This window comes from Pleurodeles waltl, chromosome 5, assembly GCF_031143425.1.
Source record: "Pleurodeles waltl isolate 20211129_DDA chromosome 5, aPleWal1.hap1.20221129, whole genome shotgun sequence".
NCBI classification, from domain to species: Eukaryota; Metazoa; Chordata; class Amphibia; order Caudata; family Salamandridae; genus Pleurodeles; species Pleurodeles waltl.
Window position 1 is genome coordinate 1,042,349,001 of NC_090444.1, and position 1,153,433 is coordinate 1,043,502,433.

At 44.7% G+C, this 1,153,433-nt stretch overlaps 1 protein-coding gene and 1 long non-coding RNA gene across 4 annotated transcripts; one reads left to right on the forward strand and one right to left on the reverse strand.

The window, feature by feature from the left end:
- The first annotated feature begins 162,239 nt into the window (after positions 1 to 162,239).
- Positions 162,240 to 677,179, forward strand: EPM2A (EPM2A glucan phosphatase, laforin). Of its 3 annotated transcripts, XM_069235243.1 has the most exons (6): positions 162,240 to 162,371; positions 170,081 to 170,252; positions 172,750 to 173,342; positions 383,401 to 383,575; positions 577,014 to 577,255; positions 675,965 to 676,363. In XM_069235243.1, the coding sequence occupies exons 3-6, from the start codon at positions 173,087 to 173,089 to the stop codon at positions 676,240 to 676,242; spliced, it is 951 nt and encodes a 316-aa protein (XP_069091344.1). In that variant the 5' UTR covers positions 162,240 to 162,371; positions 170,081 to 170,252; positions 172,750 to 173,086; the 3' UTR covers positions 676,243 to 676,363. The 3 variants fall into 3 exon arrangements, with proteins under 3 accessions (XP_069091344.1, XP_069091345.1, XP_069091346.1); XM_069235244.1 differs by lacking the exon at positions 170,081 to 170,252 and having other exon boundaries at positions 162,244 to 162,371; positions 675,965 to 677,179; XM_069235245.1 differs by lacking the exons at positions 162,240 to 162,371; positions 170,081 to 170,252 and adding an exon at positions 162,423 to 162,548 and having other exon boundaries at positions 675,965 to 677,179.
- A 200,915-nt stretch (positions 677,180 to 878,094) lies between these two features.
- Positions 878,095 to 969,683, reverse strand: LOC138297353 (uncharacterized). The gene is made up of 4 exons (XR_011204043.1): positions 969,614 to 969,683; positions 968,943 to 969,004; positions 968,734 to 968,776; positions 878,095 to 878,529 (listed from the first exon to the last, which is right to left on the reverse strand). It is a non-coding gene; the product is annotated as an uncharacterized lncRNA (long non-coding RNA).
- Positions 969,684 to 1,153,433: the final 183,750 nt, after the last annotated feature.

Sequence of the window (1,153,433 nt, forward strand, 5' to 3'; positions counted from 1 at the left end):
GGAGCAGACATATAATCATGGTGTCCCGACAGAACACATCCCCACTACCTTTAGAATTGATAAGGAAACAAAGATGGGATTTACCGAGCTAATAATTAAGGAAACTATTGAGATGCTAAAGCTCACAAGTCCTACAGGCCCAGATAATGTGCCAGCAGTGGTAATAAAAGCTAATATTGTATGGTGGTCCAGGCTGTTCTATACCGTCTTCTAAGAAATCCTGGCAAGGGGAAGATTTACGGAGTGTTGGAAGGGGGAAGTGATAAAACCAATCCACAAAAAAGGTGACTTTACTCTCCCAGGCAATTAATTTGTTGGGCGTAAGTGTTAAGATTTTTTCCAAAGTACTATTGAAGATGATTAAGGAGTGGGTAGATGTAAATTCTATCATACCCCAGGACCAAGGTGGTTTCAAAGAGAGTCACTTGACCATTGATCACTGTTTGAGTTTGTGGACCATTATAAAGAAATCCATAGAGCGGGGGAGGCACTTTGTTGTTGTTTTGCCGATTTTAGCTCTGCTTTTAACTCGGTTGATTGGGTATTGCTGTGGGAGGTATTAGAGTGATATGGGATCCAAAAAGACCTGCTTTTTATACTGCAGGAACTGCACAGGGACAATTGGGTCCAAGTGCAGCTGGATAGAGCGGGCTCACTCTCAAGGAAAATCAGATTAAGAAATGGCCTTATGCAAGGGTGTTTATTGGCCGAACATTGTTTTCCCTGTTTCTCACCGATCTCCCCGAAGTTTTAAGCTTGCCAAATGTTTTTAATCCCAAAATGAATGGCAGAAATATTAGTTGTCTCTTATATGCGGACGACTTGGTGATTTTTGATTGGACAGGAATTGGACTACAATGAAAATTTTACATATCCGGGGATTGCTAAATTAAGAAAAAATTGGAAATAAATATGGAAAAAACTAAAGTGCTCAAAATAGGGAATCATGGGAAGAGTATGAGTTGGGTAATTAATGAAACTAAAATAGAGAGAGTGAATAAATATAAATACCTAGAGGTATAGTTTTTGCATAATTTAGGTTGGAAGGACCATCTCGCCTCCTTACAAGATAAGGCACTGGTATCAATAGTGGGGCTAAGGAAATTTGCCAAACAATATGGGCGGCCGTCTCTTTGACCAATACTGCAAGCTTGTCATGCTATGGCAAGATTGCAGTTCATGAATGGGGTGGAGGTGATCGGTATAGAGGGTAAGAAGAGCTGGAATCTGGAAGAAGAAAGGTGCCTAAAAAGGCTACTATGCCCCTCATCATCTACCATGGTGCAGGCGATTAGAGTAGAGACAGGTTTATTAGGGTGGACAGAGATTGCTTGTGTAGAGATACTAACATTTTGGAAAATCTCCCTGTTATGTAAAAAGGAGATACTACAAATCGAATTATCTTGGGCACGGGGAGTAAGAGGAACAATTTTGGCTAGCGCTAAGGTATTCAAAATACAGGTAACAAGGGGTATTGATGAGGTGGGAGTAAGTAAGGCAGAGCTTTAAAGACTATTAAAACAGGTCTCCCTGGATGAGGATCTTTTGTACCTGAGTAATACATGCTCAGTTTCACATTTTCTAAATTCCTGTGAGAATGGTGGAATTTTCCCCTATTTGGAAAAGATTCCAAATATTAAGATGTGCCACAGTATATTAAGATTTCGTTGTGGAATAAACTTAGTTTCTATGTCAGGGAATCATGAGGTTCTTCAAAAAGAACAGAAAATTTGCCTATGTGGTCTCAATGTAAAAATGAATTCTCTCCATATTGTGGTTGACTGTGGTTTTTACTCCAATGGGTGAAGTACCTTAAGCATATAGTTTTTAAATATGGTATTAGAGATAGGGGACAAGCGATTGACCTATTGAAGGACATGAGATTTTTAGATGTGATGTGTGCGATGGGTCGATTCTTAATTTTCGTGGGTACATCATTGAGAGACAACACTGTGATTTATTTACCAACTTAAGGGAGAAAAGTTATTTTATATAGCAGGGTTTTGGAGATTGTGGATTTATTTAGTTGTGATATGTTTTATTGTATTTTACGGTACAGTATTTAATTGTGCATATTGAAATTTTATGTGATAAAGGGGGTCATTCTGACTCCCGCCGGCGGCGGTAACCGCACACCTGGCGGGAGCCGCCGAATGACCGCACCGCGGTCAAATGACCGCGGCGGTCATTCTGAGTTTCCCGCTGGGCTGGCGGGCGACCGCCAGAAGGCCGCCCGCCCGCCCAGCGGGAAACCCCCTTCCACGAGGATGCCGGCTCCGAATGGAGCCGGCGGAGTGGAAAGGGTGCGACGGGTGCAGTTGCACCCATCGCGATTTTCAGTGTCTGCTATGCAGACACTGAAAATCTTTGTGGGGCCCTGTTAGGGGGCCCCTGCAGTGCCCATGCCATTGGCATGGGCACTGCAGGGGCCCCACAACACCCGTTACCGCCAGCAAGGTTCTGGCGGTCAAAACCGCTAGAACCAGGCTGGCGGGAAGGGGGTCGGAATCCCCATGGCGGCGCTGCCTGCAGCGCCGCCATGGAGGATTCCTCAGGCCAGGGGAAAACCGGCGGTAAACCGCCGGTTTCCCTTTTCTGACCGCGGCTTTACCGCCGCGGTCAGAATTGACCTGGATGCACCGCCAGCCTGTTGGCGGTGCATCCGCGGTCCCCGGCCCTGGCGGTCTATGACCGCCAGGGTCGGAATGACCCCCAAAGTGTTTTAGTAGTTTTTTAAAGGCTACGGTCTAAATAAACATGCTTTTTCAGCAAACAAAAAAAACGTTGTCCTGTTGTGTGAGGGAAATGTACTGTAGCTGGCTAGAAGAAATTGTGGCTGAAAGGATAAACCTCTTCTTGTGTGGATGGCTGCATATGGTAATGCGTAAGACAGTTAAGTGGAGTTAGTTCTGAAACGTATTACATAATGTGGGCAGAACTACTTTGTTCATCTAGTGATGGTGAATCACTTGGAGTGTCACACATAAGGCACTGAAATGTCAATTAAGCATTAGTAGAGTCAAGTGGTGAAATTGTTGTAGAATCGAGAGGATAAATGGAAAAAAATGTGGCTTGAAGAGGCAAATTGAAGGAGAGTAGAACAGAAAGTGTAAAGTGTTGTAGAGTAAGCTGGAGCCATGTTGCAAATAACAAGAAATATCCTGCAGCAGGCTTGCCAGAGTGCAATACAGAGGATGAAGGGTTTGAGACGTGATAGCTGACTTGGGGACCCCATAGACTTTAGCAAAAAGAGAATGTGAAAGGGACCTTTTGCAGGAAAATATAAAGGTGTGTTATGCAGAAGTGATTTTTTTATTCCAAAGAGGATAGAGGTTGATCTATAAATGTGATAAAGTTCATTGAATTGTACTTTAACGTGTGAAGGTATTGGTAGTTCGTGAAAGTTGTATATAGCAAGAAAGAGACCTAGATCACCTGGAAAAAGTGAAAATCAAATGCTGGGATCCCAAAACATGATGAAAAAGAATGTGACATGTAACAGAGTCCCCAGAAGAATGTAAGGGAGCAGTTGGAAAACTAAAATAATTTATACAAAAATACTTCATAAAACAAGCACAAAACATTCAAGAGAAAGTCCATTGTCTATAAATTAGAAATATAGAAAAGAGGGCTGCTGTAGAGTTCATTGGAACTTTGTTATGGACGGGTGACTAAAATCATCAAGTTTCACAATGCATCACAGTGCTACAGAGAACATCTATGAAAATTACTGGGCTTCTTACATTACTACTAAATGGGCAAAGGAAGTACAGTCCTTTGGAGAATCAGGGCAGGTTAGATCATTGGATACCGTAAGACTTTAGAGCTGTCAGATATCAACAGCAGCATTTGTTTTCAATCCAGCTGGGGTATTTTACCCTAAAAGACTGAATACAATCAGCCGAGTTCATAGTCTTGTATTTCTGTCCCACATGTGGGGATATGAACGCAGGCCATTCTCCTTATATGTTTTTTTTTGGTGGGGGGTCGTTCTGCAGTTGCAAAGGACATGGGAATGCGTAATTAATGAACTCAATCAGGTTACAAACATTAATGTTCACTTATCATGAGAACTGGTTCTGCCCACAGCTGACACTACCACTTTTAGTCTTATTTCACTATCTTAATTTTGTTACTATGAAAGTTGCAAGATTAAGGATTGCTTGTTACTAGACATGGAGGGTGTGCCCACAGTGCATGCCCCATGTCATGAGATGCAACTCATGATTCACACAGAGATCATGTTGTCTACCTGGATATTAGGTAGGAAAACTTTTCAGTAGAGTGAACTGGATGAACATCTGGAGAACGTATAGTGGCTGCACTAAGCTGGATTTTTGCTTTGTGTTTCTCTCATCTCTTTTTGAATATTTTTTTTCCTTAATCAGACTAACATTAACCGTTATGATGTTGTGGATGGAGATGATCCACTTTCTTACTACTTCCAGGACACCCAATTAAAGTGAACCACCTGCTGGAGGCATCTAGTTGGATACTCGCATATCCAAAGATTACACTCTTGGCAAAATCCTTGGAGATGCTGTGGAATGTGACCTCTCTGGATCAGCAATCTTGTAGATCTGACTAGCAGCATGTTATGTTATGCTTTGTTATATGTTATGTTATCTGAATGAATGGTGATCAAATTCACTCCATGTTTTTTAAAATCTTTTGTGGGACGATCAAAGGCAAACATTTGGCGTGCTGAACTTGGTTTATGCTTTGCCCCACATTACAGTTAATATTCCATCAGACAACTGGTGTGCGGAGAGCGCACCAGTCCCAAGTCACACAGCCAGGCAACATAATTGGAGTTTGAACCAAGTAATCCAGAGTAATCAAAGTTTGATCCAATTTCACTAATAGTTTCAGAGTTCATACAGAGGCAACATGACTTGAATCTTCAAATGCATGAGAACTGCCACTCCATGTGTTATTTCACAGCATGTCGAAATTCACGTTTCATCCTGGGTAACCATAATGACATACACCCAATGCATTTCAGGCAACAAGGCCTCAGGGGTAACTAAAATGTAAAAAGGCCCATCAGCAAATCTCAAGGGGATCATACATGTAACAATGAATAAACATTTAAACGTGTGTGGCATTCCATGCATTAAAATTAATAATGTGAACCACCACCAAAACATGCTGTTGATGGTATAAACAGAAAATATGCACTCAAATTGAAAACAAAAAAAATAAAAAAGGAAAAAGAAAAAACGAGAAGTGATCAGTACTTCATGCTGTCCCAAGTGAGATGAAATAAAAAAAATGTACCCCGTGTTGCTTAGTATCGTAAATAAAAACAACCATGAAGCCGAACTGGAAATAAACCAAACCTAATCATGCACTCCACTTACAATGTGTATGAAGATAACCTCTAAATCTGATAAAGAAACCAATGTGTTTCTTGTCAGCAAGCTCTTTCTGAAACACAGGTGGAAACAATGCCTTTTAAACATCCTGTGGGACTTGTGCAATTAAGAGTCTGGATGAGCGGAGGTGTCTGGAAGATTTTCATTGTTGAGGTATGCTGGGCAAGTGTTATGCAGTGCCGTGAAAGTGTGGATGAGGAGTTTCAATTGTGCTTGTTTTTGAACTGTTAGCCAGTGAAGCTCCTTATGGTTGGAGTGATGTGAGTGCAGTGTGAGAGGTTGATAGTGCTGAGTTCTGAACGCTCTGCAGCTTTCTGGTGAGTTTTTTTTGATCCCGGCATGAATGGTGTTCCTATAGTCAAGCTTGCTTGTGACTAGTGCATTCATGACAGTTTCCTAGGTACTGATTGGGATTTATTTGTACATTTTCAGCAGAATCGTCAGGCTATGGAAGCATGAGGTGGTGATGGCACTGACTTGGGTGGTCATGTTGAATTTGTTGTTGATGATGATCCCAAGGTTCTTGAAGTGAGTGGTAGGGGTGGGTGTCGGTCCTAGCTCTGTTGGCCCCTAGGTGGAGTCTAACAGTGATGTTCTCTTCTAGAAGATCACAATTTCTGTCCTGTCAGTGTTCATCTTTAGACAGTTGGTCCTAGCCGATATGAGGACAGGACACAAAATGACTGAAAATGTAGCTGCATAATAATAGGAGAATCCATCTAGTGAAAAAACAATCCCTTCAGTCTTGCCTCATTTACCTGTATAAATTTAACACACAAGGTTTATATAATTTGATCTTATAATATGAAAGGGTAGAGCGATCTACAGGGCAGCAGGTGCAGGGGCAGCAGGTGCAGGGGCATTGGGGTGCAGAGGAGTCATTCTCATCCCAACTATGGCTGTTTTTCACCACCGAACTAACCAAGGCGTAAGAAAAAGTATTTTCTTCCGGTACATTGGAAGAAATGCCACCCTGTCATGCACAATTAGTATACACCTTCTAGAATAGCTCACAAACTATTAGACAATATTTTCTCTATCTCACACACACGTTTAAAATTGGCAGAATCACCAGAAAGGGTACAAATACGCAAGGGAACATTCTTTATTTTCTAAACATTAACATTAAACACAAAAATACCTCTATCAAAGAAAACAACATGAATAATTACACAGCAAAACATACTGTCAATGCGTAAATCTCCTATCATCCTCATAATTGTCGATAAATCAAAAGCCTCCTTTTATAATTGCCGAGATACTGCTCTTGAATATATTATCATATTTATGGTTAACTTAACCTCTAGCTGTCCTTCCTCAGTCTGCGCCTCCATGAATCTCATAAATGTCAGTGTGGGCAATGTACCATGAATGTGTGCAGGGAGATGCGCCCCCCACCCTGTGTTGGACAAAGCCACACAGATAGCTTCCTCTTTGGACCCTCATTTATTTCCCCTTGTTGCCTGGTAGCCAGCCTGCCACTCTTTTACATAGCACTGCCAATTTTAGACTTAGTTAGAATTGCTCCTCCATTTAGGCTTAAAGGCATAACCACAATTATTCCAAAGAAGGAAAACGCGACAGCGTTAATGGGGCTTAAGTGACACGAAGATTCAGTGCGTCATTTTGTTCCCTCCAACATGGCCCTTACTTGATGTGTTTTTAAAGTCATGCATAATTCAGCTGTGATGCATGACTGAATGTAACAACGAAGACTAGGCTGTAACTCTTCCCTTGGTCAGAGCCATTAGAATTTCAAGGAAGAGAGATTACAGTTCAGGCAGTTTCCCTCAGCTATTCCACGTTAATTGCAGCCAGACAGTATTTTCCTAGTGTCATTCGGGGGCGTAGCTATCAATAGTGCAGCAGGTGAGTGGCACCCATGCCCTAGATGCTCTGGGGTCCACTGAACCCCAATAATGGATGTATGGCAGGGGGGCCTCACTTTTCTTGCTTGTTTCAGGACCCATAGCAGCCTTCCTACGACAATGCTGTCACAAGCTCAGGACCAGAATTACAATGACCGAAAAATTATTCCGGCCTGATTCACAAATTACATTTTATAGTATGTTTTGTAGTACTACAGTAGAAGTACAAAATGTACCACAATGTGCTATTCCCAAACTGCTTTATTGTAGTAACTTAAACGTTTGAGTACGTTTACTACTTTTCGGAATTCACAAACTGCATTTTTGGAGTAACATACTCTTTTGTAGTAAATTACACTTTTGTAGTAAGTCCCTCCCTCCATATTTTCTGTGGGAGGGTATTGAGGTACCAGTGGTTGGCAATATGTAGTGCTGGATGCACTACATAAGTTGCTACAAAAGTGCAGTTTGTAAATACCGAAAAGTTGTAAACTTACTCAAAAGTGTTAACGTAATCAAATGTGTAATTTACCTTTGTGAATCAGGGCCCAAGTGTTGATGCTTAACATGTCCCATTGTATAAACTTATATTAATAATAAATGTATGTTCTATTGGCAGAGGAGTGAGCAAAAGGTTGTTATTCTTGTTAGCAACTAATGACCTAGACAGATCTTCGCTAAGACTATTAGACTTTTGCTATGTGTATGTATGTATCTATGTAAAGGTACTTGTATAGCGCAGACTAAGCTAGGAAGCAGTGGAGAGCTAAACGGTGAGCAGGCGGGGGTAAGATTCAAGGCAATTTACTGAGAAGTTGGTTAGAAGAGTTTGTTTTGACTGGGAAATGTGAAGGTATTTGCATAGCTACATTCCCCTTTTTAGGGTCGAGCCTGCGTTGCATGCGCTCGCGCATGCGTATCGCAGCAAGAAGCTTTAGTGTTTAGAAAAGGGCTCGGAGCCCTGTCGACGTCACGTCAGTGTTTTTCATTGGTTCGTGGGCTGGCCTAATAAAATCTGCTTGTTTTCATTAGTCAAAGGCATGCATAGGTCATGCCTTTTCCGGTGGCTAGCCCTCCTGAAGCGCATCGACCAAGTACAGAAAACATGCGAAGCTCGCTGTTTTCTGTCCGGCTCGTGGACTACTTTTTCTCTAATTTACTAGCGCGATTTCACTTTGCAGAAGTCAAGCGCTTTACATAGTTAATTGCACTTTTTCAGGTTACCTACATAAATGCACTTTTGCCGATAGGTGAAAAGTCGGGTTAGGAGTTTACAACGCTATCAGCTCTAACATGAGCAAACGCGAGACCCATTGCATTGCAAATGCTTTTTTTTATTTTGTAAACATATTCACTAACAAAAACGTAAAAGCATGGGTGGACATTTAGAGCTCCACCTGACCGAAGTATATATATGCAGGAATTTACAAACATTTTCAGAAGTATGCCTTGAAAGGTGTGCCAGGCGCAATTTTCCAGGTGTACTTCTGAGTATCCAAAAATCCTTGCAGTGTAAAAATTTGCTTATGGGCAATGGTACCTCCTGTGAAAATGCAATTTTTTTCCTGCTTAGGAAAGCACTTTTCACTGTGGGGAAAGCCCTTTTCATTATACCCCTTTCCATCCTGGAACAAGAGTTACTCCAGCCCTTGGCTGCAGTAAATCTCTGACCATTTCCATGGCTTAAAGATGTCAGAGAGGAATTTGGGAATACCCTAAAATGTACGTTTGTGGGTTTTCCAAACTTCTTTGGCAAACCACACTTTGGTCCACCTACTTCCTGCACCTTGAGGCGGATTTAATACTGCAGATTTCTCTGACTAGTGCCTTAGCAATCGGGAGTGGTAAATCGCCATGGGCCTAATTCACAAAGTTAAACTTACACATTTGTGTATGTCTAATATTTTCCTGGTATTCACAAACTGAGAGTTATTAGTAATTTTTCAGCGGCATAGATTCCGCAGTGTGGGCAGAGAACTCCTCGCATAAAAAGATAGGACACGAGTATCTTTTTATTTGTGGAGTTCGCTGCCCTGACAGCAGTCTCCGCAGTCATAAAATTACTATTGACTCATAGTTTGTGAATACCAAAAAATTGTAAACTTTCACAAAAGTGTAAGTTTACCTTTGTAAATCAGGCTCTTTGCGAATTCTTAGCTGGTGCAAAAAAATGTATTCTAGGTCGTAAACTGTAACCAAATGCACCATGAGGAATAGGACCCATTGTAAATTGTAAAGCACGTGAACATTGACCTTGAAGCACAGTTATATCATAAAGGGTTAAATTCTGTTGAATGAAAAGGTAAGGTATCAACAAATCTTCAAAGTTCAATCATGTGCATTTTTACTGACAGCATCTTTACCAGGAAGGAAAGTGATTGATAACTGTGCATTCCTTCATCAGTAAGGGAGCAGCCAGACGTGGTCTAAGCTGCAACCATAGTCAACCATCCCAAGGCTGATGGGCTGAGACCACTAGAAAGGGAGATAGGGTGGTATGAAACCAGTCATGAAGGGAGCAGTGATGTGTGGGTGCCTGTTCTGGAACAGCACAGCTTATTGAGAAGTCCCCAAACCTAAATGAATCCTGATACAAGGTAATTTATAGTCAGTCACATTGCTAAAAATGGACGTGAATAGATTTCATGTTTATCATCTCCATTGATTCAATTTAGAATTTAACACCTCTTTGGCATTTCTAGTCATGTGTTTCTTCAATGAATGAATGTCACTCCTAACGCATGCAGGCTCTAAAAGCATGTAAAAATGGAATGATCACCTGGAGTTCTCCAAAAAATTAGTTTTTAACAAAGCTTCAAAGGCTTTTTCTGTATCTGAATCTCTGAGCGCGTCAGGAAGCAGGTTCCTGTTTTTTGCTGTCAGATAGACACAGGAACATCCCCCCTTAGCCTCTCCTTGAGTGTTTTAGGGATTGCCCTAGTTTGAAAAGCATGGAGTTCTTCTAGGAATGTACTGTTTAAATCTCCTTTGTAGATAGAGAGGGCTGGAAAGATACAAGTCCCTATAAGTGGTAGTAAGGGATGTGACCATTATCTGCTGTTTAATGGGATGCCAGTGTAGAGGATTCCGGTGGTTTTGCATAGAGGATTGTCTTTTGGAGCATTTCAAAATAAGATGGGCAGTGGCATTTTGGGCTAGTTGTAGTTTATTAAGAAGTCCTCCTGGTAGTCCTAAATACAGTGAATTTGCACAGTCCAAATTTGCTGTGATCAAGAGTAATCAGTTAGAAATACCAGAATCTTCTTTAAGGATTATGAGAGGAATAGCACACAGCCATGATATTTCTCACCTGGGGCTTAAAACATAGGTGGTTGCGAATATAACACCTAGGTCCCTAACCTCTTCTTTGGGAACTGGAAGAGGACCCAAGTCATCTTGCCAGAAAGTTGTATCTGCAGGTGAGCTTAAGGCTCTGAAGAACAACATTTCAGATTTATCTGAGTTCATCCCCAGATACCTTTGTTTCATCCACTTCACTATGGCAGTATTACAGCTCTGCACTTTCCACCAAAGTGTTGTCCATTTGTTGAAAGGAAAGCATCAACTGTGTATCATCAGCATAGGATGCATGACTAGAACCCCAGTTCCCCACTAACTTGCACACAGTGGAAAATGTATAGTGTGCTCCCTGTCTGATAGGAAGTTTTGGAGCCCTTTGTTGGTCAAATTAGTAATGTTGGCAGCTTTCGTCCGCTCCAGCAAAATCTCATGAGCATCTGTATTGAACACAACCGAGTGGTCTAGCAAAACAACTACTGCTTTTTTACTTAAATCTCAATTAAATTTAACTAATTCTGCCACCTCAAGAATTGCTATTTTAGTGCTAAAACCTTTATAATAACAAAGATTTGGAGGGATGCATTTTTTTCAATAAAATGTGAAATCTGGCTGTTGACTGATTGTTCTAACAGTTTTCCCAGAGCTAGAAGGAGGGAAATTAGTCTATAGTTTTTCATACAGGAGGGATCCGAATTCACTTTTTTTTTTAGCAAAGGGAGGAAGGTAGCTTTCTTCCATAATTTAGGCAAGATTCCTAATTTTAATGATTGATCATATAGCATATTGATTTGTTTGCAAAGCATACTTGGAGGCAAGGATGTAAAGGAGACTTTGATTTCACTGAAGCTAGAGCCCTTTTGGCATCTTCCAAAGAGATGCTCCCAAAGTCTGATAGTGTGAGAAATCACATTTCTTAATACAGATCAGGACTGTAGACATAATTATCAGTGGATAGCTTTTTCTGACACAGATAACAGCCACTCCAGTCACTGAATACCAAGTAAATTCGAAAGCTTTAACCCAGGAGGCTGAGAATGTAATTTAACACTCCCTTACGTATTGTTACATCACGCACTAGGTTCTTTGTGCAACTTATTGGTGTGTCCTTTTCATACATCCCACGCCCTGGATATGTTCCCATTTTGTTGACGAAAAATCCAAACAATTACATTTGATGAACAATTTTTCCGAGGCTCATCCACTTCTTGACATTAGCAGATTCATCACTAAATGTTCCTAAGTAGAAACATTTTGCAAGTATTCCTTCAAAATTATATATGCCCTAATGTAATTTCCCTAGGTTGGATATGTGTTGTTGGTGCCCCCTTCACTGTTGTGATGATGGCCCGATGTCACAAAATAATTCAAAAGCCGTTGATGATTTCAGAGACCCAGTGCAGATATTTTATGTCTAACATAGGGTTAATCTCTGGACTTTTGCTGAAACCCTATATCAGAGTTTTGTTATGCCCCATGTATTAGATACACACAAAAATATCTGTAAATAATATGTTTTTGTTGCTTTTCTTCACTGTGTGATTACTACTGGCACTGAGACCCTGTTTATTTTCACTATCCATATAATGCACTTATAACATCTTAAAATATAGAGAATATTATTACTATTTGACTACATGACCTTTTCTATCTTAACGAATGAATATTTTCTATCTTTATGACCATATAATTATAGCATGGTTGATTTTATATATGCATATTTCTCATTTAAAATATTACAGAAAAAGTTGTGAACCTGTTTTATAAATATTGCTTAATGGAGCATTGTTGTTAGTAATATAACTGACTATTTCCTGGTGACAACACAGATTGCTAAATTCGCTAGAAGTGGCCACAAATAACTTTGGGCCTAATTTAGATCTTGGCGGAGGTGTTACTCAGTGGCAGCAGTGACAGATATCCCATCGCCAAAATCTAAATCCCATAGGAAACAATGGGATTTAGATTTCGGCAGAGGGGATATCCGTCACTATTGTGACAAAGTAACCCCTGCGCCGAGAGTCAAATCAGGCCCTTTTTTGTTCACTATTTCTTATTTTTCGTGATAAACATTAAATTTTATTTAAAAACGCTTAGGAGGCCCAGTAAAAATTATAGTCTTTGCACCCTGCTGTGACGAATTGTAAATGAGTGCTTCAAATGAAATTTGTTTAGGTGTGGTTTTTGTTAGCAGTGACTGAACACATTCACATTCTGGGAGGAAAGAGAATTACAGTGGCAAATGAAGTCTCAATAATCTTCCAAAATAGCATTGACAATGTCCACACTTATTTCTCAAGACAGTGCCACAAATAATTACATAGAGAAGAAGGTGATAGAATTCTTCTGAAGGTCAAGGCATTTTCATCTTTGCTTATAGGGAGCTACTTGCAGTTTTCTACTGATCACAAACCACTCATTCCTCTGTATCATGGTTCATCACTAATAGAGAAGTAGACCTTTCATTCACAAAACTATTTGTAACTGGTTGTGTACAAATTCTGCTCATGCCACTCATCTGACTACCTGTCAAACAACCGTTTCAGAGCAACTGAATAAAAAGTGGGTTATGCCCAAGAAATTCAGTAGCCCATACACCTCCTACTGGATGTCTAGAGGCCTTTCCCCCTAATTGCTGGAAGACATTTGGCACAAAGTAGCCAACGACCAATGCCTGAAAGTAGCTGTTAAAGCTGCCCAAAACAACAACTGTAAGAAAATAGTGCAGATATTTGAGGCAAAGTGTGTTTTCCTATCATGAAGTATACTGTGGAAATTCTAGGTACCTTGAGGTGGAAACTACCAACAATCTAATGAAAGAAGTGAGAACCAAAAATAAACACTGTTTTAAGGAAGAAAGTTCACAGAACATCTTTAAGCTATCAACATTAAGACTATCAAAATACCACCTTGCTGACCACCAGCAAACAGTCAAGCTGAAAGATTCATGTACACACTCAAGAAAGTAATGCTCGATGCAGTTAGGAACTCTGCTATCCTGCTGCCAGGTGGAGATTGCTGGGGCACTATCTGCTCATGCTTTTAATAATTCTTACTGTAGATGAACCCTTGTCACATTGAAAACCTTCTCATTCCATTCCTGGTTTTCACACTACCATATTGATGCATTACGGCCCACTTAGTCCTTTCATTTATTTGACCTTGGCAAGACTGCATCCTGGAGGTGAAGGCCTGCTTTTTTATTGTTACCTGGTTTCTACAAATTCACTTAGATGCACCTAAACCCTTTCTTGACTTACCTGTATGTGTCAGTTGCTACTTTGTTCCTGATTTCCCTGTTTTCATTTATCTGCCTTCTGGCTTGTGTAGTCCTTCCCAGTTAGAACTTGTGGGTTTCACAGTGCCTGTCTAATTGCACACAACTGACTCACTGCTTTCACCTGTGCTCTCTCTTTAGCCTGTCTGCTATATAATTCTCATGAAATCAGAGCTCATTGTTCTCATAAAAACAATTCTACGTACACTTTGCTTGATCCTGGCTTTGCTTTGCTTTATGGCCACCTCCTGGTTCAAATGTGCTTTGGAGGTTTTTGGGTACTTTATTGCTGGTCCCGGTCTTGCTGTTAAAACTGATTCTGTTCCTAAAACCCCATTACTTCCTCCAGCTCCTTCTATACCTGAGTACTGCTTTACCTCTATATCTACTTCTTTTTTTGATTCCTGAGCAAGTATCTAGTTCATGATCCTTTGCTTGTGTGCTTTTTTGTCTGTAAAGTCCTTGTCCTGTATTGCAGAGTTCATTTCCTTTCTTCATACATCTAACTTACTTCTCACTCTTTCCTTCTTATTATGGCTGTTTTGGTTTCATATGTAGTTAGTTGAATGTGGTTGTCACCTCTTTCTACTTCCTGTTACTCGTGATCCAGTCTTTATTTCTAAGAACTAGGTCCTGCTTTTCTGAGCAATGTCCCTATATTCCGAGCACAACTACTCCATTCCCCTTGTTTCTTTTTTTTATCAGAGGGTTTCAGTCAGTTCCGATTCTATGACAGGACCGGACGGGTCAGATTATGCATTCTATGTCAGGACCGGAGGCTTCGGATTATTCTTTCTCTGTCTTTACTGCATAACTCACAGCAGCCAATGAAAAACACTTAAAACAGAAAACCATGTTTCCCAAGATTCTCAGTAGTCCATCACACTGTCCAAACATAGATAACCCTTATATATAAATGTCACCATCTACGAGGTCCTTCCTCTTTCTTTGCTGCTCACAGCATGAGATAAGTGCCATTGTTCAACTGTCTGTTATATAAGAATTACTATTGTTGTTCTTTGTCAAGCTCTTGTGGAGTGGGAGCGGGTCGTGAACCCGGCACACCGCTGTGTCCGGTTGGGCTGCCGATCGTGCGCAATCTACTTTCTTGGTGGTCGTGCAAGACCGGTAATCTATTGACGATCCCCTGCTCTCTGGGCTTATCGGGCACAGTGCGTGACTGCACGCGCTCCAGCAGCGGTCAGTGGTAGAGGACTCCGTTCTCTTTCTATTTCCAACCGCGCATGCACTTTGACGACACGTCCTGATTCCGATGTGCCTCAGAGAGCATACAAAGAGTTTCTGTCCCCGAACGCTCGACAGGGCGTAAAAACATTGTAGGGCTTTTCCCTAGGGGTTGTAGGTGCTCCCTTCACCGTTTTAATAATTATAGAGCAACAAGCACATTTTGTGCTATTACATCATTTTACCTCCTGGGTAGCCCACCTTGAGCTCCTCCTCTCCTCTTACTATTATTATGGCGTACTACGCAGATGAAGAGGATTTTTATAAGGAGAGTCCTGATGTAAGTGAAGAATATGGAATGGAGGAAAGACTTGTGGAAGCCCTGAGCCCCACGTTCAGGACTCAGTGAACCATGCTCTAATAAGGGCTTTAAAGCCTTTTACCCGTCCATTATTCTGATATGGCCATCATGGATTACGGTGAATATGCCCATAGATGATCTGGCACCTGATGTGGGCTTTGCCAAAGAGCCTCTGTGGACCCAACATAATCAGCAGACATTTTCGCTCAGGTGGCTACATCGGTGATTCAGGACCACAAATACAATCCTTTCACTTCTTTGGAAGCTGCTGGGTCTCTGCCTAGAATGTCCACAATCACTTTGGATGCTGCAGAATCTGATTCTTTCCACTCCTCCGAATCAGAACACACAGTTGACCCTAAAACCACAGGCAAACGCAAGCACAAGCGCGAATCCCGCTACATCGAGGAAGAGAAGCAGACCCAGAAGACGCTGTCTTTCGGCCCAGAGGCTATAATTCATCCACTATCTACTGAATGGATTCCCTACGTGAAAGTAGCTCCCTACGTGTAGGATAGAATCCGTAAAAGTTTTGATTGCGATGTGCATAGTACCCCACGCCGGAATTGCCCTCCACATCCCTACTAGGAAAAGTCGCATATACCCCGGAATTGGATCAAAACTGGCAACCTTTATCTAGAAGTTCACAAAAGACCCAAAGAAGGGTTTAGATAGAGCCTGGAAAGGATGTGAGGACAAGTTCTTGGACATTTCTGGCCCCATTATAAAAATCATCGAACTTGCAGTGCAGGTTAAGGAAACAAATAATCCATTAGACCCAGACCCAGACACCATAATGGAGTGGTCTCAGAGAGCTATATGCCTTCTTGGCAATGCAAATGCGCCATCCCCACTGAGAGGAGACGGTCCTTCCTCATGAGTATTGACCCAGAATTAGAGGAGCTATCCCCCAATGAGGCGGGCTCTTTGGCAAACAGAATGTTGTTCGGTGACAAATTTGTTAAAGATTTAGGAAAATATGAGGCCACCTTTTCAGCTTTTGACAAACCACAATTATCTATGAAAAAGATGTGTATTGAGGGCCTTTTTGCCAGGGCTGGGTGAGGCCGAGCGCCGGGAAGTGGCTTCCACCAGGCCTCAGGAGGAATTGTGCCAAGAGGAAGAGGTTCTTTCTATACCTCATCAGGTTTTTACCCCTCCAGACACGAAGAGGCTTCGGCTGTGGTTCCCGAGGCAGCAACACTGGCGGATTTCTCTGCTTAAGGCAACACCACAACAGGTGAGAGTTATTTCCTTTTTGGAAGTAATCCTGGGGGCAGAATAAAGAGTTGGGCAAAATTCTAGGAGAGTCTCCCTCCAGATCCTTGGATTTGGCAAACTGTTCAAGGATTCAAACTAGGGTTCTATGCAACTCCCCAGCAATTCAAAGTAATTCAGGTTCTCCATTTTTCCCAAGAAGAGAGTTCTTTCATAGATGTAGAGATATCCGCATTGCTTGGCAAACACGCCAAAGTCCAGACGACTCCACATCCACTTGGTTTTATCAGTCCCATATTTCTAGTGCAAAAGAAAGGCAGAGGTTCTCGCCTAGATATCAATCTGAGAGAGTTCAATTCTTGGATAATCTATCATCATTTCAAGATGGAAGGTATCCATCTTCTAAGAGACCTAGTGCGCGAGAGAGATTATCTGGTGAGAATGGATCTCAAGGACGCTTACCTTACCATTCCGGTTTTCGAACCGCATCAAAGATTTCTCCAGTTCTTCTGGAGAGACCAATGTTACGAGTTTACCGTCTTCCCCTCTGGTCTTTCGTCCACCCGTGTTGTTTTACCAAGCTCTTACATCCAGTGGTTTAATCCCTCAGAGAAAGAGGTGTTCATCTAATTATTTACCTAGATGACATCCTGCAAATGGCCCAATCCAGGGAGATTCTCTTGAATCATCTGTCATGGATGATCCGTCTTCTCCAGGACTTAGGTTTCCTCATCAATTTGGAAAAATCAATCCTGACCCCTTCTCAAAACATAGAATTCTTAGGATTTCAGGTAGATTCAGTCAAAGCACATCTTCTGTTACCTCTTTCGAAGCGAACCTCTATCAAGAAAGAGTTGAGGAGAGCCCTTGCCTCTCTGAGTATATCACTGAGGACTCTGGCTCACCTGGTCAGTCTGCTAGCCTCATCCATTCAAGCAATTTTCCCAGGTCCTCTCCATTATCGGGCCCTACAACATCTGAAGATCATGCATCTTTGCAAGGGCCTATCCTATTCTGAACAGATCCAACTTTCCGAAGAGGTCAAAGCGGAGATCTCTTGGTGGTTGGATCACATGGGTGCCTGTAATATTTACAGCCACTCCGGAGTTGGTGATAGAGTCGGATACCAGCCTTTGGGGCTGGGGAGCCCGTTGCGGCTCAGTGACAACCGGGGGGAGATAGTCCCCTCGAGAGAAAGTTCTTCATATCAATTGCCTGGAACATTTGGTGGGATATTTTGCGATTCAGTCCCTATCGCAAAGTGAGTTGTTGCATACTTCTCAGCATCGACAATGTTTCAGTGGTACGGTATATAAACCATCTGGGAGGAACCAGATCTCAACTGCTGATGTCGAGAGCCAAAGCGTTTTGGGAGTATTGTCTCCACCACCAGATTTCAGTTTTGGCGGAGTACATTCCGGGCAGGTCCAACCTGATTGCAGATTAGAACTCTTGTTTCCTGAGAGACGGCAGCGACTGGAAACTGTACCTCAGAAGTTTTTCAGACTCAGTCTTATTTGGGGTCCGTGTTCAATTGATCTTTTTGCATCACGTCTGAATGCTCAGCTTCCTCATTTCTTCAGTTGGAGACTGGATCCCCTGGCAATGGGGTTGGATGCTTTCCTTCAGTCATGGGATGTAGGGCTATTATATGCTTTTCCACCTTTCTCCATGATTCAGAGAGTACTCTCTCAGGTGAGGAGGCAATCGGCGTAATTGGTCCTGGTGACTCTGCTTTGGAAAGCTCAGCCATGGTTTCCAGTGGCGATGGAATTATCATCTGCCCGTCCAATTTGAATCCCCTCTCACCAGTCCCTTCTTCTGGACCCAGCAGTATTACCTCATCTCTTAGTAGTGACAGGACAATTATCCCTCATGGCATGGAGAATTTCAGGAAATGTTGCCAGGGGTTGGAAGTTTCAGACAATGCTTTGTTTTTCCTGTCCCAATACTGGCCCCCCTCCACACACAAACGGTATGAATCTTCTTGGAGAAGATACATCTGTTGGTGTAGTGAACGGAGTGCCGATTCCTTGAGGGCAAACATAAGCTTAATTGTGAATTTCCTTTCAGAATTAGCAACCCAAGATTTAGCATATAGAACAATCAACAATTTTAGGTCAGCGATATCAGCAGGAAACCCTCATATTAAGGGTAAATCAGTGGGAGAACACCCATTAGTTTGTAAGCTACTGCATGGTATAAGATTGGTGAATCCTCCTAAAACTAAGGCCCTCATTACAACCCTGGGGGTCGGTGTTAAATGAACGGTAATACCGCAAACAGGCCGGCAGAAAAAAAATGGGATTACGTACGTGGCGGAAACCGCCAACATAGACAGCCACTTTAACACTCCGACCGCCACAGCAGTAGAAACAAACAGCGCGACAGACACCGCCAACAGACAGGCGGGAGACAAAGTACTGCCCACTGTATTACAAGAGGCCTATCCGCCACCTTTTCCGGGGCGGAACCAATGCTATCAAAAGCATAGCGGAAACAGTACACAGAAGGGAAAACACTCACCTCTTGACACCCAACGAGGAACCAGGACGCCATGGAGCCCGAACTCCACATACTGTCCATGCTGGTTTACCTCCTCTTCTATGAGGAGTATGAACGGCGGCGGCGGCCACAGTGAGTACTGCGCCTACAACACAGGGGAGGGGGGGAAGAAATAGAGGGACACACACACGCAACACGCAACACCCCCACCCTCACCCTCACACACAACAACATACACACAAATACATGCAGCAACATTACACCCCCTGGAAGAACGCAAGGACAAAAGGAAATTATTGTAACCATTGTAATCATTAAAAATCCATTATTCAAAAGTAAAAATTCAGTATATACAAATATGTACACCAACTACACAAGTTCGGATAGTGTACTAATCATTGTCCGTGGACCACTGGGCCCAAAATGCATGGGCGAGGCCCACACATGATACCTGACTGGAAACTGAGAGAACACTGCCGGGGCATCAGATCGAAAATATACAGGCACCTTAGGGGGAGGGTGGGCACCTCTGCCTGATGAACGTACAACACCACTGCTGCACGAGGGGGCTCCATGCCCATTGATGTATCCTGGGGAGTGCAAAGCCACAGTCTATCAAGTCTCTCCAGTGGGTGGTTTGCCCACTGTTTTATCCTGGGGAGTGCAAAGCCACAGTCTCTCAAGTGGATGCCTTTCTCCACTGGTTCTGGAGGGGGCCTGGTGTCCAGAGTGCTTCATCCTTCCAAGGACTGAGGTAGTGGATGCCTTTCTCCACTGGTTCTGGAGGGGGCCTAGTGCCCAGAGTGCTTCATCCTGCCAAGGACTGAGGTAGTGGATGTGATTCTCCACTGGTTCTGGAGGGGGCCTGGTGCCCAGAGTGCTTCATCCTGCCAAGGACTGAGGTAGTGGATGTGATTCTCCACTGGTTCTGGAGGGGGCCTGGTGCCCAGAGTGCTCCACGTGCAGTGTGGCCGGTACAATTCCCTCACCTGGGTGTGCGTGCCACGAGATTTGCGAGGTTCAGGTAGCATGATATGCCATGGAGGTAGCGACATACCCCACACTGCTGCGGCTGCGCCTCCCACCTGCAGGTGTAAACAGTTATGGAAGAAATGCCTCATGGAAGCTGCCCAGGGTCCAGGAACTCTCCTCCAGCCTCAGACGACTGACCACTGGGGATGGTAGCCATGTCAGCGGTGGTGCCTGTGTCCGAGGACGCTGCGGGACCGGTGGCGGTGCTTGCGGTGGTGTCTGTTGCGGTGGTGCTGGCGGCGGTGCATGGGTCAGCACCTGCAGAGGGACACAGCAGGACATTTCCTGCAGCCTCCGATGGCTGCCCACTGGGGAAGAGGCTGGAGACTGTCGCTGAGGCTGTATACATGCCGGGGGCGGTGCAGGTGGCGGTTGTGGTGGCGGAGCAGCTAGCGGTGTTCACCGCCGTGCAGGTTGGCGTGGTCGTGGACAGAAAGTGTGAAACTGGTCCCTCAGTCGGTGCCACCATGCCCTCTCCTGACCTGCTCTTCAGCTTTTGGCCCTTCCCCAACTTTGATGGTGCTGTAGTTGTCTTGCCACTATCCCCTTTGGTTTTTGCTGAGCCCTTGGTGGCTGGTACTTTCGGCTTCTCCCTCTGGGATGTGGGCACCTTTTTCACCTTGCCAGGTGGCGGAATGTCCTTGCCCTCGCTACGTGACACACAGGCAGCCCTGATGTGTGGCGCACTCGATGACCCCGCAGGTGCTGGCACCCCTTTGCCCTGGGATTTGGTGGCTGAGGTGCTGGGCTGGGAACTGGAAAGCCTTGCTCTAGGCGATGGTCGGGGGGAGGTGTAGGGAAGAGCTCAATGTTAGCCAGGAAGGGTTTTTTAGACACACTGGGACGGGAAGATGGAGGGGGTTTGGGAGTGGAGGTAGAGGTAGTGGTTGTAGGAGGTGTCCGTCTGCTGAATTTCGGTGAAGGTGCATGGGCCGGAGGCTGTTGTGAGGTGGATTGCTTTTGGGTGGGTGTGTGCCTGCGTTTGTGTACTTTGGGAGGAGGGCTCACTGACACACTGGGAGAAGACACTGGGGATGTGTGAATGGTAGTGGGGGTGGTGAGTGCACGTGAGCGGTGTGTGGTGATGGGCGTGCTGGTGATGGAGGCAGTAGCTGAGAATGTAGTGCATGCAGGTGTGAGTGGAGACGAGACAGGGAGGGAGGGAGGAGGAGGATGTGGAGGAGGGGGACACAGTGGAGGAAGTGGATGTTGCTCTGTCTGCATAGATGGTGCTTGTGGGATGTGTGGTGCTTATGTTTGCCTGAGCCGCTCCTGTGTGTTGATGAGTGTGCATGCTGGCCTGATGGTGTGCTTGGGATAGGCTAAGGCACAGGGGATTGGGTCTGGGTGGAGGAAGTTGGAGGGGGGAGGCTGGACACAGGGACAATGGCTGCCATCAGTGCTGAGGCCAGAGCCTGAAATGCTCTCTGTTGGGCTGCCTGCCCAGAATGAATGCCCTCCAGGTATGCATTTGTTTGTTGCAAATGCCTCTCTACACCCTGGATGGCATTCACAATGGTAGATTGCCCAACAGTGAGGGATCTCAGGAGGTCAATAGCCTTCTCACTGAGGGCAGCAGGGCTGACTGGGGCAGGGCCTGAGGTGCCTGGGGCGAAGGAGATGCCCACCCTCCTGGGTGAGCAGGCACAGGACACACGCTGAGGGGCTGCTGGGAGGGCGGTGCAGGTAGGGGGGGTGGCGGCTGAAAGACAGAAGAAAGACATGTTCACTGCATGCAACACCACTACAGTTGGCGGACACAACACACAGGGAGCAGCCCTCTGCACTACGCCATGCACTAACAGTTCCTAGAAATTTCAGATGACCATTGGGTACGAGGCCTAAGACCAATTGCTGGACACCTGGAAGTCACAGGAGCCTGAGTAGGTGTAGATGGCTCTTACCACTGGTGGGGTTGGAGTGCCACATAGCCTGCCTCACAAGGGACCCTGCCTACCAAGTTCACCCTGGCCTAGGGGAACCCACTGACCTCAGAGAACCTGGGGTGTCGTGAGGTGCCATAATGTGGGATGGGTGATGTGTTAGGTGGTGTCTGTTGTGATGTGTGACGGAGTGTGTTGGTGTGTGTTGTTTGAGGTGCGTGGATGTTGTGTAAGTGATGGTGTTTTGTGTCTGTGGATGCTGGTGTTGTTTTAGGTAGTGTCTCTCTCTGGTGTGCTTTCAAAATTCTGGTAGTAAGGGTTTGCGGGTGATGTGGGTGTGTGCTTTATATTGGATTGGGTGTGTGGGTGTGGTGTGTGTATGTGTATCAGGTGTGTGTATTTCGATTTGTCCAATGTGGTTGTGTTTTGTATATGTGTGTGTATTTTGAGCGCGACGGTGTGTACCGCCAATGGATTACCGCGGTTGAAAGAACGCCACGTTGATTTGTGGGTCATGATACTGTGGGCGTATTCCTGTTGGCGTGACGGTGTAGGTTGTGTTATCGCCAGTTTATCACTGACCTTTGGTGTGGCGGACTTGTGTGGGTGTCTGTATTGTGGCAGATTTCGGGCTGTGGGTCGTAATACCTGTAGCGGAATTCAACAGTAGCAGCGGTTTGTTGGCGGTCTTCTGCACAGCGATAAGCGGGATTTACCGCCAGGGTTGTAATGAGGGCCTAAATATTTTGTTCTTTGGGATGTTGATGTGATATTGAGATTTCCGAATGCTTGGCCTTGCAATGAAGACCTTTCACATAAACAGTTAGTAGCAAAACTTACTGTTCTACTGTGCCTAATGTCATGTCGACGAGTTTTGGATGTAAAAGCTTTGGACTTGGCAGGTAGAGTATTTACTCCTTCAGGAGTATCTTTTACCACTTCTAGAAGAACGAAGACAGATTCTAAATGTATTTCGGATCCTGCTTTTCCCCCCATCATCAAAAATTGTGTGAGGTTAAATGTTTGAAAGTGTATGAGAGTCTACTCGGGAGGTTCGTCGAGACCTCCAGGGTCAACTGCTTATCTCACTGTAAAAACCTTTTGGTCCAGTGTCCTCAGCTACCTTAGCCAGGTGGGTTTAATGGTTGATGAATGAAGCTGGGATTGATACCTCCATTTTTGGAGCACATTCTCACAGGGGAGCTATGACTTCTAAGGCTTTTGTAGCAGTTTCTGGTTCAGAGGACATTATGGCAGCGGCAAATTGGTCAACCGATTCTTCTTTTAAAGTATTTTACCATAAGCCATTTGTAGATGTGACTTCAGTCATTGTAGATCAGCTTTGAACTAGCATAACCCGAAGCCTCCGGTCCTGAAATAGAATAAACTAATTTCTAGCTACTGCTATAAGAATTTTCAATTCTATTAAGGACACGGCGGCGAGGATTACCCTACCCTTTCTAGATTACATAAAAGACATTTAATAAAATATTCTATGTTATTGACTAATGTGATGTAACGTTGATGTCAAGAATTGTTATATTGTTAATTCCCACCCGTTGATCTAGTGCCAAAAAGGGAACAGCTGTGTCAGGGACAAAAGACTTGTCCCACTCTTGAAGGCCTAAGACAGCAAGCAGCTGAGCAAGAAAAAGGTAATGTCAGTGGAACCCACAGGGTCTGTTGGGAAGATGGACTCCTTTACACTGAGACAAGAGATCCCAAACCTGGTGCCACTAGGAGTGTGGTAGTGCCTCAGGAGTTTAGAGAGTTCATTCTGACCTTAGCCCATGACATTCCCCTTGCTGGGCATTTGGGACAAACCAAGACTTGGGAGAGATTGGTCAACCATTTCAATTGGCCCAATGTGTCCCAGAAGGTAAAGGAGTTTTGCAGCTCATATGTCACCTGTCAAGCCAGTGGTAAGACAGGTGGCCAGCCAAAGGCCCCTCTCATTCCACTTTCAGTGGTGGGGGTCCCCTTTCAGAGAGTGGGAGTGGATAGAGTGGGTCTACTTGAACCTCCCACAGCATCAGGGAACCAATATATACTGGTAGTAGTGGATCATGCTACCAGGCACCCTGAGGCAATTCCCCATAGGTCCAGTACTGCCCCTGCAGTAGCCAAAGCACTCATATGTATTTTTACCAGAGTGGGATTTCCTAAGGAGGTATTTTCTGACAGAGGTACCAACTTCATGTCAGCTTACCTAAAACATATGTGGAATGAGTGTGGGGTGACTAATAAGTTCACCACCCCATACCATTCACAAAACAATGGCCTTGTAGAAAGGTTTACCAAGACATTGAAGGGCATGAACATGGGGCTCCCTGAAAAACTCAAAAGGAGATGGGATGTCCTCTTGCCATGCCTGCTTTTCGCCTAGAGAGAGGTGCCACAGAAGGGAGTAGGGTTTTCCCCCTTTGAGCTTCTGTTTGGCCATCCTGTAAGGGGACCACTGGCACTTGTGAAAGAAGGCTGGGAGAGACCTCTCCATGAGCCTAAGCAAGATGTAATGGACTATGTACTAGGCCTCTGCTCAAGGATGGCAGAGTACATGGAAAAGGCAAGCAAAAACCTTGAGGCCAGCCAACAACTCCAGAAGCTGTGGTATGACCAAAAGGCTGCACTGGTTGAGTTTCAGCCAGGGCAGAAAGTCTGGGTTCTGGAGCCTGTGGCTCCCAGGGCACTTCAAGACAGATGGAATGACCCTTACCCAGTGCTAGAAAAGAAGAGTTAGGTCACTTACTTAGTGGACCTGGCCACTAGCAGGACACCCAAGAGGATGATCCATGTTAACCGCCTTAAACTCAATAATGATAGGGGAGACTTAACCATGCTGATGGTTACTGTTGAGGATCAGGAAGCAGAGAGTGAGCCTCTCCCTGACCTCCTTTCAACTGACCCTAGAGATGGCTCAGTAGATGGAGTTGTCTACTCAGACACCTTCTCTAGCCAACAACAAGCTGACTACAGGCAAGTCCTTGGGCAGTTTGCTGAGCTCTTTTCCTTGACCCCTGGGCAGACACACCTGTGTACCCATGATGTGGACACAGGTGACAGTTTACCTGTCAAGAATAAAATATTCAGACAGTCTGACCAAGCCAAAGAAAGCATCAAAGTAGAAGTCTTCAAGATGCTGGAGTTGGGAGTGATAGAGCACTCTGACAGTCCCCGGGCTAGCCCAGTGGTCTTGGTCCCCAAACCTCACTCCAAGGATGGAAAGAGAGAGATGAGGTTTTGTGTGGACTACAGAGGGCTCAACTCTGTCACCAAAACAGATGCTCACCCCATACCAAGGGCAGATGAAATGCTAGATAAATTAGGTGCAGCCAGATTCTTAAGTACCTTTGATTTGACAGCAGGGTACTGGCATATCAAAATGGCATCTGGAGCAAGAGAAAAGACAGCATTCTCTACGCCTGATGGGCATTATCAGTTTACTGTTATGCCCTTTGGCTTAAAGAATGCCCCTGCCACCTTGCAAAGGTTGGTGAATCAAGTCCTTGCTGGCTTGGAGCCCTTTAGTGCAGCATATCTAGATGATACTGCTATCTTTAGCTCCAACTGGCAGGATCACCTGGCCCACCTGAAGAAGATTTAGCAGACCCTGCAAGCAGCAGGCCTCTCTATCAAAGCATCCAAATGTCAGATAGGGCAGGGTACAGTGGTTTACTTGGGACACCTTGTAGGTGGAGGCCAAGTTGAAAGCATTACAACCCAAGATCCAGACTATTCTGGACTGGGAAGCTTCAAAAACCCAGACTCAAGTCAGGGCATTCCTTGGCTTGACTGGCTACTATAGGAGGCTTGTGAAGGGATTTAGGGCCAGATGTACGAAACGTTTTGCATGGCGCAAACTGCGAAAATCGCAGTTTGCTCCATGCAAAATGCGCATCGCGATGCACATTCCCATTTTGCGAGTGACTCGCAAAATGGGAATGTGACTCGCAAATAGGAAGGGGTGTTCCCCTTCCTATTTGCGATTCGCATCGCGATGCAGATTTGCTTTGTGACCGCGAATGCGGTCGCAAAGCAATTCGCAGTTAGCACCCATGTAAAGTGGGTGCTAACCCATTCGCAAAAAGGAAGGGGTCCCAAAAGGAGCACCCTAACCGTGGCAGCTGGCATCGGATCCAATCACAATGTCCGGAGCAAGGCCAGAAACTGACTTCCCAATCCATGCGTCCATGTGATCATGCCACCATTGTAATTTCTGACGCACGTCTGAAGTCAAATGAATTTGGTCTGAGTTACAAAGGCTCTTTTGTAGGTGTGAGATTCTGAGTTATTGAAAAGCAAAATAGTGAAGAGGACCTGGAAAGATTGCATGAAGAGAACACTCCAGGAGTCCAACTAGTCTCACTAATCGTCAAAGGGACAGAGTCTGTTTCGAGTGGGCGCCGGATCTCTTTCTGGATTGCTCTCATCTTCTGGACTGGAAGAGAGGGTAGCTGTGGCTGAATCTGTGGCACAGCCTAGAAAGATCATCTGCTGGGATGGGATTAAGTATGATTTCTTGCATTTGATAACATTCCTAGAGCTTCGAAGAGAGAAATCATTAGCTCTAAGATTTGAGGGAGAGTATCTGGGCACTGTTAACATGCAGTTGTCTTAATAGACGATCAACTCTGTACCTCTGGCTCTGAGATATTCCACTGCCAGTTTGAGCAGCTTAGTATAATACTAAGGAGCCGAGGACAGTCCAAATGGTAATTTGCATTGCCTAGAAATCATATGGTTTTTTGAGCCCGACCTCCAACACCTCTGGATACATGGGTGTATTCTGTTCTTTTGCTGTGAAACCCATATTTAAGATGTTAGCTACAGGGCAAGAGATATCAAGTGGTTTGTTCTGGCATGCCTTCTAGGAGCAGTCTGTGCCTTTTTTGGTATCCTTAACAAATTTCCTCAGAAAAGTGGATAACTTGGGGTCTATGACCCTTATTATGACCCTGGCGGTCCGTGGTGGCGGCCTCACTGGGACTGGAGGTAAAGACCACCATATTACGACTGCGGTGGTTTGGCCACCACCGAACCACCATGTCTTCTTCCATCTCGCCACCTTACCGTGGCCCGCTGGGCTGGAGTTTTCCACCTCCAGCCCGGTGGGAGTCGAATAACCGCAGAGGTTATTTCGACTATTGATACTGCCAGCATTTTCCTGGAGGTCTCACTGCCAAGAATATGCTAGCGGAAAGGTATCCTGATGACAGGAACTTGCAATCCTGTTGCCAGGATACCCCCCAAACACCTCAGTACACATGCATGCATGCACCCACACACACACAATCACACACAGACTCATCCCCACTCGGACACGCACTCACAACATTCACCCCCACAGACATGCATACATACCCATACACATCACACACACACACACACATACACTCTCCATCCCCCACCCCCTCCCTTCAACTACATACATACATACACAACCCCCTCACTCATCTTTACACAACCACAATCGTACCTCACTGCACGCATGCACGCACACACCATATACACATACAAACATACACACACCTGCATGCACACACTCACTGACACCCCCTTACTCATTCACCCATTCACACCTGACGAGGTGCTCCTCCGTGGGGGGGGGGGACCCAGCGCTCCCACTGCCGGCAGCGACCCGTCACCAGAAGACCCCCATTGGTTGTAATTATGTGGGCGGTCTTTTGCTGCCATGGAGGTGCCGGCAGTGGAACTGCCTAAGCACGGCCGACCGCCATCACGAATGCCACTGTATATCCAACCGCCGGATATCTGGTGCCAGTCATAATACGGCAGTCTTCGGAAAAGACCGTTGCTGTTGTAATGAAGGCCTATGTCTGGTGTCAATGAAACCTTGTATTGGAGGGCAGGTCGAGGAAATTCTGCCTGCAAATGGTTCCAGACGTGTTTGGGGTAAGGTTTCCACAGTCTGTTCTGCACGTATTCTGCCGTCTTGGGGAACAGCGTCTATTCAGAGAGACTGTGATTTACGATATCCTCCAGATCAAACGTGCCATGCAACAACATAAAATGAGAATCAAAAGGACTTACCCCTGATCCAAGGTCTTGGGGTTGTCTCTTTTTTGGGGGCAGAAAGCCAGGACATAGCTTCCTCATTATCAGAGTCATCGGTGTCCCCTTCTGTGTTCCAGGTGTCTAGGAGGGAGGCTATACTTTTGTAGTCTCATCATCATCCTCTCCCTCTGGAAGAGGTATAAATGAATCTAAATATGCCTTTTTTGGATTTTCAAGAGCATCTGCTCTAGAAGCAGATTTGGAGGACTGTTTTGAATGGGTTGCAGCAAATGCCGAAGGATCTATGTAGGATGTTGGCTCTGTATATATTATCTCAAAGTGAGAGATAGTGTGCACAGAGTCCAAGGGTTCCCCTTAGAGGTTGATAGTGGCAATAATAGATAATACTAATGCTCTAGTTTCTGGTAGGGTGGTGGAGCAGTAGGCTTATCAGAGGGTAGTGTTAAGCATTTGTTGTACACACACAGACAATAAATGAGAACACACACTCAAAGACTTAACTCCAGGCCAATAGGTTTTTATATAGAAAAATAATATTTTCTTAATTTATTTTACAACTACAAGATTCAGAATTCAAGTAAGTATATAAATTGTAAGGTATTTGGCATAGGTAAATATGGAACTTTGAATTAAAACAGTAATGTACACAGTTTTGGCAAAAATGGCAATAAGCTATTTTAAAAGTGGACACTGCAAGAATCAGCAGTTCCTGGGGAAGGTAAGTATTGGTTAGTTTCTCAGGTCAGTAAAGCACTTACAAGTTCAGTCTCCGGGGCATAGGCAGCCCACTGTTGGGGGTTCAAGTTAACCCCAAACACCCAGCACTAGCAATACAGGGCCGGTCAGGTGCAGAGGTCAAAGTAGGGCCCAAATAGCATAGGCGCCTATGGAGACCAGGGGTGCTCCGGTTCCAGTCTGCTAGCAGGTAAGTACCTGCGTCCTCGGGGAGCAGACTAGGGGAGTTTTGTAGAGCACTGGGGGGTCACAAACAGGCACACAAAATATCGGGTGCAGAGTGCTGGGGACTCACGCTCCCGGAGTGAGGCAAGATTCTCTTTAAAGATGGTGGTTTCTTGGTTTCTTGGACAGAGCCACTGTCCACAAGAGTTTCTTGGTCCTTTGGTTGCAGGGCAGTCCTCTGAGTCCTCAGAGGTCGCTGGTCCCGCTGGATGCGTCTCTGTGCAGGTTCTTTGAGTCTGGAGACAGGCCGGTAGGGCTGGGGCCAAGTCAGTTGTCGTCTCCATAGTCTCTGCGGGGCTTTCAGGTCAGCAGTCCTTCCTGTTGTTGTAGGGTGTCAGGAATCTGTTTTCCTGGGTTCATGGTCACCCCTAAATACTCAATTTAGGGGTGTGTTTAGAGCTGGGGGCAGTAGCCAATGGCTACTGTCCTTGAGGGGGGCTATACCCTCTTTGTGCCTCCTCCCTGTGGGGAGGGGGAGCACGTCCCTAATCCTATTGGGGGAATCCTCCAAAACAGGATGGAGGATTTCCTAAGGCAGGGGTCACCTCAGCTCAGGACACCTTAGGGGGTGTCCTGACTGGAGGGTGACTCCTCCTTCTTTTTCTCATTATCTCCCCCGGACATGCCGCCAAAAGTGGGGGCTGTGTCCGGAGGGGCGGGCATCTCCACTAGCTGGAGTGCCCTGAGGCGTTGTAACACTAGGCTTGAGCCTTTGAGGCTCACCGGCAGGTGTTACAGTTCCTGCAGGGGGAGATGTGAAGCACATCCACCCAGTATAGGCTTTGTTCCTGGCCACAGAGTGACAAAGGCACTCACCCCATGTGGCCAGAAACCCGTCTGGATGTGGCAGGCTGGCAGAAACTGGTCAGCCTAGCACTAGTAGTAGGCCTGGTATACGGGGGCATCTCTAAGATGCCCTCCGTGTGCATTTCTCAATAAATCCCACACTGGCATCAGTGTGGATTTATTGTGCTGAGAAGTTTGATATCAAACTTCCCAGTATTCAGTGTAGCCATTATGGAACTGTGGAGTTCGTGTTGTTGACAAACTCGCAGAATATATACTCTTTATGGCTACCTTGCACTCACAATGTCTAAGAATTGGCTTAGACACTGTAGGGGCATAGTGCTCATGCAACTATGCCCTCGCCTGTGGTATAGTGCACCCTGTTTTAGGGCTATAAGGCCTGCTAGAGGGCTGACTTACCTATGCCACAGGCAGTGGGTTGTGGGCATGGCACTCTGAGGGGAGTGCCATGTCGACTTAGTCTTTTTCTCCCCACCAGCACACACAATCTGTGAGGCAGTGTGCATGTGCTGAGTGAGGGGTCCCCAGGGTGGCATGCCCTTAGAGACCTTCCCTGGTCACAGGGCCCTGGGTACCTGATGGTCCAAATCCAAACTTCTCTTACACATTGCCTTGAATTGCTTACAGGTTCCTTTGTGATTCGGTCCTTCTCCCCCATCATGTTCAGTGTTGTATCTTACGCAAGATGGGCAGCATTTCAGTGGTCCAATATATCAATAGCTTGGGAGGGACGAGATAGTGTTTCCTGACAGAGATTGCCAAGGACTTCTGGAATTATTGTCTTCTTCATCAGTTCTCAGTGATAGTGGTTCTCCCTCCGGGCAGCCAGAATACAGTGGATTTCTCTCTAACTCAAAGATTCCAGTGAGTGGAAACTGGATCTGTTCCTTTTTTTCCAAGAATATGCAAGTGTGGGGTCCCTGTAAGATGAATCTCTTTTCATCTTGACTGACCTATCAAAGGCCTTCATGCAGAGATTGACTGCACTGAACTACAACTTCCCCCCTTCTTGATGATCCTGGGAGTAGCCCTTCAGGTTCAGACACAACTGCGGAATTGGTTCTGATCACCCCCCTATGGAGAGCCCAGACTTGGTTCCTGCACATTTTGGAACTGTCTTGTGATGTCCGTCTTTGACTACTATAGTTTCCGAATCCCCTCCTTGACAGTCTAGGGCAACAACACCCTCTAGTCATGTCTGATTAGTTGCAGTTAATAGGCTAGAGACTTTCCAGAGATCTGGGCAGCTGCCAGGCCTTTCGGAGCAAGCTTTTGACCTAATTGATAAGCTTGGGCAGATTCAACTCTGACAGCATATATATATATATATATATATATATATATATATATATATATATATATATATATATATATATATGTGTGTGTGTGTGTGTATATATATATATATATATATATATATATATATATATATATATAATCCTCAACAGATGGAACAATATCCACCTGACGGCTGCACCAATCCCTTAGTCAAATCCCGGTCATAGGGACGAAGTAAAGTTCAACAATTTCGAGTTAAATTGTATCGAATTTATTCCATATAATGGTTTCACAGTATCCTACAACGAGTGTCAACGCGTTTCGGCAAACGCCTTCTACTGGACAAACTCGGCCATGAAACCGACAACATATATATAAGTTAAACTCCATCATTTGTTTTCATTACATTCTAGTGTAACCTAATGCAGCGGACGTTTTTAAACATACAAACAACTTGAATAGATCAGCACATAAATGCCCATTTTAAGCTCATCAATATTGACATGAACTACTTTAGGTAATATGGACATTGAACCATCATATATCCTGCACATATTTCATTAATTCATAATAAATGCTAATAATGTGATAGAAACTCAACTACTGATTCTAAATCTCATTAGTATATCTCCCTAATGTGCAACATAATCCTTGCATATGAGTCTATCATCATTATTTCAATGTCATACCAAAATTAACATTGTAAAAGGCTTATATTATTGCACTGTTTAGACCACTGTCATCAATTTCTCTTAATCAACGATTTTCAATCTAGTTTACCAAATATTTATAAAAATTGTTCTTCAATAGTAATTTTTATATAAATATTTAAATATTTTAAATAATTTAAATATTTTAAATATTTTAAATACTGTAAAATGTTATAAATTGTTAATAGATACAATCCTCGCAGCATAATAGCTAGAATTCTATCATTAGAAGCTAAAATAACATCCATTGTTGTTACAATTCTACAGTAAGAAAAATCATAATCGTTGTTTAATTCATGATCTAAAACCAATCATAAAGTGTCAAGTGCAATAAATATATACAGATAATCACGGTATATAACTGAATTGTGCTAGGAATTTTGTCTTCTGTATGGCCTTTATTTTTGATAACATCCTTTATTTTGGCCCATATATGTGGTCAATTTGTTCTATGAGTCCTAGATTTTCCTTTACCCTTCAAAGTGTCTAAAATTGCTGACCTAAAAATTTATTTTGTAAGGCTGATCTACTCTATTTCGATCTTTATTACAGGATTATATTTTATGCACGTATTAAAGATAGAAAAGCCACAAAATAAAGTGCAAAGTGCTAATTAAACAAAACCACTTCTATATTAAATTGTGTGTCTATCACAAGTGAAAAACAGTGATGGAAACTTGTATCTATATATCTACTCTCCTATAAATTTAAATTTAAGGGGAGAAAAAATCTAAGGGGAAGAAAAGATCGAAATAAAAAAATCAAACACTCAAAGGTCAAAAGGCCGACAGAACAATTGAGGACAGATCTATATTCCCATAAATTCTTCAAAATCCCATAGAGCATTAACATCAACCCTTATAAATAGCGATTGTAAAAATTGTGTTGTGTGCAGAGTCCAATAGAGGCACACTTTTCTACCACTTTAGACCCATCTCCTAATGTTTCATGAATGGAATACATGTCCTATACTTCATCATAAATGGACATGTAATTCCGCATCAAGATTGTGCCCCCAGGGAGATTCTGAACCAAGTAATAAAATCATCTTAGATTCCATTCGTCTGAGCTCGGATGTTCTATCGCCAGCCCTAGGGTTATTTTTAATGGATTTGATACCGTAGAATATTAGTGTACTGGAATCCCCTTTATGTATATCCCAAAAATGTTTGGCCAAGGGATATGTTCTATCTTGATTTTTAATGGCTCTAAAATGTTGTAAGAATCTGACTTTTAACTTGTGGATGGTACTACCAATGTAATTTTTATGACATCCACAATCAACCAAATAAACCACAAATTCAGTATCACATGTGATACGATCCTTGATGTCACAATGGCGACCATCAAAAGTTTGGTATCTCTGCATGTTTTGTGCATATTTACATGCCTTACAGTGGCCACATTTCCAAAACCCCACACTTTTTTTGCTCAACCAGGATGTGTTTTCTTTTGTAGAGAAGAAGTTTCTAGTCAAATAATCCCCTAGTGAGCGAGCCTTACGAAAAGTTATGGATGGATGTGGGTCAATTATATCCCTAATATTGGGGTCATTCTGTAAAATATACCAGTTCTTTTGTAGTATGGTTTTCAAAGAGCCATGCTGTTGATTATATTGCAAAAATATTCTAGGGGACAGTTGTTTTGTCTCACTATTGGTAGGTGTATTATTGAAAAGTAACTCATCTCTGCTTTTATATTTAACTCTGTTCTGTGCATCCACCAAGATTTTGAGAGGATACCCTCTATTTAAAAATCTTTCCATCATAGTCCTGACTGTCATTGTCCTGATTTCTAAATCATATCTGCTCTCATTGGAGCATATTCTGCGAGCCCGCAGAAACTGGCTATATGGTATACTCCATTTTAATGTCGTGGGATGTCCACTATTGGCATGCAGAATGGAATTGCATGCCGTGGGTTTGCGATAGATGGTAGTCTCTAATTGATCATTTTTCACTTCTAGTAAAACATCTAAAAATTCAATTGTCTCTCTGCTAGAGGTGGTTTCCAAGTGAATATTAAATTGGTTGTCATTCAGTATGTTTATATATTCCAGAAGTAGTTGATCAGAGCCATCCCAAATAATAAAAAGATCATCAATATATCGCACCCACAACACGACCCTATCCATGTAGATGTTATTGTTCTCAGACCATGCCACCTCTTTCTCCCACCAGCCCATGTATAAATTGCCATATGTGGGAGCAAAAGAAGCCGCCGTAGCGGTCCCTTGTTTTTGCAAAAAACAATCATTATCAAATAGGAACAGGTTATGGGTCAAACAAAATTGCAACATAGATAGAAGCATGTCTGTATGTTCGAGAAATTCAATGGGTCGTGTTTGTAAAAAATATCTACATGCTTGCAACCCATATTGATGTTTAATGGAGGTGTACAGAGAGGCCACATCCATGGTGACCATTAGATAATCTCTGTGCCACAGAATATTATGTATCTTAGCCAGGAAATCGTTGGTGTCACGTAGATAAGATGGTAGTTTGGTGACAAAGGCGCACAGAAACAAGTCTAAATATCGCAAAGTATTTTCCAGCAAGGACTGGTTCATACTCACTATGGGTCTGCCTGGGGGATGTGATTTGTTCTTATGGATTTTGGGCAAAAAGTAAATACATGGAATTTTAGGATAATCAATTTTCAAATATATAAACTCGTCATAATCAATAAGTTGTTTGATGTGCCATTCTTTAAGCATCTCATGTTATGTCAATTGATATTGAGTTATAGGATTAATCCGCAACTTGTCATGATGATCTGCGTTAGTCAATTGTCGATAAGCTTCTTTAGTATAATCCGAAATGTCCATGATGACAATGTTGCAACCCTTATCAGAGGGCTTGATGACAATGGACGTATTGGTACTCAGTACATTCAGGTCTTGCCAACCTTGCTGTGTAAAATTGGATCTATTTATAGTTTTCGATGGGACTTTCCTACGGAATTTATCAATATCCCCAATTACCAGCTCATGAAACGTATCAATCAAATTTCCGCTTGGTAGTGGAGGATTGAATTTGCTCGACGATTTTAAATGACTAGTGTTATGAAGATTAGTAATAAACCCCATCTCATTGAGCATCGAGGTGTTGATGTTGGTATTTTCATTTGCCGAGCATCTAGATTCGTTACTTTCCTTAGCTAGATCATTGATGGCAATCAATTCTGTACTGTCCGCAATACTGAATCCTGATGACGGACCCCTGCTATTCCCATTCTCTGCAAAAAGGATTTTATCCTTATTGGAAAAATGTTTAATTAATTGTAATTTGCGTACAAATTTATAGAGCTCAATCCGTGTACTGACATAGTCCCATTGGACATTGGGGTGGAAGCTAAGTCCTAAATCAAGAATGCGTATTTGATTATCTGTTAGGATACTGTTGGAAATGTTGACAACTGTACTCGTGTGGTTCAAACTGATGGAGGAATAAGAATTCAATTCTATTCCTTGTGTTGATTGCTTCTTCCTCTTGCCCCGCCTCGTCTTCCGCCTCCTCTGCCCCGTCTGCGGTTTTGGCCAGGGGGTGGTGTGACCATTTGCATGAGACGCATTTTCCCCTGAAAATCCAATTTGTTACGTGGTGCCTCATCCGCAGAGGAGCCTATCTCAGAACTATTGTCAGCGGAAGTGTGATGTATGGCAACTTCTACTCCACTCTTTGACATACCTTTTGTTCTTAAACTGTCGTATTTACGAGCAAACGTATAAATTCTTCCATGTTCATAATCCAATTTGTCTCTATTGAACTTGTGTGCCTTACGTGATTTGATTTCTTCTTCCTTATTCTTAATTCGTTCTTCCATTTTGGCTAGCTGATTAGAGACTTCTTGTTGATTACCTGTTTTCTCTAGATCTTTAGTTAATTGTTCAATCTTGATAATCTGTCCATCCATTCGTCTTTTCGTCTGGGTGATTAAAGTTCCCATGAGTTTAGTTGAACAATCAGCTGTTTGGGTTCTCCACTCCTCTAGCAAGTCCGGATCCATATCACCTAAGGTGGGCAATATTAAAATGCGAAGGCCCCTTGGCACCCTGCCGCTTTCAATGTATTTGGTCAACAATGTCATTTCCCACAATTTTTTGAGTTCCGAAATACGTGCTTTCTCTAGCTGATTAATAATGCTGGAGGTAGTGTGAACCTGAGCCCCTGAAGATCCATTACTGGCCTTACTGTTGTCAAATAATTCTGCTGCTGCTTGTTCCCACAGCCTTCTCCACTCAGCCATGGTTACGATGAATGCAAGAGCAGCCCGGGTTTTGCGATCAAAGACACCGTTCTATTTTTAGCCGCTAAGTGGTTAAAAAACCAAGAAGAGTAAAAAAGTCTAATGAGCAGGACACTGTGTGTATACACACCAATAGTGGGCTAGATACTCTCTGTGCTTGTTGATCCGTTCTCTCAAATGGATTCTATAATTATAACAATGTAGCAAGGGAAAGCTGTACTTCAAACACTGACATTTTGTCTTTTGGTTATTTCCGGGCCGTGTGTCAATTTCGAATAAGATGTTTAAAGAAAGGGATATTTTGTAGCTGAGAAGAGAGGCGGCATGAAGCCTCTAACCTGTGGGCGTCCTCCAACCCCCCCAGAAGAAAGCAACACTCCTACAGTGTCAAATCGGCTGAATCCACATCCAAGTGAAGACGGCGCGGTGCTGCGTGTAAGCCACTTCTCGAGTCTTGCCAGTTAACAATGCCATGTGCACTCCAAACAGCGTGCCTGCTGTATCGTGTACCAGAGACCACGTATTAAATAATCCTCAACAGATGGAACAATATCCACCTGACGGCTGCACCAATCCCTTAGTCAAATCCCAGTCATAGGGACGAAGTAAAGTTCAACAATTTAGAGTTAAATTGTATCAAATTTATTCCATATAATGGTTTCACAGTATCCTGAAACGAGTGTCAACGCGTTTTGGCAAACGCCTTCTACTGGACAAACTCGGCCATGAAACCGACAACATATATATAAGTTAAACTCCATCATTTGTTTTCATTACATTCTAGTGTAACCTAATGCAGCGGCCGTCTTTAAACATGCAAACAACTTGAATAGATCAGCACATAAATGCCCATTTTAAGCTCAACAATATTGACATGAACTACTTTCGGTAATATGGACATTGAACCATCATATATCCCGCACATATTTCATTAATTCATAATAAATGCTAATAATGTTATAGAAACTCAACTACTGATTCTAAATCTCATTAGTATATCTCCCTAATGTGCAACATAATCCTTGCATATGAGTCTATCATCATTATTTCAATGTCATACCAAAATTAACATTGTAAAAGGCTTATATTATTGCACTTTTTAGACCACTGTCATCAATTTCTCTTAATCAACGATTTTCAATCTAGTTTACCAAATATTTATAAAAATTGTTCTTCAATAGTAATTTTTATATAAATATTTAAATATTTAAAATATTTTAAATACTGTAAAATGTTATAAATAAATTGTTAATATATATATATATTCACTTAAATAACCAAAGTTCTAGATAGAGTTACCTCAAGTAACTATGGTGGTCATTACAACCCTGGCGGTCGGTGTTAAAGCGGCGGTAAGACCGCCAACAGGCCAGTGGAAAACAAATTGCAATTACGACCGTGGCGGAAACCGCCAACAAAGACAGCCACTTTACCACTCCGACCGCCACGGCGGTACAAACAAACAGCTTGGCGGTCACTGCCAACAGACAGGCGGAGGACAATGTACCGCCCACAGTATCACAACCTACCAATCCGCCACCTTTTCCGGGGCGGATTCACCGCAAGCAAAAACACGGCGGAAACAGGACTTCGAAGGGAAAACGCTCACCTCTACACACCCCACGAGGAATCCAGACGCCATGGAACCCGAGCTCCAGATCCTGCCAGCCCTCATCTTCTTGCTCCTCTACTAGGAGCACGAACGCCGGCGGCGAAGACAACGGTGAGTACTGCACCTACGACACAGGGGAGGGGGGAGGGAAAAAACAGGGACACACACACGCAACACCCCCACCCCTACCCTCACCCACTACAACACACACACTAAAAAATCATGATACTTTACAGTTACACCCCCCAAACTCCCCGGAAGAATGCAAAGACAAAAGCAAATGATTGTAACCATTGTAATATATTAAAATCCAGGACTCAAAAATATATATACACTATAAACAAATATATACACCAAGAATAGTAGTCCAGGTAGTGTTCCATTGAAGTCCATGGAACACTGGGCCTATACGGCATGGGCGAGGCCCACACTCAATCCCCGAACATGATGGGGAGAACACTGCAGGGGCATCAGATAGCTATAAAACAGGCACCTCAGGGGAAGGGAAAGGGGGGCACCTCAGCCGGTTGAGTGCACGACGCCAAATCCACAAGGGGGCCACATGCCCACTGTTCAATCCTGGGGAGTGCAAAGCCTCAGTCTCTCAAGTCTCTCCAGTGGGTGGGTTGCACACTGCTTTATCTTGGGGAGTGCAAAGCCACAGTCTCTCAAGTCTCACAAGTGGGTGGGTTGCCCACTGCATTATCCTGGGGAGTGCAAAGCCACAGTCTCTCAAGTCTCACAAGTGGGTGTGTTGCCCACTGCATAATCCTGGGGAGTGCAAAGACACGGTCTCTCAGGTGGATGCCTTTCTCCACTGGTTCTGGAGGGGGCCTTGTGCCCAGAGTGCTTCTTCCTGCCCAGCACAGAGGTAGTGGATGTATCTCTCCACTGGTTTTGGAGGGGGCCTTGTGCCCAGAGTGTTTCTTCCTGCCAAGGGCAGAGGTAGTGGATGTATCTCTCCACTGGTTCTGGAGGGAGCCTTGTGCCCAGAGTCCTTCTTCCTGCCAAGGACAGAGGTAGTGGATGTATCTCTCCACTGGTTCTGGAGGGGGCCTTGTGCCCAGAGTGCTTCATCCTGCTCGTGACGGACTCAGTAGTGTCAGTGCCCTTGGTGCTCATGGGCCAGCGGTGCTTGTTGCGGCGGTGTCCTTGGCAGCGGTGCTTGTGGCGACGGTGTACTTGGCAGCGGTGCCTGTGGAGGCAGTGTCCTGTTTAGCGGTGCTTGTGGCGGCGGTGTCCTTGGCAGCGGTGCTTGTGGCGGCAGTGTCCTGTTCAGCGGTGCTTGTGGCGGTGGTGTCCTGTTCAGCGGTGCATGTGGCGGCGGGGTCCTTGGCAGTGACTCAGCTACTGGCAGTCCTGTCTGGCTCAGCGGGGCGGGTGCTGGCGGTCCTCTCTGGCCCAGCGGGGCTGGTGCTGGTGGTCCTGTCTGGCCCAGCAGGGCTGGTGCTGGCGGTCCTGTCCTGGGCAGCTGGGCTGGTGCTGGCAGTCCTGTCCTGGGCAGCTGGGCTGGTGCTGGCGGTGGCCTCCTGGGCAGCTGGGCTGGTGCTGGCGGTGGCCTCCTGGGCAGCAGGGCTGGTGCTGGCGGTGGCCTACGGGGCAGCTGGGCTGGTGCTGGCCTCCTGGGCAGCGGGGATGATGGCAGTGGCCTCCTGGGCAGCGGGGATGATGGCGGTCTTCTCTGCCGTGCTGCTCTTCCCTGATTTGCTGACTTTCTTGTGGCCCTTCCCCACCTTGGAAGGTGTCGCAGCTGACTCCACACTCCCACCTGCACCCCTGGGAGAGGCTTTGGTGGCTTGAGTCTTCCCCCTCTCCCGCCGGGCACTGGCCAACTTTTGATGCTTCACAGGTGGGGGACTGTCCGTGCTGTGGCTCCATGCCACACTGGGTGCCCTGCTGCCCGGTGCACTCCAGATTCCGGTGACTGCAGGCACCACTGGTCCCGGAGATGTTGTGGCTGAGGTGCTAGGTTGGGACCTGGAGAGTTGGGCCCTAGGAGACTGACGGGGTGAGGGAGGTGACGGAAAGAGGTCAAGGTTGGACAGGGAAAGTTTCTTGGGAACACTGGGACGGGTAGCTGGAGGGGGTTTGGGAGGGGAGGAAGAGGTTGTGGTTGTAGGAGGTGTTCGTTTGGTGACTTTGGGTGAAGGTGCATGCGCTGGAGGCTGTTGTGAGGTAGATGGCTGTTGGGTGTGTCTGTGCCTGCGTTTGTGTATCTTGGGAGGTGGCGTCACAGACACACTGGGAAAGGACACAGGGGACGTGTGAATGGCAGTGGGGGTGGTGACTGCACGTGAGCGGGGTGTGGTAGTGTGTGTGCTGGTGATGGAAGTAGTGGCTGTAGATGTAGTGCATGCAGGTGTGAGTTTAGATGAGACGGGGAGGGAGGAGGGAGACGAGGAGGAGGGGGACACAGTGGAGGCAGTGGATGTTGGTGTGTCTGCATGTGTGTGATGCTTGCGTGAGTGCCTGTGGGATGTGTGGTGCTTATGTTTGCCAGAGCTTCCCTTGTGTGTTGACGTGTGTGCATGCTGGTCTGAAGGTGTGCTTGGGATAGGCTGAGGTAGAGGGGATTGGGTCTGGGTGGAGGAAGTTGGAGGGGGGAGGCTAGAGACAGGGACAATAGCTGCCATCAGTGCTGATGCCAGAGTCTGAAAAGCTTGCTGAAGGGCTGCCTGACCAGAATGAATGCCCTCCAGGAATGCATTTGTTTGTTGCAACTGCCTTTCTACACCCTGGATGGCATTCCAAATGGTAGGCTGCCCAACAGTGAGGGACCTGAGGAGGTCAATGGCCTCCTCACTGAGGGCAGCAGGGGTGACTGGGGCAGGGGTTGAGGTGCCTGGGGCGAAGGTTATGCCCACCCTCCTGGGTGAGCGGGCACGGGGCAAAGGCTGCTGGGAGGGCCGTGCTGGTAGGGGGGGTGGCGGCTGTACCTGTAGATGCGGGGGCACAGATGTGGCCACCACCACAAGGGAGCTCCCATCAGAGGACGAGTCCGTATCACTGGTCTCAACTCCTGTCCCCGCCGTGGAGCTCCCCTCGCCCTCCATCCCACTGGTGAACTCCGAGTCCGTTGTCTCGCCCTCCAGGGCTATGTCGGATGCAGCTCCCTCCTGCTCCTGTGCCACTGCTCCTCTGCCTGATGTTGCTAATGTACACAAGAACAGGGAGACCACAAAAAGGGGGGGACGACAGAAGAAAGACATATTGAGTGCATGCACTACTGCTACCATTGGCGGACACGACAGACACAGAAGCCCTCTGCACTACGCCGCGCACTTGGGCTCCACTGTTCAATCCCTGGGACATGGCCTACAAGGCTATGGCCGACATCTGCACACATGGATGACACAGGAGCCTGACTAGGTGTACTTGGCACTGTACACAGGTGCGGTGGGGTGCCACAGGGTCTGCCAGAACAAGGGGACCGAACTAGCACACTCGCCCTGGCCTAGGGAATCCCACAGCTCACCTCCCCCACCCAGACACCTCCACTGCGTGCAAAATCAGCAGAATGAGAGTGTACTCACCCCCTTGTGTCTGCTGTGATGCCCTCACGAGCCCATCCAACTCCGGGTACGCCACCGCCAGGATCCTGAACATCAGGGGGGTCATGGTGCGACGGGCACCCGTCCCACGTTGGGAGGCCATCCCCAGCTGGGCCTCCGCCGTCTTCTTGCTCCAGCGGCGATTGTCCTCCCATCTCTTACGGCAGTGGGTGCTCCGTCTGTGGTAGACCCCCAGGGTCCGGACGTCCTTGGCGATGGCAGGCCAAATATCCTTTTTCTGGTGGGTGGGGGGAAAAGAAAAGTTATTACCAACTGCACCGTCACAGTCATTGGCCCCCATCCCTACCCTTGCCATGTGGCACATGCACTCACCGTCGTTTCATGCACGCCTCAATCTCCCCCCCCCCATTTTTCATCCACCCCACTCCACACAGGCATAGCCCATACAGCATGCTACCAGTGTACTTACCTGTTTGTCTGGAGGACCGTAGAGTAGCGTGTACTGGGGGAGGACCCCATCCACAAGTTTCTCCAACTCCTCCGATGTGAAGGCAGGGGCCCTTTCCCCAGACGCATGAGCCATTGTATCTTCCAGACCGAGGTCACAGCAGCACTTGCAGTGCATGTCCTCTCCTGTCGAAGATCAGGTATCGAGTGATTGAACAGATAGAAAATGGCGGTCACGTCTGCGGCGGTGCGTACCGTCACCACTGGCGTACATCGTCATTGGCTCCTGGGACCGATAGGGTCCAATGTTAACCAATGCAGAATTGCGCCGCAGTCCTCGACCGCCTACCGCGACGGTGTACAACGCCAGCGCAGTTACCTCACATCCCATTGTCCCACTTTACAGGTCAGGCAGCTGCCATTTCAGGGACCCACATGGCTTAATTTTTACCTGCATCACACATACCTAGGCCTTGCCTCAACACTCATACATGCCAAATTTCGGATTATGATTTGTGTTCTGTGTAAGCTGTGGGTACGTACCTCTGAGTTGGTTGACTCTGTGCTCGCTGTTGTCCTTCATAGGCACCATCTGCTGGGACATGTGAGGAGATGGCGGCATCCTCCGGCCAGGTTCAGGTGCCTCCATATGACAGGTGGATCCCTATTCTGCTCACCAAAGAAGGTGTGCCAGATCATCCTGGCCTGCTGTATGCTTCACAACTTAGCTTTGCGACGACAGGTGCCTTTTCTGCAGGAGGATGGTCCAGATGGCAGTGTTGTTGCAGCTGTGGAGCCTGTGGACAGTGAAGAGGAGGAAGCAGAAGAGGAGGACATCGACAACAGGAACTCAGTGATCCTGCAATATTTTCAGTGAGACACAGGTAAGAATACAAACCTGCTTACTACATGTACTTTGACACTACTACCTCTCAACTGTCTGTCGTTTTCACCCAGTGTATGGTCACTGAGTTGTCACTTTCCCTTATGATTTCACAGATATGGGTCCTACTGTGTGACATCTGCTTTGTTTCCTCATGGACTAGAGCTGTGTGACATAGGTATATTGACATTACATTTGAAAGAGCATTTTGACACAGTAATTGCTAATACACTATTTCAAAATCACAGACTGACTCCAGATTGTTTTGTGCTTCAAGGGTGTTTATTTAAGTGCTCAATAGTGGAGGGGGTTGTAAAATGGTGAGGGGTGATGGTGGAGGAATGTCCATGGCAGAGTCCAGTCTATTAGTCTCACAGGTGCAATGCCCAAATGGGCATAGGAAGTGGAGCTGGGGCAGTTTGAGGATGGATAGGGTGATAAAGTGGGACAGAAGGATGACATTCAGAGTGGTCTCATTTCTTGGCGGGGGTCTTGGCATCGTTCTCTGTCTTTGTCCTGGATCTCAGGGACCGTTTGCGGGGTGGTTCACCCTCTGCAAGGGGGTGGGGTGCTGGTGTGGTAGTCCTGTGGCGGTGCCTCTTGTCCACTAGCGCCGGTGGAGGTGGTGGGCAGTTCATCGTCCAAGCTAGTGTCTGGGACCCCTTGTTGTGCCACAGTGTCCCTCCTGGTGTTGAGGACTTCCTTCAGCACCCCTCTGATGGTGCCCAGGGTGGAACTGATGGATCTGAATTCCTCCCTGAAGCCCAAATTATGTTCCTCCTGCAGGCGCTGGGTCTCCTGAAACTTAGCCAGTACCGTTGCCATCATCTCCTGGGAATGGTGGTAGGCTCCCATGATGTTGGAGAGGGCCTTGTGGAGAGTGGGTTCCCTCGGCCTGTCCTCCCCCTGTCGCACAGCAGCCCTCCCAGTTCCCCTGTGTTCCTGGGCCTCCGTCCCCTGGACCGTGTGCCCACTGCCACTGCCCCCAGGTCCCTGTTGTTGTTGGGGTGGTGGGTTAGCCTGGGTTCCCTGTAGTGGTGGACACACTGCTGATTGACGTGTCCTGGGGACAGAGGTATGGGCCCGCTGGGTTGGTGCTGTGCTGGTGTTTCCAGAGGGGGGAAGCTCTGTGGTGGCCTGTGACTGTGTGAGGAGAACCAACTGTCCAGAGGTCCCTGATGGGCTGGGCTGGTCATCTAGATCCAGTTGGACAGAGCTGCTGTCATCACTGTGGGCCTCTTCTGTTGGTGGTGTGGACATGTGTGGACCCTCCTGTCTGGTGACGTTGGGTAGGGGTCCTGCAGGGGTATAAAAGGATGTTTATTACATCTATGTGTGGCATGGTGTGCAATGGGTGGGTGACCGTGTACCCCAGTGCTTGCATTCGTGTGTGGGTCCTTGTGTGATGGTAGTTTAGGGGGGTGTATGGGTATGTGCAGTGGCCATGCTTTGGTGATGGGTGTCCATGCTTTGTTGTTGCATGCAGGGCTTGGTGTTAGGATGGGTGGTTTGTGATGTTGGGACATTTGTGAGGAGTTGGAGTGATGGGGTGAGGGTGAGGGTGGGGGTATGTGATAGCATGCAAGTAGGGTGGGGGATGTAATAGTTAGTATTTGACTTACCAGAGTCCATTCCTCCATTTACTCCTGCGATGCCCTCAGGACGCAGAGTCGCCAAGATCTGCTCCTCCCATGTTGTTAGTTGTGGGGGAGGAGGTGGGGGTCCGCCGCCAATCTGCTGAAACGCAAGGTGGTGTCGTGATACCACGGAACGCACCTTTCCCCATAGGTCGTTCCACCTCTTCCTGATGTCATCCCTATTTCTTGGGTGCTGTCCCACTGCGTTGACCCTGTCCACTATTCTTCACCATAGCTCCATCTTCCTAGCTATGGAAGTGTGCTGCACCTGTGATCCGAATAGCTGTGGCTCTACCAGGACGATTTCTTCCACCATGACCCTGAGCTCCTCCTCAGAGAACCTGGGGTGTCTTTGCCGTGCCATGGGGTGGTGTGGGTGATGTGTGGGGTGGTGTCTGTAGTGATAAGTGGGGTGATATTTAGTAGTGTGTTGTGTGAGGTGCGTGGAAGTTATGTGGGTGATGGTATTTGGATGCTTGGTAGTAGTTTGTAGTGTCTCTCTCTGGCCTTCTCTCGGTAATTTTGTCATAGGGGTTTGTGGGTGATGTGGGTGTGTGTTTTATATTGTAATGGGTGTGTGGGAGTGGTGTGTGTATGTGTATCAGGTGTGTGTATTTCAAATTATCCAATGTGGTAGTGTTTTGTAAATGTGTGGTATTTTAAGCGCAGCGGTGTGTAGCGCCAATGGAATACCGCAGTTGAAAGACCGCCGCGTGGATTCGTGTGTCGTGAAAGTGTGGGTGTATTTCTGTTGGTGTGACGGTGGAGGTTTTGTTTTCGCCAGTTTATCACTGACCTTTGGTGTGGCGGACTTCTGTGGGTGTCTGAATTTTGGCGGATTCCAAGCAGTGGGTCATAATGACCGTGGCGGAATTCCGCTGGCGCGGCGGTGTGTTGGCGGTCTTCTGCACTGCGGTAAGCGGCTTTTACTGCCAATGTTGTAATGAGGACCTATAACTTGTGCCCTGGGGTAAATATAACTCGCGCTCAAGCCATGCACAGTTTTTTCATCAAATATTTTACTGTAAATATTCCAATGATATTATCAATGCTATTATCAAAGGTGAAATGAGTGCCGTAATTTGTGGGATAATTTGCAGTGCATGGTGAGGGTGTGAATTATAGTTATCTTAGGGCACAAGTTATAGTTACTATTTGAGGTAACTCTAAGTGGTGTGTTTCTATAGTTTCATATATTTAAAATGTGAGCCTAACCATAATGTCCCTATATCCTTTGTTTTTTTAAGTGAATTTCTATGTTTTTTATAATTAAATTTCCTAACTATAACGTACCTGTAACCTTTGTTTTTTTTCAGAGAATTCCTATGTTTTTTTAACGTATAGTAATTTTCATTACTGTATGTTAATCCAACCACCGTTGCACATGGCCTTTGGCACCCAACCTTGCACCGTGCATGGCCTTCACTTGTGCGCAGCAGCGGTTGCCTGCTAGACCTGGCCTGCAGCCAGACCCTGTGGCCATCCCTCCTACACCACCCAACCCTACACTGCACACGGCCCTTTGGCTGTGCGTGGTGGGAGTTGGCCGTGGCCTTGCTGGGTGTGAGAATAGGTGTATCAGGTGATGAGAGTGGCTGTGAGAGTGTCTGTCTGGATGTGAGAGTGAGAAGATCAGAGTTTTAGTGTGCCTGGATGCATGAGAGTGTCAGTGGGTCTGTGAGAGTCTGAGTGTGTCTGTGAGTTGGTGCATAACTGTCTGAGTTGGTCTGTGAGTGGGTGCGTGAGGGTCTGACTGGGGCTTTGAGTGGGTGAATGAGTGTCTGAGTGGGTGTGTGAGTGGGAGAAAGAGATTGAAAGAGAGAGAGAAAGAGAGGGAGAGAGTTTTTTTAGGCTTTGATGTATTATATACTTAGAATGAGATATTTCTTCAAAAATTGAAAAGAAAAATGTATTTGTCAATTAAAAAGAGTAAGATCACCGTTCAGTATAAGCCTTAAACATTTGAATTAAAAAAAATAATAATGGAGTGACACAAACAGGGGCACACCAGGATTTGAACCCTCAATGCTCAGTGTGAAGGTCTGCAACCTTCACACTTGAGCTATTTACAGGGGACCCTGGGGAGAGCTTCAAGTCCTCCGCCATCTCTGACTATATTTATTTATTCATGTTGTAATATGCCGTTATGGGCTATCTGGGACCGAGGGGGAGCCTCCTATTGCACCAGCAAGCAGGCAGCTGCTTTTAACATGTTTGGAAATGACCATAGTCACACCTAGACTAAAACCCACAACCTTCAGTGTGACAGTCTGAGACCTTAATGACCATGCCACTGATGACTTATTAAATAAAGCAACATAGCATGAGATATCAAGACTTGAAGGTTAAACCTACTCGGTGACAGTTTAATAGCTGTCCCAGTAGTCAATTTTTTAAAATAACTCTAGTGGACCACGGGGAACCTGAAGGCCTCCTTCATCTTATCTTCTGACTCCTGCGGGAGCCATCATTGCTCCCACAAGCAGAGAGCTGCTTTAAATAGCAGCTCGCTGCCTCTGGAAGCAATGTTTTCATCTGTTTCCCTGCATGATTTCTGCCAACGGGAGTTGATGACAGCTCCCTCTGGCAGAATGCGGACTTTGTTTGCTTTTGCTGGGTGGAAGCAGTCAGCTCCCACCCAGCAAAAGCAACCAGTTATGTCCCTGGGTGGGCACCCTGGGACATAGCAGGAGCCGGCTCTGGGGAGTGGCAGTCCCAAGCGCTATCATTTGTTTTATGAGGGGGGCCGTAGGGCCCCCTTCCAACATATATTGCCCTGGTTGCCACCTCAGAGCCCTGGGGAAGAGGTTGTCCCTGGGGCTGTGAGATTGGGGGCTGTGTAGCCCCACCACATATATAATGAGTTTCGCTCTGTGGAGGTGGCGATCCCTGGGACTGTGGGGTTGGGGGGCTGTGTGCCCCCGCCTACAAAATAAGTTTAGCCCCAGGGAGGTGCCCCCCACTACTATAAACACATTTTGCCCCAAGGAGGTGGTGATCCCCAGGGTGCAGGGGGGCTGCATGGTCCCTGCATATTATGAAAGAAAGCCGGTGGCGGTCCCTGGGGCAGGAATAGGCCTACGGGGGGACCCTGTGCGCCCCCTCCTTATTGTAAACATGCCCTGGGGACCTGGCCTATCCAGGGACTTTAATCTAGCAAGCACTGGAGACCGTGCTTGTTTTTTTAAATTTGGAACACAAATTTGTGGCAATGCTGTAAAATCGCAGTAAACATTTTTTAGAAAGTTTTTTTTTTTTTGCTCTGTTGGCGTCCTTGCGGGACAGAGCTAAGGGGTCAGTGTGTCCCTAACCTGGCTCCTTTTCTTTTTATTTCACTTTTTTTCTGGCACTCAGCTGAAGCCGAGTCCTGAGATGGCTGCCAACGCTTCCTGGTTTGAAATGTTGGCAGCCAATCAGAGCTCTGCAGCTCCGTGCTTGAGCTCTTATTATTTGCGAAGTAGTCAGAAGGATATACAAATTTATTTTCCCTTTAATGTCTCAAAAACTGCTGAATGGATTTACACCAAATAACCAAAAGCACAATCTGCGTAGCGAAATCTAGCTTTCTGCCAAATTTGGTGTTATTCTGTCCAGCAGTTTGGGTAGGATTCGTTTTCAAAACTCCTATGGAAATTAACATGGGAAACGCTTGTTTTTTTCCCCCCTCCCCTGTTTTCTTGGTCCCAAGCTTGACAGATAACCCCAAAACTGTCTGCTTGCAGCAAGAATCACTGGCACACTTTCATTTGGAAACTTTTGTGCATATTCGCCAAACGGTGCCAAACATATAGGCATGTCAAAAAATGCTTTTTCTATGTAAAGATGGTCCTAACTATAACTACCTACTGTCGACCGCCAGTAGCTATATCTATACATATATATATATTATTACCTAGTGGCGGTCGTTAGGACATAGTTTTTTATAGAAAAAGCTGTTTTTCCTTGCCTATATCTTTGGCACCACTTGACGAATCTTCCCAAAATGTTCCCCAAAAAATCGACAGTCACGTGAGCCGCTAGCTGGAAAGTTTTGCCAGCCATCTTGTGGCTTGGCTTGAGCTGAGTCCCAGAACAAAATATTAATAAATACAAAAGGGCCAGGGTACGGACACCCTGACCCCTTAACCCTGGTGCTGGGTTCCCAAAGGGAACCCCCCCAGGGCTAAAAAGCATTTTTTTAAATAATTTTACCACAGAATCGCGACGGAGCGCGGGCTCCCATCCTTTTTTTTAACTAAGCCCCCGGCTGGGCAAATTCCTGGGGGGAGCCACTGGAGGACTTTCACACTGAGTACTGAGGGCTCAGCCAGACTTGTTTCCCTCTTTTTTTTAAAATTACAAATGTTTAAATAAAAAATAAAAGGTGATTTTATTTGTTAAAAATAAAAAATACATTTTCTTTTTTAAATTAAACAAAATATGTCATTATAAGTATATCATATATCAAATCATTAAAAAGTCTCTGTCTCTCTCTCCCTCTCACCATTTCTCTCTCTTTCAATCTCTTTCTGCCACTCATACTCCCACTGAGACACTTACGCACTCACTCACAAACCCAGTCAGACACTCACACACCCACTCACGGACCCACTGAGACCCCCATGCACCCACTCAAAGCCCCAGTCAGACCCACATGCACCCACTCACAGACCTACTCAGACATTCACGCACCCACTCACAGACCCACTCAGACTCTCACACACCCACTCACAGACCCACTGACACCCTCATGCACCCACTCACAGACCCACACAAACACTGACGCGCCAACTAAGACACTGATGCACCCATTCTCTCACACCCTGACAGACACTCACACACCTACTCACGCTTTCACACACCCACTCACAAACTGAAACCCTCATGCACCCACTCATAGACATGCCCACACACTGACGCACCCACTAAAACAAGGATGTACCCACTCTCACACCCAGACAGACACTGTCACATCCACTCTCATACCCAGCCTGCACAGCATGTGGTTGAGTGATTAGGGTGGTTGGCCGCAGGGACTGGCAACCCCTACTGTGCAAGGTTGGGTGCTTAAAGGGGGTTGACCCTTTGGCCAATCACGGCAGTGGTTGGATTAATGTATAGTAATGAAAATTACTATACGTTAAAAGAAACATAGAAATTCACTGAAAAAGCAAGGGATGTTATGGTTAGGACCATATTTTAAATGTACGAAACCATAGAAATTCACCAGTGATAGTTCCCTAATGTAAGTATAACTCGCGCCCTTGCCATGCACTGCTAATTATCCCACAAATGACGGCACTCACGACATTTTTGATAATATCACATAATAATTCTTTGCATCCATCGTTTCAACATACTCACTCAATAAGCAATAGAAGACATTAGACGAAAGTTCCCCTTGTGTATTACCTATGTGCAGATACTTCTCATTTAACCAAAACTTCTCTATTGCTGTTAATGCAGTGGTTGTTTCTAAAGCTGAAGAATGGTTGGCTTTACTCTTATCAAGAACAGTCATACCCACAATCAATATCAAGAACAATATCACACACACAATTGCCAAACCAATTCTCATGTATTTACAGCACCAGTTCTTCCTACCCTGCTAGCTAATGTTACTCATGATCGGCAAAGAATCAGAGAGTAGAAGAGAAAAATTTAGATACTATGCAGCAAAATCAAAAACAAAAATCTTCAATCTTCTTTCAGCAGTTCTTTACAGCTTTCAGTCTCACTTTCAGGATCCTTTGTCAAAAAATCGGTAAGCTTGTCAAATCAGTTTAGCAGCTTTGTCAAATCAGGATTTCAAAGTCTTTTCTGATTACTTTCAACAGTCTCTTTTTCTTTGTACTTTTTCTTTCTTTCTCTCAATTGGTCTCAACAGTTCAGTTCATTAGCTCCTTCAAGTGCCAAAATATTGACCTGGAATGTCTTGATCAAAACAAAAAGACAAAAATTATCTTCGCCATTCGCTTGTTGCAGATGCTAATTCAGGACCTGCGTACCTTCGACTTGCTATTCCCTTTCTTTTCAACTTTCAATCTCCATTCAATTTTTTCTTCACTCAGATCTTCTCTCCTTGTTGTATCTACTTCTTCTTTGATTGTTGTCACAACAACTGCTTCCTTTCTCTTTGCTTATGACTCCGGCCACTTATCTCCTTTCAGTGGACCTTTGGTCAATACTCTTTTCAATGTTGAACTTCAAACTTCTTCCTGCTCAGCAGGATTTTCTCTTGATGGACCTGCAACTGGCTCAGGAGGATTCAAATCACATTGGCTTTGATCTGCCTCAACTCCTTCCCCCTCGGGGTCTGGCAATAGCTCTGCTTGCCTCTCAAAATCATCTACTTCTGGGAGAGCCCTCCTCTGACTAGAATCTCCTGCTGCCTCAATTGAGATTGGCTCACTGTCACCCTCCTGGCGGTCTTCTCCTTCATCTCTCACAAGAGTGACTGAACCGTTCTCAACTTGCTCAGACCCGGTCTCAGTTCCTTTTTCTTCTCCGCTCTGAGGTTTATCTGGTGAATGCTGGCACTCTCAACAACTCCTCTTCATTGTCCAAAGGACATGCCACCTTTTTCATGTGGCTGGCGTGGATCCAGTTCGGAACTCCAGTGCACTTCATAGCTGTGGTAGTAACCAGAACTACCTGGAAAGGGCCTTTCTACTGAGGCTCCAAACACGTCTTCCTCATGTGTTTCTAGACCACCACCCAGTCACCCACTGTCAGGGTGTGTCCTGGACCTTGGATCGGTGGCAGTGTGGTGGCTTCCACCTGCTGAGAGAAAGCGCAAACCACATCAGCCAGACCTTTGCAGTAGTCCAACACCATATCATCTGTTATGTTCATAAGGGCATTTTCGGGGACCGCTGGCAACCTCATTGCTCTGCCCATGAGGATTTTGTGTGGTGACAATCCTGTTTTCCTGTTGGGTGTGTTTCTCATTGTCATCAAAACTAAAGGCAGTGCATCAGGCCATTTCAGATTCGTGGACGCACACATTTTTGCCATTCTTGATTTCAAGGTACCATTCATCTTTTCCACTAGTCCTGATGCTTCAGGGCGGTAACTACAATGCAAATTCTGCTCAATGTTCAACGCTGCACATATTAATTTAATTACTTCATTGTCGAAGTGACTCCCCCTATCTGATTCTAAAGAGATCGGAAACCCAAAACGTGGTATCAGTTCTCTAAGCAGTAGTTTCACAACTGTGAGGCTGTCATTTCTTTGTGTAGGGTATGCTTCAATCCAATGACTAAAGGTGCAGACAATCACCAACACATATCTCAACTCTCCACACACAGGCATCGCAATTAAATCCATTTGCTTTCTGCTGAATGGACCTCCTGCTTTTTTGCTCAAATTAACCACTGTCCCTTTTCCCAAATTCATTTGCTGGCAAATGACACAACGATGGCAAACTGCTTCAGCAACTTCTGTAAACTTTGGGTTAAACCAATTTTGCTTAACAAGGCGAATCATGGCATCCCTCCTAACATGTGCTTGACCATGATAAAACCTAGCCATTTGAGACAACAGACTGTTTAGCAGAACCAATTGACCCTCTTCTGAAACCCACAGTTCATCCTGTCGCTGTACACATTTCATTTTGCTCCATGTTCATTTTCCTCCCTGTCAACATTACACTACAGTGTTCTCAATTCTTCCAATGTATCTATTACATGTAATGCAAAACTTGGACACCTTCCATCTTCTCCAGGTAACAATTCGCACTTATCCTTGAATGATATACAGTTCAATGCGCAAAACTTGTGACTTGATACACATATCCATTTCCCATTGACACAAAGGCCCTCATTATGAACCCGGCGATCAAAACCACGCCGCCGGTGGTGGCAGTAAAAACCGCCAACAGAGGAGCAGTCCAGACCGCCAAATAATGAACCAACTGAAACACAGGCATCCTGAAAACCACCCACTGCCAGTAGAGGAGTGCCGACAACGATGGCAGAGTCCGCCCACAGGCCAACGGAAAGGCCCAACCTGCCCATCAAATAATGAACCACTAGACCGCCGTCAGTTCCGGGGCGGGAACCACCGCCACGCAAAGCCAGGTGGAAACAAACCCAATATAAGGAAAGACTCACTGGAGGCACTCACAACACACCGAAGCAGACATGGATAAAGAGCTGCAGATCATGCCAGCCCTGCTCCTTGCCATATACCTCTACGACTGAGACCGCTGACGAAGACGACGATGGTAAGTACCACAACCTATGAAACAAGGCAAGAAAGGGCACAGTTACATACCCACTCACTCCTTCCACCCTGCAACGCTCCCACAACCCTTCACAGCAACACAACCCATACACCCCACAGCAAGAGGTACTTACCCGACACAAGGCAAATCCAACCTGGCCATAATACATACAAATGCCCCACACCCACAAACAATGAAACGAGAGACCAGGGTTCAAGAGTGTGCCTCCAAAACACAGGCCACACATAAATATTTATTGCAGCTCACAGAGCTAACTATTCATAACAAGGCCAATGGCCAGTCCATAGTGCCAGACGTGTTTGGGCTACAATGGCCCCAACCTGACTGCCAAAAGTGCACGGTACTCCACCTAATGGGGCAACAATGGGGCATCCAGGCACCTCAGGGAACAGGGGCAGGGGTGGTGGGGATGGGGATTTGCGACAGGGGTGGGGCTTGGGCTTGCGTTCGGAAGGTGTAGGGGGTTTGGGTTTGGCTTTGGAAGGTGGGGGTGTGTGCTTTGACCGGGTAGAGCCAGACAGAATTGGTTCTGCACAGGGCTTCTTCCTCTCTAGGGAAGGGGCACGGGAATGTGAAGGATGGACAGGGGCAGGCTGTGAAGTGGAAGGAGTGGAAAGGGTAAGGAGGTGTGCATGCTTAGGGACAAGATGGGGTGGGACAGTGGGTTGGAAGAGGTCAGCATTGGAAAGGAACATTTTTTGGGGAGCTATTGGGTTGGGCTCTGAGGAGGGTGTGGGAGTGGAGGCGGAGGGTGTGGACGTAAGTGGTGTAGGGGTGCGTGTTGTGGGTGCAGGTGACTGGACATTATGATGAGGTGTGGTGGATGTGTGATGGGTGGGTGTTAGTGTGTTTTTGGAGGAGGGGGTGGACACAGTGTGAGAAGACAGGCTGCCAGTGTGGATGTATGTTGTGTGGGTGTCTGCAAGTCTGGTGAGTGCGCTGCATGTGTCAACTACAGTAGTTGTGGTGAGTGCAGGTGTGGTGTCTGTGGTGCATGCATGTATATCTGCTATTGTGGTGAGTGCAGGAATAGGCTCAGCAACAGTGACTGAAGGTGCAGTGCTTGGGGGTGTGGGGGCATGTAGAGGGGACAGACAGGGAGGTGAAAGAGGTGGGCACACTAGGGGAAGTGGATGTTGCTATGTGTGCATGTGTATGTTGGCTGTGTGAATGCTTTTGGTGGGAGGTGTGGTGCTTGTGTTTAGAAGTGTGCTTTTTGTGTGTTGAGGTGCTTGACTGCGTGTCAGATTGTGTACTTTGGACAAGTGAAGGGAGTGGGGTGCTGGAAGGGGTAGAGGAGGTTGGAGGAGGGACGGAATGACCAGGGAAACTGGCTGCCGTCAAAGAGGAGGCCAGAGCCTGAAAAGTTCTCTGTAGGCCAGACACGGCACCATGAATGCCATCCAGATAGGCATTGGTTTGCTGCATCTCTGATGCTAGCCGCTGGATGGCATTGACGATAGTTGTCTGCCCTACAGAGATGGTTCTCAGGAGGTCAATAGCCTCCTCTGTGAGGGCAGCAGGGCTGACTAGGGCAGGGGAGGAGGTGCCTGGGGCGAAGGAGACGCCCACCCTTCTGGGTGAGCTGGCACGGGCAACTCGGTGGGGAGCAAATGGGAGGGCGTGATGGCATGGGGTGGCGGAAGATGATACTGTAGGGGTGTGCCATTAGGGTCTCCCACCCCCAGGGAGCCCCCATCGGAGGAGGTATCGGAGTCACTACCTCCAGTGGTAGTTGCCTCCCCGTGGTACTCCCCTCACCTCCAACCAACTGGTCCCTTTAGTGTAGGATGACTCTGCCTCCGAGGATCCGTGGGCCGCTGCATCCCCACTTGCCGGTGCCTCAGCTCCCTCACCAGGTGATGCTGATGTACACAAACAACACAAGAGAACAGGGTTGGGGAGACAAAACAGGAGAGACACTTGTAAATAGCTGAAAAGAGTGAACATAGTGGCCAGACATACACCCACACAGAAGACCCCCACAACAGGCAGCCCCTTCCACTATGCCCATGGCCATGCCCCTGACTAGTGACCAGAACCCTGCTCTACACCCATCCCCTGAACTACCTAAGTACCCGACGTGTAGGAGACCTGACCAAAACACCCCTACACCCTATGGGGGCCATCATGTAGATGTACTTCAGTCAGAGTCCCTGCAACTAAGCAGCATAAATCCTAATGCATACACAGACATCCATCAAGGGTTAAGATTGTGACATGAGTACTCACCCCCTTGTGACTGCTGTGCAGCCTTCAAGCTCCCATCCAGGTCTGGGTACGACACCTTCAGGATGTGTAGCATGAGGGGGGTCAGTGCCCGACGGGCACCCATTCCACATTGGGAGGACTTCCCCAGCTGGGCCTCACAGATTTTTCACGCCCAGCGCTGCAGGTCCTCCCACCTCTTCCTGCAGTGGGTGCTCCGCCGGTTGTAGACCCCCAGGGTCCGCACCTCCTTGGCGATGGCATGCCAAAGTGCCCTCTTCTGGTGGGTGCTGACCTAAAAGGGAGACACAGAAATGTAACACAGAGGTCAGGCACTTGGAAAATATGTACAGCTGGCTATACGTCCATTATGGGACGGACAATACTGACAGACTCACAGGACATACGCACGCAGCATGGCAGGAACCATGGCCCATGCAGGGTCAGAGGTGCACACATATGTACTTACAACACAGTCCATTACACCCAAACATTGCCCCCAAACCCACGACTCACCTATACCTCTGACTGTCCATAGAGCTTGGCGTACAGGGGCAGGACTCTGTCCACTAGCCTCTCCAATTTCTCCTGGGTGAAAGCCGGGGCCCTTTCCCCTGCAACACGAGCCACTCCCATAACCAGAGGCAGGACACAGCAGTACACTCAGTGGAGTACCTGCTTGCACGAGATCAGGGAGTCAAGTGAAGTTGGGGTGATGAATTTGCGTAAGTACTGCGGCGGTGTGCACCATCACCGCTGGTGGCGATCATGATACGCCAGTATTACCCATTGGCACCCATGTTAACCAATGACGGTGCGAACGGCGGTAAACACCGCCTTATGCTGTTATGTCAACCGCTATCGGTATGAGGTCACTTCCACCACAACAGTTCTGGATTACAGGGGGCAGACATTTTGGCCTTAACTACGCATGAATAAAAATGATTTTCTGCACAATGCAGGCCCTATTGTTCACCTAACACACTTACGCATGTGACCATTAACAATACCACACATAACAAACCCTGTTCACTTATTAAAGTCTAGATGAAATTCTGTCAAGAAAATTTTACTTTTATGTCCCTACAATCAAGTCAGCAGTGCACAAGGAATGACAATGTGTGCCTATGTATGTGTATTGCTCACATGTGTTTCAAATCCCTCCCAGGTACCGGCACTTGTGGCGAGGAAGGGCCCCATCCGTGTACAGACCACTTGTTGATTTGCGGAACATGGTGGAGCGTCACATCATAATCAATTACAGACTCACCCGTGCAACTATTCTCAAACTTTGTGCATTACTGGATCCTACACTAACTCCAGCAAATCGTAATCAGCATGCCATCCCGAGTGAAGTGCAGGTGCTCTCTGCCCTCCATTTCCTGGCCACGAGCTCCTTTCAAGTGACAGTGGGCATGGGTGCAGGATTTTCCCAGCCAATGTTCAGCATGATACTGACAAGGGCCCTCATTACAACATTGGCGGTAAATCCCGCTTACCGACGTGCAGAAGACCGCCAACACATCGCTGCAGCCGCGGAAATCCGCTACAGCTATTACGACCCACAGGCCGGAATCTGCCAAAATCGAGACACCCACACATGTCCACCACACCAAAGGTCAGTGATAAACTGGCGATAACAAAACCTCCACCGTCACGCCAACAGGAATACGCCCACACTATCACGACCCACGAATCCACATAGCGGTCTTTCAACCGCAGTATTCCATTGGCGGTACACACCGCTGCGCTCAAAATACACACACATTTACAAAACACAACCACATTGGACATTTCGAAATACACACACCTGATACACATACACACACCACTCCCACACGCCCAAACCAATATATAACACACACACCCACATCACCCACAAACCCCTACGACAAAAATTGAGAAAGAAGCACACAGAGAGACACCACCATCAACAAACTAGCATCCACAGGCACACAACACCATCACTCACACAACTTCCATGCACCTCACACAACACACACAAACACATCCCCTCACACATCACAACACACACCACCTCACACATCACCCACACCACACCATGGTACCTCAAAGACACCCCAGGTTCTCGGAGGAGGACCTCAGGGTCATGGTGGAGGAAGTCATCTGGGTAGAGCCACAGCTATTCGGATCACAGGTGCAGCACACCTCCATTGCTAGGAAGATGGAGCTATGGCGCAGAATCGTAGACAGGGTCAACGCAGTGGGACAGCATCCAAGAACACGGGATGACATCAGGAAGAGGTGGAACGACCTAAGGGGGAAGGTGCGTTCCATGGTCTCAAGACTCCAGATTGCAGTTCACAGGACTGGCGGCTAACCCCCACCTCCTCCACCACAACTAACAACATGTGAAGAGCAGGTCTTGGCTATACTGCATCCTGAGAGCCTCGCAGAAGTAGCAGGTGGTAAGTCAAACCTTAAATATTACCCGCTATCACATACCCCCACCCTCACCCTCACCCCCATCACTCCAACACCTCACATATGTCCCACTATCACAAACCACCCATCCCAACACCAAGCCCCGCATGCAACACCAAAGCATGGACACCCATCACCAAAGCATGTCCACTACAGATACCCACACAGATCCCCAAACCAAATATCACACAAGGTCCTAGACAAGAATGTAAGCACTGGGGTACAGGGTCATCCACCCAATGCACATGATGGCACACACAGATGCAATAATCATGCCTTTACACCCCTGCAGGACCCCTACCTAACGTCACCGGACAGGAGGTTCCAGACATGTCCACCCCCCACAGAAGAGGCCCACAGTGATGACAGCAGCTCTGTCCAACTGGATCTAGATGACCAGCCCGGCCCATCTGGGACCTCGGGACAGTCGGTTCCCCACACACTGGCACATGCCACCACAGAGCCTCCCCCCTCAGGAAACATCAGCACAGCACCCACCCAGCGGGCTCATCCCTCTGTCCCCAGGACGCGTCAATCAGCAGTGTGTCCACCACTACAGGAAACCCAGGCAAACCCACAAACCCAAGAACATCAGGGACCTGGGGGCAGTGGCAGTGGGCACACAGTTCAGGGAACAGAGGAACAGGAAAACAGGGGAACTGGGAGGGCTGCTGTGCGACAGGGGCAGGACAGGCCCAGGGAACCCACTCTCCACGAGGCCCTCTCCAACATCATGGGAGCGTACCATCATTCCATGGAGACGATGGCAGCGGTACTGGCCAAGTTTCAGGAGACCCAGCGGCTGCAGAAGGAACAGTATTTAGGGATCAGGGAGGAACTCAAGTCCATCAACACCACCCTGGTCACCATTGTATGGGTGCTGAAGGACCTTGTGAACACCAGGAGCGACACTGGCACAACAAGGGGCCCCTGACACTAGCCTCGTGGACAGGAGGCACCGCCACAGGACCACGACACCAGCACCCCACCCCCTGCAGATGGAGAACCACCCCGAAACGGTCCCTGAGATCCAGGACAAAGACAGAGAACAATGCCAAGACCCCCGCCAAAAAATTAGACCACCCTGAATGTCATCCTTCTGTCCCACTTCGTCACCCTGTCCATCCTTAAACTGTCCTAGCTCCACTTCCTATGCACCTTTAGACAATGCACCCGTGAGACAAATAACTGGACTCTGCCATGGACATTCCTCCACCATCACCCCTGACCATTTTCCAACCCCCTCCACTAATTTGCACTTAAATAAACACCCTTGAATCACAAAACAATCTGGAGTCAGTCTGTGCTTTCACAAATGTGTATTTGCTATAACTAAGGAAAATAGCAATGTCCATTGTATTGTCAACATACCTATGTGACACAGCTCTAGTCCATGAGGTAATATAGCAGAGGTCACACAGTGGGACCCACATCTGTGAAATGGAAAGGCAAAGTGACAAGTCAGGGTCCATACACTGGGTGAAAGTGACAGACATATGATAGGTCTAACAATTGTATGAGATGTAGGAGGCAGCGATGTCTTGTTACTTGTGTCTCACTGGAAGTATTGCTGGATCACGTTGTTTCTGTTGTCGATATCCTCTTCTTCTGACTCCTCTTCTTCACTGTCCACAGGCTCCACAGCTGCCACAAGACCTCCTTCTGGACCATCCTCCTGCAGAAAAGGCACCTGTCGTCGCAAAGCCAGGTTGTGCAGCATACAGCAGGCCACAATTATCTGGCACACCTTCTTTGGTGTGTAGTAGAACCACCTGTCATATGGAGGCACCGGAACCTGGCCTTCAGGAGGCCAAAGGTCCTTTCGATCACTCTCCTAGTTCGCCCATGTGCCTCACTGTAGTGGTCCTCTGCCCTTGTCCTGGGATTTCTCACTGGGGTCAGTAGCCATGACAGGTTGGGGTACCCAGAGTCACCTGCAAATGTCGAGGGACAACAGTTAGACACACACTAACCCTTAGGGACAACCCCAGACCCAGACAATCATTCACACGGTATAGGGTCCTTTTCCTCACCTATTAGCCACACACAGTGCCTCTGGAGTTGCCCCATCACATAAAGGATGCTGCTATTCCTCAAAATGTAAGCATCATGCACTGAGCTTGGAAACTTGGCGTTCACATGGGAGATGTACTGGTCGGCCAAACACATCATCTGCACATTCATCGAATGGTAGCTCTTCCTGTTTCTGTACACCTGTTCACTCCTGCGGGGGGTACCAAGGCCACATGTGTCCCATCAATGGCACCTATGATGTTGGGGATATGTCACAGGGCATAGAAGTCACCTTTCACTGTGGCCAAATCCTCCACCTGAGGGAAAACGATGTAGCTGCACATGTGTTTCAGCATGGCAGACAACACTCTGGACAACACGTTTGAGAACATAGGCTGGGACATCCCTGATGCAATGGCCACTGTTGTTTGAAAAGACCCACTTGCCAGGAAATGGAGTACTGACAGGACCTGCACTAGAGGGGAGATTCCTGGGGGATGGCGGATAGCTGAAATCAGGTCTGGCTCCAACTGGGCACACAGTTCCTGGATTGTGGCACGATCAAGTCTGTAAGTGATAATGATGTGTCTGTCTTCCATTGTCGACAGGTCCACCAGCGGTCTGTACACCGAAGGATGCCACCATCTCCTCACCTGCCCCAGCGGATGTGCCCTATGGACGAGAACAGCGAGCACAGAGTCAGCCAACACTGAGGTAGTAAAAAAATAATTTATTCACATCAACCCCCAATGTGCCTGTCACTGTGTGTATGCAAGGACTAGATAGGTGTGACGCATTTAAAATAATGCCATGTGGCCACCTGAAATGGCGGCTGCCTGACCTGTAATGTGGGACAAGGGGATATGAGGTAACTGCGCTGGCGTTGTACACCGTTGCAGTAGGTGGTCAAAGACCGTGGCATAATCCTGCATTGGTTAACATTGGGCCCTATGGGTCCCAGGAGCCAATGACGATGTACGCCGTCGGTGACGGTACGCACCGCCGTGGACGTGACCGCCATTTTCTGTCTGTTCACTTACTTGATACCTGACCTTCGACAGGAGAGGACCTATACTGCAAGTGGTGCTGTGACCTCAGTCTGGAAGCGACGATGGCTCATGTGTCTGGGGAAAGGGCCCCTGCCTTCACTTTAGAGGAGTTGGAGAAGTTAGTGGATGGGGTCCTCCCCCAGTACACCCTACTCTACGGTCCTCCAGACAAACAGGTGAGTACACTGTGAGCGTGCTGTATGGGCAATGCCTGTTTGGAGTGGTGTGGATGGAAGATACAGGGGGGGGGGACTGAGGCCTGCATGAGCGGACGGTGAGTGTATGTGCATCAGGGCAAGGGTGGGAACGTGGGTCAATGACTGTGACGGTCCGGCCTGTTAAAGATCATCCTTTTCCCCTGTACTATTCCTTTAGGTCAGCACCCACCAGAAAGAGGATATTTGGCGTGCCATCGCCAAGTATGTCCGGACCCTGGGGGTCCACCACAGACGGAGCACCCACTGCCGGAAAAGATGGGAGGACATTCGCCACTGGAGCAAGAAGACGATGGAGTCCCAGCTGGGGATGGCCTCCCAACGTAGGAGGGGTGCCCGTCGCACCATGACCCCCCTGATGTTCCTGATCCTGGCGGTGGCGCACCCGGAATTGGATGGGTGCTTGAGGGCATCACAGCAGCCACAAGGGGGTGAGTACCGTCACATCCATCTGACTCTGCGCGCATTACGAGGTGTCTGGGTGTGGGAGGTGGGCAGTGGGTTACCCTAGGCCAGGGCGAGCTTCGTAGGTAAGGACCCTTTGTGAGGCAGGCTATGTGGCACCCCAACCCTACCAGTGGTAAGAGCCATCTACACCTAGTCAGGCTCCTATGACTTCCATGTGTGCAGCAATCGGGCATAGGCCTTGTACCCCATGTCCCTGTGATTAATTAGGGAACTCTAAGTGCATGGCGCAGTGCAGAGGGCTGCTGTGTCTGTAGTGTCCGCCAATGGTAGCGGTATTGCATGCACTGAACATGTCTTTCTTCTTTCTCCCCCCCCTTTTTGTGGTCTCCCTGTTCTTGTGTGCATTAGCATCATCAGGCGGAGGAGCAGTGCCACCGGAGCAGCAGGGAGCTGCATCCCACATGGCCCTGGAGTGGGAGACAACGGAGTCTGAAGTCACCAGTGGGTTGGAGGGCGAGGGGAGCTCCACGGCGGAGACAGGAGCAGAGACCAGCGACACTGACTCCTCCTCTGATGGGAGCTCCTTTGTGGCACCATCTGTGCCCACCGCATCTACAGGTACAGCCGCCACCCCCCCCACCAGCACCGCCCTCCCAGCAGCCCCTCAGCATGAGTCCTGTGGCTGCTCACCCAGGAGGGTGGGCATCTCCTTCGCCCCAGGAACCTCAGGCCCTGCACCAGTCAGCCCTGCTGCCCTCAGTGAGGAGGCTATTGACCTCCTGAGATCCCTCACTGTTGGGCAGTCTACCATTCTGAATGCCATCCAGTGTGTAGAGAGGCAGTTGCAACAAACAAATGCATACCTGGAGGGCATTCATTCTGGCCAGGCAGCCCAACAGCGAGCATTTCAGGCTCTGGCCTCTGCACTGATGGCAGCCATTGTCCCTGTTCCAGCCTCCCCTCTCCAACCTCCTCCACCCAGACCCAATCCCCTGTACCTCAGCCTATCCCAAGCACACCATCAGACCAGCATGCACACACCTCAACACACAAGGGTGGCTCAGGCAAACATAAGCACCACACATCCCACAGGCACTCACACAAGCATCATACCCAAGCAACATCCACTGCCTCCACTGTGTCCCCCTCCTCCACGTCTCCCTCCTCCCTCCCTGTCTCGTCTCCACTCACACCTGCATGCACTACATCTTCAGCCACTACCTCTATCACCAGCACGCCCATCACCACACACCGCTCACGTACACTCACCACCCCCACTACCATTCACACATCCCCTGTGTCCTCTCCCAGTGTGTCAGTGAGCCCTCCTCCCAAAGTACACAAATGCAGTCACACACCCACCCAACAGCCATCCACCTCACAACAGCCTCCAGCCCATGCACCTTCGTCCAAAGTCAGCAAACATACACCTCCTACATCCACTACCCCTTCCTCCACTCCCAAACCCCCTCCATCTACCCGTCTCAGTGTGTCTAAAAAGCTTTTCCTATCAAATGTTGACCTCTTCCCTACACCTCCCCCCCGTCCGTCCCTTTTGGCCTGCCTTTCCAGGTCCCAAACCAGCACCTCAGCCACCACACCATCGGCCAGCAATAGCTGGATTTTGGAGTGTGCCAAAGCAGCAGGGCTGCCAGTGTTCCAAGGAGCGAGGGCAAGGACATTCCCCCACCTCCAAAACTGAAAAAGTTGCCCACATCCCAGAGGGAGAAGGCGAAAACACCTGCCACCAAGGGCTCAGGCAAAACAAAAGTGGAAAGTGGCAAGACAGCTGCGCCACCATCCAAGGTGGGGAAGGACAAGAAAATCAAAGGCAGGTCCACGGCAACGCCAACGTGCCGGTGGATGAGACCGCCACCAGCACCGCCGCCACAGACACCACCGCCAGCACCGCAGACACTGAGCCCGCCACCAGCACCGCAGACACTGAGCCCACCACCAGCACCGCAGACGCTGAGCCCGCCATCAGCACTGCAGACACTGAGCCCGCCACCAGCACCGCAGAAACTGAGCCCGCCACCAGCACCGCAGTCAGTGAGCCCGCCACCAGCACCGCCGCCACAAAGACCGCCACCAGCACCGCAGTCAGTGAGCCCGCCACCAGCACTGTAGTCAGTGAGCCCACCACCAGCACTGCCACCTGAAAAGACTTGAGAGACTGTGGCTTTGCACTCCCCAGGATAAAGCAGTGGGCAACCCACCCACTGAAAAGACTTCAGAGACTGTGGCTTTGCACTCCCCAGGATAAAGCAGTGGGCAACCCACCCACTGAAAAGACTTGAGAGACTGTGGCTTTGCACTTCCCAGGATAAAGCAGTGGGCAAACCACCCACTGGAGAGACTTGAGAGACTGTGGCTTTGCACTCCTCAGGATAAAGCAATGGGCAAACCACCCACTGAAAAGACTTGAGAGACTGTGGCTTTGCACTCCCCAGGATAAAGCAGTGGGCAAACCACCCACTGAAAAGACTTGAGAGACTGTGGCTTTGCATTCCCCAGGATAAAGCAGTGGACAAACCATCCACTGAAAAGACTTGAGAGACTGTGGCTTTGCACTCCCCAGGATAAAGCAGTGGGCAAACCACCCAGTGGAGAGACTTGAGAGACTGTGGCTTTGCACTCCCCAGGATAAAAAGTGGGCAAACCACTCACTGGAGAGACTTGAGAGACTGTGGCTTTGCACTACCCAGGATACATTAATGGGCATGGAGCCCCCTCGTGGAGCTGGCGTCGTGCACTCATCCGGCTGAGGTGCCCCCCCTTCCCTTCCCCCTGAGGTGCCTGTTTCATTTCGATCTGATGCCCCAGCAGTGTTCTCTCTGTTTGGAGTCTGGTATCGAGTGTGGGCCTCGCACATGCATTTTGGGCCCAGTGGTCCACGGACTATGAATGGTGCACTATCCGGACTTGTATAGTTGGTGTACATAATTGTTTGTACTGTATTTCAAGTTTTGACTAATGGATTTTTATTGATTACAATCGTTACAATCATTTCCTTTTGTCCTTGCGTTCTTCCGGGGGAGGGGGGGTGTAAATCTAATGTTCCAGCATGTATTGGTGTGTGTGTTGTTGTGGGTGAGGGTGGGGGTGGGGGTGTTGCATGTGTGTATTACTCTCTTTTCCCTCCACCCTCCCCTGTGTTGTAGGTGCAGTATTTACCGTGGTCGTCGCCGCCATCGTTCGTGCTCCTGGTAGAGGAGCAGGAAAACTATTGCAGGGAGGATTTGGAGTTCTGGCTCCATGGCGTCCTGGTTCCTCGTGGGTTGTGTAGAGGTGAGTGTTTCCCCTTCCAAGTCCTGTTTCCGCCGTGTTTTTGTTTGCATTGGTTCCGCCCCGGAAAAGGTGGCGGATTGGCCTATCATAATAGTGTGGGCGGTACATTGTCTTCCACCTGTCTGTTGGCAGTGACCGCCATGCTGTTTGTTTGTACCGCCGTGGCGGTCGGAGTGTTAAAGTGGCTGTCTATGTTGGCGGTTTCCGCCATGGTCATGATTCCATTTTTTTTACCGCAGGCCTGTTGGCGGTCTTACCGCCGCTTTAACACCGACCGCCAGGGTTGTAATGAGGGCCAAGATTTCTAAATGCATTTGTACGACACCTGCAGTCCTATGTGAGGTTTCCCCAAAGTACTGACCTCCCTGCCATCAAATCTGACTTCTATGCGTTTGCAAACATACCCCATGTGATAGGTGCCATTGATGGCTCCCACATACCTATAATGCACCCAAGAGTCAGTGAACAGGTGTACAGAAACAGAAAGAAGTTTCACTCCATGAACATCCAATTGGTATGTACTGCAGACCAGTACATCTCACATGTGAATGCTATGTTCCCCGGTTCAGTCCATAATTCCTTTGTGCTGAGGAACAGTAGTGTGCTACACAAGATGGAACAACTACAAGAGGACAGAGGGTGGATCATAGGTAGGTGTTTCTGCCACTAACTTCCCCCTAGAAGACAGCCAGGCTTTCTGACTCAGAGCCCTGACAATGAGTGCTCTGTTTTGCACATTTTTCTAGGTGATCCTGGTTATCCCAACTTGCGTAGGCTCCTGAGACCAGTGAGGAATCCTGGTACAGATGCAGAGAGGAATTACAATGAGGCCCATTGACGTACTAGGAGGGTGATAGAGCGCACAATATGTCTCCTGAAGGCTAGATTTTGTTGTCTACATATCTCTGCGGGTTCGCTGGCCTATGCCCCTGAAAAGGTGTGTAGAATAGTGGTGGCCTGCTGCACGCTACACAATGTGGCAGTGAGAAATTCTATCCCCATCTTGGATGTGGATGGTGCTGTAAATCCTGACCAGCTTCCTCAGAGAGGGGAGGAGAGTGATGGTGATGATGAGGAAGGGGAAGATGTCAATTCCAGGACCCAACTGATACAACTCTACTCCCAGTAACTATGTGGGACTAAGGGCTGACATTGGTGTTTGTGACACATACTGTCAGTGTGCTTTGTGATCTGTGGGGGGGGGGTTGAATCTACTATTTGCAACTGGGTCCAGGTCTGCATGGTACCAAATACAATTTAGTGGTTCTTTTTTTGACAACATTTAGGCACACAGGTGTACTTTCATGCTACGCATTACAAATAAAGTAGTTATAAGCCAGTTGCATCCAAACTTCACTTTGTTCACACATTATGACAGGGGACAGTGTTACAGGTGTGATATGTATTTTGTTTGGGGCAGGGACTGAATAGTGCAATTTACAGTGATGGCAGTTGGTCATGGGTGATTGTCCTCAATGACAACATGGTGGCAGCCTTGTTGTAAGTATTGATGGGTCCATCAATGCTTACATGAGTTCTTATTGATTGTTAGCCCTGTTTGGTGGTTGATTGTGTGGAATTGTTGGTAGGCAGATTATTGCAGAGTCACTTCTTGGAGGGGGCCTTGTCTTTGGCAGGGGTTCCAGTCCAATATCTTAGCCTGAGGGTCCGTTTGGGCACCTCCTGTTGACCTAGAGGGGATGGCATGGTTGTTCCTTGTGTTTCCTCTGAGGGTAGTTTGTGGAATGTTGCTGCTGATGCTGTCATTGTCCGGTCTGTCTCCTGTGCTGTAGTGGGGGCCTCCTGTACTGTGTGGGTCTCAGACTGGGTTTGTACCAGCTACAGCAGTGCTCCTGCTATGCTGGCCATTGTGGCGTTGTGCATTTTCCACTGCTCCATGGCCTCTTGGTGGTGTTCCTACTGCATCCTCTGACTATGCTCCAGGGTGGATACTATCGGGGCCAATCTGTCATGGGTATGCTGGTAGGCTCCCACAACCTCAGAGATTACGTCCTGGGCTGCAGCATCCACCCTGTGGCCTCCCCCCTGGGCCACTGAGGCCCTACCACTGGGCCTAGCCCCCTTTGCCTGTGTCCCCTGCACAGGTCTGGTGGTACCACTTGTACTGGGGCCATCGTCTTCCTGCCTGTTGGTAGGGGGTAACTGTGGCCTCTGTACCTCCACCAGTCTGTGGCCTGGATACACTGGTGTGGGGACGGTTGCCCTGAGCTTATGTTCTTGCCTGGGTGGTGGGGTGTCAGTGGTATCCTGGGTGGGGCTGCTGGATGGTGACAGTCTAGGACTGTGTGAGGGGCCAGCCTGCTCATTAGTGTCCAGGGATCCATCCCCAGTGTCCTGTGAGGTGCCTCTGTCTCCCTGGGGGGCACTACCACTTCTTGTCCTGTCCATCAGGGTGGCATGGGTGTAGGTGCCTGCTGAGGGAAATGGACGTCTGTTACAAATGCATGATCGGATGGGGTGCACAGGGCTGGGCTGTTTTGTGCAGGTGTTACATTTTGGGGCCATGCAGGGTGACTTTGTGAGATTTGCACTGCATTTTGCTTAGGATGTGGAGTTGCATTGTGGGTGGTGTAGTGCCATTATGAATCCTTGCAGGGATGGGTGGCTGTGCACAGGGGGAGGGATGTGGGCCTGTTAGTGGGTTTGTGGGCATGCAGGGGGAGTGGATTCAGTAACTGTGGGCTGGGTGGGGTAGTGGTCCTGGTGGATGTTGGTGGGGTGGGGTAGTGCATGCATTCCAGGTGTGATGTATATGGGGTAAATGTAGACGACATACCCGAGTCCATTCCTCCAGTGAGTCCAGTGAGTCCCTCAGGGTGCAGGATGGCCAGTACCTTTTCCTCCCAGCCAGTGTAGTCGGGTGGTGTTGGTGGAGGTCCTCCCCCAGTCTTCTGGACTGCAATGTGGTGCCTGGATGCCATGGCCCTGACCTTCCAGGTCGTTCCATCTCTTGCGGATGTCGTCCCTGGTGCATGGATGGTGTCCCACTGCATTGACCCTGTTGACAATGGTCTGCCATAGCTCCATCTTCCTGGCGATGGGTGTGTGCTGCACCTGAGCCCCGAATAGTTGTGGCTCCACCTTCAGGATTTCGTCCACCATGGTCCTTAGATCCCTTTCTGTGAAGCATGGATGTTTGGGGTGTGACATGGTAAGTGTAGTGAATGGTGTGGGGCTGGAATCGGGGTGAGGGTGCTCTTCTGTTGATCGGTGTGAGTCTGGTGTATAGTGGCGTTCGGTGTCTGCTTCTAGTGATCTCTGTCTTCGTTGGCCTACTTTCATTGCAAAGGATTGTGGGGTGTGTATGTGAGTGTTTTATGGCGTTGTGGATGTGTGTCAGGTGTGTGGGTTTCTCGCTTATCCAATGTGTGCACTTCTTGCTGTTGGGTCCACTTGCCGTCCGTGGCGGTCTGCACCGCCAATGGTCGTTCGGCTTCCACTGACCGCCAAGGTGATTTGTGCATCATTATTTGGAGGGTGGGATGTGGTTGTGCTCGGGGGTGGCGGTGACTGGTGGACTTGCCATTTTTGGCAGGTTCAGGATTTTGGTTCATTATATCGCGGGTTTCTATTCACCGCCAACGGTGGTCGTCTGTTCACCGTCGGAACGGCAATTGGCAGTTTTGACCGCTGTGTTCATAATGACCGCCAAAATCTTGTGATTTCAGATGTGCACTGCATTTCACCACGGCAATCTTTTCAGGAATTTAGATAGCATGCAACAATTTTTTAATTCTCTCACCATTTCTCACTGGTGAACCAGAAGAGGTCATGAAACCTCTCTGTGACCACAACTGGCCAAAGTCATGGATTATTCTAAATCCATACTGGCTATCCGTATTGATGGTAACTTTAAGCTGAGCAGAAACCTGGTGCGCTCTATTAAGGGCTACTAGTTTCGGTACTTGTACAGAGTATACTCCTCAAAGCCAAGACACTTCCAAGATACTAGAAATTGATCACACAGCGTATCCTGCTCTCACTATTCCAGTATTGTCTCTTAAACAGGAACCATCAACAAAGATAATTTGGTCATTTTCTTCCAATAGGGTGTCTCTAATGTCAAGTCTCAGTTTTGTGCATAAATCAGTTACTTCAAGTCAATCATAGTCAATGTCTTCCACCTTTTCAATTAGAACATTTTCATTTGGGTGTAAGGTTCCCGGGTTAAGCACTGTACATCTTTTCAGTGACACATTTGGTGATCCTAAAATACTTGTCTCATAGCGAGTCAACCTGGCACCTGTTAGTTACTGGGTTTTCATCTTTGTAAGTAGGATCTCAATAGAATGAGGGACCATGATAGTTAAGGGGTGTCCCATCACAATGCCTTCACAATGTGAGGCTCTGTCCAACCGCTGCAACTGCACGCAGACAGCCTGGTAAAGCTGCTGCAGCTGGGTCCAAAGTAGCTGAAAATTATGCTACTGGGCGGTTTGCACCTCCATGGACCTGTCAAAGACAGACAAAAAACATGCATCATGTTCATGATAAAACAATGTGAAAGACTTTGGGGGTGATTCTGACCCCGGCGGTACAAGACCGCCGGGGCCAGGGTCGGCGGGAGCACCGCCGACAGGCCGGCGGTGCCCCGCAGGGCATTCTGACCGCGGCGGTTCAGCCGCGGCCAGAAAGGGTAAACCGGCGGTCTCCCGCTGCCCTTAGAATCCCCCATGGCGGCGCAGCTTGCTGCGCCGCCATGGGGGATTCTGACACCCCCTACCGCCATCCTGTTCCTGGCGGTTCGCCCGCCAGGAACAGGATGGCGGTAGGGGGTGCCGCGGGGCCCCTGGGGGCCCCTGCCGTGCCCATGCCAATTGCATGGGCACGGCAGGGGCCCCCGTAAGAGGGCCCCACAAAGTATTTCAGTGTCTGCCTAGCAGACACTGAAATACGCGACGGGTGCAACTGCACCCGTCGCACCTTCCCACTCCGCCGGCTCAATTCTGAGCCGGCATCCTAGTGGGAAGGTTGATTTGCCCTGGGCTGGCGGGCGGCCTTTTGGCGGCCGCCCGCCAGCCCAGGGCAAATGTCAGAATCACCGCAGCGGTCTTTCGACCGCGGTGCGGTGTTCTGACGGCGGTACCTTGGCGGACGGCCTCCGCCGTCCGCCAAGGTTAGAATTAGGGCCTTTGTGTAGTCAGGAATACTCAAAGCCGGAGCTTTGCACAGACTCTCTCTCAATTCAGAAAACGCTTTCATGCAAGCCTGATCTACCACTAGGGGATTGTGACTTCTTTGTGAGTCAGCTTCTGCATTCATTTGGAAATGACTGAAAAATTGGGAATCCATTGGCGACAGTAGCGTACTATTCCTAAAAACATCCTGACATCTCTCTGTGTGGCTGGGGGACTCATCTGCAATATGGTTGTGACCATTTCGTTGGATATTTTCCTAGATCCCTTCTCAATCTGGTGACCCAAGTATTTCTTCTCTTTCTGAAAGTATTGCAATTTAAGTGGTGACTCATTATGACTATTCTTTCCCAAATGGTTCAGTAAGGCAATTGTGTCGTACTTGCACTCTTCCTTCATTTTCGAAGCAATCAATAAGTCATCAATGTACTGTACCAATATTGATTGGAAAGGCAATTCAAATGACTCCAGATTCTTTTTCAAGATTTGATTGAATATGGAAGGGGACTTTGAAAACCCTTGAGGAATTCGACACCAACAGGAAACCTGGTCTAAGAATTTTGAAACAAAAGAGAAATTGGCTATCCTCATGAAGAGGGACAGAAAAGTAGGCTTGTGACAAGTCTATGACCATGAACCATTCAGCATCATATGGAATCTGAAACATTATCACAGCTGGATTTGTCACCACGGGGAAACATTTGATCACAATGTCATTTATTTTCTCAAATCATGGACAACTCGAACTTTCCCACATGGCTTTTTCAATCCCATTATCGTTGAATTATATGGGCTGCTCAACACTTCTTTTAAGACCTCTTGGTTTACAAATACTGCAATTATGTGAGCAACCTTTATAAGAATATCCTGTGGCATGTGATACTGGGGAATATGGGGAAGAATTGAGTCGGCTTTACAGGAACTTTAACTGACTCAACTGCCTTTATCAGGCCAAACTCTTTTCCTGTCAGATCCCACACCTTTTCTTCAACTGTTCCCTGTAAATCAGGAGGAAGCTCCTTCACTGTGAAAACTGGAAAGAAATTAATCAGGGCGTACTCCTGATTTATAGTCTCACACTCTGTCTCTATAGCTGGGTCCTCCTAATCATCACTATTTGTCTGTATCTCGATTCCGTCATTTGAACAAGTAATTGAGCACCCTGTTTTACACAGCAAGTCTCTTCCCAATAGGGATACCGGACTTGAATCACAGACTACGAATTTGTGCAATCCTTGAAAGTTGAAAATTTGAACCTGAACTGGTTCTGTAATTGGGTTGATCAAATAGTGATTCGCTACTCCTACAATCTGGACTGTCTTTCCTAGGGGCCTTTCTGATCTACTTCTAAGGAACCTCACTCAATCATCGTTTATTCCATTCTCACTGTGTAACAGGAATTGGTGTACTGTGTTATTACTTTGACTGAACTTCTGACCTGTGATCTGTTTAGGAAGCATCACCTGCTGCTGTTCCATTGGGGCTTGAGGTATTTGAATTTGCTGTCTAGGTACCATTGGAACCTGCTGTTGCATTGGCTGCAACTGTCTCATTTGTAGATGTGGCATTTGTACCTTATGTATGGGTTCAAAATTTTGCATTTGATTCAACACCTTCCTGCACCATCATCGGACACTCCCGCTCTTCCAATGTCCGACCGCTCTGCAAGCATGACAAATCAACAATTTCTTCATTCCTTGGACATCATTCTGAATTACTACAGTACCCGAATCGGGAACATGGTTTACATTTCCTTCACGACCTCTACCTCTCATCTGATTCTGAAATACCACATTTTGTTACTGCTGCTGCGGTTGCTACTGTGGAAAATTTCCCTGCATCCTTGTTTGTGCCGCTTTAATATGCATCACCATCGCCTTTTCTTTCAGCTTTCTCTGCTTCAACTCAATCTCATCACTACAGTACTTTGCATACTGCAACACCTCATCAATTGGGTTTGCTTGCCAGCAAATCAAATGACTCTTAATCATCTGGCTAATTTCAGGTCTCAATCCTTCCACAAATCAGAACACAAAATGAATCATGTCGTTCGGCTCAATTGTTTCTGTACTTCTGTAATGCTTAAACGCCTACAGCAATCTCTCATAATACGCATGTACTGACTCCTTTGCTTCCTGAGCTGTCCTGTCTATTCACTGCCAGTCAATGTTTTGGGGGGAAATATTCATGTTCAAAAATTCAATCAGTTTGAAGTAATATTTCATTACCTCAGGAGACAGCGCACCAGTAACCTGATCTCTCTATGGTTCTTTTGTCGGCCAATATAAACTTCTCTTGCACTCCATTCAGAAATTGGCTGGAACTACTGTCTCTAATAGGGTGTTCATGTCCTCCCGCAGGCATTTTGCAAGTTTTACAAACCTGTCTGTCTGCTGGTACCATTATACTACCTTCTCTCTCAACCCAGGGTAGTCATTTGAAAAAGATAGAATGTCACCTCTGCTCCAAGGGACATGGACAGAATTCCCTCCGCGAATCTCTCTCTTTGGTAAAATTTTCACTGGATCCTTACTTTGCTGCACATTTGCAGTAAGCTCCGCAGGATCCCTTTCTCTTTTATCTCTTTTCTTTACCATCTGCCCTCCCATCTGACTAATGCTCCCCAGGTCTGGGCACTTTGAAGTAACTCCCTAAGGTGTGCCATCATTCCTGCAGATCTCATGTGTTCAAAATCCTTTGTGTCAAAATCTAATCGTAACTCCTTATCAAATGTTTTATTTTCTCTACTTCTATGCCGTACTTCTCTGCCAGGTCTGCTAGCTTTTGATGCACATTGCTCATTTGCCTCGTAATTATCAGGCACAGATATTCAGTATTCTGGCTCATCAGTGCAGGCATATCTGACTGTGTTCCTGTCAGCAGAGTGTACTTTGACATTGCTTGTGGCTGCATTTGAGGCAGTAAAAGTGAAGTTGGTTCTGTCTGAACCAATATCGGTTTTGGGAAAACCTGTCCTGTTGGCACTAATAGGTTTGTGACAGTTTCCACAATGGGTACATCAGGGTAAATTCTTGGGACATTCGATGGGGGCACCTGATTTTGTGCTACTGGAGTACTAGGTACATTAAGACTGATCTGCATTGGGCTCTGTGTCAGGCTAGGATTAACCTGCACTGGACTTGTTGTCCCATTAACCTGTGTCGTAGCTGAAGGATTTACACTAGTGCTCGGACCACTCTCTTGTGCTGCATATTGTGGAGGACGATTTCTCAATAACTGCAAAATAAACTCATCATTGTCTGACTCTTCTTCAATTGTCAAAGATCTTCTAGTCTCTTGTGATCCCTGCTCCCTACTCTCGGAAGGGCTTCTGTTTGTCTTTCTAGTAGCTTTTCTTCCCTCTCTTTCACTGTCCTGTGTAATTGCTGGGAACAGTTTAATTCCCTGTGAAGTTTTGGTTCTCCAAAACCTCTGATCACTGTCCCGTCTAGCCTCCGCTAGTGTCTTTTCTGCTTTTCTCATCCTCCTCTCAAATTTCTGTTGCTGTTGCTGTCTGGCTACTAATTCAAAGATCGCTAATGCCTTGAACTGTGCTGGTCTCAGAGGGGGTTTCAGGTCATACAGCACCCTCCTCAAATTCTCCAAGCTCCTCAAGTTGAATGTTCTGTGAGCAGGAAACCGTAAACTTCCATCTTTCTCTGTCACTTTGCACCATTGCTTCAGCCAAAGACATGGCGGGCACCCTTTTCTTCGATCACAATGTAAGCTGGTGCAGTCTCTGGCAGTGCAATATCCCCTTTACTCATTGTAATGTACGTATCTCCCCTTAAAGCACTCTTTAAAGCTTTTAATTATTTTTTTTCTGCAACCTTTATTCTATTCTAAGTCAAATCAGGAAGTGACTTTTAATACCAGAATTCTCTTCACCCACCTTCTCAACCAATTGTGCTTCCCGAATGGCTGCCAATCCGTGCGCAACCCTTCTCACTAACCAACCTATCTCAGCGTGGCTCCAATGATGTCACACTGACACGTACTGTGGCTGACAAAATCTTGCGGCTTGTCCTCCTAAACTCAGATTAACACAAAACTAATGCAAAATTATTGCGAGCACTAAACAAAATCAAAACCCAATGTGTCTGTTTACTACAGGAAGGTAACACAATTGCTTCAGAAACTTTATGGATTTTTCACTGACAGCATTTTGCTCTAGCAGCTACTCCTTCTTTCTTAGTTTCCCTGATTCACAAGCAAATTAAACCAGACAAATTACAAAAGAAACCAAGTGTCTCATACACTTTTCAATATACTCCGGAGTCTTAGACCACACAGGGTCTGTATACCAACAAACACGTGGACAATTTTTGAGCACATAGCGCCACACACATGTGAAGTTCGATGACTTCTCTACTCTCACACTGAGGAGTTCGCACACTCCTTCTACAACTTCATTTGGAGTACGCAAACTCCCTAACCCCTCACAAACATCACAATTCACCTGCGATTTGCATAAGCTGTGAAAGAGCAAAACCTACTTCATTCACACCGCTACTAAAACATCGAGAACATCCTCAAACCACCACTGGCAAGCTCCAAGATTCTGGGAAAGTCATTTTAAGTACTTAGGGGCACATTTTATTTTCACTTCGAATCATCAAATCTGAAAAAGTCAAAACTTTCGCCAATTGCACCCAATGTACTAATCACTCTGTTCTTTGTAGGAAACTAACCCTTACCCTACTACCATCTCCGGGAACACCTGTTATTTCTCGGTTACTATCTCTGGGGCCAAATACTCTACTACCTATCTTTGGACTGTATGATGAGCCCTTAAAGAGACAAACCATGTACCGGGCCTTTATAATGGGCTGTTAAGGAGACTAACCATCAATCTCTGCTACCATCTCTGTTAGTGCGTCAGACCTTAATAAGTAAACTTACAAAGGAGACGCAAATAGGCTGATGGACGTTTTGACTGTGCTTCCAGTTTTTCCCACCATGACCCTCAATACAAGTCAATAGCAGTAAGAATCAATGACATAAATAATCAATAGGAGTCAGTAATTTCCACACACCATGTCCTCGCAGCCATGAATAACCATACGTTTATGTAAAAGTTAGAATGTTTATTCCCTATATTAACAATGCTAATGTCAAGTAACTTAGGGGGTCATTCCAACATTGGTGGTAAAAGCCGCTTACCGCCGTGCAGAAGACCGCCAATACACCGCCGCGGAAATCCGCCACAGCTATTATGACCCACATCTCGGAATCTGCCGAAATTCAGACACCCACACAAGTCCGCCACACCAAAGGTCAGTGATAAACTGGCGAAAACAAAACCTCCACCGTCACGCCAACAGAAACACGCCCATGCTATCACGACCCACAAATCCACGGTCTTTCAACCGCGGTATTCCATTGGCGGTACACCGCTGCGCTCAAAATACACACACATCTCCAAAACACTGCCACATCGGACAATTCGAATTACACACACCTGATACACATACAAACACCACTCCCACACACCCAACACAATATAAAACACACACCCACATCACCCACAAACCCCTACGACCAAAACTGATTGACGAAGGCCAGAGAGAGAGCACAGAATAGACAACTCCACCACACAGAGGCACACAACACCATCACCCACACAACATCCACGCACAAAACACCACACACCAATACACATCACCACACTCATCACCACATATACCACCCCACACATCACCTACATCACCCCATGGCATGGCAAAGACACCCCAGGTTCTACGAGGAGGAGCTCAGGGTCATGGTGGAGGAAATCGTACAGGTAGAGCCACAGCTATTTGGATCACATGTGCAGCACACCTCCATAGCTAGGAAGATGGAGCTATGGCGAAGAATAGTCGACAGGGTCAACGCAGTGGGACAGCACCCAAGAAATTGGGACGACATCAGGAAGAGGTGGAAGGACCTATGGAGGAAGGTGCGTTCAGTGGTCTCCAGGCACAACATCGCAGTACAGTGGACTGGCGGCAGACCCCCACCTCCTCCCCCACAACTAACAACATGGGAGGAGGAGGTCTTGACCATTATGCATCCTGAGGGCCTCGGAGGAGTCGGTGGAGGAATGGGCACTGATAAGTCAAATCTTAACTATCATATCCCCCACCCTACCTGCATGCTATCACACAACTCCACCCTCACCCCCTCCCCTATCACTCCAACTCCTCACTAATGTACTAATAACACAAACCACCCATCCCAACACCAAGCCCTGCATGACACAACAAAGTATGGACACCCCTCACTAAAGCATGCCCACTGCATATACCCATAACACCCCCCCCCAACCATCATCACACAAGCCCCCACACAGGAATGCTAGCACTGGGGTACACGCTCACCCACCCATTGCACACCATGACACACACATGCAATAATCATACTTTTACACCCCTGCAGGACCACTACCTAACATCACCAGACAGGAGGGTCCAGACATCTCTACCCCACACACAGAAGAGGCCCACAGTGATGACAGCAGCTCTGGCTAACTGGATCCAGATGACCAGCCTGGACCATCGTGGGCCTCGGGACAGTCGGTTCCCCTCGCACAGGCACAGCCCAACACAGACCTTCCACCCTCGGGAAACACAAGCACAGCACCCACCCATCGGGCCCATACCTCCGTACCCAGGACACGTCAATCAGCTGTGTGTCCACCACTACAGGGAACCCAGGATAACCCACCACCCCAACAACAACAGGGACCTGGGGACAGTGGTAGTGGGCACACGGTCCAGGGGACGGAGGCCCAGGAACACAGGGGAACTGGGAGGGCTGCCGTGCGACAGGGGGCGGACAGGCCAAGGGAACCCACTCTCCACGAGGCCCTCTCCTCCATCATGGGAGCATACCACCACTCCCAGGAGACGATGGCTACGGTCCTGGACAAGTTTCAGGAGACCCAGCGCCTGCAGGAGGAACAGTATTTGGGCTTCAGGGAGGAACTCAGAACCATCAGCTCCGCCCTGGGCACCATCGTAGGGGTGCTGAAGGACATACAGAACACCATGAGTGACACCTTGGCACTCCAAGGGGCCCCTGACACTAGCATGGACGAAGAACTGCCCACTACCTCCGCCGGCGCTAGTGGACAGGACGCCCCGCCACAGGACCACCACACCAGCACGCCACCCCCTGCAGACGGAGAACCACCCCGCAAGCGGTCCCTGAGATCCAGGAACAGGACAGAGCACTATGGCAAGACCCCCGCCAAGAAATGAGACCACCCTGATTGTCATCCCACTGTCCCACTTTGTAACCCTGTCCATTTTGGAACTGCCCCAGCTCCACTTCCTACGCCCATATGGACAGTGCACCTGTGAGACTAATAGACTGGACTCTGCCATGGACATTCCTCCACCATCACCCCTCACCATTTTGACAAAATCCGTTCTCAATAGTAATGTCAACATACCTATGTCACACATCACAAGTCCATGAAGGATGCAAGCAGATGACTTGTAGTAGTCAAGAAAGTGTTCTCACCTGTGTGTCACTGGAAATATTGCTGTATGACTGAGTCCCTGTTGTCAATGTCTTCTTCCTCTGCTTCTTCCTCATCACTGTCCACAGGCTCCACAGCTGCCACAACACCGTCATCTGGACCATCCTCCTGCAGAAAAGGCACCTGGCGTCGCAAAGCAAGATTGTGAAGCATACAGCAGGCGATGATGATCTGGCACACCTTCCTTGGTGAGTAGAATAGGGAACCACCTGTCATATGGAGGCACCTGAACCTGGCCTTCAGGAGGCCGAAGGTGCGTTCGATCACCCTCCTAGTCCGCCCATGGGCCTCATTGTAGCATTCCTCTGCCCTTGTCCTGGGATTCCTCACTGGGGTCAATAGCCATGACAGGTTGGGGTAACCAGAGTCCCCTAATAGCCACACCCGGTGCCTCTGGAGTTGACCCATCACAAAAGGGATGCTGCTATTCCGCAGGATGTAGGCGTCATGCACAGAGCCAGGGAACATAGCATTTACCTGGGAGATGTACTGGTCTGCCAAACATACCATCTGTACATTCATCGAATGATAACTCTTCCGGTTCCTGTACACCTGTTCACTCCTGTGGGGTGGGACCAGAGCTACATGGGTCCCATCAATGGCACCTATGATGTTAGGGATATGTCCAAGGGCATAGAAGTCACCTTTAACAGTAGCCAAATCCTCCACCTGAGGGAAAACGATGTAGCTCCTCATGTGTTTCAGCAGGGCAGACAACACTCTGGACAACACGTTGGAAAACAAAGGCTGGGACCTCCCTGATGCCATGGCCACTGTTGTTTGAAATGACCCACTTGCAAGGAAATGGAGCACTCATAGCACCTGCACTTGAGGGGGGATTCCTGTGGGATGGCGGATTGCTGACATCAGGTCTGGCTCCAACTGGGTACACAGTTCCTGGATTGTGGCACGGTCAAACCTGTAGGTGATGATTAAATGTCGCTCCTCCATTGTCAACAGGTCCACCAGCGGTCGGTACACCGGAGTATTCCGCCATCTCCTCACATTTCCCAGCTGACTGTGCCTAGGAAGGCCAAAGTCGACCACAGAGTCAAGCAACTCAGAGGTATGTACCCACAGCTACACAGAACACAAAACATAATCCAAAAAGTTGTCTGTAAGAGTGTTGAGTCCAGGCCTAGGTATGTGTGACGCAGTTGAAAATGAAGCCATGTGGGCCCCTGAAATGGCAGCTGCCTGACCTCTAAACTGGGACAATTGGATGTGAGGTACTGCGCTGGCGTTGTACACCGTCGCGGTAGGCGGTCGAAGACCGCTGCGCAATGCTGCATTGGTTAACATTGGACCCTATGGGTCCCAGGAGCCAATCGCCGGCGGTGATGATACACACTGACGCGGACATGACTGCCGCGGACGTGACCGCCATTTTCTATCTGTTGAATCACTCGATACCTGATCTTAGACAGGAGAGGACCTATACTGCAAGTGCTGCTGTGACCTCGGTCTGGAAGAGACAATGGTACGTGCGTCTGGGGAAAGGGCCCCTGCCTTCGCTGCACAGGAGTTGGAGAAGCTCGTGGACGGGGTCCTCCCCAGTACACGCTACTCTGCGGTCCTCCAGACCAACAGGTGAGTACATAGGCTGCAAGTTGTATGGGCTATGCCTGGGTGGAGAGGGCTGGTTGTAAGAAGGAAGGGGGCAGAGTTCTGTGAGCATGAAGGACTGTGAATGTCTGTGCCACATGGCAAGGGCAGGGATGTGGGCCACTCACTTCAACTGTGCAGTTGGTAATGACTTCTCTTTTTCCCCTGTACATGTCATGTAGGTCAGCGCCCACCAGAAGAAGGATATTTGGCGTGCCATTGCCAAGGACGTCTGGATCCTGGGGACCACCAGAGACGGAGCACCCACTGCCGTAAAAGGTGGGAGGACAATCGCCGCTGGAGCAAGAAGACGGCGGAGGCTCAGCTGGGGATGGCCTCCCAACGTGGGAGGGGTGCCCGTCGCACCATGACCCCCCTGATGTTCCGGATCCTGGCGGCGGCCTACCCTGAGTTGGATGGGGGCTTGAGGGCATCACAGCAGACACAAGGGGGTGAGTACACTCTCATTCAACTGACTTTGCGTGCAGTGGAGGGGTCTGGGTGGGGGAGGAGGGCTGTGGGTTTCCCTAGGCCAGGGCGAGTTCCGTAGGCTAGGCCCCTCCGTAATGCAGGCCAAGTGCCACTACACCCCACCTCTGTAGAGTGCCAAGTACAGGTATACATGCCCCTGTGTCATCTATGTCCACCATAGCCATGTAGGCCATATCCCAGGCACTGCATCTGTAGAGCCCAACAGCGCGGAGTAGTGCAGGGGGCTGCTGTGTCTGTATTGTCCGCCAACGGTAGCCGTAAGCCATGCACTCAACCTGTCTTTCTTCTGTCGCCCCCCCCTCCCCTTTTTGTGCTCTCCCTGTTCTTTTGTGCATCAGCATCATCAGGCGGAGGTACAGTGACACCGGAGCACGAGGGGGCTGCATCCCACATGGCCATGGAGGGCCACACCACGGACTCAGAATACACCAGTGGGACAGAGGGCGAGGGGAGCTTCACGGCGGTCAACGGATCAGCAACCAGCGACACGGACTCGTCCTCCGATGGGAGCTCCCTTGTGGTGGCGGCAACATCTGTGCCCCCCACTTCGACAGGTACAGCCGCCACCCCTCCTACCAGCACCGCCCTCCCAGCAGCCCCTCAGCCTTCGCCAAGTGCCCGCTCACCCAGGAGGGTGGGCATCACCTTCGCCCCAGACACCTCAGCCCCTGCCCCTGTCACCTCTGCTGCCCTCAGTGAGGAGGCCATTGACCTCCTCAGGTCACTCACTGTTGGGCAGTCTACCGTTGTGAATGCCATCCAGGGTGTAGAAAGGGAGTTGCAACAAACTAATGCATTCCTGGAGGGCATTCATTCTGGTCAGGCTGCCCATCATCGAACCCTGCAATCTCTGGCCTCAGCACTGATGGCAGCCATTCTCCCTGTCTCTAGCCTCCCCCCTCCAACTTCCCCCACCCAGACCCAATCCCCTGTACCTCTGCCTATCCCAAGCACACCATCAGACCAGCCTGCACACACGTCAACACACAAGGGAAGCTCAGGCAAACATAGGCACCACACATCCCACAGGCACTCACAAAAGCATCACCCACATACAGACACAGCAACATCCACTGCCTCCACTGTGTCCCCCTCCTCGTCGTCTCCCTCCTCCCTCCCAGTGTCGTCTACACTCTCACCTGCATGCACTACCACTACAGCCACTCAGACTCGCACCAGCACACCCACCACCACACCCCGCTCACCTGCACTTACCACCCCCACTACCATTTACACGTCCCCTGTGTCCTCTCCCAGTGTGTCTGTGACGCCCCCTCCCAAAGTACACAAACGCAGGCACACACACACCCAACATCCATCCACTTCACAACAGCCTCCAGAACATGCACCTGCTACCAAATCATCAAAAGTTACACCTCCTACAACCACCTCCTCTTCCTCCACTCCCAGACCCCCTCCAGCTACCCGTCCCAGTGTTCGTCAGAAACTTTTCCTGAGCAATGTTGACCTCTTTCCCACCACCCCCCCTCCAATTCATAGGTCCCGTACTAGCACCTCAGCCAAAAAATCTCCGGTACCAGTGGTGCCTGCTAGAGGTATGTGGAGTGCATCGGGCACCAGGGAGGCCAGTGTGACACGGAGCCAAAGCACAGCCAGTCCCCCCCCCGGGAAGCACCAGAAGTTGGACAGTGTCCGATGGGATAGGGGGAAGACTCCAGCCGGCAAAGCCGCTCACAAGGGTCCCGGGGGGAGTGTTGACTCAGCTGTGACTCCTCCTAAGGTGGGGAAGGGGCAGAAGAAAGCGCCAAAGTCTGGGAAGAGCAGCACGGCGGAGAAGGCTGCCATCATCCCCGCTACCCAGGAGGCCTCCGCCAGCCCGATCGTCACTGGTCAGGACGCCACCGCCAGAGTCAGTGCCCAGGAGGGCACTTCCATCGTCACTCGTCAGGAGACCACCGCCAGAGTCAGTGCCCAGGAGGGCAGTCCCATCGTCACTGGACAGGAGACCACCGCCAGAGTCAGTGCCCAGGAGGGCCCCGGCAGCCACAGCCCCGCTGGGCAATGAGGGACCGCCATGGCAAACACCGCTGCACAGGTCAGAGACAGCAAAGTCAAGCACCGCTGAACAGGGCAAGCACCGCTGAACAGGGCAAAGACCGCCATGGCAAGCACCGCTGAACAGGGCAAAGACCGCCATGGCATGCACCGCTGAACAGGTCAGAAACTTCAAAGTCAAGCACCGCTGAAAAGGGCAAGCACCGCTGAACAGGGCAAAGACCGCCATGGCAAGCACCGCTGAACAGGTCAGAGACAGCAAAGTCAAGCACCGCTGAACAGGGCAAAGACCGCCATGGCAAACACCGCTGCACAGGTCAGAGACAGCAAAGTCAAGCACCGCTGAACAGGGCAAGCACCGCTGAACAGGGCAAAGACCGCCATGGCAAGCACCGCTGAACAGGGCAAGCACCGCTGAACAGGGCAAAGACCGCCATGGCATGCACCGCTGAACAGGTCAGAAACTGCAAAGTCAAGCACCGCTGAACAGGGCAAGCACCGCTGAACAGGGCAAAGACCGCCATGGCAAGCACCGCTGAACAGGGCAAGCACCGCCAACTCAAGCCCCGGTAGCCCATGTGCGGCAGGGGCAGTGACGGAACTGGGACCGTCACGGAGAGAGTGATGCACTCTGGGCACCAGTCCCCCTCCAGAACCAGTGGAGAACAGCATCCACTACCTCAGTCCTTAACAGGATGAAGCACTCTGGGCACCAGTCCCCCTCCAGAACCAGTGGAGAACAGCATCCACTACCTCAGTCCTTAACAGGATGAGGCACTCTGGGCACCTGTCCCCCTCCAGAACCAGTGGAGAACAGCATCCACTACCTCAGTCCTTAACAGGATGAAGCACTCTGGGCACCAGTCCCCCTCCAGAACCAGTGGAGAACAGCATCCACTACCTCAGTCCTTAACAGGATGAAGCACTCTGGGCACCTGTCCCCCTCCAGAACCAGTGGAGACTGTCATCCACTTGTGAGACTGTGGCTTTGCACTCCCCAGGATGGTACAGTGGGCAAACCACCCACTGAAAAGACTTGTGAGACTGTCGCTTTGCACTCCCCAGGATAAAGCAGTGGGCAAACCACCCACTATAGAGACTTGTGAGACTGTGCACTCCCCAGGATAAAGCAGTGGGCAAACCACCCACTGAAAGGACTTGTGAGACTGTGGCTTTGCACTCCCCAGGATAAAGCAGTGGGCAAACCACCCACTATAGAGACTTGTGAGACCGTGGCTTTGCACTCCCCATGATTTAGCATTGGGCAAACCACCCACTGTAGAGACTTGTGAGACTGTGGCTTTGCACTCCCCAGGATTTAGCATTGGGCAAACCACCCACTGTAGAGACTTGTGAGACTGTGGCTTTGCACTCCCCAGGATGGTACAGTGGGCAACCCACCCACTGTAGAGACTTGAGAGACTGAGGCTTTGCACTCCCCAGGATACATCATTGGGCATGGAGCCCCCTCGTGGATCTGGCGTGGTGCTGTCATCCGGCTGAGGTGCCCCCCCTTCCCTTCCCCCTGAGGTGCCTGTTGTATTTCGATCTGATGCCCCAGCAGTGTTCTCTCCGTTTTGCTCAGGTATCTGATGTGGGCCTCGCCCATGCATTTTGGGGCCAGGGGTCCACGGACATTGAATGGTGCATACCTGCACTACTAATCGTGATGTATATTTTGTTGAATGTGTATATATATCTGTATATATTAGCTTACTGTATTATTATACATTACAATGGTTGCACTCATTTTCTTTTGTCTTTGCATTCTTCCAAGGGGGTTGGGGGTTGTTACTGTGATGTTTGGATATGCATTGGTGTGTGTGTTGTAGTGGGTGAGGGTCAGGGTGGGGGTGGGGGTGGGGATGTTGCGTGTGTGTGTCCCTGACTTTTGCCTCCCCCCTCGCCTATGTCGTAGGTGCAGTACTCACCGTTGTCTTCGGCGCTGGCATTGATGATGATCGTACAGGAGCAGGAAGACTATCGCAGGGAGTATTTGGAGTTCTGGCTCCATGATGCCCTCCTTCCTCGTGGAGTGTTTGAGGTGAGCGTTTTCCCTTTGAAATGGCTGTTTCCGCTGTGTTTTTATCCACAGTGAATCCGCCCCGGAAAAGGTGGAGGATTGGTAGGTTGTGATACTGTGGGCGGTACTTTCTCTCCCGCCTGTCTGTTGGCGGTGACCGCCGCGATGCTTGTCTGTACTGCCGTGGCGGTCGGAGTGTTAAAGTGGCTGTCTTTGTTGGCGGTTTCTGCCACGGTCATAATTCCCTTTTTTTTTTCGCCGGCCTGTTTGCGTTCTTACCGCCGCTTTAACACCGTCCGCCAGGGTTGTAATGACCCCCTTAGTCTCAAAATCAAATGATAAACATACAGAAACAAAGGGGCGAAAGAATCGCAATCTAATCAAAGCTTGAGCTCCCACACATTCTAAGGTTACAGTACAAATTAATAACAGAATAACTGCTCAAACGAAATAACACACATTTGGATTCAGCAAAGAAAATACATCTGTTATTACATGTGGCGAGCATCATCAGTGAGAACCCTAACTAACATCAGATTAGAATGGCATGTTTGGACTTCATGCAAAAGAATTTAGTCAACACAAATTTGGAAAACCTCCAACAATGGCTCTATAAAAAGTAGCTGTTGGTGCCTAGGAACATAACCAAATACACATAACAATCAGTAACATTGTCAGTACACCTGTCCTCAATAGGGTTCTGCAAGCTGCAACAGTTTTCGTCAATAGGACATCGGTTCGGTCAGCAAGACATTTGGTTCAGCATCAAAGTTCAGAAAAGACAAAGGGGGTCATTACGACCCTGGCGGTATAAGGCGCTTACCGCCGTGCAGAAGACCGCCAATACACCGCGGCGGCAGCAGTAGACCGCCACAGCTATTATGACACATATCACGGAATCCGCCAAAATTCAGACACCCACACAATAGCGCCACACCAAAGGTCAGCGATAAACTGGCGGAAACACATCCTCCACCTCCACGCCAACAGAAACACGCCCATGCTATTACGACTCACGAATCCACGCACCGGTCTTTCAACCGCGGTATTCCATTGGCGGTACACACCGCCGCGCTCAAAATACACACACATCTCCAAAACACCGCCACATTAGACATTTCGAAATACACACACCTGAGACACATACACACACCACTCCTGCACACTCAACACAATATAAAACACACACCCACATCACCCACAAACCCCTACAACCAGAAATTCTGAGAGAAGGTGAGAGAGAGAGCACAGAATAGACAACCCCATCACCCACACAACATCCAAGCACAAAACACCACATACCACTACACTCACCACACTCATCACCACATACACCACCCCACACATCACACACACCACCCCATGTCACGCCAAAGACACCCCCGCTTCTCCGAGGAGGAGCTCAGGGTCATGGTGGAGGAAATCCTACGGGAAAAGCCACAGCTATTTGGCTCACAGGTACAGCACACATCAATTGCAAGGAAGATGGAGCTATGGCAAAGAATAGTGGACAGGGTCAATGCAGTGGGACAACACCCAAGAAATAGGGAGGACATCAAGAAGAGGTGGAACGACCTATGGGGGAAGGTGCGTTCAGCGGTATCCAGGCACCACATCGCAGTACAGCGGACTGGCGGCGGACCCCCACCTCCTCCCCCTCAACTAAAAACATGGGAGGAGCAAGTCTTGACCATCTTGCATCCTGAGGGCCTCGGAGGAGTCGTCGGAGGAACAGACACTGGTAAGTCAAATCTTAACTATCACATCCCCCACCCTACCTGCATGCTATCACACACCCCCACCCTCACACCCTCCCCTATCACCCAAACTCCTCACGAATGTACTAATAACACCAACTACACATCCCAACCCCAGGACCTGCATGACACAACTAACCATGGACACTCATCACTAAAGCATGCCCACTGCACATACCCAGAACACCCCCCAACCATCAGCACACAACCCCACACACAGGAATGCCTGCACTGGGGTTCACGCACACCCAACCATTGCACACCATTACACACACACATGCAATAATCATGTACTTATACCCCCGCAGGAACCCGAAGGAACGTCACCACACCAGAGGGTCCAGACAACACCACTGCACCCCCAGAAGAGGCCCACAGTGACGAGAGCAGCTCTGCCCTACTGGATCTTGATGACCAGCCTGGACCATCGTGGGCCTCAGGACAGTTGGTTCCCCTCGCACAGGCACAGCCCAACACTGACCTTCCACCCTCTGGTAACACCAGCACAGCACCCACCCATCGGCCCAAACCTCCCTACCCAGGACAGGTCAATCAGCGGTGTGTCCACCACTACAGGGCACCCAGGCTAACCCACCACCCCAACAACAACAGGGACCTGGGGGCAGTAGTAGTAGGCACACGGTCCAGGGGACGGAGGCACAGGAACACAGGGGAACTGGGAGGGCTGCTGTGCGACAGAGGGAGGACAGGCCAAGGGAACCAACTCTCCACGAGGCCCTCTCCTCCATCATGGGAGCATACCACCATTCCCAGGAGACGATGGCCACGGTCCTGGACAAGTTGCAGGAGACCCTGCGTCTGCAGGAGGAGCAGTATTTGGGGTTCAGGAAGGAGCTCAGGACCATCGGCTCCGCCCTGGGCACCATCGTAGGGGTGCTGATGGACATTCAAAAGACCTTGAGGGACACCGTGGCACTCTAAGGGGCCCCTGACACTAGCCACGATGATGAACTGCCTACCACCTCCGCCGGCGCTAGTGGACAGGACGCCCCGCCACAGGACCACCACACCAGCACCCCATACCCTGCAGACGGACAACCACCACGCAAGCGGGCCCTGAGATCCAGGAACAGGACAGAGCAAGATGGCAAGACCCCCACCAGGAAATAAGACCACCCTGATTGTCCCCCCACTGTCCCACTTTTTTACCCAGTCCAAATCGGAACTGCCCCAGCTCCACTTCCAATGGGCAGATGTGCAATGTACCTGTGAGACTAATAGACTGGACTCTGCCATGGACATTCCTCCACCATCACCCGTCACCATTTTACAACCCCCCTTCATTTTTAGCACTTAAATAAATACCCTTGAAACACTAAAAAAACTGGAGTCAGTCTATGATTTGTATTTTTCTATTATCAATGACAGTGTCATAATGGGTTACCCATTGGAAGGCTAACATACCAATGTCACACATCACAAGCCCTTCAAGGATGCAAGCAGTTGACACGTAGGTTACCACATTTGTGAAACTGAAATGGAAGGGGACAACTCAGTTAACAAATAGTGAGTGAAATGTCGGTACAGGATAGAGGTAGACGTGTGAAAGTTAATGTAATGTTACACCGGAAAATGTACTCACCTGAGTTTCACTGGAAATATTGCTGTATGACTGACTCCCTGTTGTCGTTTTCTTCTTCCTCAGCTTCATCCTCATCACTGTCCACAGGCTCCACAGACTCCACAGCTGCAACAACACCGTCATCTGGATCATCCTCCTGCAGAAAAGGCACCTGGCGTCGCAATGCTAAATTATGGAGCATGGAGCAGGCGATGATGATGTCGCACACCTTCTTCGGTGAGTAGAATAGGGACCCACCTGTCATATGGAGGCACCTGAACCTGGCCTTAAGAAGGCCGAAGGTGCGTTCGATAACCCTCCTAGTCCGCCCATGGGCATCATTGTAGCGTTCCTCTGCCCTGGTCCTGGGATTCCTCACTGGGGTCAATAGCCAGGAAAGGTTGGGGTAACCAGAGTCCCCCAATAGCCATACACGGTGCCTCTGGAGTTGACCCATCATATCAGGGATGCTGCTATTGCGCAGAATGTAGGCGTCATGCACAGAGCCAGGGAACATAGCATTTACCTGCGAGATGTACTGGTCTGCCAAACAGACCATCTGGACATTCATTGAATGATAACTCTTCCGGTTCCTGTACACCTGTTCACTCCTGCGGGGGGGACCAGAGCTACATGGGTCCCATCAATGGCACCTATGACGTTCGGGATATGTCCAAGGGCATAGAAGTCACCTTTCACTGTAGGCAAATCCTCCACCTCAGGAAAAATGATGTATCTCCTTACGTGTTTCAGCAGGGCAGCCAACCCTCTGGACAACACGTTGGAAAAGATAGGCTGGGACATCCCTGATGCCATGGCCACTGTTGTCTGAAAAGACCCACTTGCAAGGAAATGGAGCACTGACAGCACCTGCACGTCAGGGGGGATTCCAGTCGGATGGCAGATTGGTGACATCAGGTCTGGCTCCAACTGGGTACATAGTTCCTGGATTGTGGCACGGTCAAACCTGTAGGTGACGATTAAATGTCTCTCTTCCATTGTCAACAGGTCCACCAGCGGTCGGTACACCGGAGGATTCCGCCATCTTCTCACATGTCCCAGCTGACGGTGCCTACGACGGACAACAGCAAATAACCAGTCAATATTCCTCCAGGTATGTACCCACAGTCACACACAAGACTACACCAGACAATGAACCCTTCCTGTATGTGTGTTGAGTGTAGGCCTCGGTATGTGTGACGCAGTTGAAAAAGAATCCATGTGGGCCCCTGAAATGGCGGGTGCCTGACCTCTAAACTGGGAAAATGGGATTGTGGGGTAACAGCGCTGGCGTTGCACACCGTCGCGGTAGGCGGTCGTAGACCGCAGCGCACTGCTGCATTGGTTAACATTGGACCCTATGGGTCCCAGGAGCTAATGAACAGGTGCACTGGTGGTGATGATGCGCACCGCCGCGGACGTCACCGCCGCGGACGTCACTGCCGCAGACGTCACTGCCGCGGACGTCACCGCCATTTTCTATCTGTTAAATCACTAGATACCTGACCTTCGACAGGAGAGGACCTACACTGCTAGCGCTGCTGTGACCTCGGTCTGGAAGCGACGATGGCTGCTGCGTCTGGGGAAAGGGCCCCTGCCTTCACTGCACAGGAGTTGGAGAAACTTGTGGATGGGGTCCTCCCCCAGTACATGCTACTCTACGGTCCTCCAGACCAACAGGTTAGTACACAGGGAGCACGTTGTATGGGCTAGGCCTGGGTGGACAGGGCTGGGGGGAAGAGTGAAGGGGGCAGAGTTCATACTACAGTAAAGAATGGGAATAAATGGGCCACATGGTCAGAGTAGGGAGGGGGCCACTCACATTGATGGTGCAGTTGGTAATGACTGTTCCTCTTCCCTTGTGCATGTCATGTAGGTCAGCGCCCACCAGAAGAGGGACATTTGGCGTGCCATCGCCAAGGAGGTCCGGACCCTGGGGGCCCACCAGAGACGGGGCACCCACTGCCGGAAGAGATGGGAGGACATTCGCCGCTGCAGCAAGAAGATGGCGGAGGCTCAGCTGGGGATGGCCTTCCAACGTGGGAGGGGTGTCCATCGCACCATGACCCCCCTGATGTTCTGGATCCTGGCGGTGGCCTACCCGGAGTTGGATGGGCGCTTGAGGACATCACAGCAGACACAAGGGGGTGAGTACAACCTCATTCTGCAGGCTTTGCGTGCAGTGGAGGTGTCTGGGTGGGGGAGGTGGGCTGTGGGTGTCCCTAGGCCAGGGCAAATTCGGTAGGCAAGGCCCCTCCGTAATGTAGGCCATGTGGCACTCTACCCCACCTCAGAAGAGTGCCAAGCTGAGGTATAGTTGCCCCTGTGGCATCCATGTGCGCAGATGTCCACCATTGCCATGTAGGCCATATCCCAGAAATTGCATGTGCAGAGGCCAGGAGCACGGCGTAATTCATGGGGCTGCTGCGTCTGTCTTGTCCGCCAACGGTAGCGGTATGCCATGCACTAAAACTCTCTTACTTCTGTCTCCCCCCCTTTTTCTGCTCTCCCTGTCCTTTTGTACATCAGCATCATCAGGCGGAGGTACAGTGGCACCGGAGCACGAGGGAGCTGCATCCCACATGGCCATGGAGGGCCACACCACAGACTCTGAATGCACCAGTGGGACGGAGGGCGAGGGGAGCTTCACATCGGCCACCGGATCAGCAACCAGCGACACGGACTCGTCCGACGATGGGAGCTCCCTTGTGGTGGTGGCACCATCTGTGCCCCCCACTTCTACAGGTACAGCCGCCACCTCCCCTACCAGCACCGCCCTCCCAGCAGCCCCTCAGCGCTCGCCCCGTGCCCGCTCACCCAGGAGGGTGGGCATCACCTTCGCCCCAGGCACCTCAGGCCCTGCCCCAGTCACCCCTGCTGCCCTCAGTGAGGAGGCCATTGACCTCCTCAGGTCACTCACTGTTGGGCAGTCTACCATTGTGAATGCCATCCAGGGTGTAGAACGAGAGTTGCAACACGGTAATGCATTCCTGGAGGGCATTCATTCTGGTCAGGCTGTCCTTCAGCGAACCCTGCAATCTCTGGCCTCAGCACTGATGGCAGCCATTGTCCCTGTGTCTAGCCTCCCCCTCCAACTTCCTCCACCCAGACCCAATCCCCTGTACCCCAGCCCATCCCAAGCACACCTACAGACCAGCATGAACACAAGTCAACACACACAAGTAGCTCAAGCAAACATAGGCACCACACACACCACAGGCACTCACACAAGCATCACACACATACGGATACAGCAACATCCACTGTCTCCACTGTGTCCCCCTCCTCTTCTTCTCCCTCCTCCCTCCCAGTCTCATCTACACACACACCTGCATGCACCACATCTACAGGCACTAGGACTCGCACCAGGACACCCAGCACCACAAGCCGCTCACCTGCACTCTCCACCTCCACTGCCATTTACACGTCCCCTGTGTCCTCTCCCAGTGTGTCTGTAACGCCCCCTCCCAAAGTACCCAAACGCCGGCATTCACTCACCCAACATCCATCCACCTCACAACAGCCTCCAGTACCTGCACCTGCACCCAAAACACCTAAAGTGACACCTCCTACAACCACCTCCTCTTCCTCCAGTCCCAGACCCCCTCCAGCTACCCATCCCAGTGTCCGTCAGAAACTGTCCCTCTGTCAAATTGACCTTTTTCCCCCACCCCCCCCTCCAATTCATCAGTCCCGTCGTAGCGCCTCAGCCAAAAAGCCTCCAGTACCAGTGGTGCGTGTTCCAGGTTTTTGGAGTACACCGTCCACCAGGGCAGGCAGTAGGACCTGGAGCCAAGGCACTGGCAGCCCACACCGTGTCAAGACTCCTGGTGGGACAACAAGTGAAATGGGATCGAAGGCGATTGGTGAGTCAGCTGTAACTCCAAAAAAGGTGGGGAAGGTCCAGAGGAAGTATGCCCAGCCTGTTGTGAGTGTCACGGCGGAGAAGTGCGCCATCTTTTCCGGCGGTCCAGACACAACCGCCAGCACCGTCGTCACTGGTCCAGAGACCACCGCAAGAGTCACAGCCCAGGAGGGCACAAGTATCGTCACTGGTCCAGAGACCACCGCCAGAGTCACAGCCCAGGAGGGCCCAAGTATCGTCACTGATCCAGAGACCACCGCCAGAGTCACAGCCCAGGAGGGCCCAAGTATCGTCACTGGTCCAGAGACCACCGCCAGAGTCACAGCCCAGGAGGGCCCAAGTATCGTCACTGGTCCAGAGACCACCGCCAGAGTCACAGCCCAGGAGGGCCCAAGTATCGTCACTGGTCCAGAGACCACCGCCAGAGTCACAGCCCAGGAGGGCCCAAGTATCGTCACTGGTCCAGAGACCACCGCCAGAGTCACAGCCCAGGAGGGGACAGGATGCCACAGCCCCGCTGGCCAATGATGGAACGTCATGCCACACACCAATGTCCAGTGTGAAGATCGTCATGCCACACACCAAATCCCAGTGTAGAGATCGTCATGCCACACACCAATGTCAGTATCAGGACCGCCATGGCAAAACACCGCTGAACAGGGCAAAGACCGCCATGGTAAAGTACCGCTGAACAGGGCAAAGACCGCCATGTCAAAGCACCGCTGAACAGGGCAAAGACCGCCATGGCAAAGCACCGCTGAACAGTCATGAACCTCAATGGCAAAGCACCGCTGAACAGGGCAAAGACCGCCATGGCAAAGCACCGCTGAACAGGGCAAAGACCGCCATGGCAAAGCACCGCTGAACAGTCATGAACCTCAATGTCAAAGCACCGCTGAACAGGGCAAAGACCGCCATGGCAAAGCACCGCTGAACAGTCATGAACCTCAATGGCAAAGCACCGCTGAACAGGGCAAAGACCGCCATGGCAAAGCACAGCTGAACAGGGCAAAGACCGCCATGTCAAAGCACCGCTGAACAGGGCAAAGACCGCCATGGCAAAGCACCGCTGAACAGTCATGAACTTCAATGGCAAAGCACCGCTGAACAGGGCAAAGACCGCCATGGTAAAGCACCGCTGAACAGGGCAAAGACCGCCATGTCAAAGCACCGCTGAACAGGGCAAAGACCGCCATGGTAAAGCACCGCTGAACAGGGCATGCACCGTGTAGGAATGAATGGACCGCCACATCAGGCATCCTTATCCCATGTGCAGCTGGGACAGTGACAGGACAGGAAGTTTCACGGGGAGACGCATCCAGTCTGGGCACCAGTCCCCCTCCAGAACAAGTGGAGACCTGCATCTACTTGAGAGACTGTGGCTTTGCACTCCCCAGGATGGCACAGTGGACAACCCACCCACTGTAGAGACTTGAGAGACTGTGGCTTTGCACTCCCCAGGATGGCACAGTGGGCAAACCACCCACTGTAGAGACTTGAGAGACTGTGGCTTTGCACTCCCAAGGATGGCACAGTGGGCAACCCACCCACTGTAGAGACTTGAGAGACTGTGGCTTTGCACTCCCCAGGATGGCACAGTGGGCAAACCACCCACTGTATAGACTTGAGAGACTGTGGCTTTGCACTCCCCAGGATGGCACAGTGGGCAAACCACCCACTGTAGAGACTTGAGACTGTGGCTTTGCACTCCCCAGGATGGCACAGTGGGCAAACCACCCACTCTATAGACTTGAGAGACTGTGGCTTTGCACTCCCCAGGATGGCACAGTGGCCAACCCACCCACTGTAGAGACTTGAGAGACTGTGGCTTTGCACTCCCCAGGATACATCAATGGGCATGGAGCCCCGTTGTGGATCTGGCTTCGTATTCATCTGGATGAGGTGCCCCCCCTTCCCTTCCCCCTGAGGTGCCTGTTTTATTTCTATCTGATGCCCCGGCAGTGTTCTCTCCGATTTTGGTCAGGTATCTATTGTGGGCCTCGCCCATGCATTTGTGGACTGTTGGTGCACGGACATTGTTGTGTACATATCTGCACTACTTCTTGTATTGTATATATAATTATGAGTGATTTAGACATATATATCTGTATATTTTTGTATGACATGTATATTGGCACATTACAATGTTTGACCGAAATTCGCTTTGTCTTTGGATTCTTCCGGGGGGATTGTGGGTTGTTAATGTGATATTTTTGACTGCATTGGTGTGTATGTTGTAATATGCGAGGGTGGGGGTGTTTGGTGGGTGTCCCCCTAACTTTTGCCTCCCCTGTGTCGTAGGTGCAGTACTCACCGGTATCTTCTGCGCCTACTTCGCTGTTGGTCATAAAGGAGCAGAAAGACAAGGGCAGGTAGTATTTGGAGTTCGGGGTCCATGGAGTCGTCGTTCCTCGTGGGATATGTTAAGGTGAGCGTTTTCCCATAGCACAAGCTGTTTCCGCCGTGTTTTTATCCACGGTGAATCCGCCCCGGAAAAGGTGGCGGATTGGCGGGTTGTAATAGTGTGGGCGGTACATTGTCTCCCGCCTGTCTGTTGGCGGTGACCACCGCGCTGCTTGTCTGTACCGCCGTGGCGGGCGGTGTGTTAAAGTGGCTGACTTTGTTGGCGGTTTCCGTCGGCCTGTTTGCGGTATTACCGCACCTTTTACACCGTCCGCCAGGGTCGTAATGACCCCCAAAGTCTCTTTAAGTAATAAAGTTAAGCATGTCTCTTCTCGGGAAACAAATTGGACAAAAATTGTGGTAAGATAGAATCCCTAAAACTACTTCCCATGACCCTATTGGACAAAGGATTGCATGTTTGTATTTAGTCCAATGAAATTAAAACCCTAACTCTACACTTCTACTAGCATATGGTTCACATGTCGATGATTGGCTCCTGTTCTCCTGGTCCCATAGTTTGGCTTGTCAGGTATCAATATTGTTGCAGCTTATACTCCAGTGAGTGCATCCATTGTCTTCGCCTGGGAAGATCAGTCTTACACACATTACAATATACATTGTTTTATTAGCAAGTACCTCATCTTCTAGCAAGCAGTTCTCATGACAAAAACGGTTAGCTACGACCACTTGGTCAGCACAGTGGAAAAGCACAATTTAATTCTTTAAACAGCCATTTTATAATTTGATTAAGAAATGCAGTTTGACATGAGGCTGTGCAACTAGGCCAAGACCTCGCTAAGTTAAGGCCTACGATTAACAAAGCTTATACATAATGCATAACCCTTAATATGACATATTACTACATTAATCCAACATAAGCTCATCAATTCATATTAATAAGCTATTGATAAGTACACTTTGTGAACATTGGCGGCCACTCTGATGGGCGCACCTTTAAACGCGTGCACTATTTTTCTCTAAGTTAATACATTTTCTACGCAATTTCAACTCTCAGAATACATGAATGATCATTACTACTTTCAGCGTTAACACAGGCGTCAGCATTCCAGTCGACTCCCTCTGTAGACAAGATGTGTGGTTAGGGCAAACAAGACATCAGCCTACATTCCAATGGATGGTACGTGAACCTGGCACCAGAAGGCAGAATGGAACACACCCAATGAGTCCTTCTCAGATCCAGCATGCTAACGTGGCATTAACGCTATCTGCCGTATTTAGATATCAGCAGAACAGGGAGGTGGAATTCCCTGTTATGGGGGGGGTAGGGGCTAGAGAGGGAGTTTGGTATAATGCATCCAATAAGGTAGAAGGTTGACACCTAAGGGGTGGTGTTCCCAGAGAAAGAACAAACTCAGGACTGCCCATGAGAGGTAGAAAACCCTGATGCCCTGCATAAATTTGATCCAACAGTCTTTTGGGAAGAAGCTAGTTGGTAGGAGAACTGATTTTTGGGCTGTATCATGAACAGTTGCACTGGCTCAGAGCAGAATTGAATGCCCATATTTATGTGATTTCAGTGTCTAACATGCATACGTGTAACCCGGAACTTTAGATTGCCCTCCTTTTCTTCCTCTCAGTCAAGCGAACCTTAGGGATGTAGCTGGTTGGTGGGAGGATGGATTCCTGAAGTCCTACTTTTCTTCTTCCAGGGATCCAACCGCTATCAGGACCTCTAACGGTCCTGACACCCACTTTAATAACAGAAGACAGACTTCAGACTACTTCCTGGTCATTTCAGAAACACTGTGGGAAAGGACACTTTCCCAGAATTATAGCTTTTGGCTACATTTTTGTGAAGTAATACCCAAATTTGATTCTTGACATTACCTTCCTGAGATATCTTAATTGAAATTTGTTTAGAGTAGATAAAGTAAGGAATAACTCACCTGACCCCTAAGTGTTACAAGTGAAATAAAGTCCATAACACGAATGGAAGGTTCCAGAATACTCTTGTGGATCATGATGTCACAAGGGTGCTTACCATTACGTTTGGTGAGAGATGTTATGCCCGTGGGATGCAACCTGGTAAATAGTACACCCAATAGATTCCCCCTTGGCAATCCTTCCATGTGTTGGTATAGACTATATGAATTATATGATGTTAAAGACTAACAGAGTAGTCTTAGCTAGCAGCAGTCTTCATGATGCCTGTCGGTCTCAGTGCCTCTCCTCCATCCCTTGTGCCAAGCTTGTGCACCTATTTCCTATTATCGTCCTCACCCTTGTTAGATCCGGTAGTATGTACAAAATGTCAGAAGGAAGGCTAAGCCAGCATCAATTATAAACAGGAGAAACACAGGAGTGCAGGTATGTAATCCCACCGAAGCACAGGGCCTTCCTGTTTTTTTGTTAAACCTGCACTACCTCACCTCCTACGGGTTTGTAGTGCATTTCTGTCCTCTTGTGCTTGATACAGTCTATTTTCCCATGAAGGTGGGCCAGCCTCTGAAAGCTCGAGACAGATGTCAGACTCAGCTCAAGGTCTATTGGACTCTTCAGCCCAAAACGAGCTGACTTTCATGTAGCTACTGCCTCTCACCCCTGCTGTAACTTCGTTTTGTAAGACTTAAAAAACAAAACTTTAACTTATAATGTGAAACAGGAGCGAGAGATATCCATCTAGAAGCTGAACTGTACAGTGTGAAACCAGAAAACATGGATTCAATCCTGGCTTTCCTGCCTGACCACTTTGCATGACTCTTGCAAAGATTTTGTTTCACTGTGCCTCATAATCACTTTTGAGAGAATGTATGATGGAACAACGAATGCTGGAACCACGAATGCCTGAACAAAGCTGTCGGAATAAAGACTGCGCTGTTACCACGAATGCCTTTACAACAATTTTTCGTTGTAAAAGCATGCATAGTAAAGGCATGTGTGGGAAAGGCATGCGTGGTTCTAGAATGCGAACCCCCACCTGTCCTAAGACGCAGATGTACCCCACCCCTAATACTAAAACTACCCCTCACCCCTAAAACAAAGCTACCCCGGATACCTCCTACCCACCCGGAGCCCTAAACCCTTCCCCGACCTCACCCACCCGTCCTAAAAACAACCAACCCCCCACCAACCCCCAAAAACACTAAGTACCCCGATCCCCCACCCCCAAAAACACTAACTACCTGACCCCCTACCCGCAAAAACCAAACTACCCTGATCCCCCACTCCTAAAAGCCAAACTACCCTGACCCCCAACCCCAAAGACCAATCTACCCGACCCCCACCCCCAAAAACCAATCTACCCGGACCCCCCAGTGCCCAAAAACTAAACTACTCCGATCCCCCCACCCCCAAAAATCAAACTACTCCAACCCCCAACCCAAAACTACCCCGATCCCCACCCCCCCAAAAATCTAACTACCCTGACCCTCCCAAAAAACAAACTACCTTGATCCCCATCCCCCACCCCCAAAAAACAAAATACCCCAATCTCCCACACTCAAAAACAAAAGTAACCCAACCGCCCAAAAAGCAAACTACCCTGATCCCCAACCCCAAAAGCCAAACTACCCGACCCCCAACCCCAAAAACCAATCTACCCGACCCCCACCCCCAAAAAACCATCTACCCCGACCTCCCACCCCCAAAAAACAAAATACCATGACCCCCATCCCCAAAAACAAAACTACTCCGATCCCCCACCCCCAAAAAGCAAACTACCCTGACCTTCCCACCCCCAAACACCAAACTACCCTGATCCCCACACCCTCAAAAACCTAACTACTCCGACCCCGCCAAAAAACAAACTACCTCGATCCTCCTTCCCCCACCCCCAAAAAACAAACTACCCTAATACCCCCCCCCACCCCCAAAAACAAAAGTACCACACCCCAAAACAAAACTACCCAAACCCCCACCACAGCCCTAAAAACAGAACTGCCCTGATCCCATACCTCCAAAAAACTAACTACCCTGACCTCCCTCCACCCCAAGCCCTTAATCCACCTCCCTCCCCTAAAAACTACCCGTCAACCCTGCCCCAGGCACACTTACCTGCCCGCGTCCTCTCCTGATGCGTTATTCAGCACATACGTGGTTAAGGCAGAGAAAAAGGGAGTTGTTGTTAACGCAAGCATGGCTCCGCTTGCGTTAACAAAGTAGTTATTGTTCCAGAGTCGTTATTCCAGACGTTCCCCTTTTTGAGAGCACCTTCAAATGCCTGAGGTCGAGAACTACGCTGTCCACAAAGTTTTTTTATTTTTATTTAATTGACTATAATGTATCTCCATGTATAATAAGAATCTATGCCATTTACCGGGTACTCATGACACTTGCTCCTTAGTTCACTAGACGAGGGTTTGGATGATTGTACGTTCACGTATAAAAACAAAAACCTTTGCATAAATGCCTCTCACTGCAGTGATGTGATCTGATGTACTACGATGAAATGCTGCCACATGTTGAAATTCTGAAGAGACTTTATCATATTTTACAAAATGTTTCTTGCATTATTTACATGCCAGTCATGTTCATGGCTCGGGTCGTACATGGGCTCTTAGAGCCAAGCCAGACCGTTGGATCGGTTCTCCTTCCTGACTCACCTTATTTCCCACACCGAAGAAACACTTCTGGAGACTGATTGGCAGCAGCAAGTTGCCCACTTTTCTATTTGTCTCTACTGAGACCAAAACAACTTTCCGTTAATTAAAATGCCCTGTTGCTAATACATGTGTTCTTGGCTTTTGTTCATTTGAGCCCTGCGTGGTATAAATATCACATTTCCATTTTATTTTGAATACTGTCTTTCAGGCTTACAATCAACAGAATATTCAAATGTGTGTATTTTCTGTTTTGGCAAACATCGAGACGCGTGTGACTTTCATTTGACGCAGTCTGTAAAACCTGTCAGATTTGTAACTCGACACTGTTTAAATATTTCTTCGTCCCATATGAGAGGTGCTGAACATAGAAGTGTACCTACACTGCCACCTCCTGGACATTCAACACAAAAACTCTTAATTCATTCAAAGATATATTTAAGCTGTGCAAAAAGAGAAAACCAATATGCACTTTCTGAGAAATAAGTATAATGTAAAATTGTGGCACACGGAAGTGAAGAAAGAAACTGTCAGTTTACATTTATAATACCACGTTGACACTGACAGACGCTTCAATTAAAGTGATCGATGTGCAGACAATCGTGATTGATATGTCGTGCATGCTCATGATGGCAGCGTGCTCAGCCTGTCCGCGCCGTATCAGAAAAATAATAGGACATATTTTAATCCGTCAATCAATCACTTTTTACAGAGCGCTGCACTGTCATTCCTGAGAGTATTTGGGCGCTGCTAGTCATGGTCGAACAGCCAAGGTTTGGGTCTTCCTCTGAAGTCTTGCACCGCTCTTCTCAGGCTTTCTTATCACTCACGCACAATAGGCTCCTTATTAACTCTGTTCCCGACTCAAAGAACAAACTCTACTTTGAAAGTTAACTAAAATATATGTGGCCTTCACTCCAGCCAAGTTAATGAAAACAAGAGTATACTTTCAAATTAAATTAATTCTGTTACTTATCGTAAAACTACGTAATGATTATATAAAATAATACTTCTGAAACTTTATACATAACATAACTTCAAATAATAATTATATATAGCTTACATAAAATGTTATATTCATCCATGCACCTTATATGTATGCATTGTAGTGTACCATTTAAATGACTGTGCTTCCTTACGTTATGTAGAAATGTGACCACCAGAAAGTGACCACCCTTTCACGATCACGTTTCAGAGTTGTAGTGGTACATCCAAGCTACGCTCTTCCAGGAGCATTCAGAGGATGTGGAAGCAAGAGAAGACAACTGCGTTGATTTGAGGTTTCATGGTGAGTTTGCTGTTGAGTATGATGCAAGGTTATGGGAGTGATTTGTAGATGTGGGTGACAGTTTGAGCTTGGAGGGCCACCAGCTGTCGTCCCATGGGAGTGTTCCGTCTTGTTGGTGTTGAGCTTAAGGCAGCTGGTCTTCATTCAGTTGGCAACACAGTTCATGGCATTGAGGAAGTTTGTTCTGGTGGTGGCAGGTTCTACAGTAAGGGGCATATTTATACTCTGTTTGCGCCGGATTTGCGTAGTTTTTTTTAACGCAAATCCGACGCAAAACTAACTCCATATTTATACTTTGGCGTTAGACCCGTCTAGCGCCAAAGATTTTGGAGTTTGCGTCATTTTTTTGCGTGGACACCTTCCTTGCGTTAATGATATGCAAGGTAGGCGTTCCCGTCTAAAAAATGACTCCGAGGCATGTGCGCCGTATTTATTCTCCCGGGCAAAAATGACGCCCGGGAGTGGGCGGGTCAAAAAAATGACGTCCAGCCGCTTTAGCGTAATTTTTTAGCGCCTGGTCAGGGCAGGCGTTAAGGGACCTGTGGGCTCGGAAGGAGCCCAGAGGTGCCCTCCCATGCCCCCAGGGACACCCCCTGCCACCCTTGCCCACCCCAGGAGGACTCCCAAGGATGGAGGGGCCCATCCCAGGGAACTTAAGGTAAGTTCAGGTAAGTATATATATTTTTTTTTTGTGGCATAGGGGGGCCTGATTTGTGCCCCCCTACATGCCACTATGCCCAATGGCCATGCCCAGGGGACAGAAGTCCCCTGGGCATGGCCATTGGGCAAGGGGGCATGACTCCTGTCTTTGCTAAGACAGGAGTCATGTCAATGGAGGGTGGGAGTCAATTTTTTTTCCGCAAATCGGGTTGAGGCAGATTTTTTGCCTCAGACCGACTTGCCCCATTCTTTGATTCCCAAGCTCCATTTTCCCCTACGCCGGCGCTGCCTGGTGTGGGTCATTTTTTTTTACACACACCAGTCAGCTCCGCCGGCTAACGTCATTCCATAAATAAGGTGCCCGCATGGCGCTTTGGAATGGCGTTAGCCGGCGTTAAATTTTTTGACGCACAACTGCGTTGGCGCAGTTGTGCGCCAAAAAGTATAAATACGGCCCTAAGTGAGATGATCAGTTGTGTGCTGTCAGCGTAGGATATGATGTTGAGTCTGTGGGTTCTGATGATGTCTGCGAGAGGATCATGTAGATGTTGAACAATGTGGGGCAGAGGGACGATCCTTAGGGTACGCCGCAGATGATGGTCTTGGATTCTGATGTGAATGGTGGGAGGCAAAGTTTCTGCGTTCGTCCCAAGAGGAAGGAGGTGATCCACTTGCCTGGATGCCGATGCTGTTGAGTTTGTTTATGAGAGTGTGATGAGATATGGTGTTGAATGCCGCTGAGAGGTCGAGGATGATTAAGGTTGCTGTTTCTCTGCAGTTGAGGAGGGATCTGATGTTGTTGGAGGCGTTAATCAGGGCAGTCTCCATGCTGTGGTTGCTTCAGATGCTGTACTGGGAGGTATTGAGTAGGTTGTTTCTTTCCAGGTGTTCTGTGAGCTGTTGATTGATGGCCTTCTCGAGGACTTTGGCAGGGACGGTAGTAGCAAGATGGGCGGTAGTTTTTGAGTTTGCTGGAGTCGGTGGAGAGTTTCTTCAGGAGGGGCCTGACCTCCGTGTGTTTCCATTTGTCTGGAAAGGCCGCCGTGGTGATGGAAGCATTGAGGATGTTAGTGAGTTGCATGCTAATTTCCTCGGTTCCAAGGTTGAAGAAGTGGTGGGGCATGGGTCTGAGGGAGCTCTCGAGTGGATGGAGGACATGATGTCTGTAGTGGTCTGTGTAGTAAGCAGAGTCCATGTGGTCATCAAGTGGCTGGCGTGTGCTGAAGGCTGGTCATTTATGAAGTTGAATTTAGTGGGTTGGGGGTCTAAATTGTTGTAGATGGAGGCAATCTTGCTGTGGAAATAGTCAGGCAGGGTGTCACAGAGTTTTTGGGAAGGGTGAACAGTGTTCTCAGTGGCTGACGAGCAGCAGAATTCTCTGACTGTATTGAAGAATTCCTTGGTGTGGTAGGTGCTGCTTGTGATGTGGTCCGTGAGGGCCTCTCTTCTAGTGTCCTTGATTCATTAGTTGTACTTGTTGAGGGATGATTTGATGCAGTTTTGTTGGTAGTCTTTGGTTGTGTGCCATTGTTTCTCACATTGTTTGGAGTTGTGCTTGATGGTTTTGAGTTCCAGTGTGTACCAGCTGGCCTTTTCTTGGGGTTTTGTTGATTTTGGCTGGTTTTATAGGGGCGACTATGTCAGCGCATTATTGGTGATCCAGACAGAGAAGTTCTGGATGACTTGCTCCAGATCTGATGCAGCCTTGAGCTGTCTGGTTTTGAGGGCCTATGTGGTGTTGTCTTCAGTGGCAGTGCATCGGATGACTTCTTTGTTGATGATGACAATGCCTCCTCCGTGTTTGTTTGCAAAGTCTTGGAGAATCATTTTGCAGTCATCTGGCATTGCAGTGGCGATGTCGGGGTTGAGCCAGGTCTCTCTGATGAATATTACATTGGGGGTGAGATCGGTGATGGTGTCTCAGTTTTCCGTGACGTGTTTGCAGAGGAACCGGGCATTGAGCAGACTGCACTGAAGCAGTTCTGGGGTGTTTGCGGTCTTCCGGTGGGTGTGGCGAGAGTTTCTGTGCCGGCGGGCAGTCCTGTGCTGCATGAGAAACGGCAGTGCTGGCAGGTAAAAAGGTTCTTTTGTTGATCAGGGAGGCTGTGCAGAAGTCGTTGTGGTGTCTGGGGTACAAGGCCAGGTTTCGGTGGTGGAGTATTGGTGAGTGGCTGCAGGGCCAGGGTTCCTGGCGCTGGGTGCGGTCCAGGCATGGATGGGCACAGACAGGCTTTCCTTAAGCGTGCCCACTTCACACATCCCTCCAATACGTAGGTCCTGGGCGAGGGGGTGATTGGAGGCGGGAAGCTGGAGTCAGGAAACTCTTGGAAAACAGCAGGAAATACACTCAGAAGAAAGACACAACTACAAAACTGGAAAACTACAAAACTACAAAAAGAGAGCTTACTGGGCACACAAAACAGTGACCAATATTGGCTAAGACTGTGCAACGAAACAACAAAACAGAAGGCTGACAATAATGACACAATGATGGAGAAGATGCACGGCGAGTGCGGGGAGCAGCGGTGAAGGGGGAAGACATACAGCTACAGTGGCACAACAGGGGTCTTGCTATTGGTAACAGGGAGACCTGAGGAGGCTGCGAGGGGGGAGCTGGCCCAGGGAGAGCTTTGCGTCACATTTACACCAGGCAAAATGGTACATGCATGAAGCAAGGCTCTGAGTCAGATTTATGAAGTCATGCAAAGCCACATTATGTGACTTTGGGTGGCCTCATAAATCTTAAGTAAGGCAACACAGCGCAAATCACGACGTCGCTTTACTCTGCACAAGGGAGGCATTCATTGGGTGTGGCAGTGGGTGTTCCACACAAGTCCCATGGGTTTTGATGCATTCAGAGATTTACAAGGACTTGTAAACATGGGAATGTGTCAGAAACTTATGTCTCCCCAGGGTACACGTAATGAGAAATATCTTTATTTCTCCTTGTTTTTCTTCTTTCTATGTGTGCTGCAGAATGAAGCACACATAGAAAGAAGAAAACCCCTCTATGGATTCTTTCTGTGAATGGAGGTGCCTCTTCCTGCACTTCAACAATACTGCCGACAACACAGGCACCCTTGCACCATGGCGCAAGGGAGCCTGTGTTGGCGATAGGCTGCAGAAATGGCACCAGTGCAGGGGGAGAGGACAGGAATGCCCTATATTGGATAAGCACGGTGCATTAGTGCCCTTTTACTTTGACGTAGGGCAGCGTAGCAAGGTGACGTGCTGAGCTGCCCTATGCCAAATCCCCATAAATGAGGGCCTATGTTTCTCCAGTTTTTGAGCAGAACTTCATTATGTTTCCTCACTAAACTTTGTAACTGAGGTGGCCACAAGCCACTAATGAGGTTCATATGAACTATGGCAAGGGGCAGTGGCTTCATCTTGTGCAGTAGCACCATTTAAAGGGCATTTTGAGATATAATTTCCAAATTTCCATAAGGCATATACAGTAATGAACAATGTCATATGTTTAAGCATGTTCTAGTTTGCCCTTTTTCCTTTGTCGACATCCATGGTCAAGCTAGCTCACATAAATGCCAAGCAACTGGAATAATAAAGGTGTTTGAATTAACAAACAGAATAATTGCTTAATTGATAGAGACCAACAACTTTTGAGCTGAAAAGCATCGTCAAAACTCTAAGTGATGCACGAGGAATTTTGTGGGAAAATGAGAAAAAATACATTTAAACACAGAAACAAAGGCAGTAGAACTGGGGTTGGCAGCAAATCTTTTGGCTTTGGCAATGCTTGTTTTGTTTTTTAATGATTTTTGCAGAACTTTATTGTTGTTGAGCATGCACCAAAAAGCACACATTGCCTTAGTAGTCCTTTGCACTGAAGAGAATAACTTTGAGGGTGGATATGCCCTTGTGAAACAGCAGAATGCCGTCACACAGTGAAGTTAGCCAGTGGCTGAAGTGGGCTGGCCCACTACTCTATGATGTATGTTGCAATGGGCAGGAGAAAAATATGAATGACAGAACAACTGATCAATGGATAAAGAAGGCTGTCTAACAGCCACTATAAGTAAGTATATTATGAATTTAATTTTAGTAAAATCAAGTGCCTTGACTAATGCCACACCTGAATAAAAATGATTAGCTAATAACTGTAACTACAGCCTCAGACGATGAGTTGTTTTCTTAATTAAAGGTAGGGCCTACTCAGCAGTTATGCAGAGGTGCTGGCACATGGTACTCTCACACATAGCAGTAGCTCCTTCTCTGATGGCCATCAGTGTTGATAAGAGGCGCGCATTGCAGGCCCCGGCAGCCCCTTGGTGCATGCTCCTCGCTCCCACCCTTAAGGTTACCACCCATTAAGCCAGGGCCTATGAATGTCTGTGAGATGTGGCAGTGATAGTGGCGTCTCACCACATTGTTTAGGGGGCTCATCATATTGTGTTATGCCACTGGTTGACATTGAACTTGTGATGAGTGTTGATAGTTAGAATATGCTGCATTATGTGTCTTTTATCTTAGTAGGATTTTCATCAGTAGAATATCAACAAATTCCTAGTTGGGTTCTGCCAAGTTCCATTTTCAAATTTCCAAAGAATAGAAGGTAGAGGGCATCTCAGAGTCATCATCATTCGTAGAGGATTAATGATGATGACTATTGAATATTGCTCCTCCTCTTACCCCTCCATTTTTTATTTCAAATCTTTTTCTTTCACTTTGAGAAGAAAGACAAGCTGAGATGTGCACGTCACAATAACATATCTATAGGGGTGGCTCCTCCATATGGGCGGAGGAGCATTGCACCCCCCTCCAGCAGCCACTGCTGCGAATCCTTTCACAAGGAAGGGATAAACAAGGAAGGGATAATAAACTGTGTTTATTATCCCTTCCTTGTGAAATGGGCAGGGCATTGTGGGTGACGAGCAGAGGGGTGTGCACTGTGCACTCCCCTTGGCTTGCTGTCTCGGGCTGGCCAAACACACATGCGCTGTAGGCTCTCTCCAGCCCGGCAATACAGTTGCCGGGCTGAAGAGAGCCTGTACATGATCCCAGTCTGCCTGGGAGCACCCTGGCTGGGTGCTCCCAGCCAATCCTGACACTGCTTTGAGGAGCGTCAGGATTGGCCTCAGGGCAGGCCTGGAAGTCTGTGCCTGCAGCCTGCAGAGGAGCGAGGAGTGACGCGGGAGCCGAGGTAAGTTTAATTGTTATGCGACCCCCCCACACGCATGCCGCCCCATTCCCAGGAATCACCGTGAGCCACGACTGCATATCTAGCATGTAAAACAGGATACATATACATTCAAGTTGTCTGAAGAGTGTAATGTAGGAGTTATATTATACTGCTGAAATTATACAGAGAGTGAATGTTGAATGTCTGGTACATCAACAGGAAAGGAAATGATGTACAAACTGAAGCTGAAATAAAGCATCACAAAACTAAAGAAAGAGAAAGAGCAATATAGTGGAGGTGTGGAGGAGAAGATGATCAAATCCAACATAATAGAAGGAAGGGGAGAAGAAGGATTAGTAGATGAAAGTCAAGACAATCTATATATCTAATAATGTGGTATAATGCTAATCCACTATGTAGGGTTGACTTTTTGCACATGAGGGTCTAGGCTATTCCATAGTGGTCTGGATGATCCATTGATGTGTACCTTGTTGATCAGGATATTGTCAGAAATCCTTATGCAGCAAACCCATGCCCACCTTATGTGAAATGAAATGTTGTTTGAAGTTTTTCGCTGGCATAGGATTGTCGTAATAACTATAGTTAGGAGAACATCTAAATGAGATAGTGTAGAAATTACGAGGAAGCTGAGGGTTTTCGTCAAGTAATTTATTATTTCTGTTCACCTCTGAGTCACCGCACGACGACCGGTTTTCCTCATCAGCTGCTTGTTAACATTCCAAAGCAGCTGCCTGAAATTAGCATTACACAGAAAACAGATGGGTGAAAGGAAAAGTCCAGTGGGGTAACTAGGAGCACAGGGAGAGGAAAGGACCAAAGTGATAATTTGTAAGCACCATATTTGTGACACAAATGGACATTATGGGCCTCATTACGAGGCTGGAGGTCATCAGACCACCAGCCTCGCCGTGGCAGTCTTACTGCCGCGGAACCCGTGGTAAAGACCGTCACATCACAAGTTGTGGGGTTTGGCAGACACCAAACCTCCACAACCCTGCCTGGCCCACCGATGTGGTCGCATCGCCACGGCCGGCGGTGAGCACTTCCAACCCGGTTTACAAGGCTGCAGACCGCCAGGCTTTCCGTGGCGGTCACCCAGCAACAAAATCCCTGGTGGAAACGCCCCTGACGACAGGAATCCCCATTCCTGTCACCGGCACACACACACTCACATATCCACAAATATGCAGACACCCCCTCCCGGCCACACACTTACAAACATACCCCCACCCATTCACGCATGCACGCACGCACGCATTCACATACACACCCCTCGGCATACGCATACATTCACACAGACACCCCCACTCACTGTCATACATGCAGACGCACACCTCCATTCACTCGCATACATTCAGAAACACACACCCACTCACTCACAGACATACAGACTGTTAGAAATGGGGTCATTGGTTGGCAGTCAGGTTACCCCCGTCCAAGCAAGGACCCTCACTCTAGTCAGGGTAAAGGAGAACCACCGTCAGTTAATCCCCGCTCAGCCCCTTGGTAGCTTGGCATGAGCAGGCAGGCTTAAATTCCGAAGCAATGTGTAAAGTATTTGTACCAACACACAGTAACCCAGTGAAAACACTATGAAATGATACAGGTTTAGAAACATAGGTAATATTTATCTAAACAAAACAATTCCAAAACAACAAAAATCCAACATACACAAGTCAAGATATGAATTTTAAAAAGAATTAGGCCCTCATTACGACATTGCCGGGCGGCAACTGCCGCCCGCCAAGTTGTATCCGCCGGGCGGCCGCCAGTCCAGCCGCACTCCTGTGGAGGGCATTTGGAGATCCCCGCTGGGCCGGCGGGCGGAAACCAGGTGGGGATCTCGGCCACAACTCGGCCACAACACGGGAGCTGGCTCCAAATGGAGCCGGCGGTGTTGCGGCGGTGAGACGGGTGCAACTTTTTCACTGTCTGCTATGCAGACAGTGAAAAGCTCCATGGGGGCCGTGGCAGGGGGCCTGCGACTCCCCTTTCCGCCAGCCTTTTCATGGTGGTTAATACCGCCATGAAAAGGCTGGTGGGAGGGGGACTTGTAATCCCCTGGGTAGCGCTGCAAGCAGCGCTGCCCTGGGGGATTACAACCACTGGGACAAAAGTGGCAGGAAATCGCCGGTCCCGGCGGTGCGACCGCAGTGCTTCTGCCGTGGTCGTACCGCCGCGGTCGTAATGCCCGGGTTTGTACCGCCAACCTGTTGGTGGTACAAACTCCAGAACAGCCCTGGCGGTCTTTGAACGCCAGGGTTGTAATGAGGGCCTAAGAGTCTTAGGCCCTCGTTATGACATTAATGGTAAATCTCACTTACCGCCATGCTGACTGCCGCCAAAATACCGCTGCGACAGCGGATATCCACTAACCATATTATGATACACACACACCAATCCGTCACTATACAGCCACACACACAAATCTGCCAGCCCAAAGGTCAGTGATAAAATGGCGGTATCAAAACCCATACCGTTACGCCAACAGAGCAACGCCCACAACATTATGACCCATAAATCACCACAGCGGACATTCAGTGGCGGTAAACCACTGGCGGTACATACCGCCGCACTCAAAATACACACACTCAAAAAAAAAAAAACACATTGGACATTTCAAACTACACACACCTGACACACATACACACACTACACTCACACACCCACACCACTATAAAACACACACCCAAATTACCCACAACCCTTTACAAATACAAACAATTGCCACGAGATAGACACCACGACCACAGACAAGTCTAGAGTCACACACCACCATCACCTATACATCACCTGCGCACCTCACAACACACACCCCAACACATCACCCCAAACACCCTCACCCACACCACTCACACTACACCCATGGCACCACAACGACACCCCAGATTCTCTGAGGAGGAGCTAAGAGTCATGGTGGAGGAAATCATCCGAGTAGATCCACAGCTATTTGGATCACAGGTGCAGAGGATATCCATTGCTAGGAAAATGGAACTATGGTGGAGGATTGTGGACACGGTCAACGCCGTGGGACAGCACCCCAGAACAAGGGATGACATCAGGAAGAGGTGGAACGACCTACGGGGGAAGGTGCGTTCCATTGCAGCAAGACACCAGCTCGCAGTACAGAGGACTGGCGGTGGACCCCCACCTCCTTTCCCACAACTAACAACATGAGAGGAGCAAGTCTTTGCAGTAATGCATCCTGAGGGCCTTGCAGGAGTAGGAGGAGGACTGGACTCTGGTAAGTCAACTCTATACTATTATCACCCTCTACCTGCATGCCATCACATAGCCCCACCCTCACCCTCACTCCCATCACTCCTCCACTTCCCACACGCCCCACCATCACAACCCACTTATCCCAATGCCAAGCCCTGCATGCACCACTAATGCATGGAGACCACTCACAGCCCTGCATGGACACCTATCACCACAGCATGCACACTAGAAAGAATCAGCTATCCTACCAAATAACAATTCACACAAGGCACAGCTGCCACAGCAATAACAACCATCGAGGGCAACCCACCCATGCACAATGTCACACACAGAAACAATAACACTGCATTTACATCCCCACAGGTATCCCAGCCAATGTCACTGGAGAAGAGGTGCCAGCAACATCCAGTCCCCCCACAGAAGAGGCCCAAGGTGATGACAGCAGCTCTGGTCGCCTGGATATGGATGACCAACCTGGCCCATCAAGGACCTCCAGACAGTCTGTTACCCAGGCACAGTCTCACACCAGCACAGAGCCTCCCCCCTTAGGAAACACCACCACAGCACACACCCACCGGGTCCATACCTCTGTTCCCAGGACACGTCAATCAGCAGTGTGTCCACCACTACAGGGACCCAAGGCCACCCCACAAACCCAGGACAATCAGGGACCTGGGGTCAGTGGCAGTGGGCACACGGTTCAGGGGACAGTGGCACAGGACAACAGGGAAGCTTGGCGTACTGCTCTGCGCCAGGGGGAGTACAGACCTAGGGAACCGACTCTCCAGGCGGCACTCACCGTGATCCTGGGAGCATACTAACATTCCCAGGATATGCTGGGCCAGATCCTGGACAAGATGCCGGAGAACATGCGGCTGCAGGAGGGACAGTACCTGGGGATCAGGGAAGTCTTGAAGTCCATTAACATCACCCTAGTCTCTATTCCAGGGATGCTGGCAGACACTAGCCAGACTACTGAACAGCCCCCCACCTCCGCTGCCGCTAGGGACAGGAGGCCCCGCCACAGGACCAACAGGCCACCAGCACCCCTCCCCCTGCAAACGTTCCCTGCGATCCAGGAAGAAGCCAGAGACCTTTGCCAAGACCTCCGCCAGGAAATAAGTCTCTCCTGATTGTCACCCTTGTCTCCCACTTTGTCGCCCTGTCCACCTTGAACTGCCATTGCTCCCCTTCCTATGCCCCCTTGGACAATGCACCTGTGCTACAAATAGACTGGACTCTAACCTGGACTTTCCTCCATCATCGCCCCAGCCCATTGCACACCCCCCTCCACTTATTAGCACAGAAATAAACACCCTTGAATCACAAATCAATCTGGAGACAGTCTGTACTTTTACAAATGTGTAATTGCAACCTTTTGGAAATATAGCAATGTCAATGTTCATGTTCACATACCAATGTTACACAGTTGTTGGGCAGCAGTAAACATTGCACTGGACTCTAACCTGGACTTTCCTCCATCATAACCCCAGCCCATTGCAATTCCCCCTTTTCTTCAGAGCACAGCAATAAACACACTTTGAAAAAATACAAGTATGGAGTATGTCAAATGATTTCAGTATGCATTAGTTAAACAAGATTAAAACATTGCAACTGTACAGTAATGTTTACATAGTAAAGACCTGTAGTTGCCTGCAGTGAACACACCAGGAGCAATAGCGGGGCACAAACATCTGCAAAAAGAGATGCCAATGGGTACAGTGAATAGGCATAGAAGCAGGAAGTCACAGCCTGTCAGTGACAATGTCAAACATCAAACTGTCAATGCAATGTGAAATAACACTTTCTTACCTGTGCGTCATTGGAAGTATTGACTAATGACTGCACTTCTGTTGTCCTCATCCTCATCCTCTGCCTCCTCATCTTCACTGTCCACAGGGTCCACTGCTGCCACACGGCCATCTCCAGCCTCCTCCTCCTGCAGAAAAGGCACATGGCGTCTCAAGGCAAGGTTGTGCAACATACAGCATGCTATGATGATCTGGCAGACCTTCTTGGGTGAGTAGCACAGGGATCCACCTGTCAGATGTAGGCACCGAAACCTGGCCTTCAGGAGGCCAAAAGTACGTGCAATAACCCTTTTTGTTCGCCTATGTGCCTCATTGTAACATTCCTCACCCCTTGTCCTGGGATTCCTCACAGGGGTCAGTAGCCATGATAGGTTTGGGTAACCTGAGTCACCTGCAAATATCCAGGGACAACTGTTAGCCACACACTAACCCTTATGGCATACACCATACCCATACACCAACATCCACTGGGTGGGAACTAGGCTCACCTATTAGCCACACCCTGTGCCTCTGGAGTTGGACCATCACATTTAGGATGCTGCTATTCCCCAGGATAAAAGCATAATGCACCGAGGCTGGATACTTAGCATTGACATGGGAGATGTACAGGTCCGCCAAACACACCATCTGCACATTCATTGAGTGAAAACTTTTTCGATTTCTGAAGACCTGGTCATTTTGCTGGGGGGAGGGGAGGAAAATGCAATATGCGTCCCATCAATTGCACGCATGAGGTTGGGGATATGTCACATTGCATAGAAGTCAGCCTTCAATGTGGCCAAATCCTCCACCTGGGGGAAAATGACGTAGCTGCACATGTGTTTAATCAGGGCAGACAACACTCTGGTCAGCACTATTGAGAACACTGGCTGTGACATTCCTGCTGCCAAGCCCACTATCACTTAGAAAGAACCAGTTGCCACAAAATGGAGCACTGATAGCACTTGCACAAGAGGGGGGGATCCCAGTGGGGTGATGGATAGCAGACATCAGGTCAGGCTCCAATTGGGCACACAGCACTGCGATTGTGTCCCTGTCAAGTCTGTAGGTGAGGATGATGTGCCTGTCCTCCATTGTTGCCAAGTCCACCAGGAGTCTGTACACAGGGGGGATGTCTCCATCTCCTATTCATCCGCAACGGTTGCAATCTATGGGGCAAAAGAGTGAGCAGCTGGTCGTAATCTGTACATTGTAACCACTACAGTTCAATGCATAATGTGATTGTTACAATTTATTGGTGGCATATGTCCAGAATGTGAAATTGTGAACTGTGATGTAGTTAGGATCCATGGCCTGCCCTCACCCCTGAAATAGCGTCCGCCTCTCCAGTATGGAGGGACAGGTGGAAATGAGGTAATTCCGCTGACATTGTGTGCCGTTGCGGGAGGCGGTCGGGAACCACCGTGCAACTCCTCATGGTTATCATTGGGCCCTATGGGGTACGGTAGGCAATGGTGATGTACGTCGGCGGTGATGGTATGCACCGCTGCAGACGTCACTGCCATTTTGTATCTATTCACTCACTTGCTACCTGACCTTCAACAGGAGAGGACCTACACTGCATGTGCTGCTGTGACCTGTGTCTGGAACCTACCATGGCTCGTGTGACTGGGGAAAGGGCCCCTGCCTTCACCTCAGCAGAGTTGGAGAGACTGGTGGATGGCGTCCTACCTAAGTACCGACTGCTGTATGGGCCTACAGACCAACAGGTGAGTACACTGTGAGTTCGATGCATGGGGCATGAATGCATGGAGAGGTGTGTGTGTGTGTGAAGGCCTCTTGTAGGGGGTGTTGGTGGATGGGCCCTGGGCAGAGTGCAGCATGTATGCTGGGCCATATCTGTGCAAATGGGGATGGGAAGGGGCATGGTGGGCCATGAGTGTAACAGGGTGCCCGTCGAACCCTAACCCCCCTGATGGCCCGCATACTGGTGGTGGTCTATCCGGAGCTGGATGGGCGCTTGGGGGCACCACAGTAGCAACAAGGGAGTGAGTACAGTGCCCTTCATTACTACATACGCCTGGTGGGGTGGTATCTGGGTGGGGCCTGACATTGCAGAGTAGGTCCATTGTTGGGCAGGGTTCTCATGTAAAATTCCTCCAACCTAGCTAGTAGACATCCACTACTGGGCAGGGGTGTGTGGGTCCCAGGTATGAAGCAGTTGGTGGTATGTGTCCCTCCTCATGCCCTGGTGACTAGCATTGTAACTGGTAGTGCATTGCCTAATGTGTAAGGCTGTTCCCTGTGTGTGAGTGTGTTGTGTATGCCAACGGTGGTGTCGATTTGGCCAAATCCTTTGTCTCCCCCCCTTTTTGTTTTGTCACTCTGTACTTACGTGATTTAGCATCATCTGGCCGAGGAGCAGAGGCACCGGCAATGGAGGGAGCTGCATCCCACAGACCCAGGAGGCTGAGTCCACCGACGGTGAGGGCACCAGTGGGACGGAGGGCACGGGGAGCACCACGGCGGAGACTGGAGGGGACAGTTCGAACACGGATACCTCCTCCGATGGAAGCTCCCTGGTGGTGGCAGACACCACTGTGCCCCCCCCAGCTACAGGTACAGCTGCCACCCCGTACCAGCACCACCCTCTCAGCAGCCCCTCAGCGAGTTTCCCATGCCCGCTCAACCAGGAGGGTGGGCATCTCCTTCACCCCAGGCACCTCAGGCCTTGCCCCAGTTAGCCCTGCTGCCCTGAGTGAGGAGGCTATTGACCACCTGTGATCCATCTCTGTCAACTATTGGGAATGCCATCCAGGGTCTGGCAGCCCAAATGCAACAGTCCAATGTATTTCTGGAGGGCATTCACACTGGCTTGGCAGCCCAACAGAGATCAATCCAGGCTCTGGCCTCCTCTCTGATGGTAGTCATTGTCCCTGTTTCCACCATCCCCCCTCCAACTTCCTCTACCCAATCCCATTCCCCTCAACCCCAACCTATCCCAAGCACACAGGAAGACATGCATGCACACAGGACAACACGCAAGAGTGGCACAGGCAAACACAAGCACCACACATCATCCCATAGGAACTCACACAAACACCATGCAGATGCAGACACACCAACATCCACTGCATCCCCCTCCTAGCCCACCTCCCTCCCAGTTGCGTCTACACTCACACCTGCATGCACTATATCCTCATCCACTACCTCCATCACCAGCACACCTATTAGAAAACACACTTCACTGGCAGTCACCACCCCAACAGCCATGCACACGTCCCTTGTGTCCTCTCCCACTGTGTCTGTGCCCCCTCCTCCCAAAGTACACAAACGCAAGTACTCAGACACCCAACAGCCATCCACCTCACAACAGCATCCAGCCCATGCACCTGCACCCACACACAGCAGACACCTCCTACAACCACTACCTCTTCCTCCACTCCCAAACCTTCTCCCTCTTCCCGCCCCAATGTCCCTAAGAAGCTTTTCCTCTCCACCGTTGACTTCTTCCCTACCCCTCCTCCCCCCAATCCTTCACCTAAGGCCAGGGTGGTCAAAACCCAGGCAAGCACCTCAGCCATCCAGTCCACGGGCACAGTAGTGTCCCCAGCAACTCCAGGTGGGAAAGGATCCCGGGCACCAGGCAGCCAGACAGAAAGGGTGCTTGCCCCAAGTGCTTCAAGGAAGGGCAATGAGCCACCCCCAGCTGCTGCAAAAAGGAGCAAGGAGCCACCCCCAGCTGCTGCAAAAAGGAGCAAGGAGCCATCCCCAGCTGCTAGCAGGAAGGGCAAGGGGCCTGCACCAGCAGGTAGTAAGGACAAGGAGCCTGGTGCTGGGACTCTGTCGGAGCCCACACCACCAACTATGGTGGTGCAGCCATCTGACGACGCAGGGGATGGGCAGGAGGTTCCCCCCACCACCACCACCCGCTCCGACAGCAGCACCGCCACCAGCACCACCATCAGCAGCAGCAGCACCAGTGGGCAGCCGTCCGAGGCTGCAGGAGATGGGCAGGTGCTTCCCCCCACCACCACCACCAGCTCTGCCAGCAGCACCGTCACCAGCACCACCACCAGCAGCAGCAGCACCAGTGGGCAGAAATCCAAGGCTACAGGAGAGGGGCTGGAGCCTCCCCCAACAACTACCACCGGCAGCAGCAGCACTAGTCAGCAGCCGTCTGAGGCTGCAGGGGATGGGCTGGAGCCTACCCCCACAACTACCACCAGCAGCAGCACCACCACTGAACAGCCGTCACCGCCAGCGGACATTGTGTGTGTAGTCCTGCCTCCATGGGCTGTTGTTCGGCCTGCCTCCTGCAAATCCTGTGGGATTGACACCCAGCTGGGAGACTGTGACCCTGCACTCCCCAAGATCTGCATCACTGGGCACGATGCCCCCTCCAGAACCAGTGGAGAAGCCATCCACTCACCCCATCCTCCCCAGGATGAAGCTCACTGGGCACTATGCCCCCTCAAGAACCAGTGGAGATGCCATCCACTCACCTTATCCTCCCCAGGATGAAGATTACTGGGCACGATGCCCCCTCCAGAACCAGTGGAGAAGCCATTTACTCACCCCATCCTCCCCAGGATAAATCTCACTGGGCACGATGCCCCCTCCAGAACCAGTTGAGAAGCCAGCCACTCACCCCATCCTCCCCTGGATGAAGATCACTGGGCACAAAACTCCCTCCAGAACCAGTGGAGAAGCCATCCACTTGAGAGACTGTGGCCTTGCACTCCCCAGGACAGAGTAATGGGCATATTGCCCCCTCCAGAGCATGTGGGCAAGTCACCCACTTGAGAGACTGTGGCCTTGCACTCCCCAGGACCAAGCACAGGGCATGTTGCCCCCTCCAGGACCAGTGGTGTTGTTCCATCTTCCGGATGAGGTGCCCCCGTTCCCTGTCCTCCTGAGGTGCCTGCCTATTTTTTAACTGATGCCCCTGAAGTGTTCTCTCTGTGTTGTTGCAGGAGTCAAGTGGGGCCTTGGACTTTGTAATGTGGCCCTGTGGCCCACAAACAGTGAGGACTGGGCAGTGTCCCTTCATTTGTAAATATGTATATACTTTTTGATTTGGATGCACATATTTCTACTATATTTATCTTATTACACTCACTTTTATCTATTGGAGTTGTCCTTGCATTATTCCTGAGGGGTACGGGGTCAATATGTTATGTTGCTGCATCTGCTTGTGTGTATGGTGTTGGGGTGGGGGGGTGTTGCGCGTGTGTGTGTCAATCTCGTTTTCCTCCCTCCCTCCCCTGTGTGCTAGGCGGCTGTACTCACCGTGGTTGTCTTCTCCGTCATTGGTGTTCGTAGTGGAGCAGGACATAAATCAACATTGGGAATATGTGCAGCTCGGGCTCCATGGTGGCCTGGTTCTTCCCTGAGTCTCCACAGGTAAGTCCTTTGACTTCTAAGATCTGTTTCCACCAGGCTTTTGATGTCATTGGTACCGCCCTGGAAAAGGTGGTGGATTGGACTGTCATAATACGTTGGGCGGAACATTGTCTTCCGCCTGGCTGTAGGCGGTTACCGCTGTGGTGCCTGTTGATTCCGCCCTGGAGGTCGGTGTGTTGAAGTGGCTGTCTGTCTGAGCTCTTTCCACCATGGCCATAATTTGGTGGTATTTACCGCCAGCCTGTTGGCGGTATTACCGCCACTTTATCACCAACCGCCAGGGTTGTAATGAGGGCCTTAATCCTTAGAAAACAGTGAGAATGCGTTTGTAGACAGAGTACCTGGTTAGCGTAAAAAATAAAGCTGCACGAGCGTGTATGCATCGGAAAAGGGTAGAGATGCGTCAATTTCTTACTCGCAAGTGAGGCCGTGCATCATTTCCTTCACTAGTTGGGTCAGTGATGCATCGTTTTTCTCCCTCGCAAGAGAGCGATGCATTGATTTCTGGACGGGGCACCACGGATCCACGCAGAGTCGGGTTGACTTGGATGCCCAGGGACGATGCGTGGAAAATCAGGTCGCACAGTGTTAGAAAACCGCACTGCATGGGGTTTGCGTTGTTATCAGCCTCTGTAAGCGGGTGTTGGGAGTCGTTTCTCCAGCCACGTTGCATCGATCTCCCAGCTGCGATGCAGTTGGAGCATCGATTTCAGCCGCGAAGCTGGCAGCGTGTTGTTGATCAGCCGCATCGTGGAAGGTGCATTGTAAATTTCCTCGCACAGCGTTCTGTGCATGGATTTTCAGTTCTTGGCTGCCAGCTTCACCTCTCAAGGGCCCAGTGATTGAATAGGGCACCACTTGCAGGGCACAAGTCTCAGCAGAGAGTCCAGGTGCTGGCAGGGGAAGTCTTTGATGGCCCTGAGACTTCAACAAGAAAGAAGCTCAGTTCAAGCCCTTGGAGATTCTTCTCAAGCAGGAATGCACAACAAAGTCTAGTGTTTGTCCCCTTTCACAGGCAGAAGCAGCAACTGCAGGATAGCCCACAAAGCACAGTCACAAGCAGGGGCAGCACTTCTCCCCAGCTCTTCAGCTCCTCTCCTTGGCAGAGGTTCCTCTTGAATCCAGAAGTGATCTGATTTTCAGGGGTTTGGGTCCACTACTTATACTCCTTTCTGCCTTTGAAGTAGGCAAACTTCAAAGAAAAGTCTCTCTTGTTTGTAAGATTCTGCTTTGTCCAGGCCAGGCCCCAGACACACACCAGGGGTTGGAGACTGCATTGTGTGAGGGCAGGCACATGAGTGACCACTCCTCCCTCCCAGCACAAATGGCTCATCAGGATATGCATACTACACTCTAGCTCATTTTGTGTCACTGTCTAGAGGAGAGGTGCAAACAGCCCAACTGTCAATCCGACCCAGACAGGGAACTCACAGACAGGAAGAGTCACAGAATATTTTAAGCAAGAAAATGGCTACTTTCTGAAAGTGGCATTTTCAAACACACATTCTAAAAACAACCTTTTCCAAAAGATGTATTTTTTACATTGTGAGTTTAGAGACCGTAAACTCCATATTTCCATCTGCTCCAAAAGGGAATCTGCACCTTAATAATATTTAAAGGCAGCCCCTATGTTAACTTATGAGAGAGATAGGCCTTGCAACTTCGAAAAACGAATTTGGCAGTATTTCACTGTCAGGACATATACAACACATTAGTATATGTCCTACCTTAATCATACACTGCACCCTGCCCACGGTGCTACCTAGGGCATACCTTAGGGGTGCCTTACATGTAAGAAAAGGGAAGGTTTAGACCTGGCAAGTGGGTATACTTGCCAAGTCAAATTGGCAGCTTAAAACTGCACACACAGACACTGCAGTGGCACGTCTAAGCCATGTTTACAGGGTTACTAATGTGGGTGGCACAACCAGTTCTGCAGGCCCACTAGTAGCATTTTATTTACAGGCCCTGGGCACCTCTAGTGCACTGTACTAGGGGCTTACTAGTAAATCAAATATGCCTAACATTGAAAGTCAATTACACATACATTTTACACAGGAGAACTTGCACTTTAGCTCTTTATTGCAGTGGTAAAGTGCCCAGAATAACGAAAACAGCAAAAACAGAGTCCAGCACAGATCAAGAACCTCGGAAACAAAGGCAAAAAGTTAGGGGACACCACACCAAGTATGCCAAGTCTAACACAGACACACACCCCCATCAATGTGCACATACACGCACACATTCACATTTAATCACATACGTGCATGCATATCACATACACCACACCCTCCCCCTCTGCATACTTGCACTCATACTACACCCCCTCTGCATACTTGCACTCACGCACTCACACATGCAGACACGCACACACAGACACCCCCTGCACTGCATACACTCACCCACAAAAACCTCCCCAACCGTACACATCCATTTACACACCCACACTCTCACATACGCACCCCCCTCATCTGCACACTTGCACACAGACACCCCCACTCACTCGCTCACAAACACGCAGTCATACACCCCCATTCGTTTACATATACGCACTCATATACCCCCATTCACACACATACATGCACAAACCACTCACATGCACCCAGCACTCCCCACCCCGCACCCCTCCCTTTTGGACAATCACTTACCTTCTCAGTCAAGGAGGTCGTCCAGGAGGGGATGGGTCCTTGTGTCTTGCATCGCCAGCACCACCATGCCAGCAAGACTCCGCCAAGCTGTATTACAGCTCGTAATATGGCAGGCGGAGTCTTGCTGGTGTGGCGGAGCTGGCGATGCAACCGTCTCTTTGGAGTCGGACTTCCACCCATAAATGGGCGGAAGTCCTCTAATGACTCCTAATATGGCGGTCAGCAGACTGCCAGCACTGGAAATCTGTTGGATGCAGCGGCTTCAGTGGTCTTTCAAAAAGACCACCAAAGTAAAATTGAAGGCCTATATTTCTATTGTTGATTAAATTACAACCCATGTCCCTTTATATAACAATAAACAAAAGAACAAAATGGAATATCGTAGAATAACCATCATAAAAATATGCTGAGCAAATCAAGAATACAAGCTATTATTTAATGCTGTGATCCTTGTTCCATATTGGTTTGTTTTTGATTCTATTAGAATTCTGGAAGGTTTAAGGCCTATCTTCATCATATCTCACAGTAGTATCAATTGTTTGTTTTATTACTATATTATGGAATTTGGATGGCCTATCCATGCTCCAGGTTTCTCCATCACCCAACACTACTATGTTTTTTCATATTTGTGTAATTTTCCTTCGTGCTGAGAAGTGGCTATGGTTGTATGTGTGGTGTGTAGGACGTTTTACTAATACTGTATCTCACACATTCCAGTCTCTGTTAGTTACTCTATGGGTGGTGTTATACCGTATCTTATCTTGGTACCCATACATGTTTTCCTCTCCTAACCAATTAGGTGATAGTTTAGTACCAGGTACCCTACCTTTGGAGTGATGTGAAAGGAGGAATTCTTGTCATAGCATTGAGGATTGTGTGATAATACCATAGCATGTCTCTCAATGAACCCTCTAGTGATTCTCCTGAGTGTATGGCTCGTTGTAAGCATTCTTTCATCATTCTGTTGGCTCGCTCCACCAAACCATTGGCTCTGGGGCAGTACAATCCAGTGGTGAAATGTTCAATTGATAGTTTGTTAAGGAACTTTTTAATCTCCTCAGATGTAAATTGCACCCCAATGTCAGTTATGAGAGTGCTAGGAATCCTCTTGGTGCTGAACGAATCCATGAGGAAGTCAATCATCATTTTCGTTGTTACTAAACACACTAACCAGGTCACTATCCAATAGGAATGATAAACTATTAAACAATCATGTATTTTGCGTTCCTAGATGGATTATTAAGTGGCTCCATAATGTCCACTGATAACTTATACCATGGTTTTCTAGGAACCTCCACTGGAGATAAAAGGCTTCCATGCGTAATTTTTGTTTCATCACTAAGGACACATTTGAAGCAGTCCCTCACTGTGTTTTCTAGTAGAGAATCCATTCCTGGGAACCAGTAGTGTGACCTAGGTTTGTTTGTAGTGAGGCTCCTTCCCGGGTGGCCATCATGAGCAAGCTCAGCTATGCGGTCCCAAAGTTTCCTGGGAGGTATTCATTTGTCACCTCTTTTAATGATTCCTTCCTCAATATTTAGCCTGTGTCTAACTCCCCAGACCCTTTGGAGATCTTCAGCTAAACTGGATTGTCTCTTAGGCCATTTTAGTTTGGATAGAGTCTCATCTTCCTCTGTTCCTATTTTCCACTCATCTTTTTGAATGCCTGATAATGCTATTTTCAGAATATCTCCAACTTGTTCCTTACTACAAGGTTCCGACCTTTCAAGGGGCATTCTCGAAAGGCAATCCGCTGCTGTGTTTTTGGACCCAGGAACATATTTAATCTTGTAGCTATATCTTTCCAAACCCAAGACCGATTTAGCAATGTGTGGAGTTGTGTTCTCAACACCCTTAACCGATCATATGAATGTCAAATGTTTGTGGTCCGAACATGGAGTGACGTATTACACCGACCGAAGACAGGTAGATATTTAAAGGGGACAAGTGGGAGGGGATGACAAGTTTGTTTTCAGCAAGGCAGGCATTATCACAAACCTACCGTGCCAGTGCCACCCGGGGTAGTAAGAGTGTGGCAAAAGCCTGCTCCTCCTGACTGCCACACAGCACTCTGTAGTCAAAGTATTCATCGTATGGTTCCAGTCACAGAACATTTCTTTTAGATGTATTCCTGTGCGTTTTGTAAACAGTTTTAACTTTAGTAATAAAAATATTTGCATATAGTATATTGAGGTGCAGCATATTCATTAATTGTAATTAATAATTTGCACAGTGGCACAAATAAACCTGTGTGCAAACTATAGAGTTAGTGTAGAGGTCGAAGTGGGCGGGATCGCAGTGGCACGACGTGTCCATACTTTTTTGATTTCTGAAAAAAACGTTCCCCTACTTTTTGTAAAAAGACAACCATCCTGGGACTGTTAATTTCAGTTGTTTAATTGCTTCAGCTGAAGTGTCATTCAGTGAGTCTACTGCGCTGTAAAACTGACGCCGAACAGACACCTAAACAAGTTTTCCTGCCAGGGTGCCTGCTTTCCTGAAAGAAATGCACATGTGAGCAACGAGTTAATCCGCAAATGTAAATAGTAATATACAAATATAAAGAATGCTTGGGAGCGGTACTGGCTTTAATTGACTGAATCACTTGAAGCTTTGTGCTGACAAAGATTTATTATTTTTAAGTGATAGTACAAAAAGTTACCAACTGAGTTGTTAAGTGCATGCTTTTAATTGTAATTGTATTTCTACAGCGCTTACAGCTCCTGACAAGTTGTTGAAGGGACAGTTATGTAAAAAAAATTGCATTGCACACAATCTGGGAATTACTAGAATATATATTTTGGAAGCACCATTTTATCTTAAACCTTTTTGCACATTATGTAGCAGCTTATTTTATAGTGTATGTAATGGAAGTTTAAAATAATGATATATATTCACAGTGCTTTCTGTCACAGGCTGTGACCTCGTAGCACTAATATCACACAAGTCATTATTCTCCACTGCACCAGCCACAGTTTAATTCTGTGGCTCTCTGGTTACACACAGACCTCTGCAATGCATTAACCAATAGAAGTTTCATAATGTTCTATAGTGCATTTCCGACTAAGTAACATTTTTTTAATGTATTTTTATATGTACGCTGTGTGTTGTGTTATATGTAGCAACCTGTTGGTGAAAGACAAAAAATGTATAGAATGTATATTTTTTTAGTCACACCTTGGCCTTGCCCCCGTACTCACTGACCCCCCCCAACCCTCTTACATGGAACATCACAGTTCCCATACTTTCTTTTAATGCACTTTGACCACTGAGTAGATGAGGTAGAATGGGCGCTCAAACATTACCTGCTCATGTGCATTTCCATCTTCAGGTGAGTACTATTTCCACTCCAGTCCTCTCTCTATCTATTCAAACTAGATTGCTTCACTGCAGTTCATGAGTAAAAGTGGAATGTTTTCCCAATGCACTTGTCTGTGCATAAACATAGTGAATTAGTTTTACAATCGGAGGTTAAGGTACTTTAAATTCATATAACAAAGTCTTGCAAGGTAAGTTACAGCATATTGTAGAGATTCCATTTCAGTCTTTCAGCTATCACAGTGCTATGCAGATTTAGTGGCTGATACTCATTCTTGTAGAGTTTAATTTGTTTCGGAAGACAGTGAAATTCCCTACATGAGTACAAGCTATTATGGGCATGTGCGTTTCCAACCATCACTTGTTCAAGGCTGTGTCTTACGCGTTCTGTGCAGGTGCTTAAAGTATGTTTCACAGGATTCTGTGGCTGGCCTGTTGAAAACGATCAATATCTTAGCTCAGTTCCAGTTCATCCCTCCATCCTACAGCACCCTGTTGCTTTATAGTATTTGCATGGAAGCCTGCAGGGGGGAAAGGGGTGCTTGACCCCCCCCCACCGGATTGACGTACAGCCTGGTGTGCAGGCTCACAGTGCAGTGTAACACTATGGCCGCCTTAGTGTTACACTGCCGCACTAGTATGGCCGTGGCCCCTGCCAAAAACAGTCTGGGATGGAGTAGACCGTGGAGGACGTGTTACAGCAGGTGGGTCCTCCTGGCGGCAGCTAACACTGAGTCGAAATTAGTCCCAGATTGGTCCGACTCAGGAGTCTCACACATGATGTTAAAATAATGCCCCCGTGGAAGAATTTCTGCAGACACCCATGAGTACTCTTGCAAGTTCTTGTTCATGAAGAGAGCAATGGAAGCCAGGGTCACCAAAAAATTTACGTCCACCACCCTGGCTTTCCTCGGCATGCCAAATTGGAGTTCACTGCCATCCCTGCAGTCACCTCTATGGAATTGTTTGAACCAGCATCACAGCGGTACATATCAATCAATCAATCAATAAATTTGTTGAGCGCGCTACTCACCTGGCAGGGTCTCAAGGCGCTGGGGGGTGTTGCTACTGCTCGAAGAGCCATGTCTTGAGGTGCTTTCTGAAGGACAGGAGGTCCTGGGTCTTGCGTAGGTTGGTGGGGAGGGAGTTCCAGGTTTTGGCGGCGAGGTGGGAGAAGGACCTGCCGCCGGATGTGGTGCGTTGAATGTGAGAGACTGATGCGAGAGCGAGGTCGGCGGAGCGGAGCTGGCGTGTCGAGATGTGGAAGTTGAGTCGATCATTGAGGTAGGCTGGTCCGGTGTCGTGGAGGGCTTTGTGAGCGTGGATTAGGGTTTTGAAGACAATCCTTTTGTTAATGGGTAGCCAGTGTAGGGTTCTGAGGTGGGCAGAGATGTGCTTGTGGCGAGGGAGGTTGAGCATGAGACGTGTTGAGGCGTTCTGGATGCGCTGGAGTTTTCTCTGGAGCTTGGCCGTAGTCCCCGCGTGGAGGGTGTTGCCGAAAGTCCAGTCTGCTGCTGACGAGGGCGTGGGTGACCGTTCTTCTGGTTTCTACGGGAATCCATCTGAAGGTCTTGCGGAGCATACAGAGGGTGTTGAAGCAGGAGGACGATATGGCGTTGACTTGCTGGGTCATGGAGAGAGAAGAGTCTAGTAAGAAGCCGAGATTGCGTGCGTGGGTGGTGGGTGTCGGTGTGGTTCCAGGGTGGCCGGCCACCATGAATCGTTCCATGAAGACTTGTTGGGTCCGAAGATGATGAACTCGGTTTTTCCTGAGTTCAACTTGAGGTGGCTTGCTGTCATCCAGTTAGCGATGGCAAGAAGTCCGGTGTGGAGGTTGTTCTTGGCAGTTGAGGGGTTCCTTGTGAGGGAGAGGATGAGATGGGTGTCGTCGGCGTAGGAAATAATGTTGAGGCTGTGGGGCCGGACGATGCTGGTGAGCGGAGCCATGTAGATATTGAAGAGGGTGGGGCTGAGTGAGGATCCCTGGGGGACTCCGCATATGGTCTTGGTGGCTTTTGACCGGAATGGGGGAGGCGAACTCTTTGGGTTCTTTCGTACAGGAAGGAGGTGAGCCAGTCCAGGGCTTTATGATGAATTCCGGCGTCGACATACAAAGCCATGTAAAGCTTTTGCATGCATTTGTTGTTGGTGACGGATGCTTAGACCATAGTTTTAAAAGATTTTACTTTCCCAAAAGCACACTCCCTAAAAGTGAGTTTGCTTTTGAAAAAGTATAAACCAATGGCCCCAGCTCTTTGGGAGTTTTTGCCCATGATGTGGGGGTAATCTTTTTTATTAGTGCTACCCCTCATCACCAGGCTATTTCTGTTGGTGACATACAGAAAAAATCGATCTGACCATCCACTCTAAATAGGATGAATGGTTGTGCGGTTTACCTCTGACAACACAAACGTCCTCGAACCGTTGGAGGAAGGTTAAGGCTGGCAGAATACATTTTACTCCATAGGCATAAACAAAGCGATCCTTCCAAATGAAAATTGGGTGGGTGGACTAGGAATTTTATGACAAGACCGGAGGCTCCTATTATGCGTTTCTTTTCTTGCTTTATTTAATGAGCAGCAGTCAAGAAACCACAAATCCCATAAGGCTTAACATCTGTAGCCAATGGGATTAAAAACATAGTTCAAAACACACCAGAACCAATAGTTATCACGATATGCCATTATGACGTCACTTGACTGCAAGCAGCCCTCTTTTCTTGCTGCTGCAGTCGAGATAAGTCGCATTTTCTTTTACCCACGCTACTTTCATTATTCAATGTTTAAATATTGTTGGTTTTATAAGCATACTGTATTATTGCTTTCATTATGTTAGACGGCAAGTTGCCGCATGTTAATTTGTTACTCCGGCCACTCGTGCACAAGGTTTCTGTTATTTGAGCTGAGCCCGTCAGCTCTGAGATCAGTTTTCGTTTGTTTCATCGCGCGTCGTGTGCGCTTGGGATTCCAGACATTCTTTTATGGCCAACGGCAAGCTGCTGTGTGTTTATTTTTGCTCCGGTCACTCTTTCACAGCGCTCCTGTGATTTCGAGCTGAGCGCTTCAGCTCTGACGTCGGCTTTGTTTATTTTAAACACGCGTCGCGCGCGCTCGAAATTCCAGGCATTCCTTTGCCTCAGGCAGCAACCCTCATTCGGTTTGCTCCTGAGGCAAAAACGTCGCATGCAGAGCGCTTCCGAGAGACTTCTAATTTCTTATCCAGAGCAACTTTAGTTGCTCTAATTCGACTGATACCATATTATTAACCTCTTCTATCCCCTGTTTTCTACAAAAAGACCCCGTTTTTCTCCTGGTTCAGTCTCGTTAATTTTCAAAATTGAATATACAAATCCATTTCTATTTTAATTAATAATATAACAAATCTTTTGAATTATATAAATATTTTATTGGCATTAGCCATAATGGAACCTGGCGCTTCCTCTCTGGAACAGGGTGTTTCCACTGAACTGGAAGATATGAGACATGAACTCTGTGATTTTATTAGAAGTTCTGTTCATCAGGCAGTATCTTCCTCATTACAAAAATTATCAAAAAATCTGGAGAATAACCTTTCTAATTTAATTTCCAAATCGGCACAGACTGCGGGGGAATGCAGTAAGCGTCCGCCAACAAAGCCAGGTATGGGGACGGTAATGGAAGGTGAGACCATCTCACGTACGCCAGAGGACGCGGTTCCTCACAAGGCTCCTGCCAAGGAGTATAACAATATGGCTTCAAAATCTTCTTTAAAACGAAAATCTAAAGAGCATAATGTTCACCCTGTTATTTCTCCAGTTATTCAAGATACAGACGAAGATATGCCTGATGTAGATTCAGATTCATATATATCTGACAAAGACGATGATGATTCCTTTTCCATTCCTCCTCCAAAAAAATCAAAAATAGCCTCTGCTACCCCTTCTCTTTTCGACTCAGAAGAGTTTCCTATGTTTGATCCCTCTCAAATTCATCATCCCAATTCTACTGAGTGGTTTCCAGCTGACCATGTGGGTCGTTATGTGGCACAAAAACTATTTTCACCCCTAGACAAACAAACTAGATCTAAATTGAAGTCTGAATGCCCTCGTCCCGTGCTTTCTAACAAAGCCACTATTACCCCTACTATTGATGAACAAATGTTGACTTTCTTCACCAAACAAGGCAAGGACCCTCACAAGGGCGTGGATAAAGCCTGGTCCTCTTATCAGGACAAACTCTTAGACATTACGGGACCATTTACTAGGATTTTTGATCTTGTCGAATCAGCCAGACTAGACGGTTCCTTCCTGGACTCAGAAGAGTTATCTTTTTGGGTTCAACGTTGTTTCTGCCTTTTGGGAAATGCAAATTCTTCCTTTATTCACGAGAGGCGTAAAGGTCTACTTATCAAACTTGATCCCAAACTCGTAAATTTAGCAACCGTTCAACCTCAGCTTCAATCAGATGGACAGCTTTTTGGAGATTCCTTTATAAATGATCTCGGCAAATATGTTGCTACTTTCACCTCATTAACCAAAGCCCAACAGTCCATGAGAAAAATGTTTCACCATCAGGTTTTTGCCAGGGCCGGTAGAAGTAGGGGTCGCTTTACCGGCCGTGGATTCACCAATCAAGGCTCCAGAGGCTATTACAGTTCCTACCAGCAGGACTTCAGACCTCAGTTCTACCCCCAACGTGGCAGAGGATACCGTGCCAGGTCCGCTAGACATTCCAGAGCCGCCAACCCAACAGGTAAGCCTCCTAGTCGATTCTTTCCCGACAGGGGGTCGTATTTCCCATTTTCTGTCAAATTGGCATGCAATAACAACAGATGCTTGGGTGTTAAACACAGTTCTAGGTTACAAAATAGAACTTTATTCTACTCCGGTGCAAACTTTTTTCCAACCTCCTCCCCAATTTTCCACAGAAATGGTTCATCTAATTTCTCTAGAGGTAGACACATTGTTACGGAAACAAGCGATTGCGCCCACTCTTCCCCTTTCTTCGGGTTTTATCAGCCCAATTTTTCTTGTTCAAAAGAAAAACAAAAAAGATGCGTCCAGTCATCAACCTAAAACATTTCAACCGGTTTGTAGTATACCGGCATTTCAAAATGGAAACAATTCTCCATCTCAGAGACATTCTCCTCCAGAACGACTGGATGGTCAGATTGGATCTACAGGACGCTTACTTAGTGGTTCCTGTTCATCTAGAATGCAGAAAATTTCTTCAATTCCAGTGGTTGGACAAAATGTATCACTTTACCTCTCTGCCCTTCGGTCGATCGTCAGCCCCATGGTGTTTTACAAAACTCATGAAGCCCGTGGTAGCTTTTCTAAGAGCTCAGGGGATAAGATTATTAATTTATCTAGACGATATCCTCATCCTAAATCAGTCGTCAAGAGACTCTTCTACTCCACCTACAAACAACTTGCTCCCTGTTGGAGGACTTGGGTTTTATAATAAACAGGGAAAAATCCCTTCTTATACCCTCCCAAATCGTAGAATTCCTGGGATTTCAAATCAATTCTCTCTCAGCTACCCTTCTTCTACCATCGTCAAAAATAAAATCCATAAAATCAGGAATTTTGCAAATTCTCCGCAATTCCCTCATTTCCCTTCGAAATCTAGCCCGAGTTGTAGGTCTTCTCTCCTCCTCTATCCAAGCAATCTTTCCGGATCCCCTTCACTATCGTGCTCTTCAAAGATTAAAGATTCAACACCTGAGAAAGGGGCTTTCGTATTCCGATCTCGTTCCTTTAGACATAGTCTCGCACAGAGCTTCAATGGTGGATAGACCATTTAGACGCTTGGAACGGGAAAAGTATCTTTCCATCAGCCCCAGATCTTGTGTTAGAATCCGATGCAAGCCATCAAGGCTGGGGAGCTCGTTGTGGACCCATCTCGACTGGGGGTACATGGTCAAGCGAGGAGTCCAAATTGCACATCAATTGTTTAGAGATGCTTGCAGGCTCCTTTGCAATCAGAAGTCTGGCAAAGCACAAAGTACATTGTGCAATCCTGCTCAGGATGGACAATATATCTGCGGTCAGATATATAAACCATCTTGGGGGTACAAGATCCAAACCTTTGGCAGACCTAGCCAAGAGCTTTTGGGAGTTTTGCCTCTCAAACCATCTTTCGGTACATGCAGAGTATCTTCCCGGAGCTCTCAACACAGTGGCAGATTGGCATTCTCGTCACCTTCGAGATTCCAGCGATTGGAGACTTCATCCTTCCGTGGTTCACAACATTCAATCCTTATGGGGCCCGTTCTCCATAGACCTTTTTGCATCCCGACTCAACACACAACTCCCTCAATTTTACAGCTGGCGCCCAGATCCCTTAGCCTTAGCATCAGATGCTTTCTTACAAGATTGGTCGCATTCCCTCAACTATGCCTTTCCCCCTTTCATAATGATCAACAGGGTTCTGGCTCAGGCCAGACGTCAACACGCTTCTCTCTCTCTTATCGGCCCGTTTTGGCAATCCCAAATTTGGTTCCCCACTCTTTTAGAACTGTCAATAGATTTTCCCTTGTTAATTCCATCCTTTCCGGATCTGGTACTAGACCCTCTTCACCGTTCTCATCCCCTTATTCTGAACAATATCCTAACCTTATCCGCTTGGAAAATCTCAGGGGTCCCCAATCTTCCCCTGTCATTTCGGCAGAAGCTTCCCATTATATCTCAAACTCCTGGGCCCCAGGCACCAAAAAAGCCTACAAGGCAGCCTGGTCTCTATGGGACTGCTGGTGTGTGGGAAGACAAATTAATCCCTTTTCAGCAGATGTAATTTTTGTCGTAAATTTTTTAGCCTCGGAAGCCAGCAAAGGTAAAGCATTTCGCACTATCAATCTTTACAGATCTGCTATATCTTCCAACCATATTCATGTTCATGGGAAACCTGTAGGCGAGCACCCGTTGGTATGTAGATTATTAAAGTGAGTAAAATTTTCCAAACCTCCGTTACCAAAATACAATAATTTGTGGGATGTTAATATTGTTTTGAAATATTTGATTGCACTACCAGATAATTCAAGTTTATCATTAAAGCTTTTATCTGCCAAATTAACAATGTTATTATGTTTAGTTTCTATTAAACGTTTATCAGATGTTAAGGCTTTGGACGTCTCCAACCGTCAATTCACCCGGTCTGGAATGCTGTTCTCGGTTGTACGACGTACCAAGACCAATTTGTCGTCAGTCTTTTATCCCTATTTTCCGCTTCAACCAAAATTGTGTGTGGGACAGTGTCTCAAAGTTTACGAACATAGGACCGCAGATTTGAGAACATCCTCCTCCCAACTTCTCATATCTTTCAGGAAACCCCATAACCCTGTTTCTTCTGCTACATTAGCCCGTTGGGTAAGACTGATTATGTCCTTGGCTGGTATTGATGTTTCCAAGTTCGGGGCTCACTCCTCTAGGGGGGCTATGGCTTCCAAAGCTTTCTGGGCGGGATCTCGTTTGGAGGATATTCTAAAATCTGCGGATTGGTCCAATGACAATACTTTTAGAGTATTTTATTGCAAACCGATTGATAATGCTTCTTTGAATGTGATTAATATGCTTTAAACTATCATAATAGGAGCCTCCGGTCTTGTCATAAAATGTAGATTTTCCTAGTCTATGACGGAAAGTCTTAATTTTATTAAAGACACGGAGGCGAGTATTATCCCACCTCTTGTATAACTTTGTTTATCCCTCCCTTTCTTTAGTTCCGGCTTCGACCACTCAGACAACGTCCTAATCGGATCTCGTCAGACCATCCAATCATTTCGTCTCCTTCAGGATTTGGATCATCTCTGTCGGTTTGGCTGGACCATCCTTGCCTCTGCAAGCTCCTGGATTTTTTCTCTGATGTCTTTGCTTTCCTCATGGCTCTGTTTATTCTTTGTTTAATCCCTTTGTTCACGGTTAACTGACTTAATTTGCAAGAAAAGAGGGCTGCTTGCAGTCAAGTGACGTCATAATGGCATATCGTGATAACTATTGGTTCTGATGTGTTTTGAACTATGTTTTTAATCCCATTGGCTACAGATGTTAAGCCTTATGGGATTTGTGGTTTCTTGACTGCTGCTCATTAAATAAAGCAAGAAAAGAAACGCATAATACTCGCCTCCGTGTCTTTAATAAAATTAAGACTTTCCGTCATAGACTAGGAAAATCTACATTACGCTGCAACAGAGTACGCTGTCCACCAAATTCTAAACCGGGCCCTTTGTTCCTATCTTTCTAGTCCCCACTTTCTCCATTTTATATTTTTCTCTCTCTCATTCAGGGTCAAAGTTGTATGATAAAAATAAGTTCAGGTATCCAAAAATGAGTGCAGGTACCAACCACCTGCCAACACAAGGACAAACTAGCAATGCATAGTTCTGTTCCTTGGACATATAATCATAGGGAAGGTAGATAATAGAGATTTCCTCCAGTATGTCTTCCCCTCTGAAATGGTTGCATGAAGAATATGATTGTGCACTCTTATCTTAGTTTTTATCATTTACAAACAGAAATCTAACAATTTCCACAGATACACAGCATATATAGTATCGAGCAATATAATGGACAGCTATGCCAAGAAACCCAGAGACAATCATAAGACATAAAGCCAATAGGAAAAACAACTCTAGATGGGGGTGCATGGACGTGGTGTTTGTCATCTACTCTGCTTCTGGTAGAATGGATGCAGAATGATAAAAGCTGAAGTGTAGAAGCTATGTTCTGTAAGGGTCACAGTTATCCCTATGGCGTTAAGTGAGGGGCAATTCCTCATGTATATTGCTCGTCCTTGTCCTTATAGTATGTGACATTCAGGAGCCATCCAGTGTGCATCCATACCATGGCCATGCGTCTCATAGCTAGGACCAGCAATACAGATGCAAGGCGCCTGAATGCTGGAAGACCACCAGATGTGTCTCCCAACAGTGGAACCTGGAGAGGAGGTTCCACTGCAGCTTCAAGCATGTCACACGGCACTCAGAATACCTCATGCCAGTATTGTGAAACCTTCAAACAGCATCAAGATAGATGCATAAAATCTGACTGGTCCACATATTTTATAGGCAACATGGTCAGTCTCCCCAAATCTGGAGTCCCGCGCAGGCGTGTAATAATACTGGTGAAGAAACTTAAAATGTATCAGTTTATGTCCATAGTTGACAGGTGTGTCCTTCACCTGTGCCCAGCAATACACCCATGTTCTAGGAGATAGCGTGCATCTCAGAGTTGCCTCCTATATCTGCTGGGCCTCCACAAGTGGGTCAGCCATTGATGCTAAAACAGAGGAGTACAGAAAAGAAATGGAATGGCTCCCATCGTCCCTCTGTAAGTACGTGGTGAGGAGCACCATATCAACAGGCTCTGTGGGGTAGGTTGGGAATCCAGCTTTGGCCACAGAGTGAAGTCTGTGATAGGCAAGAATTATACAGGGCGAATGTCGGCTTCTATTAAAAAAACTGGTCAATGTCAAAAAAGTACCATTATCAAAAAGATCATATAACACATACAATTTAGCTTTCTTCAATAAGTATTTTATAGAATGCTTATACATTAGGGGAAGTAGCTGATTGTTCGGTAAGGAAATGAGTGGAGAGTATGGAGTATCAAGGCCACCCCTAGCCTCCCCAAGTGCCACCAAGCCCAGAATGTAGATGAAACGACATCCATAACCTTCCTCGAAGCATGCAGTGTAACAGGCAGTTTAATGAATATATCACTTATTCTAGCTATTGTTCTCTCCACTCTACTATGGGCTTCAGAGAAAGTGGTTGGTGTCTAGAAGTGCAAATAATGGGATTATGCAACTAGGTAGTATGTATACAGGCCTAGGACTGCAAGACCACTCTCCTGTAAGGGCCTTATAAGAACCTCCAATCGGATTCTAGGCTGTCACATGCGGGGAACATCCGGAACAACAACTCTGGAACAACGACATACGTTGTTAACGCAAGCGGAACCACGCTGGTGTTAACAACGACTCCCTTTTTCTCTGCTTTAATCACGCATGTGCTGAACAATGCACATGCGTGGTTAAGGCAGAGAAAAAGGGAGCCACCTTCGGGAGAGGGTGCCATCAGGTAAGTGGGGCTGGGGCAGGGTTGGGGGCAGTTTTTAGGGATGGGGGTGGATTAAGGGCTTGTGGTGGATGGAGGTCGGGGAAGTTTATTTTTTTAGGGGTGGGGTCGGGGATCGGGGTAGTTCTGTTTTTTAGGGACAGGGGGATTGAGGCAGTTCTGTTTTTGGGGGTGGGGAATCGGGGTAATTTTTTTTTTGGGGGGGTGGGTAGGGGGATCCGGGTAGTTTGGTTTTTGGGGTTAGGGGCTCATTGGTTTTTGGGGGTCAGGGTTTGGGAGGTCGGGTAGTTTGGTTTTTGGGAGTGGGGGGTCGGGGTAGTTTTGTTTTTGGGGGGTAGATGGTGGGGGGTCTGGGTAGTTATGCTTTTAAGGGTGGGGTAGGGGGATTAGGGTAGTTTTGTTTTTGGGGTGGGGTCTGGGTAGTTAGGTTTTTAAGGGTGGGGGTGGTGGGATTGGGGTAGTTTTGTTTTTGGGGGTGGGGATCAGCGTAGTTTATTGTTTGGGTGTGGGAGGTCGGGCTAGTTTTGATTTTGGGGGCAGGGGATCAGGGTAGTTTGGTTTTTGGGGGTTGGGGTGGAGGTGGGAGATTGTCAGAGTCACCAGATCCTCAGGGTCTGCGCACGTTCCCAACACGTCCACCACTGAACAGCTCCAAGACTCTGATAGATAAATCACAGAGGCTAAGAGAGTTCAAGAGGGGATTTAGGAAGGGAACAGCTGGGAAGGAGACCTATAGTAAGAAAAAAGGTTAGAACACACAATATGAAAATTATATCTCCTGGAAGCAATATTAGACTATGATTTTAAGCATAGTCATTCTGAAAATGTGAATAATCTAAGAATGAAGTTTTAAAATGACTAGGTTTCAAGATGGCCAGATACCTGTACTGGAATCAAGATTAATTAAATGAAAACTTTCTTATTAAAGCATTTTCCTTTACATGAGAATCAGAAACAATATTCTGACAAAATTTTAAATCAGTCGTATAAATCCTTTTTTTTAAGAATGCATAATAGAAGCATACAATATTACATTGAGAAATTCTGGCCTTTTGTGTTTTCTAGAAATGTATCAACACAGATTACACACTTTGCATATATATATATATATATATATATATATATATATATATATATATATTTATTTATTTAAATAAAATAAACACTATAGAAGAATTGTACCTCAATGACTAGCATGATATAAGTTCTGGAAATAAATCACACACTTTCCAACTCGAATACTACCAAACAAAATATCCTAGAATGGTAGCATACAATGAACAACATGAAAATAGGCTCAACGAGAAAATTGCGCGTCTTACTGATTTAAATGTCACCATGGTTGCGCGTAATAAATAACAAGGTTTAAATCATCATAAAACGAATCGTATGTCTTTCTGATTCGTAAGCCTTCATGTAAATGTCAAGAATGGTTGTGCGCTATAAATAACAAGCTTTAAAATTATCTTGAATCGAATTGCGCGTCTTGCCAATGTCAATAAATGGTAGCGCGTAATGAAACACAAGTTTTAAAGCTTCATAAAATGAATTGCGCGTCCTGCCGATTCGTAAGCGTCCATGTACAAGTTAAAAAACAATAGCGCACAATGAAACACAAGTTCTTCATTTTTATAAAACAAATTGCGCGTCTTGCCGATCCATAAACCTCCATGCAAGTATTATAAACACTCAAATGCACATTTTCAATGAGTTCAAAGTAAGTTGTTAATTAAATAAATAATTAGACTCTAGAATACGAGACTTCTGAAAATAAACGGTGTTGGGAATAAACCCAACTACTGTCTTACCGCCCAAGATCAAGATTCACCAATGAAGTATGAAAAGCAGAGGACTGGAAAATCAAATAGCCCACCAGGACAGGAACTCTGGAAATAGCTGCTGTTCTGCACCGGGACCTCTGAATAGTGAGCACTGGGAGTTGGGCTGGCTCTCCTTTTATAGAGTCTTGGCCCAGCCGTCAACCACGCCCAGGCATGCTGCAAGGAAGTCTCTGGAAGACCCTGGAAAGGGACCACACCCTAACACAGTTTGAAAACCTGCAACAATACATTGCAAAGGAACAGTATTTGTAAGCATATTCAAAATCAGTCTTCAGGACTGAATTCGGCAATGCAAAACGTTAAACCACAACAAAACGCATACATTACAGTGTTTTGAGAGTGCTGGGTTTTTGCATTCTAGTCGCCAATAGAGCACGTAATATTCTGGTGTTGACAGAGATCGGGTAGTTTGGTTTTTGGGGGTGGGTGGTCATTGGTTTTTGGGGGTCAGGGTAATTTTGTTTTTAGGGGCAGGTAGTTTTATTTTTGGGGTGGTGTCGATTGTTTTTAGGGCAGATGGAGGATTGGGGTATGTTTTAGGTCTCAGGGTGGGTAGGGTTATCGGGGTGGTTTTAAAAGGTGGGTGGGGGTCGGGGTAGTTTTATTTTTGGGGCAGGTCGGGGTAGTTTAATTTTGAAGGCGGTGGGGGTCAGGTAGTTTTATTTTTGGGGTGGGGGTCACTTTTTAGGGTGGGTGGGGGAGTTGGATAGGTTTTAGGGCTCAGGTTGGGTGGGGTATCGGGGTAGTTTTTAGGGGCATGTGCAGGGGTCGGGTAGTTTTATTTTTAGGGCGGGTGAGGGGGTCAGGGTAGTTGTATTTTTATGGCAGGTGGGGGGATAGCATGCAAAAACCATGCATGCCATTCCACACATGTCTTTACTAGGCATGCCTTTGCAACAAAAATTGTTGTAAAGGCATGCTTGGTAAAGGCATTAGTGGAAACAACGCGGTCGTTGTTCCGACCACATTGTTCAGGCATGCGTTGTTGGCGCATGCGTTGTTCCATCATACATTCGTCACGTGCCCCATATCAATGAGAGGAATAGTTGGCGCAATTGCTTGAAAAAAATACTGTGGAAGTTCCACAGGAATATTAGCAAACAACTAGAGAAACTTTGGTAGTATCTTAATTTTCACCAACAAAATATGGCCCATCATATAGAGGGGCAAGCAAAGCCATCTGTCCACTTGTGCTTACAATTTATCTTGGGCCAACCCAAAGTTTGCCCTAATTGGTTCAGAGCAGTTGCGTGTGACCCAAATACCCAAATATTTTACCACCTGTGGACACCACTGTAGCAGGTATTCTGTAACAGTCATCGATGGGAACTCAGTGAGGGGGAACATTTCAGACTTAGCCCAATTATTAAGTAGCCCAGAATGGCCTCCGAATCAAACTATTTCACAAATGACAGGTGATAGATTCTCCTCCGGCTTCTGGACACATCATTCACTTACAGAGAAATGATGAGGGATCCAGCTGCAAGCCTCAGGCCACGTTGTTCATGAAATTCCCTTATATAGCACGCAAGTGGTCTATCGCTTAGGAGAACATCAAGAGGGTTTGTGGGCATCCTTGCTGAGTGCTATGAGTGATCAAAAATGCCTCTGAATGTAACCCATGTGCTCTAATGTGTGTGGAGGCAGCGGTGTAGAGCAGAGTGATCAGTGAGATGAAATAAAAACCCAACCCAAGACGTGGAAACATCTCCATCAGTACAAGCATTACTATGTATCAACGGCTTTTTCCGTGTTGAGTAGGACTGCGACCAATGGAAGCATCGGATCTTGCCTGTGTAAGATGGCCATGAGATTACAAAGGTTAAAAGTTGAACATCTTTAAGGTATGAAACCAGATTGATCTGGCAACACTAGAAACTGCATGAAGGGCTGAAGATGCTGTGCCAAGATCTTCACAAGTATCTGTGTTCAGGAGGGACAAAGGTCAATACGAAGAGCAGATCACAGGGCCTCTTCTGGGCACCAACAGAACTGTAATGACCGCTACTGTGGTGGAGGGAGGAAGATTGCCCATGCAAATGGCAGCGTGATACATATTAAGAAGGTAGGGTGCTAGAAGATTAATGTATGCTTTATAAAAGTCCACGGGGAGACCATCACTTCCGGGTGCCTTGCCACTAGGTAAGCCCACAATAGTCACCTTGATAGCTGTTAGAGAAATCAGAGAGTTAAGTAGTTCCCTATTGGGGGACACCAACCAAGCTAAGGTGAAACGATCAAGATAATAGGAAGTATCCACAATAGTATGGGTGGTTGAGGCGGCATAAAGTGTTTCATAGTACTGGCAGAAAACTGAAAGAATTTCAGCTGGGTCAGTTGTAATAGTTCCATTGTCCATGTGAGCAGAAAAATTGACCTCAGAAGGCGGTGTGTTCAGAGTGTTCCAGGCTAGTGTTCTGCCCAAGCAATCACTCTCACTGACGCACAACTCCCTTGTCCACTGACCCAGGCAGAGAACCTCTCTTGTGGCCTATTCCCTAAACTCCTTCAGTCTCCTGCAATTTTGCCAGCGTACCTCTATCTTCACAGGGTGCATAACCACTTTGTACATAGTTTGGCTTCAAGGTGATCTAAGCTACCCCAAATGGACTTAAGAGCCAAACACTTTTAGAAATACACATTCCACTGATGTAAGTCTTGTAGGTTTCCCAAAGAATTGCCACATCAGCGACTGAATTCTCATGGCTCCCAAATATTCAATAATAGCTTCCCTCATGTCAGTGCGCAAAGCAGCATCCTGCAATTTTGTGCTGTGCAATCACCAGCTGTGGAATCAGGGGATGAACCGGGCTTTCTAGTCCCAGCACGACCGGAAAGTGGTCCAAAAGGGTGGTTGGGAGAATCACAGAGCTGCAAACCATAGAGCACAGGGAACACAATATAAACCACATATCAAGCTAGGATCGTACGCTGTGCACATGGGATCAATATGATTGAGCAAGCTCACAGAGGTGTTGTTAGAAATTAGGTCTCTAGTTGGAAGATGTATACACCCTTATCCAAATAGGGACCACAATCCTAGTCAGGGTAAGTCACACAGAATCCAAATTATCCTGTGCCCACCCTCTGGTAGCTTGGCACTGAGCAATCAGGCTTAACTTAAAAGGCAATGTGTAAAGTATTTGTGCAATAAATCCTACAGTAACACAGTGAAAACACCACAAAACTACACCACACAGATATAGAAAAATATTTGACATTTATCTGCTTAAATTAAAGTCAAAATGAGAAAGGTTCAATAAGCACAAGTTGAGATATCACTTTTGCACGATTAAAAAATCTTAAATCTTAGAAATCAACAGTTGTCTTTTGTTTACACGGAGTACCTGGGTTGCGTCAAAAATAACATGCACTGAGATTGCAGAGGAGGAGATGCGTGGAAAAATAGGGTGTGCGTAGGATTTTCTGACGCAGCACAGACAATGCATAGTTTCTTTCCATGCTGCAAGGGGCTTTGCATCGATTTCTGGCACGCAGTCTTGGTTCCTTCCTGCGATGCGGGGATCTTTTTGACGCCCACGGAACATGCAGGGAAATCCTGGGCATGCGGGAAAAAGCCACAAGCATTGCGTTGGTCCAGTAGGCATGCGTTGAATTTTCTGTTGCACGGCAGGCGCTACGTCGATTCTTCAATTGACACCCACACAAGTCCGCCACACCAAAGGTCAGTGATAAACTGGCGATACCAAAACCCACACCGTCACACCAACAAGAATACGCCCACACTATCACGACCCACGAATCAACGCAGTGGTCTTCCAACTGCGATAATCCATTGGCAGTACACACCGCCGCGCTCAAAATACACACACATTTACAAAACACAACTACATTGGACAATTCAAAATACACACATTTGATACACATACACACACCACACCCACACACCCAATCCAATATAAAGCACACACCCACATCACCCACAAACCCTTACAACCAAAAATTTGAAAGAAGGCCAGAGAGAGAGATCAGCTAACACAACACCAGCATCCACAGACACACAACACCATCACTTATACAACATCCACTCACCTCAAACAACACACACCAACACATCCCCTCACACATCACAACAGACAGCACCTCACACATCACCCACGCCACATCATGGCACCTCAAAGACACCCCAGGTTTTCTGAGGAGGAGCTCAGGGTCATGGTGGAGGAAATCATCCGGGTAGAGCCACAGCTATTCGGTTCACAGGTGCAGCAGACATCTATTACAAGGAAGATGGAGCTATGGCGGAGAATTGTCGACAGGGTCAACGCAGTGGGACAGCATCCAAGAACACAGGATGACATCAGGAAGAGGTGGAACAACCTACAGGGAAAGGTACGTTCCGTGGTATCCAGGCACCAGATTGCTGTACAGAGGACTGGCGGTGGACTCCCACCTCCTCCCCCACAACTAACAACATCAGAGGAGCAAGTCCTGGCAATCATGCAACCTGAGGACCTTGCAGGAGTAGCAGGAGGACTGGACTCTGGTAAGTCATAGCTTTACTAATTCATCCCCCCAACCCCACCTGCATGCCATTACATACTCCCACTCTTACCCTCACACCATCAACTCCATATGCCCCCTATCACAACCCACACATCTCAATACCAAAGCCCTGCATGCAACACCTATGCATGGACCACCGTCACCAAAGCATGTCCAGTACAGATACCCACACAAACCCCAAAACAACTATCACAAAAGGGCAAACACAATGACGCAAGCACAGGAGTAGAGGGTACCACACCCAATGAACAAGATGGCACACACATATACTGAAATTATGCATTTACACCCCAACAGGACCCATACCCAACGTCACCGGACAGGAGGTGCCAGACATATCCAGTCCCCCCACAGAAGAGACCCACAGTGATGACAGCAGCTCTGCACGCTTGGATCAAGATGACCAGCCCGGCCTATCAGGGACCTCGGGACAGTCGGTTCCCCTGACAAAGTCCCAAACCACCACAGAGCCTCCCCCTCAGGAAACACCAGCACAGCACCCACCCAGCGGACCCATCCCTCTGTCCCCAGGACACGCCAATCAGCAGTATGTCCACCACTACAGGGAACCCAGGCAAACCCACCAACCCAAGACAATCAGGGACCTGGAGTCAGTGGCAGTGGGCACACAGTTCAGGGGACAGAGGCACAGGATAACAGGGAAGCTGGGAGGACTGCTGTGCGACAGGGGGAGGACAGGCCCAGGGAACCCACTCTCCACGAGGCACTCTCCAACATCATGGGAGCATACCAGCATTCCCAGGAGACCATGGGCACAGTACTGGCCAAGTTTCAGGAGACCCAGCGGCTGCAGGAGGAACACTACCTTGGGATCAGGGAGGACTTGAAGTCCATTAACACCACCCTGGTCACCATAGTAGGGGTGCTGGCAGACCTTGTCAACACCATGAGGGACACAGTGGCACACCAACGGGCCCCTGACACTAGCCTGGACGATGAACAGCACTCCACCTCCGCTGGCTGTAGTGGACAGGAGGCACCGCCACAGGAACAATAGGCCACCAGCACCCCATCCCCTGCAGAAGGAGAACCACCCTGAGAAACAGTCCCTGAGATCCAGGAACAAGACAGAGAACATTGCCAAGACCCCCGCCAGGAAATAAGACCCTCCTGAATGTCACCCTTCTGTCTCACTTTGTCATCCTGTCCACCTTAAACCTGCCATTGCTCCACTTCCTATGCACCTGTGATACACATAGACTGGACTCTGCCATGGACATTCCTCCACCATCACCCCAGCCCATTTCACACACCCCTCCACTTATTTGCACAGAACTAAACACCCTTGAATCACAAACCAATCTGGAGTCAGTCTGTGCTTTCACAAATGTGTAATTGCAACATCTCTGGAATATAGCAATGTCAATGTACTTGTTCACATACCAATGTTACACAGCTGTAGGCCAGCAGTAAACATAGCAGAGGGCACAAATTGGGACCCAGATCTGTGAAATGGAAAGCCAAAGTGACAGGTCAGGGTCCAAACACAGAGTGAAAAAGGCAGACTTATGCTAGCTCCTACAATAGTATGAGATGTGGGAAGCAGTTCCATCTTCTTTCCTGTGTCTCACTGGAAGTATTGCATGATGATGTTGTTTCGGTTGTCTACATCTTCTTCTGCCTCCTCTTCTTCACTGTCCACAGGCTCCACAGCTGCCACAAGGCCAACATCAGGCCCATCCTCCTGCAGAAAAGGCACCTGGCGTCGCAAAGACAGGTTGTGCAACATACAGCAGGCCACGATTATCTAGCACACCTTCTTCGGTGAGTAGTATAGGGATCCACCTGTAAGAAGGAGGCACCGGAATCTGGCCTTCAAGAGGCAGAAGGTACACTCTATAATCCTCCTAGTTCACCCATGTGCCTCACTGTAGCGTTCCTCTGCCCTTGTCCTCGGATTTCTCCCTGGGGTCAGTAGCCATGACAGGTTGGGGTAACCAGAGTTACCTGCAAATATCGTGGGACAACTGTTAGACATCCTCCAAACATTAGGGAATCTCTCATACCCAGAAACCAAATGCAACTGTGTGGGGACTTTAGGCTCACCTATTAGCCACACACGGTGCCTCTGGAGTTGCCCCATCACATAAGGGATGCTGCTATTTCTCAAAATGTAAGCGTCATGCACTGAGCCTGGATACTTGGCATTCAAATGGGAGATGTACTGGTCTGCCAAACACACCATCTGCACATTCATAGAATGGTAGCTTTTCCGGTTTCTGTACACCTGTTCATTCCTTGGGGGGAGGGGACAAATGCCACATGTGTACCATCAATGGCACCAATGATGTTGGGGATATGTCCCAGGGCATAAAAGTCACCTTTCACTCTGGGCAAATCCTCCACTTGAGGGAAAACAATGTAGCTGCGCATTTGTTTCAGCAGGGCAGACAACACTCTCGACAACACGTTAGAGAACATTGGCTGGGGCATCCCTGATGCCATGGCCACTGTTGTTTGAAAAGACCCACTGGCCAGGAAATGGAGTACAGACAGGACCTGCACTAGAGGGGGGATTCCTGTGGGATGGCGGATAGCAGAAATCAGGTCTGGCTCTAACTGGGCACACAGTTCCTGGATTGTTGCACGATCAAGTCTGTAAGTGATAATGATATGTCTCTCTTCCATTGTCGACAGGTCCACCAGGGGTCTGTACACCGGAGGATGCTGCCATCTCATCACCTGCCCCAGCGGACGTGCCCTATGGAGGAGAATGGTGAGCAGAGGGTCATACAACACTCAGGTATCACAATGTTTTTCGCAAAAACATTACAGTTTCTCCATGTGCCTTTGTCTAGCCGTATTCCTGGCCTAAATAGGTGTGACGCAGTTATTTGGCCTGCCATGTGGTCCCCTGAAATGGCATCTGCCTGACTGGTAAGGGGGGACAAGGGGAAATGAGGTAACTGTGCTGGTGTTGTACACTGTTGCGGCACAATTCAGCATTGGTTAAAATTGGGCCCTATGGGTTCCAGGAGCCAATAACGATGTACGCCGGCGGTGACGGTACGCACCGCCGCGGACGTGGCCGCCATTTTTGTAACTGTTCCCTTACTTGATACCTGACCTTCAACATGAGAGGACCTACACTGCCAGCGCTGCTGTGACCTGTGTCTGGAAGCGACGATGGCTACAGTGTCTGGCAAAGGGCCCCTGCCTTCACTTCGGAGGGGTTGGTGAAACTAGTGGATGGGGTTCTCCCCCAGTACACTCAAATGTACAGTCCTCCAGACAAACAGGTGAGTACACTGTGAGCATGGTGGATGGCACATGATTGTATGGAGTGTCGTGGATGGAAGAGGGTGGGGAGGGGGACAGGCCAGCATGTGAGGATAGTGTGTGTGTGTGTGTATGTCTGATCCAGGGTGGGAGGTGTTTAGGAAATTCGTGAGAAGAACTGTACGGGATAGTAACATCAATTCTTACTTCCCTTTTCCTCTAGGTCAGCGCCCACCAGAAGAAGGGTATTTGGCGTGCCATCGCCAAGAACGTGCGGACCCTGGGGGTCTACCATAGACAGAGCACCCACTGCCAGAAAAGATGGGAGGACCTGCGCCGCTGGAGCAAGAAGACGGCGGAGGCCCAGCTGGGGATGACCTTCCAACGTGGAAGGGGTGCCCGTCGCACCATGACCCCCTGATATTCCGGATCCTGGCTGTGGCATATCCGGAGTTGGATGGGTGCTTGAGGGCATCACAGCAGCCACAAGGGGGTGAGTATAGTCTCATTCAGCTGACTCTGCGCGCTTTACGAGGTCTCTGGGTGGGGGAAGTGGCCTGTGGGTTCCCCTAGGCCAGGGCAAACTTGGTAGGGTAGGTCCCTTGTTAGGCAGGCTCTGTGGCACTCCAACCCCAATAGTGGTAGTAGCCATCTACACCTAGTCAGGCTCCTGTGGGTTCCAGGTGTGCAGCAAATGGGCTTAGGCATCGTCCCCCATGGGCAGGTGATTTTCCTAAGAACTGTTAGTGCATGGCTTAGTGCATAGGGCTACTCCCTGTGTGTTGTGTCCGCCAACGGTAGTGGTGTTGCATGCACTGACCATGTGTCTCTTCTGTCTTCCCCCCTTTTTGTTTTGTCACCCTGTTCTTGAATGCATTAGCATCATCTGGCAGAGGACCAGTGGCACCGGAGCAGGAGGGAGCTGCATCCCACATGGCCCTGGATGGTGAAGTAACGGAGTCTGAAGGCACCAGTGGGACGGAGGGCGAGGGGAGTTGCACGACGGGGACAGGAGCATACACCAGCGACAGCGACTCTTCCTCTGATGGGAGCTCCCTTGCGGGGGTGGGCACCTCTGTGCCCACTGCATCAAACGGTACAGCCACCACCCCCTCTACCAGCACCGCCCTCCCAGCAGCCCCTCAGCGTGTGTCCCGTGCCCACTCACCCAGGAGGGTGGGCATCTCCTTCGCCCCAGGCACCTCAGGCCCTGCCCCAGTCAGCCCTGCTGCCCTCAGTGAGGAGGCTATTGACCTCCTGAGATCCCTCACTGTTGGGCAATCTACCATTTTGAATGCCATCCAGGGTGTTGAAAGGCATTTGCAACAAACAAATGCATACCTGGAGGGCATTCATTCTGGCCAGGCAGCCCAACAGAGAGCATTTGAGGCTCTGGCCTCAGCACTGATTGCAGCCATTGTCCCTGTGTCCAGCCTCTCCCCTCCAACTTCCTCCACCCGACCCAATCTCCTGTACCTCAGCCTATCCCAAGCACACCCTCAGACAAGCATGCACACTCATCAACACACAAGAGTGGACATGGCGAACATAAGCACCACACATCCCACAGGAACTCACACAAGCACCATACCCATGCAGACACAGCAACATCCACTGCCTCCACTGTGTCCCCCTCCTCCACATCCTCCTCCCTCCCTATCTCGTCTCCACTCACACATTGCATGCACTACATCTTCAGCCACTACCTCCGTCACCAGCACGCCCATCACCACACACCGCTCACGTGCAATCACCACCCCACTACCATTCACACATCCCCTGTGTCCTCTCCCAGTGTGTCTGTGAGCCCTCCTCCCAAAGTACACAAACGCAGGCACAAACCCACCCAACAGCCATCCACCTCACAACAGCCTCCGGCCCATGCACCTTCACCCAAATTCAGCAAACGTACACCTCCTACAACCACTACCTCTTCCTCCACTCCCAAACCCCCTCCATTTTCCCATCTCAGTGTGTCTAAGAAACTTTTCCTGGCTGACACTGACCTCTTCCCTACACCTCCCCCTGTCCTTCCCCTAGGGCCAGGCTTTCTAGGTCCCAGCCCAGCATCTCAGCCACCAAATCCCCAAACACAGTGGTGCCAGCAACTCCGGTCTCATCGCATGCGCCACCCATCAGGGCTGCCAGTGTGCCACCAAGCGAGGCCAAGGAGCAGGCCATTCCGCCACTTGCAAAGGTGAAGAAGGTGCCCACATGACGGAGGGAGAAGCCGCACCTACCAGCAAGCAAGGGCTCCTCCAAACCAAAAGGGGACAGTGGCAAGACACCAGCAGCAACAACAAAGGTGGGGAAGGGACACAAGCCGAAGAGCAGGTCAGGACAGGGCATGGTGGCTCCGACTGAGGGACCAGAGTCACCCCTTCTGTCAACCACTACACCAACCTTTACTGCGGTGGACACCGCCACCTTCACCGCCACCAGCTCCGCCACCAGCACCACCACCAGCACCACCACCTGCACAACTGCTGCCTCAGCAACAGTCCCCAGCATCATCCCCAGTGGGCAGCCGTCCGAGGCTGCAGGCGACGTCCTGCTGTGTCCCTCAACAGGTGCAGACACATGCACCACCACCAGCACCTCCGCCACAGACACCGCCGCAAGCCCCACCACCAGCCCCGGGACGTGCTCAGACAGGGCCACCATAGCTGACATGGCAATCATCCCCAGTGGGCAGCCGTCCGAGGCTGCAGGAGGCATCCTGGACCCTGCCCAGCGTCCATGAGGCATGACTCTCAGCACTGTTTGCACCTGCAGGTGGCAGGCGAAGTCGCAGCTGGGTGGAGTGTCTCTGCCTCCATGGCGTATCATGCTACCTGTTCCCAGGCAATCTCGTGGCACACACACCCAGGTGAGGAAATGAGACCTACCACACTGCATGTGAAGCACTCTGGGCACCAAGCCCCCTCCAGAACCAGTGGAGAAAGACATCCACTACCTCAGTCCTTGGCAGGATAGGGCGCTCTGGGCACCAAGCCCCCTCCAGAACCAGTGGAGAACAGCATCCACTACCTTAGTCCTTGGCAGGATAAAGCACTCTGGGCACCAAGCCCCCTCCAGAACCAGTGGAGACTGACATCCACTTGTGAAACTGTGGCTTTGCACTCCCCAGGATACAGCAGTGGGCAAACCACCCACTGGAAAGACTTGAGAGACTATGGCTTTGCACTCCCCAGGATATAGCAGTGGGCAAACCACCCACTGGAAAGATTTGAGAGACTGTGGCTTTGCCCTCCCCAGGATACAGCAGTGGACATACCACCCACTGGAAAGACTTGAGAGACTGTGGCTTTGCACTCCCCAGGATAGAGCAGTGGGCAAACCACCCACTGGAGAGACTTGTGAGACTGTGGCTTTGCACTCCCCAGGATACAGCAGTGGGCATGGAGCCCCCTCGTGGAGCAGTGGCTTCATGCGTTCATCCGGCTGAGGTGCCCCTCTCCCTCTCCCCCTGAGGTGCCTGTTTAATTTCCATCTGATGCCCCTGCAGTGTTCTCTCCGTTTCGAGTCAGGTATCTTGTGTGGGCTTTGCCCATGTATTTTGGGACACTGATCCACATACGATGTTTGAGTAATATCCGGACTTGTGTAGTTGGTGTACTTATTTGTATATACTGATTTTTGAACTTGCACTTTCTGATATTTAATAGATTACATTTGTTACAATCATTTCCTTTTGTCCTTGCGTTCTTCCAGGGGGTGAGGGAGTGTACATGTAACGTTGCTGCATGTATTTGTGTGTATGGTGTTGTGGGTGAGGGTGGGGGTTTTGCGTGTTGCGTGTGTGTGTCACTCTCTTTTCCCTCCCACCCTCCCCTGAGTTGTAGGTGCAGTACTCACGTTGTCGTCGACGGCGTCTTTCCTGCTCCTGATACAGAAGGAGGAGGACCAGCATGGGCAGGACGTGTAGTTCGGGCTCCATGGCGTTCTGGTTCCTCATTGGGTGTCGAGAGGTGAGTGGTTTCCCTTCTGTGTACTGTTTCTGCAGTGCTTTTGATAGCATTGGTACCGCCCCGGAAAAGGTGGCGGATAGGCTTCTTGTTATACAGTGGGCGGTACCTTGTCTTCCGCCTGTCTGTTGGCGGTTACCGCCGCAGTGTTTGTTTCTACCGCCATGGCGGTCGGAGTGTTAAAGTGGCTGTCTATGTTGGTGGTTTCTGCCATGCTTGTGATTCCATTGTTTTTTCCGCCGGCCTGTTGGCGGTATTACCGCTACTTTAACACCGACAGCCAGGGTTGTAATGAGGGCCTAAGTCTTTTTGGTCATGAGACTTCAGAAAACATGAGGCAAGCTTAATCCAAGCCCTTGTAGAGCACTTTTCAGCAGAGTCAGAGGGCAGCAAGGCAGTAGGGCAATAGCAGGGCAGCAGTCGTTCTCAGCAAAGTAGTCCAGATGAGTCCTTTGGGCAGCCAGGCAGATCCTCTTGACAGGTTGCGGGTTTAGGTCCAGAAGTGCCTGATTTGTTGGGGTCAGCAACCCAGTATATATACACTCTAAAATGACTCTGAAGTGGGGGAGACTTCAAAGAGTGGTTTCGAAGTGCACACGTTCCCCTTTAAGTACAGTTCTGTCCGCCAAGGTCACAGTAGGGAGTTTGGCAGTCCATTGTGTGAGGGCAGGCCACTAGCCTTTGAAATGTAAGTGTCAGGTTCTCCACCCTTCCAGCCCAGGAAGACCCATTCAGTATGCAGATGAGTGGAGGTGTGACTGAGTATCCTGTGTTTGTGGTTGTCTAAAAGTGGCATACTATTTATGACCTGGTTATCCCTTTCTGGTCAGAATCTACCACTGAAACAGTATATGAGGGTGCTCCTAATGTTACCCTATGAAAGGAGCAGGCCTCACAGTAGTGGAAAACTAATTTAGGAGTTTTCCAATACCAGGACATATAAAACAGACAGCTACATGTCCTGCCTTTTACCTACATAGCACCCTGCCCTATGGGTTACCTAGGGCCTACCTTAGAGGTTACTCATATGTAGAAAAAGGGGAGTTTAGGGCTTGGCAAGTACTTTTAAAATGCCAAGTCGAAGTGGCAGTCAAACTGCACACACAGGCCTTGCAATGGCAGGCCTGAGACATGGTTAAGGGGCTACTTGTGTGGGTGGCACAATCAGTGCTGCAGGCCAACTAGCATTTAATTTACAGGCCCTGGGCACATGTAGGGTGATTTACTGGGGACTTACAAGAAAATTAAATATACGAATTAGGTATGAGCCAATGTTACCATGTTTTTAGGGAGAGAGCACATGCACTTTAGCACTGGTTAACAGGGGTAAAGTGTCCAGAGTCCTAAAGCCATCAAAAATGAGGTCACCAAAAAAAGAGGAGGAAGGCAAAATGTTTGCAGGTGACCCTGCAAAGAGGCCGTTTGCAACAGGTGTAATATGGGCCAGGCATTTATTATGTCACATAAGTGTGACAGGAGGCAGAGCATGACTTGCCTTGGACGGGGGATGCAGTTTTGTGTAGGTTCTATCTAATCATGTGGGTAGAAATGTGTTAAAAATCACTCTCCTCCAGACAGTAGGTGAGTCTCTGTATTTACTGCACAGGCTAAGGGGATTGTCAAAAAACTCAGGACTGACTACATTTGGACCATATAAATTGACAATGACTAATCAGTACCCACCTAGTTTAGCGTCTACTGCAACCACCCTTCCCACTGTGTCTTTAAGCGTGTATATGAGTGTGAAGTTAATAGAGTTCCTAATCAGAAAAACCACCCCACTGGCATAGGCAGAGTAAGAGGAGAAGTATCTTTGTGTGCCCCAAGCTTTTGCAAATGTGGGTGAGCTAGTGGGAGAGTGAGTCTCCTGCAGGATCGCTACATCAACCCAATGCAGGTTGAGGTAGGAGAGTATCTGTTGATCCTTGCAGGAGTTGTTTATGCCCCGCACATTCTATATAAGGAACAATACCACAGAGCTAGTGGAGAGTACCTGTCACAAGTGAGCGGTGCAACCACAAGCACCCCGCTCACCCAAATGCACTGGATGATGTACCATAGTACCTGAATATTTCACTATGGAAAATAATAAGAGAGAAGAAAAATATTATAAGAGTAACAGAAAGTCCCCACCACCTTCCACCAACACCAAACCCAGTCATTAATGAGTACCCACCTGTGACAGGGATAATGTCATCTTAGATGAGGTTTGACCCTGGCCTTTCCCTTCTTCCGCAACACGAGATGCCCCAGTCTTTTACTTACAGACTCCATGGGACGTCTGTCACTCTAAGACATCTACAGAGAGATGTGAGGAGGGGCGTGGCTTTGAGTGTGATGCTGATCAGCCCCTAGATGAATGGCGGCCAGAAATTGGAAGGACGACGAACCCGGAAGGAAGGAGTGCCGACAAAAGAGGGAGAGAGGAGCACCAAATGGAGACACTGTGGGAGACCAGCAAAGGACAAGACCGACTGGCACAGGATGCCTCCATAGGCTCCAATGCCCTGTCAGAAATTTCCAGGGAACTGGATGAGAGTTGGTGGAGTAAGCCGGGAGGCCACCATCTCCTCGTGTTGCCCCACCATGCTCCTGGAGGACTGTGGCTAACCCAGGTACATGGACATCTGGCAGGACAATTGGGAGGGTGGAAAATGGGTAGTTGTGAAGAGGGGATACCCGTCTGAGAGACAGGATCCTCTTCTTATTTGGAAGATAGGAATGAGCCTCACGTGCTACAATTTCAATTAAAAGAAACAAGCACGACAACATGGGATAGGGAAATTGGTGATTATCTCCCTCACACCCACCCCCATAAAACTGAGACAAAATTAAAGAGTATACACTTACTTGTGGTTCTTTCCTTTTCTGTCTGAGGGGAACGAGAACTACGGTGGTCCAGTTCGGTTGAGAGTAGAAGGGTGAGGAAGAACGGAGAAGACCATTATGAACCAAGCCACAGAGGAGCAAAACATGAGCCTTACATAGAAAAAATAAAGAGACCCATAACCAACCCAATAAGCTTAGAGTAATTGATTTATACGTCTACATAGCCTTTTCCCTACCCGTGTGACAAGTGGTGAGCCAGATTGGAGAAGTGAACTCCGTCTGCTACAGGATGGAACAAGTTGTACATCAATTACGCGAGGGCCAGTGGAAACTGGGAGGGGCCCTTCAGAAACACATGAAGCAAGCGGAAGTCGACGGGACTGTATTCACCAATGGCATTCGTTCACAAGGGGGCAAGCTAACTAAAATGGCAGAAGGACAGTCCTAGTTGGTCGCTGGCACTGACCGTTCACGAGGACCCAGAGTATCAGGGGCTATGGTACTGTTACAGAAGTATGTGCCCAGGGAAGACCCAGTGGCATTCTTTCTGAACTTTGAGCGAGCTGCCAGTGCCTGGCCAACCGAAAGATAGCCCTTCTATTTAGCACCGTTGCTTACAGGAAAAGCACAAGTGGCCTATCAGAATATCAACCGGGATGGACCGACAGGCTATGGGGTGGTGAAATAGTTTATGAAGGATCGTTTATGCATAGAAGAAGAAACCCACAGACTGAAATTTAGGAAGGAAAGAGGTACACCCGGAGATACCCCGAATACCTTATTTTATAGGATAAAGGATACCGCAGATCGCTGGCTTAGACCTTTGGAATCAACAAAGAAATCATGGAAAAAATCTACCTTGAACAATACTTGGAAGCATTACCATTTCAAACGCAAAAATTGTTACGACAACCTGCTGAGTTGACTCTTGACCATGCAGTAGAAATGGCCACTTCCTTTGCACACGCCCAGGCTCGAGGGTATTCCCCTGACCCTGAAAAGATTTACAAGCCTTTTCCCCTGTCCAGTCACAAGTATGAGAAAAAGCCAAACAAAACCATCAATGAAACTTCCAAGATCAGGATAGGGAAACCTGAGCCTGTGCTAAACCCTGGTCCTCAATGCTATGAATGTGGGGAGTGGGGTCATATTGCCCAATTCTGCAAAAGGCGAAAAGAAAAGGGGGATGAGGAACCCATGGACATCGGGTATATTCCCAGGACTGTTCTCTGTGCCCAGGAAACTGGCCCTCTTTATTATATGAGTTTATTTTTGAATGGGGCAACCATAACCACTTTTTTAGATTCTGGCAGTAGGAAATCAGTAGTCAGGAGAGAGTGGGTAAATCCTTCCCAAATAATTCCAAACAAAAAGGTGGGGATACGTTGTGTACATGGTGACACCAAGGTTTATTCCTGTCACAAGGCTTAAACTCTCCAGGCCCTCAAGGGGTAGTAGCATAGTCGAAGTAGGGGTTCTACTGTGCCTCCCTGAGCATCTCATTTTGGGTACAGATAATCCCTACTTTCTTGAGTTGTTTTTAGGAAACCTTTTACAAAAAAAGATGACACAGACCCAACAATTCACTAAAGAGTCTTTTGTTCATGATTCTCTTCTTACCCCAGAACCGTGGTTACTGGATAAAAGGTTTGCACTGGCACAACTTAATGATAGCACCCTTTAGAATGCTTGGCAAAGTGCCAAGAGTAACTCAGACTCCTTTACTCCTACATATCAATGTTTCATCATACAAAAGAGCCTCCTTTACCGATTAGGTAAGGTCACGGATACCCATCAGTTGTTGGTTCCATTAGGATATTGTGACCAAGTTTAGTTTTTTGCACATTCTCACCTACTAGCCGGTCATTCATGAATAGAAAAGACCAGTCAGTCCATTCTGCGTAATTTCTATTGGCCTGGGATATATGGGATGTATGCACAGGTCAAACAATATTGTCAGGAGTGTGCCATATGCCAGAAAAAGAACCCCTATCAGCCACCTCAGGTAACCCTACAACCATTACCCATAATTGGAAAGCCATTTGATCGTATCGGCATGGATTTAATAGGACCTCTGCTAAGGTCCACAAAAGGTTTCCAATATGTGTAGGTAATGGTTGATTATTCTAAGTGGTATCCTGAGGCTATTCCCTTACGAGTGACCACGTCAAAGGTCATCGCCCAACATCTTATAAAAGTATTTTCTTGGATGGGATTTCCTAGTGAGTTCCTCACAGGTCAGGGAACTCCCTTTGTTTCTAAAATAATGAAACAAGTTTGCAAATAGTTGAACATAAAACATCTGACCACTTCTGTTTACCATCCCCAGACGGATTGCCTCGTTGAGAGGTATAACGGGAGTCTCAAATTAACTCTAAAGAAGATGCTGTCTAGTGACGGGAGAACTTGGGACAAGTTACTCCTGCTTGCCTTGTTTGTCTTAAGAAGCCAGATCCAAAGTAGTTTGGGGGTCTCTTCTTTTGAGTTGCTCTTTGGGCAACGACCATGTACTCTCTTGGGAATAACAAAAGAAGCATGGGAAAAAGGCTCAGAAGATGAGGCCTGTTCACTTTTGGAATACACTAGACAGCTCAAATCCCGGTTAGGGAAACTAAGAGCACTAGCCCAGGAAAACCTAGAGAAATCCCAACAAAGACAGAAGTATTTGAATGACAAGGTTAAACGGTGGAGGAAACTCGCTGTAGGCGATTGGGCTCTGATCCTTCTACCCAATTCCGCTGCCAAAATGAAGAAAGAGTGGCAAGGACCCTATGAGATAGTTAAGAGAGTAGGAAGAGTCGCCTACCAGCTACTCCTCCCCCCAAACCAAAAACAGTTATATCACAATAACATTAAAACAAAATGGTTAGGACCTCCTTCCAAGACTGTACAAATGGTGAATTCCATAGAGGAAAAAAAAAACACTATCAGTGACACCAACATCAATAATTCCCTATCGAAAGAAAACAAAAGATGAACTTCTGACTGTATTTCAGATTATACAGACATTTTTTTGGATCTCCCTGGTAGGACTAACCTCGCTCTGCATTCCATAACAACCCAGGAGGTGGTTGTGATAAAGCAATGACCATATCATATTCCTGAAGCGAAGCATCTTGACCTCTAGGCAGACGTCACACAAATGCTTAAAATGAGGGTCATTGTCCCATCCAAAAGCGAATGATGTTCACTTATAGTACTTGTCCCAAAACCGGCGGCAGTCTATGGTTTTGTATTGACTTCTGGGTTGTGAACAGAGTCTCCAAACTGATTGGATACCCCTTACCTAGAGTAGACGAGATAATTGAGAGGCTTGAGGAGGCACACTACATAAGCATTATCGACTTGACTAAAGGCTATTGGCAGATCCTGTTAAACCCAGCTGACCAAGAGAAAACAGCCTTTGCTATGCCTAATGGGTTGTACAGCTTGACTGTCCTCCCCTTTGGGTTACATGGGGCCCCTGCCACCTTCCAGAGACTCATGAACAGCCTACTAGCAAAACACCAGGGATGTTCAACAACTTACCTAGATGATATATTGGTATACAGCAAGACATGGCCAGAACACCTTGACCATCTTAGATCAGTTCTATTGGATTTACAACAGGCCCACTTCCAAATCAATGCAAAAAAGTCCAGATTTGCACACCATAAAGCAAAATACCTGGCATTTATCCTTGGAGACAGGGTGATCAAACCCCAAAAAGAGACAATAAAAGCCATAAAAGAAACTCCTTTTCCCAACACAAAAAGGCAGATGTGAGCATTTCTCGGTCTCGGTCTAGGATATTACAGGAGATTTTTCCCTTGCTTTTCTGAGCGATCAGCTTCCCTTACAGACTTATTGAAGAAATTAGTATCTCCATCTATCATTAAAAACCCTCCAGCTACCGCCCTCGAAGCCTTCCAGGATTTGAAGAATGCTGTCACTACTGCTCCGGTACTATTGTCCTCTGACTGTAATAAACCCTTTATTCTACAAACAGATGCTTCAGATGTGGGCATTGGCGCTGTTTTGTCACAGTTGGATGCTGAGGGGCAAGAGGGACCTCTTCTCTGTATCAGTAGGAAACTGTTCCCTCATGAAAAGGTGTACCCCACCATAGGAAAAGAGTGTTTGGCCCTGAAATGGAGTATTGAGAAGCTGCGCTACTATCTAGAAGGCAGATCTTTTGTATTGTACATGATCACGCTCCCCACCCTTGGCTTCAGCATAACAAAAGGAACAATGACCATGTCCTGAGGTGATTTTTATGTTTGCAGCCCTTCAAGTTTGAGGTCTTCCATAAGAAGGGTAGGGATCACGGTAATTACCTCTCTCGTTTTCCCCTTTTCCCCGAGTGGGAAAATCCTAGGGTGGGGATGTGTGATGGAGATAATGTCAGCTTAGATAAGGTTTTACTCTGGCCCTTCCCTTCTCCTTCCGCAACACGAGATGTGCTTGTCTTTTTCTTACAGACTACATGGGATGTCTGTCCCTTTAAGACATCTGCAGAGAGACGTAAGGAGGGGCATGGCTTTGAGTGTGAATCTGATCAGCCCCGAGATGAATGGTGGCTGGAAATTGGAAGGACGACGAACCCGGAAGGAAGGAGTGCCGACAAGAGAGGAAGAGAGGAGCACCAAACAGAGACATTGCAGGAGACCGGCAAAAGACCATACTGACCGTCCCAGGACGACTTGGGAGGCTCCAATGCCCCATCGGAAATTTCCAGGGAACTAGATGAGAGTTGGTGGAGTAAGCCCAGAGGCCAGCCCGGAGGCCACCGTCCCCTCATGTTGCCCTGCTGTGCTCCCAGAGGAGTGTGCCTAACCCAGGTATGTGGGCTTGTGCCAGGACAAGTGGGAGGGTGGAAAACGGGTAGTTGTGAAGAGGGGACACCCGTCTGAGAAACAGGCTCCTCTTCTTATTTGGAAGATAGGAATGAGGCTTGCAGGCTACATTTTCAAGTAAAAGAAACAAGCATGACAATACGGTGATCAGATAGGGAAAATGGTGATTATCTCACTCATACCCACCCCCATAAAGATAAGACAAAATAAAAGAGTATACAGTTACCTGCTGTTCTTTCCTCTTCTGCCCGAGGGGCGCGACAACTACGGTGGTCCAGTCCGTTCGAGACTAGAAGGGTGAGAAAGAATGGAGAGGGCTATTACGAACCAAGCCACAGAGGAGCAAAACATGAGCCTTACATGGAGAAAATAAAGAGACCCATAAGTAACCAAACAAGGCGTATAGTACTTCATTTACCCATCTACATAGCCGTTTGCCTACCCATGTGACACCATGCAATCCCAAATGAAAGCAAGAAAGGTATTGATGGAGGCAACAGAGACAGCAATGCCATTTGGCGGCTGGGGACGTACACAATTGCAGGGGCAAATACAGCGGTCCTTCAGTTCTGAGCCTGCTGTTTGACACCGGATCAGGCCCGACAAGTCTTGGCTTGCCTAACAAATGGGACACCTAGAAGCAGGGGTGTAGGATCCAGAGCCAGCACGACAGCCCAAATTCAGTGACTATGGTGCGAGGAGAGCATTCGACTGCCCGATGGCAGAGCGGGCCACAACAGGCCCAGAGACGCTCACTAACCGACCTGCACTCAGCAAGAGCCCACCGGTACCACCCCAGGGCAGGATGCAGGCCTCATCAGGGTCGAAGGTGACCTACCACCCACTGGCACCATCACCAGGGGCAAGCAGGGATATCCTGGTGGGTAGGCAACAGGGTAGGGGAAAAGCAGACAATTTGAGGGCCCTGCCCCCGGCACCACAGACCACAACGAAAAAGGCTCCACCAGGCCCTGAGTCGGCCCACTCCAGTAATCTCAGGGCTCGGGGGCATCCCCACACTCAACAGCAGTCACCAAACCCAAAAAGATCTGAGGCGGCACCATGGGAAGGCAACAAGTCCATAGCAGCAGGGTCAGCGTCATTCCCTCCTCCGGTTCACCACTCAGGCAACATGACCTGGCAGGACTGCATTTAAGGCCGCATCCTGTAACAGCGGGTGTTCAGTGCAGCATCTGGCAAAATCTGAGTACCATCCAGCTCTCTGGAGCAAAATCCCAGCAGCCACAACGTACCACAGTGGGAGACTAGCAAAACGATGTGCCCCACCACAATATTTTGCCAATGATGCTGATATTTTATGTTCAAATTACTGGAGCACGTGTTCTATGCGGCCATCTTGGTTGCCGGCTCTCAGGCACTCCCTGCACTCCTATTTTATTCATGTGTTCATTAAGACAAGACAAATCACCAAAGATTTTTTACAGGAGAACCCTTACCCACTTTTGTGGCATGCTTCATCATAGGTTTGTACCCCCAGGCAGAACGTTAAATGGCTTGCCCAGGGTTCCGGTGATCTGGGACCTTTTATAAATAATCGCTCTTTGTGTTCAGGATCAGAAGAATTAACTGAAATTACCTAGGTATACCCTACAAGGACATTTATTTTCTTGGTCTCTGGTAAGATTAAAAACGATCATGCACTGATGTAATGGAACTGCGAGACTCCTACCTCCTAAAGTCGATGTGTTTTAAAGAAGATGCAAGTTTTATTCAAATATGGATGAGAAAGGTATTCATTTCAGGGTTTTGCTTTCAGCAGAGTAATTACCAGAAAGAGGATGTGGGTATTGTTCCTATTGTAGACCACATTGATGCTGAAATTGCATTTTTATTGTTTACCTCAGGTCAAAAAGGTGGGAAGTGGCCAATTCCTGTGATTTATCAGATTGTTTAAAGAGTGGGGAAAGACCCAGAAGATGATGGTTGAGATTAGGTAGTGGAATATACATACTCTAGGTCAGTGCTTCCCAACCTTTTTAGAACCATAACCCATTTTTTGAATGACAAACTTCCTTGACCCTCCTACCTTTAATGTACCTGATTGGTGGAAATCCTGAAGCCTATAGGTCAACTGGCCCCATATCATAAGGGTGATTTTAGCCTGTCCTACTTTCTCGACAAATGACACTAAGCATGATGGAACTTTATAGTTCCACTTTTCCCATAGTAAATATGGTCCTACAGCGCAAACACTCTTGGGCCCTCCTTTTTGAATCCTGTTTTAATCGTATTTCAAGAACAAACTACATTTCTGTCCAAATTAGAATTCCAAATGTTTCTGTAATTACTGCACCCACGCTTTTTCCCACACAATTATTGCCAGGTGAACTCAGACAGAATATTGGAAAGTTGGGAACATATGTAGTATTACTGAACTAGCCTGCACTATTCCATGGTGTAGATCTCAGCATGATATGTTAATACCCACCGCGTAAACACTGCACTTGTGGTATCAGTAATTATTGAGTGAGGTTTTACTATACATAGTTCTAGGAAACGTGCAATGATGACCTGTGGGAAGTCATTCTAAATTGTGCAGAAAGTGAAAAACAAGCATTGGCATAGTCAATAGGTCTCGCCTTTTGGCCCTTATAAGTGTTTAGACATGCGGCATATTATCCAGACCACAGCAGCTATTTTTTTTTAGGCGTGTTGGCGGAGTCTCTTGCTTTAGACATCGAATGGCAATACAAATGATGAAAAGCACCGTATGTCAGTTTACGCTGAATTAAATCTGTTTATATATCACGCTGCTGCATACTTCCGGTTAACGTGTACGCTCAGCTGCAGGGCAGAGAGAGACCTGCATTGCTCTCTCAGCAGAAGAGCAACGGATATTCTTAATAGGATGGTTCATGCCCTTGTCCCCTTAATTGAATACACATAGCCAAATGAATTGGCAGTAACAAGGGCGAATTGCTTAATGTGGGGAAACTGCGAGGAGAGCATGCAGCTGCTTTTAACCCCTTTCATTGGTGCGGGCAGAATGAATTAATGTTGGGATTGCTGGATTTTGTTCAAGTAAATAAGCAGGGGATTTGTTACCCCAGTCTGTGCATGCAGGCGAGATGCAGATTCTGACACATTCTTTGCTTTCACACAAGAGCTTTCTTTTTGATGCATCAGCTTAAAACATGCACGAACACTGATCGAGCGATTGAAAATGGAAAAAGAAGTGTACTTAGGCACAATACTAGCTGTACGCACCGCTGGGTGCAGTGCCCACAAGGTGGTCACCACAAACCACAACACCACAGGTCTGAGGTAAACAAACGCCCTGTTTTCACAGCAGCAGGCAAGCACAGAAATACTTAGCATTCTTGCTGAGATTGGTTTACCTGTGCAAATACTGTTCTGCATGTGGAGAGGTGATTGACCCCACGTCACAGAAAGCCAAATATTTCACATAGCACTGAGGATTCCAATGCCAGCGGTTTCCCATAGGACTTTTAAAAAAAGCAAATGCCGTCTTTCTCAGAAAGTTCTTAGAAAAATTCAAGAAATTGGGAATGGATGTTTGAAAAGCTTTTTGTATCCGAATTCATAAAAGAATGCACAGTGCTGAGCTGGAGGAATTAAACTCTGCGTCTGTCTACGAAGGAATACAAAACATCACCACCGCAAAGAGAAGGCACCGGGATTAACCAACACAGATCTTTAATCCAAATCGCTCAGTGAAAAGAAATACCATGCAATGAAACCCCTGCATTCATGGATTTCTTCAAGTCTGTCGGCAGAGGTGGAGGAGGAGGGGAAGCTGTGGGCTTTGGGCCATGGAGGGAGCAAAATAAACAAGAATCACAAGAGGCTCACATGCAAGGTTGTGCAGCACTTAGTTCTGTGACTCCCTGAGGTTTAGCTGAGCTGCAGAAGAAAAAAATATCGCTCAAACATAAGACAAATGGCCCAGAAGTGAAAGCCTACAAGCAACAGGGCCAGTCCCATGGCCTTGAGCAGCACACCAAAAGAACGCACAAATGTAAGCAACTGCCCACAGAAAAGCAAGGATTTTTGAAGGGCACACAAAGTAACAACTTACAAGAGGTGGGCATGTCTATGCCTACAGATGAGATACAGCATGCCTCGTAGAGGCAGTGCATGCGCTGACTAGGCGAGACCTAATAAGGCACAAACTGTCATTCCTTCAGGTTTTCCACTTTGCTCTCATTACAAGATGATTGTTAATACCTCTCATTCACATTTATTCTGTGTGCAGGTTCCTCCAAGAAAGTAAATGAGCAAACACTAATCAGTAGAGGTAATGTTATACTAGCCTTTTTTTTTGCAAAGGCTTTTTACCCATTGGTTACTGCAAAGCTAATAATCAGATACAAAAACAGATTAAATTCCTTTGTGCCGGATATTACTGCATACCTTGGAAAGACCCTAAGGCCAATATTTATGAAATGTTAGTGTCGTGTTAGCCTCATTTTTTTTAACATTAACGTGACGCTAACTTAACTCCATATTTATATTTTGACGCCAGACACATCTGGCACCACAATATTAGAGTTAGCGCCATTTCTAGGGAGCACCAAACCAATGCATAGGAGATACAAGGTAGGCGTTCCCATCTAAGAAATGGCGCTAACCCCAAAGCGCCATATTTATCCCCCAACGCAAACTCAATGCACAGGTGGGAGGCAAACCCAAATAATGGAGCTAAGCTAGCTTAGCGCCATTATTTAATGCCTGGGTCAGACCAATCGTTAAAGTGCAGGTAGGCTCCCTTCCATGGTGAGACACCATGGAATGTGTACAAAGATGCTCACCCCAAGCACCAGTACCACCACCACCCAACCCACAGGCAGGAACACTACAGGAGGGGGACCCCATCCCAGGTAAGTTTAGGTAAGTATCATGTTTTTTTGTAAGTGCCTGGCACTGGGTATGTTGGGCTTGCTCAGGGGACACTAGTCCCCTGTGGTGGCCATTGGGGTGGTGGTAATGACTCCTGTCTACACTTAGACAGGAGTCCTTATTTGGCTGCTTGGGCATTAAAAAATGACACTAGGCTGGTTAGCGGCATATTCCTTGTCGCTAACCAGCTTAACGCCATTTCAGACCCTCTAGCCCCATTTTCGCTAATGGCATCCCTACTGTCTTTTTATTAGGCTCTAGCCATTCTTTAGCGCCATCTTGTGTCATCCAATAAAAATGGCGCAAAGATGCCTCTAAGGAATGGTATTAGCCGGCGTTAAGAAAAGTGACGCAAAACTACGTTAGCCCAGTTTTGTGTCATTTTTCATAAATATGGGCTCAAGTATCTAGTGAGGGAAAGTGCTGCTCTAATTTGTACAAGTAGCTACAAAAATTACAAAAATGTGCTACAAAAGCCATCACATGGGACTTGCTAGTACAGCACAACAAAATAAGATGGACATATAGTAAATACGTCAAATAATAGCATAGTGTGTATGTATGTATTACTTTATTGTGTAGAATTAAAAATTCTGTACAATAGCTCACTTTAAACAAGACGATAATACATAGTGTTAAATAAAATAGACACATAAAATCACAGAAAGAACATTCGGGAGAAACCTTAAAGTCCAAGTCACCTATCATTCTTCTACTACTACAGAACATTTTTAACAAGTGCATAAAATTGATTCTATTACCTTTACAGTCACATTTATTATAATTTGAGTCTATTGTACGTTATGTCTGTAAAGCTTATCAGTTTTCCAACAAGAGCGTTTGATTGTGCCAAAAAATATTCTAAATTAGCCTCCTTTAAAGTGCGCAGTGATAATTTTCTGAAGTAATGGAGTACTTGCTGTGGATATTGCTCAGCCCAGGCCAATGCCAGATGATGTGTTCTAAAGATTCATTACGTTAGCTACAAAGTCCACAGTTAGGGCACCAGATGCAGATCCTATGTCAGGACCAGAGGCTTCGGATTATGCTTTCTCTTTCTTTACTGAAAGAAACACAGCAGCCAATAAACGTTTAGTTAACCAAAAAACTACAACACCCAACATTCTCAGTAGTCCAATCCGACCACTTCCTGGTCTACAGTCTGTATATATGTCCATGACACTTAAGTCCTTCCTCTTTCTTTGCTGCTGCAACCATTAGATAAGTACCTGACATTGTTTATTCATTTGATTGTTATTTAAAGTTTCTTTCTGTAATATTGTGTTTCACTAGTGGCCGTGGAGCGGGAGCAGGGGCTGAACGGCACTCATTCCTCCGATCAGAGGTGCTCAGCGACTGCGCTCGCACGCACCTTCATTTTATCCCGTTGTGGGATCACATGTGCGGCGAGCACGGTAAGCCTGGAAACACCTGCCAAGCTTTGGGAATGTCCTGCGGGACTTCCCGGTATTGAGCGTGCTATTCGTGGCTTCTTCCTGAAGCCTCTCAGAGTGCTGGGGTGCGAGAGGCTAGTTCTCTCTTTATTTTTATGATGCACGTGGATGCTTGCTGACAAGATCCAACAACTGCAAGCTCTGGATCTCGTTGGCGGTGTCGCAAGTGTGCTCGAAAATCCTTATTAGTCCCCTGAGAACGCCCTACGGGGTGGTAAATAAGATAGAAGGCTTTGCCTTAGGGAAATATTGCAGGTGCTCCCTCCACTTCTTACATGGCCTGTTATTGAGAGTTTTTTCTCTCTTTTGGATTGGAGTATTTTCTCCTTCATTATACCTGCAAGGGCTGATTTCCCCCCTTTTGAATTCCTTCTTTATTGTTCATCTCTAAAGATGGCTTATTATGCTGAAGAAGATGAGCTTTTTCAGGTTTCTAAGAAATTGGCCATGTAATGAAGATTCATAGTGCAAACAATTGTTGGACAAACTCACAATTTTAATATGCCTTATTTCATGCAGAAGAGTTTCAAATGTAAGAGCCCTGGATTTAGCAGGTAGAGTATTTACCCCTTCGGGGGTTTCACTTTCCATTTCAAGACGTACTAAGACTGCTTCAAGGAGTATTTCTTATCCAGCTTTTCCACATCATCCTAAACTATGTGTGGTTCAATGTATAAAGGCATATGAAGATTGTACTCTGGAATTTCACAGAGATACTCGGGGACAGTTACTCATTTCCTTGCAGAAACCATTTTCACCAGTCTCCTCAGCTACTTTGGCTAGATGGGTTAAATGGTTATTGGCTGAAGCTGGAGTTGATGTCTCCTCCTTTGGGGCTCATTCTGTCATACTTTTTCAGGTGAAAGTATAGGAGGCAGATTCTTGAAATGTTTTGTTTTGTTAATGCCTCTAAGTTAAAGTCAATATACTGCTAGTTTGGCTGAAAGTAAGATTCCATAAATAGCTCTGAGTGTTCATATTGTGATGCTTTTAATAAGGCGCTTTTACGAAAGGACTCCAGAAGCCTTTCCCTGATGACTCTTTTACGGGTTGAACCTGCCATTAGCATAAGATCCTTCCTTGGTGGTAACTTATGATCTTGGAGAATGGTGATAAATTCCTCAGAAGACAGACACAAACTAAACCCTGAGTTCTGTGTCAATTCTTGATATAGCAAACCTCTCAGGATATCTACATTTATAGAGGCACAATCACAATAAAAAAGAACTTTCTGAGTTTAGTGAACTGCCTTGATTGATGTAAGAATTAGTTCCAGTCTGATCACTGCATGTGGGGTAGAACTTCGTAAGGTGAATAGAAGGCGAGCATTTTGAATGAAAATTCAAACATAAAGTGATTGTCTAAGGTTTAGAACCTTCTCTATGAGGAGTGTCAATACTAATATGTTGTATCAGGTGGTACATCCTGCCCTGAAACCAGGCCTACTCCCTCATGGAACTGGGAAGCTTGAGTGCTCTGGAGCCACTGTTCATTGATACTGGGGTCAGGGCTGGCCTTATGCATGGGTGAACAGGGCACAGGTTTAAGGGGCCTAGATTCATAGGGATGCACAAGAGCTGACCTAAAATCCTGCTGTTAGCTTTTATTAGGCCTCACCTACCAGAGAGCAGAGGCTGCTTATTTGCAAAAGAAGTACCGTGGGTTTACTGCCTGTCCATTGTTTGCCACTAGTTGGTTTTATCATCATTCTCACTTTCTAGCAGCTTATTTGATGGCTTGCCTTCGTCTTCTTGTATTTGTCCTTCTCTTGGAGCATGGCCTATTCACCATCCTTCCACTGCTAACTTTTAGGGGACTTCTATTTTCTTTTTGGTTGCACTCCCTAAAAGTGCATGTGTTTCCATGCTTTCCCCCTTGTGTGCATCGCCCCCGCATCAATAATTCGCCCTCGCACTGCAATGTGCTGCTCTCGCTTTTCCCCCAGCCAAGGTCTCCTGCCCCCATATTGCTCTCTCTTTTGAGTGCTACTGCCTCACTTCATGTTGCTCTTTCCCTTTTCCCCCAAGTCCCTGTTGCTTTCCCTGCAACCGCTCCCCTCTCCAGCTCCTCCGTGGTCCCCACCAGCCCTAGCGGTCCCTCTTCTATGTATATTTAATTTTTTTGCTGGGCCAGGCAGCAAATTGCTACGAGTCCCTCTGCCTTAAAAGTGCTTTCTTGCTAGTTATTTTTTTTTTAATTTACAGATCCATCTCAGATTGATAAATTTAGAAAATGGCACTCGCATCATTTTGTAGGCAGGCATGTGTGATGGTGCATATGCATACATACGTCTTCACACATTCATGTGCCAACAAAATTAAGCAGCTGTGTCATTGCACCTTTTTTATTCTGTCCATTCCTGCACAGCGTCAGTAAATAGCATTGATAAAGACAATAGGTTGAAAAAGCAGGACCTTTTGGCTTTGCCAATGCTTGACTTAAAAAAAAATTAGGCTGCTGGAGCCTATTTAGTCTCTCAAGCTCTCTATTAATCTGCATGCCCCCTTCCCTCTGTCTTCCTCTGTTTATCTTTCACACCCTCCCTCTTCCTTCACCCTTTCACTCAATACTCTCTCTAGACCTGACACCTCCAATTTGACGCAATGGAGATGAAGGGTGACTAAGACCGGAATTCAATATTGCATAGGTGAGAGGAAGGAGGGTGAAGTGCGTGTTCACAGGCTGGTCGCTGCTCTGAGGCAATCACCCAGCACCTTCCTTACAAACAGAAATAGACAGAGTCCTGTAGGTTCCTAGGTCCACGTGTGAGTAGCACATTGTGTCTGAGTTTTGATGTACAGTCTGGGACTTGTAGTCCTTATTTTATAATTGGGATCACACAAACTACAAATCCCAGAATGCAAAAAAAAAAGCCTGGACTGGTTGGGCTCTCACTCAAGGACCAGGAAAACTTGATAGCTCTGAAAGGGGACTCCTTTAAGGAAACCATCAGTAGCCTGAAGAAGACTTAATGGAAAGGAAGGTCACAAGGAGCAGACCTTCTATAGCTTTCTTTCACCTTCCCAACACATTGCCCCTTTTCTCTTCAAGACTTACTCCAGGCATCTTCTGAGGCAGAGCAAGGTACGAGGCACGGGATCCATTGTCTTTTGCCTTCAAGGTAGCACTTTCTGGCATTCAAAACTACTACTTTTCAACCATTCCTAAAAATACTTGAGGAATGTATAACTTTCCTGAAAATACAGCACACACACAAACTCAACAGTTTCTAGATGAGGCCAAGGCATATGAATTTTTCAAGTTACAAAATGTGTTTTATTTCACATAATTACTGATAAGATTGCATTTGTTGGAACGTGATGAAACATGAATAGCATTATGTAATAGCTATAAATCTCCCTCTTCTCAAATGTTAACGTGTGTTAGAGCAGTGGTTCCCAACCTGTGGGCCGGGGACCCCTGGGGTCCGCGAAGCCTCCTCAGGGGGTCCGCGGCTGCTTAAAACATTTATTAATATTAGGTCCCAGCTATCAGTAATGACTCCTCGGGGGTCCCAGTGTTCCAATAATGATTCAGTGGGGGTCCCCAGGCTCCAGTATTGATAAAATGGGGGTCCACAGAAGTCCAAAGGTTGGGAACCACTGTGTTAGAGGAACAGTGGGAGGAGTGGGGCTGGGCACTCCTTGAGGTCAGAACTTTAAAGTTACTTTCTATTCAGTGCTGGTAAGGTATGCAACGACACATGTTATTCAACCCGCTAGATTGCTATATTGCTCTTTGTCGGTGTTTTCAAGCGAGTCAGGACTAATTAAGTTATTGGCTACAGGTAGAAGAAGTATAGCACAAGAGCAGCAGTACTATTTGGTTGTGTAATAGTAAAACATTTTATATAGAGCGCTTAGAAAAAGCAGCAACGGAGCGCAATATGAATGCAAGGGAAAATCAATAATAATATCATAGGAAAGACAATGAGTTTCAAAGTTCCATAGCATCACAGGATCAATCAAAAAAATATAGTAAAACTTGTTATCGGTTTCTAGTAATAATGTTACGCGTTTTGCCCTATTTAGTGCATGCGTGTATTGTTTCATCAACTGTAGGATAGGCTGCAGTCTACTGCTTTGGGAAATAACCAACGCGCCCATCTCAAGGACGTTCTCGGACTACGAGCCTTATGAGCTAAATCCAGACGCGCCTGCGTCAGAAATAATTGTGCCAGAGGGGGCGAGGGAGGAAAGGGGCAGTCTTAACGGACTGGCGCCTGTGCTGTGTTGCAGCGGGGGACTGATTTCGAGGAGACACCGAAAGGATCCACGACGGAAGGATAGGCAATAACATGAGATAAACACAAGGTGAATTTTAGATCACGAAAACATTCTCGTCACAGCTTCCTGGGCGGTAGTGCTCTATTAACAAACGGAAACGCTTTTTTTTTATTAATCACACCCAAGAAGGCAACCAATCGGCGCAGACGTCTGAATGACAAACTACCAACCTAGAAGCTAGGCTACAGACACAGACACAGACCCGTGAGGCAGCTTTTCAGAAATCATTTTGTTAACACTAAATGAATGCCAACCTTGGTTTGGACTGTGCATGTGTTTTGTATGACAGGCGAATATGTGTTTATTTTTGGTACTGTCATTAATAACTGAAGTGCGGAGCTCTAAAATTTTCCAATATCATGAGTCAGTAGTTCACCCGCTCCATATTTTTGCTTTGCATTCCGGGACTTGTAGTCTGATGTATTCTTTGCTACAATCGGGAAATTCCCAGAATTCAAAACAAGTACTCGAATGCACGTGCTGCCCACAGAAGCAGTTAGGAAACTGGAGTTTTGGAAGTAACTCTATGTCTGTACTACATTTTTGTTATGTGATTCTGTTTTTTTAAATTCAACAGCACTTTTCTTGAAGGTGCTTTTATGCTGAAACTGATAGTGGAAAGGTTAAGCCTTCCAGTACCACTGTTCATTGTGTGCTTGACCAAATAGCCTGGCTTTGATTGACCTGCATGACGTAGACCATAGCTGCCAAGTTTCCTAGGTCCATGTGTTATGTGCTGCTGCATTCCAGTTTTTGCCTTTGAATTTTGGGATTTGTAGTCCGGTGTTGCCTTCGAATAAACATGTCTACATGTCCCAGAAGTCGAAGAAAAAAACCTGGATGGGAACAGCACATCACGCATGGACCTGGGAAACTTGACAGGACTGCATGGACAGCTATGATGTTAGCAGTTTTGAAGGCGTAGTATTTATTTACATTCATTTATGTTCAGTAACTATTGTTGTTGGTTATTATAAGGACGAAAATAGCCAACATCCTTTGCAACTGTGTAATCTTTGGCATGTTTCCTTTGTCCTATTGTGCCCCTCTGTCCTTTTACTCTTCGGGAACAGTATCTTTGCCACCTTCTTTCGAAAGACCTTTCAAACTGGTTTTCCATAGGACACCCTTTTGGTTTGCCTGCAAGGGAATACCTTCAGTTGGCCTCCCCATGCTGTAGTTTCATTGGGGTAGTGGTCCAGAACACCTCTGGCCAACAATGAGAGGTCCTGTGCAGAAACTGCACCCAGGAGAGCTGGCACCCAGCATAAAGTAAGTCCAGGAATTCCAAGTAGTCAGGGACCCGTTCATATGTATATTTTTTTAAGTATTATTGATGTTCAGGAAGTATGCACCTTTTTATTTTGAATGTTGACTTGTCAACATGATGCATGCACATTATAAAGTCTTCTCAAACCCTGCTGGTGCACCTGTTGGTATCGTTCTGCATAGGTGTTAATGAATATTTACTTTTGTAGGAATGAAAGTGCAGGATGGAGAATGGCTATTGTACTGAAAGGACAACCTCAGCCCGAGTTCTTCATCCTCTGCTACTTCTTATTTTCCAGGGCTGTCTAAAGGTCTCTAGTGAGAGCAGTCCTCATGAAGATTTACCTCGACATCTGCACAAACGCATTGGCCACTACAATCCATTCTGTTGGATGGCTTTCCCAGATTCCTCTGTGAGGAAGGAAACTGCATCATAGGCTAGATTTTTTTAATCAGGAGGATGCACTGACTCTGGCCATTGGGACATGGCTGCACTTCCACATTATTGAATACATTTGTATTTGGATCCATATGGGCCATGCTGTTGTTGGGGCTTCCAGAACATGGTACTATGCGCTGAACAATTGCTCCTTGTTAGTAAAAAGCTTGAAGGACTCGGTTGAAGTACTGATGGCCTGCAGTGCCTTTGGTCTTGCCCACGTGGAGGTCACTAGCCAGCTCAAAAAGTCCAGTGTACTTCTACAAGCGTGTGGGAGCTAAGGGGACTTTTCAGATTCATTATCGGACTACAGGTGGCAGTCATCACAGCTGTAACAACCACATGTCACCATGCAGATGGCAGACAAACCTGTGTAGCCGCCCTCAACTGATGAACCCCAGATGGAGCCTGCACTGAACATGCATGCTTTTCCCGGCATGACCCCAGGACAGACAATATTCCCAGTGCATGACACCCTCCAGGACTGGAACCCCTCCCCCTTTGACATTCAAATCCATGTGCCCTCATCTGCTGGGTTCCTCTCCCCATGGCAATAGCCATGATGCATTTTCTAGTTTGCTGTTCCGTAGCACAGCTTGGATAGTCGGCCCGCTGGAGTGCACCACTGCTCTCTGGGTAACTGAGGTAGCAGGATGTCTGTTAGGGAGCAGTATTGTGTCTCAGTTGCTATAGTGGCCTCCAGTTGGTAAAGCATGGATATTATGACCGGAAGACCATATTGATGTCTTTCTGTGTGTTTTGAGGCATGCCGTAGGACCCCAGGCGGAAAAGAGTGTGATTACTTACATTGCACCTCTCCACCTCCCCGGGAGGAATGGGAGCTTCAAAATTCACACACTATTATCAGGCCGTTAAACTCCAGTGGGTGGCCCTCTGGCTTGTGAGACATTACGAGGACGAGACCGGGAGCACTGGGGCCAGAATTCTAATTCAGGACCGGAGGCTCGGATTATGCTTTCTCTTTCTTTTACTGAAAATCACAGCAGCCAATCAAATTACAATAAACAAAAAAACTACATATCCCATGATGCTAAAGTGACCTATCCCACAACCTGAATGAACTCAAACGTCACTTCCTATTTCTTTGCTGCTTTGCAGCAGATAAGTAGTATTTCCCTTTTCGCTCATGTGAATTGTACTTATTTTGTATTTATATGTATGCATTTTAATGTGTTTTCGATGCGACGCGATTCCGCTCGCATTATTTGTTATTGTAGTTCTTTAATCGGAAGTTTCCGACCATTTGTGCCCGTTTATTTACTTCATAAATCATTGGTGTAGTGGGAGCGACTACGCACATAGTCTGTCTTTTAGTTCAAAAGACGCACGCACGAGCGCGCTGGTTTACGAGCCGGTCTCCGAGAGTTTTCTGAATCCTGGAGAGCGGCTTGCATTCCTTCAAAGAAGGCTATATTTAGCCTTTACTGTGCCTTTCCTGGTCAGCGCGTGCCTCAGAAAGAGCTTGTTAGCTCTATATGCTCCCAGACGCCCAGAGTGCCTGACACCTGGGTTGTAAAAAATAAATTAGGCTCTGCCTAGAGTGGTTGCAGGCAGCTCCCTTCACATCCTATTGGGCCCTTAAACAACAGTGCCTGCTAGGGTTTTTTTCCACTCCCCCTATTTATTATATATTTTGAGAAACAGATTTCAGAGCAATATGGCTCAATGGGAAGATCCAGAGACAGAATACTTCCCTGATGATTCTAGCAATCAGCTATAGGTTAATTTGGTAGAGGCTTTAGATAACCGAGTACAGCAATCTGTAAACGATGCCTTAGTTAGGGCTTTGGGACCCTTCTCAGGACAACTTTTCGAATATGCCCCGTCACAAGGCTGGTTGTCCAACCAAAATACCCCCCTTTTGGGAGAAGATTCTACTAAACAGAAAGCAAGATCTAAGTCTTCTGAAGATGCAAGATCCCCTTCTATAGATCCTCATGCAGACGCCTTTGAAAAGATTAGCAAGAAAAGAGCGACAGAACATAATTATAGTTCTAAGAAGGACGCCCAGCTAGTGTCTTCCTCCGATAAAGACTCTTCCAGTGATTCTGATGACCCAGATATCCCTGGACCCAGTAAGAAAATCAGGAAACAGTCTCCTGCGTCACAGGTCCTACATTTTGATCCAACTGAACTGGTTCACCCCAGATCCTCCAATTGGCTCCCTTCCGCTGAAGTAGCGCAATATGTACATTCTAATCTCAGGAAGAGCTTTGATAAGGAAGTCTGTGCTCGTCTTCGAGCAGAATGTCCCAGACCTGACTTAGACAATAAGGTTTCCGACACCCCTGAAATCGACCCTACTATGGTCACTTTTATGAAAAAGTTCGCTAAAGACCCTAAAAAAGGTTTGGATAGGTCCTGGAGACTTTGTCAAGACAAGCTTCTCGATTTATCGGGATCTCTTACCAAAATCCTGGATATGGCCGTGAATGCGAAAGAGTCAGGGACTCCTGTTGCCACTGATACCTTAATGGGTTGGACGCAACAAGCCATTTGCCCATTGCGTAACACCGAGTGTGCCATATCCTCAGAGCGCAGGAAGTCTATTCTGATGCGCATTGACCCTAAATTAGTGGACCTAGCAACTTCGGAAGCTGGCCCTGCAGCTGACGGACTGCTATTCGGCTCGTCATTCATAAAAGAATTGGCAAAATTCTGTTCTACTTTTTCTTCCCTCAACAAGGTCAGATGTCTATCAAAAAAGTGTTCAGAAGGGGCATTTTTGTCAGGGCCGGTCGTTTTGGTGGATGAATGCCCGGCCGAGGATCCTATTCTAGTCCCCAAAACTATTACCCCAGAGGTAGAGGTGGATGGTATGGAGAACAAACGGAGCTTACCTTTTATCCCACGCGCACCAGAAGTAACCGTCCCAGGTTCCGCACAGGACAACGCAGAGGTCAACAGGGATTCATCAAAGATGCTGGCTACTCAGGTAAACATTATTCATCACACTCAGGTTCTTCTTGGGGGCAGAGTGGGTCTATTCTCAAACAACTGGAAGAAGATCTCTGGAGAACCCTGGATTCTTCAGACGGTCGCTGGGTTCCATCTAGACTTTATTAGAACTCCAACCCAGTTCACTCCCCCTATCCAAATTACTTTTTCCCGCAACGTTCAGACTTTTATAGACGCAGAAGTTCAGTCCTTGATAGACAAAGGAGCGGTAGAGTATTCTATTCCTCACCCCTCCGGATTTTGCAGTCCTATTTTTGTAGTCGACAAAAAAGGAGGAGGTCATCGTCTAGTCCTCAATCTGAAAGATTTCAACTCTTGGATTGTTTACAGACATTTCAAGATGGAAGGGATCCACATGTTGAGGGACATTCTATCAGAAGGAGATTGGATGGTCCGACTGGACCTGAAAGATGCTTATCTACCAGTCCCAATCTTTCCCCCCACAGACGATTTCTTCAGTTTCGGTGGAAAGGCCATTGTTTGGAATTCAAAGCTCTCCCCTTTGGCCTGTCATCAGCCCCTTGGTGTTTCACGAAACTGTTGAGACCAGTTGTGGAATCATTGAGAACCAAAGGGGTCAGACTGATCATATATCTGGACGACATTTTATTGATGGCTCAGGATCCTCGTTCTCTCCTGGTTCATCTGGACTGGACCATCAATGTATTACAAGATTTGGGTTTCCTGATCAATGCGCAAGTGACGGAGTTTCTGGGCTTCAGGATAGACTCAGTACAAGCCCTTCTGGTTCTGCCATCAGCAAAAATTTGCAATATCAAGAGGGAGTTGAGAGCAGCGTTAGCAAACACAGTTATCTCTCTAAGGACCATTGCCAGATTAGTGGGTCTGTTGACCTCCTCTATTCAGGCAATTTTCCCAGCCCCCTTACACTATCGAGCTCTTCAGAAATTAAAGATAAGACACCTACAGCAGGGTCTGAGCTATTCTGAGTTGGTTCCCTTGACGACAGAGGTCAGAGAGGAAATTCATTGGTGGTTGCAACACATGGAGGCTTGGAATGGAAGAGCCATCTTTGGGACGCATCCAGAGGTAGTGATCGAATCGGATGCCAGTCAATGGGGTTGGGGAGCCCGATGCGGGTCCCTAGTGACAGGGGGCAGATGGTCACAGACGGAAAGTTCCCTTCATATCAATTGCCTGGAACTCCTAGCAGGCTTGTTTGCTATAAGGAGCCTTTCTCCTCAAAAGACAAATTGTTGCATACTACTGCGAATGGACAATATTTCAGCAGTTCGGTATGTCAACAAACTGGGAGGGACGAGATCCCGAGTTCTAGCAGAGATAGCCAAGGAATTTTGGCACTATTGTCTGGAACAGCGATTAGTAGTGGTGGCGGAGTACCTTCCGGGGACTCTGAACACTATTGCAGACTGGAACTCCAGATATCTGACGGATTCCAGCGACTGGAAACTGGATCCAGTCATCTCTTCCCAGATAATCAAAGAATGGGGTCCTTGCGATGTGGACCTCTTTGCATCCCGACTCAATACTCAGACGTCGAACTTCTTCAGTTGGCGTCCAGACCCTCTTGCTCTAGCAACGGATGCATTCCTACAGGATTGGTCCCTGTTTCAAAGTTATGCTTTTCCTCTGTTTCCATTAATATCCAGATTATTAGCCCAAATACAGAGACAGAAAACAGACTTGATTCTAGTGACACCATGTTGGAGGTCACAACCCTGGTTCCCAATTGCTCTACAACTGGCGTGTTCCAGTCCCCTTCTCATTCCTCCTCGTCTGAATCTTCTCTTGAGCCCGGAGGGCCATCAACATCCACTGATACTTTCATGGAAGTTGACGTTGATGGCGTGGTTAGTTTCAGGTCGAGATGGGATGCCTCAGGCCTTTCGCAACAAGCTACAAATTTTTTCGAACAAGCTTGGGCCCCTAGCACTCACAAAAGATATACGTCAGCCTGGCGTAGATGGAATAGTTGGTGCAGTGGAAGAAGTTGTAATCCCGTGGAGTCGAGTATTGACTTGATAGTTAACTTTCTGGTAGAATTGGCTTCTTCAGGTTTAGCTTACAGCGCCATCAACAATTTTAGATCTGCTTTTTCAGCTGGACATTCCAATGTTGATGGCAAACCAGTGGGAGAACATCCATTAGTATCTAAGCTTCTGAGGGGTATTCGTTTAAGTAATCCCCCACAGGCTAAATATTCTCAACTGTGGGATGTGAGTATTATTTTGAAGTTCCTGGAAGACTGGCCATCTAATAGGTATTTATCCCGTAAACAGATTTCTGCAAAATTAACTATGCTACTTTTTCTGATATCTTGTAAGAGAGTCTCAGATGTCAAGGCCTTAGACCTTGCAGGTAGAGTATATTCTCCAGACGGAGTATCATTTAACATTACCAAAAGAACGAAGACAAATTGCAGGTAAGTAACGTATCCTAAATTTCCAGACAATTCTAAATTATGTGTTGTTCAATGCTTACAAGATTATGAGGCAGGTACTGAAGAATTTAGACAGAATTTAAATGGTCAATTACTTATTTCCTTACAGAAACCCTTTAAACCTGTTTCCTCAGCCACTCTTTCTAGGTGGATGAGATGGTTGATGAGTGAAGCGGGTATAGATATAAATCTCTTTGGAGCTCACTCTGTTAGAGGAACTATGGCATCAAAAACCTTTGCTTTGGGTTCGAGACTAGAGGAAATTATGAAAGCGGCAGATTGGTCTTCTGAGTTTACTTTTAAAATATTCTATCATAAACCAGTAGTAGATGTTGCTTCTGTTGTTATTGATCAGCTTTGAACTAGCATAATCCGAGCCTCCGGTCCTGAAATAGAATAAAAAAAATTCTAGCTTACGTGTCAAGAATTTTCAATTCTATTAAGGACACGGAGGCGAGGATTATCCCACCCGGAAATGTTTTTCGACATGTTATACAAGAATCATAAGTGTAAAGCTATTACAGATTTTAGTATTATGCCCACCCTGGGTTATTAAATAAGATGTTTATATTTGTATAAATATATCAAAATTATAAGATATTACCTTTTATTATTATTATGTTTTAGGTTCTGATCAGAAGAATACTTGATTATCTGAGTTCTTGGATATCGGTGAAGATATTTTTTCCGATGGATCTTTGAAAATTGGTCATCTTCCAGTTTCCATGGAGTTCGGTTATGTTGGAGAAGAATGGAAGGTGTTGAGTTCTTAAAGACGTTTTGATGCAGAAGTTTCAAGGTTATCGTTTTATTTTCGCAAAGAAAGAGGAAGTGACGTTTGAGTTCATTCAGGTTGTGGGATAGGTCACGAACAGTGATTGGTGCATGTGATACTGGACTTTAGCACCATGGGATATGTGGTTTTTTCGTTTATTGTAATTTGATTGGCTGCTGTGATTTTCAGTAAAAGAAAGAGAAAGCATAATCCTCGCCTCCGTGTCCATAATAGAATTGAAAATTCTTGACGCGTAAGCTAGAATTTTTTTTATTCGTGTGTCATCTGACACCCCTGCTCCTCCTGGGCTGCCAAACGAGGGTCCCCTGCCCACGCCTCCTTTGCATGGCCCGTGAGTGCCTTCAAAGAGGCCTCCCAGGAATAAACACCATTATACCCTGCACTTCATTGGTGCTGCTCCGAGGTTTACTCTTGGGGGAGGGCAAGATGAAAAGCACAGCACAAAGCTATGGGGAGAAGCCGGTATCACAACACTTGACAACTTGTTCACAAAGGGAACATGGCTGTCCTTTCAGAAGCGCCACGGCCTACATGAGGGAGCATTACTGAGCTATAGGGCTCTCCAGACGATGCTACAGCGACACTGGGGTGTCCATGGGTTAGAACCGACAGAACACCGACCACTACCAGTTTCTGTACTTAATAGGCAATGGTAGGCGCATGGTGACATGGATATATTGAGTCTTTGCTGCCTGAAATCCCCCTTGTCCACCTGAAGTCAGGCTGGGAGGACTCCTTGGAGCCACCATTCCATGGTTCAGAGTGCAGTAAGGTGTCAGAATACCCCCAACAAAGTCCCCGGCAGCCCCTGCTTCAAATATATACAATTCTGTATCCTACAGAGGGCTTACCTGACCCCCGATGCCTCCATCAAATCTATCCCGTGGTCGCAGACAAATGTCCTAGGTGCAGGCAAGGTCGGACGATATGGTCCACATGTTCTACAGCTGTGGGCCCCTACGACCCTACTGGGGTGCCATATTGTCAGGAATATCACAAGTTACGGGATGGGAAAGAGTGGGCACTGCTCACAGTGCCTACTGCCTGTGATCCCGCTCCCCAAAAATTGCAAACCACGACCCACTTTACTGACCTTGCAATACTTCTGTCAAATAGTGCAAAAGCAATGCGGTGCAAATTGGATACTCCTCCCCTGATCCTGCACTGGCGCACAGAAGTGACCAAATTATTGCAAGTGGAAAGCACTGCACTCAGAGAGGAACACCATGGACTGTGAAAACGTGCAAATCACTGTGACTTGATCCTCAGTGATTTCACTCCGTGGAACTTAGACAACACTCAGTCGCCTTAGACACTCTTGCAGAAATATTGGTGAGTTTCCAGTGACATAGTTCTTCCTCTAATTGCTAGTACATAAGGACTTACACTGTGTTTAGGTAAACAGTGAAGGGTGCAAACACGCTACTTAAGCTACAGACTTTTACACCACCTCGTGGCTGGGTGCCTATGGATAAAAGCAGGACTCTCAGTGCCCTTACTGGCCATAGAGTTATGTAAGGAGAGTCAAATAATGCCTGTTAGGATTGTGGCATGCCTTCATTCAAAAGGAAGGAGTCTTGTTGTGCATGTGCTCACAAGCATATGCGAAACTCAGTGGCTCTCAAACACTTGTTGTCAAGAGAGTGAGGTCACTTTCAAATGTGCCATCTCAAGAGTTCTCTCTTGGGATTCACCATAAGAAAACACAGCAGACAATATGAGTGATCTGTTTTGCTGTGGTAGGGATCTCCTAACAAGAGCAGCTCCTAACAAGAGCAAAGCTCTCAGGTCCTTACCCTTATGCAGGCATCTATGGAACACCAGTTTCTCCTCAAACAGCCTGTGGTAGCCCGAAGCTACATGGGGGACTGACCACTGTTTAGTCAATTCCCAAAGGCATGTGTATCAAAGGTCTTAGCAGGAAAAGTGTACAACATTTAGGCTCCCTCCTCAGAGCTTGGAAACTTCCCAGTTTCTACAACCTTTCTGTAACTGTCTCCATGAACAGCTCTGATGTTCTCACTGACCCGCTTGGTGCACTTGCCAGTGACGTACATGCAACTGGTCCATTTTCAGTGCGCATGATGAGCACTTCCTGAGGCCTTCACATTCTGTAGGTACTTCATGAAGTCTAGGAAACTAAGAAAGTGACCCCAGAGGTGCTCCGGATCGCTGGCCATCATCCAGCATGCTGAAATGCATGGTTTTTCTCTAGCAAATGTGTGCACATTCCCTGATTTTTCGCAGACTTTCCAAGAGAAGATATTCTGAAAATCAGTTCCTTAGTGAGGCGGCAGCTCCAACTCGTCCACTCAGGAGTAAACATACCGCACATCTTTAGGTCCCATGGTGGTCATCTGGGCATTAGGGGTCCCGTTAAGAGTTTAAACCAGGTGACTACGTTGTTTTGGGCTGATAACAATATGGCTAATGCTATGTGATGTCACGTTCGGTTTGTTTCCTGTCATAACGGTAGCATGTTTTTTTTTTTCTCTCCTAGGATAGTGCTATGTGTAAGCTGGCAAGAAAGAATTCAAGTCTCCATTGCCTTTATGCTTCACTGCTTGATACAGAAAATGTAGTATTTGACTTTATTGGAGCAAGTCCCAAAACATTCTTGTGCTAGCTACTAAACAAATCCTTCAGTACAGAATTGGATGTTTAATCATAATATTTCAGTGCTTACGACAAACATTTGTTGAAAGGTGTCATCCAGTCCTCCTTCATTTGCTGATTATTAAGGAAATTCAAGGAACTGGGACCCCCCCCCTCTTTTTTCCCTCTTGTTAGCACTCAGTTGACTTGGTGGTGGTCCTTTTGCCCTCTTCTCTCTGAGAATGCCGCAGCTTCTGTTCCGGTTTGGAGTCATCCTGACAGTGGACTGCACCGACATTGAGCTATTCGTGCTTGGCTCTCGCCAGGAGGTGGGGCACTGGGACCCTCAAGGAGCTGTGCCCATGAAGCCCACTCAGGTGCCTCTCTCCACCCAAGAGCCTTCTCTTTGGATCGGTGAGGTCCTCCTCGATGAGCCCTGCAAGGACACCTTTTGGTTCAAGTTCTTGAAGCGGATTGGTGGCCAATTCATCTGGGAAGGTACTGGAAAATAATTTGTCCCTCTAACTAAGCAAGACAGTTATTTGCTGTGAGAGTTAGTCATGACTAGGAACACTTACAAAATAAGTACAACTTGTGATCCAGACTAAGCTTCTAACATGCATCATATACATATCACATGTGCTAAATATATCCTTCATATTGTTGTATAACCCCCGATGTTCTTTTTGCATAAGAGTTAAAACACTGCTCTTAACGGTTGACCAACGTAGGACACAGAAATACAGCATTTCATTTAAGATCTCACAGCATGCAAGAGGAGAAACGAGGATTATCTCACAAAAGCAGAGGGTTACTACTATAGACTGTCATTGCTTTAATAAACTGGTTAGCAGCAAAATATTTACTATAGATCCCAATACAGATCTCCAATCCTTTCTGGTTGTTTCAGTTCATTAAGTTCTGTATACCTTTTTTAGCTTTGACTGTGATTTATTATTAGAATAATTAAGGCATTTTTATATGTTTGTGTCATCTCCCCCGCTGAGATTCTGACTTTTTGTTTGTATTAAGAGAGTCTCGAGGAGCTGTATTCTTTCATGTATGACAAACGTAATAAGCATTATACTGCTCATCTGGCTCTTGGACTGCCTCGATTTTGCGCCCTCCTTACTCCTTCCTTACTCTTTTCTTTCTTGCACCACTTTTTTCTTGCAGCATTTCCCCACAGAGATGAGGTGGTGGAAGACAAGGTACATATAGGCCCTCATTCTGACCTTGGCGGGCGGCGGAGGCCGACCGCCAAAGTCCCGCCGTCAGGTTACCGTTCTGCGGTCGAAAGACCGCGGCGGTAATTCTGACTTTCCCGCTGGGCTGGCGGGCGGTCGCCTTCAGACCGCCAGCCAGCCCAGCGGGGAAAGAGGCTTCCACGATGAAGCCGGCTCGGAATCGAGCCGGCGGAGTGGAAGCTGTGCGACGGGTGCAGTTGCACCCGTCGCGTATTTCACTGTCTGCACAGCAGACAGTGAAATACATTTAGGGGCCCTCTTACGGGGGCCCCTGCAGTGCCCATGCCAGTGGCATGGGCACTGCAGGGGCCCCCAGGGGCCCCGCGACCCCCCCTACCGCCATCCGGATCTCGGCGGTCCGACCGCCGGGATCTGGATGGCGGTAGGGGGGGTCGGAATCCCCGCGGCGGTGCAGCAAGCTGCGCCGCCGCGGAGGATTCAATGGGGCCGCGGTACACTGGCGGGACCCCGCCAGTGGTGCCGGTCCGACCGCGGCTTTACCGCCGCGGTCGGAATCCCCATTGGAGCACCGCCGGCCTGTCGGCGGTGCTCCCGCAGTCCTCCGCCCTGGCGGTCAAAGACCGCCAGGGTCAGAATGAGGGCCATAGTTTCTAAAAAGCCAATATAGCAGATGTCAACCCTCACAGGTAGTCAGTCTATAATAAGCTAACTAAATTTATATGAAAGTAAAGAATGTATAAATCTCATCCGTGTAGGAAGGCTCAGGCTCCAATGCTTGCTGTGTAGGTTAATATTGAGGCTCGCAGCTGAACCATCACTTATATTGTAACCGTGTTTGTTGTAGAACAATTGGAGTGTGGGAATGAGGTTACATAATCATCTGTTGCAGTCTTTCAGTTGTGGGAACTGAGGACAGTAATTTGATTGCACGCATGTTTTACCGTCTGTAAGTCGAAAATGAATTGGGTGTTGATTAAGATTTCGAAAGAAGTGGTCTGGAAGACGTGGGCCAAACAGTCACCTATAATTTATAAATGACCGTCAATTACAAGATATTCAAAAGACAATAGGAAGCAATTACAGGATTGGCGAGAGATAATGATTATTATGAAGCCCTGTTATAAGTCACAGCTTTATTGGTAACATTCAAATGTTCATAGTTAGAGCAAAACAACAACGAAGTAAAACGTCTTGCTAGGTAAAAAAGTCACATGAACTTACTAGATAGACCAACTGGTTGAGTGATAGTCTTTTGAGCTATGAAGATCTATGTTGTTTGAAAAAGTAGTTTCTAGTAGATCCTACACTATACCTCGTATCTTATTGCACAAATCAATGTATACATGTCAAGGTTGCCCCATCGTTTTCAGTGTAAGGTTTCTGTCGATGACCATTGATCTAGACGAGTAGAGATTTGTCCCCATATGGAAAGCTGCTACCTTCCTATATCAGTGACAAAATAGATGTGTTAAACAGATTGGAAGGAGTGCTCTAGCAATCCAACTACATACATGTTACTTAAGAAATGCCCTCTTTATAAATTGATATGAGACCATGGATGAACTGTAAGCACTTAATATATTCTTGCCTGATGACTTAATAGGTTTTTTATCAACAAAGAAAGATGCTTTTAGAAAAAATGAATCCTACATCATACCGACTTTATTTTTAATTATGACTTCTGTTTATAAGTCAAGGCATGAGTACAGCTAAGGGCTCATTCTGTGCCCCTACACATATGAATTTGCTAATGGGGTACTGGTAGACGCGAATGGCTATGGGTTTCTAACATGAGCACTGGTATAATCTGATGGCATGATGGATATGATAAAAAGACAAACGTATTTCGAATATGGGACTCAGATATAGGTGAACTGGAACTGCCCATTACTCAAAGAGGAATTTCACCCATATGTTCTTGAAAGGTATCCCTGTCCTATTGTCAACGTAAATACCACAAGAAATCTAGGTTTTGTAAAAAAGGACCTTCTCTCACACAACTATATGGCATGCTTCATCATCGAGTCTGCATCCGGCTTGCTAATTATAGCCAGATGAGCTCAAGCCCACTTTTGAAGGGAGCTGAATCTAAATGAAGTTTACGTCAGTAAACAGTGTGAACCAAATTAAGATAAGGCTGCAAGCCAGAAGTAATTAATAAGAAAATATAAGATCTTACTTTGGACTTGGTAAATTAGCTTTCCTTGGTGTAATTCTATTCTCCTCAAATGTTTTCTTAACCCACAGTGTATCAAGTTTAAAAATATTGCATGAGTGAGTGTACAACTTGGGGCAACCTAGATCAGAGCAAACTTTCCTGATGTAATTAAGCCATGTGTTTTTTTCAGAGTCCTCAAGATTCATAAAGTTGCAGAGTACTTCCTGTGATAAAATTGCGAGTGGATTTGCCCAAATGTAAATCCACAAAAGAATGGGCACCATTTTTATTGTATCCTCTAAGTAAGAAAGTCTGATTCCCCATGACAAAGAGGGAAGTACCCTTGAGAAAAGCCCGAAAGACTCATGCAAAATTGTTTACCTCACTTTACAGACTCGAAACATCAGTAGTTCCCCAAACACCCGAACTATAAGAGGAAACTGAGATACAATTACTATTATAAATGGCCCTTATGTTTTCAGACGTTAGTTTATACTTTTGTAGAAAAACTAAAACTGTACCAATTGATTGTGCAAGCTTGAGTCTACTTAGATGTAAAACATTTCCCTGTCTGTTCGAGTTGTCAAAGGAGATGCCTACATAAGAAAATAAATTACCTTTTTTCAAAGTGGAGCCACAAATGGAAAAACTTGATTTTTAAGACTTTGGGCCAGTGGTAATGATAAATGCATCTGAAAGGCTCATAGAGTGATCCATCTTATAAAAAAATTACACTTTGATAACTTATCATATCTTTTTTCAAAGAAATGTTATTGTTAATTTTAAGTTTAGTACATCAGGATACTTTAGTTCTATTTGGTAAAAACAGATGTAAGAGAAGGTGTTAGCCATTTAATCTGAGAATAATAGGTTGATTCTAACTCTTCAAAACCTTTCCATTCCCAATGGACAACAGGACTGAGGCATTTCAACACTGGGAGACATTCATTTGAATACCGAACGACAAGTTTCCAAATGTAACTACATTTTGTTGTTGTGACTAAGAAGATCAGCCATCAAATGTTCAGTCACTAAAATAGACCGTAGGACAATTGGCTGTTTGGCTGCTGGTAGAATATTACTCAGTCAGCACTAGTCATGCCAGCCAACAATGAAGGTTTCATCCCCAATATAATGTTGTAGGCTGACTAGGAAAGGAATAGACCAAAATGTTCCTTATGTGACTAAGGATCTCATTCCTTAATGTTTCTATAACTGGATAAAAACACCATACATTAATATTGTTACCTTCCTGTCCACAGTCCTGACAACATCTCGCATTCTGACTTTTGTAGGCCTCCTTTTGCCATGAGCAGGGTAGTATGCCACAGAAACATGTTTTTTTGCAGTGGGATTCCTTATTTTAAACACTAAAACAGATTTTAGGGATGGAATCACACAGAGATAGCCAACCAGTCAAATTAATTTCTCCCCACAACAGGCACTGCCATTGGGACATGTGAGTCCAGTGATACCTGTCGCCCATGATAGTCAATGATGTAGAGATATTCTATATTTCCCCTTTCAATATTTGTTATTTAGTTAGGAGAGCCTAGGATGCTGAAAGGATCCTGGTTGCAGCCAATTTATTATCCACACGTAGGGCACAGTGACATCTGATAATAATTCAGTTTTTCACATACCCCCAGGTAGAATTCTCTAGCTAATTTCTCCCAAGTGATATAGGTCTCACAGCATCCTACTTTCCCCTTCTTTCTAGGAATTTTTAACCAGCGGCCATTCAAACAAGGAACGTATTTGATCACTGATGAAGTACAGTTCCAAATGAGGGAGTGAGACCCTCATATTCCCTGACTGCATCATGGTTTTTCTGGAAATTCTCAGCCTCTTACTCGCCCAAATAAATTAAAAAATAACTTTCTATGCTTGCTCCAATTCTTTAGTTGGAATTGTTATTAGAACGGTTAGAAGTAAATACAGTACTCCAGGCAAGGAGATGAACAGAGGAGACCAGCATTAGAGATCTGATAGGATAAGCAAAAACAATTTTGGATACTTGGCTTTATATAACAATGCCAGAGAAGTAGTAATATAAACTCCCAGATATTGTATCTTAACCTTAGCCCATTGTAGACCTGAGATGGGGCATATTGTTTCTTTAGTCGTTCGATTCTGTCCTATGCTCTGACATCCCGATTTATCTAAATGGAACTGGAATGCAGATATAGCACTATATTCTTTTAATTGAGGCTTACCTGGATCAAAATATTGTTCAGATTTGTGAATGTGAGTAGGATTCCATCTGCAATGAGATGGCTTTTAGGCTGCTATCTTTGAAATGGCATCCCCATATTATCTTTGGTCTTGCTAATTTTTAAAAGCCAATCACAGTTGAATAATTATAGGAAAAATAAGGGATGAGTGAGAACACACTTGTGTAGTCCCTCTAAATAAATGTATTTACTCATGTTTGGGTCAAGCCAATAAATCCAAGCGTTTGATTAATAGACATGCAGTTGTCATTGGCTGCGTTTTCTGCTTGGAGAGAAAAAATACCATTGGGTTAGGTTATTCTATTAGGTGTAAGACTCTCCTGATATTAGCTGTTTTTTTTGTCTGTTGTAAATAGATCACGATTGATCAGAGTGAATTAAGTAGAGGAGATGTAAAAGCAATCTGTTGGCTAGAACTTGTGTAAAAATGTTGACATCTGAATTTAAGAGGGTGATAGACCTGTATGAATAGCATAGATTTGAAGGCTTACTAGGTTTATGTATAAGCATGATATTAGTTCTGTCATAGAGGGGGTCACTGTTTTTGTTTGACAAAAATAATTGTAAAACTCTGTTAATTTAATAGAAAGAATCTCCCTGAACCATTTGTAAAAACAGTTAGAAAGGCTGTCGGGCTCAGTTATATTAAGGTTCCATGATTTATGCTCATAATAGGGAGATCTCATGTTTTTTATTAGCCAAAGAGAGTTTAGGTAAACAAAGGGCTGTAAAAACTCTGAAGAGATCTATTCATCTTTTGGCTCTTCAGCATAGAGTTTGTGATTATAATTTTGAAAAATTTCCCTCTGTGTTACTTCAGTCTGACTAATGGATCTAGGGGTCTACTGAGATATTAGGGCTTTTAGTTGTTGTATTTGCTTTCCTTATTCTCTTCACTAACATGAAGTCTACCTTTTCAGAATTCTTGTAGCTTTTTTGTGTCAAGCATAACAGTGCCTTTTTGCTCCTTTCCAAAAGCAAGTTGAGTCCTCTAATTTTTAGTACTTTCTGTCATTTATTTTAGAGATCCTGATTATTATTTTTTTTAGTCTATTTCCTAAGTTCCTTTAACAACTTCATTATTGTTTTTCTGTAATACTCTTCTGTTACACTCTAGCCAGTAAACACTGGCCTCTTATTGTAGCCTTAAAGGCATCCTAGAGGATGTCATGGGTAACCTCAGAGATCCAGTTAAAATAAAAAAAATCCTAAACATCTGTTTGTAGACACTGAACTACAAGTTTGTCTTTTGGATGAGAACTGACATCTCCAATGTACCCTCTTTATTGAGTTTAGTTCCCAAGTCATCTGATCACCTGATCTTGGAGTGATCTGAAACATTGATCGCTCCTATCGATTAGGATGGCGTCTCTTAGTGAAATTTTTGATTCACAGCCTAGTCCAGTTGTTGAATATGGGACAAAGGAGTACATTCGAGATCTTGGGGCTGAGTTTCTCCTCCCCACCAGGTTACGAAGTCCATTTCTTATTTACTCATCCATTACCCCTTGAAAACATCTAGCATAGGGGTGTCTGTCTAGAACAGCATTTGGAACCACACTGAAATCCCCCAACACCAATATATACCGTGTTTTTGACCCCCTTACCTCAATTTTTTGTGTCTGGGAAATTAAGACCAGTAATGTTCCATGTGATTAGTCTAAACAATTTTTTTTTTATCACAAGAAGAGCTGGGCCCACAATCAAACATTTTACTAACATCCCATGTGTCGAGGGAATGGTGCAACAAAACAGTAACTCTAGTCTCCCAAAAAAATATGCAGGAACAACCCCTGTACAAACAATTCCAAATTTCTACAGATCTCTTTTACCTGGAAGGGTATAGGAACACCCATAGCGCATCGATGGCACACAGTGTGGACTGCTTCCTCCCCATCAAGGCTCCTGGCCTGAGAACATCCCCACAATCAGCTGTTTGCTCCCATGGCTATTAAAGAATTGGCACAATATAATACCACGATTGAGAGAGAATCAAAATGGATAAAGGCATCTGTCTTGAATTAATTAAAAGCCCCGCTCTATGCCAATCTTTACATCAAATACTTATGTTGTACAATTACAGTGCTTATTTTGTGCTTGTTGTTCCCGGTGCTGAGCACCGGCACTTATTTTTGAGGGCCGTGGCTTGTTTTCCTGCCTCAAAAATGAAAAAGCGCGACAAAGGGAGAAAGTAGAAAGCTGCAAAGTGAGCTGAAGGGGCAGGGAGTGCCTTCATATGGATAGAAGAGGCCTGAGATGGCTTTAGGATTTCAGTGCCTCTTATTCCGTGTTCGCACATTTAATTGCAGCAGCCGCGTGTTTAAGAGGAGGGCTTTGGGCACCGGCACCTTTTTATTTACAAATTAAGCACTGTATGAGTAGGTTTCCTGTGGGGTCTCAGCCATTCCCATTTGTCCCTCAGAGTTAATCTTTCATTCTTCTGAGTGCTGCAAGAGCTTTCTTTATTTCACTCTGACAGGCCCAGTGCTTTATTGCCTTCCTCAACGTTATGTAGTCCAAACGGATAGGTCGATCTCTATCTGACCTGTCACTTGTGATGTTCCGCCTCTATTAGTAGAAGAGAGCGCTGCCTCATTAAAGTCATTTGGGATAAATCCTGAAAGTGGGTAATAGAGCATCCTTAAAATGGAACTGCGTTGAATCTCCTGGCTTCTCTAATAATTTAATTTTGAGTGCTGAATACCAAAGTTTGGTCACAATATCTTTAGGCCTTGTTTAATGCTCATTTCGAAGAGCACCCCTTATGTGGGATGTTATCAGAATGTGAAAAGATTCATCTTCTTGTAGGATAGATCTGGAGAGGTCCAGGCTGTATTTCTCTATATCGTTCCTTCGCTATTTTCTCTCATTTTGCAAATTAAGATACCACATCCCTCAGTTTGTTAATTTCCTTTTCCATCTAGACAGATGGATCTTTAGTGTGCTCCATCTCTTGAAGTAGCATCATGATATCTTCTTCATTTTGGCCACTTTCTCCCGCATTGCTCGACAGTCCTTATTTATGTCAGCCAGAGTGGTAGTGACTTTAGATTTGAGTGGTTTTATTTGCAACAACACTGTTTTGGATATCTTTTGATGAAGATCTGCGAGTCAGCTCAGAAGGTCATCCTTAGTCAGTGGTGGGGATAGGTTGTTCTTTATATATAGAAATTGCCGGTTAATGTCAAGTTCAGCAGTGACTTAGCAGTGTCACCCCAGCAGTTTGTGATGGCCTCCTCTAGTTATAGGTTTTGGCATCAAAAATACATTAAATCTCAGGCTATCTTGAAATAGATTTTGGGTTTGTTGCTAAGAAACACTTAGCTAATGCTATACGATGAGATGCAAACAAAAGAGTGAGGATCAACTGTAATCTGACAGTTCTTATCAGCAGTGTCCGATTGGAACAGAAAATAGGACAGGGCTCCAAAAAAAGTGTCTCCCATTAGTGAAGTGGATATTTAAAAAACAAAAAGTGGCCCAGGACTACAAATTACAGCTTTGAACTCGTAAAGACACTGTATAAGTGATTTGCAGGAGATATAAGACTGAACGGATTTGTGTTCGCTGCAGGCAATGTTTGATTTAGCATCGAGGAAATCAACTGTAAAAACCGGCCCAGCGGACCGTAAGACAGACCCACAGACTACCAGAAACCCAGCCATACACTGACTTTTCAGACCAGCCCTTCAGGCACTGACTGATTACCTCCAAGATTACAGCCCCTGCAAATGAAAAGGCCTACCTAGTCAGGTTTCTCTTCTTTGCGCCACCTGCGACTCCCACCACCAGCCCCTATTACAAGTGAGCTTGTGAATACTTGTAGGGTGTTTAGCTGGTTTCAGGTGGGATAGGCACTCAATTAATCACAGACCAGGTTCAACATTATTCATGATCTTCAAAAGTCGCTTCAATGCCTTGGCCCGCCCACGTTACTGGTTTCGTTATGCATCAGTGCTAGCCTGAATCAAAGATAGCCGCCCATCATCTTTTGCGTCAGAGTGGAAGAGGAGGGCCCTTCAGCTTCCAGTGGAGAGCCCTCAGACATCAGCTTTACTGTTTGCCTGGTGCTGCTAGGGAACCATTACTTCTCACCCAGCAGCCTTTTACAGAGCTCAGAACACTGTAGAAGGATCCCGTAGAAGGCTTGGTGAGCTCTGCGCTGAGACACCATCTTGGACTCGGACACCTATTTTCCTGACCTCTTTTTTTTAAAATCTATTAACTGTCCATGCCATCAAAACAGCACCGTCTGCATACAATAAATCAGGCATAGATTAGTCTAGAAGTGCTTTGTCTAAGTGCCCTTAAGTGTCCCTGCAAACTATGTGAACAGAGAATAATGAGGAGAAGGGCCAATGGTATCTCTGGTGAACACACTTAGCCAGATAAAAACTCTCAGAACACTCTCCCACAGAACTAAAACTAACTTTGGCTGATAATTTCAAATGGAGATGACTAACAAGCTCAGTGATGGCTAGATGAACTCCAAAAATTGCTAAAATAAAACACTTTGATCTTGGTGACCTAATCAAAGGCTGAGCTGAGGTTTATAGAGGCAAGTTGTAATAAACACTTCAGGGCAGAACCTTTGAACGAACTGGGGAGAATACGTTTGGATGACCACATGTTTTCTAATTTGCTACAATGAATGACTGCACCAGTCCAGTAATGTGTGTTGCATTGTGGAAGTGATTATCAATTTAGCTGTTTGAGCTATTAACGGATAACTTGCCTGCTATGAGGAGAAAACCTTCCACATTAAGTAAGAATAGAGATCGATGTGATATTAGTATGCACAAGACCAAAAGAAATGTAGAACACATTTAATGACACTGCTAAAACGAAAGTATTATGAGATTAGAGATCACCCAGTTAAAACTTTCAAAGAGACATTACAAAACGGAGATTAGGGCTATTATCTTATCATGGCACAGTAATACTGGGAACCAAGTTGTTTGAGCACAGAAAACTTAGAAAATCAAATATTGGTTTGAGTCACTCAGGAAGAGCTCTCAATATCTGGTTCCTTGTGAGGTCTGGAAGAGTCATATAGAGCATATATACCCAATAAAAACTAATGAACTGTCACAAACACAAGAGTGGGTTTCAAGAAATGATCCAGCTAGAGAGGGTGAGATAACCTTATCGAAGCATTGAACCCGGTTTAAAAAAATGTTTTAATCAATACAGCACCCTCATTGACTTAAAAAGTGTTCGTTAGCCATCCAATTTACAAAGGAAGACGCACGGGCAATTAAAAAAGCTATAGTTCCACAGTTCTATGGTCCTGTTGGATATCATGGGAGGGTTTTTTCTAAAGGCCTAGTTGAAAGACTTGAAACCTGGGTAGCAGCCCAAGATCCACTAAAATGTATGCAAACTGGCTTCTGTAAAGGCTGTTCAACACTTGACAATATTGTGGCTCTATCAGTTATACCCGCTACAGGCAAGTAAGTAAAATACAAAGTTTATGGTTGCTTCACCGATTACATCTTTTCATTAGGAAGCATGGTCCCTAATAGACTCTGGTCAAAGCTGACAAACATCTTATTAAGCGGCTCCACAAAGAACCTTGAGTGAAAATAAAGTTAACGGATGGAACTAGTCTTTCCTCAAGAATCAGTATGTTCAACATGTTCAAAAAATGTTGTATCCTTGCACCAATCCTATTGTGCCTTTGTATGGCAGATACACCAACTTACAACAGTCAAGCTACTTTTACTCTGCTACTCCTTTTACTGAACACAGCAGAATAAACTATTCAAGACCCCAGACTTCTGCCTCAGATCAAAAGGATGCCTGTCTGAGAACTTGTTTAAACATTCTGTCACAGACCTGTGTTGTAGCTCCACACCAGGATGGGTGCCAGGACATTTTTTTCCTGTGTGATAAAACATTGAGTTCAGGGACCTTCTGCGGCAATAACCTGTCACAACTCAATCGTTCCAACTCTGGGGGACGCTGTACATGTACCATCTGCATCGTGGGAATCCTCATTAAAACTCATCCAGAATCCCTTTCAGACTCTTTTCTGCTCCCTCTTTCGATAGTGTTTGCTACTGAAACCCTACATTTGTTTCCATGGACATCAAGGCCCATAAAGCACTGCCTAGTAGTCAATAAGACCTTGAAACTACTGTCCATTATTTCCGATGGGAATACTCCTGCTGTTCCTCTGTACTAGTTCCTCTCCTCCAGGACTTGTGAGAGACTGGAATCGCACACACCTGTGCTCAGTCTTGTGCAGCCCAGCCATGTGACTCCGCTCTGGACTTGCTGCTGCCTGGAACTGTTTATATGCTGCCATTCGCTGAAGCTCCCTGTTCCTGCATTGAAGTTTGTTCCTCTATGTACCGGACCTCTTGTGTTTTTTTTTCCAGTCCTGTTCCTGCTTGCTCTAGCCCTGTTTGCTGTGCTCTGTTCCTGTGCTGTCTCCTGTAGATTTTTTCCCAGCCCTGTCTGCTGTACTCTGTTCCTGTGCAGCTTGCTACAAATTGTTCCCAGCCCTGTTCCTGTGCAGCCTGCTACAGATTTCCCCATCCCTGCTTGCTTTTGCTATTTCTTTAGTCTGGTGTTTTGTACTCTTGGTGCAGCCCTTGAGCTTCTCCCTTTCTAATTGTATCTAGTTTGTTCCTTCTGTTCCTGCTTTATTATTCTCTAGTTACCTAACCCTTTTACTTCTGCCAAATCCCCTGTTATTTCCCCTTTGTGTCTTAGATTTTGCCCTAGTTTCTGATCCCTTTCTTTGTGATTCTTTTGCAGTCTCTAGTTCTCCTAAAATTCAAGTCTCTTGCTTGTTACAGTTTCCTAGAATCCTTGTTTGCCTTGCATTATTTCTCTTGATGTTCAAGTCTAATGCTTGTTATAGTTTCCTAGAATCCTTGAATGTGTTGCACTATTTCTCTTGATGTTCAAGTCTAGTGCTTGTTACAGCTTCCTAGAATCCTTGTATAACTTACCTGTTCTCCTGTTATGTTCCTTGCATAACTTGCTCCTGAAATATTAGCTATAGTTCTTAGGCCCCTTTCTGGTGCTTGCTCTGTATTTTCCTCTTTATCTATTGTGTCTGGTAGGTGTACTATTTAGTCCTCACCTGTGTATAAGTGCTTTCCTTTGCACAGGGGCTGGCTACTGGTTTCCAGGAAGCAATTCCTGTCCCATACTTTGTCTTGTGCTGTATGTAGTCTTAAGTGCTTTATCTGTTGCAGTGTGCCATTGCTGTTTTCTACGAATTGCCACTGTGACTCCAGCTGGATCCATAATGGTTTATCTTGTGTATGTAAGTACAATCCTTGTTTGTGCCCTAAGGGTTCAGAGACAGAACTGCTTCTGTGGCTTCTTTCTATGGGGCTTGCAGGGTGATTATCTGTAAGAGTAATTTGCACAGAGGCAATGATATTCTCGGTTAATGTGGAAAATTCTGGGCCTTACCTAAGTACAACCTTAGTGGTAACCCAGTGTGTTATTGGTTCGTTCTCTGTTTGTTCATACTAATGTTGCTCTGCTTTCACTGTCCTGTGCTCAATCTATAGCTGTTCTCTCCGTGTGTATACCTTTCTCTGCTCCTCTGCTTCGGTACACTACATCCATGGGGAGATATTCTGTGACCTCGAGGGGTGCTCCGCCTGGAGTTCCATCAGAATCAGCCCGGAGGCCTGACATAACTAGCTACTGAGGATGTTTCCTTATTTGGCTTTGGGTTCAGCCTTTGGGTTGGATGCTGCAACTGAACAGCCAAATAGTAACACTTAAAATCCAACAGAACCCACCTTCCCTGGTCATACTGGATGTTAGTGTAAATAGTTTAATCCTGAGGCAAAATGCCAGCCCATAATAAGGAGCAGACCCCATGGTCTATGTCTGTAAATAATGAACATGGAAAAAGGCACATTAAAGATTATTGAAGGATTGTTTCATCTCTCCTATAATATCAGGATGAGGATGTTTCAGCTTCAAGCTGTGATTATCTGATCTTTAATTTCTGTAATCACATAACTAGTATGAATACATTTATTTTTTATCAAGATACTTCAATATAGTTTATTTTTATATAATATTGTTTCCTATAAACAAATGTCTCGAATATTGTAATGTTTCTATCTATACAATAAAGTTACTACTACTAAATAAACCAACCTACACTCCTTATACTACTAGATCCCCACTGTTAAATGCCTCGTCATGTTCTACCTCAGTGGATATCTCGGCTAATATACTAGTATATTAAGTTAAGGTATCACCTTAACTCATGTGCATCTTCCAGTCTGATTGCTCTCTTCTAAAATAATCCTTTCCCACCTCAACGGGTAACCACTTTTCAGAATTCCAGATACTGCAGAGCAGCATCATCACAAGTCAACCATTCTGTCTGAGCATCTGCAACATCTAAGTAACATGAAGCCATCCTTTAGAAGACCGGTTTACTCTTGAAGGAGAACCTTCATCTTTACTCAACAGCAGGAACGCTGGCCGCTCCCTGCACAGATGCCTTTTCACTGGTTTCTCAGTCAAATCACAAGCCCTCAACATTTGAAGTGAACATCTATCAATTCAACACCACAAACATGAAGCACACAACAAAGGTCAAGGTCAAGCAGATTGCTACCTTACAACCATTCCCAGCAAAGTTAGGTGTTTGATTCGTCAGTACGTGTTAAGGTAAACTTGGTCAAAATTACGTTTGTGTTCAGTAGCGCGTGACTGAGCCTGGTCTTGAGTGTATCTGTGCAACGAAGAGGCTGAATATGTTGAGAATTGGGGTTAGCCTTCTCTGGAGAGATATTTCACAGTGGTGGGTGAGAAGATGTCATCATTATATGTGGTGGCAATAAGGATGTCAAAAAGCATTGTACATGTCAGAATGTGGAAGCGGGCCTATATTGGCATATGATGATATGAGATGGGGAAAGGTAGTTAAGTGGTTTATGCTGGTGGCTTGTGACTTCATCTGATCGAATATTTCAGTAAATAAATGATTGATGGTTGTGATTAGAGGAATTCTAAGTGGTCCGGCATCTGGCTAGGGAAATGCGTAACAGGTTTGAAGAGGGCTTTGCTTCTGTAAAGGACATCTGCAGTGATAGACTTGTAAAAGCCATAGCTGTGATGATGAAGCTTTTGATTTATGAGCACAACACTTTTATTCTTGGGAAGTAGTCTTCGAGTGATGTTTTATGATTTTTTTCTTGCTTTGGGACAGTTTGGTTTCTATTGATAAGTTCTTGGGTCTGTTGTTTCCCGGAACAAAGCTTGTGATTCTTTGGCCCAGAACCTACAACCTGTGTTCCAAAAGGAGCTTTGAATGTTGTATCTGAGGACAATGTTCTTTCTGATTGGAGGGAGCACTTTCAGGCAACTGGAAAGGTTTGATGAGAAACATGTGTCTGGATATTATACAGTATTTCCACTGAAACCAAAAAGAAGTGTCTTTTTCATTCACCTTTAAAGCAGTGCAGGATCTGTAATTTGCACTGTGTTCTCTTCAGTGAATCCAATGATATTCCTAGGCCCTGGCTATGGGACAGCCTAACCCTAAGCCTATTCCTAATTGGGGGTGACAATAGTCACTGGCCCTATTGGGACTACAAATCCACTGAAATATTGCAGATATAGAGGTTTCACCCAAAGAATTCACTTGTTGAAAGAAGTCATGGTATCTGAGGAAACATTTGGTAGAAAATGGCTAAACATGCGGTAATTACCGTGGAAATGAATTCCTGCATTTTATTTCACAAAAAACATATGATCAAGAGTATTTCCGCAACCCAGAACGATTGATGCCCTCAGTATTGGTAACTAACTTCAGAAATGCTGCGCTGTTTTTCACCCTACTTATAACAAAGACAATAATGTGCTATTTGTTTGAAAAAATATGGCGCAGAATTACAGCTGATTATTAAACAGTGAAAACAAGTTGTAGTGTTTCAGCTTTTCTCACCAGTGAACAGTTTTTGGCATGAAGGAGACATACATGGCAGCATGTTTCTTTCCTGCATGACTATAGTTTATTACACAAAAGGAGACATCTCTCTGCATGTTACTACACATTAACTGTGTTAGAAAGTGACATATTTAACTGCTTACTTGTTTTTGCGACACATTACTAGCTCTTTATTGGTGCCTTTTACGCACTATAGATCATTTACTCTAAATACCTGAAGTCATATTCTTTAATGAATATTTAAGTTCATAAGCACAAATTGTAGTAGTTCTGTGAAAATATCTGTGCATGCAATGCCTCAGATGGTGCTTTGTAAACTGTATTCTACAGCATGAACCCGTGCATAAAGTTATGACCGGGTTTTAGGTCGAGCGCGCAAGCTCTTTGTCGTGTTGTAAGTATTGTGGGCTTTTAAGCATGTCCATCACTTTCATTCGTTCCTAGGCTTGCCTTTCAAAAATCACTTCAGGTCATTGATAATGCTTTACATTTTTCCTCCCTTGAGGTTGTTTTTGTTATACCTTGCAGACTGCCCCTGTTACGTGGATTATTGCACGATTGGCAATACATTTCAGCGTGGGTGAACTTTTTTTTCTCTTTTGTCTCTCCCCTTCGTACTGCTTAGCGGCCATGGCGCTCACAGCAAGAACAGGCACAATAGCGTAAACTCGATTGGTGGTATTGGAGTGCTGGTCACATTGTTAACTGTCACCTAATCAGAGTCATTCCTTGAGGCTCTCTCCTTAAAACACTTTAAATTGGTAAATTCTTCATGTAAAACAGAAATCCTCAAAGCGAAAGCAGCTCTCCCGGCACAGCGGGAGAGCCGGTACTACAATATTCACTGCACTCTGGAAACTTGTCCCATAATGCTTTGCAGGGCAATATTTTGGAAAAACATTTCTGCCCACAACTCACCATGTGGCGGTCCTAAAACAATGGAACCACCGCCAAAACGTTCATCACGATGCACTCTTTCTTTCTGTAGGCCACCTCTGGGTCCTCACACTATGTTAGAGGGGACCCCAAATGAATAACCTCTCCCACCAGTCAGTATCGTTTTATGCTCTCATGGCTGGAAGTTTTGTTTTACAGCTTGGAATATCTTGTTTTTTATGGGCCTTGTTTGTAATATCACTACCGTGTGCCACAGAGCCGGAGGTGGTGTGTCAGGAGGCACTGGTCCCTTGCCTAGTGTGTGACTACAGGGTGGTGCTCCCACTCAGCTCCGGGTTTAAGGATGACTTAATGAAAACTCGATATCCAGAGTGTGTATAAAAACAGGGGTCAAATGCACCCTGATACACAGAATAATAGAAGCCCTGACTTATGACAGGTAGGGGGCATAAACCAGGGGGATCCAAGAGGTCCTGATGAAGGCCGAGTGACCCTGAGGGGCAGTAAAAGTGGCCGAAACATGTTGACTGGTGAACAGGTACTGGGGTGAACAGGTAATGATGTCCTGTATGTCACCACCAGGAGTCTGTTTTTAATCCTGTCCAGGGGGTCCCTGAATAAAATTGCGGAGTGGACACCCATGAGATAGTTTTATGTATTATTGTTTGTTCAGATCCCATTTTTGTTTTGTGTTGTGTTTGTTGCATAGAATTATTTGTTCCCTGCCCCTACTGCCCCATTCTGAATGTGGGTCTGCATAGGAATGTGTTAACTGAGGCCCAATGATGAAGCATGCCACGATTAATGGGTGAGCACAGTTTTTCTTACAGGCAGTTGCACGCCCATGGGAGGGGGGAGACTGACTGTTTTTCTTGTCCCTTTTGTGATAAGTGTAATATCACTAGGCCTGCTAAGCCTGAAAATGTGTAATGCACTGTGCCATCTAGGGGGCTAAATACAGGGTTACATTGCATGACTTTCTGCCATTTTCTTTTTGTGTGGTTATGCCCTCTAGGGGCTAACTATATAGTTCCATGACCATGTTTCTTACAAATTCAATTTGCATTGTGGTGTCCTAAAGGGGCTGTTCTAAGCATTACAGACATTTCAACATACTGTAATATTTGTGGCATGGAAACTTGCCCCATAATGCTTTGCAGGGCATTACTTTTACAAAACATTCTAACTCATAACTCAGCCGGTGGTGGTCCTAGGACAATGTGACCACCTTCAAAACATTGACCACAATGTGGTATTTCTGTCTACATCATCTCTGGGACCCCACACTATTAGTGGGGACTCCAAAATAATAACACTTACCATTATTCAGTATACTTTTAAGTTCTCTCATGGTTTGAACTTTTGTTTTACGGGTGAGAGAAGTTATGTTTTATGGGCCTTGTTTGTAACATTATTGCAATAGGCCTGCTAGTCTTGAAAATGTGTAATACATCATGTTTTCTGGAGGCTGCACATACAGTTACATTGCATTGCTTTCTCCCATCTTTTTATGTGGTTATGGTTTCTAAAGGCTGACTGTATGGTTACATGACCATATTTCTTCCACATACCATTTTTATTTTGGTGTTCTCTAGGGGATGTTCAGAGCATTTCAGTCAACATACTGTAATATTTGTGGCACAAAAACTCACCCCATAATGCTTTTGCTCATAACTCAGCCTGTGGTGGTCTTAGGGCAATGGGACCACCTTCAAAACACTCTTTCTGTCTACATCATCTCTGGGTCTCGACACTAAGTTAGTTGGGACCCCAAAATAATAACCCCTCCCACCATTCAGTGTTTTTTAATCTTCAGCTGGGAGGTTTTGTTTTAAAAGCCTTGTTTTTAATATCGTTGCAGTAGGCCTGTTAGCCCTAAAAGCGCCCTCCAGGGGCTAAGTAAATGGTTCCACTGCATTACTTTCTCCTATTTGGTTTTCATGGGGTTATGCCCTCTAGGAGCTAACAATGGTTACATGACCATGTTTCTTACAAATTATATTTTTGTTATGGTGCCCTCCTGGGACTGTTTTAAGCATTACAGTTTAATGCCAACAGTTTATTTCTGATAAAGTTTTATATGATAATTGTACATGTTTTAATTATCTTTCCTTGTTACAATTATGGCTATGATTCAGGCCATTTTAACATTCTTATTACAATATGACTTTTTGAACACTCTTGATATGTTTGGGTGACCCTTCTAGTTTATTTTTCCTCTGACTGTCTTGTGTTTTTTTGGAGGGAATTGTGTTAGCCAGGCAGCAACTCTAATGGTGGGGTGGTAAAAGCAGTATTCTATTGGAATTAGCATGGCAGATTAAAATTAGGGTGCTAAATGGCCACATTTTCATTTTTTGCTGCAGATAGAGGAAGAAGGCAAATTGAAGTGCATTAGCTATATGTAGGCCTGCTGGAATTATATGGCAGGAATAGATGAAATTATGAGGCAGGGTTGACCTATTTATGTGGCTGGAAAAGTCTAGTTATGAATTCACAATGCCAATAGCTCTAACTCAAGCAAGAGGCAGGGTTGACCAATTTATGTGGCAAGAAGAGTCTAGTTATGAATTTACAATGCCAATAGCGCTAACTCAAGCAAATGCGAGACCTATTGCATTACATATGCTTGTTTTTTTTTTTTGCTGTTGTCTTGAATGTGGCTTGCGAAACATTATCGACCCGGGCCAAATAAATGCACCCAACACTTCTTGTCTTCCATGTGGGGGGGGGGGTGGTGGTTCTTTGATTGATCTAAAATCCTTATTTTTTCGGCAGCTGAAATAATGCAATGTGTCAGTATAAAACAAATGTGGTAACATCTTCAAAGAAGAGAGAGAAGGGGATCAAATCGATTTACTTTTTAACGTCTGAAAATGTATTTACACAGTAGAGCTGCTAAATATGTTGTGCCGCTTGATGTCGCTGTTTCCAATTGTATGTGGTGAAGCTACTGACAGGCGAAGACGGTCTTAGTTCAAGACGGCAGATAAACATAACGTATCCTAAAAACAAAACTATGCGTACACAGTGTGTGAGCTGCCGAGCTACGTAACAGTATTACTTACTATATTTAAGTGTACAAACAGAAATACGAACCCAATCTCTTCCATAGTCAACGAGAGCACTGTACTTACTGATGTGTATCTATTCCCGGACTCATTGATGTATGACATTCGTATTGACGGTACATTACTACAACAACTTGCTTGCCTTTTTTAATTTATTTGAGACTTTTAATAAAGCGTGAGTCACATTCTAAGGACGGTCCAACCGTGCAATAAATAAAATCATAGTGCAAGTAGAACGTAAAACAGTGAAAATGCCATTTGGTATTTAAAGTGAAACCAACCCTGAATAATTAGTTAAAATGGCACCAAATAGTATGCAGCTATTTTAGGTCTGCCTCGAAAAAAAGTAAAGCTAATCTGTCTAGATAGACTCTGTTGTTCAGTATAGCTCATCCTCGCGTTTTCATTTGTGCTTTGTGTTTTGGCTTTGCCACTGGTGCACTTGGATGTTTGTAGATCAGAAACAGTGCATCTTACAGGGTAAGGTTGGGTTGGGTAAGGTTGTTGGCTGGAAACTGTGTAAGCAGTGAACTCACTAATGGCCTCTGCGGGTTGTTAAGCACGTCAGTGAAGTTAGTCGGTAAATGATCAATTCACTTCAAAAAACGATCCCACGGGAAGGCACAATCACTGGCAAAGACCAGACGTTTCGCAGGCATTTTTAGTCCCGATTAAAGTACTATAGAAAATTCTGCATTAGTAGAAAAAAAAAGAAAAAACGATTGCTATCTGCATATAATGCTTCCAGAAGATAACAAATTTAATGTGTAATTATTCAGGGTACTTTAGAAATGTAAAGCATCCCTGATGCATCGCAATGCATGCGCTTCATAAAAGATAGAATGATACACCAAACAACCAATAAATAGCATGTGCTTAGAGAGTAATACTCTTCTGGGTGGAGACAATGTTCACTATGTTCATATTTTCAAGACTTGGTAACAGTAAGTAGGTCCTTTTGAAAGATATACTGACATGACAGACCTACAAACACATCCCACCCCCCACATCAACGCATTGCAGGGGTGTCTTTAAGGAGACCCGAATCGACTGCAATAAGGTGCACCATCAGAGTGCAGCAAAGTGTTCTTGATGATCTTTATTTTCCCCATACCCGAAGTACTCTCCCCACGTTCAGAAAAATGAAATTCCTTTCCACCCCCTCATGATTTGAAACCTGCCAACAGTGCCCTGTTTCTACTAGGATTTGTGTCTGAAAATACACCGACACTGCTCGATCGATTTGATGATGTATTCATAGACATCACCTTTTGACCTCTGGTATGTTTTTGTAATCTAATCATGGGATTTCCTTCTGGACACACAGTCCCTAAACACAATTAATGTACATTTTGCAAAACTGGTTTGGAAACCTCTCATACAGTATTGTTTTATTATGTCATATTGGTGTGCTATTTACCCAACTTATAAAAACAATGGTAGAGAGCTATCACGTGTGTAGAAACCTTGGTTCGGCATGCCAAAAAGCAGGACTCTCAACTCTCCAACATGAGGGGAGAGACAGCTGCCTGAGAGTGGCAGGGGTGAGGAGTAAGAATAGGGTGAAGGGTTTATGGTTCTTCGACCTACTCCTGCAGCAACCTTGCATTTTACCTAAATGCCAGTCAAATTACACAAGGTTTTAAGCAATGCGCAGTTTGCGTAAAAAATCAGTGCTGTGCTCAAATGTTGTTTGGGAGGCTGGCATCAACACACCAACATCCACCTCCTGTGCTGCTAGTTTGCACGTATCGGCCCGTGCTTTAAGTGGAATTAAAATTATGCGATGGTCCCTGAAACAGTGTGGTCAGAGAAAGACCTCAAGAGATTATTCTAAGTGCTATAAAATAAGAGGTCTGGCGTTAAATCTGCCTCGAAGGAGTGCAAGGGGAAATCTTTGCTCCTCCCACAAATGGAGAGTCTTTATACATTTTCCGACTAAGAAATCGTGCTGCGGTGTGACAAAGAAAGTTACTTCTCACAACCCAATAGTAAAACAAAATATGCATGACATGGTATAGTGTTTTTGCTCTACAATTGTACTATGCCTTACACAGAAGACAATTCAACATTAAAAAATATAAACAGAAAATCAGTTTGGCTGTAGGAAGAGGCCTTCAATTGGAATACAGCTATAAATTTGTTGTCTCCAACACACCCGTGACAAAAATATCACATACTATAAGTGATGAGCGAGCAAGGCCATAGAGCTGACTGAATTGTGTACAATTAATTAACAGTGAAGGTTACAATCGAGGCTCCTCAGTTTACAGGCAGTGAATGAGAAAACAAGTTAGTGTCATAAACAGCACACCTCATGCATTAGAAATTTGAAATTTGAAAAAAGCAAGTAGGTCAGGGTCTACTATTGTCAAGCTTAACAATACTTAATTACATTAAAACAGTTAAAACATTTCACTTGCAACTCTCTACTATTAATTTATTTGCAGAATTATTATTTTTGTGGACTTCGCTCCCACAACTTTCATCCTTTGATGATAAATCATCATTACAAATTCATGCTACAAAACCATTTCTTAATTTACACTGTGCTTTTCCATTCTTGAATTCTCTAATTCATGTAAACCATCAAATAGTTTAGCCTTGACCTCTTCAAGTTCATGTTCAGCCCCTTTTCTCTGTTTAACAGTCTTCCACATTTCTTAGACTCCAACTGAATTATTTTCTCTAACTCATACCATAAAGAACTTAACAATAAGAAATACATATTTAATGCACAAAACAGTTGGGATTAGTGGGGTTCATACCTTTCTCACCATGCGACCCCCAATATCATCAAACCAGCCTCCAATCTTAGAAATTTAATATCCAGCTGCACTGAACTATGAATCATCTGTTTTCCACATGTCATCTCTTCAATAAACTTTGCTTCATTCAAGGCATTACTTGTATTCGAAATATATTGATTGATAAGCTTGCTATTAACAGGAACATACACACAATGCTGTCCTACTGGCATCATTTGACAGACAGAGACCCCCTTTTCTAGAAGAATATCTAATGCTAACCTTTTCTGTGAAGTTATAGCACGTAAAGCAATCATCTCTTTATTTATCTCGGTTAGTACAGTAGCAGTATTACATGCTAGTCGATCCGTCAAAGTTGACAATTTCCTAATCTTCACATCATTCAAAGCAACTCCAATAGGAGGAAGCAACACACCAAACAATATCCAGTAGCACTTGTCCAAACCCATGCTTCCACTTTCACTCATCTCATTCACATGGGACACTTGAGGGAAAACCAAAGCAAGATAGGAGCGACTCACCCCCGGTAAGGTAGGGTACAGTAAGCTGTTTTACCATACACATATTAAATCCCTCCATAAATAAGTTTCTTACCCTTCAAGAATTCACTATCAATAATGTAATGTTAATTACAGGCACTCTTTCCAGTCATTTCATATAGCTCCAAACTGTCAATCTTCTCAAACATCATACACAACACCTTTTCTCTCTTGCTCAATTTTAAGCCTAAGATGCATTTTCAAATGTTTACATTTCTCTTCAGCTTCAATGTGCAACTCAATCTCTGTTGCTTCATTCGCATTCTGTAGTGGTCTCATTGAGGGCCATATGTACGAACACTTTTTCCCATTGTCACAGAATTGGTAAAAACCTTTGCTACATCTGGCCCTAAATTCTCTAAGAAAATTCGGTTCAATACTACTTCATTTACACACATTCCTCTCATTGTTAGTATTAGTTGTGCAAATAGGGCTCTGATAGAATCTGAAACAGAACTCAATGCCACAATGATGGACATTTTTTTCTAGGAAACGCTTATCATAAAGAATTGATTTCAGGTTACTACATGTTAGACTTAAGGTGAGTTGATCATATGTCACCCCCTCCGAGTAAAAAACAGGTAGAACATGCAAAACAAGCTGACACATTCATAATTGCTAAATACCACTTCCATAGACTAGCAAATACATTTTCATAATAGTCATTAATAAACATTTCATTATTCGTTAATCTCCTATCTCTAGAAGCATTAGTATTGAAATATGATTCCGTTTCATATTTGTGTGATGCATTTCCGACTAAAGAACAAAGGCTAACCAGGATACTTATTAAAATTACCATTAGGAAAACTACAGAAAGTATTTTCAAAGCTACTCAACAGGTCCTTTTAATTTTAGTGTTAACTGCTTTCTACAAAAAACTAATACTAACAAAACCAAAACCAAGAATCTAAACTTCTATTCTATATGTGACCTATATGTGATGTAAAAATCATCAAAATCAATATGTGAATAATAAAAGATTCAGTTCAAACAATGTTCATAGAAACCTACCATCGTCAAATGGATATCTAGGTAACAAATACTATTCTTTATTGATGTTTAAACCTATATCTAGCCAAAGGAAATACTATAGGCATGTTAGGAAAAGTTTAAGACTCAAAATTGCAGTGTTTATCTCTCCATCATCAATATTCAACGTTAAATTATCTATTCCCATTTCAATGCAAATTCACAGTGGTGCTTCAGAAATTAACAAATAGTATTTCAAATCCACTTCTCCTTGCTCTGGCTCAGTCCTAGTCAAGTAATTCCATTCAGGTGCTGAATACTTCTTATTTGGTACTCTCACTCTTTTAGATCTCCTGGTTGCTATGGCTCTCTGTCACTCCAGTCTGTTTCTGCTTGCTTTGTCTCATCTTCAACAGTTTTGAGAATGCAACTCTGTTTTGATGCTCTTTATCTCCCTTTCACTCTTTCAGGCCAGCCAACTTGGTTTTTGTCTTCAGACCCACCACTGCAACCGCCTGCATCTTCATCCTTACTCACCACTTGATCAGACAGTTGTCAACTAGTACAGTTTGATCTTCTTTGGGTGTTTATGAAAGTTGCACTTTTGTCTGCACTCTTGCTGACTGATTTTGCTCAGTTTGCCATCATGTTGCACTGTGTACTGCTGCTTCTTTTTCTTGTTACACTCCCTCTAGATACACATTTTACACTATGGGTCAGTGGTTGATGTCACCACTTCTTCATCTGCAGTCTTCACTCTCTTTGTGTGAGATTCCAGGATCCACTGTGGCAAAACTGCAAACTTCAAAGCAGTATTAATCACAAGTATAACGTGGTAGGGTCCATCTCACCTTATCTCCCCAAAGCTTTTTCTCACATGCTTCTTCACCATAACTCGGCCACTGGGAACCAGGTCATGGCATGGCTCCTCACTTGATGGTGGGTTTGATTTCACCTTGTGAAAGATGGAGCGCATGCACTGTTAGAAATTGGGTTTCTGGTTGGCAGAGGTATGCACCCTACGCAAGCATAAACCACAATCCTAGTCACGGTAAGTCACAAACACACCATAAATTAACCTGTGCTCCCCATCTGGTAGCTTGGCACAGAAGATTAAGGTTTAACCTAAGAGTCAAAATATTTGTGCAATACTTCAAACAGTAAAACAGTGAAAACGCCACACAAGATACCACACCTAAACAGAAATATAGAGCTTAATTTGATGAGCAAAACAACCAAAAATGACAAAAATCCAATAAGTAACACTGAGTTATGAATTTTTAAAGAATAAACGGAAATATAGGGCCAGATGTATCAAAGGGTTTTACCCATTCTGGCCCTCATTCCAAGTTTGGCGGGCGGCGGTTGCCGCCCGCCAAGCGGGAACCGCCAATTGGCCGCTCCGCGGTCAAAAGACCGCGGGGGCCATTCTGACTTTCCCGCTGGGCTGGCGGGCGCCCGCCGGCCCAGCGGGAAAGGGCCTGCAACACAGAAGCCGGCTCCGAATGGAGCCGGCGGTGTTGCAGGTGTGCGACGGGTGCAGTTGCACCCGTCGCGCTTTTCACTGTCTGCTAAGCAAACAGTGAAAAGCATACTGGGGCCCTGTTAGGGGGCCACTGCACTGCCCATGCCAGTGGCATGGGCAGTGCAGGGGCCCCCAGGGGCCCCAGGACACCCGTTCCCGCCATCCTGTTTTTGGCAATGAAAACCGCCAGAAACAGGCTGGCGGGAAGGGGGTCGGAATCCCAAGCAGCGCCGCCATGGAGGATTCGCCCAGCCGGGGCTAATCCGGCGGGAAACCGCCGGACCCGGTTTTCCGACCGCGGCTGGGCACTGAAGCACCGCCAGCCTGTTGGCGGTGCTTCCGTTGCCCGCGGCCCGGCGGTCTTTGACCGCCAGGGTCGGAATGAGGGCCTCTGTGTCTATAGGAAAATGCGTTGGTACATATGGCCCATAGTGCTTAAAGGCATAAAGCATAAAGTGCCAATTGGGGCTATCTGATCGTGCTAGACCAAGTTAAATCTGAAAGTTCAAGCTGACCACGAGGGAGCATGGGTCAGATACAGAGACCATCCTTGGCCCCTGCACACTACTTTGTTTGCATCTAGGAAGGTGTGTGGAGCCAGGGAGGTGATGCCTTGTCATTGGTCCTTAGGATGTAGGCGATGCGCCGGTTCCGAGTTGTGCAAAGTCAAAGATGTATCGTGAATGGAGGTGATGCAATGTCCTTGATCCTTGCAGCAGTGCTGATGTGTCGATGGAGAAGTGCCGGTTCTGAGTGGGGAAACAGTGTTTATGCGTTGGTTTTGACTGGAGCAGCACTTTATACCCACTTCCAAGGGCCCACAAGTGGATTGGCACCACTTGGCAGGGCAAGACTCACACTTGGCAGAGTCCAGGTGCTGTAGCAGGTGAGCAGGAAGTCTTTTATGTCCTTGGAGTCACTTTGGTTCTGGGTTGGAGTGATGCAGGTCCAGTCCTTCTCACTCCCAGGCAAGGAGGGCAGCAGGTCAGCACTGCAGAACAGGGGTCCAGCAGAGTATCAGTCCAGCAGAGGGGAAGACCTTTCAGCACAGCAGTCTTTCTTCCTGGCAGAGTATCCACAGGTCCAGAAGTGTACTGAGTTGAAGGTGTCTGAGGTCCAGTACTTATACCCAGTTGTGCCTTTGAAGTGGGGAAGACTCTAAAGAGATGCCTTTAAAGTGCCCTGCCTTCCTGCCCTGGCTCCAGTATCACTACCGGGGGTATGCAGCCCTTTGAATGGGGTTAGGACACTGCATATTCAGGTGTCAGCTCCTCCTTCCCATCCTGCCCAGGATGACTCATCAGGATGTGGATGGCCCACCAGTCACACTTAAGTTCCCTTGTGTGTGGCTGTCTAGAAAAAATGCACAGAGCACATCTGTCACTCAACCCAGACATATATTCAGACAGGCAGAAGGCACTAAATGGCTTAGGTAAGAGAATGCCAACTTTCTAAAAGTGGCACTTTCAGAATTACAATTTAAAATGTGACTTCACGATAAGTTGTGATTTTGAATTGTGATTCCAGAGGCCCAAAATTGGGCGTCCCATTCCTTCCCAATTGGAAATGACATTTACTAAGGCATTTTATAAGGTAATCCCAATGTTATCCTTTAGGTGAGATGGGCCTTGCAGTAGTGAAAAACGAATTTTGCTTTTCTCTTTTCATATCCTACTTTTTAAATACACTGTACCCTGTCCTTTGACGCTCTAGGGCCTACCTTAGGGGTGATTTATATGGAAAGGAAGGTTTGGGCCTGGCAAGAGGGTTAACTTTCCAGGTCGACATGGTAGTTTAGAGCTGCACACACAGGCTCTGCCGTGGCGAGCCTGAGACATGTTGAAGGGCTACATAAGTGGGTGAAACAATCAGTGCTGCAGGCCCATTAGTAGCATTTAATTTACAGGCTTTGGACACAGGTAGTGTGCTTTAGTAGGGATTTATAAGTAAATTAAATATGACAATTGTGATTAAGCCAATGATGCAATGTTTTAAGCAGGGAGCACATGCACTTTACACTGCTAACCAGTGCTAACATGCCCAGAGTCCTAAAGCAATCAAAAACAAGGTCAGGAAAACAGGAGGTCTGAAGACAAAAAGTCAATGGAAACCATGCCAAGGATGCCAGGTTTAACACGTATCACCATCAGCCAAGCCCTTATAGTAGTCTAACACAGGGTTCAATTATGTTTACAAGTGCTGAGCCATGAAAACCAGGAGCTTGTATCACTCTCTCCACAAAGATTTTTTGTGGTGAGAACCAATCTTTTTTAGGGGTGCTTTGCATAATCATTAATGCAAATGGCAAAGAATCTTGCCATGTAAAAGGTGTTGAACTGCAACTCTTTGACAGCTTTGACTTGAGAGCACTGTTCATTTTCTCAACCACTATGGATACTTTGGTTCAGCAACTGCAGTGGAAATGCTGATCTATCTTCAGTGCGATGCACAAAATGCTCATCAAATAATTCTGAGGTTAGTTCCTTTACCTGATTCCAAAGAAACCATCAAACCAAATCTAGGATCAACTCCATCAGTAAGAGCTTGGCTGTGCTCAAGCTGTCACATCTTCTAGTCAGAAAGGCGTCCACCCATGCAGAGAACAAACTGACAACACCTAGAATGTAACGTAAACTATTACACTTGAGCATCTCAATGAAGTCGATTTACATTTGAGTAAATGGGCCATATGACTGTCCAACATGACAAAGACTGCAGTCTTTTTACACACATTTAACTGTTGACAGGTAACACAATGCTGGCAAGCATCTTCAGTTGCAGCTGTAAAATAAGGATTGAAATAACACTTTCTGAAAGTGTGCAAAATGGCATCTTGTCCAACACGTGTATGACCTTGAAAACACCTAACTATGTGACTCAAAATGCCAACTGACAGAACATATTTATTATCAGATAACTTTCAAATGCCACTTTGATCCATAGCACAATCCGCTGCAACCCATTTTTCCTTTTCATCATCAGGCACAGTAGTCTGTGAAATCCTCAACTCCTCCAAAGTTTTACTTGTTTTTGACAAGAGACAATATACACTCTCTTTTTCAGAGTTAAATTGTTCATGTGGTTCTATTGTACTGAGCATAAGATCCCAGTTTTTTGCAACTTCATCAACAAATTGGTTGTCAAAAGTAACTATGTCATCTTCACTCTTAAGTGGTGCATATTTCACAACAGCAATTTCCTTTGACCAACTGAAGAGCATTCAGCAGACTCAAAAATCTTGGCTCATTTTTAATAGTACTATTAGAGGAGGTTACGGAACCCCTCTGTGACCAAAGCTGTTCAAAGCTACAAACCACTCCAAAATGATTTTGGCTATCCATGTAAATTGTAACACTCAATCCGTTTCCTACACAGTATGGTCTTGTAAGGGCAATCAATTCTATAACTTGTCCAGAGGTTATATTACACAATCTGGTGCTTCAACAGTGTAATCTATTGTGCAAACTACATATGCTGCTCTCAGGATACCTTGATGATCTCAGGCAAGAACCATCTACAAAGAAAATCAAATCAGCCAATTCAACTGGTACATCTTGAATATCGGTTCTTAGTTGGTGCATGATTCTGTCACATTGATACAGCCATTCACACAGACATGGCCACAATTATTGTCTCCTTCGCTGGAATCCTCAAAAGGCAGTGTGGTGGAACTCAGAGTATTGCAGCGTCTAATAGAGATGATCTCAGCTGCAAAAATTACTTGTTTATACTTGGTCAGTCAACTGTTTTTCAAATGCTGAGTTCAGTACAAGTCAGCAAATTCTCAGCTGTATGAAGCACTAACAAAATATGAGCTTGACTCACTGACTACATTTTGAAGCACGTTTTGTAGTACTTCAAAATTGAATACAAAGTACCAATCACAAACTATGTGCAGAGTTTATGCCTCCACAATCACCTATACTTATGTGTTCACATTCTGACTGCGGAGTCATCGCATACTTTAGTATATGTTCTAGTAGTAGATGTGGGTAGGTAAGACTGGATGGAGTGGGTGGGAAAAGGGGAAGACTTACTACAAAAGGGGCAGTCCGCCAGTGCGGCGTCTGCAGGATCTAATATAGCTGAAAACTATGTCACATGCCGTTTTGCTGAGTGAGTCCTGAAAGTGAGGACCCTTTTTTTCTCATGGCAGAATAAATAAAATATTTTTTGGTAATCAGGCATTCCAAGAGTGGGAGCGGTAGAGAGACTATGGCCCTCATTACAACCCTGGCGGACGGTGTAATGTTGGCGGTAGGATCGCAAACAGGCTGGTGGTAATTACCGCCACATTATGACATTGGCGGTTTGGTACAGGCCAAACCGCCAATGTACCACACCGTCTGCCATGGCAGTAACGACCGCCAGGCTGGAGACAAGGGTCTCCAGCCCTGCGGCCGTAACTAGTCCGCCTGCGGGATCATGACCCCGCATACCGCCATGGATTTTGTGTTTTTTTAACTGCCACGAAAACCATGGCGGTAGGCACTATCCGTGCCAGGGAATTTGTTCCCTGGCACTAATAGGGGTCTCCCCCTCCCAAGAGTCCACCCCAACACCCACGATCCCCCTACCACCCTCCTAAGGTGGTAGGGCCCCCTCCCTTCACCCACCCCGACCTCCATAGGCCCACCAAACATACCCCCCACTCACGCACACACCACTCACACACATACACGCTCACATACATGCACACATACATACATGTTACAACCCCACTAAACACATCACCCCCCACAAACATACACTCACCTACACACCCCCTCTACACACTCACACTCACACTCACACCCCCATTCACGCACACACTACACAACGCCCCCACCCCCTCCCCTGTCGGACGATCACCTTGCCTGCCTCGGTGGTCCTCCGGGAGGGGATGGGTTCCTTTGGGGCTGCTCCGCCGCCAGCACCCCGTCACCAGAACACCGCCAAATACTGAAGCGTAATTCGGTGGGTGGTGTTCTGATGATGTGGCAGTGACGGAGGAGCAACCTCCACTACACCGCCGACCGCCAGTATGGCTGCTGGCGGCTCTCCGACCAAAAAATGGCAGAGGGTCGCCACCAGTCATAATATGGTTGGCGGAAGACCGCCAACACTGACGATCTTCAGTCCGGCTGTACCTCGGTCATAATGAGGGCTTATGTCTGAATTCCAGAAAGGCATTCATGCATTCATCCTCCCAGGGCATGGCTCACACACATCATTTTGAGTAAGCCTTTGTAAAGGCCTAGCAATTAGGCAAAACATTGGAATCCACTGACAATAGCAGCCACCCATTACCAAAAACATCCTCACTTCCCTTTGGGTCAATGGTGGGTTTATTGTCAGAATTACAGAGCTATGTTCCGCAGACACCTTATACACTCCTTTATCAATTTTATGACCCAAATAAACAACTTCTTTCTGCCAGTATTGCAATTTTGTCAGGGAAACCTTATGGAAATACTCAGCAAGGTGGTTCAACAATGCTGTTGTATCAAGCTTGCAACTATCAGGTCATGAGTATATTTCACAAGGTTTGGATTACAAGAAAGGTGCAGACTCTAGATCTTTCTTTAGAATTTGGGAGAGAATTGATGGAGTCTCTGTTTACCCCTGTAGGTTTTCAACTCCAGACCATTACTCGATTTAAAAATCTAAGTACAGATAGATGCTGACTATCCTCATAAAGAGGAATGTAGAAGAATGCTTTGCACAAATCAATGACAGTGCACAATTCCACATCAGCAGGAATTTGGTAAAACATGATAGCAGAATTCGGTACAGCAGGACAACATGGGACAACATATTTATTTTGCAAACAGCCTTCACTGGTCTCTATTTCTGCTTGTTTTTTTTAATTCCAATGGCCGGGAAGTAAAAAAGGACTTAGCATTTCTTTTAAGATGCCTTGCTCAGTTATTTTCTCAATGGCAGTTGGCATTCCCTCCTCTGGTTCAGTAGTAATATTGTACTGAGGACTAGGAGGAATCCCTACTTAAGGTTTTACTTTGATCTGCACTGGCTCCGCACTTTTTATTAATCCATGTTCTTCCAGTAAACTCCCAAACCTCTTCTTTCACTGTGTGTTTAAAAGCGCCTTTTTGTGTGATAGTAGACTCCACTGTGTTGTCTAGAGATCTGCGTTATTCTCTCACAGTATGTATGCACTGATTTCTTTTGACTCTTATGTACCTCTCATAATTTTCAACCAATGTATTTATTTTTGTGGCACATAGCCTTCAAATGTTCAATCACCAGTCTATGTTTAGCAGTCACAACAGAAGATGGGGCAAATTATAGGTCTGAAACTTTGCTGGTTCTTCATCTGACCCGTTTGAAACTGCCTTGCACTCCAACCACAATCTTTTGGAATAATAATCTCTAACAACATACTCAAACAAACACAAAGAACATGTGAACGAATCACAATTCTTTCTACTTCTGTTTACCACTTACCCGGTTCTTCTTTAAGCTATGAGAAATTCTTTGGAAATTTCAGGAGCTCAGACCCTGTCCGCTGCTTGTGAACATATGTATCTCCATCCACTTCTGTCAGTGGATATTCCACAACCACTCCAAATTAAGGATCACTGATACTAGTTCCTTATCCTTACCCAGTTTCTTTGCTTTTCCATTTCCGTCTTTCTTCGGCCAGCCTTCCCTTTACCCTTTCAAGTTCTCCCAATCATTCATACGTTTTTTTCAGTCATGACCTGCAGCACCCCAGCTAGTAAGAACTAACGCTGTGTATACTGCTCAGCCAATGGTTCGCAGTTCTCTCCGACAGGCACCAGCATATTCTGCTATCCAGAATCAAAGCCAACACTGCTGTCTCTGAGCAAGGCCACATCAGTTATAAAAATACCATAGCAAAATTAACACAGCTGCAGCAGATGGGGAGTGCAGGGACACCCCAGCAAATGCCATATTTCGCAAGACACTGAAAATTCAGAAAAATTTAGAGCTCATTCAAGTATGAGACTGATTCAACTCAGTGTTCTGCACTTTTCACTGGAACATGAGTGGTTCCCGGTCGAGGTTTAATTTTTTATCGTTGCTGTTGCTATCTAAATTCCTAATCACAAAACGTAGCCCCATTCCAACCTGTCATTGCAATGTATGTTTATTTGTTGTTTTATATGTATATACATGATATTTTGATAGTGTAGAGCAGGCCTTGCATGACTCAGAATGCTGTTTGAAGAAAGCAATTACAATACTAAGAAAATAAGTGCAGTGCTAAAAAAATCTTTACATTTAATGTGCGGTGAAGTTTGTAACTTTTGCCTTAAAATTGACTTTCCTTATCAGAATTAGTGATCCACAGAAAGGAGACACTCACTCTTCCTGTCTGGGGCAGGACAGGCTGGCCAATTTAGGGCTCCTTGATGGGTAATGCGGAAGTGGAGCAGGTTCGAGGGTTGCAAAGAGGCCAGTGAAGTGGTGAGAGACTGGAATAGTAGGGAGTAAGCAGAGTGGAACAGACGATGCCACCACGTGGTGCTCTGGCCTAAGGCGCCTCTGCATCGCAGCACACTAATGGTTAATCAGAAATAAGTACCAGAGCCCTGAAGTAAGTGCCAAGGCTCAAGCCTGGTGATATCTGCACACAGTAAGCTTTGCTTCTGAGTTTTAGAGCCTCTTTCCGTTGGTAAACTACCTGCTTAAGGACCTTATCTGCGTATTCGGTGGAGCAGGCTCCTCCTCAGACAGTGTTAGCCAGGGGCGACGTTCGTTGAGATGGTTTCTGCTCACTGCCAAAGAACTACGTTAGATGTTCGGACTGATACTCGACAGTCAAGGATGTAGACTCTAGTCATAGCATTGCAGACAATTAGCAATGATGGTTGTCACACTTATTGGGTTAGACTAACACATTCTGTGATGTTTCCTGTTATAAAGCAGAATGCTCAGACAAATCAGATATCTGACCTGACAGCATGTATTTCTAGCCATTGTTGAAGCTAAAAGCTTTGCATGGTCAGCAGCTGGGGTCCGGCTCCTGCAACATACTTACAGCCAACTGGGAGTTTTGTTACAGCCCTTTGAATGGACCAAACCCTAACTGAGAGGCTGAGATCCTAATTTGCTCATGGACGGCTAAGCCTACTTACTCTGGCACAGTGATTGATGTAGTCACCTAAGTTGCGACAGGCTTGTGGCACATGCTCTGCAGTGTGTACATTTTAAGCCCTCAGAGACTGGTTCTTGATGATTAGGCCCATCATAGTGACCAACTGGCACTCTTCAGCGCAGGTCATTGATCGTACAAGCAAGATGCTGAGACTGGCAACCAGACCTGGGGCAAGTATGTGCTCTGTATGCACTGCTGTGAATCCAATAGGGAGCTGAGCAGTCCGCGTTCATGAAGAGAGATGCTGATCCATGAGGGCGAATGTTAAGTGTATGTCTGCTGTGACAGGTTCCCATGACGCAGGCCTTACCTGCATTTGCAAGTCCACACCTTTAAAAATATTGAGAAAATTAGTGAAATCCGGTATTTTCCCTTCTGTGATAATAACCTAAAATAACAAACACATAAATAAATCAGAAACTATTTTAGAGCGGTCTTAATCATTTCAGAATAATTATTAGATCAAATGGAGTGAAAACTGCCATGTTACAAAAGAATCCTTACAAATTTTACGTAAATTCTTTTTCACCTGCCAGCTCCATGATGTTTCAAAATAGCAAAACGTAAACAAATGGCCACTATGTTTTTTTTAAAAGAAAGGTGGAGATCCTACTTGTGCATGGTCATTAAAGGTCATTACAGCGAAGGGTCATTTTTGCATGCCCACCCTAAAGTCTTTGCTGCTTTTTGATCTGGGGTCATTGTTTATGGGTAAGCTGTCCAGGATCACCTTGCAGGGGTGTGGAATTTATTAAAATATCTACTTGTCCAGGGGGACAGGTTGCTTCTCAAATCTACTTGTCCTGTAAAAAGATCTACTTGTCCCTTTGGTGCCATGTAGTGTGGCGACAAATTATGGCAGCAATTAATAGCCTCTCTGATTATGCCAGGGCTACTACCATAGTAGGGCTTGAATACTTGGAGTTTCAATCGCTACTGTAGCAATTTCCTTATTTTGCCACCTTTCTGCAGATCTGCATACTGGGGCTGGAGGAAGCAGTAAGCAATAGTTTCAGGGCTGGAATGCCTTTGAGTCTGCAAACCTACTAACCTGCATGTTTTAAAGATTTTTACCAGCTTCTCTCTAATATTTTCCCATAATAAGAAAGGTTGGACATTTACTCCTGACAATGGCAGAATTAGAACTTCTTCCAGGGTTGGGAAGAAAGTGGCTGGAGGGAAAATGAACGTGCAAATGCTCAATAGATTTTCACATGAGCAAATCTACACATCGTATTTACCCATGCTAAAATACAGTTCACAAATATTTTATAGGGGTACGACATATACCATGGGTGCACTTTTGTGACTTTCTTTAAGAATTTGGGGCCACATGTAGGTAGGTTCAGATTTGTGACCTGCAAATTGCGAGTCGCAAATCCGAATGTAGGATGGTGTCCTTGACACCATCTGTGATTCGCAAGGGCTTCACAAATGCCCACCTCATGAATAATCATGAGGTGGGTCGCAATTTGCGACCCCCTCGCGAATGGTGGCCTGCTGGAGACAGCAGACCACCATGTCTGTGACTGCTTTTCAATAAAGCAGTTTTTTTTGTTTGTTTTTGTAATGCAGCCCGTTTTCTTTAAAGGAAAACGAGATGCATAACAAAAACGAAAAATGAAACGTTTTCGTTTCATTTTTTCAGAGCAGGCAGTGGTCCGCAGGACCACTGCCTGCTCTGAAAAAATGTTTACAGTGACATTCACAATGGGGAAGGGGTCCCATGGGGATCCCTTCCCTTTTGCGAAAGTGTTAGCACCCATTTGAAATGGGTGCAAACTGCGATTGGTTTGCGCCCGCGTTCGCGGTCACAAAACAATCCTACATTGCACTGCGAGTTGCAATTAGGAAGGGAATACCCCTTACCAATTGCGAGTCGCAAACCCGTTTTGTGATTCGGTAACCAGGTTACTGAATCGCAAAACTGGGTTTGTGTATTGCAATATGCTTTTTGCATGTCGCAAACAGCGAAAGTCGCTGTTTGCGACATGCAAAAAGCTACCTACATGTGGGTCTTGGTCCCTAATTAGGTCTGGTGTTAACAAAGACATTTTGAGGGTCATTCTGACCCTGGCAGCCGGTGGCCGCCAGGGCCACCGACCACGGGAGCACCGCCAACAGGCTGGCGGTGCTCCAACGAGCATTCTGACCGCGGCGGTTCAGCCGCGGTCAGAAGCGGAAAGTCAGCGGTCTCCCGCTGACTTTCCGCTGCTCGTGTGAATCCTCCATGGCTGCGGAGCGCGCTCCGCAGCCATGAGGATTCTGACCCCCCCTACCGCCATCCTGTTCATGGCGGGAAAGCCGCCATGAACAGGATGGCGGTAGAGGGGGTCGCGGGGCCCCTGGGGGCCCCTGCCGTGCCCATGCCAATGGCATGGGCACGGCAGGGGCCCCCGTAAGAGGGCCCCGAAAAGTATTTCAGTGTCTGCCTTGCAGACACTGAAATACGCGACGGGTGCCACTGCACCCGTCGCACCTTCCCACTCCGCCGGCTCGATTACGAGCCGGCATCCTCGTGGGAAGGTCGTTTTCCCCTGGGCTGGCGGGCGGTTTTTCAGCAACCGCCCGCCAGCCCAGGGGAAAACTTGTAATACCCGCCGCGGTCTTTTGACCGCGGCGCGGTATTTTGGAGGGCGGCATCCTGGCGGGCGGCCTCCGCCGCCCGCCAGGGTCATAATGAGGCCCTTTGTTTTTATTAAACTTCTATTTCTCTCTCTTTCGGCTGGCTTAACTGTGAGCGATCGCATTCTGCTCTTCCACAAGGAGCATATTGCCACACAAAGTAGTTTTGTTCAGTGTCAGGAACTACAGTGGCAATCAGTGACGTAACAAAACTGGAGGGTGCCCCTTTGCAAAGAACATGGAGGAGCCCCCTCTCCAGGCTCACTCAGGGCAGGTGCTGTGCTGGAGGGGCCCCCTGGAGGGCGGCTGCGGGGCCTTTGTTATGCCGCTGGTGGCAACGTGTGCTTTAAGAGTTCAAAAACTTTTTGGGGGAGTTTTGCCAATGTTTGTTACAATATTGAGGGCCTGGTAGCTCCCACAAGAATAAAGTGTTACAAAAGCCATGTCAAAACAAGACACGCATTGATGAAACTAAAAGACTTATAAAAATATGTCAGATCAGTTGGCTTTGTCAGTGTTTGTTTATTTTCATGCTTCCCATAATCGTGTTGAAAATGGTTACACTGATTTTCCATTAGAAATATTTTTGGGAAATACTAGAATGCATCAACACATTTTACTAAATGACACTTCATTTGCATATAATCAGAGAGCATTCTGGGAGCATTATACTTAGCCTCAACTTTTCAAACATGTGTGTACACGTTTTTTTTTTTTTTTTGTACTGGAACCAACGTCAGTAGTGAAGTGTGACCTTAAAACATTTATTTACAGCACTCACCCTAATAATGAAGGCTTTCAAATAATGAACCATATATACAAGTTCGAACAGCATTATCTTTTGGAAACACATTACCTCAACTGCAGAGAATTCCACTCTCTGTAAACAAGCAACCAAAGGGTTTGTGCTGCAGGGGGTTGGGCCTACTTGTCCCAAGGACAAAGTAAACATAAAAACTTGTTGCCCTTGACCCCAAACAAGATGTCCCGGGCGGAAGCTGCACTCCGTGAATGCATTAACACCTCCCCGCACAACATGAGAGAACTCTTCACAGTAATCAACAAATTCACCAATCCTCCCTCCGAAGCCACCAACATCCCCCCATCGCAAGACCTGTGTGACACACTGGCTACTTTCTTCCGCCGCAAGATTAAGGACATCTATGACAACTTCCTCTAGCAGAACCCACCCAGCGTCAGAACCTACGACCGACCCAGCCCCCCAGAACCCACCCAAATCAACCACAGCTGGTCCATGCTCACCACAGAAGAGACTACAATCATCATGAACAGCATTCACTCCGGAGCTCCAATAGACCCCTGTCCTCACCACATCTACAACAGAGCCAGTGCATCCATCGGCCCGCACTCCGCAAGACACTGAACTGCTTCATCACAACAGCCACCTTCTCTGAAGATTGGAAACACGCCGAAGTGCTCCCCCTCCTGAAGAAACAAAGCAGCCGACCTATCAAAGCTCAAGAACTTCTGACCCATCTTGCTGCTACCCTACCCAGCGAAAGTCCTGGAAAAAGCCATAAAGGCACAGATGCAACAGTTCCTCGAGGACAACAACTCTCTAGATACCTCCCCTTCTGGATTCCGCAGCAACCACAGCATGGAGACAGCTCTTCTTGCAGCCACCGATGACATCCGCACCCTGCTCGACCGCAGACACACCGCATCACTCATACTTCTCGTCCTCTCAGCAGCCTTCGACATGGTCTTCCACAGTACCTTATGCACTAGACTCCATGACTAAGGAATGCATGGAAGAACCTTGCAGTGGATCCACTCCTTCCTCACCAGAAGAACACAGAGAGTCAGGCTCCCACCCTTCGTATCCAAACCAACAGAAGTCAGCTGTGGAGTCCCTCAGGGATTCTCCCTGAGCCCAACGCTCTTCAACATATACATGGCCCCGCTGGCAGCCATCGTCATAGACCACGAAATGAACATTGTGTCATGCGCCGATGACACACAACTCATCATATCCCTCACTGAAGACCCGGATAAAGCTAAGAGGAACTTTCACACCGTGATGAAAGCTGTTGCCGCCTGGATGAGGGAAAGCTGCCCCAAGCTCAAATTGGACAAGACCGAGCTCATCATCTTCGGAAACTCAGCCTGGGACATCTCCTGGTGGCCCACATCACTCAGCCCACCACATACTCTGACTGACCACACCCACAACCTAGGAATCATCCTCAACGTCTCCCTATCATTATCCCAACAGGTAAACGCAGTCAACTCTTATTGCTGGCACACCCTCCGCCTACTCTGAAAAATCTTCAAATGGATCCCAGTCGACTTCCGCAAAATAATCACCCACGCCCTAGTCACTAGAAAGCTCGACTACGGCAACGCACTGTACGCCAGCACCACAACAAAGAACATCAGGAAACAACAACTCATCCAAAAAGTCGCAAGACTCGTCCTGAACCTCCCCCACCAAGAACACATCTCCCAAAACCTGAGGACCCTTCATTGGCTCCCAGCAGAGAAGCAAATCAACTTCAAACTACTCACCCACACCTACAAGGCCCTGCACAACATCGGTCCAGCGTACCTGAACCACTGCATCTCATTCCATAACCACACCAGACCCCTCCCCTCCACCAAGCAGCTGTTAACTACCGTCCCACACATCTGGAAAACCTCTGCCAGAGGAAGATCTTTCACATACCTCGCAGACAAGAGCTGGATCAACGTGCCCACGAACTTCAGACAAAGCCCATCTTTCACCATCTTCAGGAATAACCTAAAAACATGGCTCTACGAATGAGGCCCAGACCTACCACCAGCGCCTTGAGATCCTCATGGGTGAGTAGTTGCACTTTAAAAATACTGATTGATTGATTGAGTGGCAAAAAGCACCACAAATGCATCAAAAAATAGACCCTCTTCTGACGTCATGCATACTCACTTCAGCAGACCGTAACATCATCCTTCAAATGGTTCCACAGGCTGAAGTATGGCCAGTGGTGCTGTATCAATTTTTGAGAGTGTAGGTGCTGTGAAATAACATCACTAATTGATAGGGACTGAAAAATTCCACGTTTTACAAAGAACAAGTACAGCATATGAGCCAAGTCCATTCATTAGACGAGTGGTAAAAGTGTATCTGTAGTAGTGCATTTTAGAGTTATACACAGGGAAAGAATTACTACTGCTCTTTGGAATGAGCTCTGCTGTGTTAGAACACATCCAATCAGATAGTGAGGTGTGTGATTCCAGTTCATCTGATTTCTCCTATCCTGTAAATTGATGCCCTGCGTGGGGGTGTTGCACCACAAATGGAGGCCAGGGTTGTGCACTTAGAACGGATCAAAGCATAAAATGGAAGATGGAGCATTTAGAAGTGAAACATTTCTGGCCTTGCCAAAAGCTTGCCTCAGAGATACATCCCTTCATAACTGAGGTGACTGGATGGCCACACTCTGTGACTTTCATCCACTTGTTTTATCAGATCATGACCCTCAGTTTACTATTGCCTCATGGTGACAAAGCTCAAAGCAACTTATGCCACAAAAATGAGGCCTATAGCTTACTTTCTTCCTGATACACTTGGTAGCTCAACTGGCATCCTTTACACAGCCGCTCAAGCCACTTTCTAAACAGCCCTTGATGTTTTACTGCCTGGTCAGTGCTCAAAAGAGAACAAGTAGCATTGCAGACAAAAAGACTGTCATAAGGGTTTCCATGTAAAGGTGAGGCCGCGACTTCTCTCAAGAACATAACCACGCGAAAGTTTCATTCTGCCACTGACCACTTGTATTTTGGAGGTAGTAATTTCTGGCACGGGTACATAGTTATGTCTGTTCATGTATGACCTAATGCCCACACGTGAATTGTATTTCAATACATTGTTCGTGAAAGCAGGTTAACTGCCAACAAAATGACGGCCATCTAATCTTAGCGCTTTTAAAATGACAGACCTAGTTTCTGACCCAAAGCACACTGCAGGATGCATCCTTGACACAATTTTTGACAAAACTGGCAACATAATTATTTTGAAACCCCTGTCCCTATCATGGAACTGTCATCTTGACATCCCTTTCAAAATCATAGTAGCAAAACATCACAACTCCAAATGACAATTCCATACAAGACCGAGGGAGCATGCTTGGAAGAAGCCAAAACTGGGTTTCCTGGAAACTCTAGCGACAATCTCTAAACCTATTCACAAGATTATCAGATACATGACATCAGCAAGTCTAAAATGCGATTAATCAAAATGATCAAAACCCTTTGGTAGGTAATTTCAAGAAAAACTATTGCTCTCATCATGCCCCCGAAATGGTTCACCAAAGAGATCACAACACTCAAAGCCACCAACAGCATACCCAAGCACAAATAGAGGAAAAATGTAGACCAGGGTAACTGAAATCAATACACCCTTCAACTACACATTTATAGAACACTGATTAGAAAAAAAAATTTTTTTTTGCTCCTGTTCCCTTTGTATTATTGACTTGCGATCCACGAATCTGTGCCAACACCTATTCAGGGTCTTTTATGTATTCTAAGTGTTCATTTGCCCATTACCCTTGTTGGCGCGTCAGACCTTATTAAGTAAACTTACAAGGCCGATGGACCTTTTGACTGCACTTCAAGTTTTTCCTACCATATATCCTGTATCAATAACATCAATAATCATTAGGAGTCAATAATTTCCACTCACCATGAGCTCTCTGCATGAATAACCACACCTTTATGTAAAAGTTAGAATGTTTATTTACCTATATTAACAATGCTAATGTCACATAATTTAGTATCAATAGCAAATGATAAATATACAGAAACAATAATGGCTGACCAAAGCGGCAAAAGAATCGCAATCTAATCAAACCTTGTGCTACTACACATTCTAAGGTTACAGTACAGATTAATAGCAAGAATAACTGTGCAAACGATATTACATACATTTAGATACAGCAAAGAAAAGAAAGAAAAGACATCAACTGTTATAACATGTAGCGAACTTCATCAGTGAGGACCCTAACTAACACCAGATTAGAATAGCATGTTTGGACTTCATGCAAAACAATTTAGTCACACAAATTTGGAAAAACATCTAACTACGGCTCTATCAGAATTAGCGGTTGGTACCTAGAAACAAAAGCAAATAGATATAACAATCAGTATCAATGTCAGTATACCTGTCGTTAGTATGGTTCAGCTAGCTGTGACAGCCTTCGTCAATAGGACATCAGTTCGGTCAGCAAGACACCAGGATTCAGCATCAAAGTTCAGAAAAAGCAAAGAATCTTTAAGCAGTTCGGAAAAGAATAATCGAAAAGTGAGCTCTCTCCTCCCTGTGCAGTCTAAGTTAGATTTCCTAAAACTACTTCCCATGTCCGAATTGGTCAGTGACTCGCATGTTTACACTTAGTCCAATGAAACTAAACCCTCAAATCTACAATTTTACTACTACAAGGTTCACATGTTGACGATTGGTTTCTTTTCTCCTCTTCTCGTCATTTGGCTCATCAGGTATCAATATTGTTGCAGCTTATGCTCCAGTCAGTGCATCCATTGTCTTCTCCTGGGAAAGTCAGTCTTACACACATTACACTAAACATTGTTTCAGTAGCAAGTACAGCATCTTCTACCAAGCAGTTTCTCATGAGAACCAACTTCAGCTACAAGCACATAGTCAGTACAGTGGAAAATCACAATTTACTTCTCTAAGCATCCATTTTATAAAACGCCGAAGCAATGCAGCTTGACAGAAGGCCGTGCAACTAGGCCAAGACCTCGCTAAGTTAAGGCCTACAATTAATAAAGCTAATACATAATGCATAACCCTTAATATGACATATTACTACATTAATCATACATAACCTCAACATTTCATATTAATAAGCCATTAACAAGTGCACTTTGTGAACAATGGCGGCCATGAACATTGGCGGCCCCCTCTGGTGGGCGCACCTTCAAATGCGTGCATTATTTTTCTCTAAGTTAACACATTTTCTATGCAAATCCAACACTCAAAATACATGAATATTCATTATTGAAGTACATTAATAACTCAGCGTTAACACCATTGCTTTCCTTGTATAGAACACCTGATCCCTCTGATGGATGTGTCAGATACTTGCCAATTGGTCTCAGCCAAGCCAGTGTTGGTACCGTAATTACAGCTTAATTAAATGTCCCCCAGTTGTGAAGTTCTGGAAACCAGGGCATCACAGGGCCAGAGTGACGAGCTCCTGCTGTTGCTGGTCATCAGCTGGGTCACTCTCGCTGTTACAGATCTGTTGATCCCAATCATATGTGGACCTAGCCCCTACGAGAAAATGAGGGCTCCTCTGTCAAAGCAGTCACGGGAGAGGACAGAAATTAAGATGTCCGTCTTGAAGGAGCCCTTTTTTCTGCTTTGGTGCAAGGTGCTCCTACACGTACTAGAAGCCAATTATGTAGGACGCCGAAACAGGCCATCAAACCCCTACTCCCTCTGAGCTTTCCTCTCCTCCACCCTGCAAAATACCTCTGGTTAGAGCATCATCCTCACAGGTGATATTGCCAAACTTCACCTGCACATTCTTATCTGTTGGCTAGTTGGAATATACACTTGCACCTTATTCTGTGGTTAATGTACAGAAATTTCTAAACAGGTGAAATTGTGTATCATTGATACTTATACGCACTAGTTCATGGGGCAAACTATGGCGTAGTCGCTTCATGTGTCATCCTCCACCTCTCCCACAAAGAATGCCACCACACCCAGTGGTAAACAAGCATGCAAGGGACAGTCCTTGTTGTGGTCCTCCATACCATATTCATGTCACACCAAATTCCTTTTTTGTGAAGGCATCACAGCTACCTAAATTTGACTCGCCTTCCATCACATTTGCCTGAGCTTTTAACCCCACCTTTTCTAGAAAACTGGAATGCCCATTTCACCTGGACTGGATGCTGCTCCATTACTTCCTCTGCACATTGCTGTTCACTCTGGTCTTCTGACTCTGTTGCCTAGGTTTGCAAGTGGCAACACACATGCCTTTGTTATATTTCCTTCTTCCACAATACCACCCTTTCTGTCTTCCTAGGTTTTAGAAACAGTCCAGTTGATTTCCCACAGATTATGTTTTTTCTCTAACCTTCTGAGCAGAGAGGATGCCAGATTCTATTAGTAACAATTATACCATCAGTGAATATAATATCTGGAAATTATTAAGTATGTATTTCATTCTTCTGTGATACCAAGATGTGTTAGAAAAATACATAACATTATTCCATAAACTGATACATCACCTAGTTGATATTACTAAAAGCACTACACCAGGCATATATATATCAGATTGAGGCCCGACTTTAGTGTGGTGTGGCTGGTGCAGCTGCAGCTGCAGCTGAAGCTGACCCTGGGGGGCTCTAGTAACATAGGTTTAAAAGTACCTGCTACAGAGTTTCACGTTTGCCCTGCAGTTTTCAGGCAACAATAAAAATGTCAAGATAACTCTGGTGATTAATGTTCCTGCTGGACAGAGATTGAGTTTTGTCTAGTGGGAGTTTTTCTCATCACATAGTAGTGTGGAGGGTGAATATGCCTGCTACAAAGAACGTAAACAATGCAGATCACAGAACTATGGGCAAGATGTATCATTTATCCAAATAGTGATTACCTAAATATGATTATCTTTGAATCGCAATTACGTAATCGCTATTTGAATGTATGAAACTCCAGGAGTTTAATTTAGCAATTCCCAATGGCTCGCAAATCGACCTACCTCATTAATATTCATGAGGTAGGTTGCAATTCGCGACCCATTGTGAATGGCTATAATCACAGGGATGGTGGCCTGCTGGGCTCAGCAGACCACCATGTCTATGATTGCCTTTAAATAAAGCAATCTTTTTTTTTTATTGCAGCCCGTTTTCCTTAAAGGAAAACAGGATGCGTTTAAAAAAGAAAAATGAAAAGTTTTCATTTCATTTTTTAAGAGTAGGCAGTGGTCCGTGGGACCACTGCCTGCTCTTAAAAATATTTTTCACATGCATTCACAAAGGGGAAGTGGTCCCTTGGGTACCTCTTCCCTTTTGCGAATAGGTTACCACCCACTTGAAGTAGGTGGTAAAATGCAAATGTTCTGCGACCGCATTTCGGTCACAAAACATTCCTACATACCTCTGCGATTCGGTATTAAGAAGGGACGCCCTCAACACACCCCCTCCTAATGCCAAATTGGTATGTAGTTGCAATTCCAATTTGCGATTCGGTAACAAGTAAGCAAATTGGAATTCATACATACCAAAATGCAGATTGGGCCCTTTGCAATCGCAAAAATGCATGATACATCTGGACCTATATTTTAGGTAGATAGCTCAGTGGGTTACTGCTTTTGTCACAGAGATCCTTTTGTTACTTGCAGTTCATCAGCTGTCCACACAGAGCTGTATGCAATTGCATGGTATAGGTTAGAATGTTGTCCCCCCCCCCAATTCTTTTATTATCCCAATGCTGCTAAAAAAGGGTAACTTTCATGTTAATAAAGCTGATGCCAACCACGGAGGTACATTTTAAATCTTAAGCTTGTGCTTTTCCAGACCAAACACAATATACTGACTACCACTGTACATGCTGTGTGATTCCTACACCTTGTAATCTTCATTCTCCTATGTAACATTTCCTATAGACTGATTTACACATGTGTAATTCATTATCTTTGTATAATGGCTGTGTGATGTAAAATGCAATGACACACCACACTGGCACCAGTAATGCTATAAAAGATATTAAATGCAAGTGTGAGAGTGAGAGATGGGCTATGTGGAAATGAGGGGGCATTGCTGGAGACGGTGGTAGTGAGGGAATCCGTGGAGAAGGAAGTCAGGGGGTGGGTGCATTGTTGTAGCAGGCACCACCAGCACTAAGGCCAGGCCTGATGAGGTTGTCTGAAGGATTAACATAATTCTTGACAGCTCAGTTATGAGATGGGTCAAGCACACTTTCGATGTCCATCTCCGTAGACAATATCTAGGGAGGTGACATGCTTCAAACTTACATTTCGAAAGATGCAACAATGATAAGAGTAACTTTTTGGCTGATGGCCCTAGTCTGGTAGATATACTTAGGAATTGCAGAAAGACGTCTCTTTAAAATCAGGGATCCAAATGATTTTAAATACAAGTTCAGTTCCTTCTAACTAAAGAACAGTGATATTCAGCTTTGTAAACATATTATAAACATTAAACATTGCTGTTAGAATAGTTTAGATTTCTTTTAGATCAGGTCGAGTACTCTCCACAAAATAGGAGCAAATATGAAACAACTTTTATTGACCTAGAGCTTTCCATAGTGTAATATAGTTGTGTAGAAAAACTGGTCAATCAATCAGTTAACTTGTAGTACGTGACTTGTCACCCATGAGGGTATTGAGGCCCTAGCAGGTTCCAGGGTCTCAGTTGAGGAACCAGGTTTTTAGCGTCCTCCTGAGCTCCCGTAGATTGGGGAGTTCATGAGGTGCAAGAGGAGGCCATTCCAGGCTTTGGCTGTGAGTTAGGTAAAGGAACGTCTTCCTGCTCTACTGTGTTATAAGCAAGTGGCATGGAGCAGGACGAGAGAGGCGGAGTGGGGGTGTCTGGGTAGTTTATGGAATCTCAGGAGATGGTTGATGTAGGTGGGCCGGAGTTGTGCAGGGCCTTGACCTTGTGGGTAAGGATCTTGAACTGATATCACTTCTGAAACGGGTGCCAGTGGAGTTTTTTTTAGGTGGGGTTTGATCTTGAGTGATGCAGGAGATCCAGGATGAGTTTTGCTGCGGGGTCAAAGTGAAAGAAGTTAATCTTTGTGAGATAATACCATTTGTGGCAGCATGCAGTCATGCGTTTTATCAGCCCATGACAGTGATTGTTCAAACTTCTCCTGAAATTTTAGGGAAAGGGGTCACAACGCATGTACATTGTGGATGCTCGGATTGAAGTCTGCTGTCTCATGCAAACATTGTCCCGACATTAACTATTTTGTGCAATGAGACATAAGTGAATTATTGTGTCATTGCTATAAATGAGTTGGGTAGTTTGCTTGTCCTTCTGGAAAAGTCCCTTTGCTAAACAAAGGGATTTGAGAATCCTCTGCACCGCAACTAGTGATACTGTTCTCAGCTAAATGCAAAGAATTGCACTGACACCTATCTGTGCATTAGGCCCCAGGTTCCCACATTTTTGCACCCGACATGGTCTGTTGTACAGTTACCACTTTTGTACTATTTCATCATAGTGAGCTAACTTTGCATTGTGTCAGTTGCAGATGAGTTTTTTTGCAATTGCTATTGATTTTGCATCTTCTTTAAAGGAGTTACAGCATAAGGATTCATTGCATTTGTATTGCTTTTGTGCATTCAAGTTCAGGAGGTGACATTCTCAAAGATATTTGCACTGAATGCGCAAAGACATAGAAGCTAATTTACACGCCCCAGGCACCACCAGAACGTCACTTTATGGGACACTCCTGTGGCCCTGTGCCCTGCATCATATTTAAAAGGCAGTGTTAAGCCACCTTTTGTGGCTTAACGCAGCCTTCTAAATATAGGCCGCCCGATGCAGTTTTCTGCGGCAAAGAGGTGCGTAATGGGTGTTGCTGTGGGTGTTTCCATGCAACACCCATTGCTTTTTTGACACTGCCAAAGATTTACAAGGTAACGGAGATCTGAGGCAGCGCCAAAAACTAGCGCCTCTCCAGAGGTGGCGTTAGAGTGGCGCAACTGGGAGAAATACTTTTATTTCTCCTCATTTTTTACTGTTTCTACAGAAGGAGGAAAATGCCATTAATGATTGTTTTTGTGCAGGAAGGCATCCCTTCCTGCACAAAAACAATCATCCCCGCAACACAGGCACCCTTGCACCATGGTGCAATAGTGCCTGCGTTTGCGCTAGGCATCTGATTTGGCGCAGGGGAGAACACAGGGATGCACCCTGTCCTTGTAAATACGGGGCCTATATGCGTTCTGAAAATGATGAAGCTCGGCGCAGCAAAATTGCTTGCGGCATCACTCTGCGCCATTTCTTTGTAAATGAGGCCCAAAGTCCTTTGTATATCAGGCCCTTGATTCTCCATGCCCCTAATGATGAGTTGGGGGTGTTAAATTCTGATATCTGGGTAAACAGGAGAATACCCTCCCCCTCCCCCTACACACACAGCTTTCTGTGACAGAATTCGACCATAAAACGTGTATTGAGGCAAAATTGCTGATGAAACGCACAATATGTGTATTTGAGGCAATTAAAGCTGAATCGTTCAATTGATGCCTGGTGGGATAAACACCCTATCCCATTCCACTGCAACATAATCATAATCAGTGTTAATAATCACAATCTATGTTTAATGGTGAATGTTATATGTTATGCGGAGGTGAAATCAAGGCCATGCACACTGTTACTGAGGGCATCCCAGTTTTTTTTTTTTAAACCCATCAGCTGCCTCTGGCAGCAAACACAGCCACAATATTTATTTCAAGATACTGTCACTCAGTCATGGGGATTTTCTATGCCATAGTTGCTTATCTAAGATCATGCTAATATTAAACAGAGAATTGAAACTGTACTGTGAGATAAGAAAGGCATTTGTACTGCTTTGTGTTGACACCGGTTTTCTTGGCTGACAGCCCTGCTGATTTTTTGTCTTATCTTTAGAATTATAATAAAATAGGCCACGTCTTAGGAAAATAAGGATCTTTTTTGATGATAGTATAGCTTGTGACCCAGACAAAATCTATGAGAGGTATATGCCGTCATTACATTAAACCACAGTGACTGTGTACCTATATGTCATTCTCCACCGTTAACACAATAAAAACACAACCACGTGTAAAGGAACAGATTCATCCAAAATACTGGTTATCATTTCAGTCAAAAATAAGACCAAATAACTGGTCTACCCAAAACATTTCTAATGCTCTTACATTGCAGTTGCCTGATACCGGATATCAGGAATCTGAGAGTTCAAAACAAAACAAGTATTAACAAAGCCATTCGGTCTGGATTACATTTTTCGGCAACAATCCAGACCTACTGGCTTTGCCAAAGCTGCAGGGCATGCTGAATACGGGTGGATGTGTTTGTTAGACTTGTCAAATTGTTGTTCCTCTAATGGAAACAATTAGAGGAGCAGGCTAGTGACATCACTAGCAATTCATTTGTTTTTCCATAAAGTGAACCAATGTGCCTTGCAGTGCAAACAATGGACTGTTTTGTTGTATACATTGCATGTTTGAGATAAAGAACTGAATGTGACAAAAAGAGGGAAGATTGAGTGTACTTTTCAGATATAAAATAGTCCCTCATGCATTGGAATGGAACCACTTCCTTTGAGGTGAAATGAGAGAACCAAAAGTCGATAGCATGAAATATTTTTATTGCTCTGGGCTGATCCAAGATGTGAGTGACGCTGTCACTGAGCAATGGTTGAAAGAGGATGATAGTTGACAGGGACTGACCGAAAGCTCTCTATGTGTTTAGTGTAAATAACAGTAGACACCTGCACAGTCAAGTCAGATCAAAAAACAACTTGCACTTAATAACTGACTGGTGCAAAAACTATTCTTAAAATAAAAATGATTACTTGCAATAGTACTAGAAATATGTTACAGTCACAAAAACGGGCACTCTGTAATTGATGACACAATGTTATTCTCACTTAAAACAAAACAATGAAAACAAAATCGTTGACTCAATGTGTTGCCTTAAATGGAGCTCACAGACTGCTGTAGTTCTACATCATAATATCAGCGAACAACAATTTTACAGCTAAACTATGGGACATTAGAAGGAAGTGGAGGAATTGCAGAAGTGCAAAATTGAATGTTCCCTGGTCGGAGAATGTCAAAGGAACAAAAAAAGAGAGGCAGAGGAGGAGATTGCATTATGGGAGTATTTGTCGGAAAGGACTAAACTTGTACTCTGCATCCGAATGGAGTGATGTCCTCTTCTGCCACTGATCACAACCACTACTCATCACACATGGCACGATATTTGAGAGAGAGAGAGAAAACAGAGGCACTTGATGTCATTCCCTAGCCTCGTCACTCTGAAGGGCAGAACATCTGCAGATTGTAATGAATATAGGGCAAATAAGGAAATAAGGAAGTGTTTAGTAATCTGTCATAAACATTCTGCTGTAATTTCAATATTGAAAAGATATGACCATCTAACATCCCTTTATAACTGACTATCTCTCAGTATGAAACAGTTTTTCCTAAAACTTAAATACAACTACATGTAAGTGACCAGTGAAATGCTAAGTAAGCCCTATCTCTCTATAGAGCCCTGCGGGGGATTGTGTGGGGAGGGAGTGTTCAGCACGTAGGGCTTGGGATCGAGAACTGGAGGACCCTCTAGAAGATGTGGACTGGAGTATGGCACTGTCTCTGGTATGCACGGTCTCTTTTAACCACATATTTAAGTTGTTGCACTTTAATTTTGTTCATCATGTATATATTACACCTGCTAGACTTAATAAGATGGACCCGACAAGTGAGACTGGGTGTCGTCGATGTGGGGAGACAGGTGCTTCCTTTCTCCACTTAGCCTGGTCCTGAAGAAAGGTGCAGCAATTTTGGTGGGTGGTGGTTCGGAAGTTAGACGGGGTCACCCGTTTGGAGCTCAAAGCAACGCCATTGGCTTGCCTCATAGGTGTATTACAGAGACCACAGGGTAGGCGCGTCCCATACTGATACTGTGCACGTACCCCCAGCTTTTTCTTATTTGCAGTGGCTTCACTGTCGGTGAATTTTGAGCACCATGCCTGTGCACACACCAAGACAGGAACATCAAGTCCTGATTCCTGATCTGGTTCCTGACAGTGCCTCCCCAAGGGTGCCATATTGTCAGAGAAGTTCCAGGACTGTCAAGATGTTTTGCATAAAATTCACATAACAGACAAGGCACGTAGAGATTAGAAGCTGGTTCTCATGCCAGTCAGTCAGTCACACACGCCTTTATTCGGCTAAAAGCCATAAAAGGAAAATACAATCAAGCAATACAGAAAGCACATTATTCCAGCAACAGTTAATATTCACTTAAATACTAAAATCAGACTGTCTAGATAATGGCCAATGTTAGTCATAGAAGCAATAAATAACAATGAATTACAATATTACATTTTTATAAAACCCTTAAGATTAAAAATAAAAAAATTAAAAATTGAAAGATTTGCCTCCCGGTCATCGGGCACTTATTTACTTAAATAAGGGAGGACTATTTGATCAATTAAGTGAAAAAATAAATAAGTAACTAGATCTAAAAGCTAGTTCCATAAGTGTCTGATAGCAATTCTGAAAAACTTATAAATCCTCCTGATAACTACGGACCTTGTGCTAAGGGGCAGAATAATTTTATAATTCATGTTCTTCCCAAGCATTACCAGTGTCCCCCGGGCTAAATATTTCCTTAGCTGAATGTATAACCAGAGTCCATTGGATTACAGAAGACGGCTCCCTTTTATCATTTTGAGGACCGTAGATTAACTGTGGGTGTTTAGTCTGAGTTGAAGCGCCTAGAGCCTCAGGCCCGCCTTGTCTCTGATAAATGAGATTGCTAGTAAGAACCGGCTTAAACCAAAAACAACATATGGTATTGTACTAGATCTCAAGAATCTAGCTGCTTCATTATAATTCCTGATTCCAACGTTCCTGCAAATAGGTCGAATCCATTTCCTCCTTGGTTTATCATAAGCTTTGCAGTTCAAAAGTACATGATCCGTCGTTTCAGAGGTCTCCATATTACACAGCCCACAAGTCACCTCATGTCTTCTCCCACTCAAGGGGCCCCATTTAGAAGTAAAAGCCCTAACCTGGAGAGTCCCATATCGGAACTTCATAAATAAAACTTTTGCTCGCCTAGGATGGATAGTATCTATCCATTCCTCAGCTCTCGGTAATGGTTTGATATCCAGGAAACTTAAGGTTAGTCTACCTAAATCCTTGCTGTGGAGGGGGCTGTTTAGAGTGAAATCCCAAAATACTTGTTTTAGTAGAGCCTTTGATTGTATTGTGAGTGTATGCGGTTCTTCCCAATAGGATTTCAGCCCTAGATTGTAAAAGCATTGCCTTATATAGTGGAGCTACGGAAGGGAGATAGCCTTATCCAAGACCATAATCTCGATTAGTGCTTGCCTAAATTGGATCAATTCAGGAGTTGTCCAAAGTCTACACCAGTAAAGCAAGGGCCTCAGGGCTGCCAATTTACCTATTTGTTTCATATTAATATCATAGGTAAGAGGAATCAGTGGAGTAGATAGAGGGAGACCCAGTACCCCCCTCATAAAATTATTTTCCTGGGTAACCAGTGGTGTTAGATTTGTAAATCCCCAGAGTTCGGCTCCATATAAAGCAGAAGCCTGTGCTTTGCACTTATAGATCTCAAATACTGGAGAAACAATACTAGATCTTGAACATTTATAATTTTTACTAATCGCCATGGAACTATGAACTAAGGAGATAGCAGCTTTATTGACGTGCGGTGCCCATGACAACTTGGCATCAAGCAGTATCCCTAGATAGTTAACGTTTTTTACTCGTTCCAATGCCTGCCCTCTAATCCTAATGTTTCTCTTGAGTGCTTTATGGGGGTTAACAGTCAGATATTTAGTCTTAATTGTGTTTATCTCTAGTCCCTTCATACTACAGTACTCACTAAATTTATCTAATAGGGTTTGCAAGCCCATGGGAGTTTGTGATAATAAGATGGTATCATCTGCAAACAGGAGGGCAGGAACTGGATCACCGTTCAGTCTTGGCGAGTCATGGTTACTTTGTTTCAAATGTTTAACCAGGTCATTAATATATAATGAGAAAAGGGTTGGGGCAAGCACACAACCCTGTCTCACCCCCCTCTCGATGGGTATTGGGTCTGTCAACTCTCCCTTTGAACCCCACCGAACCTTTGCAAATGTATTTTCATGTAACCTCCCTAGTTGGCACATGAGGTTCCCTGGCATGCCCTGTTTCCCTAGTGCTGCCCATAAGGAGTCTCTTGGCACCAGATCAAAGGCCGCATGCAGATCCACAAACGCTATATAGAGGTGACCCTTCCTTAGTCTAGTGTATTTCCACATTATTGTCAATAGCCTAAAGGCCTGGTCGACCGTACTCGTCTGCTGTCTGAAGCCTGCTTGGTATATAGTCAATATGCTGTTTTCTTCTATCCAGCTACTAATTCTATTCAGCAATTGTCTAGCATATATTTTTTGCATAACATCTATGAGGCTGATTGGTCTATAGTCCCAGGGTCTTCCCTGGATCCTTTTTTGTAGACTGGAATTATTTCTGCCCCTTTCCATGTCTCAGGCACTAGACCTCCCCTTGCTATAGCGTTACTTAAAAGATTTATATAAGGTGCCCAAATTTCTATACTATGTTTATACATATCTCCCAGGATCTTATCCAAACCGGGGGCTTTTCCTGGCTTGATTGCTTTAATGGCATTCACCGTCTCCTCCAGTCTAAATTGTAACTCGGGCAAGATACCCCAAGTAGCTAGGGTTTTATGCTTGGAGGGATGGAAATCGAGACTGGGGGGATCAGAATAAAGGTATGTAAAATGATTAACCCATGTTTTGGGATCTATATGATGATCTGTATTAAATATCCCCACTTTACTGCCGTAGGTAACTATTTTCCAGAAGATCCTAGCGTCATTACTTTTTGCTGCTTCCAGCAGGTCTTGCCATTTTTGATCCTCCCAGTTACTTTGGGCAGTTGCCAGTGTTTTCTTGTAGCAGGCCCTTGCCTGTTGTACAGCTAGTTGGTTTGTTTGCTTTAGAGCCTCTATCAGTGCTCTTTTCCTCTCCCTGCATTTGATAGTATACCATGAATTACTTGGGGTGGTTTGCACCTTCTCCTTTTTATGCTTAAGCTGTAACTGTTTGGTCAGGAAGGGTCTTAGTGCAGTACTCATTGACTGATGGATGGCCGTAATAGGGATATCAGTAGGTTTATTTTTTGCATAAGGCTCCAAAAGATCAGAAAATATATTGTAAATATTTGTCATGGTGTCCAAATTGCCTAGTATTGCTGGCCATTTTACAACCCTTCTATTGTTGCTGAGGGTGGGTTGTAACTCCACCTTATCATGTTCTCTATATTCCAAATCCAAATCCAAGTCCAGGAGGTGGGCCCTAAGTTCAACTATTAGCGGGAAGTGATCACTTTCCCTTCTTTTATCTATTTTAAAAGTCACTAGTCTTCCCCATGTACTTATACTATGCAAAATGTAGTCTATTTTCGAGGTTGAGTTGCCTCTCTGGAAGGTATCCAAATTAAGGCCTCCTTCACCCACTCTGCCATTACACGCCCTCAGTCCGTGCTTTAATGTAAGGCCCATAAGTTGCAGGGCAGCCGCTGTGCCCGGAACAGTTTTTACTATTGTTAAATAAGGAATTGCTCTCATTCGATCTTCTTCTTCTGCTAGATGTTCTAATCCAATTATAGGTTCATAGTTACAATTAAGGTCACCCCCTATCATAATTGTCTCTCCTACTGGGATCTTTTTAAGCAGGTCGCCTAGTAGAGTTATTTCAGGAGACTCCAAATTTGTCTTTCTAGGCCTTATATATACATTGAACAAGTGGGATATTATCTTATTTTTTTCCCCCAAAACCAACCATAGAATATCCTCTGACTCTGTGGCTTGCATACGTATCTCGACATTTAATGAAATTTTCACCCATACAACCAACTCCCCGGACGGCCTCCCTCTGGCAGCTGAAGTTGCACTAATAAGAAAGGTTTTATATCCTAATTTATACGGCGGATCCTTAAGCCAAGTCTCTTGAAAGAGACAGACATGGTATTGATCAATATAGTCCTGCCATTCAGGGTCTATAAGCTTATTTTTTAAGCCTGCTACGTTCCAGGAGATCATAGTGATTGAACCCCATCCATTTAGGGTCGTGACATTAGAAGTAGGGCTCAAATATGCTAGCGAATCTTTCCTACGGGGCGAAGACTCCACTGTACACCCTGCCCCTCTAGCATGAGGATCATTCCCTTCATGGGGCTCACCTCCTGCCGGGTCTCCCTTTGGTCCCACTTGTGCCTGATCTAGCTGGGTTAGTCAATCTACTCTTTCAAGGTTGGGAACTCCATTTCTCCTTTGCTGTCCCCCGTTATTATTATACTTAGGCCTCTGGACTAGGGGTTTGATAATGAATGGGTCCGGGCTAAACCTCATAGCATTAATTTTGGGGGCGGGGGTTCTCTGTTCCATGTCAATCAGGCCTCTGATTAATCTTCCATCCTTAAGTGTTAGTGCAATAATGTCCTGTTGCCCCGTCTCTCCTGGCATTCTTTCTGCCCCCCTAATATCTGAACGAATTATGGATAGACAGTGTCTTTTGGTCCTGATCCAGTATATAAGCTTGTTCTTTAAGGAATCCTCGTCTTCTCTGCTATTTGGGGACAGTTTTGGAACATTTAATAAGTAAACAACATTGGTCCTAATAGGATACCTATCCCTCTCAGAATGACGATTCCATGTGGTATGACGGATACAATCATTAAATGCTTGGGGATAGGGGTTCAGAGTAGGTTCCACATTTCCTTTTCCTTTATGTAGCCCTTTTACCAGGCAGGGTTCTCTTCGTGGATTTCCCTGTTTCTTGGCATAGAGCACTAGCATTGCTTCTAGGATAGTTGCGTAATCCAGTATTATCCTCATTTACCCCTCTCAAACATCCCTGTGGTTGATGTAAAATCTTAGCTATAGCTGGGATAGGGTTGGGGTCAATATTGAAACTTTGGGGACGTGTAGATCTACCTTGTGGATAAAATGATGTAGGGGGGGTCTCCTTTCCGCTCTGAGCTCTATGGGTTCCCCTACCCTTCCTTTTCCACAATATCTGATAAAGTTCTTACTTCAAGTTTCAATTCCCTAACTTCCTGTATTAATCCAGAGAGTAGGTCATAAAGATCTGCTAGAGTTCTTGTTTTATATTTTAAATGAATCACTGGTTCTAGATTAGATGGAGAAGTCCTCTCTCTAGCTAGCTGTACAGTTGGAATAGTTGGGTATAGCTCATCCACAGATTCCCCCTCTTGTACATTCTGTACTTTATTACTATCAAGTTCTGCCAAGACTGCATATTTATTGGAGCACACAACTTCGCACTCATGCATATGACCCTTCTTCCTATTACTATCTATAGTACATGGGTGTATGGGTCGAATTGTAGCATCCTTAGGGCTGCCTGTCCTTATCTCAGTCGGTACCTCCCCCTCTTGCTGGCTAACTATCTCTAACAGTTTATCTTCCTCTAATTCGACTTTCTTCGTGTAATAGGAGGTAATCTTTTTATCAGGGCCTTCCCGGGTAGTGGCCCTATTACATAGTAGTGACTCTACCTCCTCGATAAGATCATCAATTTCGGCTATAGTGCAGTTCTCGCCTGCATTCCTAAGTTTTTTTATAGATTTCTCCTTCCCCCTTGGGGGTTCTGATGCCTTAAGTTTTCCCATATCTTGAGCCACCTATATAATGCTTTGGCTCTAATAGAACCAGTCCACAATATGTATTTATGAAAGAGATTAAAAGAAGGTCTAGTGGGGGTAAACCTAGATAATAAATATTAACTTCTCATATGGCAAATATTAAATATAAATTTTGCACTCATAAGTACCAACAAACTTCTTGCGGAAAAGAAAGAGGCAGCGACCCGGCCCAGCCCCACTCCAAGATCTAACAGATAGTGATGAAGAAAGCACTACACTAATAAAGGGAGACTTCCGTCCTAAGTCCCTCTATAAAAAGACCTTTTTTTAGGAGTAGTTATCGGCACAGTACCTTCAGGCAGCCCTATACTTATGAGCTGCCTAATCCGAGCGTCTTTATGTGAATGTCAGGGGGTGGCCCTGCCCTGCCTCTTCCTGGCAAGGACGGGCCCGCCCTTGGCCCGGGCTTTGCCCGGGCGCCACCCGCGTGCGTCCCGCGCGGCGGGAGCGCTGTAGAACTTTAAAGGGCTTCTGCCCCTGGACACACCTATTGACGCGTTTCCCGCGACGGCGGGAGCGCTGTAGAACTTTAAAGGGCTCCTGCCCCTGGACACACCTCTTGACGCGCTTCCCGCGACGGCGGGAGCGCTGTAGAACTTTAAAGGGCTCCTGCCCCTTGACACACCTCTTGACGCGCTTCCCCATGTTCTCATGCACTTTCCTCAGGACCAAACCCCTTTCAATATACTGAATACTGCAGTTTTTTTCTGACAGTTTTTTAATCTAAAATGTTATGCATCTCATATTCATTATCGACATTCACCTGAATTGGCACAGGATTTGGAGCAAGATGTGTATTTGCAGAATATTTTTTCAGTAAAGATACATGTAATACTGGAAGAATTGTCATAGACTGAGGCAATTTAAACCTTATGGCAACTTGGTTCACAATCGGCTCTATAGGAAATGGCCCACAAACCGGGGTTGCAACTTAGGGACCTCTTAAAATGTAACTTTGTTTGTGAGTAACCATACCTTCTCATATCAACAACATACTGGTAGCAGGATTTCTCTCATGGTCCGTCTAGAATTTATAACTAGTTTTAGATTTGTCCAGGCTATCCTTGGGCATGATGACCATACATATTGAAGAACAGAACATTACAAAAGATAAATGTTCAATATTATTGTATACTAGTTCTGCCAACCCCAATGCATTACTTAAGTCCTCATCTTTTTCAAGGCTTGGGACCTGATTTAGAACTTGGTGTACATGTTACTCCATCACAACGGTGACGGATATCCCGTCTGCTGAAATCTAAATCCCATTCTATACTATGGTATTTCAATTTCAGCGGACAGGATATTTGTCAGTGTTGCGAGAGAGTAACCCATTCTAGAGAGTTTTAAATTAGGCCCTTAGTATCTCAGATACTGTCCAGTATATTGTTTTAATTTTTCTGTCCCTCTATCTGTCTGAGCATGATAACTGATGGGCAGACAGCCTTCTGTATCTAACTCCTTACACAAATCAGATCTCTCTCCCACCTCGCCGCCAAGTCGTGGAACACTCTTCCCACCCACCTGCATCAGACACAGGACCTACTTACCTTCAGGAGACATCTCAAGACATGGCTGTTCGAGCGGTAACCCCTCCCCCCCACCCTCAGCACCTTGAGACCCTCACGGTGAGTAGCACGCTTTACAAATACTCTGATTGATTGATCCACATTTTCAAATAAACAGAGTCTCCTTGTCCATGATCTCCACCTGTAGAAGACCATATATATTGAACAATGTTTTTGCAATAAATTCTGCCAACTCTTTGGAAGTAGTTAGGCCTGACAAAAGTGTAAAATGGTCCATTTTAGTTAAATGATCTACAACTACTGTAATTACTATGCAAAGTTGACTTTCAGGTAATTCCACAATGACCCATGTAGGGCACAATAACATACCTATCCAGTATAAATTGATGTTATTAGCATTCAAAGTGAGTTGCATATTCAGGATGAATTTTATAATGTATCTTGCTTCACTTTCGGTGTTTCATCTCTATGCTTGTGGTTTTGAACATACTGTGATATGGAAGGTATGATTTAGACTTCCGTACAATGATGCTAAAAATCAACATCAATGTTAACTTGGTAACATGATGGAATAGGGATGAATTAGAAGGGATTAAGTATTCAGCCAAGTTCACTCGGCGCAAAGTGATGTCATAAAGCAAACCCACATACAACAGGACGAGAATAAACAGCGGTCGAGTACAATCCTCCTTTAAACATTTTTAATATTTGACATGGTTATTTTACAAAATAAGTAGAATAATGGACTAATCCCGAATTGCCCATTTATTAACTGCAAAAAATGAAATTCTTTTTTAAAGCCTTGAGCATTGGAACATTACGTCAAGATGGCAGCCCTGCTAGCGTGTCTGGCCTTATTTGGTTTCTTATCCTTAAATTATAAGGGGATGCGTTAGAGGTTAGATAGACCTTTTGACTGCACTTAGAGTAAATCCCACCATAGGACTCAATTTCAATACCAGTCAATATCACTATCAATCAATAGAATCATCAGTCTCAAGAGTCAGAAATTTCCATGCACCATGACCCCTTTGGCCATGAATAACCACACCTTCATGTAAAAGTTAGAATGTTTATTTCCCTATATGAACAATGCTAATATCACGTAACTTAGTCTCAAAATCAAATGATAAACATACAGAAACAACACTGGTTGACCAAATCATCTAAAGAATCTCATTTTAATCAAAGCATGTATGGTTACGCATTATAAGACTGCAGTACAACTCAATAGCAAGAATAACTGCACAATAGAAATAGCATACATTTCGATTCAGCAAAGAAACTTCATCATCTGTCATTAATAATTAGCAACCATCTTCTGTGATTCTCCTAGCTAACCTTCTGATTAGAATGGCATGTTTGGGCTTCATGCAAAACAATTTAGTCAACACAAATTTTGAAAAACATCTAGTTATGGCTCTATCAGAATTAGTGGCTGGTATCTAGGAAGAAAAGACAAATTACATCAATCAATAACATTTGGTTAGTACCTCTCCTCAATATGGATCATCAAGCTGTGACAGTCTTCGTCAATTGGACATCTGTTCGGTCAGCATCGACATCGGACTGTGAAAGGAAATGGTTCAGAACAGGGAACTCCAACTATCCAAACCATTTGTAAAGCACAGTCTAAGAATCAGCATTCAGCATCAAAAGTTTAAGCAATACAATTAAAGATAGAATTAAAGTCCTCCGGAATTGTTCAGCTCCTCAGACAGAATAAACAAGCTCTTCTCAGGAGGATATCAAAGTTGGAGAAGCCTCTCTCTTCTCAGTACAGTTGGCTAAGTAAGAACCATCCAGAACACTTTCCACATTGCCATTGGTCAAAGAATTGTACGTTTACATTTAGTCCAATGAAAATAGAATTTCAAATCTAAGATATAACGAAACTGTCTTTCCCATGTTTATGATTGGCTCCTTCTCCATCGTCTGACTCGTCAGGTAACAATTCTGTATCTCTCTGTCCTTCAGTCAGTGCATCCATTGTTAGCTCCTGGGAACATCGCTTTCACACACTCTAAACTCTACAATGTATCAATAGCTAATGCAGCGTATTACAGCAAGCAGTTCTCCTGGAAAAAGAAAATAATTTACTATTGTTTGGTCAACGCAGTGCAATAATACAAGTATTCATTTTATGTGAATTATTTAAACAGTGCAACTTAATATTGAGGCAGTGCGACTAGGCTTAAGACTTTGTGCACATGAGCACGTCATTTCGTATTAATGAGCGATTAATAAGGACACTTCATGATTATTGGCAGCCACTCAAGTAGGCAAATTTTCCAAGTTATGCATTATTTTCTATATTATGTCATTTTCTATGTAAATTCAACATTCAGAATACATTAATATTTATTAGTAAAATTCAGCATTCCCAATCCCTCCTCTGATGACTAAATAAGTCATCACACTTACATCTTCCCACACACATTTTTGCTCTGCTAAAATTTGTCCTTCCTATCTCTTTTATTCCTTCGTTCCATTTTCCAATTTTCCCTGAACAATTTTTCCATGTTAATTTCTTCCCTCCTCGATCATTTTTCATTTTCTTTGATTTACTCACAATACAATTTACAGTTTCCCCATGCTCCAATTATGCAAATCACATTGATCAATATCCCTTATATTATTTTCAATATTATCACTTTATTGCCAAGCAAATTTGCCACGGAAGGAAGGGCCAGATGTATCAACAGGTTTTACCCATTCTATGTCTATGGGAAAATGTGTTCGTACATATGGCCCCAAATCCTTTGCAAACCTTTTTCCAATACTCCTGGTTCTTTCTGCTCTTTCAAATCAGCACTATCATCAGTCAGATTACTAATTAAGCTTCTAATTTCTTTACTATTGTCAGGAATATACAAACAACAATGCTTTGAGTTCAACATTTTGCAAACTCCGCCATCCTTTGCTAAAAGAATGTCTAATGCAAGGCGGTTCTGAAGAGTCATAGATCTTACTGCATCCATTTCTGTATCCATTAGGATCATGACTCCTGAAACATTTTTCAGCATGTTATCCACAATAGTAGACAGCTTTCCAATCTTTGTAGAATTCAGGTTAACTCCTACTGAAGGAATTATTGCTCTGAATATATCTCTAACTATACTAGAAGGAGACTCTCTCTTTTGTCTAATGTGATGAAATTCAGTCATTTTCTGTAACTTATTCAAGTCCGCAAGTTGAAATATCTTTGGGAAAACTATCTCCAAGTAACATGTGCCATACCATCCTCTTGGAAGACGGTAATATGCATTTGGTCCACTGATGTAATAAACTCCAGGAATTGCTGGATCCTGTCCATTCAACATAAACGTCTATTTACTCTGAAACAAAAACACATGTCTTCATTCACTCGTTCCCACAAACAAATGTATCAGTCCTAGATTTAGGCCTGTGTACACAAAGCTTTCCTTCGTGTTGCACATCTAGAGCTATCTTTCCTTGTGTCTTTATTTCACTAAATGCATAATCATTTCTAAATGTCCTTTTCTCTAAGACCTTTTCTTATTTCTCCTTTAATGATTTTCTTCTATCATCAGTCTGATCTAAGAAGCTCTTTTCTATGGGTATAAGCAAGCATGGCAGGTTGTTTCTATGCGCATAAGCTGTACCAAATGTCAATGTAGGCTCAAAGAATCCTCTCACTAATTCAATGGTGTTCTCCTTAGCTACTCTACTCAGGTACTTCATTATAGGAACAAATGAAAATACAACATCATAATTGGAATAGAACTACTGAATGTACTCCTGGTTATAGAATCTTGTTAGTAACATACCACAACTTATTCTGTAAGTAAAGGGCAAACTATGATAAGTAACTCTTTCCTCGACTGATGAAGGAATCTGTGTGCAAACATAACAATCTCTCGCATTCACTGTCCCAACATACTCATGCAATAAGCAATAGAAAACGTTATAAGAAAGTTCTTCTTGGGCATTATCTACATGCAAATATTTCTCATCTACCCTGAACTTCTCTACTTCTGTGAGTGCAGTAGTTGTCTCAAAAGCTAAGATATGGTTGGCCACACTCTTATCAAGAACAGTCATTCCCACAATCAATACCATGCATACAATGGCCAAACCAATGCTCATGATCTGTAAGGAATAAGAAAGTAGAGGAGAAAGAAATTATAACTATGAATCAAAAACAAAAATCTTCAATTTTCTAAGGCAGTTATTTTCAGGTTTCTTCCAGGATCCTGTATGTCAAAATCGGTAGCTTGTCAAAATCAGTTTAGCAGCTTGTCAAATTAGGTTATCAAAAGTATTTTCTGGTTGCTTTCAATAGTCTCTTTTCTCTGTACTCTCTCAGTTTACAGTTCTCAACAGTTCATTTATTTTCTTCAAGTGCCAAAATATTGACCTGGAATGTCTCGATCAAAACAAAAAGACAAAAAGTCACTGTGCCAATCACTTCTTGATGCATATGCCCATTCAGAACCAGCGTACCTTCGATTCACAATCCTTTTCCTTTTCAATTTGCGATCTCCATTTAACTCTCCATCATTCAAATCTTCTTTCCTTGTCGTATCTACTTCTTCCTCAATTGTTGTCACTGTGAATGCTTCTTTTCCCTTTGCTTGTTACTTCTGCCACTTTCAGTTGACCTTTCTTTAATGCTCTTTACAGTCTAGGATCTGTAACTACTCCTTGTTCTGCAAGATTTTCTCTTGGTGGACCTGCAACTGGTTGAAGAGGAGTCAGACCACATTGGCTTTGATCCGCCTCAACTCCTTCCTCTTTGTGGTCTGTTGTTTAATCTGTTTGTCTTTCAAGACCGTCTGCTTCTGGGAGAGCCCTCCTCTGACTAGACTCTCCTGCTGCCTCAGTTGAGGTTAGTTCACTTCCACTTTCCTGTGGGTCTTCTCCTTCATCTCTCACAGGAGTGGCTGCACTGCTTTTATTTTGCGCAGATTCAGTCTCAGTTTCTCCTTTTTCTGTCTCCATATCTGGAGTTGATCTGGACATTGTTGGTACTCTCAACAACTCCTCTTCATTGTCCCACGGATATGCCACTTTCCTTGTGTGGCTTGCATGGATCCAATTCGGAACTCAAGCGTAATTCACAGCTGTGGGAAGGACCCTTCCACCGAGGCTCCAAAACACGTCTTCCTCACATGCATTCTGATCATAACCCAGTCACCTGCTCTCAGATTGTGTACTTGATCTTGAGACGGTTGCAGTGTGGTGGTGTCTTATCCAGGTGACTGATTGACACCTGTTCGGTATAAGTCAATAAGGACGCTCAATGAAGGACCACACGCCAATTATGAATACAATTTAGCTTTACTTGAATTTCAGGTAAATGCAGGCATTTAGCACATCAACAATAGTGGAATAAGGATAGCAATGAAAAGCATCTATTCATATATAAGTACACTACAAAGAGCATCTATGCATACGTATGAGCAAAGAGTTCATTGACAGAATAAGAATAGCAATGAAAAAGCATCTATTTATTTATAAGTACACTACAAAGAGCATCTATGTATACATCTGAGCAAAGAGTTCATTGACAGATATAAACTTGGAATAACTTTATACCAAAACGTGATGTTCAGGAAGCAGAATATAAACGAGTTGAATACTTCAGATAAGCTTTGATTTGCTGCACACTAAAATGCATATTTCAATTACTGTAGCAGGCTCACACTACGATGTTCAGTAAGGAAAAACTATAAACGAGCTGAATTCTTCAGATTATAAACACAGTGCAAGCATAATAATCAATCATAATAATAGAGCAGAGAAACAAAAGCCTTTCATCCCTGGGTGGAATCTAACTTAGTCCACGAGATGCTGGGAAGCCCTCTACCGCCCGTTTGGACCTCTCTCCCCCTCGAGTGTCACGGTCTTGGAACAGCACAACAGGGAGACAGCTCTGGGTCTGAAGATGACAGTTTCACAACTCCATCTGCGAGCTTCAATTCCCTCACCCACCTTTCAGTGTTTAAGTAACCTGAAGCTTGGATTCTATCCCCTTCCAGTATTTTCTAGCTATGTTATCAGTACATGTCTCTTGGCTGCCTTGCCATTCCCTGGCCACTGTTTTCATTCCATCTTTTACTGTGGTCTTGTTCTCAAGGTTGAACCTGAATCTCCTTCACAGCCTGTTTCTCACACATGCAGCTGCGAATAAGTTTATCTACGGAATGTCAACAGAAAACAAGCTTGAAAGCGAACATCGTGAATTTCTTCCACATTGCTCTGGCTTCGGCAGGCATCACGCTCATCTACACTGTTCAAGCTAATTAACCCTTCGCGTCACAATGTCTTCCGCACCTTTCCCTATACTGATCAGGTGGCTTCCACCTCATGAGAAGAGAAAGAGCGAACCACATCAGCTAGACCTTTGCAGTAGTCCAACAGCATATAATCTGTTATGTTCACAAGAGCATTTGCAGGAACCGCCAGCAACCTCATTGCTCTGCCCATGAGGATCTCATGTGGTGACAGTCCTGTCTTCCTGTCAAGTGTGTTTCTCATTGTCATCAGAACTAACGGTAGTGCGTTGGGCCATTTCAGATTTGTGGGCGCACACATTTTTGATTTCGAAGTACCATTCATCCGTTCCACAAGTCTTGATGCTTCAGGGCGGTAGCTACAATGCAACTTCTGCTCAATGTTTAAAGCTGAACATAGTAATTTAATGACTTCATTACTGAAGTGACTTCCTCTATCTGATTCTAAGGAGATCGAAAGCCCAAAATGTGGTATAATTTCCCTAAGCAGTAACTTTGTTACTCTAAGGCTGTCATTTCTTCGTGTATGGTAAGCTTCAATCCAATGGCTAAAGATGCAGACAATCACTAACACATATTTTAATCCTCCAAATGCAGGCATCTCAATGAGATCCATCTGCATTCTGCTGAATAGACCTCCTGCTCTTCCAGTGTGGCTCAAATTGACCACTGTCCCTTTGCCCACGTTCATCTGTTGGCAAATGACACAACAATGGCAAATTGCTTCGGCAACCTGTCTAAACTTTGGATTGAACCAATTTTGTTTAAACACTTGAATCGTGGCATCCCTCCCAACATGTGCTTGACCATGATAATATCTTGCCATTTGAGTCAGCAAACCATTTTGCAAAACCTGTTGACCCTCTTCTGAAACCCATAGTTTGTCTTCACGCTGGACACATTTCAATTTGACCCATGACCTTTTCTCTTCCCTTTCAACATTGTCCTGCAACCCTTTCAATTCTTCTAAGGTATCTATGACATATAATACATCATTTGAGCACATCTCGTCTTCTTCAGATAGCAATTCCCATTTATCTTTGAACGATATACAGTTCAATGTGCAGAACCTTGCGACTTGATCCGCATATCCATTTCTCATTGACACACAGTCTTGTGATTTCAGGTGTGCACTGCATTTCACCACGGCAATCTTCTCAGGCATTTGGATAGCTTGTAACAGTTCATGAATTCTCACCATTCTTAACCGGTGAACCAGAAGAGGTCAGGAAACCACTCTGTGACCACAACTGTCCAAAGTCATGAACTATTCAAAATCCATACTGGCTGTCCGTATAGATGGTAACTTTAAGCTGTGCAGAAACATGGCATTAAGTAGTAAGGGCTACCAGTTCCACCACTTGCGCAGAATATACTCCTTGAAGCCAGAACAATTTAAGTATACCAGAAATTGTGCACACTGCTCTCAGTGTTTCCATGCTGTCTCTTAAACAGGAACCATCGACAAAAATAAATTGGTAATATTCCTCCAATCCGGTATCTCTAATATCAGGTCTTGGTTTTGTGCACAGATCAGTTACTTCGTGACAATCGTGTTCAACATCTTCCAATTTGTCAATTTTAACATTCTCTTTTGGGGGTAAGGTTGCTGGGTTGAGCACTGTACACCTTTTCAGTGACACATTTGGGGACCCCAGGATGCTTGTCTCGTAACAAGTCAACTTGGCACCTCTAAGGTACTTTGTTTTGGGTTGTATAAGTAAAACTTCAATGGAGTGAGGGCCATTACTGTCAGGGGGTGTCCCATCACAGTGCTCTCACTCTGAGTGAGGCTCAGTCCAACCGCAGCAACTGAACACAGACAGCCTGGTAAAGCTGCTGCAACTGGGTCAAAAGTAGCTGAAAAATATGCTACTAGGCGGTTTACACCAACATGGACTTGAGTCAAGACAGACAATGGACATGCATCACGCACATGACAGAACAACATGAAGGGTTTTGTGTAATCAGGCATTCCCAAAGCCGGGGCTTTGCACAGACTTTCTCTCAATTCAGAAAATGCTTTCATACTGGCTTGATCTAACACTAAGGGATCAGTAACTTCTTTGTGAGTCAGCTTCTGCAATGGCTTTGACATGACTGAAAAGTTGTGAATCCACTGGCGACAATAGCTTACCATTCCCAAACACATCCTATCATTGCTCTGTGTGGCTGGGGAATTCATCTGCAATATGGTTATGTCCTTTTCTCCAGATATTTTTCTAATGCCTTTCTCAATTAGGTGACCCAACTATTTCACTTCTTTCTGGCAGTACTATAATTTCGCTCAGACACTTTACGACCATTCTTCCCTAAATGGTTCAGTAAGGCAATTGTATCATACTTGCATTCTTCCTTTGTCTTGGCTGCATCAACAAGTCATCAATGTATTGTACCAATGTTGTAGGGCAACTTTTAATCACAATGTCATTTACTTTTCTCAAATCCTGAACAATTCGAAATTTCTCGCAGTGCTTTCTCAATCCCATTATCGGTGAGTTACGTAGACTACTCAATGCTTCTTTCAAAATGCCTTGGTTCACAAATTCTGCAATTATTGGTGCAATTCCTTCAGTGGTGTCTTGTGTCATGTGGTACTGGGGAATCTGGGGAAAAATCGCATTTGGCTTGACTGGGACCTTAACTGGCTCAACTCTTTTTATTAGACCAATGTCTTTTCCTGCAAAATCTCACACTTTCATTTTAACTTTTCCCTGTACGTCGGAAGGAAGATCTCTCACCGTGAAAACTGGAAAGAAGCTAATTGAAGGATACTCCTCATTCACTGTGTCACAATCTGTCTCTGGAGTCGGGTCATCTTCATCATCACTTTTGTCTGAATTTCAATTGCATAATTTGAGCAAGTAATTGAACATCTAGTTTTACACAACAAGTCCCTCCTAGTAAGGATACCGAACTCTAGTCACAAACTACGAATTTGTGTAATCCTTTAAAGTTGCCAATTTTAACCTGAAGCGGTTCTGTAATTGGGTTGGTCAAATATTGATTTGCAACCTCTACAATCTGGATGGTTTCCAATGAAAGCGGCAAGTTTGGAACTTCTGCATTTCTTAACATAGAGCGTGTAGCTCCTGTATCAACCAAGAATGAAACTTTGTGACCCATTACTTTTCCCTTTACGTATGGACCTTTCTGATCTACTTCTAGGGAAGCTGCTAACACACATTCCTCTTCATCCGAACTCTCACTCACCCAATCATTGTTTATTCCATTCTCGCTGTGTAACGGCAATTGATGCCCTGTGTTATTACTCTGATTAAACCTTTGACCTGTGACCTGTTGAGTAAGCATCCCATGCTGCTGCTCCATTAGGGCTTGAGCTATTTGAATTTGCTGTCTAGGTACCATTTGAACTTGCTGTTGCATTGTCTATGACTGGGGCATCTGCAAACATGGCAATTGCACCAGTTGCATGGGCTGAAAACCTTGCATCTGATTCACATTGCTCTGAAAATTTGGATTATGACCTCTCATTCTCTGTCCTCTCATGTTTCGGAGAGAATTGATGTTGCTTGTTTGCTGAACAAAACCTTCCTGTACTAATGTCGGACACTCCTACTCCCAATGTCCAAGCCCTTCGCAGGCGCGACATGGAAACAATCTCTTCATTTCCCTGCACATCATTCTGAACAAATACAGTATTCAAATCAGGACTACGATTTCCATTCCCAGTTCCTCCATGACCTCTACTTCTTGCTTGATTCTGAAACCCCACATTTACCTGCTGCTGTTGCTGCGGAAAAAAAATCCTGCATTCCTGTTTGTGTTGCTTTAATGAGCATTACCATTGCTTTCTCTTTCAACTTTCTCTGCTTCAACTCAATCTTGTCACTAGAGTACTTTGCATGCTGCAATACATCATTAATCGGCTTTGCTTGCCAGCATATCAAATGTCTTTTAATCATCTGGCTAATTTCAGGTCTCAGTCCTTCAACAAATCTGAACACAAAACAAATCATGTCTTTTGGCTCAATCGTGTCTGCACCGCTGTAATGTTTAAATGCCTGCAACAATCTCTCATAGTATGCATATATTGACTCTTTCGCTTCCTGGGCTATCCTGTCTATTGTCTGCCAGTCAATGTTCTTGGGCAAAATTCTTGTTTTAAAACTTCAATCACCTTATAATACTTTTTCATTACATCAGGTGAGGGTGCACCTGTTGCTGGATCTCTCTGAGGTTCTCTTGTCGGCCAATCTACACTCCTTCCATTCAACCCATAAGTCTGCTGGAACTACTATCTCTAAAAGGGTGCTCAAATCCTCCCATGGGCATTTGTGAGTTTCCCAAACCTGTCTGTCTGTTGGTACCATTCTACTGGTTTCTCTCTGAACTTGGGATAATCATTTATGAATGACAGAATGTCACTTCTGTTTCAAGGGACACAGACAAAATTTCCTCCTGGAATTTCTGTCATTGGTAAAAGTTTTACTGGGTCCTCAACCTGCTGCTCATTTGCAGTAAGGTCTGCAGGATCCCTTTTCCTTTTGTCTCTTTTCTTCACCCATCTGCCTTCCCATTTGTCGAATGCTCCCCATGTTTGAACACTCTGAATTAATTCCCCAAGGTGAATTTTCATTTCTGGTATTCTCATGTTTTCAAAATCTTTTGAATCAAAATCTAATCTGTAACTCTTCTGCAAATGTTTCATTTTATCATCCTCTATGTCAAATTTCTCTGCTATGTGTTCCAATTTCCGATGCACTAATCATGCTTTGTTAGTAATCAACTTGCATAAGTATTGCAGCTCGTCTTCCTTGAATGTGTCCATCCTGTCTAACCCCATTCTTCCCTCAATAAAGTCTTCTGCCTCTAGTCGTAGCCTGGTCAAATTCAGGGCACTTCCTCCGTTAGGATCTCCTTGAGTGCTACTCAGTCTCTCTAACCATTCAGTTAACCGCTGAGCTGTCAAACCTTGTAACGTAACTTTGTTATGACTCACACCTGGCACCTGCTGTAATGTTAAATTTGGGGTTTCTGGTGTCACCATGCTTGGATTTGGCCCTTTTATGATCTCACCTTATTACTTGGAGGAGTCCTGAAAGGACTTAAATCAATTAAAGGACCTGTTCCGTCAAATTTCGGTCTCATGGGAGTTGTCAATCTTGGAGTTGCGCTGTATATCTCTCTCTCTCTCTACATTCGGATTCAGAGTCTTCTGCTCACTGTTCTCATTATTTCCTTGGGCAAACAATGGTATGACTGGACCTATGGTAACTGGTAATGACACTGCATCTGGGCTTGGTCTGAATTTGTGTCTCTCTGGTATGCGGTTCCTATAGTCTGACTCATTAATGGAGTCATTTCGATCTGTGATCCTGCTATAGAGGTGTATCTTGGGACTGTCTGTTCCTTTATCGGAGACATCAAGTTCAAGGTGGACTCTATCTGGACCAAACTCTGCTTCTGGTAAACCTGTCCTGTCGGCACTATGAAGTTTGTTGCAGTATCTACAATAAGTACATCTGGGTAAATTCTGGGAACATTCATCTGCAGCATAGGCCTTTGAATTTCCAAAGTAACTGGAACACTATGACTAACCTATATCTGGCTCTGGGTTGATTCATCTGATATATACTGATATTCCACTGTATGCCACCAAACTACACCCCACTCCACGCGACTCCACTGTACAGGGCTCCACTCTAAAAGACTCCACTGTACGCTATTCCACTGCACCTCACTCCACTCTACACCCCTCCAGTCAATGGCTGTGAGGAAATGGGGTGTATAATATTGTGTGGTTATGCAACCTCACCGTGTAATACACTCACCAACCCCTTTAGGCCCCATAGGTTTCTTTTTCCAAATGGATAGCTCAACTCTTGGTAACTGTGGCTCTGAGCAGCAAGATTTATACAAGGAACAAGTGTATAGCATTTAAACAGCACCAAAATAATTGAAGAAGAAATCAACAAGACACCAAAGAAATATGACACCAATTTTTGAATACAGCGTGTATTTTTATAGAAAAAGATCCACCAGAGGATTTTTGAGATACAGAACTTACAAGGTAGAGTAAACCAAAGCATTTCACTCAGCCACAAACAAGCATTGCCAAATTCAATTAATGTGACTTTTAGAAACTTTTTGAGCAAAATGTTGGGCATGTTTTATTGTGATCGGTTACAGTTACTTGGAGCGACCAACTCCAGACTTTTACCTCCACAGAAGAAGCAGTCCTCAGCCAGTTCCAGGCACTTTATCCTTTGCAGGGCTTTTCCTACGGAAGTGGCCTTGACACAAGGGATCATGGATGCCGAAGATGCTCAAAGATGCTGTGGGTGGGATGTGGTTGACTGGGTCTTGCTGTGACTACTCAGTCCACAAGGGGGGGGTGAGGTGGTCATGTTCAAAGGGTCATTGTCCCTCGAAATCCTCATTGTGCTGGCAGAAGTCCAGCCACTACTGGACCATAAGTCACCCCTTTTTGTGGTCACAGGCCAATCCTGCCTGGCTCAATAACTTGTCCTCTGGGGAACCCAGCGCCACTCCAATGACAATCCAAGGCTCAGCAAACTCAGGTGTGACTTTGTGCATTGGGTCCTGGTCCCTGGTGCGACACAGCGGTGGTTGGCATTGTGATAAAGATTTTGGGCTAACAACTTACCCTAGCAGGCTTCTTCAGCTGTTGTGTCCCTGAGCTGCAAGCAGGCCAGTTGTCTGGCACTTGGAGTCTCTTTGCTTTGGCTTGGCTCTGGAGATGACCTCTTCATGAGCAGATGCAAAAACAACAAGGTGCTGGATGGAATGCTCGAAGTAATCTCAACCACGGGCAATCGCTCTGGTCCACATCCCAGTCCATCGTTTTTTGGCCACCATACCACCTCAGTTTAGACCCAGGCATATGCAAATCAGTCTTGACCTTGCTCTTCAAGGAACGGTTTAGCCTGAACTGCCACGCCAGGTCCTCTCTGAACCAGAACACAAGCAACCTTGTTGCCCTAAGTGAGACAGGTATGCCCAGATGTGGGTCCTGTGCAGACTGGAACCAAGCTGTGCCTGGCTGATGTGCTCAGAGCAAGGGTGAAACTGTTCCTGTGTTGCTTGTGTTCTAGTTTGAGGAGGACCTGGCTAGGCAGTTTTGGTTGGACTCTTCCCATCAGAGCAGGGTCAAGACTGATTTCCATATAGCTGGGTCCAAATTGAAGTGGCATGGTGTGCCGAATAACAATGGAGTGGGATGCAGCCTGTGTAATTACCAGTGGCTGGGATTAATTCAAGCATTCCATCCATCACTTTTTGTATACTTTAATATGTCACCCTAAGGTGATTTGCATATAGCTGGATCCAAACTGAGGTGGCATGGTGTGCAAAATAACAATGGCTATGTAAAATACATGTTGTCTGTGAGATATGCTGCACCCTGCCGTAGGACCCAAGAGCCCTGCCGTAGGGGTGACTTATATATACACCAGGGAGAACCAACACACACTGGATCCTTCCTATTCCAAAAGGGACAGCATCAAATACAACTTCAACATACAGCTCACATGGACTGACTACTTCCAAATCAGCACACCTCAATTCACCTCTACCAGGTTCAGCACTCCAAGCTGCAGGTGGAGCAAAATCACAGACGCAAACTGTCTCAGCCCCCACAGCACTGATCAGCCTAACCCCACAGACAACCTCGATAAGGACATCGATGACTTCAACTACTGGATCAAGAACTGCATGGACTCTCTCACCCCCATCAAAAGTGTGCAGACCCTCTGGCCCACATCAAACCCAGCAAGCATAGTAGATCAAATGAGCGGGCGAGGTGGTCCACAGAAGGACTGCTCATGAAGAGGTCATTACTGATAGCAATCCCTTTGTTGCTGTTCTGTCACGGTGGAGAAGAGGACTACTCTTTCCACACTTCCATCTTGGGCATTGGAGGATAAGAGGCCTGGAAGTGGTTAACTGTCTTCCTCCTCACCTCTAGCCACAATCAACATGGTGATTTCTGCCCTGTCAAGGTGAAACGTGAGCCTGTTCACATGTATGACCCTGTGAGGGCTCCTGTAACCAAGTCTACCAAGCAGGTGACCCCCCCCTTTCTCTATGATAGGGTATGACCAGTCCACTTGTCCTGCTGTGCTCTGGGTGCCACTGGCTCCAAGACCTACAACAGCTATCCTGACTGGTACTCAATGATGGAGGGCTTTTGGTCATACCCTTGCTTCACAAGCTCCTGGCTGGCCATCAGGTTCTTAGGTATCTTTTTAATATACTCAGTCTTCCTAGGATGAAGGCCAGATACATAGTCAACCATGTCCTACTTTGGCGCCTTGAGGGGCCTTTCCGAGTCCTCTTCAACCAAGCTTAGTAGACCTCTTACAAGCTATCCAAAGTGTAGCAAAGGGACTGAAGCCCACTCCTTTGGGGGACCTCCCAGTAGACAAATAGCAAGCATGGGAGAAGGACATCCCATCTCCTCTTGAGATTTTGGGGTAATTCCAGGATCATGCCTTTTTAATGACCTTGTTGATCCTCTTAACTAGGCCACTGCCTTGGGGATGGTAGGGAATGGCACTCTTGTAAGCCACACCACACTCATCCTACATAGCCCTCTGATAGGCAGACATAATATTTGTGCCTCTATCTGAGATTGCCTTCTTAGGGAACCAAACCCTGGTGAAGGTACCTAGGAGGGCTTTAGTCACCGCTGGGGCAGTGACTGTCCTAAGGGGAACCACCTTTGGATATCTGGTGACATGATCCACTACCACCAAAATAAACCCTATTCCCTAAGGTGGTTATGGGCTCTAGGAGACCAACAGTGTCAGTCCCCACCTTCTCAAAGGAGGTCCACAACACCAAAGCTCTGTCATGCCCCTTAGCTTGCCTCTAGTGTTGGCAGATAACACAGGAACATCAGAATTCCTAGACCTTCATGGACATGTTGGGGCCAATAAAAGTGATTGACCACCCTCTTCCAGGTCTTGGTCTGCCCCAGGTGTGCAGCTAGGAGGATATCATGGGCCAGGTTAAAGAGGAACTCCCTGTACTGCTGGGGAACCACCAATCTCCTGGTTGCCGTAGTTTGGGGTCTCTTGTCTTGCTGAACAGGAGGCCCTCCTCCCGGCCTTACCTTATGGGTACCACTGTTACCCCTTGCTCCTTTCTGACAGCTAACTGCTGCAGGTCCTCTTGATTGGGGCATGCCACCTGTCCTTGACTTAGGTCTTCTCTGGAGGGATTTCCTGTTCCCTAGAGATTTTCCAAGTCGGAGAAGTCTCTGAGGGCAGCAATCTCCTCTTCAGGTGCCAGGCACTCCCCCTAAGGATGAAGTCCTTCTGGCCCTGTGGACCTTTGGCAGGTAGGTTTCCAGCCTTCCTGCCCATTCTCTTGGCTCTAAGAGTCTAGGCCATTGTTTCAGGCTCCAGGGCCCATTGACTGCCCCTTTTGGCCTTCTGTGCTGTGCTTGTGACACACACATCTATTGAGAAAGACACAGCATTACTGCATTGGTTCTTCTCCCCACTTCTGCCAAAGCAGAGGTTTCAAGATCATTGTCCAAGAGATGCTCCACTAGGATGGCAGGGGACACAGCTACCTTATTTGTGCCAGTAACTCCACCTTGCCCAAAGTCAATCACAACCATAGGGTGTGCCTTTGTGACATTATCAGTATTGACAATGAAGTGTACCTCCTCTGGTAGGATCTGATCTGGGGAAACCACTTTGGTCATAACCATGGTTCCCTGGGGCTAGGCAGCTTAGCGTCCGCCAGATGCTGGTGCAACTTCTCAGAGTGAGACTTGGTCAAAATGTGCTCCCGAACAATCAAACAGCAGAACCCTTCAAAAGTGTCTACTTTGTTGCCTTTAATCCAACCATCTAGTGCCATAAATAAAGTGTCAACAAAATCAACTCTTGTTTCTGTTTCCCCCTTTTTGTGTTGTCTTACGTTTCTCTCTATACTCCTCAGGAATGAGACCAAACAACATGACAGGTGCTGCCTTCGTGTATATGGACAGAATTCTGCTACCTCATTGTTGGAAATGGTCCTTTTTCCAGTGTCATCCCCAGACCTTTTACCTTCCTCCTCCTTGATTTTCTGACTCCTTTTTGCTGACTTTTAGGAATCTGAGCACTTTACCACTGCTGACCAGTGCTAAAGTACAGGTGCTCTGTTCTCTAAAACATGGTAACATTGGCGAATCACAATTGCCATATTTCATGTATTTGTAAGTCCCTAGTAAAGTGCACTATATGTGCCCAGGGTCTGTAAATTAAATGCTACTAATGGGCCTGCAGCACTGATTGTGCCACCCACTACAGTAGACGTTCAAGCTGGTCTCAGGCCTGCCACTGCAGAGACTGTGTCTGCAGTTTCAAACTGCCATTTCGACCTGGCAAGTGTACCCACTTGCTAGGCCCAAACCTTCCTTTTTATTACATGTAAGTTACCCCTGTGGTAGGTCCTTGTTAGCCCTAAGGGCAGGGTGCAGTGAAATAAAAAGGTTGGACATGTACTTTTGAGTTTAACATGTCCAGATAGTGAAACCCCCCTAAATTTGTTTTTCACTATTGAAAGGCCTCTCTCTCGCCCATAGGATAACATTGGGATTACATAAGACATATTTTAAGTATAACTTCCAATTGAGACAAGATAGAAATACGGCATTTGGTGTCCCTGGACTCACAATTTAAAATCACAACTTATAGTGAAGTCGTATTTTAAATTGTAAGTCTGAAAATGCCACTTTTAGAAAGTTACACATATGGGGAAGATGACAGCTGGGCTTTGTGCATTCCCTTTAGACAGTCACACAATGGGTTCATTATTCGTTATTAAGGCCTTAATAGTTCATTAACTGGCTTGATGGGGGTGTGGCGTGTAGCACTGCCTCTTTTACACCTGTATAGGGATGTGCCTCTCCCCACGCAAAGGGCTGCATAATCCCATATTTATAATACGGCACACCATGGCCGTAGTGAGGGTGACTAGCACTATACGTTTTTACGCTAGTTCGCCGCTTTGCAGGCTTAGCATAAAAAATGATGACGCTAATCCTGCAAAGCACCCAGAAGCCCATTGAAATCAATGGGAGCCTTTTTTTAATGCCTGAACTTAGCAGGCGTTTAAATGTGTTGATAAAAATGGGGCAAAGGAATCTCATAGATTCATTTGCGCCATTTTTATGGTCCCCGAGTGACAGAACCCCCCACATACATTATGCCTGGCGCAGGCATAATGTGGCGCAAGGGGTTACAAAGCCACGCAATGCCAGCATGGCACTATTTTGTAAATATGGCGTGGCGTTCTTTTGCCCTTCCAACGCCACATTAGCATTAAAAATGTGGCATTGGAATGGCGCAAGCCCTCCATAAATATGGGCCCTAATCTTTAAAAATTAATATCTCAACTTCTACGCATTGCATTTTTGTTGTTTTGGTCTTGTTTTACTCAGATAAACATTCCCCTTTTCTCTAATCTGGTGTTGAGTTTTTTTGTGGTGTCTTTCACTGAGTTACTGTAATTCAAGTGTTGCACAAATACTTTACACCTTGCCTCTTAAGTTAAGCCTGACTGCTCTGTGCCAAGCTGCCAGGGGGTAAGCACAGATTAATTTAGGGAATGTAACTGACTTACCCTGACTGTGGTCCCTACTTTGACAGGGTACATACCTCTGCTAACAGGAGACCCAATTTCTAACATTCATCCTCAAGTGTAAGCTGTCTATTTCTACCAACTATGGGCACTGAGTCCCAGAGTAGTGTCTCCTAGTGTTGTGTACCTTCCTAATTTTGAGGGCTGACTACAGGAACCCAGTTATGCCTCCCTTAAATCCAGGTTGCAAAGAGTTACTGCATCCCGTGTCAAGGATGCGTTGCGCAACTGAGGCAATGTCAGGTCCTGGTTGGAGATACGCTGCACAGTATCGATTCTGAGGAGCTGCAAGGCTGTGATGTGAGACCCTGCATCGTCACTGAGGAGGCCGTTGATGAGGAAGCCTATGATGCGAAGTCCAGCATCAAGGATAAGTCGCACACCAGCTGGTTCTCAAGAAGTTGCAAGGCTTGCAATGCGGAGTCCTGCCTCACTGTCATGGCTGCCATCGACAAGTGGATTGTAATGCAGGGGCCTGCTCTAGGAATGCCTTATGCAGTGTAGCTTCCAATGAGGCTGCCAGGGTGAAACAAAGTCCTTACACTGCTAAAGTCCATGCAGCAGAGGCGATGCATCAGTTCTGCTCGGGGTTGCGCCACACAACAGATGAGATGCGCGGTTCTCCTGGGTCCACAGGCAGACAGAGCACCTTCAAGCCCACAAGGTCCAAGACTGAGATGGCACCACTTGGCAGGGTAGGACTCACAGATGACAGAGTCCAGGTGCTGGGTTCAAAGATGGTGAAAGCCTTTTATGCCCTGGAGGCTTTTGATCAGGAGGCCAGCCAACTTGCCTTTGAGACAATCTGTGGTCCTGGGTTTAGAGATGTAGGTCCAGTCCTTTTCCTCCAGCCAAGAGCAGGGCAGTAGGTGACCCAGCAGGACAGCATTCCTTCCAAGAAGCAGTCCAGTAGATTGGCAATCCTTTCAGCAGCACACCAGTCCTTCTTCTTAGCAGAACCTACAGGCCCAGAAGTGTACCGAGAGTTTGGAGTCTGAAGTCCAGTATTTACATACCTGGTACCTTCTATGAAGTTAAGAGAAGCTTCTAGAGGACTCATTTTCCCTAGAGCTGCTTGGAATTTCCTGCCTCCCTGCCCTGGCCCAAGATTGTCCGGTGTCACAATGGACTAGTGTTCAAACTCTTTGTGAGAGTGCCCAGGCTGAGCCTTTGTAATGTGCAAGTGTGGTAGGTGATAGCTCCTCTCCAGAGTGGCCCATCCTGCCAACACCTAGCTTCCATTTGTCTCACTGTCTGGAAGCAATACACAAAGACCAACAGCCAACTATCCCTAGTCATGTGCCCAAAGATACAGGCAGCAGACATCAAATAGTTAGGATAAGAAAATGCATATTTTCTAAAAGTGGCATGTTCAGAACTGTGACTTTATCATTAAAATGGCTTTTAATTACAATTCTTTGGACAACAAATTTGATCTGTCCACATGCTTCCAATTGGAGGTTACAACTTATTAGATGTAGTAAGGTAACTCCAATGTTATCCTATTGGAGAAGTAGGCTTTGCAGTTGCGAAAATCACATTTAGAGATTTTTCACTACCAAGACAGGTAAAATGTAAAAGTGCATATACAACTTTTTAAATACACTGCACCCTGTTTTCTGGGCTGTGTAAGGCGTACCTTAGGGGGGACCTATATGTATTAAAAAGAAAGGTTTTAGTTTGGCAAGAGGTTTATCTTGCCAGGTTGAAATGGCAGTTTAAAGCTGCACACACTGCTGCAATGGGAGGCCAGAGACATGTTTAGAAGGGCTACTTAAGCAGTGGCACAATCAGTGCTGCAGGTCTTTTAGTACCATTTAATTTACAGCCCCTAGATGCATGTGGTACCACTAAATGTGGCAATTGGGTATAAGCCAATTTTACTATGTTTGAAGGAGAGAGCACATGTGCTTTAGCACTGGTTGGCAGTGGCAAAGTGTGCAGAATCCTAGGGCCAATAAAAATGATTCAGAAAAAAGTTGAAGGTAAAGGCAAAAGGTTTGGGATGTCCCTGCAGAGCAGGCCAGGTCCAACACCCTGGTATATAAGTAAGTCACCCCTAAGGCAGGCCTATTGAGTCATGGGACAGGCTGCAGCGTATCACAAGGGCAGAACATGTATTTCACATGTTCTGATAATAAAAATGTGAAACTGTTGTTTTTACTGTGGAAAGGCTTGGTCGGTCAATTGGCGAGTGCAGAGTTACATGTTGACCCCTCAGCTATGCACATTCATATTGAAAACAATTGACATTCAATGAAAAAAACAAAGGGTATAGCTTTGTTATAGTTAGATAAACTGTATGTATTCTTTCTATACAAACCAAACTTAAAATACACAAACATTACAAATTCTAAAGTTATAGTTACACCTTAAATTTATAAATTACACCCCATCTCTTGATTAATATAACCTTATTTACTAGACAAAGATTATAATTTGGGAAGTTGTAACTATACCTTATATTTATAATTTACGCCTTCAAATTATTATAACTTGCACACCTTCGTACACACTGTAGTTAACTCGGTAGCCACTCTAAAGCACTACTGCTGCGCATGGCCATTACCAGGTGCATCAAATACCTGAAAATAAGTGCATGTGCATGGCAAGGGGAAAAAAGAAACAAGTGCATATTATGCTGTCACCTAAACTTGACCTGTTAAATGGGAGGTAGCGAAACATCCATTTTTAGCACTGTTTATTTGTTTCCAACAGCCTTTGCTCCAGGCCCCGACTGGTATTACTGGACACTGAGCATTTTCCTGGTGGGCCAACAGGGTGGGTGTCAGTTTCACTGCTGGTGGCAACCAATTTTGTTCCTGGGGATGAGCAGACTGTATTTCCTGCTTGGAGTGATGCAATGCAATGCAAAACAAATGGTTTTGAGTCATGCTTCAAAACATTTGTTTTTGTGTTTGGGTAGTTCCTTACTCCTGCAGGGTTGCCACAAGCAGCACTGCCCTTCAGGGATTTTGGGGGGTGAAGGGTGGAGTTTGCTGTTGCTTGGCTCAGAGAGCCCAGTACATATATGATGCAGACTCTTCAAAATGCAAGTTACAGTGTATTTCTTTATAATGTGCTATTTGCAAAGTATTTCAGCATAGTATATTAAATTATACCATTGCACTTGTTAGAGGTGACAGATTCTAATTGTACTTAGAAACGTTCATGAACCACCTCCATTGTACTAATGGCAATGTTACTAGTGAAAAAAGCTGCCTTTATTCCCTTATATGCAGCACAGAGTGTTACTATAGATGCAGTTACATTATTGTCTTTTGTGTTTCTGTAGCACACACTCCAGACTGAAGTATTTCAAGGTGCTCTCATATGATACTGAATGAAAAGAAGGCTCTGTTGAAAAATTATTTGCCTAGGATCAGACAATGTGGTCAAGTGGAAGTCTTGCAAACATGGTTTGTATGAAATTCAGCCACTATACTGTTTGCATTCTCTCTACCATTTTAGATCAAGGCCTAATGATGTGTGATTAACTCCTTGAGGCACTAAATCAGTGCAACACATTAAATACAACCAGGCTATGCATGGTTCATAAAGATTGGTGGTTAGTAGTGTTTGAGCATGGAGAATCTTTGATGTGAAAGCTAAGCTGAACCCCAGAGCAATCACGCTTGGTCAGTGAGTTGAGATAATTTTCTCCACATAGCTAAAAGTCTTTTTCCATTGTCATCCATTATTGAATTATTTCATCTACCCACTCCTCACCATCCAACTTTTCATACACTCAGCTATGCAACCCAACCTCCAATCTCCATCCACCAGTTCAAGGTTTGATAATGAAAAATGTGTTGTAAAACGGATCATATTTGTACTTTTCTTTAACAATTCTTGGTATAGAACCTTGGTAAACTTGCCACAGTGGTTAAGCTTCTCGCTGTACTTGCTGCATGCATTTTGGAGACTGGCCTGACAGAATTTGCCACAGCTGCTTTTGGTTCCCAGTTCGACCATCCTGTGCTCCAAACAACGTTAAGGTCATTGTTCGAGTGTACGATTTTGCACATGAAAAGTTACAAATATGAGGCAATGTCTGAACCATTACCATTGTTTTCGCTCTCTGCACAAAGTAAAGTTAGCTGTGAGTGCACGCTCATGAGTGGTATTTTTGAAGCTTCGACACCATAGGCACTGGAAGTAGGGGTGCTGCAGCAACCCCAAAATAAACATGACGGAGTTCAGAAGGCATATGAGAGATGAAGATCCCCTTAAATTTTGTTTTTGTCTTGTCACATTTGCTGTGCCTTCAAAGATAGAGGTCAAATGTCAGACTGACAAATTGCTGCTTATTTTTTTAACATGAAGGATGGTTTTTACTTTTCTGACTGCAAAGTTAGAGGATTTTGTAAAGCAAACTATCACACAATCTTGCTGGGCACTGTGACTGTGCAGGGACTGTGAAAGGAAAGGCTACATGTTGTCCATTATTTATATCTTTTAAACATTTAAATACATGTAATGGAATTGTATAAATAGCTCAAAACATATCTGTAGATAGGACAGCACAAATATAATGCTTTAATTTTTGTAATTCTGAAGTGTAATGAAAACAAAGATTTAACAGGATTAAAGCAAACCAAGACACTTTACTTGGTGATGTGCAAATGCTAAATATTGGCTGAAACTAGATTTCTACACATGATTGTGCGCTATAGAGTTTTATCAGTACACGTCAGTGTAACTTTTTGCCATATGGAAAAAATTTCCTTTACTCCAGAATGCGCCACTGGCGACAAACTACACTGTTACCACTCTGCTGCTGAACTTTTATATACTCGTTGTTTGCGTGACGCTTAGAGTTTTCAAAACCTTCATGACTCCACACTGATGCCAGCACCCCACTCTGAAAAAAAAATCCAGCACCACTGGCGGACACGCGTCCTCACTTTTGATTTCACAAAGGCTGGAGCTTTAGATAAAGTTCTCCTTTTTCATTTTCGTGCTGCGGCTGCCTCGTGATCAATTGTTAAGCTGCTCATTGTGAAATATGACCGGCCAAAGATGCTGAAGAAAATCGGAGCTGTTTAGTTTCTACCCACACATTGTTCTGACAGAGGTGTCACTAGGAGGTATGTTATAGCTGTAGCAAATTGGGAGATGTGGCTTCAATAAGACATTGCGTGGGTTGAGGAAATTCTGCCGGAGCCTCGGAAATATTACAGCAAATGATCATTTTTGCAGCTAAATGCTTTCTTCACACTACAGAGTGCTGATAGCACAGACGACTTTTCTCCACCAATCTTAATTTCACGATCAGCTTTTCAATGAATTTTATAAGGCACAATAAAATCCCAAATGCCATTGTTTTATTTGTATGCTAATTATTGTTGCAGTTGTTTTAGTCCAGGTTGATACATTATCACAGTTTTTGTACAGTTTTAAGTCCATTTGATGTGATGATGTGCTGGGAAAGCAGCCTGGGCGAAACTGTCCAAACCAAGCAAGCGAGTAACCTACTTTCTTTTCACTCTTTGTCCCTCTTTTCCTTTCTCTCAATCTTTCTTTCTTTAGATCTCATTCTTGATTTCTCCCTTTCTTGCGGTGTTTCTCTGTTTCTCTTTTTTTCTCTCACATTCTCTCTCTCATTACATGACTTAGAAGAACAAAAGCATGCGTGCATGTGCCTGAGCATGCATGCATGTGCCTGAGATGATGAGAAGACACTCAGTTGTAACAAGAAGGTAAACATTTTCAGATGAGCAAGGTAATCAACACTTTTTAATCTCGGGAGACAAGATGTGTAAGAGAGGCCCTAAAATGCAATAGATGGGGGCGCTTCCTTTACACATCATTAGCCTTTGGCAAGAAAACATAGGCGCAATAGTTATGCTAAAGCAACAAGTCACGTTTGACACTTTTTTTGCTTCCATCCACCCTCCTGCCGTCTTCCTTCCTTGATTCATTTACTTCCCTGCTTCCTTTCCCTCTCTCCCACGCTTGCAGTGTCTGCTCCAAAAGAACCAGGGTAGCTGGAAAGTCTTTTTGAAGGCCTGGACCCTTACAAGCTGTCCTTCAATGGCTCTAATCCCTCCATGAAATGCTTCATTGGTTAAACGGCCAGTCCTGGTCTGGAAATATTTGTGCAGGAGATGTTGTGGATCTCCACAGAGTCAGTGTATACATTTTTTTTCTGAGAGTATTACAGGCTAACATTTCATCCACAGTCAGTGTAATTTACATTTCATCCACAGTCAGTGTCATTCTTATCGGAATCATCCCACCTTGGAAGACGTTGTACCAGCTATCCAGAGTGCAATAAGTGACTCACTATCTCCATCGGATATTTGTGTGTGTGAGGCCCATCATGCGATGTTGTTGCAAAACATGCAGCTGTTCTTTTGCTTAGAGTGAACACCAGAGAATGGTCAGTATCTGTGTATGTGTTTGCGACTGCCATTCTTGGGGCGATTTGTTCCAGCTTTTTGTTCAATGTTATTGTGGATTCAGTATTGTCATTCCTTCTTGGAGTTGACAAATATTTCTGTCTACTCGTACTGGGGTCATTTTGGGATGAACCAAGTCTTTACTGGCTTCCTGATTTCCAGGTGGCCCTGGATGTTTTTGGTCTTTGCCAGTAAAGAATTTCAAACCTTTACTTCTTGAATGGCCAAAGAGGTTCCTCCAATTCTTCTTGTAAGCAGAGATTTCCTTAAGGTGTGCCAGTTTGGAGTGGTTTTCTTTCTCCAGTCTCTATGCATCTTTAGATGCATGAAGGATGAGGCCCTAGAGGTGATGGAGAGAAGCTTAAGTCTTGCAACAGGGAGCCAGAGAAACACCTGAAGGGCTGGGGATATGTGGTCATGTGGATGGAAATGTCGTATATTTCTTTCTGTGGCGTTCTATATTATTTGCAGTATTCAAAGCAGAAAGAGTACAGCTTTGAAGCAGAGTCAATTTACATAGTTAAAGCATGCACTTCATGTACAAAGAGCTTTTCATGACCCAGGTGACCTGGGATAGACTAGAGTCCATAATCACTATTAGGTTTCTCCCTTCTTTCAGTGACATCCATTCTACACCAATATCCTGGGGCCAGATGGTCATCAAATGGTAGTTTTTCCAATCTCTGCATGTCACAGTCTTTTATTTGGATGAATAAAGTTTGATTGACCATCCATTGTTCGATGGCTTGTAGGCAAGGGTCCAGTCCTTGTCATGCTCCCTCCTGTGTTCTAGTTTTAATATGATCTAAGTGCCACATACCACAGTTAACTGAGATAATCACACGCTGATGCTAAAATATGATGATGTGAATAGGGACAGACAGATGCTACTTATCTGTTGGAGAAGGTTGAGGAGATCCAGATGAGGATAGATTTCTCAGTGCCAAATTATTGTGGTTTCTCTAAAAGGGGGTGCTGTTTCATTGTGTCAAAGAAGCAGTCAGGTTGTCATGTAGAAGAGCAGTGACTCTATTTCCAACTAAGTTGGTCTTCCAGTCCTTACAGATGGTAATCAGACATGGATTCAGTGCTTCTCCTTGGTTAAAATATAATTTATTGATCAGAGAGGAAGATGTTTTCTTCCATTGAGTCACATGTCTGAGTAAAAACAACTCTTTAATTCATTTTCTAGAATGTGCTATTTGGTTTTGGGTGTGTCCAACCAGGTTTGCTGGATCTAGATTATTTTTCCTGAAAGGTGATTATATGTACAATATCTTAAAGTCTGAGAGAATGATACTTGATTGTGGGAAATTATTTACAATAGTCATAACTTAGGTTGCAGCAGCCATTTAGAGTTGTATGTTGTTTAAGCTTTGTGGCAGACAGTGTTATGAAACGGAGCTCTCAAGTGAATTTAAATAGACCGTTGAATTGTAAGGCTGTGAAATCTTTGAAAGACTCAGGGCGTTGTGTCAGTAGGCATAGTCCTCTTAGTCTTGGCATAGTAATGTTTGGTGGTGGTCATCTTTTCTGAAAAGTACAGGTGTAGCATCTTTGCTTGTATGTATGATGGTATGTGATGATTTACAAAAACTTAAAAATGTCGAATAATTTACTTTGGTTCAATCTGTGTTGCAGAATTCAGTGAGGATGCAATGGAGCTCATTGAGAGGCATTTGGTGTTGGAGATCCTGTTTGAGTAATGTCATTTTTTTGCCTTCTTGCTAGAAGATTTCTAGGTGTGTTAAAGTGCAGAAAATTGTCTTTGTTGTGTGACATGAGCTCAGTGCCAGTGCTTGGGTCAGTTCTGGCATCAACACCAACACCTATGTCATATACGCAGGTGTTACGGAGAGCCCTCTGAGGCACGGGATGGCGTTCTTCTATATCCTACCCCAGGGCCACTACAAGAGTACCCCGGGGGCACTCAGGGGAGGCACAGCTCACCCAGACGTTCCCCTCTGGTGCAGACGGCCCGGAAGCAGAAGGAGGATGTGGAGCAGAAGGAGGACGTAGAGAAGAAGGAGGGCGCGGAGAAAAAGGGGAACACGGGGACAAAGGAAACAGCACGGCAGCAGAGACAGGAGGAAGAAGACATGGAGAGGAAAGAGAAGGAGATACGCTCAACCAAGGGACAGGAAATGCAAAGGTGGAGACAGAGAGGACGAGGGATTCCTGGGGCGACGTAGACTCCACAAGGAAGGGCCCCGGAGCATTAAATTACCACGATTTCTCCAGCCACGTCTCAGGAGGGACGTTGCTTGACAAGGTACGTGGCCAGAGGTGGCACTGGTGGCCTATGAGAATGGGAAAAGAGGGAGGGGAGAGGCAAAGAAAGTCCACATAGAGGAGAGGCTGCCTGAGGGAGATATCCCGTAACCACAAAAGCCAACACAAAAGCCTACCGACGGGGTGTTTTTAGGATTGGGTACTACCCTATCCCCCATCTCTCGTGCACAGGACCTTCCCGTCCCCTCCCTGAACAATTAATCTTAAAATAAAAACATTAATCACTTACCTGACCAATAGTCCTCTTTATCTTCTTTCCTTTGAGGAAGGCCTGGATCACCACCACCTTCTGAAAATCTAAAGAAGAGAGACCAAAAAGAACATAAGAAGGACGTTACCCTCAGAGCATCCTACAGTAACCTAAAAATAAGTAGAAACTGAGAATAAAATATGCTTTGTTCCTAGAGGCGTAATCTAAGTTTAATATTCATTTATCCAGAGCACTGTCACCCTGGGTGTAGCCCACCACAGCCCTATGAGGATATCTGTAGTACGTACTGTCATCATCTGACGGACAACACTGCAACCTTATCCTGCCACAGCAGGCAACTCTGAATTTACTTTCATAGATATATAGGGACAGAACTGTTTTGGTCAAGGTGGGTCACCCGAGGGAAGCCTGCCTTTGGATTCTCTCTGATGTTGTACAAGCTTCAGATATGGGCTTTCATGTTGAGAAGGGCAGTAGTGAGACAGACACTATTCTCTCTTATTCAGACTCTGAAGAAGGTCCCTGCTTAGGATCCCAAAATGCGAGTATCTTCAGTTCGTTTGCTTAAGTTGCCTTTGATTTGTCCCTCGGTGAGCCCTTTGGGCAACATTCTTTTTGTCAAACTAGTTCTGTCCAAGTCTGCTGAAGATGTTATTTTCATATGATACTAGGAGGCTGTATACTGAACTTTCCAATCCTCCTTGTTTGTTCCACCTCTACAAGTTTGGTTTTATTTTCAAGACTACTTTCATTGAATTTCCTTTGCCATTTGCATAGGTAAGGACTAACTTATTGACTAAAATTATGCACTTCATATTATTCATAGCAAAGTCCTTATTGCATTTTATTGGGGTCCTGCTAGACACTACCTAGCCCTACTTAGCTCTCTTTAGCTCTTCAGCCAAGATATATGTTGCCAATCTGCTCATCATCATCTCTTTGCTTCAGATCTGAAACTTTCTATCCAATCATTCTTCGTATGAGGGTCTAGTATTTTGGACTTGTTATTGATCAAAAATTAATACTGGTCCTCTTTCTTTCTGCTTCTTCTGGCAGGGAGCCACAATGGATTGTTGAGGTGGGAAAGAAACTATTCAGGGAGCCTGGCATTTCGATCATGCAATGCAATGTTGGCTTGTTAGTCCAACGCTGTTTGGAATATGATGCAGATGGTGGTGCCCCTTCTAATATATCCTGTATGAGGACATTTTGCTGAAGTGGTTCACTATACATTTGGGACTTGCAAGCAGATGTTTAGATCCAGGCTTGACACCGTGCACTCAGTGGCCAGGTATTTGGGTTTCTCTGTGACCATTCCACAAATGATCTTGGATGTGGTCCATTGGCCACGCTGGACACACCTGGGACACCTGATAGATATGATGTTTAATGACTCAACCCGTTTTGTAAAAAGGCTTACTTGACCTTAAACCTACTTAAATGAAGACACATTATTGCCCAGTGTTGGTGCTTGAATTGCTATGGGAGAATGTCTTGTCACTGGTATTTGGAGATTCAAAGGCTATATGAAACTAAAGCCATTTAAGTAGTGCCAGCATTTTCAACCTGGTCAACGACAGTCTGTGCCTTTCCTTGGCTTTGGAATCATACTATGACCGTTAGCATGTGAGTTAGGGCCAACTCTGCTGACATTAGATCAGTGCAATTCACAGAGCATTCATGAAGGTTCGTCCTCAACTTTGGGAATCTGTAAATGTTTTTATAATCAAATTTGATTGAATATTGAGCACAGCACCCCATACATCCCGTTGACCTCTGCCAATATAACCCCTTCAGCAAGGTGGTTCCTCTGAAGAGTTGTCACATTAACCATTAAACCAGTCATTACTAAGTCCAGAGTAGGTCCACCATCTTCCCCAAATTATGGTATGTTTACATCAGCAGCCTCTAGCTTTGTAGATTTGTTCCTTCAATTTGGAGCACCAGTCCATTGCAGAGTGAGAGTCAGTAATGTTGGGGAGTTGTCTTGCTTTCCAAAGGCATGAGATGTCTCTCTTAGTGAGGTGTGTGACCATACCTATTAGTGTGTGTTCGCCCTGAGGCCTGCCCAGGTCCTTCTGTATACCCAGCATGGGGTGAGTTCCACCATCCATTCCAGATCTTCCAACAGTACCTCGCCTATTGCTGACCAATAGTTAGTTATAACAGGGAGGGACCAGACAACATGGTCAAACTTGGCTTTTGGGGAGGCGCATTAGAGATAGCCCAGTGAGGGACGCTTACCTACTTTCCATAAACTTATTTGGGTAAAATACAGGGTGTGTAGGTAGTGCAATTATATGCCATATGCCCATACCTCCAATCCGCCCAATCCAGGGGTCCCACTTAGGCCTTTGTTTGAGGTCATTTAATTTGGTTGGAAAATCGGATATTAGGGTTTTATAGATGTGGGAGATCCCCCCTTTTTCCCAAGGAACTTTGGAGTACTCTGGCTTCAAGAGGGTTATATTCAGGTGGGCTTGTCAGTTTCTCCTGATGGCAGAGGAGGGGGGTCCCAGTTGCAGGTATTTATGGAATTGTGTGGTCGAGAGTGAGAATTGCGTTTGTAGTTCATGGAAGGATTTCATTGCTATACCCTGCCAGATATTGCCTAGGTAAGTAATTTAAATCATATCCCATGTGTGGAAGCCACCCAACTGGTGGACCTGTTCCAGCTGTCCCGCTTTTATTGTGTGATGAAGTTGTTAAAACCCAGACTTTTAAACACCACGCACTATGTCAGGACCACTACTCTGGTGCATTTGGGGGTGTGCTTGGGGAGCATTCCCCATATAGTAAATATAAGACATAGTCAGGGCACAAGAGAATTAGTTCCAGCGGGTCTTCCCAGCCCCCATTCAGCCAGTTTTTAATAACTCGGAAATGGATGGCACTAGTAGAGGCACCTGTCCACCATTCCCATGTCGCCATCATCTGTCGCTTGGCAGCACTTGTAACAGGCAATACCAGGGAGAGGGGGTCAACCCAGAGGAAGAAGCGAATCAGAGCTGTGAGTTTGCGGAACCAGGTAGGTGGAATATGTAATGGGAGGTTTTAGGTATGCAGAGAAACTTGTGCAGGGCCATCGTTTTAAACATTGCTATTTTGTCAAGGATTTGAAATGGGAAATGTGCTGAGGAGTTAGTCCTTTTTCATACTATTGATGAGTTGGGGGAGGTCAAGTGACCACCTCAGTGTTGGTTCCAGTGAGATCGATATACCAAGATGTAGGAAGCTGAGCTGTTTCATCTGGATATTTGTTTGCCAGTTTAACACCTCAGACCCTCTTGTAAGGAAGAACATGAGGGATTTGTACCTGTGTGTATGGTGTCCAGAAGATTCTCCATTTAGGACAGGATCTGCATTACCCACGGGTCTGACTTGGGTGGGTTCCCTAGGTAGAGAAACTCATTGTCTATGTATAGTGCAACTCTATCTTCAACTCCTGCATGCAATTGCCAGCCTTGTGTTCGTGCATTACATCTAATAAGCCAGGCTAGTAGCTTGATGGCAAGAATGAAAAGTAGGAGTGCAAGGGGGAAACCCTGTCTGGTTCCCCTGCAGATGAGAAATGGGTCCAAGAATGCCCCAAAAACCCTCACTTGTGCAGAGGGCGACAACCACAGCAGTTTATTGTATCTGTGAAATCTTAGACCAAAAGCCCATGTGTTCCCATACTTGGATCTGGAAGCCCCAGTTGACCAAGACAAATGCTTTCTCAGAGTCAATCAGTAAGAGAGCACAAGGTTCTCCAAGCTCCACCCTACAATTCAGTGCCATGTTGACGCGCCTGATACAGTGTCTCTTGCTATGGCCGGGTATGAAGTCTCATTGGATTGGAATGGACCAGGGCTACATTGATTCAAAGTAATGTGCAGGCAAGGACCTTTGTGAATATTTTAATTTTAATGTTAACTAATGAGATTGACCTGTGTAATGCGCTTTGGTCTGGAGCCATCCCAGTTTCTGTATTACCACTATGGTGGTGAGATCTAGTTCTTGAGGAAATGGCCTCTGGTCTCTGCCTCCTGATATAGTGCAAGGAGCTGGAGCAAAAGGAACTCCTTGTATGTACGGTAGAATTCAGCAGGAAAGCCATCGGGCCTGGTGTTTCCATACATTCATCTCAGTCAGGGTCTCACCAACCTCCTCTAGTGTGACGGCTGAGTCCAGGTCTCATCACTGGGGACCGGAGAGTCCTGAGGGAGGGATATCCTATAGTACAGAGTTGGAATGCACTGTATAGGAGTGCAGTGGGGGCTGTACAAGCCATGAAAGTAGTCAGTGAAAGCTTCAGCGATGGCACTGGCAGTGTGTTGTTTGACTCCCTGTTCATCAAGAGTTTCAGGCAATACTCTGGATGCCATGGCCCGGGTAGCTCTTCAGCAGAGCATTTTGCTGGATTTATCACTGGACTCCTAGACTCGGCAAAGGGACATGCGCCAACACTGACGCGCCTCCTCTAGGGCAAGGAGGCGGAGATATGTTTTATAACAACAATTTCAATGATAGAATGCATTCTGTCATTGAAATTGTCATTAGAAATTTTCTGCCCTACAGATGGTTTGCACCCCAGTAGTAAACAATACATGTTTTGTATGGAGTGTAGACCGTTTGATAGTCAAGTATGAGTGAGACATCTTATTTAATTTCAGGTTGCAGTCTTTGCACTACATGGCATTCACGCTTACGCTTGTTTTATACCAGTGAATCTGTGCGAATTCGTGTTGTACTCCCAGCATGTTTAAATTATTTGCTTACTTATTGCAGATTCAATGTGTGACCCTGTATATTACACACATTCATAGATGTAGGATTAACTTGGGTAATACACGTAGGAGCAGGTTTTATTACCTAATCATGTTGTTGTTTGTTCCACCTATTGTGGGGAAAATATTTTGTTTGTTTTCACGGGGGTGGGGAGGCTGTTTATTTTAAGTGTTAACATGTGAGTCCTGGAGCAATGAGGCACTAATCAGTTTGAGGATATTTAAAAGTCAAGGACGTAGCCAGAGTTATTCACTGCGGCAGCTACTGGGGGCTGAGCGTTTCCAGCCAGTCCGCATATTGGAAAGAATCTCCACTGGAGAAGTTTCTGTTTTTATGCCAGATTCACCATAAATTCACAGTGAGTAGGATATAGAGCTTGTTTCTTAGGGTCGAGCCTGCGTTGCATGCGCTCGCGCATGCGTATCGCAGCGAGGCGCTTTAGTTATTAGAAAAGGGCTCGGAGCCCTGTCGACATCACGTCAGTGGTTTTTATTGGTTCGTGGGCTTGCCTATTAAAATCCGCTTGCTTTCATTAGTCGAAGGCATGCACCTGTCATGCCTTTTCCGGTGGCTAGCCCTCCTCGAGCGCATCGACCAAGTACAGAAAACATGCGAGGCTCGCTGTATTCTGTCCGGCTAGTGGACAACATTTTCTCTATTTTACTAGCGCACTTTCGCTTGGCAGAAATCGAGCACTTTACACAGTTAAGTGCACTTTTTCGGTTACGTACATAAATACACTTTTGCCGATAGGTGAAAAGTCGGGTTAGGAGTTTACAATGCTATCAGCTCAAACATGAGCAAACGCGAGACCCGTTGCATTGCAAATGCTTGTTTAAATTTACGGGTGTATTTAGTATATATTGCTTTTGGAGGCAGCACGTGCTGGTGTTTTTTTTACACGGGGCTCACATTATTAGTTTTACATAGGGGTAGTTTTAATCACGTGGTGCTTTTATTTTTAACTTCTATTTTTAAATTTCAAAAATTCTAACTTTCTCGTCAAGAAATTTCAATTCTATTAAGGACACAGAGGCGAGGATTATGCTTCTCTCTCCTTACTGCAAAAACAACAGCAGCCAATCAAAACTTCAATAACTTTAAAACTACATATCCCATGAACTCAGTAGTTCACTGTCCACCAATCACAGAGGATCTCCCTGTGTAACAGTCTCTGAACACATCGTCCTTCCTCTTTCTGTGCAATGAAACCATAAGTACTTTACTCCTTGGAACTGGAATCTCCTAGAACGGACCAAATTCTGGGAAGGATCACATAGTGCTTTTGAAGAAAAAAACGAACCTCTTCGTCTCCAAGGAGGGATCAGGTACCTTTGTTTTCAGAACCTAGAAATAAAGAGATATGTCAATAATAGCTTTCTCTTTACATCCAAACATAAACAAAAAAATATACTGGGTGGGTAAGAAATCATTTAAACATAATGCGCAATACAAATTTTAGAAGAAATACAAATATAATAATATGAAACAGTATATTCTTTCTGGGTGGGATAATCCTCGCCTCCGTGTCCTTAATAGAATTCTTGATGCGAAAGCTAGAATTTGTTTTATTCTATGTCAAGACCGGAGGCTTAGGATTATGCTAGTTCAAAGCTGATCCACCACTGTTGTAACTACGTCCACAATTGGTTTGTGATAAAAAAAATTTACGTGGAATCTGCGGACCAATCCGCCGCTCTCATAATGTCTTCTAAACAAGACCCAACAGAGAATGCCTTAGAGGCCATAGCTCCTCTAACTGAATGCTCTCCGAACATAGAGACATCTATACAAGCTTCACTTAAAACCCATCTGACCCATCGTGCCAATGTAGCAACAGAGACAGGACCAAATGATTTCTGAATCGAAATCAACAATTGCCCTTGAGCTACGAATTACACGAGTACATTTTTCGTAAGCTTTTAAACATTTCACAATACACAACTTTTGATGGTGAGGGAAAACCAGATAAGAAATACACCTGGAAGCTTCCTTTGTACGATTGGAAATAGTAAAAGAAACTCCTGAGGGAGTAAAAACTATACCTGCTATATCCAGTGCTTAAACATCAGATACTCTTCGACAGGACAAAAGACACAAAAAATAGTCAATTTTGCCGAAAGCTGCTTGCGAGAAAGGTCTTCATTGCATGGCCAAGATTTAAAACATTTCAAAACTATATCCACATCCCAAAGGGAAGAATATTTAGGCTGAGGAAGCTTAACCATCCGGACTTCACGAAGAAGTTTACAAACTAATGGATGTTCCCCCACCGGTTTACCTTCTATGTGGGGGTGGCCTGCTGAGATTGCAGATCTAAAATTATTAATGGTTCTATAGGCTAAACCCTCAGCGGCCAAATCAGAAAGAAAATTGACAATCATAGCAATAGAGGACCCCAAGGGATCAACACTTTGTTCACTACACCAACACACCCATCTGTTCCAGGAGGATTGATATCTTTTGTGAGTGGAAGGAGCCCAGGATTGGGACAGGAAAAACATTGTGTTGTCTAAAACTCCAGACACTTGCCAACGTCTCCGGAAATTATCCACGCCATAAGGGGCAACTGTCCCATCCAAATTAGAGGGTGTGAAGACCCCACTGGGTCTAATAGCAGTTGAGGATCCAGCGGGATTGCAATCGGATGAGCACATAACATAGACATCGCCACTGGAAACCATGGTTGCACTTTCCAGATGGGGGTCACTAGAATCAATTCTGCTTTCTGTCTCCTCACCTGAGAAAGTACTCTCTGAATCATGACAAATGGAGGAAACGCATAACGGGTCCCCTTTTCCAAAGACTGCAGAAAGGCATCCGTCCCCGACGCCTGATGGTCTGGCCTCCAGCTGAAAAATCGAGTCAATTGAGGATTGAGTCTCGAAGCAAATAGATCTATCACACAAGGACCCCATTGAAGATTGTTTGCTGAAGATCTGAGGGTTCAGTCTCCAGTCGCCGCCATCCCTGAGAAATCGAGAGTTCCAGTCTGCAATCAGATTGGCTCGACCCGGGATGTATTCCGCAGTCACTGAAATGTGGTGTTGAAGGCAGAACTGCCAAAACTCTTTTGCTATATCCCCTAGAACCCGGGACCTGGTTCCCCACAGTCGATTGATATACTGTACCGCTGAAATGTTGTCCATCCGAAGAAGAATGCATCATTTCGCTTGTCGTGGTGATAGGGAGCGAATCGCAAATACTCCCGCTAATAGTTCTTGACAGTTGAAATGAAGGCTCAACTCCTCCTGAGACCATCGGCCACCCGTCTGAATTGGGCCACAGCGAACTCCCCAACCCTAGCGACTGGCATCCAACTCGATAATCACTTCGGGGCTCGATGCAAAGATGGCTCTGCCGTTCCATGCATCCATGTGAGCTAAGCACCAATTCATCTCGCCCCTGGCTTCGCTCGACAGAACAATCTGTTCTGCGTAAGATAAACCTTTGCGAAGATGCAAAATCTTCAAGCGCTGTAAAGCTTGATAATGAAGAGGTCCTGGAAATATTGCCTGGATTGATGAGGCTAAGAGACCCACTAAATGTGCAAGGGTCTTCAGTGATATAGTCTGAGAGGCAAGGGCTCTCCTAAATTCCTTCTTGATGGAACTCCTTTTTGCCAGAGGCAGCAACAATTAGGATTTGATCGAGTCTACCTGAAAGCCTAAGAATTCTATAACCCTGGAAAGAGTCAGAACCGACTTGTCCGTATTGATAAGGAACCCCAAATCCTGAAGAATTTGAATGGTCCAGGAAAGATGAAGAAGAACCGACTCTTCTGATTGGGCCATGATCAGAACGTCATCCAGATAAATAATAAGACAAACTCCTCTTTCTCTGAGGAGCTCAACTACTGGTCTTAGGAGCTTGGTGAAACACCAGGGGGCGGATGAAAGTCCAAAGGGAAGGACGGCAAATTCGTACCAATGCTCTCTCCAACAGAATTGGAGATACCGGCGGTGTGGTTCGAAGATGGGGACTGTAAGGTACTCGTCCTTGAGATCTAGATGCACTAAGAAGTCTCCTTCTTGAAGAAGATCTCTCAAAAGATGGATGCCTTCCATCTTGAAATGTCTGTAAACAACCCATGAATTTAAATCTTTGAGATTGAGAACCAGACGAGAGTCGCCTCCTTTTTTCTGAACCAGAAAATAGAACTGACGAAGCCTGAAGGGTGTCGATTCGAATAGAAAATGGCGCGTTTCCGAAGCAGAAGCGATATTTCGTCTATGAAAGAGCTTTCTGCTTGGGAAAAATTAATGGGTCTTGGAGGGGACCTCTGAAGAGGAGGGGCGTAAAATTCTATTCTGTATCCCCGCACTGTCTGGAGAACCCAAGGATCCTGTGAAATACATTCCCAGGCCTTTACATGATCCTTCAACCTCCCCCCCAGAAAGACTTCTGAAAATGGAATTATTCTTACCAGTGGAAGTTCCTTCGTTGGAGTTGAAGCCACCTCTGTTGTTGCGGAAACCGCAACCTCTGCCTCTACGGGTTCTTGTGAGATAAAACCCCGATCTGGAGTAATAGCCTTGGCTTTGCTGATTGAAGCCTCCGGAGGTCTGGGAATATCCGCGGCCTGACGCTCGACCCCTATAGCGTACGGCCCTGAGAAAAAGGCCTCTGTTAAACATCTTCCTCATAGATGATTGAGCCTTGTCTAGAACGGAGAAAGTGGCCACGTATTTACCTAAGTCCTTGACGAATTTATCGCTGAAAAGTAAGCCATTCGCCAGTGAACCAACATCGTTAGGAGCTAATTCGGCCAGTTTAGGGTCGATCCGCATCAAAAAAGGAACGTCTGCGTTCCATAGATATAGCATAATTCGCGTTGCCCAATAAACATAGGCTCGTTGAGCCCATTCTAGAACCGTCTGAGGGTCCAAAGGGGAATCAGATTCTTTGGCTTGGACTGCCAACTCTAAGATCTTAGAGATTGGACCCGAGATATCCAATAATTTATCTTGGCAGCCTTTCCATGCTCAGTCTTGCCCTTTCTTAGGGTCTTTGGAAAATCTCTTCATGAATGTGGCCATATTTGGATCTAAATCAGGTGTATCTGCCACTTTACCCATTAAAGAAGGACGGGGCACTCCGAGAGTAAGGTGCTTCGTACATCCCTGTCAAAACCCTTCCTGATATGATCTTGCACATAATGTGCCACCTCTGCACAAGAGATCCAATCCGAGGAACGGGGATGGATAATGTTCTCAGGATCAAAGGAAAGTATTATGCGATTTGCGTTTGTGTTTCCCAGTAGGCTTACGCTCCTCTTGATCGACATCCGAATCTGAGGACTGCGAAGTAGAGGAAGGGAGACCTTCAGTCAGAGTGGAGGAGGTCTCAAGGATCTCTAAATTAGAATACGATCCATACCCATGATCCTGCAAAACGTAGGCAGCCGTGTGCGCCAAAATGTCCGCAGAGGACGTGGGTTTCGTCGAGGTTCCACGGGCAAAGCCCACTTCTGAAGGCTGGTCTTGTTGAGAACCGGAATCAGTTAGAGAGCGGCCTCTCAATTCATGCTGTACAAAACGCATAAGGGGTTGAGCAAAGGGCTTTAATACGTTAATAAGAGCGTGGTTCACGGAGTCCTGGACATGGTATCCCAGTGCCTCCACTAGTCTTTCCTCCATCTGATGTTCATCATTTGCTTCACACTGATCCTGATAGTACTCATCCTCTGAAGCGTAGTACGCCATAATTAAAAATGGGATGAATGAAGGAGTTCAATGGGGGGGAAATAGGCCCCAGCAGGGAGACAAATTGCAAAATTGCCAAGAGTCAAAAGCACAGCAAGTCTTTGAATGTGGGGGGAGCCCCTGCTAAATTCCCTAAGGTAAAGTCTTTTGATCGTTTAAGCGCCCCATCAGGTGTTCTAGGGCTCTGGAAATCGATAATTTTAGCCACACGGGCTAATAATAACCTGTTTCCTTTGAAGCGCGCGCTGCATTTGCCTCGCTCCAATTAAAACAGAGAAAAACGAGGAGAGCGCATGTGCGTCGCCTAAAATGGAAAGAGGACTAGTCCTCTTTACGCGATCGTGGTCTAGGAGTCCGTGGGACTCCTAAGCTTATATGCGGGAGCGCCCGCCTTCCACAATAAAGAGGAATGCCCAGAGAGAGACGGGGGCAATTATCTGGCCGCGAGAAACGATCGTGAAGGGGAGATCGCGATCACAGCCAAAAGAAATTCAAATTACCACAGTGCATTAGAGCCCGGTCCCGCTCCACGCTGTGAAATGTAAATATTGTACCATATACGAAATAAATCGCAATACAGAAAAGGAAGGGAAAAACTTATCTGAATGCTGCAGCAGATAAGAGGAAGGACTATGTGTGCAGAGACTGTTATACAGGGAGATCCTCTGTGATTGGTGGACAGTGAACTACTGGGTTCATGGGATATGTAGTTTTTAAGTTATTGAAGTTTTGATTGGCTGCTGTTGTTTTTGCAGTAAAGAGAGAGAAGCATAATCCGAAGCCTCCGGTCCTGACATAGAATCAAATGTTTATGTGCACTGATTATTTATGTAGCGGACAGAGGTGGTAACGTGTGTTCAGGAATAGGGTAAACGCTTAAGTCATTGTGTCATTATAGGGGACATCAGGTGTGGAATTTAAATCCGTTGGTGTGTATTTCAATCTTTTACAGTCACCCCAGAAGAAGGGATTATTCCCGAAATGCATTGGCTGGATATGATGTAAAAAAATAAATCTGTGGGGAGTTTAAATTTTGTTTGGCTCCATTGTGGACTGTGCATGGTGTAACTTTTAAACAGTTAATAACATTTTGAAGATTTGAATATCATTGTTTTATCTTCATTCAGAACAGGATTGAAATGGATTACAAGTGATTGACGATAAACTGGGTTAAAATTGAGAAAATCGAGATTAAAAATGACAACTGTGATGTTACTGGGATTGCACCGGCCCACGGGCCCAACTTTCGGCAGTGCACCTTGGAGACTGGCCACCCACAGTCACCAGCTTCGTTCCGGAGATATGTTTTAGCCATTTTCAGCTGTTGGCAGTCCATGGAGAGTGGGGCATCCACACACCTGGCCTTGAGGAGCAGAATTTGGGATTAAAGAACTGCCATTTTTGGGCTTTAGCCTCTTCTGACTTCTAAGCAGAGAACTTGCGTTGCCCCTCAGCATTACTTTACATGTTGGCCAGAGCGTGCCAGTCGTTGAGACGGATTCCTGATTGTAGTCGAAATATGGAGAGATGCCTCACAGGAGGATCTCAACCACTGTAATGTGAAAGATATCGGTGATGGAGAGCAGTATCAAATCAATGCAGGAGAGAGTTTTGTGTGCATTACCTATTGCGTGGCTGTCATACCCTCCATACATCACAGAGTCCTAGGGAGTCCATCCAGGACATTAGAGACATCGTTCCACTAGTTCGGTGGGATGTGGAGGCTGCAGTGGAGTCCTGTTTGAGATTAGGGGCTTCATTAAAGTCTCCTCCAATGACAGTAATCCCAGGGGGAAGTTCAGGAGGAGAGCCCGGCAGTCATCTAGCTTGTCTTTGGAGGAATTGTGGTAGAATGTAAACACTAACCAGATTGCAGTGGGCGACTTCCAGAGTTCCTTTTATAGCGGGGTATCTGCCCATCGGGTGTATGTGGCTCATTGTGAGGCTCATTGGGAAGCACCTGTGAAGAAGTATAGCTTCACCTCTAGTACACCTGGAAAATCTGGCATGTCATGCCCAAAGAATCAGAGGAAGGGGCGATGGGTACCTAGTAGGTGGGCCTCTCTCTCTTTGCATTGCGAAGGATGGCAGATCTTTTGAGCCTGTCCAGGAATCCACTAACATTCCAGGACAAGATGGAGAAGTTATTCTTTATGGATCAGATGAATCCAGGCTTTGTGAATAGCAGGATTGGTACATGTATTGTTATTACACTCCACGGGAAGAAGTGGGCCTTTGGCAAGTGTGTGGTGTTAGACAGATATGGTATAAATGATGTCTTGGGTCGGGATGCAGTGAAAACCAAACAAAATAGGTATGACCAACCCTCAAAACACCCCACCCCATTCTTCCCCCACCAGATGCACCAGTTGCTCCTAAACTACCTCAGAACCTAAACATTGTCTTAACTGTGTATAAGTGTCACTGGGGCACCTCCAGTGTCTCAGGAGTGGCAATGGCGCGGATGTTCCTGGTGACCAATAATGGATCTAGGTTTACGAATGAGACCCTGAGGAATCAGGGTAAATGATCAGTGTTTCCACAGCTCATCCTCTATTGAGGATAGACTCTCCAGGTCCGCGGGGGAGTTGGTGAGCTTGTGATATCCCTGGGGTGTCTGTCGAGTGCTCCAGAGTTGCTGAGCCAGGAACGCAATCTGGTGACCACGGTTCCAGTGGGTTCAGATCTGTATCAGATGAGTCTGAAGATCTATGAGATGAAGGGTGGCATTTGCGGATCTGTGTTTTGCCTCTGGACTGGGGGTGGAGAAAAGGCGTCTGCGGTGCCAGCGACCCCCCTGCCAAGTCCCCCCCTCACCCGGCCCTGCCCCAGTCTTATGGCAGAGGACTTTTATTTGGTTGCCCAGTCCCAGGCATCCTCCTTAGTGCTAAAGAAGTGAATGTACAAGTTGTGGAAGACCTTCTGGGTGGCAGGGAACATCAGCATATATGGATATTAATTGCTTTGAGTTTCTACTTTACATCATCAAAGGATTTCCTTTTCTTTTGAATAGTAGAAAAAAAAACCTTAATGCATGTGGATTTATGACAGAGGTCTCTAGCTTTATGTGCCTTCTGAAGAACTGCATTGCAGTCCTGGAAATTGAGAATGCAAGCAATCATTTGTCGTTGAGTGGGGGGCACCAGGTGGTGGTCAGGGCACTAAGGATCTATGGGCCTGTTCCAGCATGAACCACGGGGAGAGGAGGTCACATGTGATCCAGGATTTCAACCAAACCTCTAAGAATGTATCAAGGTCCGTGCTCTTTGCACCCTCGGAGAACCCCACAAATTGAAGGTTATTTTGCTGTGATCTATTTTCGGCATCTTGAGTCCTAGCCTCGAGGTGTTAAGTTTTGATGGGCACCATAAGTATCGTGGATTGGACTGGAATGTCAGTTCATTCTCCACGGTGGATATTTGGCTCTCCGTCGCAGTGACTTGGTTTGGCACATTCCAGAGGTACTATCTGAGCACGGTCACACTCATTCGTACCTCTCCAATTTTCATTTCCACTGTTTCACATGGGGTTTTGATTGCCTCCAGGATGGCCTCCGTATTGGGTGATTCCGTGGTGGGATGCCCTCTGTCCGAGTTTCGTGTTGCGTTGGATAATGGGGTAGTATATCTGTCCATCTTGATTTGGATCTCGGAGTATGACCTTTATTTTTCCTCATGGTAGATGCTCTCCAGATGGGGCCATCCTATCTCCCCACTTGCAAGTCGTCATCGGGGTGATAGGGGACCTTCCAAGTAGAGGAACTGTCAATGTGGTATGGTCTGTAGGTGGAACTCCTCTGTCTGACTCATTTGCCCTCCACAGTGTCATTGGTAAGGAGGTAGCATGATCAGTTGGTGGTCCAGTAGTTTCGACATCACCCACTGTCTGAGGGGGGTTTGTCCTTCCCTCAGGTAGGTTGCTTCATTGTCCAAGGTCTTGAGACCCGACCCGCTTGCCTTGGTGATGAGACAACTGAGGATAAGATAGTAAGTGGGCACAGGGCAACATGAGCATTCGGCCACATTGCAGATGATGACAGGCCTGGCAGACCCACAGTCGCAGAGGCCTCCAGTAAGGGCAGCTGCGCCAAAGACTCTGGCTCAGCCACCCCCCTAAGAGCGATGTTTAGGACATGTGTGACTTGCACTTCCTGTGTGCCTGAAAGAGAATGAAACGTGGGCTTCACCCCACTCCTGGGGGCCCGCAGTGGCCAGTCGGTTAGGGAAAAAGATAATCCCTTACTCTGCAGCGCTCAGGACACTACGGTCTATGGACCCACTTTGCTGCACTTGGAGTTTTTTTGCAGCCTGGGGCCCAGATGGTCTCCTCATCTGGGTGGATCTCAGTGGCCCCCAACTGGTGGCAAAGGGTCAGACAGCAGCCTCCAAGAGAGGTGCTTCCAGGGGCTCACATCAGTTCCCAGGGCAGCACTCAGGTACAGCACTGCATCACCGCCTCTTGCATGATTAGGCAGAGCTGATCTGCAACCCTGCAGTCAATCTCCTCAGCCACTGCAGCTCTGGGACTTAGGTGTCCAAGCTGACTCCGGTGAAATAATCTCTAGGGTGACATGAGAGGTCCAGGAGTGGGCAGTGGAAGGCACCCAACAGGAGACAGGTAGTATCTGGACCACCCTACATCTCCAGCTGCAATCCCATTCAGTTTGGACGCCCAAATGCTCCGGTCTCGGTTGTCCGCCTCATCACCCAGCGGCCAATCTAAAGGGTCTGGCGCCCAGCGCTGACATTAGGGCCCTTCAGGTGGACCGTGTGGGTCTTCAGTGAACAGCATCATCCCAGGATGCTGGAGGATTTTAGTGGAGGCTGTAGTGAGCTCGCTCAGAACGCAGCACCATCTTGACTAGTTAAGCCATGCCTCCCGATAATCAGTATATTTAACACCATTTCTTTCTGCTCATTAGCCGGATATAATGCATCTTCCAACTCTCTGAGTGGAAGACAATGGAATGGGTTCCAGAGTTCAAGGAGTTCCTCTTCCTATGGAGGTCTTCACATGGCTGCTTTGGCACAGATTTTGTTAACCCTGAAGTTTGAGTTTGTTTAATTCTCCTTGCAGAATAAATTGTTCCTTCTTTACTCTTGCAGATTCATGGACAAATTTGGTATTACAACAGGAGGCATGGAGTGCCTGGACTGGCACCTTTTGATGAATCCCCACAAAGCCTTCTGAAAATGTGCTATTTTTTTTAACTAGTTTCTGCATGGAAAGTTTTGGGGTGATCCGTCAAGCTAGGGCCGAGAAAAAAAGGGAAGTCCCAAAACACAAAATCCTCATGCATTTTCCATAGACTTCTTTAGATAGTGCTAAAGCAAAATCTTCTGAACTGAATTTCACCAACTATGTCAGGAGGCTAGATCTTGGAGTGCAGATTGTGCTTTTTGTGATTTGTTGTAAATCAGTTCAGTAGTTTTTGAAATATTAGGGTTAAAAGAAATATAGATATCTGGACGGCTGGGTTCTAGGGACTCTTGCAAGTGTCCCTCGAAACCAATTTAAAAAAAAATAAAGCGCTCCGATTGGGCAAGGAAGTTTTGTTTTTCTCATGGCTAGTTTACTGTTGCAGGACTCGGATTCCTCCCATTGCAAGCGCAATGTTTGGCTGCCAGCAGCATGAGAAAAATGTTGCTGGCAGCCATTATAGGTCTTGGGGTCTTTAGGCCTGATTACAAGTCTGGCAGTCTCAATGCAGGACAGCCAAACTCGCTGGTAGGATGCACCGCCATGGTGGTGCCGTCCCTCCTGCCGTATTACAAGTTTTCATTGAAATAGAGCGTTCTCGCCAGTCTGACCGATGGGAACATTGCTATGAGATAGCACTTGGCTCCTTTAAGGGAGCCGAGTGCTATCTTGTAGCACAGAGGGGGCCGACCAGCACTCTTGAAATGCACACTGTCTGCAAAGCAGACAGTGCGCAATTTTTTATTTTGGTGGGCGAGGTGTGGCTGCACTGCCCAGGCTATGGGCATGGGCAGTGCAGGGGACCCCTGTGGCCCCTGCACTTGTTCTCTGCCAGCCTTTCTATGGTGGGGGAAACTACCATGAAAAGACTGGTGGAGCATAAGGTTGTAAACAGCAGGGCGGCGCTGAGTTCAGTGCCGCCCTGGCTGATTGCAACTAAGACCGCCGTCATCCCGTTGGGTTCTTGGATCCTGGCAGAGACGGCAGATGGTTGGTGGTCCACCCGCCAAACTTGTAATGTGGCAGTCGTACCACCACAGCCACTGCAGTCTGACCGCCACTGTGAGTCTCAGATCTTGTGACTGCCGGACTCGTAATCAGACCTTTAGTTCCCTGTTCTGAATATGTAAAAATATATTTATATAAGGGAGCAGGGTAGGGATACCCTAAAACCCTAGGTCCCATGGGGGAAGAATAACCCAGATGGACCCCACCTTGGGTCCAAAAAAAAAAAAAATCAGCAAAAATTGCCACGATCCCACAGGACTCCAATGGGATCGTTATATTAAAAAAAAAAAATCCAGCCGGGGCTGCTTTGTTTTATTAATGAGAGGTGGCATGCTGCCCCCTCCCTTAGCCTATACACCCTTAGGGCCAAAATTATTGTACATAGGGGACATGTGCCTCCCCCAAGCCATCAAAGGCCCTCGAGAGCCCACCCCTGGGGGCCAAAATATTGAATATGAGGAGAGTGCCACACTGGTCCCCTCCCAGGGCCATCACAGGCCCCAGGGAGCCCACTCTGGGTCCAAATTTCTCAAAATAGGTAGGGTGCTGCATGCCCCCCTCACTGAGCCATCACAGGTCCTGGGGAGCCCACCCCTGGGGCTGAAATTTGTCAAGACTGGGAGATGAGCCATGCAGCCCCCCTCCCTGAGCCATTTAAGGTCCCATGGACCCCATCCTCCAGGGTCTGTCTCACTGGCTATGTCCTGGGGAGTCCACCCCTGGGACAGAGTGGTTTCCCTGCCCTCACCGACGAATGTGGCAGGAACATTTTCAAAACTCCCACCAGATAGGAGCAAACAGAAAGTCTGCAGCCGGTGGGAGCTTTGAAAATGTTCCTGCCAGCAGGGAGAAGAATTTTTATCAATTTCACATGTTTGCAGTGATTTGGGCAGAGAAATATGTCAAAATATTGCTCCTGCCGGAGCAATGGCTGCCCTTGCTGCATGCGGGGAGCTGGCTGGGGCAGTGGGGGCCTGTAGGCTCACCCCACAATCCCTCCCATTTAATTAAAAGAAATGGCCATAGGGTGTGGGGTCCCCAGGGCCTAACAAAGCTCGGAGAGAGGAGCCACTTGGCCCTCCTTCCCTTTAATGAAAAAAAACACAGAGGGATGGGCTACCCAGGGCCTAACAAGGCTCCGAGGGGGTCACACAGCTCCCCTCCCCTCCCCTTTGATATAAAAAAAAAACCCTATGGGATACGATCACCAGGGCCTAACAAAACTTGGGGAAGGAGGGCTGCGTGCCTGCAAGCCTGTTAAGTTTTGGCCACTGAGGTGGGGGCGCCTGGGGCCTATAATGGTTTGGATCGAGGGGCCCCATACCACGTCCCATATAAAAAAAAAGCCGCTGGTGGATGAGGTCACTAAGGCCTTGGGGACGGGGGCCACTTGGTTCCCCTCCCCTTCAAAATACATGGGACTCTTGGGGATGGGATCCCCAAAGCCGAATGAGACTTTGGGGATCCTATTAAAAAATCCCATTAAAAAAAGGCCCAAGGAGATGGTGTCCCCTGTGCCTAATAAGGCCCAGAAAAGGGGGAGGGGGGGAGACACTTGGTGCCCTGCCATTTAAAAAAAAGGACCTGGGATATGGGGTCCAAGGGCCCAATAACGCTGGTGGGGACGACTTGGCTCCTCTTTAAAAAGCATAAGATGTTGGGGTCCTCAGGGCCTAATGGGCTTAATGGCACTCGGGGAGGGGGGCCACTTGGCTTCTCCCCTTTAAAAAAAATAAGGAAAAAACATAAGGCCCTGTGAGGGGATTTGCTGCTATGGCAAAACCCCTGCACCACACAGCTGAAGGCCCTGCATAGTGGAGGATTGGCTTTACGTATGGTAATAAGAAAAAAAACTAGAAATTCACTAAAAAAAACAAAGTTTAAAATAACGTTGTAGTTAGGAGTGATAAAAAAAAAAGTTATTTTTAAAGCCGTAAAAATGTACTTAAAAAACAAATGTTTAAGTAATGAACAGTTAGGTAATTATGTCAGTAAAAACATGAACGTTTTGAACTACAAAAATGACAAGACCATGTCCGCTCACCTGAATTCCAGGTTCGGCGAGAGCGAAGAGAATAAAACCCTCACCCCTCAATACTATTCTCTCATACCTGAAATGAACAGGGAACAAGCAAATAGCCTCTGGGGGAAAGGGATAGGTAACAGGGATTTGGTAAGGGCAGAGAAACAAAACACTGGTTCACTAAGGAGCGTCACTGTTGTTCTAAGAAAGTTGCCTCAGGGCTTGGTGTAGGTTATTCTAAGACCAAAAACAAATCAAAAACAAAAAAACTACAAATATCACAGAGTCTTTCAGCAAAATAACAATAATTATTATCATTTGATTGGGCAATCACAGAGTCTTTCAGCAAAGTCACAATAATTATTAGCGCTCGATCACTGAACTATTAAGCATGCTTTTGTAACTCACAACAAAATCAATATAAAATCAAACTTATGAATTTGTCTTTTGTTATTCGTTTTCATGCAATAGACTTGCTCCAAAAAAATCAGAATAAACATTTAAGTTCGCATAGATATCGAGCGATGCTTCCAGGAGTTCACAACACTTAACTTCAATGCTGCTTGTAAAAATACTTCTCAAGTTGTCTTTGGAAAATAGTCTTGTATCACAGGTTTCTCAGCATCGACTAATGTCTTTCATAATGCACCAAAAGGTCACTAGCCTGAAGAAGGCTGAAAACAGGGAGACGAGAGGGGAAGTGCTCACGAACCGACTTCTCCTGGGAGGTTTTGATTATTTGTGGAAGATGGAATACTGCTCGTAAATTCTCCAGCCACTGCAAAAGTAATCCGCTCCAGAGATGGAAGCTCCAATGAAGGCTCTCACTGAAAAGATGACTCCTGAAAGAATCCCGAAACTCCAGCTGAACTGAGAACCCCTGCGAGCGAAGGAAGACTCGAAGCCAAGCACAGGAAACTCCTTGGCAGTTCGATTTAAAGACTGGTGTGCTGGTGATGAGTCATCAGACACATGCTGGTGATGAGTCATCAGTCATGAGGGGTGTGGATGCTGTGCTGGTGATGAGGCATCAAACTCTTCTGATGATTCATATGAAGGAATTCAATGTCTCCGTAAACCGCTTGGCACACAGTTCACAAATGGGACAACACTTGCTTTTATCAATATAAACAAAAATGCAATGTAATATTCGGTCTTCATACTGAAGATCATTTTCCTCACAAGTTACAGGGAAGTGCTGTGCTGTAAACACATTCATGACATTTCATCTTTTTTCATACATGCTGATTTATTTTGTGAGGGAGCAGCAAGAAGCATGCGTGTGTGAGTGCATGTCCTAACAAAAACCCACAGATATTCACCTGTTATAGCTAGCAGATTTAACTATAACTTGCATCTCGGCCATGCACTGCTTATGACCTCACATATTACATCACTCATGACATGTTCGATGACATCACTGATGACGTCTCAATTTACATCATTGATGATGGCACCAGTGACATCACTGATGACATCATCAAAGCTTCTTTTGTACCCATTACTCTATAAACTAGTAAGACATTACAGGTGTGAAAGTAAGTACAAAATAGCTCAGAATAAGATTCAAGCAATGGTGCTGGTGGCGGCGGTGTCCTTGGCAGCGGTGCTGGTGGCGGTCTTGTCCGCCGTGCAGGTTGGCAGCGACTTCCCTTTCTTTCTGTGCCCCTTCCCCACCTTGGATGGTGGCGCAGCTGTCTTCCCACTCCCAACTGTAGTCCTGGGAGAGCCCTGGGTGGCAGGTGTTTTGCCCTTCTCCCTCCGGGCAGTGGCCAACTTCTTATGCTTCTGAGGTGGGGGACTGACTGTGGTGTGGCTCCTTGGCACACTGGCTGCCCTGCTACTTGGCGCACTCCAGAAGCCGGTTACTGCTGGCACCACTGTTCCTGCTGATGTGGTGGCTGAGGTGCTGGGTTGGGACCTGGAAAGGCGTGTCCTAGGGGACTGAAGGGGTGGGAGAGGTGAGGGGAAGAGGTCAAGGTTGGACAGGAAAAGTTTTTTAGACACACTGGGACGGGTTGATGGAGAGGATTTAGGAGTGGAGGAAGAGGTAGTGGTTGTAGGAGGTGTACGTTTGCTGACTTTGGGTGAAGGTGCATGGGCTGGAGGCAGCCGTGAGGTGGATGGCTGTTGGGTGGGTGTGTGACTGCGTTTGTGTACCTTGGGAGGTGGGCTCACAGACACACTGGGAGAGGACACAGGGGATGTGTGAATGGTAGTGGGGGTGCTGAGTGCATGTGAGAGGTGTGTGGTGATGGGTGTGCTGGTGATGGACGTAGTGGCTGAAGATGTAGTGCATGGAGGTGTGAGTGGAGATGTGATAGGGAGGGAGAGGGGAGACGAGGAGGAGGGGGACACAGTGGAGGCAGTGGCTGTTGGTATGTCTGCATGGGTATGATGCTTGTGTGAGTGCCTGTGGGATGTGTGGTGCTTATGTTTGCCAGAGTTTCCCTTGTGTGTTGAGGTGTGTGCATGCTGGTCTGATGGTGTGCTTGGGATAGGCTGAGGTACAGGGGTTTGGGTCTGGGTGGAGGAAGTTGGAGGGGGGAGGCTGGACACAGGGACAATGGCTGCCATCAGTGCTGAGGCCAGAGTCTGAAAATCTCGATGTTTGGCTGCCTGACCAGAATGAATGCCCTCCAGGTATGCATTGGTCTGTTGCAACTGCCTCTCTACACCCTGGATGGCATTCAGAATGGTAGACTGCCCAACAGTGACCGTTGGCGGACACTACAGACACAGAAGACCTCTGCACTACGCTGTGCACTTAGAGTTCCCTAATTAATCACAGGGACATGGGGTACAAGGCCTATGCCCGATTGCTGCACACATGGAAGTCACCCAACCCTGACTAGGTGTAGTTGGCTCTGAACACTGGTGGGGTGGGGTGCTACATGGCCTGCCTTATGAAGGGACCTTGCCTACTAAACTTGCCCTGGCCTAGTGGAACCCACAGCCCACCTCCCCCACCCAGACACCTCGAGATGCGTGCTGATTCAGCTGAATGAGAGTGTACTCACCCCCTTGTGGCTGCTGTGATGCTCTCAAGCGCCCATCCAACTCCAGATACGCCACCACCAGGATCCGGAACATCAGGGGGGTCATGGTGCGACGGACACCCCTCCCACGTTGGGAGGCCATCCCCAGCTGGGCCTCCGCCGTCTTCTTGCTCCAGCAGCGAATGTCCTCCCATCTTTTCCAGCAGTGGGTGCCCCTTCTGTGGTGGACCCCCAGGGTCCAGACGTCCTTGCCGATGGCACGCCAAATATCCTTCATCTGGTGGGCGCAGACCTACAGGAATAGTACAGGGGAAAAGGAGATAATATAACCGTCCGGACCGTCACAGTCATTGGCCCGCGTTCCTACCCTTGCCATGATGCACATGCACTCACCGTTGTTTCATGCACGCCTCATTCTCCCCACCCTATCTTCCATCCACACCACACAGGCATTGCCCATACAGCATGCTCACAGTTTACTTAGCTGTTTGTCTGGAGGACCGTAGAATAGCGTGTACTGGGGGAGGACCCCATCCACTAGTTTCTCCAACTCCTCCGTGATGAAGGCAGGGGCCCTTTCCCCAGACACATGAGCCATTGTCTCTTCCAGACTGAGGTCACAGCAGCACTTGCAGTGTAGGTCCTCTCCTGTCGAAGATCAGGTATCAAGTGAGTGAACAGATAGAAAATGGCGGTCACATCCGCGGCGGTGCGTACCATCACCGTCGGCGTAAATTGTCATAGGCTCCTGGGACCCTTAGGGTCCAATGTTAACCAATGCAGGATTGTGCTGCGGTCTTCAACCGCCTAACGCAACGGTGTACAACGCCAGTGCAGTTACCTCATATCCCCTTGTCCCACATTACAGGTCAGGCAGCCGCCATTTCAGGGGGCCACATGGCATTATTTTTAAATGCGTCACACATATCTAGGCCTTGCATACACATTAAGACAGGGGCATAGCGGATTGAAAAATGTGTGCAATAAAGTTGTGTTTTCGTAGCTCAGTGTTGGCTGACCCTCTGCTCGCTGTTCTCCTCCATAGAGCACGTCCGCTGGGGCAGGTAAGGAGATGGCGGCATCCTCCGGTGTACAGACCGCTGGTGGACCTGTCGACAATGGAAGAGTGACATGTAATTGTCACCTACAGACTGGACCGTGCCACAATCCAGGAACTGTATGCCCAGTTGGAGACGGGCCTGATGCCAGCTATTGGCCATCCCACAGGTATCCCCCCTCTAGTGCAGGTGCTGTCAGTACTCCATTTCCTGGCAAGTGGGTCTTTTCAGACGACAGTGGCCATAGCATCAGGGATGTCCCAGCCTATGTTCTCCAACGTGTTGTCCGGAGTGTTGTCTGCCCTGCTGAAGCACATGCGCAGCTACATCGTTTTCCCTCAGGTGGAGGATTTGCCTACAGTGAAAGGTGACATCTATGCCCTGGGACATATCCCCAACATCATAGGTGCCATTGATGGGACACATGTGGCCTTGGTCCCCCCCGCAGGAGTGAACAGGTGTACAGAAACCGGAAGAGTTAACATTCTATGAATGTGCAGATGGTGTGTTTGGCTGACTAGTACATCTCCCATGTGAATGCCAGGTTTCCTGGCTCAGTGCATGATGCTTACATTCTGAGGAATAACAGCATCCCTTATGTGATGGGGCAACTCCAGAGGCACCGTGTGTGGCTATTTGGTGAGGACATGGACCCTATACAGTGTGACTAGGTGTCTGGGTCTGGGGTTGTCCCTAAGGCTTAGTGTGTGTCTAACAGTTGTCCCTCGACATTTGCAGGTGACTCTGGCTACCCCAACCTGTCATGGCTACTGACCCCAGTGAGAAATCCCAGGACAAGGGCAGAGGAATGCTACAATGAGGCCCATGGGCGAACTAGGAGGGTTATAGAGAGCTCCATCTTCCTAGCTATGGTGGTGTGCTGCACCTGTGATCCGAATAGCTGTGGCTCTACCCGGATGATTTCCTCCACCATGACCCTGAGCTCCTCCTCAGAAAACCTGGGGTGTCTTTGCGGTGCCATGGGGTGGTGTGGGTGATGTGTGTTGTGATGTGTGGGGTGATGTTTAGGGGTGTGTGGTGTTTTGTGCGTGAATGTGTATGTGTGATAGTGTTGTGTACCTCTGTATGGTTGGGTTGTCTTTGCTGTGCTGTCTCTCTGGCCTTCGTCTAAATTTCTAGTCTTAAGGGTTTGTGGGTGATGTGGATGTGTGTTTTATATTGGATTGGCTGTGTGGGTGTGGTGTGTGTATGTGTATCAGGTGTGTGTATTTGGAATTGTCCAATGTGGTAGTGTTTTGTAAATGTGTGTGTATTTTGAGCGCGGCGGTGTGTACCGCCAATGGAATGCAGCCGCGTGGATTTGTGGGTCGTGATAGGGTGGGCGTATTCCTGTTGGCGTGACAGTGGAGGTTTTGTTATCGCCAGTTTATCACTGACCTTTGGTGTGGCAGCCTTGTGTGGATGTCTGGGTTTTGGCAGATTCTGATCTGTGGGTCGTAATAGCTGTGGCGGAATTCTACGGCCGCGGCAGTGTGTTGGCGGTCTTCTGCACAGCGGTAAGCGGCATTTACCGCCAATGTTGTAATGACCCCCTAAGTCTTGTTGTTATTCTGCATAGCAGTCATTGTAAGCTAAATTGGTATTAGGCTAATCTATCTTATCTTCTTATGGGGTTTTGGTCACCCTATGGTGATTTGTATCTTTACAGCTTGTTTTTGAAAATTGTTTACATTAACCTGAGTATTAATTTGTAATAAAACCCTTTACCTTTATTTCTGAATTCGGTTTTGATTGTGTGCCCAAATTGGTCATACTGTAAATTAAATGTTGATCAATCAGCCAATCTGGTATTTGTAGAGCGTGGCTTGTCTCCTGTGCGGGCTTCTAGGCGCTAGGAGTGGGTCTTAACTCCGAGATTGAGCCCTTCCCTGAATTTGGTCAGCGTAGGGAAGGTCCGCAGGTGGAGTGCGTTTCAGGCATTGGTGGTGAGGTGGGAGAAGGAGCGGCCTCTGGCGCGGCAGCAGTGAGTGCGAGGGATCTGTGCAGGGGCCAGGTTTGCCGAGAGGAGGTTCCTGCAGGGGTGGTGGAAATGCAGACATTGGTTCAAGTAGGTGGATCCCTGGTCACGGAGGGCTCTGTAGGCGTGGGTCAGGAGCTATAAGTGACACCCCTTCTGGGCAGGTAGCCAGTGGAGGTCTTTCAAGGTGCTGGGAGATGTGGGCTCTCTTGGGCAGGTCAAGATTATGTGTGGCGGTTGTGTTCTTTATTGATTTGAACCTTTGCATTAGTTTGGTGGTGGTACCTGCATAGAGTGCGGTGCCATAGTCAAGATGGCTGGTGATGAGGGCATGAAGGACTGTCTTTTTTGTGTTGCTGGGAGCCACTTGAAAATTTGTACACGAAGCGTGTGGAAGTAGGTTGAGGTGATGGAGTGTACATGTCTAGGATGATGCCGAGAATGCGGGTTTCGTCTTTTGGCTTGGGGGAGAGGCCATGCTCCAACGGCCACCAGGAGTTGGTCCAGAGGGCGGTGTTTTTGCCAAAGATGAGAACTTCCGTGTTATTTGTGTTCGGCTTTGAGCAGTTGTCCTTCATCCATTCGACATTCTTTATGCAGTTGTAGAAATTTGCCTTGGTAGCGGTGGGATTGGCTTAGAATGATAAGATGAGCTGAGTGTCATCGACATAGGAGATGGTGTTTATGTCGTGCGGTCTGACAATGTCCACAAGTGGGGTCAAGTAGATGTTGAAGAGTGTGGGGCTGAGGGAAGAGCCCTTGGGAACACCGCAGATGTTATGCTTGCGAAGTGAAGGGGAGGGAGGCAGACTTTCTGGGTGTGCCCTGTGTGGAAAGATACCATCCATCTGAGCGACTCATCAGTGATTCCCGTTTGGTGCAGGCAGTAGATAAATGTGTGGTGGGAAACAAGTGTAGGCATTGTGCTCCCTTTCTTTGAAACTGTCTTTTGACGGCTCCCTTGAGCCACAGCTGACGAGCCTTGGGAGACACCTGTGCACCATGAGCAGTACTTAAACCTGAGAAGCCATTTGGCGGCATTCCAAGCAAGCCCCTAGTCCATGCTGCTCCCTGCTGATGACGGGCTAAACCCAGAAACACGTGTACAGGGATATACAGCACTTGCTGCACCTACAGAGGTTAAAGACACTTTTTACTTTTTGAACAGACTACTAATCGACTGCATTTACCATGATGCTTCAGGGTTATACTTTGTTGCTGGAGTCCAGGCAGTGTGCTCCCTCTCTTTGAAATTGAATGAGATGATATTAAGAACTCTTGCTCCCACACAATCAGACTTCTACAAAGATGATGAATTACAGTTCATGTGCAAAGACATTACAAGATGTGAAGGACAGGCCTGTGAGAGATTAGCTGACTTAGCCCAGAAATATTAGATTGATTAGAAGAATCTAAAATCTTACAGAAAAGTTATCCTTTAGGATATTATGAACATGAGGCCTCGTGGAATGAAAATGCAAATCAGGGAATTAATTGGCTACATTTGAAAATGGAGTGAATTAGACAGATTGGAAGGACAATGGATAAAGAAGAAGGATCAGAAGACAGTGAGAATAGAGGTGCCTCTGACTGTGACAGATGAGAGTGAGAGATATGTTCAACAGCTTCCCATGAGAGAAGTTCCTGGTGGAAGATATGTTCATGTACCTTGGAGTAGAGGTGATATCTTGTCATTCACAAATGATTTCCTAAAATTGAGAGAGAAGCCTATGGAATGATAAAGACAGGTTGAACAATTTGTGAAGCTTTCAAAAGTTCTGTGTGAATATTTGAACACATTATTTGACATTGTTCTTCCGAGTGATTTGTGTACTGAATGTAAATTGGCTGTTGCTTGGCCAGAAAAAGAGCCTCCGAGAAATTTGTTGACAAACGCCCCATCTGAAAATGTGGTGCAAAAGTTCAAGCAGGTGATTTTGTTTTTCAAAGAAAAGGTGTCCCTTAAAGATATTGATTGGTCGAGGATTGATAGAACGACTTAGGAGTCTAAGGGGTCATTATATTACTACTGTGAGAGATTATTGCAGACTTTCAAATATTTTAGTGGCACCATAACTATAGAGATGAAAGATATTGCACATTTTGTGTGCAGATTTGTTCAGGGATTGAAGCCAGAAGTGACCAACATGCTTTAGCAGCATTTGATTTGTTGGCAGAACAAACTGAATGATGAGATCCTATGATACACAAAGTATTGCAGCAAATAATTGGATTTGAAACTAAAAATGTAGAAGGAAAAATGAATGATAGTGCAATTTAAGTCTGCACAGAAGAATCAGAATGCACAGTTTTAAGACATGTCACCGGAGTGCAGGGAATGTGTCAGGAGGGAGTCCAGATGATGCAAAGTGGTAATGGTTTTCAACAACCGGGTAGAGGACCAGGTGTTACTATTGACATGAGTACAGATGTAGACATGGTGACTTTGAAAAAGAGTAATCCATGTCACATGTGTGGAATATTGGGCCATTCGAAAAGGGAGTGTCTCCTTGGTGCGAATATTAATCAGATGAAGAATGGTGGATTTGTGCAGATGCAGGGAAATAATAAGTTTCAGTCTCAGCAAATGCAGAGACCAAGATTGCAAAACTCTAAGTGTTCCCCAGAGACAATTGCAGGTCCACACACTCCGATGCCCCAACAACATTCAAATGTTCCTAGACACAATTTGAATCAAGTCCCAAATGTGAATTCCAATTCCATGGTGAGTCAGTATCCCTTGATCCAGATGGATGATGGGTATCTTACAGATACTATCAATGACGGCCAGGGGTTGGGTGGGCTGGGTGGGGAGGGGGGAGTTATGCATACTTGGCGCATGCTTAGAGGTTGACCAGCGTTTTCCATACGTTGATGGTAAAGTGAATGAACACCCTGGTTGACACAGTTGCTCCCCACTTTACTGTGAGAACAGCAGAGGTTCCCCATCTGCCCCTCTCAGGAAAAAAGATCCAAGTTGTATGAGTTTCAGATCAGCAATTGACAAGTCCTGTAATTGAAGCTGTACCTGTAAAAATAGGGTCCTTTAAGGATGAGCACTAACTTGTGGTATGTGATTTGAGTCCTGTGAATCTGCTACGATGTGACTTGTTCTGCAAGTTAAATTGTTCTATCTATTGCACTCCAGAGGTATTGAGATAGAAACTCATGCTGAAGAGGTGGCATTCAAAAATGTAAATAAAACCCCAAGTGTCACATTGTTCCCTATGTTGACATATAATGGACATGTAATGATTTATCTGCAGATCTGAGAGGTACTGTGTTACATGAAAACTGTAAGAGATAGGACTCATAAAAGGAGTTTAGCCTATCAAGATAATGGTGAAGCCAAATGTTGAGTATAAGAGAACCCTCCAATATGCTTTGACTACTGAAACAGTTGCAGGGATTACTCCAGTGATTGATTCTATGATTCAACAGGAAAAGAGATAATGGGAAGTCCGTGTAATTCACCCATTATGGGACTGCGGAAACTCAGTGGAAAGTACTGCAGAGTCCAGGCTCTTAGAAAAATAAATGAAATTGTAGTTCCTTGTTATGCTGTGGTACTGAATTCAGCAGTGATTTTGTTTGATTCTATGCAAAGCTGACTGGTTCACTGTGATTGACCCATGCCAAGCATTTTTCTCCATAATTTTGCACAAGGGAAGGCAATTTCCTTTCGTGTTACGGTTTGGCAGTTGTGTTTTGACGTGGTGCTGAGTCCCACAAGGGTAGACCGAGAGCCCTTCCATTTTCAACCAGATCTTGAAAAAGAATCTGGAGCCCTTTGAGATGCCCTACCATTCAGTCTTGATGACCTGCTGTTAGTGCCAAATACCAAAGAAGCTTGCAGATGCAATACAATTGCCCTGTTGAACCACTTAGCTGAGAATAAACACAAACTTTTCCCCGACCAAATCGCAGTACTGTAAGAAAGAAGTCTTATACCTTGGACATCACACTGAGAAAAGTGAAAGGAAAGTGTTACGAGAGAATCTCAGCATTTCTGAAAATTAATTTCCTGGAGAATTCAGAAAGAAGTCAGAATGTTTTGGATAGTTGTTAGCTACTGTAATCAGTGGATTTTAAATATTTCCCTTTTGGCCAGGCCTTTACAGGGGCTAATACAGAAGGATGTGTCTGATCCGGTACCATCACAGAGATGAGAGAAAATCGCTGTTGTGACCCTGCTCTGGGAGTGCCTGATTCCATCAAATGTTTTGCTTTGTACTGCAGTGAAAGGGAGGGATGCACTCTCTCAGTGCTAACTCAGTAACACAGAAACACGTACACATCCATAGCTCACTTTTCTGCTACTCTTGATCCTGTGGCTGAAGCATTGCCCCGCTGTGTTAAAGCTGTGGCCTCTGTTGGTGTCAGTATTTAACATTGCAAGAGCAGTGTTATGGGCATCCTTTGAATGTGTTTGAACCCCACAATCAGTAGAAAATTTGTTAACCCACACAAAAAACCCAGCACCTGACGAGTAGTAGGTTGATAAGATATGAGCAGACAATCCTGACTGCCCGTAATGTTACTTTAAAACCTTGCATGACATTGAATCCTGCTACCCTTTTGCCTTTGCCTGTCAATGATGATGAGATTGTGCATGACTATCTAGATGTCACTGAACTGTGCACCAAGCCGAGACCTGACATTCAAGATGCACCACCTACTGAATCTGATCATGTAATGTTTGTTGATGGCTCCAGCTTAAGAGATCATGAAGGGAATCTGGGAGCTGCCTATGCAGTCTGTACTGTCTCAGAAGTGATCAAAGCCTCCTGGCTTCAAGGAGTTTTTTTCCATACAAGTGGCCAAATTGATTGCTCTTACAACAGCATGATGTGTTTCAATCCAGCTAAATTTGACCATTTTCACTGATAGCCAGTATGACTTTGGTGGTGTTCGCAATTTTATACAGTTGTGGTCTCAGGGAGGTTTTATGATCTCTTCTGGATCCCCTTTTCAGAATGGAGAGTCTGTAACCTGTTGAAAGCACTGCAATTGCCTGCCCAGATTGCAGTTGTCACGTGTTCAGCACACCACAAGGGGAATTACTATGTGACTGGTGGCAATAATTACGCAGATGGATGTTGCCAGATACTGTGTGTTGAACTGTAGTACATTTAATGGAGAATATGTCAATGAGGCCACGGATCAGAAAAATTACAGTCTCTTTTCAACTGCTTCAGATATATGGGAAGAAGTCAAAATATTGCAGGAAGTGTCTGAGGAAGAACAGCAGTGATGGATTCGAGCAGGTTGTGTCAAAGAGATGAGGATGATGCATGGGTTTTTACTGATGAAAGAGTTGTGATGCCCAATAGTTTGTTGCCACCCATGGCGAGACATTACCACTGTCCAGCTCATGTAGGACGTAATGCTATGGTGAGAGTTTTTTGGCAGACATGATTTAACCCCAGGTTTTGGTTGATGGCAGAAGCTCTTTGTCACATATGTGTTACATGTCAGAAGATGGATAGAGGCACATGAACTGTAGTAACACTGAGTCACCTAGAAAGTTCAGGAGGAGCTTTCAACAGAATGCAGTTGTAATTCATAGAGCTGTCTGTGTACAATGGACTGAAATACATATTAGTTGTTGTGTGCATTTTCTCTCGTTAGGTTGAAGCATACCCAAAAGGGAGAAATTATAGTTTCACATTATCAAAACTTGTTCAGATTGGGGATACCTAGTTTTGGATTCCCGACTTCTCAAGAGTCAGACCGAGTGACACACTTCAATAGTGAGGTCCTGAAATTACTGTGTGCAGCACTGCTAGTTGAAGAAAGATTACATTGAGGTTACAGACCTGAGGCCTCAGGCCTCCTGGAGCAAGTAAACATCACTTTGAAATCCAGATTGGTGAAAGTTTGTGCTTCCACATCATTGAAATATCCTGATACTTTGCCTCTTGTGTTGATGAGTCTTTGCAGTATTCCATACAGGAAGATAGGACTCTCGCCCCATGAAATCATTATGGGTCATCCCATGAGATTACCAGCTGTGCTTGCATATGCGCTTGTGAACATTACAGATATTACTGACCTTGATTGCTGCAAAGGACTGGCTGATGTGGTTCGTTCTGTGTCTTATCAGGTTTAAGAAGCTACAATGCAACTGAAACAGGAACAGTGCCATGACCTGTGTCCAGGTGACTCGGTAAAGGTGAAGAAGCACGTTCAGAAGTCGTGCTTGGAACTTCTGTGGAAGGGGCCTTGCCAGGTCAATCTAGTAACAATGACAGCTATGGAGTGTGGTGGTCTCCCCAACTGGGTGCATGCAGCACATAGTCGCAAAGTTCCAGGTCCCTTGATGAAACTGTACCTATCCCGGAATGGTTGGTTACAGTGAGATGGAGGGAGCAGGTTAGTCAAGCTGTTGGAGATGAGCAAGTGACTGAAACAGCACATGTATAGTCTGAGGGGGGTCTGAGTGAGTCAACAGTTGCAGTTGGTACAGAAGGGTCAAGACAAGAAAGGCTAACTGCACAAATCTTAGATACTGGCAAAGGACCTAGGGCTGTAGCAAAAACAGTTGTGCCTGGAGACCAGTGGACAAAAGAACAGACTAGTTACCTAAGGGATGGTATGGTACATGGTATTTAGGAATAGTTTTCCCAAAGATGTATCATGTGGAACATTTTGATGATCCTGTGTGGGATTCAAAGACAAAGAGAGAGGTAGTAGTGAGTCAGAAGTTGTACGAGACCTTTTTGGTACATTGATTCCATCTGTAGGAATGATTCTAAATGATCTGAAGATAAGAAAGATGTCAACTATTGTAGATAAGTTGCCCACTGATACTGCTGGTGCCTTCCTGTTAATTGACACTGAGATTGTTGTGATAAGATCAATGGTCTTGCATAATCGTCTTACTTTAGACATCCTTCTCGTGAAAGAGGCCGGAGTTTACAAGATGCTTAAAGTTCAACAATGTTGCAATTACATCCCAGATAGCAGTAAAGAGCTGAAGAAATACATTCAAAATATTCTAAATCTAAAAGAAGATCTGAGGGAGTTAGAAGCAAGAGGTCCATGGGAATCAATGGATGGTCGATATTCAGCGGTTGGAAAGTGATTTGGAAACCTAGGGAGTGGTACATTTGGAGGTATCTTGAGACCTTTGCTGATAATTGCCCTATGTATCCTGGTGATATTTGGATCTCTTAGGTTGGGTTAAGTGTAGACAGAAAAAGAGAGCAGATAGGGGAAGAAGACAGGAGGAACTTGAGAATAGATGCTACATCTATTACAGTGACATTAAGTAGAGGAGTCCATACGATCTTTCCTGGATTGACCTCTGAGACTTTGATCTGTCTCATTGATATGAGAGGTTATAGATTGATGTGATGGCTTGATTCACCATCTTAGGAGGATCTGGTGCAGGAGGGAAATTGCTGCTAACCTTTGATGTCACAATGCTGATCTATATGAGAGCATACTGAAAGTATAATGTGTGAATTAATGATGAACTAATGTGAAAGTGGTGCAATCAAAGTAAACGATGAAGTGCATTCACTATAGTGTTAGAAAAATATATGCGTGTGGTAGAACCATTTTAATTGAAATGTAACCATTTAGTATGATTTTACAACCTTTCACTGGTTATTAGAGAGTTTTTACTTTTAAAACGATAATAATTTTCATGACGTGCATTAATGTTGTAGGCAAATGTTAAGAAGTGTAGTTCTCCATCATCTTCATGCATATGTATTAACAGTTTATTTCACTTATATTTACTGTAACATGAAGTTTAAATGAGAATGTAAACGACATTTATAGTGCAGAAGTCGACATGCTTGAAGTAAAATGAATTAAATATGCAATTGAAATATTTCTTTAGTTAGCTTAACTAGGCCTTAGTTTTCCTAAATGTGAGAAACTATTTTCCATTTTTACTAACATGTCATTTAATTTCAGATGCCTTTCACTTTAAATGTTAGTTTAGAAATAGATGTGCTATTGTCTTACACATAGAGAGCCTAAAAAGTAACCTTGGAAGAGGTATGTGGAGAAACCAAGAATGTGAACGCTGGGCCTATTCATTAGATAGCAAAGTTGCACAGAGACCAAGGACAGCTACCTTCCCAGGATGGTCTTGGGATCAATGAGTGATTGTTGAAAGTTACACCCTGAGATGAGGAATTGACACCAGTATGGATTGAGTGGAGGAGGTGTTACCTAATCAAAATTGTGACTTTAATTGGGACTTTCACTGATTGATTTTAGGCAGAAGGCTTAGATTCCCTGGGAATTTGTGAGGCACAGACCTCTTTTCCCTTACCCTGCGTTTTCCTAATGCTTGCTGAGAGCTCCTTAGACTTTTACCTGACCGTTTGAGAAGACTCTCGACCAAGCGTCTGAAACTCTGACCCCTTCCCTATTTACCTACCTTTTACCTTCCGTAGTTAGTTTCTTTTTGCTCCAGGTTCTTTTTGCTTTGTTTTTGCTTTTTTACCTTGTGTCCTCATGTCCTTAAAGTAGAGGGAATTTCCATGTGCCCTAGCTAGTATAATTAGACACTTTTTGTTTGCATTAATGTGTAAAAGATTAGGACAGTGCTTATTTTCAGAACACCAAGTCTTGTTGTTGTTTTGCATAACAGTCATTGAATGCTTTGTTTGTTTTATGCTAATCTGTCTTAACTTCTTTCATCTTTTTGGTCACCCTATGGTGATTTTGTATCTTTATTGTTTACATTAACCTGAGTAATAATTTGTAATAAAACCCTTTACCTGTATTTCTGATTTGGGTTTTGATTGTATGGCCACATTGGAAATACTGTAAGTTAAATGTTGATTGATGACAGATATTACTAGATCCTTGCCCTAGCTAGAATGAAAAGATGTGTCAACCTCCATTAGAGCATACAAAAAATGCTCCATCAAAAACAAAGTATCATCATCAATGTATCATATGAGTCTGTACACAGACTAGTACACATACAGAATACATAGACTAGTAACTACCAAAAAATGAACCCAGGAAAGGTATTTGGTGAAAAAAACAGTGTGGTTTACATATAGTGGTTGTGCAAGTTCTTGGGACGTTCATATAAGGAGAGCAGAGGTGGGTGGGTGATACCAGTTTCATAGAGGGGTTGTGTGTCAGCAGCTGGGCGGTCTGATGACATCAGGATCTCAGGACTGACCATTTCTGTGCATCATCTCCCCTAACCTTGGTGGGGTTGTACCTATAACAATTGTTTATCTGACATGTTTGATTAGTGTATGTCTCCTTCTTCAAGGAGGTCTGGTGCCTGATTTGGCTTCTATCTTCTAGTCCCAGTGAGTACATTTGGACCTCTTGCAGTTGGAGGGTTTGACGTACATCAAATTCAGTTGAGGTGAATTTGTGCAAGTCCCTCAGCCAGTCCTCAAGAATTGGGGAGGCCACTGCCATCCAGTCCATCGCTATTTGCCTCTTCACTAATGCCAACGCCAGATCCGTAAAGCGGCATACATGCTTATGGTTTATTGGTGCACCTGGTTGATCCCAGGAAGCAGGTCTGTACCTCTTTCCCCAGTCCAGCCCCTTAGTTCACAAAAGGGAACCAGAGGGTTCTATTGCTCATTCAAAAATAATGGGAGTGGGGGGCATCCTTGTCTGGTACCCTGACCAGTCAGCATTACCTCTGATATTTTCTCTCCTGTGCCCCCTCGTGCCATTAGTTCCACATACAAGTAGTGCTCCTAATAGCAGAATTCTGGACCTAGACCTTCATTAGATATGGCTAGCTCAAAGTACAAAAAGCTTTTTTGATGTCCAGAGAAGTGACCCAATGTTTAGACTGGTGTCTTATTGACCTGAACACACAATGGAAATTCATGAAGCTGTTTCTGCCTGGGAAAAAACCTTTCTGGTATTGATGTACCATAGTCTGACGTATTGGTAATAAAGGGTTTGTGAGCACCGTTCCTAGAATTTTGTAATCTAGGTGAAGGAGTGAAAGTGTGCACTAGGATGTAACCAGTACGGGGTCTCTGCCCGGTTTCAATAGGAGTACAGTCAGTGCCTCTCGAAGGGAGGCAGGTATCCATAGCATTTGTTTTAGAACCCCATAGGTCTTGAGTAGCCTGGGTGAAAAAATTAGGTATAGATACCATAGGACCCGGCGTTTTGCCTCTAGCTATTTGTGTTACAGCTAGCTGTATCTCTTGCACAGTGATTGGCCCCTCCAATTCAGCTCTCTGGAGCACCTTAAGAGATTGTAGAGCAATTCTGACAACAACAAAAAAGCTTTTATCCCTGCATCATCAGCTGTTAGGAGAGTGGCAAACAAAGAAGCATAATATGAGTAGAACACTGTATCATTTTTTATTTGTGTGTTGACCTCCAGTCCTGCTTTGTCTTGATTCACCCCTAGTGGTAACCTGGGGTTATCAGATCTTAGCAGTCAGTCTAGCATGTGTCCTCCCTTATCACCCTCAGTGTGTTACCTAGCAGCCCAGTCCCACTATTCTAGTTTGGATACTCTACTTTGTACCACCCTGTACTTTGCCCTTACGTGCGTCAACTGATTCATGGCCTGGCAGTCTAGGTGAATTAATCTCCAGTGCGTAATCAGTCCTTCCACATCTGTTAGTTCTACCTGCAGCATCTGTTCAACCCCATAAGTGGTTTTAATACAGACGCCCAAATGACTAAATTGAAGGCACTCCACTCCACCGTGGCATCAGGTTCTGTGCCTTTGTGCTCTGCAGAATACCTCTCTATATGATCAGCCACCGTACAGAAGAACGCCTAGACGTGAGCTCGAGGTGCAGCTTCCAGGTGGGGATACTTGGTCATGGGTAGCATAGGGTTACGGACATCTTTAGAGGGCAGTGGTCTGAGAGCGTGCGCTCCAAGTATTTTGCATCAACCCCTCTCCCTACTACCACTTGAATGATATCAGTTTAGTGCTGTGCTCTGTGAGATTTGGTCGACATTATTTCACCTTTCCAGCGTTTCCGGCACTTGATGTAGCTGTGCATGAAATGCATTGACTGATTCCTTTAAAACAATAACATATATTATAATGTGCACAATTATTCTGAACATATGATAAATGTGACAGCTGCTTCTCATGGTGCGTCAGCCCCGAGAAGTCACCCCCTGGGAACTCACGGAATTCGACTCAATGGAATTCCACCGAATTACATAAAAACTCCACGAAGTTCAGCAGAATTGTGCCAACAGGCAGAAATAGTCATGTCTTGCTGCTCGCGCTGAGATTTAGTGCCAGAAGCATGCTCCCTGTTGAAACATCAGTGTGAATGGCACCACGCTGTGTGCCAGAGGGCGCCGCTACTTGAGTTTATTGTGCTAGGGTAATGCAGAGTCATCAAATCCTGACATTCCCGCAGGTGGAACAGAGTATTCCACCCACCCCTACTGAGAATATGGCTATTACTAATGTACCAAATGGCTCTGGACAGCTTCCAGCGCACTGTTAAGGCATAATACTTTAAAGTGACGAAAATCATGTTGGAGAAGTGGGGCAGAAAAAATTATTTCACATTTGTGAAATAGAAAGGAGCAGCTAGACATGAAGGTGAGGAGCTAGGAGAGGGAGACCTTGCTGCAGGTAAAGATGCATGCTAGCAGTGCTAAACCCAATTTTAACCCCTTCGCTGCCAGGCCTTTTCCCCCTCCTGTGCCAGGCCTTTTTTTGCCTATTTGGGACAGTTCGCGCTTAGGCCCTCATAACTTTTTGTCAACATAAGCTAACCAAGCCAAATTTGCATCCTTTTTTTCCAACATCCTAGGGATTCTAGAGGTACCCAGACTTTGTGGGTTCCCCTGAAGGAGGCCAAGAAATTAGCCAAAATACCGGGAAAATTTCGTTTTTTTTAAAACAAATGTGAAAAAGTGGCTGCAGAAGAAGGCTTGTGGTTTTCCCCCTGAAAATGGCATCAACAAAGGGTTTGCGGTGCTAAACTCAGCAGCTTCCCAGCTTTCAGGAACAGGCAGACTTGAATCAGAAAATCCAATTTTTCAACACAATTTTGTATTGTATTGTATTGTAATCGTATTTATATAGCGCTTACTACCCCTGACAAGGCATCGAAGCGCTTTTCGAAGAGTAGCACGCTACTCCGGTACCCAACAAGAATTAGTGATGGATTAGTATAATTTAATAAGGAGTACAGTTTTAGTATTATTATGAGTTAATTTGAGTTGCGGATATGAGAGTTTGTTAGTTAGATTGACTGGAGTAATGGAGGGGTGGAGGAGGAAAGAAATCCAGAAGTGTTAATTGGGAGTTTATCCTTCATTTACTCAATCCAAAGGCTTGAGATGAATAAAAGGGGAGCAAAGGGGAAAGAGGATGTGGAAGGGTTAGGGAGAGCATAGTAGCAGGGTGAGATGAATGCAGGAAAATTTAGTAGGGTTGTGTGGGAGGTCACAGAGGTAGGGTGAGGTTTGGGGAGTTAGATGTGGAGGTGGAGGGAAGAGCGTAGGCAGAGATATTTAGGAGATGAAAGTGGTCGAAGGGATTTGGGATGAGTCCGAGTGAGAATGGAGGATAGTTTGATAGAGACATGACATAAGAGTGATGAGTAGATAAGTGTGATAAAAAGAGAGCAGAAATTCATAGATATCTAGTATAACAACCCAAAAAAAAACAGGAGCCATGCAATGATCCACAAACATGCCAGCCACAGAAACAATATATACACATACATACACATATATATACATATATATATATATTTATACACACACACACATGAATACACACACATATGCACATACAATACATAATTAGAATCATGGGTAAAAAATACTTAGTCAGACAGGTTTAAAAGAGTGTGTGTGTATTTTATTGTTATTGGTTTAGTTTCTGTAAAATGAGCATCATGGCCTACCCAGCCGGAGTATTTTCTACGAGTATGTCAGTAAGCATTACCTAGCATGTTTTATACGCCCCGTTTATATTGTACACTAAGGGTACGTGATGGGCCACGGGGTAAACGTCTCCAGCAACCTTGTGTGCCTTTGGCAATGTGATTGTTACTAGTGCGTCTTTGTGGAGATGTCCTTGTGCTTCTGAGCATCAACAACGCACCACCGGAATCGGCGGTAAACGCATTGGGGTCGTTTTGGAAAGCTGTCCATCATTCTGGTAAAAGGCGGGAATTCCTTTACCTACTTCGAGGGTGGACGGGGCGTGGCTCAGCGGGCGGAGCTTACAGGTGCTTTATAAAGGGAGAACCTTCTACTCTGTGTCTCCAGCAGAGGAAGATAGAACCCGCGCGTCTCAGTCAGATACAGATTACGCTCCAGTACATCATCAGTTCACCTCCAGGATGGATTCTAGATCTTTTTCTGCTATGGGATCTCTGAGCGCACAGCCTTGCTTTATCTTTGCCAAGCCCAAGAGTTAGGGTGGCTTGTCCTTTCCAGAAGCTGAGCTTCAGCTGCGGCACCTGCTTCGATTATATTTGTAAGTGCTTCCTTTGAGGTTTAGTTTCCGTAAAATGAGCATCGTGGTCTACCCAACCGGAGTATTTTCTACGAGTATGTCAGTAAGCGTAACCTAGCATGTTTTATACGCCCCGTTTATATTGTACACTAAGGGTACGTGATGGGCCACGGGGTAAAACGTCTCCAGCAACCTTGTGTGCCTTTGGCAATGTGATTGTTACTAGTGCGTCTTTGTGGAGATGTCCTTGTGCTTCTGAGCATCAACAACGCACCACCGGAATCGGCGGTAAACGCATTGGGGTCGTTTTGGAAAGCTGTCCATCATCCTGGTAAAAGGCGGGAATTCCTTTACCTACTTCGAGGGTGGACGGGGCGTGGCTCAGCGGGCGGAGCTTACAGGTGCTTTATAAAGGGAGAACCTTCTACTCTGTGTCTCCAGCAGAGGAAGATAGAACCTGCGCGTCACAGTCAGATACAGATTACGCTCCAGTACATAATCAGTTCACCTCCAGCAAGGATTCTAGATCTTTTTCTGCTATGGGATCTCTGAGCGCACAGGCTTGCTTTATCTTTGCCAAGCCCAAGAGTTAGGGTGGCTTGTCCTTTCCAGAAGCTGAGCTTCAACTGCGGCACCTGCTACGTTTATATTTCTAAGTGCTTCCTTTGAGGTTTAGTTTCTGTAAAATGAGCATCGTGGTCTACCCAACCGGAGTATTTTCTACGAGTATGTCAGTAGGCGTTACCTAGCATGTTTTATACGCCCCGTTTATATTGTACACTAAGGGTACGTGATGGGCCACGGGGTAAAACGTCTCCAGCAACCTTGTGTGCCTTTGGCAATGTGATTGTTACTAGTGCGTCTTTGAGGAGATGTCCTTGTGCTTCTGCGCATCAACAACGCACCACCTGAATCGGCGGTAAACGCAGTGGGGTCGTTTTGGAAAGCTGTCCATCATCGTGGTAAAAGGCGGGAATTCCTTTACCTACTTCGAGGGTGGACGGGGCGTGGCTCAGCGGGCGGAGCTTACAGGTGCTTTATAAAGGGAGAACCTTCTACTCTGTGTCTCCAGCAGAGGAAGATAGAACCCGCGCGTCACAGTCAGATACAGATTACGCTCCAGTACATCATCAGTTCACCTCCAGGATGGATTCTAGATCTTTTTCTGCTATGGGATCTCTGAGCGCACAGCCTTGCTTTATCTTTGCCAAGCCCAAGAGTTAGGGTGGCTTGTCCTTTCCAGAAGCTGAGCTTCAACTGCGGCACCTGCTACGATTATATTTGTAAGCGCTTCCTTTGAGGTTTAGTTTCTGTAAAATGAGCATCGTGGCCTACCCAACCGGAGTATTTTCTACGAGTATGTCAGTAAGCGTAACCTAGCATGTTTTATACGCCTCGTTTATATTGTACACTAAGGGTACGTGATGGGCCACGGGGTAAACGTCTCCAGCAACCTTGTGTTCCTTTGGCAATATGATTGTTACTAGTGCGTCTTTGTGGAGATGTCCTTGTGCTTCTGAGCATCAACAACACACCACCGAAATCGGCGGTAAACGCATTGGGGTCGTTTTGGAAAGCTGTCCATCATCCTGGTAAAAGGCGGGAATTCCTTTACCTACTTCGAGGGTGGATGGGGCGTGGCTCAGCGGGCGGAGCTTACAGGGGCTTTATAAAGGGAGAACCTTCTACTCTGTGTCTCCAGCAGAGGAAGATATAACCCGAGCGTCACAGTCAGATACAGATTACGCTCCAGTACATCATCAGTTCACCTCCAGGAAGGATTCTAGATCTTTTTCTGCTATGGGATCTCTGAGCGCACAGCCTTGCTTTTTCTTTGCCAAGCCCAAGAGTTAGGGTGGCTTGTCCTTTCCAGAAGCTGAGCTTCAACTGCGGCACCTGCTACGTTTATATTTCTAAGTGCTTTCTGTTGAGGTTTAGTTTCTGTAAAATGAGCATCGTGGTCTACCCAACCGGAGTATTTTCTACGAGTATGTCAGTAAGATTTACCTATCATGTTTTATACGCCCCGTTTATATTGTACACTAGGGGTACGTGATGGGCCACGGGGTAAACGTCTCCAGCAACTTTGTGTGCCTTTGGCAATGTTATTGTTACTAGTGCGTCTTTGTGGAGATGTCCTCGTGCTTCTGCGCATCAACAACGCACCACCTGAATCGGCGGTAAACGCAGTGGGGTCGTTTTGGAAAGCAGTCCATCATCCTGGTAAGCGGCGGGAATTCCTTTACCTACTTCGAGGGTGGACGGGGCGTGGCTCAGCGGGCGGAGCTTACAGGTGCTTTATGAAGGGAGAACCTTCTACTCTGTGTCTCCAGGAGAGGAAGATAGAACCCGCGCGTCACAGTCAGATACAGATTACGCTCCAGTACATCATCAGTTCACCTCCAGGAAGGATTCTAGATCTTTTCTGATAGGGGATCTCTGAGCGCACAGCCGTGCTTTATCTTTGCCAAGCCCAAGAGTTAGGGTGGCTTGTCCTTTCCAGAAGCTGGGCTTTAACTGCGGCACCTGCTACGTTTATATTGTACACTAGGGGTACGTGATGGGCCACGGGGTAAACGTCTCCAGCAACCTTGTGTGCCTTTGGCAATGTTATTGTTACTAGTGCGTCTTTGTGGAGATGTCCTCGTGCTTCTGCGCATCAACAACGCACCACGTGAATCGGCGGTAAACGCAGTGGGGTCGTTTTGGAAAGCTGTCCATCATCCTGGTAAAAGGTGGGAATTCCTTTACCTACTTCGAGGGTGGACGGGGCGTGGCTCAGCGGGCAGAGCTTACAGGTGCTTTATGAAGGGAGAACCTTCTACTCTGTGTCTCCAGGAGAGGAAGATAGAACCCGCGCGTCACAGTCAGATACAGATTACGCTCCAGTACATCATCAGTTCACCTCCAGGAAGGTTTCTAGATCTTTTCTGCTATGGGATCTCTGAGCGCACAGCCGTGCGTTATCTATGCCAAGCCCAAGAGTTAGGGTGGCTTGTCCTTTCCAGAAGCTGAGCTTCAACTGCGGCACCTGCTACGTTTATATTGTACACTAGGGGTACGTGATGGGCCACGGGGTAAACGTCTCCAGCAACCTTGTGTGCCTTTGGCAATGTTATTGTTACTAGTGCGTCTTTGTGGAGATGTCCTCGTGCTTCTGCGCATCAACAACGCACCACGTGAATCGGCGGTAAACGCAGTGGGGTCGTTTTGGAAAGCTGCCCATCATCGTGGTAAAAGGCGGGAATTCCTTTACCTACTTCGAGGGTGGACGGGCGTGGCTGAGCGGGCGGAGCTTACAGGTGCTTTATAAAGGGCGAACCTTCTACTCTGTGTCTCCAGCAGAGGAAGATAGAACCCGCGCATCACAGTCAGATACAGATTACGCTCCAGTACATCATCAGTTCACCTCCAGGAAGGATTCTAGATCTTTTTCTGCTATGGGATCTCTGAGCGCACAGCCTTGCTTTATCTTTGCCAAGCCCAAGAGTTAGGGTGGCTTGTCCTTTCCAGAAGCTGAGCTTCAACTGCAGCACCTGCTACGTTTATATTTGGAAGTGCTTCCTTTGAGGTTTAGTTTCTGTAAAATGAGCATCGTGGCCTACCCAAGCGGAGTATTTTCTACGAGTATGTCAGTAAGCGTTACCTAGCATGTTTTATACGCCCCGTTTATATTGTACACTAAGGGTACGTGATGGGCCACTGGGTAAACGTCTCCAGCAACCTTGTGTGCCTTTGGCAATGTGATTGTTACTAGTGCGTCTTTGTGGAGATGTCCTTGTGCTTCTGAGCATCAACAACGCACCACCGGAATCGGCGGTAAACGCATTGGGGTCATTTTGGAAAGCTGTCCATCATCCTGGTAAAAGGCGGGAATTCCTTTATCTACTTCGAGGGTGGACGGGGCGTGGCTCAGCGGGCGGAGCTTACAGGTGCTTTATAAAGGGAGAACCTTCTACTCTGTGTCTCCAGGAGAGGAAGATAGAACCCGCGCGTCTCAGTCAGATACAGATTACGCTCCAGTACATCATCAGTTCACCTCCAGGATGGATTCTAGATCTTTTTCTGCTATGGGATCTCTGAGCGCACAGCCTTGCTTTAGTTTCCAAAGAAACTATAAATAAATAGAAATATACATATAATCTGAAAAAAATAATTATCCACATAGGCATATGCAGTTCATAGTTGTTTGAAAAAGGTGGTTATGAAGGAAAGAGCCAACTCTTGAGTAGTTTCCTGAAAACAAGAAAGTTATCTGTGGCTCTTATAGTTGGGGGTAATGAATTCCATAGTTTGGCTGCTTGGACGGAGAAGGATGTACCACCTACAGTCTTTTTCTTGTATGGTGGTGTTCTAAGGCGGGGTGCCAGTCTTGAGCGGAGGGTTCTTTGTTGGATGTATTTGGTAATTTTCTTTCTGATGAAAAGCGGTCCTGTTCCATGTATAGCTTTGTGGGTGATACAAAGCAGCTTGAAAGTGGTTTTTTAGTGGGACATACCCCATTTTTGCAATTTTTGGTGCTTTCAGCCTCCTTCCAGTCAGTGACAGAAATGGGCATGAAACCAATGCTGGATCCCAGAAACCTAAACATTTCTGAAAAGTAGACGAAATTCTGAATTCAGCAAGGGGTCATTTGTGTAGATCCTACAAGGGTTTCCTACAGAAAATAACAACTGAAAAAGAAAAATATTGAAATTGAGGTGTAAAAAACATCAATTTTTCTCTACGTTTTACTCTGTAACTTTTCCCTGCAATGTCAGATTATCGAAAGCAATATACCGTTACGTCTGCTGGACTCCTCTGGTTGCGGGGATATATAGGGCTTGTAGGTTCATCAAGAACCCTAGGTACCCAGAGCCAATAAATGAGCTGCAACCTTCAGTGCGTTTTCATTCTATACCGGGTATACAGCAATTCATTTGCTGAAATATAAAGAGTAAAAAATAGCTATCAAGAAAACCTTTGTATTTCCAAAAAGGGCACAAGATAAGGTGTTGAGGAGCAGTGGTTATTTGCACATCTCTGAATTCCAGGGTGACCATACTAGCATGTGAATTACAAGGCATTTCTCAAATAGATGTCTTTTTTACACACTCTCCTATATTTGGAAGGAAAAATGTAGAGAAAGACAAGGAGCAATAACACTTGTTTTGCTAATCTATGTTCCCCCAAGTCTCCCGATAAAAATGATACCTCACTTGTGTGGGTAGGCCTAGCGCCTGCGACAGGAAATGCCCCAAAACGCAACATGGACACATCCCATTTTTTTTAAAGAAAACAGAGGTGTTTTTTGCAAAGTTGGCTACCTGTAGATTTTGGCCTCTAACTCAGCCGGCACCTAGGGAAACCTACCAAACCTGTGCATTTTTGAAAACTAAAGACCTAGGTGAATCCAAGATGGGTTGACTTGTGGGGCTCTGACCAGGTTCTGTTACCCAGAATCCTTTGTAAACCTCAAAATGTGGCTAAAAAAACACATGTTCCTCACATTTTTGTGGCAGAAAGTTCTGGAATCTGAGAGGAGCCACAAATTTCCTTCCACGCAGCGTTCCCCCAAGTCTCCTAATAAAAATGATACCTCACTTGTGTGGGTAGGCCTAGCGCCCGCGACAGGAAATGCCCCCAAAGCGCAACGTGGACACATCCAATTTTTTGAAAGAAAACAGAGGTGTTTTTTGCGAAGTGCCTACCTGTAGATTTTGGCCTCTAGCTCAGCCGGCACCTAGGGAAACCTACCAACCCTGTGCATTTTTGAAAACTAGAGACCTAGGGGAATCCAAGATGGGGTGACTTGTGGGGCTCTGACCAGGTTCTGTTACCCAGAATCCTTTGCAAACCTCAAAAGTTGGCTAAAAAAACACATGTTCCTCACATTTCTGTGGCAGAAAGTTCTGGAATCTGAGAGGAGCCACAAATTTCCTTCCACCCAGCGTTCCCACAGGTATGCCGATAAAAATGGTACCTCACTTCTATGGGTAGGCCTAGCGCCCACGAAAGGAAATGGCCCAAAACACAACGTGGCCACATCATATTTTTTCACATAAAACAGAGGTGTTTTTTGCAAAGTGCCTACCTGTGGATTTTGGTCTCTAGCTCAGCAGGCCCCAGGGGGGGGGCAGAAATGCCCTAAAATAAATTTGGCGTGGTCTCCCCATACTTTTTGCATCTGTTTCCCAGGTCGTTTATATGTACTGGACTCTGTTTTTGTTACTCTGGGCACTTTACCACTACCAGTGGTAAAGTGCAAGTGCTCCTAAGTAAAATGTATGTGTAACTGACTTTCTATGATTGGCATATTTGATTTACTAGTAAGTCCCTAGTACAGTGCACTAGAGGTGCCCAGGGCCTGTAAATCAAATGCTACTAGTGGGCCTGCAGCACTGGTTGTGCTACCCACATACGTAGCCCTGTAAACATGGCTCAGACCTGCCACTGCAGTGTCTGTGTGTGCAGTTTTAAACTACCAATTCGACTTGGCAAGTGTACCCACTTGCCAGGCCTATAACTTCCCTTTTTATACATATAAGGGACATCCAAGGTAGGCCCTAGGCCCTAGGTAGACCAATGGGCAGGGTGCAGTGTATGTAAAAGATGGGACATGTACGTATGTGTTTTACATGTCCCAAAAGTGAAATACTTCCAAATTCGGTTTTCACTGTTGCAAGGCCTATCTCTCTCATAGGTTAACATGGGGGCTGTCTTAAATATTATTAAAGCTCAGATTCCCTTTGGGAGTGGATAGACATGTGGAGTTTGGGGTCTCTGAGCTCACAATTTAAAAATACATCTTTTAGTGAAGTTGATTTTTAGATTGTGTGTTTGAAAATGCCACTTTTAGAAAGTAGGCATTTTCTTGCTTAAATTATTCTGTGACTCTGCCTTTTTGTGGATTCCCTGTCTGGGTCAATTTGACAGTTAGGCTGTTTGCACCTCTCTCTAGACAGTGACACAAAGGGAGCTGGGGTGTAGCCTGCATATCCAGATGAGCCATCTGTGCTGGGAAGGAGGGGAGGAGTGGTCACTCACACCTGAAAGGGCTGTGTCTGCCCTCACACAAAGCAGTCTCCAACCCCCTGGTGTGTGTCTGCCGCCTGACCTGGGCAAGGCAGGATCTCACAACCAAGAGAGACTTTCCTTTGAAGTAGGACTACTTCAAAGGCAGAAGGGTATAAGAAAAGCACCCAAAACCCCTGAAGATTAGATTACTTCTGGAACCAAGAGGAACCTCTGCCAAGGAGAGGAGCTGGAGAAGCTGGGGGAGGAGTACTGCCCCTTTGCCTGTGACTGTGCTTTGCTGGGTTGGTCTGCAGTAGCTGCTTTTGCCTGAGAGAGGACAAAGATTAACTTTTGTGTGACTTCCCACTGGTGAAGAATCTCCAAGGGCTTGAACTGAGCTTGCCTCCTGTTGTTGAAATCTCAGGGACATCAAAGACTTCTCTCTGTCAACACTTGGGCTTTCTGCTGAGAGTGTCAAGAAATAAGGGGATTCTGAGGATTATGAGGTCCAGTGTATGTCCTCCAATAACAGTTACTAATAATGTGATACACTGTTCCTAAAGAGCAAGAAGAAGACAGGGTGAGTAATAGGGGATGCTATTAAGTAGGAGCAAGAATTCTCACACACCCAGTTGGGTGTCATGCTTCATCATTGGACCAGCTCCTCGCCAGACTGGCGCTGCAGTGTCTGGCGGGCACCACCCTTTCGGGGGGCTCTTTGCCGGAGATCTTTTTTGATGATGCCACCCTTTCCCACAGGTAAGTGAGAGGAAGAGGGAGAAAGGAGAGAACAAAATGGAATAGAAGAATAAAATTGGCTCAATGACCCTTACTACGAACTATCTTTATTAATATGGGATCTTGGCCAAGATTAAAACTGTGATCAGGAGGGTAAAGTCGAAGTAATGTTCGACCACTCTCAAACTGTATTGCACATAACAAGGAGGTCAAGGAACTACCAGACCCACCTCAACAATGGGTCGACATGTTTCGTGTCTATGAGGTCCCAATGGATCCAGCGACGCTTCTTCAGGACCTAATAACAAAAAAACGTGCTTCTCCAAAAATAAACTATGCTGGCTCTTGCCTCTATCAACTGACAGTCAAAAGGGAAGGAATATTATTATCATCAGTCACTTACATGAGTCCTTTATGACCTAGTATGTCATTCCTACTCGTCGCCCTGAAAATGTGTAAAAAATTACAACATTGATTAATGCCCCGGTCATTGTATCAAGAATTACACTTGAATGAATATAAATTCAATGTGTGTGGCACACGGTGATCGTGATAAACATTCACACACCCGTGTCAGTGTAACGAACAAAATGTGCTTACCCTCCTACACTAAGACAGGGCTTCATGGGATCACGCGGACCATTGACCTGGTCCACAAGGCTCTAATTAGCATATAGAAAAACAAGAAATCACAAAACAAAATTAGGAGTCATTGAAACATCCAGCACCGCCCTGGAGTAGGTGCACATAAGTATCGTTCCCAACAGATATACGTAAACAAACAAGCAGGGAGAGTAGCCCCACACTTATGAATACTTAATCATCAATCTGTAATGAGTGTGTCATTTGAAACAAGATGGAAACAAACTAGGAGGTAGTTGTCAAAAAATATCTATAATATGGAACTATTGATAGTGGTTAAAATTCATGGTAATCAAATCTAATAGCCACCTCGTTTGTAGATAACCACACATTGAAGAAACAAACGTGGCTGAATGATGAGTTAATGGTCTCATGCAATCACAAGGAGTGACCTGAATTGCCTCGTTATTCGTATTATGTCACAGTCAGAAGACACTGGTAAAAAGGTGAGAGGCGGCCTCGTAGATTCAATACTACTCACGAATCAAAAGCCCTATTAAATACTTGACAGCACGGGCATTCAAAAACACTTACTTGAGTGGAACCGGCAGACGGCACTTCCACCTACCCCTGAGTCGCGCTCCCGGAATGACAAGGGAGACGCGGTAGCGAGGGGATAAATGGAATAGGACCCGGAAATCGGATCCTTTGCGCGTTGCTAAGCCACGTGTGTACGTCTCAGCACAAACGCTCATCGTCAGAGGCACGTGAGCGTAGAGCTCTGTTGGTGACGCCAGGAGGGAAATGTGGCGGCCATGATGAGAGTTCTATATTGTTGCTCGGATCAATACAGGGAATAATATGCCCTGTGGAAAATGAACAGAAATATGACTACTTGATATAATTAAGTAAAACTGGCAGGTCAATCCTATATGTTGGAAATTTCTATGTATTTGTTGATGGTGTTGTGTCGCCAGCATAAGTTGGATTCAGTATACTCTTTTCATTTGTAGAGTAAAAATAGGATCGTATCACACGGGCGTACTGGATATTAGACGACAGTGAATAAATGTCCAAGGCATTTCTATGGAGGGTGAGAAACGTTTTACTATGGATGGTAAGGGACCACGTGGTTACATCTATAGTCATGTGATAAACCAACTACTGTGTTAGTTTCTCAGTATTGTTTGATCAAGGGGAAAAGTTAATCCATGGGATATCGTCATTTAACCCACTCCGGTGGGTCCCAAGCTTGAAAACCCACCGTTGTTCTAGTTCAAAGAGAGACACCGCGTCTTTCTGTGGGCATGTCTGTAGTACAATCCACCACATGTCATCCGGGCTATGCTGAGCTTCGATATAGTGGATACTTAGTTTGGTCGAAGTACGTCCACACCGAATATTACTGCGGTGTTCATTAATTCTTAATTTGACTTCTCTTGTGGTCATCCCTACATATTGTAGACCACATGGGCATGTTATCAGATACACGCAGTTTCGGGTATTACAATTAGTATGTCTAAGTAATCGCCAGTGCCCAATTGGGACAAGTTCCAATGAGTCTGTTCGTTTAGTTAAAGAGCACACATTGCAATTCCCACAAGGGAAATGTCCCGTCACTGGTGGTAGCTCCCAAAGGGTGCCTTGTCTGTTTGGTGCCTCGCGAGGTCTGGGTCTAGTGTGAATCAGTATGTCTCTCAAGTTGGTAGTCCTTCTGAAGGCAAACAGTGGTTTTGGGATAGTCTCACCCCCACTCAGGAGGATCTCTCACCTATTGTTGATAATTTTCTTGACTGTATTAGACAGTGGTGTAAAAGTCGTGACACAGGTTAGTTTATTCTCTCCACGTCTGGGTACTGTTTGTAGTAATAGCTCCCTATCACTATATTTGGCACGTTTGTAAGCAGTGTTGACCACCCTTACAGGATAGTGACGGTCATATAGTTTGTGTTTCAATTCTGTGGCTTGTGTGTCAAACGAGCGGATATTACTACAATTACGGCGTAACCGTAAGAATTGGCCAAATGGTAGGTTATCTCTCAGTGCTTTCGGGTGGTAACTGTCGTAAAGTAGTAAACTGTTTCGGTCTGTAATTTTGTGATGTGTGCAAGTAGTTAGTGTGCCTCTGTCAATAGTGATGACCAAATCCAGGAAAGTAATCTTGGTGGTGGAGACAGAGGAGGTGAAGTTCAAGTAGGGGTCTAGGTTGTTAACCCATGTCGTGAACTCCGTTCTGCTGAGAGTCCTGCCTGTCCAGTGGTGTCCTAACCTGTTTCTGGGCCCTTGAAAGGTGCAGCTGGTGGAAAAGGACAGAAATCCAAGCGAAGACCGCCGTGCGGGGAAACATTCAACGCACCACCCACCTCGCGGATGAAAAATGACATGCTGCCTGCCTCGCAGCTAACATCGATGCTCCACCTGCAATGCAGCCTGAACGCGGCTGGAGTTACGACGTACAACACCCGCAGCGGATGCTGTTAATGAGACAAAGCCCCCACGCAGTGCGGTTTCTTAACACTGTGCGACTGGATTTTGATGCAACATCGCTGGGTGTGGAAAATCAACGCAAAACCTGCCCAGACCTGAGGTGCTTGTCCGGATTGACGCATCACTCTCTTGCGGGAGAGAAGAAACGACATGCGCTGACCCGGAAGAGGGATGACGTATGTTCTTGCTTGTGAGAAATCGGCACATCGTTGGGCTTTTCCGACGCATACTCGCCCGTGCGGCTTTATTTTGATGCTACCCAGGTACTTTTGTACACTTACAACGTTCTCACTGTTTTCTACGGGATTTAAGACTCTTCTTGCTTTTTAAATTCATGACTTGTGTATGTTGGATTTTTGTTGTTTTGGTCTTGTTTAGTTCAGATAAATATTATCTATTTTTCTAAACCTGTGTTGTGTCATTTTGTAGTGTTTTCATTGAGTTACTATGTGTTTTGGTACAAATACTTTACACATTGCTTCTGAAGTTAAACCTGCCTGCTCGTGCCAAGCTACCAAGGGGGCAAGCGGGGGTTAACTGAGGGTGATTCTCCTTTACCATGACTAGAGTGAGGATCCTTGCTTGGACAGGGGGTAACCTGACTGCCAACCGAAGAGCCCATTTCTAACAGTGGTGTGATGGTAATTGTTGGAACTTTGATGTTTCTGCAGGATCACCCTGATATTTAGGCCTTTTTGCTGAAATCTATTTTTGCTGCATATGTGCCCTTCAACCATGCCAACCAGTGGTAAAATGCTTAGGCTCTTCCTTTCAACATCGTAAAATTGGCATACTCCAGATTGGAATATTTATCTTACCTATAACTCCCAAGTATATGGTACTAAACTGTACCCTAGGCATAGTAAGTAAAATGTCACAAAGTGGACTGTAGCACTAATGGTGACATCCACTATAGGGACAATATAAACATGACTGCAGGCCTGTCAACAATAGCGTACCTGTGTATGTTTTAACTGCATATTTACCGTTCTATAATAACCCCTTATAATAGACCCAAACCCTGCCTTTTCAATATTTATGTCAACCCTAAGTAGGCCTTATTACCCAAAAGACAGGGTGCATTGTATTTAAAAGCAGGACTTGTAGAAGTTGAATGTAATACATGTGCTTACTGTGACTAGCCCTTCAAAGCTATTTTCACTGTAGCAAGGTTGGCTGTTCCAAAGGAAAACACTAGAATGCTATTTTAACTACTAGTACTGTATTTAGGGAATGGGACAGGCAAGAAAAATATTTAAACAATTATTTTTAATAGTTGTTAAAAATCCGATTCAATTGTGAAGTCGTATGTTTTCTAAATGTTATGGACAAATGGCTTGTAGAAAGTTACTTTTACCCTGCATGAAGTCCCTGGAAGATAAATTTGCATTTTGCTAGCCAACTTCTGCTAGCCAGCAATTAACATTTGAATAGGCAGGATGAGGTGTGTACTTCCTCACAGAAGCAAACAGTAGGCTGCCCTGTATGGGCAGAGATGCCCCATCTGAATCTAACAGAATATGTAGGGAGACTGGGAGGATCCTTTTTGATATTAGTGTTGAGTCCCATTTGAATGTCACATCCTGCTTGACATGTCCGCTGTTTTTTTTTCGTATGACACTTGGCGCGCACTTCAAAGAGGCCTCTCATGTCACAGGCAAATGTGAGCTGACACTTGTGTATGGCCCTTCGTTTGTTTCCCAACCAGTCAGCCCCCAACTACAATGGGCCTCTTTTTGAGATTACAGTGTCACAGCATGTTTGACAAGTCTGCTGGGTTTACATATCTCATTTGGGGTGCACTTCAAAAGGCTAAGGTGGGATGCCAAATCAGTGCTTCTGTATTCTATGTCTGGTTGCAGAAAGCTCAGATTTGTTCTAGTAGATTTATGTCTCTTATGTTGTTGTGGGTATAGGGACTGCTGAAAACTGGATTTTAGTGTTATATGTGTGAGGACACCAGAATTACCACATTACAATCCTCTCACACACACACACTCAGAGCCAAAGGTTAGTGCGACTCCAGACTTTGTACATTATGAAAATACTCAATATAGGTCGGGTTGGCCTCGGGTACCTTCACTCCATTGGTTAAGGCACCCCCAGGGGTCATTTCCACCCACTAGTTCATGCCAGGCATAAACGAGGCATCCCTAGGCACCCACTTCACAATACTCCTGGACCTGTGGCAGCCCTAAGGTCACCATAACTTGCTCCCTTGCCATGCACTGCTAATTACCACACATATTTCATCACTCATGACATCTTCTATGACATCATTGATAATATCACTGTCTATGTCAGGGACGGAAGTTATAGTTACCCAAGAGAACAAGCTATAGTTACTAGAGATAACTATTACTATAAATGGTGAATTTCAGTGGTTTTTAGAGTGTAAAACATTACGTTATTACTGAACATTTCACCTAACTATAATGTTATTTAACCTTCATTTTTTTCAGTGAATTTCTAGTTTTTTTTTTTAATGTAAAGTAATATTTAGTTACCATCTGTTAATCCAACTTCCTGCCGTGCATGGCCTCTAACCATGCATGGTGGTGATTGGTTGCAGGACCAGGCTTGTGGCCAGGTCCTTCGGCCAACCCCCACATGTAGCCATCTCCACGCTGCGCAGGGCGTTCAGTCGTGCATTGCGGTGGATTGGCCACAGGGCCTTTGGCCGTGCATAGTGGGTGTTGGCCACAAGGCCCAACCTGCAGCCATGAGGGGGCTGATCACAGGGCCTGGCATTGGGGACCCAATCCCCCTGGGCCTTTTTTTTTCTAAAGAAAAGGGGAACCACGGGCCTCCTCCCCCAGTCCTCCTAGGGCCCTGGGGACCCCCCAGGCACATATATATTTTAAATTGGAGGGGGACATTGTGAACCCCTCCTCAAGCCTCTTTAGCCCCTGGGGACCACATCCCCCGGGGCCTTATTATTTTTAAAAGGGGAGGACAGCCACATGGCCCCTTCCCCGAGCTTTATTAGGCGCTGGGGACCCCAGCACCTTTTTTCTTTTAAGGGGAAGGGGGGGCTGTGTGTCTCCCCTCCCTAAGCCTTGTTAGGCTCAGGGCCACTAATTGAAATCAGGGGAGGGGGGCATGCAGCCCCCCTCTCTGGTCTTATTTTGGCTCCGGGGACCCAATCCCCAGGGTTTAGTGATTTTTTTAGGAGGAAGTGGCAAGCAACACTCCTCCCTGGATCACTTTTAGCCACAGGGACCACATCCCCTGGTGCATTTTTTAGGGGGTATAGGAGCACATAGCCCCCCTCCCCAGGTGCTTTTGGCAATGGGGACCCCATAAGCTAAGCACCCCTCTTTAAAAAGTGGATCTCCTGGCACCCACTCAGGGCACTCACTATAGACTTGTTGGGGGCTGCAGGGGAAGCCCCAAGGTCCTGTGGCCCCAGCCAGCCCCCCTTTTACTGTAGGTTTTGTGGTCTCAGGGCATTGGGTCTCTGGGGCCTTTAGAGGCTCAGAAAGGGGTACACCACACCCTCCCTGTAAAAAAATGCAGCAGGCCCTGAGGGAGGGGATTCCTGGGCTATAAGCACATACGTCCCGGGAGATAGGATCCCTGGAGTCAAAATGGCCTGGGGAAGGGGGCTGTATGTCCCCCCCCACCTTTGAAAATGTGCTGTGCCTGGGGGATGGGATCCCCGGGGCAAAAATCAAGCACTAGTTGGGCCCCCATGACGTAAACATATCTTCCCACAAACCCTGGCACACCCCAGGGAGCTTTAAAAGAACAATTACTGGAGACCGCATGGATGTGCGTATTCCTACCCTGCCCCCATGTGTTCTTTCTTCATTTTGTTTTTAGGACTCGGGCCTCGGTCATGAGTCCTAAGATGGCTGCCACCACTTCCTGGTTGAAGTGGTGGCAGCCAGTCAGACCTCAGTTTGATATCTGTCAGGATCCGCAGAGTCTCCAACTTTCTAGATATACAAAGTTTGTGAGCATTAATCACTCAAAAGCTACTGGACTGACTTACACCAAAACAGGAAAAGCACTCTTTCTTAGATTTCTGCCATATTTGGTGTAAATCTATTCAGCGGTTTAGGCTGTAGCTGTATCTAAATTTCCAATGGGAAAATGAATGCGTTATTAGCACACGAATACTGCATTTCCTATGAAAACAGTATCCAAACTGTAGCTACCCAGTGGTGACTGCCACTGAGTAATATATATATCCAGTCATGATCAGCAGTTGCTGTCGGGCTCGCGAAAGCTGATGCTACTTGGTGCGTGGCATAACCACCCTGAATGCCTCCAAATTCACAATCCCTCTCATTTGAATATGCAAGATACCAGCACTCAAGAAAGTGGTTTAGTGGGTTTTATTCATTGCTTGCGCAGAGATACAACATCAAGGCGTTTCGGCTAATACTAGCCTTGGTCACGACATTGGACTCCATTTTTCCTGTGCAATTTATGCAACCTGAGTAAGCGTTTTAAGTGAACATAAACAACATACTGCTTTGTCCGTAATTATGAAACCAGTACTACAAATAAGTAACCACTTCAGTTCACACGTACTATCCTCACATTAGTTAATTCAGGACTTGTTAGCAATATTTGGAATATGTCTCATTTCATTATTCGTATCCCCTGTTGTTGCGAATTACCAGTAATGCAGTGTAATCATCATTTCATCACCACATAAAATCCATTATCTTTGTTACATAACCTACTATCCACCTATTGTGATTTGATTAATAGTAAATGCCACCAGCACATTAAGACACAAACAGTTTTTGCATACTAGACGCACTTTTCATACTAGATACAACAGGATGAAATGGTACATATATTGATTAGAAGGACCGAGATGACTTTGTGGTCAGTTACTTAAGCTGAATTGATTAGGAAGTCCCCTTGGACACTATTATTAGGAAAAGACAGTTTTGCGCCTCATTGTACTGGTGGTGTAAATTGAGTGTTGTTGTTATTATTATTATTATTTTTTACAGGTATCCTGGTGCTATGACAACCTTACCCAAGCCGGGTCAGCAACAGAAACTTCCCCCTATATATATATGGTACATCTTTATGTCCTTCTTCCTAATTTGGAGCTGGCTGTTTAGGGAAAAGCCAGGTTTTCTGATCTTTCCTAAATAGTTTAAGGTAAGACTCTTACTGGCTCTAAGAGGGAGCTGCCTTCACTACAATGGCCCTGCCTCCATTGCTCAATTTCTGAAACTTTGGGACAAATAATAGGTTGGCTGAGGAGGAGCACAGGATCCTTGCTGGAATATAATGTTTGTATTTTTTTTTGTTAGCAATTTGGCCCCTGTTTCCTTTATTGCCTTTTAAACCATACATCATGATGTAAAAGTGATCCTCTCTTTCACTGGGAGCCAGTGGAGTTCCTTTGCGTGGCAGAGAAAGAGGCATGTCTGGGTTTATCTAGTGCAAGTTTTGCCGCCACAGCTTGCACTCTATATAATCTTTTTCTGAGATAGTCTGGGGCTTCCAGTAGTAGCACGTTACAATAATCAATTCTGCTGAGGACTGTACTCTGAAGCACTAGCTTTCTTTCTGGTTGTGGCAGCAGTGGTATGATTTTCCTGAGGTTCCAGTGTAGCCCCATACATGTGGCTGCTGGTTTGTTGACATGTCTTCATGGAGAGATTATAATTTACATATACCCCTAGCTTACACACTGACTATGATGCCTCTAAATTGTCCATGTTTTGTCCATGGCCAGAAATTGTTCGGGAGTATATGAGGAACTTTGGGGCATGAGCAACATAGAAATTCTGTTTCCTCTCCATTGAATTTTAATGAGTTGCTAGTCAACTAACTTGCCATCTCTTTTAGACATTTATGGAATCCTTCCAGGGATGTGCCTATTATTGTCTAATGAGAGAATTAGTTGTATATCATCACCATAGTTTACAAAGCTATGTGTTTTTATGAGAGTCAACAGTGGATGCAAATATACATTTAAAAGGATCAGGGCTAAGCTCTGAGTTGCACCATGTTCTACTTTTTAAAATTCTGCTTGGGTTGTATTTGAAAGGTAGGATTTGATCCACATTATTAGTGTCCCATCCACACCTATACTTATTAATCTGGTTAACAGTATTTGATGGATGACTGCCAAATGTGACAGACAAGTTGAGTAGTATTAAGACCGCTGTTTGACCTCTGTCAACCATCATTCAGAGCTCATCCATGGCCAGGATCAATGCGGATTCTGTGCCATGTGCAGGTCTAAAACCTAATTGTTCATTTTCTAAGAGCTTATGGTTTTCTAGATAGTTTGCAAAAGCATGTTTTTGCACTCTTTTTACAGGGTAAGCGAATGTGATACTGGCCAGTAATTTCTAAGTATTGATGAGTCTGCTATTGGTTTCTTCAGTAATTGGGTTACTAGAACTTTCTTCCAAACTTTTGGAACTATGTCTACCATTAAGGATTGATTGCAGATTTTTAGTGGACTCAGATATAGGTCTATTGCCCATTCCTTCCATGTTCAGGGTTGTACCGGGTCCACAAGAGATCCAGAGGACATGGTCGTTGCTAATGCTCGAAATGCCTCCTCGTTCATTGGTTCTATGCTTTCTAGTTTACTAGCCGCTTGGTCTGTTATTTCGACTGTGGAAGTCCTCTCTTAGTAGTCTGGTCTTTTTCCTGGATGCGTCTATGTTTATATCAGCTGTGATCAGCTCAATCTTGTAATCAAAAAAGTCATCACATATTTCTTGCTAATGTTTATTGCTTGTTTGAAGCATTTCGGATTCGCTAGTTCTCTTACTATATCGAATATCTTTCTTGGCCCGCTTTTGACTCTACAATAATTTTGGTATAGAAGGTTCTTTAGCCTTTTTAACATAATTTTCTATAGTTTAAATAATGCATTCCAAATGGAGATTCTGCCATTGTCTCTCTAGTTTCTTACATTTAATTTTAGTTTCTTTCAAGGTTTCTGTGTACCAGAGTGCCAATGGTTTAGGCTGATGTATCATCTTTTTTATACGTAGTATTTATCTAATGTTCTAGTGATCTTTCTTTGTAGATTCCCATAATTCTCATTGACTGTCGCCATTTCATTGAAGCACGTCTTTATTTCATATAGCTTACCCTCCTGAAGTGTCTTCAATTTGTATCATGCTCTACCTTGCACCACCTTTCTTGACTCACTACCTTCAGCTGTTATTGTAGGTCTTTTTATTTTAAAGGTTGAGTGTGTGATCCAACCAGTTTAGCAGGAGTGTGTCTCTAACTGCGATTTAGGTCTTTTGAGGCAAATAGTAGGTCAAGGATATGTCCCCCTTGATGCTTTGGGTGTTAATTAGTTGTTCCAGTCCTAATATGTTACAGGAGCCTAAGAGTTCTTGCACTGTCTTATCCTCCACCCAGATGATGGTGTAACCTAGCATAAAGAAATTGGAATCTGTAAGGGTGAGGTTTGAAATAATTTTCAAAAACGGTTTTATAAAATTGGTCATCATCCCTGGTGATCGATAGCACAGCACTCCTGAGAATCCTTTACCATTCTTTACCTTTAGCAAGAAGCCTAATATATCAACCTCCAATATTTTATCCAAGTGTAGAGTAGTGATTTCCCATTTTTCTTTAAAGATTACCGTCACTCCCCCTCGCCTTTTGTTCACTCTAGATTTGTGGATGACTTTAAAACCTGATGAGCAGATTGTTCCACAATCAACATCAACATTAGACTCTGGGGGGATCCAAGTCTCAGTGACAAAAAGAATGCCCCATTCGTTAGTTTCCAATAGCGTATTAAGTTCAAGCGAATGCTTTACTGCTGATAGTGCATTTACTAACCCACATCTGATCAGCTCTGGTCATGTCATAGTATTAACTTGAGTAACTACTATTTCTTCACTACAGTCGAGAGTCCCTCCCTTTACATTGTCTTTGGTATCGGCTAGTTTTAATTGTTTTAATTCCTTACTTGAATAAGAGATCCATTCTGTCTGCAGTGCCCCCTCTGTGTCCAAACCAGCAGCATGGCTGATGCTGTGCACAGACGGGAGCAGACAGGCTTGCCTTTGGTGTGACATCCATGCGCCTGCTGTGCGGTCCGCCAGATTCCTTCTCTTGTAGTCCCTCCTTCCGTTGGAACACTAGACCGCATGAAAAACAATGGCAGCTGGGCTCAATTTGCTTCCCTTTGCAAGCTTCAGCAATAAAACCACTTTAAAACAACCGAATTCCCTTTAAAAAATAATTTCTCCCATCCCCTGTTCAAAAGTGCGTGTTAGCAGTGTTATCAGCAAGGTCTAGCGTGCTTGCGCCAGATTCCTCCTTTTGTAGCTCCTCCTTCCGTTATTTAGAGTTACAGCATGTTTCAGTGTGCCCTTTTCCCCGTTACATTTACGACTGCTATGAACACTCAGAAAAACCAAGCTATATGTATAAGGAATGTTGTACAAGCTGAAATAACCCCTGCGACAAAGCTATCTATATATATGTGAATTATCAGTGAACTTGCTATGCATCTACAACATTTTGATTTTTTCAAATCACTAATCTGAGAGATTGCTGGAATCTTTGGGCCCTCTTCACAAAGATATTTGTTTGTCTCAGTTCAACTTACTAAAGCAAATTACTTGACGAGTGCAAGGAATTCACAAAATGTAAAGTTGCTCTTGTTTACTCATGTAAAATATGACATCACAATTGTGTAACATTGCGTGTAAATCATAATCCAATTATGTGGTGGAGTTCAGTTTTGTGGGTAGGGGGTGGGAAGAGCCTAGCCTGCCACAAATAGTTTTCCGATCCATTAGTGAAGGGGTTTTTACATGGTGAAAAAATGTTTTACTGTGGAAAAAAGTCATATTGCACAAATATAATGGGCTTACCCCTACCGCATTTGCACAGTATGCGCTACTACGCATGTGAAAAGCATTGTCTCAAGTACTAATTTCCAAGTATTTTCAATGCATTGCCTGTATAGCTACTGTTGCAGGTTTCCAGGCGTACACCTGAACACCTTTGCAAATTCCTTATATTTAGAGGGGATTTTTAAATCAAGTTGAGAATCAGATCATTTATTATTATTGTTATATTTGCTTGCACATCTGCTGTTTGTCTTTTTCTAAAGAATAATCAGGAAACACATGCAGTAAAGCACTCTGGCAGAGGCTACTGTACAGACATTTTACATTCATGCACGTCTTCCCAGACTGGAAGTGGGTGAAGCCTGTTGGCAGCATCATTGAAATGGGTAGAAAGATATGAAGCATCAGGAATATCCCCGTTCACCACTCTCCCCCTCTACCCACCCCCTTGTCACCAGCAGGAGTCCTTCTGAATTTATTTTGTTAAATTGTAGGTGGTTGACTGGCAGATGGGTTTTTGCATCATGAAGACGTTTGTAGTGCAGGCAGAGCATTTGTCCAAAAAACAGAAAGCCTTATGGTTGACTCTAATACAGCAAACATAGCAGAGAGTCTTGTATCATAATTCTTACCGTTAAAGGTTTCCAAGATATAAAGCAAACTCAGGAGCCTTTATCTGTGGCTTGTCACGCAATGCTCCACTCAGTAAAGAGGACCATTTCATCGCACAACCACACTCAAAGGTGATTCCAAAATGTTGACGGCATGATGATGTGGCTTGTGGCCTTGTGATTGGACATTCTCAGTCAGTTTGTGGAGCAAGTGGCCGAGAGTTGTCATGGCTCCTCGGTGTCTTCTTTGGACACTTTGTTTTAGCAGAAGAAGAATGACAATGTTTCATCGACGGCTGAACGACATAGGCAGTAAAATCCTTACCCAATATACTAAGACACAAATTACATCAGAGTGACAGAGTATGTAATGAACAGGCTGCACCTATTGAGTGTTCAGGCGACGTGTCAGTCAAAGGCAATTTTTATTTTATCTATTGCTTAGCAAGGCATTTGGAAAGGTTGTCACAGAGGTGGAGAGAATTTACAAGAGCCGGAGTCAGGTTGAAAGTGGACCTGCTTGGTGGTAAAAATTGATTTGGTCGAGTTTGCATTATTATAGATCTTTTCAACGCAGGAGTGGGGAGGTGATGTTTCACAAAAACATTTATGAATATTGGAGCTGCACTGCAGGATAACTCTCTTATGTACTCCTACATGCCTTTATGAATCAGCCCCAAAATGCTCAACTCTCTCCTAGAAAAATTGCCAAGCACAGCATTTTCTATTTATACTAATTGTATATATGTGAATATTCTTTGAGTATTCCCAATTTTTTCTAATCTTAGATGTTTTGGGGCTAAGTCACAAAGGAATGTAACAGTACAAAAAAAGTGAACAGTACTACTTTACGGACTACAAAAAGTCTAGTGAGTAGGCTCCAATCTGTTGCCATGGTGCCAAAAACTACCTTCTGATAGGTGGTGTAGACTCTTATATTATATTTTGTCCCCCAGTTTGTTGGTTTTCAACACTACTATTTGGCCACTCCAGCTTTACTTTTCCGACTTTAGGCTTCCAGGCCCTCAATATGAGATGCACGGTACTCGTAAGGGTCAAATTTCACAAAATGAAATCAACATTACTGTGCAGTAACACCCCACCAGTAACATGCAATTATAAGTTACACCTCCGGACTGGCAAATAACTGTGCTTACCCAGATTTGTGGTAAATGTGAGCTGGGGGCAAGTGCTAGGCAGGGGTGAATGGAAGGGGGTCAGGAGGGTAGCAGAGGGTAAAATGTGTCCTGGCAGTGGTGAAGCGTTATGTGCTTTCCTTTTGGTGAGAACCAGTGCTCAGGCAGGGACGGGGTAAGAGAGGTTTAGCTGCTGTGGCTTCTACAACCTCATGTAATTCTACCTGCCAGAATTACTAGTTGGTAAAATTGGCTCCTGCGTTTTCACACCAGGAGCACATGACCCTTGATTATCGTGCAGATCAATATCTCATCTGGGGATACTGCTCTGCCTGACTCAAAATTGGGGCCAGAGTAAAAATCTTTCTATACGCATCTTCCAGATTAAATTAGAACAAAAGTCCCATAGACTTTGGTAAGGTGGATACTACAGAGTGATGCTAGTCGCACACATGTCAAATGTGTCTATCAGTGGTCGAGTGAAAAGTTGACGATGAGATAGCTTAGTTCCCTCAGGGTGGGTCCCGAGGTGGCCTATTGCTTCATGGTTGTATTTTGAGCTTACAAGGTGTGGTGGAGGACACATGGAGTTGGTACAGCTAAACTACGAAGTTCAAGTCAATTCAGGTTCAGGACAATTTGTATCTAACCCCTTAAAGTGTACTCGACCTATTGCAAACATAGATTTGTTATAGCTGCATTTTAAATTACAGGACTTGTGTTTCTTGAATGGAAAACGCTTGGCTTTATTTATATTATATGTAGGTCCTAACAATGGTGTGCATGCTTGCTGCAGTGCCTGAATCCAGGAGCAGCTTGCGGTGGTAAATAGGGGCAGGGTGGCGCGCGCGCAGGCGAGGGGGTGGGGAGAATTCTTTTTTTTTTTTTTACTTACCTGTGCCCATGTCACCGCTGCGCTGCTCCTCTCCTACGGTACAGACAGGCTACAGGCACAGGCTCCCAGCCTGCCCTGCGGCCAATCCTGACGCTGCTCAGAGCAGCGTTAGGATTGGCTTGGAGTGTCCAGCCAGGGTGCTCCCAGGCAGACTGGAAACCTATGCCTGCTCTCTCCAGCCCAGCAACACAGTGCCAGGCTAGAGAGAGCCTACTGCCCATGTGTGTTTGGCCGACCGGAGACGGCCGGCTGGCCAAACATATGTGCGCAGTGAGGGGGAGTGCACAGCACTCCCTCTCAGTCCTCGTCACAGCCTGTGACCCCGCCCTTTTCACCAAAAAACGATAATAAACTACATACATAGTTTATTATCGCTTTTTGGTAAAAGGTTTGCTGCTGCTGGCAGGGGGGGGGAGTGACGCTCCCCCACCCAAGTAGAGGAGCCGCTCCTGCCTGAATCTCAGCCACAAAATAGCAGATTGTGTAAGGCATGTAGCGGAAATAAATGCAACCAGACCGAAACAGACATTCTAGACTAGTCATTGAAACAAATTACATTGTAAGCCAGGTATTCAATGTTGGAAGTGTTGTAGATGATGCGAGGTGCAAATAGGTGAAAGAGGTTGGTATCCTTGCCGTCTTAGCCTCTTTTTCACATGTCTGTTGCTGTATGTCTCATTAGTAAGCTCCCTTGCTGCCACAGTGTTACCTGCTGTGAGTGCTTCTTTGCTACCCGTGTAGCCAGCAGAATCTAGAAGACATGTGGCTCTTGTATCACTGGAAGATTTGGAAAAGATGTTCCACATTGATCGGCAGTGCAGTGGTTCGTTGGCAGCATGCAGATATGGGCTGACCAAGTGAAAGTCCAAGGTGATGGTGGAACTTCTAATGGTGTCACATTTCGTGTTTGCTTGTTCTGCCAACTCCTGGAGTCCAGAAGTGATAGGTCACCTAGATTGTGTATGTTAAGAGGTTGCCTATCACAGCTAGGAGGACCTGGTATGATGGTGTGCATCCTACAATCATGCATGCTGGCAGATTAGTAGTGAGTAGTGGTAATAGTAGTAACAGTATTAATTTTAGTCGCATATATTTTAATAGTAGTACTAATATCCTAAATGAGACTCCTGGATTTCTAGGCAGCAGGATCGATAACGGTGTGGGGGACTGAGTCTGACCCACTTGTAAAGAACTCTGTCACCCTAAATCCGTTTTTTGCTCCGGCTAACTAGCAGTGCCTCATTTCTCCCATGGGGAAGAAATGATTAGGCAGCCGAGCGCATGACATCTTTGGAACTTCTCAGGGAAGTCGTGGTCACTCAGATCCAAACCAACTCTCTCATTTACAATATGGTCTCATATACAAATGACAAAGACAGTATAAGTTTTATATAATGTTTTAATAAAACAACTGTATTTTAGATAATAAGGCGTGAGCCGCAATAACCAGAACAATACAACATAGTAGGATTGAAATAGTCATCAGGAGAGTAAAACATAAGAACAAAGCTATCATATTGCCTAACAGTTTCTACTCTCCCTCTGCTTGTTCTATTTAGAGCACAGCATGTTAAGCTTCTAGCTTGCCTTTCTGAATCACTGGGGAGACATAAGCCCTCATACCTGAGCAAAGGCCTGTGATCTGGTTCAGCATCTGCAACGAGGCAGTCAGCGTCTAGTTGTGGGTCTCTGGTTGGAATCTCCCTCTTGCATGTATTGGGACAAGGAAGTGATTTTATAACTAACATGTCATCGTGATCACAAAATGTCCCTACGCAGGAATGCCAAATCTAAACTCCTACCACGTCTATCGGCAATGTACCTGACTGTATCCTTGACTGAAGCACAGAGTGAATATGTTATGAAGAACTCCAGTGCTGAAGTAGGCAAAACAGTGTGATATGAATAAAAAACAACACCGTAGTACTGGCTATTTGAAAAATAACAGTACGAAGCCTAATAAAAAGCATTTAGAGCAAAGTGCACAGAGGCTCTAAGCTGTCAGCAAATGAATAAATACTTTCAGGGCAAAGTGCACAAAGGCCTAAAGCCTGAAGCTAATGCGCAAAGTATACGTAAAACTAACCACACTACACCCTCCCCTTGTCGGTAGCAAGTGGTTCCAATAACATAAAAACATGCCCTAAACATAAACAATATATTTCGACAAGGTAAGAAGACAACAAAGTCATAAATTTAGGAAACACGTGACGATAAAGCCAAATTCAATATAGTGTCAATTTTGCCGAAGAAAAAATCCAATTGTCAGACAGAAGCAATAGAACGTAGGAGCTCCTCCACTTCGATATATGTTAACATCGGAAGATCCACGCCACAAAGTACCATGGAGCAGGTGTGTTCCAAAGCCCCAAAACCATTCAGGGCGACACCCCGTGCAGGGCCAATGAAAGAGACAATACCATCTTCCTCCAGGAAGGGAATCTCATAAACCACCTCACGAAGCAAACGCAACCGTAGTGCACAAGTCTGGGAATGAGCCCTAATCGGGAACATCAACAGATCAGGATCGACCACTGGAGGGCGCTGCAGTGAGAAACAGAAAGCCAGTGCATGTTCAAACGAGCACCAAAGGCACTGAAACACGGGTTGCACACAATCCAAAACCGGTCTGAATGACAGAGACCAGTCACAGTCCAAATGGCCCAGGAGTGTAGCTCCAAAATGCTGCATCATGCGTTCACGACACAGCTGCGCTGACGGGAGCAGCAATATAGGATCTCGTCGTGGCGGGACAGCCATTGCAAAAAAATAGCAACAATAGCAAGACTCCAGCCAACAAAGCCAAAGTAATCGGGAAACCCCCAAAAATGCTTCCGAAAATAGAGTGTATAGCCGAAGGTATCAAACCGAATATGGAAGAGAAGGTGTGAGCGAAACCAACACCAACGGCTTTGAAAAAATGAGCAATACCAGCAGTGCTGGATGCATTAAATATACGTCCCACAAGTTCACCGAAGTTACTTGGAAAGTTAGTATTCAAAAGGGACTGTATCTCCGCCGATGACCTTGCCACCTGAAGTGCATAGGTCTCGCTAGCAGATGTAAGGGCCACATGCTTTTGAAACAATAAAGCTTTCAGCCGACTCAACTTGTCGAAATCAACCTTGGAAGTAGCAATATGAGGCCAGATGTCCGCTACCTCCCTAATTTGAGTGGGGGGAAACAACACATTCCAGCAGCACGTAACGGCCTTGTTGACAACGACAACGTAAACTATTCCGGCACGCATGCCACAGCAGCGTTCGCTGTTAAGAACAATGTAACTGCCGTTAGAAAGCACCTGGAAAGTGTTTTTAATAACCGGGACTGGAACACCCTTTAAATAACAAGCTAAGTTAGCAATCGAAGCGTTACACGCTCCGTGCAAGGACAGCTGTTTACAAACCATGGAATGGCTGACAGAAGCTTCGCATTCGCTACCGCTAAGAAAAACCTCCCTCAAACCATTAACACATCTGTATTGAAAGGGAAGCCATCAACTGTTGTTGACGAGTCAAATTAAAGGAGATAAAGATCTCTCTGGCACGAATGTGCTGCCATGGAACGCGACCCGCCTTTAAGGTCTGAAGAGTCCAACCCAGCTGCATGATGGACCGTGTCTGACTCTGCCCATGATATAAAGAAGACATGTCCGATTTAATAATGTCAATAGCAGAGGAAACAATGCTGTCAATCGTGTAAAGACGGTCAGAAAGGGTATGCATGCCATTATCAACAACAGACAAAGTCTGCAGCAGATTTTCCTGATCAATCTGCCTCAACCGGGCTGCAGCCTCCTGTTGTGAAAGTTTCCAAATCTCATTATAAACTTCGTATAAAAACCTTTTCTTCCGTGGTACCTTGGGACCTGACAAAAAATCTTATAAATCAGTACCATTAGACAGTAACTTGAGATGTGACTTAACTGCATCCAGCGTGGATGACTTCAACCATTGTTGACAAAGCTTCCCCACGCTGTACGTAGTTATAATATCAGCATGTTCTGGTGAAATGTAACGAGGGTCTGCCCTACTAGTCCTGAACCCCCCTGAAGAGGTGACAAAACGTTGATGACACTCATTAGTGTCTATGGGCCATAATAACCACCCGCCCGGATGTAACGATGAAGTGTTAAGCGTACCATTCTGAACCCAATGCGTAAATTCACTAAAAGTAGCATTCACATAGTGCTGCCAGTTATTTAATTTGGAAGGGACAGGTATACTAGGCAAATTCAACTCTCTAATTGTCGCCAAGCCCAAACAGCTAGTCTGTTGTACCGTGTCATTGAGGAAAATCATCTGCACAGGGATAAGACATGCTCTAAATAATGTATCCCTGCCTTGCATCTGCCAATTTTTCGTACCCCAAACACTTTTTAAGTCAACAGTCTTTAACCAGTATTCATACCCCTCGACCGAAAGTTTAGATACAAACAATTTTGAATACAGTAATTTAGTATCGGTCAATAAAATTTGCTTATTAGAATACGGTGCAACTTTAAAATAGTAAGACTTAGCATTCTGCTGATCATGCCCAGAAAAATATGAAAATTTATCATAATACGTTTTCGAACTCCCTTGTGGAGGAGTCGAGCAATGTTCCCATTGCACATAATTAAATATGGACTTAGGGCTACTAGCTTTATGAATAAAGTGGTGTCCATAATAGTTGTAGCAAAACATGTCACCATGATTATCTCTAAATTGGTAAGCATCTTCATCGTCATAGACAGTATAATATTGCAAATCCGTTAGCATAGAATCTACTGTCTTCACATCCCAATCATCAGAAACAATGCCTGGTATAACAATATCATTCATTGATAACTTGAGGACATACGGTATTTGAATCAATTCAGTGGGACCATATATATCAAACATTACTTTATCCCACACAATCCCATCCGGAATCGGTATTGCAGAAATGTTCACACTGGACAAGTCTCTTCGAACCATATGAGACGAAAAATGTGGTCTCAACACAGTCTCCACGTGCTCAATGTCCGATCGATCAGGAAGAAAATGACCATGTATTACTAGAAAAAAAGTAACCACAAATCCCAACCATTAAAAAAGAGTCATTACAGCCATAAAAAGCCACAAATAGTTCCAAGGAAAAACAAAATATGTGCGTTTAAGCCAACTCAGCAGCTTACGTGGACCTCAGACAGAAGACATCGAGGACGAAGAGCTGGACACTGCTTCATCAGTGTCGTTGAAGCAGCCAGAGGCAGTTCTTGCAAAAGGTGCAATTGTGAACAAAAATGCAGATGGAGGCTCTCTCCTAGGCACGCTATAAACCACATGTTCAGAAACATCAGTAGAACGTACAGCAACTTGATCAAAAAATTCCATATTAATCGCTGTCTGTGGAACAATCGCAAGATCATCTTCCACCCTCCCCAAGCTCGGAGAGGAAACAGCGTCGGTGTAAATCACCTGCAGCGGGACTTCTTCCCCAGTAGTGAGAGGGATGCCGGAACTACTGGGTGTCCCTCTTGGTCTGCTGTGCAGAATCGGCCACATGTTGTAACTTGACATTATCAATGGAAACAAAGGGATTTCCTTTGGCCCCTTGCAGCGGCGGTAAAATCACAGTTCTCGTGCCGCTCCCCCTTAACACAGGGACAGGTGCTCGATAAGAAGGACCAAATTCTTTCTTTACTGCGACCCTTTCACACACTAGATCCCCAATCCTGGGTATCCAACCAGTAGGTGTTACTGGCTCATCCTTAATTCCTGAGGAGGCAGCACTTGCAGAAGAGTTATCTTCACGGAATTGTTGTAAATCCTGCAAAACAGTGACACGATCATTTATGTCAAAGGGCGTAACTGCCGCCTCCACACCAGGACCATCTAGATCAGGAACATACATTCATGTTCCAAACAGGCACTCATATGAAGTACGACCCCCCAGTGACCGTCTAGGCAAGTTATTAAGCGCTCTCTGTACTCCATATAGGTGGGCTAGCCAACCACGACCCGTACCTATAACTCTGGCCGTTAAGGATTGCTTTAAATCACGATTTAAACGCTCCACGACAGAATTTCCCTTGGGATGAAATGGAGACGAGAATTGGAGTTGGACCCCCAACGAACCCATGGTGTCCCTGAATGCCTTAGAGGCAAAAGCAGGGCCCTGGTCCGAATGAAAAGCCGCAACTGCAAATGTATCGACAAAGATGCGCAAATCTTTAATAACAGTCCGAGCGTCAGCCGAGCGTTGTGGCCATACCCACACAAATCTGGAGCACGAATCTACAGCAACCAATATATATTTGTATGCACTATCTGGTGTCAGCGGACCACAATGATCCAAGTACACACACTGTAACGGTTTGTTTGAAATCAGAAGGGGCGTCTGCTGCGGGCGTCTAGCCGACGAAGCTTTAATTTGTTGACAGACGTCACAACAAAGGACATACTGCTTCGTCTCTTTATAGAGACCAGGCCACCAGTAACGAGCCTGTAAAAGTGAAATTGTGGCAGCCACACCAGCATGTGCAGATGCCACCCCCTCATGTGCTGCAGAAATTAATCGAGGTCTCTCAATTCTATTGGGTAGTTCACGTACACCAATGCCTGGAATATTAACAACAGCATTTAGCGCACTACTCAAGCAGTAACCATATTTAGAAGGAAATCCTTTAGGAAACGGCGTGCCATCAGCCGTAGCTTTTATGGCAGCCGAAATCTCTGTGTCTGGTTTGGAACTCGAACGAGTCACTGCGGCCACAGTGGCGACAGCCACTGCCGACTTTGCGGCTTCATCAGCCAAAGTATTCCCAGCAACGTGTATTCCAACGCGCTGGTGTCCAAGTGTATGCACAACATGGACCTTAGGAAGCGTTTCTTTCAGATCTGCAACCTTACCCCACAACAATTTATGTTTAATGGTGTTGCCTTTAGAATCTCTGAACCCATTCAACTTCCAATAGTGCAGATATTCATTGAAAGACTGAACACAGTAGTAGGAGTCACAGACCAGCAAGGTCAAAATCGCCGGATCCGCGTGCTCCAACGCTAATAATAGAGCTTTGAGCTCAGCCAGCTGCGCCGTGCAATCTCCCAAGGTTTTAGTATAAGTACGTCGGGGGCAGAACACTTCCCCCTCCATAGTGCCACTCACCACCGCACATGCAGCAGAATACTGTTGTTTAGTCCCAACCGCTGGTTGCGCAGAGCCATCGGTATACATGACCACTTGATATTGGTCAATAGGCAATGTGCCAGCAGGAACTGGGTACTCTATTTCATATTGAAGAAATTCTTGAGTCTGCAGTTTAGGGTCAAATATGTAATGTACATCAGTGGCTGTCAAAGACGTAGCCCATTGTATCCATCGCGGGTGTAAAGCTTTCGAATTAGGAACACTCGATTTTGTAACAGCCTCTAAAGCCGGAATCGGGGAAACGACAATGATGCGTTGGCCCTGGGCAAGCGGTCTTTCTTTAATCACAGCCATCTGTACTGCAGTGAGTATTTTCTCAGTCTGTGCAAATCGTTGTTCTGCATCAGAATACAAGTGGGACTTGTATGCAATCGGGACTGTCTCACCCTCATTAAAGGTGACATACGTAAACCCAACAGCCCCAGGTATCCCCCTGATGACTAAATGTGTCTTATTGTCCCATGTGTGTAAGTGTTTAACTGCTAAGAGATCAGTCTGTAACTCACGCAGTATGTGTGTATGCTCAATCGTCCAAAATCTACTCGAAAAATTTGGGCGAATTAGTTCGTATAAGGGTTTTATACGCGTAGCATAGTCAGGAATGTAAGTTCTGCCAAAATTCTGAAACCCCAACAATGACTGGAGCTTCCGAACCGTATTAGGAGGCTGCAATAAAGCACATTTCTCCAAAGAATGTGGCGCTAGGCTCTTGCCCTCACTCGATAACTCAAATCCCAGGAAAATGACGCTGCGGAAGGCAATCTTTGATTTCTTAAAATTAAACTTATAGCCAATATCAGCAAATCCCACAACAATGCGCGATACGCGCCTTAGATGTTGCAGAATCTCATCGTCTGTCAAATATATGTCATCAACATATGATAACGCTTCAGGGTCCAACTCGTGCAGCATTTCAGTCACACGAGCCGAAAACAGTCCTGGGCTATTCTTATACCCCTGAGGCAAACGACAAAAAAATTTCTGAGAGCCAAACGCACTGAAACTGGTATAGTCCCGACTTTCGGGCGCTATATTTTGGCAGAAAAATCCATTCGAGATATCCAACGTTGTCTTGTATTTCTTACGCACTATATTGTTCATAAGCGCTGCGCTATGTGAATTCTGTATTGCATATGTGCGTGTGTGACTATTCAAATGTCTGTAATCCACCACTATCCTATATGAATGGTCCGGTTTAGCAACCGGAAATAAGGGATTATTCATCGGCGACACACAGGGCTCAATTACACCCTGGTACTCCAATTGTGTAAGAATTTTCCGAACCAATGCCCTTGCCTCATATTTAATAGGATACTGCGGCTGTGGCTGAGGTGTGCCCTTTATTGGAATTACATGATAAGGTGATTGTCTAGCCCACCCCACGTTATTCCTATATAGGGCGGGAGCTTGTGCTAGAGCCCATGTTTTACCATAGGACTCCGCTAGCTCTCTCGGAACAAGTGGTGAGAAGGAAGGTAATATAACATCCTCCCCAACCGGACAGTCGCAAACAAAGTCAGGTGGCCAATCCTGTTCGGCCAACAGAACATCATATGATTTTACCACATGGTCCCAAAAGATGGCGTGTACAATGCGGTCAATGTCCCCTTCTAATCGTAGTGTCACTTGATATACTCTATCATGATCAGAGACTCGCATATCCGCCGTTTCGACTTGTAGGAAGTCATCAGTTGCTTTCACCTCCAGATGCTCTAGAAGACTCCGGCGAACTATTGTGACCTCTGCCGCGCTGTCTAACAGTGCTAACGCCCATGTCTTGTTCGTCAAGAGAACTCTCTTCTTGAGCGGCATGTCTAACTGAGACTGCTGCCACTTTCTTCTTTTTAAATTGCTGTTTTTGTTGCAGCGGTTTCTCTTCTTGTTTAACAGAAACCTCCGCTGAGCGTTGTGAATCCAGTCTCGGTTTCACGTACTCCGTCCTCCGCTCTGACGTTGTGCTATTAAACGTGTATTTCTGCTTGAAGCTGTACTTTTCCATTGAGATCGTTCACATGCTTATCTTAAGGTTTCGTGCCAGCCTGGCATTTTTCTCTTTGCTCCAAGGTCAATCTGCAGGTGCGGACAATGGAAGCTCTGAAAGTGAGTTAATTGGTATAAAATGTTGCAACTTGCGTACCCGTCTCCAAGGATAATGTATGCTTAAGTAAAAGCTTGAGAACTGTTGTTTTTGATTGGACAATTTGAAGCCAACCTATGAACCCTCCAATGGAAGACCCTACTGGATTTGAACTGTTGTCTATTTAAACCAGGTGCACGAGAAGAAAGGGGCTATTACCCGACATCACACCCATTGAGCCATTTTGCAGCTAATATGGCCCACCTTGCTGCGACGCCATTTTGGAAGAGACTTTGATGCTTTCTCTAATCGAGAGAAAGAGACTTTAAATGATTCTTACCCTAGAGACTTCCTTGAATGCTGATTGAAATTGGTAAATATGAAAGGACATTGTACAATTGCATTGTGTTTCTTTTAGGTAACCAACTGCTGATTTTTGATAAGAGCCCTAGTTAGGAGTTTTTCTAAATTAATGTTGCTAAATTGTTTTTGCATGAAGTCCCACATGCCGATGCTAATTTGAGGTTAGATGAGGATTCCTTTTGTTGCACGATGCAACTTGAGACCTTGTTATGCTGACTAAATGTATGCAATTAGCTCATTACAGATTATAGTCTTAGTGATTTGCATTGCTATCATCGAATGCCTTGTTATTCAAATGCTGCATAGATTGCACCTGTTTCGTCGTTATGGACAGCTATTAATGTTCATTTACGTTTATCATTTGGTGTTGAGACACATCTATATTGTGCTAGCTTTGTTAATATAGGGAAATAAATTCATTAACTTTGAATAAACTGGTGTGGTTATTCATGACCGAAAGGTCATGGTTCGCCGAAATGTATTCTGGATTAATTATTAAGTGTTATGTTGATCAGGGCATTGCTTATGTTCGTTATTGATTATTGATTTGATTAAATTGACTGATCTCGGGTGAAGAGAGTCCCACTTAGCCAAAAGATTCATCGGCCGAAAGAGCGTCCAAGTACAGGTAAATTATTAGTACGGAACGCTCTATCAGTAGATGGTAGCAGAGGATGGTTAGACTTTTGGGACCCCACTCGAGACATACATGGTGTTGAATTAACGGTTTCGACTTTTGAGATCCCACTCGAGAAGTTGAATTAGATTTTCTTGGGTAAAACAGATTGAGAAAATGATGATGGGCTAAGTCCACCGCGACTTTCCCGGGATCTCGGAGCTTGCGAATGAAGAGAATGGAGGTGTGAGATCAGCGTTGGCGGTACTAGTGATGGTATGAGTGAAGTTAGGATTTTGCGCTTGCACAGCTTATTGCCGCAGATTGTGTGAAAAGGTTGCGAGGATTTTAGAGAATAGCGGAGGTGCGACTCCGAGTGTAGAAGTAGGGAAGTCGTCGAACTTCATAGAAATAGCGGAGGTGCGACTCCGAGTGTGAGAGTAGGGAAGTCGTCGAACTTCATGTGCATGTGGCACTTCGTGCATAAAAAGGTCCACGTGGTTGTTGTTGTTGAGACGGGCCCTGTGAGGTCAAGAGACTCCGGAGTATGTTGAAAAGTGTATGAGACACTTGTTTTATGTTGTGGTCTGGTCGGTTTAATAGGTTGATCGGGCGTGGTCAACGAGTCGGTACGTGTGTTAAGGGAGTGAAAGAAAACTTCGACTTCGGGCTTTGACAAAATTCTAAAGTGCACTAGAATAGATCACTGACAAGTTGAGAGCAGTCTGCGGGTCAGATTTGCTTGCGAACGTGGGGACCGAGAAAGATGGAATAACTGCCGAGGCTAGTGAAAAATCCCTAAGGTCCTGAAGCGATTGTGTTACCCTTCCTGTAGTAAACCGACAGATCTGTTTTATTATAATTTTTTTGGTAGCTCGCGATACATGCCAGAAGTTGTTATGAGAGGAGCTCAGTGAAGGAGGACTAGCCGCGAGGCTTTGTCAGCCGCAGAGTGTGTGAGTGTGACGTCACTAGGAGCCGCGCTGGGATAGGTTGGTTGCAAAGAAGGGTCGCGCACGGATTGGACGCAGTCCGTGGGGCTCGATTGGAAGGGGGAAAGGCAAGTGAAGAGTATTCCGGGAATTAAAGTCACCTATTGATTACAAACTTTGTGAAATAAAAGACGAGAAAATGAAATTTTTTAAAGCATTAAGGAGTGCGATGAAGGGGGAGTCTTACATTAAAGCGAGCGTAGGAGAGGAGACGCCGCCCGAAGGTACACCAGCTTACATTGTAATGGAGGAAAAGGGGGTAGCTCCGTGCCTTTGGCTAAAGCAATGGCACAAGCTGACAGAGAAACATGGGAGCGTAGCGTTCCCGGTCCATGGGACATTCAATATAAGGATCCTAGAGAATTTGAGATTCGCGATGTACGACATGAAGGTACCTCCAAGGCCAGCACAGTTTGAGGCTCTAGCGATTTGGGAACTGATGGCTAGACAGCAACAGCAAAATAAGTTCGAGACCAGGATAAGAAAGGTAGAAAAGACACTAGCGGACGCTAGGTGGGATAATGCACAGAAGGTGTGGAGGTCAGATGTATTGCAGGGGATAAAATTGTTTCCCGCAATTACTAAGGAAGAAGAGGAGACAGGTAAGAAAGCTACCTGTAAGACAAACAGGAGGTGTTCCAAGGATAGAGAGGACGAGGAAAAGTTGAGAAGAGAAGAGGAGTTAGAGGATGGGGAGTTAATCATGCAATTGCTGAACGACCGTCCACCACCTTATGCAGAGAGTGGACAAGGTCCAAGTACCAGTTCTGCCCCTCCGGCACCGGTACAGAACAGTGAAACTCAGAGTTCAGGAGCATCATCGGGATCTAAGGACCCGAGTTTACTGTTCACCCCGCAGATACCGCAGGTTAGGAGAATATATCCAGATGTGCCCATATTGAAACCAGCAGAAAATTATCAGCCGCAGGTCCCAAGGTACTACAGCAGTGACAACAGTACGGGAATGATTCTAGATCCAACCGTAATGGGAGGACAGAATGGTCACAACCCAACACTGGCACAAGCTGAATCAACCCAGTTTTTGATGCCTCAAAAGCAGATGCAGGGGGGAAACGCACATGCTCAGATGACAGGGAGTCAGATGGGCATGCCGGCAATGATGACCCATAGTTTGGGATCGAACATGTCTCAGAACATGGGGAATGGACAGAACGCAGATGTGATATCCCTACCCATTACTGTAGGTCCACCGGTACCTTTGTACATTCAGCCTAATTCAGGTATGAGCAGTCAAGGATCAATGGTGCAGAGCGGGATGGAAAGGAGGTGCATTCAAAACACTCCAGAGACAACTCCGATAGCGGCCCTGCCAAATGGATCTGGGTCCTTGATGGAGTTTAGTCCCATATGTGCTCAGTCAACACTGGTGAGGTCGAGTCCCCCACTGATGATACCGCTATCATCGAACACTGAAAAGTTGCCGCAACCATCAATGGCAGTCGATGTGAATGCTACACTGATGGGGTTGAATGCGCAACAGCTGACACAGTGGTTCAACAGTCTGAATTCCACACAAAGCTCAGCCAGTGGGAAGGGAGAAGACTATCTGAATAGGGTCAGGTTGAACATGGAAGCACAAGAATTGGTGGAAGGGACTATGGGTGTGAATAGGTTAGAGTCCTACTCGGAAGAAGAGCTGAGGTATCTATGTCCCAGGATTACGAGAGAAGTGAACAAGGTACATAGAAGCTTGCAAGAAATAGCTGACAAAAACGGGGTTGATATAGACAAGACGAAACACTTGAGCAGGAGCTACAGGTTGGATTTCGGGACCACAGATTTTGAACACATGAGGTCAGCAGGCATGAAGGCGCACCTTAGAGAATTGTTGCAGAGTGCACAAGTGTGGAGGTGCTTAGACAAATGGGAAAGCAGATGGGTAAAGAGAAAGGAAAAGAGGAAAGACAGTGTCCCAGAGCTCAACGAGAAAAGACCACAGAGTAGTGATGCAGTAACCATGTTACCAATGAGGGAGACAGCAGGGGGAAAATTAATACATGTACCATGGCACAGAAGCGACATTCAGTCTTTTACGGATGATTTTCCCAAACTGAGAGAGAAACCGATTGAATGGTATCAACAGACTGATAGGTTTGTGAAGCTTGCAAAATGTCTCTGGGAAGACCTGAACACTCTCTTTGAGATTGTGGTTCCGGCAGATTTGTGGGAGGATTGCAAAAGACCTGTAGGTTGGCCGACAAGTGAACCAGAGAGAGACAGGGATACGGGTGCATCATCACCTATGGTGATGAGCTTGTACTATAAGGTGATTGAGCATTTGAAGACGAAGGTTGCCGCGAAAAATGTGGATTGGAAGAAGATCGATCGAACTGCCCAAGAGGCTAAAGAGTCGATTCATAGTTACTATGAGAGGTTGTTGAAGGCGTTCAAGAACTACAGTGGCACGGAAACAATAGAGGCGAAGGACATGCTTCATTTTGTGTTTAGATTTGTGGAAGGGCTGAGACCAGAGATAAGTCAGATGATAAAGTCGCATTTGATTTGTTGGCAGTCGAAACCTATTGATGAGGTGTTGAATTATGCGAAATACTGTAGCGACGAAATTGAAGTGAAACAGAAAAAGTTGAAAGAGAAAGTGATGATGATGCAGCTTAAAGCAGCTCAGACAGGTCTGCAAGGTTTGCAAGGGTTGCAAGGGTTCCAACAACAGGTACCGCAACCGCAGCCGCAGTTGCAGGGAAATATGATGTTTCAGCCACAGGCGAGAGGCAGAGGCAGAGGAGGTTTTGTGAATAATGGTCCGGATTTGAACACTGTTGTGACTCCGAATGGTGTACAGGCATTGAAAAAGGTGATGCCGTGTCATGTGTGCGGAATTGTCGGTCATTGGAAACGCGAGTGCCCAATGGTGGTGCAGGAAGGTGCAGGTGTTGGTCAGCAAAACAATGATGTCAATGCATTTCAGACAATGAGGGGACCGAAAATGAGAGGTCCAAACCCAAATTTTCAGACCATAAATCAGCTGCAGGGATTACAGCCCATGCAGCCGCAGCAGATGCAGATGCCCCGTATGCAGATGACGCAAATGCAGCCAATGCAACAGCAGTTTCCCATGGTACCTAATCAGCAAATGCAAATACCTTTGGCACCAATGAGTCAGCAGCAAGTGATGGTTCCTCCACAGGTCTCGGGTCGGGTAATGAATACAAATGACACCGTACAACAGTTCCCATTACACAGTGAGAGTGGAATAAACAATGTATGGGAGAGTGAAAGTTCAGGAGAGGAAGGAGATTGTGTGCTTGCAGCATCCTTGGAAGTTGATCAAAAGGGTCTGTACGTGGAGGGAAGAGTAATGGGTCATCGTGTCTCATTCTTGGTTGACACAGGAGCCACACGTTCAACTGTTAAGAGCATTGAAGTACCAAATTTGCCACTCTCAGGGAGAACAGTTCAAGTGGTGGGAGTAGCAAACAGGCACCTGACAAACCCAATTACAGATCCGGTACCAGTCAGCATTGGTAACTATCAAGGGTTACATAAATTTGTGGTATGTGACTCAAGCCCGATAGCACTGTTAGGGAGAGACCTATTGTGCAAATTGGGTTGTTCGATTATGTGTTCGAACGATGGAATCAAAATTCAGACGAGCAGTGATGGGGAAGAAGAGGACAGTGTAGAGGGGGATGAGATGGAAACTGTCGATGAAGAGTATCCTCTGATTTGTCTTTTCCCAATGATAACTGAAGAAGATATTCCAGCTGAATTACGGGAAACAGTCGGAAAGGAAGTGTGGGATATGACAGGGAAAGAGGTGGGATTGATGAAAGGAGTGGATCCAGTGAAAGTGACTGTAAAGCCCAATGCAACCTTTCCCCAGACCCCACAATACCACATGGCACAAGACACCCTCATGAAAGTTGCCCAACTCATTGACGAATTTGTAAAGCAGGGAGTACTGAAAGAAGTGTTAAGCAGTCCATGTAATTCACCAATCATGGGACTAATAAAGCCGAGTGGAAAGGTCCGAATTGTACAGGACTTGAGGAAAATAAATGACATCATAATTAAATGTTGCCCTGTCGTACCAAATCCAGCTGTGATAATGTTTCAAGTCCCTTGCGATGCCGAGTGGTTCTCAGTCATCGACTTGTCACAAGCATTCTTTTCGGTGCCTCTTCATGAGGACAGCTAATTTCTCTTTTGTTTCAAATTCTTAGACAGAGTGTACAGTTGGTGTCGAATTCCTCAAGGGTTTTCTGAGTCACCGTCAATATTCAATCAGATTCTAAAGAAAGACTTGGAAGCATTAGAATTGCCATTCGAGTCAACCCTAGTACAGTACATCGATGACTTACTGATTGCATCAAAGACAGAAAGTGGCTGCACAGCCGATACCATTGCTCTGTTGAACCATTTGGGAAGTTATGGACACAAGGTGTCTCCTTCCAAATTGCAGTTCTGTCAGAAGAAAGTGAAATACTTGGGTCACCAGATAGAGAAAGGGTCACGGAGAATAATGAAGGAAAGAATAACGAGTGTACTTCAAATGAGTCCACCAAAGACAAGGAGGGAGGTGAGGAAGTTTTTGGGAATGGTAAGCTACTGTCGTCAGTGGATTCCCAACTTCTCAACTCTAGCAAAGCCTTTACTGAAGCTGACCCAGAAGGATGCCTTGGATCAAATTGAGCTGAAAGGAGATGAGATGGATGCTTTTATCGAATTGAAAGAATGCATGTGCAGGGCTCCAGCTTTAGGTATGCCTGATTACACAAAGCCTTTCACATTGTTTTGTCATGAACGTGATGCATGTTCTTTGTCTGTCTTGACTCAAGCCCATGGTGGCATAAACAGACCAGTAGCGTATTTTTCAGCTACTTTGGATCCGGTCGCAGCAGCACTTCCAGGGTGTTTGCGCGCCGTAGCAGCAGTTGGTATCAGCCTCACTCAGAGTGAAGGAATAGTGATGGGACACCCAGTAACAGTCTTGGTCCCTCACTCAGTTGAGATACTTTTGACCCGCTCCCGAACGCAACACATGACTGGAGCAAGACTCACAAGGTATGAAACAATAATTCTGGGCTCACCGAATGTGCAGCTGAAAAGGTGCACTACGTTGAATCCAGCAACCTTGCTTCCCGGTGAAAATGCTGAAATTGAGAACGCTGAAGACGTCGAGCATGACTGCCTTCAGGTGACTGAATTTTGCACAAAACCTCGACCTGACATTAAGGATACTAAGCTTGATGAAAATGACCAAATTGTTTTCGTTGATGGTTCATGTCTAAGAGATGGGATGGGAATTTTGAAAGCAGGATATGCTGTATGTACTGTAACAGGTGTCTTGGAAGCGTCCTGGCTTCAAGGAGTCTATTCTGCACAAGTAGCAGAACTTGTAGCCCTTACAAGAGCATGTCAACTGTCTGCATTGATGAAAGTCACCATTTACACTGATAGTCAGTACGGGTTTGGAATTGTGCACGACTTTGGACAACTATGGTCACAGAGAGGTTTCCTGACTTCTTCAGGGTCCCCAGTGAAAAACGGGGAGAGAATAAGGGAATTGTTACACGCCATTCAAATGCCAGCCGAAGTTGCAGTGGTAAAGTGTAGTGCTCATACAAAAGGACAGGACTATGTCTCTCTGGGAAATGCATATGCGGATCAAGTCGCAAGATTTTGTGCCTTGAGCTGTATATTACTCAGGGATGAATGGAATTCGATAAGTGAACCAGAACTCGAACCAGCTGAAGCATTTGCCTTGAAGGTCGTAGATATAATGGATGAACTAAAAGCATTACAGAATAACGTCAGGGAGGATGAAAGAGATTCCTGGATTAAATCACAATGTATAAAGAGACCAGATGAGTTATGGGTTTCAAATGAGGGAAAATGTGTTTTGCCAAATAGTCTCTTATCGCAGCTAGTGCGGTTCTATCATGGGCAGGCTCACCTAGGGAGAGATGCCATGATAAGATTGTTCAAAACTGATTGGTTTAACCCCAGATTTCGTCAAGCTGCCGAAGCAGTTTGCCATCGATGTGTCATTTGTCAGCAGATGAACCCAGGGAAGGGAACGGTTGTGAACGCGAGCCACATTGGTAGGGCGAGCGGCCCGTTTAGTAGAATGCAGATGGACTTCATTGAGATGCCTGTGCATGGAGGTCTGAAGTATGTGTTGGTGATTGTGTGCATTTTTAGTCACTGGATTGAAGCATACCCCACACGTAGAAATGACAGCCTTACAGTTGCAAAACTATTGTTGAGGGAGTTAATACCACGTTTCGGATTCCCGATCTCTTTAGAATCAGATAGAGGAAGTCACTTCAATAACGAGGTGATAAAGTTACTTTGCGCAGCGCTGAACATTGAGCAAAAACTGCATTGTAGCTATCGCCCTGAAGCCTCAGGACTGGTGGAACAAATGAATGGTACATTGAAATCAAGAATGGCGAAAATATGTGCATCGACAAATTTGAAATGGCCTGACGCATTGCCCTTGGTGTTAATGTCAATGAGAAACACCCCTGACAGAAAGACTGGATTGTCTCCGCACGAAATTCTCATGGGCAGGGCTATGAGACTTCCTGCAGTTCCCGCAAACGCGCTTTTGAATATTACAGATGATATGGTGTTAGACTACTGCAAAGGTCTGGCTGACGTGGTTCGCTCTTTCTCTCACCAGGTGGAAGCGACCACCTTGCCACCGATCCAAGGTCCAGGACACACACTGAAAGCAGGTGACTGGGTCGTGGTAAAGAAGCATGTGAGAAAGTCGTGTCTGGAACCCCGTTGGAAAGGCCCTTTCCAAGTGATCCTGACGACCACTACCGCTGTGAAGTGTGCGGGAGTTCCCAACTGGATTCACGCCAGTCACACAAAGAAAGTGTTGTGTCCCACAGATGAGGAAGTTGAAGCGCTGAAACTGCCAGTGCCTGATAAAACAGTGCTGAGCGCTGAGACAGAGCAAAACCGAACTGAAAGCGAACAGGCAGGAACAGAAGAGAGAGAAATATTCTCTGAGGACGAAACGACCGACTCACTTGGGGAAGACCAAGGAGAAACCTCAGACAGCGACGAAGCAGCTGAAGGTGACAAAGAGCCTGAAGCAGCTGAGGGTAGCAAAGAGCCTGAAGCAGCTGAGGGTAGCAAAGAGCCTGAAGCAGCTGAAGGTGACAAAGAGCCTGAAGCAGCTGAAAGTGATAAAGAGTCTGAAGAAAGTAACGGTGACGAAGGGCTCGAAAGAGGTGAAAAAGCAGGAGAGCCTGATCAGAGGAGGGCTTTCCCAGAAGCAGACGATACAGAAAAAGAAAAAGAGAACGTGATTGATTCCCCAGAAGGAGGGGACAAGGCAGAACAGAACGAAACAGTTCAAGCTTCCACAGAAAAGATCGCAGGTCCATCAAATGGACACGGTGCAAAGAGGAGACTAAGTATATCACCAATAAAACAAAGGACTAAAGAAAATTTGAACGACGGAGAAAGGCCAAAAGTGAAAGAGAAAAGAAAGGAAGTGACTGTCGTGGTACCATCCTCAAGTGAAGGAAAAGACTTGGCCAAAGAGGAAAGTACCAGTGAGGCAGAATCGAAAAGAGAAGCAAAATTGAAAAGGAAAAGGATACCAAACAGGAGATATTCCGGTCCAGAATGGGCATATGTAGTCAATGACGATTGGACTGACGAATTTGTATCTCTTAGCCTCGAGAACGAAGAAGAAGAGATACCAAAAGAAAAGAAAAGTTTTATGGACTCTGTCGATTGAAAGGGTAATAAATGATATTGCTTGCTACAATCTAATGTGATACAACCAGCTGAGACATTGCTAAACCGGATAAGACACTTGCTGAACTGATAAAAGACTGAGTTATTGCCGAATTGAGACAAATGCTGCTAACCGATAAGTGACTGGCCTCTTGAAGAAAACTGTGTGAACATTGCGCTCGTTCAGCTTTGTAACTGAATTGCTAAATAGTTTCTTTATAGGTGCTTCTAGCTCTCTGATTCTATACAGATCATGGCTACACAAAACAGTAGAGTGAAATATTGTAAATATGCGTGTATAGGCTTGATAATTGCATGTGTACTAATAATAATGGCAATAGTGCTTGCAATGCATGGAAAGGGTGAGAATGAGAAAATTGATGCTTCTACTTTTGCTCCTGTTACTGTCACTGAACTAACCGCATTGAAAAGACTAGAATTAGATGAGAGACACTTGCATGATAAGAAAGAACTTTCGTATAATGTTTTCTATCGCTTGCTAACAGAATATGTTGAGACTATGGATGCGAAAGATTGTTATGTGTGTACACAGATACCGACATCAGTAAAGGAAGGGGTGACTTATCACCACATGCCTCTTACATACGGGATTACATTTAGTATAGTAACTTCTAGATTTTATGGTCAAACTAACATACAGTATTTTTACTCAAATTATGATGTTACCTTTGCATATGTTCCTATAATAGCGCAGCTAAGCCAGATTGCTAAAGATTGGGATGCTAAAATAATGAGGGAATTTTTCGAGCCAATGCAACCTTTTGAAACGGCTCACGCTCATAGGGAAAACCTTACCTGCTCGCTCTCTGCAGTAGAAATAAGCTTTTTAGATCGCACAGATGATAGAAGGGCACAAATGAATGCGAAATTAGAAAAAGAGCTAAGTAAGAGGACTTCAGTAGATCATTATGATTTTGCTGCAATAAAGACACAAGGGAGAATAGCTTTAGATGCTTGGCATGTAGGGAAATTTTGTATATATCGAGGTGAATCTTATTATGATAACATTTTCGTAGGAGCGAGTGAGTGTAAACATACGTTTATCTTTAAGGCCAAATGGACATTCATGATGAACGGACTTGACCCTGTCATACCAGGTGTATATTACATTTGTGGGTATAATGCCTATTATCGTCTTCCAAAAGGATGGTGGGGGAGATGTTATTTGGGTATAGTGTTCCCAAAGGTTTATCAACTAGATGACCTATCGATGATTCCAAAGACATCTGGATCCCATCGTATCCAGAAAAGAGAGACCGCAGCTGCTGTGGTAGGAGATATATTTGGAGCCATGATTCCTTCATTGGGAGTTGTGTTGAATTCCATCAAAATAAGAAAGTTGTCTACTATAGTGGATAACATGTTGACAAAGTTTTCAGGTGCTATAATCCTGATAGATGCTGAACTTGCAGCGGAAAGAGCTATGACTCTTCAAAACAGGCTTGCCTTAGACATTCTTTTAGCAAAGGATGGCGGCGTTTGCAAAATGCTTGGTGCGCGCCACTGTTGCACGTATATTCCAGACAACAGTGTGAAAATTAAAACTATGCTTGCTAATCTAACAAAAGAGAGTGCAGACTTGAAGGAATTGAAAGAACCAGGAGTGTGGGAGAAGGTTGGAAAAGGAATTGCTTCAGTGGGAAATTGGATTGGTGGAATTTGGAATGGAATATTACTAAAAATAATACAGGGAATATTAATAGTACTGATTTGTATATTTGGAATTTGGGGAATAAAAAGGGGAATAATAATGATTATGGCAAGAATTAAAAGAAGGAAGGAAGAGAAAATGATGAAAAGAATAGCAGAAGAATACAAAGCAAAAACTATGGGAACTAAAAGGAAAAGAGAACTGACAGAATTTTAATGGAATAAAATGTGTGGGAATAGTTTGTGTGATGACAAGTAGTCATCAGAGGAGGGATTGATGACGCAGAAATGAAGGTTTTACATTTATTAGCGCATAAACGTAGTGTTGAAATAATCAAGTGTGACTTTAACCTAACTAATAAAGATTGTACGGGGACAAAATGTGCCCTCAGAGTAGTTTGCCAACATTTATAATCGTGCTTTATATAACGTGATGTATTAGAACTGCACGAATCTGACATAATCATAAACGTGTGCTATGATTTGCTTGTTTGAAATGCTTTAGCTTAGCCTAACTTTAGTGGAGGCTTCGGCCTAGTTGCCTGGTCTCACGGTTTAGATGCTCGTATTTTTCCAATGTGCTATTAAACGTGTATTTCTGCTTGAAGCTGTACTTTTCCATTGAGATCGTTCACATGCATATCTTAAGGTTTCGTGCCAGCCTGGCATTTTTCTCTTTGCTCCAAGGTCAATCTGCAGGTGCGGACAATGGAAGCTCTGAAAGTGAGTTAATTGGTATAAAATGTTGCAACTTGCGTACCCGTCTCCAAGGATAATGTATGCTTAAGTAAAAGCTTGAGAACTGTTGTTTTTGATTGGACAATTTGAAGCCAACCTATGAACCCTCCAATGGAAGACCCTACTGGATTTGAACTGTTGTCTATTTAAACCAGGTGCACGAGAAGAAAGGGGCTATTACCCGACATCACACCCATTGAGCCATTTTGCAGCTAATATGGCCCACCTTGCTGCGACGCCATTTTGAAAGAGACTTTGATGCTTTCTCTAATCGAGAGAAAGAGACTTTAAATGATTCTTACCCTAGAGACTTTAACTTTGAACTGCCCATTGCATGAAGTAGTAGTTTATCTTGCCGCCGTGAGGCAATTGCCCCGTCCACCCCTGCCCCTTTGCCCCGTCCCATGCTGATCGAGAAACGGTACCTGTGAGACGAAAACTTCCTTGAATGCTGATTGAAATTGGTAAATATGAAAGGACATTGTACAATTGCATTGTGTTTCTTTTAGGTAACCAACTGCTGATTTTTGATAAGAGCCCTAGTTAGGAGTTTTTCTAAATTAATGTTGCTAAATTGTTTTTGCATGAAGTCCCACATGCCGATGCTAATTTGAGGTTAGATGAGGATTCCTTTTGTTGCACGATGCAATTTGAGACCTTGTTATGCTGACTAAATGTATGCAATTAGCTCATTACAGATTATAGTCTTAGTGATTTGCATTGCTATCATCGAATGCCTTGTTATTCAAATGCTGCATAGATTGCACCTGTTTCGTCGTTATGGACAGCTATTAATGTTCATTTACGTTTATCATTTGGTGTTGAGACACATCTATATTGTGCTAGCTTTGTTAATATAGGGAAATAAATTCATTAACTTTGAATAAACTGGTGTGGTTATTCATGACCGAAAGGTCATGGTTCGCCGAAATGTATTCTGGATTAATTGTTAAGTGTTATGTTGATCAGGGCATTGCTTATGTTCGTTATTGATTATTGATTTGATTAAATTGACTGATCTCGGGTGAAGAGAGTCCCACTTAGCCAAAAGATTCATCGGCCGAAAGAGCGTCCAAGTACAGGTAAATTATTAGTACGGAACGCTCTATCAGTCCTCATTGGACTTGCCGTTAAAATCAGGCAGAACGCCTACCTTTAGAGGGCTTCTAATCTTTCGGCAACCTAGCTGTCGCAGAATATTATTGGCCACAAAACACTTTCAATTAATTCATTTCGTCATACAGAATTTCTCTAAAAGCAAGGTTAGGTTTGGAGGGGGCTGAGAGTAGGAGAGAGTCCCTTTGGCAGGACTGTAAATGATATTGTCTGATGGACAGTCATAAGTAGTGTTAGAACATTAGAATGTTGAGAGCTCCATTGGAAACAATAGAGAGGCTCCAGGCTTATAATGGATGGTATAAGCTTGGAGCTTTAACATTCCAATGTTTGTCTTCATACTTCTCCCTTTTTAATTTAGAACATTCTATCTTTATTGAGTGGAATGTTCTAATAGCCTTATACCCCTTCTGCCTCAGGCTAAACCAGTTGTTAAAGGCCCTCACCCTCGTTACAGGTGCCCACCTGCGGCTCAGGCGTATATCTCAGGTTCATGGCCTTTAACAACTGGTATAGCCCTTGGCAGCAAGCTCTAGCGCTATGATATCCCTGAACTCATACAGTATTCATGGGTCTGCATCAGGTGCCGTACCAGTGTGTGTTTTATGGAAGTGAGCCCTCTCCCCTGATGTAAGGAAGAAAATAACGATTGAAAAAGTAAACATCCGCTCATGAGGAAAACAGATGAATACACCTGAATAATAAGGAAAGAGAAAACAAGGATTAAAAGTGAAAAGAAAATCCTGTTAGGTTTCCTCTGATTGGACTATCCAATCAACATTGCAACAACACTAGTATAGAAAATGTGCATAATAGAAGGTTTCATTGCAATTTTGACTTAAACTGACAATTCATTTACCTGTTCTCTGAAAGGTTTTGGTACCCTTGCATACAGTAAAGTTAGTTCTAATGGCTCAAAGGGTGCGACATGTAGGAAAGAGGTTGATTAGGAGCAGAGGTTTGTTTATGACCTCGGGAACATGCTCTACTTCGATCTAGTGCAAGAATGGAGTGAATGAATCTAGCATGGGCATTTTCCATGCAGAGTATCGGGGCATTTCCCAAGGATTCTGTGTCTTCCAGTATCACAGCTTTTTACCTGAATAGCTGACTGTCACAGCAGCCTTGAAAACACCATATCTTAAAATATAAATCTGCACTTTGACCGGATTCCACCATGACATCAGGGAGGAGAGGAAATACTTTATTGTTTCTGCTTGATGAATTAGAAACATGACATCATCCATGTAATGCTGAACTGTTACACCAAGTGCCCTAAGAGCTTGTGTTCAACTTGACTCATTCATTCCTCCTTCCTTACATGGAGTTTATCATTTCTGCCTTGGTGATTTAGGACAAAATAGTTTGTTGGCGGAAGCTGCACACTCCAGCAAAAAGCTTAAAGTTATGTTGTTTGTGTAAGTGCTGAAGGATGTTTTTTTGGTATGATCTCTGCTGCTCTGTCCATCATCGACAGGGCGGAACTCTGACGCCCGTTATGAAAAAGCCACTATACATCTGTACCGAACCGGAAGTCAGTGCATGTAAAGAAGCATTGCATAGTGGACCCTTTGGTGCCTTTTACCATTATTTCCCACGTAAACTGACAAACCTGGCCCAGAGCTTTTCCATATTTGCAGGTAGCTCTCCCCTCTCATACCTACCCAACTGACAACTTCACTGATTTCCTCTCTATAATAGCTAGGGTTTTTGTTTTCTCGGCATGAATTTTAGGTTGCTCGAATTCCAGAAACCATGGGATGCACACCAACCCAAGACACTTTCCAGACTATAAGAGGTTATAATTCTACAGTTTATAATTATTTTCTTTTTATAGGCATAAAATATGAGTGTTGGAACATTTTATTTGCAGGGGAACCGCTGCAAGAAATCGACAGACTGTGCCTAATGGTTGTCTTTTAACTGCACCTCCGAGTGGTGTTTTGAAAAGCTCAACATTGCTACTCAAGTATTGTCCAGTTTATCAGCTCTAATGCATGAAGGCGATTGGCGTTTCAAGGGATATACGTCCAGCTATTTTCATGCATATGGATTTTGTTACCCTATCGAATGGGAGCTTTAGAGTGGAAATTTAAATACTCAAATGGCTAGAGGAGCAATGATGGCTCGGGATTAAAGCATGGCATCCAAATAGCACTGGAAACCATGAGCTCTAACATTGTAGCATCTAACAGGCTATTTAACTATGTCCACTTTTACATTTATATTTAGATTGGATGTGACGGTCTGACACTGCTTTTCAATATATTCAAGTGCATAAGATGTCCATGTATTACATTGACAAACTATGGTTTGGTGAATGTACCAATTTAAATACATACATCAGTTTCATATTTCCTTAACGGGGGAATAAGAAAATGGTATACCAATGGGTTTACTTCCCCAGCTAAAAAGGAAGGTGCAGATGTAAATCCTTGGTTAGGGCTTATACACTAGGGATCTTTCTGTCATATCTGCAAGCAGCAAAGTGTAACAGAGTGGTGGCGTTTGTCATTTATATTGTTAAAGCCACCATTGCCCAGGTAACCCTCAACACATGGTTTGCTGTGCAGCATCTTCTGGCATGTGCTGTGGGCATAAACATGGCGAATGCTCTCTACCGCATATTTTTTTAGGTCACGACATGAACAATTGGAGCTGTTCTCTCATCTATAGTCATTTGAATCTTCTCCCTGGAAAACGGCCCCGTTTTTCTTACTGTTCTATCTGTAAATCTGCATGTTTGTCAGTAATTCTCCCACTCTGTTTGAGAATTGCTGTGAATAGTCCCACTCTCCATGGGGTACAACCAGTGCTTTAAATGGAAAAATAGAAGTGCAGGTACTCTGTAATAGAGTACATGCTTGTTTCTGAGAAGTGCCGGTACTCTCCAATTAAAAGTATTACGTTTTTCCTGAGATATGCCGGTACTCTCCCTCTCAAAATAAAAAAGTGCCGGTACTCAGTACCGGAGAGTACCGGCCCATTTAAAGCACTGGCTAACGTGATATAGGGGTGAGATAACTAACTTAGTTATCATGCGCAATGCTATACGAGTGGAACGCCCGGCTCTATCACTGATGTGTTCTCACATACGGTTTGGATTTCGCAGCGTCACTACCGTTATCAAGAGTGCTGCATGGATTCAACATATCACAAAATAGCCGTCTATTATTATGCCTGCCAGTTATTTTCCGCTGTTGTTTGAACGCAGGCAGATACCAAGACATGCCCTGCCAGCATTTAATAATGTTTGATTGCTCTGTTATCTTTTATTTCTAGGTAAACCGAATATCCTTTTCATCTCAGATCTACCTGGAGTACCATATGTGTATAGTTTAGTGTGACTGACCAAACAAATGTAGTGAAAGTAAATATATTAAGGGACCACAGTCCTGACAAAGGCCATGGACCTTGATGAGGCCATTTGAGACAGATTTGTGGACAAGGAAGTACTGGTAATTCTTACATCCACATAAGCAAGTGCATATATGCCTGCCAGAAATCCCTTTGTGGATTCCTGCGTAAAAAGGGTAACATTGGTCATAACAGTATCTTTGTGACTGAATTTACCTTTGTGATTTGGCCACAACGTGGTTCTGTGGTTATTTTGTGTCAGGCTTTTGTTTTCTGAATTCACTATTTCATTAATATCCAGAGGCTTTAGGGCTTTATTCTCATCATTCTTCCATTCATAACTATTACCTTGCACCTGCCAGAAGCCAATCAGACTACAATTATAAAGTGAATGCAGTTTTATAATGCAAACATCTGGAAAGCCAGCCCCATACTTATGCTTATTTTAAATTTCCCATGAGAATTTCACCTTTTTACCCACACTCCCAAGAACTCTGCTAATGCCTTAAATATATGTGTTATATATATATATATATATATACATACACACACAGTTATATGAAATGCATCTTAATTGATAACTATTGGTAGAATGTTCATTTTGATGCTATTCATTGATATTATCTCCACAGTGAAACATGTTTGACCACCTCTCAAATTTTGACTTTACTTTCCTATGAGTCTCTTAAAGATTAAACACAATTATTTTGCTTGCATCTGGGAGAATCTATATGCCTAAATATTTAATTACTTTCGAGGAGCACTTGATACTCAAAGCAAGGTGCTGTCTTTGCTAAAAAGGAACCAGAAAACAGATCTTTCTGGTCTATGAGTTTACATATGTTTGTTTATTCATATATCCTATTGATAAATCCCACTTTAGAATTCTGAATAAGCCTTGGTATTATGTTTTTTCATACTGAGAGATAGTAATTTTCAGATGTACATTTAGGAGATATATTGGCCTGTAGTTATTACAAAGCATAATATCATTAACTGGTTTAGGAATTAAAGAGATTAATGCATATTTTATTCGAGTTGGTTTCACACCATGTAGTATGACGTTACTATAGTCTTTAGTGAAATGAGGTGCCAAGAATATGCTATTGGCAATATAATTAAATGGTGAGGCCAGTTAAACTAGGCATGGCCCTATTCTTTATAATTTTTATTGTGTGAAATGCTTCTCACTTTGATACGGGATCCATTAACACTAAGATATCGTCTCTACCCAAAGCCAGGAGCTCTACCTCCAGATGAATGAGCAGATCTAATAATTTCCTAGGAAAATTCCATTTTTATACAACTATGTGCTATGATTAGGGCTCCCGGATTTATGGTATTTTTTTTACATTTCAGTTTGTATTTATCCATATTTATTTTTTGACTATCATATTGACATTTATCCATGTTTACTTTGTATTTTGAGAATAAATTGAGTCATAAAATGGTATATTTCCCCAATAATTTAAGGGCTAAACATGCACTCATAGTTTTCTTTCTGCTTGTTCTGCCAAATTAAGCGGGCAGATATAGCAAAATACCACACCCACAGGTAAAATCAGCATTACAATACCAATATATGTTAACATATGCCTTTATTTAGGAAATCTCATCCTGTTTTTTAACTTCCTATGCTGCCTAGCTGCCCAGCCTGGAGAGTCACATTGTTTTTGTCTGTATTTATCTGTAAAAATAAATCAGTAAAAATGGAAAACTGGAAGCCTTAGTAATAATTCACTAATGACTCATGAATTTCTTTCACACAGTTGTTTAACCCTCACATACCTTTTAAGTACTCCATTCTAAGGTCTTATTGGCGTTATTATCTTCCATTCATCAACGTTCCCATACACATCACAAGGTATATTCCACCTTTTCGTGATGAAGTTATTCAGCATGTGCCCCATTATAGTGAGATCATGTAAATCATCTTTATTTTGAGATGCTGCATTTTGTTTCTCCAGAAGACCTAATGGCTTTTCCAGAGACTGCTGCTGTTCTATATTTTCACCTTTTTTTACCTTAAAATCTCTGGCCACAGGTGTTTTGTCTAACTGAAGCAGGCAGTGTGGGAGGGAGAATTTGGTTCGCCAGCTGTGGAGGGGCTGTGGGAGGCACCTCCCCAAGCAGGAGAAATCAGCATGAACCTAGTAAGAGTACAGGCCTTTCATGGGAGCACAAACAAGAAGCTCTTCTATGAAAAGCAAATTTAGTTGCCAAAAAGACTGAAGAAAATGCTCCTGCAAAACAAAACCAAGATGCTACATATCGACCCTATGCTCCGGACTAAACAACCCTTAAAGCATGGTCCCCTGGGAGGAAAAGGCAGAAAACCAAGTCTGTGGCACTTGTCTGCCAGCTGTTTAAGTTCCCTCTGGGTAGGGCCAGGACCCCAAGGGTCAGCACAACCTCATTTATGATGCCAAGTGGAGAGGGGGTAAGCTTGGGGCTCCCTCCCTGAGCTCCAATTTGGCCTTGGTGAATCATTCCCTGGCAGCTGATGCAATTTCTTGTGACTGAGAGGAAACCATCCCTTCGGGACAGAGATGAGAGTCACCACACTCTTTAGCTGGTGGTGTGCAGCCCTCGTTTCACATGTATTTGAAAACATGCCATTGTTTGCTGCCCATCCTGGTGACAGTCCAAGTTCTCTTCTTTGGATTCCACTCGTACTCTGAAGTGATTGCATCTACTGAATTTTTCTGGCCACCTCTAACAGGGCCATACTACATCACTGAGAATAGAAATTAGGGAAATACAAGAAGCCTTTGGACCACGAGTCCTCGATTCCGCCACAATGGGCCACCTAGGATGCCCCACGGGATACATTTCTACTCTACGTTGTGATTTACCTAGATACTGGATGCTCACTGCTTTGTCCTGATGATGACCTCATATTGATCTGAGGTCAAAATGCCATCGACCAGAGATGTTCTTAGAACCCACTCCCTGAACCTCAAAAATAATGGAAGGAATTAGCTGTCATGGGTCTTTTTTTCTTTGATGCATTTGTTTTTCCCTTGTCACTTACCAGTGCACATTCCCTTCACATGTCTGAGCACTGGATCTTACAAACTTGAAAAAATACTGCAAAAAGAACTATAAAAACCTGCTTAAAATACTAATTTTGACGTGGAAATAAATTGTTATACAATATATGTGCCTGCTTTGTTTATTCAAACCCTGCTTTTTGGGAACCCTGTTGACTGGTCCTAAAGCTGAAGTAGCAGTGTAGCAAAAGTAGAAATAATATCCTGGGATACATTTTTTCAAAATAATGCTTTATTGACATTGTTGATGATTGTCAATGAAAAGTTTTATATGACGGTGAATGCTATTGAAGGTTGGTACCTTCCCCATTGATTTTAGTGGTGCTGCTAAGGTGGATTATAGCATGTTTTCTGCTTTTACTAATGTGGTGACACCCTGACAAAGACAGTAGGCCACCCTTATTGATAGTGGTACCCCCATTATATTGTGATATTGCATCTAGTAAAGGTGGGGGCTTTGTGATTGTCGGTTTAGGGCTTGCTAGGTGTTTAAACTGTCTGAGCTTGTCACCACAGTTATTTCAATCCACCTAACTGTATATATGTGTAATTAATGTGTAGTAATAAATACTTTTCCTTCATATGAGGACTAACTGGATGTTTACTGAGTGTTGTTGCCTGCCAGCAAGTGAGGGTTACTAGGCCTCACCACCTCCTCCATGGCTATCCTAAGACAGTGAAATGGGGTAATGGGGTACATGGTTTCCAGTAAGAGGAAGGCTGCATACTTATTACTTGTGAAGGACTCACATCCATTGAACTAATTACCCACTTTCGTGCGTCTTGTAAATATATTCAGGCATATTAACTTCAAAACATGCTGAAATCCCCTCAGTGACAAAAGAGAAAAGCAAAAAAAAAAAAAATACAAATATTATTATTAGTAGCAGTAGTGTAGCAGAAATAATACATGAATGCTATCTTCAAGTTATTCTCTCCTTCCGTCTCAGTTCCAAGGATCTGAAATATTGCTGCCATTGGACCCAGAGGTGCTACTCTCCTAGTGAGTGAGACCAAAGACAGATGATGAGAATACTATACAGTACCATAAATTGGATTGTTGATATATGACCGTTTTTTGTGTAAGATCTGAAACAGAAGCTGTGTTAATGTACAATAGTATCATTGATTTATGTCATGCAGATCTTATTTTGGCAGGCTGATGCTTCAGAGCGCTTGTTCTTGCATTTTAGACAAACTTTTGGAGCAGTTAGTTGAAAACAGGCGTGAAGAGATAAGTGTTCAAAAAGCCCATGAATGTGTTTGTCATCTGTGGTTTGGGTATTGTTCGCTGCCACGAAAGCAGGTACCTAAATGGGAGTTTCCATTCACCAACCCCTGTGGTGGGTGACTGCCTCATTGAGGTAGGGGTGAGCTGAGTTGAGAAGTGAAAGGCATAAAGGTGAAAGTACGTCTCTTATGGCATTTTTGCAGGACATTGATTGCAAGTGGGGTGATTGCCCTCGCCTCAGGACTTTGACTCTTTACGGGATTAACGAATAACATGGAGTATGAACTGGAGCGAAATTTGTAATAGATTATAACATATGATATTTATATGGCTATAAACGTTTCACCAACCAAAGAAACACTGTGCCCCAAAAATATAAACAATCACCTCCTTATTCTCTGTACCAAAGATAACAAAGGTGTGTGCATGCAAATCAAAATGAACTGAGCACACTGTCAATGTGTGGCCCAAAATATTCATGCCTACCCACGATTTGCAATTCTGACAAAATGTTTAGTCCTGGTGGAGATGTCCAGTTGGACCCGTGGTGCAGATAATGTTGTCTGCTTTTGTTGAGCAAAGAGTGTAAAGCTTGGAATCCCTGAAGTTTCAAAGAGCTGGAATGGAAAGGAAACATAGTGCTTACTGGAGATGGCCTGTCTAGGCCACTGCTCGTGTAAATGTTGACCACCAGAGCTATGGGGCACCATAGATGGTATGATCGGGAAAGGAATTATTTATAAGCTGGATGAGGTAAGCCTAAACTAAAGGTGAGAATTCTGGGGCAGGGAGCAATCCAAGAGTGAAAGGTAATGTATCACAACAGTCAGAAACAGTAGTTATTCACAAGATAACATTCGGGGGGAAAATGATAGTTCAGAAATGTGTGGAATTTGAGGAACCGCCCTGATTGGAAGCACATTCTTTCCATAGATGGACTGAGTGAGTGGATCTCTTTGGTTCCATCGAGTGAGCAGAAGAAAATCTAGACCACTTACAGTCTAATGATCTGTCATAATTTATTCTAATGACTTGCACTAGATGCAGGGCATGGTTGCAAAACAGCATGCACAGAGGCACATACTGGGTGGAGGAACCAGCGGTTTCTGGGTTCCCAAGTAAAAGGGATACTGCAATAATGACCTCTACACAATTCCCAGGAACATCCTATCCTCCTGGAATTGTAGCACAAGGTAAGCCTGCAGGCATACAGAGCACCAAAACAGCAGCATAGCACCCCCTCTCCATCATTGCGAGAAAGAGCCTCTGACCTCCAGTCTATATATACCCTCCTCTCCCGAAGGGCGACTGCCAGCAGCGACACACAGTTCCCGGGGAAGACATGCTTCGCCCACAAATGAGATTGGTGCCCAACTCACAGAGTTGCAGGCTAACAACCAAGCTTCTGTTGGCCTATCCTACACTAAGAAGAAGTGGAGGTCTTGTCAGCTCAACACCTGTGTGTCCTGTCTGTGGCCAGAGGGTCAGATGGATGATGCATGCTGGATTGCCAGATTGTGGGTGAGAACCATAAAACATACAGGCGGGAAACATGGCTTAGTGTGTTAAACATTATTTATGCTGTGATCTGTAGGTCTTAAGATGGAATGTCAGAAAGGCCAACTTATTCTTACATTCTTCCAAGGTGGGTAAATAGAATATCATTAAAATGAGTAATAGTAACACCTGCTGTTTACAACACTTAGAAATTGTCGAAGTATGGTCCGGAGAACTACGTAAGAGCAAGTTATTGCTACATAGTTGGAGCTGGCATGGGGGATGGAATGTGCCCAACTGGAATGCAAATACTCCATACGTCCTAGTCAGGCCATTCATAAGGGCACACCTAAAAGATTATTGATACTTTTTACATTCGGGGTAAATGTGCCACAGTATTTATTAACAGTCTGTCTGCCTTGATTTTTAACTTTAATAATATTTGAGGTAACCAAAATTAACAGGGCAAGGAACAGTTTATATGTGTGGAATAGGGAAGGACCAGTGCCTAATTTAAGCCAGTGGTTTCCAGTGCTTGGTATCGACACTCAATTGTCTGCATTGGCCATTACATGGTGGTGCTGTCTGTCTAATTTTAAAATGAGCACAACAGTTGTTTAATAATTCTGAATGCATTAAAACTGACTCACACTTGTCATCTAAACCATTCTTATAGCTATTGATGCCCTGAAATAGTCTGAATTGTCCCATTTGTAGAAGTATGATAGTTAGTAGTCGTGTTGATACTTTTATTGGCAGTGCTGGCAGAAGCAATGGGTGGTACAAGCTGCAGTGGACTCCTGGCAAGGGCCCTGGCACTTCTTTGCTTACAAATTAAGCCCTTGAAAGGACTATTAGAAGGACTCATCTCTCTATGTGATGCGGATCCTACAAGTTAAAGTTTTTTTATATCTGTTACTGGCAGTCTGTGAAGGGCCAGCAGATCTGGTTGGACATCATGGGGGTTATTACAACTTTGGAGGAGGTGTTAATCCGTCCCAAATGTGACGGATTTACCACCAGCCGTATTACGAGTTCCATAGGATATAATGGACTCGTAATACGGCTGGTGGTATATCCGTCACTTTACCGTCACTTTTGGGACGGATTATCACCTCCTCCAAAGTTGTAATAACCCCCCATGTTTTTTTAGCTTCTGTTCAATTCTAGTCCGAGTGATCTGTTTAGAATTTTGTGCTTTTACGAGTTTTGACAGTGAATTTGCAAGTGTTGCTTTAGCGTGACCTCTCCTTGAAACGTATTTCTCGGACCTATTATTTGTTGTATTTGTTACCAAAACAGGTTTGATAAATCTGACGTTTGAGCTTATCATTGTAACCAGTATGGTAAACAAATACTGAATGGGCTCCGAGTCTTCCACTTGTTCATGATTGCATGGCTATTTGTCAATTTCAGCTCCCTGCTCCATCCCTACTCATGTGTTTTTCCCCGCTCAGTCACATTATTTTGGATTCACTGTTTGTACCCTACCACTACATATGTCAGTTAATTAGAATTTGTATTACAGATTTCTATGGCATTTTACTTTTTGCACTCAGTGTGAGTGCATGGACATTACTTTTTCTGTTGTCTGCTTCCTCAGCTATTTCTTTGGCGGCAAGTGTCATTTCCCGCCACCTGTCAACTGCTCTCTCTTTGTGCCCCTGCCTCCGTTTATTTGCAGCTAGAGGCCATACACTGGTGCTCTATGCTCATCCATGTTTATATAGATTATAGCCATCTGCTGCCTGCTTCTTATTGGCATTGGCTTTATGTGGTGCTTAGGTACAAGGTAACACCGTTTTGGAATGGAAAATTAATGAAGTGTAGAAAATATCATTTAAGATGGATGACTTGCCTACTGCCTTTGCTAGTGCTTGTGATACAAACACCCATTGGCAAAGCGAGTTCTGGCAACCATGAGCTTATACTTCTACAAACATTAGCAAAGCAAATTAGGCAAGCAAGATCAATTGGCTTCACCAGTATTTGTTTAAGATGAAAACATCAGAAGTTTGCTATCTACCCAACTGAATAATGTGCAGCTTTAAACTAATTTGTTAGCAAAATCCTATTTGTGGCAAACATATATTGGAGCATTAGCACCCCTTAATCTGCAGCATGATATTGTAATTATAATTGTATTTATATAGCGCTTACCTCCCCTTACAAGGCGCTGAATCACTTTTCGGTAAGTAGCACGCTACTCCGAAACCCAAGGGATTAGAGGTGAATTAGTATCGAGAAATATAAGTTGTTAATTTGAGCGGCGGACAAGTGAGTCTGTCAGTGACAGAATAGGATAAAGGAGGGATAGAGGAGGGGAGAGCCTAAATAGTGTTATTTAGGAGATCATATTAATAAAATGAGGTTTGGGATAAGTCAAAGGAGGGATAGAGGAGGGAAGAGTCTAGAAAGGGTTATTGGGGAGATCTAAGTAGTAATAAGAGGTTTGGGATAAGTAAAAGGAGGGATACAGGAGGGAAGAGTCCAGGAAGTATTGTTTTGGTGATCATAATAGTGAAATGAGGTTTGGGATGAGTCGAGGGATATAGGAGGAAAGAGTCAAGAAAGGGTCTTAGGAAGATCATAAATGAAGAACGAGGTTTGAGATGAGTCGGGGATTGGAAGCAGAGGATATATTGAAATAGGTATATGATGTGACAGAGTAGTGCATTGGAGAGAGTTGGAGGGTTTTTTCTTTCTTTCTACAGTAGGAGTAAAGTAATAAACATATAGATACCTAACAACATAGAAAAAGTATACACGTATAAGGAAAACAACAGAGATATGAAATTTTATTGCATAACGTTCCACATGTGCATATATGGATAGTTGGGTAGAAACTCAGACTTTAGGACGTTGCTGTACATAAAGCTAATTTATTTGTGGATTTTTATAAGTTTTTTATATTTATTTTATTTTTATATTTTACTCAATATTCCAATAGTGAAGCATGTATAGATACAACTGTCCTGATTATACTTACATATTGTGATAGATAAATAAAATAAGCAAAGACCCATAAGCAACTAGTCAAATCACTTAAATGGCAACTATGCAGTGACCTACATACATGTTAAGTTGTTAAGCATAAAATAATATGTGTGTTTGTGTATGTGTGTATATATATATATATATATATATATATATATAACTATATATAAGATGTACGTTTGTTAAGCATATCCCATCCAAAAACAAGGATATTACTTATTCTTGTTTGTTCTTCAGTTTATTGGCAGGCCAAAGGATAGCAGCATCGTGCATTGATCTATGTCTGGTGGTTCTGCTAGTGATGTTTAGCTTTTGTGTAGTGTAAATACTCATGCAGTTCAAGTTTTTGCAGCATACATTTCATTTTTACTCACTATGCTCTGATGTATTTCTGTCCATGCTTTTTCAGTTCTCTCAAGTGTTACTTTCGGGCATACTATTATCTATTTTGCCTGTGTGCGCTGGGATTTCATGTGAATGTCCTCAGAGGACTTTCACATTTTCCACACCTACTTTTGTTCGAGTCAGGAAAAATAAATAAAATAGTTGCAATGAGTTTTATTGAACCCCTCTTGTTGTTAGAGCAGCATCTCGAACTGTAAATTCCAGAGTCTTGTTACTCCACAGTGCTTCTCCTCGAGGTCTTTTAATTGTGTAGTTTAATACCTTGCCCTCCTGGCAGTGGCTGCTGGTGACATTTGAAAGTGGTTTTGTGTAAAAGTTCAGGCTGAGGGCTCCGACAGTCATAAGAGGGAACATTTTGAAAATAGAGTGGGCAAAGGGTGCATTTTTAAGTAAATTTGAGAAAGCAAGAAGGTCACTAAAGCAGTGTCATCCTATTTATTATTTAAAGTAAAACCTCACTTTCAGCATATAACACTATGGGGCTCATTAAAACAATGTTCACAACAAGCCTCACTCAATCAACAACAGACACATTTGTCTAGCGGCACCGTCAGACTGAGAACGTGCCGCATGAAAAACTATTATTTAGAAGGTAGACTAGCCTGTCTCTGCAGACCTATACACAGGTAAGAAACTTGGATTTAGAATGTAGTGCAAAGGACCACTGGGAAGAAAACACTGATTTACAATTTGAAGCGTAACATAATATAAGCTTATGGGGTGCATAAAACTCATCCGTTTAAATGTAGTTCTACATGACAGTTTACAAACACCAGTTTATGTAAAAAGTGATTTACAATGTAATCTCAATAGTCATATTTGTGCAACTGGGGTGCAATGCGGAGACCAAAAAATGAATAGACCTGTGAAGAGAAAGATCGCGCTTATGTGCCCCAAGGAGCTGGGTACCTGCTATGGGCTATGCCAGGCCAAGGGGTGGGCGTGTTGGGCTTCCATGGCCTGGGCCTTCCTTGTAGTGCTAGCCGGGGTATTCCTGGGACAGGCTTGTCTGTCCTGCCTGGACAACAGTGCTGTTATCTGTGCTCGGCCCCTAGACGCACATCTGGAGTTCATGCCTTCAGGCCACCCCAGGTGTGCTGGGGCTTGAACCCAACTGTCCCCATGCTGCCTTGAAAGCACGGGCCCGGAGTGATAGGCTAGTCTGACCAAACCAATTCAGGTTTTGTTCTTATACTTAACGGTTCATGAGAGCAAAACCTGGATTGGTTCGAGCAGACGAACCCAGCGCTCCAGAGGAGATTAATCAATCACTCAATCAGCATTTTTATAGTGCAGCTCTATCACCCCTAGGGGTATTGGGGCACTGAGGATGCCATGTCTCCATCACAAAGCCAGGTCTTGAGCTTCTTCTGAATTCTGCCAGGGACAGTGCCGTTCGGAGGTGAAGAGGGAGGTCGTTTCAGTACTTGGCTGTGATGTAGGAGAAGGAACAGCCCCCATTGAGGCTGCAGTAGATGTGGGGGGAGAAGAGGTGTACGAGGGTGAGTGAAAGGGATAGCAGGTGTTTTGTGGGTCGGTGGAAGTTCAGTTGATGGTTGATGTAGGATGATCCCTGCTTGTGTAGAGCCTTGTATGTGTGCGTGAGGATCTTGAGCTGTCATCTGCTCTGGATGGGGGGGGCAGTGGAGGCTTCCGAGGTGGTGGGTGATGCGGGTCCATTTGGGGAGGTCCAGGATGAAACAAGGGGATGACCAGGGGGACTGCACTGTGTTCCCCAAAGCTTCTAAACAGAGTGCTGGCTCGAGGAGCCTGAAGTGCGCATGTCGGGATGGCCAAAGTCAGAGACCTGTTCAAGCTGACATGTGCACAGACTCCACACGTCTGCCAAGCACTGCCATGGCATGCCAATCAACCTGATTGGCCAATGTTAATGCCCCACCCCCGTAGGCTCAATACTTCAACCATCTAACACTGCACAGAGCAGCAGTGGGCCCTGCATAGTCCTTGGATAGGACTTCATTTTGTAAGTATGCCACTGTCACTTCTACTGGTGGGGCGACACTCAAACGGTACAAAGATGGAGCCTCCGCGGCCCCCTTGGTCTTGTGGTTAGCATTTAAATAACTGTTATGTGCAGACACACTACAAAGTTTCTAAAATTCAAGATGTATGTCATGACATCTAAAATGTAATATTCCTGGTGCAGTATACCTTCCTGTTGTCCTACATTGCTGCTTGTAGCCTTGATGTCCTTGTGCATATTTGGTCAACTTCCCCATCTTTGATTGTTAAAAGGTTCTGTTGTGCTTCAATTCCCCATTACATTGGATTTAGTAGAGGGGGTATATTTCACTGACAGTCTGTCGAGGTGCCCTACCTCAAGTTTCAACTAAGGGCGAAATGTATGGTTACTTCCTCATCACCACAAACTGTCCATGTAGGTAAAGTTCATGGTCAGTGAAGCTGTTGCTTAGGCATGTGATCATGTTCACACACAATTTTCTTTGTCTGAGTATTTCACCTCTGAGTTCCTTCTTGGATATGACCTTTATTGAGCCAATATGGGTGTGGGCCTTACAGGGGTACTAGGGTAGCTCTCTCCCCTAATTTATGACGCAACCAGTTGAACATACGTATGTCCTGCCCCCAGTCCTGCATCACGTTGCATTTTGTTGTCAGCCCATGGGTCTCACACTGTTGTCTTGGCCTCTCACCCCCACAGTGCAGATTCACAAAGGCTTATCTCTCTAACCCATGCTTTCCACTTCCACAGATCCATCTTAAACAGTTCCCTTCGATCTTCTTGGGTCTTGCTGGTTCCATTTTGCTGGATGTCTCATGGTTTGGTGTAGGACAGGGCGTGGGAGCCTACCGCAAAGTGCTGGGCAAGGATGCTTATTGAGAGGAGTACAAGATGGTGGAAAATTGGTGGCAATCATGCACAATGATTCTAATAGCTAGAAAGCCATATGTGAAGGAATTTAAACATGATTTTGCAAACTCTTAGATATTGTATCCACTCGTAGCGGTGATTAGACACAATGGGGGTCATTACAACCCTGGCGGACGGTGTTAAAGGTGCGGTAATACTGCAAACAGGCTGGCGGACCAAAAAAGGAATCATGACCCTGGCGGAAACCGCCAATAAAGACAGCCACTTTAACACCCCGCCACGGCGGTACAGACAAGCAGCGCGGCGGGCACCGCCAACAGACAGGCGGAAGACAATGTACCGCCCATAGTATCACAACCCGCCAATCCGCCACCTTTTCCGGGGCGGATTCACTGTGGATAAAAATACGGCGGAAACAGTCCCTGCAATGGGAAAACGCTCACCTGAACACATCCCACGAGGAAGGAGGGCTCCATGGATCCGGAATTACAAATCCTACCGGCCCTTGTATTCCTACTCATCTACGAGGAGCAATGCCGGCGCCGGCGAAGACAACGGTGAGTACTGCACCTACGACATAGGGGAGGGAGGAGGCAAAAGTCATGGGGACACACACGAAACACCCCCCCACTCACCCACTACAACACACACACCAATGCATTCACAAACATCACAGTAACAACCCACAACCCCCCCGGAAGAATGCAAACACAAAACGAAATCTCTTCAAACATTGTAATGTTTCAATATACATGTCTCAAATATATACAGAAATATGATAAAATCATTCAAAAGTATATACATTACGAGAAGTAGTGCAGATATGCACATATCAATGTCCGTGCACCACTAGTCCAAAAATGCATGGGCGAGGCCCACACAAGATACCTGTCCACAAACGGAGAGAACACTGCTGGGGCATCAGAGAGAAATACAACAGGCACCTCAGGGGGAAGGGAAGGGGGGCACCTCAGCCGGATGAGTGCAAAGCCAGATCCACGACGGGGCTCCATGCCCATTGATGTATCCTGGGGAGTGCAAAGCCACAGTCTCACAAGTCTCTACAGTGGGTGGTTTGCCCACTGTACCATCCTGGGGAGTGCAAAGCCACAGTCTCACAAGTCTCTACAGTGGGTGGTTTGCCCACTGTACCATCCTGGGGAGTGCAAAGCCACAGTCTTTCAAGTAGATAACAGCCACCACTGGTTCTGGAGGGGGACTGGTGCCCAGACTGGATTAGTCTCCCCGTGACAGTTCCTGTCCCGTCACTGTCCCAGCTGCACATGGGATAACGATGCTTGATGTGGCGGTCTTTTCCTTTTTCAGCGGTGCATGCCCTGTTCAGCGGTGCTTTGCCATGGCGGTCTCTGGACTGTTCAGCGGTGCTTTGCCATGGCGGTTCAGCACTGTTCAGTGGTGCTTTGCCATGGCGGTCTCTGGACTGTTCAGCTGTGCTTTGCCATGGCGGTTCTGGACTGTTCAGCGGTGCTTTGCCATGGCGGTCTCTGGAATGTTCAGCGGTGCTTTGCCATGGCGGTCTCTGGACTGTTCAGCGGTGCTTTGCCATGGCAGTTCAGGACTGTTCAGCGGTGCTTTTCCATGGCGGTCTCTGGACTGTTCAGCGGTGCTTTGCCATGGCGGTCTCTGGACTGTTCAGCAGTGCTTAGCCATGGCGGGCTCTGGACTGGGCATTGGTGTGTGGCATGACGTTCTCTGGACTGGACATTGGTGTGTGGCATGACGGTCCCTCATTGCCCAGCGGGGCTGTGGCTGCTGGGGCCCTCCTGGGCACTGACTCCGGCGGTGGTCTCCTGACCAGTGACGATACTTGGACCCTCTTGGGCAATGACTCCGGCGGTGGTCTCCTGACCTGTGACGATACTTGGGCCCTCCTGGGCAATGACTCCGGCGGTGGCGGTGGTCTCCTGACCAGTGACGATACTTGGGCCCTCCTGGGCACTGACTCTGGCGGTGGTCTCCTGACCTGTGACGATACTTGGGCCCTCCTGGGCACTGACTCAAGCGGTGGTCTCCTGACCAGTGACGATACTTGGGCCCTCCTGGGCACTGACTCTGGCGGTGGTCTCCTGACCAGTGAGGATACTTGGGCCCTCCTGGGCACTGACTCTGGCGGTGGTCTCCTGACCTGTGACGATACTTGGGCCCTCCTGGGCAATGACTCTGGCGGCGGTCTCCTGACCAGTGACGATACTTGGGCCCTCCTGGGCACTGACTCTGGCGGTGGTCTCCTGACCAGTGACGATACTTGGGCCCTCCTGGGCACTGACTCTGGCGGTGGCGGTGGTCTCCGGACCAGTGACGACGGTGCTGGCGGTGGCGTCCCGGCCGCCGGGAAGGATTCCGCCCTTCTCCGCCGTGATGCTCACACCAGGCTGTGCAGACTTCTTCTGGCCCTTCCCCACCTTTGGAGGAGACACAGCTGACTCTGCTATCCCCCTGGGACCCCTGTGAGTTGTTTTGCCTCCAGGAGCCTTCACACGGTCCCGTTGGCCACTTTCCAATTTCAGAGCCTTTACAGGGGTGGACTGGCAGTGCCTTGGCTCCGTGTCACATTGCCTGCCCTGGTGGGCGGTGCACTCCACACACCTTGAGCAAGCACCACTGGTACAGGAGGCTTTTTGGCTGAGGCGCTACGACGGGACTGATGAAGTGGAGGGGGGGGTGGGGGCAAAAAGGTCAACTTTACAGAGGGACAGTTTCGGACGAACACTGGGATGGGTAGCTGGAGGGGGTCTGGGAGTGGAGGAAGAGGAGGTGGTTGTAGGAGGTGTCACTTTAGGTGTTTTGGGTGCAGGTGCAGGTACTGGAGGCTGTTGTGAGGTGGATGGCTGTTGGGTGGGTGTGTGCCTGTGTACTTTGGGAGGGGGCGTCACAGACACACTGGGAGAGGACACAGGGGACGTGTAAATGGGAGTGGAGGTGGTGAGTGCAGGTGAGCGGGGTGTGGTGCTGGGTGTTCTGGTGCGAGTCCTGGTGCCTGTAGATGTAGTGCATGCAGGTGAGAGTGTAGACGAGACTGGGAGGGAGGAGGGAGACGACGAGGAGGGGGACACAGTGGAGGCAGTGGATGTTGCTGTGTCTGCATGTGGGTGATGCTTGTGTGTGTGCCTGTGGGTTGTGTGGTGCCTATGTTTCCCTGAGCTACTTTTGTGTGTTGAGGTGTGTGCATGCTGGTCTGATGGTGTGCTTGGGATAGGCTGGGGTACAGGAGATTGGGTCTGGGTGGAGGAGGTTGGAGGGGGGAGGCTAGACACAGGGACAATGGCTGCCATCAGTGCTGAGGCCAGAGATTGCAGGGTTCGCTGAAGGACAGCCTGACCAGAATGAATGCCCTCCAGGAATGCATTACCGTGTTGCAACTCCCTTTCTACACCCTGGATGGCATTCACAATGGTAGACTGCCCAACAGTGAGGGACCTGAGGAGGTCAAAGGCCTCCTCACTGAGGGCAGCAGGGGTGACTGGGGCAGGGCCTGAGGTGCCTGGGGCGAAGGTGATGCCCACCCTCCTGGGTGAGCGGGCACGGGGCGAACGTTGAGGGGCTGCTGGGAGGGCAGTGCTGGTAGGGGAGGTGGCGGCTGTACCTGTAGAAGTGGGGTGCACAGATGGTGCCGCCACCACAAGGGAGCCCCCATCGGCGGATGAGTCTGTGTCGCTGGTTGGTGATCCGGTGGCCGACGTGAAGCTCCCCTCGCCCTCCGTCCCACTGGTGCATTCTGAGTCCGTGGTGTGGCCCTCCATGGCCATGTGGGATGCAGCTCCCTCGTGCTCCGGTGCCACTGTACCTCTGCCTGATGATGCTGATGCACAAAAGAACAGGGAGACCACAAAAGGGGGGGGGGTAAGACAGAAGAAAGACAGGCTGAGTGCATGGCATACCGCTACCGTTGGCGGACAATACAGACACAGCAGCCCCCAGCACTACGCCATGCTCCTGGCCTCTACAGATGCCATTTCTGGGATCTGACCTACATGGCTATGGTGGACTTCTGCACACATGGATGCCACAGGGGCATGTATACCTGTACTTGGCACTCTACTGCGGTGGGTTAGAGTGCCACATGACCTGCATTACGGAGGGGCCTAGCCTACGTATTTCTGCCTGGCCTAGGTACACCCACAGGCCTCCTCCCCCACCCAGACCCCTCCACTGCGCGCAAAGTCCGCAGAATGAGAGTGTACTCACCCCCTTGTGTCTGCTGTGATGCCCTAAAGTGCCCATCCAACTCCGGGTAGGCCACCGCCAGGATCCGGGACATCAGGGGGGTCATGGTGCGACGGGCACCCCTCCCACGTTGGGAGGCCATCCCCAGCTGAGCCTCCGCCGTCTTCTTGCTCCAGCGGCGAATGTCCTCCCATCTTTTCCGGCAGTGGGTGCCCCGTCTCTGGTGGACCCCCAGGGTCCGGACTTCCTTGGCGATGGCACGCCAAATGTCCTTCTGGTGGGCGCTGACCTACATGACATGCACAAGGGAAGAAGAGGAGTCATTACCAACTGCACCGTCGATGTGAGTGTCCCCCCTCCCTAGCCATGTGGCACATTCATTCACATGCATTAATGTTCCCTGAACTCTGCCCCCTTCCCTCTTACAACCAGCCCTCTCCACCCAGGCCTAGCCCATACAACGTGCTACCTGTGTACTAACCTGTTGGTCTGGAGGACCGTAGAGTAGCGTGTACTGGGGGAGGACCCTGTCTATTAGTTTCTCCAACTCCTGAGCAGTGAAGGCAGGGGCCCTTTCCCCAGATGCAGCAGCCATCGTCGCTTCCAGACCGAGGTCACAGCAGCACGTGCAGTGTAGGTCCTCTCCTGTCGAAGATCAGGTATCTAGTGATTGAACAGATAGAAAATGGCGGTGACGTCCGCGGCAGTGACGTCCGTGGCGGTGCGTATCATCACCGGCGGCGCACTTGTTCATTGGCTCCTGGGACTCATAGGGTCCAATGTTAACCAATGCAGCATTGCGTTGCGGTCTACGACCGCCTACCGCGACGCTGTGCAACGGTAACGCAGTTACCCCACAATCCCATTGTCCCAGTTTAGAGGTCAGGCAGCCGCCATTTCAGGGGCCCACATGGCTTCATTTACTTCTGCGTCACACATAGCTAGGCCTACACTCAACACACATACAGGAAGGGTTTTGTGTTTGGTGTCGTGTTCTGTGTAACTGTGGGTACATACCTGGTAAATAGTTGACTCTGTGGTCGCTATTGTCCTTCCTAGGCACCGTCATTTGGGACAATTGAGAAGATGGCGGAATCCTCCGGTGTACCGACCGCTGGTGGACCTGTTGACAATGGAGGAGCGACATTTAATCGTCACCTACAGGTTTGACCGTGCCACTATCCAGGAACTATGTACCCAGTTGGAGCCAGACCTGATTTCACCAATCTGCCATCCCACTGGAATCCCCCCTGACATGCAGGTGCTGTCAGTGCTCCATTTCCTTGCAAGTGGCTCTTTTCAGACAACAGTGGCCATAGCATCAGGGATGTCCCAGCCTATGTTTTCCAACGTGTTGTCCAGAGTGTTGTCTGCCCTGCTAAAACACGTAAGGAGATACATCATTTTCACTGAGGTGGAAGATTTGGCTACAGTGAAAGGTGACTTCTATGCCCTTGGACATATCCCCAACATCATAGGTGCTATTGATGGGACCCATGTAGCTCTGGTCCCCCCCCACAGGAGTGAACAGTGTTGGAAAATGGGTTATTGGTAGGGCAGGTAGGTACCTACACCTAGCAACAAGCCACTAACCTCCACATAGGTACAGTTAGGTCTCAGTAAATTAATCCCAGCTCTACCCTTGGTAGCTTGGCATCGAGCGTCAAGGCTTAACTTAGGAGACAAAGTGTAAAGCATTCAAATATCACAAAACAGTAATTAAATAAAACACAGGAAACAGTTTAAAAATCCAAAACCAATTTATAAAAATAGCTTATATATTTATCTTTAAAATGACACAAAAACGATTAACATCGGTTCAGGGGAACCGGAGATATGAATTTTTAAAGAATTATTACTTTTCTAGCGCTTAGAAACAAAAAGCGCCAATCGGGTCATCTGGTTGCACCTCGACCGGGGCAAAGTCAAACTTTCAGGCCGACCGCGATGGAGCCCTGCTCGGCTACAGGTCGCGGGAGGCCTCGGTTAAAAAGTTACCTTCTGACTTAGTCTTTATTTTGAAGTTTTTCTTCACCGGGACAAACCTGCCAGTTGAATCCGACCTCCTGGAGCCCTTGTCCGGATACGCGATGTGGGTTTCCTCGGTGGAGACTTTTACCTTCGGACTTAGTCGTTTTTTTCGAGATGAAAATCCTTCGACCGGGGTAAACCTGGATCTTGATCCGACGTCCATGGAGCCCTTCTCGGATATGATGGCTGGGAGGTCCCGGTGAACTTTTTACGTTCGGACTTAGTCTCTTTTTTGGATGTTTTTCTTTACCGGGACGAACCACGAAGTCAGGCCGGGTCGCGGTTGAGGCAAGCCGGCTAGAATTTCCGCGGCGGGTCGGTCCCTCTCTGGAGCTTTTTTCCAAAAATTCTCAAATCTTTTCCAAACTTCTGGGGCTTCACCCAGATGTTCTTTTAAGGTTCTTTTGGGGTCCACAGCTCACCCCAAGGGTCCAGAAGTTCTGTGATGGTCTTTGGGGGGTGCGGACTTCAACTCCCAGAATGCACCTGGCGCAAACTCCTTTTTGGCCACTGGACAGTGGTCAGCTGGTCGCTTTCTTCAGGAGTTGGTGCAGGGGACTCTGGTTTAGCAATTTTTCACCTGTAGCAAACAGGGAGTCCCTCCTTGAACCAGTTGAAGCCAGGCAAAGTCCTTCTTGTGGTGAAGCCCAAGTGTGCAGCTGGTGCAGTCCTTCTGAGTGCAGGGTCCAGGTGCAGGCCAGGGGTCCAGCAGGGCAGTCCTTCTTTAGTTCCTTTCTTGTTGAATTCTGGAGGGGATCTGCGGTGTGGGGGCAGGTCTGCCAGTTTTATCCTTTCTCCTGGGTGAAAAGCAGGGGGGCCCTGGTTCTCCAATCAGGTACAGGGTCGTCCCCCTGTGATGACCACTTCCTGGGAAGTGTGGCAAAAATCCATCCCAAAAGGCAACAGTCTCTAAAAATCCAACATGGCTGAATCTGATTTTTGGAGGTTACATCTGGCTGAGCCCACCCACTGGTGTGGCTAAAAATCATAAACACACCCCTCTCCTGCCCTCTCCTAATCTAATCAAGGGGGCACCTAGCTGTCTGGGTTTGCAGGATGTGGGGGTGTTGCTGGGTGCTGCAAATGTCCTTCTCTGCCTTTGAAGACCAGTTTGGCAGCCCTCCCCCTTCCTGCCTCACCATCTGCTGAGGGGAGATTCTCTCCCCCAAGCACATTCCATTGTGTGAAGCCAGGCCACTTCACACCTAATCAAGGCAGCCTGGCAGAAGCTGCTGCAGGCTGGCCAATCAGAGCACAGCAGCAAAAACAATGCAGAGCTGAAATTGGCAACTTTTTAGGTAAAGTCTAAACTTTTTACCTGAACAAGTTATATTAAATCCAACAACTGGAAGTTGTGGGATTTATTACAACAATTAATTTGATACCAAATTCTTGGTATGTAACATTTAAGGAGACTTTAAAATTTAAAATAAAGTCTGCCCATTCTAGCCTATGAAGGCCATTTACTTCAATGAGGGAAAAACGAATTTGGCTGTTTTACCTCACCAGGGCTTATAAATCTATTTTTATAAAGTCCCTGCTTATAGTTACATGGCACCCAGCCCTAGGGGCACATAGGGCACACCTTAGGGGTGACTTATATGTAAAAATAAGGTAGTTTAAAACTTTGGAAGTACCTTTAATTGCAAAGTCGAATTTGCATATAATTTTAATTTAAAAGCAGCCAGCAAGGCAGGCCTGCCTTTAAAATGACACTGGGCACCTCAGCAGTGCACCTAGGTGTGCACCACTTATGCTGTGGTCCCTAAACCTACATGCCCTACCATATACTAGGGACTTATAGGTAGGTTAACTTAGCCAATTATAATTAGCCTAATTTGCATATCCATTTTACACAGAGCACAGGCCCTGGGACTGGTTAGCAGTACCCAGGGCACCATCAGAGTCAGGAAAACACCAGCAAAAAGTGGAAAATGGGGGCAAAAAGTTATGGGGCCTCTGCAATCAGCCCTGTTTTCTCACACAACCCCCCCCCAGCCCACACGCCCAGGAGACTCAGCCCAACCCTGGGAGAGTCTTCCTGGCTTGTTAGGCGAGGAAGACAGTGAAGAAAACTGGCTGTCCCTTTGCAGGGCCTACTCTGCCTTACATCCTCCTGTCAGGGTCACTCCCTCTGGGTAGTGAAGCCATCCCAACAGTAAAAGGACCCAACTCAAACTGAAACTTCCCTCTAGGGGGGTCTTCCTCCTCTCTCTCTGCCAACTTGGGTAGGGAGGTGCCCACCTCCCCTACTCCTAACTTTGCTAGGGCAACACCTAGCTTACCCAAAGAGGTTACCCAACACTTGAGCAACCCCACCATGACCAATAGGGTCAGGGGGCCTACTTTGCTATTGGCCCTGGGGTCTGCCTCCCAGGCCAAGTACAGTGCTGCCAGGAAGGCTAGCACACAGCAGAGGCTACTGACAGCTGTCAGTACCCAGAACCACACCCTAAGCTCTCCACTGACAGGTGGCTGAGCTGCTTTAAGGGCAACTTTGGGGTCCTGGTACCCCTCTTGCTGTCTAGAGTGGGGGGCTACCACCTCCTGTGGCAGACACCCTCCTTCCACTCTCCCTTCTGTCAGTGCAGGGGCAACACCTTGCATCTGGACAGCTGCCTGACTACTCAGGACTTCCTTGGGGTCAGGTGAGGCCTCACCAGTGCCAACTCTGGGCTCCCCCCCTACTGGGGCAGAAGGCCTTTGGCTCCCTGGAACTCTCTTTAAGAGTGGCCTACCCTTCCTTTTCTTCTTTCCTTTTCTTGGGGACCCCTGTCTCCTAACTGTAGGGACTGACTCCCCAGGACTTTGGTTTGGGGGGGCGCCCTGGGCGACCACCCCATCTGTGACCAGACTCACCTCTGGGAGGTCATTGCCCAGGATACAATCTAGGGAAGGTCAGCACTGACTACCACCCTAATCCAGTCAAGGATACCCTCCCTCTCTAGGGGCACTATGGCTACAGGTTTGGAGGTGACCTCCCCTGTGGCTATCCTGACTTTCTTTGTCTTTCCTGGGACATACATGTCTGGGGTCACTAACCGGTCACTCACTATAGTGTGACTGGCACAGGTGTCTCTCAGGCCAGTGGTAGGGATCCCATTCACTTGAATGTGGTGGAAGTGCCTACTCCCACCCTCAGGGATCACCAGCTTACCATCTGGTCCTGTCTCCCAGCACAATGCTAGGAGGACTTCATCATCTGAGGAATCCTCCTCTATGGCTACACTGGACAGCCCAGTGCTAACCACCTTCTTTGGACAGGCTGCATCTCCTCTGAAGTGACCTGTCTGCTGACAGTCAAAGCAAGCCCTACTGTCCAAGAGTTTTTTTACCCCTGGGTCTCCCTGTCTCTGCTTGTCAGAGTGGGAGTGGGATTTACTCTCCTCCTTCTTAGGGTTCTGGGGTACAGAGGGAGTCTCTGTGGTGGGCTTACCACCTCCCTCCTTAGGTTTTTGGGGACCTGTCCCCCCCTTCTTGGAGTCTCCCCCCTGGGACTTGACAACCACCCTGGTTCTCAACCACTCATCAGCTGCCTCCCCTAGCTCTCTAGGGTTGGTCAGCTTAGAGTCCACTAGATGCTGGCGTAACCTTTCTTGGATACAATTGGTCAAGATGTGCTCTCTCATGATCAGATTGTATAACCCCTCATAAGTATTTACTTTGTTGCCAATAATCCAGCCCTCTAGTGCCTTTAGTGAAATGTCCACAAAGTCAACCCAAGACTGGGTACTGACCTTCTGGGTGTCCCTGAACTTCATTCTATATTGCTCTGGGGTCAGACCAAACTTCTTGGCTAAGCACCTCTTCATACTAGGGTATGAATCTGCCTCCTCCCCCCTTAAGGTCAGAAGCCTATCCCTCCCTGAGTTGGGGACCAACTCCCACAAAAGGGAACCCCAGTATTGAGGCCTAACCTTTCTCATTTGGAGTGCCCTCTCAAAGGCCCCCAGCCACTTATCTATGTCATCCCCCTCTACATAAGCAGGAACTACCCCCTTGGGTAATCTGGGGCAAACTCCCCCACCCATGGACACCTCAGCTTCTTTATCGCTGCTTCCATCTCTTTTTTCTTTGTATGCCCACTTTTTCTTTTCTAGGGCCAGCTTCTCTGCTTCCAAAGCTATGTATGCTAGCTGGGCCTCCAGCTCTCTTTCTCTGATGGATGGGTTCTCTCCTCCTGAAAGGACCCCCTTCCCACCACTAGCTTTGGATCTGCCCCTAGTGACTGTATTTACTGAGGACCGTTCTTCCTCGTCCTCACTTAGGGTCAGATGCCTTCCCTCCCCTGAGTGGTTAGAGCTTGCATCCTCCCTTCTTTCTCCCTCCTCTGGAGCTTCTTCTGACTCTACCTCTTGGGCCTCAGCCCATGCTGTCAGGGATGTGATCAGGATTTGCTTCCTGAGATCAGTGGTTGCAGGCAACCCTCTTTCAATACACAACCCCCTAAGCTGGACTACTGTCAGTGTGGGTAGGCTAGCCAGATCAAGCTCCATGGTTCCCTTGTTTTGTGTCAACAAAAACTTTTTGCAAAAATTGGAAACAAGAATTTAGAAAAATTACAAAAATTCAATAATTGAAATTAATCCAAATTTAAAAATTAAAAACAATTTTTGCACTAGGACAATTTAAAGGATTTTTAATTTGTTTTACCCAAAACTGTAACGTGATATTGAACACAAGTACAGGATCCCGTCGCTGCTTCCAATTATGTTGGAAAATGGGTTATTGGTAGGGCAGGTAGGTACCTACACCTAGCAACAAGCCACTAACCTCCACATAGGTACAGTTAGGTCTCAGTAAATTAATCCCAGCTCTACCCTTGGTAGCTTGGCATCGAGTGTCAAGGCTTAACTTAGGAGACAAAGTGTAAAGCATTCAAATATCACAAAACAGTAATTAAATAAAACACAGGAAACAGTTTAAAAATCCAAAACCAATTCATATAAATAGCTTATATTTTTATCTTTAAAATGACACAAAAACGATTAAAATTGGTTCAGGGGAACCGGAGATATGAATTTTTAAAGAATTATTACTTTTCTAGCGCTTAGAAACAAAAAGCGCCAATCGGGTCATCTGGTTGCACCTCGACCGGGGCAAAGTCAAACTTTCAGGCCGACCGCGATGGAGCCCTGCTCGGCTACAGGTCGCGGGAGGCCTCGGTTAAAAAGTTACCTTCTGACTTAGTCTTTATTTTGAAGTTTTTCTTCACCGGGACGAACCTGCCAGTTGAATCCGACCTCCTGGAGCCCTTGTCCGGATACGCGATGTGGGTTTCCTCGGTGGAGACTTTTACCTACAGACTTAGTCGTTTTTTCGAGATGAAAATCCTTCGACCGGGGTAAACCTGGATCTTGATCCGACGTCCATGGAGCCCTTCTCGGATACGATGGCTGGGAGGTCCCGGTGAACTTTTTACGTTCGGACTTAGTCTCTTTTTTGGATGTTTTTCTTTACCGCGACGAACCACGAAGTCAGGCCGGGTCGCGGTTGAGGCAAGCAGGCTAGAATTTCCGCGGTGGGTCGGTCCCTCTCTGGAGCTTTTTTCCAAAAATTCTCAAATCTTTTCCAAACTTCTGGGGCTTCACCCAGATGTTCTTTTAAGGTTCTTTTGGGGTCCACAGCTCACCCCAAGGGTCCAGAAGTTCTGTGATGGTCTTTGGGGGGTGCGGACTTCAACTCCCAGAATGCACCTGGCGCAAACTCCTTTTTGGCCACTGGACAGTGGTCAGCTGGTCGCTTTCTTCAGGAGTTGGTGCAGGGGACTCTGGTTTAGCAATTTTTCACCTGTAGCAAACAGGGAGTCCCTCCTTGAACCAGTTGAAGCCAGGCAAAGTCCTTCTTGTGGTGAAGCCCAAGTGTGCAGCTGGTGCAGTCCTTCTGAGTGCAGGGTCCAGGTGCAGGCCAGGGGTCCAGCATGGCAGTCCTTCTTCTTCTTTAGTTCCTTTCTTGTTGAATTCTGGAGGGGATCTGCGGTGTGGGGGCAGGTCTGCCAGTTTTATCCTTGCACCTGGGTGAAAAGCAGGGGGGCCCTGGTTCTCCAATCAGGTACAGGGTCGTCCCCCTGTGATGACCACTTCCTGGGAAGTGTGGCAAAAATCCATCCCAAAAGGCAACAGTCTCTAAAAATCCAACATGGCTGAATCTGATTTTTGGAGGTTACATCTGGCTGAGCCCACCCACTGGTGTGGCTAAAAATCATAAACACACCCCTCTCCTGCCCTCTCCTAATCTAATCAAGGGGGCACCTAGCTGTCTGGGGTTGCAGGATGTGGGGGTGTTGCTGGGTGCTGCAAATGTCCTTCTTTGCCTTTGAAGACCAGTTTGGCAGCCCTCCCCCTTCCTGCCTCACCATCTGCTGAGGGGAGATTCTCTCCCCCAAGCACATTCCTTTGTGTGAAGCCAGGCCACTTCACACCTAATCAAGGCAGCCTGGCAGAAGCTGCTGCAGGCTGGCCAATCAGAGCACAGCAGCAAAAACAATGCAGAGCTGAAATTGGCAACTTTTTAGGTAAAGTCTAAACTTTTTACCTGAACAAGTTATATTAAATCCAACAACTGGAAGTTGTGGGATTTATTACAACAATTAATTTGATACCAAATTCTTGGTATGTAACATTTAAGGAGACTTTAAAATTTAAAATAAAGTCTGCCCATTCTAGCCTATGAAGGCCATTTACTTCAATGAGGGAAAAACGAATTTGGCTGTTTTACCTCACCAGGGCTTATAAATCTATTTTTATAAAGTCCCTGCTTATAGTTACATGGCACCCAGCCCTAGGGGCACATAGGGCACACCTTAGGGGTGACTTATATGTAAAAATAAGGTAGTTTAAAACTTTGGAAGTACCTTTAATTCCAAAGTCGAATTTGCATATAATTTTAATTTAAAAGCAGCCAGCAAGGCAGGCCTGCCTTTAAAATGACACTGGGCACCTCAGCTGTGCACCTAGGTGTGCACCACCTATGCTGTGGTCCCTAAACCTACATGCCCTACCATATACTAGGGACTTATAGGTAGGTTAACTTAGCCAATTATAATTAGCCTAATTTGCATATCCATTTTACACAGAGCACAGGCCCTGGGACTGGTTAGCAGTACCCAGGGCACCATCAGAGTCAGGAAAACACCAGCAAAAAGTGGAAAATGGGGGCAAAAAGTTATGGGGCCTCTGCAATCAGCCCTGTTTTCTCACAAACAGGTGTACAGGAACCGGAAGAGTTATCATTCCGTGAATGTACAGATGGTATGTTTGGCAGACCAGTACATCTCCCAGGTAAATGCTATGTTCCCTGGCTCAGTGCATGACGCATACATCCTGCGCAATAGCAGCATCCCTGATATGATGGGTCAACTCCAGAGGCACCGTGTGTGGCTATTAGGGGACTCTGGTTACCCCAACCGGTCCTGGCTATTGACCCCAGTGAGGAATCCCAGGACCAGGGCAGAGGAACGCTACAATGAGACCCATGGGCGGACTAGGAGGGTGATCGAACACACCTCCGGCCTCCTGAAGGCCAGGTTCAGGTGCCTCCATATGACAGGTGGTTCCCTATTCTACTCACCGAAGAAGGTGTGCCAGATCATCATCGCCTGCTCGATGCTTCACAATCTTGCTTTGCGACGCCAGGTGCCTTTTCTGCAGGAAGATGGTCCAGATGACGGTGTTGTGGCAGCTGTGGAGCCTGTGGACAGTGATGAGGAGGAAGCTGAGGAAGAAGACAACGACAACAGGGAGTCAGTCATACAGCAATATTTCCAGTGACACACAGGTGAGAACATTTTCATTTTTACCATTACATTCACTGTCACACGTCTTCCTCTATCCTGTGTGTAATTTCATAGGATTATTTGGTAACTGAGTTGTTCCTTTACATTACGGTTTCACAGGTGTGCTTACCAACGTGTGTCATCTGCATGCATCCTTCAAGGACTTGTGATGTGTGACATAGGTATGTTGCCTTTACAACTAGAAACGCATTTTGACACTGTCATTGATAATGCAATTTACCAAATCATAGACTGACTCCACATTATTTTGTGGTTCAAGGGTGTTTATTGAAGTGCTCAAAATTGGAGGGGGGTTGTAAAATGGTGATGGGTGATGGTGGAGGAATGTCCATGGCAGAGTCCAGTCTATTAGTCTCACAGGTGCACTGGCCATATGGGCAAAGGAAGTGGAGCTGGGGCAGTTTAAGTATGGACAGGGTAACAAAGTGGGACAGTGGGAGGACAACCAGGGTGGTCTCATTTCTTGACGTGTGGCTTGCCATCTTGCTCTGTCCTGTTCCTGGATCTCAGGGACCGCTTGCGTGGTGGTTGTCCGTCTGCAGGGGGTGGAGTGCTGGTGTGGTGGTCCTGTGGCGGGGCGTCCTGTCCACTAGCGCCGGCTGAGGTGGTGGGCAGTTCATCACCCATGATAGTGTCAGGGGCCCCTTGGAGTGCCATGGTGTCCCTCAAGGTCTGCTGTATGTCCTTCAGCACCCCTACGATGGTGCCCAAGGCGGAGCTGATGGACTTGAGTTCCTCCCTGAAGCCCAAATACTGTTCCTCCTGCAGGCGCTGGGTGTCCTGAAACTGGACCAGGACCGTCGCCATCGTCTCCTGGGAGTGGTGGTATGCTCCCATGATGGAGGAGAGGGCCTCGTGGAGAGTGGGTTCCCTTGGCCTGTCCGCTCTCTGTCGCACAGCAGCCCTCCCAGTTCCCCTGTGTTCCTGTGCCTCCGTCCCCTGGACCGTGTGCCCACTACCACTGCCCCCAGGTCCCTGTTGTGGTTGGGGTGGTGGGTTATCCTGGGTTCCCTGTAGTGGTGGACACACAGCTGATTGACCTGTCCTGGGTACGGAGGTTTGGGCCCACTGGGTGGGTGCTGTGCTGGTGTTACCAGAGGGTGGAAGGTCAGTGTTGGGCTGTGCCTGTGCGAGGGGAACCGACTGTCCCGAGGCCCACGATGGTCCGGGCTGGTCATCAGGATCCAGTAGGGCAGAGCTGCTATCGTCACTGTGGCCCTCTTCTGTGGGTGGAGTGGAGTTGTCTGGACCCTCCGGGGTGGTGACGGTCCTTCGTGATCCTGCAGGGGCATAACAGCATGATTATTGCATGTGTGTGTGCCATGGTGTGCAATGGGTGGGTGAGCGTGTACCCCAGTGCAAGCATTTCTGTGTGGGGGCTTGTGTGATGATGGTTAGGGGTTGTTATGGGTATGTGCAGTGAGCAAGCTTTAGTGATGGGTGTCCATGCTTAGTTGTGTCATGCAGGGCTTGGTGTGGGGATGTGTGGTTTGTGTTCTTAGTACATTAGTGAGGAGTTTGGGTGATAGGGGAGGGTGTGAGGGTGGGGGGGTGTGATAGCATGCAGGTAGGGTGGGGGATATGATAGTTACGAATTGACTTACCAGTGTCCATTCCTCCACCGACTCCTCCGAGGCCCTCTGGATGCATGATGGTCAAGACTTGCTCCTCCCATGTTGTTAGTTGTGGGGGAGGAGGTGGGGGTCCGCCACCAGTCCGCTGAACCGCGATGTTGTGCCTGGAGACCGCTGAACGCACCTTCCCCCGTAGGTCATTCCACCTCTTCCTGATGTCGTCCCGATTTCTTGGATGCTGTCCCACAGCGTTGACCCTGTCCACGATTCTTCGCCATAGCTCCATCTTCCTGGCTGTGGATGTGTGCTGCACCTGTGAGCCAAATAGCTGTGGGTCTACCCGTAGGATTTCCTCCACCATGACCCTGAGCTCCTCCTCGGAAAAGCGGGGGTGTCTTTGGCGTGACATGGGGTGGTGTGTGTGATGTGTGGTGCGGTGTGAGTGTTGATGTGTGTGGTGATGTGTAGTGGTGTGTGGTGTTTTGTGCGTGGATGTTGTGTGGGTGATGGTGTTGTGTGCCTCTGTGTGGTGGGATTGTCTATTCTGTGCTGTCTCTCTGGCCTTCGTGAATAAATTGTGGTCGTAGGGGTTTGTGGGTGATGTGGGTTTGTGTTTTATATAGTGTTGGGTGTGTGGGAGTGGTGTTTGTATGTGTATCAGGTGTGTGTATTTGGAATTGTCCAATGTGGCGGTGTTTTGGAGATGTGTGTGTATTTTGAGCGCTGCGGTGTGTACCGCCAATGGAATACCGCGGTTGAAAGACCGCCATGTGGATTCGTGGGTCGTGATAGCATGGGCGTGTTTCTGTTGGCGTGGAGGTGGAGGTTTTGTTTTTCGCCAGTTTATCACTGACCTTTGGTTTGGCGGACTTGTGTGGGTGTCTGAATTTCGGCGGGTTCCGAGATGTGGGTCATAATAGCTGTGGTGGAATTCCACGGCCGCGGCAGTGTATTGGCGGTCTTCTGCACGGCGGTAAGCGGCTTTTACCGCCAATGTTGTAATGACCCCCAATGTGTGTGTTCATATGAAATTATGATTATTTTCTGAAATCAAAACTGACTTGGAACTAAAAGGGCCACTCTGTACATCTATGTTTTAGATCATAATAAGAAGTACTAGAAGATGAGTTGCTTGTTTCTTAACGCCTACAAAATGTGAATCTGAAGATGCCAATTACAACTTCAGATCTTATCCTCTGAAACAAATGAGAAAAAGCATGTAAAGTACTAATATTGCAGTTTGGTTAATGCAAATGTGTAGCTGCCAAGCTTAACACGATGTGGCCAAAAAGAAAAGAAAGTATCCTTTTGAAAATAATTAATTTTGCAATTTCACGAATAGCTCTGATAATTAAGCTCTTCTATTATGTCGAATGCCCATAAAGTGCAGATTCTAAAGGGCTGTGACGAGTCTAAAGACTAAATTATGAATACTACAACCGGTGAAAAAGCATTGAAAACCTACATTTTCAGCAGTGTTAGCTTATTTGTAGGTTGACCAGAGCTTATATATTATTAAGCTAGGTCCTCATACACATGAACTGTTCCTCTTCGTGCTGACATAACGGAAAATGCAATGATTTTTACCACATTAGACTGACGTGCAATTCTAGAATACTTTACTGGTTGTCTAACAAAGACCGTCCATGAGTATGGGACTCTTTGGAATAAAAGGTGGTGTGTCCCCCATTTGTGGATGTGCATACATGCAAGTATGTTTCCATTGGAATGTTTGTTCACAACCTATGAAGCAATGTACATAAAAAGGGAAAGGAGATATAAGATCATATACAAGTGGCAAGAGATTTTCTTAGCAGGCCCACGCACTGAGGGGTGCTTAAGATACTTTATTAATTTTGAATGAGGTACTCCTTGAAGAGATATATTTTCAGTTCCGTTCTGAAATGGACAAGTGATGAGCAGGCCTAATCTGTGGTGGCCGGTTTTTCAAAAGTCCTGGTGAGCGTTTGGAGAAAGCATATTTTCCTGCCTTTTCTGTTTTTTGCACTTTTCGATTCCTTGTGTAGTTATGTTGTGAATTAATTTCTTGGGCAGAGCCCTCGAGGAAGTGATTACATCAGCAAGATAGTTGAGAATATTATTTTAAAGCAGTGTGGGATAGGTAAAAAATGTTGAAAACGATGAAGGTGTGTAGGGTTAGCTATTGAAGTACCAACAAGGTCAGAGAAAAGTGGTGATATGTGTTTACGTTTTGTGGAGCTGGTTGGTAGTGTGAAGGGATAACCTCCATTGTAGCTGGGTACATATCAGGGATGCTGGAGAGTAGAGCTTACCAACGTATGGGTGGAGACATTGGTTCTGAAACCAGCTTCATTAAGGTAGGGTTTGCATTTTTACAGGCTATGTGGGAGTTTTTAAGTATTTGGTAATGGGGTTGTTGAAGGAGAAGTCACTGTCTAGGCATTCCACATGAGCTGTGGTTGGATTCCTTCAGTTTCTGGTGAGCAGTCTTACATCTGGCATTTGATCATGTTGGCTTTCTTTGTCCTTTATATGCTAGAGATGTAGCATTACATGAGCGAGAGAAGGCTTCAGTCGGTCAATGTCTATGTTAGAGAAGACATTTGGATAGAGTTGGCTGTCTCACTATGGGATTGTTGGTCTTGAACCATACTTGAACCATATTTGGCATGGATATCTCCGAGAGGCAAAAACTTGTATGGTTGAGCCTTGTCTGGAATTGCAACTTTGAGCTAAAAACATGAAATGGAATGCAGCCCATGGTTATTTCAAGAGGCTGAGAATAATTCAAACATTCGTCCATCACTTCTTGTGCTAGTTTACCTGGTGCAATAGAAGTAGGGGTTGCAGCATTTGCCCCTTAAAGGCTTATTGCAGAACCAAACCGGACTTCTCTTATCTTTGTCATCACTTTGCGGAGGAAGTCTTGGCAGGACGTCTTTGGTGTTCTGTAAAAGGGGGCTGTGGTGGTGCTAGAAAAATCCTGCTCTGCTGCCTTCTACATGACCTTCCACAAGCATGATCAATCTTCCCAAGATATGCTGCCCAAACTACAAGCATATTCAACTCATTTTCCACCTCTTGTTTTGAGACTCTGTGGGCTCAGGACATTTGAAAGAGACCCTTCATAATATCCTGACATATTCCTCTAATTAGCAAGACTGTTGTCCACCTAGCACTGTGATTGTGTCTTATGACAGTCTAGTATGATCTCCAACTTCTGGGTCCAAATGTACTAAATCATTTTATAGTCGCAAGCCCTCGGATTTGCAAAAAAATGGAATTTTTGACTGCTAAATGTAGATTTTCCTAGTCTATGACGGAAAGTCTTAATTTTATTAAAGACACGGAGGCGAGTATTATGCGTTTCTTTTCTTGCTTTAGTTAATGAGCAGCAGTCAAGAAACTACAAATCCCATAAGGCTTAACATCTGTAGCCAATGGGATTAAAAACGTAGTTCAAAACACACATAACCAATAGTAATAATGATATGCATTATGACGTCACTTGACTGCAAGCAGCCCTCTTTTCTTGCAAATAAAGTCAGTTAACTGTGAACAAAGGGAGTAATAAACAAAGAATAAACAGAGCCATGAGGAAAGCGAAAACATCCGAGAAAAAATCCAGTAGCTTGCAGAGGTAAGGGTAGTCCGGCCAAACCGACAGGGATGATCCAAGTCCTGAAGGAAACAAATTGATTGGATGATCTGACAGGATCTGATTAGGACGTTGTCTGAGTGGTTGAAGCCGAAACTAGAGAAAGGGAGGGATAAACAAAGTTATACAAGAGGTGGGATAATACTCGCCTCCGTGTCTTTAATAAAATTAAGACTTTCCGTCATAGACTAGGAAAATCTACATTTTATGACAAGACCGGAGGCTCCTATTATGCGAGTTTAAAGCATATTAATCACATTCAAAGAAGCATTGTCAATCGGTTTGCAATAAAATACTCTAAAAGTATTGTCATTGGACCAATCCGCAGATTTTAGAATATCCTCCAAACGGGATCCCGCCCAGAAAGCTTTAGAAGCCATAGCTCCCCTAGAGAAATGACCTCCAAACTTGGATACATCAATACCAGCCAAGGACATAATCAGTCTAACCCAACGGGCTAATGTAGCAGAAGAAACAGGATTATGGGGTTTCCTGAAGGATATGAGGAGTTGGGAGGAGGATGTTCTCAAATCTGCGGTCCTATGCCCATAAACTTTGAGACATTGTCCTACACACAATTTTGGTTGAAGCGGAAAATAGGGATAAAATACTGATGACAAATTGGTCTTGGTACGTCTTACAACTGAAAACAGCACACCCGACGGGGTGAATTGACGGTTGGAGACATCCAAAGCCTTAACATCTGATAAACGTTTAATAGAAACTAAACATAATAACATTGTTAATTTAGCAGATAAAAGCTTTAACGATAAACTTGAATTATCTGGTAATGCAATCAAATATTTCAAAACAATATTAACATCCCAGAAATGGTTGTATTTTGGTAACGGAGGTTTAGAAAATTTTACTCCCTTTAATAATTTACATACCAACGGGTGCTCGCCTACTGGTTTCCCGTGAACATGAATATGGTTGGAAGAGATAGCAGATCTGTAAAGATTGATAGTGCGAAATGCCTTACCTTTGCTGGCTTCCGAGGCCAAAAAATTTACGACAAAAATTACATCTGCTGAAAAGGGATTAATTTGTCTTCCCACACACCAGCAATCCCATAGAGACCAGGCCGCCTTGTAGGCTTTCTTGGTGCCTGGGGCCCAGGAGTTTGAGATATAATGGGAAGCTTCTGCCGAAATGACAGGGGGAGATTGGGAATCCCTGAAATTTTCCAAGCGGACCGGGTTAGGATATTGTTCAGAATAAGGGGATGAGAACGGTGCTGAGGGTCTAGTAGCAGATCCGGAAAGGATGGAATTAACAAGGGAAAATCTATTGCCAGTTCTAAAAGAGTGGGGAACCAAATTTGGGATTGCCAAAACGGAACGATAAGGGAGAGGGAAGCATGTTGACGTCTGGCCTGAGCCAGAACCCTGTTGATCATTATGAAAGGGGGAAAGGCATAGTTGAGGGAGAGCGACCAATCTTGTGAGAAAGCATCTGATGCTAAGGCTAAGGGATCTGGGCACCAGCTGTAAAATTGGGGAAGTTGTGTGTTGAGACGAGATGCAAAAAGGTCTATGGAGAAGGGACCCCATAAGGATTGGATGTTGTGAAACACGGAAGGATGAAGTCTCCAATCGCTGGAATTTCGAAGGTGACGAGAATGCCAATCTGCCACTGTGTTGAGAGCTCCAGGAAGATACTCTGCATGTACCGAAAGATGGTTTGAGAGGCAAAACTCCCAGAAGCTCTTGGCTAGATCTGCCAAAGGTTTGGATCGTGTGCCTCCAAGATGGTTTATATATCTGACCGCAGATATATTGTCCATCCTGAGCAGGATTGCACAATGTACTTTGTTCTTTGCCAGACTTCTGATTGCAAAGGAGCCTGCAAGCATCTCTAAACAATTGATGTGCAATTTGGACTCCTCGCTTGACCATGAACCCACAGTCGAGATGGGTCCACAACGGGCTCCCCAACCTTGATGGCTTGCATCGGATTCTAACACAAGATCTGGGGCTGATGGAAAGATACTTTTCCCGTTCCAAGCATCTAAATGGTCTATCCACCATTGAAGCTCTGTGCGAGACTCTATGTCTAAAGGAACGAGATCGGAATACGAAAGCCCCTTTCTTAGGTGTTGAATCTTCAATCTTTGAAGAGCACGATAATGAAGGGGACCCGGGAAGATTGCTTGGATGGAGGAGGAGAGAAGACCTACAACTCGGGCTAGACTTCGAAGGGAAATGAGGGAATTTCGGAGAATTTGCAAAATTTCTGATTTTATGGATTTTATTTTTGACGATGGAAGAAGAAGGGTCGCTGAGAGGGAATTGATTTGAAAACCCAGAAATTCTACGAATTGGGAGGGTATAAGAAGGGATTTTTCTCTGTTTATTATGAAACCCAATTGTTCCAACAGAGAGCAAGTCGTTTGTAGTTGGAGTAGGAGAGTCTGAGACGATTGATTTAGGATGAGGATATCGTCTAGATAAATTAATAACCTTATCCCTTGAGCCCTTAGGAAAGCTACCACGGGTTTCATGAGTTTTGTAAAACACCATTGGGCTGACGATAGACCGAAGGGCAGAGAGGTAAAGTGATACATTTTGTCTAACCACTGGAATTGAAGAAATTTTCTGCATTCTTGATGAACAGGAACGACTAAGTAAGCGTCCTGTAGATCCAATCTGACCATCCAGTCTTTCTGGAGGAGAATGTCTCTGAGATGGAGAATTGTTTCCATTTTGAAATGTCGGTATACAACAAATCGGTTGAAATGTTTTAGATTGATGACAGGACGCATCTTTTTGTTTTTCTTTTGAACAAGAAAAATTGGGCAGATAAAACCCGAAGAAAGGGGGGGAGCGGGCGCAATCGCTTGTTTGCGTAACAAAGTGTCTACCTCTAGGGAGATTAGATGAACCATTTCTGTAGAAAAATGGGGAGGAGGTTGGAAAAAAGTTTGTACCGGAGTAGAATAAAGTTCTATTTTGTAGCCTAGAACAGTATTTAACACCCAAGCATCTGTTGTTATTGCATGCCAATTTGACAGAAAATGGGAAATACGACCTCCTGTCGGGAAAGAATCGACTTGGAGGCTTACCTGTAGGGTTGGCGGCTCTGGAATGTCTGGCTGGCCTGGCACGGTATCCTCTGCCACGTTGGGGGTAGAACTGAGGTCTGAAGTCCTGCTGATAGGAACTGTAATAGCCTCTGGAGCCTTGATTGGTGAATCCGCGGACGGTAAAGCGACCCCTACCTCTACCGGCCCTGGCAAAAACCCGCTGGTGGAACATTTTTCTAATGGACTGTTGGGCTTTTGTTAATGAGGTGAAAGTAGCAACATATTTGCTGAGGTCCTTTATAAAGGAATCTCCAAAAAGCTGTCCATCTGACTGGAGCTGAGGTTGAACGGTTGCCAAATTTATGAGTTTGGGATCAAGTTTGATCAATAGACCTTTACGTCTCTCGTGAATTAAGGAAGAATTTGCATTTCCCAACAGGCAAAAACAACGTTGAACCCATAAAGATAACTCTTCTGGGTCGAGGAAGGAACCGTCTAGTCTGGCTGATTCGACAAGATCAAAAATTCTAGTAAGAGGCCCTGTAATGTCTAAGAGTTTGTCCTGACAAGAGGACCAAGCTTTATCCACGCCCTTGCGCGGGTCCTTTCCTTGTTTGGTGAAGAAAGTCAACATTTGTTCATCTATAGTAGGGGTAATAGTGGCCTTGTTAGAGAGTACGGGACGAGGACATTCGGATTTTAATTTAGATCTCGTTTGTTTGTCTAGGGGTGAAAAAAGTTTTTGAGCCACATAACGACCCACATGGTCGGCTGGAAACCACTCAGTAGAATTGGGATGATGAATTTGAGAGGGATCGAACATAGGAAAGCCCTCTGCGTCAAAAAGAGAAGGGGTGGTAGAAATTATTTTTGCTTTCTTTGGAGGAGGAATGGAAAAGGACTCATCATCGTCTTTGTCAGATAAATATGAATCTGAATCTACATCAGGCATATCTTCGTCTGTGTCCTGAATAACTGGAGAGATAACCGGGAGAACATTGCGCTCTTTTGATTTTCGTTTTAAAGAAGATTTTGGAGCCATATTGTTATACTCCTTGGCAGGAGCCTTGTGAGGAACCGCGTCCTCTGACGTACGTGAGATGGACTCACCTTCCATTTGCGTCCCCATACCTGGCTTCGCTGGTGGACGCGAACTGCTTTCCCCCGCAGTCTGGACCGATTTGGAAATTAAATTAGAAAGGTTATTCTCCAGATTTTTTGATAATTTTTGTAGTGAGGAAGATACTGCCTGATGAACAGAACTTCTAATGAAGTCACAGAGTTCATGTCTCATCTCTTCCAGTTCAGTGGAAACACCTTGTTCCATAGAGGAAGCGCCAGGTTCCATGATGTTTTATTTCAATAAAATATATTTAAACTAAAAATAGGTTTGAATATCTGATTTTTGAATTTTAGGAGACCGGAACTGAGAAGAAAAACGAAGACTGTTGTAAACAGGAAATAGAAGGGGTTAATAATATAGAACAGGTCTAAATAAAGCAACTAAGTTGCTCTAGGTAGGAAATAAAATATGCCGTGAGAAGTGCTCTGTCGTTCGACGTCTCTGCCTCAGGAGCAAACCAAATGACGGTTGCTGCCTGAGGCAAAAAGAATGCCTGGAATTTTGGAGCGCGCGCGACGCGCGTGTGAAAATAAACAAAACCCGACGTCAGAGCTGAAGCGTTCAGCTTCTCTCAGACGGAAGGTCAAAACGAAAGGAACACACGGCAGCTTGCCGGCAACCATAAATCAAAAGAATGCCTATGAACTCGTGCAACGCGTACAAAAAAGCAAATACGATAAACCGGGGCTGACGAACTGAGCTATAAATAACCGGCAGTTATAAATAACGAAAATGCAGATAACGAGTGGCCGGAGACACCAATGAACATGCAGCAACTTGCCGTCTATCATAACAAAAGGCAATAAAGCGGAATATTTATAAAACCAACAATATTAAACTTATAGAATAATATAAATAAGTGGGTAAAAGAAAATGCGACTTATCTCGACTGCAGCAGCAAGAAAAGAGGGCTGCTTGCAGTCAAGTGACGTCATAATGCATATCATTATTACTATTGGTTATGTGTGTTTTGAACTACGTTTTTAATCCCATTGGCTACAGATGTTAAGCCTTATGGGATTTGTAGTTTCTTGACTGCTGCTCATTAATTAAAGCAAGAAAAGAAACGCATAATAGGAGCCTCCGGTCTTGTCATAAAATCTGGTTTGGCCATGTACTAAACCCATTTTGCTACTGGAAAACCCTCGCTGACTTGCAAAAAGGGTGTAGTGTATCATTGCGACTCTCATATAGGAGAGTGCATGAAAGGTGCCTCACTCCTATTTGCAGAGGTGTAACAAAACTTGAGGGGACCCCCTGCACAACAAGGGAGGCACCCCTCTCTGGACTCACGCAGGAGCTTCGAGGCCAGAGTACTGGGCTGGGGGCCCCTTGGAACTCGTGCTCCACCAAACTGCAGGGGCTGCGGGGGCCCTTGTTACGCCACTGCCTATTTGCGAATCACAATGGCATTAGTGGTTTTACTGAAGTTGCAGTTATAAACTTTTGAAAAGTTCCCAATGCCTCAAACAAGGGTGGTAACGCATTTGTAAAGGGGTGACAGCTTCCGCTATACCGTTCAGCCTCAGGTGTAGCAGCAATAAATAGGTCGAAGGATCTCAGCTATTCCCTCAATGTGCTTTCAAATGGGAACCTTTTTTTGAAAGCAGCAGGTCCCTTCATTGGACAAGTGCTACATCTATTTTTTCACGTTTGGCAAAGCAAATGCAAGGATGTTGCAAAAATGGTGGTCTGCTGCCTCTTGCAGATCGCTATCCGTGCATTCCCAATCATTCGTATGGGGTTTTAAATAGTGGTCTGTCTGTGTAATATTCCTCAGGCAGGTCATTTTCTGAACTCATGGGAATGTGCAATATGTGATGGCACCTGTTAGTTCCTAAGTCGCAATAGCAAATTGCGGACTCATTCCCTAATGAGTTGGTGTTCCAATTGCACGTTTTAAAAGGGTTTGACTACATCTGGTACTGGGTGTGTACATCTTTCAAGCCTTGCTTAATTAGAGGAACGTAATGGAAAAAACAAAATTGGTAAAAATTAAACTGCTGCACCACTGGCTTCCCTTCAGTGGTGTGTTTCTCTCTGATTACTATGCCTGCTACTAGCGCCTTCTCATCCTACCTAAGTGCCGGTGATGCTCTGTCTTTAGATGTGTAAATCGTGAGTCTGTGGCTATAAATAGACTGAAAAGCTTTCTGAAATTGTATCTGAGAAGGTACCTCCCAAGTTATATTTTGTAACTGTAAAAGGCTAAAATATCTGGACAGGTATTTACCTTTTGATTGTAGATCACAGTGTTCCACTGCTCTCAAATGTTAGAAGATTCATCAGGACTAAAGCCAGCTGCTACCATGGCTAATGTGCATGCCGGCCTCCGAGATGGCTGTTTGATGTACCATATATTTAAGCTAGGAGGCATTTGCAAATGTTGACGCCTGAATCCTCAGCGTTTTTGTGTAGCATGGACTGTTTTAAGCCTGCGGTGTGTTGAGTTTCGATCTTTATGTTTGAGGGACAAAAGAGTGAGAGCTTTCTAGGTGCAGAACTAAGAAAATGACATTTCTGGTTATGCTGTCAGTTATCTAATCATGATAGCCCAGGGCAGCTCCACGTTGGTGTGGAGTTTTCCGTTTGCCACGAATGGAACACTTAGTTATTCAATGTACAGCACATACACTGCTGCAGGTTCAGACAAATACACTTTTTTTTAGTCCTGATAAATCTTCTAAACATTTGAGTACAGTGAAACATGTATACTTCCTTTAATCTTTTGCAGAGACGAACTAAGTTCAACCTAATGGGTGCCTTCTCTCATACCGTTTTAGCACTTTTTGTAGCTGTTTCACACATCTACCTCATCTCTGTTGAAGGACTGTAATAGAGAGCTATGAAATTATAAGGTCACACATCACTGACACTTGTTAGATAGGATGAGAAGGAGCCAACAACAGGGATATTATCCTATCATTCATGTCCAGCTTAGGTAGCAAATAAATCACTGAGGTGATGGAGGGGTACAGTATAGTTTGGCCTGCTTGTGCTTTTTGATGTTTCCGAAAGGTGTCTCTCATTAAGGGAGACTTCCCTGCTAGATGTACACACCAGAATTTGGAGACCATACTTGACCACTGTTAGAAATAATCACAGTGCTTGATGGGAAGGAGCCCAGGAATTCAGGAACTGGTCTAGACATATGTACAGGGTCTCCGCCCCATTTGTAGGGCGTTTTTGATGTTATTGTGATAAAGATTAGGGTGTCCCAAGTAATTATACTGTAAACTTCTTTGTAGGATAGACACTTTGAGGACATTTTCCTGTGACACTGGCCTCCTGCCTTTCGGGAGCCAGATATGTTTTGGAATCATTGAGGGACTACTCAAAATGCCTTTCTGAAATATTAATTATGAGGTTTCTGCCTGAGACTATGGTTGGTTAACTCCATTTGAACCTTAGAAAGAGGTGCTAAAGTGGTCGAATGCCCCAAATTGTTGAAGGCATTTGGTGAGATCAGTGACATTTTTAAACTGCTGAAATTTCCTCAAACTTTCAAAAACCCTGTCTTACTATTGCTCATGACGATGTATCCATAGATAATTAAAAGTGTCCCTCTGCCAAGGCAGGCCTTTCCCATCAGCACAAAGAGCTGATGTACTGAATATGTATGTGAAAACTGCCTCATCTATCCTTACTTCGCCTTTGCTGTGCATAATCCTCTTCATCATGCTTTATCTTCAGCAAGGGTCTGTGAGCATCGCACAATTAGTCGGGTAGCCACTGTGTAATGGGCCCCAGAGCAAGAAAGAAAATGGATCCCCTGACCGATGTTTGAACTGAAAAATACAGCAATAATCAGGATTCGGTGGGCCCCTCAGACCTCTAGGCCCTGGTGCCACTGCACCTGCTGCACCAATGGAAGCCACGCCCTGCGCACAATCACACAACATAAAGTACACCAACATGCATCATCTTTTCAAATATGTTATCCAAACGCGCTCTGTGTATTTAGTGCTCTATGTAACTGCGATCGTTTTAGTGCAAGTTCTTCAGTGTTCACCAGACAGGGCCACTGTGTAAACTGTACGTTTGTTGCCTAATCGAGTTTCCACCGTAGGAGGAAACCTAATAGGTGGTTGTTAGATTTTGCTGCAGTGCTAGGGTGTTTATTCTCAGAAGCTTGTTTTATTGTATTAATCTGCATTATTTCGTTAGTTTATCATACAAGGAAAAGGGGTTTGTGTTGTCTTCTCTCTTGCACATATCTTTTCGAAAGCCTCGTCCAGCTGTCCTGTCCCTTTCTATCCGTGTAGTTCGTAACCACCGGGAGGTGCGCCAACTCCCTCCTAGGAACACTGTCGTCTTGTAACGCCTGTTCCCAAAACCTGCCTGGGGCACCTTTAGTATGTATACCACTGTTCAGACCCCAACTCTGGGCACGTCACCCCCAGAGCAGACAGTACCCAGGAGCCTACTCCGTCTTCCTGGGTCACAGAACACTGCCCTCTCCATGTGCTACCGGTCCGGAGAACCTACTGCTACTTCTTCAACTTACTTTGGCTTTTTATAGATCGGACCATGCTTTCCATTTCTCTTTCTAATAATAGATTATGTGTTAACACCTAATTAAATTACATTTCCTGTTTTGGCTTCTCTGCCTTAAAGTCCGGACTCTTGGAGAGCAGCTGAGAATGTATTTCTACAATTAGCATACATCTCAAAATGGAGGCCAATCAACCCAGAACGCTGTAGCTGTGACAACTACATACATTCAAGATACAAATAAACCTGTTTGGGATTTGACTTGACATTTGTAGAAGATAAAAGTAGATGCAGTCCAATTACAGAAGACTTTAATTGAAGACTGTACCCAACCGAGATTATGTATTTGTGTGAAATTTACACCGTGAATGTATTATTACTCAATGGAAATGACTGCAGGAACTGGAAATAATTTTCTCTGATTTGGATTTAAAAGTACATGATGATACAGGAGGTTTCCCAGTTTTAATTTGAAAAGTCACTCGGTATCGTTTTCTTTGCAGGTAGTGGGCCCCACCATGACCGCTGCAGTGTCTATAATGAGAAAAACCTAGTAGATGGAGTCTACTGCCACCCGCTAGGACACTGGATTGAGACAACAGGCCACACCAATGAGATGAAGCACACCACAGACTTCTATTTCCACATTGCCGGCCACCAGGCCATGCACTACTCAAGGTACTGGCTCAACAATAGCAGCGCAATATGGCAATTGGTTTACTGCTTTACTACGTGTATCTCTGGAATAGCGGTGGCTCACAATTTATTGGCTTTCTTTTTAAACTTTTGATACACAGATTGTGTTATTTTTTATGTTGCACACATTCTGCTATTGATAGGGCTTCTTAGCACTTTTTGAAACGACGACTTTCCACCTACATCAGAGTCTGAATCAGCTTGTGCTTCTAGTTTCCTCTAGGTGGCTATGTCTTATTAATTGAGCTGGGGTTGTAAGTTTGTCTTGTGTAATTTCGATGTTCATGTGTAAGTTGGATGTTTTCGCCAATTGGTTACACATTATCCAAGCTTCTAGGCAATTCCACTGCTCCAATGACAGAGAAATGTGTGTGGTGTTCTGTCAGGCCTCTGTCTCAGTCACTTGCCTTCTCTACCCTCTCTTCCCATACTAATCCCCCTCATATCACACCTGCACCTGTTAAGCATAGAAGCCGCTTCTCCCATTTGATGGGAGGGTTAAATCCCTCAGCACAGGAAATACTATGAATTCCCATAATAATTCCGTGCCCACAGAGTTATTCCCCATTTTTTGTTCAATATTCTAATTTATTTAATTTTAGATGTTTGGGAGCCAATTCACAAAACTATATAAGAGAATGTGAAAGAGTACCACAGAAGAACTACTTTAAGTACTCCAAAATGTATTTTTGACTAAACTTTGTATTCAGTAAACTATCACAGATGTGGGTTTTTAGGTAGCGTAAATGGCTCATTGAAATGAAGAGGTTGTGCACGGGCAAGGAAGAGATTGTGATTGTGAAGGTAAACGTTTTATTGATTATTTACCTGGATAATAAGTAATTCTGTGCACAAATAAGGTGAATGTAGGTGAATTACATGAGGTATGAGTGGCTGTTTTCCGGGTTAATGAAGATTCTGAAGTGCGAGTACAGTACTAAGGGCCCATTTCAAACATTTATTTCTATAAGTAGTTGTGTCTTATTTATTCCTTATATGTGAATTTCACCTGCATACCCAGACCTGTTTCACAGTGTATTTTTTGAGTTGTCTGAGCTCATGAGTATTTGCAAAAAAGCATTTTATTATCAGAAAGATATTTTTTCCACAAGTAAGGGTGTCCAACTCTGGAAACGCATGACTAATTGAAACGTAAGCCTTGCGTAGAAAAAAATTGCTCATCAAAGTGCTTGGTGATTCAGGCTATTTATTCTTGTCAAATTCACATCTATAAAAAGAGTAAGGAACAAAGGCACACAGAAAAACCTCTTTGTGAATTAGGCTCATAGTTACTGACAGTGAAGAGGAGTGTAATTGTACACTCTCGTCCGATGTACCTTTTTACGTTGGTCAAGATACACAAGAGAGTTACAATAATATGCAATTAAATTTTCCATGAAGCCCATGAGGCCCCACAATAAGGACCAGGAATCAATGACTCTGTTTTGATTTACTCCCAATCAATAATCAATTGAATATATATGCATATCATGAAACTATTGAAAAGATACAGAACTACAGCTAGCAGTGTGAAATATTGCAGTCTGTCCGTCTAAGTAGATTAAGATACAGGGCACTTACAATCACAGCAGTAGAGAAAGTAAGAATTAGAAATAGGTGTTCAATAAAGAAACTCCTGTTCTCTCTCTTTAACATGAAATAATTCTAAAGTCATCTGGTGAAAATTCTAAGTAAGAAATGAGGTGGGTCCAAATGTGCAGGAGTGCGCATGGAAGCGGTGGTCAGTCTTCTTCTGTTGGGGACATGGTAGTTAACATCAAAGTCACATTTACAATTCTGTGAAGCTCGTTTGGCTACACAAAAAGGACCAGGAACCAATATTGAAGTTTCTCAGATTTATTACAAATTAGTAATCATTTCAATATATAGCTATATCAATATCCGGTTATAGAGGTACAAAATCAAATTGGCAAGCAGAAATACAGAAACAAGTTTAGTCTCTTCAGTATAAGGCATATAAAGAAAATAGTCACAAAATGCAAAAACTGTTGATTAAGAACTGACATTCTATACAAGATTGTAAGTTCCTTATAGTCAGCAGGAATTGAAGTAAGGTCTGGTTAGTTTATAAACTAAATAGAACTAGATTCAAGGGTCTTGGGACAGAGTAAGGCAGGTGTCAGTATCGCTAAGACTTCAGTAGAAGTCTTCAGGAAATAATCTAGTGTTAGCATGAAGCTATGCACTGTAAGGCTAAGGGATTTAGAGGTCTGTACCTCTCTGAGTCTAAAAGGGATCTACACTCCTTCTAACAGTGTGAGCACTAAAAATTAATGTGGAGAGTTCCAGGAGCATTTGTATCTTCATCCCTCGGAACACTAATGAAAAGGTCTGCCTTAAGTTTCTTCTTCCCAGATAGACAGAGAATAGGAGGCACACTAAATGATCCGGTCCATGCCAAGGACTTCTTGCTCAGTCTTTCTATCTCTAATACATAATACTTATTTCACTAGCAAGAAATCAATGCTGTGCACTGCAAAAGAAAAACACACTAAGCACAGAAAATGCATTTCACATGTTAAAAGGAAGGCCTACTCAGTCTAACATAGCAAATCACCATTAATAAGTATTGTTAAACACTTGAATATAACTGTAAGCATAATATCAGAATAAATGCAAGACATAAACAATCCACATGTTAATAATATTAAAACACACAATAAATATAATGCCAAATATAATGCATAATTGTGCAATGATTGACTTGTAATAGATGAAGTCTAAATTTGTACTACTCTAATACTTACTAATCTCTTGGAAAAATATTGCAAGGTCCAACCTCCCACCCCCCAACGCTCCCAGGAAGTGGTTTAGAATGGATCATTGAGAGTAACCCAGTTGTCCAAAAATACTTGTGACTTCAGATTAGATTTAAATTATAAGGAACATGAGAAATATGTACAAAACCCTTTTGAGATCGCAAATAGCCCAATTAGTAGAATCAGGCCATTTGTGACTGCAAACAATGGCGGTCATTCTGACCGCGGCGGTCGGCGGTCGACGCCCGCCAAGCGGTTCCCGCCGAAAGGCCGCTCCGCGGTCAAAAGACCGCAGTGGCCATTCCGGCTTTCCCGCTGGGCCGGCGGGCGACCGCCAGAAGACCGCCAGCCGGCCCAGCGGGACAGCCCCTTCAACAATGAAGCCGGCTCGGAATGGAGCCGGCGGAGTTGAAGGGGTGCGACGGGTGCAGTGGCACCCGTCGCGATTTTCACTGTCTGCACAGCGGACAGTGAAAATCTTTGTGGGGCCCTGTTAGGGGGCCCCTGCACTGCCCATGCCAGTGGCGTGGGCAGTGCAGGGGCCCCCAGGGGCCCCACGGCACCCGTTCCCACCATCCTGGTTCTGGCGGTGGACACCGCCAGAAACAGGCTGGCGGGACGGGGGTCGGAATCCCCATGGCGGTGCTGCAAGCAGCGCCGCCATGGCGGGTTCCCTGGGCCAGCGGGAAACTGCCGGGAAACCGCCGGCTCCCCTTTTCCGACCGCGGCTTTACCGCTGCGGTCAGAATCGCCCAGGAAGCACCGCCAGCATGTTGGCGGTGCTTCCGCCGCACTCCGCCATGGCGGTCATGGACCGCCAAGGTCAGAATGACCCCCAATATTTTTTTAAATGTACAAAGGCCAACTTGTAATTTGTAATCTGTAACAGCGGTATGTAGGAGTGTCTTGCGACCTCAACGGTGGTAGTGTTAACCATTGACAAAATGTGTGAATGTTGGTACAAATATTTTAAGAGCAGGCAGTGGTCCCATGGACAACTGCCTGCTCTTAAAAAATTAAACTTAAACGTTTCATTTTTTTCTTTTTAAACACATCCCGTTTTCCTTTAAAGAAAACTGGCTGGATTAAAATTTAAAAAAAGATTGATTTGTTAAAAAGCTATCATAGACATGGTGGTCTTCTGACCCCAGCAAGTCACCATCCCTGTGATAGCTGCAATTCCTAATGGGTCGCAAACTGTGACCTACCTCATTAATATTCATGAGGTAGGTCTATTGGGACCTCTTTAGGAATCGCTGTTTCAAACTTCTAGTTTTTGTACATTATGAATTGTGATTTCCTAATTGTGATTCGCAAACAATCACAATTAGGAAATTGCAATCCCTAAATTATTTACATGTGGTCCTAAGCAAATTACTCCGATAACATGATAATATTTTTTGATTCATTATGACCTCAATTATAGCCGCAAACCATTAGAACGTCTCAAGATGGGCTAATAACATATTTGCAAAATGGAAACTGCCCCATAGGACAGCTTCCCTTTAGGGAATCATGTTGGGCAGCCTGGATGGAGTGAGCAAGCAGTATTCAGGTGACCACTGCCTGCACCTCAATATTTGTACAAACAGGAAATATTTTGTAATCAACACATGCTGCTTTCAAAGAAATTCTGCTAGGGAAAGCAAATGCAAAAGTGGTGGTCTGCTGTCCCTTTCAGGCCTCTATCACAACTTTTGTCGCCACTCCCAAGGGGTCCAAAAATGTGACTTCCATAATTTTTTTTTTTTTTTAACTGTTTTTATTGAGTTTAAAAATTATAACCAACAATAACATACAATGCAGTGCAGGTTACAGCAAGACATAACATTATCATTATATCAAAATATCAAAGGGTAGTATTCAACAAGTCCACGCCATGAGACAGTCACAACCAGTGCCCTAATATTGCCCTCCAGCCCAAATCCTCATGAGAAAAGACATTATATAGCTTGTAGAAAACAGAAACATGTCGAAACCACAGTTGGCCGTCACCTGCTCAGAAGGTTCAATGTGTATCCTCATCCCCTCCCCCCCTCATCCTCTGTACTACCTACAGAGCTTAAGTCCTCCACACTAGTAAACCGTTCCAATAAGGTTCCCCAAGCCGCTACATCAGTGAGTGCCCTCTCATCCCTCTGTGTCAGGCGCATATGCTGTTCCTCGGCTGCACCCCATTCCATTAAATCCCAAATCCAACTTGACATCAACGGATTCCGGGTGCTCATCCAACCAATTGCTACCCTGCGCCTAGCCAACACCAGCGCGAGCTGTACCATTTTATGTGGAATGCTCCAGCCATGTGGTTTCTGCACCTCTCCCAAGAGACAGGTCGTCGGCGTTGCCTCCAACCCCAGTCTCGTAACCTCCTCAACTTTCATTGCCACTTCCTGCCAGAAGTCAAATCCTGTCCTGCAAGTCCAGGCCAGATGTAGGAAGGAAGCACCAAATGTACCACACCTAGGGCATCCCTCTCTGCGGATCGGGTCAATCGTGTTTAGTCGACTGGGTGTGAGATACGTTCTGTGTACAAAGTTCAAATGTAACAACGTAAACCTATTATTACATGACACCGTATGCCACACTTCCCATTTTTGCGTATTGCAAGAATTGACCAGGGCCCAGACCAAAAAATTCCTTAGCTTCAGTGAAAGAGATAAACTCTCCATTGGTGTAAAGACCCCCAGCCACCTCACATCCTCCCAGTCTCCAAGTCTCCACAGACATCAACTTTTCTATGTCCCAAAAGTGTGCCAAATCCCATATTTTCAGCTCTCTTTCAAAGGGGGCTCGTCGGAGTACATGTTTAACTTCCTGCTCCCAGATTCCAGCAGTGGTCTTGATCTAGTAGGGAGCAGAGGGGTCAGGCCTACCCCGACATCAATATATGCACCAAGGTCCGCAGATCTACCCCGACTTCAATATATGCACCAAGGTCCGCCCAATCTACATTCCTGTAAGCAATCTCTTCTCCCAGTTATCAGTATCCGTCATCCACTTGGTAGCATATTGCAAGTGTGCTGCGTAATAATAGTGTCTAATATTAGGAATAGCGAGCCCTCCCCCTCACGATCCCTCTGCACCAGCAGAGCCACCCTACTTCGCCGCCCAGCCCACACAAAAGAGATCAGCAGACTACCCAAACGATGGACGAGCCGAGCAGCCAACGAATATAGAGAGTTCTGGACCAGGTATAGACACCAGGGCAAGAACACCATCTTTGCCACAGCAGCCCTGCCCATTACGGAAAGAGGTAATCTGTTCCAGAATAATACCGAACGTTCCAGGCCGGCAGCTACTCGCTCGATATTATGCTTATCATGCGCAGCCATAGAATGAGTAACCCATATGACCAGGTACCGGAAACTCTCAACTTCCCATCTGAGTCCTGCCCTAGGTAATTCAGCCTACGGAACCCTGCTTAGGGACCCCAAGGGGAACAGAAGCGATTTTTTCCTATTTACTTTGAGACCAGAGATGACCCCAAAAACATCCAACCTCTGCAGTAGCATCGGCACCGAGACACGAGGTTCCCGAAGATAAACCGGTGCATCATCTGCGTACAGGGAAACCACATGTTTGGTCCGCCCCACTTGGATACTCTATGGTCCCAGCTCCTCTTGAAGCCAGATCGCTAGTGGCTCCACCGCCAGAGCAAATAGGACAGGTGAAAGCGGGCATCCCTGTCTCGTGCCCCTACCGATCTCCCAGGAGTCTGATAGCTCCCCCCCCACACGTACTTGTGCATTGGGGGCAGTGTACAGTAACCGCATCCAAGCGCAAAAACCGGGGCCAAACCCCATGCCCTGCAAAACCTCTAAGAGATAGCCCCACTCAGCTGTGTCAAAGGCTTTCTCCAGACCCAAGGACACTAGCGCCAATTCAATTTCCTCACCTTCAGTTTCGTGCAGAAACTGTGCTAAACGGCACAAGTTGTAGGATGTGCTGCGATCAGGAATAACCCCACATTGATCCTCGTGCACCAATCCCTGAATCACCCCGCGGAGCCGAGTGCCAAAATCTTACAAAGTATCTTGACATCGCTATTTAACATGGTAAGCGAGCGATACGAGAAGCGGTCACTAGGATGCCCTCCCGGCTTGAGCATCAAGCACACAATGCCCTGACGCACAGTTTCTGGCAACATGGCACACACTCGAGCTTCCTCGAACACCTCCAGGAGCTTCACTCTCAGAGACAAGGAAAATGTTTGATAGAACCCAACAGGAAAGCCATCACCACCCGGGGACTTAAGACTTGGTCATCACAGCAACTGCCTTCCTCACCTCCTCCACAGTAATCACAGTCTCCAGAGTATCCCTACTCTTTAATTCCAAGCCCGGAAGCCGCATCTGCTTCAGAGACCCTCCCATACCATCCTCTGGGGGAGCAGCACCAGCCCTCGACACCCCTTGCAAATGCTCAGCCAAAACCCACAGAATGTCCGTGCGCTTCGTGAGCATTTCGCCGCTAGTATTCCTAATGTGCAAAATAGGAGGAACCTCCACCTCCTGCTTCAGAATCCACGCCAAAAGTTTGCCAGATTTATCCCCCTCCTGGTGCAGTCGCTGCCTGTATCCTCTAAGTGTGACCCGACTCAGGGTATCCCAACAATTGTTAACCTACTTGTATAACCTAAGTTCCTCCCTTTCAGCCAATCTCGTGTCTGGTAACCGCTGCTGCAAGTCCCCTAATTTCTCCTCCAGATCTGTAAATTCCTGCTCCATTCGTCTGCCCGCACGCCGTACCTATACACACCCCCGTACTACTGCCTTCATAGCCTCCCACTCCACGCCCCTAGAGAGTGTTGTGTTCCAATTCAAATCCATGTACCCTTTGATGGCCTCACCCACCCTTTCCCGACACCCCACATCAGTGAGGAAGTCCGCAGGCAAATGCCAACTATGCTCTAAACAGGCAGTAGCTGCCCCCCACTGTAATTACATCAGCACTGGTGCATGATCAGATAAGAACCTACCCATATGTGTAACATTCAGCACCTGCAAACTATTAAGACTGCTCAGCAGAAACCTATCCAAGCCAGTATGTGTTCTGGAATGACAAGTGTATTCTCTGCTCCCTCCAACTGTCCCATAACCCTAAATGAGTCCTCACTTCCGCAAGAGATTTCACCATCAATGGCTTAGTCCCCAGCTTCGGCGGGAGGTGATCCGGTTCCCCGTTCAATATACAGTTGTAATCCCCTGCCCAAACAATAGGCCTATCCACACTGTCCCCCAGGATATCTGGTATTTTGGTATAAAGAAGTGATCATCAGTATTAGACACATAAGTGTTGAGGATAATGATAGGTGATCCATCCAACATACCTTCAACGAGAACATATCTACCCTCGACATCTCTTTCACTGAATATGTGGGTGAATGGAACCCCTGGAGCCACCTATATAGACATACCCCGCGCATAAGAGGAGAAGGAGGATAAGAACATTTGACCCGCCATTTCTTGCACAGTTTTTTGTGCTTCCTCCTCAGTCATGTGCGTTTCCTGAAGACAGGTAATATGAACCCTATGCCTCTTTAAGAAGGAATGTACCCTATAGTGCTTGGTGTATCTCTTCAACTTTCTGACATTCCACGTCAACATATAAATCTGATGACCCATATTGGTACTGAACTTCCATCCCTCCCATTTGAGCGCCACCTCTCGAATCCCATCCCATCATGGGAAGACAAGGAAGGTACACATTGTACATCTCACCATTATACCTGCACTGTTGGAACAACTTCAGATATTGACAAACTGTGCCAATCAAACCCCTCAAACTCCCAACCCCCACCCCGGATATACAGTAAAACAACCGTAACAAACTATACTGTAAATCCATGCTACAGATGCTGCCAGGACAGCAGCCTAAACCCCAACTATCCAGGTCTAAAGTCCTACCACAGCTGTGGAGTGACCACCACCTACCCCGGCATCGATCTGCAAATTGCCTGAATACCACCCCAACGTAGATCGCTACTGTCATAAGCCCCCTGATGTCCAATATATTCCGACTCTTAAGTGAGGCCCGTCAGGACCTTATCCATATTCTAGTCACATCTCTTCTCCAGAGAGGCCCTCTCACTTTAACGCAGAAGCCCCGCAAGCAAGGGCGCAACAGCTATCCTGAATCATTAAGGACATAGACCTGTGCAGAGACCCTCTCAGCTTCCCGTTCCAGCTCCACATTCAAACCCACAGCCAAACCAGTAGACACCACTGCCATTGTCCCATCCTGTTATATCTCAACTCTACGAGTAGAGTCTGCAGCCGACCCGCAAGCCCCTAGTGTCCTGACAGCTGACCATCATCACGTAACCTCCATTCCGGACCTTCCACTCTAGAGGCCCGAGGAGAGACCCCTCCAGTCCTTTCCGGTCTCCCTGGGGTCACCTTATCCCACATTTCCAGCCATCTCCACACCTCCCCCGGGCATTCGAAGAAATGCAACCTCCTACCTGAAAGCACCTTTAAGCACGCAGGACACAGGAGCATATATCTGATGTTCATTGCACGAAGCTTCACCTTGACCTCCATGAATCCCATTCGAGAACCCTGTACCTTGTTCGTATAATCAGGATAGATGGATATTTTGCAGTTCTCATATACTGCCCTGTTGGATTCCCTGGCAGCCTGCAACACACAGTCTCGGTCTTTATAGTTCAGAAGACAGGCAATGATAGCCCTTGGTGGTGCGCCTGGCCGGGGAGGTGCAACAAGGCCCTATGAGCACTTTTCACTACAAATATCATGGAGAGCCCGGTCGGCTGCAGTACATCTCTGATCCAGTCCTCCACAAAGGTTTCTGCTGCTGACCCCTCCACATACTCCGGGAAACCCAGCAGTCTGACATTATTCCGCCGGGACCTCCCCTCTGCGTCCTCCAGCCTCGCCTCCGGTCGTCCGACCGTGGAATTGGCCTGCACCATTTGTTTCCGCAGGACCCCCACCTCCATTTGCAGCTCCACGATAGAGCCCTCTGCCACTTTGATAATATCAGACACCTTCGTAAGGTCCGCCCGGAGTAGGTTAAATTCCACTGCCACGGTTTCTATCTTAGCCTCCAAAGCCACCCTAGAGCCCTGGATAGCCGCAAGAAGCTCCGCACACGAAGTCTCCTCATGATTCGCCAGGTACGCTCAAGCTGTCTCCGCTCCCCTCCGATCTGGCCGGACATGGAGTGGTATATTGCTCCATGGTGTTACCCTGTGATGCATCTGCCCACCTATGCCGCCTCATCTTACTGCGTACCCGAATCTGAGCTATGACCCAGTCTCAGGTGCTACAGGGAAACTGCAAGAGTGTCCGGAGCACAAGGTATGGCAAGGACAGGATCTGCTGCTCCTCCCTCTGTAGGGTACCACTGTACACTTCTATTTCTCATTGTGTTCAAAGCAGTGGTCGTAGATACCCCCTATAAGAGAGGACCCATCTCAATGAGTTCAGAGCTAAGAGCCAAAGGGGTCAGAAAGTTAGAAAATCTGGGCACAGGGGCCGCCGTGCGCACACCCACTCCAGTGTGCACCTACCAACAGCTTCAGCCCGTCAGGCCCCAGCACGGCTCTCCAGAGCCCAGCCGATCCCACCAACGCCCTCTCAGGATGCCGCCGCCAGTTTCAAGGCCCCGGATACCTCCACTGTAAAGCAGGGGCCGCGTGACCAGCAGGCCCACGGAATCGGCAGAGTGGCCCACACCGCCTGCTCACCATCACCACACTGGCCCACGGGGCCTAGCAGCCGCCTCACCTCACGTGCAGCCAAGGAGAGGCCCGCAGACACGGGCTTGGCACATGTCGGCCTCAGTACGGCTCTCCAGAGCACAGCTGATCCTACCAGCGCCCTCTCAGGATGCCGCCATCCACTTCATGGTCCCGAAGTCCTCTTTTGTAGAATGGAGGCCGTGCGACCAGCAGGCCCACCAAGTAGGCAGTGCAGCCAAGTCACCTGCTCACTGCCTCCACATGAGCCCTCGGGGCCCAGTAGCCACCTTGTGCACGTTTCATGAGAGACCCGCAGACACGGCCTCGGCGCCCGCCTCCACGACCTTCAAAAAAGGGGGACTGTGTCCCACCAGACCTCTCAGTGCACCGTCCCACAGCAGGGGAGGGGCACCATTTGCCTCAGGCACCCCAGGATAATTGCAGGATTCTGCCAGGAAGCGGGAGCTCACTAGGAGCGCTTCCCACCGGCCATGTTGCTTGGCCACGCCCCCACTTCCATAATTATTATTGATTCAGCAAGCCATTTTCTGACCCTGGTGAATGGACAGTTTCTGATGTGACCTGTTGATACATGGGTCACATCACAAATTATATCCCAATTGTGAAATTAATCGGTGCAATTTACACCTATCTAGTTTACAAATGGCAGTAGTACATCAGGCCCATAGTGAATCGTCAAGTTCCCAAGTGTATCTGATTTGACCCCACATGTGATTTAATGAGGAACATTGAGGGATACTCATTTGCTGGGTAAATGTCTATGAGGCTCCCCAAGTTGCTGAGATTTACAAGAATCCTAAACAGTTACTCAGTTCAAAGGGATATTTGTGTGTTCATTTGAAATGTGATATATGAGGAACACAGCGAGTTACTCAATCTAGGAGAAATTCCATGTGAGATAGACCTTAATTTGAAATACGTAGATGGAACGTGGCGAATTACTTATTTCCCAGGAAGCAACACATTTGTTTTCAACCATGATGTGACTTTTAAAGACTATATAGAGTTGGACCATTTTCAGGGGAATATATGAAGTACACCAACATGCAATGCACACATATTCATTTTCGAAGACAAAATGTGTTGTCCTTGGCCAGTGATGTTTCTAAGTGCCATGTGTTATCAATTTGGTGGATTTTGCTATCCTGTTAGGGTGTTTTGCCTCCCGGACATTGCTATGCTTTTCACTTGCAAGATAGGCTGTACCAGTTGGACATGTGTGGAAAATAAACTGGCATGTGACTTGAAGCAAAGGCTGAGAATTACTGCAGCTACTTGACCTAATCAAATGCTTCTTTTTCCATGTAAATCTCCTCAGTCTTGGGATCATAGATGGTAGAGTGAAATTGAAGTCAACTATTTGGGTTGCTTTATGCAATGTGAGTGTGTTCGTTATGGGGATAATTTAATGATTCCCAGTGCTCAATTACCCTCTGTGCTCCGAGTGCATAGAGACATCATCAAACCTGAAATAACTAAAGATTTAACTTTTGTGCAAAACAAAAGGCTATAGTAATGTTTGCTGCTGCTTGGAGTACCTTGCAGCACTGCCCTGCGCCACCGGGAAAGGGCAGAAATGCACTGTATCTACAAAATACGGCACATTTGTGTCCTTTCTCCCTGCGCTGGTGCACAAATTGCTGCCTAGCTCCAACGCAAACACTCTTGCACCATGGTACAAGGGTGCCTGCATTGTGGGGATCATTGTTTTTGTGCAGGAAGGGACACCTTCAAAGAAACAATCGCAAGAGATATTTTCCTAGTTCTATGTGTGCTGCAGAATACAGCACACATAGAAAAAGGAAAAAACAGGGAAAATGAGGATATTTCTCCCGGTTTCGTCACTTTTACGCCACCCCTGTGGTGGCATAGGAATCTGATGCATTCCCAGACTAGTAAATCTGGGAATGCGTCAGATTTCTTTGGGTTTAACGGGTGTTGCGACCACCTAAGCAACACCCATGGAACACCCCTTTCACACATTGTTATGCGTGAAAGGGGTCCATATTTACAAGGCCATGAAAAGACATGCAAGGTGCCTTTGCGTGGCTTGTAAATATGTGCTAGTACACCGCGCCACAGGAGCGTTAAAAACTCATTACCTGTAGTGATACTTTAAGACAATGCAGACTATAGAGAAGTTGTTTCGTTTTTGTGTGAAGTTCTTGAGTTATAGTGAAGTTCTTGCCTGTGATAAATAGACTAAACGTTCTAGCCATTATTTCCTGTCTCATTACTTCATGGCTCCATTGATACCCAATACTGCCTAGTGCTGTTGATGGTAATGACAGACTGGGACCATTCATCTTCACACTACCAGTGCCCATTATAGCTCATTAATATCCAAGGCCATTGGTGCCTTACCATTGACATATGGTTGACATCACTATGAATTCAGTATAATTGGTTTTTAGAACTGAAGAGATTTAACAAAGTTAAGTGTATATGTCTGTTATTCATTGGTACAAACATTGTGTGGGTGTAAGTAGTTCATTTGGTGAGCAAGTAGTGATTTTCGTGGCTGGTTTGTTGTAGTTAACCAAAACTAGGCAATTAGACAATTTCAGGAGGGTTTTTGTTTTTATTTTGTAACCATGATTTAACCTTAAAAGGTTTAATGGAATTCCAGAGCATAATTAAGGATGTTATGAACAAAATAAAAAGGCTCTGCACAACGGGTGTTGACTGCAAGGCCTGGAATATGGAACTTTTCCAACATTTTTTTTATTCTATGCAGAATCTGGAAAAAAGGGGTGGCATTTTATGTTAGGGGCAGGGTCTGTCCCCCAGGGACTACCTCCACATATTGCCTGGATACTCCCCTGTGCCCCATAACCCACTCTGTCTCTTTTTTAGGACCCAAGGTTCGAGGCCTGGCATTCTGTAATAATCGCTGCAATAGAACTTTTTAGCTGTTGCCATCCAATCACATCACTGCCTGTTTTTTCTGATGCTCTCATGTTCAGCCAATCCCCCATTTGGGCTAAGGGAAAAAATGCTCATTCCTCAAATTGGATTTGTTCATTCTTCAAATTGTTTATCTTTTTTTGATTCAAGGATCTGGAGACTCAGTGGATGTGTGAATTAACAGCCAAAGTTTATAAACATCCCTTTCTTACATTAACCCTTTAAAGCCCACCCTACGCTTTTCTGTAACACAAATTTCTAAAAAAATACCGAACAGAATAACACCAAACCAATCAAAGGTCCTCCTTGGAGTAGAGTTCTAGTTTCATGCCTGACATAATTCCATTCAGTGGATTTTGCTACAGCAGCAAGCAGCATTTTTTATGAAAGGGCAATGTTTTTGTCTCCCCCGATGATTTTTCTCCACTTGGAAGATCTACATGGAACAAGACATGCCAAAATTGAATCCCCTACTCTATTTGTTCAGATTCGTCAAATAGCCACATCCCATGAGGGGTCAGGCAGGGATGTGTATTAACCCCCATTCTGTTTTTCATATACATCAATGGCGTTAATCATCACCTGATCGTAAATGGTAAGGACATGCCTTTTTTTTTTTTTTTTTTTTTTAAATCTGTTTATTAAACTTAACATGAACAAGGTTTTGGAAATGGCAGTACATTACATATGCTTTGGTGATTACTCACCTATCTTCTAGCAATTGTACATTACATTGCACAGCATAACTTTATTACGATGCCCCGGCTTTCCATAAACATTCCACAACATTTAACATTTGACATAATGATTGATATTATTAGATATGTATTTTGGCGTCCATGATGGTGAGGGAAGCGTAGAGCGATATTTATCTCAAGGGTTGTGCTTCCGCATGTGTTCTTTAGTGTAGAGGTGTCGTTGTATCATGGGTCATTCAAAGGGTAAATGTGATATGTACTAGGCCTAGCAATGTTAAAGTTTGGGTCTATTTTTGGCAGCCGCAATTAATGTGTATGTTTTTAGGTAATCTAAAAATTATTAAGCGGCGTACCTCAAGGTGGATATTTGTCATCCCTAGCTTCAATCCTGACTACAAAAAGATCCCAATTTTCAATCCCATCTCTTGATTGGCTTCCATACTGTGATTGCTTCAGGGTTTGAGATTCCGCCAGTGCATAATCATGTAGGTCACGTAACCAAAGTGAATGGGGAGGAGCACCAGGGGCCTTCCAATGTGTAGCTATCAGGCGTTTATATGTCACGAATGCTAGATCTGCAAACTTGTGTATATGCTTGTCTTTTTTTGCGCGGTATCGTATGTTAAGCAAGCAGGATTCTGGAGTCTGGATAAGCGGATGTCCTGTTAGGTCTATAGTTGTATTTACAATTTGGTTCCAGCCTGTATTGATCGTGTTGCATTCCCAGACCATATGATAGAAGGTTGCCGCAGGAGCGGCACATCTTGGACATATGGAGTTAGCTCCCATGTATATTTTCTGAATGCGGGCTGGAGAAAGATAAGCCTGGTGCACATAATTAAATTGCGTATATCTTAGTCTGAAATTGCGAGATACGGATTTAATCGACGTGAGGGCTGTGTCCCAGGTTTTTTGTGCTAATGGTGTAGTAAGAGCGGAGTCCCAGCGAAGTTTGACCTGTGTTAGGGTTTTACTATTTCTTGTCAGGAGAATTTTGTACAATTTAGTAACAGTATGTTTTGCCTCCCCCATAGATAGAATTGCAGAAAGTAGGAGGGATTCATTTGGTTCATTTTGCCCGCAACCCCATATGTTGCGAAGGAGACTATTGATGGCATTGAATGTCAAAAAAGCTTGTGGTTGCATTACCCCTGTCGCCGTCAAATCTGCAAACGAAATGGCTTTGGTTTCGTTATATAGGTCCCCTGTATTCAGAGTACTAACCATTTGTGTGTCATGATAGAGGGATAGGGAGTGAAAGCCCGGGAGCTGTAATATTGGAATTAAGGGAGAATAGGGAGGAGGTAGCAGTTTTCCTTGTACATATCTCTTCCAGCAATGTCTGGCCGCACTAAGCAGGGGAGTATTGTGTCGTTGTTGAGGAAGACCTGTTAATAGCCATGACAATATCTGTGTGGGTTTTATGTTGTCCATTATTGCTGTAGCCTCTGTGTTAGACGGTTCAGTGAGCCATTTAGTGACCCACTGAAGTTGGGCTGCTGCATAATAGAGCTCGAGGTTCGGCATGCCCAGGCCTCCCTCTTCTTGTGGATATTGCGTGATGTTTAGGGCTACCCTGCGTCTGTCTCGGCCCCAGAGTAAGTCAGTTAGGAGGGAATGTACTTTATGAAAAAAAGAACGTGGCAAGGCCAACGGGAGTGCTGAGAAGTAATACAAGAATCTCGGCAGTATTAGCATCTTGGCTATTGCTATCCGGCCCATGGGTGATAATGGCAAGGAGCTCCAAAATTCCAGGGAGCCTCGGGTGGAGCGGAGCAATCTGTCTAGGTTACCTTCCCTTAGGTCTGCCATAGAATGATACACCTGTACACCCAAATACTTGAAGGTTTGGTACGACCAAGGTAAATGGTCTATAGAGGGAGGTGCTTGTTGCTCAGGGGGCAAACAAGTAAGGGGGAAGATACAGGATTTAGTCCAGTTCACTCGTAGGCCAGATATAAGAGCGAACCTATCTAATATATGCATTATCTTGGGTAATGAGTCAGATTGGTTGCGTAAGTATATCAGGGCGTCATCTGCATACAAGGAAATTATATGATATGTATCGAACTCCCTTATGCCCCATTTATGTGCATATTTCCTAAGCTTAATGGCAAGTGGTTCCATAGCTATTGCAAATAGCAATGGCGATAGCGGGCATCCTTGTCTGGTTCCTCTATTCACAGGAAAGGCTTCTGATACTACCCGACCTGTTTTAACTCGGGCTGTTGGTTTGGAGTATAATGTGGTAATCCAACTGATGAAGCCATTCCGAAATCCGAACGTTTTGAGTGCGCTAAATAGGTATTTCCAGCCCAGCGTATCAAACGCCTTCTCGATATCAAGTGATACAGTCACACTCTCTGGATCAGTGGTGTTATGCATGATGCGGATTAGGCGTCTTATATTAATAAAAGTGTTTCTACCCGGGATAAATCCCGACTGATCGGGATGTATCAAGCTTGCTACATGGGGGAGCAACCTATTTGCTAGGATTTTTCCCAAAAGTTTGCAATCAGTATTCAACAAGGAGAGCGGTCTATATGATCTAACGTCCGTAGGGTCTCGCCCCGGTTTTGGTAGCACCACTATTAATGCTTCCCTCATAGAGTCTGGTAACTGTTCTCTATTCCGCGCTTCATTAAACACCTCTACCAAGGGTTGTAGCAGGTGAGTGCTATGCGAGTTATAATATTCTGGTGGTAAGCCATCAGTGCCTGGGGTCTTACTTCGCGCCATTTGAGATAGAGCTAAACGAAGCTCTTCAATAGTAATAGGGCCGTCTAGAATATCAGCATTGTTGACAATGTTCGAATTTTGGGGAATCTGTGTGAGAAATTCGGCCAGTTGCTGTTCTGTGGGAGAAGTAGGGGATTGATATAGCGCATTATAGTATGTATAGAATGCCTTATTGATGTCGGCCTGAGTGTTGACTACTATTCCTGTTTGTAACTTGATGGCCCCTATCGGCGATGATTCCGGTGTTTGTCGTACCAACCATGCCAATAGTCTGCCCGATCTGTCTCCCTCTGCGTGTTGTCTTGTTTTAAAGTGCCTATAGTCATGTCTGCCAAGACTGTTGTCTGCTTCTCTATACTTAGCTTTCAATGATATAAGTGTTTCTGACGGTGTTTTATTTATTGAGGCCTCTATCTCCGCCTTGCGTATTTTGGCTTCCAGTTTTAATAATTCTGAGGACAGCATTTTCTTAATGCCCACTGATGCTGCCAGACAATGTCCTCTGACTACTACTTTATGGGCATCCCATTCAGTAGCTCGAGTTGCCGTTGTATTCTTATTAAGAGAGAAATAGGTCGACAGGCATGATGCTAATTCTGTATTGAAAGGGGGGTCAGTCAAGGCGTCTGGCTGTAAGCGCCACATTGGGATGCGAGCATGAGTATAACCCCAGATCAGCGTTAAGTAATGTGGATTGTGATCTGATATAGTGCGGGCTAAGTACCCAGATGTAGTCACCTTTGGGATTATGTTAGACGTAGTGAAAAACATATCTAGCCTAGTGTAGAGTTTGTGTACTGGTGAATAGAACGAGTATTCGCGTGAAGTGGGATGAGAGGTTCTCCATATTTCAGTTAACCTGTTATTGGCAGCCCATTCCATCAAATCAAGCGATGCTCGCTTAGCAGGGGCTTGTTCAAGTGGGGGGGTGGAGCGATCTTTCAGGATATCAATAACACCGTTGAAATCTCCGCCCCATATGGTATCGATTGCAGGATCCCTGAGCAGGCTGCTGCCCATTGTCCTAAGAAACTCACGTTGGTTTGTATTAGGGGAGTATAAGGTTATCAGGGCTAATGGGTCGCCATCTAACGCGCCCTCTAAAATTACGTACCGCCCATTTGGGTCGCACTGTATACGGAGCACAACATATGGGACCCCTGGGGCTATCCAGATTCCAGCCCCTCTGGCATATGACGAAAAGGTAGTTCCATGTAATTGACCCTTCCACTTTGTTTTAGTTAGTGCAAGCAAGGATTTATCCAAATGGGTCTCTTGCAACATGGCAATATGTATTTGGTGCCGCCTAAGGTATGTATAAATCCGTTGTCTTTTATTTGCGGAAGCCATGCCCTTTACATTCCATGTTAAGATTTTATATTGAGTAGCATAGCTCTTATTTTGGGATGACATGGAATTTGAGTTAGATATTTGGTGGGGTTACCACCCGTGGTTATGTATGCCCAAATTTTCTTTGTGCTTTGATATCTATACCCTACAACTAGCTTCCCGGCTCCTGAGATATGTGACTTATTTTTGTAGTTTACATTATGGTGTGACGCTCTGTAATTAATACATGTCAATACGAATAACAATAAAACTGAACGTTCTGCTACAACTACAAGATCCGCTATATTTAACAACAGTAGCGGATATGATATGAACAAGGGGGTGACAGAACTTGTCATCTTGGGGTAACAGTCCTTATGGTGCGGAGGGTGTTCCATGGCTACGGGTAGTTGAATGATGTATAACCGGCCTATTTTACGTATGTTGTAGACGTTGCCAGATCTAAGCAGCGGCGGGGCGGGCACACATTTCCCCGGGAGGGTTTATTCTATTTCAAACAACGACAGTGCCCAACCAAGGACAGCAGGTTGTATAGTATCCTGTATCTGGTAGCAAGTTTTTAACAAATGTCATCAGCTGCGCGTGGAGTGAGGGCTGGACCCCGGTCAGTTTCCGTGGAGTCTGAATTTAACTCTAGATCAGGTTCGGCTTCTGATTGCTCAGAGTAATGTGTCGGTGACACATTGGCAAAGCGTTGCGCGGATTGTAACAGATGCGATCTCTCAGCTCGAGATTGTTCAGGGGAAGGTCTGCCGCCTTGTTTACTGCGGGGTTTGTGCTTATTTCTCTGGGGTAGACTTTTATCAATAGGAGATGGAGGGTCAGCTAGGCCTTTTGCATGAAGCCATGTCCATGCATCTTCAGGAGTAGTAAAGAATAAAGTACGGGAGGCATCTTGTATTCGGAGTTTAGCTGGGAACAGCAGAGAATATTTAATATTGTGTTCTCTAAGACGCTCCTTGATCCGGTAGAATGAGTTACGTTTCTTTTGTACCTCCATTGTGAAGTCCGGGTAAGCGGTTATTTGTGTGTTCTCAAAGTGCATTGGGTTAAATTTACGAAATAGTTGTAATATAAGGTCTCTATCACGATAGTTCAATAATTTTGCTATTAGGGGGCGTGGAGAGGCACCTGGTGGCGGGGGTCTGCCTGGTATCCTGTGGGTGCGCTCCACCGAAAAGAACTTCGGAACATTCTTCTTGAACACCGTTTCAGTCAGCCACTTTTCAATAAAGAGTTCTGTGTTTGGGCCTTCGGCTCGTTCTGGGAATCCAACGAATCGGATGTTATTCCGGCGCGATCTGCTTTCAGCTTCTTCGGCTCTTCGCTTGAGTGTCTCGACTTCTGTTGTTATAACACTTAATTGGGATTTAACTGTTGACATGTCTGGTGTGAGGTGTGACGTATCTTTTTCAAGCTCGGCGAGCTTTTCCGCCAGCACCTGTTGATCCGCCCGAAGCAAGTTAACATCTTCTGCGATTGAGCCAATTTTCGCTTCCAGAGTTGTTTTGGTATCCAGTATAGCTTGCAACACTTTTTCAAATTGTGTTGAGTGCTTTTGCAGTGTCTCTTTTAGATCTTGAAGGGTTTGGTGCGTGACTGTGGTCTCAGATGATGGAGGCAATTTAGTTGGGTCCATGTTTTCAGGTGGCACACGTGGGGTCTTTGGCTTTCCCATCAGGTGATTCGCGTTTAAAGTTATTGTTGAACTCTGAATTCAGCCTAGCACTGTTTGATTGTGACACAGAGATTATCGACAGTTTATCTCTGGCGCTGAGTAGGCCCAATGCCTGTAGACGTCAGGTAGTTTACTTTCCTCCTCTCACCGCACACTCACCGTACGGCACTGCCAAGGACCGACTTTATTACTGTTTATTTCTGCGCTATTATAGCAACGGAGCTTCTGCAAACTGCCTAGTAGGTACTATTTTTCTTTCCATGCCTTAATTACTTTGATCCTTCACTTTCTCACATCGCTATCGCCTATTCAGGATCCAACACGTCCCCTTTACGCTTTTTTTTAAAATCTATGCTTCTATGTGTGCAGAGGCATTCCGAGCATTGGTCTACCGTCTAGAGGTCTACCTATCCTTTTTAGGGATCCAGCAAGACTGTGGGGTACGATGCTCAGGCCGTTCAGTATCCCTCTAGTGTGAGCATGGCAAAACGGGGCTCCTCGAGATTCGAGCCTATTGTTTCCCAGCCATTTTTGTTATTCGAGGTTAAATCAGTCAACTGTTATTTATTTTTAAATGTCATCAGCACCCTGGTGCCTCCCTGTGCGAACAATCGACCTGGTGTCACGCTGCAGTCCACCTTCAGGTTTGAATTGTGGCATATGTCCCAATCAGACCCCCCGGGGCCGCGCGCCCACACGCCTCTGTCTCACCAGTATTACAGTCAGGGACGGATGGCCCTCACTCTCGTAGCGGGACGTCTCTACATGCGAGTCTCTTACTCACGATTTTCCTAGGGCACCGCGATTCGTAGCCAGCCCGGTTCCGGCCGCCTTTGGCCTTCAGCCCGGGTCCGCCCAGGCGCCTCTCCGAGCGGCCACGTGTTTCGCGGCCAGCGCGACTCAAGCCGCCTCCAATTTTCAGCCCGGGGCCGCCCCGGCTCTTCTTCAAGCAGCTACACGATCCGCATACCAGCGCGGCTCCAGCCGCCTCCGATCCCCAGCCTGGAATCGCTCGGGCGTCTGCGCGGCCGAGAGCGGCGATGCTAGGATCCCTCGGGTCACACTGGACAGCCCGGTCAGCTCCTCCGGGTCCGTGCACGCCCTCGCCACCGCCACGCTGGCTTCCAAACCGGGTAGGGATCGTTTTCACCCACCCGGCGTTGTTTTTTCAGGATTTTAGTTGTAGGCCGGGTCGGAGCTGCAGCTTATGCGTCCGACCCGGTCGCCATCTTGGACACGCCCCCTGGTAAGGACATGCCTAACGTTAAATCAACCTTTGTTCCCAACTTGATGTATGCGGATGACGCAGTTTTAATGGCTCGCACTGCTCGTGGCCTTGAAGTCCTGCTGGGCTTATTCGTAAACTTTATGGAGGATTTAGGTCTTGATACTAGCAACACAAAAACCCATTACATGGTGTGTGGTAAATGGAACCCCCACAACCGTACTTATAACAATCAAGGGTAAAGCCATTAGTAAGGTAGCATCTTTTCCTTATTTAGGTTTTATATTTGATCAAGGGAGGAACTGGTGGCCCTGTCTTCAAAACCAATGTGTCTGAATTTAAATTTGCACTTACCGTGGGAAGCAAATCAGTCTTGCTGTTACTGCAGGCTTATAAAATGATATGTTTATCTGTGTTGATATATAGCACTGCCGTTTGCGGGGTTAGCAGCTGTGGAGCCATTCAAATTGAGGAGAATCATTTTAGCAGAAAACTATTGGGGGTGGGTCCCTCCAGCTCAACATTTTCTGTTTAGTTAAGGGCTGGGCTTGGATTATGTGGAGGACCAAATGAAACTAGCTCCGTTGCCATTGTGGATGTCGGTATGGGGCAGTGACTCAATGGCCCTGAACTAGGATATGATAGCGGACTGCTTGGGGTGTGAGTATGGGCTTAAGATTCCTTGGTTGAGGTACATTTACTCTGCCTTCAAGTCGATAGGTCACCCAGACTTGTTTAGTAAGCCAGGGGGTTTCAATAAGGGAGACAGGAGGTTAGTTAAGGAAATCTTCTTGACCCATGCAAGAGCGGCAACGGAGAAGAATGCACTTGCAAAACAAGCTAATCGATCTCTCTTGCTTCACCAAACGGTAGCAGGTCCAGAGCCATATCTCACTCTTGTGAGGCACCCCTGGGTCAGATCTATATTAACTATGTTTAGGTTGGGCTCAATCCGTACTTATATTTGCTTCCCTGGGGTCAATATAATCCAAACTCAGTTCTGGTGTGCCCTTGTGATGGTAGCTCATCTTAGACTTTAGAGCATTTTGTTTATTTATGCGGCTGCTATGACTCTTGGCGGCGTCTATATTTGTTGCCTTTCTTGAAAGCTAGGGGCTTTCGACAGTATAGACCAGCCCTCTTGTTTGTACAACTACTAAATTCTGAGGAGGGGGTATTGGCTGTGCTCTCCTATCTGAAGGGTGTACTGGCCCGGAGTAAGGACATGAATTCCTAATATATGGAGTATTTGTGATTTTAACCTATTTAGGATGGATTGATTTTTTGTTTTTATTTCTCTTTCAGGTTTTATTGTATTTATTGTATGATGAGCTTTTTTAATGTGTTTTTACTCTTTTATGATTATTGTAATATAATCGAATAAAGATTTTGTTTTGTATTCGCAACCAGTGCAAACAATCCCTACTGCACAGTCTTTGGCCATGCACATTGGGGGTTGGCTGCAAGCCATGATCTTAGTCTCTTGCCGAACAGGGTTGCCTACAGGGCTTGGGGTGCTCCCAGACTGTGTGCAACCCACATGCAGCCCATCCCCATTGTTAAGGGCTTTTGTATACAAAACATTCAAAAACAAAACTATGTCTAAACCTTTACTCTAATCTAGGTCGAGTCTCACAGTCTTTTGGATTGGCAAAGGAGTAGTGCCTTTGCTTCTATCATTTATTCATTAATATCACGTTATCTTAGTAGTTTCCTTTCATTATAATATTTTATAAGAGTAATGCTATTTTGTGATTTCATTAACACACAGGGACTGTCAATCCATCTACATTCTTTTTACAATAGTACCTTTTCACTGTCACTGTTTCTAGAAAATTCATGAACTATTTCTGAAAGTTTTAACAATATTTGAAAAGATCCAGCCCTGGCCTAATGCCACATGTAAAGGGGCATGCAAATCCTGGATACAGCTTTGTAGTATCTTTCTCACATTTTTGGTTGTATTTGAATCCAGTAGATTTTCCTTAATTTTCTTTTCCTACAGTTATATATTCATTATGACAATAAATCAACCCTTATCGGCAACCTTAATTGTAATCACCTCATTGTTTCTTAAGCTTTGTAGAACATTAATTTCTTGATTAGTAATGGAACAGCAAGATACTGGAATATTTAAATTGTATCTTCTTAATTTCTTACAAGACCAATGTCTTAATTTTGACACAAATGGCCACAGGGAGCGACAATGCTGCCTAGTCTGCAAACAGTATTGCCCCCTTTACACAGCCCACTGTGTAGTGCTAATATTGACCTGCCAACATACAAGTACATTTCGCCCTGTGAAGTGGGCATGTGGCCTTGGTGGGCGAAGCCTTATGTCGAAAGCTTCCTAAGAGGAGCTCTGCCCTCCACAAATCCCCACACACCCTTGCAAAAAAAAAAAAAAAAAACCTAAGGGTGTCTGAGGCTGCAGTCAATGTCTCAGGGTGCTTTCACATCCCTGAATCGATATTGGTTACTTACAGCCTGCAAAGATGAGCTAAAAAAGCACGTTGTGAAGTGGTTTCCAGCTCACCTTGCCTGCCCCAATGGGATTTCGGTGTGATACTCCAGACCAAAAGCAACATGGTCCCTGACATATTTCAGAGGTCGTTCCATACAGTCATTAATTACATTCTCAGAGACATCTTCATCAGATTCCACTAATAACCAAGACCCAGAAGAAGGGTCATCAGGCAGCAAGTATTAGAGATGTAACATTCCATAGCATCTTATATGGAGGGAATGGTAAAGAGGAAGAGGAGAATAACCATTGGAAATAAAAATGCAGTGTGGGTTCTAGAAGAAATAGAACAGAGTCCGGTTCACAATATTTCAAATTCAGTCCTAATTGATGATCAATTTGCAGCATCATCCAGGGCCTTCTCTTTGTCCCATCCGGACCTACAGATTCTGTACAGCTGAAAAGAGAAGCTATTACATTTCCCCATAGAATTAGGCTTCAAGTTTATTTTCAGAAAAAGAAGATCCACATGCAAGAAGTAACCGGTTTGCACAGGAAATCTAAGTTCCCAATTTAGAAATGCCAGAAGAAATTGTCATGTTTGAAACATCTTATCAGCTATCAACTAAATTGAGATGGCATCAAAATATTACAAACCACATCTCTTGAAACCACAAGAATGAGCTCTTTTCGAACTACAAGACAACAAAAGGTTAATCATAACACCTGACTGTAATGCGGGTTCATAGTTGTTCAGAATGAAGATGAATACATCTCTAAAGATCACAACAATTTTGGATCCTAATCACTACACAAAACTCAACAAGGACCCCAGTAGGCAACTAATGGAAGATATTTCAAGTATATTGGATCAATTTAGAACTGAGGGCTGGGTAGGAAAAAAAGTGTTAGAATTCCTATTTAACAAGACACCTAAAACTCCTGTCTACTTCTAAAAATACCTAACAACTCAGATAAGACACTGGGAAACTGATTGTTCCTAGACGTGATTCTATCCTGAAACCATATCCAATTATGTTATCTCCTGTAAACCATTCTAAAGAACTTCAATATCATACATTCAGGACACAACTGAGTTCATTAATCACATTGAAGACGTGCCAGTTAACAAGGAGACACAAATTCTGATCACACTCAATGTAATATCCTTTTACAAAGTATTCCCTAGGAAGAAGCACTAGAGGTCATCAAATTTTACCTTGACAAAAGAGACATACCACATCAGATGCCCACAAAATGTATCCTAACTCTGGCAAAAAGTATACACTAACAAAAAAACTTTTCTTATTCAATGTGAATCTTTATCTGCAAACCAAAGGAACTGCAGTGGGGTCCCCCTTAGCTCCAAAAAAACCAGTCCTTTATAACGTAGAATATGGGGAGCCGGTTACATCTATGGCAATAACTAATTTGCACAGGTGATAACCAAGTGATACGGGTATATTGACAACATCTTCTGTATGTGGACTAGGAACTCCAAAAAAACTCCAACAAATGGCACAGTGTTTGACCGAGCCATCACTGGACATGAAATTCAACATGACCAATAACAGCACCCAGATTTTTTTGATGTTATAATAGTGATGACGCAGAAAAAGAAAGACTAACATATATTCATATATCATGTAACCAAAATTGTATAAAGTAGTGTGACTTTAGCAACAAAAAAAAATGTACGTGGGAAAATGTGCCCACGAGGTAGTTCGCCATTATTATAAACGAGCTTAATTAATCATGAAGAATTGACAAATGTAGTAATCCGTCATAATTGCAAATGTATTCTATGATTTTCTTGTTGAAACTGTTATATGCTTAGCTTAAATTTAGCAGAGGCTTTGGCCTAGTTGCCTGGTCTCAAATTTAACTGCGTGGTTTTCACTTGTATTGACAAAGACATATTCTTTTACTTTAAGGTTGTATTTTTCCAGTAGAAATAACTAATACACTTATCTCAAGGTTTCGTGCTAGGCTAGTTTCATCCCCTTTAAAGCAAGGTCAGGTTCTGCAGGTGCAGACAATAAAAGCTCTGATATAGAATTAATTGGCAAACTTTGTTGCAACTTGTGTTCCAAGGCTCCAAGGAGACCTTATGCATAAATGAGTACTAGGAGAAAGACACTATTCATTGGTCAAAAGGAAGCCACCCTATGAACCCTCCAATGGAAGACCCTGAAGAATTTGGAATGTTTCTTACTTAAACCCACCGGACAAAGAGAAGTCAGCCATTTTCTACGATGCCATTTTGAAACCCGATTCAAGACGCCATTTTAGAACGAACCCTTTGATGCCTTTTCTCGGTCGTAGAGAAAGAGACTTTAAAGAATTCTCACCCTAGAGACTTTAACTTTAATTTTGCCCCATCCTGCCCATGCAGTAACTTTTGTCCCATTCTCCTTGCTGCCGCAAGGAAAACTTGTTTTAACTTTGCCCCTTTGAAATCTGCCCCATGCTGATCGAACCGGTACCTGAAAGACGAAGACTTTTTCTTGAATGCTGATTGTATTTGGTAATTATGAAAGGATAATTGTATTATGCATTGTGTTTTCCTTCCTAGGTACCAACTGCTTATTTTGATAGGGCCCAAGCTAGGAGTTTTCTAAATTTGTATTAACTAAATTCGTTTTGCATGAAGCCCCACATGCCAATGCTAATTAGAGGTTAGTTGAGATATTCACTTGATGCGCCATGCTAAATAGAAATCTTGTTATGCTGACCGATGTATGAAATTAGTCAAATTCAGTTGCTTATATTAGTGATTTGCATTGCTATAACTGAATGCATTATAATCCAGATTTTGCGTAGATTGCGTTTCTTCCGTCGCTACGGGCAGCTAGTAATGTTCGTATATGTATACCATTTGATTTTGAGACTCACTTATATTGTGCTAGCTTTGTTAATATAGGGAAATAAATTCATTAACTTCTAATAAACTGGTGTGGTTATTCATGAGTGAAAGGTCATGGTGCGTCAAAATACCGATTGTTATTGATTCTTAATGTGTTGTTTGATCTATTAATTGAGTATTGGGTATTGATTATAATGATTATTGATTATTGATTTGAGGGATCCGACTATTCTTGGATGAGGAGAACCCAACTCGGTTAAAAGGTTCACCGACCTCCGGCGTGTCCAAGTACAAGTAATTTATAAAGACTGGACGCGCTATCAATAGGCATAGAAGAATCCCATCTAGCAACAACACTAATCACAAAGAGGACTGGAAAGAACAGTTTTCTTTGATACTATAGTTTCAATCCAAGAACCTTGAAGGATAACTTAATTTACATACAATTCCTGAGGATATGCAAAAATTGTACAGGCAATGAAACCGACTGAATAAATTTGGACGTCTTACAAAACAAACTATAGGAGTACCAAAAGCAATCTAGTCCCACATGTATGCAAGAGAGCTTTGTATCCCTGCTAGAGTCTCTACTTCATCAAAGACAACATTCAGTCCCTCAAAAAATCTCTTCAAGAAAATTGTCAATCAAATTTGGCGTATTCTGTCAAAACTGAAACATTTCTAAAACCTTCTTTGCCCTGAAAAAGAGGTAGGACGTCCAAGATCACCAGTGAGTGCATACACAGCATCTAAATCATACACTTGCAATGCAGTGTTCAAGATCTGTGGAGCACAGAACCCGTTCAAGGACACCACAAGTGCTGAGAATGCTCAGTCTGTCCACAGACCATAAAAGGCACAATGTTCCACTGCAAAGACAAGACAGTTCACAAGGCATTTTCTGATTGCAAAATTACAGACATCGTATATGGGATAAATGGGATACTGGGCCAGATGTAGGAAAATTGCAAATTGCGACTTGCAATTTGCAAGGCAGAACGCTGTCTCAGACACCGTCTGCGAGTCGGTATGGGGTCGCAGAGACCCACCTCATTAATATTAATGAGGTGGGTCGCAAATTGCGTCCCCATACCGACTATAGACACTCGCAAACATGGAGGCCTGCTGTAGTCAGCAGACCTCCATGTTCGTGACTGCTTTTAAATAAAGCAGTTTTTTTTTGTTTAAGTGTAGCCCGTTTTCCTTAAAGGAAAACAAGCTGCACTTAAAAAAAAAACGAAATCTTTAGTTTCGGTATTTTTTCAGGGCAGGTAGTGGTCCCTTGGACCACTACCTGCCCTGAAAAAATAGTTTTGGGTCCATTCACAAAGGGGAAGGGGTCCCATGGGGACCCCTTCCAATTTGCGAGTGGGTTACCATCCACTTCAAGTGGATGGTAACTGCGACACCATTTGCGACCGCATATGCGGTCGCAAATGGTATTGCATACCACTACGAATCGCAAATAGGAAGGGAACACCCCTTCCTATTTGCGATTCTGAAATGCATTTTGCGAGTCGGTCCCGACTCGCAAAATGCATTTCTGCATTGGAAACACGCATTTGCGAGTCGCAAACGGCAGATTTTGCCGTTTGTGACTCGCAAAGTGTTTCCTGCATCTGGCCCACTGTTCCCTTGCAACGAGCTGTATAGAGAAGATCAACCAAGAAGTTAGAAGAACAATCATCCAACACAAGTCTCAAGTCTGAAGAAATGTCATCACAGCATCTATGGTAAAATACCTAATTGATCACTTCTATGATGAGAAACGACCAGAGAGGACAAGACATAGAAAGAGGTATTTACTGAAGAAAGAAGCTTTTTTTATTTTGAAATTCGACACATCAATTATGGATTGAGTGACCTGTCAGAAACCCATAATATATGTGCCATTATTCATTAACAGATATTGATGTGTCTTGAAGGGCTCCTTGACTCCCGTTTTCCAGTCCCCCTGAGAACATAAATCCATTTAGATCATCCATGGTCTCATTGATTTCAAGCATTACCAAAGATTATATTCTATTTTCTGTCTGAATAAGCATCTATCTGAACTCAAACCCTGTGATCTGGGTTTTAACATGATACACAACCTGACATTCACATTAATTCATACGTGAATGATTCATGCATCCATGTACATGAAAACCCCTTACCTTTAGTCTATAACATATAGCACCCACACCAGGATGAACTCAAAAGTCTAGGTTCATTCCACTTGAATTGGTACTCTTTCTGAAGGTTCTGTCACTTTGGTTCCCACTCAAGGAATTTACCTGTAGCGTCTTCCCCAGACTGGGTACCCACCAATAGCGACTCCACACACGGAGCTGTAAATCACACACCTTTATTCCTGTGGGTGTACCTGTGAACTCCAACACTCTAAACCAAGCTTTAATTATATTCCATTCTAGCGATTACATCACACTGATATGGAGTCCGTTTGGAGCTAGAAAGGTTCCATCCTAAAACATGCAAGACACTACAGTACAGTTATACTTGAAAACTTGAATGGTTTGCTCATCATTCTACAAAACAAAGAACTCCAGCATATAACATAGACCATATTCCACTTAGGACTTTTCTCGTTAGTTAAGGAACTGCGATGCCCATAATTCCTTGAGTCAGGATACCTCATATTACACCATCACTCAACCTCCTCTCTGCAAGTAGTGTCTCTCCGGTTCGAACCTGGATGTGCACATTCAGACATTAATTATTCACGCATCAGCTTCAACACTATAAAATTCGAACACACAAAATAGACCATATTCTGTTAGGACTTTCACAGCAGCTTAGTGTTGGACCTTGCCCTTTTTACAGGGTCATTCCCAAACCTTTTGCCTTCCTCTTCCTATTTTTTCTGACCTCTTGTTGTTGGCTCTAGGACTCTGAGCACTTTATCACTGCTGATCAGTGCTAAAGTGCAGGTGCTCTCCCTTCTAAAGTTGGTATGATTGGCTTACACCTAATTGGCACATTTAATTTACCTATATGTCCCTTGTACATTGGTATCCCTATATTCAGGGCCTGTAAATTAAATGCTACTAGTGGCCTGCAGCGCTGCTTGCACCACCCACAGAAGTAGCCTTTCAAACCTGTCTCAAGCCTGGTAGTGCAGGGCCTGTGTGTGCAGTTTACTGCCACAGGGACCTGGCATCTAAATTTACTTGCCAAGCCTGGAACTCCCCTTTTACTACATATAAGTCACCCCTAAGGTAGGCCCTAGCTAGCCCCATGGGCAGGGTCTGTGTATGTAAAAGGCAGGACATGTGCCTGGTTGTGTGTCCTGTCCTGTTAGTGACAAACAGCCTTTTTTTGGTTTCCCACTGCTGTGAGTGCTGCCTTTCTCATAAGATTGCTTTGGAAATGCCCTACCTTATGTCTAGGTGGTATTGTCCAATCTATGAGGGGTAGCATAGGCATGTTTGGTATGGTTGTAATGGTAGTGAGAAATTCTGCTTACTGTGTAGGTGGGTTTTTTATAACCATGATAGAGATGCCACTTTTAGAACATGGGTATTTCTCTGTGCTTATGACTCTGGTGTTTTGCAGCTTGAATCCAATCCAGGTCTGAGGCAGAGTAACAGCTAGGCTTTGTGCATACTTTTCAGACAGCCTGTACACAGGGAAGGTGGCGGTGTTGCAGAGGTGCAGCTGCATACTGAATGGTCTTCCTGGGTTGAGAGAGGGAGAGGCGGTCACATCTGCATTTGTAAAGGCTGTGCACTGGCCTCACACAAAAGGCTTGTTTACCCCCCACTGATGTCTGGAGCCTGTGCAGGAGGAGAGAGGGGACACTCCTGGAACAATTAGTACTGGTTGGAAACACCTCTTCCACTTTTATGGAGACTGCGCAAAAATGAGTATAAGTACAGGGGATTTTCCCCATATTTTTGTGACACTAATGGACTACTGAACTGGATGCAGGATGCTGCTGGGGGGACTCACCAGGAATTGCCTTCATACTGCTGCTGTTGTACTGCTCCATGACCCGCTGGATCACTAAGAGGAACTGTCCCTGCCTGCAAACCTTTGTGCTGACCTGCTTGATGGGGCCCTGCACCCCATTTTACTATCTCCAGGGGCTGGGTGGTGTGCACCCTGTGGCTTCTTGTGCCTCACAGCGCAAAGGAGGACTTTACGAATAATTTTTGTTTTTATTTAGTGCAGGAAGGTCGCTTTTTCTGTTCCATTTTTCCCAGCATGAGGGAAGTGCGGGAGGTATTGATTTTGAGCTGAGCGCTGCATTTTGCTGACTCCCACGAAGCGCGGGGAGAATGGAGTTCAGAGGTGTTATCGTGCTCTGTGTGGTGCCCTCGGGGGCCAGGAGCACTGTGGAAAGTGCTCCTGGGGCACCAACAGGCACCTGGTTAGGTGCGTTCACTGCCGCTGCCCCAGGAGCAGGAGGAGAGAGGTCAGCCTGCAGTCTGGACACTGGGGAGCGTCCCAGGGCCCAGGAGGGCTCCAAACTCATCCCCAGGTCCCATGTGCAAGGGGATCTGAGAGCTGACAGCAGGGCCAAGTAGGGCCTCGGGCCAGGCGGCTCGGCCCCCTGATGTGCAACGCGGGGTCTTTTGAGACAACAGGAAGCTGCGCACCCTGTGGTGCCTCGCCGTATGTGACAGCAGCTTCATCGGAGGACCCACAGGGCTGAGGTTTCAAGAGATGAGGTGGCCCCTGTATGAGAAGTGGGGCGCCTCCAGGTGCAGGATCTTGACGATCGAAGGTTGCCCACAGCATACATGATTTGCCAATAGGGGTGTTTCAGGACTATGTGCATTTTCCCAGTGTGTGACCTATACCACTTGGGGAATGGGTTTCATGAGGAGGTTGTGGCCTCCATGCTAATGTGATTACTCTTCTAGGAGCATTTATTTAATAATGTTTCATTCTAAGTACCTTCTGGGTGATGTCTTGGCATTTATGATTGTTAGAAATGGGGTCTCTAGTTGGCAGAGGTATACACCCATGTCAATGTAGCGACCACAATCCTAGTCAGGGTAAGACACACAATCTAAATTATCCTGTGCCTACCCTCTGGTAGTTTGGCAGTGCGCAGTCAGGCTTAACTTAGAAGGAAATGTGTAAAGTATTTGTGCAATAAATCATACAGTAACACAATGAAAACAATACAAAAATACACCACACAGGATTAGAGAAATAGATACTATTTATCTAGTTAAAATAAGGTGAGAACGATAAAGATTCAATAAGCACAAATTGAAATATCACTTTTGCAAGTTTAAAGAGTCTTAAATCTTAGAAATCAACAGTTGTCTCTTGATTACACAAAGTACCTGGTTTGTGTCAAAAATAACAGGCCTGGAGACCTCGGAGGAGGAGATTCATTGAAAAATAAGGTGTGTGACAGATTGTCCGACGCAGCACAGATGTTGCATAGTTTCTTTGCACGCTGCAAGGGGCTTGCATTGTTTTTTGGCATGCAGTCTTGGTTCCTCACTGCAATGCGCTGGAAGAAGTCACATGCATTGCGTCGATCCGGCAGGTCGATGCTTAGAATTTTCTGTCGCACTGCAAGCGATATGTCGATTTTCCACTAAAGGAATTGGCTGCATCGTTCTGGTTCGGCTGTGCGTCGATCCGGTAGGGTGGTGCGTCAAAGTTTATGTCACAAGGCAGGTGCTGTGTCGAATTTCCACTTGGGAAGTCGGGCTGTGTCGTTCTGGTTCGGCTGTGCAACTATTACTCATTCACAAGGCAGGCTGTGCATCATTTCTGGCAGACTGTGCGTCAATTTTTGGCGCACAAGGAATTTCCTGAAGAGATGAAGTCTTTTTGGCCCTGAGACTTCAGTAAACAGGAGGTAAGCTCAATCCAAGCCCTTGGAAAGCACATCTCAGCATAGTCAGAGGTCAGCAGGGCAACAGCAGGGGAGTAGTCCTTCTCAACAAAGCAGTCCAGATTAGACTTTTGGGCAGCCAGATAGGTTGCAGGTTCAGGTCCAGAAGTGTCTGAGTTGGTGGGGTCAGAGACCCAGTTTATATACCTTTGAAGTGGGTGAGACTTCAAAGAGTGGTTTTGAAGTGCACAAATTCCTCTTTCAGTACAGGTCTATCTGCCAGGGTCCCAGTAGGGGGTTTGGCAGTCCATTGTGTGAGGGCAGGCCACTAGCCTTTGAAATGCAAGCGTCAGGCCCTCCACCCTTCCAGCCCAAAAAGACCCATTCAGTATGCAGATGAGTGCAGGTGTGACTGAGTGTCCTGTGTTTGTGGTTGTCTGGGTGAAATGCAAAAGGAAGCTGTCAACCAGCCCAGCCCAGCCGTTGATTGGAGACAGGCTGTAAGGCACAGATGGATTTTAAGTGCAGAGAAAGGCTCACTTTCTAAAAGTGGCAATTTTAAAATAGTAATATAAAATCCATTCTCACCAGTAAGCAGTATTTTCTATTACCATTCTGGCCATACTAAATATGACCTGGTTACCCCTTTCTGATCAGGATCTACCACTCAAACAGTATATGAGGGTAGTCCTAATGCTATCCTATGAAAGGAGCAGGCCTCACAGGAGTGGAAAACAAATGTAGGAGTTTTCCACTACCATGTACATGCCCTGACTTTTACCTACATAGCACCCTGTCCGATGGGTTACATAGGGCCTACCTTAGGGGTGATTTATATATAGAAAAAGGGGAGTTTACGGCTTGGCAAGTACTATTAAAGGCCAATTTGAAGTGCCAGTGAAACTGCACACACAGGCCTTGCAATGGCAGGCCTGAGACATGGTTAAGGGCCTATTTATGTGGATGGCACAACCATCAAATTCACATTTGAAGTAGCGATCTGGGACAAATCTCAGCTACTTCCCTCTGTCCTGTAGGAGGAAAAAGTATGTTCCCGCAGCATGTAACAATCTCAGAGCCCGAAACAACATAAACTATTCTGGCTCGCATACCACAACAGTTCTCACTATTGAGGAGGGCATAGCTGCCATTTGAGAGCACCTGGAACGCAGGTCTAATCAAGGGGACTGGGACTCCTTTCAGATAACAAGCAAAGTTCACTGCTGAAGCGTTACATGCCCGTGCTAGGACAGCTGTTTACAAACCATCGAATGGCTGACAGAAGTCTTGCATTCACTACCACTAAGAAAGACCTCTTTCATTCCACTGAGACATTTGTTCGAGAAGGGCAGCTCCCACACCTCATGGATGTAACTATCTCCTAGCCTCTCATATCTGCCCACTGGAATGTGTTTTAAGCAAGATGTGAATTGGAGTGTTGAAATAGGCAGATTAATGACCCCGTGTATTAACCACTCAGCAGATGGTATTTCAGCCACAGTAAAAGGCAACTTTTCTAATTTTTCAATGTTTAACATGACACAAATCACTTCTTTCTTAGCCTTAAGTTGTTGTTGTCACGTTAAATTAAATGTGGAAAATATGTCCCTTGCACTAACGTGTTGCTTGGGAACGCGACCTGCCTTCAGTGTTTGTAGTGTCCAACCCAACTGCATAATGGGCCTTAGTTGACTCTGTCCATGGTGTTAAGAAGACATGTCACTTTGTATTATATCTATTGCAAAAGAAACAATGTTGTTTAAGGTGTATATCCTGACGGACAGGGTATTAATCCCATTATCTACAACAGCTAATGCCTTCTGTAAATTTTCCTGATCTATTTGCCTTAACCAGGCAGCAGCTTCTTGTTGAGAAAGATTCCAAATTCCATTATAGACTGCATATAAGAAGCGCTTTCTGCGATGTATTCTGGGGCCTAACAGGAAATCATGCAATTCAGTGTTTTTAGATGGGAGCCTGAGGTGTTCTCAACAGCATCTAGTGAGGAACTCTTCAACCATTGCTGGCATAGTTTCCCTACACTGTATGTTGTTACTATAACCGCATATTCAGATGACATATAGCGAGGGTCTGGCCTACTTGTTCTAAACCCCCCCGTGGAGTTTATAAAACATTTATGACTTCCGTTGGCATCTATTGGCCACCATAACCACCCACCAGGATGTGAAAGTGAAGCATTAAACGTGCCATTCTGGACCATTCATCGAGTTGATCTTCAGTTGCATTTAAATACTTTTGCCATTTATACAATTTTGCAGAGGCAGGAATACTGGCCGTATTTAAATCCTTATTTTTTGCTAAGCCTAAACAACTTGTTTGTTATACTGTTTCATTTAAAAATATAATTTGAACAGGTATCAGGCATGCTCTAAATAAAGCTTCCTTCCCCCTTATTTGCAAATTTTTTGTTCCCCACACACTTTTTAAGTCAAGCGACTTCAGCCAATATTCATAGCCTTCTATAGCCAACCGGGAAACAAAGGAATCCGAATGAATGAATTTCGTATCTGTCAATAATATAATTTTCCATCAATGGCAATTTGAAATAATATGATGCCGCATTTTTAACATTGTGCCAGAAAAATATGCAAATTTTTCAGAATATATTTTAGAACTCCTTTGTGGTGGAGTCGGACAATGTTCCCATTGTGTGTAGTTAAAATAGTTTTGGGGGTACTTGCTTTATGAATGAAATGGTGTCCATAATAATTGTAGCAAAACATATCACCATAATTCTCTTTAGTTTGATAAATATCCTCACTTTCAAATACAGTAAAATACTGGAATTCAGTCATCATAGAATCAACTATTTTCACATCCCAGTTATCAGAAACAACTCCAGGTATTATTACATCGTTCATAGAAAGTTTAAACACATATGGTATTTGAATGACCTCCCTGGGGCTGTATTTATTAAATGTGACTTTATCCCAAACAATCCTAGGAATTGGTATAGCGGAAATGTTCACGAAAGACAAGTCTCTGCGGACCTTGTGAGAAGAAAAATTGGGTTTTAGGACCTCATCCACCAGTTCAACTGTTGATCTTTCAGGAAGGTAAATAGCCAAGTATTAGTAGAAAGAAAGTTATAACAAACCCAATCCAAAGGAGGAAAGCTACTACAGTCAAGGAAAGCCACCGATATTTCCATAAGGAAAATAAAGTAATTTGTTTTAATCCAGTTTATCAGTTTATGTATTTTTGCCAGTTCAGATGTTGAAGACGCAGATAAGTCAGAGAAAGTGTAGTTGATGTCTGCAAAGTATCCAGAATCAGTTTGGGCGAAAGCTGGAGCCGTATTTGAAGGAGGAGAATTGGTAGGGGTCTCCCGTGGTGGTTCACAGTGAATGATGCCGTCTGTCTGTGTAGAAGTTGTGTCAAGCCAATCAGTAATTTCTGTATTGTTTGTTGTAACAGATGTTAGTGGAACTAATGCAAGATCATTTTCCACCCTCCCCAACCTTGGAGAGGTGTCAGCGTTGCTGCTCAAAACTTGTAGAGGGACATCTCGGCCAGTAGTGAAAGAAATTCAGAAACTACTGGCTGCTACTCTTGGTGTGCTGTGCAGGATCGGCCACATGGTGTAACTTGACATTGTCAGTAGTGACAAAGCGGTTTTCTTTAGCGCTAGGCAATGGTGGTAGAATGACAGTTCTGGTACCGTGTATTTCCAAGACTCAGACTGGTGAACGATAAGAAGGACCTAACTTCTTTTTCACAGCAACCTTTTCAGGTACTAGATCCCCAACCTTTGGAATCCAGCCAATAGATGATATTGGTACATCCTTAATTCCTGTGGAGGCAGCACTGGAAGAAGCGTTGTCGTCACTGAACTGTTGTAATTCCTGTAAGACAGTGACAAATTCATTTATGTCAAAAGGTGTTTCTGCCGCTTCCACGCCAGGATCATCAAGATCTGGAACATACATTTAAGTTTCAAACAGGCAGTCGCATGAAGTATGACCCCCAGGGACCTTCTAGGCAGATTATTAAGTGCTCTCTGGACTCCATACAGGTTATTAAGCCAACTACAACCCGTACAAAGTACTCTGGGTGTTAAGGATTGCTTTAAATCACGGTTTCACCGCAACTGAATATGTGCTGATAAAACCTTGCAAATCTTTAATAACTGTCCGATCGTCAGCGGTCTGAGCATTGTGGCCACTCCCAGAAAAATCTGGAGCAAGAGTCAACGGCGACTAAAATTTATTTGTATGCACTGTCTGGTGTTAGGGGACCACAATGGTCCAAGTACACACACTGTAAAGGTTTATTGGTAATTAGTAGGGGTGTCTGCGGTGGGCGTTTGACGGTGGTGCCCTTAATTTGTTGGCAGATGTCACAACAAAGTACATACTGCTTGGTCTGTTTGTACAGACCTGGCCACCAATAACATGCTTGCAATAATGATATTGTAGCAGCCACACTAGCATGGGCAGATGTAACCCCCCCATGCACTGCTTTAATCAACTCTGGTCTTAGTTCCTTTTTGGGAATTACTCGAACTCCCATGCCTGGTATTTTTACTTCTGCGTCAAGGAAGCCTCCCATTCGGTAGGAATATTTAGCAGGAAATGCTTTTGGTTAGGGTGTGCCTTCAGCAGTGGCTTTCACAGCAGCCCATATGTCATCATCTGGCTTCTTTTTTTTATTTTTTATTTTTTAATTTTTTCATAGTCTTATTTACCACAGTCTGACTCAAAGAGGGCCCCGGAAAACTCAGGCATCCTCCAACTGCTCTTTGCCTCTCTCCATCAGGAGGCTCCTGTCCGGAAAACAGAGCTGAGTCACTGACCGTGTGCTGCATGAGATCCACACAACGTACTTAGGATCAAAAGCAGTGTAATCATCGGACAATCAAAGCCCCAGGGAGGAAAATTAAAAATGCAAACCTTCCAACCAGACTCTAAAAGGAGCCCAAAGCTCTTGCTCCCCCCTCTCTTCAATGTAGAGTTGTATGTTAGTGCCTCTAACCACTCCTGCAATGTCGGGGGAAGACCAACACCCATTTTCTACAAATTTCTCTTCTAGCCAGCAGGATCATATAAAAAAGCAGCTTCTTTGTTCCCCTCTTAATTAACTGAGTTTCTTCCTGAAGTAAGCCAAAGATAACCAGGGAGGGGTCAAGTTGACAATTGATCGAAAATATCTCCCTTATTACCTCCTCCACCTTATTCCAAAATTGAGTCAACTGGGGACAACTCACAAACATATGGAGATCATCTGCACTGTCCAAGCCACACATTTTACAGACCAAAACCGTTCCTTGCCCGATTTTAGATAATTTTGCAGGCATCCAGTAGGCCCTATGAATAGTATAAAGGTGATTCTTTCTTAACGACGCCGGTTGAACTGTCTCATATAAGAGGGCATTGGAAGCTTGCCATAAATCCATGAGTTGCTGGCCCAGCAGATCTTTCCCTCAAACTTTCCCTGGAAGAGAGAAAGCTCCGTACACTGTCTCCATGATCAGCCAGTACAGCTTTGTTATCTCATGTCTTAAAGAGGGATTAGAATGTAGAAACTATTCCAACTCATTTGAGGCCCCTACTTCCTCCTTCACATTCTTCAACCAAGTGGGGATTTGAAGATGTTTGAACCTAGATAAACGACCTCCAACCTCACAGTTCAATATCTCAAAGGATGCCAATCTCCCTTTCTTAACCAGTTGTCCCCAGACCAACAGGTTTGCCTCTTTCAATGGGACAGGCCACTTATCTCTAGTCCACTCCGGGGAACCTGGCGAGTCCCAAATTGGGGCATACCTGCTATAATACGGGAGTTTAACAGCTCTTCTCAGACCCCACCAAAGTTTTACCAAGTGCTTAATTACTTTTAAACACATTTTTTAAAGAACTTAGGATCGCCGACTTGTACAGCGCGCCATTATGATGTATACCACTGAGATTCAACATGACTCCAAACATTCATCCGTTCTCAGAGTCCCCTGGCTCCTCCCTTAGTGCTCTAGAGTTCTTCAAGAAAATAGCCCACGCATAGTGCTGCACATCTGGTAAAGCCAACCTTCCTTTCTCTCTCTTCCTCCTCAACTTCCTCAAGGCAATACGCACTCCTTTTGAAGCCCAAATGAAACTACCAATTTCCCCCTGAAGCTTACTCAGCCACTGTTTCTCAAACATCAGTGGGACTGCATTGAAAATAAATAACCATTTTGGAAGGATCATCATCTTTACTAAATTCATACGTCCTATGATTGTAAGGGGAAGACTGACCCATTTATTCATCAACTGCGTTGATTCCCTCAGGATCTTTTTAAAGATGACTTCCGCAATTTTATCTATTCCTTGCGTTATACTAACTCCTAAGTATTTCATCTCTTTTTTTACTGGGACTCTGGTTACCTTCATATTCCACACCATTACTTCCGATTTATCACCGTTAACAGCCAAACCACTAATCTTCCCAAAAGCCCCCACCTGATCTTTTAAAACATCTAAAGTTTAGGCCAAGTCAGATGTATATATTAATATACTGTCCGCATAGAGAGAAATCTTCTTATTCAGGCCCCGCAGCGAAACGGGTGTACCCTGCGCTACCTCCTAAGTTTGCACACAAAAGGCTCTAAATATATATTAAAAGGCAATGGTGATAACGGACATCCCTGTCTAGTCCCTTTTAAATTTGAAGGATGAAGATAAAATCCCATTTACCAGGATCCTTGCCTCAGGGTCTTGATAAATCCCCTGCAACACACCCATAAAGACCTTCCTCAGATAAACCCAGTTCACTGTATCAAAAGCCTTAGTGGTGTCCACCAAGACTATCGCCAAAGGATCTTGGCGAGTAATCACTAAATCAATTGAGCCTATCAGGGCATGTATCAAATCCTGCATCGACCTCCCCTTCATAAAACCTTTTTGATCCTGATGAATAATTTTACCCAGGACACACCTTAACCTGTCTGCCATGATTTTCACAAAAATCTTGTAATCATTGTCTAGCAGCGAGATTGGTCTATATGCATCACAAGATCTGAAATCCTTCGCAGGCTTCGGAATCGCCGTAATATTTGCTTTCTTCTACAACACAGGCTTTTTATTTCTCCCTTCTAAGATATCATTACACAGGTCCAAAAAAAAAGACTTAATGCTGTCTCCCAAACATCTATAAACTTCTAATGGCAAACCATCTGGGCCAGCGGCCTTACCCACTTTGCCTGTTTTTAAAGCAAACAGTAACTCTTCCAACTCGATTTGCTCATTCAAGGTTCTACTATCCTCTTCGCACAAGGACCGCAGTTCCAAGCCCTCCAGCCAGCCTATCACATCATCCAGCCGTACATCCAACTCCTCAGCATATAAATCAGAAAAGAAATCTCGAAAGAGTTTGCTTATCTCCTATCACCCTTTTGTATCCTTCCTGTATTAACATCTCTAACCTCTGTCACCCTGCTTTTCTCTCTATCAGCTTTCAACTTCCATGCTAATATCTTCCCACAATTCTCTCCATATTCAAAATGCTCCAACCTATATGCCTCACATCTCTTCTTAACTCTACCCTGGATCACGATCACCCCCTCTATCTCAGCTTGCAGCCTTAAGGGAGCCCTGTATAAACTATCCATTTCCTTTTCCTCAAGTCCCGGGCTAGCCAACGTGGTCTCTACCTGTTGTATCCCCTCCTCCAACCGACATATCTCCTCCTTATATTTTCACTTCTACACGAGGCAATACTAATTAGCCTTCCGCGAAGAAATGCCTTAAAAGAGTCCCAAACCATGGCCGATGAGGCAGAACCCAAATTTAGATCAAATAATTCGCTCACGTCTGCTTGTAACTCTGCCACTATCTCACCTTCTAACAATAATGACCTATCTAATGTCCATCTCCCCTGGGCTGCCCTCCCAGTTAAACCAATACTCATCCAGATGGCCGAATGATCAGATAGGTGAGCTCCAACATGAAAAATGTCCTTTATGCACTGGCTCAAACCCCTAGCTATCGGGACAAAATCTATCCTAGATTGAAGCCTATATTTTTATTATTAAATGTGTAACTTCTGGATGAACCATTCCTCTCCCTCCATATATCGGGTAGACCAAGCTGGGACATTATAAACAAGAGTTGATGACGCATTTTCATATTAATTCTGGACCTGCTCCCTGAGGATCTGTCTAGGTTGTAGTTTAAAACCACATTAAAATCCCCCATCCAAATGATAGGATCGGGACATAACAGCAAGTGCTGAAATAAGTCTATTAATGGGGCAGTATCGTCCCTATTGGAGCCGTAATATCCTACCACAGTAAATGACTTATCATACACTGTCAGTCTTTCAGTAACCCATCTTCCACCCTTATCAAACCGGCCCTCCTGAAGGGAGATGTTAGGATGCTTTTTAACCAGGATGGTGACCCTTTACTGCCCCCACCCTATCCTGAACAGACTGTCCCTTGTAACCATCCACAAGGCTTAAACATCTTGTCTTGACAAAGGGGTCTCTTGAAGCACTAATATGTCCGCCTGAACATCCTTCATATATTGGAACAGCTTTTTTTGCCTACTCACCACCCGTAAGCCATTTATATTCCAAGAAAGGAGCCTCACTTCCTTCTCATCCATCATCTACCTGGTGAATTATGATGACACACATGCACGCCCCTAAAAAAACACTAATGACTAATTCTGAGGACCATTTTTTTGTTTTTTCCCCTCGTATGCTCCTCACCCAGTGCCCCAACCCTCCCACCCCCCTCCCATACCTATCCCCAACCCCACCCACTCCAAACCCCTCCCAGGAAAACTGACCATACTTCTTTACTCTGCAATATTGTCCCTAGAGGGCTCTCGTCCAGGCGTGCTATTACAGTCGCGAATACTTCAAACAAGCTTTATGAAGCAAATAGTGATAATAACTGGTGGCAAATTTATGAAGATTGACTGGACTCAAACTTCTTAATCAAGTCGTCCACCTCCCTTGTGTCTTTAAAGTTAAACATTTTATTATTCAACATCACCGTCGATGTGGCGGGAAATTTCAACTGCACTGAGGCATCGAGCTTTCTAAGTGGCTCAGTTCTCATCCCCAACTCCCATTGCTTGCTCTGGGTTTTCACTGAGAGATCGGCCTAATCTCAAAAGAGATTCCCTCAACCGAGATTGGCTTCTTCTTTAAAGCTCCTAGTAAATTTTTTTTGTATGTATGGAAGCACACCAGTATTTTCCTGGGGGATGCTCAATTTAATTGCCTCTTAAAAGGGTCGCAATGCACCCTTTGAATATCTTGCAATCTCTACATCTTCCAGTTCCACCTGCAAACCCTGTTTCCTCAGGCGAACTACCAAACCCTTCAAATCCTCAGCTTCTAAACCTACAGTAACTTTTAGAAGTCTCAAAATGTTACATCTCTGATGATTTTCCAAGGTTTCAAGCTTGCTTCTAACACTTTCCTCACCGATTTTCAAAGTTTGAATATCTTCCTTATTCTTCTTTACTTCCACCTTTAAGCTCCCTACTTCTTCTTCCAGCGCTGGTGTCCGACCTGCCAGGTCGTCAATTTTTTCCCAAGTGATTCACATAGTTCCTGTATCTCATGTTGATTGGAGCTTGACCTGTCAAAACCATCCTTAATTTCAACTGCCAAACTTCTCAAGATTTCTGATATTGAATAACTCATGGGGCTCATACGGTTTCCCATCCCTCCTTGGCCGGGTTCTTCTTTGGTTCCAGATGGAGTTGTGGCCACCAGACCCTCCGACCGGGAGGGGTTATGTTCTTGATACACTGTCCCTCCTAGTTTTGCCAGGTCTTCTTCTGTGAGCTCCAAGGGGTCCTGAGCGGGGCCATTCCATAAGGCACAGGAGTTCTCCTCCTCCCCCTGCTCTTGCAGGGATTCAGCCAAAGGAGAAAACTTGTTTGACACAGAAAGCAATTGTATCACCTGTGTCGCCTGAGGGTCTATTCCACAGGCCCTCTCGGCCATCTCAAACACCTCAGCTTTGTCAACTAAGCCAGAAAGCAGGTCCTCATCCACCCTTGGATCTCGAGACCCCCCCCCGTCCGTTAGAATCAAACTCATCAGTTTGTGATTTAGGGAGCACCCTAAAATATGTTCTCAATGAGTGGGTGACCTTTGGCCTGCTGGAACGCCTGCACTTGGGAGTATCACAGCTCTTTTCTCGACCATGAACGCCTTGTGCCTCTGGTAGTAACTTTATTGCTTCCTTACCTAGGGAGTCTCCTGCCTTTTTTTACTCCCAAAAATCCTTCTCCCGCTTCTTAAGGCATACACTGAACTTCTCCCTGACCTCCTCCGCACCCCAAGCTCTTTTGTGAAAATTCGGGGACCTCCTTGAATGGGCCTTTTACCTCCAACCGCCCCAAACTCCACAGGGTCAGGTTTCTGCTGCTCCAATAATATAGGTAATAACACAGTACCTTGAGCGTCTGAGCCTGTGTCTAAATCACGCCTAGTCAGGCTATTCACACGACTTGTGCTGACTCTGCCACTTCTCCCCCGGAGGGGAATCAGTACTGCTGCCTCCTTACCACGTCTCAGGTCCGTTGCTGCTCTCCCCCAGGGTGTGGCTCAGCCAAACACCCTAGAGCTTCAGGGGCTCCTCCACCTTGAAGAACCTCTTCTTTCCCAGGTTAGTGGTGAATTACTCCTGCTACTGCCGCTGCCTCTGCCGCTGTCATTGTTCGTGCCTCGCCAGCTCCAAATATTGCCACCCGGGGAGCTCCTCCGTGACTCGCCGGCCGCCATGTGTTCCTATCATTGTCCGGTTTCGATCCAGAATAAGTTACTGCAGCAACAGTAGCCGTGGCTACTGCTGATTTGGCTACTTCATCAGCTAGTGTATTTCCAGCGACGTGTATTCCAACGCGCTGGTGTCGAAGTGTATGTGCAACATGGACATTTGGTAGCGTTTCATTCAGATCCTCTACTTTCCCCCACATTAGCCTGTGGTTGATGGTGTTGCCTCTGGAATCTGTGAACCCATTCTGGTGCCTGTAATGCAGGTACTCATTGAAGGACTGGACACAATAGTACGAATCACAAACAATCAGTGTTAGCTGTGAAGGATCCGTGTGTTCCAGTGCCATCACCAGAGCCTTTAGCTCTGCTAATTGTGCTGTGCAGTCCCCTAGGATTTGCGTGAATGTATGTTAGGGACACAATTTATTACCCTTCATGTAGCCAGTTACGACTGCGCAAGCAGAGGAGTATTGATGCTTTGTGCCTATTGCAGGTTGTGCTGAGCCATCGGTGTACATGACTCTTTGATATTGATCAATTGGCAATGTATTTGCCGGAGTTGGGTATTCTAGTTCATATTGCAAAAATTCTTGAGTTTATAATTTTGGGTCAAAGATATAGTCAACATCAGTGGCTGTTAAAGACTTTGCCGATTGAATCCTACATGGATGTAATGCTTTAGCATTTGGAACGCTGGCTTTGGTAACAGCCCCAAGGGCTGGAATTTGAGATACGACAATAATGTGTTTCACCTAATCCAGTGGTCTTTCTTTAATGACAGCCATCTGAACAGCAGAGAGGATTTTCTCAGTAGGAGCAAAGCATTTTTCCGCTGCTGAATACAAAAATGATTTGTATGCTATCGGTACTGTCTCACCCTCATCGAAAGTTACATAGGTGAAACCAGTGGCACCAACACTTACTCTGATGACCAGAAGCTTTTTATTGTCCCTTGTGTGTAAGTGTTGTGCTGCACGCATGTCTGTTTGCAAAGCTCTGAGAATGCGTGTGTTCGACTGTCCAGAATTTACTGGAAAAGTCAGAACGTATTAAGTCACATAAAGGTTTTATGTGTGATGCGTAATCTGGAATGTAAGTTCTGCCAAAATTTAGGAAACCCAATAGGGATTGGAGTTTTTTAATATTGTTTGGATGTTGTAACTGTGCGTATTTTTCCAAGAATTGTGGCGCTAGGCTCTTTCCTTCACTTGATAGCTCGTATCCCAAAAACAGGACGTTAAGGAAGGCTATTTTTGTATTTTCTTTATTGAATTTATAGCCAAATTCGGCAAATCCACAACTATGCTGGATACCCGTCTTAGATGTTGCAGTAATTCATCATCCATGAGATAATTATCATCTACATAGGACAATGCTTCAGGGTCAATGTCGTGCAATATTAAAGTCACACGAGCCGCGAACAGTCCTGGACTGTTCTTGTACCCCTCGAGTAAATAACAGAATTTTGTCTGGGAGCCTAGTGCGCTGAAACTTGTTATGTCTCTACTCTCAGGTGCTATATTTTGGGAGAAGAAACCATTAGAAATATCCAGAGTTGTTTTGTATTTTTTGCACACTATGTTGTTCATGAATGCTGTGCTGTGAGAGTTTTGTATAGCATATGTGTGTGTATGACTATTTAAATGTCTGTAGTCTAACACTATTCTGTACATATGGTCCGGTTTAGCTACTGGGAATAAAGGATTATTCATTGGTGAGACACAGGGTTCGATTATGCCCTGGTACTCTAGTTGTGTGAGGATTTCCCTCACGGGTGCTTTAGCATTATGTTTTATTGGATATTGGGGCTGAGGTTGGGGTTGGTTTATAATAGGAATAACATGATAGGGGGAATCTTTATCCCACCCTATGTGATTGCGATATAACGCGGGTGCCTATGCCAATGCCCAATTGATGGCATAGGATTCTGCGAGCTCTTCCGAAACAAGAGGCGAGAAAGGAGGTTTGATAATGTCTTTCCCATATGAGAAAGTACAGACAAATTCAGTTTACCAATCCCTTTTGGCCAGTCGAATATCATATATATTTACGATTCAGTGTACCACTTTTGCCGGCAGCCTATCTTACTGCAGCCTTGAGAAAAGCACAGAGTGAAATAAATGTCTTGTTTAAGAACACAGTGCTGGCCTAGGCAAAGAACAGCTTGATAGGGAAAAATAAAACAAAACGGCAAATGTGGCTATTGTTAAAATAATAAAACTAAGCTGAATAAAATATGTTTAGGTTAAAGTGCACAGCGGCAGGCCTAGTTTGCTAAAACAGCGTGTATGAAGCTGTAACTAAAATGGCTACACAACAGGGCAATAAGGCAGATGACTATTTGGGGTTATAGAAGTTGATCCTGAAAGAGCATAGGTTCAGTGTTTGCTTTACTGAGTTGCGCCAGCTCCTAGTTGAAAGTAAGTTGACTGATCTTAGAAAGCTTGCTGAGGAGGCGGTCCTCTGAGTTAGCACCAGAGTGTCCAAGAAGGTACCTGGAGGGGGACACCCACAAAGGTGGTCAGGGTTCCCTCCAGAAGAAAGAGGGGGGAGAAAAACTTTAAAAAACGGAGTTCTCAAAAGGCCCCCAAAACAATTCCCGGGGGGTGGTAACTAGTCCCCACCTGAATCTGACAGAAAGTCAGGGTACTTTGACATGAAGAAAGGGAAGTTTATCTCCAAATGCCTAGAGTGCCTCAAGTTTGGACACTCTAAGGGCGACTCCCAGTGTCCCAAGAGGGTAGAGCCCCCCATTGGAGGGCAACCACCTGGGTTTGCTAGTGTAGTGCTCGGGGGGGAGATGGTCCCAGTTAGATTTGAGGAGCAGCTAGAGGTGTCATTAGTATCCATGGGAGATAAGGAAATGGTGCTGAAAGCCCACATGCCTGCCAATACTTCCAAATATAGGCAGTGGGTCACCATTAACGGGCAAAGGATGGAGGCTCTGCGTGACACAGAAGCCAGTATGACTGCTTTCAGGGGTCAGCTGGTGTCAGCAGAGCAGGTCATTCCTAATACATTCCACCAGGTCATAGTCGCTGACAATCGCAAGAGCCACCTCCCGGTAGCTCTGGTTCCCTTTGAGTGGGGGGGGATCTCTGGTACTCTAAAAGTAGCTGTGGGTCTTGCCATGCCTGCAGATTGTCTGTTAGGCAATGATTTTGAGCACACTACCTAGAAGGAGATTGAAAGTAAGCATTTCTCTGCACTTAAATCTTTCTGTGCCTTACAATCCATGTCTGGCTTGGTTAGTTGAGAGCTCCCTTGTGCATTCCACTCAGACAACCCCAAACACAGGATGCTCAGTCCCACCTGCATACATCTGCATACTGAATGGGTCTTCCTGGGCTGGGAGCGTGGAGTGCCTGACACTTACATGTCAAAGGACAGTGACCTGCCCTCACACAATGGACTGCCGCACCTCCTACTGGGACCCTGGCAGACAGGATGGAACTGAAAAGGGACCTTGTGCACTTCTAAGCCACTCTTTGAAGTCTCCCCCACTTCAAAGGCACATTTGGGTATTTAAACAGGGCCTCTGACCCTACCAACTCAGACACTTCTGGACAAGATATAACTGGTGAAGAAACTCTGAACCAGAACCTGCAATCTGCCAAGAAAAACTGCCTGGCTGCCCAAAGGACTCACCTGACTGCTTTGCTGAAAAGGACTGCTGCCTTGCTGTTTCCCTGTTGCATTGCTGCCCTCTGGCCCTGCTGAGAAGTGCTCTCCAAGGGCTTGGATTGAGCTTGCCTCCTGTTTTCTGAAATCTCAGGGCCAAAAAGGCTTCATCTCTGTAAAGAACTCCTTGTGCAGCGACATTTTTGATGCACAGCCTACATTGCGGTGAAAAAAATCACCCCACGCCAAACCAGAACAAAGCAACCTGGCTCCTTGAGTGGAGATCGAAGCAGCACCAGCATTGCGACCGGAACTTTGACGCACGGCCCACTGCATCGATGCATATCCGAGCCAGAACGACAAATCCCGACTTCCTTTCGAGAAGAAACAACGCAGTGCCTGCCGTACAACAGAAATGTCCCCGCATTGCCCACCGGATCGACGCAACTCCTGTGACTTCGTTCTGCACGCCCAGGATTACCGGCATGGCGGTCTGAACCGCCATATAATAAACACAGGGAGGGCTGCCTATGGTGGCCCTCTGCCACTGCCAGGCTACGCCCGCCAGGCAGCCTGACGATGCCAGATTACATTATCTGACAAGGCAGCGCTGCAAGCAGCGCTGCCCTCCGGATAATGTACCCTGTTTCCTTTAGCTGAAAGGCTGGTGGAAGGGGTGCTCCAGGGCCCCTCCAGGGGCACCTGCACTGCCCATGTTCTTGGCATGGGCAGTGCAGGGGCCCCCGTGCAGTGCCCCGTCGTGCAGGTCACTGCCCAATTTACGGATTTACTGCCCAATTTATGTGGAGCCATCGGCAATGTCCCGGCCCAGCAGAATGTTCGTAATGTGGCCGGTGGGGTCTTAAGGGGGCTGGCGGTCTATGGAAAGACCACCAGCATGAACACGCCGGTGTTTACTGTCGTGTTCATAATGACCCCCTTTGTGCTTGCAAGAGACACTTATTGCTTTTAAAAACTTAAGACTCTTTTTATCATTCTCTAAAGTGATATTTCGACTCTTGATCGTTTTGACCTTATTTTATGCAGATAAATATTCTATATTTTTCTAAACCTGTGTGGTGTATTGTTGTGGTGTTTATACTGTGTTACTGCATGATTTATTGCATAATACTTTACTTTACACGTTGCCTGCTAGGTTAAGCCTGACTGCTCAGTGCCAAGGTACCAGAGTGTGGGCACAGGATAATTTGGATTGTGTGACTTACCCTGACTAGAGAGAGGGTCCTTGTTTGGACAGTAGGTAACCTGACTGCCAACCAAAGACCCAATTTCTAACAGTTCCAATTACGGTGCCAAAATCCAATTAAACTACAATGTTATATGGACCGACCTACATATTTGTTTTTCAGTCCAAATATTTTTTAACTATTCACTATAAAAACAATGACCGAGACATGTGCAGTACTTGCTCCACATACCAAGTGATCACATTTTAACTGACGTAACTGTGAAGTTATTGAGACAAGTTTACAATCCGATGACCCTTTAATATTCTCTGCTCACCACAGACAGAACCATGACAGTGATGAAAAAAGTCTCACTCTTCCCTTAGACTGTGGCAAGACTCATCATTAACTAATTTCCCTTCCATCCCCAGATCCACTACACCAAGTCCTAGTTATAAGGACAACCTAGAATAGACAAGGGTCATAATTTATCTAAATGGAAAATTATTTAAATGATTAATGTGTGTGTCTTTTCGATCTATATACAATTAAGGAGAGGAGCCGTTAGAAATGTCAGCCCATGTACCTGATAGAAGACATATACAGTCGGATCTAGAGACTCTCTTATTAAAGCTACAGCATCATAGCCCCACGTGTGTCTTCCCAAAAGACCTGATTTGTTTTCCCAACATTTGTACCAGTTCGTAATATGTCGCAGTGTCAGATAATGATACTTGCGCAGAAACATCGTGTGCATTAGCAGGAAGATCTTATAACCTGAGATTTCTTGCCAAAGGTCTTCTAATGAGGTATCAATTCAATTATACTTGTCGTAGAGTTTTATATATTGACTAAATGTATCTGCAATCATACGCCATTGGCATAGTGCAGTTGACCAAGAAGTTGTGTAGTTTATTTTATACTGTCTTAATTGCCGATTGCCTTTAAAAAAGTGAGAACTACAAGGTGAGTGATTGTAGTATCCTTGTTACATGTGGGGAAGGAGGGCCCTGTATTCCCCATAACACATAGTGAACCATATTTTTCCTGTTGTGGCACATCTGTTACTCTTAACTTCTGGCGTGCTGCTCCAGTCCATAAATATCTCATGACACGTTTTCACAATTGTTATGCTGTTGTCCTGTTGATTTCATAATCAAGACGTTGACCGATATTAACTGTGTACTGCTCAAACCCTTGAAGTTTTCGTTTTGTGAAGGCAGAATGCTGGACTGCTAATAACATGCATCAGACTGACTATTTTGGAGGGTCGCAGCAGGGATCCCGGTCAGATGAAAATGTAATGATAATAAGACAGAGAGCCTTAGAATTAGAGTCTTTAAAGAAGAACGAACAAATTGTCGAAGGAAATGCCAATTTTTTCGTTTCACGGATCTAAAAATGCCCTTCATCTTAATTTCAAAGCACAATGTGGGCGACAGCTGCGTGTTTCATTTCATCTTTCACCCTATCAGTGCGAAGAAAGAAACACGTTTCATCTCGGTGCTGCTACCATTATTTTGACCCTCACCCTCCGTGGCCCTGCTCTGCTGAAGCCCAGGCTGCATCTCTCAGGCCGAGATTTGTCTCTTTCCCTTTTCTGTCTGCTCGCACTGATTCTTTTGTTAATCGTTCAGTTTTCAGAACATTGCTTTAAGGCATCCTGCTGTTTTTAGCAAATAAAATTGAAAGGGTTGCAGACTCTTCGGTGACTGTTTTCAGTTTGCTCTCTTCTGTTGCAAAGCAGTGTGGATCTGGCCATCTGGATTATAACAGCGTCAGTGGTCACCGTTCTGTTAATCCAATTAATCGGTTGAAGTCGGCTTTACAAGACCCAGTTCAAATGACCAGCCAGGCAACATAAACTCTGCCCCCATCCTTGTGCACATATCTGCTAAAGAGTTCCTTTCTCTCTTCCTTTAGGTCACCGCATCAGCACAGGCATAGCTTCCATTGTTGCACTTGGTCCAGGAGCCCTGAGGAACTCATTCAACCCTGATCTTTAATCTATTTAAATACGACAACAGTAATAAAAGTGGTCGTTTTCAATGCGTATACCAGGATCCATGATCACCTTGTTACGCTTTCCCTGCCAGGCTGGGCGCTCATTCGTCAGGAATCTGCTGATCAAGCCTTTTCCTGGAAAACAATCTGTGCGAGACAGAACGGAGAAGGCTGATGAAAGTTATGTGTCTCTGCCATACACGATCTACTTCACTGTATTAAGGCTTGCCTTGCATCATCGTATCTTAAACACTAGCAATTGTGGCAGTGGGATCACTTCAAGTTGTTGTTAAAGGTCTCTTCAGGCATTTGGGCCAGATTTAGGGGGTCATTCTGACCCTGACGGAAGCACCGCCAGCAGGCTGGCGGTGCTTCAAACCCCATTCCGACCGCGGCGGTAAAGCCACGGTCGCACCACCGGGGACGGCGGTGTCCCGCCGATTTTCCACCGGCGGTGATAATCCGCCAGGGCAGCGCTGCAAGCAGCGCTGCCCTGGGGATTATGACCCCTTTACCGCCAGCCTGTTTCTGGCGGTGTACACCACCAGGAAGAGGCTGGCGGTAACGGGTGTCCAGGGGCCCCCTAACAGGGTCCTGGCCTGCTTTTCACTGTCTGCATGGTAGACAGTGAAAAGCGCGACGGGTGCAACTGCACCCGTCGAACAGCCGCAACACTGCCGGCTCCATTAGGAGCCGGCTCCTGTGTTGCGGCCTCATTCCCGCTGGGCCGGCGGGCGCTAACATGGTGCTAACATGGCGGCCACTTGGCGGTTCCCGCCTGGCGGGCGGCGGTAGTCGCCCGCCAAGGTCGGAATGAGGGCCTTTGTGCTGAGTGCACAGGTGGTGCATTCGCTGCCTCTTGTATCTTGCCAAGATGTTAGAGACCACACAACATTTCTTCTGTTGTGTGCTCTGGCTCAATTCCTATGTCAGTGCCGGCTTAGAAGCAGGACATCCTGTGCTAGAAGACAATAATGCCACGGCTAAGCATGTCTCCACCAACTACTGTATTGATGTAGGGCAGTGGTTCTTAACCTTTAGATTTCTGAGGACCCCAACTTAATCATTAATGGAACTCAGGGGCCCTCCCTGTATCATTATTGGACTCCGGGGACCTCCAGTGCGTCATCACTGGAAGCCATTAACCCCAGCCTAAGCGTTTTTGATGATTTGAACTACAAAATAATACACAAAAATACAGAAATAAGCATTCATCGAACACATACAGAAACAATGAAATATTTTATTTAATTCACAAACAGATATAGAAAAGTGAGAGGGAGACACAGCATAGTCTTTTTGACTGTTGGTGGAAGCTCAGGCAGTGGTTAATGTACTTGGTCCTTGGTTTTGTACAGCCTTGCGTGCGTGGTTTATCAGTGGAGTCAGTGGAGTTGCCTGGGGTGAGGTGTGATGTGGGTTTCACTTGCCCATACAGCCGAAGCAGAAGTGGAGGACGCACCTTCTCTCACATCACAGCAAAAACCTGGAACAGCCACCCCACGCACCTCCGGACCATCACCTCACTTTCAGAATTCCCAATGGCCCTCAAGACCTGGTTAGTCGAATAAGCCTCTGGGACCTGCAATTGCCTGGATATCCTGTTGAGTGATTAGCCGTACTTTATAAATCCTGATTGATTGAAATCCTGATTGATAAGCAATAATATAATCAAAATAACTTATCTGACTACTGATAAACCTATGCATATGTATTTACACTTACTACTTCTATTTCGATTTGACTTCATGAGTTCTGTAATTCCAGACCAAAAAGTCTGAATTCAGAAATCAAAAATGCAAAGTGGCTTTTATTTATCAGTGTCTGTTTTCAGTCCTTTTTGTTTGTGAGCAAAGCAAAATCAATAATAGTCTCATTTAAAATGTATTTCTTTTTCACAAAGTTCCTTGATCTTCTTGAAGGTTCATCAAGAGTTTTCTCAACTTCCAAATGTTCAAAAGCTTCTATTACAAGTTCAAATGTCTTTACTAAAGGCACAGTTTACAATCACTAATAATCACTTCCAAAACTTAATTACTCTGTTTATCAATTGGCAATGAATTTTCAAAGTTCAGCTCCAGTGCAATTTCAATCTCAAGAATGTTCAACTGGATTTGAATTGTTAGCACAGAAGGTAACAACCTCCTGTTCCCAGTCATCAGCAGAGTAATTAGGTTCATTCTGGTGCTGATTACTTTCGGCGTGACACTCTTTTTCTTTTTCTTTTTGACCTTCTGTTTACTCGACTCTCAGCATCACTGTCACTTTGACTTAGCTCTTTGTTTTTTCAGCAATAGTCAATGGCACTTGTACAACAGGCACAATTTTCTCTTTATGCCAATTGTCTCATGGGTACAACTCTTTCTTCTAGCATTTCTGATCCTTTGTCAGCATCCGAGCTTGCATGAGTCAACGGATTCTGTCTCGACCTTTATGTACCATCCACTGTTGGTGACATACTCAGAACCCCATCAGACCAGGTCTGTGCTGCAGCAACCACTTGTCTAGCCCCAACAGCTTGGCTGACCTAATCCTTCACACTTACTGAAACCAACCCTTCTAGAACAGGTGCTGTTTCATCAAGGGGACCTGGAACTTTGCGAGTGTCGCAAGTGTGCACCCAGTTCGGTAGACTAGCACACCTCATAGCTGTAGTTGTCATGAGGACCACTTGGTGAGGGCATTTCCAGAACAGCTGCAAGCATGTCTTTCTTATATGCTTTTTTATCATTACTTAGTCGCTGGGACATTGGTCATGACACAGTTCCTGCTGCGGCTATGCAGTAGCTTCTCCAACCTGCTCAGACAAAGAACACACTACGTCATTCGGTCATTTGCAATAATCCATTCCCAAGTCATCCGTAATGTTCACAAGCACATTTGCAGGTAATCCTGTCAATCTTATCGCTAGCCCGATTATGAATTCATGAGGTGACAAGCCTGTCTTCCTGTCAGGTATGCTGTGCATACTCATCAAACAAGAGGGAATGCATCTGGCCATTTCAGTGTTGTGGATGCACATACGTTTGCCAATCTGGACTTTGAAGTTCCAGTAATCTGTTCTACCAGTCCAGAAGGTTCTGTCCTATAGCTGCAACGCAGTCTGTGCTCAACTTGTAATGCCACACACAACACTTTAAGGCCCTCACTGTTGAAATTAGTTCCTCTGTCTGATTCTAGAGAAGTTGGGAATCCAACTCTGTAAGCAACAGTTTTGCCACTGTGATACTATCATTTCTTCTAGTGGGGTAAGCTTCGACCCAGTGGGAGAAAATGGCTAAAACATATCTCAGTCCATTGCACACTGGCAGCTCAATAAAATCCAACTGTATTCTGATAAATGGTCCCCCTGATCTACCCATATGCCTCAATGTAACAACTGTGTGTTTCCCTTTATTAATTTGTTGACAGGTGACACATCTGTGACATGTGGCTTCTGCAATCATTCTAATTCTAGGGTTAAACCATATTTGCCTGAATGTCTTACCATCGGGGACAGTAAACTGTTTGTCAACACTGCTCTTCCATCACTTGAAACCCAAACTTAGGGGGTCATTTTTACCCTGGCGGTACAAGACCGCCAGGGCTAAAATGACGGAAGCACCGCCAACAGGCTGGCGGTACTTCCTGGCGTACGGCGTTATTCCACCACTTTTGCCCCGGCGGTGATAATCCGCCTGCGCTGCCCAGGGGATTACGAGTCCCCGACCGCCAGCCTTTTTCTGGCGGTTTGCACCGCCAGGAAAAGGCTGGAGGGACGGGGAGTTGTGGGGCCCCTGGGGCCCCCTGCACTGCCCATGCCACTGGCATGGGCAGTGCAGGGGCCCCCTGACAGGGTCCCATGCAGCTTTTCACTGTCTGCTATGCAGACAGTGAAAAGCGCGACGGGTGCAACTGCATCCGTCGCACGGCCGCAACACCGCCAGCTCCATTTGGAGCCGGCTCCCATGTTGCGGCCCACATCCCCGCTGGCCCGGCGGGCGGAAACTTGGTTTGATGTCAAAATGGGCACCGCGGGAGTGCGGCCGCATTGGCGGCTGCCCGGCGGTTACAACTTGACGGGCGGCGCTTGCCGCCCGCCAATGTTGTAATGACCCCCAATCTCTTCATTTCTTTTGAGACATCCTACTCTAACCCATCTTTGCTGTTCTTCCTCTGTCACTTCTTCCTGCAGTCTTTTCACTTCCTTCCCTGTGTCAACAGCAGTCTTTAGGAAACTTTGACTTGTCTCATCTTGTGTATCACTGTTCCACTCTTCATTGAAAAAGTTACAACCATCAGTATCTACAGACTTCATCTGCATTCGTATTGCCTAAGGTTTCATAATCAGTTGATTTTCTGTGTGCCATCCATTTCACAAGGCAATGTTTGCTGGCAACTGTAATGCATTCAACAAATGATAAATGTTGTCACCATTTCGGATTGGGGAACCGGAAGAGGTCATAAACCTTTCTGGGACCATAACTATCTGAAATCATGAACAACATCAAAACCATATTGAATGTCTGTGAAAATCGTCACGTTAAGCTGTTCAGAAACACAATATGCTCTAGTTAGAGCAACCAATCGGCTGCTTGGGCTGAAAAGACTTCTCGAAGCCAGGAGGCTTCTATCACTGCTTAGACTGTGCATTCTGCATAACCTGCTTTCAGAGCACGTTCTTTATCTCTTAAACAGGACCCATCAACAAACATGACAAATTCATGTTCGTCTAAGGGGACATACTGACTATCAGGTCTTGGTTTGGTGCACAATTCAGCCACATTGATACAGTCATGGGCAACATCATCTTCATGATCACTTGCATTTTCAACAGGAATATTCATCAGAGTTGCAGAATTAAGCACAGTGCAATATTTGATGTCTACATTGGATAAAGCAAGCATAGTTTGCTCATAATGGTTTAGATGAGCACTCGTTGAGTACGGTGTCTTGGTACAAGTTAACAAAATTTCATCTGAATGGGGAATAAAAACATTAATTGGGTGTCCCATAACAATACCTCCGCACTGGTCAATGCTGACGCCAAGTGCTGCGACTGCTTTTAAACACCCAGGCAGCGCTGATGCAACAGGATCAAGTGTAGCAGAAAAATAAGCCACAGGCTTGTTTGCATTGCCGTGCAACTGTTTTAAAACTGATAGAGCACATCAATCTGTTTTGCAACAAAACAAAGAAAAATATTATAATCGGGCATTTCCAGAGATGAGGCTCAAAATAGGCTTTCCCTCAGCTCAGTGAAGGCACGTATACAGTTGTCATCCAGTGGTACCGGATAAGTCACATCTTTGTGTGTTAGCCTCCATAAAGGTTTGGCCAAAAGGGAAAAGTTTGGAATCCACTGATGACAGTAGCCAACCATTCCCAAAAATATTTGCACTTCTTTCTGTGTTGCAGGAGGATTCATACGCATGATGGTTGAGATTCCCTCATGTGACACTTTCCTCACACCTTTCTCAGTGTGGTGACCCAAATACAGAACTTCCTTCTTGCAATACTGTAATTGTGCAGAGGAAAATATATGGCCAATTTATCCTAAGTGATTCAAAAGAGCAATTGAATTTTTTCTGCATGCTTCTCGGGTATTTGACACAACCAACAGGTCATCAATGTATTGCACTAATACTGAATGATAGGGCATTATTTTAAGGCACTCCAGATTCTTTTTTCAAAATCTGGTTGAAAATGGATGGTGACTTGGTTTACCTTTGAGGAGTTTGGCACTATGCTAAAACACGACTGCCGAATTTAAATGCAAAAATAAATCCGCTTTCCTCATGAAGGGAAATGGAAAAGAATGTCTGGCAGAGATCAGTGCTTGTAAACCATTCTGCCTCACCGGCAATTTGGAACTAAATCACTGCTGGATTCGGTTCCATGGGACAACATGGAACGACAATCTTGTTCACTTTTCTCAAATCTTGAACTATGCAGTACGTTCCATTGGGCTTCCACAATCCTAAAATGGGTGAGTTACATGGACTCTTGGGGAGATATTATACAGGTTTTTTGGATACACTGCATTTGCTTCACTGTTATCTTAATGCGCTGTTATCTTAATGGGCTCAACACTTTTAATGAGTCCTATTTTTTTCCTGAGAAATCCCAAACTTTAGGTGTCACAGTTTCTTTTAAATCTTCGGCCAAATCATTATATGCCAACATTGGGTACAATGTGACACTCAAATGCTCTTCTACAATTTTACAGGGCACATCTTCTTCATTTATCTTAATTGCTATTCAATCAATCAATCAATCAGGTCTTGTTAAGCGTGGCTTGTCACCCCAGGGGGTCTCTAGGTGCTGTAGGGGTGCTGCGGGCTTTGTCTGGGAGGGGATGTTGGTTGAATAGCCAGGTCTTGAGCTGCTTCCTGAAGTCCTGTAGGGAAGGGCAGGTTCGCAGAGGAGGGTGAGGTAATTCCAGGCTCTGGCTGCGATGTGGGAGAAGGACTGGCCTCCTGAGTGGTTACGTCGGATGTGGGGTACGTGGGTCTGGGTGAGGCAGGCGGAGCGATGTTCTCTAGTGGGTTGGTGGAAGGAGTGGCAGTTGTTGAGGTAGGCAGAGCCTGAGTTGTGAAGGGCTTTGTAAGCATGGGTGAGGAGCTTGAAGAGGCATCTTTGCTGCCAGTGGAAAGCCCTGAGGTGAGGGATGATGCTGGTTCTTCTGGGGAGGTTGATGGTGAGTCTGGCGACCGCGTTGTGGGCAGTCTGGAGGTAGTTCATGAATTGTTTTATTGTTCCAGCATAGAGTGCATTGCCATAGTTGAGTTGGCTGGTGATGAGGGTCTGGGTGATGGTTTTTCTGACTGACAGCAGGATCCAGCGGAAGATCCTTCTGAGCATGTGGAGGATGCTGAAGCAGGCTGTGGAAACAACATTGATTTGTTGCTTCATGGTCAGCTGGCGTTCCTGAATGATTCCGAGGTTGCTTCTGTGGCTGGTGGGGGTGAGCGGAGGGCCAAGGGTGGAGAGCCACTATGTATTGTCCCAGGTGAGGACCTGTTCCCGAAGATGAGGACCTCTGTTTTGTCAGACTTTAGCTTGAGGCAGTTGGGCTTCATCCATGTGGCGATGTCGGTCATGGTGTTTTGGAAGTTGGTCCTTGTAGTCGTGTGTCATCTGTGAGGGATAAGACTAGCTGGGTGTAGCTGGGTGTCATTGGCATAAGAGATGATGTTGAGTCTGTGGGTGTGGGTGATGTCAGCAAGAGGTGTCATGTAGTTATTGAAGAGGGTGGGGCTGAGGGAGGAGCCCTGGGGGATGCCGCAGATGATGTCTTTGGGCTCAGAGACGGAGGGTGGTAGGCCGATCCTTTGTGTTTGGCCAGATAGGAAGGAGGATATTCAGTTGAGCATGTTGTTTTGAATGCCCATGTGGTGTAGTCTGGTGGTGAGGGTGGGGTGGGAGAAGGTGTCGAAGGCTACAGATAGGTTGAGGAGGTTGAGGGCGGCGTAATGTCCCTGGTCGATGAGGATCTGATGTCATCCTCTAGGTGTGCAGTTAAGCTTACACAATAGGTCACATCCTAATAAACTTACATGACTTAAATCACAGACCACAAAAGAACCTATTTTTACAGGAACATACTTTTACAGTATTTGTCAATTGTTTATGTGCAACTCCTAGCACCTGAAAGGGGCAACTTTGGTACTTCCACTGTTCTGAAAGTTGAATGTGTAGCTCCAGTGACAACCAAGAATGACACACCATGGCCCATAATGTGTGCGTTTACTTAAGGACCACGTTGATCTACTTTTAAGGATGCACATAATGCAATCCTCATCATCAGAACTATCACTGTGAAATGTTTCTATGAATTCCTCATCACTCAGGTCAATTAAGGGAAAATGTGATGCTATCTGATTCACGTTTTCATTCGCCAATTGATTCATGTTTTGCTGAGGAACAGTCACCTGCTGCTATGTAATCGGGTCTTGTGGCACCCGCAACTGCTGTCCTGGGGACACATTTACATTTTTGAACTTGGGGTCTTTGAACTCTTTGAGTTTGAACCTGATTATTACCTTGAGTCTGAGCAACTCTAGCATTTTGCACTTGAACACTCACATTATTATATGGACATTCCCATCACCAATTAACAAAACCTCTGCACACATGACACAGATTAGTTTTCTTCAAAGCATGGACATCAAGAACACCTCCACTCTGATCTGTCTGAACACCACATCCTTGTTAACTGCCGCAGTACTCTTTGCCTCTCAGGTGTGCTCACCATCATCTGCGGATTCTGATTTGCTTTCTGTTCAGCTTTCAATTGCAAAATCATGACTTTCTTTTAACTTTTTCTGTTTCAACTCTATCTTGTCACTACAATAGTTTGCATAATACAAAATGACATCACTCTGTTTATTCTGCCAACAAATCAGGTGCTGCTGAGTCATCTCACTTATGTTTGGCTTCAATCCCTGTACAAATCTGAATACAAAATGACCCATATCTTTAGCTTCTATTGTCTCTGCCACTGTGATGCTTGAAAGTTTGCAACAATCTCCTGTAGTAAGCATGAATCGATTCTTTGGTTTCTTAGGCTGTCCTGTCAATATTCTGTCAATCAGTATCTTTTGAGGACACTTTATTCTTCATGAACTCAGTTACCCTGTAATATGTTTTCATTACCTCCTCAGATGGTGCGCTTGTTACTGGATCTCTCCGAGGTTCACTGTCAGGGCGATCAACATGCAGTTTACTCGCTGTCCATAAATCATTCAGAACCAAAATGTCAAACAACGTATTCAAATTGTCCCACAGGCATTTTGAATCTTTCACAAATATCTCTCTCTGCTTGTACCATTCCCCTGGCTTTTCTTTCAATCTTGTATTCACCTGTGAATAGCAATCTATCACTCAAACTCCAAGGTAAATGGACATAACCTCCACTCATTGGCATCATTGTCACATTGTGCTTGAGTTTATCCTGCCAGAGGCACATTTAGCTCTTCTTTCCTCTGATCTCTTTTCTTTGCCCACCTACCTTCCACTTATTTACAGCTCCCTATGTCTGTATAATCGACTCTTTAGTATGCAGTCTCATTCCAGGTGGTCTAATGTTAACTATATCCTTTGAACTTAACTATAATCTGTAACTTCTTTTGAACGTTTTTGATTTTTCTAAATTCACATCATATTTCTCACCCACTTCCGCTAATCCCTCATAAGCTTGTCCTGTGCTTTAAGTAACATCTTTACACATAAACCATAGTTTGTCTTCTGTGTAAATTTCCAATGGAGCTTGTCTAGCATTTCATTAAATTCTAATTTCAATCGAGACACATTTACTGATCTGTTTCTCTCTGGTGTCTCTTTTGGCATTGCCATTTGTAAATCCGGTTCCACCTTGCGGACAATTTAACCAATCTGTCAATTGCCATGCTGTGAAACCTTGCAAACTGATATTATTTCTCTGGGTATTTCTTGTGGGGTACTGCAATGTGCATTTCAAATCTGACCAGGTCTGAGCATGGGATGAGATGGGGTTCCCTGTGGAAACCTTGCATCTGGAATGAATCTTGCTGATTTAACATCGGGCTAGGTTCTGCAATTCATGCACGGGACAAATGTGGAACAAGAGAAGCTGTTCTCTCCACCTCTAAATTGTTTGAATGTACTGAACTCTGCATACCAATTGGTGATATCCTGGTATGATGCAACTGTTTTTTCAGAAACAGTCTGGACATTTATTGAATGGGCATTACTTCCATAATTGTCTGAAACATACATAGGAACAACTGGACCTATAGTCACAGGAACTGTTAATGCATCGGGACCCATACAATTTGTCTGATTTTAAGGAATTGTAATTATTTCACTCAGTCTGGTTAAGACAGTGCTGAAACTTTGTCCCGTTTGAATTGGGGTAACATTTGGCCCTGACTGAACTGGTCTAAACGTAGGAACTGACTGATGTGGGCCACAATTTTGAACAGGCAGGTTCATATAATGTGACAGCACAGTTTGACTCATATTGGGATCTGGAATGATTTGATATACAACTGGGCTTTGAATGGGCTGAACTGGGTTAACAGTCAGAACTGCTCAATAAACCACAGATACTTGTGTCACTATATTCGCAGGTGTATCTGGAACAGTCTGATTCGTGGTCTGTGCAACTGGAGCAGTTAACTAACTGCTTTACTTCTCATTCCTCCCTCAACTGAATGGTATGGAGGTAGATGATTCGTCAATAACTGATATATAAACTCATAATCTGAATCACTGTCATATATTACTGTCTCTTTACTTTCAACTTCTGCTGTCTTTCCTGCTTTTTACGCTTTTATTTGTGTCTTTGGTTTTGTACTCTCATCACCTTCCTCTGTAATAGCTGGAAACATTCTAACTCCATCTAATATTTCTGCTCTCCACATTTTCTGCTTTCATCCCATCTAGCGTCTGAAAGTGTCTTAATTGCTTTCTGGATTCTATTCTCGTATTTCATTTACATTCTTTCACAACCAACAAGTTACCAAATACTAAGGGTTTCAAATTGTGTGGGTATTGGAGACGGTTTCATTTCATACATTATTCGCCTCAAAATCTGTAAAATTCTCAAATTAAATGTGCTGTATCAGGGAAAAGTTAAAGCACCTTCTTCCACAGTAATCTTGCACCGTTGTTCATGCCATGTAGTTAAAAATGGAAAGCATCTGCCTATCAGAAGCTCAATCTGAAGGGGATTAGGTAAATGTTTTTTAAGTCGCAAAGGGCATCTCAAGGGCCAAAAGCAGAGAGGAAGATACCTCCCCAAGAGGCTTAGCATTTTGGGATTCTTCATCAGGAAAGCATCAAGGTCAGGAGACTAAGCAGCATCTCCTAGCATCTGACCAAAGTCCAACTGGGCACTATCATAACAAAAATCATAAAGCATACTGATTCCCCAAAGGTATCAGTCCATGTCAAGTTGAAAGGGCATTATCCAATAGTAACCGATCGCCTAACTCCAAGTTGAAACATACTCTTCCCTTCTCAAGCTTTTCATTAGAACATCTTCCATCTGTCTGACTCCACGCAAGTTTGAAACAATTGTATATGATGTCAGTCCATGTACTACAGTGTCCATTTTTTCAAGGGCACTACAGAACATCCTCTCTATGCCTAAACTATTGGGTCTATTACCAACTTTTAGCCTTCTCAAAAGAAAACAGTCTGAAAGAAAACTCACATTGTGAATTTAAGTCAACATTTCCTACACAGTCATGAAATACAAGCTTCAACAGGCTTTACTCATGCTAACACAAGATCATTATACCAATGCATTTAATTAATACATTTTAATAAAACACAAATAATATACAAACTTATAAATTCAGCATTAATAGTATTTCATTAATCTGAGCAATATATCTCATTTCAAACGGAAAAGCTTTGTTAATGCATTTCAATAAATGTAGCAGAGGAGTGCATTTCTCTCATTTTCGCACGTATTTTAAAATCATTAATCATTGAAAATCAATATGTTTTGATATGCACTGTTAGTCTAAATTACATTATAACATCAATTTTATCCCTCTAACATATAATTTAATCCAAATATCGCCTAGGTTGAACTCTGCAATACAAATGAATGCACATTTAAGTTGTGTGTCAGTGCAGCTTCTATGTGTGTCAGTGCAGCTTCTATGTTTAAGTATTAATACTTTGATTAGCATAAGACATAGAGGGCCTGATTGCAACTTTGGAGGAGGGTGTTAATCTGTCCCAAATGTGACGGATATACCACCCGCCGTATTACGAGTCCATTATATCCTATGGAACTCGTAATACGGTGGGCAGGATATCTGTCACATTTGGGACGGATTAACACCCTCCTCCAAAGTTGTAATCAGGCCCAGAATGTCATATTTTGATGACCTTTGAGACACAAGGGACTCCAAGGGACTCTACTACAATTTAGACTATATCATCTTTTTCTGGTTTCTGAAGCATACTCAATGACGTGTTAATTCGTGTTACCGGATCTTCACATAAATTTCCATATTTTCTGTTTTCCCAAAGAAAACAAAACAGAATAATATTAAATTTTAATCCTCTTTGAACGTTTTTGGACTTAAAACAAGCAGGTCATTTCATTGTACAGAATTTAATGTGTGGTCTGTGTTTAAAATAATTTGCAATTACAGTATTCTGCTGTCTACTATTTGATTACTTCGTCAAAAAATTTCCTTTCGATAACATAAAGTCAACAGTAATTTTATGCCAGGTGACAACAACCATTCTGGTTACATCAACGCCTTTGCTTGCGCTACTACGAAATACTGGTATTTAGATATTTCCATTTCTCGCACACTATGTGCCAGTAATGTCTGTGGTTTTTATCATTCATATGTTTCCCAGATGCAGCTCTTCGTTGACAGCATACATTGTCTGGTACATTAAAAGAAGCGTTGAGCAAGCAAAGAGGTTTGTCTTTTGTATTTTTCAGGTACGCGTAGGCAAACAACATACAGATATATTTGCGCACGTAGAGTATGCACACATACTAGTAAGGCTACAGATTTTATGAATTCAAAAGAGCATGCATGCATGATAAGGCACAACCACACTACAGATTTAAGCACACAGCCAACCATTATACCTCAGCATGTGTAGCTGAGAACAGATGGTGATGCACATCAGCGGGTAATGTCTGAAGGGTACACATGGTGGAACATGCTGTTGTTTCTTATGACATAAGTGACACCTTCACCCAGTCTTGATTAGTGGGCAGAAATATTTTGCATTCTTTGATTTTTAAGTCCATACTTTCAATGTTAAAATCAAAACTATATGTCCCAGCTGCAAAGTACAATTAGCTAAAAACCGAGCAGTGTGAAGGTCTAACATATTGCATGGGTCACTTGACTGCTATTGACCTAGGATGGATTGATGAAAAATGCATTTCTTCTTTATGACAATTTAAAATGGTTCAATACAAGTATTCCATACCCCTGGACCTACCACCTTGCCATCTTCATCACCCTGCACAGCATCATACTGACACTCAAGGCCATCCCACTAGAGAACAAACCTGCAGATCCTTCAAAGACTTTTCCATCAACAACTTATAGCACATCATCAACTCCAAACCTGTTCTCCTTTGATACCCACACCTTTGTGATATGCCCAGCAATTGTTATAGTTCAAAGCTGTGTCTCCCACCTACGAAGATGATGTGTTATTCTTGTCCTTCATCAGAGTCCTCTCTAGAGAAGCTCTTTCACCTGTACATACGTCAGCGCCTTACTACATTGAACTTGAAGAGTGCAGGAAAGCCATGAAGTCTTACATAATCCACAGATGTAGCAGTCGTTTTGGACATCTGGGCAACAATTCCGTTATGGCCCACTGGGTCTGGAATACAATGTTGCTGCAGTTGGAACCTTGTTATGTGGGTCTATGATTTCCTTTGCCAAAGACCAGTTGCTTCTTTCAGATTGCATCAAAGGACATTATGAATATATAGAGACATGTCTGAAAGTCTTGTTGTTGGTGGGAGCCCCTATAAGACTATGGATTTCTGCATTTACTTGAGGATTATTCTGTGACAAAACAAAAAAGACTATAAAGTTAGGCCTATGTTACTTTTATTATATTGAAATAGCAAGCATAACGTATTAGCATTTCAGGTAAACACAATAGGACTTTAAGACAGAGAATAGCAGAATATTTAACATTTGATAATCACCTTGGAGTGCTACATTAGCCAAGTAGACACTATAATTCATGCTGTACAAAGAATGCATAGTGATGAAGCTTAAGGTAGTTATTCTGTGCACAGGAAAGTTCCCACAAACTTACATTTAGGCTACTCATTTTTCACATGTTGAGTTTCAGGAATTACCAGTTTCAAATTAAATTTCTGAGAGCCAGTTCCACAGAAATATTGGTACAGTATATTAATTCACTATTACTGTCTAGTGTATTACTATCATGGCAGTCTACTAAAGGTATCTCTTTGCCTATAAGTTTCAATTACAGCCTGCAGTAATGACCATCAGAAGTGGTGGGTCAAATGTCTCTATTTTCTCTCATACCCATTTCCCCATGTCAACCACTGTCCTTTATATTGATGTGTATGTGGTCATTGGTGGAGACAATGAGAATGAAAGAGTGTCTTACTCCCATTGGATTCCGAGCATACAGTTAGTCCTTCCTACAAATCATCCCTGGAGCCCTCAAGCTACATCTTCATGCTCCTGAAGAAACTCTCACTCAGCCATATGTCCTAACCAACTACTAGTACATCCCTCACCCTTCAATAGTAAGATCATCAAAAAAGACAACTATCTTCTGCTTTACTACTAATTCGGCTTTATATCATGCTTCAGCATGGACATATCACTCATAGAGCTCATAGATGATGCCATCTTGACCACAGATGTAGCAGACTCTTCCGCATATCACTGGGCCTCTTAGCTGCCTTTGACACTATGATCCATCCCGCCCTCAATTACATCCTTAAGTCTTGCATGAGATTCATTATAAATGTCCTTCACTGATTCTCCTCCTACCTATCCAATTGACCCAAGTTCATATACATGGGCACATCCAGGGTCCAGAAGATCCCTATCACCTGCCAGGTCTTTCAAAGTTCCATCTTGTCTTCCCCCCCTTTGTGGGAGTGTATTCACAGGTAACAGTACCAAATGCAACCATAATTCTGATGGCACACAACTGTCTTTCAAAGTCTCCTCAACTCTGGACATTTACTGGTGTAAACACGACCTGCTTTTCACCCATACCTGAATGTCCAGCACCAACCTGAAGCATAAATCCCCCAAATGAGAGTTATTGGTGATCCACAAGAACAGAAGCAGTAACTAGTCCAAACCTTGTACAGTGACATGGTCCTGGATGGATTCAAAGCTCAACTTTCATCCAGGACCAAGGATCTCTGATTCACCCTGGACAACCACCTTACCTTCAAGAAACACATTACCTAGTAACCTACGATTGTCTGCTACCAACTCTCTCTAAAAATTGAAAGTGAAACCATTTCTTCCATAATGGCACTTCAGAACTGCTGCTCAAGGCCTCACATTCTTACTTCTGGATGGTGGCTGTATCCATACTGTACACTGGTCCCTCTTTAAGAATATTCTACACACTACATCATGCTTTATTATTTACCTGATGAAGTATGAGAACATCAGCTTCAACCTGAGGAAAATCCAATTGTTCCCCTTGCTGGACCGCACCATATTCAAAACCATGTTCATCATCTACGAAGCCTACCTGACTGACAAGCTAACCATTTCCTGTGTCTTTCAGTACACAGGAAACCATGACACCATTCAATTGGGGACGAAGAATTCCTAAAATGAAAAAACAAGGCAAGAGGCATATCCATCATGACTGCACAAACACTACTACAATTTACATAAGACTTGATGATTCACCTCTTTACAGAATGCTAAAGATGTAGCAAAGGTCAACTTTCACTCTTAGAAAACTTGTACACCTCCTGATACACATTAACTGTATCTTTGTTGTTACCTTTTGTTAGACTTGGCATTCTTGACTTGGTCTCCCCTAACTTTTTGCCTGTGTTTCCCAGGTTGTTGATGTATGTTGAACTCTGTTTTTGCTGATTTTGTTACTCTGGGCACTTTACCACTGCTATCCAGTGCTAAAGTACAAGTGCTCCTATGTAAAATGTATGTGTAATTGACTTTACATGGTTGGCATATTTGATTTAGCAGTAAGTCCCTAGTACAGTGCAGTAGAGGTGCCCTGGACCTGTAAATGAAATGCTACTAGTGGGCCTGCAGCACTGGTTGTGCCACCCACATAAGTATCTCTGTAAACAAGGCTCAGACCTGCCACTGCAGTGTCTGTGTGTGCAGTTTTAAACTGCCAAGTCAACTTGGTAAGTGTACCCACTTGCCAGGCCTAAACCTTCCCTTTTTATAAGTGTACCACACCCCTAAGGTAAACCCTAGGTAGCCCCATGGACAGGGTGCAGTGTAGGTTAAAGGTGGGACATGTACTTATGTGTTTTACATGTCCTGACAGCGAAATACTGCCAAATTCGTTTTTCACTGTTGCAAGGCCTACCTCTCTCATAGGTTAACATGGGGGCTGACTTTAAATATTATTAAAGCGCAGATTCCCTTTGGGAGCAGATAGACATGGAGTTTGGGGCCTCTGAGCTCCCAATTTAAAAATACATCTTTTAGTGAAGTTGGTTCGTAGATTGTGTGTTTGAAAATCCCACGTTTAGAAAGTAGGTATTTTCTTGCTTAAACCATTCTGTGACTCTGATTCTTTGTAGATTCCCTGTCTGGGTCAGTTTGACAGTTGGCCTGTTTGCACCTCTCTCTAGACAGTGACACAAAGGGAGCTGGGGTGTAGCCTGCATATCCTAATGAGCCATCTGTGCTGGGACGGAGGGGAGGAGTGGTCCCTTACACCTAAAAGGGCTGTGCCTGCCCTCACACAATGTAGTCTCCAACCCCCTGGTGTGTGTCTGGGGCCTGGCCTGGGTAAGGCAGGATCTTGAAAACAACAGAGACTCAAAGGCAGAAAGGGGTGTAAGAAGAGCACCCAAAACCCCTGAAAATCAGATTACTTCTGGAATCAAGAGGAACCTCTGCCAAGGAGAAGAACTGAAGAGCTGAGGAGAAGTGCTTCCCCTGCCTGTGACTGTGCTTTGTCAGGCTATCCTGCAGTTGCTGTGTCTGCCTGTGAAAGGGGACAAAGACTGGATTTTGTTGTGCATTCCTGCTTGAGAAGAATCTCCAAGGGCTTGTCCTGAGATTGCCTCCTGTTGCTGAAGTCTCAGGGCCATCAAAGACTTCCCTTGCCAGCACCTGGACTCTCTGCTGAGACTCCTGCCCTGCCAAGTGGTGCCCTATCCAGTTCCTGGGCCCTTGAAAGATGAAGTTGGTAGGCAATAACTGAAAATCCACGCACAGACCACAGTGCGGGGAAATTTGTGACACACATTCTGTGACGCAGCTGATAAACGATGCGCCGCCAGCTTCGTGGCTGAAATCAATGCTCCACCTGCATCGCGGCTCGAAGATCGACACAATGTGGCTGGAGAAATGACACACAACACCCGCTAACGGAGGCTGATAACGACACAACCCCCACGCAGTGCGGTTTTATGATACCGCGTGACCGGATTTTCAATGCAACATCGCTGGGCGCTGAAAATCAATGCAAAGCCTGTCCGGACCCAAAGTGCATGTCCGGATCGATGCATCGCTCTCTTGTGGGAGAGAAGAAACGACACACGCCGACCTGACCAGAGAAAGACCGACGCACAGTCTCGCTTGCGAGTGAGAAATCGACGCATCGCTGGCCTTTTGCGACACACACTCACCCGTGCGGCTTTATTTTGATGCCACCCAAGTACTTTTGAGTGCTAATCGCGTTCTCACTGTTTTCTAAGGATTAAGACTCTTATTAAAAAAAAAATCATATCTTGACTTGTGTATGTTGGATTTTTGTCGTTTTGATCTTGTTTTGTTTAGATAAATATTACTTATTTTTCTAAACATGTGTTGTGTCATTTTGTAGTGGTTCTCACTGTATTACTGTGTGTGTTGGTACAAATATTTGACACTTTGCTTCTGAAGTTAAGCCTACCTTCTCGTCCCAAGCTACCAAGGGGGCGATTGGGGGTTAACTGTGGGTGATTCTCCTTTACCCTGACTAGAGTGAGGATCCTTGCTTGGACAGGGGGTAGCTTGACTGCCAACCAAAGACCCCATTTCTAACATTGGTGATCAGCGGTGAGGATTGGACTTGTATTTGTACTTGATTAAGTGTACAGTACAGTGATTAAGTGTACACTACTGTTTTCAGTGCAGAATATTACTTGACCACATACAGCTTGTTTTTGCTTTTTCTGTTTTGGATAGTTTTTTCCTACTTCCATATTTTTGCTGATCTCTGATTGACTTTTGAACTTCAATGGAAACTCTTTTTTTCTGCCTTGGAACTTGCACTTTTGTTGATTATTCATCATGTCTCAATCTGGAGATACATCATCTCGAACTGCTTTTGATTTAGGGAAACTGGAGAGCTATACAGTTGCCCAGTTGAGGCAGTTCTGCAAAAACCTTACTTGTCCCATTAAGGGCTCCACCAGGAAGGAGGAGCTGGAAGAAGGCATTAAGGGCCTGGGTGACAGACAAGGACGCTAAGGGGTACACAAAGGAGGAGGAGAAGGATGAGGGTGAGAATGTGCAATCCATACACAATGGTATAATGGGTAGGCCTGTTATGTCCAGGGAGAGAGGCTCACCAGCTGGAGTTGTAAAAGTTTAGGATCCAAATGGAGATGGAAGAAAGGAGGATGGCTATAGAGGATAAGAAGATACTGCTGGCTCATGAGCTCAGCTTGAGGGAGCTGGATCAGAGGAGCCAGTCCAATAGGGATGGTGGCAGCAATATCACAGTGCAGCCTGAGAGGAGGGTGCACATTCCTAAAGACCTTGTGAAGGATTACAAAAGGGAGGATGACATATTCTTGTGGTTTAAGGGGTATGAGCCTGCTCTCCATATGAATCTGGTCCCTGAGGCAACACAAAAGGATGATGGACGGAGTGCTGAACAATGCAAACACTCACCCCCAGTAACAGATCTGGGTTTAATCCATTGTTCTTTTGCTCACCATGCCACCCCAGTTTGGACCCAGCCATATGCAAATCAGTCTTGACCCTGTTCCTCATGGAAACAGTCCATCCCGAATTGCCAAGCCAGGTCCTTCCTGGACTGGAAACAAGCATCCTTGGACCGGTTTCAGGGTTTCACCGTTCATCAGCCAGGCTAGCTTGAACACAGTGGGCAAGGGACCCACGTCTGGGCATACCCTTCCCACTTAGGGCAACTTTAGCAACACAACTCGTCCCTGAGGCTCATTGTGGGACAGGTCTGTGGAAGCACTTTGAGGTAGAGGGGAGGGATACTCAGGGGCTCACCTACTCTATCATGAAGGATGCCCTACTCACAAGGTATGGTCTCACCCCTAAGCAGTATAAGGACAAGTTTAGGTCCTATAAGAAGAAGGAATCCCAAACATGGCTGGAATGTGTTGATTCTTTTTGCAGGTCACTGGATGGTTGGGTGAAGGGCAGTAAGGTGACAATGTATGAGGGGCTTTACAATTTGATTGCTTGGGAACATTTGTACAGTTTATGTTTTGCAGAGCTGCACCAGCACCTAATTGACAGCAAGCTGACTGACCCCAGGAGGCTTGCACAGGAAGCGGACTGCTGGGAGAGCACCAGGGTCCAGAAGAGGCATGGGGGAGACCATGCCAATGGTGGGCAGGGACCCTCTCAGAAGAAAGGGGGTGTAAGGGTAAACAAGAGGAGTTCTCTAAAAGGCCCCAAACTAGTTCCCAGGGTAAGGATTCCCAGCCCCCCAGTGAAAAGAAGCCATGGTTCTCCAAAGGGAAACCTGTAGAAGTGGGTCCCCCACGTAAGTGTTATTCATGTGACCAGCTGGGTCATGTGAGGGGGGACCCTTAATGCCCCAAGAGTACACCGGCACCCACTGGTGCTCAGTCCCAGGGTCTGGCTAGTGTAGCGCTCAGAGTTGGTTCCAGGTGTGTGGGAGCCAGCTGAGATGACCCTTGTCTCACTAGGGGACAGTGAGATGGTCCAGAGAACCCTAGTGCCCGAGAACACTAAAATGTACAGGCAATGGGTGACCATCAATGGACAGAGGGTGGAGGCTCTGAGAGACACAGGAGCCAGTGTGACTAGTGTGAGGAGTCACCTGATGTCTGAAGAGCAGATAGATCCCTGTGTACTTCACCATCTAGTTGCAATGGACAACTCGGAGCGCCTGTGCAGAGTTGTGCAGGTTCCCTTTGAATGGGGGGGGGTCTCAGGTTCCTTGAAGGTAGCTGTGAGTGTAACCATGCCTGTGGATTGTTTGCTTGGCAATGGCCTGGAGGATTCCCCTTGGAAGGAGGTGGAACACAGTTCACACTTAGAGATGTTGGGTCTGCCTGGGTGGGTATGCATATCCAGAAGGTTAATGGCAGTCCGTCAGGGTGGTCAGTAAAGCCTGAAACAGTGGCCCCGGGGACCGACAGAAAGAGGAAGGGCAAGGGGTGTGGAAAAATGGCCCCATAAGTTCCCACGATCCGGGAGGAGGAGGAGCCTGAAGATGACACCCCGGAACAGGTGGGTGAACTGGGGGAGGTCCCTGAGCTGTCACAGTGGCAGCAGGAAGGGGGACCCACCAGGGAGGCATTCTGTGAGGGACAGAGGACATGCCCTACTCTAGTGGGTTTGCGGCAGCAGGCTGCAGACCAGGCGGCTGGTAAGGAGCCAGGTTCTCACCTGATTTATTGGGAGGACGGCCTCCTGTATAGTGAGCCTAAGGTTGCTGAGCCTGGGTCAGCCTGTGTGCTGGTGGTACCCCAGTGCTTCAGAGCCTTCCTACTGGGTTTAGCTCATGATTTGCCTTTAGCTGGACATTTGGGGCAATACAAGACCTTTGAATGGCTTGACACCCACTTTTACTGCCCCGTAATGTGCAGGCACTCAGATGCTCATTGCAGGTCCTGCCAGACTTGTCAGGCAAGTGGCAAGAGTGGGGGGAAATGTAAGGCTCCCCTCCAACCTTTTCCAGTAGCTAGTGCCCCCTTTGAGAGTGTTGGTATTGACATTGTGGAGCCTCTGGATCCCAAGACAGCCATAGGCAACAGGTTCATTCTGGTCTTGGTGGACCCTGCAACCCGGTACCCAGAAGCCATTGCTCTGAGGTCAATCACTTCCCTTGTGGTGGGTTGTGCATTGATGGCGGTTTTTACCCGCATGGGGTTCCCCAAGGAAGTGGTATCTGATAGGGGTACCAACTTCATATCAACGTATATGAAGTCTCTGTCGCAGGAGTGTGGGGTAACATATAAGTTCACCACTCCTTACCACCCCAAAGCAGTGGTCTGGTTGAAAGTTTTAACCACACCTTAAACGGCATGATCATGGACCTGTCAGAGCCCTTGAGGCGAAAGTGGGACATTATTTTGCATCACTAATGACCGAGATGAAACACTCATGCACTGACAAATATCCCTGGAATGTGTGTCTTAGTCTAAAGAAGACATATATTATTTCACTTCGTAAGGTTCGTAAAGGAATGTCAGCATGCTGACAGCACACATTTAAAAATGGTCACAGCAATGAAATGAAAACATGTACAAATGATTCTCCACTGCAATATACACAGCAAATATGTGTATCTATGTGTGTGTGTATATATATATATATATATATTTATATATATATATATATATATATACATATATATATATATATATCACAATGCAAAGCAGATAACAAGAATTAAAAAGTATGCATCACCATGAGGCATGGGCACATCTGCTTCATCTCCCTCCTATCAGCATCAGATCGCCAGATCCCAGAAATAATCATGGAGAGAGAGAGAGAGAGCGAGAGATCAATTATCCTCATGGGAAGGATGACACACCCCGGCGTCCTGGGCATGTCTGGGATCTGAATCACTTTCGGTCCCCGGTCCATCTGGTCTCGGCCTCTTATACTTTAAACAAACAAGAGAGGAAAATTCTAGAACCTCCCTCTCACTGCAGAAGTTTATTATTCAAATGACGCTGATTACTTTAGGCCAGCTTTGAAAAGAACACGTCGGGACCTGGCCAGAATCCCAGGGTGCCCTTTTAAAACAAGACCGTTCCCTCCCGTCTTAGTACATTCTTATCACCCTAAGCCCTTGGTGGGAAAACCAAGTAAAATAAAAAAAATTGCACATTGTACACCGAGGAAAACTACTTGCAGCTTTTAACGTAGCGGTGGCTAATGCTAAAATAAAGTCAATGGCAAAATGAAGCTAGTGGTCACTAATGTGACCGTGTGCAGCTAGGCTAAGTGCAATGTGGAGTCAGTGGTTTAAACACAAATATCATTACAGACGTCCTCTTGCCATGCCTTCTGTTCTCTTAGAGGGAGGTGCCTCAAAAAGTGCTTGGATTTAGTCCATTTGAGTTACTGTATGGGAAACCTGTCAGGGGACCTTTGAGTCTGGTGAAGGAGGGTTTAGAGTATGGGTATCGCACACATTTTCCCAGGGGCCAAAACGTTTGGTCTGTGATGTGACCGAAGGCCGCATGAATGCCAGCGGAATGGCGGTCAGGCGAGGGGGTTGGGAGGACTGGTGGTTAAGTATTGGTAGGTGAAGCGAAGGGTAAACATCTAGTGGCTGAATTGAGCAATATGAAACTAGAAAACCTGGGATTAATCTTAGCTTCCCCACTTTTCCAAATTGTGTGATCCTAGACAATTGCTTCATTTTAGCTTCAGGGTCTGCACCGAACAAATCTGCTTCCGTGTTTGATTTAATAAACTATAATTTTGTTAATCTATAATAGGAACTCAGGCCACACAAAACATGCACATAACATCTGACTTGCTTGTTTAATTCACTATTGGCATATTTGTCAGGGTAGAAGTGAAAATTTATGTTTCTAAATTCTTGTTTGAAAACGATCACATTTAAATTAATACTTCTCATTGCACTGATACAATAAATTATACTTAGGTGAAATGGACTGCGTGTATACTTCATACACTTTTTGAATTTTGACTGTTATATTTGACTGTTATATTTGTGCACTTTTGCCGCAAGATGTCTTTATAAATTAACTTGCTTCTAAAGTGAAGCTCAGGACTCCCTGGTTACTTTCTTTTCTTAACACCAGTTAACCTTGAAAAAACAATTGGCTCTTTATTTACGATCGAGTGAAGAGCAACCCTGTAGTCCTGTTGTCCAGGGGGCCGCATGTAAAGGTCAAGTGGGCCGCATGCCGACCTGACCAGAGAAGGACCGACGCACGGTCTCGCTTGCGAGTGAGAAATCGACGCATCGCTGGCCTTTTGCGACACACACTCACCCGTGCTGCTTTATTTTGATGCTACCCAGGTACTTTGAGCACTAACCGCATTCTCACTGTTTCCTAAGGATTAAGGGCCAGATGTAGCAAACTTTTGCGAGTCGCTAATGGCCCGATTCACAATTTGCGACCCCTTCAAAATCGAAAATGGGATGCAAAAATCCCATTTCCGACTCGCAAAATGCGACGCGAGCCGTTACCGACTCGCAAAATTTGCGACCCCATTTTGCGACCCGCAAATAGGAAGTCGCAATTTGCGAGTCGCAAACCATATGCAATAGCAACTCGCAAATTGCGACTAGTTGCAAAAAGCCCATTTTGCACTTCCAATTTACCACTAACTCAGAGCAGGTGGTAACCATTACCAAAGTATAAAAGGAGACCCAGAAGGCATCTGGGTTACTCAAGATGGCGGAGATATACCTGATAGCAGTGACGAGGAAAGCCCCGCCGCCCAGCAGAGGAGGAGGAGGAGCCAGAGACAGGAGAAGATATACAGAACAAGGCAGACACTCTTCCAGCAAACTGAGGAGGAAATATATGATAAATATAGACTTAGCAGCGCAGCTATACTAGATTTAATAGAATTACTCAAACCACAGCTAGAACGCCAGACTGTGCGCGGCTGCACCATCCCTACGCATGTGCAAGTGCTATGCTCACTGCACCTCTTGGCCTCGGGTAGCTATCAGGGGGTCATTGCAGTGGCAGGTGGGGTATCCCAAAGTGCACTATCACGGTTCTTTAGGGCATTCCTAGACGCCTTACTCACACACATGTCCCGATACATATACCTACCCAGGAATGAGGCAGAAATCAACAGCACCAAGTTGGAATTTTACAGGATTGCCAACTTCCCCCATGTCATAGGGTGTGTAGACGGGACACATATACAAATATGCCCTCCTGCAAACCTGGAATATCTGTTCCGCAATAGGAAGTGTACCCACTCACTGAACATACAGGTGGTATGTGACGCCCATTATGTCATCACTGACATGGTTGCCAAATTTCCAGGCAGTACTCATGACTCCTACATTTTTAGGCACAGTGGGATACACCAATGCCTGGATCGTGGGGAGTTTGGAGACGGATACCTCCTAGGTAGAGCTGTATACACCTTGAAGACATGCACACAGGTCAATGTGCAAACCACCCATGCCTTGCTAACATTGTACTTTTTGTGCCAAACAGGTGACAGTGCATATGCACTACGTCCATGGATACTAACTCTGTACTTAACACCCAGCAATGATTGCGAGAGGCGATACAACAGTGCACATAAGAGGACCAGGAACATAATCGAACGTACCTTTGGACTGCTGAAAGCAAGGTTCAGATGCCTCCACCGAAGTGGAGGTGCCCTCCAGTATACCCCGATAACAGCTTTCAAAATAGTTGTTGCATGCGCTATACTGCACAACATTGCCACCAGACGTGGGCTACCTCTCACCCCTGAAGACCCAGATTCTGAGGATGAAGAGCAAGAGCTACCACATCGCCATCATGGGGATAGGAGCATCGCAAATCAAGGCAGACTGAGACGGGAACACATTGCAAACCAATACTTTGGAAGGTACGTGCTAACTTTTACCATACTCACCAATGTAACACACAAAGAGTCCATGTGTTAAGTGGAAAGAACAAGTGATTTAATAAGTGCAAATAACAAAACTATGTACAATAGGAACAGTTCAGGGGCTTCAATAGTCCACCTGGCATGGGACACATTGACGTCATGTGCCCCAACCCCAGGACTGTGTGGAGCTCAAACCCTACGGCGGGCTCGGCCAGCCTGGCTGGTACTAGGGGGGTCAGCAGTGCCCTGCCTTGTGCTTCCACTGCGAAGCACCCTGGTGTCACCGGCAGAGACACTGCTGACAGTGGAGCCCTCCTCACTGTCCTGTGGCGTGTCGCTGGTGCCCCTGGCCACCTGCCGTGCCTCCATGAGGTCTATAGGATGGCTGAGATGGCCCGGTCCCCGTACCACATCACCAGCAAAGTGGCCCATGTCCACCTGGAGGCTGACTGTGCGCCTAGACAGCCCTGTTGTGTTCACAGCCAGCCTTACTATTGAGGAGGACATCCTGTCCAGGCGGTGCAGCAGCTGGCGGTCCCTGCGCTGTGCACTCTCAGTCTGCGTTAGCAGTCCTGCCACTAGTTGGCGCATGGAGAGTGCAAGGTCACCCATGTTGGTACTGATCACCTGCAACTCCGAATGTACCTGCTGCATACTGTTGCCATGATTGCGTTCAAAGCGCCGCAATGCCCCACTAATCCTCCTTAATTCTTGGGTTTGCAGGCGCTGACCCCGTAGAAGTGCCGCCTCGGTTGGTGATGTGGAGGCATGCCCTGACTCTGCCTGCCGCTCTGATGTTGATGTTGCACGTCGTCTGCGAAGTGGTGGAGGCCCTGTGTTGTCTCCCGTGGCACTCTGGCTCGTACCTGGTGCAGGCTCACACACCACTACTGCAACAGGTGTTTCCTGAGGGCACATGGTGTCGGTGGTGCAGGTAGCAGTGGTGGCTGGTCCTGTTCCCTCATGTGCCTGCTGGCTGACCAGTGGCCCCTGGCTGCTTGGGCTGGTGGGGGTGTCTTGTGGGTGACCTGTGGGACATAGGGAACACACTGTCAGTGTCTACTATCTGTTATCAACTTCCTAATAAACTATTGCCTATGAACTGCCTACTTGACTACATTGCCCATAATGCATCATTCTGGTGTTTGCTACTCTGAAATGGAGCTATTTTGGTTGTGCATGCTCCTTTGTACAAGGTGGGTGGGGGTATGGCATTAATGAGGGTACATGCATGTCACATGGTACTCACCGGTTGATGGTCCTGCCTCAGAGGTGTCCAGATCTCCCATCCCGCTTACAGCCTCAGGCTTTAGGGTCTCTTCTACCCTTTCCTCCAGGGGTGTGGGTGGTGGTACTGTCGATGATCCCCCTCCTGTGCCTCTCATCTCCCGGAGCCTCTCTGCCACCCTCTCCTTGATCCGGGAGCGCAGGTCGTACCACCTTTTTTTCAATTCTTCCACACTCCGGTGGCTGACCCCCAGGGAGTTGACTTTGTCCTGGATCTCCTGCTAGAGTCTTCTCTTCTCTGTCTCTGGCACGGTGAGGGCTGACCTGCCAAACAACTGGTCATGGTGCTGACAGCACTCCTCTGTCAGCACCTCGAATTCTTTTTCAGCAAAATTAAGTTTCCTCTTCCTTGGGTTTTCAGCCATGGTTGCAGGAGCTCTGTTTGTTTGCTGTGCTGAAGTAGAAATGGGTGTGGTCCTCCCTCATCCAAGGTGTATTTGTAAACTTCCTGGCTGTGATGTCATCATCATGTGCCAGGAAGTGTTTTCCAGAGTGTTCTGCAGCACCTGCATTCAATTTTCGGCACAGTCGCAATTTGCGACACCCACTCGCAAATTGCGTGCCCGTTTTTTGCGCGGTCGCAAAAAGCGACCTCTCAAACAGCGGACTCGCTATCTGCGGTGCGACTCCGTGTGTGAGTCGCAAAGTGTCCTCGCATTTTCTACCTGCATTGCAGTTAGCGAGTCGGAAATTGCGAGTCGCAAAGAATCGCAATTTGCGAGTCGCTAATTTTTCCCTACCTACATCTGGCCCTAAGACTCTTATTCTTTTAACAATCCATATCTTGACTTGTGTAAGTTGGATTTTTGTCATTTTGCCTTGTTTTGTTTAGATAAATATTACTTATTTTTCTAAACCTGTGTTGTGTCATTTTGTCGTGGTTCACTGTATTACTGTGTGAGTTGGTGCAAATACTTGCTTCTGAAGTTAAACTTGCCTGCTAATGCCAAGCTACCAAAGGGGTGAGTGGGGGCAAACTGAAGGTGATTCTCCTTTACCCTGACTAGAGTGAGGATCCTTGCTTGGACAGGGGGTAGCCTGACTGCCAACCAAAGACCCCATTTCTAACACCTTTGTACAGTGATTTGCTGTTTTTTTTGCTATGTTCACACAGTACACATTCCATATACATACCCATTCACACAAACATTGCTGTTTTAAAGTTCTCCACGCTTTTTCAGTGTCACACAAACTCTGTTTAAAGAATTCAGTAAAGGAGCAACAATCCATTCCTCAAGGATGGCATTGCCAGCTCAAACAGTGACAAAGCCAGTAATTCGGTTTCTCACACTACAGCCCTTATTACAGATCTCCACAGTTAACATTGGTATATTTAAAAGCTGCCAGGAGGCATTCATAAAAAACACTAAACCTAAAAAATATAATTTTCATTGATTCATTAACATCAGATACATATAAGTTTCTTTAAATCTTGATTGAAATTACTCAATAAAATTGGACCAGATTCACAAAGGGACTTATGACACATAAAGTTACGAGTGGAGAGTCTCTGCACTTGGGGTAGGATTCCTGCATTCAGGGTGGAATCTCAGTATGAAGACTTCACACACTCTTTACCGGTTGCAGGTTCCTTTGTGAATCGGGACCATGGTGACTGAACTGACAGCAGGGTTAAAGCCTAAATACAAGAATGTTGAGGCATTCCATTGTTAAGTAGTATCCCATTCCTAAATTCTACAGAAATTTGCCACTGGCATACAATCAGATGTGGAATCATAAATGACTGCACTACTGATAGTGCAAGTAGAACACCATTTGATAGCATCACAGAATGCAAATTATGATGCCAATGACACTACTGCTGGTCATCAATGTAACTTCACAAAAATGCAGGGGGTAGTGGAAGGGATATCACAAACCCTTTAACCTTAATGACATCACACACTCATGGTGTAATGCAATACTTACATCAGATTTACAAAGGAAGACAAGGCCACCATGCTTAACCCTGTGTTGATAGTGAAATCTGGAGAAATGCAAGGTAACACAATTGGCTGTTATGTGTTACTCTACAGATCATAATCTACATTGCTGCTAACTTTTACATACATCCATATGTCCATATGTCACGCCAATGTAGCCACTCCAGTATACGCTATTCCACTCTACGCCACTGCACTCTATGCCTCTCCACTGTACAAGGCTCCACTCTACTTCCAATCCACTCTACACTATTACACTGTACACAGGATTAGGAATAGGTGAGGTCCCACTTAAGCAATCTTTTTTAAAAGTCAGTATGCTATAGAAGTTCAAAGGATTTGATATGTGAGATTACGACAAAACACATATGTTGCTCCAAAGAGAATTTATTGTTTCAGGAGACGAGTAACACCCATTTGGGATAGAACTGGATGTGTTCTTTAGAAGAAACAAAAAGGTCAGCCAACACGTGTTTCACCCCACAGGCGCGTACGCCAGGGCTTTCTCAAGGCTGAAAAAGAGGAAAAACAATATACAACTAGAGGGGATGTACTGCGGTTGTATTTAGAGAGAAGAAAGAAGAGAACAAAAACCCCAGGGTGTAGAAACCCAAAGTCGTGCCACAAAATTTCTCAAGAGCGCTTAACCAAAGTGGTGATTGTCCAAAAAGGGTGGGAAATGCAAAAGAACTGAAAGGCATATAAATAAAACTGGATAATAGTTACTCGTGCTTATGCTTGTGTCCTTACAAACTAAAAGAGGTATGAATTAAACAAATATGATAGAAAGAAAAGCATTAGCAGAGTCTCCTTGTGATTATCCAGTTTTATTTATATGCCTTTCAGTTCTTCTCTCTAAATACAACCGCAGTACATCCCCTCTAGTTGTCAAATCCTTTGAACTTCTACGGCATACTGAATTTAAAAAAAAGATTGCTTAAGTGGGACCTCACCTATTGTTAATCTTGTATTCCTTATGGAGGACTTGGGTCCATGTCCTCTGCTTAAGCTCCCACGTTACCAATTAGGCATCTCATACAGGAAGTTTGTGTCTTTGGACCCTCTGATTTTTGGAGTACCATTTTGTTACACTGTACACAGCACCACTGCATGGCACTTCAATCTACGTCACTCCACTGTACGCAGCTCCACTGGACACTACTCCAATTTATGCTATTCTATTCTACGCCATTCTACTGTATGCCACTCCACTCTATTATATTCCACTGTATGCCACTCCACTGTATGTTATTCCACTGTATGCCACTCCACTGTACACTACTCTACTTTACGCCAATCCAGTGTATGAAACTTCACTCAATGCCACTTCATTCTAATCTATTCGATTGGACCCCACTCCATTGTACAGCACTCCACTTTAGGCTATTACTCTCTACCCCATGACACTCATGCCACTCAAGTCTACACCACTCCATTACACGCCACTGTATGCTACTTCACTATTCATTATTAAACTCTACGTCATGTAACTGTACAACACTTTTTATGCTCTACACTATGCTATTACACTGTATACAACTCCACTGTACGCTATTCCACTCTAAGCCATTACACTGTATGCAACTCCTCTCAATGCCTCTTAAGTGTATGCCACTTCACTGTAAGCCAATCTGCTATACACTACTAAGTATAAGCTATTCCACTATATGCCATTTCATTGTATGCCACTCTACTATATTCTACTCCACTCTACGCCACTGTAGTGCATGCCACCTCATTCTATCCCACTCCATTCTACACTATTCCATTGGATGCTACTCTACTATACCCCATTCCACTGTATGCTATTACACTCCATTCCAGTGTGTGCCTCTCCACTCTATACCACTTTACTGTACTGTACACTACTCAGCTATTTGTTATCCCAGTATACTTTACTCTACCGTACACCACTCCACTCTATGCTGTTCTGCTGTATGCCACTCTGCTATAGGCTACTTCACTGTATGCCACTCCAGTGTACACTACTCCACTGTATGCCACTCCTCTTAGCATTCAGAAAGGCTCAGAAAGCCTGGCTATTTAGCACCACCTAAAATCACGTAGGTTACTATACTGTTAATCAAGCTCAGCGCCAAGACAACTTCTGGTATTAGAGTGCTTTATAAAACTATGGGCCATATGTATGAACACATTTTCCCATAGACATATAGGTGGTCATTAAAACCCTGGCGGTCGGTGTTAAAGCGGTGGTATAACCGCCAACAGGCTGGCGGTAAAACAAAATGGAATCAAGACTGTGGCGGAAACCGCCAACATAGACAGCCAATTTAACACTCCGACCGCCACGGCGGTACAAACAAACACTGCGGCGGTAACCGCCAACCGACACGCGGAAGACAATGTACCGCCCACAGTATCATGAGAGGCCAATCCGCCACCTTTTCCGGGGCGAATTCACCGCGAACAAAAACAAGGCGGAAACAGGACTTGGAAGGGAAAACGCTCACCTCTACACACCCCACGAGGAACCAGGACACCATGGAACCGGAACTCCAGATACTCCCTGCCTTTGTCTTCCTGCTCCTCTACCAGGAGCACGAATGCCGGTGGAAAAGACCACGGTGAGTACTGCGCCTACGACACAGGGGAGGGGGGAGGGAAAAGAGAGTGACACACACATGCAACACGCAAAACCCCCACCCTCACCCACTACAAAACACACTAATACATCATGATACATTACAGTTACACCCCTCCAACTCCCCCTGGAAGAATGCAAAGACAAAAGGAAATGATTTGAACGTTTGTAATCTATTAAAATCCAGTATTCAAAAATATATTTACACTATAAACAAATATATACACCGAGAATACAAGTCCAGGTATTGCACCATTAAAGTACGTGGACCACTGGGCCCAAAATGCATGGGCGAGGCCCACACTCAATACCCGATCAAAACGGAGAGAACACTGCAGGGGCATCAGATAGAAATACAACAGGCACTTCAGGGGGAAGGGAAGGGGGGGCACCTCAGCCGGATGAGTGCACAACGCCAGATCCACGAGGGGGCTCCATGCCCACTGCTGTATCCTGGGGAGTGCAAAGCCACAGTCTCACAAGTCTTTTCAGTGGGTGGTTTGCCCACTGCTCAATCCTGGGGAGTGCAAAGCCACAGTCTCACAAGTCTCTCCAGTGGGTGGTTTACCCACTGCTGTATCCTGGGGAGTGCAAAGCCACAGTCTCACAAGTCTCTCATGTGGGTGGGTTGCCCACTGCTGTATCCTGGGGAGTGCAAAGCCACAGTCTCTCAAGTGGATAACAGTCTCCACTGGTTCTGGAGGGGGCTTTGTTCCCAGAGTGCTTCATCCTGCCCAGGACTGAGGTAGTGGATGCCTTTCTCCACTGGTTCAGGAGTGGGCTTTGTGCCCGGAGTGCTTCATCCTGCCAAGGACTGAGGTAGTGGATGTAAATCTCCACTGGTTCTGGAGGGGGCTTTGTGCCCAGAGTGCTTCATCCTGCCAAGGACTGAGGTAGTGGATGCCTTTCTCCACTGGTTTGGGAGGGGGCTTTGTGCCCAGAGTGCTTCATCCTGCCAAGGACTGAGGTAGTGGATGTAAATCTCCACTGGTTCTGGAGGGGGCTTTGTGCCCAGAGTGCTTCATCCTGCTCGTGGCGGCCTCAGTAGCATCGAAGCTTTCGGCGCTCAGTGGCCTGCAGTGCTTGTGGCGGCGGTGTCCTTGGCAGCGGTGCTTGTGGCGGCGGTGTCCTGTGAAGCGGTGCTTGTGGCGGCGGTGTCCTGTGAAGCGGTGCTTGTGGCGGCAGTGTCCTTGGCAGCGGTGCTGGTGGCGGCGTTGTCCTTGGCAGCGCTGGTGGTTGCTGTGGTGGCCTGTGAAGCGGTGCTTGTGGCGGCGGTGTCCTTGGCAGCGGTGCTGGTGGCGGCGGTGTCCTGTGAAGCGGTGCTTGTGGCGGCGGTGTCCTTGGCAGCGGTGCTGGTGGCGGTCTTGCCTTTCTTTCTGTGCCCCTTCCCCACCTTGGATGGTGGTGCAGCTGTCTTCCCACTCCCAACTGTACTCCTGGGAGAGCCTTTGGTGGCAGATGTTTTGCCTTTCTCCCGCCGGGCAGTGGCCAACTTTTTATGCTTTTGAGGTGGGGGACTGTCCGTGGTCTGGCTCCTTGGCACACTGGCTGCCCTGCTGCTTGGCGCACTCCAGAAGCTGGTTACTGCTGGCACCACTGTTCCTGCTGATGTGGTGGCTGAGGTGCTGGGTTGGGACGTGGAAACGCGGGCCCTAGGGGACTGAAGAGGTGGGGGAGGTGAGGGGAAGAGGTCAATGTTGGACAGGAAAAGTTTTTGGGACACACTGGGACGGGTAGATGGAGGGGGTTTGGGAGTGGAGGAAGAGGTAGTGGTTGTAGGACTTTGCTGACTTTGGGTGAAGGTGCATGGGCTGGAGGCTGTCGTGAGGTGGATGGCTGTTGGGTGGGTGTGTGGCTGCGTTTGTGTGCCTTAGGAGGTGGGCTCACAGACACACTGGGAGAGGACACAGGGGATGTGTGAATGGTAGTGGGGGTGGTGAGTGCTTGTGAGCGGGGTGTGGTGATGGGTTTGCTGGTGATGGACATAGTGGCTGAGGATGTAGTGCATACAGGTGTGAGTGGAGACGAGACAGGGAGGGAGGAGGGAGACGAGGAGGAGGGGGACGCAGTGGAGGCAGTGGATGTTGGTATGGCTGCATGGGTATGATGCTTGTGTGAGTGCCTGTGGGATGTGTGGTGCTTATATTTGCCAGAGCTTCCATTGTGTGTTGAGGTGTGTGCATGCTGGTCTGAGGGTGTGCTTGGGATAGGCTGAGGTACAGGTGTTTGGGTCTGGGTGGAGGAAGTTGGAGGGGGGAGGCTGGACACAGGGACAATGGCTGCCATCAGTGCTGAGGCCAGAGTCTGAAAAGCTCTCTGTTGGGCTGCCTGACCAGAATGAATGCCCTCCAGGTATGCATTGGTCTGTTGCAAGTGCCTCTCTACACCCTGGATGGCATTCAAAATGGTAGACTGCCCAAAAGTGAGGGACCTGAGGAGTTTAATGGCCTCCTCACTGAGGGCAGCAGGGCTGGCAGGGGCTGAGGTGCCTGGGGCGAAGGAGATGCCCACCCTCCTGGGTGAGTGCCCACGGGGCACACGCTGAGGGGCTGCTGGGAGGACGATGCTGGTAGGGGTGGTGGTGGCTGTACCTGTAGATGCGGGGGGCACAGAGGGGCCCGCCACCGCAAGGGAGCTCCCATCAGAGGAGGAGTCTGTGTCGCTGGTCTCAGCTCCTGTCCCCGCCGTGGAGCTCCCCTCGCCCTCCGTCCCACTGGCGGCTTCAGACTCCGTTGTGTCGCCCTCCAGGGCCATGTGGGATGCAGCTCCCTCCTGCTCCGTTGCCACTGCTCCTCTGCCTGATGATGCTAATGCACACAAGACCAGGGAGACCACAAAAAGGTGGGGGAAGACAGAAGAAAGACATGTTGAGTGCATGCAACAGACACAGAAACCCCCTGCACTACGCCGTGCACTTTGAGTTCCCTAGTTAATCACAGGGACATGGGGTACAAGGCCTATGCCCGATTGCTGCACACATGGAAGTCACAGGAGCCTGACTATGTGTGGTTGGTTCTGAACACAGGTGGGGTGGGGTGCCACATGGCCTGCCTTACGAAGGGACCTTGCCTACTAAACTCGCCCTGTCCTAGGGGAACCTGCAGCCCACCTCCCCCACCCAGACACCTCCAATGTGTGCAGAATCAGCTGAATGAGAGTGTACTCACCCCCTTGTGGCTGCTGTGATGCCCTCAAGCACCCATCCAACTCCGGATACGCCACTGCCAGGATCGGGAACATCAGGGGGGTCATGGTGCGACGGGCACCCCTCCCACGTTGGGAGACCATCCCCAGCTGGGCCTCCGCCGTCTTCTTGCTCCATCGGCGAATGTCCTCCCATCTTTTCCGGCAGTGGGTGCTCCGTCTGTGGTGGACCCCCAGGGTCCGGACTTCCTTAGCGATGGCACACCAAATATCCTTCTTCTGGTGGGCGCTGACCTACAGGAATAGTACAGGGGAAAAGGAGAATATATAACCGTCTGCACCGTCACAGTCATTGGCCCGCATCCCTACCCTTGCCATGACGGACATGCACTCACCGTCATTTCATGCACGCCTCATTCTGCCCCCCCATCTTGCATCCACACCACTCCACACAGGCATTGCCCATTCAGCATGCTCACAGTGTACTTACCTGTTTGTCTGGAGGACCGTAGAGTAGCGTGTACTGGGGCAGGACCCCATCCACTAGTTTCTCCAACTCCTCCGTGCTGAAGGCAGGGGCCCTTTCCCCAGACACATGAGCCATTGTCTCTTCCAGACTGAGGTCACAGCAGCACTTGCAGTGTAGGTCCTCTCCTGTCAAAGATCAGGTATCAAGTGAGTGAACAGAGAGAAAATGGTGGTTACGTCCACAGCGGTGTGTACCATCACCGCCGGCGTACATCGTCATTGGCTCCTGGGACCCATAGGGTCCAATTTTAACCAATGCAGGATTGCGCCGCGGTCTTCGACCGCCTACCGCAACGTGGTACAATGCCAGCGCAGTTACCTCATATCCCCTTGTCCCACATTACAGGTCAGGCAGCCGCCATTTCAGGGGGCCACATGGCATTAATTTTAAATGCATCACACATATCTAGGCCTTGCATACACACTAATACAGGCACATAGCGGATTTAAATAAATGTGGAATAAAGTTGTGTTTACATACCTCAGTGTTGGCTGAGTCTCTGCTCACTGTTCTCCTCCATAGAGCACTTCCGCTGGGGCAGGTGAGCAGATGGCGGCATCCTCCGGTATACAGACTGATGGTGGACCTGTCGACAATGGAGGAGCGACATGTAATTGTCACATACAGACTGGACCGTGCCACAATCCATGAACTGTGTGCCCTGTTGGAGCCAGACCTGATGTCAGCTATCCGCCATCCCACAGGAATCCCCCATCTAGAGCAGGTCCAGTCGGTACTCCATTTCCTGGCAAGTGGGTCTTTTCAAACTACAGTGGCCATAGCATCAGGGATGTCCCAGCCTATGTTCTCCAACGTGCTGTCCAGAGTGTTGTCTGCCCTGCTGAAACACATGCGCAGCTACATCGTTTTCCCTCAGGTGGAGGATTTGCCTACAGTGAAAGGTGACTTTTATGCCCTGGGACATATCCCCAACATCATTGGTGGCATTGATGGGACACATGTGGCCTTGGTCCTCCCCAGCAGGAGTGAACAGGTGTACAGAAACTGGAAGAGTTACCATTCGATGAATGTGCAGATGGTGTGTTTGGCCGACCAGTACATCTCCGATGTGAATGCCAAGTTTCCTGGCTCTGTGCATGACGCCTACATTTTGAGGAATAGCAGCATCCCTTATGTGATGGGGCAACTCCAGAGGCACCGTGTGTGGCTATTAGGTGAGGACATGGACCCTATACAGTGTGACTAGGTGTCTGGGGATATCTTTAAGAGTTAGTGTGTGTCTAACAGTTGTCCCTCGACATTTGCAGGTGACTCTGGCTACCCCAACCTGTCATGGCTTCTGACCCCAGTGAGGAATCCCAGGACAAGGGCAGAGGAATGCTACAATGAGACCCATGTGCGAACTAGGAGGGTTATAGAGAGGACCTTCGGCCTCCTGAAGGCCAAGTTCCGGTGCCTCCATATGGCAGGTGGTTTCCTATTCTACTCACCAAAGAAGGTGTGCCAGATCATCGTGGCCTGCTGTATGCTTCACAACTTGGCTTTGCGACGACAGGTGCCTTTTCTGCAGGAGGATGGTCCAGATGGAGGTGTTGTGGCAGCTGTGGAGCCTGTGGACAGTGAAGATGAGGAAGCAGAAGAAGAGGATATCGACAACAGAAACACGGTGATTCATCAATACTTCCAGTGAGACACAGGTAAGAAGACATCACTGCCTGCTGCATCTGATACCCTTGTTCTACCTCTCTTCTGTCTGTCACTTTCACCCAGTGTATGGACCCTGAGTTGTCACTTTCCCTTTCAATTTCACAGATGTGGGTCCCACTGTGTGACATCTGCTTTGTTTCCTCATGGACTAGAGCTGTGTGACATAGGTATGTTGACAATACAATGGATATAGCAGTTTTCCGCAGTTATTACAAATACACATTTTCGAAAGAACAGACTGACTCCAGATAGTTTTGTGATTTAAGGGTGTTTATTTGAGTGCTAAATAGTGGAGGGGGTTGTATAATGGTCAGGGGTGATGGTGGAGGAATGTCCATGGCAGAGTCCAGTCTATTAGTCTCCCAGGTACATTGTCCGAAGGGGCATAGGAAGTGGAGCTGAGGCAGTTTACGGATGGACAGGGTGACAAAGTGGGGCAGAAGGATGACAATCAGGGTGGTCTCATTTTTTGGCGGGGGTCTTCGCATTGTTCTCTGTCTTTGTCCTGGATCTCAGGGACCGTTTGCAGGGTGGTTCTCCATCTGCAGGGGATGGGGTGCTGGTGTCGTGGTCCTGTGGCAGTGCCTCCTGTCCACTAGTGCCGACGGAGGTGGTGGGCAGTGCATCATCCAGGCTAGTGTCAGGGGCCCCTTGTTGTGCCACAGTGTCCCTCCTGGTGTTGACGAGTTCCTTCAGCACTCCTACAATGGTGCCCAGGGTGGTATTGATGGATTTGAGTTCCTCCCTGAACCCCAAATACTGTTCCTCCTGCAGCCGCTGGGTCTCCTGAAACTTGGCCAGTACCGTTGGTCTCCTGGGAATGGTGGGAGGCTCCCATGATGTTGGAGAGGGCCTTGTGGAGAGTGGGTTCCCTGGGCCTGTCCTCCCCCTGGAGCACAGCAGCTCTCCCAGTTCCCCTGTGTTCCTGTGCCTCTGCCCCCTTAACCGTGTGCCCACTGCCCCCAGGTCCCAGGTGTTGTTGGGGTGGTGGGTTAGCCTGGGTTCCCTGTAGTGGTGGACACACTGCTGCTTGACGTGTCCTGGGGACAGAGGTATGGGCCCGCTGGGTGGGTGCTGTGCTGGTGTTTCCAGAGGGGGGAGGCACTGTTGTGGCTTGTGCCAGTGTGAGGGGAACCGACTGTCCCGAGGTCCCAGATGGGCCGGCTGGTCATCTAGATCCAGTTGGACAGAGCTGCTGTCATCATTGTGGGCCTCTTCTGTGGGTGGAGTGGACATGTCTGGAACCTCCTATCCGGTGACGTTGGGTAGGGGTCCTGCAGGGGTGTAAAGGCATGATTATTGCATCTGTGTGTGCCATGGTGTGCAATGGGTGGGTGACCCTGTACCCCAGTGCTTGCATTCTTGTGTAGGACCTCGTGTGCTAAATGTTTAGGGGTGTGTGTGGGTATGTGCAGTGGCCATGCATTGGTGATGGGTGTCCATGCTCTGTTGTTGCATGCAGGGCTTGGTGTTGGGATGTGTGGTTTGTGATAGTGGGACATATTTTAGGAGTTGGAGTGATGGGGGTGAGGCGGGGTTATGTGATAGCATGCAGGTAGGGTGGGGGATTAATTAGTGAAAGTTTTGCCTTACCAGAGTCCATTCCTCCAGCTACTCCTGCGAGGCCCTCAGGATGCAGTATAGCCAAGACCTGCTCCTCCCATGTTGTTAGTTCTGGGGGAGGAGGTGGGGGTCCGCCGCCAGTCCTCTGAACTGCAATCTGGTGTCTTGAGACCACGGAACGTACCTTCCCCCGTAGGTCGTTCCACCTCTTCCTGATGTCATCCTTGTTCTTGGGTGCTGTCCCACTGCGTCGACCCTGTCAACGATTCTGCACCATAGCTCTATCTTCTTAGCCATGGTGGTGTGCTGCACCTGTGCTCCAAATAGCTGTGGCTCTACCCGGATGATTTCCTCCACCATGACCCTGAGGTCCTTCTCAGAAAACCTGGGGTGTCTTTACGGTGCCGTGGGGTGGTCTGGGTGATGTGTGGGGTGGTGTGTGTTGTGATGTGTGGGGTGATGTTTAGGGGTGTGTGGTGTTTTGTGCGTGGATGTTGTGTGAGTGATGGTGTTGAGTGCCTGTGGAATCTAGTTTGTAGATGGTGGTGTGTCTCTCTGGCCTTCAGTCACAATTGTGGTCGTAAGGGTTTGTGGGTAATGTGGGTGTGTGTTTTATATTGTATTGGGTGTGTGGGAGTGGTGTGTGTATGTGTGTCAGGTGTGTGTATATCGATTTGTCCAATGTGGTAGTGTTTTGTAAATGTGTGTGTATTTTGAGCGCGGCGGTGTGTACCGCCAATGGAATATCGCGGTTGAAAGACCGCTGCGTGGATTCGTGGGTCGTGATAGTGTGGGCATATTCCTGTTGGCGTGATGGTGTCGGTTTTGTTATCGCCAGTTTGTGTGGGTGTCTAGGTTTTGGCGGATTCCGAGCTGTGGGTCGTAATAGCTGTGGCGGAATTCCGCGGCGGTCTGTTGGCGGTCTTCTGCACAGCGGAAAGCGGCATTTACCAGCAATGTTGTAATGACCTCCATAATGAGTAAAAACCTTTGATACATCTGGCCCTATATAACATATAACATAACTCCATTGTAAGCTAGTCCATTGGATGCCACTTCAATCTGTGCCCCTCTACTATATGCTATTTCACTCTACTGCACTCCACTGTACACTACTTTATTCTATACCACTCCACTGTATGCCACTCCACTCTGTGCTAGTCTACTCTACGCTATTCTACTTTACACTACTCCACTGTACTCCACTCTAGTCTACGCTGCTCCACTTTGTGCTATTCCACTTAATGCCACTTCACTGTACACCACTCCACTCTGTGCCACTCCAGTGTTCTCTCCTCTATATATCTCCACTCTACAAAACTCTACTACACTCTGGCGGTCATTACAACCCTGGCGGTGGGTGACCGCCAGGGTTAAAGTGGCGTTCGTACCGCCAACAGGCTGGCGGTACGAAAACCCATATTTTGACCGCGGCGGTACCGCCGCGGTTGCACTGCCGGGCCCGCGGGATTTCCTCCATTTTAGCCCCAGCGGTGATAATCCACCAGGGCAGCGCTGCAAGCAGCGCTGCCCTGGGGATTATGACTCCCCTACCGCCAGCCTGTTTCTGGCGGTTTGCACCGCCAGGAAGAGGCTGGCGGTAAGGGGACTCAGGGGGGCCCTGGGGGCCCCTGCACTGCCCATGCACTTGGCATGGGCAGTGCAGGGGCCCCCAGGCAGAGCCCCGTCGCGCATTTCCGGGCAGTGAAATGCGCGACGGGTGCTACTGCACCCGCTGCACATCAGCATTGCCGCCGGCTCAATTACGAGCCGGCGGCAATGTTGATGTGCCTTTTCCGCTGGGCCAGCGAATGTTAACTCTGTTACCGTCCGCTGGCCCAGCGGAAAAGTCAAAATACAGAGCCAGCCATACCGCCAGCACTGGCGGTATTCTGGCTCCCGCAACCTGCCGAGGTTGTAATGACCCCCTCTACGCCTCTCTACTAGATTCCACAGTATGCCACTCCATTCAGTGCTATACTGGACACAACTTCAATCTTTACCCCTCTATGGTATGGTATTCCACTTTACCTCACGCCACTGTATGCTTTTACAATCACCCTGCCCCACCCCAATACACTACTCCACTCTAAACCACTTCACTGTATGCAACACCACTGTAAGCTGCTATTTTGTATGCTATTATACTTTATGTCACTCCACTGTATGCTGCTACACTATACTCTGTTATATTTCACACCACTCTAGTCTACGCTGCTCCACTCTGTGCTATTCCACTTTATGCCACTTCACTGTACACCACTCCACTCTGTGCCACTCCAGTGTTCTCTCATCCAAATATCTCCACTCTACAAAACTCTACTCCACTCTAGGCCTCTCTACTAGACTCTACTCCACTCTATCCCCGTACACTACACTTTCCAAATTTGCACTCAGCTCTGTGCCTGTACACTTTATTGTACAACACTCTACTCCACTCCACAGCTGTTTTCAACACTGAATGACACAGCAGTCAACTCTACTGTTTGAAGCACCATTCCAATTTATAATAGTTTCCTCAACCCTATGCTACGCCACTCCAATGTATGCTATCCCACTCTATGGTAATCCACAGTACCTTAGTCCACTTTATGCCACTTGACTGTACACTACGATAATCTATTCCACTCTGTGCCACTCCACTGTATATTATTCCACTGTACACTATTCCACTGTATGCTAATCCACTTTGCGGTAATCCACTCTACTCTACTACAGTGTATGCCATTCTACTATATGCTGATCCATTGTATAAAACTCTCCTCCACTCTATATAACTTCACTCTATAAAAGTCTACCACACTTTGTGATACTCTACGGCACTCTACTCCACTCTATCCCTGTACACTCCACTGCCCAGCTCTATACTCCACATCATGCCTGTGCTCTCCAATGTACAACACTCTATTCCACTATACAACACTTCTATATATGACACCGCTCTCCACTCTACTGTATGAGACCCCAATTTATAATAGTTACCTACCTATGCTATGCCAGTGCACTGCTCTCAAAGCCACTCTACTCTACAACACACCAAGACACTCTATTGTACTTTACTCCACACTATACCACTCCAGTCAACTCTAATCAGCTGTACAAGACTTTATCTTACTGTACCCTACTATACAACAGTCCACTCTATACAGCTCCACTGTTTCACACACTACTGTAATCTGTGCAATTCCACTCTACAACACTCTACTACGCTGTTGAACACTTTACTCCTGTCTATACCCCCTCACTGCACCATGCAAGACTGTACTATACTGTATTCCACAGTACAAGGTGCTACACCATTCTACTCTATGATAATCTAGCCCACTAAAAGACACTGTTACAACTCTTCATATGCAACTGCACCACACTTTACTACATTGTACTCAGACACCATACTTCACTCTACTTCACTGCTACACTGTAAGCCTCTCCACTCTATGCCATTCAATCTCATTGTACTCTATAACACTGTATGCCAATCCACTGTACCACACTCTACAACACTGTACTGTACACAACTCCACTCTATAAAAATCAACTAGACTGTATGCCACTCTACTCTACTCTACTGTAAACCTCATCACTTTCCAATACTGTACAACACCCCACAACACTCTACTATACAACACAGTACTCCAATTTATGACACGTTACTCAGTTGTATGCTATGCCACTCCACTGTACTGCACTCCACTCTAGTCTGACACACCACTCAACTCTATGACCCTTTACTCCAGTGTACACTACCCAACTCCAGTGTATTCCACTCCACTAAACTCCACTCTACTACACTTTATCACACTCTACGCCACTGTACTATACTGTGCTCGACACCACTTCACTGTCCGATACGCTACTCCACTGTATGCAACTTCACTCTACAACACTGTATCATACTGTATAACATTCTATAACACTGTACTCCGTTCTATGTCCTTCCACTCTATGCCACTGTACTACACTGTATGACAGCCAATGACACTCCACTCAACTTCTCTCTACAATATGCACCTCTATTATATGACACTGCACTCTACTCTACAGGGAGTGCAGAATTATTAGGCAAATGAGTATTTTGACCACATCATCCTCTTTATGCATGTTGTCTTACTCCAAGCTGTATAGGCTCGAAAGCCTACTACCAATTAAGCATATTAGGTGATGTGCATCTCTGTAATGAGAAGGGGTGTGGTCTAATGACATCAACACCCTATATCAGGTGTGCATAATTATTAGGCAACTTCCTTTCCTTTGGCAAAATGGGTCAAAAGAAGGACTTGACAGGCTCAGAAAAGTCAAAAATAGTGAGATATCTTGCAGAGGGATGCAGCACTCTTAAAATTGCAAAGCTTCTGAAGCGTGATCATCGAACAATCAAGCGTTACATTCAAAATAGTCAACAGGGTCGCAAGAAGCGTGTGGAAAAACCAAGGCGCAAAATAACTGCCCATGAACTGAGAAAAGTCAAGCGTGCAGCTGCCACGATGCCACTTGCCACCAGTTTGGCCATATTTCAGAGCTGCAACATCACTGGAGTGCCCAAAAGCACAAGGTGTGCAATACTCAGAGACATGGCCAAGGTAAGAAAGGCTGAAAGACGACCACCACTGAACAAGACACACAAGCTGAAACGTCAAGACTGGGCCAAGAAATATCTCAAGACTGATTTTTCTAAGGTTTTATGGACTGATGAAATGAGAGTGAGTCTTGATGGGCCAGATGGATGGGCCCGTGGCTGGATTGGTAAAGGGCAGAGAGCTCCAGTCCGACTCAGACGCCAGCAAGGTGGAGGTGGAGGTGGAGTACTGGTTTGGGCTGGTATCATCAAAGATGAGCTTGTGGGGCCTTTTCAGGTTGAGGATGGAGTCAAGCTCAACTCCCAGTCCTACTGCCAGTTCCTGGAAGACACCTTCTTCAAGCAGTGGTACAGGAAGAAGTCTGCATCCTTCAAGAAAAACATGATTTTCATGCAGGACAATGCTCCATCACACGCGTCCAAGTACTCCACAGCGTGGCTGGCAAGAAAGGGTATAAAAGAAGGAAATCTAATGACATGGCCTCCTTGTTCACCTGATCTGAATCCCATTGGGAACCTGTGGTCCATCATCAAATGTGAGATTTACAAGGAGGGAAAACAGTACACCTCTCTGAAAAGTGTCTGGGAGGCTGTGGTTGCTGCTGCACGCAATGTTGCTGGTGAACAGATCAAAACACTGACAGAATCCATGGATGGCAGGCTTTTGAGTGTCCTTGCAAAGAAAGGTGGCTATATTGGTCACTGATTTGTTTTTGTTTTGTTTTTGAATGTCAGAAATGTATATTTGTGAATGTTGAGATGTTATATTGGTTTCACTGGTAATAATAAATAATTGAAATGGGTATATATTTGTTTTTTGTTAAGTTGCCTAATAATTATGCACAGTAATAGTCACCTGCTCACACAGATATCCCCCTAACATAGCTAAAACTAAAAACAAACTAAAAACTACTTCCAAAAATATTCAGCTTTGATATTAATGAGTTTTTTGGGTTCATTGAGAACATGGTTGTTGTTCAATAATAAAATTAATCCTCAAAAATACAACTTGCCTAATAATTCTGCACTCCCTGTATGACACCCTCCTCCACTGTACTTTATGACACTCCACTTGATGATACTCTACTCTGACACTCTATTTCACCCTGTTCCACTCCAAACAGTGCACTGTATGACAGTCTACGACACCCTACTCTACCGTTCGACACTCTAATCCACTGCCCAACTCGCTGCTCCAGTATACAATACTTGACTCCACTATTTGAGACACTATGCCAGTATACTATGTACAACTTTACTACACTGTAATATTCTACTATACTCAACTCCACTCAATTCCAATCTACAATGCTCCAGTCCATGACAACAGACTATACAACACTGTCCTCTGCTGTACTTTACAACACTGCACATAACGACTCTCCACTTGCAACAATGGACTGTATGCTTTGAAACTCATTTTTATTAAGTCTCTTTTTTTAAAAACATCGAAATTCAATGAAAAAATCTAACCAAAGTTGAAAGCTTAATAATAGTTAGGAAAACCTATTTCCCCTATACAAACCAAGTTTAAACTACACAAACTTTCAAAAGTCGAACTTTATAGTATAACTTTCATTTATAATTTATCCACTACCATCAAATTATTATAAGCAGTGGACTTCATTACACACTCTTTTCAGCTTGCTAACCAGACAACACCAACCATACCAATGCCAGTAAATTGTACAAAGTAAGTGTCAGCAATATCACTCCATCAAAGTTATTACACATTGCAATAGGCACCTTAGAGGTGTGATGTCATCTTGAGGTCTGTAATATAGCAAGACAATTACGTTACACAGCAATAATTGAAAACAACCTTAACTGTCTCTTAGACACAAGATAAGGTATGCTTCAAATAAAACCTTTCTTTTTAAACTTCATTCTCTTTTTAATGTTTAAATGGTTATGTAGGTTTAGAAAGTAGAGTCAGAAGGGTGAGGAAAAAGGTAGCACTCTTTACTCTCTCTACCTTACTGATGAGTCAGCAAGGAGAGGATGACAAAGTTGACCTCTCCCCTGAGTAGCTCTACAAACTAATTCCCCTTGTTGTCTAGAACTTAAGTCCCAAAGCAAATATAATGCAAAAAAGTGTCTTCCATAATGATATTTTAGATCATATTTCCCTGAAATTGTATTTTAAAGAAGTAAACAGGGCATGCCATTATTTGGTTATCAGGCAGTTGTGTGACTGTTATGCTGCTGATCCTTTTTATAGTTTTTTGATGTTCTCATATTTAATCATACTACGTTTTTGGGTAAATGAAATGTTATCAAAATCTATCCTACTGCTTGCCAATGGCTGTGATATTTTATCTACATTATCCTCAAAAAAGCACATATTAGCAACATCCTAACCCACCCAGTATGTAGCCTCTCAAGATACTTCCCTATACCCAGATTACACCATCCTCGACTTGGCCTAAGCACTCCCCAAGGGCACCCCTACAATGTGCCTGATCCCCATTGACATGTTCATCACCACCATGGGGCATGTGGGCCCTCCCATTTCATGTGCAGTTCCTCTACTGTCTGCTGCCTAATTGAATTCGTGAAGTCTACTTGATGGCATCCGCTGCCTCAATTCCACCCACTAGCCTTATGAATTGCGCTTCAAAACCTTAAGTGGCCACCCTTGGCTGCCGCTGCTGCTTGGCAGGTACATGCATAGCGCTGTCCTTTATATGTGTCTTTCAAATCAGGTTGAACATGCTTGTATCTTCCGGTGCCACAAGGCTTTAAGCAGTTGTACATGTACTCACCCTCCCAGCATCCTCCCGTGACAGATTTCCTCACAGAATCACAGCCTCCTTCTGAGCTACCCATTATCTACAGCATACCTGCTTTGACAGTCTGTTGACCATTGACCCTAAAGAATTCTCTTCATCATTCACCCCAGACAGGAAACAACATTTACCCCACAGTCATTACCTCACAGCTTTTATCATGAAGTGCCTATACCACACATTACCTTTAACACAGAAGTCTCTACCACATGTATGCCCTTACCTATATATATATATATATATAGTGGGATTTATAGATTTATAGAGCACACATGCTACTCCAGGTGGGGGTGTGTTAGGGTTTGTACACAGCAAAGAGCATGTCCCCTCTCACTGCACTAGTGGGTTCTGTAATAGCTCCCTTTTAAACTTACTATTGAAAGCCTTTCTTGTTATCTCACCTTCCCCCCCCCCTAGGCTTCTGTGTATGTTGTTTAATGTGCTGTTTTGTTTACACATTGGGCCTTGCTTTTACCAAGGCTTCTTTAAAACACTCCTCCCTAGGCCATGTGTTAATCCAACTCATTTGCATAATAACTGAAACTCTGCACACCTTTCAAGAACATGTGCAGCATGTGAGGACCACACCCAGCTCTTCAAACCACACCCAGCTCTGCACACCTTCCAAGAACATGTGCAGCATGTGAGGACCACACCCAGCCCTTCAAACCACACCCAGCCCTGTCTATAAAAGGCATCCCCCGAGCCTCACCCAGTGCTTGTGCTCGTCTACCTCCCGCTTACCTGAGAACAGATCCCTCGGCGCTGGCACTCCTGCTCTTTACAGACTTTCATTGACTTCAATGGGCACAGCTTCTGGCTCTTCCTTCTTCCGGTTTCCGGTTCCTCCTTGCTTCAGCCTCTCTCCTATGAGTAACCTGCAAAAGAGAAAGAAGACAAGGTTAGACTGATCAGTATCTCTTGCCAGCAACAAGTAAGTGCAAAACCTTTTATTACCTGAAAGAACTTTGACAACAATTTCTGGATTCGTGTATAGACAATTTGAAACGAAATACCTTCCACGAACATTGTGATTCAAACTCTTTGTTACAAGAATATTTTGCAGAACTTTGTGAAGCAAACATTGTTTTTTCTCATGGAACTTTTAAGAATCGAACAGTGGAAACCATTAACAGCAAGGCAAACAGTAAATCAAGGACTTGCACAAATTACATGCTGTATTTTGATGTAAAAGTACAGTATTTGTTTTATAAAAGATTCTGGAAATATGGGAAAAAAGTTTTACAGTAATAGAAAACACATCCCAGAGCAGTAACACATTCCAAACCTGGAAACTAGAGACCAGGATCCAAGAGGTACTTTTAGAAGAGAATTTCTAATAAATAAAGGGATAGTCAGGAACCCATTTAGGAATAGGTTGCACTTATCTGTTCTTTGTTTATGTTTCATTAGGCACCAGTTTCTACAGAAGTCAGAAAGGGCCGCAGATTTGTGCAGCACTTCAACAGTGGAAACGCAAGAACGGTGTTGTCTCTCTTTTTTTTATTTTATCCACTTCCCCCCTTCCCTTGAGCTTCTGTTCTTAGTGCACTGTTTTAAAAACTAGTGTGCTGGAACAAGCAGTTTCAGGGTGGGGTCGGATTGTCTTCAACCTCCATCAGAACTGAACAAGAACTCAGGTGAGCTGGGCTTTGACAGGGTGTCCCGGCACTGGAGGAACAGTAAGAGAGAAGAAGAAAAATAGGATTAAGAATTGAAAAGCCAGGTTTTCAACTGTTTTTTTAAAAGAGTGTTCATTGGCCATTTGACGTCGCTCAACTGGCAAGCTATTCCAGGCTTGTGGGCCCAGGAGGGAAAACGATCTAGCTCCCATTTTTGCTTGCTTTACCCTGGAGACTTTGGCAAAGTGACCAGAGGATGACCGCAGAGCTCTAGGTGGAGAGTAGAATTGAGTCCTAGAGGACAGGAACCCAGGGCAATCTGGTGAAGAACCCTGTGCATGAGTGTTAAGGTTTTGAACATAATGCTTTTTTTGACAGGTCACCAATGTAGGTTCTGCAAGTGGGCCGTCATCAACACTCGTCTAGGTAAATGAAGTACCAGGCGAGCTGCTGCATTCTGAACAGTCTGCAGCTTCTGCAGCAGGTATTGAGGGACACCTGCATAAAGGGCATTAGCATAATCAAACCTGTACACTACCAGGGGAAAGAGCACCGTAGTCCTAACTGGTAGGGAAAGAAATTGTAAAAGTATTTTGGCCATGTGCACCAAGCGGAAGCAGGTGCGGACAACCGTGTTAATTTGGGGTTATAATGTCAGTTGTTTATCAATCTTAACGACTAGGTTCGTAACCACCACGATTTGGGCATTATGTGGGGGAGTATCATCTGGCCAATGAGCTTGTAGGTCCAAAATGAAATTGTGGCCTAGACAGAGAATCTCAGTTTTTCCTGGGTTGAGTTTGAGTTGGTTAGAACCCATCCACTGAAAGACCGCTGAAAAGCAAGGTTTGATAGTCTCTTGATCGACTGTCTCATCTTTCTTAAGTGGGAAGAGTGTCATCATCGTAGGACACATTCTTGTCCCCAAAGGACTCAACCACGGTAGCCAGAGGAATCATGTAGATGTTAAACTTCGAAGGACTGAGGGCTGAGCCCTGTGGCACACCCACCGAGACCCTGATCTTACTAGAGGAGAACAAAGGCATCCAAACTTCTTGGAATCTGTCCTTTAGAAAAGATCTTAGTCAGTTTAGTGCCAAACCCCTAATGCCAAGCTTGCAAAACAGACAAGCAGCCTATTGCGCAAAACTGAGTCACAGAAGGCGAGAGATCTAACAAAAGCAGGACTGCTTTGCCCCCACATCTTAATTGTATTTAATATCCTCAGATACTACCAGAAGGGCAGTTTATGTGCTAAATGTAGGTCTGGCCTGGCTAAGGTGGAGGAGGCTGATGGACTCTATATTGTTTGAAAGTTGACAATTCACAAACTTCTCTACCATATCAGATGAACCTGGTAGCAGGGAATTTGGGCTATAGTTACTTAAGCTATTGTGATCAGCGTTGGCCTTTTTCAAGAGTTGCAGGATCTTGGCCTGCTTCCAGGTAGAAGTGACGATCCCCAATACCAACAATCTGTTAATTAGGGAGTTTAGCACTAGGTTGATGGCATCCACTCCCTCCGATTGGGCTAAGGGGTCGGCAGGTGATCTCAATCTTAGATTAAGTATGGCAAGTCTCACTTCTGTAGCAATATTGGATCAAAGGAAGAAAGAGTGCAATTAGTGTCAGCCGGAAAGGGAAGACATGACTCGAGAGAATTCATAGGTGCAAGACTATTTTGAATTTCTGCATTCTTGTTTTTGAAGAAAGAAGCCAGTTGTTCACAACATGGCTGAAGGATCTACACTATGGTTACATGTGGTGAGGTGAAGGAACTTTTTAGCAATCTGTAAATTTTCAGTTGGCTTGTTATCCACCTTTTCAATCTTATCTTCGTAGAAGTTTTTTGGGGTGAGATTGATTGTTAGTATAGCTTTTTAGCGCTAACTTTTATCTTATTTTATCCTGTAGACTGTAGTGTCTTCACCCTCCCCTTTTGGCCTTCTTACTTTTCTTGGCCTGACTGAGATGTTTGTTATTTCAAGTAACTATAACTTGTGCCCTAAGGTAACTATAATTCATGCCCCGACCATGCACAGTTTTTTCTTAATTAATTTGACTGCTAATGCTGCATAGGTATATTTTCAATGACATAATAAAGGTTGTCATATTTGCTGTAATATCTCGGTTAAATAGCAGTGCATGGCAAGGGAGCGAGTTATAGTTACCTTAGTGCGCAAGATATAGTTACTTGAAATAACTCTAACAATAATGGCTGAATTTTTAAGGTTTTGTAGGAGTAAATTCAGAACCTAACTATAACGTCCCTGTAACCTTTGTTTTTTCAGTGAATTTCTATGTTTTTTTATTGCAGAGTAATTTTAATCACTATAGATTATTCTAACCACCGCCGTGCACACCCTTTGACTGTGCACGGCGGGGGTTGGGAGAACAGCCTGGCCACAACCCGTATAGGCACCCACCTCCGTGCTGCGCACAGCCGAAGGGTCTGTTTCTCTGGGTGTGAGAATAGGTGTGAGAGGGTCTCTCTGGGTGTGGGAGTGTCTGTCTGAGTGAGTCTGTGAATGGGTGCATCAGTGTCTGAGTGAGTCTGTGAGTCGGTATGTTAGGGTCTGAGTGGATATGTGAGTGGTTGCGTGTGTCTGAGTGGGTGCATCAGTGTCTGAATGGGTCTGTGAGTAGGTGCATGATGGCCTGAGTGGGTCTGTGAGCGGGTGCGTCAGTGTCTGAGTGGGTTTGTGAGTGGTTGCTTCAGAGTCTGAGTGGGTCTGTGAGTGGGTGCATCAGTGTCTGCTGCACGGCCCCACTCTACCCCCACAAAATTAAATATTTAGGTCGGGCCACAGGGGATGGGGTCCCCACGGCCAAAATCAGCACAGGGAGGGGGACCAGGTGGACCTGCGCCCAACTACCGCCGTGCGTGGCCTAAGGTTGTGCACAGCATGGAGTGGGTGGTTATAGGGGTTGGCCACAGGACCTGGCTGCAGGCCAGGCCCTGCAGACAACCCTGACTGAGCATGGCCAAAGGGCATGCGCAGCGTGGGGTTAGGTGGTCATAGGGGTTGACTTCACTGCCTGGCTGCAGGCCAGGGCCTACAGCCAACGCCTGCTGCACACGGCCGATGGCAATGTGCTGCCCGGGGTGGGTTGTTATAGGGTTTGGACATTGCCCGTTGCCGCAGGCCAGACCTTGCCGCCAACCCCGCTGCTCATGGCCGAAGGCTGTGCCCAGCGTGGGGTCGGGTGGTTATAGGGGTTGGTTGTGGCCAGAACCTGTGTCCAACCACTGCTGTGCACGGCTGAAGGCTGTGCACGGTGGTGGTTGGATAAATCTATGGTAATGAAAATGACTTTACGTTACAAAAAATAGCAATTCATTGAAAAACAGAGGTTGCAGGAACGTTGGAGAAGGGTATTTGGGTGGGAAGGGTGTTTTAGGGTTTAGAGTGGGTAAGGTTATTTGGGTGGTGAGGGTGTTTGCAGGGTTTAGGGTGGGTCGGGGTATTTGGGTGGTGAGAGTGTTTAGGGTTTAGAGTGGGTAAAGGTATTTAGATGGGTAAAGGTATTTGGGAGATAGGGTTATTTTTAGGGTTTAGAGTAGGTAAGGGTATTTTAAGGGTTTAGGGAGGGTAAGGGCATTTGGGTAGTAAGAGTACTTATAGGGTTTAGGGTGGGTAGAGATATTTGGGTGGTAAGGGTATTTTTAAGATATATATATATATATATATATATATATATATATATATATATATATATGTATATATATATATATATAAACAAAGGTTACAGGGACTTTATAGTTAGCCTCATATTTTAAACGTACAAAACCATAGAAATTCACCTGTTATAGTTCACTTGTGCCCTAAGGTAACTGTAACTCATGCCCCTGACATGCACAGTTTTTTCATCAAAAATTGTCTTGCAAATATTACAGTACATTATCAGTAATTTGTGGGGTAATTAGCGGTGCGTGGTGCGGGTGCGAGTTATAGTTACCTTAGGGCATGAGTTATAGTTACTTGAGATAACTCTAACTATAACAGGTGAATTTTCATGGTTTTGAGCCTAACTATAACCTCTCTGTAACCTTTGTTTTTTAAGTGAACTTCTATGTTTTTTTAAATTCTATTTCCTAACTATAACGTCCCTGTAACCTTTGTTTTTTTCAGTGAATTTCTTCAGTTTTGTTAACGTAAAGTAGTTTTTATTACTATACATTAATCCATCCTCTGGGCCATCCCCTGGCCTTCGAGTGTGCGTGGCTAGGGTTGGCCGAAGGGCCTGCCCTGCTGCCAGTCCCTGCGGCCAACCCCTAGAACCACCCAACCCCATGCTGCACACAGCCTATAACCACCCAACCCTTATAACAACGCAACCCTGCATGGCCTCACCACCCCAGGCCGATCTTGCTCTGGGGGCTTCATCCCCCAGTGCCTGGCCTAAACATTACATTTTTTTGGGGGGCCCGATCTCAGCCCCAGGGACCCAATCCCCTGAGGCCAAGTCTAAATTTATTTTTGGGAAGAGGGGAGCAGCCTGGCCCCCCCCTCCCTAGGCCGATCTTGGCCACAGGGACCTCATCCCTGGGGCCCGACCTCATTATTTTTTGGGGGGGGGAGAGTGGGGCTGCGTTGCCCACCTCCCCAGGGCCGCTTTCAACCCCAGGGTCCCCATTCCCGGGGCCCAGCCATGTTATCTGGGTCCCCCCAGGGCACCCGTGACAATGTAGGGGACTGCGGGGGGAGTCTGAAGGCCTCCGTGGTCCCAGACAGGTCTCCACCTTCTGTGGGAGCCGGCATTCCTGTCAGAGAGAGCAGTTTCCTCTGTCTCCCTGCCTGCATCTTTGGAAACCACTGCTCACAGCGAGGGAGAGCTATTTGACAGCTCTCCCTCACTGCGAGAATAGTGTTTGCTGTGATTTGGAGGCAGCTGTCAAAGCTGCCGCCAAGCCACAGCACACAGCTGTGTCCTGGGGTGGGGACACCAGGAGATAGCAGGAGCTGGCCCTCGGGTTGGTGTTAACCAAGGCCATCATTGGCTCTATGATGGGCGCTGTTTGGCCCCCTCCAACAATCAATAGCCCCAGGGGGTGGTGGTCCCCGAAGCTGCGGGAGGGGGGGACAGACTGCCCCCTGCAATGTATCTGAAAAGTGCCTTGGAAGGTGGTGGTTTCTGGGGCACGCAAAGGGGCCACATTGCCCCTGCATTGTTTTAGTCCTTAGCTCCGGAGAGGTGTTAGTCCCCGAGGCTGATGGGGGGGGCACGCGGCCCCCCACATTAGTTTTACACAGGTGCCCCGGGGAGGTGGCAGTCCCCAGGACTATGGGAGGCCAGGGGACATAGCCCACATTGGGGTTTGTAATAAACAAGCGCAGTAGCCGGTGCTTGTTTTTTATAAAACAACTTTGCGATATCGTGAAATCACAGCAAAAGTATTTTTTTTAAAGTGCTTGTTACACTGGGGGAAGGTCCCCCGGGAACCCCAGCACCAGAGTTATGGAGTCAGGATTACTCTACCCTGGCCCTTTGTCTTTTTTTTTAAAACTTTTTTTTGTGGGACTCGGCTGAAGCCAAGCCCCAAGATGGCTGCCAACACTTTCTGGTTTGAAGCGTGGCAGACAATCAGAGGTGTGAATTTCCCTGCACAAGCTTGTTACTTTTTGTAAAATTGTCGTGAAGGATCCGCGGCCCAAGATATACAAATTTGTGTCCTCTTTAACCTGCTGAAAAACTTTACACCAAATAAGGGAATGCACAATCTGTATATATATATATATATATATATATATATATATATATATATATATATATATATACATGAAATTTTCATGTCCCTGATATATACTTACAGGTTTGTTGTAAAGGTATGCGTGATAAAGACTTGCATGGTAAAGGCAATGCTTGGTAAAGACATTGGCCCTCATTATGACTTTGACGGTAAGGTGACCGCCACGCCGGCGATGGCTGTAGTACCACCACCAGGCTGGCGGTGAAGACCACCATATTATGACCCCGGCAGTGATCCCTACCATATACAGCCAATGCACTGCCTGAACTGCCAATGCGGTCTGTCCACCGACTACAGCGGTCGCCATCTTCAGCCCAGAGGAACATCATTTACCGCCCACCATATTATGACATGGCAGACCACCAGGATTTCTGGGGCGGGGCCACCGCCACGAAAAGCCTGGCGGAAATGACCCATATAAAAGGAAACACTCATCTCCAGTGACACAGAGAAGTCCGCTCCCACCATGGAACCTGACCTGGAAGTCTTGCTGATGCTGTACCACACAATGGGAGTCCAGGAGCATCAACGCCAACAGTGAGTACAGCCCCCTAGCACACAAGGGAGGGAGGGGAGAGTGACACACACACAAAACACACCATACACACATTCCATACATGGAGAACAATCCGCTGAAAAGTACAACAACATAAGCCAGAAGTAAAGAAAACCAGGACAAATACCTGTGATTCAACCATTGTATTCCAGTGGGAATAGCGACCACAAAAAAATCCGGAACTATATATACAAAGGGCCATTGGCCAGTCCAAAAGTGTCCATGCCACTACACAGGGCAACATGAGAGGCCCAACTTAACTCCTGACAGCCCAAGTGACTCCACTGGGCAGAGACATCAATGTGGGTGGCAGGCACCTCAGGGGGCTGGGGCTGGTTTCCTCTTGGAAGGGGGGTTCTTAGGACTTTGGTTTGGGAGGGGGTGGGCTTTTTCTCCATTGTTTAGGGGTGGGGGTGTGCGTGGAGCGTGGGGGAGTGGCTGCCCTGTGCTCCATAGTGGGAGTTTTTTTAGTGATGAGAGGGACATCTGCAGCACCAGGGGGGCCATGAGAGGACTGGGAGCTGGAGGGGCTGGGGAAGCGGGACCTTGCGTTTCGGGACAACATGGGTGGGGCAGGAGTAGGGAAGAGGTCAAGGCAGGAAAGGAAACGTTTTTTAGGTACAGTGGGAGTAGGTTTGGGAGAGCAGGTAGAGGGAGTGGTTGTAGGAGGTGTAGTTGTGCTGGACTGAGTTGTAGTTGCATGTACAGTGTGCATGTGTGAAGTGGATGGCTGTTGAGTGTCTGAGTGGAGTGTTTATGTGTTTGGGAGGAGGGGGCAGAGCGGGAGGGAGAGGACAAACAGGTCATGTGAATGTATGTTGGGGTGGTGTCTGCAAGTAAGGTGGGTGTGCTGCATGTGGATGTGATGGTAGTGGTGCAGACTGCGCACGTGGTGAATGGGTTACTAGTCTGCATGTCTGCTGTTGTGGTGACTGTGGGCAAGGCTGAACAGGTGGCAGGATCTAGGACTGAGGATGCAGTGCTTGCAGGTGTGAGTGCTGATGTGACTGTGAAGGAAGAGGTTGAGGGGAGAAAGTGGAGACAATGGCTGTTGTGTGTACTTCTGTGTGTTGGCTGTGTATATGCTTGTGGTGTGATCTGTGGTGCTTGTGCTTGTCTTTGTGAGTCTTGTCTGTTGTCTTGGGTGCATGCTTGTTTGACTGTGTGCTTGGGATGGGTGGGGGGAGAGGGCTCTGGGACTGTGTACAGGTAGTAGGAGGGGGGATGGAAGAACTAGGGACACTGGCTGCCGTCAAAGAGGAGGCCAGAGCCTGAAACAATCTCTGTAGGCCAGCCAAGCCACAGTGAATGCCCTCCAGGTAAGCATTGCATTGCTGCATCTGGGGTGCCAGCCCCTGAATGGCATTCACTATGGTTGACTGCCATACAGAGATGGATCTCAGGAGGTCAATAGCCTTTTCAGTGAGAGCAGCAGGACTGGCAGGGGCTGAGGTGCCTGTGGCAGCGGAGACGCCCACCCTGCTGGGTGAGCGGGCACGGGCAACTGAGTGGGGGGCTTCTGGGAAGGTGGAACAGGGGTGGCAGAAGATGACAATGCTTGGTGGAAGATGATGATGCTGGGGTGGCCCCAGAGGGGTCTGCCACCACCAGGAAGCTCCCATTGGAGGAGGAATCTGAGTCAACTGTTGTAGCTCATGTCTCCCCCGTAGTGCTCCCTTCGCCCTCCAACCCACTGATCCCATTGGCATCGGTGGACACTGCCTCCTGGGTCCCAATGTCGGCAGCTCCCCCACTCACTGGTCCCTCTGCTCCGTTGCCAGATTATGCTAATGCACACAAGGACAGGAGAAGAAAAGGAGGGAGAGTGGGGGAGAAAGAAAGGGAGCACAGGGTCAATAACAGCAATAACATCACACATGTCATACACATTGTTAGAAATGGGGTCTGGGGTTGTCAGTCAGGTTACCCCCTGTCCAAGCAAGGACCCTCACTGTAGTCAGGGTAAAGGAGAATCACCCCCTTAGTAGCTTGGCACGAGAAGGCAGGCTTAACCTCAGAAGCAATGTGTAAGTATTTATAACAACACACACAGTAACTCAGTGAAAACACTACAAAATGACACAACACAGCTTTAGAAAAATAGGTAATATTTATCTAAACAAAACAGGGCCAAAGCAATAAAAATCTGACATACACAAGTCAAGTTGTGAATTTAAAAATAAAAAGAGTCTTAATTCCTTAGAAAACAGTGAGAACATTGTTAGCGCACAAAAGTACATGAGTGGAGCCAAAGTAAAGCTGCATGGGCAAGTGTGTGTTGAAAAAGGCCAGCAATTTGTCGATTTCTCACCCGCAAGCGAGAGCGTGCATTGTTCCTCCTCCAGTTGGGTCCCATGCGTTATTTCTTCTCTGTCGCAAGAGAGCAATGCGTTGATCCGGACAGGCACCTCAGGTCCAGGCAGGCTGTGCATTGATTTTCCGCGCCCAGCGACGTTGCGTTGAAATCCGGTCCCCCGGTGCCAAAAAACCACACTGCATGGGAGCTTGCATCGTTAACAGCAGCCGCTGTGGGTTTTGCATGTCGTTTCTCCAGCTGCGTTGCGTCGATCTTCCAGCCGCAATGCAGGTGGAGCATCGATTTTAGCTGCAAGGCTGGCGGCTTATCATTTATCAACCGCGAGGTGGGTGGTGCGTCGAAAGTTTCCCTGCACAGTGGTCTTTGCGTGAAAGCTGCACCTTTCAAGGGCCCAGAGACAGGTTAGGGCACCACTTGGCAGGTAGGACTCTCAGCAGAATGCTCAAGTACTGGCAGAGAGAAGTCTTTGTTGTTCCTGAGAATTCAACAACAGGAGGCAAGCTCTGTTCAAGCCTTTGGAGATTCTTCACCTGTGGGAAGTCACACAAAAGTCTTTGTCCTCTCTCAGGCAGAAGCAGCTACTGCAGGCCAACCCAGCAAAACACAGTCACAGTTAAATGGGCAGTACTCCTCCTCCAGCTCTCCAGCTCTTCTCCTTGGCAGAGGTTCCTCTTGGTTCCAGAAGTAATCTGATTTTCAGGGCATTTGGGTCCTCTTCTTATACCAATTTCTGCCTTTTAAGTAGGCCTACTTCAAAGAGAAGTCTCTGTTGTTTTTTAAGATCCTGCCTTGCCCAGGTCATGCCCCAGACACACACCAGGGATTTGGCGACTGCATTGTGTGAGGGCAGGCACAGCCTTTTCATGTGTTTAATGAGCACTCCTCTCCTCAGCCAAGATGGCCCATCAGGATATGCAGGCTACACCCCAGCTCCCTTTGTGTCACTGTATAGAGGAGAGGTGCAAACAGCCCAACTGTCAAACTGACCCAGACAGGGAATCCACAAACAGGCAGATTCACAGAATGGTTTAAGCAAGAAAATGCCTACTTTCTAAAAGGGGCATTTTCAAACACACAACCTAAAAACCAACTTCACTAAAAGATGTATTTTTAAATTGTGAGTTCAGAGACCCTAAACTCCACATTTCTATCTGCTCCCAAAGGGAATCTACACTTTATATTTAAAGGCAGCCCCCATGTTAACCTATGAGAGCAATAAGCCTTGCAACAGTGAAAACCAAATTTGGCATTATTTCACTGTCAGGACATGTAAAACACATAAGTACACATCCCACCTTTAACATACACTGCACTCTTCCCATGGGGCTACCTAGGGGTGCCTTACATGTATAAAAAGAGAATGTTTAGGCCTGGCAAGTGGGTACACTTGCCAAGTCGAATTGGCAGTTTAAAACTGCACACACAGACACTGCAGTGGCAGGTCAGCACCATGTTTAACGGGCTACTAATGTGGGTGGCACAAACAGTGCTGCAGGCCCACTAGTAGCATTTGATTTACAGGCCCTGGGCACCTCTAGTGCTCTTTACTAGGGACTTATTAGTAAATTAAATATGGCAATCATGTTTAAATCAATGTACACTTACATTTTATATGGGGAACACTTAAACTTTAGCACTGGTCAGCAGTGGTAAAGTGTCCAGAACAAACACATACAGCAGAACAGAGTCCAGCACACAGAAGCAACCTGGGAAGTAGAGGCAAAAAGTTAGGGGAGACCAGGCCAATGATGCCAAGTCTAACACTCATCATAGTGACACACTGTGCAGTGACAATCACAATACCACACCATTGCCTGAGAACAACAGTTGAAATTAGCTCTGCAGACACAACCATCTGCACACCTACTGAGACTCACAATTCCATGTCTGCCTATTGAGAAAGGCACAGCTACACTACTCAGTGACTGCACAACGTGCAATTGCCAGGTCACACCACCTAGGCAGTGGCGAGGCAAGATGTAGGCCCTTACTGAGGCTGGAATACCAGCAAATGACCAATACCAATTGTACAAACCACTCACCATAGCTATTCAGAACTTAACATAACAACGTAAGCTACAAGGGCATACTGAGGCATGCACTGACTATTACCTTTCCATCCAAAGACCATTCCAGCCATTAGGAAAGAAATGTACACAGTGTGTGTACTCACCCCCTTGTGACTACTGTGCTGCCCTCAAGCACCTATCCAACTCTGGGTTGTCCACCTCCAGTATGCAAGCCATTATGGCGGTCAGGGTCTGATGGGCACCCCTCCCTCGTTTGGAGGACGTCCCCAGCTGGGCCTCCGCGGTCTTCCGGGCCCAGCATCACAGGTCGTCCCACCTCTTTCTGCAGTGGGTGCTCCGCCGGCTATGGACCCCCAGGGTCTGCACGTTCTTGGCAATGGCACGCCATAACCCTTTCTTCTGATGGGGCTGACCTGCATAGGAACCACAGGCAGAAGGACACATTAACTACACACTACGTTCTGTTACAGCAAAGGACTACATACTGCATTAATCCCACATTCATCTTATACATCCCTCGTACCTCTGTGTACACATTCCATACAACAAACAACATTCTCTAAAGGTCACACTGCATGCAAACACATACATCTACATACAGCCATGTTGCATCCAAAAATATCTAAAAGGTGCTCACCTGTTCATCTGGAGGCCCATGCAACTGTCCATACAAAGGTAGGACCCCATCCAGAAGTTTCTCTAGTCTTCAGATGTGAAGGCTGGGGCCCTATCCCTTGTAGCATGGGCCATTGTCGGTTCCAGACACAGGACACAGCAGCTCATGCAATGGAGGTCCTGTTTGGGTGAAGTTAGGAGACAATTGACATGGGCATCTGGCAGTTATGTCTGCACCGGTAATCACTGTTGCCGCCAGCGGTGATCATCATTGGCCCCTGTGCTCCGCAGACTGCAATGTTAACCAACGAGGAGTTGCACAGTGGTTGAAACCGCCCCATGACGACAAACGCCAGCAGAGTGAGGTCACTTCCACCTGTCCTCTGCATGCAGGGCAGGTGGGTGCCATTTCCTGATGACTGTACTCATGGTAGTCAATTAAATGTGTGTCATGGGTACTTATGGTACACACCAAGGCAATTCCACATGTCTAGATTTTAAGTTTGGTGGGAGACTCTGGCTCTTCAATGAGAGTTCATACTAGAGCACTGCTTGCAGAAGAATAGTTGACAAAACATGTTGAATGTGATGGTTCGAATCATGTCTCATGATTCCAACTACATATGTGAGGCATTATGGCAAATGAATGAGAACGTATGGTTTCAGAAGTCTGTTTGCATTGTAGAGTACACCAGAGCAGATTCCAATCATTGGTTGCCTGAAATGTATGAGAGAGCTCTGTTTACTGTGATGTTGTGTGTCTATCCTTCCTGCTATCACACACTTGTGATGTTTGGTTTGTTTGGATACCAACCTCTGTGGAGGAGGAGGAGGAATGCACCTTGGTCCCTCCCAGGATAAATGAGTAGGTGTTCCAAAATAGGAATAATTACCATTCTATAAATGTGCAGATGGTGTGCCTTGCTGATCAATATATTCCCCACGTTACTGCCAAGTTTCCAGGATTTGTGCATGATGCCTACGTAATGAGGAATAGCAGTGTCCCACAGATGATGGTACAACTACAGAGAGAGAGAGAGTCTGGTTCATTGGCGAGCATGATGTTTCATACAATGGATGTGACTGTATGTCACCTGGAGTTGTCCTCTGTATTATTGTACACATGTAATGTGTGTTTCTCACTTTTTCCAGGTGACTCCGACTACCCCAGCCTATCCTGGCTGTTGACACCAGTGAGGAATCTGAGGACAGGGGCAGAGAACGGAAACAATGAGGCACATGGACGGACAAGAAGAGTCAACGAAAGAAGATTTGGGCTACTTAAAGCCATGTTCCTTTGCCTCCATATTACTGCTGGATCCCTACTCTACTCCTCTACAAAGGTCTGCCAGATAGTGGTGGCCTACTGCATGCTTCACAATTTGGCCCTCAGACGGCATGTGCATTCCTGCAGGAGGAGGGGGGAGACACTGCACCAGTGGCAGCAGAGGACACTCAAGACAGTGATGAAGATGGGGGGGAGGAGGATGTGAACAACAGGGCACATCTGATACACCAGTACCTCCAATGACACTCCAGTAAGGCTGTCCTTTTGTTTACACCACCCTGTCAATGAATAACTGTGTGGCAGCTATGATGTACCAAGCACAAATGTGTACATTCTGTAACCTGACACTGTTCCATATGTGGTCAGTCGTGCCAGTGGTATTATGATTGTGAAAATTTGTATTCTGCCTATGCAATGTATCAGCTGTTTTGCAGATTAAAATACATGCCAAAGACAAACGATTTCCACATTCCATACAGTACTTAGCATTTGTTGCTGGGAATGTTGTGTGAGTTACAATGTGCTTACACAACCACTCTGTGACTTCATTGTCCATGACAGTTTGCCCTGGACTAGGTGGTCCAGAGGAGGGACTGGCATACTGATAATATAGCATTGTTAGAACTGTGGTATCTTGTCTGAGGCCCTTACATAAGTTCTTAAACTTCACTTCTGGTGTTTGGAGTTAATTGCAGTACGAAAATTTGAGTTGATGTGAGCAGATGAATGTAGGCTGTTATGTTACAGGGGCTCATGTTGCTTTACTTCCTTTAACTTCTCATTTGAATCTCACTAATAGTTTCCCTTTTACAGATGTTGGTGTGGTCACTTCTGTGAACTCATGTAATGTCTACAGACTGCATTCACACAGTTTGGTGGATGGTGACTTGTGGCATGCTCTTACACTGGTAATGTGTCCCCCAACCTGACTGTACATTGGATGGGTTCACACTTTACATTACATTTGCACAGCATAATAAAGGTCAAGTAATTCCATGTTGATGAAATAACAGCTCAAATCCTTCAGATGTGTTTAAGTGTGTTTATTGAAATGACAAAAAGGAAGGGATAGTGCAATATAGTGGGGTCATGGTGGACGAAATCTTCAGTGTAGTGGCCCAATTAGTTTGAAGCACAGGTCCAGTATCCATTAGGCCATAGGAGAAAGGAGCAATGGCAGTCCAAAGTAAACAAGGTGGCTCTGTGGCACACAAGGGAGACATGTAGGAGAGGCTCACTTCCTGGCAGTGGTTTGGGTCTTGGCTACAGTCTTTGGTGTATGTCTTGCTCACAAGGAACGTTTGCTGGGTGGTTCTTCTGCTGCAGAGGGAGGGGTGCCGGTGGCCTGTGAATCCTGGGGCAGGTCCTCCTGTCCACTAGCTGCAGTAGATGTGGAGAGCTGGTTAGTACACTGGCTAATGGAAGGGGCCCGCTGGTGTGTTGTGTACTCATGCATGACGGTAGCCATATCACTGAGCACCCCTGCAATGGAGGCTATGGTGGCATTGAAGGCCTGCAACTGCTGCATGACCTCCTGGTGGTGTTCCCCTGCAGCCTCTGGTTCTCCGGCAAGATGGTTAGTACCTGGCCCATCCTGTCCTGAGATTTCTGGTATGCTCCCAGGACATGTGACAGTGCCTCCTGGGCAGACGGTTCCCTGTGTTGGCCCGCCCCTTGGCGCACAGATATCCTCTCACTGGCCCTGGCTCCCTGTGCCTGCGTCCCCTGAACTGTGTGCCCACCCCCACTGACACCAGGACCTTCTTCATCTTGCCTGTGAGGTGTTGACTCGGATCCCTGTGCAGGTGGGAATACTGCTGATCGATGTGTCCTGGGGACCGAGATTTGGGGACGCTGGGTAGCTGCCGTGGTAGTGGAGTCTGATGTGGGGTGCTCTGGGGTGGGCTGGGTGTTGCCTGTGGTGTCTGACTGACCAGTGGTACCAGATTGGCCAGGGAAATATTCCAGATCCAGACATCCAAAGTTGCTGTCATCACTGGGGCCTTCTTCTGGTGGAGGACTGGGTTGACGTGGCACATGCTGCTGGGTGACATTGGTTGGGGTACCTATGGACATATATGATATATTTTTATTTCATTCTTAGATACATGTTCAGTATTTATGGGTTACTCTATGGGATGGGTGAGTTTTTTTCATCTTTGGTTTGTGTATAGTGATGCATTGTGGGATTGGTAATGCTTAATGCTGACCATGCATTACTCATGTGTGTGAATGATGACCTTGGAGAGGTATGCTTGAAGTTGGTAGAGCATGCAGGGGAAAATTGTTGAGGGTGGTTACTGGGTTGGTTCTCAGTTTGGGATGGAGTGGGTTGAAGGGAGATAGGATGACGGGGAGACATGCCATGCAGGTGGTGGAAAAGTAATGGTGGCTTACCAGTGTCCAGCCCTCCAGTGATTCCAGTAAGGCCCTTGGGATGCAGGATGGCCAAGGCTTTCTTCTCCCATGCTGTCAACTGTGGGGGAGGAGGCGGGGGTCCACCGCCAGTCTTCATTACAGCAATTTGGTGCCTGGATGCCATTGCACGCACCTTCCCATGTAAGTCGTTTCACCTCTTTCTAATGTCATCCCTTGTGCGTGGATAGGTTCTCACGGAGTTCACCTTGTCCACGATTCTCTGCAATAGCTCCATCTTCCTGGCAATGGATATCTGCTGGACCTGTGCACCGAACAGCTGTGGCTCTACCCTAATGATTTCGTCTACCATGACCCACAACTCCTCATCAGTGAAACGGGGGTTCTTTTGTGGGGACATGCCAGTTGTGTAGTGGGTGTAGTCTGTGTGTTGTGCAGAGTGTGGAAGGTTTGGTGGAGGTGCAGGTTGTGTGAGTATGTGGGATGCTGTGATGCAGTGACTGAGTGCAGTGTTGTTTTGTGTGTTTGGTGTAGAGATATGATGTGTGGTGTGTGATGCGTGAAGGGTGTATAGGTGGCTGTGGCTTGTGTGTGCAGTTTTGGAGATGTGTCGACTGGCAACGTGTAGTAGAATTTTCGAGTTTGCAAAGAATTGTGGGTTGTGTGTCGGTGTGTGTTTTATATTGTTGTTGGTGGGTGTGTGCGTATGTGTATCAAGTGTGGGTTTTTCAATCTGCCCAATGTTAGCTTCTGTTGGTGTGGAGTGGCGGGCAGGGTGGTGAAACCGACTCTTTGCCACCCTCATTGGCTCTGGCGGGGTTGTAATTTTGGCTGCTTTCTAGTGGTTTTGTGTTTGTGACTCATGATATGGCGGGCGGATTGCAGCCTCCGCAGCGGTCTTATGGTGGCCGTCACCACCAAAGCTATAATGAGGACCATTGTGTGGTAAAAGGTGTGTGGTAATGGAGTACGTGGTAATGACATACGTGGTTCTGTCATACATCCAAACCAGACACATCCTGGGAAGACACCCCTCACCTGTGCAGAGCTGAGGCCCACAATACCTGGTCTAGCTCATGCTTGACTTAGTTGCATCTCCCGAAGAACAGAGAAGACAGGCCTATAACTCTCCCTCTACACCTCTCAATGACCTGTGGTTACTCTATCACCTCGGTCCACTTGATTAGCTCTTCCCACAGCCAGCCCTTTGAGGGCTGGCTTGACATCCTTGATCAGCTTTAACACCTTATCAGCCATTGTATTTGCTTTCTAACTACATGGCCTCCTGCAGAATACAGGTGCCTCAGACGTCTCAGCTACTTTCTCCATTTGACCTATGGAAAACTATATTAACAACACATTTCATAGTTTCATAGGAATGGAAGATAGATCACCTTCCCTTGGCCACTTGCACAAATACTTTGTATTCCCACCCAAACACCACCAGGACCAGTAGCGCCCACTATTGCCATAGACTGCCTCACTTACCAATAGTGCCACAGGGGAAACATCCTTAAAACGTGAGCTGAGCCACGTGTGCCGTTTCCCCGCAAGCTAAACCACGCTTTCCTAAACCACACATTGGCGTGGTGTCTGCCTTAACCACGCATGTGCCTTAACAATGCATGGGCGTAGATAAGGTGGACAACGCGATCTAGCTGTTCCAGGAGTAAGAAGAGGAAGCAACGGGGGAGGTAAGTGTGGCTGGGTCCGGGTTCGGGTAGTTTTTAGGAGTGGGGGCAGTTTTAGGGTTTAGGGAGTCAGATAAGTTTTTTTTTTTTTTTACAGGGGTAGTCGCATTACATTTTTTAGGCGGGTAGCAGGTTTTTAGGAGCTGGGACCAGGTTTGTGGGGGTACTTTTGAAGGGTGAGGGGCAGTTTTAGGGCTCAGGTTGGGGGGGTGAAGGTCAGGTTTTTATTTATTTATTTTTATGGGGTTTGCTTTACCTTTTTTAAGCAGGTAGCAGGTTTTTAGGGGGCTTGGACCAAGTTTGGGGGGTACTTTTAAGGGGTGGAGCTGTTTTAGGGCTCAGAGTGGGGGGATCAGGGCATTTGTAAGGGCAGGGTTTTAGGGCGCAGGACTTGGGGGCGTTTGGGTAGTAGTAAGGGTTGGGGTAGGGTTTTAGGTTTCAGGGCTGGGGAAGGTGCAGTCTGCAGGGCTGGGGTTTTAGGGATTAGAAGGTGGGTTTGAAGCAGTATCAGGTCTGGGGGGTTTAGGGCTCAGGGGAAGGGGCAGGGCAGGGTGTTAGGGCCAAGGGCAGGGGGGGAATTTACCTCGCACCTCCCTTTGCCATACATGCTTTTACAACAGAATTTGTTGTAAAGGCGTGCGTGGTAAAGGCATGTGTGGTAAAGATACGGTCGTTCTTAAGACCGCGTTGTTCTGGCATGCATTTTAGGCATGCGTGCTTCCATCATACAACCGTGCCACAGGGGAGATAAGAGATTTTCCCCACCTGGACCTTTTTTGTGCAGGATCCAGGCATTTTGCTCTGCCCACCCAACAGCAGAATGTTCTAAATTTTAAATTCTGTTCTTGTCCCACGAAGCATGGACTGTTTCAACCAACTGTTAAGCCTCTGTGCTGAAGAATTAGTTGGCCTAATCACTGATTGCTTCAGTGCGACATGCCAGAATGTGTTAAACCCAAAATATGTCTATAGGTGGATCCTTGAAAGAAAGACCATTTGCCTCATTCTTCTTTTTTGCTTGGTACGGCGGATGGATTCTGTTTCAGCAATGACACCTATATTCAAACTGTCTTAGATTTTTAGAAAATAGGTACGTTGCATTAACGGGCTTGTAATTTCATTTGAAACATTGGAAGCATATCTCAAAACCCTGTGTTAAGATGCTGATACAGGTTGGGTTTAACCACAGCTTTATTCCAATACCACCAACCCAGGACAGAGCGGCTACACTCGACGCTCACTCTGTTCAACTGCCAAAGAACCTCCTTTGCTCATCACTCGCACAAGGAACCCTGATGAAGTGAGGGTTCTAATATGTGCCTTGCATTGACAGAATCATAACCAGGTAACTATAACACATCCCCCTTACCCCAAATCAAACACTAAGAAAAGATAGGGAACATGTTTTAAAAGGAGAGAAAAATAATATTTACATACTAGGAAGGAAATATAACTTACTACATATTGCTAACAGGTTTCCACTATGATCTACATGTTACTATACAGATTATACTATGTTGCAATTATAAGCAAGGCACCATGTGTTAAGCACAGTACCAATAAATTCTAATGCACAAAATCTTTTAACCATTTTGGTTCAGAGCGTAACCTGGAAGAAACCTTGGTTTGAACCCCGCCCTCGGACTCATGACTATTTTTCATTCCTTGGTTCTCTGGAGAAGTGGAATCTTTCACAATCCTGGACATACTCCACACATCTCCATTATCCAAAACAAAAAAAAAAATTCTTACTTCCTTAATACTGTAAGGACCCTTGAATCTCGATCTTCCCTTTGTCACAAAAGTAGGATCCTTTTCCAGCACCATGTCACCAATCTTCCATTTAACATTAGAAACGCCCCATTTTGAGTCATAACTCAATTTGTATTTCCCTTGATAGTTCCTCTTACGGTCATACGCCTTATCGACCCTCTTAAAGTCAAAATGATCAAAATCCTCCAGCTCCAATCTATTTTTCATCCAAGCTGGAAACATTTTGGTGCACCCTGACCTGCCTCTCATATACTCAAAAGGAGCAATGTTGGTAATACTATTAGGGGTATTCCGATGTGCCCACCACAAGTCTCTGAGCAAACCAGCCAATGGAGCTCTGGTCACAACAGCCTCTTGTACACATGATTTAACCATTCTATTCATACGCTCTGCAAGACCGTTAGCTTGAGGTAAATAGAGAGCTGTCCTTAAATGTACCACAGCCAAAGATTCCAAGAAAAGTTTCATTTCCTGAGATGTCAGCTGTACCCCATTGTCCGTGACCAAATGACTTGGCACACCTTCCCGAGAAAATTCTTCCCTCAGAAACTCAATAACCGTTCTGGTGTCTATAGAACTCACACACTTCGTTACCACCCATTTCGATGCATAATCAACCAACAACAATACATACCGTTCATTGGCAGGCAAAAGATGAAAAGGTCCCATGAAATCAAGACCCAATTTCAACCAAGCTTCTCGGGTGTTTCTACAGGGTACAGTGGAGCTTTCCTCATAACCTTACTTTTGTCACTGCATGCGCAAGATACACAATCCTTCACAACAGCCTCTGCATCTCGGTCAAGCCCAGGCCACCAGTACACAGCTCTCAGTCTAGATTTGGTTAAACTTCTGCCCAGGTGTCCTTCATGAGCCAAGTTAATTATTTTACTTCTCAAAGCAACTGGAGGTATGGACTTAGAACCCCTAAATAATCCACCTTCACTCAAACTCAGCTCATCTTTTACATTCCAATATTTCCTCAACGAATCAGAGATATCTTTATACTCTGGCCAACCTTTCACAATGAACTCTGCAAGAGATTTCCTGTCAGGATCCTGCTCTACTGCCACCTTCCACTCGTCTTGAGTTATAGCCATTTCTCTCACCCAATTGATCACCATCGATACATCAGAAGAATCATCAATGGAATCATCCTTACAGCTGACAGAAGCACGGGACAAAAAATCTGCTACCACATTCTTCGGACCAGGTATTTATTCCACCCAAAAATTATATTCCATCAGCCCTTCCACCCATCTTCTTATCCTAGGCGTGAGGTCATCTCCTTTTTTTGCAGAAAAAATGTGGACAAGGGGTCTATGATCTGATCTGACCACAAAAGGTAAACCCCATAAGTAAAACCTAAAATGTTTGATTGCCCACATACACGCTAGTGCCTCTCTCTCTATAACTGAATAGTGTTGTTCAGCTTCTTTAAGAGAGCGAGACGCAAAGGCAATGACTTTTTCTTCCTGGTCTATCCTTTGAATCAAAACAGCTCCTAAACCCTTGACACTTGCATCCGTGTACAAGAAAGTTTTTGCGAAGGCATTAAAATGCCCCAAAGTGGGCATTTTACTGATACTATCTTTGACAGACGTGAAAGCAGAAATGCAATCAGCAGTCCAATTAAACTCACACCCTTTCTTCAGGAGAGATCTTAGTGGTTGAGTTACACTAGAAAAGTTAGCAATGAACTTGGAGTAATATTCTGCCAATCCCAAAAAGGATCTGACGCCATCTTTATCCCTGGGCTCAGGTGCTCGGATGATGGAATCAACTAATTCTATCTTGGGCTTAATTCCATCACCTGATATGGTGTGACCAAGGTAAGCTACTGAAGTGACCCTGAATTTGCACTTCTCTTTCTTAACAGTGAGACCTGACTGGGCAAGCTTCCTCAATACTTTCCTGAGAATTCCATCATGGTCACTTACAGTCTTACCATGGATCAAAATGTCGTCTTGGAAAAATAAAATCCCTGAGATCCCTTCAAGAGTCTTCTTCATAACCCTTTGAAAACATGCAGCTGCTGAAGCCAATCCAAATGGCATTCTTAAGAATTGATATGCTCCCACTGGTGTTACAAAGGAGGTGAGATGCCTAGATTCAGGATGTAAGACAATCTGATGGTAAGCAGAGGATAAGTCTAACACACTGAAGATTCTCGACCCTCCCAACCGCGATAATTCCTCAGATATGTTCGGAAGAGGTTGGCGATCTACCCAAATATGTCTGTTTAGATCTCTAAGATCCACGCACATGCGAATCTGTTTTCCATTATCCTTGGGAGCCAAAACCACAGGGGCAAGCCATTCTGAAGATTCTATCTCCTCAATTATTCCCGCATCCAACAACTTATTCAATTCAGCCTTGAGAGGCTCCATCATCAGTCTCGGAACCCTCCTTGCCTTGTGCACGGATAGGACTGCACCCCTTTTTAGTATTATTCTGTGCTTGAAATTGGTTAAACACCCTAACAAGTCACAGAAAACTTCAGGAAATTCTTTGAAAATCTCTAGGTCAGCATTATCATCTCTCACCACTGAAACATGAGAATCAGAGTTGGGATCCAATCTAATTCCCATGTCACGCTGGTGACGCCAACCCAGAAGATTATTCCCTCGCTTGGCTACATAGACTTTACCCATAGTGGATTTATTCTGAAACTGGATTTCCATAACCTTATAACCAATTACATCTATTTTCGTACCACCATAACTGACGGGGTTAATGTCCGGTTCAATTAAGGAATTACAGTTCTCACCAAATACTGCTTGCCAATTCTTGTCGCCTACCATGGTGTACGGGGAACCTGAGTCTGCTAAAACTTTAACAACCTTGCCATCAAGACGAATTGTGCATTCAGGCAAAATAATGGGCCCATCATCAACCATACCCATGCTAATTCCTACATGATTAATATTCGGCTCAACGCATAGAACCATCTTATTAATATTATCAGTAACAGCATCTACTGTACTCTGTTTGTCACTATTACAAATTCTTGCATAATGGCCTTTTTTCCCACATTTCCTACATGTTGAATTGCGTGCAAAACAGTTTGGGCTATTCGCTGAGTGGCCAGTATTGCCACAACGATAACACCGTAGTCCTGAATGTTTCTTCTTCTCCTGGGATGATACATCAAAGCCAACTCTTGAAATCTCTTCCTGAACTCGTGACGCTTGTGCTAAGCACAAATTATCTCCTTCATGATTGTTCATTTCTTTGATCCAGCTATTGGTGCTCTCCATACCTTCTACGATCGCAATAGCCTCTCGCAAATTGGGATTCTTTGTTAAAAGCTTCTCCTCAACCCGCTTGCTGTTAGTACAGCGAACTAATTGGTCGCGGATAAGAGAATCAGAGATGTCTCCAAAGGCACAGGTACGTGCTAGAGTACGTAAGGCAGCAACAAAGTTCCCAACACTCTCCAATTTACCTTGAGATCTCGCAAAGAATTTGTGTCTCTCTAACACCACATTAAGTTTGGATTCAAAATGAGCTGCCAACATAGTTATAGACATGTCATAAATATCTCTTGGTTCACCTTCCGCTCCTCCAAAGGGTAATGTTTCAAGACTGTCATAGATGTTCCTCCCTTCAATGCCCAAATTGTGTAAAAGAACAGCTTGTTTCCTAGCTGGGGAAAATTTTTCCCCACCTATTGCTATTAAATATGAGTCAAAAAGATTTTTCCAACGCTTCCAGGGTAAAATGGGCTCACCTTTATCAGAGAGAAAAGGAGGAGGTTGAGACATCGTGGTTGCAGACATCATTGTAACAATCAGTAAAATTCCTAACACATTCCAATGATAAGGAAACTCACAGAGGTCAGCAGTCTAGTTTCTTTTTCCAGTCCCCTTGGTAACAGGAATACAGTATGAAGCAGTTGAATGCAGAGACTCTGCAGTGCTTCTTGGTGGTTGCTAGGCAACACAAGTGCATCGGAAACACACAAACAACCGTGTCACGAGACAGGATTGTGCGCAGTTGCCTCACGCGCAACAATCAACAGATGGCCCAAAGAAAAACTTAAAAGTTCATGAAATGTCGGAAGGAGATGCCAACGCCACCACGGACGAACATATGGCCACAGGGAGAACTGCTTCAACTCGCGGCGGACGCACAGAAAGTCTTACCGTGAGCCGCGGCGGCCGCGGCGTCTCTTCTCAGGCAGCAGGCAAGAAATGGATGGTCCCGCAGGGACAATCACGGACCGGAACGACGGCCCAACAGGAACGACCCTACACGACCCGCTCACATGCGGCCGCAAATACCGGAATGAAGCAAGGCAATTACAACGGTGGGTCCAGGGTTGATGGCAGCACCTGTGACAACCAGGCTCTCGTCGCCAGTGTTAAGATGCTGATACAGGTTAGGTTTAACCACAGCTTTATTCCAATACCACCAACCCAGGACAGAGCGGCTACACTCGACGCTCACTCTGTCCAACTGCCAAAGAACCTCCTTTGCTCATCACTCGCACAAGGAACCCTGATGAAGTGAGGGTTCTAATATGTGCCTTACATTGACAGAATCATAACCAGGTAACTATAACACCCTGGTCAAGCAGTCATGTTGGCTAAAAAGTCTGGAGTAATTGGTGGTGTCCCAAATGACATGGGTGCCAGTAGTCTGCTATGAGGTCAATAACAGAAGACTTAAGCATCCTATTAACCAACAACATCTTGCAAGAAGAGATGAATCTGCACATATAAAGGTCTTGTTCCAATAGCCACAATTTATAGGACTGCTTGGCAGGCAAATTATGCACTTCCGACCTTGGAAGGCCTGATCTTAGCAAAGAAGGCCTCAGAAGAAAGCATGTTCTTGGACAGAACACATTCTATACCAGGGGCATAATGCACCCCCTGTGGGGCAGGGGCCCCCCTAACCTTTCAGGGTACCCTAATTCGGACCAAGGCCAATAAATATCTGTGTTACACGGGAGATTCAGGAGCTCCTCTTCACAGTGTGCAGGGGCCCCATCCTTTTGCATTACGCCAATGTTCTGTAAATGAAAAACGAAGTAATCCCAGTTTCATTAAGACAATGTACAAACAATAAGCACCACACAGACAAAAAAACTCTAAAGCCAGAGGCCATTTCCCTTAGACAGAAGGACAATTAGATCAAATATATCAGGAAGATAATGTAGTACTTAAGTTGTCCACTCTTAATCAGACTTACAGAAGCAATAGCCATAAAAGCCCTCTTAGAGCTGACGAAGATCTCTCACACAATAAAATCAATAGATGGTTTTGATAGAGCGGTCCGTACTAATAATTTTACCTGTTTTGGACGCTCTTTAGGCCGATGAATCTTTTGACTTAGTGGGAACTCTCTGTACTCTTAATCGATCAATCTCATCAAAATCAATAATCAATAACGAACATAAGCGACACCTTGAACAACATAACACTTAACAATTAATCCAGAATACATTTCGGCGAACCCTGACCTTTCAGTCAGGAAGAACCACACCAGTTTATTGCAAAGTTAGTGAATTTATTTCCCTATATTAACAAAGCTAGCACAATATAAATGTTTCTCAACACCAAATGATAAACATATATGAACATTAATAGCTGTCCATAACGTCGAAAGAAGTGTAATCTATGTAGCATTTGAATCACAAGGCATTCGATAATAGCAATGCAAATCACTAATACGATAATCTGTAATGAACTAATGGCATACATTTAGTCAGCATAACAAGATCTCCAATTGCATCGTGCGACATATGGAATCCTCATCTAACCTCAAATTAGCATCAGCATGTGGGACTTCATGCGAAAACAATTTAGCAACATTAATTTAGAAAACTCCTAACTAGGGATCTTACCAAAAATTCAGCAGTTGGTTACCTAAAAAAACACAATGCAATCTTTCAATTTCCTTTCATATTTACCAATTACGATCAGCATACAAGGAAGTCTTCGTCTCACAGGTACCGTTCTTCGGTCAGCGTGGGTACCGTTTCGATCGGCATAGGACGGGACAAAGGGGCAGGGGCGAACGGGGCAATTGCCTCACGGCGGCAAGGTAAAACTATTACTTCATGCAAAGGGATCCAATCAAAGTTACAGTCTCTAGGGCAAGAATCATTTAAAGTCTCTTTCTCTCGATTAGAGAAAGCATCAAAGTCTCTCAAAATGGCGTCGCAGCAAAGTGGGCCATAATAGCTACGATGTCCGAATGTTCGTAATCGCGGGCAAATGGATACCTTCTTCTCGTGCACCTGATTTTTATAGACAACAGTTCGAGTCCTGTAGGGTCTCCATTGGAGGGTTCATAGGTTAGCTTCAAATTGACCAATCTAAAACGACAGTTCTCAAGCTTTTACTTAAGCATACATTATCCTTGGAGATGGGTAAACAAATCGCAACATTGTCTCCCAATTAGCTTACTCTCAGAGCCTCCATTGTCCGCACCTGCAAGTCGACCTTGAATTAAAGAGAAAATATGCCAGGCTGGCACTAACTTTAAGATAAGCATGTGAACAGTTTCTGTGGAAAAGTACAGCTTCAAGCAAGAATACACGTTTATTAGCACAGTGGAAGAATACGAGCATCTAAACCGTGAGACCAGGCAACTAGGCCAAAGCCTCCGCTAAAGTAATGCTAAGCTAAAACATTTCAAACAAGCAAATCGTAGCACACGTTTATGATTATGTCGGATTAGTGCAATTCTAATTCACCACGTTATATAAAGCACGCGTATAAATGATGGCAAACTACTCTGAGGGCACAGTTTGTCCCCGTACAATCTTTATTAGTTCGGTTAATGTCACACATGGTTATTTCAGCACTACGTTTAAGCGTTAATAAATCAAAACCTTCATTTTCTGCTTCATCAATCCCTCCTCTGATGACTACTTGTCATCACACAAATTTAGCCCACAAATTTTATTCCATTAAAATTCTGTCAGTTCCCTTTTCCTTTTAGTACCCCTTGTTTGCGCTTTGTATTCTTCTGCCATTCTTTTCATAATTTTCTCTTCCTTTCTTCTTTTAATTCTTTCCATAATCATTATTATTCCCCTTTTTATTCCCCATATTCCAAATACGCAAATTATTACTATTAATATTCCTTCTATTATTTTCAATAATATTCCATTCCAAATTCCCCCAATCCAATGTCCCACTGAAGCTATTCCCTTTCCAACCTTCTCCCACACTCCTGGTTCTTTCAATTCCTTCAGATCTGCACTTTCTTTTGTTAGATTAGCAAGCATAGTTTTAATCTTCACACTATTATCCGGTATATAGGTGCAACAGTGACGTGCACCAATCATTTTGCAAACGCCTCCATCCTTTGCTAAAAGAATGTCTAAAGCAAGCCTATTTTGAAGAGTCATAGCTCTTTCCGCTGCAAGCTCAGCATCTATCAGGATTATAGCACCTGAAAACTTTGTCAACATGTTATCCACTATAGTAGACAACTTTCGTATCTTGATGGAATTCAGCACAACTCCCAATGAAGGAATCATGGCTCCAAATATATCACCTACCACAGCAGCTGCGGTCTCTCTTTTCTGGATACTATGAGATCCAGATGTCTTTTGAATCATCGATACGTCATCCAGTTGATAAACCTTTGGGAACACTATACCCAAATAACATCTCCCCCACCATCCCTTTGGAAGACGATAATAGGCATTATGCCCACAAATGTAATATACACCTGGAATGACAGGGTCGAGTCCGTCCATCATGAATGTCCATTTGGCCTTAAAAATAAACGTATGTTTGCATTCACTCGCTCCTACAAAAATATTGTCATAATAAGATTCACCTCGATATATACAAAACTTCCCTACATGCCAAGCATCTAAAGCTATTTTCCCTTGTGTCTTTATAGCAGCAAAATCATAATTATCTACTGAAGTCCTCTTATGTAACTCCTTTTCTAATTTCGCTTTCATTTGAGCCCTTCTATCATCTGTGCGATCCAAAAAGCTTATTTCTACAGCAGAGACTGAGCAAGTAAGGTTTTCCCTATGAGCATGAGCCGTTTCAAAAGGTTGCATTGGCTCGAAAAATTCCCCCATAATTTTATAATCCCAATATTTTGCGATCTGGCTTAGCTGCGCTATTATGGGAACATAAGCAAAGGTAACATCATAATTCGAGTAAAAATACTGTATGTTAGTTTGACCATAAAACCTAGACATTACTATACTACATGTAATCCCGTATGTAAGAGGCATGTGGTGATAAGTTACCCCTTCCTTTACTGATGTCGGTATCTGTGTACACACATAACAATCCTTCGCATCCATAGTTTCAACATACTCTGTTAGTAAGCGATAGAAAACGTTATACGAAAGCTCTTTCTTATCGTGCAAGAGCCTCTCATCCATTGCTAGTCTTTTCAATGGTGTTAGTTCAGTGACAGTAACAGGAGTAATAGTAGAAGCCTCGATATTCTCACTTTCACCCTTTCCATGCATTCCAATCACAATTGCCATTATTATTATTACACATGTTACTACCAAGCCTATACACACGTATTTACAATATTTCTTTCTATTGTTTTGCGTCATGATCTGTATAGAATCAGAGAGCTAGAAGCACTTATAAATGAAACTATTCAGCAATTCAGTTACAAAGCTGAACAAGCGCAATGTTCACACCGTCTTCTTCAAAAGGCCAGTCACTTATCGGTTAGCAGCATTTGTCTCAATTCGGCAATGACTCAGTCTTTATCAGTTTAGCAAATGTCTCATCCGGTTTAACAATGTCTCAGCTGGTTGTTTCTTTCACGTTATATTGTAGCAAGCAATATCATTTACTCTTTCAATCGACAGAGTCTATGAAACTTTTCTTTTCTATTGGTATCTCTTCTTCTTCTTCGTTCTCGATGCTTAGAGATACAAACTCGTCTGTCCAATCATCATTGACTGCATATGCCCATTCAGGACCGGAATACCTCCTATTTGGTATCCTTTTTCTTTTCAATTTTGCTTCCCTTTTCGACTCGGCTTCGCTAGTACTTTCTTCTTTTGTCAAGTCTTTTTCTTCACTTGACGATTGTTCCACGACAGTCACTTCCTTTCTCTTCTCTTTCACTTTCGGTCTCCCTCCTTCGTTCAAACCTTCTTTACCCTTTTCTTTTATTGGTGAGATGCTTAGTCTTCTCTTTGCACCATGTCCATTTGATGGACCTGCGATATTTTCTGTGGAAGCTTGAACCTTTTCGTTCTGTTCTGCCTTATCCCCTTCTTCCGGGGAATCGATCACGTTCTCTTTTTCTTTTTCTGTATCGTCTGCTTCTGGGAAAGCCCTCCTCTGATCAGGCTCTCCTGGCTCTTCACCTTTTTCGAGCCCTTCGTCACCGTTACTTTCGTCAGGCTCTTTATCACTTTCAGCTGCTTCAGGTTCTCTGTCACCTTCAGCTGCTTCAGGCTTTTTGCTACCCTCAGCTGCTTCAGGTTCTTTGTCACCTGCAGCTTCTTCGTCGCTGTTTGAACTTTCTCCTGGGTCTTCCCCAAGTGAGTCGGACTCTTCACCTTCCAACAATATCTCTTTCTCTCCTGCTTCGGCCTGTTCGCTTTCAGTTCGCTTTTGTTCTGTCTCAGCACTCGGCACTGCTTTATCAGGCACTGGCAATTTCAGCGCTTCAACTTCCTCATCGGTGGGACACAGCACCTTCTTTGTGTGACTGGCGTGAATCCAGTTGGGAACCCCCGCACACTTCACAGCGGTAGTTGTCGTCAGGATCACTTGGAAAGGGCCTTTCCAACGGGGTTCCAGACACGACTTTCTCACGTGCTTCTTCACCACGACCCAGTCACCTGCTTTCAGTGCGTGTCCTGGACCTTGGATCGGTGGCAAGGTGGTTGCTTCCACCTGGTGAGAGAAAGAGCGAACCACGTCAGCCAGTCCTTTGCAGTAGTCTAACACCATATCATCTGTAATATTCAAAAGCATGTTTGCGGGAACTGCAGGAAGTCTCATAGCCCTGCCCATGAGAATTTCATGCAGAGACAATCCAGTCTTTCTATCAGGAGTGTTTCTCATTGACATTAGCACTAAGGGCAATGCGTCAGGCCATTTCAAATTTGTCGATGCACATATTTTTGCCATTCTCGATTTCAGCGTACCATTCATCTGCTCCACCAGTCCTGATGCTTCAGGGCGATAGCTACAGTGCAGCTTTTGCTCAATGTTCAGCGCTTCGCAAAGTAACTTTATCACCTCGTTATTGAAGTGACTTCCCCTATCTGATTCTAAAGAGATCGGGAATCCGAAACGTGGTATTAACTCCCTCAACAATAGCTTGGCAACTGTAAGGCTGTCGTTCCTACGTGTGGGGTATGCCTCAATCCAGTGACTAAAAATGCACACAATCACCAGCACATATTTCAGACCCCCATGCACAGGCATCTCAATGAAGTCCATCTGCATTCGACTAAAAGGTCCGCTTGCCCTACCAATGTGACTCGCGCTCACAACCGTTCCCTTTCCTGGGTTCATCTGCTGGCAAGTGACACATCGATGGCAAACTGCTTCTGCAGCTTGACGAAATCTGGGGTTAAACCAATCAGTTTTGAACAATCTTATCATGGCATCTCTCCCTAGGTGAGCTTGCCCATGATAGAACCGCGCAAGCTGTGATAAGAGACTATTTGGCAAAACATATTTCCCCTCATGTGAAACCCATAACTCGTCTTGTCTCTTTATACATTGTGATTTGATCCAGGAATCTCTTTCATCCTCCCTGACATTATTCTGTAATGCTTTTAGTTCTTCTATTGTATCTACAACCTTCAAGGCAAATGCTTCAGCCTGTTCGAGTTCTGGCTCATTTATCGTGTTCCAATCATCTCTCAGTAATATACAGTTCAAGGCACAAAATCTTGCGACTTGATCCGCATATGCATTTCCCAGAGACACATAGTCCTGTCCTTTCGTATGAGCACTGCACTTTACCACTGCAACTTCAGCTGGCACTTGAATGGCATGTAACAATTCCCTTATTCTCTCCCCGTTCTTCACTGGGGATCCTGAAGAAGTCAGGAACCCTCTCTGTGACCATAGTTGTCCAAAGTCATGCACAATCCCAAACCCGTATTGACTATCAGTGTAAATGGTGACTTTCATCAATGCAGATAGTTGACATGCTCTGGTAAGGGCTACAAGTTCTGATACTTGTGCAGAATAGACTCCTTGAAGCCATCCCGCTTCCAAGACCCCTGTTACAGTACATACAGCATATCCTGCTTTCAAAATCCCCATCCCGTCTCTTAGACATGAACCATCAACAAAAAGAATTTGGTCATTTTCATCAAGCTTGGTATCCTTGATGTCCGGTCGAGGTTTTGTGCAAAATTCAGTCACCTGAAGGCAGTCATGCTCGACGTCTTCAGCGTTCTCAATTTCGGCATTTTCTCCAGGAAGCAAGGTTGCTGGATTCAACGTAGTGCACCTTTTCAGCTGCACATTCGGTGAGCCCAGAATTATCGTTTCATACCTTGTGAGTCTTACTCCAGTCATGTGTTGCGTTCGGGAGCGGGTCAAAAGTATCTCAACTGAGTGAGGGACCATGACTGTTACTGGGTGTCCCATCACTATTCCTTCACTCTGAGTGAGGCTGATACCAACTGCTGCTACGGCGCGCAAACACCCTGGGAGTGCTGCTGCAACCGGATCCAAAGTAGCTGAAAAATACGCTACTGGTCTGTTCACGCCACCATGGGCTTGGGTCAAGACAGACAAAGAACATGCATCACGTTCATGGCAAAACAATGTGAAAGGCTTCGTGTAATCAGGCATACCTAAAGCTGGAGCCCTACACATGCATTCTTTCAATTCAACAAAAGCATCCATCTCATCTCCTTTCAGCTCAATTTCATCCAAGGCATCCTTCTGGGTCAATTTCAGTAAAGGCTTTGCTAGAGACGAGAAGTTGGGAATCCACTGGCGACAATAGCCCACCATTCCCAAAAACTTCCTCACCTCCTTCCTTGTCTTTGGTGGACTCATTTGGAGTATACTTGTAATTCTTTCCTTCATTATTCTCCGTGACCCTTTCTCTATTTGGTGACCCAAGTATTTCACTTTCTTCTGACAGAACTGTAATTTGGAAGGAGACACCTTATGTCCATTCCTTCCCAAATGGTTCAACAGAGCAATGGTATCGGCTGTGCAGCCACTTACTGTCTTTGATGCAACCAGTAAGTCGTCAATGTACTGTACTAGGGTTGACTCGAATGGTAATTCTAATGCTTCCAGGTCTTTCTTTAGAATCTGATTGAATATTGACGGTGACTCAGAAAACCCTTGAGGAATTCGACACCAACTGTACACTCTGTCCAAGAATTTGAAACAAAAGAGGAATTGGCTGTCCTCATGAAGAGGCACAGAAAAGAATGCTTGTGACAAATCGATGACTGAAAACCATTCAGCATCGCAAGGAACTTGAAACATTATCACAGCTGGATTCGGTACAACAGGACAGCACTTGACTATGATGTCATTTATTTTCCTCAAATCCTGCACGAGTCGGACCTTTCCACTCGGCTTTATTAGTCCCATTATTGGTGAATTACACGGACTGCTTAACACTTCTTTCAGTACCCCCTGCTTTACAAATTCATCAATGAGTTGAGCAACTTTCATGAGGGTATCTTGTGGCATGTGGTATTGTGGGGTCTGGGGAAAGATTGCATTGGGCTTTACCATCACTTTCACTGGTTCCACTCCTTTCATCAATCCCACCTCTTTCCCTGTCATGTCCCACACTTCCTTTCCGACTGTCTCCCGTAGTCCGGCTGGGATGTCTTCTTCAGTTATCATCGGGAAGAGACAAATCAGAGGATACTCTTCATCGACAGTTTCCATCTCATCCCCCTCTACACTGTCCTCTTCTTCCCCATCACTGCTTGTCTGGATTGTTATTCCTTCGTTCGAACACATGATCGAGCAACCCAATTTACACAATAGGTCTCTTCCTAACAGTGCTATCGGGCTTGAGTCACACACCACAAACTGATGTACCCCTTGATAGTTACCGATGCTGACTGGAACCGGATCTGTGATTGGGTTCGTCAGATGTCTGTTTGCTACTCCCACCACTTGAACTGTCCTTCCCGAGAGTGGCAAATTTGGAACTTCACTACTCTTAACTGTTGAACGTGTGGCTCCCGTGTCAACCAAGAATGAAACACGATGACCCATTACTCTTCCCTCTACGTACGGACCCCTTTGATCGACTTCCAAGGATGCCGCAAGCACACAGTCTCCTTCTTCTCCTGAACTTTCACTCTCCCATACGTTGTTTATTCCACTCTCACTGTGTAATGGGAACTGTTGTACGGTGCCATTTGTACTCATTACCTGACCTGTTACCTGCGGAGGAACCATCACTTGCTGCTGACTCATTGGCGCCAAGGGTATTTGCATTTGCTGATTAGGTACCATAGGTAACTGCTGTTGCATCGGCTGCATCTGCGTCATCTGCATACGAGGCATCTGCATCTGCTGCGGCTGCATAGGTTGCAATCCCTGCAATTGATTTATGGTCTGAAAATTTGGGTTTGGACCTCTCATTTTCGGTCCCCTCATTGTCTGAAATGCATTGACATCATTGTTTTGCTGACCAACACCTGCACCTACACCTGCACCTACACCTGCACCTTCCTGCACCACCATTGGGCACTCGCGTTTCCAATGACCTACGATTCCGCACACATGACACGGCATCACCTTCTTCATTGCCTGCACACCCGTCACAACAGTGTTCAAATCCGGACCATTATTCACAAAACCTCCTCTGCCTCTGGCCTGTGGCTGAAACGCCATGTTTCCCTGCAACTGCAACTGCGGTTGTGGTACCTGCTGTTGGAACCCTTGCATCCCTTGCAAGCCTTGCAGACCTTGCAGACCTTGCAAACCTGTTTGAGCTGCCTTAAGCTGCATCATCATCACCTTCTCTTTCAACTTTTTCTGTTTCACTTCAATTTCGTCGCTACAGTATTTCGCATAGGTCAAGACTTCGTCAATCGGTTTAGACTGCCAACAAATCAAATGCGACTTTATCATTTGACTTATCTCTGGCCTCAGCCCTTCCACAAATCTGAAGACAAAATGGAGCATGTCCTTCGCCTCTTTGGTTTCCGTGCCACTGTAATTCTTGAACGCCTTCAACAACCTCTCATAGTAACTGTGAATCGATTCTTTAGTCTCTTGGGCAGTTCGGTCAATCTTCTGCCAATCCACGTTTTTCGCAGGTACCTTCGTTTTCAAATGCTCAATCACCTTGTAGTACAAGCTCATCACCAAAGGCGATGGTGCACCTGTCTCCCTGTTCCTCTCTGGTTCACTTGTCGGCCAACCCACAGCTCTTTTGCAATCCTCCCACAAATCTGCCGGAACCACAATCTCAAAGAGAGTATTCAGGTCTTCCCAGAGACATTTTGCAAGCTTCACAAACCTATCAGTCTGCTGATACCATTCAATCGGCTTCTCTCTTAGTTTGGGAAAATCGTCCGTGAAGGACTGAATGTCACTTCGGTGCCATGGTACGTGTACTAATTTTCCCCCTGCTGTCTCCCTCATTGGTAACATTGTTACTGTATCACTACTCTGCTGTCTTTTCTCATTGTGCTCTGTAGCACTGTCCCTCCTCTTATCCTTCCTCTTTACCCACCTGCTTTCCCACTTGTCTAAGCACCTCCACACTTGTGCACTCTGCAGCAATTCTTTAAGGTGTGCTTTCATACCTGCGGACCTCATGTGTTCAAAATCTGTGGTCCCAAAATCCAACCTATAGCTCCTGCTCAAATGTTTCGTCTTGCCTATGTCAATCCCGTTTCTGTCCGCTACTTCCTGCAGACTTTTATGTACCTTGTTCACTTCCTTCGTGATCTTTGGACATAGATACCTCAGCTCTTCTTCCGTGTAGGACTCTAATCTATTCACCCCCATATTCCCTTCCACCAATTCTTGTGCTTCCATGTTCAGCCTCATCCTATTCAAGTAATCTTCTCCTTTTCCACTGTCTGAACTTTGTGTGGAATTTAGACTGTTGAACCACTGGGTTAGCTGTTGTGCATTTACTCCCATCAGTGTAGCATTCACATTGACTGCCATTGATGGCTGCGGCAGCTTTTCAGTGTTCGATGTGAGAGGTATTATCAGTGGGGGGCTCGACCTCACCAGTGTTGACTGAGCGCATACGGGACTAAACTCCATCAAGGACCCAGACCCAGTTGACTGAGCCGCTATCTGAGTTATCCCTGGAGTGTTTTCTATGCACCTTCTTTCTGTCCCATTCTGCAGCATTGATCCCTGACTGTTCAGACCCAAGTTAGGCTGACTATACAGAGGTACCGCTGGACCTACAGTAATGGGTAAGGATATCGCGTCTGGGTTCTGTCCATTCCCCATGTTCTGAGGCATGTTCATTCCCACACCATGGGTCGGCATGCCCATCTGGCTCCCCGTCATTTGAGCATGTGCATTTCCTCCCTGCATCTGCTTTTGAGGCATCAAAAACTGAGTTGATTCAGCTTGTGCCATTGTTGGGCTGTAACCATTCTGTACTCCCCTTACTGTTGGATCTAGAATCATTCCTGCACCGTTATCACTACTGTAGTACCCTGGCATCTGTGACTGATAACTTTCTGCTGGTTTCAACACAGGCACATCTGGATATATTCTCCTAACTTGCGGTATCTGCGGGGTGAACAGCAGACTCGGGTCCTTTGGTCCCGATGATGCTCCTGAACTCTGAGTTTCATTGTTCTGTACCGGTGCCGGAGGGGCAGAACTGGTACTTGGACCTCGTCCATTCTCTGCATAAGGCGGTGGACGGTCGTTCAGCAATTGCATTATCAACTCCTCATCCTCTAACTCCTCTTCTCTTCTCAACTTTTCCTCGTCCTCTCTATCCTTGGAACACTTTCTGTCCGCCTTACAGGTAGCTTTCTTACCTGTCTCTTCTCCTTCCTTAGTAATTGCTGGGAACAATTTTATCCCCTGCAATACATCTGACCTCCACACCTTCTGTGCATTATCCCACCTAGCATCCGCTAGTGTCTTTTCTACCTTCCTCATTCTGGTCTCGAACTTCTTTTGCTGTTGCTGTCTGGCCATTAGTTCCCAAATTGCTAGAGCCTCAAACTGTGCTGGCCTTGGAGGCACCTTCATGTCGTACATTGTGAATCTCAAATTCTCTAGAACCCTTATATTGAATGTCCCATGTATCGGGAACGCTACGCTCCCATGTTTCTCTGTCCACTTGTGCCATTGCTTTAGCCAAAGGCACTGAGCTACCCCCTTCTCTTCCATTACAATGTAAGCTGGTGTACCCTCGGGCGGCGTCTCCTCTCCTACGCTCGCTTTAATGTAAGACTCCCCCTTCATCGCACTCCTGAATGCTTTAAGGAATTTCATCTTTCTCGTCTTTTATTTAACCAAGTTTATAATCAATAGGTCACTTTTATTTCACAAAGTTCGTAATCAATAGGTGACTTTAATTCCCGGAATACTCTTCACCTGCCTCTCCCCTTCCAATCGAGTGCCACGGACTGCGTCCAATCCGTGCGCGACCCTTCTCTTCAACCAACTTATCCCAGCGCGGCTCTTAGTGACGTCACACTCACACACACTGCGGCTGACAAAGCCTCGCGGCTAATCCTCCTTCACTCACCTCTTTCCGTAACAACTTCTTGCATATATTGCGAGCTACCAAAAAATAAAACAGATCTGTCGGTTTACTACAGGAAGGGTAACACAATCGCTTCAGGACCTTAGGGACCTTTCACTAGCCTCGGGACTCTTTCACTAGCCTCTGGCCGCTATTCCGTCTTTCTCAATCCCCACATTCGCAAGCAAATCTGACCCGCAGACTTACTCTCAACTTGTCAATGATCTGTTCTAGTGCACTTAGAATCTTTGTCAAAGCCCGAAGTCGAAGTTTCTTTCACTCCCTAACACACGTACCGACTCGTTGACCACGCCCGATCAACCTACTAAACCGCCCAGACCACAACATGGATCAACATACTCCGGAGTCTCTTGACCTCGCAGGGCCCGTCTCAACAACAACAACCACGTGGACCTTTTTATGCACAAAGCGCCAGACGCATATGAAGTTCGACGACTTCCCTACTTTCACACTCGGAGCCGCACCTCCGATATCTCTATGAAGTTCGACGACTTCTCTACTTCTACACTCGGAGTCGCACCTCCGCTATCCTCAAAAAGAAAAAATCCTCGCAACCTTTTCACACACCCTGCGGCAATAAGCTGTGCAAGCGCAAAACCCTAACTTCACTCATACCATCACTAGTACCGCCAGCGCTGATTCCACACCTCCGTTCTCTCCATTCGCAAGCTCCGAGATCCCGGGAAAGTCGCGGTGGACCTAGCCCATCATCATCTTGTCAATCTGTTTTATCCAAGAAAATCTAATTCAACTTTTCGAATGGGGTCTCAAAATGCGTAACCGTTAATTCGACACCATATACTTTAATAGTACAGGGTCCCAAAAGACGAAACCGTCCTCTGCTACCATCTACTGATAGAGCGGTCCGTACTAATAATTTTACCTGTTTTGGACGCTCTTTAGGCCGATGAATCTTTTGACTTAGTGGGAACCCTCTGTACTCTTAATCGATCAATCTCATCAAAATCAATAATCAATAACGAACATAAGCGACACCTTGAACAACATAACACTTAACAATTAATCCAGAATACATTTCGGCGAACCCTGACCTTTCAGTCAGGAAGAACCACACCAGTTTATTGCAAAGTTAGTGAATTTATTTCCCTATATTAACAAAGCTAGCACAATATAAATGTTTCTCAACACCAAATGATAAACATATATGAACATTAATAGCTGTCCATAACGTCGAAAGAAGTGTAATCTATGTAGCATTTGAATCACAAGGCATTCGATAATAGCAATGCAAATCACTAATACGATAATCTGTAATGAACTAATGGCATACATTTAGTCAGCATAACAAGATCTCCAATTGCATCGTGCGACATATGGAATCCTCATCTAACCTCAAATTAGCATCAGCATGTGGGACTTCATGCGAAAACAATTTAGCAACATTAATTTAGAAAACTCCTAACTAGGGATCTTACCAAAAATTCAGCAGTTGGTTACCTAAAAGAAACACAATGCAATCTTTCAATTTCCTTTCATATTTACCAATTACGATCAGCATACAAGGAAGTCTTCGTCTCACAGGTACCGTTCTTCGGTCAGCGTGGGTACCGTTTCGATCGGCATAGGACGGGACAAAGGGGCAGGGGCGAACGGGGCAATTGCCTCACGGCGGCAAGGTAAAACTATTACTTCATGCAAAGGGATCCAATCAAAGTTACAGTCTCTAGGGCAAGAATCATTTAAAGTCTCTTTCTCTCGATTAGAGAAAGCATCAAAGTCTCTCAAAATGGCGTCGCAGCAAAGTGGGCCATAATAGCTACGATGTCCGAATGTTCGTAATCGCGGGCAAATGGATACCTTCTTCTCGTGCACCTGATTTTTATAGACAACAGTTCGAGTCCTGTAGGGTCTCCATTGGAGGGTTCATAGGTTAGCTTCAAATTGACCAATCAAAAACGACAGTTCTCAAGCTTTTACTTAAGCATACATTATCCTTGGAGATGGGTACACAAATCGCAACATTGTCTCCCAATTAGCTTACTCTCAGAGCCTCCATTGTCCGCACCTGCAAGTCGACCTTGAATTAAAGAGAAAATATGCCAGGCTGGCACTAACTTTAAGATAAGCATGTGAACAGTTTCTGTGGAAAAGTACAGCTTCAAGCAAGAATACACGTTTATTAGCACAGTGGAAGAATACGAGCATCTAAACCGTGAGACCAGGCAACTAGGCCAAAGCCTCCGCTAAAGTAATGCTAAGCTAAAACATTTCAAACAAGCAAATCGTAGCACACGTTTATGATTATGTCGGATTAGTGCAATTCTAATTCACCACGTTATATAAAGCACGCGTATAAATGTTGGCAAACTACTCTGAGGGCACAGTTTGTCCCCGTACAATCTTTATTAGTTCGGTTAATGTCACACATGGTTATTTCAGCACTACGTTTAACAAGAATAAAAAGGCTGCTATGGGGCGGAGAAAAGCGGAGAATGATAGGCTGCACACGGATAAAATATTTTAGAAGCGGTTTATTGAAATTATAAAAAGACGATTATCAAAGGGAAAAGACATACGTAAATACATCTAAAGAAGAAGCAAGTGGATCATCAAATTTCCAATTTAGAATGGCGAAGACAATAACACTTCAGCCATGGACGTGGAGTCACCGAAATACTAGGAGTAGCGGAAGTGACATCACACGCCCTTTCACCCCCACTTTCAGTCACACACTCGTACTTAATACATACACTCAAAATCACACTTACCTACACTCTCACTCACATAAACACACTCTCACCTGCAAGCACGCACACAACATACATTTAAAAGCATTTTTTACTCACCTCAGCTGCTATGGATGGCATATTCCAGCTAATTGTACTCCATTTTCATAACACTAATAGTGAATAATATTTTATTATTCACTATTAGTGTATAAAAAAAAAATCAGACAGAAAGCAGAGTGGAGCCCCAACTGACGTCTATAAGTACAGCTACCACTGTGTTCCTGGCACTGAATTTGCCACCTCTGAAGCCAGGGGTTGCAAAAGCAGGGCAAGGGTAGCAAATCAAGCCAGGGACAATGACTTCCATGACTACAGCATGACTTAATATTCAGCACCAACAAGAACTCCAGAAGAAATGTATTTTTCTTTGCCAACGAGGTTCGGAAATATACAAGCTGCTGAAAAATGCAACGCCCATTATCCATGTATTATTCTGCCCACATAAAATGATCAACTGTCCCTTTGCAGAAGTGTAACACAGATACATGCAGCCCCCTTCGCAGAGAGAGGGGACTTTATCTTCAAAATAAGGACGAAAGGCAGCAGAATTTTGTTCAACCATCTTGTCATTCTAGTTTTCAGTTCCCCCACTGATAATTCCCTGTTGTTTTAACTCTTAGCTCTATCTGATGCGGCCCCTTTTTTAGGACACCCACAAACAGCCTCTGTAGAACTCCTCGGGACCCTTTGGATCACTTGGGAAAAGGGAAGTACCAGAACTGCCCCCTCATCCTCCTACCTCAGTCACGGAGTATGAACCCATCTGCATTCAGCAGAGTTGGTTGCAGTTTCTATAGTTTTTGGTGATGCACGTACCCCATCGTAGATGTCTGCTGGCTCTTAAAATGACAATCCAAAGACAGCCCTTCAGTATTTTGGGCACCTTTCGCCTCATCTGTTAAATTAATATATTGAACAACTGACCTCAATAATTCAAGCAACACTATTTATCAATATGCTGATAATACTCACGTACACGCAAATATTATGGTTGTTTAGTGTAGCAAGTTTAACATTTTTCTTCCAAAAGCTAACTAACTGGATACCCTCACTCGTTCTGAAAATTAACCGAACCAAAATGGAATCCCTCATCCTCTTCTCAAGTGACTCTCAACCCCAGTCCAAAAATGGCTCAAGCGTCTTCAACTACTGGGGATTTACCCGCCCTGGATCCACTATACAAAATCCGTTAGAATTATCAAAGAACAAAACCTCATTCCAAATGAGTACATTGCTAGTCTGGCTAAATCTACATTCTATCAGCTCATCTACTCAAGAGATTTCTCTTTTGTTACAACTCTTTACTTCTTCCATTGGCTGTATGATACTGTGTTGTCCTCAAAGTGCCTCACTGCCTGTGTGGCTAAGACTTCGCCAAAGAAGTACTTCAAATAAATATGTTTAGGAAATGCAGATCCTGACGTCATGGTGATAATTCTTGGTGTGTTGGAGGTTATGCTGGCATATGCTTGAATACAAGGCATGATGGGGCATGCCTAAGTGAACTATTGATCCAGACCCTTTTGTAGAAAATCTTGGTGTGCTGGGGAATCCATGACAGGATGATACATACTGCCAAAGAAATACTGTACTTTACATTTTTCTGATAATATTTGGCCTTTAAAGGACATCCGTGGTATAATGTATAGTTCCAACCCATGGCAAAATGCCGGCACTGCTATATCTTTATTTGGAGGCATCCATTCCAGGATTGCGTCCATCCCTGGCAAGGTGCTGACCATTTCATATTGGTGGTCATTTCTAGTATATTAACGGCATAATGGCAACGTCTGCTGACAACACGGGGACCATAGGATATTGGGAAACACATTGTGTGCATGGTGGGGCCTACTGTTGGCAAGATACTGGCCATTGTATATTGGTGGTAATTCCACACATATTGGGGGCATCAATAGTATGAGGGTGTCCACCCTAGGTACTGCTGGCTTCTGCATTATGGTATGAATGTTTGGCATTGTATAATGATGGCCAAGGCATAATGGTTGTAGTTTCTTACCTAGTGTTTGCATACAAGGCCTGGGATGGTGCAGCATTGATATGCATGGCAAAACCTGTCCAGGTTTGACATTATTACATGTGAGTGCTTGATAAAATCATACATTAACATTTTGGTACTGACTATGTATTTACCAAAAGAAAAGAAAGCTGCTGTTTCAGCACAAAAATTGTGTTTTGTTCATGAAAATTATAAGCTGCTCCCTTTCCAGTGGTTGATGCCCCCCCTAGTGTATTCTGGTGTGTTTGTGTTTCCTCTGCAAAGGTTATGTTACTATGAGTCTTGTGCTATTTCTTCTAACAAACTCTTTCAGATAAAAGATTATTGACAACATCGGTTGGTGATTATTAGCCCTGTAGCATTTGTTTCCTCATAAACGGGGGTGGATGTTTTGTGATGGTTAAGGGTATGCCCACATCTGACATGATTTGGTTGACGGAGATTCCAAGAGAGCCAGCAGGTCTTGCAGGCAGTAGAGTAAGAGGGCGACCTTTCAAGTCTACATACTGACAGCTAATATTAAGAAGGATGAAATAATTTCAGGTAAACACTGAATTTTTCCTGAAATGGCTGGTCATTGTACATTGTGATTTTGTTTTTGGTAAATTGGAATTAACTAAATAATTCAATGGAAACAATAATGATGTCAGACGAATTTAAAGAATCTTTGCAAAATGAGTTACAATGCTGAAAAAATGGTGGCATGTGTACGGTCAATGGAGGGTGGTCCTCTGGCCCATTTCACTTCAAGAGGGTTGAGCAGTGCTCCTATTCCTGGAAAGGCTGTAGACCCAGATGACCTTCCTGCAGATTTCTTTTCTCGTGCCTGGAACTTATTCTCTGTTCATCCTAGCTGCCTCCAGTCTTTTGGTGGCTGCTATACAACCATGTTGTTGTAGTATTCCGTCTAAGTAAAATGAAAAAGATGAGGACCACAGCTTTCTAGTGCTCAATATTCTCGTTAGATGCTCTCTCAAAACCTACAAAGCACATGATCATGTAAAAGACTACAAGATTAATTTGGCAGCTAGTGCAGTTGAATTTTCCTTTAGGGTTTGGAAAAGACTAATGCACTTTATCTTGCATCTCTTAATACTCAAATATGTGAGCTAAAGGTGCTCTTACCCTTCGTTGATCTAGATCGCGTATTTCACACGGGGTAAATTTCTGTCTCGTGTGTAGCTGATTATTTTCTCCACGGATGAAAATTCTCATCAAAACCAACCTGAATATGTATGCCAGACACTTTTCTGTAATCAAGGGGTTGGGAAAGAGGTTTCTGCTTGCACCAGTGCTATTCAGTCGATAAATCAATTCCTGTGGGTCGACCATTCTCGTCAGGTGGCTGGATGTACCTACATTGTCTGGCATGTGTGAAGCACGCTCTTTCGTGAGTCATGATAGAGTTTGAGGAATAAGATGGTTTTAAATGCTTGGATATAAATCCAGGAAAATCAAATATGATGGAATTAAGCTGGGGGAGAAGCTTTAAGGTAAGCCGACATTCAAATCAGTACAGGCAAGTTAAGTGAAAGAACATGATAATTTGGGGAATGGGTTTCCACCAATTGTAAATGGGAAACGTAGGGTGATTAGTGTGTAGCATGATTAAGAATAACAACAAATTTGTACTAACCTTCAAAAGGAGGCTTAGCCAGATAGCCCACAACTGGGGTAGAGATGTATGAGAAAAATACCATCATGGCTGCTGCATGCAGGCCCAGGATTTGGGTCTGCACCATTGCAGGCCAGTTATTCTGGTTATTCCTGGCAGAATAAAAACATGGTGTGCTCCCTGTTGGATGTGCAAAAGCCACCTCACCAATGCTACTGGCATTCAAAGTAAGGATGATGCTGATAGAGGAGGGGATCGTTTTTAAACGTTTGTTGTATCGGATCGGATTATGGTCCAACATCATTCAGTTTATTGCAGGAGACCCTGTCTGATTGAAGAGGTAGAACAATCTAACTGCACACATGAAGGGGGGCCAAGAGGGCCTGGTTCATGCAAGATTGTAGGAGATAACAAACTGTGTTGTAAAGATAGATGGGAACATACTTATGGAATAGAAGTGTCCATTAGAGTCTGTTTAAGGCAACCTTGAACCATGAATTACTTTGAGGACAGGTTAAGTGGGCATGAGCAGCCATTAGATTTCCTGTGTTCACCCTTTTCCTGCCTCTGGACATCAAGTTTGGATTCAGTCTCTGTTTCAAGCTTGTGTTGTGTGAGTCCCCGTGTAATACCCGCAAAGAGAAAAAATAGAAGCCACCTAAAGAGGACGTGACCCAGGTGTCAAAGCTATCAGCAGAAAAGCTTGGAGAGCACCAGAGTTTTTGGAGGAAAGAAGTGCCTGTTTATCTGGGGTGATCTTATTCTCATTACTGCAGGTGATAAGACTTTGAGGAGACACTATTAACATTGGAGTAGGCAGAGGGGATGCTAAATGGAATGATTTGATGGTCTGTCCAACTCAGAAGGTAGACTTCATTGACTACGTCAGGATAATTAGAAAAAACACCATCTAGGATATGCCCCGAGGAATGGGTAGGGGTCCTAACCCCCTGGGACAGATCTAAATTAGTCATTAATTCAAGCAAGAAGGCAGTGTCCTTGCACGAGGGATCATCAAAGTGAAAGTTAAAGTCCTCTAGTATTGCAGTATATCTACAAATTAGATAAGGTTCAATAATCTTCCCCCAGGATTCAAGGAAATTGGCCCTTGTGCCAGGTGGTTATATACTAGGATCCCAGAAAATGTATCCTTAACTGAAAGCCTCAGCCTGAAAAGAACTGCCTTGGTCTCATCTTTAATGTTAAGAGATTAAACCAAGCAAGCATCCAAGTGCGTTCCTAGCAATAATAGCAAGACCGTCACCCACCCGGCCTTGGCGGTCTTGTCTATAGATAGAGTAGCCTGGAGGAATAGCCTCAACAAGGTCAGGGAGCAAAATGCACCACCCACTGCTGATGACTGTGTGTTGAGTTGACGCGTGTGTTGAGTTGACGCGTGTGTTAGCGTGTCTGACCTTAATAAGTAAACTTATAAGGGGACACGAATAGGTTGATGAACCTTTTGACTCACAACTAATATGTTCCCACCATAACTCCAATACATGCAGATCAATCATCAATAATTAATCAATATCATCAATGATAATCAATAGTAATAATAATCAAGGGAGTCAGTAATTGTCACCCACCATGACCTTTCAGTCATAAGTAACCACACCTTTGGTAAAAGTTAAAATATTTGTTCCCTATATTAACAATGCTAAAGTCATGTAAATTAATCTCAAAATCAAATGATAAACAAACAGAAACAACACTGGCTGTCCAAAGCGCCAAAGGAAATGCAATCTCATCAAAGCTTGTACTATTATACACTCTAAGGATACAGTATAAATCAATAACAAGAACTACTATGCAAACAATATCACATACATTTAGATTCAGCAAAGAAAAGGACATCAAACGTTATTCCCTATCGCAGACTTTCATTGTTGAGAATCCTTAATTAACACCAGATTAGCATCAGCATGTTGGGCTTCATGCAAAAGAATGGCTCTATCAAAACAGTGTGGTTGGTACCTAGAAAGGAAAAGCAAATAGGCATAACAAACACATGTGTTCAAGAATACCTTTCCTCAATTGGATCGGCAAGCTAAGAAAGTCTTCGTCATCAGGACATCACTCAGTCAGCAACGATTCAGGATTCAGCATCATAGTTCAGAAACGCAGTGTTTAAGCATTAAAGCATTAAAGTTAAGTACGTCTCTCGTCAAGACGCACAAGAAAATATTGACCTTTTGGCCAGCAAGTGAAAAATGGGCAATGGGCTATCTTCCCTCGGTGCAGTCCTGTAAAGTTAAATTCCCTAAAACTATTTCCCAAGTCCCTGTTGGTCAAGGGGTCGCATGTTCATACTTAGTCCAATAAAACTAAAACTTCAATTCTATGAATTCTACCACTACTCCTTTCACATGTCGATTGGCTTCTCTTGCAATGTCCTCATCATCCGGTTTGTCAGGGAACAATATTGTTGCAGCTTATTCTCCAGTCAGTGTCTTCATTGTTCTCCTCCTGAGAAAGTCAGTGTGACACATATTACACTCATAATGGTACATTTAGCAAGAACAGCATCTCCTAGCAATCGGTTCTCATGACAAAGACTTTTAGCTACAAGCACCTTTAGATAGTACAGTGGAAAATCAAAGTTTAACTCTCTGAACAGCCATTTTATTAAACATTAAGAAATACAGCTTGGCATGAGGCCATGCAACTAGGCCTAGACCTCCGCTAAGTTAAGGCCTACAATTAATAAAGCTAGTACATAATGCGAAACCCTTAATATGACATATTACTACATTAATCTAACATATACTCAACATTTCATATTAATAAACCATTAATAAGTATACTTCATGAACATTGGCAGCCATTCATTGTGATCACATTTTCAAATCCGTGCATTATTTTTCTACATTATAAAATTTTCTACACAAATCCATTACTCATAGTACAAGAACACTTATTAATAATTTTTATTACAACACATGCGCTTGCATGTGCACCACTAAAGACCATTTAGGGATGACTTCAGGTTGTGAGTCCCCATTCCCTGATGGTTGTATTTTTTGCATCACAAAATATGTATATCTTTTATTTATGTATAGTTAATCACTAAAGGAGGTGATTGTTTTTGCCCTGAGGACAGTTTTGCTTCACGCATTGTGTTGAATTACAAATAGCAATTAATGTTGGACAACAGCAGCTGAAGTGAAATCGGCTTGTATGATATGCCGAGTGCTGCCATAGGTTCATGCAGCAGTGAATCTGGAGGTTGATGGTTATATGGAATTGCTACTTTAGGAAGATGATCACAAACTCCTGCTAGTTGCCTCTTAGACACACTTCTGAGGGCTTTTTTTACCTGGTAGAAATTAGGAGAGAAACCGAAATATAAATGTTCTCACAAATTTGGGTGAATAAATCCTGAAACAAAAGCACAGCAAAGCAGTCATGGGCAGGATACACAAACGATATTTGCGAAAGCATAAGTAAAGAACAAGTGCTGAGAATGGTCAATGAAAAATAGACTTGGTTCAAACAGGGATGCCATGTATAATAATACTATTACGTGTGGACCTGTCACCAAGGAAAACCCATTAAAGATACCCCCATGATAACGACTCATCTGACCCAGAGAGTTACAACTAGTGAAGGGCTTGATCTCAATGACCTGAGTTTGTAAATTCATTCGCAAATATTTGAAAAAGCGGCTGCTCACACTCCTACAAGACAGCACTCAGGCGTTTCACGTGTGACTTCCAGAGCATGGTGGTCAGTGAAGGCTTCCGATTGAGTATGTTAATATTTTACGTTTAGTGTTTTCATCACAGTCTCTGTGGACAATATTAATAAGCAATGTTGTGGCACGCGTTTCAGCGCCGTTACTGATCATCAGACGAACTGAAATCGACTTCTGTCAACCTAATCTAATTAGTTTCAGTACGCCCTGCTGTGTGATACAGACCACGTAGGTGATATATGCGAAATCAAAGGTAAAAATCATGTTTTCCAAATAGCTGTTTTAATGTAAAACACTTTCTTAGACGAACACGTCACCAAAGCTAAACTCAAATTACTAGTATAGTCCCAACTCCAAGGTAAAACTCATTATAGTTATGTAATGTCTGGAGGGAATATTAGTAGTCAGATGATGTAACTAGGATACATTCCAACGTTTTTTTTTTTTACCAACAATTTGAAACTGCGAGCAGCCACGCTCTCATATGACAACAGTCACAAATTTGGCTGGCGCATCTAAGTGCATTCTGGTACATGTTGTCCGCTAATTCGCATTTTATTATTTTAGTTTCAATAGTTTGTTCATAGACACTCGGAACACTACTAACAAGTAATCTTATGTGTTTAGTCATTAATCATCAGTTTAGATTAAATTTACCCTTTTCATTGTGTGCAGTCATGTTGCTTCATTTTCGTATTCTGTCCCAACAGCACTTGCATCATGGTTCCCAACAAAGTGAAGGGGAACTATTAGAAATGGGGTCTCTGGTTGGCAGTCAGTATGCACTCTGTCCATGTAGGGGCCCTCATTGTAGTCAGGGTAAGGAAGAGACACACCTAGGATAACCCCTGCTGACCCCTTGGTAGCTTGGCACAAGCAGTCAGGCTTATCTCAGAGGCAATGTGTAAAGTATTTGTACCAGGACACACAGTAATACAGTTCAAATACTACAATATAGACACCACACCATTTAGAAAAATAGCCAATGTTTATCTAAATCAAACAAGATTTAGAATTCAAAACAACAAAAAAATCTGCATACACAAGTAAAGTTATGAATTTTTTAAATTAAAAAGATTCTTACTCCGTAGAAAACAATGGATACGTTGATGTTACACAAAGTACCTGGCTTATGTACAAAGTAAAGCTGCACGGGTGAGCGTGCATCGGAAAAGTCAGCGATGCGTCGATTCCTTACTTGCATGTGAGGCTGTGTGTCAATTCTTCTCCGGTCAGGTAGGCAATGCTTTGTTTTTCTCTCCGGCAAGAGAGTGATGCGTCGATTTCCGGACGGGCACAGTGGGTCTGCTCAGGCGTACGTTGATTTTGAAGCCCAGCGTCAATGCATGCAAGATCTGGCCGCACGGTGGTGAAGAACCGCGCTGCATGGGGGTTGCACCGATTTCAGCAGGCGCAAGCGGATTTTGCGTCATTCCACCAGCCGCGCTGCAGATGATGCGTCGATATCTCAGCTGCGATGCAGGTGGTGCTTCGTTTTTACAGCCGCGTTGCAGGTGGTGCATCAAATTTTCCCTTCACGGCTCTTGTGCGTGGATTTCCACCTTAGTTCCACCAGCTTCACCTTTCAAGGGCCCAGGGACTGGATAGGGCACCACTTGGCAGGGTAGGAGTCTCAGCAGGACAGTACAAGTACTGGCAGAGGAAGTCTTTGATGACCCTGGGACTTTAAAACAGGAAGCAAGCTCAGTCCAAGCCCTTGGAGACACTTCACAAGTAGGAATATACCACAAAGTCCAGTCTTCGTCCTCCTTGAGGCAGAAGCAGCAACTGCAGGCCAACCCAGCAAAGCAAAGCACAGTCACAGGGGCAGTACTTCTCCTCCAGCTATTCAGCTCTTCTCCTTGGCAGAGGTCCCTCTTGAATCCCGAAATAATCTAACAATCTGGAGTTTTGGGTCTGCTACTTATACCCCTTTGTGCCTTTGAAGTAGGCAAACTTCAAAGGAAAGTCTTTGTTGTTCACAAGATACTGTCTTGCCCAGGCCTGGCCCCAGGCACACACAAGGGGGTTGGAGACTGCATTGTGTGTGGGCAGGCACAACCAATTCAGGTGTAAGTGGCAGCTCCTCCCTCCACTCTAGCCCAGGTGACACATCAGGAATTGCAGACTACAACCCAACTCCCTTTGTGTTACTGTCTAGAAGGAATTCACAACAGCTCAACTGTCAGTCTGACCCAGACAGGGAATACACAAGCAGGCAGAGTCACAGAATGGTTTAAGCAAGAAAATGCCCACATTCTAAAAGTGGCATTTTCAAACTGACAATCTAAAAACCAACTTTACCCAAAGTTGTATTTTTTACATTGTGGGTTCAGAGACACCAAACAACTCCATATCTCTAACTGCTCCCAAAGGGTAAACTACACTTGAAAGTTAGTTAAAGGCAGTCCCCATGTTAACCTATCGGAGAGATAGGCCTTGCAACAGTGAAAACCGAATTTGGCAGTATTTCACTGTCAGGACAGGTAAAACACATCAGTACATGTCCTACCTTTAACATACACTGCACCCTTCCCTGGGGCTACGTAGGGCCTACCTTAGCGGTGCCTTACATGTATAACAAGCATTTGCAATGCAATAGGTCTCACATTTACCTGAGTTCAAGCTATTGGCATTGTAAATGCATAACTGGACTATTTTTGCCACATTAATTGGTCAACCCTGCCGCATATTTTGGTCCTTTTTGCCACATAATTCCAGTGGCCCTGCATATAACTAAAGGGCTAGTAGGCCTATTGGAATACTTTTTTAAACAAGACCCTTAAAACACAAACTACTCCCAGGTGCAAAACATATTTACTGGGCAGTTGGTACAGGCGACATTGCCCGCGGGCCAATGAATAAATAACTGTACTCCAAGAATGAGTGCATACTGGATCACTGTCCCTTTACTGCAGTATGGGGAGTCGAACAAAACACCCATTATTTTTTACACGCTCGAGGAGAGCCATTTACATGATATTAATGATCCTCAGTCAGTCTGGAACTGAATTAGTAGTTATAAAATATTGACCATTGTACAGCATAATCAACTGTAAGCTCTCCTTGAGGTTAGTTTTATAAATACATGCACAGACAGCTAAAGTTTTACAGATTCAAAGTGTGTAGATCATCTAATGAGGTTTCTGCATTGTATTTGCAGTGTGTATTACAGGTATAAAAACTGAACTACAAGTCCCAGAAGGCAAAGCTGAAACAAACTAAATGAGTGAATCACGCATCGAAGTAGGGAGCTGGCAAATTTACAAATACTACACCAAGAGCTGATTTTCAGCTTGTATTACGTTATAAAAACAAAACTACAAGACCCAGAATGAATATGTGTGCTGCAAAGAACATGTACTAAGTAGATCAGAGTGCAAATAATGTAAAAATGTCAAAAGAACTCTGGCAATTAATGTTATTTTTGGGGAGAGAACGTAACTTTGTCTGGTAGAAGTTTGGACTCATTATAAGGTAGCGCAGAGGGTTAATGTCCTTTCTGGAGTGAGAACTTACTTTTGTGTAGCGGAAGCTTGGACTCATTATAAGGTTGTGCCGAGGATTAATGTGCCTGCTGCAACAAACGTATGCAAGGCAAATCACAAAGTGCATATAATTGAAAAATGTCAAAATAAATCTGGCGATTTATGTTCTTTCTGGAGAGAGAATGTACTTTTGTTTGTGGAAGCTTGGAGTCCTCATAAGGTAGCGCAGAGTATTAATATGCTTGCTGCAAAGAATGTGTACTAAGCAGACGAGAGTGCATATAATGTAAAAACAATACTGCCTATCGAGTTTGCGCTCTGAGCGCCATGGCAGCCAAGGGATCGTACTTTTATCTAGCGGAAGCTTGGAGTCATCGTAAGGTAGCATGCAGGGTTAATATGCTTGCTGCACAGAACGTACGCTAAGCAGATTAATATGCATATAATGCAAAAACGATATCGCCTATCGAGTTTGCGCTGTGAGCGCCACGGCAGCCAAGCGAACATACATTTATGTAGTGGATTCTTGGAATCATCATTAGGTAGCACAAAGGGTTAATGTGCCTAGTGCAAAGAACGTGTACTAAGCAGGTCAGAGCGCATATAATGTTAAAAACAATACCGCCAATCAAGTTTGTGCTCTGAACGCTGTGAGCCCTATGGCAGCCACGAAGCACAGATATAAGAAAAAAGTAGTTTGCCCATGCTGAAGTATATTGGTCATCATGTAATTATTCCTTTAACAGAGTTGGTGTCCAAGGCAGTAACCAAACCATCCGAAGACGAGACAAACGTAAAGCATTTACCAATGACATCAAGTGATTTTTGAAAGGCAAGCCCACGAATGAATGAAAGTGATGGGCGAGAGGTAGGCATGGTTAAAAGCCCACAATACTTAAAACAGATCAAAGTGCTTGAGGGCTCGACCTAAAAAACAGAGGGCCGGGAGCAAAAAAGTATTTCACCTAGGGTGCTAACAATCTTGAGACCATTATTCCAGACTTTTATAACCTTTTTAGTTTCTCCAGATGGCTGACAGCATAATGGTTAGAAACGGAAGCTAAAGTCTGCTGGATAGCTTAAGTAACAGAGTCCGATATTCTTCCATTGTGACCTACATGCCCCCGTTTGCTTCTTAGTTCTGATACAGGCATGTCTGAAGAGCTCAGCTTTTAGGAGTTTCCTGGACATTGTGTCAAGTATTTAGATGGAGCTCTCAAGTTAGATTTCGTCTCTGCCCTTCACCACCCAGTGGTCTACCCCAGTATGTCATCATCTTGCACAATTGTTGCTTGATCAGAGGGCCAAACGCTGAGTGAAGTTCTATGGTCGGAATGCGGTCACATGGTGGTTTGTACAGGTTTTCAGTCAGGGTCTTGATCCTTGTATGATGTGCTGGAGGTAAAAGGGCCTTAAATGTATTCCGGATGTCCAGGTTTGATAGAATGCATGCCAAGGGAAACCACGGAATGCTTTAAAGGCAGGTTAAATGAGGTCAAGTATACAGGGGTTAAGACACATTCTGCCTTTCTGGCTCTGAAGTTACAGCAGCCTGGCAATGATTTTCTTCTGGATAAGGAAGCAGACAATATTGCAAATTGGAGGGAAGGAGGGGAGAGCCACCCTCCTTGGAACACGCCCCTTCCTCTTTTTCAAGGGGGCCTGTTGGTGAGTGGTTGACTATACCACATCATCAGTCCCTGTGTGCCTCAAAGATAACTTGACAATAATCATTGTGACTTAAGTAAAAGTGTTCAGGGTCCCCTGGCGTGGATGTTATTCACTACTAACCTAAGACACATTCCAAATATCAACACATTAAAAAACCCTCATGACCAACCTATTCTGGCTATAGATGCCCAGGACAAAAGACCTTTGAGTAATGTGCAACTTATAAATGCTATGACTTATGGTTGACTTTGGATTATATCTCACAGAAGAACAACTCCCAAATGTTCTTTGGAAAAAATAATGAACTCTTAATTTCTGTTACGCTTATCAGTTTTTGGTTCATTTATTTCTGTTTAGATGCAAGATGATCACAGGGCAATCATGAATAAAACTTCTGTAAAATGATTAATGATTGATGCGTTAGCCGAGCAATAAAGTTTTTTTTCTGGCAGGGTCCAGTAACAATAGTTAACCAAGGACTATGTATGCACCCCCACAGAGGTCGCACCAAACAGCAGCATACTTTTACTCTTCTGAAGTGCACATTGCCACTGGGGAAAAAGCTCCAAATCCCAAGAATAAAGGTTTCAGGTTGCAAGAATCTTACAGATATGATAATGTAACGAAATAGCGGTATTCTGCAAGAGTAATCAACCAAGAAAATAAAAAGGTGGGGTGATGGCTGAAGCATATTAAAAACACATACACATAAGAATAGAAGCATGTCACACCCCAATGAGACTTTGAGATTTGTCAACAAGAACGTGTCAATATTCTGTCTACAGTCTGCCATGTTTGGAGCAATCTAATATTAGACGAGCACAGAAAGCCATACCACCCCCCACCCCCCAAAGAAATGGTGGCCCCCAAAGAGCCATTAACAGGGATACATATTTCTTTAGGCTTGAATTGCAGTAGAATACAAATTCTAATCACAGAATTTGAGAGAAAAGTTATAACTGACAATTTCAACAATAGACGAGATAGAGGTATTAGAGTTGTAAACTCCTAAACTGACTTGTCTTGCCACATAAATTGAAAATAAAAAGTAAAACAGTTTCACCTAAGTAAGCGGATTCAAAGCACCACGGCATCAGTGTGAAGAAGACACACAAAAGGAAAAAGAAGTTACCTTGCAGTCAAACGTATCAGCAAAACTGCAATTAGCCATGTTACAGGGACGATGTCCAAGGCAGTAACCAAACCAACCCAAGGAGGGACAAACGTAAAGCATTTACCAATGATAACAAGGGAATTTTTAAGGGCAAGCCCAAGAACGAGCAATAGTGATGGGCGTGAGGGAGGCATGGTTAAAGGCCCGAATAGATAACAACACATCGGAAAAGCAGCGCTTGCACACTGCTATGCTCAACCTAAAAAGGGAAGGTTTGGGCCTGGCAAGTGGGTACACTTACCAGGTCAAATTGGTAATTTAAAACTGCACACACAGACACTGCAGTGGCAGATCTAAGCCATGTTTATAGGGCTACTCATGTGGGTGGTACAATCAGTGCTGCAGGCCCACTAGTAGCATTTGATTTACAGGCTCTGGGCACCTCTAGTGCACTTTACTAGGGACGTACTAGTAAATTAAATATGCCAATCATGGAAAAGCCGATTACACATACAATTTACACAGAGAGCCCTTACACTTTAGCACTGGTCAGCAGACGCAAAGTACCCAGAGTATAAAAACTAGCAAAAACAGAGTCCAACACACAGTCAGCACACAGTCAAAACATAGGAAGCAGAGGCAAAAAAGACAGGGGAGGCCATGCCAAGGATGCCATGTCTAACACAAACCACTTCTCCTGCTGACAATCACTTTCTCTTCCAAGGGACATCATTCATTCTGTGTATGATCTCTCAGTCACACATGACACACGAACCAGTCTCCATGTTTTGAACACAGTGGGCAGAAGTGAGGACCAAACTATGGGAGAGTGAACGCATATACAAAGGACAGTAGGTAGGCCCTCTCCTCTGAAAGGATTCTGGGTAAAAGGTGGAACAAGCAGCTTTCGGAGGATGCTGCCTGACTATAAAGCTGGATTGTTCCTATAAGAGCAGGAGTAAGACTGATTTGCATATAGTTGTGCCATATCTGGTGTGCTGCAATGGGAAAAAACAATGGATTGGATTGTAGCCGCAGTGATTGCCAATGACTGAAACTTTTGCAGGCATCCCACTCATCATCGTTTGTTCTTTCATGTGACTCCTTTTGAATTTCAGCAAAGCCGTGGAACCCGTTCAGGAAATTACCGAATTTAAGTTGAGTGCATGGGTGTCAATTCACCAAAATACCAGTGGTAGCTGAAGTGACATAATGTGCATTTGACTCTCTGTGACATCACTTGATCCTAATGACATCTCATGAAGTGACATACGACCTTTAACTCTGATGTTGTGATAGCACAAGTAGTGACATCACACTGCAAGGAAACACGGGATATTATATGAGGTGACATAGCTCAAATAGGATGCTAAATTAAAGCACTTCGAAATTTCATTGGAGCACCTGCAAACTCCCTAAAACAAACTTCATTAGGTATAGTTTAGGAAACAGTGCCAGGATAAGAAAAAAACTATTGCATATGGAACTCAAATCTAATACGCAAAGATGTTGATAAATACTGTTCTAATTTGTAAACTTTGCATGCCGGGTAGGCCGTGGCAACATGTGCTCCATCAGCCTGCAGTGAATCACAGCCGTAGGAGAATCATAGACTCTTTGCCACTGCTGCTGGTGATCATATAAAGCAGTGACACTTTGCAGTACACATGCAGTAATCTACGTGTATGTAGTGTACAATCTGTATACTCAGCTGAAACAGAGGTAGGAGCAAAATGGGCTAATGCTTCTTGTGTCTCAGTCCTAGAAATGGGAAAATATAAGTTCCTGGAATTGAGTGTGCTCTGCTGAATGTGTCATACACATTAAATGTAGCTTATTGGTTACCAAAGCACCATGACCAAGAACCAGAACACATTGCCTGCCAGAAGGCCTATGTTTATGCTGGAAGGTGTTCCCCTTAGTTGTTCTTGGCCACATTTAAAACGTAGTGCAAAATGTAGCACTAACTAAGCTTCTACAACATGGAAGTGTACCAGGTTTGGAAGTCTAGTGCAAAAGGTACAGTAAATACATAGTAATCACTACAATCCATTACACTTTCGACATCAATTCTAGACTTGATCTGTAAGACTTAAAACTGAGTATCATTTTCCCCATCCCCATCCACCCACAGATTCCTGTTATGCATTTTAGTAGTGAGTAAAATTATTTTATTGAGACATTCACTAGAGGACATTTTCAACCCAGAAATGATCAGCCAAGTAAGATAACTGTCAAAAATGAAGAGATGTATATTTCTGAAACAATTTCAATGACTACCTACAGTAGGAATACATTTTCTAGCAAAATATTAATTGAGACAAAGCCTTTCCCCAAAAGCTGCTACTACCTGCTACGAAAAACAATGCTGGCTTCTAGCGCACAAGCTTTAAGTCCTGACAAGTCAAACAAGCTGTCAAATGACCTCTTAATGCGACACTGTTAAACAGTCCTGGCTTTTTAGCCAAATAGCCAACATATTGTTGCATTCTGGGTGATGTAGTTTTGCTTATCATCATAGCTAATGTGATGGCTGGGCTAAAACGTCACTTTTGGCTGAAAGTGTCAATCATGACAACTGTCTGTAGTTTACACATTTAGATGCTAAATTTTACTTAATTTAATAGTAAGCATGAGTGTACAGGGGCTGTTGGAGGTGATTTCATTAAGGAAAAACTGATCATAAAAATCAATAATGTAAATAAAAGTGTACTGGTGACTTTTGTAATCATTTATAGTTATTTGCCAGCAGAAAAACAAATGTGTTTTCAGAACATACACTTGTGGCGAGAAGTGTCATCCCGGACTGACAGTGAGCTGACAGATAATGAAGGTGGATTCTGACCAGTGTCTCACACTAAACTCAGCTGTGGTGAACCAGTGCAGCACTTGTGGCCAGAGTCCCCACTTCTCAATGCTTCAGTTCCTCCCTTCCCCAGACTGTTCATTTACCCTCACCACGGATAACACGAGGCAATAATCTTTGCCAAAAGTAAACTGATATCATGTATTACTTAATACATTGGCATATGATTGGCTCCAAAAGAGGTAATTTTCTCTAGTTCCTAAACATGCGCGATCATGTTTCTTTGCAGTTACAAGCTGACATTTGTCAGCCACTCGCTTTCGAAACAGTGCTCTGCAGATAACAGGTCATCTGAAAGCTAGGCCGGATAGCCCCAGATTCATCTGGTGCACTGTAGATCTGTGACGAGCAGAAGACATTGAGGCGCATTTTAAAGGACAGACCCAGAGGGAAGAAGGGAACGAAAATGCCTGAAATACAGAGGCATAGCTATCAATTGTGCAGTAGATGCAGTGGCACATGGGTCCAGGCCAGAGGTACATATGAGTTTGATTACTGCTATATTTTACACCTCCTATAGCAGGTAGGGGGCCCGCTTTACTTGTATGGCCTAGTGCTATTGCAAAATTGCTACTCCACCTCTGAAATATAGTGAAATAAATATGATCCTAGAGCAGAGGCAACTAAAACTTGCACTGATGTCAACACAAACAAAGTAAATTAAAACACCACTGACTCTACAAGAATTGTGGCATTTCAGAATGTTTGCACAAAGACAGTAATGGACCGGACTCCTGAAAACTGAACTCTTTGTCCTGTACAGACCAGTCTGTGGTGGAGTGGCACAACAACAGTAAAAGCCTTCAGGTTAGATAAACCCACGCTTGTAGGCTCTAGGAGTGTGTTGCTAGCTGACACCTCTGCCAGTCGCTGCTCGTGCTAAGCAGAAGGGGCGCGCGGCGCGCGAAGGAGTGGGGAGAAAGAATTACATTTTTAAAAAACGAATTAAAGAAAACAAAACACTTACCTTACCGCCATGCGCCGCTCTGCTCCTCTGTCTCCTCGCTACTTGCACAGGCTCCCAGCCTGCCCTCCTCTAATCCTGATGATGCTTAGAGCAGCATTAGTATTGGCTGGGAGCGCCCAGCCAGGGCACTCTCCGGCAGACTGGGAGCCTGTGCAGGCTCTCTCCAGCCCAGTAACTGTGCGCATGTGGGTTTAGCTGGCCTGAGACTGCCAGCCAAACATACATGCGCTCTGAGGGGGAGCATTGCTTGTCACTCCTGTGGCCCTGCCCCTTCCTTTATGGAGGAGCTGCCCCTGACCTCTGTTAAGGGCCGGCTTTAGGATGGTGCGACTGGTGCAGCTCTACCTGACTCTCACTTTGGTGGGGTGTGCTGAATTTAAAAATAACTTATGGGTTTAAAAGCACATGAACTTCATTATGCATCCACCAGTTTTCAGGCAATAAAATATCAAGATAATTCTGGTGATTAATGTTCTGAAAGGTGAAAGATTGGAATTTTGTTAGTGGCAGTTTTGACTCATCATAAAGTAGGACAGAGGGTTAATGTGCCTGCTGCAAAGAATGTGTACCATGCAGATCACAGGTAATTCGTGGAGAAGGCCATGGGTCATGGGGGGGCTAAAAACACTTTTGCACGGGACGCCTCCTGTGCTAAATCCGGCCACGTTGAAACTGAATTGTACTAGTTGCAAGTTGCAACTGTTACAATCTCAGTGAGCTGCTACCATGAGCAGCTCCTGTTTATGAATTTTGGAGCATTTTGATCAGTAAAGTGTCTGTGATTGCCTGTTCCTCCTGCTGTCTTTGCCTCTCAGAGACAAGGGGTCGCCAGGACATTGCCAGGGGTCGGGGTCGCAGTGGAACTGGCATAGGTCGCAGCTGTGACCCCAGGCGACACCCAAATGACGTCCTTAGTTGACTGGTGGAAACCACAGTGCAGGTACAAAACTCGAATAGAGGCAAGGTGGTTCAGTTTTCCTTGCCATGTGAGTGCATCATCTCCATAGCAGGGTCCCTTGATAAAGTGCCAGAAACTAGCTCAGGTGCCTGCTTAGATACGTCTCTGTCTTTTACTAACACTCATTCTGCATATGGCATCTGATGATTTCGTATCCGAAACTGATGAACTTGGCCTTAGGCTTGTAAGCCACGTGCCCTTAACCAGCACGTAAAAAGAAGCAAGATTGTTAATACCGAAGATAATGCCTCTAACATCTAAAGGAAAAGCTGTGAAACATTCCAGTGACTTTATAGGTTCTCTGCTGGAAATTGCTATACTATTGATTGTATTCGTTTTAACAAGGAGCTAATGTAGTGCAAAAGAAAGTGCATCTCCTGCTACTGCATCCTCAGGACAATTGATGGGTCTGAACAAAAAGATCACAAGACTAGAGCATAACTACTCAAATTAAAAGAGCGTGACAAGGTGCCCTGGCCTCCACTATTCTTGAATCAGGAAGACAATTAAAACAACAGCGCTGGACAGGCCTTTCAGGCTGTCTGGCTCTGCAGGATGGGCCAGCTGGAAATGTCAGACTTCTGTTTTGCTACTTCTAAATGCTTTTCTCAATTTCCTAAGTTAAGCCTCTGTGCTTTGTGCTGTAGCTACTAGGGTTGAGCTTGGGTTTAAATTACTGAAGCCCCCCCCTATCCCCCTAATATTTTCCTCTATCCTCCAGATCGCCCGTTTTGGGAAACGCCCTCCTCCCCGGTCCGTTTATTTACGCACCAGATGACTTGCTCCCTTCCATCCTACCTGGTCAGTTTTTTAACACTTAATGCACTTAGAAAGATCTCAACCCCTGACACACCCAAACCTATGTCTACACAGACACTCCCCTGCTTATTTTCCTTCAGCATTTTCTCCCGTCACACACATGAATCAATACCCCATATTAAAATTATCTAGACAAGCACACCATTTCATACAACAATATACGATAACTTACAACATACAAGAAATAACCGGAACATTTACTTAATTACCTCAAAATACTGACTCTTGGACCCCCCTCACCCCCTCCCCCATCTACTTCTCCCTCCCCCCCCTTCTTTCCTACCCTACCCCTCTCTCCCCTATCCCCCTTTCCCATGGTTTTTCTTCCCCTTTTCCCCCACACCTCTTCCTCATCCACTCCTCACTCTTTTAGTCATCACCCTCTCACCTATCAATCAGCATATTCAGCAGATTGTACGCATCCATATATACATAGTGTAATTATTTGATGTGAAGTGGAATGTTGAAAATATGCTTATGTTTATTCTGTATCGTCTTATAATCTTCCTTAATAAAAACTTTAATAAATATATATATTTTTTTTTTTACTGAAAACGTTACTAAACCTAACAGGAATAGTGACATAATTGTGTTGGACTAGCATCCACCTCAACTAATAATCCCCTTCCTCAAGCTATTTTATACAATAAAATATCAGCCCTGTTCTGAAATGAAAACTCCTTTCTAACTTTATAAGCTCACAACTTGCTTGTTATTGGGTACTTTCTTCCTCTGATATTTGCGCACAGCATGCTGATCGGCAGGAAGAGGCAGAATTAGCATATTCAGCAAGAGAAGGACAATAACTTAGAAATACATGGCATCTGATGTCATCTAACACAGAATAAATGGATCCGGAGACTCTAGGGAGAGCTGAGAAAATAGTTATTTGTCATGTTGAAGACTGACACGTCGTTTCGCAATATCCTTCAAGTGGATCTACGGTTTTTGATACCAAAGTACAACTGCACCCCTCACAGATAGGGAGGGAGGCAAGAATAGCCGTGCCCTGTAAAATTATAGAAATAGCAGGAGGCTGCCATATTTTGTGACAACCTTTGGCAGCAAATAGACGAACTGCGTCTGCATAGCAACCCATTTCAGCGATACATGTGTCTCGAACTCCACGATGCCAAAAAAAAAGAAATGTTTACTCGGAAAATTGTGATAGTGTACAATTCTTGCTAACATATGATTAGGGAAGCAAATAATACAGTTAGTCTATTTAATTCAGGCAGCCTTCATCCAGGTGCAGCAGAAAAAAAGCCACATGTGTACTTTTGACACTCTCCACCAAGCCTGTATTTACTGTGTTCTGGTAAAGCAGGCGGCGGGGAGTTCGCAAGCCTTCATCTTGAAAACCACAAGGAAGACTTCACAGTTCTCAGAGGATGGACAAGCAATCGCTTCCTCTATTGAATCTTATGGATGTGTGGAAATGGGATAATAACAGTGTTAGTGTAGCGTGCAGTTCATGCGCATGCGTGCTCCATGTTGAACGGATGCAGCATTTTGTCAGGTTTTGATGCAGCATTTTGAGAAGTGCCTCTGACCCGCCATAAATGCAACTAAAGGCTACCCTTTAAACACTAAAGCTGCAAGCGTTTAATTCTTAATTATGGATATTGGGAGTCATTTTAACAAATCCTTCTGACGTCTCGATGTCCTTCTATTTCACTGTAGTTTAGAGCAATAGAGCATGAACTCATACCTTTATGTAATACTGTGCACTGTCTTGTGAGAATTAACTCGTGCTTGATTTAAACAAACAAATACATAACCGCATAAAAAGCAAACAAATATATAAAACAATAAGTACAGGAGCACAATGTTTATCTTTAGAGCCCTCTGTAGGCCCTGCTGAAGCCAGGCACTGCCAAATACCAGGGCCGCCAACGGAGTGCACCCATGTTTCTGATAACACCCTGCCTTTCCTTATCCATTTATTATTTTGACAGCTGTGTACAGCACAGGCACGACCCAGGGTGACTGAGTTTTTTTTAGAAGATTGTTATAAAAAGACCAAAACTCATAGAACTTCAGTCTTCACAACATTGTAGAGAGAGTTTGCCGTATCCAAGACTGAGCCGGTGGTAGAAACTTACCCAGAACCTCAGTGTTTCTTAGGGAATTTTGTTTCCGGGTAGACTGTGATGACTACATATTGAGGTGACCTTTGAAAAGTAGGATCTTCAGTTCCTTTTTAAATGACTTAATCTTGCTTTATGCCCCTCTTCACCATCTCTTTTATTGGTTCATTCTGGTGTCACTGTTTTCTTTTTCCTTCTTATTCCTTACTTTTCTGCCTTGTTATGGGCGAGCGCAAAGCGCTCCGTCCATAAAGTAATCACGTCAGTCTCTTTCATTGGTTCCTGGGCTTGCTCTTTAAAATCTGCTTGCTTTCATTTGTGAAAGGCATGCATACATCATGCCTTTTCCGGTGTTAAGCCCGCCTACACAGCACTGGTAAACTACTAGAAACATACGAGGCTCGATGTTTTGAGCCTGGTTTCTGGACTACTTTATCTGTTAATTTTCCTCGCAGCGCGATTGCGCTGGGGTTTACATAGCGCAATCGCGCTCCATTTTTTCGTTTTCATTTTCAGCGCGATCGCGTTTCATTTGACATATAGCGATCACAGTGTGTTTTTTTCTTTGAATTTGTGTGGCAAGAAAGGTTAGGTTAGGAGTTTACAATGCAAATAGCTCCAACTCGAGCAATTGCGAGCCCCGTTGCATTGAAAATGCTTGTACTCTCTTGCTCCGGGCCTGTTGCTAAAACATTAGTCTTGTTTTTTTACTACTAGGACAGGTGCCTTGTAGCCGCATACTTCTTTGGGTTGGTTTCATATTAAAATAGTGCCTGTGCCTATTTATGCTTCCATAAGATGTGTGACATAAGTAATATAAAATATAATATAAGATAATATAATATAATAATAATTATAATAATAATAATATCACATTTTCAGAGTTATTACAAGGGTGGAGTCCAGCGGTGGTGTCCGCAAATCTCAAGGGGAGGGTCGAGGGGAGGGATGGGGTGGATTAAATATAATAATTTTAAAACGTACCTTTTCCCGTCTTCACACAACCTCCTGCCGCGTTGCTCCTCTGGTCTTCTTGTGGTGGATGCTGGGACACCAGCATAGGTTCCCCAGCAATCTTGGCGCTGATTTCATGCTAAACCTAGCATTAAAGCAGTGCCAGGATTGGTCTGAGAAGCTTGGACTGCTGCTCATACACAACCTTGGGCTGGAGAAACCTAAGTGTGCATGTGTGTTTGGCCGGCCTGAGATGGCTGGCCAAATACACATGCGCACTTAGTGCACTCCACTCCTCCCACCTCCCATGGCCCGGCCTTGCCCAACCCTCAACATGCAGCTGGCTGAGCCTGCAGATAAAATATAAAACAATAATTAAATATCGTTATATCTTTCAGCTCCTGGCTTAGCCGGAGAGGGTGGGGACAATGCTCCTTCGGCATTGTGAAGGAACCGCCCCTGGTGGAGTCAGAGGAGGCATTATGCCCCAAGACTAGTGCTATTGCAGGAGCCAGGGCTCCTGCTGCAAAAACTATTTATAAAATTATAAATCAAGTCTGACTTTTTATTGCTAATTATGAGGTAGTGAATTCTGAAATGCCATATGATACAGCCAGATGCGGTGTAAAAAATTGGGGAATACCTTTTCTCTTTTCCGGAGGATTTTTTTTTCAATACTTTGAATTAGATATGCCTGCTATGTGGCTTTAATTGGAGAAGTAGGTGTCTGCAATTAGTTTTTTTATTTGGGCCCAAAATTTTGATACGCTTCTATATTTCTGCCCATTCAAATGGTGTAATTAATAAGTACTACTTTTGCCCAATTTTATTGTATTCAGTTTACAACCTCGGAAGGAGGGAAGGCTCAATCTGCTTAACCAAATTTGGACATGTAACCTACAGATCTTCTCCTATTTCAAATTGAGCAGTCACTAAACTAAAATTCCATTAAAAAATGTATTTGTGTCATATGTTTTGTGATTGGAAAAGCATTAGAGAAGTTATCAGAGGTGTGATGCAAGCCCCTGCAGCTCCTGCGGTGTGAGAGATGGGAGACGCCTGTCACGGGTCCCTGATTTAGCTTTGGGTCAATGGATATCTGTTGGTCATGGAATATGGAATTCTCCGTTGCTTCCTCACTACGATGTGAAAGGAGGGCATCATTTTTCCATATGCCACTGCCTGCTGGATGGCAGTATGTAAACTATGGGTGGATGTAACTCACTTAATTCTGCATAGCTTTATTCACATGGAATTACCTAAAAATTCCACGACATTACACAAATCAAGTGAGAAGATTAATACAGCACTTAGGTCCATTTCTCAGTGCAAATACGCAGGGGTGGCCCCTAAGTTATGGTGGAAGAATGTGACCCCACTGCTGGAAGGCAGCAGAAAAATAAAATGATAATATAACTATTATATTATCATTATATTTTTTGCTTCCTCCTTGGCCAGTCTGCTGAGTGTAGAGTCGGGCCATCCTCATCACCAGAGGGAGGAGGAGTAGTGTGCACTCTAAGTGGGCATGTTGGTTAGGCAGGTCGTCCTAGGCCGGCAAACTGATGTGCACACTTAGAACTCTCCACCCCGGCTGTGTTGCACAGTCCGGGTGAAGAACCAGTGCTGGCTCCCAGCCCCAACTGACCGGCGTTTCAGCTTGCTCAGATCAATCCAAGTGATTCTCTCATGCTGGGTAACAGCATGAGAGAGGCGTCTGGATTGGGGGGAGATAGAAGAAGCAGAGAAGCACTGAGGTGGCAAGGAACTCCGAGGAGGAATGCCGCTGGTAAGTATTCTGAGCTAAGAATAGCTTTAAATGCAACAGAACTTTAATAGAGAGTAGCCACTAAATTTGGTCTTGGGGTAAGATTTTACTGCAATTTACTATCATCACTTAGCGCTATTTTCTTAGCACAATGCACCTGTGCTTCCAAAATGGACATGAGGATTCATTGTGGACTAAGAAACAGCAGTAAATGCAGCAGAACGTGAGTAGCGAGGATGCATTTTGTGCTAAGAACCAGCACTAACTGCAGCAGAACATGAATAGTGAGCAGCCATTCGTGCAGCAAAATATGCTCCCACGGTAGGATCTTTTTTCGCCCAAATTACGTTTGATTATGCAATTATCGTTAATTCCATGTCAAAGTGTAACACAGAATTACCAAAATTACTCTGATTACTCTGGTGCAATTGAAATTATGCTCAAGACTATTGTAAACACTGATTTGCACCTACAACTTCTTGGGTGGAGCCCAGTCAGTAAAAGAATTAAAGTGTAATGTTTCAGATGCTGAGAGAAACTCAGACCATGTGCTTTATCAGCAAGCACTAAGAGCTATAAAACAGGTGCTTCCTCTTTAGTGCCCATTTAAGCTCAGAGCGGCAAACTCTAATTCAAGCTGTCCGCTTTTTATCTGAAATGAAGTTTCAACAAAGCCACATTTCTTTTCATTAGGTAAAACACATTTCTGGGCAAAGCGTTACCAATTCAAAAGACCATTTAATCAATTCCATCATCTGATGCTTTTAAATTACTCTTTAATTCCCCCTTTGAACAATAACTCTGAACACAAGCTGGTATATTGGAAGTGGTTTTAGAATCTCAATTATGTTTCTTTTCATTTAGTAGCTTTGACATAAAAGAACACTTTATTGTGGATCGGGAACATTGTTTTATAAGTTGCTGAGAGGTAACTCTAAGCAGCTTTAAAGATAACACATCATCCTAGCTCAGTTAGTGCCTATAAGCGCAGGGCTAACAAGGCTTTTTATCACAGCTGTTCATTTTTAGGTCTGCCCACAACTTTATCTGCTAGGCAGACTCAGCAGTCACACATACACAATAAACAACATGCCGAAAGGCACTTTGGATCAATCCCTTAAGTCATCAGCTTCTGTGGGTTAGCCCCCTTCAGCCTTTGGCATATTTGGAAGGTCATTCACATTTGGGTCAGCCCATGGCATTTTGCTGATGACTGCATTTTGTAGTGGTTGGTGGTGGGGTAAAAGTGGTAGGTTTCTGATCCTGATCTGCTCTCAGCAGTGACATGTTGCCACTGGAAATGTGCCATCTGTGTGCACTTCAGCTGATCAGCAAAGAACACCACGGCCGACCACGCATCCTTGCAGTACAATGAGCATGTATATTATTTGTCTGAGGGCTACTGTCTCATGGCAGCTTCTTTCTAAGGCTTGTGTGGAATGTATAGGTCAAACATTCTATATTGTTTACATTATTTATTGATCGTTGTGAGAAAGATGATTATTAGTTAGGGTGGCTGGTAATGATGTCTCTTTTCCTGTTAGGTCCAGTACCAGTTTCAGTAATTTAATCCTGAGCTCAGCCCCAGTAGCTATTACACAGATCAGACTGCCTTAACTTAAGAAAATATCTAAATTATTTACAAATACTAAAACAGTTAAAAAGTCAAAACCACAACGCAATAAAAATCTCACTCCAAAATGGCGTTAAGTGCCAGCTGCGGTCATCTGGTTGCATTTGACCGGAACATATGCACGCTTTAAGCCTGACTGCATGGAGGATGGGTGAAATACAGAAACCAAGTTCCACCCGGTCAGTGTTTTACCTTCTGACTTAGTCTCTAAAATGAAGTCAAAAACCCTCAGTGGGGCAAGACAGCAGGCTGCGGCTGAGAAAGGCTCCACAAGGTCAGATAGCCGGCAGACGAGGTCCTGGTGAAGCCACTGATTTTTAGCAGGAAAGCTGCGAGCAAGAGAAATTAAAAATTTGTGCCCAGGGAAGGTTCCAGGTCTCTCCACATATTAGGAGGCATACACATTGACATAGCCAAGGGTACCGGGACCAGCACTTGGGGACTCAAGACTTACTCCAAAAGAAGCCACCAGCAGGGTTCAGGGCCGGTCCAGCAGGAACCTGTCAGTTTAGCTCTTCAGAAATAGGGCTTCTATCAGCTTGTTCTGTCCCTGGCGCTTAATGGTGGTTTAGACAACTGACTCTTAGACTTCACTTCTTTATCTTGGGTACAAATGGGAGCAAATCCAGCCTTTCAGCTCTCCTCACAGGTCTCAATAACAGATGCAGTCATTTTTCTGTCTTCTACAGGTCCAGTAGAATTCTAACGAGGGTAATCAGGGTACCACAAAAAAGCTGGCATTAGCTTGTGGGTGGGGGTGACTCTTGGGTTGTCTCTAACCAATAAGGACAATTTTAAGCCTACCCACTTTATCAGCGATTCCTGTGCACCCTATTGCAAATGTCATAAAGTTCCCTTCAGCAGGATGACCTGATGGTCATCCTGCCAGAGAAGCAGAACAGCTCCCACACCCAGGCTATGGTGACTTGGAGCTCATGCAAACTGGACTCTAGAGGCTGACAGCAGGGAAAATGTAACTTTCTAAAAGTACCTTTCCCTAAACATTTATTACAAATTGGTCTTCACCACTGAATTGGACTTGTAGTAAATATTTCAAAACGTTACAGAATGACCTTGTAGGTGTTTCCTATCCGGAGATAACATTATAAAATGTAATATTGTATCCCAGTACTTGTCTGTGGAACAGCCAACCCTGCTACAGTGAAAATTGCTTTTGGGGCCTTGTCACAATTAAACAATAAATACCATGCACCCTTGTTTACGGGCAGTCAAGCCTACTTAGGGGGTGACGTTTTATTATTTCACAGGAAGGTTTAGACCTGTCATAAGGAGTTATTGTTACACGATTTGCAATTTTAAAAGTGCAGACCTAGGCTACAATGGTAGGACTGCAGTCATGCTTACACTGTCACTGTAGTGGGTGGCACAATGGGCGTTGTAGTCCACTAGTGACATTTAACTTACAGACCCAGGGTACACTTTGGACCATATACTAGAGACTTCTAGGTTAGGTAACTCTGCCAATGAGGAGTATATCCAATTTCAACATGTTTTAAGGGTCAGAACACATGAACTGGGGCATGATTAGCAGAGCTCCAGTGCACACTGTCGAAAAACGGCAGCATCAGTCAAAATAAATGGGTGGGGGGGTGATTGTGCAAAAAAGAGGCATTTTCCTAAAATGTGGTAAAAGTAATTTGTTTCTGAGCTGCTTTCTGCGGTGGCATGTCTCCACTTGAAGTGTTGCGCATCCGTGTACGTTGCGTCTAATGAAAAGGGGCTGATCCAGGCTGGCCCCTGAAGAGCACTGCTTAGTACTATGTACTTGTGGTGGCCGACTGTAACTCATTGCCAGACAGTGTGTTTGTTTACTGTTAGGACCTCAAATTCAATCCCTGCATTCCCACTTTTAATGCAGTTTTTTTGTAGTCACACTGTAACTACCTTCCTGTATTCACGCAAGTACAGAAACTTGCGGTAAGTTATCTGTCTTCAGCATCTTGTATTTCCTGTTCACTTCTTCGCTTAGAGGAACACATCTAAATACATTTTCAACTCCAGTGAGAAGGCGAAGGGCTCCTATGAGCCTTTGATTGAATCTTAAAATAGGCTCATGTAAGAAACATTTTATTTCACTGTAGGTGCTACACGTTGTATAGATCACATCTTATGAATGTTCCTGATGAAAGGGGATAATACCTTTCAAAGAATGGAAAAGCTAGAAGAATCGCCCCAAACAGGCCAAAGATGTGCACGTTCAGACCTGTCCTCTACAATTAACATATGTAAAGCTCCCTTGAGGCATAATTTACCAGTGTTAACAGCAATGACTGTTAATTTGCATTTATAGTCTCAGAACAGTTTTCTTTCATACACCTTTGGTTTGTTCTTTTGCTGTGTTGTTGCCAATATGCATTGATGTACAGCTCTTTGAAGCCCCCCTGCGGCCTGTTTTACAAGGTACAAAACTGCAAGAAAAAAGGAACTAAATTCACAAGCTGTTTGCAGCTAGTATTCCACAAGGTTGTGGATGTACTCCTTTTAAAGGCAAGCGTGAAACCTTTTCAGCAGTGCTCCTTGTGAGGTGGTTTTATGGGCTGGTGGGATGGTTTTTACTGTTGATTTCCCTGATATTATTACAAACATTGCCAGCAGAAATGCATGGTCTCATATACCTTGCAAACCTCCTATATAGCATGTCTATATAAGTTTAAAATTGTCCTGATTTGCAAATGTGGACCACTTTATTAGCTATCCAGTTCACTAATATGGGCCACTTTTATTTTGGTGCCTGAGTCTTTTTTCTGCAGCAGTCGGGCCCTGGCAGTAACTCCCTCAAAATTCGGTTTGAAAGACTGTCTCATTTTTAGGTTATGTGGTCATAAAAAAGCGAGCCTTGAAAGTGTCATCTTGTGTTCTGGAAAACACCAAGGTCAAATTGTATGCCCCATCCACAAGGCCTCTTTTGGCAAATTTCCAATTGACTTACAAAGGCGGACTCCCCTTTACATGGCAATACGAATCCTGCAACCGGCACCTTCACATTTAAGTATCCAAGTTAAATCACGCATGGAGGCAGAACCCCGAGAGTTCAGGCGCTACACTGGGAAGCCGTACATGTAAGCAAGATGCATTTCAGAAACTTTCTGAAGATTAAACTGTTCCAGCGCTCTTTCAAATACACGTCTTGTGTCCTGGGACTGTGAGGAACAATTCTAACTGGTTCCTCTGTTACCGAATGGAGTCTGTCTTACCTACATCCCAGTTCTCAGATTTTGTTACAGTTACAGTGCTCTGTAGTCAAGTGAAGGGCAATATTCAGTTCGCAATATAACCTCCTATACTTAATGACAGAATACATTGATGGGATTTAACCAGGAATGGTTTAAATAGTTTTCTTTATGGAGCTAGAAAAAAGTTCTAAAGGGCAAGTGCCCTTTTGCATTTCATACCCACATACAAAAATGTTCAACCTGGCTTTTCTGTATGCATTAATAGTTATGTATGCAAATACTTCTAGGAATTTGCAACAGTCATAGATTTCCAAGAGTATTCTTAGTGTGCTACTTGAAATCTCTTTGAATTTCATAAAAGAGTAGGCCCTCATTATGAACTTTGTGGCAATCACCGCCGACCGCCTTACTGACGGTGAACAAAAGACTGCCAGTGGTGGTGAACTGCATAATGATGCCAAAAAGATAAACTTCCAAAAATCATGCAACCTCCACCCACCACCAGGGCCAACGACGGCGGAAAGGCAGTACACCTCACCCTGCCACCACCATGCAGACAAATCCCCTGCCCACCAAATAATGATGCACAAATCAGCTCAGCGGACAGTGAATGCCGAACGACCATTGGCGGTACAGACTGCCACGGCCAGCAATGGGACTCGCCAACAACAAATGCATACATTGGCAAGTTTGAAAAGCACACACCTGACACACATCCACAACACTTAAAAACACACACATACACACCCCACAATCCTTTGCAACACCAATAGCACAACAGATATTGACACCACAACATGCATACACTGAACTAACCATCACGCAAGTCACACACACAAAAACACCACCAGAACTCATACATTGCACATCCACCATCACAAGCCACATACCCAACCACACAACAGCACCCTCACCAACACACCTACATCACACCACCCAGAACACACCATGGCACCCCCTAAGCATCCCTGCTTCACAGACAGGGAGTTAAGGACTATGGTGGACGAAAGACTCAGAGTCGAGCCACACCCATTCGGGGCACAGGTGCAGGAGACACCCTTGGCCAGGAAGATGGAGCTATGGCAGAGGATAGTCAACAAGGTCAACACCGTGGCAAACCATCCACAAGGGATGACATCAGGAAGAGATGCGTGGGAAGGTGCGTTCCATGGCATCCAGGCACAACATCGCCATACAGAAGACTGGTGGTGGTCCCCCGCCTACTCCCCCTGAATACACCGACTGGGAAGAGAAGGTCCTGACTATCCTGCACCTGGAGGGCCTCACTGGACTCACTGGAGGACTGGACTCGGGTAAGTTAACTACAGTACCTTAACAGTCACCACACCTGTAATGCATGTATCACCTCATCCCCCTTACTACCACCATGCCCCCATCCCCTACCCAGCCCACAACACCCACACACACTCATATCCATGTCACCTGCATGCCCACAATCCCCCATACAAATCACCATCCAGCCCCTGTGCACAGTCACCAACCCATGCATGTAATCTCAGGAGCACTACAACACCCACAATGCAACCCCCCTCAATAAATGCATCAAAATGAACACGAAGGGACCCTGCATGCCACTACATGAGAATTCAACCACCAATTACTGCTGACCCGTGCTGCAATTGACAAGAAGGTGCAGGACGCCCACATCTCTATTCTCTCACACACAGGCACAACCACTCATGCCACTGGGACGGAGACGTCAAGGAGTGCCAGTCCTCCACCTGAAGACAAAGGCCCCACTCAGGAGAGCTGATGCTGCCCAGGAGGTCATTGCTGAGGTCCTGGGAGCATACTACCATTCCCAGGACAGGATGGGCCAGATCCTGGCCACGTTGGAGCAGAATCAGAGGCAACAGGTAGCACACCACCAGAAGGCCATGGAGCAATGGAAACAGCTCAGTGCTACCATGGCCTACATTGCAGGGGTGCTGCAGCCCTATACAAACATCCAGCCTGAGTCATCCACCCACTTGCAGGTCCCTTACACTAGCCAGGACACTGCCCTACATCTACATCTGCAGCAGCTACTGGACTGGTGACACCAGCACCCCTTCCCCTGCAGCCCAGCTTCACCCTTGCAAACGAGACCCAGACATCCCAATGAAACACCAGCCAAGACCTAGCCCACTGCCAGGAAGTGACTCTGCCCTCAACTGTCTCCCTTTGTTGCCACTGAGCTACCTTGTTGACATGTCACTGCCATCTCACCATCTTCCAATGGCCCCATGGACTATACCCCTGTGCTACCAACAGCTGAGCAAATGTACCTGAGTATGTTGTTCACCATGTGCCCACTCCCTTCCACTGTCCCATCAGACATGGATGTTTTGACTTTAAATAAATACACTTGTGCACTCGAAATATCTGTCCTTAATCAATATGAGCAATCTGCTGTGAATGTGAATGCATTAGCCACTTACCATCATAATGCCGCTTTTCTTGCAGGAGGGGGTCTAACAGACTGTAGTGTTTGAAGTATGTCACACTGTACATTCCATAGCGTTAACTCACATCTGTCACTTCAGTCATGATTTTGCTATATCACTGTTAAGGGACACAATAGCACTTACTATACGAGTCACCCTGAAACAATGCAGTGAAGCCAGCAGCATCATAGAAAATTTACCTGAGAGTCACTCAAAGTATAGCCGGATTAGCTGGGTCCTGGAGTTGATGTCTTCCCTCTCTTCTTCACCATTACTCTCATCCCTCCTCTGAGGTGGCAGGGCTGGTTGGACAGCATCCTCCGATTCCAGAAGTGGGACAGCTTTCCTCACAGCCAAGTTATGCAGCATGCAACAGGCCACCACTATCTTACACACCTTGCCAGGGACATAGCACAGGGATCCTCCATAGAGATGCAGGCAATAAAATCTTGCCTTCAGGAGTCCTATGGTCTGCTCAATCACCCTGCTAGTTCGACCATGTGCCTCATTATAATGCCCTTCTGCATCTGTCCTGGGATTCCTCACAGGTGTCAGGAGCCATTGCATGTTGGGGTAGCCAGAATCCCCTGCAAAAGTGGGCGAAAGAGGGTTGAAACATACACTATCTACTTGCATACAGCTTGCCTGTCAGCTATGTAACTGATCCAGTGTCATACACACTCACATATGAGCCAAGGTCTGTCCCGCTGTAGTTGTCCCGTCATGTGTGGCACACTGGTGTTTCTCAGGACAAATGAATCATGGACTGATCCTGGGAACCTTGCATTGACATTTGAAATGTACTGATCAGCAGTACACACCAATTGGACATTCACGGAGTGATAGTTTTTACGATTCCAAAACACCTGTTCATTTACTCTTGGGGGTATGAGGGCTATGTGGGTACCATCAATGGCTGGCACCTATCACATGGGGTATATTTGCAAAGGCATAGAATCCCGATTTGATGGCGGTGAGATCAGCCCTTTGGGGAAACTTTACATAACTTTGCAGGTGTTAAACGAATGCATTGAGGAAATTGGACAGGATGTGGCTTAACATTGGCTCAGATACCCCTGCAGCCATGCCCACTATCACTTGGAATGAGCCTGTGGCCAGAAAATGGAGCACAGAGGGTACCTGCACAGTTGTAGGTATGGCATGGTGATTCCTATTAGCTGGCTCCAGAACAGACTCCATTTCTGCACAGAGTTCAAGGATTGTAGCTCGATTCAGGCGGTGTGTTATGATGATGTGACGTTCCTCCATGGTGGCCAGATGTACCAGGGGTCTGTAAACAGATGGGGCTCTCCCTCGCCACATGGGTATGTGGGGGAGGAATGAAGACACATTGAGTTGGGACATACACTTGCATCACATGGTGACATAATTCATATTTTCCATGCAACACAATTGTACCGCACACAGACACAAAAAAGGAGTTAATCCTGTTAGGCTAATGTGTGGTGAGGTGTCTCAGTCATAATGGCATCACAGTGTAGACACACTTCCCACCATGATTATATGTGAAGGACCAGTACTCATGTTAGTACTCGACAGAGGGGAGAGGGAATGGAGCCATGGATGAGGCCCTGGGCCAGGCTATGGAGGCGTGGTGGGTGACAAATGGCAGCCTCCTGCTATACAGGTAGTGTAGTGTGGAAGTGACTTCATTCTGCTGGCGTAACTCATCATGGTGGTAGGCGGTGTTCACCGCCGTGCACCTTATCATTGGATGACATGGTTTTCAATGGGGAAGCTGGGCCAATCATGATCCCCGCCTGCGGTGACGGTGCACACTGCCGCGGTATCTACCACCATTTTGACAGGTCCTTGACACTTGACTCCTACGCTATGAGAAGGGAAGAATTCCACTGCATGTGCTGCTGGGTCCTGACTCTGGTCCCTGAGATTGCACGTGTTACAGGGGAACGGGCCCCGGTCTTCACTGCGGAGGAGCTGGAGAAGCTGGTGGCGAGGTCCTATCCCTGTATGCCAAGCTGTATGTGCGACTAGAGGAGCAGGTGAGTTGCTGTTTGTCCTCCTTTAGATGCGTTTGAATGTGGCGGATGCCTGTATGCGCTTTTGTTCGCTGTGTGAATGCTCACCCGTAGTGTGTCTGGCAGTTTTTGCCTTGAAAAATGTCCATATGTATGTCTCCATGGGCCATGTCAGATTGAACAGGCATGGCATTTGTGTATGGGGCACCCACACTGCCGTCTGTTTCTTTACTCTGTGTCCCCCATGCAGGTCAGCGCCCATCAGAAGAGGGGACTGTGGCAAGCCATCGCCAAGGAAGTGAGGACCCTGGGGGTCTACAACTGGCAGAGCACCCACTGCAGGAAGCGGTGGAAGGACCTGAGACGCTGGGGCAGGAAGACCGGAGAGGCCCAGCTGGGGAAGACTTACCAACGAGGGAGGGGTGACTGTCGGACCCTGACCCCCCTAATGGCCCGCATTCTGGCAGTGGCCTATCCGCATTTGGATGGGCGCTTGAAGGCAGCACAGCAGCCACAAGGGGGTGCTGGATGTGGATGCCATGCATACCTGGAAGGCATTCACGGTGGCATGTCTGGCCTACAGAGATCTTTTCAGGCTCTGGCCTCCTCTTTGCTGGCAGCCAGTGTTCCTGGTCTTTCAGTCCCCCCTCCCACCACCTCTACCCCTTCCAGCACCCCACTCCCTTCATCCACCCCAAGCACACATACAGACAGCCATGCACACAGCGCAACACACAAAAAGCTAACTGAGAAACACAAGCATCACACTGAGAAACACAAGCACAACACTTCCTACCACAGGCAGGCCCACACCCAACATACCAAAGCACACACAACAACATCAACCTCCCCCACTGCGTCAACCTCCCCGTACCCCTGTCTGTCACCTCACCATGCACACCCACATGCAGTGCACCCTGAGCCACTGCTGCTGCCCCCATTCTTGCAGTCACCACAACAGCTAACGTCCAGTCATGCACCCCAGACACCACACCTGCACTCACCACGACTACATTCACAGACACTTGCCGCACACTCACCAGAATCTGCAGACACCCACACAACATCCATATACACTGGCAGCATGTCTTCTCCCACTGGTCCACCCCCCTCCTCCCAAAACACTCATCCACACCACACACATCCACCAAACATAAGCAGACTAAACCGGCACCTGTATCCACGTCCAGCACACCTAGACCTTGTTCACCACTCCCTCAACCTCCACTTCCAGACCTGGCTCAAAAACCCCTCCAACTGCACCTAACAAGCTTTTCCTCTCCTGTGTTGACCTGTTTGAACCCACTGGCCCACCCTGTCTTGTCCCTAAACCTTCCTATGCCCTAGCCCAGTCCACTCCTTCCTTTTCAAAGTCCTCAACAGTCTGCCCTTCCCATTCCTGTGCCCCTTCCCCAGGGAGGAAGAAGTCCCATGTTACCCCAGGTCCCTCTGCCATCCCCTGGTTCAGGCCCACTCCCCCTCCTTCCAAGGGCAGGCCCAAACCCTCTCCACCTCTACCTCCTAAACCTAAGCCCAAGACCCCACCTTCAAAACCTGGCTCACCACCCCCACCAACCCCTGTTCCTGATCCCTGAGGTGCCTGGCTGCCCCATAGATGCCCCTTCTCAGTGGAGTTTCCTTTGCCATCGTAGGAGTCAAGTGTAGCCTATATTTGCTCTTCCGGGACTTGTACATATAGACTGGCCTATGGCCTCGTTTGTACATTTGTTTTTAATCAAGTTGTAGTAAATTTTAGTGCCCAACAGTGCTGTTGGCACAATATTGAGCCGTTGTGCAGCATTTCTCTGTGGGGTTGTGGTGTGCACAGGTGTGTGCATTGGCGCAGGTATTTGTTGGCTTGTGTCTGGTAAGTACATCTTGTTAAGGTATGTATGGCTTGGGATGGTGGGAGGGGCTAGGAGTGCGTTGCGGTTTGCGTGGGGTGGGTGTGTGTGTGTGCAACTGTGCCCTTTCCTCCCATGTGTACTAGGCTGCGGTACTTACCGTCGTCTTCGTCGTCAGTCATGGTCCTGGAGAAATATGGCGAGGAGAAGCACTGTGATTATTTCCAACTCTCGCTCCATGTGTGCGTCGGCGTGTTCTGTGTGCCTCCGGTGAGTGTTTCCCTTAATATGGGTCATTTCCACCAAGCTTTGCGTGGCAGTGGTTCCCGCCCTGGAACTGATGACGGTGTGGTGTTTCATCATTTGGTGGGCGGGTAGGGCATTCCGCCGGGCTGAGGGTGGCCTCCCCCATCACCGGCGGGACTACCAAAATGGTGGTGGGCGGATTGCCTGCTGCCTGTTTCTCATGGGCTTCATTATTTGGCGGCCAGGACTGACAGCCTTTTAGTGATAGTTACTTCCACCGCCGGTGGAGCAGTGTTTACCACCATGTTCATAATGACCACCATAGAATCAATAGTGTGGTAGCAGCAAGGCTAGGAGTATGGGGGGGCTGTTAAAGCCACAACTATAGTTTTTTAAAAACTACTAAACAAGGAAATAGGAGCCTATTTTCTTTGGCAACCCACTGATTTATCTGCAGTTCTGTCATATCTGCTCAGAAAAATACCTTGGCAACAAACACAGAACAAATAATCTGTTTATCTATTTCTATAACTGTTTCGGATGATTTTCTTCAGGGCAGTCCTTGTGAGCTTTTCCAAAATGCAGAATATCACCTTCCATCATAAACTGAAGATTGTTTTTTTTGGGAAACAGAGATGAAAGTGGATCTTTAATGATTGCATCAACTCATTTAAATCCTATCAACGTTTTATACTTCTTACCCGTCATATTGCCCATTTGTTCACATAATGAAGTTTCTCTGCTAGTTGATTCCTCCATTATCAAAAAACTATTTCAATAACTTATCCTATTACCTTGTTGTGTTGTTTTTATATACATTTAATCATTTGAAGGTTACCCTTTTATTTTGAATGTCTTCCTATGTTAGGAGCACCAGAAGCAAGCTGAATACAATAATTCCTTTAATGGTTACAAATTCGTGTCTGTCAAAGTTGTAAATCACGTATTTCCTGAATCAGAGCTATTTTTAAAATATAAACCTTGAGACAGATCATATATACATTCATTGTAACAGCATTGAAATATATAGAAAATCAAGTTATTCTTGTAACACTTGTTGAAAACCCAATTTTCATGTTGCTGTCTCCTCTAATTCATATTGTTCTGTCCACATTCATGCACACACCTTCTCTACTTATAATCATTTTTCAGCGTTACAACATCCTTATAATTGATTGAATCACCGTCACAGCAGGGTTTTGTATAAATATTATTGAACAGTCAAAGATGTTAGAGTCTCGAGAAAGCAGAAAGATGCACATTGCTTCGGCTCCCTCATTCTCAGCCTTCATCAGGAGAACACAGGATTCTATGTAGCCATCCTTTCATCTGGATGAGTAAATTACTTGATGAAGACAGTGTTGAGGGCAAATCTTTGCCAAAACCTGCAATCTGATGTCACAAGATTATGGGGGTCATTCTGACGCTGGCGGTCTTGGACCGCCAGGGCAAGAATGACGGAAGCACCGCCAACAGGCTGGCGGTGCTTCATTTCCCATTCTGACCGTGACGGTAAAGCCGCGGTCGCACCGCCAGGGACGGCGGTGTCCCGCCGATTTTCCCCCAGCGGTGATAATCCGCCAGGGCAGCGCTGCAAGCAGCGCTGCCCTGGGGATTATGACCCCCTTACCGCCAGCCTGTTTCTGGCGGTTTACACCGCCAGGAAGAGGCTGGCGGTAAGGGGTGTCCTGGGGCCCCCTAACAGGGCCCGGCCTGCTTTTCACTGTCTGCATGGCAGACAGTAAAAAGCGAGACGGGTGCAACTGCACCCGTCGCACCGCCGCAACACCGCCGGCTCCATTAGGAGCCGGCTCCTGTGTTGCGGCCTCATTCCCGCTGGGCCGGCAGGCACTAACATGGTTAGCGCCCGCCGCCCCAGCGGGAATGTTGGAATGGGGGCCGCGTTATTGCGGCCGCATGGCAGCCGCTTGGCGGTTCCTGTCTGGCGGGCGGCGGTAGCCGCCCCTGCCAATGTTAGAATGACCCCCTATGTATTTTCGAAATCACTTTGATATTTATTTATTCACTATCATTTATACATATCACCATATTGTTGTTAACTAAGTTCGAGTTATAAAAAGGTCAAAGTAAAATGATTTAATTTTTCAGTGATGGTCCCTGATGGAACCTTTGGTTGGTGTGAATTAAGACCTTCTGATTGAAACTTAGGAAAGGTGTAGAAGGTATGTTGAATTTTCTACACATTACCAGACACAGGTGCAGATAATGATTTCCATGCAGCAGTGGCCACCCTTAATTCTCTCTTCATGCAGCAAGTCAAAATTGATTTTAAAAACGACATCCTGCATCAGGTGCAATAGGAAGAAAATGAATCAATGAATGACTTTCAAGCATGATAGTCTTCGTTGGCAGGCATTTGCACCTTTGTAAATCCCTATGAGGAGATATGTGTCGAAGTTGTTGTGGGATGTCAATCTTCTAAATTCTGCTAACAAATACTAAAGGGGTCCTGCATCATAGTCAGTGCCATGCTGGTGATGGGGACCTCATTCAAACCCTCACATGGCCCCTGAGATCGCATAGAACCACCATTTGCGGGACCACCTTTGAAAAGAAAATGAAAGAGAAGGGTGGTCAAGATCTTAAGGGGGATGTGGAAAGCTGGTACCAAGGGGGCATACACCGACACAGTGATGGGAGCCCCATACATGACTAAAGGATTGTATCCTCTATGAATAAAAACATTGTTCACCTGTGTGTTGCACACAAGGGCTCCTATCCATTGGAATGTCTGTCATCAATAGGGTAGTTCAATGGATAAGGATGAACAAGCAATGCCCATCTGAGAAAATTCAGTTGAGGAAGAAATGCACATTATGGGGCTGTTTCACAAAAGCATTTATGAGTACTGTAAGTAGTACTACATGAGTACTCCGTCACATATTCTTATATGCCTTTGTGCATTAGCCCTGATATGTCCAACTCCCGTTCTACAAGAGTACTCTGTTATTGACTCCTACATGCCTTTTTGAATAAGGCCGAAAATACTGTATACAAGGTACTGGAGTTACACATCAATACTCTAGAAAACAATTAGCATAGCAGCCAATGTGATAACAAACGAGTAGTACCAGCAGGCCCACACCACACTTAGGCTAACTTAGTGACACCACCTCCATTCAACTGAAACACTGCTTCAGGATAACAATAAAACTGACACCAGCAAAGAGATTCCTGTGGATTTGTCACAGGAAGTTAACACGTACCATTTTCAGTTGGAACACTACCGAAGACCTGAAATGTATATAATTTGCAACCTTTGTCAGGCAGTGCAAAATCAGTAGCATCCTTGAAGAAATCTATTTGCTCCCAGTCGACACCTAGGGCCTAATTATGACTTTGGCTGACGTTTTTCATCATCTTCCAAAGTCCCACGATCAGTTTGTGCAACCACCCTGTAAAAGTTGGTGGAGTGTGGGGTTGTAATCCCCAGGGCAGTGCTGCTTGCAGTGCTGTCCTTGCGGCGCTGTCCTTGCGGATTAGTACCGCCAGTCCCTCCTGTGGAGGAGAACTGGCGGTGCTGGCTGTCCCACCGTGGCACGACCACCACGGTCATAATGTGGCGGTCAAACCACCACCAAAGTGGTCAGACCACCGCTGTGGTGTGGTCAGACCTCCACCGTGACCCTGGTGGTCTGAAGACTGCCAGGGTCGTAATCAGGCCTGAGAGTCTGGGAGAAAAGAAAATCTAGTTGTACATTGATCTCACAATACAGCCATTGGCTCTCTGTCACAGAAAGATAGTGTTCCATAGTTTGAAACAAATGGAGAGCAAGCTGACAAAACTCAAAGAGGCCAGTGTTGGCGCTATTTCTGATAATCTGTCATGTTAGAAATAAAGCATTGAAAGCTGGGCTGGGGATGGTGTTGTTCTAGAATAGATGAGGAAATGTGTTCCTAAAAATAGTATTCAAAACAGCATTTCAATGGGAAACTGTAAGAATTAATCATGTCTCAAAAGAGGATTAAGATCAGTAAGTGAAAACCATTAAGGTTTATAAAAACATTAAAGTGCAATACAGAAGGCAAAAATGAATATATTAAAGTCAATCAAGCTGCATAGTCGATATTATGCAGTAAATCAATAGAAAATTGTGCAGCATCCTCAGGGGAAGGTGCATAAGGTACTGGCTCACCCCCAAAAATATGTTCTTATAGACAATCTCACCATAGAAAGAATGGGAATCGCACAGTCAGCATAGAGTGAGCAAATGTAGTAGCACATCATCAAATCATAATACAGCAGTATAAAAACATATAATACCACCATCCTAACAATATCCCCCTAAATGAATTTTGACGAATCTCCTCTAACATGTCATTAGATGTGTAAGCAAAACCCTGGTTACATAAACAATAGCAACCTTATGAATGAATAAACCTACAGTAAATGAACAAGAAGAGACCTTGGAAGCTACAGTCTCACTAAGCAGCTTCCTCAGAGGCTCTTCATGAACAGTGTGCCAACCCCTACCATTAGTGCACATTTTACTACATGCGATGTCAATGAGCAGTGATATTAACGTGGGTTATTTCTAAAGCCAAAGTGGAGTTGAGACCTAATTGGAGGCCTAGTGTGGCCTATACTAATGACACCCAGTTCTGTAAATCACAGCAGTATTGTTTTATTTACAAAATGGTCATGTTAGAAAGCAAAGCAACATATTATTCAATTTTAAAAATAACACAAACACCTGTATCATAGAAACCGACATCTTGGATCTCAGGGTCACTTCCGTGGACTAACAGGCATAGTAAATGGTAATATGTGCTTGCTTGAATCGTTTATTTCACATACAATGCAAATTAGACTAGCTTAAATACGTTTTAGGATGCTGCAGAGAACTGTGCACTAGGTGGCAGTAAAATAGAACCTGCAAACGCAAAAGAGATGAGATGATTAGAATTATCCCATGAACAGTGTGTCATAAGCAAAATGTAGTTTTATTTTTACGTTACCATGCAGCATGTAACAGTAATTTATACAATTTAGCAACCCGTGTTTTGACTAATAGCAAAAGGTTAAAGCTTTTAAAGAATAATTTTATGACAAGTGGGCACTCAAACAAACCTTTTCAGCAGAGTTGGTGGTTTACAGTAACTTTCCTGCAGTTGGAAAACATTATAGCTTTATATTTTAACTGTAGTCAAAGGAGAGCTTTAATTATACAATACATACACAAACATCATTCCCCCGTCTGTCTGTCGTCACTTAATTCAAATAAACATTGGCAAAGCCAATTGACCCGGCTTTAAAGTGCCCAAACAATATTTATGCATATGTGCATTTGCATGAACTAGCGATTATAGCAAGACAAATTAGCTTTGACAACAGGGGCTTGGGTGCGGTAGTGGGCAGACGACCAGGGAGAGATATACTCCCTGGGCGTATTGGGCAAATGGAGTAATCTAGAATGACTCTGTCGCACCACCTTAGTAAATAGAGAATTGCAGATCCTTTATGCTGAAATCTTCCTTTATTGTAATGTCTCTGCATTCATGCTTCAATCTAAGTTTCCGTAACCCGAATCTCCCCTTACATTCCATCTACCCACCTATATAGATAGAACATGGAATGCACTGACCCGCACTCAATCCAAAAGGGAATGAGCATTGTGTACAAGTGCATGAAAATATGTGCACATGCATTTACCAACTACACTACACAACCCCCCCTTATTTTTTTTCAATTTATGGTTTTAACAAGAGCTAAACCTAATTACAATAAACCTTTGGATGAAAAAAATGTATTACCTAAAATGAAAATGTAAAGAAAAAAGTTAATTACGTTTGAATTCATCTAATTATCTTGGTTTCCTTACAATCCTTTCATGCGTCCTACTTAGAATTCGCACAAGATTGATCACCACATACCATAGAACTGTCACTAGGACTGTCATCCAAATTGGAATTATCTCCACCATAGCTGTGTTCATTAACATTGTTTGAATAATTTTCAGCCTGCTCACTGTGATTAGACACCGTCACATCAAACCACCAATATCTACTGTGGGGATTATTTTTTTTCACACTTCTGCCACTAGAATATGCCAATGCAACTTGACTCATTTACCAAATTTCTCGATTATCTAATTCAACTGTGTTGTTCATGACTCTCACAACGTTCCTTGGTACATTAAAATGACTCTCGCCTTTAGCAACTTTCCTTGCACTTTTCATATGCACAATTTGGCCAACATTTAAATTAACTTGTTTAGTGTCATGCTTAACATGATAACAGCCCCTGTTTGTCCTCTATGACTCCTTGATATTTCTTTCCACGACCTCCACATCCCACTTCACCCTGCTGCTTCTTTTCATCCATCCTGGGTTGACTTTAAAGAAAGGAACCCATCCTCTCAGAGAGAATGGACTATTTCCAGTGGAGCCATAACACATTAATGTATGCCCATGCCATTTTCTTCAATTCATTCTCCCATGAAATGTTAGCCTTGTTTGAGAGTTGAAAAATTCCTTTAATTATTGTATTAATTCTCTCCACTGGATGATAGAGGGTTGTGAGATTTTGCTTTAGAACAGAAGGTTTTAAGTAATCTGTCATTTCCTTGGATTTAAATTGCTCCCCATTATCTGTGAGAATTGAGGTGTGGAAACCTTCTCTTGGACGTACACAGTCTAAAAAAAACAATCACACTTTTAGTGTGCACCTTGTCTACAAAACAAAATTCAAACCATCTCAAGAACATATCAGTTATAACAATAATGTACTTGATACTTCAGTCTTTCCAACTGAAGGGTTCCATAATTTCCAATGCTAACTCTTCCCATGGAAGGTTTGGCAGTTTAGTGCCCCTAACAGAGGATTAAAGTTAAAAAAAAACTTTTTTGCCACTTTATAATTTACCCACACTCTCACAAATCTCGCCACAGAACTGTCCACACCAGGCTACTAGTAGAGGTCTTTGAGTCTCCTTTTAGTGCGTATAATGCCTGAGTTTCCCCCATGATAAAACCATATGATTTTCTCTGTTAAAGTTCTGGGTGGAAGAACCTTCTTTCCTCTCACTAAAAAATGATCAGACAAACTCACTTCATCTCTGACCTTCCAAAATGCCCTTAACTCATCACTTAATTTTTTTTCTTATATCACTCCATCCATTCACTACTGTTTTTCCTAACTTCAGCGAAGACAACATCCTCTTTTTCAGCTTCAGACCATTCCTTCTGATCAAAACTGTGTTGCAAGATATCCAATTGCGAAATGCTAGCCACAGATTACACATTCCCTGGATCCTTACCAATTTCAGTTAATGGCAATGCCATTCTGCTGAGAAAATCTGCAGTTTTTTTCTTTGCCACAGTACATACTGAACTTCATACCTAAAACCTTGTAACCTCAGTGAGAATTGAGCTATCCTAGCTATCGCGCTGAACAAACCTTCAGTAGTCAACAACTTTGTTAAGGATTGTGGTCAGACTTTAAGATACATTTTCTTCCCCACATAACCTTCCTGAAGTATTCAAGGGCCCAGACATATACAAATTTTTCCTGATTGATTACAGAGTATTTTTTCTCTGTCGAGGTTAACAACCTTAAAGCAAAAGTGATAACCACTTAATTTTTGCTCTTCTCAGTCTGTGAAAGAACACTACCCAAACCCTTGCCCCTAGCATTGGTGGTGACAATTGTGCAGTCATCGGGGTCAAAAAAATCCCTGCAGGTTGGGTGCTTTACAAATGGACTCCTTAATGGTCTCAAAAGCTTGTTGACACTTGTCAGACAACACAAAACTAGCCTTATTTTTTAATAATGCCCCCATGACATGGGCCTTGTCCGAAAATCTGTGTGCACATTTTTAATAAAATTCAGCCAAACCCAAAAATGACCAAAGATCATCCTTGGATTTGGATCATGGAGCACTGATAACTGCCTTCACCAACTTTTCCTTAGGTTTTATCCCTTGACCACTAACTGCATGTCCCAAGTAATTACCTTTTCTTTCTGCAGACCTGTATTTGGACAGTTTAGCAGTAAAGCCCTTTTTGCTTAAAAATCTTAGGACCTTACTTGACTATCATCATGTTTAGACTTGTTTCAGCCCACAATGATGATGCTGTCTTGGAAAACCACAATTCCCGGCATATCACCAAAAACTTGAGGCATAAGCCTCTGGAATACCGCAGCCACAGAGGCTAAGCCAAAGGGCATACAGCAAAATTGAAAGCACCCCGAAGGAGTACAGAATGCAGTGAGACTCCTGCTAGAGGAATGCAACACGATTTGGTGATACGCTGAGGAAAGGTCAATGGTGGAGAACCATTTAGCACCTCTGGTTAAGGACAACATCTCATCGTTCCTAGGAAGTGGAAATTGGTCTGCAACTATAATGCCATTGAGGCACCTGAGGTCCACACATAACTGAATCTTTCTATTGGCTCGCCTAGCGACTACCATGGGTGAAATCTACTCAGATGCCTCAATGGGCTCGATAATACTAACCTCTTGTAAATTATCCAGTTCCTTTTTGACCCAATTTCTGACTATGGTAGGACTGTTGCATAGTTTGTGAATTTTTGGTGCGGCAGACGATTTGACTCTAATTCTGTGGGTGAACCCTTTTAAGTTTACCAATGTTCCCATTAAACACCTCCTGGATTTCTCTAAGAACCCATTTCACAGTGTCTTTATCATATCAAGCCACTAAAATGTGTCCCGAACTGTTAGGGTCAAGTATTATAAGCAGTGCTCTTTGGACTTTCAAAAACCAAAATTGAACACCCATCAGCTGCAACATACATCTTGCACATGGCTCTTCGGGTTCTTGAATTCGAAAACCAGTAGTCTGTATCCTAACATGTTAATTTTTTCACCAGTAAAGCTTTACGGATTAACATCATTTGGTTCTAGGTGTGGCCCTATGACATTCACAAAATTGCTTTTCCATAAACTGCGGGCACTGATGATCATGGGGGACCCCGAGTCCACAGCCACCTGTAAGGGCACACCTCCAAAATTATTAGTACATAAAGGCTTGGCCCTATCATCACATTTGATATTCAAACCAACACTCTTTTTCTTGCTCATTTAGTTTACATCCAAAACTTCAGAATCTTCTTTAACATCATACTCAGATGAACCCAAATCACTTTCTGTTAGACAAGCAACTGTTTTTCTTTTTTTCTTTTTCTTGCACACTCTAGCAAAGTACCCTGTAATGCCGCACTCCTGGCATTTTGCTGGTTTTTCTGGACACCTAGAGTTGTGTGCAGTGCTACCCCAATGGTAACAAGTGAACGATGAGGACCTTCTTTGGTTGGGGTTACTGTCTTTGGGTGAACCTTTGATAACATTGGTCTTGTCGTATATTTTTTTGAACTGTTTCCTTTTTTTCCTTTCGAGATCTTGTTAACAGATGAATTGCTACCTTGAGGAGATACTGCCTTAGCACATCTATCTGAAAGTTCAGCCTTCTTTACCAAGGCTATGATATCTTTTAAGTTTGAGTCGCATTCAGTCCAAAGTTTATCTTGAATTCCTTTGTTTTGTGTACATATAACAGTTTGATCACAAATCATTTCAAAATGCAAATTACCAAATTTGCATGTTGCAGCAAGAGTTTTCAGATTGGACAAATATTTCTCAATAGATTTCTTTTGTAGTTGCTTCCTTTTAGAAAATATATGTCTAGAAACTGCAATACGCTAAGGCAGGAATTCCTGTAACTGAATTAATCACCAAATCACTCTTTCATCTGAACAGTTATTACTCTGTCAAGGTTATCATAATAATATGTTATGCCACCAGTACTAAAATGCACAAAAACATTAATTGTAAATCACCCTGGAAATCAAACAGGTTGTTTTTGAAAAACACTAACACATGGTGCATAAAAGTGCTCCCCAAGTGAACAAACACCACTAAAAACTGTACATTGGGAAATTCACTGTTATTTAACATTTATTGATGTGTTAATATTTAATCATCCAGACAGCCTCCATATAGTTTTTTACAAATATATTCATAGGGCAATTCATCAATGGAACAAATGAAACACAAGACCTGTCTTGTTGGTTGTCGACGACGTTTCAACCCTTGTAAGGAATATTAGGGTCTCATCAGGACAGACAGTGACCTTGGAAATGGTTGCAATAAAGCAGTAGTGTATTCACTGGCACCACCGGAAAATTGCTGCATCTCAGTATAGATAATATCTAAGAATACTCAATAGGGAGTGAGCTGAATTAGAGGGTAATTATAGATGGTCTTAAAAGGCCTCTTATTGCTAATATACAGTCCAATTGCGCTCAAGGTACTTCTAAAATGAGGAGGGCCTGTATCTCTCTGATCAGGAGGATTGGCGACTAGAGAGCTGCTTGGGGGTAACCTCTCTCGAGGGCTGATTATAGGATAATTGTGCTGGGCTGAAACTTGGCCAGTTTTCTAGATCTGAGTTCCTGGGACGCAAAAGGCATACTGGACTCATGGACAAAGGGAGCTGGGTCTGTCCGATTCTGGCAGGGAAACACAGTTGGTTTTTACAGTTCCCAATAGCTTATTCCGATTTTGTAACAGATTTATAGTGTAAAAGATGATATGTGACTGTAGACTATCTGGTATTTTACGGGTCAGCTACACTCATGACCAGTGGAATAATGCAGCAACGAAGGACAAATTAAGCTGACGGGATGACTGAATTATGGATCAAAAAAAAGCATAAAAGTGTGGCACAATGTAGAACATTCTGTTGCAGTGTTGTTTTGGCATTTTAACACTTATTGCAATGACCTGAGCATAACAGTAATCAGTAACCTAAAAGGGTCCAGTTAGCCTTTGCAAAGGGTCTGTCAGTCCATAGCACCACATGTGATGCTTTTTTTAGTAACTTCTGATCTATTTAAGGTAGATTTTTTGTTGAAACCACAAAACTATGCAGCAACTGGTGAATTATGTGTCAGCTGCAGTAAAATCCATAATTATACGAAAAACTGCACGCATGCTGAATTGCATACTTGTAGTATGTAGTATGTGTATTACGTTTTTTCTGTATCATTTTTCAGAACACCTTTCCGCTATAAAGACATGCACATAGAAACTAATGCTCACCAATAGAAGGAATCTGATCATGATGAGGTAAATGAGACAATATGGTTGAATACGTGAGCCCAGTGGTTACCTCCTAATGCTTTTGTTGACAACGGAATACCGTCAAAATTGATTATTGTGAAAATGGAGTGAAAATGCAAAATATCACTTTGGGTTTCGGATCTAGAATGCAGTTTCATTCTGACCACTGTTGGTAACCACCACTTCATAGGGCTTTTAAGGTGTAGTTCTCTCTAGGTTTAGATTATATGACTTTGAGTATGCCTTTTAGCAAGTCCTGAATGATTTCAGAGCTTGGACAATATAACTTGTAAGACGATTGCCCTGAATTTGGGTATTGGTAAGTGGAATATGTCTATCTCTGTCAGAGTTAGGTGGAGCTATTTAAGGTGGATGGAAGCATGAATACCTCCAGCACAGCACTCGAGGGCTGTGTGGGGGATGCTGGTATTTGTCACAACAACTGGTGTGTCACTGTCCTTGTCAGTTGCAGGGGCTGTGGCCTTCGGTCGATGTTTGGTGTTCCTGCAGAGTCGGGCATGGGAGAGACAAAATAAGTTAACATTTCTTGGACAAAGTAATATTTTTTCCCATCTTCCAGTGCAGGATCGAAAGATTTTGAAGGATCCATGGACCCTCACAAACTGATTGGCTGGCCACAGCTGAAAATAATGTATTCTGACTGTCATTACAGAATGTGATGGGTCCACAAAAGTCACCGGGTCTCACATGTTAAGAGCTACAATGGGGCTGGAGGAACATCTTGGGGTGTGTGTCCCAGAGAGGTAGCTACTGCCCTCATGAATGTAAAAAAGGTATATGATTTTAACTGCAGATTCACATCACTGCCTATGCAATCGCAAATCCCAGGGGCTGCTTTTTTTTATATATGTGCTCTGGGAATCTGATTGACATAGCTCAAGGCACCACTCTAGCCATGGATCCACAGTATATTATTTTTGTTAAAAAAAGGTATAACAGATTTTTTCACAGCCGAGGTTTAGGGGAACATGCAGGCCCTGCACCTATGCCCTCCGCACCATATGGCCAAAGTTCATGTGAAATGTTTTATTTTTGTACAGGGACATAGGTCTCCTGCACAAGAAAACATACCAGACCTGCAATAATGAGAACATGATTGTATACAGGGTGGTTAACGTTCTCATTAATTATTGATATGATTTTATTTCTAATGCATATACCCAAGTAATTTGTTTGCCCTACATATTGTAAAGTTTACGGTCTATGCAGTGGATCACATAAACAACAGAAGGTGATCATTATATCCATTTGTAAGCATTAATGTACATTTTATTTATATATTAATAGAACACACACAAACTTGAGCGAGCATCTTGGTGCTGAAATGTACAGATAGCTAGCTGAAAATACTGAACCAAAATGAGAGCACCCAGAAGCAGGCTAGCAAAACAGTAAAGTTATGAGATATTTCATGGACAATAAATAATTATGGATTTTTGGAGTTGGAGGGTGTCCCAGATTTCGAATACACAAGACAGTAGTCAAAAAGCAAAGTGAAGGTTTCTTCAGTACCCTTATTTGACAAGTCTATCTTTCAAGGAAGAAGCTTAATTTCCACTGTAACCTTTGTGTGCATCGATCTAGCAATATTAAGGTGGATTCGCTTTTTTCACAGGCAACCACTGAAGTTGTTTCAATGCCTGTGAGACATTTCTTGATCCTCCAAAGTTTGTATAGATACTTTCAGGAAGACCCTGATACAGACTGTAACAGAACTTGATCTTGGAAAACACACTTGAAAAGATGACCGTAGAAAGTGCAGATCTGTGTACCAAAGACAAGATTTTTCTTAGAGTCTGACAACGGGTGAAGGAGATGAACTCACTGACGGTTCAAATGATAGCTTTCCGTCCTGTAAAATGTATTTTGCCATAGTTTCTACCTTGAGAACACCTTATAAACTGTGGACGGTTATAAATTATTTTTTTGTTTGATGCATCTTTGAAAATTACAGCAACGTGTTTATGGATTTATTACAGCTTGTTTTATGTCATCTGACAGAAAGACCTCAGCAATTTGAAGCAATGACCAGAGACATTTGAAAAGTATTCAATAACTTTTCTGAATTGAGCAATTTGGGTAATGTTTTAATGTTGTTTATGAAGTTTGATGCGGAAGCATGCTACTCTCTCCCAAAAGGGATTCTGTTGCAGAAGATACAATAATGTGGAATTCACCCCGACTTTAGAGGAGATAACATTTGAAAGCTTACAACTAGAGATGTGTAGGATACTTCAAGATCTCCTGGATATAGGACTAGTTGAATCTTTCCTAATGGCAAACAAATGTTAAATATTTAGAACCAAGGCACAGGGTCTAGCAGGGTGAGAGTTAAAAGGGGTGATTAGAGACCTCGCAGATTTCGAATGGTTTCTACAGTCTTCCAAAGTGTTAAAGGAATTACGCTCTATAATCTATATATTAGTGAAATAATACGATATTAGGACCAGAGCAAGGATCATCTGCGGGGTTATCAGAAATGACGTGGCTGGCAAAAAACCTATTATTAAAGATATATGGAGAAAAAAAGATGGCCTGGCTGGGGGTATTCTTCTTTAGTGAATAACGCAATGATTGGTATTTTCGGAGTACTTGGAGGCAAATTACAAGGTTTTGTATGTATGGTGCTACCCATAGTCAGATTTGAGAAATTGAACTCTTCTGAATTGTGCTCCAGGGGGTGTGGGCTACTGAAACACAAGCTGCATATCTAATGACATCCCAGGAATCTTAGAACTCTAAATCAAATTGCTAAGGCACTAAATAAGGTTTTCAGTGTGTATATAATAATGTACCCCAAGAAAATATTAATGAGTGCTAGGGACTCAACTAAGTGTCACGTTGTAGGTACTCCTCAGACTCGGTGTGATGCAAATAAGGTCCACCTCCCGACGCCACCAAGTCACCGATAAAAACCACGGTGTATTGGAGTCATCAGGTGAGGGAAGGAAGGGGAAGGAACAGCAGGGACGGGATAACTGTAAAGAAAAAATACACAGTGTTAAATATCACATTGCCTATCTACTCTCATAAAGTCTCACTAAAATACCCACGACCGTCCCTGCCCATAACTCAGGCGGGCAGAACTAGTCCAACGCCTGTCTATTCTCCACCTAAATCATCGATGGATGCCCAGGCCGACTACGAACACCACTAGTCACTTAAGGGTTTTTCAAAACCCGATGTTTATGCAAATTAATCCTGTAGCTAGGTTGCAACAAAAAAGAGAAAAAAAATATATAATAAGGAAAAGAACTTGTCCCGCACTTCTTCTTTTGATTCAATTAAAACATTGAGCCTCTAAGTAATGTCACGCACTTGAAGAAGTCACCCCTTCCCTAATTCATAGAATAAGATAAACGGACAAATGTTCCTGGCTGTTTGACTTCTGCAAACAGTACGTCTTGATCCTGAGTTGCCACGAAGAAAACAAAAGGTTCTGTCCTGAACTACCACCATTCATGTTTCACGAGGATCTCTAATTTTTGTGCACCATCTCTGAGGTACACCAAATGTCGGATCACTAGATCCAAAACCATACCGGAAGGCGAAAGCCTCCGGCAAGAAACCGGCTCGCCTCTTACCACCGGTTCCAAATCTCGAAGGGAGGCAGCTCGTATCTCCAGCTGCCTTAAAATGCTGATCTCCGTGAGGGTTCCGGATGCCTTCAGTTCGTCGTTGCGGACGTGGTGACTTCCCCCATGGGAACGCCGTCCACCCTGCCCTCGTTGTGCCTCCGACGGGGAATGAGGAAAGAATAACGCGCAACCGCTTCCGGGAAGTGCCGGAGTTATGCGGTCTTCCCGCGTGAAGCGTCATGGGATATGTAGTCCCTAAGGACTACAAAATCCCGATCGGCCAGGTAGGCGCCTGTTACCCCCTGACAGTACGCCCCCCTCCAACGCGCCTCCTAGGGCCAGGTTTAGTGGGATGGCGAGCATGAAACCGTTGCACCGCCCTAGGGGCATGGATATTGCCCTCCGGCTCCCATGAATCCTCCTCGGCAGTGTACCCTTTCCATGAAACCAAGTACCATAACTTACCCCCTCTCCGCTTGGAATCTAACACACTGCGCACCTCATACTCCAGCTGCCCATCTCTAACCACCGGAGGTACCGCCCGTTGGGCCGTTGAAAGAGCTGGTTTCAAAAGGCTGCAGTGAAACACCGGATGGATCCTTAAGGAAGCAGGTAAGTTAAGACGGTAAGCCACAGGGTTTACCTGGCGTGATACCACATAGGGACCAATGTAACGAGGATGAAAGACGCTACGTATCTTGAAGCGTATATACTTGGTGGAAAGCCACACTCGATCCCCTGGTTGATACACCGGCGCCTCACGCCGATGCTCATCACCCCATTTCTTATACTGTTCCTTGGCCTTCTCCAGATTGAATCGTATCTTTTTGTGCATGGATTGGAGGTTCTTAATCATAGCATGGACCGTAGGTTGATCCGTGACATTCCGAGGTATGATTAAAGGTAACATCTCCGCGTGGAATCCCGTGTTAGCACGGAAAGGAGACTCCTTTATCGAGCTATGCCAAGCATTGTTGTATGATAGTTCGGCCAGCCACAGCAACGCTACCCAAGATTCCTGGGCGTCCTTTGCATAGCATCTCAGATATTTCTTCAGGGTTTGGTTGAGGCGTTCCGTCTGGCCATCGGTTTGTGGGTGGAAACTGGTGGATAGGGCGGATTCAATGCGCAGAACCTTGCACCACATGCGCCAAAACCTAGCGACGAACTGGGGGCCTCTGTCCGAAATAATGGTTCTTGGTAGGCCATGTAACCGCACCACTTGCGACAGAATTAGATGGGCGGTTTGGCTTGCTGTAGGTAGGTTTCTGCAAGGGAGAAAGTGACCCATCTTGGTAAGACTATCGATTACCACCATGATAGCGTTGTACCCCTGATCCATTGGTAATCCCACCACAAAATCCACACTGATGGTTTGCCAGGGTTTCTCCGGAGTGGGCAAAGGCATCAACTTGCCCTGGCTCTTTGCGTTTTCTCCCTTGGCTCGAGCACATATCTCACACCGAGCCACCCATGTCGCAACGTCTTTAGCCCAACCTTCCCACCGGAAATGTCGCTGAACTATTTGCGCGGTTTTGGTGTATCCTGGATGACCAGCCGTTACTGCATCATGACACCACTTGAGGGCTTGTACTCGGAGTTCATGTGTTGGTAAATATAAACGATTACCTTGCAACGGTATTCCATGCTTAAGGGTACGGTCCTGACTTACTTCGGCCCATTTCTTCCATTGAGCAGCAGACTTATGCTTCGAAACCTTTTCTAGGAAATGGGAGACATGAAGGGCACAAATCACTCTTTCAGGTTGGATGATTGCTTCATCAGGTCTTGAAGCGATTTCTTTCACATCCTCTTGTCGAGACAGTGAATCTGCCTTGCGATTATCAACCCCAGGACGGAAGGTGACTACAAACTCATATTCTGAAAAAAACAGCATCCACCTCATTTGTCGCTGGGTAAGCTGCCTAGCCTCCTTCATATACTGAAGGTTTCGGTGATCAGTATATACCGTGACCGGGTGTTGGGCCCCCCACAGATAGTGTCGCCATTCCTGAAAAGCCTTTTTTATGGCTAGCAGTTCCTTTTCTGCTACCGTATAGTTGAGTTCCGCAGCGGATAGCTTCCTAGATAGAAATGCAACAGGATGAAGCTGTCCGGTGGTTTTGTTTCTTTGGGATAACACAGCCCCAATCGCTATGTCCGAGGCATCTGCTTCGACTATAAAAGGTACGTCTGGCTGTGGATGTTGAAGTATAGGTGCTGAGCAAAAGGCCTGTTTTAAAAAGCAAAAGGCCTTCTCTGCCTCCTCTGACCAAACAAAAGACACACCCTTTCTTAGCAACCTTGTTATAGGTGACACAATGTGGGAAAAATGACAAATGAATCTCCTGTAATAATTGGAGAACCCAAGGAAGCACTGCACGTCTCTCACACTAGTGGGTACTGGCCACCCTTGAACGGCCTGTATTTTCCTTGTCGACATGCCGAACCCTTCAGGGCTTAAATCCACTCCCAAGAACTCAACCTTCTGGACATGGAACTCGCATTTGCTCAGTTTGCAATAAAGACTGTGATGTCGCAATGTTTGAAGTACTAAGGAAACATGTTCAAGGTGGCGCTCCAAGGATGTAGAATACACCAGAATGTCATCTATATAAACGATCACGAAATGGTCTATGTATTCTTTGAGAACATCGTTCAGAAAATACTGGAAAGCCGCCGGGGCGTTACACAACCCGAACGGCATTACCAAGTACTCAAACAGGCCATAGCGAGTTTTGAACGCTGTCTTCCACTCATCCCCTTCGCGGATTCTGACCAGATGGTAAGCTTCCTTCAGGTCCAACCTTGTATATATTACTGCCTCTTTCACCTGTTCCAATAGCACAGGAATGAGGGGAAGAGGGTATCTATTCCTTATCGTGTTCTTGTTCAACATTCGATAATCGATGCAGGTTCTCAACTCTTTATTAGCCTTAGCTATGAAAAAGAGTGGGGAGGCTGCCGGAGAACAAGAGGGTCTAATGAACCCGATTTCCAGGAAGTGATCCAAATAATTTCTCAAATGCTTGGTTTCTGGGTTGGATAGAGCATATACCCTACAAGAAGGAAGGAGTGCTCCAGGAATCAGATCTATCTTGCAGTCATATATACGATGGGGTGGCAACGTCTCAGCCTGACCTTCGTCAAACAAATCCTTGAACTCGGCATACACAGAGGGTAATATCACTGCTTTCTCCACCACTGTGGCCAACTGTAGCCCTTGAGCCAATGCTAACGTGGGGGGATTGTCGCACAAGAAACAGACGCTCTCACACCTCAAGGACTGAAAACTAACCGTCTTGGTTTGCCAATTGATAACAGGATTGTGTATTCTTAACCAAGGCATCCCCAATATTATTTCATACTGAGGAGCCTCTATTATATCTAGCCTGATCCTTTCTTTATGGGCAGGAGATACCCCTTTAAAAACCAATTCAACGTCCTCAGTTTGTTCTGTAAGGGGTCCAGATTTCAGTGGTGTACCATCAACTGCCAGTACTATTTCGGGTTCCTTCCTGGGAATGCTAGGAAGTCCCAGTCTCTTAACCAAACCTGCATCTATGAAATTTCCCGTGGCTCCGGAGTCTATCATTGCCCTTACTGGATAGTTTCGATCTCGGGACCCCAGCTCTACTGCTAACAAGAGATGTGACGCCTTTTCCTCTTGTGGAGCAAGGGTTAAAGAAGTTAACCGTAACCCCGGTTGGAAATCTATAAGAGACAAATCCTCTTTCTCTGAAGTCTTCCCTGAAGTAACCGCTGCCTTTTGAGTGGGGAAGTAGGATAACCTTTTTTTTGGTTTTTGGGGACACTCTCTCACATAATGACCCTTCCTGCCACAGTACATGCACAACCCCTGTACCCTCCTGGTCTCCTTCTCGGTCTTTGACAGGGGTGCCCTAACGGCTCCCACTTCCATAGGTTCCCCACTCAAATCATTGGGATTAGAAACTGGTTGCCCCTCCTTTTCTGGAATGACAGGTCGCCGATCACCTGCTCTACGCTCAACTCTTCGTTCTGCTATTCTGTGATTCAATCTTAGAGTAAGATTCACAAGATCCGTACAAGTGGAAGGCTGCGGATCTATTTGAGCTAGTATGTCTTTCATGTCGTCTCGTAAGCCTTGATAATAGAGAGACATTCGCTTCTCCTCTGGCCACCCTGATTCCGCCACCAGTCTATTGAAGGTCGTAAGATAAGTGACCAGGTCAGATCTCCCCTGTCTCAGCTCCAATAATTCCCTATCAGCGCTAAAGGTGGTTGTTCTATGATCAAACACCCTCTCGAAGGCCGCCCGAAAGGCATTCCAATCCGCTAATAAGGGGTCATCGTTTCTGACTAACGGCACTGCCCAGTTAGCTGCGTCTCCAGAGAGATAAGAAATAGCGAACATTACCCGGGAAAGGTTAGAGGGAAAAGACGCAGGCTTACAAGAGAATTGAAGAGACAACTGGGTTAAAAAGGCCTGAACTCTCCTGGGGTCCCCTGAAAACCGTTCCGGACTGGCCAAAGGGATTGGAGGGGAGACGTTCACGGTTATCTGCGGTGTAGATGTTGAGGCATCGAAGGGATTCCTAGTAAGCCTTTCTACTTTTTCCCTTAGGGTCGCCGTCTCGGCCCTAGAATTAGCTAACTCTTGTTGCACCACCACCAACGCCTGTAATACGTCATCCATAGATGCCATTTTGCATTACACCGAGCGGGAGGAGTATTATTCGTGGGCGCGTTATTCTGTCACGTTGTAGGTACTCCTCAGACTCGGTGTGATGCAAATAAGGTCCACCTCCCGACGCCACCAAGTCACCGATAAAAACCACGGTGTATTGGAGTCATCAGGTGAGGGAAGGAAGGGGAAGGAACAGCAGGGACGGGATAACTGTAAAGAAAAAATACACAGTGTTAAATATCACATTGCCTATCTACTCTCATAAAGTCTCACTAAAATACCCACGACCGTCCCTGCCCATAACTCAGGCGGGCAGAACTAGTCCAACGCCTGTCTATTCTCCACCTAAATCATCGATGGATGCCCAGGCCGACTACGAACACCACTAGTCACTTAAGGGTTTTTCAAAACCCGATGTTTATGCAAATTAATCCTGTAGCTAGGTTGCAACAAAAAAGAGAAAAAAAATATATAATAAGGAAAAGAACTTGTCCCGCACTTCTTCTTTTGATTCAATTAAAACATTGAGCCTCTAAGTAATGTCACGCACTTGAAGAAGTCACCCCTTCCCTAATTCATAGAATAAGATAAACGGACAAATGTTCCCGGCTGTTTGACTTCTGCAAACAGTACGTCTTGATCCTGAGTTGCCACGAAGAAAACAAAAGGTTCTGTCCTGAACTACCACCATTCATGTTTCACGAGGATCTCTAATTTTTGTGCACCATCTCTGAGGTACACCAAATGTCGGATCACTAGATCCAAAACCATACCGGAAGGCGAAAGCCTCCGGCAAGAAACCGGCTCGCCTCTTACCACCGGTTCCAAATCTCGAAGGGAGGCAGCTCGTATCTCCAGCTGCCTTAAAATGCTGATCTCCGTGAGGGTTCCGGATGCCTTCAGTTCGTCGTTGCGGACGTGGTGACTTCCCCCATGGGAACGCCGTCCACCCTGCCCTCGTTGTGCCTCCGACGGGGAATGAGGAAAGAATAACGCGCAACCGCTTCCGGGAAGTGCCGGAGTTATGCGGTCTTCCCGCGCGAAGCGTCATGGGATATGTAGTCCCTAAGGACTACAAAATCCCGATCGGCCAGGTAGGCGCCTGTTACCCCCTGACACTAAGTTCCTCTGACATACTGGGATTCGCTCTCCTGACAGGCTTGAGAATCATTGCAGTTCAAATTATCTGTCTATTAAAGATGTGGGATATACTGGTTATAGATTCGGTAAGCAGTTCAAATAATATTAACACCATTTCCATTTGTACAACCCTTTAGTTAAAAAGTTAGAAAGGAAGCATCATGCCCCGCCAGGTTAGAGAAGCTGGGCCAACTTGGGCAGACAGGGCAGTAGGCATCGGCAAGTAGGCTGAGGCTATGGAAAATTGCAAGGAATAGTCAGAACAGTGTTTTCTAAAATTGTTTCATTAGTGGAAATTACCATGCTCAATGGGTTGAAGGTTAGTGAGGGCCAAAACTGGTGAGTATACTTTGTGATGGAAATGATAATATAAAATTGTTCAAAATCGAAAAGTCTTTGAACGGCCCTAAAGCCTATTACTTTTTGGTGTTCAACAATATGCATTACATTACCTTACCCATTCCTCTGACGTTTCTTTTTGCTGGATTCATACCTTACACTGTTCTTCCACAAATAATGCTAGCCTTCCCCCACCCCCCTCCCCAGACTCCCCCCAACCCCCACTTTCCTCTCCAAACCCCCCTCCATTCACACCCCTCCCTTCACACACGCACACACGCATACACACACCCATTTCCACATTCATCCACTCATGCATACATCCATTCACACACACATCCACAGACACTTCCATACATACACGAGGACACGCATTCACAGAACACAACTTACAAGCACTCACACATCCATACATGTACACACATACGACACGGAACAGACAGACACACATACACACACGCACGCACATTCACCCCACCCCACACACACACAACACCTCCCATCCCCTCCCCTGTCGGAGCACCCACTTACCTGTGTTTAGGGGGTCCTCCGGCAGGAGATGTGACGGGCGCTGCTGCCAGCAGCAGCATCAGCCAACAGAACACTGCCAGGCCGTATTATTTCTCAAAATACGGCTGACGGAGGTCTACTGGTGTGGCGCTGCTGCTGGCAGCACCACCACCTGACCGCCATCCGCCGGCATGGCCACAGCCAGATTTCCGCCATCCTTCTGGTGGAAATCCGGCTGTAGTCATGATATGGCGGGCGGCTGGTAGCCGCAGCGACGGTCTTTTGGCGGCAGGCGTTTTTTACCACCAATATCATAATGAGGGCCATAGTGTGATATTGTGCAGAATGAGGTACTGCATGTCACATTTCAGCTGCCTAAATAGGATGTACACGACAGGCTTTTCATGAGTACAGGTCATTCCTAGGATAAGAGTCACCTTCAGTCTTTTTCAATGGGAATCCTTTTTTCGCACTCTGGTGTGGTTTTTAAATCGTTAGGAATGATTTTACATTGAGTCAACTGATCATGGAAGAGCTGTATTTCATGTTGAAACATAAAATATGGTCCCCTTGGTAGGGGAGGGTGGGACATTAACATATTGCTTTGTCTAGCATCATTACTGGGTACTTTATTGCTGTTGAGTGATGATCGATCATTAATGTTCTTTGGAGACTCACAGGAACGTAGGAGACTCATTTTATGTTTGGCAGCTGGGGGGTGCAATCTTAAAGACTTATCATTTTAGACTTCTGATTTGTCATGGTGAAAGCTAGAGTAAGATGCGTTAATGTAATTAGCCACACTTAACTTAAATAAATGTACTACATATGTCAGTTATCAGCCCACGGTGAATCCACACGGATACTTTCGACCCCGAAGAGTGTATTGTTCTGAACATGTTTAACATTCCTTGCGTGGTTTTACCGTGCACACCTCAGCTACCCTCTTGAGAATTTCATTTGTACAGATTACGCCTGCTAGTCGGAGGTCTACAACTGACACATCCATGGTGTAGGATGTTTTCTCAAAGCTATTTCGTCTTTGGTGGCCTTTAAAGACTTCACCTGTTGGATTTGCGTATTATTATGTTTGTTATCAATGCCCCTCCTCCTCTGTGGCATTCCAAGTAAAGCAAAGATCCTTCATCTCACTTGTTCCTGCCTCCTTTCACCCTGCCACCATTGCTCAGAAAGGTCAATTTGTTGTTTCCACGCCTAATAAAAACGATAAGTACGTAAATAAACAAAATAAAAAATTACCACCTCGTCTTACTAAATGCAGCTGAAACAAGTTACTTTATTACAATCCGTTTGATGGCCGGTACAGGGTAATTATATAAAAAGCTTCTGATTTTATTGTATTTCTGCCAAAGAAATGTAAATAGAGTGTCACAAGGTTTGAGCCAAAGTGTCATATCCCTGTTAACCAGGCAATACAAATAGAATTGGAATCTCTGAAACATTATTTTTTTCACGTTGCGACGGAGTGTTTTAGAAGTGCTGTCAGACACCCAAAGCCTCTTCCTCATACATCTCTGAAGAACGCAGAGACACATTTAGTGTAACCTTCCATGAATTGTTACTAAAAGATTACAGAGCTGAAAGTTCTCGGATTTGAATGCAGCGGATATTTCAAAACATTAGTCCAAGATAAATGGTTGTTTGTCATTCGAACTCTAAATCAATATTTTGCTTTTGATTGGAAACGTAGCAGCATTTGTTTGCAGCTCTAATGTAAACAACAGAACACAGCACAAAGACATAAAAAAACACTACAAACCCCAACACAACAGTCAAACCAGCACTTTGAGCAACAACCACATTGCAGTAGAATAATAAGACTACGCAACAACGCCGCACAAAAACACAACAGCACAAAGAACAATACACTTCACCAAGAAAACAAAATGCAACTCAATAAATATGTGCAAACATTCTGGTCTCACATTACCACCTCCAACAATCTGCTTCCATAACATAGTGGTAAATCTGTTTGCTCCAAGCACTGCCTTACTTACCGTAAAGGACATTCATCAACACCAGTCAAAATAATGTGTGGTCTAGACCACTGTGTCCTAAGTACAAACTGGAAAGACTTGAACATTTCTAGCATCCTACGTTGTAGAACTTGTTAACCTGTCCACGTTACAGTTCAAACACCGAGAAACGTCCCACCTCGTAAAACGTTTGCACTCTTTATTGCGGGCCTTTAAAAAAGTTTTATGTGACTAGGAGGACTGTTAGAGCTTCTTTTATATTTGCAGATAATAAAATACAACGGATAAAACGTTCATTTCCACGAAAATGTGAAGGTAATTTAGGGGAGGTTTCCTTGCATCGCTCTGGTCATTCTTTAATTAGAGGAATTCTCTCTCGTAACCGTAGATCGTCTAGCCATGAGGATTCATTGATACACAGCATAAAGCTACACCTCATATTTCTGGCACACCTTGGGATATGCTCATATAGATTCGGGTTTGTGGCTTAGTTGCTTACCTTCCACTGGAAGTTCTGGGTTCTAATCAGAGATTTGCCAAAGGACCGTCGTGTGTGTATTTTTCTCTCCCTGTACCTCACATTGTAAATAAATGTAAATGTAGATGTCTAAGGGAGGGTCGCATAAAAAGTAACAGTATTATACCAACCACCTGCTTCCACTTTCCTGCTCAACACATTCTGGTTTCAACTGGACTCCCTAACAGAGAGTACCTCCCACAACTGCACTTGTAGCCATAACATGTTGGATGCTGCTTCTTAGAGCTAGGGTTGTGCTATATCAAAATGTTTATAAAATGTGGCTGTAGTGTTCAATGGTGAAATTAAAAGATACTCCTCTAACTTTTCTGTTGCTAGAATTCTACCAAACATCTGGCTGGGCAGTTGCCCTCGCCAACTGGAACATGTAACTGTGAAGTTGAAGCATGAACTAGGAGTAACAGCGGTGATGAACTTCCAGACCGACTGGGATATCATTCAGAACTCTTCGGGTTGCAACTACTATCCAGAGCCCATGAGCCCTGAAACCATGATGAAGCTTTATAGAGATGCTGGCATAGCATACATATGGATCCCTACACCAGACATGAGCACTGAAGGTATCTTTTGAATCCATTGAGTGTTTAAAAAGGTTTCCTTTTTTGCATGTGCGAGGCCCACAGTATACCTAGTAACATTGTTGAAGTAAAGAAGAAGCTCGGGAACAGCGTAGAGGGAATGTGAGGGCCGGGCGTAGGTGAGGAACAGCACACGAGGAGAGCAAGAAAACATATACACTCCCATTCAGGTCTCCAAGGAAAAGAAAAAGGTAGATCCCTGAATGAAGCAGTGGAAGGATGCAAGCCATCTAATTAGAAGTGTGGTAAAGAAGATATGATCCTGGGACAAACTTAAGAAGTGTATTGAAACCACAGAATATAATCAAAGCCAATAAGATTGACAGGAAAGCCTACAGATAATAAGCAATAGGATAATCCAATGCCTATTGTACATATTGCTATTGTACATAATAGGTCTTTCAAGACCTAAAAATGTGTGCAACTCCTCCTTGGAGGTAGGGTCATGCTATATCGAATGATACAGTGCGATGGTATTGTTGAATGAGAAAATTAACATGTACTTATACCATTTTTTCATTTGCTAGAATCCTAGGAAACAACCAGCAGGGCAGTCGCCCTCCTCCCTGGTATATGATTCTTGCGGTGTATGACAAGACACAGGATACTAAAGCAATCTCTATCTCTGGAGAGCATCTTTAAAAACCTGTGACATGGTACTAGTAAGTCATATTAAATGGTATTTTTATAGGGCAGGTCAATTTCAGAGAATAGATTTACAGAATTTCCCAGATGATATATCATTACGATTTTATAAATTTGGGTGGAAATAAGGAAGTTGAAGAGGTGAGTTTTGAGGAAGCTCTGTAAGTAAAGAAGAGTGATAGACATTCAGATGTGCAAAAGAAAAGAGTTGAATAATGAAATATCCTATGACTCAAAGGCATGGTTTCAGTTATTTTCTCTTCTGCACTTACGCACTTTTATTTGGAAAATAGATTTGCTGCTGATTTATGTGTCCTCATCTGAAATTCTGATTTTATTCATAAGGTTGCTGGGCTTGGAAAAATAGATGGCTTTGCAAGTGCTGCAGAACATTTTCAATGTGATGCATGACAGCTAGCGAAAGATATCAACTCACCTCCCCCATCCATAACATAACATGTGTGTGCTATTTCACCAAACGTATTTGATGACAATGCACATTTAGACTACATGTATGGAATCCTCAATCTACATGTGTCATCTAAGACAACTAGCAGACGCCCCTCAACCCATTTTCCAAAGACACTCAGGTGTGCAGTGCACATGGTATAAATACTTGAAGTGAATGAGATTGAGATTGGCCGAAATCACTAGGTCCCTTATGGACATCTTCATTTCTCTCCACTCATCCTCCTCCAGATTCATCCTGTCTTTATCCAGCATGAGTACAGTACAATAAAAAGATATGAGGTATTGCAGAGTGTGGTACACCTAAGTGATCTCTCTTAAGCAAAGCCTATCAGTGGTTTGTTTGGTCTCTGAAGGTCTAAATTCTCACAGGGCCACCATTCTAAACAGTGTGCCTCCAAGGCATGGCATAGCTGAAGGTATCTAAAAATCTGGTCCCATGGAGGTTGTATCTCGCATCCAGGTTCAGAAAGAATTTCATATGATTTCCTGCCGAGGTTGCCATGTCCTATGCCACAGGGATATCTCTCAGATCAAGCTACAGTATCTCCCGATCAAGTGCAAAGCCTGACACCAGTACTTCAGTGCCACAGCAGGGAAGGCTCGGGCATTGGGCAACTCCCCAGAAGATTATTATGCGCAGACAGGTCCCGTTCCAGGTTAAGCAGGGTCATCTCCATATCCATAATCTGGACTCCCTAATAGTATCCATTCATATTGGCCATAACAGGCCCTTCTTCATAAACTGATTGAATACATATGCCAAATGCCACATGAGCATTTTTCCTGCCTAAAGAAATAAGTGGGGATATTCTTTCACAGTGCAGAAAAAAACCTTCTAAATCATCATAGATGTAATTAAGAAGCATACTCATCATCCTGGGAACTGCTACCATTTTAAGCATAGCATCTCTGCTAAGCACAGATATCAGAAGTAAATTCCAGCCTTTTAGGTGTCTCTCAGTCACCTCTAAAGGTTCTATGATAAGATTGTACCTCAGTTTGCGTGTAGCGATGACATAAAGACCCAGGTACATAAAATTGTACTTTCAACTTCGAGCTGTATCTGCCAGTTTGCAGCCATTTCTTCCACGTGTACCAGGAAAATAATGCCCCAAAATACCCTTCAGCCTGACACATCCCCAAACATATTGAGGAACTCCATCAGCTTTGTGGACAGCACACAAAGAGAAGCATATCACCCATGTAATAGTATAATCCCTTATCACTGTCACTCCTCTACTCAAGGCCAAGTCTATCACTATGAACCAAGCCACCAAGGGTCCTATTACTAACAATGGCATAGAGAGTGGAAATTCTTGTTGAGTGCCCCGCTTAGTTTGAAAAAAAGAGAATAAAATGCAATTATCCTAAACCTAGGCATCTAGTTTGTTATAACGATGTTTACATAGTATAGAAATGGGGAATAAGACTCATCTTACTGAGGATTTGTAAAAGGCAATCTCATTCCAGAGAATTGAACACTTTTTCAAAGACCACAAACATTAGGGTGCTCAGTCCTGAAAGTTTGTGCGCTCATGCCAGTGTCACATGCCTGATGTTATGTCCTAGTAGCACGGCTTGGCATATATTCACACATTAAGACAATTGGATTTAGCAAAACTCTTGGCATCAACATTTATGAGTGAGATAGGATGAAAAGAGACACAGTGGTCCAGTGGTTGTACTGGTTTGGGTGTGATGTACTGGTTTGGGTGTGACAGCAATCATAGCAGACAGAAGTTCTTTTCTGCATGATCCATAAGTGTGGAATTGCCAGAGTGGCTGTCTTTAGAGAATTCTAGTGGAATGCATCCAGGATACGTTGTCTTCCTCATTTACGCAGAGGACTTGTGAAAGAGAGATCAAGAGCATCAAGTCTCAATCCCACATACAGATTTGTGGCACCTGGAGCTTCTAAATCATGTCCATTTCACTTCCAGATCAGCCCACAGTCGAGCTGCTTAAAGCTATGTGTAAAAGCAGCAAACATAGGTGCAGTGCCCTCAGTCTTGATTATCAAATCTCCAGACCAGTTATGGTTCCTCAAGACCACCCTGTAAGCCTCTTCCATGTGGCAAGCCATTAGAACAACATGCCCGCCTAGCCTCCAGATCCATAAGTAAACATCTTCAGAGTAGCCCAGTGCAAAAGGCCACTTCCATAGACCTCCTGCCTATGGAAAACCCATTTACAGTAAGTTGATTGAGTGTGGACCTATCTTGGGTAAATGAATTCTTCATACTGGGCAAGGAGCTTAGATTAGAATGAGGCAATCAGCTTCTCCTTATGGTATGTCATAGCTGTCCCCACAGGAGAACCATAAAAGTCTCTCATAGCATGCATGCCAACTGGACTAAAATCCTGGTTCATCCAAAAACAACATTCAGACTCCCTCTCAAATGCATAAAAAATGTTTTGCACACTTACCACTAAGCATTCAGGTGCCACATGCCACTATGTGCGCCTTGGGTATTCCCTTACCTTAACTGAACAGGGATTTGGTCAATACAGGCTATGGGCATAATTTGGGCTCCAGATACCCAAGTTAAATTGGAGATGGCATGAAAAGGAGTCCAGTTGAGTCAATGACCAGTGGGCAGCCAAAAAGTAAGTGCTGGTCTTCTCTATGACCATACATTACAGAATCCGATAACTGTTGCCCATTTGCCCATTCATAGAGCAAGACGCCACACAGATCATAAAGACCCTATATGCTCTGGTCACCTGCTCACTCAATTAATCTAAGTCTTTAATCATCTTTCACCAGGTCCCCACCCTACTCCTCCATGCCAGAAGTATCTGTCGCCCTAACAAGGACCTTCAATTCTAGAACAGGGCTAGCCCAAGTATCTTCTAAATTCACCCGCTGCCCCTTACCTACACAACCACTACAGCAAATTAAAAGTAATGCACATCAACCCAAACAACTCAGAACTCAAAAGAAGTATGTGACCTGTTCCATCAAAAACTCAGCCCTGAAGGGTACAGTGTCTCAGGTAGTCACAGTAGAATGTAGACACAAAAAGAAACTAAGTATACATGAAACATTACCCAAAGCATGGAACAGAATAAGGTAAAGCACCAACACTGTCACCCCACAGACTGGAGTTGGAATAGTACATTTTACACCTCTGAAGTCCACACTTTCTCAACTGTTGAACAGACTGGAGTGGAAATAGTAAATGTTATCCCTCCGAAGTCTAAACTTTCCCCAATGTTGCTCGGTTTGGAGAAGAAATAGTACATTTCACTCCTCCGAAGACCTTCGCTTTCGCTACTGGAGACTGGAGTGGGAATACAAAATTTGACCCCTCTGAAGTCTAGCACTATCTCTACTTTTGCACTGTTTGAAATGGGAATAGTAAATTAAACCTCTCCAAAATCCAAAAAGAGTAAAATGTGCCCCTCTGAAGTCCAACACTTTCATTACCATTGCACTGTTTGGAGAGGGAATAGTAAATTTGACCCTCCAAAATCTAACACCTTCCCACCTTTGGGTTGTTTGGACTGACCATAGTAAATTTAACCCCTCCAAAGTCCAACACTTTCCCTACTGTTGTTTAGACTGGAGTAAGAATAGTAAATTTCACCCCTATGAAGTCCAACGCATGCTCTGTTGTTTCTTAGACTGGAGTGAGAATAGCAAATTTAAAATCTCCGAAGTCCAACGCTTTCCCTAATGTTGCACTGTCTGGAGTGGAAAAAGTAGATGTAACTCCTCTCAAGTCCAACACTTACCCTGCAATTGGGGTGACTGGAGTAGGAATAGTACATCTAACCCTTCTGAAGTCCAACAGTTTCTATCCTGTTACATTAACTGAGGCAATAGTATATTTAATAATAGTCTTGGACTCTAATAGTTTTCATAATATAGGTAAATAGATGTTATAGCATTAATTGTTTCTTTGTTTCTATTTTATATTATTTGTTTTTATTTTTAAATGTATTTGAATGTTTATGATATTTGTAGTTAATGTGGTTTTTGGGGTTCGAATTGTTTTAACTTGTATTTATTGTGTACATTAATTGATATATTTTTTCTTATTGAATTATTTTTTTCCTATGGTTTTATTGTGTATGTAATATCTATCTATCGATCTATCTATATATTGCACACATATATGTATGCATAAATATATCCATAGCAACACATTTAAAATATTAACATAAAATATGTTATATAACTGTATAGTAAGCACAAACTCATATATACATGTGTTTGTGTGTTTATATGGTATATATTTATGTATAGTATTAAAAATTGTGTAGAACTTCTTTAATTTACAATATAATAAATGTATATATTCGAACATTTAACATTTTCTATTTTAAACTCTATTTTTTAAAAAATAGCAATATTTTTGCATATTTATGGACAATGTCAGTGTCAGCAATATTTTTTCCAATATTTTGGTGCTTAGTATTAATTGTAGGAGCACAATATTATGGTAAACGATAGTTTCGATACAATATTTTTGTCAACTATATTTTTATCACAATATTGTATCAGTGATCCGTCTAGGAAGAACAGCACAATGCATGGTATCTCAGTCAATGAAATGAACTGGCCACTCTATAAATAGCCTATAAGGGTCTCCAATAGAAGGCTTTGTACCAGTGCCCGGTGGGCTAGGTCAGACAACGCAAGGGGGAGTTCTTCTGGCTTCAAGGTGGTCTTAAGCCAGGACTGCAGGAATAGTTTAGGATGATTCCCGCCCAACTCCTTTCACAGTGTATACTATGCAGAAGCTTTTGAGTTGTGCTCTTCCTTCACCATCCTCAGCTCTGTCCTATAAATGTTTTTGCAGGGTTTAAGAGCTGGATTATAGTAGTCAAGAGCTCATAGACTATGGGGGTTATTACGATTTCGGCAGTCTCATGACCACCATATTGGCGGTTGCGGCCGTACCGCCAACAGACTGGCGGAGAAGACCGCCAAATTATGACTATGGCGGTCTTTCCAGCAGAATACAGCGAATCCATTGCCGCAACCGCCAGTGTGGTCAGAATGCCATTGACGAAGGTAGTCACCTTTAGGCCGGCAGAGACCATGTTCCTGCCAGACATATTACTAGGCTGCACACCACCAAGGTTTCTGCTGCGGTCGCACCACTCCGGAAACTCCGGCAGAAACCAACTCTAGAAAAGGAGACACTTAACTTCAGGAACACGTACCCGCCATAGAACCTGAGCTACACGTCGTTCCGCTGCTCCTGCTTGCCCAATGACTCCAGAACCAGCGACGACGACAGCAACCATGAGTACGCACACATACCTGTCAGTGTTGCACAATGCCAATTTATTTATACACACACAACATACACATCCTGAACGAGTGGTGATGCCGACACACACACGTACCCTCACACTGACACGCACAGTCACATGCACACACACACCTACATAGTACACACACTATGGCCAACACACACACACACACACACACACACACTCTTCTAAAACACACGCCTAATCGAGATACATAGCACCGGCACAATCTAACAATACAACACACAACACAGCCAAGGGCCAGATGTATCAAAAAAGCCTTTTGCAAATCTGTAATAGCAAATTTTAAGAAATCGCTATTTCTGATTCACAAAATGTTATGTATCATATTTGCGATTCGGTAATAGTGATTTCTTAAAAATCGCAAATGCTGTTACTAAATTGCAAATAGCGATACAGCTCCTATTCACACCTATGTGCCTGTAGGCCTATATTTGTGATTTTTTTGCATTTCCCAAATAGCGAATTCCTAACTGGAATTCGCAATTTTAGAAATGCAAAACCCCAGGGTGCTGGGGGCCTAAGGCCCCCTCTGCTGCACCCCAAAAAGTGTTTTTGGACTTGTAAGGTGCACACATGCCAAAGGGGCATGTGTGTGTTACATGTCAATTTAAAAAATGCATTTTTAAAATTTGCACATGTTTACTACCAAGTTTTACTTGGTGGTAATTGCGATTCCTTAATGTCAAATTCACATTAAGGAATTGCTTGATACATGTGGTTTAGAAATCGCAAATAAGGATTCCTTATTTGCGATTTATCATTTAGACAATCGCAATTTGCGATTCTCTATATGGGCTCGCAAATTTAAGGAATCGCAATTTTAGCGATTCCTTAAATTTGCGTTGCGAATGCCTTTCATAAATACTGAAAGGCATTTTTGCATTCACAAATGGGCATTTGCACCTATTGCAAATGCAAAAAGGCTTGATACATCTGGCCCCAAATTACACAACACCACCACAACCTCAACACCTCGAAATCACCATCATTCAGTCACAATACACACCTCCACTTGACAACATACACCACAACGTAACACCAGAGAACCAACACACACAACCTCACTTCCATACAACAAGGTATACGTCATACCCCGCAAACACACATCACAACAGATTTGTTATACCAATCACTACACACTCACACACAGAGTACAACCTCACAAGGGCACACAACACTCCAAATAACACAATCACTACACACAATATCAACATAGCTCCATGTCCCAAACTCATATATGCCCAACACAATGCACAGCCATCACAGCGGGACAAATGCAATGCACAAACTCACACATGCTGGCCAGACACAACTCATAGCACAACCAGCACACACACAAAACGTACTCACACAAAAACTAAAGCAGCCAAGACCAAAACAGCAATAAGGAATGAAGGGCAGGATAAAACTGTAACCTTGGAACCAACAAATGGTTGGCCCAGATGTATGGCATTAAATAAATAATTACATATATATGCAGAACTATGTACATACTAGGAAGGCCATAGGCCAGTCCAAATACATATGGGCATCATGCACAGATGGCACATTCACGTGCCACAACTTGACTCTTGACTGCCATTCAACCTCCTCAGGTAGGGGCATCAAGGTAGCAGGCAGGCACCGCAAGGAATAGGGGGAGCGGAGTTGGGAGTTTTGGTTAAGAAGGTGGATCTTTGGGTTTGGGCTTGGGAGGGGAGGCTTAGGTTGAGGTTTAGGGGAGGGCTGGGAACTCTAGGGAGCGGTTGCGACTTCTTGGCAGGGGAGGGACAAGGCTACCTGCAGCGGGGACAGGGGAGGACTTGGAGGCGAAAGGGCTGGACTTGGGGAGGGCAACAGATCTTGTGGGAGTCACACTGTGTGTGAGAGGAGAAGGGAAAGGAGACAACAATGAGAGAAAAAAATTCCTTGACACACGGGTATGGTCATGGCAAAAGGATTTGGGAGTGCAGGGAGAGGGAGTGGTCGTAAGAGATGTTTTGATGGATGTCTTGGGTGCATGTGTGTGCTAGGTATGCTTGTGTGTGCTGTGTATCTGTTGGGTGGGTGAGTGTGGGCATTTATGTGTCTTGGAAGGAGGGATGTGGAGTTGCTGGGAGATGCCATGGTGGATAGGTAACTCTCTGTTGGGTGGTGACTGCAGGTGTGGTCGATGTACTCCATGTAGTCGTGTCTGTGGTTGTGGTGTCTGCGAATGTGGTGACTGGGGTGGATGTCTGTGCGTCTGCTATTGTGATGTCTGTGGGTAGGATAGGAGTTGTGGCTGTATCGGTGAATGTTGGTGTGGTGTCTGCAGGTGTGTCCGGTGTAGTGTCTGCGAAGATGGGGTGGTGGGGGAGTTAGTGCAGGTAGTGGGTGTTGGTGTATTTGCAGGTGGGTGTTGTTTGTGTGCATGCCGGTGGTGGGTTTTGTGGTGCTTGTGTCTGTCACGTTACCCTTGGATGTTGAGGTGGATGCATGCTTGTCTGCCTGTGTGCTTTGGCTGGGACGGAGAAGAAGGGCTTAGGGTTAGGAAGAGGAAGGTGGAGGGGGAACAGAAGACAAAGGGTGACTAACTGCAGCGTAGCGTAGAACAGAGCCTGGGAGTATCTCTTTAGGCCAGCCAGTGCACTGTGAATGCCGACTAGGAACGCATTGCTCTGCTGGACTCGAGTTGCCAGTCCCCAGAGGCATTCATGATGGTTGATTGACCACCAGAGATCGACCTCAGGAGGATAATAGCCTCCTCATTGAGGGCAGCAGGGCTGACAGGGACAGAGGTGCCTGCAGCAAAGTTGACATCCACTCTCCTGGGTGAGCGGGCATGGACAACTGGGTGGGGAGCTATAGGGAGGGCGGTGTTAGTAAGGGAGATAGTGGAAAAAGATGGTGCTGCGATGGTCCCAGAAGGGTTCGCCGCCGCCAAGTCATATACACTGGAGGAGGGTTCAGAAGATGATGATGTGGATCCTGTCTCCCCCGTGGCACTCCCCTCGCTTCCCGGGCCCCACGCTGATGGTGGTCTCAGCACACCAGGTCCCATGGCCAGCAGCATCCCCATTCACCTGTGCCCCATCTCCTTCGCCTGCCAATGGTGATGCACACAAATAGAGAAAGAAGCAGGGAGAGATAGAGAGGGAGAGAGAGGGTAATCACATTTTTCCCAAATATACATTACAACATGGACAACTGTAGGTAACTCCTTGCTAGCCCATCTCATATAGCCATCCACATTACCTACATCATGTCACAACATGATCCTGCTATCCACCACTTTATGTCATCCCTCTCACCCACATCATAATCCAATTAAGGTAGCATGACTGGGGCATCCCAGGAATTCACCTGTAAAACTATATCAGCATACTCATCATGCCCCGACTTAAGAAGAAAGTCTGTCCTAATCCAGATCATGCCTCTCCATACTCCTATCACCTTTAGGAAAAGCAGTTGATTGATCACAACATAACATGCACGCTCTGATTCTACACCTGACCAGTCCATGTCCATAGGTAATGTCCCATGATAGTTGAAAAAAACTAATTTCAGAGCCCAAACAGCACCTGCCATTCTAATCACATGCCTGGCTGAAGCCTCTCCACAATGGATACAATCACTGATGTAGCCACAACATGAGGCACTTCCATACAGGTCACATCTGATGTGTAGAATACATGTCTGGAGAACAGCCATGTCACTACATGTACCAAATCCCAGAGGAAAATCTTCAGACACTGAACACAGATACACCACATCTCTTCATACATGCATGTGCAGCTACAGTGGGCTACATAGGACACATGAGACAACCACTGACAATCTCTGAGTGCAGTGTAAGAACATCTAAACATTACCCAGCCACTAAATACATCATAGGGCACATAAGGTTCCACATGACATGCTGTTCAAATTCCACCACATGACTACATGAGTAAACCAACATCCCTTACACCTTTCCTGACATGTAATTACCTGTACCTAAGTCCAGACAACACACATATCCCACTGAAATGGTGATGTACATATGGAACTACACGATTGCAATTGCACTGACAACATATCCCACACCAACACCTGTATTAGAAATAGTTGTACAGCTAAACCATTAAAACTTGAAATAAGAAGTCAATCTATACCAATTTCTGTCCAAAATGCCAACATCAGCTAGGCTAAGGGTAGCAATGATTGACCCACTGTATTACATGTGCCCCCAAGTAACCATTGAAACATGATGTAGGCAGCTAATAACATATGTGTCACTGTTATTGGTAAGACATTTGTACACATAGCATGGACATTCCATATTGTCAAATGGTAGCTCTGCCTAGCCACTTACCACCTCTAGAACAAAGCCATTGGGATAAATGTGTGTTTGCCCACATGTCAGTGCCATGGAAATGCATGAAAAGGGAAAATAGACAAAATCACACACCCAAAGTAGAATAGTTTTCTCTTACTACCTTCACATACCCAATAGTATGTAGATAATGGGACAATGGGGATACATCTATAGACCCATATATACAATCCTATAATGGCCATATCTGTGGAGTGATTGAGATGCCTGCCTCACATGGAGTCAATACCTGTACCAGGATAAATGTTACATAGCTCCTGTACAAAATATGTCAGGCACCCAGTTGCAAATACAGGTGATCAGGACAGATGGGAGTGCTCAGACACCTTAGCACTAGTAAATCACATATGCCGAAGGATAGACCAGGAATACTCAATGGGTAGGATGACACAGCAGCTTACATCCATATAAATGACTGTGTGGAGTCACACATGTGGCATTGACATTTGAGGGTCTCCACATGCAGTCATGGATATGTCTTGACACAGGTGATCTAAACGTACACATAGAAAACCATGAATGCCAGATCTACATCTAGTAGTCAGGCAATGTGGGTACTACATATTCCCACCAGTCTACATACATATAGCATCTAAAACATTGTCACAGCTGGTACAGTGTGACTGCAAACAGCATACAACCAGAGCCAAGTACAAGGATACAGTCGGTACTTAGCCCCTTGTGGCTGCTGTGCTGCCTTCAAACACCCATCTATCTACCTTAGGGTCATTAGGGGGGCCAGGGTCCAGGGTCCAACAGGCACCCCGCACTCATTGGGATGCCATCCCCAACTGGGCATCAGCGGTCTTCTAGGCCCAGGGTCTCAGATCCTCCCACAGCTTGCGACAATGGGTGCTCCGCCAGCTGTGGACCCCAGGGTCCGCACTTGCTTGGAGATGGCACGCCAGATCCCCTTCTTCTGATGGGCGTTCACCTGCATGGATGACACAGGCAAAATAAGAAAGTCATGTACACATGCACCATACCAATAGGAATGGTCACTACACATCTGTCACCTCAAGTAGGCACACATACCCATCCTCTCTCTGCTCATACTTCTTCACAGTATGGCATCTGCATGCATCTACACACTCACCAGTTCACATGCTTGAATAAATGTCACACACAACACCTATCACACATGGCTGGGGCATAGAACTCACCTGCTCCTCTGGTGCCCCATATAGCTGTTCATACAGGGGTAGGACCTCCTCCACTAGCTAATCCAGCTCTTCAGAGGTGAAGGCAGGAGCCCTGTCACCTGCAGGATGTGGCATAATGGCTACCAGAGGCAGTAGACAGCAGTTCATGCCGTGGAGGTCTTGCTGGCAACAGTGTCAGGAGTCAAGTGAGCAAAACTGCAAAAAATTGTGGTCACGGCCACCATGTACAGGACCGTCACTGCCGGTGGTCATGCCCACTGGCCACAGTCTGCCAAAGGTAGCAATGTTAACCAATGACAAGTTGCACAGTGGTTGCAACCGTGTACAGCCATGATGACGTCCGCTGGCGAACTTAGGTCACTTCCAACTGTCCACTACAGTAGGTCAGGCGCCTGCCATTTTGGGCAAAGGTACTCAATAGATGTGCTAAATAATCTGCATTAGTCACTATTTGCAGTGTAACCGTATGTTGGGCCATCAAGGTTGTGCAGAATATTATAACAATCTTTCAATAAATGTTGAGAACTATGTTAAGCGAGTATAAGGCACATAGGTCACGGCTAGGTATAGGTAGATACCAAAACATATGTGTGATGAGTCCATGACAGCTAAGTCATCTACACATGTACAATGACATATGTTTCATATGTACATTCCATTTTACATGTTAACCAATGTGTTGCAATGAGGGTGAATTAGGTTCATATCTATGATCTGTATTTTATATGTCAGCAGTCCTACGCCACCCCTATAGATGTTAGGTGTCAGGTAATATACAGTGCGTGGTGATGTGTGCATACTGCATAACTCGTACATAATCTTCTCACAATGTTGTTATCCTGCCATCAGGAGAGTGAGCCAACCACCAGTGTACTGTCCAGTAGTTGACCTGGCAACCATGGAGGACAGCCATGTCATCCAGACATATCATCTGAATCGTCATACCATCATGGATCTATGTGCACAGTTGGAGCCATATCTGCTGCCAGCCATTTGCAATCCCTATTGCATACCTCCCATCATTGAAGTATTGTCAGTGCTGCACTTTCTGGCCACACAGTCCTTTCAGACTGCAATTGCCTTAACATCGGGGATGTCTCAGCGCATGTTCAGTCTGGTGTTGAAGGATGTACTGTGTGCATTGTTGAAGCACCTGGACAGCTACATCAGGTTCCCCCAAAGAGTGGATTTGGTGTTTGTGAAGGCAGACTTTTATGAAATAGGACACATTCCCCATGTGGTAGGAGCCATTGATGGCACCCATGTCGCCCTGGTCCCTCCCAGTGCCAATGAACAGGTGCAAAGGAACAGGAAGAACTACCACTCGGTCAACGTACAGGTGGTGTGTCTGGCAGACCAGTACATCTCACAAGTCATAGCCAAGTTTCATGGATCAGTGCATGATTCCTACATAATGAGAAACAGCAATGTCACACATCTGATGGCACTACTACAAACAGCGAGGGCATGGCTGCTTGGTAAGTATGCATTGTATTGTGTGTTAGAATGTTATATCATCTGTCATCACATCTTAGCCAGTTGCTGACTATATCTATGTTTTGTTCTACCATTGTGTTCACGGGTGACTCTGGCTATCCAAACCTTCCTTTTCTGTTGCTACCAGTGAGGTACCCAGCCATGCCAGGGGAACTGTGTTTCAGTGAGGCCCACGGGAGGTCAAGACATGTGATCAAGCGAACATTTGGGCTCCTGAAGGCAAGATTCAGGTGCCTGGACCTATCTGGAGGTGCCCTCCTCTACTCACCTCACAAGGTATGCCAAATAATCATTGCCTTCTGCATGCTGCACAATCTAACCCTGAGACGTCCGATACCATTGATAGCAGATGACGGGGAGGCAGCATGACCAATGGCTGGTAATACTGATATGGCAAGTGATGAAGAAGCAGAGGAAGAAGGAGCAGCTGACTCTACGACAGAGCTCATCAATCAGTACTTCCCCTGGCATAGAGGTTTGTGAAGTGGACCTTTCCAAGTGTTGAATGTGCACATTTTGATGTGGATGGCTGCCATGACACCTCCTGACTTGAATCATCAGTGGTGGTGTAATGAACGTCGATGCCTATATGTGAGTTGTAGAAGCAGACTGATAGATTGTAAGCTGTACAGTAATAGAGGGTCTGTTAAAACATGTATTGTTACATCTGATCCTAACATACACTTCTGGAATAGACTATTCAGTAATGAGCTATGTTTCTTGTATTCTCCTATCCTCTTTCCCTTCCATACTCCCTTTATACATGTGGAACTGTGACAGCTCTGTCCTTACTTATTGCCAGTGGGGCTAAGGGATGTGAAATGGTATATTTCATGTCAGTTGAAGTATGTGGCCCTTGTGTGAAGAATGGATCATGGCCTCTGGCTACACAGTGGGTGGGGTAGTTTGTGATGACCATAGCTGTGTTTGTATTATGACTCTGCTGTCCAAGGTGCAGATAACTGTAAAGTGACAAAGCAGAAAGAAAGTCCCTACAATTATAGGCCCATATGTTTGTGTATGGTTAATGTACTGGGTCCTCAGTGATGTCATATGTGTGTTCCATGGGATATGTGATCATGTAGCTATGGTATGTGTATGTGAAGAGTCTGTACATGGTGATATATTGGTCCATTCTGGGTGCCCCTGCTTTGTACATGGTTGCCATGGGCATGACTTTATTACCTATATTTGTGCATTGAGTGCCACTATGCCTCCCATCCTGATAGTACTTTCTGTCATGCTCCATTTGCAGATTGGAATACTGACTATATGATGGTGTTGGTGTGTATTGCAACCTCTCTGACATCTGTCCAGTGACATTTCTGTTGTTGTGTCTCATGCTGTGGGTGCCACAGTCTGATGACCATTACACTGGCTTTTCGATACTGGGGGGCACGACCTCACCACAGTTGGCAAGCATGGCAATTGTTGATATACTGTTAAAGACACATATACAGTAGATGTGCTCAATTGTGATTTATTGCGCATATCAAGATGAATAAGGTCAAAATCAAAGTGCTTAAATGAAAAAGGGGTGATGAGTTAGGCCATGGTAGATGGATTCGTCAGAGTAGCAGCTACAGCAGTTGGTTACACAGGTCAAGTGTCCTTGTACCATGGGAAAATGGAGTCATGTCTCAGAACAGTTTACAGGGTGTCTCAGTGGTACATAAGAGTGACACATCAGAAGAGGTTCACTTCCTGGCAGTGGGTTTGGGCTTGGCATCTACTCCAGCCAGATGTCTGGGTAGATGTCAGCGTTTGCCGGGGGTTCTTGAGCTACAGAGCGAGGGGTGTCTGAGGCTTGTGGTTCATCTGGTAAGGCCTCCATTCCACTAGGTGCCACAGATGTAGATGGGGCAGATGTTAGGTTGCTAGTGGAAGGCCCCTGCTGGTGTGCTGAGGAACCAAAGAGGGCGGTATTGATGTCCCTCAGCACCCCTGCAATGGTAGCCATGGTGACATTACGTGCCCGCCACTGCTGCATGACTTCCTGGTGGTATTCCCTCTGCAGCCTTTGATTTCCCCCCAACATGGTGATAATTTGGCACACCCTGTCCTGGGAACTTTGGTATTCTTCTAGGATTCAGGAGATGGTTTCCTGGTCAGTGGAGTCCCTTTGAGGCCCAAAAACATCCCTCCCATGTACCCTACCTCCAGCTGCCTGTGCCCCTGGCACGGTGCGCATACTCCCAGTGGTAGCAGGGCCATCATTGTCAGGGATGTCAAGATTTGACTCAGGTCACTGTACTGTGGGGCACACAATTGATTGAACAGGCCTCTGGACGCAGGTTGGAGGAAAAATGGTTGTTTGTTATATGATTGCACCAGGGGTGGGCAGGGTGAGGCAGGGAGTCGTTGACTGACCAGGTGTCCCAGATGGGCCAGGTTGTTCATCATTCTCCCGACATCCAGGCGTGTTATCCTCACTGGGGCCTTCATCCTGAGGGGGACTGGCAGTGTCTGGCATCCTCTCCATGGTGGCAATGGCTGGGCTACCTGTGGAGGGAGTGAGACACAAAGTTCAAGTTGGAGTGTGTGTTTGATTACCTCCTAATCAGATGCATGACAGTGGCTTTACATGATTCCCTGCAATGACTTTGACAGATGCTGTACATATTACCTTTGCTGTACATACTACTCTGTGATTTGATTGCCATACTCATGTTGTGAGCTAACATACAAGTTTGGTACAGATTGCACTGCAGATGGGTTCTGTTTTTGTCTGATCATTGCCATGACTTTTCACCTCTGTTACCTAGTGATTGTGAGGCTTGCTAGATGTCACAAATTTTAGCTCAGCAATGCACATTGGTGTCCTAGTGGAACACAGTAGGCGAGTATGCAAGGGTAATAGTCCTGTATCTAGTTGTTAGGCATGAGCATCGACTCAGCCATCTTACTTTCCAACCCAGGCAGTCTATTTCCGGCTTGGGATACTGTATGTTGTTTTGTCTGCTATTGTGAGTGTGCCATTGCATTTCTGTCATTGCTATGTACTGTTCCTCGCTAGGTCAGTCTAAATGGTGTAGGTAGTACTTTAGTTGTACATGTATGAAATGTCATGTGTTGTGCACATTCAAGGTGTTAAAAAAAGTTGGGTTAGCGCATTCTGGAGTTGTAATAATTTGCTTTGCCAGTAGTTAACATGCCATTCCCAAGGGTTCTGGGGTAGTTGGGCTGGGTTGAGTGGTAGCATGCAGGGAAGGGTAATTATGTGAATAGGTGGGAGGTGCAGTGGGAAACTCAGTTACTTAGGGAGGATTGGGGTGGTGAGGAAGCATGCAGGACTAGTAAATTGTATGAAGTGACTGTTGTGGGTACCTACCAAACTCCAATCCCCCTGGTATTCTAGTCAGGCCCTCAGGATGCAGTATGTCCAAGGAAATCACCTCCCATGATGTGAACTGTGGGGGAGGTGAGGGGGGGCACCACTAGTCTTGTGCGCAGCTATCTGGTGACGTGATGCCATGGAATGCACCGTCCCCCGTAGGTCGTTCCACCTCTTCCTGATGTCATCCCATGTGCATGGATGGCTGCCTACTGAGTTGACCCTGTTGACTATCCTTTACCACAACTCCATTTTCCTGGCAATGTTTGTTGGACCTGTGCTCCAAACAGTTGTGGCTCTACCCTGACAATTTTATCCACCATGACCCTCTACTCCTCATCAGTGAAACGTGGGTGTTTTCGTGGGGACATGGTAGTGTTTGTGTCAACAGTGTGTGGGGGTGTTGTGAGTGTAATGGTGCAGTGTTGGGTAATTGGTGAGTTGTGGGTGCTGCTTGTGGGGTGACGTTTGTCAAGATTTGTGTGTCCTTGTGATGTTGGTATTGTGTTTGTTGTGCTGGTGTGAGGTGTATGCTGACTGTGATATTTATGTGTGCCTATGGTGTGAAGATGCTTTTTCAATTATTATCTCCTACTCTCTGGGTATATGAATTATGTTTTTGTTGCAAAGGCTTGTGGTTGGTGTGGGGCTGTGTTATATAGTGCAGTGAGTAGGTGTGTCAGGTGTGTGAATGTATGTCAGGTGTGGGGTATTCAAACTATCCAATGTGGTGTGATGTTGTGCCTAATGTGAGTTTTGACTGCGGCTGTTCGCACTGCCAATTGTTTACTGCCATGGAAGAACCATGTGCTGATTTGTGGCTCGTAATCTGGTGGGTGGATTTTTGTTGGGCTGGCGGTGCTAGTGGTGGAACTGCCTCTTTCCCACCCTCCAGTGTCCTTGCGGTCTCAGATTTTTGGCTGTTTTTTGGCGGCCTTCACTGTTTGACTCTTAATACGGTGGTCGTATGAACGCCAATATGGCGGTCTTTTGGCAGCTGCCACCACGGCGGTCTTACAGAAAGACCACTAAAGTTGTAATGAGGCCCTATGTGTTCTTTTTCTGTGATAAAGTTGCTTTACTTCTGTCACTCAGTCAACGTCATTACTGAAATTTTGGCACAGTAGCAAAACATTGATCGCCTCCTCTCCAATTTTCCTTTCCTGGTACAAGTCAGCGTCTTATATGGCCTGCAGAATAATGTCAAAAGAGAACTTTGATCACATTAACTCACCCTACCCTGCCATTTCATTGCTCACATTGTACTGGGCAAGCAGCGGGACAAGCTTTCCACTGGTTCAGATCACAGTAGATCAGTCAGCTCACCCCACAGAGAGCACAAACACACTGTCCCTGTTGCAGAGATATCATGTGCTGACAACTGCCCCAGAATTGAGGAAGATGTGCTTCCCACCACCTCTTGTCACAAAGGCCATTTCATTCTCAGAGTGCTGCACTGGGGGTATATAAGAAGGGTCTTCCACTCGCAGGAGAATGAACAGAGACAAATTAGGAAATCGTGCTTCACTACGCTCCCTGGGTTGTTGGCATTCCTTCATTGTACATATTGCATGTGGGCCCAGAGCCTGCAGAGTTCAAGGGAGCACCTAGCCACCTCCTATACAGCCCTCAACAAAAGAACACAGTTACCAAGGAAGTGGAGACAAGTCAGGACACACACTAGCCCCACAGGCCCCCTTAAACAAGGCATTCACACAAAGAAGTTGTATCATAAGGGTGAATGTCTGAAAGAGGATCAAACTTGAGATGCTAATGCATCTGAAAAGTGAATTCCCTGTCAGGCACAGCTACCACTGGGTCTCAGAGTGAATTCACACATTGGGGCCCCAGTCCATCACCTGTTACCTGCTCCAGCAGAAGCTGACAGTTAGAATCAGAGATTTAAACAAGGAAAACTACTAAAAGGACCTGCTACAACCTCAGAACCAGAGTGGCTGTACCAAACTCATCCTGCAATAGCCCTTGCATCATATAGCAGCCTCACAGTGTGACTAGATGCAAAAAAAGCAAAGAAAGAGACACGCCATGCACCAGGCAACTCCAATCATCTCCCAGCAACCACTGCAGTCTACTTCAACAGGACCCTCATCAGTAGACTCTCCATGCCACACTTTACACCCTGGGCTGCCACTCATCTCGGGTACATGCTTTCTTTAGCTGCTGCTTGTCCCATGCGTTCCAGACAACAATCAAGTATGACTCCAGGAGATTCACAAGGCCAATGCTAGGTTCCATGCAGCTTAGAATGTATTGAGATGGTTATAACACTGCCTGTCACATACCTCTAGAGTCTGCAGTCTGGACCGCCAGTAGTAGTGCTGCACTACCTAATCGGTCTTCCACACTACATGCCTGTGGCCTAAAGGAGCTGTATCAGACAACCACTGAACCCCCCCCTTCTCAGGCTGGATGTAGGGTAGGATCCCTCATCACCATCTCCTCCGCTATAGGTCTTCTCCTCCCTCTACGGGCCAAGCAAACTGTCAGGGCAGTGAGGGCCCACTATCAACTCAGAGGTTTGGCAGAATATTAGCGGTGTCAGTATGAGGGACCAGATCAGTACGCTTTTGTACTGAGATACCCACTACTGCTTGAATCATTTCCGGTTCTTCCATGTGTAGTTTGAAAAATGGAGGCATCAAGGTTGAACCCAGAAATGCTACACAAGATAAGGGCTGAGGGTGTAACCAGTAATGTTCGATTTGCACAAATGGCTATCTCCCCAACAGGAAAGATGCATATAAATCCATAAATGTGACACAAATTCCCATGTGTTCTGAATAGTGCCTCATTGTTGCTAGCGTTGATGGCAGGTATTAGAATCAAGACTGAGTTTTCTTGAGGCAGGGGCCAATTTGGTAAATTTTTTGGGAGGAATTCAAAAGTTAACAGGAGCTGCTGATTATGTAATGATGAATGATAAGAAGGTGGTCTGAGCAGTGCAATGATTTTACATATCGATTGGCCATCACAAGTTTGAAGTAAGACACCAGATGATAGAGGAAAAGAGATACAGTTAGGCGGATGATGGTCAAGAGTTGAACTTTGCTTCAGAATCTAGAAATTTGCCAGAGAAAATATTTATTGATTGGTGATAAAGGAGGCAAAGAACACAGTGACAGCAATAGCATTAGTAGAACATTTAGTTTCCAGAGAAGAGGGTACAGAAGTTGTTTATTGAAGCATTGATTAGCACCTGAAAAGTAGAGTTTTGAGTTTAGGATGTTAAATAGTGAAACATTTGCAGAAGCTCATAATCAGACGAAAGCCTAGGAGTTCCAAGTAATTTCTACCTTTTTCCTGAGTCTTTTTTAAAATAATAATTCTTTGTGATTTTGAGATAGAGATTATGATGGGGAGAATATTTACCTTAGATTTTAAGTGCCTAAATTATTCAAGAGGGCCAAGGATTAATAGATGATATTTATATACTAAGCTCAGGTACACATTTCTGAAAGGGCATGTAAGGATTTTTATAGATTTCGCATAATCCTTGAGTGAGATGGCCAGAATGTTAATATTCTTGAGAATGGATTTGTAGGTATATTAATCTAGTGAGGTTAGTGGAAGTAGTTGGTTGGTCAAATAATAAAGTTAGTGGTGTTGATTTTATTGTGCCTGGGAACGGAGCAAGCTTGGGTAAGATTTCAATTGTTTCTACGACTGGTAGTTAAGCAATAAGGTACCTTTGTAGGCTGTTAAAAATAAATTAAGTGGATCACATATTGTATGAAGGGATCATAATTTGGAGGAAAATAACTGAAGAAAACTGGATACATCTTCAAAGTCAGACTAGGTAAAGGAACCCATAAAAGGACAAGTTCAGAATTTCATGAAAATGATACTTTACCTGCTGCAATTTTATGTGTGCCTTCATGTTCTATGATGGAGTCATATTCAGGAACTAGTAGATTAAACATGGTAGAGGTTCTTTTCAACAACCAAGTTTCCATGATAGAGAGAAGGTCTAGTTTTAATGAGGATGCTTGATGAACTAGACCCAGCCAATCAAAAAAAGCAAAATCTATGTTTATCTAATACATTTCTACTTCATGGGCCATGTCAAAAAGAAAAGGTAAGAACAGAACCTGGAATGCTGATGGAAGAAATTCCTCTGAAAAATCTCTGGCTATCCCACATGAAGAATGATTATCCTGCAGTGTGCAGGGTCACGATATCACATTATGCCACTGTCAGGACTTGTGCAATGCAAGAGTTGTTACCACACAATAAGATGTTTTCCAGGATTCAGCATGACAGCCTCCCATGGTGGCTACGTTGGACACAGTTATGGAAAATATGTGAGGATTGATACTGATTATTTACAAGTCTGAGATAGTAGACTTCCTCGGAGTCATAAAGGCAGGCACTACAAGAAAAAGGGTTGGAAACAATGCTTCACCTACTAACTGTTTGCTCTTGCTGCTCGTACACTGTACCAATTCGCACCCAGCCTTACCACTCCTGCTTCTTTTTTTATTTTCTCCCCACTTTGATTTTTCAGTACATATTCAGAGAGGGACTTTCCTTTGCTCCTCTTTGCATCTTCATTTAGCTTTTTAACATTTGCTTCTGCTGGCTCTGGGCCTGATTTAGAGTTTGGCAGCTGGGTTACTCTGTCATAAATATGACAGATATCCTGTCCACCATATTACGATTTCCATAGGCTGTATTGGAATCATAACATGGTGGACGGGATAGCTGTCATGTTTGTGCCAAAGTAACCCCACCAGCCAAACTCTAAATTAGGCCCTCTGTGTGGTGTATTTCTTTACCATGGGATCACAGGAAGTGTTTTCTGGCATTCCCTTGCCTTTTTAGATCTGATCTTTTAATATAATTGTTATGTGATCGTTCTGCCATAATGCTGTTAGAGAATCTCACCTTGCTATTGATAGATTCTCCATAAGGCAACTAACTACATGCTCGGTCTCCAACCACGAGTGAACCTATTACCATTTGGTTTGTCACAGTTCTTTTGTACTTCCAAGACTCTGCACATCTTGATGGAGGTTTGATATTGTACTCAATTTCATATCTTGCAGCGATCCTGACAAGCACTGGAATTGGTCACATACTTAAATAAAAGATGGAGCAGTTCAAAATCCTCTATAACATAATGGAAACTTTAGCTAGTAAGAAACCACACAGCACTGCAAGAATCTTCTCACCTATTGTAAGTCTAAAACATTAAAAATCTGTAACATTATTTGGGCATCCTAATCCCCCTACGTTCTAGGCATTGTTGACCTCTTGTTCTAAGGTAACTATAAGAGTCAATAGATTCCCCTCAGTCCACTAATTAAACTTTAGAGATATCATCCACTCAACAGACACTCTTCCTTCACAAACTATCTCTTGAAAAATAACCACATTTGAATGCCAAGGTAATAGCAAAATATATTTATAATTTAAATCTAGTAAAATCAAACATTCATATTTTTCACAATATGAAACAAATGCATAAAATGACAGTAAACAAAATTCATAAGATAAAAGGAAGAACTATGGTAGATTGATCAATATGTCTTGGTTACATACACAGCTACTTTTGTCACTGGATATTTACACAATTGTATTTTCATACAGACAATGGCCAGTGGTAAAAATGATATCATCAACACATTTCAGTGGAAGGTATACATAAAATCCACATTCTTCCGGACCAAACCGAAACATGTTTATTAAGGTTTACAGACAACTTTCAGAATTTATCCCTACGAAGGCCCATCATCTCACATAGCTTTCAGATCCACCTCACTTCTGAAATTTATCACTTCATTATCACTTCATTTAAAAGATGTATTATCTCATTAATTATAATGGATCTATGAAAAAAACAATATCCTTAGGTCCAATGATAAAAACTTCTCAAATCTCAAAAGGAGGACTAACCACATATGGAGAGCCTCAAATGGCGATGGTGCAAAAATCTATGGAAGGACTTAGTGGAAACATCAATTATAACTGCTTACTATATCCTTTAGCTAGCATATCCAGGATAATAATCCTAAGTTTGTACGTAGTTATTGATGTTTTGTTCTGATAACCCTATCCAAATGGTATTAAGGGGTTAGTGCCTATTAATTGTCTAAGATAAATCTAGCCAAGATACTAAAGGCAGAAGAAAAAAACATTCCCATCTCCCAATGAAACTTTGCTAGGCTACCTCTCTTAATGATCACATGCAGTAGCTGCAAAACAACAAGGTAATGGATGGAATGCTTGATTTAAACTTAGTCACTGGCAATCTCTTAGGCAGCATCCCAATTCACCATTTTTTGCCCATCATGCCACCCAGTTTGGACCAAGCCACATACAAATCAGTCTTGAGCCAGCTTCCACTGGGAAAAGTGAAGCCCGAATTGCAGGCTAGGTCCTTCCTGGACCAGAAACAAGCATTGTGGGACTGGTTTTGGGGTATCATCCTTCATCAGCCATGCTAGCTTCAATCCAGAGGCATAGTAAGCCCAGGGCCCACATCTGGCCATACCTGGCACACGTAGGGTAGCAAATGAAAAAACAACCAGGTGGTGGATGAAATGCTTGAATTAATCTTAGCCACCGGCATTTGCAAATGCTGGGTCCAAACTGGAATGACGTGAGCGAAACACACAATGGAGTTAGGCCCAGATCTGTGTCTGGGGGTGAATGTTGGACATTGTTCAGGGTTCTGTCCATTGTCTGTTCTTTTTACACATAAAACAGCTGACACAGTGCACACTTGGATGTTATCCCTCCAGCAGGGTAGAGACAAGAGCATCTTAAGGCATGTTCCACTAATCTTCTTGTTGAAGAAACCAGCAACAAAATGTAAATTGTGCTCCAACTACTGCCCCATAGCCAAGTTTCCATAACTAGGTAAAATATTGGCAGAGAAGGTCACCCTTCATTTTCAAGACTGAGCTGAAACCAGCACCCTTCAGTCTCCTAAACAGCGGTGAGTTCATATAAGGAGTAGAGAAAATCTTCCATGTCTTTTGAGACAGGAAACCTGAACTTCTAATTCAACCAGTCAGCCACCTGTGGTATAAAGGACCACGAGCATCTCCTGCAGAGACTGAACAAGTGAGATGGAATTACAGCTGCAGATTTGTACACATGCACTACTGTGCCAGGAGAGAATTGAAGCCTGTGACAAACTTAACTATAGAAAGGTGATATATGCTGCATCAGCTTTACGTGACCACTTTCATTTGTGGGAATGAGTTAAATAATCATTTTCTGTCCGATTGATGGCTGCAACCACTATGAAAATAATTTCCCTGAGATCTCTGCAGTGGAGAAACTGTGTTTTTTGGAAAAAGGAGATATTGGAAAAAAATACAGACCGAAGTACAGAGCTAAGAGGTAGCCAAGATTAGAAAGATAGAAGCCATCACTAAAATCAGCAGTTACTGCTCGTTGAGATTTGTTTGGGAGGAATCAACCAATATTTCCAAAGGAATTAAAAAGACTACACTCCAGGCCAAATTACCCTTCAAAAGAAAAACAATGTCCACCAGGGGAAAATAAAAACACCAATTAAATACTGTTTGTGTTTGCATACTGTTTTAAATACATCCACCAAACATAGAGAACCTTACAGCCACCCTGTCATTTCTTTGGTAATTATTTTGGTGAACACACTTGTGCAAAAGGCACTCCTTACCATTTAACCATTACACACCTGCGGATTTGAATCTGTAAAAGAAGTTACTTACCTTCTGGGTTTAGTGACTGAGACAGCAAAGAAGAGGTAATAATATGTTAGTTGAGTATATTGTCAATTATCGTTTTGAGAAAGATAACTGGTCACCCCTCTAAACTGAATTATTGACTTTTTTTTTTTACAGAGGCACATTTGCACATTTTCCTTCTCACAAATAGCCTCTCCTTGCGTTGTTTACACTACACAAAAATTGCAGTTAATGGTGAATCTTTTGTAAATGCATATGAAGTTTGGGAATTTAAACACATTTTTGTCTAGAAGAGTGTTTTATATTGCCATTTGTGTTTGTTTATATTGAAATGTAGATACCAAAATAATAATTTAGTATCGGCTTAACCATGACTTAATAGGAGTTTTTACTCCTTGGTTAACATTTCTGTACCTGTTTAGGTTATAAAACGCTCGCAAAGTGTACACTGAAAGACAGTATCTTCCTAAGCGCCCGCTTGCGGCATCCTGTCTTCACAGTATTAAAAGTTAACTCGACTAAATCCCCTTAGTTTCCCGACATGTCAGTACTTGTAACGAGACAATGAAGGTAAATCAATTTCTGCATTGATCAGATTTCTCATGCATTTTGTTTGGTCGCATTTTACTTTATCTGCGCGAACAAAACACCTATTAAGTGCTTGAAAACCAGCATTCCATTTTCTGTCATCTTATTTACGAGGACACTCACTGCAGTCCTGTACTGGTAACCTACACACCTAATTATATTCCGGAAGGTTTATCTGTGCGAGAATTCCTACGGTTCTGAATATGCAGACAGTGCTGAAATGGACCTCGCCCACGGAGATAATTCAGTCTCGTTTCCGAAATTGGATTAGGGAAAGGGCATAGAGACGAGGTCAGCAGTTTCGTAGATGCTGTCCAATTACTGCATAACATTCTTATAGGTTCCAAACATAAAACGCAGCACCATAACAAAATAAATCAGTGTGTGGACAATAATATATGTTGGGTGATATCAGAGGTACGTCAGCACTAATTTGGTCAGTCTTTGGAGTCGCTTACAGAAGGGTACAGGTCCATATTCAAGGACAGTTTGCCATAATGGCAGGAACACCGTAGGGGACATCACACTCTCTTTGACCATCGACTACATCCTTGAGCTGGCTCTTTCTCCAATTTTTTTGAAAAAATGTATAGAGACCTGCTTTACTTCCTCAGCAGTACCGCAGTACTTAAAATAAGTAAATAAATATGTTTAAAAATAAAAAATACACTTCACTACATTATTTGCAAATATAGATTACTACAAGGCATTTTCAAGCATATTTAAATCTTCAAAAAAGGTCTACGGAGTACCAGGGTAATAATTTGAAATCACTAAGCCATGGACATCATTTAGGGGTCGCCAAGGGTCGTACCTGCGACCCCTGGCTTGCCCTTTGCTACCCCTGGCAGTGCCTTTGCGACCCCTGGCCTCAGATGTGGCAAGTTCAGTGCCAGGAACCTAACTGCTGCTGGTTCTTATGGATGTCAGTTGGGGCTCCACTCTTTGTTTACTGTCAATTTTTTATCATACTAATAGTGAATAATAATATATTATTCACGGTTAGTGTAATAACAATGGAGTACAATTAGCTGGAATATGTCCTTCCATGGCAGCTGAGATAAGTCAAAAATGTATTTAATTGCATATTGTGTGTGTGCTTGTGGGTGACTGTGTTTATGTGAGGGAGAGTGTATGGTAAGCATGAATTTGTGTGTATGTGTGTGTGAGTGGAAGAGGTCGAAGGGTGTGTGAGGTCACTTTCGCTACCCCTGGCATTTTGGTGAAGTGACGTCCATGCACTGAGCTACTTAAAAAAAATGGAAATGTGCAGTTCTTCCTAAACTGCTGGAATATTATATAGGAAATTATAAATAAATGTCTCTATTATCAGTTTCATAAAGTGGTAATAGGTAGGGAACAATAATAAACTCTAATACTTACCTATACATACAAGGCCCTAACCCAGAACGCAGGGAAAGTGTGCTAAAAAACTACATGGCTGTCTTTTACAATTAGTAAAGAAAGCCGCCAGCCAATCAGATACTGCCTTCTCATCTGCATGTACCGCGATATCCCGCAAAGCTACCATGGTATACCAGAGCACCATATATTACTAAGTATTTTAAACTCTTATAACTTTATTTGATTTGATTTGAAATTTCTAAAGCCTGTGAATGCCCTTAGGCATGTTGGTGCTAGCATTTTCCGAAGTTGAAAGGTGAGAACCAAAAAGAGGAAAATTGAAAGCTGTAAGCAAGACCAGCCAAGATTTTAGATGTTTTAAAAAGCAATAAAGAATAGACTGATATTTGTCGTGCATGGGCAGTCTATTCCAGAGTTGTCAGTTGGAATTAACTAAACGTTGTGTGCTCCACATACCTTTCTTAATTCTTGGAACAGTGATGAATTTGAAGCTGTAGATCACAGCAATCTTTTTGGGTAGAACCACCCAAATTTTCTTTTAAGGTACTCTGGCCCATTCAGTGCAGTGCTTTATGTGCCAAATATAGAGCCTTAAGGACATCCCCTTTTCTTGCTGGAATCCAATGGAGCTCCGCCAAGCTACCTGAAAAAGACTTAAACTTTGGTATTGTCTTGAGAAGGCAGCCAGTTGCATTCTGCAGTGTCTCAATCTTATTTAGCATCTGCTGTTTGATGCCCAAATAAAGAGCATTACAATAATCAAGCCTAGATAAAACTAAAGCGTTGAGAAATAATTTGTGCATTTTGAAGGGAATGAAGGGTAACACCTTCCTCAACATTCTGAACATAAAAAACAAGATGAGGTCAGTTTGTTGATCTGGTCCACAAACAACAGCTGGGCATAAAAAATTATCCCAAGGTTCCTTTCTTGAGAAACTGGCGAGGGGAGAGAGCCGAGGGACTGAGGCCACCAAGATTGATTCCAAAAGAGGTATCTTTCCCAAAAAAGGAGAACCTTTGTTTTTTCAGAATTCAACTTCAGGCAATTGCCACTCATCCAGCTGATGATAGCACCCATACACCTGTTGAACCCATTAGCAGTCTCCTCTACATTGCTTGAGAGTAGCCCAACAGCTTGGGTGTCATCAGCATAGCCTACTGCGGCAAATCCAAAAGAGTGACTCAACTTGGCTAGCAGAGCCACATCAATGTTAAAAAGTGTAGGGCTGAGTGATGATCCCTGAGGGTCCCCACAAGGCTGAGAGAAGGATTTTGAATTAAACTCCCCACGGGCCACCATCTACTCTTTATTTGTTAAAAATTAGGAAAGAGGATCACAGGCCGAATCAATTATCCCAATTTCTGCCAAACGCTTGAGAAGGACTATGTATCACACCATGTCAAAGGCTGTGGATAGATCCAAATACTACTTTAATACTACTGCCACTATTTGCACCTTCTACCCAAAATTAGCTTTTACACGTCATAACCCATATTGCTGGCACATTACGTTTGCATCTGTTCACCTACTTTCCCGCTACATCTGTTTCAAGTACCACCCTCCTCCCTGTAACTCCACTCTTTGCCACTCCACTCTACACTAATATACTCTACACCACTCCATTCTACATTATTACACTATACACTACTGAACTCTGTCTTAATCCACTGTATTCCACATCATTCTACCACACTCCACTTTATGCCACTACACTCTAAACCATCTACTCCACCATATTGCATGCCCCTTCACTGTACGCTACTCACTCTATGCAATTCCACTCTATACAACTCCACTCTACAACACTAAACTCTATGCTATTCCACTCTACACCACTCTATGCCACTCCACTTTATGCCACTTCAGAATACTGCACTCCACTCTGTGACACTCCACTGTACAGTATTATAGTATGCACCACTCCACTGTATACTACTGCTGTCTCTGTTATTTGACGGTACAACTCTCCATGTTGCACCATTCCACTCCACACTATTCCCCTGTAGGGCACAGCACTCTATGTCAGTTCACTGTATGCCACTACATTCAACATTATTCCACTCTACACCACTTCCCCGTATGCTACTCCACTGTATGCTACTCCACTCCACAACACTGCACTCTACGCCACTTCAGTCTATGCTATTCCACTCGTTGCCACTTCTCTCATTGCCACTCCATTGTACGACACTCCACTGTTTACCACTTCTCTATGACACTTCACTCTATGCCACTCCACTATATGCAGTTTCACTCTAAAGTTCTACACTGTTCTTCACTCCACTCTATGTCGCTCCACTGTACACCATTCAATTCTACGCAACTCGACTGTATGCTATTTCACACTACGCAACTCCACTCTACAGCTCTCGACTCTACCTCACTCCACTAAACAGTATTCCACTGTACATCACTACACTCTACCACACTCCACACTACTCCAGTTTACACCACTCCACTGTATGATATTGCACTGTACGCCAGTCCTCTGTACCCCACTCCTGTCTATACCATTTCACTCCAGCCCTCTCTACTGTCTGCTATTCCACTGTATACAACCACAGTCTAGGCTACTCCACTCTATGCTACTCCACTGTACACCACTGCAGTCTATGCCAAACCATTATACGCTATTCCTCTGTATGCAGCTACACTCTACACCACTACACTTTACACTGTTCCACTGTTCGGAACTCCACTGTACCCAACTCCACTCTGTCTCTCCACTGTATGGTATTCCACTGTGTGCTGCACTGCACTCCTCTCAACTCTATTCCTCACTACTTCATTACACTCTACACTCTACACCACTAGTCTATTCTATTTCACTTTATGCCACTCCACTCTATGCCATTCCACTCTATGCCAATCCACTGTATGCTATTTCACTGTACTGATTTTCACTGTATGTGACTACAGTGTACGCCACTCCACTTTACAACTCCCCATTCCACCCCATTTCACTGTACACTATTGTATTGTACGCCACTCAAAATTATGCCACTAGACTCTATCCGCTACGCCACTCCAATTTACAACACTCCACTCCACCCCACTTTACTCTACACTATTGTATTGTATGCCACTCATCTTTATGCCACTAGACTCTATCTGCCCGACACTTCAGTTTACAATACTCCACTTCACCTGACTCCACTCTACACTACTGTATTGTACACCGCTCTGCTCTCCAGCAATCCACGCTACACTACTTTACTATGTGCTATTCCACTCTATGACACTCACTGTTTGCCTCTCTACTTTACACTAGTGCACTGTTTGCCACTCCACTATGCCACCCCACTGTACGCCAGTACTGTCAATGCTATTTCTCTCTATACCATTCTAGTCTACACTACTCCACTGTATCCTACTCCACCACTAAACTAAATTCTATTGCACACTACAACACTCCACTCTACAGTATTACATTGTGTGCCACTACACTCTACCCAATGCAAGTATACCCCACTACACTCTGTGCTACTCCACTCTACGCCACTCCATTCTTTGCCACTCCAGTGTGTGACACTTTATTCTATGCTATACCACTGTGAGCTATTCCACTTTACAGCACTCAACTCAACTCTACAACATTCCACTCTATGCCACTCTGCTCTACACCATTCCGCTCTACGCACTCAACTCTCTACTATTAGACTATGCACAACTACACTCTACCCCACTCCATTCTACAGCACACTAATCTACAATGTCATTCTATGCCAATGCACTCTATGCCACTCTAGTCCTCGCCACTCTGGTCTACGTTCCTCCAGTGTGGGACAGCTCACTCTACCTAACTCCACTGATCGCTATTTTGTACACAACTCTACTGCATGCAACTACACTGCAAGCTATTTGACTGTATGGAACTCCAGATGACACCACTTCACTCAAAGTTATTACATTCTATGCCTCTCCACCGTATACCACTCGACTCTATGCCAATTCACTGTATCCTATTTCACTCTACACCACTCCACTGTACTGTACTGTACACCACTGTATTGTGCAGCAGCACACTCTACGCTATTCCACTACACTTTACCTCACTCCGCCCTATGACAGTGTACTCTATGCCACTATAGAATTTGTAATCTTTGTCTTGTTTAGGTGTTTTGTATAGAAAGAATAGTGTTCCTAACTAAAGCAAAGGTGTGTTTGTAGGTGTGCGTGTGTGTGTCAGACTATCAGCCTTAGGGTTGCCTTCCTCCAAACTTTTTGCCTGCTTGCCTTTATTTTGTTTGGATGTTTGCTCTGTTGGTACTAGTACTCTGTGCACTTTAGCACTGATAACCAGTGCTAAACTGCATGTACCCACTCTCTTAAACATGGTTTGATTACCATACACCTGATTGACATATTTAATTTACATGTAAGTCCATTGTAGAGTGGTATACTTATACCCAGAGCCTGTAAATTAAATGTTCCCAGTGGGCCTGCTGCACTTATTGTTCCACCCATTTAAGTTGCACCTTAAAACTTGCCCCACTGCCTTGTCGACTTGGCATTTAAAACCCTTTGCAAGGCCTTAAACTCCCCTTTGATCACATATAAGTCACCCCTAAGGTAGGCCCTAAGTAGCCCATATGACAGGGTTCTATGTAATTAAAAGATAGGACATGTATTTTTTAATTATACATGTCCTAGTAGTGAAAACATCCCAAATTTGTTTTCTCACTATTGAGAGGCCTACCCTTCCCATAGGGTAAAATTGGGGACTCCTCATTAAAATTGTAAATCAAAGGTGGTAGATACGTCATGTTTGGTACCTATGAACTTGTAATGGTAAAGATGGATTTATCATCACAAGTTTGAAAATGCCACTCTTAAAAAGTTGGCATTGTCCTGCCCTTAACCCTCTGTGCCTGTAACCTGCCTAAGGTCACATGACTGGGTGTAACTGACAATTGGAACTTTGTAAATTTACCTTAGACAGTTATACAATTGTGGGATTAGCAGACCCTAAATGATTAGGGGCCAAGCTAAGCACAGCCTCACTTGCAACTGCATAGGCTGGGGTCTGCTACCACACAATAGGGTCAACAACCCTGTATTGTCAGTGCAGCCAGCTAGGAGTCAGTGCAGGGAAGGCAGGACATTCCTGGAACCTCAGAGAACCTGTCTGAAAACATCTCCCAACTTCTAGCAACAGGGCACCAGGGTATAAAAAGAGCACTCTCGGACCTGCTTCTCAGTACACTACTGGACCTGTGGAATGACTCTCGGAGGACTCCCTGCTGCTGTGACCTGCTGTGCACTCTGCCAGACTGCTGCTGTACCTGGAAGGACTGCATTGCTGCCTAAAACCTGCTTGGGACTTTCAGAGACCAGCCCTGCATCACCACCTACACCCAGGACTCCAGAAATGACTCCAAGGGATAGTTCAGCTGGTCTCCTGTTTTGAATTACAAGGACATAGCAGGCTCCCACAATCTCATACCTGCACCTGGACCCAGTCTTACACCCGCAAGAGGTCTCCCTCCTGTCATGGACCCTTGGTTGTGGTGCTAAAGGTGCCCAGGTGGCCATTTTCTAAATCTGAGGACTTGCTATTTTGACCCTTAAACTTTAAAAATCATAACTATGGTTCCACCAATTGGATTGTAATGGGTTTTGTGTCAAAAAATTTATTAAAATGTTTTTTCGATAAGTTTTGAATTTTTATTGGGTTGTGTTTTCATTGTGTTGTTGTTTGCATACCGCATAAATACCTAACACATCACCTTTAAATTTATCCTGACTGCATTTTGTGCCTAGTTACCTAGGGCTAAGCAGAGGTAAATTAAGTGACTTTGTTGTGGTTCACCCTGCAAGGGGCTGTGGATGTTGCTTGACCAGGTTACACACCTCAGTCAGCCAACAACCTGATTTCTCACTATGTATAGTAAGCCCCCCATGCACAGTTTTTTTGTCAAAACTTTTACTACAAATATTACATTGATATTATCAGTGATGTTGTCAAAGATGTCATGAGTGCCATAATTTGTGGGGTAATTAGTAGTGCATGGCGAGGGTACAAGTTATAGTTACCTTAGGGCAGGGGATATAGTTGCTTGAGATAACTCTAACTATAACAGGTGAGTTTCTATGGTTTAGTATGTTTAAAATGTAAGCCTAACTATAACATCCCTGTAACCCTCGTTTTTTTAAGTGAATTTCTGTTTTTTTCATTCTTTTTCCTAACTGTAGTGCCCCTGTAATCTTTATTTTATTCAGTGAATTTCTATGATTTTTATAATGTAAAGTAATCTTCATTAATATTCGTTAATCCAAGCACCGCCACACACGGCCTTCGGTTGTGTGCGTGCGACCAGACCCTATGGCCAACCACGCTACCCAGCCAACCCGACGCTGCGCACATCCCTTTGGCTCTGCGTGGCGGGAGTTGGCTGTGGCCTGTCTCTGTGGGTGTGAGAATAGGTGTGAAAGCGTGTATCTGGGGGTGTGAGTGCATATGAGAGTGTCTGTCTGGATGTGAGAGTGGGTGCATCTGTGTCTTAGTGGGTGCATCAGTGTCTGTGTGGTTCTGTGAGTGGGTGAGTGAGGATTTCAGTAGGTCTGTGACTGGGTGTGTGAGAATCTGAGTAGGTCTGTGAGTGGGTGCGTCAGTGTTTGAGTGGATCTGTCAGTGGATGCATAAGGGTCTGAGTGGGTGCGTGAGTGAGAAAAAGAGATTGAAAGCGAGAAATTGAGAGAGAGAGAGAAAAAGAGGGAGAGGGCGAGAGATAGAGCTTTTTAGGCATTGATAAATGGTAACATATTTAGAATGAGATAATTCTGGACGAATTGAAAATAAAAATGTATTTGTCAATTGAAGAGAATGAGATCACCTTTCAGTATACACCTTAAAATTTTGAATTTTAAAAGGAATTAAAAAGGCAAATGACGACGGACACACCTGAAGTTGTACCCCCAACTTTCAGTATGAGGGTCTGTGACCTCAACCATTGGGCCAAAGGTGACTTGTTACTGTGATGCTTCCAGACACACCTATGACAGCCAACCCATGCATGTGATTGGAAAGAAACATGAATGTTCCATCACTAGGAAGGTTTGGTCAAACAGTCAAAACACTAGTAAATAAACAAAAACACTGCCAAGCAGTACTAGGATTTGAACCTTTAGCCTATTGAGTGACAGCCAAGACCTTGATCATTAGGCCAGAAGTAACTCTGTTCCACTCTGCATACAAACGTAACTATAACATTCATACCAAACATCTTGCTAGTCTGACTCTTTGAAGTAATTGTATGGAAAAACCTTGTAATAACAATCTCTCTCTCTCTCTTCCATCCAATTATGGGATGGAAGAGAGAGAGCGACAGGACCCCGGGGTAAGCCTCAAGCCCCCAAGGCCCAAACCGGCTCCCTGCATCCTGCGGGAGCCGGCATTCCTCCCACAAGCAGGGACTTGCTATAAATAAACGTTCCCTGTTAGCGGGAGCAATGTTTTCAGGGAAAAAGATGAAAACTCAGATTTCTGCTAGCAGAAGCTGTTTGACAGCTCCTTCTTGCTGAAAGCAGAGTTTGTTTGCTTTTGCTTAGTGGGAGCTGTCAGCTCCCACCAAGCAAGAGCAAACAGCTAGGTCCTGGGGATTTGCATCTCAGTATATAGCAGGATCCAGCCCTGGGGGGTGGTGCTCCCTGGTACCATCATTGACTCCTTGAGGGGGTCGGTGCGGCCTCCCTCCAGTGTGAACTTACCTTGGAGAGGTGATGGTCAGAGCCGGGGGTCCATGATGGACACCCTTTCTATATTAAATTCAGCCCTGGGTAGGTGGCAGTTCTCGGGGCTGCAGGGGGCTGTGTGGCCCCCCCTTAATTACGTTTAAAGCCCGTGGAGGTGGCATTACTCGGGCTGCAGGGGTGCATGACCCCTGCATTCATTTTAGTTTAAAGCCCAGGGGAGGTGGTGGTCCCCTGGGCTTTGGGGTATTGGGCTCCTGCACTAATTTTACTTTAAGACCCCGGGGAGGTGGTGGTCCCAGGGCTGCGGGGTTGCCAGGTGCCCCCTGCTTTTCATTGTATGGTCTGCCCCATGGAGATTTTGGTCCTTGGGGCTTCAGCAAGCCCAGAGAGGGGCCTCGTGCACCCCCTCATTATTTTTGACATGCCCCCGGGTCCTGGTCCGCCTTGTGGCTTTATGTAAAACAAGCACGCCCCACCTGTGAATAAAAAACATCAGTTAAAAATGTTTTAAAATGTCATAAAAAACGTTATTTACTCCTATCTCTCACGAGATGTGAGGTTCTATCAGCTACTTCACGCCGCTTCAAATCTCTCGCTGTTGCCATTTTTTTAATAGACTTACCATCAACTCACAGTTACTGTAAGGGTCCATATTACGAGCTCCAGCTCCACCACGCATTTGCTCCCTTATAATTATAATTATACTATTGAATTTCTGGATGTGAAGATTTATATTGAGAATGGAGAGTGCTCTGTATAGAAAGAAAACAGCAGAAAACAGCAACATTTTGTGGGAGTAATCACCCACAAAATGTAATGCAAAGTATTTCTTATGGTGAATTACTGTGAGCCAGGAGAAATTGTAGTTCAGATATGGCTTTCATTAAATTAAAATAATTGAAATTATGACTAAAAGATTTAAAGAAAGAGGTTATTCTGAGTTGTCTATTAGAAAAGCAGTGCTAAAAGTGAATCAAGCCAAAAGAGATAATCTGTTGTTGGTTAAAAAGATTGATGAGGGAAAAGGTGACTCTATAAGATTTATTACAACCTTTCACAATGAAATAGGAGAAGTGAAAACAATATTTCATATGTTTTGGCTGCTCTTACATACAGATGAAACTATGGCCAAAGTATTTAATGAATATCCTAGATTCACATTTAGGCGCAGTAAGTCACTGAAAGATTCATTGAGTCAATGCTTGCATACCTGAATTTGAGACAAGTAAACCTATTAGTGTTTTTTTTTTACTTGTGGAAATTGCAAGGCCTGCAAGTATATTGTGAACTGTAAGGAGGTTAAGTTTCCAGGAACATTGAAACTATTTGTTATTAAAAAAACAGGTTTCCTGCAATTCAGATTATAGTATATACACTCTGCAGTGTCCATGTAATAAATTCTACATAGGCAGTATGATTCATATAGCAAAAAAAGAGTTCTGGATCATATGAGAGCAATTACGAATGATGATAAAACCAGTGACTAGACATTTTAAAATGTGTCATTAACAAAATAGTAAAAAGCTGAGATTTGTGGTTTTGGACAGGATTCCATTCAATGAGAGGAGCAGGAACATAATAACATTAAGGTTGAGCAAATTAGAATCAAGACTTATGATTGACCTTAACACTCTAGATCCTGTTGGACTGAATAAGGATGGAGAGCTGGCAGTCCATTTGATATTAATGAGATTATCAGGATAGTTAAGTATTGAAAATTAATTTTGATCTATAGATACAGATGTTCATGCTGATTCAGTTTGAAGGTGGAGTTTTTAAAGACATTTTAAAACATTCTTAACTGATATTTTTTATTCACAGGTGGAGTGCATATTTCTTTAATTAGGATCAAAGGATGGACTCTTTAATATCGGTTAACCCACTGTCGTGCCATGGGACTAGAAGAGCAAAAGAGCTATTGTAACCTTTAAGAATGCCGACTTGGGCGGTTAAAAGTGACTGCTCTCATAGAGCAGGAGTTAGACATAATTTGACAGTGGGTAAGAATGATAATAATGGTTAAATTAGGGAATGAAAGGACATTGAAAACCCACCGGGGAAAGAGAAATTAATTAAGAGCACATATAAATAAATGTTGGAAATGAATATGTAAAATTAAAGAATCCCTAAGGGGAGTATCAATGCTTAGCGGTGAAGGCTGAAATTGTATTGCAGTAGTAGAATACAATAAACTCCAAGATGGCTGATCGTCTTCCAACATAATAAGGACGTTTGGTATGGATAGTCCTTTGTCTATGGTGGTGAAAATAAGTGAGCACTGCGTTTTAAATATAGTGGAGAAATGTTATGCTGTTTACCCGTGATCAAGGAAACTGAGCTTTCCGAAACACGTTGTTTTTTGTGGATTTGGGATACTTGTATTTTCCAGAAGGAAAGCTGTTGGATATATATATATATATATATATATATATATATATATATATATACATATGTATATATATACATATATATATCCAGAAGAGAACAACAAAGCCGCAGCGTCATGGCCACCGCACGGCAGACGGAGAGGGGGTCGCGACCCCCAATAGTTTCAAAACAAAACATCCACGACGATCGGGCCGAAAATAACAGCAGTCCACACTTCAAAAGACAAGTCTCCAACACTCCAGAGAGTTGTAACGCAGGCGTTTATTTGGCGAAGTCCCAACGCGTTTCGGAAATAAAAATGTCCTTGTTCATGGGTAACAGACACATTTTTTTCCAAAGTTTAAATACACCGAATACAGAGAGTCAAATATAAACAAAATCAAAAAAGGACTAACAATGAACCTCTCCCCATTTCACACTCAAAACGTGTCGGCCATTTTAAAGTGACCAATACAAACATGAATAAATACAAATTAATTTCTAAACAGGAATATTAATTATCAATAGATGACCCACCCTAATTTATGTCTATATTGCAAATTAATGTTGCGCTGCGTACTGCAGCGCGAGCCGAACATTCGGCTTGGGCCGCACAACGCGTCTACAGGGTGGGGCGCGCCCCCAGTCCACTGTGTACCTTGCGAGGCCCCAGATTGGGCATGGGGCCTCGCTCTGTTTGTGTGCACCACGTTTTTAGTGCCCACTGACCCCTCTTACCTGTTCTTTCCTTTTCTGTTCTTTTCTTCTTTTTCTGGGACATCTGGTTGTACCTTCCTTTATGTTTTTTCCCCTTTCCCATGTTACCTTTTTCTTCCCAGCATTCCTTGTTCCCTATTCTCTATGGTTCCTAGTCTATTCGATTCTATGTACTTTTCCCTATCTAAGATGGTGTCCTTTAACTTCCTGTTGGTCGTTTCCTGTTTAGTGGTATTTAAGGGATGTGTTTTCTTTCTTTCCTTGCGCTGCAACACTTTCTGTTTTGATGGTGTCTTCGCTCCTGATTCTTAGCCTATCGGTTCTGGATCTCGTCAATTCTGTGTATTACTTATATTTTGCATCTGTTGATTCCTGTTCTTTTGTTCCTGTTTCAGGAATCTGTCTGTTTGGAGGTTTTTTCCCCTTTTCAGGTTTTTTTTCCCTCTGGCGATATTTCTGAAGGGCACGGTCTGTTCTTGGCGTTTCCACTGCCTACAGCACCGTGGCTACCAGAAAGAGTCGCCCCTTTCTGGGCCAAAGCCGAACATTCAAGACCCACGCCACTCGATCTGCGGATTCCAGGCGTAAGCAGCACGTGAGTCGTGACAATTAAGTTTTCATCACAAATACCATATTATATTATTGCTGGACCAAAATCATCATAACCATATTTTTGATTACTTATATTATACCAAATTGTAATTATTTATACATTCAACATTGGGGAGTTTGATACAAAATATAAGTGAATGAAGTACAAATAAATACATAATTGCAAATATACCAGAAAATAATGAATTCAATCAAAATATATTTCACATATAGCCTCAATCAACAATGGTCCTATTAAAAAACCTAATTATAAATATGGAATATTATTACTGATGAAAAAATTCACATTAAATACTTGATAAAATGATCGGACAAACATGACACATGTTTGCGAATTACAAAAGGAGTAGAAACAGTTGGAAATTGAATACTTTTCATATTAGTACTGTTCTTACACCCTTTACATCTACCACAAATAAAGAATCCGTGGACAGGATTCTTAACTTTAGGTTGTGGGATAAGAGTGTTGCATAGTGAATCATTTAGGGATTTACTTCTTCTAAAAGTAAACCGCAGAAAATTTCCTAAAACATTTAGGAAAGTTTAATCAGTTTTCAATACAGGCCAGAATTTGGTAAAAATCTTTCTTATTTCATTACTCCCATTACTATATGTGGCAATAAATCTGATTGGTTGTTGCTGTTGTAAATTAAGTTTTCTCTTTTTGATCAATAAATTAGATCTGTTAATTCAGGCCACATTAGCCACTGCCTGGTCGAGCACACTTTTGTTGTAACCTCTTTGGAGAAACCGCTCAGCCATGACCTTAATTTTACTGAAAAATTCTTCATCAGAACTGCAATTTTGGCGAGCATGTAACATTTCCCCACACAGGATACTTTGTATTAATTTCTTTGGGTGACTGCTGCTTGCATGAAGCAAACTATTGCCTGCAGTCTCCTTACGATATAGAGTGGTCGTCAATCTTTACTAATCCGAACATCCAAAAAATCAATGGAGTTAGGATCAATTCGGCTAGAAAATTTCAGATTCAATGTGTTATCGTTGAGTATATTCACAAATTCATGTGCTGTATTCTCATCTCCTTGCCAGATACAAAAAATATCATCAATATATCTGACCCATAGAATCACATGAGTTTCAAATAGATCGATGTTACTCACTATTTGTTCCTCCCACCAGCCCAAAAATAGACCTGCATAACTGGGAGAAAAACAAGTACCCATTGCAGTCCCTTGTTTCTGTTTATAAATAACTTTATCAGAAATGTAAAAGTTATTAGTAAGGCAAATATAAATCATATCCAACAACATTTCAGTATGCAGGAGATGGGATAAAGATCTTGCCCTGAAAAAGTGTCTAACAGCTTTAATTCCCAAATCATGAGGAATACAGGTATATAGGCTGTTGACATCTAAACACAAAAATAGATAGTTTTCTTCCCAAGGATTCTCATCAATGATACGCAAAAAGTCAGTGGTATCTTTAATGTATGAAGGAAGTGCAGTGACAAAAGGTTGCAAAAAGAAGTCTACATATTTAGAGGTGTTTTTTAGGAGACTCCCATTGGAAGAAAGAATGGGTCGACCTGGAGGGGAAGTAGGATGATTATGTAACTTGGGAAGAAAATACATTGCTGGTAATCTGGGGAAATCCACTCTTAAGAATTGATATTCTTCCAGTTCCAGTAACCCCTATCTCTCCAATCTTCTAATTGCAACCAGTACCTTTTATTAGCTGTTTTAATGATTTCTCTGTTGGATACTGTGTAACTACTAGTGTTGTGCAATTGTCTCAATCCTTCTTGTAAGTATTGGGTCACCGGCAGAATCACTACTTTGCCTCCTTTATCAGATTTTGTGATTATTATGTTGGTATTACTATTCAAACTTTTAATAGCTACTCTATGCTTAGGATTCAGGTTATTTCACTTCATAGTTTTTTTCTGTCTTAACTTAAACATTTCTTTAATAACACCTTTTTCAAATACATTGAGAGCATCATTAGAAATGGGAGGAAGAAATGTCAATACCAATGTTACATAAATTGAGAAAGGGATCAAGGTCAAATGTAGATTCACTGTCTAGTTCACACAAAGTGTGTAACTTTTCAATATCATTAATCAACAAATTTGAAGGTCTAGCTGCATTGCTCACTGGATCATGTATATTCTTTGGTTTGGTGGCATACCATTTCAACAATTTCAACTTTCTCACAAAGTGAAATAAGTCAATCCTACTTTGAGTATTGTTAAAATTAGTTGTAGGACAAAATGAAAGTCCCAAAGATAATACCTGAATTTCAGAGTCAGTGAGCTCAATAGCAGAAAGATTAACTACTGTAAGTTTTTGATTCATTTCATTATCGTTTGGCCCCTTGTAAGAACTCCCATGGGGCTTTGTGAGCTTGCATTTCTCTTTGCGTTTCTTTTGAATGAACCTCTTCCTCTGTGACCTCCTCAAATGCCCTTTCCCACCTGGCCAACCTGCCTGCCTTGGTCCAGGAGATCAAATTCTTTTAAAATGTTGGCTTTTACTCCTTCAGGTAGTGATTGAACTGAAATGTCACTCTCACTAGTATCACTCCCAGGATCTGTTGAATTCACAGCAGTATCTACATTCTCTTCATTAATCTCTATTGCTGGTTGTTGTTCACTGCAAATGTTTTGTGATGCTGCTTGTTTTAAAGGTTGTTTCACACGTATCTGGTCATATTTTTTTAGCAAAGGTGAGGATTTGCCCCTTCTCATAAACCCTTTGATCTCTTATACATTTTTGTTGTTTTTTCCTTTTAACTTCTTCCTCTGCCTTATTCAATTTATTTTCAATCTTCAACATTTCTTTGTCAAATTCCTCTTTATCACATAGTTCCTTCAAATGAATTTCCACATTACTGATCTCTTGGAGAAGAGATTCTCGCTCCTTCCATGCATATTTGATCAAAATGTGGAGCATGTTGATACTGCTTTTATGATTGTTGGCTGCCCATTCTTCTAACATACTGGGATCGGGATTTGCATATGTGGGAACCACAAAAATTCTCAATCCTCTAGGAATTCACTCACAATCTACATATTTTTGTAGTGTCACAGCTTCCCACCATTTCGATTGTTCTCTTTTGGAGTGTTTCCATAGAAGGTCCCATAATAGTTTTTTATTGTTCTGAGCAACATTGTCAACATGAGGTGAAACACTGGTCAAATCATTATTAATTGTTATATTGGTAAACAATTGGTCAGCTGCTTCCCGTCTTTGAATCTCTCTAGCCATCACCATTATAAAGTATTGTATTAACTGTTAATGTGTAACTAACAGTCAAAGTCCCACAGAGTAGGGTTCCTATTACAGTCTCTCCTTTAAAGCTGTTGGATATATATGTCATGTCAGTGTTTGAAGTACGGCTTTCCCTTGTTACGTTGTTATAGTTACAGAATCTATTTGTAAGAATGGATCAACAAGTACAGAGAGTATCTAGTCCACTATTGGCGTTTACACACACAGCGTCCTGCTCATTAGACTTTTTAACTCTTCTTGGTTTTTCAACCACTTAGCGGCTATAAATAGAACGTTGTCTTTCATCGCAAAACCCGGGCTGCTCCTGTATTCATCGTAACCATGGCTGAGCGGAGAAGGCTGTGGGAACAAGCAGCAGCAGAATTATTTGACAACACTAGGGCCAGTAATGGACCTCCAGGGGCTCAGGTTCACACTACCTTCAGCATTATTAATCAGCTAGAGAAAGCACGTATTTCGGAACTTAAAAAATGGTGGGAAATGACATTGTTGACTAAATACATTGAAAGCGGCAGGGTGCCAAGGGGCCTTCGCATTTTAATATTGCCCACATTAGGCAATATGGATCCAGACTTGCTGGAGGAGTGGAGAACCCAAACAGCTGATTGTTCAACTAAACTCATGGGAACTTTAATCACCCAGGCGAAAAGATGAATGGATGAACAAATTATCAAGATTGAACAATTGACTAAAGATCTAGAGAAAACAGTTAATCAACAAGAAGTCTCTAATCAGTTAGCTAAAATGGAAGAACGAATTAAGAATAAGGAAGAAGAAATCAAATCACGTAAGGCACACAAGTTCAATAGAGACAAACTGGATTATGAACATGGAAAAATGTATACGTTTGCTCGTAAATACGACAGTTTAAGAACAAAAGATGTGTCAAAGAGTGGAGTAGAAGTTGCCATACATCATACTTCCGCTGACGACAGTTCTGAGATAGGCTCCTCTGCGGATGAGGCACCACGTAACAAATTGGATTTTCAAGGGGAAATGCGTCTTATGCAAATGGTCACGCCACCCCCTGGCCAAAACCGCCGACGGGGCCGAGGAGGCGGAAGACGAGGCGGGGCAAGAGGAGGAAGCAATCAACACAAGGAATAGGATTGAATTCTTATTCCTCCAATAGTTTGAACCACTCGAGTACGGTTATTAACATCTCCAATAGCATCCTAACAGACAATCAAATATGCATTCTTGATTTAGGACTTAGCTTCTATCCTAATGTCCAATGGGACTATGTAAGTACACGGATTAAGCTCTATAAATTTGTTCGCAAATTACGATTAATTAAACACTTCTCCAATAAGGACAAAATCCTTTCTGTAGAAAATAGGAACAGTAGGGCTCCGTCTTCAGGATTCAGCATTGCGGATAATACAGAATTGATTGCCATTAATGATTTAGCCAAGGAAAGCAATGAATCTAGATGCTTGGCAAATGATAATACTAACATAAACACCTCTATGCTCAATGAGATGGGGTTTATTACTAATCTTCATAACACCAGTCATTTAAAATCGTCGAGCAAATTTAATCCTCCACTACCTAGCAGAAATTTGATTGATACATTTCATGAGCTGGTAATTGGGGATATTGATAAATTCCGCATGAAAGTTCCATCGAAAACTACAAACAGATCTAATTTTACACAACAAGAGTGGAAAGACCTGAATGTACTGAGAACCAATACAGTATGTCTATTATCATCAAGCCCTCTGATAAGGGCGGTAACATCGTCATCATGGACATACAAGATTACACCAAAGAAGCTTATCAACAATTGACTAACGCAGATCATTATGACAAGTTGCGGATTAATCCTATAACTCAATATCAATTGACGTATCATGAGATGCTCAAAGAATGGCACATCAAACAACTTATTGATTATGATGAGTTCATATATTTGAAAATTGATTACCCTAAAATTCCATGTATTTACTTTTTGCCCAAAATCCATAAGAACAAATCACATCCCCCAGTCAGACCTATAGTTAGTATGAACCAGTCCTTGCTGGAAAATACTTCACGATATTTAGATCTGTTTCTGTGCACCTTTGTCACTGAACTACCATCTTATCTACGTGACACCAACGATTTCCTGGCTAAGATACACAGTATTCCGTGGCACAGAGATTATCTAATGGTCATCATGGATGTGGCCTCTCTGTACACCTCCATTAAACATCAATATGGGATACAAGCATGTAGATATTTTTTACAAACACGACCCATTGAATTCCTTGAACATACAGACATGCTTTTATCTATGCTGCAATTTTGTTTGACCCATAACCTGTTCCTAATTGATAATGACTGTTTTTTGCAAAAACAAGGGACGGCTATAGGGGCATCTTTTGCTCCCACATATGCCAATTTATACATGGGCTGGTGGGAGAAAGAGGTGGCATGGTCTGAGAACAATAACATCTACATGGATAGGGTCGTGTTGTGGGTGCGATATATTGATGATCTTTTTATTATCTCGGATGGCTCTGATCAACTACTTCTGGAATATATAAATATATTGAATGACAATCAATTTAATATTCACTTGGAAACCACCTTCAGCAGAGATGAGAGACAATTGAATTTTTAGATGTTTTACTAGAAGTGAAAAATGATCAAGTAGAGACTACCATCTATCGCAAACCCATGGCATGCAATTCCATCCTGCATGCCAATAGTGGACATCCCAGGACATTAAAATGGAGTATACCATATAGCCAGTTTCTGCGGGCTCACAGAATATGCTCCGATGAGAACAGATATGATTTAGAAATTAGGACAATGACAGAAAGATTTTTAAACAGAGGATATCCTCTCAAAATCTTGGTGGATGCACAGAACAGAGTTAAATATAAAAGCAGAGATGAGTTACTTTTTAACAACACACCTACAAATAGTGAGATAAAACAATCGTGCCCTAGAATATTTTTGGAATATAATCAACAACATGGCTCTTTGAAAACCATACTACAAAAGAACTGGCATATCTTACAGATTGATCCCAATATTAGGGATATCATTGACCCACATCCATCCATAACTTTTCGTAAGGCTCGCTCACTAGGGGATCATTTGACTAGAAGTTTCTTCTCTACAAAAAAAAATACATCCTGGTTGAGCAAAAAAAGTTTGGGGTTTTGGAAGTGTGGCCACTGTAAGGCATGTAAATATGCACAAAATATGCAAAGATACCAAACTTTTGATGGTCGCCATTGTGACATCAAGGATCGTATCACATGTGATACTGAATTTGTGGTTTATGTTGTTGAATGTGGATGTCATAAAAAATACATTGGTAGTACCATCCACAAGCTAAAAGTCAGATTCTTACAACATTTTAGAGCCATTAAAAATCAAGACAGAACATATCCCTTCACCAAACATTTTTGGGATATACATAAAGGGGATTCCAGTACACTAATATTCTATGGTATCAAATCCATTAAAAACAACCCTAGGGCCGGCGATAGAACATCCGAGATCAGACAAATGGAATCTAAGATGATTTTATTACTTGGTTCACAATCTCCCTGGGGGCATAATCTTGATGCGGAATTACATGTCCATTTATGATAAAATATAGGACATGTATTCCATTCATGAAACATTAGGAGATGGGTCTAAAGTGGCATTAAAGTTTGCCTCTATTGGACTCTGTACACAACATAATTTTCATAATCGCCATTTATAAGGGGTGATTTTAATGTTTTATGTGGTTTTGACGAATTTATGAGAATATATGTCTGTCCTCGATTGGTCTTTCGGTCTTTTGACCTTTTGGTTGTTAGATTTTTTGATTTTGATCTTTTCTTCCCTTTAAATTTATAGGAGAGTAGATATAAATTTCCATCACTGTTTTTCACCTGTGATAGACACATAATTTAATATAGAAGTGGTTTTGTCCAATTAGCACTTTGCACTTTATCCAGTGGCCTTTTAATCTTTAATACGTGCATAAATTATAATCCTGCAATAAAGATCAAAGTAGAGTAGATCAGTCTTACAAAATAAATGTATTCTTCTTAGGTCAGTAATTTTTTGACATTTTGAAGGGTAAAGGTATATCTAGGACTTAAAGAACAAAATGACCACATATATGGGCCAAAATACATGATGTTATCAAAAATAAAGGCCATACAGAAGAAAAAATTCCCAGCACGGTTTAGAGACATATCGTGATTATCTGTATATATTTATTGCACTTGACACTTTATGATTGGTTTTAGATCATGAATTAAACAGCGACTATGATTTCATTTACTGTAAAATTGTAACAATAATGGATGTCATTTTAGCATTTAACTATAGGATTTTAGCTATTCTGCTGCTAGGATTGTATTTATCAACAATTTATAACACTTTACAGTATTTAAAATATTTAAACCATTTAAAATATTTAAAATATTTATAGAAAAACTAATATTGAAGAATAATTCTTATAAATATTTGGTAAACTAGATTGAAAATCGTTGATTAAGAGAAATTGATGACAGTGGTCTAAAAAGTGCAATAATATAAGCCTTCTAAAATGTTAATTTTGGTATGACATTGAGATAATGATGACAGATTCACATGCAAGGACTTTGTTGCACATTAGGTAAATATATTAATGAGACTTGGAATTATTCGTTAATTTTCCATCACATTACTGGCATTCATTATGAATTAAGGAAACGTGTGCAGGATACATGATGGTTCAATGTCCAGATTACCAAAAGCAGTTCATGTCAATATTGTTGAGTTAAAACTGTGCATTTATGTGCTGATCTACTTAAGTTTTTTGCATGTTTAAAGATGGCCGCCGCATTAGGTCACACTAGAATGTAATGAAAACAAATGATGGAGTTTAACTCATATATATGTTGCCGGTTTTATGGCCGAGTTTGTCAAGCAGAAGGCGTTTGCCGAAACGCGTTGGCACTCTTTGCAGGATACTGTGAAACCATTATATGGAATAAATTCGATACAATTCAACTTTGATCTGTTGAACTTTACTTCGTCCCTACGATTGGGATTTGACTAAGGGATTGGTGCAGCCATCGGGTGGATATTGTTCCATCTGTTGAGGATTATATTTATATATATATATATATATATATATATATATATATATATATATATATATATATACACACACACATATATATATATATAGATATGTTATATTTCCTGGTCTCACCAAACCACTGCAGTCCCCTCTGGTGAGTGCCTTCGTCTGTGAGGGTGAGCCTCAAACATATATACTTCTACCAGCAGAAATTAGACATTCACATGCGTGGTGCTTCAAGTACTATTAATTCTGACAATACCTTAGTCAACTACACAGATGTGTTTTGGCAAACAGCCTCGGTCACTGTGTCCGTTCATCGTGTACCCCTTCCCACTGCATACAATAGTGAAATCTGAAATCATTGTCATGGAAACAAGTTAAACATTGACATAGATAAAGGCCAAACTATGGTTGTGGTGGAGATAGCATAATCAGCAGTCTTCTTAGGACAATCACAATGACATTGTATCACACTGTTTGACAAAGCAGATTTCTTGCTGTTCGGTTTTGATCATCAGTGATTATATTTTTGTCATACATGCACTTATAATTGTCCAATCATTTCAGAATTGATACATTTTGAAATTCAGCATTTAAAAAAATACTTAACATCTGTGTCTTCTCCTACTTCAGACTCTTAGGTTTCTTTTTTCTCCTGGATTTTTAAGTTTGTTGTTTGATGAATCTCTCTTATGGGGATATATTACTTCTTTTCAGAGGTTAATATTCTCCCTGAACAATAATCATGTTTATTCCTCTTTTTTCTTTGTTTAGTGGTTACTTCGTGTGTAAGGAGTCTTGTATTCATCTGTTCACGAAGCTCATCTATTTTCTGATTATCTGAATTTTTAGATAATCTTCAGAATTCATAATTTCCTTAAGTAATTTTTCTCTGGTGCCCTAACTGTATTTAACTAATATTTGTAACATTCCTTGGGATGATTATGCTGTATGCTGTCCTCATTTCTGCAGCGTCTGTGAACCAGGGATTTCTTAGGAGGTGATGGTATAATTTCTTAAGCCTCTATGGACTCTTCCCAGATCTACATAACTCTGTAAAGATGAGACATTCCACCATTTTCAGATGTCACTTTTGTATAATTTCTCCAATTGACTGAATTGTCCAGTTAAAGTACATCAATGCATATTTGTGTTTTCATTGCCATTTCTACTAGTTGTTGCTTGTTATGTCGGTACAAAACTATCCTCTGCAGCTTGCTTATTTGCCGCTTCACTAAACATTACTGTAGGTGTCAATCAATATGTCCAAAAATATAACAGAATATAACCATTCAATCAAGCTCTCCACCCCTTGCTCCTGTTGTTAAATAAAGCAACTGTGATTTCAAAGCAGAGGATCTATAAGTATATATATGGTAGTTTTTTTTAAGTATAGTGACGTTTGCGTTGCTGGATGATGTCATCAGTGATGTCATTTGAGATGCCATCAGTGATGTCCCTCATCATGTCATGAGAGATGTAATATGTGAGGTAATACGCAATGCATTGCTGAGCATACATTATAATTAGCTCAGGTAAATATAACTGATAAATATCTGTGGTTTTGTGCTTGTAAAATCTGAGCCTAACTATAATGTCCATATAATCTTTACTTTCTCAGTGAATATTTTAATTCAGTTTCGTATTTATAACGTCTCTGTAGCCTTTGTTTGTTTCATTGGATTTCTACGGTTTTGTAATGCTATTTTCTAACTATAATGTCCTTGATTCATGTGTTCTTTTAGTGAATTTCACTGTTTAAAAAAAATATAAATTGTACTACAACTATAAGTTCAATTTAGTAATGTACATTTTAACACGTTTATGATACATTTTAGTCTCACATCCATTCTAATTATACATTTTAAAAGTAACAATTAACAAATCTAAGTAATGTAACTTATATAATGTTTTTGTTAATGCAATACAAGTTTTCTCTTTTTTTAAAATTATTTTATGGATCTGCGAATCTGCTGCAAATTCGAGAAGGGAACCCATATGGTTACTCTATGGTTACTAGTTGCTGTAACCAAATTGCAGTGGATCAGCAGATTCGGATCCGTGTATTTGTCAGAATGTTTACAAAAATATATAAATATTGTATACAGGCCCCTTAAATTGTAACATTGACATCAGAGAAAACATATCTATTCATTAGTATTTCAAAGTTTATGAGTGTGTAAAAACATGTTTATTTTACTAGTTCGGCGGATCTGCAGATTCACAGGATGGAACTGTGAATCTGCAGTGATGCCTGGAACATACCCAAACCTCATTTTCTGATTGGCTACAGTAAGTTCCCACCCATGCACATTGCAAACCACACCCTAAGTCAGTCATGGCTTTCAGATCACTTTAGAGACTACTGCAACTCAGTGCTTGATTGTACTTTTTGCATTAATCCAAAACTACATTGTTGGAAATCAACTATGTCTTTTGCGACAAGAGAAGGGACCCTCAACCACATGGAGGTGATGAAGAATATATGCCACCTTCCAAGAAGGAGTCTGAGGTATGGAAACATTTTTCAGTTTCATACGGCAAACAAATAGGTGGTGACTAAAATTGCACAATTTAACATCTGCCCAAAAAAATTAGCACATGGAGCAGGGAAAAGTATTTTCATGGAACTTCATCCATGTGGAAGTAATTGAAAGCAGTACATCAGTGCTCCTATGGCAGGTTGATGAGAGAAAAGGCAGGAGATAGAGCATCATCAGCATTAGGACCATATGCACAACCATAAGCACCTCAAGACTTGATCACTATCCCTGGATTTTCTCAAAAACTTTCCAAGATGGTGACTCATTGCCAAAAATGTCACATGCCTGTGGGACACAATATGTCTTCTGTGGCTGAGTACATGGATGCCAGTTGTTCCCTCCTAATTGCCTTCCCTTACCCCTTTTACTATCCTGGTTATTTTTGTTTCAATCAAGAAAATCCCACAAAAAATATAAACCTGTTTTCAAAAATTCATACAAAGAGAACCACTCCATCTGGTCGAAGAAAAAGCTATTTGTATGTTTCCTGTTTTTGTGCAATTGTGTGTTTTAGTGTTTATTAGTTTACCTGTATCATGGCCCACATAAGTGAAATTAAAGTAGTACATTTGACTACTTTAATATTCACCAAGGGGAATAAACCTATAAAGTATTAAAGAAGACAGAAACATGTTTTTTGCAATGTCATCTAGAATACTAAAATGGAAATGGATGTGTAAGTGATGGTATGGGTGTCTTAGTGGTTGTGTCAGTGGCTGTATGGAAGTATCAGTGTAAGTGGCTCTCTGGATATGTGAGTTGCTCTATGGGTCTATGAGTGGCTGTGTGGATGTGTGAATGAGTGTGAGTGTCTATGGATGTATGAGTCTATGTGAGTAGGTATGTGCATGTGTAAATGGATGTGTGAGTGAGTGTGTGGGAGTGTTAATTGGTGTGTACGTGTCTGTGTGGTTTTGTCACTACTTGTGTGAGTGAAAGTATGGGTATGTTAGGGGGATCTAAACATGTGTGGGTGTGTAAGTGGCTGTGTTACTGTGTGTACGACTGAGTATGTGACTAGTTGTCTGGGTCTGTCAGTGGCTGTCAGATTGGCTGTATGGGAGTGTGAGTGGGTGCGTAGGTGTGTGAGAAGATGTGGCAGTGGTTTTCCGGGTGTGTGAATGAATGTGTGTTTATAAATAGGTGTGTGAATGGGTGTATGAGTGTGTGAATGGGTCTTTTAGTGGGTGTGTGAGTGTGAATAGATGTTTGTGTTGGTGTGTAAGTGTGTGAATGGGTGTCTGAGTGGTTTTGTGGGTTTATGAGTGGGTGTGTGAGTAGCTGTATGGGTATGTGACTGGTAGTGTGAGTGCTTGTATCGGTCTGAGTGGCTGTGTGAGTGGTTGTGTGGGTTTGTGCATGGGTGTCAGTGGTTTTGTAGTTGTGTGAGTGAGCATGTGAATGAGTGTGTGAGTAGGTGTCTGAGTGGTTCTGTGGGCATGTTAGTGGGTGTGTGAGTGGTTGTGTAGGTCTGAGAGTGCGTGTGTGAGTGGTTGTGAGGGTCTGTGAGTGTGGGTCTATGAAGGGGTGTGTGAGTGGCTGTGTGAGTCTGTGAGTGGGTGTGTGAGTGTGTGAATGGGTGTGTGAGTGGTTTTGTGGGTCTGTGAGTGAGTATCAGTAGCTGTATATGTGTGTTAGTGGGTGTGTGAGTGGCTGCATGGGTCAGTGAGTGGATAGGTGAGTGATTGTGTGGGTCTGCGAGTGGGTGTGCGAGTGGTTGTGTCATTCTGTGAGTGGGTGTGTGAATGTGTGTGTGAGTGGTTTTGTGGGGCCTGTGAGTGGGTGTGTCCGTGATTTTGTGGGCATGTGAGTAGCTTTATGGGTATGTGATTAGTTGTGATGGGCTGTGAGTAGGTGTGTGAATGGTTGTGTGGGTCTGTGAGTGGGGGTGTGAATGGCTGTAGGGGTGTTCAAGTGGGCTTTTGAATGACTTTGTGGGTATGTGAGAAGTAAGTGTCTGTAGAGATATGAGTGGCTGTATATTAGTGTAAGTGGATGTCTGTGTAAGTGTGTGTGTTTTTTAATTGTAGTCGTGAACACCCTCACAATCTGAACTAATACAACAACACTGGAAGAACCAATTTGTAAATCACATTACTCCAATTGATGGTGCCATTCATCTGCATAAAAAGAAAAAACAAATATGAATAAATATTTGTAATTTATAACAATTTTAAATACATTTTTAACAATGTAGAACTGAATAAAAGCAAGAAATCACTACACATTCCACATGCTGTAATGTTATGTTATAATAAAAATAATCATTTCATTTTCATTTTTTACTGTTCTCAGTTATCATACTTGTACAACATAAATGATGTACTGAATAAAGAAGCATCTTTGAAAAATGGTGAAAAAAATTATATAGGCTGTATAAAAATGAAATTTGTACATTACGTCACTGCAAATATTCAACACTGCGCATTGCACTCACTGCAAATATTCAAGCATTCAGCCTCCTATACTTGGTCTACTAATCCAGAGAATCATATGCTGAATATGAGAACTTCGTCATTAAAACTACAACTAGACAGATGAGGCTCACAATCATAGGCAAGACCTTATAAAGGCATCACCCTTGGTAGGTCATTTATGTTATAAATTCTAACAAATGCATCTACAATAACTAGACTATTCTACGTTTACAACTGTGACCCTCCTTAAAAATTTGGTTCCAAAAAGAAAGATAAGAACTTGGTAACTTCCAAGGTAATCAAATTCTGAATTTAAGGTTCCTATCATTACATTCTGACCATCCACTTCTACTTTTTTAAATAGACCGTGTAATGACCAGAATTAATAGTAATTCCTTCATGGAAAATGATAGCAACAGTAGTGTATGTTTTACCAGAAACAGATATTTGTCTTGCTTTAAAGTTAGTAATCTCAGTACTCTGCATCGTTGTAGCATTAAAATAACATACTTCCTACTTCTTGCTACATGCAAAGCTGATAGAACATGTTTGACAATTTGGACACACATTAATTTGTGTAGCTATTTTCATTAATCTGTCAAAAGTCACACTTTTGGAATCTGCTAATGTTAGATAAAAAAAAACCTCCAATTCTATTTGTGTAATTGAGATGTATGAGCAATCTTCACATTCATGGCACTGCAAGTAAGTCATTTACAGGTGTCTCTTCTTCTTCTGAAACATAAAAAAGTCCTGTGCATCTTCTTGAGTGTTTTGAGTAAACAGTGAGCCACTAAATAGATCGGTGTCTTGAATTAAGGATGCAGAATATACTTTAATTCTCTCGGTATGCAGGTGGTTCTACAAACTACGTAGCACAGAGCACAATACCTTTGGTGGTTTCTCTTGAATTGCATCTACAACATGAGGTAATGCAAACAAAATGTTTACCACAGCATTAGCATAGCAGTTTCCACCAGAGGGATTTGTCAGTTGATAACCAACAATATCTCTATCATTTGACATTTTTTGTTTCTTAACAACTTCCTTCTTCTCTTTCATTTCCTTCTTTGTAACACCATCACTACACTGCTTTGAAACTTTCTGCTTTGGACAGATACAGCATTTTTCCTAAACTGGATACTGTCCTAAATGAGGAGCAGAAAGACTTCTTGGTTGTATTCTGTAATAGAGCTTGAGTTTACATTTACTCTGCTCTTTTCAAATGCAACTAGATAGAAACCCTAACCCCAGACAAAGCTACATATTATATACCTTCTTTAAACAAGGTACTACAATTAATAAATGCTGCATCTAAATTTAAACGTTGTAATTTATGAATAGTATTAGCAAATGCTACAGCAACTGGAAAAAGTTTCTGTCAAACATATAAATATTTCACAAGCAAAAAACAATAAATAGACTGTCCAATCTGCTTTACGTTATCAATCGGATCAAATTTAATCAGAAGGTATTCCACCTCATTCCTTTTAGGAATATGAATAAAAACAACAATTTTACCCATAGCAGCATTACTCAAATCTTCCTTAACATTTAAATTTTGGTGCCAAATCACCCTACAGTTTTTGCACAGACTTAAACATTTCTCCAATATTGCAGTTTGTGAAACAAATGTTTCTGATGAATCCAGTTTTGCTTGTAACTTTTCATTTAACAATACAGTCACACCCTGGTGTTCCATTTTATCTATTGCCTTCAGTTGAAAAAGTATCTGCTTTCTCCAGTTCCAGTGACTTTTGTTGAAAGATGCACAGTCCTCCAGTGTTGGCATTAGGCACACAATGTATTTACTTTCTTGCATAAAATTGAACATTAGTTCTGATGCTGTCTTAGTTGTTGGATAGAGGTTTTACGAAGTGACTTTCTAGAATACTCTTTCTTTCTATTTAAAGAACACCTACTCTAATCTCTTTCAAAATATTTCCATATTGTGTCTGATGTTTGGCACATATTCATAATATATTCTTTGTATTTTAAAATTAACCTTTGTATTCTCAAATGTACAAAGGCAAGGATTACATTTGACCATGCTCACTTTATAGATGATTAAAGGTTTTAACATTTTTAATACTCTTAACACTTCATGACAAGCTCTACTGGATAACTTTTGGTATTCCAGTTTGTAGTCATGTTCCACAGGCAGCATCAAAAGTTCATGTAAATTAATACCTTTGATATTCTGTGCAGCTAATCGAGTAGGTGCTGTAACCACACATGACAAATTAGATTGTAGTCTTCTGTAGGATAGCAGTAATAACTTGTAATAAGAAACGTTTACCATGTACCAGCTTGATTGCTGACATACTACAGTATAGCCTTAAATGTTGAGCATGCACACTCGTTCTTGTCGTAGAGCAATCCATTCTCAACTGAGGCTTTCACTTCCATGTATATTCCCATTTGCTCTTCATTTAGTTGTCCATTTAAACCTGCAAAATCAGTTGTTTTCTGTCTTGCTTGCTCCATTGCAGGCTCCACCTCATGTATTGCAATAGCAGCCTCATTGTCAATTATTAGTTGTCCAAGTGGGTCCTGACTTTTATGACCTTAACTTTGGCCATTTTGTGAACTCTCCTTAGCTACCTCAGCATCCATTTATCTTCCTGTTTAATTTAATCTTTCAACATTTTCAAGTAGGTTAGAAATACTGAGCACTCAATGCCGTCCTTTGCAGCATTAAAAAAGTCTTCATAGCAGTCAAACTCTCCTAGTGATTCTGATTCAAAACACCAAGGCTTAAACAGCTGCAAAAAGTACCAAATAGACAAAATCTCTTTTGTCAGTCTGGCAGCTCACTTTTCTATGGTTACCTGGACAGACTGCCTTTGCTATGTTGCACCAAACACCCATTGCAACCAACTACTACAGATTTACCTTCATCTAAATTTCTGTCACATTATTTCTATATGTGTAGTACTTAATAGAGACAAACGTTTTCAAGATGTGCACTCCTTTTTGGATAGTAAGTGTCCAACATGTTTGTTTTTATAATCACTGTGCTATCTGGCTCAAATTCAGTAAGATATTGAGTTTCTGGAAAAAAATTAAAAACTTTGCTTCATGGTGATGCTAGGTCTAGACTTACCCAGGGAATTCTTCTCTACGTAGAGTATAAACTAGTTGAACTCAACTGATCACAGCATTCATAGGATCCAATTTCTCTATGTGAAAGCATCTTCAAACTGAAGCTGTACAGTTTCTATTATTAGAGACTTTTCAGCAGAAATCTCTTCCCACACATCTTTTAACTACATCTTTTCAGATTTTGTTATGTATGAAGGAATAAAACTAGCAAAAGATATCGAATTGTCTGCCACAAATTGAATATCCATATTAGAATTCCACATTTTTAAAATGACAGGACTGTAGTCATTAATATATTTTGAACCCTCTATTCTCCTGAGGTTGAAGTTGTTTTTTGGTCGGTTACACGTAAGTGTATGTCTCACTACAGTCATAAAACTGTTCACTCTTCCTTTTCAAATAACAGGTCTTGGAAATCTAAAACAGCATTTTGTGTGAAAAGATCCATTTGCTCTGTATTTCCATCAACAGTACTTTCCACATCTATGAGATTGGAAGCGCAGTACTTGCTGCTTTAGGCTTTTTTCCTCAGTGTCTTTTTCAAATACTACATTTAATATAGTGTTCTATGAAAGTAAGTACAGACTTATCTGTGTCTGTTACAAATGTAGGTGCATCCTTTATCCACAACATATAATTATGAGGAGCACCTCTTGCTTGCTACTCATTTCGCCAAAAGAAATCAGTAACTTCTCTAAGAGGTTGATTTCCTTTTTTGTTGCCGATGAAGAACAACAGAGCTTTAAATCTGTGGTTAAAGTACCTGCAAACATTTGCAGGATCCAAAGAGCAAATTTCTCCTGGTGATTCAGTTTGATGCCTTTAATGTTAGAGTTTTCTTCTCTCAAAAATCCATGCATATTCTGCATAACTCAGTGTTACAAACCAAGTTGGTGCACCTGAATTTCGAACATACACTTGAACTAACCATGACGACGATTCAAGTATTCATTGGTCCCACATTGCCATGTCATCACATTTATTAAATTGTACTCAAGTTTCTCATCTTTTCCATGTTTTTTTTCATCTAAGTCTTTTGCAGGCATATTTTGTACATTAACTCTTGTCTTAAGACTATGGTTAACAACGTATGACAGTCCAAGCAAATCAATTTTAATTAAGAAATGGAATACATATGGAATACTTTGTCAAAATCTAGGGTCCTCTGAATATTATATTATTGATCTATACTCATCAGCAGGTATTTGCATAGGGAGGTCATCATACCATCCACCTACTCCAGTTGGAAATAGTTGTGGAAATCTTCGAGCTTCTAAACCTTTCTCTCACATTCATTGGTGCTCTTTTAGTTTGTTTCATTTGATACAGGTCATGGCATCCCCCATAACATTTTTGAATTCAGTAGATAGATATTGTAGTGCTCATTTATTTCTTCAGATCTACTTCTATCCACTTTTTCAAACTGTCCACTTGAAGGCAACATTTCTTCCTCCATGCAACTTCCATGTGCATCAACATTTATATCTTTATTAGACACATTATTTGCTTTAAGATACAATATAGCTTTCTTTATCTTATTCACATCCATTAGTTCTAGCCATATTTTTTCATTTTTCGAGGACAAGCCATTCACTAGAATACAAGCTGGTTCATCCAAATCTTTCTCTACACCCACAGTTTCAATAGTGTATTTAAAATCTAAAGTTAAATACACAACTTTACCTCTAAGCCTTGAATCTCAGTGGGTGGCAGTTTCCCACTCTTTAGTTCCATACAAACTATTGTTTGAAAAGGGTGTATAGATTGTATGAGTATTCCTCTATAAACATTCAGATGTCAAAGTCTTCTGGAATTTCAACACCCTCTAACTTATTGTATATTGCCCCCGCAGACATATTGTTGTTCTCCAGTTTGTCATTACAGTACTTACACATGATCTGGCATGTCACCAATTCAAAACGTTCCTCCACAAATAAATACACTGCAGATCCTAGCCACTTTTCTCTGTTTTCTTGTTCAGTTTTCCAGGAGACATCAACATTTCTAATTTGGCCTTTGTAGTGAGTGTGTCACGTTCTGCCCTTCGCTTACTACCCTGGTTAGATGAAGCTGAAAGTGACCTTTGTTCTTGCGCATTCTGGTGTGGCCGGGATAGAGGTGACCCCTTCTGGTAGCCACAAAGCTGCTGACAAGAAAAAGTCTAGGCAGTCCATAACCTCCAGAAGGATTCCCAGAGGAAAAACCCCAAAGGGAAAAAATATCTTCCGCAGGAACTCCTAAAACAGGAAAAAAGGTGGATGTCAGGATACAGAACTTGAGGAGCTAGAACTCCAAAGCTGCAGGAAAATTAAGCAGGTAAAAATTCTCCACAAGAATCCGGCTTCTTATATACCAATGTATAGGAAGTGACATACAGGAAGAAAGAAAAACACCATCTTGGATTGGGAATACACCAAAGTAAAAACTGGAGAAAAGACACCATCTTGGAAAAGGAAAGTAGAAAGGAAACCAGTGCATACAGGAAAGAGAACAGGATCCTGGGAAAAAGAAACATGGCCCGAAAGAAGAACAGGAAGAAAGAGCCCCAAAGCTAAGGCACAAACTAAGTAGCAAACAATGGGGGTGGTTGCACAGCGCCTCACAGCAACCACTCATGCCGCACGTTGAATGCGTCAAGACCTGAGGCTAAAATCTGGGCTCACTGACTTCGCCGCAGGCAACAAAATGTACTGCAGACGAGCAGATGGCCGCTGGTGAGCCCAGCAGCCCAAAAAACAGACCGCCGACCCCACCATCGCCCAAGAAAGAGAAGCCGTGGTGTAACAGTAAGCCCCCCCTCAAAGCCCCAGGTTTGTCTGGAAAAACTTCAGACCAGGGGAGGAGCATCAACAGAAGAGGCATCTTCCCAGGAACACCCACTAAGAGGATAACCCTTCCAATGAAGGAGGAACTGGAGAAGGTTCAGAAAGAGTTGAGAATCACAAATCTCCTGCACCTCATATTCGGGTTCATCATCGACCAAAAGAAAAGGGGGGGCAGGAGAATTATCTGTGAAACAGATCAGCTACATAGGGTTTCAACTGGGACACGTGGAATATGGGATGTATCTTCCATGTATGAGGTAAACGGAGATGGGAGAACACAGAATTTATTACTTGGAGAATCTTGAATGGTCCATAGTTATGAGGTTTGAACTTGTTTTGGAACAGATGGAGAGGCAAAAATTTAGAGGCAAGCCATACTGTATCTTGTACTTGATATTACGGTGCAACACGCCGTCTAGTGTCAGCGGTCCTTTTCATGTGTTGTTTTGTGGCTAGGAGGTTAGAATGTATGATCCGCTGGATATTATGGAGTCGTCGAGCAAATGAAGTAACTGCATGAACTGCAGGTGATTCTCGGATAACTGTTGGGAAGGCCTTAGGATGATAACCATATTTACAAAAGAAAGGAGTGGTTCTTGATGCACTGTGCACTGAATTATTGTATGAGAATTCGTCCAGTGGTAGATACGTGGCCCAGTTACTCTGTGTAGCATTACAAAAGCAGTGCAGATATTGTTCGACACCTTGATTCAGGCGTTCCGTTTGTCCATTGGTTTGGGGGTGGAATCCAAACGATAAAGTGACTTCAATATGCAGGGTCTTCCAAAAATGCTTCCAAAAATGTGAAACATATTTTGGGCCACGATCAGAGATAATAACCTGAGGGAGGCCATGAAGACAAAAGATTTCCTGTATGAATATATGACTCCGCTCCTTAGCAGTGGGTAACTTCCTTAGTGCAGTGAAATGGACCATTTTTGAAAAAGAATCCACTGTTAGTATTATTACATGATTCCCTGTGGAGAATGGTAAGGAGCTCAGGAAGTCAGTGGACACAGTGTGCCAAGGTGGCTGGCAGAACGGGTAGAGGTTGAAGCAGTGTTGCTATTTTGTGCAAGGCATATTTGTTTGTGCACGCACAAGACAAGAAGCAACATAGGTTTTGGTATTCTCTTCGATAGTGGGCTTCTAGAAGGAACAAAGAAGTAGTTCTTGGGTTGTCTTGACTCCACGATGACCAGCAATAGGTGAGTCGTGACACATCTGTAATGCTTTGGTTTGAACCTTCTTGGTAGGGAAGAACAATACATCTTTATGATAGTAATATCCCTTAGCCATACGTAGTTGGGGATTCAAGGCATTCCATTCCTCTCATGAGAGGAACGTATACTCTGATTTCACTCTGTCAAGGAAGGATTGATTGTACAACCCCAATAATTCAGTGTGGTTCTATGATATTCGGTGAAGGAAGACTGGCACTTTCAGGATAATGATGGGATAAAGCCATCTGCCACTATGTTCTGAGACCCAGGTATGTAGGTAATAAAAAAGTCAAATTGACTGCAAAAGAAGGCCAACCGGGCTTGACAACTGTTTCTGCATTTAAAATTGCGAAGTCACTGCAGATTCTGATGATCTGTTCTGACTTCAAATGTTTCTTTGGTGCCCAATTGAATACTGTTTCCATTAATTACAAGCTGTTTACAAGACAAGTCGTTCTCGTTCCAGTACAGAGTAATTGCATTCCAAATCTGTTAGAACATGTGACAAATAGAAGACAGGATGTTCTAATCAATCATCGTCTTGTCTTTGTAATAGAACAGCTCCTATTGCTCTATCTGACGCATCTGTTACTACTATAAACTTTCTTGCAGAATCAGGGTGCCCTAGATTCAGAACTTGTGTAAAGGCATATTTCAGATCATAAAAAGCTGTTTCTGCTGTCTTTGTCCAGCAGAACTCTTTCCGTAGACTTTCTTTCTTAAGAGTCTGAGTAATGTTGAGCGGTTTGCTATGAATAGTTCATAGAAATTGGCCAAACCTAAAAAGCATTGGTTTTCCTTTATAGAGGAATGAGATAGCCATTCTAGGATAGCTTGGACTTTCTCTGGATCCATAGCAATACCCGTCTGGCTGATATGATAACCACGGTACTTCACCTCAGTCTTGTCGAATTCACATTTTTTTGGTTTGCAATACAACTGATGTTGTCAGAGTCTCTCCAGGACTAAAGCTACATGTGTTGTATGTTGTTCTAGGTGGGTTGAATACACTAGGATGTCATCACGTATATAATAACAATTTGGTTTAGGAGATCAGAAAACACAAAGTCCATGACCTGCAGAAAAATAGATGAAGCATTAATTAAGCTGAAAGGCATTACCTGGTATTTAAAATTACCTACGGTAGTTCGAAAGGCAGTCTTCCGCTCATCTCCCTTCTTGATTCAATTTGCTGAACATTTGTGCTCCCCTAACAGCTTCCAAGATGTCTTTGATAAGAGGTAAAGCATATCTGTCCTTTATGGTGACTTTATTTAGCCCACAAAAGTCTATGCTGGGATGTAGATCCTTCGTCTTCTTTGGTACAAACAAAAGAGGAGCCCCAGCAGTTGAGAAGGAGGGAGTAATCAATCTGCTTTGTAAGTTTTCCGCTAGATATTCCTTAAGCATCTCTGTTTCTGGTTCAGAGAGCAAATACATTCTTCCAAAAAGGACTACCGCCCGGGCTCCAAAGGAATGGCACAGTCATATTCTCTATGTGGCACAAAACTGGCCTCACAGTTTTATGAAAGATGACTCCCTATTCAAGATAACGGCTAGGTACCCCTTGCACGGTGTTGGTAGAACAGCCCACCTCCTTATTCATTAACATCATGCTCTTTGGCGACCAATAGGTTTCAGATGGGTAGCAATTACGTTGACAAAATTGTGATGAAAGATATTGTTTTTGTTTCCCAATTAATATAGGGATTGTGCCGTGTCAGCCAGGGTATACCCAATATTATCATATGATTAGGTGAAGAAATCAGTTCAAAGGTAATATATTCTTGATGTTTCCTAAACCGTAGACATTAGGTGGAAGTAGTGTCCATAACCGGTCCTGAAAAAAGAGGGGAACCATCAACAGTATGAACCTGCTCTGGTGTTACCTTAAGTATACAAGGAATTCCTTTCACCTTGGCCTATGTATCATCAAGATATATTCTACTAGCACCACAGTCCAGCAATGCTAATACTCTTTCTTCCCTGCTACCTGTCAACCGCAACATGGCGGACAAAAGAAAGAGTGCTATCGTGTTTTCTTTGGACGACATATAGAAGGTATTTCAGAACCTCCCATCCCCTCCCTTCTCAGAGAGGACAGGCACGAATCAGATGACCAGAGTTGCCACAGTAAAGGGACAGGCCCTTCCATCGTCGGTTTTCATGCTCAGTTTCAGTTAACGGTCCACGGGCCACGTCTATTTGCATGGGTACGTCTTCCAAAGATGCTTGGGCCTCTTCGAGTAGAGTGCACTAGTTCATCCTTTATTTTGTCACACAGTACCCTACGAAAAAAGATGACAAGGGTGCATTCCACCTAAGTGGTTTCTGCTGCAAATTGCCTAAAACACGTGATGTAATGTAGAACGTCCTAGTTAACGTGGTGGATATCACACAAGGCTTCTTCTGCAGAAGACTCCTTTCCAGGTCGCTTGAACATTTGTTTAAAAGCATCAACAAATGCGGTATAGGTAGGCGACTGTGGATCACCTGTATTTACCAAAGGAGTCACCCAAGCCAAAGCTGGACCAGACATGGCGCTGATTAGATATCCCACTTTGGTCTTATCCTGAGTGAATTGTGACGGTTGGAATGCAAAATAAACCATCAAAAAGTCAAGGATTTTTCTTTACTTATTAGGATCTCCAGAGAAACGTGGCGCAGTAGCAGAGACGGTTGGAATGTCTGTGGTTCTAGAGACTAAGGTTTGCTGTAATGCTGCATTTTCAGCATGTAGCTGTTGCATTTCCTGGGCTTGTTGTTGCACTGTATGGATTAGCAACTGAGCCATCTCCACAACTTCTCCTGCTGGATCTTCCATAGTCTTGGAACAAAAACGGGGTATTGGGCGTTGCAATCTGTCACGTTCTGCCCTTCGCTTACCACCCTGGTTAGATGAAACTGAAGTGCGACCTTGGCTCTTGAACGTTCTGATCTGCCCGAGATGGGGGCGACCCCATCCGGTAGCCAGGTACTACTAACAAGAAAAAATCTAGGCAGTGCGTACCCTCCAGAAGGAGTCCCAGAGAAAAAAAACAAAAGGGAAAAAAATTATTTCGAAGGAACTCCCAAAACAGGAAAAAAGGTGGATGTCAGGATAACAGGACTTCAAGAGCTGGAACTCCAAAGCAGCAGGAAAATTAATCAGGTAAAAACTCTCTACAAGAATAACACACAGGAGCGAGGACAACCACCAACAGGAAGCGTTGCAATGCAAGGAAAACAAGAATCTATCTCCTTATATACTAATGGACAGAAAGTGACATGCAGGAAGAAAGAAAAACGCCATCTTGGATTAGGAATACTTCATAGGAAAAACTGGAGAAAAGGCACCATCTTGGAAAAGAAAAGAAAAAAGGAAACCGGTGCATCCAGGGAAGGGAACAGGATCCTGGCATGAAGAAATATGGCCCGAAACATGAACAGGAAGAAAGAGCCCCAAGACCAAGACACTAGGTAAGTAGCAAAGAATGTGGTGGGCGCGGAGTGCCTCACAGCCACCTAGCACACACTGGGGGGAAAGGCATTATTACACAACAAACACTTGTACCGACATGCATACACCCACCAACATACACACATGCACACATAAACTACACACACCATGGTCAACGTGCACATGCCATCCACACACCACCCTCCACTGCCAATGCCTAACACAAACATACACACACTGACACACAACAACATCACTACCGCAAACACAATCTGACAGCAACATGTAACAGCCACTCCCAACCAATCAACACCAAAACACTGCCATACAACATGTCAGATGTTAAGCTATGTCCACACAACACACATGACAAATCCATCACCACACACAAGCACGCACAACAACCACACAATGCCCAACAATAACGACACAATGCCCCACAACAACCACACAATGCCCCACAACACCATCCCAACACATCACACTGAGTATAATGCACAAGGAAACAACACATGCTGCAACACAATCACACTGCATACACAAAACTAACACAAACCAAATTGCACAAATACAGCACATCCATCACAAAGGAAAGGCAGGACAAGTATGTATCCATCGAGACCAACAAACTGTTGGCCCATATACATTAGGCATGAATAGATTAAACCAAACAATATGCACAAATGTGGCCAACTGGCCAGTCCAATCAGTCCAAGTGCCACCAGGCACATATGGTGCTTGTGAATGCCCCAACTTCACTCCTGACTTCAAAGTGGCCTCCACATGGTAGGAGTATCAAGGGGGCAGTCATGCACCTCAGGGTTGATGGCGTGGAGGGGGAGGGGGTTTGGGAGGGGAGTCCTTGGTCTTGCCGTTGAGTTTGGGAGGGCTTGTGCTTGGTTTTGGGTTTTGTTGGAGGGTCTTTATGTTTGTACTTCGGAGGGGCAAGCTTGGGTATGAGGGGGTTGATTTTTTGGCAGGGGGAGGGGCATGGACAACAACAGCGTGGCAAGGGAGGACTGGGAGATGGAAGGGCTGGGCTTGGGAAGGGACACAATGCGCTTTGGGGAATCACAAGTTGGGAGAATGGTAGGAAAGAGGGAAAACACATAAAGGAATCTTTTCTTAGGGACACAATGGCAGTCAAGAGAAAAGCATTTGGGTGAGGAGGGAGATGGCGTGGTTGTGAGGTGTGTCCATGTATGTGTCTTGGGTGCAGGTGCCTTGGTGGAAGCCATGTGTGTGCTAGGTATCTGTTGGGTGTGTGAGTACGGCTGTGTTGGTGTTTTGGGAAGGGGGGAGGAGGTGCAGGAAGATGCCATGGTGGATGGGTGACTGTCTGTTGGGGTGGTGTCTACAGATAAGGTGGATGTGCTTCAGGTGGGGGTGCTGATAGTTTTGGTGAGTGCGCACGTGGGAAATAGGGTGGATGGATGGGCGTCTGGAAGTGCTGAGTGTGGTTATGGTGGGACTAGTGGCTGGATCAGGGAGCGTTGGTGTTGTGCCAGCAGGTGTGAGTGGTGTAGTGTCTGTGAAGGTGGGGGTGGTGTGGGGATCAGTGTAGGGAGTGGGTGTTGTTGTGCATGCCAGTGGTGTGTCTTGTGGTGGCTGTGTTTGTCACTGCCAACATTGTGGAGGTAGATGAATGGCGGTCTGACTGTGTGTGTTCTGGATGGATGTGGGGAGAGAGGTATGGGATTGGGCAGACGTAGCTGGAGGGGGGGACGGAAAACAAAGGACACTGGCTGCCGTCAGAAGGAGGCCAGAGCCTGAAAGAATCTCTGCAGGCCAGCCATGGCATCATGAATGCCTTCCAGGAATGCATTGCTCTGCTGTACTTGAGCTGCCAGTCCCTGGATGGCATTCACAATATTTGACTGACCCACAGGGATGGACCTCAGGAGGTTAATAATATCCTCACTGAGGACAGCAGGGCTGACAGGGGCAGCAGCAGAGGTGCCTGCGGCAGAGGATATGTCCACCCTCCTGGATGAGGAGCAACAGGGAGGGCGGTGCAGGAAAGGGGGTGGTGGACAAGGATGGTGCTGGTCTGGTCTCAGATGGGTCCGCCACCACCAAGCAGCGTCCATCGGAGGAGGAATCCGAAGATGATGCAGATGATCCCATCTCCCATGTTGCAGTCCCCTTGCCCTTTGTCCCACTGGTCTCCTCGGCTTTGTGGGGTCAGCCTCCTGGGTCCCGTGGGCAGCTACTTCCCCACTTGCCCCTTCTCCTTCTCCTGATGTTGCTGATGCACACAAAGACAAAGGAGAGGGAGGGAGGAAGAGAGAGAAAGATAGGACTGAAAAGGACCAATACCTACCTACCAATAACACAGATCAACATGTACGTCTCTCTAGTTACATTATGGCATGCCAGGCCATTACGACACTGCATTTCAGAAAATACACATTTTGAATTTCAAGAAGCAATGCTCACTAACCAGCTATTGTGGGAACATTTTGACTTGTTGAATTTGTCAAGGCTGAAACACTAGAAAGCAGCATTGTGATTGCCAGGGTGATGCCATGCATGACATTAAAACAACAGGGTTAGAATCCAGGGTCCTCCCAGAGGACTTACCACATCTTCTACCATACCATACCATAGTTGGAAAGGCTAGACCACAGAATATCTGCCACATAAGATTTTGCTGTGCTGTTTGCCCACATAGAGTCACATGTAGCAGAATGCCATGGTTGATTGCCTACACATATCCTACACGCTTAGGTCAACATATGTCAGCATGGTAAGGTATCATGTCCAATATACTGTCCCATTGAGGCCATCCATGTAGAAGACCCCTGATGCCACCCCCACAATCAGTACATGACAGCTACTGTGCAAGATAGAGATAGCCACAGTCATAGTGGAAGACAAATACTGATGGGATAGCACTTACATCTCAGGTATATTGATGCATATGGAAGAAGCTGGTCTGACACAATGTGTAGGGTGTCCACACTCACCCAGCCATCGACATTGTCAATTGGATATACACTGACAGCATTGTAGTGCCACACATAATTGATTCAGAGCCAGGCATGGTGACTGTTTTGCTTCACTAATGACCGAGCTGAAACAATCATGCACTGACAAAAATCTCTAGAACGCGATTCTTAGTCTAAAGAAGACATTTATTATTTCACTTCGCAAGGTTCATAAAGGAAGGTCAGCATGCTGAAAGCACACGTTTAAAAATGGTCAAAGCAATGAAACGAAAACATGTACAAATTATTCTCCACTGCAATATACACAGCAAATATATGTATCTATACTATAATGCAAACCAAATAATGAATCAAAAAATATGCATCACCATCAGGCATGGGCAAACTTGCTTCTTCTCCCACCTATCAGCATCAGATCGCTAGATCCCAGAATCGATTGAGGAGAGAGAGAGAGATCAATTATCCTCACGGAAAGGTTGACACACCCCAGTGTCCTGGGCATGTGTGAGATCTGAATCACTCTTGATCCCTAGTCCATCTGGTCTCGGCCTCTCATATTTTGAACAAACAAAAGAGGAAGATTCTAGAACCTCCTTCTCACTGCAGAAGTTTATCATTCAAAAAATGCTGATTACTTTAGGCCAGCTTTGAAAAGAACATGTCAGGACTTGGCCACAATCCCAAGGTGCCCCTGCAAAACAAGACCGTTACCTGCTGCCTTAGTACAGTCTTAATAGGCTACACCATTGGTGGGAAAGAACACGAAAAATAAAAACATGAGCACATTGTACAACGTGGCGGTGGCTAATGCTAAAATAAAGTCAATAGACAAAATTAAGTTGGTGGTCACTGATGTGATGGTGTGCTGCTAGGCTAAGTGCAACGTGGAGTCTGGTCAAAACACAAATATCATTACAGTGACTGATTCCCATTGTTGATGTGATGTGCATCTACCACTGATCACATGTACATTTACCCACTTGTAAGCCACACACTCCGAAACAAGGCCTATCATGTGGGAGGTTAGAACCTGTGCTTAGCCCCTTGTGGCTTCTGTGCTGCCCTCAAGCACCCATCTACCCTTAGGGTAGGCCATCGCCAAGATGCAGGCCATTGGGGGGGTCAGAGTCCGACGGGCACGCCGCCTTCATTGCGAGAATGTCCTCAGCTTGGCCTCCACGGTCTTCCGGGCCCAGCGTCTCAGGTTGTAATGATATTTGTGTTTTGACCACTGACTCCACGTTGCACTTAGCCTAGCAGCATACCGTCACATTAGTGACCACCAACATAATTTTGCCTATTGACTTTATTTTAGCATTAGTCACAGCCATGTTAAAAGCTGCAAATATTTTTCAATGCTCACGTTATACAATGTGCTCATGTTTTTATCCTGTGCGTTTGCGTGTTCTTTCTCACCAAGGGCTTAGGCTTATAAGAATGTACTAGAATGAAGTTTATGGAACAGTAGAGAACGATTTTGTTTTGATAGAGGGCTCCTTGGGATCTTGGCCAATTCCTGACATGTTCTTTTCAAAAGTGACCTGAAGTAGCCAGCATTTTTTAATAATCAACTTATGGAGTGGGAGGAGGTTTCTAGAATTCTCCTCTCGTGCTTGTTTAAAGTATATAAGAGGCCTAGACCAGATGGACCGGGGAGTGACTCAGGTCTCGGACATGATCAGGATGCTGAGGTGTGTCATCCTTCCTGTGAGGATAATTGATCTCTCTCTCCACGATCGATTCTGGAATCTGGTGGTCTGATGCTGATAAGGGACGAGATGACGCATATTACCCATGCCTCATAGTGATGCACTTTTAATTCATTATTTGCTTTGCATTGTAATATAGATACATATATTTGCTGTGTATATTGCAGTGGAGAATCATTTGTACATGTTTTCATTTAATTGCTGTGACCATTTTTAAACGTGTGCTTTCAGCATGCTAATCTCCTCTATGAACTTTGCAGCGTGAATTAATAAATGTTTCCTTTAGACTAAGAAGCGCATTCCAGAGATTTTTGGCAGTTCATGAGTTCATGGCATGTTTCATCTCGGTCATTAGTGAAGCAAAACACAGGTCCTCCCACCGTTTTCTGCAGTGGGTGCTCTGCCGACTGTGGACCCCCAGGGTCTGCCCTTGTTTGGCGATGGCACGTCATATCCCCTTCTTCTGATGGGCCTGACCTGCATAGGTGACAAAGACAGAAAGAAAAAGTCAAGTAGAGGAGTAACACATCAGCAGCCATGGACTACTCACATCATACACATCACGTGCCCTCACCAATGTGTCTTTACTGCACAAACGCATGTACTCTATGGCCCCTGCATACATCCACTCCCTGTGCGGCATGGAAACGCCTTACAGCCTCACACACCCCTATCACACAGGATAATGGAAGTGGGTTCACCTGCTCCTCTGGGGCCCCATACAGCTGTCTATACAGGGGTAGGACCCTGTCCACAAGGTTCTCCTGGTTAAAGGCTGGGGCCCTTTCACCTGCAGGATGTGGCATGGTGGCTCCCAGAGACAGTACACAGCAGCTCACAAAGTGGAGGTCTTGCTTGCATGAGTTTTAGGAGTCAAGTAAGCTAGGGGTCAGAAAATGGCAGTTACTGCTGCTGCTGGTGGTGATCATCATTGGCTCCAGTGCCCCATAGGCAGCAATGTGATCCAATGAGGATTTGCGTGGCGGTTACGATCGCCTACCACCATGATGACATATGCCGGTGGAATTAGGTCACTTCTATCTCTCCAGTGCACACAGGACAGGCGGCTGCCATTTTAGGCACATATAACGGTATGTAGAGAAAAAATAAATACTTCATGATAGACATATGTACCAAATAGAGTGTAGGCCTCTGTTCTGCCATCATGGCTGGGCCCATAAATGGGATTATCATGCCACAGTGGTGTACGATGGGTGGGTGTCAAATCCAGTGCATGACTAGCGGCTTCGTATCTCATAGGCAGTGTAACCATGTGAGGCAGGGGCATTTGTATATACGTCGGACGTCCTGGATAAATATGCAGCTTTTACATGGACCATTGGACATGTGATGCGTGTGACATTCTGTTGTCCAGCCCTGTAACGGGCAGCTAGATTGGTTTACATGGGCCCTCTACATGGCCATAATGGTATGTGGGGACTATTGGGGCCTGTCACAAATGTATGTTGTGTGCAACAAAGATCTTATAGCTAGCATGTTTTGAATCATGAACAAGTTGTAAATTCTCTCCTCTCTATCCTATATGTGAGGTATTGGGGGAGAATGAGACATGCACCAGTGTACCGTTTCCTTGTGGACCTTTCAACCCTGGAGGAGTGAAATATCATCCAGACCTATCATCCGAATCATAACACCATAATGGAACTATGTACCCAGTTGGAGCCAGCTCTATCGCCTGTTATATGTAATCACTATGCCATCCCTCCCACAGTACAGGTCTTGTCTGTGCTAATTTTCCTTTCCTTGCCTCTGGCTGTTTCCAGATTACAGTGGGTTTGGCAGCAGGGATGTCACAGCCCATGTTCAGTCTTGTGTTGACAGATGTACTGTCTGCTTTACTGAAACACATGGACAGCTACATCAGGTTCCAGCAATGTGTGGATTTGCCTACTGTTAGGGCTGACTTCTATCAGATTGTGCGCATCCCTCATGTGATTGGGGCTGTAGATGGCCCCCACATGGCTTCGGTCCCTCCCAGGGCCAATGAACAAGTCTATAGGAACAGGAACTACTACTCCATCAATGTACATGTGGTGTGTCTGGTGGACCACTACATTTCCCAAGTGAAAGACAAGTATCCAGGATCTGTGCATGACTCCTTCATTCTGAGGAACAGCAATATCCCAAACATGATGGCACAACTAAAGAGAGAGAGAGCTTGGCTAATTGGTATGTTTGCAATAGAATATGTGTCACTGTAATGTCAACTGTCTTCCATTCAGCCCTGTGCCTCTACCGGTATTGTGACAGATCCTACCCTTGTGCACACAGGTGACTCTGGCTATCTTAACCTTCCCTGGCTGCCGGCACCAGTGAGGTACCCTACTACGGATGGGGAACCCAGTTTCAATGAGGCCCACAGCATGACAAAGCGTGTTATAGAAAGAACATTTGGGCTCCTGAAGGCCTGATTCAGATGCCTTCACTTCTCTGGAAGTGCCCTCCTTTACACTCCCTTAATGGTATGCCAGATCATAGTTGCCTGCTGCATGCTACACAGTCTAGCCCAGAGACGTCAGATTCCATAACTGGCTAATGAGAAGGATGCTGCTGGACCAGTGGCTGATGATGGGGACATGGAAAGTGATGAGGAGGCTATTGCGGAAGGTGCAGCTGAATCTAGGACTGAGCTGATCAATCATTACTTCCAGAAACATCCAGGTATGTTTTTGTTTGTGTTGTCAGACATTTTATTTTCAAACTGCCTTATGACAGTGCTCCTCATGGTCAGGTACATCATTGGAGATGTTCAGTGTTCCTTTTCCTTGATATGACTTGTGGTCGGAGCTGTGTTACTGATGAAATCTCACTGCCGTGTGCTGAATGCAGATTGTTAGGTTGACAGTTCCTATGTACAGGCTTGTGGTGGGTCATTGGTCCTGCAGGCTCCTGTGCAGATGTTTTCCCAACTAAAGATTGCGTAGTGTGTCTCACTCCCTGTCAAAACTGTTGGCTGTGGCGTTCATGGACATTGTCCTTTCCTAACAGCAGAAAGTGTAGCTGTTTACCCATTTCAGCTGTGATCTACTGCTTAATAGTAATGTGATTCCTGATCTTGTGGATGTGACATTGTCTTCAGCTGTCCCCTGTGTTGTTGCCAATCCACACTGTGCACAACAACAATGTACTGCATATGTGCTGTAGATCCCACCATGCCTGCTATCCAGATGTGAGTCCCTGTCTTGGTCTTTTCACAGGTTGGAATTGTGGTTCTACACCTATGTGTGGCTGGGCTAGTGACTCTCTTGAAACTGGAATTTGAACCCAGTCTGGTGTAGGGTGTCATCTGTAGGGAATGGCTCCCTCTGCTGTCCATGTGACATACTTTTGCTGAAGGGAAATTACCACACATTACATTTATCTAGGATTGACATTCGTACATGTGACAAAGACACGAAGACAATTCCTGTGTTCTGTGGTGTTTATTGTGCAGAAAGTGTTGAAGAGTTGATGAGTGGGGTCATGGTTGGAGTAATCATCAGTGTAGGTGGCCTAGCTCTTGCAAGTACAGGTCCAGTATCCAAGGGCCAAGTGAAAATGGAGTAATGACATTAAACAGCCAGCAGGGTGTCTCAGTGGCACACAAGGGAGATATTGTGGGTTTGGTCTTGGAATCTGCTCTTGCAGGATGTCTGGGTGGATGACCATGTTTCCAGGTGGGTTCCTCAGCTCCAGAGGATGGGGTGCCAGTGGCCTGCAGTCCCCATGGCAGGGTATCCATTCCATTAGCTGAGGCTGATGTTGATGGATCACTTGGTATATGGCTAGTGGAAGGGACCTGCTGGTGGGTGGAGGTAGCACACAGGATGGCTGTGAGCTCCTTGAACACCCCTGCAATGAAGGCCATAGTGGCATTGTGATCCTGCCACTGCTGCATGGCCTTGTGGTGGCATTGCCTCTGCAGCCTTTGGTTTTCCTCCAGTATGATGAGTATTTGGCCCTTCTTGCGCTGGGATTGCTGTTATGCTCCCAGCACTTGGGAGATGGTTTCCTGGCCAGTCGAGTCCCTTGGGGGCACCATCCCCGGGCCCACAGGTTCCCTTCCACGTCCCCAGACCACCTGTGCCCTTGGTACGGTGTGCCCACTTCCAGTTACCCATGGACCGTCATTATCTTAGGTATGAGGGGTCAACTCAGGTCCCTGTACTGTAGGTCACTCTTCTGATTGACCAGTCCTTGGGACACAGGTTTGGGGAGAAGGGTTTGGCTCAGATGTATATGTCAGAGGTTGGGGTGGTTGGATGTGGCCAGAGTGAGGCTGGGAGTGGTGGACTGACCAGGTGTCCCAGATGGGACAGGTAAGTTGTCTATGTCCAGACATCCTGTGGAGGGCTGTCTGCCTCTGGCATCCTATCCATGGTGGCAGTGGCAGGGGTACCGGTGAATTAAGTTGGAGAGTATTACATGGTGGAGATATGAATGTTAGTCTCTGTGTCTGATGCATACAGTGGCTTAACTTGATTCCCAGTTATGGCAATGACATATGTAGCACTACAGACATTGTTTGTGGGTAATGGACAGTGAAATGGGTAGCGTGTACCATTGAGGGTTGCTGTATGAGGATTGCATTTCTGTCATTACCATGTATAGTTCCTGAGTCATAGCATCCTGTTGGTGTTGCAAGTGCAATATTTGTACATTTAAGTGTTGCACTGTGATGTGGACAGATCAGCTTTTTTCATGTGGATGAGCAGGTGCATTGTGGGAGTCGTAGTGATAGTGTTTGGCAGTGCTGTCCGTGCAGTGGCCAGAGACTGTCTGGACATTGTGGCTGGATAGTGGGTTGGCATGCAGGGGAGAGGCTTTAGGTGATGGTGTGGAAGGTGTAGTGAAAGATAGGGTGACTTGTGGAGTGATTGGGTGGTTGGGTAGCATACTGGAAGGCCGAGTTAGTGCAAGGGGCGAGTGGGTTCATTACCAGTGTCCTGTCCTCCAGGTAGTCCAGTGAGGCCCTCAGGATGCAGGATGTCCAAGATGCGAACTCTGGGGGAAGAGGTGGGGACCCACTGCCAGTCTTCTTCATAGCAATTTTGTGCCTGGACACCATGGAATGCACCTTCCCCTGTAGGTCGTTCCACCTCTTCCGGATGTCCTCCCTTGTGCATGAATGGTTGCCCACTGAATTGACCTTGTCGACGATTCTCTGCCATAACTCTATTTCCTGGCTATGGATGTTTGCTGGACCTGTTCTCCAAGAATTTGTGGCTGTAACCAAACAATTTCATCGACCATGGCCCTCAACTCATTGTCTGTGAAGCGTGGGTATTTTTGATGGGACATGGTGGTTGTGTTGGGAGTGGGGGTGTGTGCAGTTTGCAAGGGTGTAGTGTAGTGTGGTTGGTGCGGGGTGCTTGGTTGTAAGTGTTTGTGTGCTGTGACAATGTGTGTATAGTGTCAATGGTGCCGCTGTGAGGTGTGTGCTGAGTGTTGTGTGTGATAGTGCGTATGGTGTACGTGTGCAGTGTCCTTGGTTTGTGTGGGCCTCGCTGTCAGTGTATTTCTTTTTGGTTGCAAAGGGTTGTGGTTTATGTGGAGGTGTGGTTTATAGTGGTGTGTGTTGGTGTGTCTAATGTGTGTCAGGTGTTGGGTATTCGATTTGTCCAATGAAGTGCTGTGTTTTGGTAAAGGTCTGTTTTTGACCATGGCGGTTCACACCGCCAATGGTTTTCTGCCATGCAATGACTGCTGTGCTGATTGTGGCTCGTAATATGGACGGTGGAATTTGTTCGGTGTGGCGTTGCTGGTGGTGGGACTGCCTCTTTCCCGCCCTTGGTCATCCTGGTGGTGTTGGATTCGTGGCTGTGTTTGGGTGGAATACTTTGTGAACTCTTAATACAGCAACACTGGTGGTCTTTTGGCACGCGCAACTGCGGCGGTCTTGCTGAAAGACCGCCAAAGTCATAATGAGGGCCTAGGTGCATAATTAATAGAATTGATATGTGAGTGAGTGTATCAGTGCCACTGTAGTTGTGTCACTGGATATGGAAGTAGCTATGTGGGTGAGTGACTGTATAGGTGTCTAAATGGCCATGTAAGTGGCCGTATCGATTGGTAACTGGCTGTGTTAGTGAGTGTTTAGGTGGGTGACTGTTACTGGTGCATACACAAGTGTTTTGTGTGAGTAGATGTGTAAGTACTTCTCTCACTGCCTCACAGGGTGTGATAATGCCTCTATGGGTTTGTAAATATGTATGTAAGGGGCTGTATGGGTGTTCAACTGGGCGTCTAACTGGGTGTATGGGTTTGTAACTGACTATGTGAGTGCTGGGTATATAAATAGCTATATAGATATTTAGGTAAATGTGACATTGGCTGTATGGGTGTTTCAATGGTTATATGAGTGAATATATAGGTGAGCAAATGGATGTATAAATGCTTTTATGGGCATGGTACTGAGGGTGTCAGTCACTGTCTGGTTAATGAGTGCTTGTTATATAAGTGAATTTGTAGGATAGTAACTGGGTGTGTAAGCACCTGCATGACTGAGTGAGAGGATGCAAATTACATACTATTAGATTACATACTATAATCAACCATCCACATTTACTTCCAAACACACTCAATCATACTGGCTTAATAAAATAACTATATTTTCTGTATACCAGTTTCTTTCTCTGTTCCTGCTCACTGTGTTTTTACTTAATATCCTCATCTACCTTCCCTTTTTTTGCCTTTTACTGTTGTGTAGAACCTACACATTGTCTTTCAGCTTATTTACGCTCATAATTATTTGTTTATATATGCTTTTTTATAGTACGCCCTAATTCACAAACCCGTACAATCTCTCTGCTGCTCTCCAACTTTTATCTTAATATTGCTTAATAACTCTATTCAATGCTGTTAGAAATGGGGTCCTTGGTTGGCAGTCAGGTTACCCCCTCTCCAAGCAAGGACCCTCACTCCAGTCAGTGTAAAGGAGAATCACCCTCAGCTAACCCCCGCTCACTCCCTTGGTAGCTTGGCACAGGCAGGCACGTTTAACTTCAGAAGCAAGGTGTAAAGTATCTGTACCAACACACACAGTAACTCAGTGAAAACACTACAAAATGACACAACACGTTTAGAAAAATAGGTAATATTTATCTAAACAAAACAAGACCAAAACAACAACAATCCAACATACACAAGTCAAGTTATGAATTTAAAAAGCAAAAAGAGTCTTAAATAAAATTCTTTTGAAAACAGTGAGAACTTTGTTAGCGTTCAAAAGTACCTGGGTTGCGTCAAAATAACATCGCACGGACGAATGTGCGTTGGAAAAGGCCAACGATGTGTCGATTTTTCACTCACAAGCGACACTGTGTGTCGTTCCTTCTCCGGTCGGGTCAGTGTGCGTCGTTTTTCCTCTCCGCAAGAGAGCGATGCGTCGATCCGGACAGGCACCTCAGGTCCGGCAGGCTTTGTGTTGATTTTCCATGCCCAGCGATGTTGAGTCTAAATCTGTTTGCACTGTGTCAAGAAACTGCGCTGCGCAGAGCTTGTGTCGTTAACAGCAGCTGCTGTTTGTTGCACGTTGTTTCCCCAGCCATGTTGCGTCGATCTCCCAGCCGCAATGCAGGTGGAATGTCAATTTTAGCCGCGAGGCTGGCGGTGTGTCATTTTTCAGCCACGAAGCGGGTGGTGCATCGAACGTTTCCCCGCACGGCGGTCTTTGTGTGGATTTCTGTCCTTTTCAAACAGCTGCACCTTTCAGTGGCCCAGAGACAGGTTAGAGCACCAATTGGCAGGCAGGACTCTCAGCAGAAAGCACTAGTGCTGGCAGAGAGAAGTCTTTGCTGTCCCTGAGACTTCAACAACAGGAGGCAAGCTCAGTTTCAAGCCCTTGGAGATTCTTCACCAGTGGGAAGTCACACAAAAGTCAGACTTTGTCCTCTCTCAGGCCGAAGCAGCTACTGCAGTCCAACCCAGCAAAGCACAGTCACAGGCAAAGGGGCAGCACTCCTCGTCCAGCTTCTCCAGCTCTTCTCCTTGGCAGGGGTTCCTCTTGATTTCAGAAGTAATCTAATTTCCAGGGGTTTGGGTGCTCTTCTTATACCCACTCTCTTCCTCCATCCCACCATCTGTTGCTAGGAGCATGGACAATTCAGTCCGCTCAACGTGTGGCGTGAGCCAGTTAACATGCAGGACCCTATAAAGGTTCCTGGGAGTCTGCAAGTCCACCAGGTAGGTGATTTCACTCTTGTGCTCCACCACCTCAAATGGCCCACCCCACTTGTCCTGGAGCACCCTAGGCTCCACTGGCACCATCACATACACTTTCTGGCCAGGTTCACTTTCTGACCAGGTTGAAACTCGACCAGAGTGGCATTCTGGTCATACCAGCATTTCATGTCTACCTGGCTTGCTTCCAGGTTCTCCTGGGCGAGACTCCTGAAGCGGGCAGTCTGGTTTCTCAGAGTCAGCATGTAACTGAATACATCCTGGGGGGGCTTTACTAGGGGCTTTCACCAAAGCCTCCTTGACCAGACTTAAAGGTCCCCTCACAGGATGGCCATATATAGCTCAAAAGGACTAAAGCCAAGCCCTTTTTGAGGCACCTCCCTGTAAGCGAACAGAAGGCATGGCAAGAGAACGTCCCACGTCTACCGCAAGGGCTCTGACGGGCCCATTATCATACTCTTCAAGGTGCGGTTGAATCTCTCAACCAGACCATTGCTTTGGGGCTGGTAAGGTGTGGTGAACTTGTACATTAGCCCACACAACTTCCATAGAGACTTTATATATATTGATTTGAAGTTGGTACCCCTATCGGACACCACCTCCTTGGGGAGCCCCATGTGGGTAAAAAAAAAAACCATCAATGCACGGCCCACTACATGGGCAGTGATCGATCTCAGAGGAATGGCTTCCTGGGTACCGAGTGGCATGGTCTACCAAGACCAGGATAAACCTGTTGCCCATGGTTGTCTTGGGATCCAGAGGCCCCACAATGTCAATACCAACCCTCTCAAAGGGGGTACTATCCACAGGGAAAGGTTAGAATGGAGCTTTTCATTTCCCCCTACTCTTGCCACTTGCATGACAAGTTTGGCAAGACCTACAATGAGCATCAGAGTGTCTGTGCATTTGGAGCCAATAGAAGTGGGTGACAAGCCGCTCAAAGGTCTTGTCTTGCCCCAAATGACACCCTAAAGGCACGTCATGAGCCAGACCCAGTAGGAAGGCTCTGAAGCACTGAGGTACAACCAGCACACGGGCTGACCCAGGCTCAGTAGCCTAAGGCTCGCTATATTGAAGGCCATCCTCCCAGTAAATCAAATGTGATCCAGGCTTCTTGCCAGATGCCTGGTCTGCAGCTCGCTGCCGCAAACCCTCCAGTGTAGGGCATGACTTCTGTGCCTCACTCAGTGCTTCCCGGGTGTGCCTCCCTTCCTGCTGCCACTTTGACAACTCAGGGACCTAACCAAATTCAGCCATCTGTTCCCCTGTAGGCTCCAGGGCCTCCCTCTCAGGTTCAGCCTCCTCTTGGAGCGTGGGAACCTCTGGGGTCGGTTTCCCGTGCCACTTGCCCTTCCACCTTCTGGCAGACACCTGGGCCACTCTTTCAGGCTCCAGGGTCTCCTGATCACTCTGACGGGCTGCCATAGACCAGGTAGACACACAGGCCTACCCAGGCAGACCCATCATTTCCAAGTGTGACTTGTGTTCCACCTCCTGCCAAGGGGAATCCTCCAGCTCATTGCCAAGCAAACAATCTACAGGCATGGTTGGACTCACTGCTACCTTCAAGGAACCTGAATCCCCTCCCATTCAAAGGAAACCAGTGCCACTCTGTACAGGCGCTCTGAGTTGTCCCCTGCAACTACTTGGTGCAGTACACTGGGATCTATCTGCTCCTCAGACACCAGGTTACTCCTCACTATAGTCACACTGGCGCCTGTGTCTCTCAGAGCCTCCACCGTCTGTCCATTGATGGTCACCCACTGCCTGTACTTCTTAGTGTTATCAGGCACGAGGGTCCTCTGGACCATCTCCCTGTCCCCTAGTGAGACAAGGGTCATCTCAGCTGGAACCAACTCCTCCCCAAGCGCTACACTGGCCAAACCCTATGACTGAGCACCAGTGGTTGCCGGTGTCCACTTGGGACATTTGGGGTCCCCCCTCATGTGACCCTTCTGATCACATGCAAAGCACTTGCGGACCCCTTCTCTGCAGGATTCCCTGTAGAGACCCATGGTTTCTTTTGTATTAGGGGCTGGGGTTCTTTACCATGGGAACAAGGTTGGGGCCCTTTTGCGAACTCCCCCGTTTACCCTTACCCCCACACTTCTTCTGATAGGAACCCTGCCCACCCTTGGCATGGTCTCCCCCATACCTCCTTTGGACCCTGGAGCTCTCCCAATGGTCCGCTTCCTGTGCAGGCTTCCTGGGGTCAGCCAACTTGCTGTCAATAAGGTGCTGGCACAGCTCTGGAAAACATAAACTGTACAAGTGCTCCCAAGCAATTAAATTGTATAGCCCCTCATATGTTGTTACCTTACTGCCCTTCACCCAACCATCCAGTGACCTCCAAAAACACATTCCAACCATATTTGGGATTCCTTCTTCTTGTAGGACCTAAACTTGTCCTTTTACTGATCAGGGGTGAGACCATACCTAGTGATCAGGGCATCCATCATGATAGGGTAAGTGACCCCCTGGGGATCCCCTAGTGATGTCAGAGTATCCCTTCCCTCTACCTCGAAGTGCATCCAAAGACCCGCCCCCCCCAATGAGCTTCAGGGACCAGATTCATATGGACAGCAGACTCATACCCCTTAAACCACAACATTATGTCATCCTCCCTCTTGTAATCCTTCACAAGGTCCTCAGGAATGTGCACCCTCCTCTCAGGCTGCACTGTGTTATTGCTGCCACCATCCCTAGTAGACTGGCTCCTCTGATCCAGCTCCCTCAAGCTGAGCTCATGAGCCAACAATAACCTTTTCTCTTCTATGGCCATCCTCATTTTCTCCATCTGGTGAGCCCTCCCTGCCTGTCTGTCCTGCAACTCTTCAGCAGTCAGACCCCTGGTTGACACACTGCTACTTGCCCTGGAGACCCTCTCCCTGGACATAGCAAGCCCGCCCACTATACCATTGTGAATACTCTGTATCTTCTCCTCCTCCTAACCCTCATCCTCATCTTCTGGGTGCCCCTCAGCTTCCTTGGCTATCACCCAGGCCCTCTGTGCCTTTTGCAGCTCCTCCTTCCTGGGGGAGCTCTTAATGGGACAGGCAAGATCCTTACAGAACTGTTTCAATTGGGCAGCTGTGTAACTCTCCAGTTTCCCTAAATCAAAAGCAGCTCCAGCTGATGCATCCCTAGATTGAGACATGATGAAGAATTAAAAGTGCAAATTTCCAAAGGCAGAAAAACACGTTCCCAAATGCAGTTCAAAAATCAATCGAGGATTACCACAAAATGGAAGTAGGGAAAACTCAAAAAAAAGAGAAAAAAACAAAAATCACAAAGAAAAGTAGTATGTGGTCATGTAATGGTCTGCACTGAAAACAGTAGTGTACACTTAATCACTGAATGTCAAGTACAAATACAAGTCCAGTCCCAACCACTGATCACCAATATTAGAAATGGAGTCTTTGGTTGGCAGCCATGTTACCCCCTGTCCAAGCAAGGACCCTCACTCTCGTCAATGTAAAGGAGAATCACCCTCAGTTAACCCCCGCTTACGACCTTGGTAGCTTGGCACAAACAGGAAGGCTTAACTTCAGAAGCAAGTTATAAAGTATTTGTACCAACATACACAGTAACTCAGTGAAAACACTACAAAAGTACACAACACTGTTCTAGAAAAATAGGCAATATTTATCTAAACAAAACAAGACAAAAATTACAACAATCTAACATACACAAGTCAAGTTATTAATTTAAAAAGCAAAAAGAGTCTTAAATCCTTTTGAAAACAGTGAGAACTTTGTTAGCATTCAAAAGTACCTGGGTTGCGTCAAAATAACACTGCACAGCCGAGTGTGTGTCAGAAAAGTCCAGTGATGCGTCGATTTCTCACTTGCAAGCGAGACTGTGCATCATTCCTCCTCCAGATAGGTCGATGTGCATCATTTTTCCTCTCCGCAAGAGAGCGATGCGTAGATCTAGACAGGCACCTCAGGTCTGGGCAGGCCTTACATTGATTTTCCGCACCCAGCGATGTTGTGTTAAAATCCAGTAGCATGGTGTCAAGAAACCACGCTGCTTGGTGCTTGTGTCGTTAACAGCAGCCCCTGCAGGTGTTGTGCGTTGTTTCCCCAGCCACGTTGTGTCGATCTCCCAGCTGCAATGTCGGCAGCACATCGTTTTTCAGCCGCGAAGCGGGCAGTGCATCAAATGTTTCCCCGCACTGCAGTCCTCGCGTGGATTTCTGTCCTTTTCCACCAGCTGCACCTTTCAAGGTCCTAGAGACAGGTTAGGGTACCACTTGGCAGACAGGACTCTAAGCAGAAAGCCCAAGTGCTGGCAGAGATAAGTCTTTGCTGTCCCTGAGAATTCAACAACAGGAGGCAAGCTCAGTTTCAAGCCCTTGGAGATTGTTCACCAGTGGGAAGTCACACAAAAGTCAGTCTTTGTCCTCTCTCAGGTAGAAGCAACTACGGCAGGCCAACCAAGCAAAGCATAGTCACCGGCAAAGGGGCAGTACTCCTCCTCCAGATTCTCCAGCTCTTTTCCTTGGCAGATGTTCCTCTTGGTTTCAGAAGTAATCTAATTTCCAGGGGTTTGGGTGCTCTTCTTATACCTATTTCTATTTCTGCCTTTGAAGTAGGCCAACTTCAAAGAAAAGTCTCTGTTGTTTTCAAGATCCTGCCTTGCCCAGGCCAGGCCCCAGACACACACCAGGGGGTTGGAGACCGCATTGTGTGAGGGCAGGCACAGCCCTTTCAGGTGTAAGTGACCACTCCTCTCCTCCCCTCCGCCCAGATGGCTCATCAGGATATGCAGGCTACACCCCAGCTCCCTTGGTGTCACTGTCTAGAGGAGAGGTGCAAACAGCCCAACTGTCAAACGGACCCAGGAAGGGAATCCACAAAAAGCAGAGTCACAGAATAGCATAAGCAAGAAAATTCCTACTTTCTAAAAGTGGAATTTTCAAACACACAATCTTAAAACCAACTTGACTAAAAAATTTATTTTTAAATTGTGAGTACCCAGGGCCTACCTTAGGGGTGTCTTACATGTAAGAAAAGGGAAGGTTTAGGCCTGGCAAGTGGGTACACTTGCCAAGTCCAATTGACAGGTAAAACTGCACTCACAGACACTGCAGTGGCAGGTCTGAACCATGTTTACAGAGCTACTAATGTGGGTGGCACAACCAGTGCTGCAGGCCTACTAGTAGCCTTTGTTTTACAGGCTCAGGGCACCTCTAGTGCACTTTACCAGGGACTTACTAGTAAATCAAATATGCCAATCATGGATAAGCCAATGTACACATATAATCTATACAGGGAACACTTACACTTTAGCACTGGACAGCAGTGGTAAAGTGTCTAGAGCACATAAAACAGCAAAAACAGAGTTCAGCACACAGAAATAACGTGTGAAGTAGAGGCAAAAAGTTAGGGGAGGCCATGTCAATGATGCCAAGTCTAACAAATGAAAATCTCAAGCCAGAAATACAGCAGTGCTCTTCCACTCTTGTATAAAAGTACCAATAATGGCTACCCTTCCCACTGTGCTTTTACTGATACTCCTGTACTTGGCAAATCAAAGTCTTCCTTCAATCTTTTATTTTTGTTATGGCACTTGTAAATGGTCACTATTCTTTAGCCCTTTGTAAGACTCCTGTAAAGATGCCCAATTTGGTAATTATTTTGGATGCATCCCCAACAGCGATCAGCTCGGCCCCTGTGTAAATCCACTGCAGATTCAGAGATCCACACAGAAGCTCTTGCAAGCATTTAACAATATTATGTTAATCCTTTTAATTTGTTTTACTTTGTAAAGAAAACTTCGTTTGCAAGCCAATCACTCCCTAATGAATAATGTTTGTACACCACTCTGTTTTTTTAGTTCTATAGTGTAGTCTCTCTTGTTCCCTTCTCCCCACACTCTTTTAGCCCCATTTCCATAGTAAGCTTGTTTGCAACACTCTGTGACTACCAGTAGGTCAACAATTCACATGACTTTCTCTGAGCAGCATTCTAGCTTCAAATTAAACAGTAGCAGACGTGGTTGACTGTTTGCAATTCTAAGCATACCCCAAACAACTTATGTAATTACTTTTTTTCTAAAAATAACGACTTAATTTTAGTTTCCAGCACATCTCCATCATCCAGTCAAATATGTTATTTAATATTTTAGGTTCTGTCCTTCATTTTAACTGCCTTTCTTCTCTAAAACAGCCTCATTCAGCTGCAGCCTTCTCCTGTGTGCTACTCCTGTTTGCCTCCAAAATGGTTAGAGTGTGGATTGTGGGCCATAGGTTTGGGTTTTGGGCCAGAAAGAGTGCTAGAAAGACTGGCATTGATAGGGATCTAGGTTTATCTAATATAGACATTATTTGGATTGGCCAGAGTGGGTTAAAGTGGCATCAATTACTGCTTTTGGTTGAAAGCATTCTGGATTGCCAACATCTAGAGCGCATGATAGTGCATTGTGGTGGCAATGACCTAGGCACAATTACTGGGGTAAGACTGGAAATCCTAATGAAGGATACCTTTGGTAAATTAATGACACTTTTCTCAAACACTGCCTTGGTATTCTCCAACATCTGCCAAGGACAGAAGTAGCAGTGGGCAACTGAATTTTGTCCACAGATAGAGAAATCCAGGAAACATGTAAATTGAACTGTTCCTGCATTGTGTAACCACAACATGGTCTCTATATACCACAACAAGCTATGCTTTGATATGGATGGAATATATCGAAATGATGGAGTTCGTATAACAAATGGAGGCAATAGGGTGTTCCTGAACAACTAAAATACTTCATCCTGTTCTATGTGTAACTAATATCAACACATCATAAACACAAAGGCTCTTTTCAGACTCAAGCCTTTCTCCAAATACTGGTTTATATTGTTTTAAAATCCTACTTTTTACCTCTTCACTTAGATCCATTGCAGTTCCCCAGCCAAAAGCACTCATTCAACACAAGACAGCAACATGTTTTGGATCCATGACAGTAGGTTGCCACACAAAGGCACTCATTCAAACCGACAACATATTTAACACAGTGGGTGATTGGATAGCTGTATGAGTGTGTGACTGACTCTTTGTGTAGCTGTGTGGGTCTGTGAGTGGTTGTGTGACTTGCTGTGTAGGTCTGTGAATGGGTGTGTGAGTGGCTATATGAGTGAAGGGAGTGGGAGTGGCTGTGTGGGTCTGTAAGTGGGTATATGAGTGGCTGTATGGGTGTGTGAGTAGATGTGTGAGTGGCCCGTTGGTGTGTGAGTAACTGCGTGGGTCTTTGAGTTCGGTTTGTGAGTGGTTTTATGGGTGTGCAAGTAGGTGTGTAAATTGCTGTGTGGGTCTGAAAATATGTATGTAGGTTTGTGAGTGGGTGTGTAAGGGGGCATGAGGGTCTGTGAGTGTGTATGTGAGTGGGTGTGTAAGTGGCTGTGTGGGTCTGTGAGTGGATAGTTGAGCGATTGTGTGGGTCTTTGAGTGGCTGTGTGAGGGGCTGCATGGGCCTGTGAGTGTGTGTGTGCATGTGTGTGTGGCTATGTGGGTCTGTGAGTAGGTGTGTGACTGGCTGTGTGGATCCGTGACTATGTGTGTGAGTGATTGTGTGGGTCTGTGAGTGGGTGTGTGAGTGGTTTTGTGGGTGTGCACATTGGTGAGTACGTGATTGTGTGGGTCTGCGAGGGTGTATGTGAGTGGGTGTGTAAGTGACTGTGTGAGACTGAGTGTGTATGTGAATGTGTGAGTGGGTATGAGTGGCTGTAAGAGTGTGTGAGTGGGTGTTTGAGTGACAGTATAGGTCCGTGAGTGGGTGGGTGAGTGACTGTGTGGGTCTATGAGTGGGTGTGTGGGTTTTTAGTGGGTCTGTGACTGTGGTGTGAGTATTTGTATGGGTGTGTGAGTTATTAGTGGGTCTGTGACTGGGGTGTGAGTGTTTGTATGGTGTGTGAGTGGTTGCATGGGTCTCTGAGTGGGTGTGTGAGTGGTTGTTTGTATCTGTGACTGGGTGTCTGAGTGGTTGTGTGGTTCTGTGAGTGGGTGCGTGAGAGGCTGTATGGGTATGTGAGTGGATATGTGAGTAAGTATGAGGGTGGGTGTATTAGTGGCTGTATGGGTGTCTGAGTGGGTGTGTGAGTGGTTGTATGGGTATGTTGGTGGGTGGGTCTGTGATTGGCTGTGTGAGTAGGCGTGCTTCTGGGAGTAGGTATGTGAGTGGCTGTATAGGTGTGTTGGTGGGTGTGTGAGTAGCTGTGTGGGTCTGTGATTAGGTGTGTGAGTGATTTTGTAGATCTGCTAGTGGCTGTGTGAGTCATTATGTGAGTCTGTGAGTGGGTGTGTGAGTGATTTTGTGGGTGTGGAAGTAGGTATGTAAGTGACAGTGGGTCTGTAAATGTGTGAGTGAGTCTGTTAGTGTGTGAGAGTGGTTTTCTGGGAGTGCAAGTAGGTTTGTGAGTGAGCATATATGAGTGTGAGTGTATATATGAGTGGGTGTGTGAGTGGCTATATGGGTCTGTGAGTGGGTGGGTGAGTGATTGTGTAGGTTTGTGAGTGGGTGTGTGGGTGGGTGAGTGGTTGTATGGGTCTGTCAGTGGGTATGTGAGTGTGTGAGTGGATCTGTAAGCCGCTTTGTGATTGTGTGAGTGGTTGTGTGGTTCTGTGAGTGGGTGTCTGAGTAGCTGCATGGATTTGTGAGTGGATTTGTGATTGGCTGTATGGGTGTTGGGTGGGTGTGTGAGTGGCTGTGTGCCTCTGTGAGTGGTTGTGTGAGTGGCTATGTAGGTATGTGAGTATCTGTGTGTGTGAGTGCATGGAGATGTAAGAATGGTTTTGTGGGGGCGTGAACAAGTATCAGTGGGTCTGTGAGTGTGTTTTTTTTAATTGGGCTCTGGATCCACGGATAGGCTGCGCTGAGCCTTGCAGTGGATCTGTAATCCCCCTGCGTTAAAAAAATGTTGTTTGGCAGTTTCTTCCCCATGAAGGGCCACTTAATCAGACTGATGGAATCAGGTGACCTCTTCCCTGGCCCTTTCTTTCAATTTAATACCTTGTTTCTGCTCCATGGGATCGAGCTCTGATAGATTGAGGCCTGCCAATCACTGCGTTACTGTTGGCATGTGGATCTGCAAATCCTGCCTCTTTTTTTTGGCCCCACTTGACGAATCACCCTGAAACTTTCCAGACAGAAGCTGAAATAAATGTCAAACTAGTTTTGAAAATTTTGTGAAGATTGGTAAAAATTCCGCCAAATGTAGTGGCAAATCAAATAACAGTTTTCTTATAGATATTAGGTCCTAACCTTACCACTTTAACACTTTAACAACCTAGTGGTGACTGCTTGAAGAATATTCAAGACATTTTCCAAACAAATTCGACAGTTACATGAGCTGCTGTCTGGAAAGTTTTGGGGTGATCTGTCAAGCGGGGCCGAGATAAAGGGGGGGGGGGGCGAAATTTAGAGCATTTCTAATATTAATTCCCATAGGAAAAATTGAATGTCGATAGCGCAAAAACCACTGGATAGAATTACACCACACTTGGCAAAAAGGTAGCTCCAGAAAGAGCTCTTTTTGTTATTTGGTGTAAATCTGTTCAGTAGTTCAGTAGTTTTTGAGGAATTTAAGGAAATCCATGTTTGCATATCAAGTGACGCAAAGGATTTGCAGCCCCTCCCTCTCTCATGCTGAGACCTCATTGGCTGTCAACACTTCAAACCAGGAATAGTTGGCAGCCATCTTGGGACTCGGCTTGAGTCCAAGAAAAAAAAGAAAAATATATAAAACAGGAACACCCTGACCCTTTATCTCTGGTATTGGGGTTTCAAAGATATCCCTCCCTCCGCCCAGGGCTAAAAAGCATTTTTTCACAATTTTACCACAGAATCTCAACAGGGTCGCAAATCCACTGTAAAATGTATTTAAAAAACAAGCATGGGCTCCTGTGCTTGTTGTTAAAAAAGCCCCCAGGTGGGCCAAGTCCTGGGGGCACTCTTCTTTATAATAGAGGGGGGACCATCACCCCTAGACAAAAATGCTTTTATCATTTCAGAGAGGCCCAATGTCCTCCCATGCAGCCCCAGGAACGACCACCTCCCCGGGGCTATAAGGAATTATAAGAGGGGGGCGTGCCACATGGACCACTAGCCCTAAGGCAAAAATGCTTTTAAATGTGGGGGAGGCCCGATGGCCTCCCTCTCAGCCCCAGGGACCACCACCCTCAGGGCAAAAATGCTTTTCATACGTGGCGTAAGGTAACTATAACTCGTGCCCTCACCATGCACTGCTAATCACCCCAGATACTATAGCACTCATACCAACTTATATAACATTATTAAAAATATAACTGAAGCATTAGCAGTCAAATTAATGAAGAAAAACTGTGCATGATGGGAGAGTGAGTTATAGTTACCTTAGGACATGATTTAAAGTTACTTGAAATAACTCTAACTGTAGAATTTCCAAGGTTTTGCATGAGTAAATTCAGAACCTAACTATAACGTTCGGTTTCGTTCACTGTTGTTATCACTGATGACATCTCAAGTGACATCATTCAGTGAGTGTGAGGGTTTTCTAAAGGTTTTTGAGTGTTAAGCATAAATACGAATGTACTACAAATGTTAAAAAGTATACTTTCTGTACTACTATTGAGTGATACTATTTCTAACATATATTAGGTGAGTGTCTATGGGAATGTGTGCATCTTTGTGTGTGTGTGTCTGAGTGGCTATATGGGTTATGAGTGGGTGTGTGAGTGACTGTATCAGTGAATAAGTTGGTGTGTGAGTATCTGTATGGACGAGTGAGTGGGTGTATAAGTGGCTGTATTGGTGAGTGAGTGGGTGTGTGAATGGCTCTATGGGTGAGTGAGTGGCTGTATGGGCGGGTAAGTGGCCGTGTGAACACCTGTATGAGTGAGTGAGTGGGTACGTAAGTGGTTGTATGGGTGAGTGAGTGGCTGTGGGAGTAGCTGTATGGGAGAGTGAGTGGCTGCATCAGTGGCTGTATTGATGAGTGAGTAGTTGTGTGAGACGCTGTATGAGTGAGTGAGTGCATGTGTGGGTGAGTGAGTGGCGGTGTGAGTAGCTATATGGGCTTGTTAATGTCACTGACCATGTCTTGAGTGATGTAATATGTGAGATCATAAGCAGTGCATTGCAGCACCATAAGTTATAGTTAGCTCAGGCAACTGTAAGTGCTAAATTTCACTGGTTTTGTAGGAGTGAAATGTGAGCCTAAACATAATATTCCTGTAACCTTTGTTTTGTTCAGTGGCCATTGAGATGAATCTCCGAACTCATTGGGTAATGTGGTTGTCAACAAATTAAATCACCTTTCAATTAATGCATAGTGCTTGTGCTGCATGCTTATGTATATAATATATATATATATATATTATATATATATGTATATATATATATATATATATATATATATATATATATATATATATATATATATATTAATTACCTACTGGGGGTTGCCAGTAGGTAGTTATAGTTAGGACCAAGTTTCCATAGAAAAAGTGTTTTTGACTTACCTACATCTTTGGCACTGTTTGATGAATCTTCTTGAAATTTTTCCAAAAAAGTGTGCCAGTGATTCTTGTTGCTCATGGAAAGCTTCCATGTGATCTGTCAAGCAGGGGCTGAGAATAAGGGGGGGGGTCAAAAAATGTGTGTTTCCCTTGTTAATTCTCATAGGAGTTTTGAACATGACTACAGCCCAACCCGCTGGACGAAATTACACCAAATTTGATAGAAAGGTAGCTTTCAGTATGCAGATTACACTTTTTATTATTTGGTGTAAATCCGTTCAGAAGTTTAGAAGTTTAAGGTAAATTAAAGGAAAAACAAATTTGTATACCTAGGACAGCGGATCCATCGCTATATGTTTGTGATTATCGCAGCAAATTTGTGAATGTGCACTCAGACAGGAATACTGAGACTGGATGGCCGCAACCTGACCAGAAAGGTGTGGCTACCATTTAAGGTTATGGGCCACGGGGCTGAAAAATAAAATGAAAAGTGGCATAAGGGGTCAGGGTAGAGGTACCCTGACCCTTGGGCTGTGATATAGGTGTCTTTGGGGATGAAATGATGACCTTATTTTTTTTTCACAATGTGCAATATTTGCTAATATGTTGTGACGTTCAGCGTGGACCCCCGTGTAACACTGTGACGAATTCACTAATAATGCAGAAAAAAAAACATTCACAGAGTCTTTCATACACTAAATCATTCACTCAGAAGCACTCAGACACTCATGCACCCACTCACAGACCCACTCAGACAGTCATAAACCCACTTTCAGACCCTACTCACAGACCCACTCAGACACTCACAAACCCACTCACAGAGACACTCAGACACTCATGCACACACTCACACACACTCAGACCCTCAAAGCCCCACTCAGACCCTCACACACCCACTCACAGACCCATTCAGAAACTGACACACCCACTCACATACCCATTCAGACACTGACACACCCACTCACAGACCCATTCAGACACTGACACACCCACTCACAGACCCATTCACACACTGACACACACACTCACAGACCCACTAAGACCCTAATGTACCCACTTCTATGAAGATACTCATGTACCCACTCACAGACCCTCATGAACCTACTCACAGACCCACTCAGACCCTCACACACCCACTCACAGACCCACTCAGTGACTGTCACAACCACTCACAGACCCACTCTAACACTCACATATCCACTCACAGACCCACTCCAAGACACTCACACTCACTCACAGACCTACTGAGATACTTATGCACTTACTCTCACACTCACTGTGAAAGGTTAGAGGTTACAGTTAGGAATTAAAATTCGAAAAACCTTAGACATTCCCTTAAAAAACAGAGGTTACAGGGACATTAAAGTTAGGAAACAACATTAAAAAACCTTAGAAATTCACTGTAAAAAACAGGTTACAGGGACGTTAAAGTTAGGAAATAGAATTTAAAAAAAAAACTTTGAAATTCATGGAAAGAAACCAAAGTTACAGAGGCGTTATAGTTAGGCTCATGTTTCACTAGTACAAAACCAGTGAAATTCGGCAGATATACTCACCTGAGCTAGCTATAACGTACGCCCCTCCAAAGCACTTCTTATGACCTCACATATTACATCACTCATGACATGGTCGGTGGCATTACTGTTGATATCACTGATGACATCTCAAATTACATCAGTGATGACATCACCCAGTGAGTGCAAGGGTTTTCTAAAGGTTTTGTAGTGTGAAGCACATACACAAATGTACTACAAAAATTAAAATAGTATACTTTCAGTACTACTAATGAGTGATATTGTTTCTAAAATATATTAGGTGAGTGTCTATGGGAATGTGTGCGTCCGTGTGTGAGTGTGTCTGAGTGGCTATATGGGTTATGAGTGGGTGTGTGAGTGACTATCAGTGAATAAGTGGGTGTGTGAGTAGATGTATGGGCGAGTGAGTGGGTGTATAAGTGGCTGTATTGGTGAGTGAATGGGTGTGCGAATGACCCTATGGGTGAGTGAGTGGTTGTGCGAGTGGCTGTATGGGTGGGTGAGTGGGTGTGTGAGTATCTGTGTGAGTGAGTGGCTATGTAAGTGGCTGTATGGGTGAGTGTGGCTGTGTGAGTAGCTGTATGGGGCAGTTAGTGGCTGTCTGAGTGGCTGTGTAAGTGAGAGGGTGTGTGAGCGTCTGTATGGGTGAGTAAGTGGTTGTGTGAGTAATTGTATGGGAGAGTGAGTGGCTCCATGGATGAGTGAGTGGGTGTGTGAGTAGTTGTAGGGGTCTGTGAATAGGTAAGTGAGTGGTTGTGTGGGTGCGAGTGGGTGTATGGGAGTTTGTATGGGGGGTGAGTGGTTCTGTGGATGATGTCATAATTGATATCATTTGAGATGTCATCAATGTTGTCACTGACCATGTCATGAGTGATGTAATATGTGAGATCATAAGCAGTGCATTGTAGGGTCATAAGTTATAGTTAGCTCAGGTAACCATAACTGCTGAATTTCACTGGTTTTATAGGAGTGAAATGTGAGCCTACCTAAAATGTCCCTGTAACCCTTGTTGGTGATGGTGCAATGAGGGGAACGGCCTAAAAAACGCAGGCTAAGCCATGCGTATGTTTAGCATGCAAGCGTAACAATGCTTGCCCTAACCACAACTGGATGCATGTCTGCCTCAACCACGCATATGTGTGGTTAAGGCTGAGAGTAGTATGGTGGTGCGAATGGGTGGGGCAGGAAGAATCGGGAAAGCATGCAGTGACGTAAGTGTGGCTAGGGCAGGGTTTGGGGCGTAGTTTTTTAGGGGTGGGTCGGATTTAGCGCTTAGGTGGATGGTGGGTCGGGTAGTTTTTTTTTTTTTTTACAGGGGGCAGGATTTTAGGGCTCAGGAGGGACAGAGTCTGTGTCCAGGTTTTGGTGGGGGGAGTTTTTAGGGGTGGGGGAAGGTTATAAGGCTAAGGGCAGATGGGGGTTGTGAGGGTGATTTAGTTTTTAGAAGTGGGGAAAGGTTTTAGGGCTTAAGCTGAGGGGGTCGTAGTTTTTTTTTATAACAGGGTCAAGGTTTTGAAGAGGGGTTTTGGGGTTCAGGGCAGGGAGGGGCTGGGGTCACATTTTCAATGAGGAGGTTTATAGGGGTGGGGTAGATTTAGGCCACAGGGCGGGTGGGGGTTCATGGTAGTTTTTTTCTTGTTGAGAGAGGAGTTGTATAACACAATCACACATGCCGTTGCTACATATTCCTTTACTGAGCATGCTTTTACAATGAAAGTTGTTATAAAGGCATGCGGGGTAAAGACGCGGTTGTGGTTCCCACCACGTTGTTAAGGCATGCGTGGTTCTGTCATGCGTGGTTGTGTCATACAACCAAGGCAAATGAACATAAACAAAGGACCATTCAGTTGTGACATGCTCAAAAGTTAAGTTAACGAAATGCCATATTGGACTGTATATATCAGCACATGATGCTCAATGTAAACTGTTAACCAATTGAATGTTTTGCTTGTAGTAACCCAACAATAATTATGATAAAATTATGTCTATATAACTTATCATTCAAGTATTTATTTATTTTAAAAAAAGTTGAATAGTAAATATAGTTTAAATAACAGTGGTTAAATACTTATCATAAAATGTAAAGATTTTCCATAATGTTTATGATGAAAGCCCCAGTGTTGCCCAAGTGGGCATGTGTTTTACCACAGTATCTGAAATTCTATTACAACCAGTATTGCATTTAGCAACTCCATTATTCCCAAGTGGGATTGTCCGTACTATCATGAGCAATCACAAGTTCTTAAAATATTACTACATCTTCAACTCATAATATTAAATAGTATTAGCAGCTGCTACAAAAGATAATATTTGCATATATTGCAAAACATATACTGTATATATACACTTGCCATATTTCTCACTTACTTGAGTATAATAATCCATATATCAGTAACCTTAGACCAGCTGCTGCATCAGCTATTAAAATGTAACTCTCAGATTATCAGGTTGCACTGGAACATTTTCATACACCTATATAATAACAGATAACATTGAAATAATTAAAACTGAAATAAAACCACTTCAAATTTTGCTGGAAAAATATGGAAGCTTTCAACATTAATGAATTGTGGGCTATGTAATAAAAGGGTGAAGAACACTGCTATCAAATAATAAACAGAATACTTCAGCCTAGGTGTATTGCTCATTCTACATCCACATTTAAACCAATGGGGCTCTTTCTGTTAAACCTGAATATATTAGTAACTTTAAGTTCCTTGAACCAAGAGTTTTCATCCTCTGATTTTTGGCAGTATCATGTTGACTACTATCATTTGCAATTGTGTGCTGTCACAAAAGTGAAACTCTTTACAATGTCTAGTGACAGTGGTGGCCAAGCCCCGCAAAGGAAGCCAACCAGGGAAGGGGGCATGCAGCCACCCCTGGGCCAATTGTGGGCCTGAGAACACCATGCCCGAGGCTGCCAAACTTGTTTTAGGGGAGTGGGGTAAGTGGCCCTCCTCCTCTGCCGTATTTGGCCCGAGGACCCTATCCCTCAGGGCCCACTGATTAAGTTGTGGAGGGGGGGCTTGCAGTCCCCCTCCCCAGGTCCATTTTTGCCCCAATGACCCCATCTCTCGGGCCCAGCCATATTATGAAGGTAGAGGGGGGCATACAGCCCTCCTCCTCAGGCCATTATATGTTCCACGGACCTCATCCCCCGAGGCACTGGTCAAATAAAAATGGGGGAGGGGGCCTCATGGCCCCCCTCTCTGGGCCAGTTATGGCCTCTGGGACCCCATTTCACGGGACCTGGCTAATTACTTAAGGCGGAGGGGCTGCAAGGCTCCCCTCTTTGGGCCAATTTCACCCGAGGACCCTATCTCCTGAGGCCCGGTCAGTAAAAGGTAGATGCCCTGGAACCCAGCTGTGGCACCCACAACATTAATGTTGTGAGCAGCAGGCTGGAGCCCTAATGTCTCTGTGGCCCCAGCTGGCTCCCCGCCTCCAGCTGGAGCCAACATTGCTCCTGCCCACAGGAAGCAGCTAAAAATGCTGCTCCTCGTAGTTGGGAGCATTTTTCATGCTCCTGCCCACTGTTTGCTCTCACTTGGCAGAAACTTTGAAATTTCTCCTGCCAAGTGAGAGGAAACATAGGTTTCCCTGCCCACACTAGAGTGGGCACCTCTGGAAATAGCCAGAGCTGGCCTTGGGGGATGGGATCCTCAGGGCAATTAATGGCTCCTGGAGGGGGGCACACAGCACCTTCCCTTTTCTAGGCATGCATGGGCCCCAGGGGTTGGGGTCCCCTGGTCTAAATGGTCAGGAAGGGGGCCATGTGCCCCCCCCTCTGTTTTTTTCATGACCAGGTCCTGGAGGTGGTTGTCCTCTGGCTTCAGCTAGGAACAAAATTTGCCCCCCTCCCCTCAACAATATCTGCTGTGTCCTGGGGATGGGGTCCCCGGGGATGAAATGGGCCTGGGAGAGGGGGCTGCATGCACCCCCCCCCTATGAAACAGATTAACAATTCCCCCCAGGACCTGGTCCACATGGGCGATAATACCAACAAATGCGAGAAACCAAGCTTGTGGTTTTTAAAAAGTTTCCAGTGGATCTGCGGATCTACCACAGTTTCACCAGAATTTTTTTAAAAAACATTTTTGGCCCCTGGCAGTGTCCCTCTGGGACTCCAACATCAGGGGCCTGGGGGTGAAGGTATTCTCACATTGTGCCCCTTATGTTATTGTATAACCCTGTCCTACAAACAGACAGCAAGTTATTTCTTTCATATCAGATCAACTCGACTCAGTATTCCCGCACTGGCTCTAATTCTCCGAGATTTGTCTATTGAAATACACACTTAGCAAAGGTGGGTGAGTAAAAGGAAAGATGAATTAAAACAAACAAAGCACAAGAATGGCAGTTTCAAACAACAATAATTCTCACACAGAGGAGAGCAAGAGTTGTCATATTTCCCACATCTATGCGTAAGTAGCCAACTCAGTTCAGCTTTGATTTTAATTTTGTTAGTTGAAATCTTCATTTTGTTATGGCAAACTAAAAAATACAAGCCCCAGAACGCAAAGTAGAAACCTGAAGTTAAAGTACTTCCTCAAAATTGACATGGAAACACGAGAGGCAGTGTGGGAACGCCACCTTATCCTTGTGCAGTAGGAACCTTGAGCATTCAAGGTGTGTAGCAGCGATGTGAAAACAGGGAGACGGAGAGAGCTGCCCCATGTAGAATGGAAGGGTGCTTTTAAACAATAAACAGTGGCTGAGTGTAAGATACATGCTGTAAAATCTGAAACAGTACATCCATTGTTTCACTTTCGAAACTTCAGTAGAATCCCACGCTTTCATGATGCGTGTGTCATGACACACAGTGTGTTGGTCACATTTAATTTCTGCTTGGATCCGCATTTCATTTTCCTGGAAGTTTGTGAAATCTTGCCAGGGTCATACTGGGAACCCAAAGCAGCCCCGGCAATTTTGTCGGACAGGTCCCCTCAGGGATGGTGTGCAAGTGTGACGCACTGTGGCGTATGCTAGTGGAGGCCAGAGCTGCAAAACCGGTCCCCGGTAACAAAACCAGCCCCCACTGCTGCAAAACTGGCCCACACCCCAGTGGTGACCCCCTTAAAAAAGTAGTGGTAGGACGGGTGAGGAAAGGCTCAAAAAAAAAAAAAAGTTCACTTACCTGTGAACAGCTGCCGCCTCTCCTCTGTCTTCTTCTCTTCTTGGCCTTACAGAAGCACACAGGCTCCAAGACTTCCCTAAGCCAATCACAATACTGCTATCACCAGCATAACAGCAGCATCATGATTTCTCTGAGTGGCCTAGTTCGGCACTCAGACAGAAGTGGGAACCTGTGCATGTTCTCCATCCAGCTGTGCAATACAGCTGGGTGAAGAAATGCTAAGTGCGCATATCTGTTTGGCCGACCCAAGACGGCCGGCCAAACCATCATGCACACTTATGGTGCAAATACCACTCCTCCTCCATGTGACAGCCTAGCCCCACCCCGCCCGCCCTAATCTGACTCTGCAGTGAAAAATATAATTATAATAACGTGTTATTATCATTTTATTTTTGCTTTTTAGCACTGCTCAGAGCTCTGGAGCGACACTACTCCACCTTAACGAAGGAGCTGCTGCCACTTCACCTTTCCATGAAAACACCCAATACGGCGAGTCCAGCCCTGAGTCTTGCCCAGAGATCTCTTTTTGTATGTATCATGCCATAGACCTGCTTCTGGACCTGCATGATTTCTGTTTTATTTGGCATGACAGAAATTTGTGGCACCGACAAATTTTTTGGTGAATGTCATGGACAGTAAATCTGTTACTAAGACATTACAAAGTTAATCAGTAAGAAATGGTTCTTGCCGCCTTGTTCTGAGAGCCAAAGCTGGAGATGTGTTTAACTGTTTGGCCTCAGAGTTGAGTCCCAGTGGTTCGTTTAGCCTTTCAATTTTCCTAGGTTCAATAAATAGGGTGACCAGATGGCTCCATATCATCGGGATACCACGTTTCTATCCCCAGACTTTGCTTTTACATATCAGTGCATTCTGGGAGCTGTAGTCTTGGTTCATTTTAATTGAGCCAGTTGGACCAACCAACCTGATAATGTTATGTTGATGCAAAGTCCAACACCTCTGAGTTTGGTAAAAAAAATAAACAAGTGTAAACAAGACTACTATATATATATATATATATATATATATATATATATACATAGTCCTTGACTGTTTTGCTTTGTGTCTGCTCCCAAGCACGGCAGACCGAGGCGGGGTTGCGAAGCCCCGTAAATGCACACACCGTTCGTTTTGCAAAAAGGAAAATGCCTTGTTCATAGCTGCCTTCAGATCGAGTTTATTTTACACTACATGGCAAAAGAAAAGAAAAGCATCCACCCGACGCATTTCGGGAATCGTTGTTCCCTTGTTCACAGTTCCGTAAACACGTCGGGTGGATGCTTTTCTTTAAATCTAATAAACACAATGATAGTGATTGAATCATTGTGAACTCTTAACAACCTCTCTTTCATACATAGCAATCTATCCCTCTAGCAACCCTCTTTTTCATTTGAAAATCACTTTATATAGTGTGGACTATATAGTCTATAAAGTGTTCACGATGAATGGGAAGACGAGATAGTCAAAAAAATCTAATTTGATGACCAAATGGGTATGAGCAGTTGGAATATACTCTAATTTTAATTTTTTATTGAATCACTACCTTTGCGTTTATTAGGCAAGAATTTAGAATATATTCTCATTGTAGGAGCCTGTATCATGGTTTAAAATTAAGAAAATTCTCTGGAAAGGGAAATTGGAATTTTGAGAATAACTATCTCACTATTCTTAGAGACATGACCAAAAGTGTAATAAAAATTCCAAGTGTCCCATAAATTGAAAGAATTGATTACTTCCACATATTGAAGTAAGTGTGTTTTGCAATTGCAGGATTTAGACAGTCTGAGAAAGTCTATGTATAGAGAAATAAAATGTTGTACATTTATTGTTCACAAGTAATAATTGTACAGAAGACTGTTGTATTGTCATGGTCAGAAGATGCATTTTTATATGTTGTGAGAGAAATTAATATGCATGGAAATAAATTGGTATTATGTTCAAGGTAATGATTTGCATATTCAGGTGGGTAGGATTGATTTGGAAATGTGAGGAAGAAAAAAAGGAAAAATCACCAAGTATAAACTGGAGAAACATGAGTCACTACTGTATGTATGGGTGGGTAGGATTGATTTGCAAATGATGAATCACCAAATATAATCTGGAGAAACATGAGTCATCACTTTAAGTATGGGAATGAAGTAATTATAGCATTGTCCCCTGAAGAAGTTAGTGCTTTAGTTATGAAGTGGTTGGTATATGTAGCACATAGCATGTCATGTGCTTAAACTAATGTTTGTACAGAGTTATGATGAATAATTTGGAATTGGAATCATATAAGAAACATGAACTGTGTTCTCTTTCAGCAGTTTTTTTATATATTATTATTTATGAAAAAGAACTGATGTATCACTTCTGTATTTTAAGCAGCCCTGAAGAAGTGCGGTGTGTGTGAAACCTGGGTTTTGGCTGTATGTGCTGTATATAGATATAAAACCTGTGACACAATGAACAAAGAATAAAAGAAAAACTGTAAAAAAATCAGTAGTCTGTGGTTTTGTGTTGAACACAGTATTGCTATTTTTGTAAAATATTATATATATGTGTGTATATATATATATATATATATATATATATATATATATATATATATATATACACACACATATATATATATGTAAAAACAAACCTTTAAGTGACATTAAATCTTACTTTCTATGAAATTCTTAGAAATTCACTGAAAAAGCAAAGGTTAAAGTAACTCTATAGCTAGGTCAAAATTATGAGGGAGAGGGACGTTTTACAACTGGTATTGCCCGAGGCAGAAGGGCTATAAGACAAATAGGACATTCCATCCATTGAGAGAAAATGTTCTGAATTCTGAAGGAGAAACAGAACAACAAACATTGGAATGTTGAGGCAGAAGGCTTATACTAGCCATTATAAACCCGTAGCTACTACGTTGTCTTCAACGGGGCTCTAAAGCCTTATAGCTGGCTGCTGAGGGCTATACCAGTGTTATGGGCCCTGAACTTGAGTAACAGGCTTGAGCCACAAGCGAGGGCCTATAACGAGGGAGAGTGTCTTTAACAACCAGTGTAGCTGAGGCAGAATGGCTATAAGGCTATTAGAACTTTTCACCGACTAAGGGTAGAATGTTCTAAATTAAAAAGGGAGAAACATGAAGATAATCATTTGAATGATGGAGCTCCAGGCTTATATCGTCCATTATAAACCCAGAACCATTTCATTGTCTGCAATCTAGCTCTCAACATTCCAATGTTCTAATTATAATTAAACTCTTACCTCCAAAGTAAATAACTCCTAAAGTAAAGGCAGGAAAACCTGTCTGCAGTGTAATAACTTCCAATGTGTGACCACACTGTAATGATGCCTGACGTAAGGTTGCTAAAGAAATGTTAGCATACTATCGGGTAAAGGCTCCTAACCACAGATCTATTCATAAGTTTGGAAAGGATCTTATTTGTTCCTGTTTTTATATTTTAAATGCACTATTATGTTTGTTGTATCACATGAGTACATCCTGGATGCTCGAGCCATTCTACCATGGGTGAGTCAAGGATTCCTAATAGAAACTTGTTTCCCATTTGTAGGACAGATGGTTTCAGCTTCAAGTGGCTTCATGCACTACTCTTACTCTCCTACCTCAATCACATGTTCTACTGAGGCGCCGAGTGATGTGACAGCTATTATTAACATATACTTATAGACTGCCACTGAGGGCTATACCCCTTGTTAAAGTCCCTGTACCCAATAACAAGGGTGAGGGCCTTTAACAACCAGTATAGCCTGAAGCAGAAGGGCTATAATGCTGGTAGAATATTCCACTGACTAAGGGTAGAATTTTTGTAATTACAAAGGGAGAAACAGGATGACAAACATTGGAATGTTAGAGCAGAAGGCATATACAAGGTATTATAAACAAAGCTACTCAATTGTCTTCAATGGAGCTCCATAATTCCAAAGTTCTAAAAAAGCATGCTTAGTGTAGGGTGGACAGAAATTGAGGAGTTACATGAAACTTTGGCTAGATTCTATGAAATTCCGAAAACAGCTGAAAATAGGCACATTGTGCTGCTTGTGCTGATTTTTAGCGCTGGGAGCTTGTCCACGCTGAATAATCATCACAAACCTCACCACGCAGCATGCCAGAGGTCATTGCTTATTGAGTTGATTTAGCTACCTCTTAAATAGATTTTCTACTCGTGCGGCATTTCTGACCGTGAACATTTGTGACTGCCCACAACCATCCATGTTGGACTTATCATGCTGGGTGCCCTCCTAGTGAATGAAAATCACACTAGAGGATGATAAATCTTGTTGCGGAGCCACATGCAAAGAAATTGGCTGGAACTATACATTACAAGTGTAATCTGGAGTGATCAAAATTCCATTAACTCTGTCGGCTGAGCAGAATTTATCACCCACCCCTAGCTTAGTGTCTGTGCACACAATCTCAAACACAAAAGGGCATCTAGGCTGGAAAGGACCAGGAAAGGGGGTGAAAAACCACTTCCCAATCAAAAAAAGACATCCAAAGGATATTGCAGTAGACGCCTCATCCACTAGATAGTGGCATGCTTCATTATCAGCGCCTATCCACATCTTCGTAGGATGATAAAACCAGGGCGGACTCAACCAAATTTGGAAGTTGTTATATAAAGTATTTATCTGGATAAAGCAGGGATCCAGCAAAGAAAGAAACTGCTAAAAATACCTTCCAGTATAACCTGAGGAGATTCATCTTTATTCCAGGGTACTGAGGGTATGAGTAAAAAGAAGTATGGGGTTCTTTTGAGAATTAGTGTCCCAATTGCACCTCATTCACCAACATGTTTTAGCCTTCGCCAAGAGCCTGCACAGGTGTGGGGCCTTCGTCAGGGCTGTTTATATATTCCTGGCTACCTACAAATGCACTCCCTGCATAACTCTGAGGTTGAGTGCTCTCCCCTGGTCTAGAAGAGACTTCTCAATTAGAAGTACCTGGTGAAACTTAAGGTACAAAACAAGTAGAAGAGTAAATATGTGAATAGTGGTTTTTAATTTGGTGTTCTGAATTGTGTATTTGGTCACAAGAAGGTGCTTGGTGTTTAATGGGAAATCTATGAGTGTCCAAGCTTTTATAATGTATAGCTAGGTGTGACCCTATAAAATCACCTTCTCTCTTGAAGCACAAGCTTCTAGATCTCTCCATAGTGGGAAATACAATTGGGTGTTCAGTACTGGCAAAGTTTTCAGTGGCAACAACAACCTTGTAGGAATAAACTATCGGTAAATATATTTCTATGCCATATGGTGTAATACAGCAAACCAGCTGGAAAGCCTCCACTCATGCTTGTGAATGCATGAATCATTTGTGAAACCTACTTCTAGACAACACTCGCACCCCATAACTTATTATTGGGTGGTTCTTGAATGCTGTTCATCTGGTGGGAGGCGCCGTCCTGTAGTAGTAGTGGGATTGTCACCAATATATAGAAACATAAAAATTACCTATTACAAAATGTGCAGTTGCAAAGCATGAATACAGATCTCTTGCTTTAAACATAGTATTGTGGTGGATAGAAGAAATCTCTGGTTTAGCCACCAAATTGATTCATTCAAGTTTGTCTACTTTCATATTGACGTAGTTAGAATTAAATATATATATATATATATATATATATATGTATATATATAGATGCTTTGATTGAAATGATAGAGAAAAATAAGAGATTTGCACAACATATATGTTTTATATGAAAAATTAGGACTACTCTATCTAGAAATCATACTATTCATATCTGCAACATTTATTAGGATATTCTATGATTCTCGTGTATACCATTGCCTTAAATATTATATGACACATAAGAGTAGGTTTTTAGACATATCAATTGACTAAGCCTGGTTCTGAACCATTTCTCTGTAAGTAGGTTTGACTAATAATTGATGTTTTCTGACTAACTAATGATTTTCCAAAAATATGCCAATTATATTCATTTTGTGACTTTATTTCATTTGAAGCTTTGTGTATTTTAAATGCTGTCCTTATATCTTACACAGTGGTTAATTTAAATTCTTGTATGTTGTTGTTTTTCTAGGTAGAGTGAGGATGTTACCTCAGGCTGTTCACCTCTTGCATGGGCTGCTAGAGAACGGCCACACAGTCTATATTCACTGCAATGCTGGAGTAGGCCGGTCCACAGCCACGGTGTGTGGCTTTCTCATGTACATCATGGGCTGGTCCCTCAGGAAGGTCCAGTACTTTGTGGCGTCAAAGAGAGCTGCTGTCTACATTGATGAAGAAGCTCTTGTGCGAGCTGAGGAGGACTTTCATAAAAAATTTGGACACATTTGCTCCTTGACCTGCAGATCTTAGGTGGTTACACACATGAAAAATATTAAGTACATGTCATTTTAACAATAAGAACTAAAACGTCCAGTATGATTAACGGGGGAACAGGTGTACATGCTACATGGTGAGACTTTATGACATGCAAATATGCTGCACAAATGTCAATATTCTGGCGACATGCATTGATCACTATCTTTACTAATCCAGATTACCATTAATTAGCACATTGACTGCAGTTTATGAATCAATTGTGTGTTGGCTTGTGGCCAAAATGTTTTTCTTTGTGTTAATTTGCCTATTTTTATTTATTGACTGGACCCGTAAAAGTGAATTCTGCATGAAAACTGGACACAACCTTTTTTACTTTGGGTTGGCTATCACACAAGGTTGATAAAACCACTGCTCGCTCCCAGTGGATCAGCTTTAGAGTCAATGTCACCCGAAGGTTCACCAGAGTGCATTAGTATGTCCTACAGTGATATGAAATATCTTTGCTTATGACTTGTAGTCTGATATATTTGATAAGTGGACATATTTGCACCTTCCTACATCTTTAAGAGAAACTACTGTAAACATAAAATCTATTCATATGCATAAACTATAGTGTAAATACTACTGGTTCAACAAAACGTGATAACATGTTGAAGCAATGTGTTCCATGAACTGAAAGGCGTTTGTTATGTGTGAAACAGTTCAATAACATCAAAATAACCAAAACCTATGGAAGTAAAAAATCTAGAAAACTGAATCGGAGAAAATGTTTGAAACGTGAGTCAATCACTGTTACCAGTCAAAGAAAGAGAATAATCTCAATTATGTTTTAGAGCAGAGTGAGGCCCAAGAATTAATGTGCTTGTTGTTGTGTATTTCTAGACTTTGTAATTCTAATAATTACCCCTACTAACTAAAAGATGAAAGCATGTAAGAAGACAAAAAATAAAGACGCAAAAAGCAAACCAGAGCAACCCTTCTGTTATGCTATCAAATCTTCGTTTGCGAATTGTTCTAATCCAAAATACCATTTATATTATGCCTCTCAACTCCAAATAAATATATGATGTAATTATCCATGCAGCATGGGGCATCGTAGTTAAGGGGCATATTTGAATCTAAAGGTGCCTAGTCTGCATAAGTCGTGGAGTGCGATGTGATTTTCATGTATCCTTACATAATAATACTTAGGCTTTGTTTTTTAATGAGAAAGACTTGCATGTGTTTTTAACTAGTTTATTTGACATGTTTGCCTAGCAGAATGCTGAATTTTTATGCTTTACTTCCTTTGGTAACTGCTTTGTGGTGTTTATTTCATGTATGTCTCTGTAAATCCGATTAGCCGATCATGCCTGTATATTTATATGTATTTTTTATTTATTTATTTATTTTTCTGGCAGTTATATAGCGCAAACTCGACTCAAAGGTATAGGAGCTCTTCACATGAGCACTAGGTTCATTTAACAAGGTCACATTCGTATTTTTAGGCAAGGGGAGATTAAGAGATTTACCCAGAATCACATACGTTAAGCTGATGCCGAGACTCAAACCTGGTTCCCCAATTTCATACATTAGTTGGTCTGAAGCTGGTTCATCATTGCAGCACTACACCACTACTCTATAGCAAACAATCAATAACACGCCTTTATGAGTTCATTGCTCCATTGGCATGTTTAGTCCATCAGGCAGTGAAGGCTATAGTTTCAAGCATCTCCTACTCTTGTACCAGAACAATAAGTAATTGAGCTATCCTCAGTTTGGTGATACAATTGTTGCCATTAATCTGTCTCTCAATGGAAAGTTCATATGGTGAGAACTTAATTTTCAAACATGTTCTCAACTGAATGAATAAACTACGTATTGAGTCCAACAGTAGAGCAGTGGAGCGAGAAAACTCAACATCCTTCAAGGAATCTAAATAGGCTTGATGAATAGATATGTTTTCAGTCTTTTTTTTGTTTAATGATGCTTTATTGAATAAGTTACCATACATTAGTACAATAAGATAAATATATTTTAACTAAAGAGGCATAAAGATAATTGAACCTATAAAAACAATTTATATACACAACCGGAATAGAATATTGTACTATAGAATACTAGCATTTTTGTTATGTTTTAGTAAAGAAAGAAAGAGAAGAGAGAGAAGAAAAGGAAAAGAAAAGTTAAAACATTGTAAAATGAAAATCACATGTTCACAATAGAGCAACCATTAATTCTAAAAAAGACATTCAAGGAGGTTCAAAGACAGTATTAACAGTAGTATGAAAGGTCTTGTGTTGCGAAAGAAAAGAGGTGAGAGGAAGCCATAGCTTGTCTCTTTTAATTAACAGTTGAGTAGTATTAGCATTTGCTTGATCTATTCTGTGATTATTACAATCATATTCCACCAAGCTACAACAGATATTTTTGTGGCATCTTTCCAATTAGAAGTTATAATTCGCGTTGCACTAGCAATCAGTAAATCAACCAGTTTACCAAGCAGGGATTGGGAATACCAAATAGACGAGATACTACCCAGAAAAATATGTAAGATACTGAAAGGTAGATTAGTGGACAAAATCTGATTGATTTTATCCCAAACTTGTTCCCAAAAAGTGTGAACTGAAGGGCAATCAAAAAACATGTGCATATAATGGCTATTTTCTTTTGAGCACGACCAACACTTGCTGTCTATAGAAAGTTTAATTTTATAAAGATCTCTAGGAGTATAGAACAACCTATTATAAAAAGAAAATAATGTTTGGGTTGTAGATGCTGAACGGGAATGTTGTAAGGGGTTTTGACCATATTTGTTTCCATGAAGATATAGGAAAGTTATGATTGAAATCCTGCTCCCATGCTAATTCTATTTTAGACTTTGGTCTCACAAGACTGGTATGTGTAATTGTTCTGTATATAAAGGACACTTGGACTTGTGAAGAAAAATTATGAGGCTGGGAAATAGGCTGTGTAGAAGGGGGAGTATCTAAAGAGTGAGATAATAATTTATAGAGGATAGCATAGAGAGTTTGGTACTGCACAGCATTATTGCACCATATATGAGTTTCCTTAAGATTCTCATATGAGAAGTGAGAGGCAATAAGCAATGGCTTGTCAATAGAGATAGAATGAGTGATTATTGGAGAGAGAAGGGCTTTTGGAGGTTTTAAAACCCGAATTGCATCTCTAAAAGTAAATGGTGTAATTTGCAAGTGTTCCAATTGACTCCATAGAGAGGTTCCGTTGTGAAAAGTGGGAGAGAGGGACAACCATATTTGTTTTAAAACAAATGCAGAGTGATATCTTTTAAGGCATGGAAAATTGACACCTCTATTATCCCTAGGTTCTTGTAATTTGATTAAAGATATACGAAATTTACGTTTGTTTCATAAATAATGTATTTTTAGTTTTTTTTAAAACAGAGGGAAGTTTAACTGGGAGCATAGAAAATGGGCAACAACATCATTTTGATTGTGGGCAATCTTCCCCACCAAGTTAAATAAAGAGGGTACCATCTGTCGGGCAATTTCAAAATCTTTGACTCAACCTCTTTGAGATTAATTCAAATAGCGTCTTTAATAGAATTGGAGTAGGATATGTCCAGGCATTTGATATGTTTAGAGTTCCAAGTAAAACCATTATCTTTAAACATTTCCGGTAAACAATAAGCATTTAATGGCAAAACCTCTGATTTGTCTATATTAAGCTTATACCCTGAGACACTTGAGTATTCTCGCAGTAAGCGAAAAAATTCCAGAATAGTTTTTTGAGGATTAGATATAAAGAGCAAAATATCATCAGCATATGCTGTGAATTTAATCTCTATGTCTTTATGCTTAAACTCATATAAGTCAGATGACATACGTATTTCTTTCTAAAAGGGGCTCAAGGGATAATATAAATAAAAGAGGTGATAGATGACAACCTCTGGGTAGGGTGAAGTAATGGGATTGTTTACCATTGACTAAAATAGATGTAAAGGGTGAGGAGTATAAAATACTGATAAGGATAAGTTTATTATTATGAGGACTAAAACCATGCAATTTTAATGCTCCAAACATAAAATCCCAACAAACTTGATCAAAGGCTTTTTCATCATCTAGAGTTATAGCAGCTATAGAGTCCCTAGACATCGAAGTGAGATGGATAATATTGAGAAAAGTTCTAGAATTATCCGATATGTATCGCCCCTTAACAAAACCTGACTGATGAATGTCTATTAAATCTGGGATAAAATGATTAATCCCTAAGGCAAGGACTTTTACAAAAACTTTACAGTCAACATTGATAAGGGATATAGGTCTATAATTACAACATTTGGATAAATCTTTATCCTTTTTAGGAATCAAGCACAACATAGCTTCGGAAAAAGTGCCCTTTGCTTAATCTTCTGATATGAAATACTGTATAAGTGTTAATAACTTTGGAACTAAAATAGAAGCAAATGTTGAATAAAATTCAATTGAAAAGCCATCAGGGCCAGAAGCCTTATCTTTTGGAAGTTTGGTAATGGCGTTTTTAATTTCTGTCTCAGATAGTTCAGAGTCTAACAAAGACAGATCTACTTTATGTGTCAGAGGAATAGATTGGAAGAAGGTATCAACTGCAGTTATATTAGAAGTACTTTCGGGATTATATAATGTGGTATAGCAGTCCGTAAAGCATTCCAGGATTTTTGAATGTGTCTGTGATAACAGTAATTTTAGACTTTTGTTTTTTAATCTTCAAATAATTTGTAAATAGTTTACCCGCTTTGTTTTCCCCCCATATAATGTGGAATTTATTTTGAGTAGAGTACCACATGCACTTTCCAAAGATTGCTCATTGTATTGTAATTTTGCATCAATCAACCTGGATAAAGTATCTGGTTTGTTAGAGGAGAAATATTCATGCTCAAGACGCTTAATCTGTGAAAGTAATAGAGAGGAAACTTTAGAATTCCTTTTAGTGGCAACATAGTCTATAATAAAGCCTCTAGCAGTATCTTTAAAGGCATCCCATATAAAATTCATCGGAGTGTCAGAAGGTAAAGTGTGCATAAAAGATTCTTTAGAAAACATTGTAAATTGTTTAATAAATAAATAGTCTTGCAATAAAATGTTATTAAACCTCCAACGATTAGAAAAGGGGGAGTTGCCTGGAAAGTTCAAATCAATAATAACTGGGGTGTGATCTGATATAAGAATATACCCAATATCAGCATGTAAAGCTTATAGTAGAATATTTTGTGTATCAAATATATAGTCTATTCTAGAATATGAGTAATGTACTAAAGAATAAAATACATATGGATGAGCAGTTCTTCATATATCCCGTAAACCTCTGGATGAAACTGCTTGATGAACTGTTTTTTTCATTTTATTAGGAATATAGTTTGAGAACAACGATCTACAAAAGGATCCATAAGTTGATTGCAATCACCTCCTATCACAAAATGATCAGAATTGCAAGATAGTATTAAAGAAGAAAAATTAACCCATAATTGAGCCTCTACTCCAGTTGGACCATAAACATTGCAAATAGAAAATAGCACACCATTAATTTTAACTGTCAGTAAAATCCATCTGCCTGTAACATATTTAATCTCTTCTATAACCTGTAATTGTAAGGATTTATGAAATAAAATGATTACCTCATTCTTGTTTTGTACTGCAGAAGAACCGAAAACATGACCAACCCAGTTTCTATTTAGACTTTTAAAGTCCTGCTCCTTAAGATGTGTTCCTTGTACAAGAGCAACCTGACAATTCAGTCTAGAGAGATGTTGGAGCACTCTTTGTTTCTTATCCAGATTACGTAAACCCTTAACATTCCATGAAATAATACGAAGACTGTTCATTTAAATGGTGAGAGACATTTAGACAACAGAACCATAACTAAGCCTAAAATACAGAAAAACATGTGAATTGTAGAATAAGGTGGAAAGGAAAAATATGGACACATATCTAAATGAGGTTTCTTGCTGATGCCAACATTGCATTTTAAGGTAAAAAATTATAAAAGAAGAAAGAGAGACAGAGGAAGAAGATTAAAGTACAAGAGAGAAAGAGAAGTAAAGAGGTAGCAAAAGCACCCATTAATAGAAAAAAAAGATGAAGAAAAGCCAAAAAGCTTTAGTCATAATTGTCTTGAAAAGAAGAAATATATTTTGCATGGGAGAAAGGGAGGAGCAAGAAAATTAGAGGCCAATCAGCAACAGTACCCCCAAATTAAAATAATTAGATGGCAAGAGGAAGGAGAGACGTTAAAACAGAATAAATACATTACAATATGAACAACTGATGACGTGACTTACCAACAAGGGAAAGAACACTATGATGTTGAGATGTACAAGAATATAGACACATTTAGAAAAGGGATTTTCTCAACTTGACATTTCAGCGTTTTCAATATCTGTGAAGAAAAAATAGAAAAGTTAAGAATCCCACATTAACTAATCAAGTCTTGCTGAGTTCCATTGCCTCCCCTTTGTGAGTATATATAAATTGTTTCAAATAAGAGGGATTGTTGAAAGTAGTTGTTTTGTCCTTGAAGGTAACCTTACAGAAACAAGGGTGAATAAGGCCAAATCTAGCATTCATAGATCTTAAAGCTGGTTGGAGATCCAGAAATTCTTTCCTTCTTTAGCTGTCGCTGTGGCCACATGCTGACTAAAGAATATGTTTTGGCCTGACAACATTTGTTTACGTTGTTTGGCGGCAGTTAAAACTGTCATTTAATCCCAGTATTGTAGAAAGAGGGCGTTAATTCCTCTTGGTTTAGGTGTAGATGGAGGACCAATACGATGAGCTCGCTGAATGTTGAGGCCCGTGGTATTCTGTAGACCAACAATCTTTGTAATATGAGTTTGCAAAAATGTTATCAAATCTTGGCCTTCTGAGCCTTCTGGAATGCCATAAATGCGAAGGTTATTTCACCGATTACGATTTTCCAAATCTTCTATCTGTTTTTTAAGTAGTATGACTGCTTTAGTCAGATTATCGACTTTAACAGTAGTATCTTGTGTGTCACTGATCCTCTGTTCCACCTCAGAAAGTCTAGAATCCAGACATCACCATTTTTCTTCAATTTGTTGTAACGCAATATTTGTCTCCATAACAAAAGGCTTTATTAATTTAAGTTCATCCATAATGTCTTCCAATGTGAGAGGCAATGGAAACTTAGTTGGAGAGGATGGGTCTTTTTTTGCTCTTTTGTTGCCCCCGGAGCCTTTACGACCATTAGAATTAGAAACAGAGGATACAGATACATTTGAAGTATGAGGAACATGGATTTTAGCAATGCTGTGAATATTTAATACAGTATTTTAGTTGATGTTTCTGCACAGTTGATTAGGTCACCTCAAAGGATGAATATTAAAAATTATACGAGAATACCCAGAATAAATTGTCTAAAACAACCTCAGAAACATCATCCAAAAATGTCAAAAAAACATAAAGTTCCCCACCTATTTAAAATAATAGTAGGTAAAACAGAACCTAGCAAAGAAAAAATTGGGGAGTAAAAATGTTATTTGTTCTCAAAATGGCGGACGCATTCTTGTGAGAAAGGGAGCAGCAGGTTGAAAGAATTAAACTCTGTGAAATACCAGAGTTAAAAAAGATGTAAAAACTCACCATACTGCCCCCTGCACTTTCACACACCATATTCTGAAGACAAAATGGGTCAGCAGTCGAAAATGCACTCCTCCGATTAAGAAACATCCTCGGCAACTCAGGAGCGTCATTAGCGAGCGCCATCTTAACTGCTCCGGCGCGCGATCTCCCGTTTTCTGTCTTTTTAAGACCAGATTAGTAATCAGTAGCCAGAGCTCACAAGGCTGCTTATTCCAGGTGGTATGACCCACCAAAAAAAAGAAGTGGCCCCAAATTCTGTGGAGCTTGATGTTGGGTGTCCACTGTAAGGTGTAGAAAAATATATTTTGGCTCCGGCCTGGAGGTAAGGCTGATCAGGAGATCTAAGGTAGACAGGACCAGTCTACGTATGAGGCAGAGGGATTTTTTACTTTGCCTCTATTCGATCTGAAGTGAAATGTAAGTTGGTTAGGTAAGTTCAGGAGAGTTTAGGTGGGAAACTGCTGGATGTCTGTGTTGTACATTTTGTTTATGTTATCGAGTATCTCTTTGCAGTACCTGTGGAGTTTTGGGCAGTCCCAAAGTAGATGCATTAGGGTGCCCACTCCCCCGCCACCCCTTCAGCAGGCTTCTGGCAAGGCAGGGCACCATTTATGTATACAGTTAGTTGTGTAGTACCAATAGTGTGGTATTTTCATCACTGCTTATTTCAGATGCTACTGGTGGCTGAGATTCATGTCCTGATGTACACCTCTCTCTATTCCCTAATGATATAGGGCATCCAGGTTCTACCTTCCCATTGCTTATGCCCAGGAGAAGTAGTGGGCTCAGTTTGGTTTTGCAATACTCTGTAAATGTTGGCTAGAATAGGCTTGTCATAATGTTTTGTGAGTAGGCATTTTTAAAAAGGTGTTAGGGGATGGCAAGTGGCTAGTTTTATCACAAGTTGAGTAACCCATAGCCTATAGTGTAGCCGTTCAGCTTCCGGGATATCAAAATCTAATTTCAAGTGCTCAAGGGGGGTTAAGCTGGCTGTGGTGTAGAGGTCTCCTGTCCTCTTACAACTAGCTGTTTGCCAGGCTATATAAGCTGAGCATGTTGCTGCAGGGGTAAAGTCTGGGTTGCCTGTTATTGGGGTCAATGGGGATGGTATCCTCATTAGTCCTCTTGATGTTGCAACCTTGTCCCACACCTCCATTGTCACTTTTCAGATGGGGAGGAGAATACACCCCACAGTCTATGGTGCTAGGGCCCAGAATATTTTCCAAATGTGGTATGCCCCCTACTACCTGGTCCATGAAGCACAAGTGCTTCTCTGTGGAAGGCCAATACCATTCCACAATGAAGTGGAACTTTGCTGCAGTATAGTATTGTGGCAGATAAGAAATTCCTACTCCTCCCCCCTCTATTGGCTGGTACAGTGTATGCTGGGTAAGTTGTTGCAGTTTGTCCAGCTTTCCTGGAGGTAGGGTCAGGGGTACTGTTCACCCCAGTAGAGGATCTTGTGAAGCAGTATCATCTTAATGGCTTCCATGTGGCCCAGCCACGTCAGACCGCCCATCTGCCAGCTCTGTAGATCAATATATGTGGCATTGAGTAAATCAGTGCAGTTTAGCAAGATGGTCTTGTCTGTGAAGGGTCAGATCTTTATGCCCAGGTAGAGTACATGCTGCTGTGAACACTGTAATGGGAAGGATTGTGCAAGCCCTTTTTTAGGTTTTAGGGGGAATTAATACTCAGAATTTGTGACCTGAAAGTGTTCACTCTAAAGCCGGAGGTTCGGCTGTACCACTAAAGCTTCCGAGGAGAGTTGGAATTGAGGTCTTATGATCAGAGAGCATTACCAGCAAATAGGGCCAGTTTGTGTTGATGAGCTTCAAATTCCATGCCTTGGATTCAAAGTTTTTGAATTATCCTCTGTGCCAGCAGATTCCTATAAGGTGCAAAGAGGAGTTGGGACAGGCAGCCTCCCTGCCTTGTGTGAACGCAGAATTTTTACTAATGAATATTCATGTATTCTGAGTGTTGAATCTGCATAGAATTTGATTTAGTTTAGAAAATAATGCATGACTTGAAAAATGTGCCTACTGGAGTGGCCGTCAGTAATCACGAAGTGTCCTTATTAGTTGCTTATTAAAATGGATTGATGTGCTCATGTTTAGATTAATTTAGTAGTATGTTATATTAATGATTACTTATTATGTGTTTGCTTTATTAATTGTAGACCTTAAGTTAGCGAGGTCTTGGGCCTAGTTGCACAGCCTCGTGTTAATTTGCATGGTTTAAATAATTCACATAAAATGGCTGTTTAGAGAAATGAATAAATGTATTGTTTCACTGAGTTGACCAAATGCTAGCAGATGTTTAACGTTCTCATGAAAAACTGCTTGTTAGAACATCTTGTATTAGTAGAAGCAACAATGTAAAGTTTAGTGTGTGAGAAAACGATGTTCCCATGAGCTAACAATGGATGTACTGACTAAAGGACAGAGAGATACAAAATTGTTACCTGACGAGTCCAACGATGGAAACAGGAAGAGGAGCCAATCATCGACATGTGAAAGACAGCTTAGTTATATCTTAGATTTGAAATTCTACTTTAAATGAACTAAATGTACATGTATGATTCTTTGACCAAGCAACGTGGGAAGTGTTTTAGATGATTTTAACTTAGCCTGATTGCCCCGAGAGGGATGAGATTATCACTGTTTTCCTTTTCCACCGATGAGGTGTACTCACCTTGATTCTGCTATGTAGAGAATTATATCTTTAACTCTGTTGCTTAACTTTTGTTGCTGAATGCTGATCCTTCGACTGTGCTTTGCAAATTCAGATAGTTTAGAGTCCCCACGTTCTAAACCATTCCCATTCATGGTCCGTTGCTGATTCTGACCGAACTGATGTCCAATTGATGAAGACATTCACAGCTTGCTGATCCATACTAAGGAGAGGTACAATCAAATGTTATTGTGTTTGATGGAATTTCTCTTTTGTTCCTAGGTACCAACCGCTGTTTTGATAGAGCCATAGTTAGATGTTTTTCCCGATTTATGTTGACTAAATTGTTTTGCATGAAGTTCAAACATGCTATTCTAATGAGAAGGTTAGTGAGAGATGACCCAAAGGTTAGTAGGTTGGTATTAATAAATAATTGATATTACTTATTTGCTGGATCTAAATGAATGCTATTTCTATTGCACAAGTGTTCCTACTATTGATTTGTACAGTGACCCTACAGTGCGTAATAATACATGCTTTAGTGAAATTGAGATTCTTTAGAAGATTTGGTCAATCAGTGTTGTTTCTGTATGTATACCATCTGATTTGGAGATTAAGGTACGTGAATTTAGCATTGTTAATATAAGGAAATAAGCATTCTGACGTTTACAAGAAAGGTGTGGTTAGTCATGGCCAAAGGGGTCATGGTGTGTGGAATTACTGACTCCAAAGATTATTGATACAGTTAATTGATACTTGTTTTTGTATTGTTTTTATATTGTATTGAAATTGTGTCCTATGGTGGGATTTACTCTAAGCGCAGTCAAAAAGTCCATTGAACCTCTGATGCGTCCCCTTATAAATTAAAGATAAGAACCCAAATATGGTCAGACACGCTAATACCGAAAAGGCATGTGAGAGATGTCTGCATACTCCTACCCAGGCGGTGGGTGATGCATAGCTGCTGAGTTTCTGGGTTTTGAGTCTAGGTCCCACACCTGCTTTTGTAAGGACTTCCCCCTGAAAGGGCCTGTGGACTTGATCGAAAGCTTTCGCAGCATTGATAGAGAGCAGGAATTTGAGTCATTTTAATTTATTAAGGATATATAATATGTGGCTAGTATTATCACTCCACCCCTCTCTGGAATAAAGTCTGTCAGGTCAGCAAGTCCCTGCACATAAGGGATGAGTCGCCGGAGAAGGATACCCTTAAAAATCTTTGGGTCCACATTTAAGGGTGTTATGTGGCAGTATGGCGAGCATTGTGCAGGGTCTTTCCATGATTTAAGAGTAACTGCTTTGTTCATGGTGGGTGTGAGTGTTCCTGTTTTCACAAACTCACTGTAAAGACGTCAGGATTGGGGCTAGAAGTGGGAAAAACATTTTGTAATAGGCAGCTGTAAAGCCATCCAGTCCGGGTGCTTTTTCCAGATGGAGCCTTGAAATTGCTACAATAATCCCCAACATCATAATGTCCTCCTCTAGGTCTTGAGCAAGGTGTTGGTCCAGTGAGGGGAGGTAAACATCTATTCAATTTAACTGTGTGTCAGAGAGACATTGGGCCTGTGACGTGTAGAGGTCAGTATAAAATCAGCAGAGCGTCCCCTTACATGTTTCCCCTGTTATGTTGTCAGGTGGTCTATGGTGTCTTTCTACAATTCAGCTCTAATTTCCCAAGCCAGGAGGCATCCCACTTTATTTCCCATTTTATAATACCTTTTTTTAAGCTGTAAGAATGCCAGTTCAGCTTTGTTCATATTCAGCTGTGCCTAACTAAGGTCAGCCGATGCCATATTTGGTGTGACCTAGTCCATTTGAGGGATTCCTAAAAGTTCTTTACATTATGTTCTAGTCCCTGTCTTTTGTCTTGCAGCACTTTGTTGTCTTGAAAGAGAAATTCATTGTGTATCACTACCTTTAGCGTGTCCCACATGAGTTGAAGCCGTATGGTTGCATAATTGTTGTTATCTGAGATGTCTTGTTTAACTTGTTCTACCACTTTGTCATGTTTCAGTAGATCATCATTTAGGGCCTGATTTAGAGTTTGGTGGAGGGGGTAAACATGATGAATATCCCATCTACTGTATTACAATTTCCATTATAGCCTACAGAAATTGTAATATGGTGGATGGGATATCTGTCATGTTTGTGATAGAGCAGCCCCTACGCCAAACTCTAAATTAGGCCCCAAGTCTCCATGCCCATATGGATGGGTCACCACGAGAATCCCTCAATGCAATCACACTGAGCAAGTTGTCAGAGATTGCAGGCATCTGAATAGTTGTGCATCATATACTAGCCTGCATGGAAGTGGAAGTGGTGCAGATAAAGTAGTCCAATCTAGTGTATATCTGGTGGGATGCTTAGTAGAAGGTTTAATCCCTCTGTATGGGGTTTAGCACTCTCCAGATGTCTGCTAGTTCTGAATCCCTTAACCAGTCTGAAATTCCCTTGGACAGAGCCCTGGTCTGGCCTACCTGCTGTGGGGACCTGTCCTGCAAGGTGTCCATAAATATGTTGCGATCCCCTCAACCAGGATGTCTCCGTCTGGGGATTTCATAATCTGGGTCAGAGAAGTTCTAATAAATTATTCCTGGTTGTCGTTCGGTGCATAACTGGACCCTAATCTAAAGTTAGTGGTGTCTATTGTCATACGACGCACCAATAGACAAACCTGTAATTTTATAGGTATTCCCAACACTTTCCCTTGGAATTTATTGGCTGGGAGGATTGGCGGTCTACCTGTATTTTGAAGTCCAGTAGAGAGGAACTGTCGGGTGAACCAACAAGATGGGAGTCGAGGCCAGTCTTGCTTTACAAGGTGAGTTTTGTGTAGGAGGCAGATATTGCAGACTGACTCTCAAAAAAGTAAATAGGGCAAGCTGCTTTGCTAGAGCATTTAGGCCCCTAACATTAAAGCTTAAGATCTTGACCTTGTGCAGTAGGGATGGTGTATGCACAGGTATTCACCTTTCTGTTGTTATATTCGTCCTGTTGATTAAAATTATAGTGTGTAGATCACTTTTCAGCACTGTGTGTACCATCTGCGTTGTGATCCCACCCAAAAATATTGCAACAACGCAACCTATCTCCCACTCCCCCCTCAATCGAGTAGCCAGGTCGCAGGGTAACAGTGCTTTAACAGTTCAGATGACCCCGTACCACCTCTGTCCATAAGAGAGACTCTCTCTGTTCCTCTCCCTACCTGTCACCCACCTCATGCATATACTAGTATCAAAATCCTCCCTGCTGGCCAAACCTGGCACCAGGTGCATCACCAACATCCTTTTAGATAGTTTCTGTTCTGCTTCTTGCCAGGAAGATAGTGTTCACTTGACAGTCTCGCCCACCTCATCCTTTGCCAATAGAGTGTCTAGCATGTTTTCCTTTCCCTCTGTATTTTGTCCTGAGAGGGTTCAAGTGCAGACTGGCTGATCAGAATCATAGTTGATCTCCCTCTACTGTGTTGTCCTGTTGTTTTTTTCTGGGTGTTTTTGTCAGATGAGGGTTCTCCTGGTGATCCAGGCAGGTCCCAGATCACATGTACCTCTAATAGGGTGCTCACTGTGTGAGTTACTCTAGCCCAAAGGTGAGGCTAACCGGGAATCCCTATTGATACTTTATCCCGTTTTCTGTGAGGTGAGCAGTGACTGTAGGGAATTGCTTTCTCTTCTACCGCATGATTGTACAGAGGTCCTGATAAAGGTAGAGTGTGGCCACCTAGGTGACTTTTCTGACTTCTTGAGCAGTATCAATTATTGTTTCTTTTTGTTTAAAATGATGGTCACAGGTGAGCCTGGTCTTCAGCCACTCCCTCACCACTGCTTAGGATAGAGCTACTACTCCCGGGCCTCCAGCTGAGCAGCTCGGTTTGAGACCAGCCCTTGCCTAGTCCAGCCCTAGACCAGTTGTCTGATCTTCAGCCACTCCTCTGCAACTGCTTAGCACAGAGGTACCACTCCCAACCCTCCAGCTGAGCAGCGCAGTTCAAGACCTATCCTTGCCGAGTCCTCCCACTACCTTCTGCACCTTGCTCAACCTCTACCTATCTTTGTGCTCTTTTCTTGGTCTTGCTTTGTTTCCTTCTTTTGTGCAGTTCCATTTTCTCATTTCTTTAATTCTTTTATCCTTGCAGTTTTTTCACTTTCTCACTTTTTTCACGTTTTCCCCCGCTTGCTTTGTTTCTTTCTTTTGTGCATCTTTTTCCTTATTTCCTAATTCAAATTCCTTTTCTTTTCTCACTTTCCTACTTTTCTGTGTATTCTCCCACTTTCCCGCTCGCCGACTTCCCTCATTTGAACTACACCCCTTGCCATTCTCCAATTGCCGTTGGTTCTCTCCAGCCACTGCCTTCCGGCAGCAGCCTCTGCCCTCCCATCTCACGGACTGCCCCTCCCACTTCCCAGGGCTTCATAATGGACGCAACTGCGTGTCTTCAGTGAGCAGCCCTACACCAGTCGCCTGGTCTTCAGCCACTCCCCTGGCACTGTTTAGCACAGAGGTATTGCTCTGGGCCCTCCAGCTGAGCAGCCTGGTTCAAGACCGGCCCATGCTGAGTACTCCTGCTGCCGTCTGTGACTTGCTCAACCTCTTTCTATCTTTGTGCTCTTTTCTTGGTCTTGCTTTGTTTCCTTCTTTTGTGCATCCCCATTTCTTTAATTCTTTTATCATTGCCTTTTCTCACTTTCTCCCCATTTTCCCCACTTGCTTTGTTTCTTTCTTTTGTGCATTTTTATTTCCTTATTTCTTAATTCATATTCTTTGTCTTTTCTCACTTTACTAATTTTTCAGTATTTCCCCCACTTTCCCGCTCACCACCCTCCCCCTCTCCCCGCGCCATGCTCTGATTCCCACCAGTTCTCCCTGGCCACTGCCTCCCCACCCAGCCCCTGTCCTTCAGCCTCTGGGACTGTCCTTCCCACCTCCCAGGGCTACATATTGGAGGTTGCTGTGCACTTGTTCCCGGACTGCACCCAGCACCAGGTTCCCTGAATCTGCAGCCTGCCGCCAGTAGTCTTCTGATGAGTTCCGCAACCTCATGCCTAAGACCCAGACCACTAACTGCAACATCGCCTCACCTCGAGCCACAGAAGGCCCCTTTTTCTGCCGCAAGTGGCACTTCTCCTGTGACGTATGAACCCCAGCATCTGCACCCGACATCGCCACTGTGAAACCACCCCTGAGTACAAGATAATCCACTGTGACACCCAACAAACACTGCAGAGGCATCACCATAATCCACAAGCGCTCCCTCACCTGCACCACTTTGGACGACGACACAACACCCATCATGGAACACCTCAACTTCCAGATCAAACTGAAAGCCAAAACCACCATCAGAGGAACCCTCGCCTACAGACCCCCTGGGCCCTGCCACAGCTTCTACAACTCCATCCCTCACTTCATGGCCCACCTGGCAATCGACTCCAACTACTTCATCTTCCTGGAGGACCTGAACTTCCACCTAGAATACCTGGATGATGCCAACTCCACCATGCTCTGTGAAAACATGAGCCTCATCGGCCTCTCTCACTTGATTACCACCCCCATGCACAGCACAGGACACACACTGGATCCCATTCTTTCCACCAACGAGGAAGCCAAAATTCTCCCACACCACAGACGTAACCTGGAAAGACCACAGCATTGTCCACTTCCCCCACGACGGCCTGCTAGATGCCCAGATGACACCCTCACCCTCCCCTGCTGCAACTGAGGCAAATCACAGAAACCCCTTGGATCCTCCATCACCACAGCCACTGTCCCAAACGCCTGGAAGCACACCAAGGTCAAGCCCCTCCAGAAGAAACCCTCAGCCAACCCCAACAAACTCAAAAACTCCCACCCCATCTCACTCCTCCCCTTCCCTGCCAAAGTCTTGGAAAAGGCCACCATCCGCCAGCTTACAGACTACCTCGAAGAAAACATCCTACTTGACCTATCCCAATCCAGCTTCCGGCCTAATCACAGCACCACGACAGTCCTGATCGCAGCAACCGATGACATCGAGCTCGTCCTCAACCTGGGTGGAACAGCTGCCCCCATCCTCCTCGACTTACTGACAGCCTTCAACACCGTCTTCCACCATACTCTCATCACCAGACTCCACCGCAATCGCATCCAAGGCAACACACTCAACTGAATGTCTTGCTTCCCCTCTGGCCTTCACCTCTGCACCCAAAGACATCATCTGCAGCATCCCCCAGAGCTCCTCCCTCAGCCTCACCCTCTTCAACACCTACATGACACCACTGGCAGGCATCGCTCAAACCTATAGACTCAGCATCATCTCCTATGCCAGTGACATCCAGCTCCTCCTGTCCCTCACAGACGAATCCATCACCACAAGAGCCAACTTCCAAAACACCATGACTGACAACGCCACCTGGATGAAGACTAACTGCCTCAAGTTCAGCTCGGACAAAAAAGAGGCCCTCATCTTTGGTAACAAGCCGTCCTCCTGGGAAAATGTGTGGTGGCCTTCCACACTCGGGACCCCGCACATCCCCACCAGCCATGCCCGCAACCTCTGAATTATCCCAGACACCCAACTAACCTTGAAGGAACAGATCAATGCCATGTCCTCTGCTTGCTTCCACATCCTCTGCATGCTAAGCAAGATCTTCTGATGGATCCCCATCTCTACCAGGAAGACAGTTACACAGGCCCTCATCTCCAGCTGACTCAACTAAGGCAATGTGCTCTATGCTGGAGCAGGAAAGACCTCCTGAACCACTCCAGACCATCCAGAACGTGGCAGCAAGACTCACCCTCAACCAAGATTGCTCTTCACCTAAGGGCGCTCCACTGATCTCCAGTCCAGCAAAGATGCCTCTTCAAGTTCCTCACGCATGCCTACAAAGCCCTCCACAACTCCAGACCTACCTTCATCAACAACTGCCTGACTTTCCACTAATCGACCAGAGAACTCTGCTCATCCTCCCTCACCCTGGCCCACATCCCAGTTATCTTTTGCGACGGCTGTGGAGGTTGATCCTTCTCCCTCCTCACACCTATGTCCTGGAAGACCTCCCCTTCACCTGCACATCTCCCCATCTCTGATGGACTTCAGAAAGCAGCTCAAGACTTAGCTCTTCAATCGCTACCTGGCCGAGGCTGGGACAAAACCCACCAGCGCCTGGAGACTCCCAGGGGTGACAAGTCATGCTCTACAAGACCCCTTGATTGATTGATTTATAGATTGATTGACAAGTCATGCTCTGCAAAACCCCTCCATTGATTGATTGATTGATTGATTAACATTTAGTGGGGTCCTCCTCCGAGATGGTTAGGCCTGGCAGAATGTGGTTAAAGGGGCGCTTCACATAATCCTCTAGCGTCCCTGTCTCCACCCTGCTGAAAATGCCTTTATTGTGTATACTCAACCCATGGGACTCATTTTCCAGTTCTTCCAGGTGTCCCAGGAGGTTGATGTTGTGGTCACAAAGTTCCACAACCTCCCTGCAAAAGGCCTCAAGATCTTCCTCTCTTGATTTCCCAGCCATTTCTAAAGCAAAAACTCTGGTCCTCATTATGACATTAACGGTAAATGCCGCCTACAGCCACACTGATGGCCGCCAACATACCGCCACGGTGGCGAATATCCGTTCGCCATATTAGGACACACACACACCAATCCGACAGAATACTGCCACATACACAAATCTGCCAGACCAAAGGTCAGTGCTAAAGTGGCGGTACCAAAAGCCATACCATTACGCCAACAAAACAACGCCCACCATATTATGACCCACGAATCACCACAGCGGACTTTCAACGGCGGTAAACCATTGGCGGTACATACCGCTGCGCTCAGAATGGACACCCACATACAAAACAACATCACATTGGCTAATACCAAAAAAACACAACTGACACTCATACACACACCACACCCACACACCCACGCCACTATAAAACACACACCCATTTACCCACAACCCTTATGATTACAAATCATAGGCACTAGACTGACACCAAGACCACTGAAACAACTGGGAACACACCACTTACACCCATACATAACTCACGCACCCCACATTACACACCCCACCACATAACTCAACACACTTTCACCAACACACACCACACAACACCCATGGCACCATAAAGGCACCCCTGTTTCACTGAGGAGGAGTTAAGGGTCATGGTGGAGGATGTTGTCAAGGTAGAGCCACAGCTCTTTGGAGCACAGGTACTGCAGATATCCATTGCCAGGAAGATGAAGCTATGGCGGAAGATCGTGGACAGGGTGAACACCGTGGGACAGCATCCAAGAACAAGGGACGACATCAGAAAGAGGTGGAACTACGTGCGGGGGAAGGTATGTTCCATAGCAGAAAGGCACCAGCTTGACATACAGAGGACTGGCGGTGGACCCCCACCTCCTCCCTCACAGTTCACAGCGTGGGAGGAGCAAGTACTGGCAATACTGCATCCTGAGGGACTCGCTGGAGTAGCAGGAGGACTGGACACTGGTAAGTCAATATTTACTTCTTACCACCCCATACCCGCATGCCATCTCACTCCCATCACTCAACTCCATCCCACATACTGCACCTACACATATGACTAACCCCATTGCCAGGCCCTGCATGCCATACCAATGCATGGACAGCCCTCACAGCCCCGCTTGTACACCCATAATTAAAGCATGCACAGTATAGGGAAACTAAAAATGCCACAATACATCACCATACACAAGTAAAAGGTGGCAGGGCAACACCGACGATAGAGGGGAAGCCAGGGATGTACTATATGTCACACACATGAAGCATAATACATCACTTACAACCCCACAGGTACCCCAGCCAATGTCAGTGGAGAGGAGGTGCCACGACTCTCCAGTCTCCCAACAGAAGATGCCTCCAGTGATGACAGTAACTCTGGACTTCTGGATCTGGATGACCTACCTGACCCATCAGGGTCCACTGGACAGCCAGTCACCCAAGCCCACTCACAGACTACCACACAGCCTCCCCATCAGGATCCAACATCACAGCACCCACCCAGCGTACCCACACCTCTGTCCCCAGGACACGGCAATCAGCAGTGTGCCCACCTGTGCAGGGACCCCAGGCCACACCTCGCCCCCAAGGCAATCAGGGACCTAGGGTCAGTGGCCATGGGCACACCGTTCAGGGGACAGAGGCACAGACCAACAGGGAACATTGGGAGGGCTGCTGTGTGCCAGGGGGAGGACAGGACCAGGGAACCGACTCTCCAGGAGGCACTCTCCGAGATCCTGGGAGCCTACCAACATTCCCATGTCACGATGGGCCAGATCTTTGACAATGTGCAGGAGACCAGGTGGCTGCAGGAGGGACAGTGTCAGGGGTTCAGGGAGGACTTGCAGGCCATTAACACCACCCTGATCTCCATAGCAGGGGTACTGGCAGACATGGCCAACATCATGAGGGAAGCAACAGCACAGCAGCGGGCCCCTACCACTAGCCAGACCATTGACCAGCCCTCCACTTCCACTGCCGCTAGTGGGAAGGATGCCCTGCCACAGGACCCACAGGCCACCAGCATCCCTCCCCCTGCAGAAGGTGAACCACCCCACAAACGTTCCCTGCGACCCAGACAGAATCCAGAGACACTTGCTGAGACCACCGCCAGGAAATGACTCTCCTGACTGTCCCCCTTGTTTCCCACTTAGTTACCTTGTCCACCTTGAACGCCCATTGATCCCCTTCCTAGGGCCACTTGGACACTGCACATGTGCCACAAATAGACTGGAACAATACACAGGACTTTCCTCCATCATCACCCCATTCCATTACACTTTTCCCTAATTTTGTTAACACTAAAATAAACACCCTTGAACACAACTCGACTACTTGTATGTCACGTGTTGAAAATGTGTATTTATGGAAACAGTTACATCCATTGCAAATGAACTGTACATTGTGAGAGCATAGAAATAATGACCTGTAGCTGGCTGTAGTCAGCACATCAATACACAGTTGTCATAGCACAAACATCTGTAAAATGATAACCCATAGGTGACAGTAAGTAGAGGTAAAAGGAAGTTAATGCCATCATGCCACGCCACACAGAATACACCAATAGTCATAGAAATGTGAAGTTGCACTGTCTCACCTGTGTGTCATTGGAAGTACTGACGGATAACTGATGTTCTGTTGTCCTCATCCTCAGCCTCTTCATCCTCACTGTCATCAGGGTCTACTGTTGCCACAGGGGCATCTCCTGTCTCTTCCTCCTGCAGCAAAGGTACATGGGGCCTTATTTATACTTTTTGGTGCAAAACTGCACTAAGGCAGTTTTGCCCCAAAAAGTTTTGCACCGGCTTGCACCATTTTTTAGTACCAGCTGGGCACCATATTTATGGAATGGTGCAAGCCGGTGCAAAGGGTAGGCTAGCTTAAAAAAAATGACGTTAGGCAGTTTTGAGTCAAAATAAATGATTCTGACCAGATTAGCATCATTTTTTGACGCTAAGGGGCATATTTATACTCTGTTTGCACTGAATTAGCGTCATTTTTTTAAACTCTAATTCAGTGCAAAACTAACTCCATATTTATACTTTGGTGCTAGACCCGTCTAGCACCAAATTTATGGAGTTAAAGTCATTTTTTGGAAGTGGAAACCTACCTTGCCTTAATGAGATGCAAGGTAGGCGTTCCCGTGCAAAAAAATGACTCCATGGCCTTAACACCATATTTATACTCCCATGTAAAAATGGTGCAAGGGAGGGAGGAGGGGTCAAAAAATGGGGCAAAGCTTGCTTTGCCCCATTTTTTAAGACCTGGGTCAGGGCAGGTGTTAGGGGACCTGTGGCCCTATTTCTATGGTGGAACACCATGGAATAAGCCCAGAGGTGCCCTCCCTAGGCCCTAGGGGCACCCCCACCCACACTAGAGGGACTGCGAGGATGGGGGACCCCATCCCAGGTAAGTACAGGTAAGTGCATTTTATTTTTGAAAGTGCCATAGGGGGCCCTATAATGGGCCCCCATACATGGCACAGGGTGCAATGGCCATGCCCAGGGGACCCCTGTCCTCTGTGCCAACCACTGGGGTGGTGGGCATGACTCCTGCCTTTTCTAAGGCAGGAGTCATGTGGCATGGTAGGTTTAGCACCATAAAATGACTCTAACCAGATTAGAGTCATTTTTTTTTACTCTAACCTGCCTAAAGCCATTTTTTGGTGCTAAACCCTCTCCTTCTATACTGCCAGCATCACCCGACTAAAGTCATTTTTTTAAACTCTAGCCTACCCTTTGCACCGGCTTGCACCATTCCATAAATATGGTGCCCGGCTGGTGCACAGAAATGGTGCAAGCCGGTGCTAAACTTTTTGGTGCAAAACTGAGTTAGTGCAGTTTTGCATCAAAAAGTATAAATAAGGGCCAATATTTTGTAAGTTTGCGCCACTTTTGCGTCATAAAATGACGTTAATGCGGTGCAAAAAAAGTTTAAATCAGGGCCTTGGTGCTAGATGGGTCTAGCACCAAAGTATAAATATGGAGTTAGTTTTGCACCAAATTAGAGTAAAAAAAAATGACACAAATTCGGTGCAAACAGAGTATAAATATGCAGCAGAGTATAAATATGCCCCTAAATATGGCGTTAAGGCCATAGAGTCATTTTTTGCACGGGAACGCCTACCTTGCATCTCATTAAGGCAAAGTAGGTCTCCACTTTAAAAAAATGACTTTAACTCCATAAATTTGGTGCTAGAGGGGTCTAGCACCAAAGTATAAATATGGAGTTAGTTTTGTACCGAATTAAAGTAAAACAAAATGACACTAATTCGGTGCAAACAAAGTATAAATATGCCCCATGGTGTCTGAGGGCCAGGTTGTGCAACATGCAGCGTGCCACTATTGTCTGGCAAACCTTCTCGGGTGAGTAGCACAGGGATCCATGTGTAAGATGGAGGCACCTGAACCTGCCCTTCAGAAGGCCGAAGGTCCTTTGAAAGATCCATCTGGTTCGTCCATGTGCCTCATTATAACGTCCTTCAGCCCTTGTCCTGGCACTCCTCACAGGGGTCAGCAGCTACGATAGGTTTGGGTAGCCAGAGTCACCTGCAGGTATTGGGGGACAACATTTAGCCACACACAATCCTATGGGGTCAACATCAGAAGCATACACTAACATACAGTGGGGTGGGGAACACGGCTCACCTATTAGCCACACCCTGTGCCTCTGTAGTTTGGCCATCACATTTGGGATGCTGCTATTCCTGAGGACAAAGGCATCATGAACCAACCCAGCATACTTAGTATTGACTTGGGAGATGCACTGGTCCGCCAGGCACACCATCTGCACATTCAGTGATTGGAAACTCTTATGATTCCTGAATACCTGTTCATTCTGGGGGGGGGGGCAAATGCAATATGTGTCCCGTCAATCGCCCCAATTATATTGGGGATATGTCCTATTGCATAGAATCCAGCCTTCACAATGGCCTAATCTTCCGCCTGGGGGAAAGCAATGTAGCTGCACTTGTGTTTTATCTTGGCAGACAGCACTCTTGCCAGCACAATTGAGAACATTGGGTGTGACATTCCTGCTGCCAAGCCCACTGTCACTTGGAAAGAACCTGTCGCCAGGAAATGGTGATAGCACTTGCACAAGAGGGGGAATCCCAGTCAGATGACGGATAGATGAGATCAGGTCTGGCTCCAATTGGGCACAAAGCTCTGTAATTGTGGCCCCGTCCAGTCTATAAGTCAGTATAATGTACCTATCCTCCAGTGTAGCTAAGTCCACCAGGGGTCTGTACACTGGGGTATGTCTCCACCTCCTATTCATCCACAGTGGTAGGTGTCTAAGGGCCACAAGAGTGAGTAGGCTGTCATAATTTGAACAACAAAACCACAGCAGCAGTCCACATGGCGCACTTATGTATTGGGACAGTGTCAATGGCGAAGTATGTGCCAGTCTAATCTGTGATGCAGTAATTGTCAATATTGCTGTTCCCCCCCTGAAATGGCGACCGCCTGTCCTGTATGTAGGGACAGGTGGAAGTGAGGTAACCCTGCCAACGTTGGGCGTCGTGGCGGAAGGCGGTCTTGCATCGCCGTGCAATTCCTCATTGGATAATATGGGGCTCTATGAAGTACAGTGGCCAATGGGGATGTACGCCGGCGGTGACGGTGTACACCACCACGGACGTGACCGCCATTTTCTATCTCAATCTTCACTTGCTTCCTGACCTTCAACAGGAGAAGACCTACACTGTGTGTGCTGCTGTGCTCTGTGTCTGGAACCTATCATGGCCAGTGTGACCGGGGAAAGGTCCCTTGCCTTCACTTCGGAGTAGTTGGAGCGACTGGTGGATGGGGTCCTACCCCAGTACAGACAGCTGTATGGGCCTCCAGACCAACAGGTGAGTACACTTTGGCCACGACGCATGTTGCAAGGATGTATGGAGATGTGGGTGAAAGCATTGTGTAAGGGGGCTTAGGGGGGTATGGGGTTTGTCTTTGGGAGGTGTACATGTTGTGCACTAGGCTATGTGTGTGTCAATGGTGATGGAAATGGTTACGGTGGGCCATTTCTGTGACAGGCTGGACTGTTTGTTTAATCATGTTCTCCTGTCTGTATTGCCTCTGCAGGTCAGCGTCCATCAAAAGAAGGGAATATGACGCGCCATCGCCAAGACATGCGGACCCTGGGGGTCTATGGCAGGTGGAGCACCCACTGTCTGAAACGGTAGGAGGACCTGAGACGCTGGTCACAGAAGACCGCAGATACCCAGCTGGGGATGGCCTCCCAACGAGGAAGGGGTGCCCGTCAGACCCTGACCCCCCTGAGAGTGGCTGGAAAATCTTCCGTTGGTTGGGAGTCTGCTGCTTCATCAGTTTGATATCTTCATTCCTTCTTATTTATCCTGCCTGCGTTGCCTCAGGGAGGGGTGTAAATACTGTTTTTTGGGCAGGTGTGGTGCGGAGTGGGGAGCGAGAGCTCTCGCTTAGGCGGCATCTTGGACAAGCATCCCTCCACCCAGAATATATTTTTTGAGCACTACAGACTTCAAACTCTTCTGTGCCATATCACCTAATACATTTTATTATTGGCCCTGAAGCTAATTATATTCCTTCAAAACATGCCAAATACTAAGTGTATGAAAATAGCCTTGTTTTTTTTTTTACACCCCTCTGACAGAGGTTCTAATTTTTTGACAAGCTCTCTATACTTTAAGCTTTAAATACGCTTTGTGCTACTTTAAATGCAATTAATGATACAATTTATGATACAATTTGCCCAGTTTTAGTTACTTTTTAAATTTCCAATTTCTTTTGGAGGAATTTAGCTGAGGAATTTGAACTGATCTTTATGTTTGATTTGTGCATGTTTAGAATAACTTGTCTCGCATATAATGTTGATTATTGCACAGTGCACTAGGAGCCCAATTGTGGTAAAATAGGTGGTGTTGAAGAGGCTAGGGTTGGCTTTTGAATTCAGGAGTTGCTAAAGAATTCTTTGACTTTGATGTATAGAGGAAGATGAAGACTTCGAAGGAAAATGTTTTTACCCACTTTGGTTTTGCTAAGAGGACAATCCGCATATCTTAAAATCCTGTCAAGTATTTTTTGGCAACTGGCTCTTCTACCTGAAAGTTAAATCTCTGCAGTAATCAATAGCTTTATAACTGTGATTTCTGTGCATGAAAACTGTAATATATATATATATATATATATATATATATTCCAGCAGCCACAAAACGTAACTGCTCTCAGCCATGCAGTGTGCATCAAAAGTTTATTGTATGACACGTTTCAACTTCAAACAGTCTTGTTCACTACAAACAAGTGCGGCTATATTAGATACATTTATAATGCACAAGTAAACAATAGAAAGAGGACTTCAACACTTGAAGTGAAAGAGGAAAGAAATAGGAAACAAAACAGAAGCGCCATCTTAAAATATATTAAACTGAGTTATACATGATTGAATATATCCAATGATCATTCTTCTCATGATTTACATTTACTATCTAATTTATATATCTGAAATCGATCAAAGTCAACAATATTGAACTTGACCAATTATTACCTGTTTCCATAAGTCTTAATTTCACAATAATGGAAAAATAAAGTTGTTTGTGGCTGCTGGAATCTATGATTTTATGATTGCCTCCGCCGTATGACGTGCCACCCATGCAACTAGTAGTTATAGTCACTCTCTTCCGTCCGGCCAACAACATGCTGCCAGTGTTGCAACCCACTAGCCTGGCAGGCACTTCAGAACATTGAGGACCTCTGGCACCACTGTCCACAGCAGAAACTCACTAGTGCACGACTCAGAAGAGTCTTGGGAGGTTCCTGGGGGAGGCCTGCATAGCTGTGTTGCTGTCTAGTGGGACGACTTCTACAGATGAGGCAGGGCTCCTGGGACAGCGGCTGTGCAAACGAGAACTAGAGAGGGCTGTGCGGAGAGGCGTCTGCTTGGGCTACCTGACGGGAGGTAAAGATGACGGATCTGCTGGATCCCACACCCATGTTGCTCCCTCCCACCTTCAAGTCCCACACACCTTGGGTGGCAACTCTGGAATCTGTCTTGGCTCACCAAGCCCACTACTTCCATTAACCAAAGTTCTCCCCCATGGTCAGTAGCAGTCAGTCAGTGGACTGTCTCCTGGTGAAAAGAGACCCCGCATGCAAAGTGAGGGCAGGGATCAATACTGGGTTGCCACAGGAAACCCCCGCAACATTCACAGGCAACTTCTGGGCCTAGCGGGAGATAAACATAGCACTCCGAATCCCTAGGGTCCCATCAGTCCTTGTGAACAGGAATAGCCCCTAAGTATTTAATAATATTTAGACATTGGGGAAGGTGGTCTACCCTGAGCTGGATGGGTGCTTTCGGAAATCACAGCAGCCAGAAGGGGGTGAGTACAGTTGGTATCAATACATATTTTGGCTGGTGGGGTGGTATCCGGGTGGTGGATGTTTGTTAGTGGGTGCCTCTAAGGCCAGGCCAGACATTGCAGCATGGGTCATCTGAAGGGTAATGGGTGTATGGCAAATACAGGTAACCTAGCTTGTTAGCAGCACATTTCAGGCAGGGTATAGTGGGTACTAGGAGTGCTGCAGTTGGTGGTGTGTGGTCCTCATCTTGCCTTAGTGAATAGCCATATCACTGATAGTGCGATGCATAGTGCTTAAGCCTGTTCCCTGTGTGTGACGGTGCTGTGTATGCCAACTGTGGTTTTGGTGCAGTCATTGACCCAGTGTTTCCTTTTTCTCTCTCCCCCCCATTTTTGTTCTGTCATCCTGTCCTTGTGTGCATTAGCATCATCTGGCGGAGGAGCAAGGGCACCAGTGACAGAGGGAGCTGCATCCCACAGAACCCAAGAGGCAGAGTCCACCGATGCCGAGGGAACCAGTGTGACAGAGGGCAAGGGGAGCACCACAGTGGAGACAGGAGGTGACAACACAGACTCAGATACCTCCTCCGATGGAAGCTCCATGGTGGTAGCGGACATCTTTGTGACCACCCCAGCTGCAGGTACAGCCGCCTCCTCCTGGACCAACACTGCCCTCCCAGTAGACCCTCAGCGAGTTGCCCGTGCCTGCTCACCCAGGAGGGTGGCCCTCTCCTTCGCCCAAGGCACCTCAGGCCATGCCCCAGTGAGCCCTGCTGCCCTGAGTGAGGAGGCTATTGACCTTCTGTGATCCATCTCTGTAGGGCAGTCAACCATTGTGAATGCCATGCAGGGGCTGGCATCCCAGATGCAGCAATGCAATGCATTCCTGGAGGGCATTCACAGTGGATTGGCGGCCCAACAGAGATTGATTCAGGACCTGGCCTCCTCTCTGATAGCAGCCATGGTCCCTGTTTCTACCGTCCCCACTCCAACTTCCACTTCACAGTCCCATTCTCCTCAACCCCGAGCCATCCCAGGCACTCACATAGATGAGCATGCACACAAGACAAGATCGAAGAGTGGCACAGGCAAACACAAGCACCACACTTCATTCCACAAGCACTCACGCAAACATCATACAGTTGCAGACAGGACAACATCCACTGCCTCCACTGTCTCCCTCTCCTCCTTCACCATCTCATCACAGTCATGTCCACACTCACACCTGCATGCACTACATCAACATCCACTACCAGCATCACCACACCAAGCAGAACACACACCTCACTGGCAAACACCTCCACAACAGCCAAGCACGCTTCCCCTCTGTCCTCTTCCACCCTGTCCCCCCTCCTAAAGAACACAAACGCACTCACACACCCCTCAGCCATCCACCTCACATCAGCATCTAGCCCATGCAACTGCACCCAAATCCATCAGATGTTCACCTCCAAAAACCACTCCCTCAACCTCCACTCCCATTACTCCTCCCTCCCCAATGTCTCTAAAAAGCTTTTCCTTTCCCAACTTGACCTGTTCCCTCCCCCGTCCTGCCCGTATGAGCAGGGTACCAAGGACACAGCCCAGCACCTCAGCCAAACAGTCCACAGGGACAGTGGTAGTACCACCTACTCATGGTGGGAAGGAAACCACACCTCCATCGAAGAAGGGAAAGGAGCTTGCACCGCCAGGAAAGAAGGGGAAGGAGCCTGCACCACCAGGCAAGAAGGGGAAGGAGCCTGCACCACTAGGCAGTAAGGGGAAAAGCCTATCCACCTCTGCCAGGAAGGGTAAAGGATCCACGTCCCATGTACTGGAGGAGACAGCCCTCTACGCCAGCGGAGGCTGTCAGGGTGACACCTCCACCACCACCAGCTGTCATGGGGCCCCCACCGCCAGCTGATGAATTGCACCCATCAGAAAGTGCAAAGGCTGTCCAGGAGGCTCCTCCATCCACCACCACACTGCAGCAATCTGAAAGTGCAGAGGCGGCCCAGGAGGCTCCTCCATCCACCACCACACTGCAACCGTCACCGCCAGAGGATGCCATGTAGGCCACACTCCAGGGGCTGCTGTATGAGTTGCCCCATCCAGAACCAGTGGGCAAGTCACCCACCAGAGAGACTGTGGCCTTGCACTCCCCAGGACAGAGCAATGGGCAAGCTGCCCCATCCAGAACTAGTGGGCTTGTTCCCGCATCCGACTGAGGTGCGCCGCCCCTCCCCCTGAGGTACCTGCCTATTTGCAAACTGATGCCCCTTCAGTGTACTATCCAGATGTGGTCAGGATTTGAGTTGGGACTTAGACTGTGCCCTGTGGCCATGCGGACCCTTTGAACATTGGACTGAGCAGTGTTCCTTTGTGTACATGTGTACATATCTGTTTAATTGACAAATCAAATTAGTTATTTTGATATTGATCTGATTACAATTACTTTTGTCCATTCCTGTTGTCCTTGCATTATTCTGCCATTTTTCGAGGACAATTTGGGGCATATTTATACTCTGTTTGCGCCGAATGTGCGTCAAAAATTTTGACGCACAATCGGCGCAAACCCTGCCCCATATTTATACTTTGACGTCTGACCCCGCGGGCGTCAAAATTCCACCATGTGCGTCATTTTTTGGAAGGGGGAACCAGCCTTGCGTTAATTATATGCAAGGTAGGCGTTCCCTTCCAAAAAATGACCTTAAGGCCTGTGCCCCATATTTATACTCTGACGTCATTTTGACGCACAGGAGGGGGTGGGCCTTAAAAAACGAAGCACAGCCTGATGGGCGCCGTTTTTTAATGCCTGGGTCAGGGCAGGTGTTAAGGGACATGTGGGCTCAGAAGGAGCCCAGAGGTGCCCTCCCATGCCCCCAGGGACACCCCCTGCCACCCTTGCCCACCCCAGGAGGACACCCAAGGATGGAGGGAGCCATCCCAGGGAAGTAAAGGTAAGTTGGGGTAAGTATTTTATTTCGTTTTTTTTGTGGCATAGGGGGGCCTGATTTGGGTCCCCCTACATGCCACTATGCCCAATGACCATGCCCAGGGGACATAAGTCCCCTGGGCATGGCCATTGGGCAAGGGGGCATGACTCCTGTCTTTGCTAAGACAGGAGTCATGTCAATGGAGGTTGGGCGTCAAAAGAAATGGCGCAAATCGGGTTGAGGCCTGAATTTTGCCTCAGACCTGACTTGCCCCATTTTTTGACGCCAACCTCCATTTTCCCCTACGCCGGCGCTGCCTGGTGTGAGTAATTTTTTTGGACGCACACCAGTCCGCAGCGCCAGCTAATGTCATTCAATAAATAAGGCGCCCGCATGGCGCTTTGGAATGGCATTAGCCGGCGGTAAAATTTTTGACGCACAACTGCGTTGGCGCAGTTGTGCGTCAAAAAGTATAAATATGGGCCTAAATTTGCTCACCTCAAATGTCTGCTTATCTAACAAAGTTTTTAAGCATAGGATTAGCATAGTGCTATCCTCGCCGAGCTAGATAGTGACAAAGTCTTTTGCCATTTGTACAGCAAAATCTTTAAGCATAGGATTAGCATAGTGCTATCCTCGCCGAGCTGTAAAATGTCAAAAGCCATTTACCACTCCAGGCACAGTATTACAGCTTTGGACTGGTCAAATACAGTCCAAGCCAACCTGGAATGAGTAAAGCAACCCCTGACACATGTTTCGCTCTCATTAGAGCTCTTCAGAGGGGTATAGCTTTGTCCAGACACAAGGGAGCACCCAGTATAAGTCAAACCAAGGCCCTTTCAGGGTTAGATTGACGCATAAATTATGCAAAAAACAAAGGCGAACTCTGGGAAGTTCCTAATTTTAGGTGGAGAGCTGCTCTAGTAAGGAGCACCCTGCAACACCAGCGACACTCTAAATTTGCTCACCTCAAATGTCTGCTTATCTAGCAAAGTTTTTAAGCATAGGATTAGCATAGTGCTATCCATGCCGAGCTAGATAGTGACAAAGGGCCTGATTACAACTTTGGAGGAGGTGTTAATCCGTCCCAAAAGTGATGGTAAAGTGACGGATATACCACCAGCCGAATTACGAGTTCCATAGGATATAATGGACTTGTAATACGGCTGGTGGTATATCTGTCACTTTACCGTCACTTTTGGGACGGATTAACACCTCCTCCAAAGTTGTAATCAGTCCCAAAGTCTTTTGCCATTTGTACAGCAAAATCTTTAAGCATAGGATTAGCATAGTGCTATCCTCGCCGAGCTGTGAAAATTACAAAAGCCATTTACCACTCCAGGCAAAGTATTACAGCTTTGGACTGGTCAAATACCGTCCAAGCCAACCTGGAATGAGTAAAGCAACCCCTGACACGTGTTTCGCTCTCATTAGACACAAGGGAGCACCCAGTATAAGTGAAACCAAGGCCCTTTCAGGGTTAGAGTGATGCATAAATTATGCAAAAAACAAAGGAGAACTCTGGGAAGTTCCCAATTTTAGGTGGAGAGCTGCTCTAGTAAGGAGCACCCTGCAACACCAGCGACACTCTAAATTTGCTCACATCAAATGTCTGCTTATCTAGCAAAGTTTTTAAGCATAGGATTAGCATAGTGCTATCCTCACCAAGCTAGATAGTGACAAAGGGGGTCATTCCGACCCTGACGGTAAAACCCGCCAGGGCCGCGAACGACGGAAAGCACCGCCAACAGGCTGGCGGTGCTTCCTGGGCCATTCCAGCCGCAGTCAGAAAACCGGGTCCGGCGGTTTCCCGCCGGATTAACCCCGGCTGGCCAAATCCTCCATGGCGGCGCTGCAAGCAGCGCCGCCATGGGGATTCTGACCCCCTTCCTGCCAGCCTGTTCTGGCGGTTTTTACCGGCAGGAACAGGCTGGCGGGAACGGGTGTCCTGGGGCCCCTGGGGGCCCCTGCACTGCCCATGCCACTGGCATGGGCAATGGAGGGGCCCCCTAACAGGGCCCCAGTATGCTTTTCACTGTCTGCCTAGCAGACAGTGAAAAGCGCGACGGGTGCAACTGCACCAGTCGCACACCTGCAACACCGCCGGCTCCATTCGGAGCCGGCTTCAGTGTTGCAGGCCGCTTTCCCGCTGGGCCGGCGGGCGCTATTTTGGCTAGCGCCCGCCGGCCCAGCAGGAAAGTCAGAATTGCCCCAGCGGTCTTCCGACTGCGGAGCGGCCATAGGGCGGCCTCGGTTGGAATGAGGCCCAAAGTCTTTTGCCATTTGTACAGCAAAATCTTTAAGCATAGGATTAGCATAGTGCTATCCTCGCCGAGCTGTAAAATGACAAAAGCCATTTACTTTGGCTAGATAAGCAGACATTTGAGGTGAGCAAATTTAGAGTGTCGCTGGTGTTGTAGGGTGCTCCTTACTAGAGCAGCTCTCCACCTAAAATTGGGAACTTCCCAGAGTTCTCCTTTGTTTTTTGCATATATATATATATATATATATATATATATTTTCCAGCAGCCACAAAACGTAACTGCTCTCAGGCATGCAGTGTGTATCAAAAGTTTATTGTATGACACGTTTCAACTTCAAACAGTCTTGTTCACTACAAACAAGTGCGGCCATATTAGATACATTTATAATGCACAAGTAAACAATAGAAAGAGGACTCCTACACTTGAAGTGAAAGAGGAAAGAAACAGGAAACAAAACAGCAGCGCCATCTTAAAGTATATTAAACTGAGTTATACATGATTGAATATATCCAATGGTCATTCTTCTCATGATTTACATTTACCATCTAATTCATATATCTGAAATCGATCAAAGTCAACAATATTGAACTTGACCAATTATTATCTGTTTCCATAAGTCTTAATTTCACAATAATGGAAAAATAAAGTTGTTTGTGGCTGCTGGAATCTATGATTTTATGGTTGCCTCCACCGTATGACGTGCCACCCATGCAATGGCCGCCGGTTAGGAGCTTTGACTACAGTATATATATATATCTATATCTATATCTATATATATATATATATATATATATATATATATATATATGTTACCTACTGGCGGCGGTTACTATTCAGTAGTTATAGTTAGGTCCTAGTTTCCATAGAAAAAACATTTTTAGACTTGCCTAAATCTTTGGCACCATTTGACGAAGCTTCACAAAATTTTCCAAGAAATTGTGCCCAAGTGTCTTTTTGTGCATGGAAAGTTTCAGGGAGATCCATCAAGCGGGGACTGAGAAAAAAGGGGGGTTCCCAAAATTCATTTTCTTCATGCAGTTCATCATATAGCCTTTAGACACGACTGAAAACCCAACTACTGAACGGAATTACACTAAATTTGGCAGGAAGCTACATCTTGGTGTGCAGATTGTGCTTGTTATTTGGTGTAAATCAATTTAGGTAGGTTTTAGATATTAAGGGAAAAAGACATATAGACATATGGACAGTAGGTGCTCATATATGCTTTAATTGGCCAGTTGAAATTATACTAGTCAATCCTTATTGGTTGGTGACAAACTGAACAATATGTTTTGGTAGCTTTTACAAGACTCAGGGACTTCAATTAAAAAAAATATGTAAGTGGGCAGGGTGAGCACACCCAGGCACAAAAGGGCATATAAGGGCCTTTATTGTCTAGCCACAACATAGACAACATGCTGTGCCAGCACTTACAGGACTCTGAGGCATAGTCCCCATTGAAATGCATTGTAGTGAAAGGCTGGTTTTGAGGGTCACAAATAGGAGAAATTATAAGGGTCATAACAGCTTTTAGTTACAATATAAATCATTTGTTGATGGTGCCATACTAAGTTTATGAATTGTTGTGTGTTCTAAGGTAATTTAACTTGTGAAAAAAAGCCTTCTGATGAGATTCCATCAATCATGTTCAAGAGAAAACTGTTGTCTCATGATTTCCCACAGAGGTTATGGAAGGAGCTCCAGAAGCTAACATCAGAGCATATTTTCTGGAAATTCACAGTCTTTCTCAGCCTTATGAGAATGAAGTCCAACATTCTCAGTGAAACATACTTCCAACAGGAGCAGCCTGTCATTTGATTCCCTTGTGTTCTACTGTACCCTCCCAGAGTGTTCTAAATGACAACTAGAGCTCTAACAGTTTTACTTATGACAAACGTGTGGCACACCTGAAGCCCTCTTGATTGAATCAAACTGGTAAAACTTAAAACATTTAATTTAGAAAGGAACAAAATTAGGGGGTTCATTTTGTCATAGAAATTATGGTTATTGCTGTAGAAAGCAAAATCAGGATATGTTTTAAGTGAGTTCTTAAATATCTGTTTTAAAGAACAACTAGAGCTCTAACAGTCTTGTTTATGATAAAAGTTTGGCACACCTGAAGCCATCTTGATTAAATCAAACTAGTAAAACATAAAATATTAAATTTAGAAAGCAACAAAATGAGCAATCTAAATATTCATTAGAGTACTGTGGAGTGGCAGATGTCAAGGGCACATACTCAGATAATTGAGGGCAGGTAGGAGGGTGCAGAGGCAACAAGTTGACCGCACTAGGCAGGCGGGAGGGGCAGTGGCAGCACAAGGGACAATGGAGGGCAGGGGAAATGGGGGGCAGGGGTAACAAATCAACCTTGCAGGGCAGGCAAGAAAGTCTTTGCACTGAGGGCAGAAGGATGAGGCAGTGGCAGTACAACAAAACATGACAACAGACCCAATTCAGGCAGGAGACTCCCAATGTTTTTAAACCCAAACTGGCTTTACTGTTTCTATCTTCTGTCTATAATCTCTTCTTTTTCAATGTAGGTTAATGGGGAAAATCAATTTCCCAGGTTTGTTTTCAAAATCGCCCTCTTGCTAACTTCAAAATGTTGGCAAGAAAAGCCTAAGTGATATCACATGACATTTGACCATCAATAACATCTTTGGGCTGACCCTTTGTCCAAGCCATCAACCATCAATAGCTTTTCATTTGCTGCAATGAGGCAAGATGAAGGACATGAATTAAAAATTACACACAGTAAACATGGCTGTTGAATCCTCCATATGTACTGCTACTATATGTGCCTTTATGACCCTTGAAAGCAAGGGTAGCAATGTGTATTATGTATTGTTATTGTTGGCCCCGTGCCACCTTCGCCCTGCCACTCTCGCCCACCCCTAGAGGACACCCATGGATGGGGGGACCCATCTACGGTAAGTAGAGGTAAGTATTTTTTTTTTTTTAAGTGGCATGGAGGGGCCTAACTTGGGGCCCCCCACATGCCATTGTGCCCAATGGCCATGCCCAGGGGACAGAAGTCCCCTGGGCATGGCCTTTGGGCAGGGGGGCGTGACTCCTGTCTTTGCTAAGACAGGAGTCATTTCCATGGGGGTTGTGTGTCACAAAATGATGCTAGTCAGGTTTGAGTCAATATTTTTGACTCTAACCTGACTTGCACCATTCTTTGACGCACAACCCCCATTCTTCCCTACCGCCTCCGCAGCCCGGTTACAGTAATTTATTTTGATGCTAAACAGGCTGCAGTTCCGGCTAACATTCCATAAATAAGGCACCCGGCTGGCGCGTTGAAATGGCGGTAGCCGGCTGTAAACTTTTTGCCGCAAATCTGCGCTAGCGCTGATTTGCATCCAAAAAGTATAAATATGGGCCTGTGTCTGCAAAGATTTTAGCTCCTTTGACCTTGGGTGTCAATGTGTGATTACTGTGGATGCTAGCAATAGTGGGCTAGGGGCAACTCTTTCTCAGACAACCAAAATAGGTTTTGCATCCAGATCATTGCATGAACTTGATAAAATGTATTCTGTAATCGAAAAGGAGTTATTAGCATGTTGCTGGGCTCTGGAACATTTTGAATGTTTTGTATAGGGAAATAAATTTATCATGCTGACGGACCATAAACCATTGGTAGATATTTTGGATAGGGGTGTCATAAAAGATTATAAACTCAGGATTAATTCCAAACTCTTCCAGTACAATTTTGAAATTTTTAAATTAAGCACATTTCAGGAGGGAAGAACATGACAGCACACTATCTTTCACGCTCACCTCAAATAACTGATATTTTGAGTACTGGTGAAGGTAACAGCAAGAATGAAGAATGTCTTATAGCTGCAATAGATGCGTGCGATGAAAGCGGTTTTGAAGAAAGTGAGTGGTTTGAGTGCATCAAGGCAAATAACAGTCCATAGAACTTTAGTCCGTTCAGGGTGCTTCCTCATAATCCGATATATGCTGTTGTGCTTGTTGGCTATTACAGAAAATGGTGGGAGGTAGAATTTGTTCACAAACCTAACACCAGGTCTGCCATTTTTGTGGTCAACAAAAATGTTCTCAAAGAAGGTTTCTCTAAAGAATTGGGATTGGACCATGGAGTTCAGTTTATTTTTCGAAAGAAATTACAGATTTCTTGACCAATTGCTGTATAGCTCAAAAAAGGGTGGCTTTATATCACCCACAAGCCAATGTCTTTGTTGAGAAAATGAACCGTGCATTGTTTGAGTGTATACAGTTGGTGGTTAGGAACAAAATGGATGTCTGTAAAGTAGTGAACAACATGTTAATCTCCCATCACACTAGTCCAAATGGTGTAACTGACAAGATCACAGTTGAGGTGTTGAGAGGTCATTTGCTAGCAGGTACAATATGGCCACTGTGGTTGAAAGGATGTAAATCTTATTCTGAACACGAAAGTGTGATGGGCAAAAAGGTTTGTCCCAACGTAGAAGTCTCTCAGCAGAAAATGAAAGCGTATTTTGATAGTAAAGATAGTGCTAAAATTGCAGAAAATATAAATCAAGTGGGTCATTGGGTATGAATTAAAGAACCAAATAATGTTGCCAAACGATTTTTTAGGTTCAGGGAACCTGCTTTGGTAGAAGCAGTCAAAGGAAATACTGTAAAGATAATAGGAAATGAATGGTAGAATTTAAGTAGTTGTCAAAGTTCAGTATCAGGGAATTCACAAGATATCGATCAGACTAAGAATGATAAGAGAAATGAAACACTGTCTCAAAATGGGACATTCCTAAAGTATGTCAGAGAGAAAAGAGTGATAAGAAAACCTTACGTTTTCGTAACTAATATGATGTTTTTGTACTTAAATTGATGTTGACATGTACATTAAAAACCTATGTGTGGCATATTTAATGCGAAGGTGACTCTTACATCAAAATTTAAGAAGTTCACAGGTCTTTTGGTTATATTCCTTATGGCAAATGATGAGTTTAGTAATTTAATATTTAGACAAGTGTATTGTTAGTTGAGTTTTTAAGAAGGGGAAGATGTGTAGTAATGTATTGTTTTGTTGACCACGATTAGAATGCTTAGGCTGTGTGATCTATATTGTGTATGGAATCTAATGACTTAAATGAGAACCTCAGTTGCTTCCTGGTGCTGCTATGAATAGCTAAAATAAAGTGAGTCTTCAGCGTACATCAGTTTGGGATGTCATTTAGTGAAAAGACATCTCCACCCAAGGGATGTGCTAGAGGGAAGGGGAACAGTTGCTACCATTGTCTACTCCTAATTGCTGTCTATGATATTCATACATTCGTCACGTGTTCCTTTCTCAACCAGGCTGGAGCAGTAACTTTAAGGAAACATGAAAATTAGACTGAAGGATGTTTTCTTATAAAAACAGTCAATAGTACTGAACAAATTATTTTCATTTGGTGTAGCCTGGGCCCATTATTACAGTGGGCATAGGATCCATGTCTGGGCATACCCTTGGCTATTTAGGACATTCTATCAACCACAAAAAAGTGATTTTAGGTATGCTGGCAATAAGTCTACCACTCACTATTGCTCATGGTAGCATTCCAACCCATTGTTTTATTGGCCACAATGCCCTCTCAGATTAGACCCATCCATATGTAAATTAGTACTACTCCTGCTTCAGTTGGAACAGTCCAGACCAAACTGCTGAGCCAGGTACTTTCTAAATTGAAACATAAACTCAATGCCGGTTTCACCCAGATTGGAGCTCTTCAGTCAAGTGTAGCATGGCTCCAGTGACTCATCGAGCAAGGGATCCATGTCTTAGAAAACCCTGGGCCACTTACAACATTATATCAAGTATACAAAAGGTGACTGTAGGAATGCTTGCAATAAGCATAACGACTGGCATCCAATCAGGGTAGCATCCCAACCTGTCGTTCCTTTGCCTACATGCCACTCCAGATTAGCCCCAGCAATATGCAGTGGTCTTGCTCCAAAAGGAAAAGTACAACCCAAACTACCAAGCCAGGTCCTCTTCAAACTGGAACACAATCAACCCAAGACTGGTTTCAGCCTGATAAAGACTACAGTAATGTGTTTACTGAAATTTGTGATTTCCTTCCATGTTGGACAGTCCTTCTCTCTTCCAATGTTCTTTGCTGCCCCTCACCCCTCAAAAGAGCAGGATAGACTCCATCATTTTGGACCCCAAAAGAGTGCTCAGCTTTTACACAATTTATGCCAATGACGCTTGGGTGGGAAATCACCTCTTTGTGGGATTCTCTGTGGAAAAGAAAGGCAGGGACAGTGGAGAAAAGGACTTTCTCTAGCTGGAGAGTCCTCTACATTAGGATCTGCTATGCGATGGCCAAGAAGAAGCATCCAGAAGGGTTAAGGTCTAGGGCCAAGGCTGCTACCATTGCGTTCACACACAGGGTTCCTTTACTGTGAATTTTGTCAGGCTGTAACATGGGCATAAGTTCAGCCATTCACAAAATACTTTAGTGCCTTGACAACTAGGTCTGACAGTAAGGGAAGTTTGGCTGTTCAGTTGAGCAGGAGCTTTGGTCTGAGTAATTCAAGAGGTCCATCACCAGGTGAGGGACTGCTTCAGTATCTATTCTAAAGGTGGGGAATTTGTGGATAGAAGAGTCCATCAGAAGGACAAGTTAACTCCTTATTGTAGCTCTCTTTCTGATGTACATCTAGCTGCAGATTCCTCACCACTCCCCCACTTCCCTATTTTGTGAAATTGGGATTTTTTCCATCTGTAAAGGCCCATATTAGAAATCTGTACATGGGCACAAACAATTGGTGTTTGGGCTATGTGTCCAAGGGTGCGGATGGTGTCTTGAAAGAAGCTGACAAGAGCATGCTCTTTGTAATATCTCCATGTGTCTCCAGCCATCACTTGCAGGGCAGAGTGGAGTCGAGATGGACCGACACAATGCCACCTATTGGTGCACATGGACTATTTTGAAAAATCTGCTGGATACAGTTTGGCAACTGGGAATATTCTAAATGTGAGGAATTGGCATTTAGATAGAGTATCATCCAGAAAGAGCTTTGTGAAGATAAGTAACTTGTTTTTCAGGACTCTGCAACATTTTTGCAAACTGTTGCAGCTGGCCAATCAGATCATAAGGTACTATAGTAACCTGAAAACTCAATGGCTGATGGTAGAAAAGGATTCTTCAGCCCATGGTGAGTATTATTTTTTTAATTTTTGGAATTGGAGGACTCCTGCGGTACATAACAGCCAAGAAATCACTAACTTTTCCAGGAAGTTGCCCCCCATAGAGCCACTTGACGACCTCTTTAACATGCTTTTTGAGCAATCTTCTAGCATTCTGCCAAGTTTTGGTGTAATTCCACTCAGCTGCTTTTTTTCTGCATCAGAAAGCAAAGTTTGCAATGTATAACATGAGGCAAAGAAGATTGTATATATATATATATATATATATATATATATATATATGTATATGTGTGTGTGTGTGTGTGACACATAGCGGAGTCTCAATGAAAGGAAGTCAACATGTTTTTGTTCCCAAACACACTCATGACAGCAAATACCATTTTGAAATACCAACATATATATATACACCAAAAATATGCAGGAGTTATATATATATATATATATATATATATATATATATATATATATATATATATATATATATGTACATATATATATATGTTACCTACTGGTGGCAGCCAATATGTAGTTATAGTAATTCGGACCTAGCTTCCACCGGAAGAGAGTTTTTTGTTTTGCCAATAACGTTGGCACCGCTTGATGAATCTTCATGAAATGTTCAAAACATATGCTTTGTTCAGTTCAGCTGCTATCTGGAACGTTCCAGGGTGATCTGTCAAGCCAAAGCTGAGGAAAAGGTGGTGTCTCAAAACGTGGTTTCTAGTTTCATTTTCCTATACAGTCTTTAGACATGCTTACAGCACTAACTGCTGAACGGAATTACACCAAATATGACAGAAAGCTAGATCTTGGTACGCAGATTGTGCTTTTTATTATGTGGTGCAAATCCATTCAGTAGTTTCTAAGGTTGTAGAGTTTAAAAATATAGATCTATGGGGATGCTGGGATCCAGACCCGCAGATCATGGTACAGACTTGCAGATCGCGGGAAAAGCAAGGTCCTGATTGGCTGGCCGCAACATGACAGAAAAGTTGCAGCTGCTTTTGTTTGTCGCATGGCTGGGGGTGAGAAAGTAACTGTGTAAAAACAGACAAGGGGGTCAGAATGCAGTTATCCTGACCACATAGGACACATAGGAGAGGTCCCTTATGGGCAAAAAATTGCCAAATTACTTTTTTTTGTCCAATCCACAAATCCACGGGGGTCCACTGGTGGATCCATGTATCAAAAGAAAAAACACTCACTGCATTCAACCTTATGCACATGCCTTCGGCCATGAGCAGCTTGGGTTTGGGTGAATACAGGAGGGTTGGCCTCTGGCCTCCGGCCAACCCTAGCCGTGAATGGTCTTCGCATGGGCTTTGACATTGGTGCAAGTTGTAGCTACCTTAGGGTGCAAGTGATAGTTACTTGAGTTCATAACTATAACTGCTGAATTACAATAGTTTTGTGCGAGTAAATTCAGGACCTAACTATAAAGTCTCTTTAACCTTTGATTTTTTCAATGATGGTGGTCGCTGCTAGGTTGTGATAGTTAGGACCTAATTTCTATAGAAAAAGTGTTTATTGTTTTGCTAATAACTTTTGCTGTTTGATGAATCTTCAGACAATTTTCCAAAAAACAATGGTGGTCTCTTCAGCTGCTATCTGGAAAGTGATCTGTCAAGCGAGGGCGAGAAAAAGAGGGATCCCCATTCATTTTTCATAGGTATTTGAACAGCAATAGCGCTGAAACCACTGGATGGAATTACACCAAATTTGGCAGCTGGGTCCAATCTCGTGCTGAGATCTAATTGGCTGCAAACACAAGGAAGTGTTGGCAGCCATGTTGAAACTTGGCTTCAGGCAGGTCCCAGAACAAGGTGTAAAAAAAACAAAAGGGGCCAGGATAGAGTCACCCTTACCCCTTAGCTATGGTCCCTGAGAGACCCCCCCACGAGAAAAAATACATTATTTTTAATTTTCAATGCGATTCAAGGAGGATCTGTGGATCCATCAAAAAAAAAAAAAAAAAAGCCACAGGCTCCAGCACTTCATCATTTCTCAAGTCCCCAGGTTGGTCAATTATCAGGGGCATTGTTAATAATAATGCAGGAGCTCCCCTTAAGCCCCGGGGGCTGCCTCCTCCCAGAGGCTATAAACATTATGTGAGCAGGGGCCACCTGGCCCCCCGAACTCTTGGGGATGCCTTTTTCCTGGGGCTTAAATGCAATTCAATGTGGGGGCCACACGCTTTCCCCTGCAGCCCGCTACCCATAGTGCCGGAAACCACCGCCTCCACGGGGCTACAAAAAAAGTGAATGGGATCCATTTTGGACACCCACAGCCCCAGGGACCACCACCTCCCTGGAGTTATTCTCATTGTAGGGGAACCTCCCAGGGCCGGCTCCTGCCATGTCCCTTGGTGCCCACCCTAAGGGCATAGCTGTTTACTTGGGGGAAGCTGTCAGCTCCCACCAAGAAAAAGCAAACAAAGTCTGCTTTCTGACAGCAAGAGCTGTCAAACAGCTCCCGCTGTCAGAAACCACAGTTTTCATCTGTCTTCCTGACACACAAATATGCGTGCCGGGAAGATAGATGGAAACATTGCTCCCGCAAGCAGGGAGCTACTATTAAATGAAGCTCCCAGCTTGGGGGAGCAATGCCGGCTCCCAAAAGACATGGGGAGCCAGTCAAGACCGTGGGGGCCTTCAGGCTACCGCCACAGTACTATCACTATCTGTCTCTCTCTTCCATCCCAAAAAGAGATGGAAGAGAGAGAAAGCTAGTGATTGCAATGGTCTCTCCATGCAATTACTTCACAGCGAAAGACAGCACAGGAAGAAGTCACCTGTGGCGTAATGGTTAAGGTGTCAGACCTTTGTATTGAATGTTGAGAGTTCTAGTCCAAGTGTGTCTGTAGTAATTTCCCTAATTCAATTTATTTTCAGAATTAAACATTTATGGTTCATAATAAAAGGTGATCTCACTTTTACAAATACATGTTTATTTTGAATATGTCCAGAAATATTTAGTTCTAAATATATAATTCATCAAAGCTTAAAAGCTATCTCCCTCCCTCTCACTCTCTTTCTCTCTCTCTCAATTTCTCTTTTTTAATCTCTTTCTCCCACTCACACACCCACTCAGACCCTTACACACCCACTCACAGACCCACTCACTCAACCTCTCAGAGACCCCCTCAGACCCTCATGCACACACTCACAGCCCCACTTACACCCTCGCGTACCCACTCACAGACCCACTCAGACACTGATACACCTACTCACAGACCCACTCACATTCTCACACACCCACTCACAGACCCACTGAAACCATCATGCACCCACTCAAAGACCCACCCAGACACACCCGCTAAGACAATGATACAATCGCTCTCACACCCACACAGACACTGATGCACCTACTCACAGACCCTCTCACACACCTACTCACAGACCCCCCTGAAACCTTCACACACCCACTCATTGAAGCACCCACTCCCACACCCCGGCAGACACTCTCACAGCCACTCTTACCCCCAGATACACTCTTTCACACCTATTCTCACACCCAGAGAGACAGTCCATAGCCAATTCCCGCCACATAAAACCAAAGGGCTGTGCACAGTGTGAGGATGGGTGGCTAGGGGAGTTGGCTGCAGCACACAGCCAAAGGCCATGTTCTGCGGTGGTTGAATTAATTAACGTATAGTAACAAAACTTACTTTACATTAGAAACACCATAGAACTTTACTGAAAAAAACAAAGGTTACAGGGACGTTATAGTTAGGAAATAGAATTAAAATGAAACATAGAAATTCTCTTAAAAAAACTAAGGTTACAGGGATGTTATAGTTAGGCTCACATTTTAAACATACAACACCGAGAAATTCACCTTTTATAGTTAGAGTTTAGTCAAGTACCTACAGCTTGTGCCCTAAGGTAACTCTAACTAGTACCCCCACCATGCACTGCTAATTACGCCACAAATTACGGCACTCATGACATCTTTGATAATATCACTGATAATATCAATGTAATATTTGTAGTAAAATGTTTGAGGAAAAAACTGCACATAGCGGGGCGTGAGTTATAGTTACCTAGGGTAAGAGTTATAGCTACTTGAGATAACTCTAATTATAACAGGTGAATTTCTATGGTTTTGTGGTTTCGTACGTTTAAAATGTGAGCTTAACTATAACATCCCTGTAACCTTTGCCTTTTTAAGTGCAGCGTGTCAGGGTACCTCTATCGTGCCCCCTTATATTTAATCTTTTTCTATTTTCAGGGCATGGGGACTAAGTTCTCAAGTCCTGAAATGATGGCAGCAACATTTCTCTTCATGTTGTGGCCAGCCAATAAGAGTGCGAGTTCTAAAGGGACTAATGCAATGTTCTCACTCCTTTTAGCGCAAAGCGAACAATGAGAATAAAAACCTCTGGCTTTATTACTCGAGCTTGCGTGCCTGCAGGACTCCTGCATACAGAACCATCCAGATATCAATAGATTTTTAGCCTTCATTTCTCAAAAACCATTGAATAAACTGAATCACAAAAGCAGATTTTCTGTATCAAGATCTACCTTACTGCCAAATATCATGTACTTCCATTCACAGCATTTTGGCTGTAGTGGTGTTGAAAAACCCATATTGACTGCCAAAACTTTCAGGAAAGACCTGAGGTGGATGAACCTTTTTTAGAAAGTTTTATGAAGATTCGTCAAACAGTGCCAAAGTTATTAGTAAAGCTAAAAAATCAATTTTCTATGGAAACCCAGTCTTAAGTATAACTACGCAGTGGCTACCGGCACTGTGTAAAATATCTATCTATCTATCTATCTATCTATCTATCTATCTATCTATCTATCTATCTATCTATCTATCTATCTTTCTATCTATCGCTTTCTCTCTCTAGATATATATTAACTTAAAAATTCAAAGGTTACAGGGACGTTATAGTTAGGTATTGAATTTACTCGCACAAAACCATAGAAATTCAGCAGTTATAGTTATAGTTATTTTAAATTACTAACTCACAGCCTAAGAAAACTGTAACTCGCGTCTCCGCCATGCACAGTTTTTCTTCAATAATTTTTTTTTTCATTATAAAAGTTGTCACAAGTGCTGTAATAGCTGGGGAACTTAGCAGTGCATGGCAAAAGCACGAGTAACAGTTACCTTAGGCCGACCCTGGGGGTGGCGGTCTCCTGGGCCATCTGTGACTCCTCGAGGGGGGTTGTGCACCCCCACTCCAATATTGTATTTGCCCTGGGGTTGTGGTGGTCTCTGGGGCTGTGGGGGTTGTGCGACTCTCCTTTAATTGTTCAAATTGCCCCATGGAGATGGCTGTCCCGGGGCTGTGGAGGGGTCCGCATGTTCACCCCTAGTTTTTTAACACACTTTACCCCTGGGAGGGGGTGTCCCTGGGGGTGCGGAGAGTGGGCCTTGTTGGCCCTTGCATGTCATAAAATATTAGCCCTGGTGTGGTGGCTGTCTCCGGGACTACGGGGTGGGTTTACAGGACCCCCCCTACTTATTCTAATCATTTTGCCCCAGGGAGATGTAGGGCCATATGTATCAAAAGGTTTTGCCCATTCTGTGTCCCTAGGGCAAGGGGGGGCTGCAGGACCCCCCTGCATACTATAAAAATGAAGCCCCAAGGAGGTGGTGGTCTCTGGGGCATAAATAAGTCCAGGAGGGAGGTCCTGTGCACCCCCTCCTTTATTTTCAATATGACCCTGGGACCTGGCCGACCAGGGAGCTTTCTTAAAAAAATAGTGCAGGAGACCACACTGTTTTTTTTTTAACAATTTCTGCGGATTTGTGACCCCATCGCAAATTTGCAGCAAAAATGACAAAAAAGTACTTTTTTTACCACAGGGTCTCTCTGGGACCCCAAAACTAGAGCTAAGGGGTCAGGTGTCCCTACCTTGGCCCCTTTTCTTATTTATTTTAATCTGGCCCACCAGGGGGCAACAAAACAGAGAAACACAAGAGACTGTGTTTTTTCTTTTTTAAACTATGGTGACATTTGCAGCTACACTACGAATTTCACTGTGATTTAAAAAATATACTTTTAAGCCTTGGGGTGGTCCCAAGAAGACTCCTGCACCAAGGCTAGGGGGTTAGGGTAAACGTACACTGCCCCCTTTTCTTTTTACGTTTCTTTTTGAGACTCAGCTGAAGATCGGGAGGGTTCACGGAACCTTTGCATCCCTATATATATATACAAATCTGAATTTTCCTTACTATCTCTAAATCTACTGAACGGATTTACATCAAATAACAAAAAGAGCGCTTCCTGGAACAAGAGCTAGCTTTCTACCAAATTTGGTGTAAATCCGTCCATTGGTTCAGCCGCTGTTTCTGTTCAAAATCCCTGTGGGGACCTCCCTTTTTTTCTCAGTCCCGCTTGACGGATCACCCCGAAACTTTCTAGACAGCAGTTGACATGAGTGTCATATTTATTTGGTAAAACTTTGTGAAGATTTGTCAACCGGTTCCAAAGGTATAGGCAAGTGAAAAAAAAAAAAAACATGTTTTCTGTAGAAACCAGTCCCTAACTAGAACTAGGTAATATATATAAGGTTTTTGGTTGACTAGGGTATGAGTCCTAGTCAAGCAACAGCCCAAATCCCTTGCACGAAGAACCACAAAAAGTTGTTAAATTACTCTATGCTTAACTCTGGGTAGCTTGGCATAAAAAGCAATCATTCTGGACTTAGAGGCAATGTGTAAAGTATTTATGCAGCGCACAAACAGTATAAAGTGAAAACACAACACAAGAAAAATCCCAAACCAATTTAGAAGGATGGAGTACATTTTAATAAATTATTTGACACCAAAAATGACAATAATCCATTCAGTAGAACCAGAGTTATGATTTGTAAAATTTTTAGTAAAAACTAGGGCATAAATGATCAAACCGCCATCCGTGGACATCTAGTAGCGCAAGACTGGGGCAAAGTAGTAAAATATGGCTGTCTGCGATGGAGCATGGTTCCGACAATAAAAGTGGATTGGACCTTATGATTTATGAAAAGTTATTTAGAAAAACATTCTGAGAAGGTAAAGTTCAGAGGGGCAAGGCTGTAGGAGGTGTCCAAATAGAGAGTGCTGTCACCGAATATCCTTGGGTTGAAGCTGTGATGAAGATTTCTACATTTGGACTTAGTCTCTGAAATGGAAGTTGAAAACCTCCAATGGGACAAAGCAGAGGGCTGTAGCTGAAGACAGTTCCACAAGGTTGGATATCCCTTTGGTGAAGAACCACTGAAACTGATTTGCTGCTGCAGAGAAGAACATAGCGGGATAAGCCCAAAGTCAATCTGACTGGCAATGCTCCTTGTGTAGATAGGCAAGCAGGTTGGTCCTTGGGTCCTCTTGGTTCCCGGAGCAGTCCCCACTTTGGGATTTTGGCTATCTGGGGATGTTTAGCACCACTTCCAAGGGTCCAGGACTGGAGGGACACCACTTGGAGGGCCAAACTCATGCTGGGTCTAGTTGTGGGTTCAATATGGAAGAACATTTTGCGCTCCTGTGGCTCTGAACTAGAGGCCAGCAAAATAGCCCTTGTGAGTCACTCTGGAGGTCCGGGGACAGTCAAAGATCCAGTCCTTGTCCCCAGACACAAGGTATCAGAGCAGCAGGGCAGCACTCCATGCAGGTCAGCAGTCTTGTAGAGCAGTGGACCAGCAGATTGATAGTCCTTCCAGCTTCATTAAAGCTGATAGTCTCTTCACCAAATTCCAAAGTCATCAAACATGACACAACTTCGGCCTCAAAATTGGAAATTAAAGCTTATGAAATATAGTGAGGAATCCCCAATGTTATCGTATGGGAGGTGTGGCCTTCACAGAGTAAAAAACAAATGTAGACGTTTTTTACTACCAGGAGAGGAAAAACCTAAAAGTACATGTCCAACCTTTAAATTACACAGCATTTGGCCCTATAGGCTACCTAGGGCTGACCTTATGGGTGACTCATAGGTAATACAAGAGGAGTTTAAGGCTTTGCTAGGGGGTTTAAATGGCAAGTCGACATGGGCATTTAAAACTGCAATCAGCCTGCAATGGCAGGCCTGGGACATGTTTTAAAGTGGTACATAGGTGGGTGTCACAATAAGTGCTGCTGGTCCACTAGTAGCATATAATTTACATGCCTAGGTGTATGGTATACCACTCTTCAAGGGACGTATAGGTAAATTAAATATGCCAATTAGGTTTAGACCAGTGTAACCATGTTGTAGAGAAGATGCACAAGACATTTAGCACTGGTTTGCAAGTGCACAGAGTCCTAAGGCTAGCACAAATAACTGCAGTAAAAATGGAGGAGGTGAGACAAAAAGTTTGGGGGAAGACCACCCTAAGGTTGACAGGTCTAACAGTAATATTATGGCTAGGTGAAAATTTCAGTGACTGTACAATTTGAAACTAAAAAAACACAGAAATTAACTGGTTATGGTTATCTCTTGTAAATAGAACTCTTGTACTCACCATGCACAGTCTTGTCATCAATAGTGCCATTTCAAATGTTGCAGACATATAATCACTGACATCATAGATCACGCCATGAGTGATGAGTGATGTAATATATGGGGTAATTAGCAGTGCATGGCTAGGATGCAAGTTACAGTTACTTTTGGGCACAAGTTATAGTCACTAGAGATAACCATCACTGGTGAATTTCAGTTTTTGTTTTTAGTTTAAAACTTTACAATGTCACTAAAACCTTCCCCTAACTATCATGTTAGTTTAACCTTTGTTTTCGATGAATTTCCAGCGTTTTTGTTAATGTAAAGTAGAATAAAATTAAAATTTCTAACTGTAACGTCATTTTAACCCTCAGTGAAATTCTAGTTTTTTTTAAACGCAAAGTAATCTTTTCATATGTTGCATAACACTAACCCCATGCTGTGCACAGCCTTCAGCATGTGTTGAGCAGGGGTGGCCACGGGGTCTGGCCTGTGGCCAGGCCCTGCTTCCAACCACTCACAAGGCAAGCACCCCATGCTACATACGTCCTTCTGGCATGTGCAGCATGCGGTTTGTCTTGCAGGTCCTGGCTGCACTCAGGCAGACTTACTCACTATGTCAAAGACTCACAACACAAAATATAAAAAATGGGCCCATTGACTTTATGAAACGGTAAACACATAAATACATAAATCAGATCTATCATTTTTCTCCAGAAATCACCAATATTTTAATCAAATGTAGATTTCAGTAATTCACACTACGCAGTTGTTAGAAATTGGGTCCCTAGTTCGCAGAGGTATGCACCCTGTCCTAGTAGGGACCAAAATCCTAGTCAAGGTAAGTCAGTTACACACCACAAATTATCCTGTACCCACCCTCTGGTAGGTAGGCACAGAGCAGGCAGGCTTAATTTAGGAGGTGATGTGTAATATATTTGTGTACTTCAAACAGTAAAACAGTGAAAACACCACACAAAAAAGACACCACACCAAGTTAGAAAAATAGATCCGACTTTAATTAATAAAACATGACCAAAATGACAAAAATCCTTTAGGTAGAAGTCTAGATATTGATTTTAAAGTTTTTAAGGAAAAAAGCGCTAAGAAGTGCAAACCATCAACTGTGATTAGCTGGTCGTGACAGACCGGGACAAAGTCACAAGTTCAGGGCAATCGTGATGGAGCATGCGCTAGCTACAGGGAGCCACTTGGAACCACTGAACACAGTACCTTAAATCCTGGTGCTTGGTCTGATCCTCGAGGCTTTGTGAGCCTTTGCTGGGCTTGGCGTAGCTGTGCGTCGGTGTTACGAGCTACTCACCTGAACTCCAGGTGGTTCCGAAAGAGAGGTGATAACCCCCGAATCCCAAGGACAACTGACAGGGCAGCAATGAAGGACACACTGCAACCGTAGGTTTTTTTAAGGGTAAGAGTGGTTCAGAAAGAAAGAAAGACAGGACTTCTGCGTATTCAGATTTTTGTACTCTGGGCACTGCCCGGCTTAAGAATATCCGGTTTCTAGTTCTGGATTCAAGATATTGGCAATCAGGATTATTCAGATTCAAGGGTCTAGACTGGGATATCCCTGTAATGAAACCGCACTTTAAAACAGGAAGAACTAAACAGGTCTTTGCCATTAACTAACATCGTCAACATAACAATAATTCACACTGGAACCATTCTCTAGTGTGACTCAAGAATTATCCAGGAATAATCATGAACTGGAATTATCATGTACAAGGATTTCCGCTGAGAGAAAATAACTGGCCTTATCATAATAAAACTACTTCAAATTCTTCAGTATTTCAAGAGTCTCAAGAATTCAGGGTTCATATGCAAATATGCAAATGCAATCAAATTATAGTTCTCAATCATCCCAAAAGTCTTTAGAATGCCAACATTAGATTCTGATTGAGAAAACACAGATTGAAAGCCAACTATGAGCACAAGATCCAGGAAGGTGCAGCTATTGCAAGAAATACAGCTTTTCTCTAATGTCTTTTCACTCACAAGATTGAACTGAATATTATTGCTGGCTTTAGATAATTTTGATTAATCAGCGCTGATCAAGATCCCAAATTAAACAGAAAAACTTGTGGAACCTTATTTGGGGTGGACTTGTGTCTTTTTGCCAGCACAAAAAACGCGATGCAAGAGATGAATTGGAAGCAGCCCCCCTTTACATGTACTGTGGTACCTGTGGAGAAGATCGGAAATACTAGGTTGGAACCCAGAAAGTGCGTTGCTGTGAGAAGAAGCCTGTAGCTGTGAAGGTATTGATGCTGCTGCAAAGAGAGGACTGCCACTGCGAAGGGAGGGCTGCCAAAGACTGGAGACATGTAAGCATCAATTCCAAGTTAACAGAGGCTATGCAGGATTTAGTCTGAAATTACAGCTTTTACAGCCGGCTTGAACCAGAAGCAAGGAAACACATGGGTAAAACAGAGGAACTTGTTAGTCATTAGTGTAATTGCACATGTTTCTCAACTGTCTTTTTTCCATTAGGAGGTTCATTTAAAGAACCAGCAGTTGTCAATAGTTGACATGTGCTTCCTGGATTACCTGGGTGAGGCCCAGGTGGTTACAGACAGTTGATGTGTGCTTCCTGGATTACCTGGGTGACGCCCAGGTGTTCAGAAGTCATCTGTACAACAAGCACTCGTCTAGATCTGCTTTCAACATTGCCATTATGTTAATAACTGAGTTGACAAATTACAGAAGGTTTCAAAGGCATAACATGATTCAAACTGGTACTTTGATGAAAAGAAAATAACATCTCTGAAGTCACTCATAAAGGCATGGCTAAGGTATGACTAGCCCTGCTCAAAGATGGGACCATGACAATCAGTTCAGAGAAGCTGTGTGGTGAGGCATTGCGAGGCTTGTTGCTATTGTGTGGCGATCCTGGGGAGAAATGCAACGGGGATTGCAGGACTAGGCATTGTTTGCTGTTCATCAGCTCCAGTGGGCTGACATCCACAGGGTGAGGCTTTGTAGTGGACAGTGCCACCCACTATAGATTCTGATGAGGCTGGCAGCTGTGTTGCAAAGCTTTGTGGGGCTTGGTATTACTTTTCACTGTTTCTGATGAGGACCACAGAAGGCAGAGCAGCTTAGGCCCACTACAAAGGGTCCAAGACTGGACTGCCACCACTTGGCTAGGAAACACCATCAGATGGCGGAGTCCAGGTGCTGCAGATGGTGAGTTGGAGTTGGGGGATGGTGAGTTAGAAGTGTTTTGTGTCCCTAAGACTTAAAACAAAAAGGGGCCAAACCAGAAAGCCATTGGAGTCATTCTGGTTGTGGGTTGGAGAGATTCAGGTCCAGTTCTTCTCACTACCAGGCAAGGAGGGCAGCAGGGAGCAGGTCGGCCCAGCAGAACATGAGTCCAGCAGAGTCCAGCAGGGTGACAGCCCTTTCAGCAGCATAGCAGGGAGCAGGCCGGCCCAGCAGAACATGAGTCCAGCAGAGTCCAGTAGAGTGACAGCCCTTTCAGCAGCATAGCAGTCCTTCTTCCTGGCAGAGTATCCCCAGGTCCACCAGTGTTCTGAGTTGGTAGGATTAGAAGTCTATTTCCTATACCCAGTGGTGCCTTTGAAGTGGGTGAAACTTCAATGAGAGGCTTTAAAATGCTCAGAGTCCCTGATCTTCCTGTCCTGGCTCTAGACACACTACAGGGGGTCATGCAGTCTTTTGTGTGGGATCAGAACACTACCCATTCCGGTGTAAGCGTCCTCTCCTCCCTCCCATCCTGCCCAGGATGAACCATCAGGATGTTGATGGTCCATCAGGCACACCTATGCTCCCTTTGTGTGTGACTGTCTGGAGGGAATGCACAAGAGTCCAGCTATCACCCACCCAGAAATGGGTATTCAGAGACAGGCAGAAAGCACTAGATGATTTACAGTAAGAAAATGCCAACTCTCTAAAAGTAGCATATTCAGAATTGCAATTTAAAATCTGGCATCACCTTATATTGGGATTTTAAATTGTGATTCCAGAGACACCAAACTTGGGGGTCCCACCTCTTCCCAAATTACACTTATAAAATATAATAAGACAACTCCAATGTTAACGTATGGGAGAGATAGGCCTTGCAGTTGTGAAAAATAAATGTGAGAGCTTTTTGCTTCTTGGACACGTATAACTTAAAAGTACATTTTCAACTTATACACTGCACCCTGACATTGTGGCTGTCCAGGGCCTACCTTAGCTGTGACTTACATGTATTAAAAATGAAGATTGTGGCCTGGCAAAAGGGTTAACTTGACAGTTTAAAACTGCACACACAGGCTCTGCAATGGCAGGCCCAGGTCATGTTTAAAGGACTACTGGGTGGCTCAATCTGTGCTGCAGACCCACTAACAGCATTTAATTTACTGGTCCTAGGCATGCAGTGCATGTTACTAGGGACTTATAAGTAAATTAAATGTGGCAATTGTGGATAAGACAGTGTTACCATGTTTAAGTAGAGAGCACATGAACTTTAGCACTCACTGGTTAACAGTAGTAAAGTGCACAGAGTACTAAAGCCAACATAAACAAATTCAGCAAAAAGTGGGGGGAGAAGGCAAAATGTCTAGGGATGACCCTGCAGAAAGGGCCAGGTCCAACAGCAAAGTTTAATAATAGTGATCATTACAAAAATGGTTAATGAAGTTTTATTAAAAAAAATGAAATCAACAGGTTTGGGAGCCTTTAGTTTAACATAGTTTTTATTATTGCACTTTATGAGCTGGGAAATGTTGAAGGAAAGAGTCAGAAATGTTTAAAAAAGAAAAAAAAGAAAATGTTTGTGAGTGTTTCTTTTAACATTGTAAGCCCACAAGCACAATAAGAAAAACAGCCACAAGAGGGCCTTGCATCCCAGTTAAAGACCATAGAGTTCCAGCTAGGTGCTTTCAAAAAATATGTTTATTTCTCTTGGGATCATGAATTCTAAATGACCCAAGGGACGTTCTGTTTTTCTAATGTTATTTGGGGACAGCTGTACTCCCTGCAGTCCTCCTGCAATATTAAAACATGTTTCCTGGTGTCCTTATCCCTTCTAGGGATATCACCAATCTCCATGAAATAGATTCCCTTGCTAGTATTATGGGGCACTCCATCAAGGAGCAGTGAATAATGAATAAGCATCTACTGCCACTCATTTCTTATCCTTTCTCTGAAACTTTTGTTTTGGATGTCCAGGTGCCCACACATGAGACACTTTTTAAAAAATGATTGGAGAGGAAGCTTGCGACCTCCATCCATGAGGCTTTACAGGCCATGGGGACCGCATTCCCGGGAGTGGCACGCTGCCCCTCCATCCCCAAGCCTCTACAGGCCTTGGCACCCCATCCTTTGATCCAATTATTTTTTTTATGGGAAGGGGGACACGTGGCTCCCTTCCCCAATCCTCAACAGGCCACTGGAATCCCATCCTGGGGGCTGTTTTCTTTTTTATAGGGAGGAGGGTATGCACCCCCACTCCCCTAGCCACCATGGGCCATAAAAAACCCATCCATCTAGGTATTTATTTTAAAGAGGCGAGTGTGTATGGCCTCCCTCCTGGAGCCTTGGCACCCCAAGTAAGCCACCCTATGGGACCGAATGTGGTTGCCCCGTGTTTACCTGGGGAATCCATAACAAACAATGTTGGAGTTGTGGGGTGAGCCTCAGGGCTTCCATGGTCCTGCTGACTACCCACACACACCCATCCTTGGTGCGGCGGGAGCTAGCATGTCTCCTTCTTGCCGGAAGCAGCTTTTTTTCACTGCCTCCTCCAGGCGGGAGCAATCTGAGTTTCCTTGCTTACAAGAGTGCAGGAAGGGCAACAAAGGTCTGCTCTCACCTGCACAAGCATTTTTGCAATTCCTGTTGAGTGAGAGCAGACACGTTTTTCCTGCCTGTGCTCCAGCAGGGAAACTGATACCACATTAGAACCATCCCTGGAAGGCATGATCCCCAGGGCCTTAAGAGGCCTGGGGACGGGCACTGTGGGGCTGTGATTTGCTTGAGGAGGGAGGCCACACACCCTTTTCCCTTTTGAACATTATGCCACAACCTGGGAGATGATCTCCCCAGGGCTGTAATCGACTCAGTGAGGGGAACTGTGTGCCCCACCCCGTTACACTATATAGCATAACACCCTCTGAATCCTATAAACCTGTTGCACCCTAAAACACTACCAACCCCTTTACTATAAAAACTGTTCACACAACAAAACACAACACACCCCTGAAACCTAAGCATTATCACACCCCAAGATATCCATCCCTGAACACTAATAAATCCTTACAGCAGAAAGCACTACCCACTCCTAAACCCTAAAAACCCCTCTACCTCAAAACACACCTGAACCGTAATTACCCCTTAGACATCTCAACACTACCCACCCCATAAGCCTCAACACCCTTTACCCCAAAGTTACTTCCCTCCCCTGAACCCTAAAGCTACTTATTCCTCAAAACACTAAACACCCCTGAGCCTTGTAAACCATTCTTACTCCTAAAGCACTACCTACACCTTACCCATAAAAATCTCTGACCCAAACTGACTACCTATCCATGAGCCTTAAAGGTCTCTCTTATACCTCAAATCACAACCCACTGTCCCAGAAAACCACTACACCGAAAAATGTACACACCCCGGAATCCTAAAAATCACTTATAATTATTTTAAATCTTCAAACTCAATTTAATATAATTATGAATTAGAGTTTAAAATGAATGACACATGGATTATTATTGTTACTTTAATAATTTATTTGAAAATAATGAACTATATATTTTATAATAATTAGATATAAATAACATAACAAATATTTATTACCTAACATTAATTACTTCACATTAAATTCTATCGTTTATTTTTTTAAATAAGTATCTTCTCTCTCTATTTAAGTATCTAGACTTTCTCGGTATTGTGTAGAATATATTAAGGCTCAGGTCTGAAATTAAGGTTGAAGAGGAGATCTAAGGTAGGCTACCTGTCCCCAAGACATATATTTATGTATGGTGGTTAAAAAATACTTCAGTCAGGCAATTGCATAGTCCGAGCAAGAAGAGAGAGATGCCCGGAAACCAGGAGAAATACAAAAAAGTGAAGGGTGCTACAGCTTTATTAATATCAGCCACTGGTAATTACTCCGACTGCATCTTAGTCCATCCACTGTTTTTTACCCACCAAACCCACTCAGTTTAGACCCAGCCACATACACATCAGCCTTCGCACTGCTCCAGTGGGAGGAGTCCAGCTGGAACTGCCAAGGCAGGTCTTCTCTGAATCATGGACTCTTCAGACGGGTATAGCTTGGTTCCAATGGCGAATGAGCAGGACCTACATCTGGGCATACCCTTCTCAATTAGTGAGTCACAATGAAAAATACAGAAAAGTGATGGATTGAATGCTGCTTGAATAACCTCAGCCACTGATAATTACTTGGGGATGCATCCTACTCCATTGATTGGAGATGCCCAACTAGACCCAAACCGGTCTTGGGAAACTTGTTATAGGGCCTGATTTAGAACTTGATGGACAGGTTATTCAGTCACAAATGTGACCCGTCCACCGTAATCTAAATCCCATTATATCCAATGGGTTTTATAATTCAGCAGACGGAAAATCCATCACCGTTGTGGCGGAATAACCCATATTCCAAGTTCTAATTCAGGCCCATAGTCTACATTATTACCTCATAATCATAAACCATTTTGGGCAATTTATTTATCTTATGGAAAACAAGCATAAATCCTTAAAACAGTACAAACGTATTTGCAGATTTATCTGTTGAATCTACAGTACCTCAGCTATGTTAATGTCATTAAAGCAATTCTTTCTGAATTCCAGGCTTTGGCATCCGACTTGAAAGCGATAGCCAGTAACCACTTAAGGGCCTGCTGGCTAGTGTAGACTTCAGTTAGATCTGACTCGAGAGGGATACTTGAAGTATTGCAGCTTTTTCAAAAGTTTCTGAGGATTTTGCATCTGACTCGAGAAACTCTAGTAACACCTTGAGGTACTGCAGATTTGTGAATGTTTTGTGAGCCTCAAGAAAAGTCCTCAGTACAAAATACACACACACATGTATGTATAGATAGTTAGATAGATAGATAGATAGATAGATAGATAGATAGATAGATAGATAGATAGATAGATAGATAGATTTTTTAATCCAGTATCTTTATCTATTGCTTTCCGGCACTGGTATTGACATTCTGCTTCTTCCTACCGGGCTTCAATATAAGCAACCCCGAATAATGGCACAGATGGACAATGACACCAAAATACGAATTTGCTCAGAATAAGGTTAAAGGGACTAGAATGCAGTGGCAGTGGCAGCTAGTATGTATGAACATGAACATTTCATCAGAGTTTTTTCCATGGTAATCAAGATAGTAATTGAAAGTTATTACCTACATGGTTTTCAAAAAACATAATAGAAATATATACACTGAAGGGGCATATAGTAACATTCTTTAGCTGTTGGGCTGCTCCATTGTCATCCATATTATGCTCTGTTGTGCACATCACAGAAGCTTGATCAGTGGGTCAGCCCATTTTAACTATAAGATTCATATATTTTTAGTAATTGTATTTTGAGTGCACACTTGAGTACAACCACCCAAAACATAACCTCCAGGGACAGATATTTGAATGCAATTGTATTTACCTGTGACTGCTAATATGGATGCATAGTAGGGTGTCATCACTGACCGATACATCTGCAATATTGCCTCATAAGCATCAAGCGCTTTGGCACTTATTTATCCTATATGAAACAAGCAGAAATCATTTAGCTAGAAAAGGTGTATTTGGAAATCTACATATTGAAGCCACATCCCCTCAGCTTTATGAAGGTCATTTGAAGCAATTCGATCTTTCTCTAGCGGGGCACCTAGTAACCACTTAAGTTACTGCTGGGTCATGAAAGAATTTTCAAGCTTGGGTTTCTGACTGTAGAGACACCTCTAATTGAACAGGGGGTTTGTGGGGACTTTAGTTGCATCTGTCTAGAGAAGGAACACCTAATGACAACTTTAAGTACTATCGGGTGTATTCCTTCAATACCACTGGCAGGAGCACTTTGGCCTTTAGTTTATTTTGTGCACTTTAGTGTATTTGTAAATGTAGCCCGATCTACTCAGAATATATGTTTTGAGCACTGCAGACTTCAAACTCGTCTGTTCCAAATCTCATTCTGAACATTTCTAATTGCCCCTCATGCTGATTATGTCCCTTCAAAACAAACCACATATTAACGTGTAAAAAATCATCCTGGTGGTTTTATGCACCCATCTGACAGATTCTTATTTTTGGTGAGCTGTTTGTGCTTTAAGTATGCTTCGTGCTACTTTAAATGTAGTTAATGATACAGTTTGTCTAACTTCCTTTACTTTGTAACTTCTAATTTATTTAGTTCGTGTTTTCGGCAGGAATTTGTCTGAAGATGTTTAATTCATCTAAGCCTGTTTATGTTTGCATAGTGTGCTATTAGAATATCCTGCCTCGCATATAATGTTGATTTTTGCACAAGGCACGAACAGCCTAACTATGGTAAAATATATGTTGGTGAAGAGACAAGGGCTGGGTCTTTGAGATGTATAGTTGAAAAATAATTATTTTACTGTGCTACATGGAGGAATACTGACATGTAAAAATAATACTTTAAAAGACCATGAAGCACAGGAGTGACACAGATGTCGCAACTCTAGAAAAATAGAGGGAAAAAATTGTGGCCCCTTTGTTGTTGCTAAGAGGACATCCTGTTTCTATTAAATTCCTGTCCAGTGTTTCTTGGCCACTGTCTGTGCCACCACAAACTTAAATTGCTGCAATCATCAATAGCTTTGTAACTGTGCATAAAAAGTGTATTAGTTTATATATATTTTATATGAGCGACCTGGAAATCAATGCTCTTACAGTGCTGCTGTGAGAGCTTTTCAAGAACATTTAAGCCGAGATTTACTAAGCCTCTGCTTTTCTCCTTAAGATGCGCAAAGTGACGCAGGACCTTGCAAAGGCTTATTTGGAATTTACAAAGACACAGAGATCTGTCAGCTCTGTAGATCCTCCTCGTCCGTAGTTATTTATATATATAAGACTCAAGTGGAGTTGAAACGCAAAGGTGGTTGCTATTCTTATCAATAAATCTGCCTAAAGAAACTTTGGAGTGCGTAAATTACTTTTTGGACACAAAATATCTTTCGAGGGTGGTCTCCTTTGTTACCAGCAGCTGAGTGAGCCTTTAAGAAAATGACTCTGACCATTTGTATAAAATATATATATTCGTCCCCCACCCCTAGAGTCCATGGTTCTCCCTTTAAATTGCTACAAGTGTGCAAATCACCTGGAAGCTGCGCCTGCATGGCTCCCCACTGTCCACCTTAGTAGTATGCAAAGGTCTTCCTGAAGTTTGCCAGTATGATGGACAGCTTACCAAATGGACCGCCAGTGTGTTTCCTGCTGATTTTGGTGGCACGTTGTTGATGCCAAGGAATATGAGGATATCTCCACAAAGGAAAGAAGCACTTATGTCATATAGGTAAGAGGAAGGACCTTGTTTAGTGGAGATTCACATCTTTGTAGTCTCATTGGCCTCTCTATAGGAGGATTCATGTTATCACAGAATTCTAGAGGAGGAGGAGGCAACAGTAACAACCATGTTGCCAAAACACAGACAAGGTCACTGGTGACATTTCCGTGTGCTCCATTACACAGCTGTAGTGTAGAATACATTCTGGACATTTACCCAAGGAGGCAGAAAGAACTCCACATGGGTATATATTTTGTGCAGAGCTGTGGACTGTTGTTGGATAAAAGGGCAAGTGAGGTTTCTTTGTGGCGGAGTCACTCACACAACTACTGACACAACCACACAGTCACTCATGCACCCACTCACAGACACACTCAGAGACTCATGCACTCACTCACAGACCAACTTAGACACTCATGCACCAACTCACAGACCCACTCAGACATTCACACACCTACTCAGACTCTCACACACCCACTCACAGATCCACACAATCATAAACCCACTCACAGAGACACTCTCACATCAGGAGACAACCTCTCACACCTACTCTCATACCCAGACAGACACTCTCACACCCTCATAGACCCTCTCACACCCAGACAGACAATCTTACACCACTCAAACTTGTTCTCACACCCTGAGGGACAGGCCCTGTGGCCAAAGGCCATGTGCAGTGTGAGTTTGGATGGTTATGGGGGTTAGCCGCAGGGCCTAACCTCAGGACCGACCCTGCAGCCAACTTCTGCTGCACACCACCCCGCTGGTGCAGGCTTGGGTGCTCATAGGTGTGGGCCGAAGGCTGTGCACGGCGATGGTTGGATTAACGTATAATAATGAAATTTACTTTATGTTAAAGAAACCATAAAAATCACTGAAAAACCCAGAGGTTACATGGACACTATAGTTAGGAAAAAGAAGTAAAAAAAACATAGAAATGCAGAAAGGTTACAGGGAAGTTATAGTTGGGTTCTGAATTTACTCGCACAAAACCAGAGAAATTCAGCAGTTATAGGTAGAGTTATTTCAAGTAACTATACCTCACGGCCTAAGGTAACTTGTGCCCTCGCCATGCACTGCTAGTTATCCCAGATATTACAGCACTAATGACAACTTTTATAACATCAATAAAAATATCAATGAAATATTAGCAGTCAAATTTTTGAATTTATCTGGTTTTGTGCCAGTAAATTCAGAACCTAACTATAACGTCCCTGTAACCTTTGTTTTTTTAGGTGAATATATATATATATATATATATATATATATATATATATATATATATACATATACAGACACACACACATACATATGTATATATATGTAGATATATATATATATTACCTACTGGCGGTCGCTAGTAGGTAGTTAAAGTTAGAAGCTAGTTTCCATAGCAAAAGCTTTTTTGGACTTGGCTATATCTTTGACGCTGTTTCACATATCTTCATGAAATTTTCCCAAAACATTGTGCCAGTGTTTTTTGTCGCACATGTAAAGTTTCGGGGTGAACTGTCAAGCAGGGGCTGAGAAAAAGAGGGGTCAACAAAAGTTAATTTCCCATGTTAATTCCCTTAGGAGTTTTCACACGTGTACATCCCAAACCGCTAGACCGAATTAGACCAAATTTGGCAGAAGCCTAAATTTTTTTCCTCAGATTGTGCTTTTTTTATTTGGTGTAAATCCGTTCAGTGGTTTAGGAGAAATTAAAGGAAATCTAAATTTGTATATCTGGGCGGACCCAAAGCACAGATCTCATGGTCAGATGTGATTGGCTGTCAGCACTGTAACCAGGAATTGCTGGCAGCCATCTTGGGACCAATATACATGATAGCAACCATTAAAATGCATTGTAGAGAATGACAGGTTTTGGGAATCACAAAAAGGAAAACGTATAAAGGGTAATAACAGATTTTAGTTACAATATAATTAATTTGCTGTTTGTACCATGCTAATTTTAGGAATTGTGGTGTGTCCTATGATGATTTTACCCTGCTGGGAATTATGAATTATGTTTGAGAGAAAACAGTTTTCTCATGATTTTCCCATACAGGTGATGGAAGGTCCTCCATAAGCTAAAATCAGAGCATATTTTCTGTAAATTCACAACATCTTTCTGAGCCATATGAGAATGAAGTCTAACATTCTCAGTAAAACATGTACTGCCAAAAGAAGCAGGCTGTCAGTTGATTACGTTGTGCTCTACTGCAGCCTCCCAGAGTCCTCCAAAGAACAACTAGAGCACTAACAATTTTACTTATGACAAAAGTGTGGCACACCTGAAGCCATTTTGACTGCGTCAAACTGGTAATACTTAAAACTTGAAATTAGAAAGAAAAAAAATGAGGGGGGTTCATTTTGTCCTGGAAATTATGGTTAGTGGTTCAGGAAAAACAGCCTTTACAATGAAGGCTGAACCGCCTCATGCCATTACCAGGGAAACTTAACCATGCATGCAGCATTACCATGCATTCCATTACCATGTATGCCTTTACAACGCATATGCCTTTACCACGCATGCCATTACAATAAATGTCATTGTAAATGAATGAAAGGTAAAGGCATATTTGTTGTAAAGGTTTTACAGGTAAGTATCAAGTATATAAAAAAAAATATATATATATATATATATATATATATATATATATATATATATATATATATATATATATATATATATATATATATATATATAAATATATTTATGGTTATATTACTTAGTGGGGATCACCACTAGGGAGTTATAGTTAGGACCTAGTTTCTAAAGAGAAAGCAATTTTTATGTGCCAATATCTTTGGTGCTAGTTGATGAATCTTGATGACATTTTCCCAAAAATTTGATGCTCACGTCAGCTGCTGTCTGGAAAGTTTCTGGGTGATCTGTTAAGCAGAGTTGAGAAAAAAAGAGGGTCCCAAAACGTGTTTTCCTCATGTTAATTCCCATTAGGTATTGGGAACACTACAGCCCGAATCGCTTAACGCAATTACACCAAATTTGGCAGAAAGGTAGCTCTTGGCCAGAGAGTCCGAGGTAGCTCTTGGCCCAGAGAGAATTTTTGTTATTTAGTGTAAATCGGTTCAGTAGTGTTTGAGATATTAGAGAAAATTCACATTTGCAAATATAGGGATGTGAAGGCTCCGCAGACCCTCCCGATCTCGTCCTCAGATCTGATTGGCTGCCAACATTTCAACAAGGAAGTATTGGCAGCCATCTTGGGATTCTGCTTCAGCCAATTCCCTGAAAAATAGATAAAAATAACAAAAGGGGCCAGGGTAGGGACACCCTGACCCCTTAGCTCTGGTGCTGGGTCCCAAAGGGACCCCCAAGACAAAAAAACATTTTTTTATTTCGTCGAGAGTCATGGTGGATCTGCAGACCTGAAGATATATATTGTTTTTAAAAACAAACTTGGGCTCCTGTGCTTGCTTTGGAAAAAGCCACAAGGTGGGCCAGGTCCCGGGGCATTGTTTAAAAGAAAAGACGGGAGCACATGGGGCCATCCTCCTAAGGCTCTTGGAGCCCCTGGAGCCACCACTTCCCCAGGGCGTTGTACGGATCCCTGTGAGCTCCCAGGACCACCACCTCCCTAGCGCTGAATCTTTGAAATGGGGGTCACATGGACCCCCAGGACATGGGACCACCAACTCCCAAGGGCCAAATTATTACTAATATGGGGGGCCTTGCAGACCCCACCTACCCCGGAACCACCACCACCTCCTGGGATGTACTAATGAAAGGGAGGGCCAAACGCCCCCTCTCCCACAGCCCTGGGGACTGCCACCTCCCTCGGGCTGAAAAAACATAATGAACGGGAACAGTTGCAGACCCCCAGCCCTTGGGATCACCACCTCCCCAGGGCTAAATTGAAAGGTTGGACATGCAACATACAGGCAGTGAAAAATATGAAAGAATTGTTCTCACAGACAGGGAGTTGCATGTTTAGCAGCTCTCTGTCTGTGACAATGCTGGTCCCAAACGGTGGTGACTAAGGCCCTCATTATGACATTGGCGGTAAATGCCACTTACCGCCACAGTGACGGCCACAAATATCCATTTGCCATATTATGACATACACACACACCAATCTGACAGAATACAGCCACCTACATAAATCTGCCAGCCCAAAGGTCAGTGGAAAAGTGGCGGTTCCAACACCCATACCGTTATGCCAACAAAACAACACCCATCACATTATGACCCACGAATCACCACGGCGGACATTCAACGGGGGTAAACCATTGCCGGTACATACCGCCGCGCTCAGAATGGACACCACATACAGAACAACACTACATTGGCCAATACCAAAAACACACACCTGACACTCATACACACACCACACTCACCCACCCACAGCACATAAAACACAAACCCACATTACCCACAACCGTTTACGAACAACAATTACTGCCAGGAGATTGACACAAAGAGCACAGAGACAACTAGACACACACACCACTTACACCCATATATCCCTCATGCACCCCACATCACACACACCACTACATTACTCAACACACTCTCACCAACACACACCATACAACACCCATGTCCCCACAAAGGCACCCCCATTTCACTGAGGAGGAGTTAAGGGTCATGGTGGAGGAAATTGTCAGGGTAGAGCCACATCTGTTTGGAGCACAAGTGCAGCAGATATCCATTGCCAGAAGATGGAGCTATGGCGGAGAATCGTTGACAGGGTGAACACAGTGGGGCAGCATCCAAGAAGAAGGGACGACATCAGGAAGAGGTGGAATGACCTACGGGGAAGGTACGTTCCATAGCAGCAAGGCACCAGCTTGCCATACAGAGGACTGGCGGTGGACCCCCACCTCCTCCCCCATAGCTCACAGCATGGGAGGAGCAAGTACTGGCAATACTGCATGCTGAGGGACTTATTGGAGTAGCCGGAGGACTGGATACTGGTAAGTCAACATTTACCACTCATCACCTCCCATACCTGCATGCAATCTCACACCCTCACCCTCACCCTCACTCCACTCTATCCCACATACTGCACCAATGCAGATGACTAACCCCAATGCCAAGCCCTGCATGCTACACCAGTGCATGGACAACCCTCCCAGCCCTGCATGGACAACCATCACAAAAGCATGCACAGCATAGGGAAACTAACAATGCCACAATATATCACCATACACAAGCAAAAGGTGGCAGGGCAACACCAACAATAGCGGGGAAGCCAGTGATGTTCAATATGTCACACACATGAAGCATAATACATGACTTACATCCCCACAGGTGCCCCAGCCAATGTCAGCGGAGAGGAGGTGCCACAACTATCCAGTCCCCCAACAGAAGATGCCCCCAGTGATGACAGTAATTCTGGACTTCAGGATCTGGATGACCTACCTGGCCCATCAGGAACCACTGGACGGCCGGTCACCCAAGCCCACTCACAATCCACCACAGAGCCTCCCCCTTCAGTATCCAACACCACAGCACCCACCCACCGTACCCACACCTCTGTCCCCAGGACATGTCAATCAGCAGTGTGCCCACCTGTACAGGGTCCCCAGGCCACACCTCACCCCCAAGACAATCAGGGACCTGGGGTCAGTGGCAGTGGGCACACACGTTCAGGGGACAGAGGCACAGGCCAACAGGGACACTGGTTGTTCTGCTGTGTGCCAGGGGGAGGACAGGACCAGGTAACCGACTCTCTAGGAGGCACTCTCTGAGATCCTGGGAGCCTCTACCAACATTCCAAGGAAACGATGGTCCAGATCCTTGACAACGTGCAGGAGAACAGGCGGCTGCAGGAGGGACAGTATCAGGGGATCAGGGAGGACTTGCAGGCCATTGCCACCACACTGATCTCCATAGCAGGGGTGCTGGCAGACATGGCCAACATCATGAAGGAGAAAACAGCACACCAGCAGGGCCCTACCACTAGCCAGTCCAATGACCAGCCCTCCAGTTCCGCTGCAGCTAGTGGGCAGGAGGCCCTGCCACAGGACCCACAGGCCACCAGCAGCCCTCCCCCTGCAGAAGGTGAACCACCCTGCAAACGTTCCCTGCGACCCAGACAGAAGCCAGAGACATTTGCCAAGACCACCGCCAGGAAATGAGACTTTCTAGATTGTCCCCCTTGTATCCCACACTGTCACCTTGTCCACTTTGAACTGCCTTTGCTCCCCTTCCTATAGCCCCTTGGACACTAGACCCGTGCTATAAACAGACTGGAACAATACCCTGGACTTTCCTCTACCATCACCCATTTCATTGCACTTTCCCCTCAATTTATTAGCACTACAACAAACACCCTTGACTACTAGTATTTTATGGAAACAGTCACATCTAGTGCAAATGAAGTGTGCACTGTATGAGCATAGAAATAATGACCTGTAGCTGGCTGTAGTCAGCACATCAGTACACAGTTGTTATATCATCAACATCTGTAAAATGGCAAACCATAGGTGACAGTAAGTTGAGATAAAAAGGGAGTTAATGCCATCATGCCACAGCCACACAGAATACACCAACAGTCATAGAAATGCACAGTTGCACTGTCTCACATGTGTGTCATTGGAAATACTGACGGATAACTGTGGTTCTGTTGTCCTCACCCTCATCCTCTGCCGCTTCATCCTCACTGTCATCAGGGTCTACTTTTGCCACAAGGGCATCTCCAGTCTCCTCCTCCTGCAGAAAAGGTTCATGGCGCCTGAAGGCCAGGTTGAGCAACATGCAGCATGCCACTACTATCCTATCGGGTCAGTAGCACAGGAATCTGTCATATGTCAGATGGAGGCACCTGAACCTGGCCTTCAGGAGCCCAAAGGTTCTCTCGATGACCCGTCTGGTTCGCCCTTGTGCCTCATTCTAATGTTTCTCTGCCCCTGTCCTGGCATTCCTCAGAGGGGTTAGCAGCCACGATAGGCTTGGGTAGCCAGAGTCACCTGCAAGTATCGAGGGAGCAAATTTAGCCTCACAGAATCCTATGGGGTTAACACCAGAAGGCATACACTAACATACAGTGGGTGGGGACAAAGGCTCACCTATTAGCCACACCCTGTGCCTCTGTAGTTGGGCCATCACATTTGGGATGCAGCTGTTCCTCAGAACAAAGGCATCATGCACTGACCCAGGATACTTAGCATTGATGTGGGAGATGTACTGGTCTGCCAGGCACACCATCTGCACATTCAGTGAGTGGAAACTCTTACAATTCCTAAACACCTGTTTATTCTGGCGGGGGGGGGCAAACGCAATATGTGTCCCCTCAAGTGCCCCTATAATATTGAGGATACGTCCCATAGCATACAATCCGGCCTCCACAGTGGCCAAATCTTCCACCTGGGGGAAAGAAATGTAGCTGCAGATGTGTTTTACCAGGGCAGAGAACACTTTTGCCAGCACGATTGAGAACATTGGCTGTGACATTCCTGCTGCCAAGCCCACTGTCATTTGTAAGGAACCAGTTGCCAAGAAATGGAGCACTGATAGCACTTGCACAAGAGGGGGGGTTCCAGTTGGATGACGGATAGATGAGATCAGGTCTGCCTCCAATTGGGTACACAGCTCTGTGATTGTGGCCCTGTCAAGTCTATAGGTGAGGATAATGTGCCTGTCCTCCAGTGTAGCTAAGTCCACCAGGGGTCTGTACACGGGGGTATTTCTCCACTTCCTATTCATCCGCAGCGGTAGGTATTTAAGGGATACAGAAGTGAGTAGCCTGTCACAATTTGAACAATGGAACCACAATTTGCAGTCTACTCAGTGCACTAATGTAATGGGACAGTGTTAATGGCGAGGTATTTGCCAATCTAATCTGTGGCGCAGTTAATGTTGATATGCTTGTTTCCCACCCCACCTGACATGGCACCTGTCTGTCTTGTATATAGGGACAGGTGGAAGTGAGGTAATTCCGCCGATGTTCGGCGTCGTGGCGGAAGGCGGTCTTGCACCGCCGTGCAATTCCTCATTGGATAATATGGGGCTCTATGGAGTACAGTGGCCAATGGGGATCTGTGCCCACGGTGACGGTTTACACCGCCGCGGATGTGACCGCCATTTTCTATCTGATTCCTCACTTGTTTCCTGACCTTCAACAGGAGAACACCTACACTGCGTGTGCTGCTGTCAGCTGTGTCTGGAACCCACCATGGCCTGTGTGACGGGGAAAGGGCCCCTGCCTTCACTTTGGAAGAGTTGGAGCAACAGGTGGATGGGGTCCTACCCCAGTACGGACTGCTGTATGGGCCTCCAGACCAACAGGTGAGTACACTTTGGGCACGATGCATGTGGGAAGTATGTATGGAGATGTGCGTGCAAGTATCGTGTCAGGGGGAGCGGGGGGAATGTCTTGTGGTGGTTTACATGGTGTGTGCTGGGCTATGTGTGTGCCAATGGTGATAGAAACGGGTTTGGTGTGCCATTTGTGTGACAGGCTGGACTGTTTGTTTAATGGTGTTCTCCTGTCTGTATTGCCTCTGCAGGTCAGTGCCCATCAAAAGAAGGGAATATGGCATGCCATCGCCAAGGACGTGCGGATCCTCGGGGTCTGTGGCAGGCAGAGCACCCACTGTTGGAAATGGTGGGCAGACCTGAGACGCTGGTCACTGAAGACCACAGAGGCCCACCTGGGGATGGCCTTCCAGTGAGGAAGGGGTGCCCGTTGGAACTTGACCCCCCTGATGGCCCGCATTCTCTTCAGGGAGAACATTCATCAGGGAGTTATCTTGAAATCTTTATTGTTGCCTGAAACTGCTGAAATCAAGAAACGCTGCAGCACTTGCATTTGAAACCATAATAGACTTGCAAACATAGTGCCCTCACTTGAAGTCGGCACCTGGTGCAGTAGCACCAGTCGCACTGCTCTAGAGCCGGCCCTGAATATTGATTAAGGCCGTGTCTCCCTCTCTCAATATAAAACCTTCTCATACCTATTCTCAAACCCAGAGAGACAGTCCCTCCGGCCAACTCCTGCCATGAATGGCTAAAGGCTGTCAGCAGCACAGGTTGGGTGGTTATGGGGATTGGCTGGTCATAGAGGGTTGGGTGCTTGGCCTGGCCTCAGGCCAGGCACTGCTGACAACCCCGGCTGTGCACTGTGGAGGGCCATGTGGGTTGGTGGTTGCAATAATGTATAGTAATTTAAATTACTTTATGATAAAATAAACAAAAATCCATTTAAAAAAACATGGATTATAGGGATGTTACCTTAGGGTGCAAGCTATAGTTACTTGAAATAACTTTAACTATAACTGCTGAATTTCTCTGGTTTTGTGCAAGTAAATTCCGAACCTAACTATAATGTCCCGGTAATCTTTGGCTTTTTAAATGAATTCTTATTGTTTTTTAAATTCTATTTCCTAACTATAACGTCCCTGTAACCTTTGTTTTTTTCAGTGAGTTATAATCACCTTAGGGCACGAGTTATAGTTACTTGAAGCAACTCTAACTATAACAGTTACATTTCTATGGTTTGGTACATTTAAATAGTGAACCTAACTATGATGTCCCTGTAACCTTAGTTTTTTTAAAGGTGAATATAAATATAAATATATATATATATATATATATATATATATATATATATATATATATATATATACATATGTGTGTATATATATATATATATACACACACACATATAGATATATATATATGTGTGTGTGTGTATGTATATATATATATATATATATATATATATATATATATATATATATATATATATATATAGTTTTATGGTTATGTGAAGATATCAGATAAAACATGCTGTTTTAACATACAAAACCACTGAAATATAGTTACTCAAGTAACTATATAACTATGACTCATACTCTAAGGTAACTATAATTTGAGTCCCCCCATACACAGTTTTCTCATCAATGATGTTGTGAGTGATGTAATATGTTGGGTAATTAGTAGTGCATGGAGCGGGCCCAAGTTAAAGTTAACTTAGGGCATAAGTTATAGTTACTTGAGATAATTATAGCTGGTGAATTTCAGTAGTTTTGTATGTTCAAAATGGCAAGTTTTAACTGTCATCTTCAGCTAGCTATAATGTCCCTTTAACCTTTGTTTTTTCAGTTAATTTCTTGGAATTGTTTAACGTAAAATAATATTTATTGCCATACGTAAAGTCAACCCTTCAACATGGCCTTTGGCTGCAGGGCCTTTAGTCAACCCCTCGAGGGAGACCATCCTGCCGCAGCACACAGCTTTTGGCTGGGGTTTGGCTTCAGTTCCTGACCTAGGGACAGGCACTGCAGCCATCCCACCCCCACAGACACCTAATCCCCTCTGCAGGGTGTGGGGTTGGTCACCCACAGCCTTCTGCCACCAGAATATAAAATTAAGACTATTGTATTTTTCAAGGGGTGAGCATATCAATACATATATAATGCAGGACTATCATCTTTCTCCAAAAAATTACCAATACTTTTAATCAAATGTATATTTCAATAATTCGCACCATGCAATGTTTATTAATATTTATTACTAAAAAAGTTAAATAAAGTTTTATTAAAACATATGAATGTGGCTCTTTCTTTTTATATAGTTTATGCTGTTACACTTAGTTGATGAAAAATGTGAAAGTAAATAGTCAGAGAAATATTGTTTGAAAAAAAATAAATAAATAAATAAACATATCTCTGAGTCTTTCTTTTAATATTTTGCAGCCCCAAAAATACAATAATAATAAAAACCACAAGAGAGCTTTGCATCTTTTTTTATATACCTTCAGGCCACATAAAATATAAGAATAGAACTAGCCCCTTGAGAGCGCTATTATCCAGCTAGCCCTCTGGACCTTGTGGGGGTGTCTTTTATGAAGAATTAACTCTGTGTCTCTAGCACCTTAAGGTCCATCCATGCCTTATTCTATCTAACTTCTTGGGGCTCCCTCTGCCCTTATATATAATTATTTCTCAGCCATAGCAGACAATCATCTCCCCGCTCCCACTATCTCAGTAGCCCCCATTTCTTTGCTATTTCTCTTTTTGCCAGTAGAAAGTCTAGCTTAGTCAGGAGTTTCTATTATGATATTGATTCTGATTCTCTCCATATTCCCAGTATTACTAGGAGTCCCTGCATCCCTTTATGTGCTTCTGTGTAGCCCTCATCTCTTTATTACTCCTTCTCAAAATGGTTGGAGTTTTGGGCACTTCCATAATGTATAACCGAAGGTACCTTTCTGACCACAGGTGTGAAGCACATCTGATCCCTGGTTCTGCCTATTCAGTGCAGGGGGACTCTGGTGTAGTGTATTCTGTACATTATTTTTAATTGGATCAGGCAATAGCATGCTTTAATTGCTACTTCTCTTGGGAATTGCACTGCCTCCCTCCAATTGTCACTGTCTAGTTCTCCTACAACAGTTTGCCAGTGTGCCCTCAGCTAATTTAGTTCCCTCTACATGTTTGTTATCAGTGTGTTGTATGTGAGGGAGATTGTCTTTGTTGTTACGTGTCCTTCCAGCAATCTGCTTTCCTGGAGATCATCTTCCTTGATCTCCTTTCCCGGTAGGATCATTGCTTGCAATGCATGATATAGATGGAGGTATTTAAATATTTGTTAGGGCACAATGTAATATTCCGCTCACAGGTAATCAAATGGCACTATACAGTTTGTGTCCCTCACATCATGTTGTATGAAGAGGCCAATATCATCTAATTTTTTTAACCTGCTGACTCCGTCACCAGGCCAAGTTTCATACCCAGCCACAGGGGGTTCTTTGGTATCAGCTTCTTTTTCCATACCATTTCTCTGTTTAGCTTGCGCCAGCTGGATATCACTGTTTGAGTTGTTGGTAAGGTACCATTCAAAACTTTGCCTCTTTATAGTACAAGAAGGTAGCCTTTCTCGCTTGGTGGAGCTTGCTCTAACTGAAATGTGGGATCATCTAGCGGGGCATACACACTTTGTTTTACTTTGCTGCCTTGGACAGCTTCATAGTATTTTTGAATGTTCAGTAATGCTTTGCCCCCTTTGGATGTAGATCATTGGAAGGTAGATACGTCTATCTGCAGTGGACCATCTAGCCATAGTAGGGATCTGAACAATCTGTTTATTACAAGGAAGAATGTAGTTGGCAGATCGTATTGGCTCTTCTGCAAAATATAAATGAAGGGGGGTAGCGCAGTCCTTTTGAAGCTTGCTGACCTTCCCATAAGTGAGAGTGGTTGCACCTTCCAATGCTTCACATCTGTCTCTAACCTACAAAGTAATGGGTCTCAGTTATCTTCGTAGTGCGTCCTCTCATCTCAAGCAACCCATAGACCCAGTAATTTGAAATTTTGGTTTGCAACCTTTAAAGGCATGGGAAAGTTGCTACTTAACTGGCCACTGGGAATATCAGGGATTTTCCCAGTTGACTCTCAGCCCAGAATGTTTCCCATACACCTCAAAGGTCTCTCCTATTCTTGCTAGGGATATATCTGGATCTGCCACATATAGTAGGAAATCCTCTGTGTATAGAGATATCCATTCTTCCCATGGTATATCCCCTTGCTAGCCTCATATCTGGGCATCTACCCATATCCATTAGTCTGAGTTATATTTAAATGTGCATATAGTGCAATATTAAAATCTCTTCCCTATATAGTCGTAGCATGCAGCAATTCCATAAGCACTCGCCCCAAGGTTTATTCGGTAGGCTCCGATAGACCTCATGATAGTGCCTCAGATAATCTCCCACAATGTCATTGGTATGACCAGTTATGGGAGTGTTTCCTCCCTGTTTCTTTCCGGCTCTGAGTTCTCCTCCCTGTAGCCTTCCATCTCTCCCATCAGGGCTTCCCATTTGTTAACACTGTCCAGGGTTCAATCCCATTGAATTGCGGCAACCACTCTTTTCCTTTCAGATTCTATCTTGTCTTTCATGCAACCACATTTGGGCATCTCCATGACTTTCAACATTTTTTAAGCTCTTCCAGTTGAAGTGCTCAGGTCATTTTCCTGTGTTTGGGTAGGGTTTATCCGTGTCTTTCAAGCCACTTCCATACCTCCTCCACCTTTGTGAGTCATTCTGAATTTGGCAGGGAAGAATAGAGCATATCTGAGGTCCAGCTGTTTAAGATGTCTCCTGATCCCTATATAGGCCTCTCTTTGTCACTGTATCCAGTATGGTATAGTCCAAATAAATTATAACATTCACCCCTTTTATCTGCCAGGCATGTGTGTCTGTGTCATTTGCAATATTGCATCCCTGTATAGACGTCTAACAGTCTGGCCACAATGCCATGAGGATGGCATCAGTGGTCTTCCTGGGACTCTGTGGGTGCAATTCCACCATAAACCATTTTGAGGTTTAACTCCACATGACCACAACTGACAACCAGTCCCGCAGGAACAGCTCCATGCTGGCTCTTTTTGCCAGCTCTAGAACTTCCAACAGTCAAACACTATTACTGTGGGATTGCCACCATCGTTCACTTTTCCTGTCAGGGTCACCACCTCAGGTTCTAATATATGTATGTGAGCTGTATGGCCAGTCACTGTCGGTCTGAAGTAGGCCAGGGCTGATTTTCTATCTGTCTCTATATCAACTAGTTTCCTGTGATCGGCAAGAAGTAGAGTTATAGAAGCTGAATTTTAGATACCCATCTCAGGATACAAACAACCGTTAGCCAGCTCTTCCTGGTTGACAAAAAGGTTTATTTAGAAACAACAAATACATGTACATGGAGACTGAGCAGCATAAATGTAGCTTGAACAGTCTGACTAAGGAAGTAATACATGATCTTTTATAATATCACACCACAAACAGAATCGAGCATTTCATTGGTCCTTGACATTGACGTATGATCATTCTTTGCTATTGCTAAAGGTGCTACAGTCAATTCTTCATAACTCACCATATATAGTAAATTGAAGCACAGACAAGGAAGTTACCTAATATGTCCTACGTGTCTAATATCGCGTGATACCTCTTATGACAGAACTGAGAACAGCACATACACAAAAGGTATCTTCAAGAAGGAAGACTGCTTCAGCTAGCATGCAATGACAATGATATTTCATGGTGGCTGTTCTAATGGCAAGCCTTGCAATATAGTGCGTTTCAGGCAATATCAGAAACATATCAGTAAGCATAGTTTGTGTTAGTTGTACATTGTCCCACAGAGATAGGCCCAATTGTCATTGTGTATCACAGGGCCCATTAGGCCCAAGTTGGTGAAGAACCAAAATGCGATTCCACAGTCACCTCCTGTGCCACTGTGTCAATATTATGTCATCTTTGTGTACTTTATGGTTGCCAATATGTCTGCTGTGTGTGCCTCCAAGCCCTGATCTGTTGCCTTTGCCATTTGGTGGTTATACTCCACTGTTGGGTGCACAGTGCCTCCTAGCTGGGTCTGTCTGTATGGTTTGGGGCGTACCATTTCAGTACCACCACAACTGTGGAGGGCACGTGCCACTATTGTGTCCTTGGGTGTGGGGCTCACTTCTTTCTGTTTGCGGCCCAGATAACAAGTATAGTCTGCAAAGGGCATCTGGGCTGAGACCGCTGGATGGTGTTACCTTGCTCAGGATCAGGTGCCCCTCAGGTCTATCTGGCTGCTGATCCCTTCCCTGGGGGCTGGTCTGGTCGAGTTTAACTCAAGGAAGTCCTGGCACTGCACCCTGGGAACATGCATCCCCACTACTTCCTCCTTTTTTGTTGGTCTGTTAGGTCTCCTGTTGTTTCCTTTGTGGACTTACTCCCTTGCTTGTGGGCCTGTGGCATCTGGAGTCAAAACAGAACATGTGTGTTTCACTGTTTCCTAGGTAGTGTGTTCCTCTATTGCTTCTTGGTCCGGGTTCCTGCAGTGTGTCTCCCTCTTGAGAGGGGTGTCTCTTCCCTGGCGATCTGTCTTTTGCTCTCCCCTTTTTGTGTGGGGACAGGGGGATCAGATCAGCTCCTCTACCCCCTTTTGATGCTGTGTCTCCAGTATTGAGTTGTTATTAGGGGGCTTGTGTTCCACTCCATGTGGTCTGCCTAATTGTCTCCTCTATTCACGGCCTCTTCAATACACCTAGGGTATAGCTCGACATCTACTGGCTGAGACTTCACCTCTGTGGCTTCCCAGTATTGTGGTTCAGTGCGCAGTCTCTGCTGTTCACCTCCAAATGAGTTCCGTGGCCATCTGGCAGCAACTCGCCAGGGTCCTCCTCAGGTCTCTGCCATTTTGTTGCACTGCGCAGTGATTTGGGCTTTGCTCTTGGTGAGCAGGTCCCTCTCTGCTAGGCTCAACAGATGCACCGTTACTCTCAGGTCTCATGAACCTTGTCTCACTCTACTGGTTCCTTTGAGCAGTGGATAAGGATAACTGTTCTACCAGAGTTTGGCAGTTTCACAGCTGATTATATATTCACTAGAAAAACAGAAAAGCAAAGATTAAAGTAACGTTATAATTATGTGAGAATTTCAGTGAGACCAAAATGTTTTAAATGTACAAAACCACTGAAATTCCCCAGTTATAGCTATCTCAAGTAAGTATAACTCACTCCCTAAGGTGACTATGACTCACACTCCATTGTGTACAGTTTTCTCATGAGTAATTTAATTACAAATGTTGCAGTGATATTATCAATGATGTGATAGGAGATGTCATGAATGATGTAATATGTGGGTAATTAGTAGTGTATTTTGACCCTGGGGAATGGGGTTCCTGTGGCTTAATAAGACTTGGGGATAGGAGTGTTGCATGCCCCCCAAATTTACACATCAGCTCCACGGGATGGAATCACAGAGGCTTCACAGAGGCTCGGGTAGGGGGGGCATGCACCCCCCATAAATAAATAATTAGTGGCACCCCTGGGCCCTGTCATACCCCAGGATTGTTTTGAAAGAGTAGCCTGTTTAAAAAAAAAAATTGTTGTGGATTTGCAGATCCTCTGCGAATTCAATGAAAGTTAAAAAAAAAAATTTTTGGGCCAGAGGGCCTGTTGGTGGCGTGGTGGTGGCCCTGACCCCATAGGCACGACCAAGCATAGGGCATCAGGATATTGCTAATGATTTCTAAGATGGCTGCCATCACAACCTGTTTGATATTATGGCAGCCAATCAGATCTCAGCTTGAGATCTGATTAGCTCCACATATCCTACATGGTGTGATACATACAATGCTTTTGAGCGTTAATTGCTCACAGGCTACTGAACAGAGTTGAAACAAATCACAAAAAGCACTCTTTCTGGACGTAGATCTTGCTTTCTGCCATGTTTGTTGTAAATCTGTTCGCAGTTTAGGCTGCAGTTTATGCTGCAGCTGTGTCTAAAGTTCCTATGGAAAAATGAATGAGGAAAATGCTGCTTGGGCCCAAGCTTTTTCTCAGCCCCCATATAATGGATCAGCCTAAAACTTTCCACACACAAACTCAGGAAAAAGTAGAACTTTTCTGAAAAGTTTTGTGTAGATTTGTCAAACTGCACCAAAGTTAACACAAAACAGGAATGTTCTATTGAAATGTGGTCCTGACTATGACTTCCCAATGGTGACTACATATGGGTAATGTTTCATGGAGATTCGTCAAATGGGACCAAAGCTATTAGCAGCACAAAAAGGTCCTTTCCAATGTAACCATATTCCTGACTACAACTTTGCAATGGTGACAGCAACAAGTTAATATATATATATACACACACATTCACACACACACACACACAAAATGTATATTATTATGCATATATATATGTGTATATGTATATATATATATGTTTACACACAAATATATATATATATATATATATATATATATATATATATATATATATATTCATTGAAAAAACAAAGGTTAGAGGGATGTTATAGTTAGGTTCTAAATTCACAAGCACAAAACTAGAAATTCAGCTGTTACGCTAAGTATAACTCTCATCCCCGCCATGCACAGTTTTCTTATGAATAACTTTATTGCAATTGTTGCAGTGATAATATCAATGATTCCATAGAAGATGTCAACAATGATGTAATACATGGGGTCCTTAGCTGTGCATGGTGAGGGTGCAAGTTATAGTTAACTTGCGGAATGGTACTTGAAATAACTATAACTATAACAGCTGAATTTCTATGATTTTGTGTGTATTGGATTTTCAGTGATTTTTTTTTTGTTCTATTTTCTAACTATAAAGTTTTGTGTAAACTAAGTAATATTAAAATTCCTTACGGTAATCCCACTCTACGGTCAGGCCCTGTGGCCAACCCCCCAGGCATCCTACCCTGCGCCGTGCACAACCTTTGGCTGTGTGTGGGAAAGTGGCCTGGCCCTACCACCAACTCCCCCCATAGGCATCCAACTCCGAGACATGCAGGGCCTTTGGCCAAATGAGCAGGGCTTCTAGGTCATGTTGAGCATTTGCATACTCATAGTAGTTAAAAGGGAGACTGATGTGCTCTGTTCTCAACAGGAGACGACATATCTAAATATATGTATATATATATATATATATATATATATATATTCCAGTGGTTACAGTTAGGACCATGTTTCCATAGAAAAAGCATTTCTTTGGCACTGTTTGACGAATCTTCACAAATTTTCCAAGAAAAGGGCCCGGGTGATTCTTGTTGCACACGGAAAGTTTTGGGGTGATCCGTCAAGCAAGGCTTGAGAAAAAGGGGTGTCAAAAAAGTTGAGTTTCCCATTTTAATTCCCATAGGATCTTTGAACAAGGCTACAGTCCGAACCACTGGATGCAATTACACCAAAGCAGAAAGCTAGCTTTTGGCACGCAGATTGTGCTTTCACTACTTTGGTGTGAATCCGTTCAGTAGTTCTTGAGATATTAACGGGAAAATAAATTTGTATATCTCTGGCCGCAATGACTGAGAAAAAAGACAAGCCTGTGCAGGGAAATGCGTGAATGGGTGCGTGAGTGGGTGCAGAAGTCACTGAGTGGGTCTGTGATGGGTGTGTGAGTGTCTGAGTGGGTCTGTGAGTGGGTGTGTGAGTGGGTCAATGAGTGAGTGCATTCGTGTGTGAGTGAGTGTGTGAATGTATATATATATATTTTTTTTGCAAGGTTCACGCCTCCATCACGGCGTTACATGGGGGCTGTGCTGAGTATTGCAACGGAGATGTGACTCCATGCACATAAAAATAAAAATTGGGGCTTTTTAAAACTCATAAGGGGTCCCCCAGAGACCCCTAAAATGCACCCATGGGGTCAGTGTACCCTTACCCTGATACCTTCTATAGTTTCCAATCTTTATTTTCATTCACTGGGACATGGTCAGCATGTTTAGAAAATGGAGGCTGCAACTTTCTTTACAGGTTGCAGTCCACCAAACACAGAACTACTCTTAGCGTGAGGGTTTATGAAGCTCCGCATAGGCGCCACAAAGGATCCTCGTCCCTATATATACAAATTTGTTTTTCATTTATTAACTAGAAAACTATTGAATGGATTTACACCAAATCACAAGGACCAAGAGATAGCTTTCTGCCAAATGTGTAAATCTGTCCAGTGGCTCGGGCTGTAGTCGTGTTCAAGATCCCTATGGAAATTAAAATGTGAAAACACATTTTGGGTCCCCCCCTTTTTCTCAGTCCCCACTTGATAAATCACCCTAATACTTTCCAGACAGCAGCTGAGGTGAGGAATTTTCTGGAAACTTTTGAGAAGATTCATCAACCAGCGCCAAAGATATAGGCAAGTCAACAAACGCTTTTACTATGGAAACTTAGGCCCTCATTTTGAACTTGGCGGGTTGGCCTGCCATGCCGGCATTGGAGGCTGAATCCACCAGCCGGCATGGTGGGCCAACCTGCCATATAATAAACATGGTGAGGGCTGCCATCGGCAGCCCTCACTCACCACCAGGCTTCTGCTGTCAGGCAGCCTGGCAGTGAGTGGAAACACTATCCGACAGGGTAGCTGTGCTACCCTTTGGATAATGTTTCCATTTCCACCAGCCATTCCCTCGTGGGTTCACCTGCCAGGGAAAGGGTGGTGGAGGGGGTGCCCCGGGGTACCCCTGGGGGCCCCTGCACTGCCCATGCACTTTGCATGGGCAGTGCAGGGGCCCCAGTGCAGTGCCCCATTGCGCAGGTTACTGCCCGATTTTCGGGCAGTGATCTGCGCGACAGGTGCAGCTGCACCTGCCGCACTAAGGCATTCACGGAGGCATTCATGTGGAGCCGCCGTCAATGTCCCAGCCGGCCCACAGAAATGCTAATTTTTTGGCAGGCTGGGTTCCGGGGTCGCTGGCGGTCAGTGTTTTGACCGCCAGCATGAACACGGCGGTAACTAACTATAACAAACTACTGGTTATATATATATATATATATATATATATATATATATAAAATTCAAAAAGCATTGAATGTTTTTTTAATCACCGGACAGCTACACAATGTCGCAAGGATCGTGTGCAAATAACAGAAAAAATTATCCGAAATAATTCATATATAAAGTTCGTTGACTATTTATTGTGAAAAAAATATATGAATCTAAAATTCAAAACAAATCAATAAATGTCAATCACGCTGTCCCGCGTTTCGGCAAAAGCCTTCAACTGGACATTGGCTGACATTTTTGCACACATCAATTTATCTAATATAGTCCTTCTTTAGTTGCAACAACACCATGTGTATATTGAAAAAGTGGCGGCCATCTTAAAACATTGTTACTTTCTATCACAGTAGCTAAAAAGCAACCATATATGAATATCGGAACCATATTATTGTAATCATATATATCTACCGATGATTAAGTTTGCCTCCCTAATATAGGAACATCAATTATGGGATAAATGTTTTTTATATAAAAGATAAATATTTTCTACAAATTACATATGAAATGCTTATATACAAATAAATATCAACATTTGAATAAATAGTTAACCCCTTGGATGCGGGCGTCGGCCATGGTTCGGGTCACGACCAGTGGCCGACACCAGGGAGGGGGTTAATAAATCCTCGGGTGCGTCACACCCGAGGATTTATTTATTTATTTTTTATTCCCCAGGAGACACGAAAGCTTTTCTGTGTCTCCCCCTAATGTGACGTCAGCGCACCGCGAGGCGCACTGACGTCACTTTGTGGATTTCCCCATCGGAGCAGGAAGCGGCCGCAAACGGCCTTCCCCACGTTCGGGAAGGCCTCATAAGAAAGGGGAGACTCTCCCCTTTCTTACGAGTCCTTCCTGAAAGTGTTTCCTGGCCCCCGATCGCAGCACAGCTGCGATCGGGAGCCATGAAACACCACTAGACACCAGGGATTTCACTTGGGGGGGTCGGCCCCCTCGGAAAACGGTCCGCCCACCCCGGGGGCATATTTAAAAAAAAAAAAAGGTAGGTGTCCCCTAGGGGGGCGCGATCACCAGGGACAGGGGGTCGCCCATGGGCACGGCGACCCCCTGTGGGGGCAATATATTTTTTAGTTGTTGTAGGGTTTCCCTGGGGGCCATATCTAAGTAGATATATCTTTCTACATGGATATATCTATAGATAGATCTATAGATAGATTGACAAAAGTGATATATATATATATATATATATATATATATATATCTATGTAGATAGATAGATCTATAGAGATAGATCTATATATATATATATATATATATATAGATCACTTTTGTCAATACGTGTGTGGTTTCCCTGGGGGCTGCGATCGGCCCCCAGGAAAACCAGACCCACATATAAAAGTGATATATATATAAATATATATATATATATATATATATATATATATATATATTTGCCACCAGTTGTCTTGCAGTTGCAGCTTGTGTCTTCAAAGCAATGCACATACTTCAACTGACGCTTTTCAACTGTAGCTTTTAGGCAGCAATAATAAAGTCAAGTAAGTATTGTGATTATGTTTCTGCTACAAAAGGGTCAGACTTGTCTAGTGGCAGTTTTAGTGCCATAAAGAAGCACAGAAGGTTTATATGCCTACTGCAAAGAGCAAATCTGTATTTTATGTAAATAGCTGAGTACATTAGTAAAGTCAGTCATTACCTGTGCTATAATACAAATGAAATGTATGTGCGGGGTGGAGGGCGGCTATGGAGAGATGAAGGGCACTTTTGGTGGGTGGTAATGAGGGAATCCGAGGAGCAGGGAGTAGGAGCACCAATAATGATTGTTGGACTGGGTGCAGGACGTGCTAAATACTGTGACGAATGGTATGTGACAAGGTGTTTTTTGAGTGTCTTGAAAGAACGTGCTGATTGAGGGAAGAAGCACAGGTAAGGTGGCCTCTACTGTTGCACCTATCTCACAAACACCATCGATTTTGTGACTGTCTACGTAGGCTAGTGTTTTAGAGCAACAGTTTAGCCAATAGCAGAGATGGCATCTTGATAGATGACTGCTGCCATCACTCGGGTTATAGAGGACAGCTCTGACATAGGTTCAGAGACATCAGATACTGAGACAGCATCTGAGGGATAGGACAAGGGCGCAGACTCTGGGAGTGATTTTTCAGTCGGAGGAGTCCCATTCGATACCTCCTCTTCCAGTAAATTATGAGGGAGGTGATGAGGACAGTCCTGTTGTCCCTTCGCAAGCACAGTCTGTGCAACGGGGTAATAGTGTGTTAGCCCAACCCAGAGAGCAGATGAATGCGGCAGCAAGCAGAGAGAGAGAGTGCTCTCTTGGGAGCTCCCCAATTTAGTTCAGCCCCAAATTCCACCGCCCAAATCGTATTGTGGAGACATCAAAATTATCTATTGCAAAACAAACTGGTTTTGTAAGGCAGGCACCTGTGTTTTTGGTCCTGGGTTCGGCGGCCATATAGAGTAACACACTAAACCCAAACATTTCTGGAAACTAGACATTTGGGGGAGTCCACAGAGGTGTGACTTGTGTGGATTCCCCAAAGTTTTCTTACCCAGAATACCCTGCAAAGCTGAAATGTTGAATAAAAACTCTATTTTTCTTGCATTTCTGTCACACAAACTACAGGAATATGCTGGGATCCACAAAATTCCTACCACCCAGTGATTCCTCACCTGTCCTGATAAAAACACTAGCCCAGTTGAGTGCCTACACCTAGTTCCTGCATCAGGAATGGATCACCCCAGGGTCAACAGCTGCCTCATGTAAGGACCAACATTGACTGTTGTGTGATCTATTCCTGTCGCGGGCACCAGGCCTACCCACACAAGTGAGGTACCATTTTTATCGGGAGACTTGGGGGAACACTGGGTGGGAGGAAATTTGTGGCTCCTCTCAGATTCCAGAACTTTCTGTCACTGAAATGTGAGGAAAATGTGTTTTTTTTGCCAAATATTGAGGTTTGCAAATTATTCTGGGTAACAAAACTTGGTCAGACCCCCACAAGTCACCTCATCTTGGATTCCCCTAGGTGTCTAGTTTTCAAAAATTTCAAGGTTTGCTAGGTTTCCCTAGGTGCCGGCTGAGCTAGAGGCCAAAATCTACAGATAGGCACTTTGCAAAAAACCTACAAGCCCTATATATCCTTGCTACCGAAAGAGTCCAGCACACGTAACGGTATATTGCTTTAAAAAATCTGACATTGCAGGAAAAAGTTACAGAGTAAAAATGGCTGTTTTTTTCAGCTCACTTTCAATATGTTTTTATTTCAGCTGTTATTTTCTGTAGGAAAACCTTGTAGGATCTACACAAATGACCCCTTGCTGAATTCAGAATTGTGTCTACTTTTTAGAAATGTTTAGCTTTCCGGGATCCAGCATTGGTTTCACACCCATTCCTGTCACTAACTGGAAGGAGGCTGAAAGCACCAAAAATAGTAAAAATGGGGTATGTCCCAGTAAAATGACAAAATTGTGTTGAAAAATGTGGTTTTCTGCCCGTTCCTGAAAGGTGGGAAGAAGGTGATTTTAGCACCAGAAACCCTTTGTTGATGCCATTTTCAGGGAAAAAACCACAAGCCATCTAGGACAGCCCTTTTTTCCCATTTCTTTTAAAAAAACAAAATTGTCACTGTATTTTGGCTCATTTCTTGGTCTCCTCCAGGGGAAACCACAAACTCTGGGTACCATTAGAATCCCTAGGATGTTGGAAAAAAAGGACGCAAATTTGGCGTGGATAGCTTATGTGGACAAAAAGTTATGAAGGACTAAGCGCGAACTACCCCAAATAGCCAAAAAAAGGCTCAGCACTGGGGGGGGGGGGGGGGGGGGGAAGGCCCAGCAGCTAAGAGGTTAAGAAATGTGATATTGCAATTATTTGGAATATTCGTCTCCACACCAATTTCAGATTGATTTCTCGAATTAATTTTTCGAATTAACAATCATAAAAAAAAATCAATCATTTCCATATTCAGTTGTATCCCTGCAGAGTAAATATGGTCCATCTATAATCACAATAACAACCACAATATGTACAGGGTCGAAGCAGCACATTAATCACCTCAGCAGTAACATATCAGATTCATAAATGAATCTAATGGCCATTACTTGATACTTTAGAAGACAAAATATAATCATCTCATAAATGTAAAGAACTTCATATAGGTCCATAGAAATATCCATAGAAATATCTATGTAAAGGGGAAAAAAGATGTTTTTTTAAAGAAGTTTTTTTTAAAATACCATCAGAACCGCCAATAGTCATAAAGTGCTAAATAAAGTGCAATCAATTCTAATCTATAACGTGCTCATCCTAATGTGCAAAACTAAGCAATTAAAGTTAAAAATTATTTATGAAATCTGGTTATACTGCTCCCGGCCTAAATATGGAGCCTTATTTGACATGTCTATGCCACAATGTATGGAAAAACTGCTAAGAGTGAATCGGATGCAAATGTCAAATGAGAATATCACAAATGGACATAGAGTTCCGCATCAAAATTATGCCCCCACGGATTTTCAGAACCAAGTAGCAAAATCATCTTAGATTCCATGTGTCTTAACTCCGCTGTTCTGTTCCCTCCTCTTGGATTAACAATGATAGTTTTAATCCCATAAAAAATCAGAGAACTACAATCTCCATTGTGGATTTCCCAGAAATGTTTGGCTAATGGGTACGAACTGTCCTGATTTTTGATTGCTCTAAGATGTTGTAAAAATCTCACTTTCAGTTTATGAATAGTGCTGCCAACATATTTTTTGTGGGAGCCACATTCTATAACATAAACAACATAATCAGTCTCACAAGTTATGCGGTCAGTCATTTTGCAAACCCTGCCATCAAATGTAACATAACTATGTGTATTATGAGCAAATTTGCAAGATTTGCAGCGACCACATTTCCAGAAGTCCAAACTTTTCTTAGATAGCCATGATCGATTGACCTTAGGACAAAACAAACTCCTTGTGAGGTGATCTCCCAATGACTGTGTTTTGCGATATGTGATCTGAGGGTGTAACCCAATAATATCTTTAATATGTGAATCATGTTGCAAAACATGCCAATTTTTACGAATAATGTTGTTAAGTTCAGTATGCTGTTGGTTAAATTAAAAAAACACTCTGGGTGGGGATCTGTGTCCTTGTGAAATCTCTTCTGTAACTTACGATTTGAAGAGTAATTTTTCTCTAGACATATTCATCACTCTATTCTGAGCATCATTTAATATCTTTAAAGGATATCCTCTATTCAGAAATCTTTGAATCATAGTGGTAATTTCAGTTTTAAAGCTTTCATTATCCGAAAAAATTCTGTGAGCCCGCAAGAATTGACTGTAAGGAATACTCCATTTTAGAGCTTTCGGATGACCACTATTCCCAAGCAATACAAAATTGCATGCAGTTGGTTTACGATAGATAGTCGCCTGCAAAGTCTCATTTTTGACAGTTAGCAAAACATCCAAAAATGCAATGGTATGTGTACTGTATTTTAAATCTAAATGAATAATAAACTCATTATTATTGAGTGCACTGACATATTCTAAAAGGGACTGTTCACCACCATCCCAGATGAGAAAAAGGTCATCAATATATCTGACCCACAATACAACTCGTTCCATATAATTGTGGTCTATACATAATAATGCAAAGATTGAAAAAAACTAAGGTTAAGGTCATTTGATAGGTATGTGAACATATCAATTTAAATAGCCATTTTAATTGTATAAAACCACTGGAATTCACCAAATAAAGTTAACTCAATTATAAAGGTGCACTGGTGGCAATAGCACCAGTGTGTAGTTATAGGTCAGATTTTCATTTAAGAAGGTGTTTTTTTATTTGGCACCCTTTTACTAAAGGTCAATCGCTTTGACTCCATCATGCAAAAATTTGCACTGAAACATTGCGGGAGGGCCAAGAAGAAGGGGAAGAGTAAAAATTGTGAATTCACATTTCAATTTCTGTAGAAAGGTTTGTTGTTAAGTACAGAAAAAAGGCCCAACGGACAGTGGCGGCTCCTCTGCTACAGACGCCCCCCCACTGCAAATCCTTTAACAATGATAGGATAATAAACTAAGTTTATTATCCTTTCATTGTGAAAGGGGCGGGCATTGGGGATGATGAGCACTGAGGAGAGTGTACTGTGCACTCCCCTCAGAGCACAAGTGTTTTTGGCTGGCCGTTTCTGGTTGGCCTAACACACATGCACTGTGTGCTCTATCCAGCCCGGCACTTTTTTGCCGGGCTGGATAGAGCGGGCACAGTCTCCCAACCAATCCTGACGCTACTCAGAGCAGCGTCAGGATTGGCCCCAAGGCAGGCTGGAAGCCTGTTCCTTCAGCCTGAGGAGATGGAGGAGTTGCGGCGCGGGAGCGGAGGTACGTTTAAAAAAAAGTTAATTTATTAATCCCCCCTCCTGCGCGCTGCCCCCTGTAACCTTCTTGAGCTGCGACTGCCAACAGAATTACACCAAATTTGTCACCAAATTAGAACTTTACTCTGAAGGAGTTTTTTTTTTTGCTGTTAATTTGTTCCCTAGTTCTTGAGAAATTGCCATTTTAAACACTGATCAGTTTGGGCATAAAGGAGTTAAAAGTTAGAGATCTCTGGTCGCGGCGGTTTCAGTACTGTGGACCCCGACTGCTGGGATGCATTCGTGACCAAAAAGCAATGTGAATGGCTAGTTGAAACATTCTTAGAAAATGTTGCAACTGCCTTAAAAAGGCCCGGGGACCTTGAGGCCTGAAAAAAAGGATGATCAGGCTCAAAAGGAGCCACGGTGAGTACACACAATCCCCGGCTCCATTTAAAACGATCCAAAAGATGCCAACCTGGGGTTCAAAAATAAGACTGTGAGACCCAATGAGGCCCCAGTGTGGTTCTGTGGGATCACTCAGCAAGATTCTGCACCATGGTATTGCAGTCTTGTGCAAGATTTGTTTGAGAGTATTGAGACTAAGGTGCCAGTTCCCATACCGCTGTACCAACACCAGTGACTGACACTTGCACAAGGGAAAGAGATAACTAGTTGGAAAGTTTGCATGTAGATCCATTGTGAAGCCTGTATGCAATGTAGGGGTTGGCCTCCAGTGCAGGGTTTGGCCAGGCCCTGTGGCCAACCCTCTTCTGCACACAGCCGAAAGTCTTGTGCAGCGGATAGTTTACCTGCATGTGGACAGGTGGGTGCAGGGCCTGGCCAGAGGACAGACAGTAAGGCCAATCCTCCACTGTGCATGATTGAAGACTATGGCCCTCATTACAACCCTGGCGGTCGGTGTTAAAGCGGCGGTAATACCGCCAACAGGCTGGCGGTAAAAAAAATGTAGTCATGGCCACGGCGGAAGCCGCCAACATAGACAGCCACTTTAACACTCTGACCGCCACGGCAGTAGCAACAAACACCGCAGCAGTAACCACCAACAGACAGGCGGAAGTCAGTATACCGCCCACCACATTGCAACTCGCCCATCCGACAGCTTTTCCAAGGCGGTACCAACGCCATCAAAAGCACGGCGGAAACAGTACACAGAAGGGAAACCACTCACCTCTCGACACCCACGGAAGAACTAGGGCGCATTGGAGCCCGAACTACAGCTGTTACCGATGTTAGTGTATCTTCTCATCTACCAGGAGTACGAACAGCGGCGGCGACGACGACCACAGTGAGTACTGCACCTAGCACACACGGGGGAGGAAAAAAAGAGTGACACACATATGCAACACGCAACACCCCCACCCCCAACACCATACACACAAACACATGCATCAACATTACATTTACACCCCGTAACCCTCTTGAAGAACTCAAGGACAAAAGGAATTGAGCCAAATGAAGGCCATATTAGAAATAGTCAGATATACGTTACAAATTCACAAACAATATTTACAATATATACAATATGTACATAAGGCTGTACATTGCCCACTCATAATGTCCATGAGCCACAGGGCCATATCACATAGGCCAAACCCACACTTGACTCGTGCCTCAATACGGAGAGAACACTGCAGGGGCATCAGGTCGAAAATACACAGGCACCTCAGGGGGACAGGAAAGGAGGGGCACCTCAGCCGAAAGATGGGACAATGCCGCTGCTCCTGGAGGGGACTCTATGCCCACAGCGATGTCCTGGGGAGTGCAAGGCCAAAGTCTCTCAAGTCTCTCAAGTTGGTGGTTTGCCCACTGCCTGGTTCTGGGGAGTTCAAAGCCACAGTCTCTCAAGTCTCTCAAGTGGGTGGTTTGCCTACTATCTGGTCCTGGGGAGTTCAAAGCCACAGTCTCTCAAGTCTCTCAAGTGGGTGGTTTTCCCACTGCCTGGTCCTGGGGAGTTCAAAGCCACAGTCTCTCAAGTCTCTCAAGTGGGTGGTTTGCCCACTGCCTGGTCCTAGGGAGTGCAAAGCCACAGTCTCTCAAGTGGATGACTTTCTCCACTGGTTCTGGAGGGGGCTTTGTGCCCAGTGTGCTTCACCCTGCCGAGTATAGGCTGAGTGGATGCCTTCTTCCACTGGTTCGGGAGGGGGCTTTGTGCCCAGTGTGCTTCATTCTGCCAAGGATAGGGTGAGTGGATGCATTTCTCCACTGGTTCTGGAGGGGGCTTTGTGCCCAGTGTGCTTCATCCTTCCAAGGATAGGGTGAGTGGATGCCTTCTTCCACTGGTTCTGGAGGGGGCTTTGTGCCCAGTGTGCTTCATCCTTCCAAGGATAGGGTGAGTGGATGCCTTCTTCCACTGGTTCTGGAGGGGGCTTTGTGCCCAGTGTGCTTCATCTTGCCAAGGATAGGGTGAGTGGATGCCTTCTTCCACAGTTTCTGGTGGATGCTTTGTGCCCAGTGTGCTTCATCCTCCCAAGGATACGGTGAGTGGATGCCTTCTTCCACTGGTTCTGGAGGGGGCTTTGTGCCCAGTGTGCTTCATCCTGGCAAGGATAGGGTGAATGGATGCCTTCTTCCACTGGTTCTGGAGGGGGCTCTGTGCCCAGTGATGCAACACTTGTGGTGTGGCAGTTCACAGTCCCTCACCTGGGTGTCTGAGCCTCGAGATTTGCAGTGACCAGGATGCATGATAGTCCATGGAGGCAGGGCTAGAGTCCAGCCGGGCGGTGGCTACGTCTGCACAGTGGTGGTAGTGCTGGTGCTGGTGGGGATGCTGCCAGTGGTGGAGGGAGGCTCCAACCCCTCTCCTGCAGCCTCGAATGGCTGCCCACTGGGGCTGCTGCTTCTGGCGGTGGTGCTGCTGTCAGCGGTGCAGGTGGCGGTGCTTGCAGTGGGGCTTGCGGAGGTGCAGGTGGTGGTGCTGGCTGCGGTGTAGGTGCCGGTGCTGCCAGTGGTGGGGGGAAGCTCCATCCCTTCTCTTGCAGCCTTGGACGGCTGTCCACTGGGGCTGCTGCTGCTGACAGTAGTGGTGCTTGCGGCAGTGCAGGTGGCGGTGCAGGTGGCAGTGCTTGATGCGGTGCTAGTGGCGGGGCTGCTGGCGGTGCTGCCCGCGGTGCAGGTAGCAGTGCTGGCGGTTATGCTGGTAGCCATTAGGCCTTCACCTGCAGCCTCAGATGGCTGAAGCGCCTTGCCTGGTGTTTTGTGCCCCTTCCTCACCTTGGCAGATGATGTTGTCACCTTGGGTCTGGCAGCGGGAATCTTGGAGGTGGCCTTGCTGGGTGGTTGTGGCTCCTTCCTTTTGCTGGATGCTGTCCCCTTCTTCACCTTGCCAGGTGGCGGAATGGTTTTTGCCTTGGCAGGGGTTGGTGGCACACTGGCTGGTCTGACGGGTGCCATCTTTGATCCAATGACAGCTGCAGGAACCACAGCTGACGTGGACTTGGTGGCTGAGGTGCTGGGCTGGGTTTTGGCCACCCTGGCCCGAGGGGAAGTACAGGGGGAGGGGTAGGCAAGAGGTCAATTTTTGCCAGGAAAAGCTTCTTATGGACACTGAGGCGAGAAGAGGGAGAAGGTCTGGGATTGGAGGAAGAGGGAGTGGTTGTAGGAGGTGTCTGTCTGCTCAGTTTGGGTGCAGGTGCATGGGCTGGAAGCTGTTGTGAGGTGGATGGCTGTTGGGTGGCTGGGTGCTTGCGTTTGTGTACTTTGGGAGGAGGGGTCCCAGACACAGTGGGAGAGGACACAGGGGACGTGTGCATGGATGTAGGGGTGGTGTCTGCCAGTGAGGGGTGTCTAGTGATGGGCGTGCTGGTGATGGAGGTAGTGGATGAGGATGTAGTGCATGCAGGTGTGAATGGAGATGCTACTGGGAGGGAGGTGGACGATGAGGAAGAGGGGGTCACAGTGGAGGCAGTGGATGTTGGTGTGTCTGCATGGGGATGGTGCTTGTGTGAGTGCCTGTGAGATGACGTGTGGTGCTTGTGTTTACCTAAGCCACTTCCGTGTGTTGATTCGTGTGAATGCTGGTCTGAAGGTGTGCTTGGGATAGGCTGGGGTTGAGGAGATTGGGTCTGGGTAGAGGAAGTTGGAGGGGGAGGCTGGAGACGGGGACAATGGCTGCCAACAGTGCAGAGGCCAGAACCTGAAATGCTCTCTGTTGGGCCACCATGCCAAAGTGAATGCCCTCCAGGTATGCATTTGTTTGTTGCAAATGCCTCTCAACAGCATGGATGGCATTCAGAATGGTTGACTGCCCGACAGTGAGGGATCTCAGGAGGTCGATACTATCCTCACTGAGGGCAGCAGGGCTGAATGAGGCAGGGCCTGAGGTGCCTGGGGTGAAGGAGATGCCCACACTCCTGGGTGAGCTGGCACAGGAAACACGCTGAGGGGCTGCTGGGAGGACGGTGCTGGTAGGGGGTTGGCGGCTGTACCTGTTGTTGGGATGGGCACAGAGGTTTCCACCACCGCCAGGGAGCTTCCATCAGAGTAGGAGTCACTGTCTGTGGTGTCCCCTCCTGTCCCCGTCGTAGTGCTCCCCTCACCCTCCGTCCCACTGGTGCCCTCACCGTCTGTGGATTCGGCCTCCAGGCCCATGTGGGATGCAGCTCCCTCCGTCGCCGGTGCCTCTGCTCCTCTGCCAGATTATGCTAATGCACACAAGGACAGGGTGACAAAACAAAAAGGGGGGGAGAGACAGAGGATACACTTGGTCAATGCCAGCAACAACACTACAGTTGGCGTACACAACTCACAGGGAACAGCCCTATGCACTATTCCATGCAAAACCAGTTACAATGCCAGTCACCAGCCCATGGGGTACAATGCCTAACGCCATCAGATGCACACCTGAAACAAACAGGGCCCTGACCAGTAGTAGATGCCCACTAACACAATTGGGGTTGGAGTGCTTCAGAGCCAGCCCAACAAGGGACCTACCCTGCCATGTTCGCCCTGGCCTAGGGGCACCCCCAGTCCGCATCTCCACCCACGTAAAACCTTAATGTGCGCAAAGTAATCAGAATTTGCACTCACCTCCTTGTGGCTGCTGTGGTGCCCTCAAGCGCCCATCCAACTCCGGGTAGGCCACCACCAGGATGCGGAACATCAGGGGGGTCAGGGTATGACGGGCGCCCCTTCCTCGTTGGGAGGCCAGCCCCAGCTGGGTCTCTGGTGTCTTCCTTGCCCAGCGGCACAGGTCCTCCCACCATTTGCGGCAGTGGGTGCCCCGCCTGTCAAAGACCCCCAGGGTCCGCACCTCCTTGGCGATGGCATGCGAAATACCCTTTTTCTGATGGGCGCTGACCTGCAGGAAAAAGACAGGAGAAAAGGGAATCAGTTAACTGTCCGGACCGTCACACTCAATGCCCACCATATCCCTCCCATCCCCTGATGCACATACATTGACTACCATACATGAAGCACTGTGGCCAGGATGACGCAGCCCCCCCCTACATGTGGCTTACACATACAGCACTCCATACATTCATGGCCCACGTATCATGCTCACTGTGTATTCACCTGTTTGTCTGGAGGACTGTAGAGTAACGTTTACTGGGGTAGGCCCCATTCACCATTCTCTCCAACACCTCTGCAGTGAAGGCAGGGGCCCTTTCCCCATACACATGAGCCATTGTCACTTCCAGACACAGGTCACAGCAGCACTTGCAATGTAGGTCCTCTCCTGTTGAAGGTCAGGTGGCAAGTAAGTGAATAGATAGAAAATGGCGGCCACGTCCACGGCGGTGCGTAGCATCTCCGCCGGCGTACATCACCATTGGCTCCTGGAATCCATAGGGTCCAATGATAACCAATGCGAAATTGCGCAGCGGTCGTCGACCGCCTACCGCAACGGCGCACAACGCCAGCAGAATTACCTCATTTCCACTTGTCCCTCCTCACAGGTCAGGCAGCCGCCATTTCAGGGGGGCACAGGCCATGGCACCTAACTGCGTCACAGCAGACATTGGCACAGCAACTGACTCTCGGATTCACATAATGGTTCTGTAAATGTAGAAATGCATCATTATTGCAATAGATGTGTGATTATGACCCTCTGCTGACCGTTTAACTCCCTAGGCTTTAACGGCTGAGGATGAATATGAGATTGAGACATCCTCCAGTGTACAGACCCCCGGTGGACCTTGCAACAATGGAGGACAGCCACATTATACTAACATACAGACTTGATCGGGCCTCAATTCAAGAACTGTGTGCCCAATTGGAGCCAGACCTGATGTCAGCTGTCCGCCAGCCCACAGGTATCCCGCCTCTGGTGCAGGTCCTGTCAGTGCTCCATTTCCTGGCAAGTGGTTCCTTCCAAACTACAGTGGCCATGGCATCATGGATGTCTCAGCCAATGTTCTCCAATGTGTTGACCAGAGTGTTGCCAGCCCTGCTTAAGCACATGCACAGCTACATTATATTCCCCCAGGTGGAGGATTTGGCCACAGTGAAAGATGACTTTTATGACCTGGGACATATCCCCAACATCATTGGTGCCATTGATGGTAGACATGTAGCATTTGTCCCCCCCTGAGAAATGAACAAGTGTTGAGGAACAGAAAAATCAATCACTCTATGAATGTGCAGATGGTGTGTTTGGAGGACGAGTACATCTCCCATGTGAATGCCAAGTATCCTGGCTCTGTGCATGACGCCTTTATCTTGAAAATAGCAGCATCCCATATGTAATGGGCCAACTCCAGAGGCACCAGGTGTGGTTAATAGGTGACCCGAAGGTCCCCACCCAGTATATGTTGGTGTCTGGGTATGGGGTTGTCCCTAAGGGTTAGTGTGTGTCTAACAGTTGTCCCTCAATATTTGCAGGTGACTCTGGTTACCCCAACCGCTCATGGCTACTGACCCTAGTGAGGAATGCCAGGACAAGGGCAGAGGCACATGGGTGAAAAAGGAGGATAATTGAGAGAACCTTCGGCCTCCTGAAGGCCAGGTTCTGGTGCCTCCATCTGACAGGTGGATCCCTGTACTACTCACACAAGAAGGTGTGCCAGATCATCGTTGAATGTTGCATGTTGCACAACCTGGCCTTGAGACGCCAGGTGCCTTTTCTGCAGGAGGATGAGCCTGGCAATGGTCTTATGGCAGCAGTGGAGCCTGTGGACAGTGAGGAAGAGGAGGCAGAGGAAGAAGATGTGGACAACAGTAGTAATATCATACAACAGTACTTCCAGTGACACACAGGTAAGCCACTGTAACTTCACTCTACTTTTCAGTTTTCTGTTGGACATTTTACATGGCAGCCTGATTTCCCTATGTCTATGACCACTTACTGTACCCTTTGGCATCTCTATTTTCAGATCTTTGTGGCCAACTCTGGCTCCTGGTATGTTTACTGCTGTCCACTAAAGGTCATACCAATGTATATATAACTGTACATATGACTTGCAATGTTTTCAGAATGTAATACTAATACATATTTCAATCATTTGACAGACTCCAGATTTGTATGTGTTCCAAGGGTGTTTATTTAAGTGCTTATACGTAGAGGGGTGTGTGCAATGGGCTGGGGTGATGGTAGAGAAATGTCCAGTTAGAGTCCAGTCTCTTGGTATCACAGGTGCATTGTCCAATGGGGCATAGGAAGGGGAGTAATGTCAGTTCAAGGTGGACAGGGTGACAGAGCGGGACAGAAGGGTGACAATCAGGAGAGTCCTATTTCCTTGCGGGGATCTTGGCAATGTTCCCTGGCTTCTGCCTGGATCGCAGGACCGTTTACGGGGAGGTTCACCTTCTGCAGGGGGTGGGGTGTGGTGGCCTGTTGTTCCTGTGGCAGGGCCTTCTGTCCACTAGCGCCGGCGGAGGTGGAGGGCTGTTCTTCGGTGTGGCTAGTGTCAGGGGCCCGTTGGTGTGCCACTGCCTCCCTCATGGTGTTGCCCATGTCGGCCAGCACCCCTGCAATGGTGACCAGGATGGTGTAGATGTATTTGAGGTCCTCCCTGATCCCCAGGTACTGTCCCTCCTGCAGCCACTGGGTCTCCTGCAACTTGGCCAGTATCTGGCCCATCGTCTCCTGGGAATGGTGGTATGCTCCCAGGGTGTTGGTGAGTGCCTCCTGGAGAGTGGGTTCCCTGGGCCTGTCCTGCCCCTGCCGCACAGCAGTCCTCCCAGCTTCCCTGTTGTCCTGTGCCTCTGTCCCCTGAACCGTGTGCCCACTGCCACTGACCCCAGGTTCCTGATCGTCCTGTGTTTGTGGGGTTGCCTGGGGTCCCTGTAGAGGTGGACACACTGCTGATTGACGTGTCCTGGGGACAGTGGCATGGGCCCGCTGGGTGGGTGCTGTGCTGGTGTTTCCTGAGGGGGGAGGCTCTGTGGTGGGTTGGGACTGTGGCAGGGTAACCGACTGTCCAGAGGTCCCTGATGGGCCAGTTAGGTCATCGTGATCCAGGCGTGCAGAGTTGCTGTCATCACTGTGAGCCTCCTCTTGGGGGGGGGGGCTGGATGTTGCTGGCAACTCCTCTCCGGTGACATTGAGTAGGGGTCCTGTGGGGGATGAAAATGCAGTGTTATTGTATTTGCGTGTGCCATCTTGTGCATGGGTGTGTTTCCCTGTATGGTTGTGATTGCCCTGTCAGCTTTGCCTTGTGTGCGTGGTGATTTTGTGGGCTAGGTGATTCTCTCTGATGGGCATACTGTGGTGATGGGTGTCCATGCAGGTCTGTGATGGGGGTCCATGGATTGTTGTGGCATGGAGGGCTTGGTATTGGGATGGGTGGGTTGTGATAGTGGGGTATATGTGAGGTGGTGGAGTGATGGGGTGAGGGTAGGGGTGGGAGCTTGTGATGGCATGCAAGTAGGGTGGGGGTATAGTAGTAAAGATTTGACTTACCAGTCCTCCTGCTACTCCTTCGAGGCCCTCAGGATGTATGAACGCCAAGACTTCCTCTTGCGATGTTGTTAGTTGTGGGGGAGGAGGTGGGGGTCCACCGCCAGTCCTCTGTACAGCTACCTGGTGTCTAGCAACCACGGAACGCTCCTTACCCCGTAGGTCGTTCCACCTCTTCCAGATGTCATCCCTTGTTCTGGGGTGCTGTCCCATGGTGTTGACCCTGTCCACGATTCTCCGCCATAGCTCTATCTTCCTAGCAATGGAAGTCTGCTGCACCTGTGATCCGAATAGCTGTGGCTCTACCCAGATGATTTCCTCCACCATGACCCTTAGCTCCTCCTCTGAAAACCTGGGGTGTCTTTGGGGTGCCATGGATGTGGTGTGAGTGATATGTGTTAGGATGTTTGGGGTGATGTGTTGTGGTGTGTGCTGTGAGGTGCGTGGATGGTGTATGGGTGACGGTGTTCTGTGGCTCAGATTGAGCGGGTGCTCCTGGCTTGTGCCTCTCTCTGTTGGCAATCTTTTTTTTTCGTTGAGAGGGTTGTGGGTAAGGTGGGTGTGTGTTTTATATTGGATTGGGTGTGTGGGTGTGGGGTGTGTATGAGTGTCAGCTGTGTGTAGTTTGAATTGTCCAATGTGGTGTAGTTTTGAAAGTGTGTGTGTATTTTAAGCGCAGCAGTGTGTACCGCCAATGGTTTACCGCGGTTGAAAGACCTCTGCGGTGATTTGTGGATCCTGATACTGTGGGCGTATTCCTGTTTGCGTAACGGTGTGGGTTTTGGTACCACCAATTTATCACTGACCTTTGGTCTGGCGGACTTATGTGGGTGTCTGTATAGTGGCAGATTTCTCTGTGTGGGTCATAATACCCGTAGCGGTATACCGTCGCGGTCACGGTATGTTGGCAGCTGTCAGCATGGCGGTAGGCGACATTTACCGCCAGGGTTGTAATGAGGGCCTATGTATGTGGAGGTGTTGGCTGCACGTGGCGGGGTTTTTATAATTGGTGATACAATTTTTTTAAATAAAATAGTATCCACAATAATACGGATTCGGTAAAGAAGCTACCCCAAAAACTTTATACAAAATTAGTAGTTGTCTGGGTCCACTGTAGTACCAGTGTACCTTAAAATTTAATTACAAAACATTTCCAGTAGAAATAAGGCCATTAATTATGAATATGTAGTGGCTTTATGTTTATAGTGTGTTGTACACAATTTGCAGGTGGTTTTCATGTTCCTGCAGAGGGTTCTGATAAAAGCTTGGCAAGAGCTCTGGCCGATTGAACAACTTTTGTTAAACATGTTGAAGTTCATGAGCAGGGGGACTAATTCATGCACAAATAATGAACCACCCCTGCACTCAGTTGAAAGCTGAACAGTGTGTTTTGGTTGCGGGTTAAAGTGGCATTATAATTAGGTTTTGAAATGAGATAAGAGCTCAAATTAAAAGCCAAAAGAACCTGAAATTCACCCGATATAGTTTTGAGCTAAACATAACTTGTATTCCCGATGATTCTGCATGAGCTGGTCCTTTACTATGTGCCGGGAGAGCGGTGATAAAAACACATTATCTCAGAGACTGCCCTGACAAATTAGTGAGTCCATTCAAAGCTGAAAAGGCTACCTAGGGGTGCAATGGGTTTCCCATTTCTGCCTCTTGCAACCAATGTGGACTGTTTTGCAACCTCTGTGATTTGCCCTTTCTAAGTGCTAGTTTCAGGAGTTGTATTTTTTGTGCACATTTTAATAACAGGCGACAGCCTTACAACGGCCCACTACTTGGTTAAGGGTCAGCTGATGTGACAGTAAGGCCAGTCGATGTGAACGGGCATGCTGTGGTATTTATCCGTTTACTATGACTTTTGGTAAAATGGCACTACTGGAAAAAGGAAAAATACTTTAAAAAGCTGATACCGTTTTAGAGACTTTGATGACCGCTTGACATAATGTTTCTGTTTCTGAAACCCGTCACTCAAAACGTTGTACTTTATTTCTGTTCAATAAGATCTAATGAAGAGGGAATGAAAACATATACATTTTCCTCCACCAGAAAATGACGATAGAGAAAGGGGAGAGTTACCAAAATCCAAAGGATGGCAATTATCTGCAAAACAATTCCAGGCACCAGAGAGAGGCAAGGAAGAATAACAGATGTAAACATAAAAATATCATTTGGAAATGATCCTGGGAGCTTATTGACTGTTTGAAGAATGTAAATATTGCCTTAATTGTGCTGCAATCAAGTATGTTTTAATCAGGAACAAGAAAGTCGCAGCCAAAATGTGTACTGTGAATGGAGCAGGTGGTCCAGAATGTTACCCTTCCTCCTTTGCAGTTTAACTGCTCTCGGGGGTATACTTATTAAACAAAGTGCACACTAAATTAAATTCTAATATATGCACATAATTTCATCGAAACCATGCAGCAAGGTTTCATGATAAACAGTATTGAAATTGCTTGTGCTGAAATAACAATTTTCAAAAGCTCAACTTTTCTTGAAGCAGGTGGTTGATAATGACAATCTGAATTTTCGAATATGATATATCAAAACGAATATATTGGCATCTCATGTTTCATACATCTCATATTGTATAGGTGTAAAAACTTAAATAGCATCTTCGTGCAGGTTGTGCTGCAAGCACAAACTTAATTGACAGTATATCAAGTATAATCAGCACACATTTTCATTTCTTCAGAGAAAATTACCAACTGCCTTAAATTGCATATGCTGAAATTGTGAAAATGCCCATGAATGCAGAATCCTATTACCTGTTGTTGACTGGCTTATTGTTCAGTGGGCATCAGCATAAATGAGGTAAAGTCAATACCCAAACACTGTAAATATGACAAATCAAAAGAATAGTGAAGTCGATCCAGATTAGGGAGTTGGAGCACCCATTTACAGCAAAAAATCCATCACGTTTAATGGAATATAACAATGATAACATTTAAAAAAATAAAATCTATTTAAATTTTGTATCAACAAATTATAGGAAAACGGTCCATTAGTTCTGTGATCTGCACAAGGAACGGGTTCACATTTGTCCTTCAATGGAGACCAAACAGCCAAATTGTAGTGCTTGACTCTCCTCTCAGGGTAGTGAAGGAGTGCAGTCCAAGTCCTACTCGAGGGAGGTTACTCAATAAATGATTGTCCAGTCTGTGATTTCTCTTTTGAAAACAGAAAAAAGTACATTTATTACACACACAATACTTAGTATTAAGCAGCAATTTAGAAACATACACAGGCTGATGGAAATACTTCTTGATGACATTGCGTAATCACTTTTGCTTCTTCCAAAGGGTGTCTAGGTCAGCAAATCACATGACAAAACATGCACTTATACTGAAATGCAATAACTGCATATAATTTTAAATGAACACAAGTGACTGTCAGTATCATTATTTCAATAATGCATTTACAAGAAAATTGAATATGGAGGTTTGGGTGATTTGTGTACTGCTATTGCACAGCATACAAACTCATATAGAACACCTTCAGGTCACAGAGGCTGCAGTTATAGACCTTGCCTCTAAAGAACGCTTCGCTACCAAGTAAAGAGCACAGGCTTTAGCATGGGGAGTGCTCAGAAATGCGTTGGTAAGCCTGGGAGTTATACTTTTGGACTCCTACCCAACTTAGGGTGGAGACTCCCCAAATCCTTTTTGGGGGAGGCTGTGCTGCTCCTGCAGCCCCCACCCTTTTAAGTTCTTTTGGTTGTGACCTTGTAGTCCTGTGGCCACCACAGAGTGAAAATGATCAGGTTTAGTTAAACAAGCAGGTCAGTCCTGTAGAGCACTATGGGGTTCTCCCCAGATCTTCATAAATTTTAAATGAGCAGTTCTCTCACTGCTTCAAGGAGTGCAGCTGTGCTGATCGTTGCTGCACAGCTCTTGGTGTTGTTCGAGGGTGCCGAGTCCCACCCAGGTACCCCACACTGTCCACTCACTGTGGGCCAGCCCAAGGAGCCGACCCCTGGCTGTCACTGCTGGCTCCCTGAGTGGGCTGCACTCTTGTGTGCTGCTGTGGGAGCTGGCAGTTCTCTAGCAGGTTATCAATATCAGACCATGCCCTTGTGACCCCACTATATCTGGGCAAATAAACATAATGTACAACAAAAGTGGTATTTAATAGGGAAAGAAACATTATACAAATTGTTGCACCAGCAAAAACATAAATGAATCACTGGCAATGTCACAAATTACTTTAGACAAGAATTATTTTAGTCTGTTGAATAGCACAATGACCGTTATCTCAGTGTACTAACAGATGGAATTTAAATCAGTTGTGTTAAATTTTACAACCACATAACATACATAAAAGACCACGTGACAAAACAACAGACATGCCAGGCTTCTGGCTGAAGCAGTAAATTGTGGCGAAAACAGCCTTACTCAAGTCTTTCAATGTAATTCATATAATATAGCTGCAAGCCTCCTTTCAAGAACAGTCCACATAGGAGACAGTTCATGGATAAACCACAGAACGAGGACACTTCCGTCCTCTGCTATTCAGTGTGAGGCCCAAATATGATTGAATATATTTCTGATTTGAAGAACTCCTCTGACAAAGGTGTCAATGGGTTTCCACCCATGCAAGTGTGGGGTTCCTCAGGACAGTGGAAGAGTGAAGTACCTAATTATCAAACAATCTATATACATATACATATACACACAGAAGTTCTTTAACGTTTTTAAATATACTTAAAATTTGATGTTTAAAAAGCTCTAGAGCCACATGACTTGTGAATGAGAACAGGTGTAAAAAAGAAGGACCATATCATGCCAAGGACCTGCCTGCTTAAATAGCCAAAACTAGAGCCTGTCCAAAGCTGTTCGCACTGAACCCATCATGTGATAACACGGACTGAGGCAGTGATACCCATGCAGGGCCTTGTGGGTGGCATGCAAAGCGACCCCACATGTCACATGAAAAGCACTCTTTCAAGATTCCTTTTTATATTGCATACATCCTTCCCTGGAAAAGAGACATAGCCATTCTCCCTTGTGTGCCTGCTGAACACAACTGGGCACATATCAGATACTCACAAACTGACATCTGGTTGAAGAAACCTTTTTAGAAGATGTAGATAAAGCCCCAAGTACTAGAGGGTCCTCATCAGTGGTGCCACCACAAATAATCAGAAGCGGGACAAGTCTGCGTTCTTACAGGAATTTTTGTTGGACGGGGTGAAAGTTCCTGAAGAAAAATCAAATCGATTTTGCAGCCTTCAACATAAGTAAAGGAAGAACACACCGATGCCCCAAACTTAGTGATTAATCAATCAAACATGTGGACTGGCCTTTAAGAGCCCTAAGGATGATCACAAGCCCACCTAGGACACAATTTACCCGAATTGTTAAAGAAGTGAATTTCAGAATGGCTTCCAAAGAATCCCACCTGCATTTGGGGCAAGGGAAACTCGACTGGTCACAGTCCCGTGGCAGAGTAACAAGGGATGCAGAAGTATGGCAGCCAGAAATACTTGCTGTGCCAGACCCATGACCATGGACCTTTGTAGGCCATTTCACACGTACCATCATGCGGGAACTCTACATGTGGAACTGATGGGTGGCCATATTGGTGTGTGCAAACATGTATGACTCTGGCCCGGGCTCAATTCCGGGCATGAGTACGAGAGTTGTGAAAGCCTCACAACAGGAAAGTGTTCTATACTGGTTGCATAACCCAGATCCTGCCTAATCTGTGCGAAAACGTATGCTCATGTGTGATCCCCAATTATGAAACTAATTAGTAGCCATTTTGAGGTGTGCAAACATGCATACCCAAAGACATTGAGTATTAGCAGCCCAAATTTGTGAAGAGGGTCAATGGTGCAACCTGACTAAGGACGGCTACAAAGAAACACGAATGAGAGATAGGAGGGTAAAACAGTCAAAACATGCTGTCCAGTGAAAACCTATTCGGAACCATGTGTACAGTGTTCCTGCAAGGAAAACAATCCAGTATTAAGCTGTATGGCCATTGGAAAACATCTCATCCCTCATATATACAGCACATCAGAATATGATTCTTATACTATGCAAATACCATGCAGATTCTCATTGATTAACAGCATGGCCATGCGTGTTGGTTTCTCTAACCCTAGACATAATGTTGCAAAGGGAGGTATCTATACAATCAAGAGTTGGAGTTACCCATGAGTTGTTTCATAAGAAGAAGACATTCTGTTGCATAACTTTCAATTAAGGACCACATTCCGTTCACACCATTAAGTCCATAGCGTGCTGTGCATATTTTTCAATCAACCTAGCCTCATTCGTGTCCAGGACTGCCGGGACTGGTGGCCATCTGCCTTTTGTCTGCGCTACGAAAGTCACTGACCACCACATATCATCCTCTGAGTGATTTAAATTCATAAAGTGTTCTACAAGGGGAGCTACTTGCACTGCACACCTGTCCCTGGATCCATGTTTCAGTCAGAGTTTTCACTGATTGTGTTGTTTGCTCTACTTATATTAATGTACATGGACATCTCAGGCAATACACCACATTTTTAGTATTACAGTTTGGAGAATTTAAGTTGTCGATTGTTGTTCACCATGATGGTTTTAGTGTCATTGGTAAACTATCAAGCTGTGCAGTTGTTACATCAATAGTGTCCACTAAGTGGAGTAGTTCAAAAATTCCCCTGAGACCTCAGGCAGGGTGTAGTACTCTTGGGGGTGTGCCGCTACCCCCAACATACACATGGGGAGTGGGGTGGGCCGGCTACATCAAGGGAGTGCAGCGGTGTTCCACCATTCTCCTCTTCTTCTTTGAACCCAGAGATGGAGTCTTGAACTTTTCCTGCACTCTGGAAAACACAACACTTCCCCAATTCAATCGGCAGTCGGGAGTCTAGAGGTGGGATCCTGAGTCCCCAGATGAAGGAAATGACCTGGGGTTGGGGCCCCAGGCCCTTTGGATGTTGGGGAGGGGACCCCATGCACACCCTTGCCCAACCTCTATCCCCGGGCCCTGGCCCACCCCAGGGGCTTTGAAAGGCTCCAGCAGCACATCTCCACTGTGGCGTCCCTGGGAGGTTGAAGGTCAAATCCTGTGCAGACTCATATCTCGACCACGCTGGGCCATTTTAATTGGTTCTTGTCCCATTTTGCTCCTGTAGGTCAGCCTTATCCATTAGGGGCACGTTCTATAGGCCTCCTGGCCTCAAAGGTGAAGAGCTATGCAGGGAGTTGGTTTTACTGTCTCCCTGCACCGGTATTTCTCTTTGTTTTTCCTCTGGGCCTCTCTCCTCCTTGGCCCAGAAGCCCAGTCTTTACCCCGACTAGTTCCTAGAGAGTGGAACGGGACCAGCTTCCCTGGTCCTGGTGAGTTTCAATTTCCCCTGTGTCTCTGAAACATGAAGAAGACTAACAGTAGCCTGAAATCGCTGCCTCTGCTAGATTGCTCAGAGGGTCTGTGTCAGGGCTGTAGTCCAAATGGTTTATTTTTTTCAATGTTGGTGTGTTGAATTAAGTCCTTGCATCAGGACTTAGTGACACAACCCCTGCAGCTCTGGTAAGTACCCCTAGATTTCATATCAGCACTGATGCACACACGCAATGCATGTTTTTGAGGAATGAATTCATTGTTAATACCTGCATGACGTAAATGTGAGTTATTGATGCAAATACCCATCTGGCTTTCTTAGTAGATCAGCGTTTATGTTAAATGATCTGCTACTGGTATTGTTACATTGAGAATGTATTTTCTATTTGTCAGGAGTCACAGTTATAGTTCAATAGTTGCCTTATCTGCACTAATTCATGTGAGCAGTTTGAAGGCTACATTTTTAAAAACAAAGTGCAGTTTCTTGACTTTTTTTTTAAAAAAAAGATAGCTTCGATAGATTAAACCTTTCTGAAATAAGTCCAGCAACAGCATTTTATTATATTACTTTAGTGCCCCTCTAAAATCTTTGATGAGCTGTGTTTTGGGCAGTTTCTGAGGCTGGCAGATCAATTGTTCTTCATTTTGATCAGACTAAGATGTGAATCTGCAATTAGACCATCTCTGAATATGATATAGGTTAATGATTAATCTATCAAACATTCGCCAAATTTAATTTACACAGTTGCATCATTTTGAGAAGAAGAGTTGATATTTATTGTCTTTGTTATATTGTTCTTGATGTTGATCATTGCTTTCACCATCATACATGATCCTTCCTATTGGATACTACTCTATAGTTGTTTGTTTTCAGAAATAGGTTTACAATTAATTTTATATCCTCTTGGTTTTCAGTAATTGATGACCATGGGTTAACGTTGTTTGGATTAGTGACTGTTGTAGTAACCGCACAGTTTACTGACTTAATATTGTCTTGGTAAATTAGAAATTATATCCAGTAGCCACTAGAGAAACCTATAAAACAGATTGGGTTCAACGATTGTCATGGAAGCCAGAAAGTAACCCCAGCAACGTGTCCTGGCTTGACTGGATATGTTTGATTCAGTGTTTGACCAAACCTTTCCGATTTTGGGTTCAAGGTCTATAGTTTATCTGTAATGTATAGTTAAACTGTAGCAATAATTAGCTTTCAGTTTTTATGTAATTTCTAATTGGCATACTTTTTTACTTTTCTATTGACTTGCATTTGTGGTGTTGGGTTGTAAAAAGGTCTTTTCACTTCTAGCTGGGTGAGGAGCATTTTGAGAAAATAATCTCGATGGATTTACACAGTTGTGTGCAATGAGTGGTGCTGACTGTGAGGGGAAAACAGAAGACAAATTCTTGTTTACTCCTAAAAATGTCCTAGGTTGGGTCCTGCTCCTAGAAACAGGAGGAATGTAAGGCCTGGACTGTTATCTTCTTGTGTGAACCGACAAATAAAAACATACACAGGCATAACAGGTAGAGAGCCAGCGGTGTCTCTACATTTTTTCCTTCCTACTGTTTACATGGCAAACATGCAGTATGACATTGAAGGATTGGTAGAACATATGTCAGTGGAATTATGCAAATTGTTTGTTTCCCATGATTCCTGGTGGAGTCCTATGATCCAGCCCCGCAGTTCACCACTTGTGAGACCACTGCTGACTGCAAACAGATGAGTCATGCAGGGCAGACCTGTGTTGTACCTGCACAGAAGGGGGGATCTCTGCTACATTGTGCAGCAGGTCCCACTCATTAACTACAACCTATCTACGGCTAATGGGGAGCCTACACAAGCCAGCAAGTATTTGGGTTTCACTATGGTTTCAGCAGCACTCTCTAGGCCATGGGTGGTGCTATACTACAGTCTATAGTTAATGCCTGAAGCTGCCTTGGACCATGGAAGGCCCGGTGTACAGAGGAATGATAACAAATGGAAGGGAGATAAGGGCAGATATTGGACAGCCATATTATTTGGGAACGATGGGGGCTTTATTGATACCACTGGCCCTATGAGAGAAGCGACTATTCTGGAAAGTAAAGTTAAGAACTCTGCCTGTTGCATCAAAAATAGCCCTACTCTTAGAATGCTCGCTATAAATAAAATGGAGCACATCATGCTACAGAAACAGTGATGTGTGCAGATTACAGGCTTCAATTCAATGAGATACCTCATGAGTTCAGTCGCTAATAAAACTACGTTTGCAACCTGCAGGTCACAGATTCCAGTATCAACATAATAACGTGCTGCCTTATTGCATATGCTGCAGAGAAGGAGTAGGACAGAGTATATGTGTGTTTGTTTGACCTCAGAGTGATTTTGTTAGATATTTGATGTATTGTGAAGCTCGGATGGAATGAAGGAGAATAACTTTATGTGAGCACAGGCATCTCAGATTTGCTGCTAACCCTATAACAATATTGTGCCCGTTGACAAATGCCAGAAAGTGATGAGGAGGCCGGTGGGAGCAACTTTAGGAGAACAATATCAGGCAACGCAGTGCAGTTTTGTTTATTTTCATTTCCAAACTTAACAGCTGTAAATACAACATTAACAGTAATACATAATCTCTACTTGTACATGTCACCTGCATATCATTAGCGTAATCTTATACTGCCAGCCGTAGGCTCTTCTCCAGCTGCCTGTGCTGTACAGTTACCTCTTACATTATGCATGTTGTGGGGTATTCATAAAGATACCTGGAAATAACAATAATTTCTCTTCAGTTACACAGCATACTGAACCCATAATTAGAATCCACGCTTGAAGGAACCAGAGTTATAATGAGTACATTTAAATATGGCTACAATCAAGCAATTTATTGCGTGTCGAAGTAGGAATCGGAGGCTGAGGCAATCACATCTTTTCTTATCTTACCTCATCTCACACACAGGAAATGTGCCTTCAACTGGATTTCTAGGATAACAAATATGGTAGCTTGCAAATATAAATCCATCAAGGGCTCTTGAACAGATTTCCTGAGCTACTCCATAAGATATAAATATATGACGTCACATATACATACATGACGAGTGATATTGAGCACTTTTATTCTGCCCTCTCACATCACCTCACTTCTGTAGCATGACCACAAAGATATTTTGAGATGTGTCTGTGAATTTCCTAGAAGCCGATTATAAACTAAACAAGCAAAGAGTTTCTTGGACAGAAAAAGTGTGAAGCGCTTTCAAAATGTGAATAGTTTACACAGCCGGTCAGTGCAGAACAATCAGGTCTCAAAGTATGATAAAAGCCCTTTTATTGTGTTTGATCAGCTTTATTGAAATTTTTTGCTCTAGACAGATTAGGAGAGAGAAAATATTTGTAATGGCGAAAGCCTTAGGAGCAGAGGTTTAAATAGTATACAAAGAAGACTTAGGTGGAGAAGGAATAGGATTCATGAGCAACGAATGAGGAACATCCATGATGATATCCATGATATAAGAAAATTTAGACAAGAATGCGCAGGGACAATTAAATAATGCCTGTAATTGCAGGAAGGAATGTGAAGTAACATCATAGAATAAATTAGAAACCCCTATTATACCTTTTCTCCTCCAGGATTTCTAAAACAGTGATTTGTTATTATTAGTAATGAGATGATTTTACTATAAGGCAGTGTGTAAGAAGGATTCGCAAGTTATAACTTGTAGTAATGGCAGTCTTTGAGGAGAAAGAAAGAACTGCCCTGGGAGAAAAAGGAGCAAATAAGAAATTTCAATATCAAGCTATAAGGGTGTAAATGAGGAAGGTAATGAGGAAAGCCACCTCGAGGCCTGCATCAAACAGAAAGCTTTATAATAAGCTTGAAAGTCCGGAAAGTTAGTACCACCCTCCTGTTTAGTTTCTTCAAGTTGCAACAGGGAGAGTCTAGATTTATTATTACACACTAGAAATTTAGAAAATAGAGAATCCAATAAAAAAAAAAAATGAAATAGATATATATATACAGGGATTATAGACAAAATATATAGTAGAATGAGCATAGTCATTATTTTGATGGAGTCAAGTCGACCCCACCAGAAAAGAAACAGTGGATTCCAAGAAGAAAGAGGTTTGTCTACCCTGCCAAAGTTGTCCTTCAGATTTATTGTGACAGATTCATTAATAGAATTGGTAAACCAGATGCCCAGATATTTAACCTTAGAAGAGTGCCAGTGAAAGCCAGTAGACTCAAAAGAATGTTTAAGACAAAGGTCCTGATTTAGAGTTTGGCGGATATCCCGGCCACCATATTACAATGTCCATGGAATATAATGAAATCAAAATATGGCAGACAGGATATCCGTCACGTTTGTGACAGAGTAAACCCAACCACCAAACTCTAAATAAGACCCTAAATTTAAGTAGAATTGCATTTTTGTCTGAATTGATCTTTAGGATAATAGGTGGAAAAGTCAGAAATTTCTTGAAGCAAGGCTGGAATAGTGCTGTCTGGATTAGAAAGAAAGAGAAGAATACCATCAGCATATGTAGAAGGTCTAAAGTGTTTATCACCGTAGATAAAACCTGTTATTAATGTGTTATTAGGAGTATGGGAGAGAAAGGGCTCAAGATCTAAACTGAATAAGAGGAGAGATAAAGCACATCACTGTTGAACTCCACAATGCAATTAAAAGTAGTGGGAAACTTTCCAGTTGAATAATACATTAACCCTTGGAGATTTATAGAGGAGAGAAATAAACCGAGATTATATTGGGGCCAAATCCATGCCAGGTCAGGTATTTGAGCAGAAAGATCCAATCAATTCTATTAAACATCTTTTTTGCATCACTAGGAACCTTCTTCAGGGAATATGATAAGGGGGAAGCTTTATTCAATACGTTAAAAATAATCTAGAATTATCAGATGCCAGCCAGATTGTTCCTTACCTTATCAAATTGGGCAAAAATGGTTTGAGGAATTAAAACCAGTAATTTGGTTAAAGTTTTATAATCCACATTTACAAGAGAAATAAACTTGTAGTTTTTACAATGCATGGGATCTCCTCCTTTTTTAAGGATGAGACAATTGGTAGGTTCCTGAAAATGCCTCCGGCCAGACTGGTTTTTAAGAAAAAGTTAAAAAGATGTAATAGCTTTGGAAGCAGTATATTAGAGAAATGAAGGAAAAACTCAACAATAAAACCATCAGGATCTTACCTTTCTTAAGAGATTGAAGTGCCTTGAGAATGTCTGAGATTGATATGTCATTCTCAAGAGGAGCAAAGTTAAGATTGTTATAAATTGGAGGGATTTTATCTTTTAAATAGGAAATAGACATCAATACGAGAAGAGTTCGAGGCGATTCAGGAGTACAGGGAGCTTAGTAGAATTTCACAATTTCATCTAAAATATTATCATTTTAAATAAACACCTTCCCATAGAAGAATCTATAGATTAGATAGTAGCATGTTGTTTCCTGACTTTTAAATAATTAGCAGGAATGTTTTCCCACTTTAATACGGCCTTCATAATAGTAATCACTACTATGGAGTAAAATGGATGAAGCTTTATCTGTAGTTCTTTTATTAAAATTTAATTTAGCCTGAATAGGTTCATGTAAATTAGTTCCTGAAGCTGAAGAATACTATACCCCAAAAAATTATAGGGATACAAAACTAAGCAGAATTATGTGGCCCAGTGCATCAATCTCGCTACATCACCCTATAACTGAAATAGGATGCACTGTTCCAAAAGAACGGACTCCATTCCACCAATTAGCGTAGGGGGTCTTTTTAGTCACCACATGCATTAGTCTTACAGGAACAGTAGCCCTCACTCACCATTGGGTGACATTCTTCATCATTGGGCCATGCTCCTCGTCAGGCCGGCACTGCAATGCCTGATGGGCCCTACTAGAGGGCTTTTTGCCAAAGATCTTTTTAAGGAAGAATGATGGTCATGAGTGGATGTAAGAGGGGCTGGGAAAACTGCTAAAATTGTCTAAAGCCGCCCAAGAACCTGTCTTTAATACAACCTAGCACACCTGCCAAGGTTAAAAAACAAAAAAAGGGGTAAGTACAGAAAACAATGATCTGGTTCCCTGGCTGACGAACAATATTCATGCTTTATCGTAGAGAGTAATGCCTTGTGTTTGTTTGGCATGATGTTTCCTTTTTTTAGAAACAACCACGAATTGTAGCCTTAAAAATAGCCCATAATAATTGGGTAGAGTTATCAGAACTTGTGTGAATCACTAAAACATCTTTCGTAAAACAAATAAAGTAGGAGGAAAAAGCTGGATCTACTAAAGGGGAATTGTTAAATCTCCACCTGCTTGACTTGGGATGTACTGGGAGTAAATTCAGATCTGCAACAACCGAACATGGTCAGAAATCATAATATGTTCAATGGTAGTGTTAATAAGATTCTGAGATAAAGATTTACTAGCATAAATATGATCTAGCCTAATGAGAGGCCCATGAGGTGCAGAGAAAAAAGAGAACTCTTTAGTGGAAGCACTATACAGTATCCGTGAATCCACCAGGAGTCTTTGGGAAATAGTAGAATTAACTTGTTTGTGAGTTTTATGTGGAATGAATCTAACCTGAGATTGGAGGTCAATAAAAGGGTCCATAATTTGATTACAATGACCTCTCATAATGAAAAGGTCATCATCATATTGTAGACATTAGGCCAAAAGGAATAATTTCCTTTGGTAGGACCATACACATTAAAGACTGTTGAAGGAATGCTATTAATAAGCAATTTAACAATGAGTCAGCCATCTGCCCTTGGCATCTGTTTCTTGGGATACAGTTATACAGTTTAATTTCTTGTGGCATAAAGTAATTACACCATTTTCTTATTAGACATTGGTGATTAAAAATAACTGAGCCCACCAAGTAAGTTTCTTGAAGATTGACTAAATCCGGATTGTAGTTGGCCAAATGAGATAAAATTCTCTATCTCTTTAGGATTAACAAAACCTTTTACATTCCAGGAAATAACCATGAATAATATGTGGAACAAAAATACACATGACCATAAGGTCTTCAAAAACAGTAAAATTTGTGAACATATCAGAATGAAAAAAGAGAGAAAAATGGAAGAGATATGGAAAAAGGGATAAAAACAAGAAGCTATAAGGAACAAAGGAGAGAAAATGAAAAAAGGAGCGGAGATAAAGAAAAGAAGGGAGGGCATGCATAGAAATAAATGAGATAGTACATGTCAAATAAACGGCAACTGAAAACACATATCTAATAATGGGATCGGTGACAGCACAGGGTACAGACAACACAGCATGGGAGTCAAACGAGTGAAGCACAGAACGTGGTTGAACAATACACAATACCATAATAGACAACAGAGAACATGTAAAAGAAATTAGGTTAATTAGCAGAAGAAATATAAATATAAACTGAGTGAACTAATATTAGTAAGAATTATAAAGTACGAATGCATCAAAAGTCAAATGGCAAAACTGGCATTCAAAGAACCTAGAAAACTGCCATTTAAATAATGGATGGACCAGAAGCATTTTACTAGCGAAGTGAATCCCAAAAAAGTTTTTTCAAGATTCTCAGGTTTATCATCAGTAGTAGTTTTATCTTGGTAAGTCACTTTAAAGATACAAGGATGAATCAAGCCAAAATGAGCACCCAAAGTTCGTAGTTGGGGAAGAAGATCAAGGAAATCTTTCCTTCTGGCAGCAGTCGTTCTGGAGACATCCTGAAAGATAAAAGTCTCCCCTGACCAAAAGAGTTGTTTTTCAGACTTCACTGCAGATCAGGAAAGAAAATGAAAACTCCTCTAGGTTTGATGTAAGAATAAGTTGAGTGAAAATGAGGACCCAGGCAGTGAGCCTGCATAATATTTGGTAATGGTATTAAGTCCTCTAACTATGGTAGAAAGCTCTTGAAAAAAGAAATAGGATCATTACCTTCGAGTCCTTCTGGAAGGCCATGAATACAAGGTCATTACGTCTATTTCTGTTCTCTAAATCTTCCATTTGCAACTTTAAAAGTGTTATCTCCTTCTCCAAAACTGTGTTTTATCTTGAACATCACTCATCTGTTATACTAGTGATACAACTCTTGCTTCCATATGAGACCATTTATGATCTAGATTTTAAATACGTGTGTTGGTCTCTTCAACAATTGGACATAAAGCTCTTATTTTATCTAACAAGAGTTCAAGTGAAATTGGCATGGGCAATTTCACCGTAGAGTGCAAGTCTTGTTTGACACACTCATTTTCAGATGTAGTGGTAGTGCTCTTCAATGAAGATGAGGATAAGGAGGACATCTTTGGAAAAGCAGAAGGTATAAAGTCTGGTGTAGGACGATTGTTACCCATTGAGTGTGAACTTGACTTCCTTTTACAAGGGATTTCCTGATGAGCAGACAATTTAAATCTCCTAATTCTATCCATAGAAGACCAAGAAATATTATTAAAATGTGTTCCAGATGAAGGTTACATTCAGAAGTGTAGCAAAAGGACCATTACGGATGAAGAACACATCAGAAAGTCATTAAAGAAAGTGAATATTCCAGAACTTCAAGTCTATGTGGGTCATTCTGACCCTGGCGGTCCATGACCGCCAGGGCCGGGGACCGCGGAAGCACCGCCAACAGGCTGGCGGTGCTTCCTGGGCCATTCTGACCGTGGCGGTAAAGCCGCGGTCAGAAAAGGGCAACCGGCGGTTTTCCGCCGGTTTACCCCTGGCCCAGGGAATCCTCCAAGGCGGCGCATGGGGATTCCGACCCCCTTCCCGCCATCCTGTTCCTGGCGGTATTTACCGCCAGGAACAGGATGGCGGGAACGGGTGTCGTAGGGCCCCTGGGGGCCCCTGCACTGCCCATGCCACTGGCATGGGCAGTGCAGGGGCCCCTAACAGGGCCCCATAAAGATTTTCAGTGTCTGCTTTGCAGACACTGAAAATCGCGACGGGTGCCACTGCACCCGTCACACCCCTTCAACTCAGCCGGCTCCATTCGGAGCCGGCTTCATTGTTGAAGGGGCTTTCCCGCTTGGCCGGCGGGTGGCCTCCTGGCGGTCGCCCGCCGGCCCGGCGGGAAAGCCGGAATGGCCGCCGCGGTCATTCGGCGGTAACCGATTGGCGGGCGGCGACCGCCGCCCGCCGCGGTTGGAATGACCGCCTATATGTAGTATTTAAAATTGAGGATGTTGATAAGCATAGTCACACTTGAGCAGTATAAGTCAGTTCAAAGTAGGAAATGATTATTGAGGAGGAGGTTTCAGTAGAACAATTATCCAGGAAAAGGAAAAAGAACCATAATGAGTGCATCCAATGTGAGGAATGGTACAAGTACAGCACGCATTCAATAAATGGCAGCAACATCAGGAAGGACATAGAACAAAAAAAGCTAAAATAGCCACCCTCTGTGAGGAGAATAGACGCGCACACGAGCGTGATGCGTAAAAGTGGACTAAAACAGAAATATACGATTCACCTGTCCACCAGATAGTCTCTTAAGAAGGAGCTACTGGGTTAAACTGGCGTAAAGACTCAGCTGTCGGCACAAGTCTGGAGGCCAAGCCTCGTCACTGCCCTTTTTTTCTGCCTGTTCTATAGTATGTGGGTGGGAAGGAGGGGTTGTTTCTAATTGAACACTACTTTATTCCACTGGAATATGTACCTCTACAAGGGCTGAAGATCTCACCCTATTGAAAGTAGGCAGGACCAGGCATGAACCAACACTCGCCACAGTGGTAGATGTATTTTTATTATAGCTAAATTCTGAGCAGGCTACCATGTTGATGAGATCCATTTGGTAATCGCTTGCTGGTCAAAACAAATCCACAAAGCAGAGGTTGTGTATAAAAAGCAAAAGAAAAGCAAAATATTAGCACCTGAAGTACAGTGAGTTTTCTCATAGAGCATTAATGGAATTTCTCACTTTTACTGCCTGCTATGCTGTCTGTGGCTTTCCTAGGCAGGAAACCTCTATTGTGGATGCTCCACCCTGAATAGGATGGGTATGTATGTATTTATGCATGTATGTGGTATTTTTAATGCACAAACCTAACCTAAAGGCAGTTGAGTTCAGTACAGGGTCAAAGACAATCATAAAGTCAACCAGTGATAGGGGAGGTAGCTGATTTGAGGACTGATAATGCATTGCAATAAAGTGTTCCTTAAAAAGATCCGTCTCTATCTTTTTCCTAAAATGAAGAACCACTGGGGCAGTCATCTGCCGCTGTGACCTGACAGATCTGTGGTGGATTGATGTCTTGGTCAAGGGATTCAGAACGCCAACTTAGTTTAGGATCTATCATGGGAAACCCCAGCATTTCCCACACTGCTAAATGTGTGAGGTAACATTTAGTTTGGAGGAGTATGAGCCCAGCCAATTTATGGCAGATTTCACACTCCACCAAACTCTAATGAGTCAACAAGTCTGGACAGATTATTAAAAATGATAATTTGTGTAGTCAATTGGATCTCATGGTTCACAATCAGTGAAGCATGTTTATTGAACATTCCCAAAGTGTTTCTGCTACTGGAAATTGACTTAACATGAGGTAGAGATTCGCTTGATAGCTTGCGAAACCTTGCAACTCCAAAAAAAAGTTATACCCTTAATTTTAATTTCTACATCTATGATGGAGTCCAGTAGTTTTATTGATTTGTTTTTGTGGAATGTAGATTGTTCCTAAATTCATACATATTTTTGGATAAACCTCAGAAGGAATGGCTGTTTTGTAGCAGGAATTTGAACCTAAAGTTTCTTTTCTGTATTTATTATTTTTTTCGTTTCTAAACTAGAGAGGTGATCCTGAAAAATAATGTGTCTAATTTGGAAGCCATTTTCTATTTTAATATTCTTCAACAGAGTGAGACTTTTATCAGTATAAAATAGAAATTGAGGCTCACAGAGGTAACTAAGGACTGGAACAGTACAGAAATTGGAATAAAATTAACTCCTGGAACCTATAAATTGGGGGGCAAGGTATGGAAGTAGAAAGCGGGGTGGAGTTGCGAAGGGCAGAGCTTAAAAAGCAGAATCTAACAGTCAACTTATAGATTTATTTTAAAAAGATCTGTTGCGACGAAATTGGCAACAATTATATATATGTCAATAAATCTGTTTTAGCTTAGTTAATTGGCCACAAAGAGACTGCATTTCAAAATATTACAGAGATCTTTGTGTGACTAGCAATTTAGAGGGGATTAAAATAGCGGTAAGATAACTCAAGTAGATCTGGAAGAGTTCTTTGAGTTGTTCAGTCACATTTCTTGGCTCATAAAGTATAACAGAGGGTTAATGTATCTGAGGCAAGCATATATGTAGCATGCAGATCACAGATTTGTACTTTTTATAGACAGGTAAGTTGGCTACTGCTTTTGACTCAGCTCATTTTATTACTTCCAGGTCATAATCTTACAATCCTCCTAACATAGCACAGTGATCTATTTACCAGCATCAAAAGCTGCATGCAAATTGTAAGTCAAGGGATTAGATCCCTATTGTGTTTTTTCTCAAACTGTTATCAACCTACAATTGCAATAGAGTTTCCTTTAGAAATAAATAAAATATTGTTAGCACAGACAACCACTATCACTGCATTACTTTTTATAACCTGACTGACCTTTCACTCCTGACATATAGGACCTCATTATGACATTTGCGGTCAGCTGACTGCCACGCCGGTGATGGCAGTAGTACCGTCGTCAGGCTGGCGGTAAAGACTGCTAAATAATAACCATGGCGGTGATCCCTCCCATAGACAGCCAATATACACCCGAACCACCAGTGCGGTCCATCCACTGACCACGGCGGTAGCCATCTTCAGGCAGTGACCCGCCACCATATTGTGAAATAGCAGATCGCTGAATTTCCGGGGCGGGACCACTGCCACCAAAAGCCTGGCCGGAAACAAATCATATAAAAGGAGTCACTCACCTCCAGGAACACAGAGGAGTCAGCAGCCGCCATGGAACCTGAACTGGAAATCTTGTCGATGCTGTACCATGCGATGGCAGTCAAGGAGCAGCAACGCCGATGAAGACGATGATGGTGAGTACAGCTGCCCAGCACACAAGGGAGGGAGGGGAGAGTGACACACCCACATGCACAACACACCAAACACACATACCACACACCCAGGGGTTTCTTCTTGGGAGGGGGCCTTGGGTTGGGTTTTAAGGGGCGGGACTTTACCCTTCTGTTTAAGGGACGGAGGAGTGGGCTTGTGTCAGGGAGCTGGAATGCCACTCTTGTGCCCCTGAGTGGCAGGTGTAGTCTTAGGGGGAAGAACAGGAGTCGAATGGGAGGTGGAGGTACTGGGCTGGGGGGATCCTTCTCATAAGGGCAGGATGGCGGAAAAGAAAAGGTTAAGGCAGGAAAATAAAAGCTTCTTAGGACCAAGGGTGTGGGTTGTAGGAAGAGGATTGGGAGTGGAGGTAGAGGGAGTGGTTATAGGAGGAGTAGGTGTGGTGGACTTGGGTGCAGGTGCATGGACAGTGTGCGTGTGTGAGGTGGATGGCTGTTGGGTGTCTGAGTGGAAGTGTTTATGCGTAATTGGAGGGGGGCAGACAAGGTGGGAGGGAACGAACAGGACGTGTGTATGTATGTTGTGCTGGTGTCTGCAAGTGAGGTGGGTGTGCTGCATGAGGTTGTGATGGTGATAGTGGTGACTGTGCATGTGGTGTGTGGGGTGCATGTCTGTGTGTCTGCTGTTGTGGTGACTGTGGGCAAGGCTGTACAGGTGGCAGGATCTGGGACTGATGATGCAGTGCATGCATGTGTGAATTTTGATGTGACTGCGAGGAAGGAGGAGGAAGTGGAGACAGTGGAGGCAGTGGCTGTTGTAGTATGGACATCTGTGTGTTGGCTGTGTGTGTTCTTGTGGAGTGAAGTGTGGTGCCTGTATTTGTCTGAGCAAGTCTTGTCTGTTGTTTTGGGTGCATGCTTGTCAGATTGTGTGCGTGGGATGGGTTTGGGAGAGGGCTTTGGGACTGGAAACAGGTAGTTGGAGGGGAGACGGTAGAACCAGGGACACTGGCTGCAATCAGAGAGGAGGCCAGAGCCTGAAACGATCAATGTATGGCAGCCAAGCCACCATGAATGCCCTCTAGGCAGGCATTGCATTGCTGCATCTGGGATGCCAGCTCCTGGATGGCATTCACTATGGTTGACTGCCCTACAGAGATGGATCTCAAAAGGTCAATAGCTTCTACACTGATGGCAGCCGGACTGACGGGGACAGGGGCTGAGTTGCGTGGGGCGAAGGAGACGCCCACCCTCCTGGGTGAGAAGGCACGGGCAACTGGGTGGGGGTCTGCTGGGAGGGTGGTGCTGGTACAGAGGGTGGCAGAAGATCTAGTAGCTGGGCTGGTCCCAGAGGGGTCTGCCACCACCAGGGAGCTTCCATCGGAGGAGGAATCAGAGTTTGTAGTTGTCGCTCTTGTCTCCCCCGTGGTGGTCCCCACGCCCTAAAACCCACTGGTACCCTCAGCGTCTGTGCTCTCTGCCACCTGGGTCCCATGGGCTGCAGCTCCCCCACTCGCCGGTGCCCCTGCTCCTTTGCCAGATGATGCTAATGCACACAAGGACAGGATGAGAAAAGAAGAGAGGGTGGGGCAGAGAGAAAGGAAGCACATGGTCAATCACAGCAATAATAGCACATATGGCAAACACATCACAATCGCTCACTGGTACTAACACAGTGCAGTATGGACCAGAATGACAATCCATTGCCTGGGTACAACAGCAGCAAAGGACTCAAACACTACCATCTGCACACCTATTGGGACTCACTAAGCCCTGTCTGCCATGGTATGCTAGCAACCTACCAATACCAAATATACATATCACCCTACATAGCCAAGCAGGACCACACTGGAAAAGCTAAACTGGTGCATTTGGGCACCCACTGACTAGGACCTTGCAGCCAAACCCCATGCCAGGCAACAAAAAATAAAATACCACACACTCTGTACTCACCCCCTTGTGGCTGCTGTGGTGCCCTCAAACGCCCATCCAACTCAGGATTGGCCACCGCCAGTATGCAGGCCAGTAGAGGGGTCAAGCTCCAATGGGCACCCCTCCCTCATTGGGAGGCGATCCCCAGCTGGGCCTCTGCGGTCTTCCGAGCCCAGCGTCTCAGGTTCTCCCACTGTTTCCTGCAGTGGGTCCTCCTCCGGCTATGGACCCAAAGGGCCCGCACGTCCTTGGTGATGGCACGCCACAACACTTTCTTTTGATGGACGCTGACCTGCAGAAGAGACACAGACAGAAGGACACATTGAGCTCAACAATCCATTCAGTTACACAAATGGCTTACATTCTGCATATGACCCACATTAAACACACACATGCTCCTACGTCTGCATGCACATTGCATGCAACTAATCCCCCCCAAATGACAATCTGCCAGCACACACATTCATCTTCATGTAGCAATATTGCATCCAACGTACCCATGATGTACTCACCTGTTGGTCTGGAGGGCCATACAACTGCCCATACAGTGGTAGGACCTCATCCGCAAGCTTCTCCAACTCCTCCGATGTGAAGGCTGGGGCCCTTTCCCCTTTAGCATGGGCCATCGCAGATTCCAGAAACAGGTCACAGCAGCACACGCAGTGGAAATGTTCAACCGTAGAGAGTCAGGAATCAAGTGAAGTGGCACAGAGGAAATGGAGGTCATGTCCGCGACGGAGCACACCGTCACCGTCGGTGTTGATCATCATTGGTTCCTGTACTCTATAGAGCTCCATGTTAGCCAATGAGGAGTTGCACAGCTGTACAGATCGCCTTCCACCATGACGCCAAACACCGGCAGAGTGAGGTCACTTCCACCTGTCCCTACATACAGGAGAGGCAGTTGCCATTTCCTAATGCTAGTACTCATGTTGGACAAATATTTGTGTGTCACTGGTATCGATTGTACACACCTACACAATTCCAGTTTTAAATACACATACATGCTCTGTGTACTGTGATATTGTGTGTCCATACTTCCTGTAGTCACACACATTTTAATTTTGGCTCACTTAGATATCAACCACTGCGGAGGATGAGGAAGAGGAGGCAAGCACCCGTGTACAGATCCCTTGTGGACTTGGCTACACTGGAGGTCCGGCACACCATACTCGCCTATCGTCTGGAAAGGGCTGCAATCACTGAGCTGTGTGCACAATTGGACCTGATCTAATTCCTGCTATCTGTAGCACTACAGCAATTCCCACTGTAGTACAGGTACTCTCAGTGCTCCACTTCCTGGCAAGTGGTTCATTCCAGGGGACAGTGGGCTTGGATGCAGGATTGTCACAGCCAATGTTTTTGATTGTGCTTGGAAGGGTTTTGACTGCCTTGCTCAAACACATTAGCAGCTACATCTCATTCCCCCAGGTTGAAGATTTGCCCACTGTGAAGGATGAATTCTACACCATGGGACACTTACCACATGTGATTGGGCCCATTGACAGGCCCCATATTGCCTTGATCCCTCCCAGGTCAAATGAGCAGGTCTATAGGAATAGGAAGAGTTACCACTGTCTAAATGTCCAGATGGTGTGCCTTGCTGATCAATACATCTTCCACGTCACTGCCAAATATCCCTGATCTGTGCATGATGCCTATGTATTGAGGAATAGCAGCGTCACACAGGTGATGCCACAACTACAGAGGCACAGAGTGTGGCTCATAGGTGAACTTGAGTCTTCACACAATGTATGTCAGTGTATGCCAACTGAAGTTGTACTCCATGCCATTGAACATGGATAATGTGTGTCCCTCACTTCTTCCAGGTGACTCCGGCTACGCAAACCTGTCCTGGCTGTTGACCCCTATTATGAATCCGAGACCTGGGGCTGACAATCGGTACAATGAGGGACATGGCCGTACCAGGAGAGTTGTAGATCACACATTTGGTCTACTGAATGCCAAGTTCAGGTGCCTTCATACAGGTGGGTCCCTATGCTAAACCCCTAAGAAGATCTGCCAGATTGTGGTGGTCTGCTGCATGCTGCACAATTTGGCCATCAGATGCCATGTGACATACGTGCAGGAGGAGGGGGTAAGACAATGCACCTATGGCAGCAGTAGACACTGAAGAAAGTGAGGAGGAGGAAGAGGAGGAGGATGTGGACAACAGGACACATATCGTACGGAAGTACTTCCAATGACACTCAGGTAAGACTGTAGATCTGTTTGTATCTCTATTTTAGTTAAGTGCTGTGTGCTAGCTATGTTGTGCCAATCACTGCCTTTACATTTCATTTGACTGTTACTTATGCCTTCTCTTTTTACAGATGTTGCTGTGGTCACAACTGTGTACTGATGTGATGACTACAGACTGCTTAAACCCATTTGTTGGATGGATTCGCACATTACAGCACATTTGCATATGATAATACAGTTCAATACATTGCACATAAAGCACTAATAGTCCAATTGTGTTCACAGGTGTTTATTGAAGTGATAATAATGAAGGGATAGTGCAATAGAGTGGGGCGATGGTTGAGGAAAACGTCCGTGTAGTGACACAGTTAGTTTGTAGCGCAGGTCCAATGTCAATGGGGCCATAGGAAGAGGAGCAATGGCAGTCCAAAGTGAACAAGGTGACTCATTGGCACACAATGGGGACATTCTGAAGGGGCTTATTTCCTGGCAGGTATGTTGGTCTTGGCAACAGTCTCTGGTGTCTATCTGGGTCACAGGGAACATTTGCAGGGTGGTTCTTCTGCTGCAGAGGGAGGGGTGCTGGTGGTCTCTGGGTCTTGTGGAAGGTCCTCCTGTCCACTAGCTGCAGCGGATGTTGATATCTGGTGAGTGGACTGGCTAGTGGAAGTGGGCCACTTGTGTGCTCTGGTGTCCCGCATGGTGTTGGCCATGTTACCCAGCACCCCCACAATGGAGGCCGTGTTGGCATTGTGGCCCTGCAACTGCTGCATGACCACCTCCTGGTGGTGTACCCCCTGCAGCCACTGGTTCTCTTGCATGATGATGATCACCTGGCCCATCCTGTCCTGGGATTTTTGGTATGCTCCCAGGACATGTGTGAGTGCCTCCTGGGCAGTTGGTTCCCTGGGCCTGGCCTTCCCCTGGTGCACGCTGACCTCCCACTATCCCTGGCCCCCTGTGCCTGTGTCCCCTTAATGGTGTACCCACTCCCACTCACACCTGGACTGTTAAACTTGGCATAGTCTCCCTTAACATTTTGCCTCTGTTTCCCAGGTTGTTGATGTGTGCTGGACTCTGTTTTTGCTACTCTGGGCACTTTAGTGCAAGTGCTCCTATACAAATGTATATATAATTGGTTCATCCATGATTGGCATATTTGATTTACTGGTAAGTCCCTAGTACAGTGCACTAGAGTGCGCAGGGCCTGTAAATCACATGCTACTAGTGGGCCTGCAGCACTGGTTGTGCCACACACAATTTTAGCTCTGTAAACATGGCTCAGACCTGCCACTGCAATGTCTGTGTGGGCAGTTTTGAACTGCCAATTCGACTTGGCAAGTGTACCCACTTGCCAGGCCTAAACCTTCCCTTTTCTTACATTTAAGGCAGCCCTAAGGTAGGCCCTAGGTAGCCCCATGGGCAATATACAGTGTATGTTTAAGGTAGGACATATACTAATGTGTTTTATATGTCCTAACGCTGAAATACTGCTAAATTTGGTTTTCACTGTTGCATTGCCTATCCCTCTCATAGGTTAACATGGGGGCTGCCTTTAAATATGATTACATTCTAGATTTCCTTTGGGAGCGGATGGACATGTGGAGTTTGGGGTCTCTGAGCTCACAATTTAAAAATACATCTTTTAGTAAGGTTGATTTTAAGATTGTTTGTTTAAAAATGACACTTTTAGAAATTGAGCATTTTCTTGCTTAAACCATTCTGTGACTCTGCCTGTTTGTGGATTCCCTGTCTGGGTCAGTTTGACAGTTGGGCTGTTTGCACCTCTCTCTAGACAGTGACACAAAGGGAGCTGGGGTGAGTGAGGGTTAGCTGAGGGTGATTCTCTTTCACCTTGACTAGAGTGAGGGTCCTTGCTTGGACAGGGGGGAACCTGACTGCCAACCAAAGACCCCATTTCTAACAAGGACCTTCACCGTCTTGCCTGTGTGGTGTCTGTAGGAGGCTAGCCTGGCCTATAGTGGGTACCTTGTGGTACTTACACCTTGTGCCAGGTCTAGTTATCCCTTATTATTAGATTAGAGGTGTTCTAGCAGCTTAGGCTAATAGAGGTAGCTATAGCAGAGCAGCTTGGGCTGAACTAGGAGACATGCAAAGCTCCTACTATACCACTTATATCACTTAGCACTATATCATAAGAAAACACAATACTCAGAGTTAATAAAAATAAAGGTACTTTATTTTAGTGACAATATGCCAAAAGTATCTCAGAGGATATACTCCCTAAGGAGGTAAGTAATCTACACAAAATATACACACAAACCAAAATCAGGTAAGTAAACAGTTAGAAAAGTAGTGCAAACACTGTAGAACTCAATAGGATGCAATAGGAGACAATAGGCCTAGGGGCAACACAAACCATATACTCCAAAAGTGAAATGCGAACAACAAATGGACCCCAGGCCTAGTGTAGTGTGTACAGGGCCGCTGGGAGTGTAAGAAAACAATAAGGGTGTCCAAAATACCCCAGTCAAAGACCCTGAAAAGTAGGAGTAAAGTTACCCTACTACCCCAGAAAGACAGTAAAGTCAAGATAGTGGATTCTGCAAAGACAACAACTGACTGCAAAGCACTGAAGATGGATTCCTGGACTGGCCAAAATTCACGCAAGTGTCCAAGGGGGGCAGAAGCCCACTAAACCCCGGATGAAGATTCCTTTAGTCAGAAGATGTCCCACGGTGTGCTGGAGGATGCAGAGTTGTTTCCACGCAGAAAGACCACAAACAAGCCTTGCTAGCTGCAAGAGTCGCGGTTGAGAGTTTTGGGTGCTGCCAGGGCCGAGGAAGGACCGGGAGGTCGCCCCTTAGAGGAGGAGACAGAGGGGGCGCTCAGCAACACAGAGAGCCAAGCAGAAGCAGGCAGTACCCACAGAAGCACCTGAACAGGCGTTCAGAAGATCTGAGCACAGCAGTCGACTCAACACAACAAAAGAGGGTCCCACGAAGTCGGAGTCCAACTCAGCGAGTTGTGCAATGCAGGATAGAGTGCTGGGGACCTGGGCTAGGCTGTGTACAAAGGAAGTCTTGCAAAAGTGCACAGAGGCCCTAACAGCTGCAGTTCACGCAGGACACAGGATTACGGTCTGGCGTTGGGGAAGCAAGGACTTACCTCCACCAAATTAGGACAGAAGGGCCACTGGACTGTCGGGGACACCTGGATCCAGCTCCTGTGTTCCAGGGACCACGCTCGTCAAGATGAGAGGGGACCCAGAAGACCGGTGATGCAGAAGTTTGGGGACTGTGTTGGCAGGGGGAAGATTCCGTCGACCCACAGGAGATTTCTTCTTGGCTTCCAGTGCAGGCAGATAGCCCTCAGAGCATGCACCACCAGGAAACAGTTGAGAAAGCCGGCAGGATGAGGTGCTACAATGTTGCTGGTAGTCTTCTTGCTACTTTGTTGCGGTTTTGCAGGTGTCCTGGAGCAGTCAGCGGTCGATCCTTGGCAGAAGTCAAAGAGGGAAGTGCAGAGGAACTCTGGTGAGCTCTTGCATTCGTTATCTGGTGAGAAACCCAGAGGAGAGACCCTAAATAGCCATCAGAGGAGTATTGGCTACAGAGAAAGGTAAGCCCCTTTCAGGAGGGGTCTCTGACGTCACCTGCTGGCACTGGCCACTCAGAGGTGTCCATTGTGCCCTCACACCTCTGCATCCAAGATGGCAGAGGTCTGGGACACACTGGAGGAGCTCTGGGAAACTCCCCTTGGGAGGTGCTGATCAGGGGAGTGGTCACTCCCCTTTCCTTTGTCCAGTTTCGCTCCAGAGCAGGGCTGGGGGATCCCTGAACCGGAGTAGACTGGCCTATGCAAGGAGGGCACTATCTGTGCCCTTCAAAGCATTTCCAGAGGCCAGGAGAGGCTACTCCTCTCAGGCCTTTCACACCTATTTCCAAAGGGAGAGGGTGTAACACCCTCTCTCACAGAAAATCCTTTGTTCTGCCTTCCTGGGACTGGGCTGCCCAGGCCTCAGGGGGGCAGAAACCTGTCTGAGGGTTGGCAGCAGCGGTAAACCCAGAGAGTTAGTTTGGGAGTATCCGGGATCTAATCGTATACAGAAAAGAACACAGAAGGGAAGACGGTTTATGGGAATAGGCGCTCACAATAAATCACCCAGTTCATGTATATTCAATCAATCATAGGCATGGTGCTCCTGGCAGGAAGATCTTCCCCACTCCTCCTATGTTTCTCCAATAAAAACACAAAATAATCAACAGATGTCAAGGCACTCGTGAATTAGGTAAAGGGTCAGTAGTCCATGTGCGTGTGCTGTAATGTCCTCTTCAAAACACACAGGTACAGAGTAGACCGTGGAAGGTTAGCATGGATCCAATTTTTTCTTGAAACGTCATACTCATACACTGGTAAAGCAAATAACAGCCAAGACGTGTTTCATCCTGAGAGAAAATAATCTCAATGACTTCCTCAGGGCTGTAAGAGATACAATTATGACCGGAATTACACATAAACACTCTGTGTAACGTATTAGGAAATATATACAACAGAATAGCACGTCATCAGTGAAGATCCAGCACCAGTTCCCACGTGACTTTGTGAAAAAACGGCAATTAAAAGCCACCTAAGTTTCTAAATGAATTTTTTTTTTTAATAATCCCCAGACTTGAAGCCACCTATATAAGAACTAAATAAATGTATGATACAAAATTGAAACTTAAAACACCATTTCCTTCAGGACAATGTGTATAATGAAAGTCATGACACCTGTGTGAAAACCAAAAGGCTGAAGTGATCATCAGAGTGCCCCGCAATCACAACCCCAAGAGAAAAATAATAATAATAATAATAATCAAAAGTCCCCCAGACAGTGAGAAGGAAAATTTCTATATAGTAAAGAGATCACACCTAAGAATAGAGGTTCATACCTCAATACAATGTCTAAGAAAGAAAATGAGCGATTTGTTTTGAGCTATAGTAGCTCTCCTGAGATTCCGAATATTAGTTAACTGCAAGAACAACAGAGAATAAATGTGCATATTAGCCTGATTAAAGGAAAACCTAATCCAAAAAACTAGTGATTCAAGTTTACAAAAATGTGAGTTAACGGAGCGGACACCTACCCAGTAGACCGCAACGTCTTATTCAGTCTGCGAGAGCACGTAAGGGGTGTGTGTATAAACACCTCCGTAACTGTAATCCAATAAACAAGGGTATTAAGAAAAATCTTAAGAAGCCCAACATTATCGCGGTCACAAGGAACCGCTATCGTTGCAAAGAGCAAACCCCCTAACTTACCTTAAGTGTTCCAATTTTGGCCCCAATTCATTTTGGACATAGGGAAGTAAAGTAACTCTGATGAGATAAGTAAATATTAGTTTATACTATTTGCTGATGTAATTTAGCTCAATTTTGCTACAGCTATATGATCAGGACGAATTCCAAGTCAATGTGAATGTATACTCATTATGTTTGTAAGAAGTATTCTAAATTTTGGGAATTGATCAGATTAAAGACTCAGTTTGATGGACATGACACACGCATGAAGCATTATGGTTTATAAAGGATTTTTTCTATGTCTATGACTATTAGTAAATTGGGCATTAGGTTCTCACAACTTATCATGGTGGCCCTCTTCATGTGCTTTAAGTAAATGGGCTTGATTGGATACTTTCTTGTCAATATTTTTATTTTATTTATAAATAAATATTGTCAATACTTAACAGGTGTTGACATATGGGGTGTTACTCTTTAGATCCCCTTCTTCCTTTGTTTTACTCTGGTCCGTGTGGACTTCTCATTGTTCAATAGCTTTTTTCATCTTCTTACTATTTTCCAATTTTAAGTCCTCAATATCACCAGTCTCGCAGAATGGTGCTCAATAACTGTCGCTTTATCGTCAATTTCAGACTTTCTTGTATAACTGATTCGACGATGAATTGATTTACTCATTCATGATGGCACTCACGAGGTGGGTGTTTAGTCCTTCTTCGCTTTCATTTACTGTTAGTTAGATAGCTTTAAAAGAAGGACTCCTATAGTGCCGGCACTCTGATATGCCGACTGGGGAGTGCCATTTCACTCTCTGAACACGTTATTTCGTGTCCTCTTGGAACACTTAAGGTAAGTGAGGGGGTTTGCTCTTTGCAACGATAGCGGTTCCTTGTGACCGCGATAATGTTGGGCTTCTTAAGATTTTTCTTAATACACTTGTTTATTTGATTACAGTTACAGAGGTGTTTATATACCCACCTCTTACGTGCTCTCGCAGACTGAATAAGACGTTGCGGTCTACTGGGTAGGTGTCCGCTCCGTTAACTCACATTTTTGTAAACTTGAATCACTAGTTTTTTGGATTAGGTTTTCCTTTAATCAGGCTAATATGTACATTTATTCTCTGTTGTTCTTGCAGTTAACTAATATTCGGAATCTCAGGAGAGCTACTATACCTCAAAACGAATCGCTTGTTTTCTCTCCTAGACATTGTATTGAGGTATAAACCTCTATTCTTAGGTGTGATCTCTTTACTATATAGAAATTTTCCTTCTCACTGTCTAGGGGACTTTTGATTATTATTATTATTTTTCTTTTGGGGTTGTGATAGCGGGCCCTCTGTCGATCACTTCAGCCTTTTGGTTTTCACGCAGGTGTCATGATCATGACTTTCATTATACACATTGTCCTGAAGGAAATGGTGTTTTAAGTTTCAATTTTGTATCATACATTTATTTAGTTCTTATATAGGTGGCTTCAAGTTTGATGATTATTCACAAAATGTTTTCATTTAGAAACGTAGGTGTCTTTTAATTGCCGTTTTTTCACAAAGTCAAGTGGGAACTGGTGTTGGATCTTCACTGATGTTGTGCTATTCTATTGTATAAATTTTCTAATACGTTACACAGAGTGTTTTTGTGTAATTCCGGGCATAATTGTATCTCTTACAGCCCTGAGGAAGTCATTGAGATTATTTTCTCTCCGGACGAAACACGTCTTGGCTGTTATTTGCTTTACCAGTGTATGAGTATGACGTTTCAAGAATAAATTGGATCCATGCTAACCTTCCATCGTCTACTCTGTACCTGTATGTTTTGAAGAGGACGTTACAGCACACACACATGGACTACTGACCCTTTACCTAATTCACGAGTGCCTTGACATCTGTTGAGTACCCGGGCTCTATGCTGGAGCCCCGGGGATGCATGGAAGTGTCCCCCCAATACCAGAATGGTAAACAACAGAAGATTAAACGATGGGACTGCAACTTGCAAATTTCTACAAACTACTGCCTCTAATAATCAGAGGAGCTGTTTTTAGTACATCTAGCCCACTTTAGTCTTGCACCCAATTGTTTTGTTACCTGGAGTCAATGTAATATGTGTTCTTAAGTTGATGGAATAAGCATACCATACTGGTTGCAGCTCCAAACACTAATAATCAACCATTATCTTGGACTGTGCCAATGTCATGCCCCATAATTCACACTTCTTAAATGGCAAGAAGTATACAACTACTCACTCTCTCATTGATACATTGAGCACGCCACTTGGCCTGGGCCGCCACAGACCTTCCTGTTATCAACTCCTAACACTGCGAGCAGAGCTTCGCTTACATACTGCATTTCATTTCCTCATTTTGGAAGGCAACTGGTACCTCAATCCTAAGGTCTAAATCAATGAAATGGCATTTTAAACTGAGATTCAACTGAACCCAGAGTGACACTGGAAATCAGTATGTGGGAGAACTTAATAGTGCTTCCAAGGTAAGAGGCACACTTCAGCCTCTGTTTTCCCCAATATGTGGAATTTGAGGATAAGTCCAAGAAGAGACTGAGAGGGACAATTGTATTGAGAGCATTTGCATGGTCTGAAGACATTCAGTTAGCTCAGTAATTTAAGGTGCTGAGTCATCCAGAATGGATTCAATAGTTTGAGAACTCTAAGATGAGGAAATTATAATTTGACTGCAAAAATGTTCCGAGCACAGATGTTTTGCAACTGTTCATACATTAAGAGATGCTAGTGTTGTGGGTTCATTTTAGCACCTTGCTTGGGCACACTTATTTTAGCTGAAGCCTGAGGCCTGTGCCTTTTTACCTAGTTACAGGTTTCATTTCATTTATTCATTTCAATTCATTTTAGCTTGACTTGCTTTTAGCAGAGATGTTTTATTTTTTCTAATTAGCTGCTATACTGCAAAAGTGTTGTTAGTTCCTTTGCATGACATTTCAGGCTGTGCTTCTGCTCAAGGTTGTACCTTTATAGTTTATCTAGTATTGCCGCAGTAAGAGTGCGGAATCAGCCTTTGACACTTAAACGCTTTATCCTGTCAGGCCTGTTCTCAGAACTCAACATGTTTTGTTATAAAAATACCATGCAGGCAAAGAGGGTTAGAGAGATCATTTCAGCCAAAGGAGCCATCCTATGATGAGTCACACTTCACTGCACCCTTGCTGACCCTGAGGAGTTAGAGTGTCATTTTTTCCAGGTTGCCACATATCACGTTTAGGCTAGCTAGCCAAAGTGGTTAGGCCACCAGTCTTCAACCAGTGAGGGAACGACTCAGTCATCCATGTATGGTGGTGCTGCTAATCAAACACCAGAAGTCTTATCCCCATGGTAAGAGTCCTACAACACTAAGGGACCCCTAAAATGACAGATTACTGCCCATGATCTGAAAGTGCAATGATCAACATTGCCTTGTACCAGTAATGGACTGTTTTTCGTGCACCACGTTTCTTTCTGCCAACAAAAGATCTCCAGTAGCACTTGTTATTCTTATGTCACAATGTTCCCTTGTCAAGCTATCCAGATGACTAGAAAAGATTATAGTTACTGCTGTGTTCCAGGGAACCTAACAATAAACATCAGCAGGTTTTCACTTGAGAACATTGTATGGGTTTGGGCTTTATTGCACCCTGCAAGTAACAAATGCTGTAAATTCCACGTAATATATTATTTCGACCCCTATGCACTCAGTACTTTGTGCACGTCTGAATATTTGGCCCAGTTGTAAGGAGGGTGTTGAGGCTCCTACCTATATTAATTAAGTAGAGTCCATAGGTAAGAAAGGGAGAATCTTGTATGTAAAAAGCTTAGACTAACAGATTAGGAAACCCTGCACAACAAAGTATTTCCAGTTCTCAGTATTTGTAGATTTATTCAAATAATAATAACATTACAGGAAGCAAAAGTCATTAGAGTCAAGGTAATTAGCATACAATCAAGATCCATATAAATGCAAATTACCATGTGCCTTTAAGAATTGAAATAGGCACAGTCCAACTGGCAAGCAATCAAATTAATAAAATGAAATAACAGATACATAAAGGATCACATGAATCTAGCCTTCCCTAAGCAAAGTCTGGCTGCTTAAGAAGAATATATCAAAAGCCTTCCGCTTTTCCGAAAATCACATCTTTTATAATGTTCTGCACAAACAAAACACACACGTTTGTAGCATGATTTCACCTAGAAAGACAGCATTAAATAGCTTTCTTGCACAGCATCAATCACATTATTAATTTTAAATAACAAATTCTTGTTCATTATTTGAATAGGGTGTTAAATGCATAATTTGTTAAAGAAAATAAATAATACTTTTTTATGAAAGCAAAACACAGTCGAACCAAATAGCTGCTTCCGCACATTCATAACGACAGATATTAGTTCATTGCCTTTCAGTACTGCAATCCAGTACATCCCTTTCAGGGGAAGCCAAAGATGAGTTACCTTTGAACATAAGGACAAAGACCAAGGTTTAAAGCTGAATTTTGAACATTTTATGAAAACATGTAAAGCACATGAGCGCTGTTAGCTTGTGCACAACAAATAAAAATGCACTTTACTACAATCAATCAAGCAGTCAATCAATCAGGATGTGTAAAGTGCGGCTAATCACCCTACAGGGTATCCAGGTCCTTGCAGGTGCAGGGAAAAATAAGGGGAAAGTAGTGGAAACAAGGGAAAAGCAACAAGAAGGCACACAAAAAATTGGGTGAAAAGCAAGGAGAAAGTAGTGAAAGCAAGGGAAAGCAAAGAGAAGGCACACTAGAAAAGGTGGGGTAGCAAGGAGAAAGCAGTGAAAACCAGTGAAAAGCAGGGAAAAGCAACAAGAAAGCACAAACAATTGTGGAAAAGCAAGGAGAAAGCAGTGAAAATAAGGGAAGAGCAAGGAAAAGGCGCACAAAAAGCGGAAGAAAAAGCAAGGAGAAAACAGTGAAAAAGAGGGAAAAGCAAGTAAAAGGCCCTCATAAATGGTGGAGAAAGCAATGCGAGAGCAGTGAGAACGAGGTTCAAACAAGGAGAGGCATTAAAAAAACAGGAAAAAGCAAGGAGACAACAGTTAAAATGAGGGAAAAGCAAGGTACGGGCACACAAAAAACTGGAGAAAAAGCAAGGAGCAATCAGTGAAAACAAGGGAAAATCAAGGAGAGGGCACACAAAAAATGGGTACAAAACAAGGAGAAAGCACTGAGAACAAGGGAAAAGCAAGGCAAGGAGAGGGCACACAAAAAACGAGGGCAAAAACAAGGGGAAAGCAGTAAAAATGAGGGAAAAGCAAGGAGAAGGCATAAAAAAAGAAAAGCAAAGAGAAGACAGGAGCAAGAGCAATGCAGCAGCACGAGGGAGCTGGGCTTCGGACCTGCTCAATGGGGCCGTGCTGCAACCTTTATGAAGTAGGTTCTGAGAGGAGGAAAAGGGTACTGGGAGGTTGTGGGCGGGGCTAGGTATGATGGAAGAAATAATCAGTGGCAGGCGGGAGCAGCAACGAGAGTTAAAGCACAGAGAAAGCAGTGAAAAAGAGGGAAAAGCAAGGCGAGAGCAGTGAGAACGCGGTTACAACAAGGAGAGGCATTCAAAAAACAGAAAAAGCAAGGAGAGAGCAGTAAAAATGAGGGGAAGCTAAGTACGAGCACACACAAAAACAGGAGAAAAAGCTAGGAGAAAGCAGTGAAAACAATGAAAAATCAAGGACAGGGCACACAAAAAATGGGGGCAAAACAAGGAGAAAGCAGTGAGAACAAGGGAAAAGCAAAGAGAGGGCACACAAGAAAACAGGGTCAAAAGCAAGGAGAAAGCAGTGAGAATGAGGGAAAAGCAAGGAGAAGGCACTCAAAAAACAAGGGAAAGCAAAGGGAAGACAGGAGCAAGAGCAATGCAGCAGCACGGGGGAGCTGGGCCCTGGACCTGCTCAATGAGACCGCGCTGCAGCCTCCATTAAATAGGTCCCTGGAGGAGGGAAGGGCACTGGGAGGCAGTGGGTGGGGCTAGGCAAGAAGGGAGAAATAATCAGCGGCAGGCGGGAGCAGCAATGACAGAAAAAGCAAAGAGAAAGCAGTGAAATGAGGGAGAAGCAAGGCGAAGGCACACGCAAAATATGGGGAAAGCAAGGATGAAGCAGTGAGAAGGAGGGAAAAGCAAGGAGCCAGCATACAAAAAACGGTGGAAAATGCAAGGAGACAGCAGTGAAAACCTGGGAAAAGCAAGGAGAAGGCACTCAAAAAACAAGGGGGAAAGCAAGGAGAAGACAGGAGTAAGAGCAATGCAGCAACATGGGTAGAGCTGGGTGTGGACCTGTAATGTGACAAGCACTCTTCTTAATGAAGCTTATTTATACTAACTAAAACAGACAAATATTAGGCACTATTGTCTAATAAAATATTTCAGTTTTACAATTCCCCCATCTGATTATTACAATGTGTCATTTTTCTTGATTTTGAAGGATTTCCTTCTGCAGCGCTTTTAGGTCATTGTAGATTTTCTTTTTCTGTTCATCAAGAGGGATCTCTTCCTTTCTCAATAGTCCCATCACCTGCTCTTCTTGTTCCTGCAATAAATCTAAAACCCATAACAAGAATAGTATTCAGAAATATTGATGTACAAGTAAGGTTTTGGAGATATCCATGAGGAGGATATGTACACACTAGCGTACAAATTAGTAGAGCTGAAATAGGAATTATTAGAATTATTAGAATTATTTTGGAAAGGCATGCAAATCCTCTCCTTTCTTGAAGTCATTTTCTACAGTTCTTTTTAAAACAACCTTTCAAAATAAATTTGATCTTGAAAGAAAAGTTGCAAAAATAAAAAATAGCCATTACTTAACAATTAAACCTATTGAAACCAAAAGGTCTAAAGATTAATGCTGAAAAATTCAGTTTTTCAAAATTCAGTGCAACAAATTACTTCTTCATCAAATGACCTATTTAGCTTTAATCATTTCATAGTTCATTTGTCACATCACTTCACAGTGGTTCTCGAGTATCTTCAAAGAAAAATTGAAGACCTTTCAAGGCAAGGGGCCTGATTACAACCTTGGCAGATGCTATACTCCATCACAAATGTGACAGATATCTGGTCTGCTGTATTACAAGTTCTAATATATCCTATGGAACTTGCAAAATGGCAGGCAGGATATCTGTCACATTTGTGACGGAGTATCCCATCCTCCAAGGTGGTAACCAGGCCCAAAGTCTCTTTTATCCAGTTCAGTCTTTGTCAAATATGCCATTCAAGTGCACTACTTGTTTGGCATTCTCTCTCGTATTGTTCTTCTTATACTTAATTTCACACCACCCATTAAAAACGTCTCAGATGATGCTTCTCCAGTGTTCATCTCAGATTCTTTGTCAGCAGTTTCTTTTACTGCACCACTTCTCTCAGATCTGCTTTGCACCACTTCCATCTTCTTAATTTCTCTGATCTGTATCTTTCATGAGTTTCAATTGCTTGGTTTCCTCGAGTTTCATTTGCTTGATTTGTTTATTTTTCCTTTGCTTTTTCATGTCATTGAGCTTGATTTGTTGTTGATCTTCTCCCCTTCATTTTCATGTATCAAATTTTATTTTGACTTTGTGAGTCAATGGATAGTCTCACCATTTCCTCAGCAGCAGCACACACTCTCCTGATGTGGGAAACATGAATGCAATACAGCAAAGCTCCAGACTTCACAGGTGTATTTGTCACCAAAGTCACTTAATATTGGCCTTTCCACCTTGACTAAAGGCATAATATTCTTGCATGCCTTTTGAAGAGGGTTGATAAGTTTGCCTGGCTGCAGATTGTGATACAATTCTGTACTTGGATGATGTGTGGAAAACTGCACCGGGTGAAATAGAGTGCAGCGTATTAGCTAGGTGCTTGCCGTAATCCAAGATCAAATCATCAGTAATATTTACAAGAAATGCAAGTGTTATTCCAGGAATCTTCATCATTACCAATTCGTGGACACTCAAACATGTTCTTTTGTTAGGGGTACATGTCATGCTTTGGAACACCAAGGGAAGTGTATCCGGTAATTTCAGAGAAGTTGAAGCACAGACTTTTACCAACGTATTCTTTAGCACTCCATCATAATGTCGAACAACCAGTGGTAGCTGGTAATTTTAGGAGGGAGGAGGGTGGACGGGACATACACTCACACATACACACTCACACTCATGCATTCACACACATGCACATACACACACATACATTTACAACACTCATCACCAAATATTCAAACATACACGCACAAACACACACCAAACATTATTTTCTTTTTAAAAAAACACACTTACATGCAGCTCAGCCTCAGAGGTCCCAGGAGGGTTGGGACTGCTGCCTTCCCTCTTTGGTTGACCTTAGGTCAGTCAGTGTGGAAAGACAGCAGTCTTGGATCTCAGAGGTCCCTGGAGGGTCTTGACTGCTGCCTTTCCTCATTGGCTGACGTTAAATCAGCCAATGATGGAAGGCAGCAGCCCCAACCTCGTCACAGAGTATGATGGGGTCAGTGAGACTGCTGGCCCCACTCCACTCTGTGATGATGTGTCACTGATTGACACCCAGCTCTGGGCACTTCAGGACTTAAAACTGAAGTGCCCATGTCAAAGTCAATTAGTGACACTATCCCTTGTAACTGAGAAGGAGGGCTTCAAGGACCTTTGCTGAGCTGAGGACGTCATGCCCACAGGAGCTGTGACCTCCTCAGTCCAGCAAAGTTCAGCTCAGGCAGCCAGGAGTCTGCCCAAATAGCATATGTCTAGATTCTGGATGCCTGACCTGAAAATGAAGAGTGTCTGTCAGGCTGACCTTTGCTCATCCTGACAGACACACTTCTTGAGGGACAAAAGGTGAGGGGGCATTATCTCTCAGTCCCAAAGGATGGTACTTGGCTGTCAACAAGTCCTGATGCTTCTGGGTGATGATTACAATGGAACTTCTAATAGATTTTTGAGGCAACACACAAAAGCTTCATGATGTCATTCTTAGAATATATCCCCTTTTATGACTTAGCTGAAGCTTGAATTCCAAACCCAGTGATGAAATCCCTCAATATTATTTTGAAAAGCTGTAAGTACATTACACTTTCTTGTTGGACATGAATCAACACACTTTGAAAACAGACAAATAATCACTAAAATGTACAGGTGGGTATTGAATGGTGGCATTGCTACAAAAAACAATTTATAATCGTGTGAACGATACTGCTGTTTTCCATACATGGCTCATTCTTACACAAGTTTTCTTTCCGACATTGCTTTGTTGAAATATTATGTATCTCTGACACAAATTCTCGTCAATATTTCTGAAGTTAGGATTAAACCAGTCCAATTTGAAAAGGTTTACTATCCAATCACGCCCTGCACGAGTAGTTCCATGCATTAATCTCACCGTCTGCAGTAGCAGTGAATGTGGCAAGACAAACCTCCCATCAATATATTTTCACAAACTATCTTGGTCTAATTTGCATCCTGTCTTTTCTCACTTCTTCTTCTCCTCTTCTGACATTTCATTGTGTATTTCTCTTAACTTGTCAAGTGTTTGAATTGATAGACAGGCAGATACATTTGCATTTCTACCTATTCTGACTTTTCATTTGTTTCCTTTGTCAGTGTAGTAATTTTCATAGCACAGATCTTGGCAACCTCATCAGCAAAGTTATTATAAATTGTAAAGCACAGAGCAAATAAAAAATAAGTGATTTGTTTAGAATCTGTGTCCCAGCAAAAATCTTAAAACCATGCTGTGACTACAAGTCAAAATCCTAGTGACTGTTAGTGTAGAATGTAATACTGAATGTGTTATATATGCAGCAAGCTCTGGTCATGGTAATCAATTTAGCCATGTGTGCAAAGCATTCATTTCACAAGTACAATGGTTCCTTAATACATTTCAATGTACGAACTACACTTGATGCTCATAAATGTCCTTGGAAGCCTCTCAAACATTAATCATCCACAAATAAAAGCAAATAAGCCAATACAAATGGTTCATTTTGAATACCAGGTCTCGGCTTGTTCCAACATTCTGTTACATCACTGCAATCATGATCAATATCATTCACCTCATTATCACTTGCATCTCTTGGCAATGGTAGTAAGAGTTGTTCATCCTTAGTCAATCTACAGTTTTCTAGATACTAGGTTCTCGTGACAGTTAAGTAAAAGTGTCTCTACTAAATGAGACATAACCATGTTGAAGCTGTGACCCACAACAATTGCTTCACTCGAACCAATGACAGTGGCTTTTTCCACTACATATTACATACATCCAGCCAGTGCACCACCAAATTGGAACAATAGTTCCCGAAAAACAAACAATAGGCTACTTTGCATTGTCATGCATTTGTGCAAGAACTAAAAGTGAGCAACCTTCTTTTTAATGATAAAATAAATAAAACTATTTCATAATCGGGCAGGAATTGTAAACAACACATGCTTTCATGCATTCTTTATTCAAAGGTACAGCATCTATGACTGTAGGAGGCTGGCCTGGTTTGTAGTGGGTATCAAAGGTACTTACACCTTATACCATGTCCAGTTATCCCTTATTAGTGAAATGTAGTCTAGAAGCCAGGCTCTCGAGGGGTAGTGTGGATGAGAAGCTAAGGCCTAACTAGGAGACATGCAAAGCTCATGCAATACCACTGTAGTCACACAGTACTCACACACATGAAAGACAAAACTCAGTGTTACAAAAATAAAGGTATTTTTTTGGGGTGACACAAATGCCAAAAATACCTTAGAGATTATATTCCCTTAGGAGGTAAGTAATATACACATTATATACACTAGAATGCAGAAATAGCTGTAAAAACAGTCAGAAAACAGTGCAAATAGTGAAAATCACACGAGTTAGAAATGGGCCTGGGGTAACACAAACCATATACTAAAATAGTGGAATGTGAAAGACGGTTTCCCACCTAGGCAAGTGTAGTGTGTAGAGGGGTGCTGGGAGTATTAGAAAACCCCGAAAGTAAGTAATAGAACCCACCCCAGAGCCCAGGAAAGCAGGAGTAAATCACAGTAACTTTTCTAGAACACACAAGAACACGTGATAGAAGATTTTGAAAGAACCAGAAGAGACTGCAAGACACCAATGATGGACTGCTGGACCTGAAGACCTGTGGAGGAAGGGGACCAAGTCCAAGAAGCACTGAAGAGTCCAGGGAAAACAGGAGCCCCTGCTAACCCGGATGAAGGTGCAAAAGAAGAACCACAGGTGAAGAACAACAGTCAGTACTGCACCCAAAAAGACAGATCCTGGTTCCTGGTTGGTGCAGATGATGTCCCACGCCGAATGGATGATTGCAGTCTGGTTTGTGTCGCTGGATTTTGCCAACAAGCCTTGGCACATGCAAAGCTCGCGGTTAGCCGAAAATGGCACTGCCTGGGACCAGGAGGGACCTGATGGCCTCTACTCGGAGGGGAAGACAGAGGGGGCTCTCAGCAACTCAGAGAGCCCTCAGAAAACTAGACAGCATGCACAAGAGTCCCACACCAAGGGGACAAAGAAGGTGCAAAAGGAGGTCCATGCAGCATGACCCAAAGGAATCCCATGCCACCAGAGAACCACACAGGAAGCTGTGCATTGCAGGATAGAGTGCTGGGGGCTGGAGCTGCACTGTGCATGAAGAACTTTGTGGAAGGATGCCAACAATCCTTGGCAACTGCAAAACACACGTTGCATGGAAGTATTGTCTTGCTCTTACCTCCAACAAAGTTGGACAGTTGGACGTCAGGACCATCGGGACCACTTCAGTTCACCACCCGTGTTGCTGGTTCCATGCACTTCTTCAGGAGAGGGGACCCAAGCCACCGGTTATCGCTGCAGAGGGGTGCCTGCTGAAGCAGGGAAGTGACTCCTTCACTTCAAGGGAGATTCCTTCATTCTTCTGGTGCAAGCTGAAGACAGGCAGTCATCAGAGGATGCACAACCTGGAAACAGTTGCAATTGCTTGCAGGAGCTGAAGTTACAATGTTGCAGAAGTTGTCTTTTCTTCTTTTTTGCAGTTTGTAGAGTTCCTGGATGGTCCAAATGCAGTTACGTCGGTAAGAAGGTGCAATAAAGGGTGCAGAGGATTCCTGCTGGAGTCTTACAATCTGAATCGGAAGAACCACCCAAGAGAGAGACCCCAAATAGCCCTGAAAGGGGGATTGGTCAGCTACACAGGTCAGCACCTATCAGGGGTGGGCTCTGATGTCACCTGCTGGCACTGGCTACTCAGATGCTCCCAGCGTTCCCTGCCACCTTGGAATCCATGATGGCAAAACCCAGGGACTCTCTGGAGTAGCTCTGAGCACCACCCCTGGGGTGGTGATGGACAGGGGAGTGGCCACTCCCCTTTCCTTTGTCCAGCTTTGCACCAGAGTAGGGACTGGGGGTCCCTGAACTGGGGTAGACTGGATTATTCAGGGAGAGCACCATCTGTGCCCTTCAAAGCAGTTCCAGAGGCTCGGGGGCTACCCCTCCCATGCTTATAACACATATTTCCAAGGGGAGAGGGTGTAACATCCCTCTCCCAAAGGAAATACTTTGTTCTGCCTTCCTGGGCTTGAGCTGCTCAAGCAAGAGGAGAGCAGAAACCTGTCTGTGAGGTGGCAGCAGTTCGGGCTGCCTGGAAAACCTCAGAAGGCTGCAATGGCAGTACTGGGGGTCCTCTAAGGAGCCTCCAGAGTGCATGGAATCATATAACCAATGCTTGCAAAGGCCTTGGGGTATGATTCCAACATGTTTGATACGCAACATGGATGTATTCAGAGTTACCATTGTGAAGCTGTATATATGTACAGTGCACGTGTCAAATGGAGTCCTTGCACTCACGAAGTCTGGGAAAATGGTTCTGGACGATGTAGGGGCACCTCTTCTAGTGCAGGGGTGCCCTCACACACAGTTACTCTGCACCCAGCTTTTAGGGTTGGATGGCCTGACATATGGGTGACTTATAAGTGACCAGGGGCAGTGTAAATGGCAGTGAAAAGGTGCATGCATCATTTCACACAGGGTGCAACGGCAGCCCTGTAGAAGCCTTTCCATGGGCCCCCTATGGGTGGCAAAAATAATGCTGGAGCCCATAGGGATCTCCCGGAACCCCAATGCCCCGGTCACTTAAGTACCGTATGCTAGAGACTTATAAGGAGTGACCAGTATGCCAATTTTGGGTGAAATACTGGGTTACCAGTATGCAGTGACAAAAGTTAGAGGCGAGAGAACATAATCACCGGGGTCCTGATTAGCAGGATCTCAGTGTCACAGTCAAACACACTTTCATCAAGCAGAAATTGGGGGTAACATGCCAAAAAGAGGGTACTTTCCTACCTTTCCTACAATGACATCACTGTGAGTCAATCTGTGTAATGGTTGTGCAATCAAAGAAGTATTGTGAATCCACTGAGAACAGTAGCCAACCATTATTAGAAACACCCTTCCTCCTCTTTGTTATGTTGGTGGTTTCATGTTCAGAATCACAGAGATGTGACCCTTGGACACGTTCCACACTCCTTTCATCAATGTATTGCACCAAAACTGACTCACAATGTAATTTGACAGGTTTCAAATCTTCTCTAAATACCTGGGAGAATACAGATGGACTTTCAGTATACTCTTGTGGGGTTATTTCCCAAACCAGGACCTTATCTAGAAATCTGATCAAAAAAACATACTAACTCATTCTCATATCAGGAATGCAGAACACAAGTCAGTCACTGTGAACCACTCTGCCTCTGCTGGAATCTGAACTAAAATTACTGCTTTCTTTGGTACCACAGGACAACATGGAACTCCTGTCCCGTTGATCTTTCTCGAATCCTGAACTAGCCTCCTTTCCCATTAGGCTTGCTAATGCCCATTTTGATTAATTACATAGACTTCCCAAAACATCTTTCAGAATTTCCTGCTGCACAATTATTTCAATCAGAGGTGTAATACATTCCTTAGCTGCATGATATAGTGTATATTGGGAAATGTGAGTAATGCACAGCATCTGGCTTTATACTAATCTCCACTGTCTTTGCACATTTTATGAACCCAGCATCTTTTCCAATAAAACCCCAAACCTTCTTTTTCACTATGGGGCGTATTTTTAGGCCGCTAGCGCCACAGGAGCGTCACTTTTTGTGGCGCTCCTGTGGCGGTAAGCACTGAGCCGTATTTACAAGGTGGTGTCACCTTGTAAATACGGCCCCTCCCCTTGCAGCACTGTGCGTGTAAGGGGTGTGCAATGGGTGTTGCTGTGGGCTTGCCACAGCAACACCCATTGCATTTTAACGCTGCCTAGGATTTATGAAATTCTGTAAACCTGAGGCAGCGCCAAAATCTAACACCACCCCAGGGGTGGCGTTAGCAGGGTGCAACAAAGAGGAATACTTTTATTCCTCCTAGTTTTTTCCTTTTTCTATGCGTGCCGAAGAATGCATCATGCATAGAAAGAGCAAAATGCCAGAAATGGTTGTTTATGTGTAGGAAGGTATCCCTTCCTGCACATAAACAAACACATGAAAATGACGCTTTGGCACTTTTGTGTGTGATGTATTGTGCAACACAGAAGTGCCAAAACGGCATTAGTGATTGTTTGTGTGCAGGAAGGGACATCTTCCTGCACGTAAACAATCACACCCCTTAATGCAGACATCCTTGCACGATGGTGCAAGGATCCTGCGTTGGCGCTGGCAGCTGAATTTAGCGCCAGAGCAGAGGACAACACAGGGGTGCGCTGTATTCACCTAAATGTAGCGCATCCCTGCGTTTCCAAAGTAACGGGGCGCGGCACTACAAATTTTGGCACAGCACTGCGTTGCACAACTTTTCCATTAATCTGCCCATATGTGCCTTAAATCTAGAGGTAAGATTCATCTGTGAAACCTGTGAAATCTATAAACCTGACAGCCCTTAGAGTGCTCTTTCTCCAAACGTTTTGCTTTTCCCCTCTTGTTTTCGGAACCCATTTTTGTTGGTGCTTTTGGACTCTGAAAACATTACCACTGCTGAGCATTGCTAAAAGGCTTGCACTCACTCCTCTAAATACGGTAATACTGGCTTACACCCATTTGACACATTTACTTTCCTTAAACATCCCTGTCAAAATGGTACAACATATACCCAGGGCCTGTAATATAAATGTTACCAGTGGGTCAGCAGAACTTATTGTGCCACCAACTCAAGTAGCCCTTTAAAGCATGCCTCAGGATTGCCATTTCAGGCTGTGTACAATTTTAAACTGCCATTTCTATATAATTCACCCCTAGAACAGGCCCTAAACAGCCATTTAGCAGAGTGAATTGTATTCAAAGGTTGGACATGTACTTTTAAATTTCCTGGTAATGAAAAACTGCTAATTCAATTTTTCACTATTGTGAGGCCTACCACATCCATAGGATTCGATGGGGTTACTTTATTACATTTAATTCATGTTAATTTCAGATTGGAAACGGGTAGAAATGACGTTTGGCTTTAAAAGAATTGCAATTTAAAATTGCCTTTAATAGTGAAGTTGGATTTAGGTCACCATTCTGAAAATAACACTTTTAGAACATTGGCATTTTCTTGCCCTAATCATTTGGTGCCTTTTGTCTGTGTTTTGGGTCACATGATTTTGAATAGCTGGCAGTTGGCCTTTGTGTTTCCCTCCTGGACAGGGAGAAAAATGGGGACTCAATGCTGGCAGGGTGGGCCACCTTTCCAAGATGTGTGGGTGGAGCTGTTCCCTCCCCCAATTACATTTCAAAGGAGCTGCCACAGCACACTCAGAAGGATATTCCAGAGCCATCTGTTGGGGGGGCGGAAGGAAGGAGTTTAGAAGTTTAGAAATTTCATCCACTTCAAAGCAGATACAAGGTATAGAAATAGGACCCTGAGACCCACTCTTCAGTTCACTCCTTGACCTGCAGAGGATCCCTATAACAATTACCTTTTACTTCAGAGGACTGTCATGCTTCTTGAGACCTGGTTTGTACTCCAGAAGACTGCCCTGCTGCTGCATAAGGACTGACCTCCTGCCTGAAGCCTGCCTTGTCCCTTCAGAGGGCTTCACTGCTGCTTGAGGCCTGCTTTACGGCTTGCTCACTGGACTACAAGAGTGAATCCAAGAGCTAGTTGGCCAGCTTCCTATTCTGAGCTATAGGGACATCAAAAGCTCTAACAACCTTGGGTCTGCCCCTAGACCCTGACCCTGTCTGAGGTTATTCCTGCCCTCCAAATGGTGCCCACATAGTCCTGGACCATTGAGTGTAGTGCCAAAGGTACCCAAACAGCCAAAGACCAAAACTTGAGACTTAAAAACATTTCCATCAAAAAGTGCTCCTAGACGGGACATACCTGCTCGCCAATCCCAAAGTGCATCACGGTCAGCCTGACTTCTCAGTTGCGATTCATATGTTCTTCTCTGCATCAGCAAATCCTTTTCAGATGCTCCTCTTCAGAAAGGTATCTGGCCTTCTGGAGCCCTTGTCAGTTATAGCTGCAACTTTGTCCTGCTGGATATCTTTCGATTTCCAAAAAACATACTAAGTCCAAATGTAAGAATCTTTACTGTGACTTTGTTCAGCATCTCCCCAACGTCAACGCCTCCTGCTCGGGTACTGCCAGTTGCCCGGACCCATTGAACTTTACTTTCTTCTAAAATTCTTCTACAACCGAAAGTAAACAGGGATCGGGCCCAATCCACCTCATGTATCACAGATGGCCATAACATTCGGCTTTGACCCGGCCTCGCTCAACTAGATGTCTGTTGTTGACACTTTGGTCTTTTAGGTGCTAATTTTTACTAAAATCTTTAAAAAATGACATCTCCAGTTCTACCAATTGGATTTCTGTTGTTCTGGTGTCAAATTATTTATTAACATGTTCCCTATGTCTAACTTGGTATGGGATTTTTCTTGTGTTGTGTTTCCACTATATTACTGTTTGAATGCTGCAGTAATACTTTGCCTCTGAGTTCTTCTTCTGTGCCAGGCTACTAGAGGGTTAAACACAGGATAATTTTGTGACCTTTGTGGTTTACTTTGACAAAGATTATGGTTGTTGCTTGAGAAGAATTCAAATGCTCTCAACTGAAAAACCCATTCCTATATTGGAATATACATTCCTCATTTCTTGTGATTCCATCTTAAAGTCAAAATCAGGAACTTTTGTGTGCATCTAGATAACATCCTAGGTACAATAATTTACACAATAGGTCATGACCTAAGAGATTTACTGGACTGGTTTCACTAATTGTGAATTCATGTTTATTTATGTCTGAACCTATTTTTACTGGAACATTTGCTAACAACTTGCTGGTTAACCACTCATTTATTTGAATGCCTATTACTTTGCCTTTTTTTGTGGGAGGGGAGGTTAGGAACTTCCACCCATCTAACTGTGGATTGGGTGACTCCAGTATCAACTAAAATTGATTTGGGAAGGCCATTAACTTTTTCTTCTACAAATAGGCCATCCTTGTCTACCTCTACGATTGTACAAGCATGCAATCCTCCTCCCTTCTTGGGCACTGTCATTGTGCCTGATTCAGTCTTTACAGAACTCCAAGGGTAGCAGTTAATTGTGAAAACAGCTCACTAATCACTAATTCTCTAACTTGGGGTTAAATAACATTATATTGAAATCAGAAATTCTGTTGTACGCCTGTTAATCTATTTTGTATCTGAGGTAGTAGAGGCATATAGGCATAGTTTTGTAGGATTTGCCTGTATTCTGCACATTTTGCCACAATCCTAACAAGCTCCAGATCTCACCATACCATTGTTAGCATTATTATTAAAACCTTTTCCCCTACCTCGAAAACTACCTCTACATGTTGGAGGACCATACAACTGAGCACAGCCTTCTTGAGATGCCAATCTAGATCTCCTTGATGAAAGAATTCAGTCTGTGCCAATTCCAATTTGTCTTTCACTGATTTATTTTTAGACTCACAATAATCATTGTAATATTTTGTACAGGCCAAGATTTTGTCTAGTGACTTCACTTATCAACACATCACACTGAAGCTGAGAACTCAACTCTGGACACAATCCCAACACAAAAACAAAAGCAACACCACATGGGCCTTCCTTTGCTGGATCATCAATTCCATTGAATTGTCTGTAAATCTGCATCAATCTCTCAAAATATGCATGAATGAACTTTTCTGCATTATGTGTAATTCTCATGATTTTCAACCAGTTAACCTGATTCCTGGAACCTTTCCCTTCAAGTGCCCAATTACTTCAGCAGATTGTTTCATTACCACAGATAAAGGCTTATAACTAGGTTGACCTTCATACGGTTCTTCGTTTGGTCACTTCAATACCGGCTTACATTCAAACCACAATTTTTCCTTTACTAAGATTGAAAATAATACATCCAAGACTTCCAAGAATACATTTGAAACAATTATAATTAATTTTACTTCAGTCTACCATTTCTCAGGTTCTTCTCTAAGTTAAAAAAAATATTTTGTAAAAGTTCGTAAATCCCGTCTACTCCAGGGTACATGAACCTAAGATCGGAGGATGTACCACTTCTCTCAAGGGCAATTCTCCTTCATTCTTTAATGGCTGTAAAATGCATTTATACTTGTACATATCAACATTCTCCAAATCTAGAATCATTTCCACAATCTTCTTACATGAGTTCCAGATTACATAAGTTTTTCTTTTCTCATCTCTTTTTCTTTGTTCAATTATATAGGGCTTATAAATTCTTCTTTCCCTCAAATCTACACCCTTCGTATTCACCACTCCTTCAAGTTTCTCATGTGCATCCTAAGCCTGCTTTCCTGTTTCCAAATTATTTTAAATCCACCAATTCATCAACTGCCAATTTCAGAACCCTATTTATATCACCTTTTGAAACAATAACTTGTTGCAAATTTGAATTACTTGTGGAAGCACCATCCTTAACAACTGCTGTTCCACTCTTTGGTGAAAATTCTAATACTGAAATTCCAATCTCCAGACCCAACTCAAATTCATCAACCTCATAATAGGGTGGCAGAATAGTCACAGTCACCAGTCCGTCTATCAAATCATCCTCTTTATCTGAGTCACTCCTTTTCTCATTTTTACTTTAATTTCTTTTGATGTGTCCTTTAATATATCATTGGCAATTACAAGATATGCTCCTCTCTTGCCAACACTTCAGTATGCTATGCCTTTTCCACAAACACAACCATCTAATCATGTACAGCCTTACCTACTTCACCTCTCAACATTTCATTTTCTTTTGTACCTTTATATTGGCTACCAATTCCCATTTATTCAATGCCTCAAACTGCCTGGGATTTGGTTGCGGTTTCGTGTCAAACAATCTATGTCTCAAGTAAGCAGGTTTCTTCAATTCAAACATGCCATTCTCAGGAAATTGTTGCTTTTTGTCATTCACAGCAGATGTGTGCCACTCTTTTAAGTTATAAGCAACCGTTGTAGTTTTAAACAAAGTTCACACTATGCTACACAATCAAACACTAATGTAATCACAAAACAATATCTTCAAGCACAGTAGTTAATAAACCAAAAGCAACAAACAATACAACTCAAAACGAGAGAGAAGTAGTGCTTCAAGGCACCACCCAACCACGTACTTGTTTAACTAGACTTTGACCTGCAATGACCTTATTTGGAATCAGAAAGTTTACCCATGTGCACAGATTCCACTATTAATTAGGGCTCACTCACTAGTAGACTATTGGGAAAATCATAAACTTAAAAACCTTCGTGCCACTCTTAAACTCCCAAAGATACTATACCTAACTCAAGTTCTGCATAAACTCTTCACATAAAATAAACAGGGCCAGAGTTATCAAGAAGTTGTGTTGTTCTTCAGCAGAAATGTGCCATATCTTTGTAGATATGGCACATTTCTTCTCCCTCATTTTCTTGAAGCACTGCAACTTTTCCTGCTGCCCTGCAATGTGTGAAATGTTATTAAATATGACCAGCAATGTAAAGACAAATAAATCATCAACAATATTTAATAATGCACCTTGATCAACAGACTATAAAATGTCACATACCATGCATTATACAGTACCCAAAACACAACACCATAACATAATACAGATCCAATCTCCAAAACACTAAACACCACTTGCAAATCAAACCATGCAAGATATACTACCCTATTAAAGTAGACCAATCCAACTTTTTGAACTGCACTGCCAGATAATCTTCATCAGACGTGGGAGAACGAACCACCACTTCACTGCATTCATGATTCACCAACTTGAGGGTCTGATTATCCACTAATTTGCCTTCTAATTAACATTAATGAGCTATTGCCCTCATTCCTTTACCAAAAACTGTTGACGTTTCACCCCTTATTATTTGATGAGTGTCAATAGGCCAGAAATGGAGGCTCCTGAGACTTAATGCTCAGACAAAGCATTCAAGAAGACCTTCACAACAAGACTTTTCCAGTTCATAGGATTTGTGAATTTATTCAAGTAATAATATCATTAGAGGAGCAAAAGAACCAATCACTTTATAATGGCGAAGTAACACATAAATAGCACCCGTTATCACTGATCTTCTGAATTCACCACTGTCTTGGAGCACAGTACCGGAACAATGGAAACAAGCTATCGTCAAATCTCTGTTAAAAAAAACTAACTTAGATGCTAAACTACTCAGTAATTATAGACCTATATCTTTGTTGCCTGCTCTGTCCAAAATAATTGAAAGGCATGTCAACACTCAACTGTCCAGTTTCTTAGAGGATAACAATATCCTCCACTCTACTCAGATGGGTTTTAGACCCCTACAGAGCACTGAGTCAGCTCTGATTGCAGTTAATGAAGAGGCACGAAGGCGTCTGGATCAGGGCTTTGTTACAGCTATCATTCTTTAGGATCTAAGTGCTGCATTTTTACATGGTGGACCCTGATATATTACTTGGTAGAATACAAGAGATCGGAATATCATCGTCCGTCCTTGACTGGATCTCTTCTTTTATAAAGGGCTGATCGTATCGGGCATTGTACAGGCATTACTTTTCATCTCCTGTCATGGATAGTTGTGGAGCGCCACAGGGTTCCACTCTTAGTCCTACACTGTTCAATATTTATATGTTACCTCTGGCAGAAGTTGTCAAGCCATTTGGGATGTCCCTAGTTTCGTATGCGGATGACACACAGCTGGTAGAATCACTTTCCACGAACTCCAGTGTCAACGGCTCACCACTTGCCCCTTGCCTTCAAGCTGTGGCAGCATGGATGTCACAAAGTAGACTGAAACTCAATTATAATAAGACTGAAGTGATGATACTTGGACATCAGTCACAGCTTAGAACGTATCCCTTTGTCTTGGAAGCCTTGGGAAAACTTCTGCCTCCTAAAGTGCATATTAAAACTCTGGGTGTCTGGCTTGACCCCCAACTCACTATGGCTCAACAGGTCAATAAAGTCTCCGCAACCTCTTTTGCTTTACTTAGGCTTTTGAGGAAGATTTTTAGAATCCTTCCTTTTGCTGCTAAAAGACTAATTATACAGGCCATGATTAGTTCACGGCTGGATTATGGAAATGCTCTGTATACTGGATCTCCCAGATTTGTGATTAAAAAGCTGCAGGTGGTACAGAATGCCTTAGCTCATTTGCTTCTTATTATGTTAAGGCATGAACCTGTAAAAGCAGCAATTTCTTCTCTTCATTGGCTTCATGTGGCACGCCGGATAGAATTTAAGTCCCTGTGCTGTATTCATTGAGCTCTGCACAGGAGAGACCCCCCTTGCTCAGGGCAATGGCCTCTTTTTCCACACCTGCTAGACAACTTAGTTAGGTCTTCTACAGCATTTCCAGCCGTGGTTCCCAGAGTAAAGAAGTCTAGATGAGGTGGAAGCTCTCTGGCATACCAGGGGGCCAAGTAGCCTTCGCCTGATCAGCCATGAACTATCCTTTCGGAAGGCTCTTAAAACCTGACTGTTTAAAGCATAATTTTCTGTCGACTTTAAGTGTCCCGCTGTTAGCACTGGGAGGCCTTCGGGTAGCCATGCGCTTTATAAATCTGCATAACATAACATTTTGCATTATTTCCATTGGCTGTTAAATACATAATTTGTTGCATAGAAGAAATTGTATGATTTAATAATGCAAACACACAAGAGAACAAAAGAGCTGCTTTTGCACATTCATAAGGAAGGAGATTAGCTCATAGCCGGGCAATGTTGCAATACAAGTACATTCCTTCATGAGGAAGCCAGAGATTACCTATGGTTCGAACCTGAATTTCGATCAATTTATGAAAACAAGTAAGGCTCAAGAGCACAGGCACCTCATGCACAACAAATAAACATGCACTTTGGTCCAATTATTAATGTGGCTTAATTATACTAAGTAAACCAAACCTCTATTAGGCACTATTTTCCAATAAAATATTTCAGTTCTGCAAGGGCCAGAGTCTGTTGTACAATTTGATCAGCTAGGCTGAGTCATTATGGACCGAAGAGTTCACTTACGATAATGGAGCATACACTGCACTAGCAGTGTCATCTTTCTATTATGATTTTGAATAACTCCCAATGAGGAAGCAGTTCCTTACACAGGCACCCTTGCCCCATGTAACACCTACCCAATGCAAAGTAACACTATGGCCTGTCTTGCATTACTATTTATTAAACCATGCAAAGTGACTTTCCATGGCTTAGTAAATGCCAAAAAGGGTTTTGTGTCAGGGTTGCACCACAAAAGTGATGCAACTCCGATGCAAAATCTTAGTAAATCTGGTCCATACAATTGCCTTATTTAGGAAAATGCAGCAGGAACAGAAATGTAGACAGCCACTGGGTTTCAAGGCCCACCACTCAAGCTAATAGAGAATTATGGTTCTAACTAACGACATGTGGCTCAAAGGCCCATGGCAGTTATGACTGCTCTATATTATAGGCTATATAGGCTTCTTTGCCAACTTCCTAGAATCACGCCTACTTCTGGTGCACTTCATGAACTTCATTGGTTAAGAATTGAGAACCGTATCAAATTTAAAGCCCTATGCTACATGCATAAAATTAATACGGGCTTAGCTCCCAACTACCTTAAAATCTTGGTCCAACAATATCGGCCCTCTCGTTCTCTTCGATCTTCTAATCAACTAAAATTCCAGGTGCCCAAATTCCGACGTGCTAAGATGGGGGGACGCTCTTTTGCTTTCCTTGCTCCCTCTCTCTGGAATTCTCTTCCTTCTTATTTACGACATGAAAAGGTGTTCATCAGATTTCGAAAGGAGTTGAAGACATGGCTCTTTAACCAGTAATTGCCCAAGTGGCTCGTTTGAGCCTGCCTCTGTCATGCACTGTTTTTAGCGCCGGGAAACCTTCGGGTAGCTGAGCGCTATATAAAATCATTAAATAAATATTGGTCCATGGTCAACTTTCCAGGATGACAAACCATAAACTGTCAAAGTTGAAATTCAATGCATTTCTCGAGTCCTTTATATTTCAATCCTAAAGTATTTCCATCAACCAACGAACCAGGGAACACCACTTGCTCATGGGACTGTGGAAAATATAGAGGGAGTATGAATTAAAAGTGGCATATTTGAAACTATTTGCATACACATGAGCTTACGCTACCTTGTGCACTGGAATGTCTAAGATCGTTAGCAACCCCCTTGCGAAGGATGTTGTCATATCATAGATGCGTTTACACTATTATGTGACTTTCTTACACAGCATCCACAGACACTCAATGTGGTGAGTGCTCAAGAGGTGCATGCAGGAATAGATAGTGAAGGCCATCAGTCACAAGCTTGAATAGTTCACTCTAGGACTTCACTCGGAGAAGAATTTACATCTGAGTGCCAGGAGATGAGCATGACCAATGTTGTGAACTTCACTAGAAGCTGGAAGTCAAAATAACCTGGCGCGAAGTTACTAACCTGTCATGCAATGCAATGCAGCAATGCTACTTGCTGTGCTGCATTGCGTGAAAGGGAGGGAGCAGAACTATGGCATATCTACTAAGATATGGCACAGTTCTGCTCTCTCATAGCTCTGGCACCAGTGCAGGCACCCTTGGCCCATGGTGCAAGGATGCCTGCTTTAGGGGAAGGGGAAGGGGCACTTTCCTGCACAAAAATAATCCTTAGAGACATATGCCTCTTTCTATGTGTGCTTCCAAATGCAGCATATATGGAAAGAGGAAGTAACAAGGAAAAATAAAATTATTTCTTTTTGTTAATCCTTTCTTTGGTAGGTGTACCATTTTGATGCAAACCTGCTGTTAGCAAATTTGGATGTTCATCAAAATACATGGGTGGGTGCATGGGATTTCTCATTTCTTTCTCCATTCATGTAACGCCTACCTGATGCAGTGTAATGCAACACAGCACAAGGTGCTGCATTTTGTTACGTCCTTTTTACAAAGCCATGCAAGGCAATGCAAATCAGCCCTTGTGGGACTTTGTAAACCTCTACTATCATTTTACATCCTGGCTGCATTCCCATTCTTAATGAGAGTTCAAAAACCTCCACTGTTCATGAGAGTTTCGCAGCCATCATGGATATGTCCACTAAATAAGCAATGCCCAGTCCTAAATGCCTCAATTGCTTCAGAAGACTTGTGACCATACCTACCTGCCATTCCTGTGGCTGCCTAAACACCAGTCCACAGCTGCTGGAAAAGAGCAGCTCCTTTGCAAAGACACATTCAGCTTTCCTGTTTTGGTATCTTCATAACCTGCAAATAAATGAATGACAAGAAAAAAAATCCAAGGACAGCATACTCTCCCTACAGAGGACATAAAACTAATGACTAACAGTCTAACAACTCTTCATGAGCATTGAGCATAAGCACATGCATGTGGCAACATTTAAAAAGCAGCAACATTGAGCAAAAGCAAACTTCATTGCAGCAGATTTCAGGAACATTGCGCGTGTCAAGAATGCACATGAAAAACCAGTATCTACTTAACACAGTCTATAGAAGAGGATTAAGACCTTCTGCATCAGTGCGTGTTTGAACTTTGGTCAGTGGAGAGTCAGGTCTTCTGCACCAGAGTGTTTTTTAACTCTGGTCAGCGTGAAGAAATCAAAAATCCTTGAACTGTAAAGAGGCCTTCACACAACTAAGGCAGCAGCATTACTACTGTGGTCTGGCCACAGCTGCAGTCGAGACAGGGCTGAAAATACTCCGCCCAGACAAACACATCCTTGATCTGGAACTCTGAACCCTCACAACATCCTCCCATTCCTCACCAGCAATCCTGTTGACATGTTCCGCCTGCAGAGAGGAGGGGGAAAATGTCAGTGTTTTTTTTTTTTTTTTTCCTAAACACAGGAATACTGCCTGATAAAGGATCAGGTAAATCCTGGTCCAAGCAGTTATTCCTCATTTTGAGGAACCTTTGTAATGGCTGGAATTTGGTGGGAAGACACCAGGTGTTAACATAGATTGCCACCTACTATCTCCACACCAATACACGGCCAACACATAATGATGGGCCACAATCTGTCTTTTTTTAGGTATTGGCAACATGAAGGAAGTACTAACTGATGGCATATAATTTTGAATCTTTTCCACCGATAAGGAAAAGTGAAAAGACTGACACAATAAAACAAGTTAGGGCATTGACATTTGAATGAACTTCATTGCTCAATCCATTTAATACATTTTTCAATAGTAGGGCTGTATTTGTGTTTAGGTTTTCACTTTAGAATCCTTGCACTAAGCAGACCATCCCTAATCATTGGGTACTCTGAGATTAACCAAGATTTCACATATCTTTTTGACATACTTCCTTTTTTATGTGCACGAATTAAGATCATTAAGGGTAGCATCATGAAGACCAAGAGGCAATCTTCTGATCTCCAGTCACAATGGGCATGAAACATACAGGTACTTTTACCCTGGTTAGGCTGTTCTCACTGTAACAATGTAATAGAAGGTATGACAGCTTCACAAACCTAAACAGGACAAAAGATAAAGAGTGTACTACCAAGGACAGTGACCACTGTATATATCTTCTTAGGTGCCTCTGTGGTAGAATCGATTCAAGGGAAGTTAAAAGTAAACTCAAAGTCAGATCAAACAAAAGAGTAATATCAGAAATGGACAAACCAAGTCTCAACTAGCAATCTATTTTGAAAGAAGCGAAAAGCAGCATATTTCAATTTTTTCAAATAATTTCACCAATTAAAAGTAAAACAGCACAAAGACAAAAATTGCTGATATACACATTTTACTCAATAAAAATAGATTCCATCATACCTAAAGTTCCTTATAACAGAGTTCATTTCAATTGTTGTTTATGATTTTTGCTAATAATATCTCATCATTATTGATTATATTGGGATGAACCGTCTTAGTACTGTCGGTCTTTTTATTTTTGATGGCTGTTTTCTAGATCCAAAAGTGATGGCAACACCTAAATGAATTTAAATTGCGCCGGAGGAGCGGAGCAGCCAGGCAGGAACAGTGAAAGGAACGGAGCTGTGAGAGGACAGACGGAGAGCAGGACGAGCACAGGAAGGAGAATTCGGCGGTGTGCGTTCAAGGCAGGAATCGGGAGCTGAGTGGAGTCGAAGAGAATCGCAGAGCAGCGTGGGACCATTCCGATCCGTGGAAGCCGAGCCGGCTATAACTACCAAGAGGAGGGAGGACGCGCAACAGCCAGCCGCATTCCAGGAGGAGTGCGGCCTTGCTGGTAGGTGCGAGCAGCGGTAGTCGGGTGGGAATAAGCCTGGGGAAGGGATGGAACTTGGGGTGGGGAAGTGGGCAGTGAGTGGGTTAAAAAGGGCACTGGGGATCACCATAGTACTGCATATTATTATTGCTGTCACTTACTCACTCGACATAGTTCACAGCCAACCCCCCACTTGCACAACCAATCCTATTTAACCATAAGTACGAGAAGAGGAAAGAAGGAATAGAGAAAGACAGAAAATTAACTTTGCACGGTGGACTTAAAGAGAAAAAACCACCAAGAGTGATACAGAGACAGAGAGGAAACAGTTAAATTCATAAAAATAAATAAAGGAATACTTACTAAAACCGGCCTTTTAGTCTGTTTTCTCCTCCCACTCCATTGGACGAATATGGTCGCGAGGAACTCCTGAAAGAAAAAGAGGAAAAGAGAGTATAGGTCCACTACTGACGAAGAGAGGACATATTCCATACATCCGCAATCCTGGGAAAATTAGATAAAGAAAGACATTCGAATTGACTGTAAAACACCCTGACTTCGAGGAGGACCACACGTCCCAGGACTCGCTCTTGCTGCCTGCTGGTGGGGGCCGCCTTTGTATCGGGGCTCTACAAAGCACACCACGCACCACTGCTTATTGTTGCCCTGTCTTCGAGAAGGGATTACACGTCCCAGGATTCTCTCTTGCTGCCTGCTAGTGGGGGGACACATTCGTATCACGGACACTACAAAGCGTGGGCCCGTCTGCGCCCGTCAGTGATCGTATGAGGTCGGGCCGGGCCACCCCTCTTTAATTCGTGCCCAGAAGCCCCAGTGACTCGGGCCAACTAGCGAAGCTGTGCAGCACGAAGACTTGAGATCATTGAAGGTGAGAAAAGTGGCAAGAGCCAAAAGTGCCTCTGTGAGCCCCTTGCATACACCCTGGAGGAGGCAGTGGAGGAGGGGAAGAGCAACCAGTGAGGAAAGTATATGTAAGGGAGAAGAGAGAAGAGAGTACATAAAGGTGAGAGATGGGCAGACAGAAGGGGGTGGCGGCACAAGATAATTCTGGAATTAATAAAACTTTAGATGGTTTCCTACAAAAGGCAGTTGGTGCCTTGTACAAAGAGATAGAGCTGGTTGAGCGCCGCCTATCCATCTCAACATCTCCAGTCTCCCCAGTCTCCACCCCCCAGCCTCCACTTTTATCACAAACTCGTTCACAGTCCCTGTACCTCCAGCAGTCCCAAGATACGCATCCAGTTATGGCATCCCCTCCAGCTGCTCATATATAAAATGTTCGGGAGACTACCTCAGTGACCTTTGATAAGGCTATTACAGCAGAATCTGCCCAGTTGACTCTGGCTCTTTTAGCTGGAGCATTAGTATTCGATTCAGAGCCTAACCCAAAAGGGAAAAGAAAGCGTGGTGATGACCTCAAATGAGCCCGTACTATGAATACCAACAATCCGGGTTCTGAAGTTGGGAATGACAGGTTTACAACATCACAAGAAAGTGCCGCTGGCCAATTGGCGCTTGAACGTATAATGGAGCACATAAGGGAGGAACTCACCAAGAGATTGCATCCTACTGAAATCCATCTCCAAGCTATCGAGGAGAAATTAGGAGAGCTTACTAAACCCTATATGCCTGATACCTCTCTGCAAGGCAACACACAATCCCACTGTCATCCCCTTACTTTGGGTCACTCCTCTGGTGCTAACGACAGGATCTCTGTAAATTTAGGTGAGGGTTGTCTGTCACTCAAGGACAGTTGTGACTACCCTCACCGATTAGAGATGTGTCGGATTGCCAGGTCGCATACCAACTCAGAGGATAATTGTGTTAAGGCAACAGCTACCATTTCTAGGGGAAATGCAGGAGTAGCTCCAACTATTAATACAGTGACTAATTCCAGCAAAGTTTTTAATGCTTGTGAGCATCATCAATACGGTGCCACAGAGATGGATTTGGAGCCTAGCAGAATCAGTTTAGACAATCATGGGGGTCAGTCTAGAGACTTACATATGCCATATGTCCTTGTAATCACTAACGTTCCCAGATCTCGATCAAATAGGCTGGAAACCTATATTGAATTGAAAAACAAGGTTACACACTGGTTGCATGTTAATGCTGATTTCGCCTTTTGTATGATACCCTCTATATTAATGGTGAGGATGGTGGGATGGGTGGGCCCGTTGAATAAGATTGGAACGGGGGATTGCATTATTGTTAACTTTGACTCACCCGCCTTGGTCAAACAACTTTTTACAAATTCATGTAGAACTGGCCCTTCAGTAGGAGCTGCCTTCTTGTGTAGACTTACAGCTTTTTATCCCCCAGTAGCCAAACGTGCCCTAAGTGGGTCAATACCCGATCTTAGAGGCCCCCCTCACCTCCAAATGCAACATCCTCACCAGTTTGAACATAGGCGTCCACCATCTATCCTTTCAGATGTGGACTGACATAAAGCCAATGTTCTACAGGACACTTCAGAGATCCCGAGGTTAGGACCAACTATTAGGGAATGTACCATCTCCAGTGTCATTGAGCAAGAAAGAACCAGAGTAGGAAACCTAGATGGAACTTTGACCTTAAATGCGGATTCTAGGGGCCCTACCCAAACCATAATGTTAACCCAGAATGACACAAGGTCTCTATTAACTAGATGGAATACAACAGACCCTGAACTTACAGGGGTGAGGGATACTACTAGAGACAAAGATGCAGGGGGAATTATTGAGAGTTGTTCATCGACAGTCGCAACGTGTAACACAAACCCTATGAGCAACCCATCTATCACTCCTCAAACTTCGACTGACGCATTACAAGTCTGAGATGATATTTCAGCAAAAATTATTTGCTGGAATATAGCTGGGCTTGAGTATAAAATGCGAATCCCTGAATGGGGCTATTTCATGGATGAGCACAAGATGTGCTTATTCCAAGAGACATGGGCCTTGGAGCCCAAGTATAGATGGGGTTTTAAAAGTTATTGGGTCCCAGCCTGTAAGGTGACTTCTGGGACACCTTCGGGTGGCTTACTTATGTGGGTTAATTGTTCACTTAAGTGCCGGATCAAAGAAATAGATATGGGCAGTGTAGATCTGCAAGGCTTAATACTATCGACCCATAAGGAAAAAACCCTATTATTAGTAAACATATATAGCAGGAGTATGGGTAGCAATTGTGAGTCTGATGTCTTGACTGGATTAGACAATATTTTAGCCAGCAAATCAATCACTCATCATATCATAATTGCAGGGGATTTCAATGCGACTTTCGAGCCTTATCCAGTGGCCCAAGAACTTTACGTAGAAGAGGATATTTATTGGGGTATTCCATAATTAACATCGAATAAAAGTAATAGAATGAGCAGAACAGCCTACCAAATTGTTGACATCACACTTGCATACGGTCTTCATGCCAGTAATGGCCGTTCTCACTCAGATGTTAAACCCTGCCCCACTTTTAGGCGAGAAGCTTATAGGAGCCATATCGACTATTTTTTATTAGCTATCTGTTTGTGGGGACATATGGCCGATATGATGGTAATGGAACATGAGGAAAGCGACCATGAACCACTAGTTTTATGTACCAGGGATTTGCTGCCTATGTTAGAAGCCTCTGACAATAAGGATTATGTACAGCAGCTTGCCATGACCAATAAGAAACGCAACATTAAGTGTAATGCTGTTAATTCTTCATTGTGCTCCCTTACATCGATATATAGCCTTTTAGCAGAACAAATGGAGCATATGCTCCGGTTACATGAGGATGGGGATAGGCTTATGGCAGCACATTTAGATTTATTTAACTCACTTCAAAATCATTTCATCAAAGAGACGGCTGCCAAAACAAGGAATAAGCGCAGTGAGAGATGGTTTAACCATTCATGTAGGGAAGCTAAGCTTAAGCTATTGAGGAACCTGAGAAGGGGGGCTAGAGAGCCTATAACGCTATCAAGAGAGAGCTATAAACAGGAACTGATCAACGCCGCCTGTAGGAGCTGGGAGGAAGCGAGGTGGGCTGCTCTTCTGGATTCCGCAAGAGCTAATGACACCTCCAAGTTCTGGAAACTGATCTCAAGTGATTGTGGTGACTCCTGTCCTCCACCTGGTACCTAAACTCTCCCTGTAACTTGGGTGAAACACTTTGGGTCTCTTTATACAGAGGCAGATGCATCAAATTCAAGGGAATTGGTTGGAACCAGGAAATCTGTTGTACCACCAAATAGATTCACCTTGGCAGAAACCAAGGCAGCAATAACCTCTCTGAAGTGGGGGAAGGCCCCCGGGTCTTGACAAAATCCCTTGGTGATCTTTATAAATCGAACCCCAAAATCTGGGCCCCTTATCTGAACTGGGTCTGCAATGCAGTTGCTGCAGAAGCGTCCATTCCCCGGACATGTAAGGGAGCCGAGATAGTTCCCCTCTTTGAAAAAGGCAGCCCTAGCGATCCTTCTAATTATCGCCCAATATGCCTACTCGATAACCTCCAAAAACAGATCTTGTTCCACTTAGAAGAGTGGATAATACAGAATGGCGCCATCTCCGACTTCAGGGTTCAGACCTGCAGCTAGTACAATAGACCAGGTCTTAAGGTTTTTAGCAATTAAATGGAAGACAGTGGATGTTGGAGGTGGAAATCTATATGTGGCTTTTGTTGCTCTCAGAGCGACTTTTGACCTGGTACCTAGGAACAAACTTTGGCTGACACTATCTAATATGGGTGTCCTAAATGTCTTCTAAACCTTATAGTTCGACTTCATGACAGTACCTTTGCCCAAATCAGAAGCGGTAAGGATTGTGAATTATCTGACCCAGTTGCTATCGAAATAGGAGTTAGGCAAGGCTGTGTCTTAGCACCCATCCTCTTCCTTTTATATATAAACAACTGTATTAAATATTTAACTGTAATAATGATTCGCCCAAGTTGGCAGGCAAGAAAATTCCAGGTCTGCTCTATGCGGATGATACCATCCTACTAGCCAAAACTCCTATGGGATTGCAAAATCTTGCTAACCAATTCTGTTTGTTCTGCAAAGATTTTGGTTTGGAAGTTAACGTTAACAAAACCAAGCTTCTGATATGTAGCTCTAGGAGAACAAAAGCTAAAGCAACCATTATAATGAATTCCATTCCTTTGGAAAGGGTCACTGAGCATGATTACTTGGGAATCAGATTAATGGATTCGGGCAGTTGGGTCGCAGCTATCAGGAAAGGGGCTCATATAGTATGCCAAAGAGGGGGGGCCCTAGGACGTAAAGCTAGAACTGTAGCCATTCCGCCCTTGAATCCTATCCTTGAAATATATAAAGTTCAAATCTGAGGTGCTGCACTGTATAGGGCAGAGCTATGGGGTTCTCAAAAGCAGTTGGATGTTCTCCAAATTAAAGAGAACTATTTTCTCAGGTATGTAACCAGGTTGGGGAAAGGTACACCGATGATCCCTCTCAGACTTGATCTCGGAACAAATAGCATTAAAGATGTAGCGGCTCTGAGTCCTCTCTTATGTTGGATCTGCATATGGAAAATTGAAGAACTTGAATCTTTTCGAGAGGCAATAAAAGATCTCATAAAGACCCAGAATAGCTGGAGAAAGGTCAGCTGGCTGAGCGAGATGAAATTGGCCTGGGACAAATTGGCCTTTCCCCATTTTTGGGAGAAATCCGAGTCGATCCCTACTAATGCTATTTCATTAGTTAAACAGAGATACTGGGAGAGGGCCAATGCGGAGATCCTTTACAGTAATGGGGTGGGCAGATTAACTTCTGAGTTCCTGCTTGCAAAACAAGAACCATGGCCTGAGCAATTTCTTGACCTTCCAATACCTGCTTATGCCCGTGCTCTATTCCTCCAGTTTAGATATGGAACTTTACCAGTCAACAGTTTCACTGCTCGATGGTCGAAGAACAGTTCAGAGGTAAATAAATGCTCAAAATGTAATACATTGGAGGAATCAATCAAACATGTTCTGTTTTTTGCCCCCTATATAAGAGTCCTAGGGGGAAATGGATTATTCCATTGTGTAAAGGTTTGCTATTATATGACCGAGCTAACGCCTATAGAATTTGTAAATGTGACTCGTCTACATTGGTTGTAAGCACGGTCACTAAATTTTAGACAGCAGCTTGGTCTATTCGTCATAGGGCCACTCTCAGTGTTTGACTTCCAATGTTGAGCTTTATAGCAGGTATAGCGGGGAACAACAGATGGTTATGATTCTTGGATGGTTTATCCCCTTTTTCCTGTTTTTATTTAATGGTTTTAGAGATGACATTTTCTCATTAAATCTTATTATAACTTATAGTGATAATATTATGATAACAACAGCATTTGTTTTTACTATTTTTAGTTTTCATGGTCAATGGCTGAGATAAAGCACTTATCTGTCAATCTATTTACTGTATTACAGCACACTGCACTTTAGATTGTTACGATCAAAGCAGTTTTTATGACTTACGGCTGAGATATCGCATCTATCCATAAATCTATTTACCGTATGATAGTACATTGCACTGAAGACTATTAGTATCTGAATTATCTTAACAAGAGTAGTTTTGGCTACAAAATGTGATTTTCCTTTTTAGGCTAATGATATACTGAACCTTATATTAGTAGTCTTGAAATTATTTTTGTACTGACGTCTTGATTCTATGTATTTACACAGGTATTAATGGTTAAAAGCACATCTCATTTCAAATAGCTGTGATTGGGAATCCAATATCTTCTAGCAGGAGCTTGCTGAAATGTGCTGAAGATAGTTTTTTAAGTAGGCAAGGAGGTTTCCTGTTATTGATTTCTTTTAGACTATTAAGAAACCAAATGTTGTTCCTGTTTTTAGTATTTATTAAGAGCCTTTTTATTATTTCTTTCTCGTTTTTCTTTTTTTTATGTACTGATGTATGGTTGATCGTACTCTAAGGGTCTAAATTTTGACCGAATAAAGAGAATTGAATTGAATTGAATCTAAATCTTACTTTTGAATGCCTTTATTGTTAATTCAGTGTTAAGTGTTGTGAAATCATTTTCTGAGGTGTGAAAATCTTGTTTTCTAACAACATTTGCATGTTATTGATTTCAGGATACTTTCCAAAATTAGCTTTCTTTGGACTAGTTACATCATGTTTGTGCTCTTTAGTTGCATTATAAAGTTTGTTGAGGTGGAGACTCTGCAAGAGTTTTAGCATCACAGTACTGTGATGAATGTTTTTTAGGTTTGAAAAGCTTTTATTGATAATCATTAGATGCAAGAAACGTGGCACTGAACAAAGCTTTTTTTACATTTTCAATTGCACCGGGAAAGGACGGAGAGGAAGGAATACAGAGGTAATATAATGCAATAAACAACTGAAGACTGGCTTATAAAATAAAAAAGTCACTAAGTGTAACAATTATCCCACAAGAGCAACAGGTACATATAATTGAGAACAAATGCAGAGAAATCAGCAGTTTAAGGTAGCTTAAAGTTTTCTGAAAATATAACATTAGCTTGCAAATGGTTACTAACAATATTATTAAGAAAATGTATTAAAGTTAACCAAAATAATTCTCAATTACCAGTCTGACTAGACATACCTTATGAAATGTTGGAGAAACAAAGACTGAGCCCACCCAACCAGGCTTGAGCTTGAAAGCCTCAGCTTCAGATAAATGAGTCTCTTGCAAGAGTATTAAGGAACATATTGGCTAAGTAGAATAGAATTCTCTGCCTTTTTACGTGATTGATAAAACTTTTAACATTTCAGGATACTAGTCTGAATGTTACAACAAACAACAGTATGTTAGCACATGAGGTTTTCAGCAAACCTAATACATAGGAATATCCATGAACAAAGACTAAGAAAAAAGTTTATTGCAAAAAGGGTGAAGGAAGAGAAACAATTAGCGGATGCGGAAAAAGAACGAAAAGGGAGGTAAGTGGAAGAAAGAAAAAAGAAAGGCAATAGAAAGAGAAAAGACAATGCATTTCAAATAAATGATGACTGAAAGAAGATACCTTTAGCCTGGCAACAAAAACATGGTTTTGGTGACTGCACAGGGTGAAGATGACATGTCAAAGGAGCAACAATGAACCAACAACAGAGTGTATCGGAAGTATTGACTTGTTCTTAGGACTGGTGACATTGATAATCTGTAAAGAAATATAGTATTTGAAGTAGAACACAAAAATGAATATAATAAATAAACATGGAACAAAAAGTAAGACACAATTAAGCAATGTAGTCAATGAGGAAGAAAAATACTAAAAACAAATTAACAATTGGGAACGTCACACTGCTTTAACGTCAAGAAGGACCACTGGTGTCCATATTACAAGATAAGTGAGTCTTAGAAGGTTTTTCAGATCAGCCAGTTTATCATATGCAGTCGGCTTGGGTGGATTAGGCCAAAACGAGCACCCAGCCCACATAGCTGCAGAAGAAGATCCAGAAAATTCTTTGCTCCTTTGGACACATCTTGGGAGATGAAAATTTTCCTTCCTAACCAATATAATTGTTTTTTTTTACCTCACTGCATTTAACACTGTCAGCAACTCTGTGAATTCTTGGAAAAAGATGCCCTAAACTATTTGCTCTTTGGATGTTAAGCACGGTGGATGAAAGTAGATCCAGTTATTAAGGTAAAAATGACTTGATAAATATTACTCTCAAGACCTCTATGAGACCATAAATGTACAATTTGTTTCTAGGTCTGGGCAGAGCTTGCAGAATTCTGTTCCACCGAATACCGTGAGGTGCCTTAAAATCTTAGCGAGATTCCGCCTCACTCAATGGCAGAATTTTGCTTAGCCACCTATTCATGCTGCTTGGTGCCAGCAGAGCATGCCTCACTGGAAAACGTGCACAAGCAGCACCCTACAATTGTGTACCTTTGGCCATTTTGGTTTACCTGTTTTGTGCATGGTGCTGGTCTGCTTTGTCAATCCATCGTAAATCCTTTCAATCCTCATCCTATCTCACTTATCCACCCCTCTTTTACCTTATTAAATGACTTTTGTATTTTTTTGGTTTTCCCTTCTTTATTTCTTCCTTTCTTCTTCCTTCCTTTTTCCTATTTCTTTATTTCCCCCCACCCTTGCCACGGCAGAGCATGGGCGAGGTGGTGCCAGTAGGACTGATAACCGCACACCTTGCTGTCTCCAGCCCCGCTAAGGGGTGCAGCTCAATGCCATTTTTTCAAAGGTTGGTATAACTGAGCTTGCTTTTTTTGTGTAGTCGAACCTTCCCTCCATGCTGGCAGCAGGCGGCAGGCCTGACATAGAGTACATCCTGCAGGAGTATCGGCTGCTGTGGGGGAGGGTGCGTACACAGGAGGACTGGAATAAGGTACACCTCGCCAAAAACCCACCACCCGACCCCACCGACCCGGACTCCACCGCCATCAACCTCCAACAATGGATCCTCGACTGCGCCAACATCCTAGCCCCACTCAAGAGACCCGCCGCCAACCAAGAAAAGAAAAAAACAGCCTGGTTCACAGACGAACTGACCACCTCCAAACGCACCTGCCAGAAACTCAAGAAAAAATGGATCCTCGAGCGCACACCCGAGAACCTTGCTACCCTCAAGGAAGCCAACCGTGAACACCACCAACGGATCAGACTCGCGAAGAGCTCCCACTTCACAGAACGCCTTAACAACAACGCTCACGACTGCAAGGAACTCTTCGGCATCGTGAAGGAACTCTCCAACCCCAACGCCATCGTCAACGACATCCCTCCATCCAAGAAACTCTGCGACGATCTCTCCACCTTCTTCTACCAGAAAATCGCAGCCATCCACGACAGCTTCAACACCTTACCTCCGCCAGACCCCACCCCTAACAACTCCTCCCACGCCGACCACATCACCACCTGGACCCAAGTAGACGATGCCGAAACCCTAAAGACCATGAACTCCATCCACTCAGGATCTCCCTCTGACCGCTGCCCACATCACGTTTTCAACAAAGCCGACATCACCATCGCCCCCACACTCCGCAAGATCATCAACCTTTCCTTCAACACCGCTACCTTCCCGGACAGCTGGAAGCACGCAGAAGTCCAACCCCTCTTCAAGAAACCCAAGGCTGACCTCAACGATCTCAAAAACTTCCACCCGATCTCCCTCCTCCCCTTCCCAGCGAAGGTCATCGAGAAGATCGTCAACGCCCAGCTCGCCCACTACCTAGAAGACAACTCCATCCTTGGCCCCTCCCAATCCGGCTTCAGACGAAACCATAGCACAGAGACTGCCCTCCTCGCCGCCACAGATGACATCAGACTACAAATGGACAACGGCGAAACCTCAGCCCTGATCCTCTTAGACCTATCAGCCGCCTTCGATACAGTCTGCCACCGCACCCTACTAACCCCCTTACACGAAGCCGGTATCCAAGACAAGGCCCTCAACTGGATCTCCTCCTTTCTCTCCGGCAGAACCCAGAGGGTCCGACTCTCACCTTTCCGCTCAAAAGCCACCAACCTCATCTGCGGCGTCCCCCAAGGCTCCTCACTAAGCCCAACGCTATTCAATGTCTACATGGCCCCCCTCGCACAACTGGCCCGCCAGCACAACCTCAGCATCCTCTCCTACGCCGACGACACCCAGCTCGTCCTCTCCCTGACCAAAGATCCTCTCACCGCCAAAGCCAACCTTCACGAGGGACTGAAATCCATCGCCGAGTGGATGAGCAACAGCCGCCTGAAACTCAACTCCGACAAGACGGAAGTCCTCATCCTCGGGCGCACCCCCTCGGCCTGGAATGACTTGTGGTGGCCCACCGCCCTGGGCCCCCCACCCACCCCAGCCAGCCACGCACGAAATCTCGGCTTCATCCTCGACTCCGCCCTCATCATGTCTAAACAGGTCAACGCAGTCTCATCCTCCTGTTTTAACACCCTCCGAATGCTCCACAGGATCTTCAAGTGGATTCCAACAGAAACCAGAAAGACAGTGACCCAAGCCCTCGTCAGTAACAGACTCGACTACGGCAATGCACTCTACACAGGCATCCCAACAAAAGACATCAAACGACTCCAACGCATCCAGAACGCATACGCCCGCCTAATCCTCGACATACCCCGCCGATGTCACATCTCCCCTCACCTGAAGGACCTCCACTGGCTCCCCATGGACAAGAGAATCACCTTTAAACTCCTCACCCACGCACACAAGGCACTACACGACACCGGACCCACCTACCTGAACAACAAACTCAACTTCTACGTTCCCCCACGTCAACTACGCTCTGCCAACCTTGCCCTCGCCATCGTCCCCCGAATCCAGCGCAAGACCTCTGGCGGCAGATCCTTCTCCTACCTCGCCGCCAAGACCTGGAACTCACTCCCTACCTCACTACGCCAGACCCAGGACCTCCTCACCTTCAGGAGACTCCTCAAGACATGGCTCTTCGAACGATAGCAGCACCCCCTCCCCCCCCCAGCGCCTCGAAACCCTAACGGGTACATAGCGCGCTTTATAAATCATTGATTGATTGATTGATTGATACACCCAGCAGCATTTGACGCACCACTGGGCTGACATCCTCAACCGAGAGCAGGATCTGCTCGACCTGCTGAGTGTCCAGGTTGGGGGGGGGGGCTGGGTGAGTGAATATTTATTTCTTGTATTCTATAATGCTAATATTTTTTTTCAAATAGCATGCTGCTCACACTCAGAGCTAAGTTAGGTTCACATAACGTTACAAATATTATGTGATCCAATTTGAGTGAGTCAGGTGCTCGGTGGTACCTAATTGTGCTTGTCAGCGCTTGCTTGGGCTGATTATTTAAGAACTCATGCAGACTCCTCTGTCCTGTCTCTAAGACTGTGGTAGTAGCAATACCAGTGAGTTAACGTTTTTAGTGTCCTTCTTTATGGCGATCGTACAGTCCCAAGCAATGTGTAGAATGCTTCTATACATTGAAAAGGGTGTTGAGAAGCAAAGATCATTCATTGCAATACATTAGAAGTTCCAATTGTGGTTTAGGAAATTTGGAATAGGGCATAAGTTTAGGAAATTAGGAACGGGCTGACTTGATCCTAGTAATATAGACGATCTGATTTAGAAAAGTACAATATGTTACTGCTTTTGCCTGTCAAAATATTGTCTCGGAGATTAAATGCACCACTTATCTATTTTTTTCTTCTTTATTTCTTACATCAGCACCCAAGGGCAAGAAGAGGGATCAGAGGAGGGTTAGGTTGAAGCTTGGTCAGCTACTACCAGTGCTGCGGAGGGTGGAAGTACCACCACCAGTGCTGCAACTGATGGCTCTTTTGGCCAGAGTAAGTCCTCCTGTCAATATTATTTCCCTAACTTTTATCTCTCGCATTTAGAATAATTTTCCTTGTTTTTTTTATAACGTGACTGTTTTTTCAAATACTCTTCTTTCTATCTAATGTTTGTTAATTCTTGTCATCCCTGCATTATCCTTTTTTCTATATTTCATGTTTCTGTAGCTGACTTCCTCCTGTCTGTACCAGTCTGTAGCTTTCTTCTGCTTTGTTATTAAGCTTTCCCAGCTTTCCCTCTTCCCTACTTTATATATCCTGTGGACTGGTACTGTAACACTAAGGGAATAGATTTTAGGTACTCTACAGTAAAGATTGCAAGGCCAAGCAAGCTATTCTATGCCATTTTGCTGAGAAGGCTTTCTTTTTCTTGCTCATGCTCAAACAGTAAAACACGTGCCTGTGGTCATTGTGACCCCCCCCCCCCCCAATGTTGTGTTGTATGTATTATTCAGTATACCAGCAGTTTTGCTGACAGTGCAGCATGGCAGGAAAGTAGTATGAGAATGGCCCCATTGCATTTGCCAACCAAAGCCATATGCCCTTCACTGCCCAATTTATTATACCCCTTAATTGCGCTTCAAATGCCATGACTCGCAGTCATCATAGCTCTGCCCCTCCATTACAAAACATTTTTGGTTGGCTTGAGTACCTGTCTTTTCTCACATTGTCTACCAACAAAGTGCCCAAGTGATATTTTCAATACAAGAGAAGATACTGCTAACCGAACTGTAGTGATGTATTGTAGTTGTATTTTGCTAAAAATAATACTAAGGGGAGGCCTATCTGGAATCTAAAATATGTAATTTGTTTTCTAACCACACAGACCAACAGTGCCAGGGCAAGTGCCAGGGCCAGTGTGCAGGATGTGAAGAGGGTTTGTAGGGGAGTCCCAGTGGTGGCAGAGACAGGCGGTGGTAAGTCACATTGCTTGGTTATTGACAATTACTAGTATACTCACTGTATTTGTTAAACAAGGCTGATCTCACCCATCATCATTCATCACTTCCCTACCCATTGCATTTCATGACCCATGACCTAAGTGCGGCATGGTTCAATCCAGCACTGCAGTGTTGGCTGTGTGATGTGCATCTGCTTCAGTTAATGCAGTGGTTACAAAGTGGGTTATTACAACTTTGGAGGAGGTGTTAATCTGTCCCAAAAGTGACGGTAAAGTGACAGATATACCACCAGCCGTATTACGAGTCCATTATATCCTATGGAACTCGTAATACGGCTGGTGGTATATCCGTCACATTTGGGACGGATTAACACCTCCTCCAAAGTTGTAATAACCCCCAAAGTTTTCAATACATTGCAAACCGAAATGAAAACAAGGTGTGTTTGCCTTCACTCCCAGTGCCTACTCGGTCACCTCCTAGTAGTTCACTCCTTTATTCTTTCCTAAGTTCTATCCCAGCCAACCAAAAAAATTCAAAAATCCATTCTTGGCAAGTGCCACAATTTTCTGGCCAAGTGGTTCATATATTTAATGGATTCCATAATGGATTTATGACTGTTCCCTTTTGAAATTTGTCAACTACAGTGACGGGCCAAGCCAAAGCTTAGGTCCATGATGATGATTAGTGTCACCCCACTATTGTTTAGCAAAACCTCTACCTACCAGGCCTAATCTCTCAAACTTACCCAGCAGTACAGTATGTTAAGTTTCCTTTTCTTACTGTCAAGTGAATGTGTTTGTTTGAAATAGTTTGTATTGGAGGGTGAGGCCAGGGAGTAAAGTTGGATTAAGTGCCTGATTTCATGTTTTGTGGATGGGATGCTCTATGGCCAATTTGTCCAATGACATCTATAAATCCCATTCCTTTTTCCTGTACTGCAGTGCACCATTCTTCCCACTGTCTGCTTACAGTAGACAGGACATCTATCATCCTCAAGTTATACATGATGTGTGTGATGCATTATTCATATGCCTCTTTGGAGTAAGGCTAGAATTGAAAGGCATTTGGAGAACAGCAGGGCTATTGGAATTCAAGTAAGATAATTGTCCATTGTAGCTACCCCAGCTGCACACTGCAGAGAGTAGCAAAGTAGCACCCTAACACAAGCTAGCATGCCACAATTCATTTAGCACAACAAGAACACTTGTTCTCCATAGTGGATGATGCCTTAGTCAGTTATGAGATTTTATTTAATTTTATTTTTTCACACAAAGTATCTGTTTCTTTTGAACAAGAAAAAAATCACTCTGTTGTTTAATCTGATGTTATGCTGCCTTAATTCCTTTCAGCCAGTCAGTGCTCTTATGTGAGGAATGTGGTGAGGAATGTGTAGGTAAAATCGTGTCCCTGTGACTCTCCTAATTACATCAAAAATTCCAGTGGCCCTAGGGGACCAGCAATGTATTGCTACTGTGCCACTATATAATTGTAATCAAGTGTTTGCACAGAGCATTGTCTACAATTTGTCTTCTTTCTTTTGTTTTCTTTCTTGATGTAGGTACTCCTGCTGTTGTACTACCACCACCATCAACACAGCAGGAGACAACAGCCTGGCTGCGGCGGCAGAGGCTGGAGGTCACCTGGGCACAGTACCAATAGCTGGAAGAGGAGGAGGGTTAGGCACATGCCCTTGCCCTAGGCACCAGTTCTTCCTGCCAATCACCTGTGCCTCCATCCTTTGGGCCACATCAGTGCCAGTGCTAATGGCAGCTGCCCACCGCCATACCACCAGTTCCAATGCTGCATGCTGCATGAGCTGAAGTACTTGGGCCATCAGATGGCATGCCTCGAGGCCCAGCAGCAAGAACTGTGGCCCTTTTTTTTAGCCCTTTTGTTATTATTTGTGGTGATGGAAGGGACTTTTGTTGTGGCTGTAGAGCTGGGACTTCTTGTAGGGTGTTTTTGTGGGGCTCTTTGGTCTCTTTTTTGAACATTGTTTGGGGACGGGGTGACTTGTTTTGGGAGGGGGTGGGCCTGTTGTGGGTGGGGAGGTTAGGTTTTCTTGTTGGAACTAGTTGAGTAAAGGGAACACATACTCATATACCTTATGCCTGGAATAGTGTTTTGTGTTTTAAATTAACTTTGTACTGCTGCCTTTTCGCACAACATGTTTTATTCTGATTATCAAAGTGTATACCAGTTAGTTACGGTAAGTTATACCCTTGTTCCACTAACCTCTGTGACTACATTGGGGGTATGCTACCATTGCCTATATTGCCTACAACAACCTAGATAAACAAGAACTTGTGTATCTACAGTAGAAGATAGTTACTTATTAACTAAACAAGTTCACTTCACTGTATAGTTCTCTTACCTGACTAGATGAAGAAAAGGCTGCTTCCTCTCTCTCTTCTCTACTGCAGGGTTTTCCAAGGTGCCTACTTAATGGTATGGTATCACATGTGAGGTCCTAGTTCCACCTAGGTAAGCTCCATCTGTAGGATTAAACAAAAGGATTATCCATCACAGGCAACTAATATTATTAATGTTATTAGTGCGCTACTGTTAAAGAACAAGTAGAGAAACAGAATTGGCATATTTTTTGTTGATTTGTGTTTGTGACTGGTTTTGTCTCTGAAGAACCAGAAAAAGGAGTGTACCCTGCAGGTAAATTTCACTAGGTTTGAAAGGGCCAATCACCTTCAGGAAAAATTATTACCCATCAGGCCACAAACATTGAAAATCATCAAAATCAAGTTTACAAATTAGTTGAACACCCTCCCTCACTGTCTGCTACCACATAAATCATCAATCATCACTCACAGTCATTCAATAATATATCATCACTCATTGGTGCAATAGTTACCTCTTCCATTCCAAGCACGGTGGTCGTATTTCCTCTTTGATACAAGCAACACATGGCGATTTGGCAGTCTTGTAAATCAATGATCTTTCATGGCAGCCCTGCAAGTTTATGAAAAAAAGGATGGGCATAGGTGAAAGGCAGACATTGCCTCCAATGTCCTAAAGGGAATGGGGAGGCTTCTTCACTGCACACTGGTTACACTCGTAGACTACAATTGCTGAATTCTGCCAACTCTGCAAGCGGAGTGATTTTTTCCACCCATCCCTAGTTGTTTAATTTATTTCTATTCTCTAAGTCCTCCGTTTGTTTCTTTACAGAACCAGTTCTTTCTCCAAAGTCACAGTCTTGTTTGCCTCATCTTGGACATCACTAATTATCTTCTTCCATTGGAAAAACTCTTGCTTCTGTGTTGGACAATTTGTCATTGAGGGCTTGAATTAGAGAAATTATTTATTCTACAAATGGGCGTAAACTTTTTATTTTCTCCAGCGTATGAGCCATCGAAATAGGAGAGGGCAGTTTCACAGGAGAGGGCATATCTTGCTTAGCTGATTTGTTTGTTGCAGTACGAGGCTTATCAGTGGGTGCCGACATTGAAGACAATAGTAATAGTATGAGGCGTGGAGCTCATAGGAGAGGGATTTCCACCCATGAAGCACCACTTTTTTAGAGACCACTGTATAGAAAGGTAGCTTGATGTTTATTGTTTTTCCCATGTATGACCAATCAAGAATTGTCAATAAATGATTGGGTGTGTTCAACCAGTTATGAAAATTATGAAAATTATGTTCAGTGTAAAATGATATAAATAATACGATGACAACAAGCAGAACAACACAGAAATGTGTCCCATTAGCAGGGGATCATGATATATCAGGACTGGGAACACTCACAGTAGAAACTTTGCTGCTACATTTTGACAAGAAGTACTTAATCACAGGAGTAGATTGGTGAGACAAAATGGCAGCCGTGTTTTCTCCTAGTGAGGAGAACAGGAGCATTCACGCTGAGTAACAAAAAACAAGTGGTTTGAGCAATGAAAAGGGAATCCTGCTCATCTCTTCATACTGCCCAATAATAGATGCAGCAGAAAATGTTGCCATGGATTCCTACATTTACAGAAACTAAGCTCTGGATCAGGCAGCCATCTTGCCTGGTGTTTAGGAACCACCCCACTGTAATGTATTTTTAATAACTACACTTGAGTCAAGTTCCTTGAAAGTCATTATGAAACTTCAATAAGAAAATCTTTGTTAACATTTTTAGTTGATCACACATTATTAATCATTTACTTTCCTTCTTTCATTTGACTGAATATTTATGATTTAACTTTTCTTTATTAGCCATAGATTACAATCTATTTCCATTTAAAGGTCATAGGAATCTTTAACCTCAGCTCTTTAGCACCTGCTGTTTATAGTAGCTGTGTTCCTTGCTCTCAATGACATCATCTCCATTCAAATCTTCATTTTGGTGCAACCCCAGCTTCACTGAGGCCTGATCAGGCTAGAGAGCAAGATCAAAGCAAAGAAGGTGGTCCACACTCCTTTTGATGTGGCAGAGATTTTATCCAACCATAATCCTGCTGCTCCTGGGCTACACATGCACCATGAGGCGCCACCTGATACTGATGTGGAGGGATTACTTTCCAGAGAACTCCGATTTCTGACATACACGTATTTTCAAAGTTGTTACCTGACAAGTTTCTCACAAAAGACGTGAGTCCTATCTTATGTGTTCTTGGCCGGAGCCCTGCAACCTACAGCAGTTGTTACGGCTTTCATTCATTTCAACAGTGACGATGATGGACATGACTTCAGTGTCTATCCACTGAAATGAAGCTATATTCTTTAAATCCCAGAGTTGTCTGGTATGAGGATATGTCAGCTTCCGCTTGTGGTATCACTGTGCCGAGTTCTTTGTCACTTGTTCTGATATTGCTATAGATTTGCTTTCATCGCCAGATAGTACTGCATCACACGGACTAAGAGTAACTTGGCTGCAAGGTAACAGACAGACAGCGTTCACACAGATAGAGTGAAGTCTGGCGCTGCTACAATCTACCTCAATCAGATTTTCCCATTTTAACTAGATAATATCAGAAAGCTGTGATCTTTCAATGATAAAGCCAAATTTAACACAATTTGTAAGCTATCTTATCTCTTGCAACTGTAAAACTGGCCCAGATAATGGGGGCTGCTGTGTCTAGCGCTTTAGCAATGAAAGAACTGGTGCAGTGCTACCATCAGGGTGAATCAGCTAGCATCCTATAGAGGAGGTTGCATACTGCAACACTACTAATAAAGTGTTCCTATGATCCATCTGAACCAATAACCAATAACAAAATTGTTCCTGCTGCACCACCAAGGTCAGATGTCTAGGACGTAGATAGGTACAAAAACACACAAGAGACTTAGGAATCAGCATACGTGACCTTGAAGAACCAGCAAACTACACCAGTTTGTACAAATGGAAGGGAAGGCACATTACAGGCAACCTGAGGCAAACAGCAGTAAAAAGGTGGACCTTCACTATGGGGGTTGCACCTGGACCACGGGACACACAAATCACGTCAAAACAAACTTTGATTAGATAAGGTGAGATTTGGTAGAGGAGAAGGGCAAGAAATGTAAAATAATTTTCTAATCACTGCATTTTGAAATTTTAGTTACCTGTTGGGGGGGGGACTCTTCAAGAAGCAACCAGAATCTCTGTGAAAATACAAAAAACCCTCATTAATCTGTGCTTAACCCTTTGGTAGCTTGGCACAAAGTCAGACTTAACTCAGAGGCAATGTTCATATACTTTCTGCAGCATTTCAAACAGTGATAAAGTGGAAACACAACACAAGAAATATCCCACATCAATTTAGAAATATAGAGTGAAATGAAATAAATTATTCAGGATCAAAAGACAAAAATCCAATCTGTAGAACCGGAGGTATGCAATTTTAAATATTTAAGTGGAAATAGTGCCTAGAAACACAAAGTGCCAACTGTAGTTATCTGGTCAAGCTAGACAAGGACAAAATCACAAACTCAGGCTGACTACAAGTGAGTGCAGGCCCTGTACATGGACCAAGTTAGGCCCTCAGAACAAGAGTACCTTACATACTATTTGCAGAGTGTTGCATGGTCTTGCATTAATGAAACAACATGCAGTGGCAGTTCCAAGGAGCTGTGAGGCTGCGATGCACAGTCCTGAATCATTGTGAAGGATGCCATTGATGAGGGGCTTGCATTGCAAAGTACTGCATTGAAGATGTGTCGCGCACCAGCTTATTCTGAAGAATTTGCAGGTCTTGTGAAGCCGAGGCCTGCTTTGTCATTGGGGATGTCGTCGATGAGGGACTTGCGATATGGAGGCCTACTTCGAGGATGCTTTGCACAGCAGCCGTTTTGAAGCGTCTGCAGGCTGCGATGAGAGGTCCTGCAACAGGGATGTATCCCACAGTGGCAGTACTGAAGTGGAGCTGCAAGAAAATGTGTCACACTCAGGCGGTTCTGCCCACAAAACCACAGCTGGGCTAGCAGAGCACATTCAGGTCCACTTTCAAGGGTCCAGGACTGAGGTGGCACCACCTGGGGCACAAGATTCTTAGCAGACTAAGCTCAGGATCTGGGTTCAAGAAGGCTGGGTACTGTTCTGTCTATGAGGCTTCTGATCAGGAGGCCAGCCAATTGACCTGTGGAGTGACACTGGTGGTCCTGCATTCAAGGTGCAGGTTCAGTCCTTTACTCAGGCAGCAGGGCAGCTGGCAGCAGAGCAACAGAGTAACACTCCTTCCTGAAGGGTTGTACAGCAGTCCATCTGAGTCTTCCACCAGGCGCAGAGGTGTGCTGAAAAGTAGGGTTTGAGGGTCCATATTTATATCTGGTGCCCACTTTAAAATATAAGAAGTTTCTAAAGAAGTCGCCTTTGAACAATTGAGATTTCCCGCCTTTCCTGTCCTGGTTACAAGATGGCTGCATTAACAATGAAGTGATGACCTTTGTGTAACAGCAGAGCACAGACTATTCAGGCACATCTCTGCCCCCCCATCCTGCCTGTTGAATGCCCATCCAGGCACACTTAATCCCTCTATTGTGTGACTGTTGTGACTATTGTGTGACTGTCTAGGAGGGAAAAACAAAGTTCAACTGTCTGCTACACCTTGTCATGTGATCCAAGAACAGGTTTCAGGAACCAAATAGTTAAGACAGGAAAATGCCAAATTTCTGAGAGTAGCATTTTCAAAGATGTAACTTAAAACTCAACATTACCATTGAAGAGGATTTATAATTACACTTTTCCAGACATCAAACATGACATTCCAATCTGGTCCCCATTGACAGTTACCAGTTCCTAAATGTAATAAGGGAACCCAATATACTTCTATGGGAGAGGTAGCTCTCACAACAGTGAAAAATGAAATTATTTGAGTTTTTCGCTAACAGGACATGTAAGCATAAAGGCACATGTCCAATCTTTTAAATACACTGCACCCTGCCTACCCTAGGGGTGACTTGCATATATTAAAAAATGAGGTTTGGGCCTGCTACAAGGTGTATATTGCCCGGTCAAAATGGAAGTTCAAAACTTCACATGCAGGCTGCAATGGCAGACCTGAGACATGTTGAAAGGGCTACTGATATGGGTGGCACAATATGTGTGACAGGACCACTTGTAGCATTTAATTTACAGGCCCTGGGTACATGTACTACAACTCTATGAGGAATTTACAAGTAAATTCAAAGTGCCAATAGGCTGTAAATCAGTTTTAATATGTTTAAAGGAGAGAACACAAGCACCTTAACACTGGGTAGCAGTGGTAAAGTGTTCAGAGTCTTAAAAGCCAACAAAAAAGAGTTCAGAAAACAGGAGGCTGAATGGAAAGGTTTGAGGTTGACCCTGCCAAGGAGAGGCTAAATATTCTCACCAATTTCTATTAATCACCTTAGCTACAAGGAAAGCACTGAAATATACCAAAGAATCAGATGAAAGAGAAGAGGTAGATGAGACTGATACACAGCAGGGAAAAAATGGAAATAAAAGAAACAGAGCAGCAAAAAAATGCCTACAAAATCAGAGACAGTCAGTGAGAGCTCCAAGAAAAGTGCTACATGAACACACTAATGGGGAAAGTAAGGAAGAAAATGACATAGGCAGTTGCAATGAGCCAATCTGCAATTAAGAACAAGCTGGTTGTAATCCAAAAAATATGGCCAAAACAACATGTAGATACGATAATCCAACTGACCAAGAAACAAACAAACAAACAGAGTTACCAAAAAGAGGTAACCCATTGCATATGCTCATACTTAATTCCAATTTTGTGAAACCTTTGTGAAGAAGTAAGCAATTTACAGGAAACTATATCTAAGCTAAAACTAAGGGGACAAGCACAAATCAACCAGGTATGTGGGGGGGGGAGGGTAAACGGGGCCAGAAAGGCGAGACTCTCAGAGAAGAGATTGCACGTCAAGCACATTGTGCAAAATATATAATGTAGATCAAGAGACAAGTGACACAGATTATAGAGAAACAGTTTATAATAATCTATAGACACAGAAGTCAATCCAATATGACTGTATTAGATTCAGGTCGTCAAATCCACAATACTGTGTAGAGCCATAAAGAAGATCCTGTAAAGAAAAAAAAAAACAAGAAATTAACTAGAGGCAGACTTTGTGAGCCAGTGACTCGGTGGGACTAATACCCTGGCCAGAAAACACTGCAGTTCTAGTTAGAAAGCCTAAGGCTAATAAATGTCACAACTGAAAAGGAAGATCTCACAATCATTAAGTGGCGTGATGTAATTTCACCATAAATAACATACTAGCAAATGAAGGCAGACTCTCAGTTAAAAACAAAGGGCCTTTATACAAATATTTGGCATAGGGCAGTGCTGCAAGCCTTTTAGATGTGCTGCCCTACGCAAGGGCAGGAATGCACAGCATCTGCAAGATATTGTCCTTTCAGCCAGTGTAGAAATTGCAGTCAAGCGCCAACGCAGGTGTAAGCATGTCTGTGTTGTTGGCACCTTCCTACACAAAAACAAACACAAGAGGCATTTGTCTCGTTCTATGACGACAAACGAGGAGAGGAGTAAGGGGCATATTTACAAGCTTTTGGAATAGGGCAGTACCGCAAGCCTTCTTGCTGCGCTGCCCTGCATCAAAAGAGAGGAGCGGGAATGCACCATATCTACAATATACAGTGCATTCCTGTTCTTTTACCCCACGCTGGTGCGCAATGGGCTGTCACATGCCAACTCAGGCACCCTTGCACTATTGTGCAAGGGTGGCTGTGTTGCGGCGAGGATTGTTGGTGTGCAGGAGGGGACACTTTCCAGCACAAAAACAATCTTGAAAGGTGTTTCCCTCTTTCTATGTGTGCTGCATTCTGGGGAAAAGGGGAAAAAACAAGGAGAAAATAAAGGTAATTCCCCTTGTTGCACCACCCGAACACCTCCCCTGGGGAGGTGTAGGCTTTTGACACATTCCCAGGTTTACAAATGCTTGTAAAGGAAATGCATCAATAAAATAAAATCCATGGTGCTGCATGGGAACACCCACTGCAACACCCAGGGAATGCCTCCCTGTCACAGGGTCAGTCAACACAGCAACTTGTGCTGTGTTCATTCATTCCATATTTACAAGGCAGTGAAAAGCCACACAGGGTGGCTTTATGTGGCCTTGTAAATATGGCCTTGCAGTGTGCGCTGCTGGACCATCACTAAAAGTGACATTCTGGCGGCACAAAGGGCCTTGTACATATGTAAGCATGCCACCATCCTTTGTGAGTGTAGCCATTCCCAATAGGGTTACAAATTGCAATCTACCTCATGAATATTGATGAGGTGAGTCATTTGTGACCCCATTGGAATTCGCAAACAGTGTTAATTAAACACACTGCTATACACCCCAGTTTGCGATTTACTAATAGCGAATCACTAAGATTCACTATTAGGAAATCGCTGAGAAAAACTTACATATATCTGGCCCCAGGTGCGCAATATCCCCTATTTTACTCTCCCACTCTTACATAGTCTGATCTCAACAGCCAAGGGTTCCAGTCATAGCGAAAATGAGAATCAACAGTGGACAGTCCTGGCTCATGCCCCTGCCCACCTCCTATGAATCAGAATATAGCTTCCTCACTCATACCCTATCCTTCGAGATCTTTCGACCAGTAGACCAAGTAGGCCTCCTCACCCCTCCCAGGCTGTCAAGCCATACTTAACAAACTTAACAAATTGTAGAGAAAGGAGAGTCTGTGTTTTAGCACAAAGCAGTATGCTAACACTAAACATGACTTTAAAGAAAAGGAAGCAATATCTGCTTATTGGAGGGAAAGTACTTGCTGAACTGTCCTTCCTACACCAAAGTCAGAGGCTACACTTTCAAAAGTTATTTAAACAAGGAACAAATGGAAAGAGATAATTACTGTAATCTCTTCCTATTGAGCGATGTCTCAGAAAAATTAACCAAGCAAGTGGAACACTTACTTGTGAAAAGCTTAGAAGTTTGAGGAAAATGCTTGAAAAGCACGGTTCAGGAAGAACTCAATGTTTTGAAACCCTCATAAACACCTGTATGGACACATATTGAGGAAGCATGTATGACTACGTATGAAATTTGTTTCTGTTTTAGTTCCCTTTTGTGTGAATATTTAAATTAATTGTTTTGATATCTCTTTGTTGAATATTTTGATAGGCTTGGATGTCGAATGCACCTGTAACATAATAACATTACTAAAATTTAAATTCAAATTGAATACTTTTCATTTATTTTAATTCAATTTATAACAAGGTTTCTTGAACTAACAATTGACAATAAGTTACCATGATAGAACATGAATCCTATCATAACTGGTGATGTTGAAAAAGAAACTACACAAAAATAGGAAATGAATTATTAAATAGCAGACTTGAGCATCGAAGAACATGACTGGTGCATATTTGAAGAGCATGGTACAACGTTCGGGGACAGTAAATGGTTATTTACCACTGAAACTTTAAAGGGATGTGCTGCTGTTAGCTGGAAATGTAGCAGCATTTGGAGGTGTCCCTGGGTAACTATAGAACACAACAAAAACACAAGGCAAAATAATACAACAAAAACATAACAGGGGACAATGCAACACAATAAAATGTTCAAAACACATAGTAATACAACAGTAACAGTACAGTATAACATAATTTAATACAACAATCACAATACCATAAAAACTACACAACACCACAACGTATTTATTCAATGAAGTTAGCCGGCGTTAGCCGGCGGAGCTGCCTGGTGTGCGTAAAAAAAAATGACTTACACCAGGTAGCGCCGGCGTAGGGGAATAGGGAGCTTGGGCGTAAAAAAATGGGGCAAGTCAGGCTGAGGCAAAAGTTTCGCCTCAACCCGATTTGCGCCATTATTTTTGACTCCCAACCCCCATTGAAATGACTCCTGTCTTAGCAAAGACAGGAGTCATGCCCCCTTGCCCAATGGCCATGCCCAGGGGACTTCTGTCCCCTGGGCATGGTCATTGGGCATAGTGGCATGTAGGGGGGCACAAATCAGGCCCCCCTATGCCACCAAAAAAAAAAAAAAAAAAAACTTACTTGAACTTACCTTAAGTTCCCTGGGATGGGTCCCTCCATCCTTGGGCGTCTTCCTGGGGTGGGCAAGGGTGGCAGGGGGTGTCCCTGGGGGCATGGGAGGGCACCTCTGGGCTCCTTCCGAGCCCACAGGTCCCTTAACGCCTGACCTGACCAGGCACTAAAAAACGACGCAAAAGCGGCTGGACGTCATTTTTTTTTACCCGCCCACTCCCGGGTGTCATTTTTGCCTGGGAGTGTAAATACGCTGCACATGCCTCGGAGTCATTTTTTAGAAGGGAACGCCTACCTTGCATATCATTAACGCAAAGTAGGTGTCCACGCTAAAAAATGACGCAAACTCCATGAACTTTGGCGCTAGACGCGTCTAACGCCAGAGTATAAATTAGGAGTTTGTTTTGCGTCGAATTTGCGCCAAAAAAAACGACGCAAATCTGGCGCAAACAGAGTATAAATATGGCCCTAAAGGTTTACTAGTGGATAAGGTTAATTGCTTAAAATGACTGTTAGCGGAATACTCTATATGGGCTGCAATAGTGAGATATTAACAACAATTCAAATAATAGGAATATGGATTTTCTATTTGCGATTTTCTCTGAATCGCATTTAGGAAATCGGTATTCCTAATAGACAAAAACTTGTATTACTTAATAGCGATTTCTAGTAGGTCGCAAATTGATCTACCTCATAAATATTATTGAGATAGGTCCCAATTTGCAGCCCTTTAGGAATCGGCACCATCACTGGGATGGTGGCCTGCTTGAGGCAGCAGACTAACCATGCCTGTGATTGCTTTTTAATAAAGCAATCTTTTTTTAATTCAGCCCATTTTCTTTAAAGGAAAACTAGATGTGTTTCAAAAAAGAAAATGAAATTTTTAAGTTATACTTTTGAAGATTTTCAAAGGGGAATGGGTCCTGAGGGGAAACCTTCCAATTTGTGAATAAGTTATTACCACTTTTAAACTGGTGGTAAAGTATTACTAGAATTTGGTTAGCATTCCGTATTTGGAATTTGGAAGGGTCACCATAAACACACCACTTCTAAATACTGAATCGCTAAATAACACAAATTGCGATTCAGTAATTTCAATTTGTCCTTTTGTACATTTAAAAATTCTGTGAATCTGGCTGTTTCCAACCACTGAAATGATTTGAAGATCTGGTCCCTAGTTTGATTAAAAGAATAAGAATAGTCCACGTCATGACAGTCCCATTGCAGCTAAAATTCAAGATTACTACACACTCAGAACAGTATGAAATGAGATGAGAACTCTGTTTTTGAAACACATTTGCTAATATATGTTTTCTACATCTAGAATACGGTAAAAAATGGAGATATGTTGATGCACAATAAAGGAAAAATTTTAACCAAGAGTGAAAAAATACAAAGTAATACAATCCATGGAGGCAAAAAGCATCAGGAATGACAGCCCGAATGCATATGCCATAAAAACTCTAGGGGCCATATGTACGAATTTACCGAATAGCAAAAACCAAGAAGTGAATCCTTGTTAATCGCAATTTAGTAATCGTTAATCAGTATGTAAGTATTGAATAAAAAAAAATGTGAATCATTATTTACTCAGTTTGCCATTTAGGAAATCGCACTTACAGATTTGACAAATAGTGAATGCAGTGGCAAATAGCGACTATCGTATTTGGCATAGAGTGATGATGTCAGAAGAAGGAAGTAGGCCTCTGTTTAAAACTGGAGAGCATTGATACTGGAGCTACCTAAGAGAATCCATTTGGAATCCAAGTGTGTGCTTGCCATCTAACCTTTTTGAGGCCAAAATGTCACATATGGAGAGTGACAATGATGCATGCAACAGGAAAAGGAAGATGAACTTCACAGAAAAAGAATTTGAAATCTTCGCATATGAATATGTTAGACACCATGACCACCTGTTTAGGAAATCATCCCTGCCAGTGGCTGAATACCATAGAAGAAGATTTGGAGGGGATACAAGAAAAGATACATTTTGTAGAGTGACCCAAAGATCGATAGAGCGAAATGCAAGCAATGGAACAATCTCAGATCATGTACCAAGGAGAATGTGGCAAGCTGTCTACATGAGGCAAGAGGAACAGGTGGAGCCCTCCTCATTGTCCCCTCACCAACTGCCATTGAGGAACTAGCACAAAGCACACTGGAGCCAGAAGCCATCAGTAGATTTGGTTAAATTGACACCTCAGACCTTCCAGGAACCTCACAAGGTAAGTTAGATATTGAATTGTAATACTACACAGTGTATATGAAAGGTGTTAAGTCAAAAGATTTAAAATATTGAAAACCTATAACAATGCAGTGAATTCAAAACCCTAAAGTTCATAACATAGTGTGTACAATAGTAGTAGACCCTGTACTTTCAAAGTGCATTATGGGAGATGTATTGTCCAAAAACACAACAAAAACAAATAGAAGGACAAACATTTTTTAAATGTTACAAATATAATGAAAGTACAACCAATTATAAATCACTAAAGTATTCTCAATCTATTTATAAACATAAAAACCTTCTCAGGAAAGTAAGCATTCAGAATGGAATTACCCAGATTTACACAAGCATATAGAAAACACCAATGATAGTGGCAGCCAGACCAGTCCACCACAAGTTGCAAATGTAAGTCTTGCAGCTAAGAAGCATAGAGACATGGCTGATGAAGGAAGTGAGCACATTATCCCAACTATTAAACAGGAACTTGTATTAAGGCCAAGACAACTGTGGGGAACATAATAACTTGCCACTAGTGGGCCTCCAGAAATTGAATCACAAGCCTCTGTCACAAATGTTTAAAGTGAAGAAAACTCACAACTCTTTGGGGGATTAGAAACCTCAGTGCTCAAGGTTCAATGGCGCAACAGAAGCAAATAAAAACAAACTGAAAACTGGTAAACATGGATGACAACATCACTACTGGGTTACAAAGTGTCTCAAATACCCTAGCTGCCATTCACACTGTGATAAATAACAATTTTGCTAACCTAACAGATGCAATCAAGACCACATGTAAGAAATTTTGGCATAAAAATATTCAGCAAAGACATAGGGAATGCTACACATCAACACGAATAGATGAGTTAACTAAAGCCTCAATCGCCTAGCACAAGTCACACCACCTTATTGCACCACATTGTTAGCTTATAGAAGGGAATGGGTGTGTCAAGAGGACTTATACAGGTCAACAATGCCGTAAAAACTAGGCAAACTGCAAACATTGCAAGTGGCATTCAAGTTGGAGTGGGAGAAAGTGCGACATCTATTATTGGCAAAATCTCAACTACAGAATGAATAAATCTACATCAAAGTAGGAGTCGCAGAGGGGCTGGTGAAATTGTTGGACCAAAAACATATGCTCTATGCAGACGCAAAACTTAGAAAACTAGAACGCTTATATACTTACACTGCAAAACTCTTCAATAGTTGTTTTGTCTAAACAACTGTCTGAAAAGAAAGGCACCTTTTCGGATATACATTGTCTCATCTAAAAACAACCTACAATGCCTCTTTCTAATTCTTTATGTAATATTAAATGATTTTAAAAACTTACTGTGAAAAAGTTTAATTGGTTATATTTGCTTTTCTCATTCCCCCTTTTGCAGCTTGACTTTCCACATGTGCAGGAGGTGGTGGGATTGGTTCATTTTCCTCATCTAAATCAGATTCTGACACAGTTAAACCCAGTCCTTTCTTTTTTTGCAATTGTGTGCATAATAGCACACGTTGCTATAATTTTGCAACTTGTCTCTGTAGAATATTGTAGGGCACCACCACACTTATGCAGACATTTAAAGAAACTCATTAGTAGACTCAGGTTCCAAGGTGTGCAACTTTATACCAATATTCATTGGGAGTAGTACCAGACAGATATGGTATCATTAACCATGTGTGTATGGCATGCATACTATCACCTACAAAAAAACTAAAAATATTTAGCTGTGGGATTAAGGTGACATTTTAGGTCTATGTGATATATTTCTATGTGTATTCACCCTATAAAAATGTATCATCAAAATTTCCTCAAAGTAGCCTTTGTTAAATTCCACTATTTTGGAACATGAATGAGTCGTGGGTGCTCTCTGGAAAATGGGCAACAATATTAGTTATTAAATGTATGGTATCACACACCACTTGGATGTTAAGGGAACGAGTATTTTCTGATTCCTGAATAAATACACAATGTCAGTCGGTGGGCATATAGACTCATATATATATACCAGTTATACCTCCAATAATATGAGGAAATTGGAAATCCTATAAAATTCTATTATGGTGGAGTGCGATTCCTGTGCATTTCTGGGAAACTATTTATGGGTGTAAATGAGCATTAACATTGCATTGGTGGAGCGGTAATCTCAGTTAAGTATCGGTTTAGGAGATAAGACTTACCAACTCAAAAGGGAGAAATCTGCATGTATCAGATCGATGGACCTTTGATGTAAATTGAGATTAACCAGGAGCTGCACATTAAATAAAAAGTAATTACAATTTTTATTGTTGTTTTCAGTCAATGATGAGAGTTGGTGTGAGTTCAAAAACTTTATTTACCAGTTGTTTTAATTACCCAATCTTTATTGAACTCAGCATTTAGGCCCATATTTATACTTTTTGACGCTAAACTGCGCTAACGCAGTTTAGCGTCAAAAAGTTTTGCGCCGTCTAACGCCATTCTGAAGCGCCATGCGGGCGCCGTATTTATGGAATGGCGTTAGACGGCGCAATCAGACCGGCGCTGCCTGGTTTGCGTGGGAAGAAACCACGTAGACCAGACAGCGCCGGCGTAGGGGGAAAATGGCGCATGGGCGTCTTAAAATGGGGCAAGTCAGGTTACGTCGAAAAAATCGTCTTAACCCGACTTGCGCCATTTTTTAACGACGCCCATCCCCCATCAACATGACTCCTATCATTGTAAAGATAGGAGTCATGCCCCCTTGCCCAATGGCCATGCCCAGGGGACTTATGTCCCCTGGGCATGGTCATTGGGCATAGTGGCATGTAGGGGGGCACAAATAAGGCCCCCCTATGCCACCAAAACAAAATATAAAAAAATAAAAAATTATACTTACCTGAACTTACCTGAATGTCCCTGGGGTGGGTCCCTCCATCCTTGGGGGTCCTCCTGGGGTGGGCAAGGGTGGCAGGGGGGGTCCCTGGGGGCATGGGAGGGCACCTGTGGGCTCATTTTGAGCCCACAGGCCCCTTAACGCCTGCCCTGAGCAGGCGTTAAAAAGTGGCGCAAATGCGCCGTTTTTAGCCACGCCAACTCCCGGGCGTCTCTTTTGCCCGGGAGTATAAATACCACGTAAAGGCCTGGGAGTAATTTTTTAGACGGGAACGCCTCCCTTGCATATCATTAACGCAAGGAAGGGCTTCACGCTAAAAAATGACGCACATTCCGGGAACTTTGGCGCTATTCGCCTCTAACGCCATAGTATAAATATGGCGTTAGTTGGCGTTAGTTTTGCGTCGAAATTGCGTCAAAAAAAACGACGCAATTTCGGCGCAAACGGAGTATAAATATGCCCCTTAATGTCACCAATATCGATCAATAGTTAATAAATCATGATAATCAATCAGTAACAGATTAAATCCACTAAACGTATTCCATGAAGGAAAAGGTACCTAATCTAGGAATAAGAAAGGGTCTGGGAAGGCCGAGGAAAAAGGTGTCAGTCGGAACCCTGAAAGAGCTCCAAATAGAGAGATTCAAGCATAAAGTTTCAGAGTCATATATCAGTAATTAGTCAAAGCAGAACTTCCCATAAAGAGAAATTCAAGAAGATCAGTAGAGTCTCAAAGCAACGTAGATTTGACAAAATGCTGTAGGAAAAGGAATGAGCTGGGAGAGGGAGTTGCAGAGAGAGTGTCTCTCCCTACTCTAGGAACACACACTAATAGAAAACAACATATGATAACGATTGCAACATGTTTCTACTTCTTCCTATCATCAGCCAATCAGCTTTTGGTGCCTTCATGGGAACAGGAACAGCTCATCGTCGTCTAACTGAAGAAACAATAGTCCATAGACAATAATGTTTAAGTGAAACATTTTGATCAAACATTTTTATAAATCCATGAGGGTTACCATAATTTTCTTTCCTTATGAAAACCGCAGTTTCATGGTTAAGCTTTTACATCATTTTACTAAAACACAAGCTATCTATTGATTCACCATACTGCGTCATTGTATGCTTAGAAGTATTTGGCAGAATTAAACTGAGACATTTTCATACATTATTGCATTCTATCAAAAATATGCTTGTGTAAAGTTAAAACTAACTTCTTTTATGCTAAGTCATCATTTTCACACCATGCCAGCTTGTCAGAAGTTTAAGATTTCACATTCTTAACCTAAGTCAGGTTTGCAGAAATTGCAGTTTCAGCTATTCAAGCCTAATACGAGTAAATGTGAAAGTCTACTGCTTTTGCTAGAATGGAAGACATTGTATTTCAACTAAGGCCTACATTTTATGCATGTTATTGCATTAATTTTCATTATTTTAAAAATGCATCAGCAACCTCACGACTCTAATGGTTTCTAACCATCACAAATTCTTCACTGATTAATCTTTAAAGATCACTCTTGTCATCATCAGTTGAGTGTTTTCTTTCTCTTTTCAAACTCTCAGGTTCTTTCAACTTTTTTTACTCTTTATTGATGCACTCATTTAATTCTAATTCTTTATGTATCTGTCTGTTTCTCTCTATATTCTTTCTCTTCTGAAGATAACATTTGATAGGTTTGTGTAATCCTAATGAGGTTAGGAAACAAACATCAATAATTAATAATAGTATTTCTTTGAGAATTCCCCCTCCAGCTGTTGCAACCCAATTGACAATTGCAGAAACTCCTTTACCAAATCTTTCTAAAACACAAGTGGTTTGTGATGATTCTAATTCAGGTTTCAGGCCAGTAATATTTTTTGTGTGTTCTAAAATGTTCTTATTGTCTTCTGGAATGCAAATGCAGCAATGCTCAACTTTTATCATCTTGCAGACTCTGACTTTTTTCTGAGTAAACTATTTAATGGTAATTGATTTTGGAAAAACATTGACCTAGTTGCCACTAATTCTATGTTAATTACTAATATATCTTCAGAAGTACTAGTTGCTAATTTGCCCACTACAGTTGAAAGCTTTCCAAACCTTTCATCTTTAAAATCACTCCTACTGGTGGGATAAATGCGCCACAAATATCTCCCACTAAATGTGTTGCTTCACTATACTTCCTGTATGTCTGTGTGCTGGTGCCAATGCTAAAGCATCCATACTATATATAAGATACATATTTGGAAAAATCAAAGCTAAGCAGCAGATAACCTGAACAGGTAGTTTGAAATATGCATGTTGTCCACAAATATAATAAACTCCAGGAATAACTGCATCCTCATCTTGTAAAATTTGCAATGAACCTATTGATAATTCAAATGTGTGTTCATGATTACTATTTACTACAGATCTCGTTCTAAGTCGGTTTCTTCTTCTAAAAATACATATCCCCCCTTTTCTCTCTTCTCTAATTTCAATTTTGGATAAATCATTTTTCTTTTATATTCCTCTTCATCCTTTTTTCCAAACATTTTTCTAAACATCTTCATCTCTGTTTTTACTGTGTGAAATATGTTATCTCCTTTCTTCTAACATCATGATAAATGTCTTCTCCAATGGCCTTGGCATGCACTCACCTGGTTCCAACCATGGAGATGACACTGGTGCTGATGCTAGGCCCCCACTCCAAAGTCAAAAAGAAGCCGAGCTCAGCGATAGTACTCGTAGTCCCCGCTGACTTCCAGAAGAGGGGAAGGGACAAAATAGAGACAAAATAACAAACAAGAACTTGTGGTACTGGTTCTGCTCCACAGCGGTGCTACTCTGCTTAGCAGGGTTATCAATTCTTGGCCTTCTGATTAAACATGTCAAATTGTTTCTGCATGCCTTAACAGTGTCTATAGGATGAAAAATATCTAAAACAATGCCACTCTGTTTCCCTTTCTTTTGCTTGTGTGTGTAAAGTCATGCTTTTCTGCAAAGGTACCTTTGACAGAATAATGTCAAAGTTAGAATATTAATATTCAAAGTATTATTGTCTATGAACTAAGCTACCAAAATACCACATAGAATACCACATGACAAAGGTAAGTGATGGTATGTCACTTCCTCCGTAGCTGATGAAGGTAAGTTCTCACACTCATAACAATCCTTTGTATCCAAAGCTTGTGTATATTCTTGAAATTACCTATAATAAACATTTGTAGTTTAATCTTCTTTCATGTACTCTACAAATGAAGCTTTCAATGTATCCTCATGTATGGCATGTGCAGATGCATTGTTAGTAAATACAATTACAGATTTTTCTTCCTCTGGTGTAACGTGTATCAATAATAATAATACTATGGCTACTAATAAATGTAACACCCACAAAATCTTGCTTTGATTAGGAAACACATGTTTGTCTAAACTCAGATCTTTTCAAATGGAAAGCATAGCAGCAAAAATGTTGATCATGTTTTTTCAATGTTTATTGCACAAACAGCTTTTCAATTGTTCTTCTTTTAATACAGTTAGTTCACTCAGCTTTCTTTACAGTAATCTTCAGATCCCAAGGATTTTGTGGAACCAAAAAGGATATTTTGTGTCATTTCTTTAAAATTTCTTGGTTTATCCTAGCTTTTACCCCCCAAAACCTCACTGACTCCTACCAATAACCAGCTCAGCCACCACCCTTCTCTGATATTCTCTTCCTCTGCTACTACCCTCACGTTGATACCTTCCCTTGCCAGTACTGTTGTGTCACCAACCCCCTCGTCTACCATGAACCTCCCCTCCCATTCCTGTGCCATGATCATCCCTCTTCTCTACCATCACCCTCATGCTTCTCTGACATCACCTCTGTACAGTCATTATCCAATTCTGTCCTCACATCACTCTGCCATCACTCTCCCCTTCCTCTCTCATCAAACTCCACCGATATCAATCACTGTAACTTCTGTATATATTGTAATCATTTAAATGCTTAATATTTTTGGAACATTTTGTGGCTGCCTATCTCATCCTACAAGCAGTCTGCCTTACACTCTGTGCAATAGGTTTTTTAAACTGTGACAGCCAGTGCTTACTTTAAAAAAGAATAAGTGCTGGGGCCCATTCTTTTTCAGAAGCCCACTGTTGATGCTATTGAAGGTCAAGGTGCTGGAAATCAATGTTACATGCTTTTGATTTCTCTCATGTCTCTTTAATCCACTACCAGACAACCCTTGCAGCTTCAACTCACTCTTTAAGTTTCTTTTTCATCCATCTATACTCCCTTTGTAACAGTTTTTCAATCTGTCCTTTCCTTCTTGTTTCCCACTTGTGTGTTTATCTATTGCTTGCTTTAGACTGAGGAAAAATAAGTGGTAACCCCAAAAATGAGTGTTGGTGGGCCACACCTGGAATCACTGTCTTAAATTAATCACGGGGGACTGTGAAAACAGCCTTAACCATGCATCCAATACCACGCATGCATTTACCACACATGTATTTGGCATGTGTATGTATGTATGCATGTGTGTGTGTGCGCGCATGTGTGTGTGTGCATGTGTGTGTGTGTGTGTGTGTATAGATAGAAAGATAGATAGTTAGATAGTTAGATATTCACTGAAAAAAACAAAGGTTACAGGGATGTTATAGTTAGGAAATAGAATTAAAAAAAACTCTTAGAAATTCACTTAATAAAACCAAAGGTTTTAGGGACATCCTAGTTAGATTCTGAAATCACTTGCAGAAAACCAGAAAAACTCAGCAGTTATAGCTAGAGGTATTTCAAGTAACTATAACTCGCTCCCTGAGGTAACTATAAATAGTGCCCCTGGCGTGCACAGTTATCTGATCAATAATTTTACTGCAGATGTTACAGTGACATCATCAATGATGCTAAGAAAGATGTCATGAGTGTTGTAATTTGTGGGGTAATTAGCAGTGCATGGCGAGGGCTCAAATACCCCGGGGCACCCCGAGATATAGCAAGAGTCGGTCCTAAGAGGTGGCATTCCCCTGGGCCATCTATGGCTCCTTGCGGGCAGCCGAGCGACCCCCTCCAATGATTCAATAGCCCTTGGGATGTGGTGATCCCTAGAGCTCTGGGTGGGCCAGGCAACCCCCCATATTTAATTTGTTATTAGCCCTGGGGAAGTGGCGATCCACAGGTTGCAGGGAGACCAGGCATTGTGATGGGTACCTGGGTGATGCGCAGCCCCCTCATTTATTATAAATAAGCCCTGGGGAGGTGGTGGTTCCAAGTACATCAAAATGCCCTAGGAGGGGGGCCCGTGTGCTCCTCCCCTTTATTTTAAAATGCCTCCAGGACCTGGTCACCCGCACTTGTTTTTAAAAAGAAATGTTGCCCCAAATTTGCTTGTCCACCGCAAATTTGTGCTAACATTTATTTATTTATTTTAAATGCTTTTTTGCCCTCTAGGATACCTCTGGGATCTCTGCACCGGAGCGAAGGGGTCAGGGTGTCCTTACCCTGGCCCCTTTTCTTTTTTTATCTTTTTTTTTGCGAGACGAGTCCCAAGATTGCTGTCAACACTTCTTAGTTGAAGTGCTGGCAGCCAATCAGAGCTGTCCATTTCCCTGCACAAGCTTGTTATTATTCGCAAAACCTTAGTGGCTCTAGATACCTCTATTTCATTTTTTTTAATATTTCAAAAAGTAGTGAACAGATTTACACCGAATAACAAGCACTCTTTCTGGACGTTTCTGCCACATGTGGGCCCATACTTCGTCATTTTCACAATGCAGGGATGCACCATATTTAAGTGAATACGGCGCACCCCTGTGTTATCCCTCGCACTGGCGCTAAACTTAGCTGCCAGCGCCAACGAAGGCATCCTTGCACCATTGTGTAAGGATGTCTGCATTGAGGGGTGTGATTGTTTATGTGCAGGAAGGTGTCTCTTCCTGCCCATAAACAATCACTAATGGCGCTTTGGCACGTGTGTGTGTGCTACAGAATGCAGCTCACTCAGAAATACCAAAGCGACACCTTCCTGCACATTAATAATAATTTCTGGCAGTTTGCTCTTTGTATGCACTCATGATACATTTCAAAACATCTTAGATAATATCAATGTAATATTCGCAGTAAAATCTTTGATGAAAAAGCTGTGCATGGCGGGGGCGCAAGTTATAGTTACCTTAGGGCAAGAGTTATAGTAACTTGGGGTAACTCTAACTATAACTGGTAAATTTCTATGGTTTCGTATAATTAAAATGTGAGTCTAAATATAACATCCCTGTTACCTCTGTTTTTTTACGTGAATTTCTACGTTTTTAAAAAGAAATGTTATTTCCAAACTATAATGTCCTGCAACCTTTGCTTTTTTAGGTATATATATATATCCATTGAAAAAAGCTTTTTTTGACTTGCCAATATCTTAGGCACAGTTTGACGAATCCTCACAATATTTTCCAAATAAAGTGTCACTAAGATTTTTGTTGCACACAGGAGGTTTCAGGATGATCCGTGAAGCTGCGGCAGAAAAAAAGGGTGCCAAAAAAGTTGCATTTCCTATAGGACCTTGAGACACGTCTACAATTCGAACCACTGGACAGAATTACACCAAATTTGGCAGAAAGCTAACTTTCAGTATGCAGATTATGCTTTTACTTATTTAAAGTAAATCCATTCAGTAGTTTTTGAGACATTTAGGGAAATTCAAATATGTATATCTCTCACCACAAAGTATTTACAAACAAAGACGAGCTCATGCAGGGAAATGCACAGCTTTGATTGGCTGCCAACACTTCAAACCAAGAAGTGTTGGGTTGGCAGCCATCTTGGGACTCAGCTTCAGCCGAGTCCCATTAAAAAAGTAAAAACAAAAATGTGCCAGAGTAGGAACAACCAGACCCCTTAGCTCTGGTAAAAGCATTTTTAATGCAAAATCTTTCTATTTGTGGCAAAAAATAATAAAAAAAAGTGCTGGCTTCCGTCCATATTTTTGATAGGCTCTTGGGTGGGCCAGGTCCCGGGGACATTATTAATATTGTTTAAGAGGCCTCCCGGCCCCCCACAGGCCGGGGGACCACCACCTCCCTAGGGTACCTTTTTCCTATATATATATGCGAGGGGCCTGTGACCCCCTCACACCCTGGTGACTACCACCTCCCTGGGTCATATTGGTTTAAGTTGGTAGGGAGGCCTGTTAGCCTCCCCACAGCCCTGTGGACCGCCACCTCACAGAGGCTTCAATTATGATAAATGCAGGGGGACCACGTAGCCCCCCGAGCCCCGGGGGTCACCACCTCCCCAGGGCAATGGCTAAATCTGGTGAGGGGAAGAGCTAGGCCCTCTTGCAGCCCCGGGGATCACCACCTCCTCAGGGCAAACAATAACATTAACTAAAGGGGGGTCTGTTTTGGAACCACTTAGCCCCGGGGACCACCACCTCCCTGGGCAATGTCCACATTGGAGGGGGGCCGCGCGTCCCCCTCGTGGTGCTACTTATGGCCCTGTGGACCAGAACCCCCAGGGTAGTCTCCTGCTATGTCCCAGGGTGCCTACCCCCGGGCCATAGATGTTTTTGCTTTGGCTTGGCTGCAGTTCTAAAGCTGCAGCCAAGCCACAGCAAACACTTTGTTTTTTGACAGTGGGACCTGCCAAGCAGGTCTCGCTGTCAAAAACCAAAGCTTTAATCTCTGTCCCCTGCATGCAGGGGACATAGATGAAATGCTTCAAAAAGCACAGAGCTGCTGTTAAAGCTTGTTGAAGCAATGGCACCGCAAGAGAAGGCTTAAGGCTTCCCTGCAGAGCCAAATAGCCCAGAAAGGGCATTTTGGTAAAAAAACATAAATAAATAAGTATGTAGAGACCACGGTCCTAGATAGCCCATAGAGAGCTAAACAAAAATGAAAAAAAAGCACTAGCTCAGTATGAAGGTCGCAGAGCTGAGTACTGAGGGTTCAAGTCCAGCTATACTCGTTTCCTTCTATTTTTTTTAAATAAAGTAAAAATTATTATATATTTTTTAAATGACAGATAAATGTTTTATTTGAAATTGTACATAAGTATCTCATTCTAAGTAAACCAGACATCAAACTCTAAAAAAAATCTCTTGATCTCCGTCTCACTTTCTTTCTCTCTCTCTCTTTCAATTAATTTCTCCCACTCACATATCCACTCAGACACTTATGCACCCACTCACAGACCCATCCAGACACTCGTACACCCACTCACAGACCCACTCAGCCCCTCATTCACTCACTCACAGCCCAGTCAGACCCTAATGCACCCACTCACAGACCCACTCAGACAGTTACACACCCACTCAAACTGTCACACATCCACTCACAGACACATTCACACTGTCATGTACCCACTCACAGACCCACGCACATACTGATGCACCCACTAAAACACTGAAGTATGCACTCTTACACCCATTCTGACACTCTGATAGCCACTCTCACCCCCAGTTACAGCCTCTCACACCCATTCTCACACCCAGAGAGCTCCCATCAAGTCAGAGCAAACACATCACTCTCTGCAAGGGAGAGCTGACAAACAGCTCTCACTTGCGGAAAGTGAAGTTTGTATGTGTTTCTCTGCATGCAAATATGCATAATGGGATGGAAGAGAGAGAGAGATTGTCATTGCAATGGTCTCTCTATACAATGACTTCACGAGTCAGATTAGCCAGACATTTGGTACAAATGTTTTAGTTATGTTTGGATGCAGCATACAACAGAGTCACTTCTGGCCTAATGGTCAAGTGATTTTCACTAGAGTTTTGACTGTTAAACCTTCCTAGTGATAGAACATTCACATTTCTTTCCTATCACATGCGAGGGCTGAATGTCATTTGTATGTCTGGAAACAGCAAGGTAAGGAGTCACTGGTGGTGTAATGGTTAAGGTTACAGACCCTCACACTGAAAGTTGAGGGTTTTACTTTGGGTGTTTATGTGATCTTTTCCCTTTCTTAATTTATTTTACATTTCAGTAGTTAAAGGTTCATACTGAAAGGTGACCTCACCCTTTTAAATGACAAATGCACTTTTTTTTAAAATTTATCTCAAAATATCTAGGCCCATATTTATACTTTTTTAGCGCCGCATTTGCGCCACTTTTAGACACAAAAATGGCGCAAACTTACAAAATACAACTGTATTTTGCAAGTTTGCGCCACTTTTGCATCAAAAAATTATGCAAGTGCAGCGCTAAAAAAGTATAAATATGGGCCCTAATTCTACGTATATCAATCATCAAAGCCTAAAAACCTTTTCTCCCTCTTTCTCAAGTTCTCTCTGTTGATCTCCTTCTCTTAATTTCTCTCCCTCTCTCTCTCTCTCTCCCTCTCTCTCTTCCGCCCCATAATAGGATGGAAGAGACAGAGAGAGAGAGAGAGAGAGATTGCTAAAGACTACCTGGGTGGTGGCATGGTGACTCCCATGGGCCATAATGCACCAAAAGATCTTAGTGTCCCCTGCCTTGCATGCTTCTAACGGGTCTTCCCAAATCCCTCTATCCCAAGTCAGTTTGGCCTTTATCAAGACACTTTTCTAACTTTTACTGGCTCTCTGGATAACCAATATATTTTCTACTTTTAGTGCTGGCATGAGGGCAGATCCAGCCTTCCTGTAGTGCGTATAGAAACACAGATAGCCAGAGACTAGTTTGTGAATCTTACTCCCCTTCTTAATTAAGAGCCCTTGAATTGAGTTAAACAGTTTTTCATGGGAATTAATTATTAAGGTGTTATCAATAGCTTCGCCCCACAAGGATCTAAGAATTTTAGCGTGTCAGCCACCTGCTCATATAGAAAAACGAGCTCATTTTGGTCTTTATGTACTGACTCCCATTTAGGGCATGCTTTTTATTAGATAGTGCCAATCCTCCAGATAGGATCAAGGGATCATTCTGGTGGGCTATAGGTCCAACCACCTTTAGTCAGATGTAGGACATTATGGTCACTATCATGACGTTCGACCACCATAATATCTATGAGGGTAGACCAAAGCTCTCATGATAAAAATATGTAGTCAATACAGGATTTTTGATGCAGATGCTTACAAGTATGGGAACCTAAGTGGTCAGAATCCATCCTGACATTACAAGCTCTAAAGCCAAGTTGAAAGGAGGGGCCTAGCAGCTGATTAACAGTCACAGAGGACCTTTTAACAGGATCCAGGTCTAGCTGTGGAATGCCTCATACAGCATCTTCTTCCTCTGACATATTATGGAGGTAAGAGCCCACGGTTCAAATGTGACATTAGAGTCTCCTGCCACAATTATTGGTTTACTGTGAATGAGAGAGTCAATGGAATCCTCTAATAATTTAAGAGTCCCAGATGATCTCTTTGCCTCAGTAGATCTACTATATACATTAAAAAAGTGAAAAACAAAGCTACCCCCTATCAGGAGACAACCCCAAAATGTCTGGGGAATTTAGATTATGCCTGGTAATGGTACAGGTGAGTGTGCTTTTAACCAACATAATAAGACCTCCTGCAGGCCTCCCTCTATCCTGTGAAATAGCAAGAATGAAGCAGGCTGTGGACTGGATGAACACTTCAAGTTTCCTGCAAGATACAAAGGTAAAATGAGTCAATAAATGCCCCCAAGGCTGGATCAGCCAATTTGGAGTTGATGCCAGCTAGGGTCTATGATAAGATTTTCCAATTTGCCAACTGAGAGCAGGGGACACTAGACGATGTAGATGAAACCACTGGGGCGGGGAATTCGTCATTCGTCCATTGGAGGAAGAGATTGTAGATTGCGGTTGATCCTGGGCAATCTCTGAAGACATCTGGGCCGTATTATACTTCAGGCAGATCTTAGTTGGTACTGGAGATTGAAAACAGAGCTCTAATGCAATGAGCTTGTTGACTAAGCAGACAGAACCCAGGGATAGCTCTATGATGTCTGAGTCGCCCTGTGGAGATGGAAATCGTTTTGATCCCACAATGTCCTGCTGAATAACAGATAGGCATTTCCTTGCAGAGCGAAGCCAGTGAGCACCTTTATTGATTAATGAATCTTGGTTTTCCCTACACCCTTCTGCCATCTTTAGAATGTTGAGCATGTGACTAGTACTGCACTTCTGCCATTTGGGTGCCCCCTTGCAACAGATAATGGGGGTCATTCTGAGTCGCCAGACTTCCCCCCTCCAAAATACCGCTCCGCGGTCGAAAGACCGCTGAGGGTATTTTGGCTTTTGCACTGGGCTGGCGGGCGACCGCCAAAAGGCCGCCCGCCAGCCCAGTGCAAAAACCCTTCCCACGAGGACGCCGGCTCAGAATTGAGCCGGCGGAGTGGGAAGGTGCGACGGGTGCAGTTGCACCCGTCGCGAATTTCAGTGTCTGCAAAGCAGACACTGAAATTCTTTTTGGGGCCCTCTTACGGGGGCCCCTGCAGTGCCCATGCCATTGGCATGGGCACTGCAGGGGCCCCCAGGGGCCCCGCGACACCCCATACCGCCACCCTGTTCCTGGCGGGAGAACCGCCAGGAACAGGATGGCGGTATGGGGTGTCAGAATCCCCATGGCGGCGCAGCAAGCTGCGCCGCCATGGAGGATTCAATAGGGCAGCGGAAAACCGGCGGGAGACCGCCGGTTTTCCCTTTCTGACCGCGGCCATACCGCTGCGGTCAGAATGCCCTGCGGGGCACCGCCAGCCTGTTGGCGGTGCTCCCGCCGACCCTGGCCGCGGCGGTCCGTGACCGCCGGGGTCAGAATCACCCCCAATATGCCTGAGGGTCCTGGTACAGAGGCAAGGCATGCTTTGATTTCCTGTGTCCCATTGTTTTTATAGTAGAAGTTGGTGCACTAGGCCTTCGCAATCAGACACATATCTCTTGAAAGTATGGAGAGGCGGAGGCACTAAAGAAAGATAGTTACAATCTGGGGACTTAATCATAGACAAGCCATCCTGCATCTGCTCTGGCCACTCCCTGCCATTAAAGGACATAGACGACCTAGGAATTAAAGTAAGATGTTGGTTGGCCCAGTCTGCAATGGCGCAGAGTTTTGCATGGGATTAGTGCACAGACTATTCGAGCCCAGTAGTGGAGGTGCACCCACAAACGATGGTTGAACTTGTGCAAACAGATTGTCTTTTTAGGACTGAGTTAACATGCTTAGTTGAGCCTTTAGGTCAACAAGCTATGCTTTGAGCTCACCTACCATCTTGACCAAAGAGTGGACCAAGTTTATTAGGGAGCCTACATGGCTCTCCTCTGTGCTAGAGTTGGTTGGTACTGGCAGATCAGTGGAGTCCCCAGATCCCATGTTTGCCAGGGGGGCATAGCAGTTATTTCAGAGTAAATTGTTACTAGAGGATGACTCTAGCTGTGGCATTTCTGGAACCGGGACAATGTCCAATGGGCTGGTTGATAACACCCATTTCCCCTGCCCCATGGGGTCATGGGGATGTGACCGGTCTGATTTTAATTCTTTCCCTTGTGTTTTTGTGAAAATCTTCACAATTGATTTACCTATGTGTTTACATATTTTCAAATATTTCATATATTTTATTTCATTTGTAAAGGTTCAGTTTTACCATTCAGGGTGCGTAGCTGTAAGGCTAATTTCAGTATTTTAGGTAAAGGGAGGTAGGATAATTTTAGAATAGAGGAGAGGGTATTAATACATGAAGGTAAGGTTAATTTTATGGTTGAGGGGAGAGTAGTGGTAAAGGGAGATAAGGGTATTAGTAAATGGTGATAAGGGTAATTTTAGAGTTTAGGGGTAAGTAGAGTTTGAAGGACGAAAATATAATTTTAGGGTTCAGAGAAGGGTAGTAATAAAGGTAGATAAGAGTACATTTAGGGATGGGTAGTGGCAAAGGAACGTAAGGCTAAATTTAGGGATCAGGGGAGGGAAGTATGATTTTAGGGTTCAGTGGAGGGACTAGATAAAGGGAGAATAGGAGTAAATTTAAAAAAAGACAGGTTTGCCCCCCCAACATACATCTGTGACAGTGTATTTTATATTGAGTGTAGTACACTATTGAAATCCATGACTACACTGACAGCACTTTCTGTCATAGCCCGTGTCCTCATAACACAATAAAAATACATCACTATTCCCCAGTGCAGTTCAAATGACTGACCTGATTGCTACACACAGAGAAGCCTGAAGTTATTGCACTAACCAACTGAGCTTTCCTAGCTGAGCACAGCATTTCCCATAGATAGGTTTAACTTGCATTTTTAGTCACTTAAGGTATGTGCATTACTTGTTACTAATAATATACAGTTTGTTGCATGGAAAAGACAACAAATGAGTTATAGAATGTATCGTTCTTTTTAACTACATCTGTCACCCTGCTACCACACTCACTGTGCCTTTAATAATTTGCTATATTTGTCAGTATATTCACCTTGCTCCATGACCTGCTCATGAAGGAAAAATTGAAACATTTATTTTATCTCTGCAGCATGTCCCTGCAAGTCTCCAAGTTATGCTGCACAGATAAAAAGGGACTGTCCTGAGCTCTCTTCACAAACGTTAGCAAGGAGAAGGAGTGGAGAGATCTCATCTCGCCTTTTGGGCTGCACACGTACCTGAAGGAAGAACTGAACCATGTTACGAAGGCAAGCATTCAGACTAATATGGAAAGGCAAGTTCTTCCAGAAATGTGGCCATTGCTCAAGACACCACGCTCCTGAAAGGAGTGAAAACAAAACTACTCTTCGACCGGCTCCATGTTATGGCATGCGTTGTGCAGACTGCTAATAGTTAGTGAATTTATAAATGTCAACAGCCATTTGTCAATTAAAAAAGGCACAACAGTAAAAAAAAGGGAAAACTTTTTGGGGCTTCTGTAACAGAAATTGCAGGCATTGTGCACTACTGCATATTTTACAGTAAATCTGCAAAAAGCGAAATCACTAAAAGCTACTCGGTCTGAATCGACTCATAGTCATCCTTAACCCCACTCCATCTTCTTCTAAAGTGTCATCCCTACTCTTCTACTGCAGCCAAGGGGCCTACAGAAATCTTCTTAATTCTTTGTGTTTAGCAACGTATCATTATTTATCTATCTTATTTCTCATTCAATAAAGTTCTTCAGACAACTTTTATTTATTTCAGAAACCTTTTTCAGCAGCGTTTCCCAATTTCAGCCTCAATATGACATCAAGGTCTTTCAGGCATCTCTTTACTCAAAACAAGCAAATCTGATATTGGGACACTTAACACTAGGTTTACGTAGTAGGTCCATTTAGGTGCACAATACCTTCAACAAGGTACTCTTGTCTTTTTGATCTCCTGGATGTCTGTTGATCTTTTTCTTCTGTGTCACTTATACTGCTTGACTGTCTCTCAGCCATTGTTGCGGTATGCGTTCAAATGACACCCAATCCCAATTTCTTTTGACCCTAGGTTCTTGACCATTCAGCATTGTAAGTGAATCTTCTTTATCCATTACTTGCCCCTTCACTTGGATATTCTAGTTGTTCTGTTGTTGACTCAATTAGGTTGAGCTCTTGTTTCTCTTCCTCTTCACCAGAAACTTCAATGCCACTTTTTGAGATATCAGGAAACTGTATTGATGCACCTTTCTGCAGCTCTTCACCCCTTTCTCCTTGATGTTGTGCCTATTGTGTGTATTGCTCCTTGTTTTCATACATTTTGTGATGGTACAGTCACCATTTCTGTCAGTGCTGGCTCAAAGAGCACTATTTCTTCATACGGATGTCTGGTTCTCTAGGTGTGTTAGCGCATCAGACCTTAATAAGTAAACTTACAAGGGGACGCAAATAGGTCGATGCACCTTTTGACTCGCAATTAAGAAGTTCTTACCATAGCTTCAGTACAGGAATCAATTATCAATACACAATAATCAACAATCATTAGTAATCAATAAAACAATAATCAATGGGGTCAGTAATTGTCACTCACCATGACCTTTCAGCCATGAATACCCACACCTTTACTAAAAGTTTAGAATGTTTATTTCCCTATATTAACAATGCTAAGGTCATGTAGATTAATCTCCAAATCAAATGAAACACATACAGAAACAACACTGGCTGTCCAAAGCGGCGGAATAAATGCAATCCAATCAAAGCTTGAACTAAAACACATTCTAAAGTTATGGTGCAAATCAATAGCAGAGTCAGTTGCGTCAATGAGATGAAGAACATGAAGTTAAGCAGAGAAATCCATCAAGCATTAGTCTCTATTTGTCATAAGTCAGAATCCTCAACTAACATCAGATTAGCATCAGCATGTTTGGGCTTCATGCAAAACAATTTAGTAACACCAATTTGGAAAACATCTAACTATTGTGGAGTCCCAGATAAAACAGCGCAATTGGTACCTAGAAGGAAAAAGCAAATTTGCATAATAATCACAGTTCAATTTATACCTATCTTCGCTATGGGTCAGCAAAGCAGAATCAGTCTTTGTCCTCAGGACATTAGTCGATTAGCAAGACATCAGGCTCTCAGTCAGGGAATATGAGCCCAATGAGCCAGAATATCGGAATTATCTGTCTCTCTTAAAGTCTCCTAAAAATCTCTCTTAAGTCTGCTCTATTTTCCTTCTGCGGCGTTGTTATATCAAAGTCACCTAAACAATCCCCTAACTCCCTATTGGTCAGTTATTCATATGTTCACACTCTGCCCAATAAAACTATTATACCAAATCTATGAATTATAATATTTTTCCTTTCTCATATTGTTGATTTGTTCATCTTACGATGTCCTCATCATCCGGCTTGTCAGGTAACAATTTTTTGCTGCTTCCACTCTGGTCAGTATCTTCATTGTTCTTGTCCTGGGAAAATCAGTCTCACACACAGTACACATAACATGTTGCATTAGCAGGAACATCATCTTTTAGCAGTTGATTCTCACAAAAAACTTCTGTTATGAGCACGTTTGAACAATACAATAGACATTTTACAGTTTAATTCTCTTGGTCAGCATTTTTATTAAACACTAAGAAATTCAGCTTCTACATGAGGCCTGGCAAAATAGGCACTCTCTAAGTTAAGGCCTACAATTAATAAAGCTAAAGTATACTTAATAACGCTTAAAATAACATATTACTGCATTAATTTAACACATTTTCAACATTTCATAAATATGAATCATTAATTAGTACATTTCGTTAACATTGGTGGTCATTCTTCGATGTCACATTTTCAAATGCGTGCTTTATTTTTCTACGTTATTCCATTTTCTACATAAACTCATTATTCAATATACATAAACACTCATTAATAGTTTCCTATTAAAACACCTGCGCTAGCAGGTGTGAGATGCATGAACCCAGTTTGGTACTCTGCCACATTTAACAGAAGTTTAAAATCACCTGGTAGGGCCCTTTCCACCTCAGCTCTGGACAGAACTTTCTTACATGCTTTTTTATCAGCACCCTGCAATCATAGCTGAGGTTGTGGCATTGATCATGATGCAGATTTGCAGTGACAGCTTCAACCTGCTGAGAAACAGAGTGCACCACATCATCCAATCATTTGTTGTAATTGAGAATCATGTCATCTGTAATGTACACAAGTGCATTAATGTACAGTAGGCAATTTTATTGCACGCCCCATCAATATTTCATGTGGCAATAATCATGTCTTCCTGTCAGGTGTACTTCAAAGCCTCCTCAATGCCAAGGGCAAAACATCAGGCCATTTTAGTGAAGTGGATGTACATACTTTTGGCAACCGTGAGTTTATGGTTCCATTAAGCTGCCCAACGATCCAAGATGCTTCTGTACTATAGCTACAATGTAGTGTCTGCTCCACTTGTAATGCTGCACACAACATCCTAAGGACCTCATTATTGAAATGAGTCCTGCGATTTGACTCCAGAGAAACCTGCATTCTGTACCTAAGTGTGAACTTTCTCAACAGCATCTTAGGTATAGTGTGACTGTCATTTCTGACTGTTAGGCTTCCACCCATCTAGAGAAAACTCATGCTATAACCAGGATGTATCTCAGTCCATTGCACACAGAAATCTCAATAAAGTCCATCTGCATTTTGTTGAAAGGACCACCTGATTTCCCTACATGACTCAGTGTGACTGGTGTTCTTTTCCCTACATACATCTGTTAGCATGTTGCACAATGGTGGCACAATTCTTCTGCAAGCATCCTAAATCTGAGGTTAAACCAGTTTTGTCTAAACAACCTCACCATTGCATCCCTACATAACTATGTGGGGTCAAGGAAATGTTGTCTCAAGGGGGACAGTAAACAGGTAACACTGGTCTCCCATCTACTGAAATCCCAATGTCATTTGGGTCTTTTCCACATCTTGCTATGATTCAAACCTGGACGCCCTAGGACCCGCACCCACCCCCGCAAACCCCGCACACAACCTCGGCATCATCCTGGACCCCTCCCTCTCCATGACACAGCAAATCAATGCTCTAACCTCCTCCTGCTTCCACACACACCGCATTCTAAAAAAATCCTTCAAATGGATTCCCCCAGAGACCAGGAAGACAGTCACCCATGCACTCATCAGCAGCAGACTAGACTACGGTAACACCCTCTACACCGGCACCACACTCAAACTAACACGCAAACTCCAGAGAATCCAGAACACAGACGCACGCCTCGTCCTTGGCCTCCCCCGCCACGAACAAATCTCACCACACCTCAAAACCCTTCACTGGCTCCCCATAAACAAGAGAATCACATTCAAGATCCTCATCCACACACACAAATCCCTCCACAACACCGGCCCGACATACCTCAACGAAAGAGTTAACTTCCACACTCCCACCCGCAACCTCCGATCAGCCAACCTCGACCTAGCCACAGTCCCCCGCATCCAACGCACCACCACAGGAGGCAGGTCCTTCTCCTACCTCCCCCCCAAAACCGGGAACTCCCTCCACACCATCCTCTGCAAAACCAAAGACCTCCTGCTCTTCAGAAAGAACCTCAAAACATGGTTGTTCGAACAGTGACCCTCCTGCCCCCCCCCACCCAAGCGCCTTGAGACCCTCACGGGTGAGTAGCGCGCTTTATAAAAAATGTTGATTGATTGATTGAATGAAACCTGCTGTTCTGCTTCTGAAAAAAAATCTGCAAACTCTTGAGCTCTTCCCATGTATCAGCTATAAACATCAGCATTGAAAAGACAGTATCCTCTTCAAATCCATCTGTGTATGTTCCATTAAATGTGCAGGATTCAAGTGCACAATAATGTGCAGCTTCATCAGAGTATTTGTTTCTGACTATGAGATATTCATTGACACTTCTGTAAGCTGAACATTTAGCAACCACAATTTCAGTTGGAAGCTGTAATGCTTCTAGTAGTCTCTTTACATGTTTGCTGTTTCTGATGCGTGAGCCAGAGGAAGTCAAGAAACCCTTTTGTGACCATAACTGTTCAAAACCATGAACCACACCAAAGCCATACTGACTATTTATAAATATAGTGTCTCTCTTTTGAGCTGTTAGATTGCAAGCTCTGGTAAGGGCAATCAATACTGCAACTTGTGTTCAGGTAATACCTCGAAGCCTTGAGGCTTCTACAACTTCTTGAATTGTACAGACAGCATAAGCTGCTGTCAGGCCACCTTCATTGGTTCTCAATCCACAAAAATTACATAATCAGGCTCAATCAATTGTTTGTCTTTTATGTCTGGCCTTGGCTTGGTGCATAATTCCATGACATCTAGACAATCATGCTCAAAATCATCATTGTTCACATCACTCTCAGGCAAAGGTAACAGAGTGGATGGATTTAAAATCTGGCACAATTTTAAGGTGATATTTTCTGATGCAAGGATTCGTTGCTCATATTGTGAAAGTCTGGAGTTTTTTTTTCGTACGCTGGTAAGTAGTATTTCCACCATAAATGGGACTGTATCAGTTAAAGGATGTCCCATCACTATGTTTTCACACCTCTCTATGCTGACACTAACTGTTGTCACTGATTTAAGACAACCGGGCAGCCCTATAGTTACAGGGTGAAGGGTCATTGAAAAGTAGGCCACACATCTTCTTGTGTCACCATGCATCCGAATAAGCACTGATGGAGAGCAGCCCTCCCTCCCAGTGCAAAAACAGTGTGAACCTTTTACAGTAATCTGACCAGTCCTAGTGCTGGGGCAAGACAGAAACTTTCTCTCAGCTCCAAGGAAGCTTTCAAGCAATCATTGTCCTTTGGAAACATATCACACACCTCTTTGTGTGTCAGCCTCAGTAAAGGCTTAGCTACTAGGTACAATTTGGTATCCACTGTTTACAGTAGCCAACCATTTCCAGGAACGTTCTGTCTTGTCTCTAGTTTTGGCTGAACTCATCCACAAAATGGCCCTTATTCTTTCCTGTGACACCTTTCTTGTTCTTTTTACAATTATATGTTCTAAGTATTGGACTTCTTTTTGACAGTATTGCAGTTTGCTTGGGGACACTTTGGCCCTCATTACGAGTCTGGTGGACCAATGTGGCGGTCTGGCCTCCAAATTACGACTGTGGTGAAAGCACCACAGTCGGACTGCTGGCACCGTCACATTTGTGCCGGCTGGCGGCCTGGCAGTGCCGGCAGTCTAAATCCGCCAGGGAAGTGCTGGGGATTATGACCCCATGTCTGCCAGCTTTTGCATGGCGGTTCCACCACCATGCAAAGGCTGGCGGAGAAGGGATTCTGGGGGGCCCCTGGGGGCCCCTGCACTGCCCATTCAATTGGCATGGGCAGTGCAGTGGCCCTCATTGGCAGCCTCCTTGCACTTTTCACTGCCTGATTCACAGGCAGTGAAAAGCTCTGTGGGTGCTGTCGACCCAGATGCACAGAAACATTGCTCCCAGCTCTATTACGAGCCGGCGTTAATGTTGTAGGCCAGCAGGGGAATAACGAACAGGCAGTCTCCTGGATGCCCAAGTTTGGCAAGCGGCCTCTGCCGCCCACCAAACTCGGAATGAGGCCCTTTGTGTCCATTCCCAGCCTGACTGAGCACAGCAATGGTATCTTGTTTGTAAGTTTCTATAGTGCTGAATGCCACAAGTAGGTCATCGACATAATGCACAAGAACAAGAAGGCATCTGCAGGGGCTCAAAATCTTTTTTCAATATTTGATTGAAAATAGAAGGAGTTTCAGTATACCGGAAATAGAAGGACTTTTAGTATACCCTTGTGGAACTTGGCATCATGCCAAAACTCTCTTAGAATATGACAGAAAACAGGAATTGGCTGTTCTCATGCAATGGTATGGCAAAAAGGCTAGGCAAAGATCCACAACAATAAACCATTCTGCAGTGCATGAAATATGAAAAAGACTGGTGTCTGTATTCAGTACCACAAGTCAACATGGAAACCAATTTAATTAATCTTTCAGAGATCCTGAACTATTCTGTATTTTCAATTGTTCGTCTGTAAACCCATGATAGGTGAGTTGCAAAGGCTCCCAAACATTTCTCTTAAAATCCTTTTTCTCAACATGTCTTTGATTATTGGTGTTACTCCAGCCACTGTCTGTGATGTCAAATTGTATGGTGGTATTCTCGGTGGTATTCTATGGTGGGCTTTACCGTAATGCAGACTGGTTCTACACCTTTGATTAGTCCAAAGTCTTTGCCTGTCTGTAAGATTCCACACATCAATGTTTCTCTCAAATGAGGGCATAGCTCCTCTACTGTTTGCACTGGATAATGTCCTGTAGCTTTTTGTTGGGACAATTTGAATTCAACATCTTTATTATGAATTTGAAACTCAACACCATCCAGTGTACAGTAAGTTGTGTAGTTTAACATGCACATGAAATCTCTTCCCGACAGATTTACAGGCCTTGAATCACACACCAGAAATTGGTGCTTTTCTCCAAATGAACCTAACTTAACAGGAGCTTCTTGAGAAACACTTTGGGCCATATTTATACTTTTCGACGCACAACTGCGCCAACGCAGATGTGCGTCAAAAAATGTAACGCCGGCTAACGCCATTCTGAGTCGCCATGCGGGCGCCGTCTTTATTCAATGACGTTAGCCGGCGTTAGCCGGCGGAGCTGCCTGGTGTGCGTAAAAAAAAATTACTTACACCAGGTAGCGCCGGCGTAGGGGAATATGGAGCTTGGGCGTCAAAAAATGGGGCAAGTCAGGCTGAGGCAAAATTTTCGCCTCAACCCGATTTGCGCCATTTTTTTTAGACTCCCAACCCCCATTGAAATGACTCCTGTCTTAGCAAAGACAGGAGTCATGCCCCCCCAGGCCAATGGCCATGCCCAGGGGACTTATGTCCCCTGGGCATGGTCATTGGGCATAGTGGCATGTAGGGGGGCACAAATCAGGCCCCCCTATGCCACAAAAAAAAAAAAAAATACTTACCAGCACTTACCTTAATGTCCCAGGGGTGGGTCCCTCCATCCTTGGGCGTCCTCCTGGGGTGGGCAAGGGTGGCAGGGGGTGTCCCTGGGGGCATGGGAGGGCACCTCTGGGCTCCTTCCGAGCCCACAGGTCCCTTAACGCCTGCCCTGACCAGGCGCTAAATAAGGACGCAAAAGCTGCTGGATGTCATTTTTTTTGACCCGCCCACTCCCGGGCGTCATTTTTGCCCGGGAGTATAAATATGGCGCACATGCCTCGGAGTAATTTTTTAGACAGGAACGCCTACCTTGCATATCATTAACGCAAGGAAGGTGTCCACGCTAAAAAATGACGCAAACTCCATGAACTTTGGCGCTAGATGCATCTAACGCCAAAGTATAAATATGGAGTTCGTTTTGCGTCGAATTTTCGTTAAAAAAAACGACGCAAATCCGGCGCAAACAGAGTATAAATATGGCCCTTTATTTGTAACTTCTACAACTTGGATCTTCTTCCCTGAGAAGGGTAGGTCTGGGACGTCAGCTGTTCTAACAGTGGAACAGGTAGCTCCAGTGTCTATAAGAGATCAAACTTGTTGGCCATTTACCTCGCCTCTACAAATGGTCGACTCTAGTCTACCTCCAAGACTGAATCAAGTATGCAATCTTCGTCTCCCCATAGGCACTGTCATTACAAATTGTCAGAGTCAAAGCTCTCACTGTCCAACATAGGGCACAGTTGAAATGGGTTCTAGGTCTGAAATGGATTTGTATTTACTCTGGGCATCCGATTCATGTGAAATCTGATTTTACATGCAGGTCCCACAAGCCATCGGGGGCTTGTGGGACCTGCATCATTGGAACCTGTGTTTGCATTGGCACTCACATTTGCTAAAAGGGTACATTCTGCAATTGATTTCCTCCTTGCACTGGTTAATACCACTCATTCTATCTGGATTTAGCCTACACTCTCTTCCAACATCAGACCTTGCTACAGCATTGACAAGGAGTCATTTTATTCAATGTTACAACATCTATACCTGAATTTGGACCAACTGGAACTCCTCAACCTCTACCCTGAGGGCCAACCATACCTCTTTGAACACCTTGAAGGCCAACTTGAAACCCAGCTCTTTGCATATAATTCAGCAAACCAACACCTATAGTGCACAAACCTTTCCTGTAAATGACTGATTCTGAAAACCCTTCTTTGACATTTTCATTTGGGCTAACATAATCTGTTCCTTAAGCTTCCTTTGCTTTGTCTCCTGTTCATCACTACAGTATTTTGCATCTGGTCTCAACCCGATAAACTGTGAAATAAAGAATCCCGTATCAGTCTGCTCAAGTAGCAATTGACCTATGTACTGCTGGAATGCCTTTAACAACTGTGTATAATATTCAAGTACTGACTCTTTCACCTCTTGCTGAATTCTATTTAGCCTCAAATAATCCAAATCCTTTGGAAGAACTCTGCCTTTCAAGAAAGTAATTACCTCATTGTATTTATTCATCACAATACAGGATGGTGCATTAGTGCGGGCATTTCTCTGTGGCTTTTGTGCCTTAGTGTAGACATTTCTATGTGGCTCTGAGTTTGGCCAATGTGCAGCAGTTTTGCATTCAGCCCACGAATAATATGGAACAACAATGTCAAATATGTATTCAAATTAATCCACAACACTTTTGAAATCTTTCAACTTTCATGTACTACTGTATCTGGTTCTCTCTCAATTTTGGGAAATTGTTCATAAAAGCTGCAAGATCTCCTCTACCCCATGACACATGAATATACCCTCCACATGAATATATCCTCTACCTGACTATCTCTCAAAGGATAAACCAAAGCTTCTCCTTCATCCCTGGGGCGTGGAGGTGGCTTTCCTTTTACTTCAGCCACCTCTAATTGTTTATTTTTTCTTTCATGTTTCTTTGCCCACTTGCTGTCTAGTTTCTCAAAAGTACTCCATTTCTAAATGCATTTACTAAGTCAGTAATGTATAATAACAGTCCTAAAGAACAAACTGTCACAATTGCATCATCATCTAATTGTACCCTGAAGATTTCTGCAATGGGATACTTTCTGAAAGATCAACCTCATATTTTCTGGCCAATTCAATCTACCATGTGTAGCTGCTGCGTGCCTAGTAATTTTTATACTGATAGAAATCAATTATTTTTCTTGATATTGATTCACATGTTCAAGATCCAAATATCCTCTAATTATTTCTTATAGTTCTATTTTTTATCTCTGGACATTTAATGGTCTTTCTTTTCCTGCACTCTGACTGGGATCAAGACTTCTTTTGTTCTCTGTCTGTCTACTATTCTTGAAAGCTTCCAGAAACCATGGAGGAAAAAAAACATCTTCAAATAAATTGGTCTCTCCTTGTGTTGTTTGTGTCATAAAGACAGTCCTTCACCCTTTCCTTAATGATTGATTAGCCTGTGGTGTCCATGCATCAATCTGTGAATTCTGTGAATTCTGGATAAACCCTGTCGCAGGTGCTCCTCGAACAGCTGCTTCAGCTCCAGCATTTGTACAAATCTTGACTGCCTAAGCTGTTATTACTCTAGCAATGGGTGCTGGTGCAGTCACAATAGAAGCAGTAACACCTGAAAGCATCACTGCCAATGCAGCCTCAACTGAGGCAGGGGCATGATTTGATATAACAGGTTGTACAGCAGGCTGTGTCATAACAGGCTGTGTCATAACAGGCTGTGTCATCTGTAATGGTATCTCAGTTTGAATTGTATTAGGATCAACAGGGGCTATAGCAACTGTCACATTGTTAGTTGTCGTTCCCTCAGTATTTGTCACAGAAGCCACATAAGGTGGTGGACGTACAGCGCTAAAGGTGTGTGTGTGGCACACAGCAGCTGAAAACAGCGCCAATGCTAGGGAAAGGGGAGGAGAGTGCCACTTATATGAAAATGTGGCTTTCTCCTGCTCTCTCCTTGTCAGGCAACGCAGCACAGCAACTTTGGGTGCTGATCTGCATTGAATGTCACACACCAGACTCCCGGGCCTTTGTCTACTCTTCTAAGGAAAACAAAAAGAAAAATTAAAAAATCTGAATATTCAGGTTTTTACACCCTCCGACTTTTTTCTCACTCAAAAAGATTTTCCTGCACACAAATGAAATCTTGACCGGGGGAAATCACCTTAATCAATGAAGTACATTCAACAATCAATATTAGTACATTCACAACAAATTGTTACAGTCCCTATCTCAATTGTACAGACAACTGCACTTTACGACCTGCACTACAAATATTTAGCTGATGAGAAACCCGTAAATCAACTCTTATTTATCTATCCCAGGAACGTAGACTACTTTGTAGTCCTATAACCTTTTTAACTGCTCAACAATATATGCATAAGCATAAAAAATACATTCAAAACACATACACCAATACTTGAATAAAACCACAACAACAAAAGCAACTGCAACACATAACCATATTGATCCTCACACATCCAGTTCCACAACCATTTTAGAAACCACACTCCATCAATCTTCAAAGTGCAGGATTAGGGCTATGGGACATGGGCATCTCACTATATGAGCTCAATTAATTATAGCTCCACTAATTACAGATCCTCTTTTTCATGACATAAACCATCCTTTCACTACCAGCTTTAGTGATGTGGGGATCTCAGTTAAATATCAGTTTACTAGGTAAGACTTACCAATTCATCAGAGAGAAACCCCCGCATCTCAGGTCGATGGACCTTTGACATAAATTGAGATTAAGCAGGAGCTACACATCAATTAAATAGTCATCACAATTTCAATTGTTATTTTCAGTCAATAATGACAGTTGGTGTGAGATCAAAAGCTTTATTCATCACTTGATTTAATTGCTCAATATTTATTGAACTCATAAATTACTGAATATCATCAATATCAATCAATAGTTAATAAATCATTCTAATCAATGAAGGTTAAAGTCCCTAATCTAAGAATAAGAATGGGTCTGGGGAGGACGAGAAACAGGGGTCAGGCATAAAGCATCAGAGACAAATATCAGTAATCAATCAAAGCAGAAGAGAGGTTCAAGAAACTCAGAAGAGTTTGAGAGCAGCAGAGGTTTGAGCAAAAGGCTGTATGGAAAGAAATGAGCTGGTAGATAGTGTTGGAGAGAGAGTGTCTCTCCCAACTATAGGAACATGCACAAATATAAAACAACATATCTAAGCTCTTGCAACATGTTTCTTCTTCTTCCTCCTGTCAGCCAATACATTTTCGGTGTCTTCGTGGGAGCAGGAACATCTTGTCGTCATCTAACCACAGAAACATTAGTCTATAAACAAGAATGTTTAAGTGAATCATTTTTATCAAAACTTTGTATAAATCCACAAGGGTTCTTATCATTTACTTTCCTTATGAAAACTGCAATTACATGGTTACACTTCTACATCATTTTACTAAAACACAAGCTACCTATTTATTTGAAACATTTTATGAATAGAAACTTATTGCAAAATTAAACTAAGACATTTTAACACATTATTGTATTCTTTGAAGAATATGCCTATGGGGAGGTCAAAACAAACAACTTTTACATTAAGTCATCAATTTCACAACATGTCAACTTGCCAGAAGTTTAACATTTCACATTCTTCACCTAGGTTAACTTTGCAGAAATTGTAGTTTCAGCTATTCAAACCTAAAATGTGGTAGTCTACTACCTTTACTTGAATGGAATGCATTGCATTTTGTCTAAGTCCTACATGTTATTGCATTAATTTTCATTATTTTAAAAACACATCAGCAGTATCTAGAAATGCACAACAACAAAATGGGAAGGGCCACTCTGTGACGTGCAATCAGCTCCTGCAGTCACATCGTAGTAGCTACCTGAGGCTAAGAGATTCAAAGTACATACCTCCTGCACATGGGTAGGTATGGAATTTCTGCGCAATGTGTGTCTCTGAAGCTCTGAAGCTGAGGTTTAAATCAGCTATGAGCTTCAGGATAACAGCACTACTTAGCCTGTACTTTCCATATATCTCTTCCTCAATGTGGTGAAATAGTGTAAACCTCAGTCTGAATATCTTTTCCTATCTTCTCCACTGCAATCAGCCGGAATACACATTCTTCTTGCCATCACATATGGAGCAGCCATTTTGAAAACAAAGATGCATTCTGGGCGAACTTTTTCAGTCTGCACACAGTTACCACTTAGTTTGCATGTGCCAAATTATGTTTTTGCCACTAATCGCATTTTGTGAATCCGATGAACATAAGAATAAAGATTTGGTATTGAACGATTTCTTACTAGCGACTCACTATAAGGAGTTGGCAAAATACTGAGTTAGTATTCATCCACATAGCTATATTGAAACTTAGGAATGCTTTTCTCATATACAAAGCTAATATTTTTGTAACTGGTAACCAGTTTCCAATGGATTTCCTAGTCTCAAACATTTTGTACATATGGCCCAAAGATCCTTTCAAGTTTTTTGATGGAAGAATTGCAAATAGGAAAAGAGAACACATGTTTTTTTGATACCCTGTAATGTGTATGAATCTCTGAATGCGAATTACATCTGAGGCTGGATAAACCTTCCATCGAAAATGCAGAATCGCAGCTACAGCTCGGTGTCTGCAGTGTGTCCAGGTCAAGCACTAAGGCCCTCATTATGACATTGGTGGTAAATCCCGCATTGATCTGCAGTGACTGCCGCCAACATACCGCCACGGTGGTGAATATCTATTCGCCATGTTATGACACACAAAGACACCAATCCGACAGAATACAGCCACGTACACAAATCCGCCAACCAAAGGTCAGTGGGAAAGTGGTGGTCCCAACACCCATACCGTTAGGCCAACAAAACAAAGCCCATCACATTATGACCTAAGAATCACTGCAGCAGACATTCAACGGCGGTAAACCACTGGTGGTACATACCGCTGCGCTCAGAATGGACACCCACATACAAAACAACACCACATTGGCCATTACCAAAAACCCACACCTGACACTCATATACACACCACACCCACAGCACTATAAAACACACACGCACATTACCCACAGCCCTTTACGAATACAAATTATTGTCACCAGACTGACACCAGGACCACTGCGACAACTACACACACACACCACTTACACCCATACATCCCTCTCGCACCCCACATCACACACCCCATAATATTACTCAGCACACTGTCACCAACACACACCACACAACACCCATGTCCCCACAAAGGCACCCCTGTTTCACTGATGAGGAGTTAAGGGTCATTGTAGAGGAAATTGTCAGGGTAGAGCCACAGCTCTTTGGAGCACAGGTCCAGCAGATATCCATTGCAAGGAAGATGGAGCTATGGCGGAGAATCGTGGACAGGGTGAACGCCGTGGGACAACATCCAAGAACAAGGGATGAAATCAGGAAGAGGTGGAACTACCTACAGGGGAAGGCACATTCCATGGCAGCAAGGCACCAGCTCGCCATACAGAGGACTTGCAGTGGACCCCCACCTCCTCTCCCACAGCTCACAGCATGGGAGGAGCAAGTCTTGGCAATCCTGCATCCTGAGGGACTTGCTGGAGTAGCCGGAGGACTGGACACTGGTAAGTCAATATTTACTACTAATCACCCCCCATACCTGCATGCCGTCTCCCACCCTCACCCTCACTCCCATCACTCCCCCACATCCCACATACTGCACCAACACATATGACTAACCCCAATTCCAAGCCCTGCAAGCTACACCAATGCAAGGACAGCCCTCCCAGCCCTACATGGACACCCATCACAAAAGCATGCACAGCATAGGGAAACTAACAATCCCACAATACATCACCATACACAAGCAAAAGGTGGCAGGGCAACATCAACGATAGAGGGGAAGATAGGCATGTACAATATGTCACAGACATGAAGCATAATACATCACTTACATCCCCACAGGTGCCCCAGCCAATCTCAGCAGAGAGGAGGTGCCACGACTATCCAGTCCCCCAACAGAAGATGCCCCCAGTGGTGACAGTAACTCTGGACTTCAGGATCTGGACCAACAACCTGCCCCATCAGGGACCACTGGACAGCCGGTCACCCCATCCCACTCACAGTCCACCACAGAACCTCCCCTTCAGTATCCAATACCACAGCACCCAACCAGCGTACCCACACCACTGTCCCCTGGACACGTCAATCAGCAGTGTGCCCACCTGTACAGGGACCCCAGTCCACACTTCATACCCAAGACAATCAGGGACCTGGGGTCAGTGGCAGTGGGCACACCGTTCAGGCACAGGCCATAAGGGACACTGGGAGGACTGCTGTGTACCACGGGGAGGACAGGACCAGAGAACCAACTCTCCAGGAGTCACTCTCCAAGATCCTGGGAGCCTACTAACATTCCCAGGACTCGATGGGCCAAATCCTGAACAACGTGCAGGAGAACAGGCGGCTGCAGGAGGGACAGAATCAGGGGATCCTGGAGGACTTGCAGGCCGTTAACACAACCCTGATCTCCATAGCAGCGGTGCTGACAGACATGGCCAACATCATGAGGGAGGCAACAGCACAGCAGCGGGCCCCTAGCACTAGCCAGTCCATTGACCAGCCCTACACTTCTGCTGCAGCTAGTGGGCAGGAGGCCCCGCCACAGGACCCACAGGCAACCAGCACCCCTTCCCCTGTGGAAGGTGAACCACCCCAAAAATGTTCCCTGCAAACCAGTCAGAAGTTAGAGACACTTGCCAAGACCACCCCCAGGAAATGAGACTCCCCTGATTGTTCCCCTTGTGTCCCACCCTGTCACCTTGTCCACTTTGAACTGCCTTTGGTCCCTTCCTATGGCCACTTGGATACTGGACCTGTGCTACAAACAGACTGGAACAGTACCCTTGACTTTCCTCCATCATCAACCCATTCCATTGCACTTTCATCTCCATTTCTTAGCACTACAATAAACACCCTTGATCGCAACTTGACTACTAGTGTTTTATGTTTCAAAAATGTGCATTTATGGAAGCAGTCACATCTAGTGCAAATGATCTGATCTGAACACTGTGAGAGCATAGAAATAATGACCTTTAGCTGTCTGTAGTCAGCACATCAGTACACAGTTGTTATATCACCAACATCTGTAAAATGACAAGCCATAGGTGACAGTAAGTTGTGATGCAAAGGAAGTTAATGCCATCATGCTACAGCCACACAGAATACACCAATAGTCATAGGAATGGCCAGTTGCTCTGTCTCACCTGTGTGTCATTGGAAGTATTGTTGGATAACTGATGTTCTGTTAGCCTCATCCTATCCTCAGCCTCTTCATCCTCACTGTCCTCAGGTTCTACTGCTGCCACAGGAGCATCTCCAGTCTCCTCCTTCTGCAGAAAAGGTTACATGGCATCTGAGGTCCAGGTTGTGCAAGATGCAGCATGCCACTACTATCAGGCAGACCTTCTCAGTGAGTAGCACAGGGATCCAACAGTCAGATGGAAGCACCTGAACCTGGCCATCAAGAGCCCAAAGGTCCTCTCGATGATCTGTCTGGTTCGTCCATGTGCCTCATTATAACGTTTCACAGCACCTGTCCTGGCATTCCTCACAGGGGTCAGCAGCCACAATAGGTTTGGGTAGCCAGAGTCACCTGCAAGTATTGAGGGACCACATTTAGCCTCACACAATCCTATGGGGGTAACACCTGAAGGCATACACTAACATACAGTGGGTGGGGACCAAGGCTCACCTATTAGCCACACCCTGTGCCTCTGTAGTTGGGCCATCACATTAGGGATGCTGCTATTCCTCAGAACAAAGGCATCATGCACCACCCAGGATACTTAGCATTGACGTGGGAAATGTACAGGTCTGCCAGGCACACTGGGTCATATTTATACTCAGTTTGCACCGAATTAGCATCATTTTTTGTACTCTAATTCCCTGCAAAACTAACTCTATATTCATACTTTGACGCTAGATCCGTCTAGCACCAAATTTATGGAGTTAAAGTCACTTTTTGGATGTGGAAACCTACCTTGCCTTAATGAGATGCAAGGTAGGCATTCCCGTGCAAAAAATGACTAAATGGCCTTAACGCCATATTTACACTCCCATGCAAAAATGGTGCACGGGAAGCTTGTTTTGCCCCAGCAGGCGTTAGGGGACCTGTGGGCCTATTTCCATAGTGGAACACCATGGAACAAGCCCGTAGGTGCCCTCCCCAGGCCCCAGGGACACCCCCACTCACACCAGAGGGACTGGGGAGGATGGGGGACCCCATCCCAGGTAAGTACAGGTAGGTATTTAATTTTATTTTTTTAAAGTGCCATAGGGGGCCCTGAAATGGGCTCTCATACATGGCACAGGGTGCAATGACCATGCCCAGGGGACCCTTGTCCCCTGTGCTGGCCACTGGGGTGGTGGGCATGACTCCTGCCTTTTCTAGGGCAGGAGTCATGTGGCAATGTAGGTTTAGTGCCATAAAATGATGCTAATCTGGTTAAAGTTGTTTTTTTTTACTCTAACCTGCCTAACGTCATTTTTTGGTGCAAAATCCCCTTCTTCCATACCGTCAGCTCCACCCGACTAACGTCATTTTTATTGATGCTAGCCTAACCTTTGCACCGGCTGCACTATTCCATAAATATGGTGCCCGGCAGTTGCACAGAAATGGTGCAAGCCGGTGATAAACTTTTTGGTGCAAAACTGCGTTAGTGCAGTTTTGCACCAAAAAGTATAAATCAGGACCACCATCTGCACATTCAGTGAGTGGAAACTCTTACGATTCCTGAACACCTGTTCATCCTGGCATATGGGGACAAATTCAATATGTGCCCCGCCAGTCTCCCCGATAATATTGCGGATATGTCCCATTGCATAGAATCCTACCTTCACAGTGGCCAAATCTTCCACCTGGGGGAAAGAAATGTAGCTGCACATGTGTTTTACCAGGGCAGACAAGACTCTTGCCAGCACAATTGAGAACATTGGCTGTGACATTCCTGCTGCCAAGCCCATTGTCACTTGGAAAGAACCAGTTGCCAAGGAATGGAGCACTGATTGCACTTGCACAAGAGGGGTGGCCCCAGTCTGATGATGGATAGATGAGATTAGGTCTGGCTTCAGTTGGGTACACAGCTCTGTTATTGTGGCCCAGTCCAGTCTGTAGGTGAGGATAATGTGCCTGTCCTCCATTGTAGCCAAGTCCACAAAGGGTATGTACGTGGGGGTATGTCTCCACCTCCTATTCATCCACAGCGGTAGGTATCTAAGGGACACAAGAGTGAGTAGGCTGTCACAATTGGAACAATGGAATCACAATTTCAGTGTACATGCTGCATTTATGTAATGGGACAGTGTTAATGGCGAGGTATGTGCCAATCTAATCTGTGAAGCAGTTAATGTCGAAATGACCGTTGTTGTCCCCCCTGAAATGGTGACCGCCTGTCCTGTATGTAGGGACAGGTGGAAGTGAGGTAATTTGGCTGACATTCGGTGTCGTGGCAGAAGGCGGTCTTGCATTGCTGTGCAATTCCTCACTAGATAAAATGGGGCTCTATGGAGTACAGTGGCCACTGGGGATCTGCGCAGGCGTTGACGATGTACACCGCCACAGACGTGACCACCATTTTCTATCTGATTCCTCACTTGTTTCCTGACCTTCAACAGGAGAACACCTAAACCGCGTTTGCTGCTGTGACCTGTGTCTGGAAACCATCCATGGCCCGTGTGACCGGGGAAAGGGCCCCTTCCTTTACTACAGAGGAGTTGGAGCGACTGGTGGATGGGGTCCTACCCCAGTACTGACTGCTGTATGGGCCTCCAGACCAGCAGGTGAGTACACATTGGGCACGATGCATCTGGGAAGGATGCATGGAGATGTGTGTGAAAGCATTGTGTCATCGATAAGGCGGGGGGAATGTCTTGTGGTGGTGTACATGGTGTGCACTTGGCGATGCGTGTGCCAATGGTGATGGAACCGGAAATGGTGGGCCATTTGTGTGACAGGCTGGACTGTTTGTTTACTGGTGTTCTCCTGTCTGTATTGCCCCTGCAGGTCAGCGCCCCGTCAAAAGAAGGTATTATGGCATGCCATTGCCAAGGACGTCCAGACCCTGGGGGTCTATGACAGGGGGAGCACCCACTGTCAGAAACGGTGGGAGGACATGAGACGCTGGGCACGGAAGACTGCGGAGGCCCAGCTGGGGCTGGCCTTCAATGAGGAAGCGGTGCCCATCAGGACCTGACCCTCCTGATGGCCCGCATACTGGCGGTGGCCTACCCAGAGCTGGATGGGCGCTTGAGGGAATCACAGCATCCACAAAGGGGTGAGTACATTGGGTATTATTCTAAAATTTTCAGATGGGGTGGGATCCGGGTGGTGGATGTGAGTTAGTGGGTGCCCCTAAGGCCAGGCCAGACATTGCAGCATGGGTCAACTCTAAGGTAATGGATGTATGGCAAATGCAGGTAACCTAGCTTGTTAACATTCCATTTCAGGCAGGGCTTTGTGGGTACCAGGAGGGGTGCAGTTGGTGGTGTGTGGCCCTCATCTTGCCTCAGCATCTAGCCATATGACTGGCAGTGCAATGCATAGTGCTTAAGCCTGATCCCTGTGTGTGACGGTGCTGTGTATGCCAACTGTGGTGTTAGTGCAGTCATTGACCCAGTGTTTCCTTTTTCTCTCCCCCCCCTTTTTTGTTCTGTCATCCTGTCCTTAGCATCATCTGGTGGAGGAGCAAGGGCACAGGCGACAGAGGGAGCTGCATCCCACAGGACCCAGTAGGCCACTGACGCTGAGGGAACCAGTAGGACGGAGGGTGAAGGGAGTACCATGGCGGAGACAAGAAGTGACAACACTGACTCAGAAACATTCTCTGCTGGGAGCTCCACTCTCATCCCTCCTCTCACCCCACCATCCCAAGAAGCTATGCCTTGGCCAACTTGACCTCTTCCCTCCCCCTTCGCCCATCCTGCCTGTAAGAGCAGGGTCCCAATGACCCAGCCCAGCACCTCAGCCAAACAGTCCACGCGGACAGTTGTGACACCACCTAGTCATGGTGGAAAGTCAGTGAAGGATCCCACTCCAACAGCCACGAAGGGGAAGGATGCCACACCTCCAGCAAGAAGGGGAAGGAGTCTGCACCTCTAGCCAAGAAGGGGAAGGAACCTTCACCTCCTGCTTTGAAGGAGAAGAAGCCCTTGACTCCTGCCTGGAGGGCTAAGGAATACGTACAACCTGCCATGGAGGGGAAGAAGCCATAAACCCCTGCCAGGAAGTGTTAGTATTCCACACCCCATGTCATGGAGAGGACAAAGCCCACTACTCCAGTAGAGGCTGTCAGGGTAACACCTCCACCACCACCACCACCAGTGGTCACGGGCCCCCACTGCCAGCTGAGGAAGTGCAGCCATCACCACCGGCAGAGGCTGCCCAGGAGGCGCCTCCATCTACCACCACACTGCAGCCATCACCACCTGCAAAGGCTGCCCAGGAGGCACCTCCATCTTCCACCACAGTGCAGCCATCACCACCTGCAGAGGCTGCCCAGGAGGCACCTCCATCTGCCACCGCAGTGCAGCCATCACCACCAGCGGAAGCCATGTAGGCCACCCTCCAGAACCAGTGGGAAAGTCACCCACCCGGGAGACTGTGGCCTTTCACTCCCCAGGACAGAGAACTGGGCATGGTGCCCCCCCAGAACCGGTGGCAAAGTCACCTACTCCAGAGACTGTGGCCTTGCACTCCCCTGGACAGAGAACTGGCCATTGAGCTCCCTCCAGAATTGGTGGGAAAGTCACCTACTCCAGAGACTGTGGCCGTGCACTTCCCAGGACAGAGAACTGGGCGTGGAGCCCCCTCCAGAACCAGTGGGAAAGTCACCCCCTCCAGGGACTGTGGCCTTGTATTCCCCAGCATAGGTCATTGGGCATGGAGCCCCCTCCAGAACCAGTGGGAAAGTCACCCACCTGAGAGACAGTGGCCTTGCACTCCCCAGGACAGAGAACTGGGCATGGATCCCCCTTTAGGACCAGTGGGAAAGTCACCCACTCCAGAGACTGTAGTCTTGCACTCCCCAGGACAGAGAAATGGGCATGGAGCCCCCTCAAGAACCATTGGGCTTGTTCCCATATTTGGCTGAGGGGCTCCCCACCCCCATTCCCCTGAGGTGCCTGCCCACTTGCAAACTGATGCCCCTGCAGAGTACTATCCAGATGAGGTCAGGATTCGGGTTGGGCCTTGGACTGTGCCCTGTGGCCATGTGGGCCCTTTGAACATTGGACTGGGCAGTGTCCCTTTGTGTACATTTGTACATACCTGTTTCACGGACAATTGGGTTATTTATTAGCTGTTGACATTAATACATTCATCTTAGTGCATTCCTGTTATCCTTTCATTATTCTACTGTGTATCAGTTGCAAATAGTTTTTTGTGTGCAGCTGGTTGTGTGTATGGTCGTGCGTGTGTGTGTCACTCTTGTTTTCCTCCCTCCCTCCCTTATGTGCTAGGCGGCTGTACTCACCGTCATCGTCTTCGTTGGCGTTGGTGTCCCAGGTGGAGCATAACGTAGAAGATCATCTGAAAAACTTGCAGTTTGGGTTCCATGGCGGCGTTGTTCTTCCCTGTGTCTTTGATGGTGAGCCTTTTCTCTTCTGTGTTGTGTTTCCGCCAGACTTTTTATGGCATTGGTACCGCCCCGGAAAACGTGACGGATTGTAGGGTCTTAATATGGTGGGCGGTACTTTGTCTTCCGCCTGGCTGTTGACGGCTACCGCCGTGGTGAGTGTTGTGTCTGCCCTGGTGGTTGGTGTAGTACATTGCCTATCTATGGGGGTTCTCACCGCCATGGTCATAATTTGGGTGTAATTACCGCCAGCCTGTTGGTGGTATTACTGCCACTTTATCACTCACCAGCAGGGTCATAATGAGGGCCAAAGTCATAGAGTTACTGAGTTAGTGCAAGCAATGTAGTAAGCACCATTTGATAGTAAACAGGCACATAGCTCACTTCTGACCCTTGGGACAATGCCTGTTTACAGTGAAAAGTGCATTCTTTTTGGTTTTGTTTCTAATGAGTTTTCTTAAAAAAATTATTGGGTAATACCCTGTTGTATCCATTCTCCGGTCTTGGCCAACCTCCTCCTCCTTCAGCTCTGTATCCTTCTCTTTTGTTCTCTTTGTGACTATTACCCTACCTCTGCTGTGCGTTTTCTCTCTCCCTTCTAATGTGGGAGGGTAGAAGAGACTACCCTTAGTTGCTCTTTGTTATCCATGCCATTTCTGTTTGTCTCCCTGTTTTCAGGTATGAGAAAATCAGGGACAGGAACAGAAAGTAAACAGAGTGAGTTCGAAAATCCTGATTTGCTTTATGTAGTTTCTGCTCATTGCCCATCACCAAATGGGACAAGGCGGGCAATTCCATGATGTTTTTGGGGTTAGAGGCTGTGTGATGTCACTTTTTTCCAACAAGCATTTTGATGAAATGCCATTCATGGCACTGTTCTACCCTAAACGTTCCCCCATTCTCATACCTCTGTTCTAACTTATTTTATCTCCTTTGTTGCGTTTTGCTTTTCTGTTTTCCTTATTTCGAATGTATTTGCTTTTCTCTTTACAGTCTGACAAAGGGTATTTTTGCAGCATTTCTTTTGAACCAAAAGTAATTCATACAAAATAATTTGAAGTAAACACTATAGCCCATATTTATACTTTTTAGCACAAACCTGCGCTAACGCAGATCCGCGTAAAAAATTGTAGCGCCGGCTAGTGCCATTCCTAGATGTCCGCCGGGCGCCATATTTATGGAATGGCGTTAGCCAGTGCTAAGGCCCTTATAGCGTCCTTGTGAAGGATGCTAACAGGGCCAGGGAGTCGTAGGGAGAGCCAGGGCTTGTGCGCCACATTATGGCACGGCAGTGTAGCGCCATTTTATGGTGCACAAGCCCCATGGACATGACTCCTGTCTTAGTAAAGAGAGGAGACATGCCCACCACCCCAATAGCCATGCCCAGGGTATGAATGTCCCCTGGGCATAGCCACTGGGGCCAGCGCCGTGCAGGGGGCCCCAAGTCAGGGCCCCCGAGCGGTGTTTGGCAAAAAAAAAACACACTCACCTGGACTTACCTTGGATGGATCCCCCATCCTTAAGTGACCTTCTGGTATGGTTAGGGGTGGGTGGGGGTGTCTCTGGGGACAAGGAAGGGCACCAGTGGGCAATTTCCATGGCCTCTGACCATGGAAATCTGCCTACAGGTCCCCTTACCCCTGCCCAGATCCAGGCGTTAAATAATGCTGCTAAGCAAGCTTAGCGCCATTATTCAAGGTCCACATCCCCCGTGCTGGATTTTAGCACTGGGATAAGTATGGCACAAAAGCCATATCGTCCTTTTTTGGATGGGAATGCCTACCTTGCATCTCATTGACGCAAGGTAGGCTTTCCCCTCCAGAAAATGACGTAAACTCCATTACTTTGGCTCTAGATGTGTCTAGTGCCAAAGTATAAATATGGAGTTAGGCTTGCGCTGAATTAGCGTAAAAAAAAATGAAGCTAATTCAGCACAAACCAAGTATAAATAAGTCCCTGATCATGAGATTGACGGTAACGGTCCCGTCATGCTGGTGATGGCGGTCGGACCGCCATAATAATGACCACAGCAGTCAACCCACTGAAACAAAGCCAGTTTGACGACAGTACCGCCAGTGCAGCCAGACCGCCGAAGTCGGCGGTTGTCATACCCAAGCTGGCGATAGCCACTGCACTGCCCAACCTATTACGACACTGCAGACCGCCACCCAAAGCCTAGCGGAAACAGCAAGTAGAAAAGGACCCACTCATCTCCAGCGACACAGATGACTCCACGAAGCCATGGAATGCCACCTTGAAATCTTTCCAGCGTTCTTCCTCGCCTTGCTCCTCTATGACATCCAATGCTGACACCATTGGTGAATAAACCTGCAGAGCACACAAGGGGGGAAGGGGAGAGTGACACATCCACACACAAGATAACACAATGCATGGACTCCAATGCACACACACGCTACACAACACCCGCACCGAGACACACACAGACACACACACACAAAATGCAGCCACGACAAACACACACATCACATACACACACCCCGGATCAAAACTACACAGCCACACCAATATAACTAACAAGCAGAGACACATAAACCAATACAAAGACACAACACTACAAATAATGCCCAAATCCAAGAAAGAACAGTGAATCTTAATAAAAAAAATGCCTAGAAATGCACATTCTACAGCACATGATAGATGGATGGAAACTTACCAGTACACAAAAATACCCGACAAATGTATGGTATGTAAACCAACAGGAATCCTGTGGTGTAAATATATTTTAAACAAATGCAATGCTAATGTGCAACAAAAAGCACCAAGGCCCGTAGGCCAGTCCAATGTCCAATAGGCATAACTGTGTCTGGCAAAGGCCCCAACTTGACTCCTGACAGCCTAATGGTCTCCACAAGGTAGGGGCATCAATGGGGCAGGCAGGCACCTCATGGGTCTGGGGGTAGGAGTGGGGCTTGGGGCTTGGGAGGGGGGTCCTTTGGCTTTGGTCGGGGAGGGGGTGGAGGTTTCACCTTTGCTCTGGATGGGGGGCAGGGGCTTTGGAGCTATGTGTTGGGGCAGCTGTTTTTTATTGAGGACAGGGAAAGTCTTTTTTGTGGGTGGAGGGGCAGCAGAGGTAGAAGGGGGGTCATGGGAGGACTTGGAGGTGGAGGGAGTTGGCCTGGGGAGGGAACCATGACTGCAAGGGGCAACACAGGGTGGGGCAGGGGCTCAGGGAACAGGTAAAAGAGGGCAAGGAAAGCTGCTTAGGAACAAGGGGGATGGATTGGGAAACTGGTTTGGGAGTGAAGATAGAGGGAGTGATTGTAGGATGTGTAGGTGTGCTGGATATGGGTGCAGATGTATGCAGAGAATGTATGTGTGAGGCAGAGGAATGTTCAGTATCTGAGTGGGGGTGTTTATGTGTTTTGGGAAGTGGGAAGAGAGGCTGGGAGAGGACAAACAGGTCGTGTGGATGTATGTTGGCTTGGTGTCTGCATGTAAGGTGGGTGTGCTGCATGTGTCACCAGTGATGGTGGTTGTGGTGAGTGTGGATGTGGTGCATGGGGTGCAAGTATGAGTGTCTGCTGTTGTGGTGACTAAGGGCAACACAGAAGTGGTGACAGTAACTGGGAGTGAGGATGCAGTGCTGGCTGGTGTGAGTGGTGATGTGACTGAAAGGGAGGAGGTCCTGGGGGAGACAGGGGAGGTAGTGTCTGCTTTTGTGTGTTGAGTGTGTGCATGCTTGTGATGTGATTTGTCTTGTCTGTGTTTGACTTTGCATACCTTGTCTGTTGCTTTGGGTGAGTACATCTGTATGTGTGGCTTGGCTGGGAGAGGGCTTTGGGATGGGGCACAGGTAGCAGGAGAGAGGACAGAAGTACTAGGGACATTGGCTGCCGTCAATAAGGAGGACAGAGCCTGAAATTATCTCTGTAGGCCAGTCAAGGCACACTGTATGCCCTCCAGGTAGGCATTAATCTGCTGCATCTGGGATGCCAGGCCCTGGATGGCATTCACAATGGTTGACTGCCCTACAAAGATGGACCTCATTAGGTCAATAGCCTCAGCATTGAGGGCATCAGGGCTGATTGGGGCAGGGGAAGAGGTGCCTGCGGCGAAGGAGACACCACCCTCCTGGGTGAGCGGGCACGGGCAACTGGGTGGGGAGCTACTGGGAGGGCGCTGCTGTAAAGGGGAGTGGCAGACGAGGATGGTGCTGGGATGGGCCCAGAAGGTTCCAGCACCACAAGGGTGCTTCCATCGGAGGAGGAATCAGTATCAGTGGGATCTGCTCCAGTCTCCCCCGTGGTTCTCCCCTCACCCTCCAACCGACTGGTCCCCTTGGCTTCGGTGTTCTCTGTCTCCTGGGTCCCGTGGGCTGCAGCCTCCCCACTCGCCAGTGCCCCTACTCCTTTGCCTGCTGATGCTAATACACACAAGGACAGGTTAGTACAAAAAGGAGGGGAGGGGGTGAAAAAGATGGGAGTGAAGAATTAATACTAATCCCCATGGCACACTTGGACATTTCAACAACGAAAATTCCTGAATGCACTCTCTACAATGTCAATAGACATTTCTCCACACCCTCTGTGAATACACTCTGATATGCATACACAATCATGAAATCTCTACAATAACACTCAGGTACTACTCTACACTGTCATGGCTCTTGTATACAGGATCATTACTGTTAGAAGTCAGTCCATGAGTGACAGTTGTACATTGTCATACCCACCTGGTTCACCCATCATGGACATGAATAGATATGTATTGGAATCAACTTAAGCTCCTGTATGTCCACAACATATCCTACAATTTGGCACTGTACATATGCCATGGCAACCTGTTGCACAGATACACACCTATCACAGCTACTTATGTTCACAGCACAACTGTATCCTACCTACATTAACTGTCATAGCTACACTAGACATCCTTCATCCCCTGGCTAACACACCCTATCCAGTCTATAGCAAACAGTACAGGATATGTACTCTGGAACTCACGCCCCTTGTGGCTGCTGTGTTGCTCTCAAGTGCCCATCCAACTCCGGGTAGACAATCGCCAGTATGTGGGCCATCAGGGGGGTCAGGGTCCGACGGGCACCCCTTCCTCAATGGGAGGCTGTCCCCAAATGGGCCTCTGCAGTCTTCCAGGCCCAGCATCTCAGGTCCTCCCACCGCTTCCTGCAGCGTGTGCTCTGCTGGGTATGGACCCCCAGGGTCCACACTTTCTTGGCGATGGCTTTCCACAAACCCTTCTTTTGATGGGCACTGACCTGCATAGGATAATTAAAAGGAAAGGCACATTAATGTAGACCCAACAACCTATATCACTCATAGGCACTAACATATCAGCATCGTACACAACTTCACACTTCCACAACATTCCTAGCAGTCATATCCGTAGGTACACCTTCCACTGGAACATCCTGCATACACATACCAACACACTTACATACTGATGTAGCAACAAAAATGATCATAATGCCACCCATCTGTTGTTCTGGAGCCCCATACAGCTTTATGTACATGGGTAGGACCCCATCCACAAGTTTCTCCAGTTCTTCCATTGTGAAGACGGGGCCCTATCTCCTGTAACATGAGCCATTGCGGCTCCCAGGAACATGAAACAGCAACACACTCAGTGGATGTCTTGATGGTTGGAGAGTTAGGAGTCAAGTGAGGTACACTGTAGAAAATGCCGGTCACGACTGCAGCGGTCTGCACCGTCTCCACCGGGGGTAATTGTCATTGGTCCCTGTATGCCGTAGACATCAATGTTAACCAATGAGGAGTTGCACAGCTGTTTTGACCGCCTACCGCCATGACGGCATACGCTGGCAGAATGAGCTCGCTGACATCTGTCCCCTGCATGCAGGACAGGCAGCAGCCATTTTACACTGTTACTGTTAATAAAACATAATACAAAGGCGTCACTACACATCTCCATCATGGACATGTGATAAGTTACACTCTGGGACTGTGTACATTTCAATCAGGCAGTAGAAACTTTGAGTGTGCACAGATACAGAAAATGTCATCATGACAGATCGGAACTAAACTTACATGTTTATGGTGACTGTACACTAGCAGTGACAAACACCATCTTACTCACGTCATCCTTTGAAAACCCCAGATGTATGTACAAATATCATGAGTATTTCAAAAGCGCAGCACTTTGAAGTCTGCTTTGCATGCAACAAGTGGTAGCAGATGTGATGTTGATTTTCCATTTGTGACCATGTAGTAGGATGCATGGAGTGTAATTGATGACACTCTTGTGTTGTATGCCATGTGTGGATGTCGACCACTGTGAAGGATGAGGCATGCACCGGTGTACCGGCCCCTGGTTGACTTGGCAAGGATGGAAGAGCGCCACATCATCTCACACTATCAACTGAACCATGCTACAATCAGGGAGCTGTGAACCCAGTTGGAGTCTGTTCTGCTGCCTGCCATTCGACAACCTAAAGCCATTCCTCCAACTGTGCAGGTGCTATCGGTCCTCCACTTCGTGGCCACTGGCTCATTCCAGGGGATAGTGGGAATGGCAACAGGCATGTATCAACCAATGTTCAGCAATGTGTTGAGGAATGTTTTGTCCGCCTTAGTGAAAAAGCTACATCCAATTCCCCCATACCATAAATTTGGCTAGTGTGAGGCTGGTTTCTATGCCATGGGACATATCCCACATGTGATTGGGGCCATAGATGGCACTTACATTGCATTAATACCACCAAGGGCTGATGAGCAAGTGTACATGAACTGTAAGAGCTTTCGCTCCATTAATGTGCGGATGGTCTGCTTCGCTGACCAGTACATCACTCAGTTGACTGCAAGGTTTCGAGGGTCTGTCCATGATTCGTACATCCTCAGGAATAGCACTGTTCCACGGTTGATGGCGCTTCTACAAAGAGTGAGGGCCTACCTCATCAGTGAGTATGATTAGTGTATATGTAATTACTGTTACCCTAGCCTTCCTTCTCTATCTGTATGTGACATAGTGAATTGTAAATGTTAGTTTACCCTATCCACAGGTGATTCAGGTTATTCCAATCTCTCCTGGCTACTGACACCAGTGAGGAATCCAAGGACCAGGGCTGAAGAACAGTTCAATGAGGCTCATGGGAGGACAAGAAGGGTGATAGAAAGGACATTTGGTCTGTTAAAGGCAAGGTTCAGATGTCTGCACATCTCTGGGGATTACCTGAGGTACTCACCACAGAAGGTGTGCCAGATTGTGTTGGCCTGCTGCATGTTCCACAATCTGGCACTAAGGAGGAATATCCCATTGCTGGAGGAGGAATTAGTTACGGACAATCCGGTGGCAGAAGAGGGAGGAAATATAAATTACCAAGATGGGGATGAGGAAGATGTAGGCACAAGGACAGAGCTCATCCAGCAGTAATTCAGCTAAGCTTCTGGTAGGTACATCTCTACAATTACCATGTCTCATGTTGGAGTACAGTTTGGGTGTACATCCTTATCCATTCCTGATATGAGTATGTGTTGGTCTCATTTGGGTATCAGCTGAGTGTATACAAGAGTGGTCTGACAGGTAGGTCAACAGACCCACTGTGATATTATCTAGTTCATCTGTCTGTGTTGTATATACTTCAGACATCCTATCTACGTCTTCACACATTTGTGACTTCTACATTCTGGTATCATATGTATCATATGGCATAGTTTCCTGCTTCTTGTGACTTCAATTGATGTATATACTGAGGCCCAGATTTATACTTTTTTAGCGCCGCATTTGCATAATTTTTTTATGCAAAAGCATCTCAAACTTACAAAATACAATTGTATTTTGTAATTTTGCGCCGATTTTGCATCGGCATTGCATTGCAGGTGGAGAAGTGTGGCACAATGGTTAGAGTGGCAGACCCTGATGCAGAGATCTGGCCCAGGACCAGGGTTCAATTCCCACCTCAGCGGGTCTTGGGCTCAATTCCCTTGGACCAGATAATTCTCGCCTCAGTGCCTAATCTAATTGATGGGTCACACTCTGTAACTCTGGGCAATAGCTTGCTTAATCTCCACAACGGCCCTCACAGCGCTTGGATGCCTGGCTTCACCCTGGGGCTGTCCAGGAGTGGGCGCCTCACAGGGAAAAGCCAGGAGGGGTTCCACAGCGGTATGCGTTCAGCACCTTGAGACCCTAACGGGTGAGTAGTGCGCTATACAAGTGCGAAGTTTACAGTTTTTTTTTTTTACATCAAACAAATGACGCAAATACGGCGCTAAAAAAGTATAAATCTGGGCCTGAATTTGCTGCAGGGAACCGGATGTCAGGATGATACCTTCACATCTTCACTGTGTATTAATACTCATTTTCTGTGACATGTCACACATTTGTTGCACTATTACAATGAGTAAACACAAAACACTATTACTTGTGTGTAAGTGTATTTCTTATGTATACCAAAGAGTGGATAGGGTGCAAAGCAGTGAGTACATGGTTTTCCATAACTCAGTCTGTAAGGCCACGTAATTGGTAGCATAGGCCCAGTATCCATGTGGCATTTGAAAATGGGGCTATGGCAGTAGAGAGTCAAGAAGGTGTCTCAGTGGTGCACAAGGGAGATAGTTCTGGAGAGTCTCATTTCCTGGCAGTGTGGTTAGTCTTGGCTTAAGTCCCTGCAGGATGTCTGGCTCTGTGACCATATTTGCCTGGGGATTCCTCTGCTACAGGCAGTGGCTCAATAGTGGCTTGTGAGTCCTCAGGCATGGCCACCATCTCACCAGCTGCACCAGATGTAGAGGGCTGGTCATTAGGTTGGTTAGTGGAAGGGGCCAGGTGGTGGGTGGAGGACTCATGCAGGATGAGCTCCTGTATCAAGCCTTTCATGGAAGCCATAGTGGCATTAATGGCATGCCACTTCTGCGTGGCTTCCTGGTGGTACTCCCTCTGCAGCCTCGGGTGTTCCCCCACATGTCTATGACCTGGCCCATCTTGTCCTAGGATAGGTTTTATGCTCGCTTTTGCCTCATGGGCAGGTGGCTGTCTGGGTTGCCCCACCCTGTGGCCCCTATGAGCCCTCCCAATGGGCACAGCCTCCTGTTCCTGTGTCTCCGGCATGGTGTGCCCACTCCCACTTACACCAGGACCTTCATCTTCTTGTGTGGTGGGTGCTGACTCAGGTCCCTGTACAGGTGGGCCTACTATGGATTGACGTGGCTTGGAGACACTGGTTTGGGGGCATTGGGTGACAGGTGTTGTGGTGGCAGAGGTTGTGGGGGGCTCATTGGCATCCTGGGTGAGGCTGAAGGAGGTGGACTGCCCAGAGAGACCAAGTGGGCCAGGTAGGTCTTCCAGTTCCAGACATCCTTTGTCGCTGTCATCACTGAGGTCTTCTCCTGGTGGAGGAATGGCTGTACATGGCATTGGCTGTCTGATGACATTCTCAGTGGCACCTGTGGATTACAGGGATTGTTATTCATATCTACCTGATGTACTATACAGGAACAGCAAGTTAGTGCTAAATGTCATGCCTCAGTACTCAGGTGTAGTTATGCGAGAGGAATGTGCATTGTTAGGTGGCTAAAGGGTGATGCATTGTGGGAGCTGTAGTGCTTCATGCTGTACATGCATTGGGTTGACGTGGGTGTGCAGACTTAGATATTGGTGTCAGTGGCGTAGGGTGGCCATGCAGGGGATGCGGATGCATGGTACAGGTTTACTTGTTACAAGGGATTTATAGGTGACTTACCAGTTTCCAGTCCTCTGGGATTCCTGTGAGACCCTCAGGGTGCAGGATCTCCATGACCTTCTCCTCCCATGATGTGATCTCCAGGGCAGGAGGTGGGGCCCACCGCCAGTCTTCATGAGGGTGATTTGGTGTCTGGACGCCATGGACCGGACCTCCCCCATCAGGTTGTTTCACCTCTTCTGTATGTCGTCCTTTGTGCGTGGGTGGCTTCCCACTGAGTTCACCTTGTCGATGATCCTCTGCAATAACTCCATCTTCTTTGCCATGGACGTTTGCTGGACTTGTGTCCCAAACAGCTGTGGCTCTACCCTGATGATTTCGTCCACCATGGTCCTTAATTCATCATCGGTGAAACGGGGGTGCTTTTGTCAGGACATGGTGAGTGTGATGTGTGTGTGGGTGTAAAATATTTTAAGTGAAGTGTGATGCGTGAGAAGTGTGCAGGTGTCTGTGATGTCTGTGTGCACTGCGATCTTCAGCATGGTTGTGCAATGTATGTCAGTTGTTTGTCATAGCAAGGGGTTGTGGGTTGTGTGTGTGTGTGTGTTTTATAGTGGGTGTGGTGTGTGGTGTATGTGTTTGAGGTGTGGGGTATTCAAATTGGCCAGTGTGGTGTAGTGTTGTAGTGGAGATTCTATTATGGCCGCCGCGGTCCTGGCCGTCAATGGATTAATGCCGCGCTATGACAGCTGTGCTGATTTGTGGGTCGTATTGGGGAGCACAGTCTTTTCCTGCCATGGCAGTGTGGGTGGTGGGACCGCCTCTCTGCAGCCATCGTTCGGCCTGATGGTGTCAGATTTGTGGCTGTGTTCTGGTGATTTTGTTTTTGTGAGTCATAATTGGGCGGGCGGATTACCGCTACCACTGCGATCTTTTGGCAGATTACCGCCAGCATGCGGGTCTTGAGGAAAGACCGCCAATGTCATAATGAGGGTCTAAGTACCGACTTTTGGTGGGTCTGGACAAGTCAAGGGTGGTCGTATTTTGAAAATCAAAAACCAGGACATTCCAGAAAAATAGATATATGACTACAACTATGCATGGACCCAAGGGCAAATAATGACTTGCCTTGCACCGCTCACTACCATGAAAGATACAGCAATCTACGTAGGGAAATGAAATACATCTTTTACACACAGCATTATATTTGTTATTTAAAACGATTACTGGTAGCAGATGCTAATTCTTCACTAGTAAAAACGAAAACTTGCCCCCCTCTGTGTTCAGTCGGCATTGTCCAAAAACAGGTGCTAAATTTGCCATAATTAGCAAGGATGGTGGCAAACCAGGGCTGCCCAAGCAAATCCGGGGCGCCCGGTCGCCTCAGATAAGTGGCTCAACAGTCAGCCTTTCACCTCCTTATAAGCTAGTTCTAGAACCCATGTCACCACTATGAAAGAGGTGAAAGTGAAGGAAGTGGAGCTGTGCTTCTGCGCACATCTTCACAGCAAGGCTGCAGATTTGCAAGCCTCAGGATTCACTCTTACGTATATCATTCTTTCACCTTCACTGCCTGTACTGAATCAAGTGAATGGGTTCCGTAGGGGAAATTTCAGCACCTCCAATTGTGATTGAGTTGTGCACTAGCACTGGGACAGACCATACACAGAAAACCTACCCTTTTTCAAACATTTTGTGCATTTGTACATGAAGGTTGTGTGAATATCTTCTAATAATACTCATTTGGTATGGAGAGACATTTACAACTAAAGATATTTGAACCTGGGCATAGCACTGTACACGAAGGAAACATATATTGTTCCTTTTTTGAATCTGTATCAACCTATTTTTAGCAGTGTTCTTTAATTCAATTTCGATTTTTATAAATGTATTCCAACTTTGATATCAACCCCACAAGCTTCGTTGTCCTTCTTTGCTTAATGCCACCACTACTCATCCTGATTAGCCTCACAACTCATCACGACAAGCTTTGCTTGATTAGCCAATTATAAGTGAAACTCATTTCCCCTGCATGGGAGAATGAATGACACTGAATGCTGTGCAACGATCCTCACATTTAAATAGGTTCATCTGTCAGCCTCTATATCATCATCATGAACTAATGATCAGAGAGCAGAATATTTAAGAAGAAATGTTAGAACAGTACATACATTAGGGGAAAAACCTATTAAATGTGTGCAGCCGGATTGACATATAGCCACTTGAACAGCCTTGCTTTTGGAAATCAAGTATAATATACTCCCAACGTAGGGACCTCAAATCCCACAATTCGCCAGATCTGAGGTTGTAAGAAAGCAGAAAGTAACAAGATAAGCAAACATCATAACATTGCAAAAAATCTCTTTATATTGAAGTAATGTTCAAGTTCATTGTTACCTATTTGATTGCATGAGATGTAATTGCGGGTCACTTATGTCTCCAGCAGCATTGCATTTGCATTCTTACATCTACATCAATGTCGAGTCCACTCCTTTATTCTCTGTAGACCAATGTGCAGCATCTGTAATCTCACATGAACTGTTTAAAGGTAAAGTTACATTCCTATCAAGGCTGGAGAGGAAACCAAAATCAGCCCTGGTAAAAAAATTCAAACCAGCCCCTATCACTTCTGCCCGCTCTCTCGCTCTTTCCATCCATCGTCTGTCTCTCTCCTTCTCCACTCTCTCTCCCCTCTGCCCTTCTCTCATATGTCCTAACCTACTTTTCTCCTGTCTCTCTAATTGCTTATGCCTCCCACTGTACCTGCTGCAGCAAAGTGCCAGAGCCGCCAACGCCAGGCCTGGGACTTAGAAAACTGGGCTCCAAAGGCTCCAGCCCACCGAGAATGCCCAGTGAAATAGAAGATCAGTCCGGCCCTATGTCCTATGATCTTCACACCCTATTGCTTTGTTGACGTTCTGTTCAGCCATGGATCAAAATTTTGGATTTTGCTCTAGGCATGGGAACTTAGAGTAGGAAAGGGAGCTGCTGCTGAATGGCTGCAGTACATCAGCTACCCTCAAAGCTCTCTGTTGCATTGAGATCACTTCCCCCCTAAAGCGAAGGGCTGCTTAAGCTGCTCCATTCAAAAAATAAAAAAAAAGATTACGAGCATCACTTTTTCCAGGTCTATAAACTTTAAAACAGTGGGATAATGCAAAATAATAGAGGCCCCCTACATATTGTTTTGAGGGCCTGTAACATTCCCATTTCACACAGAAGTTCATAGGGCTGGTTGGGGTCCTCTCATGGCTGGAGACTCACTGCGCCCCAGCGGCTGCAGTGGTCTGTGCTACACCACAACTTTAAACAAGCATTTGCAATGCAATAAGTCTTGCATTTACTTGAATTGGAGCTCATGGCATTGAAAATACATAACTGGACTTCTTTGCCACATTAATTGGTAAACCCTGTCGCACATTTTGGTCCTTTTTGCCACATAATTCCAGTGGCCCTGCAGATAACTAAAGGGCTAGTAAGCCTACTAGAATATTTTTTAAACAAGACCCTTAAAGCACAAACTACTCTCGGGTGCAAAACATTTACTTGGCAGTTGGTACAGACAACATTACCTGCAGGGCCATGAATAAATAATTGTACTCCAAAAATGCGTGCTTACTGAATCACTGTCCCTTAAGTGCAGTCTGGGGACTCGAACAAAACACCCATGATTTTTCACACACTTGAGGAGAGCCACCTCATATGATAATAAGAATCTTCAATCAGTCTTGAACTGAATTATTAGTTATAAAATATTGACCATTGTATAGCATAATCAAGTGTAATCTCTTGAGGTTAGTTTTATAAATACATGCACACACAGCTCATGTTTCACAGACTCAAATGGTTATAGTTCATCTAGTCAGGGTCTCCTTTGTATTTACAGCTTGTATCACTAAAAGTCCCAGAATGCAAAGCTGAAACATAAACTAAATGCATACATCGAGCTAGGGAGCTGGACAACTCTACAAATATTACTCCAAGGGCAGGTTTACAGCTTGTATCACATTATAAAAATGAAACTACAAATCCCAGAAAGAATATGTGTGCTGCATAGAAGGTGTACTAAGAGGATCAGAGTGCATATGATGTAAACATTTCAAAATAACTCTGGCCATTAATGTTCTTTCTGGAGAGAGAACGTGCCTTTGTCTGGTGGACGCTTGGAGTCAGCATAAGGCAGAGCACAGGGATAATGTGCCTGCTGCAAAGTACTTGTGCTAGGCAAATCACAAAGTGCATGTAATGCAAAAATGTCAAAATAACTCTGATGATTTATGTTCTTTCTGGAGAGAACATACTTTTGTCTAATAGAAGCCTAGAGTCATCATACGGTGATGCACAGGGTTCTTATGCTTGCTTCAAAGAACATATACTAAGCAGATCAGAGTGCATATAATGTAAAAACGATACCACTGATCGAGTTTGCGCTTTGAGCGTTGTGAGGGCCATGGCAGCCAAGAGAATGTACTTTTGTATAGTGGAAGTTTGGAGTCATCATAAAGTAGTGCACAGGGTTGATATGCCATCTGCAAAGAACGTGTACTAAATAGATCCGAGTGCACACAATACAAAAACAATACTGCCAATCGAGTTCATGCTCTGAGTGCTGTGAGCGCCATGGCAGCCCAAAAAACATACTTTTGTCTAGTGGACAGTTGGAGTCATCATAAGGTAGCACAGAGGGTTAATGTGCCTGCTACAAACAACGTGTACTAGGCAAATCACAAAGTGCAAACGATACCACTGATCGAGCTTGCGCTCTGAGTGCTGCGAGCGCCATGGGAGCCAAAAGAACGTACTTTTGTCTAGTGGAAGCTTGGAAACATCATACGGTAGCACAAAGGGTTAATGTGCCTGCTACAAAGAACGTGTACTACGCAAATCACAGTGCATGTAATGTAAAAATGTCAAAAAAACTCTGGCGATTTATGTTCTTTCTAGAGACAGAATGTATGTTTGTCTAGTGGAAGCTTGGAGTCATCATTTGGTCACAGGGTTATTATGCCTGCTGCAAAGAATGTGTACTACGCAGATCAGAGTGCATATAATTTAAAAACGATACCACCAATCGAATTCTCACACTGAGCCATGTGACCACCATGGCAACCAAAAGAATGTACTTTTGTCTTGTCAAACCTTGGAGTCATCATAAGGTAGCACACAGGGTTAATATGCTTGATGCAAAGAATGTGTTCTAAGGAGATCAGAGTGCACATAATGTAAAAACGAAACCGCTGATTGAGTTCATGCTGTGAGCCCCATGGCAGCCAAGAGAATGTACTTTTGTCTAGTGGAAGATTTGAGTCATCACAAGATAAGCAAGGGGTTAATGTGCCTGCTGAAAAACGTGTACTAGGCAAATCACAAAGTGCATGTGAATGAAAAAATGTCAAAATAACTCTGGCGATTTATGTTCTTTCTGGAGAGAGAATGTACTTTTGTCTAATGGAACCTTGAAGTCATCATAAGGTAGCGCACAGGGTTAATGTGCCTGCTGGAAAGAATGCATACTAGTCAAATCACAAAGTGCATGTAATGTAAAAATGTTAAAATAACTCTGCAGATTTATGTTCTTTCTGGAGAGAGACATACTTTTGTGTAGTGGAAGCTTGGAGTCATCATAAGGTAGCACACAGAGTTAATATGCCTGCTGCAAAGAACGTGTGCTAAGCAGATCAGAGTGCATATAATGGAAAACCGACATAGACGATCGAGATCACACTTTGAGCGATGTGATTGCCATGGCAGCCAAGAGTACATACTTTTGTCTAGTGGAAGCTTAGAGTCATCCTAAGGTAGCACAGAGGGTGAATGTGCTTGCTGCAAAGAACATGTGCTAAGCAGGTCAGAGTGCATATAATGTGAAAACGATATTGCGGATCGAGTTTACACTCTGAGTGCTGTGAGTGCCATGGCATCCAAGGGAACTTACTTTTGTCTACTGGAAGCTTGAAGTTATCATAAGGTAGTTGCCAGGGTTAATGTGCCTTGCTGCAAAGAACGTGTACTAAGCAGATTAGAGTGCGTATAAAAAAATGATATCGATGATCGAGTTCGTGCTTTGAGCGCTGTGAGTGCCATGGCAGCCAAGGGAATGTACTTTTGTCTAGTTGAAGTTTGGAGTCATCATAAGGTAGCGCACAGGTTTAATGTGACTGATACAAAGAACGTATACTAGGCAAACTGCAAAGTGCCTGTAATGTAAAAATTTCAAAATAACTCCGGCGATTTATGTTCTTTTTGGAGAGAGTATGTACTTTTGTCTAGTGGAAGCTTGGAGCATCATAAGGTAGGGCACAGGGTTAATATGTCTGATTCAAAGAACTTGTAATAAGCAGATAGGAGTGCATATAATTCAAAAGCGATACAGCAGATCAAGTTCACCCTCTGAGCGCTGTGAGTGCCATGGCAGCCAGGAGAATGTACTTTTGTCTAATGGAAGCTTTGAGTCATCATAAGGTATCACACAGGGTTAATGTGCCTGCTGCAAAGAACGTGTAATAGTTAAATCACAAAGTGCATGTAATGTACAAATGTCAAAAAAACTCTGGCACTGAGCACTCTACACTGTGAGCGCCATGGCAGCCACGAATCGCAGACAAAAGAAAAAAGTAGTTCGTCCATGCTAAAGTATATTGGCAAGTGTGCAATTATCCTTGTGAAAGGGTCAGTGTCCAAGGCAGTAACCAAACCGCCCCAGGGCAGAACAACATAAAGCATTTACCAATGACATCAAGTGACTTTTGAAAGGCAAGCCCACGAACGAATGAAAGTGATGGGCATGAGGTGGGTGTGGTTAAAAGCCCACAATACTTACAACAGGTCAAAGTGCTTACGCACTCGACCTAAAAAGAAAAAAAGTTGCAAGTTTCACAGTTTTGCACAAATGTACTCTAAGAAGAATACTCAAGGAATTGCTGTTAGTGAAGGTGAAATTGTGTCTGCCTATTAAAGGGAGCCTAAAAAGTAATTGAGCAATGCTTGACAGCAGTGTGCTTATGGCAGGTTTTTAAGGCTCTTGCTCAGATGTGATCCTGTTCTTTTAGCATTTTTGATATTTTGAGCCTTTTTCATAAAGTAAAAAAAAATGAAAGAGATACAGATAAAAATAAAATGCAGTAAATAAGGTAAACTTAGAGAAGGAAAGAAACAATACTTTCATTATTCCAGGGATAATTATGCATATATCATTCAGAAAACAAAAATCTGATAAAAATACAACTAATTACCTGCAAACTGTTTAAATTAACTTTCATGACATTAAACCAAAGATGCCATTTTATTGTATAGGAAGCTGCTAATCCATTCTCAAGTTGGTGTGCCTAGGAAAGAAACTGGAGATTCTGAAAGATTAGCAAAACAAAAGGATGATGGACGGAGTGCTGAACAATACAAACACTCACCCCCAGTCACAGATCTGGGTTTAATCCATCATTCTTCTACTCACCATGCCACCCCAGCTAGGACCCAACCATATGCAAATCAGTCTTTACCCTGTTCCTCATGGGAACAATTCAGCCCAAAGTACCAAGCCAGGTTCTCCCTGGACCAGAAACAAGCATCCTGGGACCAGTTTCACCTTTCATCAACCAGGCTAGCTTTAATCTAGTGGCACAGTGAGCAAGGGACCCACGTCTGGGCATACCCTTCCCACTTAGGGCAACTTTAGCAAATCAAAAGGATGATGGACGGAGTGCTGAACAATGCAAACACTCACCCCCAGTCACAGATCTGGGTTTAATCCATCATTCTTCTACTCACCATGCCACCCCAGCTAGGACCCAACCATATGCAAATCAGTCTTTACCCTGTTCCTCATGGGAACAATTCAGCCCAAAGTACCAAGCCAGGTTCTCCCTGGACCAGAAACAAGCATCCTGGGACCAGTTTCACCTTTCATCAACCAGGCTAGCTTTAATCTAGTGGCACAGTGAGCAAGGGACCCACGTCTGGGCATACCCTTCCCACTTAGGGCAACTTTAGCAAAACAAAAGGATGATGGACGGAGTGCTGAACAATGCAAACACTCACCCCCAGTCACAGATCTGGGTTTAATCCATCGTTCTTCTGCTCACCATGCCACCCCAGTTTAGACCCAGCCATATGCAAATCAGTCTTGACCCTATTCCTCATGGGAACAGTCCAGCCCGAACTACCAAGCCAGGTCCTCCCTGGACCGGAAACAAGCATCCTGGGACTGGATTCAGGGTTTCACCCTTCATCAGCCAGGCAAACTTGAATCCAGTGACACAGTGAGCAAGGGACCTTGCCAGTGGGCTGGCAGTTCGGGCTGGACTGTTCCCATGGGGAACAGGGTCAAGACTGATTTGCATATGACTGGGTCCAAACTGGAATGGCATGGTGAGCAAAAAAACTGATGGATTAAACCCAGTACTGTGACTGGGGTTGAATGTTTGATTTGTTCTACATTCTGTCCATCAACTGTTGTTTTTGTGTTTGTTGCCCCAAGTGGGAAGGGTATGCCCAGACGTGGGTCCCGTGCTTACTATGCCGCCAGATTCAAGCTAGCCTGACTGAAGAGGGGTGATACCCAGTAACCGGTCTCAGGATGCTTGTTTCTGGTCCAGAGAGGACCTAGTCTGGTAGTTCGGGCTGGACTGTTCCCATGAGGAACAGGGTAAAGACTGATTTGCATATGACTGGGTCCAAACTGGAATGGCATAGTGAGCAAAAAAACTGATGGATTAAACCCAAATCTGTGACTGGGGGTGAGTGTTTGCATTGTTCAGCACTCCGTTCATCATCGTTTTGTTTTGCTAAAGTTGCCCTAAGTGGGAAGGGTACGCCCGGACATGGGTCCCGTGCTCACTATGCCACCAGATTCAAGCTAGCCTGACTGAAGAGGGGTGATATCCTGAAACCGGTCCCAGGATGCTTGTTTCTGGTCCAGGGAGGACTTGGTCTGGCAGTTCGGGCTGGACTGTTCCCATGGGGAACATGGTCAAGACTGATTTGCATATGACTGGGTCCAAACTGGAATGGCATGGTGAACAAAACAACTGATAGATTAAACCCAGATCTGTGACTGGGGGTGAATGTTTGATTTGTTCTACATTCCCTCCATCAACTGTTCTTTTTGCGTTTGAAGGATCATACATAAAGATGGGTGAAATTTCAGTGTACGTGAAAAAAACAAATGTTTTGCACATTTTGCTTGACCTACAATTTAGGAATTATGCAAGGTTATTTTAGTATGAAAAAAAGAAACAAAGCCAAACCTGCAGCAGAAAAGGAGTTATTCAATTGTAATCCAAGGAGGTTTGAAAGCAAAAGTGTGGGATACCATTGCGACTTTTGGGTCTTCATGAAGACAGAGTGATTTCACTGATCATTAGGTATACTGACGATGGATTTAGTTTTAGCGTTTTCTTAGTTTTTAATGCGATCCCAAATTATTTTCCTACCTAAAGAAATGTTGAAGGTGTTTTGCTAGCATCTTAATGGAATTTACTGGAAAGAGGGAGAATCATCATAGAGAGGGGACACATGGTTAGTGGGTGATAACATTTCTTCATGGTGCTTATTCAGTGAACTGTAAGCATACATGACAACCAGAGCAGGGATCATTTTGTGATTTTGTTTTTAATGTCACCTAGGATAGCCTTTTGATTAATTTCACACTTCCGTACCTCTGTACACCCATTATGTACATGGTGCCATAGACGTAATAGATGGAATAACTTATGCAACTGTGAAGACAGACCTTCTTTTATTTGTTTCGGCTGATGTGCGAAGCAGGTGGTCGGGAAAGTGCTGTAGGTAAGGTAGTGGGTCACCATGCAGTAAATCCTGTGGGGCACTTTTTGGAGGGTTTGGTCTCATTTTTGATCTTAAACATTGCAATCGCTATTTACTAAGTCACAAAATGTGATTTCTTAGAAGTTAGATTTTGTGAATCTGGACAATCTGGGAAGTGACTGATGACATCACAACCAGAAATCTCAGGCCCAGGAGCATATCACATGTGGAGGAGAGCTGAAAGCGAACAAGCTCAGGAGGTGGAGGCTTTTTTTGAAGTAAAACTTAGACACATCATTGAAAATGTATGGGTGGGTTGCTTGAATTAATCTTAGACACTGGTAATCACTCTAGCAGCAATTCAATCCATTATTTGTTTGCCCACCATGCCAGCTTATGAACCAGCCATATTCAATAATCAAATCATCCTTGATCTTGCTCCAGTAGGTATAGTCCATCTGGAACTACCAGGCCAGGTCTCTTCTGATTCGAAACAGAAGCAATCCCAGACTAGTTTTGGCCTCCTAAGACCACTTCAATGGGTGCATCTTGAGTCTTAAGCCACAGTGAGCAAAGGAGGCATGGATCAACTGCATAAACACAACATCCTTACATTTCTCTACTGTCTACAGTTTCTGACTCCACTGTCAGGGAAAAAAGGAATACAAATAATTCAAATCTGGTCACAGGACACAAGTGGGGAGGCTGTAGAAGGTGATGAACCAACTGCCAGTCTCCAACAAACCTGCCAAATTAAATTTAAAAATGTTAACAAATAGAAATGCTTTTTAATAAAACAAATGAATAACAAGGCCACGAAACAGAAACAAAATGCTACCTGAAGAACAATATCAGCAGGGCAGTCCTACAGAAGAGACTTCAGCACTTCAACTAATCACAAAATACCACAAAAAAAAGTACATTTGACAAAAAATGAAGCTAATAAAAGTAATAAAAAAGTAAAATTATGTTAAGATAATAAATAAATAAAACTATGATACACATGTATTTCCCCAAAATAGGAGTGGATCTTCTACAAGAAGAGAAAAGCACTAAAGGAAAATAAAATAAAAGCAAAGACACCAAATTACTCAAAATAGAAGAGAACTACCTCAAAGAAAGTTTTTGTACCCAAAGCACAAAATTGAAATTAATATAAAAACAATGCTTTAATATATTTAAAAAAAAAAAAAAAAAAAAAAAAAGCTACTAGCTAAATGTTAACTCTTTAGCTGCTGAGACTTTCCACCTCCAGTGCTGAGCTCTTTTTTCATGCCTGGGGCACTTTGGCCCATATTTATACTTTTTGACGCAAAACTGCACTAACGCATGCGGGCGCCGTATTTATTGAATGGCGTTAGCCGGTGTTAGCCGACCGGCGCTGCCTGGTGTGCGTGAAAAAAAACTACGTACACCAGGCAGCGCCGGCGTAGGGAAAAATGGCGTTTGGGTGTCCAAAAATGGGGCAAGTCAGGCTGAGGCAAAAAAATCGTCTTAACCCGATTTGCGCCATTTTTTTGGGGCGCCCAGACGCCATTAACATGACTCCTGTCTTAGCAAAGACAGGAGTCATGCCCCCTTGCCCAATGGCCATGCCCAGGGGACTTCTGTCCCCTGGGCATGGTCATTGGGCATAGTGGCATGTAGGGGGGCACAAATCAGGCCACCCTATGCCAAAAAAAAAATTAAAAAAAATACTTACCACAACTTACCTTTTCTTCCCTGGGATGGGTCCCTCCATCCTTGGGTGTCCTCCTGGGGTGGGCAAGGGTGGCAGGGGGTGTCCCTGGGGGCTTGGGAGGGCACCTCTGGGCTCATTCTGAGCCCACAGGTTCCTTAACGCCTGCCCTGACCCAGGCGCTAAAATCCGGCGCAAATGCAGGTTTTTTAGTCCCGCCCACTCCCGGGCGTCATTTTTGCCCGGGAGTATAAATACGACGCATATGCATCGCAGTCATTTTTTAAGACGGGAACGCCTACCTTGCATATCATTAACGCAAGGAAGGTGTTCACGCAAAAAAATGACGCTAACTCCATGAACTTTGGCGCTAGACGCGTCTAACGCCAAAGTATAAATATGGAGTTAGTTTTGCGTCGAATTTGCGTCGAAAAAAACGACGCAAATTTGGCGCAAATGGAGTATAAATATGCCCCTAAAGGTTATCAGGGTTTGTGGATTTCCTTGAAGGGAACATAAATATAGCAAAAATATAGTAAAACGTGGTTTTGTTTGGAAAATGGATAAAAAGTGCCATGCAAGAAAGTAAAAAGGCATCAACAAAAGGTTTGCTGTGCTAAGATTACATTCTTCCCAGCTTTCAGGGAAGAGCAGAGGTGTAAAGGAAAAGTAATTTGTATCATAGATTTTGCATTTTTCTAACTTGTAGTGCAGTTTTGCAATTTCTTCCCGTTTCAAGCTATGTGCAGCTTGTGGTGGAAACAGGTATGAAACCTATGGGAGCACCCAGAAAGCTATACATTTCTGAAATCTAGACAACATTTTAAGTTCAGCAAGGGACCATTTATGTAGATTCAGCATGGTTTTCAAAAAGAAAACAGTTGGTGAAATAAATAATGGTGAAAAAGAAGGACAAAACAGCAACTGCTGACAACACTTTCATCTGCAGTTTTTCCCCCGGTGGCCAATTTACAAAAGTAACATAGCATTACATCTGTCAGACCTTTCTGGTTGCAGGAATATCTATTATCCATAAACAAGTGATACACAGAGTCAACAACTAAGATGCAGATTTTTCATTGGGTACTGACCATGCAGCAATTCATTTGTTAATATGCAATTAATGAAGAATAGGTATGAAGGGAACCTACATTTTTTTTATATGAGCTTAAGACACTATGAGGCAGATTTAAGAAAAGTGGTGCTGCATCTAGTGCAACGCCCCTTCCTTGCACTCCCTATCCCAGCACATGTGTGCCATATTTAAATATGGTGTACTATGGAGCAGGGTAGGGGGCAATAGCGTCATTAATTTTACACTATTGATGTACTCAGCAGGAGTAGCACCAAAAGTCTGGCGCTACTCCTACAGAGTACATACGAGCCTATTATAAATAATGGTATGCCCCCTTTTAACGCCGGCTTTGAGCAGGTGTTTAAAGTGCCAAACAAAATGATGCAAGGAAATCTCTTAGATGTCCTTGCACCATTTTTGCAGCCTCCCCCCCTAACGGGGGAACGCCCCCTTTGCATACATTATGCCTGGCGCAGGTATAATGTGGTGCAAGGGTTTACTAAGGGGCACAATGCATGCATTGTGCCACTTTGTAAATATGGCACGGGGAAAATGCCACTTTAGCGCTGCCTTAGCGTAAAAAAAATGATGCTATTGAGATGCTAAGGTGACGTTAGAGGCTCTTAAATCTACCTCTAAATTTAGGAGTAATGGATATTTGTATACCTCTAGATTTGGGATTAGCCATCCTATCATGTGTGCAAAATGTGATCTTTCTTGCACACAGACTTACATTTGGAAACCAGTAATGGAGAGAAACCGAATTAATAATAAAAAATGTTATACAGTTTTTTGTTACCACTCTTCACCCACTAAATCCCACTACCCCACTTGTGTGGCTCCACTAGACCTGTGGCACCACAGGTTTGAAAATGCAATGTGGAGACATCATTCGTTCCTAAAGTTAAACATACATTAAAACTAATGAACTACATTTATTTTAATTTTGAAAATAATTACTAAAAATATTTTGTTATACTAATGAACAACAGCTTTGCAATAAAATTATACAGACAACAAACTTTAAACAAAAGTGAAAGTCTTAAAACTAAATTCAACATTTAAAGAAATAGACAAAAATGCAAATTTTACAAAATTAAAAATCCAATAAATAAAACCAAAATAAAACATAATTTAAATAAACATAATTTCATTTTTTTTTTTAAATAGACAAAAACTAAACAGCTAAAATGTTGGACATAATAAACTTATCAATTTAAAACTCCTAATTTGTTCCTCCCACTTTTCTCTTATAAACCCAATATCCCACTCCTAAAATTATTATACAAAAAACTGATTCGTTAAAAACAAATACAATAAATTAATGCAAAACAAAAAACACAAAAAACATGTAAATTACAAAGATATAACACAATGGTATTTTTAACACTGATGTTAAAAAATGTTTTAAGACACAACACTTGTGGCTCACAATATTCTTTCAAGATATTTTGCTGGAACATTGTGATCTTGGAAGTAGCAAGGAGTCGACAGTCCCCCAATGCCTCCCGGCTCCCACTGGATTGACATGAAACTGTGATCACTGAGTGCTAGTAGGGGAATAAAATTGGAAAAACAATAAACAAAATCAAAATTTAACACAAAGAAATACAAATCTGGTGTGCATTCATAACCTGTGAGAAAACCAAACACAGAGATCACCAGTCTTGTCGTGAATTTACTTTCTGCTCCCTGATTAAGTTTGTTACTCCACCCTCTGAAGGACACCTGCCAGCTGGCGAAGTTTACAAGCTAGATTTTATGGACAAGTACTTTAACTAAGTCCACTCTCTGTTGATGCACTACATTCTGGCCATCAGTAACTTTTACATAACATTCCTCTGAGTTTAAAAAAATGTTCCATGAATTTGTAAAACATTTGTATTACAAAGTCAATTATGAGAAAATACATCTTACATGTTCCAATTAGGTACTTATTTGTTTGGTATTTCAGAATTGTAGTGTGGCCTCTGGATGTGATGCTTCTCTAAAGACCTCTCACTCTGCTGCACCAATCTGCTTTCTTACAAGATTCTCAGGGCCATATTTATACTTTTTGACGCACAACTGCGCCAACGCAGTTGTGCGTCAAAAATTTTAACGCCGGCTAACGCCATTCCAAAGTGCCATGTGGGCGCCTTATTTATTGAATGACGTTAGCCGGCGCAGCTGACTGGTGTGCGTCAAAAGAAATGATTCACACCAGGCAGCGCCGACGTAGGGGAAAATGGAGCTTGGGCGTCAAAAAATGAGTCAAGTCAGGTCTGAGGCAAAATTTTGGCCTCAACCCGATTTGCGCCATTTTTTTTTACTCCCAACTCCCATTGAAATGAGTCCTGTCTTAGCACAGACAGGAGTCATGCCCCCTTGCCCAATGGCCATGCCCAGGGGACTTATGTCCTCTGGGCATGGTCATTGGGCATAGTGGCATGTAGGGGGGCACAAATCAGGCCCCCCTATGCCACAAAAAAAAAAATTATAATACTTACCTGAACTTACCTTAAGTTCCCTGGGATGGGTCCCTCCATCCTTGGGCGTCCTCCTGGGGTGGGCAAGGGTGGCAGGGGGTGTCCCTGGGGGCATGGGAGGGCACCTCTGGGCTCCTTCCGAGCCCACAGGTCCCTTAACGCCTGCCCTGACCAGGCGTTAAAAAATGATGCAAAAGCGGCTGGACGTCATTTTTTAAGGCCCGCCCACTCCCGTGCGTCATTTTTGCACGGGAGTTTAAATAAGGCGTGCATGCCTTAGAGTAATTTTTTAGAAGGGAACGCCTACCTTGCATGTAATTAACGCAAGGTAGGTGTCCACGCTAAAAAATGACGCAAACGCCAAGATCTTTGGCGCTAGACGGGTCTAACGCCAAAGTATAAATATGGAGTTAGCTTTGCGTCGGATTTGCGTAAAAAAAAACCGACGCAAATCCGGCACAAACAGAGTATAAATATGCCCCTCAGTGTCAAGTATTGAGTCAGTTTCATGGTGTGGCATAAATAGCTTTTATCACAAAAATTGCTGCAGAGAATAGCAAGATTTCCAGATTACACTGGCCACTCACAAACCAATAAAACATCGGTGCCAACTGCTGAGGACCGGTAAAATATTAGCCTTTTGTGGACCGATATATTATCTGCCCCAACCACACCGGTAAAAGAGATACACTGTCATCAAACCTCATTCTGAGATGTAAAGAGGGTGACTATAGCCTAGAAAACAGTGAAGTACACAAACACAGACCTGAATCACCATCATGCATCATAACCATAGTATTTTTGTCAAGCAGTATGTATATCATTAACTGATTTACACAGGTGTAGGAGTAAACATATGCCCCCAGCAAAGCCCTGTTGCTCCACGTTATGGGTCCTACTTTCTCTAATTGTGAGATTCCTTATAGTGCCATTAGTAGCGGTGGTGTCAGAGGGCATACCTGCACTTTGTGTGTGTTTTCATGACAATACAATATCACAGAGAAGCAATCAACATTACTTTAATAAAAAAATTGAAGGGTTCAGTAGATCAGTAGATAGTTGGCAAGTGCTACATTACCACTGGACTACTGTCTCATCACACGGTCAGTCTAAATGTATAGATGTTTCCCAGGTACTGGCACAATTTACTTCTATTGTAAGGAGTTGCAAACTACTGAACAGGCAGGTGGTCCAGAGAAAGAAGAGCCAGCCTGTCTAAATAGTGGCCCTGATTTACTAAGCCTTTGTGCTATACTTGCTTTGTGCAAGGGAACAAATGGCAATGCAAAGGCTTAAGTAAGATTAACAAAGCCAGGCAAGGAGTGATTTGCGTCACCTTGTATGACTTTGTGAAGAAATGTAATGCAAAGTAGCAACTTGTGCTGCATTGTGTTACATTTTGTAGTGGTATGACTTTGAGGGATAGAGCACAGGCATTCCTATGCATCTACCCATGGAATTTAACACAATCCCAATCCCAAAACAGTAAATACCGGATTGCACCAAATTGGTAACCCACTCCGACCATGGTGTAGGGAGGAGAAATCTGTTTGTTTCTCCTTATTACTTCCTCTTTCTATGTGAGGCATTTTGCAGTGGAGATTACCTTTTACCACTGTTTTTGTGCAGGATGGTATTACTTCCTGCACACAAACAATCCTGTCCTTAACCCAGGCATCCTTGCACCATGGTGCAAGAATGCCTGCATCGGCACTAGGCAACCTCAAGTGCACCAGCACATGCATAGAGCTGAAGAGCATAATTTCTTATTAGATATGGTGCTGTTAAGCTCTCTTCCATTCACCAGACGCAGAGCAGCAACTTTGGTTGCTGCACTACATTGCTATGATTGTTAAAGAGAATTAACTCTTATATAAGGTTACAAACGCAGTTATTTTCCTAAAAATGGTTGTTAATAAAATCCAGCATGCTTTGCTTTCTGTTCCTCTTGTGGAATCGGGCATGTATTAACATGGTGTGGTGGGTATTATCCTCATGAGTCCTCATCCTCTGGTTCTTCTAGCGGGCATTTCCTTGTTGCAATGTTATGAAGGATTCCACAGTATGCTGCTATCATTTTGGGTGACTACTGAAGTGCTGCTCACCTTTTGTGTAGCACTGAAAATCTTTCAGGAGCAAAGATACGTGCACCACTGACTGTGTCTTTCTGTGTGCTTTGTTGTACCTTCTCCTCCTTACTGATTATGGATGCAGATTTAGGGCCTGATTACGAATTTGGCGGTCAGCTTCGCCGACCTCCTGACCTGTGGTGAGGAGACTGCAGTCGAGCTGGCGGTCTCCCTACTGACCCTACTACAACTTTCCCACTGTTTCCAAGTTTCCTGCCCATCAGCCCAGTGGGAAAAGTGAAGCAGCATTGCTGCAACTCAAGATAGGGCCAGTGGCAATGCTGCTGCACGCAGGGGGCACCAGCACCCTCGAAATGTGCACTGTCCGCATAGGGGGGCTGGGCAGTGGGGCCCCTGCACTGCCCATGCTATGTCAAATGCCGCATTTGAAAGAATATTATGCATTCCTACTTTTGTCCCTGTGGCTGCATATTGGCAGCCTAGCACCAATTCATGCACCCTTGGACCATGGTGTAAAGGTGACTCCACTGTAAAGAGTGATTGTTTTGGTGCAGGAAGGGGCACCTACCTGCACAAAACAATCCCCTGGGTCGTATTCATTTTATTACGTATGCTGCACACCTCACCTGGGAGTCATGGGTTTTTGTCATATTCCCAGGTCTATTTTTTAATCTGGGAATGGTTCAAAATCCACGGATGTTGCTTGGGGACACCTACGCAACACCCATGGAATGCCTCCCTGAAGCAGAGTAAGACAGCAGCCATCTGTGCTGCATTGCTGTACTAGAGATTTACGAAGTCACTCAGGACCACACAAGGTGGCCTTGCATGGCTTCTTAAATCTCATTTTGGCTTTACGTCACTCTTGCACCACGTTGCATGGTGCAAGAGCGATGCAAAGGTGCTCTTAAATGTGCACCTAAGTGTTTGTGGCTTTACCGTACACCCCATCTTTCTGTAATGGAGGCACTGCTGGCAAATCTCTTCTGGGTACTCCTGCTGTCTCTGCCTTTGCTGGCTGTACTCTTTTCCTGGTGCTCCTCCTGTCCTGACCTACCCCAATATGCCGCTTTGCAAGACCGTCAGATTCTGCTCGAATGTGTTTCAGCTGCACATCACTTTAGGGCGTGACAAAGTTTTATAATAATAACAGTGAAAAAGCACCACTGTAGCGTCAGATTTTGCCATGTCCCACAACCGACATCGGGGTAGACAATCTTTCAGAAGTTCAAGGCCTCGTCACCCACAGCTCCAATTTTCAGGCAAAAAGTCTGCAGACTCCCTGACCAGCTTTGCAGGAAAGGTATCTTAAACTCCACCTTCCCAGCACTCTCTCCTTTATTAGACAGAAAAACACACAGTGAACTCTGAGGCCTCCCACTGTTTCTTTATGCAGCAACCCTGGCAAACATATGTTCATTCATTGACATGGCTCCAGACTAGGGCCTATATTTTTGGGTGATTGGTCTAGGGCAATGCCGCAAGTCTTCTTGTGGCAATGCCCTATGCCAATGTTGAAAGGCAGGAATGTGCCTATTTATGAAGTGAGGTGCATTCCTGTCCTCTCCCCCTGTGCTGGCGCACAACTGGCTGCCTAGCTCCAACTCAGGCAACCTTGCGCAATGGTGCAAAGGTGCGTTCATTACATGCAGAATTGTTTTTGTGCAGGAAGGAACACCTTCCTGCACAAAAGCCATCCAGATAGGCATTTTCCTCTTTCTATGTGTGCTGCAGAATGCAGTTCACATGAAAAGAGGAAAAACAAGGAGAAATGAAAATATGTCTCCTCGTTACGCCTGCTCTGGGGAGGCGTAAGGTTTTGGCATTGTGCCAGTTTTATGTAATTGAGTAAGTTTGGGGCAGCATCAAAATCCATGGGTGTTGCATTGGAAAACCTACCCCAATGCCCACGGAATGCCTCCCTGGAGCAGATTAAGGCAATGCAGCGAGTTGCGCTGCTTTGTTTTACTCCATATATTTTAGGCCATGCAAAGCCACACAGAGTGGCTTTGCATGGCCTCATAGATATGGCTGAGAGATTTTCCGAACTGGAGCGTCAAAAAAAGTGACACTCCGGCGGCGCAAGACACTCATAAGTATGCCCCACGATTTATGATTATTGTGCCATTGAGTCATGAATCAAACTTCACACAAAATAACCTGCAGAATATACATGACTTTCATAATTCATCAGATCTGAATGTAAACTAGAGATTTCTTAAGTTGTAGAGTACTTGGACCATGTTTATCAATGATTTGCAATTTACTTTCCATTGTTTTTTTATTTTTATTTTATTCACCAGTATTATTTGTACAGGGGTAACTTTATGCATTTTGTATTAACTAAATGGGATAGCTAATCTTTTAACTTAGTTATCAGATTCATAATTCATATTTCTGCATTATTCTCCACTGACCACAGAACTTACTCATGCACTATCAAAAAAGACAGCTCAGAGGTTTATTTTATGTAGCATGTAAACCCAGTTTTCCATCCACCTCAACCAATATTTGGTAAGGGCACTGGTGCACAAAACTATTGTGTTATTTGTCCAAGATCTCAATAGTTTTATTAAGTGTAATGGTATAGATGACAATCCGGGTGTTTTGTTTTCCCCTATCTAAGATTTAACAAAAAGTGGGTATCACTAGCTTTAAGGGAGCACGTAAGTAGTAGCAGTAGTACGTTTATTATTGCGCGCTTAAAATCCAAAACGACCATATTAGAAGTAGCATCATGAACATCAATGCAAAATCAATTAAAAAGAAACAAACACAATATCATAAAATTATACAGTAAATAAAGGAAGTTTCGTAGGACACAATTGAAGTACTTGCATACCACCAGGTTAGAGGATTGTGCAAAAGACGCAGAGGTAGCTGGTAAGCAGAGTGTGCTAATTCAGCAGTTTAAAAGCGACTTCAAATTTGAAGAGATAAAGGTGCATATTTATACTTGGGTTGAGCCATTTTAGCATAATTTATTTTGACTCTGAAACGGCTTGACCTAACTCCATATATATATTTTAACGTTAGACCAGTGTAGCGTCAAAATATTGGAGCTAGCATCATGTTGTGGATGCGGCAAACTACCTTGCGCTAATTAGATGCAAGGTAGGCGTTCATGTCCACAACATGACGCTAACATCCTAGGGCCATATCTATCCTCTGGTGCAAAAATGATGCACACGGAGGAGGCGGACCCAAATAAGGGTGCTATGCCTGCATACCTTTATCATTTAACACCTGGGTCAGACCAGGCGTTAGGGTACCTGTTGAACCATTTCCATGGCCAAACACTATGGAATAGGCCCACAGATGTCCACCCTAAGCCCCAGCAACACCCCACCCACACCAGAGGGACACCACAGGATGGGTATAGGTGAGTATTTTTGGTTTTGGTGTGCCATTGGGGGCCCCTGACATGTGGGCCACTGCCTGGCACTGGGTCTTATGGCCTTGCCCAGGGAACACTGATCCCCTCAGCTGGCCATTGGGTTGGTGGGCATAACTCCTGTCCTGAATAAGACAGAAGTCATAATTGGGTGCTAGTGCATCTGAAAATGACACTAGGCTGGTAAGCAGCATATTTATTGCCACTAACCAGCCTAGCATAATTTCCAACCCATCAGCGCCTTTATCACTACCGCCACCCTCCACCCTAGCATCTTTTGTTTTCATGCTAGCCATTCCTTAGCGCCAGCATGCGTCAATCCATAGATATGGTGCATGGCTGCCGCTATAAAAATGGTGCTAGCAGTCACTAAGGAATTTAAGGGAAAACTGCATTTTGAAGCAGTTTTGCGTCAAAAAGTAGAAATATGCACCAAAGTGCCTGCAAAAAGCGAATCTCCTAGGCCTTGTACTCGAAAGATACACCACAAACGTCAGTTCAGTGCAAGTTTAGAGAAACACAATTCTGTAGGATTATGCAGCAAATAAAATAAACAGCAAAAGAACATAATCAAAGTGCTTGCGAACAGCCAGGTTAGAAACATTTCCTTAAGTCGCAAAGACAAATGACATCCATAATGTGCAAAGACAGCAGCTAAGAGCGACTTCAAGTTTGAAAAGATAAAGTACATGCAAGGAGCGAGTCTCCAAGGCCTTGGCAAGCCCCTATTAAGGCCTTTAGAAAAGCAGTGCTTCAGTATTTGTAAAAGTTCTATTTCTCGGATAGTCTCCTTAAACACACTGGTCGCCTTCAAAGATGGTTTTGGTAGCCGGTTTCCTTTCTACTTTACTTAGATATTTCAGATGGCGGCAGTTTGACTACAGGGCATCCATGGCAAAGCATGCTATGACTGCTTGCCTGCAGGAGTGGATACCTCTTTGACTGAAAAGAGGGTGTAGCAGGGTTCTTCACTCGCCCAAAAGTTATTTGCAAATACATATTAAATACAGAAGGTCTTCTCTCCTTGTCCCACACAGACGGCAACTGGTCTTGGCTGGATTGCGTTTCCAGGGAGGTAGATGGAATAAAGAGGGCAGTACACCGAGGCAATAGCGGAGATAGTTCTCTTTTGCAGCTTGAGAGAACCCTGTGCTAGAATAGGGCTGTGGAGCTGCACTTACATAGCTGTGCAGAGCAAACCAGCCATGAGCTCTGCCTGTCAATTTTGCCTTGTCCTCCAGTAATGAGATCTCGTTGTTGGTTTTGTTTACTAATGATTTGAAACTGGCATGAAATCTGGCATCCCCCCCAAGTCCTGTTGGCCCAGTTGTTTGATTGACACATAAAATAGTATCTCGCAGAAGAGTGCTCCTTAGTTGTCAGCTCTGCCCAAGATTGGCATTCAAGGTATTTGGTTGCACGACCTTGATCTTGCAGTTTATGAACGCACCCCATCTCGCTAGTGTCTGTTTCTGCAGGCCGAACTCAAGTCTTATCTGGGCTGGTGCGGGATACTTAAGGAGAGTGAAGATCATTCTGAATGCGCCAGTTATAATGCTGCCCATGATGAGCGCATCGCTGCCCCTCAATGACCCGCTCCAATATGTTACTGTTAGTACAGGTTTTGCCTGAAACACCTGAAGTAGTAGTGCACAGCTTGAGCTCACAACTCTCTTCTTCAGATTATTTTATTGCAGGAGCAAAAGCATCGCCTCTCCTTCTCAGAGCTTCTTTCTGGAGAGTAAATGAGCCATTGCTGTCTATTATCACTCCATATACTTATAATCTCGTACAGTTTCCAGAGCTTGATTGGTCAGGTGCCAGCAATGGGCTCGTTTTTCAACTTGATTTAGCACCAGAGTCTTGGTTTTCTCCAGGTTAACTTTCAGACCATTTTCATCCGGGTACGATTGGGTGGCATCTAGCAAATGTTGAAGCCCAACAGAGGTGCACCTTATAAGCACCAAGTCATCGGCATATGGAACCCCCCCACCCCCACTGCTTCGGAGCATGGGAATTATAGTGATCAAGCTGTGATGTTAAATCTGCCATGAAGAGGTTAAACAAGGAGGGCGCCAGGACGCTCCCTGCTTCAGGCCTTTGGTGGTTAGAATGTGTCTGGAAAGATGGGTTTCTGCTCCCAGCTTAACTTGTACCCAAATGTTTGTATGCAGTATGATAAGTTGTTTCAAAAGTGTAGGTGCGACATTCCAGATGTTCAGTTTTTGCCATAATTTGGCCTGGTCTACATGATCAAAGGCAGACTGATAATCAATAAAGCAGGGGTACAGAGGAACCCCGGCTCTCTTTGTAGCATCCATTATTAAGGAAAGGTCTAGAATGTTAGTGGAGGTGCCAGTTTGCTTGCAACTTCCAATCTGATTGAGAGGAATGATTGAATTGTTCATAGCCCAAGATGTTAACTCCTCTAAAATGACCCCAGTAAAGTATTTAGCCTCATATTCAATGAGAGCCACCAATCTGTTGTTTTTTGCACTGTCACCATGTTTATAAATGGGTGAGATGATAGATCCTCTCCAAGAGGCTGGAATTCCCCCTCCACTAGGATTTGCCGAAATACCGGCACCAATCTATCTGCCCAGTATATTGGTTCTTGTTTGAACAAGACAGGAGGAATACCATTTAGGCCAGGGGCATTCTTTATCCTTTTTTATTATTTTTAAACTATTTTTTCAGGTGACAGCAACTCAATCCAAATACTGCCCTCTATTAGCTTGTCTATTAGTGCCCATTAAAATATTAGTGTCCTGTGATGTTCATTACAACTAAAAAAGGTTTCTATACTTGCCTTTAGTGCCTGCTAGTAAGGACTCATAATATTTTACTACAAGTATATATGATGGGTAATACTTTCTTCAAAACTGTTTTTATTTCAAGCATTTGCCAACATGTTTAGACAGTGGTAAGATTGTTTTTCTTTTTGTGGCATATGCATGTAATAAAAATAAAAATGGCCATTGCACAAACTTGCCATGGCCATACCTTTTGGCTTTGCCAATACTTGTTTTAGCTTGCAAGTACTTACAACCTGCTTCCAGTTGGTAGTCATTTGCACAGGCAAAGGTTTGTTTTGTGACTGCTCACTATTTGCTAATGCTTACTTCAGTTTTGTGTTCTAAAATATCAATTTCTTCTGTTTATGTCTTTAGTGCATTTCACATTGCATTGCAACCCAATTTCCCAATTATTTACTCCTCAGAAGGCTTTAGTACATTAGCACCTTAATTTGTTGAAATAAAAATTGAAATCAATATATTGAAAAATATTAAGTTTTGGTTAAAAAATGCCATGTGAATTTGGTTTGCCGATCTTTGGAATCTTTCAGAAACCTTCCTAATTAGCCTCCAAATGATCCAAAAATTCAGGTGATATAAAGCTCAGCCAAATAAGTTCACTCAAGCCTTGTTATCTACTTACTGTGTTTAGAATTACATTACTGGGCTTATATTCTTACCTATCAATACAGCATTTCACAAAGATGCTGAGTTAGAGCTGTGCACTATGTGGCATATTTAAGAGAGGCTTGCTCCGCTGTTGCATCACTTTTAGCGTAACTTTTAGCGATGAATGCAGAAAGGATAGATGATGGATGAAATGCTCAACAAATCAAACATTCACTCTGAATCACTGATCAAGGTTTAATCCATCTTTTTTCACTTGCCATGCCAATTCAGTTTGAACCCAGCAGGATGAAAATCAGCCTTGACCCTACTTCCCATGGCAGCAGCCCAGTCTGAACTGTCAGGCCAGGTCCTCCCTGGACCAGAAACAAGCATCCTGGGGCCAGTTTGAAGGTATCACCCCTCATCAGTCAGGTTAGATTGAATCCTGTGACATCTTCTACTACATTCTGCTCCAATAATTTGACCTGATTCTGCAAACTATTATTTATTATTTGTAAATGAATTATTAAATAGAAATCTAAATATGTAAATGTAATAATACTTATTTTCATTTTTTTTGGTTACAAGATGCTAGGTTTGTAGCTATCCACAGTGGGCCGTTAATTAAGTAATAATTATTTAATGATAACTTTTTACTTGTTGATTCATTATTTAATTTATTTCAAATATGTAAGTTGTGGAATAGTTGTTTTTTAAATTCTATTTTAGGTGTGGGCTGCTGGTTTTATAGGGGCCCACGGTGAGAAATGAGTTATTTAATAACGGAAAAACAATTATTTATTAATTCATATTTTTGTTGAATATTAATTGTGTAAAATGCTTAATTGTTTTCAGTTTATTTTATGTATATACATTTATTTTAATTAATTTCTTTTATTAAAGTGTTTTCCCTACTCTTGCTTAGACTGCAGTTCAACACCTTTCCGACTGTTGCAGTGTGTGGAATGGGAATAGTAAATTTTACCCCTCCAAAGTCTAACACTTTCCCTATTTTTGCACTGTTTAGAGCACAAATAGTAAATTTCACCATCCCAAAATCAAGAGACTGGAGTGGGCATAGTACATTTTACTGCTCCAAAGTCCAACACTTTTCCTACTGTTGCCCTGACTGGAGTGGGAGTAGTAAATTTCACCCCTACAAAGTCCAGCGCTTTCTCCTCTGTTGCACTGACTGGAGTAGGAATAGTAAATTTAACTCCTCCCAAGTCCAAAACTTTGCCTATTATTGTGGAACTGAAGTGGAAATAGTAAATCATACCCCCTACGAAGATGGAATTTCAGAAGCTATCAGTAATGACATAAATGATGTCATAGAACGTGTCATGAATAATGTGAAATGCGATGTCATAAGCAATGCATGGTGGGTGGAAGTTATAGTTAGTGCTGTAAACTATAACTGCTGAATTTCTGTGTTTTTGCTTAGTATAACATTGGCTTTTTGTAAATGAAAACCGATATATTCATTACACCTACGTATAACCTTACTTTAACCTTTGTTTTTTTTTAGTGAATTTCTAGGTTTTATTTAAAGTAAATTAATTTATTTAATGCTAATCTCTAATAGAGTAATGAACAAAACATGATTGAATATTAGTTTTTTTTTTTTTTTAAATGATGGCACTCTCAAGACGATCACGAGAGCCAGATGTGCAATCCCCTGCATGGACTCTGAGGAGCTGTACTTCATGTTTGGCTCACATGAACAACTTGTGACATTTTGCATTTAGAATTAAGTTAATTACAGTGTTTTACTATAATTGTGAACTAAATAGAACATTACACATGTTGTTTAGGGTACAAAAATGAATTGTATGCTGTTCTATCAAAGATATAAAGGAAGTATTTTTTAAAGTCTTGCACGCCCACGAGGCACTTTTGCGAGAGGTCAGGGAGAGGTAGCATACCCTAACAAAGTATTATAATGCTTTATTCGGAGAAATAGATTCCATATTTTTAGGTTTATTTCACTGTTGGGCTTTGGTGAGAGTAGACCTATTTGGCTTCCTCTTATTTACTGTTTGGCTTTGAAAAGAAGGATGTCTTCATCTGATTCAGATCAATAGCCCGGGGGTTCTGCACGAGCTCAGCCACCTCAGCCATCCAATTAATTCTTCGTGAGGCAATGTTCCTAAATTAGGCCATGTGCCAAGATGTTTTGTGCAAAGTACGTCACCTGTAAACCTTGCAGCAAAGACTTTAGCCAAGGAGCAGAAATAAACAATATAGCATGACTACCAAGGGGATGTGTAGACACCTGAGTTATATCTGTGTGCAAAGGCTTGCACAGGCAGAGTTGGCTCGTGCTGCAGAGCTTGACAACTCTACAGGGGCTTCAACATCATTTGCTCAAGGAGATACTGTGCCTGTGCAGGCTCTAAGTGCACAGGTGGACAATAACCCTGTTTTTTTTTATAAAGTACTATGTTGTTGCTTGGGCAAGTCGACCATTTTTAGTTCAGACACAAGCAGGTCTGCCCAGGCAAGCTTGTCCAAGAGCCTAGCAGAGTTTTTTTTGTTCATTTTTTCATCTTCTATTTGAGGAGATGCTGTTGGTGTTTCACACTTCAAGTTGTATGTTTTTTTCCTACCATGTTTACACTTTATTTTTTTTAAAACAACTCTAGGAGGGCATGTTGATTTCACCCATGACCAAGGCGCTAGCAGCGCCGAGAAGTGTTGGGTGTTTATTCCTCCGTTGCTGTCATTATGAAATTACAATAAAGATGTGTTTGTGAGTACATTTGACCAGAATGTGCGTCATTTTACTAGGAAGTGAAGTGTTGCAGTAACCCAGTTTCTGCTGCAGTATTGTTGTGGGATGCCGCCACCAGGATCCTTTGGGAGGCAAACAAGGTCCTAGTGTTTGGTGAACAGTGACATAAGCAATGAAAAAATTAACTTAAACCAGGGAGAAAAAGTCCCTGTTCCATGGCAGCCATCTTAAAATAGTACAATATGTTCACAACTTATTCACATTATCACAGAAAATGTCATCTTTACTTATGTGGATTGAATCATAAGAAGATGTGAAAATGAATAACTTAACAATATAATTCAAAATATCAAAATATATTTGCACATGTGCAACATTCTAAATAAAGTCAATAATTGCCTGAAATTGGGAAATTCAAGTATGTAAATTGAAAGAGTATTAAGTACTTCTTTTAAAAAAAAAATCGATCAATGTGCGATAACCAGTACTGCATAGTGATCAATATCCAGTCCTAAACTTTTAAGTATTCCAACAGTCCTGGTTTATTAAATGTTCAGGATTCCCATGACATTCACATCCATCTTCCGTGAGACAGAGGAACTATAGCCATTTTTTAAGTACAACCCATGCTGTATCACTTGAGTCACACCCAAGTGGGCAGTTTACATGATAGGAAGTTACTACCCCTGATTTACGGTGTTTTGCCATGTCAAAAGCACCTAACCTTAAATTCACATAATTTCAACCACATGTCTCAAACAAAATAAAATATTCCAACATCAATTTATTTATCAAACTTCATGTGCAACATATTTGGCCATAAAAAGAAGGATCTCTTACCTGACAATCACCATGTGAGCCTGTGTGAACACATAATTTTAAAACTAATAAAATACTTTCTGTTCCCCATAAAAACTAAAAGACAGTTTTAGACAGGTTCAAGTAGTGTAATGATTCAAATCTTCGTAACTGCAAAATGTATTCCCCCCAGTACATTTGCTGGAACTGTATCAAAGGGGACGAATCCTAGTAAATTCGGCCATCTGCTCAAGAACTTGCAAGGAGTGACTCACTTCCGGATACTGGGTATTCAGTTTCTTCATGGCACTCAAGTGATCCATCACTATTTTTTTTAACTGGGTGAATTGTACTCTCAGTATGTATCTTTTCAGAGGGACAGACAATGGCATACACACAGTAATCTGAATTGCATGCCAATCTCTTGGATAATTCCTTGTCAGGCAATTATTGACTTTATTTAGAATGTTGCACATGTCGAATATCATTTTGATATTTTGAAATATATGTTACATTATTCATTTTCAAATCATTTTATAACTAGATACACATGTGTAAAAGAGATTTATTTTATAACAATGTGAAAATATTGCGCTATTTTAAGATGCTCGCCGTGGAATAGTTACTTTTTCTCCCTAGTAAATTATTTTTTTGTTGTTTATGGCAATATCACAAGTATGAGTTTGTGATGTTACGGCTAAACCCTGGACTCATGGAAAAGACTTTGGTAGCCGAAACGTGTCGGGTCTTGCAGCCAAAATAATAAAATGTGGGTCTGGCATCATTCTGAACTGAACGATTTGAAGTATGTGGATGCAAATTTTATATATATATATATATTTTTTATTTATTTATTTTTTTACATATATATTTATATATTTTTTTTGGGGTATATATTCTTTATTGGTTTTATGCAAGGAGCAGACAAAAACAGCATAAATCCTCCACTGGTTTGTATATACCATGTAAGAAAAACAGGGATAGTATTAAAAACATCCCCCCAAATCCCTCTCCGACACCCTTGGTGCTATAACTTCTCTGATGCATAGGACAACTTCAATCTCCAGTGTTTTTTGTGTGCTATATATGCAGCTGTCCTTTGGGTATGCCAGAAGCCATGCTTCTGAGTTCTGCTGCCTAGGAAATATTGTACCACCTGAGCCCTGCTGGCTGTTCACTCTCCCACATCCAATTGCAAGATCTGACCATGGCCCCCTACCCTTTCATACCAGCATGCTATGATCCAGTGCCTGTTATGGTTGCCACACAGCACCCACACCCGGTATTGCTCCTGCTTCATCATTGTGCCCCTAATTATTCTGTTATTCTGTAATTTTGCCAATATTGCTGCCCATGCAGCCAGATTGTCTTTCACTTTCCGATCACGTCTTACATGCTTTAGACGTACCTCCTCTGCTACAGCTCATTCTGGCACATATCGGTAAATATGGGAGATCAGCCTGCACGCAAGGGACAGAAGTGTTGACAACATATGTGAAGGTTCCGGCTCCCTGGGAAAGCCCAGACAAATGTCATGGACTGTCGCTCATAACTTCAGATATTGCAGATATTGTCCCCTATCTAGTGCAAAGGAGTCAAATGTGTCATCTTGAGTTATAAATTTCCCTCCCAGGTATAAGTCACCAAGCACATCACATCCACCCTCCTTCTATTTTTGTAAGAACATCACCTTGGAAATCTGTGTGAACCGTTTTAGGTTCCGGATTGGCATGGCTCCCACGTAAGTCTCAATACCTTCCTGACTGTCATATCCCATATACGACACACTTGCCTAACTATATAGAGTGTTTCTGGTGGCATCCCTCCATGGGTGTAGTGGGCAGTGAGTGGCCCCATTGGATCCCTTCAACAACTGTTTTTGCCAGTTATCTTCTGAGTCCATCCAATGGAGGGCATGCTGCAGATGTGGTGCCATGTAACAGAGTTCTAGGTGTGAAACCTCAATCACCTCCCGCTCATAGGTCTGTCATAGCATAGGTAAACTAATTTATTTTCTTTTTCTAGCCCACAGGAGATCGAGAATCAAATGATCTAACTCAGTCAAATAATTCCTAGGAATGTCACAAAATGTATTCTGCAATAATGTATTCTGCAATGCATTTAGGCATCAAGGGAACACCACCATTTTTATGATCGCTGCTTTGCCTATTAGAGACAAAGGGAGGTTCCTCCAAAACCAAACCAATGCTCAAAGACTTTCTAACACATGGCTGCAATTAAGATCCAGGAATGTCTAGGCCATGTGAGCAGACAGATTCCGAGGTACCAGATCCCGTGTGAAACTCATGGAAAGCCCACTAGAGCGCCAAACCTCAGGTGTTACTGTTATTAAGCATCCCAAAGGGAATAGTTGGGATTTTGTTGTACAAACTCTTAGACCTGAGTCGTCCCCTCAACCTTTGTAGGATATTTAATAGTATAGGTATCAAGTATTCTGGGTTTTGAATATACACCGGGACATTGACCTTGTATATGGATATCACATGGGTCACGTCCCCACCTCTGTTCCCCATGGCTTCAGAGCATCTCGATCACTGCTAGTGGCTCCATAGGCAAGGCAAACTAAAGGGGCGACAAGGTGCAGCCTTCACACGTGCCCCTTGATAATGAGAATTTACTAGAGATCAGTCCTCCTGCAGGTACCCAGGCCAGTATATAGCAGTTTAATCCACAAATATTCTTTGGGCCCAGGCCCATTTTCGTCAGAGGTACTCTTAATCTATGGAGTCAAATGCGTGTTCTATGTCCAAGAGGGCCAATGCACACTCGCGCCCTCTTGGTGTGTAATGTGGTACACATGTGATAATTGGCAGAGATTGCGCATAGTGGTCCTCCTCAGGATAAACCTGCATTGGTCGGAGTGTATCAATGCAAAAGATATGGCAACAAATATGGTGCCAATATTCCACTGAGAATTTTAACATCCAAATTTAAGAGAGATATCGAACTATAAGAGGAGGCGGACTGTGGGACTTTCCCAGGCTTAGGAAGCAGGATTCTAAGAGCTTCACGCATAGATTCAGGCAAAAAGCCCCGCTGAGGGGCCTCTTCATATACTTCCAGTAGTTTCTCCACCACCTGGTCAGCATATTTTTGATGAAATTCAGCTGAGAGGCCATCACAGCCTGGAGATACTGCAGTATTCAAATTTTTTATGGCGACTCAGACCTCCTCTCAGGTAATGGGTTCCTCCAGGATAGCCCTGGACTCTGCTGTGACAGGTCCTCCTCAGCTAAAATGGTGAGTTCCTTATCACATTTTATCTCCCCACCAGCTGTGTCTATTGTGCTAAACTGTGCCTGGAAAACGCCATTGATGGCTGCCTAGGAGTGAACTAAGGTTCAAGCCTGATCTCGCAGAGTCTGAAATGGATCACAACCCTCCTTTTATTTAATAAACAGGTTAGCCTAGCTCCCGTTTTATGAGCTTCAGCATGTAACCTCTGGCAATAAGTTGTATATGTGTGTTTCTCCAGCCTACGCTAATCATCTGGCAATTCTTTACGCATTTTTCCCCATTCCATGAGTTTAGATCGCTGAGTTGGGAGCTGTTTTTCTAGGTTGTCTAAAGAGGTCTCCCAGCGGCTCAAGTCCAACGACAATTGTGTTGCAATGCCACCTTCACAGCCTCCGATTCAAGGGCCCTATTTACTGCATTGCTCCAATTTTCTGCAAAATAGTGTGTTAATTCTTCTCCCACCGCTATCGCAAAGGAGGGATCTGTAAGGGTCCCCGCCCTTAGGTGGCAGAGTGGGATTGCCAGTCAGTCATATTCCCTTTGCAAACTCATTAGCACTGGGGAGTGATCCAACAGATAGCAGGCCAAATAGGAGATGTTGGTTACATCCTTTGCCATGGTGGGTGTTAACAAAGAGTAGTCTAGCCTACCATATGTTCCAGTTGTGAGTGTATAAGAGGAGTACGTCCTACTGTTAGAATGTCTATCTCTCCAAACATCAGTCAATCCCAGACCTTGCATCATATCAAGAAACATTCCTGTTGTATTAAGTTTGATGTGAGTCTGGGGCAGGACACAGTGCAGTGACCTGTCAAGAACACAATTGTCATCTCCTACCAGAACAATATTGGCTGTTAGATGTGGTGCCACTACAGTCAGGACCCCCTAGTAGGTGCCACAACCAGTATTAGGGGCATACACATTTAACAGGTACATCTTCCACTCATTCAACATACCATGCAGGATTACATAGCAGCCCTCTGGGTACAAAACATGAGCCTAATGTTGAAAAGGAGCCCCTGGGGCCACCGAGATCAATGCCCCACGCGCATATGCAGAGTACGAAGTGGCATACAGCTGTCCCCACCATCTTTTCTGGAGACTAGGAATACATTCTCCCCAAACATGTGTTTCTAGCAAAAAAGCAATGGAAATTTGGTATAGTTTTAAGTAGGCATGCACTCTGCTGCACTTCTCTAATCGGCCTAGGCCTCCCACATTACATGTCATAAACTTTAACTCATCAGTCGCCATTATCATTCATCATCAAACCAAGCTGCCTCCACCCTCTCCAGGGTGGGCCTTCTATCATCCATCTCACTAGACACAAATGAAATAAACACCAGACATGTGCATGAAGAGAGAAGCGATGAATACCCAAAACTTGAAGAACTCTCAAATCAAAACTTCCCCCCAATTCCCCCCTCCCCTTGGGCAGTAGTACAAACGTGCCCTACCTAAAACTAGACAGGACATCAACTGGTACCTTGCGCCCCTTTCTGATGTATTTACTTAATTTTAACTCAGCTTCGGAGCCCAAATACTTTGAGCTGTGCTAGAGGTCGAAACACAACGAGCAATGAGAGGGTATCCTCAAGGAGCACTTGGGCATCCGATCCCCTTCCTTGCCCTAAAATCACTACCTGTCCCATAATATGATGAATATATCTCATAAAACATTCCTCAGTCACCTACATATTGTTAAAAATAAACTGATGGTGTATGATCAGTTATAAAGTTTAAAACTGAATACGTATATGATCCTTCTCACTCCCCTCAGTCAGTATGTATCATTGGATCTGGAGGCCCCCTGTGGAACGAGAGGCCTGTGTTCCCTACTTCTCTTGGATCCTTCTTTCCTACCAGTAAAGTACTTACAGTGCCATATATGTTCTTTAAGAGGGACCCGCTATAGTAGTCACTTCCTGTGCCTGGGTCAATCTGCTGTCACTGAAAAGATCTCAGGGGCTCAAGTGCCCACTCTCAGCCATAAGGGTGCCGTCCGGACATACCCGTATTCTGTCAGTGGTGGCAGGAGTGTCATGCTCCACCTTTCGTCATGGCCCTCCTTTCGGTTTGGTGTTGCATCTCGAAGCAGATGCTGCATCCTCTTCTTGCTGAAAGAAAGCCCGGCCAGTACCATAGGGAGAATGTCAAGCCAGTCGTTTGCCTTCTCAGCGGTAAAGAAGAATAAGACTTTCCCTTTGTAAAACACTCTCAGTTTTGCAGGAAACATCTGACTATACCTTAGTTTGAGGGCTCTCATTTGCTTTTTCACCTCCAAAAAAGATTTCCTCTGCTCTTAGAATTTTTGGGTGTAATTGGAGAATACTGAAATCAGATGACCTTTGAGTTGGGGAGGGGGCTGTATACATGTATGTGCTGTAAAAAAGAGCCTTGGTTGAAGTTGAAAAGTTGTACCATAATAGCATGTGGCGGTGCACCAGGCCAGGATGGGGGCACCAAAGCCCAGTGGGCCCACTCAATCATGACAAAATTGAAAAGTCTCTGAGGGAGCAGGGTGGCAGTTATCCAATCCTCCAAGGAGTGTTCCTTTGGAACTGGGAATTGATGTACCAAAAGCCAGGGGTAGGTCACTCCTGGCTTCTTTATATGCAGACAATGCTGTTTTAATTGCCCGCACTGCCAAAAGCTTGCACATGCTTTTAGATATTTTTGCTGATTTTATGTCCAGTTTGGATCTACTTACAAATTTTCAAAAAGTCTCACGTGGTGGTTCTTGGGCCAAAAAATAAAAAAAGTTCAATCTTCTCTGCAATTTTCTCTGTTCAGGGTCAGATTTGTCAGATTTTAAATAAGGTCGAAACCTTTTCTTATGTGGGAATTCTGATAGATTCCAAACTTAACTGGCGACCTATGATCCCCAAAAAATATTAGTTATCTTAAAAGGGCTTGTGCTGGTGTGTGTGATTTGGGTCACACGCCCTTGAGAACCAAGTTTAAGATTTATAAAGCTAAACTTATATCTAGCTCTACTTTTGGAAATGAGATTTGGGGCTATGCGAACATAGATTCTTTGAGGGTGGCAGAGAATACATTTTTCAAGTGCCTCCTGGCAGTTGAGCACTTTCTCAGAGATAAACCGATTAGGTTATATGAACACACAAAACTACTATTGAAAATGCTGAAGTTTTGTTTAGGGAATAATTTCTTTCTTTTTGAGGATCAGTGGTATAGGCAGGTTACAGGGACTGCGATGGGAAGTTCTTTCGCTCCAAGTTACGCATGTCTGTTTATGGGATGGTGGGAGACACAATATGTGATGTTGAATGAAAATGAGAATTGGTTTAAACATATTATCTTCAGGACCAGATATATTGATGATATCTTTATGATTTGAGATGGTCCTGAGATAGTTTTGGACAGTTTTTTAGACTGGATTTCAAACAATGATTTCAATTTTAGATTCACACTTAAAAAACACAGGTAAAGTATGGCATTTTTGGATGTAGTGATCACAGTGGAAGGGTATACTTTGCAGACTAACCTTTTCAGGAAGAGTACGGCTGGGAACAGCATTTTACATGCTTGAAGTCATCACCCTCCAAAACTTAGGTGGAGTATCCCATATGGGGAGTTACTTAGAGCTGAACGGAATTGTAGCTCGCCTCAGTGTTTTCAGTGGGAGCAGGAGAATATGATAGGGAGATTCAAGTCTAGAGGATACCCAATAAAAGCTATATAGAATGCTTGTCAGAAAGTAGCAAAGGTGAAAAGAGAAACCTATCTAGTGCCTATAAGCAGAAAGGAAAATGAGAAAACTTTGAGATACATTACAACATATAATGCTTGTTCTGATCAAGTGGTGAAAACTTGAAACAATATTCGCATCTAATAAGAACAGACAGGATAATTGGCCGAATTGTCAGTCCTTATCTGAAATTAACATATAAGAAGAGTAGTTCTCTACAGAATATGTTAGTGCACAGCTATTTGAATAAGAAAAGAGAAACTTTCTTGGATAGCCAATATGGCTTCTATAAGTGTGCTAAATGCAAGGTTTGTAGAAACAGTGTGAATTGTAAAACATATTTGTTACCCGCGGGGAAGGAAATTAAGATCAAGAAATTTCTAAATTGCAACTCTGATTTTTCAATATATGTCATCTGTTGCCCAAGTGGGTTATGTTATGTGGGAAGTACAATCTTTCCTTTAAAGAAAAGGATTTTGGAACATTGGCGTGCAATCAAAAATAATGATGGGAATTATCCGGTAGCACACCACTGCAACCAAGTACATGGAGGCCAAATTGAAAAAATGACTTTTTTGGCATTGACAGGGTTTTGCCAACCCCAAGGGGAGACGACAGGGAACGTATCCTCAGGAGGATGGATTCAGAGTATATAATACATTTAAACAGCAAATACCCGTGGGGGTTGAATCAGGATGAGGAACTTTTTGTTCATGTAGGTTGAGTTTGCAAAATTATTAGTGATTTGAGGGTTATGAGAGATTGGAGTTCTTGAATTCACATGGTTACTTATAGCTTACTTCAAAGCAGTTTAGGCACATCCTGAGGAATAATATAAGGATATATTATTTGTTTTTGCCCCCTTTATTTTTTACAGATATTGATTTGCTTCAAGGCTTCAATGATATAATAATCGAATTTTATAAATTGATATGATACTATTATTGGATGTATTAAGCTCATATGCCTTGGCTGATTTACGTGATTGAGGGTAATATATTTTTGGGAAAAATATTTAGGAGTAGTATCTAAGCAATTACCTTTATTAATTTTTGTTCTTATTTTTATATGTTACTCTTCTTTATTTTTTTATGTTTTATTCATTTTTATTTTTAATTGTTTTTAAAACATTAAAAGTTAATAATTCTATATATACCAAAAAATATAAAATCAAAATTGAGTAGAGAGTATAAAAAGATGTAGAATATGATGGTATAGGGTAATATTTCCTTGTTAGATGTGTTTTTTTATGTTTAGTAACCTGAGTTTATTTTCTATGGGGGATGGGGTCTTTGTAAGAGACTTTGGCTGGAAGAAGACCGCAATGGTTGAAACGCGTTGCCATTGATGTAAGCCATTAAATAGTAAGATTGGAGCTGTCTGGAGTGCTGGTGTTTTTTGAAACTTTTCAACTTGGGCAATATAATTACGGGTCCTGCGCCCGTAGCTGTGCACCGATTTCGACTGGCAAGAACAGAAAGAAAGGCAGGACTGTTCTTGAATATATATATATATATATATATATATATATATATATATATATATATATAATGTGCCCTAATTAATACAATTTAAAATTTTACATTAAATTAATTGTATTAATATTCTATATATATGTATATATATATCACTACATATATATATATATATATATATATATATTCATCTTGATACATTTGAATTATTAGATGTAATATATATAATGTAAAATTAACATTTATATATATATATTATATATATATATATATATATATATACATATATTCATAATAATACATTTAACATATGAAACATGTAATGTAATGCAAACTAAATATTCTTAATTATGTTACACTGTATATATATGTATATACATATATATATATAGATACACAAAAATGTGTTTGTGTGTTTATATATTTATATAATAATATATAAAAGTATATATTTATATGTAGTAATACATTTTAGTGGAATACACTTAATTTACGCTATATTTTAAATTTATATATTAAACTATTTAACATTTAGGGCCATATTTATACTTTTTGACGCAAAACTGCGCTAACGCAGTTTTGCGCCAAAAAAATTAGCGCCGGCTAACGCCATTCTGAAGCGCCATGCGGGCGCCATATTTATTGAATGGCGTTAGCCGGCGTTAGTCGACCGGCGCTGCCTGGTGTGCGTGAAAAAAAAACACGTACACCAGACAGCGCCGGCGTAGGGAAAAATGGCTTTGGGCGTCCAAAAATGGGGCAAGTCAGGCTGAGGCAAAAAAATCGTCTTAACCCGATTTACGCCATTTTTTTTGGGCGCCCAGACGCCATTAACATGACTCCTGTCTTAGCAAAGACAGGAGTCATGCCCCCTTGCCCAATGGCCATGCCCAGGGGACTTCTGTCCCCTGGGCATGGTCATTGGGCATAGTGGCATGTAGGGGGGCACAAATCAGGCCCCCCTATGCCACAAAAAAAAATTACAAAAAAAAAAAAAAACTTACCACAACTTACCTTTTCTTCCCTGGGATGGGTCCCTCCAGCCTTGGGTGTCCTCCTGGAGTGGGCAAGGGTGGCAGGGGGTGTCCCTGGGGGCTTGGGAGGGCACCTCTGGGCTCATTCTGAGCCCACAGGTCCCTTAACGCCTGCCCTGACCCAGGCGCTAAAATCCGGCGCAAATGCGGGTTTTTTAGTCCCGCCCACTCCTGGGCGTCATTTTTGCCCGGGAGTATAAATCCGACGCATATGCATCGCAGTCATTTTTTAAGACGGGAACGCCTACCTTGCATATCATTAACGCAAGGAAGGTGTTCACGCAAAAAAATGACGCTAACTCCATGAACTTTGGCGCTAGACGCGTCTAATGCCAAAGTATAAATATGGAGTTAGTTTTGCGTCGAAAAAAACGACGCAAATTCGGCGCAAACGGAGTATAAATATGGCCCTTACTTCTTTAAACTTTTTTTATATAGAAATATCGATATTTTGCATTTTTGTGGATATTAGTGTCAACAATACTTTTTTCCCGTTATTTATGTACTTACCATTATAAGTATAGGAACACGAAATTGTGCTCAGCAAAATTTTTGGGACAATAATTTTGTCAATTATATTTTTTACCACAATGTTGTGTCAGTAATCCTTTTACAAAAGAGGCAAGTGCCAAGAACAGGGTATCTGGTAACCTATTAAGAATATAGGGACACTAGATGAAAAGTTGTTGAGACTATTGTGCTTTTTGCTAATTCTTAAAAGGGACTGTGGGCTTGTTTTTCTAAACAGATGACTGTCCTTCCTCCCACATTCTGCTACCCCTTAGGCCACATTGCAGTGTCTGGATTGACTCACATGGGGTCATGTGACCATGCTTCTATTTACTTAGCCTCCAGCCTGGCTATACAGGTAAGTGGAGGAAAGTTAAAGACGTGTTTCTGTAGCACCTTCCCTGTTTGACCCTACTGGTCCTGGAAAAGGAATAGGGCCAGATCCATGTCCTTCTCATCCCTACTCCTTAGGACCGATAGGACTCATCTTCAGACATTCTAACCAGATGTATTCAGCTGCTTAGTTCCTCAGTGACACCCTGAACCATCTGTAAATATTCTTGTCTTGCTCCAAATACGCTCCTGGGCCGTCCTCACAGATTCACTACAACTTCCCTCTCAGCTCCTCCATCTGTATCTACAAACCTCTCCTGCCTTAATCCCATCCAACTTTACTATCTATTCCTCCTTTAAGGCTGTACAGCACTTAATTTATTCTACCTCTCAGACGTTTATCCTGCCCTATCTTTTGCCCCCCAACACTATCCTCCAGCCTCACTCTAGCCACTCAGCACTTACTATTTTTCCTCTACCTTTTTATCAAACCTTAGACTACTAATTATCTTTCTCTACCAATGACACTTTCCCCCTGCAGCAATAAATGTCTACCTCTGAAAGAGACTACTACTGATCACTGTATACCTCAAAGCTGCACCCCAGGTCACCTTCACCACCCCTGAAACCCTATTCAATGCTTCTGTATTATATGTTCTCCCCAAAACTATTTAATGGCAGGTCTCTTCACAGCCCAACTGTGTTCTCAAACTTCTCCTACCCATCCTTGCCAAGGCAACTTCTTACTTAATCTCCTTGATGAGCCCAAGGAATTCTGGGCTTCATCCAATCCTTAGATCCAACCTAAGAAACCATCAGAGCAGCAGCTAGCATTCAAACAGTCAACTCATGGCCTCACATTTATCAGACCAACAAACAGTCAGCTAAACCAACTTTCCCCACCCTATTTCATCTCCTACAGGAGTCATTCACAGTGCCACATCCCCTGTTGCCTCACTGATCAGAGCAATCAGTAGGGCAAAAGCCTGAACGAACAATCATCTCCTAGCACTTACCCCAGCACTGCTCTGACAGACCTGAGCAATAAGCACTTTCCAGGAGCAATCAGCCACCTCTCTCACTTCTCAGCTACTACACCAGACAGACCATTTAATTCTTCGGGGAATCAATTACTAAAGACTGTACCCTAAAAGTAGGCAAAACCTCATGAATAAGAAACCCTGTGGTGTGTTACTTTGATGTTCTGCAGCCTTGCAAACCAGAGGATTCAATGAAGTTACCCAATCCACAAGATTGAGTGGCTTCAGCGTTTCAAGAAATTACTCAGAATAGCCTTTAATGTACTTTGATTAGCATGAGATCCACAAGCAAGAACAGATCTACATCTATAACATATGCTCTGGTTCCAAACTAGACCTCCCATTTACCAAAGAAACTTGGCTTGAAGGAAATCCCTCACTGATTATATAGAAACTATTCCCTCAGTGAACACATCCAATTGAGAATGTGTGAAATCAAGAAAAACTAAAAGGGGAATAGTAGAGGTCTAAAGTGTGATAATCAGAGACCACACACCAGAGGAGTTTGAGTCCTTACTGGTATGTTGCGTTCTAGATTCAACATTCTCTGTCTCTACTCTTCTCGTCTACCACCCCTCTGTATTGTACCTCAGAAATTATCATTGGGGATCTATGTTTCTTTGATGACCTGAACACTTTTGCCATCTTTATTCTGGCAGCATTACTAGACAAACTCATTGAAAATCCCACCTTCACTAAAATGCCAGATATTCCTAAAACAACTCTCTGACAAACAGGGGATTCTGAGTTGAAGTTAATTGCAATCTGGATGACCTCCTTCTCCTTGAACTGTCATCAAAATATGACTCTGTGACACTGTGAACCATCACCCTTGCTTCAGAAGCTGGGTGAAAGTGGAATGATAAGCACCATCCTCTATTGTATTAAGACCTGCCTTTCAGAAAGCATCCAAATCATAACTCTTCTTCTATTCTGTGCACCCCCATTTACCAGCTCAATAGGTGTCCCTGGAGGTAATTATTTGAGTGGCAGGATACATCATCCAAGTATACATAGGGAAAGCAGTGATACACATAGGGTGATTAGACTCCTTTCATTCCCTAAAACTCAGATTATTTAATTAATTTCTTTCCCACCCTTTGCCACATGTGACTTGTACTTCATTTAACAATTAAGTGAATGGAGAGTCAGACTTTTTGAATTGTCCCTTTCAAACAATGGCCAAGGACCACAAGTACTAAACGTTTTAGCAGTCACAAAAACTCTGATTCACATAATCCTAAAGTTTGTGTCTGATACAACGATATTTGGTATGTACTTGCTGGACTTGGTCCTTTCTGTAGGGTCATCCCCTAAACTTTTGCCTTCACCCTCCTGTTTTCTGAACACGTTTGTGTTGGCTTTTAGGACTCCCCACACTTTACCACTGCTACTCAGTGCTAAAGTTCTTGTGCTTTCTCCTAAACATGGTAAAATTGGCTTACACCCAATCAGCACATTTGATTTACTTGTATGTTCCTAGAAAAGTGATACTGTTGGTACCCAGGGCCTGCAAATTAAATTTTACTAGTGGGCCTGCAGCACTTGTTGTGCCACCCATTTAAGTAGCCTCTTACATATGTCCCAGGCCTGCCATTGCAGTGTCTCAGTAGATTTTTGATAACCAATTGTTATAAGTTTGAACAAGTGTCAGCATAACCCACAACAATCATTCATGACCACCACAGCATGCATTGGATATGTAGACACAGAACATGCATCATCATTCATCAATATCATTACACCGATAGTCCATGATGTGTCCATCACCCACTCCATATCTTATTCTGCCTTTGGGGGCATCCATGCACCTCGTAGATTGTTTTCTTCTGCCCAGCACACAAGTACACCCTCTCCTCCATCCTTCCAATATGTGTGTGAAATTTTAAACTGCCAATTTGACCTGGCAAAATAAACTTTTTGCTAGGCCTAAAACCTCCTCTTAATACATATGTCACCTCTGGGGTGGGCTCTAAACAGCCCATAGGCAAGGTGCAATATATTTAAGTTTCACATGACTTGGTTGTGAAACACTCTTACATTTGCTTTTCACTGCCACAAGGCCTACCTCTCCCATAGTATAACGTTGGGTTGCCTTATTACATTTAATAAGTGCTAACCTTTGATTGAGAACAGGTGAACCTTTCATGTTTGGTGTCTGCAAAATTGTAATTAAAAATTATCTTCAATGGTAGAGTGCCATTTAAGTTACAATTTTGAAAATGCCACTTTTAGAAAGTTGCCATTTTTTTCTGTCTTATTTATTTGGTGTCTGTAGCCTGTTCCTGGGTCACATGACTGGGTGAATTTGACAGTTGGACTTTGTTACTCATCCCAGACAGCTACACAATAGAGGGATAGGTGTGCCTGGATGAGATAGCAACTGGCAGGATATGGGGGAGGGTGGCTGAGCACACAAAGGAACTGTCACTACTGAATTGTTCATGCAGCCAGTTTAGAGCCAGGGCAGAAAAGCCAGGAAACTTCAAGGACTTCAAAGGGAATTCTCTAGAAACTTTTCCCACGTCAAAGAAGGCACAGGTATAAATAGTGGACCCTAAAACCCAACTCTTCAGTACACTCTTGGACCTGTGGATACTACAGAAGAAGGACTGCTGTGCTGCTTTGCTGCCAGAAGGGATGCACTCTGCTGCCCTTGTATTCTGCTGCTGTGATGCCTGCTGCCCTTCTTGTTGAGAAGAAAGACTGGACCTGCACCCTTCATCCCAGGCCAAAGTGACTACAAGGATCAGCCAGCTGCCCCCCTGTTTTTAACTATAGGAACATAAGCTCCAGAGGCTCCCAGCAACTGCCCAGATGACCTGCTGCCTGGACCTGCAGCTGGACCTGCCTGAGCCCGGCTGGCCTCTGCTAGAGTGAGTTCCTGACCCCCAAGTGGTGCCCCTTAGGTCCTCGACCCTTGGTGTGGCCGCAGTTGAGCGTTCCTGAAGTTTTAGGCTCTTGCGAATGCAAACAGGCTCATTCAAGCCAAGATTTTGTTACCCTTGTCTCCAGCCAATGGAATGTTCTGAATGAGTCTGACTCTGCGCCACATCAGCCAAAGATACCTGGCAGTGTGAGACCTGCACTTTGCGCTACAGCATCAATTGCTTGCGGTGATCTCCAACTTGAAGGTCCAGCACCAACTGCCTGTGAAGCCTGACAGTATTTGTGTGCTACACTGATGACCCAGCATCATGCCTGGCCTGCTCTTTAAACTACATCAACGACCATCTGCGAAGCTCTCCCTTCTCTTCAGGCCCCTTCCACAACAAATGGAACTTTGAAGGTAACCTTATCAGTGGGACTAACCTGGTCCCTGTGTCTGGCCTGCCTTCCATTGTGGTTTGCCTGAGCTTGTGACTTTCACCTAGCCTCGCATGACTAGATAGCCGCGGGTGGTACTTTGTGCTTTTAGTTGCTTTACTTTCCTGAAATCTTTAAAATTGCATATCTCTGGTTCTATTGATTTTTCTGTCAAATATTCTATTACAATTTACTCTATTTCCAAAATGTGTGTGTGCTTTTATAAATACATTGTACATTGCCTCTAATTTAAGCCTGACTTCTTTGTGTTGAGCTACCAGAGGGATGAGCACAGTTTAATTTGGGATTTACTTGTGACTTCACCCAGACAAAAATTGTGGCTGTGCTTGAGTAGGATTTCACCCCTCAACTGGTAACCGAATTTCCAACAATACATAACCCATTTTACGAGTGGGTACAGTTTTAACAAATCCTTAATCGCTGCAGGCGGGGATGACCAAGCCAACAGCCAAGATGGCTGCATGGCATTGAAACTCCTGGGATCGGAGGCTGTTTTGGTCAGTTTCCAGCATTCATTTTTAAAGACCATGCTGCCTCATCACCTGCTCTGTGCTGGATAGGTCTTCCGGTGCCCAACAGTGGTTCAATTGCTGCTTTGCTGCTTCTGCATCTTCCCCGTGCCGACCTTCTGCTGTGGCCTGGCACACCCCTTGGAGGCCCCACAAAAACACGGATCGGGGGTTAACCTGAGGGCTGGGCTGTGGCGTGAGTGATCTGGCGTGGCACCTCCGGCGGTCTTACTGCCTCCACGAGTCCAGCAGTGCCCTTTCCTGGACCCCCGCTTCCACATGCAGAGCTGTGCTCTGTTGCCATGATGACATGGGAAGATGGGCCTAGCCAGTGCAGCCCTTTGAAAACCCGGGGCCTGATCTTGCCTAGATGCCTGCCTCCTGCCATCATGTTCCTAAGTGAGTACTTGGGGGGATGCCTACAGTGCGAGGAGACTGGACGTGTGGCCAGTTGCCCCCACCTCTACATTCCATCTTGCACCTCAAAAGGTTACCAGCACACATCTATGCAATGCACTAGGCTTGAACCGCACATCAAGAGGCTGAGGGTTGGGTTCACTTGCTCTTGTGGCCCATATGTGGGTGGTCATCTGCAATATCTTCTACCTTTCAGTTTATTAGCCTGCTCTTGATTAACCCCCCCTGCCTCCAAACTACCTATTCTCCAGACTATGGGACATTCGCCATACCAGTGCACCCGCACCCCCCGACACCATGGGTTGCGGGACCCTAAACAAAAAAGACTGACCTTTGACATGGTACACATCCCCCGCAGCCAGCACTCATAACAGAGGATATCCAACAAAGAGGATGGCACTTCAGATATTGCAACATGCCTCGAAAAGGAGCAGTGACTTTTGAAGACCAAGAACAAGGACCTGGAAGCAAGGTCGCAATGTAATAACTTATGTATTTTGAGAATAGTAGAGACCACCAACATTGGCTGTCCTGATCTTTTTGTCGAGAAGCTGCACATTGAACTCTTTGGCCACCAGGTCCTTACAGACATGTTTGTTGTAGAGTGGGCCCATCGCTCCTTGGCCTTCACCCTCCTGTGGGTGCCATTCCTCACGCCCTTATGGCTCAGCTCCTTAATTATTGTGACACAGAGCTTTGCCTGGCACTCAAGCATGGTCCACCTGAACACCAGGGCTCTACTTTGTTGCTTTTTCAGATTTTCTGCAAGAAGCCGGGCACAAATTCACTGATGGTAAAAACACTCTCTGTAAATAGGGCTTGAGATATGGTGTACGCTATCCGGCGTGTCTTCGCAATGAGGTCAATGGTTGTCACCATATCTTCAGCAACCCCTCTGAAGTAGCCCAGTTCTGCAAGCAACAGGCAGGGGGACCTGCTCACCTAGGAACCCCACCACTAACTGCAGGAGCAGCGAACCATGCTCCGGCAAAGGACCCTCTGGACTAGACAGTCCGACATTGCTTTATATGCTCCTTGTTAACCCACGACTGGTTATTCGCCAGCCTCTACAACCCCATAGCATTGTTAATTTCATTATGAAACATGTCCATCTTACCCTCCTCTACTTTGGGGTCAGCTGAACTCTTCGGAAACCTCTGTTAGTATTGTTTGATCTCATAATCTCTGATGTATATAATGTCTACAGTTCCTGAGGAGTTGCCACCTCCCTGAGGTGTACACTGTCAGTATGCTGTTATGCTCTTTTGTTGTTTTTTGGTCATGGGGATGCACCAAGCATTGGACTTTGGTGTGGGAGGGGGAAAAGGGTGTGTCTGTTATTAATTCATTTTCATTTTGTTTTAGTTTTTTTCTGCTGCTATTATTCTACTGCACCCATGGCTCTACTGATCAGGCTCCCAAGTATTACTCCATATTATTTCCATACATTCTCAAACACCCTCTGAATGCCTCTGACCTAGCCCTCATGTCTCTATTATGGAATATCTGTGGGCACAATAATCCAAGGAAGGGAAAGTTGGGGATCTTTTACCTTAACAGGCATGGCGTTAAACTGACCTTTCTTCAGGAGACACATTTGTCACCCCGTGACGATTGTCGATTTGCATCTGTCTGGGTCGCGTATCAGTACTTCTCTTGCTATAGCAATTATTCCAGAGGAGTATGCATTCTGATACATAAGTCAGTCCCCTTTAGTTTTCACCATTATGTTGTGGATGCCAACGGCATATATCTGTTAGTGGCAGGCTGTCTTGCTGGCAAACATTCCTTTTACTTAATGTCCATGCACCCTGACTTCTACCATAAACTTGCTGGTTTGCTTGATCAACATACAGCTGAACTTTCTCTTGTGGGAGGTGATTTCAATATCTCTCTCTACCCCTGATTGACTCTACTGATCCCTCCATTGTTAAAAAAACTCGCTCGCGCTCTGCACTACATAAAATTGTGCATACACATCACCTTATTGATTCATGAAATACACTCCATCCACATGCACATGGCTTCACCTTTCACTCCTCCCCATATGACCTGGTCAAGCATAAATTATTGTTTTTTATCCCACAGTACCACACTTCTACCCGCAGAGGCTGAGCATCTCCCTTGCATACTTTTGGACCATGCCCCTGTTAGCATCACATTAACCATCGCATCCGCTCTCATCCCAACTCGATAGTGGGGCTTTCCGGAAAATGCACTAACGGACGCTCCATTTAAGTCCAAGTTATTAAACACAATTAATAAGGACTTTCAGATAAATGTTCGCTCAATACAGAAGTATGCAACACTTCAGGAGGCCTTCAAAGTTTATATCTGGGGCATTTGCATCTCTAAGCATGCGGGCGGTCCTTCAAGTATCCAGGTTGACTTGGGCAGAGTGGAGCAAGATCTCCGCTCCACTGACTCTTCTAATGACAGCACAGTGAAGAACTCGCAGTTGTATAGGTCTGTTGTCCCATTATAAGAGTTCAGAGAGCTCACCGACCCCAAGCTAGCCTTTCTTGGCAAGTATGTCTGCACCCGTCCATATGGTGAGGGCGAGTGACCCGGTCACACCCTGACTCGACTACTCTGACCAAACTACCAGAGTTCCTATGGCACAAATCTAGTCACCGAAACAAGATCCACCGTCATTGAGAATGCCTCCATTGTCCAAACATTTCAACCATACTATCAACAGCTCTACACCACATGGCTTACAGGGGAAACGTCCTCTACGCCGACTTTTTGAACAACGAATATGCTTGGTTAAGGCAAAAACAAGGGAGTCGGCTGAGGAGTACGACGCAGATGACGAGGCGACGACTCAGGTAAGTGGGGGGTTTTAGGTTTTGGGGCAGGATTTGGGTGTCGGCGTGTTTTAGGTTTTGGGGCGGGGGTTGGGGGGCGGGGCGTTTTAGGTTTTGGGGCGGGGTGGGGGGCCGGGGGGTTTTAGGTTTTGGGATGGAGCTGGGGGGGCGGGTGTTTTAGGTTTTGGGGCGGGGTGGGGGGTCAGGGGGTTTTAGGTTTTGGGGTTGGGGGTCGGGGGGTTTAGGTTTTGGGGAGGGGTTTGGGGGTGCTGGGCGTTTTAGGTTTTGGGGTGGGTGTTGGGGGTCGGGGGTTTTAGGCTTTGGGGCGGGGGTTGGGGGGGCGGTGCGTTTTAGGTTTTGGGGTGGGGGGTTTTAGGTTTTGGGATGAGGTTGGGGTGGGGCGTTTTAGGTTTTGGGGTGGGGTTGGGAGGTCAGGGGGTTTTAGGTTTTGGGGCGGGGTTGGAGGGGCAGGGCATTTTAGGTTTTGGTGCAGGGTTGGGGGGTTTTAGGTTTTGAGGCGAGGGTGGGGGGCAGGGCGTTTTAGGTTTTGGGGCGGGGTTGGAGGGGCAGGGGTTTTAGGTTTTGGGGTGGGGTTAGGGGGCGGTGCGTTTTAGGTAATGGGGTGGGGTTGGGGTGACGCATGCAGGATCAATGGGTGCCTATTACTAATGCCTTTACCAGGAATGCCTTTACAACAAAATATTGTTGTTAAGGCATTCGTGGTAAAGGCATTAGTAGTAAAAACGAGGTCGGTGTTCCGACCTCGTTGTTCGGGCACTCTTTGTTTCGGCAGGCGGCGTTCCGACATACAACCGGCTTACGGATCACTGGAAGAGCTTCATTCTTATCTTTTTGAAATACCCATTGTGTGGATCACTGATGGCCAACACCAGTTTTTGGCATTGCCTATCACTTCACCCATGATGAGATCACACAGTCCATTGATGATGTAGGAGGCACTAAAGCCCTGGGCCTGGATGGTTTGACAGATAATTTCTAGAGAGCTTTTAAACAGGTGTTAATATCGCACCTTTCGGAGCTATACGCCAAAGCCCTCAGAGACAACGTTCTTCCGCCTAAACTCAACAAAGCGGTCATTGCACTATTACTCAAACCGGGTAAATCACCTGATCGCTGCACATCCTACTGTCCACTCTCACTTCTTAATTATGATAACAAAATCTTGGCCGAACTTGTAGAAACACACCTGGCTTTATTACAAAAGCAAATTATCTCCCCATCACAAACGAGATTTGTACCACATTGATCCACAGCAATTAAACTTCACACTTTATTCTCGGTCCTGGATCAAACTCTTCCTGCTGCTGTGACACTATTGGGCACAGAGAAGGCCTTTGATTCTCTTGACTGGCCTTTCTTAAAGGCCACCCTTCATAGGTTGAGCTTACTATGTACTTTCTGCAACCTTATACTGCTTCTATATGCCTCCCCTATGGACTGGTTGCGGGTCAATGGCCCTTTGACAGATGCCTTCCTCATCTCCAGAGGCATGTGGCAGGGTTGCCCTCTTTCCTCCTTGTTATTTAATATTGCCCTCGAACCTCTGATTTGCCATTTACAAGAGCACCACCTCTACAGATGGCTTTGGTTCACCAAGGGACCTCTCCTGGCATCTATCTATGCTGATGGCATTCTTCTATTTGTAAACAACCCTCCCACACATCTCCCACACATTATTACGGAAATTATATGCTATGGGACATTTTCAGGACTATCCATTAACTGGTGTAAGTCTGAGCTTTTCCCACTGACTGATGCCACTACCCATTGTTTGCTAGAATACCCTCTACGACGGGGACTGATCCCCCTAAATATCTTGGAATTATACTGCGAAGAAATAGGGAGGAGGTGGTTCACCTTAATTACAGCAATGCAATTGACAAACTCTCCACACAGATAGACCACTGGATACGTTTCCCTCTTTCTATCGTAGAGAGGATAGCCATCATCAAAATGGTGGTTCTGCCATGTTTTCTCTGTCTATTCCTGAACATCCCAATTGCCTTGACTCATTTAGGCTTTTATACTCTGCCAAATCTCTTGACTTGGCTGATTTGGGCAATCGCCAGCCAGAATTAAATGGCAAGCCTTGATCCTCCCCTGAGTCGAAGGCGATCTTGGTGTGCCGGACTTCCAATTATATTATCTAACCACTAAGTACCACTTCTCTTTCTATTAGAATAACCTGGATGCCAAACTCCCCTACCTTAATCCAGAATCCCACCAAGCCCAACCAACACCTCTAGCTTTACTTCTGTTCCGCAGCTTACCTCGCGAACCCTCCAACATACATACCCTCTCCACGACTTGCTGGGCTTGGGCCAAACTACGCATAATGCTGGGTACTCCCCTTCTATAGTTTCCACACAGTACTTCTCAAGAGTAATCCCTGGCTCCCCTTAACCCAAGAAACATTGGTGTAGCAAGTGTTCGCTTCCCACTAATTACATACTATGGGAGATCTTTTAGTCAATGGCAAGGTTGACCAACATAACACCTTCAAATCTTCCAGGACCCATTCACCCTTTTATCAGTTAATTGGCATGCGCTCATATAATACCCTGTGTGAAAAGCTACCAGCAGAATTCCTACCTATCTCATTGGTAATCTCATCTATCACTCATGTCTGGCAATGCAGGTGGTTTGTATATTTCCATCCCGGCCGGCATGGGAATATGATCTGGGCTACTCCCTCCCTGGTAAAAAATGGGCTTTCTGTTGCACGCAGACTGAGCAAGTATCCCCAAATAGCCAACCTAAACTCCTACATTAAAAATTTCTACACAGATCATATATTACCCATAAAGCACTAGCCCGCTATGACACCTTACACTCACATCAGTGCTCCCGCTGTACGGCTGATCATGCCGATTTTGTGCATCTTATATGGACTTGTAGTGTAGGTCAGGCCTACTAGATAGCCATATTTGCTTTACTCTCAACAATGCTACACCACACTATAGATCCGGATCCCTTAATGGCACTCCAGGTTATGTTAAACCCCTGAGCCCCGGCCTTCGTACATTTGTCGTCATGGCTTGGCTCCTGACCAAGTGTTGTACTGCCCTTCGCTGGGGCAGTGGTGCACCACTCACCACCTCTGATTGGCTAGAAGATATGCAGTATTGTGACATGACTAGTGAACTCTATGCCTCACTTCATCCCCCCACTTCTAGACCTAAAGACATTTGGGCACCCGTACAAACATATCTCCTGACTTTCGACACTGCTACTACCTAAGGCACCAATACCTACATCACTAATGTTCTATCCCTCTCCGTCCTCCGCCTTCCCCCCCCCCTCCGTTTTTAATCCCTTCACATATCCTGCACATGCTCTTATGGTTAGTGACATTCTATCATTATACTGGAACGATTTCTTTGCTTATGGGTGTATCCATTACTTTTTTTAATGATTATCTCTGACTGTAATATGGGAGCATTGTTTATGCTACATATAATCTAATAAAAAAAATTGCAAAACAAATCACTGCAGGCTACCATCACTATGATGGAAGCCAATCATAATGGGTCACATGATGCAACCTATCTAATCTATATTTAATAGGCAGGTCAGTCTGTGACTCACCATAATTCAGTATTTTATGACCCAAGCTGTACATAAGTCAGCTCACAAAACCAGATTCCATGTATAAAAAGTCAGTGCGTTGCTTGAGGACCACATTTTGTGAATGGGATCTTTGTACATCTGCTCCATAGGTCAACTTTCTGTATGTCGGCGGACTTGGCTATGCACTTCCAATATGAATAGTAATCCATTGTAACTCAGTGATCTTCAGCTAAAATGGCATCAGGCTCTTCTGGAGGATTACTATTTATTTGCACGGTCCCTCCCTGTGTGCCCAGGTACTATATTGTATGGGCTGTTCTCAGTGAAGTTATGAGGAGTGTTTTAATAGCCCTTGAAAACTTGAAATAGAGCTTGAGGTACAATACCAATGCTGGTTATGTTATCTGACCTGTCTTTATGGTGGCCATGAAGCTCTCATCTATACTATTAGCTTGGGGCTACAGTAGCATAATCTTCTAATGATTGAAGTCCATGTAGCATGCAAAATTTTGAACTATTATGTATTCAAGGGAGGTCCTCTGTTTGTTTTCAGAGACTTCAGGATGTCCCAGGCAGCAAGCATGTTGGCTGTCATTGGTACTATTGCAGTCACAGATGAGGGTGATACTTGCCCAACTAACCATATTGAATCTGAATAAATATATCTCAACAGCTACCAGGAGGTTTTACTGTGAGACAAGAGCCCCATAATAGTTTGTATCCCACACAGCATTCAGAAAGTCAGCCATCATCAGCTTTTCAGGTCACAATGTGAACCAGTGCTGCTAAACAGAAGACCACTTAGTCAGTTCCTTGAGTGGTTGCATTGATGTTGGCAAGGTCTTTTATATACTGGGAACAAACGTTGGTCATTCCCAGGAAGTATTCTATGTCAGGAATATCATCTGGCCTGGGGCTTTCTAGAAAGATGGCTGCAGTTGGTCTTTAGACTTTAACTAGAAGACATGTGGCCCAAGAGTGTTAGCTCTGACTTTTCACCTTCGCAGATCATTGACATAATAACGTAGCAACAATACTGGGCAACACAAATATTGTGCACATACATATATATATATATATATGAAACATAAACAATATTAACAATTCAGTTCCAAAACATTATATATGTTACTAAAGGAATAAAATTAAAACCAAAAAAGGACATTTGCAAAAATGTTTAAAAACATTAGCAACAAATAAAAATAAATACTATAAAATTAAAATATAAACACACATTGATAATAAATATATGTAAACACCATTAGTAAATGTATTTGAGTCTGGGAATAATACATACGCTATTCCCACTACAGTTTATACAACAGTTGAGAAAGTGTAGAACTTCAGAGTGATAATTTCCACTACAGTGTAAAAGTAGGGAAAGCACTGGACTTCAGAGGGCATAAAGTTACTATACCAGCTACAGTCTGTGCAACAGTAGGTAATGCGTTGGAATCGGAGGGGTTACATTTACTATTCCCACTCAAATCTCTGCAACAGCAGGGAAAGAGTTGGATTTCAAAGGAGTTACATTTACTATTCCCACTCCAGTGTGTGCAACAGTAGGCAAAGTTTTGGACTTCGGAGGTGTTTTATTTACTATTCTCACTCAAGTCTGTGCAACAGTTGGAAGAGCATTGGTCTTCGGTGGGGTACATTTTACTGTTCACATTCTAGTCTGTAGAGAAAGCGTTGGTCTTTAGAGAGGATAAAATTACTATTCCCAAGCCAGTCTAGGCAAAAGTAAGGCAAGCGTTGGACTCCAGCGGGGTAAGATTTACTATTCCCACTCCGGTCTGTGCAACAGTAAGGAAAGCATTGGACTTTGGTGGGGTTAAAATTACTATTCCTAGTCCAGTCAAAGCAATAGTAGTAAAAGTATTGGACTTCGGAGGGGTAAAATGTACTATTCCCACTCCAGCCTTTGCAACAGCAGGGAAAGTGTTAGACTTCACAGGGGTTAAAATTGTTATTCCCACTCCAGTCTATGCAAGAGTAGGGAAAGGGTTGGACTTCGAATGGGTAAGATTTACTATTCCCACCCCAATCTAAGCAACAGTAGGTAAACTACTTCATTTCAAACACATTACATTAGCATAACCATAATACTTTAGAAAAAAATATTAAACTTTTAACATAAACATTAATACAACACACGCAGAGTTAACCAATGTATGAAATTCATAAACAATGTAATAATTAATTTTCAATGTAAAAATTATGGTTATTTATCTATTACCTAATTAACTTGCCCCCATATTCCACTATCAGCTTAGAAACCCACTCCTAAAATGCACCTAAACTAAATAAGTACAACACAATTTACATAATTAATCATCAATCAATTAAATACCTAATTAACAACTAACAATTATTAATTGTTAGTTAATAATTACCTAATTAACTTCCCACCCAACAACCCTACTACCCCAGCAACTCACACCTAAAATATACCTAATACATATAACTACTACATAGTTTCTATAGTTATTAATCAATGAAATATTAATTATGCAATAATAATAATATTTTTTTAAATATTACTTAGGCTCTCATTATGAGTTTGGTGGTTGGACAAGCTGACTGCCAAACTCATGCGGGGGACGCCACCACCATAGTGGTGGCTTCCCTCCCGACTGTATTACAATGTTCCTGTCAGGCAGACAGCCATGGAAAAGCTGGTGGTAAGTAGAGTTGTAATCAGCCAGGCAGCACTGAATTCAGCTCCCCCCGGGCTGAGTACAACTCAGACCACCGTCGGACCATCAGGAACCATATTCCCGGCTGGGACGCGATTCCCCTGGCTGGTCTGCCCGCCAGGGTTGTAATGTGGAGGTCAGAATGCCACAGTTGCGGCGGTCCGGCCATCACTGTGAGGCTGGGGGTCCTTGGACTGCCAGACTTGTAATGAGGCCCTTAGTTAACTTCCCACACTATAGCTCTACAAACCTAGCAACCTGCGACTACAATATAACTTAAATAAATTAGCATTAAATGTATGTACATAATTTTCACTCCAATAATTAATGATAAAGTAATATCTCATTAATAATTATTACTGAATTGACTTCCACCCCACTACCCCTAGAAACCTAGCAGCCTGCACCTACAGTTTTGCAACATTTACATAATTATTAATAAATTACCTAAGAAATAGTAAATTGAAAATTAATTGTTAATTATTACTTAATTCATTTTCCACCAAATCCTCTACAAACATAGCAACCTGCACCTAAACTATTATTAATGTAATCAGTATTTCAGAATATACATATCAATTGCATACTTACTTTAAAAATATGAATTAATTGATAATGAATATTTTATTATCTTCCCACCCAATTCCCCTACAAACTCAGCAACTCGCTACAAACCTATAAATCACTATTACCAATTAAATGAAAAAAGTTAAATCACCTAAAATTATGCACTATACTAAAAAACATTAATAAAAATTCTACAAACAATAATAACACATAAAATTAATATATGAACTAAAACATCTAAAAATAATGAAACAATGATATTCCTTACAATATTAACAACAACATTCTTAAAAGCAACATTACTTACCTGAAAAAAATGATATTCTTGACAATGATATTTCTGCTTTACGGTATCAGTGTATCACAGTATCTTTTTCCTATATTTCTATTAAAAACACAGGCCCTCATTCCAACATTGACGGGCGGCGGAGGCCGCCCGTCAATGTTGCGCGTCAGGAATACCGCACCGCGGTCCAGAGACCGCGGAGGGTATTCCAAGTTTTCCCCTGGGCTGGCGGGCGGCCGCCGAAAGGCCGCCCGCCAGCCCAGGGGAAAACGACCTTCCCACCATGAAGCCGGCTCGTAATCGAGCCGGCGGAGTGGGAAGGTGCGACGGGTGCTACTGCACCCGTCGCGTATTTCACTGTCTGCTATGCAGACAGTGAAATACATTTTGGGGCCCTCTTACGGGGGCCACTGCAGTGCCCATGCCGTTGGCATGGGCACTGCAGGGGCCCCCAGGGGCCCCGCGACTCCCCCTCCCGCCATCCGGTTCCCGGTGGGAGAACCGCCAGGAACTGGATGGCGGGAGGGGGAGTCGGAATCCCCAAGCCGGCGCAGCAAGCTGCGCCGGCTTGGAGGATTCCTTGGGGGCAGCGGGAAACCGGCGGGAGACCGCCGGTTTCCCTTCTCTGACCGCGGCTAAGCCGCCGCGGTCAGAATGCCCCGCGGGGCACCGCCGGCCTGTCGGCGGTGCCACCGCGTCCCGTGGCCCTGGCGGAAGTAATCCGCCAGGGTCGTAATGACCACCACAATATTTTGTCTAAATACTCATTTTTGCACCTGTGTTGAGTGTGAGGACTGCCTGTTCTAAGCATGTGCACAGAGGGATCAGTGCTGTGTCACACTTTTCATTTATTCACACAAACACAAATATATCTTTATCAGACTCACTTTGGGGGTCACATGCCAAGATTGCATAGAGGAGGGAGCATTGACTGGGAGGAGACCCAGCAAGATATGTCTCCCCTGAGTTTTCTGTGTGCAAAATCAAATCTCCCCGTAATGGCATATTTTGGCAGTAGTGTTATCCCAATGAACCCCTCAGCTCTACCAGCGAAGTGATGCACTGCGGGCCCCACCTCGGCCCATCTGCTGCTGATTCAGGACCTGATTTGCATGTGCTGAGTGAGCAGCAGTGTCTCGGTGGCCATTTTAAGACTGTGCCCTGAGCACAGCGTGGGCCCCTGGCCTGGATAAGTGGGGACCAGCTCAGGGGTGCAGTGGCACTCCGTACAATTTCACCATCTGTCCTATAGAGCCGCAGATGTCCCGATTGACCTGTCACCCAGTGATGTAGCAATGAGAGTGGCACAGCCACCAAATCAAGGCCACACCAGTAGACCAAAGCATGCCTGAGCCTTACCCGGAGGTGTGGGGGTTGGCAAGAAGGTGTGGCGGTCTTCTGCCCTGGATTGCATTCTATCCCCAGCGCTGCAGTGGCTCTGGTTGCCCCGCACCCACAGATGCATTGATGAGCGTGGCACGGTAGCCCATCAGTGGGCTTGCACATGAGACAGCATTGGCAAAGCCAACAAGGGGAGTGGGCCTGCCTCCATGGTGCTGCATACCTGCACCCTATTCTGCAGGGGCTGACCAGTGGGCCCTCTTCTGACTTTGCCAACTTGTTTGCAAAGCCTATTATGGCAGTGCGGCTGGTCTGGAGGTAGCAGCATGATTGGTGTGCCCTCTGCCTGGTGATCCCACTTCAGATAGGCGGTTTTACATAGCTCCCTACATGCGACAAACACCAGACGGCAGTCAGTGTCGTGTGGCTTACTCCTGGCCCCTACCCACGGTTGCCTCCTTTTTTTAGACAGCCCCGGTCAACAGCAGCATAGATTCTCTTCACCTCCAGTGTGGAACAGTCCTGATCAACCTGCCCTAGCCCTTAGATAGTGCAGATTCTGTGGCTCCCTGTGGTTGGCTTTTGACACTTACCTTTCTCGGGGGTGCTGGTCAGGCCTCTGGTTGAGCATGTGGCAGCCAACTCCCCTATTGTGTGTCAAGGAAGGTTTGACCTCTTCTTGATTACCCAATATGATGGTGGCGAACAGGTCAATGCCCCCACTGCTCGTCCTCGATCCGGGACATTCTTTGCAAACCTTACTTCCCTCCCAGCCGAGCAGAGGGAGATCCCCAGCTTAAGCCTTTTGGCCAGTGAGGGAGCTCAAACTCCCACGCTCCTGAGACTAAAGAAGATATCCAGCTTCTCCACACTGAGTTCCTCAAGGACCTTACATCGCTCTTGCAAGATTTCACCAGGGCATTAACTGACCTTGATCAGTCCCCACGTCAAACTGATGCTCACCTTTCAACTGTGGAGATGACCGTAACTTACCATGTTCTTGACAACGTTGCTCAAACAGCTTGCACTGAGAAAAAGGAACAGGGAAGTTGGCGCTCCATGACAAGATAGAAGATCTCCAGAATCGTTTAAGGCGTAACAATATTCACATCAGTGTCTTCGCATTCACCATTCTGCCAACAGACCTTCGGGATGTTTTATGGTATGGAAAGTGGTGCTGCACCGAGTGCAGCACCACTTACCCTGCGCCCCATAGTATCCCCTACCACCACCATGTGTGCGCCATATTTAAAATGCAGCGCACCAGGGCACAGGGTAGGGGGCAATAGTGTCATTTTTCATGACGCTATTTGTGTACTCTGCGGAAGTAGTGCCAAAATATTGGTGCTACTCCTGCAGAGTACATAGGGGCCCATTATAAATAATGGAAGCCTCTTTTTTTTAACACCTGCTCTGGGCAGGCATTAAAAGTGCCCTACAAAATGACGTAAGGAAATCTCTTAAATTCCTAACTGGGGAATGTCCCCCTTTGCATACATTATGCCTGAGACAGGCATATGTAGCGCAAAGGGTTACAAAGGGTTACAAAGTGGCACAATGCATGCATTGCGCCACTTTGTAAATATGGCACTAGGATTTTGGCCTCGTTGGGCCACATTAGTGTAAAAAAAAATGACCCTTGTGTCTTCTACACCTGCCTGCTGATTCACCGGTCCCCCTACATCGCACCCACAGGGTATTCTCCACCTTCCAACATCAGAAGAACCTGGCGCTGAACACTCTGACTAGAGTACACTATTTTCACCAGAAGGAGCAAATTCTATGTGCCACCCACCATCAAAAAACAATTGTTTTCCATGGGGACTCTATTTCTCTGCACCAAGACATCACTGCCCACACACTGGCTTGTCAGAAAGACTTTACAGATATTACCCATCATCTGCAGCAAAATAAGATCCCGTATCATTGGGACTTCTTGCTCTGCATCCACTTCATACACCAAGACAATATGATTGCTGCCCGCACACCTCAAGAGGGCCTTGAGGCCCTAGGTCTGCCTTCCTCCTGATGAAGACATTCCCCATGAGTCGAGAGACCTTGCCTTGGGGAGTGGGGGAATCTGGTATTTCCAACCTTCACGGCAGGCAAAGAAGGCGACAGGCAGCAACCTGTTCTCCTTTCTCAGATGACGATATTCCACCTTGACTGCCTTGTTGGAGTCAGTGGGGCCATGGCTATGTTGTTTCTTTAACCCTTAGCTAACCTGAGGTTTTTTCTCTCTAGCCGGACATTAATTTTTCTTCATGAATCAGACTGGGACTACATGGGGAGAGAGGGTCCTCATTGTTTTACCCACAAGCTTGTTCCTTTCTTGTTTGACTTGTGTTATTGCCACTTGAGAAGTTTCTCACTAATCTTACTCAGTGTACAGTTTCACTGCCCCTCCTGATGGCAGGGTTGATTTCCAGCTTCCTGGCCCCCCGCCTTTGTTATTGTTGTTCTTGTTCTTTTCAATTTCTCTGTTGTTTTTGACACACGTGTGTATAATACTCTATATCGATTAATGGGGACCGAGTCCAGACATCTCCGCTCTTGATGTGCTGAGGGATTGCCAGTTCACCTACACATGAGCACTCTCTACATCGTTTCCCTCAACATGCAAGTCTTGAATACCCCGCTGAAACATAGGGCATTAATGAACTGGCTACGCCTAAACAAGATAGATGTAGCACTCTAGATGTAGCATTCCTGCATTAGACGCATCTCTTCTATGCTGGCACCAAATATCTCCATTCTTACTGGTACCCTTCAAAATTTCACTCATGTTACACTCATAAATTTCAGGGGGTGGCTATCCTCCACCATGGAGACCTGTCTTTCAAACTGGATTTTGCTTACAGAGATTCAGAAGGATGACAGGATGACAAATAGAGCTATATAGTATTTGGTTCCACCCAGTTGACTATAGCTTCAATATATGGTCCCAAAGGGGAAAGGGAGGAGTTTCATCCCGACCTTTTTCACAGGCTCTCCCATTTTCACAGAGGGGCGTTGGTATTGGGCACTTACTTTAATATCCCACTGGAATCCAGACTCGACTGCTCTCCACTGCTCTCACCCCAGACATGATAAACCTCACACACCTTCAGCTCTAGCTCAGGAGATCCTAGATCTGGCCCTTGTAGATGCCTGACAACACCACCATCCCCAGGACTGAGACTATAAGTTTTATTCCAACACCCATAAGACATACTCCTGACTCAACTACTTCTTATTCTCCCAGTCCTTACTTCCCAGACTCATCGGCACTAAAATAGATGTCTGGGCTATCTCTGATCATGCCCCAGTCTGGTTGACTTGAAGCCCGATAGTCTCACAGCACCCATTTCTCAAACCATGGGTCCTCAATTAAGTGGCTCTTCGAGATCCAGTTCTGCACGACTGCATCAAAGATGTTATCAAACACTATTTCTCTGCAAAATGACACCAACTAAGTGTCTCATGTGACCATTGGACACTGCAAAAGCGGTTTACCGGGAGGAGCGTATCTCCCATATGGCATCATTTCATTGAGCGACTAAAATCCGACAATGGGAATTGGAGACCCAGATACAACAGGTGGAGTTGAGACACAGAAATAGGGGCTTCCACAAAACTCTGAGGGACTTACATCTAATTAGGGACGGGAATTAACATCTTTTGATGAAAACAGCAACCAAGAAGCTGCTCTACATCAACCAAACCTACTATGAAGAGGGGACAAGAAAGACAGGCTCCTGGCACATAAACTATGAATCTGCTGTACATGGAGATAGCAGATGATGAAAGCTGTCTCTAACAGGAGACAGGTGATATACTTGAAGTCTTCCATTGCCACTATTCCAGCCTCTACCAGGCCCAACAATTTGATACCCAGCATCAGGATGACTAAAGTTGCGTCTCCTCGAAGAAGATATCACTCCTGATGAGGTCCAGCCAACGATTAGTAATCTGTTCTTACATAATGCACCCTGCCGTGATGAGTAAACAGTCACAGTTTGTAAAGCTTGTACCTGTCGCTTGATTGAGCCCTTGGAGAAGTTGTTCAATTCATTTTTGGTATCCAGAGTGGTTACTGATACCATGCTGGTATCCCATATTACTCTTCCCCTAAATCCGGGCAAACCCGCCACACAATGTTCCTCCTATAGGCCCATAGCATTGATAAACTGTGACATAAAACTGTTCACTTCAATCCTCATGGCCCACTTACACCATATCTGGCCTTATTGCTCTGATCCAATCCGGCTTCATCCGCAACCAACAGGCAAATGATAATACATGATTGGCGGTGGCTCTCATGGAGGTAGCTAAACAGTGGAAACAACCAATGGCCCTCCTCTCTCAATGCCGAGTAGTCATTTCACAGGGCTGACTGTGGTTATCTCTCTATGGTTCTGGTTAAGATCAACTTAGGGTCCAAGATGAAAGCTTTTATTCACACCAATTTCCAGAAGCCTACTGCCATACTTATAACCAATGGCTCCTTTTTTCCAACTATTAGGCTTACACAGAGCATGAGGCAGGGATGTCCTTATTCCTCCTAGGCTTTGCCCTCATTAATGAGTCTTTAGTGGATAAGATGCAATCCAATCCTGCAATACGTGGTGTGACTGTCAATGGCAGAGAACAAGTTGTCTCTTTTTGCTGAAGATATCGGGGGTCATTACAACATTGGCGGTAAAAGGCGCTTACCGCCGTGCAGAAGACCACCAATACACCGCCGCGGCGGCGGCATTCCACCACAGCTATTATGACGCACATCTCGGAATCCGCCGAAATTCAGACACCCACACAAGACCGCCACACCAAAGGTCCGTGATAAACTGGCGGAAACAAATCCTCCACCTCCACGCCAACAGAAACACGCCCATGCTATTACGACCCACGAATCCACGCAGCGGTCTTTCAATCGCGGTATTCCATTGGCGGTACACACCGCCGTGCTCAAAATACACACACATATACAAAACACCGCCACATTGGACAATTCCAAATACACACACCTGACACACATACAAACAACACACCCACACACCCAATACAATATAAAACACCCACCCACATCACCCACAAACCCCAACGACCAAAAATTCGAGACAAAGGCGACAGAGAGAGAGCACAGAATACACAACCCCACTACACAGAGGCACACAACACCATCACCCACACAACATCCACGCACAAAACACCACACACCACTACACTCACCACAACCATCACCACATACACCACCCCACGCATCACCCACACCACCCCATGTCATGCCAAAGACACCCCCGCTTCTCCGAGGAGGAGCTCAGGGTCATGGTGGAGGAAATCGTCCGGGTAGAGCCACAGCTATTTGGCTCACAGGTACAGCACACATCAATAGCCAGGAAGATGGAGTTATGGTGCAGAATAGTGGACAGGGTCAATGCAGTGGGACAGCACCCAAGAAATAGGGAGGACATCAGGAAGAGGTGTAACGACCTACGGGGGAAGGTGTGTTCAACGGTCTCCAGGCACAACATCGCGGTACAGCGGACTGGCGGCGGACCCCCACCTCCTCCCCCACAACTAACAACATGGGAGGAGCAAGTCTTGACCATCTTGCATCCTGAGGGCCTCGCAGGAGTCGGTGGAGGATGGGACACTGGTAAGTCAATTCTTAACTATCATATCCCCCACCCTACCTGCATGCTATCACACACCCCCACCCTCACCTATCACTACAACTCCTCACTAATGTACCCATGACACAAACCACCCATACCAAACACTAAGCCCTGCATGACACAACTAAGCATGGACACCCCTCACTAAAGCATGCCCACTGCACATACCCAGTACACCCCCCAACCATCACCACACAACCCCAAACACAGGAATGCTTGCACTGGGGTACACAGACACCCACCCATTGCACACCATTACACACACACATGCAATAATCTAGCTCTTATGCCCCTGCAGGAACCTGAAGGACCGTCACCACACCAGAGGGTCCAGACAACACCACTCCACCCCAGAAGAGGCCCACAGTGACGAGAGCAGCTCTGCCCTACTGGATCCTGCTGACCAGCCCGGACCATCGTGGGCCTCGGGACAGTCGGTTCCCCTTGCACAGGCACAGACCAACACCGACCTTCCACCCTCTGGTAACACCAGCACAGCACCCACCCAGCGGGCCCAAACATCCCTACCCAGGACAGGTCAATCAGCGGTGTGTCCACCACTACAGGGTAACCCACCACCCCAACATCAACAGGGACCAGGGGGCAGTGGTAGTGGGCACACGGTCCAGGGGACGAGGCACAGGAACCCACGGGGAAACTGGGAGGGCTGCTGTGCGACAGGGGGCTGACAGGCCAAGGGAACCCACTCTCCACGAGGCCCTCTCCTCCATCATGGGAGCATACCACCACTCCCAGGAGACGATGGCGACGGTCCTGGACAAGTTGCAGTATACCCTGCGCCTTCAGGACAAACTGTATTTGGGGTTCAGGGAGGAGCTCAAGACCATCAGCTCCGCCCTGGGCACCATCGTAGGGGTGCTGAAGGACATACAGCAGACCTTGAGGGACACTGTGGCACTCCAAGGGGCTCCTGACTCTAGCCAGGATGATGAACTGCCCACCACCTCCGCCGGCGCTAGTGGACAGGACGCCCCACCACAGGACCACCACACCAGCACCCCACCCCCTGCAGACGGACAACCACCAAGCAAGCGGTCCTTGAGATCCAGGAACAGGACAGAGCAAGATGGCAAGACCCCCGCCAGGAAATGAGACCACCCTGATTGTCCTCCCACTGTCCCACTTTGTTACCCTGTCCATACTTAAACTGCCCCAGCTCCACTTCCTATGCCCAGATGGGCAGTGCACCTGTGAGACTAATAGACTGGACTCTGCCATGGACATTCCTCCGCCATCACCCATCCTCATTTTACAACCCCCTCCCATTTCTGAGCACTTCAATAAACACCCTTGAAACACAAAACAATCTGGAGTCAGTCTGTGATTTAGTAAAAATGTATTATCAATGACAGTGTCATAATGGGTTTACCATTGTAAAGCTAACATACTTATGTCACACATCACAAGCCCTTGAAGGATGCAAGCAGTTGACACGTAGGTAACCACACCTGTGAAACCGTAATGGAAGGGCACAACTCAGTTACCAAATAGTGATTTAAATCGAGAAACAGGATACAGGTAGACGTGTGAAAGTTAATGTAATGCTAAAAATGAAAATTTTCTCACCTGTGTCTCACTGGAAATATTGTTGTATGACTGACTCCCTGTTGTAGTTGTCTTCTTTCTCAGCTTCATCCTCATCACTGTCCACAGGCTCCACAGACTCCACAGCTGCTACAACACCGTCATCTGGATCATCCTCCTGCAGAAAAGGCACCTGGCGTCGCAAAGCGAAATTATGGAGCATGGAGAAGGCGATGATGATGTCGCACACCTTCTTCGGTGAGTAGAATAGGGATCCACCTGTCATATGGAGGCACCTGAACCTGGCCTTCAGGAGGCCGAAGGTGCGTTTGATCACCCTCCTAGTCCGCCCATGGGCCTCATTGTACCGTTCCTCTGCCCTGGTCCTGGGATTCCTCACTGGGGTCAATAGCCAGGACAGGTTGGGGTAACCAGAGTCCCCCAATAGCCATACACGGTGCCTCTGGAGTTGACCCATCATATCAGGGATGCTGCTATTCCGCAGGATGTAGGCGTCATGCACTGAGCCAGGGAACATAGCATTTACCTGGGAGATGTACTGGTCTGCCAAACAGACCATCTGTACATTCATGGAATGATAACTGTTCCGGTTCCTGTACACCTGTTCACTCCTGTGGGGGGGGACCAGAGCTACATGGGTCCCATCAATAGCACCTATGACGTTGGGGATATGTCCAAGGGCATAGAAGTCACCTTTCACTGTAGGCAAATCCTCCACCTGAGGGAAAATGATGTATCTCCTTACGTGTTTCAGCAGGGCAGACAACACTCTGGACAAAACGTTGGAAAACATAGGCTGGGACATCCCTGATGCCATGGCCACAGTTGTCTGAAAAGAGCCACTTGCAAGGAAATGGAGCACTGACAGCACCTGCATGTCAGGGGGGATTCCAGTCGGATGGCGGATTGGTGACATTAGGTCTGGCTCCAACTGAGTACATAGTTCCTGGATTGTGGCACGGTCAAACTGGTAGGTTACGATGACATGTCTCTCTTCCATTGTCAACAGGTCCACCAGCGGTCGGTACACCGGAGGATTCCGCCATCTTCTCATATGTCCCAGATGACGGTGCCTACGAAGGACAACAGCGAAGAACCAGTCATTATTCCTCCAGGTATGTACCCACAGTTACACACAAGGCTACACCACTCACAAAACCCTTCCTGTATGTGTGTTGAGTGTAGGCCTAGTTATGTGTGACGCAGTAGGAAATGAAGCCATGTGGGCCCCTGAAATGGCGGCTGCCTGACCTCTAAAGTGGGACAATGGGATTGTGGGGTAACTGCGCTGGCGTTGCACACCGTCGCGGTAGGTGGTCGTAGACCGCTGCGCAATGCTGCATTGGTTAACATTGGACCCTATGGGTCCCAGGAGCCAATGAACAGGTGCGCTGGCGGTGATGATGCGCACCGCCGCGGACGTCACTGCCATTTTCTATCTGTTCAATCACTAGATACCTGACCTTCGACAGGAGAGGACCTACACTGCAAGTGCTGCTGTGAAGCGAGGATGGCTGCTGCGTCTGGGGAAAGGGCCCCTGCCTTCACTGCACAGGAGTTGGAGAAACTGGTAGACGGGGTCCTCCCCCAGTACACGCTACTCTACGGTCCTCCAGACCAACAGGTTAGTACACAGGGAGCACGTTGTATGGGCTAGGCCTGGGTGGAGAGGGCTGGTTGGAAGAGGGAAGGGGGCAGCGTTCATAGAACATTAATGCATGGGAATGAATGGGCCAAATGGCCAGAGTAGGGAGGGGGCCACTCACAACGACGGTGCAGTTGGTAATGACTGTTCCTCTTCCCTTGTGCATGTCATGTAGGTCAGCGCCCACCAGAAGAGGAACATCTGGCGTGCCATCGCCAAGGAGGTCCGGACCCTGGGGGCCCACCAGAGACGGGGCACCCACATCCGTAAGAGATGGGAGGACATTCGCCGCTGAAGCAAGAAGATGGCGGAGGCTCAGCTGGGGATGGCCTCCCAACGTGGGAGGGGTGCCCGTCGCACCATGACCCCCCTGATGTTCCGGATCCTGGCGGTGGCCTACCCGGAGTTGGTTGGGTGCTTGAGGGCATCACAGCAGACACAAGGGGGTGAGTACACTCTCATTCTGCAGACTTTGCGTGCAGTGGAGGTGTCTGGGTGGGGGAGGTGGGCTGTGGGTGTCCCTAGGCCAGGGCAAGCTAGGTAGGCAAGGCCCCTCCGTAATGTAAGCCATGTGGCACTCTACCCCACCTCAGCAGAGTGCCAAGTCGAGGTATAGTTGCCCCTGTGGCATCCATGTGCGCAGATGTCCACCATTGCCATATAGGCCATATCCCAGGAATTGCATGTGCAGAGGGCAGGAGCACGGCGTAATGCAGGGGTCTGCTGCGTTTGTCTTGTCCGCCAACGGTAGCGGTATGCCATGCACTAAAACTCTCTTTCTTCTGTCTCCCCCCCTTTTTCTGCTCTCCCTGTCCTTTTGTACATCAACATCAACAGGTGGAGGTACAGTGGCACCGGAGCACGAGGGAGCTGCATCCCACATGGCCATGGAGGGCCACACCACGGACTCTGAATGCACCAGTGGGACGGAGGGCGAGAGGAGCTTCACGTCGGCCACCGGATCACCAAGCAGCGACACGGACTCGTTCTACGATGTGGGCTCCCTTGTGGTGGTGGCACCATCTGTGCCCCCCACCTCTACAGGTACAGCCGCCACCTCCCCTACCAGCCCCGCCCTCCCAGCAGCCCCTCAGCGTTCGCCCCGTGCCCGCTCACCCAGGAGGGTGGACATCACCTTCGCCCCAGGCACCTCAGGCCCTGACCCAGTCACCCCTGCTGCCCTCAGTGAGGAGGCCATTGACCTCCTCAGGTCACTCACTGTTGGGCAGTCTACCATTGTGAATGCCATCCAGGGTGTAGAACGACAGTTGCAACACGGTAATGCATTCCTGGAGGGCATTCATTCTGGTCAGGCTGTCCTTCAGCGAACCCTGCAATCTCTGGCCTCAGCACTGATGGCAGCCATTGTCCCTGTGTCTAGCCTCCCCCCTCCAACTTCCTCCACCCAGACCCAATCTCCTGTACCCCAGCCCATCCCAAGCACACCTACAGACCAGCATGCACACAAGTCAGCACACACAAGTAGCTGAAGCAAACATAGGCACCACACACACCACAGGCACTCACGCAAGCCTCACCCACATACAGACACAGCAACACCCACTGCCTCCACTGTGTCCCCCTCCTCCTCTTCTCCCTCCTCCCTCCCAGTCTCGTCTACACACACACCTGCATGCACCACATCTACAGGCACCATGAATCGCACCAGGACACCCTGCACCACACCCGCTCACCTGCACTTACAACCTGCACTGCCATTTACACGTCCCCTGTGTCCTCTCCCAGTGTGTCTGTGACGCCCCCTCCCAAAGTACACAAACGCCGGCAATCACTCACCCAACATCCATCCACCTGACGACAGCCTCCAGTACCTGCACCTGCACCCAAAACAGCTAAAGTGACACCTCCGACAACCACCTCCTCTTCCTCCACTCCCAGACCCCCTCCAGCTACACATCCCAGTGTTCATCAGAAACTGTCCCTCTGTAAAGTTGACCTTTTTGCCCCCACCCCCCCCCCCCTCCAATTCATCAGTCCCGTTGTAGCGCCTCAGCCAAAAAGCCTCCAATACCAGTGGTGCCTGTTCAAGGTTTGTGAAGTGCACCGGCCACCAGGGCAGGCAGTAGGACCCGGAGCCAAGGCACTGGCAGCCCACCCCCTGTAAAGGCTCTAAAATTGGAGAGTGGACGACGGGACCGTGTTAAGACTCCTGGTGGGAAAACAACTGACATGGATTCCAAGGGGATTGGAGAGTCAGCTGTGACTCCACCAAAGGTGGGGAAGGGCCAGAGGAAGTCTGCCCAGCCTGTTGTGAGTGTCACGGCGGAGAAGTGCGCCATCATTTCCGGCGGTCGAGACACAACCGCCAGCACCGTCGTCAATGGTCCAGAGACCACCGCCAGAGTCACAGCCCAGGAGTGCCCAAGTATCGTCACTGGTCCAGAGACCACCGCCAGAGTCACAGCCCAGGAGGGCCCAAGTATTGTCACTGGTCCAGAGACCACCGCCAGAGTCACAGCCCAGGAGGACCCAAGTATCGTCACTGGTCCAGAGACCACCGCCAGAGTCATTGCCCAGGAGGGCACAAGTATCGTCACTGGTCAGGAGACCACCGCCAGAGTCACAGCCCAGGAGGGCCCAAGTATTGTCACTGGTCAGGAGACCACCGCCACCGCTGGAGTCATTGCCCAGGAGGGCACAAGTATCGTCACTGGTCAGGAGACCACCGCCAGAGTCACAGCCCAGGAGGGCCCAAGTATCGTCACTGGTCAGGAGACCACCGCCGGAGTCATTGCCCAGGAGGGCACAAGTATCGTCACTGGTCCAGAGGCCACCGCCAGAGTCACACCCCAGGAGGGCCCAAGTATCGTCACTGGTCAGGAGACCACCACCGGAGTCAGTGCCCTGGAGGGTCCCGGCTGCCACAGCCCCGCTGGGCAATGATGAAACGTCATGCCACACACCAATGTCCAGTGTAGAAGACGTCATGCCACACACCAATGTCCAATGTAGAGAACGTCATGCCACACACCAATGTCCAGTGTAGAAGACGTCATGCCACACACCAATGTCCAATGTAGAGAACGTCATGCCACACACCAATGTCCAGTGTAGAAGACGTCATGCCACACACCAATGTCCAGTGTAGAGAACTTCATGCCACACACCAATGTCCTTATCAGAACCGCCATGTCAATGCACCGCTGAACAGGGCAAAGACCGCCATGGCAAAGCACCGCTGAACAGGGCAAAGACCTCCATGGCAAAGCACCGCTGAACAAGGCAAAGACTGCCATGACAAAGCACCGCTGAACAGTCCTGAACCGCCATGGCAAAGCACCGCTGCACAGGGCAAAGACAGCCATGGCAAAGCACCGCTGAACAGTCCTGAACCGCCATGGCAAAGCACCACTGAACAGGGCAAAGACCGCCATGGCAAAGCACCGCTGAACAGTCCTGAACCGCCATGGCAAAGCACCGCTGAACAGGGCAAAGACCGCCATGGCAAAGCACTGCTGAACAGGGCAAAGACCGCCATGGCAAAGCACCGCTGAACAGGGCAAAGACCGCCATGGCAAAGCACCGCTGAACAGTCCTGAACCGCCATGGCAAAGCACCGCTGAACAGGGCAAAGACCGCCATGGCAAAGCACCACTGAACAGTCCTGAACCGCCATGGCAAAGCACCGCTGAACAGGGCAAAGACCGCCATGGCAAAGCACCGCTGAACAGGGCAAAGACCGCCCTGGCAAAGCACCGCTGAACAGGGAAAAGACCGCCATGGCAAAGCACCGCTGAACAGGGCAAAGACCGCCATGGCAAAACACCGCTGAACAGTCCTGAACTGCCATGGCAAAGCACAGCTGAACAGGGCAAAGACCGCCATGGCAAAGCACCGCTGAACAGGGCAAGCACCGGGTAGGAATGAATGGACCGCCACATCAGGCATCCTTATCCCATGTGCAGCTGGGACAGTGACAGGACACGACCTTTCACGGGGAGACTCATCCAGTCTGGGCACCAGTCCCCCCCAGTACCAGTAGAGACCTGCATCAACTTGAGAGACTGTGGCTTTGCACTCCCCAGGATGGCACAGTGGGCAAACCACCCACTGTATAGACTTGAGAGACTGTGGCTTTGCACTCCCCAGGATGGCACAGTGGGCAAACCACCCACTGTATAGACTTGAGAGACTGTGGCTTTGCACTCCCCAGGATGGCATAAATGGGCATGGAGCCCCGTCGTGGATCTGGCTTTGCTGTCATCCGGCTGAGGTGCCCCCCCTTCCCTTCCCCCTGAGCTGCCTGTAGTATTTCTATCTGATGCCCCGGCAGTGTTCTCTCGGATTGTGGTCAGGTATCGTTTGTGGGCCTCGCCCATGCATTTTTGGACTGATGGTGCACAGACATTGTTATGTACATATCTGCACTACTTCTCGTATTGTATATAATTATGACTGATTTTCAAATATATATCTGTATATTTTTGTATGACATGTATATTGTCACATTACATTGTTTGACCGATTTTTGCTTTGTGTTTTCATTCTTCCGGGGGGATTGTGGGTTGTCATTGTGATTTTTTGTGAATGCATTGGTGTGTATGTTGTAATATGCGAGGGTGGGGGTGAGGGTGTTTGGTGGGTGTCCCCCTAACTTTTGCCTCCCCATGTCGTAGGTGCAGTACTCACCGTTGTCTTCGGCGCCTACGTAGCTGTTGGTCATAGAGGAGCAGAAACACAAGGGCAGGGAGTATTTGGAGTTACGGCTCAATGGAGTCCTCGTGGGATATGTTCAGGTGAGCGTTTTCCCATAGCAAAAGCTGTTTCCCCCGTGTTTTTATCCACGGTGAATCTGCCCCGGAAAAGGTGGCGGATTGGAGGGTTGTAATACTGTGGGTGGTACATTGTCTCCCGCCTGTCTGTTGGCGGTGACCGCCGCGCTGCTTGTCTGTACCGCCGTGGCGGGCGGTGTGTTAAAGTGGCTGTCTTTGTTGGCGGTTTCTGCCAGGGTCATAATTCCCTTTTTTTGACCGCCGGCCTGTTTGCGGTATTTCAGCAGCTTTAACACCGTCCGCCAGGGTTGTAATGACCCCCATCGTCTTTTTCATTACCAACCCCAAGATCACTATTCCAGCACTGATGAGGGAGTTGGACACCTTCTCCAAAACATCGGGTTTCAATATCAACTTTTCAAAATCACAGAGCATGGGAGTGGTGGACCCCATGAGAAGCGTCATGGACCCTGTCTTGAGAAGTCGTTTCCAGTGGGAAACATCAGCTATTACCTACCTGGGGATTTGACCCCTACCCCGTAGACAAGACATATACATCAGTAATATTGTGCCTTTCCTCACCTTCCTTTTCAAGGACCTTTACTGCTGGGTAAGTTGGTGATCTCTTGGCTGGGCAGGGTTAGCAGCCTGAAAATTAAATTTTTGCCCTGTCTCCAGTATGTGCTACAGACTCTTCCTCTAATCATCGCTCAAGCAACTCACGTGCACATTTGTGCTAAAATGCTTGACTTTGTATGGGGAGGCAAGCCCCCAAGAGTGGCGAAAGCCTCCCTGTGTAGACTTGTATTGGAAGGCGGCCTGGGTTTCCCGGATGTCTCAACATAAATTTTAGATCCATAACTCCACCCCTCTTTTGACTGGAACTATGACCCCGATGATAAACCCTGGGTTCAGGTGGAGCAAGCTTTCCCCTCCTCTTCTCTGCAGGAACTTTCATGGCTTCCAATGTCAGCTTGGTTCGAGGCTTCCCAGCTACTGACTTTGACATCTACACTTTTAGCTTATTGGAGGAAGTTGCGACAGTGCCAGGCATTTCCGACTTATCCCTTCCAGCTTACCCCCTTGACACACAACCCTGACTTTCCCCCAGATAGGATGAATCCTGGCTCCTTTAGTTGGGTACAGGGCCAATCTGATGTTCTGTGAGACCTTTACAATGATGGCGACTTACTATCATGTACGATTTGGTCACTGAATTTGCTTTGAACCTATAGGTTTAGTTGGGCACTTCACTGGGCAGGCAGGCCCCCAGCAGGATTAGCCCTCCAGCATGACAACGCACCTAATGAGGCCCTTTACCTCAATAACACCCGCTGTAGAGCCATATTGTGATTGTACTAATATCTTCTACGTCTGGTCCCCCCAAAAAACATGCTTATATACTGCAATGGGAGAGGGAACTAGATACCAATATTGGGATGGCATCTGGCTGACAGTCCATGACTGCGGTTTAATGAGTTCATCACGGAGCTGGAGTGACTGTTGGGGGAGACTTGGGGCAGTACAAAGGAGCTACTGCCGGCCATGCTCCCCTACTTGTCAGCACGATGGGCAGCTTGTTTTTCATGCACCATGCTTGCATGGGACATAGTGCACCCACAAACTCCCAAATTTGGGCCCTCGCATTCCCTGCCATGCGGCCGTACCCCCAGGCCTCTCGTTTTGGCCCTCTTACATGCCAGACTGCCAAGCTTTCCATGGCAGTGGAATTTTCAATGAAATCTTGGCAGTCTGGCAGGTCATAATAGCCATGGCGGTCCTGATGCTGGGATCTCTAACATTGACTGCCGCTGTGAAGGACCGCTGCGGTCCCTGCCATACTGACTGACAGTCAGTATGGGGGGGCCAGCAGACCACTGACAGTCAGACCGCCAACATGGCGGTCCACAGACCACCAAACTCGTACTGAGGCCCTTATTCACAAAGGATCTGTGCAGTCATGGCAGAGGCCCGACAGTCATGGCAGGCATTTTACACTTGTGACAGAATCTCCATACTGTTTTCCCATTGTAGAGGTCCAGCCATGTGTGTGGGACTCCATCACGAGCGTGGGGCCTCCGCCACTAGTGTGGAGGCCCTTTGTGAATCAGGCCCTGCAATGTTAGAGTGTGCACATTAGTTACCATCTGCCACATGAAGGAGATATGTGATATGCAGTGTCTGCCTGTCCCTGAAATATATATTTGAAAACGGAGATTAAAAGTGAATTTTAAACCATAATTTGCCAAAGACATTGGTTTAAAATGTAGATTTTAAAGAATGTTCATAAGAAAAGTTAATTATGCCATAAAATAATTAAAAATGTGAGACATTATTATAACAATTATATTTGTCATTAGTAAATATATTAATTCATCTATGAAATAGATTGTTTTCCCGGTGTAAAAAAAAAAAAAACGTTTTGCTGGAATGTGTGCAAAATCGTATTATAGCTTTTTGCTTCTGAAATTGCAAAATCATATATATATATATTCCTAGGTGCATACAACAATGCAAAGTATTTGTCATCAGTTTTCATGGGGTTGAGTTGGAACCCAAAGGATGGAATAAATAAGAGAAATGGCAAGTCTCCACCCATAGATTTTTTACTTTGCTTGGGTTTAAATGTACAAATGTATGAAATTATTAGGGCCTGAGTGCCCAAACCATTTGTACATTTAAAACAAAAACAAAAACCAAAAAAGTTAAATTGCTCTAATGCAAATGTATTCACGCATGTTGAATTGTACACTTTACAGAACTAGGCATGCATAATTGCCTTTGTATGGACATATTTGGGAACTAATAAACAAGAATACACTGTTCCAAAATACAAAGAAAGGGGAAGAGAAAAGGACATAGGGCAATCATATTGTTAGAAGCAAGAGCCCTCACACATCCGATGGATGTCATGCTTCATCATCGGGTGTGCTCCTCATCAGACCGGCGCTGCAATGTCTGACAGGGACCCCACAAGGGGGGCTCTTTGCCGGAGATCTTTTCTCAATAGTGCAGTGCCGTAAACCACGGTGTCGGCACAGAACAAACAAGGAGAGAGAATAGAAAAAATTTATAAAATTGGCTCGACTCCAATGTAAAATAATCAATTTATTAATTCATAGTGGGTTTTAGCCAAGGTTAAAAACAACAGAGAGAGTATAGAATGAGATAATGCTCATTCGCTCTCTTCTAATGCTTAGAAAAACAAGGAGCGAGGGACTAACTTACACTCCCTTCATTGTGTCAACATGTTTCGCATCCTAAGGGTCCATCCAGATCCATTGACACTTCTTCAGGACCATACAAATCAACATTTCTCCTATATTTAACCAATGGACGTCGGTTAGTCTACAACTGTCAGTCTCAATATATCCAGTCACTTACTCTAGTCAACTGCACACTTGGCTTGTCACAAGTACATCATAACCTGTAAAACAGTAAACATGAAGTAAGAAGTTATAATCCACAAAGACAGAAAAAATGTATTTATGGACTCATGAAGAAACACAATGCGGCACTCTGTGAACTCATGGTGCTCACATGGTGCTGTGGTGCTCAGTGGTAAAGTGCAATAGAAACATACATGTGCTTACCGTCCCCATTATGGAACAGGTTCCATAGGAAAACACGGGCCTAGCGACGAGCGCACAAAACTCTGGAAGAGGTGAAAACAGAAAATAAAATGCTTATGATATGAATACAGTCAATGAGTACCCATCGAGGTTCATCTCTGAGATCAAAGGCAGAACTGTAGAGACCCTTAGCCTGTAGAATCAAGTCAATTCAAAATAGTTAAAAGAGAGTAAAGAAGAAATGTAGTTGCCCCCGTATCTAATCAAGTCCAGGTCACCTCTTAGTCCCCCACTAATGGAAAAACCATCTGGAAAAGAGTGGCTGAGAGTGGCCAGTAACAGCTTGAATCTAACACCTATTGGGGAGCTGCACCAGGGAAAGTAATATCAGACTCAGCCATAGGACAACCACAACAAATAATAATAAGAGCTACAACAAGGTTGCACGTGCAGGAAACTGCTTGTATCCAAGAGACACGTAATAGAAAAAGGAAAACACCAGAGAACACTGCAGTATTCCTAAAAGTGTACGTCTACACTGCGAGTTTCAAAGGCAAAATAACCATTCGGGCTGGTGTAAAATGTCCTTGTTACCCGCTTGTGTTGTTATAACCAGGTGCCGGCACCGTCTATCTGGTAACAAGAAAAAGAGTTACTCATTACGTGCCCGGCTCAATAAACAAGTCACTTACTGTCAGGCTGCCCGTTGTTCGGCTGTACACCTACCCACGGCTGCGTTCCCGTGATGATCCCAGGACAGTGGGCTGACGGGAAGATAAGTACAGGAACCCGGAAATCAATCAGTTCAATTTGTGCCGATTGGCTGTCACAAGGCACCTGCGTCGGAGTCATGATAGTAGAAACAGGACTACGGGCAAATAACTTTGAAAACCCAGAAGTTGATCGCTCGATTCGTGCCGATAGGCTCACTCGTCACCCCTACATAGGAACCATGATAATAGACACAGGACATCGGGGGTGCGAGTGCAAACGTTCCCACAGGGGAGGGGGCTCTAATAGTGACAAAAGAGAAAGACAAAGGATAAAGAGAGCATGGAAAAAACACATCCTGCTCTGAGCATTGTGGTGAAAAGTATATGAAGACAATTGTCAAGTGACTAATTGTATTAAAAAGAGTGAATGAATAATCAGAATAATGAATATAAAAGTTTAGTCACATCCTCTGCAATGACAATAAAAATCAAATTGTCTGATTGTACGAACCATATAAAGATACAAAGGCACAAATCGACAAAAAAACAGCGGTCTACTAACAGTTCTCTAACACTCATATCTGGATCCAAGGTTCACCTTGTTCGAAACCAATATAGGATAGTCGGGTAAAGATTAACAATTATTGAAAATTAAACCATGGGATATCATCATTTAACCCATGGATATGTGTGCCCAACTTGTACACCCATCGTTGTTCGAATTTCAAAAGGGATTTGACACCTGTATGCAAATATTTGGGGGCCTGTAAGACTATCCACCGCATCTCATCAGGAAGGTGGTTTACTTCCAAGTAGTGGACACTGAGTTTAGTGGTTCGTATGGCTGCATCTGATATTACTGCGGTGTTCGTTGATTCTTGTTTTCACTGCCCGAGTAGTCTTTCCAACATAACAACGGACAGGGACAGCTAATCTTATAAATGCAATTTCGTGTATTGCAATTAGTATGTTTAGTCAGACGCCAGGTCCCTATTAGTGCCAGTTCATTGGTATCCAAGCATCTGGTGAATAAGCAAACATTGCAGTTGCCACAAGGAGAGTGACCCACAACAGGGGGAAGATCCCAAAGGGTCATTTGCTTGGTCTCCACAGGTTGGGTTCTTGGACGGGTATGCACCAACATGTCATTGATGTTGGTTGTCCATTTAAAAGCAAACAGTGGTTTTCGGATGTTCTCCCCTCCGCTCAGTAGAATCGACCATCTCTTGTTGATTACTTTCTTAATAGTATTAGACAAAGGAGTAAATGTAGAGGCACATGTCAGATGGGCGTAAGGTGTTTTAGAAATATGAGTCATCAATGTGTCTCTATTACAATTCATTGCCCGTTTCTGTGCCAAGTCGACTACGTGGTTGGGATAGTGCCATTCACATAGCTTGATTGGAGGTCTCTAGCTTGAGACTCAAATGTCCTGCAAATGACCCAATTGATGTTGCTGCAGTTACGGCGTAGTCATAAAAACTGGCTGTAAGGCAAGTTATCACATAATGCTGTTGGATGATGACTATCATAAAGGAGCAAACTTTTGCGATCAGTAGTTTTGTGGTAAGCACAGGTCTTCAATTTACCCTTTTCAATCCTCATCAACAGATCCAGAAAAGGAATCTCTGTCAATGAAATGAAAGAGGTGAACTTTATGAACGGATCAAGACTGTTGACCCATGTGGTAAAGGCATTCACCTCCGTAGTCTGACCCTGCCAGACGATCAAGATGTCATCAATGTAGCGTTGCCACAATTTGATGTTAACACAACTTGGAGTATCTTCGAAACCTTTGTGAAATAAAAGCAAAAGCAAACTGTGACAAGCATATGTTAATCAGCATCCAATCAAGGGAGTTACCACATAGATCCACATTGACAATTTTTTGTTGAGACGGGAGGACATGATGGGTTCAATGTGTAATCTGGTAACAGTCACAGATTTTCTGGAGTAGTTCTTGAAAAGCTTCTTGAATTCTCAGTTATTTACACATGAAGGCAGTTATGCCATAATAAATTGCATTAATTCAGTTGCACTTTTATTTTATTTTTTCGTCCTCTGCAAAAATGTTTTTCATTTTCGAGAACACCTCTCAAAACAAACTCAAAGTGATTTTGCACCTCCTTGTGGCAGAACATCTATAAGCGGTGACACTGTCAGCCATAGGATGATCTTCCCGAAAACCTTTTGCCTCTTTCCCTCCATTTTTCTGCTGAAGTTTGTTTTTGTTGGCCTTAGGAATCAGTGCATTTTGACACTGCTAACCAGCTCGTTCCCTTAAACATGGTAAAAGGGCTTACAACTGTTTAGAATATTTAATTTACTTATAAAGTGGTATACCATATACCCATGCTACTGGTTGACCTGCAGCACTTATTGCACCACCCACTTAAGTTACCCCTTAAATCATGTCCCAGGCTGCCATTGCAGACTTAATGCAGTTTTAAACTGCCAATATAACTCCATTACCAAGATGTTTTTTATTACATATGTCATCCCTAAGTTAGGCCCTAGGTAGCAAACATGACAGGGTGTATTGCAATTAAGAGGTTGGAAATGTGCTTTTAAGTTTTACTTGTCCTGGTAGTGCAAAACTCCTAGATTCATTTTTCAGTACTGTGAGGCCTACCTGTTCCATAGGATAACATTGGGTTGCCTTATTACTTTTAATATGGGCTAATTTTGATTGAGGACAGATAGACATTTCATGTTTGATATCTATGAAATTGTAATTTAAACCCTCTTTAATGGTAAAGTCGCCTTTTAAATTACAGCTTCGAAAATGCCACTTTTAGAAATTTGCCATTTTCCTGCTCTTTGCCACTAAGTGCCTGAGGCCTGTCTTACGTCACATGACTGGGTGTAGTTGGCAGTTAAACTTTGTGAATTCCTCTCAGACAGTCAAACAACAGAGGAATTAGGTGTGCCTGAATGGGCCATCTGCTGGCAGGATGGGGGCGGAGGTGCGCACAGCCTGAATTGATACTGAATCTGCTGTGCTCTGGTTTCATACAAAGGGCTTGTCACCACTGTATTTGTCTTTCAGCTAGCTTAGAGCCAGGACAGGGTAGTCTGGAATTTCCAAGCACTTCAAAGCGAAACCTATAGAAAATGTTCCTACTTCAAAGAACACACCATGTGTTAAATTAGAGCCCCCTGACCTGCTTGTTAGTTCACTTTCTGGACCTGTGGAAGGACTCTCAGAGGACTGCCTAATGCTGTGGCCCGGTTTGTATCTCACAACACTGTTTTGCTGCACCTGGAAGCACTGCTTTGCTGCCTGCCCTGAACCCTCAGGGGCCTGCCTTGCTGTTTGAGCCCTGCTTCTTCACCTGAACCCAGGACTGACAGAGTGACTCTAAGGACTAGTTTGCTAGCCTTCCATTCAGTGTCACAGGGAAATTACAAGCTCTCACCATCATGAACATGTGCCTGGACCCACTCTGAATGAGCCCTAACCCCCCCTCCCCAGGTGGTGTCCCTCCAGTTTGGGCCCTTGGTGGTGATGCTAAAGTTCCCCAGGTCAGACTTTGTGAGAGCTTGTTTTACATTCTACTCTGCCGCAGCAAATCCTGTTCAGCAGTCCTTGGCCAAACAGTTATCCAACCTCCTGGAACCCTCATTGGCTATAGCCTCCTGTCTCATCCTGCTGGAGATTTTTAACTTACAAAAAAATGACTAAGGGCCTGATTTAGATGTTGGAGGTAATGGTCCTACCATCAAGACTTTTTGACTGAAAGCACGTCTGCTCCGGCAAAGGTCTGCCTGCCCTAAATAGATGTTGGCTGTCCCACAGACGAAAGTCTGCATTTGAACTGCTGTTTCCGCCAAGAAAGACTGCCCGCATCAATGGCAAAATAAGGAAAAGTGTCTGACAGCGGAACCCCAGACACCTTTCCCCGTGGTGCAGATTTGGATGTGCTTTACCGCCAAGAAAAAGGTGTCGGTCTGACCTCCATGTCTGAGTTGGTGGATTGGAGGGGAAGGGGGTGAAAACTCTCCTTTTTTCCCCATTCTATCCCTGACTTCGACTGAACATGACTGGACAATGCCTGTCATTGCTGTGGCTACCAAACCACTTGAAAAAAAATATGGCCCCCACTGTCACCGGACTCCAAAGTAGGGACTCTGCATTGCCAAGGTACACTGGCTGGGCACTGCACAGGAGATCAGGGCCTCTGCAGAAATATACATGTCACAGTGATTATTTTAAAATTACTTTGACAAGCATATGTGGGGGACACAATGTGTGGGATACACTGGCACAACACACATATCATACACATACACAACTGTCAATGGGGTCATCATTCATTGCAAAATGCATGCTGGCACCACAATGACGGTACCCTCACACTGGACAATGGTGCCTATGTGTGCACATGGTAAGGGGACCTTTATGGGTAGGATTGTGATATCTGTTGGGAAGGCCAGTCAGTTGGTGTGTGTGGACTGGCTGTTTGAGATGGAGAGAGACTGAGCAGGGTGGTGTGGTTGTGTCTGTGTGTGTGTCACTTGCATGTGAGAATGATGTTGTTATGCATGTTGTGTTGCCATGTGAAACATTCAGATGAGTGCTGGTGTGTAGCTGTCATTGTGGTGCTGTGTGTAGTTGTGCTTGCGTGTGAGTGTTTGTGTAGCTGAGTGTGTAGTTGTGTTGCTTGTTGTGGTTGTGTCATGTGCTGGTGCAATGTAAATGGTGTGTTTATGTTGTTTCATGGATGTATGTCAATGTTTATTTTCGGCATGTACGGGTTGTGATGTGTTGGAATGGCAATGGTTTGTGTTTATGTGGTGTAGTGTGTAGTGTGGAAGTGCACATATTGCTAAGGGATAGTGTGTGTGTGTGTGTGTCACTCATCTTTCTTCAATAGCCCCTGCCATTGTATGAAGTCCATTGAGTTCTGCTGCCATCTACCTCCATCAGCAACTGTTGGCTTTGAAACCGCTTGCAGAACTGTATATGCCAGGTAGAACACAGTTGGCTTGACGGTCTTTTCAGGTCCGCTGCCAACGTGCCTTGGCGGTGCGACTGCCAAGATCTAAATCAGGCCCTAAGTCTGGATGTAGAACGTAAAAATCTTCACTGTGACTTTATCAAGTGGCTCCCCGATGACAACCCTCCCTCCTCAGACACCACCAGTAGTCTTGCCCTGCTAAAAATTACCTTTGCATAAAATGTTCTTCAAAATGTCTTCCAAGGTGTGTGCTGACTGGGCCCAATCCACTTTCTGCATTCGAACCAAGCTCTGTCACGGTCGGACATATTTTTTTACTTTGATCCAGTCTTGTACGACTAGATGTCTGCAATTGGAACTGTGATCTTTTAGGCAAATTCCTAACTCAGGTTCTACTGATTTGATTTTTGTCATTTTGGTGTCAAATAATTTTTTGCTGCATAAATACTTTACACATTTACTCTAAGATAAGCCTGACTGCTTTTGTTCCAAGCTACCAGAAGGTTAAGCACAAGTTAATTTAGTGAATTTTGTGGTTCAGCCTGACAGGGATTGGGGCTATTGCTTCAACAGTCATCCTCCTTAAGCCAACAACCTAATTTCTCACAATAAGTATCTTTGAATATAGATTACAGGATGTTGCCATTGGGTTCCACATATTCAGTACTCCCTGATTTTTTGCTTTTTTGGATCATTGGGTTTTCAACTTTGCACTGTGGGTGAGTCTCCCTACATGCGTCACCCATGGTAATCACATGTCAAATGGGCTCCACTTGTTTACCACCAGTGTTAGTTATTTAAGATAAGGCTGCTGTGATGCAGCAACGGTAAGTGGCACCTGATAGGTTATGCATCAACACATGCACACAAACATGTGCATACATGAGAGGGTGGCGTGTTGGAGACTATTGTTGTGTGCATTACATTACCTGTGCACAGGTAGCCTGGCACAGAGGGGACTCTGAAGGAATAGATATTGATATAATGTAGGCTATATAATGTTTGTGTACACTAATGAGGGACGTCAGTGTGATTTACTGCTTTGTCTGTAGTGGCATGTTATTTTTCACATGGGGAAAAACTGCCTTAGAGTGCAGTTTCGCTTCCATTTGGCCCATAGGGATCAGTGATCTGTCAAAATTGGATGTAACCTAAACAAGAAAATCAAATTGGAAACTTCCAAAAACATATTTGTACAATGTATGGTTCATCCAGACTTGTCATAGTTCTCTTGCTCAGCTCAGAATCAGAGCTCATGCCTTTTGTATCCCTGCTGTGTCAGGTTAATTAGATTTCTCCCCAGTAGCAGGAACAAATGCCTCCCCAAACAAAGGGAGCAAATAAAAGTGCTTCACGCAGCTTCTCAGCAGGAAAGGGATGGGGCTGAAGGATCTGCATCAACCAATCAGCTGTCACACTATACTAAGGAAATGCCTGTGCAAGCCCATTTAACAAATGTGGGAACCCAGACCTCCGGAGCTAGCAGAGAATGGTGTTCCCCTTTAAAGATTTAGAGAGAATGATCTGGCAGTGATATCAGTGAGGGCAGAGTTGACACCCCCAGAGGAGATGTGACTAGTGATTGCTGAATGACACCATCTTATACTGTCCCAGCATGCTGTGCTGGATGGTTGGGAAAAGGGTGGAGAGGTGACGTGTGTAGGAAAGTACCAACTTGCCTGGCATGTTACCCCCATTTTTCACTGTATATATGTTGTTTTAGTTGTATGTGTCACTGGGACCCTGCCAGCCAGGGCCCCAGTGCTCATAAGTGTGCCTGAATGTGTTACCTGTGTTATGACTAACTGTCTCATTGAGGCTCTGCTAATCAGAACCTCAATGGTTATGCTCTCTCATTTCTTTCAAATTGTCACTAACAGGCTAGTGACCACTTTTACCAATTTATATTGGCTTACTGGAACACCCTTATAATTCCCTAGTATATGGTACTAAGGTACCCAGGGTATTGGGGTTCCAGGAGATCCCTATGGGCTGCAGCATTTCTTTTGCCACCCATAGGGAGCTCTGACAATTCTTACACAGGCCTGCCACTGCAGCCTGAGTGAAATAACGTCCACGTTATTTCACAGCCATTTTACACTGCACTTAAGTAACTTATAAGTCACCTATATGTCTAACCTTTACCTGGTAAAGGTTGGGTGCTAAGTTACTTAGTGTGAGGGCACCCTGGCACTAGCCAAGGTGCCCCCACATTGTTCAGGGCCAATTCCCCGGACTTTGTGAGTGCGGGGACACCATTACACGTGTGCACTACATATAGGTCACTACCTATATGTAGCTTCACAATGGTAACTCCGAATATGGCCATGTAATATGTCTATGATCATGGAATTGCCCCCTCTATACCATCCTGGCATAGTTGGCACAATCCCATGATCCCAGTGGTCTGTAGCACAGACCCTGGTACTGCCAAACTGCCTTTCCCGGGGTTTCAATGCAGCTGCTGCTGCTGCCAACCCCTCAGACAGGCTTCTGCCCTCCTGGGGTCCAGCCAGGCCTGGCCCAGGATGGCAGAACAAAGGACTTCCTCTGAGAGAGGGTGTTACACCCTCTCCCTTTGGAAAATGGTGTGAAGGCAGGGGAGGAGTAGCCTCCCCCAGCCTCTGGAAATGCTTTCATGGGCACATTTGGTGCCCATTTCTGCATAAGCCAGTCTACACCGGTTCAGGGACCCCTTAGCCCTGCTCTGGCGCAAAACTGGACAAAGGAAAGGGGAGTGACCACTCCCCTGACCTGTACCTCCCCTGGGAGGTGCCCAGAGCTCCTCCAGTGTGCTCCAGACCTCTGCCATCTTGGAAACAGAGGTGCTGCTGGCACACTGGACTGCTCTGAATGGCCAGTGCCACCAGGTGACGTCAGAGACTCCTTCTGATAGGCTCCTTCAGGCGTTGCTAGCCTATCCTCTCTCCTAGGTAGCCAAACCCTCTTTTCTGGCTATTTAGGGTCTCTGTCTCTTGGGATTCCTTAGATAACGAATGCAAGAGCTCATCCGAGTTCCTCTGCATCTCTCTCTTCACCTTCTGCCAAGGAATCGACTGCTGACCGCGCTGGAAGCCTGCAAAACTGCAACATAGTAGCAAAGACGACTACTGCAACTCTGTAACGCTGATCCAGCCGCCTTCTCGACTGCTTTCCTGGTGGTGCATGCTGTGGGGGTAGTCTGCCTCCTCTCTGCACTAGAAGCTCTGAAGAAATCTCCTGTGGGTCGACGGAATCGTCCCCCTGCAACCGCAGGCGCCTACGAACTGCATCACTGGTACCTTGGGTCTCCTCTCAGCACGACGAGCGAGGTCCCTTGAATCCAGCAACTCTGTCCAAGTGACTCCCACAGTCCAGTGACTCTTCAGTCCAAGTTTGGTGGAGGTAAGTCCTTGCCTCCCCACGCCAGACTGCATTGCTGGGAACCGCGACTTTTGCAGCTACTCCGGCCTCCGTGCACTTCCGGCGGAAATCCTTTGTGCACAGTCCAGCCTGGGTCCACGGCACTCTAACCTGCATTGCACGACCTCCTAAGTTGTTCTCCGGCGACGTGGGACTCCTTTGTGCGACTCCGGGTGAGCACCGTTTCACGCATCCTCATAGTGCCTGTTTTGGGCACTTCTGCGGGTGCTGCCTGCTGCTGAGAGGGCTCCTTGTCTTGCTCGACACCCCCTCTGTCCCCTGACGCAATTGGCGACATCCTGGTCCCTCCTGGGCTACAGCAGCATCCAACAACTCCAACCGCACGATTTGCAGCTAGCAAGGCTTGTTGGCGGTCTTTCGGCAGGAAAACACTTCTGCACGACTCTCCACGGCGTGAGAGATCCGTCCTCCAAAGGGGAAGTCTCTAGCCCTTGTCGTTCTTGCAGAAACCTAAGCTTCTACTGTCCAGTAGCAGCTTCTTTGCACCCACAGCTCGCATTTCCTGGGCATCTGCCCATCTCCGACTTGCTTGTGACTTTTGGACTTGGTCCCCTTGTTTCACAGGTACCCTCGACTGGAAATCCATCGTTGTTGCATTGCTGGTTTGTGTCTTTCCTGCAGAATTCCCCTATCACGACTTCTATGTCCTTTGGGGAACTTTAGTGCACTTTGCACTCACTTTTCAGGGTCTTGGGGTGGGCTATTTTTCTAACCCTTACTATTTTCTAATAGTCCCAGCGACCCTCTACAAGGTCACATAGGTTTGGGGTCCATTCGTGGTTCGCATTCCACTTTTGGAGTATATGGTTTGTGTTGCCCCTATCCCTATGTGTCCCCATTGCATCCTATTGTAACTATACATTGTTTGCACTGTTTTCTAATACTATTACTGCATATTTTGGTATTGTGTACATATATCTTGTGTATATTTGCTATCCTCATACTGAGGGTACTCACTGAGATACTTTTGGCATATTGTCATAAAAATAAAGTACCTTTATTTTTAGTATATCTGTGTATTGTGTTTTCTTATGATATTGTGCATATGACACTAGTGGTACTGTAGGAGCTTCACTCGTCTCTTAGTTCAGCCTAAGCTGCTCTGCTAAGCTACCATTATCTATCAGCCTATGCTGCTAGACACCCTATACACTAATAAGGGATAACTGGGCCTGGTGCAAGGTGTAAGTACCCCTTGGTACTCACTACAAGCCAGTCCAGCCTCTTACAACGTGGCATCATAGTATTGATCAAGGTGCCTGGCTTCTGGAACCTTACACTCCCCTTTGAAAACTCTACACAAGTGAGAGACTCTCTCTTGCTGGGTGATTAGTTGAATCATGTACCAATGGGTCTCCCCAAGGGCCAGTGAGGCTACCCCCCTTACAACTCCTGAGGACCAGTTGCAGGAGAGCCCTGGATGTCTGTGCCCATAGACAAAAACCAGGAGGAAGACTGGTTCATGGAGCCAGGAGAACCAGCCCTTGGTGGATTACACCACATTGGAGGTGAGGAGGCCTGCTGAAATTGCTCCTTGTGGCTAGAGCTCATGTCCAGGAGTAAAATGAGTCCAGGAGCATCCAGGTCAGCCCAACTGGCCTGAGTTATGGCATTCAGAACATTGGTGATCTTTCCCTCTGAACAGAGCAAGTGGGGCTCCGTCACCGTTAAATCTCCCCATGGAGGGGAGTGCATGGGGGCTCGCTCCCCAGACTCTCTCTTGGCCCAAGGACCCCATCCCATATTTTCAAATTATGGTGCTGGGAATTCATCCACAACTACTGGGCCTAGTGGTGGTGTGTCTGCCCCTCTCCTTGTGCCCTTGTCTGGGGGTAGCAGGCAGCCACTATGAAGAGAAGGGATCTTGGGCAGGGAAGGAGAAGCTGCCAGCTTCCCTGGCTGCACAAAGAGGTGTGGGCTTCATGGGTGCTGGAAAGACTGTGAGGGATAGCCTCCCTTAGCTGCCCCCAATGATTGAAGGCATGGGGGTACCAAGGAAACAAAAATGAAAAGCTATGCGAACCTGCACGGCAAGGAAAAAAGGCAGCAGCTCTCCTCAGCAAGGCAGGAGAGCCGCTCATTTCACATGCGCTGCTCTGGCTGGAGCACCTCATAATGCCCTGCAGAGCTCTTGCATTGGCATCATTGTCTCTACTGTTGGTGGTCCCAAGGGTGTTGGGGCACCACCATTGAAATAAAGGAAGCATGGAGAGGTTGTAGGAGCACAGCAGTTCCCCCTAAATAGTTTGTATAAGAGGCGGACCCTATGCTTGTTGGGTCCTAGAAACCAAGCCCTCTCTGAACTTTTTAATGATGTTTCAAAGCTCTCCTAAGGCTGGAGCTTCTGATCTACATCTGGGAATGCAATTTCCTCTAGGGACTTAGGGGGTCATTTTGACCTCAGCGGTCTTTTTTGAAGACCGCCGAGGGACTGCCGTGCGGAAGACCGCCAGTGGTGGCGGTTTGGCACTCGGCCTATTATGACCGTTGGCAGCTCTCCGTCCTTTTTCGGACGGAGAGCCGCCAACAGCCATACTGGCGGGTGGCGGGGAAGTGGAGGTTGCTCCACCGCCACGCCAACAGAACACCGCCCAGCGAATCACGTCCTGTGGTTCGCCGTGGCGGTGTTCTGTTGGCGGTGTGGTGTCGGCGGAGCTGCCCCGATGGCTCCCGTCCCCTCCCGGAGGATCGTCGGACCAGGTAAGTCGATCGTCTGTGAGGGGAGGAGGGTGGGGGGGTGTTGTGTGGGTGCATGGGGGTGTCCGTGTGTGTATGTAGAGGGGGTGTGTGAATGCGTGTATGCTTGCGGGGGTGTTGTGTGTATGGGAATGAGTGCGTGTATGTCTGTAGGTATGTCTGTATAGATGTGTGCGTGTATGTTTGAATGTGGGTGTGCGTGTCTGACTGTGTGTGTGGATGTAGGCATGTATGTCGGCGTGTGTGCGTGTAAGTGTGTAGGTGGTGCCTGCGTGCGTGTCGTGTGGGTATGGGTGATGTGATGATGGGGGTCGGGGTGGGGAGGGGGGCCCTGCCACTTTTGGGGGGTATGGGAGGGAGTCGGGGTGGGGGTGGGGGAGGCCCCTATCACTGCCAGGGAAGGAATTCCCTGGCACTGATAGTGCTTACCGCCATGGATTTCATGGCGGTTCAAACCGCTGGAAATCCACGGCGGTAAGCCGGGTCAAAATACCGCCGGCGGTCTAGTGACGGCTGCCGGGCTGGAGACCCAGGTCTCCAGCCCAGCGGGCGGAACGGAGAACCGGTGGATGACCGTCATAATTCCACAAAGTAAGACCGCCAGCCTGTTGGCGGTCTTACCGCCGGTTCTCCGCCTTCCGCCAGGGTCCTAATGACCCCCTTAGTCTATGGTTGCATTTATTGTGGCCTGAAGATGTTCAAGATGGTACACATTGTACAGTGCCCTTTAGGTGTGAAGGGCCTGATTTAGAGCTCTGCGGAGGGGTTATTCCATCGCAACAGTGACGGATATCCCTTCTGCAAAAATCTAAATACCATTGTTGTCTATGTTATTTAGATTTCGGCGGACGGGATAACCATCACTGTTGTGAGGGAGTAAGCCGTCCGCTGAGATCTAAATCAGGCCCTAGGTCCAAATTTGCAGGTTGTGATCAAAATGTGATGTCCTCTAAGAGCTTATTTATGGCTTCATTTTTTATTATGGTTGGAAGGTATATAAAAAACATCCAGACACATTCTGATCACTTTAAAATACTTTTATTCTGTAATAATGTTGACAGTGATTGTGGATCACACTTAATATGTTTTATGAACAGTAATAGGTGCATTTACACATAATTATTATTATTGATGATTGCATTTACATTTGTTGCTCTTGACCCTCTTTACCAAGACAGTAGACTTACCTTCTACGTTTGTATGACCCCTTTAAGGGGTCAAAGGTGATTTAGCAATCTCATCTACAGTATATTCCATCTGGCAATGTATGTAGATTTGTAAATGGCTGCATAGCATTTAGTAGTGTGTGTGTAATAAATGCACTTTTCCTTTTCTAAAGAAAAAGGACTGGCTGGACAATCATTTATTGAGTGTCGTTATTGCATTGCCCGCAAATGGTGATTACTAGCCTACACTAAAAGAGAGTCAATCCATCAGAGCAAAGCAATGTTCCACTGGTGCTTGGCAAGATGGATACTTGTTTCAGTGCCACCAACCCATTCCTGGAGGCAGTATGCAAGCTTAGTCATCAATAGCGAGAATCAGACTGTCAGCGCACCCAACGCACCGTCTCTCCCACATGCTGGATGTCAACTTTCAATATAGTCAATAATCTAAGCACCTAGTACCAGTGGTACCGATGGCCACATCAGCAGTTCAGTTTAAAAAAAGGACATACTACAAACTCAAAAGACTCTTTGAAAGTAAGGCATTAACATTGCTACTAAGCAGGGCCAGGCAGCTGAAAGAGGGTGCAGAGAGCCCACAAAAATCAAATGTGACCAAGATAATAGCCTGATTTATAGACTTGTTTACAGCTAAGTCCAGAGCAAGAAGGCTCTGCAAATGAAAAGGGAAGCTTCCCTGCACAGGAGCAGGAAACAAATTAAAAAACAAGTCCCCTGCAGACTAGATAAACAGGACAAAGCGTAACTATACAGTAGTTGGTCCTTCCTCCCACACCGAAGGAGGAACAAAGAGGCATGACTGACCACTAGCAAGCAAGGCTTTTTAAATTACTAACAAATTGAATAGCTGGAAGCCCACAGAAGAAGTATACTCAAAAGTATACAAGAGGTCGTACGCTTGCGCTCGACCTAAACATGACAAAACAATTAAGAAATACGAACGTATTTTGCCTTTTCTTGCCACATCATTTATTTAAACTTCCCGTATGATTTGCCCTCCCCTGCCTCATAATTCCAGTGGCTGTGGTCATGTGCTGTTTATTATAACTGCAGAGTGTGAGGAAAGGCGAAACCTCGAGCAGGTCCTGATGCCCCGGGCCCCCACTTTGCAATAGTACTAAGCAGCATCGCTCACTGTGCGCATCTGCATATATGAGTTAAGCAATGCAAGCTTTTCATGTGCATTATTTAAAAAAATGTGTAACCAAAAATAGGAAGCAAGGATTTAAATTTGTGCAGCAGGGTAAGATCACATTTAAAAGGCCTCTTGTTTATTACGAAAGTTGGTTCACTGTGTAAAGTATTTTTTGAGCACGCAGTCCGAAGAGGTACACAGTGCTTTTCTCATGTCAGTTTTTCTACACTAGAGTAATAACATGAATTTGATACTTGCATTGCAGTAACAAGTGTCTGACTGTGTGTGATAATTTGTGCAATGACTGTAAATAACGTCACTGGGACACTTTTATTTTTACTAGCATAAATATAATGGTTATCCTTTTATTCGTGCAAACATTTTCCTTTCATTTCTGCTCATCTCAAATTAATAGCATCTGAATATATGGCCTGGCACCCAGGATAATAACAGGTGGTACAGCTTTTGGCTTCTGTGGCACAAGGTTAGTCTGGAGCCCTCATGGTGCCTATGCTGGAATACCAGGTGGTGGTGCAAGTCAGGATTGAGGTGCACTGGCAGAGGCGAGTGCTGTGACTGAGGACTGAGCTGCACTGGCAAAACTGCTTTGACTGAGGAGCATCCACACAGCGGAGTGCTGTGACTGAGGTGCATTGGCAGAGCTGTGCGTCAGGAGCAGCGTTCTGGCTCAGGGCTGAGGTAAACTGGCTGAGCTGTGAGTCAGGAGCAGCACTGCGACTGAGGGTTGAGGTACACTGGCAGAGATGTGAATGTTGACTGAGGTGTGCTGTGATTGAGGAGCACTGGCAGAGCTCTGAATGAGGATGGAGGTTGGCTGGCAGAGTTGAGTGCTATGACTGAGGACTGTGGTGCACCAGCAGAGTTGTGCGTCAGGTGCAGCGCTGTGACTGAGATGCACTGGCAGAGGTGTGAATGAGGATTCAGGTGCACTTGTAGAGCTGAGTGCTGGACTGAGGACTGAGGTGCACTGGCAGAGCTGATTGCTGTGATTGAGGACTGAGTGTGCATCAGCAGAGCTTTGACTGAGGACTCAGGTGCACTGGCAGAGCTGTGACTGAGGGCTTTCCATAGGACTGAGGTGCACTGGCAGAGCTGTGACTGAGGGCATTCCATAGGACTGAGGTGCACTGGCAGAGCTGTGACTGAGATGCACTGGGAGATCCAAGAGATGTGACTGAGGTGCAACGGCAGATCTGTGAGTCAGTAGCAGTGCTGTGACTGAACTGAGGTGCACTGCCAGAGCTGTGACTCAGGACCAAAGTGCAACGGCAGAGCTAAGTGCTGTGACTAAGGGTGCCCCGCATGCCAGGAATGATGCACTCCCACATCAGCTCATGCCTGTCGCTCCCCACCTGGCCCCAGGACCCCTCACTATTGTTCTAACCTGCAGGATGCCTCCGGTGGGGCCTGAGCATGCATTCCTCCCCCCTCCTGTGGCTTGAGTTACACAGATACATAGGAAGGCAGGAGCCTTTCAGATGGTAAAACCTGTGCACAGCGCACCCCGGACTGGCTTTATATGCATTCTGGGACTTGTAGTCCTACCTGCACCATACGCCAAACAGCAACTGTGTGATCTGCGACTACATACACAACAATATATTCAAGAGCCTCAAGATCCAGGCCAGATGTTGTTAATTAATTTCAATGTGTGACCCTGGGCAGATTACCTCGTGTCCTTTAGCCCACTATAGGTGCACTACAACGCGTGACCCTGGGCAGACTACCTCAAGCCCTTTAGTCCAAGGTAGGTGCACTACAACGCGTGACCCTGGACAGATTACCTCACATCCTTTAGCCCACTATAGGTGCCAAAAAGTGGAAGTTCTTTGAAGCTGACAATGTATGAACTAAGTACTGGTAAAGTCAATATGTCGCGCCATCTATAGGTGTTACCAGACCTTTTGGCTTTGACAACATTCCACATCAGAAAAACAACATAAAATGCTTGGTTGTCGGTCATCGACAAAAAAAGACGAATTAAAGTTATTAGTGTTCTAAACTCCTAACCAGACTTTTCTTGCCACATAAAATGAAAAGTAAAACAGTTTCACATAAGCGAGCTGACGGCCGCCATGAATGCCAAGCAAACACACAAAAGGAAACAGAAGTTCGCTTGCAGTGAAACGTATTGGCAAAAGTGCAATTATCCATGTAACCAGCAAAAGTGCAAATATTCATATACCAGGCAAAAGTGCAAATATCCACATAACAGGGTCGACGTCGTGCAAAGCGCTCTCCTACTGCCCAGCGACATCACGCTGCCTACTAAATAATGAGAAAAAGCAGTGCAGAAACCATACGGAAAACATGGAGCCTCGTATTTTTTCAGTAGTTGGCTGGGGCGCTGGAGGTGGGCTAAACATAGTGCTTTATTTGTGCTTGTTGTTTCTGGTGCAGAGCACCAGCACTTATTTTTAAGGGCTGACACTTACATTTTTGCCTCAAGCATTTACTGGGAGCAAAAGATATAAATGGGAATGACAGAGTTAGAGAAAAATGAAAAAGCATCACAATGGGAGAAAGCAGAAAGCTGCAAGAGTGAGCTTCAGATGGATTGAAGAGGTCCGACATAGCTTCAGGATTATGCTGCCTCAGTGTTCCATGTTCGTACATTTAATTGCCACAGCCGCGTGTTTAAGGGAAGGCCTTGGGCACCAGCACGTTTTTATTTACAAATTAAGCACTGGCTAAACACCGGAAAAGGCATAATGTATGCATGTCTTTCACTAATTAAATAAAGCTAATTTTAAAAGGCAAGCCCACAAACCAACCAAACTGATGGACTTGACATGGGCGTGGTTATAAGCCCACAGAGAGATTACATCAGGGGCAGAGTGCTTTGCGCTTGACCCTAAGAATGATGAAATAAAGAAGTTAATGCTATAACAAAATGTGTTGCATGCTTATGTAAGAACAGAGAGAAGTATGTATTTCACTGGAGTGCACTGCATACCCCTTGTCCTGCCCAAACGGCCAGGCCAGGTCTTCCCAAGACTGCAAACAAGCATCCTGGGACCGGTTCTAGGGTATCTCCCCTCCTCAGCCAGACTAGCTTGACTCCAGTGGCATGGGAAGCACAGGACCTACATCTGGGCATACATGTCCCACTCAGGCTGACAATTGCAAAAAAGAACAAAGGATGGACGGAATGCTTAACAATGTCAAACATTCACCCCAGGACTGAGATCTGGGCCTTAATCCATAATTTTTTTGCTACCCATGACATTCCAGTTTGGACACAGCCATAGGCAAATCAGTCTTGACCCTGTTCCCCATAGGAACGGTCCAGCCCGAACTGCCAGGGCAGGTCTTCGCTGGACTGGAAACAAGCACCCTGGGACTGGTTTCGGGGTATCAGCCTACAAGACTGATGATGCAAACAAAGTATTAACACAAAATCTGCAAATCTACAAACTTAAATGTGGACAAGTATAAGATAAGCAGCTGGTACATTGAAAAGTTGTTTATTCCTTTTCAGGATAAGCAGGTTCAAGTAACATGATCGACCACGAAGGGAAACAGCTCCAACTGCTGGCCTAATTCCAAACCCGCTCCAAACATAACATTCTCAGAACCCTCTAGAATTCTGATGCCAGAATCCAAACCCAACACCTCTAACCCTTAAAACAATTATACAACTGAATGATAAACAAGAAAAAGAAAGGAAAACAAAACAAAACAACACAAAAATTCATGATAAATAAATCAGCAATAACACATCACCATTAGTTCATTAAAAGCTGGTTACACAGGGTCCTGGAATCTTGTAGGAGGCCTCCTCACAGCAGGTGGCCCCAAAACATATGTATTCCTAGCACACACATCACCCCCATTACACTTTGCCTGCACATTGTCACCACAATGAGGTGATAGCCTCTCTTTGTTCCACCATTTGTTATCCTCCAACATGACCACATAATCTTTGACTTTCGTGACTTTCTTAGGTTATGAAAACCTGGGTTGACCATTTGCCCCAATACCAGGAAGCCGAATCCTGACTAAATCTCCTGGTTTGCTGGACATGTTATGAGCCTTTTCCAGTCTTACCACATTAGTATACTTCCTTTGTGATATCTCATGTCTCAACTTTACAGATGTTAGGTCTTTCCCCCTTCACAGGTCCCCACCATCAAGGGACCAGCTAACTTAGTTGCAGGTTCACAGCCCTTGATAAGAGTGAAAAGAGGTATCCCAGTAACTGCAATGGGAGTGGTGTGATTTACCCATAGTAAATACTTTATTTCCTTGCCCCAATCTAATCCATTGCTAATAGACAACTGAATGGGCAATAGGCAATTGCATGTTATCCTTGATGACCCAATTACACCTTTCTACCAGTCCATTTCTACAGGGATTGTACAAGGATGTTTTAGTGAGTTTCACATCCCAAAGTGCAAGAATTGTTCAAACTTACCAGATGTTAATTGAACACCATTATTCGTTACAACCTCATCCGGCACACCTTCTCCCATGAATACTTCTTTCAGAAATCCAATTACTTCAGAAGAATCGGCTGATCTCACAAATTCCACCTGAGGCCACAGTGAAAAGTAATTAATAAGTACAATACAATGCCTACAGCTTTCCTTCACTCTGTCAGGAAAGGTATCAGCCTTCACCGGCCTAGGAACAGTGACTTGAGGTTTGCCACTAATGGTGCATTCAACACATTCCCTCACAAAATGCTCCACTTCCTTCTCTCAACATGGGCCACCAAAACCTGTCCCTAATCCTCCTCTTCATGGCTGTCATTCCTACCTGGCCCTCATGGGCTAGTTCCAACACGCTGCCACAAATTCCACTGGGTACAATCAAAGTATTTACACTTTTAGGCATTTAACTCAGAAAAGATATACTTGTAAGAGTCAAAATGTACAAAAGACTTGTCCGTAGACCAGGTCTTACAAATGAGACTTCTGATATCCAACAAACTTTTGTCATCCTCTAAAGCGGACCTCCACTCAACATCTGTGATACACCCATCAGTAATAGTGGATCCCACCCACCATGCCACACTCACTTGTATCAATATCTTTCTTAACATCACTTAATGGTAAGTGGGACAGACAGCCTGCAAAAATGTTCCTCCTACCCAGAATGTATTCCACCTGGTAATGAAACTCTGAAAGCCTAAACTGCAATTTTGCAATGTGTGGCATGGCATTATATGCACCTCTGGTGGTAAAAAGATTAATTAAGGGCTTGCAGTCCACTCTGATTGTGAATTTTACTCCCCGTAGGTAGTTCCTAAAATAATTAACTTCCCACCAACAGGCCAGGGCCTCACATTCAATAACAGAGTATGTACTCACAGCCTTCCTGCCTTCTTGAAAGCTACCACTTCCCTTCATGTGTTTGCAACAATACAGGCCCTAACTCATACTCATAGGCATCAATGACTATGATCAAAGGATCCTGTGTGTCAAATGGCTTTAATGGAATAGCGCTTGCAACTTCCTTTTCAATTACCTCAAATTAACTCTCTTCCTCCTTACTCTACACAAAAACCTAATTCTTTTGGAGCAATATTCTCAAATTGCAGGTTCTCTCACCACATGTGGGAATAAAATTAGAATACAATTCCAACGTACCGAAAAATGACCAACCCTGATCCTTGTTGGTGTGAGAAGGAAATTTAGATATTGTCCTCACTAGACTTTCCTTTGGTTCTACTAATTTTTCAGAAATCTTTTAGCCCAAATAGTCCATACATTTAACTGCAAATTGCACTTGTCTGCCCTCAATGCCACAGCTTTCTGTCTCAAAATGATGAGACTATTGGTAAAGACTTGTCATGGGAGGACATATCTTGACTGAAAATCAGGATGTCATCCTGGAAACACCAAACATTGGGTATACTTTTACACAGTGCCTTCACAACTCTCTGAAAAACAGAGGAAGCCGAAGTCAAACCGAATGGCAACTCTGAATGTACCTTCTGGCGTGATGAGCAGTGTTAAATGCCTCAACTCATGTTTCAACGAAATCTGGTGGTAGGAGGCTGTCATATGTAGAGTTGTTAATGCCTAGGCACCTTTTATGGATGCCAGCATCTCTGTTATGTTTGGCAGTGGATGTATGCCCCCCCAAATTATTTTACTGAGGTCCCTTAATCGATGCACATCCTCAATGACCCATTAGCCTTCCTTGCTAGTACAGTTGAGCACAGCCACTTGGAATTTTCAATGGCCTAGATGATACCATGATCACACAGATTTTTGTGTTCCTTCCTGAGCTCCCCCCTCATTGTTAAAGGCACACAACTCACTTTGTGCACCACTGGAACAGCCCCAGACTTTAAAGTAATCTGATAAGAAAAACCCTTGAGCTTTCCTAGTTTCTGTTGGAAAACATAAGAGAATGCTTTCACCCATGGACACTCACTCAGAGCTGCCACACACTCTTTCATCAACAACACCTGTTCTGGACTGTTGGGATTGAGGATTATTCCCAATCTTTTGTGCTTAAGCCACCTTAATAGGCATGGCCCATCCTTGGCCATATACCCAGTGGCCTCCACCTTGTCCTCTTTGAAATCCAGCACAGTATAAAATTCATCCACCACATCTACAGACGTTCCTCCAAATGCAACTGGTTGCACACAAGACTGTTTCAAAGTAGTATCTTTCAATCGCTCCCACTGCTTCATACCAATCAAAGTGAAAAAGGATCCAGAATCAGCCATTATATTGACAGGAATGTCAGCCACATTCATTAGGCAAAACGGTCTTTTTACATTCTCATACCCGATCTGCATTACATCATTATCCAGATTTCCTTCAACTTCATCCCCTACGTCTTGCAGACAAAACACAACATTTTCATCATCAGATTCAGAACTGTTTTTCTTGTTGCCAGTGGTTTCAACCGCATTATTCTGTTTAAAAACACTTTTGTTATTGCTAGATTTGCACACCACGATGAAATGCCCTTATTTCTTGGACTTCGCACACTTTTTAACAAACCCAGGACAAACAGGAGAATTGCCAAAATGTTTCCTATTTCCACACCTGTAACATTTCATGTTTTTGTTTCCAATTTCTTTTACTTATGTTTCAGAAGGCCCCCTCCGTAAATAGCATGTACATGAGAATCCAATGACTTTTTCTCCACACAGATTGTAGTTGCTTCTGTGCTATTGGTGATCTCAATAGCTCTGTCCAGGGTTAGGGCAGCCGTGGTCAACAACTTTTCATGAATCTTTTTATTGTTGGCTTTTTCCACAATCTCATTCCTGATCGCCTCTTTCTAAAACACTCTGTAACTACAAGTAGCAGCCAAAATCCTCAATGCTCCAACATAAGATTCAATGGATTCACCAGACAGTCTGGCTTAAAAGTTATGCCTTTCCATTATAATATTTTTCTTTTTCTTCAACCAGACATCTAAAGTATTAATGGCTGTTGCATATTCATCCAAAACATCCATCTCCCCATCACATTGACCCCAGGAAGCTGTTTTAACACCTTCCTGCCTTCAAACCCAAAGGAATGGCTTAAGCGGCATACCTTGTCTTTTGCATAAAACTCTCCTCTTCCATGGTCTCCAAATAGATCTCAAACCCCTCTTTCAACTGTTCCCATTCAATTTAGGGAGCATATAGGGTAGACAAAGAGACAGGAAGAGGAACAATGTTCTGCTGAATATTGCCTTAAATGCTAATTTAAAACAAAACAGTACTGCAGTGAAGTTAAAATGAATAAAGGTTTATGTTATAATAGTCCTAATGAGTTAGAAATAATGGAAAGTGCTCAAAAGAATGTCTTTAGATGTAAGGTGTTAAAGGATTTTATTTTGTGCGACTCACTGCAAATCACAGATGTATAAGTAATACTGCACAGCTTCACCAGCCGCAAGGTGTGCAAATCATAATGATTTGCATATGGTATACAAAAGTGACAGTAGTTAAGATAGCTGCAGAAGTAATCATTTTGAAAATCATAGTGAAAAAAATGTGCGGATCACTGTGATCCGCCGTAACTAAATGCCAGTTGCTTGCAATGCGTATAACCCAGATTAAGTTATCAGATTTGTTAAATGGTGAGGGAAGCACCACAATCCACTGTGTATAATGATCACTTGCCTGCATGTAACACACCCACGATCAGCTGCACTAGGGTGACGTTGTTGGTAGGCAACAGTGCAGAGACACACATAAGAGAAGCGTTGTGGTTGTCAGGGACACTCCAACTTGCTGTAAGCACATCACACACAGGTCACGTGACATGCATGTACACACTCTTGCGTGCTAGAGCCTAAGCACAAGAAGCTCCCCAAAATCAGGTTGGACTCCAACAGAGTCAATGCCCTTGGGTCAGGCCACAGCAGTGCCTGCAAATGTCTGAGGGTCTTCCAGCTGCGCAGACTCCTCTGTGCTCAGTCGGGATAATATCCGGCAACTGCTGAGCTTTGCAAACTTCACACAGTGCCTTGGTTGGTGGTAAACACAGGACTCCCCCAGTCGCCACTGTGACGTATAAGATAAACACCAGGTACATTTTAAAGTCGTTTATTCTTTTCAGGTGCTGGAGCATTTTCATCCTTCGCAGTAATCAATGCTCCTCGAGGTGCACTGATCTTTAGACCTAGTAAGTGGTGTGATAGAACCTTTAATACAATTTCAATACAAACCCAATTAAGGTGAACACCATTACCAACGTTGCCACAGAAAACAACTCCACTCAGAAACAAAGTTAAGGGATTTATTACAAACACAAGCTCAAAGTCATGTAGACTATTCACAATGCCAAATTATAAAGATACATAATGACCAAAGGTTGAATAATGCGACAAAATAATTTCTGGCGAACTAACATCAACAAAACTAAGCATTTAAGAAAGACAATAGATGATATTAAAAGAAGTATCTGAGATACAGAAATCCAATGTTGCTGAGGGTTAACAATTATCAGTAAATTCAATTTAGCAAAGTCATAAATTTAAGTTGGGAATAAATACCCTACAACTAACCGAATCAGATAAATACATGTGTGAGGGCGAAACATATGTGAACAAAATACAAAATGTAGAAAAAGGGCAAACATAATTTGGAAAAAGATAATCTCGGACTGTAACTGAGATAAGCAAAAGACAGGTAAAAAGTGACAGTGTCAGCATATCAGAAGCTCAATCAATAGTCTTATGAAGGGGGTTAAAAAAATGTTTTTAAGTCTCAACATGACATCTCAAGGGGCAAAGCAGAGAGGAAGATACCTCTCCAAAGGGTGCAGGATTCAGGGACTCTTCATTAGCAAAGCATCTGCAAACATCAGGAAAATCTGAGGACTGACCAGTCACAAAGCATTCTGATTCGCCAAAGGAATCAGTCCATGTCACGTTGAAGGGGCCTCAACCAATAATAATTGATCACACAACTCCAAATTGAAACATTCTCTTCCTTTCCCAAGCTTCCCATGAGAATATCTCCGTCCACGCAAATTTGAAACAACTGTATATGATGTGAGTCCATGTTCCAGAATGTTCTCCTCCCAAGGGTGATAAGATACATTCTATATGCTTATACAGTGGGGTCTATTACCAGAATCTAGTCTTCTCATGGGAAAATAGTCTGAAAAAAACTCATGTTATGAAATTAAACCAACATTTCCGCAACAATTATGAAATACAAATTTCAACAGGCCTCACTCATGCTAACACATGTGGTTTATAACAATGAATTTAATTAATATTTTTTTATAAAACGCATGTAATATGCAAACATGAATTTAATATTAATAATACTTAATGAAAATGAATAATACATTTAATTTTAAATGTGAAAGCTTTTTTAGCACATTTCATTAATTATAACAGAGAAGTGCATTTCTCTAACTTTTTGCATGCTTTTATAATTTAGTAGTTATTCAAAATTCAATTTAGTTTCTATAGGTATAGTCTAGAGTCTAAATTACATTGTATCACCAGTTTTAATTTAATTTGAATACCACCTAAGTCAAGCTCTGGAATACAAACAAATGCACATTTAAATTGCATGTCAATGCAGCTTCTACGTTTCACTGTTAACCGGTTCTGTGCCTTGGGCGAGATGATCTCGTCCAAGGATACAGTTCCCCTGTGCCTTGGACGAGATCATCTCGTCCTAGGCACAGGGGAACTTGGGGGAGCGCTAGCGCACCCCCCGTGCTCCCCCCTCCCCCCCAAGGCGGGGATGGAAGGGGAACACCTGTGACGTCAGCGCCCCAGGGGGGGCAGAAACCTCTGGCACCAGGGACCAATTTTTTTTTTTTTTTTTTTTTAATGTTTCATTTTATTTTTTTAGGTGGGGAGCGACCCCTTAGGCAAGGGTCGCTCCCCTTGGGGGAAAATTATATTTAGGCCATTTCTGCCCCCCTTGGGGGCAGATTGGCCTATTTTGATGAGGCCAATCTGCCCCCAAGGGGGGCAGAAACCACTAGACACCAGGGAGTTTTTTCTTTGCGTGAATTTCACACAAGGGGAGCGACCCCTTAGGCAAGGGTCGCTCCCTGGGGGGCAAATTTATTTTAGGCCATTTCTGCCCCCCCTGGGGGCAGATCGGCCTATTATTAGGCTGATCTGCCCCCAGGGGGGGCAGAAACCTCTAGGCGCCAGGGAAAAAAAATGTTTGTGTTTTTTTTTTTTGTTTTTTTTGTTTTTTTAGGGATGGGGAGCGACCCATCAGGCAAGGGTCGCTCCCCTGGGGTGGATTTGTATTTAGGCCATTTCTGCCCCCCTTGGGGGCAGATTGGCCGATTTTAGGTCAATCTGGCCCCAAGGGGGCAGAAACCACTAGGCACCTGGGATTTGTTTTTTGGTGCCAATGTCACACAGGGGGAGCGACCCCGTAGGCAAGGGTCGCTCCGGGGGGGGGGTGGGGGTTAGGGGGGCAAATTTATTTTAGGCCATTTCTGCCCCCCCTGGGGGCAGAAACCTCTAGGCGCCAGGGGAAAAAAAAAATTGTGTGTTTTTTTTTTGTTTGCTTGTTTTTTTAGAGATGGGGAGCAACCCATCAGGCAAGGGTCGCTCCCCTGGGGGGCAAATTGTATTTAGGCCATTTCTGCCCCCCCTTGGGGGCAGATTGGCCGATTTTAGGTCAATCTGGCCCCAAGGGGGCAGAAACCACTAGGCACCTGGGATTTGTTTTTTGGTGCCAATGTCACACAGGGGGAGCGACCCCGTAGGCAAGGGTCGCTCCGGGGGGGGGGGTGGGGGTTAGGGGGGCAAATTTATTTTAGGCCATTTCTGCCCCCCCTGGGGGCAGAAACCTCTAGGCGCCAGGGGAAATTTTTTTTTGTGTGTTTTTTTTTTGTTTGCTTGTTTTTTTAGAGATGGGGAGCAACCCATCAGGCAAGGGCCGCTCCCCTGGGGGGCAAATTGTATTTAGGCCATTTCTGCCCCCCCTTGGGGGCAGATTGGCCGATTTTAGGTCAATCTGCCCCCAAGGGGGCCGAAACCACTAGGCACCTGGGATTTGTTTTTTGGCGCCAATGTCACGCAGGGGGAGTGACCCCGTAGGCAAGGGCCGCTCCCGGGGGGGGGGATGGGGGGGCAAATTTATTTTAGGCCATTTCTGCCCCCCCTGGGGGCAGATCGGCCTATTATTAGCCCGATCTGCCCCCAGGGGGGACGGAAACCTCTAGGCGCCAGGGGAATTTTTTTTTTTTGTTTGTTTGTTTGTTTGTTTTTTTAGAGATGGGGAGCAACCCATCAGGCAAGGGTCGCTCCCCTGGGGGCAAATTGTATTTAGGCCATTTCTGCCCCCCTTGGGGGTAGATTGGCCGATTTTAGATCAATCTGCCCCCAAGGGGGCAGAAACCACTAGGCACCTGGGATTTGCTTTTTGGTGCCAATGTCACGCAGGGGGAGCGACCCCGTAGGCAAGGGTCGCTCCCGGGGGGGGGGGTGGGTGTTGGGGGGGCAAATTTATTTTAGGCCATATCTGCCCCCCCGGGGGCAGAACCCTCTAGGCGCCAGGGCAAAAAAATTTTTGGTGTTGTTTTTGTGTTTTTTTTTTTTTTTTAGAGATGGGTAGCGACCCATCAGGCAAGTGTCGCTGCCCTGGGGGGCAAATTGTATTTAGGCCATTTCTGCCCCCCTTGGGGGCAGATTGGCCAATTTTAGGTCAATCTGCCCCCAAGGGGGCAGAAACCACTAGGCACCGGGGATTTGTTTTTTGGCACCAATGTCACACAGGGGGAGCGACCCCGTAGGCAAGGGTCGTTCCCGGGCAGGGGGGGTTTGGTGGGGGGTGGGGTCAAATTTATTTTAGGGCATTTCTGCCCCCCCCCTCCCGGGGCCGGCTGAGCTAGAGACCAAACTCCACAGGTAGGCACTTTGAAAAAACACCTCTGTTTTCTGTGAAAAAATATGTTGTGTCCACATTGTGTTTTGGGCCATTTCCTTTCGTGGGCGCTAGGCCTACCCACACAGAAGTGAGGTACCATTTTTATCAAGAGACTTAGGGGAACGCTGGGTGGAAGGAAATTTGTGGCTCCTCTCAGATTCCAGAACTTTCTGCCACAGAAATGTGAGGAACATGTGTTTTTTTTAGCCAAATTTTGAGGTTTGCAAAGGATTCTGGGTAACAGAACCTGGTCCGAGCCCTGCAAGTCACCCCTCCTTGGATTCCCCTAGGTCTCTAGTTTTCAGAAATGCACAGGTTTGGTAGGTTTCCCTAGGTGCCGGCTGAGCTAGAGGCCAAAATCTACAGGTAGGCACTTCACAAAAAACACCTCTGTTTTCTTCCAAAAATTTGGATGTGTGCACGTTGCGCTTTGGGGCGTTTCCTGTCGCGGGCGCTAGGCCTACCCACACAAGTGAGGTATCATTTTTATCGGGAGACTTGGGGGAACGCTGGTTGGAAGGAAATTTGTGGCTCCTCTCAGATTCCAGAACTTTCTGCCACAGAAATTTGAGGAACATGTGTTTTTTTTAGCCAAATCTTGAGGTTTGCAAAGGATTCTGGGTAACAGAACCTGGTCCGAGCCCCGCTAGTCACCCCTCCTTGGATTCCCCTAGGTCTCTAGTTTTCAGAAATGCACAGGTTTGGTAGGTTTCCCTAGGTGCCGGCTGAGCTAGAGGCCAAAATCTACAGGTAGGCACTTCGCAAAAAACACCTCTGTTTTCTTCCAAAAATTTGGATGTGTCCACGTTGCGCTTTGGGGCGTTTCCTGTCGCGGACGCTAGGCCTACCCACACAAGTGAGGTATCATTTTTATCGGGAGACTTGGGGGAGCGCTGGGTGGAAGGAAATTTGTGGCTCCTCTCAGATTCCAGAACTTTCTGCCACAGAAATGTGAGAAACATGTGTTTTTTTAGCCAAATTTTGAGGTTTGCAAAGGATTCTGGGTAACAGAACCTGGTCCGAGCCCCACAAGTCACCCCTCCTTGGATTCCCCTAGGTCTCTAGTTTTCAGAAATGCACAGGTTTAGTAGGTTTCCCTAGGTGCCGGATGAGCTACAGGCCAAAATCCACAGGTAGGTACTGTTTTCTTCCAAAAATTTGGATGTGTCCACGTTGCGCTTTGGGGCGTTTCCTGTCGCGGGCGCTAGGCCTACCCACACAAGTGAGGTATCATTTTTATCGGGAGACTTGGGGGAACGCTGGGTGGAAGGAAATTTGTGGGTCCTCTCAGATTCCAGAACTTTCTGCCACAGAAATTTGAGGAACATGTGTTTTTTTTAGCCAAATCTTGAGGTTTGCAAAGGATTCTGGGTAACAGAACCTGGTCCGAGCCCCGCTAGTCACCCCTCCTTGGATTCCCCTAGGTCTCTAGTTTTCAGAAATGCACAGGTTTGGTAGGTTTCCCTAGGTGCCGGCTGAGCTAGAGGCCAAAATCTACAGGTAGGCACTTCGCAAAAAACACCTCTGTTTTCTTCCAAAAATTTGGATGTGTCCACGTTGCGCTTTGGGGCGTTTCCTGTCGCGGACGCTAGGCCTACCCACACAAGTGAGGTATCATTTTTATCGGGAGACTTGGGGGAGCGCTGGGTGGAAGGAAATTTGTGGCTCCTCTCAGATTCCAGAACTTTCTGCCACAGAAATGTGAGAAACATGTGTTTTTTTAGCCAAATTTTGAGGTTTGCAAAGGATTCTGGGTAACAGAACCTGGTCCGAGCCCCACAAGTCACCCCTCCTTGGATTCCCCTAGGTCTCTAGTTTTCAGAAATGCACAGGTTTAGTAGGTTTCCCTAGGTGCCGGATGAGCTACAGGCCAAAATCCACAGGTAGGTACTGTTTTCTTCCAAAAATTTGGATGTGTCCACGTTGCGCTTTGGGGCGTTTCCTGTCGCGGGCGCTAGGCCTACCCACACAAGTGAGGTATCATTTTTATCGGGAGACTTGGGGGAACGCTGGGTGGAAGGAAATTTGTGGCTCCTCTCAGATTCCAGAACTTTCTGCCACAGAAATGTGAGGAACATGTGTTTTTTTTAGCCAAATTTTGAGGTTTGCAAAGGATTCTGGGTAACAGAACCTGGTCCGAGCCCCGCAAGTCACCCCTCCTTGGATTCCCCTAGGTCTCTAGTTTTCAGAAATGCACAGGTTTGGTAGGTTTCCCTTTGTTCCGGCTGAGCTAGAGGCCAAAATCTACAGGTAGGCACTTTGCAAAAACAGCTCTGTATTTTGACAAAAAATGGGATGTGTCCATGTTGTGTTTTGGGGCATTTCCTGTGGCGGGTGCTAGGCCTACCCACACAAGTGAGGTATCATTTTTATCTGGAGACTTGGGGGAACGCTGGGTGGAAGGAAATTTGTGGCTCCTCTCAGATTCCACAACTTTCTGTCACCGAAATGTGAGGAAAACTTGTTTTTTTAGCCACTTTTTGAGGTTTGCAAAGGATTCTGGGTAACAGAACCTGGTGAGAGCCCCACAAGTCACCCCATCTTGGATTCCCCTAGGTCTCTAGTTTTCAGAAATGCACAGGTTTGGTAGGTTTCCCTAGGTGCCGGATGAGCTACAGGCCAAAATCCACAGGTAGGTACTGTTTTCTTCCAAAAATTTGGATGTGTCCATGTTGCGCTTTGGGGCGTTTCCTGTCGCGGGCGCTAGGCCTACCCACACAAGTTAGGTATCATTTTTATCGGGAGACTTGGGGGAACGCTGGGTGGAAGGAAATTTGTGGCTCCTCTCAGATTCCAGAACTTTCTGCCACAGAAATGTGAGGAACATGTGTTTTTTTTAGCCAGATTTTGAGGTTTGCAAAGGATTCTGGGTAACAGAACCTGGTCCGAGCCCCGCAAGTCACCCCTCCTTGGATTCCCCTAGGTCTCTAGTTTTCAGAAATGCACAGGTTTGGTAGGTTTCCCTAGGTGCCGGATGAGCTAGAGGCCCAAATCTACAGGTAGGCACTTCGCAAAAAACACCTCTGTTTTCTTCCAAAAATTTGGATGTGTCCACGTTGCGCTTTGGGGCGTTTCCTGTCGCGGGCGCTAGGCCTAACCACACAAGTGAGGTATCATTTTTATCGGGAGACTTGGGGGAACGCTGGGTGGAAGGAAATTTGTGGCTCCTCTCAGATTCCAGAACTTTCTGCCACAGAAATTTGAGGAACATGTGTTTTTTTTAGCCAAATTTTGAGGTTTGCAAAGGATTCTGGGTAACAGAACCTGGTCCGAGCCCCGCTAGTCACCCCTCCTTGGATTCCCCTAGGTCTCTAGTTTTCAGAAATGCACAGGTTTGGTAGGTTTCCCTAGGTGCCGGCTGAGCTAGAGGCCAAAATCTACAGGTAGGCACTTCGCAAAAAACACCTCTGTTTTCTTCCAAAAATTTGGATGTGTCCACGTTGCGCTTTGGGGCGTTTCCTGTCGCGGACGCTAGGCCTACCCACACAAGTGAGGTATCATTTTTATCGGGAGACTTGGGGGAGCGCTGGGTGGAAGGAAATTTGTGGCTCCTCTCAGATTCCAGAACTTTCTGCCACAGAAATGTGAGGAACATGTGTTTTTTTAGCCAAATTTTGAGGTTTGCAAAGGATTCTGGGTAACAGAACCTGGTCCGAGCCCCACAAGTCACCCCTCCTTGGATTCCCCTAGGTCTCTAGTTTTAAAAAATGCACAGGTTTTGTAGGGTTCCCTAGGTGCCGGCTGAGCTACAGGCCAAAATCCACAGGTAGGCACTGTTTTCTTCCAAAAATTTGGATGTGTCCACGTTGCGCTTTGGGGCGTTTCCTGTCGCGGGCGCTAGGCCTACCCACACAAGTGAGGTATCATTTTTATCGGGAGACTTGGGGGAATGCTGGGTGGAAGGAAATTTGTGGCTCCTCTCAGATTCCAGAACTTTCTGCCACAGAAATTTGAGGAACATGTGTTTTTTTTAGCCAAATGTTGAGGTTTGAAAGGATTCTGGGTAACAGAACGTGGTCCGAGCCCCGCTAGTCACCCCTCCTTGGATTCCCCTAGGTCTCTAGTTTTCAGAAATGCACAGGTTTGGTAGGTTTCCCTAGGTGCCGGCTGAGCTAGAGGACAAAATCTACAGGTACGCACTTCGCAAAAAACACCTCTGTTTTCTTCCAAAAATGTGGATGTGTCCACGTTGCGCTTTGGGGCGTTTCCTGTCGCGGACGCTAGGCCTACCCACACAAGTGAGGTATCATTTTTATCGGGAGACTTGGGGGAACGCTGGGTGGAAGGAAATTCGTGGCTCCTCTCAGATTCCAGAACTTTCTGCCACAGAAATGTGAGGAACATGTGTTTTTTTAGCCAACTTTTGAGGTTTGCAAAGGATTCTGGGTAACAGAACCTGGTCCGAGCCCCGCAAGTCACCCCATCTTGGGTTCCCCTAGGTCTCTAGTTTTCAGAAATGCACAGGTTTGGTAGGTTTCCCTAGGTGCCGGCTGAGCTAGAGGCCAAAATCTACAGGTAGGCACTTCGCAAAAAACACCTCTGTTTTCTTCCAAAAATTTGGATGTGTCCACGTTGCGCTTTGGGGCGTTTCCTGTCGCGGGCGCTAGGCGTACCCACACAAGTGAGGTATCATTTTTATCAGGAGACTTGGGGGAACGCTGGGTGGAAGGAAATTTGTGGCTCCTCTCTGATTCCAGAACTTTCTGCCACAGAAATGTGAGGAACATGTTTTTTTTAGCCAAATTTTGAGGTTTGCAAAGGATTCTGGGTAACAGAACCTGGTCCGAGCCCTGCAAGTCACCCCTCCTTGGATTCCCCTAGGTCTCTAGTTTTCAGAAATGCACAGGTTTAGTAGGTTTCCCTAGGTGCCGGATGAGCTACAGGCCAAAATCCACAGGTAGGTACTGTTTTCTTCCAAAAATTTGGATGTGTCCATGTTGCGCTTTGGGGCGTTTCCTGTCGCGGACGCTAGGCCTACCCACACAAGTTAGGTATCATTTTTATCGGGAGACTTGGGGGAACGCTGGGTGGAAGGAAATTTGTGGCTCCTCTCAGATTCCAGAACTTTCTGCCACAGAAATGTGAGGAACATGTGTTTTTTTTTGCCAGATTTTGAGGTTTGCAAAGGATTCTGGGTAACAGAACCTGGTCCGAGCCCCGCAAGTCACCCCTCCTTGGATTCCCCTAGTTCTCTAGTTTTCAGAAATGCACAGGTTTGGTAGGTTTCCCTAGGTGCCGGATGAGCTAGAGGCCCAAATCTACAGGTAGGCACTTCGCAAAAAACACCTCTGTTTTCTTCCAAAAATTTGGATGTGTCCACGTTGCGCTTTGGGGCGTTTCCTGTCGCGGGCGCTAGGCCTAACCACACAAGTGAGGTATCATTTTTATCGGGAGACTTGGGGGAACGCTGGGTGGAAGGAAATTTGTGGCTCCTCTCAGATTCCAGAACTTTCTGCCACAGAAATTTGAGGAACATGTGTTTTTTTTAGCCAAATTTTGAGGTTTGCAAAGGATTCTGGGTAACAGAACCTGGTCCGAGCCCCGCTAGTCACCCCTCCTTGGATTCCCCTAGGTCTCTAGTTTTCAGAAATGCACAGGTTTGGTAGGTTTCCCTAGGTGCCGGCTGAGCTAGAGGCCAAAATCTACAGGTAGGCACTTCGCAAAAAACACCTCTGTTTTCTTCCAAACATTTGGATGTGTCCACGTTGCGCTTTGGGGCGTTTCCTGTCGCGGACGCTAGGCCTACCCACACAAGTGAGGTATCATTTTTATCGGGAGACTTGGGGGAGCGCTGGGTGGAAGGAAATTTGTGGCTCCTCTCAGATTCCAGAACTTTCTGCCACAGAAATGTGAGGAACATGTGTTTTTTTAGCCAAATTTTGAGGTTTGCAAAGGATTCTGGGTAACAGAACCTGGTCCGAGCCCCACAAGTCACCCCTCCTTGGATTCCCCTAGGTCTCTAGTTTTAAAAAATGCACAGGTTTTGTAGGGTTCCCTAGGTGCCGGCTGAGCTACAGGCCAAAATCCACAGGTAGGCACTGTTTTCTTCCAAAAATTTGGATGTGTCCACGTTGCGCTTTGGGGCGTTTCCTGTCGCGGGCGCTAGGCCTACCCACACAAGTGAGGTATCATTTTTATCGGGAGACTTGAGGGAATGCTGGGTGGAAGGAAATTTGTGGCTCCTCTCAGATTCCAGAACTTTCTGCCACAGAAATTTGAGGAACATGTGTTTTTTTTAGCCAAATGTTGAGGTTTGCAAAGGATTCTGGGTAACAGAACCTGGTCCGAGCCCCGCTAGTCACCCCTCCTTGGATTCCCCTAGGTCTCTAGTTTTCAGAAATGCACAGGTTTGGTAGGTTTCCCTAGGTGCCGGCTGAGCTAGAGGACAAAATCTACAGGTACGCACTTCGCAAAAAACACCTCTGTTTTCTTCCAAAAATGTGGATGTGTCCACGTTGCGCTTTGGGGCGTTTCCTGTCGCGGACGCTAGGCCTACCCACACAAGTGAGGTATCATTTTTATCGGGAGACTTGGGGGAACGCTGGGTGGAAGGAAATTCGTGGCTCCTCTCAGATTCCAGAACTTTCTGCCACAGAAATGTGAGGAACATGTGTTTTTTTAGCCAACTTTTGAGGTTTGCAAAGGATTCTGGGTAACAGAACCTGGTCCGAGCCCCGCAAGTCACCCCATCTTGGGTTCCCCTAGGTCTCTAGTTTTCAGAAATGCACAGGTTTGGTAGGTTTCCCTTGGTGCCGGCTGAGTTAGAGGCCAAAATCTACAGGTAGGCACTTCGCAAAAAACACCTCTGTTTTCTTCCAAAAATTTGGATGTGTCCACGTTGCGCTTTGGGGCGTTTCCTGTCGCGGGCGCTAGGCCTACCTACACAAGTGAGGTATCATTTTTATCAGGAGACTTGGGGGAACGCTGGGTGGAAGGAAATTTGTGGCTCCTCTCTGATTCCAGAACTTTCTGCCACAGAAATGTGAGGAACATGTTTTTTTTAGCCAAATTTTGAGGTTTGCAAAGGATTCTGGGTAACAGAACCTGGTCCGAGCCCTGCAAGTCACCCCTCCTTGGATTCCCCTAGGTCTCTAGTTTTCAGAAATGCACAGGTTTGGTAGGTTTCCCTAGGTGCCGGCTGAGCTAGAGGCCAAAATCTACAGGTAGGCACTTCGCAAAAAACACCTCTGTTTTCTTCCAAAAATGTGGATGTGTCCACGTTGCGCTTTGGGGCGTTTCCTGTCGCGGGCGCTAGGCCTACCCACACAAGTGAGGTATCATTTCTATCGGGAGACTTGGGGGAACATAGATTAGCAAAACAAGTGTTATTGCCCCTTGTCTTTCTCTACATTTTTTCCTTCCAAATATAGGAGAGTGTGTAAAAAAGACATCTATTTGAGAAATGCCCTGTAATTCACATGCTAGTATGGTCACCCTGGAATTCAGAGATGTGCAAATAACCACTGCTCCTCAACACCTTATCTTGTGCCCTTTTTGGAAATACAAAGGTTTTCTTGATAGCAATTTTTTACTCTTTATATTTCAGCAAATGAATTGCTGTATACCCGGTATAGAATGAAAACGCACTGCAGGGTGCAGCTCATTTATTGGCTCTGGGTTCCTCGGGTTCTTGATGAACCTACAAGCCCTATATATCCCCGCAACCAGAGGAGTCCAGCAGACGTAACGGTATATTGCTTTCGATAATCTGACATTGCAGGGAAAAGTTACTGAGTAAAACGTAGAGAAAAATTGATGTTTTTTTCACCTCAATTTCAATATATTTCTTTTTCAGTTGTTATTTTCTGTAGGAAACCCTTGTAGGATCTACACAAATGACCCCTTGCTGAATTCAGAATTTTGTCTACTTTTCAGAAACGTTTAGGTTTCTGGGATCCAGCATTGGTTTCATGCCCATTTCTGTCACTGACTGGAAGGAGGCTGAAAGCACAAAAAATTGCAAAAATGGGGTATGTCCCAGTAAAATGCCAAAATTGTGTTGAAAAATTGGGTTTTCTGATTCAAGTCTGCCTGTTCCTGAAAGCTGGGAAGTTGCTGAGTTTAGCACCGCAAACCCTTTGTTGATGCCATTTTCAGGGGAAAAACCACAAGCCTTCTTCTGCAGCCACTTTTTCCAATTTTTTTGATAAAAACTAAATTTTCCCTGTATTTTGGCCAATTTCTTGGCCTCCTTCAGGGGAACCCACAAAGTCTGGGTACCTCTAGAATCCCTAGGATGTTGGAAAAAAAGGACGCAAATTTGGCTTGGTTAGCTTATGTGGACAAAAAGTTATTAGGGCCTAAGCGCAAACTGCCCCAAATAGGCCAAAAAAGGCCTGGCACAGGAGGGGGAAAAGGCCTGGCAGCGAAGGGGTTAATACTTTGATTGCCATAAAACATAAACTGTCACATTTTGATGACGTTTGTGACACAAGGGGCTGTACTAAAATTTTGACTACATCAGACCCATCTTTGATGGCAACTCTGCCATCATAAAATACTCCCACCCTTATTTTCAATAAGACAGCCCAAAATTTCAGAGGTTTATTTCAGGTAAGCTCTTCTGAAATCCTCTAACTGCATGACGTTACTATATTACAGCCTTCCCCTACTGTCCATTTCTATCTCCTCTTTACTCTGTCTACTCTTGGCTCTTTTTTCCTTCAGTTTCTTGTATAGCTTGATGTCTAAAGTAGGGGTGGGTAGAGTGTGCATAGTCATGCTATGCAGAACTGTGCCAAGTTACAAAAATACTCTGCCACGTTATGCGGAGTTCCACGGGCAGAGTTCTCCTTGTGGCACCCGTTTTTGTTACTTTTGACGTAAAATGCAATGCAACATATGTAATCATGTTGAAAATCATGCGCAAACGGCACCACGCTGTTTGCAAGGGTGGGGCCATCTTGTTTTTCACTCTGCTTATGGTGCTGTGCCTGTTTTTCCATCCCTTTTTATCCATTTAATCCTCCATCCTCCTAAATAATCTACCTCCATTTTATTTATTTATTATCCTCTCTTTTATTGAATCTATATGTTTACTGTTTGTGATGCCTTTCCTATGTGTTTTTTTCATTTTTCCTATTTCTTCCTTCCTTCATTCTCTTTTTCTCCTCTTATTCACAACACCCAACACCATGTGAGATCATGGACATGGTAGCAGTAGCTGCCTGCCTTGTGGGCGGTAGTGCTGCCAAAAAGTGCAGCCATGCCCCATTTTCAGTGAGTAGCAGGTGGTAGCACTAGTTTTTTAGTGCAGCAACGCCTCCCCTCCATGCTGACAGAAGGCAGCAGGCCTAATTTGGGTTACCCCTTTTGGGAGCATCGACTGATGTGGGGGATGGTGCACCGGTTTGTTCGTTGGCACACTGAGAGCCAGCACACCCAGCAGCAGTTCATTATCGCCTGTGAACAGGACCTGCTCGACCTGCAGGGAGTCAAGGTGTGGGGGCTTGGTGAGTAATAGTTATTTATTTATTGGGGACTTGATGAGTAATATTTATTTATTGTTGTGTGTGTTGTTGTTCCACAATACAAGTTTCTGCGTTGACTCACCCTGCAATAAGGAGGCATGCCATGGGTGTTACGGTGGAAAACTACTCTTGCAGTTGCTCTTTTGAAGGAAGGTGTCCCTTCCTGGACAAAAACAATCACCCCGTCAATGCAGGCAACCTTGCAGCACGGTGTGGGGTGCCTGCATTGGCTCATGGCAGCCCATTGTGCGCCAAAGCAGGGGAAAAGGCGGATAGGAATGCGCCATATCTTTTGTAGGTACAGCACATTTCTGGTCTCTCTTTTTGATGCAGGGAAGCGCTGCAAGAAGGCTTGTGGCGCTGCCCTGCATCAAAAGTTTGTAAATAATATGGCTTGTAGTTTAGGAAATTTGGAGTATGACTTAGGTATAGGAATTAGTAAGGTAGAAGTAATAGGTCAACTTGAGTTGAATCCATCATACTAGACAATCTGATATAGAAAAGTACAACGTTACTCTATTTGCCCCCGCTAGTCAATAAAATATTTGATGGGAGATTAACTGTACCACTAATCTTTTATTTTTATCTTCTTTATTTCTTACCTCAGCATCGAAGGGGAAGAAGAGGGTAACAGCGCCCATTGGGACCGGAAGGAGAGGGTTCCAGTACTTCCAGTGTCACCACCAGTGTGAATGGTGGCGGATCAGCTGTCCCCAATAAGTCTTCCTGTTATATTATTTTTATTTCCCTACTTGTCACCTCTACTCATTTCAAATACTTTTTTTTTAGTTTTACTGTGCCTGTCTACTTTTTTTGTACTTATTTTCAGTCTAGGTAACCTTTGTTAAATTCTTGTTGTTCCTACATTTATCTATTTATTTACATGTCTCTTCTGTACCTGACTTCCACCTGTCTACAGTCTGTATTAGCTTTCTTCTGTTTTGTTACTATTTACTAAGCTAAGCCTTCCCTTCTCCCCTTATATATCTTGTGGACTGGTACTTAATACTAAGATGACAGATTTTTAAGACAGGTACACTACAGACAAGATTGCATGCCCAAATTGTATTTTCTGCATGTTTGTGAAGGTTTTCTTTGCCTTGCTCAGGCCCATTGCATTTGCCAACCAATACCTCATCATAGGTTCTCCTGGATTGATCAAAGTGTTCTGCCCCTTTCTTGTACTTCAGTGACTTAGTTGAGCTCTGCCCCTCCACTGTGAAATGTTTGGGTTGATTTGTCTACCTAGCTTTTCAAAAAACCAACAAAATTCCTATAGTGAATGATGGAATAAGAAAGAACTGTAATGATCTATTGTGGTTGTATTTATTTTGTTGGAACTAAACTGTGTACCATTGTTTCCAGCTACACCGACCATCAGGGCTGGGGCCAGCAGCTGTACCAGTGCATCGGACGCAGCAGCGGTCAGAGGGGGAGAACCGTAGACAGCAGGGAAGGATGCTGGTAAGCCAAATTGCTCTTGATACTCACTGCAACAGTGTTGCTTGTGAAGCACATGGTAGAGTAGCTGCAATGAGCATTGAGTTCTTAATCATAATGGCCTCTTTTCTCTGCAAATCAGCAGCCAAAAGTACATCATAAAAATTGAATGGAGGCTACAAAGGATGGCTTGATGGAAAAGCAAAGGATTGATGGCTAAAAGAAAGATGGCTGAAATGGTATGAGTGAAAGGGTGTGTGGGTGTAAGGAAAAGAAAGATGTGCAGGTGAATGATAGGAGTTGCATAGGTGGGTGAATATAGATCAAAGGGGTGAAAGGATGTCTCAGTGGGTGAAGGAAGGGTGAATGAGTATGCTCGGGGGAGGAATGGGTGTATGGTAATGAACAATACATGGGTAAATGCTGGATGGATTGGTGAAAGCAGGGTATTTGATAGGGTGGACACTGAATAGGTGAGTCTATGGATGGACGGGTGGATAAATATGGATGGCTGAATTGGAATAGTGAAAAACTGGATGAGAGAGTATAAGCCTAAATCAAATGGTGGGTATCGAAGAGTGAATAGAATAGATGAATTAAAAGATGAGTGTATAATTGCTTGGATCAAGAAGAAATAAGGGATCTCTTGTGGAGAGGGAAGTGTCTGCTGTTCAGCTAATTTGCTTGCTTAGTTTGCATGGTTATCAAAGTTTTGGTTCAAAGTGGGGGTATTTAAATTTTCTGTCTTCTCCCTAAACTTCCTGTAGTTGAAGCAAGGAAGATGTGCAACTTTCCCACCCATCATGGTCATACCTCCCTCCACATTAGTCACCATTGCTACTATGAGTACACAACTGAAGTGTGGCAGTGTACAATAGGGTTTTATGTGCAGTGTGTGCATCTGTTTCAGTTAATGCAGCATTTATAAAGTTGTCAGTGAATTTAAACTTAAAAAGATGTTTTCCTTCCACCCCAGTGCCCACTCTGTCACCTCCTAGTACTTCAGTCTTCATTTTTTTCCAAAGTTCTGTCCCTGGCTACCCAAAAAAAATTCTAAATCCCTATTGTCATGTGCCACATTTATGAATAAGTTAATATGTCATTGTTTTCATAATAGATTCATGCCAGTTCAAATTTTACTCTTTTGACAATCGGAGGTCAACTCAACTACAGTATGGGCATGTGTTGGTAAAAATGGCTCTGAAACTTGCTACATCAAATTCCAATGCCCCCAAGGGACCAGCAATTCACTGTTACTGTGCCACTGTACTTTTTCAAAATTAGTTTGAACAATTTATAATTTGTAATTTTCCCTTTTCTTTCCTGTTATAGCTACTCCTGGTGAACATCATCAACCAACTTGCCAGGAGGTAGCAGCAATGCTCTGGCAGCAGTCCAAGTTCCACCACTGCTGCCCCCCGACCCACACCAGGACTGCATGTTTCAATGCCGTGTCCTGCCACACCTTGCGCGACTGGACCACCGGGTGGCACACATTGAGACGGCCCTGAACGATATCCAGACCCTGCTCTAGTTTGAACTTGGAGGCGCCCTCCTTGGACCCTTTTTTAAATATTTTGTTTTGGTGGGAGACCTGTGTTGTGGATGAAGAGGGTGGGGAAGGAGTTGCGACAGGGTTTGATAATTTGACTTCAAGTTGGACTTTTCATTGGACTTGGGGATGGGGCTATTTGTTTGGGGAGAGGGGTGGGCTTGTTGTGGGTGGGAAGGGTGGGTGTTGTATTTTGTAGATTAATAAATAGGATAATTTATTTTACTTTATTTATGCCTCAGTTTAGTTTGCACTGCTGTATTTTAGTGTAGCTTGTTTTTTAAATCTGCTAAAAAAAGTGTATGTCATATACTTATACTGGTAACCTTGCTCTAGTGCCCTCTGCAACTGAACTATACTGATCACTAGTGGATGATTGCCATTGCCTATTTTGCCTACAAAACCCTGATATGCAAAGACAGGTAAGACAGCATCTTCTTTAGTAGGAGTTAAATTAATAACTAAACAAGTTAAGTACTTCAATCCATAAATCTTTTCTTCCCTGAATAGATGAAGCCAGGGAGTCATCTTCTTACTGCAGGGTTTTCACAAGATGGCATTGTAACTCTTAAGAGGATGGCAGGTGATGGTAGTAGCAGGCTAGCATGCTAACAGGGAATACAGAACTTCACAAAAGATGCCACTCCAACTACAGGATTAATCAAAGTGTTATGCATCACTGTGAACTCGAATGAAAGAAAAGTAAAACAGAGTTAGTGGGTCATCATATCATAACTTTAGGGAGACTGAGACCAGACCACAACAATGACAGTATTTGACACACAGCAAAGAAAAGGCAGACCTGATATGATAATGAAAACTAGCAATATCATCTTCTGAGCAATGGTGAGGAGCTATAAAAACGAAACATAGGAAATTAAATAATGGAGTCAGGAGAAGTGGGCTCAGACTCGAGTGGTTGGACCAGGATAAGCATCTACGGAACACACATATAAGGCATGAATGATGATGATTTGATTGAGCCGGTGTGGAATATTGCACAGGTAGAAGGCAGAAAGTAATTCAGTGAGTTGGTGTCGCTTTCACCACACCTGCCTCAGCAAGTGTGTGATTCATTTATTATGTAAAATTAAGTCACACCTCAATAAATCAACCAGCCCACAGGAAGAGGGTCAGGGGCTCAATAAATAGATAGGAAAGGGGATTTGGGGAAAGGTGTTCCAAAGGCAAACGCTACACAAAAGAAACCGCAGCAATATTCATTGGTTCGCCAAGCAGCATACCATCATGAATCTCTTGGGGAAGGAAAGTGGAAACAAAGGGATAAGTATGACACAGTTCAGTTAAATGCATGCAACAAACTGCCCATCTGACCCAGAGAGGCCCCAGATAGTATATCCTAAACGTTATGTCTTCTATTTTTGAAAAATAGAAATTATGGAAGATTGAAGATACACACATAGTTCTAAAAAGGAAAATAATACTGTACTGCCAAATTGGGTGATGCATCTCTCCCTTCTTCTTGGAATGTCGGTCTGAAGTCTGAATATGTCCGGTAGGTAAGTTGGAGTCTTGAGCTTTCCCCAGGTTTGGTTCATGCAGGAGAGGACTAAGAGTAGGCCTGCATATTGAGGAATTGAGAAAAAAGCAGTAGCTGTATTATAGACTGAAGGAGAAGGACAATAAGAAGCAAGGTAAGCTTAATGAGAAGTCATGAGTGTACCAAGAAGACTCATAGGCAGAGCAAAATGATGAGGAGTTTCATGTTTGAGCCAGCAATGCAGCAAACACATACTCAGCAGCATTTCCAAATCAACGCACTTCTCTCCAGTTCACAGAGCTGAGTGAGTGAGTACTAGGCCTCAGAGCCTTCGCCATCACCATGGTGAAGTCAATAACTTTCTCTTGTAGCTGTTTAGGTAGTCCCGCCCTGAGTCCTTTAATCCTTCTCCTTCAGATTCTGAGTAACTCCGTCCCAGTCCCAAACCGGACAAGGTAAACCTGTGAAGTGAACTGCAGTTGAAATGAAGATTAGAACAAATAGAGAAACAGAACTGGAGTATTTTGTGTAGATTTGTATTTGGTAACTAAAGTGGCTGGTCTGTTCTGAGGAACGAGAAAAAACTGAGGAGTGGACCCTGCAGGTAAATTTCACTAAGTTTGAAAGGCCAGTCACTTTCAGGAAAAATTGATCACCCATCAGCCCCAAAACATTGCAAATCCTCGGAAACAAGTTTACAAATTTCTTGAACTCCCTTCCTCGATGTCAACCACCACATACATCAGTCATCACTCACAAATTCACAAACACTCAATATATCACCACTCATTGGCAAAAAAAGAGTTACTTTAGTACTAGTAGTAGTTACCTCTTCCAAGCCAAGCACAGTGGATGAAAAAAATATCTCCTCTTTGATGCAACTCAATATATTGTTGACATTGGCAATGATCTTCTTGTGCAGCCCTGGCTACAGGACAAGCCAGATTCTTTATTGCCAGCCTGCTGAGCTCTGGTCATTGGCTCATCTTCCCATACTAATACACCAATGTGTTTTGATCCACATACACCTCTTTCGGGTCATCCAGATACTCCTGGAACATCCTCTGATTGGTCATTGGTGCGGCCACCTGCTTGACCACTTTTTCCTTTGCCTCTGCACTGGACTTAAGACCTTCCACTTGAAACTAAGCCAGTGAAGAGGTTGGGTTAAATTTTTCTATTGCTATTCTGACCGGTTTTCTTGTTGGTGGGGTTGGCTTATGTGAGATAAGACTGACCTCTCTGGAAGTTGAAGGTGGCACCCCAAAACTGCAGAATAAGACTCTAAGTTCCAGCCCTTCTTCTTCCAGTGCTCCTGCTTGCTCTACAACCCACCTCTTGTATTGTGAAACATCTCCTTCAGAAGAAGGAATGATAGTGGCTGGCAGAGATGTAGTCTTTGGACGAGATGCTGTAATTTTGCAGCCTTGCATTACAAGTCAAGCAATAGATTAGGCTAGTAACCAAGGCATGTACTTCTGGATTTTCATTCCCACCCCCAACTGCAAACTTTTCAGACACCTTCTTTAGCTGCTCCTGTAGCAGATGCAGTAACGGGATAGCTTGGCCCATTGTATCGACCTCCTTGATAACTTCCTGTGTGAAAAACTCAAAAGGTAGCAGGACGTGGGCGAGGCATTTGACTAGGCCCCATTTGCCCGCATCCATGGTCGTAGTTCTCCCAATTGCATCAGCTCCTCTTTCAATGACATAGTCATCGAGCTGTTTGTATTACTCAAACGTATGTTGCAACATATGATAGGTTGAGTTCTAACGTGTTGGCACCTCCTTTATCAGGGCTTTAACTGGTACTCTGATATGACTGAATAATCCACAACTGTTTCTGGGCTTTAAAAGAATGGCTGAAATGAGTGCAGATGCCTCTGCAGGTGGTTAGTATGTTGCTGACTATGTCTTCTTTTTTAAGAAAGTCTTGCTCAACCGGGTTGATGCAGTGCACCAAACACAGGACCCTGAAATAGACACCGTCTGCCATGACCTTGAATGTGTTACTGCTATTGTCCGTGGCAACAAATCCAACTGAATGACCTCTGTGTTGCAGCCATTCAGACATCTTGCTATTAAATTCCTCCAAGATGTTACCACCAGTGTGTGACTTCTCCATGGTGAACATGGCAATTGTTGCATGCCGCCGAACGCTCGTAAAAATGTCTTCAGGGCCAAGACCTGAAGATAGCTTTTGCTTTACCCCCAGAAAAGACATCCAGTGTGCATTGATGCACATGTAATCCGTCACCTGACAACTGATCAACATGTCTGTTGTCAGGTGGATAGTGTGGACCAAATTTTTCTGCAAACTTTTCCAACCAATTGCAGCACATTGTGGTGCAGCACTGGAACAGCCACTCGGGCAAAATAGGTCCAGCTTGGAACCTTCAATTTCGGGCAGACGTATGCCACAAACTCTAAGAATCCCATTCCTTCTTAAAAAGAAAAAGGGAGGAGGTCCAGCGCTAACATTTTTGCCAGCTTGCCATTCTACAAACGTGCCATTGGGTAGTTGCCGTCGTAGGGTCCCTCCTGCCTAAACATGCCTGTAACTGTAGGCTGGATTTTCTTCTTTTGTGGGACACTGACGCAGGTGACTTTTCAGATGTAGGTGGTGGTCGACTCACTGCATGTCATGGTGCAGTCACCATATGCTGTGGTATGTCCATCTAACTCTGAGTCTTCCTGTGCCATTGTGAGATTGCTGAGGCGGGCGATTTTGGCGGACCCTGAGGGCAGGGCTGCTTTGGGTGAGGTTGTTGTCACCTTCTTCTTTCTCACCTTCTACTGTGATTTGACCAAGTGTAGCTGATGCTTCCTGGCTCTTCTCACCTTCACCACCACAACCATATTGAGCAGTTTGTTTAAGGTGCTGCTTGCACTGGATTGCGTGATGTTTTTTCATATGGTTTGCCTGGCCTCCAGTGCCACAATGTCAACCAGGCTTACCTCAGTGAACACTTGTGTGGCAAATGGAGCCTATGGCAATGTTCTCCTGTTTGCTAATTGTAAAAAGTCCCAAAATGGGGAGGCGTACTTTCTTATTGGGCCACTGCCATTGTCTGAAGAAGAACTGGATGTAGGTGGTCCTGGGTGTGTTGGTTGCTTCTCTGTAGTGCGTATTTGTACTGAGGTAGGGGTTGTTGCAGGTCTGTGCTGGGGCCTTACAAATATGGGAGCTGGGGATGCTACCTGTGCTACATCCCCCTGAGGAGGTTGGGTAGTAATGTCAGACTCCTCTGTGCCAGCTTCCATGATTCTAAGGCTTTCTTGAACTTTTCTTCTTCCTTGTCTCTTCTGGCGTCTCCCAGACTCTGCTGGGTTCCATTCCATGTCCCTATCACCATCATCAGAAGTGGTGCTTGGAGAAGATGGTGGAGTAGTACCCTCCCTTTTTCTGGCTGTAGATCTGGGAGCCCTTGATTCTAAAAGAGGTAGTTCTTGCTCGATGCAAAGCTCCTGTTCTGCTCCAGCTTTGGAAAGATCTTGCTGTGGCTGCTGCTCACTTTGATCTGTTTCCTATAATGATTGGATAATACTTTTTGACAGGGACTAACCCAATTCAACATCAGTGCTCATCGGTGTCGCCATGATTGCAGTGGCTGCCTCACTGACAGACTTGGTCTTGGGCTTGGGTTGGAGATGGTGCTGTTGATGCAGGAGTGCTCCCAGGTTCCTCCCTGGAGGCCGGTGAGGCAGGCACATATATCCCAAAAAAGATTGCGGTAGGCACACAACTGGCAGACAACTGCTTCTTCTCACTGGCCACTTTCTTGGGAGCAACTTTCTTTGGAGCCATCTTAACTAGTTCTAGGTTGGCAGTAGCACTAAGATGCAAAGTACCTAGTATTTTATCAAACATTGTAAAGGCAAACCACACCACCACCACACCGTAAAAAAATACATTTCAAATATAACAGCTCAAAAGGCAGATCTAGCTCTTTGCTTTTACTCCATCTTTTTTAGGAGACACCTAGGGTAGTCAAAGAAAGATGCATGGATAAATGGAATAATCCTTTAAAAAAATAACCTATGATGGCAAAGTGGTCCAGGGGAAATGGAATAATCACTAACAAAATTAACTATGCAGTTGATTTGTCTGCTGTGCTCTCCACAGCCGGGGTGTCCTGGAGGAAATGGAATTAACCCAAGGAACTGAATGCTGTAGTGCAGCTGTGCGTCTTTGGTGGATGGATGGAGGAATGGAATGGATTGGATGGATGGTTCAAGGCAAACTGCAGAATTAAACAAAAACTAAAATACAAATACAAAATTATTTACAAAAATAAACACTGAAATATAAAAAAAAACTTTAAAAAATAAAATAATAAAATTTAAAATAATTAAAAAATAAAAAATAAAATATAAAAAAGTAAAAAAATTAACTAAAGTATGAAAATTAAAATAAAAAATAAAATTAAAAGTAAAAAAATAAAAAATAAAAACAGTTAAACTAAAATATAACAATTAAATAAAAAAATGAAATAGAAATAGCATAAAAATTAAAATAAAAAATGAAATAGAATATAATAAAAATAGAAACTTGAAAAACAGATGATCACTAGTCAGCGATGTTTGTATGTAAGCCTATGTGAAAGACACACTGGCTGCACAGTGTACGCACAAAATGGCTGCCAGTCAACCACATGGTTAAACAACAACAACAAGGAGCAAGGAGGAAACATGGAGAACAAAGAACACATGCAAGCCTATGGCAAGGGGCACTGGCTGCATGCACAAAATGGCAGCCAGCCACAAGGTCAAACAACAACAACAAGGAGTAAGAAGGCATGGCAAATAAAGAACACATACCATTCTATGGCAAATGGACACTGGCTACATGCACAAAATGGCTGCCAGCCACATGGTCAAACAACATCAACAAGGAGCAGGGACAACAAAGACAAACACATCCTAGCCTATGCACAAAATAGCTGCCAGCCACATGGTCAAACAACATCCTCCTCTGCTATCAAAAGTTATTACCCCACATTACATACACTTTTTTTGCATAAAAATGGAATGCAAACAATAACCAATATATTTATATCCCTACCCTAAATGAACATATACTACTGAAACATTTATTTCATGCACTGATGACTACTATTGTTGGCCTGGGTAAACTGGTTTAATGGCCCTTTGAAAATCTAGGCCACATACTAAAACAGTATTGCCAATGAAAACATGTAAAAAAGGTGCTGAGCTGTGCAACAATTTTCCTTTACAAAAGGTGAAAAATCAATGGAATGCAAGATAAATAATAACTAGGCACCTACTAATACTCCAGGCTACCCACCATTATACATTTTTTAAATCAAATTAAAGTACAAAGAACTACTGGTGCATGCCCAAGCAAACAAACAACAACACCTTTATTGAATATAGTTTTAGAACTTACTAGTGTGATTTCACAAAAACAAAGACCTTAAATCCAAAGGTATATCCAGGAGACAAAGAGAATGATCGTTCCACCTTGAAATCCAAGTGAAAAGTGACCAGGGGATGGACGAAGCAATGGGAGGAGTCTGCTGGACAGGAACAGGAAGTTGGAGTCTCGGACACACTTTCTTCCTATTTGAAAAAAAAGGCTTCTCAATCTGAAAAACAAATTACAGGGTCCATTGGAGAAAACAATCTAGTCAAAAAAGCTCTTTATGATTAGATTTATCGTCTCTGGAGTAGAAAATCTACTTCAGAAGTGAGTTTGTGCTTGAGAGCTGCCTGTTTTGGCCGCTGCCTCAGCTGGAAGCAATGCAAGAGAACACAAAGTCTTGCACACGCTCGCTAGCTGCCCAAGATAATCTCTGCACTCACAAGAGAGCGCCAAAGCCCAATCTCATGAGTGTGAATAAACTCTACTTCATTCCAGAGAGCAGAATTCGGGAACTACGTGCTACTCTATGTATCGCGGAGTACCCAAGTTCCACTAACTCTGCCAGCAGAGTGGAGTTCTATGTTCAGGCCTAGTCTAAAGCAAGACTATTTTCCAAAACAATTGATCTCACAGCTACCATCTCTATGTCCATCAACAATTTGGAACCTGTAGTGTCCGTAGATAACATTTACTATTGTTGACAAGTTTCTAATCTTGAGAATATTCAAGATCACACCTTCTGATGGAATTATGGCACCAAAAATGTCTCCTATAATCTCTGGATCACTTGTTCCTCTTTTGACTCTCGAGTTTGATTTCTCATTCCAAACTACTCCCAGGTAACATGTACCATACCAGCCTTCCAGCAGCTTGTAATAGTAATTTTTCCCACATATGAAAAAAAGACCTGGTATGGGGAGCATTCTTGACCATTCAGTATGAAATTCTAAACACTTTTAAACAAAAATACGTCTACACTTACTAGTACTTACGAATTGTGTGTCAGTCTTTGATCGAGGCCTATATATGCATAGCGTCCCTACATGTTGCCACTCAATAGCCAGAAATCCTTGATTTTCAGCAACTGAATGTGTTGCATCTTTTTCCCAATTTTGTAAAACTAATCCTTTTTCTAATTTATCGTCAATTACTGTTCTTCTCTCCGGAGCTTCTCCATTGAACTCCTTTTCTACTGGGCTAAGAATGCAAGTCAAATTATTCTTGTGAGCAAATGTCAATGTAAGTTCAATGAAACCTCTGACATAATCAATATTCTTTGCCTTTGCAATGTTACTCAAGTGTTTCATGACAGGGGCAATTGAAAACACCAGTCCATAATTAGAACAAAAGTATTGATAATACACCTGCTGATAAAACAATGTTAATAACACAGTATAGGAATTTCCATAGGTTAAGGGTAAGCTGTGATAGGTTATTCCTTCACTTACTGATGAAGGCAGATGTGTGCAAATGTAACAATCACTAACCTCCATTGTCTCTATATATTTGTACAAAAACGTATAATATACAATTGTTGACAAATCACTTCTAGAACCATCAGTGTGTAAATATTTCTCATCATTTTAAAATTAATTTTGATCTGTAAAGGGATTTGCTAAATTCAGGGCAGGTGTAGGTGCAATATTTTCTGAATCATTTAACATGGGCAAACTCAAACCTAGAAGCAATAATATAATCATAATAACTGTCACTATGGCTAAGCCTATTCATATGTATTTACATGTACTACTTTTACTGCAATTTGACTCCATGAGTTCTCTAATTACAGACCAAAATGTCTGAATTCGAAATCAGGAATCGAAAATCAAAAATGCAAAGTGGCTTGATTTATCACTGTCTCTTTTCAGTTCTTTTAACTTGTGAGCAAAGCAAATCTAAATAGTTTCTTTAAAAATTCATTTATTCCAAAAGTTCATCAATAATTTTTCTCTACTTACAAATGTTCAACAGCTTCTACTAACAGTTCAAATGTCTCTAAAAAAAGGCACAGCTCATAATCACTGATAATCACTTCCAAAACATGAGTGCATATTTATATTTTTTGATGCAAAACTGCACTAATGCAGTTTTGCCTCAAAAGGTTTAGCACCGGCTTTCGCCATTCCTGAGCACCAGCCGGGTGCCATATTTATGGAATGGCACAAGCCTGCACAAAAGGTGGGCTAGCGTAAAAAAAAAAGTGATGTTAGCCAGTGGGGGTGACGGTATGAAAGAAGGGGGTTTTGCACCAAAAAATCATGTGAGGCTGGTTAGAGGCAAAAAAAATGCCTTTAACCAGCCTAGCGTCATTTTGTGATGCAAAACCATCCATACCACATGAATCCTGTCTTAGAAAAGACAGGAGTCATGTCCACGACCCCAATGGCCAGCACAGGTTACCCGTGGCTCCTGGGCATGGCCATTGCACCCTGTGCCATGCAGAGGGCCCCAGGTTGGGCCCCTGATGGCACTTTAATAAAACAAAAATACTTACCTATACTTACCTGACACCACATCCTCAGGTGTCCCTCTGGTGTGGGTGTGAGTGTTCCTGGGGCTTGAGATGGGCACCTGTGGACCCATTCCATGGTGTTTAACCATGGAATGGGTCCACAGGTCCCCTAACACCTGGTCTGACCCAGGCATTAAATAGCAGTGCAAAGCAAGCTCTGCACCATTATTTTGCCCCTCCTCCCACCCGTACATCATTTTAGCACAGGGGGATAAATATGGGGTTATGGGGTTAGCACCATTTTTTAGATGGGAACTCCTACCTTGGATTTCATTGACAGAAGGTAGGTTCACGCATTTAAAAAATGGTGCAAACCCTAATATTTTGGTGTTAGATGGATCTAACGTCAAAATATAAATATAAGTTTTGTGCAGAATTTGCATTAAAAAAAATAACACAAATTCGAAGCAAATGGAGTATAAATATACCCCATAATGTGTCTGTTTGTCAATTGGCAATGAGATTTCAAAGTTCAGCTCCAATGCAATTCCAGTCTCAAGAATGTTGAACTGTATTTGAATTGTTAGCAGGAAAGGTATCAAACGCGTGCTCCCAATCATCAACTGAGATATATATCCATTGAGGTGCTAAGCACTTTCGGCTTGGTACTCTTTTTGTCTTTGACCTTCTATTTACTCGATTCTCAGCTTCACTGTCACTTTGACTCGTTTCTTCAGTTTCTTCAGAAATAGTCAAAGGTACTTGTACAGCAAGCGCAGTTTTCTCTTTAGACTAATTGTATCCTGGCACAACTCTTTCATTTAGCATGACTGATCATTCGTCAGCATCTGAGCTTGTATGAGTCAACTGATTCTGTCTTGACCCTTCTGAACCATCCACTGTTGTTGACTTAATCAGAGCTCCATCAGACTGAGTCTGTGCTGCAACAACCACTTGTCCATCCCCAACAGCTTAACGACCCTTCTGGAACAGGTGCTGTTTCATCAAGGGGACCTGGAACTTTGTGAGTGTGGCTCACGTATACCCACTTCAGGAGACCAGCACACTTCATAGCTGTAGTTGTCACAAGGACCACTTGGTGAGGGCCTGTCCAACGTACTTCCAAGCATGTCTTCCTGACATGCTTTTTTACCATGACCATATAGGAATGCACCAGGTTAGCCAATCCTTTGCAATAATCCAGCACTAAGTCATCCGTAATGTTCACAAGCTTATTTGCAGGGAGTGCTGGCAATCTCATAGCTCACTCATGATGATTTCATAAGGTGGCAAGCCTGTCATCCTGTCAGGTGTGCTGTGCATACTCATCAAAACAAGAGGCAGCTCATCTGGCCTTTTCAGTGTTGTGGATGCATATACTTTCGCCAATCTGGACTTCAAAGTTCCATTAATCTGTTTTACAAGTCCTAAGGCTTCTGTGCTACAGCTGCAATGCAGTCTTTGCTCAACTTGTAATGCCTTACAAAACATTTTAAGGAACTCACTGTTAAAATGAGTTCCTTAGTCTGATTCTAGAAAAGTTGGGAATCCAAAACGTGGTATCAACTCTCTAAGTAACAGCTGTGCTACTTTGAGACTATCATTTCTCCTAGTGGGATAAGCTTCCACCCAATGGGAAAATATGAATACAATGACTAAGAAATACCTCAGTCCATTGCACACTGGCACCTCAATAAAATCCAGCTGCACTCTGTTAAATGGTCTTCCTGACCTACCTCTATGAATCAGTATAACTACTGCTCATTTCCCTACCTTCATCTGTTGACAGGTGATGCATCTGTGACATGTGGCTTAAGCAATCACTCTAAACCTGGAATTAAACTGTTTGTCTGAATTTTCTTACTACTATGTACCTATGTGGGCCTGTCAATGGTAATATTTTGCTACTGGGTACAATAAACTATTTGGCAACACTGCTTTTCTATCACTTGAAACCCAAACATCTTCATTTCTTTGCAACTTTGCTGCTCCCTCTGACACTTCGTACTGCAATCTTTTCACTTCCTTCCATGTGCCATGTTGACTACCTGTGAAAATAGTCACTTTAAGCTGTTCAGAAACACAGCATTTCTAGGGCAGGTTACTGTCCTTTGACATGCAAGTGTCAGGCCCTCCACCCTCCCAGCCCAGGAAGACCCATTCAAAATGCAGATGTATGCAAGTGAGGCTGAGTATCCTGTGTTTGGGGTGTGTCTGAGTGAATGCACAAGGGAGCTGTCAACCAAACCTAGCCAGACATGGATTGTAAGGCACAGAAGGATTTAAGTGCAGAGAAATGCTCACTTTTCTAAAAGTGGCATTTCTAAAATAGTAATATTAAATCCAACTTCAGCAGTCAGCTGGCTGAGCTACAGGCCAAAATCCACAGCTAGGCACTTGACAGAAAAACAGGTCAGTTTTCTCTAGGGAAATGTGCTATGTCCATGTTGTGTTTTTGGGCATTTCCTGTCACGGGTACTAGGCCTACCCACACAAGTGAAGCACCATTTGTATCAGGAGGCTTGGGGGAATACTGAGTGGAAGGACATTTGTGGCTCCTCTTAGATTTCAGAACTTTCCATCACCAAAATGTGAGGAAAAGGTGTTTTATTGCCAAATTTTGAGGTTTTCAAAGGATTCTGGGTAACAAAACCTGGTGAGAGCCCCACAAGTCACCACATTCTGAATTCCCCTAGGTGTCTAGTTTTTAGAAATGTCCAGGTTTGGTAGGTTTTCTCAGGTGTCGGCTGAGCTAGAGGCCAAAATCCACAGCTAGGCGCTTTGCAAAAAAAACAGGTCAGTTTTCTTTGGAAAATATGATGTGTCCATGTTGCATGTCCTGTCACGTGCATTAGACCTACACACACAAGTGAGGTAAATTTTTTATCGGGGGACCTGGGAGAACACAGAATAGAAGAACAAGTGTTATTGCCCCTTGTCTTTTTCTACATTTTTTCCTTCCAAATGTAAGACAGTGTGTAAAAAAGAATTATGTTTGAGAAATGCCCTGTGATTCACATGCTAGGATGGGGGCCCTGGAATTCAGAGATTTGTAAATAACCACTGCTTCTCAACACAAAGGTGTCCTTGATACCTATTTTTGACTCTTTATATTTTACCAAATAATTAACTGTATACCCAGTACACATTGAAAAACCATTGCAAGGTGTACCTCATTTATTGGCTCTGAGTACCTAGGGTTCTTGATGAACCTACAAGCCTAATATATCCCCGCTACCAGAAGAGCCCAGCAGGCATGATGGTATATTGTTTATGAAAATCTGACATGGCAGGAAAAAGTTACAGATTAAAACGTGGAGAGAAATGGCTGTTTTTTTGCCTTAATTTCATAGTTTTTTTATTTTAGCTTGTTGATGCCATTTTCAGGGAGGAAACCACAAGCCTTCTTCTGCCACCTTTTTTCACATTTTGTTTTAAAAAACTAAATGTTTACTGTATTTTGGCTAATTTCTTGGTGTCTTTGTTTTTGAAAATCTGACATGGCAGGAAAAAGTTAAAGATTAAAACGTGGAGAGAAATGGCTGTTTTTTTGCCTTAATTTCATAGTTTTTTTATTTTAGCTTGTTGATGCCATTTTCAGGGAGGAAACCACAAGCCTTCTTCTGCCACCTTTTTTCACATTTTGTTTTAAAAAACTAAATGTTTGCTGTATTTTGGCTAATTTCTTGGTGTCTTCCAGGGGAACCCACAAAATCTGGGTACCTCTAGATGTTGGAAAAAAGGAAGCAAATTTGGCGTGGGTAGCTTTATGTGGACTAAAAGTTATGAGGGCCTAAGCGCGAACTGCCCTAAATAGCCATAAAAAGGCCCCTGAGGTGGAATAGGCCTGGCAGCAAGGGGGTAAACACAAGCCATTAAAAAAACATGACAGTCATTTTTGCATATGTGGACATCTTGAATATCAGGTCTTGGTTCAGTGTACAATTCAGTCACATCAAGACAGTCATGTTCAAACCTCATCTTCGTGGTCACTTGTATTTTCTAAAGGAATAGGCATCAGGGTTGCGGGATTAGTCAAAGTGCAACATTTCATGTTTGTATTGGACGAAACAAGTATAGTCTTCTCCTATTGGGTCAAACGTGTACTTGTCAAATATTGAGTCTTGGTACAGGTCAACAAATTTTCTACTGAATGAGGAATAAAAACGTTCAGTGGGTGTCCCATAACAATGGCTTTACATCGTTCTAAGCTGATGCTGAACGCTGTGACTGCCTTTAAACAACCAGGCAATGCTACTGCTAGAGGATCAAGTGTGGCAGAAAAATAAACCAAAGGCTTGTTTCCATTTCCATGCGACTGTGTCAAGACTGAGAGCATACATCCATCTCTTTCGCAACAAAATAAATAAAAACATTTGTTATAATCAGGCATTCCCAGAGCTGGGGCTCAGCATAGGCTTTCCATCAGCTCAGTGAAAGCATATAAGCAGTTGTCATCCAATGGTACGAGATCAGTAACATTTTTGTGTGTCTGCCTCTGTAAAGGCTTGGCCAAAAGGGAAAAGTTTAGAATCCACTGATGACAGTAGGCAACCATTGCCCAAAACATTCTGACTTCTTTCTGTGTTGCAAGAGGATTCATTCTCATGACTGTTGAACTTCTCTCTTGTGACAATTTCCTCACACCTTTCTCAAAGCGGTGTCCTAAATACAGAGCTTCTTTCTTGCACTACTGTATTATGTAAGGGAAACTTTATGACTATTCTCTCCTAAATGATTTAATGGGGCAAATGTATCTTGTCTGCTTACTTCTCAAATATTGGACACATCATACAGGCCATCAACATACTGCACTAAGACTTGATGATAGGGCATTTTAAAGGATTCCAAATTCTTTTTCAAAATCTAATTTAAAAAAGATTGTGATTCTGAATACCCCTGAGGAGTTTGGCACCACATAAAAGGGGTAATTCCAGCAATTGTCCCCATGGCATGTTATACAGGGGTGTTTTGGGATACACTGCATTTGGTTTCGCTGTTATTTTGATGGGCTCAGCTCCTTTAATGAGTCCTATTTCCTTTCCTGAAAATTCCCAAACTTCACATGTAAAGGTTTCTTTTAAATCTTCAGATAAATCATTACATGTCAACATTGGGTACAGTAGGACACTAAGGCACCGATCTACAATTTTACAGGGCACATCTCATTTGTTTGAATCGCTATTTCTCTGGGTGGTAGCTAATGGAACAATTCAGCTTACACAACAGATCATGTCCTAACAAGCTCACAGGACTTGAATCACAGACCACAAATTGGTGCTCGTCTTCGTATGAATCTATTTTTACAAGGACATACTTTGTAACAGGGTTTGTCAATTGCTTATTTGAAAATCCAATCACCTGGATTTTTTTTCCTGAAAGGGTCGAATTTGGTAGCTGTTCTGACAGTGGAATGTGTAACACCAGTGTCAACCAAGAACGACACATCATGGCCCATAACATTTGCATTTACATAGGGACCATGTTGATCTACTTCTAAGGATGCACCTAGAATGCAATCCTCATCATCAGAGCTATCACTATGAAATGTTTCTGTGAGTTTGTCATCACTCAGGTCAATTAAAGGAAATTGTGATGCTATTTGATTCATATTTGCATTTGTCATTTGATTCATGTTTTGCTGAGGAACAGTCACTTGTTGCTGTGTCATCGGGGCTTGTGGTATCTGCATCTGCTGTCCTGGAAAAACATTTACATTTTGCACTCAGGGTCTTTGAGCTTGAACCTGATTACTACCTTGTGTCTGAGCAACTCCAACATTCTGCACTTGAAAATTCACATTACTATATAGACATTCCCATGGCTAATTGCCAAAACCTTTGCATGCATGACCCAGATTAGTGTTCTTCAAAGCCTGGACTTCAAGGACACCTCCACTCCGATCTATCTGAACACCACATCTTCCACCACTAAGGCAGAGCCACATTTGTTACCTGCTGAGGCACTCCTTGCATTGCAGTAGTGTTCACCACCATCTGTGGATTCTGATTTGCTTTCTGTGCTGCTTTCAATTGCAAAGCTATATCTTTTTCTTTAAGCTTCTTCTGTTTTAACTCTATTACGTCACTATAGTATTTTTGCATAATGCAGAATTCCATATATCAATTTATTCTGCCAACAAATCAGGTGCTGCTGCATCATGTCACTTATGTCTGGCGTCAATCCCAGTACAATTCTAAAAACAAAATGACCCATATCTTTAGCTTTGCAGTCTCAGTACCACTGTGATGCTTGTGAAAGCTTGCAACAGCCTCTAATAGTAAGCATGAATCAACTCTTTTGTCTCCTAATCTGTCAATTTTCTGCCAATCAATATCTTTTGGAGATACTTTTTCAGGAATTCACTTACCTTGTAATCCTTCTTCATTACCTCTTCATATGGTGCACCTGGTACTGTATCTCTCTGGGGTTCACTTTCAGGCCAATCAACATGCACTTTACATGCAGTCCACAAATTCTCCGGAACCACAGTGTCAAATAACGTATTCAAATCTTTCCACAGGCATTTTGAAAGTTTCACAAATCTCTCTGTCTGCTTGTACCATTCCACAGACTTTTAGTTCAATCTTGGGTAATCATTTGTGAATGACAATATATCACTCCTACTCCATGGTACATGAACATAACCTTCACCTGGTACTTCTCTCATGGGCATCATTTTCACATTGTCCTAGGCTTGAATTGGTCCTGCTAGAGGCATATTTGGCTTTTCTTTTTTCTGATCTCTTTTCTTTGCCTATCTGCCTTCCGACTTAGCTAAAGCGCCACGTCTGTAGATGTAATCAGTTCCTTAATATGCAATCTCATTCCAGGGGATCTCATGGTAATAATATTCTTTGAACTAAACTCTAAACAATACCTTCTCTTCAAGGGTTTCACTTTTCTAAATTTATATCATTACTCTCGAACACTTCCGCTTTTCTCTCATAAGCCTGTTCTCCATGTTGAGTAACATCCTTAGACATGAACCACAGTTCGTCTTCCTTGTAAGTCTCCAATTGAGCTATGTTTAGCGTTCCTAATATCTTTTCATTTAATTACAGTTTCAATCTGGACACATTTACTGATCTGTCGCTCTCTGGTGTCTCTTCTGTTCTGGCATTGCAAATTTTTGATCCTGTTGCACAATCTGTCAATTGTTTGTGCTGTGAAACCTTGCAAACTGATGTTGTTTCTCGTGGGTACTTCTTGCGGGGTACTGCAATGTACATTCGGACTCTGATCTCGTCTGGGCATGGGATGAAATGGGGTTCCCTGAGGAAACCTCACATCTGGAATAATACCTGCTTGATTTAACATCGTGCTAGGTTCTGCAATTTGTGTAGGGTTCAATGGTGGAACAAGAGAAGCTGTTTTTCCTATCTCTCAATTGTTTGAATACTTTAGTCTCTGCATACCATTTGGTGATATCCCAGCAGATGGAACTGGTATTTCAGGAACAGTCTGAACATTTACTGAATGGGCACTACTTCCAGAATTGCCTGAAGCATACCCAGGAACGACTGGACCTATAGTCACAGGAACTGCTAATGCATCAGGACCCATAAGATTTGTCTGATTTTGAGGAATCGCCATTCCTGAACTCTGTCTTGTTAAGAAAGTGCTGAAACTTTGTCCTGTTTGACTCGGGCTAACATTTGATATTGACTGAACTAGACTAAACATTGGCACAGGTTGATGCGGGCACAATGTTGAACAGACTGATTCACATAAGGTAACTGCACCCCCCATCACACTGGGATCTGGGACAATTTAATTTACAACTGGGCATGATTTGGGCTTAACTGTGTTACTCGTCAGAACAGGTGGCTAAACCTCTGGCACTTGTGTTACTGAATTTGCAGGTATACCTGGAACAAACTGATTTGGGGGTCTGTGCAACTGGAGCAATTGGCACATTCTGGGACACATTTGTACTACTTCACTTCTCTTTTCTGTCTCAACTAAGTGATACTGTGGTTGATGATTCATCAGTAACTGATTTATAAATTCATCATCTGAATCACTGGCAGTCATTACAGTCTTTTTACTCTCTGCTTCCACTGTCTGTTCTGCTTTTCTGCTTTCTTTCGGATCTTTGGTTTTGTACTCTTATGACCATCCTCTGAAATAGCCAGAAACATTCTGACTCCATCTAATATATCTGCTGTCCACATTTCCTGCTCTGCATCCCATCTAACATCAGAAAGAGTGTTACTTGCTTTCTGCATTCTATTCTCATACTTCATGTGCATTCTTTCACGAGCAACAAGTTCCAGATACCAAGGGCCTTAAATTGTACAGGTGTTGGAGGCAGTTTAATTTCATATATTATTCGCCTCAAGTTGTATAAAATTCTTAAATTGAATGTTACATATCACAGAAAGGCTAAAGCGCCTTCTTTCTAAGTGATTTTGCACTATTGTTCAAGCCAAGTACATGCATGAAAACCTTAAGTAGACAACACAATATAACCTGGAGTTTCTTCTGGTGGCATTTCTATGCCCTCTCTAAATGGAATAAAAACATCTCCTCTTAACGCACTGTTAAATGCCTTGAAAATTTTCATTTTTGGTCACATTTGATTAATCACAAAAACGTTTGACCGAATGAGGAAGTAACTTCAATCCCACAAATCTTTGCTATTGCTGTCCTCAATCAATAGCAACGCGGCACTGTCCACCAATACCAGTGAGGCTTTACATTAACTGACCTATACCAACGCAGCACATTATGACATCATACAAACTTCTTTCAGCAGCTGCAGTCACTTCGGAATTGTCTCTCATACACTTGCTCAAAGACCCCTAAGGCAAAATATTGCAAGCAAAAACCCACAACCTGTCTGCACACTAAGGGTAGGAACTCAAACACTTCAAAGCTGTGCAGGTTTACGCTTCTCTAGCTGATGCTTTCACAATTACACAATGAGTGAAAATTGACCAGCAATTCTCACTCCAGTTGATACATATCCTCCATGTGCACTCAGGATCACTAGATACCAACCAATACCTCACACGCATTGTAAATGACGTCTCATGACAAGTACTTCATTACAGACAATAAATTAACCAAGTGTCTTCTACACTTGTGCCTTATCTCAGGATCTTAGGCTACAACAGACCCGTCAAGAACATCAACAGCAACTGCGGACATTTTTTAGTAAAAAGTGCCACAATCGGGGGTGTGGTCAACCGACAAGGCCGCGTGGGCATAATCCACAGTGGCTCTGCATTTCACTGCAAATCACAGAGACAAAGTCTACTTTTTAAAACGTATTCTGGTCCCCAACAATGAAGGCCAGTGAGCGGAGGAACTGGGGCAGCCTGGACTGACCCAAGCAGCCATTAGGAAGTCACTGCAAGCAGAAATTCCTGTGGTGCCCAGACAAAGCAACGGCAACATGGTGGACCCCATCCCGCACTGTAATCTCTAGACCAGAGTGGAGTGGAAAACCAACTGCTAACAGAGAAGTAAACACCCTCATGGCCCTGGACCACGCAGACAACTCACCCCTAGGATGCTGAACCAGAAATGCTATAGGAGAACCGAAGTGCTGCACTTTTGCTTGACTTCAACATGGTGCCTGGCCTGAGGTGCCTGAGGCAATGAGCGAGACCCCCTCGAACCTGACTGGGGGTCCGTGAAGCATCAATAAGAGGTGAGACGGGTTGTGAAGCCCCCAGATGTGTGATCTGCATGCCAGATGGTTCCACTACACCGCAGAGTGGAGGAGTGACTCGGCAGGGGACTTTACTGGGAGCTGTGCTTGATCCCCTACTATTGAGTCTTGTCTGGGTCTGGCACACTGGCCAGAGCAACCTGCTAAAGCACTTCTAGGAAGCTTGGGCCTTCACCACCCTCCTTGAGGAGCCCTTAGGAATACACCTACACATTTGAAGCCATCGCTCTCACCCTTGAAGTGCAAATCGGAACCCCTTTGCCCTATTCATCTATTCTCATCTATTACAGGCTCAATGAATGTGGCCCCACTATTCTGGGGCATGGATGAGGGGGAGCTGAGAGGGGCCCCCATGCTGCTGGCCCCTCCAACTCGTTGAGTCTTTTGACTATACATTACTGGCCCAGGCCTGCTTAGCAACCAATACCTGCACACGCTGCTAGAATTCTGCACTATTGCCAAAGCCATTCTCACTCTGCAGTGACTCTTTGAGAAAGCCAAGATCAAACTGCTCTCTAGGAACTGGCCCACTAATATTGGAGGCTCTTAGGACCTATAGCCTTTATACCACCGAAGAAGGCCCAGTCAAATAGGGTCACTAGCTACTTCACTCAGTCAACAGAGTTTTCAAGAATTTACCAAAGGAGAGATCTCATTGACAAAAGACAACCTCCTAACCTTGCTCCGAGACTTTAAAGAAGAACTCAGGGAAGAACTATGCACAGACATAAACTTATCACTAGATACCTTGAGGAAAGATATCAGCGCCTGGATGTCCTACCTTCAAGCGGACATTGACTTGGTGGGGACCAAGGCTCTGGAGCTTGAAACAAAACTTCTGGACTTTTACAAACGAGTGGCTCCTCTGGAAAGTGACACAGAATGTATATGCAACCAACTGCAGACAGCCCTCCTCAAATGCAAAGACTTCAAAAATCGCTCTAGGTGTGACAACATTCAAATAAGTGGCTTGGAGGAAGGGGCTGAGGAGGCGGATTTAGAGACATTTGTGGTGGGGTTGTTATCAAACCTACTAGAAGAAGGTCATCCAGAGGTGTGACTGGAGAGGGTCCACAGGGCTGGACTGCAGGAATTTGGAGATAGCAATCAAGTCATAGATGTTTTAGCTAAACTACACTCCTTCAGACCAAAAAGAAGATCCTTCTGGAGGCCCACAAGTGGGATTCCGATTCCTTTGAGGGAGCTACCTACTCTTTGTACCAAGACGTGGCCCCAGCGACGCTAGGGAGGAGAATGCAGCTCAAATCAGTCACAGACCATCTGAGAATAGTGAAATACAAAGGGACATACCCATTTGACATAGCAAATGTTACAACTTCACCTAGCAGGAAGAAGCAGTGGTTCTGCTGGGTCTAATTGTGTCTGACACCCCGAAAGAGAATGAAACAAGGAGTAATCAACCCTTGGACCAACCACAAGCTAAAACAAGCTAACAATGGCAGCAACAATGCAAGGGATGACATTCAGGCAAATGAAGAAACAAAGTTTTTCCCTTTTGAAGCTTCAAGGATAATTATAGGGGGGACCGGTGAGGAAACTGTCATGAAACTTATCATGACTGGGGTAGTGGGGGACATGGCCGCCCCTCCCCATATTCTCTCTCCCTGGTTTTATACGGATGGCACCCCAGGTCGAACTATCACTTCCATCAAAACTGCCACACCAACAGTCCTTGGACATTAAAAGCCCTTTTTGGCTGGAGCATGAGTTTCTCAAAGCAACTATTTGACCCTATGCAGTGTGTCTGCAGACTTGGACCAAAGTCCCCAGAAACATGAGTCATTGGATACATTGTTTTGATAGTGAGGAGCTATGGCTTCTTAGTTCTATACAGTTAGAAAGTTATATTTTGTTTATGATTGCATTTTCTAGATTCAAGGTACAGTATCACATGGACAGACATGTGGTCCCTTGCCTATCACAGTTACCATAGGAACCTGGATTCTTAAAGGCCTCAATTCCCCCAATAAATGGTCCAAGTTCTGGAAATACATCTTAGAGCGTAGGTTTGAGATAGTGGCCCTACAGGAACCCCAATTGAAATGCACTGAAGAACACAGGTTAAAACATAAAACCTACTCTCTGATTCATACATCTACGGCCACTTCGAAACATAACGGAGTGGCCTTACTATTTCTCACCTCTCTTAAACCCAAACATCTATTGTTAAAACTGATAAGGAGGGAAGGGTGTTGATGGTAAAGGGTCTCATACATTGATGTAAATGTACTATAGCTATTATCTATTATCCAAGCTCGAATCAGACAGAGGGGGTCATTACGACCTCAGCGGTCTTTTGAAAAGACCGACGAGGCCGCGGGAGACAGAATACCGCCATTGCCGGCAGTATTCCTGTCTCCCTATTATGACATTTCCGCTGGGCCAGCGGACGGTAACAGTGTTACAGTCCACTGGCCCAGCGGAAATGTCACATCAACATTGCAGCCGGCTCGTAATAGAGCCGGCGGCAATGCTGATGTGCAGCGGGTGCAGTAGCACCAGTCGCGCATTTCACTGCCCGAAATTCGGGCAGTGAAATGCACGACGGGGCTATGCCTGGGGGCCCCTGCACTGCCCATGCCAAGTGCATGGGCCCCCAGGGGCACCCCAAGTCCCCTTACCGCCGGCCTTTCAATGGCGGTGTGTACCGCCATGGACAGGCCGGCGGTCGGGGACTCATAATCCCCAGGGCAGCGGTGCTTGCAGGCGGAATCCTGGCGGGAAAATGGAGGTGCCGGCGGTATGGCCGTGGCAATTCCGCCACGGTCATAATTGCTGGCGGTGTTACAGCCAACATACCGCCGGCTGCCAGGGTCGTAATGACCCCTAGAATTCCTAGTTTCCTTTCTCAACCAACTAGCGGGGCTGGCCGATGGAGAGATTCTAGTCCTGGAGGATTCCTGTCTTGTGTGGGACCCAGAGTTAGTACTTATCCACAGAGGTCACAGCCAGGTATCTTCGCTCTCTCCCTGAAGCACAAATTTACCCAGCAAGGGCTCTTAGATCTCTGGCGTCCATCCCACCCTAATACTAGAGACGACACTTTCTTCTTGCATTCACCTAGGACCTAGTCCTGGCTTGACCACATTTTTGTAAGCCAAACATTACAACAGGATATTTGATCTGCTACTATTCAGTCTCTAGCGATCTCCTCTCATGCAATGGTGGAGGTCACCTTGGACCAGTCAGGACTGTGACCCTCCTTTTGCAGGTTTTTTTTTCCAGCCTCCCTGACCCGAGACCGCCTCCTCCTTGATCAACTTATAATGACTATTAGAGAATACTTTCAAACAAAATATCCTCAGGACACTAATTTGGCTACAACTTGGGACTCTCTAGAAGCGGTGATATGCTAAAAATCCATATCAGAGATGACTACTCTTATAGGACAAAAGACCATAGATCGGTCGAAAGTAGAACAGCCCATAAAGACTTCACTACTCTCACTTTACAGTGGAAAATTACTACACTCACTGGTAAAGTTGCAGCTATACACGCCAATAGAGGGGAACTTACTCTTCTGCACCTCAGGCACACTACATGCGAGAAGAGGAACAAAGTAGGCTTTCATTTAGCCCAACAGTAAAGAAAGAAGCAGGAAAAAGAATATATAGTTCAATTCAAACACCATCCGGGAAATTGACTTACACAGAAAAAAGGAAAGCAGAGCCCTTAAGAGATTTTTATAAGATGTTTTAACGCAATTATTTGGCCAACACCAAGCTTCCTAAACTCTCGACAGACCATCTGGAACAGCTCAATGAGCCCATCAGGCTGGATGAAGTTCAAGATGCAGTTGACTCTCTCAAGATACAGAAATCCCCAGGTCTAGACGGGCTTACAGCCCAGTTTTATAAAACAGTCGGAACTGACCTGGTCCCTCATTTGACCACTATCTTTAACTATGTTGCAGAATCATGAGCTGTCACCACATCCATGAGAGAAGTCCTCATAGCAGTGATTTTAAAACCCAGAAAAGATCTGGGCACTTGCTCCTCATACAGGTTGATCGCTTTGTTAAACTTAGATGCAAAACTGTGAACTAAAATACTGGGTAATGGGCTTGAGGACATCATGCCAGACTTGATCCATCTGGCTCAATCACGCTTTACTAGTGGTCAGCAGACTCGTAACAATCTCCAGTAAGTGACCCACCTTACAGAAAAAGTCACTAAGAAAAAGATTCCTGCAATACTTCTGGCTTTAGACAGCGAAAAAGCGTTCGACTGAATTGACTGGTCATTCCTCTTCCACACAGTGAGGCATTTATGACTCACCCTCCCTCGAAAGTTCTTGTTAATAATGAACTAGCCTCTGACTACTCACTGGAACGAGGTACACGACAGGGCTGCCCTCTCTTCCCCCTATTATTTGCCTTCAGTATTGAACTTTTACCTGCTAGAATTTGTGCGTACCTACTCATTCAAAGCATCCCTTTTGGGTCAACTTAACATACATTTTCACTGTTTGTGGAAGCTGTCCTTACATTAACTTACCCCGAGCATCATTGATACCCCTGCAAGCGGAATTGAAGGAGTATGAACCAGTGGCAGGATTCAAGGTTAACCTCACCAAATCCTTCTTACTCAACCTGATGGTCCCATCAGGGGATATAGAGAGACCAACTCTCAATACACCTTTCCGCATGACGAAAAGAGAGATTACGTATCTAGGCGTTAGGCTCACACTGCGGGTGAAAACCCTATATAAGGCTAATTAATCCCCATTCTCACGCCAGCCACATTAAGATCTGAGAAAATGGACCCCCCATACTTAACCTGATTAGTTCGAATTAATCTAATCAGAATGACGGTCCTGCCACATCTTTTATATCTCTTTCAAGGAGTTCCTGTGGAAGTCAACCGGCAGTTCTTTATATCACTGTGATCAGTGCTCACAGCCTTTATATGGCAGAAGCACAGAGCCCGTCTCCCAAATAAACTTCTGTCCCTAGCCAAAATGGCAGTCGGATTACCATTACCAAATTTTCCCTTTTATTGCAAAGCAGCACAATTTCGAGCGATTACAGAGTGGTCTTTATAAGAGTCAGACAACACTGGCTCTATATGGACAGGATGACTGCAGGGAGAATGATATGGGACCTCTTATGGAAGTCTGAACCCGATCGCCCCATAAAGTCTACCAGAGCACTCCGACTAAAGCCACACTGAAAGCATGGGACGAGATTGCTAGCAATCATAGATTGACAACTTTGTCTTCCCCACCTACCCCTATTCACTTTAACAAAGATTTTCTGCCTGCTCTAACCCTGGGAGACTTCGATGCATGGCGGGCAGGAGGGTGTCTAACCATCTCTGACTTGTTCCATTGTTGGGACATCCTTACATTCAATAACAGCTGCCGGAGCTTCAATTTACCGGCCACTGAAATATACACTACAATCAACTCAAACATTGGGTAACACTTCCTGAAATTTGACAACCAGCCACATGGGATTTGCTCCCACTAGAGACACTTTGTACATATTCAGGAAGGATCTAGGGGGACTATCTTCTTTTTATACTCTCTCTTGTTCTCCTTGAACAAGGTTCCCACTCCGAGACACAGAAATCTTTGGGACCAAATCCTGGGTAAACCTATTACTACACAGCAATGGCAGAAGTTATGAAAGGACATCCCAAAATTCAATCAATTGCTGGGCCAAAGAGAAGCCCGTTATAAAGTTCTTTGTGACTGGTATTTCCATCCTGCCAAGCTTCGGCTCGGGCCTTTAACGCGGGAGAGGGCCTTTAATGGCCGGTAGAGCCCGCTACAGCGGGTTCTAAGGCTATAAAATACTTTTTAAGATGAAGCACTTTTCCTAATCACGCATGGTAATATGGTGGGGCCACACCACATATGTAACTGCTCTGTTACTGGCAAGTGTTTGTTATCTCCATATGTAAGAACTCACAAAGGTTTGTAGACTTCTACTGACTCACTACCAACTGTAGGCCGCAGAGGGAAAAGAATCGTTAAGTGTCTGTATCTCTAGAATGGCTAGTAAATGTGAATATTTTCAGATGATGTGACACCATGGGAGCAGTGGCAACGGCTCCTTGGTATGTAGTTATCCATATGACCTAAACTTTGGGATCCATACCTAAGGCGCAGTAGGGCTTTCTGCCATTGTGCTATAACCTCGTCACAAAAGTTCAAAACAAAACTAAAAATTACCTCTTCCAACTCATAAGAAGAGAGTTATGACCTTCCCTGCTCAGCTGAAAACATGCATCTTTCATATCTGTAGCATTCGTGATTTCTGTCTTTACCCTCACAATTTACACAGCTGCCATTTGTCTGAAGTACGTTAACCATACCACCATCACTGATCTATGTAGCGTCATCATTGCCTTGGACAGCGTACCTGTTTGAAATTGTATTGCTGCGTATCAATCAATGGCCTTCACCTTTTACCCCTTTGCAACAACAGTATATAAAATCTTGCTATTTTATACTATGAGATTTTTTTCTATGCGTGCATGCTCATCTATTTCGGTTTGTGTTATGTTGTGCATATTTGCCTAGTGTTTTATTGATACATCTTTACTGCGCTTATAATTTGTTGTGTAGTGCTGAAAATGTCAATAAAATCTATCTGAAGTCAAAGTTTGACATTTTAGAATTGTCATGGGTAAATATCAAGGACAAGACATTATTTAATTTAATGTCGTCAGCATTTTGAAAGTCTGCTTTATTGCATACAACAAAGCGCACAAGAAGCCTTGCAAATGCTCTGACGCTGCGCAGGTATGAAAAACGATCCATCCAATATTTGGTATCACTTCTGGTGCGTGTAGCCACGTACAGCCGAGTTTTAGTTGCATAGGCAGTTGTCTAACACACATCTGTAATATGTGTAAAACATTTCTGCACTGTATGACCAGCAGGTAAATGCCAAGCATCTTCCTGATAGACGTACCACGGGTCACAAAATGGGTCCTCTCTAGGTGAAGAGCATGGGTAAAACAATGTACAAGCATTTTCTTCCTGGGCATTTTTTACATCGGCAGCCAAAACATCTCTTGGCATTTTTGTTGTCAGAGTTGGGTAATAGGGAGGTAACATTTTGTGTGTATTTCTTATCTTTTTTTATAATTGACAACCTCTATTATCGCTAAGTCATAAAAGCTATATTGCATTGAACGAGGAATTCTAGGATGTGAGTTCGTAAGCAGATTACCTTTCATGCATCAGCTATGTTGATGTAGCCTCCTTCTTCCTTTTGGAGTATCGAAAGTGTCTTTGAATTGATGTTTATTTTTTATCAGGCTCATTTCAATGTAACCTCAAAGAATTTGAATAATGCATGAACATCCTGTTTATTATTCTGTTTGGTACATTATTTTAAAAAGCAGCCAATGTTAATAAGATAATATTGGATATTTTTTCTTAAGTTATTATTGACACATAAATTGCTATTCTGATGGATCCTTCAAACCAGAGATTCGTCAGCATTTGGAAATCCCAGGCACCAGACTGGCTTCTCATTTTGTTTAACAGCAATTGCTGCTGTGCACTGATGGTAGGTACAGTTAGACTCTTGTCTGCCTTACACCCCACAGGAAGTGATGGTACAGAGGTGCATATAGGCACCACACCTGTGTGCTGATGTTGGTTCCCTTTTCTTCACCCTTTAACGTGGATCCGTAGCTCCACTCCCAAATGTGTTGTTTGTACTGATGCCAAATTCCGAAAACAAAAAAGTGTGCCAAGGTAAATGCAACCCCCGCCACTGGTCTCAAATCTACAGGGTTTAAATCATGCCACAACTGCAAAAACCTAATTTTGATCGTCGATGTGCACAATGCTGACTTTGCTGTCTAGGCTGCTGGTCATGACTCAAAAGTGGTGTGCCAAAAGCTCTCTGATGCGGCCTTAGGCCATCACGGATTTGAAACTGTCAGCCTGATTTTGAATGTTTGTCGTCTGTATGCCTGCCTGTAGAAGAACAGGATTCCAAATGGTCACTCTGGCCCAGGTCCTATCCACCCTGGATCAAGGTTATTTGCTAGTAGCCAAGGGTTTGCAGGTTTCATACTTAAATGTGCCTGTCCTGTAGGTTCACAGGCCCTACCTTTGGTTCATAGTGGTGTCTGAACATTTCCAGTATTCCTTACAACCCTTCAGCTTTGCCTCTGCCCATTGAAAATCATGGCGTTCACGAAACACATGGCGACATTTGCAGTCCACCTTTGCCTGTCAGGGATTCATCTGCTCCCCTGTCTCGATGACTGGCTACTCAAGACGTGCTCACCACAGTCAGTTGCAGACCACATCTAGATGGTCGTCACCCTTATTGCAACCCTTGAGTTTTCCTTTGATGATATGAGTTTCTATGTGATGCATGTGCAGAGGATTCACTTCTTATGGGACATTTTCAACACAGCGGCATCTAAGGCCTTGCCACACCCACAATGAGACTGGAACATTTGGAATATGATCCTGATGTTACAGGCTTCATCCTGGCTCTTTGTGAGAATGGTTCTGAGGCTTCTTAGACTCTTTTCCTAATGCATCCTCCTGTCCCCTTGAGCTCTCTGAAACCTGTAAGCCTTGCAATGGTATCTCCACTTCTAGTTTGTGCTCCACTGGGGATGCAGTTGCACACTATATGCATCTCAACAGAGACAGCCTCGTACTTTCAGTAGTGCCAATTGGACACCATCTTGTCAGAAGTAAGCTGTTCTCTTAGTCTGAGTCAGAGCTCATAGTAGTGACAGAATCATTGGCTCTGGATTTGGGTGGTGACTTTGGAGTGGGGGAAATCAGAGGTCTCTAATACCTATTGAAATGAAAGCTTCACATCAATCTCTTGGATCTTTATGGCATCCTTATTGCTCTGAAAGCCTGTCCATCCAAGGGCAGCGACTGGTGCGTGTCATGATTTACAACCCAAATGCCAGTGGAAATGGAACTGTGCAAGAAAGCACTGTGCCTTTGAACCGAGAGATATCACTGTCAGCCAATCATGTGACAGAGTCACTCAATGCCAGGGTGGACGTGCTCAGCAGACTTCAACTGTCAGACCAGAGTTAGTGTCCTTATCCCAAGATGGGTCAGGGGGCATGTTATGGCTTGATCTTTTCACCACTGACAGGAATGCACACTGTAATGATTACTGCTTGCTGGAGGTACCGTCAAGAAGATCCCTAGAAAATGCATTGTCATGGAGGGGCGCAGGGCTCTTGTACGCCTTTTCATCACAACCTGTTGCCTCAAGCAGAACGGAACAGGGTCAATGGAGATGGTAAAGACTGTCTGCAACATCCATCTGTTGCTGCAGTGTGCACATGTCTTAGGGCCAGATGTAGGAAAGCTTTAGCGATTCGCAAACGGTGAAAAACGCCGTTTGCGAGTCGCTAAAGCCCATCTGGTATGTAGAAATGCATTTTGCGAGTCGGAACCGACTCGCAAAATGCATTTCCGAGTCGCAAATAGGAAGGGGTGTTCCCTTCCTATTTGCGAGTCGCACTGGTATGCAAATGGACTCGCAGTTATCATCCACTTGAAGTGGATGGTAACCCAGTCGCAAACGGGGGTCCCAGTCTGGCATAAAAAATAATTTTTCAGAGCCGGCAGTTGTCCAATGGACCACTACCGGCCCTGAAAAATACCGAAACAAAAGGTTTCGGTTTATTTTCAAAGTGCAGCTCGTTTTCCTTTAAGGAAAACGGGTTGCACTTTGAAAAAAACAACTGCTTTATTTAAAAGCAGTCACGGACATGGAGGTCTGCTGTTCCCAGCAGGCCTCCATGTCCGTGAGTGCCCTGAATCGCTATGGGGTCGCAAATTGCGACCCACCTCATTAATATTAATGTGGTGGGTCTTTGCGACCCCATAGCGACTCGCAGAAGGTGTCTGAGACACCTTTCTGCATCCCTAATTGCGACTTGCAATTTGCGAGTCGCAGGGACTCGCAAATTGCAAGTCGCAATTTGGGACTTTGCTACATCTGGTCCCTATTTCCGTGGGCTGCACATGCACCTCTCAGCTACCATTGTCAGGTAGCGAAAGCCATCATGTATCCCTCCTTTGACTCATCCCAAACCTCATTTTATTTCATAACTATGATTTTCCTAATCCCTTTCTAGACACTTCCCTCCTCCAGATCTCCTTTGACTCATCCCAAACCTCATCTTACTACTACTATCTCCCAAATAACAATTCCTAGACTCTTGCCTCCTATATCCCTCCATTATCCTATTTAATCTATTCAACAGATCCACATGTCCACTGCTCAAACTGACAACTCATATTTTCCTTTACTAATCCGCCACTAATCATTTTTAGATTCGTGAGTAGCATGCTACTTGCCAAAATACGCTTCGAAACCTCGTCAGATGTAGTAAGCGCTATATAACTACAATTAATTCTGGAATCATATTTGCATCCTAGCAACAGTCTCGGGTGTAGTTGCCATAAAATTAGCCACTGTGACATAGCATCTTCTATTATCACAGAAAGTGCTATCCAGGTGTTGTTTACTATCCACCCACACATAAGGCTTTCTGGTGAAGAACATCTTAAAGTGGGTATCCCTCATTACCATGAGACTCCTGGGTCATAGCATATAAAGAAAAGGTGACTCAAACTAAGAGGGTCGAAAGCTAATATGTTTGAGGTGATAGCATGGGCTAATATCATTTCTTACAAAATAAATATAATGTTTTCCCTTTATAGCTTTTCCTATTGAAAATGATAATAATGAACATTATAACCTTGTTTTAAATTAAAAAAAGAAAATCACATGGAGCTATTTCGTTTTGTAAATGATTTTGACAAATTACCATAACACGGTTCCATATTTCTCTTTGGAAATGTTCCCAATGCATAGTATTAAGGAATGTCTGTAGTAATGTGCTTTTTTATTAGTCTCAGAATAAATGAGGTACCACTAAGTATTGTTATGGGTTTCTGAAACGTATGGTAATTTGCTGGGTTTCATTTTTAAGGTTACCGCTGCAACTCTGTTAATGTGTTTTTCCCGCCTGGACATTTTGTGATGTTTGTCGCTGAACAAACGTCATTGAATGCATTCTTTTTGATGACATTAGAATTAGCATTTTTGTCCAAAGGCTTAAAAAATAACACTGAATTTCATTACCCTAATTATTCAGTTTGGGTTTGTCATTTTTTTATCAGTGGAAGTCATTACAATCTGTCCATGCAAATCGTTATATGCGGTAAAGAGATATCTACTTGGTCCTCCACTTTTTCTTGTTGTACCATCTTGTATTTCTCCTACCTCTCTTCTGATACTGTTGAATGTTCTTTTAGTCATTTTTAGGGTTGAGCCTGCAAATGCATGCATTAGCACATACGTCTCGCATTAATCTACCCCACTCCAATCCAAAACAATGGAAAAGAAAAAATAGTGCATCAGCTGTGGTGCACCACTTTTCTTGTGGCTCCCCTACTGGCACCTAACGACACCATGGATACGCTATTGTGGTGCTTTGCTACACTAATTTTGACGTTAGTGCAGCAAAGTGCAAGGAGGTCCATAGGTTATATGGGAGCATCATTTTAACACCCGCTCTGAGCTCTTTTAATTTCATTGTGCCATTTTTGCAGGCCTCCTAGCACTGGAATGCCCCCTTGCATACATTATGCCTGGTGCAGGCATAATGTGGCACAAGTGGTTACAAAGTGGTGCAATGCATGCACTGTGCCACTTTGTAAATATGACGTGGCAGAAAAGCCACTTTAGCTCCTACTTAGCATCAAAACAATTACGGTATGGCAACGCTAAGGTGGTGCTCAGGGCTCTTAATTATGCCCCACTCCAATCCAAAACAATCTGCCCTACTCCAATCCAAAACAATCTTCCCAAATCTAATCTGCCCTCAATCCAAAGCAATCTGCCCCACACTAATCTGCCCACTCCCACCTGCCCCACTTCAATCCAAAACAATCTGTCCCACTCAAATCCACCCCACTCAAATCTAACCCACTCCAATCCAAAACAATCTGCCCCATTTCAATGCGCCACACTCCAGTCTACCCCACTCCAGTCAAAAACAGTCCAGCCAACTCCAATCTGCCCCACTTCAATCCAAAATGATATGCCCTACTCCAATCCAATCCACCTCACCACAATCCAATCCACCCCACTTCATCTCAATTCACCCCACCCACTCCAATCCACCCTACTCCCATCCAGTAAACCCCACACCAACCCAATCCACTCCTCTCCAATCCATCATAATACAATCTGCCAACTCCAATGCAAAATATTCTGTCCCGCTCCAATCTGTCCAATTTCAATTTTCTCCATCCCAATCTAAAACAATTTTCCCCACTCCAGTCTGCCCCACTTCAGTCCAAAACAATCTGCTTCAATCCAATCTACCCCACTCCAATCCAAAACAATCTGCCTGACTCCAATATGCCCCACTCAAATCCAAAACAATCTCCCTCACTTTAATTTGCCCCAGTTTAATGTAAAACATCCTGCTCCACTCTAACTTGCCCCACTACAATGCCAAACAGCCCACTCCAATCCAAAACAATCTTCCCCACCCCAGCCCAATGCACCTCACCCCAATCCAAACCACTCCATCCCAATTTTCCCACTCCAATCCACCCCACCATAACTCAGTCCACCCCACATCAATCCAATCCACCCCACACTAATCCAATCCAATCCACCCCAATCCAGCCCAGTCCAATCTACCCCACTCCAATCCAATACATCTCACCCCAATCCACCAGACCCCATTACAGTCCAGGCCATCCCACTCCAGTTCAAGCAACCCCACTGCAGACTGATCCACCCTACACAAGTCAAACCCACCCCTCCAATCCAACCCTCCCTACTCTAGTCCAACCCTTCCCACTTCAATCCAGTCCACGGTACTCCAATCAAGTCCACTGCTACCCAATCCACCTCACTCCAATACAATCCACCCCACTCCAATACAAACCACCCCACTCCAACACAATCCACTTTAATCCACCCCATTAAGTCCAATCCAGTCCACATTAATCCACCATACTCCATCTGAATTCACCCCACTTCAAACCATCTTAATCTATCCCACATCACTCTAGTACACCACTCTCCAATAAATCCATTCCACTTCAATCCAATTCACCCCACCCCACCCCACTCCAATCCACAACACTCCATTCCACCCCACCCCAGATCAGTTCACCCACCCCATCCACTCCACCTCAATACAATCCACCACACTCAATCCAATCCACCCCATCACACCCTAATCCACCCCAGTCAGTCCAATCCACCTCACTCCACTCTAATGCGGCCCACTCCAGTCCACCCCACACCAATCCAATCTACCTCCCCTCAATGCAATCCAGCCCAGTCCAATCTATCCCAGTCCAGGTCACCCCACCCAATCTAATCCACCCCACTCTAATCCAATTGACCTCCTATCCATCTCATCCCAATCCACCCCACCCCATTTCAATCCACTCCACCCCACTCCAATCCACCTCACTCAAATCCAATCCACCACCCTCTACCCAGTCCAACCGACCCCATCACAGTTCAATCCACTACACTCCAGTCCAATCCATCCAGCCTACCCCACTCTAATCCACCCCACTCCAACACAATCGACTCCAATCCACTCCACCCAAATCCAATCCACCCCACCCTATCCCAGTTCAGTCTACCTAACTCCAATCCATCCACCACACCACACTTCAATCCCCCACCTCCATGCAATCCACCCCAACCCAATCCACCACAATCAAATCCAACACACTCCACCCGATCCAATCTACCCTACCCTACCCCACCCAACCCAATCAATCCCACCCCAATCCAATCCAGCCCACCCCGCCCTATCATTCCAATCCAAACCACCCACCCAATCCAATCTGATCAAACCCACTCGGATACACCCAAATACCATCCACCTCACCCCATTTAATCCCACCCCTCCCCACCCCACTTCAATTCAATCCAACCCACACCAATCTACCTCCCTCCACTCAAGCCACCCCTATCCAATCCACCCCATTCTACCCCAATCCATTACACCCCACTACCTCAAGCCACTCTAACCCATTCCACCCTACTCCACCCCACTCTACAACACTCTCTGAATAGTGCTCCCCTCTACTCTAATCTATGACACTCTAATCCTCCTACTCCTCTCTACAACTTTCAGACACATCCACTCTACGACACTCTACTCCCCACTCCGCTCTGACATTCCACACCACTAACGTTTAGCCGTTCTGAACAGGAACCTCTCTGGTTTTGTCTAGTCTCAGACCACTCATCTCTCTCCTCACCCATCTTTTTTACCCATAACCCCAAACTCTCTTCACATCGCTCTTTGACCTTAGCCACCTCTTGCTGTTGCGCTGGCCTGTACAGCATCCCAGATGCTTTTTCGGCTGGCAGCATTTGATGTTTTTCAAAGAGAGAGGGGCTAATTTATAATCTCCTTGTGCCACCGGTAAATCACTTTTTCCCATATAAAACGTGGTGCACCGGTGGCACCAGGGGCTTGTAAATATGACCCAGACTGTTAAATAGGCAGCTACAGGGCTCATCTACAAGAAATGATGCTAAAGAGCACTAGCGCAGTTGTGTTTCAAAACTTTTATTGCCAGCTAAAGTCAGATCTTAACGCCATATGTGCACTGTATTTACAAAAAGGTGCAGCATGGTGTTAGGATTTGGTTAGAGAAAAAAAAACATGATGCTAACCTATGCGCCACATCATAAAGCAAAATGATGCTAGTGCTGCAAAAGTGACGTTCATCAGATTAGAAGCATGTACTTTGATGCTAATCCGCCTAGCATCACTTTGGCATCAAAACCGTCAAAAACCTGCTGCGACACGCCCTTCCGAAAAAGAAAAACACAGGAGACACAGAAAACATCACAGGAGACCCCGAAATGGAGAACCAAGGACCAAATAGCCCTCAGGACAACACCAACAAACAAGGTACTAGCCAGGATATCCAGGCAGAGATCCAGGGGAAGAGCAAGCGGAAATGCAGGTTTAGTGAGGAGAACAGCATTGTGATCTGGAAGGTGATGCACCATCAACAACAGATATTGGTCACCTCCAAAATACCATTAGGGAAGAAGGAAGCAATATGGCAGTTCATAGTTGAGAAAGTCAGCAGTATTGCAGAGGCCAAGAGGACAGTCGTCGACTGTGGGAAGCGCTGGCACGATTGCAAGCACTGAGCAAAGGAGAAACTGGCCCTTAATCGCAAGGCAACACTGCAGACTAGAGGTGGAAGTCTGGTACCCCAGAGGGAGCATGATGACCTGGAGGAGATGGTGGCAGTTGTCATCCCTGAGGAGTCGTTCACAGGAGTCCAAGGGCACGACAGTGCAGCATGTGAAGAAGCACAACAACCACAGGCTTAATTGCACTGGGGGGCAATGTGGGAAATACATAAAAAGGGGGAGGCAGCCATGTCCCTGCGCCAAAATGTACTGTCTGCAGGCGACAGTCTAGGATGCTGGCATGCTTATGGGTAAACAGCAAACAGATGTAGGGGCTCACCTACATGTCTCTTGCGCTGCTTGTGCCTCACTTCTTCACATCTCAAAATGGAGGCACCAGCAGCACAGCAGGCTTAGAAAGAAGCTATGTAATTTCAAAAGGTGGAGGCAGCCATGTCCCAGCACCAAAATGTACTAGCTGCAGGCTACAGTCTAGGATGCAGGCATGCTAATGGTTAAACAGCAAACAGATGTAGGGGCTCACCTACACGTCCCCTGCACTGCTCGTGCCTCACTTCTTCACAGATAAAAAGAGAGACACCAGTGGAGCAAGGAGCTTGAAAAGAAGCCCAGTAATGTGCAATCACCTACCACAAGTAGCACATCCCAGGACAGAACCAGCACCTCACCTACCACAACATTGTGTGAAGTGCAGTACCATTTCAGGTGTACCCCACTGTGGGCCTCATGTACAGGCCACTACCGACACAGTGGGCCATGTGAACGTAATTCACATTGACACTTTGGTGATGCAATGTGCCAATCCTTACTTACAAGGCCACACAAAGTCACCTTGCATGACTTGTCATGGCATTGGAAATATAGACACCTTTCACGCAGAACACTGTGAAAGAAGCATTCTATGGGTAATGGTTGGGGTGCTCCCACTCAACACCCATGGAACCCAAAGGAACCGGATACATACACAGATTAACAAGGCAGTGAATGTGTAACATTCCTACCCCACCCCAGGGGTGGCCTAAGAATGACACCATAGAGAGAAATATATATTCAATACTTCTCTTGTAGTACCATTCTTATGTGTGCTGCAGAATGCTGCACACATAGAAAGAAGATAACATCCCTTGGGGTAGTTACTGTGCAGGAAGGTCTTTGTTCATGCACCTAAAATATCATCCCCCACAATGCATGCATCGTCATACCATGGTCCAAGGGTGTCTGAGTTGGCACTTGCTAGTATTTTGTGTACCACTGCAGGCAGAGAGGACAGAAATGCACCCTATATGGCACTTATGGTGCATCTCTGCCCTTGCCTGCAAGGTTCCTGATGAGCTGCTACTGGCCAGCGAACTGAGGTTCTAGGTGCCTCATGTATGAGGAAATTATGCAGTGCAGACCACACAGCCAGCTTGCTGTGCTGCGCTGTGTCATGTAGAAAGTGCAGGCATGTCTTGTACATACTAAAATGCAACACATATCAGTACTTTCCTCTGTGATGGTGTACTCACTGCTTCCTAGCGCCAACACAGGCACACTTGTACCATGGTGTGGGGTGCCTGCATTGTGGGGATGATTGTCCATGTGCTAAAAGGGACACTTTCCTGAACTTGAACAATCATGTTTATCCTCTTCCAGTTTCCATGTGTGCATGCAATGAAACAGGAAAAATGGGGACTACAATGTTAGGTCTCACCACTTCAAAGCCACATCTCACGTGGTTTACAAATCTGATGCATGTACAGATAACTAAATCTGTAAATGTGTAACATCCCTTATAGTATCCATGGGTGTTGTGGGGGAACACCCAACCAACACCCATGGGAATCAACTGTTATGTAGTGTAAGGTTTGAAAAAAATACACATTAACAGGGCCATCCCCAATAGCACAAGTTGACATGGGGTGGGCTGGTAAAGTAGTGGCCTCCACACTGTGCCACTGGGGCATGAAAGTCACTGAGACTCCAGTTGTGAAATGTGGTGCTAGGGCTTTGGAAATGAGGCACCTACAACGCTCATTTGGAAAACTTGATTGTAAAGATGAACACTCATGTGAACATCTAGCAGAGCTCAACATAGGCTTACCTTCATTTCATTGCAGAGGACGACAACATAATTCATGGCCAGCTGCCTGTCCTGGACTTCTCCAATGATGTGGATGACCAGCTGCAAACCATCAATGAGGAGACCCTCCAGGAAATCCTTGGTGCCATACAGACATCATCTCCAGTCACAGGAAGGCCAAGCAGCATTACAGGGTTTCCAGATCATTCACCCAACAGACAACAAATACCACCTGCCAGCTCAACCCGAGCGCTGGACTCCCAGGACCCAACAGTCACATTCTAGAAAGCTGCAGTAGGAGTATAGCACGAGTTGACAAATATGGTGCAGTTGGGGGTGGAGACTGTGGTGGATACCCTAGAGGCAGTCTAGAGGTGCCCGAGTCCGAATAAGGACAACTCGGTATCCATACGAGGCACCCACTCTCCGTTTCGTTGACTCAAGCAGTCCCTGGCCAACATAGTTGGTGTCATGAGGTAGAGGCACAAACAAATACCCAGCCAAAGTGGCACCAGTGTGATTGACAACAGGCAATGCAATAGGTCTTCGAGTCAATAGAGCGGAAGCAGGACAACCTCATTGCCAACTTGGGTGCCTACCATTGTGACGTTGCTTCAGTATGGCAGACCCTGCAGGCCCTCCTTGCTGCTGTGGTGCCTCATGTGTTTCCACAGGTAAAAGCTACCGGGGACACAGCATTTACATCTTTAGTCCTTGATGTGTGTGTGCCTCCCTCTACTGCAGCACCTACAACACCCCTGTCACAGGAGGCACCACATACATCAGAGGATGAAGATGTGGAAGGAACATCTTTCATAAAGAAAATTGGCCAATATATTTTCATTGTGGCACATGCCCCTTTTTTCCTCTGCTCTGTGCTTAAGATCCTGCCAGTGATTTAACATCTGGCCCTGTCCTCAATTGGACTCTCTCACTGTTGACCTCTCACATATGTGCACCGCCTTTCTGCCCAATCTTCCCTAATGGCAATATGTTCCTTCTCCTCACTGAAGCACTCCTCTCCTACACATGTCCCAAGACATGTTCTCCCCCATGGACTCTGTCTGGACATCCAATGGCTAAGTACATCTGTTGGGGTTGTCATTAAATGTCATATACAGAATTACTGGATGCAAAATCAGATTTGTAAATAAACTCACTTTACACACCCTTGGTGTTGTATGTATGTCAGAAGTAGTAACAACTTGAACATGTTGCGACTTGTGAAGCTGGCATACTGACAGCTTACCAAATGGATACGTGAGGATTTGTGATAGACACAAAACCACACACACTGACAGCAACGTAGGTGAGCTGACTGATATCTATGTTGACTAGCAAGCAGTTCCTGAGGCTCCTAAGCATGTCATGCAACAGGAAGCATGCATGAATTTGGTCAGCTGGTAAAATCACAAGACAAGTGGCAGTGTTAAGCAAGGATGGTAGCAACAGGCCAACCTTCCTGGGACAAACGAATTATGCATGTCCAAAACTGTGAGGGGCAGCCATAAGTGTGTCAGCAACAAATCCTTGATTTAGGGTGAGTGCAATTACAACAACATTACAACAATGCATGTCCCATGACTTACCAACATAGAGCAACTGTGTATGAATACATGATTTAAGAGTGTATCCATGCACATCCAGATTGTCACGTGCATTGCTGTATGATGTCTGGAGATAGCTGATGTGACACCATTTCTAACCTGACAGGTACTTGACCATAGGGGATATGCATAGTCACACATGTCTCAAAGTACCGCTTGCAGAGACAAAGGCATATACCTGTCTTGACCTGTGCAGACATGCTATGACCTAGACAGTGAGTCATGACGGAGACCATGTTGTAGGTAAAAAAAGGCTTTAATAAACTATAAGCCTAAAATTCCCTAGACTAACTTACCTATACTAACCTAAGCTACACTATCTTATCCTAACTTATACCTACAACTAACTTAGTTTATCTTAATTTATCCTATATATATTTAAAAGCCACATGACAAACATCAACTCCCAACCCCCCTCAAAACACATCTGTAGTCAAGGACAACAGAAACTGCAGCTAAACATTAACTAACTAAACATATAGCCTAAACAAAGATATATATTCTTTGTCTTTTTTAATTTTATATTTTTTTAATACACATATCCAAAACAACACCAACATCACTAGAAACACCAAAGAAAAAGAGAAACTCAAAAACTCACCCTCGAAGAAAAAACAATAACTTACACTACACTAACAATACTAACAATGACTTACACTACTCTAACTAATCTAACCCTAACTATCTAAATACTCCTACTATGACAGATACTATATACAGTGGAAGGGAAGTAGTGTCCATCTGTCTATTGTCTTCTTCAGTGCCTCCTCACTGCCGCCTTTATCTCCCTCAGCACCTTCAACATTTTTATATTATAAAGTTCAAGTCTGGCAATCGTGTGTCTTTGGGCCACAAGCTCTGCACAAAATCCCTGCACATATGGGGACTCAACAAAAGGAGGAACAGCTGATGGAGTAGTAGGGGCATGCCAGCGAGACCGGATCCTCGGGGTTTGCACCTGTTCCCAATATGTCCACCTCTTGGCAGCTCCAAACTCTACTAGCCGTTATATCACAGAGTTAAAGCGGGGACAGGGTTTAGGTTGGGAACAGTGGGGAAGGAGACCTGTGGAAGCAAGAGTTAAGAACACAATAGCAAAATCATTCACATTAATGTTCATGAACTTTGTTTTAACTCTTTATGCTCTAATAACATGAGAGATCAAGATCTTTTCAATAACGTGACCTTTTTATAATCATATACTCTGAACATTGAACTTTCTCAAGTTAATCCTTAGAATAGCAATTACATCACAACAAGAGTCAATGAGTACATTAGTTCCCAAGGAATTAACTGCTATAGGATTCATGAATTACACTTGGAATAGGCAAAATGACTAAACTTGTTTGGTCTAGAAAGATCACACTCTGTTTGATCTTAGTTTCAAAATTCAATTGCCCAGAAATTATTGCGCAGTTTATTGACAGACTGCGCATCAAGACTCAAGTACCTGGAATGATCGCGAGCACTGCTGATCTGAACTGCAAGGGTTAATTGCCAAGAATGAATCGAACACACTGTTGCCGATTCAACCATCAAGATTCAAATGCCTTGGAAATGATCGCGCACTCTGACGATCTGAAGTGCAAGGGTTAATTGCCAAGAATGCGGATTCAACCATCAAGCTTCAAATGCCTTGAAATGATCGCGCACCCTGCCGATCCGAACTGCAAGGGTTAATTGTCAAGAATGAATCGTGCACACTGTTGCCGATTCAACCATCAAGATTCAAATGCCTTGAAATGATCGCGCACTCTGCAGATCTGAACTGCAAGGGTTAATTGCCAAGAATGAATCGCGCACACTGTTGCCGATTCAACCATCAAGATTCAAATGCCTTGAAATGATTGCGCACTCTGCTGATCTGAACTGCAAGGGTTAATTGTCAAGAATGAATCGTGCACACTGTTGCCGATTCAACCATCAAGATTCAAATGCCTTGAAATGATCGCGCACTCTGCAGATCTGAACTGCAAGGGTTAATTGCCAAGAATGAATCGCGCACACTGTTGCCGATTCAACCATCAAGATTCAAATGCCTTGAAATGATCGCGCACTCTGCTGATCTGAACTGCAAGGGTTAATTGCCAAGAATGAATTGCACTCACTGTTGCTGATTCAACCATCAAGATTCAAATGCCTTGAAATGATCGCACACTCTGCTGATCCGAACTGCAAGGCTTAAGTGCCAAGAGTAAATCGCACATGCGGTAAATCACAAAGTCAAAAAACTCAAATGTTTCTAGAAAACGTAGTCAAGGTCTATCCCGAACTCCACCTTACCGCCCTGCTTGAAGATCAGCAAGATAATGAGGACAGGGCCAGGAAATGTCCAAGTAGGCCTCTGGAACAGGAGCCCTGGAAAATGCTGCTGCTCTGCACCAGGACCTCTGAATAGTGAGCACGTGGAGGTGGGCTGATTTCCTTAAATAGACCCAAGCCCCGCCCACCGGCCACACCCAGCCAGGCTGCAAGAAAGGCTTTAAAGTGAACAATACATTGAAAACAGTATTAAAGACATTTCAAGATAAATACCTGCAATACACAAAGTTAATATGCAATATCAGCACACAATGCATGATTTTTTACATTGCATAAGGTTTGTCATTTTGCATTGTGTTGCCCGTAAAGCGTGCACTGTCCTGGTGTTGACAGTGCGCTTGTATGTCCAGTTGACGTTGCTGGTTCAGCTCCTGTGGACCCTGCCCTGTCTGTGGCCTTAGACCTGCCTGCTGTGTGTGTGCTGGAGGGATATGGTCTCTGGGATGACCCCCCCTGATGAAAGTTCTTCCAGGAGCCCGATGATCGCTCCAGCTAGTACAGCGGCCCCATCCTATAAAAGCCCTTCCACACCAGACAGATGTGGCAGTAGAGTTCCACCCACTTGTCAAGTTCACACTTCTGGGATGGGCAGCTGAAACAGAAATGGGACATGTCAGCCAAATGTATTTTATGCAAATGAACAACAGAGATGCAATAGACGAACCATCTGCAGTCATCACAAGTTAGCCAGCACAAATCACAATGATATCTTGAAGGACAAGGTTCATATACATTTGCACCCAAACCATCATCTCCATATTGCTCATGTCCAAGGTATCAAGGATAGCTAATGTTGAACGATGCCATTGAACCATCTTGGAACATCTTCAAAGGACCATATCACCATTGACTATGCTCATCACACACATCAGTTATGTGACCATGGTAGGTCACACTCATCTTGTTGGATTGCTCATCAATGTACCTCCTGCATGCACCACTGCCCTTAGATCCGTTGGCATGTACCAATTTTTGACATACACGATTGCTGGAAAATACACACATTGGGGCAAAGTGTTGCTTTTTTGATGCACGGCCTGCAAAAAATATACATGTGTACGGTGTCTATTGGGAATCATTTTTCTAGGCCTATGGGTTGCTGTGTTGCCTGTGAATAGTTGTGTTCTACACACACTCCTCTCTTTCTATGTGTCCATATATGTTTTGCAAGTGTACATTGGTGTGAGTTTAGCAAAACAAAAGGATGATGGACGGAGTGCTGACAATGCAAACACTCACCCCCAGTCACAGATCTGGGTTTAATCCATCGTTCAGACCTGGCCTAGCAGTTCGGGCTGGACTGTTCCCATGGGGGGAACAGGGTCAAGACTGATTTGCATATGGCTGGGTCCAAACTGGAATGGCATGGGCAGCAAAAAACGATGGATTTAGGCCCAGATCACTGTACTGGGGGTGAATGTTTGACAATGTTCAGCATTCCGTCCATCACTTGTTGTTTTTGCTTTCTCGCCCTAAGTGGGAAGGGTATGCCCAGACGTGGGTCCCGTGCTTCCCATGCCACTGGATTCATGCTAGCCTGGCTGATGAGGGGTGAAACCCCGAAACCGGTCCCAGGATGCTTGTTTCCAGTCCAGGGAAGACCTGGCCTAGTAGTTCGGGCTGGACTGTTCCCATGGGGGAACAGGGTCAAGACTGATTTGCATATGGCTGGGTCCAAACTGAAATGGCATGGGCAGCAAAAAAACGATGGATTTAGGCCCAGATCACTGTACTGGGGGTGAATGTTTGACAATGTTCAGCATTCTGTCCATCACTTGTTGTTTTTGCTTTGTCGCCCTAAGTGGGAAGGGTATGCCCAGACGTGGGTCCTGTGCTTCCCATGCCACTGGATTCAAGCTAGCCTGGCTGATGAGGTGAAACCCCGAAACCGGTCCCAGGATGCTTGTTTCCAGTCCAGGGAAGACCTGGCCTAGGAGTTCGGGCTGGACTTTTCCCATGGGGGAACAGGGTCAAGACTGATTTGCATATGGCTGGGTCCAAACTGGAATGGCATGTGCAGCAAAAAAACGATGGATTTAGGCCAAGATCACTGTAATGGGGGTGAATGTTTGACAATGTTCAGCATTCTGTCCATCACTTGTTGTTTTTGCTTTCTCGCCCTAAGTGGGAAGGGTATGCCCAGACGTGGGTCCCGTGCTTCCCATGTCACTGGATTCAAGCTAGCCTGGCTGATGAGGGGTGAAACCCCGAAACCGGTCCCAGGGTGCTTGTTTCCAGTCCAGGGAAGCCCTGGCCTAGCAGTTCGGGCTGGACTGTTCCCATGGGGGAACAGGGTCAAGACTGATTTGCATATGGCTGGGTCCAAACTGGAAGGGCATGGGCAGCAAAAAAACGATGGATTTAGGCCCAGATCACTGTACTGGGGGTGAATGTTTGACAATGTTGAGCATTCCGTCCATCACTTGTTGTTTTTGCTTTGTTGCCCTAAGTGGGAAGGGTATGCCCAGACGTGGGTCCCGTGCTTCCCATGCCACTGGATTCAAGCTAGCCTAACTGATGAGGGGTGAAACCCCGAAACCGGTCCCAGGATGCTTGTTTCCAGTCCAGGGAAGACCTGGCCTAGCAGTTCGGGCTGGACTGTTTCCATGGGGGAACAGGGTCAAGACTGATTTGCATATGCCTGGGTCCAAACTGGAATGGCATGGGCAGCAAAAAAACGATGGATTTAGGCCCAGATCACTGTACTGGGGTTGAATGTTTGACAATGTTCAGCATTCCGTCCATCACTTGTTGTTTTTGCTTTGTCGCCTTAAGTGGGAAGGGTATGCCCAGACGTGGGTCCCGTGCTTCCCATGCCACTGGATTCAAGCTAGCCTGGCTGATGAGGGGGTGAAACTCCGAAACCGGTCCCAGGATGCTTGTTTCCAGTCCAGGGAAGACCTGGCCTAGCAGTTCGGGCTGGACTGTTCCCATGGGGGAACAGGGTCAAGACTGATTTGCATATGGCTGGGTCCAAACTGGAATGGCATGGGCAGCAAAAAAACGATGGGTTTAGGCCCAGATCACTGTACTGGGGGTGAATGTTTGACAATGTTCAGCATTCCGTCCATCACTTGTTGTTTTTACATTGGTGTAAGTACATGCATTACATGGACCATACCACACATAGGCCACATTTACTATGCTTCGTGGACACCACACTTTCAGAGGGTTGCCTCTTGTGCCAACAATAAGCCTCATTTACAATGAAATGGTACATTGTGATCGATGCACAAGTTTTCTTGCCCCCCGTACTCCTAACAACACCATGGTAGTACTATCCCCACAATACAGTGCACCATGGCGCTTGTTAGCCCAGCAGCGTCTACATTTATGATGCAGATGTGGCGCTTTGCTGGACTTGTGTGAAAAGGTTGGACACTCATCCAGCCCAGCACAGGGAGGCCCATAGGACAAAGCACAGCATCACTTTAACACCTGCCTTTGAGCAGGCTTAGAAAATTATGCTAGAATGGCCTCCTCTCGGGGGAACGCCTCCCTTGCATACATTTTACCTGGAGCAGGTATGCTATGGTGCTAGGGTTTACAAACTGTCTTTAGGCCACAAGACAGTACAATGGTACTATTGTGCTAGTTTGTAAATCTGTAGTGGAGTGAGGGACAGTTCTGCACTGCCATAGCCTCATAAAACATTACGCTACGGCAGTGCAAGGGGCTTGTAAATTAGATCTTCTGTGTGGGCATCTGAGTCCATTGCTTAGATTGTCTCCAGGGATGCCATGGACTAACCCTGAAATGAGGGCAACACACCCACGTTTAGGACAGCACAGACATTGGGTGATGTGTACTGTGTCCCAAAGTGCAGACAGCAGGCTGTCAAGCATGGTGGGGGGGTTACTGTGTCTGGTGCAGGCAAGTGTTGTGATGCTTAGGGCCTCATTTACGAGGTCCTTCCGCCACCGGAGTGTCACTGTAGGCAGTACTCCAGTGGTGCTGTGCCCTGCACCACTTTTCACGGCTTAACGTGGCTTTCTTAATATGAACCGCCCAAAGCAGTTTCTGCGTCAAAGGGCCATTCAATGACCGTGCAATGGGTGTAGGCATACCCATGCAACAGCCATCGCTTTTTGACACGCCACAGATTTCCAAGAATGCGTAAACCTAAGGCAGCTCCAATACCTAACGCCACACTGGGGTCAGCATTTAAGTGGTGTAATTATGACAAATCCTTCTGTTTCTCCTTGTTTATTGCATTTTTTATGTGTGTTGCATTCTGCAGCACATATAGAAGGAGCAAATCACCATTAATGATTGTTTTTCTGCAAGAAAGTGCAATGCAGGCACCCTTGCACCATGATGCAAGGGTGGCTGCGCTGGGGCTATTCACCTGATTTGGCACCAGTGCAGGGGGGAACACAGGGAGGTGCCATATTCTTGTGAATATGGTGCATCTCTGCATTCTAGAAATCATGCAGCTCGGTGCTGCAAAATTACTTGCAGAACTGCTCTGCACAATTTCCTAATACATAAGGCTTTTAGTGCACACATGTGTTTGGATATCTGAATGTTACCATTTGATCATGTTCCCCCATCCAGGGACCTCCCATCAGGTGACACACTGCCAGTTTGCTACCAGATATTTTATCTGTCCCTGGCACCACATTGGACATGCAGCGGACTGTCAAAACTTCACTGCCCTTATATGTACTAGGGACTCACAGGTAGTTAGAGTCAATCTTGCCCTATTATCTACTAGAGACGTATAGGTAATTGGATTCAATCTTGCCCTATTATCTGCTAGGGACTTGTAGGTAGTTTAAGTCAACCTTGCCCAGTTATCTACTAGGGACTTACAGCAGTCTGTCGGTTGCAATTGTGCTTGTGCCAATGTAACATATACCTTTTATTCAGAGTAGTGACCCTAGGCCTGGGTAGCAGACCCAGGGTACAGCCACGATCAGTCCACACCATTTTCAGTAACTGATATTTTGTAGTATGTGCAAACTGAATGACTTTCTTACATTGTGACTGGGCAGGTAATTTGGCTACACACTGTTTGTGATGCTATACGTTTTATATATATATATATATATATATATATATATATATATATATATACATATATATATATATATATACAGTCTTTGTCATCACGCTCTTCTGATATTGTGTGAGTCATTCACGCATCTACCACATATTGGACTGGAGATTGTGGACTCAGCAATGTTGCTGCTATTGATGTTACATTTTAGGCCTCCCCACCTTCTCTAACATACTCATCTTCCAGCTGTCCCTGCTCCTCATTGTCATTGGCCAATGGGAGATTATGCCCTGCACATGTGTCTGCCAATACGTAGCACAATGCTAATGTTTCAATTGCTATTAATGGAGAGTATAGTAAATGGTCCCACAACCTATCGTGACTCCAGGAGTAATACTGGTGTAGTGTGGTAGCCCCTTTCAGAATGCAGCCATAATTTTGACTCTGCTTAGCTTCCCCATTGGTGTGTTTGTGAGGAGTAGTCACTCACAACTACAGCTACAGACAGTATCGTTTGGCATCTGCACAGTGAGTAGGGGTGGTTTGAGGGAATGCTGTTTACAGCTAACGGCTCCACATCTATGTACAAGTCATGCTGTGTCATGATGTACTCAGACCCATAGCCACTGCATGAGACAAGTAAGATGACCACTGATATGTTGGACACTGTGCTACACATACAGATGTACTGTTCTCTATGATACACTTGCTAGTTGTCATACATGTATGTGCAAAATGTGTGGATGTTGTGAGTTGTCAGAAGTGCTATGAAACTTTCAATCATTGATTTGACACATATCTCACAGGGATCAACTGTTGCAGTTCCTGACTGATATTGGCATACAGTGTTGCCCTGATGCTTCAGGCAGTGATTCCTAGCTATCTTTTTTGTTTTTGGTACAAAAGTTCAATGGTAGATATGTGTTTTCAGTCAAACATGTTTGTTTGGGAGACAATGCAAATATTACACTCCACACTTTTCTGAGCTCAGTGCATTGTGTCAGGTACTTAGTGGATGACAACAGTGATCACACTAGATTAATAACTCTGAGGGCCTACTAATGGTTTCCTTGATATTTCTTTTTTCTGAAATAGGACTGTGACATACACTCCAAGAGATATGTTATACTGTATGGGCTGATATATTTACATGTTTGGCAGTCATGCCTTACTCGAACACATATTTATGTGAAAAAATGCTGGACAATGTGAGCACATCGCTGTACCCTGGCAACAGTATTGTGTTTCTCTAGATGATTTGCATGGTCATCCTCCTCCTCTTCACGGGGAGCCTCCTGCTCCTCATGCTAGGGGATGTTTGTTTTCACACAGATGTTGTGCAGTATGGCACATGCCAGGGTCATCTTACACACTAATGATGGTGAATAAAGCAGTCGCCCACCTGATACATCCAGACAACAGAAGCAGGTTTTTAACAAGCCAAATGTCCTCTCAACAGTGGTCGGGTTCTGATATGTGCCTGGTTATATGCCCTCTCCACATCTGTTTGTGGATGAGCAGCAGGGGTCATCACCCATGGCTGAAATCCATAATGTTGGTCAGCTGAAATGTTGCATGAAAACAAAATTGTTATTGCTTTAGCTTTAGTTTACTGCATTTGCAAACATCCTGCCCAGGTGTGTCATGTTTATTGGTATTATCATGCACTTCAGTCAACTATGACCACATGATATGTTAGCCATGCCAGTGTGGTGCAGTTTCCAGAGGTCTGTTCACTCACTGCATGTAAGGTCATGTAGAGCATGTGGACAGATAGATCATAATACACTTACTGACTGTCATATTTGTGCAGCAGAGTTGGATGGTGTCTGATTCCCCTTGCTCTAGTCCATTCAATGTTTTGTGTTGTCACTACAAGTGTGGTGCAACCGATTGTGCCTGGGAACCTTTTTCGACGGTCCACCCTAGGTTGTTTGTGACATGCCAGACATGGCTGACATAGACACATGCATGGGTCCCTGCTCCTCCTCAGATGTTGGAAGTGCCATACATTACATTTGCCTATGCCTTTGTTTGGCCCACATTGCTCATGACAGTAGACACAATGCCATCCACACACCATGCCCTCACACATCCCAAATGGGTGACCTGATGTGACAGCTGGCATTTCCTAAACCATGTTTGCATGTCAAAGTGTGTTGACATTGTGTACATGTGTGTGGAAATTGTGTCCAAATTGTGCCAACAACACATGTATCCTACAGATTTGTGGGTGTTAATCTGCAGCCCAGCTACACAAATCAAATTCCTGCACTGTAATATGTCTCTTAGAAGGGGAACTGGTAAACATTACTTGTGGACTTATGCCAATTTGTGTTCCATACAAGTGGATTACACACAAGTTGCCTAGGGAGTATACATTCACACTTGCATCAGGGGTTGTAGGTGTACCTTTTACAATTCAGGATGCATATTGAGTGTGCGTGAGCAGCTTCCAGCCAAGGCTGCTTCCTCAGTAGCATGGCAAGTAATGTCTGTTTGTATCATTAGACTTCACATATGTGATATGTGAGTTATTTGACATATCATTGGACATTTGTACAGTTACATGTGACCTGGCCATGGCAGGTGATTTGTAATCCTGCACCTAAAGTCTCATTGATGTGGCCCATAGCACAGGGCAGCACGGCACATGCCTTACTATGCTGCCATACGCCACTGTGGTGTGCTTGGAAAGCACCTTATTAACAAGATATGGCACCTTCCTGTCCTCACCCCCTGCACTGATGCACAACTTGCTGTCTAGTGCCAAGGCATGCAGGCTTGCAACATGGTGCAAGGGTACATGCATTGCGGGGATATTGGTTTTTATGCAGGAGGGAACACCATCCTGCACAAAAAAATTAACAATCTTGAGAGGTGTTTCTCTCTTTCTTTGTGTGCTGCAGAATGCAGGACATATAGGAAGAAGAAAATACAGGGAGTGATAGGGATATTGCTCCCCATTGCGTCACTCTTACGCCCCCAAGAGATGGCATACAATTGTGATACATTTCCTGCAATGTATATCTGTGAATACATCAGGTACCTTTTTCATCCATGGGTGTTGCATGGGTATACCCCCAAGCAACACCCATGGAACAGCCCTTTCACACAGTGTTATGCATGTAAGGCATTTATATTTACAAGGCCATGATAAGCCATGCAAGGTGGATCTGCATGGCCTTGTAAATATGGCCTGACACACTGTGCCAGCGGAGCATCCAACAGATGTTGTTCTGGTGGCACAGAGTGGTGCAAGGATGGGGTAACTGAGGTGCCTAATCCCTGATGTTTGTGGCATGACATGGCTGATGTCCCATGTGTGTTGCATGTAAGCACCTCCCCCTGTAGATAGTAAACCTCCCTTGCACATAGAGATGTAGAGCAGATTTCCGATCTGCCATGAATGGATGTATCACTTTCCATCATGCAATGTATGCAAAAGTGCTTGAGATGTCTTCACCTGTATGTCAGGGTGATTTGCATTATATCTGTGTACAGAGGCATAGTGCATGTATGTGTGACAGGTCTCATCATGCAGTTCCTATCTGTGTAGGCAGAGAGTGATCTGTGTATTGTGTCCCCCAACTGTCTTTGTTCTTGTGTCTGTTAGGTACTTGGTTTTTGCTTACCTACATGCAGGCCATTCCTGTATGGTCCATTCTGAAACCACTGTTTGATGATTGAGTTTTTGAAGATGAATGATTCATGGACCCTACCAGGGTATTTAGCCAGCACATTGATGATTAAGCTACGATGAACCACGATGACCTGAACCTTAATTGAGTGTGTGTGCTTCTGGTTGTGGTACACATGTTCTGTTGTGGCAGGTGGTACAAGTTGCACAGGTGTGCAGTCTTTGGCTCTGAGGAAATGTGGAAACCCAGCAATTGCATAGAAGCCCTGTTTAATTTCCTGCTGCAATAGGTGGGTGTTGGGGAAGAAGATGTGCTGGGGTGTGAGGTGGATGATTGCATCCAATACAGAGGGCAAGAACTGAGACAGGGAGGGCTGGGATATTCCACCCACTCATGCTGCTGTTGTCTGGAAGGCAGTGAAGCACAGCCAGGAGCTTGGTCAGCAGTGAGATGTTGGTGAACCGCTGAACCATTGACTATAGATGTGGCGCAATGAGGTGGAGCAGTTGGATGATGGACACCCTGTGCCGCCAGTAGAAGGTGATGATAGCCTCCTCCCTGAGGGCAATCAGGGATGCCCGCTGGCGGTAGACAGGCTCCCTTCTCCTATGCTTCCTCTGTGGTCTGGTTAGTGGCAACTGTGGTGGTGCCGGTTGTGGTGATGGTGTTGCTGGGGGTTGCGTTGGTCTCCCTGGTGCCCCAAGTTGTAAGAGTAGTCCATGTCGTCCTCAAAGTTGCCAGGGTATTTTGGGAGTGTTCTCCTTATGTACCAGTGCCTAGGGGACATTTTAACACCTGGTCTGACCAGGGATTAAAATTATGACGCTAGTATAATTTAGCATAACTTTTCCTAAACGCATCATTTTTAAGGACGGAACACCTGCCATGCATTTCATGGTTGTATATGATGCAGGCAAATCTGACGCCAATGAAAAATTATGCTAGCCCAGGAAAATTGATGCTAGAGGCCTCTAGTGCCACTTGGTCAATCTAGCATTGATATTGCACCTCCGCATCATAAAATAAATGACGCTATAGTTGCGCTAAATCCTTGTAAATAAGGCTCTATGTGCACTGCCTTGCGTTTCTTTTAAGATACAATCTCACACAAACCTATGCAAATCCGGATATATTTTGCGATGGTGCTGCACCACAAAAGTGCTGTAATCCAAAGCAACATCTTAATAAATGTGTGTGTTAACCTTAAAGCCCTATGGGAACAAAGGTGTAAGTAGAGTCAAAACAGACCAAGCAGGTTATGTTTACTTAATATGACACATTCACTATTTTCATTTACAATTGATACAACTGCAAATCCCAAATCACTATTTATCCATATAATTGGCAGATGCATTGTATGACTTCCATACACTGCTATATGTATTAGGATGCCATTTACCTTCCATCACACACAGCTGCAAATTATTTAGCAAGTTACGTAACGTGCGAAGACCTGATATTTGATCAAATTACTATTCAAACTTTTTCTGAGGTTAACTGAAAAACCTATTTGTAGATTGTGTGTAGGAGGCTGGCCTGGCTCATAGTGGGTACCAATGGTACTTACACCTTGTGCCAGGTCCAGTTATCCCTTACTAGTAGAGTAGTAGTGTTCTAGCAGCTTAGGCTGATAGAAGTAGCTATAGCAGAGCGGCCAAGGCTGAACTAGGAAACATGCAAAGCTCCTACTATCCCACTTATATTATATAGGTACTATATCATAAGAAAGACAATACTCAGAGTTACTAAAAATAAAGGTACTTTATTTTAGTGACAATGTGCCAAAAATATCTCAGAATGTATACTCCCTTAGGAGGTTAGTAAAACACACAAAATATACACACAAACCAAATCAGATAAGTAAAACAGTCAGAAAGTAGTGCAAACACTGTAGAATACAATAGGATGCAATAGGCCTAGGGGCAACACAAACCATCTGCTAAGAAAGTGGAATGCGAACCACAAATGGACTCCTAGGCTAGTGTAGTGTGTAGAGGGTTTCTAGGAGTGTAAGAAAACACTAAGGGTGTCCAAGATATCCAACCCCAAGACCCTGGAAAGTAGGGATAAAGTACTACTATTTCTCCAGAAACACACTAAAGTCGTGATAAGGGATTTTGCAAAGACCACAACAAACTGCAAAACACTGAAGATGGATTCCTGTACCTGAGGACCTGCAAAGGAAGGGGACCAAGTCCAAGAGTCTCAAAGTGCCCAGAGGGGGCAGAAGCCCACTAACCCCCGAATGAAGGTGCAAAATGTCTGCCTCTGGATGGAAGAAGCTGAAAATTATGCAACAAGGAAAGGTGCTAGGAACTTCTCCTTTGTGCAGAAGATGTCCCACGGCGTGCTGGAGGATGCAGAGTTGTTTTCTTGGCAAAATACTGCAAACAAGCCTTGCTAGCTGCAAGAGTCACGGTTAAAGAAAAAGGGTGCTGCCTAGGCCCAGGAAGGACCAGGATGTTGCTACTTGAGAGAGGAGACAGAGGGGGCAATCAGCAATGTATAGAGAGCCCACGGACAAGCAGGAAGCACCCACAGAAGTCCTTTAACACAGGTTCAAGAAGTCTGAACACGGTGGTCATCTCAACACTGCAAAAGGAGGTCCTACAACACCGGAGATCAACTCAGGGAGCTGAGCATTGCAGGACAGAGTGTTGGGGACCTACGCTCAGCTGTGCATGTAGGATTTCATGGAAATGTGCACAGAAGCCCTTGTAGCTGCTGTTCACGTGGTGCAGAGGACTACTGATTGGAGAGGGAAAGCAAGGACTTACCTCTTCCAGATTTGGACAGTTGGACCACTGGACAGTCTGGGTCACTTGGGTCCACCACCTTTGTTCCAGGGGCCACACTTGTCAGGATGAGAGGGGACCCAGAGTACTGGTGAAGCTAAAGTTTGGTGCCTGCTGAAGGAGGGGGAAGATTCCGTCGACTCACGAGGATTTCTTCATGGCTTCCAGTGCAGGGTGAAGGCAGGCAGCCCCCGGGACATGCACCACCAGTAAACATTCGAGAAAGCAGGCAGGATTAGGCGCTACAATGTCGCTGGTAGTCTTCTGGCTACTTTGTTGCAGTTTTTCAGGCGTCCTTGAGCAGTCAGCGGTCGATCCTTGGGAGAAGTCGAAGAGAGAGGTGCAGAGGAACTCTGATGAATTCGTGCAAGTCGTTATCTGAGGAAAAGTCCCCTGGAGAGACTCTAAATAGCCCTCAGAAGAGGATTGGCCACCTAGTGAGGTAAGCACCTATCAGGAGGGGTCTCTAACGTCACCTGTGGGCACTGGCAACTTGGAGGCCTCCAGAGTGCCCTCACACCTCTGGACACAAGATGGCAGAGGTCTGGGACACACTGGAGAAGCTCTGGGCACCACCCCTGGGGTGGTGATGGACAGGGGAGTGGTCACTCCCCTTTCCTTTGTCCAGTTTCGCACCAGAGCAGGGACTGGGGGTTCCCTAAACCAGTGTAGACTGGCTTATCCAAGGAGGGCACCATCTGTGCCTTTCAAAGCATTTCCAGAGGCTCGGAGAGACTACCCCTTCCCAGCCTTTAACACCTATTTCCAAAGGGAGAGGGTATGACACCCTCTCTCAGAGGAAATCATTTGTTCTGCCTTCCTGGGACTGGACTGCCCAGACCCTAGGAGGGCAGAACCCTGTGTTTGGGGGGGCAGCAGCAGTAGCTGCAGAGAAAACCCCAGAGAGCTGGTTTGGCAGTACCCAGTGTGCAAAGTGGAGCCCCGGGATGCAAGGAATTGGCTCCCCAATACCAGATTTGGCATGGGGGGACATTCCATGATCATAGACATGTTACATGGCCATGTTCGGAGTTAGCATTGTGAACCTACATATAGGTATTGACCTATATGTAGTGCACAAGTGAAATGGTGTTCCCCGTACTCACAAAGTCCGGGGAAATGGCTCTTAACTATGTGGGAACCATAAACAAAGAAGGGGAGCCCTTTAACCCCACTGGACTAGGGACAAAGAACAAAGGCAAATACAAGGATCCAGTTGGGATACATTCAAAATCAAGATTCTCAATGAAAAGTGAATTATTCACTGGAAAATATATATATTTATTCAAAATTAATCAATTAAATTCAATTCAGCTTTGTGTCTGCAGGTCACACTCACATCACTGTGTGGCCAATAATGAAATCATAACAACAATAGGTAAATGATGCAGACAAAACAAAAGTGCTATACAACAAGCTGTACAAAAAACAGAAAAACATAATAATATAAAAAGAGATGAATCAAAAATTGCTTTGAGTGCTGTTATTTCTTAACCTATAACTGCTAAGCAATTTAGTGGTAAGCAGTATACTGTCGAGGTAATGCAGCTAATTGAAAAGACATATCATCTATCAGCAAGAAAACTATCGCTGGTAAACCATCTACGATATAGTCCAATGTTTTTTATATCCAATTATTCAAAAATTGCAATGCGCATTCCTCCACCATTAACGTCGATGCGTTTCGGCCTTTATAAATCTGGCCTCCTCAGGACAACACGAACAGTGCCTATATATACATAATATGTGAAAAAAAAAAAAAAAAATATACAAATAATAACTATTTTATCAACACAGACCACCAGGGGTGGACAGTCACTCCTGTTCATCTTAAAGAACACCGTTGTGTCAAAATAGAAAAGTTATTTAACTCCAACAGTGTAGTTGAATAAAAACCACTCAGAAATTGGCATTTTTACATATGTACATCAAAAAAGACCGTGGCAAGGGAAACTCAACAAAGGTGATATATTGAAAGTGTTATTGAAAAACCTTTATTTGCATTTAAAAGAGGTCGTAATATCTATAATGCTTTAGTACATGTCTCTTTTACCTCAAAACCAAATAAAAGATCGGACCTGAGAACTATGTTAGATTTACCACCTATCGTTGGCCATTTTCAATGTAATAATTGTCTGGCTTGTAAATACACTGAGAAGAGCAAGGAGATAGAAGTAAATGAAAAGATTTATCATCAAACTCGTCTTTCAAATTGTGACACACGAAATGTAATATACTGTATTACTTGTCCCTGCTCTCTATCCTATATTGGCCAGACGACTCAGCCTGCTAAAACTCGTATTTTGCAACATATGTCAAGGATCCGGTGTGCAGTACTTGGTGCTCCACTGGTTGACCACTATATTGAAAAAAAAACATAGACCTGAAGATATTAGGTGGTCTATATTATATGTGGTGGAGAAAACAAAAATGAGTAGAGAGATAGCTTCAACTTTGGATAGAATGGAAGCACGTTTAATTGAAAAGTTTGGGACTGCTAAGAAGGGGTTAAATGATGTGACAGAAATGTGGTCATTGAAGAAGGTATAAACATTTCATCCAGCATTTATTGTCATCTGGGTTATGTAAAGGTTGTTATCCATTCACTATGTAGATCTAATATTTTTAATGTGGATATAGTGCTTTTTATACATCCTTTATATATGCTGTTGAAGCTTGGTCTTGATGTTATAACCTAGAATTAAATACTTTAAGATGGCCCCTCTGTTCTTCTGGTTTTTATATAGCCTTTGACCTGTTAGTATTAGCCCCCTTTCTTCTCTTTTTGAGGTAGAGTATTTATACGCGCTGTTAGCGCATCTTGATTTTACTTTTGTAGCCCTTTCTTGATGTCCTGGTTTACATTTGCATCCTTTGCCGTGTAGAGTATTTTTACACGCAGCTAGCGCGTTCCCAACCCAATATGGGCAGTCCTCTCTCTACGGGTTCTGGCTGATAGCGGAGAACCATTTAAGTTCGGGTGTTCACCGAGCTGGCTTTGGATGACCAGCCAAGCGTGACCCGGTTATACCGACGGAAAGGAATTCAAGTAAGTGGCACACCGCTCTTGTTTATTCCTGTGAGCATATTTAGATATTTAGATTCATGCTACAGATACTTGATGTTATGTTGTATTTTTAGGTTGTTTCCAACATCAGTGAAGCTTTCAATGTGTGAGCGCTTTTTTGAACAATATTACATTGCCAAGGTCAGTTTTTCTCTGGTGCTGTGCATGAGCACATGGGTTCTGTAATTTCTCTTAATATCTTCTTCAATAACACTTTCAATATATCACCTTAGTTGAGTTTCCCCTGCCACGGTCTTTTTTGATGTACATATGTAAAAATGCCAATTTCTGAGTGTTTTTTATTCAACTACACTGTTGGAGTTAAATAACTTTTCTATTTTGACACGACAGTGTTCTTTAAGGTGAACAGGAGTGACTGTCCACCCCAGGTGGTCTGTGTTGATAAAATAATTATTATATGTATAGTTTTTTTTTTTTTTTCACATATTGTATATATAAGCACTGTTCGTGTTGTCTTGAGGAGGCCAGATTTATAAAGGCCGAAACGCGTTGATGTTAATGGTGGAGGAACGCGCATTGCAATTTTTGAATAATTGGATGTAAAAAACATTGGACTATATCGAAGATGGTTTACCAGCGATAGTTTTCTTTTCATCATCAATTTACTTTATTCGGTACAAAATAGCCCATAAAAGACATCCAATAAATAGAAACATACAAATTTCATAATCATTAAAATAATAAAAGATTATTGATACATATTTCGGATTCCAAAAGCAGCATATATAAAATTTAGCACGGCCTGTATTATGTCTACATTTCCCAAATTATGTAAATAAAAGTAAGCGAGCTGGGTAGTTCTAATGCTTTTAGATAAAAATAACGGACGTAAAAACCTTTTTCTTGGGATGTCATAAAAAGTGCAAAAGATTATAAAGTGCAAGGTACTTTGGGATGTCTTTCCATCACAGCAACATAGTGGAAGATCCTTAAACCAGGTTCCACGTCTAGGAAATGCTAACAAGTAATGTAATGTATTCAGGCGTAGCCTGGTAAGTAAGAACCTCTTTCGCTCATGGCTGATAGTAGTCAGATATAACATTGGATACGATTGCTGTATCTGATTCCTCACCTGGTTTCTATTCATAGCCAGAATTGGATCCAAATCATACATTTTCTGCCAACATATCTCCTTTACCTTCTTGACATCCCGCTTTGTCAAAAGGTCCAGCTTGGAAAAAAACTCCCCTAGTCCTAAAGAAAGAAGAGAGGAGTGGACATATCCAAGCCAAGGTATGTCCAATGGTCGCAATAATAAAAGACAATCCTGTATCACCCTTCTACATAAAAAAGCTTCTGATTTTGACCAAATCTTTATCCATGGTAATATGGGTTGAAGCTTTATATAGCTGGATATACATCTCAGGCCTACTTCCTCGTGACAAAACGTTACTGAAGTTCATTGAGGAACTGCTAATAGCCTTCTTAAAAACTCATTTTCTACAATCTGGAGGCTCGAGCATTCTGCGTATCCCCAAATCCCAGCTCCGAATGTCGCGATAGAGAGACATTTACTAGAAAAAACAGTCATCATCTCTTTTACAGGTTTATGTTGCAACCTTTTCGCAAATCTAAAAACTGCTTCTATGGCTTTCTGGAACTGTATTGAGCATATGTTTACTAAAAATTTCCAATTAAAATCTACATCAATGGGAACCCCCAGGTACGTAAAATGTGGGACCTTAAGTATTTTTTCCCCATCCATAAGAAATGTTTTTGCTAACTTTGGCCCAGTCTTCATCACAAATTACTTCGATCTGTTAGCTTTAAGACCAAGATTTCCAATGAATGTATTAAAAGCATTCAATAAAATCTGAAGACCATTTGCTGTCCTTGAAATGAGTACGGCGTCATCCGCATACAATAATACTGGAATTGGGGAGTTATTGATAATTGGCAAATCCTTCCCCAATTCACAGAGAGATCTCTCTAGCCCATTTATATAAAGGAGAAAAAGAAAGGTGGCCAGCACACAACCCTGTCTTACCCCCTTTAGTGAAGGGAACTTCTCTGTTAAACCCCCCTCTTGAGAGTAGCGGACTCGGGCCGATGTGCAAGCATGAATTCTGCTAAGTAGGACAATTATTTCTTTGTCCACCCCCATATTTAACATAACTGTCCACAGTTTCTCTCTATTGGCTGTGCCAAAAGCGCAAGACAAATCCATAAATGCTAAATGTACACACCTCTTTTTGATTTTCGTATATTTTTCAACAATGAGAGTCAGGTTGAGTGTTTGTTCTACTGTACCCAACCCAGGGCGAAAGCCAAATTGCACTTCTGAAATACAGTGAGATTCAGATGCCCAGTTTTCCAACTTGTTTAAAATCACTTGGCCTAAGATTTTAACTGAACTGTCCAACAGAGAAATAGGTCGGTAGCATAAAGGATCTGCCCTATCCCCCTTCTTAAAAATCGGAACAATAATCACCTCTCTCCACGTGTCTACTAGTGGGCCTATCATTACAGATCTCAGAACATTGGTGAGCAATGGCCCCCAAAAATCTGGAAGGGCTTTGAAGAAATCAGCAGGAATTTTGTCTGGGCCAGGGGCTTTCTCAGAAGGACAATCTTGAATATCCTGTGTCACGTCAGCTACACTTATAATATTACTAAAAGCCGCACTGATCGAAGCATTTCCTATTGTCGTGAGGCAATTTGTATCATCTTGTTGAACATTGTTCTCCATTGCAAAAGTTTTTGAAAAATAGTCCACCCAGATTTGAGCTGGAATGACAGTATCCATAGTCATCTCATACTTATCATTCAACAATAGAGAAGTGACCACTCTCCAAAATGCAATTGTATCTTTATTTTAACTTGCTTCGATCAGTTCCTACCAGGCAGACTCGCTTAATTCAGCCTTCCTAATAGCAAGTGCTTCCTTGTACTTCTTTCTTGCAATTTTAATTGTTTGTTGATCTTGAGGAGATGCATTAATTGTTTTCTTTCGATTTTTTAAGGATAGGGTACATGCTTGATTGAACCATCGAGGGCCTCGTATTTTATTAGAACCAGGGCACTCTAATTGTTCAGCCATGTACTTTGTTAAGGAAGAAAATACATAAACGATTTCATGGGGGGGCATATCTTCACTCAAAGTTGTCATAACATCTGTCCATTTATTCAGTATTAAATCTTTGAAAAAGCTATTACTGTCTATTTTCCCCATCTAATTGTATGACCTTTTAAGGCTGAAAACTTCATATCTGGGTGTTGTTTCTCTATTCTCGGGTCACTCTTCAAACTCAAGTTTATTTCAATAGTTAGAGGGTTGTGGTCACTAATACAAGTTGGGGTCACCCTAAACTGCCTGACAAAGGGGGTTAATTCTCTAGAATAAATAATAAAATCAATAATGGTGTGAGCATCTCCTCTTATAAGCGTCAGTACCCCCTCTGGGGCTGATGTAGGAAAAAGCAGAGAGTTAGCTGTTATCAAACAGTTAAGAGCATTCCCATACGGAGAATGTTTAAAGTGCTGAATAGGACAATCGTTTTCGCCAAGGAGCCCACAGCAGCCTAAATACTCTGACTCAAACAAATGAGCATTAAAATCACAACCCATATTGTTCGTAGGTCCTTTTGACTAATATTCATTGCCTTATATATTGCCGTCTCCAGGTTACCAACCACACAGGTGTCCGAGTTGTCAAAAGTATTGTTATAATAATTGATCAGCAATATATCAAATGGCTCAAATAATTTCAGAATTAAGGCCAAGGAAAAAGGGGATGTACCCACAACGCGCATATCCACTCCCCCTGCCATTACTGATACAAAAGTAACCAGACCTTCTTTGGCCCTACCCACAGAGGTTTTAATTGCAGGGACACAATGGTGGTCATTACAACCTCGGCGGTCTTTTTACAAGACCGCCGAGGGACCGCCGTGCTGAAGACCGCCAGTGCAGGCGGTTTTCCGCTCGGCGCATTATGACAGCTGGCAGCCCTCTGTCCTTTTCCAGATGGAGAGCTGCCAGCAGCCATACTGGCGGTCAGCGGGGAAGTGGAGGTTGCTCCACCTCCACCGCCCCGTCAACAGAACACCGCCCACCGAATCACGTTCTGTGATTCGGCGTGGCGGTGTTCTGTTGACGGGGTGCTGGCGGCGGAGCTGTCCCCATGGATCCCGTCCCCTCCCAGAGGATCAACGGACCAGCTAAGTTGATCGTCCGTTAGGGGAGGGAGGTGGGGGGTGTTGTGTGCGTGCATGGGGATGTGCGTGTGTGTATGTAGAGGGGGTATGTGAGTGCGTGTATGCATGCGGGGGTGTTGTGTGTTTGGAAATGAGTGCATGTCTGTCTGTATGTATGTCTGTATGGATGTGTGCGTGTATGTCTGAATGTGGGTGTGTGCGTATGACTGTATGTGTGGCTGTTGGCATGTATGTTGGTGTGTGTGCAGGTATGTGTGTTGGGGGTGCCTGCATGCGTATTGGGTGTGAATGTGTAATGTAATGTTGGGGGTCGGGTGGGGAGGGGGTCCTGCCACCTTTGGGGGTGGCAGGGGTGGCGGGGGTGTAGGGGAAGGACTCTGGTGGTGGTGGGGGGTGGGGAGACCCCTATCAGTGCCAGGGAAGGAATTCCCTGGCACTGATAGTGCTCACCGCCATGGATTTCATGGCTGTTCCTAACCCCGTGAAATCTATGGCGCTCAGCCGGGTCATGATACCGCCGGCGGTATTGTGACGACCGCCAGGCTGGAGACCCAGGTCTCCAGCCCGACGGTCGGATCGGAGAAGTGGCGGATGACCATGGCGGTAACCGCCATGGTCATAATTCCAAAATTCTTGCCACCAGCCTGTTGCCGGTAAGACCGCCGCTTCTCCGCCAACCGCCAGGGTTGTAATGAGGGCCTATATGTGGTATAACCATTTATGTATGAAGGATCTATAAGCCAGCTCTCTTGGCAACAAATAATAAGATTTTCTGTCACTAATTTTAGCCAATCAAGGTTTCCCATTTTTGATTTTAATCCTGCCACATTCCAAGAAATAATCCCTGAAACTGTCATATCATATATATCATGTGTGTCAGAGGCTCCCTTAGATTGCAGAGAGAGCTGATGCGATGTATTTAATCTCTGGAGTCCCCTGTGAGGGTGACCCAGCTGCTAATGGTCAGTCTAACTGCTCTGAAGAGGCCAAGAGCTCAAAACTATTAGACAGCGTCAGGGTGGTATCGAAGTGGTTTAAAGACACCAGGAAGGCTAAGATTCTGTTTTCCAAAGTGATTTGAATAAAGTGGACAGGACTTAGGTGAAGAAAGAATAAACTTGGATAGTCGTTGTACTCTTATAGACCCTGCAAGTAGCATTATAGTTGAAAAGTGATGATGCATGGCATTGACTATCCAGGGGCTCCTAAAATTTACCATTATGCAATCTCCTTGTAAAGACTTAGGGGATAAGCCAACCCAGGGGACACTTCTTACAGTTAAAATATCCTTACAAAAATCTACCCTCCTCCCTGAATACTTTCCTATCCAATGCGTCACTTTATTTGATAGTGATGCATAGGACTCGTGATGCAAGTTTCCTAGTGTAGGGACATTTTCCAAAATTAAAATATAAGGAGCACATGCCAGCGGGATCTTTGGGTATGTCTTTTCAATTAGCTGCATTACCTCAACAGTATACTGCTTACCACTGAATGGCTTAGCAGTTATAGGTTAAGAAATAACGGTGCTCAAAGCAATTTTTGATTCATCTCTTTTTATATTATTATGTTTTTCTGTTTTTTGTCCAGCTTGTTGTATAGCACTTTTGTTTTGTCTGTATAATTTACTTATTGTTGTTATGATTTCATTACTGGCCACACAGTGAAGTGATTGTGACCTCCAGACACTAAGCTGAATTGAATTTAATTGATTCATTTTTTAATAAATATATATATATTCCAGTGAATAATTCACGGTTTCATTGAAAATCTTGATTTTGAATGTATCCCTACTGGATCCTTGTATTTGCCCCTGAACTATGTGGGGGCACCTTTGCTAGTGCCAGTGTGCCCTCACACTTAGTAACTTTGCACCTAACCTTCAGCAAGTGAAGGTTAGATATATAGGTGTCTTATAAGTTACTTAAGTGCAGTGAAAATGGCTGTGAAATAACGTGTGCATTATTTCACTCAGGCTGCAGTGGCAGTCATGTGTAAAGGTTTGTCTGAGCTCCCTATAGTTGGCAAAAGACATGCTGCAGCCCATAGGGATCTCTTGGAACCCCAATACTCTGGGTACCTAGGTACCATTTACTGGGGAATTATAAGGGTGTTCCTGTGTGCCAATTGAAATTGGTAAAAATGGTCACTAGCCTATAGTGACAAATGTAAAGGCAGAGAGAGCATAAGCACTGAGGTTCTGATTAGCAGAGCCTCAGTGACACTTAGGGCCAGATGTAGCAAAGCTTTAGCGAGTCGCAAACGGCAAAAATCGCCGTTTGCGAGTCGCTAAAGCCACTTTGAGATGTAGAAATACATTTTACGAGTCGGAACCGACTCGCAAAATGCATTTCTGAGTCGCAAATAGGAAGGGGTGTTCCCTTCCTATTTGCGAGTCGCAATGGTATGCATTTTCATTTGCGACCGCGATTGCGGTCGCAAATGAAAGCGCAGTTACCATCCACTTGAAGTGGATGGTAACCCAGGCGCAAACGGGAAGGGGTCCCTATGGGACCCCTTCCCCTTTGTGTCTGGCACAAAAATTCATTTTTCAGAGCAGGCAGTGGTCCAATGGACCACTACCTGCCCTGAAAAATACCGAAACAAAAGGTTTCGTTTTTTTTTTTTTCAAAGTGCAGCTCGTTTTCCTTTAAGGAAAACGGGTTGCACTTTGAAAAAAAAAAACTGCTTTATTTAAAAGCAGTCACGGACATGGTGGTCTGCTGTTCCCAGCAGGCCACCATTCCCGTGAGTGCCCTGAATCGCTATGGGGTCGCAAATTGCAACCCACCTCATTAATATTAATGAGGTGGGTCTTTGCGACCCCATAGCGACTCGCGGAATGTGTCTGAGACACCTTTCTGCATTCCAAATTGCGAGTTGCAATTTGCGAGTCGCTGGGACTCGCAAATTGCAACTCGCAATTTGGAACCTACCTACATCTGGCCCTTAGTCACTACACAGGTATACACATTCAGGCCACACAATATGAGCACTGGGGTCCTGGCTAGAAGGATGCCAGTGAGACAGGCAAAAACAACTGACATACATGTAAAAATGGGGCTAACATGCCAGGCAAGATGGTACTTTCCTACAATGTGTTTTTACAACTGTATAAAAGGTAAAACAATATCATTGAATGCATGCATGCAACTGAAAATTTTATGGGAAATATTATGCTGTGGGAAACGGTGAGGTAAAAATGTAACAAAGCAGGCAGTAAGAGTTTTACCTCTTGTCATGCCGCATTTTTGTATTAAAAATATTTCTTTGGAAGGTAAAGCCTAGTAGAAATCTTATTTACAAAATTGGTTTTTACCTAATGCTATATCTCTGTTCTAAAAGAACACCATGGGCATACTATTTCAGCATATATGTTATGTTATCTTTTGACATGTAGCATTCACCTTTTCTCTCTTTTTAAGATTTTGTGTAGTTTTTGCATCCCCTACTGAACTACTGTACTATTAATCAACTCTCAACTGATGGTTAAGAGTTGGCTTTGGGTCTCTCAACCTGGGTTTACCTAGCCTGAGATCTATGCTGTAGGGTGTCAGAAGTATACAGCATACCAAATAACAAACACAATAGTGTCTGAAAATCACACTCTTCAATAAGTAGTGCCTTCACAAACACATAGTAGTTCATAATGTATTCCAAATATTTATCGTAAAGACATATAGGTACAACCACACAGAACTTTGCAATTACTAATTATTGCACATTAATCACGGCACACATGGGCAATGGGAAACCACAATGAATAGGCAAGTGGCAGTCTGACATTCTACTACCCTAAATTCTCATGCTGATATTTGCAGGTACCAACACTGATTATGCTACAGTGGATGGAATTAAGCAAGTACCCTGCTTTGGGTGTGCTCTACAGCAAAAGCTGTCATTTGAATGTCTTTCCCAATATTTAATAGTGATAACAAAGATGTTATCAAATTACTTTATGCTAGCTGGGGCATATTAAATAAAAGGTCAAAGGTACCCTGCAGAAAAACAATCCTTAGAGGCATATTCCTCTTTGTATGTGTGTTGCAGAATGCAGCACACATTGAAAGAGGAAGTAAGAAAGGGAAAGCAATATATTTCTCATTGTTACATCTGTCGGGTAGGTGTACAATTTTGATGCAAACCTAGTTTTAAAAGTCTTGTAAAGCTTGGTTTGCTGCAAAATACATGGGTGAATGAATTGGAACATCCATGGTCCTCTCATGTTATGCCTACCCGAAGCGAAGTAACAGAACCACACAGCCTAACAGAAATAAAATAAGGATACACATAAACATGAGGCATCATTGAATACACTTTTGGGATCCTAAAGTCATGTTACAGATATCTTGACTGCAGAACAGGGAGCTCCTGTATTCACTAGAAACTATGTGCAAAATAGTGGTATCTGTTATTTGTTGCACAACATCACCATACAATGAAGTTTACCCTCAGACATAATCCCTGATGGTGTGACATGCATGATTGACTAGTAGCCTAATTTTTCACCTCGTCTGCAAGTTTGGTTGCTATATTGTTGTTGGGCAGTGTTCTGTCGATCATGAATGGTGGACTATTACACAGTATCTGTTGAAAATAGCCCTTTCTGTAGGGTCACTGCAAATGTTTTACCTTCCTCCTCCTCTTTTTCTGACCTCGTTTTTGTTGGCTTTAGGACTCTGAGCACTTTACCTCTGCTAACCAGTGTTAAAGTGCATGCGCTTTCTCCCTAAAACATGGTAACATTGGCTCGTAACCAATTGGCATATTTAATTTACTTATAAGTCTTTGATAAAGTGCACTACATGTGCCCAGGGCATGTAAATTAAATGATACTAGTGGGTCTGCAACAGTGATTATGCCACTCACATAAGTAGCCCCTTAACCATGACTCATCACTCACTGCCACTTTGACTTTAAAACTCCTTGCCAAGCCTTAAACTCCTTTTATTACATATAAGTCACCCCTAAGGCAGGCCCAAGGTAGTCCATTGGGCAGGGTGCAATGTAAGTAAAAGGCAGGACTTGTATTGGTAAGTTTTACATATTACATAACACCCAAAGTCGTTTTACACTACTGTGAAGCCTGCTCCTCTCAGACCAGCATTAGAAATGTTTTTATATACTTTGATCTGAGAGGAGTGGCATTGTCATGTTTGGTATGGTTAGAATAGTAGTGGGAAATCCTGCTCACTGGTGAAGTTGGATTTAATATTACTATTTTTGAAATGCCACTTTTAGAAAGTAGGCATTTCTCTGCACTTACTGCTCTCTGTGTCTTACAGCCTGTCTCCAATCCTTGTATGGGCTGTGCTGGTTGACATCTCCCCTTGTGCATTCGACCGAGACAGCCATAAACACAGGCCACTGTGCTGCATCTGTACACTGATGGGTCTCCCTTGGCAGGAAGGGTGGGGGGCTCTCACTTACACTTTGCAGGCCAGTTGCCAGCCCTCACACAAAGGACTGATCACCCCCCACAGGGCTCCTGGCAGACAGGGCTGGGTTGAAAGGGGAACCTGTGCACTTTAAAACCACTTTTTTGAAGGTTCCCCATTTCAAAGGCACTTTTGGGTATATATACTGGTTCTGTGACCCCACCAAATAAGACATTTCTGGACCTACAACTGGACTCTGTCAGAGGGACTGCCTGGCTGCCCAAAAGACTCATCTGGACTGCTTTGCTGGAAGGACTGTTGGCCTGCTTGTTGCCCTGCTGGTCCCTTACTCTGCTGGAAGGACACTGTTTCCTCCACAAGTGCTCTCCAAGGGCTTGGATTGAGCTCGCCTCTGGTTCTGAAGTCTTAGGGCTATTATAGGCTTCTCAAAAGAGAAGAAAATCCAGTGTATCAGAAAATCGATGCAACACCTGCAAAAAAATCGATGAAGTGCCTGCCTCGTGGCTGAAAAAATCACCACATCACCTACCAGATCGAAGCACTGTCTGTTCCATCCTACCAGCGCAGTTTGGATTTTCCACGAATCACCCCTGGGAGTCAAAATACCCCAGCATTGCAGTGAGGAACCAAGGCTGCGGTCCTGGAAATTGATGCATCACCTTGCCTAATGGAGATAAACAACACAACACCTTTGCTGCACTGGGAAAACTGATGAATCGCTTTATTTTTCAAAGCATCTCCTCCACTGTGGCCCCTCTGCATCATTATTTTTGACGCATCCCAGGTACTGTGTGTAAAAAGGATACACCCACTGATTCTTAGGGATTAAGACTCATTTATACCTTTAAAAAATAATATCAGACTTGTGCATATTGGATTTTTGTTGTTTTGGTCGTATGTTATTCACATAAATAGTATCTATTCTCTGAAACTGGTGTTGAGTACTTTTTGTGGTGTTTTCACTGTGTTACTGTATGAGTTATTGCACAAATACTTTAGGTTGTGTTGTATCCTATCCTGCCTAGAATTGTGGTCCCTACTTGGACAGGGATCATGCCTCTGCCAACTTGAGATCTCATATATTACTTTCCAACTCATTCTATCACATTTAATTAGTTTCACATAAGTAAAATAATTCACATCGTTTTCCCGCTTACTTGTTTTATCCTTTCATGGTGTTTCATCTTTAATGAAAAACAACTTCCTTTTGCCTTAGTTGAACAAAGCAAATTTGGAGAGACATCAGCATCTGCTGGAGTTCAGTGGGAGCCCACACATTCAGAGGGAAGGAGTGGTGCGTTCTGTATGAGGGACGTAGGCACTGGGCACATCTCAAGGCACAAGATGTGTCTCCTCCCAGCTACGTTCAGGGCATCCCCAGTTTATTAAACTTCACCAGTGGGCCTTCTGCACAGCCTGGCCTACTCTCCACTCTCAACTGGAAGTATCTGAGTAGCAGAAAGTCTATGTGCGTAATATGAATGTAATAATAAAAGTGCTTGTATGCTTTGAAAGTGTTGTCCAGTCATCTCATGTTTTATGTCTTTATTTTATATCAGTGTTTCTGTTTTATATGTTGTTCTCTCAAAGGAATGAATTAAAAGAATTAAATTGGTGAAAACTTTAATTTGCGTTGGCACAATAGAAATGTGCATTGACATTACATTAATTTCACTTCAAATCATTTTTGTATATAGAGTGATTTTTTGATTAGCAACCATACATTTTTCTTATCTTTTTTGTACAATTTATCTTTAAGCGATATGCACTTTAATTTATGGTTATAAGCATATCTTGCATGTCTTTGTAGAAATGTTTCTATCCTATTGACTAGGCCTGTGGGAAATTGTAATTATGACAGAGTATTCAGAGTAATTTCTGTAATTTCAAGTTGATCTTGTGACATGAAATTATCGAAAATTATGCTATTACTGTCATTTGTCTAATTGTGAGCCATTTGGTTTGAAAATGCCTCCCGAAGAGCACAGAAACAGAGCGTGAGTGGCTGCTGTCAGCTGCTGTTCCACTTCAGTTGCATTTAGTGATATTTTCTTAGTACAAAATGCATCCTCAGACTCATTTTGGATGCAGAGATGTATTTTGCGCAAAGACAATAGCACTAAATGAAGGGATGTGATTCTTACATAATTCTGCATACTTGTGTAATATTGCTGTGGTTTCGCATAATTACACTACAGCAAACGAAGCGAGTTACACCCATCTCTTTTATTAATATACTGTGAAACTAAGGTGGTTATTATAAGTTGCATAACTTTTGACTACTTACATTATAGAACCATTATATATTTAAACAAATTAAGCAATAATCACTATTTCTACATCCTCTTGTGTACAATTTTATTTTTGCTAACATACGTGTATATAGAACTAACCAACACTGTATAAGTTTAGGTTGGAGTTTGTATTAAATTAATATTTTAGTATTCTTCTCCTGTGTTCATAGCATTATTTCCTGACATTGCCAGTATGTTTTTATAATGGTCCTACCTCCATGCAAATCCTTCTTGCCTAGCTGAACACAGTCAATTTTTAGGTTCATTTTACCCTATTTGAAACTGCTGACCCCAAACATTTTAAATTGCATAATTACATGTATTTTACTTCAATCTAATTTTTAAAAAGAACATATTTTCGGATGTTTCACTTGTCTTTTCTGACTAAGTGGTAGTACATATATTTATATGAACATGTATCATGTTTATATGAAGATGCTCAATAAATGGATGGTTTTTGAATTTAGGACTATACACATCACTAACACAAACACTGTTTGTAGCAACACACTCTTTGAAGCACATTCATCTGGACGTTAAGTACTAAGAACATTGGTTCATAATTTGGGCTGGATGACAACCCAACTCAATGAATAATCACATCCCTTGTCAGGGTGAACCATCAAAGTCTAAATGATCAATTTGTTTAATTTTTATTTTATTTGACTTTGATTTCTGATTTATAGTGTATCTTTGAATTTTTATACTTTCATTAGTAATTTATATTTTAGTAGAGTTTTGTTTGTAGGATGTGAAGTTATTGAAATGTATTTGTTTTGTTTTAATTAATTGATAATCTTAATCATTTTGAAGATTATGTATATTCTTTGATTGCGTTATTATTTAAATGAATTGTTTTGTTTAATTTAGTTATCTTTGCATGTTTTCATATTATTTTTTAATTCATTTTTTATACTTGTATTTGTTTACGTCATATTTTCGTTCAAATATTTTTTATTTTACGAAGAGTTTGTGTTTTTTGGGCTGTGGAGTGGGGCATGAATTTAATTTTCAATACATTTCCTTGATTATTTTGTATTTTGCTACTTTTTTAGTTTATATTGTAAGCATTATTTGTAGGAAAACATGATTTAAAATGTATTTTCATTAGGTGTTTTCTGTAAAATAAATATGAGTTCAAATGGCATATCTAATTCTTATGAAGAGCAACACTTTCTATACTGTTGCATACATTGGGGTGGGAAAAGTAAATTTAACCACTCTAAAGTCCAGCACTTTCCCTACTGTGGCTTTGGCTGGTGTAGGAATAGTTAATCTAATCTCTCCAAAGTCTAACACTTTTTCTACCATTGATGAGGGCCTTTTTATGAGTTTGTCCGTCTCAGTTGTGCCATGTAAGCGGTGGTGGTAGTACCACCAAATTATGATATTGGCGGCATTCAGTACAGAACACAGCCAAAGCACCGCAGGCTCCGCCACTGTGGTCTGGCCGCCACAGACAACGACGGTAGCCACCTGCAGGCCAGGGGAGACCATGTTTCCACCAGACAGATTACAAGGTTACACAGTGCTAAGGTTTCCACTGTGGCCGCACCACCACAGAAACCCAGGCGGAAACCAACTGCAGAAAAGGAGACACTCTCCTTCAGGAAGCCATACTTATCCGGAGCTGCCATGGAATCTGAACTAGACGTCTTCCCGCTGCTCCGGAATCTGCGACGACAACAGCAACCGTAAGTACACAGAAACACTTACCTGGTACTGTTGTAGATTGTCCATTTTGTACACTTACACAACATACATTCGGGAAGGGGATGGGAGGGCGACACTCACACGTAACAGCACAAAACATGTACACTCACATACATCCACACACACACTTGCATGTACAAAACAACCATGCTACAGCCAACACACACACACCCACACACACATGTCACAAACACACACAGGTATGCATGGTAACACTGCACAGGCCCACACTCACAAAGTAACCCACAACAACACGTCACAACCACAAAAAAACTGCACCATCTCTAATCTCATGGCAGGGACCCATACGGGACACATCACACATATACCACAAGGTAACACCAAGGCAAAGAATACAGAACCACACTACTTACCGATCAATTTACATAGAACACTGTATCTAACATACCATGCACAAAATACACACCCAGTTAAAGCACACAAAGCGGTACAACACATCAACAAACACATCTCAACACAGCACTGAATCCCAACACTACTAAAAATTTGAACACAAAATTGTCCATCACACAAAACACACCCTACCACTTTCAGGCAAAAGCACTTCACACAACTCCACATACTGGCTAAACAACACAGGTAGCCCAAACAGCACATACACACACACACACACACACACATAAGTAATGTCAGCCAGGAACACCTCCATACTAGGTAAAGAAATGCATGACAAAGATTTTAGCAGAACACCAACAACAGCTTCGCTCAAAATATTATTAAAGCCAATAAATAGGAACAGTGCCAATGCACACAGTGCACATATGTGTGCCCCGAACTTGACTCCTGACTGCCATGTGACATCCGCAAGTAGGGGCATCGATGTGGCAGGCAGGCACCTCAGGGGTTATCGGGAGGGAGGTGGTGGGGGTTGGGTTTAGGTTTTGGAGAGGGCTTTTAGGATCTGGATTGTGCAAGGGGTCTTGGCTTCATCTTAGGTTTAGGGGAGGGTTGGGTTTTCTTAGGAGAGGTAGACATCTTGGCAGAGGGAGGGGCATGGGTACTTGCAGGTGCGGCAGCAGAGGTCTTGGAGGTGGTAGGGCGGGACTTGGAGAGGGACAAAGAACGTTTAGGGGTACCATGGGGTGGGAGAGGAACAGGAAAAAGGGTAAACTCCAAAAGGAAAGCTTTTTTAGACACACAGGGACAGTCATAGCAAAACAGTTTGGGTGTGGAGGGAGAGGGAGTGGTTATCTGAGGTGCTGTTGTGGATGTGATGGGTGCATGTTTGTGTGAGGTATGTTTGTGCATGGTGGGTGTCTGTTGGGTGGGTAAGTGCAGGCATTTATGTGTCTTGGGATGAGGGGGTGGGGGGTGCTTGGGGATGCCATTTTGACTGTTGGGGTCGTGACTGTATGTATGATAGATGTGCTGCATGTAGGTGTGTCATTGTTTGTGGTGTCTGTGGGTGCGGTGACTGGGGTGGATGTCTAAGGGTCTGCTGTGGTGCTGTCTGTGGGTAGGATTGGTATGGTGGCTGGATCAGTGAATGTTTGTGTAGTGTCTGTAGGTGTGTCAGGTGTGCTGTCAGTGATGCTGGGAGTGGTGGGGGTGTCAGGGCAGGTTGTGACTATTGCTGTGTGTGCCTCTAAATGTTGCTTGTGTGTATGCCAGTGGTGTGTCTTGTGGTGCTTGTGTTTGTCAGAGCTACCCTTGGATGTTGAGGTGAATGAATGCTTGTCTGTCTGTATGCTTTGGCTGGGTCTGGGAAGAGGGTTATGGATTGCGAATAGGAAGGTGGAAGGGGAAATAGTAGACATAGGGTTACTGCCTGCCATCAATGTGGAGGCCAGAGTCTGAAAGGATCTCTGTAGGTTAGCCAGTGCACCGTGAATGCCCTCCAGGAATGCATTCCTCTGTTGGAGCGGAGTTGCTGGTCCCTGGATGGCATTCACTATGGTCGACTGACCCACAGAGATGGACCTCAGGAAGTCAGTAGCCTCCTCACAGAGTGCAGCAGGGCTGGCAGGGGCACAGGCGCCTGTGGTAAAGGAGACACCCACCGTCTTGGGTGAGCAGGCACAGCCACCTGGGTGGGGGAACTACGTGGAGGGTGGTGGTAGTGAAGGGGTGGACTTAGATGGTGCTGCGGTGGTCCCAGATGGGTCTGCCACTGCCAACTGGAGGAGGATTCCGAAGATGAAGATGTCGATCCTGTCTCCCCTGTGGCACTCCCCTTGCCCTCCGGGCCACTGGGTCCCTCGGTGTTGGTGTTATCAGCACTCCAGGTCCAGTGGCCAACAGCTTCGCCACTGAGCTGTGCCCCATCTCCTTTGCCTGCCAATGCTGAGAAACACAGAGAGAGGTAGGGTCATCACATTCTTTACACACACATACATTATACCATACACACAGTAACATGACATCTATGTGTAAAAAAACCCAGGTAAGAACAATATAGAGCCAACATCAAGTAACAACAACATACTTTCCCCAACCTTATATGAAAACAGTGTCACACCCAACATAACCCTACCATCACCATCCTACCAGTACAGCTAAATGCAAATTATTCTTGCACAAGATGATTTGTCAACAAAAAAGTGTACCCCTATACAGAGCATCACTGTGAAACAACAAACCTTCAATGGAAACCAGTGGTCTCTTTGATTTCAATTACATACCTACTCCAAATTGCTCAGTCCATTGCCAGATGTCATGTTCTATGAAAGTTACCTCATCACATTCCAATTACAACACAGCATGTTGCTCAGCTATCACATCTCTAGAATGTAACTATGTCTAAAACATTCACAATGGCAAATGACTCCAATCCATCTACGCAATTTGACATATCCAAGTTTGAAGTATAATAGACTCCCAAACCATTTCTCTAACACATGTATCACCTGTGTTTTTACAAAGGATTGCACAGACATTCAGGACCTCCTCATCTTAGTCATTCTCACATAGAAAACAAAGTAATGTACAGCAATAGGGGTCTGCTTAGCACACAGGATACACCCACAGACAACCACAGGGAGCATACCAACACCTTCACTATAATGGACACCTGTTGTGTGCAGGAAGGCCACATATAATTCCACCAATCATGCGGAGTAGCAACCTCAAAATGACCAGTTAAAATTACCAACATCACTATCAACACTTCAGACACGAGTCACCTTCCATATTTGTAGTATAGGTACACTGACAGAAACCACATCTAAAGTAACCATGAGTGATACATACACCTAGAGTCCAGCAATTTGACTGACAACATATACCATTCCACCAACATGTACCTGTCAACTACAATACCTGCAACACTATGTAGTCATGGTTAAATGAGCTTATCCATACTAAAATACTTCAAAACATATTCAGAATAGCAAAAGTAAAGTATGCCAAACCTAAATCTTAAATCTTAAAAATGTCTGGGAATGCCAATGTACACATGATGTTGGCAAAAAATAGTGGATGTTGTACCTATATAGGAGATGCCCGGCCCTATTTAGCATGGCAAAATAATTTTGCTGAGTGAATAGCAGGCTAGCCGTTTACCTTCTCAATAACACATACATGGTACAGATAGTCTGAACTCAGATGTCTATGATATGTCTTGCAGTAGGAATATATAATTACCACCATGCTTTTCATCATGTAGGATGTCCACCCTATTCAAACATCACATTTGCTGATGTGCAGTCCACACTTAACAATGGGGACACTTCCTCACACCTCTGAGTGAGTGTTATTAGTATGCCACTTGAACTATCTGAATGAGGTAACACCCTCACATGAAGGTGACATATATTTGACAACTCAGGAATATTTGGCCTGTTTCTCACCTGTCAGACCCTTTGTTGCACATAGCTTAGCAATGGTACGCCAGATTCCCTTTTTGTGGCGGGTGTTGACTTGCATGGATGACACAGAGGAAAGGAGAAAGTCATGTCACCATACACCATACCAAAACAAGTCATCAAAACACTTCAGTCACAGCAAGTAGGCAAACAATCCCATCCTCTAAGTTCAAACACCTTCACAATTTGCCATCTGCAGGCAGCCCATGTGTGAAGTAGAGTGTTCTATACAACATGCGTGAACAGTACCTAGTATTGACTACACACATATGACCAGGTCACATGTTTGTCCATAACATGGAGTGTTTCTAAAAACATTTCTCACACCATCATTGGTGTCCATGCTGCAATCTATGCTGTGTATGAAGGAAGTTATATTACACACTATCTACCATGTGACACTACTGTATTTCTGCCGATGCACATGTACACATTTCCATATACCCAGACATGAGTTGCAAAAGCTTTACTAAATCACATTTCATGTACATCATCATACAATCAAACTTTCACACGGTGGTATACCATTGGACTCACCTCCTCCTCTGGTGCACCATACAGCTGTTCATACAGGGGTAGGACCTCCTCAAAAAGCTCATCTATCTCTTCTGGGGTGAAGGCTGCGGCCCTATCACCAGCAGGACCTGGCATGATAACACCAAGAGGCAGTACACAGCTCCTCAGGTAATGAAGGTCTTGCTGGCAGCAGTGCCAGGAGTCAAGTGAGCAATACTGCAGAAGATGGAAGTCACGTCTGCCACATACAGGACTTTCACCGCCGGTGGGCATCGCCATTAGGCCAAGTCCACCAAAGGCTGCAATGTGTTCCAGTGGCAACGTCCACCGGGTTGTAACCGCCAGCCACCATGACAACATCCGCCAGCAGAGTGAGGTCACTTCCTCATGTCCAGTACAGTGGGTCAGGCAGCTGCCATTTTGATGCAATTATATGTATGGAAAATTATGAGAATCTGTGTCAATAATGATTCCCTATATTGTGCAAAATATCAGTGAGTGCTGTCTTTATTTTTTGTAGTCTAATTGTGCATGCGAGTAGTTAAAGCTGTGTGACAGAGGGAATGGTGGGAATGGAAATGTACACCTATTCTCAACATCCTATGTGCGTTGGTGATGTATCATAGGTGCAACAAGTTTGTTTCACTAGTACACTAAGTTGGACTATGAAACTTAGACAGTCACAGATAAGTATGCATATATGGTACATTAGAGGATTCAAGGAGTGTGAACAAAGGGGAGTGTCATAGGATGCATAGCAAGATGCTGTACTTCAGATGTCATATATTGTCTATGACATCGACAGCAGATACGTCTGACTTATATATGAACATATTCATTATGTTTCATTATAAAAGTCACCAACAATCTATTTGTATTTTCCACATAGCTACCCTGGCATGAGGAGAGGAAGACAACCTCCAGTGTACCGCCCACTAGCAGACCTGCACACCATGGAGGATGGACATATTATAAAGATCTATCGCCTGGATAGGCAGACAATCATGGACCTTTGTGATCAGTTGGAGCCATATATGATGCCTGCCATTCGCAATCCCAACAGCATACCTCCCTTTGTTCAAGTCATATCAGTGCTACACTTTTTGGCAATTGGGTCCTTTCAGAATACATTGGCAATAACTGCAGGGATGTCTCAGTCTAGTTTTGAAGGATATACTATGTTAATTGTTGAAACACCTGGACCGCTACATCAGGTTTCCCCAACGTGCGGATTTGGCCTACGTGAAAGCAGAGTTTTATGCTATGGGACACGTTCCACGTGTGGTTGGAGCCATGGATAGCACCCATGTTGCTTTGGTTCCCCCAGTGCCAATGAACAAGTATACAGAAACACGAAACACTACCACTACATCAAAGTCCAAGTGGTGTGTTTGGCAGACAAGTACATTTCACAAGTCTGTGCTAAGTATCCAGGATCAGTCCATGATTCCTTCTTCATGCGCAACAGCAATAACCTACTGCTGATGATACAACTCTACACAGAACGGGCCTGGTTGGTTGATAAGTCACATTTGACATGTGTGTTTGCTAAGTTTCTCTCTTGCTATCACAAATGTGCATGTCCCAGATATACGTTTGTGTTGTTATACCTATTCCTTACAGGGGACTCAGGCTATCCACACCGTCCTTGGTTGTTGATGCCAGTGAGGTACGCAAACACGCCAGGGGAAGTCCTCTACAATGAGGCCCACAGAAGGGCATGTCATTGAGCGGACTTTTGGGCTCCTGAAGGCAGGATTTCTCTGTCTGGATATAGCTGGAGGTGCCCTCCTCTACTCACCCAACAAGGTGTGTCAAATAATTGTTGTCTGCTCCATGCTCCACAACGTTGCCCTGAGACGTCAGATACCATTCATACCAGATGAGGAGGAGGCAGCAGAACCTGTGGGTGGAAATGCAGATTTGCTAATTGATGATGAGCCAGATGAAGATGAACCTGGAGACTCCAGGGCAGATCTTTTCAATCAGTACTGCAACTGACTCAAGGTATGTGATGTCTTCTTGATGGTGAAATTTCATTTTGTAACCTAGAATTGATGGCTGGCAGTTCACCTCCTATTTACCATCATACATGAGGTCTGAGGTATCTCCAGTGCCAATGAGTCAATTGTGCAGGCAGTTTATAATGTGGTACTGTGTACAGAATAGAGTGGTACACTGTGTCCTGAATTATTACTGCACATGCAAAGTCAAACTTGTGAAAACGACTTGTCTAAATTGAGGTATGTTTACAGCTATCTCTTAGCCCTCATCTCTGTCAATCACAGATTTGCTGAGTTTCTTTTGGGCTCTTCATCATTGGCAAGTCACAGACAGTGTCAGAGGCACATGGTAATTGCAGGCAGACATGAGAAGTGGACAAGGATGAAACCAGGTACTGATTGGCATGAGTATGTGGAGTGTAGACTGCCAGGACAATGGGGTGGAAGTGTGTTTTCCCACCAAGAAGACAGGTTGGTACTGACGGTGGTCAAATGGTATCATGTGTATGTCCATATGTGTCTGTCACATGTGAAAATTTGGAACCAGAGCCTCTATCATCATAATGTTTTCTGTTGTATGTGACCTACCTGCAACATAACTGTAAATGTGTTCCTGATTTGCAGATCAATGTGCATGTCTCTGTGGACGGACATAGGTGAGTGACCAATATAAGTAAAAGGTCCCTGGACTGGGGACATCGGTACTGATCTCTGTCTGTATCATGGGGTCTAATTATTATGAAGCTAAGGTATGGATATGTCATACGGCTTTCCATGGTGTCACAAAGGACCAATCGGTATGCCTCCTGGCTTGTAGGAAGGCTGACATGTCCCTAACTTCTCTATCCTGTGGGTTAGTAGTGTATGACACCTAAGCTGACAATCATAAGTCACTAGCAGTACTGATCTATCTGCTGTTTGCAAATCTAGGAATAAATGTGTGGAGATGTAGAATACGGCTGTATTGGCTTGTGTCTATGTTACATTCCCAATGTAATGAGTCTCCTGGTGATAGAGTACACATGTGATGTCCATAACAAAGGTTGTCAAATACTGGGGGGCATATTGATAGTATAGTTGGCATAGATGACAGTTGTACATGGTTGATGAATGACACTTACATGGGACCTGTTATTGGGGAGTGCACAATAATATGTGTGAATAGTAACCAAAAACACAAAGTAAATAGTCAAGGGTTTAGTCATGGTGGCTTAAATCATCAGGGTAGCCTCTATACCATTAAGAAACACAAGTCCAGTGTCCCAGCACCACAGGAGAATGGAGTTAGGTTTCACAACAAGATGTGAAAGTAGGGGGAGGATGTGGGGGCCCACCGCCAGTCTTGAGTACTGGCAGCTGGTGCCTGGATGCCATGGAATGCACCTTCTCCTGGAGATCGTTTCACCTCTTCCTGATGTCCTCCCTTGTGCATGGATAGGTGCCTATAGCATTGATCCTGTTGACTATTCTTTGCCACAATTCCATTTTCCTGGATATTGATATTTGCTGGACCTGTGCCCTGAACAGGTGTGGCTCTACCGTGACAATTTCATCAACCATGACCCTCAACTCATCTTAAAAATAAAAAGAAAGGACAGTTCTACTTATTGTCTTACCTATTGTAGTTATATATATATATATATATATATATATATATATAAAATTTTACCTAGTGGTGGTCGCCACTATGTAGTTATAGTTAGGGCTTAGGCCCTCATTGTAAGATTGGTGGTAAATGCCGCCTACCGCTGCGGTGACGGCTAACATCCGTCCGCCAAATTATGACCACAGACGGATTTCCGCCACAAGAAGAGCGGAAATCTGTCTGTGGCCATACTGGCAGATGGCGTTTAGGTGCGCTGCTACCACCAGCAGCGCCACGCCTGTTGACCGCCGTCAGCCATATTATGACAAATAATACGGCCTGGTGGTGTTCTGCTGGCGGGCACTGCTGGCGGTAGCAGCACCCCGTTCCATCCCATCCCCTACCGGAAGAACCCCTGGATGCAGGTAAGTTGCGTTTCTGACAAAGGAGAAGGGTAGGGGTGTGTTGTGTGTGTGGGTGTGGGGTTGTGTGCATGAATGTGTGAGTGTGTGCTTGAATGAGAATGTGTGTGTAACGTTGTATGTGTGTGTGTGCATGTGTGAGAATGCGTGTATGAATGGAAATGTGAATGCATGTTTGCATGTCAGTGTGAATGTGTGTACGGATGTGAGCGTGAGTGAACGGATGCATGCAAGAATGTATGCGTGTAAGCCTGTGTGAGTGAGTGAGTGTATGCATGGTGTGTGTCTGCCAGTGTGCATGGATGGGGGAATGGGTGAACCGAAAGTGGGGAGCGTGGATGGAAGGGGTGTGGGGGGGGCATCTGGGGAGTGTTTGGGGGGGTGGGTGAGCCTCCTACCAGTGACAGGGAAGGAATTCCCTGTCACTGGTAGGGCCTACTGCCATGGTTTTTGTGGTGTTATGTTCACCATGAGAACCATGGCGGCAGGCAGGGTCAAAATGCCGCTGGTGGCACAATAGTGGCCACCAGGCTGGAGATTGTTTTTTCCAGCCCAGCGGCTACTACCGCCATGGTGGTCGGGGTGCTATATTCAATGTCATAATGTGGCGGTATGTAACGCCAGCCTGTTGGCGGTACTACCGCCACATTATCACCGACTGCTGGGGTCATAATGACCCCCTTAGTTTCTATAGTAAGAAAAATAATTGTTTTGCTAATAACTCTGGATCCGTTTGATGAATCTTCACGAAATTCTCCAAGACAATATGACGTTCACTTCAACTGCTGTCTGAAAAGTTTTGGGGTGATCTGTCAAGCGGGGGCCGAGAAAAAGTGTGGGTTCCAAAATGTGTTTACCCCATTCATTTTTCTACTGAGGTTTTGAACAGCGATAGTGCCCAAACCACTGGATGGAATTACACCTAATTTGGCAGAAAGGTAGCTCTTGGTCCAGAAAAAGCCCTTTTTGTTATTTGGTATAAATCCGTTCATATGGACATGAAGGATTCACGACCCCTCCCGATCTCGTTCTGAAATCTGATTGCCTGCCAACACTTCAACAAAGACGTGTTGGCAGCCTAATTGGGATTTGGCTTTAGTCGAGCCTCACAAAAAAGGAATAAAAAAACAAAAAAACAAAAGGGGCTAGGGTATGGATGCCTTGACCCCTTAACTCTGGTGCCGGCGTCCCAAAGGGACACCCCACCACCCCCACAGGGCTCAAAAGCATGTTTTTAAACATTGTTGTTGTGATTTGCGGTGAATCCAGCAAAATGTTTTTAAAAAACAAAGCGCAGGCTCCCGCTCTTCGATACTTGAAGCCCCTGGGTGGGCCAAGTACCGGGGGCATTATTTATTCTAGTGCGGGGTGGCTGCCTGCCCCGCAGCCCCGGGAAACACCACCTCCCGAGGGCTATTAACAAACCCTTGTAGCCCTAGGGACCACCACCACCCTGGCGACATATATTCATGGTAGGGATGGAGTCCCTTGTGCAGGGATCAGCCTTTGAAGGGGGACTGCATAGCTCCCCACCCCAAAAAATTAAGTGTTTGGGCTGGGCCCTGGGGAATGGTGTCCCGTGGCCTGAGATAGGCTTATGTAGGGGGGCCTCGCAGGGTTTGGTTGGTATAGGGGTTGGCTACATGGGCTGCCCACAGGCTTGGCCCTGCAGACAACCCCTGCTGTGCCTGAGGTTGTGGTGGTGGTTGGATTAACATGTAGCAATGAAAATTACTATATGTTAAAAAATCCATAGAAATGTACTGAAAAAAACAAAGGCTACAGGGATGTTATAGTCAGGAAATGGAATTAAAAAACATAGAAATTTTTAAAAAAATAAACAAAGGTTGCAGGGACGTTATAGTTAGGCTCACAATTCAAACGTACCAAACCACAGAAATTCACCAGCTATAGTTAGAGTTATCTCAAGTAACTATAACTTGTGCCCTAAGGTAACTATAACTCACACGCTCGCCATGCACTGCTAATTAACCCACAAATTACAAGGCACTCATGACATCTTTAATAACATCCTTGATAATATCAATGTAATATTTGCAGTAACATTTTTTAGGAAAAAACTGTGCATGGTGGGGGTGCATTGATGGAGCTGCAAGGAGAGATGAGAAGGATAGTCACAGTGTAGATAAATATGTTACTTTAAGTAAATCCGCTAGCACAGACTTGAGCAGCTGTCAGTCTGGGCTGTGTTTGCTTTATAAAGATACACAACAAGTAGTCCAATAAAGAATTAATAAAAGAAGAACCACAAAAGAGTTTGCATTGTGTGATTTTTGGCAACATCCCACACACACACTAGAAGATGAAGGATCACAAGAACCAAGAACACAACAGCCAGCCAGGGCAGAAATCTGGATCCCAAAGGATACAATGAGTCACAAGAAAATGAAATATCCAAGAAAGAAGTGACTCAAACAGATGGTCTCACCAAAGAACAAAAATATATTTCCATGACAACGTTTCGGCTTCTGCCTTCCTCAGGTAGTACAAGATGGTTTGCTCAGTGGCTGCACAGCCGGATTTTGAAAAAGCATCATGAATGAAGATTCCAATTGGAATGTGGAATCAACGCAGTCCTGTGAACTCTTTAGATATGCAGAAATCAAATGGTATTGTCAGTGATGTTCAGTCCATCTGGAGGCAGTGATTTTAAACGGTACATCCAGAGGTTTTCTCTGATGTCCAGTAGTTCTTCCTTTAAGACATGTTCCACAGGGAAAATCTTCAAATCTGATAGTAAATGATCCACAAGGTTAAAATGATTGGCTACAGGCTGGGCTAGTTTCTTTTTAATTATTGCTGATTTGTAGTTCCTGAATCGTGTACGGAGGTCATTCACTGTTTGGCCTACATATTGGTTTTTACAGGGTTGGCACTGAATCACATAAATAATGCATGTTGAGCGACATGTAAGATGTTGTCTCATTCCACAGGTCCTTCTTGTAATAGAGCAGTTACTGATGATGTTTATAAAAGGTACTCACATGTGATGCACCTTTGGAATCACATCAATGAACTCCTGCATTTGTTACAGCTTGCTTAAGTTTAGCGCTCAAAATAGATGGTCGTAAATTGGGAGCTCTGTGGTAAGCAATAACTGGTGGTTTTGGAACAAGCTTTTGCAATGTTTTTCAAGTAGATAGTAAGGGAAAAGTTGTTTGCATTATATTTCTGTAGTTGGGAGCTGATGGATGGTAGTCAACCACAAATGCAATTCTGTCTTTTTGTTTTCTGTTGGTATTCCAAATAAGTGCTTCCCTGGGTAACTGCAAAGAGTTGTCAGTTTGTGCAGAATGATATGCAGAGGATAGCCTCACTTTTAAAATAATGTAACATGCTGCTGTAGATGGCGTTTACAGGTGTCTTCCTTGCTGCAGATGTGTCTTATTCTGAGTGCTTGGCTGTAGATGATACTGAGTTTAGTGTGGCCAGGGTGACATGAAGTCCAGTTTAGATATGAATGAGCATCTTTAGGCTTGTGGTACAGATCAGTTATAATTTTCTGTTTATGAATGGTGAGTAACACATCCAGAAAAGGGAGATGACTCTTCTGTTTAGTATTGCTGCAGGTGAATTTGATGGTAGGATGGATACTGTTGATAAAAGCTGTAAATTGCTCCAGTGTTCTGCTTCCGCATTCCATATTCTAAATATGTCATCAATGTATTGTAGCTATATATATATATATATATATATATTTATATACATATATATATATATATATATATATATATATATATATATATATATATATACACACTCCAGAAAAAGGGGAGAGAGTAGCTAAGGTATCATAGTTGTCCCACTTGGTTCCTAAATAATATCAACAAAAATCAAGGAGAGTGGGAAAACACTGTGTCACATTGAAGGATCTCAAACCTAATTTCTTGAGGGACCCTCAACAGTTATGTTCAGTCAGTGGTATGTTATCTCACCGACATACTGATGACTGTTAGCATCAGCCTCGGGTCTTCCCTCCACCAAGAGCAATAACCTATCAGACCAGAGATGTTGTGGGATGCCTGACTCAGACACTGTGCTTAAAATTACCTCCTACCTCCAAAGGCTTGTGATTTTATTAAAAACTGGGGTAGTGGTAAAGTTTTAAGAAACGATAAATGTGCATAGGGAAACGTTAAGTGCCCCACACATCTACACAAAACATATGATCAACATGTTTCAGCCTACATGCACCAACTTGAGTCAGTGGCTTTCATCAGGACCATGAGGAAAATTTTGGGATCCCTTTTGTTAACCAGAAGGACACTTCCAACTGGTTATTCTTGTGTTGTCTCTTTGGGGTACCTGGAGAATGACATAGCCTCGCCTAGAAAACTAGAAAGACAGTAAAAAAACGTATATACTCAACGTTTTAATGCAATGCTATCCTGGTGACATTAGCAACCCATTTGAACTTTTCGTGATTTCAAAACAATATGCTACTCACGTGAATACACCAAATTAGTGCAGATAAAATATGTGAGTGAGTTAGAAAATAGCCAGACCCTGTGGGACAGAGGGAACGGGAATGGAGTTTTTTTTTTTTTAAACAATTTACTTCCTATCACATTAGCTGCTTCAATGGCCTGCGAAATCAATCTCCCTTGCTGTCTAAAATGAAGTGTTTCGAGGATATAATACAAAACACGTTTAGGGCATGTGGGAGAAACAGTGTAACACTGAGAAATAGAGAAAGAGGGACTTGTTTTTGGTCATTTATTTATAGATCTTCTCTCCTTTGGTCTCCAAAAGTTGGGCTGTGCCTGCCAGGAAAAGTGTACTCGTAAGGACTCTCTGCACGACTGATGTCACAAATTAGTCTTATCTACCACTATGAATAAGTTGCCCCATGATCATCTTCTAGGGGGATTTATGAAGTGGGTATAGTCAGGTGTTGCTTACAGATGTCATAGTGTGTAATAGCTCAGAGTGGCTGAAAGAATTTCGATGACATTTGCGGGCTCCGCATGCGCCTACCATTAGTATAGACCCTGTGTGTGACAGTCAGGGCGTGGTAAAGGGCATGTTTGGGGCCTTTACCGTGTGGGTGCCATTTGCTGCATAAAAATATGGTCCCTTTGTGAAAACTTTAGTCTCAGCTAAACTCTGTGCGAACAGCCATTTCACGGTTCTCTTAAGTAGTCACATGACCACAGTGATTACCCTATAGTCTCGCAGATAAAGCTCAGATTTAATCTAAAATCAGTAAATAACAGCCATTGTTTGTCACTCCACTCAGTAATCGGCTCCACAGCCGATTTAATGAATAACCTATTTTCTAAAACACACAATAATAAGCCAAAATGAACTCAGATAAGAACTGCCTTTAGTGCTCTTTTGTGAGGTTCCACAGGTGTCGGGTAGGAGGAGGACTGTGGCGCTCCTGGAGGGAACACTGACAAAGTGCATGGTAAAATAAAGGCGATGTGGAACATCGGAGCTAGGATTAAGAGCCTCCAAATTGTTATTAAAGCGAAATATATTGAGGACCGTGGTCTAAGCATCCCTGCGGTCTTGGCAAATTAGCCCAACTTTGGAGCGATTCCTCCTAGTTGGTAGCAGTCCTTTCCATCCTGTATGTTGGGGGACACTGCCTTTGGTATTTGCTTTAAAGACCCACACTGCTTGCCATATGAAATCAATTAGATCCGTGTGCGTCATGGAAAGGGATTGGATTCGTGTCCATGGGGACTATCGGTGTGTCCGATGATCGTGAAAGAAGGCGGACTCAGACCTTTTTTGTATGGTTTATTCGCCGGGCTCGCTGTCAAAGAAAGGTGGGGGGACGCGTTTGTCTTAATGTTTTAATTTATGATGGTATGATTTTATCAAGGTTTTGTAAGTATTAAAAACCCTTATCACGTATTCATGGCAGTTGGTGAAAACCATGAGTTCTTCGACTTAGGTATGTTATGAAATTAGCCAGAAGGGTTTTTAGGATTAGTTGATGACGTTCCTAAGGCAGTTGATGACAAATACTGAAAAGAAAAATTGACCAAGTTTTTTTAATATTGCCACAGGGGTAATCAGCTGTTACCTTTAATGAACAATGGTTGTAAGTGCTGGCTGAACTCTCTATCTAACAGTTCTGCGTCTAAGTAGTTTAGGTTAAAAAGTGGTCACAAGTTCAGATTACTAAAGTCAATGAAATGTAATCGTTCAGACCATTATTGTATATGCCCAGAGGATGAATCCAGCCCTGTTCTTTACATAGTAAGTTCCTCTCAACAGGTACATCTATGTGGTTAAGGGATTCTATCACTACCCACTTCAGGTCATTGACAGAATGTCTTGCGCTGAGAAAGTGATTGCTCATTTCTGTTGTGACTTTATTACACCTAATGTTGTGTCGTCACCTTCCTATACATCATGCCAATATACCTCAATCCACAGGGGCATGTGATCATATATATAATTTGGAAGGTGTTGTAATATGTGTGTGTGATCGGGCGAACCCGATCACAGAGAACACAGACTCGGGAACTGACGTATCGGGCGAACCCGATACGTCATTTCCGCGTCCCCATGTTGTCATGGGGACGCGCAACTCGCCGCAGCTGCGTTTCCCCGATCCCGGGGAAACGCTCGTTTTAAAAACAGCCGCGGAGCGGGAAAGGGAGGAGAACAACGCCGAAGAGGAGAGCGGCGAGGGCGAGAGGAGGAAGAACACCAGAACAGCAACAAAGGAACAGACCACCAGGCACCAGGAGACAAGCAGCCACGGAGAGCAGGACAGACAGACGCAGGAGCCTAGCCACGACCCTGGAGGGTCGTGGCTCACAAAGGTACGGTCCCTCCTAGGGACAAGGGGCAGGAACCCTAGATCTACACTGGGAAAGGGAAGTGGGGAGGGGTAAGAGGGGAGAGGGGTAGAGAAAAGGGCACAGTCTAACTAAGAATACCTAAAACTCTAGGGTGCACCTTATAACTTACCTGAAGCACAAATAGTGTTATGCTTTAGCACAGTTCACGGGTGGACGCACTTTCCCTCCCATTCCCCTACTTACCCACTCCCTATTTCGTTCCTCACTAGAAAAGCCCCAGTAAATACCTATATACTTATCCAAACCCTCTTCTGTCTTTTCTTGTCGGTACCTCCCTGGAGCCTTACCACGTCACTCGAGAAATCTGACCCAAGGAAGAAAGAGAGAAGAAAGAAGACCAAGTAAAGAAGAGACATTTAACTGGGCTACTCCACATGTCACTATGAAAACTTGAATGAACAAAACTCCTATCAAATAAACCTTTAATTACCATAAAATCAGATCTCTGTCTGGTGTATACTGTTCAGCCTGCCACAGTGTGCTTCAGCAAGGTCCATGTCATAGCTGGCTTTAAGTCTAGTGTTTTTGTGGTTGGTGTGAGGTGAAAGACAGAGCAGGATCCACAGATAAAAGGGCTAATTATCACTTCATCGGATGGAAAAGGCCATCCGCTGAAGTCCCGCAGTCAGGTTACCACCAGTGCGGTCCCCTTCCTGCGGGCCCTATTACGAGTTCCCCGCTGTGTCAGCGGGCGGAAACAGAGTTTCTCCCTGCTGGCCCACTGGGGAAAAGCCCACAACATTGACGCCGGCTCATAATAGAGTTGGCGGCAATGCTGCAGTGTGCAGGGTGCACCAGCACCTGTCTTGCTTTTCATGTCTGCTAAGCAGACAGTGAAAAGCGTGACGGAGCTGGCCATGGTACAGCACAGCCAGCCCCTCCAGTGGAGAAAGACTGCTGGTGCTGGTGGCCCGACCATGGCACATCCACCACGGTCGTAATGTGGCTGTCAGACTGTCACAATGGCGGCAGTCCGACCGCGGAAGACCGCCAGGGTTGTAATGAGGCCAATAATGTCCAACTACTGGGGAAGCCCCCCTAGGGTTGAAAACGAGTCTTCCTTTGGAATAATCCTCCTTGGTCGAGTACGGATCAGGTGATCACATGGATTTCTTTCTCTTAGTAGAAGTGTGGTTCAGGCCAATTAAATGTTCCTGCAGTTGCCAATCTTCCCATTCCTGCATACTAAGTTTTCATGTGATTAGATGCTGTAGTGAAAGTTGTCATTCAAGTTAACAATTCCTGTTTAGGAGGTCTCATCTTTTCCTGTAGGAGGATTTCTCTATGTTGGATGCTAGCTCTCCTGTAGCATTTGTTGAGAATATAGGGGGGTAATTATGTGTGTATGCATATATATATATATATATATATATATACATTAAATAAATGCATGATAGCCATTTTTTTATTATTGTTTATCTAATTATCTATTTAAAACAAATTACTTTAAAGTTGATTTGTATTTAAAAAACAACAACATTCTTACCTGATTCTGATCTATAGTCCCTTCCACAATATTTTTTACACAATATTTTGGTTGCTTCTGTTTTAAATGTAGGAACACAATATTATTGTAAATCACATTTTTATGGTTCAAATCTTTTTATTCAGTTTCTTACAAACATGTACACTGACTTATATTCAACAGGCGGTAAGGGGTAACAGTGAGAAGGGGTTACTAGGAAAGAGGTGGGGAAGTGGGAGGAAATGAGAATGTCAGAAATAACCAAGGATAAGAGGAGGAGTATCCATTCCACAGACAATAATACTTGTTGGATTCTCCAAGTTATAAGGTTAGGTTTCAATAGAAGTCTAGTCTGAGGCAGCTAATCTGCATTTTGTGGTTTGACTATGTCCTGGGCCCCTGTGAGTTGGCGTACTCCCAGATAGATAGCACAAGTGAGTTCACCGAAGTCCTGAAAAAAGGAATTTTATGTAAGGTCCCCACATTCTGTCACATTATGGCTGTGTATGGTCAGGGGAGGCAGAGAGTTTCTCCATGGCAACAAAGTCCCATAGCACATGTAGCCAGTGGAGGTGGAAAGTTGCCCCATTTACCTGTGATAGCTTGCTTGGCTGCACAAAGAGCCTTTGTAGTGGCACTTCCCATGTTGGAGTGTAGTGGATATGTTATGTGTTGGGCAACTCAAGCAGGATGTCAGTTTCAAAATTTTGTTAATGTTTCTCAATATCTCCACCCAGTATCTACGGAGTTTGGGGAGCACCGCATGTGAGAAAGTAGCCTCTTTCTAGCATGGTTACCCCATTTGTGGCCTGTTTGTCAGTGTATTTTGACTGTGTCACTGGGATCCTACTAGTCAGGACCCCAGTGCTTATGGTTTGTGGCCTACTTGTCAGTATGTTTCACTGTTTTCGTCAGAATGCTTTACTATGTCACTGGGATCCTGCTAACCAGGACCCCAGTGCTTATGCTCTCTCTAGTTCCAAATTGGTTCTTACATACTGGTAACCCAGTATTTCACTCCAAATTGGCATACTGGTCACCCCTTAAAAGCTCCTAGTATATGGTACCTAGGTACCCAGAGTACTGAGGTTCCAGGGGATCCCTAAGGGAAGCAACATTTATTTTGCCACTCATAAGGAGCCCATGCAAAGGCTTCTTAAGGACTGCCATTGCAGCCTGTGTGAAATAGTCATGCACTATTTCACAGACATTTTCACTGCACTAGGTCACTTAAAAGTCACCTACATGTCAGGCCTTCAGACCCTTAAGGCTGGGTACGAAGTACCTGTGTGTAAGGGCACTCCTGCACTAAGAGAGGTGCCCTTACGTTGTCCAGGCCCATTTTCCCAGACTTCGTGAATGCAGGTATGCCATTTTAAGTGTGCACTGGGCATAGGTCAATACCTATGTACAGCTTCACAATGGTAACTCCATGTAAGGTGTCTAACAACTGGGAATTGTACCCCAATAGGGATTCCAATATTGGTTGCACAATCCCATGCACTCTGGGGGCTCCACAGTGGACCCCCAGTACTGCCACACTAGCCTTCTGAGGTTTTTCAGGCAGCTCCAGCTGCTGCCACCACACAGACAGGCTTCTGCCCTCCTGGGGCTTGAGTAGCTCAGTCCCAGGAAGGCAGAACAATGTATTTCCTTTAGGAGAGGGGTGTTACACTCTCTCCCTTTGGAAATTCGTGTTACAAGCATGAGAGGGGTATCCTCCCAGAGCCTCTGGAAATGCTTTGAAGGGCACAGATGGTGATAGGTGCTTACCTGGTTAGGTGATCAATCCTCCTTTCAGGGCTATTTAGGGTCTCTCCTCTGGGTGTTTCTTCGGATTCACACTGCAAGACTCCAGCGAGAATCCTCTGCATCCTTTGCTTCATCTTCTACTGACGGATCAACTGCTGATGCTCCAGGAACTCTACAAAACTGGAAAAAAAGCAAAGAGAACTTCTGCAACTTTGTAACTTCAGCTCCTGCCCGCAACTGCAACAGTTTCCAGGTCGTGCATCCCCCAAGGACTGCCTGTCTTCAGCCTCCACCAGAAGAACTGAAGGAATCTCCAGTGGAGTGACGGAGACCATTCCCTGCTTTAGCAAGCACATCTCTGCAGCGATGACCAGTGGCTTGGGTACCCTCTCCAGATGACGGGCGTGGATCCAGCAGCCTGGGTGGTGGACTTAAGTGACTCCGACAGTCCCAACGTCCAGCTGTCCAAATTTGGTAGAGGTAAGAGCTTGCCTTCCCACGCAAGACAGTACACCAGTTTACCACGTGACTTGTAGTTGCCAAGGCTTATGTGCGTCCTTCCAAGAACTTCATCATGCACAGCACAGCTTAGGCCCCCAGCACTCCTTCCTGCAATGCACAGCTTCCTGAGTGGTTGTTCGGCAGTGTGGGAATCCTTTGTGTCGTGCTGCATGGGCCTCCATTTGCATCTCCTTTGTCCCCGTGCTGTGGGACTCCTGTGTCCGCTGTCTGTATTCTGAGGGCTCTCTGAGTTGGAAAGAGCCCCTTATGTCTCCCTCTTCTGGGTAGAGACCACCAGGTCCCTCCTGGTCCTGGGCAGCGCCAATTTGTACCAACTGCGTGTTTTGCGTGAGCCAAGGCTTGTTGGAATCCAACCAGCGTGGAACATCTTCTGCACCAACCAGGAACCCGTATCTGTCTTCTTTGGTGCAATACTCTCTTTGTCTTCTCACTGGTGGTTCTTCTTTTGCATCTTCATCTGGGTTAGCAGGGGCACCTGTTCTCCCTGGACTCTTCAGTGATTCTTGGACTTGGTCCCCTTCTTCCACAGGTCTTCAGTTCCAGGAATCCATCATTGGTGTCTGGCAGTCTCTTCTGGTTCTTGCACTGCCTTCTATCACAACTTGTGTGTTTTATGGAACTTGCTGTGTTTTACGCCTGCTTTCCTGGACTCTAGGGTGGGGTATTTTACTTACCTTTGGTGGTTTATTTCACTTTCAGCACCCCTCTACACACTACATTTGCGTAGGTGGGAAACCAACTTTTGCATTACACTATTTTAGTATATAGTTTGTGTTCCCCCTAGGTACATTGCAACCTATTATGATTTTCACTGTTTGCACTATTTTCTGACTACTTACTTAGCTGTTTTTGGTTACTAGTATATATATTGTGTAGTTTACTTACCTCCTAAGGGAGTATAGTCTCCAAAGTATTTTTTGGCACTGAGGCCCATATTTATACTTTTTGACGCTAAACTGCGCTAACGCAGTTTAGCGTCAAAAAGTTTTGCGCCGGCTAACGCCATTCTGAAGCGCCATGCGGGTGCCGTATTTATTGAATGGCGTTAGCCGGCGCAAGCAGACCGGCGCTGCCTGGTGTGCGCGAGAAAAACCACGTACACCAGGCAGCGCCGGCGTAGGGGGAAAATGGCGCATGGGCGTCTTAAAATGGGGCAAGTCAGGTTACGTCGAAAAAATCATCGTAACCCGACTTGCGCCATTTATTTTCGACGCCCATCCCCCATCAACATGACTCCTATCATTGTAAAGATAGGAGTCATGCCCCCTTGCCCAATGGCCATGCCCAGGGGACTTCTGTCCCCTGGGCATGGTCATTGGGCATAGTGGCATGTAGGGGGGCACAAATCAGGCCCCCCTATGCCACAAAAAATAAAAAAAAAATACTTACCTGAACTTACCTGAATGTCCCTGGGGTGGGTCCCTCCGTCCTTGGCTGTCCTCCTGGGGTGGGCAAGGGTGGCAGGGGGGGTCCCTGGGGGCAGGGGAGGGCACTCCGGGCTCATTTTGAGCCCACTTCTCCCTTAACGCCATGCCTGACCCAGGCGTTAAAAAGCGGCGCAAATGCGCCGTTTTTAGCCACGCCCACTCCCGGGTGTCTCTTTTGCCCGGGAGTATAAATACCACGTAAAGGCCTGGGAGTCATTTTTTAGACGGGAACGCCTCCCTTGCATATCATTAACGCAAGGAAGGGGTTCACGCAAAAAAATTACGCACATTCCGGGAACTTTGGCGCTAGACGCCTCTAACGCCATAGTATAAATATGGCGTTAGTTGGCGTTAGTTTAGCGTCGAATTTGCGTCGAAAAAAACGACGCAAATTTGGCGCAAACGGAGTATAAATACGGCCCTGTGTCACTAAAATAAAGTACCTTTATTTTTGGTAACAGAGTAATGTCTTTCATGTGTATGAATACTGTGTGACTACAGTGGTATTGCAAGAGCTTTGCATGTCTCCTAGTTCAGCCTTGGCTGCTCTGCCTACAGCTACCTCTAGACAGCCTGGCTTTTAGACACTGACTACATTTCACTAGTAAGGGATAACTAGACCTGGTATAAGGTGTAAGTACCTTAGGTACCCACTACAAACCAGGCCAGCCTCCTACACCACAGAAGATGGGTAAGTATACCCGGTTGTCCACAGTTGTGCCAGCTGAGTACAGAATTGTTGGGTTACCATGACACCATTCTGGCAGGAGTGTAGTACCAATAATGACTGTAGTACCAATAATAATAGCATTTCATTCTGTCTCACAGCGCTGAATGTGGCGATGCAAGCCCTGCAGAGAATGTTGTATCATTTCTTGGTAGTAAAGGAGCGTTCCAACTCCGTCTCCCAGCATTTCTCGGCTGAAGATTTACTTTGTTCTGCGGGTTTGTTTAGGAAGTTATATATGTCAGAGAGGAGACCCTTATCATCCTTTCTGGTGAGGGACCACCTTTCAAAAGCCTGTTAGCGTTCTGCTAACATGGGGATGGATCGCTGGGTGGGAAACTCAGTGATTGGGGCTATGTAATGCCAATGTTCACAGGCTGGGATTCTGTAATCAGTTTGGGTTTGCGGGAAGTTGAGCAACCCAGTGTGTTTAAAGAGCTCACCCTCCCTCTTACAGCTGGTCTCTCGCCAGGGAAGGAAGTCTGTGCCAGTCCCGATTGTAGGGAATTCAGGGTTATTAATAATGGTGTGAGAGGGAAGTGGGTGTGGATAGAATCTTCACCACTATGACCTTATCTCACGTCTCCACTGTTGCTTGTGTGGTTGGGGATATATAGACCTCTGGGGGGGGGGGGGGTCGTTTTTTTGGGGAGATTTTCCAGATATGGATCCCTGCTATTGTATGGTTAGTAAAACACCAGTGTTTCTCTGTGAGAGGCCTGTTCCACTTTTCCATGTATCGGAGCGGTGCAGTGCTGTAATAGTGGGAGAAGTAGCAGATGCCCAGTCCTTCATCTTCTATTGATAGGTATGCTTAGTATCCTGATGTGCATTTTATGTCCCCCAGATATATGACTCTGTCATGTGTTGTAACTTATCATGTTAAGGGGGTTGAAGCGGGAGCATCTGCATCAGATACAGTATTTTAGGGAGTAGGATCATTTTTACTGCAGCTATTTTGCCCACCCACCAGAGGCTTCCTGCTGTCAGGTCTGTAAGTTTGTGTGGGCTGTATCAATCAGGTCGGCATGGTTACATTCTGCTGTTTCTTGGGTGGGGTAGCACTTTAGTCCTAGGAAGTTCACCCTTGTCTTGTCCATATGAAGGAAAGGAAGCTTTCCAAGGGTTTTTTTTCTTCATTCTGGGTGATGGTGAGATTGAGGGCAAGGGTTTTTTGTACATTGACTTTAAAGCTAGAGACTCTGCCATAAGCCTCCATCTCCTCTATGAAAGCAGGTAGCGAAGTATTTGGCTGTGTCAAGGCAACCATGATAACGTCCACGTAGAGTGTTATCTTGTGCTCCTGGTTGCCCACAATAATACCTTTTATCCGAGCTGCAGCTCTGATCCACTCTGCCAGTGTCTCCATGCATAAATCAAACATAATTGGCAGGCTTGGAGGAAAGGCAGATGTTCCGTTGACTCTCACCTGGGTGGTGATAGCAAAATAACAGCTTCAAATTAATTTAATGAACTTGTTCCCGAGGCCTATGTTGGTCGGGAGGCATCAGAGGAATGACCAGAGTATGTGCCAAATGCTTTTTGGACATTTATGGACAAGAAGAGTGCTGGAATTTGGGATTATCTAGATTAATTGATGAGGTGGAGGAAGCCCTTAATGTTATTACTGCAGCCACATTCGAAGATACAATTGGCTTTGTTTGGGGTCCACATGGCCCTCCATGTAGGAGCAAAGGTGGGCTGCCAATATGCCTGAGAAAAATTAGCTGTGTACATTAAGCAGAGATATATGGAGGTATTAAGAGCATAACAGTGCATCTTTCCCAGGTTTTGAGATTACTGTGATGACTGCCTTCTGCATGGTAACAGTGGAGCCACCTGTCTCCCCAAGCGAGTTGCACAAGTGTGTGAGGATAGGTGGTAGCTGAGGGCCAAACACTTTATAGACGCTCAGTGTGAGCCCGCCCACTCCAGGGGCCTTGCCAGGTTGAAAGCGGGAGACGGCAGTGAGAACCTCTTCTGTTGTATATGAGCCTCCAGGGAGAGTGCTTCTTTCTCCAGCAGGTTAGTGAGTGTTGTTGAGGAAAGGTATGCATCAATCTCCCTAAGGTCCAGCTTAGCTTCTGAACTGTGCATAGGTCAGTGTAGAATAACTGAAAGGCCTGGGGGATGTCTATATCACTGTGGGTTGTGTCATCCTCTACCATCTGTATCTCTGATATTCTGCTCTTAAGGACCACGCTCTTAGTTTGTGGACAAGCAGATAACCTGCCTTAATTCCCCCTGCATAATATCTCTGTCTGGTACGGATAGTCTCTTTCCTGGTTTAGCACCCTGAGCAGTTTTTTAGCTAGTGTCAAGTGTCTCCTCACTCTTTGGGCACCAGGTTGTTTGTGAGCCTTTTCAAGGGCTCTCATATACTCCTTCAGTTTGGAGCACTTGTCTATCCTCAACGTGTTAAGTTTTGCAGAGATGCTTAGAAAAATGCCACTGAGTACTGCTTTAAAGTGTCAGATGAGTCGAGAAAGTGGTGGATTATGTCCTTGACGTCTGTTACTGTAGACTTATCTGTTAAATGTTTGTCAATAAGTCACCACAATTGGCATGGTGTACTGAGTTTGGGTATATGAAAGGTATTCGCAATAGAAGAGTGGTCTGACAATGCCACAACTTCCTTGTTGGTGTGTTTGGTGGCTGTGAGAATGCATGGGGACATTGAAAAGTAATTGATCTGGGCATAGAACTAATGGGATGCATAGAAAAAGGTGTACCCTCTGGAGGAGGGGTGCAGGGAGCACCAGGTATCTGTCAGGTCCATATTTCTAAACTGCTGCAGTCCCTCAGCCAATCTATTTAGCGATGCATTTTGGACAGTATTGAAGTCCCCAGCATCACTATGTCGGTGTTGGTGGAGGAGGTTAGTAGGTCCAGCACATTGAGGATAATTTGCTGGTGGTGGTTGTTAGGCGCATAAAGAGTAGCAATTGTGAGTGAGTGGTCATGATGAATCACAGTGTAAGGTGTCTCCCTGAAGTTTATGCTTGGGTTTGGACAACCTGTCCCTGGAATTTGTTAATTAACAAAATCACCACTCTCACTTTTTTCTGGGCCCAGATGAGAAAATCTGCATACTGAACCATCAATACCCCATCCATCTCCAATCCTTCTTAAGGAGGTGTATCTCTTGTAGGAGGGCTTGTAGGAGGGCTGTGTTGCATTCAGAGTCTTACAGTGTGGAATGGACAGCTATACGTTTTGCAGGGGTATTGAGACCCCAAACATTGAGGCTCAATATCTTAATCATAAGGGATTGTCTCATGTACGTTTTTTTATATCTGGTAAGGGAATGGGTGATGATCAAGTAAAGAGCATAATGTGTCTCTGTTTCATAGTTTTGGAGCAGTTTAGGGATTACGTCTCAGAGTAGAGGTAGGAATTAACCAGGAAACAGAGTATGAAACTACTGCCTCCATGTCAATCAATCAATCAATTTTTATAAAACGCAGCTACTCACCCATTAGGATCTCAAGGTGCTGTGAGAGGTCCATGTGAGTCGACAAAAACTTGTCTACATAAGTCATGAACATTGGTAGTGAGGTGAGCATAGGTTGGGCAGGGTGCAGATCCCTTGCTCGCAGAGCAATGTGGTGGCCCCTCTGAAGGTGTTGTATCACTGTAGGGTATGGGGGACAGCTCCTGGGAGAGCCAGACTTTGACACCCTCAAATTGGTTTGGGTTCCATTCCTGTTTTGAAGAGTTTATGGCTTCCTTCAGTCAGTAGTTATGGATGCAGGTGAGATAGAATGTCTTGTGGCTGACCTGGTCCCATTAATGGGCAGACCACCCTGTGTTAACAACCAAGGACAATGTCCTTCCTAGGTAAATCTGGAAACACATGGCGAAAGAGGCGGGTAACATAGTCCTCGAGTTTGCCTGAATCTGCTTGGAGTAGCAATTCCTTTATTCATATGTTTGAGCGGTGGTATGTGTTTTCATGATTTTCAAGGTGGAACTGTAGCTCCATGCGTTGGTCCTGCAATTGCAAAAGTTTATATTTATGACTTTCCAGCTCTTCCTCTCTCAATTGCGGCTTAGGTCCCTGTGGGCTTGGATCTCGATCGTAACTCTGCTGCCAACCCCCGTGGGTTGAGATCGCCGACGGGCCCAGCAGTATTCTCAGGAGTCTTTTTTGCACAGTGGGTGCCATTGGTAGGTTTTAGCCTGTACTGCAGGGTCAGGTGATCATTGTCACTGTTCCCCTTGGACTCTCAGTGGTTCCAGGAACCCCCACAGGTGGGGATTATTTCAGGGTGTGTCTGGGTGTGGTGCCTGACAGAATTCATGTGTGTTGCCCGCAGTGCAGCTTTCAGCAATCACTATGTCTCCCAGTCCCCAATGTCTCTTGGGCATGCTGTACAGTGTCAGTGTCCTGTTGTAGGGCAGGGAGCAGCACTCCTACCTTGTGTTGTGTGGGGCTGGGTGGGTCTGCCTTCTGATGCGCACCTCCTGTGGCTATCGGCAACCAAGGCCTCAATCACAGGCTGCGCCATCAGCATGATCCCCTGCGGCTCCCTCAATATCCTTGTCAGCCCCAGGGGAATCATGCTGTATGCCCAGTACAGGTCTGGAGCAAGTCTCAGTGTCCCTGTGGTGCTCCGTGCAGGGCTGGGCATGTCTCTCTCCCCTGCTGCACGGGAGTCAGCAATTCAGCCTCAGTCTCAGGCTATCCTAAAAGCATATTGTGGTGCAATCTCCATGAACCTTTAGCGGTCACAGGAGTGTCTCCGCCGTATCAGGGAAGAGTCTGCAGCTCATCACTCTTGGTGAAACTCAGGAGTCTCTTCCGAGGTCAATTGCTGTTGTGGAAGGGCGGTGGAGCTCCGCTTAGATGCTTCTACATGTCTGTCATCTTGGCCACACCTCTGTAAATTACATTTTTGACATGATATTTGTGTAGCTTGATATTCTTCCCCCCAATATTTTTCAGACCATATAAAAAGTGTAGCCTACCAGTTTAACTCAATAATAGTTCAATTACAAACAATTCAACCAATTGCAATTAGGGAATAAGTACATGGAAAGCTTTCAGTTAGAATATTTCAACAATACATTTTTACTTAGTGGTTTGAACATTCAAAGCCAAGTTGTACACTTATTCATTCTCAAAAGCAGAATTGTGAAAGACATCAATATGTAATAGAAAAATAAGAAAGAAAGGCTATCACCAGTGAGTGCGGCTAATAGGCAGTTGTGTGATATGTGAGTTGATTGGGAAAAACACAAACCTCTCACCCTGCGCTGGTGCAAGGTGCCTGCATTACAGGCAGGAATGTTTTTGTGCAGGAATTGACACATTCCTGCACAAAAACAACCCTTTGAGGAATTTCTCTCTTTCTATGTGTGCTGCAGAATCCAGAAAGAGGAAATAAGAGTTATGTCTCTGTTGGGAAGGCATACCATTTTGGCCTCATCCCAGCTTTACTAACCTTAGTAAATCTGGGATTGCCTCAAAATCCATGGGGTGAATGCATGGAAGCGCTCATGCTCCACCCATGAAATGACTTCTCAACACCGAGTAATGCAAGGCAGCAATTTGAGCTGTCTTGCATTATTCATGATTACTTTTGATTTACTAAGCATGAAGAATCATGCAAGGTGGCTTTGAGTGGCTTAGCAAATCCCCGTAAAAGGCTTGAATTGCCTTGCCTCACCTTGCATTATTCGAAGGCAAAGTAAGTCCATTGTAAATCTGTTCTCCAGTGACAAATACCTCAGTGTCTGCTAGATTTTAGGTGTGCCTGCAGCCTGCAATCCTGGCACCGGAGCTTGAACAGGAACTTTCACCCTAAACCCAGAACAACCATATTGCACCATGTTACTGACTTCTGACTTGTGTTTGACTCTTTGGACTTTACTTTGGATTTCAAACATTTGTTGGGTTTAGAACATTTGCTGAATTTTGAACATTATTTCTCTGGGACGTTTGAGCATATGTTAGTGCTGTTTTTGGGGTATTTCCTTGTTTTCCTCTACTTTCCCCATTGAACAGTGTGTGTATAGACATTTCCTTTGAAGCTGCGGATGTGTTTTTGATGTTGCCTATCCCTTCCTATTTGACCCACCCTCCCTTGTATAAGGTTATATTTTAATTATTTCTACCCACCACAAGGACAGTTTCCATCTTTACACAATTCCCAGAATCCAGGCTCCCTTTTTTGACGCAGAAATGTTTAGCGAAATTAATTTTTTTAATCTCGCTTGTAAGATTGTGTGGATATCTCTGTAAATTGATTTGTGTATGGTGATATTGTCATTGAGACTCCGGTTATAGTAATGAGACTCTTGGATTTGGACGGCAGCACCACTGAGTGTTGGGGACTGAGGCCCTCATTCTGACCTTGGCGGGCGGCGGAGGCCGCCCGCCAAAGTCCCGCCGTCAGATTACCGTTCCGCGGTCGAAAGACCGCGGCGGTAATTCTGACTTTCCCGCTGGGCTGGCGGGCGGTCGCCTTCAGACCGCCCGCCAGCCCAGCGGGAAAGAGGCTTCCACGATGAAGCCGGCTCGGAATCGAGCCGGCGGAGTGGAAGCTGTGCGACAGGTGCAGTTGCACCCGTCGCGTATTTCACTGTCTGCGCAGCAGACAGTGAAATACATGTAGGGGCCCTCTTACGGGGGCCCCTGCAATGCCCATGCCAGTGGCATGGGCACTGCAGGGGCCCCCAGGGGCCCCGCGACCCCCCCTACCGCCATCCGGATCCCAGCGGTCGGACCGCCGGGATCTGGATGGCGGTAGGGGGGGTCGGAATCGCCGCGGCGGTGCTGCAAGCTGCGCCGCCGTGGAGGATTCAATGGGGCGGCGGTACACTGGCGGGAGCCCGCCAGTGGTGCCGGTCCGACCGCTGCTTTACCGCCGCGGTCGGAATCCCCATTGGAGCACCGCCGGCCTGTCGGCGGTGCTCCCGCGGTCCTCCGCCCTGGCGGTCAAAGACCGCCAGGGTCAGAATGAGGGCCTGAGTCTGATCCTGTGCTGTTTGACAGCTGTCGGCCTAACCTGCTTGGCAAGCTAGCAGCACATCACCAATACCCAAGGGTAAAGGTGATTTGTGGCAGCCCTTTTCATGACATCTAGATTTCTCATGGCATTCGTGGTGGAATAGATCTTACCCCTTTCTCTCAGTCACATATGTCTCAGACATACAAAGGCAAACAGAAGCAGGATTAGGTCCAATACATTTTATTGAATCAACTGCATTCTATGTAAAAAGGCATTTATTGCAATCATAAGGATGATTACATATAATAAAAGCAAGGCATTGATAAGGTAAGTGAAGCATAGGAAAATGACCACCATACTGTCTCAACAATGGTTCTAGAATCCCCACCTGCAATACTAGTATTCTATACAAGAGCATGGCAGTGTAAGCCCTAATCTGCCCATCAGGCCCACTGGAAGGAATTCATGCCCCATACCTGTATTTGTAAGTAAAGAAGAGGTATTTTGGTCTACTGAGAGTCCTCCCACATGGAGGTAGAGCAGGAGACAGGTTTCAGCAGAAACTGCAAGGACGACGTGCATCATGCAATGACAATTGGCTGGAATTCCCTCCTATTGTGTTGGGGACAGTGAGGTGTTTTATAATAAAATATCTGGTGTTCTGAGAAAACTGCCTTGACATGACAACGCCTGTATTTCTATGTATGAGAGTTGGGGACACGATGAATGCTTTGTTTGTTTTTTAAAACAGATTTTATTGGCAATTTTAGTACAACAACAAACAAATACAAAGTGCTTCTGAACAATTTCCATGTATTCCCCCCTCCAATTCCCCCCAACTCTGTGCAGCAGCCCCCTGCTTGAGCTGTATCTTGTCGAGTGTGATCTGTATGTGTGCGTGTATTCATCTACAGGTGTTCTGGGTGAGTACTAGGTCAGTAGCCTTACTGATCTAGTTTTTTCATAGGCAATTAATTTCTTTCTTCGGGTAGGTGTCTATTCCTGGGGGAAACTGCTTGTAAGGTCACTATGGGTGAATTGAGGGCCAGACGATCCTTTTCCTTCAGGGCCTCCACCGAGTGCTCCCAAGCTTGTGCTAATTCTAGAGACCCTCTGACCTGCCTGGTCTCTTGTTTTAAGACCAAACCCTCATGTTCCGCCCACCGTTCCAATTCCCTCTTCCAACAAACCAGCCCAGGGCCAGCTGGGCATTTCCAGTTCCTCGTTATTTCTCTCTTTGCCAGTATACACGCAAGATCCTGCAGTCTGCTAGTGGCCTTATTTTTGGGAGTGTGGAGGAACCAGTGAAGGAGGCAATGTCCAGGCGTGCAAGGGATAGCTCGGTCCAGGACCTCCGCCATGTTGGTCGTTACCCCTGTCCAATAGTTGGTTAGGTTTGTACAGGACCATAGCACGTGTAGGAACTCTGTAGCTGCTTCTCCGCAACGCAGGCAATCAGCATCTACTACCTGAAAGTGTTTGTGGAGAGGTCTAGGGGTGAGATAGGCCCTATGCAGTACGTAGAAGTGTATTAGTTTAAACCAGGTACCTTTCGCACTCTCTCTAATATCTGCCCCAGGACTTCTCTGGTATCGGGATTCCCAACTCTGTCTTCCACTTTATTCGCAGAGCCTCCAGGGAGCGCAGTGCTTCCGCTCGGATTGCCCCGTATAGGCATGTTACTGCCTTGTAGATACCTTCCGATGTTACTCTGTAGTTGCTGACTCCATGAGGCCGCAGTTCTATTTGCCTCGAGTGGCAATACTTTTGAAAAGCGAGGGTAACGGCGTGATGTAGAAGAAAGTGACCTTGTGGGAAGTCATATTCCTGCCGGAATACCTCAAAAGAGAGAAGCCCCCCATCCCTGTACAAGTCCACCAGCCGTGTAGCCACCGTTTCCACCCAGGCTGTGATGCCCCCCCCCCCCAATCTCTGCTGTGGGGCACCTATCAGCCAAGCCATTGGCATGTCAAATGAGAAAGGTGTACCCATGTCAGTTTTTTGGAGAAATCTCTTCCAGCATTTGCATATGATGTGGACCTCAGGGGTGTCTAAGTGAGCTTTAATAGCATTCCCACCAGTTGAGGGAGAGTAGGGACTGTTGACGTCAATCCATCTGGTTGCAGTCGATGCCCTGTTATCCGCTGGGTCAGCCACTGTATTTGAACAGCCAGAGAGTACGATTCGTAGTCCGGGACCGCCGGCCCCCCCTCCTCCCTTGGTCTTTTAATTGTGGTGAGGGCCACTCGATGCCTCCCAGACCCCCAAATGAACACAGTGACCAGGGACTCTAACTCCCCAAAGACCGCAGCAGGTTTCCATAGTGATAGGACTGCAAAATAGTATAAGAGTCTTGATAGTGCCACCATTTTGAGGAGTGCTATTCTCCTTGCTACCATCAAAGGAAGTGCCTTCCAAAAGTCCAGACTAGTTTTGAGCTCTCTAGTGGCATTGTCTATGTTACCCTCTAAAAGATCAGCCCTAGTGTGATAGATTTTGACTCCCAGGAAGGTCATGCACCTAGGTTCCCAGGGAACATGTCCTAAGCCCTCCGGTGGGTCATGGTCTGCTGACAGTGGGTAGAATTGTGATTTTTGCCAATTCACCCGTAGCCCTTGTATCATGCCAAATTGTTGTAGGAACGTCTGGGCCCCCTTTATATCCGGCGCTGTATCTGGTAGCAACATAAGCAGATCATCTGCATAGAGCGCTATACGATAAGAGGTATCAGTGTGTTGTAGTCCCTGATACCAAAGAGCTGTCCATACTTGGGTGGCCATTGGTTCCATTGCCAGGGCAAAAGGAGACACCCTTGACATGTGCCCCTCTCCACTTTGTATAAGTCTGATATTGTGATTCCAGTTCACACGTGGGCTTTGGGGTCTGTGTACAGCAACTGTGTCGATCTAATAAATCCCACCCTACCCCCATGCTTTCTAGGACTGCATACAGATAGTTCCATTCCAAGCTGTCAAATGCCTTCTCTATGTCAACGGCAAATACAGCAGCAGTTTTTCTTTCTGGAATATCAGGTTTTAAGAGGTTGATAACTTGGTGGATATTCTGGGCTGTGTTATGCGTGGGGATAAACCCTGGGTGGTCTGTATGGACCAGGCGAGTCATAAAGGGTAGCAGTCTCGTTCAAGGATCCGACTGAGGATTTTATAGCCCGTTTTGAGCATGGACAGTGGCCTGTAGGCCCTGCTGTCATGTGCCGGTTTGCCAGGCTTCAATAATGGGACTATCAGCGCTACCCTGGTTGTGTCTGGAAGGTGTCCCCAATCTCTCATTGCTTCATACAGCGTCACAAGTTTAGGGACCAGGTCGTCAACGTATGTGGCATATAATTCTATGGGAGTCCATCTGTGCCTGGGATATTCCCGCTTGCAAGGACTTTTATGGCCTCTCGGATTTCCGTCTCTTCGATGTCGCCTCGTAATGTTCACGGTGTTGCTCTGGCGTGGCAATGGTTCCGGGAAAGCCCGAATGTCAGTCTCCGTACTTTGTGTGATGCTGGTGTATAGAGAGGTGTAGTAGTTAAAAAAATGTTGGTTGATCTCTTCCTGTCAGAATAACCTCTGCCCTGTTGAGGTATTAATTTCCATAATGGGTGTCCCCCTCTTTGAGGGATTAGCCAGCCACGCCAGAGGTGTGCCCGTATTGTCCCTTTCAGCATGCTCTCATATCAGATAGTTTTTATAGTCAAAGCAATAAAGCCTTTCAGTGTGCTCTGCCACTTTCTCTCTAGCCCCGCTCACCTCCCTTTGCAGCTTAGGGTGGCCTGGCTGCTGTTTTTCTACTGTTCGTAATGCACCCTCTGCAGCCAGGACTTCCCCTAGTAGTGTATTCAAGATACTTATCGATTTGGCTATACAATTCCCTCGTATCACTACTTTAACTGCATCCCATAAGATCTCGGGAGAAGAAGCAGTGGCCTCATTTTCCACAAAATATTGTCTAATGTGTCCTCCCATCTGTTCTGGAAGACTGGTTCTTCTAGTGATTCTGGCTTGAGCCACCAAGTCGGTACATGTGGCTTGGCTCTCTCCCAGGACAGCTGGAGATGGACAGGATTGTGGTCAGATATCATCCACCCCAGGTACTGCACTTCTCGAACCTGGCCATGGACCTCTGTGGTGCAAAGAAACGTGTCAAAATAGATGTGTAAGTCATGCATATTGGAAAAGAAAGAGTAGTCTCTGGTGTGTGGGTAAAGGTATCGCCATGAGTCCACCAAGCCACAATTGATCTGCCATGCTCGAAACACATCAGCTATTGTACATACTGAGGAACTCCCAAGTGGGGGATCCGATCTGCCTACGTCAGGATTGGCTACACAATTTAAATCTCCTCCCATCAAAACCACATGCATTAAGTGAGGGGCCAATAACCCCGAGAGGTGCAGGTCAGTATACGGTGCATAGATACTAATGAGTGCTATGTCTATTCCCTCCAAATGGCCAGTGACCACCACATAGTGGCCGTTGGTGTCAATGAGTGTCCCTGTTTTTTGGAAGGAAACTCCTGCCCTAATCCATATGAGAGTTCCCCGAGCATAAGCAGAGTAGGATGTGTAATACACCTGGCCCGCGACCTATTCTGCAGAGTCACTCCCTCCAAAGCAGACATGTGTGTTTCCTGCAACATCACTATGTGTGTCCCTCTTCTCTGTAAATAGGAGATCACTTTGTACCGCTTACCCATTGTGTGTATGCCCCTAATATTCCAGGAAACAATCATAGTTCAGCGGTTCCCCATCTGGTTTGCTTGTTATACAGTTCTTGCTATGCATTCTCTTGCCTCAGGCAGTTTGTGTGGGCCGATCTTCACTCTCCTGGTTTACACCTCTAGGGGTGCAATGGTAGCATTCCCTTAACATATCAACCCAACAACTTCCCAACTCCCATGCCCCAGGACAGGTCAAAAAACAAACCTCCATCCAAACTAGTATTTAATCAAGGTACTCTCTTATGAGGTGCCCAAGGCGGTGCAGGGCTCTCAGCACCAGGTCTCATCCCATCCAGTCTCAGGTGTTCTCGGAACCACTTGTCTTGTCCTCCCTTAAGCGTCATGAGGCGATCTTCTCAGTCCTCGTCTCGGCTTCTTTTAGGGGGCTTCATATGATGTTCTCCAAGGTCCGAGTGTCACTATTGGCAGTTCCATGCTAAGTGTCGTCGAGGCTCCAGACTCCCCATCTGACTCCAAATATTGCACACCTTCCACTGTCACTGCATACCGGGGGCTGGTCTTGCCTCCACTCATGGATGCCATGGCCACGGTAGCTCTTAGCATCTCTCTCCTCACCTCCCCCAAGGATGGCACAGTCTTGCAGTGGCAGCCCCCTCCAGACTGCCGCCGACGATCCCGGGGTTGGTTCCCCGAGTGTGTCTGGTTGTTGTCTGCCCCTGGTTGTCCATCCTGCCATTCTCCAGGGGTCCAGAAGAAGTGCGCTCCCTGTCCCTCCACCTCTCTCAGAGTGGCTGGGAAGAGCATAGCATAAGGGATGTTCAGCAAACGCAGTTGCTTCTTTACTTCCAAGAAAGTGGCATGCTGTTTTTGCACATCTCATTAAAAAATACGGGAAGATGTGGACCATACTGTTCTCCACCTTCAACTCCCCCCGTCTCCTGGCCTGGCCGAAATTATGGTCTTGATCTTTTTAGTGGAGCAGTCTGGGCACTATCAGTCGCGGGGGCCCCCGTAGGCAGAGGCCCGGTCGGTGCTCTGTGAGCTCTCTCGAAGGCATAGAAAGGGGATAGGCCCTCCGGCGCCACCTCTGTGCAGATCCAGTTTTCCAGCTAGGAAGTCATGACATTGCGCTCAACTTTTTGGGGCAGTCCAACTATCCGCATATTATTCTGGCAAGATGTATTTTCAGCATCTTTGGCGCGGACCGTGTGGGCCTTCTCTTTTTGTGCCAAGGTAGTTAGTTGGTCCCCTGCCGCAGAAAGAGCCGGTTTACTATCCACAACATCGTGCTCCGCCATCGTGACTCTCTCCGCCAGTCGTCTCTGTTCTTCATACAACAGGCCCAGATCTGGGTGTCTATCTTGAACTCCAGGGCCTCTCTGGAGGCCATGATGGCCCACAGTATGTTGCCCAGCGATGGGTTTGTAATCGGACCTTCTGTGGGTGCAACTGTTTCCGTCCCTGAGTTGCATGTCTTGGTGCGTCCTGCCTGGGGGATGTTATCCCCAGCCGTGTCCTTTTTCTTACTTGATTTCCCCAAGGTCATCGGTAGGGGCAGTGGCTATCCCTGTGCAGAGCAGTGTGGGAAGCAGCAAGGTGGGGCATCCCTTGCAGTAGCTCTTCTCCCTCGTGCCCCACTCCTTGTGCCCCCTCAAGTTTGGATCAGAGATCTTTGTGTTTATGTTGGCCACCTTTGCCTGTCAGCCATGGGATAGTCCTGAAGTCCCCTATCGCCACTTGAATGGAGCACAGACCTTAGGGGCCCTTGCTCATTCTTCTGCAGCTCTGTCTCATGTGCCGGTATTCATCAATCTAAGTTCATGGCAGCAACTTTTCCTTTGCATGGCAGGTTCCTTATTTACCTCTGGGCTTCCCAACTAAGGGGCCCCAGGACATCTAAGGAGGGTCTGCTGCCCATCGGATGGCAGTAGTACCTGGGCCCCTCCCCCTCTGATTTTCATTCGCTTGGCAGGCTAGCTCACCTCCGCTGTTGCAGGGGAAGTTAATCAGCGCTTCAGGTGTCAAGCACCGCGATGCGGTCGATCGTTGCCCTCAACACCAGCTTCCACCATCCCACTCGGGGTCTCAAGACAAGGCTGAGGGGTATCACTGCTGACTACCAGCCCCCCCACCACCTGGGCTCCTGATCTCAGCATTGGTACTAGGGTGGTGTTCTGTCGCTGCAGTCTCAGGCCATCCGTAGTGCCTCCTAAGGCCGAGCCCTATCGCTGCCTCTCACATGGGCCCGGCGTGCTTCACCCCCCCAATCATCTGGTCCCTGGTCGGGGCTGTCCAGTCTCCTCCACCTGCACTCCGCACCGCTATTGTGCTTTCTCTATCGGGGCAAAGCCCACGGCTGCCGCCGTCTGGGTCAGGCCGTACCCACCATCTTGTTTTCAGCTGCATCCGACCCCTCTCTCCTGGTTGGGCCCACTTTATTAGAACTCACGGCTCCAGTTCCCCCATTTTGGTTCTCAGCACCCCCGCTATACTGAGTGGGTCAAAACTGCACTGGCCCCGGTTCTATAGCATCAGGATGGGCCCTGATGAGGGATTCTGGTGCCAGAGCTCTCAGCCTCTGCTCCCTACTCCATTGGCACCAAGCCACGCCCCTAACACGATGACATGCTTTGTGCCGGCAATAACTCATAAACTTATCACGTTCAGCCTTGAGTAAAGCAAACAGCGAAAATGTTGTGCAGGAGAATGAATAACGGAATTCTGTGCAAAAGGGCAACTGATAAAATAATAAAAAGATCTCCACTAAAATGAGGCCCTTGCTAAAATAATAAGAACAATAAAAATGCATATATTGGAGTGAAAGGGCTATAGGTGGAGGCCTAACTTAAAATAAGGTGCCTGTGTAATAGCTAAAGTAACCTCACGACAATGTACGTATAAATGGCACAGGAGCCATTCTCTATAATACATTAGATGACATTACTTGCATAGAGCCCCCATTGGGCCTCTGCACAAATGAAATGATAATCAGGTGGAAGGGAGGTGTACATGTTTTAACAGAATTAGTTTTTCCATGCTTTCAGTTGTGATGTGGGGAAATATTAAGTTTTGGATTTGCGAGGATTGATCTACTAACTCTTTGTTTGGATGAGGTGGATTAGGAAAATAGAACAGCAGTGAATAAAGGTTCTATGGCAATAAAATGCTTTAGGCCCATAATGAGTTTCCCTTTATCTCAGCATATGAGGAGATACCAGAGCAGGAATTCATGATTTCAGGTGGTACCATCCAGAGATAACAAGGATTACAAGTACTTCGAAATATGAAATACCATGTGGAACCTGGAACAATCAATCCCACATTTTTTTTCAGTTTCTGGAAGGAATTAAGGGCACAAATCTGCAAACATTTCTAACCTGCTTGAAGCAAGTGATAAATGTTGAGGCAACTTTTCCTTTAACCCTTGGGTGAGTATAAGAGGAAATGGGGTGGCTGGAGGACAGGTTCCTTTTTTATTTCAGCTTGAGGGGTGAGGTAACGAAGTACACCGTTTCTTTCTGTGTCTCAACAAGTTTATTGAAGAATAGGTTCAGAGTAAAGAAGCCTCATCCTGTCACCAAGACGTTCAAAGTCAACTGCCCCACCAAGAACCTAACTACAAGCCCTCCATTCCATGTTCTAAGTTCTTAGAACTGTCTTGCTCCCAAGAATGAGTGTTTCCAGTAACAACAAGAGATTACATACATAGTGCTTAACAAAGATTATCTAATATAACAATAAGTATACAATAACAATAAGTTTACAATACTACAAGGGGCTTCTTCTACTCCTGACAACTTGTAATGGAGTCAATGATTTATAACAGAATGGCAGTTTTAGACCACATACACTCTTTGGACCACATTTCTTCCATCTGAACACAAACAGAAGCAGCCCCAGGTCAATGTCTACCTTGTGGAGCCTTATCAGTGATTTGCAGGTTGATTACTTTATCGCAGTGAGCTACAGAATACACTTAGAGGCATACCGTTCACACTGAGTGTATGTCAGAAAGAAAACCAAAAAAGTTAAGTTAGGAAGACTTGAATTAATATCAGTCACTGATACTTACTCTCAGTTGCATTGGATTCTGGTGTTGTTTTTGCTACTGGCATGGACCGATCACGAAATGCTCCTAGACTGACAGGGAAGGTACAGTCTGCAGTTAAGTCACTCTTTTCCCACTGACCAAAGTCAACGGATCAAAATAGGAAACTCCTACGTCTGTGTAGAAATGGTCATTTTTGGGTTTCCCATAAAGTTCCTCACTTGCCTGCTGTTGTTAAATATATACACAAGACCCTCAACACAGGTCCTCGATCAACACCTTCTATTGTTCTGAATTAATGTAGTTAGCGCCAGCTTTCCACAATCGCAAACTTGGCAACAAAATGTCATAGTGTCTTGCTCAATGACACATCAGCTTCTGCATGAGGGAGAGCTGCCTATGCATCAGTAAGTACCACATAGATGTCCTGGTGACTGTGAAAAACTGAATGGCAGCCTTCCTCACTGTTGGCCTCAGGAACTGAGGGTGAGGATATTAAAGGTTTTCTGCACTTATATTTTGTGTGTTATTAACAACCTCCAGAATGTGGATTTACTCTTGATTCTACATATATATACACCAAAATAGTCCTATTACTTTTGAAACTAAATTTCTATAGACTGTAATTATTGTTTTGGTTTATGCAACTGTCTTGTTTCTCTTATTTGGATTTTCTGAGTTGCTGCTTCTAAAAGCTAGGTGCGAGTAAAAAAGAGATTCATAAAAAGAAAAATATTAGAAACCAAGGTAAAGGATGCCAAAGATCGTGTTAATAATTAGCTGAAACTGATGGAAGAATCAAATTGGAAGAAGCTGACAGTGGTGCAGTCTGTATTATAACTGTTAGATTAATGTGGGTTATGTATATACAAATAACACAATTACATTTGAAAGGAAATTATTATGGCATGCGGAAGTGTGTTTTAATAGCTCTAGTTAACTAAGCCTCACTTTAGGGCCAATGGCCATCTTTTTCAAAATTAATGCCTTTGATGTCTCCCCATGCACATTTCACTGTTAATTATTTCTGCAGCACACAGGAAGCATAGTCATGTTTGTGTATTTCAGTTGATGTTATTCTTGCTGTTGTCTATGAAAACGTCAGAGTTTGGTCACAATAATGTAACGTTTCAAGGACCTTCTGCCAGCTCAATGTGTCCTATTCATTCAAATTAGCTTGCTGCTGTTGATGTAACTAGTTTGTTCTTCCATCCCCATATGACATTAGCATAGAGTGAACAGAATTGATATTCACGTAGTGGGGTAGTACTTCTGTGCTAAGGCAATATGACACAATAAAACTGTGCTCTGATTTTCTGAGAATATAATGCTTTTGATCATACCACAATGATTTTGCAGTTCAAATTATTTATTATCTGAAAATAATGTATACAAATCCTTGGTTATCAGGTGAGCCAGAACTCTATTGAAGAATTTCCAATGCTACTCGGGATGCTGTGCATTTCACTATTGATTTTACTTCTCCCTTTAGACTTAAAATAATTATAATTTTGCCTTTCCCTGAAATACTCTATTTGCTGGGAGCCTTAATGGCCTGAGACTTTCTGTTATCTTTATGCCATATCACTTGAATATTTGTAAGAAATATTTTAGAGTGATTCTGCTGATCTAGATTTCATGTTGAATGATTTATTGCATTTCTGATGTGTTGGGAGGTACCTTACCACACGGACACAGTGTCTCATGAAAGTGAGGTTTAACACGTCTGAGACATCAATCTGTGGGCATGGTATTGAGGTAAACTTTGGGTTGCTAAAATTTGGGGTTCTCCAGGACCCCCAGGAGCAAAAACAATTTGGAAAGTCAAGTACTTAGCCAAATGGTTTGATGACAACATGTTTTCTGCCTAGAATATTTCTGCAGTTTCTGCAGTTTTACAAAATATACATTTCCAGTTCATGATGCTGCTTAAGATCGAGTGATAGCAACAGTGCTCTCATTCTACCAGATCTAGACCACAACAAAAAAAAGACAATACGAGGACTCTAATAAGGCCAGAATGTGAAGAGGGACCCATGAGTCCCCGTACCTCACAGATATTCATTGACCTTGAGCTAAACGGGGGTCCCCTCAAAGGCTGGGGCCCTTGCACCACAGTGACTGCAAGGATCTGTTTTATGCCCCTGAAACGAGTGCCTCCTACATCTCAAAAAAGAAACCTTATGCCAGACAGTTGAAGGCTCATCACAGTTCCTGATATACAACAGAAAAAGTACGAGTGGCAAGAACCTCAAGCCTTGCCTCCCTTCAGAAAGGGCCTCACAATTACTTTGCTCAAGGAGCCTTTCCCTCAACACCTTGCTTATGTGGGACCACTCACTACACCTTCAACTCAGGGACCTGATCGCTTCCTTGTGTAGACGGTTCAGTTTGTAACCCAGAAGGCAAGAGAGTCAACATGCATCCTGGGGTTCCCAAGAAACACAGACAGCAAGCAACCTTCTGTGCACCCGGTTCATATGTTCGATGCTTGCAACTGCAGCAAGGTGACACGGTTCAAAATACAAAATATTTGAATAAATATATATTTAGTCATTAATACATAACCGTCTCTTTCGTCGCAAACTTTTGCACCATATTTTCATTACACTTGTTTATAAAGCCAAGCCCAGCTTACGGTATTAGAGGAGGCATGAAATCCACGCACAGAAGTTGAGATCTTCCTACAGAATAGCCTCTGCCAATGGAGCATGAAAGATGTTAGCTTGGAAAAGAACATTAATTAATGGCAGTCTGTTAGATTTAGCTAAGTGCTGTGGTGAAATTAAGTGACATCCCCTGAATATTTGAAATGATGTTATTAAATTCCAGGAATACACTGGGCTCGTTGTTGAAATCTGATTATGCTTCATTCACTTGGGCATGCTAGCCATCGAATTCTTCCATTAAGTATTTGGGCAAAGAAAATGAAGTTATTTAAGCAGAACAGAGACTAGAAATAAAAAAGGAAATTACAAAAAATAATAACTTATTTCTTTGGAGCTCGTTGTACTTCGATCAGTACTAAAACAGTTGGAAGAAACCTTGCCAGGAAAATGACAAACTAAAGCGTGCGGGAGGAGAAGGCTGACGATAAGATCTTAGCAGAATTAAACAGGGAGATTGAAAGTGTTAAAGCAGACCGCTAAACTGTCACGTTCCTCTAGGGAAATGGCGCAAGCAACTTTTTTTAATCTCTCCGAAACAAACGCGGTATTCGGTTCTTTCTTACTAGTAACTTAAACTAATCAACAAGAATATCGTCTACAATTCATATGTATATACTCAAATCTCCTAAACATTCAGCAAATTTAATTGATGAGTTTCAGGTACATACTGTCAGGTGTATCAAAAGTGCTCGTGTAACAACACAGCCTGCAATAAGTATACCACAAAGTGGGGTAAATATGGGTCGAGAGGACAAGTTTATGGGCTTACTTCGACTTCGGTGGAGAATCGCTAAGAAGTTCACAGTAATAAGAGTAGTGCTAATGTTGGGTATTTCCTTCATATTTTCTTTTCACTACACGTCCTGAGAAATACCGTGTGGTAAAGCTATCACCACATGTTTTGCTCATTACTTTTCATGGAGTCACCAATATCCTTTTGCTGGTAGTAATGGAACACAGGATTACTATGCATGGACCACTGATGTGTCACTGCCCCCACCATACATGTAGGCGAAACGCAAAACCTAATGTGAAAACTGACACATTTTGCAGTAACTGACTTGAGCAAATTTTTCCTGACTGCTGATCATCAGAATCACATAAGTATATTTTATGCCCGTCGTTACTCGCAGCCTTTCATTTACCCTCTTTAGAGTGATCAATGTAGGAACACTCCAGTCAGGAATTTAGGGTAAACAGGAGGAAGGAGCAAAGAGGCATTGGAACCATCTTGGTGTTCGATGCAGCCCTACATCTCATTGGTTAGATGGTGGCGAGGACACCAAGTACACAGAACTTTAGACAAATGTTAGAAATGGGATCTTTGGTTGTCAGTCAGGTTACCCCCTGTCCAAGCAAGGACCCTCACCCTAGTCAGGGTAAGTCACACACAATCGGAATGATCCTGTGCCCACCCTCTGGTAGCTTGGCACTGAGCAGTCAGGCTTAACTTAGAAGGCAATGTGTAAAGTATTTGTGCAATAAATCATTCAATAACACAGTAGAACACCACTAAAATACACCACACAGTGTTTAGAAAAATATACAATATTTATCTGGTAAGATGCAGATCAAAATCGATCAAGAATCAATCAGTATACGTTAAAATATCACTGCAAAAATGATAAAAAGTGACTTTAAAAAGGAATAGGAGTCTCTTGCAAGCACAAATTACCTGCTTTGCGTTCAAAATCTCCACAAGGGACTGCAGAGGAGGATATGTGTGGAAAAAGGGGAGGTGTGTGTCGGTTTCTCAGGCGCACACAGCCAATGCATTGTTTATTTTCCAGGCAGGGAAGGCTTTGTGTTGATGTCTGCCGTGCTGTCTTGGAACCTCTTTGAGTTGCAGGGTATTTGGACGCCCCTGGGACGATGCGTTGAAATCCTGGGCGTGCAAGACGAAACCACAGGAGCTGTGTCAATCCGGTGGGCGATGCGTGGAAATTTCGGTCACACGGCAGGTGCTGCGTCGATTCCTCTCAGGAAGTCGGGCTGCGTTGTCCTGGCTCTGCTATGCGTTGATCCAGAGGGCCGTGCATGGAAGTTCCGATCGCAACACTGGTGCTGCGTCGATCTTCTCTTGTGAATGCGGGCTGCGTTGATCTGGTTCAGCATGCAGTGATTTGCTCACCGCGATGCAGGCTGTGCATCGTTTCTTGCTGGTTGTGCATCGAAATTTAGCTGCACAAGGAGTTCCTTGCAGAGAGGAAGCCTTTTTGGTCCTGAGACTTCAAGAAACAGGAGACAAGCTCTATCCAAGCCCTTGGAGAGCACTTCTCAGCACAGCCAGATAGCAGCAAGGCAGCAGGGCAATAGCAAGGCAGCAGTCTTTCTCAGAAAATAAGTCCAGGTGAGTCCTTTGGGCAGCCAGACAGTTGTTCTTGACAGGTTGCAGGTTCAGGGATTCTGCACTGTGGTATCTTGTCCAGAAGTGTCTGAGTTGGTAGGGTCAGAGACCCTGCTTGAATACCCAAATGTGCCTTTGAAGTGGGGGAGACTTCAAAGAGTGTCTTAGAAGTGCACATGGTCCACTTTCAGTTCCATCCTGTCAGCCAGCATCCCAGTAGGGGGTGTGGCAGTCCTTTGTGTGAGGGCAGGCTACTGTCCTTTGACACGTAAGTGTCAGGCCCTCCGTCCTCCCAGCCCAGGAAGACCCATTCAAGATGAAGATGTGTTCAAGTGTGACTGAGCATCCTGTGTTTGGGGTTAGTCTGAATGGAATGTACAAGGGAGCAGCCAACTAACCCAGCCAGATGTGGATTGCAAGGCTCAGAAGGATTTAAGTGCAGAAAAATGCTCACTTTCTAAAAGTGCCATTTCTAAAATCGTAATATTAAATCCAACTTCACCAGTCAGCAGGACTTTGTATTACCATTCTGTCCCTACTAAATATGACCTTGTTACTCCTTTCAGATCAGAATCTACCACTCAAACAGTATATGAGGGTAGCCTATGAAAGGAGCAGGCTTCACAGTAGTGTAAAAACTAATTTTGGAGTTTTACACTACCAGTACACTACCACTACCTGCAGAGATACATGTCCTGCCGTTTATCTCCATAGCTCCATGCCAGGTGGGTTATTTAGGGCCTACTTTAGAGGTGACGTATATGTAAAGAAAGGGGACTTTAAGGTTTCTCAAGTACTTTTCAATGCCAAGTTGAAGTGGCAGTGAAACTGCACACACAGGCCTTGCACTGGCAGGCCTGAGTCATGGTTGAGAGGCTACGTATGTGGGTGGCACAATCAGTGCTGCAGGCCCACTAGTAGCATTTAATCTACAATCCCTAGGCACATGTAGTGCACTTTACTGGGGTCTTACAAGTAGATTAAATAGATCAATTGGGTATAAACCAACGTCAGCATGTTTAAAGGGAGAGAGCATATGCACTTTAGCACTGTTTAGCAGTGGTACTGTCCGCAGAGTCCTAAAACCAGCAAAAACGGTTCCCAAAAAGTGGAGGGAGGCAGGCAAAAAGTTAGGTTGACCACCGTAATGATGTCAGGTCTAACAACAGACAAAATAATATGTTTTATAAACTGCATTAAATACATTATTTTCTGCTGTAATTGAAATAACAAGGTGGAACGACTCACTAGCCTCTGTGTGATGGTTTGCCATAATAAGCTCCACAACCGACCAGGATGTCTGCATGGATCCAGGAGGCCCTCGAGAATGAAGGTAATTAATAAGTTGGTGGCAAAAAGAGATCCCCCAATACAAGGTGCAAAAGCAAGGACACAATGACTGAATACAAAGTAAACCGAAAAGACCAAAAGGAAAGAAAACATTAAAGGTGCAGGAGCACAGGGGTGGGTGATAAGCTGCGCAGGAGTAAAATGTTGAATCCAACTCACAAAGCAATGCCACATTGTGGTGTACTGCGTGAACTCACCTTTTGTGCAAAGTCTGACCAATCAGCCCCAGACGTGAACCTACTGACCCAAAAGCCCCTGCTATATGATCTCCTGAAGGACAATCCTCACAGGACCATTCTCTGCAGTCTCCAAGCATTTGTTCTATTAGCCTTATCCGCAATGCAGGTGCAATGCAAGGGTGACTGGATTGCGTTGGAAGAGTGTATGAACCATGGAGTAGCTATGGAATGTGTAATATTATATTTTTAGCCTGAAACTAAGCCTAAAACCTCACAGCTGGCACTTACCTCTCCCTATGATCATACTCGGCCTGCTTTACTTATGTAGCACTTAGCATATATTTCTTTAGAAAGTACTGAAGATTTCTGCCCTAGCCTTCATCAACATAACAACTTCTGCCCCGTAAAGATAAAGGTTGTTAGTACTGGGTCCCTGCTGGTTCAAGACACTTCACTGCAGATGATCACACATCTCCTTATTAGCATCACTAAGAATACAAGGGTTTCGTGTCATGGAAGAAATACTTTATTAGGGCTGCAAAAAAGAGATGTATCACTCTACCAATCACAGTGATAATTAAAACATTATCCCAAATACCATTAAAACTATAAAGTTGGATATGGATCCAGTAACAAGATCGTCATTGAGTTTGAGGTATCTATTAAAAGAGGAATGCTGAAAAACTGGCTTTATAATGGCAAAGAAGGGAAGAGGAAGTTCACAAGAAATTTTTGAAATCAAGTGGAAATACATTATATTTTGGGACCAGGCGTAAGAGAGGAAACGGTTGTGAACTTAAATAGAACCATCGTCAGTTGAACTTGGTGGCCTATATGAGGTGAATTAAACATTACTATAAAGAACTCAATCCTAGACCCGTATTACTGATAGGGTGCACTGTCTTTGTTTGAGCCATGACACACCTTTAACCCCTTAGCTGCTGCCCCCTGCGCTTTGGCCCCCAATACGTTTTTGTCCACATGAGTTATCCACACCAAATTTGCCTCCTTTTTGCAACATTCTGGGGATTCTAAGGGTACCCAGAGATTGTGGGTTCCCCTAGTGGAGACTGAGAAAAAAGTGCTGCAGAAGAAAGCATCTGTTTTTTTTAACTGCAAATGGGATCAATAATGGGTTTGTGGTGATAAAATCCCTATCTTCCCAGCTTTCAGGAACAGACATGCTTGAATCAGAAAACCAAATTAGTCAACACAGTTTTGGCATTTTACTGGGACATACCCCATATTTACTATTTTTTGTGCTTTTAGCCTCCTTCCAGTTAGTGAGAGAAATGGGTACGAAACCAATGGTGGATCCTTAACAGCTAAACATTTATGAAAAGTAGAACAAATTCTGAATTCGGCAAGGGGTCATGTGTGTAGATCCTTCAAAGTTTTCCTATAGAAAGTAACAGTTCAAATTAAAACAGTATTAAAATTGAGTTGAAAAAACAGCTACTTCTGTCTGCGCTTTCTTCTGTAACTTTTTCCATTTATGGCAGATTTTTTAAAGCAATAAACCATTATGTCTGCTGATCCCTTCTGGTTTTGGGGACATATAGACCTTGTAGGTTCATCAAGAACCCAAGGTACTCAGAGCCAATAAATGAACTGCACCTTGTAATGAGTTTTCATTGTATACCCTGTACACAGCAATTTATTTGGTGAAATATAAAGAGTGAAAAAGAGGCATCAAGGAAACCTATATATTTCCGAAATGGGCACACAATATAGTGTTTGAAGCAGTGGTTATTTACAAATTTCTGAATTTGGGGGGCCTCATACTAGCATGTGAATTACAGGGCATTTCGCAAAATGACTCCTCTCTTACACACTGTCTTACATTTTTAAGGCAAAAATGTAGAGAAAGGCAATTGGCAATAACACTTATTCTTTTATTCTGTGTGCCCCAGAATGCTGTGCAGAGGTAAACCATTGAATATAAACACTATTTTCCCCTGCATTTCTGTGACGTAAACTATAGTAATATGTAGGGATATACAAACTGCTTACCACCCAGCGTTCCTTCACTTGTCCCAATAAAAACGCTACTCCACTGGTGTGCCTAGGCTTACTGCCTATGACAGGAATGGATCACACAGCGGTCAATGGTAGTCCTTCATGAGGGCTACTGTTGACCCTAGGGTGATCCACTCCTGATGCAGGCACAAGGCACAAGCACACAATTGGGGTAGCATTTTTATCAGGACAAGAGGGGAAAAACCTGGTGGTAGGAACTTTGGGGGTGATTCTGATTCTGGCGGGCGGCGGAGGCCGCCCGCCAGAATTCCGCCCCCATTATACCGCTCCGCGGTCAGAAGACCGCGGAGGGTATTATGAGTTTTTCCCTGGGCTGGCGGGCGGTCTCCAAAAGACCGCCCGCCAGCCCAGGGAAAAACTCCCTTCCCACGAGGATGCTGGCTCGTAATCGAGCCGGCGGAGTGGGAAGGTGCGACGGGTGCAGTGGCACCCGTCGCGTATTTCAGTGTCTGCAAGGCAGACACTGAAATACTTTGCGGGGCCCTCTTACGGGGGCCCCTGCCGTGCCCATGCCATTGGCATGGGCACGGCAGGGGCCCCCAGGGGCCCCGCGACCCCCCCTACCGCCATCCTGTTCATGGCGGCTTTCCCGCCATGAACAGGATGGCGGTAGGGGGGGTCAGAATCCTCATGGCTGCGGAGCGCGCTCCGCAGCCATGGAGGATTCAAACGAGCAGCGGAAAGTCAGCGGGAGACGCTGACTTTCGGCTGAACCGCCGCGGTCAGAATGCTCGTTGGAGCACCGCCAGCCTGTTGGCGGTGCTCCCGTGGTCGGTGGCCCTGGCGGCCACCGGCCGCCAGGGTCAGAATGACCCCCTTTGTGTTTCTCTTCATATTCCGGAAGTTTGCGTGACAGACATGCAAGGAAAAATAGAGTTTTTATTAAATGTTTCACATTTGCAAGGTATCTGGGCAAGAAAGCTTCACGGAATCCACACAAACCACACCTCTGTGGACTCCCCTGGCTGTCTAGTTTTAAGAAATGTCTGGGTTTGGTAGGTTTCCCTATATGGCAGCCAAGCCCAGGACCCAAAACGCAGGTCCCCGCCTTACAAAACTAGGTTGTTTGTGACAGATAATTTTGATGACTCCGCAATACAATTTGGGTTTACCCTGCCGCGACCCTGTGCGACGATAGGGGTTACCCAAACCATGCGAGTTGTCCAGCATGACTGCAAGGTGGGTTTCTGCACTAACCCCATTTTGAGCATAAGGCCCAAAACTATCTTCAACTCCACCACCGAAGTGGGAGGCCACTGGCTAGCCCTAGAACTGGGCCCTAGAGCGCCTCCATGCTCCCTCAGGAATTGTTCGGAATACAAATTTCTTTGCTGCACATGTTGCTGAAGGAAGTCAACATTCAAAAAGAGATGGACGTAGTCAATTGGCAAAACGTTGATTGTATCTACTTTACATTCAGCATCACCAGTAAAAGGTGGAATTTGGGGCTGAACTAAATTGGGAGATGCCAAGAGAGCACTCTCTGCGCTTGCCACCACATGCACCTGCTCTTTGGTTTGGAGTAATGGTATACTTCAACTCGATTTCCTCAGAATCAGAAGATAACTCCTCAGTCCTGACCAGAGCTACTCACAACTAATTTTAATCCTTCGTGCTGAGTACCCCGGAAAGGGAAAGGGGAATGGGATTGTAAAGAGACTGTCACAGAGATGATGAATGTCAGTACTCAGTCTGCCTCTTCACGTCTGAGATTGGATGCAGCACCTGCAAGAGTCACAGTCGCAATTACTAGGGACATACAACATCAGTTTTACACTTTCTACTCTTAACACTTAATTCTCTTTAATTCTATTATTTATTCACTAACCCTGAGTTCTCTGTAGCCTTGCTTCTCTCTATGAATGATAAGCTCTTCTTAAAAATGCTTATTACTGATTCTGGAAGAACTTCTCAACCTTTGTTAGAGATTGGTTTTATGTTGCTATATATATATATATATATATGTAGTTGGTGATAATGCGTTCTCCAAATCAGCTGATGTTAGTTGGTTTCTACCTTACATTAGAGAGTTCAATTACGTTTACTGCATTGGTAATTCTTGCTTGTGAAAGTTTGTTTCTCCTGTCTTATTTTGACTTCTGTCAATACTTGTATTTGTAAATGCTTGTTTATTAAAGTTTGTTTCTTCTTTCTTACTTCGACATCTGTTGATAAACTGTATTTGTAAATGCTTGTTTATTAAAGTTAGTTTCTCCTTTCTTACTTCGACATCTGTCGATAACTTGTATTTGTAAATGCTTGTTTATTAAAGTTCGTTTATCTTTTAAACTCTACTTTGGTTTATTACCGTTGCATTTGTAAATGCTTACTTGTTAACATTCATGTCTCCGCTAAACTCGGCCTTCGTTTATAACCTTGGCATTTGTAAATACTTGCTTGTTAAAGTTCGTTTTTCTTTTGACTTTGGTATCTTAAACAGGAACCTTGTAAACATAGGGTTTATACATACATTAAACTCTGTAGCCTTGCGAAACCTCCACTGGAACGGTCTACTATCAAACTCCTCAAATAAACCTTGACAATATTTATCACGTTTTCTGTAAAATAGTCTTCAAGAGTAATTTTACCTCACAGGAGTTTCTGCTCTGGAGCGCGCTCTCTCTCCGCACAGCTGATTCCTGTCAGGCCTCAGTTGAAGTGCGAAGCTTCCAGCTGGTGAGCTCGTAACCTAGCAACCAACCGATTGCAAGACTAGAACTGTAACTAACTTTCAGGACTCACGACAGCCATCTTGAATCTTCTCTTCTTGATTCTTCCTTAGAAATAAGCGCAAGATTACTCGGCAAACCTTCTTCCAGTTTGGGCTTTGCTGTCTCCACTGAGGATATCTCTTTGCTTTTCTCAAGCATTTCTTTGATTTGATTTGGCAAGTTTGTGTGGTCATGTCAGGTAACCTGCTGTTGTCCCACTGCACAGACTGTGCTTGCGCAGGAAAAGCACCTCTGTCCTCATCATCTCCCTAAAAATAACTGGAAGAGGTGTCATCGGAAGGGACTTCGCCGGCTGAAAAATCACTCCCAGATTCTGCTCCATTGTCCTCTCCCACAGATGCTGCCTCAGTATCTGCTCTCTTAGACTCTGATTCTGCCTCAGAGCTGTCTGCCATAACCTGAGTTACGGCTTCAGCAGCAGTCATCCAACGAGATGCCATCTCTGCTAGTGGTTAAACTGTCCCTCTAGAACACTAGCCTACGTTGGTGGCAGATATGGTGACAAAATTGCTAGTGGGTGTGTGTGTGATGTGTGCTACAGTAAATGTCAGTCACTTTAACTTCACTTCTTCCCTCCATCAGCAGGTTCTCTGAAGACACTGGAAAAAAAACAAAAAAGACACACTATTACTTCACCTTGCCACATACCCATCATCACCGCCTTTAGCGCTGATGGCGCCCAGTGGAACATAATTACCATAGTTATTTTTATTGCTACCTAAAAGATTGTGTGGGGTTCCTGGGGGGGGGGTGATCGCAGTCCCCAGGAAACCACATATGCAATGACAAAAGTGATCTCTATATATATCAACTCAGATGCTCCACTTTTTCTGCTGCCCCTGCCACCACATAACTCTATCATGTGTGTGCCGTATTTGGCATACGGTGCACCATGGCACATGTCAGGACACTAACACTCTAAACTATGACATTTTGGTGGCACTTTGCATGCTTTGCACCATACATAAAGGTGCCAAGCCTGATTAGAGGAATTAGGCACATTGAAAACAATGGGAGTGTCATTTGACCAACCTGCCTAAGACATGTATTCAAGTTAACGCCAAAAATGGTGCAGTGGAAGCTAGTAGATTTAACTCTCAGTTTTTGTGCACCTATTACTCCCACAACACACCCCTTGCATTTATCATGCCTCGCGCAGGCATGATGTGGCACCAGGTTTTAAAAGTGTCACACTGCTTGCATTGTGCAACTTTTGACATATGGTGTGGCAATACTTGCTCTATCAGCCACATTACCTTTAAAAACTATGACACTAATGCTGCAGTAGGAGCCGCTAAGTTCTTCTTACATTTGTGTCCTTGCTTTGTCATTCTGCACATACATGATTCAGGGAACAAACACATCCATGACTACCTATACTCCAGCATCATGTTTGTTATCACTTTAACATTACTTTGCAAATTTCCACAGTTGTCAAGCCCATGATGGACATGGACAGTTTTGTCTGGGACACATAAAACTTTGCACCATTACACACATGTGTTTTATTTTTGGCACTTCCATATGTATATGTGATACACAAAGTACAAAGAGAGGAATGTGCAAAATGTCAGCAACCAGTGCATTGTTGACCTCTCATGAATGCAGATCGGCTGAGACACAGAACTTGCAGTCCTCAACTTTGTCATGACATGCTGAACTAATCCTCATGCCCTACATTCAGGCAAATGCAAATAAGGATGTAGCTATGTATAAGGGGTATTTAGCAACAGGTCCGCCGACCTGAATAACAAGGTGATCCAGGAGATCCATTTCATGGGCGTTGAGGTCTGCCCACCAGTGTTTAAACTGGTGGTCAGTGCTCTCTACTGAGAGATGCGTCTGAGCTGGTACAGCACCTTGCCCCAGCGCAGCTTCCTTGCCTCTGTTGGGTAGCCCATAATCACACAGCCACCCATAGCCATCATGTTTGGGAGGTAGTGGGACACCAACCAGATGAACCCTCCCAGTAAATCCCCAGTCATCCTCTATGCCCTTCCCTTCCCTGGCATGTTTCAGTTTCCCTCCACTGCAACCTCAATACCCCAAAAAAGTAAGAATAATATTATTCCCCAACTAACCCCCACTAACCCCACAAAATTACCTACACCAAGACAGACATGCGACACTACTGGCACAATAACATTACAAAACATTACAATAAAATAACAACAAATACTAGATCAAAAAGACTCAGACACACAGCACAAACTACTCAAAATCTACCACTCCTTACACCAGCACAAGCACCACACAACCTCTCTCAAGCACAGACTACAGGACTGCAAAGTAAAAGTGAAAGTAAGATCACTTTTCCATTTGTGGAGCAAAGAAGTCCTATTTCATCACTTTGTGTGCATAAGCATCACATTTTTTTATATGCATCGTCTTCTTTTTATCCATGACAGCCATTTGTGAATTTTTGTATGAAGGCTGACAAGGCATAACCATTAGTTTAGACACGCAGGTGCGAGGCGTCATTTTCTGTATTTGCGATGTTTGAAGGACTACTGTATGCGTTGTTTTTATTGATGCATGACTGCCATGCGTGGATTTTAGAGGGAAGGCTGACATGGCACCTAGATTCACATTCCTATTTACAGGTGCTATGCAGCTTTGTTGTTTGTATGGTAGGGCAACATATGTATGAGTATTTCACTGTGTACTGGTAACATAGGAATGTGTTTCCATATGTTTTTAGGTGTGTGATGCATGGGAGGACTGATATTGTTTGCAAATGTGTATGTGTATGAAGACTATTTGCCACACACATATTTACACGTGTACAATGTGTGTACTGTGAGTGTACAAATGTGATGTAACTCAATTTGTAGGTCTACTACATTGTTATGTAAGAATTCCCAATGTTCGTTCCACAACACAGCATGAGATAGGATGGGGAATGTGCAAAACATGTTCATGCCTATGATACCCTTGACAAATGTTTAGCAAAGGATGCTGTTGACCAAAGGCTGGGTTATGATCCTGTAACCCATGACAATGTAAGTGCAAGTAAGGGCCAGACTTCATGATGCAATCTAGCATGTGTAACGCATAGTTCTCATACATGCAAATTGTTGGAGATGATGTGCTGACGTGTGTCCTTGCTGGTATGTATGTGATATGTTTGTGTGTGAAAAGATATGTTTCATGTATGATAAGTAGTGCATGCTACAGTGGTATGATTAGAGATGTGACAACTACCCATTCTCTATTCCAGCATTGATATATGTAGGTCATTGTCTCAAGGCTGTGTACTCCTACCTGTGTTTACTATGTTTCCCTATGTGGGAACATATGTACTGTTCGTATAAGTTTGTAAGTACATATGTGATATATACACATTTTCATATGTCTGCCACCCTCAAGATCAATCATCAGCGCTGCAATGCACAGTCACCTGCAGACATACACCTGCTTGTTTGTGGTCCCATGTCCAAGTATGTTTTGTTAACTTTGAGGTTGTTGATGGCAGGCGTGCCCTATTATTTACCAGAGGCTTACAGCTTGTCTTTGATAGATTGTGGAACTGGGTCATATCTGTAAACCCAGGCTACATAAACTGTCATTTGTTACATGCTTCTGTCACAGTTGTTTGTGCTGGCCAAGCACATAGTTGTAGTTGTTGCCAATTTTACTGCAATATGTACAGACCTACACAATCTCTGTAAATACGTGTCTGCTTCTTAGATAGAAACATTGTTGTGTTGTTCAGTGAGTATTAGTCTATGTGTGTTCCTTCACACACGTTGAATGCATATTTTGTCAGGTATGCTTCTAGTTCAATATTACTGGCATAATTTCTGCAGATTACCCTTAAGAGCCATCTTCGTCATGAACATTGTCCCTTCATTTATGCACAGCATACTAAGTCAGATCTGTGTACTTTGTAGATGGACATAGCTACAGGCTAAGCAATATTTGCCCTCACATTTCCAGGCTTTGCTAGATCACATGACTGACCCCCACACAGAACAGGACACCAAACGCAACACTTGTGTAGTGTCTAACTGACCTCCACATACTGGGTCTCAAAGTGACATAAGGGAGTCTCTCAGTGGTCCTTCCACTTCTTTATTTGACATGGGCACACACTCACATCTGCATTGTACAACCTTTGTCACATTCACTATGAGTGTATTTAGATTGTGTGATTACTCATGACAGCTATGAGCAGAGAAGAAGTGACATTCAACCCATCTGGGTCCAGCATCACACGTAAAGTTTGGCAAGGGTCTGTGACTTGTTTAGACATTGCTTGACTTACATGCATATTCCAAACTGAATTGCGTGTAAGACCTAGACATTTAGATGTTTGGTCCCTGTATGTCACTCCTTTTTGGTCAAACATGTGAGTGCCACTGAGGAGTATATTTTCTGTTATCACCTGCAATAGTGACATTCATACATTGCTTGGTTACATAGCAAACACCCACCTACTATTGTAGGTAATTGCTATTCGTTTCCTACCTAGGCCATACATCTGTACAGCAGTCTTCACATGTACTTCCAGGATTGCTGCAGGCATATGTCAAGCTAACTCACTTGTGGGATATGTGTGTGACAATGTAAAGTGTTAGTGCTGCAGACTATGCCTACATTCCACCCACACATCCATGTGGTAGTGCATTGTTTAGTTTATTCTTAGTTCCTGACTATGTTCCTACGTTTTTGATATCTGTTGTGGTTTAGTCATGCTCTCTGAGATGTGGGCGATTTACATAGGTATGTGATGGTGAACAGAAGTACGCATGAGAAATCAGAGTTCAAGTGAATCATTTACAAATTTAATTCATTGATGTTTGAAGTACAGACTCTAATTAAAAAGTTTGTGCAAAATGTGGTCTCTTCTGCGGGCTCCAGCAGCAGAGTTTGGTTGTTCCCCATCCTCCTGTTATGCATCATTGCCCTCTTCCTCCTCATTGGGGACATCTATCTGTTCGTCCCACTGGACATTGGTGCGTACATAGACGTTGTGTAAAATTGCACAGACAAATATTATTTTGAACACAAGGGATGGTGCATATAACATGCTTCCTCCTGTTAGAGTTAGGCACCTGAACCTGGATTTCAGCAGGCCAATGTCCTCTCCACCACATTCCTGGACCTTTTGTGTGCTTCATTGAAAGCCCACTCAGCATCACTTTGTGGATTTCCATATGGGGCCATGACCCATGGCTGGATGACGTATCCTTGGTCCACTGCAATGGAATGTGAGAAAATGTGTGAGACATGCATATTTGTTACTTGCTACGTGGCATGGCACATATTTGTTTTCAGTAGAGTGGTGATTGAGACGTGCATCTAGTATTGTGTGTGTTCCTGATTGAATGCATGGTTGTATTGGTTTGTGGTGGTGCATTTTCCAGTCATGGGTTGTGCCTCAGGGATTAATTTCTGATCTGACAGTTCACCCTCACAGAATATGTGTGGTATTGTCTATAGTTAACCCTTAGTCCCATGACTATAGACCTGCAGAAGAGTGATATTTGTCGTGAATTTGTACCTATTTTGTGTTTTGTGTGCCATGAGACAGGTGTTGCGCCCTGTGTCTTGCATGTGGATCCCACCCCTTGGCCTTGAAATACCTACCTAGCACAACGTGTTGTTGCCAATTGGTGGATAGCATGTGCATGTGCATGTGCTTCATATGCACAGTGTGACACAGTTGTATGGAATGTATGGTAACGTATGAAACAAGTTTCCAGAAACTTGTAGGACAGGACAGGGCATGAGGTGCATTTCTACACTGCCCTGCATCACCTATCCAGCTCTAAAAAGTCCCATGTCTCCTTAATGTTGTGCGTTTCATGCCTGTACCTGTGCACTGGCAGTAGTTCAGCTGCCACAATCCACTGTTGGCACCCTTGTATCATGTTAGGGAGATGTGGAATTTACACGTATGATGGTTGTTGTGCTGTGAGGTGTCCATTCCTACACGTGATCTATCAATGATGGTGATGTACAATTTGAATGTGTGCTGCACTATACACTATACATAGGACAGGTGAACACAAAAAGAATATCAGGTATATTTTGATGATATGTAGGTGCTGATGCCACCGATAGGGTGGCATTAATTGTCAGTGCTGCCTCAGGTTCCTACAACATAGTAAATGTGGGGCTGTACCAATATGTGAGTTGTTTGATGGTGGTGTGGCCAATGCAATACATATAGCTGAGGTATTCCATGCTAAGTTTTATTTGTGAAGATTCAGTATTTTGCGATAAACATGTGGACACGTAGTGGTTGATCCCAGCTTTCGAATGCAAAGGGGACATTGTTTCACCAGTCCGTGATGTAAAGTGTGAGTCAGGTGATGCTAAGAACTTGTACATATGGGCGTATGTGAAGGTGTTATGCATTGAATGCAGAGTAGTGAGGCATGTGCCCTAAGTGTTGTTGACCACACATCAGTGTTTCCCTGTTCATGTGTGTGTAGTGTGGTGTATGTATTGTTTCTTCCACATGTTTAGTGGTTGTCTGTGTTATGAAGTGTAAGCCAGCTTACCTACGAGTAGGCCACTGCTGTATTGTCCATCCTAGAAGCGTTGAATAATTGTTGAGTGGCTGAAGATATAGGCATCAGAGACGCTGCCCTGATATTTTGCAAGGATGTGGGTAAATATTCCACCATGGTCCACAATGTCTTGCACATTAATTGAGTGTGTGTTTTTCCTGTTCCTGAAGAGGTGTTACATTGCAGCAGGTAGGACAAGTTGGATATGTGTGCAGTCCATTGCACCCAGCACATGTGAGAACCCAGAAATTTGGTAGAATCCTTGTTAGCTCTCCTGCTGCAGTTGCTGGGCATTTTAGAACCGGATGTGGTGGTGTGTGAGGCGGATGATGGTGTCCAAAACCATAGGGAGGAAAGCAGAAAGGGATGGTTGTGATATCCCACCCACTTGTGCTGCAGTGGTCTGAAATGATACAGAGACCAACATGTGGAGGACGGTCAGGAGTCTGGTCATGGATGATATGGTAGGAGTACTTTCCACTCTTGCTGCGATGTCAGGAGGAATGTGGTGGGGCAGCTGTGTGATGGACTCCCGCTTTAGACGCTACAGTCTGATGACCTCTTTGTCCCTGAGGCCAAGTGCAGATGCACATGTGTGGAATATTCTCTCCCTCCTTCTGCGCTGCCTTTGTGACTGCAGTGGCGATGTTTGCGGTTGCTGCGGTGGTGCTGATGGCACTGGGCATTGTCATTCTCCTGGTGCCTAGCTGTAGGAGTTACAGGTCCATGTTTTCCAGTTGCTTGACAGGGTTCCTTCTGTGTGTTTTCCTTATGTAGATGTGGGTGGGCCTCTTTTTTAACTCCTGTTCTGACAAGGCGTTAACATTTTTATGCTAATCCGAATTGGCATCATTTTTGGGGCCCTGTCCTAGGCGGGCATCGTTTTTCTGCTGGCTTGTAGACAAGGTGCTAGAGAGCCAGCATCATTTTTTAGGGGGATCCGTCTACCTTGCATATTGTTGTCAGTAAACAAAGCAGGGTGAGGTAATGTGTTCTGGACTGCTCTAGCGACACAACATAAATATGGGTCTGGGTTAGCTCCTTTTGTGTAAAGAATAAATAAATGGAAAAGGTTCAAAGGCGGCACTAATGTTTCTTAAATTTGGGCCAAAGTAGTTTCCACTCCGGGAAAGGGCCACAGGTTGTGGTTTTGGCAGCTCGGTCTGAAGTCGAGACAGCACCTTTCTGTCATTGTGGAAAACTTGTATAACATGGCGTTATGGGATGGTTTTAGCCATGGGTCCGACAATAGGTGAAAAGGCATGAATGGAACATGGTAAGGTTTTTATTTTGCTAGATTAAAGACCCTCTGATAATCATTGCTGAATTATTCTGAATTTTTTTGGCTACTGTTATTTGGAACTCAAAAGATTGCCTGGAATTTGGATAAGTCAAGGAGAAGAAGACTACCATCAGAGTTTGTCTGCTGCTTGGGCAAAATAGTGAATTAGATCTTGATTCATCATAAATCTAATCTCTGGAATTTGTCAACAGAAAAATCAAGGCCAAAAAGAGCACCTTGGAAGAGGGGTGTACCCTAGCCACAGAACATGGCAGACGAGACTGTCTGAGCTCCTGTGTCAGCACAGGACTCAGCAGCCCTATCTGCCGCTCAAAATTCCTGAAGAGCCACTGACACACATTTCCATTGACCTAGAGCATTGTAATCCAACTGATGGTGCACTTACACTGAGAGACGCACCATATCATCAGAGACAAGTGCAGATGGGCTTTGCTTGCAGCATATAAATGGCAACTGTGCCCTGGGATGTGGTCTGTCCTTGGTGTTCAGAATACATGGCAAACAAGCGGTTGTGCACCTCCTGCCCATCAGGTCCTGGTAATGCAGGGCTAATCACTTGATTCAGATGCAGACAAAGGGAACAAGGAAAACATCACTGCGATGCTGCGAGTGAATCCTCGCACTGAAGCCCTTGTTGCTCCAACAAAGCAGGCTGCAAGTGCACTACTGCTGTCGGAGTGATGTCCAACCACGAGCGCTGCAACATGGAGTTTAGTGGAGTCTTACAGCTCTATCCTTCTGAATGTATCTGCTATGCCTACAAGCCCTTGCACCTTATGGCCCATCATGGCACAACCTCGTTGGGCCTAAACCATTTGCTCATACCATTAAAAACTCAACAGCTGCGAACAACACAGTGGTTGTGTGAGGGCAGCATTCCCCTCCACATCCCAGGGCTTTCACTACCACATGACTCACAACCACCGGCCTGGAAGGTGGATACACCTAGAGATTAGGACACCCTTGAAGGACTGGACTACAAATATTGCCATTGAGGGACAGTCCCCTCGAAATCCACACCTGATAATCCAACTCGGGCATCAATCACACATGACTACAAAACCAGAGGAAGCAATTAAATGCTTGCCACATAACCCCCAAACTCTAACTACTCGTGCCTTGACATCCTGGGTGGGGTGGGTTGGAGGCCTTTGGTGAAGATGGGATGCAATTATGCCAACGCACGATCAGAGAGTGTACTAAACCTGACCTGCTTGCTGTGCTACACTGCGACCAAAAGCTTATAGATATGGGCCTTAGGGGCATATTTATGAGCCCCTTGAAATTCCATTGCATAATTTTTTGTGATGCAATGGCAGAGTAAACCTTGAAATCATATCTATGAGGCCACGCAATTCCACTCTGTGTGGCTTTGAATGGCCTCACAGATATGGAGTAAGGCATGGCAGCGCACATCGGCAAGTTGCCTTTCTCTGCGCAAGACAGACATTCCATAGGCATTGCGATGGTTGTTCCCACGCAACACCCATTAATTTTGATGCATCTGGCAGATTTACAAGACCTTGTAAACCTGGCCTGGGGATGCACCAAAACCTTACATCTCTCCAGGGGAGATGCAGCGACGAGAAATATTGTTCTTTGTCCTCGCTCTTCCCTCTTTCTATGTGGGCTGCATTCTGCAGCCCACATGGAAAGAGGAAAAAGCCTCCCAGGATTGCTTTTGCATAGAAGGTCACCCCTTCCTGCATAAAAACAATACTGCCTACAACGCAGACACCCTTGCACCATTGTGCAAGGGTACCTCCATTGACACTAGACTGCCAAAACGGCACCAACGCAGTGGGAAAGGACAAGAATGCGTTGTATACCACAGATAGGGTGCATTCCTGCCCTCTTCCTTTGATGTAGGGCAGTGCAGAAAGAGGGCTTATATGAGCTCACGTTTGATTCTGTCTTTCAAAACAATGACTGTGGCACAGTCAGCAGTCTATGCAAAAATGTATTTTCCACTTTCTGGAGAGGATCTGCATCCTTATATCTCCAAAACCATTACATGCAATTGTGGCACACTTGGTATTGGAAATAGTGGCAACTCCCCTTGCTGGTTTATGGATTAATCTAATTGTAAATTTTAAAACTGAATCAATAATCTCTTGTATTGGAGGATTTATAATCTGTATAAAAAATCCCAGTTTAGCTTTAAGTCATGCTCAATCCCTGGGTCTGTGAAGCTTTTCACCTTGGCAATCTCCATGCCTCCTAATTGAAATTTCTTCATTTTGGCATGTTGGGGTCCCACCTTCATAGTAAACGATTCATCAAAATTAGGTTTGATGTCTAGGTCACCCATAAATATTTTAAAACCATCCAAAAGTGGTTACAGGCCAATTGCAGTTCTCAAAATTAAAACTGCATCCTCTGCATAAAGCAGAACTGGAATCAAAATGTTCCTTATTTGCAGCAAATCTTTTCCTATTGAGCACCAAAATTTCTCTAGGCATTATTATATATTAAAAAATAAAGGGAGCCATCAGACAGCCTTGGCGCACACCCATAATGGACCTAATTTCTGGGGAAAGTTTCCCATTTGTCATGTGACGGATTTTAGCCATTTTACATCCTACGTAACAAGTCAATCAGGGCTTTATCAAACCCTTGTTCTTCCATAATGGACCACAGTTTAGATCAGTTCACCATGTTAAATGCACAGTAAAGGTCCATTAAAGCTCGATGACTAGACCCTTCCTTGGCATTAACATACTTTCCTATTATAAGCTGTGGGTTTAGACACTGATCTATGGTGCCTAAACCTCTTCAGAACCCATATTGCACCCTTGAGAGAATCTGTTTTCCTTCTATCCAAGTCTCCCTTTTGGAATCAATAATTCTACCCCAATAATTCTACCCAAGTTTCCAGAGAAACTATACAACAAGGAGATTGGATGCTAGCAGCAGGGATAGTTCCTATTCACTTATTTAAATATTGGAACCGTCACAGCCTCATTCCAAAATGAATTGACCTGTTAGAAAAGCCTTTAGCACATTTATCATAAGAGGGGAACAAAATTAGCTATTTTCTTTAAACAAGCCCATAGGGACTACTTTGGGACCTCGGGTATTCCCAGCGGGGCTTATATTAATTGCTGAAATAGCATCCTTAACCAGGATCATCTGGCTTAGTACAAGTACATCTCACTGATCAGCTTGTATAACTTCCAAATTAGCCTGTAGAGATATCATTTACTCGATCAAAAACAGCTGAGAAGTATTCCACCCAGAAATGTACAGTGATATTTGTTTCAATTGTTGGTTTGTTATAGCCAAGAAGAATGGTTTATTTACAATTTTCCAGAGAGCAGCGTTACCCTTAGAATGACCTGCTCTCTCCAAATCCTCCCAATCTTCCCTCCTAAGCTCCTCTTTCCCTAGAGCAATACATTTATTTGTAAGCCCTTCAACAAGTTTTAGTTTCCTCCTTAGAGAACGGGCCGAATGCGGCTCTGGGAGGGGGGCTGCCCCCCCCTTAATATGTGTTGATGGGTGGGTGCCTTGGGTGGGCCCCAGGGCACCCAACTATAATTTGGAGAGGCCCGGGGATGAGGACCTTCGAGCCACAATAGGCTTGGGGATGGGATTATGTGGACACCTCCACGTTTTAATGGAATTCACCCCCATGGATAGGGTCCCTGGGGCCTATTAAGGCGAGGGGAGGTGGGCTGCGCTATCCCCTCCCCTTTTTGTACATGAATTTGGCCCTGGGCAGGGGGTTGGCAGCCTCGGGGGAAGTTTGCAATCCAGCCAAACAGCTCTAACTATAACTCGCCACTCTATCATGTATTGTGTTCTTACAAAAGATGTGGTTTGAGATGTCATAAGTGTTGTTATAAATGCTACGATTTCCTATGGTATAAGTGATGGAATATGAAAAGGTATAAGCAGGGCATGGAGAAGGAGCCACTTGCAGTTATATTTGTGTGGTTAGCGAGCTGAAAACAGTGTGTATGGAGGTGCACTAGTTATAATAATGTGGAGGTTGTGCATAAATTTTAATGTAAGGTATAACTGAAACTTTAGAATTTGTAATGTTCACGTAGTTTATGTTTGGTTTGTATTGAAAGAAGAAATAAAGTTATAGCAACTTAAAGGTGGTGTATACATTATAAAATTAAGGTAAAACTATAACTATAGAATTTCTAATGTTTGTGTAGTTTGTTTGGTTTGTATAGAAAGAGTAAATAAAGTTTTCCTAACTATAACTCAGTTGTAACCTTTGCATTTTTCATTAAATATATTTATTTATTTTTTATTAAAAATGTTTTTATATCACACAGTCCAGTGTTGTCAACTGGAATATCTTTATTTGGAGTGTTGTACAGTACAGTGGAGGAGAATTCTGCCGCTCAATTCAAGACACACTCACACTGGCAGGAACACTTACAACAGACATGAAGCCTGCCTTTTAGGACTTGCACCCCGTACCGAACAAGGGAACGATATTCTACTGGCAGAACGCTACGGTCTAGTTTTTCTAGAAACCTGGTTGTTCCTTCCTTTAAGTGGGCTTCCTGGGGAGGCAGGAGCTTTGTTATTTGCACTGCTCTTAAATGGAATAATCTGCCCATTAATCTGAAATCTGGCACTACCTTATTAGCCTTCATGAAAGCTTTAAAAACTTAGGGGGTCATTACAACTCTGGCGGACGGTGTTAAAGCGGCGGTAAAACCGCCAACAGGCCGGCGGAAAAAAAAATAGAATTATGACCGTGGCGGAAACCGCCAACAAAGACAGCCACTTTAACACACCGCCCGCCACGGCGGTACAGACAAGCAGCGCGGCGGTCACTGCCAGCAGACAGGCGGAATACAATGTACCGCCCATAGTATCACAACCTGCCAATCCGCCACCTTTTCCTGGGCGGTTTCACCGTGGATAAAAACACGGTGGAAACAGCTTTGGCAATGGGAATACGCTCACCTGAACACATCCCACGAGGAATGAGAACTCCATGGACCCGGAACTCCAAATACTCCCTGCCCTTGTCTTTCTGCTCCTCTACGACCATCATCTACGTAGGCGCCGAAGACATCGGTGAGTACTGCACCTATGACATAGGGGAGGGGGGAGGCAAAAGTTATGGGGACACCCACCAAACACCCCAACCCCACCCCCAATCTCGCATTATACAACATACACACCAATGCATTCACAAAAATCACAGTAACAACCTACAATCCCCCCGGAAGAATGGAAAGACAAAGCGAAATTCGGTCAAACATTGTAATGTGGCAATATACATGTCATACAAAAATATACAGATATATATGAAAATCAGTCATAATAATATACAGTACGAGAAGTAGTGCAGATATGTACACAACAATGTCTGTGCACCAACAGTCCAAAAATGGATACCTGACCACAATCGGAGAGAACACTGCCGGGGCATCAGATAGAAATACTACAGGCACCTCAGGGGGACGGGAAGGGGGGGCAAGTCAGCCAGATGACTGCAAAGCCAGATCCACGACGGGGCTCCATGCCCATTTATGTATCCTGGGGAGTGCAAAGCCACAGTCTTTCAAGTCTCTCATGTGGGTGGGGTGGCCACTGTGCCATCCTGGGGGGTGCAAAGCCACAGTCTCTCAAGTCTCTACAGTGGGTGGCTTGCCGACTGTGCCATCCTGGGGAGTGCAAAGCCACAGTCTCTCAAGTCTCTACAGTGGGTGGCTTGCCCACTGTGCCATCCTGGGGAGTGCAAAGCCACAGTCTCTCAAGTCTCTACAGTGGGTGGCTTGCCGACTGTACCATCCTGGGGAGTGCAAAGCCACAGTCTCTCAAGTCTCTACTGTGGGTGGCTTACCCACTGTGCCATCCTGGGGAGTGCAAAGCCACAGTCTCTCAAGTCTCAACAGTGGGTGGCTTGCCCACTGTGCCATCCTGGGGAGTGCAAAGCCACAGTCTCTCAAGTAGATGCAGGTCTCCACTGGTACTGGGGGGGGGGGCTGGAGCCCAGAGTGCTTCATCCTGTGCAGGACAGACAGAGTGGATGCAGGTCTCCACTGGTTCTGGAGGGGGACTGGTGCCCAGACTGGATGAGTCTCCCCGTGAAAGTTCCTGTCCTGTCACTGTCGCAGCTGCACATGGGATAAGGATGCCTGATGTGGCGGTCTATTCAGTCCTACCCGGAGCTTGCCCTGTTCAGCAGTGCTTTGCCATGGCGGTCTTTGCCCTGTTCAGTGGTGCTTCGACATGGCGGTTCAGGACTGTTCAGCGGTGCTTTGCCATGGCGGTCTTTGCCCTGTTCAGCGGTGCTTCGACATGGCGGTTCAGGACTGTTCAGCGGTGCTTTGCCATGGCGGTCTTTGCCCTGTTCAGTGGTGTTTTGACATGGCGGTTCAGGACTGTTCAGCGGTGCTTTGCCATGGCGGTCTTTGCCATGTTCAGCGCTGCTTCGACATGGTGGTTCTGGTACGGACATTGGTGTGTGGCATGACGTTCCCTACACTGGGCATTGGTGTGTGGCATGACGTTCCCTACACTGGGCATTGGTGTTTGGCATGACGTTCCATCATAGCCCACCTGGGCTGTGGCAGCCGGGGCACTCCTGGGCTGTGACTCCGGCGGTGGCGGTGGTCTCCTGACCAGTGACGATACTTGGGCCCTCCTGGGCTGTGACTCCGGCGGTGGTCTCCTGACCAGTGACGATACTTGGGCCCTCCTGGGCTGTGACTCCGGCGGTGGTCTCCTGACCAGTGACGATACTTGGGCCTTCCTGGGCTGTGACTCCGGCGGTGGTCTCCTGACCAGTGACGATACTTGGGCCCTCCAGGGCAATGACTCTGGCGGTGGTCTCTGGACCAGTGACGACGGTGCTGGCAGTTGTGTCTCGACCGCCGGAAATGATGGCGCACTTCTCTGCCATGACACTCACAACAGGCTGGGCAGAGGGACAGTTTCTGATGAACACTGGGATGGGTAGTTGGAGGGGGCCTGGGAGTGGAGGAAGAGGAGGTGGTTGTCGGAGGTGTCACTTTAGGTGTTTTGGGTGGAGGTGCAGGTACATGAGGCTGTCGTGAGGTGGATGGATGTTGGGTGAGTGATTGCCGGCATTTGGGTACTTTGGGAGGGGGTGTCACAGACACAATGGGAGAGGACCCAGGGGACGTGTAAATGGGAGTGGAGGTGGTGAGTGCAGGTGAGCGGCTTGTGGTGCTGGGTCTCCTTGTGCGATTCATGGTGCCTGTAGATGTGGTGCATGCAGGTGTGTGTGTAGACGAGACTGGGAGGGAGGAGGGAGAAGAGGAGGAGGGGACACAGTGGAGGAAGTGGATGTTGCTGTGTCTGTACGTGGGTGAGGCTTGCGTGAGTGCCTGTGGGTTGTGTGGTGCCTATGTTTGCTTGAGCTACCTGTGTGTGCTGACTTGTGTGCATGCTGGTCTGTAGGTGTGCTTGGGATGGGCTGGGGGACAGGAGATTGGGTCTGGGTGGAGGAGGTTGGAGGGGGGAGGCTAGACACAGGGACAATGGCTGCCATCAGTGCTGAGGCCAGAGATTGCAGGGTTCGCTGAAGGACAGCCTGACCAGAATGAATGCCCTCCAGGAATGCATTACCGTGTTGCAACTCTTGTTCTACACCATGGATGGCATTCACAACGGTAGACTGTCCAACAGTGAGTGACCTGAGGAGGTCAATGGCCTCCTCACTGAGGGCAGCAGGGGTGACTGGGGCAGGGCCTGAGGTGCCTGGGGCGAAGGTGATGCCCACCCTCCTGGGTGAGCGGGCACGGGGCGAACGCTGAGGGGATGCTGGGAGGGCGGTGCTGGTAGGGGAGGTGGCGGCTGTACCTGTAGAAGTGGGGTGCACAGATGGTGCCGCCACCACAAAGGAGCCCCCATCGGCGGACGAGTCTGTGTCGCTGCTTGGTGATCCGGCGGCCGACGTGAAGCTCCCCTCGCCCTCCGTCCCACTGGTGCATTCAGAGTCCGTGGTGTGGTCCTCCATGGCCATGTGGGATGCAGCTCCCTCGTGCTCCGGTGCCACTGTACCTCCGCCTGATGATGCTGATGTACGAAAGGACAGGGAGAGCAGAAAAAGGGGGGGAGACAGAAGAAAGAGAGTTTTAGTGCATGGCATACCGCTACAGTTGGCGGACAAGACAGACACAGCAGCCCACTGCATTACGCCGTGCTCCTGCCCTCTGCACATGCAATTCCTGGGATATGGCCTACATGGCAATGGTGGACATCTGCGCACATGGATGCCACAGGGGCAACTATACCTCGACCTGGCACTCTGCTGAGGTGGGGTAGAGTGCCACATGGCCTACATTACGGAGGGCCTTGCCTACCGAACTCGCCCTGGCCTAGGGACACCCACAGCCCACCTCCCCCACCCAGACACCTCCACTGCACGCCAAGTCCGCAGAATGAGAGTGTTCTCACCCCCTTGTGTCTGCTGTGATGCCCTCAAGCGCCCATCCAACTCAGGGTAGGCCACCGCCAGGATTCGGAACATCAGGGGGGTCATGGTGCGACGGGCACCCCTCCCACGTTGGGAGGCCATCCCCAGCTGAGCCTCCACCGTCTTCTTGCTGCAGCGGCGAATGTCCTCCCATCTCTTACGGCAGTGGATGCCCCGTCTCTGGGGGCCCCCAGGGTCCGGACCTCCGTGGCGATGGCACGCCAAATGTCCCTCTTCTGGTGGACGCCGACCTACATGACATGCACAAGGAAAGAGGAACAGTCATTAACAACTGCACCTTCGTTGTGAGTGGCCCCCTCCCTACTCTGGCCATGTGGCCCATTCATTCCCATGCATTAATGTACTATGAACTCTGCCCCCTTCCCTCTTCCAACCAGCCCTCTCCACCCAGGCCTAGCCCATACCACGTGCTCCCTGTGTACTAACCTGTTGGTCTGGAGGACCGTAGAGTAGCGTGTACCGGGGGAGGACCCCGTCTACCAGTTTCTCCAACTCCTCTGCAGTGAAGGCAGGGGCCTTTCCCCAGACGCAGCAGCCATCGTCGCTTCCAGACCGAGGTCACAGTAGCACTTGCAGTGTAGGTCCTCTCCTGTCGAAGGTCAGGTATCGAGTGATTGAACAGATAGAAAATGGCGGTGGCGTCCGTGGCGGTGCGCATCATCACCGCCGGCGCACCTGTTCATTGGCTCCTGGGACCCATATGGTCCAAAGTTAACCAATGCAGCATTGCGCCGCGGTCTACGACCGCCTACTGCGACGGTGTGCAACGCCAGCGCAGTTACCCCACAATCCCATTGTCCCAGTTTAGAGGTCAGGCAGCCACCATTTCAGGGGCCCACATGGCTTCATTTACCTCTGCGTCACACATAGCTAGGCCTACACTCAACACACATTCAGGAAGGGTCTGTGAGTGGTGTAGTCTTGTGTGTAGCTGTGGGTACATACCTGGAGGAATAATGACTGATTATTCGCTGTTGTCCTTCGTAGGCATCGTCAGCTGGGACAGTTGAGAAGATGGCGGAATCCTCTGGTGTACCGACCGCTGGTGGACCTGTTGACAGTGGAAGAGCGACATATCATCGTCACCTACCGGTTTGACCGTGCCACAATCCAGGAACTATGTACCCAGTTGGAGCCAGACCTGATGTCACCAATCCGCCATCCGACTGGAATCCCCCCTGACGTGCAGGTGCTGTCAGTGCTCCATTTCCTTGCAAGTGGGTCTTTTCAAACAACAGTGGCCACGGCATCAGGGATGTCCCAGCCTATGTTTTCCAACGTGTTGTCCAGAGTGCTGTCTGCCCTGCTGAAACACGTAAGGAGATACATCATTTTCCCTGAGGTGGCAGATTTGCCTACAGTGAAAGGTGACTTCTATGCCCTTGGACATATCCCCAACGTCATAGGTGCTATTGATGGGACCCATGTAGCTCTGGTCCCCCCCACAGGAGTGAACAGGTATACAGGAACAGGAAGAGTTATCATTCAATGAATGTCCAAATGGTCTGTTTGGCAGACCAGTACATCTCCCAGGTAAATGCTATGTTCCCTGGCTCAGTGCATGACGCCTACATCCTGCGAAATAGCAGCATCCCTGATATGATGGGCCAACTCCAGAGGCACCGTTTATGGCTATTGAGGGACTCTGGTTACCCCAACCTTTCCTGGCTATTGACCCCAGTGAGGAATCCCAGGACAAGGGCAGAGGAACGCTACAATGAGGCCCATGGGCGGACTAGGAGGGTGATCGAACGCACCTTTGGCCTCCTGAAGGCCAGGTTCAGGTGCCTCCATATGACAGGTGGATCCCTATTCTACTCACCGAAGAAGGTGTGCGAGATCATCATCGCCTGCTCCATGCTCCATAATTTGGCTTTGCTACGCCAGGTGCCTTTTCTGCAGGAGGATGATCCAGATGACGGTGTTGTTGCAGCTGTGGAGCCTGTGGAGGCTGTGGACAGTGATGAGGAGGAAGCTGAGGAAGAAGACAACGACAACAGGGAGTCAGTCATACAGCAATATTTCCAGTGACACACAGGTGAGAACATTTTCATGTTTAACATTACATTAACTTTCACACATCTACCTCTATCCTGTTTGTCGATTACAGTCACTATTTGGTAACAGAGTTGTACCTTTCCATTACGGTTTCACAGGTGTGGTTACCAACGTGTCATCTACTTGCATCCTTTAAGGACTTGTGATGTGTGACATAGGTATGTTAGCCTTACAATGGGAAATGCATTATCACACTGTCATTGATAATACATATTTACTAAATCACAGACTGACTCCAGATTGTTTTGTGTTTCAAGGGTGTTTAATGAAGTGCTAATTATTGGAGGGGGTGGTAAAATGGTGATGGGTGATGGTGGAGGAATGTCCATGGCAGAGTCCAGTCTATTAGTATCACAGGTGCACTGCCCATCTGGGCATTGGAAGTGGAGCTGGGGCAGTTTACGTATGGACAGGATAACAAGGTGGTACAGTGGGAGGACAAACAGGGTGGTCTCATTTCCTGGCGAGAATCTTTCCATCTTGCTCTGTCCTGTTCCTGGATCTCAGGGACCGCTTGCGTGGTGGTTGTCCGTCTGCAGGGGGTGGGGTGCTGGTGTGTTGGTCCTGTGGCGGGCGTCCTATCCACTAGCGCCGGCAGAGGTGGTGGGCAGTTCATCATCCTGGCTAGTGTCAGGTGCCCCTTGGAGTGCCACGGTGTCTCTCATGGTCTGCTGTATGTCCTTCAGCACCCCTAAGATGGTGCCCAAGGCGGACCCCAAATACTGTTCCTCCTGCAGGCTCAGGGTCTCCTGAAACTTGGCCAGAACCGTGGCCATAGTCTCCTGGGAGTGGTGGTATGCTCCCATGATGGAGGAGAGGGCCTCGTGGAGAGTGGGTTCCCTTGGCCTGTCCGCCCCCTGTCGCACAGCAGCTCTCCCAGTTCCCCTGTGTTCCTGTGCCTCTGTGCCCTGGACTGTGTGCCCACTACCACTGCCCCCAGGTCCCTGTTGTTGTTGGGGTGGTGGGTTATCCTGGGTTCCCTGTAGTGGTGGACACACCGCTGATTGACCTGCCCTGGGTAGGGAGGTTTGGGCCCGCTGGGTGGGTGCTGTGCTGGTGTTACCAGAGGGTGGAAGGTCAGTGTTGGGCTGTGCCTGTGCAAGGGGAACCGACTGTCCCGAGGCCCACGATGGTCCGGGCTGGTCATCAGAGTCCAGTAGGGCAGAGCTGCTATTGTCACTGTGGGCCTCTTCTGGGGGTGGAGTGGTGTTGTCTGGACCCTCTGGTGTGGTGACGGTCTTTCGTGTTCCTGCAGAGGCATAAGAGCATGATTATTGCATGTGTGTGTGTGATGGTGTGCAATGGGTGGGTGTCTGTGTACCCCAGTGCAAGCATTCCTGTGTGGGGGCTTGTGTGATGATGGCTAGGGGGTTGTTCTGGGTATGTGCAGTGAGCATGCTTTAGTGAGGGGTGACCATGCTTAGTTGTGTCATGCAGGGCTTGGCGTTGGGATGTGTGGTTTGTGTTATTAGTACATTAGTGAGGAGTTGGAGTGATAGGGGAGGGTGTGAGGGTGTGGGTGTGTGAGAGCATGCAGGTAGAGTGGGGGATATGATAATTCAGATTTGAATTACCAGTGTCCCATCCTCCACCGACTCCTCCGAGGCCCTCAGGATGCATGATGGTCAAGACTCGCCCCTCCCATGTTGTTAGTTGTAGGGGAGGAGGTGGGGGTCCGCCGCCAGTCCGCTGCACCGCGATGTTGTGCCTGGAGACCGTTGAACCCACCTTCCCCCGTAGGTCGTTCCACCTCTTCCTGATGTCCTCCCTATTTCTTGTGTGCTGTCCCACGGCATTGACCCTGTCGACTATTCTGCACCACAGCTCCATCTTCCTGGCTATTGATGTGTGCTGTACCTGTAAGCCAAATAGCTGTGGCTCTACCCGGATGATTTCCTCCACCATGACCCTGAGCTCCTCCTCGGAGAAGCGGGGGCTGTCTTTGGCGTGACATGGGGTGGTGTGTGTGATGTGTGGGGTGGTGTATGTGGTGATGAGTGTGGTGATGTGTAGTGGTGTGTGGTGTTTGGTGCGTCGATGTTGTGTGGGTGATGGTGTTGTGTGCCTCTGTGTGATGGGGTTGTCTATTCTGTGCTCTCTCTCTGGCCTTTGTTCGTGATTTTTCGGTCGTAGGGGTTTGCGGGTGAGTATTGGGTGTGTGGGAGTGGTGTGTGTATGTGTATCAGGTGTGTGTATTTGGAATTGTCCAATGTGGCGGTGTTTTGGAGATGTGTGTGTATTTTGAGCGTGGCGGTGTGTACGCCAATGGAACACCGCGGTTGAAAGACCGCCGTGTGCATTCGTGGATCGTAATAGCATGGGCGTGTTTCTGTTGGCGTGGAGGTGGAGGTGGAGGGTTTGTTATCGCCAGTTTATCACTGACCTTTGGTGTGGAGGAGTTGTGTGGGTGTCTGAATTTCGGCGGATTCCGAGCTGTGGGTCATAATAGCTGTGGCGGAATTCCGCGGCCTCGGCGGTGTATTGGCGGTCTTCTGCACGGCGGTAAGCGCCTTTTACCGCCAATGTTGTAATGACCCCCTTAGTTATTCAGCAGTTAGGTAGGCTCTCTGTCTTTGGTCACTTACGGCGCCAAGAAGCCTCCGGGCATTTGTCGTGCTTTACAAATTCTCTCATCATCATCAGTAAAATAATTTGCCATTTTTTTTACTTTATTTTTGTTTTGGTGCTGCTAAAATATTTTACCCAGATTTTCTCTGATGGAACCCAAACATACTGAATGATTGCTACCATGGGGCTAGACAAGGATCCCTCATTGAACTCTGTTTTTCATTTATTTGGCTTTTTGTTACTAAACCTGCTGGCAGCTCATCCATTGCTTCCCTTTGTTAATAATCGAGTTTCTTGCAGCCTCCTATTGAAGTCACCCTCAATTTGGATAGCATTGCTGAGGTGGGACCTCCTGAGCCCAATTCAAGTGCAGACAGACACCTCTTTTCATGCATCAATTTCCATTTGAGCTAGCAAATCTTTGGGTCATAGCCTCGAATCTTCACCATGTGACAAATCTGGGGTAGTTTTGAACAAATAGGGCCTCATTATGAGTTTGGCGGATGGCCACCTGCCAACCTATTCTCGCCATCAGGCCACCTGTGTGGCCTGAAACCCGCCAGCCCTATTAGGAGTTTACTGCAGGGCTGGCGGGTGGAAACAGAGTTTCCACCCGCCAGCCCTGCGGTGAACAGAGCCTTAACGTTGCAGCTGGCTCCTAATGGAGCCGGCTGCAATATGGCAGTGCGGTAGGTGCAGCAGCACCCGTCACGCATTCCACTGCCCATAATTCGGGCAGTAGAATGCGCGACGGGGCTGTGCATGGGAGCCCTTGCACTGCCCATGCCAAGTGCATGGGAATTGCAGGGCCCCCAGGGGCCCCCGAGTCGCCCATTCTGCCAACCTTTTCATGGTGGTGTACATCACCACGGACAGGCTGGCAGATGGGGACTCGTAATCCCCAGGGCAGATCTGCTTGCAGCTCTGCCCTGGCGGATTACAACTGCTCGGACGCCAGGCTGCAGTTTGGCAACAGTCTGGCGGTGTCAGTGGTTGGACTGTGGCAGCTCCGCCATGGTCATAATGTCGCGGTTGGACCACCATTTTGGTGGCGGTCTAACCATGACTCTGGCGGTCTGATGACCGCCAGGGTCATAATGAGGCCCACATTGTCTGTCACAGGGGCAATATCTATGTGTATGTGTAGATTTTTAAATGTCATCACTCCTTTAAAAGTAGTTAACGCTTTATCAACTGAGTAATTACTGCATATCTGCCATTTAGGAATGTTATAATGATTGTGCCACGAGATACATAATTTTGAACTTCTTCAACCGCTGTATCGTTCTTACCTCAAATAAAATTCTTCTTCAAATGAAATAGTTTTCATTATATCATAGTTTCGTCAATTTATAAATTGTAGCATAATGCTTAAAAGCCTCAGGTTTTTTGTAAGTCTTTGGGTGTCATTTTAAATATAGCTACTTCCAATGCTTTGGAGTAGAAACCATCAATGATGCATCGCTCAGACATGGATATGTAAATCCTGCTGCTCTTTATGCACTATACTCTAGAAAGCTTGCACATCACTTTTGCTGGGCCAAGATGAATCTAAATCTATTTTTCACTGGAAAAGTATTTGTGTTCTGGAAGATATGCAGTTTTGCATTCCATATTTCAGCTATATCATCAAACATCCACAATCCCATGACATTTGGAATCATTCTCTCTTTTGCGGTTATGTATGTATATTTTATTTCAATAACGCAAACCTAGCCAAATGGCAATGGAGTGCTGTACATGGTTAAATGTTCTTTAAAGAGGTGAGTCATCAACTCTTTTCTAAATTGGAGCAGCATTGGGGCGGTCCTGTTGGATATGGGATGTTGTTCCAGATTCTGTGTGCATAGATGGAAATAATACTGTTGTCTTGTAGTTTCTTTTTTACACTTCTTCCACTCCAGGCCGATGTTTTACTGCCTAAGGGTGTGCCAAGAACCACTAGAGGCAGTAAGCTTGTTTGGAAGATAAGCAGGGGTGCTGATTTAGGGATCTACCATCATAGAATGCACATACTTTACTAATTTCTCACAACCAGACACATAAGGCCTGATTTATATTTTGGTGGGCGGGTTATCGTGTCACAACAGTGATGGGTATCCTGCCTGCTTAAATATAAACCCCATTATATTCTTTGGTTTTTATATTTCAGAGGATGGGATATTCATCACTGTTGTGATGGATTAACCCATCCGCCGAAATCTAAATCAGCTCCATAGTTTTAGCATACCACACACTATTCTCTTGTTCATGGTTATATCTTCACTTGAGTAACCCGATTAAAACGATTTGACAGGCAATGCTGTTCACACATACCACCTACTCAAATCACCTTAAGTTAATCAGTATCAGTAATGTGGGGATAAGGGTCACTTTTGTGAAGGACATGTAATTGTTGTAATTATTACATCCATTCTATATTATCTCTGTCCAGTATAAATGTGCGGAGAGTTGTCGGAGAATTCTACTAATTCTAGCAGTCTGATCAGCTGAAAAAAGGAAATTTAGCAAAAATATTTGATCTGATATCAGTTATGCAAATTTGTTCTGTCAACACTTATTCATCATGTTTCCATGAAATGCTCATGGCCCTATATTTTAAAAGGATTTCAAATTATTTAGCTAATGTATTCTTTTATTGAACTTCCCACTATGGATACTATCTGATGAGAACAGCCATATATGATCGGAAACGTTTTCACAAGGTTATATTGTTGTCCTATGAAACAAGGGCCAAGCCTTCTTTTGTGACATAAACTGATAATGCATTACACCCTTGAAACACAACATTATTTATACAACAAGACTTCTTATGTTCTATAAGATAAAATAAGCCTAGAACACACTTTTTATTGCAGATAAAACAAAGGGACAATGACAATGAAAATAATACACTGTAGCGCCAAACCACTGTCATAGAAATCCGAACTCTCCTCAGCCCGTCAAATCCCCCTCCTCTCCAGCCCCCGGATAATTCACAAAGCAGCAGTTGAGCTCTGGTGTTCCCAGTACCCAGCATCAAATTCAGTAGTTTCAATAGGAGCACGTAGCTCACCCCAATGACCATTTCATCTCCCCCAAATGTTGGCCCATTTCTTTAGACAGCCCCTGCCCTCATAGACTACTCTCTCCACGAGCATGCACCAGTCCATGTCTTTCTTCCAGTCCTCCTATTGCGATGCCAATTCTTCCCTCCATAACTGTGCCATATTGCTCTTAGCCACCATAAATCCCAGCGTCACCCATATTTGGTCCATTCGGGTAAGGTCAGTTGCATCCCAGACATTCAATAAACACCACTTTTCAGAGACCCCCCATATTCCTCCCACATACCCCATTCAGACATGCAGCCACTGATGTCCAGCATTGCTGAACTATGGGACAGCTCAATAACATGTGGAAAATTTTTCCTACTTGGTCACAGTTTCTGTGACACAATGCAGTCAAAACTCTGCCCATCTTTACCATAATAGTACAAGCATAGTAGGATCCATGCAGAATTTTTGATTGCACAAGTTGGAATATTGACCTTATAGCCACCTCATAAGGGGATGCCGGGGCTCTAGACCCTATAGGTTCCTCTCCCATTGTTCTCATACCCAAGCCAGGGTATCAGGTGAGTTATTAATCAGCTTACTGTGGGTAAGGAAGATTGCCTGTCTCGGGATATGGTCAGTCAACAGCCTGTTTTCTAGCAGCGATGGTTCGGGGAGCTCCTCTCCCTTTTGCAACACCATCTGCGAATCATGACGATCTGTAGATAGTGATAGGTTTCAGTGGGTGACAACTGGTATTCATTCTGCAGTTCCACAAATGGGATCACTCCTCCTTGTATCCATAGGTCCCCCACAACTGGATACGCCAATTAGATCCCATTTGCCCAAGCCCCATTGCATTCCCAACATGTTCAGTTGTGCATTGTCCCAAAGGGGTGTACCCTGTGTAATCCTACAACTCCAGCCCAAAGCATTAAGGGGCATATCTATACTCTGTCAGCGCCGAATGTGCATCAAAAATGTTGACGCACATTCGGCCAAACCTTGCACCATATTTATACTATGACGCCTGACCCCGCGAACGCCAAAATTCAGTAAACTGCCTTGCATTAAAAACATGCAAGGTAGGCGTTCCCGGACAAAAAATGACTTAAACACCCGTGCGCCATATTTATGCTAACGTGCAAAAATCCTGCATGGCTGGGAGGCAGAGTCAGAAAATGATGCACAGCCCGATTTGCATAAAAAAATAACGCTTGGGTCAGGGCAGGCGTTAAAATGGGGCAAACACACCACTACTTAAATAAAACACACAGAAGCAACAGAAGAGCTCCAAAAGGAAGACATGGAGGTGCTTTTAATCCAACGTGAACGACGACGCAGAGCACAGGACCAACACCAGCAGCAGGGACCCCCAAAGGCAACGCAGAAGGCAGGAGAGGATATTCCGGACCAGGACAACCCTTCTGGGACTCCGGCAACAAGACATCATCCAGAGGTACAGACTCAACTGGCAATACATTCGGCAGCTGCACAGCATTGAGCCACAGTTGGCACCCAGCTTGCAGACACCCCACATCATTCCACCAGAGACCAAGCTGCTAGCTGTCCTCCACATGTTGGCAAGTGGCTTGTTTCAAACCACTGGTGCCCTGGATGCCAGGATCTCACAGCCCTCATTCTCTGCCTTCCTACCCAAGGTATTGGATGTCATCATCTCCCTCACACCACGCCACATCAGCTTTCCCAACACACAGCTGAAGCAGCAGGAGACAAAACAGGGCTTCTACCAAATCAATGGCTTCCCACACATGCTTGGTGCCATTGACTGCACACATGTATGCATTGTGCCACCTGCTGCAACCGAACAGCTATACCGCAACAGGAAGCACACACACTCCATCAATGTGCAGGCCATTGTTGATCACCGGGGATTGATCACCAACATCATGGCAAGGTATCCTGGGAGTGTACATGATCCATTCATTTTCCGCCACTGGATCATCAATCAACACTTCCAGGATGGATGAGATGGAAACAGCCTACTTGTTGGTAAGTACAGAAACCTACTTATATACACACAGCACAGCAACCCTGTAGGACACACAACACATACACCACTACATTGACACGTGGCCAGGAAGACACTGAGGTTGTGACACTGCTAATCATGTGTGATATCCTGACACATTTGGATACACACCTATGGACAAATGACAGATGCAAATAACAACAGATGCCACTCCTGAGACACAAGGGAACAATTTAAATTAACACAATAACAATGACATGGCCTTAACTGGCAGTACCACTTGGAAGATTAATCTTACAATATCACATCAATAACACTCAATCAAACACCCTTCCAAGCAATAAGTACTGTGTAAGGGTTGTGTAATGTGTTTCGCTGCAGGTCAAACACCATGACACACATAGCATGATGATGATGATTCTAATGAGGGTGACATGGAATCATTGAGGCAGTACCAATATTTCACATCACTCCTGCTCTGACATTGCCCACTACCAATAAGCAAGTGGACTGTGCTAAGAACACATATTTATATGACAATATTGAAAGTGCACATTCCTACACATACGGTTTGAGACAATTACACATATACACAACAGATGTACAGGCATATGGACCTTCTGACACTCAAACCGTCAACCTCACAACTGTACCAGGTTCAGTAGTATAGGTACATGTTTGAACATGAGTCAACTCGGCAAGGGCAGAGAAATAGGTCTGCAGAGAACTTGTCACACATGGGATGTTTGTGCATTGTCAGTTGTCAACACGTCAGTGCTGACAACTTATGGAGGTGTGTTTTACATTGTCACCTAGCCAAATCAAAGAGCCTCACTGATGGTTAACAAATTCTATTGCATATGTTAAATTGGATGGGATGTCCAGGCCATATAGAGGCAAATGTGTTACCACCACTGTGGAATTGATTCTGTGGATGGAAGTATCATGTCACCCCCAGTTAAGACACATAGGGGGTCATTCCGACCCCGGCGGTAAATACCGCCAGGGCCGGGGTCCGCGGGAGCACCGCCAACAGGCTGGCGGTGCTCCTTTGGGCATTCTGACCGCTGCGGTACAGCCGCGGCCAGAAACGGAAAGTCGGCGGTGTACCGCCGACTTTCCACTGCCCAGGGAATCCTCCATGGCGGCGCAGCTTGCTGCGCCGCCATGGGGGATTCCGACCCCCTCACCGCCATCCTGTTCCTGGCGGTTTCGACCGCCAGGAACAGGATGGCGGTGAGGGGTGTCGTGGGGCCCCTGGGGGCCCCTGCAGTGCCCATGCCAATGGCATGGGCACTGCAGGGGCCCCCGTAAGAGGGCCCCACTTTGAATTTCAGTGTCTGCTTAGCTACTGCACCCGTCGCACACCTTCCACTCCGCCGGCTCCATTCGGAGCCGGCTTCATCGTAGAAGAGTGTTTCCCACTGGGCTGGCGGGCGGCCTTTTGGCGGTCGCCCGCCAGCCCAGTGGGAAACCCAGAATGACTGCCGCGGTCTTTTGACCGCAGTACGGTCTTCTGGCGGTTCCCGCTTGGCGGGCGGCTCCCGCCGCCCGCCAAGCTTGGAATGACCCCCATAGACACCTCTTTCACATGACATAATGCAAGGGAGTACACAATATACTGCAAGTCTACAAAAATACCGCTGACATCCGGTCAATCAGCCAAACACCATTTCAGATAATGAAACACCTCAATGCTGATGGTACATCCTAGAAGCCTAGGATTCCACACAATAACACAAACACAGATGAGTCACAGACAACAAAAGAGAACAACTGCCATGCAAAGTGAAAATCATGGTGCAAGCAACATCAAAATGTTCTCACTCATTTTCTCTTTCAACTGATCAGGGGTATGAGATCCAGCCATGGATCGTGACCCCATTTGCAAAACCAAGCACAGCATCAGAGCATGCCTATAATGAGGCACATCGGAGGACATGCACCATAGTCGAGAGGACTTTTGGCATCTTGAACTCAAGATTCAGGTGCCTCGGCATCACCGGAGGCAGCCTCCTATACTCACCAGAAATGGTCTGCAAGATCATTTTGACCTGTGCCATCCTGAACAACATGTGTGTAAGGAGGAACATTTCCCTCTATGAACCAGACCCACAAATGGCTGAAGAGGAGAAAGAGGAGGATGTTGTCCATCAACATGAGGGGGACCATCCAAACACTGCAGCAGCATTACGTCGGAGACAACACATTGTGCGAAACTTCTTTTAACTTTAGCCACCATCACCACTGTCTTACCATATGTCATTAAACACCTATTCTAATCACTATATCATGGTCTGATTCATAATCAGAGTGTAGCCTCATGGAGCATTGCAGAAATACAGATAAGGATCCTGAAAAATCCACATCAAATTTGATGTTTATGAATGTACACCCAACTTCACAGACTCTGTAAATGACATATATCCTGTCCATTTCACATTTGAAGGGCAATATCAGAGGACCACAGCTATTGCACACATACATGTTGGCAACATGGTTCATTGCAGCATAAGGCACACAACAAAGACACCATCATTCAATAAGAAAAAAAAGCCTCATACATGAGGCAGTGGATGTGCTATTGCACTGGTAACAGAAATGTATGACCAGACCCTTGACAGCAGTAAGTGTAACATCAGCTGTCTTTGCAAGGGGTATGTGTGACAAGAAATCCATGTAAGCTGCAAATGAATAGCACAAATGCCCCAGGTATGACTAGCATTGCTCACAAGACATCCCCTGCACATGCCACCCCAGGTCATAAGTCCTGCCACTGCCATGTTTTCTGTCTCTCCCCACCCTTCTCTAGGGGGCCCTAGAAATTGACTATTTGTACCCAGATAATCCTTCATCTACACACACCCAGACTCACATTTTGACTCCAGTGTGCTTCCCTCTTTAGTATGGTGTACCATAGTCATAATTCATCTGTCTGCATGGACTTCTGGTCGGATAATGCACTGCCTCGTAGTCTGTAGGACCTGTAATCACCTGTCCATTGCTTCCCGTGTGAAAGGTACTGCTGGCCCTTTGAACTTGATTCTCACCTACATGACTTGTGAGAGACTGAAGCTGCACACACCTGTGAGCACTTCCATGCAGACCAGCCATTTGAACATTCACTGCCCTTGCTGCTGCCTGGAACGGCACAGAAACTACCATTATATGTATATCCCTGTTATGCATTGCCGTGTAAATCACTTGTGTAACACAGGCCTTGGGTTATTGTGTAATGTTGCAGTACACAGGACAAATAC

Bases quoted from the DNA above. Each gene is read 5' to 3' on its own strand.
- EPM2A (XM_069235243.1), top strand. From the start codon at position 173,087: ATGCCGCAGCTTCTGTTCCGGTTTGGAGTCATCCTGACAGTGGACTGC. The intron at 383,576-577,013 runs GTACTGGCTCAA...TTCTGTTGCTAG, and splicing joins CAGGCCATGCACTACTCAAG to AATTCTACCAAACATCTGGC. The intron at 577,256-675,964 runs GTATCTTTTGAA...TTGTTTTTCTAG, and splicing joins ACCAGACATGAGCACTGAAG to GTAGAGTGAGGATGTTACCT.